Raw genomic sequence first — 1108940 nt, forward strand, 5'->3', positions numbered from 1 at the left:
GTAAAACTGGCAAAGGTTGTGAAAAGGTTTATATCTCAAAGAGGAAGAGAAAGAAAGTACAGTTGCAAGCATTCTAAAGTAAATCCTCTAAGAAATATGAGGTCAGGTGCTGATAGTAAGAAACCTGGCTGAGGTTTAGTCATATTGAGGGGAATGTTAAAGGTGTCTTGGTCAAGTATTATACAAAACTAATGTTGGAAAGGAAACTAAAAAATCATATCCAGTCATATTCTTTTTTCTCCTTTAATTTGGGTGATTTTTTTCCTCTTTATTCCTTTTTTGTCTCTTGTAGTTGATTATATTCTTCACATAGGACAACTTTCTCTGGTCATTCAGCATTCCTTAAATATCTCAGTAACATCAGAATATCATTTGTATGTATCAAAGCATTAACATTGTTTCTGATTCTACAAGTACCATTGATTCTTGTCGTGGTTTGTAAAAGTCACTGTGAACACTGAATTAGAGAATAATGAACCATTGTTCCTTTGAGAAATATAAGGATAGGTTCCTATGAGCCTCTGCTCACAGTATTTCTGTCAGCCAATCAATATATAATCTTGTTTTATGGGCCTTTGTTTAAAGATGCCCTATTTGATAAATATTGTTGGCTCAAGAATACTAAAGTGATGACCAACAGCACTTGTTTCACTATTTTCATTGTAATAAATAATAAATACCTCACAAAACATAAACTATAACAAGAGAATTCTGATGTAGCTTGAATAAAACAAGTTAATAGTAAAAATGCTTTTGAACAACCTACAAATGTACGCAAAAGACAAATTATTTCTGATTTATCTAAATATTAAAATGAATACTGAAAATGTTCCTATAGTAAATAAGGCATTAGTTTTAGTATAGATTTTTAGTGAGATTCAATTAAAGTTACTGTACAATATGTCTGGCAAGAGGAATCAATATAGCATACGCACTAGACCAAATCTGTGTTAACCAAAAATTTTGTGTATTTATTGTGAACAGTTCTAAATTGGTCCTACTCTGGCTTTATACATTATAATCAAACTGAGCTATAAAAGGAATAGAATTTTTCAGAGCCAGAAGAGCTCTCATACCTCATTGCTTGATTATAGATAACTATTACCCTAACTTTAGTCATAGATGTTTGCTATTATCAAAATTATTTCTGACCTAAAAATATATGGCAAATCAGGGCATAAATTACATAAAGAAAATTTATTTCTGTTCGAAAATGTAAGAGTTACATGAAAATATTTCTCTACCTCCAGTTGCATTGTGTTCAGTGCTGAGAGAAGCAAAACCTCTATGAGTCAAGATTATCCACTGAGTCTTATTTCTGATAGCAAAGTGGTAATAAAGTTCATAAAACAGAAACATAAAGGCTTTTATTTCTTTAAAACTTAATGGATTTGTTTTAAATTAAAAGAAAAATTCAAAGCCAGAAACACACAATGGTAATTCAGACATTTATAACCTTAAATCAAAGAGGCATTCAATAATTGAGCTTATGAGAAAAGGGAAAACAAACCCTTTTGAAGGAATTTTCCTCTGAGCTATAAATTTGCTTTTAAAAACATAATTGAAGAAACATTTTCAAAGGGCTAAGTGTCTAACTATGATTTTTTAGTGGTGTCCAGATAGGTAGAATCAAAGGATAATCAGGCTAGACTTTCTAAGGTCTACAGAAGTGGTAGAAAAATGGACTGACTTGGGCATATATTGACAGAAGTGTCTTTAAATGAACACAACTCAAAAAATTTCATACTTTCAAGTGAAAAAGTCAGCAGTTAGAAGTAAAAAAGATATCAGGTATTCTTTTAAATTTAACCCAAGAGCATTTCCAAGTCATATATAGAATATGTACATTGATTGCAGATGTCTTCTAGGCAAAATTGAAAAATATTAGTATTAACTATATTTTAATTACAATGCATTATCACATATATACATATTTGTATGCAAACATGTATGAGAAACCAAAAGAATTTTTAAAGCAATATGAGATATATGGAAATAATATATCTGAATTTGAAAATTTTTATTTTATTTATAAAATAATGAAAAATTGAGATTTGGATATTCTTCTATATATGTCCACTGATCTTCAACATTATATATCACTAGAAGCTGTTTTAAATACAATTTTATTATATACTAGGATTATACACCAGGTAAACCAATATAGATCCATACCTATTTTGGTACATCCAGAGAACTAAGAATTTTTTTCATACTTTTAGATATTTATAAGAATTAAATAAAATATTTGACATATGAAAATTATATAAAATTCAAATAAGTGTTGTTAAGGTTTTGTTAAAATATGTTCATACCCATTTGTCTACATATAGGGAAGATTGTTTTTTTATTTAAATTACAGAAAACTTTGTTGAGACAAATATTTATAGCTCACAAAGCAGAAAATATTTACTAGCTGGTTCTTTACAGTAAAAAATTTATTGACTATTGTGCACTAAAATGTATGCAAATAATCTGATAAAAAGCGAGCTTTTGCTTACTCAAATGACTATAAGTGAACATTCATCCACCTTGAGCCCTTTATAATTTGAAAAATAAAAAGGAAAATGAGCAGTCAGAGAGCAGTGAGAGTATGAAGAGGTTAATATGAATTCCAATCCTTTTCCTCTTTCAAAAATTCTGAGAGTTTTCTGTAATGATTTATCTAAAAGAAAGGAAGACGGAGAAAGACAAAGGGAGAGAGGAAATGTTAACTGAGAATAAAATATTAGACTTTCAATATCTTAAAGCAATGCAAGTTAAGGTTCCTATGATTATATCACTTGTTAACAGATAACTTAATAAGTAAATTTTGAAAATAAGTAGTGCTGGACTCCAAGAAATGTGCAATGTATTTATGATATGGCTAATGGGTCAATTAACTTAGCAGAAGATGAAAGTTCTTACATGTAGCCTTAAAATTTTCATACATAGCTCTATTGTTACTTCAAAGATGGTTTCCCCCTCTGCAAAAATCTTCCTGGCAATACACCTATTTAGTAAGGACAAACCATAAGGTCTGGAAAAAGAAAATAAGGTGAACAATCAATGTGTCAAGAACAATAAATAAATGTGTTATTTTACTTATAGGCCCAGAGTTTATTCATTAATAATTCCTCTGATCTAAAAAATGAAAATGTTCAGCTAGAACTGAACATTTTTCTACTGTCAGTATAAAATTTCAACTTTCCCAGGTGTTAATGAAAGAGATATAAGTATATAGAAAAGAGAGTAGGCACTGAATTATTTATAAAGGTGAATAACAAGGCAGTATGAAGAAACTAGGTGCCTTGGATGATGGTGATGAAATAAGGAATATTTCCTTTATGACTTCTGATCAGTGGTTTGATTAATAGACCTCTGTACTCATCAAATTAAACCACTTCCCTTACCAGAATGCATATATAAATTCACAGTCAGGATGACTGATTTGTTTCAGTCTGTGTGACTAGCTTTTGTTATGTTAGACTCAAATTTACCTTGGAAACAAGCATACATAGCAAATTAAAACAGATATATGTGTGTATCATAAGGGAGGAAGAAAAGTATACATTGTTAAGATTTTCAACCTTATATTATCTACAGTCTTATGAATGCTTAACAAACATCCTCAACTCATCCTTATTTAACAAGGTGATGTAACAGAAAAAAAGCCACAGGTTAGGGATCCTCCGGCAACTGTAGATCAGTGCATATGGTGCCTCATTACCAGGCTGATTTTAATGGGGTTTTAGAGCCTTAAATTTCACAACACAGTTGGTGCTGATATTCATTTTACTGTTATTGCCTTCTCTTTGCCAAATAAAGATAATTGATGATTTCAGTGAATTTTGAGATTTCAGAGCAATGTCTATGTTTAACTTTGACTTCAATTTTTGCATTATCTTCAGTTATTCTTAAGTTCAATTTGCATGAGTAATGTTAAACACTTAATATAACATGTACGTGTTCGTTTGTAATTAATTTTAATGTTTTATTCATTTAGGATCACGTTGGTCTGTCCAAATCCATACTTTTTTTTGAAATTGGCATATGTGTTTCTTTATTTGTGTCATGTAACCAAATTATAAAAATTCTAAAATTATATTAAAATCTTTATTCCAGACTTTATGGTAGCTCATGCCAAATAATTTAAGGAACAAAAATACTAAAGCTGCACATATTGATTTCTAATTATTCCAATTTATGTATATCATGATAATTTCTACGTTTTTTGACACTTACTTTGGTCCATCCAGAGAATTGGCTTGGAGTTCAGTTAGATAATATTATAAGAGACAATAATCCCTCCTATGGTATCACATCATAATTCCTGACACCTGTGAATATACTATTTTACAAGGAAAGAGTATTTTGTAGCTGTGATTACAGATACTGTAGATATTATGAGGTATGCATTTAATATCATCAAATTTAATACTTAAGTATAAAATTTATATATGTTTTCTGGATTATACTATTATAATACTCCCACATTGCTGTAATATAATTAAGAATAGCAATACATGTCTCACCACTGTTATATTTCTCACAGCAAATGGCAGTTTCCTTCCATATAACATTTTCCCATGAAATTTCTTCTAGAAATAATACAGATAAGGAAAGATCAAAGGAAGACATAAAGCTCCACCATGACCATTCCATTCTGAAAGAGTGAGATCACTGGAAAACAAGTAATACAGATTCCATCTGAACTCAGGTAATTGCATCTCACCAAGAGAAATAAAGGTAGGTGAGAGGAGGGTGGACCATTTGGGGATAAGAATGTGAAAAAAGAAAAACATTTGTCCTTTTGAAGAATTTTGTTCACTCAGCATTGAAATTGGTATAAAATTGAGTTGACTGAAGTGTTATAGATTGTTTTGTTTCTTAATGGCAAGGGAATATTGACACTAAGGAGCCATAATGACTTGAGATGAAATGAGAGTCATTGGTGTAAACCAGAAAACACTAGGAGGCTCTCTCTCTTTCTCTGCAGTACTGCAGATTAAATTCAAGATTTCTCATATGCTAGGCAAGCACTCTACCATTTGAGATACTCCTCCAGATCTGTATCTCACTTTTAACAACATAATTAAGGCGTTAAAAAAAAATCAGCTTATAAGAAGAAAGCTGTCTAATTGTTTAGAACTATCTATAAGGAATTTAACACAATTAAGTTAAAATTCAATTTATCATTAGAAAAATATTAAAGATCCCACACACATTGAATAATTGAGTATTATGAAGGTAATCAAAATGTGTGTTTTATTTAAAATATTTCAATATTAGTAGCATAAATGTTACAAATACTTCTTATCTTATACAAGATGTAATTTTATTCTCTAAGATTTCGAAGCAATATAAAATTTTTATTTCCTCTAGAAGCTAACTCTTCGATCGTCTACACTGAACCCATTCTCCTTTCTTCTTTCTCAGTAAAAGCATGAAAGGTCTTCTGCACCTCTTCCTGCAATCCCAACTCTCTTTTCTCACAACCAACTTCACTCAGCCTCAGAGAAAGCTGACACCTTCAGGAAGTCAGTAAAGAAGATATGAGCCAAATCAGGACAAAAGAAAAATGTGAGAAGGATGCCAATGGGAACTTTGGGAAAAAATTCCACTTTCTAAAAATGAAGATACATAAAGCAGTGTTATGTCTTCTTCCTTTGGATTTTTCTGAGTTATGCTGTATGAAAGTAGCCTTTGCAACTACAGCAATACTCTTACTATAGTTTCAGGGATTAAGCCAAATGTGAAGGGTGGGTTTTACATTGAGTCACTACATCAACTAATCTTTAAACCACTTCTACCCACTCACCCTAAATACATTTCTCTGGATTTCCTACTAAGTACAACATACATTTTAAAAAATTAAGTAAGTCAATCTGAGTGAGAGGTTCAATTACTTGTAGCTGAAATACATCCTAACTGATGTCCCAAGACTTTACTAGCTCTTGAGATTTTTTTTTAGAGATATAGGCAAAATAACAATAATAACCATTAAAGGTTTATCATTTTGAAAGTACAGTTTAATCTTCAAGCGCATTAATTCAGTAATTTTCCAGCCAACACACATATGCTAAAAGATGGGTATGATTTTAGCTCCATTTTATAGAGAAACTAGCACTAAGAAAGCCACAGAATCAGGATTTGAGCTCAGGGAGTTTGACCTCAGAGCATAAAGTATGTTGGTTCTCTCAAAGGTTATGTACCTTAGTAAAAGACTAGAAGTTCAATGAGTTTTATGTATTAATTCAGATATGAAAGCTGCAAGTCTGAAAATGGGAAAGAGCTCAAGGAAATGGCAGCATTTGAATTTGAGGCAGAAAGAAGTCCTAACTTGTTCAGTGTGCTACAAAAAAAAATACCCGAGAGGAGGTGATTTATAAATAGCAGAAATCTACTTCTCACAGTTCTAGAGGCTGGGAAATTCAAGGTCAATCTGCCAGCAGGTTTGGTGTCTGGCGAGGACCCAGTCTGCTTCCAAGATGATGTGATGAGTACTGTATCTTCATGTGGTAAAGGAATGGAGGGCAAAATGAGGTCTGCTTAACTCTGCCAGACCATTTGTATGGGATTAATTGCACCCATGAGAGTTGATCACCCATGGTCTAGTCACCTCCAAAGGCCCCAACTCATAATACTGCCATATTAAGGGTTAAGTTTCAACATGAGTTTTGGAGCGAACACAGGCATTTAAACTGGAGCAGAAAAGGAAGTGAAAACAATCAGGATATAGTGAGAAAAACACTCAGGCCAAAAGGAGGATATGAACTAAAACAAAGCTAGAAATGGATTTGTCCTTTTTTTTTTTTTTGGCAGAGGGAGGGGTTATGGCCAAATTTATGACAAAACTGACATTTTGAAAAGACTTGGAGGACTGCTCACAGGGCAACTGAGAATAATGCCCTTCCAATGATGTTCACACCTCAAGCCCTGATACCTGTGAATATTGTGTTATCCTACATAAAAAATGGATTTTGCAAGCATGATTAATGTTAGAGACCTTAAAATAGGAAAATTATCCTAGATTATATTGGGGAACAATCTAATAACATAAGTTCTTGAAATCAAAGAAATTTGTCATACTAGAAGAATAGAGAGATGAATCAGAAAGGAAGGATCAGAAATTGGAAGTATGAGAAAAATTCGACATACCATTACCATTGCCTCCATTGAAAATAAAGAAGATTTTCATGGGGCAAAGAATGTAGATTTTATTAATACTCTATTAATCTATTAATATTAATAATTTATTAATAATTGTTAATTATATTTTATATAGTATACATCATATGTTATTTTATATTATATAATGTCTATATTATATATAATGTAATTATATTATATAATGTAATCATATTATTAATTAATAATAATAGTAATGATCTATTAATAATACTCTATTAATTTAGTCACATGATTGTTAAACTGTATTGCCTAGATTAGCTGACATTTTCTGAATTTTTCTCTTTTCATTTCTCTTTTTTTTACTTTATTCATTAATTAGTACAATATTTTAAGCTACTAGCATTTTAAAAGACAGTGAGATGTTACTTGCTATTTATAAACACATAAAATATTGAAGCTATTATACAGCAATATTTTTAAATATCTAAAGATCTACACAATATTTTAACTCTTACAAAATTGTATAGGAAAAATATAGCACCAGTTTTCAAGATTTAATATGATTGTTCTAGAGTTCCTGGTGAAAATAACTAGAGCTTTACTCACACTGACAGAGAGTGAGTATTGCCTTCTTCCTCTACATTTCAGACCATGTACACTAAAGGAAATGTTTAAATGAATTATTGGATAAGATGAAAGAAAAGACTCAACAGGGAAATGATGCCATGCATAGAAAGACATAGGAAGCAATAAAAGTATATTAGTATAGCATAGCAGAGATCAACAGCAGTATAATTTTTACCTGTCAATGTGATATAATATCAAATTATAAAAGACTTAATTTAACAGGTTAATAATAACAATCATATGCCTTTATGCATATAGGCTAAACAACTCTGAATCACTATTTTAAAATGTCTTATTCAATGCAAGTAAACAATGAGAATTTTACACAATTTCCTTGAAATACAGATGCTAAAATTATAATTTATTCAAAACCAACTATTTCTTTTCTTGTATGCCATGTGTTTTTCATATGATATTATCCTGTAACTCATTAAATGGAAATCAAGATCTTTCTTTTCTTATTGGGTTAATAGTTTCTCTTTCTGTAAATTCAGCCATATCTGCTTAATATAAATTTCTTGCTATTGACATAAATTAGAAATATTAGTCAATAAAATGAAGCATCAATGCTATGATCCAGATCAGGTAACACATATATGTAGTGAATCATAATATTGTTTTTACATTTTCAAAATGGCCACTTTTAAGTATTATTGTCAATATTTCTACAGTGCATGGACCTATAGGTAAAATCTTTACAAGTATGCCACCTCTCAAACACAAAATCAAGTTTAATTACAAGATATATCAAATTGTTTTAGTTTACATTCCTGAATAAAATAAAACTCAGATTAAAGTTAAGTTTTTGTTAATTCATGTCAAATATAAAATTTAATATCATTTTTACTCAATTTATGCTACAAATAATTTGAAGATAGAATGCATGAGTTCACTAATACAATAAAAATTGATGTGTTGATGCACTTTACTATGATCACAGAAGTTTATTTAAAATGGCATGTTTGTCATAAATACCAAAAATTAATTGGTAAAATTTAATTGATAGATATTTTCAAATAGACATGACTTTATAATTGTATTTTGTTAGTATTTATTTAAATTTTTTCAGTAAGTATAACTTTCTTGCTTATTCTTGGCCTTATTTTCTTTTTAAATAAAATGTAGCATCGTTTATAATTATACTTTTGTCTCTCCTCATTTCCTTCATTCTTACTACCTCAGTTCTCCTAAACATATACATGAATCCCCTCATCCAAAACCAAGAAGATGCATGGGACAGAGAGGGTATGAAATGCACCAAAACTCTGCACCTTGCTTACAGACAGAGTCCTAGGTACTATGGGACATTTTCAATATCTTACAAATTTGATAAAACTGAAACTTAATGAGGAAAGGCCCATTCGACCTCAAATTAAAGGAAAGATAATTTCATTCATTTATTACTTCTCTTCTACTTTTTCCAAGGTATGAATAAGAAAAAGAAGCGTTCATGTGATGGTCAATAAGCTGAATCCTGGAAAATAAATGGCCAGAACCAGATGTCAACATTCAAAGAGGTTAAGTGATTAGACTGTGTAAAGTAAATCTTTCTCTAGAATGATCCATTGAGACCAAAGCTGGCCTCAAAAATGGAAAATATTGCACAATACAACCAATTGTATAAAAGTACAAGTAGCAGAACAAGTAGAAAAGTAGTCTCAAAGTTTGGTGTTGACACCATCTCCAGCCATAAAAGAAATGCTAGTCAAAACACACTAAAATTCCGCATCACCCCTGTTAGAATCAAAAACACCACCAACAACATGTGTTGGTGAGGATGTGGAAAAAGGAACCCCCACATACTGCTGGTGGGAATGCAAGCTAGTGCAACCTCTCTGGAAAACAATATGGAGGCTTTTTAAAAATCTAAACATAGACCTGCCATATTATCCAACAATACCACTCTTGGGGATATACCCAAAGGAATGAGACTCAGGTTACTCCAGACACACCTGCACACCCATGTTTACTGCAGAACTATTCACAATAGCCAAATTATGGAAACAGCCAAGATGCCCCACTATTGATGAATGGATCAAGAAAATGTGGTATTTATACACAATGGAATTCTACTCAGCCATGAAGAAAAATGAAATCTTATCATTTGCAAGTAAATGGATGGAACTGGAGAACATCATTCTGAGTGAGGTTAGCCAGACTCAGAAGACCAAAAATTGTATGTTCTCCTTCATATGAGGTCTTTAGATCTAGGGTAAATGCAGCAGTGTTGTAGGACTTGGGTTACATGACAAGGGGAGAACATACACAGGAGATACAGGGTTAGGTACAAAACCCAAAGCATGAAAGCATGTGATGTCCCCTCTCCAGAGGAATTAAAACAGAAACCTTAAAGCGACAGAGGTCAACACAAGAAGGGGATCAGGAACCAGTGTAAAAATCAGTTAGAGATGAATCAACCTGGATTGTAACACATTTGTACATGAAAGCAATGCTAAGAATCTCTCTGTATAGCTGTCCTTATCTCAACTAACAAAACAGTTTGTCTTTCTTATTATTGCTTATTTCTACTCTTCAATGGAACTGGAGAAATCCACAGAACAGGTTCTGCCTGGAAGGGGGACGGTGTGCAGGGACAGGAGGGAGTAATGACCCAAACAATGTATGTACATGTGAATAAATGAATAAAAAAAAGTTTGGTGTAGAATTGCTAATTATCATACATATTGTATTATTTGTGTAGATCATATTTTAATATCATGCATTTTAAAAGTAAGACTTTTCAAGTCTAGATTTGCAGTCACAGAAAGACAAATACTGTGTAATCTCTGTTGTATAAGGAATTTGAAGAAGTCTCACTCATAGAAACAGAATATAGAATGTAGAACGGTGGTTATCAGGGGCTATGTGGTAGGGTGACAGAAAAACAGGCAGATGATGGTCAAAGTGTACAAAATTTCAATTAGGATGAATAAATTATGGAGATTTGTTGTACAGCATGATGATTATGATTAATAATATACTGTACACATTGAAACTGCTAAGAAAGTAGATTGCAAATGTTATAGGCAAATAAAGGTAAGTATGAGGTTATAGACATGTTAATTAGCTTGACTTAATCTTTTCTCTCTGTGTATATAGATACTAAAATATTACATTGGGTACCATGAATACATATAATTTTGTACATCAATTATACCTTAATAAAGCTGGAAAAACTAAAACTGAAAAACCAAGAAAACAGAGTTTTTCTATTGAGAACAGCAAAATGCCTTCTATTAAATTTGATGATTGATTTTTCCCTGCCTTCTCCAAAATGATGTATGATCATAATATTTCACAGTTTTAAAATTAAAATTTGTGAGCCATGGAGACATACTTTCACTGGAATCAGAGTCCTGGATGGAATAGGCTGTTGGGATGTTTACATCCATTTGCCCTCAGGACAAATTGCACATCAGTACCATATGTACTTATCTCCTTGGATTACAATATGTGAATTTCTATTGTCCTCTCTTTCTAATAAATTCCAGCCAATACGTGGCAAAGCCCAGAATCTATAACAGAAGAAGAAAGAGGAATATCTCTTCTCCACTTGTCTTCTAAAAGTTTCTGACAGTGACTAAAACTTTTAAGATGACAACTCCAGCTGAGATGGTATCCTGTGTGACTTTAACTATTTCTGGACTCTAATAACACTCCTTCCTCCCCTTGTTCTGTCAGACCAAGGAGTAATAATGTCTTAGTATTCATTGTATTAGTACCCTGGAACTGAAATATTTGTTATTAAATCCTCTAACTTTACTTTCAGCTCTCCTTGGAATTTCATCAAAAGGTACTTTTACTTTTTCTCTGGAAGTACGATTGATGCAAATGAGGATATTTGTTGATTGCTATGATGGCACTAAAGTCACCGACAAAGGTAATGACTGATGGGGATTACACCCAGATTTTTTTAAGGACAAAAGCAGTTAAGATGGTGAAGACAGTAAAATTGATTTGAAAGGGATTAGGAGAAAGAAAGAAAAGGAAAGAGAAGGTAGAAAAAGGAAGGGAAAGAAAAGGAAAAACAGTAAGAAAAACTAGGAAAACTAAAATAGCTGGAACAACTTTTTTTTTTTTTTGATTTTCTTTTTTTTTTTTCATTTTTCTTTTATTATTCATATGTGCATACAAGGCTTGGTTCATTTCTCCCCCCTGCCCCCACCCCCTCCCTTACCACCCACTCCACCCTCTCCCGCTCCCCCCCCCTCAATACCCAGCAGAAACTATTTTGCCCTTATCTCTAATTTTGTTGTAGAGAGAGTATAAGCAATAATAGGAAGGAACAAGGGGTTTTGCTGGTTGAGATAAGGATAGCTATACAGGGAGTTGACTCACATTGATTTCCTGTGAGTGTGTGTTACCTTCTAGGTTAATTCTTTTTGATCTAACCTTTTCTCTAGTACCTGTTCCCCTTCTCCTATTGGCCTCAGTTGCTTTAAGGTATCTGCTTTAGTTTCTCTGCGTTAAGGGCAACAAATGCTAGCTAGTTTTTTAGGTGTCTTACCTATCCTCACCCCTCCCTTGTGTGCTCTCGCTTTTATCATGTGCTCATAGTCCAATCCCCTTGTTGTGTTTGCCCTTGATCTAATGTCCACATATGAGGGAGAACATACGATTTTTGGTCTTTTGGGCCAGGCTAACCTCACTCAGAATGATGTTCTCCAATTCCATCCATTTACCAGCGAATGATAACATTTCGTTCTTCTTCATGGCTGCATAAAATTCCATTGTGTATAGATACCACATTTTCTTAATCCATTCGTCAGTGCTGGGGCATCTTGGCTGTTTCCATAACTTGGCTATTGTGAATAGTGCCGCAATAAACATGGATGTGCAGGTGCCTCTGGAGTAACAGTCTTTTGGGTATATCCCCAAGAGTGGTATTGCTGGATCAAATGGTAGATCGATGTCCAGCTTTTTAAGTAGCCTCCAAATTTTTTTCCAGAGTGGTTGTACTAGTCTACATTCCCACCAACAGTGTAAGAGGGTTCCTTTTTCCCCGCATCCTCGCCAACACCTGTTGTTGGTGGTGTTGCTGATGATGGCTATTCTAACAGGGGTGAGGTGGAATCTTAGTGTGGTTTTAATTTGCATTTCCTTTATTGCTAGAGATAGTGAGCATTGTTTCATGTGTTTTCTGACCATTTGAATTTCTTCTTTTGAGAAAGTTCTGTTTAGTTCACATGCCCATTTCTTTATTGGTTCATTAGTTTTGGGAGAATTTAGTTTTTTAAGTTCCCTGTATATTCTGGTTATCAGTCCTTTGTCTGATGTATAATTGGCAAATATTTTCTCCCACTCTGTGGGTGTTCTCTTCAGTTTAGAGACCATTTCTTTTGATGAACAGAAGCTTTTTAGTTTTATGAGGTCCCATTTATCTATGCTATCTCTTAGTTGCTGTGCTGCTGGGGTTTCATTGAGAAAGTTCTTACCTATACCTACTAACTCCAGAGTATTTCCTACTCTTTCTTGTATCAACTTAAGAGTTTGGGGTCTGATATGAAGATCCTTGATCCATTTTGAGTTAATCTTGGTATAGGGTGATATACATGGATCTAGTTTCAGTTTTTTGCAGACTGCTAACCAGTTTTCCCAGCAGTTTTTGTTGAAGAGGCTGCTATTTCTCCATTGTATATTTTTAGCTCCTTTGTCAAAGATAAGTTGCTCATAGTTGTGTGGCTTCATATCTGGATCCTCTATTCTGTTCCACTGGTCTTCATGTCTGTTTTTGTGCCAGTACCATGCTGTTTTTATTGTTATTGCTTTGTAATATAGTTTGAAGTCAGGTATTGTGATACCTCCTGCATTGTTCTTTTGACTGAGTATTGCCTTGGCTATTCGTGGCCTCTTGTGTTTCCATATAAATTTCACAGTAGATTTTTCAATCTCTTTAATGAATGTCATTGGAATTTTGATGGGAATTGCATTAAATATGTAGATTACTTTGGGGAGTATCGACATTTTTACTATGTTGATTCTACCAATCCATGAGCATGGGAGATCTCTCCACTTTCTATAGTCTTCCTCAATCTCTTTCTTCAGAAGTGTATAGTTTTCCTTGTAGAGGTTTTCACATCTTTTGTTCGGTTTACACCTAGGTATTTGATTTTTTTTGAGGCTATTGTAAATGGAATTGTTTTCATACATTCTTTTTCTGTTTGCTCATTGTTAGTGTATAGAAATGCTAATGATATTTCTATGTTGATTTTATATCCTGCTACCTTGCTATAGCTATTGATGATGTCTAGAAGCTTCTGAGTAGAGTTTTTTGGGTCTTTAAGGTATAGGATCATGTCATCTGCAAATAGGGATATTTTGACAGTTTCTTTACCTATTTGTATTCCTTTTATTCCTTCTTCTTGCCTAATTGCTCTGGCTAGGAATTCCAGTACTATGTTGAATAGGAGTGGAGATAGTGGGCATCCTTGTCTGGTTCCTGATTTTAGAGGGAATGGTTTCAGTTTTTCTCCATTAAGTATAATGCTGGCTGTAGGTTTGTCATATATAGCTTTTATAATGTTGAGGAACTTTCCTTCTATTCCTAGTTTTCTTAGAGCTTTTATCATGAAATGATGTTGGCTCCTATCAAAGGCTTTTTCTGCATCTATTGAGATGATCAAGTGGTTTTTGTCTTTGCTTCTGTTAATGTGGTTTATTAGGTTTATTGATTTTCGTATGTTGAACCACCCCTGCATCCCTGGGATGAAGCCTACCTGGTCGTGGTGAATAATCTTTTTGATGTGTTGCTGAATTCGATTTGCCATTATTTTGTTGAGGATTTTTGCATCAATGTTCATTAAGGAGATTGGCCTATAGTTCTCCTTTTTGGAGGTGTCTTTGCCTGGTTTTGGGATAAGTGTAATACTGGCTTCATAAAATGTGTTTGTCAGTTTTCCTTCCCTTTCTATTTCATGGAACAGTTTAAGGAGGGTTGGTATCAGTTCTTCTTTAAAGGTCTGATAGAATTCAGCAGAAAATCCATCAGGTCCTGGACTTTTCTTTTTTGGGAGACTCTTGATTGCTGCTTCAATTTCATTTTGTGTTATAGGTTTATTCAGGTGATTAATTTCCTCTTGGTTCAGTTTTGGATGATCATATGTATCTAGAAATCTGTCCATTTCTTTAAGATTTTCAAATTTATTTGAATATAGGTTCTCAAAGTAGTCTCTGATGATTTCCTGGACTTCCATGGTGTTTGTTGTTATCTCCCCTTTTGCATTCCTAATTCTACTAATTTGGGTTTTTTCTCTCCTCATTTTAGTCAGGTTTGCCAGGGGTCTGTCGATCTTGTTTATTTTTTCAAAGAACCAACTTTTTCTTTCATTAATTCTTTGTATGGTTTTTTTGGTTTCTATTTCGTTGATTTCAGCTCTTATTTTTATTATTTCTCTCCTTCTATTTGTTTTGGGATTTGCTTGTTCTTGTTTTTCTAGGAGTTTGAGATGTATCATTAGGTCATTGATTTGGGATCTTTCAATCTTTTTAATATATGCACTCATGGCTATAAACTTTCCTCTCAAAACTGCCTTAACTGTGTCCCATAGGTTCCGGTAGGTTGTGTTTTCATTTTCATTGACTTCTAGGAACTTTTTAATTTCCTCTTTTATTGCATCGATGATCCATTCTTCATTAAGTAATGAGTTATTTAGTTTCCAGCTGTTTGCATGTTTTTTGTCTTTACTTTTGTTGTTGAGTTCTACTTTTACTGCATTGTGGTCAGATAGTATGCACGGTATTATTTCTATTTTCTTATATTTGCTGAGGCTTGCTTTGTGCCCTAGGATATGATCTATTTTGGAGAAGGTTCCATGGGCTGCTGAGAAGAATGTATATTGTGTAGAGGTTGGAAGAAATGTTCTGTAGACATCTACTAGGTCCACTTGATCTATTGCATATTTTAGAACTTGGATTTCTTTATTGAGTTTTTGTTTGGATGACCTATCTATTGATAATAATGGAGTGTTAAAGTCTCCCACAAACACTGTGTTGGCGTTTATATATGCTTTTAGGTCTTTCAGGGTATGTTTGATGAAATTGGGTGCGTTGACATTGGTTGCGTACAGATTGATGATTATTATTTCCTTTTGGTCTATTTCCCCTTTTATTAGTATGGAATGTCCTTCTTTATCTCGTTTGATCAATGTAGGTTTGAAGTCTACTCTGTCAGAGATAAGTATTGCTACTCCTGCTTGTTTTTGGGGACCATTGGCTTGGTAAATCTTCTTCCAGCCTTTCATCCTAAGCATATGCTTATTTCTGTTGGTGAGATGAGTCTCCTGTAAGCAACAAATTGTTGGATCTTCTTTTTTAATCCATTTTGTCAAACGGTGTCTTTTGATGGGTGAATTAAGTCCATTAACATTAAGTGTTAGTACTGATAGGAATGTGGTGATTCCTGCCATTTAGTTATCTTAGTTGTTTGAAGGTTTGATTGTGTGTACCTAACTTGATGTTACTCTCTACTGTCTTGCTTTTTCTTTTCCTGTGGTTTGGTGCTGCCTGCCTTTTCATCTTTAAGTTGGGTGTCACTTTCTGTGTGCAGGATCCCTTGCAGAATCTTTTGTAATGGTGGCTTTGTGGTCACATATTGTTTTAGTTTCTGCTTATCATGGAAGACTTTTATTGCTCCATCTATTTTGAATGATAGCTTTGCTGGGTAGAGTATCCTGGGGTTGAAGTTATTTTCATTCACTGCCCGGAAGATCTCACCCCACACTGTTCTTGCTTTTAATGTTTCTGTTGAGAAGTCTGCTGTGATTTTGATGGGTTTACCTTTGTATGTTACTTGTTTTTTCTCTCTTACAGCCTTCAATATTCTTTCCTTAGTTTCTGAACTTCTTGTTTTAATGATGATATGTCGTGGAGTAGTTCTGTTTTGATCTGGTCTGTTTGGTGTCCTGGAGGCCTCTTGCATTTGTATGGGAATATCTTTCTCTAGATTTGGGAAATTTTCCGTTATTATTTTGTTGAATATATTACGCATTCCCTTCGCTTGCACCTCTTCTCCTTCTTCGATGCCCATGATTCTCAAGTTTGGTCTTTTGATGGAGTCAGTGAGTTCTTGCATTTTCTTTTCACAGGTCTTGAGTTGTTTAATTAATAGTTCTTCAGTTTTTCCTTTAATTACCATTTCATCTTCAAGTTCTGAGATTCTGTCTTCTGTTTGTTCTATTCTGCTGGATTGGCCTTCCGTTTTGTTTTGCAGTTCTGTTCCATTCTTTTTTCTGAGGTTTTCCATATCCTGGCTGTTTTCTTCTTTATTGTTGTCTATTTTTGTCCTGAGTTCATTTATCCATTTATTCATTGTCTTCTCTCTTTCACTTTGGTGTTTATACAGTGCTTCTATGGTTTCCTTTATTTCTTCTTTTGCTTTTTCAAATTCTCTATTTTTATTGTCTTGGAATGTCTTGAGTGTCTCCTGTACATTTTGGTTGACCCTATCCAGTATCATCTCTATAAAATTCTCATTGAGTACTTGTAGTATGTCTTCTTTTAAATTATTCTTGCGGGCTTCATTGGGTCCTTTGGCATAGTTTATCTTCATTTTGTTGGAGTCTGGATCTGAGTTTCTGTTCTCTTCATTCCCCTCTGGTTCCTGTACTAATTTTTTGCTGTGGGAAACTGGTTTCCTTGTTTTTTCTGTCTTCCTGTCATTGTCCTTGGTGTTGTTACTGTCCCTGTACTGTGTGTAATTAAGTATTTTCTAGCTTGTAATAATAACAATGGTAATATTGAAAATGGAAGAATGAGCTGAGATGGAAAGCAAGAAGTTAAAGAAAAGGGGAAAACAAATATACAGACAAGAGGGAGAAAGCAGAACAAGGTATCAGACAAGAGAGTTTCAAAGGTATAAACAGGGAGTGTTATTGTACTAATCGACAGTAAGCTGAACAGACAATAGAGAGACAGAGAGAGGATTGAAAATCAAAGATAAAAAAATAAAAAATAAGTATATGAAAGTAATATCTATTTATAAAAATGAATTAAAATAAAATGGAAAATAGAAAATTAAAAAAAAAAAAAACCAAAAAACTTCCAAGTTTATATGCAATGCAATTTCAGTCTTAATAATTTGGATGTCCGTCTCAATCTCCAGTCCTGGAGTTGGTGCCTCAGATGTTGTTCTGTAGTTGTCTCATCAAAGGGGATGCATAAAGTAGAACAAAACTACACTCACACACACACAGAAGAAAAAAAAAAAAAGACCCACCAAGTGTCCCCAGTTCAAATGCAATACAGTTTCAGTAAGTTTTTCGGCTTGCAGGTGTAATTCGGTTGTTCTCTCATCAAAGGTAGGGAGAAAAAGAAAAAAAAGCGTCTGGAGGCAGTTCTGAGAGTGGTATCTGCAACTGTGGCTTGCCTGCCTGCTGCTCTCAGCCTGTAGCTGTCGGTGTTATTTATGCAGATCTCTGGGGTGAGCTAGCACTCACCTGGTCCCACAGGCTTTGTTTGCTCAGAGTTCTCCTGTGCGGGGGGCCTCTGCTACAGGCTTTCCCCTTTCCAAGCACTGGGAAAGGTGCCACTGCCCTGCGTTGTCAGGCCTGCGTGTTTATTTACAGTTCACGTGGGAAGTGGGTCTTCCCTCCTCTCACAAGCTTCCCCACTCCTGGTTGCTGGGAGCGCGTCCTGCTCCCACCAGAGCCTCTCTGGCCCACTCGGCTCGTTTATTTACAGTCCCGGGAAGGATTCCCTTCCCCCAATCTTCAGCGCTCAGGGCGCCCCACCCTCTTTCCAGCGTGTCTTAACTGTTCTTATTGCTTAGTACTCAGTTTCTCTTTTTTTCCCGGGTGGAGGTCAGTCTGTCCAGGGGGCTATGCTGCTCTGGCCAGGCTTGTCTGTGGGGCTACCGCGGTACCACGAAGCTCACCTGGTCCACATCTTCCCAAGCCGTATGGGCTCCAGCCACTGGCGGCCCCGGGGGCCCTCCTCGGTTCTCTGTTTAACGTGAAGTGGAGATTCTCTGTGCCGGCTGGAGATGTGGAGGAGTCAAAGTTATGCCTTTTCTTGGTGATTATGCCTGCAAAGTGTGTCTCCAGCGTCTCTCCAAGATTTCACTATAGGAGGGTCGCTTTCTGCTTCCTACCTCTAGCCGCCATCTTGGAATTCCTGGAACAACTTTAAATAACAATTAAGATGACTGACTCAGATCACTCAATTCCAAGAATTATGAGTGAAACGATAGTAATCAAGATTGTGTGGTATTCATGGAAAGACACACATGATCAAAAACAGAGTCCATAAATAAACTCATATACATATGCTATAGAAAAATAATATTTTCAACAAATGGTAGTGAATGAGTTAGATATTTATATGTATAATAATGAATCTTAATCCATACTTTGTCCCACATAAAATACTTAGAACAAAATTTATCATAGACTTAAATATAAATCCTAAAACTAATAAATTTCTCAATAGAAAACAGGAAAAACAGCTGCTAACTTAGTTTAAGAAGATTACTTAAAAACAATAGCTGAAGCACATACCTGTAGGGAAAAAAGCAATGATGGTGTGAGCATCACACAAAATTAACTTTTAGTATGCTGAACACTTTATTTTGAAAGTAAAAAGTCAAAGTTGGGCTGAGAAAATAATCCCATTGCTGCATATTTGTCTTCTTGAAATTAAAAATTATTTTCACAAAAAAATCTTTACATGAATGTTTACCATGACTTTACTCAAAGTAGCCTCAAACTAGAAGCCATTCAAATGTCTTTTGATTGCAAATGATTAAACAACTGTGACATATCTGTACAGTGAAATACTACTCAGTAATTACATGAAATTAATGGTAGACACATGTCAAAAAAATCATTATGCTAAGTGAAAGAAGCTAGACTCAAAAGGATACACACTTTGCTATCTCATTTATACATCATTCTTTGAAATATAAACTATAGGAACATAAAATAGACAATTGACTTTCAAGGTTAAGATGGGGAGAGAAGTTTGTCTAAAAAAATTGAGGGAAATGTTTGTGCTGATGAAACATATTTGTCACATATGTTGATTTTGATGTGATGATGATTGCACAGTTAGGTGTATTTACCAAAATGCATAGAATTTCACATTTTAAAAAGTTTATTGCAATAATTTCTCCATCATTAAACCTTACTTTTAAAAAGTGAATTTTCACTTCTTAGCAGACAATGAGAAAATATATCTGCCAAGAATCAAATATTTTTATCAAATTAAAGATTGTTAATATGGTCTGACAAGAAAGAGACCAATGAAACAAATACTAAATGTGTCACTCAGAGAACATATATTTATTTTGCAGGGTTTGCTTCTGACTACCAAACCCAGATATGTGTGCTGATATTGATCCTCTGATCAACTCAAACTCATTCCCAGACTGATATATCTATTTTTCAGGTCCTTATCACACTTGCATGCAATAATTTTGGTCCCCATTGACAACCACTACTGTCTGGTGATTTTTCAATTCTATTATTTTACCTGCACTTATTCCCTACAACTCTTCTATAGGGAACTCTCTCACATCAAGTAATTTTCTGTTCTGAAATTCAGTTTTAATAGCAAAAACAAGAAAAATAGTTGATTCTTTATGTTTAAGAGTAGATGTAAGTTCAGATCCAATCACTCCAGTGGTGGGTAAGGAACTGTGTATTTATTCATAAGTATGCATGTTTAAATATCATTATGAAAACTCACAGAATGCTATATATGTACTGTAATCCAGTTGTTTGTAATTATTTTCTTTTTTCCCTCCCCCAAATCTCACCATATTATTCCAGTGTAAATTCAGTCAGGGTAGCTCCTGTTTTTTTTTCACACGAGTCCACCAGGCCTTGGTAAATTACTTGCTTTGTGGCACAAATGTATGTTCCAGCTGTATATTTTGTATTTTTTGGAATATATCTAGAAGAAAACTTTTTTTTCTAAATGTATCAAGACCATTTTACTGAGAAATGTTAATAAGACACAGCAGGTTTTGTTACTAGAAATGTTCATTGGTTGTCTTTGCCCATAGGCACTTTCAATGTCATGATGAGAAATTGTTTTTATAAGAAAAAAAAATACACTTGATCCTGATGTTTCCAAATTGAATTTAGGGTTATATAAGATTTGTGTTTGATTTTTAAAATAGTATCCCTTTTGATTCTGCACTGAAAACTTAGTACCTAAAGGCATTAGAATTTTGAATTATTTCTCTTAAGTATTTTATAATACTTTCAAAATAAAATATTAATGTCATTACTGATAATTTTTAAATGCAATTTAAAAACCCCTTTTGTCTTTTTTAAATCTTTTGAATATACCCTACAAAAATCAAATACTAGGTTATAAAATTACTTGAATTTAATTTTTTTTAGGTAGTAACATTATCATCTTACTATATGGCAATATGTAATTTGGGGATACAATTGTCCATGGTAATTCATCATGTTTGATCAGTTTTTATTACCAATTATCTTTTCAAAGTATTTTTATAGAAGACATACTTGGAAGATTGAAATAAAATCTCCCTCTGGGACAGGGACCAGTTTGTTTCTTTATCAGAATAATAAAGATATTATCTTCCTCAGAGTAAAGTTTAGGCAGGTTTGCTAGCAAGTCTTCTTATGAGATTCGGGGATTCCTAAACTAAAGGATCCTCACTGATGTCAGAAACCAACTCTGTTTTCTGCATTTCCCTAGCTTCTCTGTGTCATCCCATTGGTCTTGGAAAGCAAGAACAACTAATGAAAACATGATAGTCATGCGTCTTGCTGTTCCATGAGTGCTAAGGTCCTTTGTTTCTGTTAGGAATGTCATGTCTTCAGCCAGCATCTCTGAAACTCAGGCAATATCACTGGGGCTTCAGTTCTTCAGAGTTAGATTAATTAGTTTCAATTTATTTTAAAGGTTATGCATTCTGCTTCTTGCTTTTTGTTTGTTTGTGGTAGTGGGGTTTGAACTCAGGGCCTTGTGCTCACTCTACCATTTGAGCCACGCCTCCAGCTCCCCCACTTTTTATTTAAGTTAGTTTGTAACTGTAGAACATGTTCATATGGTTTCAAAACTAAATCTTTGTGACAGGCACATGAATAGAAACCTTTCCTTCATCCCTGCTCCATTCATCCAACTTCCATATTATCTGTCCCTATAGGTAAGCATTTTTATTACCTTTTGATCTTTCCATTGTTTTAAAACAGAAGTATAGGTTGAAAGCTATAGGTAATACACAGATAAGTATATACAGACATAGGTTAGGTAAACATAAAAGTTTACTGGGACAGCTGTGGATAGACCAATACTCATGAACAATTTTCCTTAGGACCTTAGACTTACTAACAGCAGGAAGAGAGTGGAGATTGGATAAATAACAATAGGCTAGTAAAAACTGAGCTCAGAGATACAAACTTTTTTAACTAGGGTACATTCGTGGTTCATTGAAAGTCAGCAAAGTCCCTGTGGTGCTATGCCAGTAGAATTTATTGCAAACATACCCTAGATTTTCAGGACTTTTGTTTTCAATATCCTATCTAACTGTCTTCAGGTTGTATTCTCCACTCTGTAACAAAATAAACAAATAAAGTATTCAGGGCCAGTACAGAGGCATAATAATAAACCAGATGTCTAGGAAAGGAAAAAAAATCATGTCTCATCCAAGAGTTGGCTAGTTTCCATGACATTAGTATTCCTCCTCCCCCCACCCTCACACACAAGGAAAATTTCAATTTACTAATATAATATCATTGAGATAGGATTATATGTACAAATGCATATGCTAAATATAGGCAAGATGTACAGAACTGGTTCTTCTGGTTCTGTGCAAACTAGTTCTGTCACACAACTGAATCAAGTAGATCATCCCTATTTAAAATCTGCACATCTCATTCCATGTGCTTGAGGTCAAAGGGGCCAACACCTTACACTGGACCCTCTAACAATATAAACTTGAGGCAGCAGACTGGGTCCCTTAAAGTACCCAAAGTGCTTTGGATGTGACTCACCCAATCCAGCCATGTCTTTGGTGATATGTTGGATCTAGAGTCTAAGCCAAAACAGCCGTTGGTCCTAATGCTTTCACACATTCTTTCTCATGATTTTTCATCTTTCTTTATGTTTTTTTCATTCATCTTATTTCTGAAATAATTATTATAGTGACCCGACTCTTTTTCACGGTCCCTTAGGTTTCTACTCTTCTAATCTCCAAATAGCGTCTTTCAAGAAGATCAGAATCTTCTTGGGGTTTTGGTACTTAAATTGTACTAAGATTCATGTTGTTTTGGCAGCACTTTACAACCACAATTTATGTTCCTATTTATCTACACATTTTACCTACTATTTCTTCTGGATGTTCATGCTGCCTGTAACAGTAACATTATATTACAAAATAATGTTTAGAATATGATCAAATTATGAAGACTGTCTTAGTTTTTTTTGCTTTCATGACAGAATATAAAACAATGGGTGATTTGAAAACAATAGAAGATTATATCTGATACACTGATCCCAAATCAGGGAAGTCAGAGAGCATGGCACCAGCATCTGGTGAGGGCCTCCTTATCATATTGTAGCAAGGCATGAGGACAAGTGAGCCATGCAAGACACAGTGAGCAAGCAAGTGAGCCTGAGCTTATACTCATTTTCACATATTACCCACATCTCTAACAAAGACATCAATCTATTCATCAGGGCAGAGTTCTCATGACCTAATTACCTCTTAATGATTTTACAATGGCAATTAAATTTTAGCATATGCTTTGGAGGGTATACTCAAGTCACAATAAAGGCTAGTTGATACTAATAGAAACACATATGTGTATATGTACATGCACAGTATTTACTGAGATAAAAAGTGGATATGTAGTTTCTGTACAACTCTATAAAACACTTTTCAACAGTAAAATACTATAGGGATTTTAATTATAACTGCTGAAATTGGTTCAAACCATAATAAAAGTACACCAAAAAGATGAATCTTCTCACCAATACTGGGAAAATATTTACATAACTAATACTTAGCATGCCTGCCTAGCAAGTATGAAGCCTGTGTTCTCAAACCCCCATACCTCCAAGCAAAATAATAATAATGTTTATAAGATGATTTTGGTAGAAATTGTCAATATACAAAAACTGTGGAAAATGAAAACAACTTTCAAAAGCTCAGAAGTTTTAAACACTAAGTTAAATCAATCAGGATTCAACATAGTTTAATAAAACTTTTTAGAAATATAATCTTAAATAAAAATATAGAATCTACATTGAAATAGTGATTTTCTCAAAATTAGAGAATAAGCATGAGTTTTTCATGTTTTTTCTCATTTCCAGTTTTCCTATATGAATTTATTATTCTTCCAATGAGAAAAATTAAAATAATGTCCAAATATAATATACGTGAGTGAATGTAATTAAGTCAATTTAGCTATCTCTTTTAAATACAATTAAAGTAGTTGAAGGTGTCATTGGCACATTACCTTTAAAATGAAGGAAAGGGAATTCTTCTTCCATTAAGTTAAAGGACCAATTTAGTCATCAAAATGTCTATGAAGGGCTGGGAGTTTGACTCAAGTGGTAGAGCACTCACATAGCAAGCTCAAGTCCCTGAGTTCAAATTCTAATACTGTCAAAAATAGTAAAATGAAATAAAGTGCATCTGAAAGATTATTAAAAAAACAGCAAAAGGTTTGTTATAAAGAACTTGAAATGAAAAGAAAGCATAAAAACTTATTTTACACAATGACAGAACAGAAGGAGAAAAAAAATATCAAAAGAAAGTACTTAAGCCCATAACCTTACTCTGGCCTAAAGGGCAAAGGTAGCAGCACTTAATGAAAAGACTAACAATGCTGTGTTGCAGGAAAGCAAGAAGAAACATATTTTCATAATCACTACCTTACAGTAAGAAATCCTCAGATTTGAATAAGCAATTGTATAGGATGACTGTGGAGTGCATAGCACACAAGAATGCCCTTAATGCAGAGAAACTAAAGCAGATACCTTAAAAGCAACTGAGGCCAATAGGAAAAGGGGAACAGGTACTAGAGAAAAGGTTAGATCAAAAAGAATTAACCTAAAAGGTAACACCCACGCACAGGAAATCAATGTGAGTCAATGCCCTGTATAGCTATCCTTATCTCAACCAGCAAAACCCCTTGTTCCTTCCTATTAATGCTTATACTGTCTCTACAACAAAATTAGAGATAAGGGGAAAATAGTTTCTGCTGGGTATTGAGGGGGGGGAGCGGGAGGGGGTGGAGTGGGTGGTAAGGGAGGGGGTGGGGGCAGGGGGGAGAAATGAACCAAGCCTTGTATGCACATATGAATAATAAAAGAAAAAAAAAAAAAAGAATGTCAAACTAGGGTTTATAAGTCTTTGAAGATCAGTTTATTCTTTGCAAATGATACAATGTACATAATGTACAATATAACCATATGTTCAATCAATTGTATCACTGGATCAAAATTATGCATAGTGGATTGAAGAAGAACAAAACTCACCCTGAATAATGTAAGCCTAAAGAAATGTGCCACACACCAATGCAATTAGTGTGTTCAATAGACAGGATCAAATTCACAAAATGTAATTGTTCTCTCTTTGCCTACTCTGTTCCACTTTGTGGGATAGGGTCTTTCTAGATGGGATTTAGCACAAGCCCAATAGCTTTTCCACTCATTCACAGAAAGACTTCTGGGTTCAATAATCAGAATCCTCGGTCCTATATGACAAAAATAAATAAACTCCAACTTTCATTTAAAGGTAATTTTCAAGGTTAGGGTAAAAATCCTTTATCATTAGACCTTTGTTTTAATAAAGGAAATACAATTAAATGAAAAGTAAAGGGAGGAAAGGAAGAGAAGGAAAAGAAAAGGAAGAGAAAGGAGGATCCAAGATTGTGACTAGGGTGCAAAAGCAGACAGCATGAGCTCCGTGAATCAAAAACATTGCTGAGACACTGGAGCCACACTTGGCAGAAATAAAGCACCAAGGAGAATCAAAACTTTAACACCCTGAACCCCTAGCCCGTAGAAAGCTTTTCCAAGCCTCATTACACTGAGAAAACAAGAAGGCTCCCGCTGCAGCCAAACACTGGCTCCAAACCTGCTTGGAAGACATTTGACAGACCAAACAGGTGAGCAGCAAGCTTCATGCGGTATTCCTCCAGCCACCCCTGGGATAAACCAGCATAGACCCCTGGGCAGATTGACCATCCAACTCCTGGAAAAAAAAAAAGCCGAATAAACACTGAACTGAAAACAAGCACACAGCAGAGGGGGCGGGAAGCTAAAAGCACACCAGAGAAGGAGGAAAGGGCAAGGAGCAGATCTCCACTCAAACTTTCAATAAGCAAACACTGGAACACCAGGAGTGCTGACAGTGGGTGGGTGATAAGACTGCCTGAAATAGGGCAGGTAGCAGTCCACAGAGCTCATCTCCTGAGCCAGTGAACAACATTGAAAGTCAAATGGCACAGCAAAATTGAAAAATAAACAGCAAACCATCACAACATGTTGACAGCAGGGGGCCGGTAGAAGAATCACTGACCTTGTTCCAGAAAAAGGAGCCAAGGCAAAGAAACAAGACCCCAGTAAACAAACACAGGGAAAACCCAACTATAAAGCAAGATAGCTGCCAGATTACAGAGCTGATTCCGGAACATGAGGACAGCACTCAAACTTACACTGTCACACCTCATTGAGGGAGGGGTTGACTAAGCAGATGTTGCTGAAAGACAGAAGAGAAAAAAACACTACCCATCTACCTGGTGAGACTACAACAGAGTTTTAGCTTATATACCAATACCAGGACTGGATGCTGGAGGAGTAACACCAGAATTTAAACTAAGACTGAAATTCTATTGTTCCTGAACTGGAATTATTTTGTTGTTTGTTTTGTTTCTTGTTTGTTTGTGTATGTTTGGTTATCACTCCCCTTTGAGTTTTTGGAGGGTTTTTTGGTTGTTAGTTTTACCAGTCAATTAGTTAATACTAAATTACACTGAGACCAATGAACAAAAATAGCACACACAAACTTTGTTAGTTTTACCATTGTCAATTAGTTAATACTAAATTACACTGAGACCAACGAACAAAAATAGCACACACAAACCTAGCTACAAACCCAATACATCCACAAAACAAAAGTAAACCAAGGGAAAGAAAACAGGTGACTGACATCACAAACTAGCCTATCAAGAACATAGTTGGACAGTACCAAGTAGAGTGATGGGAAGACAAAAAAGGGATGGAAACCATTCTCTTCCCAAAAATAATTTAAAACAGGATTCAGAGGGAAATGAAGAAAACGGATACTCAGTTCTGGACTCCAACAAAACAAAGATAAATGACACTAAGGAACCCAATGATGCCCACAAGAACACCCTCAAAGAAAAATTGCTGCAAGTATCACTGAGAATTTCGTGGAGATATTACTAGACATGGTTAACCAAAACATACAAGAGGCACTCAAGAAATTTCAAGACACCAAAAGGAAAGAATATGAGAAGCCACAAAAATAAATAAATAAACTCACAAGAGCCCTAAACAAACACCAAAGTGGAACAGACAACAGACAACACCATAAATAGAGAGATTAATGAATTAAAGACAAAAATAGACAATATTAAAGAGGAAGTCATCCATGATATGGAAAACCTCAGAAAAAAGAATGAAACAGAAATACAAAACACAATGGAAGGCCATTCCAGCAGACTAAAATAAGCAGAAGACAGAATCTCAGAACTTGAAGACAAAATGTAAGTTAAAAGAAAAACTAAAGAGCTATTAGTAAAACAAATCAAGACCTGTGAAAGGAATATGCAAGAACTCACCAACTCCATCAAAAGACCAAACCTGAGAATCATGGGCATTGAAGAAGGAGAAGAGGTGCAAGCAAGAGGGATTCACAATATATTCAACAAAATAATAACAGAAAATTTCCCAAATCTAGAGAAAACTATGCCCATTCAGGTACAGGAAGCCTCCAGGACACAAAACAGACTTGACCAAAATACAACTACCCCCACAACATATTATCATCAAAACAATAAGCACAGAGAACAGAGAAAGAATATTGAAGACTGTAACAGAGAAAAAACAAATAACATATAAAGGTTATTTATAAAATCACAGCAGATTTCTCAACAGAAACCTTAAAAGCAAGAAGGGCATGGAATGAAGTATTCCAGGCACTGAATGAAAATAACTTCAACCCTAGGAGACTCTACCCAGCAAAACTATCATGCAAAATAGATGGAGCAATAAAAGTCTTCCACGACAAGCAGAAACTAAAACAATATATGACTTATATGACCACCAAGCCACCACTACAAAAGATTCCTCAATGAATTCAGCACACAGATAATGAAAGCAAACAAAACCATGAGAGGACACACAGTACCAAACCACAGGAGAAGAAAAGACAAGGAATAAGAGAGTAACATTGATTCAGCTGCACACAATTAAACCCTTAAGCAACAAAAACAACTAAATGACAGGAATCACCATATACCTATCAATATTAACACTGAATGTTAATGGACTTAACTCCCCCATCAAAAGACACGATTTGGCAAACTAGATTAAAAAGGAAAATCCAACAATCTGTTGTTTACAGGAGACCCATCTCATTGACAGAAACAAGCACTGTCTTAGGATGAAAGGCTAGAAGAAGATTTATCAAGCTAATGCCCCCCCAAAACAGGCAGGAGTAGCAATACTTATTCAGAAAAAGTAGATTTCAAACTTACATTGATCAAACAAGATAAAGAAGGACACTCCATACTAATAAAAGGTGAAATACACCAAAAGGAAATAATAATTATCAACCTGTATGCACCCAATGTCAGTGTACCCAATTTCATCAAACTTACTCTGAAGGACCTAAAAGCATATATAGACTCCAACACAGTGGTAGTAGGAGACTTTAATACCCCCATCACCAATAGATAGGTCATCCAAACAAAAAATCATTAAAGAAATTCCAGAATTAAATCAAACCATAGATCAAATGAACCTAGCTGATGTCTACAGAATATTTCATCCAACTTTCTGCAGAATATATACTGTTCTTAGCACCCCATGGAATTTTCTCCAAAACTGATCATATCTTAAGGCACAAAGCAAGCCTCAGCAAATATAAGAAAATAGAAATAATCCCATGCATTCTATCTGACCACAATGCATTAAAACTAGAACTCTAAACAAAAACAATAGTAGAAAATATGCAAACAATTGGAAGCTGAATAACACATTGCTCATTGATGAAATAAAAGAGGAAATTAAAAGATTCCTGGAAGTTAATGAAAGTGAAAACATGACCTACCAGAACCTATGGAACACAGCAAAGGCAGTCCTAAGAGGAAAGTTTATAGCCATGAGTGGATATATTAAAAGGAGAAAAAGATCTCAAATCAATGACCTAATATTACATCTCAAACTCCTAGAAAAACAGGAACAAGCAAATCCAAGAACAAGCAAATCCCAAAACAAGCAGAAGAAGAGAAATAATAAAAATAAGGGCTAAAATAAATGAAATAGAAACAAACAAACAAAAATTACAAAGAAAAAACTGGTTCTTTAAAAAAATTAAAAAGATTGGCAGACCCTGGCAAACCTGACTAAAATGAGGAGGGAAAAATCCCAAATCAGTAAAATCTGAAATGGAAAATGGGAGATAACAACAAACACCACCACGGAAATCAAGGGAATCAGCAGAGACTACTTGAAGAACCTATATTCCAATATACTTGAAAATCTTGAAGAAATGGACAATTTCTAGATACATATGATCATCCAAAATTGAACCAAGTGGATATTAATCACCTGAATAGATCTATAACACAAAATGAAATTGAAGAAGCAGTAAAGAGTCTCCCCAAAAAGAAAAGTCCAGGACCTAATGGGTTCTTAGCTGAATTCTATCAGACCTTTAAAGAAGAACTAAGAGCAATTCTCCTTAATTTTTTCCACGAAATAGAAGGGGAAGGAACACTACCTAACTCATTTAATGAAGCCAGTATTACAGTCATTCCAAAACCAGACAAAGACACCTCCAAAAAGGAGAACTATAGGCCAATCTTCTTAATGAACATTGATGCAAAAATCCTCAATATCTCTATTTGCAGATGATATGATCCTATACCTTAAAGACCCAAAAAACTCTAATCAAAAACTCCTAGACATCATAAACAGCTACAGCAAAGTGACAGGATACAAAATCAACTTACAAAAATCATTAGTTTTTCTGTATATCAACAAAAAACAAATTGAGAAAATGTATGGAAACAATTCCATTTACAATAGTCTCAAAAAAAAATCAGATACCTAGGAGTAAACTTAACAAAGGATGTGAATGACCTCTACAAGAAGAACTACAAACCCTTGAAGAAAGAGACCAAGGAAGACTACAGAAGGTGGAAAGATCTCCCATGCTCATGGATTAGTAGAATCAACATAATAAAAATGGCTATACTACCAAAACCAATCTACACATTTAATGCAATTCCCATCAAAATCCCAATGAAATTCATCACAGAGATTGAAAAATCTACCCTAAAGTTCATTTGGAAACACAAGAGACTGCAAATAGCCAAGGTAGTACTCAGCAAAATGAGCAATGCTAGACTTATCACAATACCTGACTTCAAACTATATTACAAAGCAATAGCAATAAAACAGCATGATACTGGCACAAACACAGACATGAAGACCAGTGGAACAGAATAGACAACCCAGATATGAATCTACACAGCTATGTCCACCTTATTTTTGACGAAGGTGCTAAAAACATATGATAGAGAAAAGACAGTCTCTTCAACAAATGTTGCTGGGAACAGTGGTTATCTGTCTGCAAAAAAACTGAAAGTAGATCCAAGTTTATCACAGTGTACTAGCATCAACTCAAAATGGATCAAAGACCTTAATATCAGACCCAAAACTCTGAAGTTAGTATAGGAAAGAACAGGGAACACTCTGGAAGCAATAGGTATAGGTAAAAATTTCCTAAATAGAACCCAGCAGCTCAGCAACTAAGAGAAAGGATGGACAAATGGGACTACATAAAATTAAAAAGCTTCTGTACAACACAAGAAATGGTCTCTAAACTGAAGAGACCACCCACAGAGTGGGAGAAAATATTTGCCAGCTGCACATCAGACAAAGGACTGATAACCAGAATATACAGGGAGCTCAAAAAACTAAACTCTCCCCAAATCAATGAACCAATAAAGAAATGGGCAACTGAACTAAACAGAACTTTTTCAAAAGAAGAAATTCAAATGGCAAAAAAACACATGAAAAAATGCTCACCATATCTGGCCATAAAGGAAATGCAAATCAAAACCACACTAAGATTCCACCTCACTCTGTTAGAATAGCTACCATCAAAAACATCACCAACAGTTGTTGGTGAGGATGTGGAGATAAAGGAACCTCGTACACTGCTGGTGGGAATGCATGCTAGTGCAACCATTCTGGAAAGCAGTATGGAGGCTTCTTAAAAAATTAAACATAGATCTGCCATATGATCCAGAAATCCTACTCCTAGGGATATACCCAAAGGAATGTGACTCAGGTTACTCCAGAGGCACCTGCACACCCAGTAATGTTGTTGGACTTGGATACAGCTAAGGGGACAGCACACATAGGAGGTATGGGGATAGGTAGGAAACCCAAAACTTGAAAGTGTTTGATGTCCCCATTGCAGAGGAGATAGTACGGTAACCTTAAAACAACAGAGGACAATATAGGAAAGTGACCCAGAAGTAGTAAAGAAGTCAGGTAGAGATGATTTAATTCAGGTTGTAATACACTTATGCATGGAAGCAATGCTAGGAATCTCTCTGTATAGCTATCCTTATCTCAACTAGCAAAAACGCTATGTCTTTCTTATTATTGCTTATGTCTTGTCTTCAACAAAATTGGAGAAAAGGGGAGAATAGGTTCTGCCTGGAAATTTGGGGGACGTGGGGGGAGAGGGAGGAGTCCAGGGGCAGGGCAGAGAAATGACCCAAACAATGTATGCACATATGAATAAATGAATAAAAAAAAGAATAGGAAGGAAAAGAAATCTCTAAACTTCACCAAACTATAAAGCTGCCCACTCCCTGGGACCTGCTCTAGGGTAGTGAGCTGAGTGGACATCCTTAGCTACAGCTCTCTTTCTAACCAGACTACCTTTGGTGACCCACATGTTGAAGAAGAAGAGAAAGGAAAGGAGCAGAAGCAAATGAAGAAAATGTCATACTTTTAAGTGTCAATCTAATCTGACATCCATTTATGGTGTCTGGGCAAAATATTTAAAGCATCTTCTTTTTTCCCTCAATAACTTTCCTCTTTGGACCATAGTGATTGCAGCTGCCATAAGAAGGGACCACCTTGTCTTTGGTCTGATGTTTACAGTGTCTCTCAGGATCTCTGTTTGTCACTTTTCCTGACCAGCATACCACTGTGCAGCTGGCTCCCAGGACTCACAGACCGTGGACCTCCCACCGGGGCTAACAAGTTAATGTTCCCACAGAGCCTAGCCTTTGTTTCACCAGCTGCTACTGTCACTCTAATCTTCAGTTCAGTCTTTTTATAGGCATGAGTCAAACGTTAAGTCTAACATTTCTCCAAAGTCCAAGAGATGCAAGTCAATTCTTGCAACAGTGTCCTCATCGAGGCCCCACTCTTGACTAATAAGTGAAACTGACTTCTCCCCAAGTGTGCAGTGAGGATGTGGATCATATCACAAGACCCTAGCAACTTAAAAAAGTCCCCTCCCCAGTCCCCAGGTCACTTGAATGTCTTCTTTTGTATTATTATTTGCATATATTAATTGTACAGAGAAGGGGAATTCATTATATTTTCACATATTTATATAATGTCTTTTGGTCACAGTTACCTCCTCTATTCCTCTTTCTTATCCCCCTTTCTTATACGTTTACTGATGGGCACAAAGGCTGAATTTTAATTCTTTCTTAGCCTATGTGAGTGAATGTCTATAAAACAAATCTTTGTCCCCTTTCCATGTCCCACCACTTCATCTAGACTATGGCAATACTTATCACCTGAAGTTCTACATTTACCCTTTGAGCTTCAGCCAAAAGACAAATAATACCACTTTAACATACTGTAGTAACAATTAATGGGTCAAAGGTAACATTAGTTTTGTACATATAAAATATAACTTTCTCAGTGGTGGCAGAAAAGTATATCCAAAATGAAAATATGATTATAAAGGTAGAAAAAAATTATAAGCTGGATTAGTCCTTACATGGTATTCAGAAATAGCTACATTCATATATATATATATATATATATACATATATATCTTACATATACATTTCATTTCAATAAGCAAACACAATAAAGATTGCAGGACAAAGTTCAAATTAATCAAGCAATTATCTCCCTGGACTTGGATTTTAACAGTCTCTAATACTCACAACACATCACACACACATATGCACGGTGATTAAATTGATGAGTGTTCCTTGGGAATTGAAAACAGATGAAAGAGTATGAGAATTCCAAAAGTCTTGAAAGGTTTGCATAATGATGCTGGTACTTCAGATACCAAAGTAAAACAAAACCAAAACAATACATGTATAGAAACAAAAGTGAAGTGGATAATTGAAACAATTATCTTGAGTATTCATGGCTAATTTGCTGAAATAATCCCTAAAATATCTAGATAATAATTACAGGTTGTGAGTACAAAGTGTCTGGAGAGAGGAGTCATCTCAAACCAGCCCTTCACTGCTTGGCAATGAAATGAAGTACTCTTGTTTTGGGGGAGAACAGGGCTCTTTAAATTTTCTGTCTATGGTTAACAAAGGCAAGTCTCTTCCTGCAGGAAAATCACTGATGAGCACACGTTAAAGTGTCAATCTCATGGAAGGATTCGAATCTCAGAGCCAACTCCTTAATATTTGCCATTTGATAACAGGAAAATATTTAGAATCTTCTGAAGCTTTCCCTCCAGGTATTGATTTCTCTGTTGTTTATTCTTTCCTTCCTTCCATCCCTCTGTTCTTTGTTCCTTCCCTCCTTCATTTTCTAGTTGACTGATCTATGTGTGTAGGAATGATGGAACATATTTTTAATAAACTTAAAAATTCTGAGATTAGTTTTTAATTTTCAGAAAAGTTGGAAAACAGTTTCCCTATATCTCTTACCCAGTTTCCCCTACTGTAACATCTTATGTTACCAGAATACATTTGAAATACCTAAGAAATGAACACTGGCGCATTACGATTAACCCAGTTTAGTTTTGTTAGCTTTTCCACTAACATTATTTTTCTGTCCATCATCCCATCCAGGATAACACATTATAATTAGTCACCCTGCCTCTTTTCTCTGATCTATGATAGTTTCTTGGATTTCTTTGGGGACTTTGACAGTTTTGTGAGTACCAGTAAGGTAATTTGTACAATGTCTCCCAATTTGTGTTTGCATGATGTTTTTTCTGGGCTTAGCCAGGACTGTAAGTTTTTAGGAGAATATCAAAGGAGTGAAATACTCTTCTCATAGCAGTACAAGAATGTATGTTATAAACTTGACTTATCACTGACAGCATTAACCTTGGCCACCTGGCCCAGGTAGTGTCTGCAGCTTTTCTCCACTGGAAACTCATAGAGTTTTACCTCTTTCCATCCTGCACTCTGTGGAAGCAAGTCATTAAGCATAGCCAAAACTCAGGAGCAATGAAAGTGAGAAAAACACATTTTAAAGTGTCTGAAATGAAACCGTCTAGAGACCGATTCTTACACTGAGTACTGAATGTGTAAGTTTAGCTGCATCATAATTTGAGAGAAAAAAGAGCAATAACATGAAGCCTAACCTATTGCTCTAATTCAGACATTTTGTACTTTTAAGTGGTAGATGTTATGCAATATGACATGAGCTAAATACTTCAAATACTTTCTTTTTAATATTTAAAGAAAACAGGGTCCATAATAAATATACAAAATCTAATACCTGATAGTAATTCGCTACTGTACCAATGGTCTTAAGAGGTAAGTATAGCTATAAATTATTTCCCTATAGTTAAAATAAGCCTTTTTATTACATTAAGTATCATTTGTTCATATCTGTTCTTTGTAAAAGAACAATAAAAAAATAAAAGAAATGTGAAGGACATTTAAATTGCTATGATCTAAATGCAGAGAATTATAATTGTTTGGTCATCAACTACGCATATTTATAAATTTTTCTATTCAAAATACCTTTCATTTTCTATTTTAGTTTTTAATCAAAATGCCTCTCCTTCCATATAGTAAGTACCGTTTTCTTTTATAGGTGGTATAAAACTACTATGTATTCAAAGTATGTACTGATGACAAGTAGGTCAACTTGTCATCAGTAATTAGAGGGATATTTCAACCTTGAACTTGAAGAAGCCATGCTCATATATTTGGTGTAGAATTTCCCCTTGCTGAAACAACTTTTCCTCATGCCCATGTTGTGTCTGGCGTGATTGGTACCACATGGAAAACAATGGCAGTTCTGTCCAAAGGATTACAGAGGTACCATTAGCTAAAAAGTAAATTTAAAATGTAAAATGTTAGTGAATCAGAAAAACACATGTTAATTTGCACTACAGAATAAAGGTTTTCAACAATTTAGCTGAAGCTTATAACATTCACTTAAATAATCAACTAATATTGACCTGGTGTGGTGGTGCAAGCATATAATCCCAGCATCCAGGAGACAGAGATCATATAAATAGGGTATGGTGGTCCCAGCTACATGCTAGGCATAGGTAAAAGGATAATAGGCCAAGTGTGGCCTGGGAAGAAAGCATGAGACCCTACCTGAAAAAAATTTTTAAAAAGAACTAGATGCATGGCTCAAGTGGTAGAGTATCTGCCCAGCAACTACAAGGCTCTGAGTTCAAACCCCTCTACTGCCAAAAAATACTTATTTATTGAGTACTTATTATGATAATCACTTATCAAGGTTATTTTAGGTTTAATAAAAATTGCCTGCCTTTTTGTGTTAGTTAGTGATTCAAATTATTTTTTCTAATAAAAATGAAACTTCAAATTTATTATATTGCCCTATAGGACATTACCAGTTTTGTATTAAAGCTGTCAATATTAGTCCTTCTTCTATGCTAATGTACTGAGCTTCTCTAAAGTATTTTTACCAACTTATAATCCTCTCATTAAAGAGTGAACTAAATCATCAATATGTGTTTATTCAATATTATGTGAGAGTAATTTTACTTTTACATAGGGTTGCTTTTGTGACCAAAATAGTCAAAAAGATTTGTGTTCTTGTAAACCATACTCTGATGGAATAAAAGCAATACAAAAATAAATAAGGTAGACATCATGCTAGAACTTGATAATTACTGTATAGAGAACAAAGTAAAAAACTGGAAAAATGGTTGCAGGAGTAGAAATTGTCATTTAAAACAAGGTGGAATACAACAAAGTATTCACTATGAAAGTGACATTTGAGGAAATATTTGAAGTGAGGAAGCAGATCATGAGGATTTCTGAGGAAAAGTGTTCTAGGCATGAAACAGCCTGGTGGCCAAAAGTCATGCAGTGGAACTATGGCCAGCACAGTGGAGGGAGCTACGGGAACAGAAATATGGAGGAGGGACGGTAGGGTGTGGACTTAGATTTTACCATGATTCAGATGGGAACTATTGGAAGTTTCTGAATATGAACTGACTTTCCTTTCTCAGAAGATTGTTCTAGCTAAGAATATTTTGTGAGATCGAAGAACAGAGAGAGAAAACCTAGTATGGAGGTTACTGGAATAGTGTATGTAAGAGATAGGCAGGGGTCTGATGACTGAGGTAAGGATGGAGCTGGTCAAAAGCATTTCTGTGTTAGATATGTATTATCATTGGTCAGGGATCAATATTCCATCTGCAAGTCAGATTCATTGATCTGCCAACCCCAGAGATAGGGACATGTTGATATTACAGGGAATAAAAATACAACTGAACAAGCAAGAAGAGAAACAATGGTATTCCCCTTTACAAAACTTGTCTTAATGTAGGGAAAGAATTTTATGCTACCCAAATTGAGGGACATTTTTTTGGTTATAAATATAAAACATGCTCATTATGGAGCAATGAAGAAAGTACACACACTATTACCAAATATAAAAATAAAAATGATTAATCTCTAGAAGAGTCTCTAATCCGAGTAACTCATGCAATAAAATCCTCACCTACTGTGATGAAGGCTATCAGCCCCAACATTAGTGCTGAGTCTGTATATTTGGGGGTTTGTTTTCATTTTATTTTAAATTTTATGTCATTGAATCCACTGTGAAAATACTATTTTACTAGGAAGATAAATGTACAAAACAGTTAAAGGCAAAGTTTCTTTACTTGAAGCTGGAATTTGGGAAAGGAACAAAATCATTTATTGTACCCTACCTCTGCATCAATCTGTGAATTGTCACCAGAGACATTCAGGACTCTGGGAAGCCTGGCAGCTTCTCTAACCCATTCTTCTCTCTTCTATACCCAGATAAATAGGGACTTTCATTCAAAGAAACAAGTTCAGTTACCTGTTTTTTTTAAAAGAGATCATAGTTTAGGGAAATAAAGTCCTAAATCATCAGCAAAAGAATAAGTAGGGGAGACCCCTGAACCAGTCCTCTTTTTATTTATTTAGCATTCTGAATAAATAAACCTTTTCTAAGAGTTTCAGAAGCTGTTGAGTAAAAGGGGACATCAGGCCAGTGTATCAGTCCCATGTTGCATAAATGTAGTGCAAATTTGTATGTTTCCCAGTGATCTCATCTGTCAAAGTTAGTGGCAAGATTTGAGTAGATAACCAGAAAATATTATAGCCACTTCTTCAAAAAGGATTTGAACTTTGGGATCTGATCTGATTTTTTAAATAAAAATAAATGTCAGAAAGAAAACAAAGTCATGATTTACTTACTATGTACCTCTTATCAGACTGTGATCAGTCAACATAGTTTTTTCTGGATGTGTCTTAAAGATAAAAAGAATTAAGAGTTTTAAGATCTTTTTTCTGTGTTTATTTTAAGAGCACAAACACAGACCATACAATGCCATGCAGGAATCGACCATAATTCACAATATGTATAGGTAGCGGATTGTTTTAAACAAAACTGGGTCACCTCATGACCAGATTCAGCACTTTGCTGCAATTACAGAAAAAAACAATGTCAAATCAAATAATCTTGGCAAGGACTATAGACCTTCCCTATAGGCCATTTTATTTATCTTTTCTTATCAATAAAGCTTCATTCTGCTCAATTGTATTCCTCCTTTCTCCTCATAGTACAAAACAGCCATCAGCCCTATTGCTTTCTTTTAATCCTAATATACGGTATCTCCTACATTCTACACACACACACACACACACACACACACACACAGAGTCAGGTGAATAGATATTCTCATTCTCTCATCATCTCCCATGTGCATCCCTTTGTACCCATCTGCAATTTTTTAAAGTTATTTTTTAAAGCAATCTTCTGGCCCAGCATGTATCTCATAACTATAATCTCAGCTATTTGGGAGGTGGAGATCATGAGAGTTGCTATTCAAGGCCAGCCCAGGGGAGAAAAGTTAGCAAGATCCTATCTCGTACTGCAGCTGTGCATGGTGGGGTGCACCTGTCACTGCAGCTATGTGGGAAGCATAAGTAAGATTGTGGTCCAGGCCAGCCTGGGCAAAAATGCCAGACCCTATTTAAAAAGTAACTAAAGCAAAAAGAGCTAGACTTGTGGCTCAAGTGCTAAAGCACCTGCCTACTGAACACAAGGCCCTGAGTTCAACTCCCAGTACCACCGAAAAAAAAAAAAAACCCTATCATCTAAGATTTCATTTTTAATTAATACTGAGAGTTGCATTTCTTATTCATATTAATGTTTTGTCCCCACCACCTACACTCAAAATCATGCAACATATAACATGTTTACAGTTGTATTTGTGATATTTTCTCACACTATTAAGTATTTTTTTCAACAATATCATTTAAGGCCAGTCATACTAGTGCACTCCAACAATCCCAGTCTCTTGAAAGGTGGAGATAGGTAGACTGTGGTTTAAGGTGAGCAAAAGAAAAACTTTCAAGACTCTTTCTAAAAAATAAGCTGGACATGATGGCACATGCCTAGGGTCCTAGCTACTTCAGAGGTGGAGATAGGAGGATCACAGACCGATGCCTACCCAAGGAAAAACACGATACCCTATCTGAAAAACAAGTTAAAGGCAAAAGGACTAGGGCATGGCTCAACTAGTAGAATGTTTGCCTAGCAAGAAGGAGTCCCCGAGTTCAATTCTCAGTAACAACACCAAAATAAAAAGGTCATCTCAATGACTATTATTTAATATTTAAAAGTCTTCAATTTTCTTTGATATTCAAAAGCCAAAATTGGATCATCTTTTTGTGGAATATTTTATAGTAACCATGATGTCTTAGGAAAAAATTCCACAAATAAATTTGGAGGTCAAAATACATGAATATATTACCAACATTTTTTCTGGAAAGTCTAGTAATTTTAAACTTATTAGATACCAAAATGTTTTCTCCTATTTCTCAGAGCTTATTTATCCAAATCATTACTATGGTTGTTGACTAACAATCCATCTTCTAGTTTATGGCAAACTTTATTTAATCAGATCTCAACCTAAACTATAAATAATCGTTGCTCATTTATTTTATTTTATTAATTCTTAAAACAAAAATGCCTAAAATGTATTCAACAGCTTTAGTTGTTTCAACAGTTATGAAAAACATCCATACTCTTCAGTCCCACTACCTTCTTCTGTATTTTCTCTGTCTTTTTTTTTCTTTCTTGGAATAGCTCTCATTTTCTATTTCAAAATACAGAGTAGGCCCTATGATTCAGATATTTAGTATTTCTACTTTCATCAAATGGGCATAAACCATGGAGGTCTAGATCACATAATTGTTGACAGTTTTGCCAAAGCAGATATTTGGAAGGTGCCAATGTGAGTTTGGGTTGGAAGTGAGACATTTAGTTAATGCATCTGCATCTCTCTGCACATTTTATTCACTGGCAGACTCTTTGCTTTCTCTAGGGAGGCACTACGTCTCTTTTGCTGTGAGAAATACGGCCCAGGAAACAAAAATTCACCTAATAGAGTTGGAGCAGAAACAATAGATAAGACCATGAAATTTCAAAAGTTATTGATATTGTTCAAAATGGAAGTCTGAGTTAAATAAAATGGCAGATATTCTAATTTGATAGTGGTTTCTATATAAGCTATTTTTGCATTTATTCTATTCTGAGTAGAGAAAAACCCTGCAATTCTTGTCACTTTTCAGCAAGGGCCTAGACAACATAATGCAACAGAAGTAAATCCAGAGAGAGTTTAAAATTGACTAACCTGATTTTTTTTTATAGTTTTATTATTCATATGTGCATACAATGCTTGGGTCATTTCTCCCCCCTGCCCCCACCCCCTCCCTTACCACCCCCTCTGCCCCCTCCCTCTCCCCCCCACCCCCTCAATACCCAGCATAAACTATTTTGCCCTTATCTCTAATTTTGTTGTAGAGAGAGTATAAGCCATAATAGGAAGGAACAAGGGTTTTTGCTGGTTGAGATAAGGATAGCTATACAGGGCATTGACTCACATTAATTTCCTGTGCATGTGTGTTACCTTCTAGGTTAATTCTTTTTGCCCTAACCTTTTCTCTAGTTCCTGGTCCCCTTTTCCCATTGACTTCAGTTGCTTTTAAGGTATCTGCTTTAGTTTCTCTGCATTAAGGGCAACAAATGCTGGCTAATTTTTTAGGTGTCTTACCTATCCTCACACCTCCCTTGTGTGCTCTCGCTTTTATCATGTGCTCAAAGTCCAATCCCCTTGTTGTGTTTGCCCTTGATCTAATGTCTGCATATGAGGGAGAACATATGATTTTTGGTCTTTTGGGCCAGGCTAACCTCACTCAGATGATGTTCTCCAATTCCATCCATTTATCAGTGAATGATAACATTTTGTTCTTCTTCATGGCTGCATAAAATTCCCTTGTGTATAGATACCACAGTTTCTTGATCCATTCGTCAGTAGTGGGGCATCTTGGCTGTTTCCATAACTTGGCTGTTGTGAATAGTGCTGCAATAAACATGGGTATGCAGGTGCCTCTGGAGTAAGCTGTGTCACAGTCTTTTGGGTATATCTCCAAGATGGTATTGCTGGATCAAATAGTAGATCAATGTTTAGCTTTTTAAGTAGCCTCCAAATTTTTTTCCAGAGTGGTTGTACTATTTTACATTCCCACCAACAGTGTAAGAGGGTTCCTTTTTCCCGCATCCTCACCGACACCTGTTGTTGGTGGTGTTGCTAATGATGGCTATTCTAACAGGGGTGAGGTGGAATCTTAGTGTGGTTTTAATTTGTATTTCCTTTATTGCTAGAGATGGTGCATAAGCCTGATTTTTTTTACCACATTCACAGCAAAGATCTGTTTCTTGAAGAAACTGCAATTCAGACAAAGTTCAGGAACCTGTGCAAAACCTTCAAAAAAGCTTTTGAACAATGTATTACCATGAATAAAAGACAGTGTGAAAATTTTAAAAAGAGTTCAACCAAAGAGGCACCTTTGAACAAATACATGTCTGCCAAGGCTAGCCTTTCAAGCTAAAGACCATCCTACAAGACAAGGACCAGACTGTACACCAGGAGAAAAGATACAATGAAGACAAGCCTGTTTAAATGGGAAGAAAGGACCCACCTGAGCAGGCAAGCATTTAATCCATGTGCTGCTAGGTGGTAATCATTCATCACAGTTGATTCACTATGCTGATTCAGAAGTTCATAGTTAGGTTATTTCAGTAATAATGTAATAAACTGTGGAGTTTATATTAATGGCGGAATTAATTTAACAGCTTTATAAATTACATTAGTTCTGTATTTATAGAATCGTTAAGGTTATGAAGGGGGTCAGTCATATTTTCACTTATACTTTACTACATTTATAAAGGAAATTGTATGTTATGTTGATATGAGTGGATGAAAAGATTTCAGTAGTTCTAAAGATACAGCACTCAAAAATCTACTCTATTCTGAAACAAAAGTTATGGGTTTTCTCAACCCACAGCTGCAACTACTAGTTTATTTTTACTCTTAACTGGGTAATTCTCCCCAGCACCTGCTTTCTCATGGGAATCAACAAATTGTAGTCTGTCTGAGCACCTTAAAAAGCAAAATACTGATTAACTAAGGGTACAATCAGGATTATTTGTAAATGCCTCCATTCTTTTTCTTTTTCATCCATCATGTCCTCTTGCTTTAAACACAGTTGGGAACAATAAGAGAATATAAGACTTGAGGGGAAAAGTTAGTTTTTTTTAAAAAGTCCTAAATGAGTTTTCTTTTCAATATGTAAAAACCAAAGAAAATAAACTAGGTCCTCAAACATGGTAGAAAAGAGAAATGTTCTATGATAACTAGATATTAAAATACAAGTGATATTTTATATGTTGCCACCTCAAACTCATGTTTAAAATTAGGTGATAAATTGTCTTTAGAATAATTATCCCCATGACTATGGATTCTGGGAAAGGATGCTGTCAAACGTATTTCAGCAGGCAGCAAATGAACCTCACTTGTAACCATAAATCATTAATCTTTAATCACCAGCCAATTTCTCAATAAGCTCATTGGCATGGAAACTCTAAGATACTCAAAGGATAATTCTGGCAGATCTGGCATGCATGGTTGGCTTGTGTGTTTAATTACTGTTTATACATCAGCAGAATCTAGGTGTTTATATGTAATGAATAGAACTCTGTCATAGTGTCCAGATGGTTTTCAATGCAAGGTCCAGGGAGTATGGTTGGAGATTGTAGGACTGATTTGCTCTCTGTCTGCTCCAGTTCAGTTGTAAAAATCATACTCATAGCATGCACATCAAGAATTCTGAGTTGTGGAATAAGTGTGCTGCTGTGTTGGTTATTTTGAAAAACATTTATATTTAATTGTAGCTTATCATAAAGTGGTCTGGAAGTTAACTTTATGACTTTAATAGATTCTTCCCTCATTTTTGAAATATATAAGGCAAAAATACTTGCCAAGTGTCCAAACACTACTCCAAAAATGCAGTTTTTCAAATGAATGAATATAATACAATTGTTTTCTCATAACACTTTTAACATCCTTTTGAAGACTGAACAAAATCTAATTAGTCACCATAGAGTTCTTAGTGACAAGTTGTAGGATTAAGGGAAATAGTTCCACTGTATTGCCTTTTCTCATGTACATATTGATAATCACGTTTTCTCATAATAATCATTATTTTGAAAATTCAGATCCAAATTGTTAAAAATCACTCATGTTAAAATAGTAGAGATTTTTAAAAATTTTTTTCATTAAAATATATTCATTGTAGGGGGGGGATTCATTGTAACAATTCCAGTTAGGTTTATATTGTACATTGGTTAGATTGGCCCCACTATCTTCCTTCTTGACCCCCTTCCTGCCTTACCTCAAGAAATTGCAAGAGGTTTCATTGCTTAAAATAATAGTGATTTCTGAATATGAAATAACCTGAAATATGAATAACCTGAAATTTCTCACTATTATTCTAACTGATTTGAATTGAGAGTTTTGTGGGCACTCTTATGAAAAGAAAAGAAATTCTTAATATATTAAAATTATCTTTTATATGACTGGGTTGAAGGTTAATGTTAGGAGAAACTGAGTGAAGAAGATAGCCTGTCTTTAGCTTCAAGACCCGGGAGGATATTTCTTTCCAAAAATCTACAATTGAATATGTGTAAGCTGATGCTTAAAACACCTAGAAGAAAGGTATTAGAAAGCTGGACTTTGACAAAATTTTTGAGCTGATACAATCTATTATCCTTTCCAGAAAATATTTAGCCTTCCCGATAAACTGTTGGAGCAATTTTATAACAGACATCAAAGCCACCTACCTGTATCTCATTCTTAGAAGGCACCTAACCAGTCTTACAAAGAAATGGTGATCTATAACCAATAGCATTTCAGATGAAAGAGGAATACAATTTAATAATGATTACCTAACTACTCTATTTCCTCTTTAAAATGTTTCCACCAAGGGGAAGTTTAGTATTTAGCAGATTTAAATATAATTTTAATAAGCGTTCCTAAGTGTTCAACTGAAAAATTGCATTGATACCAACCAGTAACTCTTACATAAGAACCAATAAAAACCGTGGATCTACTAATAGAGAGGTCATGTGTGCATAAGAAAAAAAATCCAATGCAGTAAAACAGTTCAGTATGTATCTGACCATTTGGTTTTTGACAAACATAACCTGAAAATATATTAGGCAAAGAATGCTTTCATTAACAACAATGCCAAGTTAGTTGCATATGCATATGGAAACTAATGGGTTTAATCCCTGTCTCACACCATACATAAAAATTAATTCTAAATGACTGAACTATTCCATGCTAAAGTATGTGTTCAATATCAATGTAAGAATATATGCACCAAAAATATGAAAAAGTGTTCACAGACGCATTCTTTATAATGGCCCTAAATTGTCAGCAACCCAAAGTGTATTACACTGTAGAAAACACAAATAAATTTAGAATATGCATGTAGTGATCATGGTACACTAATAAAAATTAATCACTTGCAAGTAAAGTGCATGTGAATCAATTTCACAAATACAATATTAGGCATAACTGTCACTAAAGTGTATATATCATATGATTCAAAAACCTGCAAATCTAATCTATTGTTCTATAAGCTATGCTGTTAGTGGGCTGGTAGTTGGTTGGTAGTGACTGGGGGGAAACAAAGGGTTGGTCTTGTTGGTGCAAATAATATTCTAAAATTTGAGTTAGATCCTGGTTAATTGTGTGTTCCACATGTGTGTAAAGCGTGTGTGTGACAGATATATTTGTCTCAATGTAATGCTTACTCTAAAATAAATGAACATTCCTGATAATATGTACATTATTGTCAAAATACTGTGAAGCTTAAATTAATCCTTAGCATCCATGCTGTCATAATTTGATTTAATTTACATCTTAGGTGCCAACCCTCTTCCATTACTTGCCCCTAGAGGCTCCACATAATTTGGCCCTTTTCTGTATTGTACACTTTTTGTCTTAAAAATGCGACTTTCTTTTAATTAAGGGAATTTTATGTCATTTGTCTTTGAATATGCTTCTTTAACAGAGGATAGAGAATCTGCACTAAATTTATATCATATGTAGGACTTTTTATATTGCCAACACCCAACCAAAAGAATATTCATCTTTTTCTTTTTCTTTTTTAGTTTGTTTGTTTGGGCAGTGCATGAATTTGAACTCAGGCCTTCGTGTACTTGCTTGACAGGTTCTGTAACATTTGAGGCATGGCTCCAACCCTTTTTGTTCTTACTGTTTTGGAAATAGCATCTTGAATTTTATCCGGGCTGGCTTAGACAAGATCCTCCTATTTTACCCCTCCCTCAGTGCCACCATGTCCAGCTTTTTTCCATCAAAATGGGGTCTCACAAACTTTTTGCCTCAGCTGGCCTCACACCATGATCCTCCCAATCATAGATTCCCAAGTAGCTAGGATCACAAGCATAAGACACCTGCATACAGTAGAATATTCGCTATTTCTATTACAGCACAACTCTTACTTGGATGCAGCAAAAATACCCTTTAATCAGGGTGCAGTGGCTCATACCTGTTATCCCAGTTATGTAGGAGACATGATAGGAGGATCACAGTCCAATGCCAGCTGGAGGGAAAAAGCACTGAGACATGACTGAAGCAAAAAGAGCAGAACATGCAGCTCAAGTCACAGAGATAGCACTTGCCAAGCAAGTGCATGGTCCTAAGTTCAAGTCCCAGTACTGCAAAAAAATATATATTCTTTTAAAACCCAACCCTTCAACCATTCAATACCTTAGAAAACTGAGAGATTTGGAAGGGCAGAGATAGCCATATCTTTTATTATAGAATAAATTTCAGATTGAAACAAACTAAAGAAACTGGAATTCTCAATTTCTATTGAAAGGAAAGAATCCAGCTTTGATGGCTGGCATGAAGTGAAATTCCAAAATAGAATACACGCTATCTGCCAGTAAAAGAACAATATTCTAAACTCAAATATATATAATCCCTACACATGTATTAGCATTGGTATCATCTATTCTTCATTCTCCCTTACTAGTGTTCTTAAATACAATAGAATGTACTATAACTATCAAGAAATATTTGAGAATAAACATTTTTACTGGCATAGACTAACAATAATTTGTTCCTAGAGAAATTTGGAACAAAATTCATACATCCAAAATTTTAAGTAATTTTTTAAATTTTAAGCTATATTATTATTCTGTAGTTTTAGAATTAATACATTACATCCAGCTGGTACCTTCTAAAAAGAAACACAAATATGTTAAATACATTTATGAAATTTTATAAAATTAACATGTACAATCATTTGTAGGACACAACTACTAATTCTTAATAACCTAGTAAAGAAATAACATGCATAAGTAACTTCTTAGTTACTTTAGTATTAGTATACCATAATACTAAACTTAGTTCACCTATTTTTTTAAATAAAATTCAAGATTTATACTAAAAAGTTTGAAAGGCGTGTTTGATCATTAAAATAGAAATGTGTTTTTAATTATAGATTCACCTTTTTCCAGCCTTTCAAATACATTATTCAAACTCAAGAGCATACAACTGCTTTGCTCTATGGAGAAATGATTCAATGTGAGACTAGCATTGCCCAAAATATTTGATCCTGAGTAGCTATCACAGATTCTGCAGGAAGAATAGAGCCTCCAAGGAATTTGAGAAGAAAAACAATAAAACATTATTGGTAGCAGTAAATTTTTTTGGCCTTGATTATATTTCCTATACTTAACTAAAACTTGAGTTTAAAAATCTCTTCTGAATGAAACATTATAGTGACAACAATAAAATAAGTTTCAGGTTATTGAATTTGGAAAGCATATTCTGACCCTGTAATTTAATGTTTATATGAAATTATAATGTGAATAACTCTAAAATAAATCAAAATAATTAGTAGACACTACCAAAAGCTAAACACCAAAAAGATATTTGGCATTTTGTGTACCTGAAATATGAAAATCATCTATATATTTCCAAATCAGATTTCACAAAGAATTTTTATCTGGTGAGGCTTTAAATGTCTTGAAGTACTAAGATTATCAGAAGCTCTTTCAGTAGCAATAAAATCTCAGAGGAGAATGCACAGAAATTTTATAATTTTAAAAAATCAATCTTTCTTGAAATCAACTTAAAATACTGAAATCATGTTATAGACCTGGTTAGGCAACATTAGTGTTTCAAGAAAAACATTACTTTTCTTCTTTTCTTTCTAAAGTAATGTGTCCTTTCTCACTCTATAAAACCAGCAGCCCCATGTCCAAGCAAAAGTTTTTCTACTTATTTTGATCTTGTCATTTTGCTTTTACTTCTCCACCAAGTAATATGATGAGCACAAGCCAGATTTTCTGTTGTGCTCTAGAAATGTAAGGATACCTGTAACAACATCTAACAAAATGCTCTGAAATGTTAGCCCCAAGCAAAGAAGGCAGTATAATAAGAAACGCAAAGGAAGTGCAACGGGAAACTGTTCACAGGGCACCATTCTGATGGTTTATATTAAATTGCACCACATTTACTTACTGCACTGTTTCTCACTATTAACGTAATGAATGAGGCACTTTGCCTTTTTGCTACTTTGAGACTTTCTTTAAATGCTCCTCTTGGTTTTCTCTCGTCATTTACTTGTCACATTCAGTTTGAGCTTTATTTTTACTTTTTAGAATGTTTCTTCCTATATAGTTATGAAATACATGACTTCTGAACAGATACATATTAGTATATTTCTGGAATGTATAGGTCATGGCATAAAGAGAAAGATTTAGAGCAAAAAGAGATAAGTGGTAGCTTTGACATATACAATTAAAATATCGAGCTCAGTAAAACCTTATCATTCAAGTATTAGTTTCCCCAAATCACTCTTCTTTTTCCTCAAGATTTCAGCCCAGTGCAGGATATGTTAGGATTTTGAGATCAATACATAATACCCTTCTTTTCCTCACTTTCATATTAAATCAAATAAGAAAGAAAAGACATTGAGATTACTGCAAATATATCATACATGAGGGCAAGTGGACTTCCTAATCCCAATGCCCAAAATTAGAAAAGTTTACCCACCCAGTTGCCAAGAACTGACATAAACTGCAGATGACTAAATTGCAAAGTGTAGCAGTTGATCAACACAAACAAATGATATTATCAGCGTCTAGTCACTGACTGTGATAGTACAAGAAGGAGGCAAGATGAGAGGTAGTGCTGAATGCTACCATGTTCTACTGTTCTGTCTGGAGTGGTACACGGGAGGGTCAAGTAGAAAATCACATATCATCTCACTGCCTAGGGAGCCCACATTTTATGAATCCAGGAAGTAGGGGATGAACAAAAAAAAGGGATAGAAGTGGAAAAGTAGTGAGTATGGAGTCAGAGTACAGAAAATGTCTTCAAATCCCCATCTAAACACTGCTCCCACACTTTATAAGATGATCTCAGCAGAGTCACCTAAAAAAGGCCTTGGCCAAATGAGGACGCTTTCAAAGAGATGTGCTGGCTAGGAATGCTGATATGTCCAATAGGAGAGAGGGAGGGTTAGTGGGAGGTACTTTTCTTAGCAATTCCCTTGAAAAGCTAATGCACTGATTTGTGCACCAGGTCTGTTGTGGGAAGGGCAGCTTTCCCTGTGGGTTCTGCCAGATAGAGCCTTTGTATTTGCATGTGGTGACCCTGAAAGAGCAGACATAAGCTTTGGGTCACTAGCTGGACTTCTCAGCATTCACAATAGAACTTGACCACCAGAGAGTGATCCACCCCATACTTGAAAGTACATCTCTCTAAAACTCAAAGTAGGAAGCTCTGAGCAGAAAGAGTCCTTCTTCTGAGTAGGTAGAGGGACATAAGGCATTGCATATGCACTCTACTTTACTCAAGAACTTAGCAACAAATATGTGACTCCTCTGTCCCAGGGAAGGGGCAAGTAAAGGAGCAGAAAGAGGCCAGTGGCTGAATATTAGTGGAATTACTAGATATTTTTAAACTTTGTTTTCTATAAAGGAGCACAATTTATTTGTATATTTTGACTGGATATGTACTACTCTGGAGTAACATCATTCAATAAACAAGGGTGCTTCCAAATGTCCAAAATTTCATACCTTTTGAACAAGTCATTCTATTTTTTTCTAGATTTTTTTGGTGTTTTTAAAATTATTCTCCAATTTTTGGTATCACATAAAGCCAGTTCAACTTATTAAAGTGAGAAGATTCTGCCAATCGTAAATAAAACATATAGATAGAAAACAGAAAGATGTGAGCAAAGGAAAGAAAGTGACAATGTGTTCATATAATTATCAAAATGCAAGCAGGTAGAAACAGAACTCTGGGCATGGTGGCATACACTTGTATTCCCAGGTACAAGAGAGAAATAGTAGGAGGGTCTCCATCCTAGGCCAGCCCTGGGCAGAACGTACAAGCCTCTATCTAAAAAATAAGTAAAACAGAAAAGGCTGGGGTATGGCTCAAGTGGTAGAACACTTGTCAAAGAAGTATAGGGCCCTGAGTTCAAACTCTACTACCACCAACAAGAAAAATGAAAGGACTGGATAGCATCTTTGCATGAGAATAGAAGTAAGCAAAGGAGATTCTGATAAATCTGAGATCTCAAATAACCAACTGCTACTTATTGAAATCTCAGCAAATCATTTTGGCAGTAACAGCTGGCAATAACAGTGGGTGGACACACCAGTAGTGGTGTGAGAACAAGGGTCTAGGATAAAGTTCAGAGGTGTGAAACCTTCTTTATCCTATGAAATCTTAGAGTTAGTCTCATCTTTTCTGTGACTGTGGAGAAATTCCTGTGACTCTAGCTCAAATAGAAATAATAAATGCAAAAAGAAAAAAAGATTAAGATGGATTTGCTCAAAAGTAAGTTGTTGCTAGCCACTGGTGGCTCACACTTATAATTCTAGCTATTTCAGAGGCTGAGATGGTGTGGATTGTGGTTGGACTGGAGGCATGGCTCAAGAAGTAGAGCACTGTTTGCAAGTTCAAATCTCTGTGTTCAAACCCCAATCCTACCAAGAAAAAAAAATTAACAATTAAAGTTGTTATATTTTTAACTATTTATAAAAATAGCAGCAGAGATAAATTTAGATCCATGATGTTAGAAATTGTTTTAATAGTTAATGAAATTAATTTCACAAAAGGAAAAGCAACAAAAATAGCTTACCCAAAAGTTATTAGAATGAGAAAGAGAAAGAGACTAAGAAATAGAATGAATGGCCTGTATGGCAATTAAAGTAGGTCAGCAGAAATATCTACAAAATATCAACACATCAAGATACTTCAAAGGCAAATGAAAAGTCATTCAAAATAAGAAAGGATAATATAGTTCAGAAACAAGGAGACAGAAATCAGAAGAAATTTAGAAATTTAAAAAGTAACTGTTTTTGAAATAAAGAAGACAAAGAGAAAATATGTAGGCAGTGTTTTAGGAGAAAGTAAAGATCAAAAAAAGAAAAAAAATGAGGACAGTAATGTTATACCTACTCAGAAATTACTTTTTTTCTTTTATGTTTTTCCAGTGCTGGAAATTGTACTCAGGGCCTCATACTTACTGAGCCACACCCCCAGTTCATTTGCATTTTTCACTTTGTTTTTACAGATGAGGTCTTGTACTAACTTTGCCTGGGCTGGCCTCAAACCAGAATTACCCTACTACCACTTCCCAACTAGCACATATGTGTTAATAAATCAGGCCCCCAAATTACTTTCAAACATAAAATTTGCAGAGAATTTGTCATCAGTATGCAAGGTCTCAAGCAATGTTGCTATAATGAGTACTTCTTTAATATCTACTATTAAAAGAGCTTCAGAAAACCAAATGACTGGTGAGACTTTGATATAAATAGTGGTGGTAGGCATTACAGAAGAGGTGATTTATTTTAGAATTAAAGTTAATGTAAGATATAAAGAAGAGATTTGCACTGACATTGAGCAAAAGGAGAAATGGACAGAGCATTTGTAAAAAAAAAATAAGCACTTTTTAAACTAAATTGGTATTTTAATATAAAATAATTCTAATTTTATCATCCCCAGTATGGTTGTAATTCAAGATGTTCATTGCATGGTAAAGAACATAGACATGCCCAAAAGAAGATCTTAAGTTTTACTGCATATGATAGAAATGCTACGTGAAATCAAAAGACACTTCAGTTTTAAAACTTCTACACATGTATTTCTTCTTTATCACTGTCTATGTTTATGAATGTAGATTAGATAGATAAATAAATAGATGACAGACAGGTGATAGATGATAGATGGATTGATGGATAGATAGATAGATGATAGATAATATACACCCACATATAATTTCTAGCATTATTCACCATTAGGAGCGACATCCATGTGCCCAAACTGTGAGCTCTGAATACCATTTCACAAGAAAAGAACCAGGGATTTTGAATCATTGGCTGATTCCATATTGAGACGTGACATTTGCAAAATATGACTTTCCTACAGGATTAGCAAAGAATTTTTTTTTATATAGTAAGGCAATAAGAAGCACAAATCTACTACATTATGCTTCTATTCCATCTTGTGGAATTGCATTTGTTACACTGAGATGAAGTAAGGAGATTTTCTGGGCAGAAGTTCAGTGAGGCTGAGTGGTAGTCCATGGGTTAATGGAAGTACACTGGGTCATGATGGGCTATACAGTACATTTTAAGCCCTTCAGATTTTCTTTGAGAAATCATGGAGTATTTTGAGCAAATAATTGTCAGGCTCTGACTTTTGTTTTTAAAGGATCATTCCGGCTGCTATGTTGCATGAAAGTCCTGGGGAGGAGACTACTTGGCAGCATGCTGCAGTACTCTGGGAAAGATTAGGCAGAAAGAGGCTTAGACTAAGAGAGCAGTGGTGAGAAGTGGTAGAATTTCAATACACCTTGAAGGTATAATTAATGGTTTTTGGTGGTGTTTGGATGCAAGTTGTGAAAGAAAGTGAAAATCAAAGGCAACCTCAATATTCTGGACTTGAGAAATAAAAATCAAGCTGGTAATTCTGACATAATGAGGACTCTGAGAAATAAAAATTTTAAGGAGAAAAAAGCAAGTATTAACTTTTGCACATATTATTTACCATTGCTACAGTTATTAAACGTTCATGAAACATATTCATTTAAAAATGCTGTTTTTCTCACACTGCTACATTCATTAAAAATTCTTGTCAGCCTTTGAAAGTGCATTTTTAATGTCAGAGGCTTTGTGAAAATAAGGGCAATTTTTCAAGCCTTCTAACACCTTTTTAAGAGTGTATCATCATCACCTCCAACCAAGTTGTGAAAAATAGCACCTTTTCAATTTAGGTGTGATATTGTCCCTGGAGGTTTGATCTCATATATACTATATATATATATATATATATATATATATATATATATATATATATATATATAGTATTAAGACAGACTTCCAAAAAAGTTGTCTTGTAAGTGTGAATATGTGATCTCAAAATATAAACCACTTGTTACGCTATAATAAATTCTTATATACTTTTATCAAATGGTCTTTAATAGACTAAATTAAAATACCAAGCATCATTTGCAATAGAGCTACTGACAGTTTCAAAAAAAGATTATTTAAACCTGTAAAATCCTTTTGTCTTTTTCCTTAACTAAAACTAATATTCTCATTCAAATGGAACACTTGTTTTGATTGAGGTAGTTTTAGAAGAGTGTATCTTATTCAAACAACATACTCTTATTTAAAATAATGTAAAATACCTGTTAACTACAGAATCATTGCAAGGCAGAGCTTAAGCGACTCTATTATCACAATGATTATTTTTGGGGGGGTAGAAAGAGAAATAAAAAAATAAGTATATATGCTTGAGGATAAACAGTTTTTTTGCTGTCTTTTAAATCATTTGTAATATTGTTCAATCTGTGTAAATTCACTGTTCCTTTACTGATTTATCAATCCATTATGCAAACATTTTTATTTACTCCAGAATTTCAGGAAAATAGCTACATGTACATTGTATCTTTATAATCAGCAAAGGAAGATGCTTAAAATTATCAACCTAACATTTTCTTGACAAAACAGCATCATCAGAAAACATCAACACTGTAATATTTGATGCAACTTTAAATATATTAGTCATGTTGAACAAATTAATAAAGATCGTCTGGTTCCTTTAATTCCTGCTAATTTACATTTTAAAGAGTTGCTTCATGTCTCTCCCCAAATTTGACATATTGTCAGTATGTAAAGGATAAAAGAACTGACATCGTTTTTGTCTCGTTTATTAACATATATTAATTGCACAAAAAGATTTCACTGTGATATTTTCATATATGTGTATACATATACTTTGATCAAATTCACCCCTCTATATTCTTTCTTGTATCCCCCCTCTTTAAACAATTTTTGGTGGACTTCATTATTATACTTAACATGCATGTTTTTCATACATGCATATTAAGTACTTTGATCATATTCTCTCCCATTCACCCTCCTCCCTCCCACTGGTTCTCACTCCAAAACAGACCTCCCAGTTTTATACTCGTATCACCATTTATTTTCTAGGTCTAGATTCCATATATGAGAGAGAAGATATGATATGTATCTTTCTTAGTCTGGCTTATTTTACTTAGCATGATCTCCAATTCCATCCATTTTTCTGCAGATAACATAATTTTTTTTCTACTATAATATGGTTGCAAGAGAGTAAAATTCATACCTGGGAATATAGCTTAGTGATAGAAGGCTTATTTAGCTTCCTTGAAGCTTGGAGTTCAATCACCAGAAGTACACATAAAAGAAAGAAAAGAGAGAAAGAAAGAAAGGAAGGAAGGAAGGAAGAATGGAAGAAATGAGGAAGGAAGAAAGGAGGAAGGAGGAACAAACGAAGGATGGAAGAAAGAAAGGAAGGAAAGATTCTAATCATGGTTTCTTGTGCAGAATTACTTGTTTCCATTAAAATATAGAGAAATAAATTTAAAACCACAGAATTTGATCTCACACATCCTTCACCACAGTCACCATTTTTGCCTCCCTCTGTATATTCTTCCAAAGATTTCTCTGTTGTCTCTATTTTTTATTTATTAGCGTATATTAGCTATGCAGGGGAATCATTGTGCCATTTACCTGTGTGCTTATGATAAATTTTAGTTAGATTCTTTCTGTGATCTTTCTCTCTTTCATTTATTGTTGTGCTAGGTAGGTATACATTATAGCATTTATGAAAGTTCTTACTATGTGTCAAATATATCATACTAGAATTCACCACCTTCATCATTCTTCTTTATTCCCCCTTTCTGCATTCCTGGAATAGTTTTAACAGATATCATTTTTCCATTGACATACTTGTGTACACAGTATTTGTACCATATTTACCCTCTCATATCCTTTCCCTACCTCTTCCCCTTCCAACTAGTACAGACCACTCCCCCTATGCTAGACAGGACTTGTTTGTACCTCCTGTTCTCTGATTTTGTAACAGAAAAAAAAAAAAAGACTTTTTTTTTTATTTAAGATAGCTACACAGGGAGTTTTCCTTGTGGTACTGCCCTGTAATAAGTATTACAGCCTGAATTGGTTCATCTCCTCTATTTTTCTTCTTTCTACCTTAGTCCTTTTCTTATGGTAGTTTCAACAGGTTTAAAAATTCTATATTCATTCTTGTTTAGAGGGTATATCAACCATATTCACCTTCTTAACTTCCTTTCTTTACCCTTCCTTTCACATATGTCACCTCCCCTAGGTGTGACCTGTTTTTCATTATATTACTGTATTTGTATTAGGTCTATATTCCACAGATGAGAGAAAACATGCAGCTTTTGGCCTCCTGAACCTGGCTAACTTCACTTAAGATGATTTCTCTAGTTCCATCCATTTACCTGCAAACAACAAAATTTCATTCGTCTTTGTGACTGAGTGAAATTCCATTGTGAATAAATACCACATCTTCTTAATCCATTCATCTGTAGTGGGGCATCTTGGCTATTGTGAATAGTGCTACAAGAAACATGGGTGTACAGGTGCCTTTCTTGTAACCTGACTCACATTCCTGTGGGTATATCCCTAGGATTGGTATTGTATTGCTGCATCATACGGCAGTTCTATTTTTAAATTTTTAAGAAGATTCCATACTGTTTTCCATAATGATTATAATAATTTACATTCCACCAGTAGTATATGAGGGCTCCTCGTTCCCCACATCCTCCCCAATATTTGTTGTCGGTGGTGTTCTTAATGGTAGCCATTCTAACAGGAATGAAATGGACACTTAACCTGATTTTGATTTGCATTTCCTTTATGGCCGTGCATGTTGAGCATTTCTTCATGTGTTTTTTAGCCATTTGACTTCTTAGTAACTCCTCTTAATCTAAGTACTTTTGAATCTACTCTAACTAGAATTTTATTTCAGGCTAGTCACTGAGAAAGCTCCTATAAAGATACCACTACAATGTCAGTAGACTTGTATTTATAACCGGGTTTCAGTAGCTTTAAAATTTATTATTTTTCAAACATATACAACACTAGAAAGGATGGTAGAAAGAAAGTATATATAGCCTTACCTATGTGTTTATTATTATTACTGTTGTGATAAAAAAATTAACATAAGCTCTATACACTTAAGTTTTTAAGTGCACTGTATTATCAACTGTAGGAATAGTATTGTATAGCAGATCTCTGTAATTTATTCATCTTATGTAACTGAAACTTTATACCTGTTCCAGAGTAACTTCCCATTTCCTTCTCACTTTTAACTGCCATTCTACTCTATTTCTATGAACTTAAGTATTTTAGAAACTTCATATAATTCTTATATGTATAATCCTTGTCCTTTTATGAATTGTGCACTATTTATGAGAGTGTAAGATAGTATAGCCATTGTGAAAAATATTATGCATATTCTTCAAAAAAAATTAAAAATAGAACTATGATATGATTCAGTAGTCCCACTTTTGAGTATACATTTAAAACAATTAAGCCAGGCTCCTGAAGAGATATCTGCTCGTTGAATAATTGTTCATAATAGATACAACCTAGAAACAACCTAGATGTTTGCCTGAATGAATACACACAATTTCCTGAATGACATATGCACACATATATATTTCTTCAGATATAGAGAAATTTTCTGCACTTGTTCAGAATACCACTTATTATTAATTATTAAATAATTAAAAATAATTAATATTAGTTAATATTATTTATATGTTACTTTATGGAGGAATTAATTTCCAAACATTGAAAGTTATCCTTGTATCATCAATATTCTGAGTTTTAGTATCCCCACTAAATGTTAAATGAAGATAAAAATACCTAACTTAGATTCAAAGGGACATATATGAAGGATCTATCACATTTCCCTGCCAATAATGGATATTCAAAAATTGGCAGCTAAGTAAATAGTTATATGTATGTGATTCATGTACTTGATTAGATTTGGGTTATTTTTTATTTATTTTATTTATTTTTTTGAGATACAATCTCACTATATAGCCCAGGTTGGCCTCAAATTCACAATCCTCCTGCTTTGGCCTCCCAAGTGCTGGGATTATAACACATGCACCACATGTACCTCAAAGTTTCCAGAGAAAAGAAATGAATCAGATTCTTTCAGTATCCAACACAGTGATTCTTAATGTAATACATGGCATATATTAATATATTGTTTTGATTGGCTAATTGATCAACTGAATAATTAATTGCAAGTCAATATTTGAACATTTTTATCTTTTTTTCAGAGTCCAAAATGCTGGTGTTAAACATATGAGAAAATCACTTGGTCATCTCTGAGTAGCACTTAGAATTTTTTTCTGAGAAGTCTCTCTAATCTACAAAGTTAGTAGTACCTTTACATTTCTCCTAACCTCGTGCATTTTATGTAAAAATAATAAATCAAAATTTCAATTTTATGCAAATTGGTGTCAATTTTGTTTTGTGGTTCTAGGAAGGGTTTTTTTAAATTAATACCTGTATGCTCCATGAGAGCCAGGCTATTGTCATATTCTTGTCTCGTGGAATGTTTGTAAGGAGAGCAGTTCATCTCCTTTGTATGAACAGCCTAAGAACAATGTATAACGTGTAAAACCTATATGTTTAGCTAAATAAATAAATAAATAACCCTAATCACATCTACTTCATCTTCTCCCAATTTAAGATTTGTATGCTCCTTATCTTCTTCATCTTTACATATATTTTTATTATATTATTTAACAGCTTTCTAACTGATCTCTTCCCTCCTCAAACTTTACTCAATTAGTCTTTCAAATGATCTTTTGAAAATGCAAATCAACAATTTCCATTTTTAATATAGTAATTCCTCAGTGGATTTTCAATATAAATTCTATGTGCTATAACAAAAACACAAAGAATCTGACTCTTAAAAATTATGCCCTGCTTGCAGTATGATAGTTTATTCATTTACCTCCTCATACCTTTGCTCCTCTCAAATAAACAAACCAATATTTTATAACCTTTGCTAATTTCTATTTTATCTGTTAGCATTTCCATCTTTTCCTCTAGAAAGCATTATCTAATCCCACTCTATTCTAGCCATTAATTAAATTAGGTGCAACTTCTGTTAAGTAATTTATTGAATATAGATACCAAGTAATCGTGTGCATGCTGTGCCCTTTATATTAATAAAATTTTAAGCAAAGTGTATGTGGTGCCTACATTTGTGGAGTTTTACCCTTTAGTGGGTAAATCTAGTGGGGAGTAGCATTAATCAAATGATTAAGTAAATAAATGTGAATATATAACTTAGTATTGATCATTAAGAAAAGCCAGACAACATCTGTAGCCAAGCACATATTTAGATCATAGAACCTGTCTCTTTTCATAATTATGTGTTATTTTGAATTTCTTCAGGAAAGTGACTTGGCTTTATCTCTGCAAATAAAGGTATGGTAAAAATGGTTGTCATTGTAATGAGTTTTAATACTTACGAATTGAATACATATGTGAGTAGAAGGATGAATTAATATTCACTTTTCCTCTTTCCTTCTTTAGTAGGGTCCTTTATATATAATAGCTAACACTTCACCTTTATTCCAATCCCATCTTCTCTAGTTTCCTTTGGAATATCAATTCACAAATATTTCCCCTTTCTCTTTCATTTTTCAACCTGTAAATACACGGGCACCATTCATTAAGCATGTAAAGATTCTCAAATTAATCTTCCCAATTAAAAGTAGAAGAAGGTTGTAGTGAAAGAGGAAGAGTGCCAAGAATAGCAGCTCATGCCTTTATTCCTGGCTACTTGAGAGTGAAGATATGAGGACCATGTTTTGAGGGCCAGTCCATGCAAAATATTAATGAGACCTAAGAACAAACTGCGTGTGAAGATGCACACCTGTAGTTCCAAATATGCAGGAGGCATAGGTAGGAGGAGTGCAGTTGCAGGTAATTCTAGGCAAAAAGCAGGATATCCTATCTGAAAAATTACAACAGCAGAAGGTGCTGAGGTGTGGCTCATAACCCTGAGTTCAAACCCAAAATAGCCAAAAAAAAAAGAAAAAAGGGGGAAGAGGAAGGACCTTTTTATCTTTTATCCTACATTCTAACCTAGACAATCAATTTTCTTCTTTTCTCTAGAACTGCAGTATTTACAATATCATTTGGGTTTTTGTTTGTTGGAGTTTTGGGGTTTTGAGGGGTTTTTTTGTTTTGTTTTGAGACAAGGTCTGCTATATAGTCCAGATTGGCCTTGAATTCATCCTACCTTATCCTTCTGAGTACTGAGATTAAGGCATGTGCCACCATGCCTGGTTTAGCAGTAAGCATTCTTCTACTGTTTTTTCCACTTATCATTTTTCTTCAGCCCTTAGGAATCAGTATTCTTGCTCTGTACAAGAGCACTTAGCAAACTATCTGTCCTCACCCTGCTTTGCCACTATATTTCACCTTCTCATTTCACTTCTTCAAGGCCAGTGCTTAATATAACTGGAATCGAAAGTAAAACCCCACTTTGCATTCATTAGTTTAGACGACCAATACAGAAGAAGCACAACTGAATTGGCTTTATCATTGCACTTCATCTGTTATGATTACACATTTACTTTAATTAGCATTGTCAAATTGTTTCTAACTCAAGCACAATTTTCTATTGTTAGTAATTATTCAACATTAATTATTTCCTTTGGAAAATATACAAAATTAGCATTTTAAAATATTTTCAGAAAAAGCACATAAATGTATCTGATATCATCAGAAATTTACTGCTTAGTTTTAATGTTATATATTTCCTGACAATTTTTCTGTTTCCTAATGATTGGTTTTGTCCATTTAGTCTTCTGTTTAACCAAAGAAATAATAAGAATGCTCCTTAGATATATTCAAAGCAATCGTTTAAGCATGTTATAGTCATGATGAAAAACTCTGGAAAAAGAACAAACTGAAACACAGAAAATCAAAAGATTTTTACCTTGTCATAAATTAGAAAGAGATAGTTACATTTTCAAGGCTTAAAAAACTAATCAGTGGCAAAGCAGATTATTCACTCTCCAGATTCTCATTTCTTTCTCCCATGCATAAGAGAAGTTAATAGAAGAATGGCCCTCGGAACTAGAGAAAAGATTAGATCAAAAAGAATTAACCTAGAAGGTAACACCCACGCACAGGAAATCAATGTGAGTCAATGCCCTGTGTAGCTATCCTTATCTCAACCAGCAAAAACCCTTGTTCCTTCCTATTATTGCTTATACTCTCTCTACAACAAAATTAGAAATAAGGGCAAAATAGTTTCTGCTGGGTATTGAGGGGGTGGGGGGGAGTGGGTGGTAAGGGAGGGGATGGGGGCAGGGGGGAGAAATGACCCAACCCTTGTATGCACATAGGAATAATAAAATAATAAATAAATAAATAAATAAATAAATAAAAGAAGAATGGCCCTCAAAAAATGTTTGGAATGTCCTTTGTGTCAAGCTTCCTGTTTTCCACTTAACTTTTCTCCCTGCCAGTGGCTTCCCTTTTCTTTTGTTTATTTCTTTTGTTTTTGTTTGTTTGCTCTTTGTTTATGGATAGTTTGAACTCAAAGTCTTGCATTTCCTAGGCAGGTGCTCTACAATTTGAGCCACTTCCCTTTGTTTTGAGTCAGTTCACTTTGTTTTAATATGTCCACCAATGTGGCTCTATAGAGAAAAATTGTTACATGGAGTTGAATACAAATTAACTACATTCAGTTAACACAAATATTAGAATTGCCATAAGTTCCTTCAATACTTAAGAACTCTCAGACATGAGAAAATGATAATATAAAAACTTAACAACAGAAATCATTGTAAGACAGTGTCTTACAAAGTCAAATTTCTGGTCGAGTTCAAGAATTTATTAAGTGAAGGCAGCAATATCCTTACTGAGTAACAATACTCTTTAGCAACAAGGACAAAAGAGAAAGAAAGAGATTTGACAAAGAATAATAAATATACTTCCTTCTTTCAATACATTGACAATTTTGCTAGAAAATAAAAGGTAAATGATAACATCTTATTAGATGCTGGACACATTAAATGCTACATCCCACAGCATCTTCTAAACTCCTGAAAAGGTAGCATTGCTATCTTTATTTTACAAATAAGGATAATCAAGATGAAAACAACCAAACAACTTGCTCAACTCACAAAGCTAGTAATTGACTCACTTGGGAATCAAGCCCAGATCAATTTGAATTTAAAACTTATCCTCTATCCATTAAGGTACACATTAAAAAAATACATCAAATCCTAAATGATCCTTATGTCCTCATGAAAGTTGGACATTGAAAATGGAAATTATGTAGTCAGACTTCATAGCTTATAGTTTCCTTTCTGCCAAAACAAGATTTGTTGGGTTGAATAATCATATTTGTGATTCTGATTGTTTAGACAAAATAAAATTTGGGGCATCAAAAGGCCATGAACAAAGTCATTTATATTATGCATAATCAAAATTAGAACAGATAAAAAGATAAATTATTTTAAAGACATGATTATATTACTGAGAACTTGTACTCATGCCCAGACATTTATGTACTAAGAATATTTTGCAAATTAAGGAAAAGCAGAGTATCTTCTTTATCCAACTTTCACTAAAAGAAACATTGGTTTTCAATGCTTAGATATTTGGCACTTTCTCCACTTGGTAAAAGACAGAATATAAGTCACTGATACTTATTGTAGCACTGTGTTAGCCTTCATTTTGATGCCTGTAGCATTGCTGCTGATGGCACTTGACATGAAATATCTGGTACTTTGGACTTAAGGCTTCTGAACTGTCCATAAATACAAGAATTAGATCTCATACACTGCTATGTATGCAAGCTTATTGAATGAGTTTAGGAATGGCATTTGTATATGTTTATTAGAATTTCTCACAAGAAGGTCAGGTCAGTTTTCTAAATATACTTACACATTCTTAGGAATGGGAATTTTGAAAATTTTGGTGACAACTGATGATGGTGGCAGTAGGAAGTCACAGTTAAGGTAATCGTGAAACTTGTTGTCTCCATTTTGACCCATTTCAGAACAAAAATATCAAAATGTATGGACCTGACCATGATAATGCTGTAGGACTTTCCATAGGAAACCAGTATGTAATTCCAGGCTAACTCCCTGCAACTTGAATCACTAAAGAGACCCATACACCCAAGACTCACGTGTGCAGTCACTTCTTCTATGATCCACTCACATGCTAACTTGCCTGTCCTGAGATAAATTGTTTATCAAAACACATGGACGTAAAAAGAGAGAAGAACATTTGAAAATATCTCAGGGAAACGTCAAAAGTTTAAAAACATCAAACCTGCAAGCAGACTGCAAGTTTCTTCAAGATAAGTTTTTTTGATATTGCAATTCCTTTCAATGTTCAAGCAGTAAGAAATTTTGGTTGTGTGCTTATTAATTATTTAATTGAAAATATTTACTGAGCACTGATGATGAACTTCAGCCCTGTGATATTTCCTTATATGAGAATAAATTAGATATAATCCCTGCCCTAAGAGACAGAGCAAAGGAGTGTGATTAGTTATATAGAAAAAGAATTAATGCATTTTACATTAGGATTTTATGAGCAATCCATAAAGCTGGTTAACTCACAAAATAATAAACAAAATTTAAGGTTGCATATTAATATGAAAGATTGAAAAGAATTAGCACTGAAAATAATTTGTTAAACACCCTCAACTACTAACAGATATAAACTCTTCATAAACATTTCTTCTTGTCTTATCACTAATTTATTTAGATAAAGCCATGAATTTACAGTAATAATAAAAAAGGCACAAATGATATAGAATATGGTCCTAGTAACTGAAATATGCAATTACTTCTAGCTCAATAAGAATGCAATATTTAATACATTTTATTAAATGTAAGAATTATTTGGCAATGTCACTGGATAAGATGCAGGTGCAGATAATAGCAATGAAACTGTCTAAGACCAATAACAGTATTTTATTTGATGCATCCAATATCTAAGATGTAAGCAAGGAAATGAAATTAAGTCAAGTAAAAGCTCAGTTTTTTCTCCTGTTCTCTACCATATATTTTTTAAAAGAGATCATTTTTATGAGCCATAATTTTCCTTTAAACAAAAATACTTCTAAGAGTGAGATGGGGACAGCACAAATTGGTAACTACATTCTTTGGATAATTATAAAACAACACTAAGGCAATTTTTGTGTAAATTTTTCCATGACAAAATAAAGATACCATACCCTTACTTAAAATAAAGTCATATTTTATTTAACAAATGCAGAGAGTACTTCAGTTTTTTAAAATTTAATGTTAATAGGTATGGTACAGGAAATATGTAAGATTCTTGACTTATGTGGCTTTTGCTTAATTCAAAATTAGGACTCATGTGTTACCTATAAATGTATAGGAGCTTTCTTGAAGGGCTTTTCAGGCTTAGCCATTCTTCAGTTTTAAGGAACATTATTAGTTTAGCACATTTACTTATCATTGATATAAAGTATAAAGTACTGATTGGACAATAAATAAAACCACATATATTATCTAGGTTGCCAGTTTAATAATAGTTACCAATCTAAAATAAGTATTGAATAATTAAAATAACCAAGGATGACATAAGATGACTTCACATTCTTCTCCCATTGGTCCCACTTACACAAGTGTCTTTCATCAAAATGCCTTCCTACATATTCTGACCAATTCAACAACTTTTATCTACACTATAATAATCGTGATTTTTTTTGCTTGAGTAATTTATGTTGTCATATGCTTATTGCTTGTCTTTTGTATAACAGTCTCTTCTTGGAAGTGAGCTCACTGCTTTGAGCAAATTAGACACTAACTTCTGCCATCATGGTAGTGGGAGAAGCAAACATTAAATAGCATAAATAAGTAAATTTTAACATCTGTTAAATGGTGATAAATCTTATAGAAAAAAACAAAACCTACAAGAGAACTAGGATAAAACTCAGAGAGGTACTCAAGAGAAAAATAAAAGTAAAGGCCAACAGGAAGCAGGAATCAAGCTTGCTGTGAACAGAGCAAGAGGTGTTTCAAAAAAGGTGACATCAAGTACATGGGCTTTGGATCAGAAATATTCATTTCCCTATTCCTAGAACAGCAAGGACGTCCTGAGTTCCTGTGGCTTGAGCAGAGAAATGAAAGAACGTGTAAAGAAGAAGGTTGGAAAGCCAGTGGACAACAGATCAGGTGAAGATTTGTACATCAACCTGAAGAGGCATTTGACTTAATTCAATAGGATAATTCTGATTCTGTATTGAAATAAATGCAAAGACAGAAAAAATATGAGCTTGCAGAACTTCATTAAAATGTTATTAAACTTGTGATTTATGTGGCACTAGTAATCAACTACCTCAATATAGCTAGATTTAATGTTTTTATATTCATTACCTTCTTAATATAATTAATTCTTGAAGTACACAAAAAAAATTAACCATTTTCCAGATTTGGAAACAGATTTAGAGAGTTGAATAAACTGTCACTAATTATGCAGTGACTAAGAAGCAGAGCCAGAATGTGACACCAAACCACCTAAATCTTCTTTAGCTTCCCGTATCTCCACCCACTGATAAATATGGCAAAAATTGAACTTGAAGTGAAAGGCACTGAGAGGAACTTTTAAGTGTGTTATTTCCAGGGTGTAATTCCCATTATGATTCATTGTTCATTTTTTTATACTTTCACCATGTTAGTCTTCTTGATTCTACCATTCATATGTTCAACATTTTGCTTTTTCAGATTTTGGGTCTTTTAAAGGGAAAGCAAGTTTTAATCAAAAAGTCTTAAAATATTAACTATAAGAAGATTGCAGATGGAGGGGTATTCTAAAGCAATTAGCTGAGACAAAAAATAAATTAAGCCAATAATGAAAACTTTGGGTCATTCAAGTCTATTTTGCCTCCAGGAAATAGTAACAGACTTCTGGATAAATCACTTAGAGAAAGATGATAGGCCAGATAGAAAGGGTTTTGAGTCTTTGTGTAGTTCATGCCAATTTTGTTTTAAAATTAAGCTTAAATAATAGATTGAAGCCTGTTTGGGAGACCTGATAATAATACTCATTAATTCTCCTCAAATCTTTAATGTATGGACTTCTATAAGAGTGCACAAAATAATATCTTGCATTAAGCAGGTACTCATTAGACAGCTGACTGACTGAATTAATTAATTAATTAATGAGCAGATGAATGATAGCATCAGAATATCCTCAGCTGTGCTCAGTCCCTGTATGTAGAAGATGTGTAACATACAATTCTGGTAGCTTTTTTTTGAAAGACACTTAAATTGTAATATCAATAAACTCAGAATTCCCCAACCCTAAAACTCCACATTTACATGCTAATATTGCCTATAGAGCAGATTGTGTTTTTTCTTTTTTTTCTGGTTGGTCTCAGGGGATCCTAAGTAGCTGATGCTGCAGGCTCATGTTACCATGTCTAGCTAAGAGCAGATGGAATAAAGTTAGGTTATTTGTGTTTGGTGCTTCTAGGTGGGTGCTCTGGCACTAAGCTATATGCCCAACCTGCAGCTTTTTTAAATCAGTGGAGAAAAGGATGAAGAAGAGCCCAGAAACCTGAAGAAGACAGTTTTAGAATGACAACTACAATAGCAACCATCAGATAGCAATGGTGGGCAGTATTCACTGAGTGCTTACTGTACAGAATGTATTATCTCATTTACTACTTCATCATGTCACCTGCCAAGGTGGATGTAGCTTAGTAGCTGTTAAATATTGAGGCTCAGAGTCAAAATTCCATTTGTTGCTATTAGGTAGCTAGGGAGTTTGAAAAAATGGTTTAAGCCTTCTGTTACTGTTTCCTTTCTACAAAAGAGAATAATACTAACCCCTACTTTTTAGGATAATGTTTTACTGGATGTAATTCATGTAGTAGAATCATGGCTGCATAATTGCTCTATCCATGTTAGCCATTTACATTTCTAGTTTTTAAAATTTATATTGGTCTGCGCAATGATTGTTTTTAATATGACCCCAAAGCACAGGCAACAACAAGAAAATTAGACACATGAGATTACATCAAACTGAATCTGCACAACAGAAAATAACAGATTGAAGAAACAACCCATAGAGGGAGAGAAAATATTTGTAAACTATATAGCTACTAAGGGGTTAAAACCCAGAATATACAAGAAACTCAAACAATTCTATAGTAAAGAAACAAATAACCCATTTTTTTTTTTAATTGGCAAAAGAGACCTAAACAGAGATTTCTCAAAAGAAAATTCATGAATGTTCAACAAGTTCAATTTCACTTTTCATCATGAAAATGCAACCACAATGAACCATAACCTGACACTTGTTAGAATAGTGATTATCATAAAAGATAAAAGACAACCAATATTGACAAGGATGTGGAGAATAGGAAACCCTTATACACTGCTGGTAAAAGTGTAAATTAGTACACGTATCATTGCAAACAGTATGGAGGTCCCTTGGAAAATGGAAAATAGAACTATCACATTATCTAGGAACCCTGTACTGGGTATATTCCAAAGGAAATGAAATCACTATATTGAAGTGCTATTTACACTTCCATGTTCATTGTAATATTATTCACATTACCCAAGATAAAGAATCAATATAAGTATTGACTAAATGGATGGTTGGATACAGAAAATTTAAAATTCTGACAATAAGCATATTCACATAATGTAATGTTATTCAGTCCTAAAAATGAAGGAAATCCTGTGGCTTACAACAATGTGGATGAACACATGAACCTGGAAGACATTATATTAAGTAAAATATAAGCCAGGCATAAAAAGTCAAATGATGCATTATAACATTCATAGGTGGAATCTACAAAGTCGACATCATAGAAGTGGAGAGTAGACAGGTGGTTATCAAGTATGTGTGGTGGCTGGGTAGAAAGCACTGAGGAAATGCTGGACAAAGGACAAACAGGACTTAAAGGATACTTTTGATAAATGCACTGTCTCTTCATATGGGCCTGCAGATGTCCAACGGGTGATTAGAAACAGGTTAAGCTTAGCGTCTCTGCTTTAATTTTGTAGCTGTTTCCTTTGCTATATTAAAATTTTGGGTCACATTAAACAGTGTTCATCTAAAACTGGTAATCCTTCCTGTTCAAGGCTAACATCATAATCAAAATATTACCAACTACCAGCTTTTACAATGGCAGCCAGAAATTTCCATTCATTGCCCTAAGCCTGATGAAGGACCTGGTCATTGTCTTAATTAACTCCATCTTGCTTTTTTGATGCCTGACTTCTCTGGGTCATTTTCTCTTGTTGTCATCTTGGATCCCAGGAGTATCAGATCTAACTGATACACACCTTGTAACAAAAGTCAGAACTAAACCCTGGGCAGAAAGAACTTCCTTATATTGGACAAAAATCCACATGACCAATCATAAGATAATAATCAATGTGGAAACACAATTTGAGCAAGACTGCTTGACTATGCATATTTCTTACTCCTCCTTCCCTTTTTTTAAATTGCTCTATGTAATTCTGGAGCTATCTTTCCTGCCCTTACCACCATTTGTCTCCTGTTTGGGGAGGGATGCTCAGCCTGGTCTATTGAGACCCCTAGAATTGAATCTCTTTCTTAGAACTCTGTTATTAAAAGGCTACAAAATTTCAGTTAGGTAGAAAAAATAAGTTCAAGAAATTTATTCTACAAAATGGTGACTATACTTAATTCATTGTTATTTTTAAATGCTAAGAGATTTCATGTTAGCTAAAGTTAATCATTCTGTAAGAGGTACTTAAACTGCTTTTGCTATCTATTAATTAACTAAAACCTGGAGAAAAGCTTGACATCTTCATCTCCTTTTTGTACCTGTTGTCCTTTGCTCTGCACTATTCTTTCCTGCAGCCACCTTGGAATCAAGGAAGAACAGGAATGATTGATAACATCTTTATGATAAAGAAAAGTAGAACCTTGCAGAACAGACATCACAGGACAATTTCCTATAATGATTTGGCTGCATCCTGGAGTGGAAATAATCATCTGTTGGGAACCAAATTACTTTCTGCAAGTGATGACAGCAATAACAACCTTCCCTGGAACCCTGGAAGAGCAAGGACTGAGATAATGGTCAAGGAGTCCCACTTGACAACTGGAACATTCCTGTGAATGGGACTATTTAACTATGCATACCTTTCGTTCCCTGCTCCTAAATCTTTGTCTATGTAAAGCTAACACTTGTCTTTATCCTGAAGATGGGATGTTTATTTTGCCTCTTCCCACAGTGTGTCCCAAATTGTGAAATAAATTTCTCCTTTCTCTGTCCTTCATTGTGTCTCTTTATTTGGTGTATCAGGGTGAGTGGATGGACCCGGCATGTGGAATCCTAGGAGTTTGGGCCTTGAATCCAAAACTCTCATTTCAATTCCACTATGTACATACAGTCTAAAACATAATGTTTCAAACAATAATGCAAAAAATTTTGTCAATTAAAACAATACAGAAATAATAGATAAAATATAATTTAAATTATTTCTTTGAAATTGAGATAATTGTGGTCTAGGAAGGCAACCTCTTCTCTAAGCTTCTGATTGTATCACTAATCTCAATTATAAAATAATTGCATTTATCAAAAGTGAGAGTAGGTATAAAGGAAATACTGACCATGGTGATTTAAACAACACAAATCTGGAGCCCTCAGGTAGTGAGGGCCTCTCTCAGCAGCTTTCTTCACCATTTTCCAAAGAGATGATATACATTTATAAGCACATATGTTCTCACTTTAAACAAATACATTCTAATTTTTTAAAGTATGGTTCTGAGAGAGAAATAAAATTGCTCACAAATCAACAGCTTGTTAATAGCAGAGCTACCATGTGTTGCAATTCAATGCTAGTATGATATTAAGTAGGAATAAAACAGAGAAATGAGGAAATTCTAATGCAGAAATGAGGGCTTTCAGTGTTCTCTATACTTACTGCCATCAGCATGCTAATTCTGAAGGAAAGCTATATATCACCAGTGCAAAGACAAATAAAACTTGTAGGAACAAGTAAAATTAAATAAATTATGTAAGGAACTGCCAAATAAAGACCACACCACATGTGGAAAAGAAAGATTTATTGAAATTGCAGACTGCTGGGCTTACCCTCGGGTTCAGGGAGCAATGGTTTGGCTGGAATGGGTAGTGAGCTTTATAGGAGTAGCCAAACCATGGGGGAGGGAAAGAGTCTGTGGTCTCCAATTATCTGTGATAACCAGATGGAACGGGTGGACATGCCTAGATAGTTGAGAAACTGGAAATTCCTGAGATTTTGCAAGCAGGGAAACAAGCAGGGAAGTTTGGCAACTGATCATAAATCAGGGGGTCTGGTTTCAGTGCTAGCCTCAGGAACTTCCGCCTGAACCAAGAATGCCAGGGACCTAACATGCCAGCCTTTTGTTGGTATTATGAGCGCTGATCTATCTAGCTGATTCATGCTGAGTGGAGGCGTCATTAAGGGGGGTTTGGCTGGAATTTGGAAATTTGTGAGGCTGATGATTTTTCCCAGGCTTCATTTGCAGATGAGGCCAGTTTTTGGGAGAAGGTTGTAGCAATATCTGGTGGGAAGTCTGTCTGCTGAGTTTCCTGAATGATCCTGGAGGCATCTAGGTTAAAGAGCATTTTCCTGGTTTAAGGGTTTGTATTTCCATAGCATCATTACAAGTACAGCTGTTTTTTTTTTTTTTTCCCATAGCAGCCTCTATAATGGACCTAATAGATCATATAACCAAGGGAAGAAAGCAGAGAAGTATTATGTATGCTCCCAGAATTAGGCCCACTGCCTCTACCAGTGTTTTAATTCACCTATGGCAGAAAACCACCCTCCAAACAAGTTATTAGGATCCCAGATTTTCTTTGTTAATATAAGGGGACTCCCAGATTTTTACCTTGTCCAAGGGGGAGCAAAAAGAAGGATGGTCTGATGCAGGTAGCACAAAAGACCCAAACCAGTTTCTAGGCAACACTGTATTTACAGGGTTACAGGTGCCTTGACTGCAGTTAGGGGTAGTAGTGTCCTTTTGAAGGAGGGCTAAGTGTGTAGCCCCATGCCATGTGGCCCATGAAACACAACACCAATAGGGGCAAAAATGATAACCCTTATTATTACACAGCAAGGAGTTTTCTCCCCAGCACAGTACCTCCCCATAGTTTGTCTATGGCTGCACATGCATCAAACAATAATGACACTGGTTTTTCAGGATTGAACACCTGGGTGCAAGTAACAATGTTCCCAGTGAGGTGGCCACTCCTAAGTTCTAACCACTGTTCCACAGGGCGATAAGTGGGGTTAAAGCAGGTAAATTGCTTATCACACTTTATAGATGGTGTGATTGTGAGTGCATGACCTGATAACAGAGCCTGCACAGGAATAGTAAGTGTGGAACAGTAAAGTCTTAATAACAATACTTTCTGCCCACACAATGTGCATGCATGGGTCACAGGAGGAGGATTTCTGGGCTGCAAAGGGAAGGCAGATTGAGAGCCAGATGAGGACTAAGAATTTATGCAGGAGTGGAAGAGGGAGAGAGTTTGCAGGAGAGGCATAGCCACATGGAGCCCAGCGGTATGCTGAGAAGTTCCCTGAGAAGGCTAAGGTAAGATGGATAGTCAGCCAAAGGAGCAGGGTCTGTTGGAGGCAAGTTTCCTAAAAGAAGTGGGCAGCCATACATTATTTCAAAGTGCTCAAGAAGGAAGGGCTTCTGCGGGTGGTCCGGTGTAGTGGGTTTTTCTCATTGGCCAAGGATTTGCGGGCTTTCTCAGGTGAACTGTTTTTGTTTGCACCTTTATTGGGGAGGGGAAACAATCTTGAGAACATTTATTATGTAAGACCCAAATAGAAATAATAGAAAGAGCATAAAAAGGTGTCTGCTAAGGGCTGCATATCTAGGGATCCAGATCTGCAAAATCCTGTAACTCCCAAGATAGCTCTAAACTGCTTTATGGTATGGGGGAGTGGGAAATGGAGGATTGGGTTGATTTACTTGTGACTCAGGGAGTGAGTCTGTCCCTTTAAGACCACACACAGGTAGGTGACCTTTGGGAGACATAACTGAGCCTTCTCCTTAGAGACCTTGTATCCCCAGGAGACCAGAAAGTTTTTAAAAGGACTCAGTCACCCTGCAGATGAGGGGCTCTGTGGCTCTGCACAGAAATATGTCATCAATATATTGAAAAAGGGTGGCTTCTGGGTAGTGCCAACCTAATAAGTCTCTGGTTAGGGTCTGTCCAAAAAGATGAAGGCTGTCTTTAAACCCTTGTGGCAAAACTGTCCAGCAACTGTTAGTTGCTGTGAAGGGTTTGTGGAATCTTTAAAAGCAAACAGGGGCTGACTGTCAGGATACAGGTTAAATACAACACTTTTGGATAAAAGAGAGCTTGCTCATTATTTTATATAAATTTACATTTTTAACTTTGTAAATGTTTGTACATATTTAGATAAAGTATAGACACAACACTGTTACAAGGTGGTCATTTAAGACACATGAGCAAATATGTAAATGAACTCTGATTTAGTAGTACTTAAAGCTTGACAAGATCAGCAGAAAACACAAAAATTTTCTTTGATAAAATATTTCCCTATAACAGTTTTTTGTTTTTGTAGATGTCACTAAGAGCAGAACAATATTAAGATAATCTTGTTATTTTATAGACATAGAGAATTTGATTTTAGTTGGACATGACCTTAAAAATCTTTTAGGCAATTCTTAGATTATAGTCAAATTTAACTTTATCACACATTGGAATTTACCTATCTATATCCTTTCCAGTTGTTTACTTTGTAGCTTGTATTTTAAAATTAACCTCCATAAGAATTTTAAATTAAAGAAAACTGTCTTTCCTTTTTGGCTGGTGGAGGAGACCGTCCACCCCTACCATGGAGATCTGTGAAGGATAAAGCTTACCCAAGAAGTCTGGTAGCACCAAGTAGGTGTTTGAGGCATACCTGCTACTTGGACGGTTACCCTGGGCTCCTCCAAGGTGATCTTGAAGGGGGCCAAGATCCCAGGGCTGCATCAGTCTTCTGCTGCCAGGACCAAGAGGTCTGTGAGGACTTCACTCTGTTGATTATGGGAATGGGAGACTGACTTACCTTGCAGAGACAAAGAGGGGCAGTCATCCTTCCAGTGTCCATTCTGGCCATTGTGTACAGGGTCCTGGCAGTGGGCAAGGTGAAAGGCAGTTTTTTGCCCAATGTCTTGTCTGGTTGCACTTGAAGCAGGACCCTGGAGGCATGCATTGCTGTCCAGCCCATCTCGAAGTTGGAGGAGATAGCCTCAGGGCAGCTGCCAATAGCCTGGCCTTTCACTGGTCTTAAACCTCATCTCAATTATTAAATACCTTAAATGCCATTTTCACAAGATCTCCCTGGGGGTTTTGAGGGCCATCCTCTGCCTGTTTAAGTTTTCTTCATATATCAGTGAAGGATTAGGAAATAAAATGAGAGTTGAGAATAATTATTCCGTCCTTGGAAGATGGGTCTGATGCCAAGTCATATCATATGCTTGGGATAGGTATTTAAATTCTTTAATATAGGAGGCTGAGTCATAAGAGAAGGATCCAAGTCTCTTTTCAATTTGGGAGAGGTCAGTCATGAAAAATGACACATGAACTCTGATAATGCCGTTAGCTCCTGCTACCTCCCAGAGTGGGTACAGATTGGCTGGGCATGCTTGGGAGGAGGTATGGAAGCAGGTATGAGATGTGGGTGGGGAGGAGAAGGGTGAGGGTGTAGCAGGGGCTGAGGGCAAGGCTGGTGGTGTTGGTTCCTGAGGAGCTGATGTCTCAGGTTCAATTGTGACCACTGTAGAAGGGGAATAGGGTGGTAGATGTTTGGGAAAGCCAGCAGGGGTGGAAGAAGGGGGGGTCTGAGTCATGGAAGGATGGGATGGGAGAAGAGATTGAAGTAGAGGACTGGCAAGAGGAGTTGGGAGGTGGGCAGATGGAGTCCATGAGATCACAAGTAAGAGAAGAGTCTTCAGGAGAGGGGTCAGGAGGAGTTTTGAACTTTGAGGGGGGTTTGTCACTGGCAAGGAGGATTTGAACAGCATTACAAGATTGGAGCAGGAAGGATCAAGAGCAGAGAGAAAGAAAAGCTTGGACTTATGGAATTTCAGACCACTTGCCATTGTGATGGCAGAAGTTGTCAAGATCTAGAAGTGTGTGAAAATCAGTTGCTTAGGTTTTATATCATCTTGGAGACCAAGGGGAAGGTAGGGAGAAGGCATCCCAGGGGCATGGACATATCTAATTTACAGTGTGTGGTCCTCATAATGTAGAAGAAAAGGAGAGAGAGAGAGAGAGAGAGAGAAAGTAAGAGAGAGAGAGAGAGAAAGGCAGGTGCCTTCGTGACTTTACTCTTCAGGTCAATATAGATCTAGGTCAAGATCTAGCCTCTCCTACGTGACTCAGGCAAGAAGAGCAGAATTGTCCAGTTGCCGTTTGGTCAAAATAAGCTGGAGGGACTGTCAAGCTCTCACCCTAGGCGGAGGAAAGGAAAAGAGAGAGGGAGAGCAAGAGAGAGAGAGAGAGAGAGAGGGAGGGGGAAGTGTCACCCAAATGGGTTCCCAAGGGCAGGTGTCCCCGGCCTGGGTTGCCTTCCGAAGAGAATGGCCAACCGGTGAGCCAGGTGTCCCCATGCTAAGTGGAGAGGTGCCCCAGCAGGTATAGGAGGTGTACCTGGTGCAGTGCTGTGACTTCCGAGACCAAGAGAGAGAGGGCAGGCAGCTCCAAGAATGATGACACTTACCGAGTCTGAGGAGAGGAGTAGGTCAGGTGGATAGCAGTGGAAGAGAGACTAATGATGGATGGGAACAGCAAGGCAGTAAGGTCCAAAATCCACAGTCCATAGGCACGTGGGGTCAATTCAGCAGTCTGGGTTTGGGAGAAGGCAGGACATGAAAGCCACAGGACCAGCCCTGGGTCGGAGTGTCCTGTTAACCTCTCCCAGGTTTTGGCACCAGATGTAAGGAACTGCCAAATAAAGACCACGCCACGTGTGAAAAAGAAAGATTTATTAGAATTGCGACTGCTGTGCTGACCCTCGGGTTCAGGGAGCAGCGGCTTGGCTGGAATGGGTAGTGGGCTTTATAAGAGGGGCCAAGCCATGGGTTGGGGAGAGAGTCTGGTCTCTAATTATCTGCGATCACCAGATGGAACAGGTCGACATGCCTGGCTAGTTGAGTAACTGAAAGTTCCTGAGATTTTGCAAGCAGGGAAAAAGCAGGGGAACAAGCAGGGAAGTTTGGCATGCAGTCATAAATCAGAGGGTCTGGTTTCAGTGTTAGCCCCATGACCTTCTGCCTGCCCCAAGAATGCCAAGGACCTAACAAATTAAAAACACAAAGTCAGCTGTGTGAGGTTGTAATAGGATTTCATTTGAAACTGTCATTTGTGCTCCTTAACTTCCTTTGGCTTTCTGCCCTTCCCTAATCCTTTTGCCAGAAAGAAGCCATCCTGAGGTTCTAGTTAACTAGCTTCAGGAGGGCAGAGTCCATTGTGTGGTTATATCAGAGAAGAGGAAAGAAGACACACACAGGATGATGAATACTTCCACTGAGGCATGGACTCTCTGTCCGCTGTCTCCCTACAGTCCCCTGTTTTCCCCCCATAAAAACTCTTTGCACCCTAAAGCTGCATGAAACAGAGATTTGAGAGGGAAAGCCTCCTCTGTCTTCTTTAAGTCATGCTTTGAATAAACCTGTTTCCTTCTACCAACTTCTGTCTCCTAGGTTTTCCTTTGAGCTGCAACCACTATGAATCTCAGATTCAGATAGGAGGGTGATGAATATGTTAAAAAGCTTGATTATAGTGATTATTTAACTAAAAATGCATGTGTATCAAAGCATCAAGTTATACAACTTAAATATATTAATTTTTAGTTTGTCATTTATAGTTCACTAAAACTGATGGGAAAAAATGCCCTAAAATAGTCAAAACTGCCAATGTTGGAAGATGGGGAAGAAGTAGTGACTGCAGAGGAACTTCTTGAAGCAATAATCTATATGTATATACATTGTCAAAACTAATTTAAAATGAGCCAGGTGGGGTGTCTCAAGACTGTGATCCTAGTTACTCAGTGTGAGAAACATGCTGTCCTGCCCAAACTCAGAGATATGAAATCCAGCAAAAGTGAGACTTTAATGACAGTGTTGCAAGATTGGGTGTCTGGTAGATAGAAACACCCCAAATGGTTACCACAAGCATTTTTATCCTTTAGTGTGCAGGTCCCCCCTGCCCATTCCTCCTTGGGTAAGTACTATCAGGTGTACAATCTTTCTGGACATTGCCTACATTTTACTATTTCCTATTGGGTTATTTTAAATTATGCTTTCTTGGGATTGTTCAAATTGTGAAGCTGGCTTTAGTCGTCTTCACCTTCCTTTGTTGTTTTGTGCAGGGGAGGCCTCCCTGTGATATATGCTTTCTGGAAGACATTTCCTAATTTTATCATGGTGTACCCCTCCCATTTTAAGCTCCCTTGTCAGTTGGCCCCACCTCAACATCCGGCTTGTGACTTCTCAGGTGCATGAGCTTTGTCAGGTCCGCAAGTGGCTATGTGAGCAAGTTATCAGTAATTTCCCACTCAGGGTTAACTGTTTTACCTTGAAAATAGAACACCTCTGACTTTATCTCCAACACTCAGGAGGCAGGAATTGGGAGGAGCATGGTTCCTGAACAACTTAGGCAAAAAGTTCCCAAGACCCCCATCTCAATCAATGACTGGATGTGGTAACACGTGTGGTGGGTTGGCTGACCTGAACATAAATGTAAGATCCTATTCAAAATACACCCAAAGCAAAAAATTCTGGGAGCATGTCTGACATGGTAGAATGCCTAGCAAGCATAGTGCCAAGGTCCTGAGTTCAAACCCCCTGAACTATCTTAAAAAATAATTAAATTCGACAAATGAAATTTATTGGCTCCAAATTAAACCTCAACAAAGTCCATTACATTTTAAAACTTAAATGTGTCACTTTCCCTATTGAAAATAAGGGAAGAAATTTCCCTCTGCTCCATTTTTCTTAGAACATTTACTTTGGAAAGCTTGTAAATACTTTCTCCTCTCTTTGAAATGTATATAAATCCTTTTGAAACTAGCTAAGCCCTTTGTCAGCTTTATGACCCAGGAATGTCTTTCTCAAGGACCTGGGAGCCATCTCTTTGAAATGTATCCATTAAGGGAGATAACACCCCTACATCCCCAGTTTCTAAGGGAAGATAGGAGTGGGTACTTTGCCTAACTTTAGGGGGACCTTGCTCCATGCTGAAAAACTATTGTTGTCATAAAGATTTAAGAAAATTGTTTGTCCTCTGGATGAAACTGAAGATGACTCCAATTACCAGGTAAATTTAGGATGATCTTAAATAGATTACTGGAGGATTAGTTATTGTTTACCTTGAAAACATGTATGCAATGGATTTGTCTGTGTGGGTATATGAAGGCTGACATTCCTTTTTATCTTTGCCATCTCTTAGCAGACAGCCCATGATATTCATCACATTCTAGTTTAATGCTTATCTACTAATAAAATTGTCTCTGTCTACTACTTTTAAGGAAAAATTTTCTGAGCTGGGAAAATATTTTGTTTTAATTATATTTCCTCAATGCTAGCTAACTGAGGTAGCACTTACCTGTTATCAGGATGACATTAAATCAGATGATGTAAGTAATTCATTCACTACCAACACATGGCATAGCAGGTACATTCTTTCTAGTGATTAGCCAGAAACTATTGTGAAGTGCTTGATTATCAATTTAATCTTTCTAAATATGAAGACATCTACCAAGTGAGATAGGAAGTATGTAAAAATAATTTCAAGTAATTAAAGAACAAAATGATAAATTACATTCATCATTTTAATTAGGTATGTACTTAAGCATTCTAATATAATATTACTCTAAAGGTCTCATATACAAAGAAATCAATGCAGTAACTATTGTAAAGCCAGTTGTGAAATGATTTATCCATCATCTAATCAATTCATTCATTGAACATTTCTGTTTTAGTGACTAATGGATGGTAATAATAATTCTGCTCTCTGTTGAGGATGCATTGTAATAAAATAGAATAGTTCTACAGGACCTGAGGTATTAACTGCTGAGCATGGCAAGCTACCTCTCAATTTTACTAGCTATGAGCTAAAGAGATACAGAATGAAGAGAACATGTATTTTATTCGAGCAGCTTCTAGTTATCAACCTTTTGTATAGAGCTGATTCATTTTAGCTCCCTTTCTCATTCTAAGAGGAACATAACCTTTAATAAGAGCAAAGACATTCTTTCTAAATATATATATATACATATAGATATATATGGTCATCAGTGGAAACAATGTGCAATTTCTGGAAGCTCATTGTGTATTCTCTTTCATCAGCTTACACTCTGTTCCTCATAGGGTTTTTGCTTTGCACATAGGCTTACCCACAAACACTTTTGAAAAAGAAAATGATTCTGTAACTCAGGAGATTGAGACAGGAGAGTAAGTTTGAGGCTAGCCTAGACTACATAGACAAACCCTGTCTAGAAAAAAAAAAGAAAATGATTCACTAACAAATGAAAGCCATATTCCTGATCCTAAGAAACTCCCTTCTCTGGAAGAAGTTAATTCAATTTAAAAATTGATTCCTCTCCTAGCAGAATTAATATTAGGTTACATGAATTTTTGCTTTGTTTTTTCATTTATTGAGCATTTATTAATAATGAAATATTTAATACTTTTATAAATAATTTTTGTGATTTTTTTGTGATAGATTTTCTTCTCAGCATAATATTTTATATTATCCTTGAGTAGTGATATAGTTATATAAGATGATTTTAATTATTTCTACTGCATAAGATTTTCTCCCATATATCTGAGCTACATATTTTTTTTATTAGAAATTTTATAATGTTTTTTGGTGACACTAGGGATGGCACTTAAGGCCATGTGCATGCTAGGGAAGTTCTCTATCACTGAACAATATCCCTAGTTAACATTTTTTAAATTCCCGATGCCGTGTAATGTATTTTATTAATTTACTTTCCATGGAATCTTTATAGCTGTCTTGAAGTATTAACTTTAAAATGTATATTTAATTTTTTGATATGATACTACCTGGTACACAAGTTTAACATTTAAAAATTATTCAATACCATTTTTCAAGTCAGAGTATTGATCCCAATTCATTCATTCTTACATTAAACATGCACTTTTAAAATCACGTATGTACTATAGACTGTCGTCAGGTCCCGCATACGTTCAAATTAAAGTGATAAAAGAGAAGACTAGATGCCTATGTAGTCAGTTGTCTGATAGGAAGGTCAATAAGTACATACATAGTCAAAGTGGTCTGAGGAATCAGAAACCTACAGAAGAGAAATATGTTTTGGCTTTAGTTCTCAGTATTTGCACAGAGAAACGGTACGTCAAGGCTCTAATGCTAGAGAGCATGTGCTCCCAATGAAACCCATAGCAAATAAATGCTTATTGATTTATAATATACCTACTGAGACTATCTGATCTAATGATCCTAGTGATTTTATTCTCTACAGAGTGAAAAATATTTAAACAATCAAATTAATGCCAGATGGTCTCACAATCATGGTGAAGCAAAAGGTGTTTATAAATAAAATTGGACAGGTTGAAGTATTCTACCACCAGGAAGAACGAGAAGCACACAGGGCAGTGGGATGACTTTTGGCATTTAGAAATACCTTAGCCCAAACGTCAGCTCCATCTATACTACTGGGTAATCTCTGGAAAATCACTTTTTCCTCCAAATCTTCTCATTTGTGAAACAGGAAATATCAGACCTACATGCAGAAAAAAAAAAAAAAAAACTTAAACCATGCCTGAAGTTTCTTGAAGAAGTAGCACAAGAAAAGTCCTTCATAACATATGACAAAAGCTTCTTAAAATCCGTTATTTCTTTCACTGTTGCCGAAGGGGCACACAGGGCCTTGAAGAAATACATCTTGTAAGTTTATCCTAAGACAAGATATATGGATTATAGATCCATGAATACTATATGAGGTACAGTACTCTGTTGGTATCTGCAGGTGTGTGGTTCAAAGGAGATTAACGTTGAGAAAAAACCCTGAATGCTCAGACGCATAGAGTTTAGTGCGGTACTGTGGATGCTTTATTCATTTTTCCCACCATGCTGCCCAACTTCCACTAAAGACATGCCACCTTCCAACATATCTAAAGTTTTCACATTATTTAAATTAGGTACATTAGTCTACTTTCCTTTGAGGCACCATTTGATTTTTAAGAGGCAGATTTCATAAAATTAAGGGAAAGGAAACAGGAGCAGAGCATACAACAATTTACACAAAACTGACAATAATGCAGGACTGACCGAGAGCTTCTCTGTATCAACTAAGCTCTGTAATGTTCACAAGAGAATTTAGAAATTTGTTTTTAAAATATTTTTTGGTTGATAGATTGATTGATCATGCTTGGTTAAAACCATGTGTAGTAAATCTGCAAATAAGGTGGGCTTTACTGTTTTACTATGTCTCAATGACAGGTGACACTAGTGGATAGAGAAAGGAGAAGTGGATGCTCATTTAGTGTTCAGTTAGTGTGAATGAGGATACTCTGTCTTTTCCAAACTTCTGTTCATGCTCAAAATCCATCTTTTTCTGAATTTTGTTGCCAAATATCTTATTTGTATGAGGCATCAAGAGACAAAGGTAACAACACTATATCCACTTAAAATACTATGGCTCTTTGAAACCTGTTCATACTGACAGAATACAGGTTTGTCTCTAGAATTCCCTGATACTATGCACATAATGCTGGCTATATCTTTACTCATCATCCTGGATCATCCATCATTATATCTTAGTATATTGGTTTCCATGACTCTCAAAGATTATGATTGTACATCAAGTCCCCAAATGCAAGTCTTAAGCAGAGAATTCAGAAAAAATGTGAAAGGTAATTCATTTTCTGACCATATTAGACTTGCTATTATAATTTTATTGACTAAATCTAGAACACATCTTTCAGCCATAGTTTCTTTTAAAATCTTTAGGCAATAATAACTGAATTCCTAGAATGTGATCTCTTTTTTGTTGACCATGATCTTCCTAAGGATTTAGATAATAGAACAATAAGCAACTTCCATAGCACTCTACAATTGTTAGAAAGGATGGCTTTTCTACTTGTTGGCAGAATCATAATAGAAAAAACTTTTCTATTTTTTCAATAACATTGCATGGAGATGGGGCAACAATATGAAACATATAGCAGGTAAGGCTGAAATTCAAACTTAAAAAGAGAGTATTTCTTTTGAGCACTTAAGTAACATTAGAGGAAAATTTCAGGCTAGTGCCAGGTGACTGTGCATAATATTCCAGGTCTTTTTACCACATAGGGATCCAGAACTATTAGAGTCTAGAACTGTCCTTATTAATTCAAAGTAATTAGCTGAAATGGCATAGTTTTTCTCATATCATATGTAATAGATCTCATATGAACAAGCCAATGATTTCTTCATTTTGTAGATAGTTCATAATTATTCTGTTTTTTTCTGCATATTTGATTTAATCTGCATAACATTTTATGGCTCTGAGGAATGAAGTCCTTCAAAGCATAGGGCCTCCTAAGATTCAATCTAGGGACAGAGGTTCCACTTGAGTCTAGGAACCTTAAGGGAAAAGATCATAGGGTAGCCCTGCCCTTGATCCCTTATCTTACCTTTGGAACTATCTCTTAAAAATCTCAACTCCAAACTTCTCGATTTTCTATGGGATCTTTACCCCATAGTCCCATTCCTCCTCTTTGCTTTCTGAACTTATTTTTCTCATTGTAAAATTACCATGCCTTCTCCAATTAATCAGATTTACTTTAACCTTATTTTTGGCCTTCTACTTAAGCCAAGTTTTCTATTTAACCAAATCTACACACTGAAAGGAACTGGGAGTTAGGAGGGGCCCCTAAGGGAAGACTAAGAGTTCTAAGGCTGAGAATTCTCAAATATCAACATCAATGTTCCTAACACTGTAGTCAGCATTAACATTGTAAGTTAATTGTAAGCGACATTGTAAGTGTCACATAGAGGGACTTATCAGAATAGATTCTTCCTTAAAAGAAGCTACAATTTACACTAGAAATAAGCTAACCTAGCAGCTATCCACAAGTTTGGAGGCAGAATAACCCAGTTCAAATCCTGACTTTATAACCTTGGAAAAATGATTTGACTTCTTTGAGTTTTAGTTTTCTAATCCTTGATGAAGTAGGACTATTTAGCATTTACTTCTCGGTGTTTATTTCAGAGGAACAGATCCAGCATAGTGAATATTATGCTACTGCCAGTCATTATCATTGTGGAACTTGCTCTAAGTTACTCATTTGGAACAGTTGCGTTCAGGCTGTGCTTTGCCCTGAGTGACTCCATGTTATAAAAGGGCAGTTTGCTCCATTTGGAGGGCAAATGCTGAGGCAGAATGACCCTACATCTTGTTTGTGCAAGTAAACACCCAATATCTGTCCAGTAGAAACAATGGGACAGAATGTTAGATGACTTATTTAAGTAAATAAAAGATTACCACCTATAAAATTAGCAAATTAAATCAGGAGCACACGGACATGTGGACATATCAAAATCATATCAGAAAAACCAGGCCCGTGAACTTACCAAACACACCAGACCAAGGAATAGATCAATCCCTCACCTGTACCACATAAAGGATGGAAAGCTAACACTGGGGTACAGTGGCACAGACTGCCCCATCCTCAGACCATCTGGTACATGCAGCATGGACCCATAGGCAATGAACTTAACTCCTGACTTTGTCCCCAGGGCTTTACTCCTGCTTGACTTGACTCAACCAATTGAATCAATTGCTTCTGTCAGATCCAGTGAGCTTGGAAACAGCTCTGCCTTGAATCAGCATTTGCTTTGAACTAGCTTTGAGTTTTGACACCATAGGCCTCATAGCTCTGTGACTAGGTTCCTTATGTGTATTTTATCTAACCACCTGCAGAGACCCTCTTTTCCTCAGTGTCAGCTCTCTGCTCTTGCCTTTAGCAAGGCATCTTAGAACCCTACAGCTACTTTAAGTCTTTCTTAGCAAGCCTGTAACTTTTACATTATTGTGAAGTGTAATGTATGTCTGAGAGTTAATTTTAGTAATTAAGATTTGAACAAAAGAAACTGTCAACTGGCTCACAGTTATCAAGCAAAATTAGTAGTATCTGGCAAATTAATGCCAATAAAATTGATATAGTTTGTGAATTTATTGTTATTCAATAAATTGTGGAAAGACACAAATGTGCCCCTTTATGTTCTGACATAGCTCATTCATGACAATCATGCATGGGAAACCCTGGTTTTTAATTTTTTTCTGGTTTCTATAATTTGTCAAAATGTCATTAATATTCTAGATATCACTTATCTTGTTTTCTTTTAGTTTGTAGGTATTTTGAAGATGTTTATAGAATTTGAAGACAATTATCACACATTTTGGAAAAACTATAGATGGAAGACTTTTGCTGATAGGTGTTTTGACTCATTTTTTGTTTAGTCCTATTAACTTTTTGTTAATATTTTATATCCTTAGTGATTTATTTTCCTACACAGACACACACACACAGACACACACACACACATATAAATAGGATAAGTATTAAAACAAAGATTAAAGCAAGTTTATTTGAAAAGTTCTGTTGAGGTTTTATCAAGTATTAAGGCCTGGAAAGCCCCAAGGTACTGGGTAGAAAAAGAAGCAAATGCTACATCTCTGCTTGGACACTCTTTCATCACTTAGATACAGAGACAAGACATGTGTGTAAATATTACAGGACCAAGGTGTGTACAATAAACCATACATGAATGATATAGGGAATGTTCTGTGCCAAAATAGTTTGTTGAAGGATAAAAAAGAGAAAGTTTTGTTGGTGTGATAGAAAGTAATTTCTACTTAGAATTTGAACTGGTTTCGAATACACCTTGCTCACAGAAATGTATTTAGGACACTAACCTAAAATGTTTTAAGTATTGTAGATTTTTTTTAGGTCTACATTTTAAATAGTCCTTCTCTCATTCCCTAGAATAACAACTTAGGATAAGAGAGTTGAAATAAGGCCAGAAAATGAATGCCTTTCATTGATAGAACAAATATAAAAAGATCATCACATGTAGATAAATATATATCTATACATATATCTATACATATAAAATTGATGTTTACCAAAGTACAACATAGTTATGGTCTCATATATTCCATAGTAAGTCAGTCTAGCTATTAGATAGACTGCTACAAGGACTCATATGTTTTGTGTTTTTCCTAAATTTTGTGCAAAGATATTTTCTAAGTGCTAATATCTTGCTTCAAGACCATATCATTGACCAAAATCTGTCACATCCCTTAATCTTTGATTGCAAATTCCAATTCCTCTTCAGTTTACAGAGTAGAATTAGGTCTTATGCAGCAAGGAATGACTTTCTAAAAATCAGAAAATTATTACATTATTCAGTGAATCCCTTGTTTATATGTCCTGACTTACCAGTATTGTTCTCTTGGGCTTAAAGGGACTTTGAGTTTTTATATCTTCAAACAGATATCACCTATTGTTAATTTACAAAAAAAAAAAAATTCCTAGATCATAGTAGGTCGTAGGTCTGACTAAGTTATCTGTAGAAAGGAAAAAGTCTGATATAAAAAAAGTCTTAAATAAAGAGATGATTTTGTTTACTTCATTTCTCAAAAGCCACAATGGTACAGATACCATAATGCTCATGGTGTTCAATTCCTTAAGCCAAAGACTACAAATCCATTTTTTTTTGTCTTATAAAACAAGGTTTATAAGTTTGGCATTTACACAGTGTTCAAAAGAGCAGGTTGTTACTCATGAGGAGGAGACACAAAGGATGTGAGTAATTTCTATCTCATATGCTTAAAAGGAAATTACTTGCCTAGGATATCTTCCTTTATCTTTTTAAGCTTCTGTGCTGATATACAGAAGTATGAGGTATGGAGCATAGGCCCACAACACTAGGACAAAACTTATGTCAAGGGAATAAGAACCTAGGTGTCATGTGATCTGTGCAACAGTCATGTATGCCTGACTCTTACATGAAAAAGAAGTAAAGTTTCATCATATTTAAGTCACTGCATTGTTTTTCAACCATTTTGTTACAGCCACTTGCCCTTTACCCTTTTAATTATGCAAGTCTTTTTCACCCTAGATAACTTAGCTGTCTAGAACTGACTTTGAACTTGTGGTTTCTAATAGGATATACTATATACTTTATGCTTAGAGCTTGTGCTCCATTGACTAAATTACTTGCAATTCTAATATGTTCATAGCATGCTGCTGCAGCTCTTTTTGTGGATTTATAGCTTTATAAAATGTGAACAAATCTTGTAAATGAAGAGAATTATCATCACAAGTTGCTTAAATGATGGACATTGTTTATAGTAAATGTTACCCAAAAATTCAATATATCTATGCCCGACTGTAAAAATGTCAAGGTTTGCATCTCATTGCATTTGGTTTCTAACAATTGTCTTAAATTTGTTCAATAATTCTGCTTAACAAGTATGAGTTTTTCACTCAGAACACACTTGTGTATATATAAATAATTTTTCATGATGGCTATCCCAGGTACACAGTCCACTAGGTACCCCAATAATATACCCTTTGTTTGCTCTGATATAGAGCTAAAAAACTTCAATGCATTCATAAAATTATCACATTTATCCCTTAACTAATAACCCTAAATTCCTATATTTAAATTTATCCTATTTGGTTATTATATTACTTTTAGAATTATCTCACCAACAGTACCAGTAACAAAATAGTGACATAAAAAGCACAAAGGAGACTGGTACTGTATTGCAGACCAGTAGTCCCAGTTACTTGGATGGCTAAGGTAGGAGTGTTAGGAACAAGACACCTGAAGACCACCAGAGTCACAAGTGAAGACACAGAAACAGAGAATTGTCTTGGCAAGGGAAAAATTTACTCCTGCAGAAGGGTGCACAAGCACACGTGCACAGCACACACAGGGAGCAGAATATAGGTCTGCATGTTCCATTTGCTCTGATTGGTCGAGTTCAGGTACACAATCTGTTCACTATTGGCTAACACTACACTTAGAATTTGTAGACAGTGGGGTAGGTAGTAATTTCAGCATGAAAATGGAGATCAGTGAACAAGAACCAGGAACTACAAGCAGCTAAGATGGTGACACACTTTGATAGAACAGACTCTTTTCCTCACAGGAGGATCACTTGAGCCCATGAATTCAAAGCCAGCCCAAGCAGCAGAGAGAGATCCTATCTCTTAAAAAACAAAAGTAAAGCAGACAAAGGACTGTGACCTGTGACCAAGAGAGAGATACTTTTGATGTTGAGGTATGTACAGCTTATGGTGCCAGCCAAGGAAAAACAGACATGAGTGTTAAGATGCAATGAGAGGCTTTGATTACTTGGTATAGTAAGGCATAAAAACACCAGATCTGCACAAGGGCTAAGAGGGGAAATGAAAAAGGGAAAGGAATGCTTCACTCACATTTTGCCTGCTTCTCAAGGTTTTTACATCATAGGGCACTATGATCTTTGGTCAGGACAAATATCTTACAAAATATATACCTGACCTCAGCTCCCTCTATCTGTTGTCCTGGAATAATCACTTCTTAAAAAGGGAGAATGATCTTAAGGGAAAGATTATAGATAAGAAGACTCCTTCCAGGAAATCCTGGAGGAATCACTCTAGAGATGAGGTTAGGAGTTAATCTCTGTTACATCCTAAATCTCATGGGTGGGATGAATTTAAGGCTATAAGCCTTCTCAATCATTTTGATTTATCTCTCCTCCTTGGAAGTTATAAGAAATTATTCTATTAGAGACCATCTCAGGTTTTTTATTATAAGTGAAATCTCATTTTCTAGTTGTACTGAATTAATCTACAGTTGAAAAAAATACATAAGGATGTGCTGGGAGAAGTCAATACAAAGATGAAGTTAAGAGAAATGTCGTTGAAGACTTCATACTTAAATATTCAAATAGGCAAATGTGCACATACTAATTACACAAAAGGACTTCTATTGGTTAAGTTTTAGAACAACAAGATGGAGGAAGGGAATGGGGAGAGAGAAACAGAAGTTCACATTTATTGAGTACTTGCATGTTTTATGTACTTTTCAAGTAGCATTAGATGTGTTACCACTGATAATTCCTTCCTTGTTATTAACTTCTTGTTTTTGATAACTTTGACAATTTTGAGGAGTACTGAATATACATACACACATTTGTACTCCTCATGGTTAAGATTGTGGTTAAAGTTTTTGTGGGGAAGAAGACCAAGTATCATTTTCATCCTATCATAAGGATGCATACTCTTAACAAGACTTATCACTATTAATGTTACCCTTGATCACCTATTGGAGGTAGTGTTTGTAAGTTTTCTCCTCTGAAAAGTTACCTTTCACCCTCTTTCCAGACTACTCGATTTAGAAGGAAGACATTCCTTAAGAGGAAGACAGCTGCACTCAAGTAGTAGCATTCATACTTCCCCTCCTTAATGACAAGTTATCTACATAAATTATTTGCAATTAATCTCTTTGAGAAATTCTCTCATTCTCCTTCCTTTGTTATGCACTCAATCATAAAGTTATTCAATATCAATTCTTAAATGTTTATTTTATTCTTTGGGTGCTAATTCAATACTATTTTACTCTCTTGTTCAAACTTTTCTACTTAGTTTCGCCATGGGGAGTTCTTTCAGTTGACTCCTGTGTACCTCTGTCTTGCCCACAAAAATGGGTTTATTTTTTGAGCTGTTTCTGACCTTTCAGCACTACAAGATGCTGCAGGATCGTCTTGTGTATCCCTGCCCAATACTAGAACTGACCATTTTTTGTGAGGGCTCCAGGATTTTTGTGCTAGTGGACAGAACTCATATTAAAAACCAAGATTACAAAAAAGTTGATGACCCACTTTTTTTTATCACACCAAAAGCAACTATAATTCCTTGATATCAAGTATCCAGTCAGTTCAAAAATTTCCCTTTTGTCTCATTTCTTTAAAAAAAATTTTTGTTAGCATATGATTGTTGTACTAGGGATACATTGTGACATTTATAAAAGTGCTTACAACATATCTTAGTTAGATTCACTCCCTCCATCAGTTTCCTTTATCTCTCATCCCCCCCTTAGAATAGTCTTGACAGGTCTCATTTTTCCATTTTCATAGACGAGTATATAATATTTATACCATATTCACCCTATGATCCACTTTTGAAATTCTTCACTCCCCCCATTTTTCAGGCACAGAGAGCTTCTGGTCCTAACCATTATTTTTCATTATGCTATGCCTCCCCCTTAAGTGTTGATATTTTTAAGCTACAATTCCTGCATTTTTCATTGCACATGCTCTTTGAAAGACTTCTATAGACTGCTGGTTCCTAAATTTCTACCTCTATCCTGACCTGCCTCAACTGAATTTGGTAACTGCCTAAGAAGCATAAATAAATATTTGAAATAAAATAATTGAATGAAATAAATAATTGAATTCAACAGGTGACTCACCCCATATATTCCACAATCTAGTTTACCATCTTCCCCTCTCAAAGTAGCAACTGCTGTTCTCCCTTAACACTGCCAGTGTCCACCTAAACATCTCAGCCTGTCTCTCTGCCTCCTACTAAAGCCCTGTTTATTTTTATACCTTAAAGGATTATGTCACTCCCCTCTATTTTATTCTTACACCATCTTTACCACCACCTCCTTCCAGTGTCATCAGCTTTCACTTGAACTATTCAGTTTCAGCGTCTCTAATTTGTTCACCTCAAAACAATCCTCTACTCTGAAGTCATAAAGACTTGCTATAGAAGTTCCTTATACTATACCATTCCTCTTCAGAGCATATATGTTCTATGCCATTAGAGAGTAAACATAGTAAAAGATAAAAGAGCTTTTTTTTTTCATTTTTAAAATTTTGCCACTTTTACATTTACTCACATGTGTATACATTGTTTGGGTCACCCCTCGCACCCCTCACCTCCGCTGCCAGGCAGAACCTATTCCACGCTCTTGTATCTGATTTTGTTGAAAAGAAAACACAAAAAATAATAAGAAAGATATTGTGTTTTTTCTATGTTAAGATACATAAACCTGATGCAGAATAAGTGAATAGAAACACTTTGACCACACCAACACTCTATGTTTTTATGAGCACTGTGGTAGGTGCTGAGAAAACAAAAGGCTTTGAAAGAGGTCCCTCAACCTCTTCTGAAATTATATAAAATTGAATTCTAAAAGTGATCATTAATATAGAAGCATTACCATCACCATGACAGGAGAGTGATCACAGAATCAATCTAATAACACTTTAAGGAAAATCTAACGATCCAAATGTAATACTGTTTATTTATGCAGTTGTCCTTAATTGCTGTGTAGTCAGGCTTTGATAAAATGCACTCATTTTTTGAGGTTACAGACAATTTGCTACTACTAATAAAGAACTGAAATATGTAAATGATTTACATGTTTAATCAATTACTGTTTCTGACAGGTTCTAAAACTATTTTACTCATTTGTATAGCAACATGCTTTCTTGATAGGAAGGGTAAGGCTGGGCTTATACTAGATGTCTAGTGACCTTGGGAAGAGTTGCATGTATTTGAAGAGACATCTCTAAGGTAAAATAAAAATGGTGAGGATTATACCTGTATGTATCTGCAAAACACAGTGCCTGCTGATAATCTTTATAATTTTAAACCATTTTTCACCAACATCAGGCCAACTCAACATGCTAGATTCCTTATCTCTTTCCTCAAAGTATCAGTCACTTTTCCATGGTATTTATTCAACAAGAATTTAATGTTCAATTCTATTCAAGGCACATGACTAACACAATTCTAATGCTGGTAAACATCAAGTTTAAAGATGGATATTCACATGGGTAATGCAAGTGTGCTTTCCATTTGTAAAAAGGAATTATGCACTGGCAAGTGTTAAATAACTAAATTATGTATGTATGTGTGTGCCAGAGGTTTAAAGAGTACACAGATAATAATGCCATAGATTAATTCCAATATTCCTTATTTGGTTCTTGATCCCATCACTCAGTTTTCTGTTGATTATAAAATGTATTTATATTTTAATTAAAAACAGTGACAAGTAGAGTATACTGTACTGATTTGCTCACAATTACTTGAAAATCTGAATAGAAAGATGTCTCTCTTTTTTCACATACACACACACACATACTCAATTACATGAACAGACACATATTGTTAAATAAGGAGGCAAATCATGCAAAAAATATAGATTTCTTAAGTGAGTAATAAATAGAAAATAAAAGTTTATGACTGCCTTCTTTTATATTATGTGAAAATTCATGAATGGATTCTCTATTTCAAGAGTAAGTTTGGGACTTGGCATTCATGGAATTCACTTTGGAATACCCAGATGGCAAGCCTTTTGATAATACCAAGAGTAACTGAAACCTTAGTGCAAGAGGCTTCTGTAGAAATGAACTGCAACAGACCTATCATACTGACCAGACAATGTGGACAAACAGAGATAACACTGTTACAGGAGTGACAATTCATCAGTATTGAATTTGTAATGAAACTGCATCATACATAGGACACTCTGTGAGATATGCTCCAAAGAGCAACAAGGATCTATTTACCAATCTATGGTTTATGAATTTCCAAAGCAATATTATGAAAATGGGCTAAATTGTTAGTGTAATTTCAGTAAAGAAGAAAGTGCTGTTTATTACTGATCAGAGAGAAGTTTTAGAATGTGATCTTTGTTGAATTTGGATATTTAAAAATGAGTATATTTTGGATTAGTAACAAGGACTATATTTTGGATTGAGACAAGGAAAGACAAACAGGGAAATGAATTGTGTTGAGTGTGGAACCCCATCTAAGACTATTGTGTTGAGTTACAACGCAGCCACATTTGTGAGGTCTTAGCTTGGACTTTGATTCCTATCACCTCTCAAATTCCTAGATATGAATCAAGCAGTGCTTCAAGTTCACTTCACCAAGAATTCTGCCATTTAAAAGGGGATAACATTCCTCAATACAATATAACTTCTACATATAAAACTCATTAAACAGTTTCATTGAAAGCTCTTATTAACAGTTTTTTTTTTCCCCAAACTACACTGGATCCATCCCTACAAAACTTAATTTTTTAAACCAAGGACAACAAAATTTTTAAAAATACAGTAATTTCTTTTAATGCTTTTCTGTCTCTGATGGAGGAATGTCCTTTTTTACAATTGAGATTCTCTCATAACTCAACAGAAACAAATCAGTTTCTTCTCTACCTCCTTTTCGGGGAATTCCTCTATGAGTTGCCATTTTCAGCTCATATCAGTTAGAGGTCACCTTTACATATAAGGGAATATTTGGCATTCTTCTGCCAAATTGGTGCTCTTAAGTGTGTAGTATTTGCTCACTTTTTTTATTTGTAATTATGTGGATATTTAAAATAATTTTGGTTTTGTGTATTATTAATATCCCAAAGCCCAAATCTAGTTATAGCTTTACAATAGCTCTCATATAAGGGAGCAAAAAAATGTTTCTTTGAAGTTGTTATTTGAATATAGGCCTCATTTTAGCATAAGATACTTCAGAGAGCTGAGGGGTAGTGGCAAACACCTGTTATCCCAGTTATTTAGAAGCAGAAACAGGAGGATCTCCATCCAAGGCAGGCCTGAGCAAAAGCATGAGACTCTATCTAAAAACAAATTAAAGCAAAAACCAAAAAGGTCAAGGCATGACTCAAGTAGTAGAGCGTTGCATAGCAAGCGGGAGGCTCTGAGCTCAAACCCCAGTTCTGTACCCACACCAGTTCTGTACCCACACCAGTTCTGTACCCCCAAAAAATAGGTTTTAAAAATTATGTTAGTATACTTTACACCCTAGATTTTATCAATATTTTTATATAATAAATTTTCAACATCATAATGCAAGCACTATCTCAAATATTATAAATGATAAACCTTACTATTAAATGCAGAGATCAAGGTTACTTTCTCTTTTGATTAATGAGCATAAAATTTAAGAGGAGCAGATTTACTTGTTTGACAGAATTATGTGAGCAGTTATATTCTAATTATGTTATTTAGCATCAAGAATTTTATACCATAGCTACTATACATACTTAATATGTCAATATTATTACTGTTTGCAACTATTCAAGGTTCAAGCTTCCATAACATGTGCATTCTTTATAAATCTCCCTTTAAAGAAGTGATTCATGAAACCTATTCATTTTAACTTGATTTTGTATTGCTTCCCGAAGGTTGCACTTAAATCGACTATCAGTATCATTATAAACTCAAAAAATATGCTGCCTTTTTGAAGAGATGAGGAGATAGGCAGCAGGAAAGAAAGGAATACATGAATAGCAATGTGGTTCACCAGGACTTACATTCTTCTTTAGGAATTCAGCAAGAACAAAGATGGGAGCATTAAAGAAGAAAAGGAAAATAAAGCAAAACCTTGCTCATAGCTCACCATTATTTTAAATTTATAGAAAACAGTTCATTACAATTTTTTTCTAATAATTAATTACAATGGAAGTTTAACATTATCATTCATGTTTGGTAAATAATATAGCTTACTACATTATTTTCATTTATAATTGACTTCTGATTATCCCCTATAATGGAAAACTAATAAAGCACAGAGGAAATAAATTGAAAAAGTTCAGTACACACTTTGTTTACCATTTACTAATCATTCTTATTAGTTAAATTTAGTTAAAAGCTAAAATAAGCTTTTAACAATTTTACTGAATATTTTTATATTTCTTCTCTAAAAATTTCTGCAATATTCAGATTAACACTTCATTGAGTAATCAAGAATCAAACAGTACTACTACAGTCCCTATGCATTGCAACCTGGATCTAGTTAAAATTTCTAAAAGTTGTGTGACTCCTGATCTCTTCTCTTTGTACTGGATAACTTAATAACACCTATTTTCTCCTCAAAGCCCTGATTTTCTCAAAATGCTACGTAAACATAGTCACTTTCCTGGATTCCTTTATATACTGACCTTTCTCTCTTCTATTAACCAAAAGCCATAATTTTGGTACCAAAATAAGGAGAGCCACAGTCTAAGCATAGCAGAAAAAACCCATACAAAAGATTGATGACTTCTGACCTCAGCCCTGGGAACTCAGGATGGTGGGGCAGGATGGTGAGAGAGGCAACTGTCAGCAATCAAATTTGTAAACAGTGGTTAGTGTTAACTGAATTGAGGAACAGAAATAAGTTCTTTTTGACAGAGATTGAAGTTTTGTTTATTAGATCATTAGATTCTCTTACAAATAACTCACCTTGAAACAAATATTCATAGAACATTGAATCTTTTCATTGCTGTATATAATCAAAGATATACTAAAAATTAATATTTATGTGTTAGCATTCTGATTGCTGTGGCATTGTTTTGACCAAAATACCTGAGAGAACAACTTTTGGAGGGGGAGGATTTATTTTGGTTCATGGTTTCAGAGAGCTCAGTCCATGGTCAATTGGCCTCATGCACATAGGGCAGAACATTATGGTAGAAGGAGTGTGTGGCACAAACATATGGTAGTCTGAAGAAGTCATATCATCACTTCGTGGTGAACAGGAAGCAGAGAAACTGGAATATAGGAAGAGGCCAAGGCAAGACATATCCCCAAGGGCTTTATCCTAGTGACCTACTTCCTCCAACTAAGCTCTACCTCCTACTTTTCACCAGATTTTAATAATGCCATCATATAATAAAGTCATCAAGAGATTAATCCATTCATTAGGTTCTAGTCCTCATAATCTAATCATCTCTGTATATGCCATCATAGACACAAGTAAAGTATACTAAAGGTATACTAATCCGTAAGGCATCTCTCAATACAGTCAAGTTGACAAACAAGATTAACCATCACAGTTTGCTTTATGTTAAAACTGCAAAACAGAAATTTAGAGACACACTAGATTATATCATTTGCAAGTTTTGGCAAGCTAAGTTAATCTTTCTGCTAGAAAACCTTAGTCTGGGTGCACTTAGTTCTCTTTCTATTGTAATTGAATAGTGTTGATCAGTTGAAATAAAATTTACTTTTTCTAAGAGGCACTTGAAGTTAATCTCACTGTTTGCCCCCACTACCTTCTAAGAAAGACAGTGCGTGCTTTGTTATTTATGCCAACTTTGGTACTGTTTCAATTATCTCATGGTTCAGGGAGTTGTTAGGTTTTAAATGGATACTCCCGCTATGGGAAATGGCTGCTGTTTTTCACCATATTTTCTCTTATCATCCACAGATAATTAGTTCTGCCTGACAAAGCACATCACAAGGGACAACTCCATAGCTTTCATGAGCATCTCAGCAGTATCTTCCTTATGGCTAATTCTTCCTGAACCGGTTTTAAACTGCTTCATTATAATTATTATTCCTCATCCCTTGTCCACATAATAAATGTAAGCAGTATTAACAGTGCATGTAGCAGATATCTGCATGTCATCTTTATAATGCTCCTAGGTATTTGCAGAGCAGGAAGTTGAGGCATTAAAAAAAGAAGCTCACTCCTCTGACCCTCATTTCCTACTATTGGTGCCCTAAATAATTATTAATTCATTCTAAATTCCTAAGTATACTACTATCTCTCACTTGTTACATAAACTGAGTTAGCATAAAGGATAACATATAGTCTCTCTACTTTAGAGAAACAGAGTATGTAAAATCACAAATGAAAGTCTATAATTATCAATAAAATAGCATTAAAATTTTTTTTTGATGGACCTGGGATTGGAAGACAGGGCTTCCCACTTGCAGAGCAGGCACTCTACAACATGAGCCACATCTTCAGTCCATTTTGCTCTGGTTATTTTGGAGATAGGATCTTGGGAGTTCCCAAGGCTGGCCTTGAACTATGTTCCTCCTGATCTCAGCCTTCCAAGGAGCTAGTATTCCAAGAGTAAGCCAACTGCATACCACTACATTTTTAAATGTTAAGATACTATGAAATGAAAGATGCAACATTTAGTAAAGCCTCAGGAGTAGAAGAAATGCCATCTATGCTAAATCTTTATATCTGTTGTAAAATATAACTCAGTGAAAATACATGAAAATGCACTTCTTATAATAAAAAATAAAGGCTAATATCTTTCTACTGGGTCTGATCATTAATCATATGTTGAGGAAAAAATTTATTGACATATCCGTAGTCTCTATTTAAACTCTCTGACAGATCTTTCTCCAATTGCTACCTTCTCTCACTTTGTTCCTTAACTCTGGACTCTTGAAACTTTACCACTGTGATATCTCCAGGTATTTTCTTTGCAGAACTCATCCATTCAGAGAATTTCAGTTCTTAAAAATCTATGCCAATTACTCTCAAGACTCTAAAGAGACAACAGGGAAATTTTAGTTACAAGAAGTACTTTTTCTTATTACCTACTGGGTAATTCTGTTTGTATATCTTGCTGTCACTTCTAGCACAATGTATCCCCAAACCAACTTTAATGATTTTGTCCAAGAAAAATTCCAACACCAGCTTATCCCTAAACCCCTTTAATTTTTTTTAAACCATGCCTTCTCTCTTTTTTCTCGATCTTTTAGTTTTTCTTCTCTCTTTTGTCTCGCTCTTCCAAAATCTCTTCCCAGTCATTTCAGCTCTCCCCTTAATATCTCTCTAATGTCCTTACCACCACTTCAGGGAGGTATTTCCTTAAATATGAGTAGAGATAATAAATTCCTCTGCAACTATGGATGTTCCTTTGACATGGTTCTCACCAATGAGATATTTTAAAGATCTTTCTAGTGCTTTTCCTCTACCTACATCATCTGATTCAGCACAAAATCTCTTCCTGCCAACATTTGCCTTCTGTGACCAATCCTGCCTCCTTGAAACTTTCCTGCTGTCCTTTGCATTTTGACAGCTCCTTTGCAGTTTTTCTAATGTTGATCATGAAAGTTTGAACAAAACACTGCAGCATGGCGTTCAATGAGGAAAAATTGCATTGCATTTCTGTATATCACTTTCTTCATCTCTGTAAAATGAGGATAATAATAGGAACTAGAGAAAAGGTTAGATCAAGAAGAATTAACCCAGAAGGTAACACACATGCACAGGAAATCAATGAGAGTCAACTCCCTGTATAGTTATCCTTATCTCAACTAGCAAAAACCCTTGGTCCTTCCTATTGTTGCTTATACGCTCTCCTCAACAAAATTAGAGATAAGGGCAAAATAGTTTCTGCCAGGTAGTGAGGGGGTGGGGGGGAGAGGGAGGAGATAGGGGGTAAGGGAAGGGGTGGGGGAAGGGGGGAGAAATGAACCAAACATTGTATGCAAATATGAATAAAAAAATTAAAATCTAAAAAATAATAATAATAATAGTATCTATGCAATATGGCTATCTGTATTTGTGAATGCCAGTCTGGATCACTTTCTTGAACTCCAGGTAAATATTTCTAATTATGCAATGGAGATTTTCATTTAGCTCATTCACGAACACAAATACACACACACACACACACACACACTCCTTCTTCCGTCCATTCTCTACTCCCTCCTCTACACCTTCACCTCTTTTCTCTGTATTTCCTCCTGCCTTTTAAAGCCAGATTATTCTATAAATTCTAGCTTGGCTGTAAATCATAATGTGGTATGCTGAGAGAAAAGAGAGGAATGGAAGTATAAAGGAATAAAGAAAGCATTTTAAATATGTAGAAAAGGGGATGAGATGTGAAGCATGGTCAAGGACTGTAAATGGCCCCATAGCTGCAATTGAAGATGCTTTATCCAACGGCAGACACTGGCATAGTAACTTGCTTCCTCTGTCCTCTCAGTGTCACATAACTAGTGTAGTGAACATTGCATATCTGCAATAAAGCTTGTGTCTAGGAGTGCTCATAGTTGAGTGAAGATATAAGTGAACAGATGATGGCAGTCATGGACTCTGAAAATTTTCACTCCCCAGCAGTCAAAAGGGGAAACAATTAGTATTAAATATAAAGTCATCTAGTCTGAGGTAATCATTACCACAAATGAAAGGTCCACAATATTGTGGAATTGCAATTTGGGACAGAATTCTTACATTAATAAAAGAAGGGCTAGGGATTTATTTCAGTGGTCGAGTGCTTATCTAGCTTACCTACAAGGAACTGAGTTTGAGCCTCAGCCCCACAAAAAATCAAAATCCAAACTAAAAAGAATGGCTAATAATTAATTTTATTTGATAGGTGTATGGACATGGATACTTCTGGGAATGCTTCTAAGCTTGATGAGATGGCAAACCCTCAAGAAAGAGCTATTTTTAAATTTTATCTTTCAGAACGTGTACATGTATTGTGACATCACATCGTACCCATAGATACACATGATTATTTGTAGTCAAAGAGATATAATTAGTGCTGTTTTTGTGTGGGTTGCTTATTGAAATAAATGTCCTTAAAACTGCTGCTCAGTCTTGATTTTATCTCTTGGCAAGATTGTGGGTCTTATAGATAGCATAGCAAAATTACTGTTTTCAAAGTAAAAACGTTATACTTACTTAAACCTAACTTACATCACTCCAGGGTGAGGAAGTGGGCTGACTCTTCACCTGATTCACTCACACAAAATCAGCCCCCAAATTTTCACAGAGAATATCATTTTCTACTGCCTTATGCCTGCAATCTAAAGCAGATGGATGTCTATTCAGCAATACCCTCCATCAGTTCTTCAGGCACTTGTCAAATAATTCAACCATGATTTGACTGTGATCCAACACTTGGGAAAAGCTTGCTTGAACATTTGGTATTTACCAATGTGTAGGGGTCACATTAACTGTCCATTGCCCCAGGTTCTCTGGACAGAACTCTGGGGAGTTAGAACATAGGAAGAAAACATATTCTTTCAGAAAAGCTTTCACTGATTTGAGATTTAATGTTACTTCCTCAATTTTTATGGAAAGAGAAAATATTCCTGTGAAAATTATTCTAAAACACAAAGAAGAATTACTAGGATCTAAGAAATAAACTCCTTTGAGATCTGAATGTTAGAATAAAGTTAATCTTTTTTAGTGAACTACTGTGTTCCTTTAAAGAGTTCAAGAGAATAAAGGTTCTGGGGTAAATTTAACCATTTGTGAGGGCAGTAACTCTGGCCAGGTACCTGGTGCATCAATTTTTCTGCAACCTTTAAAGAATCTTTGTTTTACTAGAAAAGAAGAAGAAAACATGATCTCTGTCTCTCTCTCTCTCTGTCTCTCTCTTTCTCTCTCTCTCTCTCTCTCTCTCTCTCTCTCTCTCTCTATATATATATATATATATATATATATAAATCATATTGACCACATATATATATAAATATGTGGTCAATATGATTTATTTTATTCTGAATTTAAAATATTGAGAATCTTTGCATAGGACTTGTAGTTAAATTAGAGATTTGAACTAGGAAATTCAAGTCTGAGTTTTTGAGAAGTGATGCTGGCATTGTGTCCTGGAGAAGCAAATGGAAGCACAGGTTCTTTAGAGAAGTTTTTGAGTCAAATTAACAAAGTTTCAGGGATGAGAATATTTAATCCATTTCTACCTATTTTATTTTCTGCCACCTTGTTTGAATAGGTTAAAATTAATTATACTTATTTATAGAAATATGAAAATATTCAAATATTTTAGTATTTCTTTAACACAAAATATTTTTTTCAAAATTACATATAGATTTCATTTTAATAATTATTTACATTGTACAGAGTTTATGGGAAATGCATGAACAAATTGTGTGTTTTAGGTCTACCCATCTATCATCTATCTACTTGAGTGTTGTGTTTGTCAATTCATTTTCATACCCATAGGATTTTTGTTGCCCTTCTGGGTAAAAAATACATTTTATGTAATATTTAAATCAGCATAGCATTATGATGAACTATGTTTCAGAATTCCAATATAGGTGTTTTTCTAAGTAGAAGAGATTTTTAATTGATCAACACCTATAATTAATTCCAGAAATATTTTCATCAAGCAATAGAGCCTTTGTCTATTTCCACTATGTTGTAGTAGAAAATTAGCTTTTTTTCCAAATTTTATCTATAAAAATAGTCTGCCACACAATAACAACAACAATAACAAAATGGTATGTTTTTGAATCAGGCATTAAAATTTATGCCCTTGTTTTCTGTTAGCTCTAATTTGTTGTACTATAATGTTTTGATAAAAGCTTTTAAAATTAGTTTTGCCTGCAGTAAATGTTTAAAGAATGCTTGTTGATTCCTTCTTATAAGGCTTAACATATGCTGTGTCCTCTGTTATATTACAAGTGACAAAAGTTACAGATGTTATATATTTGTAAGAAAAAATAATCAAGTTTAAAAAATTAAAACTTTTTCTCTAATTTACACATCCTTGTTAGTTTCTGGGCCTTAAACCCTATTGATTTGGGAGGTACTAATAAAACATGATGTTTATATGCTTTTTAAGTCAGAAATTTTGAACTCAAATGAAAGATAATGGTGTATATCAAATTTTAGTAAAATCTTTTTATGTACAGTTATATGGAAATAGATAAAAGTTTTACATTTGATTTTATGTAATTTGTAAAAATAAGTATATCTGAAGCTAACATACCAGGACATGTGTGATAAACGGCAAACGGCGTCAGCGTGAAGTGAAGCTTGACTGCAGTTTGTGTATTTATAAATTTGCAGTTTGAAATATTCATATTGTGCCCAGTGGCCTACTAGTATTCATTACACTTTTATTTGGAATGCCTGTGTTTGATCTCTTCTCCTGTTTTCTCTGGAGTTTTAAATGAATAAAACAACAAATAATTTACTACCCTGAAGCTGAACAGTCCAGGACTGTGATGTTTCCAGATCTTAATAAATTAGACCTCTCCCTATATTTTTCTATGGGGAAAAAGGAATCTATGGAATGAATGTACATATTCATATGTATATACATGCATAATCACTACTCCCTATAATTACCTCTTATCAAGTATACATTCACACATTTACAAGTATAAAAAATTTCTATTCTTGTTTAAATAGAAGTAGAAACCATAGACTGAATGTCTGACTATGTCCCCCACCACACACAAATATCCTGAACACACACAGGAAGATGTAAGAGGTCCAAGTTCTCAGAGCAAGTAAAAAGGAGTAGAAAATATCAGAGGCAGTTGAGAATATAAACAAGAAAAGTTATATAAAAATATAAATACAACCTGTCTGTGGTTTCAATGAGACCAAACAGGGAACTTGGAGAATGCAGATCTGTACCACTAGCTAAACTTAATTACTCTTTCCTAGAGTCATTTTTTTCCTCATATTTTTATTTACTCACTTGTTAGTGCAAAAGATGCAAATGAGCAAATATTGATTATTTAATTATTCAATTGTATTGTAGGAGACCAGCAAAGTAGATTGTCATATGACTTATCATAAAATTATTCTATTTACTTTGAAACAGTCTTAATTTCATTCTTGAAAAAGGAAATTATGTTTTTAAATGTAAGCTTTATATTAACAAAAACAAATCATATGCTAAAATTTCATGAAAATAGAAATGTCTCTTATTTACAAAAGCCCAAAACTTGATAAACTGCTATTGATTCCAGGCATTCATCTCTTGAACACTATTATTTTCAAATGAATAATCTTTAACTCAAAGAAAAACTAATTCAACTTTATTAAGTTAATATTAATAATTAAAGTCAGAACATCTTTAATCCCAAAGTTTTGAAAATAAAAACAAGTAAATAAATGAGAAAACAAGACAGAAGAATGTAACTATCACATGGTGTATAAAAAAAGTTACTTCATACTTCTGAGTAGAAGATCTTGTGAATGGACAATAAGATATCAGCTTTTTTTTTTCCTTGTACATCTTCAAGATTCTTTCCCTGAAATAGCATAAATTTTTCAATGAAATTTGTCTGGGTCATTAAGATAAACAAATCTCATGATTTTCACACTTAACAAAGATGGCTTTTTTTGGTTTTCCTCTGAAAAATATTACTTTTGCTGACATAGAGTTTTGTTAACCTCAGCAAGACTGTTTTCTGCAGTTTTCAGGCAACAGCAAGACTTACTAAAGAAACATATTGTAAAGTCTGAAATATTTTTCTGAGGTACATTTGTCACATATCTTTTAGGACTCATCTGTGTAACCCAAATTTGTCCAGTGTTTGCACTTAAATTACTCAAATATTTGGGGGGAAGATTTTTCTAGACCCCAAAGCTCTTGGTGTTACAATTTTCCCTTTTTGTCCTTCTCTCTGTGGTGTCCTTACTTCCTCTGTTCTCATTTAGTTCAACCCGAGATCACTCTCCTTCCTTTTCATTCTTTTCACCTCCACCTCTCTACCCATTATTCTCTTAGCTTCTTAGCTGTAAAAACCGCACTGTATCTTGAAAATGACTTTTTACATTGCACTTAGCCATCTTACTAGACAGAAAGCCCTTTCCTGTCCCATGTATTACTCTGAGGACCTTGGGCAGAGTCTTTTAGAACCTCAGTTTCTGACTATGAGAATTGTATGACATTACATATGTCAAGCATCAAAAATCAAAGTAAAGAGCTACTGACTGGCAGATTTTTTCCCTTTATTTTTCCCAAATACATTTTGTTTTGTTTTGCATAAGTTCTATTTCTGTTGATTCCTTCTTATCTCCCTATCTTAACCAAAGCATTTTAACATTAATTTAATATTATTAACTTGTAGAATTTTATAAGTCCATGTCTGGCTCCAGGTTTGCTACATTTTCATCTTTACTCTGAAAATGTAAAGAAAGAAAAATCCCAGCTTCTAAATTTATCAACTGGAATATTTTCTATTTCTGTTGGGTGAATGGTTGTCATATTAGTAGCAAATGGTATAGAACACTGAACATGTCACGCTCCTTCTCCTTTATGTGCTTCAGGTATACGTATCAGGGAACTCATCAGTGCTTTCTTGTGTACACACTCAGTCCCTTTTTGCAGGACACTTTATCATAGAAGTACACTCATCTGTTTAATTCAAAGTAAACACTTTCAAGTAACAATATTAGTAGACATTAATTTGTTCTAAATTTTTTTTCTTAGCAAGAGATATTAATTTGATTTGGAAGTAAGTATAAGTATACATAAAGCATAAATTTTAATGAATATTTTCTTCTACATATCTTAATATTTTTTGGATTCCACAAAACGTATTACATGAAGAGGAAAAGAAGAAATATTAAAACTACATTACTCCAATTTTTTGACAGTTCTTCTTGCCTTATTTCACTCATGCCATATTATATTGTTAGTATTTATTTTCAGACCTTCTAATTTTTTTTTTAGATAATTTGTATATATTTTTGGTGTGTTTTGGTATTGGTATTTGAAGTTCCTCCAAATACTGTAGAAAGCACAAGAAACCATCAAAACATGAAACAGAAATATAAGTTAAGTATACTTGTAGTAAAAATAGGACACATAATGTAGAAAAATTCAATTAATAGAATGTAAAAAAGACACTAAGTTGTGAAAAAAGTTATCAAGCAAAACAAAATGATTTTAGGGTACTGAATGTAAACATGTATACCTAAGCTTATATTTATACTTATGTGTACATGAATATCTCATATAACTTCAGTATTTTCTAATAAAAATGAAATTATGTAGCATAACATTTTGTTCAGGCGTCATCATTTAGTTGTCTCATCTTAAACTGAGTGCGATTTTTTTCATTTGCAAATCCTACATTGCTTAGGTATCAAAAAGACAGTTTACAATTGATACTTGGAGAAAGATTCTATGGTGAGTTCTTGGGGGCATGAACAGATGATAAGTCCACATCTTTGGAAGATTTTTTTGCTAAGAACTCAAGTGTTTATTTCTGTATTTTAAATCTTTATTTCCTTCTTCATGTATTTTATGTAATCAAAATATGAATAAAAATATGTGTACTATGACTGTTGCCTGTGGTGAATAATATGGCTAAATTAATTCCCACAAATATATTTTAGATAACTTGAGAAAATCATGCCTGTGTTAATTGGTATCAATAACACTACTTGAGAGCATTTAGTATCTTTTATGTATTTCTTGGAATACTTTATTCTAGCTGTAAAATCAGACTTAAATGTGGCCCATTCTCAGCATTTCTGTGTATTTACAAATGACTTAAACTCTGACTTTACTTCCTTAACTCTTTAAAATAAGTATAATAATATCAATTCCAATATAGATGTTATAAGGATTGAATGAGAGGCTATGCTTTGTAAATACTAGTTCCCTCCACCTGATTTTGTTTACTCATGCTTTTAATGTGATGATACAGCCTAAAAAGATGAAAATGCACTTTGGAAATGAACGGTAATGGAATATTTTAAGCATTGAACTGCAATTATGTAAGTAAATGGGAAAAGTGCAAGGAGGATATTGATGTCTTGCTTTCCTTCAGCAGAACTCCATTTAACATAAAGGGGAGTCATTTTATTGAATAATAAAAGCCTGACAATCACTGTGATTGGCTGACAGCCATGACTGCAGTGTAATTCTAAACAGCTTGTTTTTCAAAGTTCTTCTTGAATAACTAACTCTTTAAACCCCAGACATTCCCCAGACTGATTGAAAGCTTCAAAACTAAAGTTTTAAAGTGAAGTAACTCACATTTCAATACCCCTGAAGATAAGTGGTGGAAAAAGGTATGCATTGAAATACTATTTTTTTTAATGATTAGGATCCTATTTATTTTGACATGGAATAGAAAAATTTGAAAATTTAGCAAACTCATGTTTAAATGACAGCTAAGATTCATGACTCATGGGAAAAAGAAGATCACATTGAAGATATCTTAGTTTTTTCTTTTTTGAAAAAAAGTTCAACATGTTTTACAGTGCAAAGCACAACATTTAATCTGTACTATTAATTTCTAAATAGAATTTAAGGTTCTAAAGTTGCCAGATCCACTTTGATGCATTCATCTATCCAGTCAGCATTTATAATCAGCAATCCTCACTGGAAAATATGTATAAGTGGGCGTACAGTTGGCAACTCACCAAAATAAATATTTAATGATATTTTAATAGCTACTTTAAATCTCTGTTATTTAAGCTATGGATTAATACTTTATTTGGCCAGTGAATTCTGACCAGAATGTTTGAGAAACATATTTGCTATTGAAGCTCTCTATAATGGATGTGGACTTAATTTTTCACAATCGTGCAGTTTAGACCCTCTAGGATGGAGGCATTTATTTTATCTTCAACGTCAACACTGGAGACATTGAGATAAGGATCAGGAGCAGGAATCTGAGAACTGCGGGAACTGTGTTAATTGTTCATTTTCAAACATAGACATGGTAATTAATTCTCTCCAATCCAGATTCAAAGCAACACAGGGAATCAGTCCTGCTAGGAATGTTGCACAAAAAAATTGAAGACAAATAAATACGTTCCAGTGTCCAGAAACCTGATCCTTCAACAGGCAGCAATAGAAGAATCCCAACGCATGCAGCTATTGGCTGATGGCATCTTTGTTCAGGCGATAGGCATCCTAAACCAGATGCAGGGCGGAGAAATCCCTCTCTCGCCCTCACCTTCAGAATCCGCTGCTCTGCCACCTGGGCTCCCGCGGGCTGAGCCTGGCATCGCCGCTGGCGCACGTCTCCCCCTCTCGACAGCCAAGTGCCGGCTCCTTCCCGATGAGCACTCACACAATGGACTCACTTGTTTCCCTTGCACCTCTCCTTTGACTTCCAGCCTGAGCAAACAACTTGTGCAAGAGTCAGGCCGGAGTCTCCGCCATAGAGCACGGACCCGCAGAGCCCTCCAGCCTTCCAGACGAGGTCGGAAGCACGCGCGCACACGCAGACAAAACAAACAATGCCGGACGGAGTCCACGAATGAATAAATTAGCGACATCCACGCCCCCTCCACCCTCCACTGTAACACCCGCAAAAAAAAAAAAAAAAAAACCACCTTGGGGAGGGATTTTCTGAATCAGGTATTTTCTGTGATCTTTTAAACTGCGAACACCCCTCCTGGAAGAAAAGATACTGTGTGTTCAGATGGCAGGGAAGATTGACTCTTATCTTGGCCGGTGACAACGCCCCCAGTATCGCGAGGAGCCAGGTTCTCCTAGAACCACGAAGGGGAAATCACAGATCTAGAGGGTGGAGGCGGAAAAGGGATGGGAAATCGGGATGGGGGGAAGGAGGAGAAATGAATGAGTTAAGGCACGTTTGCATAGTGAAACTTCGTGAGAGAAGGGGAATGGAGCTCTCCCCCAGGTAACTACCTGGAGATAAAAAATAGATGAATGTATAAAGAAGTGGCAAGCAACAACTTTAAGGTGAGCAGCAAGTTGTGCACCTGCTCTGAGGCATCTTCTCAGCACCCCTGAGCTACACAACTCCCCTCACCCGCCCCCCCCCCCCCGCCCGAACCCACACTTCCCCCTCCGGGCGGCGCAGCAGCACCAGCAGCAGTAACAGGAGCGGAGGCACCAGCAGCGGCAGGCAGAGGCGCAGCAGCTGCGCGCCTCCGGCCCAGCCCCGCGCGGCTCCTCCGCTCGCCCGCGCCCTGCCCGCCTTGCGTGTGCGTGTGCGTGTGCCCAGCCTCGGCGTGAGGGGCACCTGCTCGTCCGCGCTCTCTCGCTCACTTGCTCGCTAGCACAGGAAGCAGCCTAGCCGCCGCCGCGCCTCGCCAGCCGGAGTTGTCTCCGCGGGGCTTCCCAGCTCCAGCCTCCGGTCCTTCTCCGCTGCCTGCAAGTCAGCCTGGCTCCGAGTCACGTGTCAGTGCCTGAGGCAGAGACTGAGAAAAAAACGCGCTTCATTCCTTCTTCCACCGCCATACTGTATTTTATCCTAAATCTCATTTTTAATCCAACATTTTACTCCCGCTCGGTGAGTACCTTCTCAGTGGCATTCTTGTCCTATTCTTTTTTTTGTCCTTTTTTTTGTTTTTGGGTTTTTTTTCTTCTTTTTTTTCCACTTCTTTGATTATTGTTTATATTTGGGAAAGCTGAAAGAGCATGGTTTTGAGCCTTTTCCTGAATCCAAGTTTTTCTAGCATGCGATCGTTCTGTAGACAAGGCGCTGTGTCTTGGAGTCCGCGGCGACCGTGCCCGCTGGGAGCGACTCCCAAGTCCAGCAAAATATGCAACTGGTTTTATGGAAAAAGCGATGTGAAGTCTGGTACCTATTTTTTTTTCCTTTGTAAAAATTTATAAAGCATGTTTCTAACTCTTTTTTGCATACTCTTTTTTTCTGATAACATTTTTGTATAGGTGGGATTTTACAGCAGTGTTTACAAGTTTGTGGTCTTGCAATATTGGTGCAAAACCACTGAGCAAAAAGCATTAATTTTATATTTTTATCCCCTTTTTGGAAGCCGGTGAGAAAAATTTCGTTTTTTCCCTCCTGTTTTTGATATTCATTGATAACATGAAACTTTTCTTGCAGCTGGTTAATGGGATTATTTTTAAGCAAAATACTTTTTTCCTCCTTTAAATTAACTATGACTTTTGCACAATTGACTTTTTTTTATTTAAAAAACCGAGATAATTTTATGATAGATATCCTGATATCTATATCTATATTATCCCTTCTTCCTCCCTTTCCCCTCCCCATAAATCAATTTTCAAATGATGGCAGTGGAAGGTTTTTCTGGAAAAAAAATGAAGTGCGGTTTGGTTTCCTTGTCAACGGAGGATGAAGTGAACAGCTGAGCAGCTCGCAGAGAGCAGGTACTTGGTCCCCTTGGAGGCGTTTCCCGGGTGTGCGATGGCAACACTGGTCCTGGCCAGGAAATTGTGTGTGTGTGTGTGTGTGTGTGTATGTGTGCCCCGAGATCACGGTGGGGAAACCTGCACCGGGAACTGGGGGAAACCAAAGTCCCCTGTCTCGGGATCGTTTTTTAGTTGTGCGCAAAATCCAGTTCCCTGGCTGCGCCCAGGTTTTCTCTGCGGCGGGCAGGCGGTAACTGCGCTGCGGGGGCGCGGTGGCCGATGGCCCAGCTAAGTTCTCTGAGGGCCACTCGGAGAGCCCTTGGGGCGAGGCCGTGAGTGTGGCCCAGGCCATCGGGCCGGTCTGGTGGACCTTCGGAGCGCCACCCGGGAGATGGGGAGAGAGGCGCAGGGAATGCATCTTCTTCAGGGTTTGGCTGCTGGCTGGCAGGCAGGAGCTTGAGACATTTTTAGAGCCAGGAGCACAGCAGCACTCCCGCCCCTCAACTCCTGCTTTTCCTGGCAATGGTTAACAGCGCAGTAGGTCTTCCTTTGCTGGCCTCTTTGCCTGCTCTGAAGGGCTTTGCCTTCTTGGTGGTGCTGGCTTTGGGTCTTTTCTTTCCCTGCTTTGTTGCGTTTGGTTTTAAGTGCTGCCTGGCATCTTCCAGGCAGTGGGGACATACTTACGTGATGGTTTAACTTGGGTTTCACATTGAGGAAGAAACTGTTAGTTTACATTAGTGAGACTACACCAATAAGGTACAAAATAGCCCTTTATTTAACTTTTAAAGGGGCAGTGTTTCCTTTTAACCACCAGATACTGGTTTTAAAGGATTTTTCCCCTGAGACCCAGGGACAGGACAGTGGTGACAGGTTGTTGATAGGGGTACTTGATTTTGGTACATTGTTAGCATTGAAGTTCTGTGTTGAATATATTCTGTGATATTTTATGATTGTCGTGTTACATGTTTTCAGTATAATCTAGCACTACCCTTCAAAGACGTACTGATGAACAATAAAACCTTTTATGTTTTTTAACATCGCGACAGAATCTGCTGGGAAATTTACTCCAAGTAATGTAGCAAAGTCACACTTGAAATCTTAACATCTGAAGAGTAACTATTATTTAAATGATTCAATTTTTTAAGCTTTGGTTTTATTCTTTTTTCCTCTAATATGATTTCAGTCTTAAATTTCTCATGCACATATATTTTGGATTATGGTAAAATGAGTATAAAGCAAATAACTTTTTACCTCTCAGATTAAGTTTTCTTCTAGGTTATCTACAGAAACAAAAAGTAACTACAGAATACAAAAGGACTTATGATCACTGGGTCAATAACATACTCCATAGTTCTTTTCATGCATACATTTCATTGAGTCTGTACTCTCAATTGGTGGAATGAAAAGTTTGTGTTTTATTTTTTAATATTTGTTACTAAAAATAGAGAGTGAAAAAGGTCATTTATCAGTAGAAGTTTAAATTATAGTAATAACAAGAAAGATATCTATGTGTTTATTCACAGTAACTCATGTATCTCAAAGGTGCATCAGGTTTGAATTATTTTTGTATTCAGAGCAGCTTTTCTCTGTGAAATAATTCCTGTTGCATTTTTGTATGAGAGTCATGTTACTGTTTGTGAACACCAGTCTTGATATGATTTCCAGCCAATAGTCCACTAAGCCTTAAATATGGACTTTCTTATTTTGTAGTGAGCTCTTTGCTCAAAGGTAGCTTTTCATGTGGTTCAAACAGCTAACCCCAAAGCATTACCTGTATTGTATGACATTTCCAAGTGACAATGAAACCATAATAGGACCAAAGGTGATTCTCATAAAATTTTAATATGGGGGCAGAGAGCTGTTTGCACTTCGAATTCTGTAAATAAAGATCATGCTAAGAACCTTTTGACATCATATGTTTTCATCAATTAGTATTCATTTTTCATTATGTTATTTATATTTCTATCCGTGACATTCAAATTCTCCTAACTACCTCCTCCATGAAACATTCTGGAATTCTGCAACTCTTTAAACTGACCATCTATTCTATGAGTTTTTTTGGTTTAAAATTGTTGAAGATAGTATACAAGAATTAGCACCGCCTACTGGTTTCTCATGGAAAATATACTGTTCTTTCAGAGACCAAGCAAGGCATGTGTGTAGTCTGATCAATTTAATTATACACTTTTTTTTTCCCACTGCTTACTAAGAAAAAGGTTTTATTTTGCAGGGAGACAGTGGTTCCCAGGTGAAAGGGGTTAAAGGAGTGCTGAGGGAAAGAAGAGACATGAATTGGCTAACTAATCAAAAGAATCTTAACATGTGTAGTAACAAAGAATCCATCACAAACCTGAAACAACGTATTAAATTTCCTAGAACTTTTGTATGGGATGCCAAATGTGTGCCTTGTTAAAAATCCTGGATTACGGAAAAATTATTGTAGTTTTTGTCTCAATCTTGAACATTGTAGAGAAAGAAAATCCTAGTTGGAGTTCCATTTTGTCTGTGTGGTTTGCCCAAAAATATTTAAATAAATAAAATTTCAGCATTAAAGAAAAGTAATTATTTATTTAAATTTACCCTTACATATAACCAATCAAGGTGTACACTGTTCATTTTTTCTCAGTATGTATTCATTACTCACATTGTGGATGTTTATACATATGAGGGAAGAGTTCCAAACACTTTATACAAACCTTTCATACTCTTAACTACAAAAGTTGTATTGCTTGGCTTAAAAGTGATAGCCAGTTTATTTTCTTTTTTGAAAGACCAGTAGTTAAGAGTGAGTATTAAGCAAGAAAATAACCAAATAAAAATAATGAAATGGAAAAATAATTTGTCATTTCAAAAAGTTCATGTTTTCCTAGTTAAAAGAAACGTGTTATTTGGTAGCTATTTCTTAAATAAAATAGTTATGCTTTTAGTAAGCCAGTAAGAAGTCTATGGAAACACCAGTAAGAAGTACATCACTGTTACATTTTTGAAAGCTTTCCACCTGACTAAGAGTGTGCTCATGCTTTGTTTACTGTTTACAGATATTGTAAGCAACTAAGTATACACTGCATCAAATCAAATGACACTCTACATTGCAAGTCCTCAAAGAACTCAATTATCGAAGTCAAAGAGAAGTGAAGTGTATATTTAGAATTAATTGCATAATATGAAGGGATTCTAGAAAATATTTTAACTACAAATATTTTTGTAGTGAAAATGATAGTAAAATATATTAGGAAAGGAATTTAGTATAACAAGAGTAGGGAGACATGAGGAAAAAAGGGAAAAACATTTCTTGCTTTCTGTGAATGAGAATAAAGACTCTGTAATTACAGTTTATTTTCCTCTCTGACTTTTGAAAACTTTTGTTTTAAAACAGTGGTTAGCCATGACTTTAAAAAATACAATTTTTCACTTCTCTTATGACACTAAAATTAAGGAAAGTATGTTGTGCTTTGAAAAAACTGGTGGAATCATATATTTTGTTCTTCTGTTTATGGAGTCTTTAGAGTAAAGAAAAATTATTTTTAAAAAGTCCTTAATGATCTGAAGTTACTATTATTCTATTATTGTTATTGTTATCTGTGCTTTCAGTGACTTGCACAAGTGACTTTAAAGTTTTCATTATTTAGTATGCTTCTATGATTTATTAAATTTCTCTTTAATAATTGCCAGTGGCAACATAGAGTTTCGCATAGTGGCAATGAGATCAATACTTTCTATATATAACAACTTTGAGAAAAATAATTATTAAATAAAATGTAAGTAATATATGCTTTCTGAGTATACAAATAGAAAGTTACACATTTACCAAGTGTTATATAAATACATTTCTCATACTCATTTCATTTATTAAGAAATTTTGATTGCAGCATATATAAATTTAACCCAGCTGATGACAACTTTTAGTATTTTTTCTCATTCTCATACTTTTAAATTTACAAAAATATATTGGAAAGTATTTTTTTATCTTTGTTTTGTTAGATTTCTGTTAAACATCAAACCTATATTTGGGAAAATTGACTTTGTGTTTTCCAATTCTTCCATACACTTAAAAAGTTTTTGTTTGTTTGTTCTACAATTTTTTGCTATTTTTCTAAGATTTGAAAATAGAGAAGTTGGCTTATTTTTTCTCTATCCAATCCTGTCCACAGAGGAAGCAGCGAGACAACTTTGTGTTTAGGATAAATGCCCTCTGGACTGTCCTTGGAGACTCCCCACCTGGGGTCAAGGCAGCAGAATTATTTCTTCGGCCATGTATAAATCTAAGTGGAGAGGAGAATTATAGAGAACACAGGAACCCTGTCCTGGTTTTCTGAAATATGCAGTAGAATGCCTCATAACCACACTTCTGATAATGAAAGACTAAGGATTTTATGTGCAGAAATATTTTTAGTAAAATTCCATTTAACTCATCAGTTAATATTCTTTTGTTTAGAAAAAGATCTGAATTTTTTTCACAAAACTTAACAGTTGAAATTAAATACATTAATATATATACATGGGTTTAGAGAAAATTTTTATACACATTTTGATAGTCATATTCTAAATAATAGCACGTATACTATGCTATTAAATAGTAACATATTTCTTTTGAGTTTGGAAATTGTCAACAGGCAGGTAGTGAAAAGCTATTTTTTTTCATTAAATCAAGATGAAAAGAAAAGGAATGGAGGAGGAGTAGCATTTATTGGTTTGCCAAGTGAATGCATGTCCATTTGTTCTTCCCCTTGGAAAGAAAACTGACTGGGAAAGAGAAGTTAATGCACCCTAAGATCTCCACAGGTGAAGGGACAAGTGACATGCAAGAAACCAGAATAAATACAGCCTACCTATCCCACCTTTGCATGGGAATGCTTCAGTTTTGGAGAAGGATTTTTTTTTCCCTAATATAAAACAACTGCTATATATATTTATTCTTGATACTTTAATTAAGATGACTATAGTTGCATTAGTTTTCACTAATGAATGCCTTTCTCTGGTGATACTTGGGCCAGAAATAACAGAAAGTAGGATCACTTACACAGAAACTCTTGCTGATCTTGAAAGAACCTTCAAGTTTGTTCACACTTATATTCACACATCTCTCCAAAACAATTAGGTTTCCTGAGGACAGCTCAGTGCATGGAAATTTGTGAGTTACCAGTGGTTGCTCTATCTACAGTAGCTTTGCAGAGGCCCTAGGGAAAGCATTCTACATTTATTTCTAAGTACAAAATGTGATCTCTGTTCTTGAAGATTTTATATTGTGATGTGGGAAATTAGTCTTTTGCACAAGGAAAACTGAACAGCTAATTCTTTCATAATACAGAAAGCCTATAAATATAGATGTTTCTTCTGTCTGCCAACATCTCACCATCAGCATCATTTCCATCTCAGAATTTCACTCTTACACATATTTGGATGTGACATTTTTCGAGCTCATTTTATCTGTTTGTTGATAACACAAAACACATATAACTGTAAGATGTTATTTTAGGATGTCTGTGCTTAATTGCTTTTTCAGATGTGTGAAAAAAATCTTCCATTATTAAGTAGTTTTCTTGGGACTTGCAAAAGTGAGTGTTTTCAAGAACGGGAAACATAAAGGGGAGTGAAGGCAGTATAAATGAAAGAAAAGAAATGGGTTTCAGAGACCTTTGATGATAAATCCACAAGTCCATAAAACACTAGATTTGGAGGCCAAGGTGAAGGAATGATGAAAAACTGCATCAAGTTTTGGAATTAGGATATATTTGGACAATAGTGGTATAAATAAATTAGAGGTACTATGTAGAGGAAAGCCTGATATTCTTGTGATATTGGTTCAGGTTTAGAAATAAGGCTAATTTGAAGTTCTAACACTAAGTTCTGGATGAAATGACCAATGTGCAATTGAAATTCAGGTCTAGAGCTGGGAAACACACTCAAGGGTACAAGAAGATGTTATGAAGTCATCTCCATAAAAATTTTAGGAGATAAGTCACCCAGTGGTATTAATTTTGTAAACACTCGCATTTCTCTACATGTGTAAAAACGACTTGCAAAAGGTGGAAAAATAGAAAAAAAGAATAGCCACTTAATCTCAGAAAAGTGAGTGTATGAAATAAAAACATGTTTCCCAGAAGTAATGCATATGCTCAAAGGAAGGAGAGGACTGATGAAAGGTTATTTGAATCAGTGGCTAAAATAAATTAATTTTAAGAAGAAATTAAATGAATGGTTATATTAGACTTGAGCAAGTGATCAAGGGTTGTGTGATTCTGCATATAGTGTGGCAGCACCTTAAATAGGTCTGTTGGTTCTGAAAATTATGTGTCCTTTGTGTGTCAGTGTATGTAACATGATCTCAATAGGAAGATGAGTAAAAGATTTTCTGGAACTATATAGATTTTAAAGTACATGAAAAAAAATTGGTAACAAGAATAGCTAAGAATGTCCCAAGAAAGAAAATTGTAGAGAGAACTAATGTATCAGATATTGAAATACACTATAAAGCTTTTAAAGATGAATATATTTTCTAGCTCTTGTCTACTGAAAAGGCTTCAAACAACGTATCTTCAGCTGCCATGAGCACATCCAGTGGATAAATCATGGCTTCTTTGTAGCATTCCCCATCCAAGGAGACCAGAGAACTGGATGCTTCTAGGTCTAGGCAGAAAAAAAAAATACAAGATGAGCCTGGGCTAGCTCATTGTGCTAAAAAGTAAGGAAATGTTCAAAGACAAGGTTATATCAATGTAAGCAGGAGCTAGCTTGAAGCACCTTCCAAGTTTCAACCAACTCAAACATCAAAGTGACTGTAACAGATTGCAAAACATTGAATAAAGTGAAATCCATGAGTCTATAGTGATACTCTAAATAAAAAAGTATATGTAAAAAAAAGAAAAAATCTGACAATTACCAAATGCTTTCTTTTGGGAGGAACTCAAGTCAGTTGATGAGGGATAATTCTTCATAAAATAATGTGCAGTTGTCTGGCATCTTTTATAGACATCATGCCAATTTCCTTCAAATTCCCTAAACTGTCCCTATACCAGTTAATATGCCTTTTCAGATAGGTGTTAGTGCAGTGCTAGGTTGAGATTAACTAGAGCCATAGTGAGGAACTAAGCATAATTATCATCTATGTTACTTTAGTCGACACAAGTGCATCACTTTCTCTAGAAACACAGCTGTAATTCCAATGGTTCAAGTGTTTTACATACATTGTAAAATAAAGTGGTGAGCTTTCCTTGGGTAGTGAATGCTTTGTAGAAAGACGTAAATAAATATGGGCTAGAAAGGAGGCAAGAGCAACTCCATGAGATGAATAGAGTAAGAACTGGTAGGATTAGAGAGACTGATGGCCATGAAGAAAATGAGCAGCAGGTTCATTATTTTTAATGGATGAGAGCAATGCAGGGGTGGATGATTTTTGTCAGAGGAGAATATTGTATTTCCAGGTTTTGAAAGTAGAGCATAGACAAATGCTGAGCACATTTTAGAGTATGGTAAGACATGCAGCTAACTAAGGAAGACTCTGCAGACATTGAGAAGTTAAAATATTGTGAAATGAGACTGAGTTTGAAAGGTGTTCTTAAAAAATCCTTTGGTTGACAGAGAAAAAAGTGCAAAGAAAAGCTACAAATGTGCTAAAAGAAAGTATTAATGACATTTCTGGAAGCTTATAATCAACCAATACCAAAATTTTGTTGCTACTGTTGTGTTTTTAATATTTGTTACTCCTAGGACTTTAATCCTTTATCAAGAACATTATGAAGGGAACTGTATATATGTGTATTTATTTTGGTTATATTTGAATAGAAGTTTTAGGAAGTACACAAATAAATTCTGCAGTTGATGTGGTAATACAGATGTTTATAAAATATTCATTGATCAGAACCAAGAAAGTTAACATAGGATAATATAATTAAATTCTTTCTAAACATCAAGCAAATGTTTTATATTGAAATAAAGCTGTAGAGTATTTATTAATACATTTTGTACCCTAGTCTAAACTTTTTAAAAATTCAATCAGAAGTCCACATAGCAGGTAAGCGTGGTTGCTACTAATTTATTGATGCCATTGGCTACTGTCTCTTTCCATTCATGGACTAACTCTTCTGGATAAGATTGACTGCTGGTGTACATATTGACGCCTCATCTTTGTAACACTTCATAATATGTTATTTCCCTAGACAGTAATATCTAGGAGAAAACTGAGGATCAGACAGGTGACTTGTCAAATGTCTCATTGTTAGTAAGTGGCTGAGTAAAAATCTGGACCCAGACCCTGTTGGCTTAAAAACTTGAATGTGTATTATTGTGCCTTATACAGAAGGCAGAGGAAAACAGATATTTTGATTTGTATGTCAATAGGTCAATGACACTTGTCTAATAAAATGGACAAATTCATATAATTAATGCCTTCATATTAACTCCATATGTATATAGGACTCTTCAAAACCAGCAATGTTTTCATTGAGAACAGTTCCTCAGTACAGTCTGTTTCTGGCTGGTCTCACTTTTCAAAATATTCCATAATGGTTCTTCTCTGGAAATAATATTTTCAGCTAGTATTTGTTAGGATACATTATATCTAATTCAGTATGCTTTCGGAGATTTTTTTTTTTAAGTTTGAAACAAAGTCAAACAAAAGACTCTGAAGTTATCTTCCTGAAACTGACAACCTACTTGGAAAGGAAGTAGTGCACATAAAAAGAGAAAATGCCTAAAGACATGGAATTAATGAAACTATAGGAGATTATTTTTAGTTCCTTAGATTAAGACACTTCAAATGCAATGCCTTTCTTTCTGCTCCAATGGCTTGCCATTCAGGGTGGGAGATGACTGTCTTATTATTTTTATGTTTTATTGTAAAGTATATGAATGTAGACAGAGGAGACGTGCAGAAGAAGCAACAAAAGGGTCCAAGGAAGAGGAAAACAGCAGCAAAAAGATTTAGAGCAAATAATCTGGGAAGAAAATTGGGGGATGAAAACAAGCAATAGAATGTTGAGGAAAATAAGAGACTAAAGATATAATTAATAAGATTTGGTATTCATACATATTGTATGCTTTAATATATAGTCTATTGTTTGGAATGAAAGAATTTTGTTTTGGAATTTATTTAGATTACTCAAAAATTTAATATGTCTTACTAAAACACATGAGTAGTATCATGAATTAAAAATGTCTATGATTTTAGATTTTCTCTTATCTTTTAATTCACAAAATAATGCACTTCATGATGACATGTTCATGCATGTATTTAATATACTCAATCATATTCACTGCCATTACCCTCTCTTATGCCCCTCCACTGCCTGCTGGAATGGATAGCAATAGAGTTGTATTAATAACTTAAATGAGAGTAGTGACCCAATAATATGACAATATTTTGTTTTATTTCATTTCTGAACCCATTCCATCATGTTTACAATCTTTGTTTCACTTCCATATTCAGATTTTCCCTCTATATTCAGTCATTTCCTCCAGCATTGGTACAATTCCAGGAAACAAAGAAAAGATGAAGAAGGAAAAAAGAAATGTAGAAGAAGGATGAGGGAAACAGGAGAAGGCAGCAGCAGCTAGAGCCAATAGTCTCCAGATCAGCATTATCATATAATGCAAGTCACAAAAGCATGCCACATGTGTCATTTTAAATTTTCTGGGAGATACATTTAAATAAAAAACAAGTGAAACAGATGAAACAAATTTTTATGTTTTATGTAACCCAATGTATCAAAAATTATTTCAACATGTAATCAATATGAAATTACTTAAAAAATTTTTGTGTTAAGTCTTTAAAATGTAGCTTATATTTTATACTTTATACATTTCAGTGTTCATATCCTAGGGGCTATCACATAAGTCTAATGCAGATCTGAAGGTTTAGAAAAGTCTCAGGTCTATGTCATGTTTTAAAACTCTTTTTGACAACTTATTCCTTATCAGAGCTTAGCCAAAATAGAGTTTTAAAATACTCTCTGATTGTTTCAATTTTAGCTTTCACTTTTTATTAAGAATATAAATTGAAATCCATTCAAGTTCATTTCTTGCTAAGAAGTAATCCCAAGATATGGTCAGTTGACTAAGAAATATTAAATTTATCTTGAGAGTTATTGTTCCTTAGAAGCAAGATAGTCTCTTTTACTAAATTTGCTTTTGCAACCCATTCCTTCAAAATTTGGTCCTATAAATAAAAAAATAATGCAATCACAAGAAATGAGTAACATCTTCCTAAAAAAAGAAGATTTGTGGGGCACCTGCCTTGTTGAGAATTGTCCAGGGTCCTAAAGAATTATTCACTATTTTAATTACAGAGTGATATACTTAATAAGTGAATTTATATAACAGAGCTAATATTTATTGACTATCACCTTTGTTTCAGAAGCTACTTGAAAATTAAATAGCAACTTCTTATCTAACAATTTTCATTTTTTACTTTCATAATTGTAGAAATTAAGGTACTTGATATGAAACTCCCTAGTCTACTCAGCCTTGTTCCCCCTGCCATCCTTTGTTGTTATCAGACCATTTGCTTTAGAGTCTCACTCAATTATGACACCTTGATCCGTGATGAGGTCCGAGCAACCCTACAGCATGTCTAATTTTCCACTTTCATATGCTATTTATATTTCAGGGATGAATAGTGATAATAATAAAATTATTTACAACCACAAATCAATTAACATTTTTTAGCATTTAATATGTACTGGTGTTCTTCCCAGTACATATTCCCAGCAAGTCAAGCCTTGCTTTGACTCTCCAATTCTCTTTGATCACTATCCTTTGAGCTACTGTAGATTAGGCTTAAAATAGGAGTTTCAAAATGTATTTTGAATTTTTATCAGTACCTAAAATTGTATCTCTATTTTTTGTTTTGCATGTTGAATATCTGCTCCTCCCCATGTTGCAGCTTCATAACAACAATTTATTTTAATGCAGAATTGCAGTACCTAGACAGTGCCCAGCACATAGAAAGCACTCAACAAACATTTTGGAATTAGTTAGTTAAACTGATGGCTTAGTGCAATTGCTCTCTTTTTCAGATACTTTCAGTATCTTTTTAAACTCTGTTTTCCATAGAATTTTTGTGGCAACTGAAAGCAAAAAGGTTTTTAAGTCTCTTGCTATGACAGTAATCTCAAAAGATGTACAAAGGAAAACATAATCTCTTCACCACGGAGAGACATACTACAGAGAGAGACAGTATGTGTGCTTAACTTAGGTAGAAATTTACTTTTAATAAGTTATATTACACTGGTAGAGGACTTTAAAATTCAAAAAGGTCCTTCTATATGCATACTAATTTTATTCTCATAGCTTCATCTCAGAATTGAGGTCTACTCACTTAGTAAATGCATAGAAAGATCCTGACTTACTTTATCTTTGCAAATTGTATTGGAAGGTAATAGTCTACTCTAAATTTGTGAGATCTTTTACATTTAATTTTAGTCATTTATTTGGAATGGTTTGAGAACCTAGTGCTTATAACTTTTGGGTGTTTCTTATTAGAAACAATTTAAAGAAATTAGATATTCTTAGAATTCAACTTCAAACAAACCAAACTTTTCTACTTTAACTTGTTTAAGCTTTTATAACTAATATTGAAGGATATCATAAGATTTTAACCATTATTGTGAATGGCTAAATTGCTACCATTTACAAATACTTAATTATTTGATAAGAATAGCCATTATGCTGTGAATTAAAAGGAATAAATACACTGGATGCTAAGACTGACATAAGAGCAGCAATGAGAAGTAAGGGTTCTCCCGCTTGAGCCATGCTCTCAACACCAATGATGATCTATGGATTCCATATACAAGGCTTTGTGTTCATCAAGGACTTTATAAGAAAGTTTTATAAGTACAAATTAAAACAATTTTACACACAAGTTACTACTTTTATCTTGATCTAGGGTATTTTGTATAAACTTCCATTATGAAAAAAGTATTTAAATAAATTTGAAAATCACTTCCTTTTTGCATATTTTTGTCGAGTTTTAATATTCCCAAATATATCTTAAAATTCTTTTAACACACAGCTTTGAGCCACAACTGTTTCAACATTTGCCACTTAAAAACATAAAATCGTTTTTAATTTGAGTAAATAAAAGTTAAAACAGGATTTTTTTCCAGTAAACTATACCACAGTTTCAGCATTTGTCATTTAAAAGCATGTAATTATTTCTTACTAATTAAAGTTCAAACAAAATATAGTTGATACTTCTTATTTTTAAAACCTCTTATGGGTTATGTGTTTGGCAATTTTTTAAACAAATCTATGACTATAAAACTAAAAGTCTTGAAAATGTACTCTTAGTGGGATAGGTTAACAATTTTATTTGTATGATTAAATAATTATTGGCTTATGGCATTTACTTACCATTCCCAAATGTTGAATACAATATTTAAATAATTATGAAGTATATTGCAGTCATATTATATTTCATGAATCTATTAATATATTTATCAATAAATATTTCTTAAAATTTTGCTTTTCACCATTCTGTATCATGAAATATTACATAAATATGAGAATAGAACTGAAAGTACAGAAAGGGCAAAAAGTGATAAATACCATAAAAAATAAAAGTAATGTTGAGAGTTGAGGTGGTACCATTTTCTATTAATTTAGAGGATTAAATTTTCTATGTAATTCCAGCTGCAAACTATGAATCATAATAAGGTGAATAAAGTCAGACTAGCTTTTATAGTCATGCCTATATGTGTGGAAAGAGATGCCTCAAATTTATAGAATATTGAACAGTTTTTGTGGTCTTTGAGTTTAAAATAGCTTAGTATCTTTGAATAAAACTCAGAAATCACCAAGAACTTGATGAGGAAATACGAGTTTGGATTTTCAATTCATTATCTCTCATTGTTAGATGTTGAAAATACTATCGTCCTTTGTCTCTAAAATATTATGACATATATTAAATTTTCTTATGAGATGTATTTCTTATTTTGGGGTTTTAATTTGTGTTTCAGTTTGGGTTTTATTTCACTCCACTGGAATAATTTTCTTTGCATTGACCCATTGTGACTATTTTAATTGGTTGTTTTTCTCTAGGTTTGTAGTGCTATTTTAAATAAGATGTAATAATGTACTTTTCCTGGTTTTGGTGCTTACTTTCCCCAGTGTTGTAGCATCATAGCATCATATATACTTTTAATGTACATGAAAACATACATTTTTGACTATAGTTTTGGTGAAAATACAAATCTGTACTTCAGCCAGTGTTCAACTAAGGAATTTGTCTTCTTACCCAATACTGATAACAAAACAGGTTAGATTTAACTTATTAAGAGATTATATAAAACATAAAATCAAATATACATATTGTGTGATTTATTGAAAATATTTTCAGAAGCAATTTTCCCATACCTTTCAGGATGGTGCAAGAAACCACTCTCCAGGAATTATGCCACACAGGTGTATTTTGTAGAATATTTTCCTTGCATATGCATGTCATTTGAACATTTAGTTTAAATAACTGGCAAGCATATTTCTTCTTAAGTTTAAAATAATGTTACTCAAGGGTATTTAAGGTGAAACCCCTTGTTCTTGGGGCTCAGCCTTTGGACACGAGTCTGCTGGATCTGTGCTGGCACAATAAAATGTTAGGTCCTGCTAAAAAACATATATATAAAATAAAATAATGTTACAATGATTTAATATTTTAGTCACATATCTGGGTATTAGTTTTTGAGTACCAATAACACTTTTTCTGTAATATATCAGTCACAGGTGAAAATCACTTGAATATAACCTAAAATTGTTACCTAAGAAGAGAAAGTGATATCAGTATTTCAAGGACTAATGAATAATTATGTCCAGCAACACAACAAATCAGTGTTGGTTATTTACAAAAAGGAGCATATGTTCATGAGATGTACACTTAGGACATTTGCCATTCATTTCTCTGGTGATACGGGTTTGTTCCTTGTCCTAGGGAGGTGGCTGAGTATGTGAATCATTTCTGGAAAAGAGAAGCTGGACTGCAAGTCTTCCATTTAAGTGCTGCAGAGTTGCCAGGATAACTAAATTGCACTGAAAGTGCAGAACCATGTGATATCCTATGTTTTGTTTTGTTTTGTTTTTTCTTTTTTGGTCTGTTGAGTGAATCACTATAGAATCTAGAAAGTACTAGAAGTTTATGATAATTTTCCCAGCTGATTATTATATAATAATTTTTTTTGGCAATGCTGAAGATTGAGTTCAAGACTGCATTTGCTACACAGGCACTCAAACAATTAAGCCATGCCTCCAGCCCATTTTTGCTTCAGTTATGTTTCAGATGAGGTCTCATGCTTCTTTGCCCAGGGTTGTTCTCAGACTGTGATTCTCCCACCTACACCTCCCAATTAGCGGGGATTACAAATGGGAATCACAACACCAGACCCCAAACTAAATCTTAATAGAGCTTTTTAATCACTTTACCTTCATTTACTCATGGGTTAAGCAAGGTTTTCTTCCATCACATTGTTAATGGTCAGAATAAAAAGTGTGCTATGGGAAATACAGTGTATGACCTGATGGGTTGTTATTTTGAGATAAGAAATTGGGAATTCCATAGCAATTTTTACAGAATGATTTTATGTCTTATTCTATGTCTTTGTGTCTTTCTCATTATTGTGATAACTTATTTTTATTAGATTCTATGAAATATTTGTTTGGTGAGTGATTGTAAATGAAAAGAGGGGTTACTCAATACCTATGCTTGGAAGCACAGGTACAAAACATAACACACAGTAATCATGCAGCTTTAGTTCTTTCTAGATAATAAGTTTTTTAATTCAGTAATTCAATTATCCATTCATTTCAATGCTATTAATACATATTAGTGACTGGTACATAGAATGAATAAGACCTTGCCCCATTCTCGAAGGGCTCACAATGACAAGAAAGCTCTCTTGACATTGTATGAGAGCAATTGCCCCAGTATATATAGAGTCAGTAACTATTCCTAGAACTGAATCGGGTTAATGTAAATAGTCTGTTATGTGTGTGTATTAACCATTAACATTCTATGTTATTTTCCTAAGATTTGAAAAATAATCACAAATGAATCGTATTAAATTATTTTTATAACTTAATAATTATGAGAAGACAAAAATGTCATGTAGAAACTGACATTCTCAATAGTTAATTCAAAAGATCGGAGAAAATATCAGAATCATCTTTTGATTAGTAGAGATCAAAAAAAGAAATAAGAAGAGAAGAAGCACAAAAAGCATACCTGTTTTTCCTTTTGTATTAAAATACTTGGAAGATTTTGATGAATTAAAATCTATAACATTCTGTGATTTAACTTCAGGCAAAAATGGGGGAATAATATATTTTTTCTTCTTTACAAAAATCACATATTTTGACTCATCTGTTTTATGCTGAATGCATAAAAATGTATTATATAAATGTATTATAACAGTATGTTATTACTGCCTACAGGTTCTGCCAGGATACACTTGCATATTTCTGATCCACATAAGTTTTACCTAAATTAAGTCATTTTACTTTATGTTTGTCAAATTGTTTGTTTTAATTTTAGTTTGTATTTTGAAAAATGTTGTCTCACAATACCATGTACCCCAAAGCACCACTGTGATATTTTTCTTCTTTATAATAGTTGATGAATTCCTAAATGCATCTTTTTTTCCTCATGCCATATGGTCTACTGCTGCTTCCAGTTTCTTTATGAAGCTTATGTGGGTATTTATATAATCATTTCCAAAAATAATTCACTCTGAAGACATAATTTCAGTAATCAAAGACAGTGTTCAGTATTATTAAGCTTAAAAAATAATATATAACAGTTATTTGAATTCTAATTATGGGCAAGGCACACCAACTGTGTTTTCTGCTCATAATAGTCCTTGGATACTCATTAATTTGTTGGTGTTTTATGGATGAAGGACTGGAAGCTCAGAGAGATTAAGTTATTTGACAGTGGTGAGAAGGCTGATAAGTAGCAGTGCTGAGACTTAAGGCCAGTTTGACTCTGAAAGCTTCTAATACCAACCCACTAGATTACGCTCATATCATTTCAGCTACCAGTTAAACTAGGATTTGATTATATACAAAAGTGGCCCTTTCATTTTATACTGATTGTTATTTTTATGCCTAATAAAACACATGTTGTTATTTCCAAATGTCTTCAAATCCATTGGCCAGAGGTGATATTTTCAAATTGTGATTACCGAACACTTGTTACCTTGGCTCAAGCTAGCTGAAATGACAAAATAATGATTTCTAGGACTCACTCCTCTTATAAATGTTGTCTTTAGCATTTCACATTAAAAATAAGTGAATCAGGATTCGAATCAACTGCATGAGGCCCTTTTCTGTTAAGGAGTTAAGCAGTGATTTGTTCAGGTTTGAATTAGAGAAGAATCCAAAAACATTATATAATCTGAAAACACTGCACAGTCCACTCCAACTGAGGCAAGGAAAAGTTCCTGCTTCAATTTTACCTGTAAGTTTTATCTTTTGATATTACTTAACTTCCAACTGAAGCACATTACTTTAAGGAATAAGTCATATGAGACCTGTTAAAAGTATTTCAGAATTGGAGGGAGTAGGGATAAAGGAGAATGACAGAGGGGGTGAATTCAAGTACGGCATATTTTAAGAACTTTTAGAAATGTCACAGTGTACCCCCAGCGCAACAATAATAAAAAAAACTAATGTAATGTGTCTTTGTGGTCAGAAGTTAGATAACAGCAGTGATTTTTAAGTACTAAGTAAAAAATAAAAAGAACAAAGGAAAATCCCTAATTTATGAATCTGCCTTTAAATACTTGCTCTGAGAAATAGAAATAGAAATTATTAGTTTTAAACAATTCAACAAATAAATGCTGCTTATTGTGCTAGTAAATAGAGCTGCCATAGCAAAGTGCCACCGGCCAAATAAGAACTCACTTGTTCACTATATCGGAGGCCCTGTCCAAGACCGCGTTGGCAGGTTTTGTTCTTCTGTAGCCTCTCCTCAGTTTACAGTTTACTTCAGTTTCACTACATCCCGTCTTTGTTTTCTCTTCCTTTGTGTTCAGGCATTCCTGGACATAATCTCTCCTTCTTAATATAGGATGAAAAACACCAGTCATGTTGGATTAGAGCCAACTCATGTGACCTCATTTTACATTCATTAACTCTTTAAAGGCATTGTCTCCAAATACTCTTGTTTTGAGGTACTAGGGTTTAGGATATTTACATACAACTTTTGGTAGGGACACAATTCAGTCCATAATCAGTATCAGATATTCTAAGTGCTCTGGGACATACAAGAAACTAGATCACAGTTTAGTCCATAGAATTTTCAGCTCTGCCTGGGACTGGGCCACACAGCCCTGGCATGAGTGTGCATATAATTTGGAGGTAACTCCAGCACTCCTCACGGTGCAAAAATCAGGCATGTAGACCTAAGAGAGTACTCTCAGTCACTGAGATGCTATTCTCTTTAAAGGGCACTTTTCTTATTAGAAAATGTAATTATTTCATCAAGGCTATGTACATGAGACACTGTAGAAACAGTTCAGTGAGAGCGTATGATTAAGGCTGAATTAATGGTAAAAGTAAATTCAATGAGAGAATAATAAGAATTCAGTTGTTTAAGTGAGGAATTTAGGGTGTCAGTGGATAGAGGAAGGAAGGTGCTTTGAGGTACAGAAGATTTTAGAATTATCATAGTGGAAGTAATATGTGATAGTTGAAATGAAAATGAATGCAGTTAGAAATAAGAAACTGTAGGAAGTAAAGCCCTTGTGGCATGGTGTTTAATCACAAAGAATCTCACTAGCTGAAAGCTAGTGAGTCAAAGGAAGGCAGGCGAGTGAAGAAGTTAGAAGTTGCATAGTTCTCTGGAAGGCTAAAGGAAAGATCATGAAGAAAGTCTCTATCTTTGAAAAGACATTTCTCAAAAGAAGGCATACGAATGGTCAAAGAGCATATGAAGAAATGGTTAACTTCACTAATCATCAGGGAAATGCAGATGAGGACCACAGTGAGAGATCACCCCATACCTGTTAGGATGGCTGTTATCGCAAAGACAAAAGTTAGCAAGTACGACTAAGAATCTGGGGCAGAGAGAACCCTTGCACACTGTTGGTAAGATGGAAATTGATAAAGCCCTTAAGGAAAGCAGGGTCTTCAAAAAATTTTTAAAAAATAGAGCTATCATGATTCTGCAATTCCACTTTCGGATTTACAAAGGAATGAAATCAGTATGTTAAAGTGAAATCTGCACTTCCATGTTTATTGCAGGATTATTCACAGTAGCCAAGATAAGGAAACGACCTGAGTGACTGTGGATGTGGGTATGGTTAAAGAGAATGTCATGTGCATATGTTACACACACACACACACACACACACACACACACACACACACACACACACACACTGGACTATTACTCAGACTTGAAACAAAGAAAGAAATCTTGTCATTTGCAACAACATGGATGAATCTAGAAGACATAAGCCAGGAACAGAAGACAAATGTTGCATGATCTCATTTACTGTGATCTAAAAATAAACCCAGAAGCAGACAATAGGAGGTGCTTCTCAGGGGCTGAGCAGTGAAGGACATGGAGGTGGTCAAATAGTGTCAAATAGTGCAAAGTTTCAGTTAGCCAGGATGAGTAAGTTCTGGATAACTACTGTATAGCTTGGTGACTATAGTTAATAATACTACTTGTATATTCAAAATCTACCCAGACAGCAGATCCTGAATATTCTAGTCCTCCAAGAAAGGCAATTATGTGAAGTGATGGATATGTTAATTAGCTTGATTGATAACCATTTCACAATGTATATGTATACCAAAACACCACATTGCATACTGTAAATATGTGATTTTTGTTTATCAGTTATACCTCTGTACATCTGGAGAGAAGGAAAGTCTGTCAAAGTAGAATTTGGTGTTTGAAGAGTTTATAAATACAGTTAATTTGTTACAGTGTTAGTAAGAGGGAACATTCTAGCTGCAAAATCCTGTTCACAACTGTCAAATACAGATCAAAGCTCCAGTTTTTCTGGCAACAGTTTAATTCTTTATGTGATGTTGTACACAAATCCTATGTGACACCCTTTAAGAAATACTGAAGACTGGCTACATGAAGTTCTTTTCTACAGAGTATTAAATTATGAAATCAGAAAAGTCTTTGGGTTAGAAATCTCCACCACCAGAAAACAAACTTAAGGATTTGAAATTATTTGCTCTTTATGTTTACTAATTATTTTCTTTAAATCAGGATTTTCTTTGTATTTAAGTAAGTCAAATGTACTAGTAAATTTCAAACACTATCATGAATTATCTTTTTTCCCTGAAAATATGATTGTGATGTTACCTTTTTTTAGACTTACTCTCAGAATAGCTTAGCTTTTACTTTCCAGTTTTTTCCCAAGCCAGTGATCGGCTCCTTTGTTACAGCTGCCATGGTTCTCTGCCCTCTTGGAAGGAGCCTAAGTTTCTCAGAGGAGGACTCAGCTCCTCAAGGACAGAGACTCTGACTGGGGCTGGACCTGGAAGACAGAAGACTGCTCGTGATTTCCATCTTTCTTTCCTGAGCTTCAGTTTCCTCAAATCTAGAAATGGTACTAAATTCCTTTTCCCTATCTAAGTAATGGAACAATTGACAGAAAGAAATACTTTAGCTAGTGTTATTCTAAGTTATTTTTTTTCTCAGATATTTATTCAAATAAACTATTTAAATTTTTAAACATTTAAATTTATGTTAAAAATCAAGTTTTAGATTGCAAATAATTTACATGCTTACGTTCAAAAGTTAAGTTAAAAATAAGAAAAATTTTTATTCATTTATTTCATTTTTTAAAAATTTTTGTGCTGGGTAGGAGTACATTGTGCCATTTACAAAACTTCTCCTTTATCCTCCTCTTCCCCTATTCTTGGAACAGTTTTAACAGGTATCATTTTTATATTTACATACATGTGTACATAGTTTTGCACCATATTCACCCTCTTACTCCCTTTCCCCACCACTAGTGAAAGGGGAGACCCTTTCAGTAGTACCACACCCTACAACACCCCCCCCCAACTGCCCTCCTGTTTTCTGATTTTGTAGAATAAAACAGAAAAAAAAATGATATTTTTGCTTGTTTAAGATAGCTACACATGGAGTTTCCTTGTGACATTTCCATGTATATATGTATTATAACCTGAATTGGTTCATCTCCTCTGAAAAATGTGGAAAAATTAAAGCAAGGATCAGAAACAGGCTTAAAATTATCCTTTTATAAAATGAAGGTTCTCTAACTTGGTGACCTAAGAGTAGCAGCCTTGTCTAAATGTAGGTTGCACTGTGTCTGGCAACCCAGGGCAAAACAAAAACAAAAGAAGGACGGAGACCACGTTTCTGTAAGGCTCTATTGGCTATGGAATATTCCATTGCAGTAAGAGTGAGGCAAATAACTGAGTTGGAGAGGCTTGTGCGTGCTGCACACATTTTCACACACAAACAGTAATATTGATGTTAAAATATTTAAAAAGATTTAACTAATGAATATTGAAAATATCCCTTCCCCTTGATCCAAAAATAAAAAGTGGAACTAAACAAAATAAAAACCAAAACACTACCCATGTAAGATAATAGTAATTTTCCAGAAGAGATTGTGTTTAGCAGATTCCTTGTCACCAGTAGATTCTTGTGCAGTTTCAGAACGACACCACTGCTAGCTGAACAAAATATAACTTGGTTTTTGTGACCTGCCTTTCTGTGGCCGGTTATAAGCTCCATGAAAGCTTTTTGGATTTAGAGTAGCAAGTAGCACAAATTTGAATCAGTCAGATCAAAACTTGGAGAGTGGCTCTGCATTTCTACCTCCAAAAGCTCCCTTTTGTCATCTGTCAAATGGGGGTGGTAACATGTAGCTGTTGGGGCTGCTGTGAGGATCACAGCATATATAAACTGAGTGACCACAGGACAATGTTCAGTAACTGGTGGCTTCTCTCTTATAATTCAGTGGTTCTTACATCAAATTGAGAGTCACCCAGAAGTTTAAAATTGTCAGTACTCTAATTGCAGCCTCCTTACTCTGATTCAGCAGAGCCTATAGTAGAATTTGGAAATCTACCTATCGGAAGTTTGTGTTCATTTTAAGGTCTACTAGGATGGGAAACAGTCTTAGGATACTAAAAATGTAGATGAAATATTTGACCAAGAAGTGTTCCTTAAGCTCTCTCCACATATGTGGATGTGTACATGTGTATTCCAATACAATGACAGTTTCTGAACAGTCAGCTATCATTATTTGTACAATATGTGCTGCTTTGTTTTCTCATCTTGCGTTACTCCTCTTAAGTAACAAACGTAGTGCTGTTACAAATCAGCACAACTCCTTTTCTGTTTGGAAAATTTACAGAAAGACAAAGCCAGCTATGCACAAGGATATGTGACTACAACATTAGAATTTCTGAATATATCTGTGAAGCCAACAACACTGTACCAACAGAGTTGGTACCAACAGCACAAACTTCAGGGTACATGTTAAAATATTTTTCACGTGAATCTCATTTCTTTATGTACTGCCTAATTGGATAGTTTTAGAATTGTAAAAGCTTAAGAAATCTCTCTCTATATATGTATATACAAACAAACATATATTTATGTATTTTAACTACTTTTCATTTTAGTCTTTGCATCGATATTTATATATTTAAATACTATACTTAACAACTTTAATGAATAATGTTTAATACATTATAGATTTCTCAAACATGAACTTTTGTTGGTGAGGATTGAACCAAGGCCCTTGTGAATACTAAACATGTACTGTACTACTAAGCAAGCAACACCCCTAGCCCTTTAAAATGGATATTTGTTAAAAGCAGTGTCCTTATATCATCAACATACTTATTCAACAGTCCAACTAGAAATGAAGCATAGATTACCTGCTGTTCTGGATCATTCCCTCTACTAGTGCAGAAAATTGAGGAATGTTCATAATACACTATGTTTTGCTTTATTCATTAGAAGAATCCATATTGTAAGGTCATGAGCCACTGGAAGTTTATAGTTTGCTGAATGTTTTATATTGCATTTTATTTTCACAAACTTAATGACTCAGGCTCCATAGCCATTCACACTTGTGTAAGAGGCAGAAGTACACAGATTATTCATTTTATTCAATTTACATAAGTTGTGCAATCAGTATCAGCATCATAATTACAATGGGCTGGGCGTGTGGCTTAGGTGATAGAGTGTCTGCCTACCAAGCCTGAGCCTTCATTTCAAACCACCAAAATAAAAGGAAAAAGCTTTGTGTACCTAATGTATGCTAGATGCTGATATGTGAGAGACTAACACAATCTCCATGTTGAATAAAATGTAGATCTGTAGAATAAAAATATAGTTTTGAAATTTTGGTTTCTTTCATAATGCTTTTTAAAAATCACTTCATGATTACCAACAAAAAATACCAGTAGTTTCCAAGTACCAGGTGTGCATAGGTTCTCTGTAGTTATTGCCTCTCATATTTATATGACCCCTGACTTGTGGATGTATTATGGTCCCCATTTTACAGTCTCTGGAGCTAAAAATTTAGATCTCTTGTTGGTATCATTCACCAAGTGATAGAGCAGAATTTTGAAAATGTGTCTGACCTCTTTCTTGCATACCATACTACATCATCATAACCCCCACTTCAGAATTGTTATTACCTAAAGATCATAGGAATTAGAGTTCCAATTAGAGCTCCCAGATCCCCTTAGTTAATTCTCTAACAACTGATCTTGATTTGAAATGCACAGCTACTAGCTTTCCAGTCACAACTTGGACAGGGGCCTAGAATGGTCTATTGAGCATTTGGTTGTATGAATGACTGCATCAACTTGCCCATCTTCTCCATCAAGCTTTTGAATAGTGATGTAATTAGATCCAGCCCTAGATTTTGCTTCCTCCCATGATGTTTTTTATCATTTGGTGATTAGATTACAATGTCAATGATTAGCATACATAGTTTCCCCACTCTAAGCAATAAGGAACTCCCTATTCCATGTTTGAAAATAGCTGCTGGGTTAATCCACTAACTGCCTGTACCTTGATCCAAAATTATATACTGATGAATGATGATGAATTCCACAAAATTCAGGAAACTGCTTTGCTGGCTGACACCAAGATATGTTATAATTTGATATGGCTATGTGTAAATGTTTGTATTCAATTACAACCACAGGAAAATATATTAAGAATTGCAGAAGAGGAAATTCACGAAGCTGGAAAAACTATCCCCAAGGAGAAAAGTCTATAGAGATAGCATAATAATGATGATAATAGCAAGGAACATTATCAAAATCTTATTTAGTACTTGTCTACGGCCAAATAATACTGTAAACACATTGCATGCACTATATTACTTTTACTTTTCACAATAGCTGGTGAAGAAATTGAACAACAGGGAAGTTAAGTCCAAGGTATACTGTAGAAAATCAAAGGATTACAATGCAGGCAGTTTTCTTCTAGATTCTGTGTTCTTAACCTTCATTAATTCTACCTTTTAAAAAGCCTTATATGGAAGAAAATACAGTTCTGAGTATAAAGAGTAGATTTTCTTTTCTTTCTTTTCTCCTTTTATTTTATTTTTACACTTACTTACCTGTATATACATTGTTTATGCCACCTCCTCCTCAAACTTCCCACTTCCAAGAGCAGATATATTTACATGAGGATTTATAGCACAAGGTTAATAATTGTGAATATACATTTTTGTTTTCTGAGAGATAAATAGAAATCTGTCTTACAATGTATGTGTTTTTTTAACATGAGACATTCTATTGTAGTCTTCTGTTCTGCTATAAGTGAAACTATTATCTTTTATTTATTTATGTTTTGTATTTCAAAAAATATTTCCAATAATTTATGCAGTCATCATAGCTCTTCCATGTTTTCTGAGAAGGTGTGATTTTTCTAAATTTTTAATAGAAAAATAATCATAGCCATGTAATGAGTAGTGTAAAATCACAAGCAAATGAATTTGAGGCTTAAAATGAGAACACACATTAACTTGGGAATATACAAAGGTGATTGCATCATCCATGTTGTAAGAAAATAGTTTGCAGCTTCAGGAAACAAGGTTTGGTAGCAATATCTATTGTTGTTAATGGAGAACAAAAGCATAAGTGAGGTAAGTGAATGTGAACAGTGAAGAAGTAGGACTCATCCCATTAAAATGCAATATTTCACTGAAATATAATATGCAAATTTATGAATATGATTTTTAAAAATTGATGTCTTCAATCATATTTTTTCTACTACCCTTGCATATTTTGAAACAAGCTATTTTATTACCAATTTTATTGTAAAACACTTCATAAGATGATGTAGGTATAGAACAGAAAGAAAATTTCAGTAATAAATAAATAATAAGATAAAGTTTCTGGTTTACATAAATGTTACAAACAAATTAGATTTTTTTGACCATTAGAAACTGTTCTTTATACAAGTAATCTCTTTTCCTCACTTTCTATTTTTATTCTCAGGGTATAGGACATAATTGTCTTAATGTGTGAAATGAGAAAACTTTTACAAATAATAGAATGTTGTTTTATGTTCACATTAGGTTTTGTTGAAAATATTCATCAGATGTCATACAAAAGATTCTTATTTAAAATTATTCTTTTATTTGGAATAAATAGATCAGCTTTTTCCTTAAAAGGAAATTGTATGTGTCTGTTTTTGTTCCAAGACACAAGTAATTACTTATAACAACTGACACAAAATATGTGTTAAAAGTTGACTTTAATAAATTACACATTTGTCATTTTCAAAACAAATTTCTAACATGAATTTCATATGTCTTCATTAATTACACTTTGAGACATATAATAATTGCATATTTGTATGTGGGTTTTAGCCTTAGAATACATATTTAAATATTCAAAATTGACATCCACCTGGGAAGTTACATATATCATAGTTTTCATTCTCTTCAGAGTGAATGCTGTCAGTGTGCCATTATTGTAGGAATAATTTCATCATAAATGAAGAATGAGCTTCTCAACTTGTATTATTGGAAGTTGAATGAAGAGTCTGTTCAAAAGGGTTTAATAGAAATTTATTACTAAAGTTCCTCTACTTTTATTTCTAAATTATTAATACTTCAAGTTGTTCTGTCCTTAATTTTCCTTGCTGTAACTGTGGTTCATGATTATTATCAATTGCTACAACCTGTACTAATACTTCAGGCCAATTATTTACTTAATTTGCTAAATTAGGTCACATTGCAGTCATCACCCTGGGATGGAAAAGATGAGGCCAGGTAATTAGGCAGCATGAAAATCTACTTTGAGGAATGAAAGTGAGTAAGTTGTGTAAGGAATTTATTTTTATATACATATGCAGTGGAATCATAGGTGTGTTTTTATTAACTTTATTTATGATAATTTGTTGGATTTATTCAGACTGGGATGGAATATATCTTTGCTCTCTGTAAAATTTATATAAACTAAAGGAAATGTTATATGTCTTTATATTTGTTATGAATAAAAATACATTTACCCCAAAAGCGTTATTTATTTGTGAAGTTTCGTGTGTGTGTATGTGTGTGTGTGTGTGTGTGTGTTTGTGATACTGAGGTTTGAAATCAGGGCCTCACCACTTGAGCCACACCCCAGCCTTTTTGCTCTACATATTTTTGGGATACGTTCTCATGTTTTTGCCAAGGACTGGCCTCAGATTGCAATCCTCCTACTTACAACCTCTTAGGTAGCTAGGATTACAAGTGTGTGTGCATCCAATGCAGATGCAATCTTTTTAAAATATCTAATAAGAACTTCTTTTGTCTTTTTAGTTATGCATTAAAATTTTCAAATATTGTGAGGGGTAATTTAATATTATTCATGGTAATAGCCATGATAATATTTACATAGTGGAGATGTAGCTCAGTGGTAGAGCACTTGCATATTATATGTAAATGACAAGAATTATTTGAGAATTTTATATTGAATTGTATATTACCCCTCTTTGGTACTAAACTGGTGAAGTCTGGGACTTCTCTATAGGAGATAGAAAATGAGAATTACCATTTAAGAATATTTATATCAACCAGTGAGAGTGATTTTTACCTACTGAGTTTGATAGATATTTTGGCTTGTCTCTTTTGTGTGTCATGTTTCGCTTTGCTTTATCAGTCCATGACAGATTGTGGAAGAAGAGTGGACACCTCATCGTACATAGAGTTTAAAAAGCACTGATTTATCTGATTCATGATTCAAAAAGCCCAAAACAACAGACAAAATATGATGCACATTTTAATATTATCACTGTTGCTGGAAAAACTGTAATATTTGAGCAAACGTCAGGTCCATAATGATTGTTTGACATATAAAATGCAAAAAATGACATTACCATTTGAAAATAAAAGTTATTGAAATGGTACTTAGCACTAAAATAGATTGTCTCTGTTTATAAAGAAAATGTTTTACCCCTTACTGTTTATTGATTCTGATCTTTTACACCTTACTGTTTATTGATTCTAAATCATGTAAATGATCTTGTATTTAAAATATTATTTAAAGGGAATATATAGTAAACATGGCCAAATTTAATTTTGATTATTTATAGAAAATGTCCTAGGCCACATTTCTTAACTTATCTCTTCTGCAATTTACATCTTCATTTTTCTGTCTGTAACTCATTCCTCTTTTCCTGCTGATTTATTTCATTGTCTTCTACATAGAAGCTTGTTAATAGAGCCAGACAATACTTTATTCTTTAAATTATAAGAAAGTTTACTTGAGTTTTGTGATTTCTGGGGCATACTCTCCATACTAATTATCCCCAAACTGCACAAAGAAAAATCACAGATAAAGTGAATCTTTAAAACATTAAAAAAGGATCCTTTTGAATAGATAATGCATACATATTGCAGTCAGCAACAAAATATTTTAAAAGGCATAAACTGAAACTTGAGTGTTGAGAAGAGGCACCTATTTCTTGGAAGAAACTATGGCCAGCTACTTGTATGAGAAAATATAAATATTCTCAGAATTTATAAATTTAAAAGGAAATAATTGCTTCAGTGGACAATATCACATCTTTGAGCTTACTAGTTGCAAAGTACATGACTTTTCCTTGTCCTCAGTCCATGTGGCTCAGGGTTGTATAAGTGAACCCTCAGAGGGATTGGTTTTAGGACACTCTTACCCCAAGGATATAAAAACCTGAAGTAGCTCAAGTCTCTTATCTAAAATGGTACAGTAAGTTCATCTAACCTACACACACTCTCCTATATACTTTAAATAATTTCTAGACTGTTTATAATATCTAATACAATTCTAATGCAACACAAAGAATTGTTATTCTGTATTGTCTGGGGAATTACAGGAAGATAAAAATTTTCCCATGTTCAGTACAGATGCAGCCACTGTTGACTTAACTATGTTGTACATGTCACCAACAATATAACCTTTCCTGGAATATTTTTGACCTACATTTGACTGAATCTGTGAAAGGATACAGAGAACCTATTGTAATTATAACTGTTATAACAATGAGGACCCTGAGCCTTACATGGTGAAGAGTTTGCAGGGAGGCCAGACCTAAAATTTAAGCCTTAACTTGTTCGTTCCTAGAACTTGTAAAGACATTTTCACAATGATTTAATATGTGCCTTCCAGGAAAAATACCTAATATTTTGATAAATTAGGAACAATTATTTATGAGGGTTATACTACCTATGTATGCAAGTAGTCTAAGTAACCAGATTACAAAGAAATATGACATTATTTTAATAAAAATCTTAGCAAAATTAAAAAGAATTATAAAATTCCTAATAAAAAAGTAATAGAGCAAGGTAAGGAAGGGATATGACTGTGAAGTTATATGGAGGAGTAGCATGAGCACAGTTAAAGAAAAGTGTGCAGAAAACCACTTCCAAGTCTTTTTAGCTAGACAACTGAGGAAGAAGAAGGAAGAAGCATGAAGATATTTCTGAATTCATTTGAGGTATGCTGATTCAAGCTGTGTTAATAGACTTTGTGTTCACTTGCTATGATTAGGTGACACAGACTTATGTTTAAGTTTTTTAAATAAATTTTATCATGTGTACTTAAGGTATAAAATAATATTAGGCTGGCACACACAGTAGCTATTGTAGTGAAGCCATCATTTCATAATAGTATTTAAATTTTTTTCCTTTTGTAAGGATGGCAAAAGCAGCTAAAATCTACTTATTTAGCCAAAATTCCAATACAGACTTCAATCTTTGTAAATATTAAGTATAAACTAATACTATAAAATAGTATAGTATAATAGTAAATATAGTAAAGTAGTATACTATGCTATAAGGTAGAACTTTCTTCAATGTGGGACATATGCACTATCTCTGCTGCTCAACAGCAAGGTGACTATTGAACACTTGAAATGTAACTACTATGACTCAGAAACTGAATTTTTAATTTCATTCAATTTTAGTTTATCTACATTTAAATAGGGATGTATGACCAGTGGCTATCAAATTGTACATTGCAAATATAAACAAACCAGCTTCTACATGCATTCTTCTAATGTAGAATTGGTGAATTCTCTTATTCACTAATCTATATGAGCTAATTCATCTTCTAGACACACCAGATTGCTCTCATAACCAGGATTCTCTACTCCTGTGCTGAGACAAAATTGGAACTAACCTACAAATGTATGCTGCTAGTATTTATCAACTTCAGTAACAGGTTATAATGCATTAAAAGCCTTTATATAGATGTCTGCTCATCACTGAGCACAAGTTTAGCCCTTGAGCTTGTGAAAACTTTCTATTTCATTATTATGTAAATCTTACCTTCAGTAGGCAAACTCTTTCAGAACTGTGATCCACTTAATGTGTCTTTGCTTCTCCATAAATAATCCTACTAGACAAGCACACATTGCATTTTAATTTGCTGTGTAAAGTTTTTAGTCTTTGGAAACTAAACCATTTAATGACATTTTGTTGGAAAAAGAAATATTAAGTCTTCCAAAACAAAAATTACCTGCCAAATATATATTAAAATAAATCTTGTGAGCAAATCTGTTTTGTAAGCAAATCTGAAAGTATTTAAAATATACCAAATATTAAACATACTTGAAATAAGTTATTCTTCCTTCAATTTGTATGTGCACATAATACTATCTTAAATAAAATAGTCAACAGAAGAGAATGACAAATTGTTCGATATTCAAGAACTGGAGTATATTCAGCACTTCAAGACTAGCCCCTATTGTGTTAAACCCAGAGGAAAGTCGTTATCAGTGAAACTTAAAAACATAAGATATTTTAAAACCATTTAAAAACATAAGATACTTTAAAACTATTCATATATGTTTATCAGGCTATGGGACTTGGTTCCCACGTGGTGAGATTTCTCCAATTTACTTGAAAAGCAGAATGCTTGGAAAAATTTTACAGCTGATATTCTTGGAAAGAGTTTGTCCCAATACCTGATTTTTCATCAGGATGCCTGTGTTAAATATCATGTGTATAAACAGGCTGTAAAGTGATGATTATTGATAAAACTAGAGGGGCCTCACAAAATATTCTTTCCATATGCTAGATTTGTCACTGAGCCAGGTTTAAGCATTGTTTTTACATTTTTCTCATATGTGTGTGTGCTTGTGTGTGTATCAAGCTAACTAACATATCCATTACCTAAGACCTTTTTTTGTGATGACAACATTTAAAATCTTTTCCCTTATCAATTTTCAAGTATGCAATGTTTTCACAAGTTTTCTGGAAGTTAACCTCTAAAAAAAAGATTCTAGAACATTTATTTCACCATATGTGCAGAGTATGAGTATCAGTCATACCTTATAAGTTGATAAGCTAGTCGTAAATAAGTTATTTAAGCCACTTTCCAAGTAGGTAGCTAAATTATGTATGATAGGATTTAAGTCTTTATGGAGAGTAAGAGGGAGATTTATCCTTTATAATTAGAGAGGGGTTAATAAGAGCTTGTTTCTCTTTTCCAGTAGAATTATTGTCCAAGTGATAATCTTGGAGAACAAAATTCTCTATAAGGGCTTGTGGAATGTCTCAAGTGGTCAAGCACCTGCCTAGCAAGCATGAGGCCCTAACTTCAAACCCATCACCACACACACACATGCACACACACAGACACACACATACACACACACACACGAGTTCCCTGTGCATGTTCAAATCTTAGATACTTTTGAATTGAACATTTTCTATTATTTTCTTAAGGAGCAATATGCTGTTGATCCAATTGTGAAATGTCATCTATTATATATTATGGTCTGCTTTCAGACCTGTTAAATTTGAAAAACATGCTTAAAATTTTTTGAAGTGTAATGTTTTTCATAAATTTCTCTGGTGCAACATTTTTCTGTAAATACTTCAAGACTGATATCAGGCAAGACCTTCATGCCCCACAGGTGTGAACACCAATGACATTTCTGTCCCTCTAGGGAAGTTTCTAACTTCAAGTCTGATTGAAATGCCCCTCCTCTGAGTTTGTGCAATGCCTGTGCACAGCCACTGAAGCTTATGTGGACAATCGATTTGTTGATCTTCTGTACCAAAATTTTCAAAGCTCTGAGGATATTGATAGCCTTTTGCAAATTTGTAGCACACTATCTAGAGTGTTGCTTGGTACTTAATGACTCTTTGATGAATGAAAAAATAGATAAACAATAAAATTTTTCCCATTAGTGACTACCAGGATGATTTTCCCACTTCTGAACCAGGTTTCTGAGACATCTTCAAGTTATCCTGAAATCTGGAAAATTGTGCAGTCTCTTGGATAATGTGAAGCCTTACTAAAAAGCCTAAGGTTGATTACAGTGTACTCCAACTCAAAAAACAATAGTCAAGAAGAGTTGAGATTGTTTTATTTTGTAAATTCCTCAGCTTTTCACTTATGTAGTGTTACCCTTGCTTAGTTTCACTTACACTTAAAGATGAATAAGACATGCTTTTCTCTCTCACTCTTTCTTTCTATAGATATGTGTGTTTAACAAAGTGCAAAAGAAAGCATATTTCTTGCAAAGGAAATAGATGGTGTTACCCAATGTACTATAGAATAGCTGAATAAAAAGAAATAAAAACTTGATACTGGAAATTACTAAGGAATAGCAATTATAACTGAGTTCTAAAATAGTAGAATCTACAAGGTAAAGAAGCAAGGATATCGGAATCAGAAGATTACTGCTTTCCTCCAAAAGTAATAACAGGGGCCATAGAAAGACAAAAATGAACCATTACATAGGATTGGCTAAATAGTCTTCCTATTCCTGAATGAAGTAAAACAAATCAAAAACTAAATGGGTCCATTTATTCTTACTTGACAACACTAACAGTACTCTTTTTAGGTGCCTGTTATTCCTTATCAAACCAATGAATACTAGAGTATCTGGAAAGTTTGAAACCCTTACTCTTAAAACTTGGATATGGCCAAATTTTGGTATTTTCCTAACAAAGTAGCTAATTGTTTGATAATTCATTTACTACTTACCAAGGAAAAAAATGTTACATTACTAAATCTTGAAATGAATGTTGCTACCATTGAGATTACAAAGTAAAAAGTCCTTTAAGAGTACAGAAATGTGTTTATACCATATTTATATATTCAGCATCTTGCTCTGCTATTTAAACATGATATATTTGTGAATGACTTGGTTTGACATGTGTACATGATCGAGGTTTTGTGGTGAAACAAAAGCTAGTTTTTATATGCATGGTAAGATATCATATACTTCTGCCCTGGACAAACCCATGATGAGAAAGTAGATTATATTCTTGTATTGTAACACTAACTTTTGGGAAACATCATTTAGCCAAGAAATGATTGACATAGAGTTCATTGTTTTATACTTATTTTATTTAAAAAGATTATGGTAAATGGTAATAAAAAAGAAGAAACATAGCTCATTTCCAAATGTCTTCCTGATTTTTACAAATGACATAATAGTCATTTGAAGCAATTTCCATATTACCCAATGTTTTACCCCCTCCTTAGGTGATAAAACTAGCTACTCATCTGACTTCCTTTTGTACCAAGTTTTATGCAATTAAATCAAACAAGAAAAACAATTTCTGTAAACCACAGTCTGGAAAAATCAAATAGAATTTATTCATAAGTGATTAGGAGTACATTATTATTATAACTAAAAGTTTTCATTTCCTTCATGAAAATTTTTCTCAAATGTATTCACTTTATTAAACTAGACTGTACTATATTTGTCAGCCTCACTAAACTGTAAATCATTTAAAATTTTCTTACCAATATATTTAGATTGTATGGTATTGAAATGCATCTTGGCAAATACTTTACAGAAACACTATATCCAACACTTTGAGGAGGGGAAAATTGTATTTTTCTTATATTTCCTCTTAATGATATGGTTGACTGTAAAAGAACAATAATCTATTGCTTCAAAGTAAGTAGGCCTTGAAACTTATTAACCACTTTAGTTTTGCTTCAGCTATTAATCTGAGAAGGCATTTATTACTTTACATATCGCAATGCAGTAGAGAGTATCTGTTAATTAATTCCACTGGGAAAATTTTTAAACAACATAAACATCTAAAAAAATAAGTTAATCTTATAATGAAGTAAAAAGTAGAATATATACATAATATGTACAAGAAGAAAGAGAACTGCAATTAATTACTGTTTTCATGATCACAGAAAAAATGAGTAGTTATAACTGAGAACCCTTCACAGAAACGGAGGTGACGTGATAAACTTTGAAAGTCAGTATACTATGGCAGTTGAGTGTGTAAACTCTGGGGCAATCTTGAGTTCAGGTACTTGGCTTATTGATTACTACCTGTGAGATTTTATGCAAGTTATTTCTCCAAATCTGGACTTTGTCAAAAGAAATTGGAATTTAAAAATTACCCAAATTGTTTAAAGAATTAAAATTCTGTGTGTAAAGTGTTCATAGTAACTCCTAAGTTACAACCTTACCTGTTGTTATCAGGTAACAGAAGTCCCAAAGATATCACAGAACCAAAGGAAATCTAAAAGTAGAAAAGGTAACACTTTTTATGGTGTCAGAATCCATATGCTTGGTGCACACCTGGAATAGACATGATGTACTCACCACATGGTAATACCTCTCATCTTTCAAATGACTTGGAATGATGCTTCTTAACACAAAGCAAAAATTGCTGTGTTTAACACATAACCTTAAATACTTATTTTTGTATAAATACAATTTATTTTAAATATCTATTTTTTTATTTAGGCTTAATGTCACTATTTTTTCATATTTTGAAGCAAATGAATACAGTGCTCATGATAATGAGCAAGTGAAATGAGCATTGCATAATCATTTAGGTAATAGGTCCATCCATATCAGACCCCTCATTAGTTTTGAGGGATATTCAAAAATCATTTATATTCTAAAATACTGCATTTTGAAATGTAAGGGATATGCAGAGGTAAATTACTATTAGACTTTAAATAAAAACCTATTACAAATATAAGTAAATTGAAATGTATCCATATAAATCAATGTAAATCCCAATTAGTTATTGAATACCTGCCATATTCAATATTCTGTGTTATATCAGTGCTCTATTGAATAACTGATAAACTGTGTTTATTCAACAACATACATTTAGCAACTCTTGTGTGTTAACTGGGAATACAGACACAAACTATAGATGCCTTTATCCTGGATTATAGTAGAGTGGCGAATGACACACTATTAGTAAAACAGTGAGTCATAGAAACACAGAAATGAATCTACCTTATTGATCAGAACACTCTAAAGAGTTTCTTTAAAACTGATGCTAAGTTAGAGTACAGAATATGAAGAGCAATTTCCTTTAACTCACCTTGTCAGATAAAGAAAGGATATTACATGATTACCTGTACAATGGAAATTTATGAACAATATTATTTTAGTAAGTCACTTTGGACACTGGTAATCTGGTATCTGTTGCATGAGAAGAATGATTTATGTATTAATGAGAACTAGTCCCAGCTGATGTAAAAAGCAAGGGATGAGGTAAAGAATGCTACTAGAAGACCATGTCTTTTATTGTGAAAAAATGGTGGCATGATTGCCCTTGACACATCTACCTTGTTCAGATTAATCCCTGAAAAGGGAGCTTTGCAGGAACCCAAGTACCAGAAGAGCCATTAATATGGTGTCACTGCCTGCAATAATCAACTTGGAGAATTTCTCCATTAAGAGACTATTGAATCTTCAAACTGCAAGTAGGACTATTGAAGACAGAAAAGTGGAGCAGCTTTCATGCCCTCCCCTCTTTCCCTCTAACCCTCCATCCATCCCTCCATACTTTCCTTTATCCTTCTTTTCATGTCTCCCTTTTTAAATGCCTAGAACATAGTATGGAATGCTGTTTAGCCAATGGGTTATGTTGGGAGGGTGGTAAGAAGCTCTCTGTTCTTCAGCTCTTCTGACTTTTCTCATAATGGTCACTCAGACTGAGATCAAAGCCAGACAAGGCATTTGCTTCTGTGGAAGCACTCAAAGAGTTCAGGGGAGGATGACCAAGGAGAGGATGGAGAGTTAGGAATATTCACTAGAAGAAAAGGGAGAGGAAACTGAAATGATGTGCAAGAAGAATCCCAGATAGCAAGGTGTTGCACATGAGCTATGACTGAAACAAGAATTTTCTTAGAAGTGGGTAGGTATTTGGTTTGAACAGACTTTAAGGTTCCAAGGTAATGCTAAAATATAATGATTTTAAACTGCACAGGGACCTGGAACACCCTGTCCTTTACAACTTCCTGAGTTTGGTGTGTAAATGGCATCAAACAAGTGATCAATAAATACTTCTGACCAGAATAAATAGATGTTTAAAGATCATTAAAGTCAGCATGGTTAAGAAAATGAGACCAGATTGTTGCATATTGCATTTTTCTGCAGATGAAGGAGGAACCAGGTACCTAACACTCCATTATTTAGAGATCACATATTCCTGTGTAAATTGGATGTCATCATTTGAATGTGTCTAGGCATTTTGAGCTTACATTATTATAGTTAGAATTTCTGATTTTTCATTGTTCATGCTCTATCCCTTTGTCTAGTTAGTACTAACCATACATTCATATAAAACGGACAGTGCTCTTGTCCTTGTGTTTGCTCTGGTCTCTTCCAGCTACAGCTCACTCTATGAGGCCAAATGGACATTCTTACTGCAAGTCAGTATTGTGTGAACTTCTAGTAGGTATCTAGGTTTCTAGGACCCAAGTATTGTCTCCTCAATTGGCCTATATAATTTGTTTACTGTGTTCAACCCTCTTCCCTAAGTCCATCTGTTCAGAGTAGATGATGTTGCCAGTGTGCATATCTCAAAGCTTAGTGAATGACTAATTGTACACGTTGGGGAGTGGACAGAACTGGATATTTAGACTGGGGTATCCAATTGTCTGTAAGTAGAATGCTTGCAGTACATGATATAGCAAGCTATGGAAAACAGGGTAGTTAAGCTGGGGTCCTGGAGCCAACTTTCTTTCTTCTAACAAATTTATGCACAGAAACCAAGGAATTAAAAAATTCTGCATTTAAATCAAGTGTGGCAGCTTAATTACAATGGTATATTTATCAAGGTAGAATGATACAATGTATTATTTAATTATTTGTTTATTTAATTTGTAACTTCAAAATATTGAACCACATAGTTTTTACACCTTCATTTGGAATCTAGCCCGTGAATTTATGAATATTATACAGGAGCCTATATTCCTCCAAATTTTCATATGCCGGTTGACAACATCACCATTTACCCTGTTGCTCAGGTTAAAGGGTTAGAAGTTACTCACAATTCTTCTCTTTGCCTTTACCCTAATTTTTGATACTGAAGAAGTATGATAGATTCTCTTACAAAATGTATCTTGAATTTTGCACTCTTTTTTTCCCATCTCCATTGCTACTATCCTAGGCCAAGTCATGCCATTTCTACCCCAGATTTGCTGCAAGTCTCTTAACTGGACTTTCACATTCACATTCTCTAATCCATTCTATACGTAGCAGTTAAGAGATGATCTTTCAAAATGCAAATTAGATCATGTCACAAATTGACTTAACTCTCCGGTAGCTTTTTATTATACTTAGAACAAAACCCAAATCTTAGCAGTGACTTGAAAAGCCCTGTCTGATTTGGCTCCTGCTTCTCCCTAGACTTGACTTGTCACCTCTTGCTGATTATATTTCACCAATAGAGTCTTCAATCCTGAAAGAAGCTTTATTTATGCCCAGCATCTCAGCCATGCATGGAAAAATTTCCCTTGGGTCTTTATACTACTGGTTTCATTTCATTCTGATATCTTAGAATTTATTGCATCTATTAAAAAAAATTTTGTATCTTAAACTTGTAAGGTGTCCTCCTTTTCCATTTCTCTCTCTCTCCATGCCTTATTTATTTCTTTGTATTAATTAACCACAGTCCAGAATGTGGGAGCAAATTTGACTGCTCTAAATTTTCTTCTGTGGAAAGACTACTCCATGAAGACAGAAAGCATGTCTCCCATTTTCTCCAGTGTATATTTTTCACTCAGCCCAATGTCTGACTGCGTTATTTCACTTGCCATTACAAATAACTGAGATAATCAAGTTTCAAAGTGAAAGTTTTATTTTGGGTCTCCATTTTGGAGATTTGAGTCCATGATCTACCTTTCTCGTTGCTTTGGGCCTATGGTGAGGAAGCCCAGCATGGTTTGAGCTCATGGCAGACCAAAACCACTCACCTCATAGTCAGGAAGTAAATGAGAGGGAAAGAGGATGATAAAGAGACCCCATAATTTCCTGCAAAGGCACAACTCCAATGACCTGAAGACCTTCCACCAGACCACATCTCCTGAAGGTTTTACCACCTTCTAACGGTGCCACTCTGGGGAATCAAACTTTTAGCACATGAGCCCTTGGGGATATTGAAGACCCAAACTAAAAATGACTGAGAAGAAATGAGAAGTAGGTTTCTTCTCTTTTTCTTTATTTTTATTGTTGTGCTGGGTGGGGGTACTTTGTGGCATTTACAATGTTCTTACAATGTATCAAATATATCATACTTGAGTTCACCCCTTCCACTGCTCTCCTTTACCACCACATCCCCCCATTCCTGGAGTAGTTTCAAAAGGTATCATTTTTGCATTTACAAGTAAGTTTCTTTTAGGAATTTTAATATCAGAAATAGAGGAATTAATTACTAGGATTAGTAGCAGTTCAAAATATAATTTTGTTACTAAATAAAGAGATATAAGCATGGATACATAATTATTTAGATCAAATAATCATTGTATTTCTTCAGGTAAGAACTGAATAATGTATGCCTTCACAAATTTCATGTGTTTATTCAGATTATAGTTTAATCTTTCATTTAGACATTTATTGAGTACCTATGCTTATCATTTATAATAATCTAATGTTTTTACTTTGATCCATTTTATTGCTAATTTAAAAAGAAACAATCTCAATTCACCAGTCATGATTCAAAAATCATTGCTAAAAGCAAACAAAATTATTCAACTTAAATTTTTACATTTGAGAGAAATTATTGTTCAGAAGTCTGCTAAGAAAATATGATAACTGGCATTTTGGAGGTGAGGAAGGAGGATTGCAAATTTGAGGCAATCAGAGATTGCATAGTGAGTTTAAGGCTAGACTGAAGTACATAGCTGGACCCAGTCTCAGAAAACTAAGTGTTGAGTATGTAGCTCAGTGGTTGAATGTTTGCCTACCATATACAGGTCTGGGGTTCGAGCCCATCACTGCAAAAAAAAAAAAAAGTATGATGATTCACACTAGTTCACAGGGATTATTTTGGAAAGAAAATAATATATAGCAGGAAAGCTATACATTATAAGGAAATATCAAAAGCTTACTTTGAGAGCTTGTTTGGAGTTTCTGAGCAAAGCTACTCGTATACCCTTGGCCAAAAAACAGCCCTCCTCTATTGGGGATGGTCGTCCTCTTTGACTGGTTGTGCGGGTTCAGGAGGGATGCACACGGAGTGTTGAAGGAAGAAGGAGTTACCTGCCTAGCCAGTCAGATCAGCCAAATCAACCCTGGTGATCAATGGGATGACAGATGTTGCAGCCAGATTGCCGTCACATCAAGTAAATGTAAAAATGATAAAATTAAAATAAATAAATAAAAGGGGCAATGTATGTCTAATCTGCCTACTCAATTATTTTTTTTCATTTATTTACATTCTGTTTACAATGGTATAATTTTATTTTATCATTTTTACATTCTGATTGATGTCTGTCTTCTGCTTGTTAGGAGAAGAAAAAAGAAAAACAAAAAAAAGAGAAGCAGCTGCAATCTTTTTTCCCAGGGCCAGAGGCCAGATATGCCTTGCTGGTTATGCCAGGATTTTCATGGCTATTAGGTGAAATTAAAGGCCGATTTCAGGGTCAGTCTTTCAATTTTATCTGCACCAATGTGATGCTGGTTATTATTTTGGCTAGGCATAATAGGAATTACCCAAGGGTAGCTCCAAGATCTCAAGGAGGTTTCTGGTGTCATGATGCTTAGGAGTTCTGATTCCCTACCTTAGCTGCCATTTTGGATCCTCTTCCATTGAATTTTATTTAGCTGAACATTTCAAAATTTTATGAAAAACAGTAATTTTTTAAGTTTTAAAACTAAACTTTATAATCCAAGTTAAATTCTAATTTCTACATATATTGTTTAAGAACAATTTTCAATTTTGAAAATTTGTTGGACTGTGACCAAGATTAAGTGACTTCTTTCCATGACAGAGGACTTAGAATGTGGGCAATATCATGTAGTGAATTGGTATTGATATCTATTGGTAGATCTGAGCTGATATATTATTAGTGAAAGAATGGAATGGAGTCAAAAAGAAGAGAAATGAAAATAGAGAATCTTGTATGGTAGGCTAGGTATTAGTTCATGAAACTTGTTAAGTTACATGCTTGTGCATGTTTATAGTATGTCTGGGGTGGGTCTCAAGAAAATATGCATTTCTTTAAAGAGTCATGATAAAAGCATTCTAGCTTACAATCATAAAAACATTGTTTATAATTTTTATTAGTGCAGTCTTATGAGTATTGAAGGGCAATTCCACAGATATTTGCTATAGATATTACCAATAAATATACTGTACACATATGTGGAATTATCATAATAAAATTCCCTTATCTATTAAGGAATGCTAGTATAAAAAGAAAAAATGATATATTCAATCAATACTTCCAAAGAAAGTGATTTTCTTCCTCTACAATCAAATTATTTTTCAGGAAATCTTTTTGTCATATCAGAGTTATACTCTGTGGTGCAATTTTCCCCAGACAACTATTCCTTGTGATTCTTCTTTTACCTATAAGGACTGACATTAAGAATTAATTATGAATACAATTGTTACGGTCATTATGAGCCAGGACTCAAAGTTGTAAAAATAAGCTTCATTATTGTAATGTTGACTTAAAAAGCATTTTTTCTCTTTGACATTTAAAATTTTTAGTACTATCATATAAACCATTTGATTATTTAAAAGACATTAATCAAGAATGGCTTTATAGCTGCCACTACTACTTAGCAGACACCTTCACTAGCTCATAGGGAACAGGTATTTAAGTGGAACATACAGATTAGTGAACCACTTTATACAGTGATGAGTGCTTTAAGAAGCACAATAGGGAGCTATCAGGGAGTGAGTTAAACATATACTTCTCAATTTTTGAGTTTTAAGTTCAATTTCTTTGTCTTGAAATGTCGTTTAAACTGTGATGTAAAGGAAAATACAACTTAGCAAAAAGTGTGTGATTGTGGTAGTTAACAGCATGGTACTGGGAGATAAGAATAGAGGGCTATGAAATGAAATGGCAAGAATAAGTCAAGTTAAAAAATTTAAACGTCACCCAGGGTGTATGGATTTTTGTGTATGAATAAACATACAAAATTACCATCCTAGAAGAATTTTGATAGCACTGCTAATCCAGGTAGACTTGATCATAGATAGCTGAGTTAGTACTAGACTCCGGAGAATAAGACTAACCCTGAAAAAAAGGCTATTCATTGACAAAGTCCTGCAAATTTTATGTACAGCTGGAAGAGATTTGAATATTAGACTGCCCTAAACCACCAAATAGAGAAAAACACCTCTGTTTCATGATAGTGTGAAGGAATGCATCATTTCCTATATTAAATTGCAGAAAAATATATGAAGATGATATAGATCCATTTAATGTGGGTGAGGACAATAGCGAAAAACAACAGAACAAGAATGAACAGAACTTCTGCATCTGAAAATTTAATTTATTAGTAAATCTCATGAATTCTTCTATAAATACTGTGGAAAAACAAATGTTAGTGTATAAAAACTTATTTACGTAAGTCTTAAGTTAGTTGTTCTAGTTGTATTACAACTAATTGTCTTGTTATTCTTAGGAAGAATTCTTAAAATTCCATAATAAATGTTTATTTATAAACATTTATAAACATAGTATAATATGAGGAGTCTGGCTAACTTTTTGCCCTCGCTGACCTTAAACCATGATCCCCCCAATCTCTACCTCCTGAGTAGCTGGGGTTACATCTGTGAGCCGCCACCTTGGCCTTGATAGCTAAGCAATCTACCACTTGAGCCATTCCTCAAGTGCTCAGTTGGTAAGTTTATAATATTGAAAAAGTAGTCAGATGTCCTATAGAGTTACATGGGCACAATGAGCACTGTCAAAAAAGGGACACACTTTTAAGGGAAGAGTAATAGTAAAGAGAGTATGATAATAACTGAAGGTGAGGATTAGCAGAGACTTATAAAGATTTTATTTTTTCTATTTTTAAAACAGTTTATGTATGCTTAAGTAAATTTATATAGTTCTATTCTTAAAACATTTCTCTGGTTACATATGCTTAAGAAAATTTATATAGTTCTTTTTATTTCTCACATATTTAAATTATATAAGTATATTTAGAAATATCTCCATAATTGTGGACTAGTTTTAGGTTTTTAAACTGTCTAAGTCATCATTACATCCTTTTCAAGTACACTTCTATTGAATAACTGCCAGGTGACAGGCTCTGTTCATGAGAAGACACCTAAACATATTAGGATTCTGAGTAGGGCTCCTCTTCCTGTCATAGAATTGGAGTGCTCATCAGGACACTGAAACAGAAATATCTCAGTATAAGATCTGTTGACTATATCTGTAGTATAGAAGTTCATTATATGATAAAGTTGACATTGCAGCTATCATTGAAGAAGCTGGATTCTCAAAGGTAGGACTGATAAAAGCAACTAATCACATGGGGAAAAATAAAGGCAGACCGGTACTTCACACCTTATCCCAATATAAACTTCACATTCAGACGCATAAGAAATTTAATTGTAAAGACTGAAAAAAAGAAAATATCCATTTAAAACTTGAGTAGCTTAGAATGAAAAAGGAAGAAAAAAGGGCAAGGAGGGTTGGGAGGATACTAATCTAAATTTTTAAAGACAGCAATTTAAGAAAATTGTCATATCTGCTTTTAGAAAAGAAAGGGAAACAGAAGGGTTTTCAGTAAATGATACCAAAGGCAGAGATTTAAAAAGTAAAGACAAAGTTGAATACATAAACTTTGGAATCTGACTTCTGTGCCACCTGGCCAGAGCTCTCTGCTCTTTCTTTTACAGTGTCTAGTCTTTCCTTTTTCTTTCAATAAAACTTTTCTACTGCTTTGCCTAAAAAGAAAAAGAAACTTGAAAACTTTTCTACTGTGAAATGTATGCATTTTGAAAGAAAAATAAATATGAAAATTGTTTTCAACATAGTGAGAGATGAATGAGTAATTTGGCCAATAAAATATTCAAATGTATTCAGACTTGGTAGTAAAATACAAATTAAAATGAAAATGAGATGTCACTTTAGCTTATCTATCAAAGTCTATCTTTTAAAAGTTAATATTCAGTTTTGTCCTTAAGGAGTGAAAATGGGCATTTTAAAATGCTGTAGTGGGCTTATAAATTTAAATTCTAAATTGTAGCTTAGTAATATGTATCAAATCTAGCTAAGGTATATTTTAAAGATGTATGTGAATATCACAATGTATCCCCCTGTATAATCATATGTTTATAAAAAGGCTTTATAATATATAAGTAATTAAGCATATTGTATACACATATCATAATATATCCTTAAGGAATAATCCTACAAGTTAATAAAAATAAGGTTTAATAATAGCATTTCATAAAAAATCATTAGTATGAAAACACTAGAAGGAAGTTTAATTTCTACCAGAAAGGGATTAGCTAAAAACTGTAATATAAATATGATATTATGTAGTTATATTATAATGTAATAATATTATAACTGTTCTTATGATTAGAAAATATTATAATATTGCATAATACAGCCATTAAGACAGAAAAAATACTTTTATGAACGTGGGAGACATGAGTTCATGTATTGTAGATATCTCTTCGGAATTAGATTCTAAGTAATTTATTTTCTTCATTTGGATTTTTATTTTTGATGTGTTTTTATATTCAGAGAGAGATAAAAGGTTTAATTTTCAAGGGAAAAATAAGCAGGTGCACTTTGTGGAGATATTTTATTACTGTGGCAGGTCTGCATTGTGGTTAGACCTGTGACACTATATCAGTTGTAAGGGAGCTAGACCCATTCTAAACTGAAAGCACATAACTCAGTCTAGTTTTTGCCTGCTTTAGTTTGAGAACAGAATAGAGTTCGAACTAATCTTTGCAATTTGAGATTTCCAGCAGAAGGAAGAATGGCATTGCTTTCTTCTTACCACCATGCCACGTCCATTCTTGAGTCCCTCAAACTCTGACCTTTTATGTGAACTTTCCCTTACTGCTCACCAAGTCCCACTAATTTTTCCATTTTTTCACTCCACTTGAACCAAAATCATCATGTTTTGTGTACAGATAGTGTAATAATTTAAAAAAACTTATTAGCATTTAATAGTCATACAGGAGGATACATTGTGATAGTTACATATGTGCTTAACATATATCTTAATTAGATTCACTTCCTCCATCATTCTCCTGCAGCCCTCCTCCCCCTGCAATAACTTGACATTGGTCTTATATTCCTTCTGCCTTTCTTTTCATTTTAACATCACTGCTAAAATGCTTGAAAATACCACATTTTAACTCAAACTCTTTTAGTTACAATGTCTTACCTGTTATAAGGTGGCTTTATTTATTTATCTTATTTATTTTTGGTGCTTCAGGTATTGACTATGAAAGCTGTAGTGAGATGACCAGCTTTGCATTTTCAGTTGTCTATAATATCCTGCTACATCTTTGATTGCTTTGCCTTTATTTCCTATTTTTTCATGGCTCTTTTTTGTAGCACTCTATGGAACAAAGTATGAACAGAAGTTTCATAAAAGAAAGTTACATAACTCCCCTAATTTTCAGTCAATTAGGAATTTTTGGAAAAAGTCCACAGTTAAATTGCTCATATACTCTCAAGAATCTAGTCATTGCTAATTACTCCTCTCAGCTCAGCCATTTCCTAGCTTTGGCAGGTTGTCCCATTTGTCCATTTGTCTGTTGATTCATCTAAAAAATGGAATTTTTTTTTTTCTGAAAGCTCTGTAAACATTTTCTATATGTTTGTCCTAATCTATGTAGTAAAATGACATGTGGATAGGAATACCATTTTTGAGTGATTTTTACTTCATTGTAATGTTCTTTCCTTTCTGTCCAGCTTTTCAAAATTTCAAACATCTCTTTTGGTTTTGCTTTTTTATTCTATATATGTCTGTTTTAAAATGTTTTTATTATTATTGTACTGGGGGTACATTTGTGACATTTACAAAAGTTCTTACAATACTTCATAGTTCAATTCACCTCCATCATTCCTGGAACAGTTTCAACATGTCTTATTTTTATGTTTACATACATGTGTGAAATCAAGAGTACATACAACCTGATTTTGTTTAAGAGTTTATCAACTTGCAAAATTTTAGAAATAATAGTAATCTTGGTTTATTCTAAGCGGCTTTTCTCCTTTTTGTCTATTTTGAATATTTTATGGCATTTTCATTTAATGTTTATATTTTAATTTTTAAAATTTAATTTTAATTTAAATTTTATTTAACTATGATATAAATTTACTTACAGTTAATTAGAATGCAATTTCATTTCATTTTAAGAATTTGTACAAGTTTTAAAATATTCAGATGATGTTAAAATATAGATGAAAAATTCAGCTAGGCAAATTGGTTAAGGGCAACTGAACTGCTTCAATAACAAGTGTCTGTTATCACTGTCCTTTTCCTACAGTAGAAGACTTTGAAATCTGTCCTTTTTTTTTCACATTGCCATGTATGAATCTTTGAAAGGTACAAAGTCACCTTCTATTCTGATTTTGAGCCTGTTCTCCTATTTGTATTAAACAATTTTTCACTATAATAGTTTGAAGACAACTAGAAGCTATGATGACTAGAAGATAGCATCAGAATGTCCAGCAAAATATGATATAAAAATTACATTAATCAAAGAAATTCAGAAATGCAAACTCCAGTATTAACAGCTTACTTCATCAGTGATGCTGGTACCTGAACACAGTATCTGATCATTAATAAAACTTTAAATATTTTATTACCAACTCAAATGGGATGAAGCTAGAATGATGTGAAGTAGCAAGTGCTTTCTGATGAATTTCTTAGGTATTAGCACATGATTTCAATTATTTAAAGCTGTGCTTGTGTCTGTGCTGCATAGTTTATTAGATGGTTCTGGTAGCTGGTGTTTTCATTTTCATTAACTTTCAAGAAACTTTGGATTTCCTCTTATTTCTTCTATGCCTCACTGATCACTGAGCAATGTGTTGTTCAGCCTCCAATTATTTGCAAATTTTCTGCTGTTGAGTTCTAGTTTTATTACATTGTGATGAAATAGAATGCAGGGGGTTATATCTATTTTCTTATATTTGCTGAGGCTTGCTTTGGGCCTTAAAATAGGATCTATTTTGGAAAAAGTTCCATGGGCTGCCATGAAGAATGTTGTCCAGTGAAATATTCTGTAGACATCAATTAGGTCCATTTGATCTATGGTGTCTTTTAGTTCTAGGATTTCTTGTTTGGATGACCTATCTATTAGTGACAGAGGGATATTAAAATCTCCCACTACCACTGTACTGGAGTCTAAATGTGCTTTTAATTCCTTTAGTGTATGTTTGATGAAATTGGGTGCACTGACATTGGGTGCATATAGGTTGATAATTGCTATTTCCTTTTGATGTGTTGCCCCTTTTATTAGTATAAATTGTCCTCCTTTGTCTCATTTGAAGTCTATTTTTTCTGATATAATTATTGGTACTCCTTCCTCTTGGTAAATCTTTGACCATTGACTTGGTAAATCTTCTTCTAGCCTTTTACCCTAAGCCAGTGTTTATTTCTGTCAATAAGATGGGTCTCTTGTAAACAACAGATTGTCAGAGCTTCCTTTTTAGTCCAGTTTGCCAAACAGTGTGTTTTGATAAGGGAGTTGAGTCCATTGCCATTCAGTGTTAATATTGATAGGTATGTGGTGATTTCCTGCCATTTAGTTGTTTTTGTTGTTTAAGGATTTGATTTTGTGCAGCCAAATGAATGCTACTATCTGATTCCTTGTCTTTTCTTCTCCTGTGGTTTTATACTTCTTGTCCTCTCCAGGTTTTGCTTGCTTTCATCTTCTGTGTGAAGAAGTCCTTGTAGAATATTCTGTAGTGATGGCTTCATGGTCATATTGTTTTAGTCTCTGTTTATTGTAGAAGCCATTTATTCCTCTATCAATTTTGAATGATTTTTTGCTGGGTAGAGTGTCCTAGGGCTGAAATTATTTTCCTTCAGTGCCCAAAATATCTCACTCCATGCCCTTCTTGTTTTTCAGGTTTCCGTTGAGAAATCTGCTGTTATTTTGATGTGTTTGCCTTTATACATTATTTGTTTATTCTTTCTTACAGCCTTCAATATTCTTTCTCTGTTCTCTGTGCTTATTGTTTAATGATCATATGCCATGGGGAGGTTCTATTTTGATAAAGTCTGTTTGGTGTTCTGGAGGCTTCCTGTACCTGAATGGGCAAAATTTTCTCAAGATTTGGGAAGTTTTCTGTTATTATTTTATTGAACATATTATGAATCCCTTTGACTTGCACCTCTTCTCCTTCAATGCCCATAATTCCTAGGTCAGTGAGTTCTTGCATATTTCTTTCACAGCTCTTGAGTTATTTGACCAAGATTTCTTCTGTTTTTTCTTTAATTTCTATTGTATCTTCGAGCTCTTAGATTATGTCTTCCACTTGTTCTAGTCTGCTGGAGGGCCATCCATTTTTGGTTTTAGTATGTCTTGAAATTCTGGTAAACTGAATAAGGGATGTTGACTTACCACCAGTAAGAGGAGTATTGACTGAGCTTGGCAGGGAGGCAATGGGGAAGATTGGAAAGAGATGAAGTCACATGCCTAGAAGGTTGTAGTGGCATGGCATGAGTAAAAAGAGGAAGATCTGAGAACTCCTCCCATGAGGTTTAACACATCTAAATGGGAAGAATGACAGTAGGCAGAAAGCATACAGCATGGAGGCAGCTGCTGACTCTCAGTCTGTTAATTCCACTTGTATAATCAATGCACTGAATTGCATATTGTCTTGTTTTATGACAATCTATAGCATGTCTTGATTCCTGTTACAAGATGTAGCTGAGAATTAGAGGTTCTCTTATGAGCAATGATATTTTCCTGAGGCTGGCAAAGTGGACACCACATCACAGACACCACATTGCCCTGTAGTAGGCAGCACCTTTCTCTCTTACAGGTGCTGATGAACAGTACATCAAAATGGAGCAGAGGCTACACTATCACATTGCTGGTGTTTCTTCTCCTGACTATAGTTTGACAATTCCATAGTTAGTAGATGTATAGAAAGTATCTTTAAAAATGAAAATGTTTCCATGAGAGATAAGGGCACATTTTCCCCAATTGAACATTTATATAGTTTATAATTCACTCATAAACAATTCAAATAAAACATACTCTGATATTTTGATAAATATAATTGAGTCCCTTCATGCATTAAATACATTTGTTCTAATTCCAACAAAACAAGTTGAATTATAACATGTGCATATGAAAAAATATACTTCATATAATAATAGAAGTAATAGCATATTATAATAATAGTAACAAGTAGCACTTTGTGTTTACAGTGGACTTGGCAGTGCTCTTAGTCTTTACATGTGTGAGCTTATTAAATCCTCATGGCATGTATCACATAGTAAATTATTGTTCTCACTGTACAGATGAGAAAACTGAGGTACAGTGAAATTAATACATTCCTGAAATCACTCAGCTAGAAGCTGCCAAAATTCACACTGAGGCTTTGGTATGTGTGTCAAAGTACCAAATTGTATTTTGTCTTTCTATTCCAGATGCTTTTTATGTTGTAAAGGTGACAAGCCACAAAAGAAAAACCTATATTTTAAATGATTGCTGAGGAATCAGTAGATTATATTCCAGGAGTAGTATGAGTATTCAGTCTTTTTTTTTTATTGCTCAGGATTGAACTCAGAGCCTTGCCTGTTGTCTATCAATTGAGCCATGTCTCCAGTCCTTTCATTTTAGTTTCTGTTTTCAGATATGGTCTCCCACTAACTTTGCCTGGGCTGGCCTTGAATTATGATCCTCCTTTTTCTGCCTCCTTGAGTAGCTGGGATTACAGACATGTGCCACCATGTCGGGCCAAAAATGTATAGTTTTAAGATAAAAACTATACATGTAAATAGCTTAAAAATAAAACCATGATGACAAGATTATGAAGATAAGTAATAGACACTGACTCTATTTCTCCATGTATTAAAAGGGGACAATTTCTATTAATATTTCTTTCAATATGTACCTGCATCTATGAAAACATATAGGTATACTGCTCATTTCTGTTTGACAAAGTATACCTATATGTTTTCATAGATGCAGGTACATATTGAACAAAGCAAACACTTTGTTCTCTTAAACACACACATAAACACATAAACATGAATGTGTGGATGAATTCTTGTGTTCACACATACAAGTACTTTTCCCAACACATCACATCACAGTTTCTGGTGGACGCATTGTCATTATGATTGCAAATATTTCTTTTTTTCTCTCTCTTTAAGGTTTCAGTTTCCCCTCAATTTGATTTTTCTTCCAGTTTATGTTTTTCTTTTCTTTTTTTTTTTTTTGTATTTTTCATGTTAGAGGTTCTTTCTAATGTCTGATAATCTTTCATTATGTACATATCTAAGAGTCAGATACTAAAAAGCTCTATGGTCATGGTATGGGGATTGGGAGATGGAGAGAGAAAGCAATGGGCTGACAAGCTGCTAGATTTCCTTCATTGTACCAGAAGCTTGGACAGAAATCTTTATGGATTTGGTTTTCCAAATATCATTATTCAGAGAGTGCTTCTTCAAGGTCTACTAGATTTTCCTAAGTGGAACACTAGAGTTTTTGATCTAGGAAAACTCCACCCATATTGTGCAAGCTAGGTGGGAGAAAATTGCTAAGGATTCCAGGGTTGATATATAGATTTTTCTTAATTTCTCACCCTTTGCCACCATGCCTATATGCACAGTTTGCTTAATGATTTAATTTCTCTCATCATTGTCCTTTGCTGTACTGAGTGGCCTCCAGTCTTTGGTCTATCAGAGAATAACCCTGTTGCAGGTAAGATATTCCCTCACAGTGGCATGAGAAGTCCCCATTCGACCATAAGGAATTTGGAGAGTATGTACTTCTCTTTGCTGTTTCACTTTGACATCATCCTTACTCAGCTCTGTAACCCAGTTGTTCTTCTAAGATCTTTCTATCAATGTAAGTGGATGTGTGTCTCTTGGTCACCCTTCTTGTTCTTCATTTTCATATTATCTATGTGGTTTAAATTTTTTTTCTTTACTATTATCTTAGTTACTTTGGAGGAGAGATAGGAGAAGAACATGTATATTCACTGTACCAAAATGAAATAGAAGCACATATATATGTATATATATACACACTATGTTTCTTATTTCCTGCATACTTCCTTATAAGTCTATGAAATATCAAGTTAACTGATAGTAATATCGATTCAACTAAGATAAAGTATCTTACCAACAAGGTTGACTCATAAGGCTTGTATTTTTCTTTGATTCCCAGGAAGAATAAATGAATATGAAAATAAAGGGTTTCTAACTTTTAATTAAGAACCACTTTTAAATATTCTTTCTCTTTTGTTTCTATGTTTCATGTAACTTATTTCCCAAGCAAAGTGCATATATGAAGCTGTGTACCACTTGTTTTGTTTTCTCTTTTTATATTCATGCAAATATATAGCCAGCTTCTGAGCAGTATGAATAGCCAGAATTGTCTCACAGGACAAGGGTCTCTCTCTTTTTTTTTTTTATTATCAGTTTCAATGTCATTTTTATCACTTTCCGTTAAGTCATTCTGAAGTTTACCAAACTTCTCTTGACAGCTTTTTCAAAATCTTTCCTCCCTGCAGCCTCATAACTACTAAAATAGTTTTTTCTTGGTTAGGGCAGCCCCTCACTTTTCTTTGTTACTAACGCAATTGCCTCAAAACCTATCTGCTTCAGACAAAAATGATGCTTACTATTTCTCACTTTTGTAGATTACAAATTCAGACACAGCATAGGAGCTATGGCCTGTCTGATGTGACTAGGGATCATCTAAAGAATCAAAGGATGGGAGCTGGAGTCATATGAAGTCTCCTTCACTTAAGTCTGAAGGTAGACTCTCACTGTTCCTTGGGACCATGAAGAACTGTGAAAGAGCTAAGATTTTACCTGACATGTAAGCTCACATGGCTGCTGGCAGAAGACATAAGAGTTCTGAGTCAGAGATGAAAGAGTTTATTAATTAAGGCACAGCAGGCAACATGCTTTTCAGGTTTACATTTTGACTATTGCCCTAAGTCCTATGTAGGGAACATGGAGTAACTTGGGTGGATATCACACGTGTAGTCAAGGTTCCCCACAGCTGAAAACCATGGGCTTAGGAAATTTCAATCTTTCCAAGGGGCTGAAAACCTCCCCAGCCTTTTCATCAAAGAGTCACATTCCCTTCATTCTTTAGCTAACAGACTAACCCTTGCTCCAAAGGGACATACTGTCTGTCTTCCAAAATGCTTTACTGAAAACCATCCCTTGAAAGGTAATCTGAAACAGCCATTGTCTCTACTTGCAAGACATGTAGAAACAAAAGAGACTCATTTAGAAGTCTCTTCCAATGAAAAGAAGAAGATAATGGGCTTTGAAAAATTAGCAGCTCTAGAACCTTATCTATTAGGACATACTGATAAATAAACAAATAATTTTTACCAGGGTGTAGTTAAGTATAGAGGAACTCACACTTCTTGTATTAATAGCCTATAGACAGACTTACAAATTCTCCTTAAAGGTCCTTTTTAAATTTTTTTTATTTTATCATTTCTACGTTTACTCACACATTGTTTGAGCCACCTCACCCACCCCTCCCTGCCCACCACCACTCCCAGGCAGAACCTGTTCAGCCCTCTTGATCTCCAACTTTGTTGAAGAGAAAACATAAAAGATAATAAGAAAGACATAGTGTTTTTGATAGATTGAGATAAAGATAGCTATACAGAGAGAATTGTAACACTGCTTCCATGCACATGTGTATTGTAACCCAAATGGATTCACTTCTATCTACTTTTTGGTTCCCTTCCCATAGTGGCCTCTGTCAGTTTAAGATTACTATATTTGCTCCACTACAGTGAACACATCAACCACATTCAAGTTTAGGTTTCTTTCCCTTTTCCTCCCATGCGTGTTCTCCCTTAGTGTGTGACCAATGTCCAATAATATTACTGTATTTGTTTTAGATCTATAGTCTACATATGAGGGAGAACAAGTGATTTTTTGGCCTTCTGAACCTGGGTAACTCCACTTAAGATGCTGTTCTCCAGTTCTATCCATTTATGTGCTAATAACAAAATTTCATTCTTTTTTGTAGCTGAATAAAATTCCATTGTGTATATATATCACATTTTCTTAATCCATTCATCGGTACTGGGGCATCTTGGCTGTTTCTGTAGCTTTGTTATTGTGAATAGTGCTGCAATAAACATGGGTGTGCAAGTGCCTTTGAAATAACCTGAGTTGCATTCCTTTGAGTATATCCCTAGGAGTGGTATTGCTGGATCATATGGCAGATCTATGTTTAGATTTTTAAGAAATCTCCATATTGTTTTCCAGAGTGGTTTTAATAGCTTACTTTCCTACCAGAAGTGTATGAGGTTTCCTTTTTCCCTACATCCTTGCCACCATTTGTTGTTGGTGATGTTTTTGATGATAGCTTTCTAACAAGAGTGGGGTAGAATCTTAGTGTGGTTTTGATTTGCATTTCCTTTATGGTCAGGGATGGTGAGCATTTGTCCATGTGTTTTTTGGCCAGTTAGACTTCTTCCTTTGAAAAAGTTCTTTTTAGTTCATTTGCCCACTTCTTTATTGGTTCATTGATTTTTGGGGAGTTTAGTGTTTTGAGCTCCCTATATATTATGGTTGCCAATCCTTCATAGCCTATATACTATACATTGATGTATAGTCAGCAAATATTTTCTCCCACTCTGTTGATTGTCTGTCCTTTCTCTTAGTTGCTGGACTGCTGGAGTTCTACCAAGGAAGTCCTTGCTTATAACTGTTGCTTCCAGAGTATTTCCTGCTCTTTCCTACACACAACTGAAAGGTTTCAGGTCTGATATTAATGTGCTTAATCCACTTTGAGTTGACACTAGTACAGGGTGACAGGCATGGATCTAGTTTCAGTTTTTTGCAGGCAGATAACCACTTTCCCCAGCAGCACTTGTTGAAGAAGCTGTCTTTTCTCCGTCATATGTTTTTGGTGCCTTTGTCAAAAGTAAGGTGGGCAGAGCTGTGTGGATTCATATCCAGGTCCTTTATTCTGTTCCACTGGTTTTCATATCTGTTTTTGTGCCAGTACCAAGCTATTTTTATTGCTATGGTTCTGTGGTGTATTTTGAACTCAGGTATTTTGACACCTCCTGCATTGCTCTTTTTGCTCAGTGTTGCTTTCATGATTTTTTACGTTTCCAAATGAACTTCAGGGTAGATTTTTCAATCTCTGTGATGAATGTTATTGGTATTTTGATGGGGATTATGTTGAAACTGTAGATTGCTTTGGGTAGTATAGTCATTTTTACTGTGTTGATTCTGACAATCCATGAACGTGGGAGATCTTTCCATCTTCTGTAGTCTTCTTTGATATCTTTCTTCAGTTGTTTGTAGTTCTCCTTGTAGAGGCCATTTACATCACTTGTCAACTTTATTCCTAGGTATTTGATTTTTTTTGAGGCTACTGTAAATGGAATTGTTTTCCTATATTCTTTCTCAATTTGCTCATTGTTGGTGTATAGAAAGGCTACTGATTTTTGTAAGTTTATTTTGTATCCTACTACATTGTTGAAGCTGTTTATGGTGTCTAAGAGTTTTTGGGTGGACTTTTTGGGTCTTTGAGGTATAGGATCACCTTGTCTGCAAATAGGGATACTTTGACTATTTCTTTACCTATTTGTATTCCTTTTATTTCTTCTTCTTCCCTCATTGCTTTGGCTAGGAATTCCATGAGTATGAAGACAGGGAATAGAGTGGATGGGAAGTGGCAGAAAGAGTAGTTGGGAGGGAGAACAGTGGATTGTAGCCCAGGAGAAGGACAAAGTGAGGGGGTAAGAATCGGGATAAGAAAGTAGCGATGGTGAAGTTAATACTGAAAAAAAAATCACAAAAAACACCACGTTCAGGAACAACAAATAGTTCAGTCTTTTGGTGAAAGTTCATGTGTTATTCCTTAGGTGTCCAATCCTGTTATTGGCATACAAGCGGAAGCTCTAATGTGGTCTCACCAGATGAGTGCTTCGTGAGTAGTATTTTATTCCTCTGTCACAGGGTTAGTTGCAATTGTGAAGTGAAGTCTTCCAATTTGTGTAGCATAATCAGAGCTGTTGTTTTCACCACTTGGTGGGTGCATTGCCCTTCAGCTGTAGCTCTGTTTGGTCAGCTCCTTCTCCAGCAAGGTACAGCAATTAGTTTTAAATGCTGCCCTCTGTCCCATGAGGTCATCTTCAGGTTCCACCACCTGCCCCACTTTGGGAGGTTGGCCTGTCACCCCACCCCTGCTCTTACCCTTTGTGCTTCTCCCAACCTCTGTTGGGTGCTAAAGGCTCCTCTGGGAGGTTGGCTTATCACCCCATTCCCACTCTCAGCCTTTGCTGCTTTACCTGCATTTCTTCACTGACGGCAACCAGGGGCTGCACTGGATTATGTTCCTGGTGAATGGGTAGGGGAGTTGCATGTGGTTTGTGATGCTCATCTATTTGTTCTGCAGATTCATGCAAGCAGCTTTGATGCTGGCACAGCTTTTCTCGGTGCAGGGTGGCATAGGGAGGCTTTTCCTGGGCCAGGATGTCACAGAGTTTGATTCTGATTGATGCTCTGTTTTCTACTTGTTAGGAGAAGAAAAAAAAAAAGAGAGAGAGAAATGGCTGGGGGCTTTTTTTCTCAGGGCTGGACATGCCTTGCTGGTTGTGCCGTGGGTTTTTTGTGGTTGTTAAGTGCAGTTAAAGGCTGATTTAGGGGTTGGTCTTTGAATTTTATCTGTACCTAATGTGATGGTGGTTATTATTTCAGCTAGAAACTATCTGAATTACCAATGTGCAGCTCCAGCATTTCAAGGTGGTTTCTGGAGTCACAGAGCTTAGGATTTCTGATTCCCTACCCTAGCCACCATCTTGGATCTCCTCCTTAAAGGTCCTTGATTCTGAAAAGACTTCAAATAGAAAATGCTTAAAGGGAGCAAATTAGACACTGAGGAAATTTTCACATACTCCAGTGTTCTTATCATTGTTATGAGCTATTTGAGCATATGCATGTGATTTATCATATCTAAAATGCTTCGATTGTTTTGGATGGCAAAGTTTGATAGGAACATTTACTAACATTAAAGTAAATGTTTATCCCTGTACACTCAGGGGTACAAATGATACCATGTTTAAATAATCTGAAGGAATGCTATAGGGTTGGTGGGGGTAGATTTAGACTATACCAGATTACAGAACCACAATCAATGAATAAATGTTATGAGGAGACTGATTCACCCTCACTACAAAGAAGAACTTTTTAATAATTAAACCATAGCCTGAGAGGAATCTCAATTGACAAAAAGAAAGTATAGATCTGAAAACAAATCAGAGAGCTTTACAGAAAAGAAAATCTGGAAAAACCCAGTCCTTGATTCTGTGATTTCATATGTTGGTGTTGAGAAGTCAAAGTATGAGAATGAAAAAATAGTAGCTGTCACAGTGACCCCTGGAAGAGAAAAATTCATTTCAAGAGTGGCAAACATTTGTTGGTTTTAGTCTGATAGTGCAAGAATGAAGTCTGAGTGACCTGAAGTAAACTGGCAGGGACACATATGTACCCCCAAGAGGCAGCCAGCAGCACCCAGGCAGACAGATGGAGCTGACCCAGAAATGAGCTTTTCCCCTTTCCTCTCCCCTCACTTCTTTACTTTTTTGTCCTTTCATCATGTAGATATGTACATTGTGTCAAGCACTATCCTCATGTCTCAGCATAGCATGTAGTTACAGAAGTGAACAGAAATTATGTTCTTTTCCTTTAAGAAACTTACGCTAGTAAGGAAAACAAAACAATTATGTTGCCTCAAACCATAACTATTTGCAAGGGAGATTTACAAGGAAGAGATTTAAAATCTCTAAATTACATTGGAGGAGTAAAAGAGCTTTTCTAAGGAAGTGATGTTTAAGATGACATCTAATCCCCAAACCAAGTAAGAGTTTTCCAGATAAAGAAAGAGGGCCCTGCCATGGGAGACAGATAGAAGAAAATCTTAGCACAACAAAAAACTAACTAGACGCCAAGGTGGCTGGAGCCACATTCCTTATCTGAGTTAAGATTGGAGACAAAACTAACCTGGGCTTCTGCTAGGATACCTCATGGGTGGGCAGGGGGTGGAATGGGAGTATGTGTGCAGGTAACTGAACCTCTGAGAAGCTATTGCCATAGTCCAGGTAGACGGTATCTAGACCTGGAGGAGGGGAGACATGGACAGATGCTCTTCAACATCACTTAGTAGAACCGACCAATCCTTTTTTTTTTTAATGGTGTTTTAAAAATTATAGTATTATTGTGCTGGGGGGTACATTGTGACATTTACAAAAATTCTTACAACATATCATAGTTGAATTCACCAAGACAGGTCATTCAGCAGTATTATTTCCTAATTGTCATCACCTGTCTGTGGACCTCAGCGAGCACCACGAATAACAACACACTCGAGTGACACTGGCTTTGTCCACATCATAGCTCTCATACTTAATAACTGCATGAACTAGGGCAATCTCATCTTCGGGACTATAAAGTAAACTGTGTAGGAATATCTATTTTATAAGATCATAAAAATAGTTATGTAAATTATGGAATAATACCAGAAAATATAATTTTCTTTTTAAATTTAATTTTACTTTTGTTTGATATATAATAATTGTGCATGTTTTTGGGGAGCAATGCATTTCATAATGACCAAATCAGAGTAATTAGTGTACCTATCACCATAAACATTTATTGTTTCTTTGTGGTGAAGCATTCAAAATTCTCTCTTCTTACTATTTTGAAATATACAGTGTATGGTTGTTAACTACAGTCATCCAACTGTGCAATGAAACATTAGGATGTTCTCCTCTGTAACACTGTATAAGTTGTCCAAACTTTCTCTCTACCTCCTCTTCCCAACAAGCCCCAACCTCTGGCAAAATCATTCTACTATCTCCTACAGTGAATGAACTTTTAAAAATTATACATATGAGTGAAATCATGCAGTATTTGTTTGTCTGTGCTTGACTTTTTTCACTTAATCTAGGTTAAAATCCTCCAGGTTCATCCATGTGGTCACAAGTTTCTGTAAGGAAGTTTATAGGTGTTTGACTGGGAAATGCTGGCAAAAAGCAGGAGCCTTTCCCTATAATCCCCACAGGGGAACAAGAGTCCCTTAACTTCAGGTGCTTCACACTTGTACTAACAATCATTTAACTATTAGATGTTTCTTCACATTTCTCTGAATTCTTGTATGATGTCGTAATCCCCTTTGGTCTGTTTCAATGTTTATGTGTTGTTCACTAGGTGTCTGTGACTGGTAGTAGCATGCCAAGCACTTTACTGAACTTTTATCTTGCTTAGCATGTCAGGTCTAGTGTCCTTTGGTTATTCAGAGATGAGATCTATATGAAATTTATCTCTGCAACTTTGTGTATTTAGTTATGAGGTAATTTGTATTAGAAAACAAAGGATTTATCCAAATCTGGGAAATCATAATATATAATAGAATTCAAACTTCAATTATTAATGAATTGCTAAATAAATCTGTGATTTAGTTTTGGTAATTCTAGATTCTATTTTAAAAGAATTTCTTTTATTATTTTCAGAGGGCCTATAATAAAGTACCTCTTCAAGTGTAATAATCCAGACATGTCTAATCGAAGTGAACCAGCTCACCATCTGCTCACAGTCCTGCTGTTTAGGCAGGGATAATGCTAAAAACAGTCTGCCAGAGTTTCATTTATGCAAATAAAATAAATGGTGGGACCCAGATGATGCCTACTTTACATTAATTTGTAACTTAAAAATAGTGCCCAGATAGAAACAGTCTTTCTGTGAATTAAGGCACATGATTATGTCTAATAAATGCTTTTGGTCAGGTGAGAAGTTATTTCAAAATATAAACAGTTTTATGCTTGAGCTTACTGAATTAATAAATTTAAATGATGGTAACAATAATAATTGTAGATAAAGCACATGTAGTTTTATTTCTCTTTTACTTTCTATAGTTGATGGATGCCTTTATGAACCCAAGAGGAAAAAATTAAGATTATTACCAATTTATATGCTAGTACTAAAACATCAGACTAAGTTCTATTGTGTACCTCAGGCTGTCATGAGATTCCTCTTCAGGATGCTCACAAAGAAATTGGCCAGATCTAGACTTACAGCTTGAGTTATGGCTCAGGGAGCTCATGGCAATAATTAGAAGTAAAGATTAGTCAGTAATTGGCTTATTCAGCAACTATAGTGACTATAAGCCTGGACCAAATAATCTATTGATAGATAAAAAATTTCATAAGTTTCCCAGTGAAGAACACGTGATATGTCCATTTTGATACACAGTTGCCAGAATTCATATGTCTTTAATGATTGTTTTAATGTTTTTTTCCACAAAATAGTAACAGCAAGAATTTGATTCTTTTTTCTTTTGTTGGTAATATAGCCTGTTTTTGCATAATCCTTTGTCATCTTAAATTATCTACCCAAACTCCCTTGGTTGTAGATTTGCATTGCTATACTACAGATGGGGAAAGCATTCTTCTTCTGTCTCCTCTCTTCTGTTATCTGTTCTGATGTTTTTGGACATTTTGAACTGAGAATAAATCATCTTGAAAGTCGGTTTGAAATCTATGTATAAGTGAAGATCATATTTATATGCTTCCGAAATGAGAGTATATAAGCCACAGCACTTTCATTTTGTGGAAAGATTTAGATTTTCCTTCTGAATTATAGGATGTAATGAAGAGGTAGTCAGCTTCAGGGACATAGTCTCTTAAAATTTGCTTGATCTACCCCAAACATAAATTATCAAGAAAGAAAGAAAGGTAACTTTGTATTCATGCTTCTAAATTTATATATTTGTTTTATTTCACATACATGGAGAGACTATTTTTTGAGCAAAGCTAGTTACTAATTGTGACAAAAGGAATGACATTCTAAAAAAAATTACTGCAGCTCAGTATAAAATAAGATAAAAGATATATTCCAGAAAAACTGATGTCAGCAAATTGAAAAAGAAAAATTACCTAGAAATTGACAAACTAAATGAAAGAGTTACTCATTTTCTTCCTTCACCCTACTAGAATTCACTACAATTATCATAGAATGGTCATCTCACATATACTAGAATTTCTCTAAACTTTGCTGTTAGAATTGACACAAAAGTTTACACAAATGTTTACTCTGGCTGGGAGCATGGCTTAAGTAGTAGGGCACCTACCTGTCTTGCAAGTATGAGGCACTGAATTCAAACCCCAATACCACAAAAAAATATATAAGAAGATACTACAGTTGCTTAATTTTATCAATTGGCTATTTACAATTATTATAAATTTTCTGAGATACCAAATGAAGCTTGCAATATTTCTTAACATTCTACCATTTTTAAAAGCAAAAAACAAAAATGAATGATCTGAGAAAGAGTGACAAAAGACTTAAAATGGAAACAGAGTAAATATTTGCTCTGCATTTTCTAGAAAACTAACCTTTGTTCTAGAAAATCAAAGCCAGGGTCAAACAAGCTTTTTGTGCCTTATAGTTTCTTCTATACTAAATGTAGAAGGTTCTGTATGTTTGGGGAAAAAAATTTCCAGGGAGACAGAAACATAAAAGATAAAATAACTGAAGTTAATTTATTACTATTCTTGAGCTGGTCAACTTTTCTCTACTTACACTGATAATAAAGCTATTTATATAATAATAAAAAATTTTTAAAAATAAGAAAATTTGGTAAGGAAATGCTTTGCATAATAGTCCAAAAATTTATGAATGCAGAATTTTATTCTTTTAGGATACTTACCACTTTTTTTTTTTTTTGAGGTACTAAAGTTTGAACTCAGAATCTTGCATTTGGTAGGCAACTGTTCTACCATTTGAGCCACACCCACACCACCAGCACTTTTTCTTTAGGTTCCTCCCTACCCCCCCCCCACCCCGCCATAGGTTCTTCTTAGACTGACCTTGGACCTCAGTTCTCCTGCTTCGGCTTCCTAAGTGGCTAGGATCGCAGGTGTGAGCCACTGTGCCTGACCTAGATTATTTTTTTAGAATGTCACATTATCTGCTTCATTAAACACATGAGGCAATACAGAAAAGAAAGTAGAAATCAATTTATCTACTTACACTTTTTAATTTTAGGCAAACAGAAACCTTTTTTGCACTGAAAACATTTAATTATCATGGAAGTCAAATAGTCATTTATATATTGGTTTAGAATTAAAAACTTCTTTTCAAATCCAAACCCTGATGAGAAAGTGAACAGATGGCAGGTGTGTCTTACCTTCTTATTTCGCACTTATTTAATTTATATTCAAATTCAGTGTGGTGATGTGATGCTCCAGCTTTGAATGACTCTTTTCTATTGGTGCAGATAAATAATGAACATTCTTGATAGTATTATGAGCAAAGCTTTGATTAGTATGTTTATTACAGGAAATTATAAGGTAGAAATATAGAAATATATGGATTTTTGATTTAAAGAAAAGTGGAAACAAGTAGTATAAATATGCTACTGAGTTGCTTTAAGAATTATGTGCAAAATTCCACACTATCGTTGATCTGATTTTCTTTAGTACAACAATATGTTTTTTTCAATCTGCCATGTACTTTCATTTTCTTTTTTTTCTTCTTTTCTTTTTCTTTTTTGTGGTGCTGGGGATGAAACCTAGGGTCTTAGGCATACTAGACAAGCACTCTATCACTGAGCAATATTCACAGCCCCTTTTTAAATGTTTTTGTTTTGAAGCAGGGTCTTACTAAGTTACCCAAGCTAGATTTACACTTATTGTGTAGCTTAGGCTGACCTTGAATTTACAATCCTTCTACCTCAGTTTCCTCAGTAGCCAGGACTATAGCCCTGATCCACCATGCCTGCAAGTGAAAGGAAAAAGGTATAACAGAGTAGCAACAGTCCAGTCTCCTCTCCCACAGTCTTTGGGTTCTGGAGAGTAACTATGAAAGGTTTACTTTGGAGCAGTATTCACATGCTTGCAAAGCAAGCGCTCCACTGCTTGCTCTCCAGTCCATTTTGCTCTGGTTATTTTTGGATATGAGGTCTCTCGAACTATTAAACCTGAGCTAGCCCCAACCTTTTGTCCTCCTAATCTCAAACTCCCAAGTATCAAGGATTACAGATGTGAGCCATTGGTGCTAGCACCAGATGTTGAATATATTCTTAAAGTTCTAAATGGAGTAGCATTGAAAGAGTGTTTTCTTTTACACAATAGGTAAGGAAGATCTAGGATATGTAAACAAGTTATTTTTTTTTAACCAGGGTACCTTTATTATTTCAGTATAATCTTGTAAAAGTGTAGATGGAGAAGATCCAATTATTTTCATTACAAAACAGAGAAAACTGAAGCATATGACATTTAAATGCTAGCTTTTGTATGATGAAGGTTGGGGGATGTAGACTTGGGACTAAGACTCATGTCTGCTGACCAAGAATTGTTTTGATGAATGTATCAGGAGGCAGAAACATATTTAAAATATTAGTATGTTTGTTTATTATTTTGGTAGCAATTTACTTTCATTGTCCCATAGTAAAAGTTTACTAGTATAAAATATGCTAGATCTTATAGTAGTAAAATTATTTACGTGATGCCCCTTTAGAGTTGCAGTCATTTCATAGCAGTGTAGCATGATTACTAAGCGCTTAGACTCTATAGGAAGGCTCTCTGGGTTGACTATCCAGGTTCTGGCCCTTGTCAGTGTTGTGACTTGGACATGCTATCTTACCCCTTGGTGTCTTCAATGCCTCCTCTATAAAATGACAATAAATAGTGCCTTCAGCCTGGGACTTTGGGACAATCAAATGTTAACATTTCGAAGTAGTCAAGAGCCTGTGGCATATTGCCAATTCTATGTTCTGTAGCCATCCATTTCTGATAACTTGCATTGTAATTTTGTTATATTTATTTGCATTTTGAATGCTATTAAATCTCTGTGGTGGACTAGAAGTTGTACCTGTATGTCATCAATCCATCCAATACACATTCTCCTTCAGTGCCTAAAAAGTAGAGGTAGAGAGTAAGGGCTGGAAATACTAACCTAAGTGTTTCATGGAGTTCACTCTCCAGTTGGAAAGACAGAAGACTCCAGCCAATACCTGCAGTTGGTGAAAATGTTATGGGAATGGGATAAACAAGTTCCTAGCAAAATAAAGTGTGAGATGTTAAACAATTGAAGGAAAAATTCCTCAAGGGTGGAGCCTGGAGCTGGCCACCAGTGGTTTAGGCCTATAATCCTAGCTACTCAGGAGGTAGAAATCAGGAAGAGCTCGGTTTGAGGTCAGCCCAGACAAATAATTCTTGAGAGACCCTATCTCAGAAAAATCCCATCATAAAAAAGGGCTGGTGGAGTGGCTCAACGTGTAGGCCCTGAATTCAAGTCCCAATACCACAAAAAAAAAAAAAGAAAGAAAGACTGGAGGCTGGCAAGGAAACCTGTAAAGCCTCCTGTTCACCCATCTGCTGCCTCACCCCTTTGCTCACCATTCCCCCATCTGCATTTACTAATGTCCCACTGTGTTTAAGACCAGTGGATTGAATTATGGTTTTTTAAAAAAGAGCAAATCCTCTCTGATTTTGGAATCTGGATTCTATTTAAACCAATATTAAACTGTTTCGTGCCGGAGTTGAAGTGCTGCAGGCCGGTGTCGAGGGTCCTTGTCTTCACAGGCCAGAGAACTGGCTCGTGAGGCATCTGAATGATGAGCCAAAGCCGGTGTATAAAGTAGGATTTATTAGAGAGACAGGAAAGGCTACAGGTAGAGCATTCAGTGGAGCCCAGAAGCCAGTAGCTTGCTGCTCAGGTGAAGGCTGGGGTTTTTATGGACGTTCTAAATCTGGGTTAGGTGGGTTTTTCTCATTCGCGGGCTTTCTCAGGTTTGGTTTGCACCTTTACTGGGGGGAGGGGAAACAATCTTAGGAGCATTTTGATTATCAGAAGATCAGACCCTGTATCTTTTCTTTAGGATGCAGAAATGCAGTTTATTTGCTCTCAGGGTGCAGGAATGCAGGCTTTTAACTCCTCAGGATGCAGGAATGATATTGCTCTCCGGGGGCATGGACTACTCATCTGCCTTAGACCTCCAGACCCAACAAAACAAGCACACACTTTAAAAATTTCCATTTTGTCTGAAATTCATATGTCTGTCCCTGTGTATGTGTATTTAATAACTTTATCCAAAGGGACACTTTCTTTAAGTACTTTTTCTTAGCCACCAAGTTTATTTTTGTTTACAGCATGCAAAAACTTTTATTTCAATATAGGCATTAATCCATTGTTTGCTATCACAACTGAAAAACTGCTCTTTTCTTTCCTGCTTTCTGATATTTTTGGTTTGCGTGATTGGTTGGTTGGTTGGTTTTTTGGTAATACTAGGGTTTCAACTCAAGGCAGCTCTATCACCTGAGACACACTCCCAGGCCTTTTTACTTTTGTTTATTTTCAGGTAGGATTTTGCTTTTGCCCAGAAGAGCCTTGGATTATAATCCTTTTACCTCAGTCTCTTGAGTAGCTGGAATTACAGGCTAGAACCACCATGCTAGGCTTGTTCTTTGAGCCAGGATCTTGCTAATTTTTTGTTTTTTTATAATTTATAATTTATTTATTTATTATTTTCTTTTTTACTCTTGTGCTGGGGGTACATTGTGGCATTTACAAAAGTTCTTATAATATATAAAACATATCATACTTGAATTCACACCCTCCACCATTCTTTTCCACCACCCCTCCCCCATTCCTGGAACAGTTTCAACAGTATCATTTTTCCATTTACATACATGTGTACACAGCATTTGCACTATATTCACCCTCCTAAGCCATTTTCTCACCTTCTTCCCCTTCCACCAGTAACAACACCCCCAAGCAGGATGTGTTCCACCCTCCTGTTCTCTGTTTTGTAAAGAAAAAAAAAGAAAAAAACTGACATTTTAGTTTCTTTAAGATAGCTACACAGGGAGTTTCCTTGTGGCACTTACATGTATGTGTGCATTATAGCCCAATTTGGTTCATCTACTCTATTTTCTTTCTTTCTGCCTTAGTCCTTTTCTTATGGTGGTTTCAACTGGTTTAAAAATTCTATATTCATTCTTGTATAGAGAGTACACCAACTATATTACCTTCTTAACTTCCTTCTTTTACCATCCCCTTTCTTGTATGTGACCTACCCTCAGTGTGAATGGCTTTTTCATAGCATTGCTGTATTTGTATTAGGTCAATATTCCACATATGAGAGAAAATGTGGCTTTTTGGCCTTCTGAACTGACTTACTTCACTTAAGATGATGTTCTTCAGTTCCATCCATTTATCTGCAAATGACAAAATTTCATTCTTTGTGGCTGAGTAAAATTCCATTGTGTATAAATACATTTTCTTAATCCATTCATCAGTAGTGGGACATCTTGGCTATTAACATAGTTTACATGTTGTGAATAGTGCTGCAAAAAACATGGGTGTGTAGGTGCCTTTGTTCTAACCTGAGTTATATTCCTTCTGGTATATCCCTAGGAGTGGTATTGCTGGATAATATGGCAGATCTATTTTTAGTTTTTTGAGGAGTCTCCATACTATTTTCTATAGTGATTGTACTAATTTACATTCTCACCAACAGTGTATGAGGGTTCCTTTTGTTGGGTCTGGGAACCTAAAGGACAGATAAGTGAGTATCCCATTCCTCATGGAGAGAACTATGAGCCCTGTACCCTAAGAAGGAGTCATAAATCTGCATTCCTGCAACCTGAGGTGGAGATACATGGTCTCATAGATCTGCCACAGGGCTAATAAACAGAATGCTCTCAAGGTTGTTTCCCCCCATAAGGGGCAAACAGACCATCTCATTGAAGAAAGTCACAAGTGCAAATCCATGGCCAGTGGAAAAAAAACCCACCTAACCCATGGTTAAAGCATCCATAAAAAGCCCCAGCCTTCACCTGAGCTGGGAGCCACTGGTTTCTGGGCTCCATGGCACTGCTCTAGCTGTAGCCTTTCCTTTCTAATAATCCTACTTTGTATACCGGCCTTGTCTCATTAGTCAATCAGCTGCATCATGAGCCAGTTCTCTGGCCTGTGAAGGAAAGAACCCTCCGCACTGGCCCACAACATTTCACATCATCATGTAACACTTTTTCCCCCACATCCTGGCCAATATTTGTTGTCATTTGTGTTCTTGATGGTACTATTCTAACAGGATTGAAATAGGATCTTAACCTAGTTTGATTGCATTTCCTTTATTGCCAGGGAGGGTAAGCATTTCTTCATGTGTTTTTTAGCCATGTGGACTTCTTTTGAAAAGGCTTTATTCAGTTCATTTGCCCATTTCTTCATTGAGTCATTGACTTTGGGAGAGTTTACTTATTCTTTGAGCTCCCTATATATTTTGGTTATCAATCCTTTGTCAGATGTATAGCTGCCAAAGATTTTCTTCCATTCTGTGGGCTGCCTCTTCAATTTAGAAACTATTTTTTGTTGTGCAGAAGCTTTTTAATTTCATGTAGTCCTATTTGTCAATCCTTCCTCTCAGTTGCTGACCCCCTTGAGTTCTACTGAGGAAGTTCTTGCCTATACCTTTTACATTTAGTATATTCCTTGCTGTTTCCTGTGGTAGCTTCAGTTTCAGATCTTATATTAAGGTCCTTAATCCAATTTGAGTTTATATTTGTACGGGGTGACAGACATGTTTTCTACATGTAGACATCCAGTGTTCTCAGCAACATTTATTGAAGAGACCATCTTTTTGCCATTGCATGTTTTTAGCACCTTTGTCAAAAATCAGGTGGGCATAGCTGTATTGGGTTATATTCAGGTCTTCTGTTCTGTTCCACTGGTCTGCATATCTGTTTTTGTGCCAGTACCATACTGTTTTAGTTGCTATGGCTCTGTAGTATAGTTTGAAGTCGGGTATTGTTATACCTCCAGCTTTGCTCTTTTTTGCTGAGTATTGTCTTGAATATTTTCAGTTCCAAATGAATTTTAAAGTTGATTTTTCAACCTCTGTGATGAATGTCTTTGAAATTTTGGTGGGAATTCCTTGAACATGTAGATTGCTTTTGGTAGTATAGCCATTTTCTCTATGTTGATTCTACCAATCCTTGAGCATGAGAGATCTTTCCATCTTCTGTAACCTTCTTTGATTTCTTTCTTCGATGGTTTATAGATTTCCTTGTAGAGGTCTTTCACATCCTTTGTTAACTTTATTCCCAGGTATGTTGTTGTTGTTAAGGCTATTGTAAGTAGAATTGTTTTCCTATATTCTATCTCAGTCTGTTCACTGTTGATGTATAGAAATGCAACTAAGATTTGGAAATTGATTTTGCATCCTACTATGTAGCTGAAGTTTTTTATGGTGTATAGGAGTTTTTTGGGTCTTTTAAGTGTAAGATCTGTCATCTGCAAATATGGATAGTTTGATACTTCCTTTCCAATTTATATTCCTTTCATTTCTTCTTCCAGTTTTATTGCTCTGGCTAGGAATTTCAAGACTAAGGTGAATAGGAGTGGAGAGAGTGGACATCCTTGTCTCATTCCTGACTTTAGAGCACATGGTTTCAGTTTTTTCCCATTTAGTATGATGTTGGCTGTCTATTTGTCTTATATAGTCTTTATTATGTGAGGTACATTCTTTCTATTCCTAGTTTCATCAGAACTTATGAAGGAATGTTAAATTTTATCAAAGGTTTTTTCTGCATCTATTGAGATGATCATGTAGTTTTTGTCTTTCCTTCTGTTAGTATGCTGTATTTTATTAATGATTTGTGTATGATAACCATCCCTGCATCCCTGGGATGAAATCAACTTGATCATGGTGTATGATTGTTTTGATATGCTATTAAACACAGTTTGCCAATATTTTATTAAGAATTTTTGCCTCTATAGAAATATTCGCCTATAATTCTCTTTTTTTGTGTGTGTCCTTATCTGGTTTTGGCTTGAGTGTAATGCTGACTTCACAGGATGAGTTCAGTATCCTTTCTATTTCCTGACTTCACAGGATGAGTTCAGTTTCCTTTCTATTTCCTTGGTGTTTTATACTATTTTCTAATTTTATTAATTTGTGTCTTATCCTGCCTTGATTTAGTCAGATTTGCCAAGGATTTATTTACCTTGCTCATCTTCTCAAAGAACCAGCTTTTTTGTTTCATTGATTCTTTGTATGTTTTTTTTTTTTTGGTCTCTATTTCATTGATTTTGGCCCTTATTTTTATTTTTTCTCTCCTTCTGCTAGTTTTGTTTTAATCTTGTTCTTGTTTTTCTAGGAGTTTGAGATGCAGCATTTGGTCATTTATTTGCAATCTTTCTGTGTTTTTAATGTATGCCTTCAGGGTTACAAACTTTCCCCTTAGGACTACCTTTGCTGTGTTCCATAGGTTCTGATAGGTTGTGCTTTCATTCTCATTAAATTTCAGGAACTTTTTTATTTCTTCCCTTATTTCTTTGATGATTACTGATCATGGAACAAAGTGTTGTTTAGCCTCTAGTTATTTGAGTATTTTCTGTTTTTTTTTTTTTTGGTGTTATTGAATTCTAGTTTTATTACCTTGTGGTCAGACAGTATTCAGGGGGTTATTTCAATTTTCTTGTATTTGTTAAGACTTGCTTTATGACATAAAATATTGTCTATTTTGGAGAAAGTTCTATGGGCTGCTGAGAAGAATGATTATTGTGCTGGTGCAGGATGGAATACTCTGTAGATGTCTGTCAGGTCCATTAAATCTATGGTGTCATTCAATTCTAGAATTTTTGTTGATTTTTTTGTTTGTTTGTCTGGTTGACCTATCTATTGGTAACAGAAGAGTATTGAAATCTCCAACCACCACTGTGCTGGGGTCTGTCTGTGTTTTTAAGTCTAGTAGTGTATGTTTAATGAAATTGGGTGCCCTGACATTGGGTGCATGTAAGTTGACAATTGTTATTTCCTATTGATGTATTTTTCCTTTTATTAGTATGAAGTGAGCTTCTTTGTCTCTTCTGACTAATTTAGATTTCAAGTCTACTTTATCCATTATAAGAATTGCTACTCCTGTCTGTTTTGCAGGCAATTACCTTAGTTGATCTTCCACTCTTTTACCCTAAAGCAATGTTTGTTTCTGTCTGTAAGGTGTGTTTCTTGTAAACAATAATTTGTTGGGTTGTCCTTTTTAACCCAGTTTGCCAAATGTGCTTTGATGGTGGAATCCAGTGACATTCAGCATTAATATTGAGAGATATGTGATGACTCATTCCATTTAGTTGTTTTTGTTGGTAAGGGTTTGTGCATGTATGTAACTAATTCTGTGCTACTTTCTGATTATTCTATGCTACTTTCAGATTTATTAATTTATTTATTGTCCATACTAGGATCCCCCTCCATCTCCCAAGTAGTTGGGATTATAGACTTTTTCCACTATACCTGTCTTGCTGCTTTCTGTTTTTTTGATTCATTTATGAATTTGTTTCCTTTTCTTGATATGTGGAACTTTTTATTCTTACTTTTCTTTCTTTAATGATTTGGAAAGAAGATTCACAGAAATTTATCTTCTGTTTCAAATTTAATGAATTCCATTTTGGGTTTAAAAATACTTGAAGCTATATTACTCTATTAATGATAATAAGCAAATTCTTTCAACTGATATATGCAAATGGAAGAAATCAGTACTATTTATTTCTCTTAGGCTCTCATCCATTTCACAGGTGTTATTCATGCATTATAGAAAAAAGAACTGTTAGATTTTTATCTGTATGTCATAAGCTTTCAGTTACATTTTGTTGTTTATAGTATTAACGACAAACATTGGGAGAATCTTTTACATTTCACATTATATTATGTTTTCAATATAATCAACCAAGGCAATTAATAAGCCACATCTTCCTCATTATCATTACTTCTTCTTTTGTGGTCCATTTGCAAAAATATTGTTAAGAGTGACATGGAGGTATTGTAACATAAGGTAAATATTAAGTAGCTATAAAGTTACCTATAGAGCAGAGACTGAAGAAAATTCACCTCCACAAAAGGTGGCCTACTCAGGTAAAGACAGAGATATAAATTGTGAAGTGTATAGCATGTAATGTCATAGATAATGTCTATGACATAGTGGAGAAATAAACTCTTTCTGAAAGCATTTGTACTCAACCATTTTTAAGCTGGCAAGGAAATAAGAACTGACTTTTGGCCATATTTTGGTCATGGATAGCTAGTGTTTGTTTAGACATTTCTTGAATTATTTTATAAGTTAGTGGTAAAGAGAAGTCTGTAGCAAGTATGATTCCTAATGTGCATGTGATTTTCTTCTTTATCCTTGTGTAAAGATGTAAAAAGTATCCTAGAACATGCTTAAAGGTTAACTTTAAATTAAGTTGCAATAAAACTGATTCTCTCTTTCAAATTTTAGTCTTAGATTTCAAACTAACCTGTTTGAAGTCTACTTTTCCATGTGCCAGAGCCTTTTAAAGAATATTAGCATCTGGTTTTCATTTTCTTCCACATATCTTTATTTCCCTACATTATGGGGAAATCTTTGTTATTCCGATTACAGATTTAGTTTTCTTCATAAGGACCCTGTGGGTATATATATATATATATATATATATATATATTTGCTTCAGAGCTGGATTTTAATTTTGCCATTATGTTTCCATAAATGCCTTTCCTTATAGTCTATGATTTTAATTTGATACATATTTACAACTCAACCAGTATCACTGCTAGTCTTTACAACATATCTCTGTGTATATTTGTATATACCTCATGTTACTTTATTTACTGTTAAATGAAAAGAGGTCTGTCAGGACCTGGTATCTGAAAAGTATTTGACTGGGAAAGACATGATGTGATTATCTTGCTCTTGGTCTTCCTGGGTGCTATTACAGTACTTGTCTTGGATCTTAAAATAGAAAAGCTGTTAATGTATGAACATCCAAGCCATCATTTCTGAGTGTTGCATTTACATTCATGTTATGGATCTCTTAATTAGGAGGTACAACCGGTGAGTAGGTAGGTGAAGTATTACTTACTCCTGGAAAATTTAAAGCAGTACTTCTTCCTTGGACATCTTGATAAAGGAAAGTCCTCACAGTTTTGCAGGGACCTATCTTTTCTTACAACCAGTTTGCCATTCCAAATGGCAGCAAACTATTGCCTCTTGACTTCAGCTCAATCCATGTTGCATTTCTGGTATGCAGTGTTTTTGGAATAAACACATCACATCTTACCCTTTTACATCTAGTACAACCAACCCATTATGATTTGCACAGGTCTTTACTGATTTTAGCCCTGTAAAATATCACATCTTTCCAAACTTCCAGGGTGTGGGGAAAATTGTAATGAATGATGGATTTATTTGCTACTATGAGACTTAAAATCTTTCCAGAGATCCTGTCTCCCCAGTGGACCACGTTCTTTATACCTCTGTTGAAAATTACTTACCGTTTTAGTATTCTCTTAGCCAAGTTATTTCTTATCTTCTGTTGCATATATTTTGAAACCAGTACAATATTTTGTTTTTGTTTTAAAGATATATGACTAAACTGTCATATTAATGTACTTTTTCTAATTATGGGGCACTACAACATATTAACTGATGAATAGACAAAGAAAATGTGTACATTTACATAATAGAATACTGTTCAGTCATAAGCTCATCTGTAGACAGATGAGCATGAATGGAATGACTATAAAGGGGAAATTTGGTCTACTTGACTAGCTGTTTGTAAAAGTCTGCAGAGTCTGAAATGAATCTCTTGTGCTTTGTATTGGGACATGCTATAAGGGGAGGGCTGGAACAATTCTCTTTTATCTATGACTATCATTCCTGAGACTCCAACTCCCTTGACCTTTGAAAATTTTTCTTAGTTCCAGCAAATTGATAGTATGGAAAGTCTGAATTGTGTGTGGGAGAGGGTCTTTAAGGCAATAAAAAAGTGAAGGATAAGTCAATTTTGTATCACACCGTGATGTTGCTCAAACTGAATGGCTTAGTTATTTTATTTTATTTTCTAATTTTTTTTATTAAGTTAGATTCATTATGCAGGGGGTATTCATAATGACAATTCCAAGTAGGCTTATATTGTACATTAGTTACATTGTCCCCACCATCTTTCCGCCTCAGCCATCTCCCAGCCCCACTTAAAGCAATTGCAAAAGTTTTCTTTGTCATATTTCATATAGGTTTATGAAGTCCATTAACCATATACCCTTCACCTTAATCTCCTTCATTCATCCTCCCTACTCCCATTAGTACACCCACACACCCTGTACCTATTTTGCAGTCCTGTATTTCGTTATTGTTATTTTAGTTGATGTATGAAGGGGTTTCTCAGTGTATCCCTGCTATGGGTATACTTTGGTCTCTTCAACCCTTTCCATTATTCCTTTACCCCTTTACCTCGCATCCCCCGTTTTTCAACAACTTTCAATACACGTCCTTATATCCTCTACCTTCACAGATGTTGTTTTATTGTAATACTGATGTGCTATCATTCTCTTTTTCTTTTCATAGAAAGTTCCATAGAGTAGGTCCACTATTACAAACATGTTCTACATGTGAGTTTCTCTATAATAATGCTTATTTTTGTATATATGTGTATTTTTTGGATCTATCATCCTCGTATTATTTTAAAAACATAATCTAGCAAATATTTACTGACATTTTCTGTGTATAAGATAGTATACCAGAATGTGTAGTGTATAAAAATTCAGATATAGAGTCTGCCTTCTTTGATTGCTTTATAGTATTTTACAACCTTGATTACAAATTCTCAGACATGAGATCCCCCACAGAAGTGATTTGAAAGTGACAGAAAAAAAGATATTATTGTGGTTGGTGGAGATCATGGAAATATTATTTGAAATGATTTAAAAAGTTGTATTTAACTTACATTGATAGAATTGGGGGAAACATGGAAACCTTTAGAATAAATACATGGGTGGGCAAGTTTAAGATGCATTTAGAAATGCAAAAGAAAGTGAGTTTAACTCATACTTTTGATCATTGATGGAGGTTAGTTCAAGTTATTCTGGAAAGGTCTGATAGGACCAGTGAATGGAAGGCTTTTAAATTCAGCCTTGGGACCTTGAATTTCTGTAATCACTTGAATTCTTAAAGAGAAACTGCCTTACTAATCTTCATATGTGTTGAATCTTGCCTAAAAGAAAACACTCAAATATTTATAAAAAATGAATTATAGTATAATTATAGCTCTACAACTGAAATGACTCTGTATGTGCTTATATGTATTTCTAAAGAGATTCCCCCAAAATTTTCATTTGAAATTTTCTAAACCAATTATATGGAAATGGATGAGTGAATGAGATATTTTGTATAATTTCACCATAGACTAAATTAGAAGATTTTTCCCCTTTCATAACCAGGAGCATAAATAAGGGTAACACTTAGTAAAATTATTATCATTATGCTTAAGGTTTCATTTAAAAATATTTTGAAAGACATGGATTGAGTATCATGAAATAGGCAGTGTCATGGAAAACAAGCAATTTGCCACAATTATAGGTCCACATAGGTCAGAGCTGCAAAGGGTAGGTCTCATTCATGGTGAAGGGTATAATTATCTCTGAGGTTGGGAAGGGTTATATGTGTTGGCTTGTTTGCCAACATCTGTCAGCTGTTTTTGGGTACCACATTTTCTGTTCTACATTTCAGTCTTAACACAAAGTCTGCAAATATTCCAGGCAAAAATGGAGCCATGTGCAAAACTATATTCAGCTTTCTCTCTTAACATATGTTCTTACACAAAGAATAACATTTCTAGGTTCTGGACAGGATCATTTTATTTTCCAGCAGAAACCTGTGTTTTGCTACCTAACAGTTTTCATTAACTCAAAATGTGTTCTCCAATCAAGGAGTAGGAAAAGGGCTTTCTTTGCAATAACTGAGAATGACTTACATTAAAAGGCATTCTCTGACATAAGACCATTTCTGCAGGTCGTGCTTCTTGTTCTGAGGACCTTTAAAGTAATTTCAACTCTACTTATGGTCCTTATCTTGACTACATTCGTAAAATAATAGGATCTTCATGCAACTGTGGTGGAGAAAGTGAACTGCACTCAAATAACAGAATTTTTTCTGACTCAAGGAAATGCTATTCATTGACCACATAACTTTCAACAAGTGACTTTACCTCTGTATATCTCAATTCACATTTCTTACTCTAACGGTCTTAAGTGAATTAAGTTAGTTTTCAGATAACTCCAGATAATACCACAACACTTATCCCTGCTTTCTAAATTAGTAAACAAAAGTACAAAGAAGTTAAATAACTTTCCCAGCCAGAAAGCATGTGAGCCTAGGAATTGAACGGGACTTCTATTCCCCGAGCTTTCACTTTTCTCACTCTCACTGTGCCTATCTAATATTATCTATTTTAGAGTATTAAGAATTAAAGATTAAGTGAGATAATGTGTGAACTTGTATTTATTAATGATTTTTTAGTCTAAATATAAATTTTGGGATGTATAGCTTTTAATAAAGTTAGTTTTTTATACCCATTTTACTTATTCTTGATAAAATAAAGAAAACTTGCTGGGCAGACATTGTGTGAATAATCTGGCCAGTAGGAATAATTAGAAAATGTTCAGGTAGTTGTTGGAGACCCACTTTCAGCCTGAACTACTTTATGGAGCATTAGGTCACACGTTATTGAATCTTGGAATTATAGAAGAAAATTTATGCAGGATTTCATTGTTTTTGCCTACTTAAATTCCAATTACTACAGACTATGTTGGAGTTGAAGGGTCCTACTTAGGGCAATGACACTTTGAAGAAATGAAGGCCCTGTTAATTATTTAATGGGACTGCAAAATGCCAAGCACAGCCATAACGTGTTCAAAGTTCATAGAAGGGAAACCTTTTGGCACTATAAATTTTCATCAATATCATCATGGTGATACTACCATATGCCTTCTATACTAGGTTAAAAAATTACATCATGCTTGGTTTGCAGTTATTTGTTGGCTGGCCAGGAGTGACTGTAAGGCACTAGGCACTAGACACTGAGACATAAAGCATCTTTTCTCTGTATGACTCCACAGCTCCCCTAACTCGATAGCTACATTTCCTGAATTTGCACTAACTTGAACTTTCCAGTAAATATTTTAAAAACATGTTTGTGAGGGCTATGATCTTGTTAGTATTTTAAACTCATGTATTATTTCAGGACCAAATTATTTTGTGGAAAAAGTTAATGAATTATGATTTCTAGATAAGAACATTGAGGTAAACTCTATTTAGGTAAGGTAGACAGTGACACTTTGAAAGCAGATTTGGAAGACGAACGGAAACAAGATGCCATTGCATATTCTGTAATTGTAAGCTTCAACAACAGATAACCTAATGCTCCCTAAAGTAATTCAGGCTAAAACTGGGACTCTCCCATCCAACTGAACGTTAACCAATGCATTTAGTATTCTTTTTAAATATCAGAGTGAAAACCGTGGCATGTAACCAGATGCACAATTGTGAAACTTAGGGGAGGAACAGTGACTACAGACATCAACATATTTGATGCCTAAAGCATGGGTGTTGATGTAGCCATACAAACAGAATTGTTTACCAAATGTTCCATAAGGTGGAGGATCATGTGATGAGGTTTATGATCTCTCGTCACTATTTCCTACATCAGCGATTTCAATAGGCACATAGAAATTGAGTGGCTCTTTTCTGCAAGATTTAAATATAAAAATGTGTGGGATAAGTAATATACATAGTATCAGAAGCATAATTCAGTAAGTTCATTTGAAATCAGCGTCTGAAAACAACAAAGTGAAAATTTAAATGAATAAATATCAAATTCTACATTTAAGTTGAATTATTAAGTACAGCCATACAGGAAGGATAGAAGGGTCATGGTATAAAAGGTTTGAACATGTGTTTGTTTGAAGTATGTTTTTATTTTTCTATTTTTCATTTCTTACACAAACATTTTGCTCCTTCTACAGCTTGTCCCTCCCTCCCCAAGTAAGCAAAATGTTTAAGGTGTAGTATTAGATTGTTTTAGCAAAACAAATCTGTATAATTCGTGTGTAGGACTTAGTTTATTGTTTCTACTTCTTATTCTTCTCAAGATCTGTCATATCTTCAGAGTAATGATACCAGTTTTAATGTTGGGAAAGTAGGTCAATATATTATTCACTACAGAGATGATACAATGACTGGATAAGAAATTTTTGTCAAAGTGATATTGACTAACTCTCATTGAAGGATTGTTACTGTTTATCTTTTCATAAATGTGATTCTTAATATTTCCCTGCAAAGTTTTCCCCATAAACAACTTTCAAAGCTCAGTTTTATAGACATTTCCCTTATGAGGATGTTCTTGATATTCCCAGGAGCAAACAAACTTCACCTTCTTTTCTGTTATCTTTGTGTTTCTGCCTTATTCTTGTTGTTTCAGCACTTACCACATTCAAGAACATTAATTTATTGATACACATGTCTGTCTCCTCTAGACTGTAAGGGATACAAGAACATAGATTCATCTTACTAATGTTTTATTTGTGTCTTCAGCTAGTTTTTAGTTCAATTCCTTACAATATGCTTTAGAAACGTTCTGTTTTACTCTGAAGTTAAAAAAATAGGGCCAAAGGGCAGCAGTGAGAAGGACATATATTATTTAAGTTCATTAGTAATAATTAGAGCTGACTGAAATTGAATGACCAGGCTTTACAATGTAGGTCAAGCACAAGGTGAATGATAATGCAGAAGAAATGTTGCATAGCCTGACCTCTATATTCCCCTCTAACTCTGGTATTATATGCCTTACATTTTTCTCTTGTGTCATTTACTACCCTCTTATGTAGTCTTCAAAAGTACTTCCATATATATTATCTCATTTATTCAAACAAATTTCCTTTGATGTATGTAGGGAAATGTATTAACATTCTAATTGCTCAGTAAAATGAGGCATAACGAAGTTAAGTGACTTGAACAGGGATACTCAGTCAGCATTAAATTAACATGAGAATATAATTTTCCCCACAGCAGTTTAGTAACTTATTTTTAGATAGAATACCTGAATAAAGTTTTGCCATTTGAGGAGACATTGTTATTTGTCTACTCATTAATAAATACGTTGTTGAGGCTGGAGGCCTAGTGTAAGAGATCCTTCTTAGCAAGTGCAAGGCCCTAAATTCAAACTCTAGTTCTGTCAAAAATATTAGGAAAAAAATATTTTCTGATTACATTTTTAGATATGTTCAATTTTTCAACAACTCAATCATTACCTGTCTTTGCAATGCCACTTTCAATTTTCACAGTTATTTATAACCAACCAGGAAAACAGAAAAATACATGCTACCTAAGAGGGAGCAGATACACCATGCTGAATGTGTCAGCAGCCTGGGTGTGGGGCAGAATGAGGAAATGCTGACTGTGCAAGTATTAAACTTGCATTTTTCTGACCAGATTCCTAAGAGTGGAGTCCAGCCTGTGGTAGGTGAATAATCAGATTTTGGCAAGGATATCTTGCTTCAATATATTCCCTAGAAAGATTAGATATAATTTTAGGAATCATTTTAGGTTACATTAAATACCAATTGTGCATTGTATTTTATTGTCTGTCTAGGTTCTGGTCTTGCAGCTGTGTAAGATGGATTGCACTTAAAGTTAGATATTTTCTGAAGAAAGGCTAAAACTATATAAGGAAAGCTAACTGGTCATTGCTGCCACCTTTTCCTGTGTAACAAACCATCCTATAATTTACTGGTGATTCATGTTTCTCTTTATTCTGTGTATGGTCTGGTCCTCTATTGATCTTAGGTGGGATCACTGAGCAGCTGTTACCTAGTGGTTGGGTTGGAGTCTCACCTGGAGTTTCTTAGTTCTCTTTTATGTGACCTGCACAAATAGTTATGGTTATTCCAAAGCATGGTGGCCTGTGAGCTCTATGTGAAAGTGGAAGCTTGCTAGTCCTTTTAAGCCCAACTTCAGTGTCCACGAGTGTCACTTTAGCCACATTCTGCTGATTACTGCATGTCAAGTCACAAGGTCAGCTCAGGGTAAAGAGAGGGAGAAAGTGATTGACTCATTTGAGGGGTGGAGCAGTATTTAAAAAGGGATGAGGGAATTGGTGGTGGTCACCATGGTGGGCCATGGCTGTATGCATGACGTCTTTATAGCGATTGACCAGAACAGTATAGAATGCAGAGAGGAAGATGTGACTTCTGGAATTGTACTGCTGATTTTTCAGGATCACTGAAACAATTGTCCAAAAAATATGTGAATGATGTTCCTGTACATGCTGATTAAAAGTCTTGGTAATCCTTAGAGTAAGTCAGTTTTATTCTAGTTCTGTTGCTGCAGTTGTGCTTTTACTGTTTATATGGTTATTTCTGTAATTCTGGAATGTGATAAACATGTTCTGAAAAGTAGCAGATGACAATTAGGGGAATTTAAAATTCAATTAACCATATATTTTTCATTTAAGTGTGCTGTGTTAAATCTTTCATTATATCTCAGTATAATTATTTTGTATAATTAAAATAATTTCCAATGATTCATGTTTTATTATAAGCATTAATTAGATTTTGACCAGTTATTGAATTTTATTCAGTTTAAATTGGATTATTTTAAATTGATTTTCATAATAAAATTATTTAACAAATTTTGGATTTAGTCATGTTATCTCTTGCTTTCTTTTACCACGTATTAATCAATATATAAAAGAGTCCACATTTTTCTTTATGTAATACCATTTTGAAATCTGACATTAAATATGACTTTAAGATATTAATCCAAAACATCCAGGTTTGTTTTAATTAATTATACCTTGATGTATTAATTTTCTAGGTAACTAATATTTGAAATTTCAGTTTTTGATATATTTAATGTTTTATGGCCAACTTGGTGGTTTAAAGATATATATATCAATTTAGGTGTTTGTCATTTCTGTTTTTGAAATGTTTATTTTATTCATATGTGCATACAATGATTGGGTCATTTCTCCCCTCTTCCCCCCCACACTCTCCCTTACCTCCCCTTACCCCTCGCTAAGCAGCAGAAACTATTTTCCCTTATCTCTAATTTTGTTGAAGAGAGAGTATCAACAATAATAGGAAGGACCAAAGGTCCCCAAGAGTGGTATTGATGGATCATATGGTAGATCTATGTTTAGATATTTAAGTAGCCTCCAAATTTTTTTCCAGAGTGGTTGTACTAGCTTACATTCCCACCAGCAGTGTAAGAGGGTTCCTTTTTCCCCACATCCTTGCCAACACCTGTTGTTTGTGGTGTTGCTAATGATTGCTGTTCTAACAGGGGTGAGGTGGAATCTTAGTGTGGTTTTAATTTGCATTTCCTTTATTGCTAGAGATAGTGAGCATTTTTTCATGTGTTTTTTGGCCATTTGAATTTCTTCTTTTGAGAAACTTCTGTTTAGTTCACTTGCCCATTTCTTTATTGGTTCATTAATTTTGGGAGAATTTAGTTTTTTATGTTCCCTATATATTCTGGTTATCAGTCCTTTGTCTGATGTGTAGCTAGCAAATATTTTCTCCCACTCTGTGGGTGTTCTCTTCAGTTTAGAGACCACTTCTTTTGTTGAGCAGAAGTTTTCAGTTTTATGAAGTCCCATTTATCTATGTTATCTCTTAGTTGCTGTGCTGCTGGGGTTCCATTGAGAAAGTTCTTGTCTATACCTATTAATTCCGGAGTATTTCCTATTCTTTCCTGTACCAACTTTAGAGTTTGTGGTCTGATATTAAGATCCTTGATCCATTTTGAGTTAATATAGGAATAGGGTGATAAACATGGATCTAATTTCAGATTTTTGCAGATTGCTAACCAGTTTTCCCAGCAGTTTTTATTGAAGAAGCTGCTTTTTCTCCATTGTATATTTTTAGCGCCTTTGTCAAAGACAAGTTGGTTATAGTTGTGTGGCTTCATCTCTGGGTCCTCTATTTCCACTGGTCTTCATATCTGTTTTTGTGCCAGTACCATGCTGTTTTGTTTTTTTTTTTTTCCATGCTGTTTTATTGTTATTGCTTTGTAATATAGTTTGAAGTCAGGTATCGTGATACCTCCAGCATTGTTCTTTTGACTGAGTGTTGCCTTAGCTATTCATGGCCTCTTGTGTTTCCATATAAATTTCACAGTAGATTTTTCAATCTCTTTAATGAGTGTCATTGGAATTTTGATGGAATTGCATTAAACATGTAGATTACTTTTGGGAGTATAGGCATTTTTACTATGTTGATTCTAACAATCGATGAGCATAGGAGATCTCTCCACTTTCTATAGTCTTCCTCATTCTCTTTCTTCAGAAGTTTATAGTTTTCCTTGTAGAGGCCATTCACATCTTTTGTTAGGTTTACACCTAGCTATTTGATTTTTTTGAGGCTATTGTAAATGGAATTGTTTTCATATATTTTTTCTCAGTTTGTTCATTATTAGTGTATAGAAATGCTAATGATTTTTCTAAGTTGATTTTTTTATCCTGCTACCTTGTTATAGCTATTGATGGTGTCTAGGAGCTTTTGAGTAGAGTTTTCTGGGTCTTTAAAGTATAGGATCATATAGTCTGCAGATAGGGATATTTTGACAGTTTCTTTACCTATTTGTATTCCTTTTATTCCTTCTTCTTGCCTAATTGCTCTGGCTAGGAATTCCAGTATTATGTTGAATAAGAGTGGAGGTAGTGGGCATCCTTGTCTGGTTCCTGATTTAAGAGGGAATGGTTTCAGTTTTTCTCCGTTAACTATAATGCTGGCTGTAGGTTTGTCATATATAGCTTTTGTAATGTTGAGGTACTTTCCTTCTATTCCTAGTTTTTTTAGAGCTTTTATCATGAAATGGGGTTGGATCTTATCAAAGGGTTTTTCTGCATCAATTGAGATGATCAAATGGTTTTTGTCTTTGCTTCTGTTAATGTGGTTTACTATGTTTATTGATTTTCGTATGTTGAACTAGCGCTGCATTCCTGGGATGAAGCCTACTTGGTCATGTTGAATGATCCTTTTGATGTGTTGTTGAATTCGGTTTGCCATTATTTTATTGAGGATTTTTGCATCAATGTTCATTAAGGAGATTGGCCTATAGTTCTCCTTTTTGGAGGTGTCTTTGCCTGGTTTTGGGATAAGTGTAATACTGGCTTCATAAAATGTGTTAGGCAGTTTTCCTTCCCTTTCTATTTCGTGGAACAGTATAAGGAGGGTTGGTATCAGTTCTTCCTTAAAGGTCTGATAGAATTCGGCAGAGAATCCATCAGGTCCTGGACTTTTCTTTTTGGGGAGACTTTTGATTACTGCTTCAATTTCATTTTGTGTTATAGATCTATTCAGGTGATTAATATCCTCTTGTTTCAGTTTTGTATGATCATATGTATCTAGAAATCAGTCCATTTCTTTAAGATTTTTGAATTTATTTGAATATAGGTTCTCAATGTAGTCTAAGATGATTTCCTGAACTTCCATGGTGTTTGTTGTTATCTCCCCTTTTGCATTCCTATTTTCTGCTAATTTGGGTTTTTTTCTCTCCTCATTTTAGTCAGGTTTGCCAGGGGTCTGTCGATCTTGTTTATTTTTTCAAAGAACCAACTCTTTGTTTCATTAATTCTTTGTATGGTTTCTTTGGTTTCTATTTCATTGATTTCAGTTCTTATTTTTATTATTTCTCTCCTATTTGTTTTGGGATTTTCTTGTTCTTATTTTTCTGGGAGTTTGAGGTGTATCATTAGGTCATTGATTTGGGATCTTTCAATCTTTTTAATATATGCACTCATGGCTATAAATTTTCCTCTCAGGACTGCCTTTGTTGTGTCCCATAGGTTCTGGTAGGTTGTGTTTTCATTTTCATTGACTTTCAGGAATTTTTTAATTTCCTCTTTTATTTCATCAATGACCCATTATTCATTAAGCAATGAGGTATTCAGCTTCCAGCTGTTTGCATATTTTTTGTCTTTACTTTTGTTGTTGAATTCTAGTTGTATTGCACTGTGATCAGATAGAATGCATGGTATAATTTCTATTTTCTTATATTTGCTGAGGCTTGCTTTGTGCCCTAGGATATGATCTATTTTGGAGAAGGTTCCATGGGCTGCTGAGAAGAATGTATATTGTGTAGAAGTTGAATGAAATGTTCTGTAGACATTAACTAGGTCCATTTGATCTATTGTGTATTTTAGATCTAGGATTTCTTTATTGATTTTTTTTTTTGGATGACCTATCTATTGATGATAAGGGGGTGTTAAAGTTTCCCATGATCACTGTTTTGTAGTTAATATGTGCTTTTAGGTCCTTCAGGGTATATTTGATGAAATTGGCTGCGTTGACATTGGGTGCATATAGGTTGATAATTGTTATTTCCTTTTGATCTATTTTCCCTTTTATAAGTATGGAATGCCCTTCTTTATCTCATTTGATCAATGTAGGTTTGAAGTCTACTTTGTCAGAGATAAGTATTGCTACTCTTGCCTGTTTTCGGGGGCCATTAGCTTGGTAAATCTTCTTCCAACCTTTTATCCTAAGCCTATGCTTATTTCTGTTGGTGAGATGGGTCTCCTGTAAGCAACAAATTGTTGGATCTTCCTTTTTAATCCAATTCATCAACTGGTGCTTTTTTTGGGGGAATTAAGTCCAGTAACATTAAGTGTTAGTACTGATAGTATGTGGTGATTCCTGTCATTTAGTTGTCTTAGTTGTTTGAAGGTTTGGTTATGTGTACCTACATTGAGGTTACTCTCTACTTTCTTGCCTTTTCTTTTCCTGTGGTTTGGTGCTGCCTGCCCTTTCATGGTTATATTGGGTTTCACTTTCTGTGTGCACAATCCCTTGAAGAATCTTTTGTAGTGGTGGCTTTGTAGTCTCATATTGTTTTAGTTTCACTTAACGTGGAAGACTTTTATTGCTCCATCTATTTTGAATGATAGTTTTGCTGAGTAGAGTATCCTAGGGTTGAAGTTATTTTCGTTCAGGGCCTGGAAGATCTCACCTCAAGCTCTTCTTGCTCTTAATGTTTGTGTTGAGAAGTCTGCTCTGATTTTGATGGGTTTACCTTTGTATGTTATTTGTTTTTTCTCTCTTACAGCCTTCAATATTCTTTCTCGGGTCTCTGTATTTGTTGTTTTAAAGATAATATGCCGTGGGGTAGTTCTATTTTGGTCTGGTATGTTTGGTGTTCTGGAGGCCATTTGCATCTGTATGGGAATAGATTTCTCTAGTTTTGGGAAATTTTCTGTTATTATTTTGTTGAATATATTATGCATTCCCTTTGCTTGCATCTCTTCTCCTTCTTCAATGCCCATGATTCTCAGGTTTGGTCTTTTGATGGAGTCAGTGAGTTCTTGCATTTTCTTTTCACAGATCTTGAGTTGTTTAACTACTAGTTCTTCAGTTTTTCCTTTAATTACCATTTCATCTTTGAGTTCTGAGATTCTGTCTTCTGTTTGTTCTATTATGCTGGATTGGCCTTCCTTTTTGTTTTGTGATTCTGTTTCGTTCTTTTTTCTGAGGTTTTCCATATCCTTGGTTGTTTCCTCTTTAATGTTGTCTATTTTTGTACTGAGTTCATTTATCTCTTTATTAATTGTGTTCTTTGTTTCACTTTGGTGTTTATACAGTGCTTCTATGGTTTCTTTTATTTCTTCTTGTGCTTTCTCAAATTCTCTATTTTTGTTGTCTTGGAATTTCTTGAGTGTCTCCTGTGCATTTTGGTTTACCATATCCAGTATCATCTCTATAAATTTCTCATTGATTACCTGTAGGATTTCTTCTTTTAAATTATTCTTGTGGGCATCATTGGGTTCTTTGGCATAGTTTATCTTCCTTTTGTTGGAGTCTGGATCTGAGTATCTGTTTTCTTCATTTCCCTCTGGTTCCTGTGCTAATTTTTTGCTGTGGGGAAACTGGTTTCATTGTTTTTTCTGTCTTCTCATCATTGCCCTTGGTGTTGTTATTGTCCCTGTACTGTGTGCAATTAAGTGTTTTCTAGCTTGTAATGTTAACAGTCGTGATATTTAGGATTGAAGGGTGAGAGGAGAGGGAAAGTAAAGAAGTTAAAGATAAAGGGAAAACAAATAAACAAACAAGTAAAAAAACAAAACAAGCACGCCAAAGAAAAAGTTTCAAATATATAAACAGGGAGAGATAGTATACTAATCAATAGTAAGCTAAATAGGCATTAGAGAGACAGAGAGAGAATTGAAAAAAAAAATCTCCAAGTTCAAGTGCAATAAAGTTTCAGTCTTTTAATTTTGGTGTTAGTCTCTCAGCCTCCAATCCTGTAGATGGTGTCTCAGAAGTAGTTCTGTCATCTCATCAAAGGGGAAAAAACCAAAAAACAAAACAAACAAACAAAAAACAAAAAACAAAAACCACAAAGTGTTCCAACTTCAGATGCAATACAGTTTCAGTAAGTTTTTCAGCATGCAGGTGTAGTTCAGTTGTTGTCTCATCAAAGGAAGAGAGGAAAAAAAGAGTCTGGAGACAGGTCTGTAATGTCTATCTGAGGCTGCGACTCACCTGCCTGCTGCTGTCAGCCTGCTGTTGCTGGAGGCTTTATTTATGCAGATCTCAGGAGTGAGCTTAACACTCACCTAGCCCTGCAGGCTTTGTTTACTTAGAGTTCTCCTGGGTTCGACCGCCACTGCTACAAGCTTTCCCCTTTCCAAGGTCACTGGGGGAGGTGACACTGCACCCGCTTTTTCAGGCCGGCATGTTTATTTACAGTTCACATGGGAAGTGGCCTTTCTCCCTCCTGTGGAGTTTTCCTCCCAACACCACTTTTACAAGCTTTCCTGCTCCTGGTTGCTGGGCGTCTGCTGCTGTTCCTGCCTTCTTCAGCTGACTTGTTTATTTATAGTTCCGTGAGGGATTTCCCCTCCCCCCCTCTTTGGCACTCAGGGTGCCCCACCCTCTTTGCTACATGTCTTTTTTGTTATTGCATATTACTCAGTTTCTCTTTTTTCCCTGGGTGGGGGTTGGTCTGTCCAGGGGGCTATGCTGATCTGGCCCAGGGTTGTCTGTGGGAGTACCATGTGCTGCTTAGCTCACCTGGTGGTCTGCGTCTCCCCAAGTGGTCTGGGCACTGGCATCTGGCAGTGGCCCGGGAGCCCTCTTGGTTTCTCCATTTAATGTGAAGTGGAGATGCTATGCGTGGGTTGGGGTGTGGAGGAGTCAAAGTTTTGCCTCTTCTCGGTGTTTTTTCCTGTAAGGTGTATCTCCAGCATCTCTCCAAGATTTTACTTTAGGAAGCACGCTTTCTGCTTCCTTCCTCTAGCTGCCATCTTGGAATCTCCTTGGTGTTTGTTATTTTAAACTAATGTGAACTATACGTATATTTGTAAGTTAATTACCTGGTAGTAGATTGCATATAGTAATGTTACTTCAAACAGGAAATTTTGTCTCATCAATTAATAAACTCAAAGCTCCATGGGGGGAAACTGTTCTAATAATTACTCATATTTTTAGAATATTTTCAGGCAATAAGGTCAGCTCTTCTCTGTTGAAAGAAATTTGTGTGACAACTATGAATGTAGGACCTTAGGGTTCCAGAAGAGAAGTTTTGGATAAGGTTTTATGTTGGCAGATGTTATTTATTGCCCTTTTAAAGCCTAGTCCTCTGATTTAACATTTCATTCTGGCAATCATGGTCTGTTCACTAGAGGAAAAACATACTGGACTTTTTTACTGTAGTTTTTATATGCATAAGGATGTTTGTACCGATTCGCACTGAAGAATCAAAATAACAGTTCAAATTTACTTAGGAGCAAAGAGTATTTGCAGGTTTAAACTGAAAACCGAAATATTTCAATGTAATTATCTAAATGTTTATGGTTTCCTTTTCTGGAGACACCAAATAAATATTTAATGCAATCCTATTCTGTTTCTTGAATATTTCTGTAAGAAGTGAACAAAACTATACTGTTTTTATAACTATTTATAATGAAAGCCAAGATATTTTAGTTTAACAAACTGTTACCCTGCTTTGTAAGATAACTACTGTGAGTTATTAAATTATTGAAAAAAATGTTTCTAAATTCTTAGGTGAGTCATATAGACTGTTCTGGAATGAAAGCTGTCCAAACTATTCTTTTTTTTTTTTTTATTTTAGTGATACCCAAGGCTGAACTTAAGGCCTTGAGGCTGGTGCTCTACAACTTGAATCACTCCACCAGCCCTTTTTTGCTTCAATTATTTTTGTCACATTATGCCAGGCTGGCCTGGATTCTCCTATTTGTGCTTCCCAGTGTAGATGGAATGACAGGCAGCCACAAGCATGTTCAGCCATAGATTAGATGGGGCCTTCTGAAATTTTTGCCAGATTGATTTTGCACAATGATTTGATCTCAGCCTGCCAAGCAGGTAGGATTTAAACTTAATTTTTTTTAAAAGTAAAATATAATTGAGTAAAGTGATAGAAAATGAAAGAGAACCTAGGCATATAGTGAAAGATAGATGTTTCATGAAGGTTTTCAGTATTTCATATTCATGTATAGCTAATAGCTGTGAAATATGCCTGAGCTGAGGGTTATTGTTAAATAAGTTTGAAAACTACTTGTTGAGAAGCAGCTTTAGATTTATTATTTTGGCACTGGTGTTTGAACTCAGGGCCTCATTCATGCTGGGCTGGTGCTCTATCACTTGAGCCATGCTCCCAGCTTTTAGATTTTTAACTAAATTACTTCATAGCCAATTTTGGTGGCATGCACTTATAATCCCTGAAATCAAAAGGCTGTGGCAGGAAGATCCTGAGTTTGAGACTAGCCTGGCCTACATGAGAAGACTCTGTCTTAAAAAAAGATTAAACCTCATTATTAAACTAACTTTAGTGACTCCAACTGTGTTAACAAACCACAGACTAAAGTAAGGATGGGCAATTTTTAGGATGGAAATAGATATACTGAGTGAAATAAACCAAACAATTTTTAATCAAAAACAGTGTGAGATTTTGGTCTTACAATTATTAAGTAAATATTGGGATTCTCTACTAGATGCTCACTTTTAATATTAAAATGTTTGGGACTCATCTACTGATTTATCTCTAAATTAACAGTTTATTGTTTGTAACCATAGGACAATTATTAATCATTCTTGAAATATTTTGGCAGGAAACTTTTTCTATTCATTAAGAGTCAATGCATTGATTTATAGAACAGAAAGTGTTGTAATATTCACAAATACTAAGGTTATGTATATATATACCAGTTTCCACATTGTGAATATAATTTACACATTACATTGATATTGAAAACTGATGGCTTTTATTCATTGGTTGGTCATGTATTTAATGATGTACCTTGGTTTTGTACCTGCTAAAGCACTAAGAATGTGATTCTCCTTTCATGAAGCTATTTTTTTCCATTTTTCAGTTATATCATTGTTGTACTGGGGTACACTGTGACATTTGCAGAAGTTCTTAAAATATATCATACTTGAATTCCCCCCTCCCCTCATAATCTTTGCAGTACATTCAGCTTTCCTCACCCTTTCTTTTTATCCTCCCCACTCCCAGTGGTGCCAGTCCCAGAAAGGACCTGTTTTATCTTCCTGTTCTGTTTTTGAAAAACAAAAAGGCATTTTTGTTTGTTTAAGATAGCCCTACAGGGAGTTTTCTAATGACATTCCAATGTATATATGTATTATAACTCAAATTGGTTCATGCCCTCTATTTTTCTTCTTTCTATATTAGTGAAGGAGGCACTGTTTCTCATTCTACCTCTCTTGCTGGAGTGAGGTTTTCTCTGTCACTCCTTGGTTATTACTGGACCTAACTGGGCTTCACTGGGGAATGACTGGAGATTTTAGAAAAGATATAGGATAGACAGAAAGAAATGTGGGGTCAGGTGTGTTGTACACTTGGCTTGAGACACACAATCCTCATTGCTTCTCTTCTCTAACTTGATTCTTTAAGGCCTTTCTCCTTGTAGTTCTATAAAACCTTGCTTAAAACCTCTTTCCTTAGGCTCCCACTGTCCCATGTTTGCTCTCAGCTTATCTTTAGCTTAAATGCTCTTAAAGTCTTTTACCCCCAGGCTTGCGCTGTCTCACCTTTCTTTAGTGCTCTCAAAGCCTTGGTGCTACAAATGTGCAAACAGCCGCGCCTACAACCTTCATATGCATAACTCTTAAACTCACGGTCCTTAGACTTTCACTGTGCACTGTCCCATGTTCTCGTTGGCTTTTCTTTAGCTTTAGCTTTCCTAAGGCCTATGTATGAAGTTCTTTCTCAGCTTTGCTTTCTGAAGCCAATGTTAAAGTTCTCAGTGCAGACTATCAATCCCTCTTTAGCATTTTCCCTTCAATAATTCTTTTCCCTTCAGAAATTTTTCCTTTCAGTAATTCTTTTCCCTTCCAAAAGCTTCCCACATCAAAAGGCCCAAAGTAAAAGCTTCTTTCTAATATTCCAAGGCAAAAAGTCCCCCAAAGCAAAAAGTCCAAAGCCCAAGGTAAAGCCCCAAAAGGCAAAAGGCCAAAATGCCCCTTTTCTGCCTTCAGGGATCTTTTATAGCAGCAAACAGGGTGGAGCCATGGGGAGGGGCATGACATTATAACAAAAGAAACCTGCATTCCTGGTTCTCTGAAAGCAATTTAGGAGAAGGCAGCTGTTCTGCCTTTCCCTGTTTCATGGCCAAGGGCTGTGCCTATCTTGGCCTACAGGTAAAAGCAATTAACTGCATCTCACCTTGCTTGTGTCCAGTTCTCAAAGGCTTTAATCTGCTCCTCACACATCAGTTCCTTTCTTATGGTGATTTTGACATGTTTAAAAATTCTCTATTTATTCTTGTATAGAAAGCACATCAACCACATTCACCTTCTTAACTTTCTTCTTTTACCCTCCTTCTCCTCTTAGTGACCTCTCCTTAGCATAATCTGTTTTTCACAATGTTGCTTGTATTTATATGGTGTCTATCTCCCACACATGAGAGAAAACATGCAATCTTTGTTGTTATAAGTTTGACTAACATTGCTAACCATCATGTCCTCCAATTGCATCCATTTTCCTTCAAACCACAAGATTTCATTCTTCCTTATGATTGAATGAAACTCCATTGTATCTGTATATGTATATATATCACATGTATATATGTATATATATCACATTTTTTAGTTGAGAAAAAATAAATGCTCATGAACAATGTTTACTTTTGAAGGCAGCAATGATGTATATTTGTAACTCTAATACCTTCAGTAGTTTCTTTAGCAAAACCTCAGTATGTTGAAAGGTTTATTGAATGAATTAATTTAGACAATGTGGGAAACACTGTGACATTGCCTATGAGTTTAATAAGGAGTTTGAGAATGGAGAGACTATGATCTAAGAAGATTGGGCTAAAGCTGCAATGACTAGTATGATATGTTGTAGACTGAGGAATGTTGCATAAGAAAGACTCTTCTTATGATCTGTATTTGAAATGTCCTGCACAGGCTCATGTTTTGAATCCTTGGTCCTCAGATGGTGGTGTTATACTGGGAGGAGATAGAAACGTTAGGAGGTTAGGACTAGTTAGAGGAAGTAGGTCATTAGGGGTGTTTCTTTAAGGACACATACTGTCCTCTGCCCCTTTCTCTCCATCTCTTTCTCTCTCTCTCTGTTTTCTGTCTGCCATGAGGCAAGTTGTTTTTCTTTGCCACATACTTCTCACCATAATGTTCAGTGTTGCTTCAGGTACTCAGCAAAGGAACCAGAGACTGAAATCTCTGAAGCCATGAGTCGAGGTAAGTCTTTCCTCCTTTAAATTGTCTCTCTCAGGTGTTTGTCACAGTGATAGAAAATCCAACTAACCCAACTCTTGTCATGAACTAAATGTGTTTGTAAAACCTGTCTTTCCCCACCTTCTTCTCTCTTTCCAAAGAAAGACAACCTTTTCCATACACTTTTTGGAATAGATAGAATAATGGCAGATAGACGAATAAAAGCAGGAAAGAGAAGACACAATAATGAACTTACCTGTTCTTTTTGTTTCTTACATTTGAGATCCTCTGTAGCTTTCTTAGGTCATGATTCGGTCAGCTGTCTGTCTTTGACTGGTTTCATAGGTACAAGCCTTTCCTAGATAATGTCTTGATACCTATCACTAACAGCTTTCTACACAATAACATATAATTTTTTTTAATCAAGGCCAAATATTGCAATCTTTGGGTAGATCTATGCTTATCTCTAGCTCCTTCTTCCCTTTCTGTTCCCATAACACTAATCCTGTCCTTAACACATCTCTATTTGTCATGTATACAAGCCTCCTTTCTTGCCTCTTTCTCATTCAGATTCATTTAGACATAGCCCCTTCCTCTAGAACTTGTTGCTTCCTAAGTCAAAAACTTTAAATTGTTCCTTGACATTTATAGGCTTCTCTGTAGTATAGCTTTCCAGGTACTTTGCAGCCTACTTTCAACTTCCATTTATTATGCCTCATATCACACTATATTTTTACAGAAATCTTCCTAACCAGCCAACTTGGCTCATTTAGAATCCCTTAAATACTTGGCTTGGGTTTTTGCCAGTGTGATTTTGCCAGTCTTTTTCCTCCCACCTTCAATGTACTTACACCTTGACACCTTCTGCCTATTCAAACTCTTCTCCCCTTTTGTTTTAGTGTCTTCCAAATTAGGAAATGCTTTGCCTGTGGAAGAGATTGTGCTCCTATTCTTCAAATAACAATGAAAATGAAACTTCAGAATTCCAAGAGAATAAGACCAATGATACTACTTTTTCTTTCTTCCCTATAAAATATAATGTCAAGTAATCTTTGGATTTTTTTCAATATTGCTTTCCTCTTTAGTTTTGAAGGTGGGAATGTGAAAATATCAAAGTATCCTAGACTTCAAAGCTGGATTAGACAGCTTAGACCAAACCTCCTGCAAGGGGTGTGTGACCCTTTGTTTTTCATTAGTCTCTCTGGACAGAGATGGAGAGTTCCTGGTGAAATCAAATTACAACCTCAGTAGGTAAATGCCAATCCCTTCAATTGATGTGGAAAACAAAGCGATAGCTATTTCCCTGATCAGTATGCAGGGACTTATACTGAGAGAGAGGATGAACACAGGGCCTTAAGCAGCAGATGTGCTCATTACTCACTCTGAGAGCAGATCTGTAGGAATCTCACAGGAAAGGGCAGAGTGATCTTGTTCTGCAGTGGTGATAAGGGAGCATAATCACAGTAATCTATTCTTTTCATCTTTCACATAAGAAAAATAGTTTCATGAATTTTAGGACTCATTTGGATACTTTCCAGAGAAACCCTCAAAATATCCAGTTCATATTTTAAACAGCTTGATCTCTATTGTCTGACTTCTTAATTTTTGAACCCCTGAAGCCCATGATAGCTGAAGTATACATCGGTGATTAATCACAAAGTGACTGATGAGGCTTACTTTCTATCACTCTTATTTAAGTTGTATATTGTGTTTTAATTACACTTTTATGGTATTTATTACCCTTTGCTGTATCTCCTTAACCAAATCATAAGTTCTGGAAGCTAGTCTCTGCTTTTCAGTTTTGGTTGTGTCTACAAGAGTAACACTTACCATGAGTCAAGTCTGTACACTAAGATCTTGCTTATGTGAGTTCTTTCCCCCTTTCTGGGAAGCCATTTAAAATACTAGCAAGCAGTTTGCACTGTTCAGCAGATCCAGAGAACTATAGCCAGAAAACAGACAAACACCCCTCCAAAAAAACAAACTCCAAAATAATTTCCTGCATGTTCCTTGAATATTCCTAGACATATTTATAATTGATGAAGAATATCTTATAAAATCTCTGATTGGACCAAAGAGTTTAAAAGTTTTGGCTTAAAAATTAACAGACATTTTCCACCAGGTTACATAAAAACTCCATGACTGGAATTGAAATAAGATATAAAGAATTCTAAAAACTTTTACCAGACTAGATTCTGTATGAGGAGCCTATACCAGGCTATTTCATTTCTCTTTTATTTTACCAATGATTGTTATCTTTACTCTCAGTGTTTAGCAATGTTAAGCTTGCTGTATTTGTTTTTCAAGTCATTAAAAAAGTGGTTAATATCAAAATAATTTCAAGTGAAACCCTCCCCCTAAAAAAAAAAAGACAAAACAAAAACCTTCTTTGAGGATCCCTGAGAATAATTTAAACAATTTGTGGCAGCTTTGAACTGTAGGGCTAATCCTGAATGACAGGAAGTTATCAAAAAAAGTTACATCTGTTCTTTAGCAAATGCTTCAGGATGTTAGAACCTAAGAGATAGTTAGACAGTGAGGGGTTCTTTATAGAGTTGCAGTCAAAAACCAGTGACCAGAATTCACATATGTGGAGGGGTCATTTTGAGGGCAGTTAGCTGTCTTCTGCCCTTTTCCACCACAACTACATACTTAGAAATGTAATTCCTCCATGATAATCACACTCTCAACAGCAGTCCACAATCCAATGCATAATGTTTAGGTTTAAATATTCATTTTTGTCAGGGACATAATCAGAGTAAGCCTGGTCTAAAGTAAAATAAAATTAAATCCTATGAAATAAAATAATAAATAGTAACATTAATGGGAGAAATCAATAATAAATGCATTATTCTGTATTTTGTTTTATTGCCTTTAGTTTATTTCATTTCTGTGTTTGGTTCACTAAAAACACAGGAAGATCCCCTTTTCAAATTAAGCTAGAATAAGTGAAATATGTTGCACTGAAGCCACAAAGTTCAATGTTAATTAGATTTAGAAATGCAAAACCACCAACCATTGGTTGATTGTTTGTTCAATCTATCCAAGTAACTTCTAGAACTAAGTATTGGTAGCTTTATTAAGTAAAAGGGAAAATGGGCTGGGTCCTTTGTTGTCTCACTTCATAATATTTATTCCCTATTTTCTTCAGCATGGAACTTCTTTAAATGCAAAGAAAGCACATAGTTTAGCAGGAAGGGAAAACAGCTTGCATGTTATATGGTAGATGATTAACATATGTAGTCAAATTAAGGACATTTAAAAAAATAATTATAAAACTCTCACTACTAAATATAATAATTCTAGAATATGAAAAGATACTATGTGCTCAATACTGTCTGTGAATAGTGGAGTCTCACTGCACTTTACATGCATAATAAACTGCTGCCGTTGCTGCTTTTCAGGTGCTGATTTAAGTTTATAACTCATTCTGTCTCTAAATGCTTTACCACTTTCAAGAGCAAGATCTTTTACTTTACACTGTAGGAATCATAGAATTAATATGAGAAAGAATGAGTCTACTGCATAATGAGAGTAGAATTATATTGGTGAATTCAGATAAAATAAAAACTAATTAATTTAAAATTTATGGGCTGGTGGCCACTTATGCCACAACACATTGAATGCTTTAATAAGCATTTGCATTATTCAACAGAAGTCTTAGTGGGAATGATTGACAAGTACGAGAATGCAGATCTCCTGTCCTGAATACCAATGGAGCCAGAGGTAGCTTTATTACCTTGTTCATTGTTTATGATTGTATCTTGTAAACTGTATTATTTGTTGTCTGATTTAAACCTGTATTGTTTTTGGCTTTCTGTTATATTCAGTTTCACCTCTGTTATCTAATTTAAGTTCTTTAGGAATTAAAAGCCACATACTTTCAGAGACTGGAAAATACTTCTCATGAAGTTTAATTAGTAGTTAGTACTGATCAATGGCAAAGTAATATCAAAATGACTTCAGTAATGTATTTAATGTGTAGCAATTGCAATTATTACTTTTAAGAAAAACCATCAACCCTGAGTGTTTGTGATTCATGCTATATTTATGATCAGTATTTTCCTGTTTTTACAAATATTTGTTGAAAAACATAAGTATTAATACTATGGATTTTGGATTATAGGAAAAAATCCAAATATCTAGTAAAACAAACATTTAAAATCTAAGCTGGTGGCTCATGCCTGTAATCCCAGTAACTCAGGAGACTGAGGTCAGGAGAGTCGTAGCATATAGTCAGCGTGGGCAAAAAGTTAGTGAGATGCCATTTCAATCAATAAGCTGGGCATGGTGGTGCAGGCCTCTGCTCACAGCTATGTGGGAGATGAAGATAGGAAGACTGGTGTCTAAGGCCACCCTGGGCAAACACATGAGACCTCCTCTGAAAAATAATTAAACAAAAAAAAGGGCTGGGGATGGGGCATGCACCAAGTGGTACAGAGCCTATCTAACAATGCAAAGCTATGAATTCAAACCCCAGCACCACAAAAAATTCATTTAAAGAAGACAATAATATCAAAGTTTAATTGAAGCATCTCCTCTTGATTACTGACATTGGAAAATCATAATAAAAGTGTTTCCCTTTATCATTGCCAAAACTTTTTAAGAGAAATAAAAGCAAATAAACTAATTTTTGATTGCATAATTTTACCAAATGTCTCAATTGTAGCAAATGTGACTTTATTATTCACAACAACACTATTTTGGAAAAAAAGAATGTAGACTTAAAACATTTATGAGAGCATCCTTGTGTGAAAATAGATAGTGTTTTCCCATCAGGCTCTTCTGATTCAGTACCTCACTGATGAGCACTCAACCCTGTCCTCGGGGAGCACAGTGATCTGAGGCCAGCCTGAGCTACATACTGAGACTCTGTCTCAAAAAAAAGCAGCTTGTGTTTTTTTATTATCTATATATACCAGGACCTCTCTAATATTTACATTGTGATCAATGACAGGAAAGGAAGGACATGGTCATTCTCTGGGAAGGAAAAAATGGCACAAATTCTGATCAAAAGAGGTGGTGATGCAGGAACTCAGACAATAGCAAACTTCTGAGGTGCTACTTGAAAAGTTTCTGACACCTCCCACAAGGCAAAGGCAGATACGGATTTAAATAGACAATAAGATAATTTGAAAGCAGAGGTCTTCAAAAAATAATCTTGGGAGAAGAGGGAAGAGGGTGTTCATAATGTAAAGAAGTTCTGATGTTTATTCAAAGGATACATTAGGAACCTTGAACTTTACATTTCAGCCTTACTTGACATAAAGTTCCTGTTTGTGTATTTTTACATATCTTTCTATGTAATATTATTATGCTATCTAATACCATAAGGATGGCACTGTAACAGTATAATATTCACATCACATATCTCTTTCCACTTTTTGTACTTGACTACTAATATGAAAAATTGGAAAGTAATGTGTCTTGGCCTTACCCAACTGCTCTTCCCATGTCTTATGTTTTGCTAATCATTCTGGACTAAAAAAAAAAGTAGGAAATAAAACCTTCCCATATTATTATTCCATATTATTATTTCCATACTATTCCATAAGTATATTCTTAATATACTTCATGTACAACAATAAGCATATTTAAAAGTTTAAGTTTTTACTGCTTGAATCAAACAAATTAGTGAACTAATTAGTTTAGAGGTAGATCAAGGTTCTACGGGATGACAGTGTAGGACAAATCACTCCACTCTTATGATGCAGAACATGCAAACTTCGTTAAGTTCACAATGGCATGAAGTCTACTATCCCTTCTTCCTTTACTACAGCTTTCCTTACTCAAATGTTTCCTAAGTTACCTAGATGTTTTTTCTTATGTCATTACAAAATCATTTTTTTCTGGTTAAGTAATTACAGATAATCCAGAAATAAAATGAATAATAAAAAGATTCCCATTTGCAGTAGTATCAAAAAGATGTGAATGAGCTGGGCATGGTGGGATATGCCTTTAACTCTAGCAATAGAGAGGCTGAGGTAGGAGGATTGGGAGTTTGAGAACAGCCTGCAAAAGCAAACAAATAAAAGATGAATAGAACTTCAAGAAATTTAGTGTGAATGTTCCAAAAAACAACATCAAGAAAAACACAAGACATGCTTTTGATAAAGTGCTTGAATTTCAAAATATATTAAGGAATCTTATCACTTCAAAAAAAAAGAGAGAATTAAAATAAGAAAAATATTTGAATAGATGCAACAAAGAAGCACAAGTACCACAAAAGCACAAAATGGACTCTGTAATATCATTAGCCATTAGAGAATCCCAAACCCACAATAAAATGCAGCTACAGATGCACATGAATACCTAAAATCAACAGTAACTACTGGTAGATGTGTGAAGAAATTAAGACACTCTTGGTAATAATGTAAATCTTATACCATTTTAGAAAACACTTTTGTAATTTCTTACTATTTGACCCAGCAATTACATTCTTATCTTTCTAACTAAGAGAAATGGAAACAAATGTCCACATAAGCTTATACATAAGTGGAACAGACCGAACGGCCATCAGCTGGGGAATGGATAAACAAATGTGTCATATCTATACAATAGAATATTAATTGTCCTGCAATAAATAAAATGAACTTCTGATCCATGGGAAAATATGAATAGATGTCAAAGATATGCTAAGTAAAATTTGTTAGACACAAAAGACTACCCATTGTGTTATTACACTTAAATTGAAATTCTAGAAAATACAAAGCTATAGAGAAAGAAAGCAGATCTGTTGTTGTCTGGGCGATGGATTGAAAGTGGGGAATGACTGCTAATGAGCATTAGACATTATTAAAGAATTTTAAAACTATATTGTGGCTGTACAACCATATCAATGTACTAAAATTGAATTGTGTATTTAAAAATCTATGAATTTTATGCTAATAAATTAATTCAGTGGAATGACTAAAAATTACCAGGATACTCCAAAAATGAAATTTTTAGGGTATTTTCAGTTTTTAGTGAAAAAAGTAGAGGTGTGTTTAATTGAAAAGACATTGAAGGCAAAACATCCATTTGGGAGAGAAGACTGGCAAGCTTCTCCTGTCTGTGATATTTCGGATAGTGGCATTCATGAACTTGGTAAAGTTTCTGTGATGGACCATCTTGCTGAAAAACTAAAATTTGTCAGCAAAATGAGAAACTCTGACATCACATGGGTCTGGATACAGTTCTAGGTACTTGTGTGATATGTAACTGACATATTTACTACTGTGGACAGAGCTACATAGGAAGTGAAGTGGTAATGTCATTTATAAATCATTACAAAAATGCAGTGCTATACTTTGAGAAATAGAAGATGCAATGCCAAGAATGTTAGACTGTATTAATGGCTCCTAATTTACATTATCATCTGAAAATTACTATGCAATTGCATAGATGAAGTTGATGTTCACTGTTATCAAAATATGGCAACTTGCTTCCTCTGTTTCTCAGCAAGGGTGGCTTTTCCTTTGCAACCATTTTCTTCCAGAGAGGATATAGATGCATGTATATATATATATATATACACACACACACATATACATATATTCAGATAGGTAAATACCTTTGCTAGATTGATTCCTTTATTTTATTTTATTCAACCTACTTATAGATTCCCATTTTTCAGTATTAAAAATGAATATATTGTTCATGATGTCTTATAGTACAAGGAAAAAGTTGTTACTTTAACATTATCAATTATATAAATAAAGTTCAGCACATTAATACACCAGACAATATTATCTCATAGTCTTTGCTGATCAAGACTCAGGTCAGGGATCCTCTGACTCAGTGCCTCTCACAGGCTGCAGTTAAATCACCTCAATGTTCTACTGGGGCTAGGAGCCCACAAGTTCATCCACTTGTGGCTATGGGTAGGTCCCAGGTCCTCTTTAGCTATTTGTCGGGTCCTCCACATAGGCTTCTCCACAGGGAAGCTAAACAGTATGGCAGCTGGCTTCTCTCACTCAGAGCAAGTAAGGCAAAAGCAGGCACCTAATTGAAAGCCATACTTTTTTTGTTGGCTTGTTTTCATGGCATTGGTTATCAAACCCAGGGCCTTGTACATGCTAAATGTATACTCTACCATTGAATGATTCACCCAACCAAGGCACAGGCTTTTTTGTAAATTAATCCAATAAGTCAATCCTGTCACTCGTACCACATTGTATTCAATAGAAACAACTCATTAAATCCCCACTCTAGAAGGTAGGTTAACAATGAGGTTTGAATGCCCAAAACTAGGGACCATTAGATCATTGGGAGCAAATGAAATGCTATTAGTGGTGAAGAAAGTCAAAATTAGATGTAGGTGTATGACCCTTTTATTAACAATCAAAGGGAAAAAGACTTTTTCTTTTTCTTTTTTTTTTTTTGGCAGTACTGGGGTTGAACTCAGATCCTACACCCCAAGCCACTCCACTAGCCCTTTTTATTGTGATGGTTTTTTTCAAGATAGGGTCTGAAGAACTATTTTTCTGGGCTGGGTTTGAACTGTGATGCTCCTAATCTCTGCCTCCTGAGTAGCTAGGATTTCAGGCATGAGCCACCGGTGCCTGGCTCAGAAAAAGACATTTCACTAAAATCATACTATATAATTATAAGAAAAAAGCTAGGGCATAAATTTGGGAGGGAAGGAAGAATAAGACACATAGGATTACTCAGCATAACCATAATGTTTCCATGTAAACTGTTACTGCTTTTATTCTGCATCAATTCAGATGGAGACATAAGAAACCAAGGAGCAGCTAACCTTAGAAGAGATACCTCTGTCTTCCTTGCACAGTGTCTCTTTATTTCTTTCTCCTTCTCATTCTAAAACTAAAGCAAACACTTTTTTTTTATTGTTGTTGTTGTGCTATGTGTGGGTTCATTGTAGCATTCACAAAGGTTCTTACAGTGTATCAAATATATCATACTTGAATTTACCACTTCCTCTGCTCTCCTTCATCCTCCCTCCCCTAATTGCTGGAGCAGTTTCAACAGGAATAATTTTTGCATTTACATACATGTGAATACATTATTTGCACCATATTCCTCCTCCATCCCCTTCCTCCTCCAGGCCAGCCTGTTTTGCCCTCCTATACTCCGATTTTGTAAAAGAAAAATCATAAAAGATAAAAAAAGAAATATGACAGTTTTGCTTGTTTAAAATAAAGATGGCTATACAAGGAGTTTCCTTGTGTTGTTTATATGCATATATGTATTACAACCCCAATTGGTTCATCTCTTCCAGTTTACTCTTCCCTAATCCAATTCCAGTGGTGGCCCAGCCCGTTTAAGATTTTATATTTATTCCGGTAAAGTGAGCACATTAAACACATTCAAGTTTTTGGTTTCCTTCCCTTGCCATATCCCTCCTTTGTGCTGCTGCCTCCCCTTAGTGTGACCCATGTCTTATAATACTGCTTCAAGCAAACATTTTGGATAGCTGTTTGGCCATAAATATTTTTTAATCAAGTCTGAAAACTTCAGGGTTATGATCATATGACAAGAGTGATATTTTTCACACAGATGGAAACGTGTATTTTAAAAATCATAATACTTAATGTGGTGTTGTCTTTGTTGACAATGATGCGTGTGTAAATCCTAGTTTAGGAAGCCATTGGTAAATGGTACAAGTCTAACAAAGTGCCTTTACTTTTTTTCCTTTTGTAATTTTTTTCTTTTATATTTTACTTTATATCATAAACTTTTGGGGGACCAGCTGTGTGTCCTATGAGTGTCCAGTCCCTGCATAATCAGTGTGCAATACATTGAAATCAAATTGCACACTAGTAGTTAATGGACATAAGAAGAAAGAACAGCACTTTTGTTCTCTAAACTAAAACTCAATGCACAAATTTCTGTACCTAGTGTTTCTCTTTGAACTATAAAGCAAATTAAATTTTTTTTTTACTCAGTCCTTACAGCTGGCATATTAATAAGGCTATTGCTTGCAACATGAGACACTATTCCTTTGGTGTTGACATTTTTGTATAATCCAGGAATTTTATGTCTACAAGGCATAGAAATCCAATTCTAATGAGCACAGGCAAACTTATGATTTTTAATGAAAGACATTTATATTGCCAAAAAAAAGATTTAAAATCAGAGCTGTTTAGGAATCTACTGAGATCCTTTCATCTTTTTTCATTGAGAAAGGCACAGTCTGCAAAGATCTGCAGTGTAGAGCTCTAACACCAGAGTGAAAAAGTTCCTAGAGATACACTTATTGCTCAAATTAGAGTTAAGTGGCCATAGGATCCAGACCCTCTGACTGGCTGTACATGGATCTTGCGTTCCCTTTGTATCAGTCTTTTACAACCAGCAAGTGGTGTAAATACACAAACATCATGAAAGTTATCTGTTTTTTTAGTTTGTATGCCTAATAAGTTTTATTTTGAGACTTTGTTTAAATAGAAAGTTCTATGGAAACAGGATAAATATTATCTGAGTTTTCCATGCATGCACTGAAACACTTAGCATAAAAGGGAGAACAATCCCCAAGGAAGTAGTGAAAGCTAGGAAGGTAAAAAACAATGCCATTGCAACCTCCAAACCTCTCATGTACTTGAAAACTTCGCTTGCTATTCATTGAATTATTTTGTGCAAGTATATTAAACCCAATCCAGCTTGCTAAGATGCCATCTTAAAAGTATATTTGGAAGTGGGAAATGGCTGTGAGTTGGATACAAGTATTAAATTCTAAAATTAAATTTTCAAGGCACTTAAATTTCCAAAATCATTACCAATTTTTCAAAACTGAACATTTGTTTTTTTCTCAAGGATAGTCTTGGAAAAGCTGAAATATCCAATCCAGTCAGTTTTCCAAACTTGCTAGCTCTTAGTAAGATGTCGTTCTCGAAATGAGTTAACCAGGAGTCAGTGGCCTTAAGACAAACTATTTATTTGGTTTTAATTCACATCATTGATAAAGTAATTTAAAAAATAGTTCAGTAGCCTGTACTTAATGGTATATATTTATATTGCTATTATTATATTTTTGTTCTTAAAGCATAACAAGATAACTATGTTTTTGCCATCTGTACATATTGTTTTGTATGTAGCATAATCTTAGAATTTGAAAGAACCCATTGGTAATAAACTGTTTTGGTTTTTTTTTTGTTAATAATGTATGATGTTTTGGAATGAAGATGAGCTTTTGAGATGCCATTGAGTCCCAGCTCTACCACTTATTAGCTAGTCTGAATATGGACATGACTTAGTGGCCTTTGAGCCTCAAACCATCATACACTGAATCGCACTGTTAGGGAGGGGAGGTGCTACAGCAGGTGCAAGGTACCTTTGTGGTACAAAATGAAGCTCAGCAAACGTGATTTCCTTTCTCTGTCTTCAGTGAACCACATTGTACTCTTTACATTTTGTATTTCACAAAGTGCTTTCTTTTAACTTATGTCTTTTGAACCTCATACTATCTTTCCCTGATAAGAAAGAAACCTGTTATCTCCGTTTGCATTTTAGCAAACCCAAAAGCAAAGTTGGAAATGGTAGATGTTTGGCATGCTTTTGAAAAATTCATTAAAAGGCTTCAGAACTAGCATGCTACAGTCATCCTAGTGACTTGGTCTTTGTGTTGTAATACAAGGGTGGGATGAAAAGAAATTCAAGAAAAATCCCCTAGGACAAAGAGGAGACAAGTGCTAAGTGAGGTATTATATTTAAAAGTTTAAATTGGCCTAAATTTGGATTTGTTCTAGACATCCTTCAGGGACATGAAGGATGTCTATTAGAGAATAAAATGAAATAATTTAATATTTGTTTTCTGTTGTAAGTCTATAGTTTTTAATAAAGCAGTTACAGTATAAGATTTCAATTTTTGTGAAGGCACATGTTTTCCATCATTATTCTGTCTTCATGTTAGGGCCAGTTGGAAAATAAAAAACAACTTTCCCCCAAGAAATAAAGAAAATGCAAACATAATAGTAAAGAAAGGACATGATTGTCAGAAGCCCAGGGTTTTATGTCTACCTGTGTACCTTTTTATACCTCTATCATCTCTTCTCCTGCCTCGTTCAGTATTTGTGTAGCATTTAGTATACTTTGGATGCTCTCCCTGCTGCTGAGGCTGCTGCAGTCAGCAATACAGATAAGTTCTATGTCCATATTAGGGAATTTGTATTCAAAATTAGAAGTAATATATTTATGAAAGTTAAAAAAGTAATTTCAGATAGAGGTTTGTGTTATAAAGAAAATGAAAATAAAATCTATTTTTAAATTGCTATTAGTGGCTTCAAACAACAGATTCCTAACATTTCAAGAATGTCATATTGTACAATGAGGTGGTGGCAAGGCTGTTATTTCTGGAGACTTGTGTGTATGTGTGTGTGTAGGAGTGTGCATACAGGTGTGTGTATATGTGTGTGTGGAGGGGTGTGTATGGAGGAGTGTGTATGTGTATGTATGCTTGTGTGTGTTTTATTTCTAGAGTTTCCCTGCATTCCTTGGCTTATGACCCATTATGATTTTGACCCTCTTGCCTCCCTATTACAAGTGCCTTTGAGTATATATTTGGGGCCTACTTGGATAATCCAGAATAATTTCCTACCCCCACATCCTTAATCACTTTTGCCAAGTCTCTATTGCTGTGTAAGGTAGAATATCCACAAGTTTTAGGATTTGGATAAGAATGTCTTGGGGACATTTTTCAGTTGACTGAGTGTAAGAAATTGAAATGATGACTTAGAATGAGCAGGTCACCTTGTGACTGGGTGTTCATGGATGGTTTATCTGAAATGGTAACAGTTGAGCTGAGGTATAAGTACTGAAAGAATTCATGTTATTGTGGCTTTCTCTGAAAAGAATTATCAGTTCATATAAGATGGTAGAATAATTGATAACTACAACATTAAATTCATGTCACAATCATTAATATACAATAGTAAATATTCTTCCAATTGCCTTTGAAAGGTTTTGACAGCAAAATATCTGCATTAAATTTCAGCACAGAGTGATATTGCTAAGGTCTCTAGATAGGAACTGCTCAGAGTTTGGAAAAAATGTACCAAACTTTCTACATACAAAATATTAATTCTGTAGTATTTAATTAAATTTACCAAAAGGCAAGATATAGTATACCTTCCTACTTGTCCGGAAATAGCAAAATATAAAATGCTATGCTATTTTTTTCTTCTCAAAGTTTACATATCAAAGTTTATATTCCTAATGTAAGGAGGTGAAATTTTTTAGAGAGGTATTATTAGAAGTGTGGTGCTATAGTTTCATTTCTGGACATAATGCCACAGGCATAATAAACACCATGTACACTAAAGGTCCATGAGGTTTAAAAGACCCTGCTTTTATCTTTGCACCGGTCATGCTGCCTTTAACACATCATATCTCACCTTACCTGTAATATTATTTTCCCAAGAAAGAAAAACATGGAGAGTAGTCAAACTGACTTTTTTTCACTTGAGTTTACTTTCCAATTTTAAAAATGTGTGATGTTTATGAGCTGAGTCTTCACAATTCAGTGTGGTAGGGAGGAATTGTGTTAACACTACCACGGAGGCTTTTGTGAGTGACAAGTCTAAGTTGGTACACATGCAGCACTTTCATTAGCACCGAAAGGGGATGTTAATGTGCTCATATGGGGATTTTTTTTGGCCTGACTCCTGACCTGCTTTCTAAGGGTTATTCTAGTTTGAATATCTCATTTGTGGTAAGAAATCTAAGTGGAACAATTTTCTAAAATCACTTGGGACAATGGAATATCCTAAATTTTCTTAGAAAACTTCCAGATAAATGAACAAATGTGAGGTTATTTTTATATTAATCTGATTATGTCAGCTGTGCTCTCTTTCTTAAGGTCTATCTCTTTTTGAGGAAGTGAGATGGATATTTTGTGTCTCCTTACTTATCAGACAGTATGTTGAAGTATAGTTTTTATCTTAAAAATGGATAAAAACATGTGGAATTTTACAACATATGACTGAAGAATTTAACACTGTAAACCAAATATAACTCTATCTACATTGTTCTCTTTTGGACAAATACAGAGATTTAACTTTACTCCTTGACATTTGCTCTAGTCTTTTTTTTTCAGAATGTTTTTGCTTCAAATGCCAGTTCATGAATCTTCAGATAGTGTTGGAATATTCAGCAGAACCTGATTTTCCCAAAAGATCCACCCCCAATATTTCCTTCAGTAATCTACCCACCTGGAAGAAGTTAAGAGAAGCTCTCTCTCTCTCCCTCCCTCTCTCTCTCTCTCTCTGTGTGTGTGTGTGTGTGTGTGTGTGTGTATGTATACATATATAGGTGTGTGTGTGTATGTACATATATATGCATATTGAAGCCTCCACTAACTTCCCATTTCACTTGAACCTATTCCTAAATTGTATGGTAATCTAGCCCCTGACTACATTTCACACTTCTTCTTCATGTTGTTTTTCTTGTTGTTCCCAGGGTTTCAGTAGTACTGTATTCTTTCAATTCTCTGAGTATGCCAAGTTTTCTGCAGCCAAATGAATTTACACATCATTTCCTCTCCTTGGAAATATCTTCCCCCCTGCTCTGATTTGTCAGTTTTCTTGTACTTCAGTGCTTGTTTTGCCAAGTATATGCTTAGAGAGAACTTCATGTCCTAGGAATCTTATCTAATGGACTCCTTTTGTTATACCCTATCATTGGATGACTTCTTTTTCTTAACCTTTATTGTTATTCTGGGTGGGGATACATTGTGGCATTTACAAAGGTTCTTACAGTATATCAAATATATTATACGTGAATTCATCCCCTCCACCACTATCCTTTATCTTCCCAACCCCAATTCCTGGAACAACAGTTATCATTTTTGCATTTATATACACATGTACACATTGTTTGTGCTGTATTCACCCTTCTACTCCCTTTCCCTGCCACCTATGGCATATATGCTGAAAATATTTATTCTCGTGTGTGTGTATTTGTTTAGCTGACTATAGGCTCCACAAGATTAAGTTCCCTATCACTTTTATTCTCTCATATATATCTCGTCCTTACTAGTATAGATGGAAAATGATTGCTAAAGTACATTTGGATGAATTAGTTAGTAAATGAAAAAGTGTTATTGTATTTCTTTGTTTCACCCTGTGTCTTTGTTAATTTCAAGCTGTGAATGCTTTGATTTACTGGAAATAAGAAGGCAGGAGGAAGTAGGGGTGGAAGGTGGCTTATTATTTAAAGGCCCTTTCAATGCACAAAGATTCAGTTAAAGTTTTGCAAGGTTTTATTTACTTATTTGGGTTTCCATTTTTGTTTTGTTAAGGTTTTAATATTGATCAAAGGAGTTTAGTATTTTAGTTAATTAAAGAAAGTTGTTTTTACCATCCAAGCTAGAGGTAGAAATAAAATATGTGTGTTTAATAAAAGTAATTGAATGTGTATAGGCTCCCCATTCTTTTTTTCTTTCAAAATCAAAATTTTATTTTTTTTGTCTCCTACATGAGCTTTTTTTGTTTTCCTTTTTAAAGATTATTGTGTGCTGGGGGTACATCATGACATTTGCAAAATTTCTTAGACTATATCATAGTAGAATTCACCCCCTCCATCATTCTCCTTTATCCCCCATTCCTGGAATAGTTTCAACAGGTCTTATTTTTCCATTTACATACATGTGTACACGATATTTGCAGTAGATTCACCCCCTACACCTTCTCCCCTCATTCTCCTTCCTCCCACGTACCAGCCCCCCAGACCAGGCCTGTTCTACCCTCCTGTTTTCAGCTTTTGGGGAAAAAAATGATATTTCTGTTTATTTAAGACAACTATTCCGGGAATTTCCTTGTCACATTTTCATGTATATATGTATTATAACCTAAATTGGTTTGTCTCCTACATTTTTCTCCTTTCTACTTTAGTCCCCTTGTTATGCTGGCAACATGTTTAAAAAATACTATATTCATTTTTGTATAGAGAGTACATCAACCATATTCACCATTAACCATTAACCATTCTTAACTTTCTTAATGGAGATCACTAATCAGAGAGGCACGGCCACCCATTCTTTATGTGCTAGACCAAATGCACTAATGCTTTTATTTTTTTTAGTTTGCCAAAGTGAGGTGAAGTAAGAAAACAATTGGAACTTGACAAAATGGATCAGAGCATTCTTCTAAATGTGATATATAGTTCCTTCTTGGTTGTCATAGAAGGTGGACTGCTTTTCCTTTCTGTTTTTCATAGTATTATAATGAGATCATCTACAAATAAATGTAATCAACAATAATTAAAAGCATAGCCATTGATATTCAAGCTCTTTTTTTGATAAGAAAATTGTTTAGAGAGGGATTTGAAAAGGATTTATACTATAAAGAATCACATAATGATGTATAAAACTTGAGTTATATATGAAAGAGTTAACCTGGACTTGCTTTGGATACTCTCCTTGAGTATTGATAATTTGCTACTTTTTTCCTTGATTCCAATCAAGCCTTTGTAGTTAAAATCATGTACTTGCATTTTCATATTGTCTTCCTGCTCTGCTTATCAGCATCACTAACCAGAAGGACTCAAAGAAAGGAAAAGCAAAAGCTCTCTCTCATATTAAATGACACTATTAGGGGAGAAAAACTGTTTTCCTCACTCCCTCTTTGTTCATGGGATGCTGGTTTGCAGATACATTCTTTAGAGGTAGTATTCATCTTGTCATCATCATGTAAATGACATGAAAGAGAAATTTCCAACATGATGTTGCAATTAATTTAAAAGATTGGGTCCTATTTAATCATTGAATTAACTCTAGAATCAGACATCATTTTAGTGATGAAAAATATTCTATAAATTAGGCCACAGTTAATTGGGTTATTTATAGCTCAAATCATCACTTTCAGATTTGTTTCCTCTAGTATCACCCAATCAGTTGGACTTACACAAGAGAAGGGTATGAGGGATACAGTAATATGTATATAGGATACAAATTTCCTTAGAAGCAGAGACTGAAGCATATATGATGTTACATAATTCTCATCAAAGCGACAACCAAAAGTGATATGCATTCTAGTGGAATAATAAAAAGGTGTTGGTTATATTTATTAAAGAGAGCATTGCTCTAGGTTAGTTAAAAAGATAAAAAGAGATTTCAAGACAGAAAATTTAAAAATTCAATTAGAATATTACATTGACTATTAATTATCCTAGTTGTGTGTATTCAGCTTGACATGACTGTAACCATCTTGAATTACAACCACTATGATTACCCCAGAATGGCTCCAGTTGTTGTTTTTTTTCTTTTTTCTTTTCCCACCCAGAAAACTAGAATTGGTAAAAATAGTGCATCATTTTTAAGCTTTACAACTGAACCTTGGTTCCCAGAATGAATTTAACTTTTCCATATTATCTTGAAATACTCCAGGATGAAATACTTTTAATTCATAAATACATCTCTCTTTTGACCCAAATTGTGGGGATCCAACTAGTCTTGCTGCCAATCAGGACCACTCTTCTATCAATTAGCTCCCTACTATATTGTACCCCATGATATCTTTTATCTGTCTACCTGTCTTTCTTGGATCTTGGGGTCACCTTGAAGCCAGTCCTTATACAGTAGGACTGGGTTGTCCAAGAGTAGTGATTTTTGTTATGAAGGCTAAAGAAAAGATAGAACAACAAATCAAGTAGGTGGTAATAGTCAGCAAGGCAAACTTCAAAAATTTATTCCTGCATAAAAATAAATTGTGACTATAGAAATATTGCAATGAAAACTATTCTCATTCAATGATAGACCATCTTTCCTTATAACAGATTACCATGTGTGAAAATATCTTATTTGGTAGTACTATTTTCTAACAATTTTCCATTATGTAAAAGGTTAGTTATTCTCAGAAAGTCAAGCAGTAACACAGAAAATTGCTCTGCTTGAATGATTGTTTTTTAGCTGCTAAAGTCATCTGTAGTTCAACATGAGAGAAATGCATAATGTTAGGTTACACAGAATTCATTTTTATTCTCTCATAATAGTGTTAAGTAAATAAATGTATTTCTAGCTAAATAATGTAATGTTTTGAATCTGAAATAAGTCTCTTAGAAATACTTAAGAACCAGTTATGCAGCTTTTATTGTTTCAGATTTTTTGCTTTGTTTTGCTTAAAAGTGTTTTTGTCATTCCATAAAAGGATTGTTCAAGGAGAGCTCTGTAGGAATACAGAGCAATTTTCAATGCAAAAGATTCATAAACCATTAGCAGAACTTTAACCTTATCACAATCAGACTGGCATCCCCTGGAAATTTTTGTATTAAAGGATCTCATGAAGTCATTAGATAGAAAGAGACCCAGGTCAAAATTCATTTAGCAGAAACCCTACACATACTTAGTAATGATAAGAGACAGTTAGGGCCAACCTCTTTCTTCCTAACTGGTACTTTTTCCATTATCTTAAAATATATACTTTGAATTACATTAATTACAGTGAAGTATATAATAATTTAGAAACCTAAAATTAGTGTCATTTCTAATGTGAAGAGCATATTCAACACAAGGTCTGCTTGGGTGTCTGTATTTAAACTGTAACATTCAAATGAATACCATTTCTTTGTGGAAAAAAACCACATGAAATTCAAAGGAGGGAGATCAAAGAGAGGATAGGAAAGGAGAAATAAGGGAGAGAAATATAGTTACATATAATGTTGGAAAGCCAAGGACTAATAAGTTTTTTTTTTTTTACCATTTACACACATTCATTTAACCTTCATGATACTATGGAAACCTAGTGCTAATTCCAAACATGACTCTCTATCTTGTACCTCTTATAGGCAAGGAGTCTTCATTAAACCTGTAATACCTATAATAATTACAGTGGTGCATTTCATACCTACAATCCAACTACATTCTTATTAGAGTGTGAAGATTTAAAAAATTATTTAAGCATATATTCTCAAGACAAGAAAAAAGATCTTGTGATTTGAGAGTCATCCTTAAGTAATAATGTATAACAGATAAATTGTTAGATGATAATTGTTATTAAAATCTATACATTCCACTACTTTTTAATGTTCTGTGCCTAAGTAAAAGCATGGGAGTATAATGAAAGCAACAAAAATAAACCATACAGTATGATGAGTGAATATAAATTTGCTATGGAGCATGGAATTAAAAAGAGGAGTTCTGGGAAAGGGGACTATAATTGCAAATAAGGTTGTTAGTGAGAAGATGGTGTGTGATAATAGCCATCTTTTAAGGTGAGAGAATGAGTTACACGAATATCTTCCTTCAGAAGGCAATTCTAACTTCCAGGAATAGCAAGTGTGAAGTTCTGGAGAGAAAGTATATCTAGCATGATTCATAAAGAGCCAAGAGGTTGGTGTAACAAATGAGGAATCAGCAAACAAGTGAAGTCAGACAAGAACAGTAACAATTGCAGGACTTTCTTTTACTGAGGAGGAATGCAAATTATTAAGAAGTTATTGTTTTTATTTATTTATTTGTAGTACTGGGGTTTGAACCCAGGGCCTTGAACTTGCTAGGCAGGTATTCTACCTTTTGAGCCATGCTTCCAGCCTATTTTGCTTGTTGGTTATTTTAGAGATAGGGTCTCACTTTATGCCTGGGCACGTCTAGACTGTGAACCTCTTATTTGTGCTTTCTTGTGTGCCTGGTATGACATGATACGTGCCACCTTGCCCAGTTATTGGCTGAGATGAGGGTCTTATGAAATTTTTGCTTAGACTGATCTTGAATCTTGATCTCTATTTCTTAAGTGACTAGGATTATAGGCATGAGCTACTGTACCTGGCCATTGGGTGATTTAAGATAGATTCAACTTGCATTTTAAAAGGATATTGGAAAAATGACCCAAACAATGTATGCACATGTGAATAAATGAATAAAAAAAAGGATATTGTGTTGATGGAAGAAGCAGCAAGACCACAGGGAAGGATATAATAGTAAAACCTATGCATAATTATGGTGGTGTGGACCTGAATAACAGTGGGTGGTGACAAGTGATCAGATTGTATATGGACATGGTGGGATTTGCTGACCATTAAATTTGTGATATGAAAGAAAATATGTAATAAAAAAATGACATATATCAGAAAGAATGGAGGTACCACTAGTTGGTACACCTATGTGTCCTCTGGCTGTGTTTGGTTAGGTACAAGTAGAAACAAAGTGTGGAAAGAGTTAGATGCAGTCAAGATTGACTTTTGTCATAGAGTATAATGAGACGAGACATTAAGGAACTGAGTATAGAAGCCAAAAGAAATATTATGATGAACTAACATGTAAAAAGGGGAAGCTGTGATGGGGTGAGAGTGAATGAGGTAAAGTGGAGAGAACATAGTGGGAAAGAAAAGATCAAAAACCGTGAGGCTAAGTTATTGGAATATCATTGGAATCATAAATAATTATGAGTTAATGATGGAGAAAGGGACAAGTAAGGTGCTGAAATCCTAAAGAAAGGAATGGAATTGACTGGTGGTTTGTAGATGTATAACATGAAGAGAGGTCACGGAAAGTATATGATTACTTAAGATTCCAAAAATGAAGTTTTAGGAAGATTGAAGGCAAATGGTAAGGCAAAACAAGCCACTGTTTCAAGGGCTATAGGAGAGAAAAAAAATTCCATCTTAATAGGCATACAAAAGTAGTATGATCCTCAAGGAATAGAAAGGATTAAGAATTATGGAAATACTCAAATGGGTTCATGGGTAAAGAATTTTTATGATAATTGACCACAATTTTTTGAAGATCCAGTCCTTTCAGGAGTTGGAGAATGGTAGAAAATGGAATCAGTTATGGGGATGTGGAGAATTTAAAAGATTTTTGTTGGGATTGAAGAATAACCTTAGATCCTGGGCTTTTCATAATGATCTTTACTTCGCCTGGTTCAGTGGGTACTGAAATAAAATCTTATTGTGATCAAATCTCAGTTGTCACAAAATTATGCAAAGCAAGGACTGCTAGCATTTTTGAAATAAAAGGACTAAGGAGATTAATCTGTCTCCAATGGGCAAAGGACAACAAGCTGAATTTTAGGATAGAAGTCAGGCCAGTATATTCATGAAGATAGAGGGCTGATCATTTAGGGACATATGTAAGTGACCAAGAGTACTGGTTACAACAGCAATTGTCTAATTTTTCTGCACATCTTGGAGTTTCAAAGAGTTGATACTCAAACCCTACTCCAGACTTCACTATATTGAGGGCCATTATGTTGTAGTATCTTTCAGTCCTGTGATATTCAAATCATTAAAAGCATCTGTCATGTCTTCAGTGCTGATCTTCTTTTCTTCAGTTGTTATCTGTTCAAACTGTGACAGTACCTCATCTTTCAACGGCTTAGTTTGTTATATAAATAGTTGCAGAATGTCACATTCATCAATTACATGGAATTCTGTATCTGTGGAAGACTTGTAATGTCATGTTGAGCTACTATGTGCATTTTTAGTTGCACAATATTCTACTGAATTTTAGTGCTATATTTGAAACCTAATTGGCTAATAAAGATGTTGACCTCAAGAATGTGAAAAGATGCAAGATATTTTACTTTATAATTTGTTTGCTTCTCTGCCTAAAAACTTCAGCACAGAAATTGGTAAAAGGAAATAAATATTTTTCTTTGATGGATTTTATTGCTTCATAACATTTAAAGTTTATTTAAGTAATTATTATCATTAGCATGTAAAGTTCTCTTTTTTACTACCATTGATAACTGTTAATCAAGACAATAATGCCTTTGTATGCTGTCAAGGCAGAGACTGCACTGGGCAAATTTAAACAGATGAAGATTTTATGTGATACTTTTCCAAAAGAAGAGAGGCAGAATGCAGTCTCAACTCTCTTGAAACAAAGGAAAGGAATACACATTTCTCATCATCATCATCAATTCGTGAATCTCAAAGTGAATGGAGAATGCTTTAAAAACAGTTGATGGGAAAATTTCTGCCTGAATTTAAAAAAAATTTATATTCTTTTTTTGAATTTTTATTTTATTCATATGCGCATACAATGTTTGGGTCATTTCTCCCCCTTTCCTCCCACCCCCTCCCTTACCCCCTCCTTACCCCCCCTTACCCCTCGCTAGATTTATATTCTTGCAAGTAGGCAATGTAATTTCCCATTTCACTATGTGTGTGCCAACCTGGTATTGTTAAAAAAAAACTATTTCCAACTTTTATTTTTATTTAGAGCACTTTGTAAGTGAAGAATGGATTATCACAATTTTAATTGCCAATGTGATTAAACGGTAAAAATATGTTTATTGTCCACTTGTAATTCCTCTGTTGGGAATTCTCATTTAATGAAGTTTTAAATTATTTTCTTTTATATTGTTCGTATTTTTTTAAAAGAAAATGGTAGTATTAGTCTGATTAATGGCTCAGAAATGAGAAAAGCTTAATATAATGTATTAATGGTTAATAAAACCTAGGTATTTATTTTTTCCCAGGAAATTTCATACAATTTTCCATTAAATTCCTTAATTTTGTGTAAGAAAACTAGAATAAGGGACTGTGACTCTAGTCTTAGAATATTTGCCTTATTTTTTTACAGGTAAAAGGAATCGCTATAATAGCTTTAATAAAATATTTGACGCTGATACTTCTCTTGTATAGTGACAGTCACTGCCTGTTAGAGGAAGGAAAAAGAATAAATGTTTCACAGGATACATCATACAACAGTCAAAACCATAAAGAGGAAAGAGAAAGATTTCTCCACGAAGCTGCTCAGCTACCTTCCAACAACATTCGTTCACCCATACCACACCACAGTACTCCTGTATGCTTAACTGCTATTAGTTCCTCTTAGTTGTAACACGTCTATAGTCACCCCTTGTTTACAAGGTTTGGTCTTTTTAAGAACTTCCATCTTTACATGTTCAATAAATTCTGAACGCTTAAATTTTTCTCAGAAAAAGTCACATCCCTGGAGAAAAGTGGTGTACTAAAATGTACCACTGCTGGTAGCGTAGCATACACAACACCAATAAGTTAATACTAGAATATTATTATATAATTATTAGAATATTAATCTTGCCTTTGATATCTTCCAGATCTCTCTGTTTTATATATCTTTTGCTTTTATATCCTATATCTTTTCAAATAACTAGTGAATTGATTTTCTATTCTTAGATTGACACTATTTTTGAGTTGAAATGCTGATTGAAGACTTGCAAGCATATCATAAAAGAGTCAGGCATATAATTTCAATGTAGTGTTATGAAACAGCCTTCAAAAAAGATGAAATGAGGAAGGCAGAATGTTGAACTACAGTTTTCTGTGTGTCTTCTAACAGCTAAGCCTGAGAGCGGTCCCATGCCATTTAAATAAGGAGCACTGGGGCTGCAAGACTTGAGAGAAGCACTTTTTGATATTTAATTTTGTCCCCGTAGAGTTGGCCATAGGATTTGGCTCACAGTAGGCCTTGAATGAATTTTGGTTGAGTGGAAATGTACAGAAATTAGAAAATAAAGGGACACTTTAGCTGGTTTTAAAGGATGTGTTGAATAGATGGGCATTTTGTAAACTCTAAAATTCTTGCATATAATATGTAGGCTTTCATTATTTTATGGAAAATGTGAAATTATATTTCTTCTTCCAGTTAAATATTAATTATCAAAACACTGGTTTTAAATCATTGTCAAAGAACCAGAGCTGGCATTTACATGACTACATAATAACATGGCTATATTGAAGATTGAGAATAGTTAGAATTAAGATATTGTGTATATTAATTATGAAAATTTGCTTACTGTACATATAATGGGCATCCTGCTTCAAGAGAGCTTATTGTTTGAAAAGTGAGGGCTGACAATTTGTTTAAAAAATGTGATTTTGGTCTCAACTCATAATCAGTGAAATGGCACTAAGCCTTGTAGAGCCTCTGTGGAACTAATGAAAAATAAGTTATTCTTTCTCTGATGAGCTGTTAGTTCATTGGGAGACCATATCTCATCTATGGCCACACTACCCTCAATGTGCCTGATCTCATCTGATCTCAGAAGCTAAGCAATATTGGGCCTGGTTAGTACTTGGATGGGTGAGTGACTGTATCTCACACTTCCAATGGTTCATTTCCAAGTAAGTAAGTAAAAGAAAATTATAAATATATATTTATGTACATATATATAATCTACATATGTGAGGAATTATATAGTAGAAATATGTATTCTCTAGATACATTATATATATATACACACAGGATACACATATATGAAGTATATATGTATGTGTAATATATATACACACACGCATATATATATATACATATTCTTTAAAGTTCGTGATGTGAGTTTCCTTAGAACTTCTAGTTAAAAAGTTACAAATGGATACTATTTCACTCTTTTCCTCATTTTGCTATATTAAAATTTGTGTTTCACATGTTTCTTATGACTATGGAATTAATAGAGAACACATAGGTAAAACAACTAGGTTCAAACTCCAGTGAAATACCCATCGTACATTCCCCCTATCCACATCATGCTTCTATCTTTTGAATATTTGGGAGGATGGAGAAAGGGAAGGAGACAGGAAGGAAGGGAGGAAAGAAAGAAGGAAAGCATGGAGAAAAGAAACAGAGGGATGAAGGGACGAAGTGAGGAAGGATTAACCCTGAGTGTTAATCTCTATTAATTAACATTTATATGATTATAATCACATAATTATGTATCACCTAAATGTCAATTTCCTGTGGGTTCCCAAATTATCTGGACTTGTGAGGTTATTCTTCCATTAATATGTAATTAAAATTTATGATTTTTCCATTCCAATTATTATAAAAACCTAGCTTTTCTTCCACACCATCTATAGAAACACTAGAAATCTGTATTTCATCTAGCACCCCTTGACCTGACTTCACATTTATATTGAGTGCTCAGTTTTCTAGTATTTTTTCCTGTATTTCATGTTGATTTAAACACCTCATTTTTTTATCTTTGTTTCTCTAAACTAGTCATTATCACAAAGCTCTTGAGTTCAGCATAATTTTTCTAAAATATTTTTGGTAGACCAGTATAGAAAGCAAAAGTAAGGTGACTACAAGCATAATATTATATTATGCATAGAATATTATTCTTTTTTAAAATTCATTTATTCACATGAGCATACACAGTTTGGGTCATTTCTAACCCCTGCCCCTCACCCCCCTCTCTCCCCTTGACCCCCCCTCGCTTCCAGGCAGAATCTGTTCTGCCCTTTCTCTAATTTTATTGAAGAGTAGACATAAGAATAATAAGAAAGACAAAGCGCTTTTGCTAGTTGAGATAAGAATAGCTATACAGAGAGATCACTACTTCCCGGTCACCTTCCCAAATAGATCTCTGTCATTTTAAGGTTACTGTATTAGCTTCTCTGCAGTGGGAACATCACTTTCAGGTTTTGGGTTTCCTATCTATCCCCATTCCTCTCGTATGTGCGTGTGACCCAAGTCCAACCACATTGCTGCATTTTCCCTAGATCTAAAGTCCACATATGAGGGAGAACACACAATTATTGGTCTTCTGAGCCTGGCAAACCTCGCTCAGGATGATGTTCTCCAGTTCCACCCATTTATTTACAAATGATAAGATTTCATTCTTCTTAATGGCTGAGTAAAATTCCATTGTGTATAAATAGCACATTTTCTTAACCCATTTGTCACTAGCTGGGGCATCTTGGCTGTTTTTCCGTAACTTGGCTTTTGTGAATAGCACTGCAATAAACATGGGTGTGCAGGTTTGGAGCCAGCATCTGGTGGTGTGGGAACCCTCCTCTTTTCTCAGTGTAGCATGGTGTGAGAAGCTTTCCATGGGCTAGGGGCTGGGGATGTCAAAGTTTTGATTCTTTTTGGTGCTTTATTTCTGCCAATTGTGGCTCCATTGTCTCAGCAAGATTTTTGATTTATGGAGCTCACGCTTTCTGCTTCTGCACCCTAGTTGCCATCTAGGATCCTCTCTGAATACTTCACAATGAAACACAGAGAGGCACATACTGGTTCTTTGGGAAGTAAGCAATGATTTCCTGGGGCTGGAAGGAAAACTGAAGGAAACAGTCCTGCAGCAGCAGAAGAGCAACCTGGTAGAGTTTAGCAAGGAGCCTCTGCATTGTTGCCAGACAAGATAACAGAAGGAGCTAGAATATTATTTTTAAGGAGTCTCTCAATACACTTTTGGGATTTCTTACAGGTTGTCCTTTTCTTTTTTTTCTTTTTGGTCAGATATCAATGTCCTCAACTCCTTAATTGCTAAGCTTCACAATATATTCTCTAGACTTTGTAACCTCCCTCCCCACTTCCTTTACTTCTTACTCTCATTTGTTTCTCTAGATTTTATTGTGTATGAAATTTTTCTTGTTACAGCAAGCCCTGGATTCTTACACCAAATCTGTAACATTATTTTTTGAGTACTCATTTGCCCTGGAGAAAAATTGTGTGCCTCTCTTGGAAGGTACATTGTTTGTTTTCTTTCCATTCTGCATAAAGAATTGCAGACCCCCTTTCTGCCTATGTAAAAAACATGAGAATTTTTATAATCCTTTATATTTTTCTTTGTGATTTATTTTAGTGCCTAGTTCAAAAATAGGTATTTAGAAAACTTCATTAGCATGTAAGGGCTTGAAAGATAATGAAATTGACAAATTACCATCATTGTAAATGGTGCTAAAGTAGAAAAAAGTAAATTATGGTTATGTAAATACATGATAAGAAGATATAGAACTAATCAATGAAAAATGAGAGATGACAAATAGTTTTTAAAGTGGCAGGATTTGAGGTTGAATTCTGTGTGTGAATCACGTTATACTGTGTAAGGATGCTTGCCAAAAGTATCCTCCTTTTCCCATGAGGATATATCTATATCGGTGGCATCTAAAACTCATCTGTCATTGAAACTGAGTGGGCAGGGTGTTCACCAATTCCTATTAAAATTAGTAGTTCTGAAGACTATATGGGCAATGCAATTCCCTAAAATCCTTCCCTATATTTTTCAAAGCCTGTTGTCAAAAGCTTGTTCCCAAACAAAATAAGGAAGAGACCAAAATGGGAACAAATAGATGCTATTTAATCAAAGCCTATTTTAGGGAAAGTTACTCATCAACCCTTAGGCTTGGCAGATTCAAAAGTAAACAGGGAGTGAAAAAGGTATATTATATATTTAAAAGACCCCCAAAACTCTGGCAAGGCTTTGTTTTTGCACCTATTGGAGGTTGTTGGAGGTTGTTGGCATGGAGGAGCTGGAGGTAGGCTACCTAGAAAGGAGGACATCATTTGTGATTGGCTGAAGAGCATAATTGACTTTCTCTGATTGGGCCTCCATTAGAAGCAGGAACAGAACTCAGGAGAGCTGGCCATAACTTACCAAGTCCTGCCCCATATGGATTATTTGCCACATAAATTGTGCACTAGAGTTCTGTTGTCATGTATGTTCTCTCATCTAAACATTATCAACCTGCTAATAAGACAAACTGAAATTATTCCTTACCTAGAATGCCACCTCACAAATCTTTGATAGTGTCATTGGGTGGAGGAGTTAAAGTCAGAATTTATTGAGAACTGGAAGTTGAATTTAAGGCAAATCTTTCAAATTTGAGAGGTCTGATTAGAATTGGGTAAGGATTGGCTGAAACAGCAAGGAAAAGATGTTGAGGTGAGTGATTCAGTTACTTGTTTGTTTTTGCCGTTGAGGTCTTTAGAGAAGTTGCTTTAATGAGCAGTCAATCCATTTGCTTATGTAGAAGACTCCTGGAAAAAGAGTAATACTACTGAGAACAAATCTATAGGTTTGGTTTGGATTGTCAGTGTGCAGGCTGAATGTGAGAATAGACAGTTTTTGTTTTCTTAAAGCACATACCATAGCCTACTTGTTCCTTGTCAGTGCCGTTTATTCAGTACTAAGTCTTGAATAACATATGTAATAGCTATGTCAATTTCGTAATCATGTTTACACAAGTAAGTTTGTTGTCAGAATTATGCATTACCTGCTATTTACTAGCCTCTGAAAATACTGTCTGTTCCACTTGAGTTTTCCTGTAGCTGTAAGAATCTTTGTATCATTTGGAACTTGACCTTGTTAGTCTTGAGGACTGTGCAAGGAACACTTTCTCTGGGATGAAATCAAGTGTATGAAGTTTGTGTCTGAAATGTGCCAGGATGCATTGTACTTCTCCTCCAGCTGATAAGGAGATTTGAAGTTGAGAGGAGACTCTACTGAGGTGCTGAAGCAGTGCTGGTGCTAGTGAATTGTGGCAACATAGATATTATCTTTGTGGAGGGAAAGGATAGTTGACTCCAAATGTCTATGAAGGAGGAAATTTTTCACGAAGTGGTGCATATTTAAGTAGCATGTACTCTTTATTACTCTATGTATCTTTCAAGTAACTTGTGGGGTGTGTAAACAGCAGTGATAACTTGGCATCTAGTCTGACTGAGTGGAAGTTTCCTACTGAGGGAGTATTTATTCAAGGCATGAGAATTGTCTTAATGGTAAACTCAGAAGTGAAAATTCAAAACTAAAAGTTTCCCAATCAACCAGAAACCTAGGGCAGTGACATCTTGCCCTGCTCAAGGTATTCCTCTTTTCTTTTTCTTAAAAACACCCCAGGATACTTATGGTAATTATTCTATCCAGGTTTCGGAGCTCTGCATTGCAAAGATATGGTATACTGAGTAATAAAAAGAGACACATGTTACCTATTCCCTAGGACAGGAGACATCTTTTTCTTGGAATTATTTGACTAGAGGCACACCACTAAAGTAGCATGTAGGAAAAATTAAAGTTTACTTGGTTCGGTGCAAATATGGAGAAACTGGTTGTTTTTCTTACTCAGAAAAGATAAATTAATCAATTCAGAAATGAAGATTTGGTAGGGATACTCATACTTTAATGCATAACTAAGTGAATATGCAGTGTTGATCAGCTGAGTATTATACTTTGATTTGTTACCTAAAGAGTTTTACAAATATTGGTGTTGTTTTTTATACCTTGTAGATGTACATAAGAAGGAGGGCTAAATAAGAACCTTAAATTCTACAGATAGCTGAACTAGCATGGAAAACATTTGCAGTCATGGAAGACTACTGCATTATAATATTAGAATTAAGAATGTGGAGATATTTCTTCTTCAACATCCTTGGCCATAAGGAAATCAAAACTACATTGAAATTGTATCTCACTCCAATTAGAATAGCAATCATGAAGAAAACAACCAGAAATTTTGGCAAGGATTAGTGAAAAAGGATACACTGTTGGTGGAAATGTAAATTAGTGTGTAGCCTCTATGGAAATCAGTATGGATGTTCCTCAAAAAAGTAAAAATGGAACTGCCATATGATCCTGCTATACTATTCCTGGGCATATATCCATAAGAATGTAAGGCTGCATGCAACAGAGATACTTGCAAACCCATGTTTGCACCATTTTTCACTTTAGGTGTCCATCAACACCTAAATGAGTAGAGAAAATATGAAATACACACACACAAGGGAATGTTCTTCAGCTGTAAAGAAAAATGACAGTATGTCTTTTGTAGGAAAATGGATAGAACTGGAATAAGCCAGAGAAAGACAAGTATTTTGTATTCTCTCTCATGTGCAGAATTTAGACTTAAATCAAAGAGTGACACCAATGTCATTCATTGTTTGAAGTGGGAACCAGTGGGAAGAAAGAAGGTGAAGGGAGAGGGTGAGGTGGCGTGAATATGATCAAAATACTTCACATGCATGTACAAAAATAGAACAATGAAACCTGTTGACATTATTTAAAAAGGGGAAAAGGGAATAAAAATGAGTAATTAAGGAGGTGAATTTGATCAAAGTGTATTTTATGCATGTATGGAAATATCACAATGAAACCTCCTTGTGCAATTAATATGTGCTAATAAAAAAGAGTAAAAAGAATATATAGGTATTTCTTACTTTGTACTGTAGTGTGAGGAACTAAACCACAAACTGAGAGGGTGAAGGAGAATGAATGTGATTAATGTACTTTGTATACATGTATGAAACAAGAACAACAAAACCTTCTGAAATTCTAAGAATGATGGGGGATGAGGGAGAACGAAGGTGGAGGTAAATCTAATTAGAGTACATTGTAAGCACATATGTAATGTCACAATGAAATCCCTCTGTACAATTGATATATGCTAGTAAAAAAGAAGAGGAAGATAGATTTCTCCTTCCCTCCCTCTCTCTCTCTCTCTCTCTCTCTCTCTCTCTCTCTCTCTCTTTCTCCATGTACATTTAAGTGTACCAAGGCAAGACCAGGTGGAACACAGTAAGAAGGTGACTATCTGTAAGCTAAGAAGAGAGGCTATAAACTAATATTGTGAGATCTTGACCTGTGATTTACCAGTCTCTAAAACTGTGAGAAATAATTTTTTTATGTTAAGCAGTCACCCTCCAAAATAAATAAATAAGCTGCAGACTGAAGGCATGCAAATAATTATAATCAATGAGGAGCTATTATGGTTGCTTTGTGACCTTTAATTTTCATCAAAGCAGTAAAAACTTCCTTACTCTGTCATAAATCTATATGGAAATGAAAAGTAGCAAAACTTAGATTTATTTGGTACATCATAATTTAAAATACCGGAAATACTAAATGTTTAATTTGTTAATTATTTACCAAATGTTGGTCGACACTACTTGCTCTCCTCTGCTCCTATAACTTAGGACCACTGGAGCATTTATTCTATATGATGAATTTTCATATTCCTTTTCAATTCTGAATAAAGCTCTATTATTTTATCCATTACAGCTTTTATATCATGAAATATATGTGAAAGTTTCTATAATATATTTTTTATGTGCCATTGTCACTTGTCTGGGATAGCATCATCTGTTTGGTCACATAGATTTTTCTTACTTCTGTTGATAAGTTCCCTTCAATAAATTTCTTTTCTTCCCTCTATTTTTCTGCTGGATGGGGAAACATTCTGGCATTTACAAAGATTCTTACAATGTATCAGACACATCAGACTTGAAATCACCCCCTCCACCACGTTCCTTTCCTTGGCTACATATATGGAGTGCCATGAATGGTGGCAGGGTCAGTCACCATCCTTAGATTTAACCTTTTTCTTCTCTGGCTCCAACTTGTATACTCGGATTCTTACATATGTTCATTTTTTTAGCAGACATCATATTTTTTCATAAATGTAATTATGTGTCAAATGGAAACCTAGTTAAGTAATTTGGAAAATATGTCCTTTCTTGTTTTGTTATTTAAAAATTAAAAAAAAAATCGATATCCTAACTACAAATCCCAAGTATTCAAATAAATCCATGATGTACAAGTTTTTCAAAGTTATCACTTTGACTTTGGACATATTACCAAGTGCAACATTTGAAATTTGGAGCAATTTCTGCATCACATCACAGGTTACCATACAACTACGACACTGAAGAAACATAGACTGAGTGGTTCTTTCATGCAGTGTGGGGATTTTCTCGTTAACATTTTACAATATGAACATTTTGATATTTTTCCTCAAAAGAGCTTCACATTGTCCCTAAGATAGAGTTTATTGAAAAATTCTTCCTTCTGTTGAGCCAATGGCTTCCCATTACATCTCTGTGATCCTTCTTTTTCTTTTCATCTAGAGCAAAAGGACTCTGCACTTGTTGAAGAGGATAGCTCACTTCAGGGAACTGCCTTACCTCCCTCCCTCTTTTGCCCAGGCCCTAGATCATTTACCTCTGACTTCTCTAAACTACATGAGGCTCTTCATTCTTTTTACTGTGCATATACCAAACAGAGTTTGTTAATATTTTTGTAATCCTGATTGCCAAGAGTACATCTTGCAAGAAGGAATCTAGAATTTATCCTTGGTTAATGGAAAGTTGCTTAGGGTTATATGTAAGCAAAGGACTCAGTTAAACAGCTTTGCATTTTTGTAAAGATGTCTGTGCAGAATTTTAGAAAAAGGAATGATGTTGGAAGGGGCAATAGGATCTTGAGTGGGAATTAATTACGAATTGAGTGGGGTAAGTCCTTCAAGTACATTTGTACCAATGGGCATTTATGAGGATCTGGAACAAAGCAATATGGCACAGTTAGCCAAGTACTTATATTAGAACCCTGAAGTACTCTCAAAAATAATTGGAAAGGTCTTCAGCTGGAGAATCTTAAGTCCTATAGTTATATAGGTGGGAATATATGAACCAGAGAATTTAATTTTTTAAAATTCATTTCTTCATATGTGCATACATTGTTTGGGTCATTTCTCCCCCCCTACCCCTGCCCCCTCCTTCTCCCCCACAATCCCTTCACTTCCAGGCAAAGACACATCCAAAAAGGAGAACTATAGGCCAATCTCCTTAATGAACATCTTTTCAAAAATCCTCAATAAAATAATGGCAAACCGAATCCAACAACATATCAGAAAGATCATTCACCATGACCAAGTTGGCTTCACCCCAGGGATGCAGGGGTGGTTCAACATTTGCAAATCTGTAAATGTAATACAGCACATTAATAGAAGCAAAGACAAAAACCACTTGTTTATCTCAACAGATGCAGAAAAAGCCTTTGACAAGTTTCAACACCACTTCATGATAAAAGCTCTAAGAAAACTAGGAATAGAAGGAATGTAACTCAACATTGTAAAGGTTATATATGATGAACCTATAGCCAATATCATACTTAATGGAGAAAAACTGAAACAATTTCCCCTAAAATCAGGAATGAAACAAGGGTGCCCACTTTCTGCACTCCTATTCAACATAGCCCTGGAATTCTTAGCCAGAGCAATAAAGCGAGAAGAAGAAATAAAAGAGAATTTAAATATTAAAAACTAATATGATTTTCCTTTCACTAAGATGCTGTTGAAGTCAGGGCATATTCAAGAGCAATTTTCACTTATCATAATAAATTAAATTATTCTATATATGTGTCTGTCTTTTCTACCACTCTACAATCTGACTGATGGCCAAGAGATGGATACATTAATGTTCATGTGTTTATATATAGTATAGCATCTGGAACATATTACAAACAATGTAAATGTATGTCATTGAATAAATGAATGATAGCACAATATATGGTTGTTATTCAAGTCACAAATTTGAGTGATTTGTGTAAAATTTGTAGTCTGTAACTTTGCTTAAAAATAAACTGTGTGAGTTAAAATTTACTAACAAAGAGCTGTGCAATAAATGGTACAGAAAACATTTCTAGATAACATTTAATAGCTTTACAAGTGTGTCTTTAATGAACTTTAAGATATAGCTTCCCCTGTAATTGCTGACAACTGTGCTGTTGTAGGTTGGAGATCACACATGCTTATCAGAGGTACTATTGACTTATACTCATTCTGTTTATTGATTACTTAATTAGTTTTCTAAGATAGCTAATCAGAGAGAGAGATGTTGGTATTTAGGAGTCTTTCATTAAGCCATGGTAAGAAATTTAAAACAGAAATATGTGACCTGAAACTAAAGCTCAGTAAAGGTAGAGCTCCTGAGGACCATAGATGTAATGCAAACTCTCATGAGTAAAACAGTTAAAATTTAAATTTGTTTTCGTCTTCAGAATAACATTTTATTTTGGGTTCATCAGTTATGGAATGATATCACATGTGCACAGCAATGATTAGATGGGCACTTCCATTTCCATCTAAACATAGATTAGTGGACATAAATTCACATTTCACTGACCTATATTAAGCATATTGTAGTTATGATACCTTTTGTTCTTTATTAGGAATCCATGGAAAAATATAAAATTCATCATGTTTTCCTAAGTTTTAAAGCCCTTTTTAATTCAAGCCAATTTTATTTTTCTGTTCAGGTATTAGCTAATATGTTATATTAGTAAAATCCCTTAATAATTCTTTAGCTTTAACTATCTTATTTTAAAAATGATTTTTTTGCTCTATTTCTAAAACTACTTTGAAACCATCATCTTTTTCTTTGCTATTGTATGTGAAATAAATTCTCACAGATAACTTGCACATTTTGTTGTTGAATTCTGAAGATTTAACCCAGGGCTTTTTGCAGAGTAAGCACATGCTCTACTACTCAGTTACAACCCCAGCCCTACACTATACTTTTATGAAGAGTGACTGCTAATTTCTATTTCCCTCTCAATCATATAAGTTTTTAAAGCAAAATCATAGGCTTTTGCTCCTTTCACACAGCTATACACTTTATTAGAGAGTTTAAAGTCAAATTTTCCTAATATCAAATTTGATTAATGCTAAATTTAAGTAGATGTGATTGTGCAGTAATGAATGTTAATGATGTGTGATTAAACTGAGGTTTGATCTATCTATATTGAGATAAGAACATTTATTCCAGAAAATTCTAGATTTTGTGTTTGACTTACAGTATGCTCATTAGCTAGTTTCTGATCTTGGATTTTTTATGTACTAGCGAGGAAGGATTTTATTGCCAAGCTACATTCTTTTTTTATTAAAACTATTTTTTCATATGACTTGGAAAACAAAAGTCACACAGCTGGCTTGTCAAAAGTACTTGCATCTAAGAGAGTGAGAAATTGAGATGATAAAACGAGAAGACAGCATTAATTTTTCTGCTTTGAGCTTAACACCTAAGAGATGCATGAACTATTGAGTGAAAACAGCCAGCTATTCTTTTATTCATTCTTTCAACCAAGCATATAACCAATATTTATTAAGCAGATAATATTTGCTTATGTGAAAATTGAATCAGAGAGCTTTTTGTTTCAGGGCAAATAGTTTTCATTTAAAAATTCTTAACATGGAATAATAAAAGACTCATATATACCTCTAGCTCTCACTGATTCTTTCCTTTAATCATTCATCTAGTCATTTAGCTAGTCATTCAGCAGCAGAAGCTCATTAGCATAAAATAGACAATATGTTCAGGAATTGAGGGAGATAAAAAGTGTTCTTTAGTAAATATGAAAAAGCTTAAGTTTAATGAAAATAATATTTGGACGGGTATTTAGAGAAAAATTTTGTATAAATTTTGTTGTGTGAAATATGAAAAAAGGACTAGAAATTGCCAGTGAAATAAGAAAATGAGAAAAATGCAAGTGTTTTTCAGTTTTCTAGAGTCACATAAATTTAACTTCTCTCATTTTTATATAATGTAAGAACACAAATTCAACTAAGAATATATCATTTTTCATAAGCTTTATTTTAAAAATTTTATTCCACTCTCTGGTCTCATATCCTGTATACCCCCAGGAATGGAAGCAAACCAAGCTGGTTGGTAATTTGATACAAAAGTGATTGTGCATCCTATGATTATAGTTTCCTTTACTGCACCAGCTTAACACCAGTAGGGTTATTTGGATCAGGACACTGAAGTTAAATTGGTATCTTAATGTGAAATAAAGGAAGGTATTCGACAGTCTGCTGGGGAAGGAAAATAGGAGACAGAACCTCCACAAGCAAAATACAATATATATAATATATGAAATAGACAATTCTATATATAATGTTATATATGTTAGATTATATGTAATATATATTTTCCTACCTAAAGAGCTCCCTTTATTTATTTATAACATTTATAAGTTGGTAAGAAGAAGATGAAAAAGTAAGCTAAAGATATTAGGTTCACAGGGAACAACTGATATGGAAACTGCATATCTAAGAATTTCTTACAGATATATTCTTATATGAACAGAAGATATAGATAAAAATGCTGAATATTGTTTATGATAACAAAACTTTGGAAACAAATCTATATGTTCTTCAATAAGTCTGAGGTTGCATAAAGTATATTCTGTCCACACAATAAATCTGAGAATTTTTTTAAATACATTTCCGTATATAGAAGAGAACAATGGTTAAGTAATTTATATTTCTCCACCCTATAGAATAATAGGCAACATTAATAGAACTGAGAAGTCTTCATATTCTGATGTAGAATTGTCACCCAATTATATTAACTGATATCTCAAGAATGTTTAATTTTATATTATCTAGAAAAGCTATTTATATAAAAGGGATGTCAAAATATCTATGCATATTTATTGAACATGAAAAAACATACACCTAAATTTATATAAGGAAGACTGATAGAATGCAAGTCTGGGGAAGAATTGTCTGTTAAGAGACTTTTCAATGAATATTTAATATATTTAACATATTAAAATACAGTGGGTAACCTTTCAGCCTTATGTAAGAATGTACCCCAAGAACATGAAAAGTCCTCTAGTTACATAATTTATACTTAATTTTGTGTATTTAATCTAACTGAGAAATTAATATTCTATGAAACTGATATCCTACTATATACCACTTCCTTGCAAAGGTCTTGATTCAAAGACACAAGTATTAACATTGTATTGAGCATCTCTTTGGATTTTAACTTTAATGACAGTATAGGTTACCTCGACAATATGTTTAATTAAAATTCAGGGCAAGGCTTTAAACACTATTGATCTTACTTAGTCCAATTATGGGACTGAAATACAAAGAATCTAATACTTTGCAAAATTTTATTTTTGCTTTGGGGCATTGCTTGTTCATGATTGCTGATATGTATAAAATCTTTGTCTTCCATTTTTATGAATTTACAGTTGGATAATCATTCATTTGTAGTGTCCCTAAAGCTCCTCCTTCTATTAGGATTTTACCAAACGGTATTTACTCCAACTTATCAGAAATGACACCTATTGTTTCTTTTGCTGATAAGTTTGCTCTTTACCATCCTTATCCAAAACAATTCAATTGTCATTTTTGTAAGTTAGATTCGTTTTCAGTTATTATGACTAAGAAAGTCATGGAAAAGTATTTCTGGTCTTCTTCAACAACCTTTCATGTACTCTAAATCATTCATTATACTTTTCTCAAAAAGTAATTGTATAATATCATGCATAAAAATGAGAAGGATAAATTGTTATATTTCTATAAGGTAATACAAGTTATTATTAACTAATTTAATATGATTAAAGGTTTTATTAGCTGATATAAAAATAAGAAAAAATTATAAAAGGCATTTTCCTGTTACATATGCATATAGTTGATTTATTATTTTGTCTTATACCTTTTCTCCTGTTTAACAGCTTAACCATTGTTAAAGTAAACTGTAGTTGTTTTCTTGGTGGGAACATTTATTTTTTATTTCAGCATGCTCAACTGTTTATTCTCATTCTATACCCATAGATTCAATGTTTCAACTCAGCAGCTCCCAAAGATATGAAATTTGGGAGACTACTTTTCTTGATATCTAGAGACTTTATCAATCACTATTTGGGCCAAGTAAGAAATAGGTACAAAGAGGTGGGGGTCCTTATTTTAGTAGAAAAGTAACACATAGAACATTTTAGAAATAAAACATAATTTGAGTCACTACAGAGCTGCTGTTTTTGTGATCATTTGCTTGTCATGATTTTAGTTATGGATCTGATTAATTTTGAATAGCACACATTAATTAAAATTTAATAACACTTCATTTAATTAGGTTAGGTATTCTCAAAGCACTCCAAAGCTAGATTTTATTATTCATAGAAGCAAAAATACCCACTTCTTCTTCAACATAATGATCCCATGTTAAAAGGAATAGAGTGAGAGCTAAAGGAATAGAACACATATAAATCACTATCAAATACTATTTTATGATATTGTAGTTCTGCACATAATCCTAAGAATAAACTCACCTTTCATAACATAAGAGACAGCTAAGAGATTGAAAATAATGTTATATCCTAGAGGCAAAACAAAGATGAACAAAGCAGACTCTGACCTCAAGGATATAAAGTTTAATAGAATTAAACAAAAGAAATTTTATGATGGCATGTTAGAATTTCCCAAGCAGATGATTAGAGGCTGTGTAATTCAGTGGTTCAATGTGTGTTTTTCCCATTTCCTGCCCTTTTATACTGAGCTGATTGTTTCTTCCTTTGTGATGCCAAGATGGCTCCCTTAGTCATGGAGTCATGTTAAAAGCTCAAGAGCAAAATATGAGGAAAGGCTGGTTGTGTATTTAGCAGTGGGATAATCTTTCAAAAGATTTCAGACCTTCTAACACATCACATCATTCATGATGATTCTACATGCTGCCCTTGATAAATAAATAACAAAGGCTGGGGTTTGCTCTGATTGACTTAGTAGATCCTGTGGGCTTAGTTTCCACTAACCAAGGCTTGGCTAAAAAGGAGGAAAGAGATACAGGATAGACAATTGTTTAAACAAACATTAGTGTCTGTTATGTTATTGAGACTATTTGAAGAAGGAAGTATCATGATAAAAAAAGAAACTGTGCTTTTTGTCTTAGCAATTGTAATGTAAATTCTATACTTGGAAAAACAGACTAGGTTTCATGAAAACTGGCTATTTTCCACTATTCTGTTTTTCTGTCCTTCCCTGTGGGGAGTGGATTATAAGAAGCCTAGGCAGAATGCAGTACAGCTGCTTTACCTAAACTGTGTTCAGAGAAGTAGGGATGCAGGTTTCTGCTCTTACAATGTCATGCCCTTCCCCAAGAACTCTTGCTCCACCTCCTTGTTTACCACTGGATATAAGACTGGCTGAAGGAAGACTGGAGGCTTTTTGATGGGAGATTTTGATTGGCTGATGCTGACGCTGGCTGGTGTGAATCCACCAGAGCAGCTTTCTGCACTGAGAACTTCATACATAGGCATTAGAAAAGCCAAGCTAAAGAAAATGTGGGACAGTGCAAGTCTGAGCACCTAGGCTTTAAGAAAGCTAAAGAGATAACATGGGACAGTGCAAATCTAAGGATTGAGACTTTAAGAGTTATGCTAATGCAGTTTTTAGACTGGCTGCTGTTGTTTGCTTTAGACTTTAAGAAAGCTAAAGAGAGAACATGCAAAAGTGCAAGTCTGATAGGACAGTGCAAATCTGAGGGCAAAGACTCTAAGAGAGATTATGCTAAAGAAAAGCTAAAGAAAACATGGGACAATGCGAGTCTAAGGAAAGAGACTTTAAAGAATAGAAAAGAATCAAGGTGTTAAAGAAAGACTTTAGAAGCAAGGTTTTAAAGAATTGTAAAGGATCAAGGCCTTAAAGAAAAGATAGAGAAAAGAAGCAAAGCAAATAGAAGAGAAGTATAAGAAGCAATGAGGTTATTGTGTCTCCATCTGCATGCCCAGCACACCTGGCCACACTTTTATGAATGTTTGTCTAGCGTTCATCTTTTCTTCATCTCCTGTTGCCCCCAGTTAGGCCAGTTAAGTTCAGTAGTAACAGGAGCAAGAGACAGCTCACTCAGCTTCCCTCCTTGCCTTTTTTCATTTATTATTTCCATTACTAAATAACTATCTATCTATCTAAATACTAGTTCTTGCCATTTTTCATCTTAAATGTCACTTCCCTCCACTTTGTCATAGTCTATTTCCCTTAATACTCTTGTAGACAATTATACTACCCATAAAACATGCTTTCTTAATTCACTATTTGTCCACTGCCACGGGACTGGGTACAAATAAGATGCAGAGCCTTTGCTCAAAATACTATTAAGAACTTTAATAGGGCTGGACAGGTAGCTCATGTCTATAATTCCAGCTACTTGGGAAGCAGAGGTAGGAAGATCACAGTTCAAGGCCAGCCCAGCCAAAAGTTAGAGAGATCCTATCTGAAAAGCAAATCAAAAGAAAAAAAGAGATGAAGGCATAGCTCATGTACCAGAGCACTTGCGTAACAAGCATGAGGCCATTAGTTCCATCTCCAGTATTGAAAAAGAAAAAAGAAGAAAAAAAAAAAACTTCAGTTGGGCAACAAGAACAGCAAACCAAGACCAAGGCCCTGTGGAAGTACACAGTCTGCATGCCCATGGATTTGGGCCTTGCTTTACAATTTATCTGCCATGCTATGTCCCAAAAGACCTTTGCTATTGTTTTTGAGATGAGAATCTACATCTTAGTTACCAGCTCAGTTTTTTATCTGCATTTTCACCATACTACATACTAGGCTTTGCTTTTAGCTTTCTTAACTCTAGCCACAGTAGTATTTTTTTTTCACTGAATTCTTTTATTACCATGCCACTGGAATTTGTTTTTTTATTTTGTCTGCTCCTCCTTCCCTATTCATCTTTTCCCTCAAAACATTCACTACATTCCCTTAAATCTAAGGGTCCTTCACTGACTTCATAACTCAAGCAAGCTATCACACATTACTTCTTTTTTTATAATGATTGTAATATTATGATTTTTGATCACTTTAATTTTCACTTCCTTCATATCAATGAAATTTATATTTTTAAATTTTTTAAAATTTAATTTTTTTTTCATGTGGAATTTTTTTATTGTTCTGGGTGGGTGGGGGTAAATTGGCATTTACAAATGTTCTTACAATATATCAAGCATATCATACTTGAATTCACCCCTCCTACATTCACCTTTATCTCCACCTCCCCCCATTCTTGGAATAGTTTCCACAGGTATCATTTTTCCACATACATACATATGTACACAGTATTGGCACTATATTCACCCACCCATGCTCTTTCTCCACCTTCTTCCCCATCCCACTGGTATCAACCCCTCCACCCTCTTTTTCTTCAATTTTGTATTGAAAACAATAACATTTTATTTGTTTAAGATAGCTACACAGGGATTTTCTTTGTGACATTTATATATATATATATATATGTTATATATATATATATGTTATATATATATATATTATAGCTCAAATTGGTTCATCTCCTCTGTTTTTCATCTTTCTACCTTAGTCTCCTTTCTATGGTGGCTTCAACAGGTTTAAAAATTCTATACTCATTCTTGTAATAGAGAGTACATCAACCATATTTACTTTCTTAACTTTCTTATTTTACCCTCCCCCCTTACTGATACTGAATTCATGTCTTTCACCCATACAAGTATCAACTCAAGTAGATTAATGACCTTAATATAAGACCTGAAACTGAATCTAGTGCAGAAAAAAGAGGAGAATACATTAAAATTAATAGGCATAGGCCATGATATCCTAAATAGAATTCAAATGGTTCAGCAATGAAGAGAAAGGATTGACAAATGGGACTACATGAAATTAAAAAGCTTCTGCAAAATAAAAACAAATATTCTCTAAATTAAAGAGGAGGCCTACAGAATGTGAGAAAATCTTTGGCAGGTATACATCTGCCATATAACAACCAGAATATACAGGGAACTCACAAAACTAAAATCCCTCAAAATCAATGACTCAATGAAGAAATGGGCAAAAGAATTGAACAGAGCTTTTTCAAAGGAAGAATCCAAATGGCTTTTTTCCTCTTCTATACTGGCAATTTGATGACAAAAATCAAATATGTTTATTTCTCAATTAAAAACTTACTACCTATCATGTAGACAGACATATAGGAAATTTACCAGGCATATAGAAGTGTCTCAAAAATACTCATCAGGTGAATGACAGTATTGAGCTAATGAAAATAAAATCAAGAATAGGATACATATAGTCTTTGTCACCATAATTTTGTGATATAGTAGAACTAATAGGAAGATTCTATGAAAATAGCATATTAGTCCTATTATCTATTAAACATTTGGAATTAGATCAATGAAAGATAATTTGTTAGTATTTTTCTCCTTGTAAATTTTTCATAGGTAGAATAGGCCTGCCAACATGTCTTGAGCTTGGTAAAGACAACATTGCTTAGCCCAAGAATTGCCATTAGCAGAGTTAAGCAAATTGAAAGGCTTAACACACTTTTTGTAGTGATAGTCAATTAAAAGGTATTCTTGTAAATAAATTTAAATATATGTATGGCTTTCCCATTGGAATGAGTCCCAGTCAATTGTACAGTGGCAACAGAAGCTGGAACATAAAGAAGTTCCTTAAAGAAGTTTCATTTCACTTCTACATTTATAGAATAAACAGTTTGGTTCTATTTATATTTAGAAAGCAGGAATTATATGTATTCACAATGCTAAGGCTGTGAGAAAGTAAGCCCAGAAGCATTTCTTAGTGTCTTATAGTGATACTGTGTCTTAATAGTGAACATAGATGGTGCAGTTTAGCTAAGAACTTCTTAACTTTTCTACAGGGTCAGATTTTGTCCTTGGTTTGAAGGTAGTTTTAGTACTTCTGTTAGAAAGAATCTAAACTGCATTTATGCTGTGAATAACTAAAGAGTTGAATAACCTCATCAGTAATGGGAATGGTTGTTATTTTCCATTGTGATAGCAAGACAAGAAAGGGATTCCTTAGTTTCTTATTAAGGTTGTTGCAGACACTAACTGACATGCTCAGCAGAGCTTTCCTCCTCATCCTTTTAACTTCTCGTTCCTTTAATCAGAGCTAGGAGGTGAGTCTTTTATGAAGTTCTGATATTGGCCAAATGTAAGTACAGCCTTTATTAACAGGTTTTGAATTACTGGTGCATAGAGAGACTGAGGAAAAATGAAATGATTTAAGGTGAAGAAGCATGCCTTTTCATCATTTCATTATTTAAATACATTAAAATATGTGACTGTTAAACTTCTGAGGAAAATGTATCTTTTGAGCTAAGTTAGTCATAAAAGAAGTATTTTTCAAAAGATACAAATTCTCTAAGGTCATTTGTGAAAGTGAAATTCAAATCTGCACCACTTCTGTTCTCACCTTGTCCTACAATTTATTTTTGCATACATATACATGTGAAAGTTTTGTGTTTCACTTAAAATACGTAAGTGGTGTCAGTGTACATAAGTCCTTAAATAAAATATTTGTCATTTTAAAACATAAGCTGGGTAAATGCTTTCTACACATATGAATTGCAATATATATATATATTTGGAAGTGTAATTTTCTGTAGTAGTATTAACAGTAAGCTCCCACATCTATCAAAGTCAGTTGATATCAAATTCAGATTTACTGTGTTTTTCTTAGGTTTTTCATGAAGCACATAATGCTTATAATGTAGACATATATGTGTGATATATAAGTAGGGATACAATGGGAGTTATCAGTCAGCTTTCCATCTTCTTCCTTCCCTCTCTCTCTGTTGCTTATGTATGTTTATATAGCCTATATATGTGCATGTATGTGTGTGTTTGTATATCTTCATACATATACATACAAACAGCCACATATAAATGAACACATATACAAACTTACACCCTGTTTTCAACTTATTTCACTCAATTTAATGAAGTTGCATTGAAATATGATTTTATCTATTTATCCATCATTTATCTGTCATATATATATCAATTATCATCTTTTATTAGTTATATAACAAAATTAAAACAAATACCAAGGATAGAGAACCTAATTGATATTTGCAGTTGATTTGAAGTGAAAATAAATGGAATACTTGTTTTCCATTCAGAAAATGGCTACTTCATACCTGTTGTATATCAGAACACATTAAGTCTATATGCTATGTAAGTATTGAGAGGTTTCTATTCTCTCAGTGTCTTTGTGGGTATTCCATTAACTTTGTGGAAGTAAATTAGAGTTGAAAAACTGAAATACAATTTTAGATTCTTCATGATTCCAGCTAAAATTATGAGGAACTTTCTATTTCTTTCCTCTGTGAACCTGATTGTTGGCTAATTTAGGTCCTTTTAGAAATAAAAGGAAAACAGTTTTCCTGTCTTGAAAGCAATTCTTCAGTTTCCCAGGACTTATCATTGCACTATTTTCCAACATTTTTTTGATTTTTTTGTCATACATCAATATATCTAAGTTTGTTAAGGCAAGGTCATTGGTCTGAGAAGACTCTCATTTGTTTGGTGGAGAAATGCATTTTCTTGGTATAGCAATAAAAAGAAGAAGAAAGGAAGAGAAAAAAAGGTAATGCAAGTGAAGACAAGATAAAGAAGAGTTTGAAAGGCAAGAATGGGATTTTAAATTCAACATGTAAAGAACTTGGAACTCACAATCATTGCAAAACAACAAGGAAAAAGAAACTGAACAAAGTGAAGATCAGTGGGTGTTTTTGAAAATCAATGGCCATGCTAAAATCTGGAAAGACTAGCTCATTTAGACAAGCACATCCAGGATATACTTATTCTCAGTAGAAACAACTGTAGCTATAAATTGGCAGAAAAACTTAGAGGATACTTATCAAAAATTACTGTTGTTTATAATAGTGGAAACAGTAATAAATGAAAGAACTTCAAGACACAGACTTATAAGTGAAGGAATGGAGAAAAATATACCATGCACAAAAGAAAGTTGAAATATCTGTTATAATTTCAGACAAAATAAACATTAGAAAAAGGAAAGTCAGAGATAAAGAGAGTCACTGCTTACTGATAAAGGGATCAATTCTCCAAGAAAACATAATAATCCTAAACATGCATGTGCCTAAAAACAGAAAATAAATCTTCAAGGGATTCTGAACACAGAAAGTGAAACCCAACATAACCATGAAAGGGCAGGGAGCACCAAACTACAGGAAAAGAAAAAGCAAGAAAGTATAGAGTAACCTCAACTTAGGTACACACAATCAAACCTTCAAACAACTAAGACAACTAAAAGACAGGAATCACCACATACCTATCAGTACTAGCACTTAATGTTAATGGACAGCAAAGGCAGTCCTGAGAGGAAAGTTTATAGCCATGAGTGCATATACTAAAAAGACTAAAAGATCCTAAATCAATGACCTAATGATACATCTCAAACTCCTAGAAAAACAAGAACAAGCAAATCCCAAAACAAATAGGAGAGAAATAATAAAAATAAGAGCTGAAATCAATGAAATAGCAACCAAAAAAACCATAAAAAGAACAAACAAAAAGTTGGTTCTTTGAAAAAATAAACAAGATCAACAGACCCCTGGCAAACCTGACTAAAATGAGGAGAGAAAAAACCCAAATTAGTAGAATCAGGAATGCAAAAGGGGAGATAACAACAAATACCATGGAAGTCCAGGAAATCATCAGAGACTACTTCGAGAACCTATATTCAAATAAATTCTAAAATTTTAAAGAAATGGACAGATTTCTAGTTACATATGATCATCCAAAACTGAACCAAGAGGATATTAATACCTGAATAGATCTATAACACAAAATGAAATTGAAGCAGCAATCAAAAGTCTCCCCAAAAAGAAAAGTCCAGGACCTAATGGATTCTCTGCTGAATTCTATCAGACCTTTAAAGAAGAACTGATACCAACCCTCCTTATATTGTTCCATGAAATAGAAAGGGAAGGAAAACTGTCTAACATATTTTATGAAGCCAGTATTACACTTACCCAAAACCAGGCAAAGACACCTCCAAAAAGGAGAACTATAGGCCAATCTCCTTAATGAACAATGACGCAAAAATCCTCAATAAAATAATGGCAAACCAAATTCAACAATACATCAAAAAGATCATTCACCAAGACCAAGTAGGCTTCATCCCAGGAATGCAGGGGTGGTTCAACATATGAAAATCAATAAACGTAATAAACCACATTAACAGGAACAAAGACAAAAACCACTTGATCATCTCAATAGATGCAGAAAAAGCCTTTGAAAAGATCCAACACCATTTCATGATAAAAGCTCTAAAAAAACTAGGAATAGAAGGAAAGTACCTCAACATCATAAAAGCTATATATGACAAACTTACAGCCAGCATTATAATTAATGGAGAAAAACTGAAACCATTCCTTCTAAAATCAGGAACTAGACAAGGATGCCCACTATCTTCACTCCTAATCAACATAGTACTGGAATTCCTAGCCAGAGCAATTAGGCAAGAAGAAGGAATAAAAGGAATACAAATAGGTAAAGAAACTGTCAAAATATCCCTATTTGCAGACAATATGATCCTATACTTTAAAGACCCAAAAAACTCTACTCAAAAGCTCCTAGACACCATCAATAGCTATAACAAGGTAGCAGGATATAAAATCAACATAGAGATATCATTAGCATTTCTATACACTAATAATGAACAAACTGAGAAAGAATATATGAAAACAATTCCATTTACAGTAGCCTCAAAAAAATCAAATAGCTAGGTGTAAACCTAACAAAAGATGTGAATGACCTCTACAAGGAAAACTATAAACTTCTGAAGAAAGAGATTGAGGAAGACTATAGAAAGTGAAGAGATCTCCCATGCTCCTGGATTGTTAGAATCAACATAGTAAAAATGTCAATACTCCCCAAAATAATCTACATGTTTAATGCAATTCCCATCAAAATTCCAATGACATTCATCAAAGAGATTGAAAAATATACTGTGAAATTTATATGGAAACACAAGAGGCCACGAATAGCCAAGGCAACACTTAGTCAAAAGAACAATGCTGGAGGTATGACAATACCTGACTTCAAACTATATTACAAAGCAATAACAATAAAAACAGCATGGCACTGGCACAAAATCAGACATGAAGACCAGTGGAACAGAATAGAGGACCCAGATATGAAGCCACACAACTATAACCAACTTGTCTTTGACAAAGGAGCTAAAAATATACGATGGAGAAGTAGCAGCCTCTTCAACAAAAACTGCTGTTAAAACTGGTTAGCAGTCTGCAAAAAACTGAAACTAGATCCATGTATATCACCCTATACCAAGATTAACTCAAAATGGATCAAGGATCTTAATATCAGACCCCAAACTCTAAAGCTGATACAGGAAAGAGTATGATCATACCTCTGTGAGTGTAAAGTATCTTGCACCTGCTTTATGATATGTAGTAGTGACTGTGCTTTATCAGAGCTGTTTTTAATGATGTTACTGTAGAATGTTTTCTTTCTAAATGATGATTGAGAAGCTAATAAAAAAAATGGTGCCAGGTACCACAACAGTAACAGAAAATTGCTGTTTTCTGGGGTTTTGGTTTTTTTACTTTTTCACTTTGTTTTGTTGTAGTTTGGTTTTGTTTTGGGTTTTTTTGTTGTTGTTGTTTTTGTTTTAATGGAGTGTGCTAGATGTCTCTTTAATTTTGTTCATATGACTGCAGAACCTGGAAAAACTGTTGCTGCTGTTGATGCATAACATCTGCTATAATTGATCTTTTTATAGAAATATAAATATATATACATATATATAATTTGAATTTTTGGAAACTTTAGCTGTGCTGTGAACTTTGGAAAAAAGTATTTCAGTTTACTGTGTAGAGTTGGCATTGTACAGAAATTAATAGCCATATTGGTCTAGAAAAGTTAAACTTAATTTTTTTCCTCTTATACAGGGGTAACACACTGTATTAAATATGTAAGGTCTTAACTACGTGGGTTTGAGTGCAGAAACTAGTGAAGTATTCTCTAAATAATGGAAAATCAAAATATGTGACATGAAAACTGATAGAACCAAGATGAGACATAACAAGTTCACTATTTTAGTTAGACTCTAAGGCATCTTTTTCAGTAACTGATGGTTCAATCACAGAAACAAAATCATGAAGAATATATTTGATCTGAATAGTAATATCAATCACCTTGATATGATTGATATTTGTAGAATATTCCATAAAACAATGGCAGAAAGCTCATCCTTCTCAAATTCACATAGGACATGTTTTCAAGATCAACCAATATTCTCTACCCAAAAAAGTTTGGATCAAAATGTAGAATGGAAAAAATTAAGAGATTTGTCTAGAAATAACTTAGGCAAGAATAAAATTATAGATAAGAAAGGAGAAGAAGTAAATATTAAAATGATAAAGAAAGATTGTTTTAATCTTATTGAGCTCTTACTGTGTATTATAGGTTCTGTCCCAAGATCATTACATGCATTATGTCACTTAATTCTCAATACTGTGATCTGGTCTTTTATCAGAAAGCCTAGACAAAAGACTAGCAAATTCCTATTTCAACAGACAAGCCAGGCAAGGTGAATTACATGTGTAATCCGAACTGTACAGAAGGCAAAGGTAAGAGGATTGAACACTGAAGACTTTCAAAAAAAAAAATAAAGCAAAAAAGAGCTTGGGGTATGGCTCAAGTGATAGAGCACCTGCTTAACAAGTACGAGACTCTGAGTTCAAACTTCAGTACCATTCTTCCCCCAAATAATAATGCTTTCCTTTGATATCAGTACTAGAGTGCCTTAACAAAAGTCACTGGATTTTTTGGTTCAAAACTGAGCTCTTAAGAAAATAGCTGTTTTCCTCTGTGTAATTCAATGATCAATGTTACATTTTCAGACAAACACATTACTAGGTAAAATTCACTTGAAATGTACTTCTAAAATTAAGTATCATCAAATAAGTCAGATGAAGAAAATTATATGTTGCCCATAGGACCACATATACTAAATTCCATGGATTTATGGTGAAAGGAAGTTTCATTTGGGTTCTGATTTCCATCATTCATTGTTAAATGAGTGTTTTGTCAGCTAAAATTTTAAGCATGCCATCTTACAACAGATGAGTGCTACAGTATGACTGACTCAGTGACACAATTATTCTGTTAATCACAGGGTTGGAATACTAGAATGTGTTGTAAGATATTGGAATGTCACTAAAGCAGTTATGTAATAATCCTTTTAAATCTTTTCTTTTTGAATCTCTTATGTTATAGTTGGGTTGCATAATGTAGTTAATCACACATGTGAAACAATCGAACAGTACTGCAGTGAATTTTGAAGTATGTATGTCATGTACGTGTGTGATAGTGTGTGGCTTGTGAAAAAACAAGTACTCTAATAAATGACAAATTCTCCTTATTTCACTACTTGTTGAGTTTTAAATTAATGGTTTGAGATATTCAGCCAAATAGACTGTTTACTGACTACCAAATATCTTGATTACTTTTTTGTTGAGTTAAATAAGTGTTCCAGTGCTATACCTCCTGGTATCTTCTCACTCCTCCTTCCCCTTTCTTTTCTTCTTTTTGGATTTATTTATTAGCATAATTGTACCTGGGGTACACTGTGATATTTACAAAGTACTTATAACATGTCTTAGCTAGATTCATATCCTCTTTCTTTATTCACCCTCTCCCTTCACAAAACAGTTTCAACGGTCTCATTTTTTTATTTTGATACATGAATACATAGTTCTTCTACCATATTGCTTTAACCTTTCCTTGTGCCCTTCTTCTTCCCACTGATACCAATTACTGGAAAGGACTTGTTTTTACCTTACTGTCCTTCATTTTTAAAAATGAACATTTTTGTTTGTTTATAATGCTTATATAAGGAGTTTCATTGTGACATTGAAACACACACACACACACACATATATATATATATATATATATTATACCCAAATTGGTTCATAACCTCCATTATTCTCCTTTCTATCTTAGTCCTCTTCTTATTATGGTGATTTCAACAGGTTTGACTGTTCCATATTCACACTTGTATAGAAAATACATTTGCCTTTGGTCTAGGACAGAGAATGATATTATGTATAGTTTTATATTTGAAATAAACTTAACTTTGAGCAAAAGTGAAGCTTAGAGTCATTTACTAATGACCCTTGTAAAGCATTCTGAGCCTCAGTTTCCTTATTTAGAATCAACCTCATCAAGTTCCTTTGGAGACTTCTAGATATATAATAAAGCTCTGAATGTATTAAAAATTAATCCAGTGAAGTTACCATACAAGAATTATAGTCCTTTTGGAATCTTTCAAGTCTCTGTTCATAAATCTTTTTCAATAAATCCTTATTTTTCACAAACATTTTCAGATTATATCTTTAAGGACAATAGTCTTTGGTTTAGTTGCTGGAGTGTTGCTTTGTTTTTATATTATCTAGTGTGACTGTTTTGGAATTCATACTCCTTTAGATCCTGCTCCCAGTCAACTCCCCAGATAAATGCAGATAAACTTTGGTATGATTTCTCACCTAAGATATTGGTCACTAGCTACTAAATTTCCTACTTTAATTATGAAGGCATTAAATCCATAACTCCGTTACTCACATGCACATCCAGCACAACCCATAATAACATACTTTCATCAGTAAATGTCCTGAAATATATCGTACGAATGTTCTTGTCACTCTGTATTTTCCCCACAGTCGCTTCCTCTGGGATTCTTAATTATATGAAGCTAGGATCACACTGTTCATAAATACTTCATCCAGGCCTAACCTTTAAATAATCTTTCTCATTGTTGCACAAGAATTGCTGTGCTAGTAGGAAAGGAATGTCATTTCTCTTTATGTTTCCTATGTCCATATTTCTGTGGAACTTCCCAGTGAAAATCTCCAAGTCCACTTTGATGGATGAACCACCATGGGGAGAGGGCCCTTATAACTTGCTTTCATATATCACATTCAAAATTTCATTTCCATCAGACAATTTATCTTCATTTAATCACCAAACCATGCTCCTATACTGTGTTCTTGATGTCCTATTCAACTTCTTTCACTAAATGTTAGATTTCTCCTCTTTTTTGCTAAATTTAGTAAATACACTGCTCTCCTTACATCCTAAAATCACGAGGTAGTATAACTGCTAAAAATCCTCAGACTCATACTTCCCTGATATCCTCATCTCTGGCTTTTGACACTTCATTTTAGCCACCCAGTGGCAATTCTATGCTTGGAAAGCATCATCTCTCAGAAGTTCTCCATCTCCAAGCTGACCAAGATATACATGGATGATTTCCTTCCTTGACAATTGAGAAAACACTGAACTGCCAATGGAAAATTGGGAACAAAATTTGACTGCCCTGTACATTTTTCTTCATTTTCTGATTTTATCGTTTTCTGGGCAGATCCTGCTCTGCTCCTTTGTTATCTGATTTTGTTAAAGAGAAAACATGAGATAATAAGAAAAGCAACATTTTTGCTAGTTTGAGATAAAGGTAGCTATACAGAGAGATTCCTAGTGTTGCATCCATGCACAAGCGTATTATTACAACACACATTGGTTCATCTCTGCCAGACCTCCTCACTACTTTCTGGTCACCTTCCTATAGTGGCTTCTTCCAGTTTAAGATTACTATATTAGCTCCTCTACAGACAGCACATCAACCACATTCATGTTTTAGGTTTCCTTTCTTTTCCCTATTCCTCCTGTGCATGTTGTCCCCTTTAGTGTGTGACCCATGTCCAAAAATATTACTGTATTTGTTTCAGGTACATAATCTTCACATGAGGGAGAAATGTGATTTTGGGCCTTCTGAGCCTAACTTCACTTTAGATGATATTCTCCAGATCCATCCATTTACTTCAGAATGACAAAATTTCACTTTTCTTTGTGTCTGAATAAAATTCCGTTGTGTATAATCACCACGTTTTCTTAATCCATTCATCTGTAGTAGGGCATCTTGGCTATTTCCATAGCTTGACTATTGTGAGTAGTGCTGCAATAAACGTGGGTGTGCAGGTACCTCTGGAGTAACCTGAGTTGCATTCCTTCAGGTATATCCTGATATACAGGATAGGAGTGGTATTGCTGGATCATATGGCAGATCTATATTTAGGTTTTTAAGAAGTCTCCATATTGTTTTCCAAAGTAGTTTTACTAGCTTACATTCCACCAGCAGTGTATGAGGGTTCCTTTTTCCTCACATCCTCACCAACATTTGTTGTTGGTGGTATTCTTGTTGGTAGCAATTCTTACAGGTGTGATGTAGAATCTTAGTGTGGTTTTAATATGTATTTCCTTTATGGCCAGGGATGGTGAACATTTCTTCATGTGCTTTTTGGCCATTTGGACTTATTCCTTTGAAAAAGTTCTGTTTAGGTCAGTTGACCATTTCTTTATTGGTTCATTGATTTTTAGGAATTTAGTTTTTTGAGCTGCCTGTATATTCTGGCTATCAGTTCCTTGTCTGATGTATAGCTAGCGAAGATTTTCTCCCATTCCATGGGTAGTCTTTTCAATTTAGAGACCATTTCTTTCATTGTGCAGAAGCTTTTTAATTTCATGTAATCTCATTTGTAGATACTTTTTCTTAGTTGCTGGGCTACTCGAGTTCTACTGAGGAAGTCTTTCCCTATACCTATTGCTTCCAGAGTATTCTCTGATCTTTCCTGTACTAACTTCAAGGATTCAGGTCTGATATTAATGTCCATAATCTACTTTGCTGATACTAGTACAAGATGATAGGCATGGATTCAGTTTCAGTTTTCTGCAGGCAGATAACCAGTTTTCCCAGCAACTTTTGTTGAAGACATTGTCTTTTCTCTATCATATCATATGTTTTTGGCAACTTTGTCAAAAATAAGGTAAGCATAGTTGTGTGGATTCATATCCGGGTCCTCTACTCTGTTCCACTGGTCTTTATATCTGTTTTTGTGCCAGTACCAGGCTGTTTTGATTGATATTGCTCTGTAGTAGAGTTTGAAGTTGAGTTTTGTTATACCTCCAGTGTTGCTCTTTTTCCTCAGCATTGCCTTGGCTATTCATGGTCTTTTGTGTTTCCAAATGAACATCAGGGTAGATTTTTCAATCTCTTTGATGAATGTCATTGGGATTTTGATGGGAATTACATAGAACATGTAGATTGCTTTTGGTAGTATAGCAATTTTTATTGTTGATTCTGCCAATCCATGAGCATCGGAGATCTTTCCACCTTCTGTAGTCTTCTTCAATCTCTTTCTTCATGGTTTGTAGTTCTCCTTATAGAGCTCATTTACTTCCTTTACTCCTAGATATTTGATTTTTTTGAGGGTATTATAAATGGAATTATTTTTCCATATTCTTTCTCAATTTGTTCATTGTTGGTGTATAGAGAGGCTACTGATTTTTGTATGTAGATTTTATATCCTGCTACATTTCTGAAACTGTTTATGATGTCCAGGAGTTTTGGGTGGAGTTTTTTTTAGGTCTTTGGGGTAAAGGATCATGTTGTTTGCAAATAAGGATACATTGACTATTTCTTAACCTATTTGTATTCCTTTCATTTCTTCTTCTTGCCTTATTGCTCTAGCTAGGAATTCCAGTAGTATGCTGAATAGGAGTTGGAAGAGTGGGTACCCTTGTCTCATTCCTGACTTTAGGGCAAATGGTTTCAGTTTTCCCCCATTAAGTATGATATTGGCTATAGGTTTTTCATATATGGTTTTTATATTCCTAGTTTTCTTACAACTTTTATCATGAAATGATGTTCAATCTTATCAAAGGCCTTTTCTGAATCTCTTGAGATGTTCAATTAGTTTTTGACTTTGCTTCTATTAATGTGCTGTATTACATTTATTGATTTGTGTGTGTTGAACCATCCCTGCATCCCTGGGATGAAGCTGACTTGGTCATGTTGAATGATCTTTATGATATGTTGTGGAATTAGGTTTGCCATTATTTTATTGAATATTTTTGCATTCATTTTCATTAAAGAGATTGGACTATAGCTCTCCTTTTTAAAAATGTCCTTGTCCAGTTTGGGAATGAGTGTAATACTAGATTCATACAATGAGTTAGACAATGTTCCTTCCTTTCCTATTTCATGGAAAAGTTTAAAGAGGGTTGATATTAGTTCTTCTTTAAAGGTCTTGTAGAATTCAGCAGAGAATCTGTCAGGTCCTGGACTTTTCTTTTTTGGGAGACTCATTATTACTTTTCAATTTAATTACATGTCATAGATCTCTTTAGGTGATTCATATCTTCTTGGTTCAGTTTGGATGGTCACAAGTATCTAGAAATTTGTCCTTTTCTTCAAGATTCTCCAATTTATTGGAATATAGTTTCTCAAAGTAGTCTCTTATGATTCCATGGATTTCCTTGGTGTTTGTTGTTATCTCCCATTTTTCATTTCTGATTTTACTAGTTTTGGTCTTTTTCCTCCTCAATTTAGTCAGCTTTGCCAGAGGTTTGTCAATCTTGTTTATTTTTTCAAAGTACCAGCTTTTTGTTTTGTTGATTCTTTTATGGTTATTTTGGTTTCTATTTCATTGATTTTTAGCCCATATTTTTATTATTTCTCTCCTTCTGCTTGTTTTGGGTTTAGTTTATTCTTGTTTTTCTAGGATTTTGAAGTATAGCACTAGGTTGTTTATTTGAGATCTTTCTGTCCATTTAATGTATGCACTCATGGCTATAAACTTTCCTGTTAGGACTGCATTTGCTGTGTCCCATAAGTTCTTATAGGTGGTGTTTTCATTTTCATTAGCTTCCAGGAACCTTTTGATTTCCTCCCTTATTACTTCTTTGACCCACTGATCATTGAGCAACGTGTTATTCACCCTCCAACTGTTTGCATATTTACTGTTGCTGCTTTTGTCATTGAGTTCTAGTGATCAGATAGAAGGAATAAGGTTATTTCTCTTTTCTTATTTTTGGTGAGGTTTGCTTTGTGTCCTTAGTTATAATCTATTTTGGAGAAAGTTTCATGGGCTGCTGAGAAATGTATATTGTGTTATTGTTGGATGAAATATTCTGTAAACATCAATTAGGTCCATTTGATCTATGGTGTCACTTAGTTCTAGTATTTCTTGTTTGGAATGACCTTTCTATTGGTGATAGAGGGGTATTAAAATCTCCCATTACCACTGTGTTGGAGTGTATATGTGCTTTTAAGTCCTTTAGTGTATGTTTGATATAATTGGGTGCACAGACATTGGGTGCATATAGGTTGATAACTCTTACTTCTTTTTGATGTATTGCCCCTTTTATTTGTATGAAGTGTTCTTCTGCATGTTGTTTGACCAATGTAAGTTTGAAGCTTACTTTTTCTGATATAATTTTGCTACCACTGTCTATTTTGGGGGGCCAATAGCTTGATAAATCTTCTTCTAGCCTCTTACCCTAAGTCAGTGTTTATTTCTGTCAATAAGGTTGATCTCTTGTAAACATCAGCTTGTAGAATCTTCCTTGTTAATCCAGTTTGCCAAAAGGTTTCTTTTGATGGGGGAGTTGAGTCCACTGACATTCAGTGTTAATATTGATAGGTATTTGGTGATTCCTGCCATTTAGGGTTTTTCTTGTTTTTTAAGGATTTGATTGTGTGCATACAAATCACTGCACTCTCTGATTACTTGTCTTTTCTTCTCCTGTGGCTTAATACTTCCTATTCTTTGTGGTTTTGTTTTCCTCCATCTTCTGTTGTGCATAATTCCTTGTAGAATCTTCTGTAGTGTTGGCTTGGTGATCATATATTGTTTTAATTTCTGTTTATGGTGGAAGATTTTTATTGCTCTGTCAATTTTGAATGATAGTTGTGTTTGGTAGATTTTCCTAGGGCTGAAATTATTTTCATTCAGTGCCCAAAATGCTTCATTTCATGCCCCTCTTGCATTTTAGGTTTCTGTTGAGAACTCTGTTGCTATTCTAATGGGTTTACCTTTATAAGTTATTTTTTTTTCTCTCATACAGCCTTTGATATTCTTTCTTTGTTCTTTGTGCTTGTTATTTTTATGATAATATGCTGTGGGGAGGTTCTATTTTGTTCAAGTCTGTTTGGTGTCCTGGAGGCTTCCTGTCCCTGAATGGGCAAAACTTTCTCTACATGTGGGAAAGTTTCTATTATTTTTATTGAATTAATTACATATCCCTTTGGCCTTGTACCTCTTCTACTTCCTCAATGCCCATGATTCTCAGGTTTGGTCTTTTGATGGAGTTGCTAAATTCTTGCATATTCCTTTCACAGCTCTTGAGTTGTTTGAGTATGATTTCTTCTGTTTTGTTTTTAATTTCTATTTTATTTTGAGCTCTGAGATTCTGTCTTCCACTTGTTCTAGTCTGCTAGACTGGCCTTCCACTGTGGATTTTTTTTTTTTTTTTGACTAAAGGGACTTCTTTTTCCAGGATTTCTGTTTGATTCTTTTTTTCTGAGGTTTTCCATATCTTTGTTCAACTCCTCTTTCATATTTTGTTCTGTCTTCTTTAATCATATATATATATATCTTTTTATATAGTGTCCTTTGTTTCACTTTGGTGTTTGTCCTCTCTAAGTTCATCTGTTTCTGTTTCTTCTCATGTTCTTTATTTTTGGTGACTTGAAATTTCTTGAGTGCATTTTGTACATGTCTAGTATCTTCTCCATGAGTTTTTCTGTGGTTTTTTTCCACAATTTCCTGTTTCAGGGATTTTTTTGTAGGCATCACTGGGCTCCTTAGTGATATTTATTGTTGTTTTGTTGGGTCAGAAACTCGGTATCCATTTTCTTCATTTCCCACTGAATCCTTATTGAATTATTTTTTGAGGAGTGTGGTTTCTATCCCTTCTGCTTCATCATGTCACTCCATTTGGTGCTGTGCAATAGTTGTTGTTTTAATTGTCTTTGTCCCTTGATTTAATTGTTATGTTGTGACTGAATTGGTTTTTAGCTAGGTTGATATTCTCTGTCTGACCCTGGCCTAGAGTTGTCATTTAGCTCTAGCAAATTCACAAGTTCAATGCCAGATCAGTTGTTTGCATATTGTATAGAAAAACCCTTGGTAATACTATTTATAAATAATGGGAGTTGGTAAGGTAATGGTTATTAAGCTAGGTATAAAAACTTGAGTAATTGGCAAAGGTGGCATTAAATGGAGAGGGGTGGAAAAAGGATAGGTGGGTGGGGGAAGACATATGGGGGTTTCTGGGTTGTGTGGCCCTTATGAGTGTTTGGGTGTATTTCCGTTGATGTAGTTGAGGTTGCTAGTGTCAGGGATTGCAGGGGGTTGGGGATGTCTCCCAGTGCAGCACAGCGTAGGGAGACTTTCCTCAGATTAGGGATCCAGGATGTTGCAGAGTGAGATTCTATTGATGCCCTATCATCTGCTTGTTGAGAGGGAAAAAAAAAGAAAAGAAAAGAAGTGGCTAGGGGCTTTTTTCCCAGAGTGTGACACACCTTGCTTTCTGTGCCAGGTGGGATTTTCCCAGCTGTTAGGTGGAATTAATAACTGTTTTAAGGGTCAGTCCTTGAATTTTATGTGCACTTAATGTGTTGGTGGGCTGTTGTTTTGGATAGAATCAATCAGTATTACCCAAATATAGCTCTGATGTCTCAAGGTGGTTTCTGGAGTCATGGAGCTTAAGCTTTCTGATTCCATACCCTAAACACCATCTTGAAACTACCCCCATTCTTCTTCATTTATCTATCTCTGTTTCTGTGATAGAGATGAAGATAATTTGTTTCCACACTGTCCAATTAGTATCCAAGATGGCCTTTTTATTGGTTTTCAAGAGTTCCACTTTGCTAACAGCATTATAATAAGCATTTTTGTCTGTGCTTCTGTGAGAAAAATCCACAGAAGGAAAACAGTTGTGTCACTTATTTGTTTAAAAAATTACTAAGAGGACTGGTGATGAAGCTCAGTGTTTCAGTGTTTGTCTAGCATGCATGAGACTCTGTGTTCAATCCCCAGTATCACAAAAAAAAATAAAAATTACTAGACACTTATTAAGTCTTGCTCAATTTATTCAACATTAGCAACATGTGTGATCAACTACATTGTAGTACATATATGACATATGTGAGTTATGATGTCAAGAATTCAGTGAAAATTGTAACAATTGTCCTCAGTGTAGTTTTTTTTTTTTTTTTTTGGTGGTGGTACTGGGTTTTGAACTCAGAGCCTCCTGCTTGCTAGGCAGGTGATCTACCACTTGAGTCACTCCTCCAGCCCTTTTCGTATAATTTTACATAATATTCCTTTTATGGTCCATTTTAAACTATTTGAGACTCTAGCCTTTTTTTGATTGCTTCTCTATTGGTGACATTTACTAACCTAATTGGACTGGTCACTCCTTTTCTTTTTTTTCCTTTATTGTTGTGCTGGATGGGGGTACATTGTGGAGTTACAAAGGTTCTTACAATGTATCAAATATATGATACTTGAATTCATACCTTCTGCTGCTCTAAAAGATAAAATTTGGGTTGTTTTTTCTTCACACTTAGCTAACAGCTTAACTTGTCTGAATTGAAAAATCTTTACAAAGGTATAGAATTGAAAATTTTACTCACTTTATGTTTCAAACATGTTAACTATTTTTATTTTAAAAATTATATAATAACAGCAAGTAACCTTTTAAAATAACTTTATACCAGCAAAAAACAAATACTATCATCCTTCTTTTTTAAAAAATACTGTCATATTTCTGTTGCAACATATTTTAAGACCAAAACATTGCCATTAAACATATTAGCTACAGCTCTATTAAGTGTATTTCATATAGTTCAAATAAAAATATAGTCATACATGATGGACATAAAAATGAAAGTGGCTTATAAAGATAATTTTTTTTACATAGAAACCTCCCTTTAAGGACAAAGTTCAGAATATGCATATATTACTTCTATTCTAGTCTTATCTGACCAAGTTTATCTGCTAGGCAGACTTTGAATATAGTCCTCATTCTAAATACCTTTAAGCTTGATTTAAAGTAGGTGGTTCTACCATTAACATCTAATGTAAAATGGACATTTGGAAGCAATCAACAATCTCTGACTCCTGTCCATAAGATTTCTACAATCATATTTTAAAAATTTTGATCTCATCCTATGGTAGTTGGATTTAGAGGATGTAAAAATCAATGAAATAGAATATTGAGAAGATCATGAACAATTAGTTGTGATGGGGAATGGCAAAGCAAAAAGGCTTGGGAATGAGAATCATTACCTCCATTTGAGGTGGGGAAATGATTGAAAGCTTTTCAGGGAGGATCAGGCATATTTAAATTAATTCAAGTTTAATTTGAATTTTTCCAGATGATTAACAGGGTAAGATTTTAGATAGTCAAATTACTAAAAAATTAAACTATGTAGTGATATAGCACAACTAAGAACACAGGAATACGTTCAGTGTGTCAGTTATATAAAGAGCTCACAGAGGGAATATGGTAATAGATGGGCCTAGTGAGATAGCTTGTAATGTGACATAAAGGGCCATGTGTGTTTGAATTTCATTATGTAGACCAGGGCTCTGCAAACTAAGACCCATGAACGAAATCTGGTTGGTTTCTATTTTTATAAAGTTTTAAAAACATAATCAAATCACTTGCTTACCTTATATATCTATGGCTGCTTTCCTCCTGAGTGACAGAGTTGAGTAGTTGTCATTGAGACTCTGTGGCCCCCAATGCCCCAAATACTGTCTGGCCCTGCTAAGTAAAAGAATGCCATGACCCTTTCCCACATGATGGAGATTTATAGCAAGAGAAACCCATCAATGGGAGAACTTTTAAGGATGTATGAAGTAATAATGTACTTACTTTTGGTATCTTGACTGGATGTCTTTTTGTTGTTATTATTTTTTTGGTTTTTAATATAGTCCATGTTTGGAGACTGGAATAACAGAGAATCAGAAGAGGAGTCACTGTAAATAACTTGTTTACCACCACTTGGAGAAACAAACCCAAAGAGGATTAAAGAGGTTTGTCAAAAAGGTATTCAAGAGATTTCTTAAGGAGGGAGGAGTACCAAAACTTTTACATTTTAAGAGTGGAGGGACCTTAGTTGCTATTGTATTTACTTCTGGAGTTTGCCTTACATTTAGAACTTATCACAGTCACATTAATTATGAGAAATTATCTTGCCTGTGTTCATTGTCACACAGACACAATGAGAAATATTACAGTAAAGCAGTCTGGACCCTGACAACTATTGAACAACTGCAGAGGTCATCATAGTTAGCTAACTACCTTGTGACCTAGAAATTTATCACCTTTCAGAATGAATTCTTTTCAAAAGTGAGTCACCCCAGGTTTTCTTGAAACTTCTTAAGAACTCTTCATGAAGTTCTCATATGGTATTAATACACAATGAACATCATTCATTAAATCTACATTAATCTGACAGACATTATACTTCAAATAATTACTGCCTACTGCATACCTTTGTCCTCTGTAAGCTACTGTTTCTCATGTCATCTGCAATCACTTTGGAGCATGATATTTGTAGATGCAAAAAAAAGTCTTGCTATGGCAAATGTGTACTTTTAATCCACAGATGCTCAACATTTTGTTTGCTTCTCAGGTTACCATTGTTAATCCTAGGGGCTTTTAAGCTTGAATTTTACTTATATGACTGTTCTATTCCATAGATATAAGTAAAATCATTTGCTTTCTCATTAGTAATATAAAGTACTGTGTCCTGTTATTAAATAAGCAGATCCTATTAGACCTCCTGTATTCCCATCAATTCTTCAGGTTTTAAATGACAACCATGCTAAAGAACTACTTTGTCTTTTACATATGGAAGAAATAATGAGTTGTCTTAAGATGCTGCCCCCAGTCTGTCTGTTTACAGTGGAAATCTGCTCTATTGGAAAACATATTGGCTAAATCTCTTCCAGACTTCTTTTAAAAGCACTACTTCATATTTAAAACATGAAAGACAAACTGGCAAATCAGAAAAAAGCTGTTATGAATATGTAAAAAGTCATGAAAACCATAAATAGAAAGTATGTACCAAGTGCAATTAAACAAATATGTGGACATTCAACTCATAATGTAGGTATAAAGGGCTAATAAATATGTGAAAAGATGTGTGATCTCACTGGACTAAAAGAAATGCAAATTCAAAGCATAATGATATCCCAATATTTTTACTTATCCCACAGTAAAGGTGAAAAAAACATTATCTCCAGTAGTAGCTAGGGCACATAAAAATATAAATATTCTCATATCCTGTTTGCAAGAGTACAATTTTTGGTCTTTCTGGAAGACAGTTGAGCTACAGTTACCATATTTTAAGTGTTGCACTATTTATATATCCATTTTAGTAATTTCACAGGAATTTATGCTAAAGAAATTAAACAAGGGCATAAGGATGCATGCATAAATGTCCTCATCATAGCACTGCTGGTACTGTGAATAAACCACAGACAACCAAAGTTGTCATCTGCTGGGAGCTGGCAAAATAGGTTAAGATGCATTCTTAAGAGGGATTACTCAGATACTATAAACGACATACAAAATTAAGTTTCTTTTCCAATTACTCTTCTCTTTGCTTTCACCACATTGCATGATGCATTTTCCCCTACAGTCTCTAAATGTTGCCTCTCTTTGAAGGCTCATCTACTGCTAACTGGCCATTAAATTTTGTTTTTCAAGTTTTAACCAAGATTCACTTTCCTTCTTATACTTACTCCCTCAGACTGGATGATGATCTAGTCATAAGTCATGATATCAATACAAAATAGTAGAAATAAATACTTTAAATATTTATATCCAAGGAAATAATGTAGATAAGAAATTGGAAATAGTGTGTTTGAGGAATATCATGAAGTGCTGGAAAAATATACTGTTACGCTTGGTTACGCAGGTTCTAGAACTTGAGCCTGGTGAGAAGAGTCAATGACACCTTTATATACTATGAAGAGCAGATACTATATTACCTTGAAAATGATAATGAAACAATGAAGATTTAAGCTGATTTTATTAAGGAATTTAATGTACTTATTTTCTTTATAAGCAGTAAAATTGCACATTTAATCCACTTACTAGAAATATAATAAGACTTTCTAGCATAGCTTTCCTTTTAAATGGGTTTCTTTATGTCCTTTTAATATATTTGTACATCTTTATTTGTTAGTTGATATCCAGACTCACCAAACATCTCCATTAGGATCTGTTTGAGCCATTAGTCACTGTAATTTTGATCATTGTACTTTAAAAGTTGTTGCATTTATAACAATGATCCATGTCTTTAATACTATGACAACAGTCCTAAGTATGGTATATCTGAATCACAGAGAAAAATAGTACTCATCCTGGGCAATTATCACATGTGTAACTCAGGAGTCACAGCATCCGATTTATACAATAATCCTTATATCATTTGCAACCAATAAAACTGAATGTTACCTTTTAAAGTAACTGCTATTTAGGACTGGTTGTATACTTTGAACTTGGACTGCATGTCTTTCTTGAAGCTATTTTTAGAAATTACATAAATGTTTATTGTTTGTTATGCATTCAGAAGTTTCAATCAGTACTATTCATTCAACAGCAAGCTCCTGGGATTTAGGAAGACAATCTGAATAAGAAAAAACTTATCTAAAAGCCTATATAAATTAATTTTCTTCAATTTGTCATAGAAATCAGTTTAAGTATGACTAAGCAGTGAAGAAATAAAGTGGGTCAGTATGTAATTGTTTTATTTTCTCATAATGGTGACAATATTTAAATAAATTCTAAAATGAATTAAACATGTCCTGACAATTAAAACATAATATGCTGAAACAAAACACATGCCTTCCACCTTTTCTTAGTAGTTCATAGTCAATTCTGTAGTTACATAAATCATCATAATGCCTTAAATTTATATAGTACAGTAAATATGTTATATTATTTGAGCCATGTGAAGTTGTTTAGGTTGTGGAGTTTTTAAAATAGTTGAAGCCACTTGACCAAATAATTAATCTCCATGTCCTGCCAATGATTTGGGGTTCTCAAATCTAGCTTCAATAGCTTTTCTGCCTTCCACATCTTATGGGATTTTAACTTTCTCTTATTTGTGCAAGCAATATGGCTTTCTAAAATAGTGCTTTTTTTTTAACCTTATAAACTTTTGTGTATAAAATAGAATCACATTTTGGTAAAGTGTCATTCTGAAGTTCACCTAACTCTTCTTTGAATCCTGAGGATCCAGTTGTTAATTACCATACCTTTATTTTTTGTATCTTCAGGGTCTGATTTTCAACAAAACACAGAAGCACAGGGAAAGGGGAAGAATCTGCAGTGTAAGAGATGGAAATGAAAGGATTACACACATTTCTATCCAGTTACCTATTATTTTTTGGTATACTATTATACAAATTCTGACTGAAAAGAAAAGACAGAGAGAAAAGGGAAGAGGAAGACTCAGGAGCTTGAGAAATGGGTTGAATGCTAAAAAAAGCAATTTTAATTCTATTTATATGTAATGGATGAATATTCAGCATGAACATTTAATAATATTTTTACTTTTTGAAGACTATCCCAATTTTAGTTGAATTTAATATTTTAAAAATTATATTTCTGTGCCATTACTTGAGGCTGGTACCTTCCTTCCTGGTGACCTTTAGAGGAGAATCTAAGACTGGAGAAAGACTAAGGGAAACATGCCCAGATAATGGCAACAAGATGAATCTCTGGGGACATTCTTTGGACTCAGAGAAGAGCTAGAGGAGGGGTGACCTGAAAACTAAGCTAAGTTCTAGAAGTGAACCCAGAAAATTAAATCATACAGAAGGTCCCTGGGTGATTTCCTTAAAAATATTTCAGCAGTCCTGTTATTTCAAGTTAGTTAGGTATGAAAGTAGATCTTACTCTAGTTCTTCCTGAGCTAAAGTACAGAGTTTACAGATGTGCATAAGAAAGTAGAAATCCTTAAAAATATTATACTAGAAAGTAATCATAGCTACTTTAGGCTTTATGCATATTTCATTGATTATGTCCTATGTCTCCTATCCTTGAATCTGTGGATGTTGTGGGCAATCTTTGACTTATTATAGCCACACTTTGACAGAATTACGTTTTTTCCCTATGCAAGTTTATGTGAATTAACCCTTGCAATAACCAATGCAAGTTCTTGACTTTCTCTGTTAATATTGGACACCTAAGGAAATTGTTTCAGTTATTCAATTGCACTATGAATATCAGTGAGATAATGATGAAAGTGATCTGTGAAAAGAATTTGACATGCAATATTAATGCCCAGCAATATTAGTGAGTCTTAATATAAATATGCTGTGTACCAGGACAAATATTAAGTACCAGGACAAATATTAAGATGGATTTTAAAGTCTCTTTAGGAACTTCTCATGTATTAGTGAAAACAATACATGCATATTAATAATAGTTAAAATGGAAAAATATTAGAAGGGACTCAGATAATATCTCTTGACTTTTGATCTTGACTTTGACTTTGAAATAACTAAAATTGCCCATTCCTAGTTTCCTAATAATAGTCTAAAGGAAATTTTTTTTTTCTCTTTACCTGGCAGTGTCAGCAGCGATAGCCTCTTCCACTATAGGTGGTCCAGAAAGCCTGCTGACTTCTCCATTCCCAGAAGTACTGACTTATTACAGATTGGATCAGATGAGCTTGACTTTCCACAGTTGTTCCAGACAAATTATATGGGAATTGGAGACTCTAATTCCCTATCTCTGGAAAAGTCATAATATATAAATGCCTAAAATACATATTTCAATAGTAAGTTTGTTTTTAAATTTGATCAAAAGGGCTACCTCTAAGGAGTTCATGTTTTTTCTTTAGAAAAAACACATTTTAGCACTTTTAATTCTTTGTATCCAATGTTTTAAATCATTTGTACTTGCAATCATCAGGAAAAACAGTACTGTCAGGCAGAATGTTAACTACATTGTCCTTATATTTGACAGCCTCAGTGAAACTGCTGGCAGCTCTCTGGTATTTGGATGTGGGAAACTCATTTCCTGGTTGTGCTGGCTCCTGTGAAGCTGATTACACTTTACACTTTCATTTTGAAACTTACATTCTGCCTTTTAATTTCCATGCTGTATGCATAGGCAGCTGGGGGTGACTGGTCAATCTTGAGTTATTCTGTCCATGCTTTTGCAAAATTAATTATCTCTGCATTGACTCTGGATACATTCAGATTTTGAGGAAAGGCAAATTCTTTTTTAGGACATACATACAAAGTCGTTAATCTTAAAAAATTTTTGTTCTTGGATTTACATGTTGGATGCCAACATCATAGCACATGTTCTAATAATGTCTTTTCTATTTTCTATTCCTGTTTACTACTTGATACCATGGCTCAGGTAAAGTATTTTCTTTTGAACATCATTTGAACATTGGTATAACTCTTCTCCAATCTAGTATGATGTGTGAAATTAAAATCAAGTATTTTGAGAAACAAATCTTCCTCTTTTGCCTTGTTTTAACTGCTGAAAACAAAACATAAACCCAAAAAGGGCTACATATGTCTAGGAAATGTAGATTTAAGGTCTCTATTGATTTGTTAAAATATTTTAAAGCTCAGAAATAAATGGGATAAAATAAGTCTTGGTACAGTTTGTGAAGTCACATGCAAAGCAAAAAGCAGAAGTAGCTGACTGGGCTCACATGAAAAAAAAAGTCTAGTATAAACATGGCATCATTTGGATATAGACAGGCCTAAAATATCATTTGGGGAAGAGGTAGACCATTTACTTGGTAAGATCTTCTAGCATAATCACGTGAGGTATGAATTTGGTGAGTAGGGCTATGAATTCCTGCATTGTGATTAACTAAGAAAAATATTTACTCCCTTGCTTTGTTTTCTAAAGTCAACTATCTTGAACTTCACCAACTGTAGCCCAGTATCCAACTAGTCCTCCATATATCACCCATGACTGATTGAATTTCAAGTTAAATAAAGCATTCTAGGAAAATATTCTACTTTAGATCGCTATATTGCAGTGCATCTAGTAAATTCTTGTTCTTGCTGATGCATACCTTCATTAACCCTACTGGTAAGTTTCTTTTTGGTTAGATTCAAACAGTTAACAGTTCTCTTAAAAAAATATAGATGCAGCTTAATATAGGAAATATGTTATTTCTACATGAAAAGGAGTTTAGCTCCAAATATACCTATAATGAACTTTCTTGTACTGGTTTGGAAAGCCTATAGTTATATTATTTATGACACATTCCAGGTTTTCTTGGAGAAAATGTATGGGCTAAGAATTTTGAAATCACTACAGAACTCAGATTATTCATGTTATCTAAGAAATAATCTTATAGCTCTACAGAAAAATCTAGTTTTACAACATATAAAATTGACTTGTCCTCTTCAGTATCATATCCTCCAAACTTTCTTTGGCTGTTGTTAAGTTTTAACCCATAGGCCTTGTTTCTATTTCTCACTATCATTATGCCTCCTAACGCATGCATTCTGACCGATAGCCTGTACATTTTTCTCTTCTCTCTTTCTGAATTGTCATGCCCCAGATATTTATATATCTGCTGCTTCTTGTTGTTCAGAATTAGATTCAAATACAATCTTACCCATGTATTCTTTTCCCACAATCTGATTACTTCTTGTTTCCTCTTGCCGTCATTGAGAAATGTGCTGCTGCATATGGTAGCCATTCCCCACCTGTAGCAATTTAAATGTGAATTAAGATGAAGTGAAATGAAGAAATTCAGTTTCTCAGTCACAGTAGCCATATTTCAATGACTCAAGAGCCACATATTACATAGCACATATCTAACAATGATCAAGTTCAGTTTATCCTTCACTCTTTTATTGACTGTTCCCTCTCAGTGTGCCCTTTCCCTACCTTCCTGCTTGATCCCCTCAACTATTATATAAACCCAGGAAAACTGAGATCTTATCTGTCTTCTTTACTTCTGTGTTTTCAATTCAGAAACAATTAACAAGTGGCAAATTCTGAGTGAGAAATTTCTAAACAGATGAGTATTGGAAATCAGAAATTGCCCTCAAATGTGCTGTTATGTAATAGTAGTCAACATTTAGAAGTGTATTTCTTAGTATTCAATTGATTTAAATGTGGGGAAAAAAACCTACATTGTAAATCACCCAGTTCAATTGGATTGTGACCTCTTTATCTTAGAAAATTCGCTGAAAATTAACATTTTTAAAAAACTTAATGCCCTATGGATTTAATGAATTTGTTTACTTTTAATGTTGTACTCATGGATAGAAGATTTCAACACCATTCTTCTGTAAGTTAAAGCCTTTCTAAGGTTTCTTGGAATTATTGTTTGTATTGGTTTGGTTTTTAATCTGTTTCTTGGCTACAGTGAGACTGAGCATCTTATGTGTTTTTAGGTAAGAGTGATTTTCTCAGAGTCAATATGATTGCTTAATCCCTTCTAGAGTTTCATGTTAGACTGAGGAAGAATATATTTTGTGGTATTGTTCATAAGGAAAATAATCATAGAATATTGTTAAATGTTTTGGACTGGACATTAATGTTTCCCCCAAATTTGTATTTATTAAATTATTTTAATTTTAAATTAGCACAAATTAAATTATATATAATTTTTAATGACATGATTGCAAAAGTGAAGAAGTTTAATCCACAATCTTTGTTTAAATTTCATCAAATTTCTCTTCAATATGTCTTAGAACTTTTTTTCCTCCAAATTTAGAATCTAATTTATGATCACATATTGCATTTGGTTATCACGTCTCTTTATCCTACCTTAATCTGAACATTTCCTTACCTTTTATTTGTCTTTCTTGACCTTCACATTTACAGGATAATGAAGAATATTTGACATTTTGTTCCATTAGCACAGTCATTTTTATCATCCCATATAAAGTCAAAATTCTAAACCTCTTCTAAATTAAATTCTTTCTTTTTATTTATCTCAGAACTTCTGTGCTAGTCATCTTTCCATTACTATAACAAATACTTGAGATAATCAAATTATAAAAAGAAAAGTTTTATTTTTGGCTTAGTTTTGAGGTTCTAGTCCTTGACTGCTTGACTGTTTTGTTTGCATGTCTTAGGCAAGGTTTTATTGTCAAACAGGGAACACGTGGAGGAGGAAGACTGCTCATCTCACGGTCATGAAGCAAAAGAGAGGAAGAGGAGGGAAGTGGGAACCCATAATCCCCTCAGGGGCACACCTTCAATGACCTAAAGATCTCTCAGTAGGCTCCACCTCTTAAGGTGCCACCACTTTGAACAGTGTCACCTTAGGGAGTAAGCCTTTAATACATGGGGATACTTAAGATCCAAATGATAGCATATATTTGGACTAGATGCCTATAATAGGAAATTAATAGGAGTTTAGAAAATTTTCTGCTCCCTTTCTTTCCTGTACTTGTTTTTCACTCATCACTTCATTCAATCTTGGAGGAAGGAAAGAGGGAAATCCCTACTTCACTACTATTGCTGTGGTTGATATTGTACATCTTTTTACTATGGAAAGTTCAAAAAATGTGCTAACTGAGCATATCTGTGGCCTTCAGAGATTCTCACTAGTGCTCCTGACTATAACAATATCTCTTCTTTATTTTCACTTAAACGTGCTTTCTGCTTCAGAATGGAATGGGAACATTTCTGTTCTCTCTCTACTGATGTTTCCTTGTCATTGGTTGAAGTTGCCTTGGTCCATCACTCTCTTGCATGGCCACCATTTATTTGGTCATGGGATAGAAGCATCTTCTGTTCTGTTTTCTTTGAAAAAACAGCTCATACCTGATAAGGCTGGTATTTTTTTTTTCAATAGATGAGGACGTAGTTGCATCGAATTTGTCTTAAAATCTTTTGGAGGCAGTGGGTCAGAAATCTAATATGCTAACTCCACAGAACAAAATTTAACTTCTCTGAATTTCTCATTGAATTCTTTCTCTCACCTAACTGGAAGTGAGGGTAAGTAATCTACAGTCTTTTCTTTCCTCAATGGGATCAGAAAAATAACACTGTGGCATTTGAGCTACACCCTGGAAATGAGTGGCTTAATATTTCTATCTTTTCTACCTTTATGACCTCAACCCTTTTAGACCTGATCTTGACACATATTTTGCCCCTCCTATCTAGGTGGGCAAACATTTTCTTCTGGAATGTTGAACTATGTTTCCCAGTGTATTAGTTTCTGTTTTGAAGCCTTCAATAAAAATTGAGTCAAGCTCTGGTGGCTCATGCTTTTAATCCTAGCAACTCAGGAGGCACAGATGAGGAGGACTGAGATTCAGAGTTAGCCCAGGCACAGTTGATGAGACCCTATCTTGAAAACACCCACACAAAAAAGGGATGATGGTGTGGCTCAAGGTGTGGGCCCTGAGTTCAAATCCCAGTACCACAAAAAAATTGAGATATGAAAAGGCCCATGTGACACCAAGATAGTATTTAAGTTTCTCAAGAGCTGTTACAGAAATGTTTGTAGTTCTTGTCCTTCCAGAGAGAAAAATGAATGAATGTAATGTTTATTTTCTAGACAAATATTCTTGTGCATGGGAATAAAACTAAAGCTATTAATCCTAAGGGTCTTGGTATATAAGAAGTTGACATTAAATGAGAAGATAAAAGCATCCTGCAAAACTTTCTAAATGTATTTTTAGGGATTATTTGAATCCACTGTCTATTGCAATGAATTCTCGTGTGGACAACAGGAGAATTTTCTCTCAGGCCTCAGTTCTAGGAATAGATTTCTTCTGAGGAGCTGATTGTTTTCTCTCTGAGGACACGGCATTGATTGATTTTCACTTGTGATGACCATTATATACACTGTAACCGAGATGATTTTTCACCTCAACAAAATGCACAAAACAGCAACATGTTTCGCTTGTAGATTCAGCCTAGCCTAGCTTCTGATATACTCACAGTTCTCTTTACTGTGGCCTGACATTTTTAATAAAGATCCTTTTTAGGAAAAGGAGTAAAGTACAAACAAATAAATAGCTTATTGGAAGGAAAACTATTAATATTTTATTTCTTCAGGGAAGGACCTCATTCCTACTTTCTACATGATTTAGGACAAGATGGAGTATGTTAAATAAATACAAAATGTCGTAAGTGTTCTCATATATCATTTTAGCTTGATTGGAAATCATTTAGAAATAAGATAAGACCAATCTGTATTCATCAGGAATGATTTTTTTTTTTTTTAGCATGAGAAGCTCCAAAGATTCAAAGAAACAGGTTTATTCATTTATTTATTTATGTATTGTGGCACCGAGATGTAAACCCAAGGCCTCTTGCATGCTAGGCAAATGGTCTATCACTGAGTTATATCCCTTTATTTCTTTAGTTATTTTTCATAACTTTAAATAGCTTCCACTGAGAGTTTACAATGAAGTCACACCACAAGCTGACACTGGAAGTAGATTGTGAGAAGCACCTTAAGAAGGCCAGGCCTGAACTGGGCCACCAATGTGATTCAGTCCACACTTAGCTGAGCCTAGGAGAACAGTGCCCTCCAGAGACACTAGTTTGCACATTGTTAAATTCGCAATGGATAAATACAAAACTGAAACATGCACACTAATGATTATTTGTTTGCTTATTCTTTAAAAAATTTTGATCTATCTGCCTATCTAGTTGTTTACTTTGGATTTTGTCATTGAGTTAGTCGGTTGCAGCAATTCATTACATAGCCAATATTTGGAAAGGATTAATCCAATTGCCTTTGCACTAAGACCACATCACAGATTACAGTAGCTAGACTGTTGTTATTTTATTTTCACATGTGTTTGAACGAATATTTGATTCATTTCAGTATTATTACAGAATTAATACGGCATTTTTCTGATAATGTTTCCTATTGAAATCACTATAGAAATGAGGCTAATAATACCAACTCATTCAAAGACTCTAGCTTCAGAAATGAATGATTTTTTTCCTTTAAATTGAAATGGTAGGTTTTTGGTTTTTTTTTTTTTTTTTAAATAGAGACGCTGAATGCTGTGTATTCAGATTTCTTTAAAAGAATATTTAATTCAGAATTGAATGCAAAGAAGCTACAGAAGATTATTCATCCATGTAGATACAATTATATTGTGGTGGATAATGGATTTGTGTTATTCTTAATGTCTGTACATGGCTACAGCGAGACTGAAGTTGTTTTTATAACTTTTCAGTACATTGAACGAAAGAAAAGTATGACAGCAGAAAGCATCTGATAAATTAAATGTGACATGTTTTTTATCCATATAAAATGGTTTCTGAGCAGCTGGTAATTGTGAATATTTCAGCAGTCATTTTTGATATGGAATACTTCTTCTGTGTTCAACATTAATGAGTTGTGAGTTGTACTTCATCAAATTGACAGTTTCCTTACTTTTGTAAATGGGCATGAAGTATACCCTGCAAACACTGGTAAAAGATATTCAACCCACATTTTAAACACATGGATTTCGTCTTTCTCTATTTGTAAGTTTCAGCATCACCTTTTGCTTTAAGGGAAGATAACAAAAAGAAAGGGTAGAATTCACGGGTACTTATTAAATGCCAAGTATCTTTCTGGGAACTGTAATGGACACTAACCATTGAATTATGAACACAATTCAAGTGCAAAGGAAAAAGTGGACTATGCATTGGTTAGAAGAGTAAAGGAGTGTTCCAAGAAATTGCAGGTTTTGTAAAGTGTTTTAATATGAAATTTTATATCAATTATTGTTATTTAAAAAGTTAGATATTTTAGGAAATAAAAGATACTTTTAATTCCTCCATCTTTTATAGCACTGTAATGAATATTTTCTAGCATAAATCTTGATTATAATCTGGTAAAATAGAATGTGTATGCATGATTTCCATTTTATACAAGAGGAAAGTTACAAAGATGACTACTTGCCACTGAGCAGCATCATATTATTAATAGTATTTATTAAGTATCCCTTTAAAATATCAGAACATGTAGCATTCAGTATTTCTGCTTTAAAAAACCCTATCATTTTAATATAAAGGGAAGATTGCCACCCTGATTTTTGAAAGTACTTTTCCCGAGTGAGCTGGTATGATTTTGATAGTGACTACAATGTGAAATACCATTAGAAAATTGATTTTCAAACACTCATGAAATGAGCAAGTATCTAAATATGCACTCAAACACTTGCAAAAATACTAATTGCATCACTGTTACCAGTAGATGAGTTTTAATATACAGTATTGCCTTCACTAAGATTAGAAATAAACTGCTCTAAACATGGAAGAATATAGAATAAGAACTTTACAAAGAGAACGAAAGGTGGTTGGTTAAATTAATCAGCAAATAAAACTTAACAAATCTAAAAGGATGAAAATGACTGGTACTAGAATAAAAAATACCTTGAAACTGAGCATTATTAGCAATGATAGCCCAAACCATGCTTTTGGGAACATTATAAATTTTGTTAAAACAGCCAGAATATATAAATGTTGAGTAAACATGAAACTTAGTATTCAACTATACAGTCAACAGCTGCCACCAATCATCATATTAAACAGTCCTCTCTGACCTGTTTTATGCTTGGGGATTCTATACATTTCCAGAATAGAGATATAGATACAGATATGGAAATGGGCAGGTGAGAGAGTAGCCATTCTAACAAACATGGGTGATTTCTTATTATGGTTTCAATTTGCATTTCCCTAGTAATTAGTGATGTTAAGCATCTTTTTATATGCTTTTTGGCCATTTGAATGATTTCCTTGGAGAAATGTCTTTCGTGTTCTTTGCCCATTTTTTAAATTGAATGATTTGTTATTTTTCTCTTGAGTTATAAGAGTTTCTTATGTATTTAGTATACTAATCCCTTATCAGATACATGGTCTGTCAGTGAAATGAAACATTGTCATTTTCTTTAAGTGTTCTTATGTACATGTTGGTAGTGTTGTTGTTTATCAGCAGGACCTGGGTGATCAGAGCCAAAAAAGATGAGGGGACTATCAAGTTGTGCTCAATAGCCACTTTATTGAAGATCACTTGTGCTTTTTATGAGCTGTTTTTTAACACACAGAGCATATGATCAAGAAAAGCATGCCAAGTATTATGTGTAAAGGTTACATTAGTACAAAGAAGCACAGTTAATATTAACTTTATCTTTGTTATGTCTCTACTAAAATGGGAACAAGGAGGCAGGAGAAGCACACAGTCAGCATAACCTTCTTATTGACATCTGAAGGACATGAGCCATCTGGGGAACCTTGAGCACTGTTGTTTTTCTGGACATCTGGTCCTGAGACCTTTGCCTCAGTTCCTTGGAGCTCTCTCACAAGGCCAGATGCCAAATCACACAGGCATGGTTCCACTGCTGACTCTGACAGGTAGAATTGCAAAATCATGTTTATTTTCCTCTTAACCTGGTTAAATATACAGGTAACCATAGGAAGGTGCTCAAATTGTAGTTCTTCAAGATCAGTTTTCTTGACTTTAGAATTGAGACAACTGTTTCTTGAGACAAATTAAGTTGGTAGGCATGCAACCCCTAAACATTTGGCATTTAGAAAGTACTTAGTAATTTCTTCTTTTATTGTTTTTCTGTAATATAATATCACTATCACATTTGTATTATTTATAACCCTGTTCTAGTATTCAATTTATTAAACATCTAACTAATTTAAATTGTCCTTGAATCAACTGCATAATAAATATGAAAATTCAAAATGACAAAATGATGATGGCTACCTCTTTTCCTTAAAATTGAAAAACATTTAAAAATGTTCATAATAAGACACATATCATTTTAAAGAGTATGCACATAAAAACTTATTTCTTATTTTCAAATTTTGTTTGAAAATACCACTCTGTTCTTGATTTAAAGAAAACCATTATATAGATATGTTTCATTTATCTTGAAGTCACTATTCAAGTCACCATTCTAAAATCATAAATAGCCATCATTTCATATGTGTTAAAAGCAGTCTTTGAAGTCAGGTGACCTTGGGTTATTAAGTTCTGGCTCTTAATACTTTTATTGGACTCTGGAAAAGAACTTTATGTCTTTTCCTTCAATTTTTCCATAATGAGAAGAGTTTAATTATGTTGTATATATAAAGTGATATAATTTTCATTATGATCATAAAGGCAACAAATTAACAAATGTTAATAAGGCTGAACTGTCAATCTAAATGAAATATAAACACACAGAGATGTGAACACACACACAAGTTGATGCACCTTCCCTAAAGGTGGACCAAAGCTCTCCTCATGGAACCATTACCAGGAGAATTCACAGTAGCAAAGGTGAATCATACCATGTCAGTGAGGGTGGATATAGAACAACATTTAAAAATACATGCCAACTCAAAATAAGCCCAGTCCTCCTACGTTATTTAGCATAAGAACAGCCATGGCTGCGCACATTGTTTGTGAATGTATGAGACTGTGCAGCATAGGGTCAAATCACTGTCCATACTTTTTATTTCCAAGATTGTGGAGGAATACTTAACATGTTTCACAGAAAAAGAAAAAAATAAACCCAAATTCTTTGGTGTTGAAACGAATGGTTTTTAAACATCAGGCAAAATTACTAAACTACATGTTTATTTTCAAATGATGATGGATAAGCCAAGAATTTTCTGTAATTGCTCACTGAATAGATAGGTGTTCAACTTATACCTCACATACCAGTTACTCCTAGACGTGGTACAGTGGGATCCAGATAGGCAAAGTAATGCAGATTCATATCATGTTACTTCTGAGTGCTAGGTAATATTTTGTTTAGTCAGACTGTGCTATCATTTGGCTTCCTTTGGTATATCAATATGTTGCAAAAAAAAGAAATGTTCTGGATGGGAAAATGTGCTGAGACAGATGTTTTGACCTCTCTGGAATCCCCGTGTATAATGAGCAGACCCCAGGTAGGTCTCTCACTTTGTCTGCTGTTGGAATTTGAATCAGAAGCTACATGGAATTATGCAGATCTCTTATTCTGAAATTCACAGAAACTGTGCAAAGTAATAGAATGCTAGCCATTATTCATTTGGTGGGCATCATAGAAATAAATAATTAAATTATTCTACATGAAAAGTAGACCATAATATTGACAACTGTGAATCTTGGTATTTAGAAATAATTGGTATCAAAGAGGTATATTTTAAAGATTTAATTCTACTGGTTGCTTCTTTATAGAATTTCAAGAAAAATTCCCTCACAGAAAGGCACCGAAGATACCTACTGTCAATAGGTTTCTACTATTAATGAGTTATATTCATAGTGATATGGAATATTAGTTCTGTCACTTTACAGTTTATGGGACTTTTTCATTCCCTTAGCAATGCAAGTAACCATTGTTTTTTCCTCCAAAATAATTCATACATCCTTCTTGGACTTTGAAAATCAAATGGAGTGCATATATTTATCAATCCTGACATTGATACCTTTCTACCTAGCTTGGCAAAAAATTATCCAAATAATACAAAATTGAGGGTTAATCAAAGTAAGCAATCTTACACATTTTCTAATCATACAATTTAAAGGTATAAGTGAATTAAGTTATTCTGCTTCTATTTGACATGACTTTTTCCCTTTTCTTAATTCTCTATGAAAGTAGCACATATATACAGAAGCTAATCACAATCTGATTTTTTAAAATTGAAAACAGAACAGGAGCAACCTATGTAAAAAATTTAAAGGTCATCATATGTGACCTACACGGAGGTTTGACAATTACTGGTTGTATTTTTAAAAAATCCTAGCTTGTCCAATTTCACATTAAAATTTCTATTACTTCTTAAGGCTTATATTTATCATTAAGAATGCAATCCTGTGTAACTGAAATTTTATTTTTTATAAGATATCGTCAAGTGGAATAGGAATTTAAAATAGAATTTGTTTACACTTTAGTTTATATTTTATAGTGATTGCAAATGAGAATATCACAGAGAAGTATATGATTAAGTAAAATACAGATTAACCTAGTAAGAAATGCTTCGAAATTTTACAATGGATTAAGGTTGCTTTTTCTTACACAATAAGTAGAAAACTGTATTATTCTTTAAAAATTATTCTATTTTAGAATTTAAAATTCTATAATTTTTTAATGTACTTTTTTCAAGAAAGATCAATTTATTTACAGTGTTCAATAATCCTTAATACTTTCAAAAGTCAGTCAGTGACATAAATGAATAAGTGAGTTGGACTAGGCAAGTTTAACATAATGGTCCTAACTTCTAGTTTGGCCAGAGTATTGCTTGTCTCATGATAGTTACATTTTGAGGACATCGTTTTCCTTTTATTAATTTTTTTTTGTCAAATGATAATCATGTAATAATGAGGTGCACAAAATGTTATGATATAGGTAGATATACAGTGTTGAAGACTGAATCAAGCTTCTAAACATGTCTATCACCTTAAATAATTACCATTTATTCCTCCTGTCTCACTGCAAATTTTCACCCTTTGGCCGGCATTTCTCCATTTCCCCTACATCTACTCCAGGTCCCAATAACCACTATTCTATTTCATGTTTTCATGAGTTCAACATTTTTAGATTGTACATGTAAGTTAGAACACATTGTTTTGTTTTGTTTTGTTTTTCTGTGCCTGGTTCATTTCATTTTATACTCTCTAGATCCATCCATGTTGTCACCAATAACAGCATTTCCATTGTATTTAAGGATGAATAGTATTCCATCATGTATATACATCCCACTTTCTTTATCTATTTATCCACCAGTGGACACTTCAGTTGATTTCACATCTTGGGTATTGTGAATAATGCTACAGTGAACACAGGAATGCAACAATCTCTTTGACATATGGAATTTAAGTTTTCATGGTATGTTCCCAGAAGTAGAATTTCTGGGTCATGTAGTAAGTCTAGTTATGGTTGTTTGAGGAAGCTCTATACAGAGTTCATTTTGGATGTAAAATTTATATTCCTGCCAACAGTATGCCAGAAGACATACAGAACATGTACATGGAGTGTTCTGGTTCAGGTCAGGCACAACCTCCTGTCTAATGTCAGTCAGGAAGACACTCTGAGAGAACAGTTAGCTTCATGGTACTGCCCTGCTTTTCCTTAGGAAATCTTGTGCTCTTCTCATAAGGACATTTCTATTGTTTTTCCTATCAACAATTACTCAGAATACAATGGTTTGTGTGGCTAAATGTTTCTGCCCTGGAATGTGAGTTTGTTAAAGGAAGTTGCTCAATTTTATCTTCCTTTATAACCACAGCCTTTGGTGAGGTACCTGGCTCTGCAATGTTTAATGAATATTTGGAGAATAAAATGCTGCACTGATGATTTTTAAAAGTACAAGCAAATTAGTGACCAGTATCTGACCAGATTAGCCAAATTCAGAAAATTGTGCAATCTGTTAGTGGTGACAAAGATTGTCTGACCAAGTGGTCATTCTTTAAAGTATAATCTTATTTTCCATGTTATATTCTGTGGTGGAAATTGCTACTATTTATTCTGAGTATATTTATATCAATAGTAGTGATTTGATATTTGCTCATAAATGAATGAATGAATAAATGACAGGTTATTTTTAAATAAGTGTGTTTACTATTGTAATCTTTTTAGCTCCTTCCATGTATTGATATATTTGATGTACTTAAGAACTTTTGTAAATACCACAATGTATCCTTACCCAGCATAATAATTTTAAAAAAAGGAATTCTAAGTGCTTGACTTCTTTGCTTTGCAGTTTTATTTTGCATTTCTTCACCATTCCTTTTTTTAATTTTCCCTTTGCAGATTCTGTACCCTGCTATTCTCAGCCACCCCATCAATACTGTCTTTATGGAATCTCTAATCTTACCCCTCTAGCTATTGGGGCCTTCCTTTCCTATCTTACTTTCTGTGTGATTCTGGGTTACAGATGATTCTCCTACCTATCCTCTTTAAAGGAATACCCTGTCCTTCTAGATTAGTTATGATCTTTTTTCATTTACTTTTGATCTAATACATCCTTTTTCTTTTCTCTAAAATGCCTCTTACTTATTGTTTCACTTTGGTTCTAATCTAGGCAAGGACAAAGCTCTCTCTTGTCTATTCTCTAAACAGAGAGAATAAAGTTTATATACACTCCATCTGAAAAAATTTGATACTTTGAATTATTTGCATTGTTTGGCTCCAACTGAGACTAGCTACCATTTGCAGAGGGTTCTTATCTACAGTTTTGCCTCTTAGGTCCTGTTGCCAAAACCACGTCTGAGAAAGGAACTTAGCATTTGGTGTTTTCGTGCCAGGATATATTGTCAAAATGCATGGCCTTTCCAGAGATGGGTTTGCTGTTTGATGTGATGACTGAGGCTTGAAGTTCTTAAATGTACTTTCCCCTTTATCCTTTACTTACTGTTGCTCCATTTCACTTCATCTTGCAAGACCACACTGAGCATCCCACTGACATCCATTTCTCCCAGGTTGATTTGCAGCTCAGTTGCCAAAAGCACCAATTTTCAAAGCAGGTTATTTACCCAGCCAGTTGTCCATTTAATGTACAGAGATTTCTGGGTAGAATGGATCAAATCATTGCACAATGCCCAGGCAATTAAGCCACCAGGAACTATTACTGATTTATCGACCTTCAACATTTTTCTGTGTTCAAAATAATAAGAAAACCATGTTCTAGCAGCTTCTCAAAAGGTGTTCAATTTAACCATTTAATCCAATCCTACAAATATTTATTTGGAACCACCTTGCTTATAGATTTCAGGTCTATGATAGGAATTGTGAGGGAATAGGATTGTGGTATGTGTGTAATATGGATTTATAACTCAATATAAGATGCATAGAAATTTCTGTCCTTCATAGTCTACTCTCTGTGGTTAAAATCATCCTCACCATCAGTCTAAGTTCTTCAGGTAACCCTGACAGAGGCGGGACAGGAACGATCAGTGTGACACCAACAGTTTAGACTTATTGCCTAAGCTTTAAGATCTGCATGCCTGAAATTAACCTCTAGATATGCAATGTCCAAGAAGTAACCATTCAAAAGCTGAGTTTTTGTTGTTGCTGCTGTTTACTTTCTTAGAGTTTTAGCGTATTTCCAAATCACACCTAGAACTAGAAGCAGGGTCTAAATATATTTTATTTGGTGAGAATTACAGGTATTCTAGATAGCATTTACACCATGTCTTCTGCAGGACTAGGTCCACAAATCAGATGATTTACCCAGAAGTGTGGTATTACTTCTTTCCTCCTTTCTCATCTACATAACCACAGTTTGTATTGAGAACTGTCCTAAGTAATGTACACAGATCATAGTCAAATCTATTATGTATTACAGTTTAAGAAAGTGAGCAACTGGATAAGGGAACTCCAGATCCACATTGGTCTTTGATTTAATTTGGGATACTGTAAGTCCTTTAGAATCTTTGTTCATGAGGTACCAAACTTACCAGACTAGGCATCTTTGTTGGCAAGTTAATCTTGTAGTTATTTGAGTTTCAAATTCTGGAGTTTTCTTTGATATTTTCTCTCCCTTGTTCACCCTTGTATCCAGTCAATATCAGTCAATGTTCCTAAACATAATCAATAAATGCAGAGTTTAAATACTACAGTTGTTATTTTTAAGGTACTTGGTACATCACAGAATTGGTGAGATTTCTGGAAAAATAAGCTTGAGGATAAGTCTAAAGTTAAGGAGATATGGTTAGAGCATGTCACAAAACTCTCCTTATGAGAACATAACCCATTGGACATCATGTAGTGAAGTGCAAGAATCACTCACTATCTCAGTGGGGTAATGTCTGAGCCAAGAACTTTGATATTGGATCATTTCTATTGTCACTATTTGTGCTCTATCATCAGGAGCATCTAGACAGCACTGCACAACACACTCAACTCCCCAACAGAGTAGTAATTTCCTCATGTTACTTCCATCAAATATTTCTTGATGGAAGGCCATATGCCTAAATTCTCCAGCATGGGAATTTCAGTTGAGCATCTGAACTGGAATAGTAGAACTCATGATTACAATTTATTCAAACATCAAAGGACTTTCCACAAGATAGTGGCAAACCATATGTATGACCAACATTTATTTCAGTTAACTTAACCTATAACCTATTTCACCCACATACCCCACCCCTCCTAATATCCTCTCCAGCAAACCAGCCTTACAGATCTAAAAAGTAGATCAGGCTCCAAATTCAACGTTAATACCAATTTGCTATAATGTGACCAGCTGAGGAAGCAGTTGTTATTGAGTGTTATTTTGCAAGGTTTTTTTGTAAAATGAAGAAATAATTTCTTAACATTTGCCTATAAATTCAGATTTTATGTTTACTTTTCCTGTTTTTAAAATGTTCTTTTGCAATCTATACTATGCCTAGCTGAGCTAGTACTAAACTGATCTATTTGTGGTCCCTAGAGATAAAATAAATAATACAGTAAACAAATAAGAAAGTAAGTAAAGACAAGCCATGGGCATATTGCTTCAGAACTTGAACCCTAGTAAACTTTACAAAGGCATATTAATCACAATGCTACACTATTCACAATGATAAGTAGCCCCTTGTCATTATTATTTTGACAATATCCAAATAAATAAAACTTTCCAGTAGAAAACAGCTGTGAATAATTAGTGGCAAATATTTTTGCAAACACTAAAATGCTATAATTTAGGAGGGAAGATTTGGAGCACTATTTGAAGGAGAGTGGTCAATATGGAAGTTGTTTTCATTGCTCCCAAGAGCCTGTTAAGCTTTCTTTGTCCAGTGGCAAGATGCAGTTATTTTGGTGTAGGAAATGAATCTGGGCAGTAAGGCCCTCTAGTAGATACATACCAGGGATCATTTTTGATAAGGAGTAGGTAGGGGAGTGTGGCTTAGTATTGTTTCTTGAAAGGAAGTTGTTAATAGCAAAACAAGCTACTAACAGTAATGATCATAAATAATTCACTCCCTTTTGTTTGATCTAGGCTATTCTTCCTTTGAACTTTAAAAATCATATGATATTGCATTAAAGTACAATGTTTATGTATGAAAAACAATCAAAACAGGTTTAATACTGAATGATAATTAAATATCACTCTAGTTTGCCTGAGAAGTTATTTTGTTAAGAAGATTGTACGACTTTGGGTGGTGATTCATAACTGTAATCCTAGTTACTCTGTGAGGAAGTCAGAAGGATTGTGGTTCAAGGTCAGCCCATGCGAAAAGTGAACAAATAAATAACAAATAAGCCAGGCATGGTGGTGAACATCTGTAATCCCAGCTACAAGAGAGATGTGTAGGAAGGACAATTGCAGTTCAAGACTGGCAAAAATGTGAGACCCTATCCAAAAATCACTAAAACAGAAAAGGGCTTGAGAGATGGATCAAGTACTACCAAAAAAAAAAAAAAAAGGAAACAAAAACAGTATTCTAAATTGATTCATAACTAAGAGGAGAATCAAAATTAGAATTCATTTCCCATAGTCATTCTCTGAAATAGGCAATGATATGTTCTTGTACTGAAGTTGTTTGCACCTCAGGATATTTCTTAATGAGATTTATTTTGAATGTGAACTTTGTATTTGGGTCTCCATTTCAAAAAGTGATCAATTCTTCTTATTATAACTTAGAACTTATAGAATCCTAAAGCACAAAGGGAATTTGACAGCCCTCAGGGTTCTGTTGAATTTCCTTCTAACACATTGGTAGACAGTTTATAATTGACTGTCTCTATAATATCCCTAGAATGTGACCAGCTATGTACTTTTGAATATAGCCCATTACATTTTTGAATAGTTGTCCTTCATGGCCTCTCAAGTTGTTAAACCTGAATATTTTTCTTTGGCATCTTCCCATTTGATTTATTCTACATAATTCTCTTAAGTTTCCAGCTTTTTTTGAGCACATTTTTAAACAGGACTGGAAGTTTTTCTCTGAGCAGGGTTAACAGGGATGAGTAGTAGTTTTTCCTATATATAAGACTTTACACTGGTCATGGTGACACACACCTGGGATCCTACTTACTCAAGAGATGGAGATGGGAGGATAACAGGTCAAGAACAGTCTGATAAAGATATCCAAAGACTGTGTCTGGAAAACAAACTAAAAGCAAAAAGACTGGGGTCATGGCTCAAGTGGTAGAGTGTTTGCCTAAAAATAGGCTATCCATAAGCCTTCTAAAATGAAATGTAAATATTATACATATTTAATAAAGTGCCATAAAATGTCTTTATTATTCTTTGAAAGCTATTATATAACAAAAATCATTCTGTATAAGAGATGTTACATTTTAAGATGCAGATATATTTTTCATTAGATATCCTAGGCTAGTTTTGAAAATCTGGAACTATTGTCAATGATCAGCCATGGTAAAGTGCTTTCCTGTAGGTCTTTATTTTCATGCCTGAGGGAATTGCTCTTTTTCTAAAAAACGAAATTTTTCACCTGGCCTTTTAAAACAGAGTTCATGGTGGCAACCTGAAGAAATTTCCAGAGGCAATGTTAAGAATTATAATTTACATATTAATGATTTGTCCTTTGACTCAATTCAATGATTAAAAACTAGAAGTTTCTAGTAGCTAGCAGGCATTTGAACTAAAGTTATGGTCACAACTGTAACCCAACTCTAGGTGCAAGCACTTCTTCCCTAAGCTCCATTCCATCATGATTCTCTCTTAAAATAAAATACAAATCCAAGTCGGGAAAGTAGTAAGTTTTACTGAATGTGTTTGGGATGTGGTGGAAGTGGGATTATGTACATACACCACGGAGGAAACTGCTTCAGAAATCCTCTTTGAGCTTCTCTTTCTCTCCAGAGGAAGACCTGTTAAGTCAACCATCCACATCGATGTCTGCCTAGTTTCTCCTCAGTTTGGGTCCTGAACTCATGGCTTCCCAATTGTAAGACAGGTACTGTATCACTGAGCCATGCTTCTAGTCATTTCTGCTGTGGTTGCTTTTGATACAGAGTCGTGCTTTACGCTTACGTCAGCCTGGACTACAAATCTTGAATTTGTGCTTCCTCATCGTGTATCAGGAAATTACAGGTGCCACCACCATTCCCTGCTATGGGTTGAGATGGGATCTCATGAACTTTTTACATTGGCTGGCCAGGAACCATGATCCTCCTAATATAGGCCTCTTGAGTAGCTAAGATTATAGACTTGAGTCACTGTGTCCAACTGGCATGTGATTCATGTTTATCAATTTCACCTATCACAATTTCTACTTTTTCTGTACATGAAATTCCGAAATTAATGCAAAAGAGTCTTCCAAATTTAGCTGAACAAAGGAAGAGCCCTCTTCAGATGCAGGGCTCATAGAAAGTTTGCATCTATTTATACTTTATAAAACTAAACAATCTAACAGGTCCTCACAAAATGCTCTATTTAGGTAAATTTTCAGGGAAAATTTACTGCAAAATCCTCAGTGTTATAGTGAATGCTGATTTTTGTCAGTATACTAAGAGTGCTTAACATAAATATCTGACTGATATATAAAATCAGATTAATAATTTACATTAGAAAATTCATTTTTTGAAATGATCAGACTTAGGTATTGCAAGTTTATTTCCACAGAAGAAGACCATCTAAAACCAGAGCAAGGGAGATGTAAATGCCCATTCTTCCACTCTACCAATATCAAGAGTATTTGATCTGGAACAAAGACTGCAGGGAGGTGGAACAATAAGGACAAATACACCTGCCCTTATGTTGCTTTATTTAGTGGAGGAGACATCACTCAACTAAGAGTTAAAAAAAAAAAACCTAATTATGAAGGGTAAACAGTGTTCAATGACTGTGAATAATTATTGAGTGACCAAGTGTATGGGTTAGGAAAGGTTTTTCCTAGGAATTGAAAGAGAGTTTGTGGGTGGGGTGATTGAAGTGAGCAGTAGACAGAGAAGAGTTTTTCAGGCAAGGGAACAGACTAACTAATGCATGCATAATGGGAATGATGTTAAGTACTAGGACAGGGATTTGGAATTTTATTCTGGAGCAAGGAGAATCTATCTTTTCTTGAGAGGATTAATGTGATGTAACTTGTACTTTAAAATAATAAGTCTGCTCTGGGTAGAAAATACTGCAGAGAGTAAAGTACTTAGGAGGCTGTAGCCCAAAATGCAGATAACACATGATGGTCACTTGGCTTACTATGGTAGAAGTGGAAAATGCAAAAGGTAGGTGATTTATGAAATTAAATCAACAGTACTTAGGTTCTGATTTTCTAATCAGTGGGGAAAAAAGTGATAAAAGTTGCTTTAAGTTTATTGACATCAGTGGCTATGCAAATGGTGGTATGAACAGAAGATGGTAACTGCATTTGAAGACAAGATATTATATTTGGTTTTATAGCAGTTGAGATTGATTTAGATTGCATAAGATTCGAGCAAAAGTAGTTTAAACTAAACAGACTCAATTTAATCCCTGAGTGAAGAAATTCAAGCATTTCTCAATGTTACATTTGTTCAGTGGCATTTTGTCTTATTATTCCAGGTTCATTACTTCATTGCCACAAAATGACTGCAACAGATTCAAATTCAAGTGATTAGAAACTTACAACTATAGGCAGGATAATAGGATAAATGGTTTTATAACAATGTTTGGAATCACCTCACACAGCAGCATTGATGCAGACAGAAAAATGGATTTTTTTTTTTTTTGGTACTCCTGGGGGTTGAATTTAGGGCCTCATGCTTGCTATCTTGAGTGACACTCCCAGCACTTTTTGTGTTAGTTATTTTTGAAATAGGATCTTGTTTTATGCTTAGACCAGACTGGACCATGATCTTCCTATTTGTGCTTCCCTGTGTACTGAGATGACAAATGCATGCCAGCCATTGATTGAAATGGGGTCTCGTGAACTTTTTGGTCTGGGATGACCTCTAACTACATTCCTCCAGATCTCTTCCTCCCAAGTGGCTAAGATTATAAGCATGAGCCCTATGCTTGGCTAGAAACATGTTTGCTATGCCAGCATCTCTAAACAGTGAGTGGTGTTGTTATCACTTTTCTTAAAATATTGAGCAACATGTTTTTCTTGTGGTACTGGGATTTGAACTTGTACTTCCTGGGCAAGAACTTTACCATTCGAAATATGCTCCCCAGTCCTTTTTACTTTACTTTGTTTTTCAGATAGTGTCTTCCTAACTTTTATCCCAGGCTATCCACAAATCTTGATCCTCTCTGCCTCCCAAATACTAGCAATATAGCCATGAGTCATCATGCCCTATTCTTGATCCCATTTTGAATACAATAAACTCAAATATTTCTTGACTGGTATACTATTTGCAATCGTGGTATCCATTAAAGAGTAGGGTAAAATGTAGAACATTCTTTGATAGTCTTTTATACTCACTTTTGTCACTCACATTGCAGGAAGAGTCCCTAGACCTCACCAATGCCAACAATGCCCCAAATCATAATGAAAAACAAATTTCTAAGAGAACTTTAATTGACACACTATAGACCAGAGTACAACTGTGCGATCAACTGGAGGTGAAGAGAGATTGATTTCTCTGATTTTGAGTGGCATCTCATATATTTCCACTTACTGCCTAAAGCTATTATAGACATTCACTATATAGTTAAATTACAGACAGTAATTTTTCCTTAGGTAGCTAGCCCCAGGAAATGACAAATTCTGTCCAAAATAACACTGATTGTAAAGATAAAGTTTCCTTAGACAATCGTGCCCAGTACCATAGGCATTAGGGAAAAGTATGTTAGTGATCTCAAAGTGAATAATAAAACAACTTTTTAACCCATCTTTTCAGGACATTCAGTGAAATAGCTAATATATGTTTTTGGAACTTCAGAAAAATATTTTAAGATGTATTCATTTAAATCATTGATTGCTGTAGGTTTATCTTATACTGAACTATTTAGACTATAACTTTTATTTTTGTATTTTTCATGCTAGTTCAACTTGCCTTTACTTTTTTGTTGATAACTTATTGTCCATTAATAATCAAAAGTTAAAAATAGTTAATTTTAAAAATAACTAGCTGGTTCATCTTAGACAAAAAGAAATTTAATTGGGAAAATAAAGATTGATTTCATTAAAAATTAGATATTTGGCTTTTTCTCTCTGCTACAGGAAGAAAATAAGTTATTTTTATGTCTGGCCTGATTTCTTTACCTATATGGATAGCTTAATAAAAGAGGAAAAATAAATTTGAAGAACTCACTAGTATTTTTAGCAGCCATTCAAACTACTTTCTGAATTTAAGATAAATTAGAATTATTTCACAAAGTTAAGCTTTGTCAAGTAGAAACAGAAATAGACATTGAAGAATGAATTAAATATGAGCTATATTTTGCTTATTATTTCTAATTTTGAGTTTTTTACTGAAGATATTATATTACCAAGTTATTGTCTTAACATTTATTAATTTCCCTTAAAAATTCAATTTAGGCAAAAAGGGGCCTCTTTATTAATTTGTAAGTCAAAATGAAGCATTTTGGGAATAGTACTTCATAATGGGCTTTAAAGTATTCCCTAGAATCTTAGCATTTTTGGCAAAATTGTGTGTGTCTGTGTGTGTGTGCCATAAATAACACAAAGGCAGATTACAAGTATGTGAAACCATGTTGCTTACTGTATTGAGGTTTCAGATAAGGGAAGTATCATACAGCACTGATTAGCAAAAGATGGGATGAGTGGATGATTGATTAGTAAATGAAGAGCATGGTTTTGAGCAGGGACTTGAAGGAAATGGTAGATATGTGAATTCTAGAAGCTTAATGTGATGTTGCAGGCTGAGAAATATAGGGATAAAATAAAGCAGGCTTGACATGGCTATGTTGAAAGAATAGTTTTGCTACACCTGATGGAACTGTGTTCATAAGAAATTAAAAATTGCATAGAAATATGAATGATGAGAGAGTGGAGAGACTGTGGATTTAGTGTTCTAAATTTGGATGAAAAAGACACAAAAAGTTTGCAGTTTTTCTTCAGGTAAGAGGGTGAGGTCATAAGAGCTAAATGTGAAGTAAGCTTTTTGAATTTTAGTGGAAAGGGGTAGTGGTTAGAGAAATTCAGACCATATGTAACATTGCTGAGTGGTTTAGTCATCACATTACAACACACTAGAGGATTAGATTGATGATAATCTAATAATAGAAATATAATGCTACTGCATTATTACCTATATTATATTTTAATAGTACAACATGACTAGATCTGATAATGAAAAAATATGTGCACATACATATACACACTATTTAATCATATTAATCAATTTGAACTAAAAAGAATATTGTTTCTCCCCACTATGTCACAATATGAAACTCCAATTCTATTTCCTAGGATAAGCAGTGGGGACAGGAGTGCTAGGGGAACTATAAGATATTCAAATAATTTTGAGAGATAGTTTTTAAAGAGCAAACAAACTCACACAATATTTTTCCATAATCTAATCCTATTGTCTTATAGATTCCCACTGGATCAGCATAAACACTCTTTTGTTAAATTAACACACAGTGCTATGAAGTACATAGAATAAAAGACTGCTTTATTAGCTACTGCATTTACTTGTTGATTTAATGATAAATTTATTGTAGAAAATTTATAAAGTCATCTGTTTTTAATAAAGTTGCCTTATATATTAATTTCATAATTAAATACTTGCTATCCTTAACAATCTCCAGGAATACTTTCTTTTATTTTAGTTTAAAATGGAAGCATTTATTCACAATAGCCAAGTTATGGAAACAACCAAGATGCCCCACTACAGATGAATAAATTAAGAAAATGTGTATTTTAAAAAATTTTTTATTCATTTATTCATATGCGCATACATTGTTTGGGCCATTTCTCCCCCTTCCCCCCATCCCCCCTCCCTCTCCCCCCACCTTCCCCTCCACAATGGAATTTTACTCAGCCATGAAGAAGAATGAAATCTTATCATTTGCAAGTAAATGGATGGAATTGGAGAACATCATCTTGAGCGAGTTTAGCCAGGCTCAGAAGACCAAAAATCATATGTTCTCCCTATATGCGGACTTTAGATCTAGGGCAAGTGCAGCAGTGTTGTTGGACTTGGGTCACACGCTAAGGGGAGAGCACATACGGGAGGAATGGGTATAGGTAGGAAACCCAAAACTTGAAAGTGTTTGGTGTCCCCACTGCAGAGGAACTAATACAGTAACCTTAAAATGACAGAGGTCAATTTGGGAGGGTGACCAAGAAGTAGTGAAGAGGTCAGGTAGAGATGAATCAATTCGGGTTGTAATACACATGTGCATGGAAGCAATGCTAGGAATCTCTCTGTACAGCTATCCTTATCTCAACTAGCATAAATGTTTTGTTTTTCTTATTATTGCTTATGTCTACTCTTCAATAAAATTAGAGAAAAGGGCAGAACAGGTTTCTGCCTGGAAGCAAGGCAGGTGGGGAGGAGATGGAGGGGGAAGGGAGCAGAGGGTAGAAATGGCCCAAACAATGTATGCACATATGAGTAGATGAATAAAAAAACCAAAAAATAGAAGCATTTTATTAATGTCTAATAATCATATCTATCTTTTCATATTTTTCCCATCACTTTGAAAATATTTCTTCCTAAAGTAACCACAGAATAAAATAAAAATCCTACTTTCTTAGTTTACGTATATTAAAATTGCACTTTTATAATCTGAGATAATTCCTGTACCAAGATATTCTCTATGTGGAAATATGTCCCCATTTTTAAAAAATTTGATAATTCTCATATAAAACCTATAGAGTACAATTTTACAAATACATCTGTGCTACTCAGTAGCCACTAGGCATACATAATCATTTACATTTAAATTAACAAGAATGAAATGTAATCAAAAATAGCAACTATCCATTTCTTATTATGCAAGATGGGTATTTCTTGAGAACTTTTTGAACATTCTAGAAATTAGAAATTATCTGTTGCAGCTAATCCTAGAATTTTGAAGCCCCAAAACATTATCAGCCAACAGGAAATATCTGAAAGTCTCCCATGTATGAACTTGTAACATTTCATGTTAACCTAATAAATCTCTCACCTGAAAGCAGACTTCTAGTAAAATAATTTTCTATGGAGTAGCAGAGTGGCTCAAGTGGTAGAGTGCCTGCCTAGCAAGCATGAGGCTCTGAGTTCAAACTCCTGTACTGCCACAAAACCCAAAAACTAAATAAAAAAACCCCAGAGTGTTCCTTCTGGTGAGAGAGATAGTGAAATGTTCAGGAAAGCTCTAATGAGTTATTCATCCCAACGAAGGTTGAAGGTCACAAATAAGGCAGTACAGTGAGCAAGCATTCATTCTTGATCTTGTCTATAAGCAGGACATGAGGAAGAAGAGGGAACAAAAATACTGAGAACAAGAAATTTCCCTTAGATTTAAAGAAATGTTTCCTAGAACAAAAAGTAATTGTACATTGGAAGGATTTATTGAGCGAAGTTGTGGGATTTTTGGAAATCTTTAAAAATAGAACACATTTAGATCTCTCTCTAGGGAAGCATGTGATATGCCTGCAGGCATTGAGTATGGGATGAATTAGATTCATTGCCATGGTTTTTTTCACACCAACAATTCTATGAATCTGTAGAGGACAATAAAATTGGATAATTCCCACTGTGTTCTTCAGGGAGTCAGGGTTCCAGGCTGCTTTTTTTGACAGCGAATCAGGGACAAAATATTACTTTACATTCAAAACTTTTCAAATATGGGGGAAAAAAACCCCTGAAAAATACAAAATGTTAGTACTTTACCATTTCAAGAAACAGTATGTCTTGATGTGGATTAGCAGTTTGTCTTTTCTGGTAGCAATGAAATGATCTGCATCCTAGTGCAAGTCCTACCACTAGAAAATCTTGAATTCTTCTTGTACTTTGAATCTAAGGAATATTATATTTATTATGATTTGAAAACATATATCAGATTATGATTTGCGCCCTTCATCTGAATGATAAAGCTAGTTTCATATATAAGCAGTTCCCAGTGCCATATTCTATGAGAATGTTCTGTCAAAATTACACAAGTTTGGTGTTCTAGCCACCTGGAATTTGTTTCAGTATTCCAATATTCAAGCCTGTGGCTGTGCAGGAAATGAGGCAGCCAGCACCCAGGACAGAGCCATGGAGAACCAGGAAGTTGAGAAGTAGCCCAATACACTCACCAGGGAGACATTGGAAGAAATTGGACAGAGAAGAAAGTGGGACAACAGAGCTGAGCTGGCAGCCAAGGAGGATGTGTGGATGTGTCAGAGTTGCACAGAGTCCAGTCACATATCCTTTACATCAAAGAAGAAATCCAAAAGCTAGCTCATCTAAAAAGCTTATGGCTATTTTTTTTAATCCAATGATGTAATTCTTAGCAAGGTTTAAAATGGAAAGCAGAAGCAGGTCAGGCTGAGTCATACTCACAAGAAGAAATTTGGGGGAAGCAGAAATAAAAGGCCAGAGGCAAAGGGCATTCTAAATTTGTAGAACTCTGTGTTTGAGAGTAGCCAACCAAGTAAACAAAGAAATGGAAAAAAAGTGATACAGGAAGGAGAACACTGAAAAAGGGACTGGGTGGTTAGTAAGGAAGTCAAGATAATTGTGTGCATAAGGCTTCACCGTGTAAGGATAATGTCCTTTTGATAGGCAGCAAATGTAGCACAGACCCCAAAGTCTGTGCTTTGGGTGAGACCAACACAGTTTATTCTCAAGTTTATTGTCACACACTGGCTGTGTGACTTTGGGTAAGATACTAAATCTCTGTCTTTTTGTCTGTAAAATTCCAGTGATGATTCTTACTTTGTAGGTTGTCATACTGCAACATTGAACAATTATTTTGACTTTTCGGTGGATGAAAGAGATTCTTCAGTGTCCAGTCTGTGGGTCATTCCTTTGTTCATTATACATTTATTGAATCTACAATGAATGCCAGAGAGTGCTAAGAACAGAGGACACAATCAGTAGTTTATTAGTTTTTAAATTATCTTATCAGGATTAAATATCCCTAGATATCCACATGACATCCTATAGAGAGAAAGGCCCCCAGACAAAAGTCAGGTAGGGAGAAGAGTTGCATTCGAGAAGGGAAGGTTTTTTTGTTTTTTTTTTCTGTTGGGATCATAATGGTTCCATATACCTCAGCATGTGTCTGTTTCCTCTAATGGGAACACCACTCTTGCCAGTCCCACAGTATTTAAGGAAATAGTGAAGGCTTTCTACTTTAGAGAGAAAAAGACAGACAGACAAAGACAGAGTCAGACAGACACCAGTTTTAAGTAGAAAAACAGAACCACCATGGGTAATGTAGACTGAAGGACTCATTTAGATAAGGACTCATTTAGACTAATTACTTATTATTGGGATTAAACCTAACTTGATTATAGGAAACTAAAGAGGGTAATTGAAGAATTGAGGGAAAAAAAAACCATTACTTAGAGAGCATAAAGAGGAACTGGTGAAGAAATTCTCTGGAAAGCTTCTGGTGGTAGGCATGAAGACATTATAAAACCTCCAGAGAGCCGGATATAGAGTAGAGACAAACCAAGAATAAGGTTGGGCCTGTAAGAACATTAGAATTACCTGGAATCCACGAGGACACAATCTGGCACCCATGAGAAGAGATTCAAACCCACTGGGACAAAATGGAAGCCATCTCTGTCTCTGCATCTGACTTCAGGGATGTTGGTTATTTGCTAAAAATGTGGTGCCCTTAAACCAGAAGTACCTGCAGAAGTACCTGACTGAGGACTCAGAAAAAGTAAAAGAGAATGAGAAGAGTGAATTTGGACTACCTGAATGACCTGTCTGGCTGTGTTCCCATGCCAATAAAGTAAACTATCAAATCAGTGACAGTGTGAGTGAAATGCAATGCTTCTGGGGCCCTGCCCAAACTCTCTGAGGGTGAAGTTTATATTTTATTCTTTGCCTTCAAATACCATGTGTATTCCTGTATGTATGATTCCATAACCTATACCACACAGAAAAGGAAATTCTGGGGAATTTAGTTTTCAACTCAGGTAAGCTGATGTTGTGCAAAACCTCCCTTGAGAAGAGAGAAGAGAGTTGTATCATTATTCTAATAGGACAGCTCTGTACTTTGTGATTTCCTCTTATCCTTTCTGTCTTAGCAATTCTCTAGAGGAAGTGTGAGGTGGGGTGGGAAGTGCAGAAATGGGCCTCTTAGCATCACTTGGGGTATTGTATTCTAGCTATCCACCTCTTCTTTTGTTTCTTCACCTCTCCAAACCCTGAGATGTTCATTGAAGTCCATTTATAGGACAAAAACTCACCCTGCTGTTGCTAAAGGATCATGACACAGCAAGTCACCAATATTGGTAGAAATATGTTCTTTCCCCTAGTTGTATCTACCAAGAATGAAGCTGAGAACTACTGTTTGTATTCTGTGTAATAGTTTTTATTTGTTTTTAACTAATGGATTTTTAAATCCTTAAAAACAGAAGGGAGCTCTGTATAACTTTTGTTTGTCTCTGACATATTGGTCTACAAGTTATCTATAGTCTTATGATACAATACCTCTCCACTATCAAACTGAAGTGCACTCAAGGGCCATATCCACAACAGAAATGTGAGACTAAAGATGATGGTAAAGTTGAGGCCTTGAACTAGAAACTCACTGCCTAACTTAAAAACGATTGTATTCCATGATTATATAAATTACTTTGTGTCAATCCAAAAAACTTTAAAATGCTACTCAGTTGAGAAAAGTAGTGAAGAAGAGGAAGATCCTGGATGCCTGTACACCATCAATCATCACTCCTGGTAAGAGTAGATTATACTGTTATCAGAAAGTGGTGTTCATAGCAATATATATAGATATGTAACCATTTTGATAGTAACCTTTTGGTAGAAGTTCAAGTATAAACATTTTAATATTTCAGTGGTTATTTATTGAAATATATCTGCATGAGTTGAAGGAAAATATATTAATACATGCCTTCATTTATTCTATCACATAAACAATAAAATATTAGAACTTCAGTAGCATTAAAAGTATGGATGTGATTTGGTATTGAATAAAATGTCTCCAAGTATGATTAAATTAGGGTAAAAGACCAAATAACAGTTATTTATGTAAGTAAAATTTCTGAATAATATGTTTTGTGTTCCATAAATGCTAGTTTGCATTACATTTTGATAATTTTACAAATAATATTTGCTAGGGAAGTATATTTTCTTTTATTCTTTGCTTAAAAATCTTTTCCTAATTGTTCAGATTAAGCTTTTCAATTGTTGCCAAAATGTTATCTTAAAAAATTAAGCACATTTTAAGAGAATGAAATGTATGATTTAAAAAGTCTACTTTAAATGCAATAGTGATATTGAAGGAGAAAATATTATTTTCAGTTCTAAGTAAATAGTTTTGGAAGATTTTTCTTTGCTAAGTGTCCTTCCCATGAATTTCTTTGCACAGTTGTCTATGGGAGGGAGAGGCAGTATTAAACTGTTACAGGTGATAATGCAGGAAAGACAACTGGAACATGTATGATACTTTAGAACTCTTTATTGAGGAATAACTAAATGGATGAATAAGTAAATAAATGAATGATCCTGTGATTATTTACTATTTATTGTTGCCTGTGATTATTTACTGTGTCTTGCTCTCAATTTACTAGTCAGTAATGTAAAATAAATAGCTGTTTGGGAATTAGAAGCCATAGTTATGCAAAATGTCACCAGTCTTCTTACATACTGAAGACACAAATATCTTACTTATGTATTCATCTAATATCTTTCACATTTCCACCTAGACACTGTTTGATTTTCCTTTTCAAATTGTATTAGTGACCTATAATTTGGTCCTCATCTGTAGATGAGATTTATAGTGTTACAAAACTAATGTTGACCATGAAAGTCAATATATTGTCTACAATCTATAAGTTATTTTTAAAAATTGATGTTAGTAATTATAACCTAATTTGTATCATGAATAAAAGGATAAAAATTGAGCAATTAAAAAGAAATTACTGTCAGTGACTCCTGCCATTGATAGTGTGTTGAAAATTAAGCTAAATGTCTTTTATCAAAGCAGTGAGGTACATATGATGGAAAAAGAATGAAATCTTACAGGTCAGTAACTCTGCTTACTCAGTACTGGCATATATTAATTAAGCTTCTTGGTTGCAAACAATTATGGATTTTAAGCTGAAAAGGACTTTTTGCAGGAACTAGCTCATAGAGTTGGAAAAAAAGAGGGGGGTGAGAAGTCAGTAGAATCCATGGACTTAGAAATGCTATGGTATCTGGAAAAATCATTCCATTAGGGTCAAGGCTAGGAGGTACTTGCTGTTGACACTGGGTCCCTCACTGAACTCACGGATTCTCAGGTGGTCAGTGGGCATCACACATGGATGCTTCACTGTTGCTGCTTTTTTAACTCAGTTCTAAACTTCCCTCAATTCTTTGTATCACTTGCTCTAGATTCATGATCCCAATCATGTCATCCAGTTGTTGAGTTGAAGCAACATGTTTATTTTATGATATCTGTAGCCAGAGAGAGCAACCAACTGAAATTTTCAACCTCTGCTGAAGGAAAGAAGACACTAACCAAAACATGTAAGACTGTAGAGTCTCCAAACTTCAAAAGGGGATATGTATATATCAAAATGGTATTGAGTATTTGAGCCATTGAAAAGCCATATGATGTAAGAGTGTAAGTAAGTTATCTTCTCAAGGTATCATTTTTTATCCAGCAAAATAATAACTGAGAAATGGATAATATCTACCTAAAATAGGAGAGATTTTAAGTTCAGCCAAAAAGATAATGCAAACACTCTGTACAAATAATAGCAACAAATACTATTGGGCCTCCGAAACATTGGGGGTGAAAATGATAGACTATAAGGAAAATTTTCACACTATTTGGTAACTAAGATATTGGAAGACAATTCTTAATAGATATCTGGCAAATTAACTTGGCTTTTAGTCTGTGTGATATGTGCTGTTCACCACATCCACAAACATATTATAACAGCTGGATATTACTCCTGCTAGAACAAATTTTCAGAGTGCCAAGTGATGAGAGATTTGTGGAATAGTAAGAATTAGACTATACATGATATAATATTAATATTTTAGACTATTACTAAATATAGGGAAAAGGATACCATGGAGTTTAGGGGAAAACATGTTATAGAAATTCTTTTGGGAAAAAATGTCACACACAATTTGAGAGAAAATTATTTCATTTTCTCACTAATATCAATAAATATTGTCTTATAATTTTCATAGATTTTAACATAGTTTATATATGTCATTAACAAATCATTGTATTTCAGATGCTTCACAAAATCCAAATGTTTATGGTATTTTTGGAATGTTTTGGGGTTTTTCCTCCTTTTATTTTATCTTTTTTACATTTATTTTCATGTGTATGCATTGTTTGGGCCTCCTCCTAACCCCCTACTTCCAGGCAGAATCTGTTCTTTCCTCTTCTCCAATTTTTTTGAAGAGAAAACATAAGAGATAATAAGAAAGACATACAGTTTTTGCTAGTTTGGGATAAAGATAGCTACACAGAGAGATTCCTATTGTTGCTTTCATGCACTTGTGAATTACAACCCACATTGGTTCATTTCTTTCAGACCTCTTTGCTACTTCCTGGTTTCCTTCCCATAGTGGTCTCTGACAATTTAAAATTCCTTTATTTGCTCTTCAACAGGGAGCAACCACATTCAAGTTTTAGGTTTCCTTTCCTTTCCCTATTTCTCACATGTGCATTCTCCTTTTAGTGTGTGACCCATGTCCAATAATACTACTGCATTTGTTTTGGGACTACAATCTACATATGAAGAAGAGCATGTGATTTTTGGCTTTCTGACCCTGGCTAACTGCTTAAGGTGACCTTCTCCAGTTCCATCCATTCACTTGCAAATGACAAAGTTTCATTCTTCTTGTGGCTGAATAAAATTCCATTGTGTATAAACACCACATTTTCTTGATCTAGTCATCAGTTGTTGGGCATCTTGGCTGTTTTCATAGCTTGGCTATTGTGAATAGTGATGCAGTAAACATAGGTATGCAGGTGCCTTTGTAATAACTTGAGTCACATTCCTTCAGGTATATCCCTGGGAGTGGTATTGCTGGATCATACGGCAGATCTATGTTTAGTTTTTCAAGAAGCCTCCATATTTTTTTCCAAAGTGAGTGTACAAGCTTACTGTCCCACCAGCAATGTATGACGATTCCTTTTCCCCCCCACATCCTAGCCAACATTTGTTGTTGGTTGTGTTCTTGATAGTAGCTATTCTAATGGGGTGAGGTGGAATCTTAGTGTGGTTTTGATTTGCATTTCCTTTATGGCCAGGGATGGATGGTGAGCATTTTTTTCAGGTGTTTTTTGGCTGTTTGGATTTCTTCCTTAGAAAAAGTGCTGTTTAGTTCAGTTTCCCACTTCCTTATTGGTTCATTGATTTTTGGGGAGTTTAGTTTTTTGAGCTCCCTGTATATTCTGGTTATCATTCCTTTGTCTGATATATGGCTAGCAAAGATTTTCTCCCATTCTGTGGGTCATCTCTTCAATTTAGAGACCATTTCTTTTGTTGTGCAGAAGATTTTTAATTTCATATAGTCCCATTTGTCTATCCTTTCTCTTAGTTGCTGGGCTGCTTGAGTTCTACTGAGGAAGTTCTTGCCTATTCCTGTTGTTTCCAGGCTATTCCTGGCTCTTTTCGTGTTCTAACTGCAAGGTTTTGGGTCTGATATTAAAATCCTTAATCCATTCTGAGTTGATACTAGTACAGGGTGACAGACATCAATCTAGTTTCAGTTTTCTACAGTTAGATGGCCACTTTTCCCAGCAACATTTGTTGAAGAGGCTCTCTTTTCTCCATCATATGCTTTTAGCGCCTTTGTCAAAAGTAAGGTGATATAGCTGTGTGGATTCATATCTGGGTCTTCTATTGTATTCCACTGGTCTTCATATCTGTTTTTGTGCCAGTACCATGCTGCTTTTATTGCTATGTCTCTGTAATATAGTGTGAAGTTGGATATTATAATACCTCAAGCATTGCTCTTTTTGTTCAGCATTGCCTTGACTATTTACAGTCTTTTGTGTTTCCAAATGGACTTTAGGGTAGATTTTTTAATCTCTGTGATGAATGTCATTGGGATTTGATGGGAATTGCATTGAACATGTAGATTGCTTTTGATAATATAATCATTTTTACTATGTTGATTCTGCCAATCCATGAGCATGGGAAATCTTTCCACTTTCTGTGGTCTTCCTCGATTTCTTTCTTCAGTGGTTTGTAGTTCTCCTTATAGAGGTCATTTGTATCCTTTGTTAAATTTATTCCTAGGTATTTGATTTTTTTTGAGGATATTGTAAGGAGAATTATTTTCCTATATTCTTTCTCAATTTGTTCATTGATGGTGTACAGAAAGGCTACTGATTTTTGTAAGTTGATTTTGTATCCTGCTACATTAGTGAAGCTCTTTATGGTGTCTAGAAATTTTTGGGTGGAGATTTTGGGTCTTTGAGTTACAGGATCATGTCATCTACCAATAAGGATATTTTGACTGCTTCTTTACCTATTTATATTCCTTTTATTTCTTCTTCTTGCCTTATTGCTTTGGCTAGGAATTCCAGGACTATATTGGATAGGAGTGGGGAGAGAGGGCACCCTTGTCTCATTCCTGAGTTTAGGGGGAATGGTTTCAGTTTTTCCCTATTAAGTATGATGTTGGATATAGGTTCATCATATATAGCCTTTATGTTGAGGTACATTTCTCCTATTCCTACTTTTCTTAGAGCATTTATCAGGAAGTGCTGTTGAATCTTATCAAAGGCTTTTTCTGCATATATTGAGATGATTATGTGGTTTTTGTCTTTTCTTCTATTAAAGTGCTATATTATATTTATTGGTTTGTATACGTTGAACCATCCCTATATGCTGGAATGAAGTCAACTTGGTCATGGTGAATGATCTTACTGATATGTTGTGGGATTTGAATTTCCATTATTTTATTGAGGATTTTTGCATTGGTGTTCATTAGTGAGATTGTATGTGGTGATTCCTGCCATTTAGTTGTTTTCGTTTTTTAAGGATTTGATTGTGTACAGTCAAATCATTTCTACTCTCTGATTGCTTGTCTTTTCTTCTGTGGTTTGAAGCTTCCCATCCTCTTGTGGTATTATTTACTTTCATCTTCTGTGTGCAGAATTCCTTCTAGAATCTTCTGTAATGGTGGCTTGGTGGTCATATACTGTTTTATTTTCTGTTTATTAAGAAAGATTTTTATTGCTTCATTCTCCTTGTTGGATGTGTCCTTATCTGGTTATGAGAAGAGTATAATACTGGATTCATAGAATGAGTTGGGCTGTGTTCCTTCCCCTCTGTTTCATGGAAAAGTTTAAGGAGTGCTGGTATTCATTCTTCTCTGAAGGTCTAGTACAGTTCAACAGAGAATTTTTCAAGTCTTGGACTTTTCTTTTTTAGGAGACTATTGCTGCTTTAATTTCATTACATGTTATAGATATGTCTAGGTGGTTAATATATTCTTGGTTCAGTTTTGGATGGTCATAAGTATCTAGAAATAGGTCTATTTTTTCAAGATTTTCCAATTTATTTGAATATGGGTTCTCAAAGTAGTCTCTGATGATTCCCTGGATTTCCTTGGTGTTTGTTGTTGTCTCCCCTTTTTTGTTTCTGATTTTGCTATTTTGGGTCTTTTCCCTCCTTATTTTAGTGAGATTTGCAAGGGGCTTGTCAATCTTTCTTATTTTTTCAAAGAATCAGCTTTTTGTTTCCTTGATTCTTTGTATGGTTTTTTGGGTCTCTATCTCATTAATTTCAGCCCTTATTTTTATTATATCTCTCCTTCTGCTACTTTTGAGGTTTGCTTGCTTATGCTTTTCTAGGAGTTTGAGATGTAGCATTAGGTCTTTATTTGAGATCTTTCTGTCCTTTTAATATATGCACTCATTGCTATAAACTTTCGTCTTAGGACTGCCTTTGCTGTGTCACACAGGTTTGGGAAAGTTGTGTTTTGATTTTCATCAGCTTCCAGGAATCTTTTTATTTCCTCTTTATTTCTACTATGACCCACTGATCATTGAGTAATTTATTATTCAGCCTCTAATTATTTGCATATTTTCTGCCATTGTTTTTGATTTTGAGTTCTAGTTTTATGCATTGTGATCAGATAGAATGCAGGGAGTCATTTCTGTTTTCTTATATTTGCTGAGGTTTGCTTAGTGTCCTAAATATGAGGTATTTTAGAGAAAGTTCCATGGGCTTCTGAGAAGAATTTATATTGTGTTGTTGTTGTATGACATATTCTGTAGACATCAGTTAGGTCCATTTGATCTATGGTGTTATTTAGTTCTAGGACTTCTTGTTTGAATGACCTATCTATTGGTGATAGACTGGTATTAAAGTCTCCCACTACTTTGTTAGAGTCTATATGTGCTTTTAAGTCCTTTAGTGTACGTTTAATGAAATTGAGTGCACTGACATTGGGTGCAAATAGGTTGATAATTGTTATTTTCTTTTAATATACTGCACTTTCTGTTAGTATGAAGTGTCCTGCTTTATCTCATTTGACCAGTGTAAGTTTGAGGTGTACTTTGTCTAAGATAAGTGTTGCTACTCCTGCTTGTTTTCAGGTAAATCTTCTTCCAGCCTTTCACCCTAAGCCAGTGTTTATTTCTGTCAGTAGGATGGGTCTCTTATAAACAACAGATTGTCAGAGCTTCCTTTTTAATCTAGCTTGCCAGATGGTGTCTTTTGATGGGGGAGTTGAGTCTGTTAACACTCAGTGTTAGTACTGATAAGTATGTCGTAACTCCTGCCATTTAGTTGTTTTTGTTGTTTAAGGGTTTGATTGTGTGCAGTAGAATCAGTGTTACTTCCTGTTGCTTGTCTTTTCTTCTCCTGTGGTTTGATGATTCCCATCCTCTTATGTTTTATTTGCTTTCATCTTCTTTTTTGCAGAATTGCTGGTGGCTTACTGGTCATATACTGTTTTAGTTTCTGTTTATCATGAAAGATTTTTATTGCTCCATCAATTTTGAATGATAGTTTTGCTGGGTAGAGTATCCCAGGGTTGAAGTTATTTTCATTCATTTCCTAAAATACCTCACTTCATGCACTTATTGCTTTTACGGATCTTCCTTTGTAATCCAGTTTGCCATCAAAAGACTGGGGAGTTGAGTCCATTAACATTCAGAGTTAATATTGATAGGTATGTGGTGATTCCTGCCATTTAGTTGTTTTCGTTTTTTAAGGATTTGATTATGTACAGTCAAATCATTTCTACTCTCTGATTGCTTGTCTTTTCTTCTGTGGTTTGAAGCTTCCCGTCCTCTTGTGGTATTATTTACTTTCATCTTCTGTGTGCAGAATTCCTTCTAGAATCTTCTGTAATGGTGGCTTGGTGGTCATATACTGTTTTATTTTCTGCTTATTAAGAAAGATTTTTATTGCTTCATCAGTTTTGAATAATGCTTTTTCTGGATATAGTATCCTGGTGTTGAAGTTATATTCATTCAGTGCCTGAAATACTTCACTCCATGCCCTTCATGCTCTTACAATTTCCATTGAGAAATCTGCTCTTACTTTGATGGGTTTAACTTTATAAGTTACTTGTTTTTTCTCTCTTATAACCTTCAATATTCTTTCTCTGTTCTCTATGCTTGTGGTTTTAATGATAATATGCTGTGGGGAGGTTTGATTTTCATCAAGTCTGTTTTGTGTCCTAGAGGCATTCTGCACCTGAATGGGCAAAACTTTCTCAAGAGTTAGGAAATTTTCTGTTATTATTTTATTGAACATGTTATGAATCCCTTTGACTTGCACCTCTTCTTCTTCAATGTCCATGATTCTCAGGTTTGGTCTTTTGATGGAATCCCTGAGTTCTTGCATATTCCTTTCATAGCTCTTGAGTTCTTTGACTAAGTTTTCTCCTGTTTTTTTCTTTACCTTCTATTTTATTCTTGAGCCCTGAGATTATGTCTTCTACATGTTCAAGTTTGCTAGAGTGGTCTTCCACTGTGTTTTTTGTTTACTATAGGGACTTTTCAATTCCTGGACTTCCTGGAATTTTTTCTTCTGAAGTTTTCCAAATCTTTGTTCAACTCTTCTTTTATAATTTTTTTGTCCTCTTTAATTCATGTATTTCTCTTTTTATAGTGTCCTTTGTTTCACTTTGGTGTTTGTTGAGGTCCTCTCTGAATTCCTTTATTTGTTTCTGTGTCATCTCATGTTCTTATTTTTATTGTCTTGAAATTTCTTGAGTGCATCTCATACATTATGGTTGACCATGTCTAATATCTTTTCCATGAATTTCTCAGAGAGTTCTTCTCATATTTCTTCCTTGAGGGTTTTTTTGTGGGCATTGCTGAGTTCCTTAGTTACATTTATCATTGTTTTGTTGAGGTCAGGAACTGAACTGGGTATCCATTTTCTTTATTTCTCAATGAATCCTGTATTGAATTATTCTTTTGAAGAGAGTGATTTCCACCCCTTCTTCTTCTTCCCATTGCTCCACTTGGTGCTGTGCCACTATTTTTTGGTAGGCTATTTGGTGGATTTGATTGCCAGATTTCTTTCCCTGACTTAATTTGTGTGTTCTGGCTGACTTGGTTGTCAGCTAGGTTGACATGCTCTATCTGACCCTGATCTAGGGGTGTAATTTAACATAAACAAGTTCACAAGTTCAATGTTAGACCTGTTGTTTACATAGTCTATAGAAACCCCTTGATGATAATATTATAAACAGTTGCAATTAGGAGGGGTAATTTTTATTAGGCTAGTTACAGATTGTAGAAAATTGGTAAAGGTGGCACTAAAAAAAAGGGGGGAGTGAGAAAAGAAGTGGGTGGGTGGGTTAAAAGTTGTGGGGATTGCTGGGTTTTGTGGCCCTTGTGTGTGTTTGGGTGTATTTCTGTTGTAGTGGAGAGGGTTTGTGACAGGGATTGCAGGGGGCTGGGATTGTGTGCAGTTGATAGAGTAGGCTAGTCAGCAGGTGGTAAGTGTGTAGGAGGGAGTGGTAGTGTGGTGACAGGTTAGGGGAGGATGGAAGGGGGGTGAAGACAGGGGAAAAAGTGGAAGAGAATGGGCAGAAATAGTAGTTGGGAGGGAAAACAATGAGTTGTACAGGAGAAGAAGGGAGAATGAAGGGATGAGAATAGTGATAAGAGAATAGTGATGATGGAGTTAATAATACAGGAATTACAAAAAGAAAAAGAAAGAAACACAATAAAAATATCAGGTTCAGGAACCTAGTTCAGTAGTTCAGTCTTAATAAAAATTCTGAAGCTATTCCTTAGGTGTTCAATCCTGTTATTGGTGTTCAAGCAGAAGCTCTGATGTGATATCACCAGGTAACTGGCATGTGAGTGGTATTTGGACCTCTGTCCACAAGGTTAGTTGGAGTTGTGAGGTAAAGTAAGATTGCCAGCTCATGCAGGGTGGCCAGAGCTGTTTTCAGCAGGCAGCAGCTGTGTTGTTCTTCAGGTGCAGCTCTGTTTGTTCAGCTCCTCCCCTAGCAAGGTGGTGCAATTCAGTTTCAAACGCTGCCCTCTGTCCCATAGATCAGCTCTGGGTTCCACTTCCTCCCCTGCTTTAGGAGGTTAGTTTGTCCTTCCACTCTCTCACTCTGCCTTTATGTTTCTCCCAATACCTGCTGGGTGCCAACAACTCCTATAGGTGGTTGGTTTGTCAGCAAGCCTCCACTCTCAGACTTCGCTGGTTTATGGCGCATCACTGAGAGTTAGATTATTTTCCTGGGGTGGGCGGTGAGTAGGGGAGCTGTGTGTAGTTTGTGATGCTCACCTGTATCTTCTGCAGTTTTACACAGGCAGTTTTGGAGCCAGGTGTCAGAGAGAAATGGCATTGTTCCGCTAAGAGCAATGGGCTAGGAGTCCAGGATGCCACAGGGTTTGGTTCTGATTGATGCTCTGTCTTCTGCTTGTTGGAAAAACAATGAAAAGAAGAAAAGAAAAAGAAAAGAGAAGTGACTGGGGGCTTTTTTCACAGGGCAGAGCCGGACACACTTTGCTGGCTGTGATGGGCAGGATTTTTGTGGCTATTAGGTGCAATTAAAGGCTGATTTAAGGTTAATCTTTGAATTTTAGTGCACCTAATGCAATGGTGGTTGTTATCTTGGCTAGGAACAATCAGAATTACAAGGAGGTTTCTGGAGTCATTTTCTTAGGAGATCTGATTCCCTACTTTAGCCACCATTTTTTTTCTCCTAGAATCTTTTGATTTTTAGGAAATTATATTAAAATATATCAGACTCTCCCACACTTTTCTTCTGATAAGAAACAGTACTTTTAGGCATCTTTCATCCTACACCACTGGAATATTGCTGTAGTTTCACCCCATCCATTTGCTTTATATCATGATTGCAGGCAAGGCATCTCAGTAAATAACTAATATTGAAGGCCTCAAATCACAGTAGACTCAGCTTCTAAAAGTAATATCTCATTAATTTAGAAACGTGATTCTAGATCCATGCCATCATCAATCCTTGAGTTTAGAAAGGTAACCTTTTCACTTTCTTTTTCAATTTTCTCATTTGGTAATAAGGGAAGATCTTAAATTATTTCTAAAATCACTCTCATCTCTAAAGCCCTGTGATTCAATCATGCTAATCCATACTTTAACAAGTCTCCAACTTGCTCTATGTGCAAAATTTGCATTGAGTTGATGTTTCTTAACTTATTCCACTTTTCTGTCAAGAGTTTGTAGCTGAAAAAGGGAAGTCAAATGTATAAGAAACATAAATGTCATGTATCTGTTTGAATAATTTGAATACTCTGTCTCTCTGTTTCCCTCTCTCTCATTTTCTTTCTCTCCCACACCCTCTCCAGGTGAGGAGAGAAATATAGATATGCATAGACAGATCTGTGTGTATTAGAAATATATCTTTTCAATTGTGGTCTATATAATTTATTTTTATGCATACTTGTTATATTACTCTTTTATAATTCTGGTATACAATTCATTATCTAATTCATAAGGACATATTTAGGGATCTATTTTAGAAAAATAATGAAATGCATGTACCATGTTTTAAATAATACCTCCAACAAAATTTGAGCAGTAACCCAGAATCAAACAAATTACTATTCTATTCAGTAGAATCCATTGAAATGTATTTATAAATACATTCCACAAATAAAAGTCATGTAGCCTCACATCAAAGTCATGCCATCTTCGTCTTCAGAATTAGTTTAGATCAGATCAACAGAGGGGATGAACTTCTTCAAAGTACACTGTATTCAAATATCATAATGAAAACCCCCTTGTACCTTAATGTTTGCTAATAGAAACAGTAAAAATCTGAAATCAAATCAATTAGAAAACAAAGCTTTTAGATTTGAAATTTCAGCTGTGTGGATAAAGATTTTGAACTTATATGTTCTTGTTTTATCTAACCAGAAACTACATTTATGGGGAGCAGGTTTTGAACTTGTCATGTATTTTGCACTGAAGTTTAATGGCATCTGCAGGACACACCCTCACCTGAATACAGTTGGGAGGGTCACCTGGGGTTGTTCAACTCTAGCTAGGACATTCATATTCTTCCTTGGGATTTCTGAATTTATGTGCAAAGACACAAATGCACCAATCACTTTCTTTCTGGTGGCAGAGGATTGAGAGCCATCAGGAGCCCTATTTTCTGGCTTATGAAATTACTTTGGCTGCACAGAAAAGAATGAATGGAACCTATGAGGTGATACAGAGGTGGGAAATGAAGTGTCTTGTTGGTATTCTAGCTACTGTTCCTTATTCTTGAAGCATCCCATGCCCACACTCAACAGTTTTGTAGTTCCTGTGGATTCAGCAAACCAGTATAGTTTCATTTGTAATAGTTTGAGCTAGGTTTTAGTTATTTCATTCAAAAGAGTCCTGAAAAATTACCCATGTGCCCAGTAATGTTCTTTGTCTCTGAAAAGTCAGTACTTTTAAATGATAGTACTTTTTGCTGCAGCAAAAAGTTAACTATGAAATCTCCTTAATTTACCACAATAAAGCTTTATTTCTTATCTACAGTCCTTCTGAGTCAGTTCTCAGAGAGTTCTGCTTCACATGGTCATTGATCTGCAATGCTGACAGGATCCCCTATCATTTACCTTCATCTTCTGGGAAACATGGTCTCCTGGCCACAGTGCAGAGGAAGAAAAAACTGAGGAATGCAGTGTACTTGAACCATAAGTGACACATGTTGCTTCTGTGTACAGCATATTGTCCACAATGAATCAGTGACTCATTTACCACTGGCGAGGCTGATGGTGCTGAGCGAGGGCCAGCAGCACTAGTTATTTAGTTGGTGGCATCCACACGGTCCTTTTGGAATCCACTAGAATCTTCATCAGAGAACTGGCTTCAAACTTAACAAGTGTAGTGAACAAAACATCTTTCTCTGAAAAAAGTTAATGGTGGTGGTCCAAGGAAAGTGACAGTCTGAGAGCAGCTTCTAGGAGGAAGTGGTTTCTGTCAATAAACTTTGCAGAATAGCAGGGCTGAGTTGTACAGACTGATTCTCTTCTCTTACTATAAATGCTCCTTTCAGTCAGTTCAGTTGTTTCCTACCCATTTTCTGGTTAGAATTTAAAGGAGAGATGAAGGTAATATGAAGGGGGTGGACAGATAGGTTTTGAAAACATTACTGTAAGATTTCTTTCCTTTTTAATCATTGGCTTTACTTTTATCCCAAGCATGTTGTTTACACTTTATCAAATTGAGAATATATTTATTTTGAAGCTTTTAATACTGCAGATATACTAGCTGAATTACATATTCCAAAAGAAAAAGGAAAGCAAATGATACTGGTGAATAGAAAACAATTTCTCACATAATGTTTTAGTTTAAGTAGCTATAGGAAAGTGCTCTTCTATCACAATATATCAGCCTATAGCAAACTATTAAAAATTCTAATGAATTCTTTTCTTCCAGAGAAAACTATTTAACAATTCAATCAATTAATATAATGGATTAAAAAAGAAGATCATTTTGTGGCACAGTTTCAAAACAGAAGGATTAGAGACATTAAGATAGTGAATACTCAACACAATCTCTGATTTCAGCAGGGAGTCTTATTTAGTTTTTCTTAATTTTAATTCCATCAGTCTCAAATGTTATTAACAGGAATGGAACACAAAAATTCCAACAATGAGGCTTTTGTACAACCTTGTAAGCTTCAAATAATTTTGGTCTTTGCATCATTTTTTTTCTAAGCGTATGTATATAAATTCTTTTTTCAGGATGAATGAGTCAATGTTTCATCCAATAGGCACTGTAGAGTTAAATCATAAATGACAATGAATATTTAATTTCATTTGTTAGGGAAATACCAATTAACTTGGTATTGAGTAAAAATTTGGGTGAAAAGACTAAGATGAGTTACTTAATCTTTTGAACCCATTGCTAAAGTAACAAGTTTGCCAAAACTAAGAAGTTGTTACTTTTATATAAATGAAAGTACAGAGTAGTTAGACTTAACATGAGGAATTACACATACAAGCATATTCACACAAGAATCCAGAGAACCATATGTACAAAAAATATACACATAAAGTACTGTATTGTATTTTAGTGTGAACTGACATTGAGTCTTGCAAATGGGGAGTCATATGACTTATTCAGTAAAATTAGTATACCATGTATTAGAATGGTAACCAAAGAAGTTTCCAGAACCACAAAAATGAGCATCAAATAAATATCAATATGAAATCTTCAGTATACCTAGGGGTCATTGTTTAGACCTGAATAATAATACAAAATGTAGGTAGATGGATAGGTGGTCAGAAGTACTTTCAAATATTATGAATATTTGTTTAAGTTTGTAGAAGCCTGGAAACGGGATAAAGATATTATAATTTATTCATTTTATGGAAATGGGAAGTAAGAGTTATGCTGAGATCAATAAGTACATCATGACATTTACAAAAGTTCATACAACCTATCAAATATATCATAGTTGAATTTTCCCCTTCCACTATTCTCCTTTCTCTTCCCTGCCATTCCTGGAATAGTCTCAACATGTCTCATTTTTCCATTTATATGCATATGTACACAGTATTTCCACCATATTCACCCTCCTTTCTCCATACCCTCCCACCTCCCACTGATACCAACAACCCAGACAGGACCTGTTCTGCCCTCCTGTTCTCCAATTTTGTAAAAGAAAAGAAATGACATTTTCATTTGTTTGAGATAGCTATATAGGGAGTTTTCTTGTGGCCCTTCTATATATGTAAGTATTAGTGCCCAAATTGGTTCATCTCCTCTACTTTTCTTCTTTCTACCTTAGCCCCTTTCTTTTGGTGGTTTCAGCAGGTTTAAAAATTCTTTGTTTTCATATGTGAGCTCCCCTTAGCATGACCTGTTTTTCATAATATTTCTGTATTTGTATGAGGTCTATATTCCACATATGAGAGAAAACGTGGCTTTTGGCCTTCTGAATCTGGCAAAGTTCACTTAAGATGATGTTCTCCAGTTCCATTCATCTACCTGCGAATGACAAAATTTCATTCTTCTTTGTGGTTGAATAAAATTCCATTGCATATACATACCACATTTTCTTAATCTATTCATCAGTAGGGGGGCACCTTGACTACTTCCATATCTTAGCTCTTGTGAATAGTGCTGCAACAAACATGGAGGCGTGGTTGACTTCATTGTAACCTAGGACCGGAATTGCTGGATCATATGGCAGCTCTACTTTTAGTTTCTTAAGAAGCCTTAATTCTGTTTTCCATAGTAGTTGTAGCTTTTTAAATATACAGAGACAGCCTGGATGAATTCAGGAAAAACACAGTAAGAACCCAGAATAACAGAAGTTGGTGATGATACTATATGTAGCCTGCTACTAAGACACTTAACAGCTGTGATAAGTAGCAGAAAATCCTGAGCAGAATATAACTCATCTACATGAATTAAAAAAAACCACTAAAACTGTTTTAGAGTACTTGGTAGCAACTTAAGTCATTTATTTTAAAACCATATCAGCATTTCAGGATTTAAAGGAGTAAGAACAAGCAGTGTAGGTATGGTACTTCTTAGTTGCTAATGGAAATGCAGTATTTCTTTACAGGTAAACAACATCAAATAAAAATTACCAAGCCAGTTTTTATTGATCATCCCTGACTGAATCCATTATCATGGCCAGAGACAGACAGGTCTTTGCCTTCTGAAAAATATAGGCAGAGGAAGAGAATACATCCACGTATACTCAGGCAATCAGAAGTATTATGGTATCAGATTAGTCTAGATGTATCATGGGAAACAAGAATATCTTAAAATCTATTCTTTACGTGGTACACCAGCAGCAATCTGCATACACTAGTAAAAATGCAAACAATGGGAGATGAACATGTTCAAAACACTCATTCTGGTATCATCTTGCCTATAGTTCCACCCAGCTTCCTTTGATTTCTGCGTATTTTCAAGCCTGAATCACCTGCATTCCCATGGATTCTACAAACTACCCATTACCTATCCATTAAGGTCATTTTCTTTCTGAGATATCCAGAGTCATTTTCTGTTCTTTGCCATCCAGAATCCTCACTGTAATCCACATGCAGTATCCAATTCTGTGGCAAATACAAGTTGTCCACTGTGAGCCAAATCCCTGATGAATCCTATGGTTCTTTATTGACATGAGCGTCTTAAAGTTTATAGTTATAATTTCCATATGTTTTTGTTGTTTTCAGCCAGGAAGAATATACATTATGTATGATGTGATGTTTAATTAATACTTCTTAGATTAAAAATGAAGTAGGTATTTTAAGCATAATTAAATGGAAGTTTGATTTTCAGAAGAACTATTTTGTGGAACAAACTAAAACTACTAACAGGACACTGTAGAAAGATATTTTTATCATATTTTTATAAAAATTTTGCAAAGGGAGTTAATAATCCAATAGAGGCATGCAAATGTGTGCAACATGCCTTTCTGAAAACCGTAATTTCTAATAATTTGAATTATTTTGCTAATAAAAATTAAAACAAATAGAGAGCATTCAATTAAATTTTCCCAAATGTATATATAAAACTTGTAAAGATAATCTCATGCAACACAGAATTTTGGAAATATATATTGATGAGATGAAAAGTCCTTTATCAAAATTTATCAACTCCTATTTAAGAGTGATTGTCATAGAGAGCCTTAGCTAATTAAGCAATGTGACTGACATTGACCAGGGTTCCAAAAACAGCTAGTTATTTCCATTTTTTTATCTTGCAAACTGGTGGACTAAAACAAGCAGAATAGTCTGAGAGAAGGTAATGATTTCAGACAGGGGAAAGCTTCTAGAAGTCTTCTAAATGTATTTTCAAAGAAAATGTACCACACACAGTGTTTGAAGCTTTAAGCTTTAATCAGTCCTTTATTACATTGACACACCAGACTGTTTAAAATTTAAGTCATCATGGCTTATGTTGTCATTGTTAGAGACTGTATTTATAGACATAAAGTAAAGGATAAAACAGACATCTCTTTGCATGAAAAAATTTGAACTAAGACTCAGTTTGGGGAATAGTTTCATTATATATTTTTATAAAAGATCTGACAGTGTGTGTCCGATAAAACTTGTAATTTGGCAGATAAGAGTAAGGATTTCCAGGTATGCCAGAAATATTTCAAGTGTATCTGAGTGAAGAAAATAAAATTGTATCTGAGTTTTTTTGTCAACAAATGTAATGTTTTGGAAGCTAGCAATATGTGCCAATCCAGAAAGGTTATTACATATCTTACATATCTTCCTCTATCAAAGGCAATAACTGGCACATAGAAGAACTGATGATAAACCTAGGTCACAGGGAGCTGACATGGCCTCTTCCATTGTGGAAGCAGAGTTCTTAACAAGTTGTCAAGATTGAGCTTCAAATTACTGGAATAAGAGAAGTCTTATTACTATGACTTGTACAAATCAGAGGAGAAATGGGCACAGGCTAGAGCAGGACTTAACTGCAGATTCTCTTGACGCTGGTGTTCTTGAGCTTCCTCTTCATTTCTTATGTATTTAGAGTGTCTTCTGCACCTCTGATTAAGTTAGTTTCTGATGTTGGGTGCCATCTTCATTCCACAGTTCAAGATCATTGATCCAGTGAAGAACGGGCTTACGGATTTGAGAGAACCTTCCAGTTAAGTCAGTTTACTCACCTAGGATGTTATATTCAACCTTTGGCCTTAGATATATTAAAAAAAAGAGACAACAAAGTTGAAGAAGAGTCACTCCAATGATAAACAATGTTGATTTGCAAAGGAGAAAAGAACACAAAAATAAAAGTCTCTTAAGAATAAGAGATAGATAAAATGAATGAAATTGTTACTGATTGATTAAACACAGAAATATTTACCAAATCCTGGACTTATTTATACAAAAATCATACTTGCAACTTTGAGTTACAGACTTATTAAGAATTATAAGTGGTATTAGGCAAAAGTAGAGTTTATTAAGGACCTGAGAGTCTGAGTCAGTCCCTTAGTGAATCGGTCAGCAGGAAAGTTCACAATATGCTAAATTTCAAAGTTCAGGTTTAATATATGAATTTTGCAACCATCAAAATGTGGTGCAGTCCAAATAAATTGACTGTTTCTTGTATTATTAGCATAAATTAACTGTCAAGGGGGTTTCATTGTGATATTTTCATGTATGTATATATTGCACTGATTTATGCTACCAATTTATTTCTCTTAAAGCAATGTTGAATATAGTTGCCTCTTTCTGAAAAATGTACTCTTTTACATGTTTTCTTGTATAGATGAACTGTATCTTGTTCTTTAATTATCCTTAAACAACTGTAACCAAAAACAGATTTCTATTTAATAGTTTTGCCTTCAAGGTAACATTTACGCTTATTTCAAAAATAATTTATATTATAGGGTCAGCCATTTGGCTCTATGTCTTGTGTTATTTCAGCAATATATGAAGAAATAATATATGTATATCTAAAGTTAAATTTTATAGATTTCAGCGTCCTTCCGAGAACATAGGTGAATGTAAGAGACTGAAGAACTGGCCTTTGTAACATTCCACTACAGTTGTAGCACAGTAATTTTATTGATAAAATGAACTAAATCTTCCAATCATGAACTATAGCTTTTGTAATAGTCGCAGAGTATGGAATTCTGATAACCATCTGGTTTCCACAGATCTAACTTATGTATCATTTTGAAATGGCAACTTCTGTTCTTGGATCCTTCATTTATCTTTTTTCTCTTACCTCTAAAGAGGGAAGTCCCTTACCCTGCTTTGAGTTTTCTGTCATGTGGCATCTGATTAGTTTGGTACCAGGATTTGGTGCTTCATGTGAATTCATACAATTTTCTTACTTATTGATGCTCACCACATGTCAGACCAGATGTTCTCATTCTGTATCCCCATTTTTTTCTTCTTTATGTTGAACTGCTGTACTTGGCTTCTAAGTTCAGTTTTGTTCTTGGAAGCTGCCTGTTCTTACTCTCATGCTTTTGGTTGCTGCTGTTTTTTCTCACATAGCTTCATAGTCTACATTCTGTGACTGCCTCAAGCCACTTTCTCATTTATATCCTTTATAAAGGAAAATTGCAATTGAGCAGAAGAAACAAAATTCCATTCATCTCCATGGGTTTTAATTATGAAGAAATGCCACTGTAGGAGGCATCTGGAAGACACAGTTTTAGAAATCCTTTCATGGATTGTTTAATCATGATTATTTAATTATAATATTACCAATAATAAGAATGGCAAGAGAGGTGATCAAATTAGTACTAGATTAAAGTGATTTTCACAGGTTAAAACACAATGGTTTATGTCACCTTGACTGATTGTGTAACTTTCACTAGCATGCAGTGAGGTCAATAATTATTAAAGCTAAGAGTGGAAGCACTTATAAATTAAAAAAAATACTTCTTAGCATTCATATTACTAACAGTATATTTATGTAGATTTTTGATATTAGTGTTCATAATATATACAACTTGAAATCAATCTAGCAACATTTTTAAGTTCCCCTATAGATGTAATCTCATAAAACAAAAAGAGTTTAACTGCACTGTCTTTCAAGATGTTAGAAAATATGGCTTTAATTTGTTTTAACACAGTTTGATAAAGGTTATAAGATTACACTGAGAGTTTTCATGAATAACCTGATTTCTTAGATGTTTGGCCAATTGTATTTTATCTGTTACTCTACCATGTGATGCAGTTCAATGGTGGTAATCTGTATAACATATTCTCAAAATACTAAACAATTTATTACTATGGAAAGAACATGAACTTGGGTGTTAAATATTTGCTGGAATTCTAACTATGTTCCATTTACATTATAAAGGTTGTTTACTTGCTTAAAGCTTTGGTTTGTTCATCTGGAAAATGGGAAAACTGATGCCAATTTTCTATACTCTCTTATCCTTAGTGCTTCACACCCAAACCATTACTAGTCACACACACACACACATATATATATATAACCAATATTTATACATTTATAAATATAAAACATTTATGGGATATAACATTTATGAGAGATAAACCAATGTTTGTATCTCCTTTCTTTTGTGGTAATATCTGGTCTCTGGTCTCTGGTTACCCCACAGTTATGCATCAAGAGCCACACCTGGTGAACATTCGCTGGCAAGTTACTTTCATATTATGGATAGGATACTCTTACCACCTAAGTTCACTATGCAATGAGGCTTCCTACTTATAAGATTGATGGCTGAATGACATAAAATAAATTCAGATTAGACAGGAGTGGAAATGGGAGAGTTTGTTCTTTCTGTTCCTATAGAGGGTAGAAATAAAGAAGCAAGCAGCTAGGCATGTATTTCTTCTTATTTTAAATTAAAAAGAGGATTTATAAAAAAGAAAACAGGGCTTTGTGGAGAGCAGAGGAAGAGAAGCTTATGAGGACATAAGGCGAGATGCAGATCAGCTGCTTTTCCTAAGTTGGTTATTCAGAGAAGCAGGAATACAGGTTCCTCTTGTTACAATGTCATGCCCGTCCTTGAGAACTGCTGCTCCACCTCCTTGTTTACCACTGGGTATAAAAGACTTGCTGAAGGAGGATGGGAGACTTTTGGATGAGGGAGGCTTTTGGGTGAAAGGAGGCTTTTGGATGAAGGGAGGCTTTTTGATGAAGGAAGGCTTTTTGATGGGGAAGGCCAATTGATGGAGGTTTTTGGCTGAAGGGAAATTGCTGAAGGGAGGCTTGCTGAAGGGAAAAGAATTGCTGAAGGACAATTGTGAAAGAGGAATTGCTAAAGAGGGGTTGATAGAATTGGTTGGCAGTTTACGAGGACAGTGCAAGTCTGATGGGACAGTGCAAGTCTGAGGGCAAAGACTTTAAGAGAGATTATGCTAAAGAAAAGCTAGGAGAAAACATGGGAGAGAGCAAGTCTAAGGAAAGAGGTTTTAAAGAATAGTGAAACAAGGTTTTAAAAAAAGGCTTTAGAAGCAAGGTTTTAAATAATTGTAAAAGAGTAAGGCCTTATAGAATAAAGACATAGAAAAGAAACAGAGTAAAGAGAAGAGATTAATAGAGATAAGAAGCAATGAGGCTGTTGTGCATCTCCACCCAAGCACCCAAGACATCTGGTTCCAACTTTCTGTCTGTCTGTCTATCCTGTGTCCTTTCTGCATCTCTCATCACCCCCAGTTTGGCCCAGTTAGGTTCAGTAATAATAGGAACAAGAAAAAGCTCACTCCAGGGCTTGTGTCTCTTATAAATTTGAGAAAAGACTGAAGCTGAAGTAAGGAAGGTATTAATGATGGAGCCTAAGAAGAAAAGTAGCTCACTAATGGTTCAAGCACAGAAAGGTTATAAATTAGCCATCCTAGGGTGTTATAATCAGCTGAGTATAGAATTTTCATTGACAATTGCAAATACATCTGTCCACTACACTTTTTCAATGTCTCTGAATTATTATATAATTAAATAATATCATCAACAACTTATTTATTTCCATATTGGATATGTTTCCACTTTTTTTGTCTTTCTAATGGTTTAGGAAATTGTATATAACAAAGCAAAAAATGAACACATGATGGTTAAATGAAATATATTTGAGTTGTAAATTACAGATATATTCATTAACATCAAATCAGAACCATGATAAAATCACTGTAATGAACTTTTTTATTAAACTATGTCTGGTATAGCTCGTTTGTAATAGTTATCCTTAAGGTTGTTGTTATTATATTTTATGGTTTAACACTCCCAAATTAGTGTTCATCTTGGGAAAATCTGTATGGTGATGCATGAAGAAAGGGCAGATGGTTCAATGATGACTTAGATTATCAAACATTTGCAAGTTAAATTCAATATTACTGAATAAGTTTGAAGAATTAACTAAAATTAACATTATTTGCTCTGTTAGTGAATAACCAAAGTTTTAACGTCTTGGTAACTATTTTATATGCTTATTAAAAAATTATAATTATTCATTAATCACTTGAAGAATTCAATGATGTTAAGCAGTGTTTGATGAACACAAAAATGTATATATATATATATATATACAACTAAATTATAAGTCATCTGCCTCCAGCTACCAACATGAAATGCCACATTTCATTTATCGTCATATTTCATGTAATGTTGAAGCTTTCACAGTCCCCGTGCTGCCATATGTAAAACAGCAATTCTCATCAAGCCTTTCTGCTTCATGAAGCAAAAAGACTTATTTCATTTGTGAGCTTCTTTCATGCTAAAACTAAACAAATCTCCTATCTCACTGATCCTTATAACTTTAAATGAAGATAGCTACTGACAATTCCCCAGTAGAAGTGCTCATTAATTTGTTTTCTCCATAGTGATAGACCATACGCTCAGTGAGGGTAGGCAGCAGGATAATCTTTTGCCATTATATTCTCATGGTTTGCATGAATGAATGCATTTATTTTCCATAATTTTGTTTTCCTCTTTTTGATGTAGTTTTAAATGAAAATAACCCATTCCAATAATGGCTTGATGCTCAGGGATGTCACGGGAACATTAAAACTTATGACATCCCATCAGAAGTCTCATGAAAACTGAAGATGGGGGTTCATTGTAGGGAGCTGTACAGAAATTGTATAATTAAGTTCCTACTTACACAACATTGAGCATAAATCATTTAAGTATTCAGAAATAAATCATTCTATGGAGAGTAGGAATCATAGAAGTGATCATTAAGTAAAGCGTAGACAAGAAATATTTTCAACAGTAGGGGGAAACTGCCTTCCAACATGAAGTGAACAAGACATTGAAGGCTTGAGGAAGAAAAAAGATCATAAAGTATCTGAGGGGCTAGGAAGATCTAAGTCTCATTCAAAGAAGGAAAGAGTGTGTTTAGAGATTGGATGATATTTCCTCTGGGTACAAAGGATTCTGAAACACAGCCAAAGTATCTTTCAGTTTAGAGAGTAAAAATTGGGTATGTAATGAATATTTGTGAATAAAAGAATCACCTGATGGTATACTGTATCTAAGAGAGATTAAGAAAAGGATAAACTGAAATTCAGTGTGATATTAAATGAGTTAAGAACTGGGTTAAGGTAGAGGTCTTCCTACTGGAAGGAAAGGAAGAAAAAAGATGAGGTGATTGATTTTAACTTTTTTTTGTGGTTTGAACTCAGAGCTTCACACTTGTTAGACAGGTGCTCTGTTGCTTAAGTCATGCCTCCAGCCTGGGATATTAATTTTAGATAGTTAAAGAGAGGGGACCCAACTGAAATCAAGTTGTCAAATCTGAGTAAAGAAATGCACAGAGGTAGTAGAGTTAGAGTCTGAAACATTGAAAGATGAGGGTGAGTTTCTGATACATAAAATTTGAGATGTTAGCTAGATAGTTATATGAAAATGTCCCTAAGAACGAGAAAACTACTTAAGAAATATTATGTAAAATAATCGCCTTGATCTGCTTACCATATCAAGTATATCTACATGTTCACACAGTTCTTGTCTCTTTAATTGTGCTATTTCTTCAGGAAATGTCCATCTTGTAAATGATACTTAATCTTCACTAACTCTCATTTTTACCAAAATACCTTATAATTTCATTTATATCAAGAAGAATGAGATACTATACAACCACTTTAAATATAAAACTACCTATTTGAGAAAGATATAAAGTTTCCTTTCCTTTTCAAAATTGGGATGATAATTCTTTCCCTACTTAGTGCACAAGGGTTGTTGTAAGGATCAGAAGGGATGATGAATATGAAAGTACTTTGAAAACTAAAATCCTTTACAAATGCAAGCTATCATCATTATGATTGCACTGTGCCCTCTACATGAACCTGAAACAATTTTCAATTTTCATTCATCATGTCACTCTTCTAATTCCTATAGAGCATGTCCCACAAGATTTTTATCATAGGACTATTTTAATCAACGACAAATGCATTTTCATGAAAGTATAATACTGTTTCTATTATAGATTTTCTTTGAAATCTGGATGAAGCCTAATACACATTTCAAGGACCATTATACTTCTGAGATTTTTTCTGTATCTCTTCCATTTCATAGCTGCCTTTTCCCCACATTATATGAGTGCAACAAAATTATTTCATCAAGTAAAGCACCTTATAAAAAGAAGAAGTCCCAACCTTCCTTCCCCTCACTTTTATCTTTTCTCAGCCTGTGAGTTCAAATTCTCTGATAAGCACCACTCATAGGCTCTATGACATGACACGTGTCTGTCCTAGTAGTGAAATTAGTCTTTGAAGGTGTTATAATACAGAGACAGCAATGGTGGCCTCATTGTTTAGTGGAGCTTGAAATTAGAACTTGGTATCAACCAGACTCAAAAGCTGTTGTGTCAAGCAAAAAAAGTTCGAACTGTTCTCCAGGCTTTCTGTGCCTGGACTTCATTACCTCGTCAAATTAGTACTGTCCTGATGCTTTCAGTGCTTGTTTTGACCTTCGATGAAGTAAGGACAATAAGGGTGACACAGTCTCATTGGTGAATAACTATTTCATGATCACCTTTCCCTTCCATGATCACTTTTCCTATCTTCAGGAAACCAAAACAGAAGAGTATATTAGTAAGCCTCTCTTAAGTGTGTAGTATACATTAGAGCATTTACATATGTATAATCACAGCTCCACTAAAATATTGTGGTTGGTTTTTATGGAATAAGAGCAAATTTGATTGTTATAACATTAGATTACTTTCACTTTTCCTATGTACTTATTTTAGTTTTTAAATAATTTTATCATATTTTGAATTAGTATACATTAATGATTCAAGGGGGTTTCACTGTGGCAATTCCATACATGTATATAGTGTATTTTTAACAAGTTCCAAAGAATAAAAACAATATTGCTTGAATGTTAAATGCAACAAGTTAATTCTGGGCCAGACATGGTGGCTCACACCTGTAATCTCAGCTACTCAGTCATGGATGGAGAAGATTGAGGTTGGAAGCTTGCCTAAACAAACATTAGCAAGATCTCACCTCAACCAATAAGCCAGATATAGTGTTACAGTCCTGTGGTCCCTGTTAAGTGGGAGGTATAGATGGGGGATCACAGTCTGAGATCACCCTGGGCAAAAACCTGAGACATTATCCAAAAGATAACCAAAACAAAAAATGACTGAAAGTGAAGTCCAAGCGTTAGAGTGCCTGTTTAACATGTGTGAGGTCCTGAGTTCAAATGCCAGTATTTAAAAATTCAGTGAACTTCTGAGAGCTATACTGCGTAAATGGATTTGAGGACAAACCAAATGTCAGTGGTATGACATTGTATTTTAAAGATTTTTAAAACTGTCTAATGATTTAAGGGATAAAATCAGAATAGAAATAAATTTTAGTTGTTATTCTTACTTCATGTAACTGTGAAGGAGTGTTTTAGAACAAAAAGGACAAAGACTGATTTCCTGTCCATCTCTTCTCAGTCCTCAGGAAGCGCTTCATCCTAACTTCCTAAGTGCTGTGAAGAAGAGCCACCTTGCTCTACACCATTGGCCAACTTCTGTCTTCATTCCTTGTTACTCCTTTTCTCAAATTTCCACATGCCTTCTCCTCAGGACTGGTTCTTTTTGTCTCAGAACTTGAATGAACAGTTCTGAAGTTATGAAGCATGTTCACCTCTGAATTGTGCTTTCCTAGCCTTACCCATTAGTGGTGGACTTTGGTGTTAGATAAGCCTCAGGCATCTCACACACTGCACTCGGTAAACTGGTCTGTGGTGGGTCCTGAATTTCCCTGTTCTCTATATCTGTTGGCCATTTCTATCACACTTCATTTCTAGAGGGGCATGATGAAAAAGTGCTGCCTAGACCAAAGGGCCAGGATCTTCCCTGTGGGTCACTGTGCCACCTCTCAAGATGCCCTCATTATATGTCACCTCGATCACATACTCTTTCTTTCTCTTTTTCTTGGCACTTACATACAAAACTTCAAGCATCCACTTACAAAAAAAGGGGCATTATGTCAGAGCTGGGCCTTTTCTGATGTGTGGGTTAGGTCACCAAGTCATTACAGATTTATAGATGAAAGAGAAAACCTGCACTTGAAAATTTGCCATAATTGCCAGAAGCTCCAAAACTGTAATTACTGTTGCCACTCTGGGAACTTCAAGGGAAGCCTCCATAGTTAGCCTCTGCCCATATCCAGCCTGATCTTCTTCCTCCCATATTTTCCCACTTTGTCTTCTGTTAGAATTTATATTAGAAATAGAATGTCTGAAACTCAATTCAAGATTTTTAGAGTACTATAGTGTTTTAAATAAAATTCACTTGTTTGCTTAACATGCATCAAAACAAAGAGGAAATTTTAATTGGTGATAATATAATTAGCAATTTTAAGAAAAATCAGGAAGAATTGATTTTGACATTTTCAGTTTTGGAGCTCGTAACAGAAGACATATGGCATTTTGTATTTAGCATTTCAATGTAGTTCTACCAGGTAGGCACTACTTTTATTCCATTTTAAAGATAAGGGCACTAAAGGGAATTGCTGGTGAGGATACCAGAGGTCAGAGAGTTTACAGATTTGCCTGCTTCAGCAACTGAGAATGTGAAACTTTAATATTATACTTTTGGTCCTTTGTAATGAACCTAAAGTGTCACTGGCCACTTTCTTGCTGAAACTCATCCCTTAGCTCCACATTGTCTTCAAGGTATAGTAAACCTAGGTAGAGCTCTTCATCTGAAAGAGCTGTCTGTCCTTTTCAACTGAATAACTGGTTTCTATTTGAGGGACAGACCCTTTGGGAAAGCCCAAGTATGGTGCGAGCTGGTCTCAGATAGCATCATATGCAATCTCTACCTGATGTCATCAGTGTTGATAATTTACTAGCTTCCTTAGACTAAGCTTCTGAGGGTATAGACTCCTTTTCCTTTTTCTTTCCTCTTGTTCTTCACCTATAAAATAAACATAATTTCATCAACCTTGTAGATTTATGGGAAGGATTAAAGATAATATATACAAATAGAGTAACTAAAAGTTCCAGGGACAGGGTAATAAAACTAACAATAACTCATATTTATTAAAATCATTTTCTGCATCCAGGTAAGTACTTAATGTGTATTATCTGTAATCTTCATGTAATGATTTGATTGAATGGCCTGTACTCAAAGTCAAACAGTACTTTTACTTTTTCCCTTCAACCACACTATCAGATCTGTAATTTGATACATGATTGGCAGCGATCATAATTTTTGAGATCTTCAGTTATGCACACAATCTAGTGTCAATAATTTAAATTTATTTTGTTATTAAAAATTTCAACCTGTGTTTAATTGAAATAAAATTCAAAAATCCTCCTTTCCTGCACTTGGGGCCTGACTCCTTGTTCTAGCTCTGTATTGCAGAGTAGTTTCTTGGATTGACTGTATTTTTCTAGTCTCTCTCATTAAACAGTACCTCTGTGCTTGGAGCAAGCTGGCTGCCTTGTGGTGAATGTTTTCAGACTGCCAGAACACTGCACCTCCCTCTCACCATCCCTCATCCCTATGACAGGGATATATTTTTGTTTCTACTCAGTTCTAGTGCACATCCAGTCCCAGAGCCTCAATTCTACCTGGGTTTCCCTTATTTGGGCAGGTAGTTCTTTTTGGTGGTATCATAAAGGTAGCAAAGTCCTTTCTGCAGCACGCATGGAGCCCATGGGAAATGCAGGCATTCATGCCATGCTAACAAATGGAATATAAGTCTACCCTGTCTACACTCTTCTCTCCTTGTTCTCTGTTGGTAGACTCTACTTAGCTGACAGTCTTCAGGAAGGAAGGGAGCATTCATCTCAGTGTTTATATGTTTTCCCAAACTCTAAGAGGCAACATGTCAGCTTGTTCCAGAACTTTCTCATCACACTGGTCATGTGGAGATTGGTCTGCACATATCTTCATTTTGTGGACACAGGCTATGTAAGTGGAACACTGTGAGTGGAGGATATAAGTGAAAGCCCTTCTTTTCCCTTGGATAATGTCTCATGGCCTGGGTGACTTTCTTCTCAATGTACTTCATAACTCTCAGTTAGATAGGCCAGATGAAGAGCTAGGTTGCTGGCCCGTTTGACTGCTTTTTAGTAAACCCAGAGAGCAGTACCCTATGGCTTCTTTTTGGATCCTTTCTCTTACTGTTCTTATTGTTTTTAATCTTAGGGCCTTACCTGAAATGTATGAAACAACACATCTGATTTCATTTAAAGTATTTTTTTCCATCTGAGAAGCAGTGATTCTACAAGTTAAGTTCTATTATCTATGCTCACAAAACTTACCTTAGTGAAAATCAAAACCTATTTTGCATCCATGTTATTTCTTATCCCAAACTCACTCTCTGTTAACTGTGATATTTATGTCCAAATATGATTGATCAATTCCAGTGGATATCTGAAGTCATCTGTAAGTTCAGTAATGGAATATTTTGGGATTTCTCTAGATATTATAGCAGAAAGTAGAGCTTTGATATTGCATATACATTAAGGCTTATCCAGTTTGACTCCTGCATTTGTTTTGGTAACTAGTTATCTTTTTTCTTCTCAGTAAGTGAAAGGAAAAAAAATTAATATTGTTAATGCAGTGTCTAGCATATTGTGAGAATTTAATAAATATTTGTTAAATGAGAAACTGCAGGAATTCAAAGTTAGCTAATGTTGCAACTCCTGGCAAACAGTGATGACTGCTGAGTTTTGTCTTACACTCTCATTGTGTCGTTCTCAAAGTTATTTGCCCATCCATCATCAGCCCTTGCATTCAAGGAAATGTCTCTAGCATTTTTATTAGATGACTGCATTTCTCTTACATGGAAGTAGGAGATTGCCAGACTTTGAAAGCAGGCTGATTGTTTGGGAGTTGAAAATTTAATCAGCAAGAACCAATTTTAAAGTACCAAGTTGTAGCAAAATCTTGAGAATTCCAACTGTATATATAAAATCCTCTTCTGCTCCACAATAGCCTCAACTTTCTTTTAAAATATGCTGATAAATGGTCACTGCAGAATAGCTAATATAGCACAATAATAATTATTATCTTTCTTTCGATGCTCAGAATGAAAAAAAATCTGGGTAAATCCTAAGGATCTTTGAGGAAATTTAAAAATAGTCATCCCTGTCAGATTAATCTACTAAAGGTCAACTAGTAAAACTATATCATTGGAAATATTTAGTTCTTTTATTATTCAATATGTATATTGAATCTATTGACGAGATTCCTATATAAAATTATGAGTGAAAAACAAGCATTTTAAGTTCAATCACAACTGCTTTGTATGGAATAAATAGCTTTAGGCCTTCGTGCATTTTCAGCACAAATCACACATTTACAAATACTTCTTTGTATATGGAATTCTAGAAAATGTACAGCTATAGCAAGAGCCTGAAGGAATTGAGAGACTTGACTACAAAGAGGCCTGAGCAAACCTTTTCAGGAGATGGAAATGCTCTGTAGTTCCATCGTGGGGGTGGTTCTATGAATATTTCCCACTTGCTAAAATTTAACCAATGGTGCATTCACACCATGAGTTAATATTTTGGATGTGCATTGTCCCCCAAAGAAGCAGGAGAATTTGTTGTGGAATCCAGGCTATTTTACTTATATTAGGACAATGGTAGTCAAATTAATGATGTTCTCTACAGAATAATACTAAAATCTTAAGTTTCAGTGTCATTCATCTTCCTTTAGTCATTCACTCTCTCCTTAGTTAACTGGTATTAGTGAGTTGTTTTTTGTGTTTCAGAAACTGCAGTGGTTGCTGAGAACAAGAGACAAAGTATCGTCTTTGCCTTGGAGATGTAGTTACCCATTGCTGTGTAACAATTTACCTCCAGATTTAGTGGCTTAAAACAACACATGTTTATGATCTTATAGATCCTGTGATTCAGTAATACAGGGACTGTGTAGTTGGGACCTCTACTTTAGGGTGTCCCTCAACATGTAGGCTAGGCCTAGGATCTTAACTGAGAACTCCACTAGTAAAGGATGTTTCCGGGCTCATGTACTCAGTTATTGGCAGAATTCAATACCCCAACCACCATTGGATCAAGGGCCTCATTTCTTTGCTGGCTGTTGATTAGGAGCTGCCCTCCACTGCACTGGAAGCAAACCTCTCCTATATGACCTCTTCATTAAAGAGTACAGGATGAGAAGGCAAGATACAGGAATATAAAGTTACATCCTTTAATAAACCAATCTCAGAAAGGACTTACCCTCAATAATAATGGCAATAGTACAAAAATACTATTGGTTAGACAGAAGTTATTTAAAAGAAGGAAGTTAAAGACATTAGAATCAGGAACATGGGGCTTTAAAGGTTGTTTGCCTCAGAAAGTCTCCTCAATTCAATTAACTACTCAGGTTTAATCCAAAAGAAGCAATCCAGATGTTGCTTGAACACTTTTTACTGTGTGTGAGAGCAGGGTCTTCATAATCACCCTCTTTTTAAATTCCCATCTTTTCTACTTACTAGCCATATATTTGAGAATTTATTAAAGTCTCTAAATATCCATCAGCTCCTCACTGTAAAATGATGTGTACTTGATAAAGTTACTATGAAAATTAGTCACAATAATGAATGGATAGCTCTGAGCATGGTGCCTGTCAAATAAATAACAAGTACCAAAATATCAATTATTTTTTGTTATATTTGTTCAAATAAGATTTGGATATATATATTGAACATACATATTTTGAATATGTGTATATATACATATACTTTCAAATCTTATTTGTTTTTTTTGAAATCCACTTAGTTCTATGAAACTTCTTCCTTTTAAACTTAGTTAAAAAACATGGAACTTCCTAATCAAGCCACATCTGCTTTCAAATGATTGCCCTGCTTTTGATTCACATTTAAATACATCACAGGTTGCCCTAATTTTCCTAACTCCCCTGCATACTCAACCTTACCCCATTTCCATGATATTCCTTATGTAACACATTTTTACTCTCTTTTCAACATGTTTGAGATTATAATATAAGGCATTTGAAGTCATCACAAAACATTGACTAATAAATGTCAGGAGCACTTTAATCCTTATAAAAGCAATCAGCAGTATTATTAATGGTGTGAGTCTCCTATGTTTGTTAAACAATTTTAAGTAATTTTTAACAAGTACAAGGGTATTCATGGATCATCTTGAAAACAATAATAGTTTATCAAAGACCTAAAGAGAGAAGGTAAATATTATTTAACTCTTTATTTCCATTACATTGGTCAAAAGAGTTGTGAAAGTATAAACGAAATACAGGAATAAGTTAGTGCCTTGTAGCTCTTTCTCTACATATTTCATTTAATGTAAGTTAGATGATTTAACAATAGTATCATTAGGGTACTTATAGACTCCATTTCAGGCTAGAGGTGTGGCTCAAGTGATAGTGCATGTGCCTAGCAAGCATGAAGCCCTGCGTTGAAACCCCAGTACCACCAACACAAGGCCTCTTTTCTATCATTGTTCACTGTGAATACAAACCTGGATGCAACTCCTAAAGTTAAATGTAATCTATTAGCCACTAAAAGAAATATTTTTCCATCCTTTGAATAAAATATGTCATCAATAAAAGCATTTAACAACTTAGGTATTTTGTCTGATCTAAATATTCAATGTTTATTAATATGTTAAAATGAAATCTTTACTGGTTATATATAATGTTTATTCACAGAAGATAAAGCTATAAATATTTTTATTGCAGATTTTCATGATTTGGCTAATAATAAGATAGTGCTTTCTTTGATGACTCATCATTACATGCAAAAGATTTCCACAAAAAGATAAAAGTAGGTCCAAATACGCTTTTTCCTATGTGGAGAACTGTCTCAAGTTTACATACATACATACATGTATATACATACACACATGTATGTATGTATAAAGTGCCCCAGACGCGGTGGTGCACTGCTGTAATCCAGGCTAAACAGGAGGTTTAGGATAGCAGGATCACAGTTTGCAGTTTGAGGCCAATCCAGACAATAGTTATTAAAACCTTTCCTGGGCCTCATGGAGCGAACTTGTGGCCCCAGCTATGTGGGAGGGTGTAGGTAGGAGGATCATGGTCCAAGCCAACCTCCTGCAAAATCTCAACACCTGTTGAAAAAACTATCCTAAGGCAAAATAAGACTGGAAGTACAGTTCAAGTGTAAGATCACTTGCATAACAAGTGCAAGGACCTTAGTTTAAACCTCAGGACACACACACACACACACACACACACACACACACACACGTGCACACGCCTTTCAGGCATAACATATTTTTAGTTATTCCACTTAGAAAATATAATGAAACCAAGACCAATTATTTGTTTTAGATAATAGATGAAACACAGAATATAACTTTAGTGGAAAGATTAACACTGCTTATTTCTATTTGCTAAAGTATATACATTCCTGGTAAAACATTTCAAAGCAACAAAGATATGAAGAAGAAAGTAAAATTTGCCACAGGCCATAGGTAAGTACTATCTGCATTTAATACATTTTTAAGATGCTTTCAGGAGACCATTTTTTCCTAGTAGGATATCAATATTCCTAATTATTTTTGAAGTCCTTTGATACATACATACATACCTACATATAGTGAATATTTAGGCTCCAGGCATTCTTTGCTTTTGTCTTTAGTGTCACTTTTATGATGCTCTATTGCCAATATAGCCACACTGTGTCTTCTAATTATTTCATTTCCAAGAGAGTACTGAAAATATTCTTTGTGCATATTTCTTACAGGTTTTAGAGTGGAGTTATTTTAATAAATCAGAATTTTGAGTAGAAAATATTTGAGGATTTATTTCTTCTTTCTTTCTTTCTTTTTTTTTTTTTTTGGCAGTACTGAAGTTTGAACTCAGGCCCTCAAACTTGCTAGGGAGGCACTCTTACCACCTGAGCTATGTCCCCAGACCTTCTATGCTTTTGTTATTTTTCTGGTAGATTCTTGAGTTTTTGCCTGGGACTGGTCTCAGACTGAGATTTTCCCACCTATGCCTGCAAAGTAGCTGGGATCATAAGCATGTACCACCACACCAGATTATTGATTGAGATGGAATCTTGCTAAGGCTTTCATTGAACCATGATCCTCCCAGTCTCTGCCTCCCAGCTAGTTAGGATTACAGGCATAAGCCTCCATGCCCAGCTGAGGATTTCTTTTAGCAAATATTTGTTAATCTTGGAAAAAGCATTGTCTCTGTGTGAATATACACACACAGATGTACACACAATAAAACACTATTTGGCCATAAAAAGGAATGAAATCTTATCATTTTCAGCCATATATAGAGAACTGAAGGACATTAAGTGAATGATCCAATCTCAGAAAGACACACTGGATGATAGCTGTCATGTGTGGAAGTTAAAAGCCTATCTTGATGTAGAATAGTGATGCTAGAAGTTGGAAGGGCAAGGTCAGGGCAGGGTGGATAAAAGAGGTTGGATTTGATCCATCTACATGTATGCATGTGCTGAAATAACACACTGAGCCCTACTAATATGTGCAACTAATACACTGTAAACAAAAATAAAACATTAAAAATGTATCTTTTGTGAGAAGAAATTCTAATTTAATTAGTTATACAAATGTATAACTGGTTTCATTTACCATTAGCTCTTTGTAGTTTCCTTCAGATTATAATACAAATGCAAATCACTGACACTTGCTTAATGTTCTCATACATAATATTTAATACTTTACATGTATTATAGGATCACCAGTATTCTTTAAAAACATCAGCAAAATTTAACAAGTACATTGTATCATCACATAGACTCTAATAACAGAACATTTATATGAGAATGATTGTTTTATTTAAATTTGGTCTCTTTTTTTGGGTTTTGCAAGTACTAGGTTTTGTGCTTCCTAGGCAGTTGCTTTACACTTGAACCAAGCCCCAGCCCTTTTTACTTTAGTTATTTTTCAGATAGGGTCTTATATTTTTGCCTGGGGACAGCCTCAAACCATGATCACCCTACCTAATCCTTTTGCTAGGATGGCAGAGTGCACCATCATGTCTGAGCTGTTTGTTGAAGTAGAGTCTTGCAAACTTTTTGCCAGGTTGGCTTCAAACAATTATCCTCCTGCTTTTTGCCTCCTGATTAATTGCAATTAAAAGTATAAGCCACTAAACCTTGCCTTTACATTATCAAGTTTTAATGAAAGTTAATTAATATAAGTAAATGTAAAACGATAAAATAAAATTTAAAAAAGAGAATTAATGAAAATGCTTTGGTAGAGATTTTTGTATCTTAAGTATATCTGAAATACCTACTTATTCTTATTTGACAGAGACTAGCTACTCTGGAATTTACATATTTCAAAATTTTTTCAGCACGTTTTTAAAAAATGTGAAATGTAGTTTTAGAAAAATATTACTTTGAAAAGGCTACATTGCAATTATTGAGTTTGTCTTCTGTTTTGTTTTATACTTAAGTCATAGAAGCTAATGCAAATATATTTCTATCAATAATTAATTTGCTGATTACAACATTGTTGTAAATGGAATAAAATGCTCCCCCATGATATCCATATAACCTATAAATTGGCTATCTTTCATGGCAATTGGAAAGACTTTGCTTGAGATGAGAAGATAATCTTAGATCAATAAGTTTAGCCCATATTTTTGTTGTTGTTCTTTTCTAATGGTTTGGGGGTTTGAACTCAGGGCTTCATACTTGCAAGGCAGGCATTCTATCACTTGAACCATTCCTCCAACCCATGGTTCATTGTAATCATTGGGTCCTTGTATGAGGTGAGTAAGGTCAAAGGCAGGAAAGGAAGATGGGACAACAAAGATAGAGGTCGGGGTATTGGGTCAAGACTGGGACATTTCCTAGAATCAAGAAAAGATAGTGAAGTGGAGTTTCCTCCTTAGTCTCTAGGAGAAAAACAACATAAATCTACCCTATATCTTAATTTTATCCCTGTAAGTCATTTTAGGTTTCTGACTAGAGGAAATATGTCTGTGTTGCTTAGACACTTGCATTTATGGTAATGTGTTGAAGCAGCAATAAGAATGTAATGCAAACTTACACAGTAATGCCACTATAAAATGGCCTCTATTGAGGTAATTTAATAAAAAGTCCTAGGTAAAAATCCCAGATAAATCACATCAGAGGTGGTTATCCATTAAAGCAGAGTGTGAAATCTTTAACATAGTGTTATGGTTTGGATATGAAATAGTCCCAAAGCTCATGTTTGGAAAGCTTGATCTCTAGCTGACAGATCCAATTATTGAGGGGTGATTAGATCATGTAGACTCTGATCTAATCAATGGATTAGTGCATTGATTTTTTTCAAAATTTGAATGGACTATTGGGAGTTGGTGAAAGTTGTGGAAGGTGGGTCCACTTGGAGGAAGCAAGTCACTGGGGTTACGACTAGCCTCCTCCTCTGTCTCTCTTCTTCCCCACCTCCATGAAGTGAGCAGCTCTGCTCCACTCTGCCCACCACATGCCCAGAAAGAGTGGAGCCAGCCACCATGGAATGAAACCTCTAAAACTGTGAGACAAAATAAATCTTTCCTCTTTTTTAGTTGTTTTCTTAGTCATTTGTCACACTGTCTAGAGGTATGACTAACGCATAAAGGTCAGCTAACTGGTGACACTGTCCGTTATGCCAAGAAGTCTTTGAGCACAGCAAAGCACTACAAAAACTGTTGCTGGTATGAATGAGGCCAGAGCACTGCATTATTGGTTTTCACACTGTCTTTTAAGGGAATCTCCAGATAACACTGAATTTGTTAGACACAATATAAGAATAAGACATTGAAATGTGACAACTTTAGTTTTTTCTTAAACTGTCACACTCAAAAAGGTAATCTGTGTGGTGCTGTTCATGTATCAATCACAGACAAGCAGAGAGCTGAACCCTGTGCTACTCCTGCTTTCTGAGAGAATTTAATGTTAAGAGAAACCAATGCTCCCTTTTATAGGGTGAAGGGAAGGCTGTAATGGCTTCTGTGCCATTATTTTTGAAATTCTAGAGTTCATTAAAACTCTCTCTGGCTGTCTTCGCTGCCATCTCTTTTCCTTCTTATGAATTATTCAAGGCAGATTTCAGTCGAGGTAAATAGTTTGATTTGAAGGTTTTTGTATCTGGATTTAGATGCAACAAGAAGTGTTAAATGCTCAGAATTTTAAGTGTTCAGAATGGCAAAAACTTAGCTATTAAGATGGAAGACGTTTGCTGTTGAGCTCTGGGGCTGCTGTTGCAACTTCAGCTTGGCACTATTTGTCATTCTGAAGTAGGTAGGCATTATGATGTCTGCAGTATAAATCAGGCTTTATGGAGAGATTGGTCTCCAAGCACTTACAACATTCTAATCTCCTCAGTTATCATGACAGTTTTGGTTTTACAAGGCAAACTTTACCATTTTTATTTAACTTAGTCACTGTTTTATTAATCTGTACTATTCTTTACATTTTATATACCCAACAGTAAAACAGTTTGCGCTTGTACATCTTTTGAATGAAGTGGAATCATATTATACTTCTTTCAACAAATTTTGTGAAAACTAAGAGAGCCTAGGAAATATTTCATTTTTATACATCTTGAAATAAGAACACATTCTTCTTCAACAGTAGTAAACTCTTCCTTAGACACTGTGTTTTAATTTTAATTTTTAAATACTTACTGCATGGAATTACATACCTGAAAAACTGATTTATAGAACACATGGCTGAAAACTGCATTACTTCAGAGCTAATAGGCAGAACTGGTCCAATGCAATACACACATTCAAAAAGCAATCCAAGTAACTCTTATTATAATTCTGTCATCTGCTAAAATTCACTTCCTTAAAACCAATTTCTGTTAAAGGAGTCTACATAAAATTGTGCCCAGATGGAAATTCTTTTAGGCAAAGCATTTATTCATATTCCTGGCTCTAACACAGTATCATTAGTAGCAGAACTTTCATTTTCTAAAGAATAATAACAGCTAACATTAATTAATTAGTATATGATAGAACAGTGCTAAGTACTTCACGTACATTACTTAAGTTGGTGCTTAAAATTACTCTGTCGGTTCCCACATTTTATAGATACAAAGTTGCTGAAATCCTACAAACATGAACATCCATGCTTTTAAATATTTTGCCAGAGAGTACAAAATCAGACCAGCCACCTGAATATAGATTTATAAAATTGACCAATGCAATGCAACTTGGAATGGTAGAGACTGTAGCAGATTTTCTGCAATTTAAATTGATTTACTTAAACCACATATTTGATAACCAAGACATATATGTGGGCTCTGTTCAGCCCCCTGGGTTTTAACCCTGTATAAAGATACACTGTTTTCAAAAGCACTCATTTGTATGTATAATTATTCCCTTATTTCAATCTGCAAATTTTATCAGGAAATGAAACTATGCAAAGAATAGAATGATACTGTAATTACAGTATCTAAAGATTATATTGTACCCTTCAAGGGAGTGATAGCTTGGATCTGAAATGTCCTCCAAGTCTCTAGCCTATGGCACTATTAGGAAGTAGTGAAACCTTTAGGTGGTGGGGCCTAGTGGAAGGAGTTGGGTCATTTGGAGTTTGTTCCTGAAAGAAATATTAGTACCCTGCCCCTTCACCACCTCCTTTCTTTCTTTCACGGCCACCATGAGATAAGCAATTTCCTTCACCAAGTACTCCCACTGCCAAGATGTACTGCCTTATCACAGAATCCAAAACAATATCACCAACCATCCATGACAGAAAACCTCTGAAACCATGAAGCAAGCGAATCAACCTTTCCTCTTTTTAAGTTGTTTATCTCAGGTATTTTTCCCAGGGACAGAAAGTTGACTAATTAAGTACCTAAGGTTTACCCAGTAGCTCTGACATGGGAGAAAGAAATGTTCATCTGAGCCCAGAGGAGATATAGGAATCAGTAAAGACTCAAAAACCAAGAGAAAACTTGAGTTCTGAAAGGCACATTAATTGAAGGTCTAAAAGGATATACTAAAATTAAAAGTAGCGCTAGGTTGCTGATGACCATGAGTACAAGCATGGTGGTAGCTATGGAAAGGTGTGGAATCACCATCAGAATTTATGGTTTGTAGGTGATTGGGCCAGCCTTATACACTGTATGCATGAGCCATTTTTAAGGAATTTGGAATGATGTTTATCTAAATTTTACTCATAAAACCTTAAAGCTGGCTTGGTACTGGTGGCCCACACCTATAATCCTAGTTATTTGGGAGCCTGAGATTGAGAGGATCACAGTTTCAGGCCAGCCAGGGTCAAACAAATAAATTAGTGAGATCCCATCTCAACCAATAACTAGACACAGTGGTGTGCACTTATCACCCTTAGCTATATGGTAATCTGAGATCTGGAGGATCACAAATTCATGCCAGCCAAGACAGAAAAGAAAAGTTTGTAAGACCTCCATCTCAGGGAAAAAAAGCTGACCATAGTGGTGAGCGCCTGTCATCCTTGCAATGTTGGGAAGCTTAAAATAGGAGGATCACAATCCAGGCCGGCTTGTGCAAAAAAGTGAGACCCTGCAAACTAACAACAGCAAAATGAGTTGGAGGTGTGGCTTAAGTAGTAGAGTGTAGAGTGCCTGCCTTGTGAACATGAAACCCCACTATCACACAAAAAAAAAAGAAAATTAAAGCTAAAAGGGATGTTTAAGTACTCTAAGTGAAGACAGTGGGAACGTTGTGTAGGTATCATTAGTGCCTTTAGATCACTAGAGTGTGCATAAGGGACTTTCACTATCCAGGTGCCAACTATAAGAGAGAGGTAAGACAGCAATTGCCATTTGTTTATTTAAGAAAGAAATATATTATCTCATGAATTAACACAAAATTTTCTGTATTGCTATCCCCTTCTCTGAATTTCCATTCCATCACAAATTAAGCTATAGCAAACATACTTAATCAGTTAAGTTTCTTAAGATTTATCTTTAGTGTCCATGAATCTAAGTGTGTGTGAACTAATAAACTTTTTTCCAATGGTGTGCTGATAAAATATGAAATTTGAAAATCCTGAGACCATCCTTGATCTCTATAACCTCTAAAATTCAGTCAGTCTTGAAGAAATCATGCATTTACTAGGTATCCCTTTTTACTGTAATGTGCTATCTTTACTTCTTTCTTTCCCCCCTCTTTTCTTCTTCTTCTGTTACCTTTTATTGAATAAGTAAACTCTGTCGAGTTTGGTGGTCAAGTGTGGGTAAGGTGTGCTTACCATGAGGGAGGGGATATTTGAAAATCTATTAGGAGATTTGGATTTTCTCCATAACTAAGGCAATAAGAAGACTTCACTGTTGTCATTTAGCGGCCAGAGGTCAGGAATGTGGCACATCCTGCTGTGCATGAGAAAATCTTGCATAAAAGATTAATACCATTTTTATTGAGAAATAATGTAATGAGTCATGACCCTGCAGTCTAAAAATCACTACAGTAAAGCTAATTCTTTATCTGATTAGAACCTAAGTTTCTCTCATTGCCTCCAGCACCCCTCCGGTTATCCTGTCAAAATTCTGTTTGTTTTTCAAAGCTCAGTTCTAATCTCATGTTCTTATGAATTCACTTGTAAACCTCTCACTGTCCTCTAAGTTAGGAGCTCTTTCTGCTTTTCAATGGCACTTGTGTAATCTCTTTCTTTTTTTTTTTTAAGCTTTTCTTCATTTATTTTTTATTTTTTCTTATTTTTTTTTCTTTTATTTATATGTGCATACAATGTTTGGGTCATTTCTCCCCGCTTACCTCTGCTCCCTTACTCTTCCCCCCACCCCCTCTCTACCATGCAGAAACTATTTTGCCCTTATCTCTAATTTTGTTGAAGAGAGAGTATAAGCAATAATAGGAAGGGCCAAGGGTTTTTGCTAGTTGAGATAAGGATAGCTATACAGGGAGTTGACTTGCATTGCTTTGCTGTACATATGTGTTACCTTCTAAATTAATTCTTCTCAAACTAGCCTTTTCTCTAGTTCCTGGTTCCCTTCTCCTATTGGCCCCTGTCACTTGAAGTATCTACATTAGTTTCTCTGCATTGAGGGCAACAAATGCTATCTAGTTTTTTGGGTGTCTTACCTATCCTCATACCTCCCAAGTGTGCTCTCGCTTTATCATGTGATCTCTTTCTTGAAAATGGCTGGAACAGTCTCCAAAGGCAATGGCAACTTGAGAAGAATGCTTCTGTATTTTCCATTTTTACTTTCCGTATCAGGTTTGTCATAGAGTCTTGTAAATGGCCAAGATATATGGCTTTGTTATGCTTTTCTTAAATTAAATATGTACCTATATAGAAATCAACAATAAATAGTGAAACAATGACTTACCTTCTTTCACTAAAATATCACCATCATAAAGATACCTTGTAGCTCAATCTAATTTCATTCATTTGTTACTAACTCACTATATTAGCTCCATTAAGGATACACTGTGACACTTGTACTTAATAATTCTTTGTGATTGTATCTTGATTCCATGACTTAAACTTCAATGTGTACACTACCTAATGGTGTCAGAGGTTTCAGTCCATGGTTGCTTGGTACCACTGCTTTGGGTTTCTTGCAAGACAACATCATGGCAGGAAGCTCTTGGTGGGAAAAAGCAGTGTAATTCAAGGCATCAGGGATGCATAAAAAGGAGGTGTGACAGGGATAAGATATAGTCCGAAGAATCATTCTTATTAAATAGGTCCCACCTCCTGAGTATCCATTGCTACCCAATAGCCTATCAAATTATAAACTAATTAATGGAATAATCCATTAATGAGATCTAAATCCTCAAATCCAATCACTTTCCGAAAGGTCACCTCTGAACCTTTCTGCATTGGGAACCAAGCCTTCAACAGATGAACCTTTGCTAATATTTCATTTCCAAACCAGGATGGTAGCTTTGAGAGTTTAAAAACATGTGATCAACTACCTACCAGTTGACTGAAACAACACTCTCTACCATTGGCTCACTGCCCTCCTTCAAACTCAAGAAAGAAATCAAAACTATAGTGTAAATCTTGACTTTAAGAAACAATATATTTAATTTTTGCCACCCAGTGGTGAAAATAGACACTGCTGACATCATTTTCAAGGCTTACCTCCAAAAACTATGTGCTCTTTTAGATTTTTAATTCATCTCAAAAGATCTATAAGTCAAAGGAAATAGATTTGAATTAAATCTGAATTTAATTTTAAAGTTTTAATAAAATCATATAATTATCTCTTATAATACAGTAGTCTATGTGTGTAGGATAATATTTTAAGCCAAAGACATTGCACTGCAACCATTTATTTAAACTTTATTTATTTATTTTACTGGAAGTTAAACTTAGAGCTTCAAGCTTGCTAAGCAGACACTCTACTACTTGAGCCACACCTCTATCCCCTCTCGCCCTTATTTTTCTTTGATTTTTTTGAGATAGGCTCTTGCTTTATGCTGAAACATGATCTTCTATTTATTTTTCCTCTGTAGCTTAGATGACAGGCACACCCCACCACGCCCAGCCTAGTGAGATGTGGGCTCATGAACTTTTTGCCTGAGTTGACCTCAAACTGTAATCCTCTTGATCTACCTCCCAAGTAGCTAAGATTATAGGTCTGAGCTACATGCCCAGCCTAAATAGATCTATTCTAAATTTTAAATGAGTTGAGTGATCCACATATTATTATTAATAACAAGTATTGGTCATAAGCTAGGAAAAGAATGCAAGAAAATGGTGGATGTAGCTAAATATGAAAGAAGCAACTAATTCCATCCTATTTAGCACCTTAAAGAAGAAAAAAAAACCTGTTTAACTGTTCTACTCTTTTATTCAGAGTTTGTGACAAAGTATTTTGTTCATGTCAGGAAATGTGAGATGTATGTTTATATTTCTTCTGGCATTTTCAGGGCACTATTTTTTCCATGTTGGTAAAATAGGTAGACAATTTATAAAAATTTTCAACAACTAAATTAATATTTCTGGGAATCTACGTATATTTTGGTGTTACATGTATATGTGTGTGTGTGTGTGTGTGTGTGTATGTATGTGCTTATAATTCCTTTTGTCTTGAGAGATCATGAATTCACGGGATTAGGAAGTTTGTCTATATTTCCTCTTGAGCCCGTGAGTTGTACAACTATTTTGAAGCTAAATTTGTCAATGTAAAGCATGTGGGGTAGTGAAGAAGAAGAGATGAAGATGAAAATAAATGAAAACCAATTCCCTTATCTTTCATTTGGCCTCTATGTAACATTTGGGAATACAGTACTAGGAAATGTATTCAAATATATTCAGAATCAGAAAGTGCTGGCTAAGTGGAAAGTAAGAGGTGCACTTCTGAGCATTTTCTTTTGATATAATATCACCATTTTGAATAAACCATTTACACAAACATATGCATACAAACTCTTACCAAGAAATATGATAATTGAATACTTACATTTATGTAATCAGGAAACATTTCTACTACTATGTCTAAGCCACTTTGAAAGAACTAAAATACCAATGCTTTCTAGAGTCATTAAGGAAATTTAATGACTTCAGTACTTGCTAAAATTTGTTGTTTGAGGCATGGAAAGGAGAAGTTGTGTGCTTGCAATGTCATAGCTTCTATTTCTCAAATATAGTCATCAAAGGAGTACCTGTGCAGACAAAGGCAGAGTAAATTTAATAAACCTTGAGACATCCAGAAACAGAGAAGAAAACCTGAATAGTAACCCAGAACATTTTTGGTACTTTTTCCTTGATTTGTATATAAATATAGACAGATAGATACTGGAAAATTATGATTTTACAAGTCAAAATTGCTTTTTCCTTAATATTACTGCACATTTTAAACTTCATTCTCTGTTTTGAATCTTAGAAGCATCCTCCAACACATTCTTCTTTTTAAAGAGCTTTATTGTGATATAATTCACTTATAAAATTTACTCATCTAAAATGTACAGTTCTATGTTTTTTCAATATTTCACAGTTACACATTTATTACCATTTTAATAATTACCTCCCTATTTTATCTTTTTTCTGTCATAGGCAACCACTAAACTATGGTTTAGAGTTGCCTACCTGGACATTTCAAATAAATGAGTCACGCAACATATTGTGTTTTGTGCCTGGCTTCTTTTCACTTACCATAATTTTTTTTTGGTTCACTCATATTTTCCCATGTCAATATTTCCTTTTTCTTTATTGCCAAATAATTTCCCATTATATATATTAATATATGTATGATATATATGTTTATACATATAATTTTACTTATCCAAAGATCAGTTTATGACTTTGGATCATATCAACCTTTGGTATTATATATTATGCTGCCATAAATATTTGTTTGCTAGTTCTCATGTGAACATTTTTTTCATTTATTTATTATATACTTAGAATAGAATTATCTGGGCTATGTGGTACCTCTATGTTCAGCTTTGTGAGGAGTTGCTATATTGTTTTCCTAAGTGTCTGCATGCACATTCTCACCATTAGTGAGTGAGGTTTCTAATTTCTCCATATTTTCACTGACAATTGCTATTATCTGTCTTTATTAGTATTGTTATCGGAGTAGGTACAGCATAATATCTCACTGTGGCTTTGGTTTGAATCTCTCTAAGCTCAGTTTTGTGTGCTCACTTATATATCTTTTATGAGAAGTATCTATTTGCATCATTGGACCATTTTTAAAATATTTAATTATATTGAAATACAGATAACATGAAATTTGCCATCTCAACCATTCTTTTAGCATTTAGTGATGTTCTATTAGTTATGTTTAGATTATTGTGCAATCAATCTTTAGAACTTTTTCATCATAAAAAATTCAAATTCTCTATTCATTAAACAATTCACCATCTATCCCTTTCTCTTGCTTTTGGTAGCCTCCATCCTACTTTCTGTTTCTTTAAGTATGATTATTTTAGTTTCCCACACAAGTGGAATCATATGGTATTTGTGGTTTTGAGAATGGCTTGCTTCTTTCACTTGATAAAATGTCCTCCTGGTTCATCATGTTGTAGCATGTCACAGATTTTTTAAAGTTAGATCAAAAAGAATTAACCTAGAAGGTAACACACATGCACAGGAAATTAATGTGAGTCAACTCCCTGTATAGCTATCCTTATCTCAACCAGCAAAAACACTTGTTCCTTCCTATTATTGCTTATACTCTCTCTTCAACAAAACTAGAGATAAGGGCAAAATAGTTTCTGCTGGGTATTGAGGGGGTGGGGGAGAGAGGGAGGGGGCGGAGTGGGTGGTAAGGGAGGTGGTAAGGGCAGAGGGGAGAAATGACCCAAGCCTTGTATGCACATATGAATAGTAAAACAATTAAAAAAAAAGACTGAATAACATTTCATTGTACACACATGTCATATTTAGCTTATTCATTCATCCAATCATGAAAATTTGGGTTGCTTTAACTTCTTGACTATTGTGAATAATGCTATGAACATGGGTGAATAAATGTCTACTTGAGATCTTTCAATTCTTTTGAATATATATGCAGAATTCAGCTGGCTGGATTACATGGCAGTTCTAGTTTTAACTTTTGAGGACTGTTACTGCCTTTCACAGTGATTGTACCATTTTACTATCTCACCAACAATGCACAGGATTATCTCTGACTGCTTTTAAATTGGGTATGTATCTGATTTACTAAGCTCTGATAGCTATTTATGTATTTTCAACATATTCCTACATGAAACCATTGCAGATATTGATGTAGTATTTAACAGTTGTGCTGGTTAAGAGTGTAAGCTCTTGTTCTAGAGATATGCTGAATACTGTACTGTTTATAGTTAATGATGATAAGCATCATACTTAAAAGTTGCCAAGGAACAAATGTATGCTCTATTTTTACAACAAGAATACCAGCTATGAGTCCTCAAATGAGCTATGTTACATCTCCATCCTTCCATTTCCTTGACTATGGAATGGGAAGAATAATGATTATACAGCATTTGTTTAATTTGAGTGTGAAATCAGATACTGATGAATGCCAAATGTGAATGAAAAGTAGTAAATGTTTGTTATTTATTATAGTTACTTAATACTGGCTTTTCAAATTGTTTTACAAGAAGATTTCTATGGAAAATATGTACATTATATTCCACAGTTTCAGTGGTGTATCACTTCAGTGGCTTTTGCCTTCTTGTTGAGCCCAGCTGGTTGTGGGAAGACAGCACTACTGCACAGCTTGCTTCCTTTCCTTATCATGGAGAATAGATCCAGAGTTCAAAAAGTATAAAAGGGCAGTGAATAGCCTTACTTAAAAACAAACTTTTTATTATCCTAAATTTCAAGTGTGCAAAAGAAGGGATAATGGTTAAAGGAACCCTCACGTATCTATCAGCCAGATTCAATAATTATCAATATTGAAGGTTAAGATTAAACATTCAGATATAATGAAATTATCTCAGGTTAATGCTGAATAGGTTCAATACTCCATGACCTTTTACAAACCTCTTGATATAATAAGCCTCCCTGTGTGAGATGAATGTGATAACCACTACACTATGGAAACTGCCTTAATAGTAAATCTCCCTGTGTCTCTATGTGATAGTTACTAAATATTCTGTTGATAGACAAAAAGCCTGGAAGAAAACAAATTTTCTAAATATAGAAACAACTTTTGCTGAATAATGAAATTAGGAATGATAAGCTTTAAAATTGTTTCAGTTTGTAAATCTAGTGCTATTAACGGAACATGTTGACCCATTGTTCATTAGAATAACAACAATGATATTAACACTAATTATTAATTGCTTACTGTGAGCCAGTCTCAACATCATCTCAACTTAATTCTCACTGCAGCCTTATTAATTAATGACAACTACAATTATCATTATATAGATGAAGAAATTGAAGTTCAGTAATGGTAAATAAGGTATCCAAGGCAAGCGGAAGGACTAGCAATAAACCTGGGACTGTCTCCATGTAAATCCTAATCTGTATTGCGTATTTCAAAGCATTGAACAGTCATTTATCTAATAATTCAAGAAAAAGAAAGCTATGAAACATGACTTTATTTTTAAAAATGTTTTAAATATTGTACTTGTTATCTTAATTATATCTGTATTGATATTGTTTAAAATTGCTTATTGCTTAGGCTAGGTCACCTGCTGTATTAATAGGCTTCAAACTATGTAATGACACAGTACATAGAGGGCTCTTGGAATTTGAACTCAGGGCTTCACACTTGTTAACCAGGCACTCTAACTCTTGAACCAGAGTTCCAGCCCTTTGTGTTCTGGTTATTTTGGAGAAAAGGTCTTGCTTTTTGCCCAGGCTGGCCTTGATTGGTGATCTTCCTATTTTATACTTCCTGCTATTTCTGGGATGATAGGAGCTTTCCACCACTCCCAGCTTTTTTCTCTTGAAATGGAGTGTTGCAGATGTTTTGCCTGAGCTGGTCTGAAACGACAATCCTCCTGATCTCAGCTTCCCAAATAACTTAGATTACAGGTTTAAGCATCCAGCGTATGGCTTGAATTTTCTTTCTTGATTACATGGCATCATAGAATGAATGAATCTGTGTCTATGTCAACTCTCCTCCATGCAGTCATTCATAATCCAGTGTGAGTTGAGGGTCTTCCTTACTCAACACTATCTCTTGAATGGAAGAGGTTAATAGCAGATCTGTAGTGCACTTTTTGCCTCACTGGGAGAATTATTCCCAGACAGAAAGAAAGGTGAACAAGTCAAATCTCCTTATACAGGTGGATCAGTGGCAGAATATACTGGAAAATATTACAGTAAGAATAGTTACCATCAGGAGAGATTTTTTTTATGGAACATTGCTGGTCTTATTTCATGTAATTCTATGAATTTATGTAGATTGTCTTCCTGGAAGATATTATATGAACTACATAATATTGTTGCTTAAAATGGCAAGCTTTCCTAACCAAAAATCTCTCTTTTGTGTATTTGAGTACTGCACACATCTCTTAGAAACCTCAGTTTAATCTAGGCAAAGAGTCCCACTGGTGGTCCTAGATGAGCCTGCTTCAACTTGCCTAGCAATTCTTGGTATCCAGAAATTATCAATAAGGCTTGATATTGGCTAAGAGCTATGATTTTTGTGAGTTTGATTTGACAATCCAGGGATCCGTACTGGTGGGAGTAGATATTCCATTCCGATTAGGGAAAGGGGAAAAAGCTTTTGAAGGATTCTTGAAAGTATTCTATGGGACTGGAAATGATGCATAATATTTCTTCTGTCATTTCATGTCTGGAATTCAGTTATGTTACAAGAGAAGCTGGAAAACACAGTCCAGTTATGTGCCCAGAGAGAAGACGGAGGATGGATTTTGGTGGTTTGCCATCAATATGTCATCTTATAACAGCAAAACAATTGAAATGCTATGCAGCAAATTTCCTTAGAATAGTAATATTGATCAGGTGCCTTACTGTGTACTTGATATAACATTTCATTGAATCCTCACAACAGCTATATGAGTTAGGTACCAATATCATTACCTTGGAGTTGTGAATTCTGAGGCTTAGTGGTTATACACATTGCATAATAGTAAAAAGACAGTATGTGGCAGGACCAAACTATGTACACACTTCTATTTACTATGGTGCATTTCAAAGCTCTAGTGGTCACTAGTCAAGAAATCTAGGAAAAAGAGTCTTGCATATAGGATTGATAGATAAAAACAGAGGACTCTGATGCTGTATTTAAGACAAATTTGCACTAAAACATTTATTCAGTATTTACTTAAATTTAATAGACTCTATATTTGTAAATCTGACAATCTTACATAAAATTACTATGTAAGAGAAGAAAAAAAATATAGATCATGCATTAATCTTTTTAGTTCATGTTTAGAGTACTATTACACTTGAGTGCTCAGCTCAGTGGCATAATTAACTGCAGTAATCTTGAAATGGAAAAAGTGTGAGATAATCATGTCTTGATTATATGATTTCCCTCAGGGATACACAAGTAGGATTAGCAGTCATGTCCACCCATAACTAGATTGTGCATAATTTTGTACAACATTAGATCAAATATTTTAACTTTTAAAATTATATTACACTTATATCAGAACAGATTGTTGTGTTATCACAGGAGTTCCAATGTCCTATGTGTAATACACAATGTTTTCCCTAGTCCATATACAAAATTATTTGAATAATGCACTGACTATAGGAGAGATAAATGAAAATGAGCACTAATGCATTTCTGATACGTTATAATGTGTATAATTTACTTTCCAAACTCAACACTATGAGAAGAAAAGGGATGCTGTTAACAAATGGTACTGGGACAAAAAATGGGACAACCCAGGCAGGCTGGGAGAAGTTACTCCAGCATAACTCCACCTTATCTTAACCTTTTGGACAATGGAATTACAGAAGAGAAAGGGGCATTTTTCTTTTGGCAGCACTGGGGTTTGAACTCAGGGCCTCAAGCATACTATTCAGGCACTCTACCACTTGAGCCATTACACCAGCCCAAGAGGGAGGGATCACACAGTTCATAAACTACAATCTTACTTCATATACTAAGAAATTGGTAGCCCGTAAAAATAAGTGATGAGACATGTTTTGCATATTAAAGATTCACATTCAAGTTGATGACATTTTTAAATGAGGAATGATTGATCCAATACTTCCCCATCAGTCATAGTGCTTGTATTATACCTAAGATTATTAACTTTTAAAATAATATAAACTTCACAGGTCAGAATGAATTTTTTACTTTTGGTGATAAGGAAGCTTAAACTCAGAGCTTTGTGCTCTGCCACTTAAGACATGGCTCCCTTTTTACTTTAGGTGATTTTTCAGATATGGTCTTGAGTTTTTACCAAGCCAGTCTCAATCTTTAATTCTACTGTGTATGTCTGCCTCTTAGCTGGAAGTACAGTTGTGTAATACCACATCAAAGTTTTTGTTTTGTTTTTGAGATAGGGTTTCACTAACTTTTTTGCCTGGGCTGGCCTCAAATTGAGTTTTTCCTCATCTCTGCTTCCAGAGTAGCTGGGATTTTTGGTGCTAGTCACATGACTGACCCCAAAATTAAATCAGTAGAAAAGAGAGAAAGGGAGAGGATGAACCACTTTGGGATATAATATATATATACATGAAAATGTCACAATGAAACTCCCTGTATAGCTACCTTAAACAAATAAAAATGTCATGTATTTCAGAAATGAAAGGTAGGAAGTTAATATATGTTCTGCGTGGGAGTTGGTGCCAGTGGGAAAGTGGGGAGGATATAAGGAAAAGGTGTAGGAGGGTGAGTGTGGTAGAAATGTTATGTACTCATGTATGAAAATGGAAAAATGAGACCTGTTGAAACTATTCCAGCAATGGGGGAGGAGGGAATAAAGGAGAATGATAGAGGGGTAATATAACAAGTAGCAGTTTCTCAACCATCGAGTTCTGGGTGCTACCATTGCCAAATGGGGCTCATTACAGAAAAGACTGTGTAATTTTTTTATAAAGAAGTCTATGATTTAACTAAAATTAAATACTAGAAAGTGTCTCTGTCATCTATTAGGAGTACAGTAAGTCTAAGCTTTCATCGTTTTATTATTTCTTTTCAAAAACTAAATCTTTCTTTTCTTTGCCATGTAAGTTTTGGATTATTTCTTATTTTAGAGTATAAATTTATGAACAATAAACTAGTTCAAATAAGGCATTATTTTGTAATATATATTATACTTTTTAAATTAATTGCTAATATCTAATTCCAAAGCATAACCCTGCTTACACTATGATAGTGATATTCTATTTGGGAGGGCATATATATCTATATCTATATCTGTATCTATATCTGTCCATCTATCTATCTATCTAGGGAAATAGACTTAATAGCAGCCACTTTTTTATGTTAGATAAAGATGAATCTATTTTATCATTGTCATTCTCTCAACTATTATGGAAAATATTGCCAGATATTTAAATTGACATTTTAAACTGTTTCTTCAAGAATGAAGTAGAAGTTTGCTTTCCACTTGAATTTTCAGTTTATGATCTACATACAAAGTGAAAAAGGAACACACTCTAGCATGAATCTTGTTTTAGCAAATTATGACTTTTTTAAACTGAAACTGGGAGTTAAATATTTCATGATTAATAAATAGTCTTATTCTAGACTTTGAAAATAAGACAGTGCATGTTTTGAATATCTGATTTTAAAGAAATGAACACCACATGAATGGAAATTTTGAAATAATCAGAAACAATTTTTAAATATACCCATGTATTGTTTTCAGACTGAGAAAATTAAAAATGTTAGACTTGATTTTTCTCATGATATTATCTTGATAATACTTACTGCAACATCTGTGTTCCTCACTCTCATGCTCAATATTACTAAGGAAAACATCAGTCACCCTAACAGGGTCTACTATCTGCAATGTTCCAGATTCTCTCTCAGCCCATGCTTCATAATCTTTATTTTCTTGATTTCATTTTTAGGGACGCTTGTAATGCTTGCATTGGCTTTTTCAACATTTCAACGTTCTCAGTTTCAACACCTTGCTTCTAACCAGGTAATCTTGAACGCCTCAATGTGGGGAACATTAAACACTTTTCACATTCTCCTGGTTTTGTTTTTTGGAACAAGTGATTCTGTGCAATGAATTTGTTCCAACTACCTGCAAGTTACTTTTGCAAACACGGTGTCACCATCCTGCCATTCTAAGGATTAAATGACATAATCTTTATAAGCACTTAACATGATATCAGGCCCTGAATTCAAACCCCAGTACAATGTCTACTGAGTACCTGGAATTATAGGCCTGAGCCACAAGCACCTGGCTCTAATTATATTTCTTTTTTATTATTCTTATTGTTGTTCTGGGTGGGAGTACATTGGTAATTTACAAAAGTTCTTACAGTGTATCAAATACATCATAGTTGAATTCACCCCCTCTGCTGCTCTTTTCATTCCCTCTCTCCAGATTTATGGAACAGTTTCAACAGGTATCATTTTTTAATTCATTTACATACGTATATATTGTTTGTACCACACACACCCCCTGCCTTACCACCTCTTGAACCTATTCTGCCCTCCTGTTCTCCAATTTTGTAGAAGACAAACCATAAAAGATAGTAAGAAAAACATGGCATTTTTGCTAGTTTGAGATAAAGATTGTTATACAGGGAGATTCCTTGTGTTGTTTCCATGCACTTACGTATTACAAACCAAATTGGTTCATCTATGCCAGAACTCTTCACTACTCCCTAATCCCCTTCCCATAGTGACTTCAGCCAATTTAAGATTACTATATTCGTTCCTATACAGTAAGCACATCAGCCACATTCAAATTTTTAGTTTCCTTCCCTTTCCTTATTCTTCCTTTGCACGGTTTCCCTTAGTGTGTGACCCCTGCCCAATAATATTACTGCTTTTGTTTTAGGTCTGTAATCCGCATATGAGAGAGAACATGCAAATTTTGGCCTTCTGAGCCTAACTACTCTTAAAATGAACTTCTTCAGTTCCATCCATTATCTGCGAATGTCAAAATTACATTCTTCTTTGTGGCTGAATAAAATTCGATGTGTACAAATACCACATTTTCTTAATCCACTCATTGGTAGTGGAGCATCTTGGCTGTTTCCATAACTTGGCTATTGTGGATTGCTGCAATAAACATAGATGTGCAGGTGCCTTTGTAATAATCTGTATATCCCTAGGAGTGGAATGGTTGGATCTTACAGCAGATCAAATTGTAGTTTTTTAAGAAATCTCCATATGTTTTCCATAGTGGCTGTACTAGCTTACATTCCCACCAGCAGTGTACGTAGGTTCCATTTTCCCTGCATCCTCGCCAGAATTTGTTGTTCTTTGTGTTCTTGATGATAGCTATTCTAATAGCAGTGAGGTGGGATATTAGTGTGGTTTTGATTTGCATTTCCTTTATGGCCAGGAATGGTGAGCGTTTTTTCATATGTTTTTTAGCCATTTGGACTTCTTCCTTTAAAAAAATTTTGCTTCATTAAGTTGCCTATTTCTTTATTGGGTCATTGATGTTTTGGGTGTGTAGTTTTTTGAGCTCCCTGTATAACTGATAACCAAAGGGTTATCAGTCCTTTGTCTTATGCATAGCTAGTGAAGATTTTCTCCTATTCTGTGGGTGGCCTCTTCAAATTAGAGACAATTATTTTTGGGGTTCAGAAGCTTTTTAATTGCATGTAGTCCCATTTGTCAATCCTTTCTCTTAGTTGCTGAATTGCCTGAGTTCTTCTGAGGAAGAGCTATGCCTATTGCTTTCAGAGTATTCCCCACTTTTCCTGTACTAGCTTCAAGTTTTCAGGTCTGAAAGTGAGGTCCTTAATCCAGTTTGAGTTGATACTTGTACAGGGTGACAGGCATGGATCAAGTTTCAGTTTTCTTCAAGCAGATAACCACTTTTCCCAGCAACATTTGTTGAAGAGGTTGTCTTTTCTCCATCGTATGTTTTTGGCACCTTTGTAGAAAATTAGGTGAGTATAGCTGCATGTATTCATATCTGGGTCCTCTATTCTGTTCCACTAATCTTCACATCTTTTGTGTGTGTATGTGTGCCAGTACCATGCTGTTTTTATTTCTATGGCTCTGTTTGAAGTTTGAAGTTAGGTATTGTGATACCTCTAGTTCTGCTCCTTTTGCTCAGTATTGCCTTGGCTCTTCATTGTCTTTTGTGTTTCCAAGTGAACTTTAGTGTAGATTTTTCAATATCTTTCTTGAATGTCATTGGGATTTTGATGGTAATTGCATTGAACATGTAGCTTGCTTTTTATAGTAGCAATTTTTACTATGTTGATTCTACCAATCCATGAGCAAGGGAGACTTTTCCATCTTCTTAGTCTTCCACAATCTCTTTCTTCAGGGGTTTGTAGTTCTCCTTGTAGAGGTCATTCACATCTTTTAAGTTTACTCCTAGGTATTTGATTTTTTGAGGCTATTGTAAATGGAATTGTTTCCATATATTCTTTCTCAATTTGTTAGTTGTTGGTGTATAGAAAAGCTAATGATTTTTGTAAGTTGATTTTGTATCCTGCCACCTTGCTGTAACTGTTTGTGGTGTGTAGGAGTTTTGGGGTCTTTAAGATATAAGATCACATTGTCTGCAAATAGGGATATTTTGACAGTTTCTTTACCTATTTGTATTCCTTTTATTTCTTCTTCTTGCCTAATTTCTCTGGCTAGGAATTCCAGGACTATGTTGAATAAGAGTGAGGATAGTGGGCATCCTTGTCTCATTCCTGATTTTAGAGGATATGGTTTCAATTTTCTCCATTAAGTATGATGTTAGCTATAATTTGTCATATATAGCCTTTACAATGTTGAGGTGCATTCCTTCTATTCCTAGTTTTCTTAGCGGTTTTATCATGAAGTAGTGTTGGATCTTATCAAAGACTTTTTCTGCTTCTATTGAGATGATCAAGTGGTTTTTGATTTTGCTTCTGTTAATGTGCTATATTATATTTATAGATTTGTGTATGTTGAACCATATTTGTATCCCTGGGATGAAGCTGACTTGGTCGTAGTGAATGATCTTTCTGATATGTTGTTGGATTCGGTTTGCCATTATTTTGTTGAAGATTTTTGCAAAGATGTTCATTAAGGAGACTGGCCTACAGTTCTCCTTTTTGAAGGTGTCTTTGTCTAGTTTTGCAGTGAGTGTAATACTGTCTTCATAAAATGAGCTAGGCATTCCCTTTCTGTTTCATGGAAAAGTTTACGGAGAGTTAGTATTAGTTCTTCTTTAAAGATCTGATAGAATTTAGGACAGAATCCATCAGGGCCTGGACTGTTCTTTTTTGGGGCACTGTTTATTGCTGCTTCAATTTCGTTTTCTGTTATAGATCTATTCAGGTGATTAATATCCTCTTGGTTGAACTTTGGGTGGTCATAAGTATCTAGAAACTTATCCATTTCTTCAAGATTTTCAAATTTATTGGAATATAGGTTCTCACAGTAGTCTCTGGATTTCTGTGGTGTTGGTTGTTACCTCCTTATGGTATATCTTTGATCTTTGATTAGAATTTGCATTAAAATGCTTCACTCAAAGTGAAGGAGAAATACATGAGACTTAATATGCATTGAGTAATCTTCACTTTATAATGATTTGCCTATAGAATGAGTGTTATTTTAGTGTAATCAAGATCTGTTCCTTGTTTCCTATTTTAAGTCATGAACCAAATTTTTTTCTTCAGCATTAAGTCTGTAGCATAGATTTTGCTGACTAGTATATTTTATTATTTAGTCTTTTGTATAACAAAGGAATATTCTATTTGTTGAAAACTTTCATCGCAGTGTGCTAGTTTTAAGGGACTTGAAGCCATTTTTTGTTGAAATGAAGGAATCTAAATGCAGAGTAATAAAAGTACATACTTAAACCTCTAGGGTGTTCAAAAATAAAAATAGTCTCAAAATTTCCCTCTCATTTGGTCTTCTGTGAGATTTATCACTTCTTATAATCTGTGTTTATAACATTTTAAACATTTGTACATTTTTTGAAAACCATTTGATATGTTGATAAGATTTCCATATCAATAGCCATTTCTTTCCTTCTTTTTTTTTCTTTTTGCAGTACTGGGACTTGAACTCAGTGCCTTTACCTGGAGCCACTCCAGCATCCCTGTTTTTGTGAAGAACTTTTTAAGATAGGGTCTTGAAAACTATTTGCCTGAGCTGGCTTCTAACTGTGATCCTCCTGATCTCTGTCTCCTTAAAAAGTAGGATTACAGGCATGATCCACCTGCAATAGCTATTTCTTGAAGCAAAGAAAGTTAACATTTTTTGCTATTTTTAATCATTTTTGACATCTTCCTGAAGGTCATTCTTGTATTTTATTCTTGGCCCTAGTGAGAATTCCTAGGAGAAAGGATGCTAAAATTAACTCTATCTTATGTGACTTTGGCTCTGAAAGTTCATTTGCATCTGTTCTTCCAATCACTAAATGTTTCTATTTTCTACAATGGCAGGTGAAGAGAAGTAAAAGAACAGGTAGATTGATTGTTTTAACTGAGTCATATGCACCATAGTTAAACCACCTATTATTCTTATGTTTTTGTGACTTCTACTGTTATTTCATTGCTTCCAAGACAAAAAATTTTTAAGATACTGGACATGCAAATGGATTTAAGTTTCAGTAGTTAACATTTAATTTATTATTAAGAAGTCAACAGTTCAAAAATATTGCTGAGTGTCATTTCATAGCTGCATGTGGAGTTTCTTAATATCTGAAAACATTTTTTTCATTTATTTGTTACATTTACATGGTTTGCTGGTGTTTATAGCTTATTTCTCTTAAAATCATAAAAATGTTGTTTTGGAATATACTTGTAGGTCTGTACTGCAATGCACTTATACCACCCAAGGAATATGCACCAAGAAGAGGATGTTTTTTCATTCTCACCCCCATATTTGTCTTTGTTCATCTTCTGCAATTCCTTAAGCACAAAATCAAATCTCTGCCCTTGTCAGTGCTGAAATCCAGGTGGGTTTTGAGCATGTGTAATTTTTTAAGCTATAGGTGATAAGTAGTAGACTATCAGGACTGAGGACATCTCACTCATGCATTTGGTCTTCAGGAAAGATTAAAAGGATTCACATGGTTTTTTCCAGGAAAATTGGAATTCAAATTCAGTCACCTGATATTGCCTTCACTATAATATCTTATGTCTGTTTTCCAAAATTGCAAGTATTCCATTTGTAGGCACATTTTAATTCAACCCAGATACCTGGTAACTGGTTTCCTTGCCTGGCCCCAACAGTTCATTTCTTCATTTCTGACAATTATTATTAAACTGTTCTGTGCCAGGAGACACTGGGGCCTTAAGTGTGGACCATATCCAGAAATGAAAAACTAATTTTTTCTATAGGAAATTATAATAAATTACTCAGTTGTCATGGCAATATTATTTAGTTATCTAATATTAATATGTCTGAATAAGTATGTATATGTATGCATATAAGTGCTCACAGTATTTTTGTGTATTGATCATTTCATAAGAAATACATTGGTTCTCTATTAATGTATTTCCTTTTCATTCATTCATTCATTCATTCATTCAAAAAGGTTTAAACCTCTAACATACCTGTCTGTTCTCTCAGATACCAATATTCTTTAAAGAAGAATTCACAAATTCAGATTCTTGTTTAGATTGCAGGTAAAGAAAATAATGCCAGGTAAAGTAGTGACTAAATTTCCGTTAAAAGATGAGTTAACATTTGTCAATTATTGATATATTTTTATCGTATGAATTTATTGCTTATTTGTCATTTTGGGATTTACATAACTTTTCCCCTTTCACATTGAAGAAGATAACTTCATTTATTTTCTAATTTGATTTGTCTACTAATTTTTATTCACTCAATATTTATTAAGCATTTGTTCTATTCCAGATGGAACACTGGAAGCTAAGAATATAAAGATAAGCAAAATTATCCCTCATACTAGTAGTCTTCATTATACCTAAAACCTACTGGTGAAGACATACATTAATCCCATGCAAATAAATATAGAATTCTACCTGTGATAAATGCAATAACTCAAGGAACTAACCTAGTCTGTGTCAGGAGGGGCAGGTGAAGCTTCCTTGATAAAATGGCTCCTAGGAAGAATTAAATAAGTAAACATGATAGATAATGGCTCCCTATAAACAGAGGAGTAAATAAAGAAGTTTCTGTACTTTCATGGATTGGAGAAAAAAACAAAGGAAAAGTAGAAAGTGAAACACATGTAATTAAAATATCTTTCGCATGATGTAATGAGATTATTACCTCTTCAGAGGTAATGCACTGAACTCATAGGAGTTGTAAATGTTGATGTAGATGTTTTCTTAATTTCCTCTATTCTGACACTCCCGGCATGTACTCTTCCAGACTTGATTGTTACCCTCTTTAATCTCAAATGCACTCTAGCATGGATAATAAATTTTGTGGAAACAAAAAAAAGCAGTACTGCTCTCTTAATTCTTAAATCAAGTCTCAAAGGACCCTCAGAAAGTATAGCCTTCTTACATATTGTTTTGCATGATCCCTTGCTATAGTGCAATGAGCTGACAAATAACCAAGATTTTAACTTCTTCCCTCACTTTTCTCCCTTCCTTTTCTTTTTAAGTTTCAAAGTGTAGCCAATCATATTTACATTATATCTACTCTATGCTTGGCCCAGTGCTAAGCAACAGGTATATATTAGTGGAAAAACCAGGAATTAGAACAAAAAGATCAATTTGTGAGGGTATTTGAGAGGGCATGGGAACAGTGGTAATATATGCTCTCGTTAAGAGAAAAAATATTCTTAGAATTATTGTGGGAGATTAGTGTTCTTTTCTTAGTATTCAGTAGCTATAAAGAAAATCTGTTCTTCAGGTTGTTCATGCCCAAAGACCCAAGAACCACCTCAGCAAGGAAGGACCCTCCTTCAAGGATAGAGATTATACTGTCAAAGTGAGACTCCTCAGTATTTTATAGATGGAATAAAACTGCTTGTAAAATCCTCTTATAAAGAATGACACTACTTTTCTCTTGGGTTGTAACTAAATTTGGAGCATTGACAGTGTCATATATGCAAAGAGAGACACCCAATTCTATTGTCTTGTGTGTTTTATAGTATATTTTCTCAAGTGGATTGAGTTTGCTACATTACTCATTGCTGGGGCTACAGTTATGTATCTTTATTCTTATTATAAAAAATTTCATCTTTGGGTATCCAGGTGGGAAGAGATTATTTTTTGTGCTAGATTCTCCACACTTAACATTCTAAATTTGTTTCAGGGAAGAAGAGACAGAGAAGGTAAAGGGTATACATTTGGGACACATTCATAAATAAAATCCTTAAGGGACATTTTCTCCAAAGAAGGTTTTATTAATCCAAACACACACACACACACACACACACACACACAGAGAGAGAGAGAGAGAGAGAGAGAGAGAGGGCAATAGATTTGAATTTATATTGAAAATGAAGAGCTCTGTAGAATATATAAACTCATTATCAATTACAGTTTACTTTTGTTTTTAAACATCTTTTTCTTTCTCAAAGTTAATATTAGACTAAAAAGATAATCAAGATGGTCAGAATGTCATTGAGTGTGAGGACTTTTGATTTTGTAATCATAAAATTTCTATCGGCTCAAAGGAATTCCACATATATCTTGACTTCATTCCAATATGGGTTATGATTCATTGGTTGAATTAAGATCTAGGGCTTCTTATGTAATTTACATTCTTTTGTGTATTGTAAAGTAGGGTAGGTTGGCAGTGACTCACTGTTCCAATCTTAAATACAGGGTTCTTGTAAATGGATTTACTAAGCTGCAATCCAATTAAAGGTTTTTCTCTCTTTGGCCCTTCATCAGTATTGTTACTCATTGATTCCAGAAATTAAATTAGAAATTTTATTGCAATATAACTCTAATTTCTATCTTTTTTATTTGCTCATACACATGCTCAGATGCACACAGGCACATGCATACAATATATGTATCTCATTCAGAAAACATGTAAGTAAGGAAGATACCATTCATAAAGTAACTACTATGGCACCCTCTACTCTTTCCTTACTAATATTTCTGGCAAACTTGGACATTAAATATCAAATAAGTTAAATAAGTTTTTTCCCATTTGTTTTAAGGTAATTTGTTACCACTTTCCTTATTCAAGGAAAGCCTAGTAAAGTAAAACAAAAACAAAACCCCTTTTGGTAAGGAAACACATAGTGTCTGAGTGAAAGGTGGATGGAAGGGGCAAGAAGAGGCCTATTCTATGGCTTAATGCTCAGGGCTTACAAAAGCATGGTGTTGAAATGGTAATTGGATTTCTGAGCACTGCTTTTCAGAATAGACTGCTTAAATCATTGAAAAGGAAATCATTGCAGAAAAGAATTGTACAGGCTGTTTGAGTACTTACAAAATAAGAATAACATAAGGAACAATGAAGAACTGGTTTAGTGCTGTTGAGATTTGACATCTTTAAAAACCTGATATTGTAGGTGTAGTTTTGATCTTTATTTCTTTGTTAAATAAAGTTCCAATGCATTTCAGACCAGTATTTTCAAGGAGGGCTGAAATAAATGAGACCTTTGAAATGCTTTTAGACAAAAGAAAAAAAAGACTTTCACCCCAGTCTACATTATGCTTTTGTAAGAAAAATAAATAGGGACCAGTGTAAATCTTTATTTTTAGGTGGTTTGTTTTTTTTTTTTTTTTTTTTTTTTGCATGTTTACTGGAGACAGTTGAATTACCATTCTTAAAATGTGAGAAGATTCTTCTGTCCTCAAACTTTCATGTACATAGAGTGGCTGGAACACAGTAAACATCCAAAAACGGGAGAGGATGCTTGGAGATTGAGGTGCTAGAAGGTATCTCTGGGGGTTAGCCTCTTAAAATCTTCCCTTAAATTTCCCATAGGTAATTTTAAACAATGTTTTATTTTCTAAGTAAACAGAGTTCAAGGCATCATCCCCTAGCTGCCTTTTCTTCAATAGCTGTCTACTATCCTAGTTTATCATGAACAAGTGAGAAACTTGTATTCTCTTACATGTTCTTCCATGTTAACATTTTATCCGAAAAGAAACCAAAGGAAACAACAAAGAATAGGAAATAGATTTATAGGAGACTATGCTAATCAAATTGTTCTGTTTTCCATGGAGATATACAACTCAGGTCTTCACCTGTCCTTGCTTAATTTGCCGAATAAGGAACATTTGTGCATACTCTGTGCCATACAATTTGATAGTATTCTTAATGGTATATTTAACACATTCTTCATAGCCACCTTTCCTCTGTTTTACAGTGAGAAAATGTAAAGCGCAGATAGTGGTAAAAATTCCTCAGGGTCACCACCACTAGAATTTCAATCAAGTCCTATATGACTCAAAAACATTTCTTTCCTTCGTTATTTATTTTAAACATTAGTTGAAGGCAATTCAAAAACGAGGTAATGGTCTTTGGGGAATATTCATTACATTCCAGAGTCTCTATTTCCGTAAATGTAAATGCAGTCTCTTCTTTGTTCAAAGAGAGGAAAGTCACTTAACAAAGTCATAAGGTACAAGGACTAGAAAAACAATCTCAGTCCACATGTGAGACCTAGTTTCATAGAAACAGGGAGAATCACTGCGAGAAAACCAGCAAGTGTCAGTGGTTTGCTTTAGTGTAAAATTTGAAATTATTTCATGAAAGGATTTTCAGGAAGGAACGTTTAGAAATTAGAGGCTTCATGTTTTATCTGTGAACTGTCACCCCAAGTCAGGGTTTAAACTTTTAAGTAACCCTTTAGAGAGTTATCTATATCACATATAATTTGCTCTTATGCTCAAAGACTATATTTGTACTGCCTTCTATGTAAAAAATATTTTGAAATAGAAAATAAAAATCATTTGAGTATGAAAAATGATGTGCCATTTATAAAATGGCACATCATAAACCATATAATTTTTTTAAAATTATGAATGCTTTTGAATATTTAATATTAAAAGCATCACTTATTTATTTAAAAATATTCCTTAATTGATATGCACAGGAAATGCAAGTAAAATATGTTAATTTTCCACCAGCTTTCAAAGCAGATTATAGTGGTAAGGAGCATGTTCCTGCAGCATAACCCTTAATAATTAGGGGTTAATGTAATTTTTGTTCACTGTCCAAGGAGTTGGAACTGTGCCTGCTCCACCTTTGAAGCTTCATATTGAGCAGAAAGAATATGAGCTCCAGGGTCATTCATTGAGATTTCAGGATGCTGCAATTTACTTCCTGTGTCATATGTCATTCGTCACTTGACCTCCTTGAATATGGTTTCCTCTTCTGTAAAGTAGGACACTAACACGCACCTCAAAATCTTGGGGAGAATTTGCTGATCAATGTAGTAATGTAGTAATGATAGCCAGCTTGTACCAGGACTTACAATGTGTCCTAGATCTTTCCAGCATTACAGGCACTAACATCTTTAGACCTCAGAACATCCATATGAGGTAAGTCTGTTATGGCTCCTCCCTTTACAGATGAGAAGACTGACAGAGGTGAACCTCACATTGGAAAAAAAGTGGAGAAACCAGTGCTGGAAGCTACTCCATAGACTGTGTACATGACCAATGTACTATACTATGCTAACTCCATTATTCACCACAAAGTTAATATTTTTTTTCTTAATGGTCACAGGTCTATGAAAAGATGCTCAGTCACTGATCATGAGGGGAATTGCAAATCAGAACAATGAAATATCACACTCCTGTTGGTATGATTATCATCAAAAAAGGCTATTCCATGTATTTTGTATCCTTTGGCCAACATCCTCCCACAGTTCCATTACCTCACTTGCACGCATTCCAGACCCTTGTAACTATGTTTTACTTTGTGCTTCAAAGAGATCAACAATTTTAGATTCAGCACATAAGTGAGAACATCAGTATTTCTCTTTCTGTGTCTGATTTATTTCCCTTAATATGGTATTCTCTGGGTTCATCCAAGTTGCTGCAAATAGCACAATTTCTTTTTTTTTAAATGACTGACTAGTATTTCATAGTGTACATTTATAAATTTTCTTTGTTTTGCATCTGTAGAGGAACACTTTGATTGATTCCAAATCTTTTTTTATTCTGTGTTTTAAGTATTGTGAATACTTCTGAAAGAAATATGGGAAGGCAGATATCAGTCCTATGATTTTTTTAATTTTCTTTGTGTGTATACCCAGCAGTGGGATTCCTGGATCATAAGATAAGATTGGAAGTAAAGATGTTGAGAAATTAGAATTCTTGTACAATGTTGGTGCAAGCGTAAGATGATGCAGTTGCTATGAAAAATTGTATAGAGGATCCCCAAAAATTAAAATTAAGAAAAGAATGTCCATATGACCTAACTATTCCACTTTTGCATATGCATATTTATCCAAAAGAATTGAAATCAATACCTCAAAGACACATTTGCCTTTTCTTGCTTATTGCAACAGTATTCATAATAGCAAAACATGGAAGCAACCAAAATGTCCATCTGTAGTTGAATGGGTAAAGAAAATGTGGTATAGGCATATAATAGAATATTTTTTGGCCTTAATATAGAAGAAAATCCTATCATATTAGACAACATAAACAATCATGGAGGTCATTATGCTAAGTGTGGTATAGTATAAATGACAAATACTACATAATTGCACTTACATGAGGAATTTAAAGTAGTCAAACTCACAGAGGTAGAAGGAGAGTAGTGAGAGGATATATGGAGCTGCTATTCAGTGAGCATAGGTTTTGGTTATAAAATATCAGTAAGTTCTAGAGATCTGCTGTCTATAGTTGACAATAAGTTTTTTTACATTTACGTATCTATTAAGAAGGTAAATCTCATAGTAAATGTTCTCATCACCTTAATATCATATATTTGATAAATAATATAATATAGTCAATATATATATGTATGTATGGTGACTATATATATATATATTGAATAATGAATAATGTTCTTCTGAATGATCTGTTGAATACTAAACTTACTACTTCAGAAGGTGACCTTACTTGGAAATAAAGTCATCGCAGATGTAAAATTAAGATGAGGAAATACTGGAGTTGGCTGTGCCCACAAGTACTTACATCTGGTATCATTGTAAGAAAATCACATGAATATACAAAGGGATATTCCATGTGATAATGGAGGCATAGATTGAAGTTGCATAGTTGCCAGCCAAAGAATACTAAAGATTGTCAGCTATCACCAGAGGCTAAAAAGAGATGAGAAAGGACACTATCCAAGTTCTCACAGGGAGCATGTCCTTACTGAAATCATAAGTTCAGACTTACACTCCCCAGAGCTGTAAGACACTAAATCTGCTTTGTTTTAATGCACTATGTTGAGAACTTTTATTATGGAAGCTACATAATTGCATTTAGATATTTACATCTCATGCATATTATATGATATTTCTCATCAATGTCAAGTATGTTAATTGCTAAAAACTTTTGTTCCTATATTTATACAGACTAGTAGTATAAGAATATGTACTTATGGAAATCCTTAAAAAACAAACTCTTTATACATATCTTTTTGTTCTAAAGTTAAAAATCGGTAAGCCATGGAATTCTTGTATACTCCTTCCATAGAAAATTTGTGCCTTATAGATATGAGTGTTTATTTTCCTGCAGCAAAATTGCAAATGTAACCAGAACTAGTTGGTCAGAATTCCTTGAAGTGCTTATGATTTATGGCACTCAAATGAGTGCGTAGGTCTACACTGCCTTGGAGTATTTATTTTTTCATTTATGTTTTTTCTTTCTATATTTAGATTATAAGTTCTTAGAGGATACAGATTATACCTCTGCAAAGCACACAGCCCCTCAATCAGGGTGATGTTCGTAAACGGTGATGTGTACATATATAGGACAAGAGCCGGCTTTCAGTCTCTGGTGTTCACATTAGAAATTTGTACATGGGAAACTCCAGTGGTCAGCCTAACAGTGATTTCTTCTCAAGGAGAGAACTACGGGAAAGAAAATACACTTGCTAGGGCTGCCATCACAAAATGTCACAGAGTGGGTAGCTGAAAACAGCAGAAAGTTACTACTCACAATTCTGGAAGATACCAGTGCAAGGCCAAGGTGCTGACAGGATTCACTCACTAAGAACTGCCTCCCTGGCTCATAGACAACTGTGTTCTCAATGTGTCTTCACAAGGTTCTAAACTATTCTTACAAGAACTCCCATTCTATTATTTATTAGGGCCCATCCTAAACACTTTAACATAATTACTTCTTTAAAGATCCATTTCCCTGTATGTCACATGGTGAGGCACTAGGGTTTGAAAGTTTATCACATGAATTTGAGGGGACACAATTAAGTTCAAAACAGAATGCTTAAACTGATTTACTTCTACACAGATTCTTAACTGAGGATTTACTTAGTTAGAAAGCCTTGGGAAATATTTGAAATTGTGTGAAGTGATTGATTTGCTAATTAGTATAATTTAAAAATTAAAAAATGTACACAGACACAAAAACATCATATTTGCAAACAGTATACATAGGCAATTTATTTTTACCAATTATGCCATAATAACAAAAGTGAATAGATGGCTAAAAGTTTTCTTTAAAAGAAAATTTAAGCTGCACATGGTGGCTCATGCCTGTAATCCCAGTTCCTGAGAAGAGAGAGATGAGGAGGATTGTGATTAAAGGCAAGCATGGGCAAATAGAATCCACTTCAACCAATAAAGATCCGGGCACTGTGGTGCATGCCTGTCATCCCAGCTACACAGGAGATATAAATAGGAGGATCCCAATACCAGCTGGCCTGAACATAAATGTGAGACCTTATTCAAAAAAATTCCTAAAAAAAAGGCTGGGGCACATCTTAAGTGATAGAGCACTTTCCCAGCAAGCACAAGGTACTAAATTCAAGATCCAGGACCTAATATGTGTAAAGCCCCGGGTTTGATACTCAGCAAACACGAAATTATCCAAAAAATATTAGTGTCTGACTTGTGAGGCAGAAATAGGAGGACTGGGGTTTGAGACCAGCCTGGGCAAAAGTTAAAGGGGCCCTATCTCAAAGAAGAAGCCAGGTATGGTGGCTCATGACTATAATCTCATTTTTGAAGGAGATGTAGTTAAGAGGATTATGGTCCAAGACTGGCACAGGCAAAAATGTGAGACTCTATCTGAAATGTCAATAGTTTAAAACAGAAAGGACTGTAGCATGGCTCAAGTGGTAAAGTGCTTGCCTAAAAAGAGTGAGGCCCTGAGCTCAAAATCCCAAAAAATGTAAAAAGAGAAAATTAGTGCCAAAGACTATTACCATTAGTATTGTTTTCAACCAGGCAAATTTCTTTTTTTATTTTATTTTATTTATTTATTTATTTTTCATTTTTCTTTTATTATTCATATGTGCATACAAGGCTTGGTTCATTTCTCCCCCCTGCCCCCACCCCCTCCCTTACCACCCACTCTGCCCCCACCCTCTCCCCCCCCCCCAATACCCAGCAGAAACTACAGGCAAATTTCTTGAGTTAAGAAGAATATGAACATTCTATTAATTTTGAGAATGTTGAGATTTTGGTTTTGTTGAGGTTTACTCTGCTAAAATATCATAGCAAACTGGCAATATAGGTTCTCATTGCAACATAGAAATCGCTATTATTTAAATAATATTATCTAACAAATATTCAAAATTTGTGAACTGATATTTGAGCACACTAATGTCGTGGCCTCTTCAGTTGCCCAGTCATCCCTCAAGTGGAATGAGAATGTATCAGCCTTCTACAGGATGCACTGTCGCCTTGAGGATCTTTGAAGAGGAAGAAAAACAGCTGGTGTGGACAAAAGAAAGCTTTTACCATCTTTAAAGTGTAGGATTCTGTGATTATTTCTCACAGCTTACTAGCCTACACAGATACTAGAATTCCTAGCTATATGTAATCCAAATTTATTTCTGTATGAGAGAAGAGATATGATTTCCTTCTTCTTTAAAAAAAACACTCATTCTGTAATTGCTAGAAATGTTACAAACCTTGGATGAAAAATTTTCTCAATGTGCAGATAAGAAATTCTATGAAAAGAACCCTAAAGAATAATTTGTAGTTCCTAAACTTTTCAGAGGAAAACTTATCTCTAGTTACATCTATGTTGTCACAAATGACAATTATTTTCTCCTTTTTTATGACTGTGTAGTCATATATATATATATGTCACATTTGACTGATTAATTGATAGACACAGTTTGATTATGTATGTTGACTGTTATGAATAGTGCTGGAACTGCCAGAACATACAGTAGTTGTATTTTTAACTTTTTGAGGAGTTCTATATTATTTTCCTTAATACCTATACTAATTTGCATTCCCACCAATAAGACTTAGAGTGTTCCTGGAGAATACCTATTATCTTTTGTCTTCTGCATAATAGCCATGCCAGCAGACATCAGAAGTGATACTTCACTATAGTTTGAGTTGCATTTCTTTGACGATATTTTTTCTGATGTCTAGTGTTCATTTGTGTGTATTCTTTTGAGGAGTGCCTCTTTGGGTCTTTTGCTTACTTTTGAGTGTGATTATTTTTCTTGTTATTGTCTTGCTTGGTTTCCCTATGAATTTTAGATATTTCCCTTCATCACATGTATAGTTCAGAACTCTTTTCTTCTATTGTGTAGATTATTTCCTTTGCTGAAGAAGCTTTTATTTTTAATGAAACCCTATTTGTCTATTTTTCTTTTTGTTGTTTTAATTCTGAAGTCATACCCCTCAAAAAAGAATCATTGCCCAGACTAATGTTACGGAGTTTTCCAGTATGTTTCCTTCCAGTACTTTCATAGTCACAGCCCTTATATTTAAATATTTATTTTGAGTTAATTTTTTAGTGGTGAGTTATTGTCCTTTTCTTCCCTTTTGTTGTTGTGCTGGGTGGGTGTACATTGTGGCGTTTGCAGTATATCATACCTGAATGGTGACAGATAAAGGTCTAGTTTTATTCTTTTGTATGTGAGTATACAGTTTTCCCAATATCATTTATTGAAGAGATGGTCCTTTTCACGTATGTGTTTTTGGCACCATTGTTGAAGGTCAGTTTGCTGTAAACATGTGGACTTATTTCATAGTTCTATATTCTGTTCCTTTGTTCTGTGCACCTATTTTTTTTTTATTTTGGAGTATACTTCACGTCCAATAATGTGATGACTCAAGCTTATGTTTTTTGATCAAGATGGCTCTTGCTACTAGACCTCTTTTATAATTCTAAATCTATTATAGAGTTGTTTCTTCTAAGTCTGTGAAGAATGTCATTACTATTTTGTAATGATTAGATTGAATCTGTAGTTGACTTAAGAAGTATGGACATTTTAACAATATTAATTCTTTCCATCCATGAATTAGACTATCTTTCCATTTATCTGTATCTTCTTCAATGTCTTTCATCAACTCGTGATGGTTTTCCATGCAGAGATCTTTTCACCTTCTTGGTTAAATTTACATCTAAATATTTTACAGCTAATATAAATGTGATTATTTTCTTGATTTCTTATTCAGAAAGCTCACTTTTTATATATAGAACCCTACTTATTTTCATGTGTTGATTTTTATCTTGAAATGCTCCTGAATTCGTGTATTAGATCTAACAAATTTTGGTGGAACCTTTAGGATTCTCTAAATATAAGATCATGTTCTTTATCAATAGGAAACATTTAGCTCCTTTTCTAGTTTGAATGCCTTTTATTCCTTTATCTTGACTCATTTATTTGCCTAGGGCTTTCAGTATATTTTGAATAGAAGTAGTGAAAGAGGAAGTTTCATCTTGTTCCAAGACTTAGAGGAAATTCTTTAAACAGCAAAAATACATTTTTCCTTAATCATAATGAAGAATTAAACAGTCTTCAAGGCAAATTGGAATTGTAAATTGTACACTTTCTTTGAAAAGGATTTCACATTTCCTCCTGCGCTTTTAAGAGAACAAACTCTGTGTGTTTAATTTCATTTTCTATAAGCTTAATAAGTTACTATAAAGTCTCTGCAGATTTAAAATTAAACAAGAAATGGTCTGACTTAAAGTTACATATAAGTTATGTGGAGCACTGAGATGAATCCTTGAATTCGGGCCTGACGTGCAGGAGGGAGAGTCTGGAGCTCAGTTCAGCAACTGGATGGATGAATTCTGTCTGTAGGCCAATAGGATTAGAAAAGTAGTCATGGTGGTCATGACAATAGAGCAGAAGTAAGCTGTGGAAATGGATTTAGGATGTTTATCACTCTCCTATGTTATTTTCCCCTTCAAAGTCTTCTAAAATGTAAATTGTCATTTGAAGATTCAAAGTCACCTTTATTTTTTTGTTAGGTAGCATAATATTTTTTCTTTTGCAGTTTGTTTTAGAAACCTTGCACAGTGAGCTTTGTAGCACAGGTAGCATAGAGAACTGCAATTGCAGAGGAATGGAGGAGAGGAAAGAGTAATTAGTGCACTAAACAAAACCTTAGATCTGTGCCTCCTTAAATTGGCAAATTCTTTTATATTGTAGTTGATTTAAGTATCAGCCATATCAGTAAAATTTTAGTAGTTCATCTGAAATGAAAAATTAAGAGTTTTCTTTAAATATCTTCTAATTCACTTGTCCATCTCACTGCCTAGTAATTCATATACTATCATGAACACAGGGGTGTTTTTTTAGGGGAGTACGGGGGGTAGACTTTCTATTTGATTACAGTCCTTAAACTTTTGGCCATTTTCCTCAGAGTTGTCCTGTGTTTATGTGGGTTCCTGGGATGCTAAGATAGAAATGCCAACTTTCACTTGATTTTGAAAATTTTGTTCCTGGGTCCTACTTTACCCAGAATTTTGCTGGAATCTATTCACCTCATAAAAATGAACTAAACATAAGCACTCTGTGGAGAATGTCAGGACAAAGAGATATTGTTGAAACAAAAGATATTTTAAAAAGGAATATTATTGAATATTTGGATTTTAGAGAGCTGCAAAAAAAAAAAATACTAATAAAGGGAAAAAAGCTGTGGAAATGGATCTAGGATGTTTTTCACTCTTCTATGTTATTTACTTTTTCAAAGTCTTCCAAAATGTAAATTGTCATGCTGTACTCATTTCTATATAAATATGAAAAGATATAAATATACATCATTGTGATGACCTGGCTAAATTTAAATGATAACAAAATATTTTATGGAGGTTCTGTTTTTAAATTAGCATCAGTTCATTTTAGCACATACAATTTGATTCTAATTAAAGGCTTCAGATTTTAAATGTTGCATGTAGAATATATTTTCCCAGTATTAAAACCTTTATAGGATGTTTATTGATAGTTCATTTCCTTATTCCTCATACAAAAACCATGTTTGCTTACATTCCACATGGTAGGAACTGTGAAAGGCTGTCAGAGCACAAAAACAAGACACATTTTCTAAACCCAAGGCTCTCCCTCTCAAATGTGGAATGGCATTTCCACAGGGTACACTCTGGAAGAGGGGAAAAACATTTTTCAGTTGCATTGAAGGATGAGTAGGGGGCTTTCCCATTAGAGTATGAGGAAATGTTGTAGCATCTTTTTGGTTGTAGACTTGGAGGAGAAGGATATTCCATATGTTGCCTCTTTTTGTAGTACAAAGATCAAAGCAAGGAGTAATAGAAAACAGTCAGAATTTGTTACTGGAAGAACTAACATGTAATGATACAGTCATAGCTGTCTACTGACTGCTTACTGTCTGACAGTCAGCATGGTATGTTGGTCAAATGGAAGTTTATTGGTTTATGGAGTCAGTGTCTGGCTTACAGGGCTGGTTCTGACACTTCTCTTCTGCTAGCTCTCCTTTTGCCTGTCAGTTTCCTCATCTGAATAGGAAATGGCATAGAAGCTTTTCTTATATTCCATATAAGGTAATACTGAGAACTTATGATGTCTATGCTGGTACAGCCTAGAAGCTCTTGTACCTCCTAACAAGTTGGCTGCCATTCTTACATCATTGCAATGGTCAGGTAATTTTGTGTGTATTAATGCCTTACTTTAAAGAGAAAGAATTCATACTCCATGAGGATGAGTAACAATCCTCACATCACACAGAAAGTAGATTGTACCATTAACAAAGAAGTTTTTTTCTGCACTAAGGAGGTAACTTCTGGAAGTATTGCCCCAGGACTCTTTGAAGTAGGAAATCAATGACTCTCATTAGGTCAAAAGACCCAAACGAAAACAAGGAGAAAAACTGGCAGGTCATAGAGATTTTTTATTTTCAGTTAATGTTTAAGAACTCACCTCTCAGAGCTTGAAGCTTTGTCACATCCATCAGTGAGCAGTAAAGAAGATTGCTTACCTTGTGAATCAAATTTGGGCAGGCAATCTCATCACACATGGCAGGTTTTGTGTATGTCTACTCTCTCTGTACGTGTAAAACTACAAGCTTTGTGTATGTCTGCTCATTCTGCACATGTAAACCCTTAGTACTGTTGATTCTTAGATATAGAACTTCTTTATTTGAGTTTTTCTTGATACACGCAGCCCTTGTTTTGGCTTTAAATGTCCCAATTTTGATACAGGTATGGATATAAAAAGTACTTCAGGTTCTTCTTAATTCTATGCTTATAAATAAAATAACACACACTTGATGATGAATAGTGACTTTCAATGACAGTAAAGTGGTAAAGAAGTGCTGAGATGAGGATGAAATAGAAACTACATAGCTCTGCCTCGTTGATGGATTATAACTCAATATTGTCAGTTTTCTAATATGTCAACAAAAACCAGAGAAATGGAACTTCCTGTTTACTGTCAACCTAGCAGAAGCATTAGAGAGGATTTATTAGGCTAGAAAAGATCTAATACATATTTTTTTATAGTACAGTACCAGAACAATATACTTAATTTTTAAATTTTTGTATTAAATTATGTTACATGTATTATTTACTATCTGCATATCATAATGTTAGTTTGGTTTGGGAAAAAAACCATTAATTTTTTTTCTCATAGCCAGATAAAACTACTGATATTTAATATTAATTTATGTTTTGTTTTCAATAATAAATTATGCTGTAAAACTTATAGCTCCCTATTTAGTCAGGATCCCTTTATTTACTTGCAATGTGTTTGTGTTAACTGAAAAACATGGGCTCCCTCTTGTGACAAGATCAATGGTTCTAAAATTTTGTGGCAAACTAAATATGTATGGCCTTTAAATTTTATAGAAAAATATTATGAATAAAATTATTTAATCTTTTTAATGTTAGCATTTTTCAGCTCTTTCTCAAAGGCCAATGTTTAATTATTTAAGATTTACATAATATTAAGAATATCAATTTCAAAGTTGTATTGAAAATATCAAGGAAAAGAGGAAAGGGTAAGTTTGTTTTCCTTTCTTTTGTGTTTTGTATGTGTTGTTAGAAGTTTCTGAAAATTCTTTGGAGAAAGAATTACACCTTGTAATATTTTGAGTTAGGCACTTTAGGCTATGTATGTAATTTGCTATATATTTATATATTGTTCTTGTTTTTTCTTCTCTTTTCTTATTGTTTTGCTTGGTGAGGGTACATTGTGGCATTTATAAAAGTTTTTACAATGTATCAAATATATCATACTTGGATTTACCCCCTCCACCACTCTCCTTACTCCCTCCCCATTTCTGGAATAGTTTCACAAAGTATCATTTTTGCTTTTATTTATATGTATACACTGGACCTGTTCCACCCTCTTGTTCTCCAATTTTGTAGAGGAAAAAAGAAAAAAGAAATTTAAAAAATGGCATTTTTCCTTGTTTGAGATAAAGGTAGCTACACAGGCAGTTTCCTTGTGATATTTCCATGTATATTTGTATTATAACCCTAATTGGAACTTAGGTTTGATACGTGTGTTCATATCTCTCAAAATGCATGGAGCCACTGGTCTACTCTGCAAACTATTTGTGTGCATTGGTTTTGTTTTTCAAGGAAACAGCATGCTCATTGAACTACTGGGAGTGCCCATAATAAGAAGATCTAAGAAAGAATAAAAATGATAGCTGTTTTTGAAAAGGAAAGCATTGTATACTCTGTGTGTGTGTGTTTGTGTGTGTGTGCGCGCGCACACGCCTGCATGAGTTTGTCTGTGCAGAAGACAGTACAGTGGGGAAAACAAAAAACACAGAAAATAATGGAATAGTTATATTTATGGACCTCACTGGGGAAGATTCCTTTAAGTTCATCTCAATACCAGGCTGTGAAGTAACAGAGATCGATTTAATCTTGACTCTTATGTAGTGACTATATGGCCTTGGGCAAGTCACTTTCCTTCGTACCATGTCAGTGTTCTCACTTGCATCATAAGATAATTGGACTGTATCAGTTTTTTCTCTGCATGAGCACATTGTGGGAAATAACACTTTTATGGCTTGAGTTGTGATTATTCAGGCTATCTGTAGGGTGGTAGAGGAGGAACTTTAGTGGTGATAAGGTATACTGCTTCCTCCAAGAGTGAGGACTACAGAAGCACAGTCTAAGATAAATACAAAGTTCTAAAACTGAGATGAACTATGCAACTCCACTGATAAAAGAATGAATGAGTTAGAATCCCATTTCTATTTCCCAAGATTCTATTGGAGCCAAAACATGTTAGCAATGCCATACTGGAAGGGAACATCAGAATCAGAATTGAGATTATATTTCCTTGTTCATGTTTTTAATTTTTATTTATGTAATTCATAAATAGCTTACCCTTTTTTTCTTTTTTGGAGGAACTAAAGTTTGAACTCAGGACCTCACGCTTGCTAGACAGGACCTCTACCACTAGAGACATGCCTCCAACCCTTTTTTGCTTTAGTTATATTTCAGGTAGGGTCTTGCATTTTTGACCTGGCCAGCATCAGACCACAGTCCTCCCAATCTCTACCTCCTCACTTGCTGGAATCATTGGTATGATCCACCGCCCTAGACATACCCAATATTTTGCTGAAGTCATCAATTATAGGTTTAAAAACTTAAAATTCATAGCATTAGCTCTTCTTTCCACCCCAGACCCCATTAGTCCATGTATTCTTCAACAAACTTGCATCAGTTTTTTAACTGTCTGAATCCAGAAAGCATCTGATGAATATTTTCCGTTGTGAATTTCACTGGAGTTTCATTAAGCTTTCAGAACAAATCCCCAGTAGAAACTGTCTTTTTCTGCAATAAGGAATTAACTTCAGGGAGTATTGGCTCAATAACTGAATCATGTGATTATTTACCCTAGGGTGGTAAAAAAGCCCAAAGTGAAGATAATCAGAACAACTACCATGTCTTTCCTGACTCACAGAGTGCTTGTCTTTTGCAGCCTGATGATCTTGGTCTCTATGAGCTCCATGTATTTCTACACACCTCCCAAATACGATGTGTGGTATAGTGTTGGTATTCAGGCCATGCTGGTTTCTTGATTTACATTTTTCCAAAAGGCATTCAGAAACTGCTGCCAGGATAGGTGACTTTTATCCTCAAATGTACTAAAATATATAGGCGTCCAGCAAACATGCTGCCCAATACCATTCAGATAATGCAATGAGAACATTAAGTTCCTAGCACAGGACTTTGTCAGTCATTAGAGTTTTCTTGCTGGTCTCACTGTTTATATGATAATCACAAAATGATCTTTTCTCAAGAGATTAAAAGTTAAGTCCTTAGAGAATATAACTTTGCTTCTTCTAAAATATGTCTGTTTTTATATTTATTTCTCCTTATTTTAGTTAACTTCTATTTTAATGCAGGGCAGAGCAGGAACACAGGAGGTAAGATCCTCTTCTCAAATAATTCAAAGTCTTTAACAACCTTTGCAGCAGGAAAAGAAGGGATATTACGTTCCTTCATGATTTCTGAAAAGAAAAACTACTCTGAGTATTTCTTGTAAATCTGTCTCCCATTACTCAATAGCCTTTTTCTTTCATGGTCATTTTCTTCCACCTTAAATGTCTTTATGTATTTTTTGACTAAATTTAGGAGCTGAATAAGTGATTTGCTGTTTTCGTCTGCTCAGTTCTTACAGACAACAGTTCCCAACATTGATTCCTCTCTCAGCTATTTGGAAATTCTGCCCCAACTAAGTTTTTAATCTGAATCTCTGAACTTTAACTTCTGGAAGTTAAGGTTCAAAATCAAGACATTTTCATAAATTAAGTGTTTAGTGAGTCTCAACTGAATAAAAACAACAGACTTAATTTAACTTTTATTTGTCCTCTGAAATAGACTCTGTCCTTTAACTGATTTGCATTATTAATTTTATTCTTCTTATATAATCTTGAGTTTGTTCACAATATGGAGAGTCACTAAGATGAGGTGACATATATGTTATATATGCATACATGTCACTTCTTATTGCCTCATTATGCCATTTATCACATTGTATTGCAAATATGTAAGCACCTACCTCCCATCTGCGAGAGCCATCATTGGAGAAATACATCTTACTCATCGCCTCATAGAAGACAATCAGAAGAAAAAACAAATTAATGAATGAAATTGTAGTATTATTCATTGTTTTACTTAAAAGACATATGAAAAATTCTAGAGGTATTTAAATTTATACATATAATTAAAACAGAGATTCGTCCAGAAAATACCATTTGAGATGACACAGAGTACACTACTGGATCTGAGTTCTGTACAACTAATGAAGGAAACATATAATTTGGTTCTGATGCAGTTTACATATATATTAAGTGATGATTACTAAGAGGATGACTGCTTTATAGGGCCTGGGAGAACTGCGAAACTTTTGACAGGGGAAATCAGAAATGTGCAGTCCAGTGAAGAATTAAACTACGGGGAGTAATAATATGGGCTGATGCACTCAATATAGCAGTAATGCCCTCTGAGAAGGATAGGAAATAATTCAGTTCCTCCAGGCGGCATGGAAGCTAAATACAGTATGACAAGAAATAGTAGCAGTACTCATTACGTCTGATTGCTAATTACCCCTTTGAATGATTCAGTTATGCCTGCTACTAGATAATTAGTTTAGTAATTTATGGCTGTAGCACAAACTAGTATTTTAATTTTCACAGCACAATTTTCACAATACCTACAGTTCAGATAATATCTTTCTCTTTTATTCAATTTTAAATTGCTTTTTTGAGGGCCTATAAAAGAGCAAATATCCTACGCTTTTTCCACATGTATTTCATGCAAAAGTTAGGCACTTTATGGAATTTTATTTAACTTTAAACTGCAGGAAAATAACATCCTGTTAAGTCTTATTTCATTTTGGTTAATTTCGCCCATTTTGTGGGTAAAAAGAGGTGAAAATTTTTAAAAGATTCCAGCAAATGACTCAATTTAACAGCTGCCAAGTTTTATCTTCTAAAAATATGTTGAACATTTGATAATACTTCTTTCTGCTTTCCATATTTCTGCTTTATACATGGGGTTTGGTTTATGTCTGGATATCTTTCTTCAATGCCTAGGCATTGTAAATTGAGTATGGCTGCCTTATATTCCCACCCAATGTTGGGAGAATGCATGAACAAGTCAAGAACTATCAGACTGTCAGGAAGACTTCCATTACTCATTTCCAATTGCTATTTGAGTTGGTGAGATTATTCCTAGCTGCAGAGGGCAAAACTGAACTACTATGGGCAAAGTGTTGACCTTGGATCAATATCCTCTGGAATCAGCTCCCAGCCCTCCAATACTCCAGCTACCTTGCTGAGTTTCATAGTGAGGTAAAGAAACATGGTTACGACATGAAAGTGTTTTTCATGTCTTATAAGCATTTTATTTCAACATTCCCATCAATCTTTATATTATTTTTTTCATATTCAGATAGTGGTACAAACTTGGAGAGAAAGAGAGATCATGGTATTTAAAAAAATTCTGGGGACTCCATTAAAACTTCAAACCTGCAACCCAAAGACAACACTGATCAAGTGAATTCACTTCATAATTGCAATTTAATCATATGATTATTTTTATTTGTGCACACTATATGCATATCTGCCTAATTATTGAGGATAATAGAATTTGACCAAAAATTATGCTTTTTGTAGGTTTTGCATTATCAGACTTAAATTCCAGGTAACTAAAAAAAAATTGTCACTTTCAGATCAATATAATTAAGAAAAGGGATATTGTTTTTTGCAATGACAAGAGCACCAGAGTGCTTAAAATAAAAAAATTAAAAGTTTACAGCAAGTATTTGGTCTTGTCATTGCTAATATCTAAAATGAATGATTTTAAATTAACTGACACTACAAAACACTTTTGCCTTGTGGCTATGAGGTTACAGCTAGTATCTTAAAATTAAGAATATTTGCCATTACTTGTCCCTCCACTTTTCATTCTATGTGATACTTTATTTTTTACTGTTGTCTAATTACAAAATGTCCACGTTTTGTATTTGCGATATTGTTCTCATGCCTGGTATTTACCAGTCCTGGATCAATGTTCTAAAGGGCATCGCTGACAGTGTTATTTCAGTGAACATGAGACTGATGTTTATTACAGACTGAATCCATGCCCTCTATTGCCAACAGCCTTGCTTGAAATATGTGTTCCTTGACCCGTTTAATAAATGGTTCCCATAGATAGGGCAGTATGAGTCTTCTCTTTCTCTATACATGTAATTCTTTCTTTTAAAAAAAAAAAATTGTCCATAGGGCATTTTGTCTAGCCATCAAACCATCCTGTTGACCTTCCCAACTTTGTTCAGGGTGACATTGAGTTCATTGTTGATGTTTCTTTTTTTTTTCTTAAGTTGCTAAGTAGGGTGCTAACTGATTTTTGTGCTGCCAGTACCTGAGAAACTCTTTTCAGATTTGTAGTGCATTCTCCTTTAATTTTTCCCATTCTGTTATATTTTAAAATAAAATGTGGCTGCTATAAAATGCATCCATGTATCAGAAATCACTTAAAGCTAAAATTTACATATGATTACATTTTGGCATTTTTGGGAAGCCCAAAAATATATTATCTTTTTAACCATATTGTTAAATTATTTGATTTCCTTCCCACTAATAAAAGGAATATAACATTGATTATCAATGTATATGATAAATGAATTACCTGTATGACTCTTTAGAAGAAAGATGCTGTAAACCTTTTATTTTCATTGCAAGTCTCAGCCAGCTGAAAAACTTTCAGGAGCTGTGGAACATGCTGGTACAGCTCTTAGAATTACAATGGTCACAGAACACTGTTGTATTTGGTGCTGAACTTGTCATGTATTTTTCTGCATTTCCTTCTTGATCTTTTGTTTCTCAAATATAATTTTCTCATTAGATAAAAATATCTAAAAAATAGGCAAAGCTTTTTCTTCTTTGTATTTATGTATATGTATATATCTATAATTAAGATTTTTTGGACATTTTCAAGAAAGTTTAGGCCATTTTCTAATTTTATAATCTTGATCTTCAGGGGCTGTCTTTTTCTTGCTTGAGTACACTGCTTAAAATAGATGTACTACTGTATTTCCTACTACGTCTCCTCAGAGTTTTTTAAGAATTAATTAGACTGTCATAAAACTTGATACTTTTGAGTGTTAAGAATGCTTCTTTTAGCCAGGCACCAGTTGCTCATGCCTATAATCCTAGCTACTCAGGAGGCAGAGATCAGGGGATCATGGTTCAAAGCCAGCCCAGGAAAATAGTTCATGACACCCAATCTCAAAAAAATACCTTCATAAAAAAGGGCTGGTGGAGTGGCTCCAGGTGTAGGCCCTGAGTTCAAGCCCCAGTACTGCAAACAAAAAAAGATTTTTAAATTTCTTGATATGTGACATTATGTTACTTTACATGACTAGTACTTATACACAAACACATAAAAATGCATATTAGTATGTACAAATATGCACATAATTAAAGTTATTATATATATCTTAAATGATACATGTAATTCTGTATCCATAGGTGCTTAATAATATCCAAGCTTGAGAATTTTCAGGACAGCTATTTCAGACATCTATCTATGAAATAAATGTGATAGAAGAGGAGTAAATATGGATATAATGATAGGTGTGCAGACAACACCTTATCATATAATTTACTTTTTTGGCCAGTTAAATTTATTGAGCAATACATCAAGAATACCCTTTAGTGGCAAGGAACAAAAAAAAAGATCAAAACAGAGTCCATGGTCACAGAGTTTAAAATCTATAGGAATGAGAAATGAACACATATAATTTACAAACAAGTCAAAACAAGATACTGCAATCAGAGCCATGTATTTAGAATGCAAAAGCAACATAGAGCAAGGAAAGCACAAATAATTTAGTCTTGAACTATTATCTTGGACAGATAGATGCTGATATTGCTTGCTTTCATGAGTGTAGTGTCAATGACATGAGCATGTCTTATTCAGAAACAAATTAAATAAGCCTGCTGGTTTCACTAATATTTTCTCAAGCAACATGCTTATGTAGTTATGTGTTAGTCAGCTTTCTGTCATCATAGCAAAACATCAGAGATAATTGACTAATAAAAAGGAAAGATTTCTTTTTGGCTCACAATTATCAATTGTCCCTGTTGCTTTGAGGTTCATAGTGAGACAGAACCTCATGGGACAGGGGGCCATGTGTCAGAGCACAACTGTTCACCTAATGGCAGGGAATCAAGAGAGGAGAATGGGACTGGTGGTCCACTATCTCCTTTGAGGACACGTACTCAGCTGGCCTAAAGGCTAGGCCTAACCTCCTAAAACTTCCATAGCCTACTAGTAGGACCACCCTGGGAGCCAAGCTTTAAACACAAGGGCCTTTGTGGGACATGCAAATTCCAAACAATAACAGCTTAAAAAATGAAATCATAACTGAACACTGGTGGCTCATGCCTATAATCCTAGCAACTTGGGAGGCTGAGATCCAAAGGATCACAGTTCTAGGCCAACCTGGGCAAAATAAATTTTCAAGACCCCATCTAAACAGGAAAAGAGCTGAGGATGATGGCTCACAGTTGTCATCCCAGTTACTGCAAACTTAAAATAGGAGGATCATGATTCTAGGCAAAGAGTGTGTCTTTGTCTCCAAAATAACAGGAGCAAAAAGGATTGGAGGTGTGGCTCAAGTAGTAGAGTGTCTGCCTACCAAGCGGGAATCCCTAAATTTAAACTGTAGTCCCACCAAAAATAATTTTAAAAGAAATTAAATAGTGAAAATTAATAAAAAATGAAATCATATATAATTTGGGAGCATATAGTTGCAAGCAGACAAGCAAAACATTTTAGAGCCTTCAGTGGAAATGACATTTTGCTTATCTTTTTACAAAGTCTTTGCCATTATTTTATTTGCTTGCTTTCTTATTTATTTTTGCCAAATTCAGGTGTAAGATTATATAAAGTAAATAAACACGATTTGTTCAAAGAATTCCAATGTCAGAAGAAGCTCATCTCTGCTAAGAATAAAGTGAATATAGTGTGATGTAGGCAACTGCCCAGTAAACTCCAGCAAGGAGGAGACAGAGCATCATTCAGGAAAGGCAGGCAGCATGGAGGGATGTCTCTAAACCAGGGGAGGATGCTGGAGATGCCAGGTGGGGATAGTGGTGGCCATCAAACCTAGAATTGAGAAGTTCTATGTCACTTTAAGAAGGAGGGGGAAAACATTTTTTTTTTTAAATCTAGTATGAGCAAGTGAGTTTTTTAAATTTACATATTGGCTCTACTTGAGTTTGAACTCAAGGCCTTGAGCTTGCTAAAGAAGTGCTTTACCACTTCAGCTGTGCCTCTAGTCACTTTTGGTTTAAGTTATTCTTTTCTGGTAGGGTCTTCTTCTTTTTGCCTAGGCCAACTTTGGATCATGGTCTTCCTACCTATGCCTCCTTTATAGCTGGGATTTAAAGAATTCACCACCATGCCTGGTGTGTTTATTAAGATAGGATCTCACTAAATCCTGAGCTAACCTAAAACTGCAATCTTCCCAATCTCTGCCTTCTGAATAGTTGGGATTGCAGGTGTGTACCACTATACCTGTCAAAAGTAAACTCTTCCCAGAAATTGTACCTAACTGCTGTGTACAACTTCTTGGACTGGATAGTTTTCCTAGAACCTTTGCTAGGCTAAGAATCAAAGATGTAAGTGGAAAAAATAATAATGGAAGGAGCGTATTTTCCTTCTCCTTATAAAGAACTTCATATCTCAAATCAGCTTGATTTGTATTCAAGGTGAAGCCTTTGTTCCAAAGGAAAACTACAGTAAAAGCCAGAGGTCACTGGCCAGACATGGCCACATGGACTGACTGAATGTTCGTTCACATCTCTCTGGTGCTGTCCTTTAGTTGGCATACTCTTTCTAATCTAGTTCAACAAAGAATAAGTGTCTAGTACTCCAGGAAGCTCTCCTTTAACATTCTGTATCAGATACTTTTTTCATTCCAAGTTCCTACAGAGAATGGAGTGAGTCTTATTCATTTCTAAATCACTGTTCCCAGCCCAGTGCCAGCAGGCCAAATGTGCTCACGAATTCTCACCTTTAAGTATGAGTAAACCCATCTCTACATGAATATAATATAGCACAATGTACTGTAAGTGTTGATAATTAGGGAAGTATGGTGATAGAGAATGAATAAGTAATGGGATGGTTAGTTTGAGTAAAGTACAATATATACAGGTCTAAAGTACCAACTCTGAACCTCCTTGGACTATCAGTATACACTTAAAACAATGAAGGATAAGAGGGTAAAATAGTTCTTTTCCAGTGATGGATACCAATGGGAGCTGAGTAGGCACAAAGAAAGTGAATATGGTGGATGTGCTTTGTATCCATATATGAAAATAGAAGAATGAAACCTGTTGAAATTGTTCTAAGAAGTGGGGGGAGGAAGGAAGAAGTAGACTGATGGAGGGGGTAAATTTAACTAAGATACATTGTAAGCACATATGTAACTATCACAATGTATCCCTCTGCACAATTATTATATGCTAATAAAATTTTAAAAGTGAATGAGTAAAAACCAACATAAAGGAATAGCAGGATTTTCTGTGTACTAGAAACTCAACATAGAAACTACAGTTCCCACTTTCAGAAAGATCAAATCAGTGCATAAAAGTCTCACATAATCTGAAGCGAATTGTTGTACAGTGAATGGATTGGGGGAACTATACATAGTGTAGTATAAAATACGTTCCATGCATGGGAGAACAAAAATGAGTCAAGCATTGCACAGAATTTAGGAACATGATTATGGGGCAGTTCTGTGGTAAAGGCCTACTGGGTGAGGAAATCCCTGTCTGAATTCATTGGTCTACTTGATTGTTTAGTTAATGTCACTTGAAGGCAGAAGTCACTTTTCATGTTAACCCTTTTATTCTTATTGAAATTGTTCAAGGATTCAGTCAAGACTGGATAAAGAACACTTTGAGTCTGGTGTAAAAGATAAGACAGCCACAATGAATAGAAAGCTAGAAACATGGATTATTTTCCTCTAACAGGAAAAACAAGTTCATTATGAGTGAAGAAAAAACTTTTAGTCAGAGTGAGGAGAAACAAGTTCAAATAGAAAAACATCTCTGATTTAGCCATTTCCCTAAAGTAGTAAGTTTTCTCAAAGAAGTACCCAAAATTGCTTATATACTGTTATTTGTGGAGAAAATGCAGTAATTTGTAGGCTGTTGAACAGTTTTATTCATATTAAAGAAGCTTAAGATCAAACAGTGAATTTAACCTATATCGGATAGAACTCTATTAATGACAAAAACTTGTGACGGGGTAGGAGGGTGAATAAGATGCAAAAAATGAGAACACATGTATGTAAATGGGAAAATGATGCCTGTTAAAACTACTCCAGGAGTGGGAGGAGAGGAGATAAAGGAGAGCAGTGAAGGAAGGGAATTCAAGTATGATATATTGGATACATTGTAAGAACCTTTGTAAATGCCACAATGTACTCCTACCCAGCAAAACAATAAAGAGGAAAGAAAAAACTTGTGACAATTAAAGGACAAAAGCTTCCTAATATTTGCTAACCTTAAAAATTAACAACCTACATCTGTTATTCAGTATTTTGCTTTTGGGAGTGCTAGGGTAACTGGGCTGAAGTTATCATTAAGTGAATTTCCATGTAATGTTTTCTATCTGTTCTATCATAATACTATCTTCAACATTTATTTTTCCCCAAAGCATCTTACATGAGAGCATATATATGTTCAGTTCATCTAGTCTCATCACTTAAAACTTTGCTAGTGTTGTCACCTCAGTTCTAATCTGTCTTCATCCATTCTCTTTCCTCTGCCTGTAGCCACAACCTCAACCTCAACATTCTTCTATAACTATCTAGCCTATACTCCTTTGGGAAGAGTACATACATATGTTCCTTCCTCTTCTAGTTTATTTTATATGTCTTTTCTCTCTGTTTCCAGAAGAAAATGTACACAGTTCTGAAATACAGTGAGCCATTGCAGGCTCTCAAAAGTTTTTGAAGACATTAATGAATACCCTTTCAAGCCCTACCATATCCATCTCTTCTGCCTTGTAATAATTAACTCATGTAATATAATACCCAGCCTGGTGTGGTCGTTCATGCCTGTAATTCCAGTACTCTGGAAGCTGAGGTAGGAAGATTGTGAGTTTAGGCCAGCCTGTGCTATATAGCAAGACTGTCTCAAGATAGAAAGAAAGAAGAGAGAGAAAGAGAGAAGAACAAGGAAGGAAGGAAGGAAGGAAGGAAAGGAGGGAGGAAGGGAGGGAGGGAGGAAGGGAGGGAGGAAGGAAGGAAGGAAGGAAAAAGGAAGGAAGGAAGGAAAAATACAACACTGATCAGAATTTGTTGTCACCATTTTACCAAAGTGGAAGGCAAGGGGATACTGAGAGTTACCAATGTTGTAGGAAGTTCATACAACTAGTAAATAGCACAAACACAATATTAACCCTAGTTGTCTTTCTGGAGCACCCCCCCTTCCTTGTTATGCTTAATTCTTTGACATGGCTGTATTGCGAAGATAACTGTTTATTGGTTTTGTTCCAAGGAGATCCATGAATGAATGAATTAGATTTGTCATGCTTTTCTTAAGTCTTTATTAATATCTTTATTGTAATTAATTCAACAAGTAATTAATGAATTCCTACTATTTTACCAGGGAATGGGAATATGTAAATGGAAACAAATAAAAAATATTCTGATCACAAGTGATTGAGATTCATGACAGCAGAATATATTAATATTTTCTCATTTGTTATCATTGCATCACAGGAAATTTCAGTTTGCATTACATCATCTTAGAATAAGTGCAATTACATTAGTTAAAAATTTATATTGTCATTCTTTATCATTTAGGCATTTGAACTCTGACAAAGTTTACAGTACATTTTGTAGTGAATTATTGCAATTGCCCTCCATGGATACGCAATTTTATGAGTTGCTGTGAGCACCCATATATTTCTTTGTGATACACAGAATTTATAAAACTTCCAGAAAATAAAAGAACTAATCTAAAATTAAGAATCTCTATTTTATTTTTATACTGACAATGCAAATGCTTATCTTTAAAAATCTAATTCTGTTCCATTTTCACAGCCAGGCACAACAGTAATACTTCTTGAATTGTAGTTTCCTTGCCAATTGTCATTCTGAAGAATAGATGGAATGTACACTTTGGAAATTGTGTTTTCTCTGCATTAATAAAAGGAAAAAAGCTGGTTTCCTTAATCCCTAAATGATATAGAAATGACTCATAGAATAGATAAGTGTAGAATATGTAAGTAAAATTACAAAATGTCATTTTCCAGCCACTTTTCTGGCCCTAGCTATAACATAAATAGTTGAGTTCCCTTAAAAAACTTTAAATGCTTTGTAGTGACTGGAATAACTATAATTTTTGTTTTTATTGATAGTATTTTCCCTCTTTAAATGTGCTTTAATCTAATAGGGTATCTCACACTCTGCCAAATGTCCTGAGGAATTCTAACAACTCAGAAATGGAGACAATATGAACATTTCCAATTTCAGATATATGTTGATATAAGACCAGAATCACATTTTCAATGTGCTGCATGGCATCGCTGTTGATTTGTAATACATAGTGCTTATATATGTGTATTTTATTCATTTTCTAATATCTTATGCCTGTTCTTATTTTGTTACCCTAGCTTTGGGAGTCACTCATTTATTGCTTATTCCTAGTGTCTTTTTATTTCAATGTTAACCCAACTCATTTTTGAAACCAAACAATTTTATGCAAACATTTTACTATGATTCTTTAATAATTTACTAATTATAAACCATTTGAAGAAAAATTGACAGAGTCTTGACTGTCTCAATATATTCTTTTAAATCATTAGTGAAAGCTTACTAATGATGACCAGATATCTACATTTCAAAATTACTGCTAGTAACTAACAAGGAAAAAATCCAATACTCAATGATTTGTTCAAATTTTTATTGTTGAAAATGAGGTCAGTGGGTAGGTTTGAGCTTGAATTTTGAAATTACTTATTTATTTGAAGCATCAGATTATATACATATATACTTATATTAAATTTATTTATAAATGTTGTTGCAACATATTTATTGATCTACTTTGTACCTACCTTAAAATCAAGTAGAGTAGATATGAACATACCAGGTCATTAAATACATTGTGAGAAATGGTACGATTAAAGTTTACCAAAGGGAACATGAAATCTTCTAAAAGGAATACTTTTCTGTGGGTACAAAACATGCACAGACACACATGCAGTCACTTTCCTCAGGAAATTCAGATGTAATATATATTTATTTATTTTAGAACAAATATTTATTTTTGTTTTATATATATATATATAAAACATGATTATCTCTCTCTATATATTTCTCATATACACCATGATTACATACATATGCATTATTATTACTTGTATCACCTTCCTGCAATACTATTAAAGAATTTGGCTTACCTTTAGGAAGCACTAAATGGCACCTAAAGTAATTCTAGGTTGAATTGTCATTTTAAAATACATCTGAGTTACAAGGTTGTGATTACCTAAATTTGTATACTTTTGAGCTTATTTTTTCATGTTTGTATCATCGTTAACACCCCCCCAAGTCCAGTGGGCTCCCTTTATTTGTGACAAAATGCTTCTCACTTCATTGGGCTCTCCACGTGCACTGCACATTCATCGTATTATGGGTTAGCACCTGTAGAACTACAGACAGATTCTTAAACAGTGGCAAATACAGAAACCTCAAATCCCATCATAGCAGCATGAAGACTTTACAGTGTTTCAAAAGCACAATTGCATCTCTAGATACATCAGCTGATTTGCTGAAGAAATATACATGCAAGGTCAAAGATGACAGAATTCGGCATTTAAGACATTTGACATCATTAAGCTTATCTTAATGTTTGCATGTCTTTCTCCTTTCTGCTCATTTTGAGCTGTGAACTTGAATTTGAACTCTTTTGAACTGACTCTTAAGTCAAATCAAGTAAAAAATACCTTTTCTTGCTATCCTATGACTATTTTGCTTTCTTATTATCACCTGCCACACTACATTGAAATGTTTAAGTCATCATCAGTCTTCTGAATTACACTATGACATCTATAAGATATAAAAGTCTACCATATTTACAAAGGAAAATTTATGCTTTCAATGCCAGTGCCAAACACAGTCTTTGACATAGAGTACCTCAATAAATATTTTCTTAAAGTAAATAGTTTATAAGGCCTTTGGCATCTACCAAATTTATTTTTACAGAAAAATTAATGTCCTATTGATCTTCATTCTCTCACTTTTCAGGAAATAAAATTTGAATTGCTTAAAATAATAAACTGCCACAGTTGTTCTTTTCTCTAATAGTTATTTGCATGTAAGAATTGATATTTCCTTACTTAAATATTACAAATATCTAAGAGAATAAAAAAGTAGTTCTATATTTTCATACCCTGGTTAAATGTAGACAGTTGTAAAAATTTTTATGTAATAAAACAAGGAAGCTATAAAGTGACACAAGTAGAATCCTGTACTTCCAGGCTGGAGGTATGGATCAAGTGGTAGAGCACCTGCAGAATACATGTGAGACCCTGAGTTCAATCCCCAGTACAACCAAATAAAGAAAGAAAGAAACAAACAAACAAACAAATAAGTAATTCTGTATTCCCAATTATTACTTCAAATGAGATCTTTTCACCCACATTTTAAAGGACACTGTTATGGCTCTGTAGTATACCTAAAATCGTTCTTACATTAATTATTGATGATTCAAATCTTAAGTCTTTTAACAGAAATTCTTTTACTTTCCAAATTCAGCTCTACATTATACTTACATGTTTTCTGCTATACACAGAGCTGCTCTATCTTCTTTCTTCTTTGGAAAAATGCATTGAAACAGTTGTTTTGAGAAATAAAGCTTTCAAAGTTATAAAATATATTTCACAGACATAAAAATGGGGAGGCAACAGGGTTCAAATCATTAGTGCATTGTAACTTATGTTGATAAGCTTATCCTAAAAGCCATGGAAAGTCATTAAAAGAGATTAAGCAGAAATACCAACATCATCTTGTCATCTTGTGTCCTTCGCAAAGGAATTCAGGTATGGATGGTAAACATGTTTTTAACTGTGGAGTTGGGAACCTAAAGAGAGGGCGATAGGTAGAGAGTTCTTGAGCTTTGATGGCTTCTATTTTTCTCTATAAATTAGTTGCTGAAATTATATCCTGTGAGCAAGTGAGACAGGCATGGAGCCAGTGTTCATGGAATGTGGTGAGGACTGCAGGGGAAATAGGACAGAGAACTGCCCAGCAGAGGTGTAAGGAAAGATTCACAGAGGTGTTGAACTTCCTCTTCTGTTGTCAGAACACTTCTTCACATGCTTTTTCTCTTTGTTTGGAAACGTGTAGGAAAGCTAAAAAAATACTACATTAATAGAGCACAGAAGTGTGTTGCGTTGATTTGAGATTTAGGTTTCACTCAGATAGAGAAAACAGGAACAAGAGTTAAGTAAGGATTTTGAGAGTACTTGAAGTGTTGAACTCTGACATGGTTGTGGCTAGATACAGAATGTTGTAAAGATAGGACAAAATGAGTAGATTAGACATCCAAACCCTAATAGTGCAGAATGTGGAAAGATGAAACAAGAGTATAAAAATTATGAAAGGATTGAGGAGTATAATGAAAGGCTAAATATAAGATTTTAACATTTCAAACATGGGCTAATAAATGGAAAGACCAAGAAAACCACCAGAAAACTATTAGAAACAATAAAATAATTTGGTGAAAGAATATAGTGAAGATTAATTTAAATAATCAATAATTTTAAGTAACCTTATTATTTTTACTCCTAGGACTTAATGACCAGGTTGGCACAAAATATTATTAACAAGCTAGGATGTTCACCAGAACCTTGAAAACAGTAGTAAAGATACAGTTAAGTACTACAATAACAGAGAAAGGCTTTAACAAATTATGGTAAATCTATATTTGCAAAAGTTTAAATAGGTAGAACCTTTATGGAAGCAATTTGATTTTGCCATCAATTTTAAATGGAAATCATCCCACCAGTAATTCCACTTTTGTGAGTTTACCCTATAGATATATACATGCAGCTACAGAATGAGCAGAGATATTTTGTTTCTGCATTGTTTGCAATAGTGAAATACTCAAGGGGAGGTCTTGGTGTATCTACTAAACAGGATTATTAAGCTTATAAAAGGGTGTGTGAAAACTCTCTATTACTGTGAAATGATCTTCAAGATACATTATTAATTCAAAAAGAAAAACTTTAAGGTTAAGAGCTGAGTGGTATAATGCCATGAATATAAAAAAGGGGAAGTCTATATGAGTTTGCATATAGTATGTATAAATTATTTTCAGGTAAATATATAAGGAAATAATATCATTGGTTGTTGGTGAAAATTTGAAAGGTGGGAGAGAAATCAGTAAAGACAATGATTATTTCATTGTGTATTTTCTTACTTTATGAATTTTGAACCATAAGAATGTATTACTATTTGGCAATTTTTTTAAAAAATCAAACTCTTGATATAGCAAACCTAAACATAAAAGTTATGATCTATTTTAGTAATGTAGTAATATGTTGAAAATAATGTGCATGTTGGCAGAAAATTGCAAAAAGAGTATATATATATATATATATATATATATATATATATAATACATATATAATAGTGGCACAGTGAAACTACCCATTCTGATTATTATAGATATTAGGATTGTATTATAAGACACTTTTACTTTCTTCTTTTTCTCACAGTGCATTTTGTATATATAAATATATCATATGTATCATATACATTTGGGCAGCTTGGACCACTGTAGCATGACTTTCCTTAACAAAGAGAAAATATTTTTTTAAAAAAAAATCTCTTAGATAATCCAAGAAACTCCATTCCTTTAAGTGTGGAAATTGCATTTATGGTAGTTTGCAATAAAACAGAATAAAGATAAATGTAAGATCTTCTATGGTACTTTTCATTTTAATCAAAGACCAGGCTTGTGGTAAACATACCAACTAAGAACTTTAATCTAGTATCATAAATAAAATGTATACACTGATTTAAATTAAGAGAATATTGTAAGAATGAGGCTACACAAGGAATCTTGTGAAGAATAAGGTAAAATTTTCACTTAATTCACAACTAAAATGAATAACCATTCAATTTGACACCTTCAGTATAACTGAAAAAAGAAATAACTTACATTAAGTATTCAGATAAATTAGCATAGGATAGTGTCTGCAAAGCCTTGGTTTCAAGCATAAGCTAGGAATTCTAGTAAAATTGCAAAAAAATCTGAAATACTAACTTTTTTCACCTACTAATTAATAATTTTAATTAAATGCAAACAAAAGTCAATATTAACATTTTAATCCATCTTAAATTCATATTACTAAATTTGATCTCTGTACATTATGGTTTGAAAATACCTTTATTTAAAAAATATGTGCAATAATTGAGACAAGTGACCTTTTCACTTTTAGTTTGAAGATGGTGTTTTCTTTTTTGCTTTTTGCATCGTTGTCTTTTTTATAAAAATGCTTATGAACAACCTTCCACTCAGTAAATAAGGATTCTTTAATACCTTCATAATTCATGTGCTACTCTATCACTTTCTTAAATCTCAACTCATAGACATTGTTGTTTCCTTCAGATATTTTCAGTGTTATATGCCAAAATGTATGTCCTGGATGGACAGTGTCTCTAGGCATATTTTTGTACTTTGTCTATTATTTTAATTTCAGAAGTAAGGCATGAATTTATTTTCCTTATGAAATATTTAAGCATTACATATAAGGCAAACACACCCTTTGACTGCCATCCTTGTAACCATTTTCCTTCTCAAAGAATAGTCATCATCAGTTTCGAACTTAACCTTCATAGAATTTATCTGTTTGAAGGAGATTCCTTGGCTCAAGATATCCTCCTGCTTCAGCCTCCTAAGTAGCTGGAAATGCAGGTATGATCCACCATACTTGGCTCCCAGGAGGCATGATCGACCATATTTATTTATTATTTTTTGTTTGCTTTTTCTTTTCTTTTTTTCGCTTTGTTTGTTTTTGAAACAAGGACTTACTTTGTAGCTCAGCTGGACTTGAACTCATGATCCCTCCTGGTTCAGCTTCCAAGTGTTGGGATCACAGATGTGCACCTCCATGCTCCATGCCTAGTTTTTTTCTTTTGACAGTAGTGAGGTTTGAACTCAAGACCTCACACGCTAGACAGGCACTCTACCAGGTGAATCACTCCACCAGTCGAATCACTCCACCAGTCCTTTTTTTGGTGTTGGGTATCTTTGAGATAGGGCTCACATTTTTTTCCCCCTAAGGCTGGCTTCAAACCACAATTCTACTGATCTCTGCCTCTCAAGTAGCTAGGATTACATGGATGAGCCACAGATGCCCAGGCTGCCCCTGGTTTATGAGAGCCTTTTAAGTCTTCATCTCCCTCCCTCCATTTCCCCAATTATTAATCACTTACATTAAAGTGATACATTTGTTACAATTGAGCAAATACTGATATGCTGTTAATGAAAGCCCAGTTTTGAGATCAGAATTGACTCTTTTTTTTTTTGTACATTCTAGGTGTTTTGATAAATATATAATGACATTTATTCACCTTTATAGTGTTATCAACAATGACTAACATAAAATGGGTTTATTACTTTCTATGATATGGATGACATCCTCTATTAATTAAGCCTTAAATCATTTGTATTTTTGCTGCCAAAATAGCACAATGCACATTAAGTCCATTATGAAATTAATATTTGCCTGGTGGTCAATTTCAATATTCTTTTAAGTAGGGAAAATCTTAATATGAGATGCCTTGAGGGAATGTAGGAGTGGGGAACTAATCTTAATTGACTAATTTTAATTTATTGAATATTATACCATGTTATCCAAGGAAGCAGTGTACTATAATAGGGAAATGCTGGATCTGGCGTTGGCTTATTTACATTTAGTGTATACTTAACATATATTAACTGGTTGTTCTTAAGTAAGTTATTTAATATCTTTGAGAATCAAATTATTCCTCTGTAAAATAATGATGAGAATAATTATCATCCCTTCTATGTTCTAGTGAGTTTTATAAGTATATATAAAATAATTTTAAATAAGACATACTGAGGAATAATTTATGTACAGTGAAAATCATCTTTTTATTATACAGCTGTATTAGTTTTGACAGGTACTCACGTACTCATCTCCATTATATGGTGTAGAACAATTCCATAACCCCCAATGTTCCCACTTGCCTCCTTATAGCCTACCCTGTTGACTACTAATCTGCTTTGTGTCCCTATAATTTTGCTTTTCCATGTTATGCAAATAGAATCATGTTGGGTGTGGCTTCCTACACTTTCATAATTCTTAGGGATTTGTCTATACTGTCATGTTTATAGTAGATATACTTATTGACTTATGATGGGATTACATCCCAATAAACTCATTGTAGGCTGAAAATATTGTAAGTCAAAATGCATTTAATATGACTAACCTACTGAACCTCATAGCTTGGCAATGGTATGCTGTGGGCTACTTGCTGTGTACGCTGCAGCTTCCCGTCTCTGCCCAATCACAAGAGAATATCAAAACTGCATTTCTCTAGTCAGGGAAGAGATCAGGACTGAAAGATCAAACCGTGATTTCTACTGAATATGTATCACTTTTATACCATTATAAAATTGAAAAATAAGTGTGCTCCTTTTTATTGATATATAAAAAATTTAATTTTGTTCTAACAAATTAAACTATTTTGAGAAAAATTTAAAATAAACATTCATAAAATAAGTTATTAAATGCCTTTATTAGTTAAAGATGTATGTATGATTGAAGAAAATATAAATAATTACATTTTACAGTTCTCTAAAACCCTACATCATTATTTTTGAAAATATTTATCTATTTCTCTCAGATGGAGACTGAATTCTCTAGAGCAGAGTTTAAAAAAATAACTCAATAGTGCTTGTAGCCACATAGTTTTAGATGAAATTAAAAACAGGAGGTGGTTTTCTTGAAACATGTGGATTGAAAGGCCATGATGTGACTGATTGTGTAGGGTTTTTTTGTTGTTGTTGCCAAAAAAAAAACTCTTTGAGCTGAACAAGAAAGGTATAAAATTAAAGTAATTGCACACTTCAGATTTTAGTAACAACATGAAATCTTGCTGGCAACTTGATGTTTTACTGACATTGGGGCCTGCTGGCCTGTTGGGAAGTACATTAGATGTGAATGCAGTCTATTTTTCCTGGTGACTTCTAAATGGTCTGAGAGAGGAGCTCTTATACTGTACCAGCAGTGTGCTGGCATAATGTCAGCTTGTGTTCCAGAGCCTACCTCCTTAAATCTAAATACTATTCTATGTCCTTTTCTTGTTTGCTCCTATTTCAGTAGACATTGTGTATAATTAGATGCTAGAATCATGTTATACAGCAACTTGACTTGTTAGTATATGAAGCTTTAGTTGTTCACCACAATTATTTAGTAGGAGCTCACCCTCCCTGAAATGCAGATGCCATGATACTATAGGTTAGAATTCACCAAATCAGAACCTGTTTTGTATCAGAAAAAACACTTCCAAGACATTGTAAGTGTGCATTGCCTCATTTCTGTAACACTGAGACTTTCTCTTGGCTCTGAGATAATTTTGTGAAACTGGGATCCACGTAAGACCATGTATGAAAAGTATTTCTACAAAGTAAATATTGATTTTTCTAATTTTTGTCAATAGAAAGTTGAATATAACACACATAGTAGAAAGTATATTGAATAACTATCTTGCAAAGTTATTGATAGAAATAGATGTTGAGTTAAAAAATTAGGTTTTGATTTAGACTTTTTCAAACAAAATAGAAAATAACAATATCAGAAATATCACATTACTGTATATATATTTTCATTGTTGTGTCTTGCCACCTGCACGACCTCATCCTAGGAACCTAACTGGAAGCAATGGGAGATTAAGAAAGGACAAAAGACAAACAGGCAAAAAGCTGGGATCAGATGGGCGGCACTCTGGTGGAGACAAACAGCCTCCACCACCTCCAGTGAGTTTATTATATATAGTGGCAAACCAGGAAGTACAGCAACAGTTCTCTGGGTGGCATGACATTGTAGTTATGGGGAACAGAGGAAACCTGTGATAGCTGCTTTCTGCATGTACTGGTACTGTTCCTGTCTGAAGGGCATGATGTAAACATCCTTGTTCTTATGCAAAGCAGCTGTGCTACATTTTGCTCTTGCTCCCTTCTGCATCTGGGTGCTGTGCCCATCCCAGCCTGCAGGTTATTTGACATGGCTGTGCTCATTTCAAGTTCTCATAGGTTTCTCATACTCCACACTCTATAGTTGAGCTTCAGGTACATTGTGACACACATTACTATAAATTAAAGGATATACAATGGTAAAACATTCAGCATTCTACAAAGATAAATAATCATTATCCAAAGCAAGCTTCATTTGAACGATGCAGCATACATCTCATTTACTACAAATGTGATTTGGGGCAAATTTCTTCACTTTTATTAATGTTGACTGAAGAACAAAACTATTTTTGACTTACTTATTTTTAATTTTCCAAAGTCTCCCTTTCATTCAAACAGTTCGTGAAGGACTATTTTCCTGCTAACTCACTCTCTTCCAAGCATTTATGTTGATGGAATTAACTTCAAAACTGTGCTGTGGAACTCTTTTTATAGAAGCTGGGAGACCAAATTCTTAACCTTGCTGAGCATCAGGTTTGATAGTCCTATCAGCCAAAAATAGAGAAATAATTAGGAAGCTTTCAATCAATTCCTTGTAGTCCTTTTCTTTCTTGTGTATATCTATAGGAGAAAAAAGCAGACCACTGGAGTTCCTTCAGAATAATCCATATATTAGTAGTTTGATTTATGTTGCTACTCTTTGCTTGGTTTGACTTACATATTTAAAGAACTGAGCATTCAATACATGGTGTGTGCTAGCAGTTCTAAAGAAGACTAAAAACAAAAGAATATCAGACAAAAAGTATTAAATTCAGCAAATAATCTAGTCAGGTTAACAGTACTAGAGCTCATTTGAATCTACTAGAATAGATGTTAAAAAATAATTTTAAAATGTTTTTATCAAGAGCTAAGCAAAAATATGTTCATTAAAAATATTTAATGTGATATAATTAAATGTATTTATTGTTTTTAATAATTTAAAGCACTTAGGTTTTTTTTTAAACTGAGCATTATGAAAAATGAAACGTTCTAATTTTTTAATTTTTTGTTTTTAAAGGTCCTTATATGACAAGATATTTTTAATATAGTATGTAAAATCTCACGTCTTTAACATTTTTGTGTGTGCTCGCTTTGCGTAATTATTTTTCTTTTAATAATGTCTCTTCAGTTAGAAATAAGAAATAATTTTGAGTTGAGAAAATTGGTTACACTTCTTACTTTATCTGAGATGTTATTTCAGGAATCGAAATAGTCAATGATTATAGGAGGTTTTCTTTCTTTTTTTTTTTTTTGCATTATTTTGTTTGCGTTTTTTGAGACGCGGTCATTCTGTGTTCCACAGGCTAGCCTCAACCTGCAATCCTCTTGCCTCAGCCTCCTGAGAGATTTTAAGCTATATTTGTCTTATAAATCTGTGAAAATAGATAAATTTAATTATAAGGTGTTTGAGTTATTAATATTAATATTGTTACAAACACTATCGTCACTATTAAGCAACATAAGATTGATTTTTAAAATTTCTTCCTCAAAAAATAAAATGGAATTTAACTTCTCAATATAAAATTCTTAATCTTGTAACTTAAAATGACTTCTTATTCAGAGTAATTGATTCTGACGCATTAAATAGCATACCAACACATTCTTTTTTATTATAAGGCCTGATGTCAAAGGTAAGAAAGGTTTATTTTCTGTTTCAAAAATTGATTCATGATCAATTTCACCACTATAGACACTGTCATTACTACAAATTTTCAAACACATTTAGTTTAGAAGCCAAATGAAGAGCTAAATCAGCCGTTGTACAGTTGTGCCACTGCCTGCTTTCTTCTTCATGTACTCCATGCTTCTGTAAGCAGAGCCATGTTGTCATTTGACAAAAATATACAAACCTTTGTGGTTGCTTGATTAAAATGACAAAAAATATTTTGAATAAAAGTGGTAAGTGCCCTGTTGGAAAAAAAGTCAGTCTCAAATTACATTTCTAACTAAAAGTGCAATTTAATAAGTTTTTAACTTCTGGTATATTCATTAAATAGGGAAAGAACATGTTTATTCTTTTTTGTGGGGTACCATATGAAATTCCTTTTTTTCTTTATTCATATTATTATATGTTCGTACATTGTTCGGGTCATTTCTCCCCCTTGCCCACCACAACCCTCCCTCTCACCCCCACCTCCCTCACTTCCACGCAGAACCTGTTCTGCCCTTTTCTCCAGTTTTGTTGAAAAGAAGACATAAGCAATAATAAGAAAGACAAAGCGTTTTTACTAGTTGAGATAAGGATAGCTATACACAGAAATTCCTAGCATTGCTTCCATGCACATGTGTATTACAACCCAAATTGGTTCATCTCTACCTGACCTCTTCACTATTTCCTGGTCACCTTCCCATTGTGACCTCTGTCACTTTAAGGTTAATGTATTAGCTCCTCTGCAGTGGGGAAATCAGACATGTTCAAGTTTTGGGTTTCCTACCTATCCCCATTCTTCCCATATGTGCTCTCCTCTTAGCATGTGACCCAAGTCCAACAACATTGCTGTATTTGCCCTAGATCTAAAGTCCTCATATGAGGGAGAACATATGATTTTTGGTCTTCTGAGCCTGGCTAACCTCACTCAGGATGATGTTCTCCAGTTCCATCCATTTACTTGTGAATCATAAGATTTCATTCTTCTTCATGGCTGAGTAAAACTCCAATGTGTATAAACACCATATTTTCTTAGTCCATTCATCAGTAATGGGGGATTTTGGCTGTTTCCATAACTTGGCTGTTGTGAGTAATGCTGCAACCCATGCAATAAACGGGTGTGCAGGTGCCTCTGGAGTAACCTAAGTCACATTCCCTTGGGTATATCCCCAGGAGTGGGATTGCTGGATCATATAGTAGATCTATGTTTAGTTCCTTAAGAAGCCTCCATATTATTTTCCAGAGTGGTTGCACTAGCTTGCAGTCCCACCAGCAGTATATGAGGGTTCCTTTTTCCCCACATCGTCACCAACACCTGTTGGTGGTGGTGTTTTGGATGATAGCTATTCTAACAGGGGTGAGGTGGAATCTAAGTGTGGTTTTGATTTGCATTTCCTTTATGACCAGAAATGGTGAGCATTTTTTCAGGTGTTTTTTGGCCATTTGAATTTCTTCTTTTGATAAAGTTCTGTTTAGGTCAGTTGCCCATTTCTTTATTGGTTCATTGATTTGGGGAGAGTTTTGTTTTTTGAGCTCCCTGTATAATCTGGTTATCAGTACCTTGTCTGATGTATAGCTGGCAAACATTTTCACTCACTCTGTGGGTGGTCTCTTCAGTTTAGAGACCATATTTCTTTTGTTGTACAGAGGCTTTTTAATTTTATGAAGTCCCATTTGTCCATCCTTTCTCTTAGTTGCTGAGCTTCTGGGGTTCTATTGAGGAAGTCCTTGCTTATACCTATTACTTCCAGAGTATTCCATGCTATTTCCTGTACTAACTTCAGAGTTTCGAGTCTGATATAAAGTCTTTGATCCATTTTGAGTTGATACTAGTACAGGGTGATAAACATGGATCTAGTTTCGGTTTTTTGCAGGAAGATAACCACTTTTCCCAGCAAAATTTGTTGAAGAGGCTATCTTTTCTCCATTGTATGTTTTTGGCACCTTTGGTAAAAATAAGGTGGGCATAGCTATGTGGATTCATATCCAGCTCCTCTATTCTGTTCCACTGGTCTTCATATCTGTTTTTCTGCCAGTACCATGCTGGTTATTTTGCTATTTGCTTTGTAATGTACTTTGAAATTGGGTATTGTGATACCTCCAGCATTGCTCTTTTTGCTGAATATTGCCTTATGGTCTATTTGTAGTCTCTTGTGTTCCCAAATGAACTTTAAGGTAGATTTTTCAATCTCTGTGATGAATGTTATTGGGATTATGATGGGAATTGCATTAAACATGTAGATTGCTTTTGGTAGTATAGCCATTTTTATTATGTTGATTCTACCAATCCATGAGCAAAGGAGAACTTTCCATATTCTGTAGTCTTCCTCGATCTCTTTCTTCAGGGGTTTGTAGTTATCCTTGTATTGGAAATTCATATCCTTTTTTAAGTTTATTCCTAGGTATTTGATTTTTTTTTGAGGCTATTATAAATGGAACTGTTTCCAAATATTCTTTTTCAATTTGTTTATTGTTGGTGTATAGAAAAACTAATGATTTTTGTAAGTTGATTTTATATCCTGCCACCTTGCTACAGCTGTTTATGGTATCTAGGAGTTTTGGGGTAGAGTTTTTTGGGTCTTTATGGTATAGGATCATATCGTCTGCAAACAGGGATATTTTGACAGTTCTTTACCTATTTGTATTCCATTCATTTCTTCTTGCCTAATTGCTCTGGCTAGGAATTCCAGGACTATGTTGAATAGGAGTGGGGATAGTGGGCACCCTTGTCTTGTTCTTGATTTAGGGGAAATGTTTTCAGTTTTTCTCCATTAAGTATGATGTTAACTATAGGTTTGTCATATAGCCTTTACAATCTTGAGGTACATTCCTTCTATTCCTAGTTTTCTTAGAGCTGTTACCAAGAAGTAGTGTTGGATCTTATCAAAGGATTTTTCTGCTTCTATTGAGATGATCAAGGGGTTTTTGACTTTGCTTCTGTTAATGTGGTGTATTACATTTATAGATTTGTGTATGTTGAGCCACCCCTGCATCCCTGAGACGAAGCTGACTTGGTTGTGGTGAATGATCTTTCTGATATGTTGTTGGATTTGATTTGCCATTATTTTGTTGAAGATTTTTGCAAAGATGTTCATTAAGGCCTACAGTTCTCCTTTTTGGAGGTGTCTTTACCTGGTTTTGAGATGAGTGTAATATTGGCTTCATAAAATGAGTTAGGCAGTCTTCCTTCCCTTTCTATTTTGTGGAAAAATGCAAGGAGAGTTGGTATTAGTTCGTCTTCAAAGGTCTGATAGAATTCAACTGAGAATCCATCAGGTCCTGGACTTTTCTTTTTTGGGACACTCTTTATTGCTGCTTCAATTTCATTTTCTGTTATAGATATTCAGGTGATTAATATACTCTTGGTTCAATTTTCAGTGGTCATAAGTATCTAGAAATTTGTCCATTTCATCAAGATTTTCAAATTTATTGGTTCTCAAAGTAGTCTCTGATGATTTCCCTGTTTTCCATGCTGTTTGTTGTTATCTCCCCTTTTGCATTTCTGATTTTACTGATTTGGGTTTTTCCCCTCTCATTTTAGTCAGGTTTGCCAGAGTCTGTCAATCTTGTTCATTTTTTCAAAGAACCAGTTTTTGTTTTGTTGATTCTTTGTATGTTTTTTTTTTCTATTTCATTGATTTCAGCCCTTATTTTTATTATTTCTCTCCTTCTGCTTGTTTTGGGTTTTGCTTGTTCTTGTTTTCCTAGGAGGTTGAGATGTAGCATTAGGTCATTTATTTGTGATCTTTCTGTCCTTTTAATATATGTACCATGGCTATAAACTTTCCTCTTAGGACTGCCTTTACTGTGTCCCATAGGTTCTGGTAGGTCATGTTTTCATTTTCATTAACTTTCAAGAAACTTTTAATTTCCTTTTTTATTTCATCAGTGACCCATTGATCATTGAACAATGTGTTGTTCAGCTTCCAATTGTTTGCATGTTTTTACTGTTGCTTTTGTTGTTGAGTTCTAGTTCTAATACATTGTGATCAGATAGAATAGATGGGATTATTTCTGTTTTCTCATATTTGTTGAGGCTTGCTTTGTGCCCTAAGATATGATCAATTTTGCAAAGGTTCCATGGGCTGCTGAGAAGAATGTATATTGTGCAGACGTTGGATGAAATATTCTGTAGACATCAGCTAGGTCCATTTGATCTATGGTGTGATTTACTTCTAGAAATTCTTTATTGATTTTTTGTTTGAATGACCTATCTATTGGTGATAGGAGAGTATTAAAGTTTTCCACTACCACTGTGTTAGAGTCTGTATATGCTTTTAGGTGCTTCAGAATAAGTTTGATGAAATTGGGTGCACTGACATTGGGTACATATAGGTTGATAATTGTTATTTCCTTTTGGTGTATTTCACCTTTTATTAGTATGGAGTGTCCGTCTTTATCTCATTTGATCAATGTAAATTTGAAGTCCACTTTGTGAGATAATTATTGCTACTCTTGCCTGTTTTGGGGGGGCCATTGACTTGATAAATCTCCTTCCTGCTTTTCACCTTAAGCCAGTGTTTGTTTCTGTTAATGAGATGGGTCTCCTGTAAACAACAGATTGTTGGATCTTACTTTTTAATCCAGTTTGCCAAAGGGTGTCTTTTGATGGGGGAGCTAAGTCAGTTAACATTCAAAGTTAATATTGATAGGTATATGGTGATTCCTCTCATTTAGTTGTTTTTGTTGTTTAAGGGTTTGATTTTGTGCAGCTGAATCAGTGTTACTCTCTGATTCCTTATCTTTTTTCTCCTGGGGTTTGGTACTGTTGTCCTCTTATGGTTTTGTTTCCTTTCATTTTCTGTGTGCAGAATTCCTTGAAGAATCTTTTCTAGTGGTGGATTGGTGGTCATACATTGTTTTAGTTTCTACTTATCATGGAAGACTTTTATTGCCCCATCTATTTTGAGTGATAGTTTTGCTGGGTAGAGTATCCTAGAATTGAAGTTATTTTCATTCAATGCCCAGAATACCTCACTCCATGCCCTTTTTGCTTTTAAATTTTCCATTGAGAACTCTGCTGAGATTTTGATGGGTTTACCTTTGTGTGTTATTTGTTTTTTCTCTCTTACAGCCTTCAATATTCTTCCTCTGTGCTTGATGTTTTAATGATAATATGTCATGGGGTAGTTCTATTTTGGTCAAGTCTGTTTGATGTCCTGGAGGCTTCCTGTACCTGAATGGGCATAGCTTTCTCTAGATTTGGGAAATTTGCTGCTATTATTTTGTTGACTATATTATGAATTCCTTTGCTTGCACCTTTTCTCCTTCTTCAATGCCCATGATTCTCAGGTTTGGTCTTTTGAAGGAGTTGGTGAATTCTTGCATATTCCTTTCACAGGACTTGAGTTGTTTTGACTAATAGGTCTTCAGTTTTTCTTTTAATTTCCATTTTATCTTCAAGTTCTGAGATTCTATGTTCTGTTTGTTCTAGTCTGCTGGAGTGGCCTTCCATTGTGTTTTGTATTTGTGTTTCATTCTTTTCACTGATGTTTTCCATATCATGAGTCACTTTCTCTTTAATATTGTCAATTTTCATCTTTAATTCATTTATCTCTGTATTTATAGTGTTCTCTGTTTTACTTTGTTGTTTATTTATTGCTCCTATGGGTTCATTTATTTGTTTCTGTGTCTTCTTGTGTTCTTTATTTGTGGTGTCTTGAAATTTCTTGAGTGCCTCTTGTACATTTTGGTTGACCATGTCTAGTAACATCTCCATGAATTTCTCAGTGATTACTTGCAGGATTTCTTCGTTGAGGTTGTTTTTGTGGGCAACATTGGGTTCCTTGGTGTCATTTGTCTTTGTTTTGTTTGAGTCCAGAACTGGGTATCCATTTACTTCATTTCCTCTGAATCCTGTATTAAATTATCTTTTGTGGAAGAATGGTTTCCCTCCCTTTTTTGTTTTCCCATCACTCCACTTGGTACTGTGCAACTGTGTTCTTGATAGGCTAGTTGGTGGTTTTAGTCACCTGTTTTCTTTCCCTTGGTTAATTTTGTTTTGTGGCTGTATTGGGTTTGTAGCTAAGTGTGTGTGTGTTATTTCTGTCCCTGGTCTGGGTGTAATTTTGAATTTGTTAATTCAAAATAGTAAAACTAACAAAAAATTAAAAAACAAAGAAATTAATGTGGAGAGATGAACAAACACAGACAAACAAGGAATAGAACAAACAAACAAACAAACAAAAATTCCACATTGAGGAACAATAGAGTTTCAGTCTTATTTTAAGTTCTACTCCTCCAGCTTCCAATCCTGTTGTTGGTATTTAAGCAGAAGCTCTGTCATAGTCTCACCAGGTGGTTGGGTAGTGTTTGGGTTTTTTTTTTTTCTTCTGTCTTTCAGAGGCAGCTGCTTGGTCAGCTCCTCCCTCAATGGGGTGTAGCAGTTTAAGTTTGTATGTTGCCCTCAGGTTCCGGAATCAGCTCTGCAGCCCACCAGCTGTCCTGCCTTGGAGTTGGGTTTTTACTGTGCTTGAGTACTGGGGGCTTGTTTCTTTGCCTCACCCCCTTTCTCTGGGGCAAGGTCAGTGATATGTCAGCCAGCCCTTTGCTGTCAGCATGTTGTGATAGTTTGCTGATTATTTTTCAATTTTGCAGTGTCATTTGACTTTGAATGTTGCTCACTGGCTCAGGAGATGAGCTTTGTGGAAAGTTACCTGCCCTATTTCAGGCAGCGGCTTATCACCCACCTGCTGTCACCCTTCTGCCTTTCAAAACTTTATTTACTAAAGTTCATGCAGAGATCAGCTCCTTGCTCCTCCCCACTTCCATGGTGCAATTTCAGCACCTCCATCCCTCTGCTGTGTGTTAGTTTTCAGTTCCTTGTTTATTGTTCAAGTTTTTTTTTGTTTTTGTTTTTGTTTTTTGTGGGGTGGGGGGTCAGTCTGCCCAGGGGTCTATGCTGGTTTATCCCAGGGGTGACTGGGGGAATACCACGTTATGCTTGGTGCTCACTTGTTGGTCTGCTGAATGTCTCCCAAGCAGGTTTGGAGCCAGAGTCTGAGGCAGCCCTCCTGTTTTCTCAGTGTAATGCCGTGTGGAGAAGCTTTCCACGGGCTAGGTGTTCAAGGTGTTGAAGTTTTGATTCTCCTTGCTGCTTTATTTCTGCCAAGTGTGGCTCCAGTGTCTCAATGAAGTTTTGGAGTCACGGAGCTCACACTGTCTGCTTCTGTGCCTTAGTCACTATCTTGGATCTCAGTACATATTTATGAACAGATCACAGAGAACTACAGAAAATTTTCTAGCTCTTCAAAGCATTGACATGTGGAATAAGTTCCTCTAGTGAAATTTCAACTACTATAGATTCTTATCTAGGAAATAGCTTTCCAATGGTAGCATATAATAACCTCTGAGACCTTATGTCTCAGTGGTGTCCTGAAGGTGCAAACAAAGTCTAGACTCAGATAGCATAGTGAAATATCCCTTCACATACACCTCCCACAGTGTTTTTCTTTTTCTTTTTCTTTTTTTTTGTGGTTCTTAGGCTTGAACTCAGGGCCTACACCTTGAGCCACTCCAGCAACCCTTTTTTGTGTTAGGTATTTTTGAGATAGAGTCTAGTGAAATATTTGCCCAGGCTGGCTTTGAACTGGGATCCATCTGATCTCTGACTTCTGAGTAGCTAGAATTATAGGCATGAGGCACCAGCATCCAGCTCACAAGTGTTTTTGCTAAAAAATGTGGATATTTCAAACTATCTGTACACATTCAGAATAGTCTTGTGTGGTGGTTGTGATGCATTCTGTACTTAAACATATATTTTTTGTAATAAAGATAAAAAAATCACATATATTATGCAACTCTTTTTTCTAGAATTGAAAATATGTAGAAGAAAATAAATTTGAAAAGTCTCTAATATAAAATGTCTTTGGACAAATAGCTCTAGCTAAGTGAAGGTCCAGAAAGATATAAATAGGTGTTTAACCATATACTGAAGAAAAATAATGTTAGTTTATTTTCTTAAGTAATACTTGTGAATTGTGAGAATCTGTTGACTAGTGTTTTAGACAATTAGTTTTGAAAAACTTTCTGGTAAAACAAAAGAAAAGAAAAGAAAACAAGGCACATGGCAGAATAGAAACCTATGGTGGAGTTTTTAACCTGATAGGGAAGCCAGAGGCCATTCTAAATAGAACAGAGATTAATGTAATCCTGTTTCATATATCTGGCTAATTATGTATATCTAGAGAAAGTTAAAATTAAATCATTTCTAGATAGTACTCATATTCCACAACCTCTCTAGGGAGCCATAACTCTACTGCTCCTATACACAATGTACACAATACTTACTCTTTTGTGGGTAACATGTTCCCATGTCTGAACAGATCAAAGTCAAGAAAGTTGAAGTGCTTTATTTGTTATGTTTTATTCAATCTCATCATGTGATTATTTCTTCAGCTCTTTTGTTGTTCCCCCTTTGAGTTTACTAGAAAGAATGACTTGCTAATAATCTCATCAGATTTTGAATCAATCCCTTCTGGTACTTGCAGGTTCTTTACTATCATTTATTATTTCTTCAGTCAGGTGTTAATAACATCATTCCCTCTTTGCCATTGACTACATTTAAAAAATTATCCCTGGAATTAGAGTAACGTTCTCTTTTATTTCTTTCTTTCTTTCTCATTTATTCAGATGTTCATACATTATTTGGGCCATTTCTCCCCCCCACCCCCCACCCCCTACCTGCCTGCCACCCCTTGCTTTCAAGCAGAATCTGTTCTGCCCTTATCTCTAATTTTGGTGAAGAGAGAGTGTAAACAATAATAAGAATGACAAAGCATTTTTGCTACTTGAGATAAGGATAGCTATACCGGGAAATTCCTAGCATTGCCTCCATGTATAAATGTGTTACATTCTAAGTTGATTCATCTCTAACTGACCTTTTCTCTAGTTCCTGATCCCCTTCTCATATTGACCTTTATCTGTAAAGTTTCTGTATTAGTTCCTCTGCAGTGAGGGCCTCAAATACTATCATGTTTTTTGGGTTTCTTACCTATCCCCATACCTCCCATGTGTGCTCTCACCTTATCATGTGACCCAAGTCCAATCACATTGCTGTATTTGCCCTAAAGTCTGCATATGAGGGAGAACATACAATTTTTGGTCTTCTGAGCCTGGCTAACCTTGCTCAGAATGATGTTTTCCAGTTCCATCCATTTACTTGCAAATGATAGCATTTCATTCTTCTTCATGGCTGAGTAGAATTCCATTGTGTATAAACACCACATTTTCTTAATCCACTCATCAGTAGTGGAGCATCTTGGCTGTTTCCATAACTTGGCTATTGTGAATAACACTTCAGTAAACATGGGTGTGCAGGTGCCAGAGCAACATTCTTGTTATGTTCTCTCAGACTTCTAATGTATAAATGATTTAGGGACATTATCCATGCTACAAAATGATACAGCAATTGCAGAAAGGGGTGCAAATTTCAACAGAGGTTTATTCAATTGTGAACATTTTCAGTTTGAAGATGTTCTGGAGGTGATAGCAATAACTACCAGTGAGTATTAGGTGTAAATGCATCTATAATAAGACAGATTCTATAGCAGCTAATCTTTTGTGAAAATTAAGGCATGGTTTTAGAAGGTGATTCAGACAGAAATTGAAAAAAGATGCCTGTTGAAACTATTTTTTAAAATGGGAGGGAGGATAAAGGAGAATGGTTGAGAGGGTGAATTCAAGTATGATATATTTGATATAGTGTTAAGAACCTTTGTAAATGCTACAATGTACCTCTACCCAGAACAACAATAAAATAAATAAACAAGATACATTAAAAAAAAGGAAAATCCTTGTTCTTACATGAGACAAAACATTTTGACAAAAAACTTGGCATCATTCTGTCTCTTTCTTTCTCTCTTGCATTCCCTTTCTCTCTTTTCTGGTACTGGAAATTGAACCCAGAGCCTACTCTCCCACTTGAGCCAGACTCCAGCCCTTTTGTTTTTATTTTGCTTTTCAAATAGGGACTGCCTAAGTTTTCCCCACCTGACTTTCAATTCACGATCCTCCTGAACAGCTGAATTACAGGCATGAGTTGCCACACCATGTTCATTCTATGCTACTTTCTTTGCTTCTAATTCATTTGGCCCTTTGTAAAGGACCAATCTGACTCATACTTTATTTTCTAGATTAAATTTCAATTATTTTCATACTCATCGTCACATGTTGGCCACATTTGTCATTTTGATGTAGCGCACAGATCATTCCACTTCTTTACATCGTTTACACACATTTACATTATTTTTGTTAACCAAATTTTAAGCGTAAGGAGACAGGATATCCCCTTTAGGATTAACCCTGTGTTGTTCCCAGTATAAGCACCCTTCTATAGTCTACATTCCATCCTGGTGATCTCCAGTTCCATGTCATGATCAGTTTCTGCAATGACAAAACCTAAGCAGCAGTTTTTGAGAGTTGAATTTTGGTGAAATGAATTGGCATCACAGAAAGTGCTTTTTGGCATTTTATCTTGATTTTCAGAACAAAACAGCAATATTTCTAGCATTATTTCTCATAAAATGACTACCAGTGGTATATTTAACTTCCTTCAGAACTCAGAGGAAGATATGAGACCTGTCAAATAGGTACAAATGATAATTGCATCAGACCAAACAAGTAAAGTGTTAGAATACAAGAAAAACAAGCCCCCTTGTTTCATAGGTAGAGAATAATTTTCATTAAATTTTAATATCCCCAAAATGTCCCCAACTGAAATATTTGCTGATCAAATAAACTGTTTTAAAATTTCTAAAAATAAAACAGCACTTCTGTTTATTTGTTATATTTTAAATTCCCTTATTATTTCTTCCTTGCATGAAATCTCAGTGAAAGATTATCAGTAAAAATCTTTGCAATATAAAATATATATTGGCATTGTACTTTGCTAGAATTCAAGTATGATATATTTGATACATTGTAAGAACTTTTGTATATGCCACAATGTACCCCCACCCAGCACAACAATAAAAAAAAGAAGCCCAATAGGTTAAGACTAAGGAGTTCAGCCAAGATTAGGCTTAACCTATTGGCCTCAAAAATACTGGGCAGTCATATTGCCTGTGTGCCTCCTTATAACTATAGTAATCAGTTATATGGTCTTACTTGGAGTTAACATGATGAGTACCTCTCCACTCAACTCTATTCACACAATCACAGATAAAATCAACAGCAGAAGAAATACCAGGAAGAGGCCATCCTGGCACTAAGAGACATCCCTAAACCAGATGTTCTTTCTTGCAGGCAAATAACTTTACACCAAAACCTGAGTGGTGTGTAAACACACTAATATCAGGCGCTAATTTATGATAAGAGTTTGGCCAAATATTGTGGGCCACAATTATATTGACTGTGTCTCTTATTAATAGCCAGTATTAAGATGTAAAAAAATGAAAGTCTGTCTTCTTTCAGATTAAGATCAATTAATATTATAAATGTTTTCAAATGAATTATTAATGGACAGAATAAATAAAATACTGCTGCATTACCCTAAAAAAAGCCCGAGTTTAGTATAAGTTGATATATGTATGCCTTATTTGCAATTTTTTATTTCTTAATAAAAGACACCTCCACATTCATTCAGAATATACTGATTGAGAACTAATAAGAACTCTTTTAAAAAGGTAGAAAGATTGTCCCAGATGGTGAGATTTTGTTGCAAAATGGAGGAGAGGCAAAGATGAATAAATTGAATAATGCAAAGCTGTATAACATGTGCTCTGACAGAAGGAAGGGACTGAATGGTATAGGTGATTAGAACAGGAAATATAATCAAAAGTCTACATGAAAATACTGAAGCATTCAGTGTCCTCTGATAATCACCTGCTATATAAGCAAAATATCAAGCAGTTCATGAATGTTGCCTACATATCACAGGCATATATTTTAGCTTTGAAAAACTATAAGTGAATGGGCCTAAAAGAACTCAGAAATCCTGGACAGAGAACTGTTCTTCACTCTATAATTTTTAAAAAGATCTAGATTTTTTTTTTAACGAGATTTCTAAATAGAGTGGCCATGCACTATTTGATCTGGACAGTCTTGGTCTTTTTATTCTCTCTCTCTGGCACAATTTCTGCCCTCAATTTCTTAATATATACTCTCTTTACACACAGGGCTCCACAAATCCTATGTGGATTCCCCCCTTAATCTAATGCATCTTTGAAAATAATCCCTTTAATACATTCTCCTAAATTACCCTAAATTATATATGCCTTGCTTTTCTGAAAATCCAGACTATTCATCATCATTACATACAAATGTTACCTGAGAATCAGAAGCTTAAAATAAGTTTCCTATTTTGAACACAAAAATGAGTCTTTCCCTTTTCCTCCTGTAGACATTATAATTAAAGATGAGCAACACAGCATAAACATCTTATATATTAAAATTAATGCTTGGGCTGACCATTTTATTAACCACAAAAGTGGCATATTTATTTTCCTAAAACAATTAAAATCTGTATTTTGGATTCAATTTGTGCCTAATATTCTGAAAGTAAGGATTATTTTTGCCTTTGGCATAATTATTTTCAAATCACTTTATTTGATATCTAAGATGATCTACTGACTGACAGTTTTGGTGTCTGTTCTGCAAGCTTGTATATTGTTGGTACAGTTGATAATTACTCTGTAACAGCAGGAAGAATGTAGTGTAGCAAAAAAGTTACATATTCTTCTTCAGATTAATGAACTGCCAACTATACTATAGCTTCCTTCCCTTGCAACTAACTATTAGACATTACAAATGTGTACCTTATATTCTTTTAATGGAAATCTAAGAATTTTCAATTTGATCTTCCTAGGGAAGATTGCTCTGCTGAGAATTCAGAGATTCAAACCATCAGGGCATTATTTCTGTGTATATCAATAATGCACACTGAATATGATTGAAATTGAAAGTTATGTCCTGATATTTTTAATTCAAAGCTGAATTGAGCAAATGAATATTGATCCATATTAGAATCATAGACAAAATAAATCCTAATAAGAGAAAGAGAGAGTGTTTTCTAAGAATTAAAATACTTCTAAAGAAATTGCCATCAATTTACTCATAGCTGAGTAATTGAAAAACCTAGGATTTGTCCTACATGAAATAATTACCAATGTTTTAAAATTTAGTCATCAAATACACATGAACCAGTAGACATTTGGGGCCCAATTCAATCTTTGTTCTTATTGTTCTCAAGAAAATTGGATTCAATTTTTAACTAACTATATTTAAAGCTGAATTTGAACAACAATATTATAATAAATTGTTCAAGAAATATCTAAATCTGAAACATTATTAATAATATAAACTTTGTTTTTTATAAATCATAACTATGACTCTTGCTATCATCAAAAGAAAACTGCAGAAGGTTAATGAATGGTTTTGAATCTGATTAATATATTTCTGCTTCTAATGATCTCACCTCAATGAGAGAAAAAATGCTTACTTTAAGATCTGCCTATAAGATTCCCTTAGGAGCTTTGCTTAGGAATACTACAAAATGAGTGACCCTGGTTTTGTGATTAGAGATTTCTGTATACATCCTAGATTGGATGGATTAAGTAAAACAGCTGAAATGTTAGTGGGAGAAAATACTTCAGAAAAATGAATAGGAACTTTTGAGTGTTGTGGACAAAAGCTGTCAAAAGAAGTTTTGATAAAGAAAGCCATGCAAAATAGCAACAGGCCAGGGTTCACAAGAGACAGATAGTGCCAGAGTTTCAATGGTGCACAATACTTGGTTTTATAATTTAAATTGCTATAAGGAGCTATACGTCTATCTTGTCTCTTGTTCTTGTCGATATGTTACTTCTTTTGATATACTCATCATTAAAAGAACTGCAATATAGCAAATAATTTAGAGTGCTATGGTATAAGTGTAATAGTTTGTGCAGTTATAGGAAATAGTGACATAGTAAGTCAATGGTTAGATATTGCAGGTCAATGACAAACAGTTGATAGTATTCTGGATTTTATGCCTAGATTGGTAGGAAATTTAATATAAGAACTATATATTGGTATTCTGCATTGTGTATAAATTAACTTTTTGTGTCAAAGGTAATGAATCTGTGATTATTGTAAGGTACATTTGGAAAAGTTTTTGAAGGCATATATGCTGAAGAATTAGACTATTATCAACATCAAATTAAGTATTCATAGGGATTTAGCATTTAAAATAAAATTATTTGATTAATTTTCTTATTGTGAATTATAGTGTTACCTATAAATGTGGTTTTACTTTTCTTTAATTTACATGACTATATAAAATGTGATGCCGTGCTAATACTCTAAAAAGGTAGACCTTAGATTTTTTTTTCCTGTGGTGAATAGATGTAAATCTTCAAGCATTGGGCTTGACACATAGCTTTTCTCTTTCTTCTTCTGGAGTGTCAGCTGTTATTGCAGTGTAGACCTTGTGACATTATTGAGTACTTTTAGTTAATCAGACCATGATGTTGAGGATTAACAACTTCCACAGGGTGATGGTACCCTGGAAATTTTACCTTTAACTTAATGGTCTTCTCCTCTCTGTTTAATATGACACAAATAATTGCAAATCACTTACATAATGTTCCTTTGACCTTAAACTTAATGTTACCTATTTGTAACCAAGCAGAGGAAATGTCAACTCAATGTTATGAAGTTTGATAATTGATGAACAGAGAATATAATTAATTGGAAGACCAGTTATCATCAAGAAAGACAGAAATAGAAACTGTTGTAATTTTGCAAAGCTGTTAAGTGACAGCTTGGGAATTAAAAGCCTTTTATGAACAAAAGCCTATTATTTTTATATGCAATGCCATTTGAGAAAACAGAATACATAGATTAACTTTGGAATACGTTACATCTTTTTTTCATTCACTTAATTTACTCACACTTTTTGTTTTAATAAGTTTTACTCTCTTTTTTGGGTAGACATGCTGAATTACATCAATTGAGATATGTAGATAATATTTAATGTAGTTTGCCTTTCCTGAAAATATTTTATGGAATTGACAGATTTTCTTGCAACTAATAGAACCTTAGAAATAAAGAAAAAAAGATGATAATCTCATTTATTTAACAAATTTTTTATTTGTCTATTTTGCCAGGCATAAAATCAAGTGCAAAGATAGACAAGGTCTTATCCTTTGTAGAATTTTGAAAGTGAAATAAATATGTAAAAAATTAAGTAAACTATAATCAAGTAAGTTATCATTCAAGCATAATGCAGATATATTTAAAATGCTGTAGGATAATCAAAAGGGGTGAATAACTGTGGAAGTGTTTTTCAGAGGAGAAAGAACAGAAGTGGAAGGATAGCAGGTGGGGGAAGAAAACATAAGGGCAAAGCAGAAAGGGTGAAATGTCAGGTGTGTATGGGAAATGACAAGTAGACTGGAAGAACTGTGGTGGAGAGCAGTTTCTCTCAAACATCAATAGTGAATGGATCACATTAAAGGGGGAAAAAATCTTACCAATCTACAGGATTAATTGAAATTATTTTTGTTATTTTTATAGGTAGCATCTCTTTTTCTTTACAATAAAAAACTAAAATAATACGTTTTTACCCTTATCCTCTTATAATCCATTAAAATGAATTCTCAAGAAAGCTGTTAGAGTTATTTTATCATGTAAGTTTTATCATGACATTACTGTCTTAATTATGAAAAAAAATTTCTCATGAGTAAGAGTCAAAGTCAGATGAGATCACACAGGCTATCATGTGATCTGCTCTGCTCCCTAGTTCCCCACCCTGGACAATATTAGTCATTTGCCTAGTTTATTTTTCACACACATCAGATTGTTGTTTTTGACTCCCTTTCTCCAGATCAAAAAAAAAATTTAATAAAATTTTTGAAGTGAAACAAGTAATCATAATAGCTAGAAAAGAAGCTTACATGGTGAGTTTGAATTTCATGCAGAATCATGCTGGTAAATATAATTAAAAAGTAAAACAAACATTCAACAATGAAGTAAAATATGATGTTTAATATTTGTAAATTATATTAAAGTTTTGTTGAAAACAGAAAATCTTCTATATTTATCCTTGAGTTCTGCAAATTGTCAGTGGCCATGTCCAACTTCGTATGTGGTGCATATTCATGTTAAATAGAATAAACAGATACATTAGAGTTCTGTGATCATATTGGGTCAAAGAATACTTTCATTAGTTTTGATCTCAAAATGTTTCTTTAACATGAAGCAAGAGATACACACAAATTCAGAAAAAAATTCTGAATATAAAACTAAATTTGAGAGATGCATAATAACCTATTTCACAATAAATTCCAGAAAACATATAAAAACACTGTCACATTGAATGAGAGAAGTTATACAACTCAAATTCCATTTATTTCTCCTTATAATCACAATATCATTCATGCTTATATCTAATCCACTGTGGTGTTTTATTTTTATTTTATTCTTTTTAGTTTTACTACTGAATTTACTTTCAACTACTTAATTCATTCTACTACCATGTAAATTCTTCATTTCAGTATAACAAAATTAAGAACAAGTATTTTTAGTGTATAATATTTGAAAATTTATTTTTAAACATGTGAATATCAATATAATATATATTAATAGAGAGTTGACATTTAAATGAAAAGATAAAGCTAAATAAAAATTAAAAGGACTGAAACAGGAATAAAAAATTGGGTTTATGGTCCCAATGTTGACATTAATCAGCTTAGACTTTAGATTGTATTCTACAGACTTAATATTCATCTATGAGACCATGATATCAGGAGGTTGGTCTAGCTCAGTAAACTTTCAAGTAGAACTTTATGAAATCTGGAGGGGTTTGTATTTGTTTTTCTTTACTAAATTTTTATCATATTATTTTATTGTAGTAGGGATATGTTGTAACATTTACAAAAGTGCTTACTATATATCTTAGTCAAATTCACCCATCCATCATTCTCCTTTACCTACCCCCACCTTCTTAGAATAGTTTCAACAGGTCTCATTTTTCCATTTTCATACATTATTACACACCATATTCACCCTCTGTCACCTCTTTCTATAATCTTCCCCTTTATTTTAGTAAGAACACTTAAAGATGTACCCTGCTAACAAAGTTTTAATTGTACAGTGCAATGTTGTTAATTATAAAAATAAGGTCATACAGCAGATCTCCAGAATTTATTTGTCTTGCATAATGGACACTTTATGCCCAATGGAGAGATGCTAATCAAATCTATAGTTTAAAGCAGGGATAGATATTACCACAGGGACTGAAGACATGAATGTACCTGAGGTGAGTTTAAAGGAGACCAAAATATTATGAATGTACTCTTGACTGACTGTGTAATGAAGTTGCCTGAATTACTGAATTAACACCCACACTGAATATAAAAGAATGTTTTTCTTCATTTTAAAGATAAAAACATAACAATTTAAAACGTAGAAGCAAAGTAGCAACACTCAAAAATAACCAAAGCTATTGTTTAGAGCTTAGACCAACAAATACTTTTCCACAAAAAGTATTTTTATTAAAATTATCAACACACATTAATTGTACAGATTATTAGGATTCACTATGCCATTTCCATACATGAATATATCATGCATTGATTATGTCCACCCACACTTTTTCTACCTTTTCCTGCCCCCATATCATTGTTCCCCCTTTCCAAGGTCTTGTCTAGTGTTCCTTTACTTTCAGTTCTTTTTAAGTTTCCACAAGTGAGGGAAAACGGGTCATACTTGACTTTCTGAATTTTGCTTATTTTGCTTAACATGAGGTCCTCTACTTCCATCCATTTCCTTGCAAATGGCATTTCATTCTTCTTTATGGATGAATAATGCCCATTATATATAAATATATAAAATGGATATATTTATATACAATATATGAAATTTAAATATACATATAATATATACATTTATATATAATGTATATGAAATATATGTAAAACATATATATGTGTGTGTCATATATTTTCTTTGCCCATTTACCCATTGTTAAACATCTAGAGTGATTCCATAATTTGGATATTGTGAACAGTGTCCCAATAAACATAGATATGCAGATATCTTTTTGGTATTCTAAATTCATTTCCTTCAGGTATATACCCAGATGTGTGGTAACTGGAGAATAAGGTGGGTTCTACTTTTAGATTTATGAGAAATTTCCATGGTAATTAATTTCCATAGTGGCTTTACTAATGTGCATTTCAAGGAAAATATTTTTCGCTGACCTTAGTCAGAGTTGCCTGTGTTTTGTTGGACTTCTCCGTTTGTTCCAGCATTGGCAGGCTACTGGATTATAAGAGAATAATAATAAAGCTGAGATAAATATACTTTATGCTATAAAAATCCTTTGACTATACTTGCATTCATTAAGGTTTGTCCTTTAACATTTGAAGTTGTTTTCCAAGATGAGTATGGTTGCATACACCTGTCACCCCAACTACATAGGAGGTCTACACCAAAGGATTGTGGTATGAGGTCAGCCCCAGTCAAAAAGCATGTGACCCTATCTGAAAAATAACCAAAGCAAAAAAAAATGCTTGGGCATGATAAAGCAAGTACAAGGCCTTAAGTTAAAATCCCAGTACCAACAAAGAAATAAAAAAATTAAACAATAGGGCTGGGGATGTGTGCTTGCCTAGCATGTATGAAGTCATGAGTTTAATCCCCAGTACTACTAAATAAATAGACACATAAATAAATAAAAACATACATAAATACATAAATAAATAAAATTGTTTTTTATTCTTTTAATAGGTGACAAGGGCCAACAATTATAGCCCACAGATCAAATCTGGCTTGCCACAAGTATTTATAAATAAATTTTTATTGGAAATTTGCAATGTTTGTTTATTTATATATTGTATGTGGCTGCTTTTAAACTACAAGGGAAGAACTGAGCAGTGAAGACAAGTGTCAAGTGATTCTGAAAAGCCTAAAATTTAAACTACCTGTCACTCACAAAAAATGTTTGGCAGAACATAGTCTGTTACAATTTCTATGAAGAATGGAATGTGTTAAAGTTTGCTTTGTAATGAATTGATTTATTGAACATATTAAATCGAAACAGAAAAGCAAGTAAAAGTGATCTGGTTTGTTTAGTATGTGTGCAACAAGTTATTTCCTAGGAAAAGTATTACTGAGACATCAGTGTTTTAAACATGACTGTGAAGTCAGAAGGGGAAAGAGGATTACATTCATGGAGTTGTATTATGAATCAGTAGCTTGGTGTTTATATTAACCAAAATAGCATTTATAGAGGGAAAATGATTGAAGCATTAGCATCCATACAAGGTAGAGTAACAAAGTGATTTATCATGAGATGACTTATAACTTCAGTTTATAGAGACAGACATTTCTGTCATACAAATATTTCATATTTAGAAATGATTGTAACAAATGTGACTTTTTCATCTGTAGCATAGGTTATATGACTATTTACTCAGGTTTGGTGGTACAAATATGGTTGAATATTGTACTTGTCTAATAATTATGAGTTAGCCCCTATCCATTTTAGCCAGAAGAGTAATATTAACTTTTTGTGGCCTTCTCAACATCTAGAATGACTATGTATTTCGAGGCTTTCTTAGTCTAATGAACACACAGGTAGAAATTGGGGAACTCAGTAAATGCTGCACAAAAGTTCCAATGTTCAGCTGTTGCTGATTCCTGTTGCTGTCCTCATCCCACTACTGTGAGTTATTCCAGAGTTTACTTTCTTTCCTTGGGTCTGGGATAAACTTCTACTATTTGCTCCCTTACTTCCCAGGAGACTGTTTGGAATCCTTAAATTTAATTCTTTCTCTTCAATCATTTCCATGAAACAATGGAAATTTGGGTACGGCAGCTTTGGTCAAACCCTGAAGGTAAAGTTATCCCCTGCCCTCTGTTCTCAGAAGTATATTACTTACCAAACATTTGCATAACTGACAGGTCGGCTAAGTTGACTCTTAAAAGGAAGATGGTTTCCACAGTACAACTGGACCTATCGAGAGAAAGAAATAGCTCTTATTTCTAAAATAAAATTATGTAACTACCTTATGAGTTATACTGATATAGTTAAATAGTATTAGTGAGAATTATAAATAATATGTTGCTTTTTTAGCATTAAAATCCACCAAAATATTTTCAAAAATTGCTTGCAGGCTGGGCATGGTGGTTCAGTCCTGTAATTCCAGCTACTGGCAAGGTAAGGTTTGTAAGGATTGCAATTGTAGGCCAGCCAGAGCAAAAGGATAGTGAGACTCCTATCCAGAAATGCTGGGCAGGTGTGGTGGTACATGCCTGTCTCCCCAGCTATACAGACTCACAGCTAAGTAGGGGGATCATAGGTTGCACAAGTTCAAGCACTAAATGCAAGAACTTACCTAAAAAATAACTAAACCAAAAAGAGCTTGCCTAGGAAGAGAAAGGCCCTAGATTCAAATCCCAGAACTGACAAAACAAAAACATTTACTTTCAGAAATTGGAAGGAATACTGACACTAGTTAAATTACCAAAGCAAAGGAAGTCATACAGCAGTTGAGTAAGATGTGTTTAATGATTTAGTCACAGATACCCATTTGCACTATTTTCCTTTGCTGCCTATATTTATATGCTATGCCTTGCTGTGACTTGTACTCAATCCCTTTATCCTCAAACAATACAAACTACAGATTCTTATTAATATGAGAAGATAGAACTATTTCATCTCCATCTCTACAGTGCAGTCTTAAACACTGCTATCTCCTAGCTGTTCTCTTCCCCATGGCTTTTAAGACATTGCTGAAGTGATGTATCTAATTCCTTTTGGAATTCCTTCCTGAGCTCATCTCAGCATTCTGAATTGCTGTGTTTGGAGGCTTTCTAAATCTGAAGAGCACACAGATGGAGAGGTTGGGAGCTTAGTACTGGCGCAAAATTTCCTGGTTTCAAATGTCCGCGGCTCTTGCTGTTGTCAGATGTTCAAAGAGCTCTGAAACCTGGTTCAGAAATTGAAATATGATTATAGACATTACCAAAATTATATTTAATTGGTCAAACATGAGATCTTTTAAAGAGGAACTGAATCCTAATGACAATGGTTTTATTTACTTTTGAAATTTCCTATGTAAAATTCTGAATATTTTAGTGCCTGAAATTTATGTCATATAGCTGGCAAACATTTATTGAGCACTTACTGTGATTAAGTGTTTGGAAGTCAAACATACAACACAGAAGGCCCTCAGGCAGTTTCATTCCAATTGCAGAAAGTGACAAAAAGAAAATTAATTACTGCATATTCTGTACTTTATTATTGGATGGCGTTAACAGACCTATGGAATCACCTAGGAAGAGCAACTGAGGGAATCATATATAACAGTATGACGCTCCAGTTCTCAGAACATCCAGTTGTCAGGCTAACTGCAGAAAGGTAAGTAAGAGTCAGCCAGGCAATGACATGGGCATGAGACAGGAATTACAAGTAGCTGGAAATTTCATGTTAAAGACATAGAGACCCACAGTGTGTGAACATAAACAAGCATTGAGCACCTACAGAGCTGCAAGTGGTTTGCAACAACTGAAATAAATGTTTTGTTGTAAAGTGGCAAGAAGTAGACCAAATTAATGTAAAGGAACCAAGTCATAAAAGGCCACCCATTAAAAAAAATGTAGTTTTCCCTTAAAAGTAAGGATAATGAAATTAATGACAGTAACACAATCAGGTTTACTTGTTGTGAAACTGTCACTGATGTCATGAAAGTCAGATTACGTGTGCATGCGAGTGTTTTCAGAAGGGAGTGAATAACTATCATACTATTATAATGAATGTTGAAGATCTGAGCTCTGGAAAAACAAATATGAATATAAAGGAAGAACTACATTTAAGAGCTGTGATTAGCAGAATCTATTAATTTATGAGGGTTCTGAGCCTTTCATCTTTCCCTGACCATTGCAAAATTTTTAAATTTGCTTTTACACAATCCCCTCTGCTTACTGGGGCAATTTAGAAGCTGCCACTTGGTAAAAGATGACCCAAAGAAGTAATCAAACTCTTCAAGGTGCCAAAGGTAAGAAAGATAATCTACCTTTCTGTCAATGGAGATGAAATGAAAAAGAATATATCAAAGAAAAGATATATGATGTTGCCTGGGATAGTTTCTGGAGCTACACTGCTTTGAATTGTGTTAATGCTTCCTCTGCTCAAGGCTGGAGCTGTGAAGTAAGAATACAGACAGTGAGAATAGAAAAATCTTGTTAATACATTTAATGGGAAGGAAGGAAAACAGGAAGGCAGACGCTAGAGGGATATGTAGAAAGGGAATAAATTCTGTTATCTGAAGGAAATTGTCATCTCCAAGAGTATTTTTCAATATTATAAAATGTTTTAGTATAATTTAGATTAAGAGTAAATTAGAGGAGGATAATTTCATATCTGAGATAACAACAAATAGTGGTTGATTTCTTTGAAGGAAGCGAAGATTTCCAGACCATCAGTAGAAAAATGATCAGAGGGGTTATTCGAATGTTTTAAATTTACCTTCAAGTAAAATTTAATATCCAGTTACAGTTTGAGACACTCTGCATACAGGAAGGATTCTATTTATATTTTGGCATTCCACAGGAAAACTGAAGACCCTTATGTTAAAGTTATGGGAATTCACATTTATTATCAAGCCTGGAAAGAGTGTGTTTGTGCAAAATGTCAATATCTTTATTGTTTTGCCTGATTATATGACTAATGTATAGTAATTATTTAAAAAATGAAGAAAACCATAGAAAATAAAAATTTTTTTATATCTCAATAAAAAGTCTTCTTGCTGACTTTCAAATTGTTTTCTTTCCATATAACTTCCACCTATACACTTTAAAATGGGGTCATATCATATGTGCTGTTTTCATCAGAAATAATTATTTTTTAAAAAAAAGCTATAAAAGAATGGTTCACTTTCTTCTTTTTCCTTATTCCCTGTCCCAGGTAACCAAAATTAGTGACATTGTAGGTCTATTTTTAATTTAGTGTTTTCTCTTTGCATTTCTCTGTCCTATTCTTATTTATAGGGATACAGATAAAAAATATGTGTCATCCGATGTATTTCCCTACAAGTTACTTGTTTTCAGGTATATACGTTATCCAATGTATTTCTCTAAAGTTACTTATTTTTTGGGTAGCAGCTGATAAAATTTTCTCTAAAACTTTATTAGGATATGCTTATGTGTTATTTGTTTCTTTGATTTGTTTAATAATCATGTCTGGAGAGCCTTTTCATAATAAGAGATTAAATCTTTCTTTAAACTAGGGAAATTTTCTATTATATTTTACGTTTCTTCATATTTTTCCTTCTGTTGTGATGTGCATTTATCTTTTCTTTTTTTCCTGCTTCATATGCTCTTTATTACTATCCTCCATTTGATGTATTTTTATCTTTACATGTTTGTTGTATGTTTTAAAATATATTAGTGTTCTCAGGCGTGAATGACTTCTTATCTTTGAGATCCTGAAGTCCTTAAATCTGTTTGTTCTATACTGGTGATGAAAAAAGGCCTCATGCATACTAGGCAAGTGCTGTACCACTTAAGCAATGCCCCCAGCCGTTATTTTGTTTTTGAGATAGGGTCTCACTAACTTTGTGTAGGTCCATCTTGAACTCGTTATCCTCTGCCTCCTCCTCCTCCTGAATAACTGGGATTATAGCTGTATAGTACCACAGGCAGCTCCAAAGTCATTAAATCATTACAATAGATTTTTCATGGAATAACCCCTGGTTTTCTTGTGTTGTTTTCCATCCTTCCTTCTTTCTTTGTTGTTTACTAAAGTGGCTTTTTCCTCTGACGCTGTTACTTTACTAGGAGCCACCTGTTCTAGTGCTCTGTTTTCTTGATGGGTTTCCCAATCCTGAGATCTCACTGCTTTGCCATTGTCTCTGTCTTCTCATGTCACTCATGATACTTGGAGCAGGTGGTTACAACATAGAGGAAACCTCAATAGGAGACAGATGCAGGAGGATAAACAGCATTCTGCTGGCTGGTCACATATCAGTAGCTCACAAACTGAAGGTCCTTCACTGAGCAGCCTCTGGCTTCCAGATTATTTAGGCCTTTAAGTTTAGGCAAATCTTAGGCTCAAGGACAGGTCAGAACTCAACCAATGTGAGCAGCCTTTGGATCTGTCCCTAACAAGGCAGAGAAGGCTAGGTGCCCCTTTCTAGGGCTGGACTGCCACATATGGCAGATGAGAAGGCTCGGCTCCAAGGAACATGATGCCCATGGGTTCTGATGGCTATGGCATATGTAAGCAGAGCCCTGTCCCTGTGTCAGGAAGAGTTGAATCTTCACCGTAAACCACTATGCCACAATTCAGCATAGATGATATGGAATGAACTCTCAAATTGAGAAGCAAGTAGTTCTGAATCATTTGTAGATTTTTTCCCCCAATTTTAGGTTTTTATTAGACCATTAGATTTAACCCTATATTCTTAATCCACAAATTCTCATTGTTTATAAAATTATGAAATAATAGTTAAGTGAATGGCAATTTGTTTTATCTAGATTTTAAAAGAAAACAATTTCAAATACATAAAGCACTAACATTTCCACTTGTCAAATATTTAAGGATGTGAAATGAAATTCAAATATATATTATGTACTGAGGTTGTTTTCCCTTCTTTTCTAAATTACCTTTGGATTTCAAAATGATACAGGCCATGATTAAATAAAGCAAGAAGTAACTTCTCCTCCCAATTCTAGAACAATAATCTTTCCCTTTAGAAACCTAACTTATGAATTAATTCAGTTGTATAGCTGTAACAAATCTTTTAAAACAATTTGATTACAAAGTGCTTCGCAAAATTTAGATGCTGTAGTATACTCATGCTCCAAGAAACCAAAAATTCTCAGTAAATCCTCCTTGCCCTCAGAATTACATTCTAACTCCTTTGGTAAGCATTCAGAGTTTGCATAATCTGACCTTAATTTATCTTTTTACTTGATCTCCTACTGCTTCTTTATGTGTATGTAATGCACTCATCAAACTGAATTTTGTATGAAGCAGCTCATGCTTTTTTAATCTGTTGAAATCCCTTCTCTTTCACTAAGCATTCAAATGCCATCACCTCCATAAAATGTACTGCATCCCATGAAGAGAATGTGCTTTTCCTTCCTACCACTGCCCATAATGCAGATGGGTGCATATTATTTACATAAATAAATGAGTTAATCTTCAACAAGGCATTATATAAAACTGTTATGCTTGTAATTATGGTGGTAGTTGTCCTTTGCAAAGTTTACACTCTCAGAAGGGGCCCATTGTTTTATAATTTTTCATGGTAAAAAAACTGCTCAGAGTAGACACATATACATTCATCGATGAAGAACACAATAAAGACTAAGGTAATCTCCATTTCAATATCTCCCTTAGGAAATAAATCCATTAAAAAAAATCAACTCACTTGCAAATTAGCTTATAACTTTGCTGGATGATGTTAAAGTAGTACCCAGATTCTGCCTCTTTCTGGAGCTTGAGCAGTGTCAGAGAGTGTAAAATATTTTAAGATAACCTTAAATATATTATTCTGATTTTATAATCATTTATGAAAAACTTTATGTAACATCTTTATTTTCTATTTTTAGTATTCATTTTTGCTTCTTTTATGGTTTTAAAAGATATAACTAGTGTATCTTTAGAAATGTATTTTAAGGAAATGTACCTTGAAGTAAAACTGTACATGTCATAATTTTCTGTACTTATCTGACATATGGAAGCTTTCAGTAAAAGATAATTAATTTATTCATAAAAGGTTAAGAGTTTGAAAATCATTTTATCTGATTGACCTTTCATTCCTATCTTCATCCCGAAAACTTTTGGTACTCACCTTTTGTGGCTTACCTTTTACAACCTTAAAATTAAGCAGACTTTATATTTTCTCTTCTATTTGTGACCTTTGGCTCTTTTTCACCAGTCTGATTAGAAGCAAATACATAGGATATCTCTTCAGAAGTAACAAGAATGGGAGAATCATTGAGTTAGTACTTATTAGTTGATATTCAGCATTTTGTAGTGGAAGTATAATAGAATTTGACGATAGAAAATACAGCACTTCATCACTCACCAGGTATGTGCCTTTGAAAAAGTCATTTTCTGCTGTTCACAAAATATTTAGTGTACTTGACACATGAAGATATTTATTGAGTACTATTTGCTTTTTTTATACCAGAAAAGTGAATCTTTTTTCTAGAATATCAATAGATTTTAGATTTTAGTTAATGAAGACCCCAAAACAGGTAAAAAAGGTACTATTTTAAATTCATTATTCCTTTGATTTTTTTAAGACTTAGTCATATTGCTAGTTCATATTGTTCTATTCAGACACACTCTTATCTCCATGTGAAATAAGCAAGATAGTAAAATGATTGGTTAGATATGAAATAGCAAAATTAGTGATGGTCCAAAGTTTGCACAGCAGTTAGTGCCATTGCTGGATGTCTAATTTCTGGTTGTATGACTATTTGGAATACTGTAGATTTCTTCAAGGTGAAGAATAACAAGACTGACAGAGTACGGTTCCTCATAATGCTGGTTAGCTACTCCTATGATTCACTTAACCCACAACCATGATTTCATTGAAAAAATTCTCTAACCAAGCAAGTAAAACTACTGCAAATATCCTTAATGATTTCAAAATACCAACGTTATTTTCAGAATGAACACTTTTAATGATAAAAGCATACGGTTATCTGTATCCATGAAAATACACTGCTATATTCCTATAAATACTCTGAATATCTATTGATTTCCTCTACTTATACATATCATATATTTTTGTGACTTAGCTAAGACTTCTATTTTCCAAGAACATTTCAAACCACAGTCAATGAGATCCAAGATAATGCCACTGAAGTTTTATCTTCAACTTTCTCCCACATTTTAACATTTATTTTAATTAATCAATGTAGCATTAGAAGAGTTTGGATTTTTTGCATAGTATCATGGTTCAGAAATCCAAGAAATCAACTCTCTTTTGAAATTTCCAAAAAAGCTGATCCCATGAAGAATAACTGATAAAAGCACAAGCATACTTTATTCATGAATGAGTGTTTAATACTAATTCAAACCTCTGGAAAAACTGGATCCTGGCACCACTAAGTTGCATGGCTGGTGATGCAGCCTTGTCATCCATGAAAGTCTCCATCCATGACTTACAACCTTACTGCCTTGTAGTAATAGGTTCGGAAATGAGAAGTACACTGCAACATGGAAGAAAACCTTGCCTCTGATCACTTCTGTCAAGCAGGTATGTTCATGCAGAGTAAAAGAAAAACTGCAGTGTGTTCTTGAAACATTTGGATCAATTTATTCACTTAGATTTACAAAAATAGGAACAAACCATGGGTTTCTATCTTTCATTACTTGGTGATTGTACCTACTCGAAACTTAGGCTTACTTGATAAACCAAAATTAGTTAATTGGGTCATTATTTTAATTATTCCTTTCTGATATATATGTGTGCATAGAGGCAAAAAAGGAGAGATTGGGTCAGAAATTTAACTCTTGACCCTTTATTATATGCTAAACTTTTAAGATTTGCAAGAGAGGATAGCATTGTACAGCTTATTAAAATGTTTTATTTCATCTATACCATACACACAACTTCAGAAAGGAAATGATGAATGATTTTTAAGTTTATTGACTATTAAAATATCACCCCATTTCTATTTTCTGGAAGCCAAAGTAACTTTATTAGAAATATTAGACACCAACAGCCACATGATATTGTATATCCTGTAGAAGTTATTATAATAAAATACACAGATATATAAATTAGAACTTCATAAAAGAGTTTCATGATCAGATGAATATGCTCTCTTTAGTTTTCAAGTAGTGGACTATCATCATCCTGAGATATTCCCATTACATGATTAGCTCTCCAAAATTCTAGCTACTTTATTAAGCAATATCAATTCCTTTTCATATTCAGTGTCACTTTCTGTAATTGAATTGGGTAATAACCATTACTCATAATTCCATTAATTATGTACATTGACTAAAAAATGTCATTACAGCTATTAATGGATTTCCTTTTAGGGCATGTTAACATACTACCTCAAATAAATCAGTCACGTCTGATCAGAAGTTGTACTGCTAACTTTCCTCATATCTGATGTGACCATCAACAGTTTTTTACTAGTAAAACTAGAATATGTTTGAATTGCTGTATATTTAATTTAATCATCAAAGCTTTCCCTATAGCTGTATAAATCTGGTTCTTTTTCTCATCCAGATGAAACTGTTGTTTCTCCTTGTGATCAATAGAATACTGGTTTGGAGGAAATGGAAGTAAAAAAAATACATTACTGCACTGTGAAGTTTATTAGCAAATTTTGAAGAAACAAATGGGAAGCATAGAAAATCACTAGCAAGATATAAGACATCTTTTATTTTGCATTGTACTTACCAATATTACTATCTTTCAAGCAATGAAACAGTTACATTTTCTAAAATATTTAACAGAGACAAGAGACTATCATGTAACATGTTTCTGCATCATGATTCAAGAACTCTAGGAAGGTTAAGCCAGCCCAGAAGAACTGATGATGCTTCCTGGCATTTACAGGATCTAATCTTAGTCTCCTGTTAATTGAGAGATTATCAAACATATTGGTATTTCTTAAAAGCAAAACTATTCTCTTGATTTGAGAGTTGATAAATAATGCGATTATCAAATAATTTCTTTTGTACTACATCCAGAACTATATGAGACAGAATAAATTTGTCACTATGTATATAATAATTAAAACTACCTTATATGAAACTGAAATATGATAATTTAAAAACATATTTTTTTTAGTATCTTTTTGAGTAGCAGATTTTTGGGCTTTTTTTGGGTCCTTTTTTTTTTTTCTGGCCCTTTACTTCATGACATCTGATAAACTTTGCTGATAATCAAGGCTGAATAACTTATAACATCTACAATCAGTATGTAATCAGATCTGATGAAAAACCATTTACACATGCTTATTGCATTCCTATATAGATATATTTTTAAACGAACTATTTTTAAGGGCTGTTGTTTAAGACCTTATCCTGTAGCTCTTGAAGTAGGAATGTTCTTTTGGTTAGCAATGTTCTGGAATAAATAGCAGTAGTCAAAAACAATCTTTTGTTAATGGTGGCATTTAAAATCCAGCTTTTATATTCAATTTTCTTTGTTCTCTCAAATCTGATCTGGATTTGGGAGGTTAATATGAATATTTTCAAGAAAAAACTGCATTCTGCAAGTCACTTCTAAATACTTGGCATCTAAAATGTTACTAAATGAAAATTAATTGCTTTTCATAAAAAAGGACATTTTACAAGACTGTGTAATCATATTAGAATAATGACTGGCCTCACTAATGGAAATTAAATGTGATTCAGGGTGTTCTGGCTGTGGCCTGGGAGCTAGGTTTGCATGTGAAAGTGTAATTTCTATCCCCACTGAGTGGATTTTTAATCTCAAAATAATAAGTTCTGTCAAATAATTAATTTTGTTGACAGGATGAGGTTCAGAATATACAACGTCATGCACATATATTATAATTATTTGGAATGACAAGATGATATAAAACAATAATCTTCAATTCTGGCTGTCAAACTTGATCACATCATTTCTTTTAGCACTTTTGAGATTCATGTTAATAACCTTGACTGTAGCATGTAAGTCATCACCCGTATTGCCACTTATATCTAGAGTATTTATTGTTGTCATTGAATGCACTGTGTGTGCGTGTGTGTGTGTGTGTGTGTGTGTGTGTGTGTGTGTGTGTGTAGGAAATGTTACAGCTTTATAAAATGCTGCAGTTAAGATACTATTTTCCACGACTCCTTAAGAAAATGCAGCTATGTAAAGTATGTGTATTTTATTTAAATTGATATTTTTATTCATGTGTAACCATATTATGTGTTGTTACAATTCTTTATATTTCCTTTATTTTGTTAACAAGTGTGACACAGAATTTCATAATTACTTTTATAATGGTAGCAGTTACACAGTCAACACTAATCAAATTGATCATGACATTAGAATAACAACATGGCTTTAGTATAAGCATCATCATTAGTTTTCCTTTAGGACTAACTTGGTGCCAAAAACACCTCCATGTTCTCACAGGTATTTTAAATATTTACACATGCCATCTCCACTGCAGCTTTAAGAGGCAATGGAAGTCATCTCCAATTTCACAAGTTGTGTAAATTAAAATAGGGGAGGTAAATAACACTCTCAAAGACAAATGACTGATAGAAATGATGCTGTAATTTGAACCAAACCACTTGATTCTGTATTCTCTGCTGTCAATATTATGTTGTTACTTCTATATTTATAACTTAACTCATGGAAAATTTGACTTTTCCCAAAGCTTGATCTGCCATTAATTATTACAAACTTTATAATTTGAATTGTTACTTTTTGAAATACTAATAATCAAAACATATTATGAAATATTAGATTATATATTTTTTAAGATTTGGGAATGTATTTAGCTTTACTAAATGAAATAATGTTTACCTTAGGAAAAGGTAACTATATTTTTTCTGAGTATCATCAGAATTTGAAACAAACTTGAAAGTTAGGAAAATAATAGATCACAGTGGGTCATGGTGGACTGATTTGCATTTGCTTTTTATTTTATCTAAGATGTATTTTACATTATTTAGCAGATTAAAAAATCCACATTGATAAGATTCCTATATTGTTACTTTTAAATAGTCCACATGAATTTTACCTAGTTGAAATATTAATTCTGATTGATTTCTTTTAGTCTAACCAATCTACCTTTTAGAATTTCAGGATAACACATATTTTACTCTCTTCTGAAGGTAATAAAAATAATACAAGTTTCTAAATCTTAAATGTGTCACAAGGCAGAGCTCAGTATAACAAATTGCACATACATATATAATGTATAAGGACTGTAATGTGGCTGGAATTTATCTAGAAAGTACTGTCTATACTTCTACAAAGTCTGTAAAACATATCATATAATTAGTTTGTTTTTATTATTGATCTGACAAATTAGTTATGATAGAGTTTTCATTGCTCACTGATGCTCTACACATTCACTGCGCACTTGTATCTTTTTCTTAAACAATAAACAAATTCTACTGTAGCTAGAATAAAATTCCTAAAGCCAGTTCATCTATCAAATGTAAAAATATAATTATTTGAGCAGTAGAGTTTTTTTGGTTTTAACACAGGGCTTCACGCTTTCTGGGCAGGCACTCTACTACCTAAACCATACCTCCAGTCCTTATTGCTCTGTTTATTTTGGAGATAGGGTCTTGCTTTTTTTGTCTAGGCTGGCTGGACCAGGATCTTTATATTCTAGGCTTCCTACTGTAGCTGGAATGGCAGGTACATGCCATCACACCCAGCTTTTTTCTGTTGAGGTAGAATCCTAAACCTGCTTTCTTCCAGGCTGCCCTCAAAATGTGATCCTCCTCATCTCATCCTATTGTAGCTTGGTATGACAGGTTCATGCCACCGTACCCAGCTGTTGGTTGAGATGAGGTCTCACTAACTTTCTGCCCAGACTGGCAATCTCAGCCTCCCAAGTAGCAAGGATTACAGACATGAGCCACTGGCACTGGGCTAGCAATAGGTTTTGTTTTGAGTTTTCCTTATTGACTGAAGGTTAATAGAATTAAATTAATAATAATTTTTGGATTGTGAAACAGGTGTCATTGCTTCATGCAGGACCCATTTTATTTTAATTAGTTACTTAATTATCAGATACCAGAGTCTAATTATGGATTTTATAAATGTGCAATTGTATATTGTGGCAACACACAAAAATTGTGGCTGAGTGGGATACACTATTAGATGTTCAGTCTAAAATTCAATCTGTGGCATATGGTGAGCATCTTGCAATTAAGAGGAAATGAAAGGTCTACCTAAGAACAAATATATTAATATGCAATCAAGGATGGATTGTCAAGTCTCATTAACTATGTAGGGTTTTGTTTGCCTTCTGCTGCTTTGTGACACAGGAGATAAGCCTGACTGACTTCACAGTCTAGAGAAGTTAATTCTTCCCTCTGATGGCAGGGCAGACATTTGGCACAGACAAGGTTTCACCCTGAATCCATTGAGGTGATGGCTCTGGACACTCTTGTAGACAATTACAAGAAGCTTATTTGCTTCTTGTAGCAATGATTAAGTCCTAAGGACAGTGTATCTCATAGATTAATGACTGGCATTTCTAGGCATCTGAATCCAAGAATTTAGATCAGCATTTGTTGATTTGACTCATTAGAGTCAATGTACTCTTGTTGCTGTCATTGTAAAGTGAAACAATTCAGAGGAAAACTTCTGGGAAGGCATGTCAGACACATGAAAAAGTTCTATAGTACTTCAGCGCCTCTATTTTTAAAGATGATTAACCATGGAGTACAAGTCTAGTACCACGTGATGTTCAAGTTAACACACCTTGAAAAGAAAATTGGAGCTTCTAATTCATGACTAGATAACCACTTATGCCAATGATTGAGGCTAACACTAAGTAAACAATGGCTGAGTACTGCTGGGTGCACCACAAATAGAAGGATAATTGTGTAAATGCTGAAGTAGATGTTAGCTGGTCTTGGACTTAACCCTGTAGCAATGATCAATATCACTGTACATTTGAGCCTTAGTTGCTTTCTGTATAAAATAGCACAAGTCCCATCTACTTCACAAGGTTATTGTAAGGATCAAAGATAATAATACTGAAGCATTTTGTATACATTTACTATATAAACATAAAACATAATTTAAATAAGAAATTGTAAAAGGAACGGTAATATGACATATATACTAATTATCAACATTTATTACACTAGTATTATATGCCAAACACTGCAAATTTCCTATATTACATTTTTTAAAGCTGAATTTTTTCAAAGTTTGCCCTATGACTGAGTTTTATCTAATATAAAGGATAATTCATTCTATTTGGAAGAAATCAAAAGTGCAAAGTTGTGGAGCATTTTGCTTTAGGTCATAATTCTCAGGCTACTGCTATTCTCATTATATCAGGTCCACTTATACCTGTTGCTTTACAAAGTAAGGAAATGCAGTGCTGTTTTTAAAAATAATAAAATATGTAACACTCTGTTGTCACTGAGTGTTGCAAGAACTGTTAATGTGTTAAGATCTTTGAGTGTTATATTTTGTTTGGTGTCTGGTCTGTTTAATATTTTAAATAGGTTTCTGCCTTAATCTGCTTGTACCATTTTAACAAAATATTTGAGACTGGGGAAACTATAAAGAACAGATATTTATTTCTTGACTCTGGAAAGTTCAAGACCTAGGCTCTGGCAGATATGATGAAGTCCTGGGTTCTGTTTCTAAGATGGTATCTTGAAAGTTGTGTGCTCACATGGGGGAAAAGATGGAAATGCAAAAGGACTTGCTAGATTCCTCCAGTTTTTTTAAAATAAGATCGTTATTCCATTTACTAGAGTTCTATCTTTATGACTTTATCATCACTTAAAGACTTCACCTCTCAATGCTATCACATCAGGGTGTAAGTTCCAACATAAATTTTGGAGGAATACAGACATTCAAAACACAGCAGTTTCAGTTTTGTCTCAATCTACGAGCACACATTATTTGCCCTGGGTCCAAATTCTGAGTAGTCTGTGTTATGTGTGGATTGTGGTCTGCAGGTGTGGGCTACCCAGTAAGAGACATGATTTTGCAGGTGCTGGTATTATTACAGATGAGAGTCCTCTAGAGAGCTCTTGTAGATCTAGCAGATGGTTACCTAGAAGTGGCAATTATATGTAAGTGTTTTATAGAACCTTAGGGATAATCAGATAACACTACAAATAATGTCTGCCAAATATGCAGTAGGTAAGAGAGTATCAACATTCTATTGAAAATCATTTGGGCTTCTGGACTTTGAAGGCTATAAGACCTACTTATGTACTTGCAATATGTATGTTTTTCTGTATGTCTTTGAAAAGTTGCAGTAACTACTGTTTGTGCTTATGACCATAAGTGATACTCAATTTTATCTTACTGCACAAGCTTCATAACTATACTAAACAATAGCTGCATAGTGTTAGTGATTACTTCTAAATATACTTCATAAAAAGCTTTGTTCTCACACATTAGAGGGAACTACTCCTTGTTAATTTTTAAAATATCTTTACTTTCCTATTTTAATCTATTGTAGATAGTGGGTACTAATTGTATTGTATGAAGCAATGTTTTTATAAGCCACTTAAAATAAGAATTGTTCAATATTCAATACTAAATTAAGGGACATACAGTTATTTTAACACTAGTCTCAAAAATTATGAAGATGTTCTAAATTGGACCATTACTAACCTAGTCAAAAATATTTTTACAAGCTGGGTATTGTGTCACACACCTCTAAATCCAGCACTTGGGAGACTGAGGCAGGAAAATCAGGAGTTTGAGGTTAGTTTGGTCTACATAATAAGATCCTGTTTCAAAAAGGTGAAGTATTCCTTACATATCTAGAGTTTTGATAATTATAGATATGTAATTTTGTGCTTCTGTTCTCCCCAGAAACAAAGATAATCTCTGTCAGACAGTTTATTTAACCTACTCAATATACAAAGCCCTTCGATTTGATTTAGATTGTTGTTCAAGCCAGAAGATACAGTGATCCCTATCTTTGCATGTAAAGGACAAAAAAATCTTCAGATAGAGCAGATAAGGATATGAGGAATTTTCTGTTGACACAAAAGGGATAAAACCTATTTACTGACCATGAGGTATGACACAGCCTCTTACAAATGTTAACTTACCAGAAAGATTTTCTCCTCCAGCAGACTCTGTTTCTGTCAGGAGCTTTGACTATGAACAAAATCCATCATATCATCATTAAAAGGAATGGATTTTGCAATTTATACTATTGTTATAAAATTACCTCAAAATTATAGGAAGAAATTAATTCAATTGCCATTTGCTTGGTTGGTGGTAGTTAGGTTCATAGCGTTGATATAGATGTGTATATTTAATTCAGTTGGTAATATCAATACGAACTGAAAAGAAGAGTAGATTGCTGTCTACCTAGTCATTTTAATCAATTATATACACATTAATGAGAACACAAGAATTAAACCTCAAATATGTTCAAAACCTTGAGTTAAATTATGTTAAGATAGAGTTAAATGTGTATTACATATAAACATACAATGTATAATACATCCATTCATTTTGCTTACTAAGAAATATCAGGCAAGGAATTAGTGTAGAGATAGAGGCTAAAGTAGCTCACTTTGTTCCTATATCATTTTCTCTATACTTATCTAAAAATCAAATGTACAATTAGTTTATCCTGATTTGCAAAATTGTATATGACTCATTGACCAGACAGTTAAATTTCTTAAATGAAACCCTAGTTTGGAGAAGTTATTGTGTTGCTTCTATTTTGGAGCTATGTGATCCAGATCGGCATTATAATTAGCATGCTTTTAAACAATAACAGAAGCTGAGAATAATTTATATGTGAAATTCACTTTGAAACTCTCCAGTGACAAGTGTATTAAACCAAAATTGGTAAAATAAATTGAGCAACACATGTCTCTTTAATATGGAGAAAGGAGAGAAGGCTTAATTGCAAGTATGATACTCCACTTCTCTGGGTTAAGCTTCCCTGGTTATCAAATCCCCAGAACATATCCTGTTGCAGATAGCTGGTGGGGCGTTTTCTTCAGTTGGGGATCCAGGTTTACATTGTTCTGAGAGACACAGGTCTGTTCTGGAATTCCTATCTTGTTTTAGTACATGCACTAGTTAACTATAAATCACCTTTATCAGTGTGTGAGAACAATTTGTCATGTGACTATTAATTCCTCTTTAGCTTGTCTGCTTGTTTGCTAACAAAAGCTCATAGGAGTTTATTTAGCATATTACTGATTAAATACAGTCTGAAATGAAGCCAATCTCTGGAATCTGTTACTCTCTTAATATTACCCATACAAACATATTGCTTATTGCACTATCACACAGTTATAGGAAAAAAATGTATAACAAGTTGTCAAAAAAAGCTTTGGCCAATGGTGTTATGTGAATACATAGAATGGAGACTCCAGATGAAATTTAAAGCTATATAATCATCCTATCTCCCATCTAGGCTATCAGAGGCTCTGCTTATAAATACAAAGACTTAAAAAGAAGATGCATAAAACTTGAAAGTTGCTACTATAGATCCAAACATCAGAATCTCTGTTGAGACCAACATGCTAACTTCAAGCATTCAATGACCTCAGATAAAATGTTATTGGAGGTTGTGTTATATTTCCAAAGAACCCTTCAAATTTTTTGTGTAAATGAACTGATAGAAAACACTAAAATCAAGATGTAGCTTCAGAGAAGTAATAAAATTACAAAAAAATTTCCCCCCAATATGGAAGTTTATGACATGAAAATAATCCTTGGGTTAACTCAATGTATGTGAAATTAACACTTTCATTGAAGAAAAACAATCTAAGGAACAAATTTCTAACTTGTCTATGTATTCAGAGTAATAACTATGCTAATATTTTAAAATCACTTCCTAGGTGCCAAATACTGTGATTATTGCTTTTACTGTATCTCATTTAAAACTCTCAAAATCATAGCAGTAGTTCTACTGTCCTTTCTAAATTGCATATAAAAAACTGAGAATCATAGGGACTAAATAATTGTTCAGAGTTGCTCAGCTAGAAGAGCAGAGCTGAGACTGGAATCCATGTTTACATAAACTTAGTGACTAAGAATTCTTAAAAATTAAAGTTGAATTTCCTCTAAAGTTTGAAAATGGTCTATGTTATATTAGTGCAAGCATTTGTGGAAACAATAAATTTCTAGTGAACTGAAATAGTGGCATAATTATGTCTTATACTCACTCTCCTTACTACTCTTTCTGGAGTTAAAATTTTTTCAAATCTTAGACTTTATTAAACTGATCAATGAATGGTCATTGATAATAATGCCATAGCTCTTTTCCAGAAAACAGCATACATCATTTTTAATTTCTACATTTCTGAGAAGTTTCCAGTGCTTCAGGGAGATTCTGCTTTATACAGTTCAGGTGAGGAAAGAGACCTTATGTATCATCATGGACTATATATCGAAAGGACAAGAACTTATACCACCAAGAAATTATGCTCTGCGTCAGCTATTTGCAGCAAATGCATTGCTAGATGTTATCATTTATGACACTGCATCTACATTCATAGCCTTTAAGCTTAAGAAATATATAAATAGAAAGCTTATCTGATGGACACATACAAAAAGAATTTCACCGTACCCTTTTTTTTACTACTTACTAAAACCCCAAGCATTCAGGTTTACAGAAGGAAATTTGCCACCCCATGTATTGCACATATGTTTTAAGAGAGTACAAGAAATTTCAGGGGATTGGTTATAGGATTTAAGACCTTTCACTCCAGGGCAAGTCTGTCAAAGTCACATCAATGATCATTGAAAGTTGCTCATCTCTTCAGGCAGTTTAGTAGCCTACATGAAATCACTTAGTGGTCTAAATTTAACTCCTGAGGGAACTGTCATGAATGACAGTTTGAACAATGAGGACAAGAATGGAATGGACCTGTTAACTAAAAATGAGTGAATTTCTCCAGTGGGCATAACAATGTTTACCTCCTAAAATGTAAAATGACCAGAGAATTTTAAAATAAAGATGTTTAATTCAAACAGTGGATATGAGGAATACAGCAGATTTTTATTCCTGTGTTTACATAAGAATAGTTCTCTTTCTATTTCTTCTTTATAATACATCAATTAGAAGGGAGTATATGGAGTGACCCTAGGGTAAGGAAAAGAAGCCACAAAAAATGAAGTAAATATATTGTTTTTCCTTGATTGTCCTTTCTTGCCATAGTGAACTTCAATAATGTGGACTATGCCATATCATTTTTTATTAGATAACTTAAATGAAAGTGGATATAGTGTTGTTTTCTACTCTGTTTTATATCAGGGAAACTGTTTAGAGTCTGTGGATTGGTGGATAATATCATTTATTAGGAAAAATGATAAGACCAATTCTAGGTGTTCTCAAGATACTTTACTGGCCATTCTCTCTCAATATAAATCATAAAGTAAGTTTTAGCAGTTGGTGGCTACTTTCCTCTCAATATGACATGATTAGTTACAGTGTCAAGGGCTCTCACTGTAGAATTCTTGGGCACTGTACTGATTGGTATCTTCCTTAAGTGGACTGAAACATTTTTCTGGAAATAGTCCAGATCTTAGAGAAAATAAAGGGAATAAAAGGGAAAACTACTGTATGAATGAATATTTAATAAACACCAAGACCATTGAAAGGTTTACAATAAATGCTCTATGCTTATTACATATAAACTAATTGTTACAGAACTAATTTTGACATAGCTTTAGCAATTTATAGACAGTTTTCTTTTAATGCAATATCTCCATCATGGAACATTTTAAAGTAATGTTTACAAAAGGCAGTTTTTAAAAAGTAATATAAACAAAGAATGAAGGTATTACAGTTGACTTTCTTCCACTTTACTTTGACTGCCTTAGTTCCAACCGAGCAAGAGTTCTTTTCAAACAGGTTTTGGCTTCCACTGGATGTTATTGACTATTCAAAAGGTTTGTAGCTCTCTGATGGTTCAAGTAGCAGTCAGTGCCACAGGATTGTGTCTATGGATGGTGCATAATTTCTGGTATGTAGATACAGCATCAATTACATCTTCCTTGACTTAATTGTTCCATTGCCCAAAACCCATACATACCAAATTGATTCTGAGCCTCATTGAGCTATTTCTCCCCAGTCAAGTAAAGAGAGTCTTGTGATTATTGGTGACCAGGAGAAATTTATCATAGAAGCATAATTACAATAATCATTTTTGACATATTTATCTAAAAGATCATTTTATAGAGTAGAAAACTTCTAAGTATACAACATGCATTGCATTTAACTAGAATTATATCAATTTGGTCATTTTACAGAGAACATGAGTGTACTTTAGGATAATCTTTGGAAATGGATACTTACAACATCACATAGTTTTATCTGAGTCTTTTCATTTATTTATTTTTTATGGTACTAGGAATTGAATACAGGGCCTCTTGAATGCTGTACCATTTGAACCATGCCCATGGTCCTTTTACTTTTAGTTTGTTTTTCCAACAGAGTCTCATACTAATTTTTCCAAGCATGATCAACTGAGATTCTCCTACCTCTACACCCTGAGTTGCAGGAATTACAAGCATGAACCTCCACAACTGTCCCTATCTGAGTCTTTTGGTTTTTAATTTAAAGTTGGTATCTATTTTTCCTTCTTTGTAAAACGTTTCATTGGAATATTTAATTTAATGTAATACTAGATGAATAAAAATTCTTTTATGATTGTTTCTAGTAGACTACATATAGCAGCAATGGCAACATATCATGGAGCTCAGAGAAAATTTGTTCATTTCCACCAAACTATAAATCTACAAGTGAGTTCTTTTACTCTTGGTTGATGTAAACTGCTGTGAATGAAATTGTGTCTTCTCAAAATTCATATGTTGACATCCAAACCCCCAATGTGATAGAATTTGGATGTGGGGCCTTTTGGAGATATTTTGGTTTAGATGAGGTCATATTAGTGAGTACCCTAATAATGGTATTAGTGTCCATAGAAAAAGAGGGAGAGGCCAGAGAACTCTTTCTCTCTCTCTGTCCCTTCCTCCTTCCAGTCCCCTTCCCCCTCATCTCCTCTCCTCTCCTCTTATCCCTTATCCTTGAAATAAGGCATCCATATGCATGTCAGAAAGAGAGTTCTCACCAGGAAACTAATCAGACCAGAAGTCAGCTTGATCTTGAAATTCTAAGTTATAAGGACTATGAGAAATAAATTTCTGTTATTTAAGCTACTTTATTGTGGTACTTTGTTATGACCGTTCAAGTAGATTAGTACATGACACAGTAACAAATAAAGGAGTTGCAATGATTTTTTGTTTACTACTTGACTCATGATTATTGGCCTGATCCAGACAACATTCTTTCAAATTGACAACATGGATGCATTTAACTCCCTTATGGACCAAAATAATGGTCCTTCATAGATCACAATCACTTGCCATATGACATTTGAATCTGTGGCACTTCATTAAATTTTCCCAAGAGATAATTTAATACCTCTCACCACTCTTGAATCACAAAATGTTAACTATTTAGTAATTTAAATTTATCAAATATCATTCCTGGGCATATACCTAAAGGAGTGCAGTCAGGATACAGTAGAGATACTTGTACATGAATTTCAGCACTGTTGACAATAGCCAAGCTATGGAAAAGACCCAGATGTCCTACAACTGATACATGGAATAAGGTTAGATAGATAAATAGATAGATAGATAGATAGATGATAGATAGATAGATAGATGATAGGATAGATGATAGATAGACATAGATATAGATATATAAAATAGTGTTTTATTCAGTCATGAGGAAGAACAAAGCTATGTTGTTTGAAGGATGGATAGAATTGGAAGAAATCATGTTAAGTAAAAGCCAGATTCAGAAAGACAATGTCTGCATTTTTTCTCTCATATGTAGAAGTTAGATAGAAAAGATAAACATACACAAAACAAGCATGATCACACACATTTATATGTAGAATATGTTTGTAATAGTGAAACTACTCTATGGTACTCAGAAGAGAAGGGAAAGGAAAAGAGAATGATAGTCAACAACAACAAAAAGCATTACATTTCTGCAAATAGAGGATATAATAATATGTACCGAAAGCTGTTGAATAATGGAGGTTAAGAGGGAAGGGGTAAGGAAGAGTGATAGAGGGGATTGAACTGGCCAAAGTTAAGGAGGTTTATAGCTAGGATTCATCGAGAAACTCCTTTAAACATTATTTTGGAATTAAAAATGAAAGACAGGACTGTAAAACAGGTAGTAGGGTGATACTTCCGGGAGGGGGAAGAATGAATAAAGGAGAAGGTCATGAGGCAACATAGTTGATGGACTTCGTATACTTACATGAAACAAAAAATGAAACCTCTTACAATTGCTTTACTTGAGGCAGGGAGGAGGTTGGTGGGGGAAAGGGGGGATGATCTAACCAATGTACAATGTAAGGCTATTGGGAACTGGCATAATGAATCCCACTCTGTGCAATGGTTATATGCTAATAAAAATGGAAAAAAAAACCCAGAAAATTCACCAAAATAATTTTAATAATGGTTAACACAAAATTTGGTAATATTTCAAGTTCTTAATTGTTAAAAGTTGCCTTAATAGTATCTATTGATTTCAAATTTAATAGCTGCAGTAACCAAAAGAAAAATATTGTTGTTTTTTGTAACTAGATGTTACATTATCTATACTTATGTAGATATTTTTGCTTTTCATTTAACTAAATTTCCATCTCTAGATGAAAAATGCTTCTTAATAGCTAATGTTTTATTCAAATCTAGTTTCTATTAAAATAATTTAGCTAGCATTATTTATTTTAATAAGTTCAATATTCTCATTTTCAAGAATAAATTTGTTTTTATCTTGCTCTTAATTCATTAAATTTTGGTGAGCTGTTGAATGAAATAATACTATTTGCCTAATTTTTAAAAGCTGTCTAGATTTTATTCACTGAAATTTTAAGCCATTTTTCTACCTAAAATCGCTCATATGAATCAATTTTCTGTGGCTGATTACTAAAATTAAATATTTCATGTCTTTTTTTTTTTACACACAAAATAGTAAATGAAAGGAAAATGAGAAGTGGGTTGTTAGTTTTGCATATGGTGATATTGCTTTAATACTATACTGAGACACTGAGAAGCATAATTGTGAAAAATAGAAAGAAGAATTTGATGTGAACATAATCAATTTTTGAAGAGTTTATGGATAGCAAATTTCACTTTTACTGTAGTTATAATTCATAGTTTTAGTAACTGAATTGAAATGCTAAGAAACCCATTGAAAGATCAAGTTTTTAGATGTAGTATTTTAGTTTTCTTCAGAATCAGTTATTGAACTTTTTAGTAATCATTGAAGACATACTGTTAAAACCAGAATATTTAAAATATAATGTGTATATTTAACAAAGTATGTATTTACCAAAGGAAATTGTAATAATTTTTCTTACATTTTAAAAATAGTAATGACTTTGACGATATGCCTAGGAAGCTCCAAACAATTCATTTTTCTATAATTACAAGGGAGTTATGCTGTTTATGCCTAGCTTGACTTTTTGTTGTTGTTGTTGTTTGACTGTCCTGGGAATTGAACTCAGGATCTGGCACTTGCTAGGTAACCAATTTAGCCACACCCCCAGTCCTTTTGCTTTATCATTTTTTTCCAGTTAGGGTCTTGAGTTTTTGTCAGGGTAGACATCTAGTCAAAATCCTCCTACCTCTAGTTCCTGAGTAGCTGTGATTATAGTTGTACACCATAATGTGGGACCCTGCCTAGATTAACTGTTAAATTTCATATACCAAGAGAGATCAGAGCATCTGTTCTATCTGTTCTTCCTATTCAACACAATGAGTCAAACATTATTTTTGAATATTGGACATAGAGGTGCACTGGCTGATACCAAAACTGCTTTGAACACGCTAGAAACAAGCACTTTTTCTTACCCTGCTGGTGGGAGTGGGATCACGTTCAACTATTCTTGAACCATTCTGAGGATTGATAATTAATACTGCACATCTTATTTGACCCAGCGATTTCAATTCTGGAGATTTATCCTTACTAAATTTGCTTGAGTTCATCTCAGATATTTTGTGTAACTTGAGAAAATTGGAAATAAAACAAATGCCCATCAAGTATACAAAGAAATGATGGTATAGTTTTATTAATATACAGCCATTCAACTTTATCTAATTAGGTTACTTCACAACACAACTAAATGCATGTTCAAATAGTAAGTAATAATTGTTGGTATACATATTATGGTAAATTTTCTTCCTATTTCAGAGCTTTTACCTAAATATTTAAAAGGATAAAGAAATAAAAATTATAACTGCAAAATGTCTTCAGGTTGGGATTACATTTTTTAATAAGCTACATTTAATTTATTTTAGGAAACAATTTGAGGCATAAGATTTGCATCTTCATCGTAATTATGAATTTATCTTTATGAGTAAAGACAGCATCACCAAATACGCTGTTGTGGTGCCTTCATTGCAAAATAGACGTTAGAATTTTAGAAAATAATTTTACAATTTTTTAGTTTTTACCAAATAGTTTTTCTCAAGATCTACTGAAAAATTATCAGCTTTGCAGTGGATACAAATTATATTTTTTTAATTGTCAGTGGTTTTCTGAAGAATACATTTTGTCTTTTTGGTCTGTTTTGTCCAGAAAGATATCCTCTAAATGCATTATTTATTTCAGTTCTCTTTACCCATTTTGTATTCCTAAATACAAAAATTTTATTCTGACATGTTTAATGGAAAAGACTGTAATTACATGTAGATGGTTTTTTAAATATTTGGAAAACTATCCTCTAATGTATATTGAGAAAATATATCCCTGCCGAATTCTTGAGTATTTCAATGATTAATTCACATATTACCTGATTCATTAAGTTTTCTTAGTAGGACATGATCTCTCTGTCTCTCAGAAATTACATCTTTAACTTCTCTATTTTGCAGCACTTGCTATAGTTTACCTTACAGAACTTGTTTCAATATAGCTCTAGAATCTGGCAGGTGATAACTTTTGGGATATACTTATTCTTTCTAATATTTTTGCGTACCCCTTTAACCTTTTTCTGGGTTCTCAAATACTGACTAATATTGTTGTCTGAATCTATGGAAACTCTGGAATATCTGGATACTTATTGTTGTTGTTTCTGAGTGTCTCTAAAACTTATATTGGAAATTCAGGACCACTAAATTTGGGAGAATATTTTGCTCTAAAAATATTTTCTCTAAAACATGCTTTAGAGCTGCCTTTCATTCATAATTACTGTACCTGATTAGGATTCAAGGGTAGAAATCGCCCTCAAATACAAATGAAAAATCTTTATCTATTATAAATACCTTCTTTGTCTGTCTCAATCTGATATTTCCAGAATATATATTAGTCAATATAAAATATTGAACTAATATTATTGACTGAATCTATGGAATCTCCGGAATATCTGGATACTTATTGTTGTTGTTTCTGAGTGTCTTTAAAACTTATATTGGAAATTCAGGACCACTAAATCTAGAAGGGTGGGATTTACTCTGTTAATTTTGTTTGCTCCAAAAATATTTTCTCTAAAACATGCTTTAGAACTGCCTTTACTTCATAATTACTGTACTTGATTAGGACTCAAAGGTAAGAATCGCCCTTAAATACAAATGAAAAGTCTTTATCTATTATAAATACCTTCTTTGTCTGTTTCAATCTGATATTTCCAGAATATAAAACTGTAATCTTTTAAATTAATTCTCATATGGCAACACCTTAAGTATTTTATTTGTTGTTTTCCTGAAATATAACTAACACTATCATACTCCTAAGTTTTTAGGAGAAAAAGCATATTCATTTTCTAGGTATGAATTTAAACCAAATAATCAGATTATTTCTGATTTACTATATGTTAAGAGAGTCAGAATTCAATCGTTTTGGGTAGAGCAACCTATTAGAACATGGTTGGTTTTGAATATGTAGAACAAAAATTCAGTTCTTCAACTATCCTAGTCATATTTCAAATACTCAGAAGTAATGTATGACTACTAAATACCTCTTCAGGATAGTGTAGATATAGAATATTTTTGTCATCACAGAAAGTTCTATGGGATACCATTAGTTTACATTTTGTCTTTCATTTTCCAGCAACTTTCTTAGACACCCCCAACCAAATTTCTACAATACAAACAAACTGTTTTCACTGATAAATGCATTTTTCTCTTATCATTTGCTTTGTAGTAGCAGCATTTCTTTATTTGTCACTGTTCCATTTTTTGTTAAAATGTAGGCATTTTCTCAATACTGTACAGCTTTCTCAATTTTTCTCTTTATCACCATTTTTCAGTAATTTGATTATAATGCTTCTGGTGTGGTTTTCTATATATTTATTCTCCCCTGGATTCATTGAGATTCTTGGATCTGTGAGATTAACATTTTTATCAAATTTAGAAGATTTTTAGCCATTACACTTATGAATTTTTTTTGTTAGTTCCTCAGGGACTCCAGATACATATATGTATGTTAAACAGCTTGATACTATTCACTGAACTGTCTGAGGCTCTGCTAAGTTTGTTTTCCAGTGTTTTCTCTCTGTACTGTGTTTTGGATGTTCTCTATTTATGCAGCTTCAAATTTACATATCTATTCTTCTAAAGAGACTTATCACCTGTAATATCCATCTAATGACTCTTGTTTAAATTTTAGATATGACAGCGTTCATCCTTAAAATTTCCATTTGATTCATTTTTATATCTTTGTCTCTTGAACATGGGTCATATTTTTCAAATCTTAAGATCTATAAGAGTTTGTAATTGGCTGCTGAAGATGGTGTATGAACTCTATATTTTAAAGAAATAGTGTATTTTTCTCTGATAGGTATTTGGGTTGTTTTAGTTTGACTGCTTGTTTTTACATTTTGCTGGAGTGATCCAAGAGTACCTTCAATTCTAGGAAACATGTATCCTCATCCCCAATGTCCTGTTCTTTTAATGGTTAATCTCAATACTCTCAGTTTGGGCCCAGCTCGGGTATTGGTTGTAACTTGCTTTTGAGGGTCTTTGAACTCCTCAGTTCACAGCTTTCCAGTTGTAATTTTACCATTTGCATAAATGTCTTAGGAGTTAGCATAGATTCAACAGCCTCACCTAAGCATACTTCAGGGGTTTCTTCTCTGCATAGCTGTCTTGTCTCCAGAAAATCTGCCTCACATAATCCAGCCTAACAGGGAAGTCACTGTCTCTGCTTGCAATAACTTCCCCCAGCTGTGCTCTACTGCTCTGTAACCTGAAATATGATTTCCAAACAGAAAGTTGCTGCTATCCTAGGCCTTACTTTCTTTTCTTTCAGGTTTCATGGCTCTAAATTGTTTTCTCTTTAATGGCTGAAAAACAGTTGTTTTACCTACACTTACCTGGCATTGTAGTTGTGCGAGTCAGGAGGGGTTGTGTAAGTCATGTTGCTCCATCATGGCTGGAAGTTCTTCCATAGTGATTGAAAATTCATGGGAGAGAGATATAAAAACTAAACATTATACTAGCAATCAAATAACAGTGCATTAGTAATCAAGTCCAGGCTTGATTTTAGAGAATGTTGAAATGAAAATATACATTACAACAGAATTGTTTCATTATCATGAACACTGATAGAAACTTGCAAGTCAGTCTTTCTGGGAGAGGTTAGATACATAAAAATTTTAGGTGCTTCATAGTCGTTAGTTATAATTATACGTTGGCAGTTTAAATTAGTGATGAGATTCATCCACATATGGGAAATGTATGGTGTCAAAGTTAACATGTTGACATTTATAGTGGGAACTCAGAGTATGAATGTACCTTCATATTAAATTTGACTGAGGACTACTCTCAACTGCAGACCACTGGGCTATATAAGCCATGGATCTGACCTATTCTAATAATTCTTGTGTTTGTGTTTTAAGTGGTATATTCCTTCCCAGGAAATAAAATGTCAACCATAAGACTTGGTTACCTTTGAAAATATCAGAAATATGGTATTTCTGAAAATATCTCATGACAGCAAAATAAAATGATATGATTTCTGTGGATTGTATCACCAATGCTGGCCTGTACTATTAAGAAAGGGAATAAACACAAATAATATAAATAAACTAATATTTTTAAATGTACATACCTTGATTTTTCTGCATTTTTAAGCATTTGTTTTGAGGCATGCAGAAAAGGCATTTGATTTTTTAAAAATCACCTTTCCTTCTACAATAGCTTCTATTATAGCTTGAATAATTTATAAAGGAACCATTTAAGTGTAGCTAAGCTGAAACAATACAGGGAAGCATTATATCTTTGTTTCTAATGTCTTATTCTTAATTTTTGTGTAAATGATTTAATGCTTTATTTATTAAATTGATCTGCATTGTAAGGACATGTATAATGCTGAGAGTCCATTTGAAGTAAAGAGCTAATAACTTTAGATGTAATAATGAGCAGTTTTATTCAAAACATTTTTGTTTTACTTGTCTGCTCTTGATTTTAGGAGTACCTTGTTTAAATGCATAGCAAGTCAATTTTCAAATATATCCAATTTGCATGCCTTTAAGACTTCTACCACCTTAATGATTAACTTAGAAATGTCATTTAGAGTGATCCCTAAAAATCAAATGCAGTTATCATTTTTATAGCCATAATATTTAAAAAGAAACTCCTTATATAAATATGTAATTGTCACTGACAAAGTATATCAATTAGCTAATACTCAACAATGAGCATCAACATCAGAGAATATAACCTTGTTGAAATTTTTGTTTCACCATAATGGTTTCCTTCATATTTAAATAGGTGATACAGAAGATTATGCTTGGAAAATTAAGGTACTTAATAAATATTGCAAAATGGCCTTCAAACTAAATCTATAAGTGCTAGAGTACTTAGAAATAAGCTTTGGAGTTCAACTTAACTCAAGCATTCTGTCAAGCTTAGAAAAAAGATCTAAAAATACTAACAGTCTTTGTACAACATAAGAACCTTTTTTAAGGGGATAAAAATGTGGTTGAGAATAAAATATCAACAGTTACTCAGCTTACTTATTTGTTGTTCATTGAACACTGTTCATGCTTAAAAAAATCTGACATATATGATTGGTTCGGTTAAATAGCATGCATAGGGTTCGTATTAAAACTCTTATTTTCAAAATTATGGTTTTCTTATGCTAAATTTTCTAAAGAAACTTCTGATTTTAATATCATTTTTCTCTTTCACAGCCATTATGGAATCAGTTGTTGGTGTTTGACAGTAGGCTTCTGATACAGAAAGAGATAATATGTACACCTATTATAGAAAGTGTAGAAATAAAAATGCATGTGCTCAAGCATTAAGTGGAGGTAACATTGCTAAATTCCATCTATCATCAGACCATAACCATGTTGCATTTTCTTTCTTGTTCACAGAATAAGGTGTCTTATTCCTATGTTTTCTTTTGCAAGCATGGGTATACTTAAAAATAAAAACTACTACAAAATGTTCAGTCATTATTCAAGACTCAATATTGGATAAGTAAATGACCAATTTATTTAAAACTATACGTTGATTAATTATGAGGATTTTTCTACTATCCTTAAAGATGCAATGTGTACCCTTTATATTTCTAAATTTTCTTCTCAAGAAAATCAGCAATACTTAGGGATTTGACGTTTCCTGCATCTAATTTTGAAAACTGTTAAAAGCCATTGATATGTATTAAATCCTATTATTTACTTTCTGATTAGTTGTATTTCTTTTCTATGTTTGTTTAAGGATTAAAACAAGGTGAGCCAACCATGACTGGCAAAACACAGACCAGCAACGTCACCAACAAGAATGACCCTAAGTCCATCAACTCCCGTGTCTTCATTGGCAATTTAAATACAGCCATTGTCAAGAAAGTTGACATTGAAGCCATTTTTTCAAAGTATGGAAAAATAGTCGGATGCTCAGTTCACAAAGGTTATGCATTCGTACAGTACATGAGTGAGCGACATGCCAGAGCCGCAGTGGCTGGGGAAAATGCCCGGATCATCGCAGGCCAACCACTTGGTAAGCCGTGCTGTCATGGGGCCCACGTGACCCTTTTCCTCTCTGCACATACCTGAATATGAGGTTTCATTTTCTTCAAAAGCCTGAACATCTATAGTATTTATCCACTATAATCTAACCAATTACAGTGCTTGAAGGTTTATAATTTATGTTGTTTTCTTGTTCACATATTGTTTTACATGTAGCTAGCATATCTTCTTCTATACAAATTTATAAACTTGAGATTAAGAGTGGTTTGTAATACTTATTACTTCCATCCATCCTAATAAAGCCAGGTAAATAACAAATATATATGATACTAACTTTATTTTACTTGAAATAGTAGGTGTCTTCCAGGAAATAGTAAGTTAAGCACAATGACTTTACTTTTTATACTCTTGGCATTTGTTCTAGAAGACTAAGTCAGTTTTCATTTTGGAAAAAGAAGGGGTAGATAGTAAAAGGAAATAAATTTTCTAGATCTGGAAAGGAGTTTCATCTCCCCAACTGTTTTTTTCAGTACTGGGGTTGAACTCAGGGTCTTGAGCTTGCTAAGCAGGTGCTTTACCACTTAGTCATGCCTTTAGCACTTGTTGCTTTCTTCCTTTTTTTTGGATAGTATCTTGCATTGTGCCCAGGCCGGTCTAAATTGTAATCCTCCTATTTGTGCTACCCAGGTAGTGGGAATGACATGTGGACACCACCACACATGCTTTTATTGGTTGACATGGGAGTCTCATGTACTTTTTTGTCCAGGCTGTCTTGAACATTGATTGAACCATAATTCTGATTTCCACCCCCCTTGGAGCAGCTGGAATTACAGGTGTGAGTTCCCACTCCTGTATGCAGTTAGTAACCTTATACATCATTCCAATTTAAGCCTGTGAATAATCAGTTTTGTGCCCAATGTTCAAGGAATGATATTGAATTTAAAAAAAAAATAAGAACACATAGGAAACAATTTTAAAATAGAGGATAAAATGCTTGTAATTAATATAGACAAAGATAATAAATTATGAGGAGTTGTTTTCTCACATAAGGTAAAATACAATTAATTTATCAATGATTTCCTAATTTATATCTCTTTTCCTGTCCAGATTCATATTTCAAGCTGATTATTTGACATCTTCTCTTAATATCCAACAGGTGTCTTAGAACAAACCTCTTGATTTTCCATACCCTCAATCTGTTTCACCCTAAAGACTCTCACAGTAGTGGAATGCACATTTATCTAGTCTGTCAAATAAAAGCCTAAGTGTCAGTCCTTGATACATCACTTCCCCTTGCATTTCAAACATAATCCATAATCAGGTTTTCTTACCAATATGTCTCAAACTCAATCACCTTTTTAAACTGTACTGCAAGCCATCTCCACTTTATCCAAGTGCACTACTGAAAGAACTCCCTAGCTGATCTTTCCACTCTTTCCAGATGTCTTTTAAAAATGTCAGTTAGACATCAACCTGCTTTTAAACCTGAGGCCCTTACTATGCAGAAGACTGATGTTCTGTACTGTAGCTAAAAATGCCCTGTATTGTGACCTCTTCAATTAGGTCTCCATGTTCTCTCTGTCTTCCTTTTCTGTTCTAGTGCTAGCTGCCTTAACAAACCTCAAGTATTACAAGAGATTTTTCTTATTTCAATGGCTTTGGACTTGATTCTCTTTGAAGTGCTCAAAATTTACCTCCACAGAGATGAACCCACCTAAAACAGAGTTGTTTTCTGCTCTGTTACCTTCACTGTATATTCTATAACTCTGCTTTAAATTTTTTCATACTCCCTATCAGTATCTGGATGATACACTTTAATGTATAATGCTAACTTTGTTATATCTATAAACATAAAGCCAAAGGAGCATGTCAAAGAAACAAGCATGAGGCTCTGAGTTCAAACTCCAGTAGCACCAAAATTTCTTTTAAAAATTGAGAAATAAAGTTAGATGAGCAGTATGAATATTATTTTATCATAACATATAAGAAAAATGTTTGTTGGTGGGCATGACAGTGCATGTTTGTATTCCCAGAACTCATAAGGCTGAGGCAAGAGAGTCCAGAGTTCAAGACTAGCTTAGCATATATAAAGAGATCCTGTCTCAAAAAAACAGTTTTGGAAGGTGTGGAATTCATTAAAGTATAGTTAAAGTATGAGGAAATAGTTTCATATTGTTCACATGAATTACCTGTTATTACTGACCCCAAGCAGTCATAACATGAAGGAATACAGCTTTTATTTGTATTTCTACTGTTCATTTATCCTTTTTTAAAAATTTAGGATTCATTAATAGCACAAGAGGGCTTCATGTGAAAATTTTATGTATGTATACAGAGTATTTTGAACAAGTTTATCCCTGGTTATATTCCTTTAATGTCCTTCCCTCCTTCTGCTTTTTAAAAAAGAACATTTGTGTGTTTCTTTATGCTATTTCCATACATATATAAGCAACATACTTTGATTCTCTTCATCCCTCTGTACCCTCTCCATTTCCCGTACTCCTCCTGTTGACCTCCTCACTGTGAACCTTTTGCACGCAAGTCCATTATTATTATCATCATCATGATTTTGGACTTAGAATCTGCAAATGAGTGAAAACATGTGATGTCTGGTTTTTTGAGCTTGGCTTATTTCACTCAATATAATATCTCTAATTCTATTCATTTTCCTGCAAATTACATAATTTCATTCTTCTTTATGGATAAGTAATACTCCATTGTGTATAAAACCACATTTTGTTTATCTGTTCAACAGTTGTTGGGTACCTACACTGATTCCACTGCTTGGCTATTGTGAATAATGCTATAATAAACATGTGTGCAGACATTCCTCCTATATGTTGAATTACACTCCTTCAAATATACTCTCAAGAGTGGTATTTTTGGGTCATGATGTAGATCTACTTGTAGCTTTTTGATGAAACTCCATACTGATTTCTATAGTGGCTGGACTAATTTGCATTCCTACCAACAGTGTATGAGGGTCCCTTTTTCCCTGCATCCTCTCCAGCATTTGTTGTTGCTTGTTTTCCTGATAATTGCAGTTCTGACTAGGGCAAGAGGGACTCTCATTATAGTTTTGATTTGCATTTCTATTCATTTGATAAAGATTAATATTCAGATTTTTTTTTCTTTTTTAATTGAAATTCTTATTTTAGAATCACATCTCATTCAATTTCAGGGAAAATTGCACTTTTACCTGAATGCTGATTATTATGAAAATAGCATATAATTATAGAAATGCATTTTAATTATTACTGATTTTTAAAAAGTATATTGCAAGTATAAAGTCAATTAAAACTCTGATTCCTTTTAAGTGAATCATAATTTTCTAGAGTCCTATTCCACATCACCACTCAGCTGATTACTTTTATTTTTAGAAGAAAGCAATGGAGAAAGAAATATTCACACTAAAAATTTAGTGCCTTACTTGAACAAATCCAAAAGGAAAATAATGACATCAGATTGCTTTGCTTTCAGAGGCACAGAGTTAAATTATGAGCTAATAAAACACCATTTCTTATTCTCTGTCATTTGTCTTGAATCTTCTTAGTTTTGACCTCAGAGTAATCACCAGTGCATAGATCTTAATCTTTGTGCCCACATCCAAGTCAAAAACTTTATATTTTAGTTGAATTCTTGTCTATCACTTCTTCTGCCTAAGCTGAATGACATTTTCATACAAAGCAAGTAATTTACAGTTTAACTAATAACTTTGCTTTCCAGGTCTGTCTCTGAATATACCCACTTTCTCTTAAACTACGTCATTAGCAATGTCAAAAGCATGTCTTCCCATTCTTCCCTAAAGGAGGTTATGTCCTCTGTCTAGTTGTGAAGTGAGACTATATATGAACCTTTGGTTTTGAGGTCTTGGGAAAAGTATAGGTTCAAGTAAATCAATCGTTTACTTCTTGATTTTTTTTTGACTTTGAGATAATTTTTTTCAGATTTGCAGCTCCCACAAAACTATGCATGTCCTTAATGTCAGGTGAGTTGATCATGGGTAAAACAATAGATTTTTTTCACATGAAATAATACCACCTTCATGTATCACAACCCATCCAGGCATTCTGCTTTCTCTTTAGAGTAGGAACGGATTAATATTAATGAAGCCATGCACTGAGTTAGTACTTTACCTCTTTATTTTATTTGATCTTAAAAAGTGCACATCCATGTATCATACTCTAAATAGGAATAATCTTTTTATTATCTCCATGTATTAAAAGTCTTTTTTATATAATTTAGAAATTAGCTAAACATCAGGAGTATTAGAATGAGTTCAACATCCTAATGTAAGTATTAACATTTTATGGAATAATAGATGTATCCTTAAAATAAGAAAAAGTTATGTAGTGATGAAACCTAACATTTGTTAAATGACAAATATTATTAATAGCTATTTAGCCGCTTCAAGTCAAAGTGCTTCTGAAATTATTCAGACAGGGAGTAATAGTTGAAATGTCCTTTAGTGAAAAAATTACTCAGCATTTTGATGGATGGGTTAGTATAACATAAAATTAGAAACAAAGACACATGCTAGGAGTTTACTGAAAGATTCAAATTGCAAATTATGGAGATAAAAAAGGGAAAAACAAGGAAAAGGAGGTAAGATTTAAAAACTAGTTGGCACAGTGGTGAAAAAGAAAGAAAAATTTAGAAGAAGTTCTATATTTCTGGGTTTCTTTCTCTGTTGGGTAGTCTTGCAAGTCTCTAGAGAATTATTTTTAAGGAAAAAAAGGTTTTGGTATGAAACAATGAATTCAGTACTGAATATATGCTATTAAGGGTAACATATATGCCCAAGGTTATCCAGATTTATGTATTAGTAAAATCTTGCATACAAAGACCCAGAACACAGTGAGGCGATTTGGACCAAGGCTTATAAAATTATAAGTCATCAACACAAACAGTGTTCAAGCTATAGAAATGAATAAACTCACCAATTCAGAGTAAACAGAGAAGAGAATATTGGATAAAGATGGATCTGTGAAGAAATCTTTGAGTTTCTAAAAAGAAAAATCAAATCCAGCTTTTTACTTGTTGAGACTGAGTCTTATGAAATTTTTACCCAGGCTGGCAAACCTTGTGGAAAAAAACAAACCAAGAACTATTTCCTGAGTTCTCTTGTGCTGACTCATTGAAACTCCTCCCTGCATGTTATCCAACCCCCAAGCCACACCTTTCACCAGAGTTACTGTGCCACCTGTCTTTCCCCACCTGTCGTTCCCTTGCTGCCCAATGCGGCCCTAGTGTCCAACACTGTCAAGCTGCCCTGCTTCCTGGTGTGGGCTAATTTATGAGAAAAGCACATGTCTACATCAAATCTGCTGTCACCCTAGCTCAAACTTTTGGTTCGGCCAGATGTTCTTCACCTTCACCTCCCTTATGCAGGTGCTCTCCAATAGTGTCAGTGTCTAGCAGGTCGATATGCTCATGCTGACTGGAACCTTCAACAGCTTGGTGACCTACATGTCCACTCTACAGGTTGGTAATGGTCCATGCCAGAAACAATATTATGTCTAAATACTTTGTGAGCAGTAACTCCACCATACAGAACAGGGACACCTTGGTACAGTTACTGGCCAAAGAGGTGTGAAGCAGGGCATGCTGCACCTGAGGTCAGTAAATGTGAACTTGGAGAAGACACATTCAGAGCTGTTGGGGGTGAGGAGAAGCTGAAGAAAAATTAACATCATCAAAAATCCACATCAAGGTCATGGAGGTCCTGGAGTAGGCTAGCCTGCTACTAAGACCTCTGTGCACTTCAGTTACAACTAGGAACAACTGTCCTAGCATTTCCCCAGTGGAAGACCAGTAAACAAAACAAAAAGAAAAACATTTATTTCACAGCTATTTGATCCCCCAGCTCTAAGCTGCAGTTACCATGGTGCTAACATTCAAATATGTTTTGTTTCTCATGGATTTATGGCTCCTTGGTTTGGTGGTGTGGAAGTGGTGGGACCTTTAAGAGTTGGGGCCTAGCGGGAGGAGACAAAACTGGCTCTTCCTCTGGTTCTGTTTTCCTTTCTCTTCTGTGATTGCTCCTTCCTGCTCATGCTCTTACCAATGTGGTTCCATCCACTGTGAGACCTTCCTTCACCAGAGCTGAGCTGATACTGGTACCAATCCTCATGTTGCCAATCTGCTCTGGGTACTTTTTTTGCTTATTTGGGATTTAAAAAAACTATGAGAAGGCAAACTATAGGTTCTTTGGATTCTACTGTCTCCTTTTTGTGTTACTAGCTCATCTGAAAATACTTTTGTTCAATGAGAAATGGAAATCACACCTTGTGCTTGAACATAAGGGAGGCAGAGCAGAGTTGGTCTGTCTGTGCTTGGCTCACAAAAGATAGAAGTGCTCACTACTGTCATAGGAAGACCGTGTATCAGTCAAGTTCAGATATACTGGGTTTGTGGTGGTTGCAGGAAAGCTTCAGGGAGGAGTCAGCAGCTCTTGAAATGTTGCTATTGGCGAAACAATTTTTGAAAGTAAGAGAGAAATTTGGTAAGGAAATCAGGTCCCTCCCTGCTCCACCTTACTTGAACTTCCAATATTATGAGATAAGTAAATCTTTTCTTTATAAGCTAGCCTTGGATATTTTATTATAGTAACTGAAACTAGACTGATGCTCATGGTCTCCCTACACTTTCTATGTTATATGATGACCGCTTTCTTACTTACAGAGTCCTTAATTTACCATCACTAAACTACTAATGACTTACAAACTTTCAAGGCCACAAACCCAAAAGTTTTATATTGGTTCTAATGTATAAAAACTGTGTTCATAAGAACTTAAGTACATTGTCTTTAAGATCTAAGTTTTTCCAGATCAGTGTCATCTGTCTACTGAATCACTTTGTAGTTGAGTAGCAGAGAAGATTTATCTTGCCATGTTTCATTGTCTGTGGTTAATGGAACCATCAGCATAGATGGAAATGTTCCACTGACCAGTTGCGAGTCAATCTTTGCAGACCTGGTCAGTTTGACTTTATTCACTTGAGTATAGTATGCCTAGAATTAGAAAATCAAGAATTCCATGTGTCTGCTTATATTATAAAATGTTCTGTATTTCCAAAGAAACATCTTTCACCATGAAATTGTTATCCAATTCTGACTCTGAGATTTTAAGTAGGGATATATTTTACATTCCTTTCAAGTTATATAAAAATTAAAACACAGGGAGTAAATACAGTTGCTCAGAAATTGGAGCTTAGTATACTAGAACATTAATTTGGACGTTGAAAATAGGTCATAGTTAAGGCTTTGATTAGCTTCTGCCTCTTGAATTTGAAACTTATTATGTTGACACAGATTTCTAAATTCTACACTAGAACACATAAAGGAGGACCTTGAACTAGTTTAGTGGTCCATATGCTTTTTCAACATGAAGGATATTTTATTAGAAGTGAAGTTTTGTTTTGGGAAGTTACTTCCTTTAAAGGCATGTAACATGTAAGCTAATAATTTAACTAGGGTAATAATTTTTCCTTTAGTTTAAGCTTTTATATTTATCACTCCAGAATAATTAAATGAAACCAAAAATATTAATTTCTTTAAATTGCAAAGAATGTCTCCAATTCTATTTTTTCTTTTCACTGTCTCTAATTTACAGTAGTTCTCCTCATTCACAGGAGAAACGTTCCAAAAGACCCAGAGGATTCCTGAAACCATAGATAATGCAAAATTGTACATATATGTACAATATCTTTTTTCTACATGCACATATGAAAAAGTATAATTTATGAATTAAGCACAGGAAAAGATTTTAAAAAATAATAGTAAAATAAAGCAATTGATAGTATGTGATTATCAAGTTAATTTTAAAATTATGAATTTATAGTTACAGACCTTTCCATTAACATTTGAAACTGCAGTTGAATGCAGGTAACTGAAACTGCACAAAGTCAAGTCACTGGGTAGAAGAATCTACTGTACCTATGATACTGGATTATATATATGTTCCCCAGGTTCCTGTCCTGGCATAGTAGATTATTAAAGATGACCAGGACGTAAGATTGCAAAGTGTCCTGAGACTTAGTGAAAAGGCTAAGTCAAAGAAAAGCTAAAGTCCAGGAGATGATATAGAGCACTAACTGGCTTAGGTCCAACTATTCTGTATTTGTGATTGGTTAGCCCCTAGTCAACTTCTCATTAAATCTGACCATCCATCCTTCCCTCTCCTTATCAAAATGGACATTCCAGGTGGATCTAGTCAGCTCATACTGATCTTGGAAGCTTGCCCAACTCATCCTGACCTTGCACCTACTATCTACAGTGTCCAGCTACATCTTGTTACTTTGGTGAAAGGTGTGTTATTTCTCTGAAAAGCTGTTGTTTCCCCCACTTCTTTAGATGTTGGCTTTTAAAGTGACTCTCTTGTCCAAAATGGAGTCACCTCTGTCATTGCTCTCCTTACTCTTATAGCTAAGGTGTACCCTTCACTTGATTGTGAATTAGACATTATTTTGGCTATCTTCCCACCCGTGTTTGTTGTTTTTTTAATTTTGTTTAAAGTTTATAATTTTGTTTCTCTGTGCAGAGAGCACTCAAGCAAACTTTGTGTAGCATGTAACCTCATGTCTGCCTGTGTCCCAAAAAGGTGACACACTGATGTGCCTCTTCACATTCCAAGACTACATTGGCTAGCTAAATGAAGAAATTAATTAATAAATATCACATCATATATTTAGAGATATGATCATTTAACACTTAAAAGGATTTCAAGAAAGTCAACTGAATGGAAAAGTCAAATTTTGGTATTGATGCTGGTTAAGCACCCATCATGGCATATCTAGGGCCTCATACAGAAAAGAAAAATTGGCCATAATTTAATTTAGTTGCTTATACATTTTCAATTCTTAAATCATCTTCAGTACCACAGTGGAAAAAGAGTATCCTGTTTTATCCCTGGCTTCTTGACACTGAAGTGGAATAGATGATGGTTAATCCTTAGAAGAAGTGACTGAATCGTGACCCATTTTACTTAAAGTTTCCTAAAAAAGCAGAATCTAGCTATAAAACTGCTAACTTTTGTAAAAAAAAATTTGTAAATTCCTTACAAAAGTCAATCTCTCTTTGGTTATTTAATTGATTTTAGCAAAATGTAAGAATGGAAAATACTGACCTATCTTGACCTTAATATTTCATTGAATTTGAATTCTAAGTTTTGTTAATATTAGCAGTATTTACTGTTTTTAACTTAATTGGAGTCTGTATAACTTTTTTCCCTTAAAAATATTATGTGAAAGGTGACAGAAACTTTTAAAAATGAGTATTCTTATGGGAAAGGTTGCAGAATGTAACTTTTATTCCAAAGTAACATACAGAGGTAAGAGACTGATTTTAGATTGTGCCAATTTTATCTGTCTACTGATTATACTGGGTTGATTACACTCCTGGTTAAAAAAAATAAGCATTTGTAATGTCCTTATTTTTAGATTATTTCACTGTTACAGTGCTTGAAAAAGACACAATTCATGAGCCTCAGAAGTCAGATATTAATAGTAGGAGGAACTAAACACTAAGAAATAACTTATCTGTAGAGATCATTCTTGTTCTAAAACCTGTATATGGTTCTTTCTGTGTCAGTCAACTTTCCATAGCTGTCACAAATTCAGCTAAGAAAGATCAAAGGTTTATTTTGGCTCACAGTTACAGAGATTTCATCCATAGGTCAGCTGGCCCTATTGTTTTGGGCTCCTGAGAGGCAGAACATTATGGTAAGTTGGATGAAGAGGAGGAAAGTTGAGAGAAAGAGGGAGAGAGAGAGACAGAGAGAGCAGAGGGAGACAGACAGAGAGAGAGAGAGAGAAAGGACAGGCATGGCTGGGACAACATATACCCTCCACTGACTAATTCCATCAGTTATGTCCCATACCTTGAAGTTTTCATCATCTCCAATATTCTAGTAAGTTTTGACCCATTGATGGGTTAATTCATTGATGAGGTCAGAACCCTCATGATCCTTCCCAAAAGTTCCAACTCTGACCATCACTGCATTGGTAAACAAGCCAGTAACACACAAGTTTTGGGGGGCCACTGGAGATCCAAACCCTACCACTATCTTCCTTCCTTCCTTCCTTCTTCCCTTCCTTCCTCCCTCCCTCCCTCCCTCCTTCCCTCCTTCCCTTCTTCTTTCGCTCCTCTCTCCCCCCTCCCTTCCTCCCCTCCCTCCCTCTCTCCCTCCCCTCCCTTCCTCTTTCCTTCCTTCCTTCCTTCCTTCCTTCCTTTCTTTCTATGTTACATAGCATGAGCTAGCCTCCAAACTGAGATTCTCCTGCCTCAGCCACCTAAGTGCTGGGATTATAAATGTGCACTACCCATGACTTTAAGTAACAAAATCAAAGTAAGAAAAAAGAGTAAAATAAAATAGATAATTAGGTTAATATTTTTCACATTATAAAAATCTTGCAACCAGGAGCCAGTGGCTCACACCTGTAATCCTAGCTACTCAGGAGGTAGAAATCAGGAGCTTCAAGGTTCGAAGCCAGCCTAGGCAAATAAGTCAGGAGACCATATCTTGAAAATACCTAACACAAAAAGTGTTGGTTGAGTGGCTCAAGGTGTAGGTCCTGAGTTCAAACCTCAATACTACAAAAAAAACTTGCAAATATAAAAGGAATTCAAAGTACAGTGTGATGAATAGAAATTATTAATTTTTAAACAAACACAGTAAATATATTATTTAATCCTAATCCTGAAGTAAGGATTATAAAATCAGTAGTAGGAAGGAGAATGTTGGAGAGAGATACTAAGCACAAAGAAGATTTAAACAATCAAATGTTTTTAACAATCTGCCAAGCATGCCCCAAGAGTAATGAATTTCAAATACTTTTTCCCTAAACTATCATCTTGCATCTGGTGATCTCAAAACACAAGTATAATCATATCACCCTCCGATCCAAACGTTCAGAAACTTCTTTTTGTTCTCAGAAAAAAAGAATGAAATCTTTGCTGTGTCCTAAAGGCTTCTACATAATTTGTCGTCTTCAGGCCCACACCGTATATCTCTCAGCCTGCTCAGTGTCCCATGTAAATTGATAGCCTTGAGTTCTTTGAACAGTGCATGTGTTCTTCTAAAATGGGGCCTCTGAACATGCTGTTAGGACTGTCTAGAATGTCCTTCCCTATCAAGCACCTTGTTATTTCACTTTACTGCCTCATTTCTTTCACCGGGCTATTCATTCTTCAGACCCCAGATCAAATATCATTAGTCTTTCAATTCTAACTGGAATGTTTTTCTTCTCTCTCTAGGAAGTATCTCCTTTTCAGTTGTATTTTTATACTTGTTATTTTCTAATTAATGTCTTTCCCTTCTAACTCAGATTCATGCCAGCATTGGCTCTATGTGTTTTAACTCATCTTCTCATCACCTTGGGGAGTGCTAGATCTCCTGTGATGAATGCTCAATGAGAAGATGCTGGAGGAGGAACTGAGTAGATGGTTAGCTATTGGAATAGAAGGACTTGGCTAAAGGGTTTTTCCCTTCATTGGAAAGAGCACCACAAGACAAAGTAAGAAGAGGAATAAGAGGATAAGAAGAAGCTAAGAAGAAGAAAGGGCAGTAGCAAGTTCCCTGAAAAGTGAGGCACTATGGCTCAGGGTTGCTATTAAAAGCTCTTTCATGCATGGTTACATTCTCTTAGTTTTATAGCAATGTAAATTCTGCCTCTGGAGTAGCTGGCATTACAGATATGCAACACATCCAACTTGTTTGTTGACATAGTCCCTCATTAACTTTTTCTCTCCATTGGCCTCAAAACAGATCGTTTTAATGTTCACCTCTGGAGAAGCTGAGATTACAGGCATGCACCACTATGAACAACTACTCACAATTTTTACCCTAATTACTTAATTTTTATTTGTTCTTGATAGCAATTCATTCCATATCAAAAGTGACCATACACTTTATCATCCAAACACAGACGCTTTTGAAGGAAAAGTTTTGCTAGTACTGATTATGCTGTCATCAGGCTTAAATTAGGATTATCCTGGACAAACTGGACTGTATGGTCACCCTTATTATTTATTTCATTGTATTAAAGATGACTTGTCAATTTACTTGTTTTTTCTCATAAGACAACTACTGTACAATATAAAAAGTATGCCAGTTTCAGTGTCAGAGGAACTTGAACATTTCAGTAGTTAAAACATCAAACTGCATTTTTTTCTTCACATGAAATACAGTCCATACCCTGTGGAGGAGAAAGACTGGAAATGAAGTCTCTGTTATTACTCTTCCAAGGACCAGGCTGTAGGAAACTCCATCTTCAATGGATGGATGCAGTAGTCTCCTGGGGAAAATCACCAGATGAGCAAATGGGTGAAGACAGAAGAACAGTATGCCAGCAGCTTTGCAGTTCCACTCACATTCCACTGACCTCACCCAGATGCAAGCAGGGCTGGATAGTCCTCCCTGTTAGTAATTTATTAGACAGTTACCTTTGTACCACATGGAGGTATGTAAGCCCAGAATTTTTCACTATGACAATCAGTTTCTTCACCTATAAAACAGAACTCATGCTGTGCAGGTCACAGTGTAATTGGTGTGTTTGTACAGCACTAGCACCTTGCCTGAATATGGTATATGCCAAATGGCAAAAGTGTTTCCATGGAGATTTTAGAGTCTGAAATCATGCTAGTGCCATGGGAAGTTTCCTGTATTTTTGTGGCTGCACCATTCTATGTAAACTGAATAAATGGTACAGACAATCAATAATAGTGAAGTCAGTCAGAACTGGAAATAAGAGGTGAGTATATGATTATAGGCATGATGAGAACTGAGTCCTTAGAGTAGAAAATATTTTAAACGGCTGTTAAGAGAATGAGTAGGAATGGAAAGGTAATTCTAGGTGGTTGAAGCTTTATACTTGAGTATTAATCCAGGCAGGCAATAGGGGAAAAGCCCTGAAGAAAAAGAAGTCAGTTTATGGAAAACAGTAGAGGGAAGTAAGATGGGGACTCCAAGATGAGAAGAGTCTTGAATATCACACTGCTGAGTTCAAGTGGAAAGGAAATACTTAGGACATTCTCTTCAATGTAATGAAGATTATCTTCAAAATAACATTTTACATTTGTTACTTATTATTTGACTTACTGTTACATTCTTCATTATGTAATGTATCTTTTAATTTGCACAAATTTTCATATTACTATTAATATATTCATTCACTTATTAATTCATGTATCAGTTATTGATGTTCAATTCAGCAAGAACATTAGCATAGGTAGTCTTCTAGGAATACAGGTTGCACTCAGATTTAGCCTACTCATTGTAAGATACTTGCTTACTCTTTACATTCATTTGTTTTTGTTGTAATATAATTTTCTGTCCTTATATTACCTGGACATTGTCCTATCTAATGAATTGCATATGGCAAGACATGCATGTTTTTAGAGCAGTACTTCCTAACCTTGGAAGTGCTGTAATATTTGGTTTTTATTTTGGAGGTCTGTCCTGTGTAAATTTAGAAGCATACCCACCTTCCACTGCAAGGAACCGGAACCAGTAGAACCCTTTTAACTAATCACATGCAAAAGTGTGTCCAGATATTATCAAATATCTCCTGAGTAAAAGTCATCCACAGATAAAAATCATCATTTTAGACTAATCATATAAAAAACTACATTTATTTTCATAAATGTCCCCATAGTTTTAGTCAAGATAACTGTATAAAAAACATTCCATTATTTTGACATAAAATCATAATTTAAATTAAGAGTAGGCCTTTTCTGGTTGTCTAGAAATTGAAACCCAGATATAAACACTTCAGAAAGTCATAATGTGTTCAACATGTATCATCAGTTTAATCCTTAAAAACACAAAATCAGAAACAAATTGATCTGTATGCCTATTGTGTTTACTGATTTTAAAGAAAAACTAATATTTAAAAAGCCCTTTTCCCTGAATATATTTAATAGACTGCCTTTAGAGGTGTGATTTCTTAACCATTAAATCCTTCCACTCAAACATGTCTGAACACCACTAGAAATTATGAAAAGAAAGCCTCATAAAAGTGTTAACTGAAAAATACTGAGTTCTGAGATTATACAGATGCTCAGTTGATCCTCAAATATATACTGTTCAACAATACCACTAAAAACTTCTTTAAAAGCTAAGTAAGAATTGTGGCACACCACCTTGATGTCCTACAAAATGTACAGATTCTACCATGCATCGGTCCTTTTCCATTTGGTAAGCATTAGTCTTCTGCATATGCCTCCAGCTACAAATTAGATGAAGTAGGAAGGACAGAATGACAGAGGGCCGACAGTGAAATGATGAGCTCAGATAATCACGAGCAATAACATATTCTATTGCTGAACCCCTTAAGAAGTGCACAAACCTTGTGAGAATGTCTCAGTCATGAAAATATTGTACAAAACATCTAAAGAGTGCTGAGGGTAGTAAGGAGCACTTTTGTCATGGTACCATTATAGAACAATATTACCATATGGACTGATGAAAAGCAAGAAAAATGTTAGTTTTAGTCTCAGTGTCTAAAGAATATACTATAATCACACTTTCTCACACTGATAATTTAACAAAGCTTTTACTTCCAAGATACTAATCAAAAGTTAACCCTTCAGCTAATTTGAAAATTAGTGGCCATAAGCATATGACAATGTATGAACTAATAAATTCTTGCATTGCTTTAACTCTTTCAAACTATTAACAATTTTAACCTTTTCTCTCTACTAAGGAAATGTCCATGAAGCCTTGTTTTTTTCTCTTTTATTCAGTTATCCAACATATTTTATTTGTTTTTTTAAATTTTTATTTTATTGTTTTTACAAATACTTACATTATTTGGACAACCTCCCCCCCCACATACTTCTGGGCAGAACCTGTTGCACCCTCATGTTCTCAGATTTTGTTGAAGAAAAAACAAAAGATAATAAGAAAAACATGACATTTTTGCTAGTTAGAGAAAAGGATAACAATACAGGAAGATTTTTTTGTGTTGTTTCCATGCACAAGTGAATTACCACAACCCAAATTGGTTCATCTCTATGAGACATCATCACTACTCCCTAGTACCCTTCCCACAGTTTAAGATTACCATATTCATTCCTATGCAGTGAACACATCAGCCACATGCAAGTTTTTGGTTTTCTTCCTTTTCTCTGTCCCTCCCATGCTCAGTCTCTCCTTAGTGTGTGATCCATGTCCAATATTACTGCATTTGTTTTAGGTCTATAATCCGTATATGAGGGAGAACATGCAATTTTTGGCCTCCTGAGCCTGACTAACTTTGCTTAAGATGATGTTCTCTAGTTCCATCCATTTACTTGCAAATGACAAAATTTCATTCTTTTTTGTGGCTGAATAAAATTCCATTGTGTATAAATACTATATAATCTTAATCCATTTGTTGTTAGTAGGCGATCTTGGCTGTTTCGATAGCTTGGCTATTATGAATAGCACTACAATAAACATGGGTGTGCAGGTGCCTCTGTAGTAACCTGAGTCACATTACTTCCAGTATATCCCCACAAGTGGTATTGCTGGATCATATGGCAGATCTATTTTTAGCTTTTTAAGAAGCCTCTATATTGTTTTCCATAGTGGTTGTACTAGCTTACATTCCCACCAGCAGTGCATGAGGTTTCTTTTTCTCCCCACCAACATTTGTTGTAGGTGGTGTTCTTGATGGTAGCAAACCTAACAGAAGTGAGATAGAATCTTAATTGATTTGCATTTCCTATATGGCGAGGGTTGGTGAATATTTTTTCATGATTTTTTTGACCATTTGTACTTCTTTCTTTGAAAATGTTCTATTCAGTTCAGTTTCCCATTTCTTTATTGGTTCATTGATTTTTGGTGAGTTTAATTTTTTGAACTCCCTGTATATTGTGGTTGCCAGTCCCTTGTCTGATGTACAGCTGGTAAATATTTTCTCCTATTCTGTGGGTGACCTCTTCAATTTAGAGACAATTTCTTTTGTTGCACAGGTGCTTTCTTTATTATTTATTTATTTATTTTTTTATTTATTAGGATTTTTAAAATAAATTTTATTTTGGAATAGTTTAGGTTTACAGAAAGAATATGAAAAGAGTACAGAAAATTCCATACCTGAGTTCCCCTGAAATTAACATCTTACCTTAGAATGGCACATTTTTCAAAGTAGCCATTACTGATACATTATTATTTATTCACATTTCCTTAGTGCTTACATAATGGCCCTATTTTGTTCTAGGATCCCATCCAGGGCACACATTACACTTAGACATTATGTCCCCTTAGGCTCTTCTTGGCTCTTACAATTCCTTAGACTTCCATTGTATTCTATGGCCTGTATTCAGTCTTTTTTAAAGTTATTTTATTCTTTTTATTATTATTATTCATTTATTCACATATGCATACATTCTTTGGGTCATTTCTCCCCCCTGCCCCCCTCCCCCACCCTCTCCTCCCTTCCTCCCTCAGTTCCAGGCAGGTCCTGCTCTGCCTTTATCACTAATTTTGTTTAAGAAAAGACACAAGCATAATAAAGAAGACAAAGTGTTTATGCTAGTTGAGTTAAGGCTAGCTATTCAGAAATATTCCTAGCATTGCTTTCGTGTACACATGTTATGACCCATGTTGATTCATCTCTAACTGTTCTTTACACTGGTTACTGATCCCCTTCTCATGATAACCTCTGTCACTTTAAGATTTCTGTATTTGCTCCTCTGGAATGGGGACATCAAATGCTTCCATGTTTTGGGTTTTCTACCTATTTCTATATCACCCGTATGTGCTCTCCTTTTGTCATATTATCCCAGTCCAACCACATTGCTGCACTTGCCCTAGATCTAAAGTCTGCATATGAGGGAGAACATACGATTTTTGGTCTTCTGAGCATGGCTGACCTCACTCAGAATGATGTTCTCCAGTTCCATCCATTTACCTACAAATGATAAGATTTCATTCTTCTTTATGGCTGAGTAAAATTCTATTGTGTACAAGTACCACATTTTCTTGATCCATTCATCAATAGTGGGGCATCTTGGTTGTTTCCATAACTTGGCTATTGTGAATAGTGCTGCAATATACATGGGTGTGCAGGTGGCTCTGGAATAACCTGTACTGCATTCCTTTGGGTATATCCCCGGGAGTAGGATTGATGGATCTTATGGCAGGTCTATGTTTAGATTTTTAAGAAGCCTCCAAATTTTTTTCCAGAGTGGCTACACCAGCTTGCATTCCCACCAACAGTGGATTAGGGTTCCTTTTTCCCACATCCTCACCAACACATGTTGTTGATGGTGTTTTTGATGATGGCTATTCTAACAAGAGTGAGGTGGAATCTTAGTGTGGTTTTGATTTGCATTTCCTTTATGGCCAGAGATGGTGAACATTTTTTTATGTGCTTTTTTGCCATTTGAATTTCTTCTTTTGAGAAAGTTATGTTTAGTTCAATTGCCCATTTCTTTATTAGTTCGTTGATTTTAGGAGAGTTTAGTTTCTTAAGTTCCCTATATATTCTGGTTATCAATCAATCCCTTGTCTGATGTATAGCTGGCGAATATTTTCTCCCACTCTGTGGGTGGTCTCTTCAGTTCAGAGACCATTTCTTTTCTTGTGCAGAAGCTTTTTAATTTTATGAAGTCCCATTTGTCCATCCTTTCTCTTAGTTGCTGGGCTGCTGGGGTTCTACTGAGGAAGTCATTGCTTATACCTATTAGTTCCAGAGTGTTTCCTGCTCCTTCCTGTAGTAACTTCTATCAGGTCTGATATTTAGGTACTTGATCCATTTTGAGTTGATACTAGTACAGGGTGATAGATATGGATCTAGTTTCAGTTTCTTGCAGACAGGTAACTACTTTTCCAAGCAACATTTGTTGAAGAGGCTGTCTTTTCTCCATCATATGTTTTTGGCACCTTTGTCAAAAATGAGATGAGTATAGTTGTGTGGATTCATATTCGGATCTTTTATTCTGTTCCACTGGTCTTCATGTCTGTTTTTGTGCCAGTACCATGCTGTTTTTATTGCTATTGCTTTGTAATATAGTTTGAAGTCAGGTATTGTGATACCTCCTGCATTGCTCTTTTGGCTCAGTATCGTCTTGGCTATTTTTAGACTTTTGTGTTTCCAAATGAACTTTAGGGTAGATTTTTCAATCTCTGTGATGAATGTCATTGAGATTTTGATAGGAATTGCATCAAACATGTACATTGCTTTTGATAGTATAGTCATTTTTACTATGTTGATTCTGCTAATCCAGGAGCATGAGCGACCTTTCCTTCTTCTGTTGTGTTCTTCAATCTCTTTCTTTGATGGTTTTTAGTTCTCCTTGTAGAGGTCATTTACATCCTTTGTTAAGTTTATTCCTGGGTATTTGATTTTTTTTTTGAGATTATTGTAAATGGAATTGTTTTCCTATATTCTTTCTCAATCCATTCATTGTTGGTGTATAGAAATGTTACTGATTTTTATAAGTTGATTTAGTATCCTGCTATTTTGCTGAAGCTGTTTATGGTATCTATAGGTTTTTGGGTGGAGTTTTTGGGACTTTAGGGTATAAGATCATGTCATCTGCAAATAGGGATAGTTTGACTACTTCTTTACTTATTTTTATTCATTTTATTTCTTTTTTCCTGCCGTATTGCTCTGGCTAGGAATTCCAGGACATTGTTGAATAGGAGTGGGGAGAGTAGGCAACTTTGTCTCATTCTTGACTTTAGGGGAAATGATTTCAGATTTTCCCCATTAAGTATGATGTTGGCTATAGGTTTGTCATATATAGCCTTTACAATGTTGAGGTAATTCCTTGTATTCTTAATTTTCCTCAGAGCTTTTAACATGAAAGATTGTTGAATCTTATCGAAGGCTTTTTCTGCAACTGTTGAGATAATCAAGTGGTTTTTGTCTTTGTTTCTATTAATGTGCTGTATTATATTTAATGATTTGCATATGTTGAGCCATCCCTGCATTGCTTGGATAAAGCCATTTTGGTCATGGTGAATGAAATTTCTTATATGTTGTTGGATATGGTTTGCCATTATTTTGTTGAGGATTTTTGCATTGATGTTCTTTAAGGAAACTGGCCTATAGTTCTCTTTTTTGGATGTGTCCTTGTCTGGTTTTGGGAAGAATGTAATACTGACTTCATAGAATCAGTGAGGCAGTGTTCCTTCCCTTTGTATTTCATGGAAGAGTTTAAGGAGTATTGGAATTATTTCTTCTTTAAAGATCTGGTAGAATTCAGCTGAGAATCTATCATATCCTGGCCCTTTTTTTTGGGGGGGAGACTCTATTGCAGCTTCAATTTCATTTCATGTTATAGATCTGTTTAGGTGTTTAATATCTTCTTGGTTCAGGTTGAATGGTCATAAGTATTGAGAAATTTGTCCATTTCTTTAAGATTTTCTAATTTATTTAATATAGGTTCTCAAAGTAGTCCCTGATGATTTCCTGGATTTCCTTGGTGTTTGTTGTTATCACCCCTTTTTCATTTCTGCTTTTACTAATTAGGGTCTTTTCCCTCCTCATTTTACTAAGATTTGCTAGGGTCTTGTCAGTCTTTTTATTTTTTCACAGAACCAGCTTTTTGTTTGAGTCTTTGTATGTATTTTTTGGTCTTTATTTCATTAATTTCAGCCTTCATTATTATTATTTCTCTCCTTCTGCTTGTTTTGGGTTCTGCTTGTTCTTATATTTCTAGGAGTTTAAGGTGTGGTTCTAGGTTATTTGTTTAAGATCTTTCTGTGTTTTTAATATATGCACTCATGGCTATCAACTTTCCTCTTAGGAGTACCTTTGTTGTGTCCTATAGATTCTGATAGGTTTTGGTTTATTTTTCATTAAATTCCAGGAACCATTTGATTTACTGTCTTACTTCTTCTATGACCTACTGACCACTGAGCAATGTGATATTCAGCCTCCAGTTATTTACGTATTTTCTACAGTTGCTTTTGTTGTGGAGTTCTAATTTTATTGTATTGTGTTCAGATAGAGTGCATGGAGTTATTTCTATTTTCTTACATTTGCTGAGGTTTACTTTGTACCCTAAGATAGGCTCTATTTTGGAGACAGTTCCATGGGCTGCTGAGAAGAATGTATATTATGCTATTGCTGTGTTAAGTATTCTGTAGACATCAGTTAGGTCCATTTGATCTATGGTGTCATTTAGGTCTAGGATTTCTTTGTTGATTTTTTGTTTGGATAACCAATCTATTGGTGATAGAGGTGGATTAAGATCTCCCACTACCACTGTATTGGAGTCTATATATGCTTTTAAGTCCTTTAGTGTATGTTTGATGAAACACGTGTGGCGTGTGTTGCTCACCTGTTAGGTCTGCAGTTTTATGTAGGCAGCTTTGAAACCAGCCAGTGGGGAGAGATGGTGTGCTACTTTTCTTAAGGCAGACACTGGATTCAAGTAGGCTTTCCATGGGTTAGGGGTCCACAATGTTGCAAGGTTTGATTCTGATTGATGCTCTATCTTCTGCTTATTGGAAAAGAAAGAAAAAGAGAAAAGGAAAGAAAAGGGAGGAATTACCAGGGGGCATTTTTTTTTCCCAGGGAGACACACCCTATTGGCTGTGCTGTGCCAGGATTTTCCCAGCTATTAGGTGCAATTAAAAGTTGTTTTAAGGGTTAGTCCTTAAATTTTATGTGCACCTGATATGTTGGCAGTTATTATTTTGGCTAGAAGCAATCAGAATTACCCAAGTGTAGCTCCCATGTCACAAGGTGGTTTCTGGAGGCATGGAGCTCAAGAATTCTGACTCCCTATCCTATCCACCATCTTGGATCCTCCCAGATTTTATATTATATAGCTATCCTAAATGGTTATCAATTTCAAAATGCTATGTATATAGATGATCATTATATCTGTTTTGAAAAATCTAGTCACAAGTCTGAAGAAGATCGTGACTAGTATACAAATGAATAAAAGTCAAAGAATTAGTATTGAGGTGGTATTCAATGTAAGTCACTTTGTTTCCTTTTTTCTATGGTTCATAGAAAAATTCCAAATTACTTGTTTGTAATAGTAGTATTTTTATTTATGTGCCATTTTTTTCTTCTTAATCTCTCAAAAAAGTTTAAGGTGCAGTCTACTGCAGTTTTAAAGAATTGTCTTTCTGACTGCAGGTATGCCTCAAGTGGTAGAGCAACTGCCTTGCAAGCATGAAGCCTTGAGTTCAAACTCTAATCCAACTAAAAAAATAAAATTGTCTTTCTAACGTCCTTTATGGAAAATAGATAGCAGACTTAATCCCATTTACATATAAGAAAAATCCAAAGTGTACTGAATGTTAAATAGAACATGTTTTCATGAAGACAAAAATCTTAGAACTGCCTGCTAACATTTTTCAAAATTACTGTAAGTTACCCTTAATTTTAATATCCATAGAAGACATAAATTGTCTGCCAATTATTTAAGAAGTCTTCATCTTCATCCTTCACTGTCATCAGTTAATAAGTGTTAAAAAAAAAACAATATTCTGTGGACTATAAAGCACAGCACACATCTCAAGTCTTCCATAATTAAACAGAGCTGCTTAAAATGCTGTAAACAACTGCTAATTAGGAAACTTCTATGATAGAGTGAATTATGGAACTAACGGTCTGTCAGCCAGGGAAATATATGGTCAAACATATGATAGAAAGCCTGGAGATTTGCCTTATGCTTCTAAAATTGTCTATTTGACTCAGTCACTGAACCTAAATTAGGGAAAGCAGTGGTAGAGACTGTGAATAATTTCTTCACAAAGACTATCACTGGAAACTACTGAGCAACATTTTGAAGGTCTTTTTAGTTCTGATTTACTTGTTGTGAATTAATCTCTAGAAAAAGTTGGACCTAATAATAGGTAAAAATACAAAAGTTCAAGTTGTCCTTTAGTCCTGACAATAAAAATATCTGAAACTCACTTGCGAACTGATTTAAAATGCTATACTACTATGCACATTTATTCTTTCCACACTATATGTGGAGTTGTGTTAGATGTCTACCAACACCTATGAAGTGCTAAAGGGGTATACTAACAATGTCCCCCCATTCAAGTATGATATATTGTAAGAACTTTAATAAGTGTCACATGGTATCCACAATACAACAATAATTTTTTAAAAAATGAAATGAATTTTAAAGCAAAATAATGATGACTACTCTTGGAGAATATTCAGATTCCAGAACAAAACATCTAATCCAGAAAATAACATGCAAATGAAGAGGTATAATACAAGATATATATGCAAAATACATTTAATAAGAAGGTAATACAAATAAAGCAGCACTGAGGGATAAAATATTGTAACTTTATGTAAGAAAGTCTTATCAGGGCAATTGTGGAATAAAATGTGCACCTCTGAAATAACATAAGTGGAAAATTTAACATAAAATACTGTTTAATGCACCATGTCAAGTGTTGTAGGAATTTTAAAAAGAGATATCTTATTCTAAAGTTGTTTGAAGTAGCTCATTTAGAAAAAGTAAATTTTAATCTATCTGTTTGTTCAGCCACAATAACTGGCAAAGTTTTGAATATTCTCAATAAAATTCTTAGGTGCTATAATCTTAAATTTCAGTTTCACTGAAAATAAGAAATTAAATTTACGGCTTCCAATGTTTGTGAAAGATAGAAGTTAGAATCCAGGCTCTGGACTCAGGCTTCTAATAGTATCCAAGTTCTCCATGTACCAGCCATGTCACTGGTACTGAATGTCCAGTGAATGTGATGTGCCCCTATCTGGAAAATGAAGATAATTATGATAGGTCCCTTCTCATAGAGTTGTCATGAGGATTTAATGCATTTATTTGTGCAAAATAAATATTTCAAGGAAATATAAAGTGCCACAAAAAACAAAAGAGCAAGAAGTAGACAACATATTAAGTCTTATTGTTTAATGCATCTCAAACTTTCTAGCAGTGAATTCAGAAATCTTGGGTGCTAAGAGTCCTAGATATTTAGCTTCTGGAGGTGCTGATCCTGTAGAAGGATTTATACTATCTGGACTCTTATTTCCTCAAATTAAGGAAGTCCTGTTCCATTTCCAGTTGGCTAACAACTTTTAATGAAAGCATTTTGGATTTTATTAAATATTTTGCCCATGTATATTTGAATGATTTTTATCTTTTGCCCTTTTAGTCTATTGTGGTAACCATATATAATAACTGATTTTTTTGAATGTTAAATTGATTTCATGCCCCTGGAGTCAATCCAACATGATATAAAATGTTATTTTAACATATCTATTTGCTTATGAAAACAGAATGTCTTTTAATTCTTTTCTTATAATATCCTTGAATTGACTTTCTTACTTTATTTATCTTCTTATTTGAGTCATCTTTGAGGCCACTGGTCACTTTTAAGACTAAACTTTTGAATTCTTATTTATGCTGGTTCAATATTTTTAAATTTAGCTATTAAGCAGTTTGAGCTTTTTGAAGAGTCATATTGCCTTGCTTTTCATAATTCTTGTGTTTCTACATTGCAACTTGTGTATCTGTTGGTATGGATAACTCTTTTAATTATTTTTATGGGTGTGTTCTCAGTAGGCAGTCATCTCTAGGGTCTCAATCCACCCTACCACTCAGAGGAGAGAAAGCATACAGCAGTAATGGAAACAGTCCAAAAACAAAACAAGATGCCTAAATATAGTAAAAAATATTGGAAACATCAACTACATTCTCAATAAGGTGAGAAAAGAAAGAAGCTAAAATACTTATAGGATAAACTAGGAATTTAAAATTATTAAAGGTAAAATTATTAATAACTAATAAAAAGGATGGCATAGGGAAAGGACAATTAGAGGTAAGATAGGAAACAGATGAAGTAAGTATATCAGATGAAAGAAATAATGAAGGGTTAGCACAACAAAACAAATATAAATAAGACAAAATAAATAACAACAAAAAGAGCACTCTATATTTCTGCCTGAGAACAGAGAAGATAGAGATGCTTTATTTTTTTCATGGTTTCATCACTTTGCAGTTTACTTGGTGTGGGGTCTGGGATATTTATTTATTTTTCTCTCTAACTAGAAAAGACTGCTTGTAATCTGAGCCTAAGGCCTTTTCTACCAAGGTGTGTCCTACTATGACCACTGCTAAATTGAATTCCGTTCAGTGTTTCCCATATTCAAGTTTGGCATCATGTGATGTGCAGGAGCCACCCTCAAACTTCTATCAGCTGAGCTCATACATAACCCAGATGGATGGCCTTTTGTACCAAAGGCACTTTTCAAATGTAGTCATGGGCAATGCACAAGCCAAGGCTGTCTTTCCACCAAATGTCTCTACTATTCTGAGAATGTATAAATCTGTCAGGCCAAAGCAATCAATGCTAGTAGGGCAAACCACAGGATACTGAGAGATTCTGCATGTCCTGATTATGGTGGTCTCCATCCTAGCAGCCCCACCCCCTGACACACACACACACATAAACACATATTTATAGTCACAAAACTTGTCTCTTTCCTCATTTCAGAAGTGGGACTACCTTTCTCAAATTTAATCACCCTTGCCTTCCTTCCACAGTACTGCCCACACTTCCCATCCCATCAGACCTGTGTCTGTGAATGTGTATCCAAGTCAGGACCAGATTCCTGGGCACACATTGATTATTTGGGTGGTCACTGATTCTGTCAGTGGAAAGGGTCTGGCTTTTGGGGTTAGAAATATAAAAATGCTAGAACTATTGCCTTTCTGAGCCAAAAAGGCCCAACAATAATACTTCTCTGAAGATATTTTCTCTCCATGGTACCAGTGAGCAAGTTAGGATGTACAGAGGGCACCTTCTTTGGTATCAGCTTATAGCATGGAGTGCAGATTACCATCTTTAACTATATTTTTGCAGTATAACAAATTGTGCACTTGAAACTTGCTGAAGCATTCCTTTTTTCATTTGACAAAAGCCCAGTTGGAGGGATCTCCCACCCTACTTCCTACTTTGCTACTGTTTTGCCTTGTACCCTATCTTATGATCTACTATTTCTTTTGCAAGTCTAAAGTTCTATATTTCTAGATTTCCTCTGGTCTTTGTCTACTCTTTACTGTTGCATTTCTGTGTCTTTACATATCACCCATATCTTCCTGAATCCACACACTTGATGTCTTATTTCAGATTAGGAGATGCAGGAATGTGCTGGGTGCCACAAATCTTCCATCTTCCCCCCAGGTTTTTTTTTTTGTTGTTGTTGTTGCCAACATGTTTTTTATTATTATTTTTTTTTCATTTTTCTTTTATTATTCATATGTGCATACAAGGCTTGGTTCATTTCTCCCCCCTGCCCCCACTCCCTCCCTTACCACCCGCTCCGCCCCCTCCCACTCCCCCCCACTCAATACCCAGCAGAAACTATTTTGCCCTTATCTCTAATTTTGTTGTAGAGAGAGTATAAGCAATAATAAGAAGGAACAAGGGGTTTTGCTGGTTGAGATAAGGATAGCTATACAGGGCATTGACTCACATTGATTTCCTGTGCGTGGGTGTTACCTTCTAGGTGAATTCTTTTTGATCTAACCTTTTCTCTAGTTCCTGTTCCCCTTTTCCTATTGGCCTCAGTTTAGTATTTTATTAGAGTTATATTTTCTATCTCTTACCTTAAAAATAATGTTAAGTTCCTATCATTTCAAAGTTGTTTGTTATAATAAAATATTGTTTGTGTAATCTTCATGGTATAAACTAAACAAACACCTATAGTTAGCAAACCAAAAATAACAAGCAAAAAGTCAAACTGTACCTTTATGTGAAGTCACTTAATTACAAAGGGAGACTATAAAGAGTGACATAAAAATGTAAAAATCTAGAATAGAACTAGAAAACAAATCACAAAGAGGTTGAAATAAGACTTTGGCTATTGATAATTACTTTAAGTGCCAGTGGATTAAATTCTCCTATTAAAAGACACAGAGTGACCAAATGGATAAAAAGCCAAGCCCTAATTGCTATTACACTGCATAGATGTAAGTATATATCAAGACATTACATAGTACCCCATTATTATATACAATTTTTATCTTTTTATGTATCAGATAAAATATTTAAAGAAAATAAAACTATAGGTCAATATCCGTACTAAACAAAAATGCTAAAATCCTTATCAAAACACTAGCAAATTGAATTCAGCACATTAAAAACATTGTTTCCTTAACTAAGTAGGATTCAGCCCAAGATGCACAAGATGTGTCAATGTATACACACAAATAAATATAATACAAAACATCAACAAAATGAAAGGAAAAATATATGACCATTTAAGTAGACAGAGAAAAGACATTTGATACAATTCAATTTTCATTTATATAAAAATGCTGAACAATTTAGGTACAGAAGGAAAGTATAAGCCTTCTTAATAAACCTACAGTTAACATACTATTGAATAGGAAAGACATGGAAATTTTCTCTTTATGATTTGGAACAAGTCAAGGATGTTGAATTTCACCATTTTTATTTAACATAGTTCTGTAATTCCAATCCAGAGTAATCAGGCAAAGAATAAAGGACACCCACACAGATTGTACAACAAAAAGCCAAATTGTCTTTGTTTGCAGATGTCATCATTTTATATATTGAAAACTTCAAAGATCCAAGAACAAAAAATATTAGAACTGACATGCAAATTCAACAAAGTGGGGAGATATTAAATCTATATACAGAAACCAATATCTATATCAAGAGTCAACCATATAAAAGTCCATAAAGTAAGTCTATTTTAAACAACAAATACAAAACCCATAGAAATAAATTTAACCAGAGGGGAAGATATCTATAATGAAAACTATAAAATATTGGTGAGTGAAATTGAAGAGGACACAAGAAAATTTAAAGACATCCCATGTGCACTGATTGAATGAATCAATATTGTTAAACTGCTCATACCACCCAAAGTGATCTAAAGATTCAATACAGTCTCTATCAAAATATCAATGACATTCTTCACAGACTAAAAAAAAACATACTAAAAATTTTGGGTTTTTATATTGAACAATGAAAGTCCTTGAATAAGACAAGCCATCTTAAGCAAAAAGAACAAAGCAGGAAGGAATCCACTGCTTGGCTTCTAAGTATACTAAAAGTAAACAAAATACCATGACATTGGCCAATAAGCAGACACTTAGACCAGTGGAACAAAATAAAGAGCTTGGAAGTAAAGCCTGGGATCTATAGCCAACTAATTATTGATAAATGTGTTAAAAACACACATTAAAGAAAAGGTCACACTTTTAAATAATTTCTGTTGGGAAAAATTGGGTGTCCACATACATAAACTACACCCCTATCTAACTAATTACAAAAAAAAAACTTCACGTGAATTAAAATCTTAAATGTAAGAGCACATAATGAAAATACTAGAAAAAAAATAGGGGAAATGCTTCAGGACATCAAAATAGACAAGGATTATTGGACAAAATTGCAAATGTATAGGAAACAAAATAAATGTAGATAAAATGATTACATCAAAGTAAAAACCTTCTTTATAACAAAGGAACAATAGTCAAAGAGAAGAGACACCTAAAGAATTAGAAAACATTTTTTAGATTATACCTCTGATAAAGGATTAATATTCAGAATATAATCCTTTTAAAAAAAGAAAAGATAAGTGCCATAAGGATGTGGAAACAAGGGAGCCCTTATACATTGTTGGTGGGAATGTAAATTAATATAGCTATTGTTGAAAATAGTATAGAGACAAACTTAATGATAGAATTACCATGTAATCTAGTAATTCCATTATGGAGAACATATCCAGTAGGCCAAACAGACATCTGTATTCCTGTGTTTAGTACAGCATTATTCTTACAGCCAAGGAATGGAAGCAACTTAGATATTCATCAACTGATGGATAAACAAAATGTGGTGCATATACAAAAAGGCTATTCTTTCATAAAAAAGAGTGAAATTATATCATTTGTTACAACATAGATGGAACTGGAGCTACTTGTGTGACATGAAATAAGCCAGGCACAGAAAGATAAGGCTAGCATGAATTCACTTGCATGTAGAATATAAAAACATTAAACCCATAGAAATTGGGATTTTGCAGTGGTGGGTACAAAAGGCTGGAGAGAGTAGGGAAGGGGTAGGAATGGGGAAAGGTTTATCAATGTGTGCCAAGTTGAAGATTGAAAGGAGTAAGTCCAGGTGTGATATTGAACAGCAGGGTGACTATAGATAACTTCTGGGTACTCTATATCTCAAAAATCTAGAAAAATGAATTTTGAATGTTTTCTCCATAATGACAACTGACAACCTTAAATGACAACTGAGGATATAGATATATTTACCCTCATTGTACATTTTTTATGTTTTTACATATATTTTATATATAAAATAAATTTAAAATAAGATCTATTCAAAGCAGTTTTCCTATTTATCTCATTTACTGCCTTCTGCACTCTTCCCCATTTGTAATCTTTTAAAAAATAGTCATCAACTATCTGTCGATGTAATCTACCCTCCATTAACATGCCTTCTATTTTAGTACACATGATGTAGTAAATATACTTTGATTAATGTTTCATTTTTGTTGAACTGTCTTCCTATGTAACAATTTCATACCTTTAAGAATTCTCTTTCTTATTTATAGTGGTATGGTAGTCTATTGAGTAGATGGTCCATGTACCAGTGTTAATCAAGCAAACGTCTGCAATTAGCATTGAAGTGTTTCCAACCTTTGTCTATTAGGAACTGTACTTCAATAAATGGCCTTGTGAATATTCTACTTTATATTTATGTCTGTATGTGTTATCAGTGTGAGAGACAGATTGGCAGCAAGGCAGAGTGAAAAGAATTTTAAGGTAAAGTCAGTACACAATGAATTTTGTCAAACATCTTTTATCAGTGAGGCAGATGATCCTATGGTATTTTTATATTGAGCAACCCTTGTGTTACTAAAATAAGCCTTGCTTGGCCATAATGTGATTATTATTGTGCTGCTAGGATCCATTAGATAATTTTTAGAGTTTAAAATATTTTCATTGATACTTAATGAGTTAAATTGATTGTTTTCTTCTTTAGAGAAAGATAGATTATACTCTGTGTCTTGAGAGTTTGGAAATATTTCATCTTTTTGTAATTTGGAATATCTTAAGTAGATTTGTTATTATCTAATCTTGTAAAAATTCAATGTGATTCTCCTGGGAAGCCCATTGTATCTATGGACTTTAGGAGTTTGGGGAGGGGGAGAAGGAGGACAAGGAGGGGAGGATAGAAAAGCAGAGAAAGAGAAGCAAAAGAGATGAGGAGAGAAGGGAGGAGTGACGAGATTAAAAATAAAACAAAATAAAATTTAAAAGCATTTTTACTAAGCATAGTTGTTTCCAGTTTGAAGATGAAAATAGTGTGCATAATTTTTAATTAAGACTCATTTAAATCCTGCCTTAAATATAGTCCTCAGATAAACAATGTATTTCACATTTAGGTACTAAATGATATAAATAAGAGAAGTTGAGATGGATGGAGTTAATTAGGTAAGACTTTTCCTTCTAAAAGATGACTTTTGTGTTGAAATATTAAGTAGTTGAAGACTTGGTAGAGTTGATAGGTGATCACATTCTAGTTAAAAGTACTAACAAGAAACAACTGGGAAGAAAGAAAAGTCAAAAGTGGGTAATATATGGAAAGATAATAACAGTCACTGATTACTTTGGAAAACAAAGAAAGGTAATTCTTGGAATATAGTGGGGATATATTGGAGGTAGAGAGCTACATATAATTTATTCCTAGCTACATATAATTTATCACCTAAGCTAATGTACGATGCTAAACATATATTTGTTGGATTAAAGTCATGTCATTTTTTCCATGGTTTACACCAAAATGGCAAATGTGCAAATGAGAGAATCATTTAATCATTCATTTACTCTCAGTGCTGCTTTGAAGTCCTACTGCAAAGGGAATAATACATTTCCCTGTCTGTACAGAACCTCACATTTTTCTGGAGGCTACAGAATGACAGAATATGTATTTATACAGGATTTCTGTACGTTTTGGTAAATTCAAAGTAGAGTGATGAATAAAGTGGAAGGAGTAACTCTGTCAGAAACTTTTAGGAAAAGAAGTTCTATGACATGCTTATCAGTATAGAAAATGGAAAAAAAAGAGAGAAAAGTTTGAAAATTATTCCAAAGTTGGTCAGAACTAGGAACACAGGTTTTAGAAAATGCATATAAGATTATTATATTTGTAATTATATGTAAAATGCTTTTTGTTGTTTTATATACCAGGCAAACTACAGTGATATGTATCTATTTTTTGGCAAAAGACTGGGAAAGACAGCTGTGTCAAAGTGAGACCATTGTAGGTGATTAGCCAGATTCATTTTCCTCTTAGTGTGGCCCATACGCACATCCTGGTGCTGAAAGAGAAAGCAAGCAACCAGCAAATTTTAGAGATGAAACAGTTTTAATTATAAGCTAAAGTAAATAATTCTGATTCTTATTGGCCTATGTTGTGTTGATATTTAGCATTCCTTTCTTGACTTGGCCGCATTAGGTCTTATAATTCTTATTACTTGGTCTAGCCTGACATTCTGATTTTAATTTTTTAAGTTGACTTTCGCTTTCTAATTAAGCCAATACTGTGGTACAGTTTGGAGAGGTAATGGAACCTTTCAGAGAGGTAAGGTCCAGTGGGAAGAAGTCAGGTTGCTGAAGCCATGCCTTTGAAGGGGAAAGTGGGACTTGGCCCCTTCTCTACGTCTTTATTTCACTTCCTGGTCAAGTAGCTTTACTCTACCGTGTGTTCACTGCCATATGCTACCTGGCCACAGGCCCAAAAGCAATGTGGCCAACTAATTGTGCACTGAAACGTATGAAACTATGAACTAAAACAAACCTTTCATCTTTTTAGTTTATCTCAGATATTATATTGCAGTGGTAGAAAGCTGACTAGCACACCCATTTTGATCTTCATATTTCAACATGTTTCTTACATATCACTACCACTTTATGTAGCAGAATGCTCATGTTGATATTAATTTAATTCACAAGCCTTATATTTAAGATATTATTAAACCACTAGGACAAGTAGCATTTGAAATAAGCAAGTTATTACTTTTTTAAAGTCCTGGAGTCTTTACTCCCATTTCCTGCACGGAAACAGGAAATGTTTCTTCCTTCTCCCCCATTTCTTCCTGTTTTATCCTGTTACACTAAAATAAATATTTGCTAAAGCTTCAAAAATAAAATAAAAATTACTCAACATAAGATGAAATCATAAACAGAGAAGAAGTAGCTAGTGAATAAAGCAGTCAATGTTATGGGGAAAAATGACATGAGGGACAAAAAGTTCACACATACATACATACACACACACATGTATAAATGAAGTAAATGAGTGAATAAAGGAAATGTTATGCTATTACTGGAAAATACTCAAATGTTAAACAATCTTGAATTCATAAAAATAAAAGAAATTGAACCTTAAGTAATTTTCTAAGGAAGACTGTGCTCCTTATTGCCAAGAATCAAAAAAAGCATGTTATGGTTCCTAAATTAATTGTTTCTAACAGATCTTGCCTACATGTTCACAATACCCCTTAAGTGAAACCTGTTTGGGGGATTCAGAGATATACCCCAAATTACTTCAAGGTAAACATAGCACAGCTAAAAAAGAGAAGTATTCCAGAAAATATAGGTAAGAAGTTATCTAATAATCTCTAAAGAGTAACCTTTTCTTGAAGTGTTTTAGAATACCATGAAAATTAGTAGTTTCCTGACCTGTGTGCCTGGGAAAAAAATGAAAGAGAATTTAATAAAAATTAGGTAATAAACTAAAATGAAATTATGCTCGAGGTGACAGTGGACCTTTAAAAAATTTAATGTACTTGGCTTAAGCTGTCAATGGCCTTTTCTTACATGTGTATCTATTAGTAGACTTTTATATATTGTTAGCATAGTGACATGAAGTGATAGAGTCAGAAAAAGCAATTCTTGTACAAACATTATCTGAAAGATGAATAATTTTTCCTCACATATATTTTGAAATATTATAGAATATGAAATTAAACTCTACAAAGCCTTTAAAACAAAGGATTGATATGACATAATCACATCCTTAATAGAGTTTTATTTTCTCATATCCCTCTAATTCTCTTGCTAAATTGAATCTTAATAGGTTTCTTTTAGAAACTTGATTATCATGATGCAGCAGTAGTTTCATAATAACAAAATTTCTTGCAAAATTAAGTAATCATGGTTGAAAGACATTTATTCATGTTTGCATGCAACAATGTTTTATCATCAGTTGAAATCATCCTAGTACCTTTTACTTGTTAATTAGATTATCACACATTTAAGAAACCGGAAACATAACAGTTTATGACAATTCGTTGTGTTTTCTTTTGTAGCCAGAATCCATTGTTTCAAATGTGAATATGCATCTTTTGAAGAAAAAAATATCAAAGTATGCTAGTTTTTGTCCCGGGTTTCTATTTTATGAACATAAATATAATATGAGTCCATGACCAATTATCAATAATATCAAAAAATTCCAAATTATGTTCCAAACATTATTGGTGTTAATGAAAAAATATCAAAAAGTTCTAGATCACATAGTACCTACTAGTAATGCCTACAACCCCTCTGAGCTATTTTCTTCAGCACTTGGCAGTACTTAAGAAATTTATTTCCTTGCTTCAGAAAAAAGAAATGCTTTTCTTTTCTTTTAGCCACAAAAAATCACTTACTTATCAAAAACCAAATTATTATTATTCCCAACCCATTTGAACAGGTCTTCATTTACAAAGATGCCTTCTACCTAGCAAGCTGGCCTGGAACTTGCAGTTCTCCTGCCTCAGCTTCCTGAAAGCTGTAATTACAGCTATATGCCACCATACACTACACTGACTTAGAATTTTTCATAAATTATTTCGTCCATAAAGCTGAGCCCCACAAAAGTACAACTGTCATAATGTGAGTTCTGCATTTTAGTCTGTTTGAGGAATTTTCAAGGATAATTTTAAGTCTATGCCACTTACTTGCTTTATGCTCTTTACATCCTCTGCATTCATTTGTCTAAATCTCTCTCTCCTCATCTAGTAATTTCCATGCCAGTATATACAGGAAATCTTTGGCTTACCAGTGGAATACCGAGGGCTGTCAGATAGCTCGTTCTGCACATATGTTTACTTGTCTGGCTGTGGCTGGATTCTATGGAACCTCATCAGGCTGTTCCATGCTGCAGACTCACTGGCAAAGGAAATGTGTCCCTTCTCTTTAATAATGGTCAAAATTCCTTTCTAGGAACCATTTTCCTAAACAATGTATATTTGAGTACATGAAAGGGACATGAAGTTCCTAATTAGATTTTTCAATTTAATATTTTCTAAAGTTCTATTCCTTTTAGTTTTTCACAAATATATGTAGCTCTTAAAATTTTGCCTCTTAAGTTCTCCTGGAAATATTCCCAAGCTCAGTGTGTAGATTGTCTCTCAAGTTTATGATCATAATTGTAGCCATATAACATTTTCTTAACTTAGATATTCCAGTAATAGACACCTAACAATCAAGCTGTTGGCTAACAATGTAGAGGGAAATGAAAAAATTACCAAGTGGAATCTTGTACACAAATTTCAAGTCAGTATAGTATATGCGATCTTCAATGTTTTGGATAATTCTCTTTTGCAATAGGTCATATATGTTACAATGAACATCAGAACTTATCGCTACAGTATGTTTCTATGGTATTTCTGGACTCTTGTCCTAGATTAATTGTTTTCATTATATATATATTTGCAGGAACAATGTGACAAATATTAAAAAGTAAGTAAGGTCAATTCAATTTGATTATGTAAAAGAGAAATTCATGCAAAACATGATGAAAAATACCATTGAAATTGCATTCACCAGAACTTTTCAAAATAAAAAACAGGAGTCTAATGTGGGAAGATGATAAATGAGAGAGATGGAAATGATATAATGCTTAAAACTTCTAGCAGATATCCAAGAGTTTTATATTTAATATCCCACTTAAGGCTTAGCATAAAGCTGTAAGACATGTATTATTAATTTACATTTTTAATGTGAAAGCTAAGGCACAGGGAATTGCTCAAAACCAAACAGTGATTGATATTAGAGTTGGAGTTTCTTTAAGGCTGTGTAACTCCAAAGACTGATTTACTAGCCACCATGAAGATAATTATCTCTATTGTTTAATTCATTCCTAATACATCACTTACTGTCATAATTTCTTAACATTGGTTGCAATTTTAAATCGGTCTCAAAATTTTGCACCTTTGTCACAGTCCTGATAGGTGGAATTATCACCTATTATCACACCCCATTATCAGAATTGGTCACAAAATTTGTTTTGGCTATGAAATGCATGCATGAACATATGTACCATTTCTGGGTAGAAGTCTTAAAAGTACTTGCATGGCTTGTCTCTTCCCCCTTTGCTATAATAACAATTTGTTTGGGTCAGGCAGCTCCTTCCGCTTGAGTCTCTGAGAATACGCTAAGAATCTGAACAATGACCAGAACCTGAATTGCCACCACTAGCATATGATCCAGGTGTAAAATAAATACCAAACCCACTGGCATTGTGGGGTTAGTTCATACACAGCATAATTTAGAGAAATTTAACTACCAAGCATTTAAGAGATAGTCACAGCCCTAAATTGACCTTTGGTTGCATTTTTATAGTGGAAAACCTAATGTCTCTGTTCTCTGATGCATAAGGGAAACAGAAATTGTAGAGGTATGTTTTCATCCTGCAAAGACAGAATAAGGTTTTTCACCATAGTTTTGTTCCCCTGATGTCAGGAAAAGGCTTCTATGTAAATCTATATCCCCATCTATGGTACTGGCTGACAGAGATACATTCATTTTGTTTAAGCATAGCTCTTTATATGCACACAATCTTCATAAATTATCTTGGAGGTGCTTGGTCATTATATAAGCAATGGAATACTGCGCATGTATTCATCAAAGTAATTTTCTTCATGATTGGGCAGGCCTGAGGTGTACCCAAAGCAATCAGTAATTACTATGTGGAAAGGAAGGATAGGAGTCTAACAGCAGAAGGGAAAATTGGCACAGGATGAAGAATTAGACTATTATGACTCCCTTTATCACTGAAATAACATTATAGTCCAAATTGACGAGAGCAAAAATATCCTTAGAGTTCATGCATTCTGTATGAACATATAAACATGGAATGTTATGTTCATAAAAATAAAACATGCATATTTGCATCAAATGAATAACCACCTTAAATTGCATTTATCACATGATTTGTGGTTATAATAGAGCTAGCACTGTTTACTATATTCACTATTTACCATAGATTATTTAAAGTATCTATTTAAATAGAGTATTACTACTATAATGTTCTGACTTATTGACAAAAAGAACTAATGTGTAGTAAAAAGTCACAAGACTTGAAGTCACACTGCTAGAGGAAGATTGTACAATAATCAGAAAAGTCTTAGAATGTAGTCATTAGGAACATAGATTTGGGCATAAGATAATGTAAAAGTCTGAAGAACCTTTATCATATAGGTGAGTATACATTTACTTTGTAAACTAAATGATTTAGTTTAATGACATCATTATCCATCACATTAAATTAATATTGATAATTTGCATTTGTTTATATTAGTCATTTTATTTAACTTAAAATGTGTTTCATTTTATAGTGTTAAAATTATAAGCATAAAGTGTCTATTCTTATTTTAGATTTATGCATTTTAAGTATTATAATAAATAATAATAAATAAATAATTTTGCATATCATTGTAGTTAGCAAGAATTGTGCCTTTTCTTTATAGAATCCATACCCATTACAGAAAATACTATGTTCAGAGCATAAACCTTCAAAACATATTAGCAGCACAAATTTTTAAATAAACAAGGTCTCACAACAGTATCAAAATTAGGTGTACATTTGCTATATTTTGCATGTTTCTATTTTTAGTGCATAGATACTCTGAAAATCTGATATTTAAAAGGTAATGGGACTATTTATGAGATCATCTAGTTGTTTCATTTATAGACCATTTTTAGTTATAGAAGCTTAGAACATTTTTGTATCATGCTGAGTGATTTTTTTAAAAAATTGTTATGAAATGATAGTTGCTATTTCTGTTAGCTGAACTCACTTCTGTAGTATTTCTCTTAGCTAAAATCATGTATGTAGGTTTAATTTACTTCCCAGTTTTGCAATTATTGGGGTTTTTTTCCCTGCGTTTATGTTGGCCTATATATACTAAATTTGAATATAAAATTTCTGGTCGCTAGAGATGAAAGTTCTCCTACAGAGATAATTAGGCAGTATGGATATAGTTTTTCAACGTGGGCTGTAAATTTCAGTGAGGGTTGTCCTCTGTAATTGCTTTTAGCACTTTCTGATTTTGTCCTTGCCACCATTCTTTGAGTTCAGCAGCACCTGGAACACATCATTCACCTCCTTCTGAAGAAGGTCGCTGTCCTTTGCCTTCCACACTTTACTGAGACTATGAAGAAACACAATAACAATGAACAATAAAATCAACCTTCAGATAACATGATAAATTCCCAGTAAGCATTAATCATGATAGTTCCATGCCATTATCATTATGTTTCTCTATAAAATAATTAAATGTTCATTGACATAGACCCAAAATGTCACTTCTAGTTATGTGTTTGTTTCTTCATCTAACATTTTTTGAAGTTACTGAGTAATATTTTCTATTCATTTTGGGAAAAAAATGAAGTAATATTTTTCTTCATATTATTATTTTGATTAATGGATTTGTGTTTGTAGCATATTTTAAAGTATTTAGTGTAAGATTTATTTCAAAATTATAAAATGAACTATGTGAGGACATACTCATAATTGCAGGTAGAGAAATAAGAGAAGAATCTTCTGGAATGCAAAGAGAAATTTCACTTAACTTTCTATACAACCACAAAATACAGCTAAGGATAATACTAAAAAGCAGAAATGTTACCTTTATTTTGTCCCTCATTTACTTTTGTAATTTTGAAGTCTAAAGAAATACAAACCACTGTATTGTTTTTAAAATATTTCTAGTAGGCTTAAATTTGCATTTTATACTTATTTCATTTTGCATATAAATGAAAAATGTGACTTTAGCTTGTTATATTTAACTATTTTAGCTAATAATGGGAGCACAAGAAATGATATGGTAGAATGAGGAAAATAGTTTATAATTACTGAAATTTAAGATAACAAGAAAAAGAGCTGGCTGGTAAAAATAAAATATACAGCTAAAACAATGATAACTTACTTCAGGATTTAGAAGGCACTGGTGATGAAAAGTTAGAAATTTCAGGATGTGATCATCCTGTTGTCAATTATTTAAGATAGATAAAATCAAGTCAGGGTAATAGTCTAAACCTGATCAACTATGAAAGCAAACAACAGTGAGGAAAGGAAGCTGTTAGTAGATGCTAAGGCAAGGCATTAAGTTGTGAAAGAGTTGTAGAAGCAGAAGAAGAGAGAGCGCTAGACTCTAACAATCAAGTATAAGAATGCAAAATATGACTGGACTCAAAGGGCATATTTTCAGTTTTTATTATGAAGTCATGACTCAGATTATAAGGAGAGACTATCCAAAATCTAGCTTGAGTTGCAAATCTCCCTCTTAGCAAAAGAAGAGTAATATATCTCATCTAGAATAAAATTTTTGCTAGAGTATAAAAAATATGAGAAAAGGCAATTTCTTGAAGAGGAACTCACCAAATGAAGGCGATACTGTACTAAACTAACAACAACAACAATAATAATAACAGCAACAAAAGAAAGAAGCTGGTGTCATGTGTAATTCTATAGCTTTGGAGCAGCTTCTAATGGAAAAAATACAACAGCATTAGAAACAGCAGGGCTTGGCGGACATTAGATCAAGGGCAAACACAACAAGGGGATTGGACTTTGAGCACATGATAAAAGCGAGAGCACACAAGGGAGGGGTGAGGATAGGTAAGACACCTAAAAAATTAGCTAGCATTTGTTGCCCTTAACGCAGAGAAACTAAAGCAAATAACTTAAAAGCAACTGAGGCCAATAGGAGAAGGGGACCAGGAGCTAGAGAAAAGGTTAGATCAAAAAGAATTAACCTAGAAGGTAACACACATGCACAGGAAATTAATGTTTGTCAACTTCCTGTATAGCTATCCTTATCTCAACCAGCAAAAACCCTTGTTCCTTCCTATTATTGCTTATACTCTCTCTTCAACAAAATTAGAGATAAGGGCAAAATAGTTTCTGCCGGGTATTGAGGGGGCGGGGGGGGGGGGAAGAGAGGGATGGGGGGAAAGGGAAGAAATGACCCAAACATTATATGCACATATGAATAAAGTTAAATAAATAAATAAAAAGAAACAGCATAGCTTGGGATGTAATCATATTTTCATTAAGAAATGTTTCATGGCCATTCCCTATTATTTCAATTGTGATTATTTCCAGCCTGCTTCCTCCTCCCACACTAAAACTAGTGTTTCTCTTTGATGTAAGCTAAAAGACTTGCATCTTATTCTGCAATCAAAAAGATTTTGGTTTCAAGTAATAGTTTAGGATAAACCAGCATATTGGTTGAGATTGAGACTGAAGGCCAAATTTCAAGTTAAGAAGAAAGGGTAAGGTAAGCACAGTGTGAGTTTGTGTATGAGTTTGAGTTTACTACCAGAAAGGCACCTCCTCACACTGCTAATCTGTTTGGGGAAGAGAGGGATTCAAGTCAGTCTGAGAACTCAGATTCAGTGCTGTTAGCTTGGCTATTTATCTGTTCTTGGTAATTACTGAATAGATACTTTCTTTTTTTTTTTGCCAGAATTTGTGTCTCTGCAGCAAAGTAAACATCTTTTGAGTTGAGTGTAATGGAAAACCTCTGAAATCCTAGATATGTTATTGTTTTTTTTAGAAGATCTTTCAAAAAGTCTTTATTAAATATTTAGAATAGGTCAGGCTTTGAGCCAATTAGTGCCAAACTCTGGAAAACTAATATTTCCTTTTTTTCTCTTTATTGCTGTGCTGGATGAGTGTACATTGTGGCATTTACAAAGGTTCTTACAATGTATCAAATATATCATACTTGGGTTCATCCTCTCTACTGCTGTCCTTTATCCTCCCCCCTCTCACCAACCCCCAGGATTCCTGAAATAGTTTCAACAGGTATCATTTTTTGTATTTATATGCATGTAAACACATTTTTTGCATGGTATTCACCCTCCTACCTCCTTTTCCTGTCACCTCCCCTCTCCCACTGGTACCAACAGCCCTCAGGCAGGACCTGTTCTTCCCTATTCTCTGATTTTTGTAGAAGAAAAAACAAAGAGAGAAAAATGATATTTTTGCTTGTTCGAGATAAAGGTAGCTACATAGGGGTTTCCTTGTGGCATTTCCATATGCATACATATAATAACCCCAATTGGTTTATCTTGTCTAATTTTCTTCATTCTACTTTAGTCCCTTTTTTATGTTGATTTCAGCCAGTTTAAGATTTCTATATTCATTCTTGTATAGAGAGTATATCAACCATATTCAACTTCTTAGTCTTCTTCTTTCACCCTATTCCTCCCATGTGTAACCTCCCTTTAGTGTGACAAGTATTTCATAACATTGCTGTATTTGTGTTAGGTTTATATTGCACATATGAGGGAGAACATGTGGCTTTTGGCCTTCTGAGTCTGGCTAACTTCACCTAAGATAGTGTTCCTCAGTTCCATCCATTTACATGTGAATGACAAAATTTCATTCTTCTTTGTGGCTGAGTAAAATTCCATTGTGTATAAATACAACATTTATTTAAATTCATTAGTCAATAGTGGGGCATCTTGGCTGTTTTCATAGCTTAGCCACTGTGATTAGTGCTGCAATAAACATGGGTGTGCAGGTGCCTTTGTTGTAACCTGACTCACATTCCTTCAAGTATATCCCTAGGAGTGGTATTGCTGGATCATGTGGCAGATCTATTTTTAGTTTTTTAAGGAACCACCATACTGTTTTTCATAGTGGTTGTACTAGCATACATTCCCACCAGTAGTGTACAAGGATTTCTTTTCCCCTGCATCATGGTGTTCTTAATGATAGCTGTTCTAACGGGAGTGAGGTGTAATTGTAATGTGGTTTTGATGGGCATTTCCTGTATTGCCAAAGATGGTGAGCATTTTTTCGTTTGTATTTTAGCCTTTGGGGCTTTTTCTTTTGAAAAGACTCTGTTCAGTTCATTTGCCCATTTCTTCATTGGGTCATTGATTTTGGGGGAGCTTAGTTTTTTGAGCTCCCTGTACAGTCTGGTTATCAGTCCCCTGTCTGATATATAGCTGTCAAAGATTTTCTCTCCTTCTTTGGGTGGATGCTTCAATTTTGAAACTATTTCTTTTGTTGTGCAGAGGTTTTGAATTTCATGTTGTCCCATTTGCTGATCCTTTCTCTTAGTTGCTGAGCCAATTGAATTCTACTGAGGAAGTCATTGCCTATGCCTATTGCTTCTAGTGTATTCCCTGCTCTTTCCTGCACTATCTTCAAAGTTTCAGGTTTATATTAATGTCCTTAATCCACTTTGAGCTTCAGTTTTTATAACCCAGAAATCTAACTATAGTGCCATTTAGGATTGTCTATGTTGCCTTTTACATTTTTCTTCTATAAATGGCAGTGGTAGAAGTGAATAAGACAGTCATATCTGACTTCTATGTGGAATCTGAAAAACAGAGAACAGAATGGTTAATCTGAGCAGGCCAGAATTGAGGGTGTTTGAAAAGGAATGGAAGTATGTAGTTCAAAGGGTATGAAATTGTGGGTATGTAGAGTGAATAAATTTAAAGAATTAATGTCCAACATTGATACTATAATCAATAATGTTATATTGTGTAGTGAAAATTTGCTAAAAAAGTAGGTTTCAGATATTCTTGACACAAAAATGTTAATTATGTGAGTTGACAGACAAGTTAATTCATTAACTTGTCATCAGACAAGTCATTTCATTGTGTGTACATATATATATATATGTATATATATATATGTATATATATATGTACATATATATACGTATATATGTGTGTATATATATATATATTTATATATATAAATGTGTTGTAAATCTTAAATATATGCAATAAAAATTATTCTAAAATGGTAATTAAAAGGGCTATGGAAGTCTTTTGTCAAGAATACCAAAGTTGATGGTCAGATAATCTAATTCCTAATCACACCAACCTAATCAGAATTGCTTACTATGTACATGTTATTCCTAAAGAACAATAGCTTTGGTAGAGGAAAAATTAGCAGGCATGCACATTTTTGTTTCATTCATGTTTTACTTCACAAAGCTAATGACTAAAGGAGCTACTTTGGTTAGTCATTAAAAAATAACCCTCATGAAGTATTACTGAAGACTGTATCTAGGGAATATTTTCAACTAGAACTTTGAGATTTTCCTACCAATAGTCATTCTCTAATTTCAGTAGCTATTTTTTCTCCTGTCATTTCACAGCTAGCCTGGCCATGTTAACCTTTAGAAGCTATGATTCAACTTAATTTCTAAGTATTTGCCAATTTATTCAGCTTATATTAGTGATTAAAAATACAAACTCAATTGCCAAATGCTATTTTATTTATTCAAACCCTGACCTCACTACTTGCTAGTAATGTGCCAGCTATCATGCAACCTCATTCTAAGTGATCTTTACTTCATTTGTATATGACCTAACTGACTTAATGTCATTTGCATAAGGAGAATTAACTGTAGCTGGCCAGTGAAACTGAAACTTAGAGTCTTTTCTCTGCCTCCCTGTGGTAAACTGCAGCCATGCTGCTGATAAGCTCCACTTTGCACTGTATCAAAAACTTAACATCTAATTTTATTAACAACCTTCATATATGATTCTGATCAGAACATGTTCACCAGTTTAATATTTCCACTAATACATTTTGTTACTTTAATCTGCAAATCAATTCAAATCAAGCATAATTATGAGTTTGTTTCTTTATTAATACTACTACCAAATTTAATTTATGCATGTTATCTAATCTAACAAGGTCCCTTAGTCTGATAAAATATGAATCTCTCTTAATACCTATGAGCTTCTAGCAGTACCTTCCTTGTTCACTATTAAATCACAATCATTTTGCAGAATGCTTGGTGTAAGATATATTTTCAGGGAATATTTGTTGATTTAGTGGATTAAACACCCATTTGCTCTAGAATATAGAATGCAGATTCCTTCATACTTGTTAAACAACAATATTTACAAGATGATATTGATCATTTTGTAAGTTCCTTGTTTATTTAGTTTGTACCATTGCTTATTATATAAATAAATAAATAGTTGAAGCATCCATCTTAACTGTCTTACTTCACATGTCACCATAGTAGAAGCACTTAAGGTTTTATATTAGTTTGTTACTCAATTAATGAGGGAAGATTCCACAGGTTGGTCAAGGTCAGGATCTAGAACTGAAGTAGAGAATGGGAAGAAAAATATGAAAAAGTTATGGAAAATAAGTGAAATCCAATAGGTTGTAATTAGTGATTCAAGCAAGTGGGCAAAAGATGGGAAGAGAAAGTTCATGGAAATTTTTCTCAAAAATGGATGTTGAGGTTTAGCAGTAACTACTATTCATCAAAGAGCAGGACTGGTGATGTAGGGTTCTGTCTATCCTGTATGATAGGAAATTACAGAAGTTGACAAAGGAACTTTAGGAAGATGGAGGCAAGAATGCAATTTCTTCCCATTTTTCCCTTTATAAATCACTACTAGCTACACTAACTACTTCCGTACTACACCAAGTCTGCAAACTACAGACACCTATGGCACCTGAAAGATACTCAGGCCTAACTGGCAAGCTACTGTCAGAATCTGCGTTTTAACAAGATCTCCAAGCTGTTCTTGTGCACATTAACGTAAGTGAAGCATTATGTTAATCTATCAAGATGATCAAAGACTGGGAATACCAAGCAGAGAAGCCTTAAGCACAGACCTAATCAGGACATGTGCAATATACAAGCCTATGGTTTAATTGCATAGAATCATTAGTGAGGGTCTCAATGTCTGCAGAGAGTTTGGCCTGCCAGAAATTTGCTTATAATGGCAGTCATTGTTACCAGGGCCATCCCAAGAGAATCTGACTATTCCTTTCTAACAGATAAACTACACAGGCTATCTGGATCCCTCTGGTCCCAAGGATGTGATAGTACTGAACTTGGCAGGAAGGAAACCTGGAAGCAGAGTAGAGGGACTTCATGATATCTTGGGTGGAAGACTTGAGGTTTGCCAACTGCTATATCTCAGTCCCATGGGACAGATACAGTGAGTTATTTCAACATAAGATTTGTGGCATTTTGCCCAATTCTTCTAATAAGGTAGTCTCATGAGAAAAAGTAAAGATAATTTTAAGTGTCCTTAAAGATAAGCAAGATATTACACAGAGAAAAACAAGAACACTAATCACTACAGACTTCCACTAGAGAAAAGAACCAGTTGGGGGGAGGCATACTATTACTTTCACCTAACAAATGAAATTATACCAAAGCCAGTGAGAGATTGTCACTTACAAAATGTTTATTGAAGTGACAAAACAGATTTGAATCTTATATTTCATTGAATTAATTAAAGAATAGAGTTATTACTGGTAAGTCTTATTAGCCTAAAAGATCTAGAATAAGAAATATTTTAATGCAAATTAAAACCACGCTAAGATTCCACCTCACCCCTGTTAGAATAGCCATCATCAGCAACACCACCACCAACAGGTGTTGGCGAGGATGCGGGGAAAAAGGAACCCTCTTACACTGTTGGTGGGATTGTAAAATAGTACAACCACTCTGGAAAACAATATGGAGGCTTCTTAAAAATCTAAACATAGATCTACCATATTATCCAGCAATACCACTCTTGGGGATATATCCAAAAGAATGTGATACAGGTTACTCCAGAGGCACTTGCACACCCATGTTCATTGCAGCACTATTCACAATAGACAAGTTATGGAAACAGCCAAGATGCCCCACTACTGATGAATGGATTAAGAAAATGTGGTACTTATACACAATAGAATTTTTCTCAGCCATAAAGAAGCATCCACCCATTGATTTCCTGTGCTTGTGAACACATTTCTAAACAAACACTTTGCACACCTCTGAATGATTCTAGACTTTTAATGGGTTATAAGTTTTCTTTTCAAAGGATAACCTCTGATTCCATGTAATTGTCAACTTTCTAGATGCAAATCTTTAACTTGACTACTCAGGAGACTATATTTAGATTTTGATTGTTTGACCATAAAGAAATAATAAATGCTTGAGCAGATACATATGTATAATATTATTTAAGCATTTTGCAATATATACCTTTATCAAAGCATTATATGGTATTTAAAAAAAACATATTTATTCCTTCTCAGGAGAAGAGTGTGAATACCCATGTCATATAACTGTATATGATCACAATCTTTTCATCTGAGCCCCGCTTTCCTCATCTATAAAATAAGAGCAATGGTTTAACTGTGAATAGTTCAGGGCAAGCTGAGTCAATGTGTATCCTTGGCTTCTGAGTCTCTTTGGTTGCTGCAGTTGCTCAGTCACTGCTTCCAAGGTCACAAGTGACAGCAAGATAAGAAATTTCTTCACTAGGATTGTACTAAGGTCAGATCATGATGTAAATCCCAGCTCTAGTCTACTAGAGGAGATGTACATCTTCGAAGAGTGGAAAAAGCAGAAATGTACTTATTGGAGCAGAACTGTATTTATTCACAGCATAATGAATGTATCCATTTATTCACAGAATTTATCCACAATTAGTATATTGCATGGAAAGACCTGGGGACAGGATGGAGTTTGGTTGACAAAAAGTGGAAATGATTTCCTTAATCCACTGTTACCATAATTGTCACAGCAATTTTATCTAGGAACCCAACACAATTTTTAATAAACTTTAAATCCTTTAAAATGTAAGGTTTGGGTGTACCTAATGGGAAGTTGATACTAGAAATGGAAAATGAAATCACTGATACAAATATGTATCCTTTTCATATCTTTTAAATTGTCGTTTAGCATATGGATAGATGTACTTTCTGTATTTGATCTGACTTTCTTGAAACAATTTTTTGCAGGTTCCAAGGGAAGCTAAGGAAAAACTTTCTGCTTTATCTTAGAGACACCAGTAGTCTGGGACAGATTTAGAGTCTTTAGTGTAAGCAAAGCTGACTGATTAAATTGGGTAACATTTTTTCCCCCTAATTCCCAGCAGTCGATATGGTGTAGTGAACTTAGATCTTTTCTTGTTGTTTTTATGTGCAAGAAATTGCTTCACTAGAAATAAAACTTCTTTCCCTTAAACTGTAGTTAAAGATAATGCTTTAAAAGGAGGCCTCTCTGTTGTTTCACATTTAAGGCTTATGAAATTTTGGCTCAGTATTTTTTTTTCTTTTATTATTCATATGTGCATACAAGGCTTGGTTCATTTCTCCCCCCTGCCCCCACCCCCTCCCTTACCACCCACTCCGCCCCCTCCGTCTCCCCCCCACCCCCTCAATACCCAGCAGAAACTATTTTGCCCTTATTTCTAATTTTGTTGTAGAGAAAGTATAAGCCATACTAGGAAGGAACAAGGGTTTTTGCTGGTTGAGATAAGGATAGCTATACAGGGCATTGACTCACATTGATTTCCTGTGTGTGGGTGTTACCTTCTAGGTTAATTCTTTTTGGTCTAACTTTTTCTCTAGTTCCTGTTCCCCTTTTCCTATTGGCCTCAGTTTAGTATTTTATTAGAGTTCCATGATTTTGTATATGTTTGAGACATATATTGTATTACAGATGTGAAAACTGTTATGTTTTATTGCTTTGTTTTAATTTCTACATTTGAGGGAATTATTTTAACAACATAAAAATATTTGAATATGAATTCGAAAGTTTCTAGATGTTTCCATTTATGTAAAATTTCTCATTTACATACAAATGGACTGAGAATTCCCCTGAAAGAAATGTGGAAAATGTCTTCACATAAACTAATTTAAAGTGACTGGTTATTATCTTACAATTCTTTTCTTTCTCTTAAATTTCGTACTTCATGCTTGTTTATCAGTTCCAGCTCTAAAATCATTGTAACTGAAGAAAAAAATGATTCAACAATATAAGTTAACTAGCTCTGTCTTTCTGTTGTCTCAGTGTAACTACTGTCCTCTTATAGTAAATTGTCTTATGTACTAAAAATATAAATCTCAGAGAATGAGAGAATATTAGACACTTCTAGTCCAACTTCAGACCCATTATTATAGAAAGACTCTGTATAATATCCATCAAAAGCAATAATTCCTCTTCTCTTAAACACTTTCAAGAATGACTGTTACTATTTGGAAACATAGCCTGCATTAAATTTAAATATGCATTTTTATGATATTAACCCATTTTTCAAGCTCACCCTCTGAATCTTTAAGAAGCTTCACAACTCAACCCATGTCAGAGAGACTGCCATCATGACTGTCCCATGAAAGTCATTTTTTTACTTTTTCTCACTGCCACAATTTCATCAATATTCTTTCCATTCATGATTTATAGACCTTTTTATCATCCTCCTGCTTGTCCTTGCCTGGTTTCTCCCCAAAATTCTGGTAACTTTTGTAAATAGGAGAGATTGCACATGTGTAAACACTTTTCCAACTATTGTCCAAAAGACAGAAAGATTTTCTTAGGACCTGAATCTCTCAATCTACACTTTATATTAGTGTGACCCAAAATTAATTGGCATGTTAGCAATGCTTCTATTTTGCAATGGAATGTATGCTCAAAAGCAAAATTTTTAAAATTGTATTCATATAAAATACTATTTAAGCATGTGCTCTATCCTGCTGTGTTCACATACTTTATCTGAATGTAAAATCAACGCTGTGTGTTTATCAAAATGGGTATTCATTTTTCTAGACTTATTTCAAACTTCTTCTTTACAAATGCATTTGAATTTTCTTTCTTGTATTTTCTATTGTATTTGCAGCCTTTCATAGACTTGAACCTTTTGCTTTCTGATGACTAATGAATGGAACAATGTTCAGTTACATCCCAAAGAAAAAGGCTATATAAATTATATATTTAGATGATGATAAAATAGGTCATTAACTATTTTTAGTGCAGAAGTTCAAACACTTAAAAATCCACCAAACTGTGTTTTTATAGCCATATTTTTCTTATGTAGCTTATTTGCCAGGCATAGAAAAATTTATAAAATTTATTGCAAAATTCAAGATTTTCAGTTTCTGTAACATTTAACTATATGCCATTTCTAGCATCAAAACAGGAAATATTTATATTTCCTCAATAAAAAGTTTCAATAAATATTTGCAAAATTAATGTGTGTGTGAGTAACTGTAGTAGAGTGTAATGATGTGCTGATTAAATCACATGCATTAGGAGCCCATGTGGTTGCTGCATTTGGTCAATACAGTGGTAAGGGTGACAATGAAGGCTGTATGGTGGGATGGTTTCCTTGTAGGGCACTTGAGGCACAAAAAGGAGAAAATGGGAAATACAAGCCTCTTAACTCTCAGTACAAATCACTGTTGGAGAATCAGTGAACATCCATAATAGCTGTAAATGAAGCTCTTATTTCTTATAGCTTCTGGGTTGACATCATTAAAAATCAAGCACAAAGTGTAATTATTTGGTTTGCTGTATTGCAATGCTAGTTGAACTCACGGTCTTGAAAAAGAATGGACTCCTTAATGTCAGAACGCCAACATCTATTGTTGGACATTGATGAAACTGACAACCTTGTGCCCCTAAATCACTTTGAGTTTTTCATTCCATCAGAAGTGTCTTACCTTCCAGTATCTGAAGAGACTAGCTTGCTTTTTTTCTGCTTAAAAGCCCTATAGTTTCATCATCTGGGCTGAATACCTTGAAAGTGGATGTAAAATCTCAAGAATGTTTACTTCCTCTTGTTACTAGGCCCATAATTAAGATCAAATTTCAGCATTTTCCAAGAGTGATACTTACCCGACATTAATCAGGAAGAAATAGTTTACACACCAAATCAATTGTAAGTCTTCGCAAATGACATGCTGACAGAAATCTAAAGAATGAGTAGGAATGAATTCTAAGAATATGAGACCAAGAAAATATAATAAAAACCCAAATCTGGGTGAATTTGCTGTGTAAATGTACCCGTTGGAGGCACCATTTTTAAATGTATTAACCTGTGCAACAGGATCTGGGTCTGACAGATTACTTGATTTGTTGACTAAAAATTGTCTGGTAAAACAGTATACCTTTACCATTTTCATTCTGGGTTACATTAATTTTTCCAGCCTCTTCAATGAAGTTAATGTGTTGTCTTGAAATTCTACAAAATATTACCATAGCCAATACTCTTATGCCATTATGATGTTTGAATCTGGTGAATAAGAAACAATAAGTACCTCAAGTGCTTTAGTAAACCATACAAATAAGGGGTTGGGAGATAAACCTCGCAAAAATTCAGGTTCATAATACATCAATGAAGTTTCTGGTATACATTGGTCTCAGGCACGCTGAAATAGCCCTAAAGATAAAAGACAAGTTGGGTCCTTCTGATTTTATGAAGTTTACGTATTGTACATTTGAGAGCAAAATTTTGACTTGATACAAAATGAACTGCTAGCCTGTTAGTGTTGAGTGAAAACCAGAAAATGACAAAGTGCTATACCAATTTCAAACTACAGAACAAGAAAAGACCTCATGACCTGTCAAATACAATGATAACACTGACATGTCAGTGGCAAAAATGATTGCTATAAGGAGCCTCTGGCAAGCAGCCCTACAGACTTTAGAGCATGTATATGCCTTTCTCTGTGGGTAATTACTCTCTTTTTGTGTTTCTGGACCATGGGACATTCAGTGGTGTGACCTGAGGTGGGTATTGTCTGATCTAACTAGAAAGAAATTTAGATGTGAGCAATAGTAACCTGATATTAAATATAAGTAGTATATAAAAATTAAACTTAGATTGATCTAGGAACTTCCTAAAGATAAATAAATTTGCGTAATCATGTGTCACAGACTGCTTTGACATATGGTAATTATAACTAACAAAATGCTTTAAAGAATATATGAAGCACTGCTCTTGCTAAGAACAAATTTCCTGAAATAGCTATTGGGTATACCTATATGTCTTGGTTAGGTCAGCATTTTATACAAAGTACCATAGACTAGGTGGCTTGTGAAAAACAAAAATTTATGTTTCAAAGTTTTAGAGGATTGAAGTCTGAGGTGGGAGAACCAGTCAGCCTGATCAGGTTTCAGTGAGAACATTCTTCCAGGTTGCAAACTGCCCTATTGTTGTTGCCTTCTAGCATTTCAGAAAGAGACAAAATTCTCTGGTACATGTTTTATAAGGACACTAATCCCATCATGATGTAATTATCCCCCAAATGGCCCACTTCCTGATACCATCATACTAGGGGTTAGAATTTCAAACAGAAGGATTTTGAGGGATATAATCATTCCAACTATAACATTTTGCTCCTGGCAGTCTTGTTAGGATAAAATAAGGTATTGCATATGAAATAATTGAAACAACACAAAAGTGTTAGTTCTATTCTTTTTCTTATCTCATGTCTCCCCTGAGTAACTGAAGATGAAAAGGATTAATTGCCTTGTGCTGTAGTACATTGGACACAAAAGCAATTCATCTGAATTAGGTCAGGAAAAATTTAGTCATTTGGCTACTAGTGCCCATTGGTAATGGAAGTATTATGGTGTATGTTTTTTCATAGGGCCCATTAGACTGTAGGCTATTTGGATGTCCTTAGAAGAAAGAATGATGATCTTACATTCCATAGAACATTTCGTGCTTTCTCATGCTATACTCTTTACACTCTGCCTTTTTAAGAGAGAGTCCTTCTGCAACAAGAGAATCTTTAAAGTATATTCTAATGATGTTCTATTATACTGCAGGCCAAAATGACAAATGCCCAAATCAATTCAAACTATGAAGAATTTGGTGGGGCAGGTGAAAAAACAAGCCATTGAAATAGTGGGATATGCTCCTGAATTAGAAATAGAATTAAATATTGAATCTCAATTATTTTACGAAATTAAGAAAAAGGTAAGGATTTATTTTTCCCTCTCTATACATGACAGAACTGCTTAATTTTCTTTCTGTTTGGTTCATATTCTACTTGTTATATAACAGTTGGAGCTTTTTCTGTCTTTGGCATTTACTACAAATGCGTATTGGTGCTCTGGATGTCTGTTAAGACATAATGTGACCAAATGAGACACCCATGATTTTTTCAGATGGTTGCAGACGTTTATGGTTCATTTACCTATTCTAATGAAGGCATAGAATCAGCTAGCTAATATTGACAGATTATAATCCAAAATTTACTGTGTAACATTGTATTAAGAAAGTTGAAATAAGAACCAAGGAATGTATCTAGTGTTTCTAAAATTAGTAATTACTTGTGGCTAACTTATTTAAATTATTGAAACTTACTTGGCTCTAATTTCCCCACCTCTTGAAAATTATTAAATTTATACTATTGTATGCAACATAAACTCTTGTGTCTATTGATTGTACTAAATTTTTCAAAGGCATTGTGTTCATGCATCTGAATATGATTTTTTCTGCTTCATTTTAAATTTCTCCACTTCTCTGTCTCATGTCCAGAATAACTTCTTTTCATTTCTTATTTATATTGAACATGGAGAGATCTCTACATGTTCAATATATTATATTATATATTACATTATATTATATATATCTCTCTCTCTGTGTTCAATATAATATTACTTCCTAATATAATATATTACTTCCTAAAGTAATTCAAATTACCAGCCTAAAAATGCTGCATTATAACTTGCTCCCATTTTTCCCCATGATTTCAATAGAACAGGAAGACGTATTTACCAATTACTTTCAACGGTCTTATAAGGTCATTCTAAGATATACAGTATATTGTAAAAAGGAACAATTTGGGCTGCAAGAATCCCTCAAATAGTGGTGCATGTCTATAATCCTAGCTACTTGAAAAGCAGAAGCAGAAGGCTAGCCTAGGTAAAGGTAGTGAGATCCTGTCTTAAAATTAAAATACAAAACTAAAGAGCTGGGGTCATAGCTCAAGGGGCGAAGTGCTTATGAAATATATTTGAAGTCCTGAGCTCAATCCACAGTACCACAAAAAATAAATCCCTCAAAGAGCCTGAACTAGTAAGATATGTTATTATTTTCACAAAAAATTTTAGATGCTGTTTGAAATAAGTGTAATAAATGAAAGCTTATTACAGTCTAAATATTAATGGCTCTTAAAATTTGGTATGTTTCAAACCATTTGTCAAATTTATACCCCCATGTTCTGTACCATATTTCCTAGGGGAGAGGAGAAGATGTATACTTTTGTCATAGTAAAATATACCAAATAAAGACCTTACTATCTTAACCTCTTATAAGGTTGTAACTTTGCACAATAGTACATTCACAATGCTGTGAAGTCACTACCACCATCTGTCACCATCTCTTTCATTTTAGGAAACTGAAACTCTGTAACCATTCAACAATAATTCTGAATTCCTTGCCTCCTCAAACCCTAGTAATTACCATTCTAGTTTCATTCTACTTTGCTTTAAGTACTTCACATACATGGAATCACATAGTAATTATCTTTTGTGACTTGCTTAATTCGCTGAGAATACTGTCCTCAGGTTGATTCATGCTGTAGCACAAGTCAGAATTTTCTTCCTTTTCAAGGCTAAATAATTTTCCATTGAATGTATTTCCCACATTTGTTCATCCATTCATCCATTGACGGACACTTTTTTGTTTCTATATCTCAGCAATTTTGATTAATCTGAAATGGACACAGAGGTGAATTGTAGATATGTCTTCAACACACTGATTACATATATGGCTATGTGATTCTGCTTCTGCACAAATATTCACTGCTGAATGTTTTTAATTTTTGGAGGAATCTCCACCATGTTTTCAATAATGGCTATACCAACTTGCATTCCCACCAGTAGTATACAAGGGCTTTCTTTTGCCTCATCCTGGCCAGCATTTTCAATCATCTGTTCATTCCAACAGGTATAATACCCATTTGCAGTTTAATTTGCATAATTTTATAATACCCAATTGAGTAACTAATACCCAATTGTGGTTTTGTTTGTATTTTCCTGATGGATAATGATGCTCAACATCTTTTCATGTGCTTAATGGCACCTTATATATCTTCTTTGGAAGAATACTTTGCCCCTTTATAATAAGGTCTTTGTAGTTATTGTTTGGTTTTAGGAATGTGCTATATGTTCTGACCATTAATCCCTTATCAAGTATATTTGTAAATATTTTCTCCCATTCTGTGAGTTGCTGCTTTATTATTCTGTACACATTATCTTTGTTGCACATTTAAAAAATTTTCATGATCTCGAATTTGTCTAGCTTTTATTATCATTTATTACTTGCACAAAGCAGTGGATTTCATTTTGACATTTCCATATATGCATATAATGTATTTGGATCATATTCACCTCTCATGTACCTTTACTTATCCTCCTGTCCCTCCTGCCTTTTACCCTTTCACATGCTTAATTGTCTCCATTTTATTTCCATGACTCCCAACCTCTACATTTTACATATGAAAGAAAACAAGTAATACTTTGCCTTTTGAGATTGGTTTATTTCACTTAACATGCTGCTCTCCAGTTCCATCCATTTTCCTGCACTATAATTTCACTCTTCTTTATGGCTGAGTAAAACTGCTTTATGTGTATATATGCTGCATTTTTTATCCATTCATCCACTGATTGATTCCATAACTTGGCTATTGCAAATTGTGCAATAAAAATGATAAACATGGATATGGACTTTGATTCTTTTGTATATATACCCAGAGGTGGTATCTTTGGATCATACAATAGTTCATCTAGATGTAAGACTCCTTTCTTCTGCATTGCTTGCTTGGTGGTCATAAATTTCTTTATTTTGTGCTGATATTGGAAAGGTCTTTATTTCTCCATCAATTGTATAGGATAACTTTCTGAATATGGTAACCTGGATTGAGAGATATTTACTATGTTGACTTAAATTATATCATTCCATGGATTTTAGAGTTTCTGCTGAAAGGGTTGATATAATTCTGATGAATTTGCCTTTGTAAATAACTTGGCATTTCTCTCACAGTTTCCAATATTCTTTGGTGTCTTGATCATTTTCCAGAATTTTGAAAGTTGCAGTCATGGTTATTGTTTTTTATTGCAATATGAATGTAATAATACCTCAACCTTATCTTCATTCCTTGATATTGATTCTTCTGCTAGTCTGTTGATGTGCTTTCCACTGAGGTTATTGTTTGATTTGTTGAGCTTTTCATTTCTAAAATTTCCATTTGCCTTTTTTTTCATTATCTCAACAATCTTTCTGAATTTCTCGCCGAAGTTACTGAATTTTTCCAAGTTTTGAATTGACATTCTTATGTCATTTATCATTTATTTAAATCATATTTGAAGTCATTGATAATTTGTAAGACTAGACTTTTGTATTCTTTTTCTGGATTTTCAGCCATTTCAATATCTGAATTTGGTTTTGAGTAGTCACAAGTTTTTGAAGGAATCAGATTGGCTTGCTTTTCATATTTCTTATGTTTCCACATTGTGATTTGTAGTTTTTTTATATGGGTATCTTATTTGGCAAATTTCTCTTTGGGTCTCAATCCCTACTACCACTCAGAAGAGAGAAAGAAGACAGCAGTTACAGCAACAACAATTCAAAAAGCAAGATAAATGTTCAAATTCAAAAAGATAGTTAAATGTAATTTTAAAAAGCAATGAGGAACATTAGCTATACCATAATATGGATAAGAAAGAAAGGGAGTAGGGTACTTATAAGAGAAACTAGAAATTTATGACAGGTAAAAGTTTCATATTAATAAAGAGAAAAAAAGATGGAGAAAAGAAAACAAGAAAGTAAGATAGGAAAGAGAGGGAAATATATGGGATGAAGGAATATGAAGTAATAGCAAGGAATAAAGAATAAGACAAACACAGAGCAAGAATAAACTTAAAAAATGAAAGAAGGAAAAGAAAGAAGAAACAATAAGACCAGTCATGTCTTTCCTGAGGGGACAGAGGTTGGAGATGCTTTGGTTTGCCCCTCATGCTTGTCATTTTTCAGTTTACTTGGTGTGGGGATTAGGATATTGAGTTGCTTTGTCTCTAAAGTCCAAGCAAATTAGATCAGGTTGTTCTCAGATCAAGTTCTGCACTGTCTTTCCTGCCATGGTGTCTACTACTGTGACCACTGTTCTGCTGAATTCTGGCCAGTGTTTTCGATATGTGGGTCTAGCTTCATGGAAATTGAAGAAATTGCCCTAAAAAGTGTTTCTACCACCTGAGCCTAAGGACTGGCCACTTGGATGCCCATCCACCCCAGATATGCTTTACCAGTATGCTTTTGATATGGAAAATGTTCAAGAAGGCTGCATTCCCATCAAATATTTATGGGGATCTGAAAGTGCAGACAACAGTCAGGTGAAAGCAGTCTATACTGGCAAGGAAGGAATGAGGCACTAAGTGGTCCTACATGCCCTGGTCATGCCAGTTTTCTCCTAGCACACCACTCTTACTCACATACAGTTGGTCTCTCTTTTCTTCTTAGAGGCAGAGGATGCAGTTCCCAAATTTAATTGCCCTCAGCTTCTCTCTGTAGCATAGCTTGCACTTTCCACAAAGTAGGCCTGCATCTCTGAGTCTGTATCCACGCCCAATTAGTCTGGGCCCACATTGATCCTCATGATGGTCACTAAGCCAAAGGGCTGGGGTGGGGGTGAGAGAGAGAGAAAGAGAGAGAGAGAAGCATTGAGGGCTTGGAGATATAAAATGCAGGGCATTCTGCCTCCCTAGTCAATCAATTTGATTATAAGCCCTCTCTCAAGCTGTGTTCCCATCATGAAACTAGTGAGCAAACAAAGTAAGGGGCCCTTTACTTTCACATCTGCTTTCTGTAATGTATCTGAGATTTTAATTATAAATTATACTTTTGCAGAATTTCAGATTATGTGGCTATGGACTTCACCGAGATTTTTCTTTTGTCTGACTTAAACCCCATTGGAGAAATTCTCCCCTTCCCACCATTTTGCTTGTTATTCTATGTTAGAATTCATTGTTTCTGTCATGAATCTGAAGTTCCATATTTCTGGATTTTCACTAGTCCCTAACAACCTACTCTTTACTATTGTACCTCCATGCCTTTGCATTCCACCTAGCTCTTCCCGCAGCCACACACCTGATGTATTCTTTCAAATTTATAAAAATGCAGGCTGTCTATAACCCACCATCTTCCAATTCCTTTTTTTAAATTTTTGTTCCCTATACTTTTTCAGTTATATGTCCAAGAAGTCTTAGCCAAATCCAACATTGTGAAATTTTATGCTGTTTTCTTCTCATAATTCTATAGGTTTTGCTCTTACACTTAAGTCTTTGATTCATTCCAATTTTTTTTACATCATGTTAGGGAAGGATCTGGCTTTTATTTCAGTTGTTTACCCAGAACTATTTCTTTAAAAAACTGACATTTTTTCATTGATTGTTTTTATCATTCTTGTCAAAAATCATTTGACTATATATGCAAAGATGGGTTTCTAGGCCATCTATTTTGCTTCATTGATGTACATTTAAGTCTTTATACCAAAACTTTAATTACTATAACTTTGTGTTGAAATGGAGATGAGTAACTCTTTCAAATTAATTCATTTTTAAGGTAGCTTTGGCTTGAGATTCCACATGAACTTTAGGATAAGTTTTTCTATTTTTGAAAAAAAAAGATGTTTTGAGGATTTTGATAGAAATTAGATTGAAACTGTAGCATGGGTTGGGAAGTATTGACATCTTAAAAATATTATATTTTCAATCTTTGAACTTGGGCTACATTTCCAATTTTATTTATGTCTTTCTTTTGGTAATGTTCTGTAGTTTTCTTTGTACACATCTTTCACATCCTTGGTTAATTAGTAATTATTGCATTCCTTTTGAGGCTATCTTAAATTGGTTTTGCAATTTCTTTTTCAAGTATTTTATTGTTTTCTCATAGAAGTGAAATTGATTTTTACGAGTTACTTGTATTCAGCTAACTTGTTCAATTCATGGGGTTTTTAATTGCCAGTACTGGGGTTTGAACTCAGGGCTTCATGTTTGCTAGCAGGCGCTCTACCATTTGAACCACTCTTCAGCCCTGTTGAATCTATTTCTGAGCTCTCACAGTTTTGTTGTTGTTGTAGTTTGTGTGTGTGTGTGTGTGTGTGTGTGTGTCTGTGTGGTCTTCAGTTTTCTATACTTAAACTCATATCATCTGTGAAAGAAGATAATTTCACTTATTCCTTCAGAATTTTAAAGTCCTTAGTGCTTTTTTCCTACCCAATTTTTTGGGCTAAAACTTGCACCATTTTTTTGAATAAAAGTGGTGAAAATAAGCATAGTGGCCTTTTCCTGATCTCATGAGAAAAGATTTCAGATTTTCCACATCAAGTATGATGTCCCCTGTTAGGTTCATTGTGTTGAGTTTCTTTCTATTCCTAGTTTGTTGAGTGGTATTATCATGATAGAATGTTTAATTTTCTCAAGTGCCTTTTTCTGAACCACTGGAGATTGTTGAGGTTTTTTTCCCTTTATTCTGTTTTTGTGCTGCATTTTATTGATAAAATTTTTAATGTTGAGCCATACATCTGTTTTAGGAATAAACCACACCCATTCCTAGTGTATAATCCTTGTAACATGCTGATGAATTCAATTTGCTAATATTTTATTGAGGATATTTGATCAATTTTCAAAAGGAATACTAGCCTCTTTCTTTTCTTGTAGCATTTCTCTGACTTTAATATCAGACAGTTGTATTTTAAGAATCCCTAGAAGATTCTGTTGTATTGTCATAATCTCACACTTGTAAGCAAAACATCAGTACATCCTCCCATTTAGAGTGATCCTATACTATACTCTGCTCTCTAACCAAGAGATCTTCTGAGAGTGAAGAGGGCTTTCTTTAATGTCAGCCCAAATGGCATAAGACAAAACTTCTGGACCAAATACGAACAAAACTTAATACAAAATCTTTTTTTTGGTAGGGTCATTCCAAACTAAAAATAGTAAGAAATATTTAAGAGAGAATGGGACTTCATTTCCCAGTTCCTTATGGCACATCCAGTATTAGTCTTGATCTAGTCTTGTCCTTTTCTAGTCTTCATTGGCCAAGCCTACTACAGCCTTTAGAGGATCGCAATATTCATGATGCTCATGATCCAGGACAATCCCTTTGGCTGTGGTTTCTGTGAAGTTTCTAAGAAGTTTTTGGATATTCTCTATCAGTCATTTCAGCAAAGAAGATCATGTAGGAAAGGTTGAAGACTGAATGGGTGCCACAAATAAAGAAAAAAAGGTAAACAAAATAAGTACTCCTGTAAGTTTGGCAACGGAAGTTAGTATAATTATTTTCATGAGGAGGATGAAAGTAGCTTGCAACTGGTGGAAATGACATACACATAGAAGACCACCTACCAGAAGAATAAGATAAGAATTGCATGGTAGATCTTTTGCAAAGACAAAGATTAATGGTGCATGTTACAATTCATTCTGAAAACCCTACTTAAGAGTGCTAACCAGAGAGAGAGAAAACATACACAACTACAGAAAAATTCTAACACTTTATAGTGAAGTAGAAATGGGAACAAAATTTCAGAAGTTATTAGAACTTTGAGAATCTTCACTTGTAGTTCATAGTGATTGGCAGGTTAATGTTAATAAAGAATTGGAAGTATCAGAGGAAGGCATAAGACATCAAGTGGTGTCAGGCCCTAGAAGACCATGGTAAAGGATTTTTTTTTTAATTTTATCCATATGTGCATACAATGTTTGGGTCATTTCTTTCCCCTTCCCCCTGCCCCCTCCCTTACCCTCTCTGCCCCCACCTTCTCCCCCCACCGCCTCGCTACCAGGCAGAAACTATTCTGCCCTTATCTCTAATTTTGTTGAAGAGAGAGTATAAGCAGTAATAGGAAGGACCAAGGGTTTTTGCTAGTTGAGATAAGGATAGCTATACAGATTTCCCATATTGCTTTCCTGTACATGTGTGTTACACGGTAAAGGATTTGACAGTATTGCTATAAGGAGTGAGAAGCCACTACAGAACATTAAGCAAAGATTGAAAAATTCCCATCGCTGGCGAAATGGAGAAAAATGTGTTTGCCACTGATGCCATGCTGGCCATGTTGATGGTCTGTATCCACTTTTTGTAGTTCTGGGACATGGACATTTAGAAAGTTGTGTCTGACTCTTTTTTAACAAAGGGGCAATGCTTTTCTTGACTTTGACCTGATAGTTAGGGTGACAACTAATAAACACACTCAAGATGAAGTTCATTCTTTCAAATTATCATTCAGCCTGTTCAAAGAAGCAACCTACATCAACCGCAATTTCTTTTTTGTTGTTGCTGTTCATTTTTTATTTTTTTATTTTATTTTATCCTTTTTACATTTACTTACATGTGTATACATTATTTATGCCACCTTCCCCCTCTCCTCACTGCCCCCCACCGCTGCTTCCAGGCAGACCCTGTTCCACCCTCTTATTCTACAATTTTGTTGAAAACATAGGAGATAATAAGAAAGACATAGTTTTTACTAGTTTGAGATAAAGATAGCTACACAGAGAGATTCCTAGTGTTGCTTCCATGCACTGTGTATTGCAACCCATGTTTGTTCATCTCTACCAGATCTCTTCGCTACTTCCTGGTCCCCTGTCCATAACAGCCTCTGCCAGTTTAAGATTACTTTATTTACTCCTTTATAGTGAGCACATTAACCACATTCAAGTTTTATGTTTCCTTTCCTTCTCCTATTTCTCCCATGTGCATTCTCCCCTTAGTGTGTGACCTATGTCCAATATTATTTCTACATTTGTTTTGGCTCTATGATCCTCATATACAGAGGATTCTACAAGGAATTCTGCTCAGAGAAGATGAAAGCAAACAAAACTACAAGAGGACAGGAAGCATCAAACCACAGGAGAAGAAAAGGCAAGTAATAAGAGACTAGCATTGATTTGCCTGCACATAATCAAATCCTTAAACAACAAAAAAACTAAATGGCAGGAATCACCAAATGCTAATCAATATTAACACTCAATATCAATGGATTCAACCATAATTTCTGTCAACAGTGCTTGAGAATCTGAAAGGAAAGATACAACCTCCTTAACTCAAACCCATTTTTTGAGGAAGACATGGATAAGCATAAAATCACCTCTGTTTCTTACCATTATCACAGAGGAAACTTAGAAGTACTTACATATTGTCCATAGTGACCATGACTAGAACCAATGAAGAAGTGTCTTTGATCAACACAAAGACATTCAACAAGTGGATTACAGTCACGGCAACGATGTAGATGAGCATAGAAGCTGTAGTCACAGCACAGGGCCATGAGAAGAATAACAGCTACAAGTTGGCCAGTAGAAATTCTTTACTTTCCTGGTTTGATCCAAGTACCACTTAGTTACATGTCTGAGTTCTATATGAAAGACTTCTTGTTTCATATCAACCTGGGCACCCAGAAGTTTAATCCCGATGAGTTTGGGTCATTCTACTCTGTGTCACTGACGTCTATGTGAAGTTGGAGCCGGGAAAATATCTCATCTTCAAGGACCCAAACAAGTAGGTGATCTGCCTTAACCTTTTAGATGGCACCTTCAGTACCAAAGAAGATGGTGAGAATGAGGAAATAAAAGGAAAAAAGCATAAACCAGACAGTGCTGTGGAGCTTGAGCTGTAATTCTGTCAAGCTTAGCAGAACCTTTGATGCTTAATGAAAAGTCTATCTGACTTTTTCTTTCTGAAATTTTAGAGACAGAATAAAGTATATGTCCTTGAAGACCAGTGGAACAGAATAGAGGACCTGGATATGAATCCATACAACTATGCCAACCTTATTTTTGACAAAGGTGCTAAAAATATACTATGGAGAAAAGACAGCCTCTTCAACAAATGTTGTTGGGAAAAGTGTTTATCTGTCTGCAAAAAACTGAAACTCAATCCATGTTTATCACCCTGTACTGGTATCAACTCAAAATGGATCAAGGACCTTAATATCAGACCTGAAACTCTAAAGTTGGTACAGGAAAGAGCAGGAAACACTCTGAAAGTAGTAGGAATAGGCATGGACTTCCACAATAGAACCCCAGCAGCTCAGCATCTAAGAGAATGGATTGATAAATGGGACTTCATAAAATTAAAAAGCTTCTGTACAACAAAAGAAATGGTCTCTAAACTGAAGAGACCACCCACAGAATGGGAGACAATATTTGCCAGCTACTTATCAGAGAAAGGACTGATAACCAGAATATGCAGGGAGCTCAAAAAACTAAACTCTCCCAAAATCAATGAACCAATAAAGAAATGGGCAAGTGAACTAAACAGAACTTTTTCAAAAGAAGAAATTCAAATGGCCAAAAAGCACATGAAAAAATACTCACCATCTGTGGCCATAAAGGAAATACAAATCAAAACCACAGTAAGATTCCACCTCACCCCTTTTAAAATAGCCATCATTAAAAACACCACTAACAACAGGTGTTGGTGAAGATGTGAGGGAAAAGGAACGCTCACACACTGCTGGTGGGAATGCAAACTAGTGCAACCACTTTGGAAAAAAATTTGGATACTTCTTAAAAATCTAAACATAGATCTGCCATATCATCCAGCAATCCCACTCCTTGGGATATACAAAAAGGAATGCCACACAGGTTACTCCAGAAGCACTTGCACACCCATGCTTATTGCAGCACTATTCACAATAGCCAAGTTATGAAAACAGCCAAGATGCCCCACTACTGACGAATGGATTAAGGAAACATGGTGTTTATATACAGTGGAATTTTACCCAGCCATGAAAAAGAATGAAATCTTATCATTCACAAGTAAATGGATGGAACTGGAGAACATCATTCTGAGCGAGGTTAGCCAGGCTTAGGAGATCAAAAATCATATGTTCTCCCTCATATGTGGACTTTAGATCTAGGGCAAATACAGGAATGTGGTTGATCTAGGGTAAATACAGGAATGTGATTGAACTTGGGTCACATGATAAGGTGAGAGCACACATGGGAGGTATGGGGATAGGTAAGAAACCCAAAACATGATAGTATTTGATGTCCCCACTGCAGAGGAACTAATACAGAAACCTTAAGCAACAGAGGTCTTATGAGAAGGGGATCAGGAACTAGTGAAAAGATCAGTTAGAGATGAATCAACTTGGGACGTAACACCTTTGTACATGGAAGCAATGCTAGGAATCTCTCTATATAGCTATTCTTACCTCAATTAGCAAAAATGCTTTGTCTTTCTTATTATTGCTTATACTTTGTCTTTAACAAAATTAGAGACAAGGGCAGAACAGATTCTGCCCGGAAGAGAGAGGGGTGGGGGATAAGGGGGAGAGGGGGGTATGAGGGAGAAATGGCCCAAAGTATGCACATATGAATAAATGAATAAAAATATAAAAATACTGTATATGTCTTATCAATTTCTTTCCTTAAAATATGGGAAAATTATTTTCTTCTTTGGAAAATTGAATGAGACTCATTTTTAATCAGTTTACATGGGTGTTTCAAATTGTTTAATACTTCGGTTAACACCCCTATGTCATTTTATTTGTATACATGATACAAAGCTAATTATTTAGTTCTTTTGAGGAAAATAGGTTTCCAAGAACAATATAAATAGCAAGTCTCGATCTGGCATACCTTTTAATCATTCCATTAAGTTAATACACACATGTACACACACTATTTTTTTTGTTTCTCTAGAGAACCATGTTTAACATACTGGTAATGATAAGATTTAGACTGAGTTATGTGTTCTATCATTTCAATGCATTTAACTTGCACTACTTTTCTCCTCAATTTTGAGTATCATATAGAATCTTTTGTTTCAATTGATTAACATATAAAATTTGAAGAGAATTTTATTTTCATGCTCTTTTAAATAAATGAAAGAGCAGATGCAACATAAGTAGAAATTTTTCTATGACATGTGAACATTAGTCAATCTTATTATCTTCTTGTTTTACCAATAATTTAATGTAGTTATCAATGTGGTTGCATTTATATGCAGTTTTTTATCAGCTTCCATTTGTCCACTTTTTCTATTCTTTTTCCTTTTGTTTTATCTTCTGCTTACTTAATTATTTCTTAGAATACCACTTTGTCACAACCATGGAAATATCTCTTATGCTTCTTTATGTCATTTTTTGTGGTTGATTTACTTTGTAAAATTTGCAAATTTAAGTTAATCACAGTGTTTCTTTAAATCCTGTTATTTCAAGACTTGTATAATATAGGAACCTTACAATAGCATATATCTGTAGCTTTCTTTTTATAATTTTATTTTTTTTATCATTGTGCTGGGCAGGAATACATTGTGCCATTTGCAAAAGTTCTTACAATATATCAAATATCACACCCTCCATAATTCTTCTTTATTCTCTCTACCCTATTCCTAGAATGTTTTCAACAGGTGTCATTTGTCCACTTACATACATATATACACAATGTTTGCACTATACTAATCATCCCACACCCTTTCCTCACCTCCTACTCCCTCTCACTGGTACCCACCTCTCAAGACAGGACCTGGTCCACTCTCCTGTTCTCCGATTTTGCAAAAGAGAAAAAAATGACATTTTTTGTGCTGGTGGAGTGGCTTAAGTGGTAAGAGTGCCTGCATAGCAACCCTGAGGCCCTGAGTTCAAACTCCAGTGCTACCAAAAAATGAAACCATAACTTTCTATTGTCCTTTTATACCTGTTTTCCTCCTTTCTAATTTGTTTATTATTAACATACAATCCAACAGTTTTTTTTTTCCATTTTTATTGCTTTGGTGGTTAGGGTACATTGTGGCATTTACAAAAGTTCTTACAATATATCAGTTATATCATACTTGAATTCATCCCCCCATTCCTGGAACAGTTCCAACAGATCTCATTTTTCTGTTTACATACAAGTGTGCACAGTATTTGCACCATATTCACCCTCCTTCATCCTTTCCCCACCTTCTCCCAGCTCCCATTGGTACCAAATCCCCCAGGAAGGACCTGATCTGCCCTTCTGTTCTCCGATTTTGTAAAAAAAAAAAGACATTTTTGGTTATTTAAGATAGCTACACAGGGAGTTTCTTTATGGCACTTCCAAGTATATATGTATTATAACCCAACTTCATTCATCTCTATTTTACAATCCAATGCTTTTATTCTTGCTTTAATCTATTGCTTTTATTTTGGGGAAATTAAAAATACATCTTTATCTACACATTTATCATTTCTGCTTTTCTTTGTTCTTTTATGTACAATCAAGTTTTCTTCTGGGATCCTTTTCCTTCCATCTGAAAAACATCATGCATATAAGCTAGCAAGAAATTAACGATCTCAGAGAGACCTCTATGCATCTATACATATCTCCATGATATTCTTTTCTTCTTAGTGTTTTCCCCTATATATCCAAGCTGCCTCAAATTTCCCCAATACGTATCTCTGCCTGTTCAACTCAGAAGGCCTATTGTCTATTCTTATCCCTCTCCTGCCCCTTCCTACCTTTCCTGTACAATGATTGGGAAGGAGCCTCTTGGCAGAAAACTGGAATGGTGATGGTAGTAGCGCTCACTTCATATGTTCTTTCCCTCTGATTTCCTAGTCCCTTGCTACCTTCTTTTCAGTGTCTGAACACATTTAATTCATATATATATATCAAGTTTATGGTTGTTTATGGCAACAAGGTAAGGTGATTTTAGTAGTCTCTCATGATTAAAAGTGGAAATACATGATATTTTGTTTTGCACATTTCTGAACACCAACAAAGCTAAGTATTTGGATATGCCTTTATTCTTATGTTACCAGAATAAAACTCAAGACTGTTGCTGCATCCTTTCATTTTGTCATATTCAGCCATAGTTTTTTTATGTGACATAAAGGTAAAGGTCTCTGGAATTCAGAAAGTTCTGCTTATTTAACTCCATGTCACAATAACCTCAGGTTCTGTTTTCATTTCACTCCTGGATGATGCAGAGCTCCACCACCTCAGACTTGTAGATGACAAAAAAGGCAACAGCTCATAATAATATCATTACATTTTACTTTACAGTAGAAATTAACAGTAAATTTATTTCAGTGCTACTGAATGTCGCATTAAAACCCCATATATGTCTGCTGCATGTTTAAAAGTCAGAGTTAAACCTGTAGGTCTATTGCTTATTTAGACAAACACAAATATAAGATGTGATATTTGAAGTACATATGTTCTTACATGAAATCGTGAATGCTTATTTTAAAAATTCTTTAAAACATAAAGGACAGTTTGGAAAAATTCACCTCCTCCCATAGAATCCCAGAAGTAGTACAATTGTTTTGCTTTAGTTTAGATTGAGAGTACATTCTTCCATGAAAACTATTTACTTTACATTTTTAGGCATCACTGCTGGTCAATAATCATCTAGTGCAGCATAGAAAGTGTTCTCCCTCATGAGATAGAAGTGGACAGTTCAGTCAATAAAGGATTATTCTCTGGGGTCTTATCTTGCTGACACAGCAGAAGCTCATTCTTAATGCACAGGTGCATCAATGAGAAATGTGTGCCATGATGGATTCAGACATGGCCATTACCTTCTTTTTATTAATCAGGTCAAGGTAATGGGAGAAAATTTTCTCTCATTGGTCTGCTTCTGAAAATTAAGATAAGTGATTTCAGCAGCGTAAATCCGAGGACTGCTTCTGAGAACAAGTAATTGGAGGCAGTTCCAGTTGTGATGACCTTACAGTTTTAGAAAAAGAAATGCTATGTATGAAACAAGTGATTACTATGTCACATCCTTCCTTAATTTATAAACAAAGAATATTTTATAATGACATATCAAGTATGATCTATCATAAGGAATATTTTAATTTTTTTCCATCATCTATACTTGCTGATTTAAAACAAGGCACTCATTAAACTGTAAATTAGATTATGAAAGCAGCCAACTTTTACTTATTTATACTGTGAAATTTTCATGCTAGTTTCTTCTGTACTTTAGAAATATAAGCAAAATAAGCAGTGAATTTAGGATTAAGGGATACTGTAAATAAATTACATGCATAGAAAATACTTTTAAAGCAAGTGTTTTGATTTCTGTAAATAAAATTGTGTTTCACAGTTAGATATTTATATTTAATTTCAGACTACATGAGAACACATGACTGGACTTTAGAAAAATGCTGCCAGATTTTGTTTTACTTGAGACTGTAGATTACTCAGTGATTGAATTGGTATGGCAGATGTGTTTGGTGACCAGAACTGAATACTTTCAACCAACATACTTGATCTTCAGGTTGACAGAGGTACCACCTCTCCCTGAAGCAAAAGGGCCTGAGGTAACTTGCGACCACAGTCTCCAGATGTAGATAGGTTGAATTCAAACACTACCTTTGCTTTTTGCATAGCTGTAGGCATACTACTCTATAAAATGAAGGCAATCACAGTATCTACCTTTCAGCATGTATGTAAAAGTTAAATGAATGCTTATATATGTAGATATGTATATATATGCATGTGTATATATGGACAGATGATTGATAGATAGAAACTATTGCTTGAACCAATACTTGGCATATATTAAGTTATCTACAGTCACAACAGTACTAGAAGTAACAGTAATAGTAATATTTGGTCTCATACATTTTACTCACTTAGCTTCTGAAGACATTTGAATTTGTTACTGGAAATCTAAACTTTAATCAGACCTTTATACTGTTGCAGAAGGTAATGGCTAGTGACTTTCTGGCAGAACTCCTGACCAGTCTGCTTTCTAGTCTATAGTACCTACTTTATCTTATTTCAATTCTACCACCTTTCTATCTTCTTATTCAGTAAACTTGTGCCTGTACATAGAAGTTGACAGGTGTTTTCCCAGAGGTGACACCAACTGCTTCACACAGCTGTTATCTGACAGTTTTCAGGTCTTTCTGAGGAAATCATATGATGGAAAGGCCATCAGACAAGTGAGCCAACAGTTGCATTTGGCATAATTACATACTTCTTCTGAGGAAACAGCCAATCTCACAGTTTTTAGTCAGACTGACACTATCCACCTCTTTTGCAAGGTACATTCACTACGTTCAAATAGTTGATTGACTGAAGCTGAGGAGGAAAGGCTAAATGTCAGGCTTTTAAGATGAAGCCGGTGGCAGCTGTGCTGCAGCCTGGCAGGTGGAGTGAAGTTTAGAATTAAGAGTGACAGAGGAATGGTGGGTGGTAAAAGGAAGAAAGCATTAGATGGCAAAAAAGGAAAACAGCTTGTGGTTAGAGCAACCTGGGGTTTGATTAAGAATAGAAATGCTAGAATGTATACTGATGTGATTTTGCAAAACGTATCTCAACATTTATGGAAAATGGCCACAAATTTATTAAAATTATAACTCTTAATCCTCTTACTTTGCAAATGTTAATATAAAATCCTTTTTATAACATTTCTCAAGAAGTTGACATTCCCTTTAAAGATCATTGTGCCTGTTTCATTTTTATCACTCCAGTCATTCTTTTGAATGTGATGGAAATCTAGAAAAATATGAATAATTTATACTGATATGGGAGCAGAGAATAAATAAATGTAGTTACTGAGAAAATTTTTGACTCCTAATATTTTAGTATGAAAATAAATAAACATTTTTATAAAACATAGTTTTAAACAGCACAATGAAATATGGTAAATAGAACATCCTTACTTTAGTGAAATGCAACACTTTGTTTGACCACATCAACTTTAATGAATACATGTGTGTTTTTAACACCAAATCTTTTCCCCCTTATTTTGAAATAATAAGGAATTAAGTCAGATTTCAGTTACTTCAGTTAGTAGCAGAAATATGGAAAAAACTAGCTACAACTAGTCTTCTCTTTTCCATAACTTAAAAAATATAGTAGCATGAGAATTTTTTATTATTATTGTTGTATTGGGGGTACATTGTGACCTTTATCAAAGTTCTTAACAATATGTCATAGTTGAATTCATCCCCTCCATCAATTGAATATTTTTTATATTATTTCATCAGTAACTAATAAATTTCCAAAAAATGTAATGGCTAAATCCAATGTTGTTCTATAAATAACAGTAAAATTTTAAATACAGAACCACATTAACAAAAATAAAAGAAGTGAAATTCATCTTTATAATTCATTTTATTTAATACACTATCCAAAATATTAATGTATTTTAAATTGAGAAATATTACATATTCTTTTGTTACAAGACTTCAAATTTTTGTGTGTATTTTACTTACAAAGAACTATTCAATGCTACAGAGCATTTCAGTTTGATCAATAGCCACATATAACCAGTGGCTCTCATATTGGAAAACATAAAAGGTTTTGAGAGTATTGCCTTTATTCATTTATTCATTATATACATGAAGTCTATAAATTAAATATTAATCAGCAATAAATATATTTTATATCCCTAATAGATATAAAACAGCTTGAGTTGGAACCCTACATTTTTGTAGGTTATATATTATATACTAAGCTATGTTTCCAGTTAATTTTTGGTAACATTCTTTCAAGCTAAAGAATATTCACTATCAGTAGTCCTGCATTTTATCTGTATGAATCATATGAATATCATTCTGAATATAATTATAATTTTTGAAAACATTGTCCCACTTACTACTGCTGCGTAACAAATCACCTTGAATTTTATCAAGATAAAACAATCAATTTTAATACACTCACAGATTCAGGGTCTGTATATGAGAGGGCAGAAAGGGATAGCACGTCTCTGCTCCTACGATTCTAAAGCCTCAAATGTGAGACTAACTGGATTGTGAATGGCTCAGGGTCTGGGAGTTGCAGTCATCTGGAATCGTGTTCACTGCTACATAGCCTGGGAAAATTCAAAGACAGGACTACCAATCATTGTTGCATCTGACCTCTCAGTGTAACTTGGTGTCCACATAGTGTAGCTTCTCAGGTTGAAGTTTCTTGATTTTTTTTTTTTGGCACTGTATTAAATGATATTTCTTTTATTGATTTTACATTTACTCACATGTGTATACATAGCTTGGATCACCTTCCCCTCCAGCCCCCCTCCCCCATTCCACCCTCTTGTTGGCCAATTTTGTTGTAGAGAAAGCATAAGAGATAGTGAGAAAGATATAGTATTTTTACTCGTTTGATATAGATAGCTACGCAGAGAGATTCCTTGTGTTATTTCCATACTCATGTATATTACAACCCACATTGGTTCATCTCTACCAGACCTCTTCATTACTTCCTGGTCCCCTTCACATAGTGGCCTCTGCCAGTTTAAGATTATTATATTTCTATATGGAGCTCAGTGCTGTAAGTGCACAAATGTTCCAGAAAATAAGACCAGAGTTGTATTGCCTATGGAACTTATTCTTAGAAGCCACAAAGCATCTTTTCCATTCCTTTATATTGACTACAGACAAATCAAAAAGTTCAGTTCTTATTCAAAGGGAAGTGACATAGACCTCGCCTATTCATTAAGATGTCAAAGAATTTGAGAACATATTTTATTTTTTTTTGAACAAAATAGTAGTTTTATTATTTTTTTAAACACAAAACAAATTATTCAAGAAGTTGATATTCTGTGAATGAATTCAGATTTATACAATGTGTAACTGCTCATGGACTGTTCTCTAATAGGTGTTGCTACAAAGGAATTCTTTATTTTGGAATCCATGAGAGAATGTACTTTTTTTTTCTTTCATTATTCATATGTGCATACAAGGCTTGGGTCATTTCTCCCCTGTGCCCCCACCTCCTCCCTTACCACCCACTCCGCCCCCTCCTTCTACCCCCCACCCCCTCAATACCCAGCAGAAACTATTTTGCCCTTATTTCTAATTTTATTGTAGAAAGAGTATAAGCAATAATAGGAAGGAACAAGGGTTTTTGCTGGTTGAGATAAGGATGGCTATATAGGGCATTGACTCACATTGATTTCCTGTGCATGTGTGTTACCTTCTAGGTTAATTCTTTTTGATCTAACCTTTTCTCTAGTTCCTGGTCCCCTTTTCCTTTTGGCCTCAGTTGCTTTTAAGGTATCTGCTTTAGTTTCTCTGTATTAAGGGCAACAAATGCTAGCTAATTTTTTAGGTGTCTTACCTATCCTCACCCCTCCCTTGTGTGCTCTCGATTTTATCATGTGCTCATAGTCCAATCCCCTTGTTGTGTTTGCCCTTGATCTAATGTCCGCATATGAGGGAGAACATACGATTTTTGGTCTTTTGGGCCAGGCTAACCTCACTCAGAATGATGTTCTCCAATTCCATCCATTTACCAGCGAATGATAACATTTTGTTCTTCTTCATGGCTGCATAAAATTCCATTGTGTATAGATACCACATTTTCTTAATCCATTCGTCAGTGGTGGGGCATCTTGGCTATTTCCATAACTTGGCTATTGTGAATAGTGCCGCAATAAACATGGGTGTGCAGGTGCCTCTGGAGTAACCTGTGTCACAGTCTTTTGGGTATACCCCCAAGAGTGATATTGCTGGATCAAACGGTAGATCAATGTCTAGCTTTTTAAGTAGCCTCCAAATTTTTTTCCAGAGTGGTTGTACTAGTTTACATTCCCACCAACAGTGTAAGAGGGTTCCTTTTTCCCCGCATTCTCACCAACACCTGTTGGTGGTGGTGTTGCTAATTATGGCTATTTTAACAGGGGTGAGATGGAATCTTAGCATGGTTTTAATTTGCATTTCCTTTATTGCTAAAGATGGTGAACATTTTTTCATGTGTTTTTTGGCCATTAGAATTTCTTCTTTTGAGAAAGTTCTGTTTAGTTCACTTGCCCATTTCTTTATTGGTTCATTAGTTTTGGGAGAATTTAGTTTTTTAAGTTCCCTCTATATTCTGGTTATCAGTCCTTTGTCTGATGTGTAGCTGGCAAATATTTTCTCCCACTCTGTGGGTGTTCTCTTCAGTTTAGACACCATTTCTTTTGATGAAAAGAAGCTTTTTAGCTTTATGAGGTCCCATTTATCTATGGTATCTCTTAGTTGCTGTGCTGCTGGGGTTTCGTTGAGAAAGTTCTTACCTATACCTACTAACTCCAGAGTATTTCCTACTCTTTCTTGTATCAACTTTAGAGTTTGTGGTCTGTTATTAAGATCCTTGATCCATTTTGAGTTAATATTGGTATAGGGTGATATACATGGATCTAGTTTCAGTTTTTTGCAGACTGCTAACCAGTTTTCCCAGCAGTTTTTGTCGAAGAGGCTGCTATTTCTCCATCGTATATTTTTAGCTCCTTGGTCAAAGACAAGTTGGTTATAGTTGTGTGGCTTCGTATCTGGGTCCTCTATTCTGTTCCACTGGTCTTCATGTCTGTTTTTGTGCCAGTACCATGCTGTTTTTATTGTTATTGCTTTGTAATATAGTTTGAAGTCAGGTATTGTGATACCTCCTGCATTGTTCTTTTGACTGAGTATTGCCTTGGCTATTCGTGGCCTCTTGTGTTTCCATATAAATTTCACAGTAGATTTTTCAATCTCTTTAATGAATGTCATTGGAATTTTGATGGGAATTGCATTAAACATGTAGATTACTTTTGGGAGTATCGACATTTTTATTATGTTGATTCTACCAATCCATGAGCATGGGAGATCTCTCCACTTTCTATAGTCTTCCTCAATCTCTTTCTTCAGAAGTGTATAGTTTTCCTTGTAAGAGGTCTTTCACATCTTTTGTTAGGTTTACACCTAGGTATTTGATTTTTTTTGAGGCTATTGTAAATGGAATTGTTTTCATGCATTCTTTTTCAGTTTGCTCATTGTTAGTGTATAGAAATGCTAATGATTTTTCTATGTTGATTTCATATCCTGCTACCTTGCTATAGCTATTGATGATGTCTAGAAGCTTCTGAGTAGAGTTTTTTGGGTCTTTAAGGTATAGGATCATGTTGTGAGAACATATTTTAAAACTATGACACAAACATGCTTTCTATCTCCCTATTTCTATCATCAATTCTTCTATCTTTGTCACTTGTAACTTCAGAAGCTGATTGTACTCAGATTTTCATTAGAGATTTCATTGTATATGCCCAGTTGACAGTGTCACCTTATTGCATACATAATTTATAGAGTTTTGAGGAGTACATTAAATGATACAAATTAAGTATCCTGTTGAGGCCTAGCATGCTAGACATGCTTAGTAATTGTTAGTCTTAGAGAATTGTTATTATCATGACAAATCATTATTTAAATTCCATCTTCACGACTTGCTACATATTTTGCCTTGATTACATTACTTGACTTCTCTAAGCCTCTTTTTCTCTTTTGAAAAAGAAAGGTAATAATAGTCCTCTTTTTAAACAAGATATTAGTAGCACTGAATAGGATAATACATATAAAAGTGCTTATTGCATCTAATAGAAAGCAAAGACTTTTATAAAAATATTTCCAGAAATTTTAACTCAGACAAATTTCTCCATGGTTTATCCTAATCAATAGACAGTTATCTATCCCAATCATTAGAGGAAGGATATTTCTGGAATAGTTTAATTTTGCTGCATTCTATTGCATGAGATCATTGGTGTCCTTGAAATACTCAAAGAATGAAAGAACCAAGTATGTTTCCATATTGACATCAAAAATCACTGGGCATCTATTTCAAAACATTTGTGATTAAGTGAATAGAATTAGGAGTATTTACTGTCTTCTTAAATGATTGATTCATAACTTATTTTAGAGCAAATCTTCATTGTCATTTTGCTATCTACATATTTTAGTATAGCAGACTAAACCGTTAAGAAATTGCTGATGAATTTGCTGTTTATGCATATTTAACCATAATCCATATTCCAATAAAGATCATCAGAGCTTAAAATTTGTTAATTTTACCTATAAATGTGTACAGTGGATGAATTTCCAGGTAACTACTGTTATTTCAAATATAACAGAGTTTTGCTGAAATTCTACCTCTATTTTCTAAACACAGTAAAGGCATAAATCAATAAAGAATCATACATATCAGAAATGATATTTCAGGCTGGTATTCACTACAGCTTTTTCCCACTCTATAGTGTAGTTTAAGAAAAAAGTCCCAGGCCTCCCACTTCACTGAATCTAACTTTGTTAAGGAATCTCTCACCCACCACTTATTCTATGACCCATTTGATTTGCATTGCTGCAAATAGGTAATGTTTTCTGGAGCATCATATTTACAGATCACAGATGATACTAAGAAAATTATTTTAAAGTCTAGAAGAAGCAAGGCTGTTAGTAGAAAGCATTGCTGAACTAAATGTTAGAGGAGCTAAGTTCTAGTCCTCTCTCACCTGCTGACATGTGACTGATTTAAAGCTGGTCACCAATCCCTCCAGGCAAGATTGATGTGTAATTGGCATAGTCTTGACTCTACAAAGGCATTTATCTAAAAATGTCTTTGACCTCATCAAACATACTATAGATATATGTTCCATTACAATGACCAATGTTTAATATACAAGTTTTTATAAAAACAAAGTTACTATTTATAGTTTAGGCTGCTGGGAGACACTAATTTAAATTTTCTTTATTCATAAGTAATTAATGTCATTCATGATGTAGCTCCTGACTCTTTCAATCTACACACAGAAGACATTGAGCTGCCTTATTAAGAGAGATCAATGATAGTGATTTGGGTATTTGATTTCCTTGTGTCTGTGTTCCATTTTCCTCACTAAAACTGACCCAACATTTTCTTGGTCTTCTAAAAAGTCATAGTGCCAGTGTGTAATCCAGGCTAGTTGGAAGGCACAGATAACAGGATCATGGTTCAAGGTCATCTTGGTCAAAAAAATTTATCTCACAGAACAAACCAGGCATGGTGTCATGTGCCTCTAATCCCAGCTGAACAGGCAAAAAAAGCAAGCATCTTTCTAAAAAATACTAAAGTAAAAAATAGCTGGAGGTTTAGGCATCTTGTTCTTCAGTTCACATTTGAACTTATTGAAATCAGGATAATGGATACCTGGGTAAAGTATGGTTTGAAACTGATGAGTTGGAAGGTTTCTAAAATTAATCATCAAATTCCTGAATAGGAATAGCAAAATTAACTGATGAAAGCTGCACTATACATAGTGCTATTTACTTTTATTAAAAATAGATCAGCTATTAGGGAACATGACATGTTCAGACATACTATACTACCATACCTTCAGTCCTTTTGTAAACTTTTCAGCTCAGCCAGTATACTAAACAGTTTTCATAGACCAGGCTCCTTAGTACACTCAAATAAATTTAATAATAATAGTGCAAATATTAGAATACATTTCTTACTAAGATTTGCAGAAGTCATCCAATACAGTTTAAGGTTTTTTGAGGCAATATGAAAGGTAAATTGTTATAGTAATTGTTCAATATGCTGTTCCTATCTACTCTTAGACCTTATAATGATTTCTATTATTTTATATTTTTGGAATAGTGATAGAAACTATAAAGTGTATTCTGAAAATTAGGATTTCAACATATAGTTATACCAGGCATTGCTAGGAGGCTAAAGTATCTTGCATTGTTAAATTCTTGCAACAACCTTGTTATGTGTGTTATTATTGAATAGTCAAGGAAACAGGCTTAGAAATGATGAAGTTATAGGCAACAGTTCTTCACCTGGAAAGGTTTAAAAACTGAATATAATGTATGATTACAAAGATCAGGATACTCAAATATTTGATGATGATGGATATATTTTAATTAGAAAAATATGAATATATCAGAAAAAATTATATGTCAAAGGATAGAGAGAGGAACTTATAGAAACAAATGTATTACAAGCTACCAAAATTTTTGCCTCTCAAGTATTTCTAGAGGTTTAATAGTTATACCACATTTATTTGTTCTTATAGTTTTAAAATTTATTAGTACTTAAGTGTGACTTCTTTTAAGTTTCTTTTTCAATAAAGCAATAGCACTTTATAATCACCAGAGATGGGTAAAAGTAGCAAAACAATTGGCTAAAACTTGAGTTAAATAGCTGAGATGCATGAATTGGGAGAAATAATAGGAAAATAATGATCACATAGAGAAAATAAATCTATAGCTACATTTTATCTCCTTATATTTTCTTAAGATTTTAAAGAAACTGTTAGACAGATAGGTTTCACTTCCACTAAAGGCTTTCTATGGGATGACCTCCCCTTTGGAAGGGAGGACAAAAGAGAGTAATGGGGGGGTGAATGTGATCAAAGTACATTGTATACATGTAGAAACTTTCATAATGAAACCCATTATTTTTTACAATTAAAATATACTAATAAATTTTTAATAAATAATTTTAAAAAGGCTTTGTATGTATAGCTTGCTCTAGAGCACCTATCTTGCACCATGTTGCTCAGTGCATAGCGTAACACAGCTCTTGCTTCTGCCACACCAGTTGCTTAGTGGTTAATATTCAGTGTCTTTACTTGACTTGACACTTTCAAGTCAAACTTCTCTAAGAACATGTTCTTGAGTCCTTGTGGTTGTTATGGTCATTTTTTACAATGGTGATCAACTGCATTAAGCAATTTAGAATCCCTCGATTTCATTCCTAAGTATCAAGTATCAATCTATGTGCCTTGATGTCGCTCATTCTCTCCCTGAATGCATTAACCTTCATTCTCCATGTCTGTGTCATTCTGACTGCCTAATTTGCAGTAAAAGACATCTGGGAAAATTCTGATTCACTGTTGTGTACTTTCTAAAGACATCACATGAGTTCAGTAAATGTTTATTAATGGATATTATTACCAGAAATATTAGTGGGTATCATTGGCTCATGTTAGTGATACTAACATGCATTGCTTATTACTAGAAAGAGATAAATAGACCTAAGTTTTATTTCTTTAATGGAGAGAGTTATGTTGATGTGTGTGTGTATTCATGTAAGTACAAATATATGTGTGTATATGTATATACATATACAGCCATATGTGAAAATTCCAAGATTATTATTTTTCATACTCTTATTGTAATAGGTTTTGCTTTTTGATGACAATTTGAAATTTCTCCTAAATATATTTCAATACTATTATATGAAAATTAGCAACATAGCATCTATACAATACATTTGCATTGACATGATAGTTAATTTTAAAATGCCTTTTATTTATGCATTGAAATATACCAATACCAAATGTGCTGAGTACCCTGTTCATATTGAAGACAAAATGAGAAATAAGAAATGGACTCTGTCCTCAAGTTTCCACATGCACAGTATGCACAGAGAAGCTGGCACTTGCATTTCAGAGTGCTGAATGCTGAGACAGGGATCAGGTGTGGGCAGGTCATCTGGGAATTTGTTAGTAAATTTATTTTTAGAATACTTTCCTGATTCTAAAGACACTATCCATGTTGAGAACTACCATGTACTTGCTAAATTTAAACTTCAAAAGAACCATAGGAAGTACCTGGCTCCTATTGTCATGTGAGGAAACAAGTTAAGTGAACTGGTAATTAATTTTTCCAACATTATGGGACTGAAGTTCGAATCCAAGTCCACAATGCCCAAAGCCAACTCTTTCTGTCTACTGGTGACTTCCTAAAGCTTTATCTATACAAGCAATTAGAAAATAGACTTATATTTATATAATAGGAAGTCTTCCCTAATCTGATTTATTAATGGCTGCATATTACACCTGTAATTTGAGTTATTGATAGTGTACATAAAAGAATAACAAGTAATATTTAAATGGTTATTCTTGCAGGTAATATCATACAATTGAGTATGAAATCAAACTAGGAAATATTTTCTTTTTATTAAAAAATACTACATTGTAGATTTCTTTATACTCCTTGAATTAAAGTTAAATCCCATGTTCATCTAATTTTTGAAAATATGTCTCATGTCCTGATCATACTCTAAACTTATTAGAGAAGCATGTTCTTTTTTTCTGCTTCAACTCGGTATTATTAGGGCACCATGTAATTTATGATTACAATGCCTACATCAGTGTAAGAAAATTATATGACTCAATTTGGTTCACTTTTTCTGGGCTGAAGAGCAATATTGGTGTCTCAGCTGTCCAATTCTAAAATATTGATTGCTACTGAATGTATCATTAAATACAACATTCAATAACTTCACCATAGTCTTCAAGTAGCAATATTCAAACTTACAAACAACAAAAAAGTGACAGATATAACCCAGTTCAATGTAAATGTGTTCTTCCTTGATATTTTATTTTATGTACTTATGGAACATAAGGTCATAGTACAAATATACATTAAAAGTGGGACTTTCCTTCATTCATTCTGAGAACACAAAACTGAAAATTAGACCTCTGTTTTTCTGTAGCTAAATGTTACAGTATTAGATTAGCATTAGTATTAATTCCTAGATTTTCTCATCACTACAAGCTCTTTTGAAATGTTAGAGTAAGAAAATAAATCCTAAAGAATCAATTATTCAGGAACTCATAATTCACTTTAACCTGCAATCTATTTCTCCTTCAGAGCGATCACATTTTTATAGTGCTTCCTCAGTAATGTGTGTGTGTGTGTGTGTGTGTGTGTGTGTGTGTGTGTATGGGGTGTGTGTGTGTATGTGTGTGCATGTGTGTGTGTGTGTTGCTGGAGATTAATCCCAGTGTCTCATGCATTCATGCATGCTGGTCAAGTGCCCTATCATTGAGCTATACCACTATCCTCTTTTTAAAATCTTATTTTTGAAACAGGGTCTCACTAAATTACCAGACTGGCCTCAAACTTTGCCTTCTTCCTGTTTCAGCCTTCTGAGTGGTTGGGATTGCACACAAGCACCACCATGCCCAGGAACTTCTTAAATGTTATTTTTAAGTATGGTTCCAAATTACATTTCTGAGATACTTACCCCATAAAATATAAAGTAGTTTAAATGGAAAACAAATTTTTGTAATGTGAAATAATTCTGGAGAAATATGAGTTAAAATTAAATGTTTTAAAGATATTGCTTGGAACTTTTTATTTTTTAGGGGAGAGTTATATCGCATTTCTGAATTGATGAAGAAAAATTTTGATCAAATTCAAAAGTTGAGGATTTCCCAGACAAAACACCATAATCTACGTGATACACTTTTGCTATTAACTAAAATTTTAAACTAAATACTTACAGGTATTTAATTTTCCATGTGTCTCACATTTTTACTAAAACTGTAAAACTGAGAACCATAGGTTGTAAGTAGCCCATAAGCTACTAGGAATAGCTAAACACATTCACAGTAACTGAATACAAGACAACGGTATGCTCAGAAATTTGGTTTTTGTTTTGCGTTTTGTTTTCTTTTGACAATAACAGAGATTGAAATCTATCATTTGAGCCACTCTCACAGTCCTTTCTGCCTTAGGTTTTTGATCGTGTCTTGAACTGTGATCCTCCTACTTGTAACCACCCAAATAGTGAGGATAATGGATGTGTCCCACAGAGCCTGGCCCTGCTTGGCAGTTCTTATCCTTCCTTTAACCCCTATAATAAAAAGAAGGCTAAAGGTTCGGGGTAGCATCAGTTGGTGATATGCTGAGCTTTAGGAAGATGCAAGACCAACATGTGCATTTGAGAGGAGCTCAGCAAGACAGTTCTCAGGATAGTTCAACCTCTATTGTCAAGAAGAATGTATGTGTACATGAACAAAGGGTCAAGTGTCTGACACAATGCCTCTGTTTCTCCAAGTTTTGGGCTGTTAGGGTAAAACATGTTGAGATAAGGAACGAAATCTGTTTCTGCACTTCTAGAATATGTTGAAATATGAGTTGGTAGTGGAAGAAGTGTTTCAGGAGATCAAGAGGGCTCACCCACAAGGGCTACTTGACAAGGCAGAATGAAGATAGGAAGAGCTGCCACTTAGGATAGCTAATGGCAGTGGGAGGTGTGTTAGGATATGTAACTCGTTAAGAAAACTGTGCAGTATTACTATGTGTTTGGGGGTGTGTAATGGAGCAATATCTCTGAAGAAATCACAAATCTACTCCCATTAAAATCCAGTATTTGAGATGTGCCATAGTGGAGGGAAGATGGCCAGCCAATACTGGCCAAGAAAGAACTCCAGCAGAACTACTGCATAAGACTTTAGATTGTTCACCCTGAAATCCATATTTCACTGTTTTCACCCTGGAAAAAATAGAAATTAGAAGGAAAGAGAAGCCAGAGAGCTAAAGACTAGGCCACAAAGACCAGGGCATACTTCTTTTCTCTCTGGGATTACAGAATCACAATAAAGACCTAAATGAAAGAAAAGAAGAGATTTTACCTGTATGTTAAGGTAAAGTTTAGATCTTTTTCATGACTGGAGTTATCGGTGACTAAGAGTTATTTTTGGTTTGTTTTGTTTTGTTTTGTTCTCCTCTGCCTTGCACTGAGACTTGCTCTAATCATTAATAGTGATTACAAAACTGTAGGATCACATGCAGACATCTTCCCAGAATCTGAAAGGGATTCCCTAAAGAACATCCTGAACATAGAATTAGAGAAAAAATAAAGCTTTCTTCTAGCTGTATTCTATTTGATTCAACCTGTACAACAAGCCAGTTATAGATACCATGCTTTACCTGTGGATAATTTATGTTGAATTACAAAATTACTACATTAACAGATAACATAATATACGTTTATTAACTTCAGATGATGTAAATCATACTGAAAACATAGAAGTAATATATATTTCATATTCAGTTATGTAATTTATATGCAATAGATTATGAAATATTAATGAAAATAATTCATTGTGAAATACATATTTTAAAACATCAAATTATGTATCAAATGTATTTTATTTTATCATTTTATTTTAATTAGCATATATTGATACTGTGAGAGGGTTTCATTTTGATATTCTACGGATGTCTACAGTGTATTTTGAACAAGTTCACCCCTCTATTATATTTCTTTACTCTCCTCTTTCCTTTCCCCTTTTACAGACAGTGTTTGGTAGGTTTCAGCATGCTATCTCTTCACAGGAAAATATTTTTAAGTTGATAGTCTTTATCTTAATTCATTGTTAAAAGCCCAATTATTATATTAATATTATTCATCTGATCCTATCTAGCAATGTCAGAGTCAGAGGATTGATGCTCTGAGTCAGATGTTAGGAGAACAATAAGAAAGACAAAAGGAAAGAAGAACATACGAATGTGATATGAACTCAGACAGTTTGCTTTGTACAACTATTAAAAAGTCACATATAATATTTCTATATCATGTAGCCAGTGGCAAAGACATCAATCACCATATTATCTGCCCATTGAAAATGATGAATTGATTGTGTTCTAATGAGAGGATCTAATTACTTGCAGAAATGAAGAGAGCATATAAAAGCTCTTTGGCTCCAGTGGCTATACATTATCACTAATAACTCTGATCCCTGTGTGGCTTAATTCCTCTGTTCTGTACATTTTGAGAGACATAATCTTTCTAATTCAGTGTTTCAGAGAAAGAGATCAGATAATTAATTTATCATCTTCCTAAAAATGCAAAGAGAAGTATCACAAGAAGAGAAAATCTATGCTGTAGTCATCAAATGCTTTGTAATTGACATTATTTCCCTAGCTTCACTAAACCAACATGGGTAGCAAACTTAAATCTTATAAATAGCCTTTGGTTCGAAGTATAATTATAAAACACATTCAGTTATTTTCATAGGATATCTTGTGATCGTAAAATTATGTTGGAAACTTACTATAGCCATGAAACAGATTCAAAGTTATTTCAACAGACTCAAGATCAAGGTCAAAATCAGGAAGATGAAATATAATAAGGGAACTAAAACTAGTATATATGGGTTTAAATGATCATTTCTTCAAATATAGCATAAGGATACATATGCTGTGAAATGTATAGCTAAGTGAGAGTACACTTGAGAGTGAGAATATTGCACATTGTTTGAAGGATACTCACGAGGAAGGGAAATCAGAGCTGAATCTATGGAATTTATCCTAAGGCAGTTTTGAGCTCAAGACACCATTTCAACAGTCAGAACTATCAAATAATGGAATGACAGTTTTGCAAGGGGGTGAGTACTTGCCCTGATATCCTTGGATATTTTCAAGCAATAGCCATGTAACTTTTTTAGGAAAGTTTAATATATAAATAGCATTCTGCAATCAAATTTGAAAGTAATGATTATGTGACATTTTAGGTCCTCTCTGATGTTATGTCTCCTAAATTGTATTTTAGTTATATAATCTATCAGCTATTTATTGGCATTTACATTGTGTCCTATTTATTATAGGCATTTTTGTATGTCAGTTATGATCTATATTTTTTCTATGCAGTTAATTAGATAAGATTAGTAACTACATTTTTCTTGTATTCTTCTCTTCTGTACAAAATCTAAAAGACTTGACTTCACAATAGTTCAATTTTCTTTATTGTTCTCTGTTAATTTTTCCTATAATTTTAGATTTTTTAGCATTTGTATTAGCATATATTAATTGTACATGGGGTTTCATTTTGGCATTTCCATATATGCTTACAATGTGTCTTGGTTAGGTTCACCCTTACCATCATTCTTCTTCATCCTGCTCCCCAACTACTTAAAACAATTTAAACAGGTTTCTTTGTTTTATTTTCATACAAGCATATAAAGTACATAGACCATATTCGCCCTCCTTTTACCCTTTCCATTCTTACCTCCCAGTGGTATTCACCCCTAACAGGACCTGTTTTACATTTTTGTTCTTCAGTTTTAAAGTGTTTATTAATTGTTCAGAGGGTTTTGGTATTTGACCCGCAATGTATGTCTTTAATTAGGCCAACATTCTCTATTATTGTCCCTCAGGCTTCACACACACACACCTCCTATTATTTAACAGCTTTCAGTGTTTCATTATGCCATCTTCCCACATAACTAGAATGTATTTTAATATTATTCACTCTATATCATTCTCTTTTCCTCTGCTCCTCCCCTTAGTCCTCTCTAACAGTCCCACTATTGCAAAGATTTTATATATACATATATATGTATATACACGCACACACACACATATATATACATATATGTGATCATATTGTATTTGTGTAATGTTTTAGCTTTTGGATCTATCTTGCATATATGGGACAAAATATGTGACCTTTGTCTCTCTGAATCTGGCTAATTTCACTTAACATGATGATCTCTAGTTCCATTCATTTACCTACAAACATAATTTCATTCTTCTTTATGATTTAATAATACTCCATTGTGTATATATACTACATTTTCTTTTTTATTTTTTTATTGTCCTGGATGGGGGTACATTGTAGTATTTACAAAGGTTCTTACAATGTATCAAATATATCATACTTTAATTCACCTCCTCCATCATTCTCCTTTATCCCCATCCCCACATTCCTGGAATACTTTCAACAGGTATCATTTTCCATTTATATACATGTGTACACAGTATTTGCACTATATTCACCTTTGTACACCCTTTCCCCACGTATTTGCACTATATTCACCTTTGTACACCCTTTCCCCACGTCTTCCTCCCTCCCACTGTTCCTAACCCCCAGACTGGACCTGTTCTGCCCTCTTGATCTTCAATTTTGAAGAAGAAAAGCAATGACATTTTTATTTGTTTAAGTAGCTATACAAGGAGTTTCTTTGTGACATTTCCATGTATGTGTGTATTATAACTCTCATTGGTTCATCTCCTCTATCGTTCTTCTTTCTACCTTAGTTCCCTTCTTATAGTGATTTCAACAGGTTTAAAACTTATATATTCATTCCTGTATAAAGAGTACATTAACCATATTGACCTTCCTAACTTCCATTTTTTTACCCTCCTCTTACATGTGACCTCCCTTTAGCTTGACCTGTTTTTCATAGTAATGCTGTATTTGTATTAGGTCTATATTCCACATATTAGAGAAAACATGCAGGTTTTGGCCTTCTGAACATGGCTAACTTCATTTAAGATGATATTCTCCAGTTCTATTTATTTACCTGTAAGTGACAACATTTCATTCTTCTTTGTGGCTGAATAAAATTCTATTGTATATAAATACATTTTTTAATGCATTCATCAGTAGTGGGGCATCTTGGCTGTTTCCATTGCTTAGCTATTGTGAATAATGCTGCAATAAACATGGGTGTGAGAGTGCCTCTATTGTGTCCTGGCTAACATTCCTTCAGATATATACCAAGTACTGGTATTTCTGGAGTGTACTATAGTTCTATTTTTAGTTTTCTGAGGAATCTCCATACTTCCATACTGCTTTCCAAAATAGTTGTACTAATTTACTTTCCCACCAACAGTATATAAGGATTTCTATTTCCTTGCATCTCTCTCTCCCCCTCCTTTCCTTCCTCTATCCCTTCCTCCCTTCCTTTCTCTCTTCTTTCTTTCTCTCTTCCTCCCTCCCTCCCTTTCTTTTCCTTCCTTCTCTCTCTCTCTCTCTCTCTCTCTCTCTCTTTCTCTTTCTCAATGATCTTGTTGGGTAAATAGAGGAGAAGGAATCCCTGGATTTACAAGCCCTTTTTCTTTCATTGATTTTTCTCTGATTTACTCTTGCCCTTGCCCTGAATTTACTCCTCCTTTTCTCTGGGACTTGATTTGTGTACAAAACATGGGAGATTTCTTACTGCTAGTACAGAAAGGGAAAGAAAAGGAATGGTTGCTAGATTTTTCCTTTACTTAAAGAAATGAGATAAGAGCTTAAGTTGATATAAAATAAATAGCAGGAAGATTGAAAATAAGAGGCTACAGATTCAAAAGATTCAATAGGAAAATGAACTATTTTAAAAATTAGCTTTTCTCAAAGTAGAAAATACAAATAATACTAGTTATCTGAACAAGTGGAGTATATTCAAAAATGTAAAAGTAGAGGGAATAAGCCAATGTTTTGCTAAAGAAATGAAACATGATTTTCATTAGTCCGGTATGGTAAGTCTTTGATTTTCATGGCTCTTAGGTTGCTGAGAATTCTCTAAATTTATCTTTGTATTCACTGAACTGGACCTTCTTCCCCTAATTCACCATGATATTTTTCAGGACCACCATCTACCCATTTACTCTAGAAACATATTTTTTCATACTCACCTCTTAATTACAAAATCATGCTAATTTATTGCCCAAATCTTATTAACCCTCCACCCTGTTCAATCTTTACTACTAAAATACTGGTAGAATTGATATAAATCTTAAAATGAGTAATAGAAGTCAACTTTTAACAGGCCTCCTCTATGACTGCTGTCTTATTAAATTCATGCTCCATAGATTTGGCGTAGTCCTATATTGAAAGTTAGGGTCAACAAACTATAGATCAAGGGCCAAATCTGACAGCTATTTTCTTTTGTATGGCCCATGAATAAAAACTGATTGTTACATTTTAAATGTAAATGTAAACTTCAACTTCTATGATGAATAATATTTTGTGATGTATGAAAATTGAACTTCAGTTCAATGTCAGTGTCCATCAATGAAGTTTTATTTGCACATAGCCACATTCATTTGTTTGTATATGGTTTATGGTATTTTTGTGTTCCAACAGCATAGACTGTAGTAACAACAAAGAACAAATATTCACTATCTGGCCCTTAGCAGAAAAAGCTTGCTGCTCCTGCTGCAAAGCTTAAAGATTATAATATGTCTTTTCTACACAAAATCCATTACTAATACTCTACCACTTGCAAAATAAGCCCACACTCCTGAGCATGGCACACAGCTTCTAGTACCTGAGCCTCAATCACTTCAGACTTAGACTTCTGCCTGTGCTCTTCCTGGGTTCATATGCCTGCAAACCTGGAAGGCCAGTCTTCTCTCTTTCAGGGCTGCCTCTCTTTCCCTTTGGAGTATTGTGTCATCTTCTCTGGGAAGTCTACCTTGACTACTTTCCAAAATGATGTGTCCTCTAAATTTGGTTGTCTCATGTAGCACATTATTTCATGAAAATTGATTTCTGTGTGTGTCTAAATTATAAGCTCTGGATATTGAATCCACCTCAAAAAAATTTTTGCTTATTTTTTTCATCCCCAGTAAATAATAATGGATTAAAAAGTGTTTTTTAAATAAATTAAAATAACTGATGTATATGTCTATTATAATAGATCAGGTTTAAAAGAGCACATTATATAAGATTATAAACAATATTGCTTGATAATAAAAACACAGCTTTGGAGTTATTTTTAAACAGTTTATTTTGACATATCATTTCAAAATTATGTGATTTGTTTTTTTTTTCTCTATTACTTGATTTTAATCATCTGTAAACATTTTTAAATTGTGATTATAAAGTTAAATTCATCAAATTAATTTCTACAGCAACTCTATACATTTAGCAATTCACTCAATTTTTTTTTACAAGGCTCCATTGTAGGTATAACTATGCAAAGCAAAGGATCCAGGAAAGAATTGCCAGAGAAGGAATTAAAAATAAGATTTTATATGAAAGCACCCACCTTGATCCTGAAAGGAAACAAGCCAACAACAACAGCAGCAGCTGAGCATAGGAAACCTTTAAACACAACTCCCAAAATCAGAAACCGCCAGGATCCCCTCATGTAAAAAAGTTCTCAATCATGTAAATAAAGTATGTGTAAGATAGAGTCTTTCTTTCTTATACTTGGAAAGTTTCCGTGCAATAACTAGTGAGTTAATGAGACTGCAAGAAATAAAATCGCACCTGTAACGCTAGTTACTTAGGAGGCTGAAATTGGGAGGATCAAGGTTCAAGGCCAGCTAAAATAAACAGTTAGCAAAACCCCATCTCCAAAATAACCAGAGCCAAAGGGACTGGAGGTGTGGCTCAAGTGGTAGAGTACCTGCTTTGTAAGTGTGAAGCCCTGAGTTCAGACCCTAGTCCCACCAAAAAATAAATAAATCTCCCCGAGTAGATTTTTAAACTTGCCGTAAAAACAAAGATTACAACCTTACATTTCCAAGTCCCCTCATTGTTTTTTGGTAATATGCAGGGTTTTATTTTTATATGAAATTAGTTTTGAATTTAAATATGCAGTGTGCACTAGTATTTCAGTCTGGAAATTTCAGTATGGCAAGTGTGGTGCAATAATTTGCAGTTATTTTTAAACATTTTATTTTGACATATCATTTCAAAATTATGTGATTTTTACTTTGAAGTCATTCCAGAAGCATATATGATAACAAAATAATTTCTTTAGATACAAAAATAAATTCCAAAATAGGGTTGAAAAATACATTTGATAAAAATTTAAACCAGGCACCTTATCATTTTTCCTTATTATTATATATCACTGACCCTTAAAAGTTCCACAATTGTACTGTGATAATGAACTAAGAAAACTAGAACCTCATAGAGCTGAAATATTTTATGTGTTCAATCCTGCCGAGAAGGAAATATTTAGTAGGGTTTAATTTAGCAGTAATATATAATAGCATCAATTCTTGATCAATATATAGGCTATAATTTGTCAATATTCAATGAAATATTTTTTAAAGATTACAGAACTTTGTATTTATTTTATGTCAAGATACTATATAAAAAATAACCTGATTCTTCCCGTGCAAGTTAGTAAAATAACTAATAGTGAATATATTACTTCCCAAATATTAGTAAAATGTCATTAAAAGCTAAGAATCTGCATCAGTGGAAATTCCTGCTTTGATCAAAATTTATTTGTTAATTTTTGAGTTAAAAAAGTAATTCCTTCTTTCGATATTTCGAGCAAGGAAAATACAACTAATGTCTTAAGCATTTCACCATTCATTTCCTTCTTCCCAAAAAGATCAAAAAGCATATTAATTAAATTCAATATGAATATTTGCATATATGATGCTTAAACAAAGGAGTCTTTTTCTCACATATGAAAAATTTAAAAATCTTTTTCTTCAAACTGTTCCAAAATGGAACATTTTTCTTTTGTTATTATAGAGTGATAAATAGATTTTTCTGAAGGATGTATATTTTCATCTTTAATCATCGCTGATATGGTCATTAATCCTGATGGATTTGCTTTATTTGATCCTGGGCTTACTCTGAACTGTGTATCTGGTTTTACAACCCATTACTTAATTCCAAAACTTTTCATTTTAACTTAGAAACATATAGCTGTTACTTTTACCTTTACATTGGTTTTATTATTTTGCTATTTTCCCCTCTAAAACAAAACAAAAAAACTGTAATTTTAATTTTACTCTGTTTCCTAAGAGGGTCTCATCCTCCATTCACAAAATGCAAACCTTTATTTCTTTAATCATGTGAAATTATAACACCTCTCAAGTTGCTAAAGTAAAGCTTTTTTTATTTTGGTATAACAAATCATGAACTGATTATGAGTTATTTTCCTATATTTTGGGCTTATGCTAGATTCTTTCTCTAAGCTTGACTTATGTAGTCTACCTTGTGAGCATCCACTTTCTGTTATTTTCCTGCTGAGTACACACTCTGGCTCTTGTAGATGATATAGAAAAGTCCACACTTTGACAACTCAATAGGAAAAGAGAGGCTGATGTTTTAGGTACAATGTTTTCCAGGGAGGATTCTTATCACTGTGAGATCTTACAGCATGACTCTGCAGGCCTTTGGGGCTTCATGTTCAACCATCTGTTGGACTAGTCCTATGCCAAGATGATATGGATATGGCTGAGAGAAATGAGGAACTTTTCAAAAAATTACCTTCACAATCATATTTCTCCCAAGTAAAGCCACAGTGTGGGGATTAATGTGATTCTACCATCCAGAACAAGCAGGTGCTGGAAATAAACATCAAACAGAGAACATTGTTGAAATGTTCAGTTTTATGAAGAAAGTGTTAGATTTAATGTTTTTCATGTTTCTATTCAATTAGATTCATCATGATGCAGTTGACTATCATCAGAAACAATTAACTCCATCAACACATTCAGGAAATACTTTGTGAGTACTTGTAATGTACAAAGAAAGAGTTATAAAAAGTCTTAGCTATCTAAGATGTGTCCCTCATTCAAGAAGGCTCCAAACCAGCATGGCAGAGCTACAATGTATTCAGGGAATAAAATAAGTCATGTATATATATATACACACACACACACACACATACATACATATATATGTATACATTTATACACATATATATGTGTGTTTGTGTTTATATATACATCATATATGTATGAATATGTATATGTAAGTTTACTATGTATACAAATTAATACCATTACATCTTGGTACTAAAGGCTGTTATATATTATCTAAACTTAGTCTTGGAAAATGTTATCCCCATTTTACAGGGAAATAAACTATAGATGCAGAAAAGGTATGGTCCCAGTTCTGATAGATAATCAGAAGTGCAGACTATTTGTCTTACCCTCAAACCCATGGTATTTACCAATAGGCTACAAATGCTGGGGAAAGCAGAGATAGAGAAGAAAACTGGAACCATGACGTAACAGATGATTGTCTCTGCTAAAGATGATTACATACTAACCACCCACTTATCTAGCCTTCCTAAAACAGGATCAACCTGGAAGTTTATTAACAGGATTTAATTAGATAAGATGAGATATGCTTTGGTCTGCCTCATCCAACCCCACCTTCCTTCCTTAACCACAGATACAGTGGTCAAAGCTCTGGTCTCCATATTGAGGGGGAGAGAGAGAGAGAAAGAGAGAGAGAGAGAGAGAGACCTTGCTTCTAAAGAGTTGATAAACATAGCAAAAACTGTCTTCCTCCACATTTACTGTTAAGGAAGAAAAATAAGTCCCCTGTTGGCTTAAGTCACTGTAATACAGTATTTTCTGAACAGAATAATGTGTATCATAAACTACTGTCATCTTCCTCCTTTTCAACTTTTTTGACTCTACTAGTTCTTGACTTTGGAATAACTGACTCATCTCACTTTGTTTCCTTCATTGGCTCTTTCTTTACTTTCTGACTTAATGCTATTTTACAAAGTTTTGTTTTGTCTTTTATAATTTTCTTACTGCAGTCTGTTTTTCACTAAGTACTCTAAATGAGCCATTTAGTGTTGCCATAGTGGCCTTAACCATGACATTATATGCATTTAACTCTCCACTCTGTGTTTCTAGATCTTTCTGTTGAGCTCCAGACTGAAATATATCCAATGATCACTCTAAGTTCAAATCATTCAGTACTTCTCTCTCCACATACATCTTGTCACTTTACTCACTCAATTGCTAAAGTCAGGCATCTGGAAAGTATATTAGACTGTTCTACATTCTCCTTTTATGTCTAGTCAGACAACAGATTCTTTTAATTTGTAATAACCCTGAATCTATTTGTTCCATCCTTTCAGCCACTAAGCTTAAACTTTCACCACATTGCTCACCTGCATTACTGCAGCAAGCCCTTAATGGAGCTCCCTGCCTCAATTTTCTCATTGCAATCAATTGCCCTTACTCCATTAAATTCCCCAACATTCTTACTGGAGTGCTTTCTCTAATACAAATGCATTGGTGCCATCTGTCCACTGAGATATTTAAGGATTTTCCAGAGTCTTTTAAGGATTTAGTGCAATCTTTTAACATGGCATTTCCTGACCTCAACTTGGTTACCTAATCTCTTTTTTTCTCCTAACTGTCCAAGGCCTGGCATTCATTTCCATTTACTTATCATTTCTATTTACCTAGTAAAGAAATAGCTATTGAACACATGATATATGTGAAAACCAGGCTACTACTGGGATTATGGAATTTCTTCTGGTCCTCATTGAGATTACAATCAAGTAGGGGAGAAAGATAATAAATATATCAAAAACAAATAAGATCAACCAGTGATGAGTAAAATAAGGGAAATATATTTCTATATTAAGAGTAATAGTGGGGGATGCTTTGGATTGAGTGGTCTGGAAAGGTCTCTTAAAAAATAACATTTAGGCTGAATGAAGTATGAAGGATGAGCAGTACTCAACCATGTGACATATTGAGGGTAAGAGTGTCCTAGGCATAGAGAATGAAATTATAAATGTCCTGAAGGGGAAAATAGTGATGGTAGTTTCTAGAAATTGATAGAAGGCCAATGAGGTTGGAGAATGAGTAGTGAAAGGAGAGGTTTTAAAATGAACTATTTGTAATTCCCTCAAAATGTGACACACATTCTACAGACTCTTCTTTATATGTACTTTTTATTCTGTTGTTATTATGATTATTGCTGTTGTTATAATTTTTACCTAAAGTACCTCCATTTATTTGTGTCAGGATAAATTCTACTCATTTCTCAAACTCCTTTGGAAAATAGGGTTAGGTATCTTTTCTTTATCCTTCTACCTCACACTGTGTGTAACTCTGATAGTAATGATCACATTCTAGTGCAAGTACTTCTTTACTCTCTCGTTAGACTAAATTCATTTTGGACTCATACTGTGTCTTATTCATCTTTAACTCAACAGTATCTATCAGACACTCACTCATAATTAGAACCTAATAAATGATTCTTGGATAAACAGATGAATGAGTGAAGAACTATGTCATTGTTCCTGATATTACTGCTATTCATGGTTGAAAACACATTAAAAGAATTAGGAGGAAAATGTGAGGGGGAAAAGGAGACTGTCGTATAGGTATGCCATTTCACTTGATTCTGCAGACCCTTAGAGTGGATGAACAGGAGGGCTACCATTCTACACACTCTAGCATAGAGGCAAGACAGGTGAAAAAACTCAGCCAAAATTGATACATGTCTAAGTGAAAGAACTAGAATGTGACCAGCCGATATGCTGCAGGCAAGTGCAGACTTTAATTTGAAAATCAAACTTAATACTAAATCACCTTTTCTCTGACTTACATGGACATTCACACCATGGGCTAGAGATAGACTGTCATTCTTGTTGTTATAGTTTGATTAATTATCTGTGTGACTCACTGTCACTTCATTCAGGTCTCTACTAAAATGCCACCTCTTGAGAAATATATTCCCTAATCCTGTCTTAAACAAACTTTACTACCTCTGCTTTGACCACTTTTCAGGTTTCTAAAAATAATCTTCCCTATCTATAGTTTTCTCTTTATCTGGATACTATTTATGAAAGCAGAACCTGGAGATGAATAATTTTGTAGAACTGATAACTTGGATGAGAAAGTTAATCATAGCTCCTTCCTCCTTCACAGTTTTTTGTTACCAATTAGACATGATATAGATGCTTTTTTCCTTTTATAATAGTGTCCTTCTCCTGACAGCACAGATGCCCACTAATTATTCAAACCCTTAATGATAAGCAATGTTTCCACACCCTTTCTATTGAAATATTTTATTTTGCCGTTAAGTTAGGAAATGTCATAAATCGCATCTAACTTGTCAATCAATAAAGGACCTCCATTTTGTCTGGCCTTTTATTGGTCTCAGCAATTATTAAACCTTTGCTATTCACACACAGGGCATAAATCAACACATGTAGTGAGGTAAATCTAGGAATACTCTTGGTGCAACTGCTGGGTTGGGATCACATATGCAGAAGGCTGTCTGTACCCTTACTGCCAAAAATACATCCCATCTCACTGCTGCTGGCAGAGTATACTGTACCTCCCTACACACTTCTAGATTGCATTTCTTCAAAGCATTTAAAATATTTCTCCAAATATATTTTACATACAAGAAGACTTACCACACCCTCTTTAAGAAGTTATTGTCTCTGAAATCGCAGCACATTTAATTGTGCTATTTTCCATCTATTCTTATTCCTTCCTTTAACCTCATATCAATTTGAAATCCATCCATGTGTCACATCTGGGATTTGTTGCCAAGGGAAACTTAACTGTCAAGTTTCCTGTTCCCTTTTAGAGGATGAAGAATGCTCTGTAGCTTTTACTTATTATATGTGATAGATGAAAGAAAACAGTGTGCAACAAATGTACAAATGCAGTAAGGTAAATCTTTGGAAAGCACTTTGGTGCCACCACGTGGTAACAACTTGGTATTTTGGAAATTATTTTGGGACATTCTGTTCATTCTATTCTACTTGCATACACAATTTTTTTTCCATTACCTTTCTAAAAGTCTAACTCTCCCATTACCCTTGAAAAGGTGAATTTTTATTGTAAAGTAAATCAAAAGAAGTCTCAGAAATTAATTTGAAGAATATTTAACTTTTCAGACAAAGCTCATTTGCTCTCTCATTTTTTTCCCTTTGAATGTGAAATAAGGAGATAAGATCTGACTTACAAGCTTCATTTGAGGATTTTCAATGTGAGGACATTATCTGTGAACTAAATCAATAACTTTTACTTGGGTTGTTATCTACATACATACTTTGAGGCATGAATATTTCTGTGTTCTAATCATAAGAGTATGTATGCACATGTGAATAAACGAACAACAACAAAAAGGAGTGCATTTGACAGGCCACAAGGATACAGCAAATGTCACTGGACCGTAGAGCACTGGACAATTAAAAGAAAGAGCATTTTGGACACTTTTGGAGTTCCTGTGAGGTATTCTGAAGACCTCACAGCTGGGTTGTCAACACAAATCTGGCACATGTAACCTCCTCTCTTCACAATGGAATCTTACACAGCTCTGTACATTATCTCAAATCAATATCTGGTACACGGCAACCTCTTCTTCTCTAATATAACATTCTATTTTACATCATTAAAAAATTATGACTTTCCATCTTGACCAATTAAAGGATAGCACCATGTTTAATTTCCTATATTCTTCATTTTAAACTATTTCAATAAACTTTAATGTCTTCCACCATAGAACCTTCACTTGTAATATCAACAAATGTCGTGAAAATGATTCAATGTTGCAAATAACCTGTAAAGATCTGCCCTGACAGAGAATCAGGTGAATTCAAGTATGATAAGTTTGATACATTATCAGAACTTTTGTAAAAAAAAATGTATATATATATATATATATATCATTCCTCTATCTTTACTTACCAATATTATGTAGCTTTCTAGGAGCTATTCCTCTCAACCCACCAAAATCTAACATTTAATCTTTGACAATCATTTTGACATGTTTACCATCATAATTGTCACCACCACCTCCACAGCCACCTTCATCATCACCATCACGCAATTTGATGCTGTATCCACAGCGATCTCCTCACCTTTCTGGGGTGTAGAAACCTCTCTTGGCTGCAATTGTCTACAGTTCTCCTGCTGCTCATTCCCATCAGCCTGTGACACCTGCAGAGCCTCTCACTTAACACTACTGTTCTCAATCTACATACACAGCTCAGTTCAGTTTTTAGGTAATCCTAACCTGGTAGATATGTTCTATGTCTAGAGCCATGCTATTATTCTATATATTGGGTTCACTATTTGTCCTATTATCCAAACCTAGATTATCTTGTGTCAGGGATACACTGTGCAACACTCAGGTCCACAGGCAGCCTTATTCTTCTTTTTATGGTATTGGCTTAACCAGTATGAGAGAACACAACCCTGGATTCTGAATTCCTTTGAAAGATTGAACTATGATGCCTGCAAAGGTTTATTAATCTACACGTGCTACCTGTATAAGACAGCCTCACAATGTGTCCGTTTTGCTATGCTCTGTCTTATTTAATCCCTCCTCACAATCCTTAATGTGATTGCTGTAGAGTTTGTTCACAAATCAGTTCAGCTCTTCTCCATTACTCTATAATAGCCCCACTTCCTTGTGCCTTCTTAGTTCCAGGATGCTCCTGAACTTACATACATCAAATAACTCCCCTTCCTTTCTTTAAAAAGAGGCTAGTCTCCATATTTCACAAAGTTTTGCCCTAACATGGAGTCTAATTTCCTCAACCATAGGGCAGAGAGTACAATATTACCAGAAAATATCTCCCACTTTTTGAACAAAAACATGCCATACTAGGAATGTGGCCCTTGTGAATAACCCCTAAATTTAATGTTGGGTTTCCTGTGTCTACAGTCTTGGAAATGGTAATCGTGAGGATGTTTCTATGTATTGTTTTAATATTTAAGTACAAGGACATAGCCTTAAGAGCCTGGTACCATTCTGTGTATACAGAAGAAAACATGGAGTTCTTATCTGTAGTCAGATGCATTATCTATTGCACCAGTGGTCCTTCATAACATGGAGTTCTTGATAATTTAATTGAATATTATTTATTTCATTTCTCCCTTGAAGATGCCAATATATTTTACTTTTTTCTGTGAGTATAGGATATTTTTTCTACCTACACATAAGTCTGGTGTAGCTGGTGAATGTTTTTGTTTATACAACCTGATCTTGGATGGTCAGAGACTCCTATACATGTCTTGTTGTTTTGTACAGTTAATAGGTATTGTTTTGGTAGCAACCCTTTTTTGCCTGGAAAATAGAAATAAGGCCTAATCATTAAAGAACAATATGTTATGCATATTATAAATGCTATGCCATTATATAAAGAAAAAACAAACTGATATACTGAAAAGATTTGGAGTCACAGAATTGAATTCTAATGTGGTTCCAATAACTGTATTAACTATTCCATTATATAGTATTTTTTCAGTGAAAACTTTTTATATAAGTGAGGAAATTAATGATTTCTTTTTGCAAGGAGTGTACTTCTGTGTGTGTGTGTGTGTATGATGGAGAGAGGAGAGAAAAATTAAAGATAATTCTGAAGTGTCATACATGGATGATTGGTTTATTTTAGTTGTTCTGTAACTATTATTTTATCACCTTTAACTCACCTTAATAAAACTAAAAGAGTACTTTATCTATTCTTTTCTCTTCCTAGCTCTCCAAATTTTCTTCTTTCTTCTCATTTGTTTCTCTTTTCTTCCTTCTTCTTCCTAAAAAGGCAGTAAAATACATAAAAGAAGCAGCATGTATAACATCTTTATAGACTATCTGTTTCATTTCCTTTGACGGTCAGTTGACAGTTATAATTTACAGTAATTTGAAACTAAATTTAGGAAAGTTTATGAGAGCAATTCGAGATGGAGAATGATTAAATACCAATTCATAGTAGCTAAATTTGAATTCCAACTTAGTTTTACAATTACATAACTGTGTCTTTTATATTCCTAGTTGTGGAGGAATCAGTGAAATATTTGGCAGAATGATATTGAGGAAGAATCTTTGTGGCAGAGGAGTAAGCTCACTGGCATGGTTAGTGGACCTAGAACAGTCCCTGACTGCGTGGATCTCTGGTTGACCATTTTTGTTCATTCTGGAGAAACTATATGCTCAATATCATTATTTATAAAAGTTGAAAAGTGTGCAATTTAGAACGTTTTATATAAATATATAATCTTCTAATTTTTTCTTGTTACTGTCTTGTAGTTGATAGTACTCTATCATGTTGTTATAAAATTTCAAATCTCTTACTTCCTTAGGCCCAGTAGTAGTTAGACAATAGTTGTTCATAGATATACTTTGAGTAGTACTCAGTAGTACTCTTACAAATCACACTCCCAATCCTCCTATGCATGAATTCCAAGCCAACTCCAAGGGCCTGAAATCTCTTCTCCGAGTTGGTTCTCTCAAAGATGGACAAGGAAACTCCTAAATCTAGATGACTCTAGAGTAAGCTGTTGATGAGGTTGTGCAATTGCACATAGGTAAAGTGTCTGTTCATGAGGATATAAGCACCTCATATAACACTGGGTCTGGAATAAGAAGAGAGGGAGCTCAGGCCCCCACCAATGCTTCCTTTTATCTTCTTTTTTAAATTTTATTATTCATTTATTCACATGTGTATACATTGTTTAAGTCATTTCTCCACCCTGCCCCCTCTCCCATCCTCTCCCTCCTTCCCCCCTCAGTTCTAGGCAGGTCCTGCTCTGCCTTTATCACTAGTTTTGTTGAAGAAAAGAGACAAGCCTAATAAGGAAGACAAAGTGTTTTTTGCTAGTTGAGTTGAGGATAGCTATACAGAACTATCCCTAGCATTGCTTTCATGTACATGTATTATGACCCATGTTGATTCATCTCTAACTGATCTTTACACTGGTTACTGATCCCCTGCTCATGATAACCTCTGTCACTTTAAGGTTTCTGTATTAGCTTCTCTGGAGTTGGGACATCAAATGCTGTCATGTTTTGGGTTTTTTACCTATTTCTATATTTCCCTTATGTGCTTTCCCCTTGTCATGTGATCCCAGTCCAACCACATTGCTGTATTTGCCCTAGATCTAAAGTCTGCATATGAGGGAGAACATACGATTTTTGGTCTTCTGAGCATGGCTGACCTCACTCAGAATGATGTTCTCTAGTTCCATCCATTTACCTGCCAATGATAAGATTTCATTCTTCTTCATGGCTGAGTAAAATTCCATTGTGTACAAGTACCACATTTTCTTGATCCATTCATCAATAGTGGGGCATCTTGGTTGTTTCTATAACTTGTCTATTGTGAATAGTGCTGCAATAAACATGGGTGTGCAGGTGCCTCTGGAGTAACATGTGTTGCATTCCTGAAAAAATTTGAAGACTTCTTAAAAATCCTTTTATTTTCTTTCTCCACTCTGTGCAGATGTTGCAGTCAGACTAGGACAAAATTGCTATTTTGCTAGTTTCCCTGTATTTCTGAGCACTCTGCTGCCAGCCAGCCTTGCTGTTTCTTGAGCCACTAGAACTACTGGACTAATTCTGTCTTTCTATTCTGCCTCACGTTGAACTTCCCTGGGGCTCTGGCATTTCATGTTCTGTGCATTTGCTTCATGTTCCCATCTGGTGCTACTGTGATTTCCTTTTCTAACAATAAACCTATCAAACTATTACAGCATTTTAAGGGGGGAAATAAAGTGTGCATATCTTAAATTCATAGATTCCCAAGCTTTTGGCAGGAATAAACTAGACTGTCTGAATTCTGGCTGCTATAGCAAGTCTTTTCCAAGTCACCTCGTAAATTCTGTTAATGACCCTGGTTCTTGGCCATGAATCCTGTATTCAATTTAATTCATTGGAGATGTGTTGCCTAACTGCAGTGAGGCAGTCACTGGGCAGGTGTTGGGGGTACAACTTTCATGAGATAAGCTATCCAGTCAAGGAGTCTACAATCTAATGGACCTGTTTTACAGATGTGAAATGTAGTGCCCACAGAGTTGAGGCAGGTTACCTCAAATTGTACAGCTATTGAATGGAAGAAGCCACTAGGAGCTCCAAATGAGATATTTCCTCAGAGTGTGGTGACCTTTCCAGTTTATTGCTCTTCTTCACATGTAACCAAGCTAGGAGAAATTTCTCAATTATGTTAAACTTTACAGCATATGGTATGCATCCAAAAAATCTGTGTAATAAGGAGATTTTTAAAAGATTAGTTAACCCCTCTAATTTGCAGGAGGCAAGGAAAATTTGAAAGAATTAAAAGGCTGGAAGTCACACATTTGGGGTTTATCTCTGACTATCAAAAGTGATAGTTTCTTATAGAGTAACTTTATCTCTGGATGTAGTTTCCTCATCTGTGGAATGTGAATCGTGTCTAATTCATAGAACTATGACAGTTAAACATAATAACATTCATGAAAGTAACTTGTTCTGCCTCATTGTAGAGGCTCAGTGAGTAAGAGTTCTGTTTCCTTTCTTATCTATTTATTTAAATCCAAATCCATGAGCCATTAGACGTAAATGCATATATTAAAATATTCACTAACAGGGTGTGTTGGTACACACCTGTAATCCTAGTACTTGGTAGTCTGGGGCAAGAGAATCATGAGCTTTGAGATCAGCCTGGGCTACATAATGAGTTTCAGGCTAGCCTGGGCTGCAGAGTGAAACCTTGTCTAAAAGAAAACAAAATTACTAGGTCAAACAGAAGATTTCTCATGTCTGGTTTAAGGTGTTACAACTGATTCTTGGCTTTTTTTTTTTTTTTTTGGCTTTTGCCTAATTTTAATTTTCCAATCTTGTATTACTTGTGTAATATGTGACTTTTATAAATAACAAATATTAAGTTCAAACTATGAAAATATTTACCAGGAGGTTCAGACTCACTGCAGCTAATGCTTCATTCAATATTGGAGTTTTTATTAGCATATTTACTAATATATTTTTTAACAATACTACACCTACAGCAAAACTTGAGCTGATCCTGCAGCTTACTTATATAATCTCCCATGCCTCCCCTACTATTAAACACTTTACAGTTGCTGTAAATACTAAGCCAATTTTGATGCATTGTTATTAAAATTCTGTGAGTTAACATTTATTTGCTTTTTACCTAAAGTCCTTTTTCTGTTTCAGAACTTCACCCAGGATACCATGATTCACTTAGTTGTCATGTGATGGAAACATTTTCTCAACTCCCCCTTGTTTTGGATGACCTTGGTAGTTTTGAGGAATAATGGTCAGGTATATCATAAGATGTCCTACTCTGGGATCTTGTTGGATGTTTTCCTCATGATTCTACTGGAATGATATTTGGAATATCACAGAGATAAAATACAATTTTCAGCAAACAACATCAAGGGTAATATGTCAGCTCTTGGGGCTGATATACCTGTTGGGGCTGGTCATGGCCAACTGACTGAACTGCTGTTTTCATGTTCATCTACTGTAGCCACCATCCCTCCTTCCCTTGGGCTGGGCTGGACTCCTTGCATTCTCACATTCAAAGAGTGAGGAGTTATGCTCCCCCTCATGTGGGGTAGTGTAACTACATAATTTTTTTTTGAATTCTGTATTTGTGAATTCAGTCCATCATTTATTTATATCACCATGGAGTCATGGACATTTACTTTATTTGAGGGTAATAACTCAATGCTACTTTGGTTTTTTGCTCAAATACTGTCATAGGTGTAAACATGGTGAGCTCTGTTGGTACGTCTGCTCTCTGACATCTCCATATGAACGTGTATGAGAGTGTGTGTGTTGTGTAAATGTGTATGTGATCTACTTTTCTTAGCATTTCCTTACATTCCAGCAGTAGAAGATGCTTCAGGCTTGTATTATGTATTCCCTGCCCTGGGCCTGCAATCAGAGATTCCTCCAAGAATCCCTGGATCTTCCAAATGCAGAAATGCTTTACAAACCAAGATCTGAAGTACACGTGTGTGTATTACTGCTAAGGTGTTGTTTTTTTCAAGTATTTGGATTGTAATGCCCACATTATTGGTGTTACTTTTATTAGGTTATTCAAATGTGCATATTGCTTAATGAGGTATTTTGAGATAATGACATGAGTGCTTTTTATTCACATAGGGCTTAATGCAAATGTCAATAACTCCTTACAAATTTTATCCCTAGTTCAATGGCTGGTTCAAATTAGGTGATCCATAAATATTTGCAAATTAAATGTGTAATTATTAATATTAGTTAACTCATAATATGTTTTCTTTTTTGGCAGTGCTGGAGTTTGAATTCAGGATCTTGAACTTGCTAGGCAAGCAGTCTATCATTTAAACCACACCTCTGGCCCTTTTTAGCTTTAGTTCTTTTTCACATAGGATCTCATTTTTGCCTGAGGACAGCCTCAGAGCACAATCCTCCTGTCACAGCCTCCTGCATGGCTGGAATTTCAGATATGCTCTGCCATGTCAAACTTGTTTGCTGCGATGGGGGCCTCACTACCTTTTTGTTTAGGCTGACCTTGAATGATGATCCTCCTTATCTCCATCTCCTGCATAGCTGGGATTATGGACATGTACCACCAGGCCAGCCTACAATATGTTTGATTAATGCAACACATGCATGGCCAGGCATCCTCTAAATATTTAGATATCACCTCTCTGTTCTCAGAATACTTATTATTTTTCACTTGTAGTAGTTCATTGTATCCATGTTTTTTCTGTAACTTGTCATGTTGGGGTAGCTTAGAAGCTTTACTCCTTCAGCCACATCTGGAAAACTCACACCCCTTATAACACCAAGGACATCATTCAGATAAGCAAAATATAGATTTGCAAATTATAAACCAGAATGTTTTCTCTCATGTTTCTGGTTGTCTTTATTTTTTAAATACATTTATTATTCTTTTTCTGCAAATTTTTATATTTGTCTTGCTGCAAATGGCTTCTGGAAACAATGATATTAGTTTGTTTTCTAATATATGTTAAACATTTTTCTTGCACTATGACTTATTTGCCATGTAGATTACTAATCAGGAATTTTTTGTTTGAGTATTTTGGGTAGTCAAATATATTTATCATTTCTTTATCATTTCTATTGTATCACTTGTGAGTCTTCTAAAATGTTACTGGTTACCAAAAACAGCATCAAAATGGTTCATGTGGTTGACTGGGTACTACCCAAGTCACAAATATCTGGCTATATAAGTTACCAGAATGGCAAGTGTCAGAAAATATAGCAGAAAACCCTGAGTAAGTTGTAAAACATTCCCTGATGAAGTCTCCCATTTGTAGGCTTTGTTGTATGTGTGGTATTATCTGTGAGCCAAAACAAGACCACTTCTGCATTTCATATGCCAGTGAACAGCTATTGCCTGCTTTGAGAAGTGACCCTGCAAAAGAAAGTGGATCCATCCAGTCTGTTACTCACTCCAGAGGAAAGACATGCAGGGAGTGTAAAAACTAACAAACTTCAGTATTCGGTTTTTGAGAGAATATGATCCTTTTATTTAGGGATTTAATTTTCTTTTATCTTTATTGCCACAGAAAACTTAGAAAATATACAATTTTATGCTACTTGGGAGTACTTCTTTGTGTAGGGTGTTAGAAAATATACAATTTTATGCTACTTGGGAGTACTTCTTTGTGTAGGGTGGTACAAAGGGGAAAATTAAAAACAACGTTGAATGTCTTCTGAAAAAACTAGGGATAAAACGAGTAAGAAAACATCAGTGCAGTTCACTCAGAACAGCGCTGTTAGTGTCACTTTTAAATGCATGTGTACGAATCCATAGTGACACTAAACAAAGAAAAACTGTCACTGCATGTAAATTGCTTATATTTTCCAGTAAATACTAATTCAGTTATGGTATAAAATTTACTGTGCAAAATAGATTATGTTTGCTTTTTCCTTTTAAGGTGGTTGAAAAGTATGTTTACTTGTGATCCAAGTTCATGGAATCCAGAAGTTCTTTAAAAAGTTAATCGTTTATGACTTGCTTTAGGTAACAAAGTTAATCAAATACTGAAAAAAAAATCTAAGTAAACACAGAATCTCAATATTAAAGTTTTTAAATGAGCACGGTCATGCTTGCCTTACAGAATTACTGTCTGCAACCTTAAAGCCTCAATTTTCATACAAACTAAAAACAAATCCTTTCAAATCGTTAAGTTAAGCCCAGTAAACTCTTATTTGAAAAGAGAAACATATTAGATATGATTCTTTAAACATAAGCATCCCTGAACTCATTTAATCAGAAAACTCATATGATATTATGCTGAAAATGAGAGTAATAACAATAGTTAGAATCTACTGAAAAGTTACCATGTGTAAGACACTGACTCTTTGGTACTTTAGATGCAATAACTAATGGAATCTGTAAAAACCTTAGGAAGGAGTAGTTAGTATCTCCCCCATTTTATATGTGGAAATTTAGACATGTAGAAGTGAAATAAATTGGCTGATGTCATAAAGTAACTGGGGAAGATAACAGTTCAATGTAGATAATTGGTAATATCCATTCTTACCACTTACAAAATTCTTTGATCCTCACAATAATGTACAGAAAGGAAAGACTTTTGAAAAATGACAATGTCTAACACCAGCAAACCATTTCCATCATTACAGGTTTTGTGGTCCCTCAGATCCTTTCCTAATTTACTCAGAATCATTTCTTGCAGTCAGAAAACTTCCTGCATTTTTTACTTACAATTTGCTTAAGAATGCTTGAGGAACACACTACATAAAGTTTTCCATTCCCACTTCAACAACTACTGAACTTGGTCCTACCATCCACCTTCTGTTTGGGCTATATAGTAGAGTATCTTGGTTCAAGGAGTCTTCCTTTTTCAATCTCAGCTCCACAATTCATAAGCTGTGAAAAACAATTAAGTTGTTAAGTCTCAGTGTCCTCATCTGTAAAACAGGATCCTTTAATAGTACTTAACACACAGAACTGGTATAAACTAATATTAATGTTACAATTACTCTCAAGGTAGTTATTAACATTGTTGTTAGTAATCCTATAAAAACAGAAAAAAAGTGTTCTACATTAGAATCCTATGCTACCATTATAAGAAAGACATCACAAAGGCCAGCTGAAATATGGATCTTTCCTGGCTTGAGGTTGCTTTACAGAATCTGCAAGCAAATATTGAGATGGATCTTCTGCATGTGAGGAATAGTCCCTACATTTTAACTTACATCTTTCCTGTCTCTCAGTCCTTATTTGTTTGATTTTTCAAGAATCGGATATTTAATATAGCTATACAATGGTTTCAATGGACTCAATGCAAATTCAGTAAACAACCTCAAAAGTCATTTAGCTCAATCCTTTGACTCTACAGTGGCCTTTGAAGTCAGGGTCTGCTGTCAAGTGTAGTACTATAGTCATAGTATTCCTCCCTCCCTCTTTCCCTTCCTTTCTTCCTTCCTCCCTCCCTCCCTTCTCCCTTCTTTCCTTCCTTCCTTTCTTCCTTCCTTCTTTCCTTCCTTCCTTCCTTCTTTCTATCTTTCTTCTTTTAGAAATATTCACCTTTTAGAAGATAAGTTTTTATAAAATATGCTAGTAATTTTGAGCCCACAGAAGTTTCCCAAGGTACCCAGGAGAATGTGGTATACGAATTACACATGGTATCTCCCTGATACCTGAATGGCATAAATGACTGTAAAATGAGGATTTACAGAAAAAAATCACTATCTCTTCATTTGCTAACTTATTTGTAGTCCTTTTCATGGTGTCTGGTAGAAAATCATTATTTTAAAAATTATTTAATAAATAGACACTAGTACATTTACCTTATACAGTTACATTTACCTCATACAGTTCCAGTTTAAGACACCGCTAATTCTTACTGAAATATTTCTAAACAGCCTTGTTATTCTTTTGCTATGTTCCTTTATTAAAGCAAGTTTACTTAAACTAATTTAACTAGTCCCAAGGGACTGTCAGGGATTTTTTTTTTCTCTCCTATTAGCTCTTATTTCTCAATTGCATCAGCTTTAAATAATCTCTTTACCTGCTAAAATGTTAAAAAACACTTTTAAAAGGAAGAGAGAAATGGGAAGAGAGGTAGGGTGGAAAACCAGAATGTGTCTTAGGGTAGATCATAGCCCCCAGAAGCCAATGTTGGTATGTATTCATATAATACCTTATGTCAGAAAAGAAAACTGCTTAAACTTTCAAAAATTATTTGTAGTGTCAAATTAATTGATTTAAACAATCTACTACAAATCTAACTCAATAGGTTTTATGAGAACCTGACTATAGAACTGTGAACATTGTATAAACAATTTCTCTGCTAAAAATTCTTCTTCAAATAGCTTCAAGTTTTGCTATGTTAATTTAGACAGTGATTGGCAGGAACCTTGTAGGGTGTTGTGTTAGTAAGATTTTCATCACTGTAACAAAAAAAAAATCAAGACAATCATCATAAACAAAGGAAAAGTATATTTTAGCTCAAAAGTTTGGAGGTGTCAGTCTATAGCCAGTTGGCCCCTTTCTTTGGACCTGTGAAGTAATAATATATTATGGTAATTGTGTCTGTTAGAGGGAGCTAACTTTGTGGAGGCTGGGAAACAGAGAAAGAAAGAAATCAGTGTCCCGTAATCCCCTATGAGGTCATATCCCCATTGACCTAAGACATCCCACTAAAACCCACCTCTTAGGAGTTTTACCACCTTCCAGTAGCACCACGTTGAAGGTCAAGCATTAATTCATGGACCTCTGTGGAACATTGCAGATCCATACTATAGCAGACACAAAGAGAGCACAGTCAGGAAAAGATGAATTCTAAATTGATAACCACTCACTATGGCATGCTTCTGATGGACACATGTATTGTCAACCCTATGCAGATTCCTAGTTCATTGCAATTCTAATTTAACCATTATTTTCAAATTCTTCTGTGAAAACTATTTCCTATGATCCCTTGATAAAAGGTTTTCTAATGACAGCATTTGCTAATTCTCAAGTTACATCTTTATAATTGTTAGTAGAAAATATCAATAATTTAATTCAAGTGCTTGAGTTAGAACCAAAAATGTATTCAACTAATCAGCAGAAGCCACAAGTTGTCGTTGCATCAATAAAACAAGTGTGAAGGAACCAATTCAAGACAAAATTAACAGTGAGAGAGAATCAGAGCAAGAATGAAAGGAAAATTGTGCTTGATGCCACAAAGAAGAAACAGTAGTAGGTGGCAGTAACTTGACAGAGACTCAGGAAAATGTTCTTTCCAAAATATATTTCTACCTAAAGGGCTTGTTCCAAATGTATTTGAGGAAGAATATGGAAGTATTTTCTTTATTGTCATGTCAAAGAAATCCCAAATGTGATGTTCTTTGAGCTCAAAATTCAATATAGACATGAAAATTCATTTTTGGCAGGGGGGGCAATGTTCCAGGCATTTAAAAAATTTAAAACCTAATCTGGACCGTTGAATTTTGTGCAGGTTTTACAGACTGTGGTATCATTTCCTAGAAAAATAGCAGCAATAAACATGGGCAAAAGAGAAATTTCCTGAGGGTTAATATGTCCAGGAGTTAGGATATGTGCTTAACACAGTTGAATGGTCATTAGTATAATTATTTTGGAGAAGTCCCTCTCACCAGCATAAGATTAATCTCGGTCTACATTCCTTACTGTCCTATGGGAGAAATTGAAGTCTGCTAGCATCAGTGCTGTATGGATTCCTACCAACACAAAATCCTGTAAATCATGGGAAATCCCATGTAGGAAACAATGAGCAATAAATGAAGCAGAAATACGTTTTCATTTTAAAAAGTGACATACCCATGTCTCCAGACATAAGAATTGAGTTACATATAACAAATTGTTACATACAAGAAAAAGAGTTTATGTAGATAAATTTATGAATGTAGAATTTAAAATTTTGTTTGCAAAATTCTGAGATAGTCATATAAATTTTAAATGCATATATTTCCTTAAGGTATTATGCACATCATATAAGTTGAAATATTCAAAATACAACTAAGTCATTTATTTTTATGCTATGAATAATTCTCAAAATTATAATAATAATGATAGTTTCAGCACAAAATTAAATGTGGTCCAAAATTAAAATCTTGCTTCAGTTTTATCTCATTGTCAAATATTAGCTCAGTTCTATCCCTCAACTATCACATGCAATTGGAGTTGTTCTTTTACTGTAGTGCTCAATGACATAGGTTTTTCATTAGGCAAAAGAATTAATGAGTCAAATTATTGTGTTAGCCTAAAAGAAAACACTATTTTGATTCATTTGATCACATGAAATAATTCCTGCCTGTTTTCATTTCAAAAGGCATTCCCCTGGTATACACACAAAGGTTAGTGGGAAGAATAATTATGTTCATGAGATGTATAAATCTCTAAATCAGTGTTCTGAGAAATATGTTACCTTGTATGTCTCCCCAATATCCAGTGGTAAGTCACCAATAGCAAGTAGAATTAAATTCATAGTTTCATAATATTGAGATCACTGACCTTGAAAAGAGTTCTTTGGAAGAATTTGGGAGAGAACATTCTCAACCAAAGTGCACTAGAGAAAAAGTGTGAGGTTAGAACATGGAAGTAAGGATTACAAAGAATTCTTTAAAGGATTTTTGGTCTCAGCAGGAGCAGAAAAATCATGTTGAACATTTACAGTGAGGAAGATGGTTGGTACAAATACTTTTTTCCTTTTATACCATGGGGATTATCACAAACATACTATCGAAAAAAATGTTAAGGTAGAAAACAAACAATACCTAAGTGAAAGAGCATGGAATCTCATCCTCAGCAGAAAAAAACTGTGTTCATTGCTGGAAGGCCATATTCAAAACATTTGAGGATGACACAGCTGACTCCTGCACTGAGAGAGGTACTGAACATGATAATCTCCAAAGACTACAGCTCCATTTTGGAGAAAGGAAGGTAGAGCAGACCAGAAAAAGGAGTTTGGGAGATCTAACTGTGAGAGATAAGATATTTCTTTCTCTACTGGTCCTATTTTCTGTGCAAATTTGTCATGTGAAAAATAAGTCTTGCAGAATATATTAAAAGTTTTCACTTTTTATTGTTCTTGCTGTTAGTCTTTAGAGATCACCATGTCCTTCATCCTTCCTGGTACAAATATCAGTTGTATAGCAGCTCAAATGTTTTGAATATGACCATCCAGCAATGAGCAGCTCACTTTTTGAGGAACAGCCCTTCTCATGTTCAGACATCACCAACATTTTAGGAAATTTTTCTTACTTTACTAGTTTTCTACTGCTGCTGTACAAATTACCACAAATAGTGGCTGAAAACAAATGCGTTGGATCACAGTTCTGTACGTCAAGAGTTTTACCAGGCTGTAAAGTCAAGGTTTCAGTAGTGCTACATGCCTTTCTTGAACCTTTAAGAAAGAAAGACTTTCCTTGTCTTCAAGTTTCTAAAGGCCACTCACAGTCCTTGGATTACGGTCTCCTTCTGTCAACGTCAATGCCACCAATATTGTATCTATCTCTGCATTTCTTCTCTAATCACATACCCATTTGACCTAACTACACCTTGGGAAAATTACTCTGCTTTGAATAATTCATTTAATTGGGGACATAAGGGTCATATCCTGAATCATACATACAAAGCTTTCCTTTCTCATGTAAGGTGATACAGCCATATGTTTCAGGAATTAGTATGTAGACATTTTTGAGGGATTATTGTTCTGCCTGTCATGTTTATATTAGGTTTAAATCTTTTTGCACATTGACTTTTGATTTATCTTATGCAATTATAACACAAAAAAATTCACCTTTTCCTTTTCCAGAGGGTGATTCTGTACACATTTCAATACAGCCTTCAAGGTCTCTTCTCATCTTGTGTTTTGAAGCACTTTATGTTTCCTCACCAAACATAGTTCCAAGTTCACACTTACCACCATCCTTGGGAAAACTGCCAGTTTTTCCAAATTTTCTCTTATGTTACCATGAGTAACATACATATATCCTTGATATTGATCTTTTCATACATATAGAGAAATGTATTGACATAATGTGGCAATGAATGTGTACAGAGAAATTGGAATTTATTTCAATGACTAAATTATTTTCTAAGAAGTTGATGATATATTGTCCTTTTCAGAATAAGAGAAACACATTCAGACAGAACAGCAAATCGTATTTGCTGAAAAGGGAATGAAACTGTCTTTTAAGTAAGTTGAATTGAACTTTGTTCAATTTCACACTTTTTGAGCATTAATGGTCCCTTATGAAATAATCTCCACCCTTAAATGTTTGGGGCTAATAGGAAAGATTGGAACACATCGTTTTATTGTACTATAGTAAATGAAATGATAGAGCAATCACAGGATGCTATGGGAAAATAGATTTGAGTGGAAGACCTGATTGGGAATTCCTCACAAAATTCTCATCTGAGCTAAAATTTAATGGATGAGAAGTTAGGAAAGTGAAATGATGGAATAGACATTCCAGATAGCAGAAGTAGAAATCGCCATGTCACTAAACAGTATGTAGTGGGCGTATTTAATAAATATTAAGAAAACTTCTATGAATAGCGATGGTACTTTTGAATTTGTATTCATGCTTACTGTTTATCAGCTAACTTATTTAGGTACCTTTTTTGTTAACTATCACAACAATTCTGTGGGGGTAGGTACTAAAAAATTGTCGGTTTAGTGATTTGAAGGACAAAACAGCTAAGCAATTTGCTAACAGTGTTCAGAAATCCAAGATTTGAAGCCATGGAAGTCTGGGTTCAGAGATTCTATTTATGAACATGACACTGTACTGGTGCTCAATATTATTGGATTGCAACATGCAAAGCCAGGAGCGGTAAATGGTAAGTTAAGAAATTCAACAGTAAGTTTTTTGTTTGTTTTATTTGTTGAGATAAGGAATCCCTGTGTAGCCTAGATTGGCCTTGAATTCACTGTCCTCCTGCTTCAGTCTCTTGAGAGTTGGGATCATAGTCATGTGCCACCACACCCAGCTAACAGGGTCTTTTGTACAAGAGCGTCAACTTTAGTCAGTAGGTAAAGGATTCCCCGGATGGGGATAAATAGGAGAGCATCATGGGAGTAGGGATAATTCCCAATGATACAGTTTGAGTGACTTTTGTACATTTGTAGTTCCCTAAGTTAGAGACCATGTAATGAAGGCAGAAAGTGAGTTTGTGTTGAGCACATACACATAGAGTTGCAAGTGGAAATCCAGGTTGTGCCACTAGGCAGCAGAGTTTAGGTGCTTGCATTGTTACTTCTGCCACATTTGCCCTTTGCATGAATAACTTTTCAGAAAAATTCTGAATGATCAAACATTGAAGATCCACATCCTGTACTTTAATTCTGTTGTATTATTAGTTTCTGACCACACGATGGAGTCCTTTCTTCACATTTCCTTACACATATTTTTTTTGTAAAGAAAATCTATTCAAGTAAATATTAGATGGAATAAAGAAGGTTGATACTATTAAAATATTCCTCTGAAGAATTTAGGTTCTGTATGACAAACAACATGAAAATTAATTTGATGGGTATTCACAAACAGTCACAGATTATTTTAGATGCGATTTGAGATTGCTGAAAAATATTAATTAATCCAGGAACATTGATTTAACAATTTTAAGTGATACTGAAAAGCATAAATATGTAACAAATCAAGAACAATATGCTATTTCATAGTGATTGATTTAATACAGACTGTAGATCTGAATCAAGCTTTTAATTTATTTAAAATAGATGATTGTACACAGCATGTCATAAAACTATATTTTATTATGTGTGTATATGCTTATGTTTCTGCCAAGTCTTAATAAATATTACTAAACTTAGTCTTTTTTTTCTTGTTGTGCTAGGTAGGGGTACATTGTGGCATTTACAAATGTTCTTACAATTTATCAAATATATCATACTTGAATTCATTCCCTCCACTGTACTCCTTTATCCCCCACCATCCCCAATTCCTGGAATAGTTTCAACAGGTATCAATATTTGCATCCTTTCTCCTACATCCTCTCCCCATCTCTTCCCTCCTCTCACTTGTGTCAATGCCCCCTCTCCCCAAGCAAGACCTGTACAGCCCTCATGGTCTCTGATTTTGCAAAAGAAAGAAAAAAATGACATTTTTTACTTTTTTAAGAAAGTTACACAGGGAATTTCCTTGTTTAAAAATTCTATGTTCATTCTTCTATAAAGAGTACATCAACCATGTTCACCTTAACTTCCTTCTTTTACCTTCCCCCTCTTGTATGTAACCTCCTCTTAGAGTGAACTGTTTTTCATAATATTCCTGTATCTATTTTAGGTGTATATGCCACATGTGAGAGAAAACATGTGGCTTTTGGCCTTCTGAACCTGGCTAACTTCACTTAAGATGATGTTGTCCAACTCTATTCATTTACCTGCAAACGACAACATTTCATTCTTCTTTGTGGCTGGATAAAATTCCATTGTATATAAATACCATTTTCTTAATCCATTCATCAGTAGTGGGACATTGTGGTTATTTCCATAGCTTAACTATTGTGAATAATGCAGCAATAAGCATGGATGTGCAGGTGCCTGTGTTGTAACCTGACTTATGTTCCTTTGGGTATATCCCTAAGAGTGGAATTGTTGGATCTTGTACAATTCTATTTTAGTGTTTTGAGGAGCCTTCATATTTTTTCCATAGTGACTGTAATAATTTACATTCCCACCAGCAGCGTATGAGGGTTCCTTTTTCCTTCATTCTTGCTAATATTTGTTGTTGGTGTTGTTCTTGATGGTAGCCATTGTGACAGGAGTGAGGTGGAATCTTAGTATAGTTTTGATTTGCATTTCCTTTATGGTCATGGATGGTGAACTTTTCTTCATGTGTTTTTTTGCCACCATACTTAGTCTTTGACCTGTGATCAAAAATGTTTTAGAATTGAATAACGATGGCAACTGGCATTGATAGAGCACATCACAATTTTCTGTGTTTTCACAAACTTTATGTAATGTGATGCTGAACCTATTCAGGGAAAATGTACAGACCTGACAGATTCCAAACAAAGAAAAAATTACTATCATTATCTTCCTTCACTTACACATTTATACTACCCTTTGTTTTTTATTTCAATTTTATTTTTAGTTTATTGTACATTAAAATGTGAGGGGATTTTATTGTGATAATTTCATACATGTGTGCAAGTTCCATGAACAAGTCCACCCCCTCCATTGTTTTCCCAGATCCCCATTACTTTCCCCTGTTTTTTCAAACAGTGTCTGGTAGGTTTCATTATGCTGTCTTCATATCCCAAATATGTTAGGAGCCTTTACAATTATTGTAAAATTAGAAGTGTATGGTTTCTTACATTTCTGGGATGTGCAGAAGGACCTAAAACGGATATTTAAAATCCTAAAACGTTGCATTCTGTTCCACAGGGCAGAGAATTCTTCCCACTCTTCTCACTAGGTGGTGCCATCCTTTTGCAATGATCTCTTCCAATCCTTCATACTTCTCCAGTTCTCTCTTCAGCATCTAGCTGTCTGAAATCCTGGTCACAGATGATGACATCATGTTAATGTATTGTTTAGAGGAAACCTTGGCCGAAATGCATTTATTCTTTTTTTCTTCATTTTTTGACAGTGTCCAGGTAGCCCAGACTGACCTGGAATTCAGTCTACCAAGTGCTGGGATTCATTTTTAATCTTTCTTGTCATCTAGTTTCCCTCTCCTAAGTCTCTAGTTAATGAAACACTGGTTCATTGAGTTTACTGAAGGGTTAGCTTGACAATTAGCAAGCAGTTTTCTGTCCTTATTTCATTGAGTTTCTCAATGATGTATATGCCATTCTTTTCTTTTTATAACAACTAGGTTTCTTCCTATATTTTTAACCACTTCTTAGTTCCCTTTTCCTTGCATCCTTTACTTCTGTCTCTATATGGTATACTTAAGTTTTATTTCTCTAACTGAGACTACTTCTGTGACCTCAAATCTTATACCTAAAATTGAATTCTTGGTATTTCCACTTTTCTGCCACAATGAGCAGAATGATCATGTATTCTCTCATTTGTTCAAGTCAGAAAACTGATTCCTATCCCTGATTTCCTTCTTTAACACCCATATCCAAATTCAGTCTTTCAATGTACCTTATGACATATATTTCAAACTATCCCCATTGAGTTTATTTCTTTGTATTTCCAATTATATATATTAATCCACTCTTAATTTCCCATTTGGATTGTTGTATTACCTCTTAATTGCTGTTGCATCTTTCTCTCTTTCCCCCTTTCAATTGATTCTCTGGAATCCCAGGCAAAATAATTTTATGACAATATGGATAAAAAACATCACTCATTGTGTAGTAGCCTACAGTGACTTACATTGGATATAAACTGAACCCTGATAGGTAACATTGATATGGATATCCTGGTGTTCCCCTGTTCTCCTTTATCCCTTACTCTCATGCTTCCCACCTCCTTATTCCACAACACCTGCCTTTCTGCATATCCTCAGATTACTGAATATTTCCTTCCATCATTCACACATTTTAACTCTAATTAATTCTAAATTCCCATGGCTCTTTCTTATATTTCAAGTTTCAGATTAAGCAACAATTCCTTAGAAAAGTCTTCCTCACCACCCTATCTTATTCTGATATCTAATAGTCATTTTGCCCATTCTTTTTATAGTACTTCCTAATTTGTAAACATTTATTTGTCTATATCTTGTGCTGCAATGAAAGTGACTTTGAAGGTAGACCAACTTGCTTTTGCTTACTAAAATATTTAAACCTTATATATAAGTGGTCATCAGCATTCATGAAAGAAGTCAATGGATATATTTTTACACCAGTCAACAAGCAGTTAAATTCTGAAAAAAAATCACCATGAAAGTAGCAGGAAAGATTATGAAATCTTTATTGACAAAGGTAAAGAATTCTGGAAGAGAGATTGCTCCCAAATGCCAGGAACCGGCGGCTTTCACCTGTAATCCTGGCTACTCAGGAGGCAGAGATCAGGAGGATCACAGTTCAAGGACAACCCAGGCAAATAGTTTGTGAGAACATATCTAGAAAATACTCAACACAGAAAAAGGGTTGGTGGAATATCTGAAGTGCCTGCCTTACAAGCATGAGGCCCTGAGTTCAAATCCCAGTACCACCAAAAAAAAAAAGAAGAAGAAGAATATCCCAAAGTGAAAAGAGAGATGAAGAGTCGGAATAGGCAGCAAAGACGACACATTCTGCATGAGAATTCACAATCATAAATTGACATATTAACGAACGGTGTTTTGGTATACACACAGAAAAAAATCCTTAATGGTGAAAATTCCATTTCAAATAGTCTGGCAAGTAATAGAAGTAAAGAGGAAAATCATCTGGAACAGATAGTGTAATAGACAAGATAGACAGTATGGTTGCAAGTATGCATATCTCCACTGCCTGTACATCTCACTGATTCAGGGGAAAAAGCAGAGCATTAGATAATACCTAGAACATTGGCTCAGATTTGTAATTCTGTGGAAGGGACTACAACTTATCAACTTATCAACTTATCAACTTCTACTGTCTGCATACTTGTCTAACCACTGTTTTCAATGCCTTAATAAATGTATGTTCTAGAATGGCGAGAAATGTTTTTCTATTTATTCATTCCTTTATCTCCTGTGTTTAGACAGTAAGTGATGAATAAACTTATTGAATGGACAGAAATAAAAATCAACAATATTTAAGAATATTTTAATGTTGAAAAATATTAGAGAGAGAATAATTGTGAAAGTGTGGGAAAAGTACTTGAAAATGTTTATGTCCTTAGACTTGGGTATGACTTTGAGCATCTGCTTTGGAAAACTAAATAAGCATACAAATGTACAATGATTTTAATTGCAATATTTTATAATAATGTTGAATAATAACTAAGAATCCTCAAAAGCAAATTCATTAAACAAATTCTCGACCATACACTCAATGAAATCAGTGAAATCCAGGCTCAGATTGAGACAGAAGTACATATAACACATAAAATAATATACATATGAGTCTACATTTGCATGTGTGTATAAATGTTTATACATAGAATTTCATAGACTAAAGTTTGAAATGTTGCAGCACAATGTTGAAAGTGACTGTCAAGCATAATTATGTGTAATAATTTCACCTTTTGTGTATTTTCTAATTGCCCTAGACTGAGTATGAGTTTATGGGTAAAAAAAATAAAAGAATAGATACACTTTTAAAAGAAGCTTTAATCCAGAAATTTTATGAATGATTATGCTAAAGTTCAGAAGAAGTTGATTGATGTTTTTAAGATTTCAAAGCCTTTTAATTTTCCATTATAGTATGATTATTTATCTCTCAGAACCCAGGAGAAGAAACAGTGTCTTGATACTCTAGGCTTACTTCTGATTACCCAGTGAAGGAAAGCTTTGGAGAATTCAACAATACCGTGTAGAATTTTTTCCAGCTAAGAGTAGCACAGCAAATTCAAAAACAAATGAAACTTTAAAATTATAAACAAAAGGCCTTAACTGAAGATAGAATTCAGAATGGGTAAAAGGTTCTGAAAACAGAAAATCTAATGCTACAAATGTTCTACGACTTAGTAATACTTAAGTCATCTGAAACACAGCAGGGCCAATTGTGCTCTCTAAAAACTCTTATTATAACTGGCACACGATGACTATGAAAGGTAGAATGGACCCTTTATCTAGAACAGGTCATGAAGATTTCCAGAGGTGCCAGTGAGCTTTCAAAATTTTATATAATAAAAAGCCCTCCGAAAAAGCATAAAAATAGAACTATGATGAGTAAGTTTGATTACTTTCAATACACATTTATACCTACAAGAGCAGTTTTACCCCAAGTTTCATATGCTTCTGATAGTGATAAGTAAACAAGAACCTGGAAACTGATTTGTTGTCACCCAAAAGAGAATAAAAAATGCCAATTTTTATATGACTTTATATTCATATGAAGATGTGTGTATTTATATTTACACATTTTCACATACACAAAAGCATACAAGTACATCTGCCATTCTTTATTTTTCTACATAAACTTTACATATACTGTATTCCATTACAGTGGTGACCTTGACTTATTCTACCAGAGAGCAGTGCTAAACTCTATTATTTTGTAAAGTACGCCACAGGGAATATTTGGAAGATAGTTTTGTGGAAAACATTACGAATATCTCCAAATAGCATTATTTTGAGTAAGAAATTAAAGAGAACTTTTCTCAGAGGAATATGCAGTGTTTTCATTTTGGTGACATTGATTTCTAGTACACACACTCCTATGGCCTTGGATAAGTAGATGACTGAATATGATACTACTTTCAAAGCACAGCTTATAACATTTTCATGCTGTTTGTATCATATTTCTATTTAGAATGGAAAAGATTTCAATTGAAATATCCATCTTATCAATGTTTATGATAGCAAGTGCAATTGACTGTACTTTTTCTGGCCATAAAATTGGAGAGTTTAGCATACATTTAGAATTATTTTTAACTAACTTCTTTACTATAGCTGATAGAACTGGGCTCTTCCCACCTAAATATTACCTGTAGTATATTAAAGTGTTAGACACAGTCATTAGTGAATCTCCATTGGTTGCAATTTTCTCTAAGCATATTAAAACTATGTGTGCATTCCTTCCAAATATTCTGTTTTACCAACAACGTTTATGGGGAGGTGAGATTCTTGGCTGATAATGCCCAGATAGAGTTTGAAAATAGATAATTACACATCACATCAGATGAACAAAGTATAAGCTGGATCTCTCCTGCTCTCTTTTTTCCCTTGGTATTTATTCTTAGCTGCATACTTTCAAATAGCAAAAGATAGTTGTTCCAATAAAAATCACATTTTTGTTACTTGATATTCAATTGGAATACAGCAACCTTTATTAAACAAGGTCCTGAATAACTTTGTAAACAAAAGTTCTTTGTGATGAAACATTACTTTTAATTTATGAGAGAATATTAACAACACGTATGTTTAAGAAAATAGCAATGATAAGGAAACATTTAAAAAAGAGTCTGTGACTCAATATTAAAAATTAAGCTTCATATGGCATTTGGAAAATAAAGGCCCAACAGCTTACTTTTGCATATATGCAAATTTACTAGTGTGTCACCTCCAAATTAGGAAAGACAACTAACTATGGCTCTATCTCTAATATTTTCTCCATGAAGACAGAGGTATTCTGCCATCTGAGAAATATCTGTAAAAGTCTCTGAGGTCAGCCAAACTTAGATTTGAATCTTACTCCCACTGATTTGGGGAGCGATGCTTAAATTCTTAATACTTTGTATTCAGAATTGAATTACAGATACAGATCTTTAAAAAGTTTGACGGCTATTAAAATAATGTGATGAATATAAATATAGTAAAACTGTTCCTGCCAAACAAAACATTTCATGACTTAGTCCATGTCATCAAAGCTGTAATTGTAAGGGCTGCTGATGAAACCAAGCATTGGCTTGACACAGGTAACTTCAATGTTAGATTATATTAAGTTGAATTAGAATATTTTTACTAAATCTTTCTGTGTGTGGTTTCCACATCGAAATAAGAGTGAATGTACTATAACTTGCTCTAAACCCACAGATTTATGTGTCTCTCTATGCATGTCCTCTTCAGTTACGCTTCTCCTTTCTCTTCTACTTTGGACCAACATCCTCTGTCAGACAACAATATTCTTCCCCTGTCTTGTACTTGCCTTTCAAAGATCTATGCATCCTGAAAGCACAGATAAACCACATATCTTCCCTGAAGGTTTTTCAGACAATACAACTGGAATAGATCTATTCCTATTTGCCATTTTCTTCTACTTAAAAATCTATTTAAGAAATTCTTTGCTGACTCATTAGACTCTGAGCTGCCAATGCCAAAATACATATAATAACCTTACATTCTCCACAGTGCATAATACAGTGTCATGTACTCAATACACATTCATTCAGCACAAAACTTTCTATCCCTTTCTCTGTGCAAGGCACTGAGGTTGTAAGAGTTAAGGAGACACCTATAAGAATAGATGATAATGATCGATAAGTGTTTATTTCAACTGAAGAGTTTACCTGTCTGCTTTTCACATTTCTAGCAGCCATTAACATTAAGAACCCTAATATGAACCTGAAAAAATAGAAAAGCCTGTAAATACTAATGAAAACAATTTTGATAAAGACCATGCCTGACTGTGTAGGAGGCCCAGTACTCAGATCCGAGTGTACTGACTTAGTAATATAAGTAAAATTAAATTAGGGAATTAATAAATTACTCATCTGGTTTCCACTGGCAACCATTAGTCCTTTTTAGGTGCAGAGACCTGGACTATAATCATGAGTGAGTGGAAATCACTGGAAGCCAGCTGAATGGCAGCATTATAAATTGTTAACAGTAAGGGATGATGTGGAATAAATAATGGTGAGAATGGCAAGGTGAGCCTTTTTGTGGGAAAGTAACTAACTTTACCCATGTCAATAGACTCAGAAGGGCTTCTGTTCAATAGAAATAAAGCAAACATCACCATGGGAAGAGGAAGTCTTCAAAAACAATCCTTTGTACCTATAAAATTACTCAGCATCAGCTAAGCTGACTGCCATCATCCTAACAAACAACTGTAGAAACCCAATGGGCCCAGACAATAGCACACCAGTGATGAACATAGTAATGCACTCAAGTTGAGAACTAGAAAATATGTTTTTAAGCTAGTTTTACCAAAATACAGATTCTATAACTACATTGAAAGTATTTTTATAAATAGAAGAAACTTTACTATTTTTATAGATAATTAAATGGTATGTTCCATATATTGGAAAAATTCAATAAGTCAAGATTCAAACTCATTGAAACATCACTTGGGTTAATAGTGTATGGAACTCAGTCACACATTCAAAACAGTGGGTAAATCATTGCTTGAGTATACTCATTAACTTAAGGTTATATTCTTTTTTAAAAAAAATTGTGAGATGGAGTCACACTGTGTTGCCCAGACTGGTCTCAAACTCTTGGACTCAAGAAGTCCTCCTGCCTCAGGCTCCTGGTGCTGGCAGTACAAGTCATGCCACCAGGCCCATCTTGAGATTATACTTTTTACAGAAGCTGGTACTAGGATTTGGTAGTACTTAGGGTTTCACAGAAGTGCTTAGGATTACTAGAGGATATTAGATTTACATTAACAATAGTCAAAAATAATATTCCAGTAAGTATATTTAGTAGATAGCTGACTAAACTGTTGTGCTCACAATTGGGACTCACAATTGAGTTGTAAGATTTGGAGTCTTAGCATGAAGCCATGAAATAAGATACAGAAATTACCAGATACAGTATAGAATAAGAAGACAGGGAATCTTTCTGGGATTGAAGTCTACACAATAGAAACATTCAATAAAAGAGAAATCACAGTGTAGTGTGTCACAGAGAGAACAGAGAACTCCAAAGAGTTGGAAAAGTCAACTTGTTGCATTGACAATCACTCCAATTTTCTAGAACTTCTTTATTGATACCTTAATAGTAGGAAATGATAACCCACTCTATTAACTTGGGTTGGCCCCACTGCACTAATTAAGCAGAAGTCTTTAACCCTATAAATTATACCCATGATTCTGGGTCTGACTTCGAAATGTCTACACCTACATATTCACCATGCAGTTAAGGAGAACCTGCTATTTGGGAAATAACGGTAGTACACGGGGATGTGAGGTGGCTCTGATTTCTGATTCTTGTCATTATGGGGTACACATCCTATTTTCTGAAGGTAAGGCTTATTGAACAACTGCAATGAGTCAAGAAACATACCTTTATAAAAACTTTTTCCATTTAATTCTCACAATTCTATAAGTAGATATGTTCTATTGTTACACCTCATAGATACAAGATAAAATATATTATATTATTAATGACTTCTATCTTTAAAGTTCCAAACTTCTGTGAGTCTAAGATTGTAGCATGTAAAAGACAAAATCTTGTGTCATTTGATGTTGTATGTATCTTATCTAAATAAAAACATTTGGATAAATCTCCATCAATTTAATTTTTATGAGAGTTTTGCTTTCAGATAAATATCCTCAAGTACTTAAGGAAATCAGGAGTTAGATTTGAAGCCACCATTGTTTTTATTAAGCCTGGTATTTGAATGCATCCAAGGCTCAAATGAAACTTTGCTAAAGATGTTTATGAATCTTCTTCTGATGACCTTGCATCAGGCTGCAAGGTCAGGCTTATTATTCTCATTTTAACAAATATCGAGACTTTAGTCTAAAAATTTGATATAGATTGATTTCCAAAAACAGCTAAAATACGTGTCTCCATAGGCTGACATTCCAGTAATAAACAGAATAAATGACTTAAGTTATATATTAAAGCTGACACATTCGTTAGAGAACAAGGTAAAAACAGTCTGGACTGTTGGAGTGGTAACAGAATTTTAGCATTAAAAGTGTCACCTTTACACATGAGTGGATTTTTTATGTTTTATCTTGTCCATTAAACCTTTGCCCATTCTTTTGGTTTTTTTGTTGCTGTGTTTTGCCCATTTTTTTGTTTTGAATAACTATGTTTCAGAAAGAATTTTGTTTTGCTTAAAAGCCAGTTTAAATTTTTATTTTTAATTAAATTAGTACTAATCAATATATTAAAATGCTGGATCTCAATTTGCTCATAGCATCTTATGTCATAATCACAATGTATATTATGTTGTCTTATTTTTATTGTTTTTTTCTATATGTGCATCTTTTTTGTTCCTTACAATGATGTTTTAATTTGCTTATATTATATTTACAACTTTTGCTCTAGCAGTTACTTATTGTTTTAATACTTGACTTAGTTATTCATTGACTCATTTAGGTGTCACTGGGGTTTGAATTCAGGGCCTTGTACTTGCTAAACAAGTGCTATACCACTTGAACAATGCCTCCAACCCTTTTTTGCTTTATTTTTTCATAAAGGGTCTATGTTTTGGTATAGGGCTAGATATGGGCCTTGATCCTCCTACCTATGCTTCCATCCTAGTTATACTATAGGCATATTTCACAACCCCAGGCTTATTTGTTGAGATGGGATCCTACTAAATTTTGCCCAGACTGATGTCAAGCCACAATTCCTTTACCTCTATTCTCCCAAGTGCCTTGAGATTATATGCATCCATCATCAGACCTGACTATTGTTTTTAATACTTGATATAGTAAACTTAATCTTTCTTTTATTTTTTTCTTTCCACTTCCAAATTCTACTATCTTTTCCTTTAGTTTTAATTGGGTAGTTTTGATTCCTACCCAATATACTACAATACAATGAACTCTATTTTCCTCTCTTCTTTTCCATATTTTAAGTTTTGTTATTTTATTTGTCAGGCTAGGTAGTGTTTGCATATAAGTCTTCCACTGATAACTTAGATTTTTAACCATAGTACTTAGTATTAGTTCTACTAATAAAAAAGTATCAAATACCCTTACTTTTTTGCCACACCTACTTGGATGAAAGTTACCATTAAGGAGACTCCTGAAGAAGGTCACATGTGTGCAGAGATCACATGTGCTCAACCCAACTGGATTTCTATGGCTTTGATACTTGAAAGGCTCAGTGGTGTCTGGATTTATTTCTTAAGTTTCTTCAGTATTGCTTCCTGCTGCCCTCCTTTATATTTCATATTTAAGGAGTCTGGTTACCTATCTGCTTTTAATACCTTTGTACTTTGTTATCTCTTTGCCCAGAAACCCTGTGGGATCTTAATTTTTCTTTAAAGTCTCATAGTCTACTTGAGTGTATTTTGGAATTGCTTATACCACTTCAAGTTTCCCTAACACTCAGTTTACCCTTTCCAGTTGCAGACTTAGTTCTTTTTCTTTCTGGAAAGTTTCTTGAATTACAGTTTTTAAATCAGTTCTCTTCCATGGTTTTAGCATTCTTAGTCAAATTCTGCAGATACATAAATGTTGATCATCCTTTACTCATCTTCCATTGCAATCAGTTTTTTTCTTATCCTTTTTATCTTTCCTTTTAAATCTCTTTTATTCCTCTGATAGTTTTTTCTATGTCATTGATGTCCTTATTAAAATTCTCAGTTGAATCTTTTCTCTTTCAACATCTTATAATTCATTCTTCCTTTCTAATATTTAATTTTTTCCTTCTATTACTTTTCCTGGGTTTCTTTAATTCTTATTTTATTTTTCCTGGTTTTCTTTATTTCTGCTGTAAGTTTTTATATTTCTAATGTTGTGTATTTTAAAATATTTCAAAATGCTTGTCAGAAGATACTTAATTCAGGTTGTTATACTATGTTATAGCTCTTTTTGGTTCTTTGGTTGGTTTTATGAGTAGAATTTTCCTCAGGTAAAATTATTTGATTTGCTTTTACTGATTTTTATGGAAGTTTTGTGTGGATGTGGTCTGGGTTTTACTATTTCTGTGCCCTTCATGGATTTAGAGTGCCCGCTCTTGGTTCTGTCCTACTCTGTATGAATGCAGCTTTAATGGCAGTGTGGTGGGTGTGATGTTTGGACTACTTTTTCACTTTTGTTTCTTAATTCTTTCTTTGTTTTCTTTCATAACCATAAATTCTAGATGCACCTCCCCATCTTTATACCTCTGAGTTCTTCTTTTGGCCAAACAATAATTCCCTGCAGTTGCTACTTCTGATGCCATGCACTCTCCCTGTATCGAGGGCTATGGACTAAGTACTGACTTGGGCTCAGTGCTTTGGTATTCAGTGTTGAACTCTCTTTTTAGGTCATCTCTACTCTTCTACTCCTTTTTTAAAAAATTCTTAAGCCTCTAGCTCCTACTCTACACACAAACACCTATAGGGCAGGCAGTGGAAAACATTACTGAAATGTTTTTCCTCAAGGTACAAGTCATTTGAAGAGTACTGCATTTTCTACTTCTTGGTGCTGCTGAAGAAGTGATCTTCAATGATTTCACTTGCTCTTTTTCTTGTTTTTATAGTTTTGGTGGGATATCAATGAGGAGTCTCTCAGATTGAGAGTTTCAAACCTCAATTTCTGAATTTGAATGTGAGGCAGCCAACATTGCCCTCCAAACCTATAGGTCATCATGTCAACAGAAGAGATAATAATGAGAAGGTTATGTCAGACAAAGAGTTGACGGAAAGATTAAGATGTTATGGAAGGGGAATCTTAGAATGGGAATGAATTTCAGACAGATGAAACTCCCAAGATCTGAACATTTCTGGTATGTTCGAGGAACAGAAAACAGGGAGGATTGAGTGGACTATGATGTGGACATGAATATGGGAGAAACAAGTAGGACATGAGATCAGAGGAGGAAGGGGCAGGGGGTGGATTTGTAAGGAAAGGCTAACATGCCTGAGAATAGCTGCTGAGGGAGTGATATGCAACTAAATATTTTCAGGTCTTGTGTTCTTTGCACAGTTTGATGTTCATATTCATAAAGAAATTTTAGTAGCTTCAACCATAATAAAATTGCAACCCAAAATCTTCAAATTCTATCAGAAAAATAATCTTCTCATGTAGAAGCATGACAAAGAGATCTTTGTGGACACAATTTAGCTCTAGTACTTACCATTTCCTTGAATTTCCACTGCCAAAACCCATCCACATTACTACTGGAGAACTGGAGTCTTTAAACATGTACTTCCAAACAAATGATTATCCTTAACCTAATCTCCTTTGTAGTTTTTAAAAAGATAGCAAATACAATTAGAGCAATAACACAAAGCTTTATTTCAAGCAAAAAGGAAATAAGTTTAAATAAATACCAGAACTACTACTAAAAATCATAATACTAACATTATGTAGTGCTTATTATTGACTAACAAGTTAAATATATTATATATATATATTAAACTTACATCATTTTATAAATATATTAAATTAGCATATGTTAAATTAGCATCATTAACAACTAGAAGTATTATATTAATTCCAGTTTATATGTGAAGAAAATGAGGCATAATTGAGCTACTTACCACAGCTATCCAGGAATTTAAATGATCATGTTTATAGGAATCCTCTCCTCAGGATTCCCCTTACTTAGTCCAAATCTCCACCTGATACAAATGTAGTTACCACTAGAAAATTGGACCATTGGAGGGAGGCTAAATTCTATTTTTCTAGCTGCCTGTTTCCTGTCTATTTCCCTGTTGGTTTCCCTCTTTATAACTCCTCTTTACCAAAAAATAAACTGGCATTAGGATGTGGTTTTCTTCAGAATATCTTAGTGGATATTGTAAAGCTTCTCTTCTGTATTTTCACACTTTCTTTTTTCTAATATATATGCTTCTCGGTGGGTACCGAGTTCATTAAAAAAGAAAACTTAATCTATTTTTTGTTCTGTCACATAGTTCTTGAGCATTTGTGAGCATCTAATGGAGAAAGAAGAATGAAAGAAATTTTTTAAAGTATATCTCATGTAAATTCTCATCATTAAATAGTGCTTTTTCCAAAAGTAGTCACTTCTGAGAGCAGAGAACAAACTCAAATAAATAAATATGTTGACTTAAAAAGATGAAAAACTACAAACTGGTAAATCAAGCACAGAGCAATGTAACCAGAGTGTAGGGAAGGCCCACATCCTCTAAGTCTAGCAGAGCAAGCCCTGTTCTTCATCTTCTTATGTTTGATCAGTGGAATATTAAGCTGTGGATCTCCTTCCTTGTATTCTGCAAGAAGGCATTGTAAAGATGATCAAAGATCTGGATATTAATGCAGTGATACACATACACATACATGAGCAAGAGCACACACTTCCTACTATGTTTCTGGTACAAAGAAGCCTTTCAGCTATTGTGAATCAGTGTGCATGTGAATATTGGAAGAATGAAGGGCCACAGAAGGACACTCCAGACTCCTTCTTATAGCTAGTTAACTCAGAAGAGTTTAAAAAAAAAAAGACAATAGCCTTTTTCCCCTGTAGATTTTAGGTTAAGATGAAAAATTGGGGACTTGTTTATGTGCACAGGATTAAGTGTGTCATATTTTGTGGAAGTAAGAAGAACACTAAATGAGTGCTGGAGTAAAATCCTAACTTCACTACTTACAGCATATTTGATCATGTATTCATTCACTCTTTCACAAATACTTATTAGATATCTACTCTGAGACAGGCACTATTCTGGTGCTCAGTTGGCAGTGCTGAACAGAGCTGATAAAACCCATGTTGTCAGGGAATTCACATTCCCAAGAGGAAGATAGACAAAAGATACAGAAATAGAATACACAGAATATTGCAGTAATAATTAGCAAATAGAGGGGCTAAGAGTACTTGGGAGTGTTCAAAGTTTCAGGCAAGATAGCTAGGAAGGAATTTACTTAAGTAACATTTGGATTAAAGACCTGAAAGATGTGAAGACTTAATGCAAGGTGTTTAATCATTGTATACTTAAATTCTGCCTCTGTAATTTGAGGAAGGACTAAATAAATAGTGTCAAAGTATACCACTAAGTAATGGCACTTAACAGTGTTCTTTCTGTAGCTGTCTTTTTGATGCCTAGGTTCAAAGTCCATACCACAGAAGACTGTGTCAATGACTCTCCAACAGAGTTTAAAATGCTTTTTTTCAAAAAAAAATTAATAAGGCACATGACAAAGCCAGTTAATCCTGACAAAGATCATTTTGGCCTCTGATTAGATATTTTGGCATGAATATTACTTGTGGAGGTGGACTCTTGTGGATACATTAAGTCAAGTTTTCATTAGTCTTTAGAAAGCAACACCAGATTCCAGGGGTGCAGCATAAATCTGCAGATTTATCTCAATACATCAACTACTGACAGTGATGATGGCTCAAGCACCTCATTACTAATGAAAAATAAGGAAGAAAAGTTTATGTTTTATTCATTCAGTATAATTTGCATTTGACTTCATTAGAGAGCAAAGCAATGTAGTCAATAGATGGTGCCAGAGAGTTGCTTCTCATTGCAAGGAAAAAATTGGTTTGCAATGATACTCACCTGTGCAAGTATTGTGATTACTTCTCCATGACATGTTAAACATTTCTCACACTTGGTGAATTAGTAACTTAAGAAAGATCTAATACCTTATTTTAGTTACACATTACTATACATGGTATGAATGCTTACATCTTTTCAAAAAGTGTTTAAATTCCAAATGAGAGAGGAAATATTAAACATTTCATTCTAAAGTTTTATACCCATAAGAATAACATCTTCCACAATTTAATAAAAATAATACATTATTTGAAGTAATTTTATATTCAGTGAATTCATTCAGTACATTGAATGAATTGTAGGTGTGTGCATTTGTATCTATATGCATGCACACATATATGTATTTTAGTAATATTGGAATATCTTAGCAAAAATCATACAAGGAACACAATGTAGTTTTAGCTACTAACTGAGGTTTCCTTCTCAAATCCTCTCTCACTGGAGTATGATTTTCTAGTGCTCATAGCAAATATTGGTTGAACTAAAGTCTCTTGTATGTTGTTTTCACAACCTTTTTCACATACTCTTTGTCTTATTTTCATGAAAAGCTTACATAATATTGAGCCTTTTGTTAAATACACATAGTGACTCCTTATATTGGAAACAAAACTGTTACAAATTCTTCCAGTCATGGACTCAATTAGTTTTCAGAACCATGAAATTCAGCTAGAAAAAAATGCCTGCTAATACAGACAGCACACATCAATATTATTAATATAGGTAATAGTTGTAATATGACTAGTAACATGTATCTGAGCACAATATTATATTGCTCATTTCTAGGCACAAGAAGTGAAGATAAAAATGCTTACTGCTTCAAAATGAATTCTGATAGTTATGCAAATAGTAAAACTTGTTCAAACAGATAAATTTATTTTAAACTTTAGGCAGCAGTCAAATTTAGAGATTAGAGCAAATGCTTTACATAGAATGAATGTAATGTTTGAGGCATTTCATCTGAAAAAGCTGAAGTTGTCAAATTTAGTAACAGAATATGTAAACTTGTAATCTGATATTTATAAACTATGTAAGTTAACAAAAGTTAAGATAACTATAAAAATTTTAAGTTACATAAAACATTTTGTTGTATGAAAAATAACTAAAAAATACAAATATTGTTTTGAGAAAAAGATGAAAAATTTGGAGGGGAGAATGAGGGGACCGGGGCAGGGGGGAGAAATGGCCCAAACAATGTATGCACATATGAATAAAGAAAAAAAAGTAGATTTTGGAAGTAAAGTAGGTAATGTCTTCAGCCACTGAGCTGGATGTCAACCTCTGTTGACAAAATCTGGGAAGAACCTGGGTTTGGTGGCATATACCTGTCATCCCAGCATTTGGGAGGCTGAGGCAGATGAATCTCAAGTTTAGATTAGCCTGGGCTACATAGTAAGACCCTATCTCAAAAATAAATAAATAATAAATAAAATAAAAGTAAAAATCTGGGAAAGGTTGATTTTTTTAAAAGTAGAGAAAGATGGAATTAATGAATTGCAAAAAATAAGACTATTTCAACCAGTCTCTGCACAGAAAAGAGCTCAGAATCTTTTGCCAATACCCTCAAATTTGGATCTGACATGAAAAATTGAGCATGTTATTAAATCCAAGAGTGTAGTGTGTCTCATAAGGATTCTAATCTCCTCTAATTATCCATAGGAATCTGAAATATAAGGTGACTTCTTGTCTAATGTGTTTCTATCAGTAGATATATTATAGGATTATAGTTATGAAAGACATGGAAAAATTAAATTTCTTCTTCTAAAGAAACTTTTGTTATCAAATTTACCATTTAAGTAAGTCAGTCTGATACCTAAAACAGGTTTTTTTCTCTAAAATTCATTGTTCTGCTATTGAATAATGGATACTAAATTTGATGATTCCATCACTTTGATTTATACAGTTTTAGTTAAAGAAGTAAGAGTTGTATCATGATTTAAGCCAAGAACATGCTCCAAAACCCTCACTTTACTTTGTTACTCACTGAGTAACTACAGTTCTATGCTGATTTGGCCCTAGAGTAACTTGGCCCAGAGAAGCTTTATAGCAATGCCCTTTCAATAACTTCTGTGATAATTAAGCATAATTCCCCTCATTTCCTCCTTATTGTTGCTTAAGATCTCACTCCTAAAATGTGATGTTTCATCTGAATAAATTCACCCAAGTAACTGTGAGCCAGGTTTTACAACCCCACATATGGATCTAAAACAGCAAGTGTAATCTGTTTAAGTCTATAAAGGGAGCTAGAGATAAGGTTATGATTCACCTCTAGGTATGCTTAACTCTAAAACTCTTGTTTGATCTGACTCTAGGGCCCATATATTCTTTTTGTCTGACAGTTTCAATTTATACCTATCCAGTTAAGCATTTGTCCTCCACCAATGTGTCCTTTTTTTGGATGATAAATTATGTGGTCACTCTAGAACACACTTAGAAATCAGAATTATTTAATCAAGATTCAGATGTTGTAGCAATTCATTGAAATGTAGTAATATGGTGTCTACTTCAAATTTATAAAGAAACATAGAAAGAAAACCTGAACATCTATTCATGCTAATGTCTGCAGGACATTTGGTTAAAACTCATTGTGTATACCAATTTACCCTATGCTAAACACAAACAGGATATGAAATTTACAGGTGAGAATCAGAATTTATAACATAAAATTTCCATGCTACAAACATGTATCTTAGCTATTTCGTCTCTGATTGTAAATACAGATTTATTTCATTTTAGCTAAACTGTGTGTACTTGTAGAGATAGTTGTGAGAGGGTCAGAGCAGCTGAGATTCTCACTTAATAGACAAGTATTAACCAGTTACCTGATTGGCAGCCTGGAAAAATCTATGTTTCCTTGAGAGAGGTTTTCCCATTCACAGGACTGACCAGACTCATCTAAATTAATCAATCCATAAAGATAGGAGTATAAAGATAATTAATATTACAGACCTGTTGTGGTTGTGGACTAGATACACCCTGGCCTTATTTGAAAATTATGAGATGAGATATTAGTATTCTGATTTTATAATAAGAAAACTAGGGTTCTCCCAGATCCACAAGATGGCCTTCTTGCTCCTGGTCTTCAGATCAATTTCACTTTCCCTTTATTTTGGCTTTTCATCCCAGATCTAGTCTGCTTCTGACTAGCTTGCCTCTGGTAGATTCAGGCTAATACAAAGACAGAGAAAATTAGGAAGAAGCTTGAAGCCCAAATGAAGCTGTGGCCCAACTGCCTGGGTGCCCTCACCTGTTTGTATCCCTGTACTTCTTATAAGCTTAGCTAAATGGGAAGATGGAGCACAGATACTGAGAGCTTTATAAAAATCTCTTGTCACTTCCCAGCTTCAAACTCATTAGTGAATCTCTTTTGACTGCTACATGAAATACAAGTTCTTTATCCTGATGTTCTACAGGTTCCAGTATCAGACTATGTTCAAATATTCAACTTACCATTTACTAGTCATGTGACCTTAGAAAAGTCCTTGGATCACTATGCCTTGTTTTGTTATCTGTAACATGAGAAAAACTGTATTGGACTATATTGGACACTTAATATATACTATATCAGATTCTCTCTGGTACTCACCCTTCCCATGTCCAAAGTTTCTGTCACTTTCCATCACTTCCGCATTTGGATGAAATGCCCCATCAGAACATATTGAATCTAAGATATCATGTGGCTTCTAGCAACCTAAAAGTTTGGGGAGTTAATACTCACAGGGTAAAACTTGACTAATGGGAAATGGGAGATAGTAGTGAGTCACGCAGACAAATTCTACCTTCTTCCCTCCTTTACATGAATTGCTGCAAGGCACCATTTTTCTAAAACATCATAGCTTATGGGGAGACTTCCCAATAGCTGGCACTGTGTGGTTAGTGAATCCATCTGTGGTCTTTCTTAAAGAATTGTCATGAAGTATTGCTATCTATCTTATATGCAAAAGTACTTCTTACATATGTAATTTAAACAGTAAGAATAAAAATACTTATTTACCTTTTAGGTCATTTGAGAAAAGTAATTTACTAATATATTTTAAGACTTTGCGGCTCTTATTCTTCTCCCCAGAGGTAACTACTCTCCTAAATTTTGGTTCATCTTGCTTTTGTTATTTGCTTTCACTATATATGTATCTCTTTCTCAGCAAGAAAGTGATTGGTTTATATGGTTCTAAACTTGATGCTTATTCAGTGCAAAGCTTGTTTAACTTTTTTAATCTGAAGGGGGTAGCCTTCAAATTAAAAAGAAATGTGAAAGAAACCCATGGATCTAGAAACTAGTTTCACAATTCTTGGTAAATAGTAAGTATTCAAAAATGTAAGTGCCTTTATATCCTTCACACCCTTTCCAGCTCTCACATTCAATTATTAATGCAAACATACAATTACCCAAAATTGAATGTGGATTTCTTATAATTAGTGCAATTGTGAAAAGTAAAGAAAGTACTATCTATATATCTTAAATTTGCTTCAAATGTATGTGAAATGAGCAAAACTCACATCTCAAAATTCATTAGGCTTTAAAATCCATACAAAATAAATCATTTGGCTTGTTTCTGATTACATATCCCAAGAAACCTGGGAGTTTTTCTCTCCCACTTGTTCAAATCTGATTATAATCTTATAGTTGAAGTCATTTTAAAACACATAGGACAGTGGAGAAATGTTTTACATGGCAAAAATGAGTTCACTTCCACTGCTGAGTCAGTTTTTACAGAAGGCTAAAAATTATTTCAGAGCCTACATTACGAGAATAAAAGAAATTTCAGCTGAAATTTCAGTGTAGTGATGGTTTTCACTGCATTTTTAAAAGCAGAGTGGATATCTATAGGCTTGCATAGACTTACAGTAACAAATACAGAAATTGCTGTGCTTTCTCTAAGGCAATTTCTTTCTTGAATTGGGTAATTAGTGTTGGATTTTCCTCAATCTCTTACACTCTCAAAAACTGTCTAGAACAGTGTCCATTTTTAGTAGTTGCTTATGAAATACTTTTCCACTTATAAAATTAGTTTTCTTCTATTGAAAAACAAAAGAATATGCTTCCACAGCAAAAATTTCCAGGAATTCCACAGAATTGCAAAAAGAGTGGCTCTCCCCTCTAGATTTCCAGTGCTACTCCAAGGTAAAACTGATATGATGCCTAGAAGACTTTTGTTCACGCAGACAGAGTCCTCATGAACATTTCTTTCTCATAACACCACATTAGTGACGAGATTAAAGGTGTATACAGGTGAGAAGAGAGTAGGAAGGTGTCTATTTGCAGATGAATACCATCAACTAATTTCTAGAAGATGAAATTTGGGTGGAAAAAAGTTGAGAGGAAATAGATCAGAGAAAATGCCATGCTTAAAGAAAGACAAGAGGTCGCTTGCAGATGCGCTTCCTAAAAAGGTAGACATAAACCAAGAAGGAAGCTAAGTGACCCAGGAGACTGTGGATCTAATCTTAGATGGAGAGCAGCTAATACTGGTTGGAATAGATCTCCCTCAGTAAGTTGTAGTCTGAAGGAGGGAAGATTCCAAGATCAGAATATTTTGAACATTTCTTGTCCCATTAGTATAAATGGTATTTGTTGATTTCTGACTTTATCTTGTAATATTAATAAACCACCTTCTCTTTTAGTCATCTCCTCCTTCAGTTTGCAAACACCAGTTTTCTATAATCTTAAAACTGATTATTAATATGGAATACATATGTATTGGGCCTTATAACCATAATCTTCTGAATTTCAACAGGTGGAAAATAAAGTGTGAAGGCATTATATAATGTTTATAATATTAGTATTATGTAAAGAAAAATGAGGTTACATTTTCTTTCTCACAAAGTTTGTCCTGACTGTCCACCTTTGCTAGCCAGTCAACTTTCACAGATTTTAGTTATCTTTTTTTTTGCTCCTGTATCTGTTGCCTCTATCACCAAGTTCAGATGCCTCAAGCTTATTATTGCACCACTTAGATTCACTTTACACAAAAGTCTGCCTTAGCTGCTGAAAGTGCTGCCAAAAAGATAGCTTTCTTTAGCTGACAAGGGCATACCCTTCAAGAGATGGACTTTATCTCATAACTGGTCCAGGCAAGCGTATAAAGGGCTTCCCAATTTCAGCAGGGATAACTCTGCCCAATGGAAAATAATTCAGACAGAAAATACCAACTCCAAAACTTCTGCTGGGGACAACTAAAGCTGTTGATGCTTCCTCACAGACTCACTTCTCTCTCTCCAAAACTTATTCCCCACCCCTGTTCTTATAGGTGTTGATGTCTACTGCAGTTCCTAATAAATATCCTTAACACTAATTTTCATCTCAAAGTCTGCATCCTGGAGATGTAATGGGCAACTAGGCTGTATTAATCTGACTAGCACCTTCGCCTATGCATAAATCACTCGCACAAGGGAAATTTTCCAGGAGGTGCCTTTGCCTGGTATCCCATTGTGATAAGTGAGCTGTCTCCTCTGAACACAAGTCAGAGTCAATCAAGCAACATCCCGGGAGCCAATCCAGAGTTCCAATTTTCATTTAGTTACATAACTTACTCTTTTAGTCATTATTTTTTCTTACTTTTTTTACACCACTGGCATTTTATTTTTATCTATTTTTATTGTTGGGTGGGGGTACATTGTGACATTTACAAAATTTCTTACAATAGATCAGCTAATCATATTTAAATTCACATCCTTCATCATTCTCTTTCATCTTCCCTTCACCCCATTCCTGAGATAGTTTCAACAGGTATCATTATTCCATTTGCATACATCTGTGCACAATACTTGTTTGAGATAGGTCTTTAGAACTATTTGCCCAGGGATGGCTTTGAACTGTGTTCCTCCTGATCTCTACCTCCTGATAGCTAGGATTACAGGCATGAGCTACCAATCCCTGAGTAACTAAGATATATTGTAAGCACTTTTGTAAATGACATAATGTACCCCCAGTACAACAATTATATGATAATAAAAATTTTAAAAGAAATAAACACACACACACATAGACATAAATATTTAGCACTATGAACACTGCAGGCTCTGGACTAGGATCTGAGGCCAAAATAAGAACCCTGTAGTAATGAGATGTTGGCATTTTGGGAGCCGGGGAGGATGGTAAGTTATTAAAAATAATACAGAACAATCCATTCTGTCCCCACATTTGTACAAACTGAGGAGCTAAAAAAAAACCCTCATCTTTGCATCCCTCCCATAATCAAATGAATCAAAATCTGTGGGGGTGGGATCAGCTATTAATATTTTTAAACAATAACATGCAGCAAATGTTGAGAACAATGAGAAAGCATATGCTTTAAAAGCATTTATCTGAAATCAGATGAAAATCTTTTCTTTCTATTTTCTACTTTCCTTTGTTCTCCTCTAGTTCCCTACTCCCTGATCTGGTAAGATGCAAAACAAGGAAGTTATAAAACTTCCTTGTGGCAAGTTGGTGATGCTTGAATTTTATTCATTCATTTATTCTGCAAACATTTATTGATCACTTATTATGAGCTGTGTGCTGGATGGTACTAATAATATAAAATTAACAAGACATTGTACCTGCTATATCTTAGATAAGACAGGCAAGTAATATGTTATTACAAACCTTAATGCAAGTACAAGGTTGTGAGAATAAACTTAAGTTAGCTGGGTAGCATGAAGAGAGCTACAAGTGGTTTTATTCAAACAGAAGAAAGAGTACCTCCTTTATATTTTCTATATTTCTGTTTAATTCATTTGTGGGAGAAAATGGGTAATTTGTCCTGAGGATTTTGCGGATTTCAACTACCTATGTTATGAGTTTTCTTTCCTGTTTTACCCTGTATTCCCTATAAACTGTTAGTTAAATCAGGTTCAAGTTTTGGCTGGAATAGTTCATAAATTGTATTGAGCACTTCCAAGTACCTTCATCCAGAGACTAGTTCTGTTTGTCTTTTTTCATTTTAAAGACCACTTTTGATCCAGCATTTCATGAAACTTCAAAATGGAGACTTTTCCATTACTCCTTCTGAATTTATTTAATATAATATTTCCATTAAGAGAAACTTTCTTTGATTAATTCTGCTTATGCTTCAGTGCAGAAGCTATAGAAAAATCAAGATAAATGCTTGACTCTAAAAGTTATGGGTTGGTAATTTTTGACAAAGGTGCCAAAAGCATATGATGGAGAAAAGACAGCCTCTTCAATAAATGTTCCTGGGAAAACTGTATATCTGCCTGAAGAAAACTGAAACTAGATCCATGTTTGTCACCCTGTATCAATTCAAAGTGGATTAAGGACCTTAATATCAGACCTGAAACCTTGACAGTAGTACAAAAAAGAGCAGGGAACTTGGTCCTTCCTATTATTGCTTATACTCTCTCTTCAACAAAATTAGAGATAAGGGCAAAATAGTTTCTGCCTGGTAGCAGAAACATTTTTCTTTTATTTACATGTGCATGTATGCACATGTAAATAAAAGAAAAAAATATTTAAAAAGCAAGGAATACACCTGAAGCAGTAAGCATAGGCAAGGACTTCCTCAGTACAACACAAGTGGCTCAGAAACTAAGAGAAAGGATAAACAAATGGGACTAAATGAAATTAAATAGCTTCTGCACAACCAAAGAAATGGTCTCCCACCCACAGGATGGGAGAAAATCATTGCCAGTTATATATCAGACGAGAGACTGATAACCGGAATATACAGGGTACTCAAAAAACTAAACTCCTCCCAAATCAATGACCCAATGTAGAAATGGGCAACTGAACTTAACAGAACTTTTTCAAAGGAAGAAATGCAAATGGCTAAAAAACACGTGAAAAAATGCTCACCATCCCTGGCCATAAAGGAAATGCAAATCAAAACCACACTAAGATTCCACCTCACCCCTGTTAGAATAGCAAGCATCAAGAACACCACCAACAACAAATGTTGGCAAGGATGTGGGGGGAAAAAGGAATCTTCATACACTGCTAGTGGAAATGTAACCTAATACAACCACTATGGAAAACAGTATGGAGGCTCCTTAAAAAGCTAGAAATAGATCTGCTATACAATCCAGCAATACCACTCCTAGGGATGTACCCAAAGAAATGTGAATCAGGTTATAACAAAGGTACCTGCACACCCCTGTTTACTGTAGCACTACTCACAATAACTAAGCTGTGGAAACAACCAAGATGCCTCACTGCTGACAAATGGATTAAGAAATGTGCTATTTTTTTTTATACACAATGGAATTTTAATCAAGCACAAAGAATGAAATTTTGTTATTCACAGGTAAATGGATAGAATTGGAGAACATCATCTCTTTTTTTCTTGTATTTAGATAATTTTCTTTTTATTAATAATATATTAGGACTTAAAACTGCCAGCTGAGTTTTAGTTTTTGGTCTGTTCCTTCTGTTTCTTTTTTTTTTTTTAATTCATTTATTCACACGTGCATACATTGTTTGGGTCATTTCTCCCCCCTGCACCCACCCCCCACCCTCTCCTTCCCATCTCCTCCCTTCCAGGCAGAACCTGTTCTGCACCTTTCTCGAGTTCTGTGGAGGAGTAGAAATAAGCAATAATAAGAAAGACATAGAATTTTTGCTAGTTGAGATAAGGATAGCTATACAGAGAGATTCCTAGCATTGCTTTCATGTACAAATGTGTTACAGCCCAGGTTGATTCATCTCTAGCTGATCTTTACACTTGTTCCTGATCCCCTTCTCATGTTGACCACTGTCGCTTTGAGGTTTCTGTATTAATTCCTCTGGAGTGGGGACATAAAATGCTTTCATGTTTTGAGTTTTCTGTCTAACCCCGAACCTCCCATATATGTTCTCCCCTTGTCATGTAACCCAAGTCCTACAACACTGCTGTATTTGCCCTAGATCTAAAGTCCGCATATGAGGGAGAACATACGATTTTTGGTCTTCTGAGTCTGGCTAACCTTGCTCAAAATGATGTTGGAGAATATCATCTTAAATGTAGTTAGCAGGCTCAGAAGGCCAAAAGACGCATGTTCTCCCTCACTTGCAAATTGCAGACCAAAAACAAATGCAGCAATATTATGGGACATGGATCACACTAAGGGAAGGCTGTGCAGGGGAGGGATAGGGTAAGGGAAGGAAACCAAACACTTGAATGAGGTTGATGTGTTCACTGTTCAGGAATGAATATAGAAATTTTAAACTGGGCGGAGCCACCATAGGAAGCAGACTAGGGAGGAGTTAAGAAGACTGGAAAAGGTGAATCAACTGCAGCTGTAACACACATATGCATGGGAACAACACAAGGAAACTGCCTGGGTAGCTATCTTTATCTCAAAGTTCTTGTTTTACCTTTTATGCTTTTTTCTTCCACAAATCAAAAAGCAGGAGATAGAAACAGGTTCCTCCCAGAGGGAGGTTGTGGGGGATGGTTGGCACCAGTGGGAAGGGGGAGGTGGCAAGGAAAGGGGTAGGAGGATAAATACGGTGCAAACAATGTATACACATGTATGTAACTGCAGCAATGATACCTGTTGAAACTGTTCCAGGAATCAAGGAAGGGGGTATGGGGGAGAGAAGTGGAGGGAGGGGAAATTCAACTTTTATATATTTGATACATTGTAAGAACCTTTGTAAATGCTATGATGTACCCACACCTAGCACAATAGAAAAAATATGGGTTGTTTCTGAAATATCACTTAACAGTGTCTAATGAAACATTTTCCTAGTATCATTATGAATTCATGCTTTAAAATATTTAAGCCTTTCAGTCCATTATAACTTTTTGTTTTTCCCCCTCAAATCATCCCAACTTTGGTCCCTAAGAATCACATCAACTTTGATCCAAAGAACCCTACACATGACTAGAGTTATCTCTGACAGTTCCCTTGTTTCTGCCATGATACACCATAACCAACTTATGTGATGCATTTCCTGATCCACAACTAAAACCAATCAGTTCTCTCAGTGCCTTAGCGGGTGGTGATGGTATTTAGGGATTCAATTGGAAACCTTCCAGTCTTTTATTTATTTTTTTGTTTTTTTTTTCATTTTTTATTATATTCATACATGTATACAATGTTTGGGTCATATCTCCCTCCTTCCTCCCCGCCCCCTCCCTTATCCCGGCTCCCTCCCTTATCCCCCCTAACCCCTCGCTACCAGGCAGAAACTATTTTGCCCTTATCTCTAGTTTTGTTGAAGAGGGAGTATAAGCAGTAATAGGAAGGACCAAGGGTTTTTGCTAGTTGAGATAAGGACAACTATACAGTGAGTTGACTCGCATTGATTTCCTCTACAAGTGTGTTATCTTCTAGGTTAATTATTCTTGAACTAACCCTTTCTCTAGTTCCTGGTCCCCTTCTCCTATTGGCCTCAGTTGCTTTAAAGTATCTGCTTTAGTTTCTCTGCATTGAGGGCAACAAATGCTATCTAGTTTTTTGGGTGTTTTACCTATCCTCATACCTTCCTTGTGTGGTCTCGCTTTATCATGTGATCAAAGTCCAATCCCCTTGTTGTGTTTGCCCTTTATCTAATGTCCTCATATGAGTGAAAACATATGACAGTCTTTTAAATCAGAGAAGCTCTCTGCAATAGAATCATGTTATCAAAACCACAATCTTTTCCCTTGTTTCTCATTACTATTTTTAAACTTTTAAGGCAGGTATTATAGACTCCTTGTCCTCTTTCCCCAGTGGTTTACTTCTTAGGATGACACAACAGCATGTGATACCAGCAGGCAATTATGTTTTAAATTACTACCACTGCATTTCATAGAGCTCTGTATCAGACAAGATACAGATATTCCTCAGCAAATGGTGGTGTTGCATTCTAATAAACCCATCCTATTTGGAAATGCATTCAATATGCCTAACCTACTGAACACCATAACTTAGCCCATCCTACCTTAATTTTTCCTATAGTTGGGAAAAATTATCTAATATAAAGCCAATCTTATAATAAAGTATGGAGTATCTCATGAATGCACACAGGTGGCCTTTTTGTAGACAAGAAGGGATGCAAAAACACAAAACATAATACCAAAATAAAGCTGCCAATACAGAACACTGTAGAGTCTCAGTTGTTTCCCCTCATGAAAACTATGGTTTGCTGCTGCTGGTCAGTATCACAAGGGTGTGCTATGTTATATTTTGCTAACTCAGATCAAAATTCATAATTCAAAATACAGTTCTACTGAATGCATATCACTTTTGTACCATCATGAAGTCAAAAAAATTGTGAGGCAAACCATCATAAACTAGGAATGTCCATACACAATAATCAGAAAATGTTTACTGATTCAAGCATGATTAAGATTTATTCCACATTGTTCTTCACCTCATTTCAATAGAGTGATGAATGCTAAGGTAGAAGCCCAGAGAAAAAAAAGTATAAATTCTTCCTGAGTGAAAGAGAGAAACATTTATGGAGTGAGAAGTTTTTTTGTTTGTTTTTTTTTGTTTCTTTTTTTGGTTTTCCTATGAATGAGTTTTTGAATAAAGGACTGGAAGAATTAAAACTCTTCCAGTGGGGTGTAAATATTGTACACAATGGATAGAATAGCAGGAGTAAAACCACAATGATTGGGAAGTTGACAGGATAGTTGATCCTTAGGTTAGAGAATAACATGACTCCTTGGAATTTCCAACATTTTACTGAGCAAATATATTGAGTCAGTTCTCATCTATTTCTGGGTGATTATAGCAGGGAGTAAATAAAGAAGCACACAGATGAGATGCTGTATAGATACTATAGTTAACTTGGTGACTAGATTGACAGAATTTAAAGGTGCCATGGTAATTTCACTTATAATGACTGATATTAGATTTTGACTGATAGTGGAAAGAGAGTAAATTGACAGAGTTAGAGCTCAGAAATGAACTTGTAACACAAAGAAGCACATTAAAGAACTTTCAAAACCAAAAATATACCAAAATTAAAAGAAGGATCATCAAGAATCAGAGAAAATCAAACCAAGCATGGTAGTAAATGCCTATGAGGCCAGCACTTGAGAGTCCAGCCTGGGTTACACAGTGATACCATATTTCAAAAAAATAAATCCACAGAAAAACAAAAACACAAATCAGAGAAAGTCACCAAAAAGTGACAGTTATTGGACGGGAACTCTGTTTCACTTTAGTGACTTACTCAACATTACATTAATTTGCTCATTTTTAGTTGTACATTCAATGGTTATTCAGGCCTATTGTGTTCCTGACATTAAGCTACTTGCAGGAAACACTCACGCTCAAAAACAAAACTTGGTCCCATCCTTGGAAATATTACAAGATGATGGTTGATAAAACACTGAGGTGAAAGGCAAAACTTTTAGTCTAATGTTGGTTTGATCACACAATCCTTATCCTTTCCTGTCTCACAAGTTTCACCTTAACTCTGCATTTTAAACCAAAGGTAAACCAGCATTTACTTCTTCCATAAATACTGACATTATAATTGATTGTGCATATGCAGTGTTTGTGCATGGGCAGGGAACTTGAGCATTCCCATTTTGTATGCCCATGTGCTTCTGAGAATGCTTCTGATCAAGTCTGTCCACAGCAAGTGTCACAGATTCATATTACATTTTAATGTAATATGACACTTCACTTTTTACAGTCTAGCATTTACTGAACAGGGCAACTTCCATCACCAATGAAACCTTGATTTCATGCCACAGGTTAGAAAATGACAAACTACCAAAAACTCAGCTGCTTGTTAAAGAAACACAACTTCATTTTTTTTTCATTAAACACTAATGAAATGTTGCACTCTTTAATACATCTCTGCAAATAAAGCAGTTCATAAGTAAAAGTGAGCATTTAAACAAATTCTCTTATTTACTCTTCATGTTTATATTCTTTAATTTAGTCTCAAAACATCTCTAGGTGATTATCTCTGGCCCTTGTTTATCTGAAGTAGAAATTTTTGATGGTTTGTTCTTCCTCCACAGTGTGGTTTGATTTTCTTCAATTCAAGGCATCTTCTCTGACTTTTCCTAACAAAGAAAAAAGGAAGGAAAAAAATCCCACCTTTTTTTATCTCTCACACTGATTTCCCACTGATTATGGTGAAATCCTGGTCATGTCTTTTCTCAGGATCAGTTCTAATATTTTCTCTTAGAATACATCTGGAGGACTTGAAAGCACTTTCATAATTTTTTAAATACTTTCATAATTTTACTAGTTATGTGTAATTCTTTCTGCCTGACATTCATCTTATTTTGAATACTGTGCTTGCATAAAAATTAACAATTTCTGGTGACTGCCTCTATGAGGGACTTCAAGAGAAAAATGTCAGACAGCCCATCTTTCTTTGGCAAAGTGATGAGTATGAAAAGTTCTGGTTTCAAGAAAAGTGTTCATATAATTCTGCTGGATGGATTTGTACAGACTTTGCTTTATGAAGTTAACTAAGGTATGAAATAGAATTGTAGAATTTGTACAACTGGAAAAGAGCCTTTGAAGCTTTGAAACTTCAAATCTCATATTGTCTAGACACATGGAAAGGTGGGATTTTGCTGGATTTTTACAATTTTAGTGCGTTTGGAATCTGGATTTCCTGTTCCCTTGCCAACTATGCATGTTTCAACTCCTATCCCATTCTTGAACATTGCACCAAATGTTGCATTCTCTTATAGCTATTGCGGTTTTCCTTCTTCTACTACAGGTCAAATCATAGAGTGTGGATGATTACCGAGTACTTTGTAAGTGCTTCTAAGATAATTCTTACCATAATTATTTTCTCAAGGTCATATTATCCTGCAGGACAAGACAATTTATTTTTTATCCCTATGTTTTGTTATTATATAATCAATAAATTTTTATTAAACAAAATGACCTCTGTTTGCCTGTTCCTGTTCAGTCAGTGCTTGCTTACAAGGTTATACATGAAATTTAGGATTATGGAATATTTTAGAAGATTTTCTGCAAAGTAGACACAGTTTGAGCTAAATTTGCATATTTTTATTTAAAATTTGGTTGTAAAAAATCATGTGCCAATGTTTTAGAGGTAAAAAAATAAAGAAGACATAAAATTTAGTAGTATCAACTTTTAAGTAGCTTCTAGTTCTTAAAATGTAAATATGTTTAAATTATTGAAATGAAGGGATTTTTAAACATAAAAATCTATAACAAGATTTATTTTACTGCCAACTTTATACTGAGAAATGTGTTTTAATCTGAATATTTATTTTAGAAAATGAGAATAAGAGACATTTATAAGCATAGCAAAGCAAAGGATTTGGGTTGATTCTTCCTTATTCTACTTAATATAAACCAATATCTGATAAATTACCTATTTTTAAATTACATAAACTTGGGTAATTTAGGTGTTTTTGAGATTACTTTGAAGAATTTCTTCTTTCAATAATATGTATCAAAGTGTAACCAACAATGTTTTTAAGTAATTTGTCTTAACAGGGACTTTACTCAGAAATAGGGAAATTAAATGTACCATATCTCATTCCTCTGATAATATTTTAAATTTTACTTCAAAACTACAAAAAAATGCCATCCAAGCCTGTGGAATATTTTTAAAGCTAAATTTCAAACTAAAATTATAAGTCGATATTTACTTTAGAAAACCAGTATTTGATTATATGCATGTCTCAAACATTAATATTATCAAATTGAAGCATCCCTTTCCTCTCCAAGGCCAATTTTATCTTCTCTGCAGAATTCCTATTTCACGCTTTAATCACTTTAAAGAATTTGTCTTCTGGGGCCCACATTGTCTTAAAATGTCACCTTTGCCTTTTCAGTATAGTTTGTAGACATTAGATGGTTATGTTTTCATAACTGATGATAATAACACAGGCATTTTTAATTTACTTGAAAGATTCTATCCTCCTTTGAAATGTTAATAATCCAAGAATTCCCAGAGTCTAGAAATCACTGACAGAGAGATATAGATAATAAATTTGGGTTGCCACACTATGGCACTATGACTGTATTAGAAGTATAACTTATTCCTGCCTCCAAATACTCCCTGCAATTTTGTTGATATACATGAGGTAGGAATAACTACTAGTTTGTGACTTTTGTGAGAATATGCAAAGCTTGATTACAGGCATAAAATCTTCATGTGTAGACCAGTGGAACAGAATAGAGGACCCAGATATGAAGCCACAAAACTATAAGCAACTTATCTTTGACAAAGGAGCTAAAAATATACGATGGAGAAATAACAGCCTCTTCAACAAAAACTGCTGGGAAAACTGGTTAGCAGTCTGCAAAAAACTGAAACTAGATCCATGTATATCACCCTATACCAAGATTAACTCAAAATGGATCAAGGATCTTAATATCAGACCACAAACTCTAAAGCTGATACAGGAAAGAGTAGGAAATACTCTGGAGTTAGTAGGTATAGGTAAGAACTTTCTCAATGAAACCCCAGCAGCACAGCAACTAAGAGATAGCATAGATAAATGGGACCTCATAAAACTAAAAAGTTTCTGTTCATCAAAAGAAATGGTCTCTAAACTGAAAAGAACACCCACAGAGTGGGAGAAAATATTTGCCAACTATACATCAGACAAAGGACTGATAACCAGAATATACAGGGAACTTAAAAAACTAAATTCTCCCAAAACTAATGAACCAATAAAGAAATGGGCACGTGAACTAAACAGAACTTTCTCAAAAGAAGAAATTCAAATAGCCAGAAAACACATGAAAAAATGCTCACCATCTCTAGCAATAAAGGAAATGCAAATTAAAACCACGCTAAGATTCCACCTCACCCCTGTTAGAATAGCCATCATCAGCAACACCACCAACAACAGGTGTTGGTGAGGATGCGGGGAAAAAGGAACCCTCTTACACTGTTGGTGGGAATGTAGACTAGTACAAACACTCTGGAAAAAAATTTGGAGGCTACTTAAAAAGCTGGACATCGATCTACCATTTGATCCAGCAATACCACTCTTGGGGATATACCCAAAAGACTGTTACTCCAGAGGCACCTGCACATCCATGTTTATTGCGGCACTATTCACAATAGCCAAGTTATGGAAACAGCCAAGATGTCCCACCACTGACGAATGGATTAAGAAAATGTGGTATCTATACACAATGGAATTTTATGCAGCCATGAAGAAGAACAAAATGTTATCATTCTCTGGTAAATGGATGGAATTGGAGAACATCATTCTGAGTGAGGTTAGCCTGGCTCAAAAAACCAAAAATCGTATGTTCCCCCTCATATGTGGACATTAGATCAAGGGCAAACACAACAAGGGGATTGGACTATGAGCACATGATAAAAGCGAGAGCACACAAGGGAGGGGTGAGGATAGGTAAGACACCTAAAAAACTAGCTAGCATTTGTTGCCCTTAACGCAGAGAATCTAAAGCAGATACCTTAAAGCAACTGAGGCCAATAGGAAAAGGGGACCAGGTACTAGAGAAAAGTTTAGATCAAAAAGAATTAACCTAGAAGGTAACACACATGCACAGGAAATCAATGTGTGTCAATGCCCTGTATAGCTATCCTTATCTCAACCAGCAAAAACCCTTGTTCCTTCCCGTTATTGCTTATACTCTCTCTACAACAAAATTAGAAATAAGGGCAAAATAGTTTCTGCTGGGTATTGAGGGGGGGGTGGTAAGGGAGGGGGTGGGGGCAGGGGGGAGAAATGAACCAATCCTTGTATGCACATATGAATAATAAAAGAAAAATGAAAGAAAAAAAAAAAAGAAAAATCAGCCCTAAAAGTTCATTTGGAGGCACAAAAAACCAAGAATAGCTAAGACAATACTGAGCAAAAAGAGCAACACTGGGGGTATCACAATACTGGACTTCAGACTACACCACAGAGCCATAGCAATAAAAACAACATGGTGCTGACACAAAAAGACTTGAAGATCAGATATGAATCCACACAGCTACACCCAACTGATTTTTTACAAAAAAACATACAATGGAGAAAAAGACAGCCTCTTCAACAAATGTTGCTTGGAAAACTGGATATTTACATCCAGAAAACTGAAGCTAGATCCATGTCTTTCACCCTGTACTAGTATCAACTCAAAGTGGATTAAGGACCTTAATATAAGACCTTAAACTTTGAAGCTAGTACAGGAAAGAACAGGATATACGCTGCAATTAACAGGCATAGGCATAGAATTCCTAAATAGAACTCAAATGGCTCAGCAACTAAGAGAAAGGATTGACAAATGGAACTACATGAAATTAAAAAGGTCCTGCACAACAAAAGAAACAGTTTCTAAATTGAAGAGGTTGGCCACAGAATGGGAGAAAATCTTTGCCAGTTACACATCTGACAAGGGATAAATAACCAGAATATTCAGGGAGCTCAAGACACTAAAAAACTCCCAAAAAATGATCCAATAAAGAAATGGAGAAAAGAATTAAACAGCGCTTGTTCAAAGGAAGAAGTCCAAATAACCAAAAAACACATGAAGAAATGCTCAGCATCCCTGGCCATAAAGGAAATGAAAATCAAAACCACATTAAGAGTACACCTCACTCCTATCACTCCTATTAGAATGGCTGTTATCAATAACACAAAACAACAAATGTTGGTGAGGATGTAGGGGAAAAGGAATATTCAATACACTGTTGGTGGGAATGTACATTAGTATAACCACTATGGAAAACAGTATGGAGGCTCCTCAAAAACTAAATATACAACTGTCATATGAAGAAATGTAAGTCAGGTTACAATAAAGGCACCTGCACACCCATGTTTATTGCAGCATTGTTCATAATAGCCAAACTATGGAAACAGCAAGATGCATCAAAAAAAAAAAAAAATCTTCATGTGTTTCTGTGTGTGTATGTGTGTGCGTATGTGTGCATGTGTGTGTTTATGTGTGCTGTTGGGAATTAAACCTAGGAACTCATGCATGCCAACCAAGCACTTTATCACTGACCCACCTTTCTAGCAACATCTTTTTTTTTTTCCTTTTTCTTTTATTATTCATATGTGCATACAAAGCTTGGTTCATTTCTCCCCCCTGCCCCCACCCCCTCCCTTACCACCCACTCCGCCCCCTCCCTCTCCCCCCCACCCCCTCAATACCCAGCAGAAACTATTTTGCCCTTATTTCTAATTTTGTTGTAGAGAGAGTATAAGCAATAATAGGAAGGAACAAGGGGTTTTGCTGGTTGAGATAAGGATAGCTATACAGGGCATTGACACACATTGATTTCCTGTGCATGGGTGTTACCTTCTAGGTTAATTCTTTTTGATCTAACCTTTTCTCTAGTACCTGTTCCCCTTTTCCTATTGGCCTCAGTTGCTTTTAAGGTATCTGCTTTAGTTTCTCTGCGTTAAGCGCAACAAATGCTAGCTAATTTTTTAGGTGTCTTACCTATCCTCATCCCTCCCTTGTGTGCTCTTGCTTTTGTCATGTGCTCATAGTCTAATCCCATTGTTGTGTTTGCCCTTGATCTAATGTCCACATATGAGGGAGAACATACGATTTTTGGTCTTTTAGGCCAGGCTAACCTCACTCAGAATGATGTTCTCCAATTCCATCCATTTACCAGCACATGATAACATTTCGTTCTTCTTCATGGCTGCATAAAATTCCATTGTATATAGATACCACATTTTCTTAATCCATTCATCAGTGGTGAGGCATCTTGGCTGTTTCCATAACTAGGTGTTAGTGAAGATGCAGAGAAAAAGGAACCCTCTTACACTGTTGGTGGGAATGTAGACTAGTACAAACACTCTGGAAAAAAATTTGGAGGCTACTTAAAAAGCTAGACATCGATCTACCATTTGATCCAGCAATGCCACTCTTGGGGATATACCCAAAAGACTGTGACACAGGTTACTCCAGAGGCACCTGCACACCCATGTTTATTGTGGCACTATTCACAATAGCAACATCTTTTTTTAATGGAATTGTTTTGTGTGAGGATGTCGTGACCAAACCATGTCTTAAAACTCCTGGTAAGCATCCAAATCCCATGTCACAAATAGGATTTATAAAATAATCTAAATCAGTCTTCATGGATTTTGGTGTAATTATGCTTAATAGGAGATGACTATTTAGGCTACTCACCCAATCATGAAACAGCATTATGAATGCTAAGAAGGTAAATAATAGCTAGTTCTGCTATCACTGTCCCCCAAGCAATTGATTATTGAAGCTTTCTATGCTCATTGTGATGGAGAAAACACAGAAATTAATTCAGAAGTTGTAATCCTCACAAAATGTTTCAATCACCCAGGCTTGACTACACATTCTTGGACAAGTATAATGTGTGCTCAAACTGTAGAGAAGAAATGAGAAATTAAAGAAATAATGGACAGAAAGATTTCAAGTTAGAGCCATTTGTTTGAAGCCTTCAAGGCTATACTTGTTTTTCTCCACTTGTCAATATTCTAGATAAAATGAAATTTGATCTTGTTTGTCCTTTATTAAACAGACTAATAAAGAGTTAAATTGTTATATTTACAAAATGCATTATTAATAACAAGATTGTTTTCAGAAGATACTAAGTATAGATTAGAGTTGATGTAAACAGTCATGGTCACTATAATGCTTATATCCTTAAAAAAGGAATAAAAACAAGTATGATAAATGGACATAAGAATGAATTGCCTACTAAGAAATTGTATGTTGTTAAACCAAGGAGAAAATAATACACCTATTTCTTAATGATCATAGCAAAATATGTTTTTCAGAGACTTTTTGAATAGTAAAAGTATACCTACAACAAAATCTATCTAACAATTTAAACTGGTGATAAACCTGGAAATAGAAAAGAATAAAGATTGCTTCTGAATAGAAAATGCTTAAGACCAGCGGTATTTATTGATATTTTGTGCAATAAAAGAAAATAAAAATGCAATTACTCCAGCTACCTTCCCAGTTAAAGCTGTTTTTAAGGAAAACTTAGAGTAATGTCAAACCTGGCTCCCACACAAGATGAGTTTGTGTGACATTTTTCAATGTTCTTTCAATGCATGCATGTCTAATCTAAATTTTTAGCCTGGACTACTTTTCCTTTACCCAATACAGATAACATGTTTCAAGAAATAAACAGGTAGCACAAGGGGAAAATAAAACCACTTTCTATTTCTTTATTTATAGGAGGTTGAATTTCTCTGGATTGCTGGAGGAGCAATAAATTTTTCAGGTTGTGTGATTCAGAGTGAAGTCAAGCATTAGTACTTTTAAAAAAAATTATCAGAGATCAAAAAGATTATTAGCTCTAAATTTCAAATTCCACCTATATTGTAAATGAAGTAAAAGCACCTTTATTTTCTCACTTTTAAAAAAATATTGTCTACACAAGAATGAACAACTCTTGGTTGCTATAGCTAACTTGTCAGCTTTTGAACTAGTTCCTATATAAATGACCTCTTGTGACCTGCACAGTACAGCATTTTAAAACATGAGCAACAGGTATATAATTTAGAATTTAAAAGGAAGTCAGAAAAATTATATGAATTTATTTTAAAAAGGAGTTCTTTCTTAAATCTGTTTCTTACTTTCACATTTTCAGGAGGAAACTAATGCTGAACTTTCAATAGTGCATAAAGCTTTCAAAAGTGCATAAAATAGTGACAGCAAAACTGTCATTTATTTAATACATGATACTCTGCCAAGTCACTGTGATGGGAAGATTTGTTTATTCATTCAATAAGTATTTATGTAGTATTCATTATATATCTGGTAGTATGGAATAAAGTAAGAAGAGGAAAAAGGTTTCTGCCCTCAAGGAGCTTACATTTTATGCCTTAAATTTTCCAGTGTTTGCTCCAGGGCTGAATATCATATATATGCACTGAGAACACTCTTGATGGAAAAACATTGAATGGGAAAAAATACTTCAGTGAAATAATACCATTCAATTTACTCTAATTATTTTGTTAATATTGATTTCCTGAAATAAATGGGCCTTCTTCCACATGGAGGATCAAGTATATTTTAAAGTCTCATTCTTTGAAAGCACTGCAATCTTTTTTTTTAATTAACTCACTGCTTCATATAATAGTTATATTCATTATAGGTGAAAATCAAGAGACACAAATTATTGCAATAATAGAAAACATGTTGCATAATAAGTAAAATTACTGAAACTGTTCAAACTACCAGTGGAACATTGTGTCCTTTAGGATTCTCTGAAATGTTCTAGAGATATGCTCTAAACACTTCTTTTATTTTCTGCAAAACTTCTTTAATATTTTATTATTCTGGGTGTTCATTAAGCTTCCAGCTACTTCTTGAAGGTACTTATGTCACTGCAATTGCCTAGATAGTTATTGTAGTGGCTCCAAGGAATCTTTTGATTCAAAGCAACTGCTTTGTTGCTCAGTTTACTTATTTGGCACTTTACAGGTGAGAACAATAAGGGAACGATAAATTCATATTATTCATTCATTATAATTTTTTGAAATAAACATAAAAGGACTAAAATAAATGAGTACTTAGAGTATTTAATTTTTAACTCCTTTCCTAAAATTGCTATTGATTAACTGAACTACTATCCTGCTCTTTTTTTTTTAATTTTAGAATTCATGTTTGTAATATAAAAGAAAATCTTGTTTTTCTCTTTAAAATAGGTAGCAACTATCAGTGCAGAATTTACTTTGATGTGACCTTTGAATCTTATCTTCTAAGGATGTTAAGTGACAAAAGAGAAGATGCAAATAAGTGTCTAAATAAAAATATTTAAAATATACTACAAAGCTTTGGCACTCAAAATAATATGGGACTGGCATATAAACGTATGCTGGCATACAGACATGTAGACCAAAAAACTGAATAGAGAACCCAGAATTAAGTCCACATACTTATGGTAAATTAAAGTGTGCAAGGATCATACAATAGGGAAAGGAGAGTCTTCAATAAATGGTGCTGGGAAAATACAATATTTATATGTAGGAAAAAGGAATTGAACCTATAGCTAACTCCATTACAAAAATCAACTTGAAATGCATGAAATATTTGAGCATAAGGCCTGAATCTGTAAAGCTAAAAGAAAATATAGAAAGAAGTTGATTTGACATTGACCTGGGCAATGATATTTTTCTGGGGGCAGGAGGAGAGTATGACTATAAAACCACAGGTAACAAAACGAAAATTGAAAAATAGAATTGTATCAAACTAAAAAGCTTCAGTATTACAAAAGAAACACAATTAACAGATTAAAAAGATAGAGAATATTTGCAAACCATCTATCTGATAATAGGTTAATGTCCAAAATACCTAAGGAATTCAATAGCAAGAACACAACCTAGTTAAAAAACCTAATAGGCAAATGATCTGAAAAGACATTTCCTAAAAGGAAACATATAAATCAACAACAATTATATGAGAATAAAGTTCAATATCACTAATAATCATAGAAATGCAAATTTAAATCACAATGAGATATCCCAATACATGTTAGAATGGATATTATCAAAAAGACAAAAAAGAACAGTGATCGTGAGTATTAAAAAAAAATGTAAAACTTTTATACTGTTGATGATAATGAATGGAAAACAGTATTGAGGTTCCTCAAAAAATATTAATGGGACTACCATGTGAGTTAGCAATCCTACAACTGATAATGTCCAAAGGAAATGAAATAAATTTGTCAGACAATTTCTACACTTCCATATACATGTAGCATTTTTCATAGTAGCTAAGATACAGAGGCAACTTGTATCCATCATCATCTGAGTGAATAAAGAAAGCACACATACAAATATGATTATATATTATATGCATATTTAGTACATATATTTCCATTTTATGTATAATAGAAAATAATTTAACATTAGAAAAGGAAATTTTGTCACAGACAACAACGTGAATGAACCTAGAGGTTGTGATGCTAAATAAATAAGCCAGGCAGAAAATGTTAACTATTGCATGACCTACTTATACATGGAATCAAAAAGAGTCAAACTCATAGAAGCAGTGAATAGTCTGGCAGTCTCCAGGGTCCAAGAGGTGTGGGAAATGGGAAAATGTTCACCAAAGTTGTATAGAGTTTCAATTATGCAGATGAATAAGTTCCAGGTATCCAATGTACTATGTGGTAACTACATGTAATAATACTGTGTTATACAACTGAAACATGCTAAGTGAGTACGCCTGAAATGTTCTCCCCACACAGAGGATTATGTATGAGGTGTTAGACATGTTAATTAGTTTGTGCTATCATTTCCCATCATGGTCATATAGCAAAATATCACACTGAACACCTTAGATATATAGAGCTTTGTTTGCAAATTACCTAAACTAGAAAAACAAATGGTGAAAGAAGTTTCCTACAATAACAGAACAATTATTATATTTTTTAAAATGTATCTGCCTTTCTCACATACAAATAACATAATGGTTGGAATCAATCTTTATTTCCTATGGTCAAAAATTGAATAATTAGAACACGTTCTGGAAAACAAGGAGGAGAAAGTAGATGGTAGATTGCAAAGCTCACTTGTGAGAACTGAGATTGGGGAGATAGTAACTGTTCTTTCTTTTTTTTTTTTTTTTTTTGAAATTTATCACTGAAGCAAAGTCATAGAAATGTGAATGTACAGTGAGAAAATTGACATAACTGCTTTGGAATGGTGTGATTGATAAAAATCCTTATCTTTGTAAAAGTGATTTTTGTAGTTAAAAGGAAAAGAAATCTAACCTCTGTAAGAATTTTACAGTTAGAACATTTTGCAGGCAAGTCAAAGCACTGTTTGGAGAATTTCCACATAGCTGGTATTTATTAAAGCTAAAAGCAAAAATTACTTTCTTCTGCTTTATTAGAGTAAAAACATTTTATATTATTTGACAGGATAACTTTATAAGGGATCTAAAATGATAAATGGGCTTGTGATGAACTATTACGGAAAGAAAGCCAAAGGGACTTTGGATTCTGTCACAAATTCTAAATTACATGGAGGGTTATCTCCACACATCTCTCTTGAGATTGAATCTGAGACACTCTAGTCATTTCTGGCTAGCCAAAAATACAGATTATGTTTTAGCTCTCCAAGTCACCTTGCTAGAAGATAATTAAACTGCACATTTTAATAAGAATAGGATATAGTAATATTGGGAAATGATGAGTAAGAACTCCAAATCATTATCTGATTATATTCCTAAGGAATACACAGACACATTTGATTTTGGAATCATCAGTTGAGCAGTTCCTAAGCTGTAATGGTCAGCATTTCTTCCTCCCTGCATGAGTCTTGTGTGGAGGTGGTAAAGTCTGTAACAGAGGGATGCTCTAGATGCCATGAAAACCACAGAAGAGAGCAAGTCTAGCTACCTTGGAGGAAGGAAAAGAAAAGGAAAGAAGTATATGCAAAAGAAGTGATACCAAAATCACTGGGGTGAGAAAATATACTCCAAACTTTCTCGTGTTCATAGGTGAAAAAATCTTAAACAAGGGAGCAAAATATTAGCAAATCAAATGCAATTATACATAAAAGGATAAAACATCATAATCACATGGGGAGTCTATTCTAGAAATGCAGATCTGATGAAATATTTAAAATAAACCAAAATATTTCACAATAAATGAGAAAAATATCATGCATCAGTAGATGCAGGGAATAAATCTGACCAAATTCAATACCCAATCATAGTTAAATACTCTTGGAAAACCATAATAGAAGAGAATATCTTTAATGCAAGAAGTTTCTGAAAATACAAACATATGTCCATGAGCAAAATCATACTTAAAGATGAGAAATTGAAACTTTTTCCCTGAAATCAAGAGTGAAAAAAAGGATCCCCACTACCACCACTTATTTTCAGTGTTGCACTGGAGGTCATAGTTACCTCAGAAAGTAGTGAAAACTAAACTTATGTAAAGGTAGCTTGGTTGAATATATAGGAAATCTAAAGCAATATAATCTGAATCATTTAGAATTAGTTTACCATTTCCAAATACTCATTTTTTTCTTTCTATAGACCTGCAGTAGAATAAAAATATAGAATTTAAACATTAAAAAAATCCCCTGTGAAACAGCCTTTTAAAATTCCAATATATCAGAATATCTCTAATGATCACCATCCTGAAACCTTAAAAATCTGCTTATGGATTTGAGGATATCAAATATCATATTTCACCAAATTATTCTATAGATTCAATAAAATCCTAATAGAATCTCAATGATCTTCTAAGTTATGCTCTTATTCTACTATTTAATTTGTAAATACAAAGGAATAAAATATTAAAATTTCCATGAAGAAAAAAAATGATAGATTCAACAGGACTAGATATCAACTTAATATAAAGCCAAAATAATTAAGGCAATATAATTATAGTGCAAGGACAAACTAATGGACTAAAGATAGAGAATGTGGAATCCAGAAATAGATCCATACATATGTGGTTGGTTGACTAAGTTAAAAGTGACAATGCAGTGCAGTGTCTTTTTAAACTGTGTGGGTCAATTGAATCTCTCTATGGAAAGCAGTAATATTGATTCCTCACCAAGCACTATACGTCAAAATGAATTCTAATTAGATCAAAGATAAAAATTCCTAGAGGTATTCATAAGAACATATTTTCATTATTTTGGTGAGCATGAAGCTTTCTTAAAGGTTAGAAGATAATAATAGGAGGAAAAATAAAAGAACTGGATGTTGTCAAAATATGATCTTCTGTTTATCAAATGCATCATGTACAGAATGAAGAGTAAGCCACAACACTGACAGTATATAAAATAAGCATGTCTGATAAAGGATCAAAACTTGTAAAGAATTTCTACAAACCAACAAGCAAGTAACACACACATGCACACACAGAAGATTCAATAGAGAAATGAAGAACATCTTGAATAGCACTGTAGAAAAGAGAAAATACAAATGACCCAAACACAATGGTGTTCAACCTCACTAAGGATATGTAAATTAAAACTATAGTACTTTCTCACTACACACACCCTAAAATATTTTAAATGAATATACTTACAAGTGTTGACAAAAATGTGAAATTATTAAAACTCTCACACATTATGGAAATGTAAATTTTTTATAAGCCCTTTGGAAAACCTCATAAAGCTATGATAATTAAGGCAATAGCTTTATAGTTTCTACTATAGCCTATTACACAATAGCATATAAATTAGTAATTCTCCTCAATATAAATACATATAACTCAATATAAATATAAATCTGCCAAAGTGAATATATCTATACATATATATGTATAGATATATATATATATATGCATATACATATATATGTATAGATATATATTCTATCAACAGTGAAATGGACAAAGTTTTGGTGCATTGATACAATCAAATACTATATAAAGGTAAAAAGGAATATAGACTATGTGGCACCTACCAATCAATATGTTTGAATATCACAAAATAATTTTCAGCAAAAGTAGGCAAATACCATAGAATTGTAACATACTTCTAGTTCTATAAATTTCAATAAGAGATAATTAATTTATACTATTGTTAGTTTGAATGGTCTAACTTTGGGAAGGAAAAGGACAGGGATGATTTCTCAATTTTGATACTAATTACATAGTGTGCTCACTCTTAAATGTGTTAAGATCTGCATTTATCATCTGTACATTTCTCTGCGTGTATGCTACATTTCAGTAGAAATTTTACTAACATGAATACATGTCACAGAAATCTTTGAACTTTAGGAGTCATATTTTCAGTCATTGTCTTCCCAGGTGAAGATATAAATGGTTGTTTTGTGTGTATGTGTGCTGGAAAATGAACAAGGTCTCATGCATGCTAAGCATGTGCTCTCAAATGAGCTACACAACACCATCCCTGAAGTTGTAAACTGTCTTCATAGCAGAAACTGAGTTGCCTCTCTTATTATCTTATGCAATCAATTGGTTTTATTCCTATGGATTTAATTAATTCCACAGGAGCTATTAAATACTATCATGCATCATTTAAAGATGGAGACATGTTCTGAGGAACCAAGAGTCAAAGAGGATTATTCCCAGCCTTGTAAACCTCATGGAATTTTCCCAATTGGAAGTTTCTTCTATGTTGACTCTTTAATCCTATTATTGTTATTATTAATGATTATAGTTAAAGTTCTACCTTTATGTTTCCTATCATTGTATTTTGAGAACAGGTAACTTACTTTCTACTTTCACAGATTCAAAGATGAAGAGGAATTTACCCCAGAATGGATCACACTTGGAGTCCCACCTATACCTGATTTAGACTATGTAGGTGAAGAGATAATAAGATAAGATGTGATATTTGATTTTGAGTTGGTGCTTTAACAGGTTAAGAATTTGGGGGATATATTTTGTATATGACAAGTGTGACTGAATATATGGAAGATAAAGTGGATACTGTGGTAGGCAGAATCAAATAATGACCTCTGTAAGATGTCTATATCTTAACTCCTACAACCAATGTTTTCCTTATATGTGAATAGGGTTTTTGCAGATGTGATTATATCAAATATCTTAAAATTTGGAGATTATTCTAGATTATCCAAATAGATTGTTGTAATCACAAGAATCTTCATAATAGGCAGAAAGGACACGGTAAAGACTAGGAGAAGTGGTGATGGATTTGGTAGTTGAAGTGATGAACTTTGAAGGTGGAGAAAGGCACATGAGACAAGGAAGGCAGGTTGTCTCTAGAATTTGGAAAACCCTAGCAAAGACTGTCCACTAAATTCTTCATAATGGATATAGACTAACTAATTCCTCACTTTAAGCTTTTAACTTCTAGAATTATGCTAATGACTTTGTACTGTCTTAAGCCATTACTTTTGTGGTAATTTGTTAAAACAACAATAGAAAAATAATATATTAATTCATTTTATAAATATTTGAAGAACATCTAGTATATATCAGACATGACTGATACAAAAAGTATTTCCAGACTCATCTTATAAGGCTAGCATTATCCTGATATCAAAGCCAGACAAGAATACACCAAGAAAAAAATAATAAAAACCCATATCCCTGATGAACATAGTTACAAAAATGATCAACAAATACCAGCAAGTTGAATTCAAAAGCACATTAAAGGATTACTCACATGACCAAATGGGATCTGTTCCTGGGATAAAAGAATGAATCAACATACATAAATAAATAATGTGATTCACAATATTAACAAAATAAAAGGAAAAAAATCATATGATTATCTCGGTGGATGCAGAAAGTTTTCACAAGGGCTGGCAGAGTGGCCCTGAGTTCAAACCCCAGTACTGCCAAAAAAATAAATAAAACTTTTGACAAATTTCAATATCCTTTCATGGTAAAACAAAAACTTCTCAGCAAATTAGGGCCAGAGTGGTGTACCTCAACACAATAAAAGCCCTATATGACAAACTGATATCTAACCTTTTACTTAATTTTACTCACTGAAACCAAGAACAAGATACAGGAACCCACCACTATGACTTTTGTGCAACATATCACTAGAAATCAGCTAGGGAAATTAGGCAAAAAAAAGAAATAAGAGATACTCAAATACAAAAGGAAGAAATTTAATTTTCTCTACTGATGGCGCAATTATCTGTGTGTGTGTATGTGTATTTCTAAATGATCCAAAAAATCTGTTAGAACTGATAAATAAGTTCAAAGAAATGGCAAGATACAAATCAATACACAAAATCAGTAGTGTTTCTATGTAAACCACCACACTTGTAGCAATTATAGAATTTGTTTTCTTTTTTAATGTTTTTATTGGTATACAATAGTTATATAGAAGGTTTTATTGTGACATTTTCACATATACATATACTGTACCCTGGTTTGGTTCATCCCCTCCAATATTCTCCATTTTCCCCCCATCCCTCTTCTTAAAAAAACTTCAACAGGTTTCTATGTTCCTTATTTATATATGTATAGAAAGTACATCAACCATATTCACCCTTCTTGACTGTTTTCATGTTCCCTCCCCTCCTCACTGCTCCCCCTCCCCTTAACATGACCTGTTTTATATTCCAGACAGGTTCTCATTATGTAGCCCAGGCTGGCCTTAAACTTGTGATCCTCTCTCCCTCCAGAGCTGGGATTGCAGGTGTACTGCTATATCTGGTAAACAATGTTTTTTGTTTGGTTGGTTGGTTTTTTGTTTTGTTTTGTATTTTGGCAGTACTGGGATTTTAACTCAGAGTGCTTGCTGCACTCTGCCACTTGAGTCACTCTGCCAACCCTTTTTAATAATAGGTATTTTTTTATTGTGACATTTACGAAAGCTCTTACAATATGTTGTAGTCAAATTCATCCCTTCATCATTCTCCTTTATCCCCTCTCCTCCCATTCCTGGAATAGTTTCAACAAGTCTCATTTGAAAGAGTAGAATTTGACTAAGGAGCTTCATGCAGATATTTGAAATATATGTGGAATCCTAATATATGTAGGATTCTATGGATTCTACTAATTAATTATAAATTTGGGAAGAGTAAAAACCAATAAAGGCATAGAAGCCAAGGACTGGAACTTTCAGAAAAAGATGATACGGTCATATATTAATTAATATCATGTAGAATGCCTTGATTTGATATTCTTACCATAAATGTTTTCCTATTGTTATTATTAGTCACTATTTCTCTGATACTGTCAAGACGTTGTACATAATTTGTCAGGACTTTGCACATAATTTTTTCAGCAGGATTTTTGTTGGTTTGTTTGTATTTTGTTTTTTTGGCAATTTCAATATATTTGGGCACCTCTCTCTAACCCCTCATCCATGTCATGGTCACCAACTCACATACAACATCTTGGCATTTTTGTAATACTCTTTAAGACAGAAATAATTCATTCAGCTTTCTCTAAAGTTTCCCAAAATGTTGTGCCAATGATTACTGGTCTTTCTGTCACCACCGATTGTCATTTTTGTAAAACTAAACCCATCTCTTAGTTTGTCAGGACACTGACTATATCAACCCTATTCTGTGTAGATAACACTAGCAGTATTATTAAAATATTCTTTATGAAAACCTTATGGATTCACATAATATATAAGATAAATCAAATTTCAAGGTTGAGATAATCACTGTTTTATCTTTATCTATCCCTTTCTACCATGTGCAGATACATACTCAATAATTATTTATTGCATGAAGCAATAAGGCAGAGAATTCTAATTAATTATTTTAATTTGAGTAATGAACAAGTGTCAGAATTAAGATTATGATTCATTAGCAGCATAGCATAAGAGCAACATGTCAACATTATTTATTGAATATGAATTGTGTCTCGTCATTCATCCTTACAGCAATATATTCCTCTGAACTTCTTGCCAAAAGTAAAGTTCTCTTTTAAGTACTGTCACCTGTGACTCCATTCTTTCCACAATCCTCCTACTCAGCCTCAGAGAGGAGAGGATCATTCAGACTCATGGGCTAATATTTTGTGAGCTGCAAGAGGACCACAAAACTACTTTCAGAGAATCTTTTTGTGAACTTACAGAATATACTCATTTATTAGCTTGCACAAGTATTAATTAATAATTTTTTACTAAAATAAAAGCTGCAGGAATAGACATGTTTTTGATTATCATCACATCAACTAGATGGCACAATTTAAGTGCACAAAGTTAAGTGTATGAAAAAATTAAAAGTTGATTTAATTCCAAGGAGAGATCATATGTAGAATCTGAAATTTTATAATAAAAAATCAGGTTAATCTAACCCAGGTTGGAACATGGGAATTTATGATACACATGTATCACCAACCCCCCAAAAATGTCAAAAGTAAAACACAATTTTTTTATTTCTTATTGAATCAAGAGCAGATAGTTAGAAGCTGAAATCTTGGTTCCTTCTTTGATGTACTCTTTTCTGACAAACATTTCTTCGACTGGTCTTAGATGTTGGGAGCCAAAAGGTTTTAAATTGAATAATCACCTTTCACCTGCTATCTTTTGTTCATATCGTGTGAGTCTCTTAATGACTTATTGAATATTTACTAAGCACTTCAAGTGAGCTTTCTAAAGCTTTCTGAGGTGTGACTTAAAGGTAGCATGAGATTTAGCATTCACTAAACTAAAAGAGACAGTTTTGAAAATAAAAATTGAGTTTCTTTTATCCTTTCCTTAGTTGCTCTTTCTCTATCTAAGGATGCTTAAGTAAACATCTAAAACTGGTTTATATAATGGTAAGAGAATACTGAATTTCATTTACATATTTACTGCTCATATGCTGCTGTGCTGGTAACAGCAAATGCAGAGTTTATTCAAATAGTTGTCTTTGAAACGCATATTCGAGGTCAAAGAATATCCAGGTGGTTCTGAGCCCTTTAGCAGACACAAAAACACACAAAATGAAAATTGAAGATGAATTCCTGAAATACCCTTGGGCTGTGTAATGCTAAATTATACCTGAAAATTCATTCTACTCAACTCAGCAGGCTGAAGTAGCTCATCAATGTGATAATTATAACTAAATGTGAATAGAAAAGGAATTAGAAAGCAGGACTGCTGTATATACTAGTTTTGCAAATGGGCTGAAGCAAAATGTATTTATATACTTTAAGATATTTTATGCACATTTTACATTTAAAATTTTTAGAAATTTTGAAGTTAAAATTTTGATATTACCATTAGAAATAAAAGTATACTGAATATGATTCATAAATAGAAAGTTATATTTAGTTAATACTTTTTAAAAGATTATAAAGAATCACAAATCTTAGCATTTATCTGTGTCCATTTTAAGCAAATTATTTTTAAACCATGAACCTATCATTTTAATATCCAGCCCAATAATTTCAAGATTATGTGTTTGTGTCTTTGTGTGAGTGTTTAAATTTTTTATCTAGTTCTATCTATTTTTAATTGGAAACTTTTTGCCAGATTATTCTTTCGCCCACTTGATTCTTTTCTCTGAAGAACATTCTTCAAGTCCATACTTGACTTAAAGGTTAGCACAAATACATAATTTCAATAGGTTTTATACATTGGTTGGGCACCAATTCTGCCATTTCTTGAATATCTCTGGAATCATTATATGGGCACCTCTAAAATTCTTTATACGGTATTCTAGCATAGGTGATGATTAGAATATGTTGTATATTGACATCCCACATATCAAAGTTATTCTTCCATTGACTTACACTTCAAAATTAGATATATTTACTAAAATAATGAAAGTAAGCTTAGCAATTCAAACTGAAGCAAAATCCTAGATAGTGTTTTCTATTCTCTAATGTTTTCTGAATTTGGTTTCATTGACACTTCTTTGTTCAATACGTGACCCAGTAGTTTCATGGATTGGGTATGGATTTTGTACTTGAAAAGCTTACACACTCAATCTCTGCTTCTTACCAACTTTGAGAACATGATACTTGAGCCTCAGTTCTCTTATTTGAAAGATGGGATGACTCTTACTTTCTTCTCTGTTTTAGGGTTAAAGTAGCATAAATAAAATTTATAAATGATTAATAAAAAAATAAAATAAAATTCATGCCACAAAATATAGACACTCCATGTCTATAATTCCATTCAGCTTCTATAATTAATAAATGGACTATTTATATTTAAAATGCCTAATAGGTATTTAATCCAGTACTTTCATTTTAAAGTTAATATGGTGGAGTGTAAGGATGATGATGGAAAACCATATTGAGCAGGCTAGAAGTAGGGAAAGTTCTGGATTCATACACAGGTTAACTAGGGACAGGCCGGTCCAGCCCAGACTCACCTTGCCAGGAACTGCCCATGCCACTCCCCACTCATTGATTACTGGATGGGAATCACCTGGTTCCTTCCTTCCCATAGACTAAGTTTTAAAAGTACCTAAAAAGGAAAAGCATGCTCTCTCTGCCACCAGATTCCACCTGTCCCCGCATGCTGCCTTTTATAGTTCCCTAACTATTAATAAACTCCATTACACCCACGTGTCCTGTGATGGATTCTTCTCTTAGGACACAATGAATTTGAAAGTATTCTGATCACAGATTGAACTGGCGCCATTAATGATATAACTGGAACCATAATAACATACACACTTTAAAACAGAAAATGCAAGGCATTATACAGTAAAATGTTAAATCCTATAATTCACTCATATTTTAGCATAATGTATTTAGTACCTGACTCATAATAATAAGAACTTGAGGTAACTTATCCTCATCCATGCCCTACTGTCACATGTATACAAAAAAGTAAAATTTCATATAAACTGTCTCTTGGTGTCTAATCCATAGGAGATTGATTCTAGGTCCCCGCCATCGATACCAAAATCTGTGGATGCTCAAGTCACTTACATAGTATGGTGTTATCATATAACATCAATTCTTCTATATATCTTAAACCATCTCTCTCTAAATTCTTTTTAAAATATATTTGATCCAGAGATCAAATATATTGATTTAGAATTAATCCTGAAGACTGATTGGTTCTATCTGCAGATGTAGAACCCACACATGTATAAGGCTGATTGCAGATGACACACAGCAGAGGGGAAAGAGAACAGAAAGATAAAACCAGATGGTCTAGTTCAGATTCTAGAAATAAGAAAGTCAGGATAAGTTTGAGAGAAGAAGTTGACTAAGAATGAATCAGAAAAAGAACTCAGGAAAAGCAGCAATTTGTGTAAAAGCATACGCGGCACTTCATGTCTCCACAGACGCTACATTTTACCTTCCTCTGCCTCTGGTGCCACTTGCTGGTCACCACCACTGTCCTAAGAATCTTCTCCTCCATCCAGTCTGGTCACTGAAATATGACTCATCTTCCCAGCTACTAGGATAGCTTTACTGTACACAATTCAACTCTCTGTCTTTTAAAATAGGGTGATTAGATAGATAGATAATGAATGAGATTAGATAGTAGATAGATGATAGGTGGATAAATAGCATGATGGAAAGAGTATATACATTTTGTTTTGGAAACTCTTATAAATTCTTTGTAACAAGTAAAATTCTACACATAATTTTCATAATCACAAAAACTAATATGACAATAAGGATATTTTAATTTCTAACAATTTTCTCTGCAAACTCAGTTCTGTCCCTTCATCTCAGGACATGAACACAAGAGTTATGAGCTTCTGGGGAAATATTCTTCAAAATGTCTCCAGGGAGTGAGATACAGTAATTCTTACACATCATGCCTATCTATTCCATTTAGATTACTATAACAAAATACCATACCTTTATCAGCAGAAGAAGATTATGTCTCAGAGTTCTAGAAGTTAGAAAGTACAAGATCAAGTTCCTGGCAGATAGTACCTAGTAAAGGTACTATCTACTTTTCTACTTTTCTACTTCATAGAAGGCAGCTGCTTGTTGAGCCCTCACATAGTAGAAAGATAAAAGAATTTCTCTGGGTCTTTTTAAAAAGGGACTTGACCTAATCACCTCTTACCAAAGCCCCACCTCCAAATACCTTTACACTGGGATTAGGATTAACATATGAAGTGGAGGAGGTCACAAATTTTGGGGAGACGGAAATGCATACCTTCAACAAACTGTATTGTTGTGTTCATATGCCTTTGAAGTAATTTGTTACAAATAGTACCTTTTATGTGGTGATCACTCTGAAGAGACTTAGTTCTTCTTTGAGTATAGCAGTACTTTGCATCTTTAGTTAATGTAGCCAACATTTGTTTAAATTACATTGAAGAGAAATATTTTAAAAGTTTTAAAATTACATATGCCTGTATAAATAGGCACTATATTCTTTAAGAAATTCAAGATTCATTTATTTGTATATGTTTCCATTTTTTTAAGAAAATCTTTTGTAACCATGAAATATTTGCACCCATCCAAAGATTGCAATAAAGAAGACAGAATTCCATCACTCTTAAAACACTGCAAATTAATCCAAACATAAATGGGGAAATAAGACAACTAAAAGATATAACTAAGTCTGGATAATCAAATGTAAGCAAAGAAAAGAGATGAAACTCAGGTAAGATTAAATAAAAAACATACAGAAAAGGAAACAATGAAATTGCAAGAGCTCAAAAACCTCTGTCACTAAGGAGAGTCAGTGAAAATAAGATCAACTGTAACATGACTTATAAAGGAGAAAAATTTTAGCTTTGCTTAATATTTGTAATAAATATTTCAAAAACTTGATGCTTTCAAAGACTTCTTTGATATTAGAGCACAAGGAACTGGAGAAAGTCCAAAGAAATGAATAAAGATTTCATAATAGAATCAATCTAATTGTGTTTTTTTAAGAAGCAATAAAAGTCTTCCTAGATACATTCAAAAAATGTAATGAATAAACCAAGGAGTACAGAATTGATTTGTTTTCTCATTTCATTTTCAACAATAGTCAAGGATAAAAAAAAAGTGTTATTCTAGAGATTATTATTTTCTTCTAACTTGAGCTAATATTATAAATTAAAACTTGAATAAAATTTAGGAAACTTTGTATTTCCTCCAAATCAAAGGAGAACAATGATAAAAATAGCAAATAAATAAAGTACAATTGGATGCTAGATGAAATGACAAGCAGCAGTTATTAATAGATAGCCCTTGAATATTTTCATGTATTTTTAGGGTTTTACTAATAGAAGAGCACTTGATTGGAGGGGGTGAATAGATGTGAGTATAATAATAGGGAATTTGGCAAGATAGCAAGCAACTCAATAAAAATACATTCAGAAGATGTACATGTGTTTATGTGTTGTTATTGTTGAAAAGATGGCTGATGATTGTGCTATGGTTGAAAATTATTTGGTTGTTATCCCTGAAAAGACCTGAGATTGACATGAAGAGTTTACAGGAATTGTAATAGTAAGGAAATGTTTCAATAAAGAAGGAAGTCCTTATGTCTGAGAGGAGAAAAGGCAGTGGTACCACAGGGGGGATCTGCCTCTATTTTGAGGGAAAGGTAAGAGAAAAGTCTCAACAGTGCATCCAGCTGTTAAGTGATAGGGATGACATAGGGTTGGGGATGTAGTTCAGTGGTACAGCATTTGCCTACCATGTATAAGGACTTAGGTTCCATTCCCTGCACCACAAAAAAAAAAAAGTTTGACATAGGTTACTATTGGGTAACTATTCAAACCTGAGGAAAAATGACCAAAGGAAAGTTGAGATATCACTTATAGAAATAAAGTTCAAGACAGTGCGTTTCAAAAGGAAAGCTCTGAGCTAGCTTGAGGGAGTCTCCAATTTAAGTCTGCAATGGAAGTAGACAAGTTGTTTGAGGTCTACACCTCAGTTCCCTTCACCTATGCAGTCAGCAAACTGGTAAAAGTCAGGTGTTGTGTACCAGGTGCCTATCCATAAAATAGGAATTTGGGCAACATACCATGACAGCATTTCAGCTTTGATATTTAATTTTACTAGTAATTCTATGAAATACAGGCATCACACATTTCAAATATAGTGTTTCTATACATTCTATACTGTGCCTAGATAAAATTCTTAGAACTTCTTATTTCTTGATTAAATTCTAAGTAGTTATGGGAAAGTCACACATTTTAGTTTTAAAACCAGATAAAGATAAGGGTGTCAGAATTCTAGATTGACTAATAATTTGATACTCTTGATATTCTGGAAATATGTATTTGGTGTTTCATTTCATGGAAAGGATGAGGGCTGAGGCATGAAGAGGAGTGACAGATGAGGAAAGTCACCATTACCATTCCCCCAGAGCTGAGCAGACCTGTGATTCCAACCAAATCAGCTCTGGTTCCAAACTTTAATGTCTCTGACTACAATTAATTGTATCCATTCCTCCTGAAAGATAGTTTAGCATCATTGGTTGCTGTGGAAGCAAATTCTTTGAGAGATCTCATCTCCTTTTTCCTAAATAGCTTCTTAAAGTACCACTTCATCCTCACATGGCATGTGATATTGCACTGGCTCTAAAGAAATATAAGGCAGATCTGAAGCAGGACACACTACACATCTTGCTGTCTGTGAAAATTTAGTCTGAACTCTTAACCTCTCAGTTTCACTTTACTGCAACATAAAATAATCATAATGATAATAATCATAATGCTAATAATAAAAACACATACCCCATAGAGTTGTTGTCAGTGTTTGATGAGATAACGCACATCAAACTTAGAGGAGTCCCAGGTTGGAGCTTATTGCTTTGGACTTTAACCACCAGTAGCATTGAACAGCAGCAGGCAGTGTCAGCTAGTGTGACAGCTGCTGGGCTGGCATCAGGTGTTGGGATCCCCAGATCCTACAACAGCAAGTATTATATCTCAGGCCCACAGTGTTGGAACCTTTGACCCTTAAGGCTTGGCAGCTCCCTGGAAATCTTCCAGTTACCTGTGGTTTCTCATCAGTGACCCTTCATTGTCTCTTTTGCCTCTGCCCACATTCTTTCTGCCCCTGGCCACACTCTAAAATTCTTTAACTGCTCACTCAGTGCTACTGAACTACCATTATCACTGCTGCCACTTCTAGGTCAGTAGCTGCTGCCACTTTCACCACTGCTACCACTCTGCTGCTACCTCTGTCATCTGTTCTCTCTTTATTTGGCCAGCTTAGCCCATTCTACTAATAATGATCAAAAATAGGCAAGAAAAGTCAAAAAATAAAATGAATAAATAAAACCAGGAGAGTCCTGCACCTTATGAGCGTTCAGTGTTAGCTCTTACTAAAACACACAGCATGCACTCTCTGTATTGAGTGCCAGCAACAGGATTTACTTGATTTCTGTGTATGAATAGTGATGTGATAGCACCTCTTTTACATAAATCTCCACCAGAAGCTGCCACTCAATTCAGCCCTAATATCATATTGTTTCAGTTCCTCAGTTACAAATAAAATGCTCTCAACACATCTATGTATGACGTGGACTATCCCTGACCGTTACCTGTACTTGTTCTCATTTGACTAAATTTCCTCATTTCCAAAATTGAAATAGTGATACTTAAACAACAATTGTTTTGATGATATATTTTTAACACAGAGCTGGATAATAGTAAATATACAAATACTCTCTCTCTCTCCCTCTCTCTCTCTCTTCCCCCTCTCTACCTTTCTCTTCCCCCTCTCTTTCTCTTCTGCTTGTTATTCTGTTACTGTGAAAAGACTATTCAACTATCAACTATGCTATTGTTGATATAATTACTGGACTTAGATAATTTATTAAGTTAAATGAGCAACTTATCAGTGCTCATTTGTTTTGAGTTTTAAGTGTGGAGTATAAAGATTGAATATTTTGTTAAGTGATGACAGCTTCTTTTGGCCTCTGAATTTAGAGGCATGAAGTTTATTTTGAAGACAAAACTGATGTAAGACATTCAGGATTCCTGAGGAGAATAGGAAGAAATAAGAAGGGAGTGCTTGGACATGTCCCCTTTCTTCAAGTGTTCTTTTGTCCCTTCAGTCTAGGTTCCTCTTTTATACTCTTATGATGGAAGTTTTCCCAGATTTCATATTTACAAAGACCTATCCTCTCCCTCTACCACTGTCCCCACCTTCCTCCCACCCTGGGCTGCAGTGTGTGCACACAATGGGCCTTTACTTACCAAGTATGCTTGAGGTCCCCAGTTTTGGGAACTCAATGCCCTCTAGAACCAAGCTACTAGAATCAGGAATCAGTTCTTGGTAGGCCCTGAAGTGAGAAAAGTAACACAAGAAAGAATTGGTAAGATGGAAATCCCTGTATGGAGCCTGAGAAAGTCAACTGTGATACAAGGTTCACAGGGAAAAGTTGCCAAATGAGTATGTCAGGTTATTTGTTTTAACATGTAATTTGTGAAGTATGGTAGGTGTGGATGGGGAGGGTATTATTGCATATGTGAATTGAGTTAATTAAATTGTTACATGGTCTTTGCAAAAATCATTCAGATTGACGTTAATTATAGATAATGGAGAGCTAACACTGTTTAAACAGAAAATTGATTTATGTATAATCACATAGCAATGCTAAAACTACTGGCCTTTCTGTCATTACCACCTAATAATCGTATGGTACAAGTCACCTTATTCATATCATAAATATACACTGCACGCAACAGGCAAACTCTCTTCTCATTTTTTTTTTTTTTTGGATTGCATCCATTTTTATGGTCTGTTGGTTTTATAATACTGTGTCTAAGAAAGTAGTAAATGACTTTTATAATTGAGACTTTACTTATTGGACATGAGTTTGTTGCAGTGAATTTAAAATACATCTTCATGCCTATAAGTTTGGATAATTTCATTCAAATCACAGAACTCACTCAAATTGTCTTTGGAAACACAAGATGGTATAAATTGGTCAGTATTTTCATCAAATAAGAAACTAAATTTCATCAATAAATATACATTTGGCTATTGTCCAAATTTACTGAAAAAGAGTTTATAACTATAGTGATTTTATAATTTCAACTTATTAAAACTCATATATTCTACAGGTACTTATTGATGTCCTATTTTGTACCAGACACTGATCTGACTTCTAGATGCATGTCTCTAAAGAAAACAAGGCTCTTTACTGAGGAAGCTAATGTTCTGACAGGCAAAAACAGTTAAAAACAAGTAAATATAGATTATTTCAGGTGATTATTAAATATCATGGGAAAATTCATGATTTTGTAAATGGGTGGTGGGCTGTGCGCTACATTTTCTGTAGAAAACGCATTATTATTTTACTTATTGAAATATCATAAGCTCATTTCAAGAGACAACACAAGGAAAATCCATCTAGGGTAGGGAGAGTAACATACTGGCTATGTTTTTAAGCTATAATCAATAGTGATCTTAGACACAGTCTTATGAAAGAGTGTAGTTAGTCAAAAGTTAAGGAAGCTGGATATAATACGTATTGCCAGAAACTTATTGAGTATCATTCTTGATATCTATAATTATTGAATGTGGTAATTATTTAAGCATCAAAGTATTCTTTACACTGAAATAATCCTATTACAAAGAGTCTTAAAGATAAGATTCCTAGCTACCAATAGTAACCTGGGTTTGCTAACACCGAAATAATATAGACAATTGAAAACACCTACTTCTGCTTCTTGGGTAGAAGATGAAACAATACATAATCAGGAAGTCTTAGTACATAGAATTTTTTCAGTGATGTGTGGGTCCTTCTGTATTTTAAATAAAAACTGAATTTCAGACACATTGATTGGCACATAAAAGGGATTTTAAAACCATACACTTGGCTGGTGCAGTGGCTCAAGTGGTAGAGTGCCTGCCTAGAAGAAGCCTTGAGTTCAAACCCTGTACCACCAAAAAGGCAAAAAATCATCATACACTCTTTGGAATGTCTGGGAGCAGTATTCCTGAGCGTCTGCTGGGTTCCAGGCATTGTTCTCTGAGGAAAGAGTACAATGCATATGAAGTCACAGCTTCCACCCGAGGTGACAATGTGAAATATGCTCAGGTGGGTATATGCCCCAGATATAGTGAAAGTAAAGTATTGAGGATTAAAATGATGCTGCAAAGGGTGTGTGGAGCAAAGTTTCTGGAAATGCTTTCTGCAAGAAGGAGCAGAGTTCATAGCACACAGTAAGGCATTCTCTGACCCTGACACCCTATCATGTGCATTTTCTGTGTTAGGTCCTGAGAATACAAATTTGAGAACATGCCATTCTTGCTTTTTCTGAAAAGTGCAGACTGTTTGAAGTATAGAAAAGACCAAAAGTGATAATTACTTCAATAATTAGATATATGAAGTACTTAAGGGTTTCATAGAAAACTAAGCAGAGTTTCAGGATAAAATACAAATTATAATATTCTATAGGGGCTAAAAGATATATGAACCCATAGGATAGTTTCAAATATTCTTAAATACCAAGCAAGGGTTTTTATATTTCATATTTAAATTTTCAGTATTCTTGCTAGCCACATGAATCTATTCTTAATTCAACATTGCCTCAAGCACAACGCTTTAATAGTGCAGATATTATTAGAGAACTTAACTGATATTGGTTGTGGGAATGTAAAATAATACAATTTTCTCTAGGAGATTTGCATTAGATACAGAAGTTACAAGCTGTAGCATCTCCCCTGTAATTTTATGAGAATGGTATTACCCTGGCTTTCACTGTGTGATTGCTGGTTACCTTCTGTCAGTGAGCAACAGTCTTACTGCAAAGCAGGAGCACAACCCGTCTCTTTGTCTCCGTGGTCAAACCAATTACTTCTTAGAAAGTCGGATTTTCTCAGAATGACCATGTACAGAAGCAAACGTAGACATCAGAGATGTAAGTAGATTCCGACCCAACTTTTTCATATGACTGTGGTGGGAAAAAACATACTTGATTTCTTAAAAGACTAATCATGACTTCTTCAAATACATCCTGATAGTAGAAAATATCCTGTAGCTCTTTTTAACTTAACCTTTATCTCTATCCCTGTAACGTGCTTGAAAGATGTTAGTGGAGAGAGGGGCTAATTCGCTTGTTGCCATGGAAACCCTCGGAAAGGTTTATAAAATCAACAGAGAAACAGATCAAATGCAATTTCAGTCTAGCTCAGCATCCTTCATTCAGGCATGAGCACTGGACAGTTCTCCTTTTCGCTTTTCTAGGAGTGATAGATTTTTCTTTCCTGGAAGTCTATTGAAAAGATTTAGGAAGCTAGGCTAAAACTTCTATTTATTCATCCAATTTCAATTCCAACTCTCAGAGGAAATGAAACAGTTCAGAATGGAGGAGAGAGAGTTAATTGTGAATGACTAGCTGAATTTAGCGGGATATTCATTGCCAAACTTCTTAGTCCAGAGTATATTTGTAATGTAATTCACTACGGGCATCATTTCAAAGGGTTAAAAGAAGGCATCTGCAATCCACCTTAAAGGAACTAATTCTGACTGAAAAGGAGCAGCACAATTACTCTGGCCTAAAGTCTACAACAGAGATGATTATGGAACTGAAAACCATCAAGAGGTTGCTGAGAATCAGTTTTATAATAAAACTGTCGTGTGGCAAAGCAATATGCCTCTCATGAAAAGCTTTCCAGTCACATCTTTCTCTAGTGAGTCAAACTCTTTATCACTTTATCTTTTCTGTTGTGTAAAGTAAGTATAACAATTTTGAACCCAAAATGGCCTGTCACTGACTCTGTGTACCATTGTAAACAAGTAATAGCACTTCTAGTCAAAGTCTGCACTTTTTTTATTTCTTACAATGTCTTTAGATGTTATCAAATATATTTAAAATATAGAAAGATTATCAGAAACAATCCATCAAAAAGCTATGGCTTTTGATAATTTTCAGTGTTTTAATTTATTTTATCTACTTTCATGTAAGACCCCCTCTGCAAACTAACAATTTTTCTTGTTCAAAGAAGTTTTATGCACCACAGAGAGCTCTGAGAACTGAGATTGCCAGTTTCATTCTATATACCTGATTGCTTTTTGATACCAGTGTTTTCTTGTGATCAAGAAACAACATACAGTAAATGCTACTTTTTTCTTATAAAAATTATTAGTGTGAAGTCTACAAATACATTGCTGATTAATTTCCTTATGATTTCCTTTTGCAAGAATGAATCTAAATTATGCATGTGCTTGAAAAAATATCTTGCACCTTTACTCTTGCATCTTTTATACACCCCCTCATTTTTTTCCCTTGTGGGTAATCATCACTATAATGCACATTGCAAATAAAGGATTCACAGAAAATTGTACTGAGTCTCTCCCCCTAAACTGTGCTTGCTGAAGTCTGCGATTAAGCAGCAGGAAGAAATTGTGAATTACATGAGACAAGTCAGAAGATGTATAATTATACAGGCATGGACACAGTAGGGTGTACTGGAATGGTTTAGTTTTTTAAAATCTAATGTGTTACTTTTGTTTAATTGTGTCAGTTAGCTGTATTATGTCATATTAACTGTTTCTATATTCTAATAACATAAAATATCAGACAGCAGGAATATAATAAAATTGAAGTATATAGAAAGCCTAGCAATAAAAGCAAATAGAATCCTTAAGTGAATTTTTATCTTACATAATAATATTTGTAAAAGTGGAATATAATACAATTGTGTGCCATCCAACTGGGATATAAAAATACCTAAATTATCCCATAACCAAAATTCAAATTATTTCTATTTTCAGTCATATCCTGTGTGTGTGTGTGTGTGTGTGTGTGTATTATGTTGTGTTTGATCATGTAAAAGGCATAAACTCTCCTAGAGGCAATTGTACTTGAATTAAGGCAATAATTGGCATGCTTAACAAAATATCACTGTGGGAAAAGGAAAGTATTATGATTCTCTTTAAAATTGAAATAATAAATAAATCAAATTTGTAATTTTTTTCATTTCTTAATGATTTCACATAATATCTTTTAGCAAAAATAATGAAACTTCCTTTCATATATCCAGCAAAAGGAATAGGAAAGGTGTGTGTGACTGTGTTAAGGATTTGAGAAAAAGGAGAGCAAAGATACTTTTAACAGGTAACTTGAAGAATAATTTGCATTAATCCTCTGAGAATTCACGTGGGGATTTGGAATCCATTCTCCACTCATGTATAGATTGGTTACTTATAATTTCCTATATAAGAAAAGAGAGGGAAAGGAAAGTACCCCTTTGCTTGCTTCTGAGAGAGCAATTATAATGGAAAATGTACAGCCTCAGCATCCATTCAGATAAGCGAGCTTATCTATGTATAACTGCATAATGATTTCCAATTTAATAGGGAAATTGTTGAGAGTGATATTTCAAATGTTTGCATATGTCAAATGTTAATTTTCTTGGCACCAAACGTACTGAACAGTTTAAGAAATCTTAATATTTGCATACCTATTTTATCAGATTGATCTGGGAATATGATTAACATAAATAGTCTTTTACTTTTGTGTTTATCATAATAAAACATTTTCATAAGGATGTTTATTAAAATATGAGGCTTTTGTTTAAATTTCAAAACCTCATATTAGGTATACAAGGAATATCGTCTAGTTGAAACTCTAAATGACCTTGAAAAAACAGGGTTTTGGGCTCTTAAAAACACATTTAGACACTTTTAAAAAAGGACTTTCAAAATGTAGATTAGAGAAAACTAGAGTATACTGTCTTTGGTATTAAATGTAGAATTTTATAAATGCTATAATCTTCATACCATAGGAGAAGAGAACAGTGTAAATTTAAATTCTGGTTGTATCAGTTCATCTTATTTTATCAAATTAGAAGAGGTATTCATTTTTATTGTTAATGGTATGTTTGGGTGAGCTCTATCCACCTTGTCCATTTTATATGGAAATACTTGATAGGATCATTTCAGGACTCTGAATACTAGCCATGACAGTACTCTACTCATCATCTTGGCTAATGATAACTACTTCTGTGGGTTACACTTTCGCTTCTTCTTTAACCCTCTTCTGTAACTTTAGCAGATTGTTATGGGATCTGAGGTACCTTCCAGCTCTACTCCTCACTGCTGCCACAACAGAGGCATCCTTGTGTCCCTCTCTTACTCAAACACGGTTGATGGTTTCTTGTTGAATGGATGGTGGCTCTGAGTTTGTGTTTCAGATTCCTGTGAAGTTACTGCAATGGGCCTTAGAATCCTTATGAATATATAAAGAATTACCTGTACAATGAAGGGCAATATGTATATATATGTTCATACACATAGGTGTTCATATAGACACATACATTTTGGTTACTTTTTAAGTTCTAAAATAGGCTTAATTAAAATACATATCTTTAAAAGATTGAGCTACAACCCAATATACAGATATGAACCAAAACATCAAATTGGACTTTATAAGTGTGCACAAATATTATGTGTCAATCAAAAAAAATGAAAATTTAAAGAGCTAGTACTAAATTTGCAATAGCTTTGGATACCATACATCTCACACCGAAAGACAACTATATCACATGCAGATCTTATTACATTTCAATGTTTATAAACTCCTAATGTTCACAAATGTTGAAAAGTCACTGAGTTAGAAAATGAATATAAACATGACCTTGTAACATTGACATTTACATGATTGTCATCCACTCCCTTTTCCTGGTACCATCTATATTTTAGCCTTTATTGTGCTAGTGGATTGTCCTCAAAACTGACTCTGTAGACTCCTACCACTATGTGTTGGCCTTCACCTGCATCTTCACACATAGATACCTTCTCTTTTCCATTTATAATTCAAATGCTGCATCCTCAAAGAGGTCTCTTGGGTTTCCAAGTCAGTTTACCCTTTCTCTTCTCTTTTCAAATGATGTAATTTTGTTTATGATTCCTACTTTCTGTCTTACATAGAGAAAAACTGTTTATCCCATAAACAGTTTGCTTCATTCAAGTTTTAAATCTTGTCAAGGGTGCATTATATTGGTTTATTCAAAGCAATTCATGAGTGTGCAATAAAGTTTATTCATGCAAATACATGTTCTTGATCACCTATTACATTCCAGACACTGCTCTAGTGCTAATGGACTAAATAACATTTCAGTTTTTATGGGAAGATGACACACAAATAGATATTGATATGCCATATGATGTTAAGAGTTATGGAGAAAAATAAAACAAGCAAGGGAAAAGTGGAAGGTGGGGTGGGTTGTTTCCATTTTCCCCAGAGTAGTCAGGAAAAGTCACTCTTATTAAGATCAGAAACATAAAGGAAATGGGAGAGATGTATTTATTAACCTTTAAGAACCACTATCTATATCTCTAAGTGACTTGCGGAATACTTTTATTAAAATGATAATTATAAGAATGATATTTTTTAGCATTACATCTATGATAAACTGTAGTCTGTCAGAGATCAGTAATATATTCTTTGGCCAAGTGTATTTTCCAATTTATCTTCTTGTGAATATCTTTGTATTATTGATCTATATTAATACTTTGTCTCTTTAAAAACCTTTCTTTCAGAGACAATTATTTAATAGTTTGTTAGCATTGTTGTAAGGCTTTGTAAGACAGTAGCAGTAACAAATAAGGTTGTTCCCAGTCTCAACTGATGCAGAATCAGGGATTTATTGATCAACACGTGTAACAGGTTCAGTATTGTGTGATTATTTCAAAAAATGAATTGTCTTAGCTCTTACATATTTATTGATATAGTTTTTTTTAGATAAGTCTTTATTGTAGATAGCCATTGAAATTTTTATGAATTAGTTAGCAAGATAAAAATGGATTATTAGGGTTAGGCATGGTTACTCACACTGTAATCTCAGAAACTCAGGAGAAGGAGGTCAGAGTTATTGCAGTTAAAAGCCAGCCCAGGCAAAATGTTGAGACCTCCATCTAAACAAACAAGTGAGGTATGGTCGTTCACACCTGTAATGCTAGCTATGCAGAAAGCTTAAGTAGGAGCAGTGACAAACAAGGCCAAAACATGAGAATTGTGAGATATATGCTCTCTTTGTAACAGTGAAGGCAAAACAAATCATTAACTTAATTCCAAAATTATTCCGTATCTCATATATTGATGTTATCTACCACATATGCAGTTAAAGATATCACCTGGTTTAAAATTTTTTAACTTTACACTAAGATGATGATTTAAGCTTGGTTGGTAAAATCTTTCCAGAGAACACTATTAAATTTATTCCTTGGTTTCTCCATTATTGATGCTTGTTGGGACTTCTGAAATTTCTCTTGCCATTTTTCTCTCATTTTCTAATATGATATGGATTGAGAAGTTGTGGTTTTAGACATTCCTCCATGGAATTATACCTGCATGGCTAGAATCAAGATGGTCTGATTGAACAACACAATGGGACCATATATGCCGGTTTGGAGCAGAAATGTACAAAGGCTGATGGGTAACACCCCAATGCAGATTGACCTTAAATGGAAGTACATATTGGTCTGTCTCACATCCTTAATCCAGGTGGTGTTTACAGGTTCTAAGCAGTGACTGGTTCTGCCTGCAGGAATATTAATTCCCATTCATTCTCTCATACTCTCTCTCTCTCTCTCTCTCATCTCTATCTCTACTTCTCCATGTATTTTTTGTATTTAACAATACTCCATGTGGTCAAAGGTCATTTTTATAAAACAAATGTCTGTGCATTTTTATTTAACTTCTTTATTAAACAAAAGCAGCATGGCTGTCATGTATCACCTGCTTTTTTAGTACCTTTCTTATAAAAATCCTGCTACATTATTCTCTAGAATTGCACAAAAACTACTTCATTCTGTGTCCAAGTGTTCAGGTCCATGGTATATGCAGAATGTCATTTGTCCCTTTAAAGAATGCCACAGTTAAAAATAATGTATATTTGTATTTAATGAATAAATTACATTCAGATTATACATTTGAAACCAACTAGGCACATAGGAAAATAAGATTGTTGTAAAAGGCAGACATTAATCTATTTTTAACACATTTCATGTGTCATTCAGAAATAATTGCCCCCATCCTATGGTTATATTTCTCTCTCTCTTGATTTTTTTCTCCTTTGCTGTATGTAGGCCTTGTAGTTTAGGGCAATCCCATGTACTTATTTTTCCTTACATTGCCTGTACTTTTGGGTTATATCCAAAAAATATTACTCCAGACCAATGTCAAGAAACCTTTCTCCTATTCGTCTACTAGTTTTACAAGTTCAGGTTTTACAATTAAGTCTCTAATCCATTTCAGTTGATTTTTTGTATGAGGAGAGATGGCATTGAGTGATAAAGGTGTCATTTCATTCTTCAGCATGTAGCAATCAAATTTTCTCAACATTATTCATTGTGTCTTCTTGGCACATTTTTCAAAAATCAGTTGTTTATACATGTGTGGACTTACTTAAGAAGGGCTACAAATAGACATATAGCCAACAGGTATATGAAAACATGTCAGTTATCACTAATCATAATGGAAGCACAAATTAAAACCACACATGATAGAATGGTAATCACTAAAAACATAAGAGTTTGTAACAAGCGTCAAAGATATAGAGTAAAGGATATCCTTTTATACTGTTGAGGAATATAAATCAGTACAGGGTAGAACGGAGTCACTTTTAAAAAGTAAAGAAATGCAACAACCCAAAAATCAAGCAGTAGCAATAGAAATAAAATCAGCTATCACAAAAAGTTCTCCATACCCTCATGCTCTTTTCAGAATTATTCATAATAGTCAAGATACAGAATTAGCCAAAGAGTCCATATATTAAGGATAAAGAAAATGTGGTTTATGTACACAATAGAATGGTATGTCACCTTATAAAGAAGGAAATTCTGTCTTCTGTGCCAACATAGATAAATCTGGAGGGCTGCTAAGTGAAATGAGCCATACACTTATACGTGGGATCTGAAAAAGTGGAACTCAGAAGCAAAGAGTAGAATAGCGTATGCCAGAGGCTCTCTTGTATTAGGATAATAATATGGAGTCGTTCCACAATATAGATATATATGTTTGTGTTGCATATATATACAAATATGACTTTGATATTTGATTGTATGATTTATTTCCAAACAAGAATTTAAGCCAATTTCTATTTTATAAATATTGTTTGTAAAATGGAAATGTGCTATTTTTCTATCTTTTTTTAATTTTTATTGTTTTATTATTCATATGTACATACAAGGCTTGGGTCATTTCTCCCTCCTGCCCCCAGCCCCTCCCTTGCCACCCACTCTGTCCCCACCCTCTCCCCCTCACCCCCTTGATACCCAGCAGAAACTATTTTGCCCTTATTTCTAATTTTGTTGAAGAGAGAGTATAAGCAATAATAGGAAGGACCAAGGGCTTTTGCTAGTTGAGATAAGGATAGCTATACAGGGAGTTGACTCACATTAATTTCCTGTGCGTGTATGTTAACTTTTAGGTTAATTCTTTTTGATCTAACCTTTTCTCTAGTTCCTAGTCCCCTTCTCCTATTGGCCTCAGTTGTTTTTAAGGTATCTGCTTTAGTTTCTCTGAGTTGAGGGCAACAAATTCTAGCTAATTTTTTAGGTGTCTTACCTATCCTCACCCCTCCCTTGTGTGCTCTCAGATTTATCATGTGCTCAAAGTCCAAACCCCTTGTTGTGTTTGCCCTTGATCTAATGTCTGCATATGAGGGAGAACATATGATTTTTGGTCTTTTGGGCCAGGCTAACCTCACTCAGAATGATGTCCTCCAATTCCATCCATTTACCAGCGAATGATAACATTTCGTTCTTCTTCATGGTTGCATAAAATTCCATTGTGTATAGATACCACATTTTCTTAATCCATTCGTCAGTGGTGGGGCATCTTGGCTGTTTCCATAACTTGGCTATTTTGAATAGTGCTGCCATAAACATGGGTGTGCAGGTGTCTCTGTAGTAACCTGTGTCACAGTCTTTTGGGTATATCCCCAAGAGTGGTAATGCTGGATCAAATGGTAGATCAATGTTTAGCTTTTTAAGTAGCCTCCAAATTTTTTTCCAGAGTGGTTGTACTAGTTTACATTCCCACCAACAGTGTAAGAGGGTTCCTTTTTCCCCTGCATCCTCGCCAACACCTGTTTTTCGTGGTGTTGCTAATGATGTCTATTCTAACAGGGGTGAGGTGGAATCTTAGTGGGGTTTTAATTTTCATTTCCTTTATTGCTAGAGGTGGTGAGCATTTTTTCATGTGTTTTTTGGCCATTTGAATTTCTTCTTTAGAGAAAGTTCTATTTAGTTCACTTGCCCATTTCTTTATTGGTTCATTAGTTTTAGGAGAATTTACTTTTTTAAGTTCCCTAAATATTCTGGTTATCAGTCCTTTGTCTGATGTGTAGGTGGCAAATATTTTCTCCCACTCTGTGGGTGTTCTCTTCAGTTTAGAGACCATTTCTTTTGATGAACAGAAGCTTTTTATTTTTATGACATCCCATTTATCTATGCTATCTCTTAGTTGCTATGCTGCTGGGGTTCCACTGAGAAAGTTCTTACCTATACCTACTAACTCCAGAGTATTTATACTCTTTCCTATATCAACGTTAGAGTTTGTGGTCTGATATTAAGATCCTTGATCCATTTTGAGTTAATATTTGTATAGGGCAATATACATGGATCTAGTTTCAGTTTTTTGCAGACTGCTAACCAGTTTTCCCAGGAGTTTTTGTTGAAGAGGCTGCTTTTTCTCCATCATATATTTTTAGCGCCTTTGTCAAAGACAAGTTGGTTATAGTTGTGTGGCTTCATATCTGCGTCCTCTATTCTGTTCCACTGGTCTTCATGTCTGTTTTTTTGGCCAGTACCATGCTGTTTTTATTGTTATTGCTTTGTAATATAGTTTGAAGTCAGGTATCGTGATACCTCCTGCATTGTTCTTTTGACTGAGTATTGCCTTGGCTATTTGTGGCCTCTTGTGTTTCCATATAAATTTAACAGTAGATTTTTCAATCTCTTTAATGAATGTCATTGGAATTTTGATGGGAATTGCATTAAACATGTAGATTACTTTTGATAGTATAGACACTTTTACTATGTTGATTCTACCAATCCATGAGCATGGGAGATCTCTCCACTTTCTATAGTCTTCCTCAATCTCTTTCTTCAGAAGTGTATAGTTTTCCTTGTAGAGGTCTTTCACATCTTTTGTTAGGTTTACACCTAGGTATTTGATTTTTTTTTAGGCTATTGTAATTGGAATTGTTTTCATATAGTCTTTTTCAGTTTGCTCATTATTAGTGTATAGAAATGCTAATGATTTTTCTATGTTGATTTTATATCCTGCTACCTTGCTGTAGCTATTGATGGTTTCTAAGAGCTTCTGAGTAGAGTTTCTTGTTCTTCAAGGTATAGGATCATGTCATCTGCAAATAGGGATATTTTGACAGTTTCTTTACCTATTTGTATTCCTTTTGTCCCTTCTTCTTGCCTAATTGCTGTGGCTAGGAATTCCAGTACTGTGTTGAATAGGAGTGGAGATAACAGGCATCCTTGTCTAGTTCCTGATTTTACAGGGAATGGTTTCAGTTTTTCTCCATTAAATACAATGCTGACTATAGGTTTGTCATATATAGCTTTTATAACGTTGAGGTACTTTCCTTCTATTCCTAGTTTTCTTAGAGCTTTTATCATGAAATGATGTTGGATCTTATCAAAGGCTTTTTCTGCATCTATTGAGATTATCAAATGGTTTTTGTCTTTGCTTCTGTTAATGTGGTTTATTACGTTTATTGATTTTCGTTTGTTGAACCACCCCTGCATTCCTGGGATGAAGCCTATTTGGTCGTGGTGAATAATCTTTTTGATATATTGTTGAATTCAGTTTGCCATTATTTTGTTGAGGATTTTTGCATCAATGTTCATTAAGGAGATTGGCCTACAGTTCTCCTTTTTGGAGGTGTCTTTGCCTGGTTTTGGGATAAGTGTAATAATGGCTTCATAAAATGTGTTAGGCAGTTTTCCTTCCCTTTTTATTTCATGGAACAGTTTAAGGAGGTTTGGTATCAGTTCTTCTTTAAAGGTCTGATAGAATTCAGCAGAGAATCCATCAGGTCCTGGACTTTTCTTTTTGGGGAGACTCTTGATTGCTGCTTCAATTTCATTTTGTGTTATAGATCTGTTCAGGTGATTAATTTCCTCTTGGTTCAGTTTTGGATGGTCATAAGTGTCTAGATATCTGTTCATTTCTTTAAGATTTTTTAATTTATTTGAATATAGGTTCTCAAAGTAGTTTCTGATGATTTCCTGGACTTCCATGGTGTTTGTTGTTATCTCCCCTTTTGTATTCCTGATTCTACTAATTTGGGTTTTTTCTCTCCTCATTTTAGTTAGGTTTGCCATGGGTCTGTTGATCATTTTTATTTTTTCAAAGAACCAACTTTTTGTTTCATTAATTCTTTGTGTGGTTTTTTTGGTTTCTATTTTGTTGATTTCAGCTCTTATTTTTATTATTTCTCTCCTTCTATTTGTTTTGGGATTTGCTTGTTCTTGTTTTTCTAGGAGTTTGAGATGTATCATTAAGTCATTGATTTGGGATCTTTCAGTCTTTTTAATATATGCACTCATGGCTATAAACTTACCTCTCAGGACTGCCTTTGCTGTGTCCCATAGGTTCTGGTAGGTTGTGTTTTCATTTCCATTGACTTCCAGGAACTTTTTAATTTCCTCTTTTATTTCATCAATGACCCATTGTTCATTAAGTAATGAGTTATTAGTTTCCAGCTGTTTGCAAGTTTTTTGTCTTTACTTTTGTTGTTGAGTTCTAGTTTTATTGCATCGTAATCAGATACTATGCACAGTATAATTTCTATTTTCTTATATTTGCTGAGGCTTGCTTTGTTCCATAAGATATGATCTATTTTGGAGAAGGTTCCCTGGGCTGCTGAGAAGAATGTGTATTGTGTAGAAGTTGGATGAAATTTTCTGTAGACATCAAGTAGGTCCATTTGATCTATTGTATATTTTAGATCTTGTATTTCATTATTGATTTTTTTGTTTGGATGACCTGTCTATTAGTGATAATGGGGTGTTAAAGTCTCCCACACCACTGTGTTGGAATTAATATATGCTTTTAGGTCTTTCGGGGTATATTTGATGAAATTGTGTTTGTTGACATTGGGTGCATATAGGTTGATAATTATTATTTCCTTTTGGTCTATTTCCCTTTTTATTAGTATGGAATGTCCTTCTTTATCTCATTTGATCAATGTGGGTTTGAAGTCTACTTTGTCAGAGATAAGTATTGCTACTCCTGCCTGTTTTCATGGGCCATTGTCTGGGCAAATCTTCTTCCAGCCTTTCATCCTAAGCCTATGCTTATTTCTGTTGGTTAGATGGGTCTCCTGTAAGCAACAAATTGTTGGATCTTCCTTTTTAATCCATTTCGTCAAGTTGGGCCTTTTGATGGGGGAATTAAGTCCATTAACATTAAGTGTTAATACTGATAGGTATGTGGTAATTCCTGTCATTTAGTTTTCTTAGTTGTTTGAAGGTTTGATTGTGTGTACCTAAGTTGAGGTTACTCTCTACTTTCTTGTTTTTTCATTAGTTTGGTGCTGCCTGTCCTTTCATGGTTATGTTGGGTTTCACTTTCTGTGTGCAGAATCCCTTGAAGAATCTTTTGTAGTGGTGGCTTTGTGGGCACATACTGTTTGAATTTCTGCTTATTTAGTTTCTGCTTATTAGACTTTTATTGCTCCCTCTACTTTGAATGATAGTTTTGCTGGGTAGAGTATCCTGGGGATGAATTTATTTTCATTCAGTGCCCGGAAGATCTCACCCCACGCTCTTCTTGCTTTTATGTTTCTGTTGAGAAGTCTGCTGTGATTTTGATGGGTTTACCTTTGTATTTTACTTGTTTTTTCTCTCTTACAGCCTTCAATATTCTTTCCCTAGTTTCTTTCTTTTTTTTTCTTTTTTGTTTGGGGGGGCTTCATTTTTTTTTAATTTCTATTTCCCTAGTTTCTGAAATTGTTGTTTTAATGATGATATGTCTTGGGGTAGTTCTATTTTGATCTGGTCTGTTTGGTGTCCTGGAGGCCTCTTGCATCTGTATGGGAATATCTTTCTCTAGATTTGGGAAATTTCCCATTATTATTTTGTTGAATATATCACACATTCCCTTCCCTTGCACCTCTTCTCCTTCTTCAATGCCCATGATCCTCAAGTTTGGTCTTTTGATGGAGTCGGTGAGTTCTTGCATTTTCTTTTCACAGGTCTTGAGTTGTTTAATTAATAGCTCTTTGGTTTTTCCTTTAATTACCATTTCATCTTCAAGTTCTGAGATTCTGTCTTCTGTTTGTTCTATTCTGCTGGATTGGCCTTCTGTTTTGTTTTGCAATTCTGTTTCGTTCTTTTTTCTGAGGTTTTCCATATCCTGGGCTGTTTCCTCTTCAATGTTGTCTATTTTTGTCCTGAGTTCATATCTCTGTTTATTAATCATGTCCTCTGTTTCACTTTGATGTTTATACAGTGCTTCTATGGTTTCCTTTGTTTCTTCTTTTCCTTTTTCAAATTCTCTATTTTTGTTGTCTTGGAATTTCTTGAGTGTCTCCTGTACATTTTGGTTGACCATATCCAGTATCATCTCTATAAAATTCTCATTGAGTTCCTGTAGTATGTTTTCTTTTAAATTGTTCTTGTGGGCTTCATTGGGTTCTTTGGCATAGTTTATCTTCGTTTTGTTTAAGTCTGGATCTGAGTATCTGTTTTCTTCATTTCCCTCTGGTTCCTGTACTAATTTTTTGCTGTGGGGAAACTGTTTTCCCTGTTTTTCCTGTCTTCCCATCATTGCCCTTGATATTGTTATTGTTCCTGTACTGTGTCCAGTTAATTGTTTTTTGACTTGTAATAATAGCACTAGTGACATTTAGAATGGAAGGGTGAGAGGGGATGGAAAGCAAGGATTAAAGGGAAAGGGAAAAACAAATAATCAAGTAGAAAAAAAAAAAACAAAGAACCAAACAAAAAAAGTTTCAAAGATATAAACAGGGAGAGACAGTGACTAATCAACCATAAGCTGAACAGGCATTAGAGAGACAGAGAGAGGATTGAAAATAAAAAACAAAAAGAGTAAAGATAAGAATAAAAATAAAAAATAAGTAGCTGAAAGAAAAAATATATATTTATAAAATAAAACAAAGTAAAAAATAAAAAATAAAAACCTCCAAGTTCAAATGCAACAAAATTTCAGTCTTAATAATTTTGGTATTCATCCCTCAGCCTGCAATCCTGAAGATGGTGCCTCAGATGTTGTTCTGTAGTTGTCTCATCAAAGGGGAGACATAAAGTAGAACAAAACTGCACCAAAAAAAAAAAAAAAAGCCCACCAAGTGTCCCAAGTTCAAATGCAATACAGTTTCAGTAAGTTTTTTAGCATGCAGGTGTAGTTCAGTTGTTTTCTCATCAAAGGTAGGGAGAGAGAAAAAAAAGTCTGGAGACAGTTCTGTGAATGGCTATATGCAGCTGTGGCTTGCTTGCCCACTGCTCTCAGCCTGCTGTTGCTGGAGGTGTTATTTATGCAGCTCTCAGGAATGAGCTTAACACTCCCCTGGTCCCGCAGGCTTTGTTTACTCAGAGTCCTGTGCACGAGCTGCTGCTACAAGTTTTCCCCTTTCCAACCACACTGGGGGAGGTGACACTGCACCCACTTTCTCAGGCCTGCGTGTTTATTTACAGTTCACATGGGAAGTGGGTCTTCCCCCCTCTCCTGTGGAGTTTTCCTCCCTCCACCACTCTCACAAGCTTTCCCGCTCCTGGTTGTTGGGCGTGCATCCTTGCTCCCACTGGAGCCTTTCCGGCCAGGCCCGGCTTGTTTATTTACAGTTCTGGGAAGATTTCTCCATCCCCCATCTTCAGAGCTCAGGGTGTCCCACCCTCTTTGCCACATGTCTTTATTGTTCTTATTGCTTATTACTCAGTTTCTCTTTTTTCCCCAGGTGGGGGTCAGTCTGTCCAGGGAGCTATGCTGATCTGGTCCAGGGATGTCTGTGGAAGTACCAAGTACCGATTAGCTCACCTTGTCCATGTCTTCCCAAGCCGTTGGGCATGGGCATCTGTCGGCCCGGGGGCCCTCCTGGTTTCTCTGTTTAATGGGTAGTGGAGATTCTCTGCGCAGGCTGGAGGTGTGGAGGGGTCAAAGTTTTGCCTCTTCTCTGTGGTTTTGCCTTCAAGGTGTGTCTCTAGCATTTCTCCAAGATTTCACTGTAGGAGGCACACTTTCTGCTTCGTCCCTCTAGCCGCCATCTTGGAATCCCTATTTTTCTATCTTTTGAAAGTACAAATATAATTTAAATCACATTAGGTTGCAAATTATTCTTCAGTTATAATCTTCCAACATCATGTGAAGTACTAGGTAGTAACTAAAGTATATCTTTCTATTTTCTCTAATTTTCAACCATTGTCTATAAGAAAGACATTGAGTAGACCTCTACCTATAAAAAGAAGACTATATAAGTGTTAGCAAAGTCCATTCTATTACCACAGAGAGGGTCTGTCTCTGTATACCATGATTTAAAATGATCATTCTTTAAAGATTTCTTGATTTTTATATGCAGTTTTCTGTTGACCTAGGGAATCAGTTTCCAGGTCCTCCCAGGATATGAAAATCCATGGATGTCCAAGTCCTTTATGTGAAATGGCATAGTATTTGCAGAAAATGCCTGCATATCCTCTTGTATACTTTAAATTATCTCTAGGTTACTTACAATTCCCAATTCAATGTAAATGACACATAAAGAATTTTTAGACTGTATTGCTTAGGAAATAATGACAAAATAAGCTACAAATGTTCAGCACCTATGGAACCATCACAGGTTTAACTGTAGAGTAAATGGACTTGGTGGAATCCACAGATGCAGGACTCACAGACATAGAAGGCTCTGAATTCAAGTTCCTTTAAGATCATCATGTATATCTGGATTTACTTTAATATAGACAAGTGCTTTAGTTGTTTAAATTTTTGTGATCTCGTAACATTTCATTGCTTCATGTCCAATGAAATGTAAACCAAGTTGCTTGTAAAGCATAATTATCTTTATAATCCTCATTTTAAATATAAGTGAAACTGATGATTTTAAATTATGATTACTTAATGTTACTGTATTTGTAATTCCTGGATGCATCCACAGAAACAATCTCATAAAATATATTTATGTACATTATTTATCAGTGAGATTAATATTTCCATTATTTGTAATGTTTATGAGAAGAGTATATAAGAATCTATATCATTTATTATGAGTTTTGTGTATTTGGATTCTAGCAGATTTATAATCTCATAGTAACTCATATTTCATATTTCAATATTGGAGACCTTATAGACATACACTATGCAAAGTTCACACTCAACTAAAACATGATAAATATAAAATTATTGCTATTAAAGGAACTGAAAATTAAGTTTGTTAACAAAATATCATTATTCTATGTGTGAACAGTTGCATTATCTATAAAGGGCACACCACTGCTTTGATTAAAGTAGGCATCAAACCAATTAATCTATTTCAGTAGTTCATTCCAATCTTATCAAAATTCTTATTTAATATAATCCTTTTTCCTTAGTAAACTCACTAGATTGATTGGAAATATTGCTCACAATAATTAGCTATCATTATCACAAATCAAATTTCTACAGTAATAAGAAAAAAATAAGCATGGCCTGTACCCAATCCTGGTTGGTCTTTTGTCATGACTGTACATCTTAATATATTATGTAATGACCTCAGAAATCATGATATGTGTAGAATAAGAAGAAAAAAAACTATGTTTAAGCCATTTCATGAGATATGAAGTGATTTGAATAAGATTGGTACCAAGACAATTAAAAATAGTATTGATTTAGGTAGACTTACACAGTAGGAAAAATATTGAATATTCATTAAATACGTCCAATTGAAGTATATATAGCCATCTTAACTGCCATAAAATTCAAATCATGATAAACATCAGGGTGATTTTACATCAAGGAAAAATGCAAATGTTTCTATGCTTTATAACTAATAACTGCAACATAAAATATTATTTGATCTCATAATACTATTTCCATTATGAAAATAGAATTTAAATATTCTGCAAGAGAGAATAACTAGGCATTGTGGAAAATATGGTGTCCCTATACTTAGAGTTTAATTAAGGATATTGATTTTATGTTTACCTGGTGAACTTCCAAATACAAATTCCAGGGAAAGGAGGGACTTGCCTATAAAATCTCAGCAACCTGATGTACACAGTCAGTGTGAGGGAAATAATGAAATACAACTTAGTGGACTAAATGAAGATTTTGTGTATTACATTGATGAAATATGTTGGATTTTTTTAGTTTTAAAATGATTTGACAAGTAATAGAACAGAAGTCAAAGCAAGTTGCTTCAGATGTCATCAGTCAAAACCTGTGGTGCTGGGCCAAGAGAGATGAAGGACATGGAGTCTAAATAAATGTCAAAGATGGTACTTAAGTTTACTAGAAAATAGAATAACAGGTCAAGGGCCTTGGATATTTTTCCTCTAAAATAGTTGCTAACTGGATATCTTTAACAAATGCCCCTCTGTGAATACTTTATATGGTACAATATTCTTAGTACATTAAAGGAGTACTAATAAATGAATGTGCATTCTTGACAATTCAGATACAAAATGAATCATTCATAGTTTCTAAAATATATACAAGTGAAGATTTTAAATTATAATTTAGAATTGTGATTGTTGCCAACCATTAAAAGGAAGTTATTTTTAAACTTTTGTAGGCATGCCTATTTTTAGGAACTGATAATAATATTATGTGTTCTTCAGGTACAATCTCTCTGAAGCAGACCTGTCTTTGGAATTCTAGATTTTTTTTTTTTTATCCTGTGAAATTCCAAGTATGTTGAACTTAACACTTGATCAAAAACAAAGTTAGTTAGCTTGAATTTAACTGCATTCAAAAATTGAAATGAGAGCTGGATACGGTGGTTCCTGTGTCTGTAATCTCAGCTACATGAGAGGCAGAGTAGGAGGAAACAGCCCAAGGCTGGCCAGAGTAAAAATATGAGACATTACCTGAAAAACTAACACTTAAAAGATTGAGGGTGTGGCTCAGTGCAGAACATTTACATAGGCATTGTAAGGCCCTGAGTTCAACCTCTAGAACTGAAAACAATGAATTAAAATGCAAGCAGATAATTATTATTCAAGTGCAGGTCTGTTCTTTTTTGTGCCAAAAGGTGTTAATATATACAAAGGTACCACAGGACACCACACATACATAACACTAGCTGTATGTTCACCTTGAGACACTGGCTTTGGTAGCTCTGTATCGGCTCTGGTTTAACCTGCCTTTTTCACCCACTGTTGTGTTGGAGCCATATCCTATTTTAAAGGATGTCTAGGCAAAATTATTCCATGGTTGGTGACCCAGGAAGAGGGTAAACTACCTGCACCATAAAAAACTCAAATTTAAGACCGTAGCACTTTAGATTGTTCTTGAACCAACTCAGGTCATTTTAGCTTCAATTCTTTATTGAATTACTTACTGCTCTTCTAACAATTTCATTTTTTTTCAAATTACCAAGTCCAGACAGTAAATTACTCCTCAGTAAAAATTCTTGGAAATATTGATTACTTTTAGGAAAGAAAGAAAGTGTAGTAACCTGCAAATCCTTTTAGAGTCTGTGCATTATTCTAATAGTGTTTTTCATCTCTTACAGTTTAAGCCTTTATGTCAGAAATTTGCCAGCAAAGTTTGGACTTTAACCATTCAGATCTATTTAATGCTCAATATTCATTATTGGCATTGGTGGTATCTATGTATTTGAAACATTGAAAGCCTTTCACCTGCAGCAATTTTAAATGCTTTAGAAATAGGGTCACTTTAGTTAGAATTCAATAATTTCCAGTTGATACGACTACTGAGTTGTAAGAATATAGAAAGGACAATGAAAGAAGAGAATAAGAAAGTGGGCAATGAAATTGCTTTATATGACCATTCTAATTATATCCTCAAATTTAAAAGTGGCATAACAAATTAGTCACAAAGATTTATGGTGCATGGCATGAAGTCTTAGCTTTCATAGTTCAGCTAATATATCCTGGACTTGGTTCAAATTATTCCTTCCCATCTATGTCTTTCTGAGTTGAGGTTTGAAAAAAATCAATCATTGAGTTACTGCTGAGATTAATAGCTATGAATCTCTGGAGAAATAAACAATTTGTTCCTCTAACAGATTCAAAATTGATTTAGGGAATAATGAAACAGCCACAACCAATCCTGGGTAAGAGAAAAAACAGAATGCAGAGAAGCAAGTTTTAATTCCAAATGTGTTATCAGCTATGTCTTCAGTTTTGAACCACAAGGACAAAATCATCTAGAAGCTTTAATTTAACCAGAAACAAATATAATTGTTAATGATTAGGACAACAATCATTAAAAGTCACTATATATCTACATATATATATGTATATGTATATTTATATATATACATATATATAAATAGATAAATACACACACACACATATATATATTTCATATTACTTTGATAGAGTGCCTTAAATTTGGTGTAAACATTGTTACATTGTTTTGAAACAAGAAATTTAAGGTTGTCAGTAGACAAAAAAAATCAAAACTGACACAAAGACTTTTACATACTAACATCATGCAAGGATATTTGTGAGTACAAAAAAGCAGAGAATATTTTATCAACAGACTGTATCATAGTGATTTATGAGGCAAATGACTGCAATTTCTAGTTCTGAAACAGGTACATAAGTAAGGCAATTGTTTCCTTTCACTCTTCAACAACTATTGATTTTGGGCTTCCTAATGCCATACTGTGCTGAGAATACAGTAAGGAACAAAGGGACTGTTTCTGCCTTCTAGAGTCATTGTCAAATTCTGGGAAAATTGTAATTTGCATACAGAATATATACATGTTACAGAGGAACATATTAAAAAGACCATTTTTTACGAGACATGAGGAGTTTAAATAAATGCATCAGTAGGAACTGACTGCCTAAGCTCCTGAAGGATGCATAAGAATTAGCTACTGGAAGAGAATCTCTGCAGCAAACATCAATGATCATCATCTTTTTGTTCCCTTAAATTTCCAAATATCAAAGAATACTTTCAAAATAGAATTTTAAATGCTTTGTTTTTCTTTTAATCTCAAACAAGTTTTCATATCCACTCAAATACAATCTTCTGAAAATCCAACATGGGTTCTGAAACAATGAGATATTAAATAATCTGAAAAATATTTCTCTCAAGACAGAAAACAAACAAATTCTAGAAATCTCTATGGGGTATCATTGCTATAGCTTCTTTGAGAGACTCTATCCATTTATCAAATTTGAGTGTATTATCTGTGCTAGAAATATTATTAGAAAAAGGCTAGTTTCACATAAATATTCCTGGAGAACGAATTTAATGCTGACAAAATTCTGATCATTCAAGTTACTGTTTACTCCTTGCTGCCTTAGCAAATCCAGGGACATGACAAAGTAAATGAATTTTTTCCTCAGACACCAATTAAAAATAAATGTTTTCTAATTTTGTGTGTTTATATTAATTTAACTGTGAGTCTACCTGTCATTAATTATTAAGATCTTAAATTGGCATAATTAAATATTTCATGTAATCTGTAGTCATTTACAGGTATATTACAGTTTTGATATTTTATTATCACACGTGATAGTAAAATGTAACAAAAAATAAAATATCAAAAATAGTGTAATATGATGGTACTGATAAAGGATAAATTATGACCCTGTCCTATAAATCTTAAAACAAACATTAGTTGAAAGGCACCGTTCAAGTATGAGAAGAAAAATGGTAGTCAGAGTAATCTACATGAATCCAGCAGAGGTCATTTCAAAGTCAAATTCCCATTGCCTGTGGAGCCTATTAAGAAGACAGATACTGGCAATTTGAAGAACAATGTGTGTTTATTTAAGGAACTATGTCCAACTGTTCCTCTAAGGCAGTTTCAAGTGAACCAGGGGTCAAAAGAGTCATAGAATCTAACATATAACACTTTCCAATGATAAGTGGCCTAAGGCATAAAGCATTGCAAAAATATGCGCCATACACTCCATACAAAGTTTAATGGAAAAGACGCAGAGTTAAGTAAAAATGAATTCTAGATAGAATGCCAATGGTGAGAAACTGTCAAGATCTAGAGTCAATAATAACATATATATAATGTAACCCTATATAACTAAAGGTGTCAGAAATCTCTTAGTCAGAATAAGAGTAGGATTCAGTAAGTAATGCCAAATCAATAACAAGAAAAAGGAAATTAATCAAAAGCTTAGGCCAAACAATTTAGCTGTTCTAAAATCTAAAATCACTGCAGAGCACTTCACTTTTCTTAGTACTAAAAACCTTTCATTTTTCTGCATAAAAAAACAGCACATGTGACAAATGCATTCATTTGTGAATATTTTGTTTGCATATAAAATATTTTGCATCCTGAAACTTTGATCAGGATATTTATTTTAGCCCTTGTATGATTAAAAATATAGATATTGGTCAAACATTACATGGTACCTTGTAAACTTGACTTTGTAGTTACTTTAGGGAACAGATGTATCTGTATCCTGGCTCATATTCATATTTTTATTTAATTTTGTATATCCAATTTCCTAGAGATGAAATATCAAAATCATTATTAACATTTTTAAATTACACTGAAAATAAAAGTGTAACAGATTGTTGGATTATTTTCTTGTTACTATTTGATTGTTGCTCTGTTATACAAATTACATTAGTCACATGTAACAAAATTCTTAAAATAAAACCTGACAGAGTAAGAATTTGATGTATGTTAAATGTTATTTTTGTCATTTTTATTATTATTACCAATTAATTCCCAGCTACCCTATTTTCAATGTGGATGAAAATGATGTTAGAATGATAAAGTCAAATCTCACTAAAATTCAAACCATTACAATAAAGATATTAACTTTAGTGACCCTTATAATAAACATTTTAAGTTTCAATGTCAGGTAGACAGCTGCTTCTGAAAATTCTGATGATTCTCGAATTAATCCATGTTGACAATACTGAATATACTTTCCATTTTTTGTAGAAGATTTAACCTTACATACTACAAAAGAACAACATAAGTATATCCTCTTACTTAATTATAAATTCACCAAGTAGTCATCTTCAGGTGAATTACAAATTCCCTTGACTTTTAATGCAGTTTCTGCTGGTGTGATGGCCTCTCATATACCTGTCTCCCAGCTGTTGCCTACTTCTGTGAAGCTGACATTTAGATATAATCATATGAGACTGGCATTTTGAGTTATAAAAATCATTTGTTTCCCATGCTCTTCTCAGTTTCATCAAGTATTTTCATGCCTCCAATCCAAGTTATTTTCAGCTTTTAAGTTCACTCATTTCTCTTGCAAACATTTATTCAATAGGAAATAAACTATACTATTCCCTGTGTGTATGTTGTAAACATAAATGAAGATGATCTCCATCCTCAAGTTCACTAAACACAGCACTGTGGAGAACAGATTATGAAAAGCCTATGAGAACTGGACACCAAGCAAGGCAAGATGCAGCTTAATCACTTTTACCTGTAGGCAGAGATAGGCATGCCCCTGGCCGCTTAACAGAAAAAACCAGAACAGCTGAATCTCCTAAATTGTTTACATTCAGAGAAGCAGGAATGCAGGTTTTTCCTGCTACAATGTCACGCCCCTCCCCACAGCCTTTGTTCCACCCTGTTTGCCATGTTTTATAAAAGAAACTCTGAAGGAGGACGGGGTTTTGGGGGCTTTGGCTTTTGGCTTTGGCTTTGGGCCATGAGGATGTTTGCCTTTGGCTTTTACTTTGGTCTTTTGCCTTTGGCTTTGGCTTGGGTTTTTTTGCTTTGGGCTTTGACTTTCGGCTTTTTGGTGTGGGAAGCTTTGGAAGGGAAAGGAATTACTGATGGGAAAAAAACTGGTAAAGGGAAATTGCTGAGGGTAAAAGAATGGCTAAAAATGAGTTGATAGAAAGTCTGCACTGAGAACTTTAATATAGGCCTTAGAAAAGCTAAGCTAAAGAAAGAACTTAATACATAGGCCTTAGAAAATCTAAACTAAAGAAAAGCCCAAAGAGAACATGGGACAGTCCACAGTGCAAGTCTGAGCACTGAGGCCTTAAGAAAGCTAAAGGAAGATGGGACAGTGCAAGCCTGGGGGCAAAAGACTTTAAGAGAGATTAAGCTAAAGATAAGCTAAGAGAAAACATGGAACAGAGAGGGTCTAAGGAAAGAGGTTTTAAGCAAGGTTTTAAAGAAGATTTTAGAAGCAAGGTTTTAAAAAACTGCAAGGAGTAAGGCCTTAAAAAATAAAGATAAAGAAAGGAAGCAATGAGGGTTATACGTCTCCACCCAAGCACCCAACACACTTGACCCCACTTTCTGTCTATCTGTCTATCCTGCGTCTTTTCCAAATCTCCAGTCTCCCCCAGCTAGCCTCAATTAGGCTCAGTAATAACCAAGAGTGAGAAAGAGAAAGCTCACTCTAACAAAAGAGGGAGCAAGAAAACAACGCCCCCTCCACAACACAAAGTAATGATCAGAATGCCCTGGTAGTCCTCAAAATTATTATTTCTGCTGCTGTGCTTAAAATTTGAAGGACAGGTAGATTGTTAATAACTAGAAAGCAGAATGTTTGGGAAAAGAAAGGGAAGCAGCAGGAGGGGAAAGAAGGGACAAGAAAGGTTAATGGAGGGGTAAGTATGATCAAACTATGATATATACAATGCATGAAAATATCACAGTAAAACCCATTATTTTGTACAATTAATATACACTAATATAAAAAATAAGTGAAAATAGATTATAGAAGGAAATAGTCTTGAGGCTTGGAAGACACTAAGTGTGTTTAGAGAATGAAGTGGGGTTTAATCTAGAACCAATTTAGAATTACACTCCAATGGCTCTACTGGAAAGGGAGCTGTGGGATGTAATACAAATAGGCAAGCATGAAACCCTAAGGTCAAACCCCAGTACTGTCAAAAAAAAGTAGACATATGAATTGGAATATTGTCAATAATATATTTTTTGAAAGCTTCATTCATTATATGATAATAATGATATCAAGTACTGAGTGTCTCCTATGATATTTGAAGCACAATTTTGAGTAACAGAATGCATCTCTCAGTTGATTGTCACAAAAAACTTATAAGGAATTATTATCTCCATTATATAGGAGAAGGCATCAAGGTTTACAGATGCATAAATTCCCTCTAAATTAGTGAGTGCCTGTGGTGGTTAATCTTGTCAATTTGATGGGATTTAGAGATACCTAGATGATTAGTAAAGCACACCTCTGGATGTGTCATTCAGGGCATTTCCAGGTGTGACTAGATTATGACGGCTCTGACCTAATTAATGGCTTACTCCATTTACAGATTCCAATTTTGAGTGGACTTTTGGGAGATTGTGGAAGTGTGGAAAGTTAGGCCTACTTGGAAGAAGTGGGTTTGCTTCCATGATATTCTGCTGCACCTCCAGCCAACCATGGAGTAAAACTTTAAAACCATGAGGAAAAATAAATCTTTTCTCCCTAAGTTGATGTTTCTCATTTATTTGTCACAGTGATAGAAAGTCTAATATAGTGACTAAGTTAAAAAACAAATTTTTTATTCCAGAGGCCTAATCCCTCTCCATATTTCTACTTTACTTGCCACCAACAAGAAGCTATAAAAGTTTCTGAGCTGGACAGTAGGACATGATTAAACTAGTATTTTATGTATATTAATCTAGCAACAATATGTCATATGATATGGAAACCAGAAGACCATAAACAATGACATAGTTTATCTTGGTAGAGGAATAAAATAATAAAGCTTACACTTCATGGTAATATTTAAAAGGGAAAGAAATGGACTAATATAAACAAGGGGTGGTGCCTCACATGTGTTATCCCAGCTACTTGAGGAGTGAAGATTGGGAGGTTCTCAGTTCCAGGCCACCCTAGAGAAAAAGTGAGCAAAATCCCATTTTAATCAAAAGGCCAGGTATGATGGCATGCACCTGTCATCCCAACTACACAGAGGCGGTCGGTAGGGGGATAGCTGCAGTCTAAGGCCAGCTTCTGGCAAAAACACAAACACAAAACACTACCTGAAAAATAACTAAAGCCCAAAAGGTCTGAATACATTGCTTAAGTGGTACAACACCTTCCTACCACTTGAAACCCTAAGTTCAAACCCCTGTCCACCATCCCCCCCAAAAAATGGAATGAAAAATCATGTTGAGATGGAGAGTTATGTTAATGAATTAATAAGGCAATGGGTGAGGAGGAGAAAGAGGAACAGAATGCTAATGATGGCAAGTAAGTAAAGGAGGAAAAAGGTAAATGGTGCAGAAGGGAAGGAAGGTACAGAAGAAATGCGGGTAAAAGAGAAGAGAACATAAGAAGGAGGAGCAGAGGCATTCGATAAAATCTCTACGACAAAAAGGGAACTAAACTAAGCCACATAGATTGATGCACTTACTTTTTTATGTCAGCTCTATGTTACATACTATTACTAGTTTCTAAAAGGGAAAATGAAGGCTTGGAAATCTCCCCTTGCCTGTTGCTATTGGCCTATAGGACAGGAAGCTGAGATCTGCTCCCATAGATCTGCATTGCAGCAGAGCTCATTTGGCCTTCACAGTAACTCTGTGGAATGAGCAGAGATTGTTTATCCCTATTCTGAGAATAAGGCTCAAAAAAGTATTTTATCTAAAAGTATAGAGTAAGAAATTTCACTTGCAATACAAAGAAATAAAGTATGCAATTATTATGCAAGCAATAAATCTGGTAATCATTCTCTGAAACCTCTTTCTCTTTTATCATCCATCTTTAATTCATCACCAAACATCACTGATTTTATCTCTTAAATTGTTCTATAATCCATCCTCTCCTCTCTTCACTGCTTCTCATGTAAGCATTGATGTCTCGTGAAAGGTCTGCAGCAGTGGCCTCCTGAATGGTGCCCCCACATCACTTATTTCCCCACTTGCAGGTTTTTTTTTTTTTTTCCTATGCTCTAACTTGGATAAGGTTTTTAAAACCCAAGACTAGTCATCACGTTATGCTCCTAAAAATAAAAATACAACAGGAATGTAAAAAATGTATGGCTTTCTATTGCCCTTTAAAAAGATCAAAGGTCTTCAACTGCCTAGATTCTACTCTCCATGCTAACCATGCTAACCTCTATACCATCTATCATCTTTCCAGGTGGTTCTCACACTGGTTTCACTTCCAGGGCTTGAACAAGCTGGGGCTTTGCTAATGCTTTTCCTTTCTCAAAATATTCTTTAACCCCCTCCCCGACTCTACTCTCCACCATTTAGTTGTTTAAACTGTGTTTCTTGTCCTTCAGATATTTGACCTTCTTACAAGTTTTCCTTGATCCCTAGAAGTGAGAATGTTCCTTTTCATAGATTTCTTATCAGACTCTGTGCTTTTGCTGTGTAATCCTGCCCTCTGTTAGAAAATATATATCCATATACTTTTTTTGTTAGCATGTTTCTCCCGTTAGTCCAGAAACTCCATGAGGAAGGAAATCACTTATTTTTCACTGCTTATGCCAAGAACTTGCACCTAACTTAGAATGAGTGTTTCATACATAGTTGTTGAAGGAACCACGAACAACTAGTAGCTCAGGTTGTGATTAGATTCTTGCCCTTTCATTTATTAAAAGCACAGCCTTGAATAATTTTCTTAAGTTCCACAGACATCTCTCTCCCATGGAATAAGGATGGTCATAATCTAATTAGAGCCTTCATGTAATCTTTTTGACGTACAGAAGGTGCTAAAAATTAGCTACTGTAATACTGCGTAAACATCAGAAATCCCAATGAGTAAAACTACCATTTATTCAAGCAGGAATACTTTGGGTAAAAATTAATAAGTATAAAATGTATTTGAATGAAAAAGATATAACACATATAAATTTATTTGGCAAATAAATTTTGTAATGATGATTATTACTTTCCAAACCACAAAAGCACTTCACCCTGATCCTTTTGGACTCAGATACCAGTTTTGGGGAAAGTGTAAGTAACCAATAAAAATTGAGATTTTTAGCCCACTATAATCTTAAATTACCTTTTTTGGTGTGCTTACTACTATCAAGTAAGTGGCAATTCTGAAAAGGATCTGAAGAACCATCATTTATGGTTCAAAAGGCACATAGTAGTAGGGCATTGGGCCTGGTACTACACTGAGCATTAGCCCCTACCATTTGTTATCAGTTCCTGTCCTTTGTTTCAGATACTGGATACTCTTTCTCATCCACTTATGCCATACCCCAAATTTCCTTCTACTATTAAGAAATTACACTAGCAGAACTATAGGGTTCTTTTCCATTTCTTCACTTCATGATTTTATCCCAACTCATCAAGAAAAGATGTTCAGCATTATCCTTTATGTGAGGACATGAAAATATGAACTAAGTCCTAAATATGGAAGATATGGGAAAGAAATATTTTGGCATTTATAAAATAGTGAGTTAAAATTTAGACTGAGCTTTAAAGTCTGGTCTTAAAATCAAGTGGACTGAAGTTTGAATCCTTGCAATCTGTTCTCTCATCTGTTTATTAGTAATATTGATAGGTTAATTTAAATGGGAAAGTTTATGAAATCCATAGCACTGTGCACAGAACACAATGAGCTCTTGGAGAAGAGTCATCAGCATTGTTACTCCATGAAACACCTGGCCCATCACCACATGTCAAACTCAGAGATGGTGATGGCTTGCCTGTGCATAAGGTGTCAACACTTCTGTATCTGCATTTTCAAAGGAGACTAACAAAAAATATTTTAAAAGACAGAAAGCATTTGCTATTACTGAAAACTGAATGAGAGTTTGTCCTATGTGCAAAGTACTTTTTGCTCAAAAATATATACAACCCTTTTATTTGGGGATATTGTTGCTAATAAATCTTTTGTTCTTTGTATAATAAACTGCATGATTTATGCATACAGATTGTAACATAAAAATTCTGAAGTCTATTTGAATCAGCAAGTGGGCAGCCAGATTTATCTCTGCTTGCACTTAAATAGCTTTCATTGTTAATTTTACATTCTATTCCTGTTGTGCATATCGCCCCTTAATTTAAATCTTTGACAAAGTAATTTACTAAATGGAATAGTTTTTGCAGTAAGAAAAATAAATACTTTTACTCAACTTTTTAAAACTTATAATTGGCTAAAACAAGGACTTCAGCTATATTTTCTGTATTTGTTATGTTTACCTTAAGTGATTATTTATGCTAACAGGTTAACTTTTCTTTCATTTTAAGGTCATGTCTTCTAAATCTTGCTTTTACTATTTCTTTGTTGTTAAAATTGCATAATATTCAAGAGTCCTGTGGATGGAAATATCCAACCTTTGGAGCAAAGGTTTATGTCCATCAACATAGGTAGAAATACAATTTTGCTAACAATATATTTGCTTGTAAAATGCCAAAACACATTCTATTATTTGGTGTGTTCTATTATTCTATTATTGACAGTCACTAAAGACATTTTGATTATAGTTATAAGAATGGCATGGTTCTAGTTTACATCTTGGCATTTCTAACTAAAATGACATTATCTACAAAATAGGGGAAAATAATGCATGAGGTGTTCAATAATGTGAGTGCTGAAATATACAGATAGATGTAAAAATATGGGTAGGATAGGAAGTTCTATAGTAAAGTAATTATGATAAGTTGAACCAGGGTACTCAGAAATAAAAATTGAAAGGCCAACAATAATTAGTTTCAAATTTAAAGCATGGATTTGAAGAAGGCTGATGTAAATATACTATTATAAATTATGATTGACAATCTGATTGTACACACATAATCACATTTACCTGGAAATTCATTGACATTTTATTGGCCACAAGGAGTCCAAAGCAGTTTCTTTTGTTCTTTGATGATCCTTAGACAATCTGGGTATGTCTCAGGACTAAGAGAAATAACCCTAAGAAGTAGCCTGGACATCAGCATCCAGGATAATAAATTCCTAACATTTGTCCTTGCAGTTCTGGTTAAAGTTCCTGCTGTATCTCCAAGACTTGGAATAGTATTTGCCACAAAGAACACCTACAATAATTTACAGAAATAGTTTTTAATTTTTTCTTTTCACTAAATTCTATCACACATGGCTCCTGAATTCAAAGATAATCAACTTTAGCTATGTATCAGCCATGCTTTGCCTTGACAATAAGACTTTTCCATGTGCCAACTGCTAACTAAGCCTCAACCTAAGTTCATATACTCAATTTCAGTGGCTTAGCCTTTAATCTGGTTATAGGTAGATTTTTATTTCTTATCTTTGGCTGGCCTGGTAGCCTGAAACCCAGTTAACTTGACTGGAACACTCACACAATCTTTCTTTTATTCTATGACTCTTATATAATGAAGTTATCTTCAGTTATTAATTGAGATTCTTATTGAACTTGAATCAGATATCCCAGGATGAGGAGTCTATTATGCAACTATGACACATAGAAGCCCACGTGCGCGTGCACACACATACAAACAGAGAGTAAAAGATGACATTCAGGGAGTCTCTACTCCCATTTACTGGATGGGGGCAGGAAATATTTCTTTCTTTTTAAATTTATCCCCACTTTTATCTTGTTATACTAAATTTTTTTCCTAATAAACTTTACTATCATTTTTATTACAAAAAATGATGGCATTCAGGAAGTTTCCTCAACAATGCGATTATAATTTCTGACCATGCTCATTGGAAACCAGCCTCACAATCAGTGCAATGTCAAGCACATCATTATGATACATTATTTCCTAAAATATTCTTCTAGACCTGCAATATTCCAACATAGACTATATTCATACTTTCCTAGCAATGTGAGACACATAGAAGACAGGTGTGAAACCAGTTAAATTTAATTTCATACAGAGTAAATGATTATAATAAGTAAAATATCCTAATTAAGTAAATTTCCTCCCAATGCAGTAAATATATTCATATACTGGAAGAGCTAATGCTGTTTTGGAAAATATCTGAATTCCATATTAACACAAAAAAGAACATGTTAACATTACTATAAGCAGTTCTGAATAAGGCATTTGAGGCAGTACTCAAATGATTGCATCTATTTTGATAGGATAATAAAAAATGTCATCATCTCTTTCTAGTATAATTTGAGGGACCACTAAAAACAAGTAAAAACAATGTAAGACAGACTATAACCTTGTGAAAATTTTAGTAGTGTCTCTGTGTTAATAGTAACCACGAGATGGAAAATGTTTCCATTCAAGGTATGTCTGATGTCTTAGGCACCTGAAACACAAAATTGAGAAACATATTTTGTATTGTGTACTGTGTGTTAGTGTTATTGGGTAATTATTTTAATTTCCATTAACCCATAATTCCTCCATTTGAAATATTATTGATCAATTGTTGAGTAATTAATAATTAAATTTTATTGTTGACTCTGAATTTTATGTTCTCTAAGAAAATATTTAGCCATTTTTTTATTGTATTCTAGTGTCCACAGCTCCTTGATGTGTCTAGATAAGCTCTTTTTGTTGTTGTTGTTTTTATTATTATTCATACGTGCATACAAGGCTTGGGTCATTTCTCCCCCCTTCCCCCACCTCCTCCCTTACCACTCACTCCACCCCCTCCCTCTCCCCCCTACCCCCTCAATAACCAGCAGAAACTATTTTGCCCTTATTTCTAATTTTGTTGTAGAGAGAGTATAAGCCATAATAGGAAGGAACAAGGGTTTTTGCTGGTTGAGATAAGGATAGCTATACAGGGCATTGACTCACCTTAATTTCCTGTGAGTGGGTGTTACCTTCTAGGTTAATTCTTTTTGATCTAACCTTTTCTCTAGTACCTGTTCCCCTTTTCCTATTGGCCTCAGTTGCTTTTAAGGTATCTGCTTTAGTTACCCTGTGTTAAGGGCAACAAATGCTAACTAATTTTTTAGGTGTCTTACCTATCCTCACCCCTCCCTTGTGTGCTCTCGCTTTTATCATGTGCTCATAGTCCAAACCCCTTGTTGTGTTTGCCCTTGATCTAATGTCTGCATATGAGGGAGAACATAGGATTTTTGGTCTTTTGGGCCAGGCTAACCTCACTTAGAATGATGTTCTCCAATTCCATCCATTTACCAGCGAATGATAATATTTCATTCTTCTTCATGGCTGCATAAAATTCCATTGTGTTTAGATACCACATTTTCTTAATCCATTCGTCAGTGGTGGGGCATCTTGGCTGTTTCCATAACTTGGCTATTGTGAACAGTGCTGCAATAAACATGGGTGTGCAGGTGCCTCTGGAGTAACCTGTATCACAGTCTTTTGGGTATATCCCCAAGAGTGGTATTGCTGGATCAAATGGTAGATCAATGTCTAGCTTTTTAAGTAGCCTCCAAATTTTTTTCCAGAGTGGTTGTACTAGTTTACATTCCCACCAACAGTGTAAGAGGGTTCCTTTTTCCCCGCATCCTTGCCAACACCTGTTTTTCGTGGTGTTGCTAATGATGGCTATTCTAACAGGGGTGAGGTGGAATCTTAGTGTGGTTTTAATTTGCATTTCTTTTATTTCTAGAGATGGTGAGATTTTCTCATGTGTTTTTTGGCCATTTGAATTTCTTCTTTAGAGAAAGTTCTGTTTAGTTCACTTGCCCATTTCTTTATTGGTTTGTTAGTTTTGGGAGAATTTAGTTTTTTAAGTTCCCTATATATTCTGGTTATCAGTCCTTTGATGTATAGCTGGCAAATATTTTCTCCCACTCTGTGGGTGTTCTCTTCAGTTTAGAGACCATTTGTTTTGATGAACAGAAGCTTTTTAGTTTCATGACATCCCATTTATCTATGCTATCTCTTAGTTGCTGTGCTGCTGGGATTCCACTGAGAAGTTCTTACCTATACCTACGAATTCCAGAGTATTTCCTACTCTTTCCTGTATCAACTTTAGAGTTTGTGGTCTGATATTAAGATCCTTGATACATTTTGAGTTAATCTTGGTATAGGGTGATATACATGGATCTAGTTTCAGTTTTTTGCAGACTTCTAACCAGTTTTCCCAGCAGTTTTTGTTGAAGAGGCTGCTATTTCTCCATCGTTTACTTTTAGCTCCTTTGTCAAAGACAAGTTGGATATAGTTGTGTGGCTTCATATCTGGGTCCTCTATTCTGTTCCACTGGTCTTCATGTCTGTTTTTTGGCCAGTACCATGCTGTTTTTATTGTTATTGCTTTATAAAATAGTTTGAAGTCAGGTATTGTGATACCTCCTGCACTGTTCTTTTGACTGAGTATTGCCTTGGCTATTCGTGGCTTCCTGTGTTTCCATATAAATTTCACAGTAGATTTTTCGATCTCTTTAATGAATGTCATTGGAGTTTTGATGGGAATTGCATTGAACATGTAGAGTACTTTTGGGAGTACTGATATTTTTACTATGTTGATTCTACCAACCCATGAGCATGGGCGATCTCTCCACTTTCTATAGTCTTCCTCAATCTCTTTCTTCAGAAGTGTATAGTTTTCCTTGTAGAGGTCTTTCACATCTTTTGTTAGGTTTACACCTAGGTATTTGATTTTTTTTTTGAGGCTATTGTAAATGGAATTGTTTTCATATATTCTTTTTCAGTTTGCTCATTGTTAGTGTATAGAAATGCTAATGATTTTTCTATGTTGATTTTATATCCTGCTACCTTGCTATAGCTATTGATGATGTCTAGAAGCTTCTGAGTAGAGTTTTTTGGGTCTTTAAGGTATAAGATCATGTCCTCTGCAAATAGGGATATTTTGACAGTGTCTTTACCTATTTGTATTTCCTTTTATTCCTTCTTCTTTCCTAATTGCTCTGGCTAGGAATTCCAGTGCTATGTTGAATAGGAGTGGAGATAGTGGACATCCTTGTCTGGTTCCTGATTTTAGAGGGAATGGTTTCAGTTTTTCTCTGTTAAGTATAATGCTGGCTGAGGTTTGTCATATATAGCTTTTATAATGTTGAGGTACTTTCCTTCTATTCCTAGTTTTCTTAGAGCTTTTATCATGAAATGATGTTGGATCTTATCAAAGGCTTTTTCTGCATCTATTGAAATGATCAAGTGGTTTTTGTCTTTTTTTCTGTTAATGTGGTTTATTACGTTTATTGATTTTCATATGTTGAACCACCCCTGCATCCCTGGGATGAAGCCTACTTGGTTGTGGTGAATAATCTTTTTGAGTTGTGTTGAATTCAGTTTGCCATTATTTTGTTGAGGATTTTTGCATCAATGTTCATTAAGGAGATTAGCCTATAGTTCTCCTTTTTGGAGGTGTCTTTGCTTGGTTTTGGGATAAGTGTAATACTGGCTTCATAAAATGTGTTTGGCAGTTTTCCTTCCCTTTCTATTTCATGGAACAGTTTAAGGAGGGTTGGTATCAGTTCTTCTTTAAAGGTCTGATAGAATTCAGCAGAGAATCCATCAGGTCCTGGACTTTTCTTTTTGGGGAGACTCTTGATTGCTGCTTCAATTTCGTTTTGTGTTATAGATCTATTCAGGTGATTAATATCCTCTTGGTTCAGTTTTGGATGGTCATATGTATCTAGAAATCTGTCCATTTCTTTAAGATTTTCAAATTTATTTGAATATAGGTTCTCAAAGTAGTCTCTGATGATTTCCTGGACTTCCATGGTGTTTGTTGTTATCTCCCCTTTAGCATTCCTGATTCTACTAGTTTGAGTTTTTTCTCTCTTCATTTTAGTCAGGTTTGCCAAGGGTCTATCGATCTTGTTTATTTTTTCAAAGAACAAACTTTTTGATTCATTAATTCTTTGTATGGTTTTTTTGGTTTCTATTTCATTGATTTCAGCTCTTATTTTTATTATTTCTCTCCTTCTATTTGTTTTGGGATTTGCTTGTTCTTGTTTTAATAGGAGCTTGAGACGTATCATTAGGTCATTGATTTGGGATCTTTCAGTCTTTTTAATATATGCACTCATGGCTATAAACTTTCCTCTCAGGACTGCCTTAGCTGTGTCCCATAGGTTCTGGTAGGTTGTGTTTTCATTTTCATTGACTTCCAGGAACTTTTTAATTTCCTCTTTTATTTCATTTATAATCCATTCTTCATTAAGTAATGAGTTATTTAGTTTCCAGCTGTTTGCATATTTTTTGTCTTTACTTTTGTTGTTGAGTTCTACTTTTACTGCATTGTGATCAGATAGTATGCATGGTATAATTTCTATTTTCTTATATTTGCTGAGACTTGCTTTATGCCCTAGGATATGATCTATTTTGTAGAAGGTTCCATGGGCTGCTGAGAAGAATGTATATTGTTTAGAAGTTGGATGGAATGTTCTGTAGACATCAACTAGGTCCATTTGATCTATTGCATATTTTAGATCTTGGATTTCTTTATTGATTTTTGGTTGGATGACCTATCTATTGATGATAATGGAGTGTTAAAGTCTCCCACAACTACTGTGTTGGTGTTTATATATGCTTTTAGGTCTTTCAGGGTATGTTTGATGAAATTGGGTGCGTTGACATTGGGTGCATACAGGTTGATAATTATTATTTTCTTTTGGTCTATTTCCCCTTTTATTAGTATGGAATGTCCTTGTTTATCTCGTTTGATCAATGTAGGTTTGAAGTCTACTTTGTCAGATATAAGTATTGCTACTCCTGCCTGTTTTCGGGGACCATTGGCTTGGTAAATCTTCCAGCCTTTCATCCTTAGCCTATGCTTATTTCTGTCAGTGAGATGGGTCTCCTGTAAGCAACAAATTGTTGGATGTTCCTTTTTAATCCATTTCATCAAGTGGTGTCTTTTGATGGGTGAATTAAGTCCATTAACATTAAGCGTTAGTACTGATAGGTATGTGGTGATTCCTGTCATTTAGTTGTCTTAGTTGTTTGAAGGTTTGATTGTGTGTACCTAAGTTGAGGTCACTCTCTACTGTCTTGCTTTTTCTTTTCCTGTGGTTTAGTGCTGCCTGTCTTTTCATGGTTAAGTTGGGTTTCACTTTCTGTATGCAGAATCCCTTGAAGAATCCTTTGTAGTGGTGGCTTTGTGGTCACATATGGTTTTAGTTTCTGCTTATCATGGAAGACTTTTATTGCTTCATCTATTTTGAATGGTAGTTTTGCTGGGTAGAGTATCCTGGGGTTGAAGTTATTTTCATTCTGTGCCCGGAAGATCTCACCCCACGCTCTTCATGCTTTTAATGTTTCTGTTGAGAAGTCTGCTGTGATTTTGATGGGTTTACCTTTGTATGTTACTTGTTTTTTCTCTCTTACAGCCTTCAATATTCTTTCCTTATTTTCTGAACTTGTTGTTTTAATGATGATATGTCTTGGTGTAGTTTTATTTTGATCTGGTCTGTTTGGTGTCCTGGAGGCTTCTTGCTTCTGTATGGGAATATCTTTCTCTAGATTTGGGAAATTTTCTGTTTTATTTTGTTAAATATATTACTCATTCCCTTTGCTTGCACCTCTTCTCCTTCTTCAATGCCCATGATTCTCAAGTTTGGTCTTTTGATGGAGTCGGTGAGTTCTTGCATTTTTTTTTCACAGGTCTTGAGTTGTTTAATTAATAGTTCTTTGGTTTTTCCTTTAATTACCATTTCATCTTCAAGCTCTGAGATTCTGTCTTCTGTTTGTTCTATTCTGCTGGATTGGCCTTCCATTTTGTTTTGCAGTTCTGTTTCTTTCTTTTTTCTGAGGTTTTCCATATCCTGGGTGGTTTCTTCTTTAATGTTGTCTATTTTTGTCCTGAGTTCATTTATTTGTTTATTCATCGTGTTCTTCTTTCACTTTGATGTTTATACAGTGCTTCTATGGTTTCCTTTATTTCTTCTTTTGAATTTTCAAATTCTCTATTTTTTTATCTTTGAATTTCTTGAGTGTCTCCTGTCCATTTTGGTTGACCCTATCCAGTATCATCTCTATAAAATTCTCATTGAGTACCTGTAGTATGTCTTGTTTTAAATTATTCTTGTGGGCTTCATTGTGTCCTTTGGCATAGTTTATCTTCATTTTGTTGGAGTCTGGATCTGAGTACCTGTTTTCGTCACTCCCCTCTGGTTCCTGTACTAATTTTTTGCTGTGGGGAAACTGGTTTTCCTGTTTTTTCTGTCTTCTTGTCATTGTCTTTGGTGTTGTTACTGTCCCTGTACTGTGTGCAATTAAGTATTTTCTAGCTTGTAATAATAACAATGGTAATATTTAGAATGGAAGGGTGAGCTGAGATGGAAAGCAAGAAGTTAAAGAAATGGGAAAAACAAATACACATACTGGAGGGAGAAAACAGAACAAGGTATCAGACAAGAAGGTTTCAAAGGTGTAAACAGGGAGCTTTAGTTACTAATCGACAGTAAGCTGAACAGCCATTAGAGAGACAGAGAGAGGATTGAAAATCAAAAATAAAAAAATAAAGGTAAGAATAAAAATAAAAAATAAGTAAATGAAAGAAAAATCTATTTATAAAAATGTATTAAAATAAAATGAAAAAATAGAAAATTTAAAAAAAAACAAAAAACCAAAAAACCTCCAAGTTTAAATGCAACGAAGTTTCATTCTTAATAATTTGGGTGTCCGTCTCAGTCTCCAATCCAGGAGATGGTGCCTCAGATGTTGTTCTGTAGTTGTCTCATCAAAGGGGACGCATAAAGTAGAACAAAACTACACACACACACATGCAAAAAAACCCCACCAAGTGTCCCAAGTTCAAATGCAATACAGTTTCAGTAAGTTTTTCAGTTTGCAGGTGTAATTCGGTTGTTCTCTCATCAAAGGTAGGGAGACAAATTAAAAAAAAAAAGAGTCTGGAGACAGTTCTGAGAATGGTATCTGCAACTGTGGCTTGCCTGCCTGCTGCTGTCAGCCTGCTGTTGCTGGAGGCGTTATTTATGCAGATCTCAGGGGTGAGCTTAGCACTCACCTGGCCCTGCAGGCTTTGTTTGCTCAGATTTCTCCTGTGCGTGAGCCTCTGCTACAAGCTTTCCCCTTTCCAAGCACTGGGAAAGGTGACACTGCATCTGCGTTGTCAGGCCTGTGTGTTTATTTACAGTTCATGTGGGAGGTGTGTCTTCCCCCCTCTCCTGTGCAGTTCTCCTCCCACCTCCACTTTCACAGGCTTTCCTACTCCCAGTTACTGGGCGGTGCTGCTGCTCCTGCCAGCCACCATGTTTGTTTACAGCTCACGTGGGAAGTGGGTCTTCCCTCCTCTCCTGTGGAGTTTTCCTCCCTCCGCCACTCTCACAAGCTTTCCTGCTCCTGGTTGCTGGGCGTGCACCCCCGCTCCCACCAGAGGCTCTCCTGCCTCTTGTTTATTTACAGTCCTGGGAAGGATTCCCTTCCCCCAATCTTTGGTGCTCAGTGCGCCCCACCCTCTTCCCTGCCTGTCTTTATTGTTCTTGTTGCTTATTACTCAGTTTCTCTTTTTCCCCCGGGTGGGGGTCAGTCTGTCCAGGGGACTATGCTGCTCTGGCCCAGGCTTGTCTGTGGGAGTACTGCAGTACCACAAAGCTCACCTGGTCCACGTCTTCCCAAGCCGTCTGGGCACCGGCAACAACTGGCAGCCCAGGGACCCTCCTGGTTTCTCCGTTTAATGTGAAGTGGAGATTCTCTGCACTGGTTGGAGGTATGAAGAGGTCAAAGTTATGCCTCTTCTCAGTGATTATGCCTGCAAAATGTGTCTCCAGCGTCTCTCCAAGATTTCACTATAGGAGGTTCACTTTCTGCTTCCTCCCTCTAGCCGCCATCTTGGAATCTCCACTAGATAAGGTCTTTTTAAAAAACTTTTTTTCTTTTTTTATTGTTGTGCTGGGTGGGGGTACATTGTGGCATTTACAGATGTTCTTACAATATATCAAATATATCATACTTGAATTCATCTCATCCTTCATTCCCCCTTAGTTTCAACAACTCCCTATGTAGCTATATTAAACAAACAAAAATGTCATTTTTCTCCTATTTACAAAATTGGAGAATAGGAAGGTGGAACAGATCCTGCTTGGGGAATTGGTACCAACTGGAGGGAGAAGGAGGTAGGGAAAGGGCATGGGAGGGTGAATATAATACAAATACTGTATACACATGTATATAAATGAAAAAATAGACAAACTCTTCCTACCAGAAGCTTAGAATAATCATTGTCATGGCTATCTACTTCAGGATAGATAACACACTTTCCCTTTACTAACTCCTATTACAAAGACATCTTTGTGTTTTCTTTTCTTAAATCCTAATAAACTCTTCTAAAAGTTTTGTAAGTCAGCACGACCTTAATAATACTACAAGGATAATGATACATTTACCACATATTCTATACTAGGCAGTTCAAATTCTCAGATGAAGAAACTGCCTTAAAGAGATTAAGAAGCTCAAAGAAATGTGTACACACAAATGTAAATGCAATGATACCTGTTGAAACTACTCCAGGAATCAGGGTAGGGGGGATAAAGGAGAATATAGAGGAGGTGAATTCCTATCTGATATGTTTAATGCATTGTAAGAACCTTTGTAAATGCCACAATGTACCTCTACTCAGCACAAAAACAAAGGAGGAAAAAAGGCCAAATAGCTAATAACAAGGAAGGCAAGACATGAGCTTTCTTTCTGGTTCCAGATACAGTGGTAGAAATCATTGCATTTTTAGGCAGAAGTACTTTTAAAATGCTGACTCACTGAAAAACTATTTTAGTTTTATTTCTAACAGTTATACTTAACTTTCTGTTTCATTAAACTTAAAAGTAAATAAATGCTTAATTTAATCTTAACTGAAAAAGCACATTAACAAATCTAAATATAAATTGTCCATTATGCAAATTCCTCAATATTATCCTATGTACTATTAATAGTCAAACTTTTAAGGGAGATATTTTAGATGAGTTTTTCTTTTTCTTTCAACCTGTATGTATCTGGCAAGTTATTTCAATCTTTATTATCTATAGAATAATGCATTGAAGGGAATGTATATCAAGTAAAGAACATGACCACATGCAATGTGCATGTATAGTCTATGGTAATTAAACTAACTCCCAGATCTACTTTATTAAAATCAATCACATATTTTCATTAACTGTATTGGTTGCTTACTCTATGTTTACCATAGATTCTTTTGTCACCCTTCCCACTCAAATTTATCTGTTGAATCCTAATTCCCAAGTGATGCTGTTTTTTGATGAGGCCTTAGGGAGGTGATTAGCTTATAAGGATAGAGCCCTCATGAATGGCATTGATGAGCTTAAAAAACATGAGCTACAGAAAGATTGCTTCTCTCAACCACCATGTGAGGACACAACAAAAAGATGACAGTCTATGAACCAAAACTCTGCTGGCACTTTGGTCTTGGAATTCAGAGCCTCCAAAATTTCAAAAATCAAATTTGTGTTGTTAATAAGCCACCCATGCTGTGGTATTTTGTTATGCTAATCCAGACTAAAACATTATCTGACAATTTAGTAAGTGCTATTATATGGTCAAATTAGATGTGATTTCTTCACTTCATGAACTTGCAGCCAAATAAATGATTAAGATAAGTAAATCCTATTCTAATTTCTATGGCAGAAGGATGCCCAAGGGCTATGGGAGTCAGGTGTGAGCATCATCTGAATCATATTGTAGATTCAGGGCAGGCAGGATAACTGTTGCTTGAGTTGAGTTTTGAAGAGTAGGAATTCAGAAGAAGGAGGAGAGACATGTCTCTTGGCAAAAATGGAGGAAAACAAAAAGAAGTACAAAGAGTTTTCAAGAGATGTTGTAATGAAGAGTAGGCTAGAGAAAGGCTATGATTCTTTCATCTGCCAAACTAAAGATTTAAAATGTTGGCCTGAAATCTATGGGGAGTCATTCTAGAAGTATTAGGAAGGAATGAGGATAGATCTTACACATACACTTCAATCTTACATTTGCACTCTTATTAGCAATATTTATGAGATGTTTTCATACTCTTCCTTGTTTCTTCATTTTTTATTCTTCCTCAATGGGAAAAATTTGGGAAAGAATAAATAAGATTTCACTCAAATGTACATCTTGAGGCAACATTCATATATTGCTACTTTTGTAAGTATCAAAGGTAACAATAAAATATTACACTATAGGAGCTGGACATAGTTTAGAACACTGCAAAGCATAACTGAATACCTTGATTTTTGTGGGTATAACATCCTGGAAATAACTGTAACATTATGATAAATGCACTAAATATCACAGAAGGAGTTCAAAAATAATTTCCCAAATATATCAAAGATTTAATTAAAAACCATTTATAATTTTTGAATGATTCAAGGTTATCTCTTTAATGGATGGAAATTAATTCCAAAATTAAATATTTATTTCTAAATGAAACATTCAGTAAGAAGAGATGAAATTTCCATGAAATAAGAAGTACTCTGATAATATATGAATATATACCATGAAGATGATGTCAAAATTGCAAAAATCTAAAGTAAAATAATGGAAAATTAAAATTTAATGAACACATTATTCAAGATACTTTTTACTCTAAAACTTTACATTTCTACATTGCTTCCTTATTTCCCATTGAAAATTCATCTCATTTCAATGATTTTAGTTGGCTGAAAATGTCCAAAACTAGTGTTATTATTTTTTATTGTAGGTTCATAAATGGCTATCAAGTGCTTTTGTTCATTCCTAAACAATTAACAAATACTTCAACACTATATTGTCATTGGAAAGAAAAGAAAACTCTTGGAATTTAGTTGTTAATTAATTGAATTAAAGAGTGTATAGTTGAGTACAAAAAATAGGAACCATCAAGATTAAATAGAAATGTGAAATAAGACAAAATAAAAATTGCTAGATAAAATGTCAAGGAAATGAAAAGTAGAGATAGGGAGAGAGATGAAGTAGAGAGAAGAGAATTTTCCAAAAAGAATGTTTTATGTGAAGTTTTGAAAGAATAGTGGAAATTGGTGAGCAGTAAAGAATAAAAGGATATACAGATTAAAATACATATATTTGAAAAGTCATGAAGACATCAGTTCACATGCATCTAGAAGATGGATTTAAGCAATTAGCTTGAATGAAGCAGATGAATTATTTTTACCCATAATGAAAGATGAATTCTGAGAAATGAAGCTGAGAACTGTTAGTTGAGAATGGTTTACTGGAAATCTTTATAGTTAAATTGATGCAAGATGGTTAAAACTAGCCAAGATGCCTTGATTAAAAAAAAAAAAACTATAGCGATATGAGTAAGGATTGGACTATCATATTTAAGCTGAACAGAAAACAGACTCCTCTAATATTAGCTCATGTATATAATATATGCTTTGATAGATTTGTTTGATTGTGGTAGTTCCAGCAATAGGGAAGAACTTACCACCAAGGATTAGTTCCAAGATAAAGGGGGAGAATAAATAGAGCAGAAGAACAGAGGCTAAAAATCAAATTCTAATGAGGTAAAGGCAGTTTGGAAAGACAATACAGAGTATATATGAGGGGCAGTTGGAAAAGGTGTCTTTGGGGATGAAAGACAACCAGAGCCATTGTTTGCCTTATACTTCAAGTGCATAATGTCCCTTTGCAAATAGAAGATGTCTGAAACTGTGTGAAAGACAAGGATTAAATGGTGAGAAATGAGGACAAAAGATTACGCACTGACAGTTTTTGTTTAAAGTTAGAAGAAAAGAGGAATAGAAAAGGAAGAATAATAGCAACTCGTGAAAAAGAAGAATTATACCACAGAGCACAATTTATTCTAAAAACAAAAGCCATTAATTTTAAAGAAACTTCTATTTTTATTATTAAGGCAAGAATACATAACCTGGAGATACACTCTCTTAAACTTTGAAGTGCACAATAGAGTAATGCTAACTATGAGCACAAAGTTGTGGCACACATCTCTAGAATTTACTCAGCTTGTACAACTGAAACTTTATACCCTGGTATAATTAGCACATAAAAGTTTCTCTTAAAAGGGTATAAAATTATAGCACTGAACTCACAATAAGCACAGTGACCAAGTATGGTGGTACATTCCTGTAATCCCAGCTTGGACTATAGAGTGAGTTCTAGACTAGCCTTGGCTACATAGCAAGACCCTGTCTCAAAAAGCAAGTAACATCAGCAACAACAACAAAACCCACAGAAACTGAATTATGAAGTATTAGTGGAGTCCATTGGCTCTGCCCATTCTGTATTATTCTGGCATAAGATTTTAGTGACTGAAAGCTAGTATAGTCTTAGCTAGACAGATCAGTGTTGAAAAGTACCTGAGAATGCATGTTCTTTATGTAATTGAAAGGCAGATTTGGGGTACTATTGCAATTATAAACTTTTATATTTTGTGTGTGGTAAGGACTGAAGAGACTTGACAAAAACAATTGAAGAGGGAAGAAGAGAGAGAAAGGAGGAAAGAAGGAGGAAAAGAGGGATTTTTTAAATTAAAAGTCCATCAGGAAAAGTTAGTTTAGCAAGCCCTGCTCACCAAAATGGACTTATGGAATTGTTACTTTGAAAGATCCAATTCCACTCCGATGTACAGCCTTAGTATAATACTGTGGGTGTGACTTGGAAAAGAAATGGTATCATGTTTCAAATAGAAGATGGAAAAGAAGCTGATAGCCACCCTGTCAGCCTTTATGGGGCACTGCTTATAGCTCCCTCCGGGATTACTTCCATCAACCCATCTCACTGTCTGTTATCCTTGGAGAGAGATGTTACTCAACATACAATCATAATTGACAGGAAAACATGTCATTTTAAAAAGAAACAGAATTTGCTCCAGAGCATACAATCCCTCCCACAGTCCTTCACTGTCAAAGAATTATTTAGTTTAACCGAATTTAATGTCCATAATCTTTGCTACTATAGATTGAAAAGTTGGGTCAATATCATCAAAGATTTGAAAATTAGGTCTGTTATTTCTAGGCATTTTTTTAAATTTCATGTTGGTTCACTTTTCTTTTATTCCTGGGGATGGAAAGGGGACAGAAGGAGTAACTGAAGATGGGAAATATGAAGAAAAGCTGAAAAGGTGCAAGAAGGTAGTTATATAAGGATTTTTAAAAGGAGCTCAAATGTCCTTGTCTATTACAAGTTTAGGTTGAGAAACACTACCAAGACTCTAGATGGGCATTAGACTATAGCCTTATCAATTTAATAAACAATTGTGCAGTATCACATCAAATGCCTTCATGAATAAATGGTTGTGTTCTTATATAAAATAGCAAAAGCTTTGTGAACAAAAGAAGTCAGTATCCAGGTAAAATAGTGTCTGAAAATACTTGAGACTTTTCAAACTATGATTTTTTTTTTTTCTGGAGAAATGTTCTAAGCAAATAGTAAACAAATTACTATGCATGTGATGAATGAGCAATAAATTAAAAATATTTTAACTGTTACCATAATCAGTATAGTTAATGCTTATTCAGAAAATACTTATCTAAACATACCTATTTTAAAAATACTTATTTAAAACAGTAGTCAACCTGGAGAAGTTAACTATGTGTGAGAAAAAAAATGGGAGAGGAATATATCCACATAATTGATTACCTCTTTTTCAAGTTCTTTCTGTGCCCTGCTTTCGGTCACATGTGTCAGAACTGGCTCCAGGGAACAGGAAAGAACTAGAGAAAATTGGAGGAGCGGACACTAACCCCTACAGGTCAATGATTTTGATGTGTACCAAGAATTGAAAGCCAGGAAATTCAAGTGTAATGGAACATCCCTTAAGGGGAAATAAGATCTTTCCTAGGATAATACATTACACATTGGTCTTGGTGAAGTGTTATAGAGAATCAGGCTGTCTGTCCTTCAGCAGCCCCATTAAGCTATCCATCAAACTGACTTGTGCACATATAGTTTAAATCAGGAAAGAATGGATAGTTGTCCTAAATTCTTTGTGCTTTTAAGAGGAACAATAATTGAAAGCAGAAGTTAATGCTACCTATTGACCATATGTGATCATTGACTAACATTAAGCTTGGCATTATTCAATCTTTGCATTTTTTTTCTGGTGCCTGATAGAAACTGTTTTTCTTCTGCTACTTCTTGAAATCTCAAAAAATAAATTATCACCACTGGATCTACTAGTTTCAAAAATGTATTCAATCATTTTTCCAACACTTTTGATGGCTAGTAATGCTTGCTAACTTCAGACAAATTGACTACAACATTAATATAATCATTTTAATAAAAATTATTTCAAAGCTTTCAAATGACAGCATTCTAAAATAAGAGAGTGATTCCCTGATATTGGATAAAACTGAGTGGAGGAGGTTTTTCACTGTATGCTCTTTTCTCTGTTTGAAGGTCATTTTGCTTTTCGAGTTCTACTTCTTCATTTGAAGCAGTGTATGAGTGCAATGAAGAATCTAAAAATAAAAGCTATAAGCAGTAATTGAACATCATTTACCATTCTTGCTGATGTTCTTCCCTACACCAACATAAAGTGTCTCTTATGGAGACACTGCCAATTTATGATCAGTATTTGAAGATACACTGAACAAAGAAAAGGTCTTCAACACTGTAGTTACCAATGCTATTCATAGCTAGAGAATTGCTGAGTGGGCCAACTTATTCCAAAGAAAAACAAAAGTATGGAGTAACTGAGCAGTTTCAAGCTTATTGAGACAACCAAGGCATCCAAGAATATTTGGTCCCATTTCATCCTATATGCTACATTGAAAATGATCATGACAGACTCTCACTGTGTAAATCAGCTTTCCATGGAAATATACCTGAGACAAACAACTTACAAGGAACAAATGCTTAGTTTGGCTCACAGTTTCAGAGGTTTCAATTCATGTTGCTTGTCTCAGTTACCGTGAGCTAAGCCTATGGTGAGGCAGCAAGCATATCATGGTGGATGTTTGTGACAGAGGAAACTGGCTTGTCTCATGGTGGGCAGGAAGCAGAGAGAGAGAGAGAGAGGGGAATATGCTGGGGTCCCAATGTGTGCCCCAATGGCCCACTTCCTCCAACTAGGCCTCACTTCCTAAAGGTTCCACGACCTCCCCATATGCCATTAGCTGACAAACAAACCTTTAGCACAAGCCCATTGAAGGATATTTCAGATTCAAACCATAACATCAAAAGAAAATTAGGTAGGGGAATATTTTTCAGTTTTAAAAAGGAAGACACTCTTGTACATGCTACTAATGGAAGGACTTCAGAGATATCAGTCAGAAAGGACAAATAGTAGATAACTCCACTAAGTTATCTAGAGTAAAACTTCAGAAAGACAGAAAGTACCATGGTGGTTGTTAGCAGAGGGGCAAGGGCAGAATGGAGGCTCATTGCTTAATGGGTATGGAGTTTCACTCTGGAAAGATGAAAAGATTCTGGAGAGCAATAGTGGTGATAATTTCATGATGAGGTAACTACATTTAATCCTCCTGAACACTTTCAGATGCTTATTTTTATATACATGTGTGTATACCTCAGTATAAAATTTTCAAAAAGAAAATGGGGGAGTGATAAATAGTTGAGAACTCTGAGGAGGGAATAAGAGACAGGAAGGATATGTTTCCTTAGCAGCTGTTCAATCTGTAACATCCATACTTCTAGTCACAAGCTCTCCCAGTCATTCTTACCTCATAGACTTTGGCCCCACTTTGTCTGAGAGAGTACAGGCAAGAATCTGAGCCTCACTGTGTAATGTTTGTTTTGCCTAAAAATGCTTCTGGATTGAGCCAGACATTGTGCTGTCATTGCCTTCCTCTCTATAGGTCCCACTCAAACAAAACAGGAATACACAGTTTAAAAAGACAAAGAAATTTTAAATTACCCCATCAGACTTAGAGCACTTGATCTTTGTTAGAAAGAATTAAGATTCTATTTAGCGTACAGTAGGATGGCTAAAAACACTTCATCACATATATCGGTCAAATATTTTTTGTGGAACATACCTTGAAAATCACCAATCTAAACTACTTGCACAAAAGAACAAGATCACTCAAGGCCCATTTTTTTTTTTTTTTAAAGTAAGGTCACTAACGAACTATCCAGAATTCTTTTCCATTTGGGAGATACTGAAATCTGGAAGTAGAACTCTGGACTGATGTCAAGATTATGGTGCTGATTTCATCTTCTTTGTTTCCTCAAAAGATGATGGAGACCAGATGAAGTTAAATCTTTGAGATGCAAGCATTTCTGCTATAATGCTTGTTGTGAAATTCTGAATCTGTTTCAAATCAATGAACATATTATGGAATAATTTAACCATATTATGAATGTTTTTTTCTTAAACATATATTCATTTAGGAGCACAGAAAACTCACATCCCCCACTCCCAGCTGAATAGACACCCCTACACACATAATATTTTAAAGCTGATGGCATTAAACATCTGACAGCTACCTTGGTTCACCAGTCTTCTTGGTCCATTTGGATCTAATGTTACAACCTTCTGTACTGTTTCAGATGACTACCCCTCTACACTTCTGCAGTTTAATTCATAAATTGTAACTCTTCTGAAATCCATTTCCATAAGCGGGTGTTTTTTCAAGATGAAGTGCCAATTAATTGTAGTGCTAATCTGTTTTGTAATGTTTTAACACATGTAAAACCATGCTAGCATTTTTATTAAGATCTTATTTTTAAATATCATTGATGAAAATTTTAAGTGCTATGTATCAACTTGACTTTTCCTGTGAGCCCTGTGGCTTTCACTGTACAATTAATGTACCACAGTGGTTTGTATGTTAGAAAAGAGGTGTCAATATCATGTACATTGAGGATACAGGTTTACTCTCCACTGATCAGTAGTGTAAAGAAATGTGGCTTTACTTTTCTACAAATACTCAGTTTGTATGAGTATGAGGCCTCCATTGTTAGGTAGCATATAGAATTTTACTTCTGCGGATATGCAAAGAATGTTTTTCTAGGACCTCTCCTTCCAGGATCCCAAACAGAAACTGGACTAATTTTGTCTTCATTCCATTCCTTACTTCAATTCCTTTCTCCTTCTTGTATCCTTTGAAAATTTAAAGCACAAGATATTCAATACTGAATATTTTGGCCTGAACTTTTCTTACATATTCTTCTTCCAGAGGCAAGTAGATTCACAGTTCAGTCAGATTAGTGGAAGCTGTTGTCCTCTAGACTATGGAAGAACCTACAATTGAGTTTGCAAGTTATTACTTGATATCCACCCAGGGTAAAGGGACAGAGGAAATCCTCTTATCTCTCAGTGAAGCATGACTTTTGTGATTATTTTTTTAGCTTCCATCTCAACAATCCTATTCTGGATAACAAAATGGAAAACTTGACTCTTACTCCTTACATTCCTGCAGTAACTATTTGAATCCTTTCCAAAACCAATGGATGCCTTTCACAGCATGGGGAAGTTACTCAAAAGGAAATGTTAATAGTAATAACAATAATAAGTAAAATTTTCAACAAATATTAATTTTATCACATGTATAGAACCTTATTCTTTTGGACTTCACATAGGTACCATATTTTATATCAGACAGAAAAAATGAGCATTGAAAAATATAAAACTATGAAATTTTTGTTATGCTTAGGCATATTGAGAAAAATCTTAGTTTATTTAAAGTCTCACAAAAATCAGATAATTTTGCTAAGAATAATTTTTTGCCCTGGAAAGGTCACAACAGTTTCTTCATTAAATAAAAAGCCAAGCACAATATTTGGTAAAAAGGAAATAAGAAGGTTAGTCATGACCCATAAAGAGGAGTCCTGTGGCCTTTTTAATTTATTGAACTATATCACTAAACTCAAATCTTTACAGGCATATTTTCTTATAGCTTGAAGTTTGTGTTATTTATTTTTCTTGTCACTGTGACCAAACATCTGACAGAAATGACTTAGGGGAGAAAGGATTTATTTTAGCTCATGGTTTCAGAAGTTTTGTCCATAATTTCTTGGCCCTGTCTACTTGGGCAGAACATCATGGTGGTGGGAGTGTGTGACAAAGAAGCTTCTTTATCTCATGGTGGACAGAAAGCAGAGAGAAGACCAAGAAGGAACCAGGGACAAGATACTGCCTGGGAGTCACCCTCCACTAACCTACATCCTCTAGCTAGATCCCATCTCCTGTTTCCCGAACTTCTGAAAATACCACCACCAGCTGGGAACCAATCTTCCAATTCATGTGCTTTTGGGGAGAATATTTAAACTATACACATGTAGAAAAAAATAAATTGTATTTATTCCATGGTAAGAAAATTGTTTATTGTTCTCCTGAGATATCTCAACTAGAAATTATCTCCATACAAGCTGAAGGACCAGAGAAAAAAAATCTGTTGAAATACACCTGAGTTATGTGATCAACAAAAATACAGTCATTGGAAATGAAAATCAAAATTTACTTAATGGCCAAATAGAAGGCTAACATTTAAAATATTTAATGTTTAACACAAGTTTGGTATATAGGTAACATAAATTATGTTTTTTAATAACATTAAGATTATACATTCAAATCCTAATTTTCGTAAGAATTTAGATTCATCTCATGGTTTTAAAATCAATTTATGCATTTGGTAATTATATTGAAATAAGAATAAATTACATGTCCTTTGATTAATCTTCAAATAAATTCTATTTTAAGAAATTAAACTTCCCTATATAGTTAATTCCATTTTGAAAGAGTTAGTTATATTATGTTAAACATTTATAGCACTTAATATATAACTTTAATACTTCTGGATCTTTCAGTACTCTAAATATTTGAAAGGTCATATTAATAAATCTAGCATGCAGAGTCTTCCTAAGGACTTAAAAAAATTAAACAGGTTCAACAAATATTTAAAAATTAGAAAACACTAATAATTGCTTCATTTAATTTATCTCTACTTATTTTTTAATCTTTTCAAGATTTAAAAAAGATTTTTTGTGATACTGGGATTTGAACTCAGGGCCTCAAACTTGCTGCAGGCACTCTACCATTTGAACCATTCTGCCAGACTCTCTTTTCAGGGTTTCTAATGTAGTCAGCAAGAGGGAAGTGTTGCTATTGTAGATAGAATCCAAGACCATGATGTAGCTGTTTCTCTCGTAATCATATATTGGAGCCCAAAGAAAACATTGAACTCTGCATTTTTTCAGATCTTAACTCACAGGGAAAAAGCACCTGAGCTTTCTTTAGAGCTGATTTCTATCTGCTTGGTCAAAAATAGAAGCCAAGTCCACACATTTCACCTGATAATTGGTTTTACAACTTAGTGAATCACTTGTCCTCTTTGTCACATTTTATCTTAATCCCTTTAAGCTGTTTTTTACCTGATTGGCAAGGAAGGTAGAATTCTGTAGTTCCATTTAGGTTGCGGGAAAATTCCAGCCCCACTTAAATCAATTAATCTAACCTGAAAAGATTCTATATTCTTTTCATACTCTTTTTCTCTCTGACTCTTGATTCAACAAACATGTTTGTAGATAAAATGGAAGATCTGGAGTGGAATGCTAAGAACAACTTACCTAATTTTAAAATATGTATAGTTTCAGACATCATCATATTTGAATAATGTGACAATCTTAGATAGGCAAGGAGCAGCTCAGCTACAAAAGCAGACCTCATTCTAGTTTGGCTCTTGCATTTAATCTTTGGAAAATTTCCCAAATTCAAGATTGTCTATTATAATTCTGGTCATTTTCATAAGTCTGAAATGCATTGAGTTACCTAAAAAAAGTAAAGAAATCTATATATTATCTGGAGAATTTTTGAACCAGATACTATAGCAAAAGATGTAGCTTAGAGCAAAATAACTCTTTTTCATGGTATCATTCTACTCAAATATATTATTTTGAATAGATTGACTTTGCATCTTGATTTCAAACTAGGTAATATTTAAAGGCTTGTTGAGAATCTTGAAATCTTTTTCTGGCAGAAAGTAAATGTAACCATAATCAAGATTTCCAAAATATTCTTAGTAACATAAGACATTATTATTTAATGTATTAATTGCATTTGATTTTTTTTTTTTTTTTGGTGATACTGTGGTTTGAACTCAGGACTACCCACATTGTAGGCAGGTGCTCTGCCCCCAGTCCTTTTTTGTTTTAGTTATTTTTTTTAGATAAAGTATTCCATTTTTGCCTGGGGCAGGCCTAGAATTGCAATCCTCCTAAGCCTCATGTAGAGCTGGAATTACAGTCACATACCACCATGCTTGGTTTATTTGTTCACTGAGGTCTTACTAACTTATGTCTGAGTTGGCTTTCAACCAGTATCTTCCCTTCCATACCTCTTGAGTAGCTGGAATTATAGGCATGTACCACTATGACTGGTCTTTGATGGAGGCTCAGAGCCAATGAAGAAAATAATACAGCAACTAATTCTTCCAGTCTTTTCTTATGCCCTTTGTCTCCTTTCTACTTTCCTCAATAACCTTTGTCTCCTTTCTACTTTCCTCAATTGTAAATCTACAATTAACTTGATCATTTTTCTTTCTGCTACTTTTAGAAAAGAGAAATCTCTACCATGCAATTAGCACTATTCTGAGAATTCAATTGCATAATAAGCTAACCTGCCTGCTATCAAATAGCTAGCTAAGTAGGATATGCAAAGTAATACATACATATGTATATGTAACATAAACATACATACCAATATGTATGTGTATGTATATTCCAAATGTTCAAAGGATTGAAGATTGAGATTTACAAATAGGAGAATTCTTTGACAACAGACATGGGAATTATAAATGAAGTAAATATTATAACACTTTTTCAGTGATTCTTGCCCCAGACATTATCATTTTTTAAGATCTTTCACTTTTTATCCACATTATTTTAGTAGTATCCTAACTAATCTCTCTGCTTATTATATTGTCTTATACCAGTTTTCTTACAGTCTTCTGGCCATATTACTCACTTCTCCTTAAACATAATTCTGAACCTATTATTTTTATTTTGACGCTCTTTTATTCATTTATCTTATAAATCACTGGTGACAATATACTATGAACTAAGAAGAAGTTCTACACTTAGGGTATTTTATATACAGTAAAAAAGGTAAAAACAGAAAGCAAAGAAAAAGGGCTCTAGCCAAGGAGTCAGAAAAGAGATGATGTGAATTAAAGGAAGGGATTCTTGCTCTTCTCCCCTAAAGCCCTTTTTGATGACCTTTCTCCTCTTTAGTGTCATCAGATGAGATGCACTTTTGAGTAGATATCCAATAGTGGAACTGAATGTCAGCCTTCCTTCACATTAAAGTTCTCATGCTTTGAGTGGTTTTCTGGGGTTTATCTATATAGAGATATCTGCCAGTTGAGTACCATTCTCTCCTTTCTCAATGTGGAGATAAAAGGAGAGGATAGTTTATAGCTATTGTACTCTCTTAAAATTCAACCTCTACATCCTGCTACCTCCCTCCTCTGCTATTGGATGGGGAATGGAGATGGAAAGAAAAGAGAAGTAGGTCCTCTAGGTATGTGGATGGCTGTAATAATAATGGAAATGGCTAATTATTGAGTACTGACTGTATGCCAGGTTTCAAGTTTTTGCACCTATTAATTTACACAATCCCTCCTTACAGCATTATGTGATGATACTTTTTTTATTTATGTGGTTAGGAAAGTTGCCCAAGTTTACATCCTAGTAAGTAGTGGAGCTGGAATTTTTAATTTGACATGATCTCCTCTCGCCCAGAATTTAAAAATCCCTCTAAATTTCTTTCTGTTCTCCCTACAACATACATTTCCCCATCAGTAGTGTTCACTATTCTATTCCATTCCTCTGCAAAGTTGGTGTTCATTTCCATTCTTGAAGAAGAACATAAGCTATTTGTTTCTGTGTTTTTCATTCAACATAACATTCTCCAGTTCTATCCATATTGTCACAAAAGACAAGATTTCAAATTTTTATGATTAAGTAGTATTCCACTGTATAAAAATAATACATTTCCTTTATCCATTCATCTGCTGAAGGGCATCTTCTTTTATGATAAAAAACATTCTCAACAAATTAGGTATAGAAGAAACATACCTTAAAATAATAGAGGCCATATGAATAATCCAAAGCTAACATCATACCAATTAGAGAAAAAAAACTGAAAAAGTGTTTCCTCTAAGAAAAGAATGTTCATTTTCTTACTTTATGTAGTGCTGGAAGTGTTGGTAAGAGCAATTAGACAAGAAAAATAAATAAAGAATATCCAAATTGAAAAGGATGAAGTTAAATTATCCATGTTAGTGGATGACATGATTCTATACATAGAAAATCCTGAATACTCCAACAAAACATTGTTAGAACTTGCTAACATAACAGGATACAAACTCAACTTGCAAAAACCAGAATAATTTCTATACACCAATAATGAACTTGATAAAAAAGAAAGTTTTTAAAAATCCCATTCACAATAGCTATAAAAATTTGTGACTAACCAGTCAAAATGTGAAAGATTTCTACTACAAAAACTACAGAACCCTGGAGTAGAATTTCGTGCTAGGCAGTCTGGCCTTTGAACTCAGTGCTGAAACCATTTATGGATATACTGATGCTTAGGTGCTGTGAAACATTGAGGTTCAACTATCAAGATGACATCAGGAGAGTGAAGATGGGTAATTTGAAGGAGCTGTTGAGACAATGCAAAACAACATAGCTAGCTGATGTAAAGCTAAAGAAGAAGGAATAATGCTGGTATGGCCCATCTCCCCTGCAAACATGCTATGTCTCAAAAACCAAGTAGCAGTTTTTTTGTATGGACATGGTATGAAAACCTTTGTTAGTCTTTTCTGCTACAAATATGCAAATGAATACCAAGCTTTCCACGGAAGTACCTTCTCAAGCTATCAAAGATGCTGATGTATAGCTTCTACTTTAAATCTCAAGTTCCTTCCACTTATATTTACATATCACTGTGTCTATATATCTGACAAAGGCTGTATATATAATAAACTAGACTTCAACTTAGTTTTGTGATGTCATTTGAAATGTTTAAATAGTTGCTACATAAATTGGCAAGTTACTGCTTTCATTCCACATAAGTCAGATTAGTGAAGATGTATGTGAATGTTGTATCTGTGTAAAAATGCACCTTTAAGAGATTGGAAAACATCTCCCTGTCTCGTGTTATTTCCTAATATGAAGCTACATAATAAGTATTAATGTAAAAGTAATAATAGAATTGTGTAGCCACAGTAAAAATCTAAGAAGGTTATAGTTCTGTAATATTGTGACTGAATTTGTAATCCACTTACTTTAATCATTCTTCATTGCAAATGTTTTGTGAGCTGACAGCTATTATAAAAAAAGGTAAATATGGCCTACTGTAAAAAAAATAATAAAATAGCCTCTTTCTTACAGAGTGTTCCTGACATTTGACAATGGCATTAAGCCAAAAATATTGAAGACAGGTCTTAAATCATGTGAAGCTCTAGTTAAGCTGAACTTTTTTCAAAAACCTTTGCAGAAAGTTTGTTTTAATTTCTTACCATGGACAAATACAGGTGACCTACACTTTTTTTCTGAATTTTTAAGATTAGTAAAATATGCATGAAATATAAGGGATATGCACTATTTATACAAATATAATGACTTTTATTATATCTATACCTTCTCCAAAACATCCCAGTAATATTTGAAACATGGAGTGACAATATGATTTAGACAAGTTTTCAGATGCCTAATTTCTAAGTAAACAAACAAGGAAACAGTAAAGCAAGCAAGAAAGAAATTCCTTGATAGATACTCCTCAAAATGAAGGGAAAGAGATTATTGAATCAGCACACAAAACTGCCAAAAAACCTCAATAATCTTGAAAGGGATACAGCAGCTTTCCAGTGGGGGTTCTGTTTACCTTCCCAAGAAAAAGAGTAAAAGCAAAGGGCAAGAAATCCTACTCACAAACCTTGCACCTATAATTGGAAAATGTTTGCTTTGCTAGCTTTGAATGATCACCATTCTAAGAATAAATATTGATGGCTTCATGCCATTTTATATACATACTTTCAGGACCTACCAGTAGCACTGCTTATCTTCCAACAAGTGAGATGTGAATATAATTTACACAGCAGCTCCTGCTGATCCTCAGCCCCAGTCTGAAAGAAGTTATACATAATTAGTTATATTCATGTTTTAATATTCACATTGATGACAATAGTTCTTTGTCCAGATTTATTATCTAAACTTCACATGTGATGCAGACATTATTAGACATTATAAAAGATACATTTTAAAAGGTTGTTCTATTTTCTCATTAGCAGAACTAATTGGTTTGTAGATGAGCACATTTTCCTTACATAATGGGAGCATATTTTGGTTACTGTCTGAATAAAGCAATTAGTTCTCCTTTTTAAAAGGTACAACAAATATTTTTCTCCTATACTAATTTCTTTCTTGAGTTAGGAGCGGTGAATCTGAACACAGCCATTCCTTTTTTAAATTTCCTGGGGTGCTATATATTGTCCCTTTTGTAATTAAGCAGTAATAACATATGTATTGACATAGCAATAAGAAGAATTGGAATTAAAAAGGAAAATTATTTCTGAGAAGAAGAATTTCATATCCTGCCATGCAGAAATATGGACCTGACCTATTTCTTCATATGAATAAAATTTGGAAATATTTTGATTTTTTCTTTTTTATTCTTAGTGATACTGATATTTGAACCCATGGTTTCACACTTGCTAGTCAGGAGCACTACTACTTGAGTTATTTCTCTATCCCTTTGTGCTCTGGCTACTTTGGAGATAGGGTCTCCTTTTGACTCAGGTCATCCTGGACCACAATTTTCCTATTTTAAGCTTCCCACCATAACTGTAATGACAGGTACTCACCACCACACCTAGCTTTTTTCTGTTGAGGTGGGGTTTCCTCTTGCAAATTTTTTTTGTGGGACTGGGCTAGAACTATAATACTCCCAATCTCAGCCTTCCACATAGCTTGGGATGACAGGTGCATGCCATGGTGTCCAGTTATTTGTTGAGATAAAGTCTCACTAACATTTTGCCTAGGTTGGCCTCAACAAGAACCTCCTTATCTCAACCTCCCAAGTAGCAAGGATTACAGGCTTGAGTTACCAATAGAGGCTTATTTTGGTAACTCTTGAATATTGAACTATCTGCTGTTAACTTAAACCAGGTCAGATGTAATTCCAAATATGACTATAAAAATAGATGTCATTCCGTTCTCAAAATCTGACAAGGCCAATGTTTGGGAAGCTATGGATCCGTTGTCTTGAATAATAGGTGACCATGCTACTGGAATTCTCTGGCAAGAAAATTAATGTGATATGGTCCTCCAATGAATTCCCATAACACTCCATAAGTTACTAATGGTGTTCTCCCAATTCCATTTTTTATTATAGCTGTTACTGAATTTGTTTCTCTCCCTCTCTTGGACTGTGAGCCTCAGACCCCATGCTAATGACTAATATCTTGGTGTATGAACAAATGCACAGTGGATATATATTTTGTGCAGGTAAAGGGGAGAGTCAGCATTGAATGAATGGCCCATTGCATCTACATTTCTCTCTCCCATATGCCCATCAAAGTTTATGAGACCTCCAAACATTTAAGGCTTAAACATACATGAAAACCCGTGACATCAATACCTAGGTTCTCCTACCACCACCTGAAATCTTAAGATTTATTTTCCTTAGCTCTCATGTTTGGTTGGCATGAATAAATCTGCTAATAGATGGAAAAATCACTTCAGAGTTATTTATGTAAGAGATTAAACTTACAAGTATTTCTTGTGTCTTTGTTTAAAAAAAATAGATGTCATTTCAAAATAGAAGTGCATAACCTCTCTGCACTGGTCTTTCTAGGAGTTAATTTCAAGAGGTGTATCTACTTCGGATTTCACAGAGAAAATAATGGAGTCAGATCTATAAAAAAGTACAATTTTCTCTACTGAAACATTTAGGAGAAGAAATTCATTCAGTTTCTTGGAGGAGAAATTTCTGGTGTACAGTTTTTGTACATGGAGATGATTTATATACTAGTCAATATTTAAATTGGATTTGGGGAATTATATTTTAGCTATGCCAGAGCAGTAGATTTGGTGAACTAACACTTGCATTTAAAAGAAGTTGTCAGTACTGAATTTGTGATCTGAATGTTAGTAGAATGAAAAAGAAAGGTGGGAAGGGAACTGGGCTGTGTGCCATGTAGACTATCGTGGCCAGCTCATGTGTTTAGTTAGCAAGACCAATTATATTCAGAAAGGAGAAAAAAAGAAGCTATTCACTAATCATATTCAGCCTGAAATAAAATGTAAAAATAATAGAGTAAAATGCTATTTTTTATTCAATGCATATGTATATTAGTCTAGAAATCATTAAACTACATATCAAAGTCTGGAGAATATTTCTGTATGCCCAAATAGAAAACCCATTAATTAACCTCAGTTCTGCTGTACTCTTTTCCCACTAAGTATAGACTTCAAGGGAAAAGCAAAATATAAATGAAGAAAGAAGGGAGGGGAAAATTAGAGGTTAATTGCCTTTGTTGATCTTACAATAAATTTGACAGCTCAGATCCATTGAAATATGCATAAAAATGAATGAATGTATTCTTAGTAAGATTGTATGTTTTGAGAAATTGTATTCTTAGCATTGAGGTTTTAATTCCATTTGTACTCTGAATAAAAGATGACTAAATTACATTTATAGAAATGTGAGCTATTATATGCATGCACCTTTATACTAAAAATACTGAATGATTTTCTAAAACTTTTCAATGGAATATGCATGTTCACAGCAGAGTTTACTTGAAGGAAAAGAGTAGTGCTTATATAATTAACACTTTTTCCTTTTCTTGCAATTTTATCTTTTAGTAAATAAAACCTTAGAGAAATTGTATTAGTTCTCTATCACTGGATAACAAGCTACTCCCAACATCACAGCTTAAGATAACACACACTTATTGTGTCACCAGTTCTGTGGGTCAAAGATCTGATAATAGTTTACTTGAGTAGTTCTGGTTTACAGGCTCACACAAGGCTGATACCAGGTCATGGATTGGAGCTACAGTCAGGTACAGTTTTACCTGGGAGATGGATGTTCTAAGCAAGTTCATGCATGTGATCACTGGCAAGCCCTACTTCTTCACCGTGTGGCTCTTCTCCACAGGGTGCCAGATGTCAGCATAGCCAGCTCAGATGGGGAGACACATGTTTTTATGATACAGTCTAGGAAGTGACATTCTATCTTCTGCCATTCTGTATTTATTACAATAGTGCAGCTAAACCCAGCCCACACTTAAGCAGAAATGTATTAACTTCTACTTCTTGAAGCCAGGCAGTAGTGGATCACGCTTATAATCCTAGCTACTCAGGAGGCAGAGATCAGGAGGATCACAGTTCAAAGTCAGCCTGGGCAAATAGTTTGAGAGACCTATCTCAAAAAAACCCATCAGAAAAATAGGGCTAGTGGAGTGGCTCAAGGAGTAGACCCTAAGTTCAAGACCCAGTACCACAAAAAAAAAAAAAAAAAAAAAAACTTCTACTTCTTGGAGAAGTGCTATTCTACTAATTTTCTAATGTTTCTGAAAAAACAAAAAATTACCAAACTTTTACTGGCATAAAGGTACAAATCTAGTATATCACAATTCTTCAAGTCAGAATCCAACATGGGTTTCACTGAGAAGAAATAAAGCTATTAGCAGGACCTCTCAGAGGCTATAGGGTAGGATTTATTTTCTTATCTTTTCAATTTTTAGAGGCTTCAGGCATTCATTTCCTACTGGCTCATTTCTTCCATACTCAAAGCCAACAGTGGTGGGATGACTCTGAACTTCTCTTCTTCTTTTCTCTTCCAAATGTAAGAGCTCCTTGCATTTGAAGCCCAACCAGATTACCCAGGATAACCCCTCTGTTTAAAAGTTAGTTTAATTTCCCTTTTCTGTATAATGTAACTTATTCACATGAGCAAAGAATCAGTGTTCAGGTCTCCAGGTCACTATGTTCCTTCTGCAGGTATCAAACAATTTATGGATATATATTTTAAACTGCCCAAATAATCATACATTATCAAATGCAGTCAGCCTGACATAGGCACTGATTCCATATTCACAGATTCAACCAACTATGGGTTAAAAATAGAAAAACAAATCCAGAAAGTTCGAAATGTGTAGTTAGACATACTATAATTGCATCTATATTAAGCATGTACAGGCTTTTTTTTCTTGTTACTATTCCCTGAAAAATGCAGTACAATCATTTACATAGTGTGTGTGTTTTACTAAGTACTATAATTAATCTGGAAAAAGCACATGAGAGAATGTGCACAGGTTATATTCCTATACTATAATACTTTATATAAGACCTGAAGAATCCATAGGCTTTCATTATCTACAAAATGAAACTGAAACCAGTCCCTTGTGGACTGAGGAATGGATATATAAAATCAAGAAATCCTTAAAAAATCATCATTTTGAATAACTATGCATAGATAAATCTACTCATTGGTAATATAATTGATTTCAACTACACTTGCATAGCTATCTTTTTTTAGGTGTAGTTCTGTGCAATGATTTTTTTTAAGATAATGATTGAAAATTTAGAGAAAGTGTAAAGGGATTTTCAGTTACTATGTAATTGTTCTCCTGCCCAATCTTCACCAGACACTGAGGGATGACTTGTATATCTCAAGCTCCTGAATCCTACCCAGACACACACTCAGTGTGCTGCCCTTTCAGAATCCTCATCAAAGTATAATAAGCACTACCTGCAAACTGCCTGTACTAGCCACCCATTCATTATCCAAGGGAAATAAACACCCCTGCTTTTCTGCTGCTTAGGCATTTGTGGTTGCCAAGAGCAATAAGATAAAATTTCTATCCTAAAGTAGGAAAAGTAATTGGGTGTAGTTTATGGACTGTACCTCTGAAGTCAGAAAGAATCCAATTTGAATCTGGGTTCTTCTCAAATGATAGCTGGGTGGTCTTATGCAAGTTTTTCTTTTCTCTGGCATAAGGTTTTTCTACCTAGAAAAGCTGGCAAGCAATATTGATTTGCATAGATGTTTTACAGATTAACATTCAAAAATCAATTGCCTATTCAATCTTTTCTCTTATGCAAAATCTAGTATATATTTATCAAATGATTACCATTAACCCCGATACATATCTGTGACCCTACTTTTTTCCTCTTATTTTCATTAATCATTAATAAGCTTTCTTTCTTTTTCTTTTTTCCTTCCTTCCTTCCTTCCTTTCTTTCCTTCTTTCCTTCTTTCCTTCCTTTCTTCCTTCTTTCTTTCTTTTTTTCTGATGGTACTGAGGTTTGAACTCAGGGATTTGTGCTTGCCAGGCAGAAGCTGTATGGCTTCAGCCATAGCCCCAGTCATTTTTGCTCTGGTTATTTTGGAGACAGCTCTCACTTTTTGTCCAGGCCAGACTGGACCTTGATCCTTCTATTTTACACTTCCTGCCATTGCTAGGATGACAGGTGCACATCACAATGCCCAGCTTTTTTCCATTGAGATGGAGTTTCCCAAATGTTTGTGCCTGGGCTGCCCTGGAACCAGGATCCTCCGGATTTCAGTCTCCCAGGTAGCTTGTGATAACAGGTACATGGCACTGCAGATACTGGTTAAGATGGGGTCTCATTAACTGTTTGCCTGGGCTAGCCTAGAACTGAAGTCTTCCCTATCTTAGTCTCCCAAATTGCTAAGATTACACACATGAGCCACCAGCACCTGGCTAGATACTCCACCAGTGATTTCTACTCCCAAGGCCCCTGAGAAAAGTACCTAACCTAGAGAACAAGGCTCACTGTTAAGGAATTACATATTGTCCTGCCTTCCCAGCTTATGGGCAGATCTTATCAATAATTTTATTCTAAAAGCCTTTCATAACAACAGTGGATTATTTAGTTCTTAAATCTTTAAGACGCCCATGACCTTTATCTCAAACAAGCAAAAATGTCATTTTTTTCCTTTTTTCTTCTACAAAATCAGAGAACAGGAAGGAGGAACAGGTCCTGTCCAGGGAGGATACCAGTAGGAGGTGGCAGGGGAAAAGGGTAAGAGGGTTAATATGGTGCAAAAAAATGGTACACATGTTTGTAAATGGAAAAATGATACCTGTTGAAACTATTTCAGGAATGGGGGATGGTGAGGGAGAGCAGTAGAGGGAGTGAATTCAAGTATAATATATTTGATATATTGTAAGAACTTTTGTAAAAGACACAGTATACCCTTCCAGAACAAAAAAATTTTTTAAAAATTTAAGAAGAGGCCATGACCTAACTTAGCCAAATACCTATAGATGTTTCTTACAAAATGAAAACCTTTTTATTGTTTTCTGATGATAAAAATAAATCTATGCAATTATGTCATTATAAGTTTAGTTTAAAAATCCAATATTGAAGATAAAATCATAAGATTTTTCAATGATGATATGAACATAAATTCAGGTGGAATACATCATGGAAGTAAAAATAATGCTCTTAACAAATTACAATATTTATGAAGCAAAAAAGTACTGGAAATTGGTTACAATGTACAAATAATTCACAATCACATCCAACAAACTGTAATATTCCACAAGTTTATGTAAGTTATACATATCACACTGTTTAAATATTTGATATATATTCAGTCAGAAAGCAGGAATATAAAAATTTTGTGATTAATGTGATACTTAATTAAAAAAAAAGCAGTATGTTTTTATAGAATCTCTCCCTTTACTGCCTATTACAATTGGCCACTGCAAATATTTGAGCTTTCAAAGAACTGAAAAAACAAAAATGTCATTATTTTTACAAAAATGGAGAATAAGAAGGCCAAACATGGCCTGTCTGGAAGATTGATACCAGAAGGAGGAGGGAGACATAAGGAAAGGGTGCAGGAGGTTGAATATGTGGAAATTTTATGTACACTTGTATGTAAAGAGAAAAATGAGATCATTGAAACTATTCTAGGAAGGGGCATAGGGGATAAAGACAAATGATAGAGGGGTGAATTCAACTGCGATATATTGTAAGCACTTTTGTGAATGTCACAGTGCATTCCAAGTACAACAATAATAAAAATTTTAAAATAAACAAATAAAAAGATGAATAACAAATAAAAATAAATTAAAAAATTAAGAACTACCTGGTAAATCCTTTATATTTTGGCTATATCCTATTAAAATTAGTTGGAAATCTCAAATCAAAATATTGAATAAAATTTTTGAATTTTGCAGGTTTTTAAAAAAACGTCCATGATTGAAAGCAAACCTCATGAATGAAAAGACAAATTTATTCTTACAAAAGCAGAGAGGAAATAAACAATGAGAACTCTAGAGATATTCAAGTTTAATTTTGTAAGGCTTATTAATAAGTATGCTTTAAAATGTCTTAACTTGAAGGGAAAGCCTTTTGCTGGAGCGCCTGTTTATAATTAAATAATTATCTTCTGTTGCAAAATGGAATGAAATTGAAAGCCCATGATTATGTGGCTTCTATACTTACTGAGATATTCTGAAAAATCATCAGACGTTTTTGACAAGTCTTAGCTTACAAAAATATGTCAAAGAAAGATATTCTGTGAAAGCAGGTGAAAAGACAGTATGAATCAAAGTAATTGGACTGAAATATTTATGCATTACAATATAAAACTATACTTAGGACACTCATTTACAGTAACTGGCTCTGAGCTTATTATTCTCCTTAGCATCTGTAAGAAAAAGTATTTTCCCACTTCAAAATATACTTATAAACTAGAGTCATTTGAAAGACTCTAGTTTTGTCAGTGTCAAAACTATTAATGACAATATGCAACTTAAAAAACATTTGAGAAATATTATAAAGAGCTAAAAATAAGAAGATAGAAAACTTTCACACAGGCTGTTGGTAACTCAAGCCTAGCTAACTAGGAAGTGGAGATTTGGAGGATCATGGTTTGAGACCAGCAAGGGCAAAAAAGTTTGTGAGACCCCATCTAAACCAATAACTGGTCTGTGCACCTATTATCCCAGCTACACAGGGAAGTACAAATAAGATTATCTCAGACAGACTGACTCACTCATAAAGCTAGACCTTATCTCAAAAATAGCCAATATAAAAAGGACTGGTGGAGTAGCTCAATTGGCAGAGCTCTTTCCTCACAAGCATGAGGCCCTGAGTTCAATTTCCCAGTATTACTGAAAAAAGAAAATAATTTATAGAAAAATACAAGTGACACAGTACATGAAATAGGTAAGTCAAGAAATTTGAGTAAAGCACCATAGAGAATTACTCAATTTATGAAATTTTAGTGTTCAGATAATCAACCAATATTCATTTTAACTTTTCTTTGTTTTTTTTATTATTGTGCTGGGTGGAGGTACATTGTGACATTTTCAAAGTTCCTGCAATATATCAAATACATACTTGAATTCCCCCCTCTACCATTCTCCTTAAGTTTTCTTTAAACATAATTTTAAAAATAATTTTTAAAAATATTTTCCTACAAATTCTTACAGAACCAGTAACAAACCAATTTGTTGATTAATTAATTAAATTTTCAAAATACTATAATATTAACAATTTTAATGTCCCCCTTTCATTCTAAAATGATCCATTTACATACTAAATTGAAGGTTACCCTAACTTTAAGCTTGTTCATGGTTCAGCTACATCTACTCACAGATGGTCAGATAATACATTCATTAATGCATTGATTCAGGAACTCTCATTGTAAAAGGAACTCTTAATCACATATTCAACACTAATTGAATCCCATCTAAGAGCCAATTTCCATTCTAGATTCTTTGAATATATTTGTGAACTAAAATAAAGCTCATCCCAGGCTTCCTTTTGGCAGAAAGCATTTATCTAAAACAAACAAAGAACACAAGAAATAAAGAAAATGTATTAGGAACAGATAAGTGCTGTGGAAAACAAAAATTAAAGTAGGGGATTGTGAGTGTGAGAAGCAGTAGAAGATGACATGCTGAAATATTAAATAGAGACAAAACGACATTTGAGCAAAGATTTGAAGGGATTGAGGAAACTGGCCATAGATTATCTATGGGAAGAACATGCCAGGAGAGATTCAGCAGTTGGAAGTAGAGCAACGGGCACTTTTATGAAGCAGCCAGGAAGCCAGTGCAAAACAAGGATGGTGGTAAGACAGAAGTTATGAGAGACAGTGTGGCTAGATAGATGAGTATGGATACAGACAGTAGGATTTTTCAATTTCCTAAACATTTTTGCTTAAGCCCTAACTATAAGAATTTCTATCTTACTGAATCTTATATTTTCTTTTCTTTTCCTTTATTTGGATCTTTGTTATTAGATATCAGAAACCTTATTTTCCTCTTGCTTTGGGGAAAGAATCTTAGTACTTTGGTATTTCCTTGAGTCTTCGCTCTGTCTTTTGGGTTTGCATTCTCAGTCAAAATAGTTCTTTGAAGTTTTCTTTTCTCATGGAATTCTTAAAAATAATGTTTAATTTGATGACTTTCTACTTGAAATATGCTTATGGAGACTTTATGAACAAATGATCCTTTAAAAAATGAAACTGCTAAATATTTAGTAATTTGCCAATAAATTAAAGGCTATGGACATTTTAATTAAAATTAATCTTTATGTATAGAATATAGTGTTTGAAGTGAGAACTACTGAACTCAGTGTGTTGGTACCATTACCTTTAGCAATAGCTTGTACAAATAACTTATACATTCTGAATTTCAACTTTTATCAACAATAAGGCCCTTAGCACAAGATTATTGTGAGAGATTTTTGTGTGTGCATGTGAAAATTTGATCAACTGTTTAAGGTTATACAAATGCCTATTACTATTACCACAAAAGATGACATTGAGGTAGCATTATTACATTGTAATCCTTTAGAAAAGCATTTTTCAAATGTCTTCCCTAAAAGCTTTATTTTTCTGCTCAGAATTCTTAATACTGTCTTTTCAAAATACCTTCAAAATAAAGCCCTTAAAAGACAATTGAAGAAAGGGATATAAACTAACTATGGTATATGCCAGAGCTTCATAAACTTGAATGTGCGGGGCAATCACTTGGATGTCATGTTAAAATGCAGACTCTGATTCACCGAGACTAGGAAGGAAACTGAACTTGGGTTTGAACTCAGGGTATACACATTCAGCTACTCCACCAGCCCGTTTTTTTTTTTTTTTTTTTTTTTGTGATGTGTTTTTATTTGCCTGGGGCTGACTTCGAACCCTGATCCTCTTAATCTCTGCTCCTGAGTAGCTAGGATTACAGGATTACAGGTGTGAGCCACCGGCTCTCAGCAATGTGTGTGTTTGTTTGTTTTTTTCTTTTCTTCCTTCCTTCCTTCCTTCCTGTTCTTCCTTCCTTTCTTTCCTTTCTTGGGATTAAAGTCAGGGCCTCTTGTTCTCTTTCACTTGAGCCATGCCCCCAGTCTGGATCCTGCTTTTATATGGTGTAGATTTTGCTTGTCTTTTAAAACACACTGATTATCAGGGTTGTATACTAGTTTCACACAAAATACACTTAGCTTCTTGACATTTGTGCAGACATTTCATTGTATTTATGAATTATAAAATACATAATACAGTAACTGTGGTTTTGTAAAAACTGAATAAAATCTTCACAAAAAGGACCTCAGAAAATAAAATCCATATATACACATATGAAAAGAAAGAAATCAAAAAAGGAAGGGAACAAAAATAAGCAATATCCAAATCTTGGGATCTCTGCTTCACTGACATGAAAATCTAAGAGTTCTCAAGGAAACTGGTAATTGATACTCTGTTGACTTTATTTTACCTTTTAAAAGGAATGGCTTGTACTCAAGTATGAAAATAAACAAACTACTGTGATGCACAGAAATTAGTAATGGTAAGCATCAATGAATATACGACTAAATTATTTTTCACCATGTACCTTTAGTCTCATCATAAGCTGTTTCTGCTATTGATGTCAACAAATCACTAAGTATTTTTATAAAATTTTTAATCAAAGTCCTAAACATATTCAGGATGCTACTAGTGAACATTTATCTGAATTTTATAGCTGATTTATTCAGTTTCTGGAGGATTGATCTCTTAATAAAACATTTCACCTTCATTTTAACTTTTGTAGATAAGGATATTCATGAAATATAGAAATCATTTCTTCAGAAAACTTATCTAAGATAGTAAAAGAAACAAAATAATTATCCAAATTGAAAGTTTGAATTATCCAAATTCAAACTTGATCATTACTATCAATTGGTGTTTGTTTTGTAACCTGTATGAAAATGTGCTTGCGTTCTCTGCTAAATAACTTTAGACTAGACATTGATGAAACACGCACAAAAGTTACAAAGTTCCATCAAGTTTCATGCCATTAGTGCTTGAAGGCAAATCAAAGGAATTTTGACAATTAGCTAATAGGAGTTTTGATTGGAAAAGCAAAGTAAAGCAAACAAATAAATGAAGAGAAGCAGGTCTCTACAGCTCAGTGGATAGCTGAGGCTTTCACAATTTGGTAGTTAAAGTTTTAAGAAACATCTAATATTAGAATTGGTAACTTGGGAGGAAATCACCAAGAATGGACCCTGACAGACATTCTTAGCTACAGAGAATGGAACACAATGTTCTTAAAACCTGAGACCTACTTCTCCATTATGACATCATATTTTCCATAGGGAATGGCAGGCTTGTGTTTCTCTATGATATCCTTGAGCATACAATGTTCCTTTTTCCTCACCCAATATCTAGCCCAGTACCTGGTTTGTTTTATATATATATATATATATATATATATATATATATATATATATATATATATATATATATATATATATATATATATATATATATATATATATATATATATATATATAAAATTATCTGATCAATGAAATTGAATGATCTGTGCCATTTTTTTATTTTCTTCTTAATGGAATCATTGGAAGGATTAGATATTGGATAAAAAAGGGCATCCAACTAAATGCGTTCACTTTTTTTTCACTTCTGTTTCTATTGGGAAAAATGTTTGAATCTAAATAAATGATATGCAAGGATCAGACTTACAAGGCATTAGTAAGAATTTCAAGCTTCCACTTTTATTTGCCCTTGCAAACAGAACCTGGGATCATGGAGTATACTCTGGTAACAAATGGGAACCTGGCCAACCAGTGATCTTTGCATTAGCATTCTAATAACCAGAGGCCAAAGTGCCATAGTGATGTGTCAGAACTAATTTATGAAACTACGAACAAAGGCTCATTAAAGTGGTCACAATTCAGTGGCTGCCTAGTAAAATTAGACTATAGTTTCATTCTCATAACAGTGAATATTTTAACATACTATTAAGGACATATTTCAAATGTTAGAGCTAGCTTTGATTCTAGAAAGAAAAAAAAAACAATAAGATTAGAAAGCCATTTACTTTTGCAATACAAAATTGTTTTTTCTCTCATCTTTTGGCACAAAATGCTTCAAATGTTCATATTTAAGAGCACAGGATGGGCTGTACTTGGCATTTTCAAGTTTAGTGCATTTTTCCTTAGAGTGAAAGCACTTCTGTGCCACTCCAGCAAACCCCAGGGTGATGAACCTATCTCACCAGAACATCTCAGGCAGCTCAGCTGGGAGTCAAAGGTGCCTTTCCAGTTACTGAAACACAAATCTCCCTACAGCATTTCTTTAACCACACATCATACGCCATGATTACAAAACTCTCGGGAACTCAGAGTGCATTGTTTTGCCGGCTGCTTTCCATAGCCAAACTGGATCTGAGTAGCATAGAAGGTGTGACATCCAGAATCTGGCCACAAGCAAAAAATGCACTAAGGAAAGTTCAAGACTGAGAGTCTGGTGCAGCCCCAGTTCAAGGCTGCAGCCCCTCACTCTTCTCTCTCTAAAGCGCCACCGGAGTCCTCTCTCCTCTTAGTTGAATGCTTAGCATTCAACTATTCAACTATTATGCATTCTTAGTTGAATGCATAATAAAGACAGTTGAAGCGAGTGGAGGAAATGATATTCATATGAAAGCCATTTAACTTCTCAGTATCTCAAACATCTCTATACATGAAGTGGGGATAATGGTTCCTGTTCTGCTTATTTCATGGGATTGTTCTGAAGATCTCAACTAATGATAACTGAAAAAACACTTTTAATGGCACACTGCTTATTCTTGGGTAATGTATAGTTATAGCCAATCACTTGTCAAACATAACAGACTGTTTTATCTCCTGAATTTTTATTCAAAGAAACAGTAATGAATCCCTAAATCTTCTAAATGTGAACAATAAAAGAATTTGAATGACTTTTCCTGGCAGTCTATATGCCATGGCTGAATTATTTAGACTTCTATTTAAACCTAAGAAAGAGTGGGTAAGTTCCTAAGAATAAAGATTTTCCTTTTAACTAATTCCTTTGGAAAAGTATTACTTTTAATTTTTCCACATCTAGAAGAGAAGAAAGCATTGGTAATTTAGATGACCTACTCTCTGATAAGATAGACATCACTTCCACATCAAGGTTAGCATATCCAGAAAATGAAGTAAGACAGCAGGGATCACCAGCAGGAGAATTAAGTAAAAAATGCCAGGTTATTGTAGCAGTCTAAATAACATGCAATTTGAAAGACCACATTAACCTTTAAAATCAGGATGTTACAAATGGAATCATTGGCAAAGAAATTAATGTAAAACATCCTTCTGAATATTTCAGGGTATCTGATAAACCAGCGTTATGAAGGAGCTCTGATATGCTAGATGTTAACAAGGGTGCTGTCCAAAAAATTATCCATACAGGTATATAAGAACATTGAATTAAACATGACTTAATATGTGTCTTCTTTTTTTGCAGGATTTTACCTGTTGATATGCAGTATACATATCCAAAAAAGGGATGTAATACAGCACTTTTAGCAAGCTATTTTACCTTGATAAATTTGTTTGACAATTTGCTCAATACCATCTTCCAAAACATTAATATTACTTTAGAAAATGTGTTGGCAAAATGTTTGCTTAGACCCCTGAGACTCATACAAGGATCTGCCTTATGGCCTGTATAAACTTAATTGATAATAGAATCACTGGATAAACAACACTTCAGGGAGCTGAAGAGCATAGGAAGTTGGGTGAAATTCTGACTACTTTCTAGTAGTTCAAAGTCAAAGAGCACACTGCAGCAGTAGGTGCAATACGAATGATATAATGCAGAAAAATAGGTGCGAAGATGCAGCATCACATCTATTAGGGTATAGAAGAGGAAATATTTTCCATGAGTCAAAAAAAATGAAATGATAGAATGTTGTTCCTATTATCTTTAGTAGGTCAATACCAAAGGTTGTTCAAATAAATGTATTTATGTACACAGGTTTTCATTTCTAAGAATGACACTTTGGAATAATATCTTCCTCTATTTGCCTCATCTCATTTGTCTCAAATCAGGATGGGTTCAGCTCATCAACTTTTTTCAGTTTTGTAACATTTCTATCATGATATTACTTATGTAGTTTTAAAATAATGAAGAAAAGAGAATTGGTTAAAAAGTTTTAGAACAGTTAATATATTTTAATTGATTTATTGTGGCAAGATATACTAGGACCCCAAAAGAAAAATTTTTAATTGTTTGAGTCTGAGGTTTAACATAAAAAAGATCATTTTTCATTTTTTTTCTTATAGACCCTAATTTCTTTCTCTTTTTAAATTTCTTTTCTTCATATGTGCATACAATATTTGGGTCATTTCTCCCCCCTTCCCCTCACCCTTTCCCCACCCCCTCCCTCTCCCCCCCACCCCCTTCCTCTCCCCCATCCCCTCTCTCTTCCCCCCACCACCCCCCCCACTACCCAGCAGAAACTATTTTGCCCTTATCTCTAATTTTGTTGAAGAGAGAGTATAAGCAATAATAGGAAGGACCAAAGGTTTTTGCCCATTGAGATAAGGATAGCTATACAGGGAGTTGACTCGCATTGCTTTCCTGTACATATATGTTACATTCTAAATTAATTCTTCTCGAACTAACCTTTTCTCTAGTTCCTGGTCCCCATCTCCTATTGGCCTCTGTTGCTTTAAAGTTTCTGAAATTGTTCCTTTGCATTGAGGACATCAAATGCTATCTTGGTTTTTTGGGGGGGTTTCTTGCCTATCCTCATACCTCCCTGTGTGCTCTCGCCTCATCATGTGCTCAAAGTCCAATCCCCTTGTTGTGTTTGCCTTTCATCTAATGTCCACATATGAGGGAGAACATATGATTTTTGGTCTTCTGGACCTGGCAGACCTCACTCAGGATGATGTTCTCCAGTTCCATCTGTTTACCTGCAAATGATAAGATTTCATTCTTCTTCATGGCTGAGTAGTATTCCATTATGTATAAATATCACATTTTCTTAATCCATTCATCAACAGTGGGGCATCTTGGCTGTTTCCATAACTTGGGTATTGTGAATAGTGCTGCAATAAACATGGGTGAACAAGTGCCTTTGGAGTAACCTGTGTCACATTCCTTTGGGTATATCCCCAAAAGTGGTATTGCTGGATCATATGGCAGATCTATGTTCAGATTTTTAAGAAACCTCCAAATTTTTTTCCACAGTGGTTGTACTAGTATGCATTCCTACCAGCAGTGTACAAGGGCTACGTTTTCCCCACATCCTCACCAACACCTGTTGTTTGTGGTGTTTCCAATGACAGCTATTCTAACAGGGGTGAGGTAGAATTCCTAGTTTTCTTAGAGCTTTTATCATGAAATGGTGTTGGATCTTATCAAAGGCTTTTTCTGCCTCTATTGAGATGATCAAGTGGTTTTGGTCTTTGCTTCTGTTAATGTGGTTTATTACATTTATTGACTTTCATATGTTGAATCACCCTGCATTCCTGGGATGAAGCCTACTTGGTTGTGGTAAATGATCTTTGTGATGAGTTGTTGAATTGGGTTTGCCATTATTTTGTTGAGGATTTTTGCATCAATGTTCATTAAGGAGATTGGCCTACAGTTCTCCTTTTTGGAGGTGTCTTTGCTAGGTTTTGGGATAAGTGTAATACTGGCTTCATAAAATGTGTTAGGCAGTTTTCCTTCCCTTTCTATTTTGTGGAACAGTTTAAGGTGGGTTGGTATGAATGCTTCTTTAAAGGTCTGATGGAATTCAGCAGAGAATCCATCAGGTCCTGAACTTTTCTTTTTTGGGAGACTCTTGCTTGCTGCTTCAATTTCATTTTGCATTATAGAGCTATTTGAGTGATTAATGTCTTCTTGGTTCAGTTTTGAATGATCATAAGTATCTAAAAATCTGTCCATATCGTCAAGATTTTCAAATTTATTTTAATATATGTTCTCAAAGTAGTCTCTGATGATTTCTTTGACTTCCATGGTGTTTGTTGTTATCTCCCCTTTTGTATTCCTGATTTTACTGATTTGGGTTTTTTCTGTCCTCATTTTAGTCAGGTTTACCAGGGGTCTATCGATCTTGTTTATTTTTTCAAAGAACCAACTTTTTGTTCCATTAATTCTTTGTATGTTTTTTTTTTTATTTCTATTTCATTGATTTCAGCTCTTATTTTTATTATTTCTCTCCTTCTATTTGTTTTGGGATTTGCTTGTTCTTGTTTTTCTAGGACTTTGAGAAGTATCATTAGGTCATTGATTTGAGATCTTTCAGTCTTTTTAATATATGCACTCATGGCTATAAACTTTCCTCTTGGGACTGCCTTTGCTGTGTCCCATAGATTCCAGTAGGTTGTGTTTTTATTTTCATTGACTTCCATGAACCTTTTAATTTCCTCTTTTATTTAGCAATGAGTTGTTCAGTTTCCAGCTGTTTGCATTTTTTGTCTTTATTTTTGTTGTTGATTCTAGTTTTAATGCATTATGATCAGATAGAATGCATGGTATAATTTCTATTTTCTTACATTTGCTGAGGCCTGCTTTGTGCCTTAGGATATGATCTATTTTGGAGAAGGTTCCATGGGCTGCTGAGAAGAATGTATATTGTGTAGAAGTTGGATGAAATGTTCCATAGACATCAACTAGGTCCATTTGATCTATGGTATGTTTTAGATCTATGATTTCTTTATTGATTTTTTTGTTTGGATGACCTATATATTGATGATAGTGGGGTGTTAAAGTCTCCCATGACCACTGTGTTGGAGTTAATATATGCTTTTAGGTCCTTCATGGTATGTTTGATGAAATTGGGTGCATTGACATTGGGTGCATATAGGTTTTAAATTGTTATTTCCTTTTGGTTTATTTCCCCTTTTATTATGGAATGTCCTTCTTTATCTCATTTGATCAATGTAGGTTTGAAGTTTACTTTGTCCAAAAAAAGTATTGCTACTCCTGCCTGTTTTCGAGGGCCATTGGCTTCGTAAATCTTCTTCCAACATTTTATCCTAAGCCTATGTTTATTTCTATTGATGAGATGGGTTCCTGTAAGCAACAAATTGTTGGATCTTCCTTTTAATGTAGTTTGTCAAATGGTGCCTTTTGATAGGGGAGTTAAATCTGTTAACATTCAGTGTTAGTACTGATAGGTATGTGGTGATTCCTGTCATTTGGTTGTCTTAGTTGTTTGAGGGTTTGATTGTGTGTAGTTAAATTGATGCTACTCTCTACTTTCTTGCTTTTTCTTTTCCTGTAGTTTTGTGCTGCCTGCCCTTTCATGGTTATGTTGGTTTCACTTTCTGTGTGAAGAATCCCTTGAAGAATCTTTTGCAGTGGTGGCTTTGTGGTCATATATTGTTTTAGTTTCTGCTTATCATGGAAGACTTTTATTGCTCCATCTATTTTGAATGATAGTTTTGCTGGGTAGAATATCCTGGGGTTGGAGTTATTTTCATTCAGTGCCCAGAAGACCTCACCCCATGCTCTTCCTGCTTTTAATGTTTCTGTTGAGAAGTCTGCTGTGATTTTGATGGGTTTACCTTTGTATGTTATTTGGTTTTTCTCTCTTATAGCCTTCAATATTCTTTCTCTGGTCCCTGTACTTGTTGTTTTAATGATAATATGCCATGGGGTAGTTCTATTTTGGTCTGGTCTGTTTGGTGTTCTGGAGGTCTCTTGCATCTGTATGGGATAGATTTCCCTAGATTTGGGAAATTTTCTGTTATTATTTTGTTGAATATATTATGCATTCCCTTTGCTTGCACCTCTTCTACTTCTTCAATGCCCATGATTCTCAGATTTGGTCTTTTGATGGAGTCAGTGAGTTCTTGGATTTTCTTTTCACAGATCTTGAGTTGTTTAATTAATAGTTCTTCAGTTTTTCCTTTAATTACCATTTCATGTTCGAGTTCTGAGATTCTGTCTTCTGTTTGTTCTATTCTGCTGGATTGGCCTTCCGTTTTGTTTTGCAATTCTGTTTCATTCTTTTTTCTGAGGTTTTCCATATCTCAAGTCCCTTCCTCTTTAATGTTGTCTATTTTCATCCTGAGTTCATTTATCTCTTTATTAATCATGTTCTTTGTTTCACTTTGGTGTTTATACAGTGCTTCTATAGTTTCTTTTGTTTGTTCTTGTGCTTTCTCAAAAATCTCTATTTTTGGTGTTTTGGAATTTCTTGAGTGTCTCCTGTACATTTTGGTTGACCATATCCAGTATCATCTCTATAAAATTCTTGTTGATTTTACTTGCAGGATTTCTTCTTTAGGTTGTTCTCGTGGGCTTCATTGGGTTCTTTGACTAGCTTATCTTCATTTTGTTGGAGCCTGGATCTGGGCATCTGTTTTCTTCATTTCCCTCTAGTTTCTGTACTAATTTATTATTGGGGGAAAATGGTTTCCCTCTTTTTTCTGTCTTCCCATCATTGTCCTTGCTTCTTTTACTGTCCTTGTACTGTGTGTAATTCAGTATCATCTAGCTTGTAATAGTAAGGATGATGATATCTAGAATGGAAGGGTGACAGGAGAGGGAAAGCAAAGAATGTAAAGAAAAAGGGAAAAAAAACAAAACAAAAAACATTGCTGAAGAAATAGGGAGTAATAGTGTACGAATCAACAGTGAGCTAAGCAGGCATTAGAGAGACAGAGAGAGGAAAAAAATAAATAAATAAGTTATAAATAAATAAAAATTAAAAAAATAAAATTTCTCAAGTTCAAATGCAATAATATTTCAGTCTTAATAGATTTGGTGTTAGTCCTTCAGCATCCAGTCCTGGTGTTGGTGCCTGAGTAGTAGTTATGTCTTTGCCTCATCAAAGGCGAAAAAAAAAATCCCAAGTTCAAATGCATTGCAATTTCAGTCTCATCAAAGGAAAAAATAAGAGTCTGGAGACACCTTTGTGAATGTCTATCTGAGGCTGCAGCTCACCTGCCACCTACTGTCAGCCATCTACTGCTGCAGGCTTTATTTGTTGCAGATCTCAGGAATGAGCTTTACACTCACCTAGCCCCACAGGCTTTGTTTATTTAGAGTTCTCCTGGATGCTTGCCTCTTTTGTTTTCTCCAGTATACAACCCTACCCAAGTCTTGCAGTTGCCGTCCTTTTTTTATTTATAGTTCACATGGGGAGGTGCTCCTCCTCCCCCTCCAGTGGAGTTTTCCACATAACAGTCACTGTTACAAGCTTTCCCCACTCCAAGCTTGTGGGCAGGGGCACCACACCCACCTTCTCCAGCCGGCTTGTTTATTTACATTTCAGGTGGGGGGGGGGTAGTGCCCTTCCCCCCTCTCCAGAGCTCAGGGCACCCTGCCCTCTTTGTTACTTGTCTTTTTTTTCAGCTGCTTGTTTATTATTCAGTTTTTTCTTTTTTCTCTGGGTGAGGCAGTCTGTCCAGATTTGTCTGCTGATTTGTCCCAGGGAGTACCACGTGCCACTTATTTGCTCCTGGTGATCTCCCAAGCAGGTTAGGAGCTGGCTCTAGCAACACTGGAGCCCTCCTGGTTTCTCCATTTAACGTGTCAGGGGGATGCTGTGGGTGGGCTGGGGCTGTGGAGGTGTCAGAGTTTTGCCTCTTCTTGGTGGTTTTTTCTGCCAGGTGTATCTCCAGAGTCTTTAGGAAGCATGTTTTCTGCTTTCTCTCTCTAGTCTCCATCTTGGAATCCTCCTTTTGGAGCACATTTTAATTTCCTTCACATTTTTCATGCTAATTCAAAATATTAAAACCAATGTTAAAATTAAAGTCAAAGTCAAAGTAGAGTTGGTTTGTTTCATGTGGCTTTTGGTGTTTACAGAAGTTTATGATGTTATAGGGCAAAATGCAAATGCCCTTCCTCCTTGCCTCCAGGAGAGGGCATGCTGTCTCCTCTCAATGCAGAAATAAAGCTTCAGTTCTTTTCTGCTTCCTCACTATGGTAGGAAGGGGAGTGGGGGAGTCCACCACACAGGTGTGATGTGTAGTGCATCTGAACAAAAGTAAGCCTCATCAACAGACCAGAATTCTGTTTGCATGATTTAACTAACACTTGCCACAACAATTTGATTCTAATAGCCAGATAATAGGGTCCACCACCTGATATAGAGATACTTGTATGGGCATTCTTTTTTGGATATATATTTTTTCATTTTTATTAGCAAACATTCATTGTACAGGGGGATTTGTTGTGACATTTCTGAATAGCCTTACATTGCATATTGGTTTGATCACTATCTCCATCTCCCTACTTCTATCCCTCCCTCCCTGTTCCACTTTAAGCAATTACAAGATGTTTTATCTTTCTATTTCCTATATGTGTATGAAGTCCATCAACCCTATTCCTACATCTTCATTTCCTCCATTTACTCTCTCCCTTCTCACAAGTACCCTCACATACAGTGTAGCTATTTTATAGTCCTATCTTTCATTATTAATTTCAAAGTCAATGTCCAAAGAGCTTTCTAATGTATCTCAGCTGTGGATATGCTTTTCTTTGGTCAGTTCAACCCTCTCAGATACTCTCCCTTACCCCTTCCTTCTCACCACTATTATTCAGCTGCTTTCAGTACATATCATTGTGTCCTCTACCTGAGCAGCTGTGACATATTTCAATATTGTTGATACTCTATTATTATCTTGTCCTTTCCCTCCTCCCCTGAGTTCCATAGTATAGTTCCTCTATTTCCAACATCTTCTACCTAAAGATGTGTATGTAGATGATCATAAGCATTGTTTCTTGTATCCATTTATCTTTTGAATCTATCTTCAACATATGAAAGAAAACATGCAGCCTTTGTCTTCCTGAACCTGACTTAATTCACTTAACATGGTGTCCTCCAATTTTACCTATTTACTTCAAGCCACATAGTTTCATTCTTTCTTATTGTTGAATAAAACTCCATTGTACATATGTATATGCCACAGTTTCTTAATCCATTCATCACTTGTATGGCATCTGGGTTGATTTTTTATGGGCATTCTTACTCAGTGACTAAAAACTTAACTAGGACTTTAGGAATGCACCAAAATTATTTGTTGAAGATGATTCAACCTACATCCTTTCTGGAAGGTACTATAAAGAGTTCTAAATATTATTAGTAATGGGTATGAATCTGTAAATTCAGGGACTCAAGAGGCAGCTGTTTCTTTGTCTGTATTCCAGTGTTTTATTTCAAAGCCACCTTCATATGAGACTGGGAAAAAAATAGAGCATTGTCCATCCTTCCCCTCACCTGGCCTTGTGAGTAAGGTAAATAGTGCCAGGACAATCAGAGCATGAAGGCTTAGGGGGGTCTCTCAGTCAGTGTCCACAAAGTTCCTGTTAGCATGCTACTGACCCTACTTGCATGGTCCTTTCAAGGCCAACAGCTCTTGAAGCACAAGAATCTGAGCCTTGGCTTCCAACTAACCAGAGTTCTGAAGACAAATAAGAGTTGCATTGATAAAGTATAGAAAAAACAAAAGGAAATGCCAGTCCATTCAAACACTGAAAGGCTTTATGTTCACTTTGATTAACTGATTTCACTGCCCTCTTCTATACTGCCCACTAAACACAGATTCGGATGGCAGTCAATAAAGCAGTGCAAAACATACAAATAATGTATATTTAAGACTAGATTTCCATACATTAAAGGGAGAATTCTGAATTGGAGCACTACTTGATGTTCAGAAGGGACAAAGAACTTTCTTATGCATTTTTATATACCTTTGAAGGGAGGCTAAAGTCTGGAAATACTGGGTTTCCCAGACTATCATAAAAGGCATTACATCATTTGAATATGCTATCAACTCCTAAATGCAGATGCTGCAGTATTTTTATTGACAGACTTTACTCAAGCATTTTTTCACCTATAAGATTAATTTTACATTTTCACTTATGAATCATGGGATCTTAGCTAAAATTATGCAAGTGATATCATTATGTTATCATAGACAAATCTATTCTGTCATAGAGCTTAAAAAAATAGAAATCTATATTTGTTTTATTTACTGTTTTGTTCGAATTGTATTACATCTGAATGATTCAGGAAGCCTCCATCTTGAATTGTCCTTATTCTATATCATATAACACTTGCTGTTTTTATGATTTATTCTAGTTTCTGCCTTCTGCTCTGAACCCTAAATTATCACCCACTCAAATAAAATTTGCAGTTCTAATTGGGGTTTCTAATGAATTCTCTCACTCAGTAATCTATCCCTACCTGTTCTCTTTTTCTGCCATATACCTTTCAAAACCTCTTTTAAATCCAGTTGTTCACCAAACTCTTGCCCTATGTATTAATCAGCCATAATTTATTATATTATTCTGACTTTGTAGGCTATTCTTACTACTAATAATTTATGAAATAAAAGTTATAAAACATTTGACCTTCAGAGAGCAATACTGTAAGGTAAATCCATGTTCTCACCATCCAATTTAAGAAATAGTACTTTATTTTTTATACTTTCTTCTTATTGTTTTACTGAGGGTACAATGCAACATTTACAAAATTTCTTACAATATATCATAGTCGAATTCACCCCTCCATCATTCTCCTTTATCCTCCCTCCCCCCATTCCTCATTTTTCCATTTACATAACATATATACAGAATATTTCCACCATATTCATCCTCCAGCCCTCTTCTCTTATATCTTCCCCTTCCCACTGGAATCCATTCCCCAGACAGGATCTGTTATCCTTTCTTGTTTTCTGTTTTTGTAAAAAAAAAAAAAATGTCATTTTTATTTGTTTAAGATAGCTATACAGGGTGTTTCATTGTGACATTTCCATGCATATATGTATTATAACCCAAATAAGTTCATTCTCTCTATTTTTCTCCTTTCTACCTTAATCCCCTTCTTATGGTGATTTCAACACCATTTAAAATTTCTGTATTAATTCTTGTATCCAAAGTATATCAATCATATTCACCTTCTTAACTTCCTTCTTTTACCCTCCCTTTCTTTTATGTGACCTCCCCTTAGCCTGACCTGTTTTTCATAATATTGCTTGTACTGTATTGGGCCTATATTCTACATATGAGAGAAAATATGTGGCTTTTGGTTTTCTGATCTTGGCTAACTTCACTTAAGATGATTGTCTCCAGTTTCATCCATTTACCTACAAGCCACGAAATTTCATTATTTTTTATGGCTGAATAAAATTCCATTGTATATAAATACCAAATACCATATTTTCTTAATCTATTCATCAATAGTGAGGCATCTTGGCTATTTCTATAGCTTAGCTATTATCAATAATGCTGCAATAAACATGGGTGTTCAGGTGCCTTTATTGTAACCTGACTTACATTCTTTCAGGTATATCCCTAAGAACGGAATTGCTGGATCATATGGCAGTTTTATTTTTAGTGTTTTGAGGAATTTCCATACCATTTTTCATAATGGTTGCATTAATTTACATTCCCACCAAGAGTATATGAGAGCTCCTTTGTCCTTACATCCTTGCTGACATTTGTTGCTATTTGTTTTCTTTATGATATAATCTAACAAGAGTAGGGTGAAATCTTAGCATGGTTTTGATTTGCATTTCCTTCATGACCAGGGAGGTTGAGCATGTCTTCATGTGTTATTTGACTGTTTGAACTTCTTCCTTTGAAAGAAGAAGTTCCTCTGTTTAATTAATTTGCTAATTTCTTCATTGGGTCATTGATTTTTTTAGGAGTTTAGTTTTTTTGAGTTCACTGTATATTCTCATTATTAATCTTTTGTCAGATGAATAACTAGCAAAAATTTTCTACCATTCTGTGGATTTTCTCTTTAACCTGGTGACCATTTCTTTTGTTGTGCAGAAGCTTTTTAATTTCATGTCATCCCATTTGTTGATCCCTTCTCGTAGTTGCTGAGCCCTTTGAGTTCCATTTAGGAAGTCATTGCCTGTGCTTATTAATTCCAACATATGCCTTGTTCTTTCCTGAACTAGCTTCAAATTTTCAAGTCTTATATTAAAGTCCTTTGTACAGGGTGAGAGACATGGATCCACTTTTAATTTTCCTTATGCAGATATCCAGTTTTTCCCAGCAACATCTGTTGAAGAGGCTGTCTTTTCTCCATCATATGTTTTTGGCACCTTTGTCAAAAATCCCATATGCATAGCTGCATGGATTCATATCCTGGTCTTCTATTCTTTTTTACTGGTCTTCATGACTATTTTTATGCCAGTACCATGCTGTTTTCATGTCTATGGCTCTGTAGTATACTTTGAAGTTGGGTGTTATGATATCACCATCATTGCAGAAATAGTTCTTTATTACTTAATTTTAAAGTCCTATGTATGTCATACAAGTCCCACACTTTTTTTCTATCCATTTAGAGGTAAACCTCTTATAAATTTATTGTATATGTCTTTCTTTTCTTTAGTTTTCTCACATATTTTTATTCCTACATATTGTTTATTATTTCATTTTAATTGCATGAAAAGTTCCATACTTTCAGTGTTTTTCTGTGATGTTATGTTTACTCAATTTTTATGTTCCTGAGGCTCAATAATGCATTGAGGGGATTGCCTCTGACTCTACTTGTTTCTATATAGTTTTTTCTACTGTTGTGTAGTATTTTTTGTGAAAGTGTCACAACTTATTTATTGTACTACCTGTCAATATGCATTTGGGTTTTTTCAGAGATATTTGTGCTCCAGAGAACACTCATTTATATGTCTAGTGGTACATGTATGCAAGAATTTCGTTATGTGCACACACCTCCTAGGTTATAAAATTTGAACACCTAAGTGTATTAAAACCTCTAAATTATTTTTCACTTACAGTTTTGCTTGTTAACATTTGTACTTGTAATATACACACATTCCACTTGCTCACCAACACTCCATTAGCCATTTGTAAACTATTTTAAATTCAATGGGCTTCAGTTGCATGTTGTGGCATTTTAACTTGGATATCTCATTATTCATGAGTTTAAACATTTCTCATCTGTTTATTTACCATTATATTTCCTCTTCTGTAAAGCACACTTAATAACTTTTTTGCTTATTTTTCTATTTGGTATTTTCACTTTATCATGTGAAAAGAATGAGGTTTTTGTATATTTGAGAAACAATTCCTTTCTCAAGGAATTTTTGGTACATTTTGTGGGATTTTTTTCACTGCCTTTATGTGACTTTTGATGAGTAGAAATTAGTAATTTTAATGTAGTGGTATTTATCAATTTCATATTTTAAAGTTATTGCTTTCTTTTAGTTGGACTTAACATTATCTTTTCATGTTTTGAGCTCCTAAATATATTATATTACCACCTCCTAAAAGTTTTTTATACTGTTTTTTGTATTTAGGCATTATTAACCAGTTTTTGGTAGTATAAGGTGAGAGGTTCAATTTCATGTCTGTCTTTGTGAATAACCAATTCTTATACAGTACATTAATTTATTTTTATAAAGTCTAGCTTGCTGGGCATGGTGGTACATGCCTGTAATCTTAGCACTCAGGAAACTGAGGCAAGACAATTGTGAATTCAAGCCCAACCTGGCCTACATAGCAAATTCCAGGCCAACATGGGCTACATTAAAAGAGTACCCTGTCTTTTCCTGACTGATCTGCTATGCCAGCTTCATGATATCTCAGATGACTTTTTATGTCAATTGTGTGCACATAGATTTTTCAAATATTAGAGAGAGAGATTGGGATTCTGTATTTTGCTACATTGGTCCCTTTTCTCTTGTACTAATATTATATTCTTAATCATCAAGTTTATCAAATGAATCTTGACAAAGCAATTTCACTAACTTTGTTCCTTTTTCTATGTATATCATAGCTATGCTTGGCTTTTGCCACATAAATTCTAGAATCAACCTTTCAATCCACACACATACATAAACACAATATTTGGGGACATTATTGGAATTGCATGGAATCCATAAGTAAACTGTATTAAATTTAGCTGTTTATTTTACTTTCCAAACCACCACCCAACTTCCCAATTTCTTAATGTTTATACACATTTGTTTCAGATCTAATTTAGCTAATTGTATATATATATATATGGTCAGGCACTTGATCATATTTTCAGTTCATGAAGAGAAAGAATATGACCACTCCAGAAAGCTACAATTCACATTGAATTTGAATGATGAATAAGTAAATGTCATACAACATTTTCATAAGCAAAGGGAAAAAAGGAAATATAAAATTCCAAGATTTATTTTTCTCAAATGTTCTAATACCTTCTATTCTGTACTATTTTTTTTATGTTTTCAGATATTAACATGGCAGGAGAACCCAAACCATACAGACCAAAACCTGGAAGCAAGAGGCCCCTTTCTGCACTTTACAGGTAAGTAGACAAGCTATATATAATAATTTCTTACAACTTTATGAGGCAGTATAACATGTAAGTCATCAACTATTTTAAATAACAATATCTGCTCTACTTTAAGCATAAGAAAATTTTGTTGTCAACATGAAGATGTACCACACAGCATTGGCAATGATCTTAGGATACCTCACATTCTATAATTGTTAGTCACTTTCCATTGCTGTGACAAAATACCCAAAAAAAGCAATTCAAGGGAAAGATTTATTTTGGTTCATGATTTCAAATATTCAATCCATGCCAGCTGGCTCTATTGTTTCTGTGCCTGTGGGGAGAAAGTATATCATAGTGAAAGAAAATGCCAGAGCAAAGATTCTCACCTCACGGTGGACAGAAAGGAGAGAAAGAGGGGAGGGAAGGGCAAAAGGAGGGGAAAGGAGGAGAAAGGGGAGAGAGAAGGAGAGAGAGAAGAGATTAAGGAGCCAGGGACATGATATACCCCTCAAAGGAATAATTCTTGTGACCTTCTTTCTCCAATCAGGCCTCATCTCTTAACAGCACATCTAGTATGAATTTACTACTCTCATGGTCCAATAATTTCTCATTAGTGTCACAAGCTAGGGACCAATTCTTCAAAACATGAACCTTTTGGGGAAACCCTTCACATCTAAACCATAACAAAAATCATTCTGCAAGGTACTTCTCTAATAAAATCTAATAAAAATCCTTCTAACAAGCAGAAGGATAAATTTTATGGGCTGTCTACTACATACCATAGACTGTAGGTGTTTTGCATATGCTGTTTAACTTAACTTCCATATCAATCTCATGATGTAGATTAAGGACCTGAGATTTAGTTTCCTGGTAATTTTTCTCAAGATCATACCACTGGTAAATGAGGATACCAGTACTCAAGCTCATGCCTTCACATGCAACATCCCAGATTCTTTCCAATCATTCAGCCTCTTTGGTTATAAAATACATGTCTCTTTTCTGTGCCTTTTTCCAAAATGACAGATACAGCTGTTTTCTTCAGAGAGACAGATCCCATTCCTTTAACCTCTCCAACAGTCCCTGGATTTGAGTAGACATTCTGCTTTTTTGTTTCTACATGCCTCAGTTTCCCAGTGTTCATAACTATATTCAAAATTCCAGTTGGCTATCACAGATTAGATTTGGTGCCTTTCTTGCTCTGCATAGCATCTGTTAACTGAAGTAAAATTCAATTGATTTCAGGAAGAAAACAAGAGTAACCTCATACAACTTTCCATCCCTTAAAAATAGCCACATCTGAAAAAAAATATGCTGTGTTGTTGAAACATATGTCCCACTTCATGTACCTTTGCCACTGGTTTTTTTACTGTAAGTGCTGACTTTGCATCTGTCTCTGCAAAATTCCCTTTTGTTAGATTTAGCCACTGTTCCAGTCTATTGATATAGACTATCATCCAATTTCTTGGGTCTTCTCCCAGATATGGAAGTGTTGAGCAAGGTTTTTCTATGTCACTGATATCATTTGGATAAAGGAGAATTAAGTTAAATGTGTTAAATTGGATTATATTGTGATATAGTATAGTGTGAAGAATGCTCTAAGAGAGCCTTGAGCTACTTGTCTTTGTTTTTTGAGATCTAGCATATTTCTTTTTCAGCCATGTACAGCCTCATTTCCCAGACTATAAATTAAGGGTCAGAACGAGATCACCTGTAAGGTTTGATTCATACGAGAGCTATCTTATGTGTGACTGTCAGAGATTTTCAAATCTACATTGAAACATTGAAAACTGTAGCTTAATTTCTCTTGGTATTGCACATGTTTAAATTTATTTGATCTTACTGAAATATTTTTATATAAAATGGAAAGCAACAGAAAAAAAGAAATGCTGATAACTGGCCATAAACTAACATTGACAGGAAAGAGCAGTGATGAAATCATCAATAAAGTCAGATGACACTTTTTGTACTTTGAGGTGAAGGACAATGTTTATAAAGCTGAACAATGCAATTTTTCCAAGCCAAACTGTATCCATCTTTATTAAAGATATTTTCACAAACAATCGTGGGCGGGACATGGACAATTTTTTCATAGAACAACTTTCAAACTCCGTTCTTGAAAGGACTACCAAAATCAGTAATCCATTACAAATCCCAGTGATGTCTTCATATGAAGCTCTGAACAGGGGAAGTTTAGAGTGAGGGTTGACATTTCACATTAAACATACTGTTTAACAATTTTTCATGAGCTGACCCTGACTTTTAGGAAATATGATGAAAATGGCAAAATTATCAAACTGAAGAAGCAGTCTAGAAAAAGCACCACCGTTCTTTGGGAAACACCATCTCAGTGACGTCACTGGAAAGTCCAGATTGCCTGACATAGTGGCAAAACCTATTTTGAGTGTCAGGTCCCAGCAGGCCTCTGTTTCTAAGGCAGTTAAATCTACACTGATGATGGAGGAGAAGGTCATAGAAATGAATTTGAGTTTTCCTATATCACAAGGCATTTGTGCCACGGTGTCTGACTATATGTGGTAATGTCAGTGAATCTCTCCTGTTGGGACTTAAGAGGAAGTCTCAAAACTAGCAGGGAAAGATGTTTTCCCAACTTTGATCCAGCTTGGAAGACATTTGTTTAGTGACACATATTCCTTCTCCCCAAAACAATGAAGCTAAGCAACATAGCTTAAAAAAAAAAGTAAAAGTCTACATTTGTATAAAACTTGATAAAAATAGTATGTCAAACTATGCAGTCATCAGAAATATAGTTATCAAAATGCACACATTCACTTGGCATCTCCAGCACCTTTAGCTGTCTGTGCTGTTTGAAATCTCTGTTTTCTGCAGGGTTATTTCCATCCTCTCCAGCATCAACTTTTCCCTTTTATCTTTGGATACCTTCTCTCTCTTCTTTACAGAGGACTCTTTAGACTTGGGCTCTGTCTTTGCAGGGGCACATTTAGCAGACAACCTGTGGATCTTTCTCTGACTTGTCCTTCACCTTGGCTTTATCTCCTTTAGCGTTATCTTCAGCCTTTCTTTTGGACATAGTGGAGGGGAGTGGCAGTGGAGGCTCTGAACTCGGATGCAATTGCACACAGCTTTGATTGGTCCAAAAAGAATCATTTTTAAGTGTGTACATAGAGCTGCAACTAATGTAGAACATTTGAAAAGTCATATATTCAATTACTAACAAATCAAGCTAGCAATGCTGAATTCAAAGAGTTAATAGTGTCTTCATAATGATGCTAATTTTCATATTTTTCCTGATCTAGGATTGTTTTAATTTTCTTATGAGAATGGAAATTTATGACAAGAAACAAATATCTTTTTAACTGCTAGTTCATTATTGCTAAGTTATGTTGAATTATGAATTAAAAAAAATTAGAAGTGGAATTTAATTTAAATGTGCTATATTGTATACAAATCACATTTGTAGGGGAAATGCTTATTTATTCTATTTTCATTTGTTTATATAAATTCAAGTTGAGGTACTCTGATAGTACTTTAGTGAAAGACACTAAAAATAAAAAGGAATGAACCTGCAGCTGAAAAATCTCTTTTATACCCATTTTCTCATTCTTACATAAGTCTAATAATACTTTACTTTTATATGGAAAACTGTTTTCATAGTCATTATTCTTCTGTTCATTGTAAGACTCCACAAGGCTAGAATGAGAAGCCTTGCTATATAAATGAGAAGTCTGTTTCCAAGACAATAAAGAATTTGCTCAAAGGAAGATAACAAGATTAGGAGCTGAACTCTAGTCTTCAGCCTTCAAGTCTAGTGATCTTGCCACTGGATCATAGCTCCTTATATTATCTTACCTGCAACCACCTAACAAATACAGATTATTTTAAAAACAGAGCTTTTCCAGTTAACAAAACTAATAGTCACATTTCTGTCTATACACAGCACAGCTGCAGGTGGCAGAGGAAAAACTATATAAAAGACACTTCATAAGAACAAGATGATTCATACCTGTTTGCGTAACTGTGAGGCATGAATTTTGAACTTCAAGTTGTTTATGTAGCATAGTACTTGAAAAATTTTCTTGAGAATATATAATTACATAATTGTGAAGAAAGCATCTAGTTCAGTGTAAGGAATATGGCAGTAGCTTTAAAAGGCAATGGTCTCTACTTTTTTATTGTTTATGTCTTTGAGTCCTATTTTTCCTTATCTTAGATGAAATAGCTGGATTCATTCTATTTGTCATTTTTTCATTTATTTATTTACTCATTCATTGAAGACTTATGTCACATGGTCTGAAGATGGTGATGACTGCTTTTCTAGGCATCTGGCAACAAATATGCTGAACTACAGGGCAAGGACAGAGCATAGTGAAATAAAAGTTATTTGTATAGTTAAAGGTAATCTCTAATTTATCTTCCTTCTCTAAGCTTCTGTGTCTCTATTACTGTCCTCTTGGGGCCTGTAACTGATCCACTGTCACATCTTCCTAATCTATATCCACCACCATAATTCACCATGATGGGATATTGACAAAGAATAACCACTGCTGTATTTCTTATTTAAGAGGTTTTTCACTTTAGCCAAACAATCTTCATTAAGTGATGATGGCATACATAGACGATGCAAAATAAAATGCGGTGAGGCTTAAAAATCTGTCTTATGAATGAATCAGATGTACAAATAAATAAGAACAACCCAGGGAATGTATGCATACATGTCCATAAGAAAATAAATTAGAGAACTATTGATTTTTAGCTAAGGGGAAGGAAGTGAAAAGTATGAAAAAGTTATAGGAAGAAGATGATACTTGATCTGGCTCCTGAACAGGCAGGCACTGGTTCTGCAGAGAAAGGGAAAGAAGAATATGTAGAGCAAAGAAAACATGTCCAAGGGCAGAGGCACAGAGACAAAAAAAGAACATCTCCTGATAAGAGCTAAGATGGTTTATTTGGTGTAGAATGGATAAAGAGAATACTATGGTGGTCCAGGCTGTGAATATCCCTATATATTTTATTAAGGAAATTTGGCTTCTATTTGACACACAAGGAATTATTTGAATATAGTGACTAATTGAAACTAAGGTGTGAGGGGGAAGGAGAGTCACAGATGTCCAAAATTTCTAACTTAAGCAACTAGGGGAATAATTACAAGGTTTGAATGGAAAAAAAGAAGAAACACTTGATAAGCAGTGGTGGACTCGGGTGTAAAGTTGAGGGAAGGAAGCAAAAATAAATTACTTGAGTCTTGGACATGGATTCATAATGGCAAACAATTCACTAAAATAGCATTTGCAATAAAATGTCCCCCTCTAGAATCTATTTGTAAATGAAACATAATTAATCATTTTTGAGCATTTCATAAATATTGGATCTAGTCCTAATTGTGAAAAGCTAATCCATTCTCTAGGGAAAATATTGTAACTTTTAATAAATTGATGCCTCAAATACTCTATGTACATTGCAAAGTATTTGCAGTGCTCTAAAATAATAATTGTCCCCTAGGAAGTAAGTTTTCCAGCATGCCAAGTTCCAATTAATGCTAAATAATCACTAACCATCATAATTGTATGATGGTTTTGCTTCTGCTTGTAAAGTAGACAGACCTTTTCTCTAATTTTCATAAAGCTAACAAAGATACCAGAGAACAAAGAAAATACATTTATCAGCGCTAAACAAATAGCAGGTTTTTAATCACCTGAAGGTAGCCCTTTCAGTTACAAGGAACACAGCTCAGTAAGACATGTAACACAAAAAGTTTCATCCCGATGATTTGATAGAGAGTAGTAGGTACCATTTTCAAATATGGTTTTGTGGTTGTCATACATGTGCCTTTTATAGCAACTTTCCCACTCTAGAGAGATGACCATGGAAATCAAACCTGTCTACTCAAGAAAAATTAAGACTTCTTAATTTTGTCAAAGGAAAACCTATAGTAACCAGCATGGCCATTTTAAGGTCACCACAATTGGTGGTGTTGGCCACGAATGGGGTAAAGATACGAGAACTCTTATGGACCCAAAATAAAGCCTTGGCTAAGTAAGGTGCATTATTTTCCACTCAGTCTACATGAGTTCGATTAGCCTTCATAATGGCTCTGGCAGATCTTGGGAAAAGGGAACATTCAGTTGACCTAAAACACCCCTTAGATCATTGACAACAAAAAATTACAGAAATTGAAGCTAATTCCTTTAGCTAATCCTAAACAGCAAAAATCAATAAGGAGAAAAAGCATCCTGGACATCTCCAGTTCATTGACTTCCTCAGTTTGCTGAAAAATGTTTACCAATTAGCTGTTGACAATTTTATTTATTTTCTGTCTACTTTTATAATGTCAAAGAATATACACATTCCCTTTCAAAAGTTTAATATTTCCAGTGTTAATGCTTTTCTTTGAACTGACAGAGGCTTCTTTTCCTTTTAGTTACCTTGTCAGGTAGGCCTCTCAGAAAGCCAGCTGGGAATAGGATCTTTGGTTTAAGAAATGTAGTGTGAGCAAGACAGGGAAATGTTCTCTCTTTCTCCCATACTGATGTATCCTGTCCTTCTAAAAAAGACACAAGTGAAGCATTGACATGTCTACAAGGTTTACTTGAAAGAGTGTTTCCACCAGGACTCTATAGAAATTTCAGTCTTTTATTGTTCTGGATTCAATCTTCATATACAACCAAATTACTGACTTACAGTTGCCAAAATCCGTAAGAGAAAAAAGAAAAAAAAAGGGGGTGTGTGAAAAATTGAATATATCCATACATTTGAGTGATTGAGGATGAATTCTCTTTAATTCAGTTTCCAAATGAATCTTGGCATGCTTTTATACCATAAATGGTTCCAAACATATTCAAAACTAAGCAAATGTTTCCCATGAATATCGTCAGTGGAAAGAGTGTTAGATAGGTATAACTCCTAAAACAGCCATAGCATTTCAAATTGTTTGATCTTGATCTCATTTCCTCAACTTCTTTAACTATATAAAAAACAAAAGTTTCTGAAAGATGACATACTTATGGAGCTTGAAACTGTTACAGATACTCTACTAATATTAGTTAAGCTCATTATTATTATGATTAGTCAAATAAACTTCTACTTCTACACTGTTGGTGGGAATACAAATTAGTGCAACCACTATGGAAAACAATATGGAGTTTCCTCAAAAAATTAAAAGTAGAATTACCATATGATCCAGTGATACCACTTAGATCTGAAAGAATGCACTCCAGGATATGATGGAGCCCCTTACACACTTGTGTTTACTATTTAAAATAACCAAGCTTTGGAAGCAGCCCAGATGCCCCACAACTGATGAATGTGTATGTGATACATACACAATAGAGTTTTGTTCAGTGATAAAGAAGAATGAAATTATATTGTTTGCAGGTAAATGGATGGAACTGGAGAACATCATGTTAAGCAAAATAAGCAAAGCTCAAAAAATTAAAGGTTGCATATTTTCTCTCATATGTGGAAGCTAGACTTATAAGTTAAATGTATATATAGAAACATAGAAATATATATGTCTCTCTATATAAGTGTATTTATGATGCATGTATATAAATATATATAGTGACAGGGAGAAAAAATTGTATTAGTGAATCTGTCAGACAGGGCTACAAGAAATGGGAGAGAAAAAGAAAATGTTAGAGAATGAAAAATATTGAAATAACCCATCTACATATGAATATAATCCAATGCACTGTACAGCAAGCTGCTGCATATTATGGGAGCATGGTGATAGAGAATGAGTAAGTAATGAAGGGGAGGGAGGTTAATTTAATAAAAGCACAATATATACTTACCGGAAGTACCAAGGTAGAACCCCCCCTGGGACTATCAATTCACACTTAATTTTAAAAAATGATGGGCAGGAGGGAAAAAGAAATCATTTTTAGGGGTGGGTGCTAGTGTGGGGGGGTATGCACATGGAAACGAGGAATGAGGGTGTATATGGTGAATGCGTTTTGTATCCATATACTAAAATAAAAGAATGAAACCTGTTGAAATTTTTCTAAGAAGGGGGAGAGGGAGAATGATGGAAGAGATAAACCTAATTAGATATATTGTAAGCACATATGTAAATATCACAATATATCCCCTGTAAAAGTATTAAATGTTAATAAAATCATAAAAAAGAAAAAGTTCTATATTAAGGTATTTCAGGAGATTATTTTAAATGAGATTTTGTCTATGATAATGTTACTAAAATTCACACCTTTAAATACATGGGCTAATTTTTCTTATAACTTCCTAAGGGAAATGGATTTTTAAAAGATTAATTTTACTTATGTCCCTCACAGTTTAACACTAAGTAAATGTAACTTATAGATCTTTTCATTTAAAATGTTTAAAGAAATGCTGACACAATACCCATTAAAGTAGCTCTGCTGCAGGCAATTCTCTGCTAGGTTAAAAATGACCTATTTGCAGGTTTCTGATAAGTTTTAATGCATAAATATCCACGATTATAAGTTCTTGCATTTGGAAAGACCACAATAGGTGTGGAGAAAGACTAGATGGTTCAATTCCTTAATGCAGATGATCCATCTCTGAGACCTTTGTGATTTGTGTTTCTAATCTTCAGATAGTTTGAAAAACTGCACTTCTTTTGTTTGTTTGAGGTAGTTTTTGATAGTCAAAGGAAAAAAACATGCAACCAAAGGGGAAAAAAAAACATGCAACCAATTTTAAAAATGGAAAAGTAATAAGAAGCACACATTGGGTGGGAATTAAAGGAGGGATGGATGTGTAGGATAAGGCAAAGTTTTAATCATACTCAGAAAATTTATGCAATAACAAAGCCTTACATGTGAGCAACAAACTTAGCATGAGATTTCTGGCAGTCAAGGCAGAAAAAGAGAGCATAATAAACTATGTATCCATGTAGAAAAAGAAAGTACTGGGCTGGAGTTGTGGCTTAAACAATAGAGCTTCTGCATAGAAAGTGCAGAAGCCCTGAATTCAAACCCTGCACAACAAAAAAGAAAATTCTTCAATCTGGGAGAAGCAAAGGAAGGCATAGAACTCATTTCTTCTAGCTGTTAATTTTATTGCATTATAGAAACTCCATTTTGTCTTGAACTAATTTCTTTCTTTCATGCATGAAAACAGGGCTTTCAATTGAACCAAAGATCTTATAAACAAAACTGATGCTATAGTACTTTTATGCTGTATGCTTCTTGAATCTCATTCTATCTGTGTTCCTCATGGTTTACATTGAGAAGCACTAAGGAACAGTACAGAAAGTAACACTGCTAGTCTATACCAGAACTTAGTAGGAAGATGTATATCTCACTTTGCTCCCTGCCTGAGAGGAAGATGGTATGCGAGTTTCATCTTCCAGGGAGCAAAGCCATTCCTCGTCATAAGTTGGAAATTCTTTTTGTTAGTGTTGATTCCACCTTTTTTTTAAATAATTTTTGGTGCTTTTCATCATCTTTACTTCCAGTGACTTCTTTCTTTTTTTAAGATGCCCTTGCTAGAGAAATTAGGGTTTTGTGCTTCCAATCTAAAATATGTTCATGAGTCAATTGCTTTTTTATCTTGAAATGTTATCTCATCCCTCTTTTGTTCACCTAGAACTCATTATTTATGTTCTCAGTCTACCCACTTATTAATATATTACCTATACATTTTCAGTTCTACAAGACTACATAGAAGGGAACATGAAAAAATTTAAAATGTGCTTAAAGATTTTTCTCCAAATAAATCAAATCTAGGGTGAAAAGCTTAAGAAGTTTCTAAAGCTTCTAACTAAAGTAGCTAGAGAGTTACCTCCTCATTGTACATTGGAGACATATAATTAAATCAAAATATTTTCCAAGCCCAAAAATCTTCACCACAAAGGCAATAGAGAAGGAAACTCTTTATGTTAATGAATAAACATTAAGCCAAAATGTGGTGCACATACAGGCTGCCCCCTAAGAGATTGAAAAATAAAAATAAATCTTACACTTTTGTATAGTTGAATAAAACCAATTATATACATATTTTCAAGATAAATAATTAGTGCTCAAGTAAGAAGTGCTATAAAGACAAAGTACCATTTGTCACGCATACTTTCTCCTAACTTTACCAGGTAAGTGGAGTCACCATTTATATTATGAAGCAGAGAGAGACACGGAAAGAGGCCATAGACAAGATGTACCCTTCACAGGTACAATTCCCTCTTCCCCGCAATGATCTAATCCCCCCAATGAGGCCTCACAGGTTTCTACCACGTCCCTATAATGCCATCAAATTATGAATCCACCAATAAATTAACTCACTGATAAAACCAGAACCCTATGATCTAATCACCTCCCAAAAGCTCCACTTCTGAACATTGGTACATCAGAATCATGTCTCCAACAGAGTTCTTTTTGGAAAACTTCATATCGAAATCATAACACACGCACACTCACATGGGGTGGTAATAGTGTACTATCTTCTTGATGTTTACATTTCAAAGGGATTGCTCCCAAGTCCATGAGAAAAATATTCCTGAGTCATAAAGCAATAAAACAACAATCTACTCCTCTAAAGAATATTTGCATATTTCAAAAAGAGAAGAAAATACTTACAATTAATTTACCGGTGTAAATTCCAAAAAAAAAAAAAGGTGGAGTAGATATTTCCTATCATCACAGAGAAAATTAAGCCTGTATTTTTAATTTGGTTTGAAAAAAATCATGATTCAGAATGACCAACCAGTCAGGAAGTCTCAGAGCTAGGGCTAGGATCCAGGTTCCCTGCCTCCAATTTTAAAATTATTTTATGTTCTTCTTTTTTCCAATTTTAAGTTTGGGGTTTTTTTCTTATTTTTATAATAGAAGTACAATAGACAGTGCTATTCAACCACTAGCTTGTATAAGATTGATAGCAGTTCTTCTTGTGTACCTTCACTAGCAGATAAAACACTTCGCTCTCCTCCCCAACTGATTCTTGAAACCAAGACCCAGGAGAAGGTGGGGCTTATCTGTCTGTTACAGCATGTGATATTTTGGGAACAGACTATTTTCTGACAACTGAAAAAAATAAGAAGAAAAATGTCAATATATGGAAGAATTTTTGATCCCATAAGAAATAAGAAGAGGAGAAAAGATGAATAGTGACAGTATGGATGGACACATTTGATGTAATGAGAAACCAAATAACCTCTTTTCCCTCTGTCATCTTGTCTCACTTTACAGTGTGGATGATTCTTTTTAAACAACACCATTTTAATAAAATTAGCTAAGTCTATTCTCTTTATGTTTTGCCCTGGTCAAGTAAAGTTTAAAAATGCTTATCACAAATTCTAATCTAATAGAAAATGTTTATAGATTAAGTTAGATTATAAAGATTTTTAAAAATATTACTTATCAGAAAGGTCTGTGCATCAGAAAAATGAAGTTTATATATGTCTTAGCTTTGATTGGTTTTTATAAATATTAATAAGAAGGTAGTCCTCAATTTCCCTATAAAAATTACATAAATTATTTTGTACCTTATTAAAATTAATTCTTCTGATTGTATTGTAAGTGGTAGAAATGAAGCTAGAAGTGCCTCATTATTCCATGTTTAGACAGAAAAGGGTAAAGAGGCAACATAGTCTCACTAGATTATCAGTTAACCATGAATGATGAATGTTGTACAGAAAAATTCATTCCTTGGGAAATTCAGTGACTATGAAATTTTCAAAAGTTATTTCTAGTGGAATGAAAACATGATTTCTGCTTCGTTCTTTTTGGTATTCCTTTTTTTTCTTTTTTTAATTATATTTTTATTTTACTGGATGTACATTGTGACATTTATACAATATATCATAGTTGAATTCACCCCTCCATCATTCTCCTTTATCCCCCCTTCTCCCATTCCTGGAATAGTTTTAGCATGTCTCAATTTTCCATATTCATACATGAGCACATAATAATGTTTTCACCACATTTACCCTCTTACAGCCTTTTCTTACATCCTCCCTCCCCCTATTGATTCCAACCCATAGACAGGTCCTGTTTTCCCTTCTTGTTGGTAAGCTTGTTACATGTCAGAATACTCCAGATCTTGTAGTTCTGAGAGCTGACGCCTACTGTACTTGTGTTTACTATATGGAAGACTCAAAGGACAAGAGGCTTGGTTGAATTGAGCATATTATACTACAAAAGAAACTGAGATGCCACAAAATTTATATTTAATAATTGTTTGAAATATTCCCTGTTCTGGAAAAACCTCTTTGTGTCAGGATTACTTAGTCCTGAAAATATTTCAGGGGTCATTTAGAACATGCAGTAGATTGAAAATCAGGAAACCGGAAATCAAGATGAATATCTAGGGATTCATGATTATCAGCAATTCAAACCTCTTATAAGCCCAGTTTTCTTATAAAATATATCTTAGATTATTCCTACTTTTAATATTCTGGGATTCTTTTACTGACTTTGTAATCTGTAGGCTAATGTTAGGCATATGTACTTCATTATTGAATTTATTCATTTATTTCCTTCAAACTCTGTGCAGTATTAAAATATTTTTATCTTTTAGCTAGTTCTAACTATTGAAGTGTTAGATACAGCTCAATGATCCCACATGTTTGAAATATTTAAAAATAAATTATTCCCAATATGTTCCATGAAACTGTATTAAAATAGTGAGGTAAATTGATCCAACCAAAATATGAAGCAATAATGGTTATGGCAATCAGATTAGATGGAATATTCACAAAACATTCATAATGACATAGAAAAGGATTCAACATTTGATTAGAGAAACAAGACAAAACCATATAAACGTCATGACTAAGGCTATGTAAAAAGTTATGGATATGCAGAGAAGAGAAGTCAAAATATTAACACTAATTATCTTTGGAGGGTAGGAATATGAATGGTGCTTCTCTCGTAACTATAATACCTACTGCAAACGTTTCTTTAAGAAAAACTTCATAATAAAAATGAGGTATATTTAAAAACAAGACTTTCTCAGTGATAAATAATGTACATCATACAAAAGCACTCATACAGACAACAATGAGGATTGTTCATTCTAGATGTTGGGCAAAGCCAGTCACACAGGTACACCCCTTAATCTTAAAAACTAGATTTCTCTAGTTACCATGGCTATTTGAAAAGTTAATTTTCTCAAAGGGCAACTTCATTAACATCAGTCTCACAGTTCAATGCAGTCCAGTAGTCCATGTGAAGACACAGTTACTGCCAGAGCTAACTACTGGACATGACCTGTCAGTCAGTTAATGCCAGGGCAAGACGAGGAGCTCAGTGTGAGAGGGAAATATGAGGAGCAGGGTACAAGGGGAGAGCAGCTGGAGTCATATAATCTTCAAAAACAAAAAAGTCAAAATTGATGAGCCCTTAAGTGGGCAATAAAATAAGTAATCAGGAATGCATGGTGATGGCAGCTCCTCTGACTGCAGATTATGAGCTAGTAACAAGACAATGGCTCCTTTCTGACAATAACTGTCCCTTATTGTACTTAAGGCTATAATTCAGCTGCTTTGCTACTGCTTTGAAAGGGCATAGTGTACGTGAACTACAGATAATAACAGAAGCAAGCTCAGGTTGTAGCTTTATTATGCAGAGCACGGGACATGACAAAAAAGAGGAGGCAGGTGATCTGCTCCTCTTAAAAGAGAGAATGTATCAATCCAGGATAGTCAATGTGATAAGTCTTTGTACAACAAATATATCAAAAAAGGCTTTTTAAGAATGGTACACCAACCACTTCCTGAATTTGAAAGAAAATAGAAGATGACTCATAAAATACAGTCACATGTGAAATAGTATTTTTAATGAGATTGCTTAGTAACTGTTATAGTTACTGTAAGTTCTGTTCTTACTCAAAATGTCTATAGCATCAAGAATGAAGATGATAGTGCAATAATTCTGGAAGAATTAAATAGATTTAACCTTCTATTTTTTCGCTTTGATGAAGTTGTCTTTTTTCTATTTTTTAAAAATATTTATGGTTCCAGGTCAATATTTTAAGTCTCATAGTTAGAGGGTTGAAAAAAGAAACAGTATAAGCCAGGTGTGGTGGTGTGTGCCTATAATCTCAGCACTAGGGAAGCTGAAACAGAAGAACCATGAGTTTGAGACCAGCCTGTACTATACAGCAATACTGTCTCAAAAAAAAAAAAAGGAAAGGAAAAAGTAAAGAAACATTATATAAATGGTATTTGAAAATATGAACTAAATTGAAATTTTAAAAGTTGAATATATTTGGCATAAAAAAGACATTATGGAAAAATAGATTATATCAGACATCTATTTTAGTTGATAAGGCAAATGTATTTCTCATTAAATGTAATGCCCAAGAGAGGAAAACAAGAAAGACCTTATGGGTGGTTAGGCATTGTGGCTGGAAAGAGTTGCCTTCTAGGTAACCAATCAACGGGTTACTATTCTCTTGAACATAGACTAAGATCTAAAACAAAGCACCGGTCCTGGGATGTTGACTGAAAAAGTAGGGTATGGCAGCTGGGCAATCCAGTCAGCTATCCTCACAAGGGACCTAATTACAGCAACCATTAGGATTCAGGAGTCAAGACACAGACAAATTTTAGAGATGGACCAAGTTAGTGGAGAGAAAGAAAAGAAGGGTAAAATAAGTACTTCACATGAGTCATACCTGAGGTTCTATTTAAGAATATTGAAGACTTTCAGGAGATTTTGAGTGGATCAGACAGTCTCAAGACTGGAGGTATGAGTTACATTTTTGCCTCTGTTAACAGGACTCTAATCCAACTCAGGCTGATCAAATTCAGCCCATTTTAGAGACTCATAGTGGATCTAATAGAGAAGAAACCCAAGTTTGCTAATTAGGCTTTCTTCTTCAATTAATTATTGAGTACCTACTGAACATTTTTTCTGGTCACTGAAGATGCCTCAGCTAACAAAATGGACAAAAATCCCTGATTTTGTCTTCAAGTATGAGGTAACTGAAAATAAACAAAAATGAGCAAAATGATTGTATGTTAGAACAAATATGTTGGTAGGTTTTATTTAGGAAAGAGGGACTTGGATAGGGAAATAGGAAGTATTATGATTTTCAGTAGGTCCAAGGAAACCTAGTAGAGAAGGGGAAGGGAACACTTGAGCAGACATGAGCTAAGTGATGAGTTGTAAGGTGATACTGGGAAAAGATTCTGAGCAGATGGACTAGCTTACTTAGAACAGGAGTTTATCTATGTGTTTAGAAAGCAAGAAGCCTAATGTTGCTGGAGCAGAGACAGAAAGATGGGAAGATGGGGAAATACAATGGAGGCAGAAAATTATCTTAAAAACCTCCAGGCCTTGAAGTAGTTTGCCTTTTTCTCTGAGTGAGACAGAGAGTCTTTGGAATGTTTTAACAGAGAAGTACCATGAGAGAACTTAAATTTTGAAGGTCATATTAGCTATACATTGAAAATCCTCAGGGAGGAGCATAGATGGAACACAGGAAACCAGGCAGATTATGTGATACAAATAAAGTTAGAGCAGCTGAGATTAAAAAATATATAAACGTATTTTGAAGGTAGAGTCAACAAGACTGCTAACAGATTGGATGTGAACTATGAGGGAAAGAATGGAATCAATGGATAAAATTTTCTGTGTTAAAAACACCTTTTTCATAGTCAGCAATCTGAACTGGGTTCAGTTGAATAGCTCTGCTCTGCATGGGGTTCAAAGTAGCTTGTGCACATCTGTATCTGGTTCCTCAGCCAGGACTGGCTAGGATGGCAGTGGGAACTATGCCTCTTTCACTATATGGCCTTCTCCTGTGGCGAGGCAAGGCTTTGTCACATTATGATGGTATTAGTCGTCAGAGTTTCTATGAGAATATAACATGACATAATGTTCTGTAAATTGTTGGAAATAGGGGAGCTGGGTTATAACAAGAGTAAGTAATGGGAAGGCTAATCCAATTAAAGCATGATATATACGTATCTGAATCTGGTGGATGTATTTTATATTCACTATGAAAATAGAAGGATGAAACCTATTAAAATTGTTCTAAGAAAGGGCGGAGGGAGTAAAATGGAGTGGGTAAATTTAAGATATATTATAACCACATATGTAAACATCACAATGTATCCCACTGTGCAACTACTATATGCTAATAAAAATTTTAAAACTAAACACCAGAAGTACAAACAATCCAATCAAAAAGAAAAAAATTGAGGAAGGAGCCACTTGTCCTCTTTGAACCTGAATTTGAAGTTCCAGAATGTCACATCTGCACATTCTTTTAATGAAAGCAATTCACATGAATTCACATGAAAAATTGGATTTCATCTAACTTTTGATGGGTGGAGGGAATAAATTCATGGTGGTCACCCTATCAACCACAGAGTTACCCTCAAGTATCCTGGACTATGAAACTGCACATACAAAGTTGGAAGTAAGGGAGATGAAGAGAAATGTCAGAAGAGTTTGAAGTATGCAGCAGGGGTTGATGGACATGATTAACATGTTAAAGTTAAGATGTACATTAGACATCCATGTAAAGATGTCAAGTAGGCAGTTGAATATCCATTCTGGAGTTCAGGGGAGAGGTCTAGATGAGATAGACCTATTTATGAGTCATCAGTATACAGATGAAATTCAGAACCATGATCAGGGTGAGAATAGCAAGGGATTAAGTAAAGACAGAAAAGATAATTCCAGAAGTAGAACTCTAGAACATACTAATATTTGAAGTCAAGAATCAGCAAAGGTAGGACTGGGGCATGACTCAGGTGGTAGTGTGCCTGCCTAGCAAGTGTAAGGCCCCGAGTTCAAACCTCAGTACTGCCAAAAAAAAATAAGGGGGGAGAAATCAGCAAAGGTAACTAGGAAGAAACTACTAGTGATGTAATTTTAGGGGTACAAAACCCAGTGAATAAAATAATGTGTTAGTAAGAGTCAATTGGGTCAAGTGTTCTTTAAAGTTCATCTTATCTTACATTTTGCGTTAGATTCAGTACTGTGGAAACTATTACAGATTTTGGAAAAACCAAACAAATCTTTGTATCCACCAAGTCGAAATCAGGGTTCAATCTTTCACAATTAACAAAGGGAGCACCCCAAGAGCAGATGAGACCTAGAGTTATAACCCACATTATTTCCAAAATAGGTACAGCTGCATTATGAAAGGGACTCAAATATAAGGCTACAGTGCAGTACTGGCAGTTAAGTGGAGTTTCCAGCACAGCCCAGGATTAGGTAATGCTGAGTAATCCAGGCAGGTGATTGACATCATACAATTTCTGCATCCTGTGGCAATTAAGATCACTGAATTCTGAAATTAAGTTCCAGCATTTTATTTCTTCAGAGAATTGAGAGTAGGGGAGTAGGGAGTTAGAAGTTATGTCAAGGAGGGATTGAAGTTACCAAGACAGAAGCTCAGACAAATTAACCAATGAGATCAGTTTGTCACTGGGAAGAGGGCAGACATATAGTTAAGCAAAATATATGCAAAAGTGAATTATTGCTGTTGTTGCCCAATCCTGTATCAAACATGAGTCACAATTTAATCTGAATGAGTTTCAAGTGCTCTACTGAGAAGGAAGAGGAGACTGAGGCTAAACCTGGGATCTGATGGGTGTGAGAGTGTGGAGCATAGAGGAAAGGTAAAGAAGCATAAGAGGGAGAAAGGAGGAAGGAGGCATAGAAAGACAAAAGGCAACTGCTCATCCCAACCTACTGTACCCTGGGAACAAAAACATTAGTCATTTACTACCATTCACACTCTGCACAACTTGATATGACTGCTAATTAAATGACTGCACAGAGAATTGTATTGACTCTGGTATCTTCAAATGGAGAAAGAAAGTAAATGGCACCAGAATTCTGCAAAAGCAGGAATGAGGACTGAGATCTGAATCTGGATAACTCTGTGACTGATTACCTGCTTCTCGCAATTGCACTCTTGACAAATGCACAGTTTCTCTGTAGGATTTGATAGCTATTAGTAAGCTACTAAATAAGACAGTTGAAAAAGAGACCAGAGCATCCCGCTTGTTAGTTTTTCTTAAATGTACTTCACAAACTGAGATGAGCAAATCTTCTTACATGAAAATAATTGTTTGAAGGTATTTCTTTTTATAAATTCATTTTTCTTAATTTAATAGAAACACCCAGAAAATTGTGTATATTCCCTTCTAATGTGAAGTGAAGTTAATCCTAGAGTCACATTGGAGAAAGGATAAGACCTCTCACTCTGCCTTGGCCACATATCTACTACCATCATCCCCAGTGGTGCCCCCAGAGCTATTGGGGAAAGTGTTGAAGTCTCCCAGAAGAATGAGCCAATGGTTACTGGTATTTCTTGCCAGTAGATTCTTCTTACTGTAGTTCATTCTTCCTGGGAGAATTATGAGAGAACATTACAGCTTGTCCAAGGGAGATCAGCCCTGCAGCCTTAATTTCCAGTATCGCAAAAGTCATGACTAAGTGTCAAAACTTCACTGAGATTCTTGGTTGATAATATAGCCATCCATTAATCTATCCCTGGAGATAGCAGCACAGATGGTGGTAACTGCAATTGAAACTTACCAAGGGGCCTGATTATAGCCCAAAGCAGAGACTTCAATTGGGCATGAAAGCCCTTGAAAACAGCATCACAGGAAACAGAGGATAAAGTTGCTTTTTATTCCAAAGGAATTGAATCCACTGTAGAGAAATTCTACCATGGAAGTGAAAGAGCTTGGTTCTCCTCAGTATTGTAGTTGAATATGGTGCTTTTCTTAAAGCCAATAAGTAAATGCAGGAAGTACTGAAAATATATTCCAATAGTATGATTCAAGCTCTAAACCAGACCACTTGAATTATCTTCATGTTCTAGTCCCTTCCAGCTTTAAAATATAGAAAAGTTAATCCTTTCTGCCTTTGTTTCATCATTTTATAAAGTGGAAGTGATAATGATACCAAATTCACAGGCAGGTTCTAAGGATTAAATATGTTTAAATTCTTGAAGTAATGTGCCAAATTCAAAATACTCATGATAAATTTAATACACATTATTTTTCACATTGGCATCTGGTCTAGACATCTAAGTTCTACTATAGACTTTGTACCTCTTCATTCCTTTTGTAGCTTGGAGCAAATTTCTGTACCTTCTATTAGCACAAAGTAGTAAATACATATTTAGACATCATTCTTTTCCTTTCACCTCTTATTGCTGTGGCAGACATAGGTTAATTACAACCTTCTTGCACACTGAGGCCTGAGGAGCTTTTAGAATTGTTGTCAACACTTTGTTCCCAGCAGCCACCATCAATTAGTCAGAGTTGACATGAAAATTAGAGCTTATTTGACCTCTCAGCTTTGGAGCATACAGTTTTAAAAGAAATGATTGTTCTCATTCTCAGTCATCTCAAACTATCCCTTCAGTTTCACCCAGAGCATTGCTTTGTCATAAATTTCTTAATGTTGTTGACAAGACACCACAAAAGGCTACCCATGAATCCCTTTCTCTGTTACATGAAGTCACTTTTTTATTAAATGCTATGTCAACAAATGAATGCTTAAGTATACTGATAGAATTGCATTATATTTATTATGAACATATAATTCTATTTTTATTATCATATTATTGTTGTACTGGAGATACATTATGACATTTATAAAAGTTCTAACACTATATCTAGTTGAATTTCCAAAATAGCAAAAGTCATGAGTGTGAGTGTCACAACTTCACTGAGATTCTTGGTTGATACTATAGCCATCCATTAATCTATCCCTGGAGATAGCAGCACCCTTCCTTCATCCCCCATCTTCCCCTCATTTCTGGAATAGCTTCAACACATCTCATTTTTCCATTTTTATACATGAGTAAATAATATTTCAACTACATTCATCTTCCTATATCCTTACCTTATATCCCATCACAAATGCAGTTCTTTTCTACATAAAATACTTCTGTTTTTCTTTAATGTATTTTAGAAATGCATATGAAAATCAATTCTATTCTGAGAAAAAAAAATCATTAAAAATATGACTTCCATTCCTTATAAAGGATTAACTAGATCATACAGGATTGGGGAATGAGATTTAAAACATTAGATTCCTACACTAGTTTTGGTTTATAATCTACTCTGCTCTGTATATGAGAATGTTAGCCTTCCCTGATTCTTGCTCATTTCTGTGTAACATTAAGCATACATAAGTTACTTCCAGAAAGAAATCTTTTCTTCTTTATTTGCCTCCATTTTACACAACAGATAGAAGACTGGCTTCATTACTTAAGGTACAGGGTTGCTAAGTCAACATTTGGGAAGCTTCTGCTATTTGCAGGGTGCCATACCAGTTACAGGTTAATACAAATGGTTAAGCAGTTCTCCTGCCACTTTCTGAATTTTGGTGCTACCTACCCAAGAGCCTATTGGTGATCCTCAGCCTTATCCTTTTTATTCTATACTTCCTCTGAGTGCCCTCATTCTCTCCTATGATTTTGTATTTCTATTATGAATTGATGACATGACTCCTGATTCTGTATTTCCAACCCAAATGCCTCACCGGATATTCTGTCCCAACTCTGTCAACTACTGAATATCTGCTCCAATATGTTCTGATATGGCTCTTATGGTTTGAATATGAAACATCCCCCACAGGCTCATGCGTTGAATGCATGGTCCTCAGCAAGTGGTACTGTTTTAGGAGGTGGTTGAAACTTTATAAGGTAGGATCTAATTGGAGAAAGTAGATCATTGGAGCATACTTTTGAAGATTCTACCGAGTACCTAGCCCCTTCTGCTATCTGTGCTTCTTGTCTACCATGAGAACAGCCACCCCCTTTTCAGCCTCCCCCTTTACACACCATGCCATGGTGTTCTGCCTCACAGTGGGCCCAGAAACATGGAGCCAAGTGATTACGGACTCAATTCTGTGAAACCATGAGCCAAAATAAACAATGTCCTCCTCTGTTTTTCATAAGCATTTGTTACAGGGCTGCAGAAGTAACTAACACAGTATTTAATTAATGCATACACCAACCTACTCCCCAACCTAGACTCTTCTTATTTCTGCTTACTGGCCATTAATCAAGGAACAAGTATTTGAAGACTCAGGGGATTTAAAAAATAGTGATAACAATGATGCTCAATTTATTAATCATTTATTTATGTTTATTTATTTATCTTATTTATTTCTAACAACAGACCAAGGAGTTAAATCTAGTATTAACTCTAAAATAATTGGGCAACAAAGAAGTGGATTAAAATCTGGCAATCTGACTCTAGAACCTATATCCTTAAGCCATTTGGCACATCCATCTTTAATGTGGGCCCAGACCTGGGTTATTATCGAAAAGAATAGATTAGATTTATTAGTAAACAGTATTGCTGCCTGGTTAGTTTAACAGCAAGATGATACAGATATTAAAAGAGAACATCCTTGTATTTTACTTTGGATTCCTGAAAAGGCACTAGTCTTTCAAAAATGTTTGAAATCATTTCTGTAAAATCACAATACATATCAAAACATAGAAGTATGAGAAAGTTGTCACCTGACAGTAAGCAGTCTGCTCAGACTGGCTAGGAGAGCATGGAATATGTAGGCTGAAGTGGGTCAATTCCAGTATGATATATTTGATGCATTGTAAGAACTTTTGTAAATGCTACACTGTAACCCCACCCAGCACAACAACAACAAAAAAAGACAGACAAACTTCTTAAATTAAACTGGAACCAGATTGTGAATGAACTTTTTATTATTTCAAGGGAGTTGAACCTTACCCTGTTGGTAAGGATAGGGATGGGGTACAAAGCAATAAAAATTCATCCAACAAATCATTACTGAGAGTCTAACAAAAAAAAGGCATGTGCCAGGTGTGGTGATGTATGCCTGTAACTCCAGCACTCAAGGGGCTGAGGCAAGAGGATCATGAGTTTGAAGCCAGTCTGGGCTATGAAGACAGACTCTATCTAATAAAACAAAGGGCATGACTCTAGGTTCTTGAAATACAGTGAGTTCATAACTTTGAGGCATGCACAGTGTTACCAAGGAACCTGGCAATTAATTGCTAATTTTTAATACACAATGGTTAAGAGTTACAGGGTGCTATGATAGTAGTTATGAAGCATACCCAAACAACTCATTGTGCTTTATAAGAAAAGACTTCCTAGAAGCACTCAGAGATTTGTAAAGAAAAAAATTACATGATTATATTGGTAACTGAGGAAGATAGTTCTACTAGTAGATATGACTATTTCAAAGAAATACTGAAGAAGATATTTTTCTAACAACTAAGGTATTTTTCTAACAACTCATATATAAAAGTCAATTGAACTGTGATAGTAAGAATTGAGAGGTAAAAACAGAATGAAGAGTCTTTTTGGTCACAGAAACAACAAAATCATGAGGTTCTCCTGGAAGCAAGTGTTATTGGAAAGGTGCTTATTAGACAGACCCTGATCTTTCTAATTGGTTACTTGAGTGGCTGAATATTCTGAGTTTGAGAAAAACAAGGAAGAACAGAATTAGGAGAGAAGACAGTCAACTCTGTTTGAGGCATATTAAGTTAGAGGCAACTTTACAATTAGAGATGTTTGGTGGGCACTGATACCATGTGTCAAACATAAAACAAGGCTAGAAACAGAAGTTTTGGCATCTGCAGAACATGTAGATGACATTTGAAACCAGATGAGATTTCTCAGTACAGCACAGAAGTATAAATATAGAAAATGTGACTGCACCATACGCCACATGTAAATAAGACAAACGAAACAGAGAGCTGAGATATAGCACACCATGTAGACATGCAGCATGAATTTTCAAGCCAAAAGGCCTACCTTCAAATTTTAACTCTTTATTGGCTATATGACCTTGGAAAAGGTATTAAATGTGTTTTGTTCTCAGTTTCTTCATCTATAAATTGTAAACTACTTCAGAAGGTATTAGGTCTTTAAATAACTCAGTGTTTATAAAGCATTTTGAATAATTATATTTTAGTAAATGTAGTTTTGTTTTTTTATTAATTATAAAGTATTATAATTCTTTTAGCCCCAAATATTGATCTTCATTATATGTCCCATTTTATTTCTCTACTATTTCTTATTTTTCTGGAAGCCATGGTTTGTTTATCTTATTCTTCTCCTAAATTCTAATGGGCCCTGAATAAAGTATTATTAAATTCACTACCTATTTCATGCACAAAGTAAATCTTAGGAAAGATAAAATCAATCCCTTTCTTCACAAAAAAATTATTTTATAAAAAATCATGGGAAAGTTCTCTCTGGGCATATTACAATGTAACCACCTGTTTCTAGAGACTAAATTGATCAACAATTTTCTCCAAAGAAAATTGATCAATAATTTTCTCTTATATTGTTTTTCAGTTTCATGACTAAAATTACTGAAATGAGATTTCCATCCATTCAAACAGTTTCAGCAGTTAGAGTTAGTAATTTTGATCCACTGTGCAATAGGGACTGCACTAGATGATATAAATATGTACTCATATATTCTTCACAATAATCCCTTTTGAGTTGTCTAGGATGTTTGCTACATAACTGGAGAAAATGAGCATGGTCAGAATCTCTGCATTATCTCAAGATTAGGGAATTTGATTCAAAATGATGACCCATAATTAAGCAGATGGTTACAAAACAAAGCGTCATTCAACATGGGCTGATTGTCACTTTCCTCTGCAGTGTCTTTGTTTTGGACACAAGGCATGTGGTAGGATGCCTGATGATGGCCCCCTCCAAGATTTCCTGCCCTACCCTACACAGAGGATTCTTGGGCATCTTTGTACCTAGGAATTACTTCCTATTATTTAGAATGACTAATGGGCACTAAACTTTTCTTTATATTCAGTTCATGGAACATCCTCTACCTGAACCCACATGAGGCCTAGTCAAGAATTGTTGAGTTTCTCTTACCTAAGCAAAGTTCCATGTTTAATATTTGACCAGTCTTAATGAGATTCCAAGTTCACTTTTTAAGATAAGTCTAGTGTCCTAAGATTATCTCATTAACAACAGACATAAGTATTGCAAGCTCAGAAATGGGTTTGTCCTCATAAGATAAAGGTGTTAGAGAGTTCGATTGAGATGAACTTAAAAAATAAATAGATCATGGAGAGGGAGAAGAAAAGGAAAAAACAGTATCTTGATATAGAAATAGAATGCTAAAGGCACCAAATTTAAATTAGATGTGTCTGGGCAATAAATAGACAATTTCCCTGGAATCGCATGCTTAGCCAAAAAAAAAAAAAAAAAAAAAAGAGAGAGAAAACAAAAAGAAAAGAAAGGGGTTTGTAAAGTACTAAAAAGTTTGCGCACCATCTTGTGGTTATGGAAAGTGTCAAGAAAGGTGGTGCCATAAAAGAATCAATTTAGGGGAGTCTGTCACTAAGGTAAGATGCTGAAATGCTAACATAGAGAAGGAATTCATAATATTCTGAATTTTAAATCTGGGAGAAGTCTTCATACATATTTTAAAAGTGCCTGCTTTGAGTGGTTGTTTACATTTCTTTCCCACAAGATAATTATATGGCATGAGTTAGAGTGGATTTTCTGTAAAAGACATATAACAAATATTTTAGTATTGTAAACACAGTCTCTGCCACACCTACCAATTTGCTGTTGTAGCATAAAAGCCTCCTTAAACAATATGTAAATGAAATGGTATGTTTGTGTTCCCATGGGCTTTGTTTATAAACACTGAAACTTGAATTTCATATAATTTAACATCACAAAATTGCATTCTTCTTTTGATACTATCCAACCTCCTAAAAATGAAAAAAACAGTTCTTAGCTTGTAGATCATCTAAACTCAAATGGCAAACAGGATTTCTCTTGTAGGTCAGTTTGAAAACCCCCTGGTTTATAGAATAGCAGTCAGAGTTCTAAATCCAACATCATTTTGAAAACTTTGAATTCTCTAAAATCTTCTACAGAATATTCTATAGATTGTCAAAGTGGGAAGTGAAATGTTAAGAAAAGAAGGGATAACTGACTAGCTCATCAGACTAACTACACTGACCACTGGGGCCAGGGGGACAGCATTTGTTCCTGTGCATTCCAAACCAATAGTAGCATACATCTGAAAGCTTTAGGGGAAAAAAGTCAATCAATATGATTTCAAACACATTCTATACTCAGCATTTGCCTAATTTCAGAGCAAAGGCGGAGTGATGGGCTGGGCCTTGCTATTATTCAAGTTGTTTATGATATCCTTAAGGAATGTAGTTCAATGCAGTCCTTAAATAAATGATGTGGGTAGCTCAATGGCATCACCTCACATAAAGAAATCGCATACCTGTACTAAAGTCTGACAATTGTTAGGCAAGAATAGAAAGAAGGAATTCCATTAATGCTCATATGTTCTCTACTTTTCAAGTGTTGTTAGAGTATCATCATGATAGTCCAAAAAAGTAAACAGTCCCCCATGACATAATGTATAGAATCCCTCTCATTTCTGCCAAGTAATTTCCTTTTGATAACTTGGCACTAGTCAGTCTTATAAAGCAAGCATTACCAAATATTTTTCGTTGTTTGGATTCAACTTTTTTCCCTTGTCCTTTGATATATCTATATCACAAATATATGAGAAAATAAATAAAATATGTCAATATAAGAATTCAGGAAAGGAAAAGTTTACATGAATACACATCTAAGGGCTGGAGGAGTGGCTCAATTGGTAGAGCATCTGCCTAGCAAGCATGAGGCCCTAAGTTCAAATCCCAGTACCACAAAAAAAAAAAAAAGGATTAATTATCCAAAGTGGCATACCATGTGACAGAGTAATTGGCTTTGTCCTTAATGTACCAGTAAAGTATATGTCACATATGCAAAATGAAATGGAGACAAAAATAGTAATTTGGCCTAATTTGAAGGCAGTCACTTATTTCAGTTATCCACTTTAACATGAAAAAAAAAATAACTGGTACTCTTTAAATATTGCAGAACTAAATTTCCTGCCATTCCCTTATAACCATTTCTATATTTAAAAATTTTAAAACATGAAATGTCAGTATTTAGTTAAAATGTCTTTAATATTTGCCTACATTTAAACCATAATTGTGGTTAAAGAAACCTGTAATGAAAATTACATGACAAAGACATACTACCAACTGGTCTCCTTAATTAGTTCATAAATATCTAGGAATGAATCCTTTCATGATTTATTTACTTTTTGTGAAGAATATAGAGTTATTTTATAAAAGCAAAAAATTAGCCAGAAGCAATCTTATCCCATTTATTTTTTTAAAAAGTAAGTGGCAAAGACTTTTCTAAGTGGCTTTCTCAAAACTATCCAGAACCTTTGAGATTAAACTTCACCCTTGATAAATTAGGAGGTACAGAAAATACAGTTCTTAAGGGGAAAGACCCTAGTCTGTGACCTGGCATGATTCCTTCCCCACAGGGGTATAACTCCCATAAATGACCACATGTGGTATGCTGATATCTTTTCATTACACAGTATTTAGCCTGTATTCAGCCAATATATAACTAAATTCATGATGTATTTCTTCACTATTACAACTACAAATATATATATGGAAACATCTAGAAACAAGTTATCATGAATAAGTAAGTAGATAAAGTACTTATAAGAGTTAGACTAACGCTGTTTTCATGGAAATGTATTGTTTAAATGCTACACTCCCATTCCAAGGCTCTCATTTTATCTAACCTCTGCATTAACTCAGTTTGGATTATTCTTTTACGTATTATATAGCTTTTTACTATTGTTAAGCAATGTATTTCCATCCAACTCCATATAATAATTCTGTCAGACTCATATAAAAGCAATTTTTGAATGTACAGCAAATTGTTATATTAAAACAATTTTTTTCTTATTTTTTCATAGACTTGAATCAAAGGAGCCATTCCTGTCTGTTGGGTGAGTATATGCCAAAATATGTTAAATATTATTTAATTCATATTAACAAGGTCTTCTGAGATATTTCCAGCTATTTAATTCTGTATTTAAAACTGTAACACCATCCTTGCATGCAACATTGCTGTGTTTGTTTTATAAACACTAAACTTAAATGTTCCCTAGGTTGTTTTGTAACCTCAGAAACTCAGCTAATAGTTGCAAATGAAATCTTGTATCTTCTGTAAAAGCTTCTAGAACTTCCTATAAAAAGTACTGTGAATATCCATATTATCAACATGAACAGATGGGCTTAGATGGGTTTAAAAATTCCTCTGTGTCAACAACTTCATTATTCCTAGTCTGTGTACTTATATGTGTACATTTCTTTTTAATCTACATCACTCAATGTTTCTTCTTACTCCTCTAAAATCATCTTGAATACCTCTCTTTCCTCTTTTCCCTCATTTCACATTATTTCTTCAGTTAACTCCCACTGACTGCTTTTCTGAACATGAAGCTGAAAAGCCCTGAGGCAGAATTTGGCATGACTGATGCTTGCCTCCTCTGATGGTCATTGTTCTGAATTACAGAGCATGTCTGAATAATAAGATATCATTGACAAAGATACATGTATACTATTATCCAGCATTTAGAACTAATTACGAATCAGCAATGTTGTTTTTGTCTGATCTATCAAATAATACTTTGACGACTATATGAAAATGTGTTATAAAGGGGATTTACAGGCTTAACATTACAGTTGATGTATCAAAAACTTGGAAGAGGTGATCATACTAAATTTCATGAGGACATAAAAGTTAGATGTAGGTAGATGCTATACTTATGGTTAGTAACTAAAAGCATGTAATGAGGTTACATTGTTAAATGGCCAGACCAATTCTTCTATTACTTTGTTCACACTCCTGGAATATTTCTGTCACTCACTGAACAACATCATTTGCAATTCCCTTCTATTCCTTATGAAAGCATTTCAGAAAGCCATTCAAATCCTGGAAATCAAAATAATTGTTAGGGAAGGTGAAAAGAGAAAAAACGGAATATATGCATTTTATTGGAGGATTTCATGAAAAATGAAAGGTCAAGTTGGTCTGGCCATAAAAAATCATTACAGCATACTTCTCTCCTACACTGATCATCAGCTCCTATTGTTAAAAACCTTCAAACCCAAAGAAGTCTTTTATTTGAATGCATACGTGTCTGCCTGCAAGTCAAGAGGGCTGAAATAGCTTCTCTTCATGCCTCACTTAGTACAGTTTCTCTGCAGCCTTTTCTGTTCTCTTGACTATTTTGAGATGAGATCCATCTTTTATTACATACCTCCATTCAGCAAGGACAATAAGGATTACTTACTTCTTAAGTAATCTTTGTTTCAAACTTATCAGGAGTTTAGCCCTCAGTATTAGAGACTTGAGAAAAGCTCCAAAACAAAATGATGTTAACTCAGCAAATGCTCAAAGAAGAAATATTGACAAATCACTGATTAGATATTGCTGTTTTCTCTCTATGTATGGGTGCCTAGGCTAATTCCACAACTTGGCTATTTAGAACAATGCAATAACAAACATGGGTTTTCAGAGATCTCTATTGTATGCTAACTTGATTCCTTCAGTTATATACCAAAGAGTGGTATAGAAGGGTCATGGTAGTTCTACTTTTGGCTTTGTGAGGAACCTCCATATTGATTTCTATAGTGGGGGCACTAATTTACATTCTCAACAGTATGTAAGGTTTCCTTCCTTATGCACCCCACACTCCACATCCTCCCTAGCATTTGTTTTTGTTTTCTTGATGACAGCTATTACCACTTGGGTGAGATAGAATCTCTTATAGCTTTAATTTGCGTTCCCCTGGCAGCTAAGGATGTTAAGCATTTTTTTCACATTTTTATTGACCACTTGTACTTCTTTTGAGAACTGTCAGTTCCATTCATTTTTCCATTTATTGATTGGATTGTTTGTTTTTTAATGTTTAATTTTTGGAATCTTCATAATTTGGGTATTAATTCCCCATCAAATGAATATCTGGCAAAGATTTTTCTTCCATTCTGCTGGCTTTCTCTTCTCTCTTGTAATTGTTTCCTTTGCTGCGAGCACTGTACCTGGCACATAGAAATTGCTCATAATAATAGTTAGCCATTATTTCAGTTCTGAAGGCATATGTACATTCTCCAAAAACATTATCAGAGATCTCTGCAATACTTCAGAAGAATAAAAATCCATTTTTATGGACAGTGCTTTGAGTTACATTTGTAAACCAAAAGAAGTTTTAATAATGGAAAAAAGAAAAATAGAAATTATAATAGAATGAGCTACCAAATAAAATGAGTATAGACAATCATTCAGATTTTAATAATAAACACCAGTAATTAGCATTTAAAATTTTTAAAAAGAAAGAAATAGGGATCAGAATGTAGCTCTTCCAAGAGCACTTGCCTAGTGCAGGGAAGGTCCTGAGTTCAATCTCCAGCACCACAAAAATCAAAGAATAAGTGAATAGAAATATTGATAAATTTTGCATTTCTTCTTAAAGGAGGAAAATTCTTTTCTTAATAAGTGTACAACATTAGTTTTGAAATAAAGATTTAATTGTCACAGTATAAAATTAATGTGAGTGTACCAGTGGAGAAACTGTCAATGATAAGTACAATGCAAGAAAATATTTGCTTTCTGAGATACATCAGAGACTTATAAAAGGAAGCTGAGTGAAATCTCAGATCTTTAACTATACATTGATGTAAGAAAAACTCTTCTTCATACACACCAACAATTATTAATAAAATAATGTCATTACGAAAAAATAAACTACAGCCTCTTCTTTTCTCACTTAATGGCATGGCCCTGCAATGCACCTAGGTAAAGTGAGGGATGAAGACTCATTCCAGTGTCGAATTCTGTTTCCTCAGGCAGCAACGCAGTATCTTCCAAAGCTACCTATGTGTCGTGATACCAGCTAGGCTTGGGAGCCAGTGTCTGTATGGAGTTGTCAGCCTTCTTCATCCTTTCCATGTGCATATACACAAGTCTTTCTTACTGATAGTTGTGGTCTCTGGAAATTTGTTTAGAAAATCCTTGAATTATAACTTTCCAAAGTCCCTACCTGTTTTGAATGCATACAATGGAGGTGATCACAATGATCTAGGCTTGTCTTGGGATTCATCTATCAAAGAACAGGGTAGATGCAAAGAGTTCAGAAGGCATGCCATGTAAGTCTGCACACTGCCTGTGCAAAGGTACACAAAATTGCATTCTGATGTTTCCTAGACCAAAGACTAGGATCATATTAAACTTTAAAGTTTAAAGTATCAAAAATATAATTTTAATGCCAGTCATACTGGTACATGTCTGTAATTCTAGCACTTAGGAGGTAGAAGCAGGAGAATCACAAGTTCAAGGCCAACCTGGGCAATTACATAGAGAGACCCTATTTCAAAAGTAAATAAATAAATATATAATACACACATAAACATAATTAAATATTAAATATGTAAGAATGTCTTTTAAATATCAATAACTTTTTCTTTTAAATTATAAAGATATTTCTATATAAACTTATTCTTTATATATTTATAAAATATGAGTAAATTTATTACAATATATGATATTTAACACATGCTGATGTTATGTGTTAACATGTGATGTTATGAAGTAGATGTAAATTTATTTTAAGTTTAAACATTAACATTATTGCTCATCTTTACTTAAGACTACAGATAAATTGAGCAACTTCATTTCTTAGTATGAGGCTTAAGCTTGGGAACTAAACAAGTATTGAATGACCAATATTCAAATTATTCTTGAAACATTCCATTCAAAGGAATACTAAAACTTTGCTTGCAAATATTACCTTTTATAAGACATCACTTTCTGGTTTTGGAAGTGAGCTGGGAGAATATAGTCATCAAGGTTGGCTTTAGAAAAGTGAGTAAAAACAGAGTGATCACCTCAATTAAGATTGTAAGATACAAATCTAGTTTAAAACCAGTCATGCCTTGAAAACACTTTCTACAACTTTCTAATGAAAATACAGAATGAGAAAGAAGGGACGATCCTATTCATCTGAAGTTTGAGACTCTCACTGCAAGGACATGTCAAGACAATGCAGGAGTCCTTTTCAAGTGCAAGCATTTGTGTCTGTGGACACTTTGCACTAGGCCGCTTTTAAAATACAACCAAGTTACCAAAAGAAAATTTCCATGTCAATCAGTTTTTCTACCTCTTCAGCAGGAAATTCACCTTCTGGAAAAAAAAGACTTACTATGACTCCATTATAGTTTGGAATTGAAACTTTGATTATGCCAATCTTTCAGGTGATGAGATTTGCATGAATAGCTTTACTATCAAGGTGATTATTACATGGGTAAAATTTTTTTTCAGATTTATCTGACTATATCAGAATAACTTTACTAGTTCAGAGCAATCTAAAAGTTTTATTAATATATCTCAAAATTTATTATTTCTCAGCATTGTTTCAGAGATTTTTCAAGAACACAGCAAGGATAAAAGTAGCAAAAACAATATATCTCTTTTGTGGATTGGCTCTATGAGTTAGCTTATGATGGGCCAGTCACACCTCTATCTGAAATGTGTGAGCTCTATTCTACTAAGAACAAGTAAGAGGGAGTAAGCATCATCAGGATAACAAAGCTCGCCTTGCATCCAAAACTGATCACATAATTGCTAACAGCTATACTTTACTAATTTGCCTTCCCCATTTCTTTCCAATCTTTTTTGTTTTTGTTGGTACTAGGAATTGAACTTAAGGACCTAGACTGGCCTCAAACTTGCCATCCTCTTGTCTCTGCTTCCGAAATACCTGGGATTCCAGGTATGGGCTACCGTGCCTGGCCCCTGTCCAGTCTTGAAACAATCTGAACTTTCAATAAGCTTTTGCTGTTATGAAAACTTCATTAAACCTTGTCATTCTTATTGAGTTAAAGATTTATACTATTTATTTTTATATCCAAGTTTTATAGGAGACCTTTTATTTAGTAGCACATATTATACATTGTTATATTATTAACCACTTAATTATTTGGGCCCAGTTAAGAACTCAAATTCTGTGAGTTGATTTCCTTGAGTTAGTGCCATTCTGACATTTCCTAGCTAGGTAGCTTGAAGAATTGTTTAACTCCTCTGAGAGTCTGTTTTCTCACATAAAGTAGCACTTAACTTATGGTTAGTATGAATGAGTTAGTACTCAAAGTACTTAGAACTGTGTCAGAAAATAAATAATATTCACTATTAATATTCAGTGCATAATTAAGTTGTTCTTTCCTAAAGAAGTAAGTTCTACTGAGTAACAGATTCCAACTAGTTAAATCCTAGAGTCTAAATATTCACCCCACCCACAAGGGAGGGGTGAGGATAGGTAAGACACCTAAAAAATTAGCTAGCATTTGTTGCCCTTAACACAGAGAAACTAAAGCAGATACCTTAAAAGCAACTAAGGTCAATAGGAAAAGGGGACCAGGAACTAGAGAAAAGGTTAGGTCAAAAAGAATTAACCTAGAAGGTAACACACACGCACAGGAAATTAATGTGAAAAAAAAATAAAAATAAATATTCTGGAAGGGTGTTAACGTATTTAAATTCTGGGGAAGAAAGTTCAGAAGAGAGTGAAATGAGCACAGGCATAAAGGAATGTCCTCCTGGGAAAATCCTTGAAAAAAGGTAATAAGGAGAACATAAAACATCAGCATGAAGACAGGAAGATAATCCCAGAATGAATACTTAGATGTATTTAAAGTATGGCATATGTCATCAGAAACTTTAATAATATGAATATGAAAAAGGCAAAGCAATATTGATTTAGGGAACATTGGTAATTGAACATTAAAAATAGAAGCACAGTTATATGAGTGTCTACCAACGAATTAGGAATTAAAAGATTATCTTAGTTTAGGAACTAAGAAATTTAAAAAATTGGCCAGAATGTCAAGAAAAATTTTAAGATAAATGTAGAACCTGTATTTATCCTCAAGGCATGGTAAGATTTCAGTAAAGAAGCATTAAGATATGGCATTCCTGGGCAGAAAGCATGGGTGGGTGGCAACAGAAGGAAGATACTTGCTACTCATGTCGAACAGCCTGGTCTAGCAAGCTTGAAAGATTCATGAAAAGAAGGGAGAGAGTTAAGATTGTTAAGTTAGTTGATCACAGTGTATTATAATGGAATTAATTACTTTGTACAATTAATATACCTTGATAAAGAAAAGATTAACAAGCTAATGTGGAATACATGTTTTAAATTAATATTCATGCAAGTGTTAGTATGGATGAAAGAGGGCCATTAGGTTAAGTATGATCATCACCCGTCTACTTCATTTTTACCTGAATAGTAGTGTTTTTCAAAGTGTGGTTATAGTAGAGTCATTTAGAAAACTATTGCACTAGATCAGGCATGACTTGAACAAACACAGGATGATTGGAAGGAAATAAAAGAAAGATGATGAAATCATTTTCTTTAACAATAACAGAATTCAGCCAGGCTTGTGGTATGTGCCTGTAATCCTAGTATTCAGGAGGATGGATCAGGAGGCTCCCAAGTTTGAGGCCTGCCTGAGGTATGTAGTGGGAACCTATCTCAGGAGAAAAAAAATCAGAATTAGAATTAGTAAGTGATCAAGTGATGCCTTAGAGGTTTCTCAGTTGGATTAGGTAAGATCATGGTGACAAGAGGACAAACTCAAATCCAGGTGTAGTTTAGAATCTAAGGGATGATTAATAAGAAACTATCCCAAGCTTTGACTATGACCATCTGACACCACAGAGTCACTAATGGGCAATTCAATTTTTGTTTCTTGATGGTGTGGTTTCAATTTTCTCTGTGTCTCCCAGGGAAGAAAAGATAAAAAGATAAAGTCAATATTCCTCTTCTAAAAATCTATTTTTGTTGTTTTCTTAGACTTAAATGGTGCTGCCACAAAATTAATGATTTCTTTAGCAACTGCACTTGCTTCATTTTTTCCCCAAGGCCCTTCAGGCTACTTCTCTGTAGAGTACACAAAGTTTTCACAGTGCTATTTTTGTAATCTAAAGCAGTTGTGCTTTCAGGCCTGATGCTATGACTGTAATTTTAATTTATCAACCTGCCACTCAGAAAAATGCTGTAAAAACATCTGAAAGCTTAAACCCATCATTTATTTCTGCACCTGTCAATGACACTCTTCTGTACTTGTCAAAATCATTTAAACTGCACCATGATAACATATACACTATCACCAATAAATTGGACAATCAATCATGTATGTGCATATTTTGACAGTTGTGTCTTAAATACATGGGCTCCAGGATACATTTTTAAGAAGGAGGAACTCATTACTCTTAAATAATAAAAATACAGTAAAGTCATCATAAAGAGTCTTCCTTGATCCCTACAAATAAAAAGAAATGTCTTAGGAAATGGAGGGGCTGATTGTGACTAAAATGACTTTTATTTCTTCAATGAAATGTTCTCCTCAGGGAAAAGGATATAATTGCAGGTTATAGCAGGCAGGAATATAGTTACATGGGGACAGAAAATGCATAGGATCATTAAATAGATTTATTTAAGTTCTTCTTATAAAGAAAGCAGTGGTGCAGTACTTTATAGCAGATGATATTTCAAAAGAGTGTTATCAGCACTTCCACCACTATCTAATTTGTTCATATAATAAAGTGTCACATTAACCCAAATGTCACAATCCAGTTTCACTTTGAGATTGTATTGTCATATATCATAGGCAACCTTTTCCTCACAAAAATTTAAATGATATCTTTGTTCATAATGTCTTAATAGATGATAGATAGATAGGTAGATAGATAAGCTATTCAATCATAAAATCCATTCAACACAATAGCAAATATGATATCCTATACAGCATGTGTCCATTTAAGGTAAAATACTGTCAAAATCGTAAACAAAAAACATTGACGAAAGAGTCTAAGTGTACCCTCTAAACTTGTTGGTGGCAATCCTCAGTCCTTACCACTTAATGATTTTAAAGGGTCAAGAATTATGACTAGTCCTCCAAAGTCTAGAGAGAATTTATGGTCATTTCATAAATCAGTCAATTCTAAATCAGTTTGTAATTTATTTGCATCAAATGAAGTCAGACCACATTGGAAAAAGTAATCATATATTCTGATGAAAGATACATTTATTGAATGTATATGTGAATAAAGTTATTTATATGTCATATTTAGGAATACTACATGAAGAGAATGATATTGATTCAATTTAAAACAAGGTCTTAGTCTTATACACTTTTAAAAGCAATCCTTAAAATAATCACTCATTAGAAACAAAAGTGCAAAATGAATAAAGTGCAATGGTTTCCTACACTTGACCACATTAAACCCACCTCAAAGGAAAGAAAACTAATTAAGCTCACTTGAAGAGAATAAATTCTTTCCTTCTTAATTTCATAAAATATACTTAAAGCTGAATATCCAGTTGATAATCTAAGTCTTTTCCTCACAGTATGAAGAGCACTCATGTTACAGAACTCAAAGTATTGATTATTCTTTATTCTGTGCTGCTCAATGACTCTTTACTGATTTTCTCAGAGATAAAAGAGATATCATCACTCTTTTAATTCTGGAACACTGAGATGCAGAAACACGATAACATCACCACAAAGACACACAGACTATTGGATGACATTTTGGAATGAAGCAGAATCTGGGGCTTCCATAGAAGTAGCTGGTGGTTTTATGCATTCTAACAAGCCATGCTCTTGTTTGAGTTTCATGTTCATCTCAGTCATCACACAGATCTAAATAGCAGCTTCAATTACTCAGGGAAATGATCACATGCATTAAATTATTTATTGCTTTTAGCCCAGATTTGCATTATAAAAGCACAAAGAAAGATGGAATGCCTCACTTCCTAATCACATTCTTTTCATCCAGCTAAGAACACTGATCTTTATTGGATCAAACTCAAAATGTGACATTTTCAATACTTTTAATGACATTTTCACAGCAGAGAAATATTTTTTCATTCAAAAGGATTTTCCACTTTAACTCTGTAGAACAAATTAGTTATGACAGTAAAATCTGTAGCTGCCAAAAATTTCCAAAAACCAGACTTATGCTTTAAGACCTTATCAGGACAAAAGAAAATCCCATGAAACAAAACCAAATGAACAGATGAACTAAACCCAAACCAAGGCATTTCCCAGCTCTGTTTTAGCATGTACCACCTAAGGTAGATATTAAAATGAGAAGTCAACCTCCTAATGTTCCATGTTTTAGAAATGTCATTATTTCCTTGGTGAAATTTTTACTAGATCACATTCAAAATGTGCCATTATAAGCTAAAGGCCACATTGAACTTCAAAATGAATAAATAGCATGCCTGCAGCTTAATGCAATGGTGGGCTATTCTTGCCTACAGTTCCCTTTGCACCAACAAAACACTTGATGAGACACTTTTTCCAGACACTGGCTAAATTATCATACCATGCAGGCATAACGTGATAGCCCAACTGAATACTAAAAATTTTGAAAGCGTTTTTAAAACTGAGACTCCCTGAAGAAGCTATTTGTTCTGTAAATCATGGGCCTTTATTACCCACATTAACCTCAGTGTAGCAGGTTAAGTATTCCAGATTCTCATGTAAGGCCACCAAGTCATAGATTAAAGGGCTGCCCCATAAACCAAAGCATTCTTTTCTAACTTTCTTAAGACGCCAGCTTTGGGTGTGAAGCTCTAAAGAAAAGACTTGATAGTATTGCTGTCCTTGGGCAAAAAACAGCTAAGCAAATTTCAGTAAGTACATCAATTCATTACTTGAAGGGTGCCATGAGTGTGAAAAATATTACATGATAACAATGTCAGCTGCCATTGTATACTAGCTTATGAAACAGAGGTAATTTCCTATTAAATATTGAGCTTTTATTTTATATTGAAAAGATCAAAACACCAAATCATCATTACTGGGGAATTCAGTTAAGAATTTAGACATTTGTTTTTGACAGTATCAGATGAATGGTGATACTAAACATATTATATAAATGTCTACTATGTTCTTCCTATTCTGAAGTTCAGAATATTTTTGAGAGCAATGTAACTACTTAACATTTAAACCTCCAGAGTACAAACTACAAATTAAAAACAAGAAGTGGATGTTATGATGCCATTTCTTTTAACTGAGACTTCATTCCCAGTACCTTGATCTTTAATTCAGAATATCAACTCAGCTAAGAATATCAATTCACTGCAGAATTCTGTTCAAGTCATATTGGAAGAAGCAAAGCAAAACATTAAGGTAGACTAGACTGGTGCTTCTCATTTTGAATTCAGTAAAAAGCTGTGCCAGTCACTGAATTTTCTACCAGCTCATGATTAGATAAGTTTAGAAAGTAAGCTTAGACATTTAAAAAATGTCTATAGTATTTTGACAGTGCTGTGACATTGAGGTATACGATTTATACAAAAGTCACAAATAGTAATGGATTGGAAATTTTTTAAGTAAAAAAGCTAGTGCTTCATCACAGTAAGTAGGGAAATGTTGGACAAGTCTAAGTTTTGTCTTTGAGACAATTATAATGTAATGAAGAGGATAAAAATAAGCTGGTTAGGAAACCTAACTGGTTAGGAAACCTAATCTATTGAAAAAAATAAAAGTAAACCTGTATCACCAATCTAAAGCTTGGCCTGATAATTCTTGAAAGAACAAAATAAAAAGTTGGGGGACTATTAACATGTGAGGCAAAACAAAACCAGGAAGATTTAATTCCATTTTGGAGATAGTCAGTAGCACCATTCAACTAGAACAAAAGAGAATCTTAGAAGAAATACAGGCTGAAACCTGGCAGGAAATTAAACAATGGCCATAGAAGGGCACTGGAAAGCACCAACTATCTTCCAACCCTTCTTCAACTCCCTTCTTCCTTTCCTCTCTTCTGTTCTCTCTCTCTTTCTCTTCCTTCTGCTCCCTCTTTTCCTTCTCACTTTCTTATTTTTTTCCCTAACACTCCAACCTGTCCTGTGTTACAGTGGATTGAAAAATTCTTCCTTAACAGTCTATAAAAAAATTAGGACAATCCAAAAATGCCATCATTTTCAATGTCATACCAGGATGAGACACCTCTTTATTTTGGAATTAGCAGTTTGTCCTCTCTGATGAAACTGAACTATACCAAAGACCTAAAACATACTAACCTTTGACATTCTCAGTATATACCTAGGACCCTGACTTATCACATTCTACCAAGCACCCCCCATCAACAAACTCTGAAAACATGTACACACAAACACACACACACAAACACACACTTAAATATACAAACTTCCACCCCTGCTTTTAGTGCTTTGCTCTGTAGTATGACCAACCAGCAAAAAATCCACCAGACATTTGAGAAGATATTAAAACATGAAAGTAAAATCCTAGAGAAAATCGGACCTCTGCAGAAACAGAGGAAATATAAGGAGCATAAAACTAAATATGTAAACAAAAAAAAAACTGAAAATGAAACCTAAAATGAATAGTTCTAGAAACAGAATAGGATATTGCATCTATAGCTTATATAGATTATATAGCTTATATAGATATAATATATAGTATTAAAAAGTTATGTATGGCAAATAAAAAAAGTTCCTAGAAATTACAAACAGCAGAAATGAAAGTTTTAATAAAAGTTTGGAATATAAACTTAAAAGGCCAAAGAAGATAGAGACATAAAATAATAAAGATTTTAAAGCAAAGACAGTCTCACTCAAGGAGATAAAATCTGCCTAACAGTTATTTCACAAACCAAAAACAAAAAGGAAAATCTTGTAAAGTATGACAGAAAAATATCCTAAAACTGAAAGAAAACTTTTTGAAACTGAAGGTGCTCAGCATAGTAAAGGAACAATGACCCAAACATAGGCAGATTAAGGTGATGTAAGAATTTAGATGTCCAAGTAAAAGAATAAAAGCCATATAAAAGGGCCTAGAGGTAGAATGACAATAGGTTTTCACAAGATTAGAAACTTGTAGAAAATGCCCCACCCACCCAGGGAAGTGAAGGGCTGGATGCTGCCTGAAATGCCAGGCTTGATCACTGACACCTTGCTGTCCCTGGATGACTTCAGCAACTGGCTGCATGACCTGTGGCAATATGACATCTCCAAGCCACAGAAGCCCTGCTTACCGGAAAGATCTTCCTTGGGAATAGCATTGTTCATGGGGGTCCCGTGCAAGTGCTGGAGGACCAGATGCTAAAGTGTGAGTCAGAGCCTTTGGTGTTCAAGGGAAAACGTATATCTGGAGGCCATCAGATGATCCAACTTAGCTTGGATGGGAAGTATCACCACATCACTGTACAGTGCTTAGGACAAGCAGTTTTACCCTGATCTTATCAGTGAGGACTCCATAATGCTGCAGATTGATGTAGACATAGTAAAGGAAAGGCTAAAGTTAAACCCTAACTTCCTGGTAGACTTTGGGAAAAACATGTGGATCTAAAATCCACTGGCCAGAACCCCTCCTCCATGTTCTGAGCCCTCACTTTCAAGAGGCCTGGCTTCACTCTGTGCTCTCTTGGCCCCTAACACCTAGGGGTGTGTCCTGCCAAAGCCAAACAGAGACTGCTGAAACATATCAGGTGGCATCTCCTTCTCCTCACCACTGTTGCTCTTGTCCACTGTGCCGTTTTTACATGAGCTCTTGGAAGCACTGAGAAATAAACTGGTGAACCTTAAAAAAAAAAAAAAAAAGTAAAAGAAACTTGTAGAAAATGGAAAAAGACCTTCAAAATTCTGAGGGAAAATTAAATCGACCCTTAAGATTGCAGTTATCAATGAAGCTGAACACCACCAGTCACATCATAAAGGTAGAAAAAGAATGTAGTAGATGATTGTTACTTGCAGTAGTTATATTATAAAGTCACTGTGAACACTGAATTAGCAAACACTGAATCATTATTCCTAGGAGAAATATAGGGTTAGGTTTCTATAAGCCTCAGATCATAACATTTTTGTCAATCAGTCAAAATATAATTTTGCTTATGTGGGTTTCTGCTTAAAGATACTTTACTTAATAGATATTGATGACTCACTAATACTGAATTCCTGGCCAACAGTAGTATGATTCAAATCTCAAGGAAGCTTATCTGATACACGCCTTTGCTTCTTAGGACACCTCACAGTCCCCTTGCACTTAGAAACATGAGGCAGCCTTTCAGCCCTATGCTGAGGGCTGAAATAGCAAAATTACTATCCCAGAGCACAAACCCACCAAAAGCATGGCAAAAAATAGGTAACAGAAAGGATGCTATGCACAGTGTGAGAGCTAAAGTAAGGAGGCCCGTGCCACAGTATTCACCCACAACTGGAACCGTGCATACCAGCTGACTAAAAGTTTTGGAGACTTTTTGACATGTGTGTTAAGTGATTGAGAATTCAGCCAATATTCATTTGGGGGTTAAAAGAAATTATGCAAAATTACAAATTTAGAAATAATAACAATCTTAATGATTCACAAGACCTTTCTAAGAAAACTACACAAGATTAATTTGCTAAAATCATTGAATGAACATAAAAAGGGGAGGGACAACTAACACAAAAGAGAAACAAACGCTCAGTGAAAAGAAGTGGCAGGACAATGACTTCATTACTGACTTAGAGAGGACGAGCCAAGTTTCTGCAGAACCATGGAGAGCTTCAGGAAGACTGAAAAGCATGTGAGGCTTTTATAATTGCCAAATAAACCACAATTGTACAAGAAGGAAATTTAATTATTGCAATTATATTGTTCAACTGTAAATGATATTTACATGGTCATAACATATAAATACTAAATATTAACTTAACCAAAACAGAACAGAATTAACAAGAAAATAAAAAACTCACAGAAGCTAATGAAAACCTTATTTAGTACAAATGAACAAAGCAATATTCTGAGGATGCAAAAAGAACTCATTTCTCTGAATAAGATTTAATTCTAAAGATTGGAGTATTTTAATATTACTGAAAGTCTGTTTCTTTAGCCCAATAATGTTCAGGAATAAAGTACCTCTAAGAAACATTAATAGTTATAGGAAGATACTAATTTTTAAATAAAACCCAGAATCAATGCAATGATTTGCTTCTAGTAGTTAAGGAAGTTATTTGATACTATCGGGGAAAAACCATTTAATATGTGATTAAGGAAAAATTTAGGGAAATACTTGATAAATATTCCCTAAGCAAAATAGAGGAAAAATAAAGTGGCCAAAATTGCGAACAAAGAAAAAGAATTGTGTGAAAGATCATTAAGATTAATTTGTAAATAATAGACAGTTCCCAAAAGAATTTTACAGAATATGAGTTAATAATGAAAAGTAAAATATAATTCATTGATTTTTTTAAATTACATTTTATGTTGTGTCATGTATCCAGGCAAAATTCTACAAAGATAGCACTAGACTTGTTTTTTCCACCCTAGACACCAGCATCACAAGGAGCAAGATAATCTGTAATGCACATTTAACAATTATTTAGTTATATTTTTTAACTAAAAGCATCATGAAAAAGAAAAAATGTTTTCACGAAAATCACTATGTTAGAAAAAGGATGTTGGTGGTAGAAAAAACACATTTCTAAAGTTCAGGTAGACAAAGATGAGAACAGTAAAGAAAATTCTGAAGAACAGTAATCTGAAAGAACCTATCTCTTCTACAAATATATAACTTAGGGATAAGCATTGGTATGTTAATCAGTGAGGAATCATAGAAACCACAACAATAAGCCATGTTTAAACAAGAAGGTTATAACTGACAGAGTGCAAATCAAATCAATAGGTATTCAATTTGCTTCTGCAATGCTTGTAAGAAGTATTCATTTAGGGAATGTGTGTTCAGTGAAATATGAGTTCGTAACAAAAAGGATATAGAAGATATTTATGAGTAGCTAGGTATTTTAGGAAAATAGTTCAACAAATTAAGTACACATGCCTGGTGGAATGATAGATTTTAGTGTATAAAGATTTGCTAAAACCTTCAAGATAGTTTGAAGAACAATAATAACAATAAAAGCTATCATCCTGATTTTAATTTCAATATTTTACTATTATATGTCAAATATTTTCAACTTGTTTTGGCACAGTCTATCATATTTCAGTAGTTTTCTTTTTTTCCCAAAGCCTTTCTCTTTCTTTTGGCAGTACTGGGGTTTGAAGTCAGAGCTTCACACTTGCAAGGCAGGTGCTCTGTTCCTGGAGCCGTGCCTCCAGTTTAGCAGTTTTCTTAACACTATTTTACTTTGATTCTATTACAAAGAATGCATATTAGATCAACTGCCTCTAGCATCTACTGATAAAGTCATATTTTTCTCCTTTCACATGTTTCTGTACCAGATTTTGTTGATAGACTTCCAGACTTGAACTTGATATTAATTTCCTCTTTCTGGCTTACTTTGATTTATTGTGTTGCTCTTTTTCTAATGAGATTAGGACTTAGTTGTTTTCTCTATTGTCTTTCTTTTTAAGAAGCAAGTATCTAAGTTATAAATTTTTCCAAGTCAAGCTTTCAGTATTCCATAGGTTTTAGAAGAAGTACTCTTCTTATTTCTTTCTAGATAATAGGAAAGTTCATTTATCAGTTTGAGGAGAATTACAGAGACTGGAATTGGTACCAAGGGAAAAGGAGCCAGTTTCACATCACCAGCACCTTAAAACCTATATGTCAATCTCTAAATATCACATTTTAATACTGTAATGTGATTTTAGTAAAATAATGAAATATTTCACTTGCTAAACCAAGAACTATGCAAAGCATTAATTCTCTTCTCTATAAAATCCCTAACAAAGGGTTTTCAGGTTCATCTTGTGGTATATGTATCTGTGTATTGTATTAGGTCATACAATGTTCTGTCATTGTATTTTTTAATGATTCTATGGTTACCCTCAATTACTAGAAACTCAAATGAGTCTATTTGGAACACATGAGTCTATTTCTTTGTTATACTTAGCAGCAACACTCTTCCTTATAATTGCTTCCCTTTAATACTTTTTCTACTTTCTAGAACCACAATGAATAAAGTTCATTCCACTTCCACTTGGCAGCCTTTCAAACATTTAAGTAGTTAGCCAGCTGCCTTGCCTCCCAAGGACTTTCATCTCTAAACCAAACATCCTTTTTTAAAATTCAACCATTTTTATAGAGGGCCTTTTTGCCATCTTAATTTCCTTTATTTATATGCATTCGAGTTCAAAATCCTTCTAGAACTACACTGACACATATTAAACTAAATAAGTATAAAGACATTATACTTTATTTAATGCCAACTAAAACTTCATTAGCTTTGTGGTTTTGTATCATACTCATGACTTTTAGTGAGCTTGCAATTATCAAAAATACCTAAGTATTTCTTATACCAATATCTGGTAACCCATACACATTTTCATTATACTACGGACTTTAATTGGTCACATCAATACTTTGGTTCTCCCATTTAAAACACCAAGGTAATATTGCTTACAGAATTTTTAAATAGCCAAATGATTCAATAAATGTAAAGATTAAAATGGTTGCTGATAAATGTCAAGCATTTGGCAAATGTTAACTGTTAACGTTATTATCATTAATTATTATTGTTATCATTGTTGTCATCCCTTTTGACATTACTCCCAAATATTTTCACAAGCTAGTTCTGCCATGAGGAATTGTGTGGTTGATATATTTACCCTTGAAAGAAAACTTTAGAAAAGACTTTGTAATACAGTAAGCTAAATCATAAAAAGCATTTATTTTTAAACAGATAAACATACCCTTTGACTATATGTCACATATAGCCATTGTCAAACAGGTAAATTTAAAAACTAATGCAACTAGGTGGTAAAAATGCCCCGTCAGGAAAATGGGGACAAAAATCACACCAGTAATTTAATGGCACAATTTAATATGAAGAATTATGAACTAGTAAAAAAAAATAAATCCTTAAAATGTATATGAAACTCCAAAAGCATATTGGGGTAGAAGCATAAGGAACTACTACCTCTGTAGCTGAGGGAGGGTACCCACTCAGGAAAGGAACAAAGATACAGAGCCTTTCTCTCCTCAAGGCTGAGATTCAGATCTCATTGGAGAGGGCATGGCTAAAGTCAAATGAATTGAAGTCTGTTGAGATATTGGTGGTTGGAGGATATATAAAAAACTTCCTGCTGGGTGTTTTTCACTGAGCATCTGACATCCTGCAGGTAATGGAGCCATGAGAGAAAGAAGAAACACCCATGGGAACCTGAAAAAAGAGATGCCCTTTTTTTTCTGTGCCTTCCAGCTCTCCTCCAGTACCCTCTACTGGCAAACCCTAACCTGATACCCTGTGAAAGAGAAGTACAGGATTCTGGCTTGAAGGACTTTGTACAATCTAGCTGGAGATGTAGCTCAGTGGGAAAGTGTTGCCTAGCATGTGCAATACCCTTGGTTCAATCTCCAGCACTGCATAAAAACAAAAACAAAAACACAACAAAACAAAACAAAACAAAAGGATACCATCACAAAGCAAGTAGCTGAGAGGCAATAAACTGATAAATAGAAGATAGGTTAACCCGATCTGGTACTTGTAATGGTCTAAACATTCTCATATTATTATACTACTTTTTAAAAATTCTAATGTAGACATTTTGTTAGCCCATAAGAAGTCAATATTGGCCAGCATAGCCATGCATGCCTATGATCCCAGCTACTTGTGAGAAGGAAGTCTAGGCAAAAGCATAAAATCTTGTCTGAAAAACAAACTAAATACCAAAGAACTAGGGATGTGACTTAAGTGGTAATGTGCTTGCCTACTCAGTGTGAGGCCCAGAGTTCAATCCCTAGTACTGCCAAAAAAGAAAAAAAAGTAAATATTACAGCAGAAAGTTCTACAGAAGTGAAAACACTGAATTCATAAAATATCTCCTGGGTGGCCACAATCTGCCTTTTCATACCTCATCATGTAGTGAAATAGATTTACAAATGATAAAACAAGATATGCTTAAATAAAAGATGCTTAAGAAGCTACAACAATAAGGCTAAAACAAAAAGATCAATAATGCTCAAATGGATTTTGACATAAGTCCTCCTCAAGTATTTAACTGAAAACTTCAGTTTCAAGAAATTCAGATAAATTAGATTGAGCTCAAAGAGGGAAGACAGGAATGTTTAATGGAATGGAAGGATTGGATTGTGAAAGGGAAGGGCTGACAGAAACAAATCTATATGGATTAGCTAAGTGACAAAAAAAGCAGAGAGCTGACAAGAATGAATCAGATGTAAACACAAAAAACTATAATCAATGGATAGCAGAGTAAGTGGAATTTAATCTAACTTAATGAAATTAGTAATTGGGGAAGACATGGAGCTTGAGTTAGGCCTTTAAGAATGGAAGCATTTCTGGTGGAAAGAAGATACAGCATATGTTGACGGATGGAGGTATAACAAGCAACTTGCTGTTAAGCAATCAATTGAACTAATGCAAAAGATTGTGTAGACATAGCAGCCTTAGAGCAAGGAGCTTTTCTGAACAAGAGGAGTGCCAGACAGACAGCAGGTGTTGAGAAATGCTAAAAGACTGAGAGTAATTGAGCACTGACGGACAGTTGGCAGGGGAGGCTACATGTTGGACCAGCCTCAATGTTAGTATATAGGTTGTCTTATAGACTATGGGGAGTAACTGAAAAGGTTTTGTTTGATGCTCTTATAGCTGTTAGTTTTGATAATTTATAAAAAGAAGTATGTTCATATCATTAACAGCAAACATTATGGGTGGCAGATATGGAGATCCTTGGAACCAGGCATTTGCTCTGGTTCAGCTAAGACTGTGTTTCTCTAGATCAGGCCCTTTAAATAGAGAGATGCTTGGTTCTCTTTTTTTCGCATTTGTAGTTCTTTACCAGTCTTGCTGTTTGTGAAATAGAAATCTTCACTATCATTGCAGCCTTATAAAATAATCATGACTCTAGGTCAGATGAAAGTGAAAACTAAATACGATTTTGAATCACATGTTTAAATCCCCTCCCTAACACAGCATGGCACAGAGAGGGGTCACAGCACATTTCATGCAAGGTGATACTTCCAAACTCGAAGTCTGTGTTAATCCAACTAGAAAGAAAAAAAGTTCTTTTTTTCCTTCCCTTTCTCTCTTAGTTCCAAAATTCACTCTTCACATATCACAGTACTGGTCTTTCAATTAATTGTCTTTAAATGTGTGAGACAGTACAGTTAACTCATAGTTTGTGAAAAATCAGGACTCTTATATGGATTAGGCAGATTATTTTAATCTTTTGGGCTTCAAAGTCACTTTCTCTTCCTAATGTGAAAGGTCCTGATCCATAGTTAGGACACCAATTTTGACACTCTATGAATGTGTCATAAATCTTGACGTTCCCCCTTACCTTGCTCCCATTCTAAAGGTCCTTGACATAAATTGAGTACTTTGTCAATGAAACTTAAACTACAAAAATTTCCTTGTCTTTGAATTTCAAATATATGTGTGTGTGTATATTCACTATGGATTTATATGAATTTCATAAAGTATAAATTGAAAAATATTTGTTCACTTAGCTTCACAAAACTTATAAATATGTGCAGCTGTGGATATACTGAGAGTTGGAAAGGTACATCAAAATGTTATGATAAGTTACAGACAAGATTCTGTAGGAACTTCTCTTGATAGTCCTGATTTCAGCTAGGTATCTTGAAAATAGCTGTGATAAACAAGAAAATAATTTTCAAAAACACCCTCATCTCTACTTATCCCACTTTTTCTACCATTAATTTTCTTGAGCACCAGAAGGACCTAACTTTTAAACATCTATTTACCAAGTGCCTACCCTTTTGCAAAGTCCAATTAAAAGACCTCTTCTTTCATGAAGCCTTGTTTGGTGCCTGTTTCCCACCTAGATTATTCTGTCTTCTGCCTATAAGCTGTAAGAGCAATTTTATTTAATTCTTCTTCAAATTACGGTCTTATGTGTAAATACGTATAATCCCTTATACTTATATTGGCATTCCTTGAGGTTCTCCTGATATTATTTTGCACAGCTCCCAGTATTGCACCTGACTTACAATAAGTACTCCATAATTGATTATTCAATTTACTTTAGAGAGCTAGATATAGTAATTGAGAAGGTTCTAGTAGTACTTATTATTGGCAGGATGTGTGCTAAGAAACCATTAAAATCCTCCCTGCTTGTGCAAAGGAATTTATTAATATTCTTCAGATTATATTTTAATGAAGTTCTGTGAAGGAAAATAAAAAGAAATACTTTGTATATTAGTCTACTCATATTAAACAGGTTTTATGAATTTAAAGGGATTACATAAAGTTGATTGCATATATTGTAAAACCCAATGATTCGTGATTTCTTCTTCAAAGTGAAAAAGTTTAAATGAAATTCCAGGAAAGTTATTTAGTCCTCATTTACTCTTTAGCAGTAAAAGAAATAGTGTGGGTGTATGACTCTGAACAATTACTTTTGCAGTTCTTATTTTCCATTAAGTTTTGAGGCAACTTGAGCAATTAGAATAATGGTACAGTGAGAAGTAAAATAAAAGCCATAAAATCATACAAGATTTTACAATAAATAATGTGAAATATATATTCATGTTAAATATTCCAAACCATCATTCTGCTTTTCTGAAAAGTCAGCCACCTGTTGCTAATCACTATGACCAGACTGCCAAACAACAGAAGCTGTACCTTGGATTAGTTTCCTCCTGAACAGTGACCTAAACATCGAGTTCATTATAATCTTGTTTTGAGTGGTCCATGTGGTTGAATTGTCATATAAATAATTTTTTGGTGGTACTGGGGTTTGAACTCAGAGCCTCATGCTTGCTAGGTAGGCACGCTACCACCTGAGCCACTCTGCCAGCCCCCCTGAATTGTCATATAACTATTGACATAAAAATTGTAACATTTCTTTTCTTAAAAATCAAAATAGATTTTCCCATAAGTATAACAGTATCACACTCAGCTTATGAGAGAGAGAGAGAGAAAAAAAGAAGGCAGTCTGGGATGGTCTTTCCTAACTAAAAGACAAACTTTTCCAACAATACAATTTTAGGATACATAAAATAAGAAAAAGGAGGAGAGGGAAAGAAGGGAAAGAAGACCCCCCTCTTCTTCATCAGTAGGGGGACTGATGAGAGTGTCAGGAACACTGAGGAAGCATAATTAACTTGATTCTGGTCTGACCATTCATCTTGTTGAATCTCTTCCATTTTCTTGGAAATTCAGCTTAATTTTACAGCTTCTGACCTGAGCCAACTACTGTCATGGCATTTCTGCTAAAAGCCCACACCATTAAGACAAAAGCAGTCTTGGCGTGATTACCAAGACAAGTCTATTTCTGCATTGCATTTCATTTTTAACATTGACAGGTAAAATTGAGTTCATGATGACTGGCAGTGAGAGTAGAGTTCAAACAATTCAGGATTCTTAGCTCTAACTGGTTCTTATAAATACGTCTTTAGCATTCAGGATTGAATAAAAAATAAGCAGGTTGGACAAGATAATTTAAACAGCAAATGAGAAAAATAAAAATGAATTCTTTTCTCTTGTGTACTCTTTTACATTTCCAGAAAGCTATTAAGTTATTGACATATTTCCTAAAGGTGTAAGACATGAGTGGAATCATTGCTGTCATCCATATTAATAGCTCCTTTATTAAATGGTCAATGTGTCATCTTTTCTTCTTGCAACTAAACTCTTCTGAGAATATAATATAGGAGTCTTCAAAATTATAAAAATGATTTGGCCACATATTCTATCACTGAACTTATTTGGAAATAACTTTGAAATATCTAAAAATACTGATAACTTTTATTACAGTAAAATGATTATCCCATAGCTACATCTAGTGTCTCCAGCATCAGGTCTAGTTTATAATAAAAGCTTAAATATTTCTATTATAATTAATAACTGTTCATCGTTATTCTCTTAAAATTATTTTTATTTATATTATCAGAAATTTTATTACTAGACACTACCAGGAAATTGAAACTGGGAAACAAAGATCCAAGGGGTGATTGAGACACAAGGAGTTTACAAATTTTACATAAATATTAAAATGAATTTGTGCATCTATAATTAAATGTTCTCATCATGTTAATCATAAGTCTTACATTTAAACACCTCAGGAAAAGTAAATTTATAAGTACTAAAAGACTAATATTTTTAAGTTTATTTAAATTAACACATCTGGAAAACACATGACACAATATGAAAAAAATCAGACTCCAGATTCAGAGAAATCTGTTTAAAATTTAGCTCTATGAAAATAATTTTAACAAAACACATTTGTAGAAATAACTACAGTGTTAAAAACTGTGCTTAATAAAGTTGTTCTTCCTACGATCCTATTATTCAGATCAGGTTCAGAATGAGTAAAGAGATGATTCAATGTCTTATCAGGTAAGTGTCAAACTGGGGTCTGCTCTCAGAGCTCTGTTTTTCAGCTTTATCTCCTGTGCCCCACCTCTGACCAGGATATTCTGCTACTGCCTCCCCTTCCTTGACCTCTGTGTTCTAGAACTCACACATGCAGATGTCAGTCTCTCTCTACACCTACTCCTAAAGGACATCTCACCCTTTCATAGCTTCCATACTACAAACGTGCTTCTTCCAGACTTACTTCCCCAGCAAGCCCTGTCTTTGGGGATCCTCTCATTTAGATAGTATCCAACTTTCATTAAAAGTCTTTCTTCACTGTTATTTATTTAGTTGATGGTACTGGGGTTTGAACTCAGGGCTTCGTGCTTGCCAGACAATTACTCTACCATTTGAGCCACACCTCCAGCCCTTTTGGCTTTTGTTACTTTTTAGATCAGGTCATACTTTTGCCAGGGGCTGGCTTCAGAACAAGATCCTCCTACTTTGGCCTCCCATACAGCTTGGACTATGGAAATGTGTTACCATTCCCAGCTTATTTTTGAGATAGGGTCTCATTAACTTTTGCCCAAGTTGGCCTTGAACCATGAGCTTCTTATCTCCACCTCTTAAAGTTTTTCTTGACTCCTGTGAATTTCTTCTAGAACATCTTCCCCCCAATCTTTGACATCTCAATAAAGGATAATGCCATCTCCCCAATTTCTCAAGACACTTCTAAAGCATGTCTTGATTTTGTCTACACAATTCCATCCCTTCTGCACCAGGGTACCCTAGGATACTGTTATTTACTATCTGAGTGAGGGTCATAGCCCTAGACTTGCCTTCTCATGTTATTGCATCTCTATGGCTTTCCCAACGTGTGCCCTTATGCATACAGTTCCCTGTCTGTCCTTTTGCCTCCTAAGCTCTTGTCCTTCAAGGGTCCAGTTGGAAGTCACCTCTTCAGAAAGTCATAGATTTATGCTCCTCAACAATTTCTTTCAATAGTTCGTCAACCTCTCTTTTCATCTATCTCATTTATTTCTTTCTTTGAATTTTCTACTTTAACTTATTTGTGCATTTATTAGTTTATTTTTTCTCTATTCCTCTGTCAAGGAAAAAATCATACTAGGTAAGTTAAACAGGTAAGGAAGAGTCTTCAGGATTATTACCATAAGGGATAAAAATTGGACTCAATTCCACTGAAACCAAAAGCAGGAAAACTTTTTATGATTTTATTACCATATAATAGTTCACAGTGAAACACTGTGATATTTACAAGTATGCTTATAATATATCTTAGTTCTCCCTCCATCATTCTCTCTCTTTTCCCTCTTCTCAGAACAATTTCTATAGGTTTTATTGTTCTATTTTCATATATGGATACAAAACACATCTACCACAAACACCCTCATTCCCCCTGTCTTTGTGCCCACCCCTTCCCACTGATACTCATCCTTTGACAAAATCTATTTTTCTCTCCTGCCCTTCATTGATAGTCCAAGGGGGGCTTGCCTTTGTTGCTTCAGGACCCTATATGTTGTGCTTTTATTCTTTTTTTTTTTTTTTGCTTTTTTTTATTGTTTTATTATTCATATGTGCATATAAGGCTTGGGTCATTTCTTCCCCCTGCCCCCACCCCAACCCTTACCACCCACTCCGCCCCCTCCCTCTCCCCCCCATCTCCTCAATACCCAGCAGAAACTATTTTGTCCTTATCTCTAATTTTGTTGAAGAGAGAGTATAAGCAATAATAGGAAGGAACAAGGGTTTTTGCTGGTTGAGATAAGGATAGCTATACAGGACATTGACTCACATTGATTTCCTGTGCATGTGTGTTACCTTCTAGGTTAATTCTTTTTGATCTAACCTTTTCTCTAGTTGCTGGTCCCCTTTTCCTATTGGCCTCAGTTGCTTTTAAGGTATCTGCTTTAGTTTCTCTGTGTTAAGGACAACAAATGCTAGCTAATTTTTTAGGTGTCTTACCTATCCTCACCCCTCTCTAGTATGCTCTTGCTTTTATCATGTGCTTTTATTCTTAAGAGCTAGAGTGAGCCAGTGGCAGCAAGGGGAGGGTATCCAATGTGATTAGGGCATCTGAGCTTAATAATTGTTTATTTAAGTTTGGTTCCTACACAGTGACAATGAGATTTTTCTTTTATTTTTTAAATGGCATATAATAATTGAACATATTTATGGTATCCAGCATAATACTCCAATGCATGTAGGCAATGTAATGATCAAATCTGGAGTATTAATATATCCATAGCATCATACATTTATCATTTCTTTGTGGTGAGAACATTCAACATTTTCTCTTCAATTTATTTTGAAATGAACAATAAGTTATTGGTAATAAGTCACCCTATGGAACATGAGCAGAACTTATCCCTCTTATCATTTGTGGAAACTAGAAATGTTAGTCTCATCAGAATAGAGAAGAATAGTGGTTAACAGAGTGTGGGAAGGGTAAGAGGAGAGAAGTAAAGGTTGGTTAAAAGGAGTTATCTTCCTCAGTAAATACATTTCAAAGGGATAGCTCTGAAGTCCTTAAGAAAGATGTTCTAGGGTTGCAACACTAGGTGAGTTCTAGGAGACTCACATATCAAAGGCTCAGTGAAAGATTTTATAAGAAATGGATGTCAGGGTCCTGGGGTCAGGAAGAAAGCTGTTGAAGTTTATCAAGCTGACAGGAATGTGGATACCATATTGAATCACAACTATGCTGTGAAATTTATGCAAAGAAAGAAGCCATTTTACTTCTAGTATAGTCTTTGACACACATGTTCTTCATCAGATTTTGATGAATGATCATATGAAAGACTGTATTATACTATAATACTTACTTGTGTTATCTTAGGTATTTAATATCTGTAGACCTCAGGAGCTTGCAAAATTGCAAGAACATTACACATCTTATAAGCTGTTGTTAGGATTAAATAGCATGATGAATACAAAAATACCTAGAAAAGGGTTTCAAACTACAGTGTTTTCATCTCGAGAGATTGTTGTTTATAAATTCTATGCAAACTTCTTAAAATGATCTACTGTGCTTGATTTTTTTACTTGATTTGATTTTTGGGAACCTCATTCTCATTTATGTTATCCAAACATGAAAATTATCATACATGTATTCATCTTCTACCAGCATATTCTTAAAAATAATCAAACATAAGCCATGATGATGATTACCCATAACAAATGTGAGCCGGGCTGTCAACTTTAAACTTGAGACTTTCCAGAAAAAGTGTTTAGTGAGTATCTCCATCTTCCTTATTACCCACAAAATTAAGGTAATAATTTTTCAGTCTCAGTGAAATAAGCATATGCATTGCTATATCAGGAAGGTTTTGAGTAGACACTGTTACCATAGATATGGTGGTAACCAGTAAGTTGCTTATAGTCCCTCAGCTCAACATCCTAGTTGTATCTACACCAACAATCTACACTAAATCATATATCATTACTACTTTAATAATCCATGACTGTCAGACAAAAGTGGGTATTTTTTTTCTTACTCTTTAGGCAATGATCTTACTGACTTTCTTGCATCGCATAGTTGGACAGAGCATTGTTCTGACCAGAAAATGCTCAGTCGTCCATTCAGACACTTACATGGATTAGGCTCCCACTTTTCAGACCTTGAACTCAAACACCATGTGTTCCATTATACCAGAAATAGCAATGCCTTCTTAAAACAGTTCTTTTAGTTTTCTAGTGTAAGAATAGACATAAAGTACATGACTGTTAAATTGATTTGGAAATTAAAAAGTACCTCCCTGACAGAGAATGGTTTCTTAAAATGTTAAACATAAACTTGCCATATGACCCAGAAAATTTATTTGTATATATCTAAAGGAAATGAAACCAGAGGTACTTCCATACCAGTGTTCATAACATCATTACTCACAACAAAGTGTAGAAATAGTCCAAATGTCTATCAACAAATGAACAAATACACAAAAAATGCTGCGTGTTTGTGTGTGTATATTATTTAGTGTTGTTACGTGCCAGTGTCGAGGGTCCTTGCCTTCACAGGCCAGAGAACTGGCTTGTGAGGCAGCTGAATGATGAGCCAATGCCAGTATACAAAGCAGGATTTATTAGAGAGAAAGGAAAGGCTACAGCTGGAGAAGCCCAGTGGAGCCCAGAAGCTGGTAGTTCACTGCTCAGGTGAAGGCTGGGGTTTTTATGGACATTCCAACACTGGGTTAGGTGGATTTTTCTCATTGGCCATGGATTTGTGGACTTTCTCAGGTGAACTGGTTTGGTTTTCACCTTTATTGGGGGAGGGAAAACAATCTTGAGAGCATTTTGCTCATCAGCCCTGTGGCAGATCTATCAGACTCTGTATCTCTTCTTTAGGATGCAGGAATACAGGCCTCCATCTCCTCAGGATGCAGGGATGATATTGTTCTCCATAGGGGATGGGATACTCACTCATCTGCCTTAGGTTATCAGACCCAACAGTATCAAGAAGGAATAAAATTCTGCTATCTTGTACAACATGCAAGAAGTTTGAAAATATTATACAAAGGAAAATAAACCATACAAAAAAGGACAGATATATGATTACACATTGAATGATTTATATTTGTACTGTTGTTTGCATGATTGCTCATATAACTTTGTAAATGTACTTAATGCCACTGAATTATATATTTAAATGGTTAAATAGTAATTAAAGATATACTTAACATCCTATACAGTGTTCAAAGGTCAGTGCAAAAGAGATTCAGTATTTGGCATCATTGTTTTTCTTACCTTCATTCATGTTTAACCTGGTATTTCTATTAATACACTATAAAAAAAGGAAAAAAATCCTATACACAAATGATTAGGATGATAATGTTGATGTTCTGTGTATTGTATCACAATGAAAAAAAAATGAGCAAACAACCATATTTTTAAAAATTTTTTTTAGTATTACTAGTATTACAGTTGCTCTATTAATTAAGTATTTATATTTTTTCCTAGGTTGGAAAGGGTTGAAAAGTATTGTGAAAGCAGCCTCAGATTTGGATTTATAAGACTTTTTTCCCCATCTTAGCTCTGTTACTTAGCAGTTGTTAGGGTGAACAAAAAGAAGCCACCTTAGGATTGGAACATTCCCATCCTTGCAGGCAACTTACTGACACACCACCACCCACTGGAAGGACCACAAGGAAATGACAAGCCACCAACTGGCTAGGGGGGTCTAGAGCTGAGCAACTTATCTACTTAATTACCACTTATCTCCTCTAGCTTCCCCTAACATGGCTTACTCCACTCTGGAAGAATTTTCCCACTCAGAGGGGTTTACCCTCCATACTGCTCCACTATATCTACTCCAAGTCTGTAAGGGCCTGAAGTTCTAGCTCCCTTGCTGGGATCCCCCTCTCAGGGCTCCTTCCCGAGCAATAAACCCTGTGCTAGTGTTTGAGCAGTCTCTCTGACTCTTCCATGACTCTTTCATTTCTAACAGAAGTGATAAAAATTTCCCTTAGTCACTTAGGTAATTTCTATCTTAGTTCTTCTAATCACATAACAGTTGTTTGGATGACTAAAATTAAGATGCATATCAAGTACTTCATAAAATCAAATGATTATGCAAGTGGATATAGGCAATTTTTATTGTACATTCTTTGGGGAATTTAGTCATAATAAGTTATCACTATATGCATGTATCAATTTAAGTACCCTAAAATATTAAGTTATTATTGCTAAGATTCAAAGGGTTTTTTTTTTTTCATTATTTAAAGCATTTAATCCACAGTTTTTAGAATGAAAAAATACTGCTGAATTTCTACATTTCTATTTACCATTTCTTTAGTATATTGGTCATTAGACCTCTCCATTTATCCTCCATTAATTTTAATGACTTTTGTTTACTATTTAACCTCCTTTTACATACCTTAAGAAGGAAGAGTAAGTTTGTTACTGTTGGGTCTGGAGACCTAAGGCAGATGAGGGAGTATCCCATCCCTCATAGAGAGCAATATCATTCCTGCATCCTAAGGAGAGGGAGGCCTGCATTCCTGCATCCTAAAGGACAGATACAGATCTGCCACAGGGCTGATGAGCAAAATGCTCTCAAAATTGTTTCCCCTCCCCCAATAAAGGTGAAAACCAAACCAGTTCACCTGAGAAAGCCCGCGAATCCACGGCCAATGAGAAAAACCCACCTAACCCAGAGTTAGAACATTCATAAAAAACCCCAGCCTTCACCTGAGCAGTGAGCTACCGGCTTCCAGGCTCCACTGGGCTTCTCTAGCTGTAGCCTTTCCTTTCTCTCTAATAAATCCTACTTTATATACCAGCTTTGGCTCATCATTCAGCTGCCTCACGAGCCAGTTCTCTGGCCTGTGAAGGCAAGGACCCTTGACACCGGCACATAACATTTTGGCGACCACGAAGGGATCTTTCCTCTGAACCAAGGTTGGTATGTCTTGAGCGCCAAACCAACAGGGGCATGCCTAAGGTGTGACCGGTGAGTGTCCAGCATCCTGCTGAATGCTCCTGCTGGGGAAACCCCCTGCTAAGGACTAGCCAAAAGCAGACTTCCTTGTGCTGCTCACCCTGCCTATCTCTTCCTATCTTCCTGAGGGACTTTCCCGTCATGGTGTCAAGCCAGCCACACCTTGCCAACTCTGGCCTCATGGAGATTCTGGCTCTGGGAGAGCTCATGCTCCCTCCAAGTCTGGGGTTTATTCGGGTATGCCTCATGCTACATTGGGGGAGTCCTGATTGGTTATGGCACCTGACCACTGCATCTCATTTCCCCCTGTCTAATGCCCCTTCTGCCTGAGACAGTGACCTGAGAGTGGAGGTTTTGTGTTGCTGAAAGTGTTCCAGTACCACTCAGTGGGAGCAACATAGAAGTACACATGATTGCTAATCCCTCAGGCTCTGCCTTCCCCTCCCTTACTGAGGATGTCAGGACACATTTTCTGCTCCCTCCCTGGTCCCTGGTCCCACCATGTGGCCTTTCTGTCTGTCTGCCTTCCCCTCCCTGGGCTTACTGGGATCCTGGCCTCCCATGAAAAACTTGTAGCATGATACCTTATGACTTAAGTTATTCCAACTAGTTTGCCAGGCCTCTCAGTCCAAAGCAACTTTGAATCAGCTGCTAGGCACCAGTGAGGCAAAACTGCGTACAAAAAAACTGCGGCTGCCACACTCATGCCCTAACTCCACCCCCACAAGGGGAGGAGGGAAAACAAACAGGCACACTCACGCACAGGGATGCTGGCCCCTGGGCACAGTGGGAATGCCTGCCATAGCACACATACTAGCTTGTCACCACTCCCCCAAAACGGATGAGAGGAAAAATAAACACACACAGGCATGTATACACGGGAAGGGGGAAGGGCGACAGGCTGCAGGATGGGACTGCTTATCCTGGGCATGGGAGGGGGCAACAGCACTTTGCTCAAGCCTGGTTCCCAGCCCCACCTTACACCTTGGGCCTGACCAACCCAGCCCTCATAAGCTAATTTTTATCTCAAGGTTATAATCCCAGATACAGCAAAATGGACGTTACTGTGATCTCTAAACTTCTCATTTAAAATTTCCTATACTTTTGGCCTCAGCATAAATTTTCCCTCCAAATATTAGCACTAGCTGTCCCTTATGGTACTGTTATTGCCCTGGGACACCCTCTGAATGCCCTTCTCTAACTTTTCAGATGATGCATTCCTTTGTTAAAAAGGTAGCCTTTATTAAAGAGGCTGCCTGCTGTTAGCTAAAAGGCAGGATCCTAGTGGTTTGGTTTTTTTCTCTTCTCACTGTGTTGGTTAGGTGGTCTAATCCAACCAGGTCACTTTCTCCAGTCCTGATCATGGATGGGGGAAAAGTCACAAGGCAGGGATACCTGGACTCATTGGTAAGGTCATTCCCAGTCAGGACACTGAGCAGAAGGGAACTGACCCAGTTTATTCTTGTTGTTGTCTTTCTAGATGGGACCTGCCCCTTCCAGTCTTCTGGCTTGTCTATTAAAATGTTGAAAGGAAATGTTGGAAGCTTTGTACTGAGGCCTGGCCTCAGTATACCTTGGGTGACCAAGAGAAGTGGCTGTCACAGAGTTCCTTAATTTCAATCACATACTCTTATTAAGCCTTTTCTGTAAAAGGGAGAAAAGTGAACTGAGGTCCTTTATGCAAATTTTATTTCATCTCTGAGACCACCCAGATTGGCTCCATAATTGCTATCTAGATACTCAAACGCTGGCCATTCTTTGTAAGCCACAGGATAAACATGGGAAAGGATGACCAGAAAAGCCCCTTATCAGTGACAAGGCCCCCACCACTACTCTCCATCCTGTGCCCTACCTTCTAAGCCACCCTAATATTCAGAACCTGCTAATGGGTGCTTTCCCCTTCAACAGGCAATGGTAGGAAGAGGGCAAGTCTATGTCCCCTTCCAGCTATCAGGTCTAAGGGAAATTAAAAAAACATCTGGACAGCTATACTGATGCACCAGATCAATGCATTCAAGCCTTTATCTCTGTGATCCAAACCTTTCAATTGACATGAAAGGATATTATGCTTCTATTAGACCAGACTCTTTCTTCATTAGAAAAGCAATGGGTCTGGCCCAGGCCAGTCAGGTTGGAAATGATTACCATTTACAATGAGCCCCAATACCCATAGCACCTAAAAATGAGGGAATAAATGTGTCTATACCTACAGGGGCACAGGCAGTCCCCTTGACAGATCCACACTAAAAATCAGAATGGTAAAGGGCTGATGGTTTGGCTCAAGCAGTAGAATGCTGCTTTGCAGGTATAAATCCCTGAGTTCAAATCCCAGTACAGCCAAAAGAAAAACATATATATATTTGGGGCTAAGGACGTAGCTCAGTGGGAGACTGTCTTCCCAGCATGTACAAGGTCCTAGGTTCAATTCCCCAGCATTGTTAATAAAAAATAAGTAGTGAGGAGGATAAATGGCATCAACACCACTTAATCCATCTCATAGTGGAAGGGCTAAAAAGGACCAAAGTCAAACTTCTAAACTATTCCCAGGTGACTGTAGTACAGCAAGGGCCTGAAGAAAACCCTTATCTTTCTGTATCTTAAGGATGCTATCAGAAAGCATACCACAGTGGACCCAGAGTCACAGGTGGGAGAGGTTCTCCTCAAAGATAAATTTCTAACACAGTCAATCCCAGATATTCATAGAAAACTCACAGTTTGTGGCTGAAGGAGAAAAATCATTGGATCAACTAGTACAGCTAGCCATGTCTGTATACTATAACTGGGACCTTACAGGAGAGAAAAACATAAGAGACATCATGACCTCATTGCTGCTCTCAAAGAGGGCCCCACCACTGCAGGACTAAGTGCCCACATCTTCAGATGGAAGGTGAGGTGCCACCTCCTATGGATTGATGGGTCCTGGCCTCCTGTCCTTGCTCCACTTCTTGGCATCAATGTTGAGGCACCTCAGGGTAACCATAATGGCAGAAAACCAAAAGGTAATTTTCCTGCTAGACAGTGGAACCTGTTTCTCTGTTTTACTTTTCTTTCCTGGTCCCCAGTCCAATGACAAGGTTATCATTTGGGGCATATCTGGCCAGCTCCTTAAGTGCTAGTTTACCTGGCCTCTGGCCTGGTCTTGGGGAGACCTCCTCTTTTGTCACTCTTTCCTCATAGTACCTGAAACTCCAGTGTCCCTGCTGGGAAGAGATTTACTATCTCAATTAAAAGCTCAAATTCTCCTCCCCTCAGGCACCTGTCTCTGCTGTCCCCTCCTTCAGAAACAAATACATTCCACAGTGTGGATGACTGTAGGGTGAGCCAGGATGGCCCTCCCTATTCAAATAAAACTCAACGATCCCTCAGAGTTTACACATCCAAAAACACTATCCCCTCAAGCTGAGGGATGATGGGGCCTTATGCCTGTCAAAATTCCTTTAAAAAACCAAGGGCTACTAATTAGTTGCTCCAGCCCCTATAATAAATTTAAAATTCTTATAAAAGTTAATGTTAAAATACAAGTTACAAAGTAAACAAGTGGAAAGGATATAGGCAGATATTGAGTGTATTTTTTGAGAAGTTAAAGAAAAAAGGAATGTTTTTTGGATGAGAAAGGATTTTGTAAAGAAGGGTTTGTCCTAAAGATTGTTTCAAATATCAAGAGGAGGGATAAGGACAAACCATCAAGGGGTTTAAAATGTTATATAAAGGTCTGAGTAAATTTTAGAAGTGTATACTAAAAAGCTTCGGTGTGTGATAAAGTTAAAGTTGACTATAATCTAAGAGTTGCCTAAAAGATTTTTAGGGTCATGTCAAACTAAAATCTAATTCTCTATGTCTATAAAATAAAAAGGTTATCTTAATATTATTCTGCTCTAAGTAACATCTACAAAAAAACTGTTATAGGGAAAGATTTTATCAAATAAATTATTTGTGTTTTCTGTTGATCTTGTCAAGCTTTATGTACTACTAAATCAGAGTTCATTTATGTATTTGCTCATGTGTCTTAAATGACCACCTCATAACAGTGTTGTGTCTATACTTTATCTAAATATGGTACAAACATTTACAAAGTTAAAAGTGTCAACTTATATAAAATAATGAGCTAAAGCACTCTTTTATCCAAAAATATTACATTTAACCTAAATCCTGACAGTCAGCCTGTTTGCCTTTGAAGATTCCACAAACCCTTCACAGCAACTAACTTGGGCAGTTTTGCCACAAGGATTTAAAGACAGCCCTCATTGTTTTGGACAGAGACTTATTAGGTTGGCACTACCCAGAGGCCACATTTCTTCAATATGTTGATGATGTACATCTGTGCAGAGCCACAGAGCCCCTCACCTGCAGGGCAACTGAGTCCTTTTTTAAAACTTTCTGGCCTCCAGGAATACAAAGTCTCTAAGGAGAAGGCTCAATTATGCCTACCACAGGTCACCTGCCTAGGTGTGGTCTTAAAGAGACAGACTCACTCCCTGAGTCGGGAGGGAATCCCCAATCCTCTGTTTCCCTCTCCCCCATACCATAAAGCAGCTTAGTGCTTTCTTGGGAGTTACAGGATTTTGTAGAATCTGGATCCCTAGATATGCATCCCTTACCAGACACTTTTTTATGCTCCTACTAATATCCCTCTTTGGGTCTTGTATAATAAATGATCTCTGCAAATTTATATCTCAACAGGTTCAAAGGATCAAACTCCAGCTTTTAGTCAAGGAATACTTACCTCTGCCTAGGCATGTACCATCCATCCCATTCTTTCAGGGGCCCATAGAGACTACTTGGTCAACCCCTGAGACAAGTACACTCTCCCCTATCTCCCCATCTCCCCATTGTCAGCAAAAAGCAGCTAGATGAGCCATCACCTCTCTCCCCAACAGCAGTTGTGTGCTTGTCTCAGAGGGGGGATTTGTTGGGCCTGGAGACCTAAGGCAGATGAGGGAGTATCCCATCCCCCATAGAGAGCAATATCATTCCTGCATCCTGAGGAGTTAAGAGGCCTGCATTCCTGCATCCTAAAGGACAGATACAGATCTGCCACAGGGCTGATGAGCAAAATGCTCTCAAGACTGTTTTCCCTCCCCCAATAAAGGTGAAAACCAAACCAGTTCACCTGAGAAAGCCCACGAATCCACGGCCAATGATAAAAACCCACCTAACCCAGAGTTAGAATGTCCATAAAAAACCCCAGCCTTCACCTGAGCAGCAAGCTACTGGCTTCTGGGCTCTGCTGGGCTTCTCTAGCTGTAGCCTTTCCTTTCTCTCTAATAAATCCTACTTTATATACTGGCTTTGGCTTATCATTCAGCTGCCTCACGAACCAATTCTCTGGCCTGTGAAGGCAAGGACCCTCGACACCAGCACAAAACATTACCTTACAAAGAAGGGATAACTATATTATATCTTGTATTGGGGAAAATAACAGTCTTTGTTGATATTTAATTACAAGTGCTAGAAAATATTTATTTTGCTTCCTCCTGTCATCCTCCATTCCATACCACAGAAATAATTATGTTTCTACATTGTTAAACATATGATAACAATTTGACACATTATGCTAAATAGGATATTATCTTTTTTATTAGCATATATTAGTTGTATGGGTCAGGGGGGTAAATTGTAACATTTACATATGTGCTTACAATGCATCTTAGAGTCACCCTCTTCATCATTTTCCCCATCACTCCCTCTTCTTAAAATAATTCAAAAAGGTTTCATTGTTCGATTTATATACATGTGTATGGGTACACCCACCATATTTGCTCTCTTTCACCCTCTCCATGAAAAGCCCTAAGTAATTCCATGGAAAATTAGTATTTAAAAAGTAACATGAATGTCTTGCTATAATATCATAAATTAATGACAAAATTTACACAAATGCTAACTTTTTTTATTCCTTCCTTAGTGGTTATGTCTTTGACTACGATTACTACAGAGATGATTTCTACAATCGGTATGTGAGTTTTTCATCCTTGTTTCCCTATAATTTAAATTATCATTTAACCATTTTGTGCATTTCATTTATGGGTGATCTTGATTGGAGTACCTAAAGTAACATTATTTTTTCTTGGTGGGACTAGGGGTTGAACTCAGGGCTTCACACTTGCAAAGCAGGAAATCTACTCCTTGAATTACACCTTTAGTCCATTTTGCTTTGGTAATTTGAAGACGGGGTTTCGCAAACTATTTGCCTTGGCCCATCTCAGTCTCCCAAGTAGCTAGTATTACAGGCATGAGTCACAGCACCTGGCTAAAAGTTACATTTTTATGGTTAAAAATAAAATAAAATATGACATCCCAACAAAATATAATTTAGACAAAATTTTCTCTTTCATTATACTTACTGTTGAATAGTAGGTCTTGGGGTTTTAGGACTTCAGAGTTGCATAAAGCTAAAACATCACTTATAATTTTTGGATAACATTTTAAATATTTAGTTAACTAATTATTGTTGAGTTAGAATTCTCAAGATTGAGAGATTTGTTAAGTCATGAAATGATTTGAGTGCCAGGTGTGACAGATCACAACTGTAATCCCTGCACTTGGTAGGTTGAGGCAAGAGAATCAAAAATTCCAGAGCAGCCTTGAGCTATATAATGTATAATGATACCCTGCCTTGAAAAGAACCAAATTGAGGTGGGGGGAGGGATGAGGGAGAGAGAGAGAGAAGAGAGAAGGATAAGAATAAAGGGAAGAAAAGAAGAAAAAAGAAAATGGCTCTAACCTAAAATTTATCTGTTCTCAAATGCTATATTGGTTAAATTCAGTAAAATTTACACACCATTCCTGCCTTGAGCGGTAGTATAGGATCATAAAAGCAACCATGCAAACTGAAATCATGCAAAATGTTGTTAGTAATGAATGAATAGGAAAACAGGCTTTTCCCAGGACTTTTAAATTGTTTTTCAGGACTTTGAAAACTCTTTGACTCTCTGCCCTACAAGCGCAGAGGCATCTATAGCAAAGCTAATAGTTGTTTAGCATACTATAATTTAAAGCAAAATGTATTGAAAATTAATTTATTTTGCATAAAAATTTATCAAAAATAATTCACAAAGTGCATGTCTTATTTCCATCAGATAAGTTGAGATACAGAACTGTATCTGCTTTAGGCTTTGGTGAACTCTCATACTTCTGAGATTGGATCAACCTCAACATTTTATTCATGTTGTGAACTATCTCTGAGAGCTCCATCAATGGGTAATTCTTCTGCCAGCATTACTTCCTCTCCATATCTTCATCCCTTTTCATCATGTCATAGTCACTTATTTTCTGTTTTGGTGGCACCGGGAACTCAGGACCTCATGCTTTGTATGCAGGCACTGTACCACTTCAGCCGTGCTCCCACCACTTTCTGTTTTAATTATTCTTCAGGGAGGCCTTGCACTTTTGTATAAGTCATCTTAGGATGCTAATTTTAATTCTGTCTCCCACATAGGTGGGATTACAGACTCTTATCACCACATCCACCTTGTTGTGTTGATGGGATCTCTGGTAACATTTTGCCCAGGCTGTCCTTGAACCACTATCATCCAGATCTCTATCTCCCAAGTAGCTGGGATTACATTGGGAGCCACCACATCTAGCCCACATCATATCTGCTTTCCACATTTATGTCAATAAGTTTCCTTTTGTTAATTTGCTTTGGGGCTATATCTACAGCTTCTCAAATGAAGAAGCATCAGCCTCCCTATGATCAACTACCACTTTGATAATTTTATTTATATTTATTATGAAATTCACTTTCAGTTTTATGGCTCTTTGGTTCTTTGCTGCACTTTCTTTTGATTATCCACTTTTGTAAAATGCCACATCAATTTATCACTGGGAAATAAGGAGGCATTACAACTACCTGACTGTCTGTATGTGAACTGACTAATGGATTAACAGCAACTGATTCTTAACACACTTTGGAAGAAGTAATGTAATTGGTGCTTGCTCATAGTATATTTCTTATGTACAAAGTCATTTGTGGATGGCAAATATAGCAGCAAAGTGTGAAGTTTATGAAATTATTATTTTTTTTTCACATTTTATTTATTTATTTATTTATTTTTTCATTTTTCTTTTATTATTCATATGTGCATACAAGGCTTGGTTTATTTCTCCCCCCTGCCCCCACCCCCTCCCTTACCACCCACTCCACCCCCTCCCGCTCCCCCCCCAATACCCAGCAGAAACTATTTTGCCCTTATCTCTAATTTTGTTGAAGAGAGAGTATAAGCAATAATAGGAAGGAACAAGGGGTTTTGCTGGTTGAGATAAGGATAGCTATACAGGGCATTGACTCACATTGATTTCCTGTGCGTGGGTGTTACCTTCTAGGTTAATTCTTTTTAATCTAACCTTTTCTCTAGTTCCTGGTCTCCTTTTCCTATTGGCCTCAGTTGCTTTAAGGTATCTGCTTTAGTTTCTCTGCATTAAGGGCAACAAATACTAGCTAGTTTTTTAGGTGTCTTACCTATCCTCACCCCTCCCTTGTGTGCTCTCGCTTTTATCATGTGCTCATAGTCCAATCCCCTTGTTGTGTTTGCCCTTGATCTAATGTCCACATATGAGGGAGAACATACGATTTTTGGTCTTTTGAGCCAGGCTAACCTCACTCAGAATGATGTTCTCCAATTCCATCCATTTACCAGCGAATGATAACATTTCGTTCTTCTTCATGGCTGCATAAAATTCCATTGTGTATAGATACCACATTTTCTTAATCCATTCGTCAGTGCTGGGGCATCTTGGCTGTTTCCATAACTTGGCTATTGTGAATAGTGCCGCAATAAACATGGATGTGCAGGTGCCTCTGGAGTAACAGTCTTTTGGGTATATCCCCAAGAGTGGTATTGCTGGATCAAATGGTAGATCGATGTCCAGCTTTTTAAGTAGCCTCCAAATTTTTTTCCAGAGTGGTTGTACTAGTCTACATTCCCACCAACAGTGTAAGAGGGTTCCTTTTTCCCCGCATCCTCGCCAACACCTGTTGTTGGTGGTGTTGCTGATGATGGCTATTCTAACAGGGGTGAGGTGGAATCTTAGTGTGGTTTTAATTTGCATTTCCTTTATTGCTAGAGATGGTGAGCATTTTTTCATGTGTTTTCTGGCCATTTGAATTTCTTCTTTTGAGAAAGTTCTGTTTAGTTCACCTGCCCATTTCTTTATTGGTTCATTAGTTTTGGGAGAATTTAGTTTTTTAAGTTCCCTGTATATTCTGGTTATCAGTCCTTTGTCTGATGTATAGTTGGCAAATATTTTCTCCCACTCTGTGGGTGTTCTCTTCAGTTTAGAGACCATTTCTTTTGATGAACAGAAGCTTTTTAGTTTTATGAGGTCCCATTTATCTATGCTATCTCTTAGTTGCTGTGCTGCTGGGGTTTCATTGAGAAAGTTCTTCCCTATACCTACTAACTCCAGAGTATTTCCTACTCTTTCTTGTATCAACTTAAGAGTTTGGGGTCTGATATTAAGATCCTTGATCCATTTTGAGTTAATCTTGGTATAGGGTGATATACATGGATCTAGTTTCAGTTTTTTGCAGACTGCTAACCAGTTTTCCCAGCAGTTTTTGTTGAAGAGGCTGCTATTTCTCCATCGTATATTTTTAGCTCCTTTGTCAAAGATAAGTTGCTTATAGTTGTGTGGCTTCATATCAGGATCCTCTATTCTGTTCCACTGGTCTTCATGTCTGTTTTTGTGCCAGTACCATGCTGTTTTTATTATTATTGCTTTGAAATATAGTTTGAAGTCAGGTATTGTGATACCTCCTGCATTGTTCTTTTGACTGAGTATTGCCTTGGCTATTCGTGGCCTCTTGTGTTTCCATATAAATTTAACAGTAGATTTTTCAATCTCTTTGATGAATGTCATTGGAATTTTGATGGGAATTGCATTAAACATGTAGATTACTTTTGGGAGTATTGACATTTTTACTATGTTGATTCTACCAATCCATGAGCATGGGAGATCTCTCCACTTTCTATAGTCTTCCTCAATCTCTTTCTTCAGAAGTGTATAGTTTTCCTTGTAGAGGTCTTTCACATCTTTTGTTAGGTTTACACCTAGGTATTTGATTTTTTTTGAGGCTATTGTAAATGGAATTGTTTTCATACATTCATTTTCCGTTTGCTCATTGTTAGTGTATAGAAATGCTAATGATTTTTCTATGTTGATTTTATATCCTGCTACCTTGCTATAGCTATTGATGATGTCTAGAAGCTTCTGAGTAGAGTTTTTTGGGTCTTTAAGGTATAGGATCATGTCATCTGCAAATAGGGATATTTTGACAGTTTCTTTACCTATTTGTATTCCTTTTATTCCTTCTTCTTGCCTAATTGCTCTGGCTAGGAATTCCAGTACTATGTTGAATAGGAGTGGAGATAGTGGGCATCCTTGTCTGGTTCCTGATTTTAGAGGGAGTGGTTTTAATTTTTCTCCGTTAAGTATAATGCTGGCTGTAGGTTTGTCATATATAGCTTTTATAATGTTGAGGAACTTTCCTTCTACTCCTAGTTTTCTTAGAGCTTTTATCATGAAATGATGTTGGATCTTATCAAAGGCTTTTTCTGCATCTATTGAGATGATCAAGTGGTTTTTGTCTTTGCTTCTGTTAATGTGGTTTATTACGTTTATTGATTTTCGTATGTTGAACCACCCCTGCATCCCTGGGATGAAGCCTACCTGGTCGTGGTGAATAATCTTTTTGATGTGTTGCTGAATTCGATTTGCCATTATTTTGTTGAGGATTTTTGCATCAATGTTCATTAAGGAGATTGGCCTATAGTTCTCCTTTTTGGAGGTGTCTTTGCCTGGTTTTGGGATAAGTGTAATAGTGGCTTCATAAAATGTGTTTGGCAGTTTTCCTTCCCTTTCTATTTCATGGAACAGTTTAAGGAGGGTTGGTATCAGTTCTTCTTTAAAGGTCTGATAGAATTCAGCAGAGAATCCATCAGGTCCTGGACTTTTCTTTTTGGGGAGACTCTTGATTGCTGCTTCAATTTCATTTTGTGTTATAGGTCTATTCAGGTGATTAATTTCCTCTTGGTTCAGTTTTGGATGATCATATGTATCTAGAAATCTGTCCATTTCTTTTAGATTTTCAAATTTATTTGAATATAGGTTCTCAAAGTAGTCTCTGATGATTTCCTGGACTTCCATGGTGTTTGTTGTTATCTCCCCTTTTGCATTCCTGATTCTACTAATTTGGGTTTTTTCTCTCCTCATTTTAGTCAGGTTTGCCAGGGGTCTATCGATCTTGTTTATTTTTTCAAAGAACCAACTTTTTGTTTCATTAATTCTTTGTATGGTTTTTTTGGTTTCTATTTCGTTGATTTCAGCTCTTATTATTTCTCTCCTTCTATTTGTTTTGGGATTTGCTTGTTCTTGTTTTTCTAGGAGTTTGAGATGTATCATTAGGTCATTGATTTGGGATCTTTCAGTCTTTTTAATATATGCACTCATGGCTATAAACTTTCCTCTCAAGACTGCCTTAGCTGTGTCCCATAGGTTCTGGTAGGTTGTGTTTTCATTTTCATTGACTTCTAGGAACTTTTTAATTTCCTCTTTTATTGCATCGATGATCCATTCTTCATTAAGTAATGAGTTATTTAGTTTCCAGCTGTTTGCATGTTTTTTGTCTTTACTTTTGTTGTTGAGTTCTACTTTTACTGCATTGTGGTCAGATAGTATGCATGGTATTATTTCTATTTTCTTATATTTGCTGAGGCTTGCTTTGTGCCCTAGGATATGATCTATTTTGGAGAAGGTTCCATGGGCTGCTGAGAAGAATGTATATTGTGTAGAGGTTGGATGAGATGTTCTGTAGACATCTACTAGGTCCACTTGATCTATTGCATATTTTAGATCTTGGATTTCTTTATTGAGTTTTTGTTTGGATGACCTATCTATTGATGATAATGGAGTGTTAAAGTCTCCCACAACCACTGTGTTGGCGTTTATATATGCTTTTAGGTCTTTCAGGGTATGTTTGATGAAATTGGGTGCGTTGACATTGGGTGCGTACAGATTGATGATTATTATTTCCTTTTGGTCTATTTCCCCTTTTATTAGTATGGAATGTCCTTCTTTATCTCGTTTGATCAATGTAGGTTTGAAGTCTACTTTGTCAGAGATAAGTATTGCTACTCCTGCTTGTTTTCGGGGGCCATTGGCTTGGTATATCTTCTTCCAGCCTTTCATCCTAAGCATATGCTTATTTCTGTCGGTGAGATGAGTCTCCTGTAAGCAACAAATTGTTGGATCTTCTTTTTTAATCCATTTTGTCAAACGGTGTCTTTTGATGGGTGAATTAAGTCCATTAACATTAAGTGTTAGTACTGATAGGTATGTGGTGATTCCTGCCATTTAGTTATCTTAGTTGTTTGAAGGTTTGATTGTGTGTACCTAACTTGATGTTACTCTCTACTGTCTTGCTTTTTCTTATCCTGTGGTTTGGTGCTGCCTGCAGATAATCTTAAATACAGATTAAGTGCATTAGTATCAGAAATGTGATTTGTGTTGTTGTAAAACTGATATTATTGAACCAACACAAAACACTGAAATCCATGCATGTCCATGACAAGCAACCTGAGGATCAACTATAATCACTGGAAAAAATTTAAAAAACAAAATTAAAAGAGGCACATATGTTTTAAGCCCTTAATATAAGTACTATAAAACCAAAAAATCCAAGGTATAAAATGAAAACCTAGAAAAAAGTTTTCAGTAGACATATTAAAGAGTGAAGAAATGCTGTGATCCCTCACAAAGGTTTTATTCTCTCTGTTCCAGCAGCATAGGTCATTTTTCAGTTCCACAAGAACACCACAATTCTTCCGGCTTCAGTCCTTTCTCGATCCTCAGACCTCCCTACACTACTTCCTTCACATAACTTCATCCTTGGATCTCAGCAAGAGCAGCACTCCCAGATTAAGTTAGGTCCTGTGCTCACCTATCTCAGGACACTTTCTTCTCCTAATTTGGATTGCTATATTTCCTTCTGTAGTGGCAGTATTTAACTCAACAATGATGTTAATTTTTGCTTACCTTGTTTCCACAGGGACTTTCAGTAAACCTCACTCATAATGGATACTCAAGTTTTGTCATTAATTCATCTCCTTTAGGTTTAAAGACAGTCATTTTCTCCCAGGTCACTTAGCTAATTAGAGGCAGAACCACAATCATAATCTGACCATCCATTTTGATTTCAAAACTCACTGTGTGACTATCCAAAACAAAAAAAAAAGCATTAGTCTGCACTCTTCACTTCAGAGCAGTCAGACACACAACCACATAAAGCATGGCTCTAGTGGTAGAGCATATACCTAGCAAAGCATGAAGCCCTGAGTTCAAACTCTAGTGCCACAAAAAAATTTTGTTTTAGTTATTTAATGGCTTATAACAACTATTCTCAAAGTGCACAGAAATCTGGCAGCATTAAAATATTCCCATTTCCTATTAAGAAAAGATAACATGGAGAAAGTATTTATACCTTTTGAAAATTTTAGTTTTTGATACATTTAAAAACATTTTTACTATGACTTATTTTTAAGACTACAGAACATTGTCTTAATTGCAATGACTAAGTTTTCCATGAATAAACCTTGTCTTATGGATTGTCGATATGAAATTATTTTATTATCTTTCCTTAACTTACACACTTCATGTATTTCTACCTAAAATGGAATTTTTGCTCTACAAGTTAGAAGAAGCAGATTTTGATAAGAAGTCTTAAAACTTTGGATGAATCAAGTTTTTGGTGATCTTATCTTTAAATAGAAGCCAGAATATTTTACTGTTTATACATGATAGCTCAATAAAACAGATAGATGATAGACAGATAGACCTTACTCTTTTTTTGTATTATATATATATTTTTTATTCATATGTTCACATTTATAAACATTGTTTGGCTCATTTCTCCCCCTAGACCTTACTCTTAAAGAGGAAGGTCCTTATACAGTGAAACTATTACAAAGCCTGAAAAACTTTCCGATGACTTTCTACTACACAAAAAGCAAAGTATAAACAATTTTAAAAATCATTTATTTGTGTTACTTGCAATCTGTTTGGCTTCTTAGTGTGCAATAGATCAGTATGGTTGTATTTCAACAGAATATCTGAACAGTCTGTGGTCTCATTCATTTATTTTTCATCTTTTGCTAAGAAAGGCATAAGTATCTGCCACTTTGGATATACTCATAAGCTCCCTGTAAACAGAATCCCATGAAAGCAAAATAGACTAGAGTGGATGGACAGGATGAACAGCCTACAGAGTCACTACAACCATTTTATTCACCATAATTGCTCCTGAGTTACACTCAGTTTATATTTATGGTTAATAAAAAAAAAATTTTTGTAGCAGTGCAAACTTGGGCAAGTTATTTAGTACTACCATAACTGTTATCTCATCTTTTAGATGAGCATAAAACTATTTTCTAACTCATAAAATTGTGCTTATTAAATGAATTAGCATATATGCAATGAACAGCACTATCCCTGATATATTTTTAGTGCTTAATCAATGTTAGCTACAGGTAACAATTAGCAATAACCATTAACAATGATAGTGAACATGTTTCTTATCCCGATACTTATATAGGAATGTCCGTATGACAGAAACATGATAGTGGGTCAGTTGTCCTTCCATAACTGTGACACCTCTGAATTATTCTGTTTTCATTATTTTTGCCTAACCTGCTCCCCAGAGCTTTACAGCTGAAGCTGAACACACCTGCAGAAAGAGAACATTCAACCATTGTTTAACTCCATGGTGCTTTGCTTATGTCAGAAAAACAGAAATCACACTTGTTATGTTTAGCAGAAACAATTGTATATATCAAACCTTGCTTACCAGGTACTGAGAAACTGAAAAAAAAACCAGAAGAAAACACTATTCAAATGGAATAAGCAACTGCAGGAATCAGCTATCACATTAAAGACTGGGGAAACAAAGCAAAAGGTTGTGATTATCAAAATTTACTTTAGAAAAAGAGTCTGGCAGAGCTGAGATTATGAGTAGGAGCTTCTTCTCAGCTGGTGCTGTGGTATCTGTGTGGAGCTGGGACCTACTCCTTGGAGGACAGGACACAGGTTGCTAGTTTGGATGTCTTGCAGGAAGTACAAAGCAGCTTCCCTCCCAGGTGTTGCAATATTACTCCAACTAGATTCTGATACTGCTACTGAACTGCATTACTGCTGCCAGGAGGAAAAACAAGGTGAGGAATGCTGAGAAGAACAGGAAACCAAAACAAAAAGCAGCACAAACCACTGCCTCTTCACATCTCAGTCTCCTGGGGCCTTTTATTGACTGAACAGAGTAGGAAGCCTGGGCCCCATCCATGCCTCACAGACACAGGGTCTGAGGGATTTCAACCCCACTTTGGCTAAGAGAAGGCCTGAAGCTGAGAAGCAGCAGCTTCATAATTCTATATCCTAAGGAATGGGCAGGTTCGGGATGTTAGTGTAATCGAGGGGTTTTCATCCTTAGACAGTTTTAACTAAGGAGACTTCTCTGCATAAAGTTCCATCTTGTGAAGATTCCAAGATGGCAGGTAGAGGGAGGAAGCAGAAAGCGTGTCTCCTATAGTGAAATCTTGGAGAGACACTGGAGACACACCTTGCAGGCAAAACCACCAAGAAGAGGCAAAACGTTGACCCCTCCACACCAACAGCCTGCTCAGAGAATCTCCACTTCACTTAAATGGAGAAACCAGGAGGGCCCCCAGGCCACCAGTCACCTGTGCCCAGATGGCTTGGGAAGACGAGGTGAGCTAAGTGGTACACAGCACTCCCACAGACAACCCTGGGTCAGAACAGTATAGCCCCCTGGATAGACAGACCTCCACCTAGGGAAAAAAGAAAAACTGAGTAATAAGCAATAAGAACAATAAAGACACGTTGCAAAGAGAGTGGGGCACCCCGAGCACCAAAGAGTAGGGAGGGGACTCCTTCCTGGAACTGTAAATTAACAAGCCGGGCCTGGCGGGAGAGGTTCTGGTGGGACCAGGGGTATGTGCCCAGCAACCAGGAGTGGGAAAGCTTGTGAGATTGGCAGAGGGAGGAAAACTCCACAGGAGAGGGGGGGAAGACCCACCTACCACGTGAGCTGTAAACAAACACACCAGCTGGCAAGAGCAGCAGCACTGCCCAATAATCAGGAGCAGGAAAGCTTGAAAAAGAAGCGGTGGGAGGAAAACTCCACAGGAAGGTGGGAAGACCCACTTCCCATGTGAGCTGTAAACAAACACACAGGCCAGAGAAAGCAGATGCAGTGTCACCTCCCCAGTGTGCTTGGAAAGGGGAAAGCTTGTAGCAGTGGCTCATGCACAGGAAAACTCTGAGCAAACAAAGCCTGCAGGGCCAGATGAGTGTTAAGCTCACCCCAGAGATCTGCATAAATAACACCTCCAGCTACAGCAGGCTGACAGCAGTGGGCAGGCAAGCCACAGCCACAGATAGCCATTCACAGAACTGTCTCCAGACTCTTTTATTTTTTCTCTCTCCCTACCTTTGATGAGAAAACAACCGAACTACAACTGCATGCTGAAAAACTTACTGAAACTGTATTGCATTTGAACTTGGGACACTTTGTGGGGTTATTTTTGTGTGTGTGCAGTTTTGTTCTACTTTATGTGTCCCCTTTGATGAGACAAATACAGAACAACATCTGAGGCACCATCTCCAGAATTGGAGACTGAGACGGACACCAAAATTATTAAGACTGAAACTTCATTGCATTTGAACTTGGAGGTTTTTTTATTTTCTATTTTTCATATTGTTTTATTTTACTTTATTTATATATTTTTTCTTTCATTTACTTATTTTTAATTTTTATTCTTATCTTTATTCTTTTTTTTTATATTCAATCCTCTCACTGTCTCTCTAATGCCTGTTCAGTTTACTGTCAATTAGTATACTAATGCTCCTTGTTTATATCTTTGAAACTTTTTTGTTTGATGCTTTCCTATGTTTTTCCGTACTTGTCTGTTTATTTGTTTTTCCCTTTTTCTTTAACTTCTTTGCTTTCCATCTCCTCTCACCCTTCCATTCTAAATATCACCATTGTTATTATTACAAGCTAGAAAATACTTAATTGCACACAGTACAGGGACAGTAACAACACCAAGGACAATAAGAGGAAGACAGAAAAAATAGGTTAACCAGTTTCCCCACAGCAAAAAATTAGTACAGGAACCACAGGGAAATGAAGAAAACAGATACTCAGAATCAGACTCCAACAAAATGAAGATAAACTATGCCAAAGGACCCAATGAAGCCCACAAGAATAATTTAAAACAAGACATACTATAGGTACTCAATGAGAATTTTATAGAGATGATACTGGATATGTTCAACCAAAATGTACAGGAGACACTCAAGAAATTCCAAGACAACAAAAATAGAGAATTTGAAAAAGCAAAAGAAGAAATAAAGGAAACCATAGAAGCACTGTATAAACACCAAAGTGAAACAGAGAACATGATTAATAAACAGATAAATGAAATCAGGACAAAAATAAACAACATTAAAGAGGAAACCACCAATGATATGGAAAACCTCAGAAAAAAGAATGAAACAAAACTGCAAAACAAAACGGAAGGACAATCCAGCAGAATAGAACAAACCAAAGACAGAATCTCAGAACTTGAAGATGAAATGGTAATTAAAGGAAAAACTAAAAACTATTAATTAAACAACTCAAGACCTGTGAAAAGAAAATGCAAGAACTCACTGACACCATCAACAGACCAAACTTGAGAACCATGGACATCGAAGAAGAAGAGGTGCAAGCAAAGGGAATGCATAATATATTCAACAAAATAATAACAAAAAATTTCCCAAATCTAGAGAAAGAATTCCCATACAGATGCAGGAGTCCTCCAGGACACCAAACAGACCAGATCAAAATAGAACACCCCACAACATATCATCATTAAAACAACAAGTTCAGAAACTAGGGAAAGGATATTGAAGTCTGTAAGAGAGAAAAAACAAATAACATATAAAGGTAAACCCATCAAAATCACAGCAGACTTCTCAACAGAAACATTAAAAGCAAGAAAAGCATGGGGTGAGATCTTCCAGGCACTGAATGAAAATAACTTCAACCTCAGGATACTCTACCCAGCAAAACTATCATTTAAAATAGATGGAGCAATAAAAGTCTTCCATGATAAGCAGAAACTAAAACAATATGTGACCACAAAGCCACCACTACAAAAGATTCTTCAAGGGCTCTGCACACAGAAAGTGAAACCCAGCTTAACCATGAAAGGACAGGCAGCACCAAACCACAGGAAAAGAAAAAGCAAGACAGTAGAGAATAACCTCAACTTAGGTACACACAATCAAACCTTCAAACAACTAAGACAACTAAATGACAGGAATCACCACATACCTATCAGTACTAACACTTAATGTTAACGGAATTAATTCACCCATCAAAAGGCACCGCTTGACGAAATGGATTAAAAAGGAAGATCCAACAATTTGTTGCTTACAGGACACACATCTCACTGAAAGAAATGAGCCTATGCTTATTTAGGATGAAAGGCTGGAAGAAGATTGACCAAGCCAGTGGCCCCCGAAAACAGGCGAGAGTAGCAATACTTATCTCTGACAAAGTAGACTTCAAACATACATTGATGAAATGAGATAAAGAAGGGCATTCCATACTAATAGAAGGGGAAATAGACCAAAATAAATAATATTTATCAACCTGTATGCATCTAATGTCAACACACCCAATTTCATCAAACATACCCTGAAAGACTTAAAAGAATATATTAACTCCAACTAAGAGGTCATGGGAGACTTTAACACCCCATTATCATCAATAGATAGGTCATCCAAACAAAAAATCAATACAGAAATCCAAGATCTAAAATACACAATGGATCAAATGGACCTAGTTGATGCCTACAGAACATTTCATTCAACTTCTACACAATATACATTCTTCTCAGCAGCCCATGGAACCTTCTCCAAAATAGATCATATCCTAGGGCACAAAGCAAGCCTCAACAAATATAAGAAAATAGAAATTATACCGTGCATACTATCTGATCACAATGCAATAAAACTAGAACTCAACAACAAAAGTAAAGACAAAAAACATGCAAACAGCTGGAAACTAAATAACTCATTACTTAATGAAGAATGGATCATTGATGAAATAAAAGAGGAAGTTAAAAAGTTCCTGGAAGTCAATGAAAATGAAAACACAACCCACCGGAACCTATGGGACAAAGCAAAGGCAGTCCTGAGAAGAAAGTTTATAGCCATGAGTGCATATATTAAAAAGACTGAAAGATCCCAAATCAATGACCTAATGATACATCTCAAACTCCTAGATAAACAAGAACAAGCAAATCCCAAAACAAATAGAAGGAGAGAAATAATAAAAATAAGAGTTGAAATCAATAAAATAGAAACCAAAAAAACCATACAAAGAATTAATAAAACAAAAAGTTGGTTCTTTGAAAAAATAAACAAGATCAATAGACCCCTGGCAAACCTGACTAAAATGAGGAGAGAAAAAATCCAAATTAGTAGAATCAGGAATGCAAAAGGGGATATAACAACAAACACCATGGAAGTCCAGGAAATCATCAGAGACTACTTTGAGAACTTATATTCAATAAATTTGAAAATCTTAATAAAATGGACAGATATCTAGATACATATGATCATCCAAAACTGAAACAACAGGAAATTATCACTGAATAGATCTATAACACAAAATGAAATTGAAGCAGTAATCAAGAGTCTCCCCAAAAAGAAAAGTCCAGGACTTGATGGATTCTCTGCTGAATTCTATCAGACCTTTAAAGAAGAACTGACACCAACTCTCCTTAAACTGTTCCATGAAATAGAAAGGGAAGGAAAACTGCCTAACACATTTTATGAAGCCAGTGTTACACTCATCCCAAAACCAGGCAAAGAGACCTCCAAAAAGGAGAACTATAGGCCAATCTCCTTAATGAACATTGATGCAAAAATCCTCAACAAAATAATGGCAAACCGAATTCAACACCACATCAAAAAGATTATTCACCATGACCAAGTAGGCTTCATCCCAGGAATGCAGGGGTGGTTCAACATATGAAAATCAATAAATGTAATAAACCACATTAACAGAAGCAAAGACAAAAACCACTTGATCATCTCAATAGATGCAGAAAAAGCCTTTGATAAGATCCAACACCATTTCATGATAAAAGCTCTAAGAAACCTAGGAATAGAAGGAAAGTACCTCAACCTTATAAAAGCTATATATGAGAAACCTACAGCCACCATTGTACTTAACAGAGTAAAACTGAAACCATTCCCTCTAAAATCTGGAACCAGACAAGGATGACCACTATCTCCACTCCTATTCAACATAGTACTGGAATTCCTAGCCAGAGCAAGTAGGCAAGAAGAAGGAATAAAAGGAATACAAATAGGTAAAGAAACTGTCAAAATATCCCTATTTGCAGATGACATGATCCTATACCTTAAAGACCCAAAAAACTCTACTCAGAAGCTTCTAGACATCATCAATAGCTACAGCAAGGTAGCAGGATATAAAATCAACATTGAAAAATCATTAGCATTTCTAGACACTAGTAATGAGCAAACTGAAAAAGAATGTATAAAAACAATTCCATTTATCATAGCCTCAAAAAAAATCAAATACCTAGGTGTAAACCTAACAAAAGATGTGAAAGACCTCTACAAGGAAAACTATACACTTCTGAAGAAAGAGATTGAGGAAGACTAGAGTAAGTGGAGAGATCTCCCATGCTCATGGATTGGTAGAATCAACATAGCAAAAAGGTCTATACTCCCCAAAGGAATCTACATGTTTAATGCAATTCCCATCAAAATTCCAATGACATTCATTAAAGATATTGAAAAATCTACTGTGAAATTTATATGGAAACACAAGAGGCCATGAATAGCCAAGGCAATACTCAGTCAAAAGAACAATGCTGGAGGTATCACGATACCCGACTTCAAACTATATTACAAAGCAATAACAATAAAACCAGCATGGTACTGGCACAAAAACAGACATGAAGACCAGTGGAACAGAATAGAGGATCCAGATATGAAGCCACACAACTATAACCAACTTGTCTTTGACAAAGAGCTAAAAATATACGATGGAGAAATAGCAGTCTCTTCAACAAAAACCGCTGGGAAAACTGGTTAGCAGTCTGCAAAAAACTGAAACTAGATCCATGTATATCACCCTATACCAATATTAACTCAAAATGGATCAAGGATCTTAATATCAGACCACAAACTCTAAAGTTGATATAGGAAAGAGTAGGAAATACTCTGGAGTTAGTAGGTATAGGTAAGAACTTTCACAATGAAACCCCAGCAGCACAGCAACTAAGGGATAGCTTAGATAAATGGGACCTCATAAAACTAAAAAGCTCCTGTTCATCAAAAGAAATGGTCTCTAAACTGAAGAGAATACCCACAGAGTGGGAGAAAATATTGGCCAGCTACACATCAAAGGACTGATAACCAGAATATATAGGGAACTTCAAAAACTAAATTCTCCCAAAAGTAATGAACCAATAAAGAAATGGGCAAGTGAACTAAACAGAACTTTCTCAAAAGAAGAAATTCAAATGGCCAAAAAACATATGAAAAAATGCTCAACATCTCTAGCAATAAAGGAAATGAAAATTAAAACCACACTAAGATTCCACCTCACCCCTGTTAGAATAGCCATCATTAGCAATACCACCAACAACAGGTGCTGGTGAGGATGTAGGGAAAAAGGAACCCTCTTACACTGTTGGTGGGAATGTAAACTAGTACAACCACTCTGGAAAAAAATTTGGAGGCTACTTAAAAAGCTAGACATTGATCTACCATTTGATCCAGCAATACCACTCTTGGGGGTATACCCAAAAGACTGTGACACAGGTTACTCCAGAGGCACCTGCACACCCATGTTTATGGCGGCACTATTCACAATAGCCAAGTTATGGAGACAGCCAAGATGCCCCACCACTGACGAAGGATTAAGAAAATGTGGTATCTATATACAGTGGAATTTTATGCAGCCATGAAGAAGAATGAAATGTTATCATTCGCTGGTAAATGGATGGAATTGGAGAACATCATTCTGAGTGAGGTTAGCCTGGCCCAAAAGACCAAAAATCGTATGTTCTCCCTCATATGTGGACATTAGGTCAAGGGCAAACACAACAAGGAGATTGGACTTTGAGCACATGATAAAAGTGAGAGCCCACAAGGGAGGGGTGAGGGTAGGTAAGACACGTAAAAAATTAGCTAGCATTTGTTGCCCTTAACGCAGAGAAACTAAAGTAGATACCTTAAAAGCAACTGAGGCCAATAGGAAAAGGGGACCAGGAACTAAAGAAAAGGTTAAATCAAAAAGAATTAACCTAGAAGGTAACACCCACGCACAGGAAATTAATGTGAGTCAACTCCCTGTATAGCTATCCTTATCTTAACTAGCAAAAACCCTTGTTCCTTCCTATTATTGCTTATACTCTCTCTTCAACAAAATTAGAGATAAGGGCAAAATAGTTTCTGCCGAGTGTTGAGGGGTGAGGGGGAGAGGGAGGGGCAGAGGGGATGGTAAGGGAGGGGGTTGGGGCAGGTGGGAGAAATGACTCAAGCCTTGTATGCACATATGAATAATAACACAATAAAAAAAAAGTTCCATCTTGTGATTGTTTGTGTCTATCCATGGCTTTGAGGAAAATAAAAAATATTACTAAGTGGTATACCTAAGTGACTATCCTAAATTTTAATATTTTCTATAATTCCCAACGATATCTAGCTTTTGATATCATTTTCTTTTAAAGAATCAAGTATGACAAACTGTAGAATATGTTAATAAAACTCAACATACATATTTTCATGCTTCCAAATAGAGTAAAAGGAGGTATTTTCCTAACTATAGTGAGTACTCCCAGAGACTGTACCTAGTTTCTGAAATGTAAGCCATTTAAATCCATTCTTACTTTCAAGAGTAATGAGAAGAGCACTGAGCAGTTAATAATTTCTTGCAATGAGAAAACCTTTGTTGATAGGTAAAAGAAATGCCAGAGGTGTTTTGGCCATGTAAAAAATACCTTTATATATTTTAAATGATTTAAAGTAGGCATTGTTCAATTCTAAAACCCTTTTGGCCTTGGATTAATTAACTGAAGAAAAACTATTAGTGCTGCAGAAAATGAAAAAACTCTTAAATTCCAATGGTTTCTGATTATTAATTATAGTTAAACAGAATATATATGTATATATAATATATAAATATATTATATATATTCATGATACTGGAAAGCATCTTAGCAAGAAGCATTGTCTGATTCATTATGCAAATTTAAATTAGAATGATAGATTAATTTGTGAAACTAAATTAGATTGGTAGAATGGTATTCTACTTTTAAAAGTTTGATAGTAACAACATGGGACAGTTGATAAAGGGTATTATTTGAAGTCAGAAGACAGAAATCTCAAGCCTAGATCCACAGGTCTTCTCTGGTTTAACTTGGACAAGTTACCTCTTCCTTTTTTCTTTAATGGACAAAATGGCTTAAAATACTGTCCTTGTGGAATTACAATTAAATAAGAAAATCATTTTAGTGATTTCTAACATCACATTAGCCAGTTTAATGCATTACATAAGGTTGTACGCAAATAGCAATGTTGAGTAAAGTATAAAGATGATATTAAGGTCAAAAATGGCAAAAATCATCATGCAAACTTGCAGTCAACTTGCCTTGAAAAGTATGTTCAAGAAGTATTTGCACACAACTAGGCATGGTGGTGCATACCTTAATCTCAGGACTCAAGACGTTAAAGCAGGAGAATCATGAGTTTGAAGCCAACCTAAGGTACATAACAAGATTCTGTCTCAAGAAAAAGAGGGGAAGGGGAAAGTAGTAAAACATGATCCTGGTGGAAAAATTCATAGAAACCATGGAAGGTTTAATGACAAAAAAATCAATAGAAATTATTCATTTACTAGTCTCAGATGAAGTGCACCTTTTAAAATTCCTTTCTTTCAAGCATGCTTAAAAGGAGAGTTTGAGCTTGGATAAAGACAGAATCAGATCTTTGATCCTCTGGTTATTGATATACATATATGTGCTAAAACATCCTCATGAGAACCTGGCCCTTCTCAGGTTTTGCTCTGGACAGCCCAGTGATTTAGCTCTCTACTCCAGCTCATTGATTTTGTTAACATTTATCACACAGTGACAATAAGTTTGATTCATGAGAAGGGAAAATAAAGAACTATTTTCATGTTGAAAATTTAGGAGAAAACAGATAATTACCAGAAAATTCTTGAAATTATTACTGTTCTAAAATGAAAATTCAGTACTCATACTCAGTGACAAAATACACACAGAATAAATTTTCAGTTTTTCCTTGGCTTTGAAATTATATTGATTATTAGCAAAAAAAAAAAAAAATAAGTGTCAGAACAAAACTCTAACAATTAGGTAATGATTTACTGGAATATGGTGTATCTACTTGAAAAACTCGCACCACAGCAATTAAAATAAACATTAGGTAAAACATTAAGGAAACATGAGAAATATTTTTAATATAACACTAACTAGAATACATCACTATACACATACTATGTTTTCAATTAAGTGAAAAATGTGGATTACTACAGAACAAAGATTAGGGGATGATAATACTTGGGAGTATAAGATTGAAAATTGTAGCTTTTTGTTCCCCCAAACATTATTATTATTAAAGCTTAGTAATAACAAGCTCTGTATTTCAAAAAGCACTCAAAATTATATTTGTTTTATATGTTGTTATACATTAAGTTGCCTTTATCCAAAACACACCTGTTGTTTTGAGGATAGTAGATGAAATCTAATATCCTTATTCTTCCTAGAGACTAGTTATGTCTATTTCATCAAGTAAATTAGCATTAAAATTAATACTATTAGCTTTTAGAAATAGAATTGTGTATCTCAGGTATTATTTAAAGCAAGCAGAAGTTAAAACAATAAAAGTACATCTGTAAAATAAAATAAAATAAAACTTTCAAGTTTCTTCAAAGGGTTGTACTTATTAACGTCTTATTACATATATTTTATTTGCTATTGCATGATAGGTCTTTTAGAGTTTTCATTTAAAAATGTAACATCAAGAAAGGAAAATTAAAGGTTTAGCTTCATAACAAAGAATCATCTATTTGACTAGTAACTATTAGAAGGAAAATTGTTCTTACCAAGCAGTTATCAGGGAAATGAAGGACTTGTAAAGAAAGGAGAGGGAAATATAATTTAAGATGGGAAGAAATAAACTAATAATAACACTAAGGGGGAAGAAATAAAAGATTAATCTTTTAACTAACTTTTGGGATTTGGATTCCATTTAACTCTTTTGGCTTGCCATCTTGAAATGGAAATAGTCCCAATACTGTTTGCCAATGGATTGTATTTAAAGGCACCTTCCTTTGACTTACTGTAGACTTACTTCTGATGCTAACACAATTTCAGTGTCCTCTCAGACTGCCTTTCACCCACGTCCCTTTGTTTTTAGAACTCCATCTCACTACTCAGAAGACCTAACCCTCTTTCCCATCCTTGTCTTGTTATGTTTTTGCACATGAAGGCAAAACCAAGTCTTCCTTCCTTTTATTTCTGATAAACTCAGTTGCTAATGAAAATTAAGAAAATCTCTATTACCATCTACAGTTGTAAAATTAAAAATTATGCTTCCATGTGAAATGTCTATATCTTTCTTTAGTTTTGTTTGTGAATCACATATCACATTAAAATATTTAAGTGTTGCCTATCTTCCCATCAGAGGGGCAGAAGGAATTGGTAAAATCTTACCTGATTCCTTGGTGAGGAAAGCCATTATCTCCACTTGAAATAATTCACTAAAATATTCAGGGAGCAAGGGTCACTCGTCACAGGAACTTGTACCAACAACTACAATGCTTCCTAAGTATGTTACTAAACTACATGGCACATACTAAAAGTATGTCACGAATACAAGTGCAGTATGTCACACATACACCATAAATGAAGAGCTCTTATCTCAACATAAGTCCAGAGGAGGCTAACGATAGAGGTTTTGGAATGTTTATCTGTGAATGCAATAGAAATACTGACAGACATTTCAGTCACATATAAAATATTATCATCAGAGTGCACTTTAATTAAAGTACAAACTATATGGCTTTACTTGGTCTGCATTTCCACTATAACATTTTTACATCTTTTTATAATTCTCTTTGTGCATTAGAGATTTTCTTTCCTTTTTTAAAAAATTTTAATAGCATATTATTGTTGAGGTACATTGTGACATTTTAAAAAGTGCTTACAATATCTTAGTTAGATACACTCCCCTACATCTTTCTCTTTATTTCTCATCCCCCTTCTTAAAACAATTTCAACAGGGCTCACTGTTCCATTTTCATATGTGAACACATAGTACTTCCACTGTATTTACCTTCCTTCACCCTTTCCTTATGTCCTCCCCGCTTCCACTAGTACCAACCTCTGGAAATATATATACATGTATGTGGTAACCCAAATTGGTTCATCCCCTCCATTATTCACCTTTTACCTTAGTGCTCTTTTATGGTGATGTCAACAGGTTTGAATTTTCCATATTCATACTTGTATAGAAAGTACATCAAACATATTTACCTTCTTTACTTCATTTACCCCACCTCCTCTCATTTAGTGCCCTCTCCTTAGTGTGACCTGTTTTATATTCTTGTCCTTCATTACTTAGGTTACTGTTCATTGTTCAGTGGGATTTGCCTTGGTATTTTACCAGAAAATTTATTGTGTTTAGTTCTTAATCCAATTTGTAGATTAGTTTATTTAAAGAATCTGCTAATTTGCATATGCATGACCTAGGGAAACAATCTCTTCAAGACTTTACCTTTCACCTCAAGTAGCAACTTCTACCCTAGAAGAGATGAGTCAATTGTCATATTTTCATCTACCTCAATAGTTTGAAGTATTGTAGCTCATGCAAAATGGCTTGTTATTTTGGTTCAGTGACTTTGGAAGCTCAATGACTTCATCTTATAAATAACTAAAGTTGACCTTGTTTTGTGATTGAAATGAGGGGCAGGTTTCATTGACCCTTTGATTTTCAAGTCCCTGGTGGTATGGATGATATTCATAATCCTTTTCAGCCTCACTCTGCCTGTACTCTTTGAAGCAAACCATAATGTGTTGACATCTGTGACCTGTTACTTGCTAGCAGTTCTTCAGCTGTAATGAACTGTGCATATTCACGGAGGATGGAACCTCTCTTGTGCTCTGTTTTATTTCACTCCCTTTCCTTTCCAGACATCTCCAAATTTTCCCCCAGCATGTTTCTAAATCATTTTTGGACATTTACTTCTCTAATGTTAGAGATACTCCTAGTACTAAACTGTTCTGCTTTAAAATCAGTATAAATACTGCTTTTGCTCCCAACATGTAATGTTTTAAAATTACCTGAATAAGTACTTGAAACCAGTCTGTCTTAATCTTATTATATTTCCTAGATTTTTTTCCAAAAAAATATTAAAATAATTTCAGATGTATGTATAAAAGATATAATTTTATAAAATACCCTCTTATGAAATTATTTTTCATTATTTTCTTCCTGTTCTAGTTTTCTCATTTCTGACTTTCACAATGGATTATTTTTATTGACTGTTATAAATCAATTATAGGACTAGAATTCACATAATGGTGTCACAATAAAATATATAACAATCATAATTCTAAGACAATAATGCTATTTTCTTTAAAGAGGGTAACATAATTGGACATCTGGTTCAGTAGTAAATAGTTTTAAAAAAATAAATGAGTAAATGTATCCCAGTACTTTTTATCTGACCTTTTATGCTTTTCAACTATGCTGTCATATAAAAATGTGATGTATACAAGTACACATCATAAATGATATGAAGCTTTCAAATCAATGAATTATGCATCTATATAAATGAATTAAACTTCTTAGTGTTATTCCTTTCATTGTTTATTGGAAATGAATTGCTTATGCTAAATATCATGTTTTCCTTTTTAACAAAAGTAGGAGATTTAGTAGTATTCTTTTTAATAAGAAAATTTTTCACTAGCTAACTTTATAAATATTCTCAATTTGCACATCTGGCAAATGGCCATAATAATAAAACAGATCCTCACAAATATTTCTCACCAGTGTTTTTATAAATAAGATTGTCTTCTCCAGCCAGCTCCATTTCATCCAAACTCGGTGTCTTTTTTTTTTCCTACAATTGGAAGAGACTTTGATTACTTTAAAAGTCTGTAGAGAGAGGTAGGACACCCATAATAGTTTTCTACTCATAGCTGTTTTCTTTAAGCCAGTTTTATTTCTATTTTTTTCCTCCAATCACTAGTTTCTGATCAGAGGATCATTTTCCTTGCTTTATTCATTATTTTGCATAATTGCTTCCTCTCTCATGCTACTGTGCTAATAAGTGTCTGATGCATAAGAGGAAGATATCTGCTCACAGGAAGGGTAAATCTGTTTATTCAAGCAAAGAAATATATTTGGGAACAAAATTCAACATAATTTCATCAAGTTGCATGGTAATATTGGAGCAAAGCTCCTTGTCCTTTCACACCTTACAAATGAATTCATAATGGAGGTCATATCCTGATGTCCAGAAAGCATAGTCTATATTTGCACTCTGTTACTTTGTGAAAAATAAATCTGCCAATGAACAGCTTGTATGAATATTAAGCAACAACAAAACACACATTTACTGTAAATTTTTACCAGGTCGTTCATTTCACACATAAGATAACATGAAAGCTTCAAGCAAACTTGCTTCCCCATTTGTGTTTTGTGAAGGTTGTTTGATTACCACGGGCGTGTGCCTCCACCTCCCCGGGCAGTAATCCCACTGAAGCGTCCCAGAGTGGCTGTCACAACCACTCGCAGGGGAAAAGGAGTCTTTTCCATGAAAGGGGGATCAAGATCTACCGTCAGTGGGTCATCTTCATCAGGCTCTAAATGTAAGTAATGTTCTTTATTTTATTTCCCTTTAGAGAAAAGTAGGAATAACCATTATTGCATGAATGGCTACAGTCAATAAATTACCCAGGTAATTATTGCCGAGGCACTGAAAATGAGAAATAATTTCAGCTGTCCACTGCATTGTATTACAGGAAAAGACAGACAAAAACATGACAGATAAAAACCTAGAACCAATTTTAGAAGAATTTTATCACAGCAAATAACATTGTACTCAACCTGCTTAGCTTGTGATATTGTAAAGTCGTGAAATAGAGCATGCTGCTTTTAATAAGGAAACACTCACTTGAAAAGGGAGTCTTTTCATAGAAACATTATGTAAAATTAGTGTGGTTTTGAATATTTGAGCACTAGGATAATTAGGATAAAAGTAGGCAAATATACAGTAGAAATGTTAAATGCATAACTTACTATATTATTCTAAGTTGTATTGAAAACATTTCATATGAAAAATGAAACACTATTCATATAATTTCACATTAATCAATAAAAAGTAGAGATGCAAACTTACCAACTAAATATACTGCTAAATTTTTATATGGACAGACTCAGAAAATCTCTAATTTTTATTAGTATATTATTCCTAAAGAAAGGATAACAAAATTTCCTGTATTCCTTGAGATTCCATTTAGAATAGAAGTAGACAATAAGCTATAAAATTGGGAGTGGGTTGTGATTGGTGCTACCTGTCAGAAGTGACACTTATGCAGAAACCTGGAGAAAGTGAGGGTGTAAGAGAGAAAACTCTATCAGATGCAGTGTTTTGAACGGAGGGAATGGTGAGTGCAGAGACCTGGATGTTGGAATAGTCAAGGCAGCCAGGGCAGAGACAGCAAGGCCACAGAAGTGACCTACAAGTATTGATATGATCAGAGGACAAGTCCCATGGCAGCTTGGTAGCTATTGTAAGGATTTTGTATTTACTCTACATACAAACCTTTTTTTAAAAAATTGTTGTGCTGGGTGTGATACATTGTGGCATTTACAAAAGTTCTTACAATGTATCAAATATATCATACTTGAATTCACCCTCTTCATAACTTTCCTTTATTACTCCCCTCCCCCATTCCTAGAATAGTTTCAGCAAATATTATTTTTACATTTACATATGTGTGTATGAGGCAAATACTTTTATTCTACTTTTATTAATGAGAGAATGTAGGAGATCATGTAGCTAGTAAATGGTAAAGGCAGAATTACAACCCAGGTCTTTTCAGTTTCATGCCTGTGTTCTCTCTGCTATCAAACATTGTTAACATAGTTCAGGAAGGTACTAATGCTTCTAGAAACTCTAAGGTTTGGTGTGCTAAGAATCTCACTGAGAATTCTACTATGCTAACATAACCTCAATACCAAGCAAAGTAAGTGAATTTTTAGTTCTCTAATCCAGTCTACTCTGTGGATAGATAAATAGGAAATCCTTTTTGAGTCTTAGAAAGAAAACAAAATATTAGTTTCTGTTGCAGTTACTAAACACTCTACCAGAGATCAAACCCCAGTATTGTCAAAATTAAAAAAAATAAACTCTACCCACACTAATTTATACTCGATCATTGTCAAGAGCAAAGAAAGTTTATGATTTCATTTCATTGTAGAAAAGTGAACACTGAATTGCCTGCTGGTTTATACAGTATTTTTCTGCATTGGTAATATTAATGTCAAATCAAAAAATCTAGAGCATCATGTATTCTTTGTCTTGTGATCAGTTTCAAAGCACTATTGATCAACTGTGCATTATTGGCATTTGGCTGGAAGAATCATTGCATATGTCCTGAGCTTGGCAAAACATGTAACATTACTGACCCCCAAATCCTATACCAATGTTTGTAATTACAAAATGATTATGCATTTCTAAATGTTTCATAAAGAAAGGGTACCACCTTGTTTAGAGCTATTGACTTAGAAAAATACTTGGCTTATCTTGGGAGCATTCTCTGGAAATGCCACTGTACAAGGCTCAACCACTCAGTTGCCATGAGTCACTGAGGAGAGTCTGAGAAGAGTAGTGGCTTTTGGAAATTATTTGAGGTAAATATCTCAATGTTCAAATGGTTAAGATGGTTTTGGTCTCTTTTTTTTTTTTTATTTCTAACTTTAAAACTCCCCTTTCAGGATCTTATTAGGAATCTCTTGGTTCTGTAATAATTAGATTTTCTAAATGGACCCAGAGCAGAATACATTTTCTCCTCATATTGTAGAACTGTGTGTAGTGCTAGATTGCTGATTGTATTATCCATATCCTCTTTAGAGTTGCTTTTCTGGTAGCAGATTCATATGTCAAATTCTGAAACTGAAATCTTCTACCAGGACAGTGATTTTATGAAGTGGTTCTCTTTTCTTTCTTTTTTTTTTTTTTTTTTTTTTTGAGGTATTGTTTTATATCCCACATTCCTTGGGTATTTTCATATATAATTGTTTATAATCATGATATTAAAAGAAAAATAATAGCTCATGCTTTTTAGTGTTTATGGCAAGTACTGTTTCAAGTACTTTAAAGATTATTTTATTTATTCTCCCAAAATACCCAATAAGTGATGTATTATTATCATTCCTATTTTATAGGTTAAGAGAATAAAACATAGAAACATTAAGAACTATCCCAAAACTCATAGTATAATAAAGCCAAGAATCACAGCCTAGAAGTCTGGTTTAGGATGCAAGGCTGGTTCAGCCCATGCCTTTTCAGCAGCTTGTCTTCTGGGAGAATTGTAACTTTTGAATTATATCTTATCTCATTCAATATTTTTGACCTTGTGTTTTATTTTTCTAATTTTTTTTATCCTTCTCATATGACTCTCTTTTGTTATTCACTTCCTTCATATAGCCACTTGTTTTCAACCTTTCTGTATTAGTTTCCTAGAAATGCTGTAATAAACTCCCACAAGCTGAATTGCTTAAGGCAACAGAAATTTGGAGGCATTTTTTGGTCTGCAGAGACACTACTGCACCTTCTGCTGTCACAGTCATATAACCGTGCTCCAGTGTCTTTGTGTTGTTCCTGTCTCCTCTTATAAGGATACTAGTCTTGTTGGAGTAAGTGTTACCATAATGACCTCATATTGACTCTATGTGCAAAGATCACTTTCCAAATAAGGTCACATTCACAAGTATTGGGGGTTAGGATTTCAATATCTTTTGAAGCAATACATTTCAACCCATAACTCTTTGTCATTTTATTATTGTATATTTCCTTAAAACAATATATATCTGAATTTGCTTTGGTGTAGAAATTTGGAAATCTGTTTTAATATGGAATTTTAACTCTTTGACATGTATTTAATATATTCAGCTATGTTCCTTTCATCCTTATTTCAGATATGTTTGTGATTGCTTTTGTTTAAGGATTATTATGGCATTTTTATTAATATTTTCTAACTTCAGTTGTACCTCCACATTATCCACTCTTTTTAGTGGGTTGTCTTTCTCAAACAAACAAACAAAAAATCTGTGTTCTTTTAATTGCATGTGTTTTTGTAGAACTCTTTGACATCTGTGTCCATCAAACTTTTTTTGTCTTTCAGGCATTAAAGGACTAATACCCTGGGAATTTTATTTTATTTATAGTAGTTACCTTGGACCTCCCTTTTGACATATGAGAAGGCATCTTTATCTCAAGTGTAAACTGACATTGCCCACTTGACAGTGCATCTGCCATCCATAAACTTCTCTAGAATCAGTGGGAACCTCAGACTCTCTACCTACAGCAGGGTGCTAGCTACCATCCTGCACTTTATTCTGGGGGATTTGGTCACTCCGCGTCTCTCCAGCAGCCCAAGGACAAGTAATGTTTCTTCCTGACTTTCAGCAGAGGCAGGGTCCTGTCCAAATATGTGTAACTGCAGACTTTCTCTCTGTGTCCCCACACGTAAGTGTAATGCCACATTTACACCTTCCACCAACCGACACAGGCTCATAGCAGTAGGAGGATGGTTTTGCAGTTTCCATGTCAGCCAGAATTTATTTTATTCTATTCCATAATTTCATCTAGTCGAATGTTTTTCAATGTTGAGTCACCCCAACATGGAGTACATGAGAGTTTCTAGCCCTCAAAAGTCTCCAAGTATTAGGAAAAGTCTTTCATTGGCATAATGAAATTATGTTTTGAGACAGGCGATTTCCAAAGCCAGCTCCTTGGAGAAGCATTCTAGATGAGCTAGCTTTACAAGTTGTCACTTACTACATGTAAGATGAAATTTCTTTTAAGTCCATTGGTGGATAATGCACAAACACAAGATTTAATTTGGTCTTCTCTTTCTGGTTTTGTGTGACAAATGTGGCAGTCTTGGCAGAAGGCAAAGTCTGAAAATTAGATGACTAAATACAAACCAGAGATGCTCTGACTGGAAATGTAACAAAAATCATGACTGCGTGTTCTGCTTAGGAGAACATTGGCAAACTATACTATATATACATATATAGATCATATATGTAGAAGTATTCTTTATTTAACAGTACATTCATAATTAACCTGTTTTCCAGGAGTAACAATGATTTTCAAACTCAAATCACAAATGAACATTTAAGTAAAGTATAAAATATTCCATATTAACACTGACAGAAACGGAATTAATTTTTACTGATATATGTATTTATATTAATATATTCACTGCTCTTTTATTAATTGTCACTTCCCATTATTTAATGCCCTAACAAGTTCAGAAAAGGAACTCAATATTGTAGATTGGAAAATTTGCTTTTTCTTTTTTCAGAATTTTTAATATGGCTGTATTCTGCTGAAGTGAAAAACTGTACAAAGAAAAGTATACTGTGATAATTTGTCAAAGAATACCAATAACCCTTTTAAGTAGATTGTTCTTTTAAAAAAATCAGACTTCCACTATGTATTTCTGTCCCTTTCCCAATCAATTTAACCTACAACTATGAGGTTAATTATCATTATTACTATTATTATTATAGAATACCATAGTAGTTAAGACCATGAAATAAGAATTTGTTATATCTAGAATTCAATCATATCTCTGTCATTTATTAGCTGTGTGTTTTGGAGCAAAGGGACTTTACTGTCTGTACCTTAGTTCCCTCACTTATAAAATATTAATGACCATCTTACCACCTTCTTCATAGAGATGTTATAAAAATTAAAGAAGTTGACACATGAGCAGGTTTTGGACAGTGCCAAGTATTATGAAAGCTCTAATAGAAAATAAGACACTATAGATTAATATAATAATAATCAAATAGTATGTAAATACCGCTGTTATTACATGGGACAAAAATGTATTGTTAGTTATGTCAGTTAAGAAACTGAGAACATTATGATTAAGCAAAACAAAATGGAAACTTGGTAACAGCATAATGAATAACTAGAAAATATTGGAGGGTGTAGATTTCATTGAGGAACAAAGGAAAAGACTCTCAGCAAAGTGATACCTGGTCAAATTGATATTTTAGGAAAATTTAGATAGTGGATTCAGGCTGCCATAATAAACTAGCACAGTCTGGATGGATGAAACAACAGAAATATACTTTCCCACAGTTCTGGAGCTGGAAGTTGGAGATCCAGGTATCAGAAGTTTGAGTCTTCCTGATGCTGCAAAGGAAAGACCTGCATGTGACAGGCTTCTTCCCTTGGCTTGTGAATGCCCAGTCTCCCCCACATCTTTACACTCTTTCCCCTCTGTGTATGCCTTGTCCAAATTTCTTCTTTTTATAACGACATCAGTTGTATTAGATTAGGTTCACCCTAACAGCCTCATTTTAACTTAATTATCTCTTAAAGACCCTATATAAAAATAGACACATTCTATAAGAATTTTCAGAGAGGACACCATTAACCCAAAAGCTAGTGGCTATGTACATAAATAATATATAGAGATTTTTGCAGATCCTCCTGCACTTTTATTTTAAAAACCAAATTCTTGGACATGATTTAGTTATATACTTAATAGAGGAATATAGCATTCAGGTTATTTAGTTCATACCGGTAAATACATGTCACAGTTCAGGCGCTCATGTCTTCACAGTCTAGCACTATGTATTATTAATACACTAAAGTCCTGCTAAGATTGCAATCTCATGGAGAGCAGTCAAATAATTACATTTTTTTTTTATATATAAAGTAGGATTTATTAGAGAGAAAAGAAAGGCTACAGCTAGAGAAGCTCAGCAGAGCCCGGAAGCCGGTAGCTCAATTACAATGTTTTCATGATAAATAAACACATTGATAGGTGTTTCTGCTTGGTTTTCTTCACTAAACTTTAATGTGATTCATTAATATAACCAGATTTAGAAATGGTAGAAAGGAAAATAGCAAAATGTTCAGCAAAGTTCTTATTTCAGTTATGACTTATGAGAATTTGAGACAGTTTAATCAATTTTATTGTAGAACTTACAATTTTTCTATGAGCTCCACAAATCAAAAAGGATCTAATCTTTTCACTGTGGAATTATAAAAGCCTATGAGCATAAGTCCTATTTTTTTAAATTTTATCATTTGTACATTTATTCACATGTGTATACATCGTTTGGGCCATCTTCCCCATACCCCATTTCCAGGCAGAACCTGTTCCTTCCTCTTGTTCTCTGATTTTGCTGAAGAAAAACATAAGCGATAATAAGACAGACATAGCGTTTTTGCTAGTTTGAGATAAAGATAGCTATATACAGAGATTCCTAGCATTGCTTCCATGTACATGTGTATTACAACCCACATTGGTTCATCTCTACCAGACTCTTCACTACTTCTTGGTTCCCTTCTCATAGTGGCATCTGCCAGTTTAATGCTTGTCTCTTTTCTTCAACAAAACTAGTGATAAAAGCAGAACAGGACTTGCCTGGAACTGATGGGGGAAGGAAGAGGGACAGGGGGAGAAATGACCCAAACAATGTATGCACATGTTAATAAATGAATAAAAATAAAATAAAATAAATAAAAATAAAAATAAAGAGATATTAAACTGCTATATTTGCTCATCTACAGTGAGCACCTCAACCACATATGAACTTTAGGTTTCCTTCCCTTTCCCTATTCCTCCCATGCCCATTCTCCCCTTAGTGTGTAACCTGTGTTGAATAATATTACTGCATTTGTTTTGGGTCTATAATCCACATATGAGGGAGAACATGCTATCTTGGGCCTTCTGAGTCTGACTAATTTCGCTTAAGATGATGTTCTCCAGCAGGTAAATGTACCTGCAAATGACAAAATTTCATTTACATGGCTAAGTAAAATTCCATTGTGTGTAAATACCACATTTTCTTAATCCATTCGTCAGTAGTGGGGCATCTTGACTGTTTCCATAACTTGGCTATTGTGAATAGCACTGCAATAAACATGGGTGTGCAGGTGCCTCTGGAGTAACCTGAGTTGCATTCCTTTGGGTATATCCCCAGGAGTGGGATTGCTGGATCATATGGCAGATCTATGTTTAGATTTTTAAGAAACCTCATATTATTTTCCAAAGTGGTTGTACTAGCTTACATTCCCACCAGCAGTGTATGAGGGCTCCTTTTTCTCCTCATCTTCACCAACATTTGTTGTTGGTGCTAGCTATTCTAACAGGAGTGAGGTGGAATCTTAGTGTGGTTTTGATTTGCATGCCCTTTATGGCCAGGGATGATGAGCATTTTTTCATGTGTTTTTTGGCCATTTGGATTTCTTCTTTCAAAAAGTTCTGTTTAGTTCAGTTGCCCACTTCTTTATTGGTTTATTAATTTTGTTGGGAGAAAAAAAAAAAAAGAGAAGTGGTCAAGGGGCTATTTTCCCAAAGCAGGACATGCCTTGCTGGATGTGTCGCATGGGATTTTCACGGCTGTAATAAATCCTGTTGATACACCTTAACAGGATTTCTTACCTCTACTTCTTCTTTTTCTGATCTTTTTACTAGATCCTAATAAGGTGAACCTCAGCTGCCATCATAGCCTTTTCATGGGTTTTCTTGACTTTATACCCTTCCCTAATCTCATTATTTCCATGCCCAGCCGCAGGTCTATTCTAATCCAAATACTTTGCCAATTTCTCACTCAAAACTCAAAATTAGGAGCCTGGTGTGGTAGTACACATCTATAATCCCAGCTACCCAGGAGGCAGAGATTGGGAGGATTACAGCTTGAGACCAGTCCAGGAAAGATGTTAACAAGACTTCATCTCAACAAATAAACTTAGTGTGGGAGATCAAATCTGTAATCTCAGTTTTGTGGGAGGCATAGGAAGGAGGATCAAGATTCAAGACTGTCCCTGGCAAATAGTGCAAGCCCCTATCTGTAAAAATAACCTAAAGCAAAATGGGACTAGTCACATGGTTCAAGTGGTAGAGCACCTGCCTACCAAGCACTAGGCCTCCCAGAATTGTCAAAGAAAAGAGGAACAAACAAACAAAAAAACCACAAAATGAACACTATTTGCCAAATAAGAATCTAAACTTTTTAGTATACTTCTCAAAAAATATATGATCTAGCACCTCCATTCTCACTTCTTCTCCCCACTGTTCTCCTAGCTTAGTTGAATAATTACTTCAAAGTTTCCAAACTCCTTTTCATGTAACTCCACCTAAAATCCCTTTTTATTAATCTGAAGAAATGGTTTTGCAGCTTTACTACTAGGAGAAATAAGCAGTATTAATAATTTTCTTCATCTTTCAAGCTCCAGCTCTGTTAATACTACTTGATATTAACAAATTAGTCCCCCTTGTTCTACCAATGCATCATTGTGTCTCACCCCAAGTGAACTGGGCATCTTCCATTCATGGGACTTAAACTCTTCTGCTTCATGTTAGTTAGTTGTGGGCACATCATCTCTCTCCATTTTAATTTCAAATTTATTCCAGCTACTTATGTTTTGCACAGTGTACTCAAACATTTGTGGAATGTTTTTCCACTATTATTTATGCTTTTTGCATTTTGGTATTTATTTTTCATACATTCTAGAGATGACTAGGAACCTTATGTATAGAAGTGCTGTGGCATAGAGAAAACTAAGTATAGAATGTGTTGAGTTAATCAATGAAACGAGGGGACATAGTCTGGTCTATACTCCAAGGTTTAAAAGAAATCAGGTTAGATGTGATTTTCAGACTCTAAAATAAGATCTGTTACTTTCTTTAATTAGACATCTTTTGCTTGCTGAAATCCAAAATATCCTTGTAGTCATAGCTCAAGGACTTACTCTTTTATAACTATTTTCACAATCACTTATCAAACCCTATCAAGAATAAGTTCTCTTCTCTTTGCCCACACAAGTTCACTTCATCAGCACCTACCACATGGCAGGTATTAATTTTCCATAGAAAATACGATCCCTGAGGAACTGCTATTCCATTGATAAAGCAGACATGATCCTTCATTAAGAATTCTTATAATTTGGTGGGAAGACCAGAAAATAGGAGAAAATTTCAAAACTGGTAGGAGCTTTTCTCTTATTCCTCAATTACTTTATGTATTTTATATTCTTTTGTGTAATAGTAAGTTGCTTACATACTTTTTAATCCACTAATTGTACACTCCATGAGGCCAGGGAATCAGTTCACTATAGGAAGCTTATGAGTCAGAGGTGCAGGTAGGCAGAAACTCTAACAAAAGCCATGGCTTTGGAGTCATGTAGCCACTTTAAACTTGGTTTTTCTAACTTTTTGGTAAGCAATCTTAAACACATTACTTAACTTCTCCAATATTCAGTTCTAATAAATATATACAATTTATTAATACATGTTTTGCATATTTATCATAGAATTAAATGTAATTGTATATATGAAGCTCTGAGTAAAATATTTTTGAATGGTTGTATATAATAAGCAACTAATCAATAGTTACTGACTAAAATAAGTTCATTCTCCATTTCATTTTCTTATCCTAAAAATATACAGAAAGAATGAGTATAGATGTTTATAGGCACAGGTACTATGAATATATGCATATGTAAATATATGTAATTTTTTCAAGGAAATTCCATGAAGGGCAGCCAATTGCTTTAACTTATTACAGCAAAATTCTGTAAAGTCTGGCCTTTGAAAACTATTTTTACAAGGTTAGCAAATTGGCTTTTTCATATCAAACTACCTTAAAATATATACAAATTGGCTTCTACATATCAAAGTACCTTAAAATGTCTTTTTCCTTTTATTTATGTAGAAGCAAATGAGATGCAGAAGCAAATGAGTTGAAGTGACAGATAAAGATTTCCAGAAATACACATTACAGAAATCAGTAGTTCAGTTTCTTTCTGGATGTGACTGAATTAAGTACTATAATTCATTAATTCATAGCAAGGGAAATAACTAAAACTGAAGATCATATTTTCACACCAGCTAAATTTGCGTGACATAGTCAGAAGTCCTAAGTTTGAACCTCAACTCCACATGTGCAGATAATGTGACTTTGAGAAAGCCATGTCAAGCCATCATATTGATGAAGTAGTGTGTATAAAGACCAATAAATTAACTTCTATGCAAATTTATCATTTATATTTAAATAATGGACCAAAGACTTAGAAAAATAAAAAACAATCATAAATTAATGTGAATTATTAGTAAAGTTTATACAATTACCAACATTTGAAAATTTCTCAAGTAGTTGACATGAAGCATGGTGTTGGTGATGGAGGGTATATAGTTATGAAGACTTATGTCTTAGTCCATTTTCTGTTGTTATACCTGAATACTACACTGTGTAAACAATTAATGTTTAGTCAGCTGATGATTTGGAAGTCTGGAAAGTCCAAGAGTATACTTCAGTATCTACTCAGCATCTGGAGTGAGCTTCCTGCTGGGTCATGACGTAGAAGAAGGCATCACATGAAGAGACAAAGTTTGATAACTCAGGTCTTTCTTCCTCTTCTTATAAAACCACTAATCTAATCTCACCTTAATACTCCCACTCTCATGACCTAATCTAGTCATAATTACCTCTTATTACTGTACGTCCAACTACCATTAACTAAGACTTTGGAGAATAATGCTCCAATACATGAAATTTAGGGGACACATTCAAACTATGGCAGCCAGACATTTTAGGGCTTGGAACTATTTGCATTTTTCAGTGAGATAGTTCTTTGTGTGATGTTGGGGACAATTCCAATTTTGTTCAGCAGACCAAATGTCCATTACAATACCAGTAGTCACCCTTTCTAAATCGCAACACACAAAAATGCCTCAATATATTAAAAAATGTCCCCAGCAGGATACAATCACCCTCTGTTGGGAACTATTGGTCTAGAGAGTTAGCTGAAGGTTCTTTATTTGTCTTTGAATAGACTTGACCCAGAGATGACTAAAATAAATTGAAATACTTTTCACTACATAAATCAGAGATGCACACATTTTTTTGAGATAGGCAGATGGTATCACCCTGCATGTCTAATTTCCTTTTAAAATTATATCTCATGTTGCAGCAAAAGGCACACTCATCATTTTGTTGTCTGTATCAGAATGTAATAACATTTATCACTAAATCAGTGAGCTCTTTAGGTCTGAAATTATCTGAAATTATTTAATATGACTTCTCTTTCTAACAAAAATACTACAGAGATACTTTAAGAAAAAAATATTTAAGGTTATCTGTATGATGAACCTGACTCTGACTTTCTCTAGTATCATTCTTTCCTTAAAACAAGCAAAAGTAATTTATCCTAAGTATGCCTTTTTTTTCATCTATCACTTTGCTGACCTTATTTAATAATTCTAAATTCAAGCCCTATAATCACTCATACAAAAAAAGGGTTACTCAACACTACAAAAGGTTTTCTATTATGACAGTGTATTTGCCTTTGTGTATAATATTTTGAAAAGTTTTTATTGTATAATTTATAGAGAGAAAATAAGTAAATAACATTGTTTCTTAAAGATGTTATCACTGATGACTTCTACAACACCTGGTAATATATGTGTGTACTCCTATGAGAAAAGACTCATTCTATGTATTAAAATGCCATCTCTAACTGGCAACTCCCAAGTTTATTATTTTAGCTCTGACCTCTCCCATAAACTTGGTACTTACATACCCAGCTACAAACTTTTCACTTGTATTTGGATACACTTCAAAATTAACAAAACTTCTGGTCTTCCCCTTACAACTTGAGCTCCTGGCAGTTTTCCCTACTTTAGTAATTGGCAACTCCACTCTTCCAGTTATGTCCCATCAATCTTTAAAGTAAATGCCAAATCCAGCTGCTTCTCACCACTCAAATGTTAATACTTCAATCCAATCCAACACCATCATCTCTCACTTGAGTTATTCTCACAGCCTCCTTACTGATCTCACCGATCTCAACCTATAGGCTTTTCACAATCTGACATCAGAAGAGTGCTCTTCAACTGTAACAGTTGACCTTGATTATATCCCTCAGAATAAAATCCAAACTAGTTACTGTGGTACACAAGACTCTATACAGTCTTCTTTCCATATCCCCGTTCCTTCTTTTTGCTTCCACTTTACTGCTGACATTGTATTCTCCTCTTTCACTTGCTATCCCATTCCAGCTGCATTCAGTTATTTGCCTAGAGCACCCAAAGTATACTTTTTCTGAGCCCACCATATGTAATCTTCTTCTGTCTCACTGTCTCTTCCATCCCACCACTCATACATCTCCATGTACTTGCTTCCTTCCTTCATTGAGACTTATGGTCAGATATCTTCTTATGGCTAAAAGTTTCCCTAACAATTCTACGTGAAGTGGAAAATCTTACTCACAAGCCAGGCCTTCCTTAAATTCTTCTTTTCTGTATTAGTTCTAGACATAGTGTAAATATTTTTTTTTATTTTCCTCCACCCTAGATGGAAATTTCACAGTTGTAGAAAATTTTATTTCTCTTGTTCAGTAGTGTTATCTCTAGCATCTGGAAAGGAGCCTGGCAATAATGGATTCCCATCAATATTATTAAGAAAATGTACTAGACACGTGAGTTAAAAAGAAACAGCAGTTCCTGATCTTGTTGAGAGGACATTTAAAGAAATAGGAACTCAAAATTATCACAGGAAAGAAGTTTGGGTGGGAGGAGAGTGAGTTTGTTGAAGAAGAGGATGAGGGAGGAGGATAACATCACTGTATAGCCAACTTTGAACTGAATACTTAAGGATTAAATGGAATTTGACAGGGGGAGGATATGAGAGTGTGGGTCAGTTGATAAAGTATGGATGTCTGATATCACATGATGCATATAAGGAATTGTAAGGTACTGCTGAATAAAGACCATGCCATGTGTGGAAAGGAAAGGTTTATTGGTCCAGACTGCAGGGCCGTCACTCTCGGGTTCAGAGTGAGGTGGCTTGGTTGAATTGGGTAGTGGGCTTTATAGGAGGGGCCAAGCCATGTGGGAGGGAGAGAGTCTCTGATTATCTAAAATCAGCAGGTGGAACAGGTCGACATGCCTGGCTAGTTGAGTAACTGAAAGTTCTTGAGTTGTTTTGCAAGCCTAGAAACAATCAGGCAGGGAGAAACAAGTGGTCATAAATCAGGGGGTCTGGTTTTAAGGTGCTAACCTCAGGACCTTCTGCCCACCCCAGGAATGCCAGGGACCTAACATTCCAGCCTTTTGTTGGTATTATGGGCACCAATCAATATAGCTGCTTCATGCTGAATGGGGGCATCATTAAGGGGCAGGAGTTGGCTGGAATTTAGAAAATTTTGAGGTCCCTAGGAGCAGAGGCTGATGGTTTTTCCCAGGCTTCATGTGTAGACAAGGCCAGTTGTTGGTAAGTTCACCTATGGAAGAAAATTGAGAGCCATATAGGACTGAGAACTTATGTGGGAGAGGAAGAGGGAGAGAGTTTGCGGGAGAGGCGTAGCTGTATGGGGCCCAGCAGTATGCAAGAGTACTCATCCTTTGCTGTTATGGAAGAGTCTGAGGTAGGTGGGCAATGTTTTATCCTTCAAAGGTGCTGCCACTGGGGGGGTCCTGTTGAGCTTTGATAGTGGTGGGCATTGTGAGGATGACCAAATGAGGGTCAGTCCACTGAGGTCCCAATGGAGAGGGTCGAAGATCCTTGAGGAGAACAAGATCCCCTGGTTTTAATAGAAATTGTTATGGGGTGGGGCAGGCTCTGGTCTGCCTGCTGTCTGAGAAGTTCCCAGAGGAGGTTAAGGTAAGGCAGGCAGATAGCTAGAGAAGCAGAGTCTGTTGGAGGCAAGTTTCTTAAGAGAAATGGATGTCCATACATCATTTAAGACCCAAATAGGAATATTAGGAGGAGCATAAAAAGGTGTCTGCTAAAGGCTGTATATTTAGGGATCCAGATTCTGTGAAATTCTGTAACTCCCAAGAAAGCTTTAAGCTGCTTTTATGGTATGGGGGAGTGGGAAATGGAGGATTGGGTTGATTTACTCATGACTTAGGGAGTGAGTCTGTCCCTTTAAGAACACACCTAGGTAGGTGACCTGAGGGAGACATAATTGAACCTTCTCCTTACAGAATGTGTATCCCCAGAGGCCAGAAAGTTTTAAAAAGGACTTAGTTGCCCTGCAGATAAGGGGCTCTGTGGCTCTGCACAGAAGTATGCCATGAAGAAGGGTAGCCTCTGGGTAGTGCCAACCTAATGAGTCTCTGTTAGGGTCTGTCCACAAAGATAAGGGCTGTCTTGGGGATCACAAGTTTCTGGGTCCCCCTGCATTCTCCAATATGCAGTTTTTCTCTTCTCTTTTCTCCAACTAAATTTTCTACAAATAAAATCTTTCCGACCTCTGCAAAAAAAAAAAAAAAAAAAAAAAAAAAAAAGATAAGGACTGTCTTTAAATTCTTGTGGCAAAACTGACCAGGTTAGTTGTTATGAAGCATTTGTGGGACCTTTAAAGGCAAATGGAGGCTGGCTGTCAGAATGCAGGTTAAATGTAGCACTTTTGGATAAAAAAGAGCATTAGCTCATTATTTTATATAAACTGACACTTTTAACTCTGTAAATGTTTGTATCATATTTAGAAAAAGTACAGACACAGAACAGTTATAAGGTGGTTATTTAAGAGACCTTTGCATGAACAAATTTGTAAATGAATGCTGATTTAGCAGTAATTAAAGCTTGACAAGATCAACAGAAAACACAAGTAATTTCTTTGATAAAAGCTTTCCCTATAATAGTTTTTTTGTAGATTTTACTCAGAGCAGAATAATATTAAGATAATTTTAACTTTATCACACACTGAAGCTTTTATTATACACTTTTAAAACTTACTCAGACCTTCATACAACATACTAAACCCTTTGATGGTTTGTCCTTATCCTTCCTATTTGAAACAATCTTTAGGACAAACACTTCTTTACAAAATCCTTTCTCATCCAAAAAACCATTCCTTTTTCCTTCAATGTCTCAAAAATACATTCAACACCTATCTATATCTTTTCCAATTGTTTACTTGTAATTTGTATTTAAAGTTAACTTTTATAAGAATTTTAATTTGAATAAAACTGTCTTTTCTTTTTTGGCTGGTAGAGGAGACCATCCACCCCCACCACAGAGATCTGTGAAGGAAAAAGCTTACCTGAAAAGTCAGGTAGCACCAAGTAGGCCTACCTGCTACTTGGATGGCTACCCTGGGCTCCTCCGAGGTGATCTTGAAGGGGGCCAAGTTTCCAGGGCCACGTCCACATGGCCCAAGAGGTCTGTGAGGCCTTCACTCTGTTGAGAGTGGGAGAGGGAGACTGACCTACCTTGCAGGACAAAGAGTGGCAGTCGTCCTTCCAGTGTCCACTCTGACCACATCGTGGACAGGGTCCTGGCAGCAGGCAAGGTGAAGGGCAGTTTTTTGCCCAATGTCTTGTCTGGTTGCACTTGACACAGGCCCCTGGAAGCGTGCATTGTTGTCCAGCCCATCTCGAAGTTGGAGGAGGTAGCCTCAGGGCAGCCGTCAAGAGCTGGGCCTTTCACTGGTTTCAAACCTCATCTCGGCTATTAAATACCTTAAATGCCATTTTCACAAGATCTCCCGGGGTGGGGTGGGGGGGCGGGGGTTGAGAACCATCCACTGCCTGTTTAAGTTTTCTTAGAATATCAGGGAAGGATTGGGAAATAAAATGAGAGTTGAGAGTAATTGGATTAGGTATTTAAATTCTTTAATATAGGAGGCTGAGTCATTAGAGAAGGAGCCAAGTAACAGGTGGGGAGGAGAAGAGTGAAGGTGTAGCAGGGGCTGAGGGCAAGGTTGGCAGTGTTGGTTCCTGAGGAGACAATGGTTCATGGTCAATTATAACTATTTTAGAAGGGGACTAGGATGGTGGAAGTTTGGGAGAGCCAGCAGGGGTGGAAGAAAGAGGGTCTGATGATAAGGTGGGAGAAGAGATTGATGTAGAGGACTGGCAGGAGAAGTTGGGAAGTGGGCAGGCAGAGCCTGTGAGGTCACAAGTAAGAGAGTTCAGCGGGAGGGAGAGACACAGACTTTGAGGGGGAGTTTTGTCACTGGCAAGGAGGATTTAAACAGCATTACAAGATTGGAGCAGGGAGGGTTGAGAGCAGAGAGAAAGGAAAGCTTAGATGAATGGAACTTCAGATCACTTGCCGTTGTGATGGCAGAAATTGTCAAGACCTGGGAATGTGTGAAAATCAGTCACTTAGGCTTTATATCATCTTGGAGACCAAGGGGGACGGTGCGGAGAAGACATCCCAGTGGATGCATCTAATGTAGAGAGGGAGGTCCCCATAATGTAGAAGGAGAGAGAGAGAGAGAGACAGGTGCTTTGGTGAGTTTACTCTTCAGGCCAATATAGATCTAGATCAAGATCTAGCCTCCCTACATGACTCAGGCAAAAAGAGCAGAATCGTCCAGTTGCCATTTGGTCTAAGTAAGCTGGAGGGGCTGTTGAGCTGTCACCCTAGGTGGAGGAAAGGAAAACAGAGAGGGAAAGCAGGAGAGAAGGAGTGACAATGGGAGTGTCACCCAGATAGTTTCCCAAGGGCAGGCATCCCCGGCCTAGGTTGCCATCCAGCAGGAAATGTCCCACCTGGTAAGCCAGGCATCCCCGTGATAAGCGGTGGGTGCCCCTGTGGGCAGGAGAGGCATACCTGGCATAGCTATGACTTCAGGACCAGGTAGAGCAGGTAGCCTTGGCAGGAGGGTGACACTTACCGAGCCTGAGGAGTAGGTCAGATGGAGAGCCATGGAAGAGAGAGGGTAATGATGGATGGAAAAGCCAGCAAGGTAGTAAGGTCCGAAATCCACAGTCAGGAGGCATGTGGGGTCAATTCAGCAGTCTGGGTTTGGGAGAGGGCAGGACATGAAAGCCAAGGGACCAGCTGGGGGCTGGAGCATCCTGATAACCTCTCCCAGTTTTCAGCACCAGATGTAAGGTATTGCTGGAAAAAGACCACACCATGTGTGGAAAGTAAAGGTTTATTGGTCCAGACGCAGGGCCGTCACTCTTGGGTTCAGAGTGAAGCGGCTTGGCTGAATTGGGTAGTGGGCTTTATAGGAGGGGCAAAGTCTTGGGGGCGGGAGAGAGAGACTGGTCTCTGATTATCTGCGATCACCAGGTGGAACAGGTCAACATGCCTGGCTAGTTGAGTAACTGGAAGTTCCTGAGTTGTTTTGCAAGCCAAGAAACAACAGGCAGGGAGAAACAGCTGTCATAAATCAGGGGGTCTGGTTTTAAGGTGCTAGCCTTGGGACCTTCCGCCTGCCCCAAGAATGCCAGGGACCTAACAGGAATGATCAGTGGTTTGAGTAGATCATCAAATAGACTAGAAGAAGATGCGTGGGGGGACAAGAGAACTGACAGAACAGCAAAGAAATTTTCTCAAATTTATAATTTTTAAATTGTAAAATTCAGAATGTTCAGCAATTACATCTAATTTTCTTTTTTCATTTTATGGCAGTACCAGGGTTTGAACTCTTGGCCTTCTGCTTATTAGGCAGACACTCTACAACTTGAGCTATGCCCCCAGCACCTTAGGCTTTCTCTTTTAGATTGTGCCTCACATTTTTACCCAGGCTGGACTGAATGGTAAGCCTCCCACATAGCCGAGACAACAGGTGTGGTGTGTGCCACCACATTGAGCTTTTTTATTGAGACAGAATCTGGCTAACATTTGCCCAGGCTGGCCTTTAACCTTTATGCTCATGATTTCTGCCTCTTATGTAGCTGGGATTACAGACATGAGCTACCATGCTTGACCCCCTAATTTTCATAGCTGCTAGTTTGTTTACATCAGTGGGCTTTTGCCATAGCAATTTTCTTACCATGAGATGACTGAACGTATACAGCATTATTCTTAGAAAAATCTTCCTTACATTTGTTCTCTAATACTGCATAAAAACTAGGTATTCCAGTGGAATTGGGAAAATTCAAACCACATGTGTCTTTTTCTTTTTCTTTCATTATAGTGGTTTTTTTTTTTTTTTTTTTAGTGAAAGTGATAGTAAAGTTATTATGAATGGAAAACATTTTCAATAGACTGAAAACAGGTCATCTCTAGAGAAAGACAATGAGAATGACCCATCATAGTGTTTCTGATAAAACAAAGGCATAATTCCTCCATGATAATTTTATTTCTGATCCTCCTCTTATTTACCTGTCTCCCCATTAGTCAGACAAGTCATAGCACAGATGGCTTTTGAACTTAGTGCCTGCCACATACACAAAGCTTTCAATTAAATTTGTTTCTCTGGTTGAAATTGGCATGGTCTGAGCATGCTTATAAATATATATGCCTCCAAATTTTCTGGTATTTGTTAATTGCTTACTGTATTTGAGACACTGGGCTAAGTTCTATTAAAAAGGCAATAGCAGAAAAGAAAGAGTTGCACTTTCCATACAAGGAAATTTGGTTCCAGAGAGACAAATCCATTAATATGTGTTCTTGTATATCTTTCCAAATTTCCTTTATAAAACTGTGTTAAAGATCTGCAAATGTTATTAGTCAGAAATCTGAATAATTTCTCAGTGTTCTGCCTTATTATAAGAAGATAGACAGCTTTTTATTAGGGACTAATCTGATTTGACATCTGTCCTTGAACCTGTTAATATCAGTTTTAAATAAAGGAAGACAGACTTCAAATCAAAGTCTTCAAGGTAAATATCAGAAGGCTCATTGGTCAACAATAGAAGCACCTTATCAAAACACAGAAAATATTCAAAATCATGCCCACTGAAATTCTTGAATGCCTAATTAGGAGGTCTTCACTCAAGGAACTTACAATTTAAGATATATAAGTTTACAAAGAAACAGTCAACAGCAGTACATGTGTAACAGCAACTGTGAGCTGCAATTATGTAGACCAAAGGTGAGAAATGCAGCCTTTACCCTTCAGTTAGTCAAAGAAGCATTCATACAAAAGGCAAAACTTAAACTAAATACAAAATGATGAGTAAGAATTTGACAGACAAATTTGAGAGACAGAAAGAGTCTTTGCTGGGGTAGGCATATTTATGTAATATTACAAATAATACAAAATAATAATAATATAATATAATAGCTTCTGCTCTTATAAGTTATTGGACCTGATGATGTTCTGGCATAGTGCTAAGGGGTTTATGATCATTATATTATTAAATCCTTAAAGTAATACTCTTAGGTAGGATGGGAGTTACAAAGATGAAGAAACCTACCTGATGCTTGGTGACTACGAGTGACTTTCCCAGCAAACATAAATATGAACTCTGTCTATGCTGTTCTATATGTCATTTGATTAAGTGCAAAGCTGTTATGTTTAAATTGTTTGCTTTGAGAAGAGATGGAGTAAACAACCAAAAATATACTTTCAGGGCTGGAGTAGTGGCTCTAATCGTGCCTGCCTAGCAAGCATGAGACCCTGAGTTCAAACCCCAATACTGCTATGTAAAGAAAATATACTTTCAGCAGATTCTGAATACCCATTTAAAGAGTTTGGTTTGTGCATATGTGTGTTTCTCACCTTTTTCCCTATAGAAAATGGAGACATTCTGAAATATGACATGATTTATAAACATTATTTAAAAAAGACGAATTATAAACATTAGTTTGAGAACTCTATGCAAGAAGCCAAGCAAACAGAAGAAAACAATGAAAACAGGCATCATACATTACATATACAGCTGTCCTTAATTTTGAAGTAACTTTTATATAGCTGCAAAAGTTTCTCAAACTCTAAGACTTCTCAAATCCTAAGTTTAGAAATGGAGAGTTTTAAATATATATCTATTTTGATGAAGTACATAAAAACAGGGGTTTTAAGTCATCCACTGTATTGTAGAGAAAATGGTAGCAGGAAGGGAGCAAAGGTAGAAAATGAAAGCAGAGAAGAGTTAGGGAGAGCAGCACATCAGTCTTAGAGGTAGCCCATTCCAGGAATTCCACCTATAAACCAAGTATGATGGCACAAATTCAGGTCCATCTGTAGGAAGTGACTCCAACTGAAGAAAGGTAGAAAAAAAACTTCAGCTGAGTGGACTAGGTAAAGGGCAGACCTTCTCCCAAGAACAGCGTTGATATGGTGAGTGCTATGCTGAACCAACTTGCACAACTGCAGTAAAAGCATCCACGATTTTCTAAGGCCCACTTTGCAGAACGTTGATCAGCATTGATCAGCATTTGTTGTTCATTCCAAGAGAGGAGTCTGCAAAGGGCTAGTGACTCATTTCAATATTTTGTTTCAGGGGCCAAGAAAGAATTGACAGAGCCTCTGCAAATTTCCTTGTTTGAAAAGGAAATTGTTGGACTGGGGGTGGTGGGCTCTTGCCTCTAATCCCAGCAAGTTAGGAGGTTGAGATCAGGAAAATCATGGTTCAAGTCCAACCCAGACAGAAGTTAGTGAGATCTTATCTCAATCAATAAATGGGTCATGGTGGTGTGTACCTGTCATCCCAGCTGGGCTGGAAGCCAAAGATAGGAGGATTAGGAGGACCAGAATCTGGGGACTGCCCAAGGCAAAAATGTGAGACTCTTTCTGAATACTAACAGAAGCAAAAGAGTTAGAAGGGTAGCAGATGTGACTGTAATCGTAGAGTTCCTGCCTAAGCAAGCAGGAAATCTTGAGTTCAAACCCCAGTATTGCCAGAAAAAAAAAAAAAAAAAGGAAAGAAATTGTTTTCTTATAAGCTTGAAGTAACATGAACTAACTACACTGAAATTTTATGATAGTATGGTTCTTCTCTTGAAAAGCATTTCTACAATAGTAGACATGAATCTAAACTTAAACTTTGGCTCCCTGACATTTAAATGCTCCTAATAGGTGAATCTAGATTTCCAGTTGTTTTCTAAGGTAGGTTTTCTAATGGGGATATTAGTGATTTATTGGTTTATGTTTTGCAATAAGCTAAATAAATTAAAATTAACCAACTACATCACTGTGCTGAGGAGTGGCTCTACTCAATGAGAAATAGATTCTATGTCAAGTACAGTGGCTTAAACTGTAATCCCAGATATTTATGAGGTAGAGATCAGAAGGATCGTGGTTGGAGGCCAGCTCTGGCAAAAAGTTCCCAAGACCCCATCTCAAACAATAAAAACTGGGTGCCTGTAATCCTAGCTACACAAGAAGCAAAATAGGAGAATCTCAGAGCAGGTTGCCTGGGCATAAAGTGAGACTCTCTCAAAAAAAAATCTAAAGCAACAAAAGGCTAGAGGCATGGCTCCAGTGGTAGAGTGCCTACCTAGCAAGCTCAAAGTCCTGAGCTCCACCCCAAGTGCTGCCAAAAAAGAAGAAAGAAATATTCTGTTTTTTCTAGGAGCAGTTACATTTTCCTTCACTGAAATCTGTTATAAGATAAAATATTTTCTATTAAATTTAATAGCTTTAAGTAAAACTACATGATATGCCTCCATCAAAAGAAATGAGCAAGCATCATCCTCCAAAGCAGAATCAATTTGCAATCGTGACAAATGATGTTCTTCAAATTAGCTGCAATTCAACAGGGGTACTTTGATGTCTTTGAAATAATTAACATAAAGAGTGATTCTCTGTTTTAAACTCTATTCTCTTCTCAGTTTGCTATTTTATTATAGGAATACTCCAGAGGGCTCTTGTTTCTTGCAGTTTTTATTTTGTAAACTTTAGTATCATAAAGAAAAAATTACTTTTTAAAAAAAAAATCTGATTTTGTAGCAGAAGTGTTTTCTCATTTTTGTTTTGGAAAAACTGTTCTTCCTTGAGACTTAATTATATGATGCGTAATATGTCATGTGTATTATTGCATGTATCTTAACTGACAAATATCTTTACTTCAAACAAACACAGACTACATTTTGTTTTTATTATTGTTTTCATAATTTCCTGAAGACAAAAAAAATCAAACTAAATACTAATTTCATTAGAGTATCTAGGCTGAGATCATTGTAAAGTTGAACAGAAAGACTGGAATTGAGGTACAGGTCTGGAAGCCCTGCTCTACTGAGGAACGGACACCCTGCTGAAGTCTTAAAGGACACTATAGCTATTCATTAGTGACAGCCTTACAATCTTTCATCTCTGATGTTTGTGAACTCATGACAAAATTGCCAGAGGTTTTCAGAAAAACAAAATAAGGACAATGTAGGGAAATTTTCATAAATAATTAACATGTTATTAATAATAATTAGTTATTATTTAATTTGAATAATCATCCTATAAATATGGAACTGTTCTTTTCTTAAGCCCTTTTTAAATACAGTGATTATTACTGTTCGCACTGGGGTGTTTTTTATTGTTTTTAACAACCTTAATTAGCAAAATTTAAAAGTTATCAGTTTTATATTATCCCCACTTTCTTTCTTTGAAAGAAAATCTAGAAAAGGAACCACTATTGTAGAAAATATCACTGGGGCTAGGTGTGGTGGCAAATGCCAGCTTGATCTACAAAGCACGACCCTTTCTCACAAAAAATAAATAAACAAAATTTTTTTTTCATTTTTCTTTTATTATTCATATGTGCATACAAGGCTTGGTTCATTTCTCCCCCCTGCCCCCACCCCCTCCCTTACCACCGACTCCGCCCCCTCCCTCTCTCCCCCCTCAATACCCAGCAGAAACTATTTTGCCCTTATTTCTAATTTTGTTGTAGAGAGAGTATAAGCAATAATAGGAAGGAACAAGGGGTTTTGCTGGTTGAGATAAGGATAGCTATACAGGGCATTGACTCACATTGATTTCCTGTGCGTGGGTGTTACCTTCTAGGTTAATTCTTCTTGAACTAACCTTTTCTCTAGTACCTGTTCCCCTTTTCCTATTGGCCTCAGTTGCTTTAAGGTATCTGCTTTAGTTTCTCTGCGTTAAGGGCAACAAATGCTGGCTAATTTTTTAGGTGTCTTACGTATCCTCACACCTCCCTTGTGTGCTCTCGCTTTTATCATGTGCTCAAAGTCCAATCCCCTTGTTGTGTTTGCCCTTGATCTAATGTCCACATATGAGGGAGAACATACGATTTTTGGTCTTTTGAGCCAGGCTAACCTCACTCAGAATGATGTTCTCCAATTCCATCCATTTACCAGCAAATGATAACATTTCATTTTTCTTCATGGCTGCATAAAATTCCATTGTGTATAGATACCATATTTTCTTGATCCATTCATCAGTAGTGGGGCATCTTGGCTGTTTCCATAACTTGGCTATTGTGAATAGTGCCACAATAAACATGGATGTGCAGGTGCCTCTGGAGTAACAGTCTTTTGGGTATATCCCCAAGAGTGGTATTGCTGGATCAAATGGTAGATCGATGTCCAGCTTTTTAAGTAGCCTCCAAATTTTTTTCCAGAGTGGTTGTACTAGTCTACATTCCCACCAACAGTGTAAGAGGGTTCCTTTTTCCCCGCATCCTCGCCAACACCTGTTGTTGGTGGTGTTGCTGATGATGGCTATTCTAACAGGGGTGAGGTGGAATCTTAGCATGGTTTTAATTTGCATTTCCTTTATTGCTAGAGATGGTGAGCATTTTTTCATGTGTTTTCTGGCCATTTGAATTTCTTCTTTTGAGAAAGTTCTGTTTAGTTCACATGCCCATTTCTTTATTGGTTCATTAGTTTTGGGAGAATTTAGTTTTTTAAGTTCCCTGTATATTCTGGTTATCAGTCCTTTGTCTGATGTATAGTTGGCAAATATTTTCTCCCACTCTGTGGGTGTTCTCTTCAGAATAAACAAAATTTTTAAAAAGCAAGATAAAAAAGGAGAAGAGAAGGAAAAGATCAATGGTAACTCACATGGATTTGTGGATTTCCTTTCCATCAAGCCCAGGGCTTCTAGAGGGCTTTGTACAACCCACTGTTTATTTTTTAGAAAAACTAGAGGAGTGCCAAGTTAGAGAGAATTAAAACAGTCCTCTGGCATCTGAGGTATTTTCTTTAGAAGAAGGTGTTGTATCCTAGTTTCAGCCAGTCCCCAAAGAGCTGGATTAAGAATTTATTGACTACCAAAACATGTATTGCAAAGTCTCCAAGTAGTTTAACATACCTATCTTGACTTAATTGTTCCATAATCTAAATCTATTTGACATTGCAGATTTATTCCACTATTTGCCAAAACTGAATTTAGCATCATTTAGTTATTTTTAAAAATATTTCTAGGTTCTTTTATCCCTTTGGAAAACTGTCAGTTAAAAGATTTGTACTCCTCACTCAGCAGAACAATAAAAAAAATTAAAATTAAGTTTGTAGCTTAATAAAAAATAACTAAGATTTTTTAATCTTAGGAGATTAATATAGAGTTTTTGATACCAATGATGGAGTTTGTCAGTAGGAAACATTATTCTAAATAGCCCATTGTCCCAGTCCATTTGTGTTCCCCATGGAATACCGAAGATTGGAAAATTTATTAAAATTAATTAAAAATAAAACAAAACAAAAATGATTTAGTGTCAAAAATGCTCATGCTACTGAGAATCCCTATTTCCAATTGGCAAAATCCTCCACTGTTCCAGTATTACAAGTGATGAGTTGCTGATAATACCAAAAATATCCTGTAGGTTTTCACACAATCTTGAGAAAACATGGGGTGTCTTCTGTTGTGTCCTAAGTGACTTATGGTACATTTTATGTTCTGTTGTTTTCTTTTCCCTTTTCCACATCCAGTGAAATCAGATGAGTTACAGACCATCAAGAAAGAATTAACCCAGATCAAAACTAAAATTGACTCCTTGCTAGGGCGCCTGGAGAAGATTGAGAAGCAGCAGAAGGCGGAGGCAGGTAAGTGAAAAGAATCTGTGGGCATGACAGGTCAAAATGAAACCAGTTAAACACCATCAGTCACAGGACACAGATCCGGGAGACACTGGCTGAGTGATCAGAATTTAATACAGATACACAAATAAAGCCTGTAACCCATGATGAAATATGATTACTTTTAGAGAACATGAACCATTTATTAAAAAAAAAAAAGGAAATGTATTTTGATGGAAAAATCAGTAATAGCAGAGTCATAATTGAATGTTTATATCTTAATATCAAGTAACCTTTAAGATAATAAAGTCACTTAATGGGGTAATGCTATCAGGCTAAAACAATATTCATATTTCATTAAATCAGCTGGAACAAAATTTAACAGGTTTCAAAACTCACTATTACAAAACCCAAATGTTGTCTTTGCTGCCATCCTACAAAACTTCAGTACCCAATTTCAGGAACCTCCACACCAACAACAAGCCTCTGGTCATCCTTGTGCCAACTTATCTGATTATATCCTTTAAAGTTTAATGTCTCCTCCCCATCAAGTCATTAGCCCTCACCCTTGCTACATTCTAATGGAGTTTTAATGTTCTTTTTATGTGGATTCGTATATTTTTTAAATCATTAACGAAGACAATTGGAATGAGCTTTGAGCTAGCGCATAGTTGGAAAATTGTGTTCTACAAATCATAAGATGTTTCACAGGCTTTCTTGGAGATGAGATGGGGGTAAAAAGGAGACATAGTTGGTAAATAAAGTCATGCCTCCTCCAAACCCAGACCTTACCTAACCAGTGTACTTCTTTCTGTACATGTTTATACATTGGGACTCCAGAGAAGACTTAATTTGCTAAAAGAATTTGACTACTTAAAAAATAAATAAATGAATAATATAATTTTTAAAGTCCATTAATAAACCCATCTTCCTCATTCATGGAATAGAAAACAAACACTTAGAAAGGTAAATTAATTTTCCTATTGCCACATATCTAGTTAGTGTTAGGTCCCTGGCATTCTTGGGGTGGGCAGAAGGTCCCAAGGCTAGCACCTTAAAAACAGACCCCCCTGATTTATGACCACTTGTTTCTCCCTGCCTGATTGTTTCTTGGCTTGCAAAACAAGCCAAGAAACTTGAGGAACTTCTAGTTACTCAACTAGCCAGGCATGTTGACCTGTTCCACCTGGTGATTGCAGATATTCAGAGACCAGACTCTCTCTCCCTCCCCCATGGCTTGGCCCCTCCTATAAAGCCCACTACCCAATTCAATGAAGCTGCCTCACTCTGAACCTGAGAGTGACAGCCCTGTGGTCTGCACCAATAAACCTTTCCTTTCCACACGTGGCATGGTCTTTATTCGGCAGTAACTTACAGTTAGTATAGACCTTAGTCTCCAAACCAGGTCTTATGAACAAATCAGCCTCAATCTCACATTTTCTCCAGAACTGATTAAGTAGGACAAACAATAGCAGCCCTTTTGCTGATGCTTACCACCCAGGTAAGGACTAGAGCTTACCTTCTTATGGTGAGCCACCTAGGGCTCAAGAATGAAAAGAAGCCATGTGTGAGGAGGTGGGATAGCATAATGCATGACAGAAATAAAATCTAGTTCAAATTCTCATCCACCACTTAATCTCAGTTTCTTATTTATGTACTAGTAATGGCTACCTTACATCATAAGAAGTGATATAAGTAGCATATTTAAATTATGTAGCTCAGTAACAAGCATATAGTTAAAAGGCCTAACAAGTGGAGCTATCATAGGTTAGTGCAGCACATATACAGGCAAATTAATGTTTCAGCTACAAGTAGAGCTTCTCTAACTCCAAAATTTGAATAATTTCTAGTACCAAGAATTTCAGATAAGGGATTTTCTACCCATTTTTAAACCACATTTTGGAAAAAATGTAAACCAGGTACACAGGACATGGTAGATTCTTACTAACATTTGTTAAGTTAATATAGATGAGAAATGATTAATTAAATGGAATTATTTCATTAAATTTTTTATCACAAATGTAATTTATACTGAGAAAAAGATACACTGCCTGCACTTCTTAGTAAAGAAATTCTGATTTTCAGAAAGTTTCATATGCTATCTATGGCCCTAAACTAAACTATTGCTGTAACTGAAATGTCCTGTGATATTGCCTAAATCAATATTTCCCTTTGAGGAACTTCTGTGAAATTCATTATTATGTAAAACAACCCTTACAGCAAAAGACTTTGATAACCAATTTGCACTTCAGTTTAAAGGATTATGGAGAACTCATTTAAATATAAATCACCTCAAAGAGAAAAATGTGATCCTTATTCCAGTATATTATACTTTCCAGTTTCCTGCAATGAATCATACCTTCCACAGATCTTCTTGGAAGATCGTTCATGACACTAAAATTCAGGCCTTGAGATTCTTTTTATGAAAACTGTCCTCTTACTTTTGCACATATTTAAACTTCCCCAGTCATTTGACAGTTACTTTCAAGCGATAGACCTTGTCCTTTGATGTGTATAGCTATCTTTTTTTTTAACATGGTAAGAAAGTGAGTGTATTTAATGTGTAAAATCACTCTCTTAGTTATTGTCTCCTGGATAGTATGCCTGTTTATAGAGAGAAGAGGATTATCTTCTACATTTTTCGTATTTTCTTTATTGAATGAAGTCAAGGTTATATGAAAAAAGTCAATGCTACACTATGGAAAATGCAGTGAAATTCATTAGAATTCATTAAAAAACACTCAAAGCCTTCTTATTAAATTTAAGGGGGAACTCATTTTAACAGTTAATTAGTTGAAAGCTAATTATTTGGTAGCTAGCATTTACTCTTCATTATTGCTCTTTTATGCATCTCTCATTCCCAGTTTACCATTAGCCACTTGATAAAACAAGTTTCCAGCATAGAATTAGGGGCAGGAAAAAGATTAGGAACAAAGTGTCTCAGAACATGGAGCAAGTCCCTACCAGGTTTCATAATATATTTTTCTTTTTTTTTTCTTTGAAGTGAATTCCAAAGCTCTGAGAGAGAATCACAATGAAATATAATATGTTGGGTTGTCTATACCTTAAATTGCTTCTAATTGACATATCACCTCTTGTCTCTGTATTTGAAATTGTGAACTTCCTAACTTAGACATGGGCTTTTAAAAAATAAGTATATAAATATAGGACTCTTTACAAAAAAAATGGAATTTTTTCAATGCTGTTACTCTATACATGGCATGAACCCTACCCAACACCGTATGCTATGTGTACCTGGTATGCAGCAGGTCTTAAGACCCTCAAATGGAAACTACAGGTACGGATGATGGCCTCAAACATATATTCCAGCATTTAAAATTATGATTAGTGTGAATCCACCATGCATATTTTTTTTCCACTGGATAACTGTACACTTCTTTGGGCATGTAGACTATCATGACCAACAAATAGCACTTAATATTAACTTAGTCTACAATTGTGTCTCTCTCCTAGATGATCTTTTAGAACAATATAAATTGCCACACACACATATGGTGTTGAATGACCAAGAAAGGTAAAAGGTGCAGGAAGGAAAAGTAAAGATTGGTCATTACAAAATGGGTACAATTACTCCATGGGTAATTACATTTTTTAAAAAGCATGAAATTTCAAGTATAGGGTTTCTATAAAGAAAATGCAATTAGACATTATTTAGTTCAACTTTACTTTCAATGGCATGCCTGATAACATGAGCAGCCAATCTCTCTTGGACAAGTCCAGTGGTAACATTAGAGTGTTAAATACAAGCATTAGAGAGGTCACAAATTATGATCACATAAGTTAAATTTATCTGTTTGTATTAGACATGGACTTATGGCTTATACTCTCTCTACAACAAAATTAAAAATAAGGGCAAAATAGTTTCTGCTGGGTATTGAGGGGGTATGGGGGAGAGGGTGGGGGTGGGGTGGGTGGTAAGGGAGGGGGTAGGGGCAGGGAGGAGAAATGACCCAAGCCTTGTATGCACATATGAATAAAAAAAATAGATATATAACTATAGAACTCATTATAAAAATAGGAATTTTTCAATGCTGTTACTCTATACATGGCATGAACATTTAGATTTATATCTTTATCTACCTAATTCACATATTTATGTTACTTACTTGGTCCCTGTTCACATTTGTGTCCACTACTTTAGTAGGTTCTCTTTATACTGACCTAAAATATATTTTGCTTTCACTTGGTTTAACTGTTGTTTCTATGTCCTGTAAAACCAAGCTTAATCTCTAATTATTTGTGAATATAACTGTCAATTAAATATTTAAGAAGAGTTCTAATGTTCTCCCCTCTCCAAAACTTTTGAACAGTAAGTCAATATAATTAACCCATGGATACTCATCTTTGCTGCATTCATATTTTGATCAAAACGTCTTTAAAGCCTTTCTTTGTCTAGAGAAATAGCAAACCCTTCAGCTGCTTCTTCTCTTATAAAGTTGGTTTTATATCTGTTGCTTTTGTAACTATTGACATAGCTCCCTCAGTTATCCAGTTTATCACACACAGATTGTGATGCTCAAAATGGAAAACATTACAGGAGATACAGTCTGATTGCTGCAGCTGATAGCATCTTGACCTTCTCTGTTCTGAATACCCTCCTGCTGTCACTTACACTTTGCTTGTAGCTGGAGACAATAGATCGAACATTTGAATTGCTCTCTGCTTCCTCTTATGCTGCCTAATAGTAATGATGGGTTTAAAACATGAAAAATCACTGCTATAAAGAAAATGGGAATAAAATTTCAGAAGTTGGATGCAGATGGATACATGTACCTGATTTAGTACATTCTAGAAATCTAAGACCAGTTTTAAGTCAAACTCCCCAAATGCTCGGAATTGAATGTATCATATTCCTCCTGAATAGAGGCTATCAATGGTTTTAATTCTGTGTAGAAAGCAGGTTCTTACTTCCCCATTTCCAACTGTCCCAGCACCACTTGCTAGAAGATTGAAGAAGTTTCCCTCCAGAAAAGCTAAAACAGTAGGTGTCAGTGCAGATAGACAACAAGCAGGTACCAGAGTAGTTGAAGCCATGAAAGAGTAAAAGTTTAGACAATTGCTATAGAAATACAAAGCATTTTCCACAAAACCACTAAAAGGACACTATAATTATTTTTGGGTAGGAATATAACAGCCCAAGAAGAAAGATTCAAAAATGCTGATATGGAGCTCTCCAGGAAATGGCCAACCAGATCACAGAATGATGTCTTTCTGTGTGCACAAAGCTGCTAGTCAGTATTTTTAATACTTTTCTGTTAATATGGAAAAGAAAAGGATTATCAGATAACATTTAATATAAAAAAACAAATAGAAAAAAAAGAAAAGAACGAAGAATTCTGAGAAAACAAACATTGTACAAAAGAATGAAAAATCAAAAAGAAAGAAAGAAAACCAGTGGTTAATACCCTCAGAGATAAAAGAAAACACAAAACTATAAAACTGAGTATACAGAGGGCAAATAAAAGAATTTTGTAAATTAACATATGATAGCACAAATAAATTACTCAGTCCAATACTTGAAACTCACCCAAAAAACATAAAAGAAAATAGAGGTGGACAATGGGAGAGAAAGGATATTAAAATTGCACGATGAACGTAGGAATAACAGGATTCTGGAAAGAGGAAAAAACTGTTCAAAATACTACGTTTCAGTTTTTTTCATTAACAAAAATAAAAGACATAGTTAGCTAGATTGAAAAGATTAACCAAGTATTTGGGGAAATGCATGAAAATATCAAAGCATGTTATTGTGACATTGCAGAGTATGGGAACAAAGAGAAAATCCAATAAGCACTAGTAAAAAGTAGAAGAAAAAAAGGACAGTTTTCAGATAAAGAAAGTAGAAAGTCATAGCAAAGAGTCTCAACAGCCACACTGAAAGCTAGAAGGCAGTAAAAGCATGCCTCAAATTCTGATTTTTTTTGAAAAGTCAACTTTCATTTATTCAAACTTCTGATTATTTACAATCTAATAATTATGTACATTCTATACCTACTACCCAAACTATTAAATGTGAGCATAAAGATATTTTTGGATATTCAAGATATCAAAAGATTTATCTCTGAATCATGTATTAAATGATACACTATAGTTAGTTATAAATTGTAATGAGTTTATTTGAGCTTTCGGTGATTCATTAAAAGGTGGCCCTGGACAAGTGTTAAGGGCTCCACCAAAAGGGCAACTGCCTTGTAGGAGACCTTATATCCTCAGAAGTAAGACCAATTAAATACTTGATTGGTAAAAGTGAAAAGTTAAATGAAGGGACATTCATCCTTTCAGAGGTATTAGGCAGCTTCAGACTGGTTGAGCTAAACTTTTAGTTTTCCAAGTTTGTTTACTTTTGAATTGGGTTTTGGTTTTCTTACATAGGACAAGATATAGGAGCTATCTCAGCCTAATGCCCTCTTAACTCATTATTTGAATTAAGTATTGGGAAAAGCACTTCACCACAACAAGGAGGGAAACCAAAAAAGAGGAAAATGTAGCTTTCCTAAAGTAGGGAGCCCATAGGTGAGAGGCAAAGGGGATCCTAAGAATGGAGGAAAAGGAAATCCTAGGAGATGGGATATGCAAGAGTCCTGAAAAGAAATTAGTCCAGACCAGGATTGCACAGAAGCCATAAAATAGAATTCTTAAGAAAGGAAATTAAGGGCTGGGCATTGGTGACTCAGGAGACAGAGATCAGGAGGATTGTGGTTCAAAGCCTGCCCAGGTAAATAGTTTGGAAGACCCTATCTCCGCAAACACCCATCACAAAAAAAGGACTGCTGGAGTGGCTCAAGGTGTGGCCCCAGTACCACAAAAAAAAAAAAAAAAAAAAAAAGAAAGAAAATTAATGGGATAACTAGGGGGCTAGGCAATTATGATTGACAATTGGTTCTTGACAAGGTTAAGCTCCTACTTTCCACAGGTCTTGAGAAAAACATTCCTGGGTTGCAGAAAATGTGTATCTCAAATGGACAAAGAAAGAATTTACAATAGCAAGCTTACAAAGTAAATATTCTAAGAAAGAGGAGGTCTGGAGACTAAAATCAGCTAGAAGCCTATCTAAAGTTTAGACAAACAGAAGGGAACATTAAAGCCACCTTGCTAACAACTCAGTTACATTCATCCAAAATTGAACTCTTTCTCCTCAGTTTCTCATTTAAATATGTTCCTCTCTTTGTGTCACATGTCCTATCTCTGACAGATTACTATTGCATACATCTTATCAATCAATACGCCAACCTCGGCATTATCACCTATTCCTATGACAGCCAGTGTTTCCAAATTTTACCTCTGTTGTCTTTTTACTCCACCTCTTATATTTCCCAGGCTACTGCCAATACCCAGATGCTCATCATCTCTCACATGCTCTGTTGCACTCACATTATTTTTTCAATAGCTTTACTGAAATATATTTCAGCTAGAATAAAATTTACTCATTTCAAGAGGATAATTCAGTAATTTAGTAATTTTACTGAGCGATACAACCAGTACCACAAATCACTCAGGGCATTTTTGTTCCCCTAAGTGTCACTTTTTTAACTGGTCTCTCCACTTCTAGTTTGTTGCTTCTCCAGTTCTTCTTCTTTATAGTAAGGGGATTTACACTACTAAACACAGAAGACCCCAGATAGGAGTGAAATAGAGCAAGGTTCACTTTCACTGCAGATAACTTACTAGCTCAATGGAATTTGGAAAAGTCCTCATAAAATTTATAAAATGAAAGAAACAGTATCTCTCAAAATTATTGTGAGATCTGCATGAACACAATATCTCAGTAATTTTTAAATGATTTATACTGAATTTGTGTAAATTCAGTATGCAGCATATTGAGAATACTTCCCAAGGTTAACTTTAAGGTCATCTCCACCAAGATTATACTTATATGATTGATGTTTTAATCTGAAAGCGTTCTTCATGTGTAATTTCCCTGAAATTCATTTATGTGTTTGATAGTAATACTATCCATAAAAATTACACATTTTGAAAAAGCATTTATTGGAATTGTTGAATTAAATTCATATTATATACAGGTACTGTAACTAGAATATTTAAAAAATACAGTTCATAGTGGTATGCAAAAAACAGTGATTCCAGGATAGTAGCTTGGCTGTAATAAATAATGGTGCTGTTTTTGTATCAACATCATTTCCAACCATCTGCTAAGTACAATTCAGCTAGTAATTATCAAGCAATTAAACCAGCATGTCAAAAAACTTAATTGCCAACTCAACCAATTTTCACAGTCATATTAATGATAATAGCTATGCAGCAAACTCAATTTAATAAAAATGCTTTGAAAATAAATCCCAACAATTCTAACTTGTTTTCTGAATTATATATAGCTTTTGAAGTAGAAATGAGATATGCAGAAAATATTAGAATATGAGGATTGAAATTTAATGTCAAATTCTTTCCTTTCATGGCTTTTAAAAGCTTTAGGCATTTTCCCTTAAACAGAAACACCTACCAATTTGGCTTCTTTTCCTTTGATAGTCATTGTTTAGCTAAAATATGTGCCCCTAACTAAATAGATTTCTTCATTTTTGAAAGTAAGGATTATCTGGTTATTAAAGAAAGTCAAGACATTCTCCTGATGTGCCAAATAAGACCTTTTTTCCTAGAGATATATTAGAAATCAGCCTAACCAATGGAGTCAGAAATGCTTAAGGTGGAATTCAATCCTTGTGCGTATTTATGTGTGTCCATGGGCACCTTACTTAGTTTATTTAATCTCAGTTTCTCCATATGTAAAATGATAATAATACTATGCTGCAATATACCTCAAAGACTAACATTAATGAATGCTACATGGTTAGTACTTCATAAAAACTCAATAACATGCAACCACTATAAACCATTTTTTCTGTCATAATTAAAAATTTAGATAGTATTAAAGTTATATATTAGGTATAAACTGCTAGCTTTTGGGGTCCTAATAAACTCTTTTAATAAAATCTAATACTAATCCAATCCTTCTCACAAAAGAAATGTTATGATGATCCATCACTTTGAAATGGATGTTAAAAGCCAACAGATACTCCAGATCCCACTGATCATAGCCAGCTCTTCTCCTATATGCACATCAGCACTTTACATTTTATTTTTCTCTTGAAGAGTTGGCAATATAAGCATGAAAACTTGTCTTCTAAAAAAACCTCAAACCCCCACATTTCACTTTGAGTTCATCATGAGGGTCTATCACATAGAATGTGGCAAGAAGGTTTATTTTGACTTTTCTTTAGATTAGTAGTTTGCTACTATGTTGCCAAATCAACTGTCACTTTGACTTCATAGTGAGATTTTGATATACACACATATATTTTCATTGTTTTATTCCACACAATTTATGAATATATTTAGCAAATGTTTAATTTGTGGGTAAGGCTCTCTTTTAGCCAGAGATAAAAAGATGAATAAAAATATTTCTGCCCCAGAGAAGCTCTAATGATAGACATAAATATACACACACACATATTTATGCACACACACAAAAAAATCACAAACACACAGGTATAGTCATACACTCTCATAAGAAAAAGTAAAAGTAATAAGTAGAAAAAGAATTATGCAGACAAAAAAGATACAAAGTTTAGAATAAATTAATCATTACTTAATTCTACAAGAAATAAAATCAAGTAACTACTCATAAAAAAATAGAACAGGTTGCTTCATTTCTATTTCAACAAGATAATTATTAGATTGAAATTGCTTTTTAAACTGAAAACTAACAGTTTAATAAACAAAATGTGCTTTCATGTGTAATTTTATTCATGAAATCTATTATTGCTTAGTGATTGCAACATTTCACACTGAGTCAATGACAAAAGTCTATGCTGACTATATTTTACTAAAGTACAGGCTGATTGAATTGCTGTTAAACTTGTAGGAATCAATTACCATTCTAATTAAAGCTTTTTTTTCCTTCAACCCAGATAATGTCTTCCAAGCATCTTGCTTTCAGATTAATGAGTGAATGAATGAGGAAAACTTGCAGATTTTTTTAATTATACTGTATTAAGACATCACTACCTGTGCAATATGCTATCAGAGATTTCACATGCATGTTGTATGTTAATACAAAAAACAGAGGTAACTTAAAAAACTATCTGTTTAAAAGAAATAAAGAAGCCATGTTAAAGCACAAATACAAAATTATCTTTGTAATATATTCTTAATTATTAATAGTGATGATTTTGACATGGACAATTTATCTATAGCAATCAAGTAAATATAGATTCAATTCAAGAACTATTTTGAGCTTTTTATGATAATGTTTCTGCAGTCTTTGTAACTTGAAAGCACATTCTTATCTTTTCTTATTCAAGCACACAGCAACTCTCTAAAGACATTGTTATTTTTATGTTCACCTGTTAGAGGAAAAAAAATTGCTACAGTTAATAGGAGTAATAATTAGCAGAAGTATAGATCCCATATTTTATATACTTTCTTAAACCTTATTTAATGTCTTCTATGTATAAGGTATTCAGAGAGGTCAAAACGGTTCTCTTTTTTTTTTTTTTTTTTTAGACCTGAGAAAGTTCAACATTTATGAAGGACTTTGTATATTCTTTTGTTTGTTTTTTGGTTTCGTTGAGACAGGGTCTTGCTTTGTCTCCCAGGCTGGACTCAAACTCACAATGCTCTGGCATCAGCCTCCTGAGTGCTGGAATAACAAGTGTGTGCCAGCATGCCCAACTGGGTTTTGTTTTTTTAATTCGTTTATTCATATGTGCATACGTTGTTTGGGCCATTTCTCTCTCCTACCCATTGCCCCTTCCCTCTGCTCTCACTTCCAGGCAGAATCTTTTCTGCCCTTATCTCTAATTTTGTTGAAGAGAAAGTATATGCAATAAAAAGAAAGACAAAGCATTTTTGCTAGTTGAGATAAGGATAGCTATACCGAGAGATTACTAGCAATGCTTCCATATACAAATGTGTTACAACCCAAGTTGATTCATCTCTAACTGACCTTTTCACTAGTTCCTGATCCCCTTCTCATATTGACCTCTGTTGCTTTAAGGTTTCTGTATTAATTCCTCTTCAGTAGGAACATCAAATACTATCATGTTTTAGGTTTCTTACCTACCATACCTCCCCTGTGTGCTCTCCCCTTATCATGTGACTCAAGTTTGACCACACTGCTGTATTTTCCCTAGATCTAAACTCTGCATATGAGGGAGAAGATACAACTTTTGGTCTTCCGAGCTTGGCTAACCTCTCTCAGAATGATGTTCTCTAGTTCCATCCATTTACTTGCAAATGATAAGATTTCGTTCTTCTCCATGGCTGAGTAAAAGTCCATTGTGTATAAGTACCATTTTCTTAATCCATTCGTCAGTAGTGGGGCATCTTGGCAGTTTCCATAACTTGGCTATTGGGAATAGTGCTGCAATAAACATGGGTGTGCACTTTCAGTTTTTTGCAGACAAATAACCACTTTTCCCAACGACATTTGTTGAAGAGGCTGTCTTCTCCATCGTATATTTTTAGCACTTTTGTCAAAAATAAGGTGGACATAGTTGTGTGGATTCATATCCAGGTCCTCTGTTTTGTTCCACTGGTCTTCATGTCTGTTTTTGTGCCAGTACCATGCTGTTTCTATTGCTATTGCTTTGTAATGTAGTTTAAAGTTGAGTATTGTGATACCGTCAGCATTGCTCTTTTTGTTTAGTATTGCCTTGGCTATTCACAGGCTCTTGAGTTTCCAAATGAATTTTAGGGTAGACTTTTCAATTTCTGTGATGACAGTCATTGGGATTTTGATGGGAGTTGCATTAAACATGTAGAATGCTTTTGGTAGAATAGCCATTTTTTCTATGTTGATTCTACCAATCCATGAGCAAGGGAGGTCTTTCCATCTTCTGTAGTCTTCCTCGATCTCTTTCTTCAGGAGTTTGTAATATTCCTTGTAGAGGTCATTCACATCTTTTGTTAAATTTACTACTAGGCATTTGATTTTTTTTGAGGCTATTGTAAATGGAATTGTTTCTGTATATTCCTTCTCAGTTTGTTTGTTATTGGTGTATAGAAAATAAAAAGATTTTTGTAAGTTGACTTTGTACCCTGCCACCTTGTTGTAGCTATTTATGGTGTCTAGGAGTTTTGGGGTAGAGTTTTTTGGATCTTTAAGGTATAAGATAATGTTGTCTGCAAACAAGGTCCTCCCACCCCCTCCCTCTCCCCCACCCCCTCCCTCTCCCCCACATTCCTCACTTCCAGGCAGAAACTGTATTGCCCTTATCTCAATTTTGTTGAAGAGAGAGTATAAACATTAATAAGGAGGAACAGGGGTTTTTGCTAGTTGAGGTAAGGATAGCTATATAGGGAGATTCTTAGTATTGCTTCTAAGTACATATGTGTTACTTTCTAAATTGTTTCTTCTCGAACTAACCTTTTCTCTAGTTCCTAGTCCCCTTCTCCTCAAATAAGGATATTTTGACAGTTTCTTTACCTATTTGTGTTCCTTTTATTTCTTCTTCTTGCATAATTGTTCTGGCTAGGAATTCCAGTACTAAATCGAATAGGAGTGGGCATAGTGGGCACCCTTGTCTCATTCTTGACTTTAGGGGAATGGTTTCAGTTTTTCACCATTAGGTGTGACATTGGCTGTAGATTTGTCATATATAGCTTTTATAATGTTGAGGTACTTTACTTCCATTCCTAGTTTTTTAGACCTTTTATCATGAAGTGGTGTTGGATCTTGTCAAAGACTTTTTCTGCATCTATTGAGATGATCAAGTGGTTTTTGTCTTTGCTTCTATTAATGTGCTCTATTACACTTATAGATTTGTGAATGTTGAACCACCCATGCATCCCTGGGATTAAGCCGACTTGGTCATGATGAATGATCTTTCTGATGTGTTGTTGGATTCGGTTTGCCATTATTTTATTGAGGATTTTTGCATCAATGTTCATTAAGGAGATTGGCCTATAATTCTTCTTTTTGGAGGTGTCTTTGTCTGGTTTTGGAATGAGTATAATACTGGCTTCACAAAATGAGTTAGGCAGTTTTCCTTCCCTTTCTATTTAGTGGAGCACTTTAAGGAGGATTGGTAATAGTTCTTCTTTAAAGGTCTGATAGAATTCAGCAGAGAATCCATCAGGTCTTGGACTTTTCTTTTTTGGGAGACTCTTGATTGCTGCTTCAATTTCATTTTGTGTTATAGATCTATTCAGGTGATTAATGTCCTGGTTTAATTTTGGATGGTCACAAGTACCTAGAAATCTGACCATTTCTTCAAGATTTTCAAATTTATTAGAATATAGGTTCTCAAGGTAGTCTCTGACAATTTCCTGGATTCCCATGGTGTTTGTTGTTATCTCCCCTTTTGCATTTCTGATTTTACTGATTTGGGTTTCTTCTCTCCTCATTTTAGTCAGGTTTGCCAAGGGTCTATCAATATTATTTACTTTTTCAAAGAAACAACTTTTTGTTTCATTGATTCTCTGTATGTTTTTTTTGTTTCTATTTCATTGATTTAGCCTTTATTTTTCATATTTCTCTCCTTCTGTCTGTTTTGGGATTTGCTTGTTCTTGTTTTTCTAAGAGTTTGAGATGTAGCATTAGGACATTGATTTCAGATCTTTCTGTCCTTTTAATATATCCACTTACAGCTATAAACTTTCCTCTCAGGACTGCCTTTTCAGTAGGTTGTGTTTTCATTTTTATTAACTTCCAGGAACCTATTAATTTCCTCTTTTATTTCATCAATGACCCATTGATCATTGAGCAGTGCTTTGTTCAGTTTCCAACTGTTTGCATATTTTTTACTGCTGTTTTTGTTGTTGATTTCTAGTTTTAATGCATTGTGATCAGATAGAATGCATGGTATTATTTCTATTTCCTTATATTTGCTGAGGCTTGCTTTGTGCCCTAGGATATGATCAGTTTTGGAGAAGTTTTCATGAGCTGCTGAGACAAATGTATATTGTGTAGAAGTTGGATGAAATATTCTGTAGACATCAGCTAGGTCCATTTGATATATGGTGTGATTTAGTTCTAGGATTTCTTTATTGATTTTTTGTTTGGATGACCTATCTATTTGTGATGGGGGGTATTAATGTCTCCCACTACCACTGTGTTGGAGTTTATATATGCTTTTAGGTCCTTCAGAGTATGATTGATGAAATTGGGTGCATGTAGGTTGATAATTGTTATTTCCTTTTGGTGTATTTCCCCTTTTATTAGTATGGAGTGTCCTTCTTTACCTTGTTTGATCAATGTAAATTTGTCCAAGATAAGTATTGCTAACCCTGCGTGTTTCAGGAGCCAATGGCTTGGTATATCTTCTTCCAGCCTTTCATCCTAAGCCAGTGCTTGTTTCTGTCTATGACATGTATCTCCTGTAAATAACAGATTGTTGAATCTTCCTTTTTAATCCAGTTTGCCAAATGGTGTCTTTTGATGGGAGAATTTAGTCTGTTAATATTCAGTGTTAGTATTGATAGTTATGTGGTGATCCTTGTCATGTAGTTGTCTTTGTTGTTTAAGGGTTTGATTGTGTGCAGCTAAATCAATGCTACTCTCTAGTTTCTTGCCTTTTCTTCTGTGGTTTGGTATTGCCTGTCCTTTCATGGTTTTGTATGCTTTCATTTTCTGTATGCAGGATTCTTTGAAGAATCTTTTGTAGTGGTAGCTTGGTAGTCATACGTTGTTTTAGCTTCTGCTTATCATGGAAGACTTTTATTGCTCCATCTATTTTGAATGATAGTTTTGCTGGGTAAAGTATCCTAGGTTTGAAGTTATTTTCATTCAGTGTCCAGAATACCTCACACTATGCTCTTCTTGCTTTTAAGTTTTCTGTTGAGAAATCTGTGATTTTTATGGGTTTACTTTTGTGTGTTATTTGCTTTTTCTCTCTTACAGCCTTCAATATTCTTTCTCTATTCTCTGTGTTTGTTTTTTAATGATAATATGTCATGGGGTAGTTCTATTTTGGTCTGGTCTGTTTGGTGTTCTGGAGGCTTCCTGTACCTGAATGAGCATAGTGTTCTCTAGATTTAGGAAATTTTCTGTTATTATTTTATTGAGTATATTACAAATTCCTTTTGCTTGCACCTCTTCTCCTTCTTCAATACCCATGATTCTCAGGTTTGGTCTTTCGATGGAGTCAGTGGGTTCTTGCATATTCCTTTCACAGGTTTTGAGTTGTTTGAGTAATAGTTCTTCAGTTTTTCCTTTAATTTCCATTTCATCTTCAAGTTCTGAGATTCTGTGTTCTGCTTGTTCTAGTCTGCTGGAGTGGCCTTCCACTGTGTTTTGTATTTCTGTTTCATTTTTTTCCTGAGGTTTTCCATATCATGTATCACTTCCTCTTTAATATAGCCAATTTTTGTCCTTAATTCCTTTATCTCTCTATTTATGGTGTTCTCTGTTTCACTTTGGTATTTATTTAGGGCTCCTATGAGTTCACTTATTTATTTTTGTGTCTTCTCATATTCTTTATATTTATTGTCTTGGAATTTCTTTAGTACCTCCTGTACATTTTGGTTTACCTTGTCTAGTAACATCTCCATGAAATTCTCAGTGATTTCTTCTTTCAGGGTGTTCTTGTGGAGTTCATTGTGTTCCTTGGGATAGTCTATCTTTGTTTTGTTGGGGTCTGGAACTGAGTATTCATTTTCTTCATTTCCCTCTGAATTCTGTACTAATTTATTTTTGTAGGGAGAATGGTTTCCATCCCTGTTTCATCTTCCCATTATTCCACTTGCTGCTGTTTCTGTCCCTATCCTGTGTGTAATTTAGTATTAGCTAACTTACAATAGTAAAACTAACAAAACAAAGAAAGAAGGAAAAGAAAGAGAAGGAAAGAAAATAAAAGAAATATTAAAAATGGAGAACCAAAGAAATCAGCAGGGAGAGATCGTGTACTATCCAACAGTGAACAAGACAAGCACTTAGAGAGAAAGAGAAAAAAGAAAAAAGAATTTCAGGTTCAGGAACAATGAAGTTTCAATCTTAGTAGTTCTGGTGTTACTCCTTCAGCATCCAGTCCTGGTGTTGGTATTTAAGCAGTAGCTCTGTCGTAGTCTCGCCAAGTGGTTGGGTCAGGAGACAGCTTTGTGAACCACTATCTGCCCTATTTCAGGCAGCGGCTCATCTGCCGCCTACTGTCAGCTGTCTACATTTGCAGGCTTTGTTTACTGAAAGTTTGTGTGGAGTTCAGCTCCTTGCTTCCCCCTTCTCTGGTGGAGAGGCTTGCCAGTCATATACTTTTGCAGGCTTTGTTTACTGAAAGTTCACGTGGAGTTCAGCTCCTTGCTCCTCCCCACTTCTCCAGTGTGCACAGTGCACCCTGCCTGCTCTGCTGCATGTCCTTTTCAGTTCCTTGCTTATTATCCAGTTTTGTTTTTTGTTTTTGGGGTTTTTTTTTGTGGGGCAGGGTCAGTCTGTCCAGGGGACTATGCTCACCTTTTGGTCTGCATTTCTCAAGCAGGTTTGGAGCCGGCATCTGGTGGCATGGGAGCCCTCCTGGTTTCTCAGTGTAATGTGCGTGGAGAGATTTTGTGTGGGCTGGGGTTTGGGGTGTCAGAGTTTTGCTTATTCTTTGTGGTTTTTTTCTGCCAAGTGTGGCTCCAATGTCTCAGCAAGACTTTGATTTATGGAGCTCAAAATTGTTCTTGATAGCCAACCTATATTGCCCTTTTCAGTTTATAAACAATGGACATCTTATGTTGTCTCATTTGAGCATGGCAATGACCTTGGAAGAGAATAAAACAAATTTCCAGGAAGTTTAAACACTGATGAGAAAGGGTGAAAGAACAGCAAAACCAACTATAAAGCAGCATTTGATCAGAGCTTTGGTTTCTCAAAGAGTAGAGATCACATTAGTAGGAAGATCATGAATCCAGAGTTACTCTTTGGATTTCAAGGGGTAACTGAAACAATTTGTACATAAAACCAGATGAGAACTATGCATCTTTACAGTCTCATTCTACTTGGGTTTTTTGAGAATCACCTTAACCAGATACTTTTCTAGAGGAGATAAAAAGGAATGTTATCTTCAACACAAAAAATAAATGTCTGAAAGCTTCAGAATAAATGGCTATTCCAAACCTAATGAATTTCTTTATACTGTCAATCATATTTAGAATTCTACTTATGAGTTACAACAAAAGTATAAATGCAGTGACATAAAATTGAGAAAATTTGGCTTTAGGAAAAGCTATAAAATTCAGGTCATTTTTCACTACCTAGAATTATAATTGTCTAATCCTAAACCTCGTTCCTTCTTTTCTTGAGGTACCAACAGGTACCTCTTAAAAGGTCTTTAAAGGTAGGGCCTTTTTAGTAAGCAGATAGTGACCTAGAGTATAAAGAAGTGAAGAGGTCAGAAGACACAAGTACAAAAACAATTAAAAAACTGTTAGGAGAAAGAGTGGAAAAATCAGAACCAGAATAGTCAAGCCCATTTTGCAGTCCAAAAGATCAGCAAGCATGAGGCAACAGAATAGAACAGATGGTGTGATTAAGTAGAGGACTCAAAACATTTAGTGCTTAAAATTGTCTGCCCACCAAAACATTTTCTCAGTAGATGCTGGTCACAGGTGTGCAAGTGTCAAAACTCTAAAATTACATAGAGCAATGACATATGGGAAAAATTAGATTCATAAAACCTTGCAATTTTTGGTAAGAGTTAAATTGAAGGTGACTTTGTACCTCTTGTTTAATTTTACTTCTTTTTAATCAGCTACCTGGGGATCTTCCCTAAATTAATTATTAATTTTTTTTTCCTTTAATTCACTATTTCCAAGGCTGGAGGCATGGTTCAAGCAGTAGAGCACCTGCTTAGAAAAGGGTGAAGCTGTATATTCAAATGACAGTAGCACAAACAAAAAAGTGCATGAAGTCAGTATTTCCCTGCTTAATTTGTATACATAATTTATATTTAGAAAAAAGTCTAAAACTGTTAAGTTATATAATAACTGCTTTATAGTATTCATAGAACTCTGTAATAGACATCAGAGAAAGGCGAAGAATTCATGGTACTGTATTTGTTCCATGAGCTCACCTGCATGTGCATATAAAGATTAAAAGTGCATCCCCATAAAACAGGTCTTGCCTGGACAGTGGGAGGGGTGAGGATATAGGAAAGGTAAAGGAGGCTGAATGTAGTGGAAATATTATTTATACATGTATGAAAATGGAAATATGAAACATGTTAAAACTATTCCAGGAATGAGTGTGGAGGAGGGGAATAAAGGAGAATGATAGAAGGGGTGAATTCAACTATGATACATTATAAGAATTTTTGTAAATGTTGCAATGTACCCTCAGTACAACAACAATATAATAAAAAAGAAGAAAATGTAATGTATACTCACTTCATTAATTAGTTATAAGGAGAAATCTAGAGCTATGAAGTGATGGAAAAAATAGAGGAGTACATATCTTTGCATCTATGTATGGAAAGTAAATGTCTTTCTCTTAGAGCAAAAGATTCCAGTTTTGAGTCATTTTATAAAGCCCATAGTAATTATTTTTACCCTTCATTATATCTACCAACTCTTTGACTCGTCTGATACAAAATCTGATCTTTACAAGCTTTATGACTGTCATTCCATGATCTGACCAGGCCTTTTGTTCTGTGCTTACTGTTGCTATTGTTGTGACGTCTTTATATTTTACAATGAAGAATCTACTGTCTCCGTTTTGTATGTAATAGTAGGCATTTACATAATCCTCCATAGTTTGCAAAAATATTTCCCAAATATAAGCCATACAAAAAAAACCCAAACTATTTGGAGAAAGATAAGAACATCAAAAACAGAGTATCCAAGTCCACATTGTAGTCCAAAGGATCAGCAAGAGTAGAGTAACAAAATAGACCAGATGGTGTCATTAAAGTCAGAGGATTCAAAACTTTTTATGTTCAAAGTCATCTTTCCATCAAGGCATTTTCTCAGTAGATGCTGGTCACAGATATGCAAACCGACAGTGTAGGTACTATCATGAATTTGTTTACATAGCTGAGAAAGGAATGACAGTGTGTTTAAGTGACCTGACCAAGTGGCCAAAACTAAGACTCAAACCCAATGTTTGTAGTCCCACCAGTAAGTAACTGAGCTAACATTAGAATCCAGTCCTTTGACAGAAAGCCAGAACATGCCCCATCCTACTGTCTTATTTCCAACAAACTTTATTATTTGGAGAACTGAAATGCAAGAATTCATAGATACACATTTATTCATAGGAATAATTACTATGATTTTAAGCAACTTGAAGGAAAAAGCATCTATTTATTTATACATTATATTTCATCAAAATTTGTTGATTTACATGTTGGTTATATCTGTTTTGCGCTGAATTAACATGCATATATCAATGATTGTTTTCTTTTTATTTCAAGTTATGAAAAAGATGTGAAATGAATTGGTTTCTATACATTAAATATAAATAAATAAACAAGCTCAAATGAATACATAAATAAACTCAAAATGTAGTGTCTTATAAAGCACAAATCAAATGATGGAATGATATCCCCATAAAATAACAGTAATCAAAATCACTGAAAACAATGTAACTTTTATGATAGTCATAAACATGTGAAAATAAGTTAGAGAAGGAAAAACGTAAGATAATCTCATTTATTCAATCCTCAGTGCTTTTAGAACTTTTAGAAGAGAGGAAAACCAATCAGTAGGAACCAGTAGGGGAAATAATTATTGAAAATGCACAGATCCTTGCAACTAGAGGTAATTAATGTTGAGTATAGCTTCATTTTTGGGCACTTATTATTTGCAAGTCACTATACTAATGTTTTGATTTCCTACTCCAAACTCTGAAGATATAGAAATTATATATCCCAATTGTCTGAAAGAGCAAACAGGCCGAAGGAGGGTTTTTAATCATTTTCTCTTTGCATAACATCACAAACCAACTAAGTGATGAAGATTGACTTTGAACCCAGGCTGTCTGACATCAGGATTTGTATTCTTAACCATTTCAGTTAACGATATCTGCCAACATAATTTAGAATTCAATTTTTCAAAAGATTGTTCACACAAATATGACACCTGAATTGCATGTCTATTTTCTTACTTTTTTTCCTCAGAAAAGTTTTGTTGTTGCTGTTGTTGATGGTGGTGGTGGTGGTCTTTTTTACTTACAGGTTTGAAATTGTCCATTAGGTTTTCTTCATTCTCTCTCCTTGAGTGAACAATTTCTATGTTATATATGTTTTTGTTCTTTGTTTTGACTTCATTTTCCCCTCAGAAAGAATATCTCTGTTAGAAATAACTATACAAAAATTGAAGCCAGGCACTGGTGGCTCATGCCTGTAATCCTAGCTACTCAGGAGGTCAGTTGGGCAAATAATTTGAAAGACCCTATATCACAAAAACCCTTCACAAAAAAGGGCTGGTGGAGTGGCTGAAGGTGCAAACCCTGAGTTCAAACTTAAGTCCCACAAAACAAAATGATTCTATGAGAAAGATATGCTTATGTAAATATTTATTTATATATTATTTTCACCATGATTCCCTAATCTTTGCTAATTTCATTTAAAAATGAATATAGTTACATGTAAACTTATACAGATATTTATGCATAATTTGCACAGTTGAATAGATTCAACTGAAAATATCCTTATCTTCTTCATGCCTTTAAAAATACACAGAGTTCACCCTGTCATGGACTGTTTTTTTTATGATTTTTATCTAAATGACTCATGAGCCAACCCAAGGTAGTAGTTATTTGCTTTTTCCTTCCAGAAGCTCAGAAGAAGCAATTGGAAGAGACTATAGAACTGATCCAAGAAGAATGTGTGTCAGAGAATGCAGACCACTCTACAGAGGAGCCTGCAGAAGGAGGGCAAGATGCAGATGGAGAAGAGATGACTGATGGGATAGAGGAGGACTTCGATGAAGATGGGGGTCATGAGCTGGTAGGAACTAAATATTTGGTGTCCACATGCGATGGGTGATAGCACTAGCATGTTCACAACATATTCTTCCTAAAAGAAGAATTATATCATTTGGAGCTTATTTTTTTCTTATATATGTTTATTTAACAGAACACAAGCATAGTGCTTTGTAAAAAATAAGTGCTCAATACTTTTTTTTTGCTAACTTAAATTATGAGGATGTAAATAAATAAATGATAGAAATATTATATATAATGATATTAAATATATCTAAAGTCCCAAATGAAAAACTTTCTTTACCAAGTGCTCCACCATGAAAGAAATCTTACATTTGTACAATTAAAAGTGATCTGTGCATGGACATAAAATGCTGGTGACAAAAGACCATTTACTGCAAGATATATGACTTTCCCTATTAGTTTAGTAGTTTCAGTTAGTGATGATAATTATCTGTATCAGTTGTGTGGCAGTCCTTTCTACAGTTTGCTCACTAAGATGACCCTTTGGTGTATGGTCAGCTCACCATTTTCAGTACCTGAGCTGCTTGATAATCAGTTGTTATGACTTGGGAACTTAGCTAAGATCTGGTCCTTTATATGTTTTATATTCATAATATTGTAACCATTATACTGTTCATTTCTAGGTAACCTTTCCTGTATAACCTCACTAGGGACTTGGTAAATATATGCTGATTAGGCTACTATTTCTCATATTTTATCAACCATGAAATTAAATATACTATCTCAAAGAACTTGACTAATAAAAATGATGCAAGGATGTGTGTGTGTGTGTGTGTGTGTGTGTCCAAAAGAATAGGATTATTTTTGACCCTCTCTACTTGATAATTCTACCTCCAAATCATAGTCCAAAGCTAGTTACATCTTCACTACCTATATCCTGACCAAACCCAACATCCTTTCTCTTCAAACTCTTCAGTAACTTCTAAAGATTCTTGCTTCAACTTTTTTTCCCCCTATACAATACAAATTTCACAAAAGGATAAAATCCTCATTAATTATATGTCAGATAATAACCACTCGCTTGCTTAAAATTCTATAATGGCCAGGATCAGCAGCTCAAGCCTATAATCCTAGCTATCTAGGAGGCAGAGATCAGGAGGATTGTATTTCAAGACCAACCCTGGCAAAAAGTTGAGACCATATCTCAACCAATGTCTTGGTATTGTGACATGTACCTATCATATAAGCTTTTCAAGAAAGCACAAATAAAAGGACCAGGGTCCAGGCCAGCTCTGGTATAAAGCAAGACCATATTTTAAAAATAACCAACACAAAAAAGGGCTGGTGGAAAGGTTCATGTGATAGAGTACTAGCATAGCAAGCAGAAGGCCCTGATTTCAGCCCCTACTACCAAAACAAAACTGCAACAATACACCCTCTGCAATGTTTTTCATTATACATACAATAAAATCAAAATCCTAAAATGTGGAGGATGAGGTGGAGGCAAATAATGATGAGAAAGGGAACAATGCTAAACTACATTGTGCCTATATATGAAGATGTCACAAGGCAACCCACTAAAAGCTGTTGAAAAGTGGAGGAGGGAGAATGGGAAAGTGAAAAAGCCATAGAGGGAGTTGATCTGATCAATGTACAATATGATCAATGTACAGTGCACACATGAAACACTGTAATATACACTAATAAAAAGTAAATTAATGAAAAGTCTCTGAGTGTGTGAACTTAAATTGTGATGGTGTTAGGTGAAAGATCCCAGTAGGGAGAAAGAACTTGGTGAAGAGAAAGAGAGAAAATACCCAATACAAAAGGGAAAGAAACTAGCACACTTCTATGGACTTGCCTTAGACATGAAATTTTTCCACCACAAGTAACATAAGTCTCAGTACTTCGTGGCCAGAATTTGGAGGAGATCAAGTACAAAGTATGTCAGAGGGTGATATCCTCTGTAGTGTGAGAAGGAATGGGAAGGAACACAGGTTTGAAAAGAATGAAAAGAGTTGAAAAAAGCTAGTATGGAAAACATGCAAGGTTTCCTAATTTGGAAAAAGTCTAAAGGTTGATAGTATTCATAGCCAGTTGAGGTTAAAGACTAAAAATTAGTGGAGTAGTATTTTGTAAATTTTAAAATCTTTCAGACTCACCTGGAGAAACTTTAAAATAGATTATCATATCCCATTCTGAGAGTTTCTAATTTCAAAAGCTAAAGAGAGTCTATGACTTGCATTCTTTTCCAAATCACATTGATGCTGCTGGTCTGGTCTCAAAGTAGCACTTTGAGAACTACTGCTGTGAAGTCATCCATCTGTCTATCTGTGGGGTTTTCTCCACTGGCTTTTATCAGACCTGGTGGAAGCATGGAAAAAGTAAACAGCTATAGAGTTGGATTTTTGTCAGATAAGTGCAAAGCAAATAAATAGCATTGAGGGTGAAAAAAGTGGCTGATTAAACAAGTCATGAAACTAACCTGACAAGGAAGAAAGAAACACAGGAGGGAGAGAATGAGGAGAAAATAGAGTAAGAAAAAAGAATAAGCCCCTATATAATTAAGGAACAGAGAAAGGGGAACTGAATGGAGAAATCCAGTATTATACTTGGAGGCTGAGATATTTCAGAGGTGTGACAATTATGAGTGACAACATGATCCATGGGAGGAGCAGATGGAAGTGGAATCAGAGCAAAGGTCCCAGCAGATGAATGATTCAAGGAAAACTGAGTGGCTCAAATGCAAGATGGATCATCTGAATGGGCATGAAATCACTCCAAATATTGGATTAGAAGTACAAGAATGAGGTAGTTACATAGGAAAGCTATCAGGGCCAGATTTGTCTCAGATCTGTCACTATTCAATCCAATGGATTCACTTCAAACAAATAACTTTCTATCTACAAAATGAAAGGGTTAGATCAAAAACCCAAATCAGAAATTTCTAAAATCCATTTTGTTTGATTTTATCACTGGGTGACCATATTTCCTGGGAATAATATGTCTGAAGGGGCAAATTAGAACATGCAGCCTGAGAATAAATCCAAAATGCAGTGCTTGAGTTATGCTCCAAGCACAGAGAAGGCTTAAGGGGCTAAAGAATAAAATCTTATCTTTAGTATACAACTTTGTTGTAAAACTTGGAAAATCACAAATGAGGATGAGCTTCCCTGTCAGTCCTTAAAATACAAATGGAAGTTAGGGAGTCCCCCTTTATAATTGACCAAGAAAAAACCTCTGGTCTAGTGTCTACTGCTCTCCTTTCCAGGCCACCGAAACCAATTCATCCTTTGTTTCCAAAATAGAAAGAAAAGGCAGAGGATATTATATATGTGAACAGCAGTGATATATTGATATAGTCAGTATACAGTAGGAGCCCAAAAGAAGAGCTAGTATTCACATGCACAGATGGCAGATCAAGGCAAAAGCAGAATGGCATTCCAAGAGGGCGACCAAGAATTGGATCTGAAGCCAATTGAGTTCCAACAAAATGATTCAGAGGGGCATTGCGGGTGGAATGTGAGAAGCTCAGGAAGCACAGGTTGTCCACACAATGTCCACTTCAAAATACCCACTTAGTGAAACCGATTTCCATAAAACAATCTATTCAGCTAACACTTGAAAATCTATTTTGTGTGAACCAGGTATTACAAAAAATGAAAAGACAACTAAAACGATGGCTTTATGTGTGGATTTGAAATGTTTGAGTAAACACCTTCTCTCAAACAGTTTAATGTTATACAGAGAGATAGCTGATTTTGCTCATGTGGACTCAATAATTTATAAAAAACCAACAAAGGCTAAAAATCATGACTTTACAATAATATATATTTACATATTTTATTAGTGCATAGAAATCAAGATTTGAATTTATTTAAAATCAATCTCTCTTTATTGATGCACTATGCATGCACTATCAAACCACTGTTACATTCCTATTTCTAAACAAACCCATTAGCAATTATTTATCAACAGATAACTACATAAATGAATGGCAGTAAGGCTTGCACCCTGGGAATGAAGAGCAAACATCGTATCTTTCTTCCCTTAAGAATATGAACTCACTGAGGATAGAAGCCATAGATCAAAAATATAAAACAGCATATACAAAGAAAGGAACAACATGGGAGGTATAGTTTAGAGGTGAGGAACTACATAAAGCTGGCATGGTAATAAAGACTTCCTGGTAAAAGTGGAATTATAACTTTATCTGGAAAGAATTTTCAAATCATCCTTCTTTATCTTCAGATCACTTGATGGAAAATATATCTGAAATACAAAATGCCTTAGATTTCATTTATTTATTTACTTACTTTAACTTTTTGCAGTACTGGAGTTTGAACTCAAGGTTTGGTGTTGCCAGGCAAATGCTCTACTGCCTGACCCATGTCTCCACCCCTCTTTACTCTGGCTACTTTGGAGACAGGATCTTGCTTTTATGTTCAGGCCATCCTGAATTGCGATCATCCTATTTTAAGTTTTCTACAGTTGCAGGGATGACAGGCATGTATGATTGCATCCAGTTTTTTCCCATTGAGATGGGGTCTCACAAACTTTTGCATGGTCTGGTCCAGAACTGCAAACCTCCTGATCTCAATCTCCCAAGTAGTTAAGATTATAGGTGTGAGCCATCAACACTCAGCTTGAAAATGTCTTAGATATTTTATATGATAGGTAGAGAGGTAGGTAGATAATGATACATTTTTTTAAAAAGTAAACCTAACTACTAGTAACTTCACAAATAAAACATTTGCCATTTGAACACTTTCATTCTCTTTATACATACCCACCAAATCTATGTTCTTCATTATATAAAGTAAAATAATTCAGAGTGGTCTATGTGATAATGGAAAATGCTACAGAAAATAAGTGGTTAGTATCCTGCTAATTCAAAAGACAAATGAATTGTGGTCAAGTTTATGAGAAAAGGCTCCTATGTACTCTTTAGGACATCACAGAGCTGTCAAGTGTGTTGTAGAGTCTTGGAAAAGCTAATCCAGTATTTCAAGAGTAAATATTTTTTTTGCCCAATTTATATCCAATATCCAATATTTCTGCTAAAAATGCTGATACAAATCGTCTGGAGAAGTAGGAATCTACTTCTATGTGGAATTCTACCAGGAATCTGTACTTTTATGTGGCTGAAATAAGAAACTACAGAGCTAACCCACTAATTCCCAAAGGAAACCATAGACAAGCAGAACATTTAAATGGACTGAGGGAATTTTAGTTCTTTTGAATTTTACTTGTAATGACTTTTGCTTTTGATAAATAAACACAAGCAAATCAGGCAAATCTTGCAAGAATCCACACTAGATTTACCTAGGAAGATTGCTTAATACTTAGGCTTTCAATCTGAGTGCTATGCTGTAATACATCTTTCAGGATTTAACAAAGCAATAAGTCACCTGAGTTTACCAGCTATTGAATTTCTATGCACATTGGGGAAAATCTAATCCTACAATTGAACAGAACTCAAAGTAAGCATTCTGGCAAACCATTGAAAAGTTGGAATTCATTCTGCTCAATACTCTTGTAGTTATAAGCAAGATTGAAAATGTCTGCTTCTTTTTGAAACTTTTTGTTCCTTTCCTAATGAAATCCTTCACCTGAATGTTCCCCTCTTATCAACTGTGCTTCTATTTCTTTTTGACATCATTTAGACTGAATGATAGTCAGAGGAGAAATAAGAGGGTGTGAGACTGTTACCAACTGAATTAGTTAGAAGTACAAATCACAAAGAGAAAGAAAGTGTTACAGCACAACACTCAAAGACCTTTGTCTTGAGCTTCGTAAATCCTTCATATGCTGTATTTCCTGTCTTCCTCAGCAAATATTGAGGGCAACATTTCATAACATGGATGGAATTAGGGATAGGATGAACAACCATAGTGCACATACCCTGCTAGCACAAGTCTCCTGGCCGTGGAAACTGCTGCGGAGGCATTAATGGCCAGGTTTTCTTAACAGAAGTGAAGCATGGCTAAGCCTTCAATGAGAGGCATAGGTTGTGCTAGGTAGACATCTCTGCTTTTGGTTTTCCACTCTGGAATCTTGCTTCTTCCAGAGCTCAGTTATCTTTGTAATACGGGGTGAAATTCAGATTTGCTATCCATGGCATCTCAGTTCATTTTAGTAGCTTTAGTTTCAGGTAAAGAACTCTACTTCTCTCATTTGGAGGCTGGATGACTTAGCTTATAAACAAGACCTACAGTCTGGGAAAAGCAAATTCAAATGCCCATGTCTTTGTGGAAGCTACATTCCTGTGTCCTCACTGGACTCTTATCTGCAGAAGAGAGTTGATACATTGTGTCTAATCAAGGTTTTTGTGAAAATTAAGTTCAGTATTGTCTAAAAAGCTTGTCACAGAGTAGTAGTTTAGTTAAAAATTTTGCTAAGTCTTTAGGTTTTGGTTGTAGGGCATTTATATCCTTTTATATATTTTCATTTTTTTGTTTTCTTTTACTTCTTTCGATTTTCATAACCCTAATGTTAGCATGCCACCCCAGACATGGTATAAATTAGGTCATACCTACACTAACAAAAATCCTGGTCTCTTCATCACTCTGAGAGGGCCCAGGAAGTGTCTCAGTTAGGCTTATGAATATGTATGAATCAGTACTTCTCCTACCTGCCTACACCTTACTTTCCCCTAAAGCCATGTTAAAATCTTTGCTGCTGCATTTTGTGAGAGAACATTGCTCTCAGCTAAAAGAGCTACCCCTTCCATCCAAAGCTAAATATCCATAAGATGCCATTTTCAAAGGTCCTTTTCAGAGAAGCCACACCAGGTTCCACATTAACACTAGCAGAGTGATGCCCCCTTCCCAGCTCCATATTAGCAGTTGTTACCTAGACCCCAGAGTCACACAGCTGAAAGCCTGAAATGTGAGCTCTGCCATCAAGAAACACAGCCACTTGAGATATTGCCTGAATATTTTGCAATAACTCCCTATTCTGGCCCTTATTTCTCTACAGATTATTCTCTAAAGAGCTGCCAACTTTGGTCGAGTAAAGCTTAACCCAGGCCATGTCATTCCTTAAAGCTCTCCAATAAGTGGCTTCTTCATCCAAAGCAGAAACAAGTTCTCACAGTGGTTTACAAAGCCCACCTGAATCAGACTCTGTTACCTCTCTGATTTGGCTGTTAGTTCTCTCCCACTCTCCTACTCTCCCACATCAGCTCTGTGGTCTCCAGGCGCACACCATTCAGCTCCTTGCAGACAGTCTTGGCATTTGCTGCACCTCTGAATGTAGGGAATAAGAAGGCAAAAGGCCAGAGCACCAAAGGCCTTGACGCTGCATAAAACCTTCAAGTTCATCCCACACATTTCAAGTAAGTAAACTTGGAGCTGTTTGCACATAAGAGAATTAGAATGCAATATAACCTGGTGATCTGATGCACATGTTTTTGGACTGAGACAGAAATAAAGTTTCCAGATGTAGAAAATAAAAATACAGGACATTTGGTTAACTTTGCATTTCAAATAAATATTGAATAATTTTCCAGTATAATTATGCTTCATATATTATATGAGACATATTTATATTAAATATTTCATTTTTATTTTATCTGATAATCAAATTCAACTGGCTTCTTATGTTTTATCTGGTTACTCTATATAGACATAAGATTAAATATTGGCCTTGAGCAAATATTTAACTTCTTTCAGCTTTGGTATTATCGTCTGTGAAAGTGGAATATAATACCCACCTTATAGAGTTGTTTGTTCTTTTTGTTTTGTGATACTGGGGAGTGGATGCAAGGCATCCCACCTACTAAGTAAGGACTCTACCACGGACATGAATCCCAATACCTTGTAGGGTTCTTGTTAACGATTAAATGAGGTAATGCATGGACTATATTTAATAAAATCACTGCCACAAAGTAAGCAAGAAAATTTTATATTGCTACCATTTACTATCATTGCCTTCATTTATTTTCTATTTTTACCATAAAATATGGCAGACTGGGTAGCTATAAAGGAAAAAGGAATGCTTGGCCTCATGGTTCTGGAGACCGCAAAATATACAGGCATGATTGCCAGCATCTGCTCAGCGTCTGGGAAGGACTTTCATTCTGAAACACAGCATGGTGACAGCATCACATGCTGAGACAAAGCAAGCTTGATAGCTTTGGTCTCTCTTTCTCTTCTTATAAAGCCAGTAATACCACCATAGCGGGCTCACCCTTATAACCTCATCTAATCTTATTGCCTCTCAAAACCTCACCTCCAAGTATGATTAATATATTAATTCAGGGATTAAAGTTTCCAACACATAAACTTTGAGGAGGACACATTTAAACCATAGCATTCAAGATCATCTTCTTTTAAAGCAAAGCTTTCAATAAAACAGTATAACATTTCTTCCTATGAAGCTCTGTGTCCTTAAAGGGCCTAAAGTATTCAGAGTTGTTTAAAAGGTACTTCTTATTTGATTTTCTTTTTAAAAAAGCCTTCAGGAAATAAATGTAATATTCTGAGAAGACTCATACTTTGATTTCATCTTGTTAAATTTCCTTTTTGGCTTTTTAAAAAGATAATGCTAACCATAGAGTGTGATGATATATGGGTTTAATTTGCATTTTTGCTATAGATTTGCTCTCTGGCTCGTGTATTCTAGCCACAAATTTAGTAATAATTGGTCAATTGTGTTTTTAGACAATCTAAATATGTGAGAACCCCACATATCACATTTTCTTTAACCATCCAGTCACTTATTCATTAAAAGAACAACCAAAGCAACTTTTTAAAATAAAACAGTGGCAATTCATTAATATGCCAGATATTTTTAGCTGCTAAAGATTCAAAGAATAAGGTATAGTAAGCTTCCCGTTTTTATCACTGCATAGAAGATGAGAGGTATTTCAACCAGAACTAAACAGTATGATAGGAGCAGTCACCACATGAAATTATGCAGCAGAGCATAGGAAGTGAGATGTGAGTGACAGAGCAAATGAATCTGAAAATATTTAACAAAGGTTCTGGCATTTGAGCTGCTCATGAAGAATGGAAAAGCTGGGAGAGTGCAGCTCTTGTTAAATGCAATCCATGACTTACTTAATCCTTACAAGAGCCCTAAGAGATGGCTTTTGTATTCCAGTTACATAGATGATCGTGCCAAGGCTGAAAGAAGTCTAATTTGTTCAAAGCTAGTTTCATAAGGAAAGAATGAAATATACAGAAGAGAAAGTCTTGAAAGAATTGGGGATGTCTATTGATAACATTGCCTATTTAGTTTCCTTAAAGCAATGGAACACAGATGATGAGCTCAGGACCAGAAGCATCATATTATTGGGGTGGAGTTTTTTTTGGCAGTACTGGGACTTGAACTCAGGGCCTCATACTTGTCAACAAGGTGCTCTACCACTTGATCCACTGCACCAGCCCAACAGCATCATATTATGAAAACATGGTAGAAATTCAGATTCTCAGACTTTAACCCTCCCCACTGCATCAGAGTCTCTGAAAGGGGATTCCAGCAATCTGTTTCATCAGACACTCCAAATGATTCTGATATCTAATAAAGTTTGAAAACACTGGAGTATAGCAGTAGGATTTTCAAATTGAGTGTACATTGGTGCTTTTTTATAAGTACTAAAGACAAGTACCACAAACAATAATAATCAGCTCATAGTTTCTAGAAGTGGGGTTAAAATATTTTAGTATGTAGTCAGGTTTGAGAGCCACTTAAATGTATAAAAAGGAAGTATAAATAGATACTTCACCAAAAAAGAAGAAAGTATAAAAAATCTCACTCAAAATAATCCATCCTCATGAAAATATCAGTTCACACCACAATTATGTAGCACTGTACTCAGAATGTCAAAAAGTGACTGGTACCAAATATTGGCAAGACGTGTGCTTTGGAACTGTATCATTGCATTTAAGCAACTGAGGTTGCCTGAAGGATAAGGGTTAGAGGTAGGGATTGACTTTTCTGGAGTGTTGTTCTTTGTCTTATCCTGGCAAACACCCACTTTTATTTCAATACTCAGCTGTAATATCACACCCTCTGGAAACTTTCCTGATGTTACCAGTTGGAGTTAAAAGTATCCTCCATAACTCACAAAAACCTACATTAGGACTCTTGAAGCAATGCTGATTCAATTTCTTTAAATGTCTGCATCTTCAATTAGACTAAAATGCCATTGAAAAGTGTGTGCTCTCCTTTCAATTTGAATCTATCTGCATAGCACAGTATCAAGCATCCGTATGGAGATGGCTGACTGGGTAAATATAAGGATGCTGGGTTTTGGGAAGTTCTTTCCCACTCTGTATCATGCCTCTGTGCATTATATATGCTGTTCCCTCTAACCTTAGTAACCTGCCACTCTTCATTTTGTCTGATGTCTCTTTCACATCATAAATCACTTCTTCCATGAATCTGTCTCTGAACAAGGACACATTTACTTGGGTTTCTTTGTTTCTTTCCACCCTGCTGTGTATATAGCTCATCATACTTAACTTACTATATTGTTATTAAAGATTTCACTGCTCTCTGGTTCACTGATTTGCAGGTTTCTCAGGGCTTATTTTACTTTGCATTTTTCCTTAGTGTGGTGCTTAGCATATGTTAATATTAATAAGTATTTGCTAAAGAAAGAAAGAAAATTATGTTCAGATTACCTCAAAAACATTATGATCCTTTCAAAGCCTATTTTATTGTTTGTTGTGATCAGATTTTGTCCTAAATCTTACTTTTGTATTAATTCCCTCTGTGATTTGGGGAATTATTACATAAAGCAAAGAAACAAAGTTTTCATTATAACTTATTTCTGTGGTCATTCAGGCAACAGCTTCAGTCTTAAAGGCACAGAGGAGGAGCAACAGAAGGAGGTTTAAACCAACCATCAGAGTCAGCAGGGCCATCTTGACTGATTTCAGTGCTGCTGTGCTATTACTTCCCATGAGTGATCAAAATGCAAATGGGAAGTAACCCTACTTTAGTTAGCAAAGCTAGATCACTAAGTTCTAAAATAAGCCAGAAAATAAACCTCTTTCTCACTCTTGATCTACAATCTTTAAAGGTAAAAAATATAAAGAACACAGACAATCACAAAGTCATGAGAAAATTAATTTCAGAAGATTCAAAACTCAAGCATGCTTGGATAAATATGATATGATAGATGGTCTTATGTCAACTGCAGACCAATGTGGCCTTTAAAAAATAGACCACAGAACTAAGGTTTCCTGAGATGTTAAGAGTATTGTAGAAGTGTAATTTTCAAGCTGCCTCTAATGATGTTAAAAAAGCAAATAATCAATCTACAGTATAGGTCCAAGCAAAATGAAATATGTTCCCCATCACCAAGTTTCTAACGGCAGAGGAAGAAAACAGAAAGCTTCTGAAGTCCCATGGGAATGAGAAATCGTCCAAAAATAAACCTCAAATATACAAAAAAAAAAAAAAAAAGAGGATAGTAAAAGGAAAAGTATCTTTTATAGAAATGTTATAAGGTACTAAAAGCAAATAGAACAATCTGAAGTATTCATTCATTTGGATTTCAAAAGGCTAGTTATGAAAGCTCTTGGAGAAATACAGAAATCCTAATGACAAAAAGACTTCTTCTTACCAATATAAGGGACAGACTACTTTTTAATTGATAAGGATTAACATATTTATGAGGATATAAGGTGGCACCAAAGTGACCACAATGTTACTGTCAATGCAAAATTACACTGGATGAAGCTAGACAGGCAAGAACACTTGACTCAAGACTATTTCAACAGAAGTAAACACTATTGTTAAGAGGTGAGAGTCTGAACTCAACTCTGCTGATATAGAATGAAGGAGACTTAAAGTGCTCTAGCACGCTTGTAGAAAAGTACTAGAAGATGTTAGAGAGATGTTGGTCAATATGATCAGGAAGTATCTCAAAAGATGGGTGAAAAGGTTCTCTTTCATATAAGGTATAACAAGAACCTGGTATAGGGAGATGAATGAAAGGGTACCTATTGAACAGTACATCAGGGAGTATTTTGTCTTGAAATCATTTTATTTTCCAAGAGGGCTCCTAAAGAGAGATGGACCTTGGCTCAGGATAAGGACAGACTAAAGTTCAAGATCCTGAGGGAAGGAGAGAATCTAACCAAAGTTTGATTAATAAGCATTTTATTCTCACTGACCAATAAGGACAAAAATCAATCTCTCTTCCATTAATCATTTATGAAGGCAAGAATGGGAATTTGGAAGTTCTGTATCTGGCCTCGTAGGATAAACCAGGAGAGCTGAGTCATGTCGGAGAGGGTGATTCTGTGCTATTGCCATTTCCCAGAACAAAGATCTTTTAGCTATTTCCCAGGATTACAGGACTCTTGAGAGCATCAACATCTCACATATGTAGACGTTATTTTGTTGACAGTCTTGGAGATATATATGCATGGTAAACACTGGAGAATGGACTTAATCCCTAATACAATTTATTCCCATGTTGAAGGGAAGAAGGACACAGATTCATAGGTGTCCAAATAGACATTGTAAGAACACTTTCTGCCTTTGGAAAATGAGAAAAAGTATATTTGCCCTTAAAAGTGCAGATGCAAGTTTATCAATTCAATTCATAGAAGAGTCTCTGGAGCTTTAAGTTCAGGACATTGTCCATCTGAACAAGACTTTCTCTTCTTGTAAATTATTCCCAAATCTCAAAGGGCACCTTTTAATAGCTACTGGACTTAAAGCAAATGATGATGTCTCTGGACTGACTTCCACATCTGTAAGAGGAAGTTTTTCAGGTTATTAAGAGAATTAAGTGAAATCATGCCTACAAAAATCTCTGCTATGGGGTTTTATAAGCCCAACTTAATCTCCTTTAAGTAACAAAATTTAATGACAATACCAGTTGTAGGAAATTTTAATAACTTTGAAAGAAATGTAAATGATTATAGTGTTTATACGTATCTCTTACAACTTTTATTGTCTTAAAATCCCTGCATATTTTATAGCAGTCTTGTTTCATATGAAGACACTTTTTGGAAATATTCTCTGTTTAACTGGGTATAAACTAATACAGAACAATTTGGATCTCAGAAAAAAGTTACAGTAATTTCAAATTTTCAAAAAGTTTGTTTTCATTTCTATGGGAATAATAAGAAGAAATGAAGGGGCCAAGAAATAATAAAGAATAAATAATTATTAAGGGAGGACAATTCATCTATAATTTACTTATAGCCATACGCAATCCAGCTTAACACATTTTATCTAAAATTTTGTATTTTGGTCCCTTGGATCCTACTGTACCTCCTATCATAGCCCTCACCTTAATAATTTAGTCTCTTCACATTAATCTGAAAGGAGACAGACACATTAGGTATGGGAGGAATTCCTATTTAGGTTATTGAGCAAATACACACAAACACATGTAAGAGGGAGTTCTATGGAGTCCTCTTCTGGCTTCTTAGGAGGTAACTCCCCCTGTTCCATTAGGATGAGAAATATACTAGTGTAATGTGGGTTCTTAATTAGCCATGCACATGGTTTTCTCAGAATCTCTATTTTTATGCCAGATGAACAACACCCCTACCATAGTTCTATGCTATCTAACCAAGCAAGACTAAATTACTGAACTTTTGCAAGACTCTGAGAAGCAAACAAGAATTTCTCTTGTGTATTATTCCTAAATCTCAAAAAGAAAAGCTGTAAGAAAGATGGTCAGAATGACCTTATGTAATAATAATAATTAGGTATCCTATGTGTCCTTTAATGTCATTTTTATTCAGTCAGCAAGCAAATACTACAGGATTACTATGCTCAGGCACCATTCTAAGTGATGAGTAAAGGCAGTGAATAAGAAAGGAAAAAGCTGAAGAGCCCTTTTTGTGGGAAAGGAGATTCAGGCAGGCAAGCTGCATTATGGAATGGAAGTTTACATTCTAAAACATTCTCCAGACTGAACATACTCTGTAAAACTAATACAATGACTAAAATACTATATTCATTTTTACTTGATTGTTCGTTGTTAAGCCTCATTGTTATTTAAATTTAAACTTGCCAATTAAAAGATCTATTTGAAATTCACTACACAAAATGGACGATATGATAGATACTTTAAAGAAAAGGACTATGGACCATAGACAAAAGATGGGCACCAGTGGCTCACACCTGTAATCATAGCTACTTAGGAGTCTGAGATTGGGAGGATTGCCATTTAAGGCCAGCCCTGGCAAGAAGTTTACAAGACCCCATTTTAATGGAAAAAGCTGGACATGGTGGTACACACTTATCCCAACAATGACAGGAAGCTTAAAATACAAGTATTGCAGTCCAGGCTATCCTGGACAAAAAGTGAGACCCTATCTCCAAAATAACCAGAGCAAAAAGGCTGGAAGTGGCTCAAGAGGTTGAGCCTCTGTCTAGCAAACAATACTGCAAAAAAAAAAAAATAGAAATATGATTACAAGGTAAATTTCGTTAATCACACTGACTGACCAATATGTTGTAAATTTCTAGCTTTAAGCAAACCAGTATTAAACTAAGTGATTTAAAAAATGCTAATATTTGTACAATGTCCATAAGAAGTAACATATAATTTGAGCAAATAATATAAAGCATAAGAAAACTTTAATAAATAACTTTACTTCTACAAGAAAATAATTCCAAAATATATGAAGCTGTGCTTATGACTGTACTTAGCAAAACTTACATGTTTTATGTTTTTTTAAATGTTTCCATTTTTCTGTCAGTCACTCATAGGAAAGAACTAATCCACTGATAGCCTAATGCTTGTATATTTGCTTCGTTTGACTTTTAAAGGACCGTTTTAACTGGAATTACTTCCAGTTTATGGGAAAATGTAAAGACTCTACAAATTGCATTAGTTAAGGGCATTTTTTCAAATGGTACTATTACTGTGGAAATATCACTTGGAGTCATAAAAATTTAACCACACTTTTTCTATAGTCTCTTTGTAGTTTATAACGCTGCTTTTGTTCACTGTGGCATGTTATATGCATATTCCATCCAATTTTCTTGTGACTGTAACTGTTTAGTATTTTCAAACAGAGAATTGTGTGTCATTGAAGATGCCAGACACTGAAGGCAGGAACACTTAGCATGCAATGTGCTCCCTTAAAAATGTTTTAAGAACACATTACAGTGCTATTTACTGTACAATATTGCACAGCCAATCTCTAGAAATACCTTCTTAACTGAAACATTAAGCTCATTAATTAGCAACTTCTCCATGTCCCCGGGAACCACTTCTATATTTTAATTTCATGAATTCACTATTTTATGTACCTCATATAAATGAAGTCAAGCAGTATTTTTTTTTTTTTGACTGGTTTAGTGCCCTAACGCTTCATCTATGCTGTCACATAAGACAGAATTTCCTTTCTTAAGGCTGAATAGTAGCCAATGAATATACATATCACTTTCTGTTAATGAATTCATCCGTTGGTGGACATTTAAGTTGTATTCTCATTTTGGATGTAGTGAATTCTGCTGAAAAGAAAATTGGAATGCCAACATCTCTTTGAGATCCTAGCTTCAATTCTTCAGGATAAATACATCTTACTGAGATTGCTAGATCATCTGGTAGTTCTAATTTTTCACAATCCCACATACTATTTTCCATAGTAGCTGCACCATTTTTGTATACCTACCAATAGAGTACAAGGTTTCAAATTAATCTTTATGTTCAAGACTATCCATACATATCATGCCCTCCATTCTATTAATCAACGAATGTTTGATCCCTGACACAATTATATACTCTTTGAATTGTCTGGCATTGATATTATATGAATGCTAATATAAAAATTATAATTTTCTTCTTCCAGATCTCCATGATAATATTTCACTTTCTTATAACATTGCATCTTTGAAACTGGAAGCTTCAGTTTTGTGTTCTTCTAAAGTCATAATGTTATAAATAAGTAAAATATTCTGTATGGAAAAACAAGAGACTGTGTCTTAAATTTATCCAGCAATTCATCTATGCACAGCTTTAGATAAAATATCTTTAAAAATTGCATACACCAATTTTCCAACATAGTATGTGCATAATACATTAGTAAACTCTTCAGGATAGGGTTGGTTAATTTTAAATGCTGACTTTTTACTGCCTTTTCCTGAGGTTGTTAAACTTACTGGCCTAAGCCTTTTTCCTGCCAAATGACTAGCAACTTTTTACAAGTTTTATTTTTTAGTGCCCTAAATATGATTGGTCTATTTCATAGTGTGCTATATGCATAGAACTTTACTAATTTTGGGGAGGCTGGGTTTAAAAACACAGAGTACAACAAACAAAAACTCTACACAAAGAGTAAAGTAAACAAGTGAGCTAAAGATAGTGTTCATTTGATAAATATAAGAGCAAGAAATTTGTACTTGAACAAACTAAAAAGTCATTTAAAGAGCACTATTCCCAACAGAAGCTAATGTCCTTCTTTGCTCACACTACACTGAATCTAACCATCTGTGATAGAAGTGGGAGCAGGTATGAAAGCATTTCATTAAACCAGAAATTGAAAGAAAGGAAAGTGTGGTGTTGTCTTCCTGAGATTCATTCACAGTTCAACAGAAGATCACAATGAGAAAGCGTTTTATCACCTAAATGTTGCTGACCTTTTACAACTCTTTCCCCATATTAAGGAAGCTGATTCCCAAAATGCACATTTTCACAGAATGGCCCAAAGTTTTTCTTCAGGGACAGTTTGAGTTGCAAAGAGGCATCCCTCAGTTCACCCACCTGTACTCTACATCTCCTTCACCAAGGAAATCCTGAACCATATGCCCAGGTGGGTACCCCTCATTAAAAATCTCACAAGCAGGAATCAAACTACACTAACCTGACTCTATCTAAGAATCTCCCTGGTAAACCTTCCTTGTTTTTAGAATGTCTCTGAATGTGGAAAAATCTCATGATCTAGGGCAGTCTGACATGAAATGAAAACTTAGTCTATTTGAAACCTAATGAAAATTCTTATTAACTGGAACCTGACAAGTACTCTGGATACCTTCTGCATATTTGATATTTTCTGTCTTGCTATATTTTTAGGAATACATTTTAATAGTTAAGTAATATTTCTAAAAATAAGCCTTCCTAGCCTGTGGGCTACTGGAAATAATATCTACTCCTGCCATTTAAAGCTGTGTGAACCAAACTAGTTTTATAATCATTTTGAGCCATAGTTGTCTCAAAAATTTATAAAAGAGATTTATCTCTAAAATGGTAAAACTCTGAGAAAATACAGTATAATGCTCACATACACACAACACAACACAGAAGGACAAAGTGGATTTTGATTTCATTTCAAATTGAGAAAAAAAGAAATAATAATTCTTAATCTCACTACTGTCCAAGAAAAATGCTGGAAGACACACACACACACGTATATATGTGTAAATATATATATGCATATATACATATACATAATCTCAGATGTGTGTAAAATAACTTTGGGGAGTAGGTGTTTTGCAACTAATTGATTTCAGAAAGCTTAAGTAACTTCCTCAGAGTCCTGCTTCTGATAAAAAACAGAATCAAGATTCAACCGGGGTCTAAAAGATTCTGATGGCCTTACATATTATGACTATATTAGTGTTTCACTAATTTTATGCTTTGTAACCTACATGATGCTCTTTATGATTTTGCCCTATTGTTACAGTGTTATTACTGTATTTACCTAACGTTTTCAACTAAATTTGCTCACTAGCTTTTTTCTTGAAACACTAAACTTTAGTTGATTCCAATAAATGAAAAAGAAAGCATCCTTTTTCATAGGTAGCACATTTATTTAAAATCACTATGAGGGCTGGGGGTATAATTCAGTGGTAGACCACTTTGTGTAGCTTGTGCAAGACCCTGGGTTCAATTCCAGTATGACAAAAACAATAAGCAAAAAATAAAAATACAGTGAAGACAACACTTTTTAAATTAAGATTCATATTTTGCTATAAACAAAACAACCTGTGCACCTGCTCCTACCCTACCTTCAGTTTAAAAAAAAAAAAGACAATACAAAGAATATTAAGACTAGCACCAACACCAACTTTCTCATTAATGTAAAGGGAACAAATAAAAGAATACTATGAAGGGTAATTTTTTACACTATGAAAGTCTAAGGATTTTACTTTATTGCATTGTATATTGACAAACTATACATATATACATATAGATAGATATACATATATATGGAGTAAAAATTGATATAGGTATTTAATGATTAAATCAAGCAAATTAACACAGCCATCACCTAAAATACTTAACAATGTGGTGAGAACAATTGAAATTGACTTTCTTAGCTCTTTTGTTTTGAAATATGGAATGCCCTTTATTAGAGTCCACCATGCTATACAAAAGATCTCCAAAAACTTACTCTTCTTATCTAATTGGGCTTTCATATCCTTTGACAAATACCTTCTCATTCTCCTTACCTCCCAACATCTAACTGCCATTCTTTCTAGCTTCTGAATGAAATTGTTTTAGAGTCTTATATAAGAAAGAATATGCAGTACTCATCTTTCTATTTTGATATATTTCACTTGGCATGTTTTATAGGTTCATCCATGTCATCTCAAATAACAGAATTTCCTTCCTTTTTATAAATAAGAAGTATTCCTTTGTGTATACATAACACATTTCCTTTATCCATTCATTCACTGATGAACACTTAGGTTGATTCAATAACTGGGCTACTGTGAACATGTAACCAGACTGCATTGAACATGGGAGGACAGATATCACTTTGACATAAGTCCATATTTTCAATGCATTCTCCCATCCAACAGTATCTCAAGCAACCTTAGTAATTTGCCCATCACCCTGAGAAATACAGAGCTCAATGGTGTTGATTCACACTTCATGCTTGATGAGATGATGATTTTCTATGACATTCTAATTAGATGTCAAACTTCTGAAGTCATCTTTCTTGCATAATTTTCTACATAAAGTCAGAACTTAATCATGCTCTAACTTGCTTTAAACAAAATGGGATCAAATATACGTAACATAGTGTTAATGAGCAAAGGCTGTGTAGATAAAACACTGAGCTAATATCAACTTATGAAAACCTATCTAACTTAGACAAATGGCATACTTCTCAGTTTTTCTTGTCTGTAAAATGGGGATAATGACAGTACTTTTTTCATAGTGTAGGTATTAATACTAAATGAGTAAAATATTTAAAGTACTTAAAAGGGTGCCAAGCCTGCTGATACATGACTATAATCCAAGGTACTCAGGAGGCAGAGATAGGAGGATCCTGCTTGAATGAAGGCCATCCTGGTCAAAACCTTAGAAAGAGATTATCTCAAAAACAAGCTGGGCATTATAGTGCAAGTCTGTAGTCCCAGCAACTTGGGAAGCAGAGGTAGGAGGATCAAAGTCCAAGGCTAGTTCAAGCGAAAGTGTGAAACCCTGTCTGAAAAGCAAACTAGAGCAAAAAGGGCTGGTATCATGGCTCAAGAAGTAGAATGCTTATATAAAAAGCACAATGTCCTGAGTTCAATCACCAGTATTGCCCCCCCAAAAATAAATAAAGTACTTAAATGTGTGCTCAGTATATAGCCTATACATGTTAGTTTTTATCCAAACAAGTAAAGCCTAAATGTTTTACTATTGAGGAAAAATCTGACAAAACTAGTTAAAGAACTTAGGTGTACTAAGGAGAAAATTCCAGTTGGGTGTGCCTTAACAATTAACTAGTAGGTACTAATCTTCCATTTTCACCAAGAAAATAATACACTCATTCCTTTCTTTTAGGCAATTGTGATCTAGACTTTAATCACAGAATGAAGTGCAGGAAAGGACAAGCAGAGAACAGACGGTGTCACTGTAGACAGGCTACCAAACCACTAAGTCACAGTGTGTTTCATAGCATGCTGACTTATTGCTTTGGACCAAGAAAAAACCAGTTTTGGTAGCACCTAAAGTAGTATGATATATTTGATACATTGTAAGAACCTTTGTAAATGCCCCACCCAGTACAACAATTAAAAAAGAAGAAAAATAAATAAATAATTTTTTTAAATCTTAAAAAAAAACACAGAGCAGGAACAGTATGTGAGATTACATTTATAAATTCAGAACATGGCATAGTTCTATGTATACAGCAACAGTAGAAAAATGAGTATTTAAAAAAATTAAATAGAAATAGAAAATAAAGAAAAAAATAGGAAGATTCCAAGATGGTGGCTAGAGGGAGGAAGCAGAAAGCATGCTTCCTAAAGTAAAATCTTGGAGAGATGCTGGAGATACACATTACAGGAAAAACCAATGAGAAGAGGCAAAACTTTGACTCCTCCACATCTCCAGCCTGCGCATAGCATCTCCACTTCATGTTAAATGAAGAAATCAGGAGGGCTCCCATGCTGCCACCAGACACCAGCACCCAGATGGCTTGGGAAGACACAGGCCACAAGGTGAGCTAAGCAGTACACAGTACTCCTACAGACAACCTTGAGCCAGATCAGCATAGCCCCCTGGACGGACTGACCCCCACCCAGGGAAAAAAGAAAAACTGAATAATAAGCAATAACAACAAAAAAGACATGTAGCAAAGAAGGCAGGGTGCCCTGATCACCAAAGAGGGGTGCAGGGGAAATCCCTCACAAGCCGGCTGGAGAAGGCAGGAACAGCAGCACATGCCCAGCAACCAAAAGTGGGAAAGCTTGTAAAAGCAGCAGTGTGAGGAAAACTCCACACAAGAGGGGGGAAGACCCACTTCCTATGTGAACTGTAAATAAACATGCAGGCCTGAGAAAATGGGTGCAGTGTCACCTCCCCCAGTGTGCTTGGAAAGGGGAAAGCTTGTAGCAGGGGCTGGCGCACAGAAGAACTCTGAGTAAACGAAGGCTGAGGGGCTACATGAGTGCTAAGCTCACTCCTGAGATCTGCATAAATAAAGCCTCCAGCAAGAGCAGGCTGACAATAGTGAGCAGGTGAGCCACAGCCTCAGATAGCCATTCACAGAACTGTCTCCAGACTCTTTTTTTTCTCTCTTCCTTTGATGAGACAACAACCAAACTACACCTGCAAGCTGAAAAACCTACTGAAACTGTATTGCATTTGAACTTGGAACACTTTGTGGTGTTTTTTTTGTTTTGTGTTGTTTTGTTTGTTTTGTTTTAGTTTTTTCCCCGTTGATGAGACAATGACAGAACTAATTCTGAGACACCATCTCCAGGATTGGAGGATGTGGGACTAACACCAAAATTATTAAGACAGAAACTTCATTGCATTTGAACTTGGAGATTTTTTTTTCATTTATTTATTTTTTTAATTAATTTATTTTTTCAATCCTCTCTCTATCTCTCTAATGTCTATTCAGCTTGCTCTTGATTAGTACACTATCTCTCCCTGTTTATATCTTTGAAATTTTGTTTGTTTGTTTGTTTGTTTTCTACTTGTTTGTTTGTTTTTCCCTTATTCTTCAACTTCTTTGCTTTCCATCTCCTCTCACACTTCCATTCTAAATTTCACCATTGTTATTATTACAAATTAGAAAATACTTAATTGCACACAGTACAGGGACAATAACAACACCAAAGGCAATGACGGGAAGACAGAAAAAACAGGGAAAACAGTTTTCCCACAGCAAAAAATTAGTACAGGAACCAGAGGGAAATGAAGAAAACAGATACTCAGATCCAGACTCCAACAAAATGAAGATAAACTATGCCAAAGAACCAATTAAGCCAACAAGAACAATCTAAAAGAAGAAATCCTATAGGTAATCAATGAGAATTTTATAGAGATGATACTGGATATGGTCAACCAAAATACAGGAGACACTCAAGAAATTCCAAGACAACAAAAATAGAGAATTTGAAAAAGCAAAAGAAGAAATAAAAGAAACCATAGAAGAACTGTATAAACACCAAAGTGAAATAAAGAACATGATTGATAAGGAGATAAATGAACTCAGGACAAAAATAGACAACATTAAAGAGGGAACCACCCAGGCTATAGAAAACCTCAGAAAAAAGAACAAAACAGAATTGCAAAACAAAATGGAATGCCATTCCAGCAGAATAGAACAAAAAGAAGACAGAAAATCAGAACTCTAAGATGAAATGGTAATTAAAGGAAAAACCAAAGAACTATTAGTTAAACAACTCAAGACCTGTGAAAAGAAAATGCAAGAACTCACCGACTCCATCAAAAGACCAAACCTGAGACTCATGGGCATTGAACAAGGAGAAGAGGTGCAAGCAAAGGGAATGCGTGATATATTCAACAAAAAAATAACAGAAAATTTCCAAAATCTTGAGAAATCTATTCCCATACAATGCAAGATGCCTCCAGAACACCAACCGACCAGACCAAAATAGGACTCCCCCATGGCATATTATCCTTAAAACAACAAGTTCAGAAACTAGAGAAAGAATATTGAAGGCTGTAAGAGAGAAAAAACAAATAACATGCAAAGGTAAACCCATCAAAATCACAGCAGACTTCTCAACAGAAACATTAAAAGCAAGAAGAGCATGGAGTGAGATCTTCTGGGCACTGAATGAAAAATAACTTCAACCCCAGGATACTCTACCCAGCAAAACTATCATTCAAAATAGATGGAGCAATAAAAGTCTCCCATGATAAGCAGAAACTAAAACAATATGTGACCACAAAGTCACCACTACAAAAGATTCTTCAAGGGATTCTGCACACAGAAAGTGAAACCCAATATAACCATGAAAGGGCAGGCAGCACCAAACTACAGGAAATGAAAAAGCAAGAAAGTAGAGAGTAACCTCAACTTAGGTACACACAATCAAACCTTCAAACAACTAAGACAACTAAATGACAGAAATAACCACATACTTATCAGTACTAACAATGTTAATGGACTTAATTCCCCCATGAAAATGCACCATTTGATGAAATGGATTAAAAAGGAAGATCCAATAACTTGTTGCTTACAGGAGACTCATCTCACCAACAGAAATAAGAGTAGGCTTAGGATGAAAGGCTGCAAGAAGATTTACCAAGCCAAAGGCCCCCAAAACAAGCAGGAGTAGCAATACTTCTCTCTGACAAAGTAGACTTCAAACCTACATTGATCAAACGAGATAAAGAAGGACATTCCATACTAATAAAAGGGGAAATAGACCAAAAGGAAATAATAATTATCAACCTATATGCACCAAATATCAACACACCCAATTTCAACAAACATACCCTGATCACCATGACCAATTAAGCTTCATCCCAGGAATGCAGGGGTGGTTCAACATATGAAAATCTATATAAACATAATAAACCACATTAACAGAAGCAAAGAAAAAAAACACTTCATCATCTCAATAGATGCAGAAAAAGCCTTTGATGAGATCCAACATCAGTTCATGATAAAAGTTCTAAGAAAACTAGGGATAGAAGGACTGTACCTCAACATTGTAAAGGCTATTTATAAAAACCTACAGCCAACATCATACTTAATGGTGAAAAACTAAAACCATTCCCTCTAAAATCAGCAACCAGACAAGGATGCCCATTATCTCCACTCCTACTCAATATAGTACTGGAATTCCTAGCCAGAGAAATTAGGCCAGAAGAAGGAATAAAAGGAATACAAATAGGTAAAGAAACTATCAAAATATCCCTATTTGCAGACGACATGATCCTATACCTTAAAGACCCAAAAAACTCTACTCAGAAGCTTCTAGACATCATCAATAGCAACAGCAAGGTAGCAGGATATAAAATCAACATACAAAAATCATTAGCATTTCTATACACTAATAATAAGCAAACTGAAAAAGAATGTATGAAAACAATTCCATTTACAATAGCCTCAAAAAAAATCAAATACCTAGGTGTAAACCTAATGAAAGATGTGAATGACCTATACAAGAAAAACTATAAACTTCTGAAGAGAGAGATTGAGGAAGATTATAGAAAGTGGAGAGATCTCCCACACTCATGGATTGGTAGAATTAACATAGTAAAAATGTCTATATTCCCAAAAGTAATCTACATGTTTAATGCAATTCCCATCAAAATTCCAATGGCATTCATTAAAGAGATTGAAAAATCTACTGTGAAGTTTATATGGAAACACAAGAGACCACGAATAGCCAAGGCAATACTCAGTCAAAAGAACAATGCTGGAGGTATCACAATACCTGACATCAAACTATATTATAAAGCAATAACAATAAAAACAGCATGGTACTGGCACAAAAGCAGACATGAAGACCAGTGGAACAGAATAGAGGACTCAGATATGAAGCCACACAACTATAACCAACTTGTCTTTGACAAAGGAGCTAAAAATATACAATGGAGAAATAGCAGCCTCTTCAACAAAAACTGCTGGGAAAACTGGTTAGCAGTCTGCAAAAAAACTGAAACTAGATCCATGTATATCACCCTATACCAAGATTAACTCAAAATGGATCAAGGATCTTAATATCAGACCCCAAACTCTAAAGTTGGTATAGGAAAGAGTAGGAAAAACTCTGGAATTAATAGGTATAGACAAGAACTTTCTCCGTGGAACCCCAGCAGCTCAGCAAGTAAGAGATAGCATAGATAAATGGGACTTCATAAAACTAAAAAGCTTCTGCTCAACAAAAGAAATGGTCTCTAAACTGAAGAGAACACCCACAGAGTGGGAGAAAATATTTGCCTGCTACACATCAGACAAAGGACTGATAACCAGAATATATAGGGAACTCAAAAAACTAAATTCTCCCAAAACTAATGAACAAATAAAGAAATGGGCAAGTGAACTAAACAGAACTTTCTCAAAAGAAGAAATTCAAATGGCCAAAAAACACATGAAAAAATGCTCACCATCTCTAGCAATAAAGGAAATGCAAATTAAAACCACGCTAAGATTCCACCTCACCCCTGTTAGAATAGCCATCATCAGCAACACCACCAACAACAGGTGTTGGCAAGGATGTGGGGAAAAAGGAACCCTCTTACATTGTTGGTGGGTATGTAAACTAGTACAACCACTCTGGAAAAAAACTTGGAGGCTACTTAAAAAGCTAGACATCAATCTACCATTTGATCCAGCAATACCACTCTTGGGGATATACCCAAAAGACTGTGACACAGGTTACTCCAGAGGCACCTGCACACCCATGTTTATTGCAGCACTATTCACAATAGCCAAGTTGTGGAAACACCCAAGATGCCCCACCACTGACGAATGGATTAAGAAAATGTGGTATTTATACACAATGGAAATTTATTCAGCCATGAAGAAGAATGAAATGTTATCATTTGCTGGTAAATGGATGGAATTGGAGAACATCATTCTGAGTGAGGTTAGCCTGGCTCAAAAGACCAAAAATCGCATGTTCTTTCTCATATGTGGACATTAGATCTAGGGCAAACATAACAAGGGGATTGGACTTTGATCACATGATAAAGCGAGAGCATACAAGGGAGGTATGAGGATAGGTAAGACATCTAAAAAACTAGACAGTATTTTTTGCCGTCAATGCAGAGAAACTAAAGCAGATACTTTAAAGCAACTGAGGCCAATAGGAGAAGGGGACCAAAAACTAGAGAAACCAAACTAGAGAAAGGTTAGATCAAGAAGAATTAACCTAGAAGGTAACACACATGCACAGGAAATCAATGCAAGTCAACTCCCTGTATAACTATCCTTATCTCAACTATCAAAAACCTTTGGTCCTTCCTATTATTGCTTGTACTCTCTCTTCAACAAAATTAAAGATAAGGGCAAAATAATTTCTGCCGGGTAGCGAGGGGATGGGGAAAGGGAGGGGTAGGGGGCTTTTGATAGGGGTGGGGGAATGGGAGAGAAATAACCCAAACATTGTATGCACATATGAATAAAAAAAGAATAAAATAAGGCTGTCAGAAAAGCATCAATTCTTCCACTTTGCTAAGGATGGTGTAAAACTTGACCTATAAGAAGTTAGCATCTTAACAGAAATGGTTTAATACCAATGGAAGTGCCCAACCACAGGCAGTCACAAACATTCCAGAATTAACTACAGAGATAGTTACCAGGCAATATTACATGTAGACAGTTTTCCCATCTCAAGAAAAACGTCAGTTTCCTTCAATTTTTTCAAATGTTAAGGGTTCGGAAAGTTATGCATAGAATATTACAAGAAATTAGCAAGGATTTTCACAAAATGTATTATCTAAAAATATTTTGAAAGTGGTCTTTTCTAAATCACATTTATAGCTTCTCACTTCAGTTCTTTGAATTTCATTCCTCTAAATTTATCTGTATGCCAGAGTTCAAATTTTTGTTCACATAATATATGTTAATATTATGTCTTTAAACATTATCCTTAACCTTTCCATGGAAATTATATGTATGAATTTAAATAGCCTGAAGGTTAATGATATTTATATATGAAAAGTATTAATAAAACCAGATTCAGTTATTCTTCACTTTTAATCAGAATCATAAATGGTATCAAAATTTAATATAAATTTCATTTTTTTGATCTTTCTGAACACGTTTGCTCTCCATGTATGGTAAGGCTAAGCTGCAAATAGGACACTTTGTTTTGAGCCATTTCTATAAATATAAAGGAAATAGCTATAACTGGGATTAAATAAGATTTTTAAAGTTCAGCTATACAATTAATGTTTTTCTTATATAAGGTATGATATTTTCTTTCATTTAAAATTACATATTTTTAATAAAATTGCATATGCCTTTTCATATTCCAAATTGGTTCAATCAATGAGACAATTATGCTACAGTATTAGCTATTATTATTTCTTTATAGATGTGTAGTTATTGATAGATCTATCAGAGGGTCTATGAAAAATCGAGTGTTCTCCCCACAACACAGAACACTTCTATAACTAAATGTGTATAGGAAGGAGGGTGGGAGTTCCCAGGCACCACGCTGTTCTCCAGTGAACACCAACTACTGCTCTATAATTTGGCACAATTCAAACTATGTGGCGATAATGTCAGAACGCATAGTTTGTGAACTCAGTTCCACAAGACAGTTCAACTTCAAATGCTCATGCAGTGCCTATTCTGTGACCTATACTTTTAGCCTACTTCCTGGGCTATAAATTTAAATTCCAGTAACCACTTCCTATTTAATAATTTGCTCACAGAACTCAGGGCAACATTTTATTTGCACCCTAAATTACCTCATTAGCTTAAATTGTGAGATTAAAGGCTTATTTTGTATAACAAAAGGCAATCCATCACTTAAAAAATTCCAGAGATTTTAGAGACATCTGTACAAAACCCAAATATAGCAAAAGATTCCCATCACCCACATCACTCAGGAAATTACAAGAGAGCTAAGAGTTTTGTGCTAGGAACCAGGGACTAAGACCAAAAATATATATCTCTTGGTACATGAAGAAAAAATAAATGATATAAAAATTATCTTCCAAAATAAATTTTCTATCATCTCCTAAAAAGGTTAATAACATTTATGTAAAGCTTATTATGACTGTGTACACATATACAAGTAATATTTGCAATTATTCCTTTTGCTCCAGAAGCTAATTTCCTGTGCTCTCTCACTTGCCTATACTGTTAGCAGAATAGACAAGATCTCCCAAAACAATATTATAGGTGCCTGCCCAAATTGCTTCGCAGTGCTCATCTATCAAACCCTGTTAGTCCAAAAGCAGCTCCTATAGCCCAAACAAGGTCAGTGGCAACATCCTGTCTAAAACATTACCTGGAAAATTATTTTCCCAGTAACTCCTGCCGATGACTCAAGTTGTTAGAGGAAGGTTTGCTGGGAGAGCATGGATCATCTATTCTGTGATGTTCCTTTAAATATCAAGCATTTATTTATTGTGGCCTACAAATGAAGTCAAAATAACCCAATTTGAGGCTGCATTTATTTTATGGCTTCCATTAGGAACTTGGGCAAGTGACTTTCCTTATGGCTCAGTCTTCTTTCATTATGAAGTTTTGTGAAATACAATAAAAATAATTTATAATTTTAGATACATAATACAGATATGAGATATTGTGTGTATATGTGTGTGTGTACCAAGTAGTACCATACATTGTTTACTCCACAAAAAATACCAAATACAGATGGCACAGCAGAAAGCCAACCAAATACAGCACACAGCACAGACAAGGCTTGTCACCAAAGTGAAATACCAATGAACTGATGAAGCGAGAGCAGTCTGTTTAAGCGCATGAACTGTGATTTACTGGAGGAATCTGATTATAAAGAAAAAATGCCTTCAAATAAAAAGTTTGTTTTCTGATTTAGACCCTGATTTAGTCACAGAAATCCTCTAGGAGAAAACTCAGCTTATTCTGAATTATTCATCAGATATTGAACTAAAATGCTCAATGGATTTATTTTCCTTGATCCGCACAAGGATGATCATATGACTGATATCATTTCTAAATTCTGCATTGCCTTATAATGAAAAAAAAGGAAACCAAGATAAGTGAGTTGACATCCAAAATATAAATAAAATTTATTTAAAAAAATAACCTGCAAAGGATATGACACAGTCATGATAAAGACAAATCCAATTTTTAATTCCTTTTTGTTGTAATATTGGAATTTTTTTATAACCATGATAATCCAAGTTACTATAAGACTTTGAAATCATTTCTGATTCATCCAGAATTCTGTATATTCAGCAGATTTAAAGTGCTAAGTGTATTCTAAAAGTTTAAAGACTTAAGATATTGCTTAAGTTATCTATAAGGATTTATTAGTAGAATAACATAAATATTTCTTCACTTTCTTAGTTCACGTGGCTTCTTAGATTAATTTTACTCAATTTTAAGACAGAAGGTTTTTTATTGTACTCTAATTTTGAATGATGTAACATTCTCATCTAATTAAATGAGAATTATTCATACCTGCGTTTCCCCCAGCTATTCAAAATAATCATGAAGTAAGTACACAGTTTCAAAGGCCTTTTAAAATTATACCTGGAAATCACTCAGCTCTAAATCACATTTTTCTGTAAGATATAAAATGATTTTTTAAGAAATGTTTCTACCTGTGGTGCTAAAACTAATTCCCCAAGGAACTGTAGAAAGCAATCAAATGTATGAAATTTCAAAGTTCACAATACTCTTGGTATTAATCAGCACTTGGCATTTAGCACTGAAGCTCACTTAATCAGTTTAGAGTATCATCCTAAAATTGTCATTATCATTTCCAGTATTGGAAGTACCTAATGGTTGTTAGACATTATGTACTTAGCCAAAGAACTAAGGAGTCAAAGTACAGTCAAACACAAACTATGTGCCAAATAAAGTTGCTAAAATTTATCAAATCAGTTATATATTATTGTCAGTGTCACAAAACACTCAAACCATAATGATTAACTTCAGGGAATATCAGGGTATAGTTTGGAAAAAAGAGGAATGTTAGTGTGTTAATGTATGTGTAATAGAACATCTGAGTTCTAGTAAATCATAAAATTTATCAATACAGTTGAATTTTTTCAGAATTAAGTTAATTTAATCTTTATAGGGACATTTTAAGTAAAATTATACAACCCTAATAAGATAATTTTTCTATAAAGTTAATTATCCTTTTTGCTCAAATGAAACTCATTTTTACATGAAATATCTTTAGATATAATGTTTAAAGCAATTTTTAAAATAATGGTTTTGAATTAATTTAAGACAGAACTTAAAAATATATAGATCCAGAGAGAACTGTTACAAATAATAGGCAAGTGGAAGGTTTTTGCAGAAATCCTAACACATCCAGTAACTCCTTCTCTTTTTCTCCCACTCATTATCAGGGCACAAATGTATTTTCACATCACAGTCCAGTGCACAGTCAGCCTCCCTTTTGAGCCTTCCCATAATCGCACAAAACAGAATATTAGGGACTGCCCAGTCTGAGTTGGAGTGATCCTCAGATAACTCTCTGATCTAAGAATTAATGAGTAATATTGATGATTTTTGCCCCATAACTTAACCACACTGTTTCATAATGCAAATCAAATGAGAAAATACATATAAAAACATTAGTTCGTTTTCTATTACTGTAAGGAAATACTTCAACCTGGATAATTTCATAAAGAACTTTATTTAGTGCACAGTTCTCAAGGTTCAAGGGCATGGCTCTAGATTCTATTTGAGTCTGCTAAAGGCCTCATTACAGATGACATCAAGATAGTGGTACCTTTTGGCAAGAGGAAGAGATTACATGGTAAGATAGGAAGCCAAAGCAGTTGGGGAGGGACTAGGCTTATTGTTTTTAATAATGACCCTTTTGAAAGAACTAACTCATAGTCCCCATAAGAGCTACCTTAACTCCTTTCAGGTTGGTATCCCCAATGAGCTCCTCTTAAATGTCTACCATCTCACAATACCACCACACTTCAGATCAAGCCACCAACAGATGAACCTTTGGGGGCCAGTCTCAAATTATAGCATAAAATATGTTGTAAACTTCACACATTATACAAACAAAAGTAAATATTATTATGCCTGTGACCCATTCCCACACACTATGGTCAACTTTAGATAATCCAGATTACAATAACCCAAATCCAGTCTATTTGAAGAGAATTAAAGGAGCCTTAGCTAAGTAATTCAGATGCCTCATACTCTTTTTAAAAATTATCTTATTAGCATATAACAGTTGTACAGGGGGATACATTGTGATATTTGCATATGTGTTTAAAATATATCTTAGTTGGATTTATCCCCTCCATCATTCTCCCTTTCCCCTGCTCTTAGAACAATTTCCATAGGTTTTAATGTTTCTCTTACTTTAAAAATATTACAGACATCCTAGACTTACTGTAATTACTGAATCCTGTTTTATGTCTTAGAACAGATGGGGTACTAAAAATTAAATGAAGACTCATTTTTCACATTTTTCCTTTAATGTTCTAACTATACCAATTTTCCCCTTCCTGGAGGAGGTGAATTACTCTGTCTTACCATCTTGAAAAATCTAACTCAACTCCATAGTTATACATGGGAAACCCTAATTCTTCTCTACCTCTGAAAATCTGCCCACCTCTCTGGTTTGCCACCACATTCTGTAGGTTTTGGCTTAATACATAGTTTAGCCGTTTAACAGACTTAGAGGCAAGATAACAAAATCTTTCTAGCCATAATTGTGTACAAAATAAATAGGCTGCTTTGCGAAGTAACAAGTTCTGTGCTCCTTGATATATTCAAGCCAAAGCTACACAGTTCTCAGTCATGGCTACTATAGAAAGCACCACTGCTTTGGTTGGGAGGTTAGACAAGGTCACTCTACAATCTATGTCACATGTTTCTCCATTCTGCCACACTGGTTCTTTGATGCATCTGGAGTTTTATTGGAAAAGATATTATCATCACATCTTTCCGAACTAAAATTTATTCCTGTAATTAGTCAAAAAAAGACACTGTCTTTTATTTGAAAATATTTGTGGTTTCAACTAAATGAAATGTATTCCAAGTGATCTGTGTGTCTCTATGAAAACTGTCACCACACTAATGTCTTCATTAGAGAGAATAGTAATTAGACAGAGGAAATAATGTCATTAACTCTGGAAAAGAGATCTTATTTAAGTCACTTATGGTGAGCTATGTCCCAAACCAAATATCTGTAAGACATTGTATTTCTAACTATAAATTTACCTTAGTTAATACTGTATTCTCAAATCAATATCAAAAACTCTTTTTATGTCTATAAGTCAATCTCATAAGCTGAATTAAATAGGATGTTGCAAAAATTTAGTAGTCACTTTATAATTCTTTTAAACAGTTTATCTGGATTTCATAAGTATAAATCATTTTAAATTTATTTTTTCCCTCTATTATTGATAATTATATAATTATATATTATATTTTCTCTCAGTTTTAAGAGAGAAAATAAAACATTTTTGCATACCATATGCAGTAAATTCAATTCCATGATGCTACATAAGATGACTAATTATTCTAGTCTTTTTATCTTTCCATTTGTTTACAAAATAATAAAGCTGACTGACTTGAATATTTGTGTATCTTTATAGTATAAATCTCTGTTATCTCTTGTTATTTAATGGAAAATAGGATAGAGATGGGAAATAGATAAAGACAGGGAAATTTTGGGCATATGAATTTTGGTTGTAAGACTGGACAGTTAGAAATAAGAAGGGGAAAAGGTAAATAAGGAAAAAGAAAGTGGAATGGAGCCCCCAACAAAAATTACGAGAATGGCTAGGTAGCATATCCAGAAGACAGTTTTCTAGGTGGAATCATGGCTTTCTAAAAATCACTATAGTTAATGTCAAGTGTTAACCTAATTTAAGTAAGTGTGATAATACTTAGAAAACTAAATCAGAGCACCTTTGCTTTTCTACAAGCAAACAAGAGTCCCCCACAATAACTATGTAAGCTAATAAACTAACCAGCTATAATCTAGGCTTTCATAAGAAGACAGGAGACTCCTGAGACAAAAATGTGGCTAAACATGGCAGCAGCAGTAAGAAGGACTATTGGGATAGTTGCAATTGTTCTCAAGTCTGAAATGGAGGGCCAGGAGGAGCCTACAGTCACAGCATAGTGCATCTTAGGAGAGGGAATCTAAGTTTAGAGAAATCAACATTTTAGCAAGTAGTAAGCAAGCTGTTCTTTGTCCAGAAGGAGACAAAGTATATTTCAGAAGTAGATGGTATCTTCCTGACATGAGTTACCTCATTTTTCAAGATTGCCAGTTAAACAAATGATACTAAGAAATGGTCTTGAGGAAAGAACAGTCACACTCAGCAAGAGGTGTAGGAGTATGTGAGACCCACAAAGACAGCCTTTTAATAGTATAGTGGTATGATTCTCAAAAATGAGATCTACAGATTAGCATTACCAAGAACTTAGCAGAAATGCAACCTTGGACCTCACACACCTACTGAATCAGAAATGTGACAATCTAAATTTCATAAGCCTACTTGGTAATTCTGAGGCTGGCTACAGTTTGACAACCTAGAGCATAATGATAAGGGTTCTTCATGACAACCAAGATTCTGGGTCTGGTGATGACTTCCTCCAACTTCCTGGGCTTGTCTCTCAAACTGTGTAAGTGTTAGCATCTTTTCCTATAACAAGAGAGAGCTACATCGTTTCTGATTCTTTATACTCAAATTCAGTGAAGTCATCTATGCCTTGACATGTAGCTTTGTAAATGTTTCCTGTATTAAAGATCTTGAAATGCATATGGCAAATACTGGGAAAACCAAGAAAGTCAGCTAGCAAATGGGTAGAATGCATGGTTTCATTACCTTTCCTACAATCCAGACTCTGAAACTAGTCTTACAGATTCACAGAATTTATATATCAGTACTCAGACAAATCCCAAGTAGTTAGTCTAGAATAGGTTGCATTATGTTTGACTATAAATTGTCCCCAAAATGACTCATGTGTTGAAGGCCTGGTCTCCAGCTGGTGACAATATTGAGAAGTGATTGTATCATGAGAGCACTGACTTCATCAATGGCTAACATTTATCACTGAATGGCTTATTAGGAGGTGGGTCCTATTTAGAGGAACTAAGACACTAGAGGTGTGCCTTTGAAGGGTGTGTCTTGTCCCTAGTCCCACTCTTCCCCTCTGGTTATTTGCTGCCATTAGGTAAGCAGCTTCCTTCATCATGCCCTTCTACCATGATTTATTTAGCCTTGCCATAGGCCTAATAGCAATGCATGCAGCCAACTATGGACTGAAACAATGAGCCACCAAAATAAATCTTTTCTTCTTTGAGTTGATTTTGCTGAGAGATTTTTGTCATACTCACGCTAGCTGGCATACAAATTCAGAAGATATCTTGTCAATTTGTAATAGAATCAATAACTAAACTACCCTTGTGTCTTCTGGCTTGAGATTTTTTCCAGTAAGCAAGTTGCCAAGAATTACAATCAGAAATTTTTGTTGGGGAACATGGATTTAAAACAGAGATGTGTCTGTTCTCACACTGCTGATGTATACATGTCCACAGTAGGAATATAACCCTTGTCACAAGCCAGGTTCAAATCCAGGTCTTAGACACTTCCTATGGAGATTTCTTAGACAGGCACCATCAAGTTACCCTCCAGGATCCTCTTGTTTTCCTGTGCTTTCACACTGAGCACATAACTTAATAAGCATTGATTATATTCTAATCAAGTCTCAGAAACTTAGAAATCTGCCCTTCATAAGTGGTATTGCATAGTCTCTGATTTCATCATTTAATATTTTTTATTTTTAAACTTAAAATATCAGATAGCAATCTGAGAGTCTTATTTCCAAATTTCAAATGAGTTTCCATGCTTGCCTGTGTTCCCTGTCCCACCCTCCTGCACCCTACATGGTTATCAGTTAAGGAATGGAAACTATTCAGCTATAAGAACTACACAATGGGGCAGTTGCCTTCATTTGCAGTCAACTTCAATAAATTACTGTCCATCTTAGTTTTCATTTCATTACAGTTTTTGTGTTGTGATGTGATTCTTTTAGTCTAAAAGTATAACATATATGTAATATTTCCACCATATTCACCCTGTAAATGCAAAAATGAGACTTGTTGAATCTATTCCAAGAGTGGGGGGAGGAGGGAAAATGACGGAGGGATGAATCCAACTATGATATATTGTAAGAACTTTTATAAATGTCACAATGTACCCCCAGTAAATAATAATCAAAAAATTAAAGTACAGGGTAATAATACAAAGCAAGTTTTAACTTAAAATGAATAGTAAATGCTGAAAATGTGTGTTATTTAGAAATTCGGATCAAATTTTATCTCATTTTTAATGAAAGATTTGTTAAAACCAAAAAATATTAATATTATTCATAAAAAGTTAGTGGCTGAGCTGGGCACCCATGGCTCACACCTGTAATCCAAGCTACCTGAGAGGCTGAAATTCGGAAGGTAATGATTTGAAGCCATCCCAGGAAAATAGCTCATGAGACCCCCGTCTCCAAAATAACCAGAACACAATGGGCTGAAGGTGTGGCTCAAGCAGTAGAGCACCTGCTTTGCAAGTATAAAGCCCTTAATTCAAACTCCATTCCCACCAAGAAAAAAAAAGTTAATGGCTGAGCAATTCAGGAAATTCACTTCAAGAAGTATGAAAAGTGGTGACAAAGAGACAAATAATTCCTGTTCATAAGATTTGGGTTTTTTTTAATAAAATGTTATGTTGCCTATATTCCCTACATATTTTCTTTTATCTTGTTTGCTTTTAAAGATGCTATCTAAACTATAGAATATCTATATTTCTCTTATTTCTTATTATATATCTCAATTAGAAAAAAAGATACACATTTCTGGTATTTAAATAATCACGAGACTTCCTTAAATGTCTGATTTTTTGATACAGCTGTAAATAAGGTATGTTTATTCAATACAGTGCTGTACCTATTTTATTTCAACTGTATTAATGCATGAAGTTTAAAACTAAATGTGCTTGTGCCATGATTAATACTCTCTTTTTCATCTTTGTCAAATAGAAGTAAATGGCTTGGTTCAATTGAATCCAGTCCCATCTGAGTGGCTTTCTTTGTTGTTTTTCAGAAATAAGAGAGACTGAGAGTTGAAAAAGCATTCATCATCAGGAGAATTTGTTTTAAAAGCATCCAAGCTCCCATACAGACAGAAGATAAATTACCCACTATTCAAGAGAGAACAATTAGTTTTATATTACACTAAACAAGTCAGCTCTTTAAGTTACTGTTTTGAAGGAAAGACAGCAAGCATGTCAAAGTTTGTCCTGTTTCTTCTGGGCCTTTAGAAGTCAACAGCAAGACTTTTCTCAAAAATTCTTTGGAAGCTTCATGCATATATTTTGCCATTGTTTGTTGATAAGGAAAAATATTTACAACTTGTGTCCATATGGTTAATAACACCTACTTTACAATCCAAAATTAATGAAGATTTTGTTTTATACTTCACAAATTATTTTCAAACCACCTTTCTTCTTCCTACAATAATTATTTTTATATAATCATTTCCAATTAAGGAGCAAAAGAATAATTAAGAAAATATTGAGTTAGGCATGGTGGTTCACATCTGTAATTCCAGCTACTAGGGAGGCATTGGCAGAAGGACTGTGAGTTCAAGGTCAGGGTAGGCAAAGTTAGCAAGACCCTATCTCAAAAATGAAAAGGCTAGATGTGTGACTTAAGAGGTAGAGCTCTTGCTAAGAGCTCTGGGTTGAATACCCGTACTACAATTGTACTAGGGGTGATAGACAATGAACAAAAAAATCTGCAAGCTGTTTTCTTCTTAATAAAAATTGATAACTACCCTCACCTCTTTTGAGATGTATAGAATGGCATAAGAATATACTAAATTAATATCAGCTGCCAAGACTTAACCTGGAGAAACACAATGATTAGTAAACCTCACATACATAGCTATGGGAAACTTTTAGCATTTCCCTTTCATACTAAGAAAGTGATCAATGGAGACTTTGAAGGGAAGAATGCAATTGCAATCATAGCCCAAATGCCTTCCTATACACACAATCAAACTTCACAAATTCCAGTGCCTTGTTCTCATCTATCCATCTTAGTCCATAGATTAATTTAATTTCCCTAGTTATTTATTTTCACATTAATAATTGACTGTTTTTGATATGTGCATGCTTTTACATTGATAATTGACTATTTTTCATATGTGTATACAGATTATATACAAAACTTCTTTTGTACCACACAAAAAAGAGTATACCTATTTTGTACATAAGACAAAAATGTTGGGCTTTAAGGACTAATTGCTTCTTCCTATACACATAAACTAAGCCTAGAATTAAATGAAGGCACATTTGAATAATATTATAATTATTAAAAATTTACATATGTGTAATAGGCATAATATAGATTGGATAAAGAGAAAGGGAAAATAAAGAGGGAAAAGGAAGTTAAGGGAAACAGAAATCAAAATATAAAAATAAATTTGTGCCTTAATCTTGGAACTTTCTATCCTATGGATAGAAGATTTTTTAATGAATTTGATTATGAAAGAAAAAAGATCATTAAAGAGATCTATCTTGTCAATTTTTAGTTAAGTGTGTTTATTAAATTTTTTAAATCAAAATCATTAAGAATTTGTTATTAGGACTGTATAAGTATAGCAAGTTACAAAGTCCCAGATTAGTTAGTTGAATGCATCCAAACATTGTATATGAAATTTTAAATTAATATATTTGATATTCTGTTTATAAGTACTTCATTTGCCTGATTTGATAATTAGTCTTTCTGAGAATGAAAAAATTTTTTTAATTAAATGTATCAATATAACATTTCCTTAGACTTTCCAATATCATACACAAACATAAAATCATAAAACTGAAACCCTATATCTCAATAAATTTTAATTGTATATTCTAAACTGAAATCACAAAACTGTTATTCTAGTAATAACTCTAGTAAATTTCCTTAAGTGGTACAAGTACTTAAAATACCCAAAGTTCATGAATATTTTTCATAACACCAAATAGTAGTACTATGATTTCTGTTCTCATAAACATTTTATATTTAATTTGAAACCTTTTAGAATAAAATAGTAGGTACTATCATCCACATTGATTAAAATTATTTAGATAAGTATGAAAGATGAGTGCTATGAGGAAGAGAAATTATATCTGGGTTCACTGAGTTCCTTTCAGTCAGTAATCTTAGCCAGGCATGAGATTTGGAATTGCAGCCAAATGCGGCAATTCTCATCGCCTAACTGTCATACTCAGTCCTTTTCATAATCTTTTTATCATAGGTTTCCAAAACTTGCCAGCACATAGTTGATCAACAATTCTCATCCAAATTAATACCTTGATTTACATATGTCTGATTCATAAGACATATAGGTTTTTCTACCTGGCTCCAAAGACCTTGAAGTTTATGAAAAACTAAGATTCTAAAAGAATTTTAGTAAGAGTCTCACAACTGCTCTTTTCTACTAATTGAGTTTGCATTATTTTATATTCATATTCATATTCATATTCATTTTCCCAATTCAGCCCTCCAACCGATGGGACTTTAGCACTGGTATGAGGTTTCTCTCTCATGATGGCACCATGAAGTCTGTCATTGTTTTTCTTGCTTCTGACTTTCTTCTATTGCAACCCAGATTGTGTAACTCAGATCAGAGACCTGTATTGGCTTTTTCTCCCATCTCAGATGCATAAAGAGACAGAAATACACTATTCAAAGCCTCTTAGAGGGGAAAAGTATTCTACATTCACTGTTAGAGGCAGCAAAGATTCAGGAACAAATCAAATTGCATTTCCCAGTCTGGAACTTCAAAAGATCTCCCTCTAACATGGGTAAGATCTCAGGTTAAAAAAAATTGCTAATCTCAGACAAAAATGTAAAAAAGCCCACTATAAAAGCAAATAATTTAAGGATGGCCTAAAATAATTCATCTAGGAATCTGTAATGAAAAACATTTGTCCTAAAGATCTGACGATTTCCTTACCCTTCTCTTGACTTAGCCTTAAAAGCTAACCCAGGTCTTTGCATGTTAATAACAATGAAACACAAATCTCTACATTTTAAAATAGTTTTTCTTTTCTTCAGTTTCTGCAGATAAAGTGATCTGAAGTAATGCCACAAAAGCAGAAAAGAGAAACTGTGACAACCCCAGCAATGTGAAAGGTGGTTTCTTACTGGATTACAGTATCTTTGGTTCAATTTATATAAAAACCCAAATAAATAAAATGGACAGTATTGTTCAAATTTTAGAAATTCCATTTCTTCTATGTTTTAAGCTGTATAATTGTCAAGTTTTTATCATTTAAATTGTATATGTGATTTCCCTCTTGCTAATTATGTTTTTTTAAGTCTTAAACTGTGAAGGACATTTATGAATGGTAAGAATGAATGGTAAGAGAGATACTGTATACAAATGTATATTTGTAAAAGCTATTTTTATGATTAGCATGTTTCATCATTGATCATATAAAGTCATGTGATACTGCAATTCTATGTTTAAAGCCTATTTGCAATAATGTCATGTGAGAAAAGATATACAGTATGCTAGTTTTTATCATTTACTTTTAATTTGTAGCTTAAAGTACTTCAGATCATTAGGATAAAATACTTTAAAAAGTTCTATTTCTGCCCTCTGTCAGCACCATTTTTATTAAAACAGAATGCAATTATTTCAGATGTGATGCAACAATTAAAGGATGGGCAGTTTGAACTATGATTAAATTATTACCTAACATTTTGGTCTGAATATGAGATGTCATGGACAGATTTTGCTGCTCAGACAGGTGAGAAGTAGATTGACAAGAAAAAGATTGTCTTGTCCTTGAATCCAAAAAATCTAATTAGTGCATAGATCACTTCATTTCATCTCTTATTCCTCAGAAGTCTCCCTTCCCAAGCATTGCAAGTGCTTTCCCAATGCTCTTAGATATTGTCTTGTGCTGTGGAAATGGAAGAAACCATCTTCACAGACTGTAGGAGAATTGACCATATAATTTCTTAATAAATACTGTTTCTTTTAAAACAAAGTTGGTGTGTGTCTTTCCTTTGGGGTACAGTTTTAATATTCATTGCAAAAGTTTCATTGTAATGATACAAAAATAATACAATAACTTAACATAACTTTGTTAAAGTGTGTCTCACATATTCTATATGCCCACATTCTTCAGAGTGAGTATTCTTGAAAAAATTAATGTGCCATGTAAGGGAGAGCCAAGGGCCCCCAGACCTTGAAAGAAGTCACTCCATAATTCACATTTCAAGAAGGTATATTTTTCTTCAAAATACAAAATTTTAAGAAACTATTTCAGAATAGAAAGGAAATCTACTTCATCAGGAGTTATTTATTCTCTTCTAGAATAAGTCTGTAGCTAAATGATTACAGGTCCTCATTACAGAGCAGAACAGACAACACATATGTTACATATGTTGTCTGTTCTTAGTCAGGTTAAGGCCTCCTTTTTTCAAAGAAACTGACAAGATTATAAAATAAACAACATATTTTCAATTTCATTTCTTTAAGATATTTTTATTCTTTATCCTATTTCTCTGTCTCTTAAAACTATGGTGATGAAAATGATACAACTTCACCCAAAAAAGAATATCACAAACCAAAATTCTGAACAAAAGAATTACAAGTTTATTATTAAAGAAAATGTATAGTACATATTATTAAAGAAAATGTACCATACATTTTCTTTCTTAAAGTCTTAGAAATTTGCACAGTAGAACCTAAGTTCACAACAGGAATGTACGTCCATTTTAAGAGATGTGAAAATCATAAGGTGGTACATTGTAAAATAGTTTTTTTGTCCATAAAGTATATAAGGATATCTGTGAATGCTTGTGATTGAATTATGAAACTATACATGGTTGGATACAGGAATAAAATTAACACATTGATTACTTGGTTTGCTACTAAATATATAAATTTGCTGAGAATAATGCTCCCAATAGAACTGTTGCTGCCATTGTGTGTCAGGAAATTATATTTGTGATCATATTTCCCAATTCACCATTTTCCTTGCAGTGTTCAGTAAATAGTGCAATATTTACAATCTAAGATGATCATAAATTATTGAGAATATCATAATTTCACTGATGGTTATTAACTTCTTAAAATAGAATGAAAACTAAAATATACAAGAATCTTTGTAACTGTACTTAATTTTTTTCCATATAGGCCTTGAAATATGACACCATGAGTTGTTTTTACTTATTATCCATGCCTGGTTTCTTTCGATGACAAAGAATAAAATATACCAAATCAACAAAGTATAGATGATTTAGGATTATAATTCCTGGAGATTCAGTTTAAATATTTCAAAGTAAACTTGTAAGGGCTAAGGAGGGGCATATGAGCTTTCTACAAATAATGTCATTCTCAATAAAAAATGTTAAGGGAAAGAAAAGGGGGCTATTATTCTCTGCACTCAATTCAAGAAAAATAAGAATTAGGCCCATTTCTTGAAGTTAGATGAACTGGTCCCTTGTGGCAATGAATGGGGGAAAGCTTCTAACTTCCTCAGACAAAGAAAGAATAGTGGTGAAGCAGACGTACACAACAAAATAAGTTATGCAAAGGATGACGCAAAAGCTAAGCACAAAGGAAGTGACTTTAAAGGAGTTAAACTTCAGAGAACAAGAGTCACAAGCACAGATGCCCATGAAAGCCTGATGAGAAATGTAAATCATACCTGCCCAGCAAGTGTGAGGCCCTGAGTTCAACCCCCACTACGGCCAAAAGAAAAGAAAGCAATATAAATCAAAGAAACAAGCCTGGAATTAGTTAGTAGTCACTAAATGCAGAAGAGGAGAGCCATCTGTCAGTTCTAGTGGCCACAAAGCTCAGAAATGCAAACTTGATTGGCCAGGCTTCCTGATTTGTCAAGAAAAGTTAGACATCCAGAGCTGTAAATGAGATATTCTGTTGTGATTCTTTTGTTTAATTGAAATGTGACTCAAAAGTGAATCAAGGATATATGTGATTTATATCCAGAGTATAATAAGTAATATAAAAGTATATTTAAAAGTATATAAAAGTAAGGAGAGACAGAATTCCAAGATGGCGGCTAGAGGTAGGAAGCAGAAAGCGAGCCTCCTATAGTGAAATCTTGGAGAGACGCTGGAGACACACTTTGCAGGCATAATCACCGAGAAAAGGCATAACTTTGACCCCTCCACATCTCCAGCAGGCGCAGAGAATCTCCACTTCACGTTAAACGGAGAACCGAGGCGGGCCCCCGGGGCCGCCAGTGGCCGGCGCCCATACGGCTTGGGAAGACGCGGACCAGGTGAGCTTCGTGGTACCGCGGTTCCCCCACAGACAAGCCTGGGCCAGAGCAGCATAGCCCCCTGGACAGACTGACCTCCACCCGGGAAAAAAAGAGAAACTGAGTACTAAGCAATAAGAACAGTTAAGACACGCTGGAAAGAGGGTGGGGCGCCCTGAGCTCTGAAGATTGGGGGAAGGGAATCCTTCCCGGGACTGTAAATAAACAAGCCGGGCAGCCGGAGAGGCTCTGGCGGGAGCGGGGCGCGCCCAGCAACCAGGAGCGGGGACGCTTGTGAGAGGAGGGAAGACCCACTTCCCACGTGAACTGTAAATAAACACGCAGGCCTGACAACGCGGGGCAGTGGCACCTTTCCCAGTGCTTGGAAAGGGGAAAGGCTGTAGCAGAGGCCGACACACAGGAGAACTCTGAGCAAACAAAGCCTGTGGGACCAGGTGAGTGCTAAGCTCACCCTAGAGATCTGCATAAATAACGCCTCCAGCTACAGGCTGAGAGCAGCAGGCAGGCAAGCCACAGTTGCAGATACCGCTCTCAGAACTGCCTCCAGACGCTTTTTTTTCTTTTTCTCCCTACCTTTGATGAGAGAACAACCGAATTACACCTGCAAGCCGAAAAACTTACTGAAACTGTATTGCATTTGAACTGGGGACACTTGGTGGGGCTTTTTTTTTTTTTCTTCTGTGTGTGTGTGAGTGTAGTTTTGTTCTACTTTATGCATCCCCTTTGATGAGACAACTACAGAACAACATCTGAGGTACCAACTCCAGGACTGGAGATTGAGACGGACATCCAAATTATTAAGACTGAAATTGCATTGCATATAAACTTGGAAGTTTTTTTTTTTTTGGTTTTTTTTTTTTTAATTTCCTATTTTCCATTTTATTTTAATTCATTTTTATAAATAGATATTACTTTCATATACTTATTTTTTATTTTTTTTATCTTTGATTTTCAATCCTCTCTCTGTCTCTCTATTGTCTGTTCAGCTTACTGTCGATTAGTACACTAACACTCCCTGTTTATACCTTTGAAACTCTCTTGTCTGATACCTTGTTCTGCTTTCTCCCTCTTGTCTGTATATTTGTTTTCCCCTTTTCTTTAACTTCTTGCTTTCCATCTCAGCTCACTCTTCCATTCTCAATATTACCATTGTTATTATTACAAGCTAGAAAATACTTAATTACACACAGTACAGGGACAGTAACAACACCAAGGACAATGACAGGAAGACAGAAAAAACAAGGAAACCAGTTTCCCCACAGCAAAAAATTAGTACAGGAACCAGAGGGGAATGAAGAGAACAGAAACTCAGAGCCAGACTCCAACAAAATGAAGATAAACTATGCCAAAGGACCCAATGAAGCCTACAAGAATAATTTAAAAGAAGACATACTACAAGTACTCAATGAGAATTTTATAGAGATGATACTGGATAGGGTCAACCAAAATGTACAGGAGACACTCAAGAAATTCCAAGACAATAAAAATAGAGAATTTGAAAAAGCAAAAGAAGAAATAAAGGAAACCATAGAAGCACTGTATAAACACCAAAGTGAAAGAGAGAACACAATGAATAAATGGATAAATGAACTCAGGACAAAAATAGACAACAATAAAGAAGAAAACAGCCAGGATATGGAAAACCTCAGAAAAAAGAACGAAACAGAACTGCAAAACAAAACGGAAGGCCAATCCAGCAGAATAGAACAAACAGAAGACAGAATCTCAGAACTTGAAGATGAAATGGTAATTAAAGGAAAAACCGAAGAACTATTAATTAAACAACTCAAGACCTGTGAAAAGAAAATGCAAGAACTCACCGACTCCATCAAAAGACCAAACTTGAGAATCATGGGCATCGAAGAAGGAGAAGAGGTGCAAGCGAAGGGAATGCGTAATATATTCAACAAAATAATAACGGAAAATTTCCCAAATCTAGAGAAAGATATTCCCATACAAATGCAAGAGGCCTCCAGGACACCAAACAGACCAGATCAAAATAGAACTACTCCACAACATATCATCATTAAAACAACAAGTTCAGAAACTAAGGAAAGAATATTGAAGGCTGCAAGAGAGAAAAAACAAGTAACATACAAAGGTAAACCCATCAAAATCACAGCAGACTTCTCAACAGAAACATTAAAAGCAAGAAGAGCGTGGGGTGAGATCTTCCGGGCACTGAATGAAAATAACTTCAACCCCAGGATACTCTACCCAGCAAAGCTATCATTCAAAATAGATGGAGCAATAAAAGTCTTCCATGATAAGCAGAAACTAAAACAATATGTGACCACAAAGCCACCATTACAAAAGATTCTGCAAGGGATCCTGCACACAGAAAGTGACACCCAACTTAACCATGAAAAGGCAGGCAGCACCAAACCACAGGATAAGAAAAAGCAAGACAGTAGAGAGTAACATCAAGTTAGGTACACACAATCAAACCTTCAAACAACTAAGATAACTAAATGGCAGGAATCACCACATACCTATCAGTACTAACACTTAATGTTAATGGACTTAATTCACCCATCAAAAGACACCGTTTGACAAAATGGATTAAAAAAGAAGATCCAACAATTTGTTGCTTACAGGAGACTCATCTCACCGACAGAAATAAGCATATGCTTAGGATGAAAGGCTGGAAGAAGATTTACCAAGCCAATGGCCCCCGAAAACAAGCAGGAGTAGCAATACTTATCTCTGACAAAGTAGACTTCAAACCTACATTGATCAAACGAGACAAAGAAGGACATTCCATACTAATAAAAGGGGAAATAGACCAAAAGGAAATAATACTCATCAATCTGTACGCACCCAATGTCAATGCACCCAATTTCATCAAACATACCCTGAAAGACCTAAAAGCATATATAAACGCCAACACAGTGGTTGTGGGAGACTTTAACACTCCATTATCATCAATAGATAGGTCATCCAAACAAAAACTCAATAAAGAAATCCAAGATCTAAAATATGCAATAGATCAAGTGGACCTAGTAGATGTCTACAGAACATTTCATCCAACCTCTACACAATATACATTCTTCTCAGCAGCCCATGGAACCTTCTCCAAAATAGATCATATCCTAGGGCACAAAGCAAGCCTCAGCAAATATAAGAAAATAGAAATAATACCATGCATACTATCTGACCACAATGCAGTAAAAGTAGAACTCAACAACAAAAGTAAAGACAAAAAACATGCAAACAGCTGGAAACTAAATAACTCATTACTTAATGAAGAATGGATCATCGATGCAATAAAAGAGGAAATTAAAAAGTTCCTAGAAGTCAATGAAAATGAAAACACAACCTACCGGAACCTATGGGACACAGCTAAGGCAGTCTTGAGAGGAAAGTTTATAGCCATGAGTGCATATATTAAAAAGATTGAAAGATCCCAAATCAATGACCTAATGATACAGCTCAAACTCCTAGGAAAACAAGAACAAGCAAATCCCAAAACAAATAGAAGGAGAGAAATAATAAAAATAAGAGCTGAAATCAACGAAATAGAAACCAAAAAAACCATACAAAGAATTAATGAAACAAAAAGTTGGTTCTTTGAAAAAATAAACAAGATCGATAGACCCCTGGCAAACCTGACTAAAATGAGGAGAGAAAAAACTCAAATTAGTAGAATCAGGAATGCAAAAGGGGAGATAACAACAAACACCATGGAAGTCCAGGAAATCATCAGAGACTACTTTGAGAACCTATATTCAAATAAATTTGAAAATCTAAAAGAAATGGACAGATTTCTAGATACATATGATCATCCAAAACTGAACCAAGAGGAAATTAATCACCTGAATAGACCTATAACACAAAATGAAATTGAAGCAGCAATCAAGAGTCTCCCCAAAAAGAAAAGTCCAGGACCTGATAGATTCTCTGCTGAATTCTATCAGACCTTTAAAGAAGAACTGATACCAACCCTCCTTAAACTGTTCCATGAAATAGAAAGGGAAGGAAAACTGCCAAACACATTTTATGAAGCCAGTATTACACTTATCCCAAAACCAGGCAAAGACACCTCCAAAAAGGAGAACTATAGGCCAATCTCCTTAATGAACATTGATGCAAAAATCCTCAACAAAATAATGGCAAATCGAATTCAGCAACACATCAAAAAGATTATCCACCACGACCAGGTAGCCTTCATCCCAGGGATGCAGGGGTGGTTCAACATACAAAAATCAATAAACGTAATAAACCACATTAACAGAAGCAAAGACAAAAACCACTTGATCATCTCAATAGATGCAGAAAAAGCCTTTGATAAGATCCAACATCATTTCATGATAAAAGCTCTAAGAAAACTAGGAATAGAAGGAAAGTTCCTCAACATTATAAAAGCTATATATGACAAACCTACAGCCAGCATTATACTTAACGGAGAAAAATTAAAACCGTTCCCTCTAAAATCAGGAACCAGACAAGGATGCCCACTATCTCCACTCCTATTCAACATAGTACTGGAATTCCTAGCCAGAGCAATTAGGCAAGAAGAAGGAATAAAAGGAATACAAATAGGTAAAGAAACTGTCAAAATATCCCTATTTGCAGACGACATGATCCTATACCTTAAAGACCCAAAAAACTCTACTCAGAAGCTTCTAGACATCATCAATAGCTATAGCAAAGTAGCAGGATATAAAATCAACATAGAAAAATCATTAGCATTTCTATACACTAACAATGAGCAAACGGAAAAAGAATGTATGAAAACAATTCCATTTACAATAGCCTCAAAAAAAATCAAATACCTAGGTGTAAACCTAACAAAAGATGTGAAAGACCTCTACAAGGAAAACTATACACTTCTGAAGAAAGAGATTGAGGAAGACTATAGAAAGTGGAGAGATCTCCCATGCTCATGGATTGGTAGAATCAACATAGTAAAAATGTCGATACTCCCCAAAGTAATCTACATGTTTAATGCAATTCCCATCAAAATTCCAATGACATTCATTAAAGAGATTGAAAAATCTACTGTTAAATTTATATGGAAACACAAGAGGCCACGAATAGCCAAGGCAATACTCAGTCAAAAGAACAATGCAGGAGGTATCATAATACCTGACTTCAAACTATATTACAAAGCAATAACAATAAAAACAGCATGGTACTGGCACAAAAACAGACATGAAGACCAGTGGAACAGAATAGAGGATCCAGATATGAAGCCACACAACTATGAGCAACTTATCTTTGACAAAGGAGCTAAAAATATACGATGGAGAAATAGCAGCCTCTTCAACAAAAACTGCTGGGAAAACTGGTTAGCAGTCTGCAAAAAACTGAAACTAGATCCTTGTATATCACCCTATACAAAGATTAACTCAAAATGGATCAAGGATCTTAATATCAGACCCCAAACTCTTAAGTTGATACAAGAAAGAGTAGGAAATACTCTGGAGTTAGTAGGTATAGGGAAGAACTTTCTCAATGAAACCCCAGCAGCACAGCAACTAAGAGATAGCATAGATAAATGGGACCTCATAAAACTAAAAAGCTTCTGTTCATCAAAAGAAATGGTCTCTAAACTGAAGAGAACACCCACAGAGTGGGAGAAAATATTTGCCAATTATACATCAGACAAAGGACTGATAACCAGAATATACAGGGAACTTAAAAAACTAAATTCTCCCAAAACTAATGAACCAATAAAGAAATGGGCATGTGAACTAAACAGAACTTTCTCAAAAGAAGAAATTCAAATGGCCAGAAAACACATGAAAAAATGCTCACCATCTCTAGCAATAAAGGAAATGCAAATTAAAACCACACTAAGATTCCACCTCACCCCTGTTAGAATAGCCATCATCAGCAACACCACCAACAACAGGTGTTGGCGAGGATGCGGGGAAAAAGGAACCCTTTTACACTGTTGGTGGGAATGTAGACTAGTACAACCACTCTGGAAAAAAATTTGGAGGCTACTTAAAAAGCTGGACATCGATCTACCATTTGATCCAGCAATACCACTCTTGGGGATATACCCAAAAGACTGTTACTCCAGAGGCACCTGCACATCCATGTTTATTGCGGCACTATTCACAATAGCCAAGTTATGGAAACAGCCAAGATGTCCCAGCACTGACGAATGGATTAAGAAAATGTGGTATCTATACACAATGGAATTTTATGCAGCCATGAAGAAGAACGAAATGTTATCATTCGCTGGTAAATGGATGGAATTGGAGAACATCATTCTGAGTGAGGTTAGCCTGGCTCAAAAGACCAAAAATCGTATGTTCTCCCTCATATGTGGACATTAGATCAAGGGCAAACAGAACAAGGGGATTGGACTTTGAGCACATGATAAAAGCGAGAGCACACAAGGGAGGGGTGAGGATAGGTAAGACACCTAAAAAACTAGCTAGCATTTGTTGCCCTTAATGCAGAGAAACTAAAGCAGATACCTTAAAGCAACTGAGGCCAATAGGAAAAGGGGACCAGGAACTAGAGAAAAGGTTAGATCAAAAAGAATTAACCTAGAAGGTAACACCCACGCACAGGAAATCAATGTGAGTCAATGCCCTGTATAGCTATCCTTATCTCAACCAGCAAAACCCCTCGTTCCTTCCTATTATTGCTTATACTCTCTCTACAACAAAATTAGAGATAAGGGCAAAATAGTTTCTGCTGGGTATTGAGGGGGGGAGCGGGAGGGGGTGGAGTGGGTGGTAAGGGAGGGGGTGGGGGCAGGGGGGAGAAATGAACCAAGCCTTGTATGCACATATGAATAATAAAATAAAAATAAAAAAAAAAATATATATATATACTGGAAAAAAAAAAGTAAGGAGAATCAAGAAAGTCAGGATTATCTCTGGTAAATAAGAGATAAAAAATAGACTCTAGGAAAGAAAACAGAGATATTCAACTTCTGTAGTATTTAATTTATTTGGAAATATTTGAATTAAATAAGTAAAAATGTTAGGATTTGAGAAAGTTATCTATAGGTTCCACTGATGTTCATGATGCTTTCTCTGTGCTGTTTTGGTAGAATTAAAATGCTTAATGGTAAAAGCATGAGATTTATATCTCATGTTCATACATATTAATGACACAGAGATATCATGGTATAAGTAGATAAAGGCAGTGTTTTGGATCTTTAATGCCTCAACTGTCTGTGAAATTGTGATCCACATTTTCTAGAGATGTTCAGATTCCTGGGAAAGAATGTGACTTAGAGAAAGAGAGATGCGCTATCTAATGGTCAGTCATTTTTTATCAAGGAGGAATTTGCAAGTGATTTTTTTTCTTGCTGAAATGACTTCCAATCAGCACATAAGATATTTGTAAACTCTCTAGAAACTGATGTGTGCAAGAACTGTGGCACCTCAACATTAAAAAGAGTCCCCCAAGTTTATCTGCTACACCTACAAAGAAAAGGGATTTTTGCTTTTTCTTATATTTATACTCTGTACAAATGATGCTTTATACAAAGCATGTAATTTCTCTATAGGTGTTTAGGGAATTCCATGAAATACGGGCTACTTGGGTGTTTTACTTATTAAAAAATAACAAAAACTATAATTTATTGAACAAATGCTATGTGCTAGGCACTGTGCTAGCTATTTTATATGTATTATCACTAAAGCACTGCCAGGTAGATATTGCTACATACGTATAGAGATAAAGAAAGCAGATCATTTGTTGGTTCACCAGTTTTTATTGAGTACCAAGTCTGTGCTGAGTATAGTTACCTGCAACAGGGGTCCAGGTATAATTTAGAAAGAATGAAATCCTATTCCTGAAAAGCTTATGGTCTTCTGAGAGAAAACATCCAGATGGGCTAGAATCAAGCAAATGTTTAGTACTGAAAATGACAATGACATTAAATACAAAGGAGAAAGCAAGGCAGGGGAAGAAAGAATGACCAAGGAGGTTTAAAATGGGTGATTCAAGTAGGATGGTCAGGAAGAGTTTTGCTGTTAAGGTCATGCTTGGGCAAAAAATGTGAACAGTAGGTGAGGAACTGAGCTGTGTGCCATTTATGGGGAAAGCTGTCTGAATGGAGAGAAAAAGAAGTAAATGCTCTAGGATAGGATTATACTTGATAAGTTCAGGAACAGCAAAAAGGTCAGCATGTATTTTGCTTGGAATAAATGAGAAAAGAAAAGTAAGAATGTGAGATCAAAGAAAACTAGAATTCCAGATTACAGAACCTTAGAGGTGACTCGTGGTCCACCACCTTTTCTTTTGCATCCATCAGGAAAACAGTGGAAAGTGTTAGGCAGATGTACGATACAGTCTCAAGAGTTAAAAGAACTGTTTGGGGCGGCTTAGTCAAAAGTAGATAATAAAATGAAAAGAATCCAAAAATCCCTAGATAGTGGGCAGCAAAATCCTGACATAAGCATGCCTGTGCTTAGACAGGCTGATTAGAGAGAGCAGAGTGTTCACTTTTTCACTAAACATTTGTTGAGACCCTCCTCTATTCCTCATGGATATTGACAATGGGTTTGCAATGGTAAATACAAACACATTGTCTCAGGGCACTCATTCTAATGAATAATATTGGGAAATAACTGAATTAAGACATTAATTATACTTAAGACATTAAGTGTAAAAATGTCTATAATGCTATTATAAACTTAAAAGGACATATGCCAGAGTCCTGTGCCTTACAGAACTGATGGAAATAGATCAAGAAGCATATTTTTAATTACCTTTGCTTATCCAACTAAAATAGAGCAGAATGGGTGCCTTAAAATATAAAGGGCAAAACCACAATGATGGATGTGTGCATTCTCATCAGCTCCTTCCTTCATGTAGCCATGGAGACACTTCAGTTGCCAATACACAAAATGGCAGCCACCTGCACAGAACAAGAAATGGCTTCCCTTAATCTAGTCCTTCTCCTGACCATGAGATCCTGGTTTTGTTTAGGCATCAAGGAGCCAGGAACTCCTGAGAATGATAGGTCTCTCGTTAGCCCCAAAGCCTGGAATTACAACTTTGATAAATTTAAACCAATGAATGTCCATATCTTTCTATTCAATAACTAGGAACTTAATTAAATTCTCATTTAATTGGTTTATTGGTGTGCAGTTTTTGTTTTGTTTGTTATTTTAAGTTGCCCACATGATTTACTTTTGGACAGGATTGAGAACCACTGATCTAAGCCAATTGTGAAAATTTTGTTCATTTTAGTAGTAATTTTACAATAAGAGCATGTAACAGTTCTTTAGTTCCAAAAAAATTTAAAGGCATATCCTCTAGGAAGTTCCTCAGGAAAATGTGCTTGCTCATGATAGACACAATTAAAAGTTAGTTTCCTTTCTGCTTGCAAATGAAGCTGAGTGAAGATGTGAAGGTTGGAGTTCCTACACCAATGAAGAAAGTAGCCATCATATAGAGCTGGCAGAAATAAAAGAAGGAAGATTTCTGGGTCTCTATATCCACTGAAAGAACAGGTCTTAAAGCCACTTTACTTTTTAGAATTCTTAGTATACAAGTAAATACACTATTATTCAAATAACTTTTGCATTTGAGTTGTATTTTCTGTTAGTGCATCTGAAAAAATTCCTAAATAATCTGTGTAGTTACTTGAGAAAAATACAAATTAATTGGAAATAATGTGTGCTAGAGGAGCTCAACTTCATATTTTTTTAAATTACTATTGCCTAATAAAGAGTTGCAGACTCCTTTTCAGCCATGTATACTAGGTAGTGAACAAAACAGTCAAAGCAAAAGAAATAGCTCAGTTAATTCCATCAAAACCAAAGTAATTTTTTCCACATACTATAAATGGTAGCAAAAGTCACAGCAATCAACCTGCCATTGCAGCCTGAATCTTTTAGAGGCAACCAGTACCCAAGCAATGAAAACCAGTTATGACATTTCATCTGCTTTTCTGTTTGAAAACAGAAACAAACTGTTCACATTTATAGATAAGTATGCACACAAAGGAAAAGCCAACATATTTAAAAACAAATCGCATTTAAAAATGAGGGAATATTTCACTTGTCACACATACCTAAACCAAACCTATCCGCATCAGAGCATACCAAGAGAGTAGCAATTTTGGTTGATGACCAATGTTAGCAGATAAACATCAAGAATAAGTTGGAAGGACTTGCAATAATGAAAAACATCACAATATTCAGAAATAAAAATGAATATATGGAAAAATAAAGATGAAAGACATGATTGAAGAAAAAATTTCACTTGAGACTTTTGTCTACAGATCAAAGGCAGCCTCATCATAGTCTAGGAAAAATTAGTTGAAAAAGAAAATCCAATGTTACTTATATGAATAAAAGAAAAATCTAAAAATAATCCAATAACATAGGCCAGTAAGTTTCAAGTAGCTGCTCTGAAGACTTAGAAAGATCTGAGAGCAAAATTTTATGATCCCAAGTGGTACACTCAGCACACCGCCCTTAATGTGTGAGGGCACCAGGGAACAGCTTGGGTTCTATACACTCAGGATGTAGGTCACTTGTGCTGAATTCCTGAAAACATCCCAGAGCAATTTACTTGAAGATAAACAGAATATGATTCCAAAACTTAAAAAAGCAAGAGTCATTTTTTAGAAAAATTCTAAAGATGACCACTGAATTCAACAAACCACAGAATTGCATAAAAATATTACCACAAAGATATGTATAAAATGGAGTATAAAATTGGAAACAATTTGCTTGGTGATATATGCAACATGATTCCAAATAATAAAAGTGCAAGAGTCATTTTTAGAAAAATATCTAATAGTGACTACTGAATTCAATAAACCATAGAACTGCATAAGTATTATCAAAAAGATATATATATAATGGAATATAAAATTACAAACAAAATATTATAAAATATGGTATATATGTAAATATAACTGCTGCCAAGTATAGCAGCTTTTAGAATTCCAGATTGTGTTAATAAAATTGGCTAGGAGAAGACAGGAAAAGAAACTGTGTTAAATACCTGATTGTACACAGGTCCATGCATTTAACAAATATTCATTAAGCGCTCTTATTGGTTCTTAAGATACATTAGTCAGTGAGCAAAAGAGATGAAACCCTTCACCTTGGTGACACAGCTTAATGTATCAGGTGTATATTCTATATAAAGACAATCACTAATAGAGTTACAAACAAAATATGTACCTTAAAATACCCAAAGATGATAAAAATCAAGTGAGACATTATCTGTACCCTAAAACAAGAAAGAATGAATGTCAGAGGTGAAGCAAAGTATTTTTAAAAGGCCATTCAAGATGACAAATGAAAGTAATTTAAAATAACCTATTGGGGAGCAAAGATAATCAATAATCAATCAGTACTAGGTGTTGTACTACTTAGAAAAGTCAAAAGAAAAATAGTATTATAAAACTAAAAATGATGACCCAAAATCTTTATGCTCAGAATTTTTTCATATTATGCTACTAAATATTCAAGAATGGTTGTTTCCTTGTCATGTAATTCATTTAAAAACACATATAAAGGCCTGAATCCCTAAACACACTCAATTCACTTAATGAAACTGTGATTTAATATAAAAAGTTGACAAAAAGTAGCATGCAAAACTGAGATATAGATGACTTACTAACATAGATGTAAAAAACATTAAATCAAAATACTAGAATGTAATCCAATAAAATGTAAAATATTCCCATGACCTAGTAAGGTTTTATTAGAAAAGTTCACACACATTCACCTGCCTACACACATATAGGCATTTTAAAAACAGCCTTCTACTTTATATGGGAAAAGATATTACAATTGAAGTTGCATGTAAAACTTAAATTATTATTATATCTTATTCTATAGAAGAGGAAGCTAATACAATAAAGCTAAAGCAGAAATAAATACTATGACTATTAGAAAGAATGAGACTGGAGTTTTTGCTTAAATATGATATGGACTGTCAACAACCAAGTTCCAAGAGAGCAGAAAAAATATGATTAAGCTTAATTACGTGGTTTTTATTTGCAATATCATCAGAAGAAAAAATGCCTTATAGTACACAAATAATAACTGGAAATGTCCACTTTACATAAAAAGTAGTTAAAATATTCAATAAAAAATGCACAATCCTGTGTAATGCACACTACAAAACCGTATTCATATACGAAAGAGATATAAATATAAGAACATATAAGATATTCCTAATTAATAAGTATAAGCAAGAACTTCCTCAATGGAACCCCAGAAGCTCAGCAACAAAGAGATAGCATACATAAATGGGACTTCATAAAACTAAAAAGCTTCTGTTCATCAAAAGAAATGGTCTCTAAACTGAAGAGAACACCCACAGAGTGAGAGAAAATATTTGTCACTATACATCAGACAAAGGACTGATAACCAGAATATATAGGGAACTCAAAAAACTAAATTCTCCCAAAACTAATGAACCAATAAAGAAATGGGCAACTGAACTAAGCAGAACTTTCTCAAAAGAAGAAATTCAAATGGCCAAAAAACACATGAAAAAATGCTCACCATCTCTATCAATAAAGGAAATGCAAATTAAAACCACACTAAGATTCCACCTCACCCCTGTTAGAATAGCCATCATCAGCAACACCACTAACAACAGGTGTTGGTGAGGATGTGGGGAAAAAAGAACCTTCTTACACTGCTGGTGGGAATGTAAACTAGTACAACCACTCTGGAAAAAAATTTGGAGGCTACTTAAAAAGCTAAACATTGATCTACCATATGATCCAGCAATACCACTCTTGGGGATATACCCAAAAGAATGGGACACAGGTACCATGGGTACCTGCACACCCATGTTTATTGCAGCACTATGCACAATAGCCAAGTTATGGGAACAGACAAGATGCCCCACCACTGACAAATGGATTAAGAAAATGTGGTATTTATACACAGTGGAGTTTTATGCAGCCTTGAAGAAGAACGAAATGTTATCATTCTCAGGTAAATGGATGGAATTGGAGAGCATCATTCTGAGTGAGGTTAGCCTGACCCAAAGGACCAAAAATCATATGTTCTCCCTCATATGTGGACATTAGATCAAGGGCAAGCACAACAAGGAGATTGGACTTTGATGACATGATAAAGTGAGAGCACACAAGGAAGGTATGAGGATAGGTAAGACACCTAAAAAACTAGATAGCATTGTTGCCCTTAACGCAGAGAAACTAAAGCAGATACTTTAAAGCAACTGAGGCCAAAAAGAGAAGGGGACCAGGAACTAGAGAAAAGGTTAGTTCAAGAAGAATTAACTTAGAAGGTAACACACATGTACAAGAAATCAATGCATGTCAACTCCCTGTATAGCTATCCTTATCTCACCTAGCAAAAACCCTTGGTCCTTCCTATTATTGTTTATACTCTCTCTACAACAAAATTAGAGATAAGGGCAGAATAGTTTCTGCTGGGTAGCGAGGGGTAAGGGGGTGTAAAAGAGGGACGCGGGAAGGGAGAGGGTGGGGGGAAGAGAGGAGAAATGACCCAAACATTGTATGCACATATGAATAAAATAAAAATTAAAAAAAAAGATATTCCTAGACGGTAAGTTTGAAGTTGTAAATATGTCAATTTTTTGCATGTGAATTTATTATAAATTTCCTCTAAGCCTCAGAGATTTTTTTTACTCCTTTGATTTTTAATGTCATTTCATGTGCTGGTGATTCCCAAAAGTACACTTATGTCCCTGATGCCTCAGTCTGTAATCAGCTTCACATTGGACAGTTTTCCTTGGACGTCTTAAACTTAACTCTTGCTTTTTCACATAAAATGGACTCTATCTTTTGTGTGGCCCAAACAATGTATACACTTGTGAGTAAATGTAAAAATAATAAAATAATAAATTAATAAATAAATAGCAAAAATACTTTAAAACTCAAAAAATAAAGGAAATAAAGAAAAATAGCAAGATGATCCCAATAAATTAAAATATTTTGGAAAACCACCACTTAATATTGAATAAAATTACTTATTAATTTTATTACAATGAAAATGGTACAATATTTAACAAATAAGTTGATGACAATTACATAGGCACTTTTGGAGTATACCAATTGTAACACCACCCCTTACACTGATGACTCATTATAATAAATAAAATTTTTTCTTCAGAGTTAATACTTTTAAACAAAGTTTAAAAATACTTTGCTTAGTATCTTACTAACTATTACTTCTCTGAGTAAGGAAGATCTTTTTGTGCATAAAAGCAATATGAACACAGAAGGAAAAATATTTATTTAAAAAATTAATATCTATCAGTCAATAATACCAAATAAGCAAGTAAACTACAATAAGCTTTGAACATTTAAGATTAATGTCCTTAATTTAGATAATGATTAAAATAAGAAACTTCAAGCTCATCTGGACGGATGACATAAGCAGATGATTTGTTAAACTTGGCTTGTTGAAGGCCAACCAGCCAGAGTTGATGTTAAAGGTGACCTTTACACTGACCCCTTCTAGGACAGGATATGCCCAGAAGCCAGGAAAGATGCACGTTTGTCTCTATAACCTTATAGAAAACTTTTTAGTGTAGATTCCTTAGGAATAGGAGCATACCAATGAGTACAACGGACTAGTATCATGATTATTTTGCTTCTTTTTCACTTGTAGCAAAACCCCAAATAATCTGTGAGCCACACAAGGAACAAGCACTAATGAGAAAGCCTCCTGGTGGCACACTGGCATCCTGCTAACTCAAACCTATATGTCCGTGGAGGCTTTAAACAAGGCTTTAACCTGAAGATAGCCTTCTCCATTCTGATTCACACTAAAACATGCAAACACAATTGGTGACAATGAAGTATTTAATGATCATCTATGGTAAAATGTCTAAAATGATTAGCCTGTCCTATGCCTTCTGGGAGATCTAATCTATAGGTAAAACTATCCACTTGAAGATTGGCCTGCCTATTTTGATCACTAATGAAATGTTGTTTAAACTGAAATTTGCTCAAAATATAATTATGCTGACAACTCTGCCCCATGCTCCAGTATCAAACAAGTGGCTCCTTTTCAAGTCGAAGCTGAAAATATTTGGAGGAAAAAAATTCATGTATTTCACAGTGTTTTGACTCTTTGTGTTATGACATTACTACTATTTGAGCCAAACTAGTTTTAAAAGTTTAGCACAGCTCCATTCAAAGCCATCCATCCATCCCCACTTCTCTCTGATCAATTCTGAACAGAATATCTCTCTAAAATTAGCTGTGCTGTCAATTTTCTGTTTCACTGAAAAAAATACTGATAGAAAAAATTCTATCTGGAGTCTTAATTTCTCTATGTGTGTGTTCTACTTATGTTATTTTTAGATAGCTTAAAAAGGCTAGTTTTAGTCTTATGCTTGAGTGTTATTAATAACTTTTTAATGATTTTTGTTTGTTAGTCTTTAATGTCAAAAACTTCTATTTTTATTAAAAAACAAAAAATAAAATGTCATAATTATCTTTTGACAGTTACTCAAAGACTGTGTAAAAGTTTGGTTTTCTCTTTAGATTTCCTCATTTCTTTTGCACTGAATTCCTTTTTGACAACTGTGGGATTCAAAGTAATTCAAATGAAATTAGTTCATTGTGGTTACTACAAAAAGCTTTACCTCCAAAATCTGCCAAAACAACTATCAAAAGCTCTAAGAAATCAAGTGCATCTTTGCTGACCTTTGTTCCTATTGATACTTCTTCTTATATCTTGCACTACTCACTTGCAATGCCTTGAAAGAATCTGTTTTTAAATATTTTTTTAATTTTACTATTTTTTTGGTGGGTACATTATGACTTTACAAAAGTTCTTACAATATAACACAGATGAAATCACCCCCTACATCATTCTCCTCTATCCCCCTCCCTCCATTCCTAGAATAGTTTCAAAAGGTCTCATTTTCCCATTTTCATACCTGAGTACATAATATTTCCATCACATCCACCTTCCTACAACCATTACATCTGCATTTATAAAGGCCTTTTATAATTTCAGTATAGCAACTTTAATCTATTTACCTGCAATCTTTTCTGATAAATACAATATAGATTCTTTCCAAGTAAATATCTCTAATGTACAGATCTTTCCTTGTTTAAAAATGATTTTATATGTTAAAATCTGCATGGCTATCCATTACTTAAAGGCTTAACCTAGCATTTTAAGGTCTAGAAAAAATTTGCAATCCACAAACAAATCTGAACTTCTGTTTTTCTACTTCTCTCCATGTAGGCAAAATATTGTTAGCAAAACCAAACATACCTTAGTATCTCTTTCCTTTCAGTCCAATTAAATAATTATTTGAGATATTAATAAAATATTTATTTTTATACACATTATTCTACCTAGAAAACTTCTCCCTGCTCTGGAGCTGCAAATGTTCTTTTTCCCTCCTCTCTCATTGTATTTAACAAAAGTATTCATGGATATATGCATTTGCATGCAAGCCATTTCATTTGCATTAAGGCGGATACTTTATAATTGTTTATTCACTCACTCATTCAATACGTGTTTATCTAGCACATCCTGTGAGCATAAAAGCAAGAAAAAAAATCTAAATTATTTACAACAATCTAAGAAAGAAAAATAAATACTGTGAGATAGTTTCAAATTTATCCCAGCTGGTTGTACTAATGGAAAACTCCCTTTCTCTAATGTAGACTTGACCTAAGCGAGACATGAATCACCAAGGAGAAAACTGCACATGTCCTGGCTCCAAGGATCAGTAGCCATCTCCCAGATTGGTTTGGTGTGTAGTCACTCATCTGCAACAGGGCCAGAAATGAGGCTTTAACTCTCTCATTAGGACTAAAGTCTCATCCTCTTCCTTAAGTGCAACCTAAATACTTAACTTCATTTTCAATGTCCATGAAAATCACCTTTTATGCCTGACCCAAATCACTCATAGACCCAATGAATCAAACATGACTTACCAAAAATCTACCAATAATCCCAATATGTGATTATGCAAAAATTTTCTGATACTACATTGTATCAAATTAGAATTTTTCAGCTTATTAATTCCATTACTAAAGCTCATTGACCATATGCAGTGAGCTAGAATAGATACTTGTTTCTTTACATAGTAATCAGCAAAAGTAGACTTCTTGGAAAGTTTGGAAAATTGTGAAAAATTAATTTTCCTCACATATGTGTTAGTTGAATTTTCATTTTTATATGTAATCTAAGTAAAGCAACTAGACGTAGGCCAATGAGCATTTATTAAAACACCTATTGGTGTTTTCCTAATGGAAAATAATTCAAAAAAGTATTCTAGCTATGGCTTCAAAAAAAGGATAAAATAAATAAGTTTTTCTTAACTTCTGCAAAAAGGATTCCTCTTTTTGATTATCTCAAAAGTAGAGGAGCCAAAATCATATATGCTTGGTAAGTTGAAATGAATCCATCAGGAAAGAAATCCAAGTGCTACCTTAAAGTAGAAGAAATGCTAAAAAAGATACAAACATCTCTGAATCCTAACTCTGAAAAACATCAAATTTACTACAAAGGTCTCATTGGAAGTCTTTGAGAGGACTCCAGTAAATAATATTCAAATTATTTTGGTTACATCTAAGGATTCTTTAATCTTACAATTATAGCAATAATAAGATGATACTATTGTAGCAATAGTAACATGGTACCAACAAGGATCTTTCCTCAGTATTAGTACAAAATGCTTTATAACTTTTTGGAAGGTTTCACATTGAAGCAGGTGATTCAAATTCAGGTAGTCTGTAAGGACCACTATGGAGTAAGTCCGCCAGCAAAGTAAACTGATATGTGAAGTGCTTGTTTGGGGCAGATTGGTAACAAGAATCGTCACACAAAATGATGCGTCCCTTCTTCGTAGCTATCTCAGTACAAGGTACAAGCCTTGGATCAGTATATGCTTAGGAGTAATGACTTGGGCTCCAACTTACTTTCTTCTGCATATTACTTTAAAGAAATAGCTTCCCTAGCCTATACATACCTATACACGATTGAAAGACAGAAGAATGAAAATACTAGAAAAGGTCTGTGTCCTCCTAGGACCTCAACTGGTAGATATGCGAAGGCTAGAGAGGAAGGCAAATGTGAATGAAAACCAAGTTTATGGAGACTCTGAGGAAGTGTGAGAACAAAGTGGGTTGTTCTTTTTCCTTTCCTACCCAATTCCTACCCTTTCCTAGAGTAGTCTGCCAAGAAAGTCTTCTCATTGAAAGTAAAGAGTGCCTGTGATCAGAGGTCATGAGACTGGTCCCAATATAACATTCCTAAGATTCAAAGAAAGCTATGGGTATTAATTGGGGAATAAGAACAAGTTCACTAAACCACCAGAAGGTCTCCTTCAGTATCTGTGTTAACTAGGACTTGAAGCTTTGTGCAATCTTCTATTTCAGAAAGCTTCAATATGTGTGTGGGGTGGGGGATATTTGTGGGTGGAGGTGGATGAACAAAGGAGATTAAGGTGAGGGACTATGATTGATGGACTTCATATATTTATACGAAATAGAGCAAAGAAACATCTTGTAATTGTTTTAAGTGGGGCATGAAGGGAGCTGAAGGGGAGAAACAATGGGGTGATCAAACCAGTGCACAATATAAGCCTACTTGGAATTGTCACAATGAATCCCTCCTGTACAACTAACGTATCCTAATAAAAAAATCCAGATTATCCAGATGCCACTAAATATAGCTATTATTACATATCACCTATATCAGGAATATATTTTGTATGGACCTTGGAAGCCTGACTTATAAGCTACTTAGAGAAAGAAGACAATGGAAGTCCCAACTCACATGTATAAAACTAACTGATTTAGACAACAATACATACATATGGCAGAAAAAAACTTTGAATTATACTAAGGTCCTGAAAGTTGAAATTTAATTTTTTGCTGCTGCAAAGAAGTAGAGACTCTGACAACAAACATATGTTCATTTATAAAATGTAATCCTACTTTTCACCTCTGACATTTATGAACGATCAAAACCACAGATCAGGCTGGTGGATTTGCTCGAGCAGTAGAGCACCTGCCTAGTAAGCATGAGACCCCGAGTAAAAACTCCCGTACCACAAAAAATAAAGGCTGTGTTGGTAATATCTGATTTCTATACTTTGTATACAAGAATCTTAAGTGAAATAATCAAAGAAGATTCAGCCAGTCCATTTCCTAATGTAAGAAATGTTTACAATGTTATTTTTGGCCAGATTTCCTGAAAGTATAAAATTATTTGATAAGAAAGTAGAAAATTAAATGCAATGCAAATTATATATATACAATTAATATGATTAATTTATCATATGCAATAAAGAAAAATGCTATGCAGCAGTTATAATATCAGTTCTAAATTTCTGTATGCTTAGTTATGGATTAAAATAATTTATATTCAAATATTCATTTTAGTCATTAATTCACTGTCAGGCACTGAGGTTATGTAATATTCTTTATTGCATGGTCTGATGGGGTGATAGATGCATACTCACAATATAATGACAGTGTGATAAATGTAGTAGTGGGTTGATAAGCCAGGACAGTGGAGCACAGGTTCAGTTTAGCTTGGTACAGTTAAAGAAGAGCAGTCAGGCAGAAAAGGAGAAAATGTTAAGCAACAGAAATTGTCCAGAAGGCTGCAATGGTGCTTGCAACAATGGAACCAAAAAATTATATGGATGATATCATTAATAAAGAAGGATATTAAAATAATTATTATAACTGGATTCCTTATGTTCAGAAACTAGAAGAAATGTGAATGTGAATAAAGACATGGATTATATTTTTTAAAACCCAAACCAACTTCCAGAAATGAAAGTCTAGTGTCTGAGATGAAAAATACAATGTATGGGATAAACAGCACTCTGGGCATGACAGAAGAAAAGATTAGAAAGTTTGAATATGTAGCAATAAAAATTATTCAAAATTTTCATAGAAGAATAAAAAAGGAATAGGCCAGTAGTTGACATCTGATTTGACTAGTTATATGCTCTGATTGTAGCTACATGACCACTGGCTTGTAGAAAACCACTTGGTAATTTTGGATCCACTGGACTGAGATGTTTTGGTGTTTCAAAGTCTGAAAATGAAGCATATCTAATACAAAAAGAACACTGTTATGGTTCTAAAAAATTAATGGCAGAACTGCGACATGATTCAGCACTTTCACTTCTTGTATATATCCATCCACAAGAATTAAAATCAGGGTCTCAAGAAGCTGAAAACCTATATTCATAACGGCATTATTCACTTTGGTTGAAATGTAAAAGCAAATCAGGTGTCTACTGGATAAACAAATATGGTATAGAGATATGATGAAAAATTATGCTTAATTAAAAATGAAGGAAATTCTGATACATGAATGAACCTCGAGAACATTATACTAAATAAAGCAATCCAGTCATGAAAGATAAATACTAATATAATTTCATTTAAGTGAGGTACTTTCTGTCAGAGACAGGTCAGAATGAGTATGGAATGGGAAATTATTGTTTAAGGAATATAGAATTTCAGTTTAGCAAGATGAAAAGAATTATGGAAATGAATGGCTGTGATGGTTGCATACCATTATGAATATATTTAATACCACTAAACAATATACTTAAATGGTTAAGATGGTAAAATTGTACATGTAGTTGCCACAGTTAAAAATGGAAAAAACAAAAACCATACAGTCAATACCTCATGCACATTTCATAGTTTAGCAGCACAAAGAAGAAATAAGGAAACTGCAAGGTGGTAGTTATTTTTTTTAAATGTTTAAAGATAATTTTTGTTAGTTAACCCTTTTAGCTAACCTGGAAATTTTGCACCTAACATTTTTTCTGTATTATCCTTCTTTGTTTTGCTATTCCATATCCCTTTTCTGTATTAAAGCCTGGCATAAAAGTACTCTGTGTAGGTCTATGTCCATTCTATCACACTGTGTAATTGTAGGAAAATGAATAGTTTTTTAAAGAAAGAAGTAAATTGTGGCCAATATACTAATAAGATAAAAATTTAAAGTAAGATGAAGGAATAATAGGTGGTGGATTTATGTGTTTATTGTGTGGGAATAAAAGTAATTCAAGAGGCAAATACTGAAGTGGGTAAGACTACAAACCCTAATGTCCATTTCTAAGCTGTGTGATCTTGAGAATTTACTTGACCTTTATATATCTTAACTTCTTTATTAGTATCTGGCAAATAGCAAAATCCAGGTAAATATGTGATGTTAATTTGATTTCCTTTCTATTCACAAACTTTATAAGCTTCAAGAAAATACCTCCATTTTATTAATTTTGCTAATTAAGAATATCATTATTAAAATTTGGATAAGAGATTTGCAATATAAAAAAATAATAAAAAGGAAAACTTTATGCCACAGTATATAAAGTATATTTTAGTCTTTAAACTCTTCACTGTTTGTGGTTATTTTCCTAAGAATAAACATCAGTTTTAAAGAAGCTATTTTTGTCAACAGGCTTACTTATTTTTATCTTAAATAATATAAAAGCAACTGTATTTAAAACAGAGTTGTAGAAGAGATCTGGGAACAAATAAAGAAAGAAAATTGAACAATTCACTGGGGAGGATGATGCCACACAGGATGAAATAAATCTCTCCTTTTAAATAACTGAACAGACTTAGAATCGTCTCCTATATTCTGGATGACTACAAAAGAGAGAGAAGAGACAGATTAATTTATAACACTATATTACCCCAGAGTTTTTGAATACTAATAAGTTATTACTACCTGCTTCACTAGCTCAAGTGCTTATCTATGCACATCAAGTTTTTAATAAACTCACAGTAAATTTAATACTGTCTTTTAATTTCAACTGTAAAGAGGACAAAAGACTTTGCATAGGAAGTCCGATTAGAATTCACTGAAAAAACATCCCCACACTTTTATTTTAGACACTCATAGTCTTTTTTCTGCAGGACCCATTACTAGAAATGAGGCTACTGAGTACACACACATATTTCATATGTAGATAGCTACTAATAAATTGTGTGTGAACATTCACACAAAAACACATGCTAGATTGAGTTACACAACAGCCAATGCATGACATGTTACATGTTACAATTGAAACTCAGGAAGGCTATTCAGATCACTGTATAGATTCTCAACAGAGTCCACAACAGATCAGTTTACTTTACTTTGGATAGGTGTTTAAAGGAGATTGGAGGACTTCTAGTTTCAGTTATGACAAGTAGAGATCTTAATAGTCATCACTCCCATCTTTACCATAATAAAATAGCTAACTCATGAAAGTCAAATTTTCTCAGACTGAAGTAAAGTCTCAGGGTAAATCACCCCAAAATCTGGAGAGACAGATTCTGAGAATCATAGCCAAGACCAACTTAAGAGAATCAGAAGCCTCTGGAGCTGTAAACTGGCAAAAACACTTTTAGTAGATAACTTTGAATACTTGCATGTGTGATAAACTCCTGGTGGCCACTCTTAACAGAACCCCACACTTTCAAGGATATTACCTCCAGGAAATCCACCAGGTTCTTAAGGTAATCAGTAACTTAAACAAAAAAAAAACTCTTAGAAATGACATTGTTATCTCTCTAATTTGTGCCCTTCCAGGTGGACTATTCTCAGGTGGACTGGTCATGCCCTACAGCTTTACACAGACTTTGCTGCTTGAGAGAGAAGGGTGATGCCAAGCAGGTCACAGTCATTATTCAAAAATGATTGGGCAGTTCCCTTCATTTCTTAATTTTAATAACCTGGATAAAGTCTTTCTAAAACAGTGGTGCATATTTGTTGCATGCTCATCATTCTACAGCCATCACTGCACTGTCACATAGAGGAATATGGTCACTGCACAGCCTTTCTAGGCCATGTGACTAAATATCATAGCTTCACTGCTCATAACTCTTTTATCAGCATAATCTAGCTCCTTCTTTGAGACTCCCTTATCAAGGAAGAGGCCATCAGTGGTATTCCAGGCAAAGAGAAAAATGCAATTGCGTATCTCAGTCTGATGTCACAGACACACTTTGTGACTTATCACCATCATATGTCCATGTTATCCCTGCACCATTAGCCAGGAATAACATTAGCCAGTTCCTCAGAATATGCTCACTGCAACCTCCAGGACACCAGACAGCTGGGAATTCTTTCAGGTAGGAGCATAGATAAACCAACCTTCATCAGTTCCTTGCCCCTTAAGTCTAATGAGTATCTAAATTCTGTTGTTGCCTCTGAGCAAGCCTTTTCCAGGTCTAATTGTTAATTTATTTGGGAATCATCTTTATAATTTACACAATATACCACATAAGAAGAATCTCAAAATGTTACTGTATCACTTTCTGCCCTGGATATTTCATACACTGTGCAAAAACTTTCACTAGAGGTCAGAACCAGTGTTCAGACTTCTTAACTTTGTACTCATGCTTTGGTTTTTGTGTAACTTTATTAGTTTATTATCCACAGGTATTTATGTGAATTTTCCAGTCTGGCCAAATAGTAAATTATCAAAAACACCATGAACCTAGAAATCACACAGCCTTCCTTGATCTTGAAGTCCCAAGTAGTCTTCTTACTACTATATTGGACTGCTATATGTGTAAATGGCAAAGCTGATACATTTATAAGACTTGTGATTTATCTAATAAAAAGATAGAACTTTAACCATCAATAGAATCTACACACAGGTTTCCCTAGAAGGAAATGAACTATGAACAAAAATTAAAATTCCAATTCTTTTTTTTATCAATTTTCTAGTGCATTGCCTTAAATGGGCAAACTTTTTCAAAGCAATGAGTGTAAAAACCCCCTCTGATCATATTTTAGGGTCCTTATAAGTAAACTGTTATCATTAAGCTAAGATCAAACATCACTTGGTCTGTGACTTTCCCCATTGCCTCCTCACACAGTGAAATCCTATGTTCTCTCATCCATGTCCTAGAACACTTTCTCTACATTTCCACTTCAGTTTCTATGTATCAGTTTCCTATTTATGTATTTTTGATAATTTGTGTACAACTTTGTGACAGTAACATCTATTTTGCTCTTTGGAAAGATGATTATCTTAGAAATAAAACATTGCTTCTTCCACTATTTTCCACCTCCCAATAAAGGAAAAGAGTCTAGATCCACCATACATTGCTTACATTGTACAGCTATAATACTGAGTGGTATATGGAAAGGAAATGAAGGAATGCATGGATGGAATAAACCTAGCTGGAGAATAAGACATCTGAACACATTTTAATGGAAAGAGAAACTAATGGTGAAATATAATCATTACCTATAAAAATGGTTAGGAAAGGAAGCATTGCACCAAAGATGTGAATGTTTCTGTAGTAGACATTCAAGACGTCCATCCTCATAGACACTACTGCAGAAGGGCCCAGAAGTGGGGCAGAGAAATAGGAGTGATACAAATGCATAGAGGCTCCTGAGAGACAGAGAACTATCAGATACATTTATCACCTGAAATTGTGTGCTCTTTTCTGTATTTTTTTCTGAATGTGTTAATTAAATTTCTGTTACTGTACCAAATACCTGGGACAATGAACTTATAAAGAGAAAAAGTTTATTTTGACTCACAGTTTTAGAGTCCAGCCCATGAATGGTTACCCCCGTTGCTTTGGACCTATGACAAGGAAGCACATCATGGTGGGAACACACAATGGAGCAAAACTTCTCACCTCATTGCCAAGGAGAGGAAGACAGAGTAAGGAAGAGAGAGCATGTGGTCTCATTATCACCTTCAAGGGCACACCCCAATGCCCTAAAGTCCTCACATTTCTTAAAAGTTCTACCACCTCTTAATTGTGAGGTACATAGCCTTTAAAAGACGCACCTTTGGAAGACATTCCAGATCCAAACAATAGCACTGATAATTCAGGAAAGTGAATCTTTATACAATCCTTCTTAGCACTAAGAGTTAAATTTTAGAATTAATTTCATATGACCAGAAATGTATCTAGTATTTTATTTCAAATGAGTATTTATTATTGTCCAACCAAGAAATCTTCCTTAAATCTCCATCTCCCTCTCTATTTCATGTAACACTGAAGTTTTTGTTCCTTCTTTTATTTATTCACTCCCTCACTCACTCATTTATATTTGCCAGATGTTATCAGCATCAAAGGATTTTACATTAAGTGCCTAGTACTCATCATTTTTAAGATATACAAATCCTTTTCTGTGTTTCTACCTAATAAAGATAAAGTGTTCTAACTAAGTGGTGAGATTTACATTCCTTACAGGTAAAACACATGGTTCATTTCTCTTTTGAATTTGCTTCATTGAAATTTAGCAAATGATTTGCTTAAGAAGCAGTTATTTTTAGTTCCCAGATATTTCAACTAGGCAATTGTAGAAAACATTTAACAAATTATTAATCAATTTATAATCTTTTATAGAACAGCATGTTACAAAAAGTGATAAACTAGAATTATGCATGATATTATCATGTTCTTTTAAGAGTGTTATTTTTTGATAATAGGAAAACACCCACTCCATTATTAAGTTTATGCCTCATTTAAAGGGAGAAAATATATTCCTACAAATAGCATTTGTCTCTAAGCTGTAATAGTCAATTTCCCATATTCAGATCCCATAACAGACTTAATATGCATGTACTATGTCTATAAAGAAATGAATATTTAAACTAGCATATCAGAATTTATTCATACAAGTGTGTCACCACTCAAAATAGTCATCTTACGATGTTTTTAATTTATTGCAAGAATGTTGGTATTCCTTTAGACATTTAATATGCCAGTAGTATAGTTAAGTTTAAGTTAGGATAATAACTAAAGGAAGGTGTGATCAATTTTACCTGGGTTTTTAAAAAAGACTTCAAAGAAGGAGTAGCATTCATGTTTGCTCTTGAAAGATAAAAAAATATTGTCCCATGAGGCTCAAGCAAAAGACATATATGAGGGGAAGGAGGAGTGGAATTGGTTAATTGCCAGGGATTTGTCATGATTTTGTAGGAGTGGGACTGGAAGACTGAAGAAGATAGTGTGCAATAAATAAGCAAAGGCAAAGTTATTAAAGCTTTTGTATATCATGCAAACAGTTTGGAATTAACCCTACTTTGTTAATTAACAAAGTAGCAAAATGGGATTTGCATTTTAAGGAAATCATTCTAGTTATATTATGGAGAACAGTTTACAGAGGTCTGAGGCTCGAGGAAAGACCAGTTAAGAGACAAGGGAGAGCTGAATTACTACCAAGGAGGAAAGATTGATCTGAGAATTATTTTAGAAATAATGAGAGTTGCTGACATTACATAAAGACTAGAATGGAGATGGAGGAGTAGAGGGTGATTCTCAGATTTTTTATTTATGTGATTGGATGAATAAGGGAATAAATAATGGTAAAATTAGCTAAATAAAGGAAAGTAAACGTGTCATTTGTAAGGAAAGAATGTTTACATTTGAAGATGCTGAACTCTCTGAGTTTGTGGAATTTTTCAGCTGAATCTCATTTCAAAAGACTGATTAAACTTAGTGATAAAATACATGGTGGTAAAGGAAACCATGAAACAGAAAAATTCACCGAGAAATGAGAGTCGAAAAGGGTAGTTTTGGAAAGAAGATAAAGACTCAGTGGGTAGGAGAGTCTTAGCAATATTGTATCTTTACAGTAAAGAGATAAGAGCCCAAGAAACAGAAGTGGTAGGGAAAGTAAAAATGAAGACCCCCTTACACTGGCAAATTCAGTTGTCTTAGGTCAGCCATCATCTGAAAATATTAAATAGAAAATTCCAAAAATAAACAATTCATATATTTTGAATTTCTTGACATTCTGAATAATGGGACAAAATCTCACACCTTCTTGCTCTGTCCTGCTCAGGACGTGAATCATGCCTTTGTCCACCCACTCTGTTTAAACTACCTTCCTGCGTGTCATTTAGTAGGCTGCTTGGTTATCAGATCAACTGTGATGGTATTACAGAGCTTATATTCAAGTAAACCTTATTTTACCTAAAAAGGGGCTCCAAAGTACAAGAGTAGAGGTGATAGCAATTTGGATATGCCAAGAGGAAGCCATAAATTGCTTCCTCTTGATGAAAAAATAACATGACTCAATTTTATAAGACAGGAGGAAAACAGTACGGTATGTTTGCTAAGTTCTACGATAAGAACAAATTTATCTGTGAAACAGTGAAGAAGAAAAAAGTTGTGTCAATTTTGCTGTCACACTTCAAAGTGCAGCCACAATATGTAATAAGTGCTTAATTAAGAAGGGAAAGCATTAAATTAGTGGCTGTCAGAGATATGGAAATAGGGTTGGGTTCAGCAGCAATATCAATAAATACCTACCAGTAACAGGCAAATCTACAAACGGCAAAAACACAAGAGGCAGACAATAAACTGCCAGGGTCCCTCTGACCTACTCACCCTGGTTTTAACACCTTTGTGACACAGTCTACTACTCTGTTCCATGAATCTCCTGTCCTGTAGGTTTTTGGTTCATTTCTGCAGAAAACCTACAAAAGTCTGTAGAAACTGCTGCCATATGTTTGACAGAATTGAAGAAGTTGATTTATGGAGTGGGCACAGTGTAAGAGAAGGCAGAAGTGGTGGAGAAGCAAGAGATGGAGGTGGCCAAGTTGGGTGGAGTGGAAGGGGGCAGCTCTTGAGTGAGTGAGTGGCTGAGTGAGTTCATTCCTACAAGATAGTGAGAAGCCTCCAGTCTATCTTGGAAGAATAGGGTCACTGCGTGGCTTTCAATGGGTCCCTCTCTGTCCCTAGGCTGGCAGTGATGGTTCAGTTTTGCAGAGTGGAGAAGGTAACTGTTTAGGCCCCAACATTGAGAGCATAATCCTGGATGTGGACCTGGACCCAAAGCTGATGCAGAAGTTCAGCTGCCTGGACACCACTGACAAGGATATACTCATCTCTGAGTTCCAGCATGCTAGGCTCCCATTAAACCTGGCTGGTTATGAACTTTCTTCCTGGGCATGACCAACTGGAATTTACAAGTAGCAATTGATATTTATTATGACTTTGAGAGCCCAAACATCAGTGTGCCCTCTGTACCCATTGTTAAAGATGCCATCATAGGAGACTAGAAGTCAATACCTCCTAAAACTCGATTTATAAAAATGTGGTAGATTCAGAATTTTGGAGTAGAGGCCTGGCCTCCAGGAATTTGTATTAACTATGTGGAGGGAGACCAGTTTGGATACATGAATATTGTTGAGATGGCTAGAGCCCGGGAGACTGAAGATATCAGCATCCATATGTGCAGCCCCAGAAGGACAGGACATGGGCACATGTCCTTATACCTTTGACAAAATCATAGAATGTGCAACACTAAGAGTGAACCCTATGTGAACTATAGACTTTGAGTGATTGACGTGGCAATATTTCAACAAATGTACCACTGTGGAAGGTTATATTGATAGTAGGGGAGGTGGTATGTATGTAAAGAAAGGGAGCATACAGGAAATCTCTGTACTTTCTTCTTTATTTTACTATGAACCCAAAACTGTTCTAAAAAATAAATTGTATTATAAGAAGAAGTTGGCTAAGGAAAAGGATACCACCCCAAGCAAGTGTTCAGTTGCAACAAAACCAGGCTTTTCTGGAAGAAGATGCCCAATAAAACCAACATTCACAGAACTCCAAAAGGAATACCAGAGCATAAAATATGGAAAGTCAGATTAATTTTGAGAATAAAGAGATGGAGCTATAACTCTTTATATAAAAGAGACATAACTTGTATTGTTATGATTGTTCTATGGTTAGTTGTTATTAACTTCTTATATGCCTAATTTTAAAAATTAAACTTTATCATATGTATGTATATGTAGGAAAAATATACTATATGTAGAGTTCAATATTATCCCTTCACTGGGGATGCTGGAATGTATTCTCCATGAACAGAGTGAGATTACTGCACTAAGCAATAGAGTACATGCTTTCTTCTATACTATTTTATATCATTTTCAAAACTCATCTCTACAGCAAGTTTTTCCCATGCTACAGGTGGGCAAAATACACCAATTTGCCTCAATTAACAGTTAAAAAGTTGTGGATTCTACTTGAACTGAGGTCTACCTACTGTAAGAACACATAAATGTTGCCAATAGCATCATAAAAGAAAAGAGGCAGATGTACATTTTATGGACCATGTAGAATATCATTAGGGTGAACAGATAACTGGAAAGAAGAAAGTGAATCTAGTGAACATTGACTTCACCTTTAAAAAGATAGGTTCATGGATTTTGTGAAAGGAGGTCCTAGGGGTATGGGACTTTCCTTTTCCAAGATAAGGATTTAACCATGTTAATGAGAACCAATAGAAAGGGAGACATTAAAGTTGTAAAATAAAAATAATTAAATAAGCAAGGTCTTTAAAGAGATGGGATGAATTGGGGTTTAGGACAGGAGATCAAATACTAACTTTGAAGCTATTCATTCAAGGGAAATCCCTAGAACTATAATTCCAAACTGTAATTGTGCCCTGGGTTTGATGCCTAGTGGTGCAAGAAAAATTTGCTTTCTTCTCTATGTGATTAGACTATAATGAGGGAAGGGCTACTAGTCACATGTTTCAGCAAATCACTAGGTAAAATAAAGAACACCTTCTAAAGAACTTTACAGAGACATTATCACACTAACAGGCATCATAAATTTCACAATAACAAAAAATTATATTTCCCAAGTATATTTAACTTCGGGAACTTTTTTATTTCCCTATGGTATCTATTGATCTATAGTAAACAGTTTGAGAAATGTTACACTAGAGTATATGCTTTCTAATTCTGCAGTAGAAATCTCATTATCTGTATAACAAAACTTCAAAGAAAAACTTCATACACCAATTTCCAAATACAGACTTTCCTTTGAGGATGGAATAATCTCAACATAATATAGTTAATTAGAATTTGGATTAGTTAGGTTCCTCTGAGAAGTAGACATCAACATAAGGCTAGACTTACAAGAGATGTATCAAAGAAAATACCTATGAGGGCAAAGGGAGGCAGAAAGAACAGCAGGACAGAGATAGTAAACTGTGTTCCCTGTGGGAGACAGTGGGAGGGAGAGAGAGAGAGAGAGAGAGAGAGAGAGAGAGAGAGAGAAAGAGAGAGAAAGATTGGTAAGAAGAGTTTCAAACTGCAGAAAGATTCGGCCAAACTTCGAGCCAAAGTCACCCAGCTGAGAAATCCTATAGGGAGATTCACCTTAGTATCCCTAACAGCTCAGTTGCTAAGAGAGTAAAATGGGGAGTGTGTCCTGCATACAAATAATGGGGTCACAGAAGACTTGAGTGGTACATTTTTCATGAATGCCATAGTTTAACTCCACAGCTTTTCCATCATTCTCGAGTCTGTCTTCCAGAAGGTAAACGTTTGAAAGAAAATTTACTGGGTTAAACTAAAGCCATTATTTACTTGTAGTTGCTTTGAGGGCCACAACTTGTAGTCATCCCTTAAGAACTCTTCTACCATTCATTGTAAACATTCCTATTCTACAATTGTCATTTCACCAGGCTATTATGGCTTTTCCTCCAAACCTACATCCTGAAGGGGTTTGAATTCTTGCTAATCATGCCCTGCTTACTTCAGGATTACTACATGTGTTTGTTTGTTACAAATTAGCAAAGACATGCCAGGAGGAATCTATGTGATGGGTTCCACATGTATTTCTCTCTATGTAATTTAGACTACTTCCTCCTGTTGATCAGGGTCAATTAACTTTTCCACAATGATGGCTTCTTTTCTTGCCTTCTTCTTCCTGGACACTAAGTGCCCTGGCAGCAATAGCCTAACGTTTTATCAAGCCTTTATTTTATCCCACGGCAACAATGTGTTCCATTAGGGAAACAAGATTTCCAACTTTGCTGCATGAAAGCAGTAAGTACAAATTCCCATTATCATTGGAAACGGTTTTAAGTGGGGCACTTCTGCTATTACTCCTTGTCTATTGGACTCCAAGCATCCTTTTTTTGGGACAGTATGCCATATAGAAGTCTCTGATGTTTTGTATATTCTATTCCCTAAAGAATGTCACCCCAACCTTTCAGAAAATTTTCTCTGAGTTTGCTGTACAGCTTTGCCTTTTGAAGGCCATGTCAGTGTTACGTAAAGTCAACTGTTTCTAAATACTGTGTGCACTTCCTTACCTTCTCCATTGTGAAGTGGGTCCCCTGGTTAGATTCATGATATGTGAAACTCCATACCTGTGGATGAAGAATTCCATATGTCCTCAGACAGTGGTGTTGTCTGAGGCAGTAAAAGAAAGGCCAACTACCCTCAAAGTAGGATAGAGAAACAAGTTAGTCAGCTTCCCACCAAATGATTGGTTAATCTCTTCAAAGAATATTGCCATATGGGAGATTCTATTTTGTTCTCAGTTTCAGACAAGTTGGACATTTAGAAGCAGCCTTAGTAAGTGGGAATCCATGTTACTGGTTCCAGGCAGAACCTTCATCAATATCACCTTAGCAATGTAATTTTGGGTAGGCTCGAATATGAAGTTTCCCTTCAAGAAAAAGTCACCAAATCATTTTAACCATACTTTTGTCCCACATGCTACCCTTATATTTTATTCTTCTTTGATCCTAACCTTGTAAATGCAAATTATAAATATCAGTGAATTTTTCACTGTAGTTTTAATTTGTAAATTTTATTCCTATTTAATAGAACCCATAATGTATAGCTTTGCAAATTTATGTGTAGAAATTCATTCAAAGATGGTTGAGTCAGTCCAGATTTCATGTAATTCAGTTCTTTTCATAGAAGCAATTCATTCAATGTAAAATAAAATTTGCACCACTACTTTCTCCATGTTGAAAGACATTTTATTCAGATTGAAAGGTATTTGGTAGGATGTCATAGCCTTGTCTCATAGGTTCTCACACCACCCAAGGTCCAACATTGGCCTTGAAGTTAGGAGCACCAAATGAATTAAGGGGAACACAATGAATTCTTACATTTTGGAAAATAATCTGCCAATGAAAATGAAAACAACACACCAGACACGCAAAGTTTTGACTGATCAATCCCTCTTTGCAAAAGAATAAAACCACCAACACATAAGGAAATATGCCATGTAACACACTGTAGTACTATATGTGGTGATAAATAGCAACAATGATAACTGGAAAAAATTGAATGCAATCTGAGAACAATGACTGAGTAAATTATAGTACTTCCATAGCCCAGAATGGAAGGCACTAAAATATTTAAATATTTAAAGGTTTAAAGAGAGAAATAAGCAATAATAACAACAAAAATCTAACATGTATACATGTGTGCATAAATATTTGGTTTTAAGACTGTGGACAAAAATACAAGATATATATTATGTTACTAATACCAGGGAGTGGATTGTGAATTAACAGGACATGAAGACAAGGGTGAGGGGTAACATCAAAAAGTTTGGTGGGAAACACTGCCCTAAAAAATAATATGTATAATATAAACTACTTTAAATATTAAAGCATAGTAATAGAAGGGTGAATTCAATCAGAGCATATTATGTTCATGTATGAACATAGCATAATGAAACCTCATTGTACAATTAATATATAGTAATGAAAAAAGAAATAACTTAAAGCACAATACATTCAAATAAAATGGTAACATAAAGTGGTGAATAACTATATTGCTGAAGAAGTAATTTCTTTCCATTTGAATATTTGCTTTTAAACACTGATCAAAGATAGCAATAGCAGAGAGGAGGAAGTAAAGGGGGGATAAATTCTGAGATGCACAGCAACTGGGAGTCTCAATTGGCAAAGTCTCCTCAAGTAAAGGCTGTCCGTAGGCAAAATTAACCATAGGCCAGCATCATCCTCAATAGTGACAAGGAGACCATATAATATGTAGTTCTAATGAGGATATTTTTTTTCTTTTTTAAAGTGAAAGGGGTCACTATTTATAATTATTCTGGGCCAATTGGGAAATGTGATTCCCATATTACTGGATCGTAGGAATAGGGAGGGTGAAAATTTTGGGAACTCCAAAGAAACAGCCACTACAAATAGTCCTTGGGAAATAGCAATTTGAAGAAGGAATATCAGTAATTCTAAAATGAGTCTACATACAATTAAAGTCAAGTTTAAGTGAGAGCACCAAGTGCTACTTGTAGGGTTACTCAGGAGGACCTCATGGGGAAAGTGTGAGAGAAACTTAGATTACATGATCCTAGGAATAAGCAAACCACTTTGAAAAATGTTCCTTTCTAAGAAAGGATATGACAAAACTTTCATCTTAGTTTTTGCTTTGCTGCTATAGACACTTTCTTTATTAAAAATTTCACCTGTCACTAAGAGTATAAAGTACAACTCAGACCACCAATTTCTCAACTATAAAATTTAATAAGCAACATAACATAATGAGAGATAGTGGATGAACCCATTCTACTTTCAGACCAAACAGTGAACTAAATTTTCATATTTTCAATTACAATAAAAACTTTATTCTGTTTATGGAGCAACTACTGAATTCTCTGGAGTTTATTGCATACCAGCAATATTTTTTCCTTTGGTCTTTCATTTTCCTTTTTTTGATACATGAAATTTTTGGAGTAAGAAGTTCAAACCTAGTCTCAAAAAAGTTTATGTCAGTGCTTTTCCTACTTTGAGATGCATAAAAATCACTGAGGAATCCTGTTAAAATTCACATTTTATGTAGTATGTCTGATGAAAGGCCTAAATTCCGTTTAAGCTCCCCCCTGAGGCAGATGCCTCTGACCCACGCAACCTAACTTTGAAAATCTAGGTTTGTTCTTCAAACACTCCTACCTTATGACCTACTTTATGGCATCATCATCTAAATCCCAGCTGATGTAGACTGAGCTGAAGTATCTCTATGATTTTACCAGTCACACAGGTGGATGATGTGTTACCAGGTGCAAAGATATGTTTGTCTGAAAGGTTCATCAGGTGGTTCTAATGACTCACTAGGTTCTGCCCTGAATTACAGATGAAACAAGTATGTAGAACAAAAATACTCACATAAAATCTGCTTAGCCACTCAACTTACCTCTGTTCACTGCAAAAAAAATTTAAAAAGTTTCGATTTCTAAATAATCAGTGCTCTTTATGAGTGTTGAAATCCCATAAAAGAATTAAATAGTTCCTTAGACACTAGATGTGGAGGAAATATTATTTTCCAGGCAGAACATAAACAACGTACCTGGGTATATATATCCTTTAAATGCACTTGAGTCCACAGCAGGACCTGTTGTAATATTTCCTGAAGTGAATTATGAAGTCTCTAATTCAATTATTTTCATTTTAATCCAAGGCTTTTTACAAGTCAAGACTGCCAAGTATAAAACGTATCACCATGTGCCATTCTAAGCTAAATGAGAAAATGAACTTGCAAGTATTTTCTCCCACCAATGCTTTAACCATCTCAGTTTTCTTTGACAGATGGATGTACTCCAGGATTTCAGAAGAGCTTTGTGGGATTAAATAAACTTCATATATTAAGATTACTGATAAACCAAGTTACCTTATATTTAATTGGTTCACTGAGTGTATTAATATTAATTTAATGTTATTTTTAATAATATCTACCAATTTTTGACTACTTTGACATACTAGTCTCTGTGCTAAAAGTATTATGCTCACATTAAGGATTCAGATGTAGATCTAAGAGCAACAATGCAAGGTGCCCAATATTAGAACCTTTTTATAAATAAGAGAGACCTAGAGAACTTGAGGATCTTGGCCTCCATCAAATATGAACCCTTATTTTAACCCATTTGTATCTTGTGCAGGTACAAAACCTCCATTAGGACATTCAAAACCTTTGAATTGATAAAACATAAACAGAGGCCATATTCCCTCCATAAAGAACTGTCACATTGTCAATGATCCCTATTTTCAAGAAACCAAGACAGTCATTTTGTATGTGCCAAACAAGCAAGGGTACATGCCCTCTAGCTTAGAGCATTCTGCATAATGTATACCCCACACTAGAGTCAACTATATAAATATACTTCCAAATAAAAACATTCATAGCTATAACTTACAGTGTTATTAAAAGGAAAACGTGCCACAAGCTCCCGTTTATACGTAAAAGAGGGGCAAAATCCTGGCACAAGACCAGAGCAGTTCAGGGAGCCCAGCTGGAGCTACAGAAAAGAGGGTAGGGGAGTCTTAGTGGTAGAATTCAGGACCAATAATGGGAAATCCCCAAAAGAGAAACTTCTGAAACTTCAGAAACTTCTGAAAGAATGTCTGATCTCTGATAAATCAGAACACCGGAAAGGGGGAATTATAATAAAGGGTTCCAAAAAAGTAAATCTTGGGGAGAAAAGTAGGCACCTTAGAAGGCCAAGGTGGTACTGTTAAGAGGTAACAATTACTGGTTCAGAAAGGAGAGGGAAGGAAGTCCATTTTAGTACCATCCTACTAAAACAAGATAGATTCTGAAAACCAAAAAGAGCTTAACCAAAAGAAAATAGTGTATTTAAAGAAACAAACTGGTATTCACTTATAACCAAAGTACTCTTAGAAAGAAAAAATAAAACAGAAATAAAAACAAAATGGATCAGAGAGAAAATGATGTAAATAAAAGTTAAGCAAAGAAGATGCTATAATTTTGTACTACAAACTGAGTGACGTTAAGGAACAGTAATTTTTATCTCATGGTTCTAAGGTAAGAGTCTAAAATTGAAGAGCCAACAGGGTAAAAGCCACCTAGAACCTGTATAGGAAGTCTTCCTTGCCTTTTCCTACCATTGGCTATTTGCTGGCAATTTTTGGTGTTTCTTAGCTGGTAGCTGCATAATTTCCATCTCTACCTTTCTTGTCACATGGTGCTCTCCCTGTGTGCCCTCTCTTCCCATAGTCAATTTCAATATTTCATCTTAATTAACTATATCTGAAATGGATCTATTTCCAAATACTACTTCATTTTGTAAGGTACATGGGGATTAGAACTTTAACATATATTTTGGAGAGAGCACATATCAAATCACAACAATTACATATACATCTATATGCATATACATACATATATGTGTGTATCATGCATATATTTACACTCATATGCTTTTCCCTATAGAAGAAAACTAAAACTATTAAACACAACAAATATTTCAAATCACATTTCAAAATTCAAGAAATAACAGTTTGGGAAATAAAAAAGGTATATATACATTGCAAACAAATACTGCCTATTTTGTAAGATTATAAGAATGTTAACTTTGAAAAAATGTTGATAAAAAATTCTTTAGGTCACTAGGCAAAGCAAAAACTAAATTACTTAAAAGGAAAAAAGTTATTTTGTCATAATCTTCTGTCCATAAATAAACTTCAAGAGATAGTTGATATTTACAAAGTTCTCAAGGCCATTGTGTGGACACAAACTTTCATCTAGTCCAGCTAACCCTCAGCACCAAAACAATTTTAAAAATGTAGAACTCAGGAAATATTGTGCCCATGAGTCCTGCTTAAAGAATTCACTAGAAGAAAAGGTTAGATCAAAAAGAATTAACCTAGAAGGTAACACCCATGCACAGGAAATCAACGTGAGTCAATGCCCTGTATAGCTATCCTTATCTCAACCAGCAAAAACCCTTGTTCCTTCCTATTATTGCTTATACTCTCTCTACAACAAAATTAGAAATAAGGGCAAAATAGTTTCTGCTGGGTATTGAGGGGGGGGAGGGGGGGAGTGGATGGTAAGGGAGGGGGTGGGGGCAGGGGGGAGAAATGAACCAAGCCTTGTATGCACATATGAATAATAAAAGAAAAAAAAAAAAAGAAAAATAAAAAAAAATGTGTTTACACTCAAAAAAAATAAAATAAAATTATATTTATTTAACAACAAAAAAAAGAATTCACTAGACAAAATGTTCACTACACCAATAAATGATTGCAGAAAGTTCCAAAAAAGACTGGATAGTGAAAAATGAATTTACTTAACTGCAGGCCTAAGACTAAAACAAAGCTGAGGATGTGACTCAAAAATATGTCCATTAATTCTGCAATATACCTTTTTTCAAGAGGCCTTCCATTTGGCCTGGGCTGTCTTAGTGACTACTTCCAAATAGAAAAAAAAAAAAAAAAACCAGTAGAAGTGATAGTGTGAAACTAAACCGTTTTTCTAAAAGCATGGCTTCCTCTCTCTCTCTCTCTCTGTCTCTCCATCTTTCTCTCTTTTTCTCTCTCCTTGCTCACCACTGTCATAGTCAGTTTGGACTGATATAACAAAGTACTACACACTGGGTTGTTTATAACAACAGAAATTTATTTTTCCCAGTTCTAAAATGATCAAGATCTGGTTCTGGTGAAGGCTCTCTTTCATACTTCAGACTATCAGCTTATTTTATCTTCATGTGGCAAAACAACATATTTAGGGATGCTTTTATAATGACACTAATCCCATTTTTTATGACTCCAACCTTATGAGCTAAGTACCTCCCAAAGTCCCACTTCTCACATTGGGTCTTGAATTTCAACATATGAATTTTGAAGGAACACATTCAGTTGACAACACTTGCTCTGGTGAATACAATTGCCCTGTCATGAAGACACTCAGGTAACTCTGTGAAGAGGTCCGTGTGACAAGCAACTGAGCCTTTTGTCAACAGCCAGTGAGGAACTGAATTACCTACCCTGCCAACAGCTTTGTGAGTGAGCCCCTTTTGAAAAGAACCTCCTACTCTATGCAAGCTTTCAGATGACTACACCCCAAGGTAAAATGCTGACTGCAAACTTGCAAGAAACCTCAAGCCAAAATCATCAAGTTAAGCCACTCCTGGGCTTCAACACCTGCATGAGATAACAGTACATGTTTGTTTTTGACAGTCACTATTTTGGAAGTAATTTGTTACTTAGAAATAGGTAAAGAATATAGATTTTGGTACCTGTAAGTGCGATGCTTTCAAAGTAAATGAATAAAAACTTGAGTTGGCAGTGGAAAAAATCTAACAGGGCTTTGATAATGTTAATGAAGGCCTGAAGGCCTGAAGTAGTCTAGTCTGATATGGCCTTCAAGGAAAATGAGTAAGGTGCTACTGAAAACCAGAGGAAGGAAAACCTTGTGTTATATTAGTGGCAGAAAACTTAGCATCACTGTGACCTAGTTAGAAGTGGAAAAGTTTACTTAATACCTGCATAAATGTACCTACTGAATTGAGTAAACTAGCAACTAGCAAAGGGGGTTTCCAAATACAATGTTCATATGTCATCTGGTTTCTTATAATAAAGTGGAAAAAGCTTAAAAATAAATAAATAATCTAATTATTTAATTAAATTATTTTAAAGATTCTAAGCCTTACCAGATCACAAATGATGTTAAAAGGTTTCCAAGCAAAGATGAAACACAGGACACAGCATGGAAAACTTGGTCTATAAATAAAGTAGAGGCTATGGCTTCAATATTTAGTGCAATTATTTTTAAAAACCTTAAGAGGTGCTTAGGAATACCAGGCAGTCAGACAAAAGGCCCTGTGAAGACCTTAAGGACATACGATGCTGAGATATATCTCTCAATAGTAGTATTTTAAAAAAGTTTAAAGGACAGTATTCTAGCATTGACAGAAGCTAGCAGAAGAGGAAGGCAGTCTATTGTGAGATTTGTGTGTGTGTCATTTCTCAAATGGAATAAGCCCTTACTAAAATTCACAAGAAACCTGCAGTTTTTAATAAAATTCCAATTGCAGAAGCACTTCTAATTTGAACCATGAGGGACAAAGATAATTCATAATAAAAGAAATCTTTTAGTCACCAATATTCTGGCATGACATTGGATGAGAAATTATGCAACTTCAAAAATGGACTACCATTTTTGACACAGGAAGGCAATTCAGGGAGTACAATGATGAGTTCAGAGAGTGTAGCTAACAGTCAGGGAGAGCAGAGTTTGTAGGCAGAAGTAGATCTGAATTTTGATCAAGGAATAGTAATGCTTGCCCAGCTGAATTTTCACCATTGCTACAAGACAAGTAACTCATTGCATTGCCAATCCCCTTTCTCCTTTTAATAGGAATTGCTTACAGGTAATCTTATGTCTGTCCTGATATTGTATGGTTGGTAAGTTAGGTGGAAGATGACTTGTCTATTTAGCTTATAAACTTTCACATCCAGAGAATCTGCATTTGAGAAGCTGTAACAGAACTACACCCAAAGAGCCTGAAATGCACCTGCATCTGGTTTAGATAACAAGATCCTGAACTTGATGTCTACGTTATAATGGCATAAAATCATTTAAGAGCCCAGGGAGAAGAAAGTATGCTTTCCATATGGGAGGAATACTTTGTGACCAGAAAATTAAGTCAGTTTTTTTCCAACTGTGTCTAAAAATTCTCTCACACTGCCCCTTTTAAGAGTTGTAGACTAACAACTGTGTCCTCAGGGTAGAATGGACACAGTGACTTGCTTCTACCAAACATAAAAAAGCAGAAGTGATGGTGTTTGGTTTTAGAGAGTATTTTCTGAAAGGTATTCAGTTTCATCCTTCTCTAACTTGGATTGCTCATTTTAGGGAACCCAACTGCCATGTCACATGGTCACTCAAACAGCCCTAAAGAAAATAGCCATATGATGAACTGAGGTCTACTCCCAACCATGAGCAAGGAAGAGAGGCCTTCATAGTAGACCTTAAAAATGGATCTTGCAGCTCCAGTTTAGCCTGCAGTTGACTGCTCCTCCATCTAGCAGTTCACTTATAACCTCACCTGAAACCCTAAGCTCAAAGCACCTACCTAGGCCCCTTGTGGTCTCCTGGTCCTTAGACCCTGAATGAGATAATAAATATTTGTTGTTTCAAGCTATTAAGTTTTCATAGTAATTTGTTGCATAGTAAAAGATAAGTAACATATGGGAAAAATAAGTGCTATGTAATCTGATAATGTAGAAAAAACAAAATTAACCAAAAGATGGGAAAATAGAGAAGAGAGAAACAAGAAACAGTTAATTGATTATGTCAAAGGTAGACTTCAAAGAATAAAGTAAAATGACAAATCAAAAAATAAAATTTGAATCATAGCTATAAGTAAAAGATGAACACTTAGAAAGCTAACACCATTGGTTTAAACTGAATGAATGGCACATGAAGAAAGTTGGGAAAAGGTTCTAATCAAATGAAATAATTAATCAGTAAAATTAAAAAATATCTTATTGGAATCACATAGGAGAAAATAGAAATTTTCCCCCAAGGTGGTCAGAAAGATTTTATGGAGTTCAATTTCTTTTGTCTAGATATAAACCATGGATTTATGACCAAAATATAGGTTATTATTTTTAACTCCTATAAATATGACCAATTCACTATAGGTAATAATCTGATTATAATACAATGTCCACTTTAAATGTATATATTTTAATTATTTATGCACTTTTCTGCATGGCTAACACAATAATATAAAGAGTAGATGACATTTTTCTGGGTATTATGCAGTCTCTGTCATAGATGAAAGAAAGCCTATGGTCCCCTAGACAATAGAAATAAAACAGCCTAGAATGAAATAATATACATGTATATTAAAATAGAATTTTTAGAAAAGAAGCCTGCCAGATATTAGAGGAAATGATCTCATTATAAAATCCTCAGTTCTTATTTCTTGGAAAAGCTGTAATTACAGCTTTATCTTTTCAGTGACCAATTACTGTATTCATGGTATTTTCTGCAATAAATGCTTTGCTATTTTTATGACTTGCCTATCTGTATTTCCAATGCCAAGAATAGAAATTGACAACACAGACATTTCCATAAATAAGTCTGAAATAAATGACAATATTCTATCAAAACACAAGTACAAGACCTTTAAATTTTAGATGAAATGTAAAATAGAAACCCTCTTGCTAACATAAATAAGCTACTTAGATGATGACCTTCATATCTTTCCAATTTATCAAACTGGATTATTAGAGCCTACAAACTGACAAGAAAACAATGATGTCTGTACCATACAAAGTAAACTGGCAGCTTTTTAACAAGCTAGTTCTGTGCATTAGAAGGAAAGAGTAGCTGATTTGCATTCCTAAAGTATGAAGGCTTAAAAATATTCTAAATCAAATCTTCCTATACAAACTAGTGTTCTTTCCATTTGTGTTGCTAAACTAGACATGAACAAAAATGCATTACTCTCATTGTACATACATGTGTGTGGTGGTGGAAGGCGTGATGAAATGAAGGAATCTCAATGGGAGATTTGGCAGGATTCCACAGCACACAGCCTCTTCTCTAATGCTTGCCCTGGGAAACACCATCAGAAACAAAGTGACCATTGTTCTGATACCATCCTATACCCCTAAGGTCATTTGGAGAAGATACACCATAAAGGTTATATATCCTCTAATAGACCATCATTCTTGAAAATCTGCACAAATCTACCTGATAATTGATATGAATGAACTGCCTTTCTCTAATGAGAAAAACACCTCTTATTCAAGGCTGATATAATCTTTCAGCCTTCATATTGAGCAAGTTAATGAAGATCTATCTGGTGAACCAGTTTGGGGAGAGAGTCAGTCAAGCACTGAAAAAGAAATGACCTCTAAAAATCAACAGTGCCTCAGGTCATCAGAATTCTTCACTAAAATGTCCAGTCCATTCTAACTTACTTTTAATTTTTTGGATCTTGAAATTATTTATCCCCTCAACTTTTGTCTTCATTTAATAAGTAAAGAGAGTATCTTTAAGTCTGAAACTTCCCTGTGGGTTATAGTCTAGGGTTGTTCAACAATGGTTATATCAGTATTTGGGGGTTGGGTTATTTTGCCTTGAATGGTTGCTGCCCTGGGACTTTACGCTATTTAAGAGGAACCCATTAGGTATCAATCCCCACCATCCTGCCATTGTAACAGCCAAAAGCAATTCCCAGGACCTTGCCAAATGTCCTTTTGGGACAAACTTGGTCCCTCCCACTGAAGACCCTTGGATCACGTGGGGTTTCTTCTTTCTTATTTATTTGCATTTATAATGAAGATGCAAGAAAAATATTATTATATAAATACTCAAACAGAAAAATGTAATTAAATCTTTTAACTTGAAATCACTAAGAGGCTCTTTTCAAGTCATAAATAAGTCACATTCTTGTAATGCTGTGATTTTTTGTGTGTTTTCTTTTTTTTTTTTTTTTCTTTTTGCAGCATTAGGGATCCAACCTAAGACCTTGTGCATACTAGGCAAGCATCCTACTACTGAACTACATCGCCAGTCCTGTCAAGTTTTTAAAAATGCAGTGTGATGGCTAATCTTATTTTAACACTTTCTTTCTAATTTCTAATGTGTAAATGGTACAAGGAGGTTTCATTGTGATAATGCCACCTATGCGTCAGTGCACTTTAAATATGTTCACTCCCTCTATTACATTCCATGACTCCTTCCTTCCCCTCTTCTTTCCCTTCTTCTCCTTCCCTATATTCCTTAACCCACACATATATGTGTGTGTCTACATATATGCACATATATAATCCAAATTTTATATGGACCTTTAGTAGGTCAAGGGATGCCCAAATATTTAGTCAAACATTATTCTGGGTGTTGATGTGACAGTGTTTTTTGATGAGACTAACATATTCCTTTGTAGACCAAGTAGATCAAGATTTTTGGTAGACCAAGATTTTTCTCTCTGATATGGTGTAAGGGTGGGGTTCATCTACTTAGTTGAAGCCTGAAGAGAAAAAAGGGCTGACCCTCTTTCAAGAAAGACAGAACATTTCCTTCCTGCCTGCCTGCTTGCCTGTGGATTGGGATACTAGATTTTTTTCTGCCTTCAAACTAGAATTGAAACACACACAAACATTTCTTGGGTCTTGAGCCATCAGATTGGAACTATATCATCTCTTTTCCTGGGTCCCAACCTGCAGACTCTACTACAAGTCTTGGGATTTATCAACCTTTATAATTAAATGAGTCAATTCCTTAATAATGTGTGTGTGTGTGTGTGTGTGTGTGTGTGTGTTTGTGTTTGTGTTTGTGTATGCTATTTGTTCTATTTCTACAGAAAGTTTTAATTCAAGTGACCTGGTCTTCTGAGGGAGAAAGCAGGGAAGAGGAGGAGGAGAAGGAAGACCCTGTTAAACATCTTTGCTCAAACACAAAATCTGGTAGCCAAGTTTTTTTTAGCTATATTGTGGCAATCACTGTCTCAATATATAGATACCATATCCTATGTTTCACATTCATTCACCAATAGGAAGGTTAGTGCACCCACACCACAAGCAATACTTTCTTTCTTTTACATGAGCCTTGTGTAAATATAGATCCCTTACTAATTTTCATTGTCTATGAAATAAAATAATGCAACGCGTTTGTACAACTTTCCCATATTTCTTTTTTATAATTCCATTATCTTTGAAGCAAAAGTTCACCTTTTTTTCATGCTCAGCTTGTGCATACCAAAAGAACTTGGACCTTTCTCTTATGGTGCATGGTTATACATGAATTATATTTCTGGGATCCCCTTCATCTACATTTAAAGTTGGAATTGGTCAAAAGAGGCACTTGAGCAGAGTTTAGAAGATTGAAGAGAAAGCCTAAATAGTCAGGTAAGATGGTGCATATTTGTGGACAGACTCAGCATGTCCCAGTTCATCCTTCACTTCACATCCATTTCTTCCTAATCACCTTGTTCCCTAACAGTAGCCCCTGGTCCAACATAGCCATCTGGTTGCAGACCTGTGTGGATGGCATAGCTAGAGGAAGCAACAGCTTCCCATTCACATCCTTATGAGTATCTTCCTTCCTGTCTGGCCTTGATGACTGACTTTAGCTGCTTTCTCAAATGGTCATCTTAGTGACTCTTTCTGAACCTTTAACTCTTCTGAACCTTTTTTTCTCAGAATCACTAAACAATTGGGTATGTCTAAGTCCATTTAAAAATTTCTCATTCAAGATACGTAAGAAACCTAAAAAACTAGCTAGCATTTGTTGCCCTTAATGCAGAGAAACTAAAGCAGATACCTTAAAGCAACTGAGGCCAATAGGAAAAGGGGAACAGGTACTAGAGAAAAGGTTAGATCAAAAAGAATTAACCTAGAAGGTAACACCCACGCACAGGAAATCAATGTGAGTCACTGCCCTGTATAGCTATCCTTATCTCAACCAGCAAAAACCCTTGTTCCTTCCTATTATTGCTTATACTCTCTCTACAACAAAATTAGAAATAAGGGCAAAATAGTTTCTGCTGGGTATTGGGGGGAGTAGAGGAAGGGGAAGGAGTGGGTGGTAAGGGAGGGGATGGGGGCAGGAGGGAGAAATGAACCAAGCCTTGTATGCACATATGAATAATAAAAGAAAAATAAAAAAAAATAAAAATAAAATGTAAATTAGAATGGAAAAAAAAAAATTTCTCATTCAAGACACATCCAAGATGGTGATGGAGACCAAGCTGCAGACCTCATGAGCTGATACAGAGATCCTGTGAAGAAGCTGGAGACACGTCTGACTGAGGTAAAGCTCTAGGGACAGCCCAAAACATGGCACTCTAAAGACTTAGATCTTGGAAGGCTTCACCACACCATGATCTAATAAAAGAAGAGCTGGACTGCCAAATCCCCACCCCATAGTTCTGCAGAGCCGCTGCTCCATTCTGCCTGGCTCTCTGCCCCTCTGGCTATGCCAGGCCACTGCTCTAATCCAGACACACACACAGCAGGATACCCATCCCTCAGCCTTGCCGGCCACACCACACCGAAATAACCATCCCCTTGGATGTGCCCCTGGGAACCCACAACCACCGGAATCCCCACCACCAATCTGTGCCAGACCCCAGCCTGGAGCCGGTCCTAACCCACCCCACCCATCAGGTCCTGCCTGGCTCCAGCTCCATGTGGAACAACTGGAGCCCCACCCTGCTGGGACAGGCACCATCCTGGTGTGAGACAGCCACACCCACCAGCCTGCCAGGAACCCCTCTCCCTGTGCTGAGCCAGCCCAGCTCTACAGGCTTCCCAGATAACCACTCCACCAGGCTCCTGCTCGGCTGCCACTAGAGGGCTCCAAGCATGCCTAAGAGACACTCACAGACTGGAATGGACAATAAAGAACAAAAACAACTAAGTCTGCAATCCTACTGTTCCAGAACTGGTGGGTAATAGTGTGGGATCTTATCAAGTCTTTTTCTGCATCTATTGAGATGATCAAGTGGTTTTTCTCTTTGCTTCTGTTAATGTGGTTTATTACATTTATTGATTTTCACATGTTGAACCACCTCTGCATTCCTGGGATGAAGCCTACCTGGTCATGGTGAATGATCTTTTTGATGTGTTGTTGAATTTGGTTTACCATTATTTTATTGAGGATTTTTGCATCAATGTTCATTAAGGAGATTGGCCTATAGTTCTCCTTTTTGGAGGTGTCTTTTCCTGCTTTTGGGATAAGTGTAATACTGGCTTCATAAACTGTGTTAGGCAGTTTTCCTTCCCTTTCTATTTCATGGAACAGTTTAAGGAAGGTTGGTATGAGTTCTTCTTTAAAGGTCTGATAGAATTCAGCAGAGAATCCATCAGGTCCTGGACTTTTCTTTTTGGGGAGAGTCTTGTTTGCTGCTTCAATTTCATTTTGTGTTATAGATCTATTCAGGTGATTAATGTCCTCTTGGTTCAGTTTTGGATGGTCATAAGTATCTAGAAATCTGTCTATTTCTTCAAAGTTTTCAAATTTATTTGAACGTATGTTCTCAAAGTAGTCTCTGATGATTTCCTGGACTTCCGTGGTGTTTGTTGTTATCTCCACTTTTGCATTCCTGATTTTACTAATTTGGGTTTTTTCTCTCCTCATTTTAGTCAGGTTTACCAGGGGTCTGTCAATCTTATTTATTTTTTCAAAAAAGAAACTTTTTGTTTCATTAATTCTTTTTATGGTTTTTTTGGTTTCTATTTCATTGATTTCAGCTCTTGTTTTTATTATTTATCTCCTTCTATTTGTTTTGGGATTTGCTTGTTCTTGTTTTTCTAGGAGTTTGAGATGCATCATTAGGTCATTGATTTGAGATCTTTCAGTCTTTTTAACAAATGCACTCATGGCTGTAAACTTTGCTCTCAGGACTGCTTTTGGTGTGTCCCGTAGGTTCTGATAGGTTGTGTTTTCATTTTCATTTGCTTCCAGGAACTTTTAATTTCTTTTATTTCATCAATGACTCATTGTTCATTAAGCAATGAGTTATTCAGTTTCTGGCTGTTTGCATGTTTTTTGTCTTTATTTTTATTGTTGAGTACAGTTTTATTGCATTGTGATCACATAGAATGCATGGTATGATTTCTATTTTCTTATATTTGCTGAGGCTTTCTTTGTGCCCTAGGATATGATCTATTTTGGAGAAGGTTCCATGTGCTGCTGAGAAGAATGTACATTGTGTAGAAGTTGAATGAAATGTTCTGTAGACATCAACTAGGTCCATTTGATTTATGGTATGTTTTAGATCTAGGATTTCTTTATTGATTTTTTGTTTGGATGACCTATCCAAACAAAATGGGGTGTTAAAGTCTCACATGACCACAGTGTTGGAGTTAATATATGCTTTTAGGTCCTTCAGGGTATGTTTGATGAGATTGGGTGCATTGACATTGGTTGCATATAGGTTGATAATTGTTATTTCCTTTTCATCTGTTTGCCCTTTTATTAGTATGGAATGTCCTTTATCTCATTTGATCAATGTAAGTTTGAAGTCTACTTTGTCAGTGATAAGTATTGCTACTCCTGCCTGTTTTTGGGGTCCATTGGCTTAGTAAATCTTCTTCCAGCCTTTCATCCTAAGCCTATGCTTATTTCTGTCGGTGAGATGGGTCTCCTGTAAGCAATAAATTGTTGGATCTTCCTTTTTAATCTAGTTTGTCAAGTGGTGCCCTTTGATGGGCGAATTAAGTCCGTTAACATTAAGTGTTAATATTGATAGGTATGTGGTGATTCCTGTCATTTAGTTGTCTTAGTTGTTTGAGGGTTTGATTGTGTGTCACTAAATCAATGTTACTCTCTACTTTCTTGTTTTTTCTTTTCCTGTAGTTTGGTACTGCCTGCCCTTTCATGGTCATGTTGGGTTTCCTTTTCTGTGTGCAGAATCCCTTGAAGAATCTTTTGTAGTGGTGGCTTTGTGGTCATATATTGTTTTAGTTTCTACTTATCATGAAAGACTTCTATTGCTCCACCTATTTTGAATGATAGTTTTGCTGGGTAGAGTATCCTAGGGTTGAAGTTATTTTCATTCATTGCTGGGAAAACCTCACCCAAAGCTCTTCTTGTTTTTAGTGTTTCTGTTGAGAAGTCTGCTGTGATTTTGATGGGTTTACCTTTATATGTTATTTGTTTTTTCTCTCTTACAGACTTCAATATTCTTTCCCTAGTTTCTGAACTTGTTGTTTTAATGATGATATGTTGTGGGGTAGTTCTATTTTGATCTGGTCGGTTTGGTGTCCTGGAGGACTCCTGCATCTGTATGGGAATTCTTTCTCTAGATTTGGGAAATTTTTTGTTACTATTTTGTTGAATATATTATGCATTCCTTTTTCTTGCACCTCTTCTCCTTCTTCAATACCCATGATTCTCATGTTTGGTCTTTTCATGGAGACAGTAAGTTCTTGCATTTTCTTTTCACAGGTCTTGAGTTTTTTAACTAATAGTTCTTCAGTTTTTCCTTTAATTACCATTTCATCTTCGAGTTCTGAGATTCTGTCTTTTGCTTGTTCTAGTGTACTGGATTGGCCTTCCATTTTGTTTTGAATTTTTGTTTCATTCTTTTTTCTGAGGTTTTCCATATCCTGAGTCACTTCCTCTTTAATATTGTCTATTTTCATCCTGAGTTAATATCTCTTTATCTGTCATGTTCTTTGTTTCACTTTGGTGTTTATACAGTGCTTGTATAGTTTCTTTTATTTGTTCTTGTGCTTTCTCAAATCTCTAATTTTTTTGTCTTGGAATTTCTTGTGTGTCTCCTGTACATGTTGGTTGTCCATATTCAGTATCATCTCTATAAAATTATCATTGATTACTTGCAGGATTTCTTCTTTCAGAATATTCTTGTGGGCTTCATTGGGTTTTTTGGCATGCTTTATCTTCATTTTGTTGGCGTCTGGATCTGTGTAACTGTTTTCTTCATTTCCCTCTTGTTCCTGTACTAATTTATTGTTGGGGAGAAAATGATTTCCCTCTTTTTTCTATCTTCCCATCTTTGCCCTTGTTATTGTTACTGTCCCTGTGTAATTTAGTATTGTCTACCTTGTAATAATAACAGTTTTGATATCTGTAATGGAAGGGTGAGAGGAGAGGGAAAGCAAAGAAGGTAAAGAAAAAGGGAAAAAAGCAAAACAAACAAACAAAAAAAACAGAGCCAAAGAAATAAACAGGGAGAGGTAGTGTACTAATCAACGGTAAGCTAAACAGACATTAGAGAGACAGAGAGAGGATAATAATAATTTTTTAAAATCCCCAAGTTCAAATGCAATAAAGTTTCAGTCTTAATAATTTTGGTGTTAGTCCTTTAGCCTCCAGTCCTGAAGACTTCTCAATGTCTGAGAAGTAGTTCTCTCGTTTTCTCATCAAATGGGAAAAAACAAAAAATAAAAGAAACAAAACAAAAAAAAATCCCAAGTTCAATGCAGTTTCACTTAGTCCTTTAGCATCCAATCCTAGTTCTGTTGTTGTCTCATCAAAGGAAGAGAAAAAAAAAAACAAAGGGAGTCTGGAGACAGCTTTGTGAATGTCTATCTGAGGCTGCAGCTCACCTGCCTCCTACTATCAGCCATCTGCTGCTGCATGCTTTGTTTATTTAGAGTTCTCCTGGATGCATGCCCCTTTTGTTTTCTCCAGTATACAGCCCTACCCACCTTTTGCAATTGCAGTCTTTTTTTTTTATTTAGAGTTTCACATGGGAAGGTGCTCCTCCCCCACTCTCTGTTGTAGCATGCTACACTTCAGCCACTGTTACAAGCCTTCCCCTCTCCAAGCACACTAGGGGAGGTGGCACCACACCCACCTTCTCCAGCTGGCTTGTTCATTTACAGTTCCATGAGGGAGTGCCCCTTCCCCACTTTCTGGAGCTCGAGCACCCCACCCTCTTTGCTTCGTGTCTTTTTTTTTCAGCTGCTTGTTTATTATTTAGTTTGGTTTTTTTCTCTTTTTTCCCTGGGTGTGGGTCAGTCTGTCCAGGGGGCTATACTGATTTGTCCCAGGGTTGTCTGTGGGAGTACTGCATGCTGTCTAGCTCACCTGGTGGTCTGCTTCTCCCAAGCAGGTTAGGTGCTGGTGTCTGGTGGCACAAGATCCCTGCTGTTTCTCCATTTAACATGGAGTGGGGATGCTATGTGTGGGCTGGGGGTGTGGAGTTGTCAGAGTTTTGCCTCTTCTTGGTGATTTTTCCTGCAAGATGTATTTCCAGCGTGTCTCCAAGATTTTACTTTAGGAAGCACACTTTCTGCTTCCTCCTTCTAGTTGCCATCTTGGAATCCTCTCCTGAACAATATTCTTGGTTGCTTCAAAATTAGAAAGTTGGATGCTAGGGCCCTCCATGCTTTTGTCTGGGACTCAAAAAAAAATGCTCCACTTGCAAAAAGATGCCATAGAGGCCATAGCCCTGACAAAGACAGCTTCCCAGCCTTAAGTCATTTCAAAAGAATTCAATTCTTGACATTGGTTTTAGAAAATCTCAGCTACAATCTTCTTTATTCAGGGATTTTATATTTACAAATCTGCCAACACACTAACATTTAATTGTAAGTCTAAAATCAATACTCTTAACATTTTCATAGGCATTCAAAGACATGCATGCACCCAACATGATTTTTCTCAGCCAAAGCTTGTTCAGATTGTTCAGGTGAGACTCTCTCTTTCTCTCTGTCTTCTCATTTCAGTTCTCATATAGTAACCATGTGTTCCCTTTGCAATCTGTTTAGTACCAGATTTTCCCACTCTTTTAGTGTATTAATGGTGACTTTATTGCTTAAATAGCCCCCACGTATAGTATTGAAATGTTCCTAAGTACCCAACAGCTGTAATGTACTTTACAGAGAAAAGACCTGTGCTTGATGACCTTCATTCCGGCATGACTTTAGGTGCTACAGGCTGTGAGTGTTAATGAACCAACAATGCAATAATTTTGGAAAAGGAAGAGAAAATTTGCTGATCTTTGAATGAAGTTATTCAGGAAAGTGCTAAAATAACATCTATATTGTATGACAAAGCCATAGAAAAAATGGAAAGTGGCTACACTTTCCAGTAGGAAAAGAACAAAGCCTACTGATAGCATTGTAGTGAGACAGAAAGCTAAAGAAATTTATGGTTATATTTATTGTGCTGGTTGGCTTGTGATTTTCAAAAGACAGTCTACCTAAAAAATATTAAAGTTGTAGACAAGGCAGGTTCTTCACATCAGGAAACTACAGAAAAAATATTTTTAAACAGCTTACTGAGGTATAATTCACATATACAATTTACCCACCTACAATGTACAATCCAAAGATTTTTAGTTTATTAAGAGATGTACAACTATCACCATAATATCTTTTACAAAATTTCACCACCAAAATATCAAACTCCATAGCCATTAGTAGTCACTTATTTCATATTTTTCTTCCCCTTCCTATCCTCCCTAGGCATCCCACAAAAATTACCTGCTAAGTGTTGTGAGAAGAGTATTATGAGTTAGAGCTGATTTTTCAATACTGATGAGATTGGTTTATTTTGCAAGGATATTGGTAAGCAAAGTTATATAAAACAAATATTTTCCAAGGCTTCCAGCTTTTTTTACAAATATAATGTCTGGAACATAAATATAATATATAGAGGAGTTAAGAGTTCATGTAAAAGAACTTGTAAAAAGGGGATACTGTAAAGATAGAAAAGAGATCTAAATATTAGGATTAACAAGCAGACTTTTAAATAATTATGTTTATGTTTGAGGAAATGAAATAATATGTTTGAAGATATTTTAAGTAATTATAAATATATCAAATTACTTGGAGATATAAACAATTGATATGGCATATTTGAAAAAGTACAATAAAGAAAATGTAGAACAAATACAATATATGAAATTAAGATCTCAGTGGTTGCATTTAAAATCTGTTTATCCATCTAGTCCAATATAGTAAAATAGGTAAAAACATTAAAAGTAAGAATAAAAAGACAGATGACCTTCAAAGGAAGAAAAATAAAACTAACTGACTTGTAATTACTCAACCAAAATAGTGAAACTTCAGATGGGATTATAGTTCAGTGGTATGCCACTTAACCTAACATGTGCAAGGCCCAAGGATCAATCCCTAGCACTGAAAAAAAATTTTTTTTACAAAATAGTGAAAGTCAAAAACCATGGAATGAAGTTTCAAATGTGCTGACAGATTACTATTAACCTTGTAGTCTATAATAAATACATTTCTAGAAATCTAATCTATAGTCTGCAGACCATAGTAAATAATACCTACTGTCTACTAGAAATTTTCTAGGAGAATTGATTTTAGTCATCTTTAGCTTCCACCCCTTCACCAGGGTAAATATAGAAGATGGTAGATATGTTAATTAACTCAACTCTACTAATCATTTCCTTATGTATATTTATATCAAAACATTATGTTCTATATGTGGCTGTAGTTAAAATCAACATATTGCAAGTGAAAGTTGTTGACCTGAAAAGTCTACTGCTTGATTTCAACTATCTGAAATTCTGGGGAAGGCAAAACTATGCAGACTGTAAAAAGACATGTATTTCTCAGAGTTGGAAGAAAGGAAAGATGAATAAATAAGCAGAGCACAGAAATTTTTTAAGGCAGTGAAACTTCTGTAATGGTGGATTTGTGTCATGACAGATTTATCAAAAACCATAGAAAATATATCACCAAAAGTGAGACCAAAAGTAAGGTAAACTATGGACTTTGGGTGATAATGATGTGACAGGCCTAACATCTGTATGACTCTGTTGCAAAACAGTGATAATGCAGGAGGCTGTACCTATGTGAGGGCAGGAGGGATATGGGATGCCAATATTGGTATGAACTTAAAATTTCTCTAAAAATAAAGTTTATTTTTTAAAGCTATCATTTAAATGTATACAATAAAATAAATATATACAATAAAATTAAATGTATACAATAAAATTTTTATTTTATTTTATTTTTATAGTATTGTTCTAATGAGGGTACATTATGACATTTATAAAAGTCATATACACATATAGTATGTATATATACATATATATCCACAATTGCTCTGAAAAATTGACCTTGAGATATCTTACAGTATACTGCTACTTGTCCTTCACCTCCTGGATTTTAGATCTCTGCCTTGTTTCCCAAGTCTAACACTGTTTTCTAGATGCATCACAAATTCTGCTACCCCTGGCTGAACTCTGACTTACATGATGGTTCTCACCAGGGACCAGGTGTACAATTTCTGTGGCATTTGAAACAAACATGCCGGAGAACTGTCCTGGACCTACACAATCATACAGTGTATATTTACCTAACTCTGTAGGTGATTCTTATGGGTGCTCCTAGGTATGACGTGGCCATACTCCCGACCCTTTAGCCTCTAGTCTCTTCTGTTCTTAGTACCTTACAAGCACAGACACCTGGGGCTTTTATTTCTGCAAAGTAAATTCCCTGCCTACACCTGGGAACTGAATATATAGAAAAATCAGCAGCAGCCACCCCCCTTTATTTTTGGGTGGGGTGGGGTTTGAACTAAAGGCTTCACCACATGAGCCACATCTCCAGTAAATTTTTCTCTGGTTGTTTTGGAGATGGAATCTCACAAATTATTTACTTGGACTGGACTCAAATTGCAATCCTCCTGGTCTCAGACTCCCATGTAACTAGGATTACAGACATGTACAATGGGTTTCTGACTAGGCACATATTTTGCATTCTCTAATTTTTACATAAGACTTAAGTTTTTCTGGAATCTGATGTGTGCCCCCTTTCCTCTTCATGCTCACAAACCCTTTTTCCACTACTGCTCATGTCCTACCTGGATGTGGAGGTTTTAACACTTCCCAACTGTTCCAAAACACTACAGATAATTCAATCATGTTAAGCTTTAATAATTCTTGAGGTTGTTAGCAGTATCTTATCACAATGGGTATGAGAAAAATACATATGGTGTATGGTTAAGGTATGATAACTTGTCAAGTTGATTGAAATCAAAGTAAATTGACAATTGCATATGTTTGAAAATAATATCTATAGTTCTCACTGTAATTCATTAAAGAATCTGATATATATCCCTTTTGCATTATTAATGAAAGGAGATATTAAATCAAAAGGAATTATATCAAACTCTCAATAAAATCTGATTGATGTCAGGTGAGAGCCTTTCTGTTGGATTTTATTTAAGCAAAGAATCTATGTTCTTCTGACTTTGTTCAAAATCAATCAAGAATATAAAATATTCCAAGTACAAATTAACACTTCACAAGAGAGGCAGTTGAAAAGGTAATCAGCATATGCAATCAATACAGAATACCCCAAGGCAACATTTTTATAGTTTCAGGAGTATTCAAAGTAAATTACACCTTCATCATGTATTTTTGAGGACCAGACGTGAAGCTTTTGCAACAAAATATGTTTTTAAAATGAGAATTAAGTCATTTTCTCAAATAATATGAATATAATTTTCTTTTCTTGGCAGTGCTGGATTTTGAACTCAAGTTTTCACACTTGATTGACAAGAACTCTACCTGTCTAGCAACCAAACCTCCAGCCCCTTCTGCTTTGGTTAGTTTGAAAATAGAGTCTCCAAGCTGTTCGGGTCATGATCCTCCTATTTTACACTCCCTGCTGATGCTGGCATGAGAGGCACATGCCACTATGACAGCTTTTTTCCATTGAGATGGGGGTTTTACAAACTAAACTAAAATACCATTATAAGAGGACTAGTACACTATATGTGCACGTGTGTGTGTGTGTGAGAGAGACAGAGAGAAAGAGAGGGAGAGACAGAGAGACAGAGAGATAGAGAGAGAAAGAGAGAGACAGAGACAGAGGAGAGAATACCTTATGTGAATTATTTAATCATTTATGTCAGGCCATACATGAAACTCTGACCTTTCTATTTTCACATCTAAAATAATTTTTTTAAATACAAAGTTTTTTTTAAATGCAACAAATAAAGTTCAAATTTCTTAGTACATGTTATATTAAGTACACTTCATGTACTTTCTAGTGGTAGTAAAGTAAATTTGAAACTACTGTCCCTACTAGAAAATCATTATGATCTATCTCTGTGTTTTTAATCATTGTTCTTCCTTTTATTTCAAACTGTTAAGTAAATTGGACTTTGTGGCTATCATCCTTTTGTCCTGGAAGGTAATCAAAAAAATCTAAGTGAGTCCATCTGGTAAAAACATTCATTACTAAAATTCTCTGTGTAATTTATATCAGCAGCCAAAATTAGCATTTAACTTGATATTATTTTCCATTTCAAAAGGAGGAAGAAATCAATCTCATATCTTTTGCCTGATAAACAATTATGATTTCAAAACACCCACCCAAATAACCAACCAGAGCCAAGTATGGTGGCTCCTGCCTGCAATTCCATCTTCACAAGAAGCAGAGAGTGGGGAATTGTGGTTTGAAACCAACCCAAGCAAAAGAGTTGGCAAGATCCTACCTCAAAAGACAAACTGGGGCCAGGCACTGGTCACTCACACCTAGCTACTAAGGAGGCAGAGGTCAGGAGGATCACGGTGTGAAGCAGCCTGGGCAAATAGTTCCTTGAGACCCTATCTCGAAAATTCCATCACAAAAAAATAGGGCTGTTGGACTGGCTCAAGGTGAAGGCCCTGAGTTCAAGCCCCAGTACTGTACAAAAAAAAAAGAAAAAGCACAAGCTGGATGTGGTGGCACGTGCCTGCAAAACTAGCTACTTGGGAGACAAAAAAAAGTAAGAGGATCTTGATCAAGGTCAGTCCAGGACAAAACCATGAGACCCTATCTGAAAAATAAACAAAAACAAAAGAACTGGGTGTGTGCTTCAAGTGGTAGAATGCAAGTCCCTAAATTCAACTCCCAATACTGCCAAAAAAATAGAAAACTGTCAACCAGTTGCCAGGATTATAGGCATCAGCCACCAGAACCTGGCAAGTTTTTAATAGACTTTTAAATATTATTTACCTCCATAGATAAAGGAAAATATAGTACAAAGTTGCTCTTTAAAAACTTAAAGCTTAACTGTTCACTATTACCTGGGTCTCATGTTTTAAAACTGTTTGATAATTTAGTTCTAAGTTTAAATTCTGGAGTTTGAAGTTATGCTTTTACATAGCAGTGTGAAAATATTTTGTCCCAGCTAGGCATTCTGTCAGTGTATAATTCCAGCTACTGGGACTAGAGGATCACAGATTCAAGGTCAGCCAAGGTAAAGGTAGTAGCAGGTGAGACCCTATCTCAAACACAAAATAAAAGCAAAGGGACTGCCAGGTGCCAGAGGCTCATGCCTGTAATCCTAGCTACTCAGGAGGCAGATATCAGGAGGATTATGGTTTGAGGCCAGTCTGGGAAAACAGTTCATGAGACCTTATCTCGAAAAGAATCAGCATAGAAAAGGGCTTGCAGAGTGGCTTGAGTGGTAGAGTGCTTGCCTAGCAAGCATGAGGTCCTGAGTTCAAACCTCAGTACTTCTTCCCACCCCCCAAAGAAATAGGAATGGAACTGCACAAGGTCCTGGGTTCAATCCCTAACATATCAAAAGAGAAAGAAAATATTTTGTCCCACACTTAAAATATTACCAACTTGAATACATAGGATGTAAATTACCAGATTATTTGTAAAAGCAAAGACTATTCCTAAAACAGGAATCACATTAATTTTATTAAAGGTATTCATGTGTCCACCTGGAAAGTAAAATTTTGTATCTTCTTTTGAATTAAAACCACTGCAGCCATCTGATCTTTGACAAATGAGCCAAAGACATAGACTGGAGAAAAGAGTCTCTCCAACGAATGGAAAACCAGCTATCTGAAGATTGAAACTAGGCCCCTGTCTCTCACCCTGTACAAAAATCAATTCAAATGGATCAAATATCTTAGTGTAAGACATTAAGAAACAACTGCAAGAACAAATAAGGACTATATAGTACGACATAGGCATAGGACTCCAAATACTCAGGAAATAAGAGCAAGAATTAACAAATGGGACTGCATCTAATTAAAAAATTGCTACACACCAAAAGAAACAGTGACCAAAATCAAGAGACAACCCATAGAATGTGAGAAAATATTCAGCAGTTATTCAACAGATAAGGGATTAATATCCAGATTACACAAAACTCAAAAAATTAAACAGCAACAAAATAATCTAATTAATAAATGGGACAAGGAATTGAATAGACAGTTCTCAGAAGAAATACAACTGACTAATACATACATAAAGCAATGTTCAACTCCCTTAGCCATAAAGAAAATACAAATCAAAACTACACTAAGATTCCATCTCATACCAGTCAGAGTGGCTATCATCAAGGGAACAAGCAACAACAGATCCTGGTGAGGATGTGTGGAAAAGGGAACCCTCACACACTGTTGGTGAGAATGTAAACTAGAGAAACCACTTTGGAAATCAGCATGGAAGCTCCTCAAAAAATAACACAGACCTATATTATGGCCCTACCATTCCACTCTTGGGCATATATCCAAAGTAATATAAATCAATATGTTAGAGAGATACCTGCACACCCATATTTATTGCAGTTCTCTTCCCAATAGCCAAATTGTGGAATCAGTAGAGGTGCCCAAGAGCAGATGAATGGATAAAGAAAATATGATATATATACTTACATATATAGAGATTAATATACCATATATGCGTGTATACCATATATGTGTGTATATATACACATGCATCATGGAATATTACTCAGCCATAAAGAAAAACAAAATTATGTCATTTATATGAAAATAGATGGAACTGGAAATCTTCATGCTGAAAGAGATAAAACAAGCTCAAAAGACAAAACATTGCATGTTCTTGCTCATTTGTGCATCCTAGACCTAAAAAAGAAGAATGAAAAAGAAAAAAGAAGGAGGAGGAGGAAGAGCAAGAAGAAGAAGAAGAGGGAGAGGGGGAAAGGGAAAAGGAAGAAGAAGAAAGAAGGAAAAGGAGACATGAATGTATATGGAGGACTGTCTGAGGAAGGATAACAGGAAGAGGGAAGGAGAAAGAAAAGTATACCAAGGCGTAAAGAGGATGCTGCATATATACTATGAGCACAGCGTAATGAACCCCACCAAACATTGTTTGAAAGTGAGGGAAAAAGAAGATGGATAATGGAAATATGTTGTAGGAGATGAACTTGCTCAAGGTTCACTGTGTACATGTTTCAATTGTCACAATGAAATGTACTCATATTATTAATGTATGACAAGTCAAAAATTATTAAAATCTCAAGAATAAATTTGAGTCAATCAGCAATTGGCAAAAGTGCCAAGTGAGTTTCCCTAAAAGAAGATAATTTCGCATTTATTCTTACTGCTTGCCTAGAATTGGATATGCTGTCTGGAGCCCTAGGAGCCTTCATGTATGAAGAGGTGAACTGAAGATGAAACCGTATACAAAGGCGTAGAGGAGAAACCAGATATAGAGAAACCAGGATGCCTGACAGCATAGAAAACACCTGTATAATTTGTGAATTTCCAAATTCCAGGCTGTTTTATGTGAGAAAGAAATGAGCCTCTATCTTACTGAAACCAGTACCACTCTGGGAGAATTTTTGTTGGTTTCTGCAAATAAACCTAATCCTAGAGACCAAGTTTCTAATTTTTAACAAGAAATTTCTCTTGCTAATAATTCATATACCAATACCTACATGTAGAATTAAGCAACAATATATTCTTCAAATCTTTATTTCACATTGTCTTTCCCAATTTTCTTTTAGCCAATATAAAGAAAAGATAGTGAATTGCAACTGTAGCAGAAACTTCACTAAACTATAAAAGTCACATAAATGTAAGACAAACACATAGACTAGATTATGTTAAACATAAACTACATATTTGGTTTTTCAGTTTCTAGCTTCTTAAGAAAGACCCTCACAAGTTTATATGGCAATGTATGCAAACTGTGACAACCCTTCTTTCCCAGTGTATGACGTGACCTGAATTTATTCAGGATGGGTAGATATGGGTCTCCTAACTTTTAATCACATATGAGTTAAAAGAGAATGAAATTATCCAAAAGTTTTCTATCTTGTATGTCTTTCTTCTTTGTAGGCCACTTTTTCCTACTTTTTCCACCTTCAATATAATATTTCCTGGAAAGTCTATTGACATTCTAACCCATAGTTTTGGGGAGATTATAAGGGTGTAGTTATTTTGAAACACCATAAACAACTGTCTTTCTGACCATAAACCAACAGACATTTACCCAAAACACTGATAGTAAATAATAAAACTCAGCATTGTAAAAAATACTTTGCATAGTTCATTAATGATGTCATATCATTAATGCGTTCCTGACTTCCGATTTTGTTGAAGCATAACATAAGAGATAATGCAAAAAACATACCATTTTTACTAATTTGAGATAAAGATAGCTATACAGAGAGATTCCTAGCATCCATGCACTTGTGTACTTCAACCCACATTGGTTCATTTCTACCTGATCTCTTCACTACTAGTCCCCTTCATTTACTGGCTTCTGCTGGTTTAAGATTATTATATTCACTCCTCTGCAGTGAGCACATCAACCATATTCAACTTTTAGGTTTCCCTCCCTTTCCCTATTTCTCCCTTATGTGTTCTCTCTTTAGTGTGTGACCCATGTCCAAAAATATTACTGCATTTGTTTTAGGTCTACAACAGCATATGAGGGAGAACATGCAATTTTTGGCCTTCTGAGCCTGGCTAACATCACTTAAGACGATGTTCTCTAATTCCATTAGTTTATGTGAAAATGACAAAATTTCATTCTTCTTTACGACTGAATAAAATTCCATTGTGTATAAATACCACATTTTCTTATCCATTCATCAGTAGTGAGGCATCTTAGCTGTTCCAATAGCTTGGCTATTGTAAATAGTGCTGCAATAAACATGGGTGTGCAGGTGCCTTTGTAGTAACCTGAGTCTCATTCATTTGGGTATATCCCTAGGAGTGGGATTGCTGGATCATATATATGGCAGATCTATATTTAGTTCATTAGAAACCTTAATATTGTTTTCCAAAGTAGTTTTCCAGCAGTGTGTGAGGGTTGCTTTTTCCACACATCCTCACTAACATTTGTTGTTGGTGGTGTTCTTCATGATAGCTATTCTAAGAGGAGTTAGATGGAAACATAGTGTAGTTTTATTTTGCATTTCCTTTATAGCCAGAAATGGAGAGCATTTTTTCATGTGTTTTTTGGCCATTTGGAATTCTTCCTTTGAAAAAATTCTGTTTAATACAGTTACCCAATTCTTTATTGGTTAATTAATTTTGGAGGAGTTTACTTTTTGAGTTCCCTGTATATTTTGTTTATAAGTCTTTGTCTGATATATGGCTAGCAAATATTTTCTCCCATTCTATGGGTGGTCTCTTCAGTTTAGAGACCTTTTTTTTTTTTTCTGTGCAGAAACTTTTTAATTTCATGTAGTCCCATTTGTCCATTCTTTCTCTTAGTTGCTGGGCTGCTGGAGTACTGCTGAGGAAGTCCTTTCTTATATCTCCTGCTTCTAGAGTATTCCCTGCCCTTTCCTGTACTAACTGCAGGGTTTCAGGTCGATATTAAGGTCCTTAACCCACTTTGAGTTGATACTAGTACTAGGTGACAGGCATGGTTCTAGTTTCAGTTTTCTACAGGCAGATAGCCACTTTTCTCAGCAACCTTTGTTGAAGAGGGTGTCTTTTCTCCATTTTATGTTTTTGGCACCTTTTTCAAAAATAAGGTGGGCATAGCTGTGTGGATTCAAATCCGAGTCCTCTATTCTGTTCCACTGGCCTTCATATCAGTTTTTATGCCAGTACCATGCTGTTTTTATTGCTGTGGCTCTGTAATATAGTTTGAAGTCATGTATTGTGATACCTCCAGATTTGCTCATTTTGCTCAGTATTTCTTTGGCTATTCATGGTCTTTTGTGTTTCCAAATGAACTTTAGGATAGACTCTTCAATCTCTGTGATGAATGTCATTGGGATTTTAATGGGAATTGCATTGAACATGTAGACTGCTTTTAGTAGTGTAGCCATTTTTACTATGTTGATTTTGCCAATCCATGAGCATGGAAGATCTTTCCACCTTCCGTAGTCTTCTTTGATCTCTTCCTATGGTGGTTTGTAGTTTCCCATTATAGAGGTCATTTATGTCCTCTGTTAAGTTTACTCCTAGGTATTGATTTTTTTTTGAGGCTATTGTAAATAGATTTGTTTTCTTATATTCTTTCTCAGTGTGTTCATTGTTCATGTATAGAAAGACTACTAAATTCGATTTGCCATTATTTTGTTGAGGATTTTTGCATCAATGTTCATTAAGGAGATTGGCCTATAGTTCTCCTTTTTGGAGGTGTCTTTGCCTGGTTTTGGGATAAGTGTAATACTGGCTTCATAAAATGTGTTTGGCAGTTTTCCTTCCCTTTCTATTTCATGGAACAGTTTAAGGAGGGTTGGTATCAGTTCTTCTTTAAAGGTCTGATAGAATTCAGCAGAGAATCCATCAGGTCCTGGACTTTTCTTTTCGGGGAGACTCTTGATTGCTGCTTCAATTTCATTTTGTGTTATAGGTCTATTCAGGTGATTAATTTCCTCTTGGTTCAGTTTTGGATGATCATATGTATCTAGAAATCTGTCCATTTCTTTTAGATTTTCAAATTTATTTGAATATAGGTTCTCAAAGTAGTCTCTGATGATTTCCTGGACTTCCATGGTGTTTGTTGTTATCTCCCCTTTTGCATTCCTAATTCTACTAATTTGGGTTTTTTCTCTCCTCATTTTAGTCAGGTTTGCCAGGGGTCTATCGATCTTGTTTATTTTTTCAAAGCAATAACAATAAAAACAGCATGGTACTGGCACAAAAACAGACATGAAGACCAGTGGAACAGAATAGAGGATCCAGATATGAAGCCACACAACTATGAGCAACTTATCTTTGACAAAGGAGCTAAAAATATACGATGGAGAAATAGCCTCTTCAACAAAAACTGCTGGGAAAACTGGTTAGCAGTCTGCAAAAAACTGAAACTAGATCCATGTATATCACCCTATACCAAGATTAACTCAAAATGGATCAAGGATCTTAATATCAGACCCTAAACTCTTAAGTTGATACAAGAAAGAATAGGAAATACTCTGGAATTAGTAGGTATAGGTAAGAACTTTCTCAATGAAACCCCAGCAGCACAGCAACTAAGAGATAGCATAGATAAATGGGACCTCATAAAACTAACAAGCTTCTGTTCATCAAAAGAAATGGTCTCTAAACTGAAGAGAACACCCACAGAGTGAGAGAAAATATTTGCCAGCTATACATCAGACAAAGGACTGATAACCAGAATATACAGGGAACTTAAAAAACTAAATTCTCCCAAAACTAATGAACCAATAAAGAAATGGGCATGTGAACTAAACAGAACTTTCTCAAAAGAAGAAATTCAAATGGCCAGAAAACACATGAAAAAATGCTCACCATCTCTAGCAATAAAGGAAATGCAAATTAAAACCACGCTAAGATTCCACCTCACCCCTGTTAGAATAGCCATCATCAGCAACACCACCAACAACAGGTGTTAGAGAGGATGTGGGGGAAAAAGGAACCCTCTTACACTGTTGGTGGGAATGTAGACTAGTACAACCACTCTGGAAAAAAATTTGGAGGCTACTTAAAAAGCTGGACATCGATCTACCATTTGATCCAGCAATACCACTCTTGGGGATATACCCAAAAGACTGTTACTCCAGAGGCACCTGCACATCCATGTTTATTGCGGCACTATTCACAATAGCCAAGTTATGGAAACAGCCAAGATGCCCCACCACTGACGAATGGATTAAGAAAATGTGGTATCTATACACAATGGAATTCTATGCAGCCATGAAGAAGAACGAAATGTTATCATTCGCTGGTAAATGGATGGAACTGGAGAACATCATTCTGAGTGAGGTTAGCCTGGCCCAAAAGACCAAAAATCGTATGTTCTCCCTCATATGTGGACATTAGATCAAGGGCAAACACAACAATGGGATTAGACTATGAGCACATGATAAAAGCGAGAGCACACAAGGGAGGGGTGAGGATAGGTAAGACACGTAAAAAACTAGCTAGCATTTGTTGCCCTTAATGCAGAGAAACTAAAGCAGATACCTTAAAGCAACTGAGGCCAATAGGAAAAGGGGACCAGGAACTAGAGAAAAGGTGAGATCAAAAAGAATTAACCTAGAAGGTAACACCCACGCACAGGAAATCAATGTGAGTCAATGCCCTGTATAGCTATCCTTATCTCAACCAGCAAAACCCCTTGTTCCTTCCTATTATTGCTTATACTCTCTCTACAACAAAATTAGAGATAAGGGCAAAATAGTTTCTGCTGAGTATTGGGGGGGGAACGGGAGGGGGTGGAGTGGGTGGTAAGGGAGGGGGTGGGGGCAAGGGGGAGAAATGAACCAAGCCTTGTATGCACATATGAATAATAAAAGAAAAATGAAAAAAAAATATTTTTTAATTTTTAAAAATTCCTGATGTTGCAGAAGTAAACTTAAATATGTATGTGTATCCACTCTTACATTTAACAAAAAATAAAATTGTTCAAAAATCCAAAAAAAAAAAAAAAAAGAAAGACTACTAATTTTTGTAAGTTGAATTTGTATCATGCTACATTGCAGAAGCTGTTGATGGTGTCTAGGAGTTTTAGGGTGGAGTTTTTTGGGTCTTTGAGGTATAGGATATTGCTGCCATGCAAATAGGGATATTTTGACTGTTTATTTACCTATTTGTATTACTTTTATTACTTTTTCTTGCCTCATTTCTCTGGCTAGGAATTCCAGGACTATGTTGAATAGGAGTGGGGAGAGTGGGCACCCTTGTCTTGTTCCTGACTTTATGAGAACTGGTTTCAGTTTTACCAATTGAGTATGATGTTAGCTATAGCCTTTTTAATGTTGAGGTACATTCCTTCTATTCCTAGTTTTCTTAGAGCTTTTACCATGAAGTAGTGTTGAATCATATTGAAGGCTTTTCTGCATCTATTGAGATGATCAAGTGGTTTTTTATCTTTACTTCTATTAATGTGCTGTATTACATTTATTGACTTGTGTATTTTGAACCATTGCTGCATCTCTGGGATGAAGCAGTTTGGTTATGGTGAATGATCTATCTGATATGTTGTTGAATCTGGTTTGCCATTACTTTATTGAGGATTTTTTCATCAATGTTCATTAAGGATATTGGACATGTACTTTTTGGATGCTTCATTGTCTGGTTTGGGGATGAGTATAATACTGGCTTCATAGAATGAGTTAAGTAGTGTTCCTTTCCTTTCTATTTCATGGAAAAGTTTAAGGAGTGTTGATATAAGTTTTGCTCAGAAGGTCTGGTAGAATTCAGCTGAGAATTTGTCAGGTCCTGGACTTTTCTTTTTTGGGAGGCTCTACTGCTGCTTCAATTTCATACATGTTATAAATCTGTTTAAATGGTAAATAGCCTCTTGATTCAGTCTTGCATAGTCATTAAGAATCTAAGTATTGCTACTCTTGCCTTTGGGGGGCCATTGGCTTGGTAAATCTTCTTCCAGCCTTTCACCTTAAGGCACTGTTTATTTCTGTCAATAAGATGGGTCTCTTGTAAACAACAGATCTGCCTTTTAATCCAGTTTGCCAAATGGTTTGTTTTGATGGGAGAGTTCAGTCTGTTATTCAGTGCTAATATTGATAATTGTGTGGTGATTCCTGCCATTTGGCTGTTTTTGTTGTTTAAGGATTTGGTTGTGTGCAGCCAAATCAACGCTACTCTCTGATTACTTGTCTTTTCTTTGCTTGTGATGTGATACATCCTGTCCTCTGTGGTTGTGTTTGCTTTCATCTTCTGTGTACAGAATTTCTTGTAGAATCTTCTGTAGTGGTGGCTTGGTGGTCATATATTGTTTTAGTTTCTATTTATCTTAGAAAATTTTTATAGCTCCATCAATTTTGAATGATAGTTTTGCTGTTTAGAGTATCCTAGGGCTGAAATTATTTTCATTCAGTACCTGAAATACTTCACCCCATGTCCTCCTTGCTTTTAAGGTTTCCATTGAGAAATCTGCTGTCATTTTGATGGGTTTACCTTTATATGTTATTTGTTTTTTGTCTCTTACAACCTTCAGTGTCTTTCTCTGTTCTCTATGCTTATTGTTTTAATGATATGCCATAGGGAGGTTCTATTTTGTTCAAGTCTGTTTGGTGTCCTGAAGGCTTCCTGTACTTGAATGGTCAAAACTTTCCTGAGATTTGGGAATTTTACTGTTATTATTTTATTTAATATTGACTTTCACCACTTCTGCTTCTTCAATAACCATGATTCTCAAGTTTGGTCTTTTGATGGAGTTGGTGAGTTCTTGCATATTCCTTTCATAGCTCTTGAGTTATTTGACTAAGATTTCTTCTGTTATTTCTTTAATTGCTGTTTTACCTTTGAACTCTGAGCTTCTGTCTTCTACTTTTTCTAGTCTGTTGGAGTGGTCTTCCATTCTGTTTTTTGTTTGACTAAAAGAACTTTTTTTATTTCCAGGATTTCTGTTTGCTTCTTTTTTCTGAGGTTTTCCATATATTTGTTCAAATCCTCTTTTATATTAAAAGGAGGGGTACAGGAGATCCAAGATGGTGACCAGGGTGTGGAACAAAACAGCATGAGCTCTGTGATTCTAAAACCATGCTGAGATGCTGGAGCCACACTTGGAGGAAATAAAGCACCAATGAGAATCAAAAGTTCAGCACCCTGAACCCCTACCCATGGAAAGCTTCTCCATGCAACATTACACTGAGAAAATAAGTGGGCTGCTGCCATGCTACCACCAGCTCCAAACCTGCCTGTGAGACATTTGGCAGACCAAACAGGGGAACACAAAGCATCATGTGGAATTACCCCAGCTACCCCCTGGATAAACCAGCATAGACCCTGGTCAGACTGCACTCCCCTCCAAAAAAATAACTGAATAAACTGCAAACTGTAATCTAGCACACAACAGAAAGGGTGGGATTGCTGAAAGTGCACCAGAGAAGGGGGAAGGGGCAAGAAGCTAATCTCCATGTGAACTATCAGTAAACAAATGCTGGAAAGGCACAAAGGCCAACAGTGGGCTAGTGATAGCCTGAGACAGGGCACGTAGCAGATCACAAAACTCATCTTTTGAGCCAGTGAGCAGCACCCAAAGTCAAACTGCTCTGCAAAATTGAAAAACAAACAGTGAAGCATCATAACACACTAACAGCAAGGGGGGAGGGGGCAGGTCTTCTAGTCAGCTATTAAACCTGTGAATTAGTTAATATTAAATTACACTCAGACCAGGGGCATAAATCACACACCATCTTAGCTAAAAACAAAGACAGCCACAAAAAAAAATTAAAGCAAGGGAAAGAAAACAAGTGACTGAAACCACCAAAAAGCCTACCAAGAACATATTTGTACAGTACCAAGTGGAGCAATGGAAGGAAGAAAAAGGGACAGAAACCATTCTCTCCCAAAAATAATTTAATACAGGATTCAGAGGGAAATGAAGAAAATGGATACCCAGTGCCAGACTCCAACAAAACAAAGATAAATAACACCAAGGAACCCAACAATGCCCACAAGAACAGTCTCAAAGAAGAAATCCTGGAAGCAATCACTGAGAATTCCATGGAGATGATACTAGACACAGTTAACCAAAACATACAAGAGGCACTCAAAAAATTTTAAGACACCAAAAAAAAGAATACAGGAAGACACAGAAACAAATAATTGAACTCATAAGAGCCCTAAATAAATACCAAAGTGAAACAGAGAACACTATAGAGAGATAATGATTTAAAGATGAAAATAAACAATATGAAAGAGGAAGTGACACATGATATGGAAAACCTCACAAAAAGAATGAAACAGAAACAAGAAACACAATGGAAGGGCACTCCAGCAGACTAGAATGAGCAGAAGACTGAATCTCAGAACTTGAAGATAAAATGAAATTAAAGGAAAAACTGAAGAGCTATTAATCAAACAACTCAAGTCCTGTGAAAGGAATATGAAAGAACACACCAACTCCATCAAAAGACCAAACCTGAGAATCATGGGCATTGAAGAAGAGGTCCAAGCAAAAGGGATTCATAATATATTCAATAAAATAATAACAGAAAATTCCCCAAATCTAGAGAAAGTTATGCCCATTCAGATTCAGGAAGCCTCCAGGACACCAGACAAACTTGACCAAAATAGAACTTCCCCACAACAAATTATCATTAAAACAACAGGCAAAGAGAACAGAAAAAGAATAGTGAAGGCTGTAAGAGAGGAAAAAAACAAATAACATACAAAGGTAAAGCCATCAAAATCACAGCAAATTTCTCAATGGAAAAATTAAAAGCAAGAAGGGTATAAAATAAGGTATTCCTGGCACTGAATGAAAATAACTTCAACCTTAGAATACTGTACCCTGCAAAACTATCATTCAAAATAGAAGGAGCCATAAAAGTCCTCCACAATAAGCAGAAACTAAAACAATATATGACCACCAAACCACCACTATAAAAGATTCTCCAAGGAATTCTGCACACAGAAAATGAATGCAAACAAAACCATGAGAGGACAGGCAGTACCAAATCACAGGAGAAGAAAAGACAAGGCATCAGAGAGTAACATTGCTTCAACTGTTCACAATCAAACCCTTAAACAACAAAAATAACTAAATGACAAGAATCACCACATATCTATCAATATTGACACTAAATGTTAATTGACTCAACCCACCCATCAAAAGACACTGTTTGGCAAAGTGGATTAAAAAGGAAGATCCAACAATCTGTTCTTACAAAAGACCCATCTCATTGACAGAAACAAGCCCTAGCTAAAGGTGAAAGTCTAGAAGAAGATTTACCAAGCCAATGGCCCCTGAAAACAGGCTGGAGTAGCAATACTTAGGTCAGACAAACTAGACTTCAAATTTACAATGGTCAAATAAGATAAAGAAGGAGACTCCATACTAATAAAAGGAGAAATACACCAATAAGAAATAATAATTATCAACTTATATGAACCCAACATCAATGCATCAAACATACTCTGAAGAACCTAAAAGTACATATAGACACCAACACAGTGGTAGTGGAAGACCTTAATACCCCTCCCCCCATCACCAATACATAGGTCATCCAAACAAAAAATCAATAAAGAAATCCTAGAACTAAATCACTCCATAGATCAAATGGACCTAGCTGACATCTACAGAATATTTCATCTAACTTCTGCACAATATACATTCTTCTCAGCAGCCCATGGAACTTTCTCCAAAATTGATCATAATTTAGGGCAAAAACCAAGCCTCAGCAAATATAGGAAAATGGAAATAATCCCATGCATTCTATCTGATCACAAGTCATTAAAACTAGAACTCAACAACAAAAACAATTGCAGAAAATACACAAACAATTGGAAGCTGATATTGTTCAATGATCAGTGGGTAATCAATTAATTAAAGTTTCATGGAAGTGAATGAAAATGAAAACATGATGTACCAAAACCTATGAGACACAGCAAAGACAGTCCTAAGAGGAAAGTTTATAGCCATGAGTGCATATAGTAAAAGAACAGAAAGAACTCAAATCAATGACCTAATGTTACATCTCAAATTCTTAGAAAAACAAGAACAAGCAAAATCCAAAACAATCAGAAGGCAAGAAACAATAAAAATAGGGGCTGGAATTAATGAAATACAGCCAAAAACACCATACAAAGAATCATTGAAACAAAAAAGTTGGTTTTTGAAAAAAAAAACAAGATTGACAGACCCCTAGTAAATCTGACTAAAATGAGGAGAGAAAAATACCCAAATCAGTAAAATCACAAATGCAAAAGGGGAATAAAAACAAACACCATGGAAATCCAGGAAATCATCAGAGAATACTTTGAGAACCTATTTTCCAATGAATTTGAAAATCTTGAAGAAATGGACAAATTTCTAGATAATTAGGACCATCCAAAATTGAATCAAGAGGATATTAACCACTTAAGTAGATCTATAATGCAAAATGAAATTGAAGCAGCAATAAAGAGTGTTCCAAAAAAGAGAAGTCCAGGACCTGATGGATTCTCTGCTGAATTCTATCAGACCTTTAAAGAAGAACTAATGCCAACTCTCCTTAAACTTTTCCACAAAATAGAAAGGGAAGGAATACTGCCTAACTCATTCTATAAATCTGGTATTACACTCATCCCAAAACCAAAGACACATCCAAAAAGGAGAACTATAGGCCAATCTCCTTAATGAACATCAATGCAAAAATCCTCAATAAAATAATGCAAACTGTATCCAACAACACATCAGAAATATCATTCACCACAACCAAGTACGCTTCATCCCAGGGATGCAGGGGTGGTTCAACATACACGAATCTATGAATATAATACAGCACATTAGTAGAAGCAAAGACAAAAGCCACTTGATCATCTCAATACATGCAGAAAAAGGCTTTGATAAAAGCCAACTTCACTTCATGATAAAAGCTCTAAGAAAACTAGGAATAGAAGGAATATACCTCAACATTATAAAGACTATATATGACAAACCTACAGCAAAACCATACTTAATGGAGAAAAACTGAAAGTGTATCCCCTAAAATCAGAGTGAGACAAGGGTGCCCACTATCCCCACTCCTATTCAACATAGTTCTGGAATTCCTAGCCAGAGCAATTAGGCAAGAAGAAGAAATAAAAGGAATACAAATAGGTAAAGAAACAGTCAAAATATCCCTATTTGCAGATGGCATGACTCTATATCTTAAAGACCCAAAAAATTCTACCCAAAAACTCCTAGACACCATAAACAGCTTCAGCAAGGTGGCAGGATCAAAATCAACTTACAAAATCATTAGATTTTTATACACCAACAATGAACTAATTAAGAAAGAAAATATGGAAACAATTCTATTTACAATAGCCTCAAAAAAAATCAAATACCTAGGAGTAAACTTAACAAAGGATGTGAATGACATCTACAAGAAGAACTACAAACCTCTGAAGAAAGAGATTGAGGAAGACTATAGAATGTGGAAAAATATCCCGTGCTCATGGATTGGTAGAATCAACATAGTAAAAATGGCAATAGTATCAAAAGCAATCTACATGATCAATGCAATTCCCATCAAAATGCCAATGACATTCATCACAGAGATTGAAAAATCTACCCTAAAATTCATTTGGAAACACAAGAAACAGCAAATAGTCAAGGCAATACTCAGCAAAAAGAGCAGTGCTAGAGGTATCACAATACCCAACTTCAAACTTTATTACAAAGCAATAGCAATAAAAACAGCATGGTACTGGCACAAAAACAGATATGAAGACCAGTAGAACAGAATAGAGGACCCAGATGTAAATCCACACAGCTATGCCTACCTTATTTTTTACAAAGGCGAGGGGATAGGGTGAGGGGGGGATGGGGGCAGGGAGGAGAAATGGCCCAGTGAATGAAAAAATGACTAAAGAAAAAAAATAAAGGGAGGGGGTGGGAAAAGGGTGTGTGTGGGGGGAGAAACAGTTTGGGATCTGCTGTGTTTTGTGTCCCTTGTGAATGTTTGAGTGTATTTGTGCTGTTGTAATAGAGAGTGCTTGTGTCAGGGATTGCAGTGTACTGGAGATGTGTACTGTTGATACAGTAGGCTAGTCAGCAGGTGGTGAGTGTGTAGGAGGGAGGGTTGTGTGGTGACAGCTTAAGGAAAGATAGGAAAGGGAGGCAAATACAGGAGGAGAGAGTGGATGTGAAGGGCCAAAAAGAGTAGTTAGAAGGGAGAACAATGGACTGCAGCACAGGAAAAGGAGGGAAAGTGAAGGGGGTAAGAATAGGGGTAAGAAAATAGTGATGGTGAAGTTAATAATACATGAAAAAAAAAACACATCAGGTACAGGAACAACAAAAAGTTCAGTCTTTTGTAAAAGTTCTAGAGTTATTCCTTAGGCATCCAACCCTGGTATTGGCATACAAGTGGGAGCTCTGATGTGTTCTCACCAGGTAACTGACTTGTGAGTGGTATTTGGTTCCTTCTATGCCAGGGTTAGTTGCAATTGGGAGATGAATTAAGTCTGCCAGTTTGTGGAGGTGTCTGAACTATTGTTGTTTGCACCAGGAGGCAGTTTCATTGCCCTTCAGCTGCAACTCTATTTGGTCAGCTTCTCCCCCCAGCAAGGTGGGACCATTCAGTTTTGAATATTGTCTACTGTTCCATGGGATTAGCTCTGGGATTCACCACCTGCCCTTCTTTGGGAGGTTAGCTTGTTGCCCCACCCCTGCTCTCAGCTTCTGTGCCTGTTCCAACCTCTGCTGGGCTCTTCTGGGAGGTTGGTCATTGCCCTGCCCACACTCTGAGGCTTTGTGCCTCTCCCAACCTCTGCAGAGTGTTAGCAGCTCTTATGGGAGGTTGACTTGTTGCCCTACTCTGGTTCTCAGCCTTTGTGCCTCTCCTAACCTCTGCTTGGTGAGAGCATGTCCTCTGGGAAGTTGGCTTTTCAACCCACCCTGACCCTCAGCCTTTATTGCTTTATTGCTTTGTTCACTGAGAGTTCAGCACTGAGAGTTTGGCTTCTTATCCATCCCCATTCTACAGGGCACATTCCAGCCCCACCTTTATTGTCAGTGTTAGATTATAGTTTGCTGTTTCTGCTTTTCAGTTTTGTTGGAGTAGGGGGTCAGTCTGCCCAAGGATGGCACTGGATTATGTTCCTGAGGGTGAGGGGATGGGTAGGGAAGTCATGGGTGGTGCATGATGCTCATTTGTTCATTCTGCAGATTCATGCAAGCAGCTTTGAAACAAGCTGGCAGGGAGAAATGGTGTGGCATAGGAAGGTTTTTCATGGGTTAGGGGTCCAGGATGTCACAGAGTTTGATTCTAATTGATGCTCTATCTTCTGCTTGTTAGGAGAAAAAGAAAGAAAGAAAGAGAAACAACCAAGGGGCTTTTTTCCTAGGGCTGGAAACACCTTGCTGGCTGTGCCACATGGGATTTTTGTGACTGTTTGGTGCAATTAAGACTGATTTAAGGGTCAGTCTTTGAATTTTATGTGCACCTAATATGATTTTTGTTATTATTTTGGCTAGAAGCAATCAGAATTGCCCAAGTGTACCTCCAATGTCTCAATGTGGTTTCTGGAATCACAGAGCTTAGGATTTCTGCTATATAATTTTTTAAATTCTATAATTATTTGTCTTCAATTGGTAGAAAAGATACTTTATTATTCCCATTTGCACTTTCTATGACAGTTTATTGAAAACAAATTTGCTGCTATATTAACCTAGATATTTTTAACCTAAAGTTTTTTTTTCTGTGAATATTTAAGGCTATTTGAGAGAAACTGATTTCTGAGATTGTTTCTATATGATGGAAGGTAAAAGACAAGTGTAGTTTTCAACCCTTTAATGAAGAAAAACAAATCCCAAATTATGGTATAAAAGTTCTCAGATGTTTTCAGGGGATCTGCAAGGTCAAAAATACTTTTTGGAGAAGTACTAAAATGTTATTGATCTTTTTCACTATGTTCATGTTTACACTTCCATGGTGCAAAAATAATGATGGATAAAAGTGCTGCCACCTTACCCAGAGTCAAGTCCACAGCACCAAACTGTACTAGAAGACTTCAACCATCACATTCAGTTTTAAAAACACTAATTTCACTTAAAATAAAATTGCTATGCTTTTCTTTTGTTAATCTGTCTTTACCTATGGTAGTGTCAGCCAGATACCTTGCAGTGGGTAAGGAAAGTACATTGCTTTTCTTTCCTGCTAAATACAAACATCACACTCAGACACCCTTCTCACAAGGACATTGAACTATACCATCCACACCTGGGGTTTCTGCACTCCAGTGAGTTTCACATTACCCTCCCAGAACCACTTCACAAACTCACACATCTTCCAACTACCTAGGATACATGGCTCCAATAGCTTCTCTATAAAATTTATTTAAATGTTTTCCTGTTTCTTCTTGGCCTATTTTGAATTTTCCTTCTGAGTTCTATGTTTCTTTTACTCTCTTCATCTCTCTTCTTCATCTCCTCTCCCTCTGGCCTGAAAGCCAAATAAGCAAACCTCATAGAATGGAGACATTCAGTTCCACAAACAAACCTCAGGTCTTCGGTAAGCTAATGTGCTATTTAAATCATCGTATTTATTCATTGAATGGCAAATGTGTGAAACTGCGGCACCATTTTATAGATTTCTGCTTTTTAATTTGATTACTATCTGAGGTTTTTGTGTGTCACTGAGAAATTTTTAAATACCGTATACCTAATCCTATTTTCTTACAGACCCTGTAAGTTTTTATAGCAAAATTTTGCATAGCTCAGTGCTCTTTAGGAATTCATGTGTACCACCACAGCAGAACTAACTGTATTCTTCCCCAAGTGTTTTCTTCATATATTTCTTTAAATAGTTCCTATAGATCAGAAATTTCAACTAGATTTCAAGTGTAGTTAGCCTTATGGTGTAGAGCAATGTCTCTCCAACTATGATGTGAAATTCCCCAGACATTTTGGTGGGAACTGTAGAGTTGAAAGTATTTTCATGAAACCAAGACAATATATTACAACATTTTGACTGATGTAAACAAGATTATCCACTGTCTTCTATTAAAAGACATAAAAATATGTGTGAAAATATATAATGCCACCATTCTCTCTAATTTACTTCTATAAATTGTAGCTGTTTTCTATGAAAATATTTATTCATGTTAAAATGCATTTTTATTGTGATAAGAACACTTAGTATGAAACCTATCCTCTTAAGAGATTTTTTTTTTTACATACTCAAGGTTTGAACTCAAGGTTTCACACTTGGTGGGCAAACACTCTACCACTTGAGCCACACCAACTGGTCTTCTTGCTCTGGTTATTTTTGAGATAGCCTTACTTTTTGCTCTGGTTGCCCTGGACCACAATCTTCCTATTTTATTCTTCCAGTCATCCCTGGGATGAAAGTTGTTGAAAGTTGTGCACCACAATGCCCAGCTCTTTTCTGTTGAGATGGAGGTCTTGCCAAATCCTCTTCCTACAACCCATACTAGCTGCAGACCACAAATGTCCCAGGCTGACTTCCCAAGTATCTAGGATTATAGGCATGAGCCACTGGGGCCCACCTTTCTTAATAGATTTTTAAGTGCACAATACAGTATTATTAACTATAGGTGCAATACTGGATAACAGAGCTCTAAAATTTATTCATCTTGCAGAACTGAAACTATGTTGTTATTTTTAATCAGCTAGTATACTGTATAAACATTTTTCTGGGCCTACTATGATGGCTAGAACAATTATACCATGAACTGTGTGGCTTATAAACAATAGAAATGTACTTGTCAGTTATGTAGAATCTGGTAAATCCACAATCAGGGCTCCAACAGATTAAACATCTGCTGAGAGCTCACTCTGGTTCATAGATTACATATTTTCTCTGTGCCCTTATGTGGTAGAATGACTGAATCAGATCCCTTGAGCCTCTTTTATAAGGGAGCTAATCCCACTCATGAGGTCTACACATTCATGATGTAATCACCTCCAAAAACCTCATTTCATTTTGTAGCACTGGGGATTTGTTTTTATGCACGCACTTGGGAGGTGGCACAAACATTCAGATCATAGAAATATTTTTAGTTTCTCTTTTATTTCCTAGAAGGATAAATATCAATAGATAAAGCCACAAAAAATAAATGCTCTTAATGCCCTCAGTATTTTGAGCATATAAGAAGGTCCCAAAACCAAGCAATTTTAAGAATGGTGGGTTTAGATTACAAAAGACAGTGTTCAAGTTGAAATAAGAAATTAAACTGCTCTGCATAGAAAAACAATATAACAATTTTGTTTTCCAGTGATAAAAGGAGATAAATGTAAGTTCCTATATTTGGTACATCATGGAAAGGATTTCTTGGCATGCAGGTTGAAGTACATAAGAAAAAAGAGAGTACCATACAAAGATGAAATATTCAGAAGAGGTCTAGGAGAAGCTGTCTAGAATGGTAAGAGTTTAAGCACACAAGTGAGAACAAGCTCCTGCAATGATCCCAGGTCCAAACCACCAAACCTCATATTGGAAGACTCTATAGTGCCTGCCCTGAGATGCAAAACAGGGACACAAATTATTTTATTGATATTACAATAATGTTGAGCCCAAAGCTAGAGAGTTTTGGACCTCCCAGGTAACATGAAAGAAGCAATCATGTGCATCAGACATTTATCTATGTCATGGACAACTTCATTACTTCAACCTCCTAGCTCAGCTGTGAAACTGACTCATCTCCAAAATGACATCAAGGGTTAAATCTGCAATGATAAACAACAGTCTTTTTGTTTGCTTGCATGTCTGTGTACTAGTTCTACTTTAATAATACGTCTTACCTCCCTGGACATAATAAAATGAAATAACACATAAAAGCAGACAGTCTTCCTGAAAATGTATTTATTCTACACTTACTTCTTTGCCCTTTATATTTTATAAAACTCATATTGATATAACTCCATCAAGAAGGACACTCTGATGTAGATAGTAAGGAAATAGAAATCAGAGAAATGATTTATAAGGAGCCGTTGGTCAAGTTGGATAAGTTTCATTTCACTTTTTAAGAATTCATTTTAAGGGCTGGAGGCATGGCTCAAGTGGTAGAGCACCTGCTTAGCAAGCATAATAACACCCTAAGTTCAAACCCCAGAACAACCAAAAAAACCAAAAAGTACCATTATAGGAAACAAAATTATCATTGACAATTCTATGAATTAACATTAAATCATATTATTTTTAAAGATGCTTTTTCTGATTCAATCTTTTAAAGTTCAATGTTGAATAGTTTAAAATGTATTTAATTATGTTTTTAATAATGGGCAACTTTTTTATAATGAAATGAATCTTGATGAAAGTTGACAACCCCTAGAGGCACTGTGAGGATAAAGTAGCCATGTTTTGTCTTGCTGTTTGTAGAAGGTCTTGGGGTAAAACAGGCAACATGTGGGAGCATCTGGGAACACTGCTTATATTTCCAGAATAATCTACCACCTTGGCTTTACTCATCTAAAAGGACATCATCAAAGCTATGTAGCACCATAGTCTCAGTAATAGAATCCAGCTTCCATTTGAAACAACTATGTGTCTGATGGTACTTTCACCTTTCCACAATCTTCTACCTGTAATCTCCCTTCATAGGCAAAGCATGGGCAGGTAGCTCACATATCACAAACATTTAATTTTGTAAATTTAAAAGAAATCTTCAATCATCTTTGTCTCTCACTGTGGCAACTTATTTATAATATGTTACTCAAGATTTTTAAAAATATTTGACAAGAGTAGTCATTCCTTATTCCATTTTGCAAAGAAGAATTTATAATAATCAAGGGAAGATCCAAAATGGTGGCTAAAGTAGCGAATCAGACCTCCTAGGCTTGGTGACTCCAGAAACCTCCTTGAGACGCTGGAGCCACACTTGGGTAATTCCGATTGCTCCTAGACAAAATAAAAACCACCATCACATTAAGTATAGATAAAATTCAAAAACTGGCCCTTAAATCAGCCTTTAATTGCACCTACCAGCCACAAAAATCCTGCTCAGCACAGCCAGCAAGGCATGTCTTGCCTCTGTCCCTGGGACAAAAGCCCTCAACCACTTCTCTCTCTTTTTTTTTTCTCTTTTTCTATCTTCTCCTAACAAGCAGAAGACAGAGTATCAGTCAGAATCAAAGCCTGTGACATCCTGGACCCATAACCATGGAAAGCCTCCCTATGCTGTGTCACACTGAAAACAATAGTGCCATTTCTCCCTACCAACTGGCTACAAATCTTCCTGTGTGAAATTGCAGAAGAAACAGATGAGCATCACGCACCACCCCCAGCTCCCCTACCCAACCCCCCCTATACCCCACCAATCCCAGAATAATAATCTAGCACAGTCCCTGGGCAGACTGAACCCCCCAGGAAAACTGAAAGCCATAAACAGTGAACTGTAATCTAACACCAACATCAGAGGTTGGGGTGGAATGCTTAACCTTCCCTGGAGAACAGGGGCAGAGCAAACAGCCAATCTCTCACTGCCAAATTGTCAGGGGTGGGGCAAGGAACCCAAGCTCTCAGCCCCTAACTCTCAGTGAGGAGCCATAAAGCAGTAAAGGCTGAGGTAGGGGAACAAAAAGTCAACCACCTACAGGAGCCACAAGCACCAAGCAGAGATCAGGAAAGGCATAAAGGTTGAGAGAGGGAGTGAAGCGACAAACTAACTTCTCAAAGCAGGGCAGGAGGTGGATCCTGGAGCTGATCTCTGGAACAGAGGGCAGCATTCAAAACTGAATTGCACCAACTTGCTGGGGAAGAAGTTGGAAAAACAGAGCTGCAGCTGAAGAACACAACTGTCACCTGCTAAAAACAACAGCTCTGACCACCCTGCATGAGCTTGCAGTCTTACCTCACCTCACAACTCCAACTAATCTTGTGGACAAATACCACTCACAAGTCAGTCACCTGGTGAGACAACATCAGAACTTCTGCTTGAACACCAGTACCAGAACTGGATACCTAAGAAATAACTCCAGAAATTTTATTAATAGTTTGAACTGTCTGTGGTTCTTGAACCTCATGTTTCTTTATTCCTGCATTATTAACTCCATCAACACTATTCTCTTATCCCTATTCTCACCCCCTTCACTCTCCCTCCCTCTCCTGTACAACAATCTATTGTTCTCCCTCCCAACAATCATCCAATCCCTGACAGGGCAACCCCAAGGAAGTAACTGCTTCTTCCTCCATTAGCCTTGTGAATTCACAGAGGGCAGCACTGAGAGAAAGAGAAGTGGCAAGGGCTGCTGTAGCCCCCAGAGAGAAGCTCCTCACACCAGCTAGGTACAGGGAAAAGGAAACCAAGACCAGAAGTATACAGCACTTCCCCCAAAACAGGTGAGGCCCCCACATGCACAGAATCTATCTGTCCTGCCCTATTCAGCCAGAAGTCACTCAGAGAATCCACTCTTCTCCTTGTCTTCACCTCCCCCTCCCATCCTTCCCCAAGCTGTAAACACATCACCCCTCCCTCCTACATACTCAACACTTGCTGACTACCCTACTCTACAAACTGCACACAAACCCAGCCCCCTGCAATCCCTGACACAAACACCCTCCACTATAATAACAGAAATATACCCAAACACACATAAGGGCCGCAAAACCCAGCAGCCTCCATACCACTTAACCTGCCACTTTTCCTTCCACCCCTTTTTTTAGTACCAACTTGACCAATTCCTCAAAATCTATAATTAGCCTAATAACCATTTACCACCCCCTGACTCCAACTGTTTTTAGATATTATCATCAAGGGGTTTTCTATAGAATACATTAACAACTGGTTTAGCATTGAAACTGTGAATTTGTTAATGATAAATTACACCCCCTGACCAGGTCAGATACAGCAAGTCAACCTAGCTAACAACCAATTCAGCCATAACACAAAATTAAATCAGGGAAAGAAATCAGTCAATCAAACACACCAAATAGCCTACTAAAATATAGTGGCACAGCACCAAGTGCAGTGATGGGAATAAAAAGGAATGGAAACTACTATCGTCAAAAAAAAAAAAAAAATTCAAAACAAGATTCAATGGGCAATGAAGAAAATGGATGCCTAATTCCTGACCTCAACAAAACAATGATAATTGTAACTAAGGAACTCAGTGGTGTCCACAAAAAAAACCCTCAAAAAAGAAATCTGGGAAGAAATCTCTGAGAAATTCATGGAGAAGATATTAGACATAGTTAACCAGAATACACAATATGTACTCAATAAATTTCATGACACCAAAATAAAAAACATGAGATGATAAAGAAAAAATAAAGGAACACAGAAAGGACTTCAACAAACATCAAAGTGAAAGCAAAGGACACTATAAAAAGAGAGACATATGGATTAAAGAGGACAGCACAAATTATAAAAGAGTAGTTGAAAAAAGATAGGAAAACCTCAGAAGAAAGAATCAAACAGAAATTCTGGAAATAAAATGTCTTTGTAGTCAAACAAAAAACACAGTGGAAGGCCACTCCAGCAGACTAGAACAAGCAGAAGACAGAATCTCAGAGCTTGAAAATATATAAAAATTAAAGAAAAAGACAAAAGAAATCTTAGTCAAACTGCTCAAGAGCTGTGAATGGAATATGCAAGAACTCAGCAATTCAACTAAAAGACCAAACCTGAGAATCGTGGGTATTGAAGAGGGAGAAGAGTGCAAACCAAAGGGATATGTAACATATTCAATAAAAAAAAAAAAGAAAATTTCCCAAATTTTGAAAAAGTTTGCCTATTAAGATACAGTAAGCCTCCAGGAAACCAAACAGACTTGACTAAAATAGAATATCTCCATGGCATATTATCATTAAAACAACAAGCATGGAGAATAGAGAAAGAATATTGAAGGCTGTAAGAGAGAAAAAAATAAATAACATATAAAGGGGAAAAAGGAACCCTCTTACACTGTTGGTGGGAATGTAAACTAGTACAACCACTCTGGAAAAAAATTTGGAGGCTACTTAAAAAGCTAGACATTGATCTACCATTTGATCCAACAATACCACTTTTGGGGTTATACCCAAAAGACTGTGACACAGGTTACTCCAGAGACACCTGCACACCCATGTTTATTGCAGCACTATTCACAATAGCCAAGTTATGGAAACAGCCAAGATGCCCCACTACTGATGAATGGATCAAGAAAATGTGGTATCTATACACAATGGAATTTTATGCAGCCATGAAGAAAAATGAAATGTTATCATTTGCTGGTAAATGGATGGAATTGGAGAACATCATTCTGAGTAAGGTTAGCCTGGCCCAAAAGACCAAAAATCGTATGTTCTCCCTCATATGTGGACATTAGATCAAGGGCAAACACAACAAGGGGATGGGACTTTAAGCACATGATAAACTGAGAGCACACAAGAGAGGTGTGAGGATAGGTAAGACACCTAAAAAATTAGCTAGCATTTGTTGCCCTTAACCCAGAGAAACTAAAGCAGATACCTTAAAAGCAACTGAGGCCAATAGGAGAAGGGGACCAGGAACTAGGAAAAGGTTAGATCAAAAAGAATTAACCTAGAAGGTAACACCCACGCACAGGAAATCAATGTGAGTCAATGTCCTGTATAGCTATCCTTATCTCAACCAGCAAAAACCCTTGTTCCTTCCTATTATTGCTTATACTCTCTCTACAACAAAATTAGAGATAAGGACAAAATAGTTTCTGCTGGGTATTGAGGGGGTGGGGGGAAGAGGGAGGGGGCAGAGTGGGTGGTAAGGGAGGGGGTGGGGGCAGGGGGGAGAAATGACACAAGCATTGTATGCACATATGAATAATAAAACAATTAAAAAAACATATAAAGGTAAACCCATCAACATAATAGCAGATTTCTCAATGGAAACCTTAAAAACAGGAAGGGCACTGAGTGAGGTATTTCAGGCACTGAATGAAAATAACTTCAACCCTAGGATACTCTACCATGCAAAACTACCACTCAAAATTAACAGAGTATAAAAATCTTCCATGATAAACAGAAACTAAAACAGTATATGACCACCAAGCCACCACCACAGAAGACTCTACAAGGAATTCTGAACACAAATGATGAAAGCAAACAAAACCACAAGAGGATGAGAAGCATCAGACCACAGGAAGAAAAGACAAACAATCAGAGATAGCAATGATTCTCCTGGACACCATCAATGGTTTAAACAACGAAAACAACTAAATGGCAGGAATCACCACATACCTATCAATATTAACTCTGAATGTTAATGGACTTAACTTCCTGATCAAAACACACCACTTGGCAATCTGGATTAAAAAGGAAGATCTGACAACCTGCTGTTTACAAGAAACCCATCTTATAATAAACACTGGCTTAGGGTGAGAGGCTGGAAGAATATTTACCAAGCCAATGGCCCCCAAAACAGGAGTAGCAATACTTACATCAGACAAAGTAGACTTCAAACTTACATTGGTCAAAGGAGATAAAGAAGTTCACTTCATAGTAATAAAAGAGGCAATAACAATTACAACTTAATATGCACTCAATGTCAGTGCACCCAATTTCAACAAACATACACTAAAGGACTTAAAAGTACATATAGACACCAACACTGGTAGTGGGAGACTTTAATATCCCTCTATCATCAATAGATAGGTCATCTAAACAAAAAATCAACAAGGAAATCTTAGAACTAAATGACCCATAAACAAATGGACCTAACTGATGTCTACAGACTATTTCATCCAACAACAACACAATATACAAACTTCTCAGCAGCCCATGGAACTTTCTTCAAAACTGATCATATCATAGAGCACAAAGCAAGCCTGAGCAAATACATGAAAATAGAAATAATCCTCTGCATTGTATTTTATCACAATACATTAAAACTAGAACTCAACAACAAAAACAGCAGCAGAAAATAAGCAAGCAATTGGAAGCTGAACAACACATTGCTCAATGATCAGTAGGTCATTGATGAAATAAAAGAGGAAATTAAAAGGTTCCTGGAAGTTAATGACAATGAAAACACAACCCACTAGAACCTATGTTACAGCAAAGGCTGTACTAAGAAGAAAGTTTATAGCCATGAGTGCATGTATTAAAAGGACAGAAAGATCTCAAATAAATGACCAAATGCTACTTCTCAAACTCCTAGAAAATTACAGGCAAACAAAACCAAAAACAAACAGAAGGAGAGAAATAATAAAAATAAGGGCCAAAATTAATGAAATGGAGATTAAAAAAAAAACAAAGAACCAATGAAAAAAAAAGTTTTCTTTGAAAAAAATAAACAAGATTGTTAAGCCCCTTGCAAATATGACTAAAATGAGTAGGGAAAGATCCAAATTAGTAAAATCAGAAATAAAACAAGGAGATAACAACAAACACAACAGAAATCCTGGGAATCATCAGAGAGTACTTTGAGAAACTGTATTCTAATAAATTGGAAAATCTTGAAGAAATGGACAAATTTCTAGATACTTATGAACATCCAAAATTGAACCAAAAGGATATTAAACACCTAAATAGATCTATAAACACAAAATGAAATTGATGCAGCAATAAATAATCTCCCAAAAAATAAAAGTCAAGGACCCACCAGATTCTCAGCTGAATTCTACCAGACCTTCAAAGAAAACTAATACCAACACTCCTTAAACTTTTCCATGAAATAGGAAGGGAAGGAACACTGCCTTACTCATTCTTGAAGCCATTATTACAGTCCTCCCAAACCAGACAAGGACACATCCAAAATAGAGAACTACAGTACAATCTACGTAATGAACATCAATGCAAAAATCCTCAATAAAATAATAGCAAACCAAATCCAACAACATATCAGTAAGATCATTCACCATGACCAAGGGATGCAAGAATGGTTCAACATATCCAAATCAACAAATATAATACCACATTAATAGAAGCAAAGACAGAAACAACATGATCATCTCAATAGGTGCAGAAAAAACCTTCGATAAGATCCAACACCCCTTCATGATAAAAGCTCTAAGAAAACTAGGAACAGCAGAATGCACCTCAACATCATAAAGTCTATATATATGATAAACCTATAGCCAATACCATACTTAATTGGAAAAAACTTTTCCCTAAAGACAGGAACAAGACAAGGGTGCCCATTCTCCCCACTCCTATTCACCAAAAGTCTTACAATTCCTAGCCTGAGAAATAAGGAGAGAAGAAAAAATAAAAGGAATATAAATAGGTAAAGAAACTGTCAAAATATCCCTATTTGCAGACAGCATTAGCCTATACCTCAAAAACCCAAAAAACTCCACACCAAAACTCCAGACACCATAAATAGCTTCAGCAATGTAGCAGGATACAAAATCAACTTACAAATATCAGTAGCCTTTTCTATACACCAACAGTGGACAAATTGAAAAGAATATAGGAAAACAATTCCATTTATAAAATCCTCAAAAAAAATCAATACCTAGGAGTAAACCTAACAAAGGAAGTAAATGACCTCTACAAGGAGAACTACAAACCACTGAAGAAAGAGATCAAAGAAGACTACAGAAGATGGAAAATTCTCCTATACTCATGGATTGGCAGAATCAGCACAGTAAAAATCCCTATAGTACCAAAAACAATGTACATGTTCAATGCAATTCCCATAAAAATCCCAATGACATTCATCACAGAGACTGAAAAATCTACCCTAAAATTCATTTGGAAACACAAAAGACCATGAATAGCCAAGGCAATAATGAGCAAAGCTGGAAGCATCACAATATCTGGCTTCAAACTATACTACAGAGCCATAACAATAAAAACATATGATACTGGCACAAAAACAGTTATGAAACCAGTGGAACAGAATAGAGGACCTGGATTTGAATCCACACAGCTACACTCACCTTATTTTTGACAAAGGCACCAAAAACATACAATGGAGAAAAGACAGCCTCTTCAACAAAGGTTGCTGGGAAAAGTGGTTATCTGCTTGTAGAAAACTGAAACTAGATCCATGCCTGATACCCTGTACTAGTATTAACTCAAAGTGGATTAAGGACCTTAATATCAGACCCAAAACCTTACAGTTAGTACATGAAAGAGCAAGGAATACCCTGGAAACAATAGGTGTAAGGATGGACTTCCTCAGTAGAACTCCAGCACTGCAGGAACTAAGAGAAAAGATGGACAAATGGGACTACATGAAATTAAAAAGTTTCTGCACAACAAAAGACATGATCTCTAAATTGAAGAGACCACCCATAGAGTGGGAGAAAATATTTGCCAGCTATACATCAGACAACCAGAATATACAGAGAGCTCAGAAAACTAAACTCCAACAAAATCAATGAACCAATAAAAAAATGGGCAACTGAACTAAACAGAACTTTTTCTAAGGAAGAATCCAAATGGCCAAAAAACACTTAAAAAAATGTTCACCATCCCTGGCCATAAAGGAAATGCAAATCAAAACCACACTAAGATCCCACCTCACTGCTATTAGAATAGCTATCATGAAGAACACCACCAACAACAAATGCTGGCAAGGATGCAGGTAAAAAGGAACCTTCATACACTGTTGGTGGGAATGTAAGCTAGTACAACCACTCTGGAAAACAATATGGAGGCTCCTTAAAAAACTAAACATAGACCTGCCATATTCTCCAGCAATACCACTCCTAGAGATATACCCAAAGGAATGTGACACAGGTTACTCCAGAGGCACCTGCACACCCATGTTTACTGTAGCACTATTCACAATAACCAAGTTATGGAAACAGCAAAGTTGCCCCACATCTGACAAATGGATCAAGAAAATGTATTTATACACAATGGAATTTTACTCGGCCACAAAGAAGAATGAAATTTTGTCATTTGCACATAAATGAATGGAATTAGAGAACATCATCTTGAGCAAAGTTAGCCAGGCTCAGAAGGCCAAAAATTGCTTGTTCTCCCTTATATGCGGATTAGAGACCCAAAACAAATGCAGTAATACTATTGGACATGGGTCACATACAAGGAGAGAGTATGCATGAGAGAAATAGGGAAAGGAAAGGAAACCTAAAACTTGAACGTGGTTAATGTACTCATTATAGAGTAGTGAATATAATAATCTTAAACTGCCAGAGGCCACTATGGGAAGGGGACCAGGAAGCAGTGAGGAGGTCTGATAGAGATGAACCAATGTGAGTTGTAATACACAAGTGCATGAAAGTAACACTAAGAATCTCTCTGTATAGCTATCTTTATCTCAAACTAGCAAAAACAATATGTCATTCTTATTATTTCTTATTTTTTCTCTTCAACATAATTTTAGAAGAAGAGGGAAGAACAGGTTCTGCCTGGAAGTGAGGGTGTGGGGATGGGGAGAGGTGGGGGAGGGGGAGGTGGCACATACAATGTATACACATGTAAATAAATGTAAAAACAATAAAATAAAAGGAGAAAAATAAAAATGAAGTGAAAGTAGCATACACAAAAAAAGAATTGACAGTAATCATTATTAACTTCTTTGCCTAATGTTTCTTGTTGTTATACCAATAGGTAACATTCACCTCCATATTCTATTTTTTGTTGTTTCCTTCCTTATATCCTTCCTGCCTTCCTTCTTCCTTCCTTTCTTCCTTCCTTGCTTCTTTCTTTTTCTTTTGTTGAAACAGGGTCTCACTATGTAACCCAAACTGGCCTCAAACTCTCAATCCTCTTGTCTTAACCTCTCTGTTGCTGGGATTACAGGCACATGCCACAATTCCCAGCCCCTCTTTTTCAATTCTATTTCAAGAATCGAGCTGATTATTTTGTATATAGATAAGGAAAGTTTGTAATAGTATACTATAACAGCAGTTGGTCACTTCAATTTCTTCTTGTACAACAAGTTTTAGGTATCATATATTTCTAAAAACTGAATCACTAACATCAAGATGTTTATTTTAAAAGAATAAAGATAGATAGATAAATGGATAGATAGATAGATAGTTAGATAGATAGATCTATATATATATATACAAAATGACCTACCATTAGGTACTATGAGGTAAACATAGACAAATACAATGAGGCTAATTTTTTAATCCTTTATCAAAGACTATTGTTCTATTATCTCCAAGTTTTTAGCAGTCCACTATTCTCACTCATCTCCCATATCTACTTTTTGGTAGAAGGAATTGTCTCATCTCTTACCCTCAAGATTACAATATAACCATTCTATCAGTGTGTCACTTTCACCTAGAAAAAAAATAGGTAATTTATTGAAATACCTATCTACTTATTATCTGCAGGAAAAATACAACAATAGATCCCTTCCTCCTAGGTTCAGAGACCAACAATTGTAAAAGCAAGGAATACTAGACACAATAAGAAAAAACAAAATAGCCAGATTATTAATACCACTGGTAGCTTCTCTGTAACTTACTAAAACTAAGGAATTTCCAACCATATAAATAAATATCATCTTAGTTGCTCCTAGATTTTCTTTATAACCAGAAAATCCTGGATGGGAAAAATAGAAGAGAATTCTGGTATGAATGCAACTCCATTAGTAAAGGGCAGAGGTCTCTTTTCAGCTTTCATTATCATGGAAATGAAGATTAGAACATTTAAATAGGAAAGAAGACATATCCATTAAGTGAAACATGAAATTCTGAACTACACTGTCATTTTAGCATTCAGACAAGAAGCAGCTATTTATCATTTGAGAATCTCAAATGATAAGGAGTGTATAAAAAGGTGTTGCTATTACCATACCCAGGAAATCATGAGCATTGATGTGCAAGACTCCAGGATAATGAGTTTTTGAAAAAGTTGTTCCCACTCTGGATAGCAATCCTATTATTAACTAGCAAATCTTTCAAATATGTTTTATAAAAAATGGATCATTCTTTCCAGTATCATTCTGAAATTAACTGATAACATTTCTTTGAATTTTAATCGATTTTTCTTATTTTCTCCTGCCATTGTGTTGAGTCCCCAAAGTTTAAAATCCTCTGACTTGGATCTGTGAACATAATCTCCAAGTAGTTTCACTAGCTCCCTGGTATTAATACTGAAGTTGAGGGCAAGTGATCCTGTCAATTTCCCCCAATGCCTAGGAATTGAGAGCAACCAGCAATTGTAGCTCTTCTAGCACAGTAGACAACCTGTGTCACTAATACATTTGCTTTCCACATTTTTTTCTTTCAATGGTGGTAGTACTGGAGTTTGAACTCAGGGCTTCATGCTTGCCAGGCAGACACTCTACCTCCAGCCCATGCACTTGCTTTCTAGAATCATAAGATGAACCCTTTTGCTTCAGGGGCAATGATCATAGCAGATGGTAAATAAAATTTATAATAGCAACTTTGGGTTTTCATATTTCTATTCAAATTAGAAATTCAAGTAGTGTATGAGAAGGCCAAGAAAGTTGTTTCATGTGTCCTTTTCACATGATTGATTGTATCTTTTACCAATTGAATGGTCAATAGGCATATTCAAGGCAAGGAACTTTGGATTATAAAGTCAAACATATTAAGCCCAATGAAAAATCATTGGTAACATTCATAAAATAAGACTCAGACACCATTCTTTTATGATGGTGTCATTTGTTAGGTAAGAACAAGGAGCTTCCATCACCTGTAGCTGCCTCAAGAAGTTAGGTGGTGCCTGTTCAGGAGACTGTGCTCTGCTTCTTTAAAAGCTGTTTTACTTTGGGCGCAATCTTTATATTGGAAAAACTCATCATTCTCATTGGTTCCTAACCATTACTCAGCACTAGAAATCCAGGCTGATTCAGAGGAATGGCATTTGTTGTTCTGAAGCTTCAAATGTTAGAACAACTTATATAGGAAAGCCTGAGGTGAACTAGGTAGGCTCTGACCTTTTACCCTGCAAGAAGCCAAAAGGCAGTTTTTCAGGATTTGGCAGAATTTGACTTATAACTATGTTGATAATATCTATGAGTCTTCTGCCTGGAAGTTGAACTGACCTCATTGTAAAGTAAAAAAGGTGTCCAATGCTCTGGGATTTTCTTAACTTTCCTGCTAGCTTCCTTCATTGCTGGCTCTCAGATGCCTGGGCCCCCATTATAACTTCATCTGTCCACTTCCATAGCAGACTCAAAGCAGATAACTAGCAACTCAAGGAACCATTGTTGCTTGAGAACACTGCTCATTTCTGTAATCACCAGATGGAAGAAGTGCAAAGGGCCTCACTCAAACCCTTCATTTACAGTTGAACTAGATGAGACATAAAATTTAAATGACAAGTGCTTGATCCTATTGTGACTAAAATCCAATAAAGATAAAAGCAAAAAAAAAAAAAAAACACAAGTTAGTTAACTACTAGTATTTGATGAGTACAGTGATGATTAATTTTTTATCAACTTGATTGAATTAACAGACATGCAGATAACTGGTGAAACATTATTTCTGAGTATTACCTATTAGGATGTTCATAGACCAGAATGGCATTTGAATAGGTGGACTGAGCAAAGATCCACCTTCAATATATACAAGCGCCATCCAATTGGCTGAGAGCCCATTTAAAACAAATAGGCAAAGAAAAGCTGAATCTACTCTCTCTCCTGGAGTTGCACACCCTTCCTTTCCTGCTCTGGGACATCAGAACTCTAGTTTCACCAGCTTTGAACTCCAGGGCTTGCACCAGTGTTTCAAAATTCTCAGGAATTTAGCTTCACACTGAGACTTGCACCATCAGCTTCCCTGGTTCAGAGGCTTTTGGACTTGGATTTCTCAATGACCTCCAGCCTCTATAAGCATGTAAATCAATTTCTCTAGTAAATATCCTTTGTATCTATCTATCTATACATCTATCTATCCATCTATCTATCTAAAAGTTAGTATATATATTGCTCTTTCTTTCTGGAAAACCCTGACTGATACAGGGTTTTTTAATTTTTAATTTGTAATCTTCACATCAATCTTGTAAGGTATTTATTAAGCCCTTTTACAGATGAGTGAACAGAGGTTTAGATTATGTGACTTTCCTGAGATTAGAGAGTAAGTAAGTGCCAAAGCTAGGATTCAAACTCTTTCAATTCTTTTTATCATGGCACACTTCTTATATTTTGTATACCTTTATATGACATACAATATATGTGGTGCATAATTCTCATCTAGCTATATCATTTTGCTTAAGAAAAAAGCCACACATAAAAAGATTAATTACTTCACATAATTATTCCTACTAAAAATTCACCTAAAATACAATCATTTGAAGTACCCATATATGCTTCTTATTTAAATTCAGATAAAAACAAAAAAGAATATTTGAAGAGATTTATTGTATTTATTCTTTAATATTAAAGAGCAAATATACATATAGGTGTGACAGTACTGAAATAAAGCTATGTGACTATTTTTTAATTCACAAACTTTTATTTCCAAATGAGTATGAACATTTATCAAAGTTTTTAGAAATAGGGTAGAACATAAATTAAAAAATGAAAAGTAAGCAATGTCAGACCACCATACATATTCCTATAATGCTTCCATTGCTCAATCTTTTCTTTTTATTCTCCTTTTATAGCTTCTTTCAAAGTATGTGCACATTCTTTTAAATGAATATAATGATGTCAAGTGCTCATCCTTTAGCAGTCTTTTTTGGAGCAATAAAAAAGTCATTTGTTTCCAAGTTTAGTGAGTACTAGGAGTCTACTGAGTTATATTTAGAATTCTTTTCTTCACAATCAAGGAAAAATTGAGAGCTAAGAAAACGCTAAGGCTTGAACAAAATGTCAGTTCAGACCTGACAAAGATGGATTTTCACTATTCAAGGATTTTTTTTTTTCATTTTGTTCCCTTTTTCTTGGTGAGGTGACCAGGGTGAAGTGCATAGAGTGCATATTAGCAGCACACTCCTTTCATGGTCTTCTACCCCAACAGCAAACACTATTCAAACCGCACAGATATTTCATATCATTCCCACTCATAAGAATAAGCTCAAAAAAAGATGCACCAAATGGATTTTCTGGGAGCAATAAAGGTTTTTTAATTTACATTTTCTGACTCCATGTACCTGAAAGAAAAATTTTTTGGTAAATCTTCTCTAAGACAAGACTTACAATATTTTTAAGTAATTATGAAGAATGCGATAGCCAAAGCTGAGGAAAAAAATAGCACTGCTAGTTATAATTTAATTTCACTTGGAGTTAAATTCCCCATTCATTATAATTCATAGCAGTAAGATTATACTTTGTATTAGATCTCTCAGACATAAATAGAAGCTGTTGGTGTGAATGCGCCTAATGAATGCAGACTTTACTCTTTATCTATCTAGTGCCTCATCTTTGGATTCTGTATGAAAAGTTCTGAACTCCAATACATGACTTTTTTTGGTAAGGATTTTCATTCCTTTAAGAATAAATCACTAAGTTTCTAACTATCAGTTCAGGTGGAACTGTTTATCCTTTCTGTGAATGGCTCATAATAATAGCTGTAGAATGTATTCTTTGCAATGAACAGCATCAACCAAAGGAATAGGATGTGGAATAAGTGAGATATATTCCATGGATATTTGGTGAAAGTAAAACTTTTAGTGATAAATAATAAAAATTAAAATAAATATACAAATAACATATTATAATAATTTATCTGTGTTTAATATATTTCCACCTGATGAACAATATTTTCCTACTTGATATTTCTTTGATTCAAATGTTTTTGTCTACTTCAGTTGAATTTATGGAAGTCCTTCTCATAGAACAAAAAGCATAGTTATGCTATGCCAGCACTATTAGTATGGATTCTGTAGGGAAAATATCAGGCACAATGATTATTTAGCATTACTTCAGCCAGTGCTGTGTTTTGGTAACACTTGAACTAGCTCCCACTACTAATGATAATAATAGCTACATTTATTCATGTGTTAGAGACTCTTTATATGCATTAGCATCTATAATATTCACAACCCAATATGAGGACAGAAACAGTGTTTTTCTATTTTACATATGAAATTGAGGAACATACTAACAGACAAATGCTATATTTATTCAAAGACCAAAATTTTCATAATGACATAACCTGTCAAAAACAAAAATGAATCATTTATTATAATGAACATGACAGAGATATTGAAAATAAATATCCTTTCAGGTAAATTGGGCATCAAGTCCAATGCCCTTCTGAAATTCTGCAATTGATGAAAGCAATAGACTATTTCTAAGCAAACAGATTTCAACTCAACACTAACAGACTATAAAACCACACATTACTCTTAATAATAATTTGACTATACAAATGCATATTAAGGTAGTATATTGTTTAGAGGTTAAAAGAATTAAGGGCTAAATTAGAATTTTAACTAGAATTCTGTGGAAACAATCATTTTTACAGACAGGACTTGAATAGCTATATTTGTAGAAAACAATAAAGGTAATACTGCTTGCTTTTAATTAACTTACAACTCAAAAACAAACTCTGTGAGCCTTGATTATGCTCATTTATTGGAAGAATTATGGAATGTTTTTAATTGATTGCATGTGATTCATTACACTATAATATTCAATAATTACTGAATTCCTAATTCAAGAATTGTCCACTTATTGTAGTTAAAATTGGGTTATGAGATTAAAATTCCATTAATCAAGTCTTAAAATTAATATAAGGTTTTCAAAATTGTCAGGTTGTATTATAAAAACTGTATAGTTCTTCTATAATTAATATTTAGATGTCTTCTCACACAGTTAATGTAGAAGTTATATGAATAGCTTCTATTTATATATAAGTATAAATAATATATGTAATAAACATACAACAATTAATTAATAATTGTAAGTGGTAGATAACTAGCTACTGACACTTTTATCAAAATTTTAACTTTCAATAAGAATTCAAGGAGATTCCAGGATGGTGACTAGAGAGAAGAAGCAGAAAGCATGCTTCCTAAAGTAAAATCTTGGTGAGATGCTGGAGATACACCTTACAGGAAAAACCACCAAGAAGAGGCAAAACTTTGACTCCTCCACATCCCCAGCCCACACATAGCAGTCCCAACTCCATGTTAAATGGAGAAACCAGGAGAGCTCCCATGCCACCAGATGCCAGTGCCCACACCACTGGGGAAGACACAGACCACAAGGTGAGCTAAGCAGCATGTAGTACTCCCACAGACAATCCAGGGCCAGACCAGCATAGCACCCCAGACAGACTGATCCCCAACCAGGGAAAAAAGAAAAAACTGAATAATAAGCAATGTAGCAAAGAGGGCAGGGAGCCCTGAGCACCAAAAAGGGGGGAGGGGAAACCTCTCACAGAACTGTAAATAAACAAGCTGCTGGAGAAGGCAGTAGAGGCGGCACCACCCAGCAACCAGGAGCGGGAAAGCATGTAAAAGTGGTGGTGGGAGGAAAACTCCACAGGAGGCGGGAAAGGCCCACTTACCACATGAACTGTAAATAAACACACTGGCCTGAGAAAGCAGGTGTAGCATCACCTCCCTTAGTGTGCTTGAAAAGGGGAAAGCTTGTAGCAGTGGAGGTTGCACCCAGGAGAACTCTAAGTAAACAAAGCCTGCAGGGCTAGGTGAGTGTTAAGCTCACTCCTGAGATCTGCATAAATAAAGCCTCCAGCAACAGCAGGCTGACAGCAGTGGGCAGGTGAGCCACAGCCTCAGATAGACATTCACAAAGCTGTCTCCAGACTCTTTTTTTTTTCTGTCTTCCTGTGATGAGACAACAACTGAACTACACCTCCATGCTGAAAAACTTACTGAAACTGTATTGCATTTGAACTTCAGACACTTTGTGGTGCTTTGTTTTTCTCGGCTTTTTTTGGTTGTCGTTATTGTTGTTTTTCCCCTTTGATGAGACAATAACAGAAGTACTTCTGAGACACCATCTCCAGGATTGGAGGCTGAGGGACTAACACCAAAATTATTAAGACTGAAACTTTATTGCATTTGAACTTTGAGATTTTTTTTCAATCATCTTTCTGTCTCTCTAATGCCTGTTTAGCTTACTGTTGATTAGTACACTATCTCTCCCTGTTTATATCTTTGAAACTTTTTGTTTATTTGTTTATTTTGTTTTCTTTCATTTTTTTTACTTGTCTGTTTGTTTTTCCCTTTTTCTTTATCTTCCTTGCTTTCCCTCTGCTCTCACCCTTCCATTCTAAATACCACCATTGTTATTACAAGCTAGAAAATACTTAATTGCACACAGTACAGGAACAATAACAATACCAAGGAAAATGACGGGAAGACAGAAAAAATAGGGAAACCAGTTTGCATTTTTCAAAATCTTCTTGGTATTCCAGTACTAGTTCTCACAAATTGCAAAATAATACCACCTTTTGCTTCATCTTTATTTTCAATTTTATAAATCTGTTTTTAATTTTTAATTTTATTTTTGGATTATCATACATTAGTGATATGAGAGGATTTCATTATGATCATTCCATACATATATATATACAATCTACTTTGAACAAGTTCACATCCCTCCTCAGTATCCTTTGTATCCTTTCCCCTCCCCACCTGATGACTCACCCAGATAGTCCCGTTATTATTATTATCACCATCATCATTATCACTCTGAGCAAGTCATCTTAAAACACCAAGTATCACATGTTCTCACTCATCTATAAAACTTAGACCTAAAATGATGATGATGATTTTATAACAAATCCTTGTTCATGTAATTGGCTTAGTCCATTTTGTATTGCTATGCTACAACCTAAGGCTGGATAATTCATAAATAAAACAGGTGTATTTTGTTCACACTTGTGGAGGACCAAACATGGCACTGGAATCTTCCTGGCTTCTGCTGAGGCAAGAGAGGGAAGAGATGGCCCACTTGTAATCACCTGCCTCCAAGAACACAAATCTATTCTCCATTTATGAGGGTGGAGCTGCTATTACCTAATTACCTCTTCAATGTTCCACAACCTCCCAATACTGTTACATTAGAGATGAAGCCTCAAGATGAACTTCAGTGGAGACAAACCACATGGAAACCATACCAGTAATGATGATTCAAATTTTCAACATCACTTCCAAATTTGTTAACTTAGATAGATTTAGATCTGATATTATAATAAAATTTAATTCACATTATTCTCTGTTCCCATGTGTGACTTAAAATTTATACTTACCCCCAACACATGTTTCACATTGTTTTGTAGTATTTGTCAAAATATAATTGCCATATACCATTAAAATAAATTAATAAAAATAAGTAAGGTTATGTTGTAATGAATTATTTTATTAAGTTCAAAAACATTTGCCCAAATTTTCTATAAAAAAAGATGAGACAACTTAGTTTCTAAAAAAAATATGATATAGCCACATGCCTATGTTAATGAATTCATGTTCAGAAATAGAATAGAAAAAGTTCAACACATACACATTTTCTCTGATTTTAGCAGAAATATTTTCTAAACAACTGTGAAAAATTTCAGGAATTAGTTATAAATATTAAAATTTTATATTGATATATGACCAGTCACATATCTGTATACTATATAAATGTTATATATAATACATAAATATAAAATATCACTTGTACTATATATATTGTATCAATAATATCCATCAGCATCACCTATTCCCATAACCTAGAAGCAGGCTCTATTAACAATTTGGTATTTACAGTTTTTCTTTTCCTGATCATGGCATAGTACATAAAGAACTTTCTTCACCTTCATTAACTTACCCTCTAGAAGGGCTGGTTTTAAGAACTTACAGTTTTTTCACTAAAATGTGTTTTATGAGCAAAAGTTTCCCTCTATAAAGATGGAGGCAGAGGAAGAGGAGATACTCCATCAAATGACAGCACCTGTTTCTAATAAATTATTATCCAATCCTCATAATATTATTAAAAATGGATATAACAGTTAATGTCATGGTTAATTTTCAGACACTGAAATGTAAGCAATAAGGAGAGGAGGTAAGTGAAAAGGAGAAGAATGAAAAAGATATACAGGTAGGTAAACTTATTCCATTGCACATGATAAATAAAAAGGAAAATTCGAAGGATTCCTCAAGATTAATAATTCCAGACTTCATATTTCATTTAATAGTTCATTCACTCTTATTGTAATATTAACATTTTGCACAGAAATCACTAAAATTTTCTAAGCCTTTGATTGAAGCCAAAAGGAAAATCTGAAGTGGCTCATTACACTTTATGCCATTAGTGCTATTTTTCAACTCAGTAAATATATTCTCCCATTCAGTGAGTCATGGACCATTATATAAGAAATATTTATGGAAGCCAAAGTACTCAGGCCAAAAAAGTGAGTAATAGCTCAAAGAAAATGTTTGTAAAAGATAGAGAGACTAAGAGACTGGCATCATTACTTTCAAGCAAAGATGTAACAAGTATTACACAGAAAATGAAAAACTTATTCTTAGAAATCTCAGGTGGTAGACTTGAGTTCTATAGATCTGTGAACACATGCAGGAAACAGCAAGATCCTGTAAGTGACAGCAGAGCACAGAAGTTAAGAGCAAGAATCTTGGAAATGCCAAGGCCTGTGTCAAGTTTCAGGTCTACCACTTTTTAACTGCATGAAATCCTACAAGTCCTCAATGTCTCTGATCCTTAGTTTCCTATTCTGCAAAATGAGAATGAAAGTCCTGCCTCACAGGATTATGGTAATGAATAAAAGATGCTCAGCCAAGTACCTAACTATACCAATTACTACCTAATGTAAAAATTAAAATTAAGTTCTCCCAAGCAAGACAGATGTCATTTTACTTGCTTAATCAAAGAAAAGCAAGAAATAATCCCTGCCCTGCTGCAAAAGAATTTTAGGATAACAGTAGGCAAAACAGGTCCTGTCTGGGGAGGTTGGTACCAGTGGAAGGGAGGAGGAAGTAGGGAAAAGGCATGGGAGGATAAACAGTGCAAATACTGTGTACACGTGTGTGTAAATGGAAAAATGGTACCTTTTGAAACTGTTCCAGGAATGAGGAAAAGGGGAAATGAAGAAGAATTGTGGAGGGAGTAAATTCAAGTAGGATATATTTGATATATTGTACGAACTTTAATAAATGCCACAATGTTCCCCACTCAGCACAACAATAAAAAAAAAAATAGAGAGTACAAAAAAAAAAAAAACCAAAAAGGGGACCTCCATGATCTGATAGTGCATAAAGCCAGCAAAGGGAAAGGTCTCTAGGGAAATACTGCATCTAACACAAAAATGGCTAATTCCAGCTCTACATTTTATTAACACACTGGGAGAAATTTAAAGTAATTTGTCAACATAGGTTTTAAAATGGGATTTTCCTCACATCGTTTCAAAAGTACCTTTCAACACTGAAGTAAATATATCCATTTAGAACCTAATCTGCCACAAAGAGCAAATCAGGAAGGAAAATAGTTTTTCTGTGTTGCCAATCCAAGTCATTACATGAGACTGTGTTGGTAGTGAAAAGTGTCTTGGACATAAAAACTATCATTTTAGAGACACTTGTTTGAATAGTTTCATGCTATTTGTCACAATCAGAAATGAGGCAATTCTACCAGAAACTCCCTTCACAGTCATGATGTAGAATAAGGGAAGAGAGGTGTAGTTTGTTCATTAAGCACATTGAAATTTAAGAATGTTACAAAATATTTTATAAGTAAGTATCTCAAATGCACAAGGTGATTTTTGTTTAAAAGTAAAATCATTCTTTAGCCCAAATACTTGATCTTTTAGTTTTGTCTTTGGTTTATATCAAAATGGTAGCCTTATAAGTTCTAGCCCAAAGTAAATACAGTTCATCAAATAGATGACAATATTATAAGACAGGTATTACAAATTTTAATTTAGTCATACATAAATGATAAAAAAGAACTAAGTGATTCATTCAAAGCCATGCAAGTATAGAAGCATAAGGGAAAGAGGGTTGCTGGTTTTTAATTACTTCTTACTTCTGACACTTTAAACTCTCTGGACTTCAGTTTCTTCTTTGTCAAACGAACATAGCAATATCTAATTGAAATAGAGCAATGAGAGTATGCAAAATGCATGTGAAGAGTCTTGTATGTCATAGACTTTCATTCATCATCATATAAGCAAAGAGGTTTTTCTAGAAGTTTTGGGGTTTATGGATTTTATGCTGACAAAAGTGTCTTCCCAGTATCCAGGCTAAAAGAATTTCTGCTTTCAAATGGATGCAGATTGAAATAACTGAAGTTATAGTAGCATGTACAAGGCATGTCAATTAGATTGCCCATCAGACTCCAGATCATCTAGGATTTGTCAGATGCCCAGTAGGCAAGTAGTTCTCTGAATGATAGCAGGAAACCAAAGGACAAAGCTTCAGTACACAATGGGCCACGGACTCCAAAAGGACTAAGATCTGCCATCTTCATCATCATCAAAACAGTCCCAAGATCATTTATTCTAAAGATCTGAGGCAGGTTCACATGGATCCACTCTGACTAAAATTTCCTCATTTAGTCAATGAATTTCCTGCCACCAAATCTTTTTTTAAATTTCGTATTAGTACATTCACTATGCACTAATTCAATTTAAAAATAGATATAATCCCTTTTTTACTTTCTAAAAATTCATTCCCTGATCCTATCATTTACTAGTTGCACTTTTTGCTTCAGCTGATGATAATAAGCCATAAATCCTCAGTTATGCCTTAGCAATGACTCCATAGGGGCTTGGCAAAAAGATTACCTCAGAAATGATTCCATAAAAATATAATATTTGTCAAGTAGTATTATCAAAATCCTCAAACTGGTCATTTTTCAGGTAAAAATTGAAGCAGTAAGACTTCTGCCAATTCAGTGATAGAGACAAGATTCAGTACCTTAAACAAGGTATTCTGATTCTTGGTTAATTTTTACATTATTACATGCGCTTATCTTTTAAAATTGCAGCATAATTTTTAAAACTGCTTTTAATATGGCTATGTAGAAATTGGAAAAAAAAAGTTGATTTCATCAGTTAGGTTCAGCTGAAACAAATGATAATCAGCTAGACACAGGAATTGTAAAGGTCAATGAGGGATAGGGAAAGGATATATGATTTGAATCATTGCATTAAATCACAAAGCTGCATCCTTGATATATTCCCCCAAGGGAACACTTACAAGAGACTCACCTAACACTCTAGCCATCAGATCACAAATCTGTATGTAAACAGAGGAAATTATTACTCCACTCCTACTTGTGAATATTAATTGCATAATAATGACACTTACATAATGAATCAATGAGACAATGAAACAAAAAAAAATCAGTTAAGATATGATTAAATAGCCCAATAGTCTTCACAATGAGAGTTTATATGCTTCCTGGAAAATTTGTTCACATGTTGCCAAAGACTAGTCACTTAGAGGTTTATTAACCAGAGTTTTATACAATGGGAGTTATAGGAGAAATAAGGTTCTAAAAAATGAGACATGAGGTTGTCATTCTTATTAGGATTGCAAAGGTAAACAAATGTAGAAAATTTAAGACTTGCATAAGCACTCTTTAATTCTAATGGATGTATTCAGATATCAAGTACCCAAATCATTTAATAGTTGAAATTAAATTATTCTTTATTAATAAGATTTTTGTGTCTTTGTTAGTATTTTTTTGCATTTTACTTTTTTATCACTGTGCTGGATGTAGGTACATTGTAGTATTTACAAAGGTTCTGACAATATATCAAATATATCATACGTGAGTTTCCCTCCTCCACTTCTCTTACCCCAGTCTCCCCTCCCCTGATTCCTGGAACAGTTTCAACAGGTCCCATTTTTACATTTACATACATGTGTATACATTAATAGCACCATATTCATCCTCCTACCCCTTTCCCCACCACCTCTCTCCTCCCACCGATGCCAACCCAACACCCACACACACACACAGAACCTGTTCCAGCTTCCTGTTCTCCAATTTTGTAGAAGAAAAAATATAAAAGATAAACCGAGCAACATAATGTTTTGCTAGTTTGAGATAAAGATAGCTAAATCTTTATTGTTTAGTTGTTGTATTAACCAGGTTTGTTAAAGAAAGAACCAATAGATTTTATGAGAAATAGGGAGGGGAGATGGAGGAGAGAGAGACAGAGATTTTTAGGGAACAAGAAATTGGCTCATGTAATAGTGGGGTCTGACAAATCTGGAATTAATAGAGTGGGATGGCAGACTGGCAGTACAGGTAAAAGCCGCTGTTACAGACTTGAGTAAAAATTCAGCTAAAGAAGGATCTCTATGTTGCAGTCTTTGAAATTATTTCTCTTCAGAAAACTTTTGTCTTTGATCTCTAAGCCTTCAATTAATTGGATGAAGACCACCTGCTGTATGAGACAAAATCTGCTTTATTCAACATTTATTGATTTAAATTCAATCACTGCTAAAATTATACCATCAGATTAACATCATTAATGGAGTTTCACTAAACAACTGGACACACCAGCCCAGTTGACACAAATTTAAATATCAGTTAATTATAGATATGTAATAAATACAGGAAATAAGTACTTGCAGGAAAATCACATTCATCATAGTACTTCCCACAACTACGACATGTGAAAACCATGGGCTAGAATTTCCTTGATATTCCTCACACCAAGAGGTTGCAAGGAGGTCTGTCTGATTTTGTGGCTTGAGTTTCTCACAGCATTGTAGCTGTGTTCAAAGAGTGTCCCACAAGGAAACAACTATTTTTTTTCTTTCTTTTATCAATTTTACATTTACTTACATGTGTATACTTTGTTTGGGCCATGTCCCCCCTCTTGCCCCCCCAAACCCCTGTGTGTCGAAACCCACATTGGTGGCCTCTGCCAATTTAAGACTACTTTATTCACTCCTCAACAGGGATCACATCAGCCACATTCAAGTTTTAAGTTTTCTTCACTTTCACTATTCCTCCCATGCACATTCTCCCCTTAGTGTGTGACCCGTGTCCAATAATATTACTGTGTTTGTTTTAGGTCTATAATCTGCATATGAGGGTTGACCTTCTGAGCCTGGCTAACTTCACTTAAGATGATGTTCTCCAGTTCCATCCATTTACTTGTGAATGACAAAATTTAATTCTTATTTGTGGCTGAGTAAAATTCCATTGTGTATAAATACCACATTTGCTTAATTCATTCATTGATAGTGGGGCATCTTGCCTATTTCCATAGTTTGCCTATTGTGAATAGTGCTGCAGTAAACATAGGTGTGCAGGTGCCTTTGTTATAACTTGAGTTGCATTTCTTTGAATATATCCCTAGGAGTGGTATTGCTGGATCATATGACAGATCTATGTTTAATTTTTTAAGAAGCCCCCATATTGTTTTCCAAAGTGGTTATACTAGCTTACATTCCCACCAGCAGTGTATAAGGGTTCAATTTCCCCCACATCCAACTGTTGGTAGTGTTCTTGGTGCCAGCTATTCTAATAGGAGTGAGGTAGAATCTTAGTGTGGATTTCATTTGCATTGCCTTTATGTCCAGGGATGGTGAGCATTTTTTCATATGTTTTTTGGCCATTTTCACTTCTTTGAAAAAGTTCTGTTTAGTTCAGTTGCTCACTTCTTTATTGGTACTTTAATTTTGGGGAAGTTTAGTTTTTTGGTTCCCTGTATGTTCTGGTTATAAGTCCTTTCTCTAATGTATAGCTAGCAAAATTTTTCTCCCACTCTATCTTGGTCTCTTCAGTTTGGAGACCATTTCTTTTGTTGTACAGAGCTTTTAACTTCATGTAGTCCCATTTGTCCATTTGTTTGAGTTCTACTGAGGATGTCCTTGCCTATACCTATTGAATCCAGGGTATTCCCTGTTCTTTTGTGTACTAACTGCAAGGTTTCAGGTCTGATATTAAGTTCCTTAATCCACTTTGAGCTGATACCAGTACAGGGTGATAAACATGGATCTAGTTTCAGCACAAGAGGCCATGAATAGCCAAGGCAATACTCAGTCAAAAGAACAATGCAGGAGGTATCACAATACCCGACTTCAAACTATATTACAAAGCAATAACAATAAAAACAGCATGGTACTGGCACAAAAACAGACATGAAGACCAGTGGAACAGAATAGAGGATCCAGATATGAAGCCACACAACTATAAGCAACTTATCTTTGACAAAGGAGCTAAAAATGTACAATGGAGAAATAGCAGCCTCTTCAACAAAAACTGCTGGGAAAACTGGTTAGCAGTCTGCAAAAAACTGAAATTAGATCCATGTATATCACCCTATACCAAGATTAACTCAAAATGGATCAAGGATCTTAATATCAGACCCCAAACTCTTAAGTTGATACAAGAAAGAGTAGGAAATACTCTGGAGTTAGTAGGTATAGGTAAGAACTTTCTCAATGAAACCCCAGCAGCACAGCAACTAAGAGATAGCATAGATAAATGGGACCTCATAAAACTAAAAAGCTTCTGTTCATCAAAAGAAATGGTCTCTAAACTGAAGAGAACACCCACAGAGTGGGAGAAAATATTTGCCAACTATACATCAGACAAAGGACTGATAACCAGAATATACAGGGAACTTAAAAAACTAAATTCTCCCAAAACTAATGAACCAATAAAGAAATGGGCAAGTGAACTAAACAGAACTTTCTCAAAAGAAGAAATTCAAATGGCCAGAAAACACATGAAAAAATGCTCACCATCTCTAGCAATAAAGGAAATGCAAATTAAAACCACACTAAGATTCCACCTCACCCCTGTTAGAATAGCCATCATCAGCAACACCACCAACAACAGGTGTTGGCGAGGATGTGGGGAAAAAGGAACCCTTTTACACTGTTGGTGGGAATGTAGACTAGTACAACCACTCTGGAAAAAAATTTGGAGGCTACTTAAAAAGCTGGACATCGATCTACCATTTGATCCAGCAATACCACTCTTGGGGATATACCCAAAAGACTGTTACTCCAGAGGCACCTGCACATCCATGTTTATTGCGGCATTATTCACAATAGCCAAGTTATGGAAACAGCCAAGATGCCCCACCACTGATGAATGGATTAAGAAAATGTGGTATCTATCTATACACAATGGAATTTTATGCAGCCATGAAGAAGAACGAAATGTTATCATTTGCTGGTAAATGGATGGAATTGGAGAACATCATTCTGAGTGAGGTTAGCCTGGCCCAAAAGACCAAAAATCTTAGGTTCTCCCTCATATGTGGACATTAGATCAAGGGCAAACACAACAAGGGGATTGGACTATGAGCACATGATAAAAGCGAGAGCACACAAGGGAGGGGTGAGGGTAGGTAAGACACCTAAAAAAACTAGCTAGCATTTGTTGCCCTTAACGCAGAGAAACTAAAGCAGATACCTTAAAGCAACTGAGGCCAATAGGAAAAGGGTAACAGGTACTAGAGAAAAGATTAGATCAAAAAGAATTAACCTAGAAGGTAACAGACATGCACAGGAAATCAATGTGAGTCAATGCCCTGTATAACTATCCTTATCTCAACCAGCAAAAACCCTTGTTCCTTCCTATTATTGCTTATACTCTCTCTACAACAAAATTAGAAATAAGGGCAAAATAGTTTCTGCTGGGTATTGAGGGGGGGGAGAGGGAGGGGGCAGAGTGGGTGGTAAGGGAGGGGATGGGGGCAGGGGGAAGAAATGAACCAAGCCTTGTATGCACATATGAATAATAAAAGAAAAATGAAAAAAAAAAGAAAAAAGATCTAGTTTCAGTTTTCTGCAGGTGAAAAACCACTTTTCCCAGCAATAAGGTGGGCATAGCTGTGTGGATTCCTACCCGGGTCCCCTGTTGTGTTCCACTGGTCTTCATATCTGTTTTTGTGCCAGTACCAAGCTGTTTTTATTGCTATGGCTCTGTAGTATAGTTTGAAGTCAAGTATTGTGATACGTACAGCATTGCTCTATTTCTCAGTATTGCCTTGGCTATTTGTGGTCTTTTGTATTTCTGAATGAACTTTAGGGTAGATTTTTCAATCTCTGTGATGAATGCCATTGCAATTTTGATGGGAATCATATTGAACATGCAGATTGCTTTTGGCAGCATAGTGGTTTTTACTGTGTTGATTCTGCTAATCCATGAGCAGGGGAGATCTTTCACATTCTGTAGTCTTCCTCAATCTCTTTTTCTTCAGTGGTTTATAGTTCTCCTTGCAGAGGTCCTTTACATCCTTTGTTAAGTTTATTCCTAGGCATTGGATATTTTGAAGCTAATGTAAATTGAATTGTGTGCCTATATTCTTCCTCAATTTGTTCATTGTTCATATATTGAAAGACTACTAATTTTTGAAGGTTGATTTTGTATCCTGCTACATTGCTATAGTTCTGTATGGTGTCTAGGAGTTTTTGGGTGGAGTTTTTTGGGTCTTTGAGGTATAGGATCATGTCATCTGCAAATAGTGATACTTTGACTATTTCTTTACCTATTTGTATTCCTTTTATTTCTTCTTCTTGCCTTATTGCTCTGGCTAGGAATTCCAGGACTATGTTGAATAGGAGTGGGGATATTGGGCACCCTTGTCTGTTTCCTGACTTTAGGAGAACTGGTTTCAGTTTTACTCATTGAGTATTATGTTGGCTATTGGTCTGTCATAAATACCCCTTATAATGTTGAGGTACATTCCTTCTATTCATAGTTTTCTTAGAGCTTTTGTCATGAAATGGTGTTGAATCTTATAAAACACTTTTTCTGCCTTTATTGAGATGATCAAGTGGTTTTTGTCTTTGCTTCTGTTAATGTGCTGTAATACATTTATTGATTCGCATATGAACCATCCCTGCATCCCTGGGATGAAACTGATTTGGTCATGGTGAATGATCTTTCTGATATGTCATTGGATTCAGTTTGACATTATTTTATTGAGGATTTTTGCATCAATGTTCATTAAGGAGTTTGGCCTGTAGTTCTCATTTTTGGATGTGTCCTTATCCAGTTTGGGATCTGTGTAATGCTGGCTTCATAGAATTAGTTAGCAGTATTCTTTCACATTCTATTTCATGGAAAAGTTTAAAGAGTGTTGGTATTATTTCTTCTTTAAAGGACTGACAAAATTGAGCAGAGAATCCCATCAGGTCCTTGACTTTTCTTTTTTGGAAGACAATTGTTACTTCAATTTCATTTTGTGTTATAGATGTATTTAGGTGGTTAATATCCTCTTGGTTCAGTTTTGGATGGTAATAAATATCTAGAAATTTTTCCATTTCTTCAACATTTTCCAATTTATTGGAATATAGGTTCTCAAAATAGTCTCTGATGATTCCCTGGATTTCCTTGGTGATTGTTGTTATCTCTTCTTTATCATTTCTGATTTTACTAATTTGGGTCTTTTTCTCCTCATTTTAATCTGATTTACCAGGAGCTTGTCAATCTTGTTTATTTTTTCAAAGAACCAGCTTTTTGTTTCATTTATTCTTTCTATGTTTTTTTTTTCTATCTCTATTTCATTAATTTCAGCCCTTGTGTTTATTATTTCTGTCCTTCTGCTTGTTTGGGGTTTGCTTGTCTTGTTTTTCTAGGAGTTTGATGTAATATTAGGTCATTTATTTGAGATCTTATTGTCCTTTTAATATATGTGCTTATGGTTGTAAACTTTCCTCTTAGAACTGTCTTTGCTGTGTCCCATAGGTTCTAGTAGGTTATGTTTTCGTTTTCATTAACATCCAAGAACCTTTTGATTTTCTCTCCTATTCTTGTGTGACCCACTGATCATTGAGCAATCTGTTATTCATCCTCCAAATATTTGTGTTTTTTCTGTTGTTTTTGCTGTTGAGTTCTAGTTTTATTGCATTGTGATCAGATAGAATGCAGGGGGTTATTTCAGTTTTCATATATTTGCTGAGGCTTGCTTTGTGCCCTAAGATATGATCTATTTTGGAGAAAGTTCCATGCACTACTGAGAAGAATGTATATTGTGCTCTTGTCAGATGAAATATTCTGTAGATATCATTTAGGTCCATTTGATCTATAGTGACTTTTTGTTCTAGGATTTCTTTGTTGATTTTTTGTTTGTATTACCTATCTATTGATGATAAAGGGATATTAAAGTCTCCCACTACCACTGTGTTGGAGTCTATATGTTCTTCTAAGTCATTTAGAGCATGTTTGATGAAATTGGGTGCACTGACATTGGGTGCCTGTAGGTTGATAATTGCTATTTCAATTGGTTGCATTGCCCTTTTATTAGTATGTTTCCCTCTTTGTCTCATTTGACCAATGTAGGTTTGAAGTCTACTTTGTCTGATTTAAGAATTGCTACTCCTGCCTTTTCTCAGGGCCACTGGCTTGGTAGATCTTCTTCCAGCCTTTCACCCTAAGCCAGTGTTTATTTCTGTCAATAAGACAGGTCTCTTATAAACAACAGAATTTCAGATCTTCCTTTTTAATCCAGTTTGCCAAGCAGTGTCTTTTGATGGGGGAGTTGAATCCATTGACATTCAGTTAATATTGATAAGTATGTGGTGATTTCTGCCATTTAGTTATTTTTGTTGTTTAAGGATTTAATTGTGTGCAGGCAAGTCACTGCTACTTTCTGATTATTGTCTTTTCTTCTCCTATGGTTTCATACTTTCCATCCTCTCGGGATTTTGTTTGCTTTCATCTTCTGTGTGCAGAATTTCTTATAGAATCTTCTGTAATGGTGGCTTGGTGGTCATGTATTATTACTTTGTGTTGATCATGAAAGATTTTTATTGCTCCATCAATTTTGAATGATAGTTTTTCTGGGTAGAGTATCCTAGGGCTGAAGTTATTTTCACTCAGTGTCCAAAATACTTCACTCCTTGCCCTTCTTGCTTTTAAGGTTTCTGTTGAGAAATCTGCTGTTGTTTTGATAGGTTTACCTTTACATATTATTTGTTTTTACTCTCTTACAGCCTTCAATATTCTTTCACTGTTCTCTGTGTATGTTTTAATGATAATATGCCATGGGGGATTCTATTTTGGTCAAGTTTGTTTGGTGTCCTTGAGGTGTCTTATACCTGACTGGCCAAAACTTTCTCAAGATTTGGGAAATTTTCTGTTATTATTTCATTGAATATATTATGTATCCCATTGGCTTGCACATCTTCTCTTCAATGCCCATGTTCTCAGGTTTGGTCTTTTGATGGAGTCACTGAATTCTTGCATATTACTTTCACAGTTCTTGAGTTGAGTAATATTTCTTCTGTTTTTTCTTTAATTTATATTTTTTCTTTGAGCCCTGAGACTCTGTATTCCACTTGTTCTATTCTGTTGGAATTTTTTTTTTTTGACTAATGGGACTTTTTATTTGCAGGATTCTGTTTGATTCTTTTTCTGAGGTTTCCCATATCTTTGTTCAATTCCTGCTTTATGTTTTGCATTGTCAACTTTAATTCATACAACTCCTTTTTTATAGTGTCCTTTGTTTCACACTGATGTTTGTTGAAGTCCTCTTTGGGGTCATTTATTCATTTCTGTGTTTTCTCATGTTCTTTATTTTTGGTATCTTGAAATTTCTTGAGTGCATCTTGTCCATTATGGTTAACCATGTCTAATATCTTCTCCATGAATTTCTTGGTGATATCTTCCAAAATTTCTCCTTTGAGGGTTTTTATGTGGTTATCACTGTGATCCTTAGTGGCATTTATCATTGTTTCACTGAGGTCTAAAACTGGGTATCTGGAGGAGGATGCAAGATGGTGAGTAGGGTAGAGAAGCAGACAGCATGAGCTCCATGACTCAAAAACCTTGCTGAGAAGCTGGTGCCATACTTGGTGAAAACAAAGCACCAAACAGAATCAAAACTTTGATACCCTGAACCCCTAGCCCATAGAAAGCTTCTCCACACCACGTTACACTGAGAAAACAGGTGGCCTGCCTCTGCTGCTATCCACGAGCTCCAAATCTGCTTGGGAGAGTGCCAAGTGTCACACGGTATTCCCTCAGCCACACCTGGGATAAGCCAGCATAGCCCACTGGGCAGACGGACACCCCCCCACACAAAAAAACTGAATAATAAACAATGAACTGAAAACTAGCACACAGCAAAGGGGACAGGAAGAGTGAAAGCACACAGAGAAGGGGGGAAGGGCAAGGAGCTAATCACCACATGAACTCTCAGTAAACAAACAGCTGGAAAGGCAGGAAAGCTGACAGCACACAGGTGATAAGCCACTACCTGAAGTAGGGTAGGCAGCAGACCACAAAGCTCATTTCAGAGCCAGTGAGCAACACCCAAAGTCAAACGGCTCTGTAAAATTGAAAAACAAACAGCAAACCATCACAACACGCTGACAGCAGGGGGGCAGCTGACAGATCACTGACCCTACCCCAGAGAAAAGGGGCAAGGCAAAGAAACAAACCCCCAGTAAACAAGTACAGCAAATAGCCATGGCCAAAGCAGGATAGCTGGTGGACTGCAGAGCTGATCTCCTGAACCTGAGGACAGTAGACAAACTTAAGTTGCCACACCTCATTGAGGGAGGAGCTGACCAAGCAGCTGCTGCTGAAAGACAGAAGAAAAAAAAAAACAACACTACCCACAAGCCAACCACCTGGTGAGACTATGACAGAGCTTCTGCTTAAATACCAACAGAGATGTTTGTTTGTTCATCTCTCCCTGTTGATTTGGGGTTTTTGTTGTTGTTGCTGTTGTTTGGCTACTTTTGTTATTGTGGGTTTTCTATTTTTACTTTTACTCTTATTATCCTTTTTTCTTTTTTCCTTTCTCTTTCTATACCATCAACTTAAAAATCATTGTCCCCTCATCCCTACTCTCACCCCTTCACTCTCCATCCTTCTCCTCTGCTAAACCCATTGCTCCTCTATCCCACAACTTATTCTGCTCCCTTTCACTCATTCTCTTCCCCCAGCCCTCACCTTCCCCTCCCATTCTCCCCTAACCTGTCACCAGATGACCCCTCTCTCCTTCACATTCATCACCCACTGAACAACCTACTATACCAACTTTAGAAAACCCCAAACCCCTGCAGTCCCTAACACAAACAATAGAAACATACCCAAACACACACAAGGACCACAAAAACAGCAGCCCCCACACTGCTTTCCCCATTCACACACCCCTCTTCTGATCTCCACCTTTACTGCCACCCCATACAACTCCCAAAATTTCTATAGCTACAATTACAAACATTAACCTTTCAACTCCCACCATTTATAGAAATTACCACCATCTTCTATATAACACATGAACTACTAGTCAGAAGTGACCCATGATATGGAAAACCTCATGAAAAAGAATGAAACAGAAACACAAAACACAGTGGAAGGCCACTCCAGCAGACTAGAACAAGTGGAAAACAGAATCTCTAAACTTAAAGATAAAATGGAAATTAAAGGAAAAACTGAAGAGCTATTAGTCAAACAACTCAAGTCCTATAAAAGGAATGTGCAAGAACTCACTGACTCCATCAAAAGACCAAAGCTGAGAATCATGGGCATTGAAGAAGGAGAAAAGGTGCAAGCAAAATGGATTTGTAATATATTCAATAAAATAATAACAGAAAATTTCCCAAATCTAGAGAAAGTTATGCACATTCATGTACAAGAAGTCTCCAGGAAACACAGACTTGAGCAAAATAGAACTTCCCCACAACATATTCTCATGAAAACAACAAGAACACAGAATAGAGAAAGAATATTGAAGGATGTAAGAGAGAAAAAAAATAATGTACAATGGTAAACCCATCAAAATCAGGCAGATTTCTCAACAGAAAACTTAAAAGCAAGAAGGACATGGAGTGAGGTATTTCAGGCACTGAATGAAAATAACTTCAACCTTAGGATACTCTACCCAGCAAAACTATCATTCAAAACAGATAGAGCAATAAAAGTCCTCCACAATAAGCAGAAACTAAAACAATATATGACCACCAAACCACCACTACAAAAGAATCTCCAAGGAATCCTGCACACAAAAAATGAAAGTAAACGAAACCATGAGAGGATAGGCAGTATCAAACCACAGGAGAAGAAAAGACAAGGAATCAGAAAGTAACATTAATCCAGCTGCACACAATCAAACCCTTAAACAACAAAAACAACTAAATGATAGGAATCACCACATACTGATCAATATTAAAACAGAAACTTAACAGAATTAACTCTGCCATTAAAAGATACCATTTCACAAACTGAATTAAAAAGAAAACTCCAACAATCCATTCTTTACAGTAGACCTATCTCATTGGCAGAAATAAGCATTAGCTTAGGGTGAAAAGCTGGAAGAAGATTTGCCAAGCCAATGGCCACTGAAAACAGGGAGGAGTAGCAATACTTATCTCAGACAAAGTAGACTTCAAACTTATATTGCTCAAATAAGATAAAGAAGGACACTCCATACTAATAAAAGGAGAAATGCAACAAAAAGAAATAATAATTATCAACCTATATGCATCCAACATCAGTGTACCCAATTTCATCAAAAATACCCTAAGGGACCTAGAAGACTATATAGACTCCAACATAGTGGTAGTGGGAAACTTTAATACCCCCCCCATCACCAATAGATAGGTCATCCAAACAAAAACTCAATAAAGAAATTCTAGAACTAAATCACACCATAGATCAAATGGACCAAGCTGATGTCTACAGAATATTTCATCCAACTTCTGCACAATTTACATTCTTCTCAGCAGCCCATGGAAACTTCTCCAAAATGGATCATATCTTAGGGCACAAAGCAAGCCTCAGCAAATATAAGAAAATAGAAATAATCCCATGCATTCTATCTGAGTACAATGCATTAAAACTAGAATTCAACATCAAAGACAGCAGTAAAAAAATATACAAACAATTGGAAGCTAAACAACACATTGCTCAATGAGCAATGGGTCATTGATGAAAAAAAGAGGATATTAAAAGGTTCCTGGAAGTTAATGAAAATGAAAACATGACCTACCAGAACCTGTGGGACACAGCAAAGGGAGTCCTAAGAGGAAAGTTTATAGCCATGAATGCATATATTAAAAGGACAGAAAGATCTCAAATCAATGACCTAATACTACAGCTTAAACTCCTAGAAAAATAAGAACAAGCAAATCCCAAAACAAGCAGAAGGAAAGAAATAATTTAAATAATGGCTGAAATTAATGAAATAGAAACCAAAAAATAAATAAATAAATAAAGAATCAATGAAACAAAATGATGGTTCTTTGAAAAAATAAATAAGATTGATAGACCCCTGGCAAACCTGACTAAAATGAAGAGAGAAAAAACCCAAATTAGTAAAATTAGAAATGCAAAAGGGGAGATAACAACAAACACCATAGAAATCCAGGAAATCTTCAGAGAATACTTTGAGAGCCCATACACTAATAAATTTGAAAATTTTGAAGAAATGGACAGATTTCTAGAAACATACAACCACCCAAAAATAAACCAAGAGGATATTAATCACCTGAATAGATCTATAACACAAAATGAAATTGAAGCAGCAATCAAGAGTCTGCCAAAAAAAGAAAAGTCCAGGACCTGATGGATTCACTGCTGAGTTCTATCATACATTTAAAGAAGAACTAATACCAAGTCTCCTTAAACTGTTCCATGAAATAGAAAGGGAATGAACACTGCCTAACTCATTTTATGAAGCCAATATTACTCTCATCCCAAAAAGGAGAACTGCAGTCCAATTTCCTTAATGAACATCTATGCAAAAATCCTTAATAAAATAATGGCAAACTGAATCCACAACACATCAGAAAGATCATACACTATGACCAAGTTGGCTTCATCCCAGGGATGCAGGGATGGTTCAACAACCCAAATCTATAAATGTAATACAACACATCAATAGAAGCAAAGACAAAAACCACTTGATCATTTCAATAGATGCAGAAAAAGACTTTGATAAGATCCAACACAACTTCATGATAAAAGCTCTAAGAAAACTAGGAATAGAAGGAATGTACCTCAACATTGTTAAGGCTATATATGACAAACCTACAGCCAACATCATACTTAACAGTGAAAAACTGAGACCCCTCTTATTCAACATAGTACTGAAATTTCTTGCCAGAGCAATTAGGCAAGAAGAAGAAATAAATGGAATACAAACAGGTAAAGAAACTGTCAAAATATCCTTATTTGCAGACAATACAATCCTATACTGTAAAGATCCAAAAACCTCTACCCAAAAACTCTTAGACATCATAAAAAGCTACATCAAGGTGGTAGGATACAAAATCAACTTACAAAAATCTTTAGCTTTTCTATACACCAATAACAAACAAACTGAGAACATTATATGGAAACAATTCCATTCACGATAGCCTCAAAAAAAAAAATCAAATACCTAGGAGTAAATTTAACAAAGGATGTGAATGGCCTCTGCAAGGAGAATTACAAACTCCTGAAGAAAGAGATCAAGGAAGACTACAGAAGGTGAAAAATTCTCTAGTGCTCATGGATAGGTAGAATCAACATAATAAAAATGGCTACACTACCAAAAGCAATATACATGTGTAATGCAATTCCCATCAAAATCCCAATGACTTTCATCACAGAGATTAAAAAATCTACCCTTAAAGTTCATTTGGAAACAGAAGAGACCATGAATATTCAATCATGCTGGAGGTATCACAATACCTGACTTCAAACTATATTACAAAGCCATAGCAATAAAAACAGCATGGTACTGGCACAAAAACAGACATGAAGACTAGTGGAACAGAAGAGAGGACCCATATATGAATCCACACAACTATACCCACCTCATTTTTGACAAAGATGCTAAAAATATATGGTGGAAAAAAGACAGCCTCTTCAACAAATGTTGCTGAGAAAAGTGATTACCCATGTGCAAGAAACTGAAACTAGATCCATGTTTATCACCCTGTACTAATATCAACTCAAAATGGATCAAGGACCTAAATATCAGACCTGAAACTCTGAAGTTACTACAGGAAGGAGGAGGAAACACTCTGGAACTAATAGGTATAGTCAAAGACTTCCTCCATAGAACCCCAGAGCACAGCAACTGAGAGAAGAGATGGACAAATGGGACTACATAAAATTAAAAAGCTTCTGCATAACAAAAGAAATGGTCTCTAAACTGAATAGACCACCCACAGAGTGGGAGAAAATATTTCCCAACTGTACATCAGACAAGGGATAGAATATCCAGGAAACTTAGGAAACTAAACTCTCCCCAAATCAATGAACCAATTAAGAAGTAGGCAACTGAAGTAAACAGAACTTTTCAAAAGAAGAAAAATGGCCAAAAACACATGAAAAAATGCCCACCTTCTCTAGCCATAAAGGAAATGCAAATCAAAACCACACTAAGATTCCACCTCACCCCTGTTAGAATAGCCATCATCAAAAACACCACCGACAACAGGTGTTGGCAAGGATGTGGGGAAAAAGGAACCCTCATACACTGCTGGTGGGAATGCAAGCTGGTGTAACCACTCTGGAAAAAAATTTGGAGGCTTTTTAAAAATCAAAACATAGACCTGCCATATAATCCAGCAATCCCACTCCTGGGGATATACCCAAAGGAATGCAACACAGGTTACTCCAAAGGCACCTGCACACCCATATTTATTGCAGCACTATTCACAATAGCCAAGTATGGAAACAACCAAGATGCCCCACTACTGACGAATGGATTAAAAAAATGTGGAACTTGTACACAATGGAATTTTTCTCAGCCATGAAGAAGAATGAAATCTTATCATTTGCAGGTAAATGAATGGAACTGAAGAACATCATTCTGAGTGAGGTTAGCCAGGCTCAGAAGACCAAAAATCCTATGTTCTCCCTCATGCGGACTTTAGATCTAGGGCAAATGCAGCAATGTGGTTGGACTTGGATCACATGACAAGGGGAGAGCACATGGGTGAGGGAGGGTGCATGGGAGAGAAATGACCCAAACAATGTATGCACATGTGAATAAATGAATAATTATAAAAATAAATAAATATTTATATAAATAAAAAAATAGGGATAAGAGAATAGGCAACTGAAGTAAACAGAACTTTTTTTTTATTATTACTATTAATACAGTAATAATAAACATAAACATTAAAAAAAAAAAGAAACAGAATAGAAAACACCAGGTTCAGGAACCACAGAAATTTCAATCTATTGGTAAAAGTCTGGAGTTTCTCCTTGGGTGTCCAATCCTGGTATTAGCATACAAGCAGAAGCTCTGATGTGGTCTCACCAGGTGATCTGTTTGTCAGTAGTATTTTGGTTCCTTCTGTCCACAAGATTAGTGGAATTGTGAGGTGAGGTAAGACTGCCAGCTTGCACATGGTGATCAGAGCTGTATTCACCAGGCAGCAACTGGGTTGCCCTTCAGCTGCAGCTCTGTTTGGTCATCTCCTCCCCCAGCAAAGTGGGGGCATTCAGTTTTGAATGCTGCCCTCTATCCCAGAGGTCAGCGCTCTAGGATCCACCACCTGCCCTGCTTTGGGAAGTTGGCCCATCACCCTACCCCCATTCTCAGCCTTTGTGATTTTCCCAATCTCTGCTGTGTACTATAGGCTCCCCTACAAGGGAACTTCTGAAATGCATTTCAATCTGCTTTGTGAGAAAGTGTTGTGATATTTTATGACTTAGGCTAAGAAGTTATATGGTGTCACTTATCCACATCCCATTGCAGTTACCTTCTCTGTATTGAGAGAAGGGAGAATAGATGCAACATCTGTCTAGGTAAAGTGTCAAACAATTTGTGGCCCATGTTTTTAGACTGCCGCAATTAATTAAAATTAATAGAAGTGCTCTGTGATGGACTTTAAGCATTGCATTTAGTCTTCTAACACCTCTGAAATGTGGTTATTGTTTTTAAGGAAACTCAGACTGAGAAATATTAAAACTGTCCTCAACTTCACACAGCTAGCAAAGTTGCTGAGCCAATATTTTAGCCTAAACATTCTAAATCACATACTTTTCATATGCATATATTACACATTCTGTTTCCTTGCACCTCTTGTCCTTCTTCGATGCCCATGATTCTCAAGTTTGGTCTTTTGATGGAGTGGGTGAGTTCTTGCATTTTCTTTTCACAGGTCTTCAGTTGTTTAGTTAATAGTTCTTCAGTTTTTCCTTTAATTACCATTTCATCTTCAAGTTCTGAGATTCTGTCTTCTGTTTGTTCTATTCTGCTGGATTGGCCTTCTGTTTTATTTTGCAATTCTGTTTAATTCTTTTTTTTTTTTGAGGGTTTCCATATCCTGGGTGGTTTCCTCTTTAATGTTGTCTATTTTTGTCCTGAGTTCATTTATCTGTTTATTAATCGTGTTCTCTGTTTCACTTTGGTGTTTATACACTGCTTCTATGGTTTCCTTTATTTCTTCTTTTGCTTTTTCAAATTCTCTATTTTTGTTGTCTTGGAATTTCTTGAGTGTCTCCTGTACATTTTGGTTGACCATATCCAGTATCATCTATATAAAATCCTCATTGAGTACCTGTAATATGTCTTCTATTAAATTATTCTTGTGGGCTTCATTGGGTTCTTTGGCATAGTTTATCTTCATTTTGTTGGAGTCTGGATCTGTGTACCTGTTTTCTTCATTCCCCTCTTTTCCTGTACTAATTTTTTGCTGTGGGGAAACTGGTTTTCCAGTTTTTTCTGTCTTCCCATCATTCCCCTGGTGGTGTTACTGTCCCTGTACTGTGTGCAATTAAGTATTTTCTAGCTTGTAATAATAACAATGGTAATATTTAGAATGGAAGTATGAGAGGAGATGGAAATCAAGAAGTTAAAGAAAAAGGGAAAAACAAATAAACAGACAAGTAGGAGAAAACAAAACAAGGAATCAAACAAGAAAGTTTCAAAGGTATAAACAGAGAGCGTTAGTGTACTAATTGACAATACGCTCAACAGGCATTAGGGAGACAGAGAGAGGATTGAAAATAAAAAATAAAAAGAATAAAGATTATAATAAAACTAAAAATAAGTAAATGAAAGAAATATATATATAAATAAAAATAAACAAAATGAAAAATAGAAAATAAAAAAATAAAAAAACCTCCAAGTTCAAATACAATGAAGTTTCAGTGTTAATAATTTTGGTGTCCTTTTCAGTCTCCAATCTTGGAGATGGTGCCTCAGATGTTGTTCTGTAGTTGTCTCATCAAAGGGGCACATAAAGTAGAACAAACCTCACAAAAAAAAAAACCCACAAAGTGTCCCAAGTTCAAATGCAATACAGTTTCAGTAAGTTTTTCAGCATGCAGGTGTAGTTCGGTTGTTTTCTCATCAAAGGTAGGGAGAGAGAAAAAAAAAAAGAGTCTAGAGACAGTTCTGGGAATGATATCTGCGGCTGTGGCTTGCCTGCACACTGCTGTCAGCCTGCTGTTGCTGGAGGCTTTATTTATGCAGATCTCAGGGGTGAGCTTAACACTCACCTGGCCTTGCAGGCTTTGTTTACTCAGAGTTCTCCTGCGTGCGAGCCTCTGCTACAAGCTTTCCCCTTTCCAAGCACACTGGGGGAGGTGACACTGCACCTGCTTTCTCAGGCCTGTGTGTTTGTTTACAGCTCACATGGGAAGTGGGTCTTCACCCCACTCCTGTGGAGGTTTCCTCCCTCTGCCACTCTCACAAGCTTTCCCACTCCTGGTTGCTGGGCATGCCCCCACTCCCGCCAGAGTCTCTCCAGCCTACCCAGCTTGTTTATTTACAGTTCTGGGAAGGATTCCCTTCCCCCAATCATTGGCACTCAGTGCACCCCACCCTCTTTCCCATGTGTCTTTATTGTTCTTATTGCTTATTACTCAGTTTCTTTTTTCCCCAGGTGGAGCTTGGTCTGTCCAGGGGGCTATGCTGCTCTGGCCCAGGGTTGCCTGTGGGAGTACTGCGGTACCGCTAAGCTCACCTGGTCCATGTCTTCCCAAGCCATCTGGGCAAGGGCAACTGGTGGCCTGGGGGCCCTCCTGGTTTCTCCATTTAATGTGAAGTGGAGATTGCGACAGCTGGAGGTGTGGAGGGGTCAAAGTTTTGCCTCTTCTCGGTGGTTTTGCCTGCAAGGTGTGTCTCCAGAGTCTCTCCAAGATTTCACTATAGGAGGCACACTTTCTGCTTCCTCCCTCTAGCCACCATCTTGGAATCCATCAAGAATAAAACTTAATAATGATATTTTTTAAAGTTGCAAGAAGGTCTGCCTAGCATTTTTTCATTCCTCTGATAATAAGGCAAGTCTGTGTTAGCTCATAAAGTGCTGTTAAGCATATTAGAAAAGTTCACCACCCAAGCAGAAGCAGCACCTGTGGATCATGTCAGTAGAGTTCAAGTGTGATTCCAACCACTTGGCACCATCTCAGCTATAAACCTTCCTTTGATGATCATCCTGAAAAACTACATGCTGATCTTGGCCTAAAGTACCCTCTTTCCTAATTCCTGATTCGTGCCCTGTCCTACCTGTGCTCCAGGTGGAACATGTGACTCAAGTCTGCCTATTGTGACTCAACTTCAGTGTTCTTGTTGAACTCACTGGAAAAGGAAATCATTTTCTCTGCAGATACTTAATACTGAGTAATATTAAGAATACTACAAGACAAGAGCAGCTGGGGACTACAATGATAAGCCTGAAATAAAGCTACCATAGAAGAAAGCAGAACAAAGAGAGACAGAAAGAAGGTCTAGATAGGTGAATTCAGCTTTGTCTGAAGCCAGGCCTATCCCTGGATCCTTCAGATACTGAAACTGATAATTACTCCAACTTCATTTTAATTTAAAAATTAGCTTATGTGGAATTTATGACTCTTGCGATTAATATTCCAATTAATAATTTTCTGTGATCATAACTTCACTTTGCTTATCTGTAAAAAATTACCACTAAAATCATCTATATCTATATCTATATCTTGATTTCTTAATTTTTACAAGTAGAGTGTAGGATTGAGGTTCTACAGTTCCCTTCCAAAGCTGAATATGATTCTATGATTTCTATTCATGTCTCCTAACAGCTTTGTAGCACTGCCACCTGGTGACCACCTGGTGACTGATGATTTGCATCAGCTATACTTTTGCCTTTCTAGCTAACAACTAAGCATGATCACAATTCCACAAGTTTCTGAAATAATGATTCAAGTCAAAATCATGAATTTAAACTGAACACATTTCAACAACATTTTACTGAGAATTATCTGAGCACATGTCACTATAAAGAGCATATGAAGGTGTCTGAGACAATCTCTGTCAACTCAGATTTTTAACCTCATAGGGACATCATATAGTTCACACTATACAATGATAGTAAGAGAAAATGATAAAGGTAAATGAACAGAAGCTTGCAGATTCATAAGAGATTTGGAAGGTATTAGAGGAAGTACTTAAAAGTGGATTTGTAAAATCAATGATTGTATGATGTCACTCTAGATAGAGAGAAAGGTCTGAGCAAAGGGCAGTATAATGATTCATCCTAGAAGATATGGGAAAAATAAGTAGAGACCTCTTGCTGTGGAGCACAGATGTGCTCAGGAGACTATTAGAAATTAGTACTTAAAAAGTAGCTATAAGTCATATTTTAGAGTTGCTTGCAAGGCAGTCTAAGCAAGTGGAATGCAGAATGGAACAGTGGTAGATCAAAAGTGAGAACATCTGTTAGGGAATGAAGGTAATATTATGTCAAGACGTCCTAATGAGGGAGGTGATAGAAAGAGGACTGGATAAAAGAAAGATGCAAAAGAAATGTCTGAATTAGACTCCAGAGAGTTTACTAGTTGATTAAATTTATATTAGAAGAAAAGAACTCCTTAAAATGAAGAAATATAATCTTAGGCTTTGAGCACAGATAACCATAAAAACTGATGTGCTATTAAAACAAACAGAGGACTCAGGAAGAGAAGATTGGTGTGGGGGAGAATATCCTAAACTTGAATTTAGACAAGTGAAAGTTAGAGTTCATTCAGAAGGATTTCTAGTTAAAGTTATGCAAGTGATACTAAAAAATAATCATTTAAATCTCAGGATAAGATGTGAAAATAAAGATGAAGCGTTAAGAGTCACCTCTGAAATAATTGTCAAATTCTCCCCCTACCCAGCCAAACAATAAAATAGCCAACTCAAAGAATAGAGAGAAGACTAAGTGCAAAACACCAAAGAATGTCAAATTTTAGAATAGAACAATAAGTCAATAGAGGAAACAAAAAGAATCAAAGACTAAAGGGAAAATCAGAATAGTACAGAGTGCCAACAAAAAGGCATTTCAAGAAAAAATTCACAAAGAAAAACTATATCAGAGAATCTGAAGGACTTAAAGGACAAACAAGAACCAAGACCATTGCCTGAATCACTTATTGATTTTAAAAGAACAATTTCAGTGCACAGGTAGGGACAAAAAAGAATGGCTAATGAGGGAGATCAGGCATGGTTCATTAGTTACTTTCAAGAAATTCAATGTAATAGATTCTGTGCTTCAGATGTTGTTTGAACATGATCCTTAGGAGGTTCATGTGCTAGAATCTTGGCCCTCATTGTGGTGATGTTGAGAAGTAGTAGAACCTTTCAGAGGTGGATTATAGTGGGAAGTGATTGGGTTATTGGAGGCACTGTCTTGGGAAGGGATTAATCATAGAACTCTAGGTAGATTCAGCAAGAGTGGGTTGTTATAAAAAGAGAAAGGCTGAAGGGCTGGGAAGTAGCTCAGTGGCAGAGCATGTGCCTAGCATGTGCAAGGGTTTGATCCTGAGCATTTCAAGAAAAAGAGAAAGACTTCTGGGGTAAAATGGTGGATTAGATGTTTCCTCCATGTGACTCTTAATGAGAAGGGTCAGGATAAAAAAGGGGATACTATATTCCAAGAGAGAAGGAATCAGAAAAAAAAAAAAAAGGGTGACAAGACAACTAAAAAGCCTGGAGAAAGAGAAAAAAATGTAGAAAATAGTCCTCAACTGCCATACTGGTTGTGTGGGGGCCAGTGGGGATGGGGAGAGGAGTGTGAAATCTGCATCACAAGGTAAGCCATACAGCCCTGGTGACAACAGACTGGCACTTCTAGATGCAAGAGAAAACTGTGGTTCCTACAAGCCTTAAATCCAATGAGAGGATTTAGTGTGACAGTAACATCCCCTGCATAGCAGGCCAGCATTGGAGAAGAAATCTATAGTGACGCTCCCCATATCTCAGAATGCTATGACTAAATACTATCTTGAAAAAGGATCAATTATTTGAGACTGAGATGTTCTGGGGACCTAAAAACAAGAAACAATCAAGATTCAGGGAACCAGAGGACACCATACCACAGTGTCTGGGTGGGAGATAGCCATAAGTGGCAGTTGTGGAGAGCTGTTGATTGTGACCCCACTGAGAAGTTTAAGAAAAAGTGTGGAGAGTGCAGTGGACTGAAGCCTCCACATACACTCTCTGTTTCAAAGAGTTAGTGTTGATTACTACAGAAACAAAGTTTTGAGCACATGGTTGGTGGATTGCTCGGCCTTTGGAGTTGGCTCCCTGATATAAGCAGTTTGCTGCCAGGTGGAAGTGAGAGCTCTGAGTCTAGATCCATATGATCAAATGATTTCTTCAGCCTCCACCCTCCTGCAGGGTGATTTGCCCCTGGGCAGGGTCTGAAGTGCTGAGATAGGAAGGCGATTGGTCTTCCCCTCCTGTGCAGAACTCACTACTCTGTTTGCTTTCCCCAGTCTCCTATGTACTAAGGGGCACCCAAAGTCTTAGGTGCTCACTATCCCAAGGTAAAAAGTCTTGGGGAGGTCTCTGGAGTGAGTGGTAGCCTGCCTTGTCTAGAGGCCACAAAGTTCACTGGAGCCAGCAATGGCAACTTGCATGCAAAGAAGGGGATCTTCGTGAATGCAACCCCTCATTACATATGGCATCAACCTGTACAGTGAGAATAGAGAGTAACTACAATAGAGTTCAGACACAATCCACTACCTGACCCTCAGACCCAACTGATTCCAGTATTAGAGAACCCAGAATGATGCTTCTCCAATCATTTCTCAACTTTTTTCCTTTTTAGTATATTTAATATTTTTAAATTGTACATTTTTAGTTTTTATTCCTCTTCTTCATCTAATTTTATTTATATTTCCTTTATTTATAATTGGACATTTTTATCTCTTGCTTTTTTCCTCTTCCTTGCATTCACTTCCTCTTTTCTTTTGTTTTCCTCTTATTTAAATTTTCTCCTTCTTGCATTTTTCCCATTTCCTTGCCTCCTGTTTTATTTTACTCTTTTATAATTTTTATTTTTACTGTTATTAATTTTTAACTTCATAATTTATCCTGCATTATTTCTGGCACCTTTTTCTTATGGTAATTTTGAGAATATAGTATTTATCCTTAATTTTTGTTATATTTCTGTATGTAGTTTGCGTTGGTATTTTTGCTTTATAAATGATTTGTTTTCTCCCCTCTGAATTGTTCATGGAATTGAGCCCCCAAAAAAGGTTGCTCATTAAGAAGACCCCCCATATGAAACCAGAAGAAATACCCATGCCAACAGATACACAAACAACATAGAAAAACAAGAAATATCAAAGCAAGGTAACATAACTCCTCCAAAAGTTCAAAACTCTTAGATAATTGATCCCAAAGATACTGAAATGGTCAAAATGCCATTGAATTCATAAATCTAGTCTTAAAAATGACTAGTGACAAAGAAGATTCAAATAAACAGAAAAATGAGGTAAGGAAGTCAATTCAAGACATGGACAAGAAATTCAACAACTTGGAGAAGAAATTTAGTAGAGATAGAGATTCTGAAAAAAACAAGGGATTAGCATATTATAAATAAAAGCTCAATAAATGAAATAAAACCCCAATGGAAAGCATCACCCAAGGGCTACACCAGAAAGAAGGAAAAATCACCCTGAAGACAATGTTGAGGAATTAATACATTCACATAGCAATAAATAAACAAATTTTTAAAAACATGGTATTCAAGACATTTGGAACACAATTAAGACCAAATCTACAAATACATGGTGTAGAAAAGGGAACTGAGGCACAGATTGAACATAAAGAAAACCCATTCAATGAATAACAGCCAAAAAATCTCCCAAATCTAGGGAGAGAAATAAACATCCAAGTACAGGAAACTCTTAGAAACCCAATTAGGAATAGGTAGAAAACCCAAAACATCAAAGTGTTTGATGTTCCCCCTCCAGAGGAATTAATACAGAAACCTTAAAGCAACAGATGTTATCATGAGAAGGGGATCAGGAACCAGTGTAAAAATCAATTAGAGATGAATCAACATGGGTCGTAACACATGGGTACAAGAAAGCAATGTTAGGAATATCTCTGTATAGCTATCCTTAACTCAACTAGCAAAAATGCTTTGTCTTCCTTATTATGCTTGTGTATTTTCTTCAATAAAATTAGTGATAAGGGCAGAATGGGGGGGGGAGTGCGGAAGGGGGTAGGGTGGAGAAATGACCCAAACAATGTGTGCACATGTGAATAAATGAATAATTAAAAAAAAACAGTTAGATATGATCAGAACAGGATCTCTCCACATCATGTTGTAGATAAAATGTCAAGAGTATGAAATAAAGAAGGAATATCGAAAGCTGAAAGATAAAAGTACCAAGTTATTTATAAAGTAAATAAATCAAACTAACAGCAAACCTCTTAGCAGAAACCTTAAAGGCCAGGAGAGCTTGAACTGATGCATTTAAAGCCCAGAAACAAGACGGGCTTTAAAGATTAATACATCTGGCAAAGTTATCTTTTAAAATCAAAGAAGAAATAAAGACTTTCATGACAAGCATAAACTAGAGCCAGCATTTCAGAAGACACTTAAAGGGATACTATAGACAGAAGAGGAAGGTAGATAAACACAAACATGAGACATAAGGAAAGAATAAATCTCACTAGAATGATAAATAAACAAATGAGAGTTAGGAGAAAAAACTCAAGCATAATTAACTCAGGGAACTAACAAACTCTTAAGATGAAGAAGAATATAGTGCATATCTTTTAATAATAACCTTAATTGTAACTTTCCAATGGGAAAAAAAAACAGAGTGGCTGAATAGATTTAATAAAACTGGATCCAGCTCTCTATAAGTAATTCACCTCACTGGCAAAGACATACAGAGACTCTGAAAAACTGGAAACTATATTCCAAGAAAATAGAATCTGAAATCAATCAGGAGTAGCTACATTCATATCTTAAAATGTAGACTTCAAGCCAAAATTAGTCAGAAGGATAGAGAAGGTTGCTTATATACTAATAAAGGGGATAACCCATCCAAAATTATCATTATATAATGACTGAAAATACATAAACTCTGAACACTGGTGCACTGAATTTCACAAAACAAATACTACTGGACATAAGCAGACATATAGACCCAGATAGGCTAATAGTGGGTAATTTCAGAGGGGTACTGAAATTTATACTAGAACAGTGGGTTACTGCTTTATTCTAGAAAAATAATCAACCAAGGAACTTCAGAGCCTAACTGTACCACGAATCAAATGAACTAAACAGACACCTAGAGAATATTCCATCCATCAGCTATGGAACAACCAATCTTGCCAGCAGTCCATAGAATGTTCTACAAAACAGATCACATTTTAGGACTTAAAGCAAATATTAACAAATATAAAATAATTGAAATAATTTCTCATATGTTGTCATATCATAATGAAATAAAATTAGAAATCAGTAGCAAGAGAAACTACAAAAACTATAATGGAGACTGATCAATAGACTTTTTAGCCATCAGTGGGTAATTGAAGAAATCATAGGGAAGTTAGAAAATTTCTATAATCAAATTAAAAATGAGAATACAACTTACTGGAATCTGTGGGAAACAGCAAAGGCAATTCTACTAGGGAAGTTGGACCTATGGATCACTACATTAAAAAATCAGAGAGATCTCAAATAACCTAATGATGTAACTCAGGGTCTTAGCAAAAAGAATAAGCCAAACCCCAAACTAGTAGATGAAAATAAATAATAAAGATTAGGGCATAAGTGAATGAAATGGAAGGTAAATGAATTAATACAAAGGATCTATTAAGCAGAGTTGGTTCCTCAAAAACATAGACAAAATTAACAAATTCTTAGACAGTCTAGCCAAAAGAAAGAGAGAAGACCCAAATTGATTTAAAAAGTAGATATAAAAATGAAAATATTACAACAGTTACTACCAAACTCCAGAAGATCATTAGGGAATATTTGGAAAATATATATTCCAACAAATTGGAAAATCTAGAAGAAATGAATACATTTCTAAACACATTTGACCTACCAAAATAGATTCAAGAGGATAGAAACAATCTAAGGAAATATATAATGAACAATGAGATATAGTCAGTAATAGTCACCCAACTACAAAAAAGAAAACAAGAGCAGATGGAATCACTGATAAATTCTACCAGATATTTAAAGAACTAATAACAAAGCTCTGTAAACTACTACATAAGATAGAAATGGAAGGAATGCTTCCAAACTCATTCTCAGTATTAATCTGATACCAAAACTTACTAATGATGCAATAAGGAAAACTGTGGACTAATATTCTTGATTTAATAATCCCCAATAAAATGCTTATAAACTGAACTCAACAACATATTAAAAACACCATGTTAACAATAATGGGATTCATTCTAGGGATTCAAGGATGGTTTGGCAGATGCAAGTTAATAAATATAATATAAAACATAAGTTGACCCAGGCACTGGTGGCTCACTCCTATAATCCTAGCTACTCAGGAGGCAGAGTTCAGGAGGATTGCAGTTTGAAGTCAGCCTGGGCAAATAGTTTGTGAGACCCTATCTTGAAAATACCCATCACAGAAAAGGACTGGCAAAGTGGCTCAAGGTGAAGGCCCTGCATTCAAGACCTAGTACCACAAATGAAAAAAACCATAAATTGAATTAAGCAAAAATTACATGACCATCTCAACAGATTCAGAAAAAACCTTTGACAAATTTCAACATCCTTCATGGTAAAAGCCCTGAAGAAATGTATCATATCACAACATAGTAAAGATTACAGACAACATTACACTAAGTACAAGAAAACTGAAATCATTTCCTCCAAAATCAGGAAAGAAAGAAGGATGTTCAGTACTTCTTATTTACTCAATATAGTGCTTGAATTATTAGCCAAAACAGTAAGACAAGAGAAAGAAATAAAAGAGATATGAATAGGAAAAAAAGAAATAAAACCATGCCTACTTGCAGATGTGATCTTATACTTAAAAGACCTCAAAGATTCCACTTAAAAACTCTAATATCTGATAAAAGCAAAGGAGCAGGATGCAAAATCAACATGGAAATATCAATACATTTTCTATATAACAAAAACAAATTGAGAAAGAAATCAGGAAAAACTCCCATTCACAATAGCCACCAAAAAAATATCTCTGATAAATTTAACTAAGGAGGTAAAAGATCTTTGCAATGAAAACTACAAAACACTGGAAAAAATGAAAAAGATACTAGAAGATGGGAAGATCTTCCATGTTTATGCATGTTTATGCAAAACTACATATATTATCAAAAATGATCTAGAGATTCAATGCAATCCCTATCTATATTTGATGGCATTTTTCACTCAACTTGAAAATCAATCTCAAAATTCATGTCGAAGTACAAAATACCCTTAATAGCCAAAGAAATTTTGAGGAAAAAAAGCAATCCTGGAAGTGCAAAAAATAACTAATTTTAAATTACTCCTCAAAGCAATGGTAGAAAAACAACATGGTATTAGCAAAAAAAAAATCCAGGCATTAATCAGCAGAATGTACTAGAGGATAAATACACCACTGCAGCTACAGACATTTGATTCTTGCCAAAGGTGCCAAAAATGCACACTGGAGAAAAAACAGTTTCCTTGACAAATAGTGCTGGAAAAACTGGACATTCATATATAGAAAACTGAACTAGATCCATGCCTCTCACCCTGTACAAAAATCAATTCAAAATGGATCAAAGGTCTTAATGTAAGAAACTACTAGAGGAAAGTGCATGGCAAACACTTTACAATATAGGCAGAGGCAATGACTTTCTGAATAGGACTCTAATAGCTCAGGAAATAATGAGAATTGATTTTTTAAAAAGTGTGCAGCAAAGGAAATAATTTAGAGAGTGAAGAGATAACCTACACGTTGGAAGAAAATTTTTGCCAGCTATTCATCCAACAGGGGATTAATATTTAGAATATATAAAGAACTCAAAAATTACATACCAGAAAAGCAAATAATCCAATAAATAAGTAGAAAAATATACCAAACAGACACTTCTAAAAAGAAGCAAAAAAAAAAAGGCCAATAAATACTTGAGAAAAATGTCCAACATCCTTAGCTATCAGAGAAATGCAAATCAAAACTACATTGACATTAATCTCATGCAGGTCAGAATAGCTATCATCAAGAAAATAAATAGCAAATGCTGGAGAGGATGTGGAAGAGGGCAGTGAAAGAACCCTTATACACAGTAGGTGGAATATAAACTAGTCCAGCTCTTATGGAAATCACTATGAAGATTTCTCAAAACACAAAAAATAGCAATATCATATAATCGAGCTATCCACTCCTGTGTATAATACCTAAAGGAATGCAAGTCTTCATACAATAGAGGCAACTGCATTCTCATGTATACTGTGGCACTAGTCACAATAGCCAATTTAGGAAATCAACTTTGGTGCCCATCAATGAATGAATGACTGAAGAAAGTGTAGTGTACATACATAGTGGAATTTTTTAGGTCATAAAGAATCAAGTGATCAATTTTCTGGAAAATGAATGGAACTGGAGAACATCATGTTAAGCCCAATAAGACACAATTAGATTAATGTTGCATGTTTTCTCTCATATGAGGAATCTAGATTTTGAAAAGGACAATAAAGTCCTTTAGCAAGAGGAAGAGAACCAGAGTAGAACTAGGGAAGACAAAAATGATAATGGAGGAGGCAAATATAATGCAAGTACATTATATACATCTAGGAAAATGACATAGTGAAACCTATTATTTTCTACAATTTAAATATACACTAATACAATTTTTTAAAAGCAAAAGTGAGCGCTTACTAGTCTTTGGCTTCCTGTCTTGCCATGTGATTGCTCTTAAATGTATTCCCACTATTTTGATGCAATTCACCATAAGGCCCTCAATACAGTTAAGAAAACCTAGCACCATGCTCACAAACCTCCAGAATTGTGAACTAAGTAAACCCCCTTTTATTATAAAGTTCTCAGTCTCAGGAATTTTGTTATAGCAATATAAAACAGACTAATATAATAGGGAAGGAGAAAGATAGAATGGTAATTTAAGAAGGAAAATCTCAAGGAAATTTGTTTTGGGGAGAGACAAGTGTGTTGAGGGAAACAACTCACTCAGTTGTTTCAGTTGCTCACTACAAAGAAACACTGAAATGTTTGGGGTGACATATTCCTTTTTTTTTTTAAGAAGCTTCAAATTTTATTATTTTTTATTTTTCATGAGTTTTTTTATTCATTTATTCATATGTGCATGCGTTGTTTGGGCCATTTCTCTCCCCCTCAACCCTCTCCCTTTCCCCCCACCCATCTTGCTTCTGCCCTCTTCTCCAGTTTTGTTGAAGAGTAGACATAAGCAATAATAAGAAAGACATAGTGTTTTTGCTATTTGAGATAAGGATTGCTATAGAGAGTTTCCTAGCATTGCTTCCATGTATTACAACCCAAAGTGATTCATCTCCACCTGACCTCTTCACTACTTCCCGGTCATCTTCCCATATTGACCTCTGTTGCTTTAAGGTTACTGTACTAGCTCCTCTAGAGTGGGCATATCAAACACTTTCAAGTTTTGGACTTCCTACCTATCCCCATTCTTCCCATATGTGCTCTCCCCTTAGCGTGTGACCCAAGTCCAACAACATTACTGCATTTGCCCTAGAGCTAAAGTCTGATTATGAGGGAGAACATATGATTTTTGGTCTTCCAAGCCCGGCTAACCTCACTCAAGATGATGTTCTCCAGTGCCATCCATTTACTTGAGAATGATAAGATTTCATTCTTCTTCAGGGCTGAGTAAAATTCTACTGTGTATAAATACCACATTTTCTTAATCCATTTAACAGTAGTGGGACATCTTGGCTGTTTCAACAACTTGGCTATTGTGAATAGCACTGCAATAAACATGGGTGTGCAGGTGCCTCTGAAGTAACCTGAATCACATTCCTTTGGGTATATCACTAAGAGTGGGATTCCTGGATCATATGGCAGATCTATGATTATATTTTTAAGAAGGTTCCATATTGTTTTCCAGAGTGGTTGCACTAGCTTGCATTCCCACCAGCAGTGTATGAGGGTTCCTTTTTCCCCACCAGATCCTTGCCAACACCTGTTGGTGGTGGTGTTTTGGATGATAGTTATTCTAACAGGGGTGAGGTGGGATCTTAGTGTGGTTTTGATTTGCATTTCCTTTATGACAAGGGATGGTGAACATTTTTTCATGTGTTTTTTGGCCATTTGAATTTCTTCTTTTGAGAAAGTTCTGTTTAGTTCAGTTGCCCATTTCTTTATTGGTTCATTGATTTGGGGAGAGTTTAGTTTCTTAAGTTCCCTGTATATTCTGGTTATCATTTCTTTGTCTGATGTATAGCTGGGAAATATTTTCTCCCACTCTGTGGGTGGTCTGTTCAGTCTAGAGACCATTTCTTTTGTTGTGCAGAAGCTTTTTAATTTTATGTAGTCCCATTTGTCCATCCTTTCTCTTAGTTGCTGAGCTACTGAAATTCTATTGAGGAAGTCCTTGGCGTATTCCTACTACCCTGATAATCATTACGGAATGTATATGCATATCAAAACAAAATTGTGTATTTGTTGTATGTCTATTTAAAACAAAATTCTAAAAATTATGAAGAAGCATTAGAAATGTCACATAATGAAGCAAAATTCCAAAAACAAGGGCTAATGTATCAGGATATAGCCATAGAATTTATATTCAGAAAATAAGAAAAATAATTCTTTTCCTATGGGAATAAATTATTAGAAGATAAAGTAACCAAAAAATAAGTTTATAGAAAAGAAAAGATAATATCTAGTAGCTGATACTTAGATTCTTATTGCCAGTAAATAATATTGGTCTATCTAAAATGACTAACTCACCTCAGCTTACTCAGGATTTTCCAGTTTTAGCACATAGTCTCACTTTCTAGGAAATCTGTTTGTCCAGAGAAAACAGGGATGATTATTAACCATAATTGTGTGTCAATTTTGTGTTGCTGATATCATGTGAATTAGTATCTTGTTAAGATTATGGATAAAAATATAGAATAGTTGTATAGTGAAACTTGAGAGGAGTTAATCAGAGATGGATACATAAACTGCTGCTAAGCAGTGATGGACATATTAGCAGACAACAGAAATTTGAATGTCTGTCCTCAGGATCTCCTCTGCACAGGTTCTTGACCAGCAGCACAGGGGTGTGACACAAGAAAGCAAAGTAGTGGATCTCTCCAAGCAAATGATCTTTCTCTCCTGGGTCCTATGTTGTCTGGCTTCTTTTCAGGCCACTTCATGGAATCTGCTTTTGCAAGATTACTTGTGACTTCTTAATGAATAAGTAGAATCAGTTGCTTCATAAGCTTCCCCTTCCATAAGCAACCTATATCATTTGTTGCAGTTGTCCATTTCTTCCTGGAAACATTTTACTTTCCTAAACCTTTGCATATTTGGCTTATAATCATACCTAAGTTTGCCTTCCCTAAGGATTTACCAGATTCACCTTGCACTTTACAATGTCTCCATGTAATGTTCTCTCCAACTATTACTTCTCTGTCATCCAGGGCACATAAAATTCAGCAATAACTTCAGAATTATTTATTCTAAAATCAAGACTCAATACCCACAGATCATCTTCAATTCATCCTACCCCTCTATCTTCCCAATGCTAAGTTGACCACAAATTCTACTGAACTTAAGTTTCTCATCTCCAACACCCACCTTTCTATTTATATCCATGGAAACTGCTATAGTTCATTCCCCATTATTTCTCATTTACACTGCCTAGGCAAGAGTCAGAGGCAAGAAATGAAATACTGACACATAAAAATGGAAAAATGAGACCTGTTGAAACTGTTCCAGGAATGGGGAAAGAGGGTAAGGAAAATGATGAAGGGGGAGATTTCAACTATAATATATTGTAAGAACTTTCACAATGTACCCCAGTACAATAATAATTTTTTTAATGTGGTATTTATATAAAATAGAATTTTTTTAAAAATAAAATAAAGAAGGAAGGAAATGAAAGCCAAGGCAGGTGAAGATGAAGAAAAAGAAGTAATGGAAGAGAAGTTTGTAAAAATGTACTTTTTCATCCTACTGTCTAGTATTTTACAACAAACTGCTAATAAACACATCACATCTCTCAATGGTATGCTTGCTCAGTAAGCAATACAGTTATAAGGAAAAGCCCACCTTATAGCAAAAGAAAATAGGAAGTTATTTCTTAGCTTAATTAATTTCATACTGCTAGGACTTGGATCCACATTCTAGGCTGTATCATAGGACTACATAATATGGCATTTAATTCATGTTTGAGAGTTTGGGGTGACTAAACATGGATAGAGTTAAACACAATAGGGAGGAGGGAGAAATGGGAGCCATAGAGGCCCAAGACTTAATTTCAGTTTCATCCACTTGTGAAGGACAGTAAAAGGCAGTCAGTGTCCTCAGAGATCATTCAAGGGAAGCTGTGGACACAAGCCAGAGAAGATCTCCATTTCAAAGGGCCTAAAGTTGATCCAATTTGAGAGACTCTTCAAGAAGAAAAGTACAAAGCTACAAATACAAAAAAATGCTGAAAAAATAAATATTTATTTTAAATGGGAACTAATGAGCTGAAAGTGTGGCTCAAGTGGAAGAGCACCTGCCTAGCAAGGGTGAAGCCCTGAATTCAATCCTCAGTACTGGAAAAAAAAAAAAAGAGGGGAGAGAGAGAAAGAGAAAGAGAGAGAGAGAATTCACAAGAAATTACAAATTCAAAAAGCTAAAACTAAAACTGACAATCCATCATTAACACAAGACTTTTAAAAATCAGAATATTTTAGCTTCCTAACGTTTTCTGTCTGAACATTTTTGATTAACTTCTTATATAATGGCATATTATTTCAAATCACTTGTGTCTAAGAGATTGTTTTGGCTTCTTGTGAATAATGGACACTGATTATTAAGATTGTTTTCATATGGGAGAAATTGTCAAGTTTTTATTGTGCATAAATGAGATTTTGAAGAATCTTTCTTGTAGACTCATTTCTGGCTCTGAACATTTCTCACTTATCCCTCCACACCACTCTCTTTTGTCTGGTGTTGAGCAGCACCAAGGACTCATTCATCCTACACAGTATGACCTCAGACCCCTCATCCTCATACTTCATGCTAATGAGTTGGTGCAGTGGGTTGTAGAATTCCTGGAAGTTATTCAAAGATGGCTAGCAAAAATTTAACTCTATGTAGAAGTAACTGAACCATGTGATATTATTCCATTAAAGTCAAAGTAAAAGAATCCCAGCTCATCTCAAATTTGTCTGTGATCATTCCAATACTACCCAACAGAAGAAGTGTGACAGAGATGAGTCCAAATGAAAAGGAAAATTGTCTTAACCAATTATAATTAAAATATCCTACCTTTACAACTTTCACAAAAATGTACACCCTTCTAAGCACATTGCAAGAGCCTTTCCTGAGTTCAGGCAACTGAAGGACTCTGAAACTTCTTTACCTCATCCACAAATCTTTGTCATTGCACCAGGTTTGCAGCCAATACTCAGAGCAAGGCTGCTCAGCATACATGGATATAACTTAGAAAATTGGCCACATGCAATGTCTTATCGTTCATACAAAGGCTTCATTTTTCATGCCTTTGCACATTCTGATGCCTCTCTCTGGAAGACCCTTTCTCTTTCCTATACTCATCCAGTTTATTTTTCCTTCTTTATGGAGCTCTCCCACCCCTAAACAAAGTTCACCATTTTATGCCATGAAAGTAGTGTGCACCATTGATACTACCCTCATTGGTTCTATCATTAGACTGAATGAGCATCTGCCATGTGCCATGTATTGTGCAGGGATATAGCATTAAACAGGCCAAAGTCTGTTACCTCATAGAGTTAACATTCTAGTTGGTATACACAGACAATAAATAAACACATAAATGTATAGCATTTGATTTTTAAAAGAAGAAATGAAAAGTACTGGCTGTTTTATAAATGGTCATCAGAAACAACCTCAAAGGAAACAAAGTTTTAAGCCATTTGATATCTAAGTGAAGAGCTTTCCAAAGGAAATAATAAGGAATAACAAGTTCAAACTCCCTGAGTTAGAAATATGTTTGGTGAATATGTAGCTGGTAGGTTTGGGGTTCAAGAAATAGCAAAAAGGCCAAGGCTGCTGGAAAAGAATGAGGAGAAGAGTCATACAATATGGAGTCAGAAAGATGACCAGGGAGGCCCTTGAAGCCCTGTGCACCATGCAAAAACCTTGACTATTACTCTTGTGAGATGGAAATCCACACAAGAATTGTAAGCAGAAGGATGAAGTGACAGATACAACTTATAGATAATTTTTAAGTATTCTGTTGAGAGTAAGCTCACAAGAGCAAAAATTATAGCTTATTTATCTTTGAATTAAGGATGGTAAAGAAATATTAATTTAAAGCTGGCAGCAATCACTTAGGGATGTTTATTCAGGAAATCAAAGCCCTTAGGACATGGATGAAGTGGACTTAGACAGACTGAATTGTTCTGCCTAATGGAATTAGGGAAAGGTTGAGCTCTGAGGGCTATGGGATAAGGAAACTAGTAAGAGAGCAGAACAGCCCAAAGGCAAAAAATAGAAAAAAAAAAATAGAGAGATTCAGGAGCAGAGTTAGCTAATGAGAAATTCCCTGGGAGGCAGAGGGCCCCTTGTGAAGAGCAACATAAAATATCCTATTTGATATCATCCAACACACTATCCTATCATATAAAAAATCCTTCTGGTTCTTTTAGAAAATAGAAAGTCTAATAAACATACATGCCTCATATTAGTGCTTGAGGAAATGAAGGACAAGGGACTATACCACTTGAGATTGGTTTGAATGAAAAGAAGAGATGAGGAATGAGAAGATGTGAATATAGCCAACAACTCAGGGGAAGTATAAACAAAAGCAAGAGAAAATCACAGAAATAATTCATGAGATGTTGAATATCTCATCATAATATGAAGAAGTCCAAGACATTATTATTTAAATAGTCAAGGAAGAGATACTGTCTAACACTGGAGTAGATAGAAGATGGCAATAATCCAATGTAACCACCAGGGTTACCTTTGCATTCATGGTACATGATAATAGAGGGTGCTTCTATATGCATATGTATATGTACATATACTTTACATTTTCATTAATGCTTTCGCTTTTCAGTGTAACTTTATTTGGGCTTACTGTATCCCAAACTTTTTACGAAATGATTTATAAGAAATCTATGAACTAGGTACCATTACTACTCCAATTTTAATGTCAGAACACAGAGTTTTGGGTAAAGCAATTTGATCAAGAATATATGACCAAGATGTAACAGAGCCAGGATTTAAATTCAAAATGCAAATTCTGAGCCCATGCTTTTGATAACAGCCTTGTGTACCTTTGACTTACATGTCACACATCCATCATTATACTTCAGTTCCCAAATATGTCATTAAAAAAACATAGAAGAACAGAATTTTTATAGGGAGAAGTCCCTGATAAACACTAAAATGTACAATTGGGGAACATTCAAATCCTGACACAAAAATTAGTGTTTACGTTACAGGATATCTTAATATTATAAGACAGAAGAAAATGGAGAAATAGGCTTCATACCATAAAATTAAACACAAGAGAAAACAAAGAATTTTATTCCAATTCTGAATATACATTTTTTAAGTATTTGTTTGGAACTTCAGCTCTTCAATATAGCAGTTGTACCCATCTAATGCCAGAGTTAGAATAGCACAAGCACAAGGAAACTTGTGATTGTATAATTTTTGGAACAAATAGGAGTTTTATCCAACTCCTGGCTGAGTGTCATGTGTACATGTATGTGTGTGTGTGTGTGTGTGTGTTTGTGTGTGCATGTGTGTGTGCATTCTTTTTTTTTTTCTTACAACTGCTTCCAAGATAAATTCAAAATGATGACTGAGCCATTTGAGGCTTGTGAGAGGCTCACAATCACAGCGTAGGTGATTAGATAATCATGGAAAGGACAAATTGTCAAGGAAAGCTTAAGAAAGGAGAGAATTGAAATACTGATAAGATTTAAGCCTACACTGACATTCTTTTTTTTAACTTTTACTGGAAAATGCTACAGCTTATAAATTTGAAGAAATTAGTTTTTGCCCTTGAAATATGGTTTTTGAAGAAAAAAGGATGAAACTTAAGTAATTCAAGTTGTATGGCTCTCTGAAGAAGGAAAAGGAAATCATTGGAAATTAATGAATATCCAGTATCTTAGGTATTTCCATGACTGCTTGCCCATGGAGGGCAGCTTATTCTGAAGGTAGAGCTATGTGAGCATCATGTTCTCTCACTACAAGGTCATGTGACACAGCTACTTGCATTGTGAGATACAGGGAGAAATAATTAATAACTTACTGATCAAAAATATTGAATGAGCACCTTTTAAGAACTAAGTACTACCTTAATACTTAGGATGAATAATTTGAAAAGTACAGTCCCTTCCCTTGAGTCACTTGCAGTGCCTGAAACATGCAAACCATCAGAACTGACACTTAGGTGGCAGGGTGGCATGTGCCAGGTAACCATTCAACTTATTTGCAGCTCAGTCCCTTATACCAGATCAGTGTCTGCTTGCTGAGTATTTTTCTTTTTTTTTTTCAGGTTTTTAAAATAACCTTTATTAAGTTAACATGAGCATTACAGGAAACAAACACATGAAGCAAAGAACAAAATCATCCATAGCCACAAGCAGTACACTTGGACTGTCCTAAATCCTGTGTGTACACACAATGATCCATTTTAGGTAACTGAGGTCGTATGGTCTGTGTCATGCTTTTCCACACATTGTGAATACTCACCAACTCAATCCCAAAACTACATGAATATTTTGATAGCCAAGAATACACTACACCAACTCAATCTGTTAGGAAAAAATTATAATCCTGCCTTCCTTGGGGACAAAAATTTCACTGAAGACAGAAATGGCAACAGGCCTCTCTCTAGACAGAATTATTGGCAGAGTTACAATTCCCTAATGCTCCATTTACATTGAGACATAAAGCAAGAGAGTACACTAAGCATAGTTTCTAAGAGTTCATTATCACATCTACACTATTAAAATATTAGCAAGCAGGCATGTTCCCACTGAATTAATGTACCTCTATAGTACAGCCAGAAGATACATACACATCAGTGGCTCTCATCAAACTGTAAATCTGAGCACATCTGCACATAACTCTCCCTATAGGCTTCCTTCAGCCCCTCTGCTACCAGCCTAATGAACAAGTACTACTCACAACTCACAATGTCAGAGGCGTGACAATTTCACGTCCAAGATGCATCTTTTCTGATTATAACCTATTTACAAGTTGGCTAATTCACTAGCTCTACTTTTTACCATACACTGTCACCTCAAGATTTCTATAAACCTTAGATGTTGCATAACAATGAACTTTGTGCACAATAAACACAAGTACTTTACCAAAAATGCACATACAAGGTTTTGGTTATAATTAAGATCCATCTTCTAGATGTGGAGATATTAGCAAAGAGCCCTCCCTCACTCATCCGGTGACTAACTTCAGGAAGACACTGGCTCTAAGAGGTGGGTTAATAAGTCACTCTTCCTAAAAACAAAAAGACATTTATGTAGGGATTATTCCCTACTTCTAACATACTTTGGGCATTAGGACTTATCCTTTAATACCCATCAGTATTACTGAAATGCATATAGAACAATGGCTAGACAACCTGAACCAACCTAACAGGCAAAGAGCATACTCTCTGCATACTCCCTTCCCCCACCCCCACCCCTGCCACCTCCCAGTGAACAGTCAGCATACTCTCCAAGATATCAAGTTTAACAATTCCATTTCCAAAATGCAGCCATTCCTACGAAGTCACAAAAATTACTTCAAGGGCACTAAGCCTTCTATTTTTACATTATGCACTTCTAAACGTCTAAAAAGACTAGGCGTTTCCCAAGGGATTCAGTTTCCCACTGGACACACAGTAGCATTGAATAAACTGCACACACCTAACAAAAGCTGTCATTGGAAAGGAACAATATACTTCCCATCTCTATCAACCCAGTGGTTGATAGAAATTTATGCATCTGTTTCCTGGGGACTTAATTTCACTTTCTAAGTGGCTTTAAGAATTGTTTTTCTTACTAATTTTAACACAAAGTGTACTAACTCTACTTTTGTCATCCCTGGCAACCTCTTTAACATCTAGAAGTCAGACTAGATGTTGTACATTAGGACTTGTCCGTCCTCTACATACACTATATACATAGAAAAATAAAACAGAACGCATAGACATAAGGGACAATCAATCTTGCTTCACCAAACACACATTAATATAAAGCCCTTTGTACTTTTCTCCCTCCCTTCCTCAGTCAGCATACACCTAACAAATGATCATTTCAAAGTGTCTTCAAAATACCAGCATTGTGGCCGAGAATCTTTCTCCAACAACTCAGTGGGCTGCAATGCTCAGATTTTCAAAAGACCTTCTTAGCACAAAATGTACAAAATCTGTTAGCTTACTAACTCTACTTTTGTCATACACTGGCATCTAGAAAGACTGATGGACATTAGGACTCCTTTGTCCTTTATACTATCTGCACAGCAAAGTGGAACAGATGGGGCCATGTGTACTCTTCCTCACTACACACACTAGCTTTGCTCTGGGCATTTCCTCCTCCTGGGAGCCAGGGCCCCAACAATGCAGAGGACCCCAAAATAACAGATGAATTTTAACAAAGAGATATTTACAAAATATGTGATTTTACTACTCTTACTTGAAAAAATACATCAGGCACTTCAGAACATCTAGAAAGGCTAGATATTTCAAAAAACCAGTTGACTGTACATGTCACAGTCGTGAGGACAAAGATCCACACACAGAACAATGGTTGTCATTCGAAAAACATCGTCTGCAGCTGACCAGTCGGGCACAGGACCTCTTCTCTTCTTTCTCACGGTGCATCCGCTGATGCACTGGACACACGGGGATGTGTCGCTCCTGCTGTCACTCCTGAAAGTGGTCTCACAACTCCAAAGACTCACTTCCAGAAGACTTTTTTTTTTTTAATGGCCTTTCCCGAGACGTGTGGTTTTCTATCTCTACTGTATCATACACCGGCAACCTCTTCCCATCCAGAACGTCCAGATGTTGCAAGTTTCTTTTACAAGGCTGGGGGTGGGTGGGAGTTGAGAGCAGCTTTTTCATATTATTTACAGGGGCCTTCTCTATAGGCCGCTAAATCTCGGGTGGGCGCTTCCAGCTGACAAACGTGGCCTGACACTCCTTTCTCTGCGGTGGAACCAACACCAACCGCCCATGGCGGCCAACCGTTGTACCCGCCATCGTGGTGGGGCGGAGGGGTTCGTCGATGCTTCGAAGCTGGGCCCGGACACTGGGCAGCGCAACGAGGGCTCCGGTGTCAGCAGAGCAGAAGCCGTGGCCTCTCCCCGGGACCCCCAGCTCACCCTGCGGCCTGAGGCCCGGGAGTGCGGAGGGTCCCGGGGGAGCAGGCCCCGCTCCTCTCCTCTCCTCACTGCCTGAGTATTTTTTGGTATCATCCTTCTAAGCAGTTGTAATGTAATGTGGTTTGTCCTACATTAAAGGCACATTTATAATGCCAAAGAAACAGAAAGAGAAGACATTTATTGCACGTAAATTTCCTGACCTGCACTGTAACACTTTTTTAAAGCACACCAGCCCAGGGTGATATTTATGAAGAAACATAGGTTTTTAAGGTTAAAAGAAATGACCTAGAAAAACAGGGAATCACAAAGTGATTAGTGACTTTATACAACCACTCTTTTAACTATGAATAGAGAAGGGACTGCAGCCCACGTCTTTTAACTTGCAGTCTCAAAACTCTTTGAAATTCTATCCCACAATTAGTAATGCACACTGCTGCTCCTACCTGAATCTTGATTGCTTAATGCTCACTGCACTGCCATCTATTCCTCCCATGTTTCTCACCCAGCAACACTACTTCACTGGAACGGAGCAAAGTCTTGAGTGCAAGACTGGAAATTGAGTCAGAAAATATTGGTCATATCCCTATTCTATTACTTCCTATTTTACAATCTTAGGAAAAGTTATGTGTTTTCTCTAGATATCAATTTAATTATGCAGAAAATGGAAATGACAATGCCTGTACTTCGGTGAAATTTAAAATAAACCCTGCAGGTGAAACTCTATGAGACTCTGCTTTCAGGCCCTCCCCATTTCAGTCCATTTCCTAAGTGATCTTTCTCAGATCCAGCCAAGATATTCTGTTTAAGTCTTTGATGTATACTCATGGCCGAAAAGGAAAATCTAAACATCTAAACATAGTGACAAAGGTCTTTACAGCCCTGCCCCACCCTCTTTACCATTTAATATCCAATCACTTCCAACAATATCTGTGTCCCACTTAAACTGATCTACTTATTCATGATTGGTAAACACTCCATGCTCTCCTACAACTCCGTTCTGCTTGTGTATTTCCACTCCCTGGTACATATTCCTCTCTCTAAACCCATCTCACTCTCATGGACTTATCTGCCTCCCTAATTCATCCTTAAAGACCTTGCTTTAATGTTTGACATTTTTAAAACCAGAATACATTCATTTACTACTTTTTTAATTAAATAAATATCTGTACCAGAGAAAAATTTATGACCATGTCTAAATGTCACTTTTCCTGTTAAAATTTCCTCATACCCCTTGCTCATTTAATTATGTTCCCATGGTAACTGTGTAGTTTGTGATTTCTCTATTATTAATGTCATAATAGGCTATGTGTTTGTCTCTGCGTCACTGAAGCAAACATGTTTTGTATGACACATTACAAAACTAAGAACCAGACCCATAAAAAATGTGCAGAAAGTACCTGTGAAAAACTAAACAAGGTTGCATCAGCTACTCTTGAGCATCGCATAGTGAAACATGCATTAGAGTTTTTCTCTTCCAGGGAAGGAAACAGAGACAAGCATGAGGGTACCTTGTTTAGACTTTTCTGCAGTAGGTTACTAGTAACCTTCCTATTTGGAAAAGTGTCCTAAGCCATATTAACCAATATAGTGCAGAAAACCTCTAGACTACCCTTGCTCTTAGCAACTAATTTCTCAATTCCTCTAAACTTGTAACAATGTGTTTTTTAAAAGGCAAAATTTGATTATTATCAAGTAGGCATTATACACATTCTTTGAGTGTGCAGGATAAGAATTGGTGGGTTGGTTCTTCTCAAGGTAGAGAAAAAAATCTGTGGATAGCATATGGTTCACTGATAATTTTTAAGGAGAATGTAATTAGAAATGTGATATCAATATTAAATGAATATTTCTCAAAGGAATTATTTGACTCATTAGTTCTTGAAAGAACCAGTTAGATGTTACAACCTATTTGAAGGATAATTTCAATAACATATGTGTGTATTGAAATAAAATTTGCTTAAAACATAAAAAATATGTCAATATTGATTGAACTACATCTCCATGAGACACAATTTTATGTTTCTATGTTACAGGTATAGTCAAAGACTTCCTCAATAACAGCAGCCCAGCAACTAAGAGAAAAGATGGACAAATAGGACTTCATAAAATTAAAATGCTCCTACACAACAAAAGAAATAGTCTCTAAACTGAAGAGAATACCCACAGACTGGGAGAAAATATTTGCCAGCTATACATCAGACAAGGAACTGATAACCAGAATATACAGGGAACTTAAGAATCTAAACTGTCCTAAAATTGATGAACCAATTAAGAAATGGGCAACTGAACTAAACAGAACTTTCTCAAAAGAAGAAATTCAAATGACCAAAAACACATGAAAAACTGCTCACCACCTCTAGCCATAAAGGAAATGTAAATCAAAACCACACTAAGATTTCACCTCTCCCCTGTTAGAATAGTAATCATCAAAAACACCACCAATAACATGGGTTAGAGAGGATGTGGGGAAAAATGAACCCTAGTCCACTGCTGGTGGGAATGCCATATGATCCAGCAATCCCACTCCTGGGGATGTACCCAAAAGAATGCAACACAGGTTACTCCAGAGGCACCTGCACACCCATGTTTGTTGCAGTGCTATTCACAATAGACAAGTTATGGAAACAATCAAGATGCCCCACTATTGATAAACGGATCAAGAAAATGTGGTTCTTGTACACAATAGATTTTTACTCAGCCATGAAGAAGAATGAAATCTTATCATTTGCACATAAATGGATGGAACTGGAGAATATCACTCTGAGCAAGGTCAGCCAGGCTCAGAAGACCAAAAATTGTAAATTCTCTCTCATATGTGGACTTTAGACCTAGGGTAAATGCAGCAATGTGGTTGGACTTGGATCACATGACAAGGGGAGAGCACATATGAGAGATATAGGAATAGGAAGAAAACCCAAAACATGAAAGCATCCCCACTCCAAAGGAACTAATACAGAAACCTTAAAGTAACAGATGTTATCATGAGAAGGGGATCAGGAAGCAGTGTAAAGATCAGTTAGAGATGAATCAACATGGGTTGTAACACATGTGTACACAAAAGCAATACTGGGAATATTTCTGCATAGCTATTCTTAACTAGCTAAAACGCTTTGTCTTCCTTATTATGCTTGTTTCTTTTTTTCAACAAAATTAGGAAAAGTGCAGAACAGGACCTGCCTGGAACTGAGGGGGGGAGGGGGAAGTAGGTGGCAGAAGGGGGCAGGGGAGAGAAATGACCCAAACAATGTATGCACATGTGAATAAATGAACAATTTAAATGAATAAATAAATAAGTAAGAACTAAATCTCTTTAGTTAATTTTTACCATCTAAAAATAATCACAAAATTACATAATTTATAAATATGGAGACTGAAAAGAACAGGAAGTGGTTTCCACTGAAAGAAAGAATCACGAGTAGATTCTGAAGATATTTTATAGTGACTTATCTTGATTTTTAAATTATGAATACATAACTTTTCAAATAAAAGCATGTATCACCTATTTTTCTTTGTTTCCCATTCTGTATTTCCACACTAAAACAGGCTGTGAGGCAATACATTTTTAGCTTCAATTAAAAGTTATCAGTGTTGATAGTCTCATTTAGTAGAATTTAAAACTTTGATCACATAATATTGAAAATAAGAAATTTTTAATGTTTTAATGGATGAGTATGTAAAAATGATACATCACCATTTTTGCAAAATCCTCTCCAGTGGTTTCCTGAGTATAATTTGTTCTCTTTGAGTAGGTTAATATGCTATAATGTTTGGCATCACAGCCCATTTATTCTGGAAACACCAAGTATCATCCTTGTCCAATTTCCTACCAGATTTTTCCCAGTCACTTGGGACCCAAGTCTGGTATTTTATAATGGGCTCTTTGGTCCTCTCTAAATAATTGGTTTTGTTTCATTAAATACACATTAATGCTGTATAATGGGTTTTTACTATGACTTCAAATGAAATATTACACAGTTTTGAATTTCTTTGTTTTAACTTATGGTAAATATTATTAGATGTAACTCACCTAGCAAAAGCTCTTCAAGGGCCTCCAAAACTTTTTAGAATATAAAGGGTTTTGAGACAAAAAGTTTGAGGATTGCTATACTTGAGAAATGCAAAATGATCCAAAAACTTACAAATACTATTTAACATTTTTCTTTGCTGAACAAAAATTATATTTATAATTTTTTTTTGGTGGTGGTGGTGGTGGTACAGGGGATACCACCAAGACTTTGAACTTGTGAGGCAGATGCTCTACCACTTGAGTCCTAGCCTTGGCCCTTTTTGCATTGGTTATTTTGATATATGGTCTCGCTTTAGGCCCTGGACAGCCTGGCCAACAACTCTCCTATTTGTGCTTCCTCTCATAACTAGGATTGTAGACATATGCTACCATACTCAGCCATAGATTGTGATGGGATCTCACAAACTTTTTGCCAGTACTGGCCTCAAACCACAATCTTCCCATTCTCTTCCTCCTGAATAGATAGGATTACATTTGAGCTAGCATGCCTGATTTGAATCATTTTCACCACTAATGTTAAGAGTATGTCTGATAATAACACTTGTATGTAATTACAGGAATTCAGTAATGGGAAGTTTAAGAATGTCAAGTTGCAACTAGACCATTTCCCACATGGGCCTAGAGGTTCTAGTTTTTGCTCAAGATTTTACTTTACTATAGACCTATTAAGTTATTTTTCTTATATTCAAGGTTTGGATATAAGAAACCAAGGAATCTTGACAATTGTAATTAATAGATTTTTGCTACTAAAATATAGACTTTCTATAGTTCTATCATGTGTAAGGCAATGCAATTGAATGGGGCAGCCATCATAGGTAGATTTTGGGCCCAGACTTTTTGCTCCATCCTGGTTAATGCTACCAAGTTCTTGCACAAGGTGACTGTAAGGTTCTCTGTGGGCCTCTCCAGCTCACTCTTTGAAAATGTAAAAGGAATCATATTTGTAGTTTCAAACGATAATAAATATTGTATAATGTCCCCTTATTTTCTTGAAAAACATTATACATTATAAGTTGGCCCACCTACACAACTAAATTAAAAGCAAACAATGTACTTGATAATGGTAATATAAAAGTAATTTATAATAAAAATAATAATTACTCAATATATGAATATTGGCTCTTCCATTTACTAACTGTATGGTATTGAACAAAGTTATTTTACAATTTCAGCAAGTGTATCACTTGAATGACTTTCTATACATATTGTAAAATATCTATAAAAATTAATGTATCTATTATGTTGATTGGTATAACTTAAAAATAAATGACTTATCTTATAATTCTTAAAATTTGTCAAAAGTGTATTTATGTTGTTCTTATTGATATGGACACATTTCTTGATTTATTTTCTGTTCGGTTACTGTTTACAAAGTATCAAATAATTTCTATTTCCATTAACATATGAAAATCTAATATTCTTCTTACCAGTTTTAGGTAAGAAGTCAATAGTCTGTGTATATTTAAAACATCCCTCATATGTCCCTCATATGTGGACATTAGATCAAGGGCAAACACAACAAGGGGATTGGACTATGAGCACATGATAAAAGCGAGAGCACACAAGGGAGGGGTGAGGACAGGTAAGACACCTAAAAAACTAGCTAGCATTTGTTGCCCTTAATGCAGAGAAACTAAAGCAGATACCTTAAAGCAACTGAGGCCAATAGGAAAAGGGGACCAGGAACTAGAGAAAAGGTTAGATCAAAAAGAATTAACCTAGAAGGTAACACCCACGCACAGGAAATCAATGTGAGTCAATGCCCTGTATAGCTATCCTTATCTCAACCAGCAAAACCCCTTGTTCCTTCCTATTATTGCTTATACTCTCTCTACAACAAAATTAGAGATAAGGGCAAAATAGTTTCTGCTGGGTATTGAGTGGGGGGAGCGGGAGGGGGTGGAGTGGGTGGTAAGGGAGGGGGTGGGGGCAGGGGGGAGAAATAAACCAAGTCTTGTATGCACATATGAATAATAAAAGAAAAATGAAAAAAAAAAAAAAAAAAAAAGGTTGTCTTTTATTTTGCATATCTTCCTTTTTAGGCTACTTCAACCACCCGGATATCCTTGGTTAAACAAGGCAGGAGTTAAATTAACATAAAAAGACTTTTTGTTACTATTATTTACATTTTTATATATTCAGATTTACTCATCTGAATCTTCATAATTTCATTTACTCATTTGATATGACAGACTCTCAGGAAAATCCTCTACATTAGACTTGGGACCCATCGATGCCACTGTGTGATGTTTTTCCTTCTCATAGAAAGCAAATAAAAATTTTCAGAACTGAATTATCTCCTGGGTTAATTGTTGAGTGATCTTTAATATTCTTATTTAAAGATGGAATTTAGATCTTAGTTCCATATTTAAATATTTTGCATTATTTATGGTCATGCCAAATAAGATCCAAATCTGTTTTGAAAATGAGATATTAATTAAGACACCTTCCAAATAACTTTATATGTTAGTAATCTGAGATCATACATGGAAAAAATTAGTTCTGAAGGAATTAGTTGTTCTACTGTGGTGATCAAAGACTTGACTGACTGAAATCCTTTCTATTTAATCATTATGATGAAAATATGTTGATATTTCTAAATCATGTTGATATTTGTTCTTGTCTTTATTGATTAGAATGGTGAACAAAATAAAACTCTTCTTTGATTATTCATTCTAAACATTAGTTTTCATTGTACAATTAGACTGATGGTAATGGCAAATGTAAAGAAATGAATGGATTATGTGCTGAGTCTCAGAGTTCACTATACAGTTGTTGGCTTGCTCAAATACATTCCTTATATGAGTTCCTTACTTGTTGCAGGAAGTAAGTTTTCTATAAGTAAAAATAAACAATTTTTTAAATGTTACTTGAATGTTCCTATCAGCTGAACTTTGATTTACAGTTAACCTTTTTTTGTTTTTAAAAATCTCTGCACGATAGATTTCATTATATGAAACAGAAGTAGATAGATCTTGCTATTTGATGTTTTATCACAACTCTTTGCAAGAAACCATTAAAAAAAAAACTTACCATGAAGAGAATAAAGAACATGACCTCCCAGCTGCTTTTTATATTCATGAAGCTGATTTAGAACACGGCTTATGTTGTCTAAGAATTTCATGAGGCAAATAGCCAAAATATTAATAGGTACAAAAGTACATAAAGTGTGGAGCAATAGAGTGTGTTTGGAAGAATAAAAGTCATTTGATATGGTGCAAGGAGGCAGAGAACCCATAATATAGTAAGGAAGAAGTAGGTATGACAATGCAGGGCCCAAAGAGCCTCACAGACCATGAAACACATCCATCACAGTTGTGTATCACAATGGCCTTACTGCACTGCAACCATCTGCTTTCCTGTGTGTCCCTGGTTGCTCCTCTTCCCCAGACTCTCCTTTTAGTCTGAAAACTTCTTTGTTTCTTGCCAAAGTCAGAGCTATATTTAGAGCAAGAGAGGAATGAAAGAAAGAGACAGGTGTATGTTCCAAACTTCCCTGTCACCATGTCCTTTTTCTGGCTCCTGAAATCACAATGTTCAAGTTGTTTAAAATCAGTTGCCCTATTTAGCAATCCAACTTTTAAGCTAGTTCTCTCTATATATGCTAACCATCTAAGACAATAGTTAAACTTTAAGCAGATCATATATTAGATAGTGGCAGAATAAAAATGAAAGAAAAGCTAAACTTCTTTGCTAAGATATGTCACATATTAAGAATTTTTCTTCCAAAATACTACTTGTTAAGCACTGAGAACAAAAGTATATTATGTATAAAAGTAATACAGCAGTGGCTTCAGTTTTGTTCTTGAGGGGACTTTAGTCTGAAGTCACTTGGGCATCTGTATCCTGAACTTTGCATGAACTGCCTTCAATGTCAGGTCCATCAGGAAGTAGACCTTACCTCTTCCCTGAACTCACATGCCTAACTCAAATATTCCTTGCCTCAATTTTGTTGTGATTACAATATTTCACTCAGGTCATTGAGTTTCAAGACTTCTTCTCCCAGCAGTTTCAGTACCCTCCTTCCTCTTTCCATACCACCTACCCCACTTTCTCTACACATAAAAGTTTCACCAATGCACTCCTTCCCTGAGACACTTCTGACTTAGGCTATGATCATTCATTTATTACAATATTTCCCACCCCCTATTGTAATAACCCCATAATAGAGTTTTTCCTTATCACTGTCCAGATTTCCTTTTTTTTCTTTTACATTGACCATATGAAGTTCTGCAATTAATCTAATGTTTTATACCTTTCATTCTTAACAGGATACTGTATAGCACTGAACAAACAGCTCAAATTCTTTAGACAATTTGTCAGTTTGATGAGTAATGATGGTGTTTGCGTGGGGATTAGTGGTCCTTGACACCCTTTCTTGCACCGTGGCTCCAGGAATCCAAAATAGCAGTTGTTCCTGGAAGAAGCAAAGTTCAATCATACATGAAGGAATCAGATGTTACTGCTTTGCTTATTTCTGGCTCTGCAAGCATTGGTGCTTTAGTCCTTCACCTTCTACTAAAGTTAAGTTGTCATCATCTATCCATTAGGGAGCCTGAATTTCCTAGATCATGGAGCATGACATCATGGTAACCCAAAAGAAAGTTTTCAGACCATACAGGATTAACAGATGAGGTTACTTGAAGATGGAGGTAAACAGCCTGAGACTGCCATAGCCCCACTTCAGGTCCTCACATAGAGATAAAACTCCTGCCCATTCTGTATTCTAGTCATAGCCCATATAAGTATGTTCTGGCCCAAATACCAGGAAGCACAACCTTAAGAGGTTTTGGAATATTGGGATCTCTTTTAGACATCTGAACATTCTAGGGAAGGTCTAGACAATGACAATGGCATTGATTGGTCTCTGGGACTGAGAAAGTTTGGTACCCAACTACATACTAAATGTTCCTCAGGTCTTTTATTAAAATTAAATCTCTTTGGAAATATAAATCCAGTGAGGCCTCTCTTTCATCTTTCCCCCAGCTTCATCACCAAACAAAAGCATGAGAGAATTTAAAATAAGACAAATTCCTATAAAATGACTGTCATTTTGAAAATAGAGATTACTGTATTTAGCAACAGATAAGTTATGTTTTGTTTTATAAGAAACTGACAAACCATCTTTCAAGGTTATTATATCATTTTTCATTCCTTGTAGCAATGAATGATGAGAGCTTCTATTGTTCTACGTCCTTGTCAGCACTTGGTGTTAGTGTTCTGGATTTCAACTATCCTAACAGTGTTTTGTGGTATCTCATTGTTCTTTAATTTGCAGTTCTCTAAAAACATTTGTGTTGGCATCTTCTTACAGACCAACTTGCCATGTGTATGTTCTTTGCTGACATATTGTTAGGACTTTTAGTCTTCTTAATTCAAACTTTTCATTTTCTTACTGTTGAATTTTAGAAGCTCTTTTTATATTTTGGATAAGAAGCCTTTATAAGAGTAGATATTTTTAATTTTAATGAAATTTAGCTTATGAATTATTTCTTTTATGGTTCATGCATTTTGTTTTGTATTGCAAAAGTCATCAACATATCAAAGATCTTCTAGGTTTTACCCTGTATTGTCTCCTACTAGAGTTATGGTTTTGCATTTTGCATTTAGTTCTATAGTTCATTTTGAGTTTCATTTTTTGAATACTGCAAACTCTATGTCTGCAGTCGCTTTTTATGCATGTGGGCATTGAGTTGATCGAGAACCACTTGCTAAAAGGACTGTCTTTCCTGTTGTACTGCCTTTGTTACCATGTCAAAGGTCAGTTGACGCGACTTATGTGGGTCTATTTCTGGGCTTTCTATTCTGTTCCATTGTTCTGTTTGTCTATTTTTTCACCAACATCTCACAGTCAGATTACTCAAGTTTTAGAGTAGGTCCTAAAGTCAGATATTATCAGTTTCCCAACTTTATCCTTTCCTTAAATATTGAATAGGATACTCTGAGCCTCTTGTTGTTCATAAACTTTAGAATCAATTTGTTGATATCTACAGAATAGCTTCCTAGAATTTTTATTGAGATTTCATTGAATCAACACATAAAGTTGGAAAGAACTAACATCTTGAGTTAGTTGAGAATTTTTAATCATTCTGTCCCTGAGTATAAACTATACACTCATTTATTTAGTCCTTTGATTTCTTTCATCAAAATTTTATAGTTTTCCTCACATAGAAATTGTACATATTTTGTTATACTTATATCTAGATTTTTATTTGGGGAGGATGCTAGTGTGATTTTTAATTTAAAATTTCAATTGTTCATTGCAGTCATATAGGAAAAAAATGACATGGCGATTTAACCTTGTATTCTGCACACTTGCTGTAATCACTTAATAAATTCCAGGAGTTATTTCATTGATTCTTTTGGATTTTATACATAATGATGTGATCTGCCAACAAACAGTGCTACTTATTCCTTAATCTGTACACATTTTATTTCATTTTTATTCCATTTTTGCAATAGCTCATACTTCTGATATTGTATTGGGTGTAGTGACTTGGAATATCCTTTTGACTTGTTTCTGATCTTAGTGTAAAAGGTTCTAGGTGCTCACAATTAAATGTGATGTCAGTTGTAGGAGTCTGTAGATTTTTTAATGAAGAAGTTTGACTCTATTCCTAGTTTGCTGAGAATTAAAATCATTAATGGGTATTGAATGTTTGAGTGCTTTCTCTGGATAACTTAATATGATCATGAAACTTTTCTTCTTTGGCTTGTTGATGTGATGAATTACATGAATTGAAGTTCAAATCTCAAACTTGCCTTGTATACCTGAGGTAAATTCCAGTTGATTATGCCAACTGAATCCACCTTGTTGGATTCAGCTGGATTCAAATGGTTTTTGCATCTCTGATAATGAGAGATATTGACTGTTGTTTTCATACAATGTATTTGTGTGATTTTATTATTAGCATAATGTTGGCTTCAGGAAATAAACTGTATTCTTTGTTTCTATTTTCTGAAAGAGATTGTAGAAAAATTGTATAATTTCTTCCAGAGCATTTTCTAGAATTCACCAGTAAAACCATGTGGGCCTTGTGCAGTCATCATTTGGAAGGTTATTAGTTATTGATTCAATTCCTTTAATACAAGTAGAACTATACCGATTTGTCTATTTTTTCGTATATGAATTTTGATAGATTGTATCCTTCATGAATTAATCTTTTCCATCTAGGTTACCAATTTTTGGCAGTAAAGATATTCATATTCCTGTTTTTATTATTTTCACATCCATGGATCCTATATAGTAATGCCTTTTCATTTCTGATATTTTTGTTTACTCTATTTTTCTTTCATGGTTATCCAGTCAAGAGGCTTATTGATTTTAATAATCTTTCCAAAAAAATGGTTTGTTTGTTTTGTTGATTTTATCTATGGATTTCCTTTATTTTATTTTGTTATATTCTGCTCTAGTTTTTATTATTTATTTTCTAAACTTGCTTACTTTCTAATATATATATTTAATGCTACAAATTTTCCTTTTGTTATTACTTTCATGACCCAAATTTGATTCTTATATATTCATCTTCAAATAATTCATAATATCTTTAACTTTCTCTTCAGATTTCTTTTTTTTGTCTTATATGCAGATTTTATTTTATTTTATTCATATGTGCATAGGTATGGGTCATTTCTCCCATCTTCCCCCCAACCATCCCTTAAACCCCTCCCCCACATACCCCCCTTACCACTCGCAACATGGCAGAAACTATTTTGCCCTTATCTCTAATTTTGTTGAAGAGAGAGTATAAGCAATAATAGGAAGGACCAAGGGTTTTTGCTAGTTGAGATAAGGATAGCTATACAGGGAGTTGACATGAATTGATTTCCTGTGCATGTGCATTACCTTCTAGGTTAATTCTTCTTGAACTCACCTTTTCTCTAGTTCCTGGTCCCCTTCTTCTATTGGCCTCAGTTGCTTTAAAGTATCTGCTTTACTTTCTCTGTGTTGAGGGCAACAAATGCTATCTAGCTTTTTAGGTCTTTTACCTATCCCCATACCTCCCTTGTGTCCTCTTGCTTTATCATGTGATCAAAGTCCAATCCCCTTGTTGTGTTTGCCCTTGATCTAATGTCCACATATGAGGGAGAACATACGATTTTTGGTCTTTTGGGCCACGCTAACCTCACTCAGAATGATGTTCTCCAATTCCATCCATTTACCACCAAATGATAACATTCCGTTCTTCAACATGGCTGCATAAAATTCCACTGTGTATATTTACCACATTTTCTTAATCCATTCGTCACTAATGAGGCATTTTGGCTGTCTCCATAACGTGGCTATTGTGAATAGTGCTGCAATATACATGGGTGTGTAGGCTCCTCTGGAGTAACCTGTGTCACAGTCTTTTGGTTATATCCCCAAGAGTGGTATTGCTGGATCATATGGTAGGTCAGTGTTTAGATTTTTAAGTAGCCTCCAAATTTTTTTCCAGAGTGGTTGTACTAGTTTACATTCCCAGCAATGTAAGAGGATTCCTTGTTCCCCACATCCTCGCCAATACCTGTTGTTACTGGTGTTGCTAATGATGGCTATTCTAACAGGGGTGTGGTGGAATCTTAGTGTGGTTTTAATTTACATTTCCTTTACTGCTAGAGATGGTGAGCATTTTTTCATGTGGCCATTTGAATTTCTTCTTTTGAGAAAGTTTTGTTTAGTTCACTTGCACATTTTTTTATTGGTTCATTAATTTTGGGAGAATTTAGATTTTTAAGTTCCCTATATATTCTGGTTATCAGTCCTTTGTCTGATGTGTAGCTGGCAAATATTTTCTCCCACTCTGTGGGTGTTCTCTTCAGTTTAGAGACCATTTCTTTTGTTGAGCAGAGGCTTTTTAGTTTTATGAAGTCCCATTTATCTATGCTATCTCTTAGTTGCTGTGCTGCTAGGGTTCCAGCAAGATATGTTCTTGCACATATCTATTAATTCCAGAAGTCTTTCCTACTCTTTCCTGTACCAACTTTAGAGTTAGTGGTCTGATATTATGATCCTTGATCCATTTTGAGTTAATATTGGTATAGGGTGATATACATGGATCTAGTTTCAGTTTTTTGCAGACTGCTAACCAGTTTTCCCAACAGTTTTTGTGAAGAGGCTATTTCTCCATTGTATATTTTTAGCTCCTTTGTCAAAGACAAGTTGGTTATAGTTGTGTGGCTCCATCTGTGGGTCCTCTATTCTGTTTCACTGGTCTTCATGTCTGTTTTTGTGCCACTACCATGCTGTTTTTATTGTTGTTGCTTTGTAATATAGTTTGAAGTCAGGTATCATGATACCTCCAGCATTGTTCTTTTGACTGAGTATTGCCTTGGCTATTTGTGGCTTCTTGTGTTTCCATATAAATTTCACAGTAGATTTTTCAATCTTTTTAATGAATGTCAATGGAATTTTGATGGGAATTGCATTAAATATGTAGATTACTTTTGGGAGTATAGACATTTTTACTATGTTGATTCTACCAATCCATGAGCATGGGAGATCTCTCCACTTTCTATAGTCTTCCTCAATCTCTTTCTTTAGAAGTTTATAGTTTTCCTTGTAGAGGTGGCTGACATCCTTTGTTAGGTTTACACCTAGGTATTTGATTTTTTTTGAGGCTATTGTAAATGGAATTGTTTTCATACATTCTTTTTCAATTTGCTCATTATTAGTGTATAGAAATGCTAATGATTTTTCAATGTTGATTTTATATCCTGCTACCTTGCTGTAGCTATTGATGATGTCTAGAAGCTTCTGAGTAGAGTTTTTTGGGTCTTTAAGGTATAGGATCATGTCATCTGCAATAGGGATATTTTGACAGTTTCTTTACCTATTTGTATTCCTTTTATTCCTTCTTCTTGCCTAATTGCTCTGGCTAGGAATTCCAGTACTATGTTGAATAGGAGTGGAGATAGTGGGCATCCTTGTCTGGTTCCTGATTTTAGAGGGAATGGTTTCAGTTTTTCTCCAGTAAGTATAATGCTGGCTGTAGGTTTGTCATATATAGCATTTATAATGTTGAGGTATTTTCCTTCTATTCCTAGTTTTCTTAGAGCTTTTATCATGAGATGGTGTTGGATCTTATCAAAGGCTTTTTCTGCATCTACTGAGATGATCATGTGGTTTTTGTCTTTGCTTCTGTTAATGTGGTTTATTATGTTCATTTATTTTGTATGTTGAACCATCCCTGCATTCCTGGAATGAAGCCTACTTGGTCATGGTGAATGTTCTTTTTGATGTGTTGTTAAATTTGGTTTGCCATTATTTTATTGAGGATTTTTGCATCAATGTTCATTAAGGAGATTGGCCTATAGTTCTCCAGGTGTCTTTGCCTGGTTTTGGAATAATTGTAACACTGGCTTCATAAAATGTGTTAGGCAGTGTTCCTTCCCTTTCTATTTTGTGGAACAGTTTAAGGAGGGTTGGTATCAGTTCTTCCTTAAAGCTCTGATAGAATTCAGCAGAGAATCCATCAGGTCCTGGACTTTTTGGGGAGACTCTTGATTGCTGCTTCAATTTCATTTTGTGTTATAGATCTATTCAGGTGATTAATTCCCTCTTGATTCAGTTTTGTATGATCATATGTATCTAGAAATCTGCCCATTTCTTTAAGATTTTCAAATTTATTTGAATATAGGTCCTCGAAGTAGTCACTGATGATTCCCTGGACTTCCATGGTGTTTGTTGTTATCTCCCCTTTTGGGATCTTGATTCTACTAATTTGGGTTTTTCTCTCCTCACTTTAGTCAGTTTGCCAGGGGTCTGTCAATCTTGTTTATTTTTTCAAAGAACCAACTTTTTGTTTCATGAATTCTCTGTATGGTGTTTTTGTTTTCTATTTCATTGATTTCAGCTCTTATTTTCATTATTTCTCTCCTATTTGTTTTGGGATTTGCTTGTTCTTGTTTTTCTAGGAGTTTGAGATGTATCATTAAGTCATTGACTTGGGATCTTTCAGTCTTTTTAACATAGGCACTCATGGCTCTAAACTTTCCTCTCAGGACTGCCTTTGCTCTATCCCAGAGGTTCTGGTAGGTTATGTTTTCATTTTCATTGACTTCCAGGAACTTTTTAATTTCCACTTTTATTTCATCCATGACCCATTGCTCATTAAGCAACGAGTTATTCAGTTTCCAGCTTTTTGCATGTTTTTTATCTTTACTTTCGTTGTTGAGTTCTAGTTTTATTGCATTGTGATCAGATAGAATGCATGGTATAATTTCTATTTTCTTATATTTGCTGAGGCTTGCTTTGTGCCCTAGGATATGATCTATGTTGGAGAAGGTTTCATGGGCTGCTGAGAAGAATGTATATTGTGTAGAAGTTGGATGAAATGTACTGTAGACATCAACTAGGTCCATTTGATCAATGGTATATTTTAGATCTAGGATTTCTTTATTGATTTTTTTTTTTGGATGACCTATCTATTGATGATAATGGGGTGTTAAAGTCTCTAACGACCACTGTGTTGGAGTTAATATATGCTTTTAGGTCCTTCAGGGTATGTTTGATGAAATTGGGTTCATTGACATTGGGTGCATATAGGTTGATAGTTGTTATTTCCTTTTGGTCTCTTTCCCCATTTATTAATATGGAATGTCCTTCTTTATCTCATTTGACCAATGTGGGTTGGAAGTCTACTTTATCAGAGATAAGTATTGCTACTCCTGCCTGTTTTCAGGGGTCATTGGCTTGGTAAATCTTCTTCCAGCCTTTCATCCTAAGCCTATGCTTATTTCTGTCGGTGGTATGGTTCTCCTGTAAGAAACAAATTGTTGGATCTTCCTTCTTAATCCATTTCATCAAACGGTGCCTTTTGATGAGTGAATTAAGTCCTTTTATTAAGTGTTAGTTCTGATAGGTATGTGGTGATTCTTGTCATTTAGTTGTCTTAGTTGTTTGAAGGTTTGGTTATGTGTACCTAAATTGAGGTTACTGTCTACTGTCTTGCTTTTTCTTTTCCTGTAGTTTGGTGCTGCCTGCCCTTTCATGGATTTGTTGGGTTTCACTTTTTGTGTGCAGAATCCCTTGAAGAATCTTTTGTAGTGGTGGCTTTGTGGTCATATATTGTTTTAGTTTCTGCTTATCATGGAAGACTTTTATTGCTTCATCTATTTTGAATGATAGTTTTGCTGGGTAGAGTATCCTGGGGTTGAAGTTATTTTCATTCAGTGCCTGGAAGATCTCACCCCAAGCTCTTCTTGCTTTTAATGTTTCTGTTGAGAAGTCTGCTGTGATTTTGATGGGTTTCCCTTTGTATGTTATTTGTTTTTTCTCTCTTAGAGCCTTCAATATTCTTTCTTGGGTCTCTGTACTTGTTGTTTTAATGATGATATGCCATGGTGTAGTTCTATTTTTGTCTGGTCTGTTTGGTGTTCTGGAGGCTTCTTGCATCTGTATGGGAATATCTTTCTCTAGATTTGGGAAATTTTCTGTTATTTTTTTGTTGAATATATTATGCATTCCCTTTGCTTGCACCTCTTTTCCTTCTTCAATGCCCATGATTCTCAGGTTTGGTCTTTTGATGGAGTTGGTGAGTTCTTGCATTTTCTTTTCACAGGTCTTGAGTTGTTTAATTAATAGTTCTTCGGTTTTTCCTTTAATTACCATTTCATCTTCGAGTTCTGAGATTCTGTCTTCTGTTTGTTCTATTGCGCTGGATTGGCCTTCCATTTTGTTTTGCAATTCTGTTTCGTTCTTTTTTCTGAGGTTTTCCATATCCTGAGTCCCTTCCTCTTTAATGTTGTCTATTTTTGACCTGAATTCATTTATCTCTTTATTAATCATGTTCTTTGTTCCACTTTGGTGTTTATACAGTGCTTTTATGGTTTCTTTTATTTATTCTTGTGCTTTCTCAAATTCTCTATTTTTGTTGTCTTGGAATTTCTTGAGTGTCTCTAGTACCTTTTGGTTGAATATACAGTATCATCTCTATAAAATTCTCATTGGTTACCTGTAGGATTTCTTCTTTTAGATTTTTCTTGTGGGGTTCACTGTGTTCTTTGGCATAGTTTATCTTCCTTTTGTTGGAGTCTGGATCTGAATATCTGTTTTCTTCATTTCCCTCTGGTTCCTGTACTAATTTTTTGCTGTGGGGAAACTGGTTTCCCTGTTTTTTCTGTCTTCCCATCATTTCCCTTGGTGTTGTTATTGTCCCTGTACTGTGTGCAATTAAGTATTTCCTAGCTTGTAATATTAACAATGGTGATATTTAGAATGGAAGGGTGAAAGGAGAGGGTAAGCAAAGAAGGTAAAGAAAAAGGGAAAGAGAAATAAACAGACAAGTAAAAAACCAAAACAAACAAAAGAAACAAACAAACAAAAAATTTCAAAGATATAAACAGGGAGAGATAGTGTACTAATCAATAGTAAGCTAAACAGGCATTAGAGAGATAGAAACATGTTTGAAAAAAATCTCCAAGTTCAAATGCAGTAAAGTTTCAGTCTTAACAAATTTGGTGTTAGTCCCTCAGCCTCCAATTCTGACAATGGTGTCTTAGAAGTAGTTCTGTTGTTGTCTCATCAAAGTGGTTAAAAAAAAAAACACCACAAAGTGTTTCAATTTCAAATGCAATACAGTTTCAGTAAGTTTTTCAGCATGCACGTGTAGTTTGGTTGTTGTCTCATCAAAGGAAGAGAGAGAAAAAAAGAGTCTGGAGATAGTTCTGTGAATGGCTATCTGAGGCTCTCGCTCACCTGCCCGCTGCTGTCAGCCTGCTGTTGCTGGAAGCTTTATTTATACAGATCTCAGGAATGAACTTAACACTCACCTAGCCACGCAGGCTATGTTTACTTAGGGTTCTCCTGGTTGCGACTGCCACTGCTGCAAGCTTTCCCCTTTCAAGCACACTGGGGGAGATAACCCTGAACCCGCTTTCTCAGGCCAGTGTGTTTATTTACAGTTCATGTGGGAAGTGGGCCTTCACCCCTCTCCTGTGGAGTTTTCCTCCCACAGCCAGTTTTACAAGCTTTCCCACTCCTGGTTGCTGGGCATGTGCCGCCGCTCCTGTCTTCTCCAGCCAGCTTGTTTATTTACAGTTCTGTGAGGGATTTCCCCTCCCCCACTCTTCAGTGCTCAGGGCACCCCATCCTCTTTGCTACATGTTTATTTCCCTTTTTCCCTGTGTGGGGGTTGGTCTGTCCAGGGGGCTATGCTGATCTGGCCCAGGGTTGTCTGTGGGAATACTGTGTGCTGCTTAGCACACTTTGTGATCCATGTCTTCCCAAGCAGTCTGGGCACTGGAATCTGGCCGCAGCATGGGAGCCCTCCTGGTTTCTCTGTTTATGTGAAGTGGGGATGCTATGCATGGGCTGGGGGTGTGGGGGAGTGAAAGTTTTGCCTCTTGGTGTTTTTTCCTGTAAGGAGTATCTCCAGCATCTCTCCAAGATTTTACTTTAGGAAGCATGCTTTCTGCTTTCTCCCTCTAGCTGCCATCTTGGAATTTTCCAGGCTCCAGATTTGTTTTTTCATCTCTGTGTTTCTTATTCAGTGTCACTTATTCCTTGTCTGATTCTCTTTCTTGGTTCATGCAGATCTGAGTTTCTAACCTATGCCATTCACTTTCTCTCTTTCTGAAAAACTTTTTTAAGCATTTCATGCAAGGCAGTTTTACTGGGAAAAAATTCCCTCATTTTTTAATTTTTCTAAGGAAATATTTCTCCTTCAGTTTTAAAGGATAATTTCATAGGATACAGAATTCTTGGTTGGTGAAGATTTTCTCTCAACATTTGGCTTCTAAAGAGAAGTCAAATGTAATTCTTGTCTTTGATCCTCTATGAATAACGTGCTGCTTCCCCCTTTTGCTTCTTTCAGGAGTTGTTCTTTATCTTTGATTTTCTGTAGTTTAAGAATGATATGTCCAGGTGTAGGTTTTTTTCTTTTACTATCTATCCTGCTTTATGTTCTCTTTCCTTTTCAATTATAGTTTGCTCTATTACATTAATTTGGAGAAATTCTTCAGTCATTATTGCTTCAAATATTTCTTCTGTTCTTTTCTCTTTCTTCTCCTTCTGTTAGTCCCATAATTCATACTTACAACTTTTTAAATTGTACCACAGTTCTTATGTTATTTTGTCTTAGGCATTTTTTATCCAGTCTTTGTTATCTTTACTCTTCAATTTTGGAAAATTCTATTGTCAAATCTTCAAGCTCACAGATTCCTTCTTCAGCTATGTCTAGTCTACTAGTGATCCCATCAAAGGCATTCATTTCTCTTATAGTGTTTTTCATATCTAGCATTGTAATCTTTCTGAGAATTACTATCCATTCTGCTTACATTACCCATCTTTTCTTGTATATTGCTTGCTTTTTCCATTAAATTCCTTCACAAATAAATCAGAGTTTTAAAAATTTATGGTCTAACAATTCCAACATCCTTGTGATAGCTGAATCTAGTTTTGATGCTTCATCTATCTCTTCAAACTATGGGGAGTGTTGTCTTTTATTATAAGAGCCTTATAATGTCTTTATTAATAGGAAGATATAACATAATGGATAAAAGGATCTGTGTGGAATAGGTCTATGATAATGTAAAAATAAAGTATAGAAAGAGAGAAAATAATCTATAGTCCTAGGATCATGTCTCAGTCTTTTTGTAAACCTATGCTTCTGTACTACAAAATTTATAAGTGCTTCTCCATCTGTCCCCCTCCCCTTGGTGAGATAGGATTGCTGGCATGAGCTGGAGTTATATATAAACTCTGTAGGTTAAACTTTGGGAAAACAGTTTATCCTGAAGGAAAGAACAACATGCTCTGTCATATTTTTAAATGATTCATTTCCTTTTACTGCCAGAAGCTTAGGAGAATACTTTGCTATTTATTGTGAAGACCTGTTAGAGTTCCTGGAAATAAAACACAAAATGTAAGGTCCTCTCTATTACTGGGTGCTCTGAGGTTTAATGTCCCAAGCTTATCTAAACAATTCATTAACTGCAGTTTAGAATTTCCTACCCTGGTATTTGTTTCTGTGGAAGTTTCTGCTTGTAGATTTCTGCAGGTAAACTATGTAGATTTCTGTGGATCTTTGTATTGGCCTGTTTATCTCTCCAATTTTAGGGGCAGTGGTTTATCCCTTTGACCTCACCTCTCTGATGAATCTAGGAAGAGCCGATTTTTTTCAATTTGTTCATGTTTTTTCCACTTATTGTTAGGGTGAACTGAAGACTCCGTACATGCCAGATCAGAAGTCTTCAAGGTAACATTTTAATTCCTTCTTGAGTTTCTTGGGCTGAGTGTCAATTTATAAGCCAAAGTCTCTTTTGGTTCCACTAAACTATTCAAATGGCTCAAGGATCAACATCCTTTCCCAGAAGTACTGTTTCCAGGAATTTCCTGCACAAATTATTCTTAAGTAAGATAAGGACAGACACTTTGTGCCTTCCAGACCAAGCCTCTCCAAAAGCTATTAGTCCTTCAGAATAGTACCCATACCATATGGTTCTAAGTAAAGCAAATTTTATGTTTCCTTTTTCTTCTAACTTCACACAAACTCCTGTCCTGATTTCTCTACACGTTCCCATTTTTCTCTAATCATATCTATATCTGTCTTTGGCTTAAATAATACAAACAAAATAGACAAAACGCTAGCAATTCATCCTCCTATCCATGTCGATCCTTATGTGGATCCACATGCAACTTTTATTGTGAAAACAAGATTACTTGAGGAGAAAATGGCCAAGGTCTACCTGACCCTAATACCTGCTCTATCTCCATTGCTACATGCTATAGGAGGGATCATTAATCACCAGACTAGACCAAGAAAAGTGCTTCAAAATGCATATTCCCCTAAAGTTAAGCATAAATTCCTTATTTGAACCAGGGAGTGACAGTAATAAAAGAAATTATTTTTTACTATTATCCTTGTGTAATTATTAACATGTCAGCATCTTTCTCTTAATGGGCTATAATAAAGTACAAGCATGCAGATCTCACATATGGCCCTTCCTTCTGCAAGAACTAATTCCAAGTGAGGCTAAAATTTTCCTGACCAACCTGCCTATCCTTAATTCATGAATTTAAAACAAGGACAAAGGAATATAAGTTCCACTATGGCAAGGAGTTGTCAAATTTATTTACTTATTTATCCAAACACTTTAAAGAGTGCATATATTGGTCCCTTCATAAATATTATTGGAATGATTGAGTGAGTGATAGACAGGATTTTTTAATATCCTAATACTTTCAGGCAGTGTGCTGGTAGCATCATGAAAATAAGCACTCTAATGATTTCAGTAGTCTGACTCCATTTAGTTGTTTGACTGCTGACATGTTTTAAGCCCATCATTGAAACCCCAGGTTGGTAATATTGGAACCAATACCTCACCAGGGAACTGGTAAACATTCAACAAAAATGATCAAGGCAACTCATTTGCACACTAACTTCTTTTTCTTGTTATGTTTTGGTGATGCCACTTCACAGGATATAGAACAAATCATTTTTGTGAATACCTTTTGTCTAAGACACTCTTTCTTATTCCTCTAAACTATGAGGAGGGGCTCTAATTCAGTGAGTCTTTTGTATAAATTAAAAGAATTTTGCTAAATTGATTCATGTATGTTTTTTGCAGTTGCATTTTTTTATCATTTTTACATTTACTCACATGTGCATACATTATTTGGGCCACAACACCCACCCACCCCCATTTCTGGGCAGAACCTGCCCCACCCTCTTGTTCTCTGATTTTGTTGAAGCGAAAAATAAGAGATAATAAGAAAGACATAGCATTTTAGCTAGTTTTAGAGAAAATATAGCTATACAGAGATTCCTAGCATTGCTTCCATGCACAAATATATTACCAGAACCCACACTGGTTCATCTTTACCACTTCCTAGTCCCCATCCCATAGTGGCCTCCGGCAGTTTAAGATTACTATATTTGCTCATCTACAGTGAGCATAACAACCACATTCAAGTTTTAGGTTTTCCCTTAGTGTGCAACCCATGTCCAATAATATTACTGCATTTCTTTGGGGTCTATAATCCACCTAAGAGAGAGAACATGAGATTTTTGACCTTCTGAGCCTGGCTAACTTTGCTTAAGATGATATTCTCCAGTTCCATCCATTTACTTGTGAATGACAACATTTTATTCTTCTTTGTGGCTGAACAAAACTCCATTTTGTATAAGTACCACATTTTCTTAATCCATTTGTCAGTAGTGGGGCATCTTGGCTATTTCAAAAGCTTAGCTATTGTGAATAGTGCTGCAATAAACATGGGTGTGCAGGTGCCTTTGTAATAACCTGAGTCTCATTCCTTCAAGTATAGCCCTAGAAGTGGTATGGCTGAATCATATGGCAGATCTATGTTTAGTTTTTAAAGAAGCCTCTATATTGATTTACAAAATGTTTGTACTAGCTTATATTCCCACCAGCAGTGTATCAGTGTTCATTTTTCCCCACACCCACACCAACAATTGATGTTGCTGGTGTTTTTGATGATAATGATTCTAACAGGAGTGAGGTGGAATTTAGTGTGGTTTTGATGATTGCATTTCCATAGCCAGGAATAGTGAGCATTTTCTCATTTTATTTTTTGGCCATTTGAACTTCTTCCTTTGAAAAAGTTCTCTTTACTTCCATTGCCTATTTCTTTATTGGTTCACTGATTTGGAGGGAGTTTAGTTTTTTGAGCTCCCGGCTTTTGAGCTCCCGGTATATTCTGGTTATCAGTCCTTTGTGTGATGTATAGCTAGCAAAAATTTTCTCCCACTCTGTGGATCGTCTCTTCAGTTTAGAATCCATTTCTTTTGTTGTGCGGAAGCTTTTTAATTTCATGTAGTCCCATTTGTCCATCCTTTCTCTGAGTTTCTGGGCTTCTGGAGTTCTATTGAGGAAGTCCTTGCCTATACCTATTGCTTTCAGAGTATTCCCTCTCTTTCCTATACTAACTGCAAAGTTTTGGGTCTGCTATTAAGTTCCTTAATCCAATTTGTGTTGCTACTAGTACAGGATGATAGGCATGGATCTAGTTTCAGTTTTTTTCAGGCAGGTAACCACTTTTCCCAGCAACATTTGTTAAAGTGGCTGTCTTTTCTCCTTCTTATGTTTTTGGTGCCTTTGTCAAAAATAAGATGGATGTAGCTGTGTTGATTAATATCTGGGTCATCTATTCTCTTCCATTGGTGTTCATATCTGTTTTTGTGCCAGTACCATTCTGTTTTTATTACTATGTCTCTGTAGTATAGTTTGAAGTGAGGTATAGTGATACCTCCACTGTTGCTCTTTTTCCTCATTATTGCCTTGGTTATTTGTGGTCTTTTGTGTTTCCAAATGAACTTTAGAGATTGATAAACCAATCTCTGTGATGAATGTCAATGGGATTTTGATGGGAATTGTGTTGAACATGTATATAACTTTTGGTAGTATAGCCATTTTTAAAATGTTCACTCTGCCAATCAATAAGCATGGGCGATCTTTCATCTTTCTTTAGTCTTCTTCGATCTCTTTCTTCAGTGGTTTGAAGTTCTCCTTGCAGAGATCATTTATATCCTCTGTTAAGTTTATTCCTAGGTATGACTTTTTTTGAGGATATGGTAAATGGAATTGTTTTCCTATATTCTTTCTCAATTTTTTCAATATGGGTGTATAGAAAGGCTACTGATTTTTATAAGTTGATTTTGTATCCTACTACATTGCTGAAGGTGTTCATGGAGTTTTGGGGTAGAGTTTTTTTGGGTCTTTGAGGTATAGGATCATGTTGTCTGCAAATAGGGATACTTTGAGTATTTATTTACCTATTTGTATTCCTTTTATTTCTTCTTCTTACCTTATTGCTAGGAATTCCAGGACTATGTTGAATAGAAGTGGGGAGAGTGGGCATCCTTCTCTTGTTCCTGACTTTAGGGAAAATGGTTTCAGTTTTTCTCCATTAAGTATGATGTTGGCTATAGTTTTGTCATATATAGCCTTTCTAATATTGAGGTACATTCCTTCTATTCCTAGTTTTCTTAGAGCGTTTATCACAAAATGGTGTTGAATCTTATCAAAGACTTTTCCTGCAAGTATTGAGATGATCAAGAGATTCTTTTTTAATTTTTGTTTTATTCATATGTGCATACAATGTTTGGTTCATTTCTCCCCCCTTCCCCTACCCTGTCCCTAACCTCCCCACCGCCTCCCTCTCCCCCTCACTTCCTTGATACCTGGCAGAAACTATTTTGCCTTTATCTCTAATTTTGTTGAAGAGAGAGTATAAGCAATAATAGGAAGGACCAAGGGTTTTTGCTAGGTGAGATAAAGATAGTTATACAGGGAGTTGACTCACATTAATTTCCTGTGCATGTGTGTTACCTTCTAGGTTAATTCTTCTTGATCTAACCTTTTCTCTAGTTCCTGGTCCCCTTCTCCTATTGGCCTCAGTTGCTTTAAAGTATCTGCTTTAGTTTCTCTGAGTTGAGGGCAACAAATGCTATCTAGTCTTTTAGGTGTCTTACCTATCCTCATACCTCCCTTGTGTGCACTTGCTTTTATCTTGTGATCAAAGTTCAATCCCCTTGTTGTGTTTGTTCTTGATCTAATGTCCACATATGACGGAGAATATATGATTTTTGATCTTTTGGGCCACGCTAACCTCACTCAGAATGATGTTCTCCAATTCCATCCATTTACCTGCAAATGATAACATTTCATTCTTCATGGCTGCATAAAATTCCATTGTGTATAAATACCACATTTTCTTAATCCATTCATCAGTGGTGGGGTAATGAAGTGATTTTTATGTTTGCTTCTATTAATATGCTGTATTACATTTATTGATTTGCTTATGTTGAACAAACCCTACATCCCTGGGATGAAGCCAGCTTGGTCATGGTGAATTATCTTTCTGATATGTTGTTGGATTTCGTTTGTCATTGTTTTATTGAGGATTTTTGCATCGATGTTCATTAAGGAGATTGGCCTGTAGTTCTCCTTTTTTGCATGTGTTTTTGTCCATTTTTGTATGAGTGTAATACTGGCTTCATAGAATGAGTTAGGCAGTATTCCTTCCCTTTCTATATTGTGGAAAAGTTTGAGGAATGTTAGTATTAGTTTTCTTTAAAGAACTGTTAGAATTCACCAGAGAATCTGTCAGGTCCTGGATTTTTGAGGGGGAATACCTTTTATTGCTGCTTCAATTTCTTTATGTGTTGTAGATTTGTTTAGGTGGTTAATATTCTCTTGGTTCTGTTTTGGATGTTTATAAGTATCTAGAAATTTGTCCGTTTCTTCAAGATTTTCAAATTTGTTGGAATATAGGTTCCCAAAGTAATCTCTGATGATTCCCTGGAATTCCTTGATGATTATTGTTATCTTCCCTTTCTGATTTTACTAATTTGGGTCTTTTCTACCTCAATTTAGTCAGATTTGCTAGGGGCTTATCAATCTTGTTTATATCCGTTTTTTTCTTTTTGTTTGTTTTTTTGAGACTCTATTTCATTAATTTCAGCCCTTTTTTTATTACTTCTGTCCTTTTGCTTCTTTAGGGTTTTGCTTGTTCTTGTTTTTCTAGGAGTCTGAGATGTAGCATTAGGTCTTTTATTGACATCTTTCTGTGCTTTTAATACATGCACTCATGACTATAAACTTTCCTATTAGGACTCCCTTTGCTGTATCCCATAGGTTCTGGTAGGTGGTGCTGTCATTTTCATTAACTTCTAGGAACATTTTTATTTCCTTTCTTATTTCTTCTATGACCAACTGATCATTGAGCAATGTATTATTCAACCTCAAATTATTTGTGTATCTTCTGCCATTATTTTGGTTGCTGAGTTCTAGTTTTATTTTATTGTGAGCAGATAGAATGCAGGGGGTTATTTCTATTTTCTTATATTTGTTAAGGCTTGCTTTGTGCCCTAAGATATGATCTATTTTGGAGAACGTTCCAAGGGCTGCTGAGAAGAATGTATATTGTGCTGTTGCTGGATGAAATATTGTATAGACATCAGTTGGGTCTATTTGATCTTGGTGTCATTCAGGTCTAGGATTCTTTGTTGATATTTTGTCTGAATGACCTATCTATTGGTGATAGGGGGGTATTAAAGTTTTCCACTACCACTGTGTTGGAGTCTATATGTGCTTTTAAGTCCTTTAGTGTATGTTTGATGAAATTAGGTATACTGACATAGAGTGCATGTAGGTTGATAATTGTTATTTCCTTTTGATGTATTCCCCTTTTATTTGTATGAAGTGTCTTTTTTGTCTCATTTGACCAGTGTAAGTTTGAAGTTTAGTTTATTTGCCTCATATAAGTATTGCTACTCCTGCCTGTTTTGGGGGGGCCATTAGCTTGGTAATTCTTCTTCCAGCCTTTTACCCTAAGCCAGTATTCATTTCTGTCAATAAGATGGGTCTCCTGTAAACAACAGATTATCAGATCTTCATTTTTAATCCAGTTTGCCAAACGGTGTCTTTTGATGGGAGATTTGAGTCCATTGACATTCAGTGTTACTATTGATAGGTATTATGTTATTCCTGCCATTTTGTTGGTTTTGTTGTTTAAGGGATGGTGTGCAGCTGAATCAATGCTACTCTCTGATTACTTGTGTTTTCTTGTGTAGTTTAATATTTCCTTTCCTCTCATGGCTTTGTTTGCTTTCATCTTCTGTGTGCAGAATTCCTTGTAGAATCTTCTGTAGTGGTGACTTGTTGGTCATATATTGTTTTAGTTTCTGTTTATTGTGGAAGATTTTTATTGCTCCATCAATTCTGAATGATAGTTTTGCTTGGTAGAGTATTCTAGGGCTGAAATTATTTCATTCAGTTCACTCCATGCCCTTCTTGCTTTTAAAGTTTCTGTTGAGAAATCTACTGTTATTTTGATGGGTTTACATTTATTCCTTATTTGTTTTTTCTCTCTTACAGCCTTCAGTATTCTTTCTCTGTTCTCTGTGCTTATTGCTTGAATGATAAAATGTTGTGCAAAAGTTCTATTTTGGCCAAGTCTGTTTGGTATCCTGGAGGCTTCTTGTACCTGAATAGGCAAAACTTTCTTGAATATATTATTTATCCCTTTGGCTTGCACTACTTTTCCTTCTTCATACCTATGATTCTCACATTTGATCTTTTAATGGAGTTCATGAGTTCTTGCATATTCCTTTTGCAGCTCTTTAGTTGTTTGACTAAGAGTTCTTCTGGTTTTTCTTTAATTTCTGCTTTAGCTTTGAGCTCTGAGATTCTGTCTTCCACTTGTTCTAGTCTACTGGAATGACCTTCCACTGTGTTTTTTGTTTGACTAAAAGGATTTTTATCTCCAGGACTTCTGTTTGATTTTTTTTTTCTGAGTTTTTCCATATCTTTGTTCAACTACTCTTTTATATTTTGTGTTATCTTCTTTAATTCATATATCTCTTTTTTTTTTTATTGTGTCCTTTGTTTCACCTTGGTGTTTGTTGAAGTCCTCCCTGAGTTCCTTTGCTGGTTTCTGTGTCTTCTCATGGTTTGTTTGGTTTTTTTTATTTTTGGTGTCTTGAAATTTCTTGAGGGCATCTTCTACTTTCTGGTTAACCATGCCTAGCACCTTCTCCATGAGTTTCTCAGTGATTTCTTCCAAGATTTCCTCTTTGAGGTATTTTTTCAGCATCACTGGGCTCATTAGTGACATTTCTCATTGTTTTGTTGGTGTCAGAAACTGAGTACCCATTTTTTCATTTCCTACTAGATCCTCTATTGAATTACTTTTTTCTTTTAAGGAGTGCAGTTTCCTTCTATTCTTCTTCCCATCTCTCTACTTGGTGCTGTGTAACTATGTTCTTGATAGGCTAGTTGGTGGTTTTATTTGCCTTATTTTTTCCCTTGATTTCATTTCTGTGTTGTGACTGACTTGTTTGTTAGCTAGGTTGATGTGCTCTTTCTGTCACTGGCCTGGAGGTGTAAATTAGCAGTAACAAATTCACAGGTTCAATGCCAGACAAGTTGTTTACATATTATATAGAAAACCCTTTTGTGATAATATCTATAAACAATAGGAGTTGGGAGGTAATGGTTATTATGCTGGAAATAGAAAATTGAGTAATCTGTTAAGGTGGCACTAAAAGGGAGGGCAAACAAAGGGTTGTGTGTGGAGGAAGAGGTACGGGCTCTTCTGAATTTTATGACTCTTATGTGTGTTAAAGTGTATTTCTGCTGTTTAGTGGAGGGTGATTATGTCAGGGATTTCAGGGGACCTGGGGTGTGATCATTTGGTACAGTAGGCTAGTCAGTGGGTGGTGAGTGTGTAGGAGGGAGAGGTAATGTGACAGGTTGGGGAATGATAGGAGGGGGAGGCAAAGACAAGGAGAGAGTGGATGAGAGGGGGAAGAAGTAATAGTTGGAATGGAGAACAAATTGTAGCACTAGAAAAAGAGGGAAAGTGAAGAGTGCAAGAATAAGGATAAGAAAATAGTGATGATACAGTCAATAATACAAAAAAAAAAAAAAAACAGATACAGCAACAACAAAAAGTTCAGTCTGCCTGCTAAAAGTTCTGGAGTTACTCCTTTAGCATCCAGTCCTGGTATTGGTGCTTGGTATTCTGGGTTCTGTGGGGAAGAGTGCTGCTCCTCTTGTTGGATAGCCTGGGGTGGAGATGGCTGGAGGGTATTTTTATGGGTTTTTTCCCCCTTTCCTTGGTCTTATGGGCATTCATTACAAATGGAAGCTCTGATGTGGTCTTACCAGGTGACTGGCTTGTGAGTAGTATTTGGTTCCTTCTGTCCGCAGGCAAGTTGCACTTGGGGCCTGAGGTAACTCATTACCAGTTGGTCCAAGGTGTTCGGAGCTGTTGTTGTTTTCACCAGGCAGCAGCTGTGTTTCTCTACTTCTTCAAATCTGTGTGGTTGGATCCTCCCACAGGAAGGTGGGGTAATTAAGTATTGAGTACTGTCCTCAATCCTACAAGACCAGCTCAGGGATCCACCACTGGTCGCACTTTGGTGGGGGAGAGGGTTGGCTTGTTGCCCCATGCCCATTCTCAGCCTTTGTTACCTTTCCCATGTTCATTCACTAAAAGTTCAGCTCCTTGCTCTATCACTATTCTCCAGGGCAGATTCAGCATTCCAACCAACCTCTGCTGTCAGTGTTAGATTACAATTTGCTGCTTATGCTTTTCTGTTTTGTTGGGGGGGGGTCATTCTGCCCAGGGGCTGCACTGGTTTATGTTTCCAGGGGGATGGGTAGGGGAGTCATGTGTGGTGTGAGTTGCTCACCCATTTGCTCTGCAGGTTTTCTCAAGCAGCTTTGGAACTGGCCAGTAGGGAAAAATGGGTGCCACTTTTCTCAGCATGGAGGGAGGTAGGGAGGCTTTCCATGGGCTAAGGATCCGGGATGTCATACAGTTCCATTCTGATTGATTCTCTGTCTTCTTATTGAGAGAGAGAAAAAAGAGAGAAACAGTCAGGGGTCTTTTATCCCCAGGGCAGATATGTCCTGCTGGCTGTGCTGTGCCAGGATTTTCCCAGCTATAAGGTGTGATTAAGAGCTGTTTTAAAGGTCAGTCCTTGAATTTTGTGTGCACCTAATGTGATGGTGATTATTATTTTAGCTAGAAGCAATCAGAATTACCCAAGTGTAGCTCCCATGTCTCACGATGGTTTCTGGAGTCACAGAGCTCAGAAATTCTGATTTCCTACCCTAATCTTGGATCTGTCCAAGTACATGGAGTTTTAATTCTTCACTGGAAAATCTCTAAAAGTTTCCACCTATAGTTTGGCTTTTCAGACATTATTAAGGAACACTTATTTTAGTGTCATAAATATGGTCTCCCGTATTTTCTTTTAAAGCTTTTGGTGTTTGGGGAACTTTTTTACATTTTTTAAAATTTTAATTATTTGAGGTTAATTTTCTGAGCAATTTCAGAGAAATCTATCTTTTCCAAATAAATGGTCAAGTGACATTCCCATCTAATAAATGCTTTATTTTTCCCACTGATTGAAATGACATCAGTATCATGTACTAAATTCCATGATTACAAAGGTTCATTCCTACATTCTTCAATCTTTCTTGGTGTGTCTACATTAAAGCCACACTTATAATAATTGCAGTTTTATAATATAGTTATATATCTGAGATAGTTAACCACCCTCTTCTCCTTCAAAATTTGTGTTTTTAGTTGATATTCATTTTGAAATAAGAATCAAGTTCCAGAAGGGATTCTAATACAACTTTTGTTGTATTTGACTGAAAGGTAATTAGTTTGGAAAATTAGTATAGACACATTATGATGTTATATGATCTTAAGATCATTTTTTAAATACTAGCAGGAATAATTTTAGTGCTTTATCCAGGTTGTTGTAGATTCTCTGAAGTTATCCTTTACTAGCTTATAATAGCTTCTTTTCTTTCTAGATTGTTTGCTTTTTTAATCATAAAAATACTGAACTATAAAATTTTATTCCCTATTGAAGTTATATTTCTCATCTTAATTGATTGATCAACTGTGGACAATCTTTATTCTTTCCTTTTTATTGAATTGAAAGTTTACAAATTTTCATTTTTTACATTAATGTTGTTCATAATAAATTCATGTAAAGTTCTAAATTTTTCCTTATGATTTTTTTGGCAAATTTCCACAGGTTTTTTTTTTTTTTTTTTTTTTTTTTTTTCAGAATTAACCAAAGGCAATCTATTCCTCCAGGGATTTAGGTCAAGTCTTTCAATCTTTAGCAGAATGATATCATAGTACCAAGTGCTAACAATAAGGTTATAAACGCTAAATAGTAACTGCTTATCTACATTTCTCATTAAGAAACAGCCCAAAGTCCAGTCCTTAAAGGCATGACATATAGAACATCTTGATCTTCAAATGACATAGTGACCCAAATTATATGCTGGCCAACCTAGTGGGAAACTAGATCATGGCTGGGCAAAGACTGGTTATCAGAGAAAGTGCTTACATTTTAAAAACTTAACTCTGTGGCTTAAAAAAATTCCTGGTTGCTGTCAATTAAGAAAGTAAAAAATATTACAGATGGACCCACACTTTCTTCTATCATAATATGAAGGTAGAGAAAAATGTAGTGGATTTTTTTTAAAATAAATTACTTGGGGGCAGGGGGGAGAAATGACCCAAGCTTTGTATGCACACATGAATAATAAAAGAAAAAAAATTACTTAGTAATAAGAAATTAGACATACGCCTTTTTTCCACTACAGAATAACCTCCTACTTTTCCAGACAATTAACCTTGCTATTCTTCCATGATACATATTCATGTGGAAAAATCTTGTTGAGCTTCGCCAGGGCCAAGAGATGAAAAACAGAACATGTCCTAATTAACTGACCCATAAAAACATGCCAATGTTTTGCTAAACATCTGCAAACTGCATAATGCTAAACATTATGGACCCATAAAAACATGCCAATGTTTTGCTAAACATCTGCAAACTGCAGAATTCCTCAGCCCTTAGCCATAGTTTCTGCTCAGTAACTTAAAGCTGGATGCTGCCCCACTGTGACTCTTCTCTTCAGGTCTGAAGTGAGTGCTAATTGTCAAAGTCTGGAATGTCATCGTAGGAGTAACCCCGGTAGCCTTTGGATGCATAGTAGGCGATGCGCAAATGGTAAAATCCGGGCAGGAATACCAGAATACCAATGATCAGGACAGGAATGGCCCGGTCTGCCTCCCCTTTGCTGAAGTAGCCGGACAGCAGGAGGGAGCCTATGATAATGAGAAAGGCGCCAATCAAAAACAGCACAGTGGCAAGTGCAATGGCCTTATAAGGGATCTTAGGAGGGCTTTTCTTAAACTGAAGGTCAATGTAGCCATCATCTGTACTGGAAAGCCTTGAGTATTTTACTTTACTACTGGGGATTCCAGTAGCCAGGTTGGTACGAGATGGCATCATAACACGCTAACACAACTGTACTGTTTTCCTGCCGGTCTCCAGACGTCACCACCCAGATAAGTAAGACCACACGAATTTAGACGTAAAACAAACAAAACTGGTTTCTGGAAAGAAGTTAACCGTGCCCGGGCGGGGCAAACGCTTCACACCGAGGCCTCAGAGCTGACTTCCGTGAGGAGGGCGAGTCCACTGCCGCCCCGCTGAACGCACGCCTTACAAGAGCGCCGTGCCAGACCGCTCGCGCGCAGGGAGCTCGCTCACGGCTCGCAACGGAGGCATCCGGAGTCGCATGGCACACTCCACCAGCACCACTAACCTAACTCCACAGGTTTTAATATGGAATGTTTTCATCATCATTCAATTATACAATATTGGTAATTTCTTTTTTTTAGTAGTGTCTTGTCATAAAGTGTCTTGTCATAAAGACCATTTGGGGTAGTTTTTTGTTGTTCCAATCTATCATATTATGGACAAGGATTGTTTTGAGCTTGTGATTCTACGTAAATGGCATGCTTGTGAGTCCTGTAATTTGTTTTTTCACTCAGTAACATATTACTTATCTGTATTGAAAAACATATAGTATTTTGTTTGTTTCCCTTGTCATACAGGATTCTACCAGAAGTGTATATCATGTTTACCAATTTCATAACTGAGGGTTAACTGGGTCCTTTCTCTGTCTGTCATGAAAAAAAATGCTACAATGGTTCTTGTATCTGATTTCTTTTGAAGCTAATGAAAATTTATCTTCATATGAAATGTGAAGCAACTTAATATTACTGGCTATTGAAAAATTTGTCTCCTTACTAGGTGATACCAATAAATTTAAGATTTCTCACTGTTCTTCACAATCTCCAAAATTTTGTCAGACTTTTAATTTTTTTTTCAATCTGAGAAACCTGAATAGTTTAATCATGGTAAAAATCCATCTTGACTATGATTTTTACTTACACTAGTGAGGATGAAGCTCTATTCTTTATATTCTTGGTCATTCATATTATTTTATCTATGAAATTGCTTACTATATAACTTTCTTACTGATGTGTAGTAACTGTATGAAGTCAGGATACTAATTTTTGTGTTTATATTTAATTCATAATCCTAATCTGTGCCATTTAATTTCCACTTTATTTTTTATCTTTTTGTGTGTTGTTATATAAAAGATGAACTTTTCATCTTAGAAGATGAAAATTTGTTCATGTTTTTTCCTGTTCTCCACATTACTCATATTTTTGTCTTCATTAAAGAATATTTTCTACCATAATATATTCAACATATTATACTTATTCATTTACAATTTTAAAATACTCTTTTTAAAATTTAGATCTTCACACCATCAAAAATATTTTAATGTAGGAAACTAATTTTTTCTCAAATGTATAATAAATTATTCCAGATCCATTTAATAAGGAATTTCCACAATATTATTTATTTCCAGTCATATACAATCATTCACATAATCATTCATTTATTTATTCAGTATTTATTTTGAGCCTAACAAATGCAAGGTATTGTTTTGGAAACTGGGATTGTAGCAATGAAAAAATTTATGTAAAAATATTTTGCTCTTATAGACTGTATATTCAAGTGAGAGAAGAGAAACAAAAATAAATAAGCAAAATGCATGGCATATCAGTTATTGTTTAGTAACTAAATCTATATTTACTAATGGTGATAAGTACATGACAAAAGATAAAAGCACAGAAGAAGGATGAGGGAATCCAGGATGCAGAGGTTGTAATTTCACCATGGTGGTCAGGGAAATCGTTTTGAGATGCATGGAAGACTTAGAGCAGTAAGGGAGGGATTGAGGTGTATATCCTGGTAAGAACATTAGAGGTTAGAGGAGCAGTAGAGTGCAAAACTCTTGGAGGTGGCAACAGGCCACAGAGGTCAACTGTTCAAGGAAGGAAGTACTAGTTAGTAGAGTTCTCAAAAGGGAAGAATGTGGGGACAGCTATAATATTTGTAGCACAAAGAAAAAACAATCCTATGCATCCATCACCCCATTTCTTTGCTTCATTTGGCTATAAATTTACAATGGCTTTATAATATACATTGACAGACATTAGAGAAAATCTTTGCTTGTTATCCTCTTTGTAAACATTTACTTGCCTGTTTGAGGCCTGTCAATTTTTATCCAAGTGTTGTATTCTATGGTCTATACTGTTACATTACTGGTATGTAAAGACACATATCTTTATAATGTTATTAATTCTTTACATATTTATTCATCATTCCATCTGTTGATCTTCTGATCAAGATGGAGATTAACTGATGACCATATCCATTAGGTAGATATTGCAATGTTTTATTTTCTTAAAATAAAATAATGACAGCATCTTTTCATACTTTGCTCTGTGTCACAGTTCTGTGTTACAATTTTGCAGTGCATAAACTCCAATGTAAGGACAGTGCTCAAGTCATCTTTTTGCAAATTCCACTCTGCCTTATGCCAACTTAGTAAATTCAAAAAATTTGATAAAATTGGAATAATCAGTTTCCAATATCATTTATTGCTTTCCGTTATGTGGAAGCATGTTCAGGTACATCAATCTATATTAATTATGTTTATTCCATATTTATCTTTTCCTTACGTTATTAATTATGCTCCCTTTGATTTGTTGTTAGCTCTTTGGAAGGGTCAAGCTATCCTCATTCATTAAATGCATATTTATTAGCACGTATAGTGTGCCAACCATACACTGTCCTAGAGAGTGGAGAAACAGCAATGAACAAATTCTTGTCATCATGGAGTTTATGTTCTAATGAGTATCTGTATTCTAGTAAATGAATTGATTTCTTTTCTCTCCATTGTGGTCGAAATTCATGTTAGGCTCTGCATTCTGCCTGAGTAACTCAGTTTTAATATATCCTATCCTAATCATTTCCAGAGTGAAGGATTTGATAGACCCTCCATGAATATCTTAGCAATCATTTGGGTATGGTTATTCATGGCACTCCTGGCTAGAGCTGGGCTTTGAAGCACAATTGATTTTCCAATCCAACCAACTCTCTGTAAGTTCTACCAAGAGAGAAACTCTCATAGAAATACTGCCTAGCCTTCCATGGAAAAGAGAGAAGTTGGGTGGATCCTGTTACCAATATCAACAAATCATGCTAACCATTGCCCCTGGACCCCATCTTCCACCCAGCATCCTGTACTTTCATGACCAGAATATTCTTTGTCACTTTTTCCCTTTTTTCAGGAACATTGGCCTGAAAATTATTTGAGCTACAGCTTTGTTTCAGTTCAAATATTTTCTATATTTCAACATAAGCAGATTTCACTAAGGATTTTTTTTGTTGTTTTTGCGGGCAGCCTCACATATTAAACAATATGACTTTGCAGGAACTTGTGTTGGAAATAGTGCATAATACACTATCCACTCTTGAAACTAGGTTTTCTAGCATTTTGCAAAAGTCCTTTTCCCCTTGGCTAGAAACTGCAGTTAATCCAGATTCTCCCCCTACTCCACACATACACAAAGCTCTTCTACAGACTTTTTCATTGCCAAATGTTAAATTTTTTTGAAAATTACCTTTTAAATATGAGTTACATTACATCTGTGTAGGAACAAGACACAAAGAAATACAATGAAAACTGTTAAACAACACAGGACAGGATAGGGGAAATGGGTGAGGAAATGCAGCAGAGGAGGTTGCATTGACTTAAGCACAATGCATGTATGGGTGTAATACCAAGGTAAGAAAAATATTGAACCATGAACAAACACCTAAACAACAAAGGACAAGAATGAAAAACAGATCACCCTAAAGGGAAAGCACTATTACCGCATTGAATGGAGTAACAACCAACATACTCAACACAACATTAGCTTCACTTATAGGCCTTAAACACTGAGCTTCCACATTTCGATTCTTCTCTATTAAAGTGTGCTGCTTTTAGCTATAATGAACTCTCTCCCTCAAGGTTGGTCCTGAGAAATTTTATCTGTCATATTACTAATGAATACAAACAAAACAGATGGATTATGCCTTCATTCTTATGTTGAAGGTGTAATATTGATTCAAACATACCACTATGCATTCTTTATACTTCCCTCTGAAATAAGGATTTATAGGTGGACGGAGTGGCTTAAGTGGTACAGCACTTGTCTAGTAAGTGTGAGGATCTGAGTTCAAGTACCAATACCACCAAAAAAAAAATAACCTCACCACCGCCATCTCCATCATCACTTCCCCCCACATCCCACCATGGCCACCCACCACCAAAACACCACAGGAAAAAAACCTTGATACAAAAACATTCATCATCTTGCAGAAACTCTTGGGGCTGACAGGATTTATATTGGGTCACAAACCATCAATGTCTTCATTCAGTAGCAGATATGACACTATTCAGAGCTATCTCTGTTACAGGAAAAACTTTTCATGGCTCAAGTTCTACCCACTCATGAGTAGAAAGACCAAATGCCTCTGCTTCCATAATAGGCTTTAATGGGACTTTTTGTAGTTTTGCATAATTTTTTAATATAGGGTCAAAGAAAATGCAAGCTTCAGGCAAAGTCCATGAAGGGCCAAAGAAGAATCACCCCAGAAAGGGCAATGCACCTGAAAAGCACTTTCTACTCCTTTTTATTATAAATAATTCTTTAAAAGATCCACAATGATATGTCCTTCCCTGGTTAATTTGTGTTTTGTAGAAGTAAAGAATCTTGCTGAGATGATTCCCAAATCTTTGATTTCGTCCCTTTCCTTCAGGGCTCTGATATACTTACTGACTAATGTAGCATACCTGAAAGTTTTAACCCCCCAGGAAATCATCTCTTCAGGTATGACTGTGCATAAACAGGGAAGAAATACTTGCCCCTCTGTACTCAGAATCAATGGGAAATCCTCTGTTCCATAGAAATGCTTGATATACCTGTGTTAATATAAACATAATGTATTAATGCTTCTATCCTTATAAAGAATGTAAGGAAAAATAATTATGTCAACCATCTGTTTTTTTTAAAATCACATATCAAAGGCTAAGTTGTAACAGTAGAAGGATGTGGAATAAAAAGAACAAAAAAGAGGAGAAGGAAGAAGATGATGAGGTAGAGGGAAAGGATGAGGAGAAACATGAACTAGGAAAGCAAGGAAAAAAGCTAGTAGTTCCATCTTTTAGGGTACACCTATGCTCAAAGTAATTTTAAATAGGCAACAATATCTTCATTTCTCAGATGAGGAAACTGTAGTTCAGGGGTATTAAGTTACATACTCATTATCATCCATCTACAAATGGACAGAGTGAAGATTTAAAATCAGATCTCTATCATAATCCTTTCATTAAAAAAAGATTGTTTCTAGTCTAGGGTATTGGTAATAATGGGGCATAAATGTGGCAGCAATTGGCAACATCTGATCTTCAAAAACATTTTGTTTCCAATTCCACTATGTATGATATTCAAAGTTATGTAATAATTAACCAAAACAGGACTCTAAACCCATGTTCTTATCTACCATGCCAATATGCCCATGCAAACAAAGCAGATCAAAGCATGACCACATCAAGCAAGGTTTAGTTAACCCAAGTAAGGTTATAAAGATATATTGGTAACAGAGTACCATAGAAATAAATTTTAATGTATGAAGTCATATCATATAATGCATACACATAGATATTACTATGGATATTTAAATGTTCAGTTTCCTTTTTTTTCTAACTAGCGTACTTTTATTTTGTTTTTCTTTATTTTGTTTTCTTGTGCTGGATGGGGGTATATTGTGACATTTACAAAGATTCTTACAATAAAAGACAGTTTCGTATTTGAAATGTATTAGGAAAATTTTTACCAAAGTTTATTTCTTAAAAGAAAGTATTTACTGCTGAAAGAAAAGTAATTCTATAATCAGGAATTCTGACAACTCAGTTGTACACTGAGAACAACTACCTTTTCAAACAAACTGGATAAAATCTAAATAATACATCAGAAAAATAAAAAACTACAAAGTATGAATGTACAGAAAGACACAGAGGTATAGGACTATATACAAATTCAGGTTTGTAAACATTTACATCATTTTACAAGGTTCAGAAAGTTAAAAGATGGCTTTATCTATCCTCTATAAGACTAGCATAAAAATGTATTCACGATAAAACTGAAACACAATTATAAGATGCAAAAAGTATATGAAAATGTGTTAGCATCTTCCCAAAATTTTGTCTCACAAGAATACTGAAATATGCTAAATAAGATGAAACTATTAAAATGAGGGGGAAAACTACCATTTACCTTATAACTAACATTTAAGTCAGTCAGCAAGTTCTGTAAAAGTCTTCCTTATTAATATTTGTTCAAGTATTCCCCCAATTATTCCCATTCTTACTACCTTTGTCCACACCCTCATTTTCCTCACCTTCATTTTTCACAATTACTTCCTAGTTTATACACACTCTGCAATCCAAGCTTCCTCTCAGTTTCTATAGATTACTTCACAGAACACAAACCTGGTGAGGCTACTTTCCTGCTTAAATACTCAACTGTCTTGATTTTCATCTCTTCCAGTCTCACATCCACTTCAATCACCATACCATCACCTCATTGCCACGGGCAATCAAATGGAGTAGAGTGAACAAATTCAGATAGCAATGGCATCTCTGCAGATTTTAAGATTGCGAACACTACTACTAAGCTATTTTAGTTTAGATCAGTAACCACCTATAAAAACCTGAAATTGTCAAATACACAGAGTCAAAATTGTAGGCGTCTCAGCACTTGAGATAAAAACAATTGAACTATTAGTGTTCAACAAATGTTCATTGACAAAATATTATCATTCCTAAGTTTTAAAACAACACATCTTTATCACATAATTTTAGCAATAATCAATATTTAATGAATAATTGGGAGCAATTTGGAGCATATTTGATAAAACTTTACAACATAATCTCTTATGTTTCTCATGTCAATCATTTGTGTTAGTTAAGAATATAGTATCTATCCCACTGAAATTTCCCACTTTTTAAATTTGGTAACAGTTTTAGGAATTATATCTATTGTTGGTAACAAACCTCCAGATGGATGCTGGCTAAAAACAATGACTTGTTTAGCTCACAATTCTGTGGGTTAGTAAAATTTTAGAGTACTTTTGATCCCCTACTGGGGTCATTCATTTTCTGCAGTCTACAGGAGTTTGGAAAAACAAATACCCAGAGGCTGACCATTCTCTTTGATGTCTCACCTGGACATTAGTTCAGCTCCATTAAGAAGCAAAAAAAAAACATGACTATATGTGTAATGAATGTATTGTGGCAAATGCTGTGTTAGAGAAAACAGGAAGACATACAGGGCTGTGAGAGCTATGGGACCATGATGCTAATCTGACTCTAAGTAAAAGAGGAATAGCGGGAAGGATGGGTAAAAGCATCCTAGACAGTCATGCAGTATAAAGAAGGTTTGGCAAATCTTCAGGAGCTTTTTAGCCAAAGATGGCAGCTTGATACAGGTGTTTTTTAATTGTCTCTGCCCTACAATGTCATTAGATGGGATAAACATGAGGGACATATGGCTTTGGCATAAATGCTGCAACAGATTTCACAGCACAGTTGTTAATACCCCCAGTACAATTATGCTCCCCTAGAGATCTGTGCCGTGCCTTGTCATGGCTCCAGAGCTACAATGGCTTCTCTTATTTCGTTCCTCTGACAAACTAGGCTGGAATTGTTAATGTGATAGGTAGGCAGTGCTAGAGAGTAGCCATAACTCTTCAATAAGGGTCAAAGAATAGGCTCATAGCTGGCATACAATCATTCCCAATGCATTTTACTGTTAAAACAGACCAAAAGCTAGACCAGATTCAAGGAGTGAGTGAAGAGAATCCCTCTCTTAGAAGCAAATGCCATGTCACGTTGTTCATGCTGGAAATAATAGTAAATTATTAACATAGTTGCAATCAAGCAAATGTGACTTTGACTTCTCAAATTTTTGTTCAATTTTTGTAGATTCTGTTGCTGCCACATGGATGGAGTATTCCCTTCTGTGCAATAGCTCATTTCTTTGGGGATTTCAATTTCACTATTGGGCAATACTTGTGCATTGTTTTCAGCATCAAGGCTGTTCTACTCCTCAAGTCAAGAAGGACAGCTGCCCATGATCTAATCTATGCTTGATGAACACCTTTGCCCAGTTGTAGCTGTCACTCAGATTATCATTTTGTCTTCTATTGCTATAATACCTTCAGATTTAATCTATTTAATAAAATATATGGGAATAGTAGTCTGGTTTATAAATAAGTCTACATAAACTAAGATACCAGGACCTAGATCTACCTAGACATTATTAGATAAATCAATATCTAAATGTTGATGTTAAATTTCTTCTGTCTTTATAGGATTAAAACTTATCAGGCTATGTGTGATGCTTCTAAACAATCACACACCCAATCCATGAAACAACTTCTCTGGGTCTCTATTTCCCAATTTTGTGCTTCATTTTTATCATGTATAAGGTGAAAACTGATTCTTCAGAATTAAAAGAAATGTCACGTTCATCACCTTTCAAGATCCAGGCAACAATTTTCTTGGAGAAAGAACATTGGCCTTGCTCAAAATCATGTGCTCAGTTTTGACCCACCACGCAACATGGGTTATGTAACTTTCTTTTCTTGCTTTTGTCCTTAATAGAGTGTCTAGCTTCCACCATATGTTAGTCAAATTTCATCTTGGGTCATAGTAAAATTTTTCACCTTGAATTTAATTAACTCAAATCATTACCATAGGCTTCTAGATCATGTCTGTACAATTATTTAAACTGTTATTGGTAGTGGGTATTAAACCCAGGGCCACAAAAAATGGAAGACAAGTGCTTTATCCTTGAACCGTATTCCAAGTCCCTCAAAAATAATTTTAAAAGGACCTGTTCCAATAGACATATGCAGCTTCTTGCCCAAGCGCAGAGCCTAGATTAGCATAAGCAAGAAGTCAAACTCCGTTTGTCCCTTCAGATGGCCACACATGTGTGAGCTGAACTACCCACACAATCAAATGTAGGAAAAATAAAATCAGGCTCATAATTTTAAAGATAATTCTATAAGAATTATCTTTAAAATTATAAGGATTTAAAAAAATGAGGAGGAGGCATACATAAGCCAAACTGATATCATATATTTTATAACTCTACTATGATCAAGACTGTTCCAGGGTTCAGACTAATTACCTTAGCTAAAAGGAACAGGGCTGTGTTTTAGAAACAAGTGAATCATTATACTCACTATAGTGATGAATATTTAATTTTGTTAGGAACCCACTTCAGAAATTTTCACTTATCATCAGCAATACTTGAGTCTCTCCTAAACAAACTATTTGCTCTTATTTTGTGTTTGCTTGTGTTCAAAATCTACATAGAGCTTTGAGGCATGCATTTTTGTGAACCAAATTTATTCCTTATACTTGTTTCTTCATTTTCATTTCTTTTTCTTATTTTCACTTATATTATCTTTCTGTAGTATGAACCTAAACCCTAGGACATTCCATATTCTATTTTATTCCTTAATAATTTACAAATATAATCAAGTACCTATTTAATATACTTTTCATTATAGAGATGGTGTGAACAGTAAAATGATAATTTCATATATCATGCCAGTAAATTTAATAAGCATTTGAGTGTGCTTATTAAAATTCAAATTCCCAGCCACCACTGGAACAGTTTCACTTGGTCTCCATTGGACCATACATACCTGTAAAAATATTAATTATTTGGGGAATTCTTATGCAGAGATGTCCATGTTCATATTTAAGAAACACTAGCCTATAATATTTTCCCCATGAAATGAGTCCCTCTTTAACCATGCCCCATGTTGAAAAGGTAAATGACGATAGATTGGTTTGAGTTACCATTTATTCAACAAATGTGCAGTGAGTTCTTACTGTATTTCAGGTACTCATCTAGACAGTTCTGGGAAAGAAGAATCAATCTATCCAACTATGATTTTATCAGCCTCATAGCAGAGTAAGAAATGAAGTATACACATACTGTTACAAAGTTAGTTAATAATGAACTTTGTGAAGCATGCTCTATAAGAGTGTAAAGAATGTGATTCTCACGAAGACTTTAAAGATGAGCATTATACCTGACATTATTTTGCTAAAGAAGATTCTGAGGACCAGGTCAATTAAGTAACTCAAGGTCATACTTTTGGATGTGACAATAAGCTACCTGGAAGGGAGTAGCATAGCAAGTAACACATGGAAATCTAGCATAGTAAGTAACACATGGAAATTATTCAGTGACTATTTCTGATTGGAATGCATGATTAGCATAGTAATTCTTTATTTCAAATCAGAGATTTCTGACTCTAATCTTTCTGCTGTTTCCATTGTTTGATGATGTTACCACAGGATATATTGTCAAATGCTAATTTAAAGAAATATTATGAATAAATACAACATTTATCAGCTGAGTTTCCTAATTCCCAAAATCTAGAATGTTTCAATGGCTAATACATAATTAAATTTTCATTTATAACAATACTGTCTAATAATGCATTTTTTCTCTTATTGCTGAAAATAAAGCATTGATTTTGATGAAATGAATGTCCCTATCTGATGAATAGAGGACATATTCATGAAAACAATAGACTGAACAATTAGATTCAGTTCCATTGTTTTACAATTGCTTAGTCTGCAATGAACTTATTTGCTATGAGGTAATACCAAGACTATCCCTCCATATGTATTGAAAAATACATTTGTACTTATGTGTCCTCTGATTTAGAACATTTGTAATGTTCTTTTAATGTCAAATAATTTTTTAGAACAAAGGTGTCACTAATCTTAATTTTCTTTTTAGTTTCAGGTGTGGCTGCCATTTGTATTTGGATCTTTAGATTCATCTTTACTTCTAATTTTCTGGCCAGTGATTCAGTCTCCTAATACAGAACAGGTTATCTTTCTCTTCAGTGCCCTTCCATGCTGCTTACCTTAATAAATATTCTGTTAGTTTTGACACAGTCACTTGTTATTTGCAATTGCTGTTTAATGTCTCACCATCTGAAGACCATGAATAATGTATTTTTGCAAAGAAAAACTGAACATAGAAAGAAAAAATTTAAAATAAAAACCCTAAAAATGTAAAAATTATTGTGAATGAATACATTTTACAGGTAATCTTTATTTTAAAATGCAAAATACTCATAAATGCAAAGTGTCCCATCTCCTACACACCTAAATTTATGTAGAACAAATCTACATTCTGAACTATATCTGTCTATGCATAACAAGAATTCAATGGCTCCAAACACAAAGTTCAAAGGAGATGGAAATGTTAATTTCCATGATTTGATCAGTACATATTGTGTACATGCATTGAAATATCACAGTATACCCCATAAATATGTATAATATTATACATTAATCTTTTGTTCAAAATGCTCAGTAAGATGGAAATATTAACTATCCTGATTTTTTATTACACACTGAATGGCAGAAGTATATAAATTCCTTTTTTGATTTTTAAAGGGTCTCACAAGTAAAAGTTTTGAGTCTCAATGGAGACTTTGAACTTGGGATTTTGACCAATACAGGTTTTTTTTATACTTTGGTAACATTAAAGATAAAGGCATTTTGCATAATGAGATGGACCTGAGCCTTGGAGGCCACAGATGAAATGCTATGGTTTATAGCTTAAATATTTCCCAAAGACCATACGTGGAGGACTTGATCATGGGCCTGTGTTGCTGTTAGGAGGTGTGAAACTTTTATGAGGTGAGGCCAAATGATAAGAAGTTGGGCCACTGGGGCATGACCTTGAGGACAATATTGGGTCTTAGCCCTTTTTCTCTCTTTTTTGCAGCATACCAACAATGTAATGAGTATTTTTCTTTTGTCAGCAGCCCCCACCATATGTTCTGCCTCAGCACAGGCCCAAATTCAATGGAACTAGCTGATCATGGACTGTAACCTATGAAACTGACCTCATATAAATCATTCCTACTTATACAAGTTGATTTTCACAGGTATTTTATCTGAGTAATACATTTAATAAATGATTCAAGTTTAATGGGAAGAGTGACTCTATCTCTTCTTTTGCCTGCTGCCTTGGCCATGTGAGGATCCAGCATTTCATCCATATAATGACACAGCAAGAAGGCCCTGCCAGAGGCCAACAACTTGTCTTAAACTATCTACTCTCCAGAACTATATAAAAACAAATTTCTATTCTTATCAAGTACCTAGGCTGTGTACCAAATTGATAAATAGCTAGAAAGATACAAAGACAGAAACACAGAGGTTTTGAAGGAGCTGGCTCATACAATTCTTGGTATGAAAAATCTAAAACCCATCAGGAAATTCAGTATATTGGAAATTCAAGTAAGAGTTTATGTTGCAGCCTGGATCTAAAATTCATGGGCAATCTAGCCAGGTGAGAAATGCTGGTAGGATTCCTATTTTTCAGTCTTGAGGCAGAATTCATTCTTCTGGAGGAAACCTTGGGCTTGACACTTAAGATCTTCAAATGATTGGAAGGAGGCTATGCACCTTATGGAGGGTAACTTATTTCACTCAAAGTCTGCATATTTAAAATCAATGTCAACAGGATATTAACTCCACTGCAATGTTGAGAACATTGTTTAACTAAACAAGTGTACATCATGTTCTAGACAAGTTAACATATAAAATTATCAATTATATAAGAAACAGAAGTATACAAAATTCTCCATACTAAGTTGGGGGACAACAGTTATGTTTTCTACAGAATATGTAGAAACTGTGGCAACCATGCTATACAAGTATCCTACTTGTGATTAACACAGAGAAAAGAGCAACAAATATTGCTGATGAGAGTACACTAGCAAATCAACACCCTTTCCCCCAATTTCCTGTAATGAATTATTTCAGTAGATCAGACCTAATGAGATGTTGAGTTTTCCATCAAATTTTAGTTCTGCATGCTTAAATATGAAAAAGCACAAAAATAACTAAATGCTGAGGAGAAAAATATCATGATAAATACAGAGATTTAATTAAAATTAGAAAACTTTAAGTATGTATACTATGCTGTATATAAACAGCAACTTAATGGCATTTAATTTAACATTATCTGAGATATTAATAATAATATATTAGTCTAAGACAATAAAATAGAAGACTTTTTTCTGTAAGACAGGATAGGATGAACTAAAACATGAATTATGAGAGAAGAGGAATGAAATTTTAAGAGTGAAAATACGATGGTGAAAATTTAAAATGTAACAGAAAGGTAAGATGATAATCTCAGGAAATCTTTCAGAAAATCTAAAAGAATAGGGTCAATGGAACAATAGTGAAAAAAGAAAAGATGAAGTTTAATGAGTTCAGGAAGTCAAAAATGAGAGCAAAGAAAATTAGACAATATAAAAAATGATCCTATAATTGAAAACTGTCAATGTCCAGACTGAGAAGGACCACTGAGTGCCTAGAACAATGAATAAAAGAAGATTCACATGAAGCAACAATGGAATGACATTGACAAAGGGCATAAAAATAAATGGTAAATTCAACAGGCTTCAAATTTGATGTCATCAAACTTACCCTTATCAAACCTAAAAACCAACTACAGACATATGTTTCACATAAAATGTAATGTTGTAAGTAGATATGTTTATAACTTCATAAATATGTGTACAATATGTACATAATGTGAAATACAGGAATAAAACTACAAGAATAAAACAAACATTCTATTGGGAAGAATGGTGTTAACCTTTACCATTCAAGAAAAACCTGAAGGAAACAATAATTAACATCATTGATCTTAAGAGCCTGACACTTGCCTCTCCATTTCCATTCTCCTATTCTTCACAGGGGTAAAATTGTTAGCTAGGTATGTAGTCATCCAAATCAATACATTTCTTACTATTAAGTAGGAATGGCCTTGTCATTAAATGCTGGACAATGTACTGGCTGTAAATAAAAATATCATGTGTCAATTTCAGAATATTCATTTTGAGACAGATAGCCCTGCTCCCCAAATCTCAGTGTGACTTTCCCTCCATATGTCATAGCTGGTACTCCAGACCCCATTGTTATAGCTCTGATGTGATTCCTGCACCACAGACATGAGAGCCACCATTTAGAAAAAAACATCTTTTTTTCCTTTGGTTCCCACAGCAGTAGTATCTCTGCACATGTTCATACTCCAAACCTCAGCTCCCTGGCTGCTCCACATACCTTGCACATGCTATGCAACACAACAGTGGGGGTGCCTGTACTCCAGGCAACATCACCACCATCACCCAAGCCCCTGAGCTGTGATCCTTCCATGTGTGCTTCAACAACAGATACTGGTTCCATTGGCATTCCATGAGTACCTCTTCTCAGACACTAGTGCCACCACCAAGGCAAACTAGACCAGGACCAAGAGGGATGCACTTAGCCATGACTCCCCTTATGGGAAAAATGAGATCAGGAGAACCACAGTAGATTTTACCAAGACCTCAACAGCCCTTGAAGCCAAGTAGAACACATGCACAGCAGTGTCCACTGAGAAATCCAGCCATTTTTCCAGTGCTTATCTCAGCTGACAGAGCTACGTGGAAACTACACTGCTGGACCCTCTCTTGAACCAGAAAGACTATAGGTCACCTAGCCAGTGCCCTTAAACCACTATGTAGGTGATGGTCTTTTCCACTGAAACAGTTAATGAAGTCTGGAAGAAATGACTCATCTATCCAATGTGTAGACATCAATGCAAGGTAACAGAAATGTGGGAAGAGGGTGGAATAAAACATGACATCACATTAAAAAAACCACATTTTTCTGATAACTGACTTCCAAAGAAGTGGAGATCTACAAACATACAAACAAAAAATTAGAAATATTCATTTGAGGAAGCTCAACAAGCATAGAGGTAAAAATTCTCAATGAAAAAATACTAAGTGAAATTCAACAGTATGATTAAAAGATCATATGCTATAAACAAGTAGTATTTACCCCCAGAATACAGAATCCAGAGCAACATGTAAATTGATAAATCTATGCGAATTATTAAATTAAATATAAAAATAAAGGACAAAAATTATATTATCACTTCAATAGAGGCAGAAAAAAATCATTTGACAAAATTCATTGTCCTTTCATGACAAGACTTAACAAATTACATATACTGCAACACAATAAAGTCTATATGTAATAAGCTTTGAGATAACATCCTACTCAAATGGAGACAGTCAAAAGCTTTTCTTTTTTTCTATTTTTAATTATTATCACATATAGGCTTTTGTTGTGCTGGGGGTACATTTTGATATTTATAAAATTTCTTATGTACAACAAATATATCACAGTTAAATTCACCCCTCCATCATTCTCTTTTATCTTCCTTCCCCCATTCCTGAAGTAGTTTCAACAGGTCTCATTTTTCCATTCATATACATGTATTTGCACCATATTCAACCTCCTATATCCTTTCCCCACATCCTTCCCTGACCCAGTGGTACTAACCCCACAGACAGGACCTGTTCTGTCCTCCTGCTCTCTGATTTTGTAAAATAAAATGACATTTTTGTTTGTTTAAGATAGTTATACAGGTAGTTTCCTTATAACATTTCTATGTTTATATGTATTATAACCCAAATTGTTTCATCTCCTCTATTTTTCTGCTTTCTACCTCAGTCCCCTTCTTATGGTGATTTCAACAGGTTTAAAAAATCTATATTCATTGTTGTATAAGAAGTACATCAACCATATTCACCTTCTTAATTTCCTTCTTTTACCCTCCCTCTCTTTTATGCGACCTCACCCTAGTGCGACTTGATTTTATAATACTGTTTGAATTTGTATTAGTTCTATATTCCACATATAAGAGAAAATATGTGACCTTTAGTTTTCTGAACCTGACAAACTTCACTTAAGATGATGTTTTCCACTTCCATTCACTTACCTGCAAACAACAAAATTTCATTCTTCTTTATGACTGAATAAAATTCCATTGTATACACATACCACATTTCCTTTTTCCCAGGGCTGGAGGCCAGACATGCCTTGCTGGCTGTGCTCAGTGGGATTTTTGCAGCTGTTAGGTGCAATTGAAGGCTGTTGTAAGGGTCAGTCTTTGAATTTTATATTCACCTAATGTGATAGCAGTTATTATTTTGGCTAGGAGCAATCAGAATTACCCAAGTGTGACTCCAGCATCTCAAGAAGGTTTCTAGGATCATAGAGCTTAGGAGATCTGATTACCTACCTTAGTCACTATGGTGGATCTCTCCCATATTTTTTTAATCCATTCATCAGTAGTGGGACATCTTGGCTGTTTCCAAGTTTAGCTATTGTGACTAATGCTGCAATAAACATGGGCATGCAGGTGCCTTTATTGTAACCCAACTTACATTCCTTCAAGCATATCCTTAGGAGTGGAATTGCTGGATCATTTGTCAGTTCTATTTTTAGAACAGTATGAGGAGCCTCCATACTGTTTTCCATAGTGGTTGTACTAATTTACATTCCCACCAACAGTGTATAAGTGTTCCTTTTCCCCCATATCCTCACCAATATTTGTTGTTATTTGTGTTCTTGATAACAGCCATTCTAACAGGAGTGAGGTGGAATTTTAATGTGGTTTTGATACTGGGATGTTGAGTATTTCTTCATGTGTTTTTTGGCCATTTGGACTTCTTCCTTTGAAAAAACTCCGTTCAGTTCATTTGCCCATTTCTTCATTGGGTCATTGATTTTTGGGGAATTTAGTACTTTGATCTTCCTGTATATTCTGATTATTAATCCCTTGTCAGATATCTAACTGGAAAAACTAAAAAACTAAAATTCAAGCTCAAAAAACTTTAAGTGCAGAAGAGGATACCCATTCTCACTGTTTCCATCAAACATAATTTTGGAAGTCCTAAGCAGAGCAATTTAGGCATGAAAAAGAAAAAAAAGGCATTAAATCAGAAAAGAAATAAAATTGTATCTGATGGATGATAACATTATTTTATCTATATTATACACATAAAGGTAAATGTCCTATAAAATATTATTAATGTACAAATTCAATAAAGATGCAGAGTTCAAACTTAGAATAAAATTTCAGGTGTGATTTTATACACTAATGACAGATTATCTGAAAAAGAAATAATGAAAACAATCTCATCTTCTAAATAATTTTAACCAAGGGAGGAAAGACCTATACACTAGAAACTATAAGCCATTGAGGGAAGAAAATGAATAAGATGTAAATAAATACAAAAAATACCTCATATTCACAAATCAGAAAAATCAATATTGTCTAAATGTCCTTATTGTCCAAAACAATCTATATGTATTTAATTTTCAGTGACATTTTCACAGAAAGAGAAGGCAATCCTAAAATTTGTTTGAAATCAGAAAAGCTATTAAATAGCAAAGGCAAACTTAAGTAATAAGAACAATTTCCCAATTTCAAACCATATTACAAACTTCAATCTCTACTTCCTAGCTATGGGTAGAGAATCTCACGCTACAAGCATAAGATAAGATAGAAAATGCAAACCTCATGATAGTAGAAGACAGTCTTAACTACAGATGAAATCATGACTTTTACACACTACAAATCATTTCAGGAGTATTGTCCTATATTAACTCCTCCTGCACAATGAGCTACCTTTAGAGAAGAAATTCATTACATGGCTCAAATTTTCAATGTTCCTTATTTAGGAGCTGTCTTCAGAAAGGTCTTGTTAGGGACTAAAGTATCTCAGGGATTAGAAAACAGGAAGGCCCATATGGACACCCCTGAACATTGACTGAGTAAAAGACATTCATGGGAGTCACTTGAGTCACTTGGGGGAGTCTCTGACAAAATTGCTGAGATTTTTATGCAGCAGGGAGCACAAGCAGTGTTCTAGAGGGGAGTGGAGGTCACAGAGGTCAGTGATCATACCCTCAGTGATGAGAAGAAAATCTAGTAGCATTTGGCTTTGTACAGGGACCAGATCTGAGAGTGTTAGCAAATGGTTATGCTCCCCTGAACCTCACTCCAGATTAGAACTCAATAGTTTGATTATTCCCACTGTTTTTGGACACCCTCCAGAGAGACACCATGGACATTCACCACATCCTCATGCCCATAGGGGATGTAAGTGACCTACCGAGTGCAGGCCACATAGATCCAAAATTCAGTCACTAAGAAAGACTTGCTACACATTGGCCACACCACTGGGAGTGGAGACTGAACTTTTCTGCATTAAGTATATGACTGTCCAGTGCTGTCCATTATGCACTAAAACTCATCAAGCTGGGCTCTCTATGGCTCTGAAATTTCCCATGTCCTCAGGTGCATTCTCCAGAAAGAATATAGCCCTGGTATGGCCAACATTCCTTTATCCTGTTCAATGAAAGGTGGAGAGCAGTCTACATACAGTCCCAACTTGGTGTGAGTTGACAGGAATTACAACAGGTTTCATCTGCAACCCAATACACCTTTCCTAACTGATGAAGTTCAACATTTGAAGGCCCAGAAAGAAGTGTCTTCAGGTAACTCAGTGGGGAGTACATTTTGATTCAATTTCCATTTGTTTCTTTTTCCTCTGTCTATCCTATTCTTTTTCATTTTTATTTTTCATTTTTCTTACTTTTCTTATTTTTCCTAAGAATAGGTTTTCTTCATCTTTTCTATTCTTTTTTCCCATTTTGCTCCCTCTTTTTCTTTTCTCCTTTGAGCTGTTTTAAGTTTTCCTTTTAATTTCTTTTTCCCATATCCCCTTTTTATTTTCCTCCAATTATCTTTTACTATTAATCTAATTTTTTACTAGATTTCAATTTATTCTACAATATTTTCCCCTTTACTTTTCTATTGCTACTCATGTTATAGGGATGGTAGTTTTTATTTGCTTTTTACTGTATTTGTGTACTTGATTAGTATTTATGTTGTTGCTATCACTATTATTTGTTTTATTCTTTCACTAATATACTACAAATTGAACCTGGCACCAAAAACACATTGGATGGGTGCCTTGACCCTAGTTACACACCAAACATAAGGAGATATTGTACCTTATGTCATAACATTGTCCCAATTGAATCTTACTAGTATCCAATAAGATTCCAATAAGCCTGAAGTTATGCTCCTGGGCATTCTCCCCAATAGGAACTTCATAACATACCTCTTAATATTAACACTAAATGTTAATGGTCTCAACTCTCCCATCCAAACACATAGATTAAAAAGCAAGACACAAAAATTTGTTTACTACAAGAAACACAACTCACTGGCAAAAACAAACATTGGCAAAAAGAAACCAGACTAAAGAGATAACCCACAGAATGGGAAAAATGAGGCATTAATAACAAGAATTTACAGGGAGTTCAAAATTTTAAACTCCCAAAAAATCAATGGCCCAATGAAAAAATATGCAAATAAACTGAACAGAAATTTTTTTTTCTTTTTTTTTCTTTTATTATTCATATGTTCATACAAGGCTTGGGTCATTTCTCCCCCCTGTCCCCACCCCCTCCCTTACCACCCACTCCGCCCCCTCCTTCTCCCCCCACTCAAAACTCAGCAGAAACTATTTTGCCCTTATTTCTAATTTTGTTGTAGAGAGAGTATAAGCAATAATAGGAAGGAACAAGGGTTTTTGCTGGTTGAGATAAGGATAGCTATACAGGGCATTGACTCACATTGATTTCCTGTGCGTGTATGTTACCTTCTAGGTTAATTCTTCTTGAACTAACCTTTTCTCTAGTACCTGTTCTCCTTTTCCTATTGGCCTCAGTTGCTTTTAAGGTATCTGCTTTAGTTTCTCTGCGTTGAGGGCAACAAATGCTAGCTAATTTTTTAGGTGTCTTACCTATCCTCACCCCTCCCTTGTGTGCTCTCGCTTTTATCATGTGCTCATAGTCCAATCCCCTTGTTGTGTTTACCCTTGATCTAATGTCCACATATGAGGGAGAACATACGATTTTTGGTCTTTTGGGCCAGGCTAACCTCACTCAGAATGATGTTCTCCAATTCCATCCATTTACCTGCAAATGATAACATTTCATTCTTCTTCGTGGCTGCATAGAATTCCATTGTGTATAGATACCACATTTTCTTAATCCATTCATCAGTGGTGGGGCATCTTGGCTGTTTCCATAACTTGGATATTGTGAATAGTGCTGCAATAAACATGGGTGTGCAGGTGCCTCTGAACAGAAATTTTTCAATGGAAGTACTAATGGCCAATAAATACATAAAGAATCGTTAAACATCTCTGATCACATAGAAAATTAAGATTCACCTCAATCCATTCAGAATGTCTGTCATCAAGAACAGAAACCCCTAGACTGCAGGTATGGCTCAAGCAATAGAGAGCCTGCTTTGCAAGCATGAAGTCCTGAGTTCAAACCCCAATCCCACCAAAGGGAAAAAAAAGAACACAAACACCATCAAATGTTGGTGAGGATACAGGGGAAAAAAAGGAACCACCATACCTTGTTGGTAGGAATCTTTAATAGTATAATCACTATGGAAAGCAATATGGAGGTTCCTTAAAAAGCTAAATGAACCAGAGATACCACTCCTGGATATATATCTGGAGGACTGTAACTCAGGATACAATAAAGACACTTGTGAATAATGTTTACTTCAGCACTAATCACAATAACCAAGCTATGGAAACAGCTCAAATGCCCTACAACTGATGAATGGATTAAGAAAATATGATATAAATATGTATATATTGCATATTATATATAATGCAATATTATTCAGAAATAAATAAGAATGAAATTATATCATTTGTACATAAATGGATGAACTTGAGATCATTGTGTTATACAAAGTAATCCAGGTTCACAAAGATACAAATCACATGTTTTCTCTCATATATGGAGGATGAACAATAATTACACACTTAATAATGAAGGACAGGAATGTAAAACACCTCCTGTTAGTGGGAAGGTGCTAGAAGGAAGAGAAAGGTGAATGGAGAGGGCAAAGGACGGTGATCATGGTCAATACACTTTATATGCTTATATGAAAATTGAACATTGAATCCTGTCAAAATCATTTTAAGTAAGGTGGAAGGTGATGAGGGAGTGTGATGTAAGGAATAAATCTAACCAAGGTACAATGTAAACATATATGGAAATGTCACAATGATCCCCCTTGCACAACTAATATATGCTAATAAAAATTCTCTTTTAAAAAGAAATAGCACAACTGTTTTGGACACTACACTTATGAGAGACTTCAGCATAGGTCTCTCCCTCACCCTGTCAGAGCACACATTGATGAAAAGACCATAGAAATAACACAGAGGTTGTACCCCATGTATTCTGCTGTCTATAGCACATCTACCTTAAGTACCAGGAGGACCTCACTTTAATAACACCTGCAGAGAAAGTGGAGACCACAAACTCTTACATAATAAATCCTATGTTGAAACCCACTAACCCCACCCAAAATAAATCCAATGTCTCTGACATTGGTTACACTATTGGAAATCCAGACTGAAAATCTCTGGATTAAGTATACAACTGCCCAGTGCTGTCCATTATCCACCAAAACTCAACAAGAAGGGTTTGCTGTGGCTCTGAAACTTGCCCTGTCTACAGATGTACATAACAGCTTTCAGAAAGAACATAGCCATTATGTGAATAACATTACCTTATCCTATTCCATGAGAAATGTGGAAACCAGCCTGCATCAAGCCCCAACTTATTTGTTGTCAGCTGACAGGATTCACAACAGGCTTCTCCCACAAACAAATACAGGGAAACTGTACTGCCTCCTCTGATGTGATAGTACCACAAAAATTTGATAAAAGCTCCATAGCACTCTGGAACATATAAAAGATTTAATGGAAAACAATTTATTATATTTTATTTACATTTTAAAATTATAAGAAAGTTGGAGAGATCCAAGATGGCAACTGGGACACAGCCTTAGATTGCATGAGCTCCATGAACCAGTGACTTTGCCGAGACACAGGAGACACACTTGGCTGAGGTAAAGCACAAGGGAGAGCTGAAATATCAGCACTCTGAATCCCTAGCTCATGGAAGGCTTCTCCATGCCATGATTTAGTAAAAAAACAGCAGGTGCTGCAAGCTAAGCTCTGCCCCATAGGCCTGCAGAGCCACTGCTTCACAGACTGTAAGATCTCTGACCCTTGAGCCCACTCCTCAGCCCCACCAGGGCCATGCTCCCCCAAACTCCCATCCTTTGGACCTACATGGTCTCCACCAGACCACACCCCTAAGGTCTGCCAAGCTGGCAACACACAGGCATGCACAATCTCCACCAGGCCACACCCCTCAAGCCTGCCCAGGCCTGCACAACTCCACTCTGCTGGACCATGACCCTCAGGCCTGCACAGAACCTCACAATCTCCACTTTGTGGGGCAGAGCCCCTAAGGCCTGCCAAGCCAGTAATCCACAGGCATTTACGATCTCCACAGGGACCATGCCCCTAAGGCCTGCTAAGCCAGTGATCCACAGGCACACACATTCTCCACTGGGACTGCACCCCAAAGGCCTACCAAGCCAGCAATCCACAAGCACACACATATCTACCGGGCTGCGCCCCTCAGGCCTGCCAGGCCAGCAATACATAGGCATACACAGTCTCCAGTGAGACCATGCCCCTAAGGCCTTCCAAGACCATGATACACAGGCATACACTTCTCCATTGGGCTGTGCTCCTCAGGCCTGCCAGGCCAGCGATGATCCACAGGCACACTCAGTCTCCACTCCACCAGGCCCGTGCACTTCAGGCACACCATGCCCATGCTCCAAAGGTCCACTAGATTGCCTCAATGAAAGGCCACAGCCTGCAGGCCTGTGGGACCCCACCCACCTGCCACCTGCCACAGGAGAGCTCCAAACCTGCCTAGGAGACACAGACAGGTCTAGATGCTAAAGGAGTAACAGCAGAACTACTAAGACTGAAATTCGACTGTTCCTGAACCAGTGATTTTTTAAATTTTTTAATTTTCTTTTCTTTTTTTTGCTTTTTTTTTTTTTTTTTTTTTGCCTTCCTTTAAAGGTTTGGCTGTCTGATTTGCAATTTGATCACCCACAACTTCTCCCTGCTGTTTTCCTTGGCACCCTCTTTTTTTTCTTTTTTGTTTCCTTCCACTTCTCTTTCTTTCTCTATATTCTCCTTCTTCCTTGATTTTGTTAGTTTTACTATTGTAACTCAGCTAACAGTAAATTGCACATAGTCCAGAGACAGGGTGCCAAGTGGAAATATAGGAAGACAAAAAAGGGATGGAAACCATTCTCCCCACAAAAATAAATTAGTACAGGGTTCAGAGGGAAATGAAGAAAACAGAAACTCAGATCCAGACTACAACAAAACAAACACAAATTATGCCAAAGAACCCAAGGAAGCCACAAGAACATGCTGAAAGAAGAAATCCTGCAAGTAATGACTAAGAATGTCATGGAGATGTTATTAGAGCTGGTCAACAAAAATGTACAAAAAGCACTCAAGAAATTCCAAAAGGACAAAAATAAAGAATATGAGAAAACACAAAAACAAATAAATGAAATCATAAGAGCCCTAAATAAAAAACAAAATGAAACAGAAAATACCATAAGTAAAGAGATAAATGAATTAAGGATGAAAATTGACAACATTAAAGAAGAAGTGACCCATGATATGAAAAACGTCAGAAAAAAAGAATGAAATGGAAATACAAAACATTCCAGCAGAATAGAACAAACAGAACACAGAATCTCAGAACTTAAAGATGAAATAATAATTAAAGGAAAAACCAACTCAAACAACTCAAGTCCTGTGAAAGGAATATGCAAGAACTCACTGACTCCACTAAAACACCAAACCTGAGGATCATGAGTATTGAAGAAGAAGAGGTGCAACCAAAAGGAATGGATAATATATTCAACAAAATAATAACAAAAAATTTCCCAAATCTAGAGAAAACTATGCCCATCCAGGTACAGGAAGCCACCAGAATACCAAACAGACTTGACCAAAATAGAACTACCCCATGACATATTATTATTAAAACAACAAGCACAGAGACTAGAGAAAGAATATTGAAGGCTGTAAGAGAGAAAAAAACAAATAACATACAAAAGTAAGCCCATCAATCACAGCAGATTTCTCAATGGACACCTTAAAAGCAAGAAGAGCATGGAGTGAAGTCTTCCGGGCACAAAATGAAAATAACTTCAACCCTACGATACTCTACCCAGCAAAATTATCATTTAAAATAGATGGAACAATAAAAGTCTTCCATGATAAGCAGAAACTAAAACAATATATGACCACCAAGCCACCACTACAAAAGATTCTCCAAGGAACTCTGCACACAAAAAATGAAAGCAAACAAAACCATGAAAGGGTAGGCAACACCAAACCACAGGAAAAGAAAAGGCAAGAAAGTAGAGTGTAATATTGATTCAACTACACACAATCAAAGCCTTAATCAACAAAAAAACTGCATGACAGGGATCACCACATACTTATCAATACTAACATTAAACATTAATGGACTTAACTCCCCATCAAAAGACACTGATTGGCAAACAGGATTAAAAAGGAAGATCCAACAATATGCTGCCTACAGGAGATCCACCACACCACAGAAATAAGCACTGGCTGAGAGTGAAAGGCTGTAAAAAGATTTACCAAGCCAATGGTCCCAGATAACAGGCAGGGGTAGCAATACTTATCTCAGACAAAGTAGGCTTCAAACTTACATTGATCAAATGAGATAAAGAAGGACACTCTATACTAATAAAAGGAGAAATACACCAAAAGGAAGTAACAATTATCAACCTATATGCACCCAACATCAATGCACCCAATTTCATCAAACATACTCTTAAGGACCTAAAAACATATATAAACTCCAGCACAGTGATAGTGGGAGACCTTAATACAACCCTATCACCAATAGAAAGGTCATCCAAACAAAAAATCAATTAAAAAATTATAGAACTAAATCACACCATAGACCAAATGGACCTAGCTGACGTCTACAGAATATTTCACCCAACTGCTGCACAATATACATTCTTCTCAGCAGCTCATGGAACCTTCTCCAAAATTTATCACATCTTAAGGCACAAAGAAAGCCTCAGCAAATATAAGAAAATAGAAAGAATCCCATGCATTCTATCTGACCACAATGCATTAAAACTAGAAATCAATAATGAAAACAGCAGTAAAAAACATGCAAACAATTGAAAGCTGAACAACACATTGGTCAATGATCAATGGGTCATTGATTAAATAAAAGAAGAAATTAAAGTTTTCCTGGAAGTTAATGAAAATGAAAACACAACCTACCAGAACCTATAGGAAAGAGCAAAGGCTGTCCTAAGAGGAAAGTTTATAGCCATGAGTGCATACATTAAAAGGTCAGAAAGATCTCAAATCAACAATCTAAAACTACAGCTCAAACTCCTAGATCAACAAGAACAAGCAAACTTCAAAACAAGCAGAAAGAAAGAAATAATTAAAATAAGGGCAGAAATGAACAAAATAGAAACCAAAAAAAAAAAAAAAAAAAACAAAGAATCAATGAAACAAAAAGATAGTTCTTTGAAATACTAAATGAGATTGACAGACCCCTGGCAAACCTGACTGAAATGAGGACAGAAAAAACCCAAATCAGTAAAATCAGAAATGCAAAAGGGGAGATCATGAGAGACTACTCTGAGAGCCTATACTCTAATAAATTTGAAAATTTTGAAGAAATGGACAGATACTAGGTACTTATGACCATCTAAAACTGAACCAAGAAGACATTAATCACCTGAATAGATCTATAGCACAAAACAAAATTGAAGCAGAAATTAAGAGTCTCCCAAAAAAGAAAAGTCTAGGACCTGATGGATTCACTTCTGAATTCTATCAGACATTTAAGGAAAAACTAATACGAAGTCTCCTTAAACTGTTCCATGAACTAGAAAGAGAAGGAACACTATCTAATTCGTTTTATGAAGTCAGCATTACTTTCTTCCCAAAACCAGACAAAGACACCTCCAAAAAGGAGAACTACAGGCCAATTTCCTTAATAACATAATGGCAAACCGAATCCAACAACACATCAGAAAGATCATACACCATGACCAAGTCAGCTTCATCCCAGGATGCAGGGGTGGTTCCACATATGCAAATCTATAAATGTAATACAGCACATTAATAGAAGCAAAGACAAAAACCACTTGATCATCTCAATAGATGCAGAAAAAGCCTTCAACAAGATCCAACATCATTTCAGGATAAAAGCTCTAAGAAAACTTGGAATAGAAGGAAAGTACCTCAACATTATAAAGGCTATATATAAAAATCTACAACCAACATCATAATTAATGGTGAAAAACTGAAACAATTTCTCCTAAAATCAGGAATGAGACAAGGGTGTCCACTATCCCCACTCCTTTTCAACATAGTACTGGAATTTCTAGCCAGAGCTAGAAGAAGAAATGAAAGGAATATAAATAGGTAAAGAAACTGTCAAAATATCCCTATTTCCAGATGATATGATCCTATACTTCCAGGATCAAAGAGGTCCTTGACCCAAAAAGGCTCAGGGCAAGAATGAACAAGACAGGACACACAAAGGGTCTCACTCACTCAGGAAGGGTATGACAAAACACATATCAAGAGGGTCAGCAGACTGATGACCACCTGGCAATATTTTATTTTTCTCAGCAACCTTAATACAAAAGAGTTAGAGACTTAAACATCAAAACACTCTGACCTAGTTACAACCTTTCTTTTTTTGCCATCCTGTACTTTTACTGCCAGTGTCCTTGACCAAGTATAAACTTCTTTTCAGTCAAGGGAAACCATTTAGTATTCCTTCCTACCATGATAGAGACATGGTGCACCTTCAGATTCTGACCTTGTCAGGATGCTGCTAAGCCACAGTGACCTTGTCAGACTGTGGCTTTTGGTTCCCAAAAACTACACCTTAAAGACCCAAAAAACTCTACCCAAAAACTCTTACACTATAAAAAGGTATAGCAAGGTGGCAGGATACAAAATCAACTTACAAAAATCATTAGCTTTTCTGTACAGCAACAATTAACAAACTGAAAAGGAATACATGGAAACAATTCCATTTACAATAGCCTCAAAAAAAAAATCAAAACCTAAGAGTAAACTTAACAAAAGATGTGAATGAACTCCACAAGAAGAATTACAAACCCCTGAAGAAAGAGATCAAGGAAGACTACAGAAGATGGAAAGAAATCCCATGCTCAGGGATTGCAAGAATCAACATAGTAAATATGGTTATACTACCAAAAGCAATCTACATGTTTAGTGCAATTCACATCAAAATCCCAATGACTTTCTTCACAGAGATTGAAAAAATCTACCCTAAAGTTCATTTGGAATCACAAGAGACCACAAATAGCCAAGACAATACTCAGCAAAAAGAGCAATGCTGGAGGTATCACAATATCCAACTTCAAACAATATTACAAAGCAATAGCAATAAAAACAGCACAGTACTGGTGCAAAAACAGACATAAATACCAGTGGAAAGAATAGAGTACCTGGATATGAATCCACAAAACTATATCCACCTGATTTTTGACAGTTGCCAAAAATATATGATGGAGAAAAGACAGTTTCTTCAATAAATGCTGCTGGGAAAAGTGATTATCCATCAGCAAGAAACTAAAACTAGATCCATGTCTATCACCCTATACTAGTATCAATTCAAAATGGATTAAGGACATTAATATCAGACATGAAACTCTGAAGTTACTACAGGAAGGATCAGGAAACACTCTGGAACTAATAGGTATAGTCAAAGACTTCCTCAATAGAACCCCAGCAGCCCAGCAACTAAGAGAAAAGATGGACAAATAGGACTTCATAAAACTAAAAAGCTTCTACACAACAAAAGAAACAGTCTCTAAACTGAAGAAACCACCCACAGAGTGGGAGAAAATATTTGCCAGCTATAAATCAGACAAGGGACTGATAACCAGAATATTATACAGGGAACTTAAGAAACTAAATTCTCCCAAAATCAATGAACCAATTAAGAAATGGGCAACTGAACTAAACAGAACTTTCTCAAAAAAAGAAATTCAAATGGCCAAAAAACACATGAAGAAATGCTCATCATCTCTAGCCATAAAGGAAATGCAAATCAAAACCACACTAAGATTCCACCTCACCCCTGTTAGAATAGCCATCATCAAAAACACCACCAACAACAGGTGTTGGTGAGGATGTGGGGAAAAAGGAACCCTTGTACACTGCTGGTGGGAATGCAAACTGGTGCAGCCACTCTGGAAAAAAATTTGAAGGCTTTTTAAAAATCTAAATATAGATCTGCCGTATGATCCAGCTATCCCACTCCTCTGGATATACCCAAAGGAATGTGACTCAGGTTACTCCAGAGGCACCTGCACACCCATGTTTATTGCAGGGCTATTCACAATAGCCAAGTTATGGAAGCAACCATGATGCCCCACTAATGACGAATGGATCTAGAAAATGCTGTACTTGTTCACAGTGGAATTTTACTCAACAATGAAGAAGAATGAAATCTTATCATTTGCAGGTAAATGGATGGAACTAGAGAACATCATTCCGAGCAAGGTTAGCCAGACTCAGAAGACCAAAAATCATATGTTCTCCCTCATATGTAATCTTTAGATCTAGGGCAAATACAGCAGTGCTGTAGGACTTGGGTTACATGACAAAGAGAGAACATATATGGGAGGTACTTGGTTAGATAAAAAACCCAAAACATGAAAGCATTTGATGTCCCCACTCCAGAGGAATTAAACAGAAACCTTAAAGCGACAGAGGTCAACACAAGGAGGGGATCAGGAACCAGTGTAAAGATCAGTTAGACATGAATCAACTTGGGATGTAACACATTTGTACATGAAAGCAATGCTAGGAATCTCTCTATATAGCTATCCTTATCTGAACTAGCAAAAATGCTATGTCTTTCTTATTATTGCTTATTTCTACTCTTCAACAGAACTTGAGAAAAGGGTAGAATAGGTTTTGCCTGGAAGGGAGGGGGGAGGGGGAGAGAGGGAGGGAGTGAGAAATGACCCAAACAATATATGCACATGTGAATAAATGAATAATTTAAAAATTTTAAAAATAAAATAAAATAAAATTATAAGAAAGTAAAATAGAATATTAAAGCAAGTATTAAACATTGAATTTGTATAAAATTTTCAAATAATCTCTTTGCAAAATTTTTTATGAAAATCTTGAGATTAGTCCATTTGATGCAATGCTTCTATAGATTTTATGCTTCATTGCTGTAATATTTTGTCAAAACTTTTTTCATTTTTTTATTCATTTATTCACATGTGCATACATTGTTTGGGCCATTTCTCCTCCCTACCCCCGGCCCCCTTCCTCCCCCCCCCCCCACCTGCCCCTGGCTTCCAGGTTGTCAAAATTTTAATGATTATTTCTTGACATTCTTGAGTCTCAAATTCCTGAAATTCTTGATGGTCCTAGGGAATGAGACACTTGGTTAAATTTATAGGTGATATTATTTTGTAAGAATTTTATCATTTTCCTTTTAAGCAGACAATTGTAATGTTGAAATTCTTGCAATGAAACTAGTGAATTTTAATCTAATATGAAGAGTTTTCAAATAATGGTAAGGTTTTGGTTTGCCTAGTGCAAGTGAATTGTTAGAGCAGCTATTTTGAAGCTAATTTCCTCAAGAAAAAGCACATGAATAACAAAATAGATATGTGTAAAAACAGATTGTTATAATTTAGATATTAAATGCCTTGCAAATGCCTGTTTTGAAGACTTATTCTCAAGGTATTGTGCTATTGGGATATCATGATACCTTTCTGAAGTAGAGTCCAGTGAAAGGATTTAGGTCACTAGGAATGTACCCTCAAAGGAGGTTGTAGGAATGTGGTTTCTTCCTATCTCACTTTGCTTCCTGGCCACCATGAAATGAACATGCCTTCACTGCCATGATGTTTACGGGGGCTACTCAAGCCACAAGTGATCCAGCTATTAGGTTGCAGTTAAATTTACAAAACTGGGAGCCAAAATACATTTGTTTTCCTTAAAAGACCATTTTTTCATGGATTCTTATTGTGAAATAAAGCTAAGTAGCAGAATTTCAAAGCTTACTGTCTGGAGTAAAACCAGTTGCAAATGTTTTCTCCTTTTCTTTTATCATTTCAGTTCATAATTTCCTTTGCTGTGCAGAAGCTTTGCATCTTAAACTACAAATAACATTTTTAGATTTATTCAAATAGTTTCCAAATCACTCAATTTTCTTTGACTATGCTTATAGTGTCTGTTTCATTACCCAGATTTTTAATTCTCTACTGAAAGGCTATAATAGTTTTTATTTATGGTTTTGTAGATAATAACTGAGGAACACCTGTTTCATTTTATAAATATAGTCTGTTGCATTTCCTTCTAATATTGTTTGTGTACTGTGGTTTTTTTTTTATATTTTCATGTTAGTTTTTTAGTAATTAAGTTTTCTGAGAGATGTAAGGGAGAAATCTAACTCTTTTTTCCAAATGAATTGCCATACAACCATTACTATCCATTAAATGTTTCATCCTTTCCCATTTATTGAAAAGATACCAATATCATATGCTAAATTTCAGTTTACAAAGATTCATACTTAGATTCTTGATTCTTCCATTGATGTGTCTATCGTAATATCACACTTCATGTAGTTGTAGTTTTATATTATTATACATCCTCTTCTTCAAAGATGATATATGTTTTGAAATAAGAGTAAAATTCCAGGAATCTTCTGTTGAGACTTTATTGTGCTTAAATGATACTGAAGGAAAGGTTTGAGACAACTGATATGCACACAGTTGTGCTGGTATACAATATGAAGGTAATCTTTAAATAACAGCAGAAATTTTTAATAATTTCTCAAGGAAGACTAGTGTAGGTTTCTTAAAGTTTCTACAACTTTACAACAGCTTTTTTTTTTCTTTTACATTGTTGTGTGTTTTCATCATGAAAAATTACTATCAAATAACTTGTTCTCCATTGAAATTATCATATTGTTTATCCTAGTTACTCAATTAACTTTGGGTAAGCTTTTTTATTTTCCTACTTATGGAACTGACATTTATTGATTGATTTTAAGTCTTGTTGTATTATGGTTGTTGTGTAAATTATTCATTTAAAGTTCTAACATCTATCATAAAATTATTAACCAACTTCTACAAGTCTTAATGTGGAGTGCTTTCACAATCAGCCAAATATAATATATTTAAAACTTCCCTTTATTTGGTAGTATGCTTTAAATGTGTAGTCATACTTTTTTGTGTAGTTTTGTATGGTTCCAATGTATTGCATTGTTGTCAGGGATTGCTTTGTGTCTATAAATTTATATAAATGGTATTGTCATGGATCATTCTTCAATTTGCTTTTTCAAATCACTAATGTATTACTTATCTGTATTATAATCACATAGTCTTTCATTCTTCACTTGTTGCACAGCATTCTACCACAAAAATAAATCTTTTACCCATTCCATAACTGAAGATTGATTAAGTCCTTCCTATGTTTGCTGTAGAAACAAAACGACAGTGAATTCTTGCATATGACTTGTGCACATATGAGGAGAGTTCATCTGGGTATGCATGTAAGAGTGAAATTTGAGGGAGCTGTAAAGTGACAGATTTCATATTTGCTAAATATTATCAAATTTCTCTCCCTATCATGGGGCATCAGTAAGTTAAGATTTACCACTACTCTAACATGCTTTCTAGTATTTCCACAGACAGTCTAATTTTTTGTCAATTCAAGTGATCCCAACAGTTTAATCACAGATTAAATTAATCCCACCTGTGATTTTTACTTTTATTTCCTTCAATAGTAGTAAGATTAGGCATCTGCTATTTAATTTCTTAGTCATTAATATGTCTTAATCTACATGGTGCCTGCTTTACCATTTTTTTACTGATCTGTGGTAATAGCAATGTATTGCTTTAGAATACTATTCTTTGATATTTATAAATATATCAAATATTCCCACCCAATTTTGCTTTGATTCATCATTTTATTATTGCCTTTTTGGTTTTAGTTTTATGAAAATAGAGAAAAAATATCTTCAAGATATTTTATACTCTTTTTTTTAAGTTTTACTAGATTTTTCTTTTGAAAATTCAGGTCTTTGTGATAAAGAAATTAATTCTTTGTTAAACATATGATAATTTTTCAGTTTCACTTAGCAAACAATTTCCAGGATGAATATTTATTCCCAATTGACTACAAACAATTCCATTTATTCATACCACCATTCATTCATATATCCATATTTGTTAAGTACCTACTAAATGCAAGGTACTATTTTGAGACCTAGAAAAACAGTAATGAAAAAAATTGCACACAAAACTCTACGAGTTTATGAACTATATAAGAGATAAGAGAAGTAATTATGAATAAGTAAATAAAAAATTGAAACAAATAAAGAAGTAAATACACTGCAAATCAATTACTGTTTAATAAGTAAATATGTATATATACATATACATATACATATACACACATGCACATACTAATGGTGATAAGTACATGACAAGAAACCAAGGATGAAAGGACAAGGGAATCCAGGAGGCAGGAGGACGTAATTTCACATATGGTAATCAGGGAAATCTTTTCTGAGATATGCAGAAAAGACTAAGAACCATAAGGGAGGGACTGAGGCACATAGCCTGTGAAGAATATTCAAAGAAGAGTAAGTTGCTAAACTCTGAGGTGGCAACAGGCCATTGTGGACAGGTTGAAGGAATTCCAAGGACAGTAGTGAGGCTGACATGAGCAGGCAGGAAGCACAAGTGAGTGGACATGTGGAAAGAAAAGAAGGTGAGAACAAGTGAAGGAGTACCTTATAGGCCTATATAAGAATTTAGTCTTTCACGCTGAGCAAGCAGGAAGTTGTGACAGGGATCTGGTTTGCATTTTAGAAGGTTAACTGCAGCTGCTATGTGGAGAACAGACTGAGGAAGGGACAAAAGTAGACAGAAGTTGGGTAGTGATGGCAAAAATATACGATGATAAAAAAGATTTCTTGAAGAAGTATGGTAATAGTGAATGAAGGTTTTTTTAAATTGTTTTATTATTCATATGTGCATACAAGGCTTGGGTCATTTCTCCCCCCTGCCCCCACCCCCTCCCTTACCACCCACTCTGTCCCCTCCCTCTCCCCCCACCCCTCAATACCCAGCAGAAACTATTTTGCCCTTATCTCTAATTTAGTTGAAGAGAGAGTATAAGCAATAATAGGAAGGAACAAGGGTTTTTGCTGGTTGAGAGAAGGATAGCTATACAGGGAGTTGACTCACATTAATTTCTCTAGTTCCTGGTCCCCTTTTCCTATTGGCCACAGTTGCTTTTTTTTTTTTTTTTTTTTTTTTTCTTTTAGTTAACATGTTTATTTTTTTTTTTCATTTTTCTTTTATTATTCATATGTGCATACAAGGCTTGGTTCATTTCTCCCCCCTGCCCCCACCCCCTCCCTTACCACCCACTCCACCCCCTCCCGCTCCCCCCCTCAATACCCACCAGAAACTATTTTGCCCTTATCTCTAATTTTGTTGTAGAGAGAGTATAAGCAATAATAGGAAGGAACAAGGGGTTTTGCTGGTTGAGATAAGGATAGCTATACAGGGCATTGACTCACATTGATTTCCTGTGTGTGGGTGTTACCTTCTAGGTTAATTCTTTTTGATCTAACCTTTTCTCTAGTTCCTGGTCCCCTTTTCCTATTGGCCTCAGTTGCTTTAAGGTATCTGCTTTAGTTTCTCTGCGTTAAGGGCAACAAATGCTAGCTAGTTTTTTAGGTGTCTTACCTATCCTCACCCCTCCCTTGTGTGCTCTCGCTTTTATCATGTGCTCATAGTCCAATCCCCTTGTTGTGTTTGCCCTTGATCTAATGTCCACATATGAGGGAGAACATATGATTTTTGGTCTTTTGAGCCAGGCTAACCTCACTCAGAATGATGTTCTCCAATTCCATCCATTTACCAGCGAATGATAACATTTCGTTCTTCTTCATGGCTGCATAAAATTCCATTGTGTATAGATACCACATTTTCTTAATCCATTCGTCAGTGCTGGGACATCTTGGCTGTTTCCATAACTTGGCTATTGTGAATAGTGCCGCAATAAACATGGATGTGCAGGTGCCTCTGGAGTAAGTCTTTTGGGTATATCCCCAAGAGTGGTATTGCTGGATCAAATGGTAGATCGATGTCCAGCTTTTTAAGTAGCCTCCAAATTTTTTTCCAGAGTGGTTGTACTAGTCTACATTCCCACCAACAGTGTAAAAGGGTTCCTTTTTCCCCGCATCCTCGCCAACACTTGTTGTTGGTGGTGTTGCTGATGATGGCTATTCTAACAGGGGTGAGGTGGAATCTTAGTGTGGTTTTAATTTGCATTTCCTTTATTGCTAGAGATGGTGAGCATTTTTTCATGTGTTTTCTGGCCATTTGAATTTCTTCTTTTGAGAAAGTTCTGTTTAGTTCACCTGCCCATTTCTTTATTGGTTCATTAGTTTTGGGAGAATTTAGTTTTTTAAGTTCCCTGTATATTCTGGTTATCAGTCCTTTGTCTGATGTATAATTGGCAAATATTTTCTCCCACTCTGTGGTTGTTCTCTTCAGTTTAGAGACCATTTCTTTTGATGAACAGAAGCTTTTTAGTTTTATGAGGTCCCATTTATCTATGCTATCTCTTAGTTGCTGTGCTGCTGGGGTTTCATTGAGAAAGTTCTTACCTATACCTACTAACTCCAGAGTATTTCCTACTCTTTCTTGTATCAACTTAAGAGTTTGGGGTCTGATATTAAGATCCTTGATCCATTTTGAGTTAATCTTGGTATAGGGTGATATACATGGATCTAGTTTCAGTTTTTTGCAGACTGCTAACCAGTTTTCCCAGCAGTTTTTGTTGAAGAGGCTGCTATTTCTCCATCGTATATTTTTAGCTCCTTTGTCAAAGATAAGTTGCTCATAGTTGTGTGGCTTCATATCTGGATCCTCTATTCTGTTCCACTGGTCTTCATGTCTGTTTTTGTGCCAGTACCATGCTGTTTTTATTGTTAATGCTTTGTAATATAGTTTGAAGTCAGGAATTGTGATACCTCCTGCATTGTTCTTTTGACTGAATATTGCCTTGGCTATTCGTGGCCTCTTGTGTTTCCATATAAATTTAACAGTAGATTTTTCAATCTCTTTAATGAATGTCATTGGAATTTTGATGGGAATTGCATTAAACATGTAGATTACTTTGGGGAGTATCGACATTTTTACTATGTTGATTCTACCAATCCATGAGCATGGGAGATCTCTCCACTTTCTATAGTCTTCCTCAATCTCTTTCTTCAGAAGTGTATAGTTTTCCTTGTAGAGGTCTTTCACATCTTTTGTTAGGTTTACACCTAGGTATTTGATTTTTTTTGAGGCTATTGTAAATGGAATTGTTTTCATACATTCTTTTTCCGTTTGCTCATTGTTAGTGTATAGAAATGCTAATGATTTTTCTATGTTGATTTTATATCCTGCTACTTTGCTATAGCTATTGATGATGTCTAGAAGCTTCTGAGTAGAGTTTTTTGGGTCTTTAAGGTATAGGATCATGTCGTCTGCAAATAGGGATATTTTGACAGTTTCTTTACCTATTTGTATTCCTTTTATTCCTTCTTCTTGCCTAATTGCTCTGGCTAGGAATTCCAGTACTATGTTGAATAGGAGTGGAGATAGTGGGCATCCTTGTCTGGTTCCTGATTTTAGAGGGAACGGTTTTAATTTTTCTCCGTTAAGTATAATGCTGGCTGTAGGTTTGTCATATATAGCTTTTATAATGTTGAGGAACTTTCCTTCTATTCCTAGTTTTCTTAGAGCTTTTATCATGAAATGATGTTGGATCTTATCAAAGGCTTTTTCTGCATCTATTGAGATGATCAAGTGGTTTTTGTCTTTGCTTCTGTTAATGTGGTTTATTACGTTTATTGATTTTCGTATGTTGAACCACCCCTGCATCCCTGGGATGAAGCCTACCTGGTCGTGGTGGATAATCTTTTTGATGTGTTGCTGAATTCGGTTTGCCATTATTTTGTTGAGGATTTTTGCATCAATGTTCATTAAGGAGATTGGCCTATAGTTCTCCTTTTTGGAGGTGTCTTTGCCTGGTTTTGAGATAAGTGTAATAGTGGCTTCATAAAATGTGTTTGGCAGTTTTCCTTCCCTTTCTATTTCATGGAACAGTTTAAGGAGGGTTGGTATCAGTTCTTCTTTAAAGGTCTGATAGAATTCAGCAGAGAATCCATCAGGTCCTGGACTTTTCTTTTTGGGGAGACTCTTGATTGCTGCTTCAATTTCATTTTGTGTTATAGGTCTATTCAGGTGATTAATTTCCTCTTGGTTCAGTTTTGGATGATCATATGTATCTAGAAATCTGTCCATTTCTTTTAGATTTTCAAATTTATTTGAATATAGGTTCTCAAAGTAGTCTCTGATGATTTCCTGGATTTCCATGGTGTTTGTTGTTATCTCCCCTTTTGCATTCCTGATTCTACTAATTTGGGTTTTTTCTCTCCTCATTTTAGTCAGGTTTGCCAGGGGTCTATCGATCTTGTTTATTTTTTCAAAGAACCAACTTTTTGTTTCATTAATTCTTTGTATGGTTTTTTTGGTTTCTATTTCGTTGATTTCAGCTCTTATTTTTATTATTTCTCTCCTTCTATTTGTTTTGGGATTTGCTTGTTCTTGTTTTTCTAGGAGTTTGAGATGTATCATTAGGTCATTGATTTGGGATCTTTCAATCTTTTTAATATATGCACTCATGGCTATAAACTTTCCTCTCAAGACTGCCTTAGCTGTGTCCCATAGGTTCCGGTAGGTTGTGTTTTCATTTTCATTGACTTCTAGGAACTTTTTAATTTCCTCTTTTATTGCATCGATGATCCATTCTTCATTAAGTAATGAGTTATTTAGTTTCCAGCTGTTTGCATGTTTTTTGTCTTTACTTTTGTTGTTGAGTTCTACTTTTACTGCATTGTGGTCAGATAGTATGCACGGTATTATTTCTATTTTCTTATATTTGCTGAGGCTTGCTTTGTGCCCTAGGATATGATCTATTTTGGAGAAGGTTCCATGGGCTGCTGAGAAGAATGTATATTGTGTAGAGGTTGGATGAAATGTTCTATAGACATCTACTAGGTCCACTTGATCTATTGCATATTTTAGATCTTGGATTTCTTTATTGAGTTTTTGTTTGGATGACCTATCTATTGATGATAATGGAGTGTTAAAGTCTCCCACAACCACTGTGTTGGCATTTATATATGCTTTTAGGTCTTTCAGGGTATGTTTGATGAAATTGGGTGCGTTGACATTGGGTGCGTACAGATTGATGATTATTATTTCCTTTTGGTCTATTTCCCCTTTTATTAGTATGGAATGTCCTTCTTTGTCTCGTTTGATCAATGTAGGTTTGAAGTCTACTTTGTCAGATATAAGTATTGCTACTCCTGCTTGTTTTCGGGGGCCATTAGCTTGGTAAATCTTCTTCCAGCCTTTCATCCTAAGCATATGCTTATTTCTGTCGGTGAGATGAGTCTCCTGTAAGCAACAAATTGTTGGATCTTCTTTTTTAATCCATTTTTCAAACGGTGTCTTTTGATGGGTGAATTAAGTCCATTGACATTAAGTGTTAGTACTGATAGGTATGTGGTGATTCCTGCCATTTAGTTATCTTAGTTGTTTGAAGGTTTGATTGTGTGTACCTAACTTGATGTTACTCTCTACTGTCTTGCTTTTTCTTATCCTGTGGTTTGGTGCTGCCTGCCTTTTCATGGTTAAGTTGGGTGTCACTTTCTGTGTGCAGGATCCCTTGCAGAATCTTTTGTAATGGTGGCTTTGTGGTCACATATTGTTTTAGTTTCTGCTTATCATGGAAGACTTTTATTGCTCCATCTATTTTGAATGATAGCTTTGCTGGGTAGAGTATCCTGGGGTTGAAGTTATTTTCATTCAGTGCCCGGAAGATCTCACCCCACGCTCTTCTTGCTTTTAATGTTTCTGTTGAGAAGTCTGCTGTGATTTTGATGGGTTTACCTTTGTATGTTACTTGTTTTTTCTCTCTTACAGCCTTCAATATTCTTTCCTTAGTTTCTGAACTTGTTGTTTTAATGATGATATGTCGTGGAGTAGTTCTATTTTGATCTGGTCTGTTTGGTGTCCTGGAGGCCTCTTGCATTTGTATGGGAATATCTTTCTCTAGATTTGGGAAATTTTCCATTATTATTTTGTTGAATAGATTACGCATTCCCTTCGCTTGCACCTCTTCTCCTTCTTCGATGCCCATGATTCTCAAGTTTGGTCTTTTGATGGAGTCGGTGAGTTCTTGCATTTTCTTTTCACAGGTCTTGAGTTGTTTAATTAATAGTTCTTCGGTTTTTCCTTTAATTACCATTTCATCTTCAAGTTCTGAGATTCTGTCTTCTGTTTGTTCTATTCTGCTGGATTGGCTTTCCGTTTTGTTTTGCAGTTCTGTTTCGTTCTTTTTTCTGAGGTTTTCCATATCCTGGCTGTTTTCTTCTTTATTGTTGTCTATTTTTGTCCTGAGTTCATTTATCCATTTATTCATTGTGTTCTCTCTTTCACTTTGGTGTTTATACAGTGCTTCTATGGTTTCCTTTATTTCTTCTTTTGCTTTTTCAAATTCTCTATTTTTATTGTCTTGGAATTTCTTGAGTGTCTCCTGTACATTTTGGTTGACCCTATCCAGTATCATCTCTATAAAATTCTCATTGAGTACTTGTAGTATGTCTTCTTTTAAATTATTCTTGTAGGCTTCATTGGGTCCTTTGGCATAGTTTATCTTCATTTTGTTGGAGTCTGGCTCTGAGTTTCTGTTCTCTTCATTCCCCTCTGGTTCCTGTACTAATTTTTTGCTGTGGGGAAACTGGTTTCCTTGTTTTTTCTGTCTTCCTGTCATTGTCCTTGGTGTTGTTACTGTCCCTGTACTGTGTGTAATTAAGTATTTTCTAGCTTGTAATAATAACAATGGTAATATTGAGAACGGAAGAGTGAGCTGAGATGGAAAGCAAGAAGTTAAAGAAAAGGGGAAAACAAATATACAGACAAGAGGGAGAAAGCAGAACAAGGTATCAGACAAGAGAGTTTCAAAGGTATAAACAGGGAGTGTTAGTGTACTAATCGACAGTAAGCTGAACAGACAATAGAGAGACAGAGAGAGGATTGAAAATCAAAGATAAAAAAATAAAAAATAAGTATATGAAAGTAATATCTATTTATAAAAATGAATTAAAATAAAATGGAAAATAGGAAATTAAAAAAAAAAAAAAAACCAAAAAACTTCCAAGTTTATATGCAATGCAATTTCAGTCTTAATAATTTGGATGTCCGTCTTAATCTCCAGTCCTGGAGTTGGTGCCTCAGATGTTGTTCTGTAGTTGTCTCATCAAAGGGGATGCATAAAGTAGAACAAAACTACACTCACACACACACAGAAGAAAAAATAAAAAAAAAAAAGCCCCACCAAGTGTCCCCAGTTCAAATGCAATAGTTTCAGTAAGTTTTTCGGCTTGCAGGTGTAATTCGGTTGTTCTCTCATCAAAGGTAGGGAGAAAAAGAAAAAAAAGCGTCTGGAGGCAGTTCTGAGAGTGGTATCTGCAACTGTGGCTTGCCTGCCTGCTGCTCTCAGCCTGTAGCTGGCGGCGTTATTTATGCAGATCTCTGGGGTGAGCTTAGCACTCACCTGGTCCCACAGGCTTTGTTTGCTCAGAGTTCTCCTGTGCGGGGGAGGGGGGCCTCTGCTACAGGCTTTTCCCTTTCCAAGCACTGGGAAAGGCGACACTGCCCCGCGTTGTCAGGCCTGCGTGTTTATTTACAGTTCACGTGGGAAGTGGGTCTTCCCTCCTCTCACAAGCGTCCCTGCTCCTGGTTGCTGGTGCGCCCCGCTCCCGCCAGAGCCTCTCCGGCCCGCCCGGCTCGTTTCTTTACAGTCCCAGGAAGGATTCCCTTCCCCCAATCTTCAGCGCTCAGGGCGCCCCACCCTCTTTCCAGCGTGTCTTAACTGTTCTTATTGCTTAGTACTCAGTTTCTCTTTTTTTCCCGGGTGGAGGTCAGTCTGTCCAGGGGGCTATGCTGCTCTGGCCCAGGCTTGTCTGTGGGGGAACCGCGGTACCGCGAAGCTCACCTGGTCCGCGTCTTCCCAAGCCGTGTGGGCGCCGGCCACTGCCGGCCCGGGGGCCTCCTCGGTTCTCCGTTTAACGTGAAGTGGAGATTCTCTGCACCGGCTGGAGATGTGGAGGAGTCAAAGTTATGCCTTTTCTCGGTGATTATGCCTGCAAAGTGTGTCTCCAGCGTCTCTCCAAGATTTCACTATAGGAGGCTCGCTTTCTGCTTCCTACCTCTAGCCGCCATCTTGGAATCTCCACAGTTGCTTTTAAGGTATCTGCTTTAGTTTCTCTGCATTAAGGGCAACAAATGCTAGCTAATTTTTTAGGTGTCTTACCTATCCTCACCCCTCCCTTGTGTGCTCTCGCTTTTATCATGTGCTCAAAGTCCAATCCCCTTGTTGTGTTTGCCCTTGATCTAATGTCCACATATGAGGGAGAACATATGAATTTTGGTCTTTTGGGACAGGCTAACCTCACTCAGAATGATGTTCTCCAATTCCATCCATTTACCAGGGAATGATAACATTTCGTTCTTCTTCATGGCTGCATAAAATTCCATTGTGTATAGATACCACATTTTCTTAATCCATTCTTCAGTTGAATGAAGGTTTTTAATAAGGATTAGATTTCATATGCATCACAAAGTTAGAGTGAACAGGATTCCAGAAGGGATTGTATATGTAATTTGAGAAAAGGCATGAAGGACAACAAGAAGATTTTGGTTTTGCAGGGAGAAAATATCATATGTATCCATCACCATCTCCCCTTGTTTTATTCTGTTCCACCATTACTATGTCTTTTTAGTAACTCTTGGAGAAAGTCCATTCTTTCTATGATTTTTTTTTGCAGTACTAGAGTTTGAACTCAGGACTCTGTGCTCAATAAGCAGATGCTCTATCTCTGGAACATGCCTCCAGACTTCTTGTTATTCTTCTTTGTAGAAATTTTCTTTAGTTTGTAGGGTTCTTATGATGAATATTGGTTAGTAGTGGAATATAAAGATACATAACATTATCAAAGTTTATTTCTTAAATATTATTTTAACTTCCCTCCTTTGGTCTCCAGAACCTGATACATGTTGTAATGTTTTACCTAACTCTGATCTATTGATGTTTTCTTCTCCCTCCTTTTGTGGTAGATGTTTCTGCTACACAAGAAAAATCCCATGTAAGGATATTGATCACTAATTCATTTTTTAGCTGACTCCCCCATCCTTTCTACAAATTGTTAAATTGCTAAATTTTACTAATATTAGAATGTTGAGTTTCTGTTTTGTTTTGGTGGGATTGTGGTTTGAACTCAGGGTTTCATGCTTACAAAACATGTAATCTACTGCTTGAGCCACATTTCCAGCCTTTTTGCTCTGGTTTTTTTTGGAGATGAGGAGTTCATGAACTATATGCCCAGGCTAGCCTCAACTTGTGATCTTAAAGAGCTCAACCTCCCAAGTAGCTAGGATTACAGACGTGAACCTTGGGTGTCCCCCTTAGTTTCCATTATCTTTAATTGATTTCTTTTATGTGGAAGTATGTCCTACAACTATCTAAGGCTATCAATTATGTTTGTTCTAGAGTTACAATTTTTTTGCTTTCTTAATTTTCATTCTTATGGTGTTAGTTTTTCCAGTTTTTGATCTTTGACAGTGGGGAAGAGTCTTGACATTCAATCATATATCCTACAAAAAAAATCTATTGAACACCTAATGTGTGACAACCAAACATTACTATAGACAGTGGAAATATAGTAATGAATAACATCCTGTCATTGTGGTGTTTCCATTCTAGTATATGATGTGACTTCTTGATTTCTTTTTTCACCAACATGATTGGAAATCCTTATTAAATCGTCTGCTTCAGTAATCTGGTTTAATATATGTCCTTTTCTTCCTATAATGGATTTGACAGATGCTCCATAAATACCTTAGCAACCATATAGGTTGGTTATTTCTGATACTGTTGTGTTGAGGTGAATCTCAAAGCACAAGCAATCTTTCCAAGCTAAGAATATCTTCTATAAGTCCTGCTTAGAGAAAAACTCCTGTAGAAATGCTGCCTGAGCTTCATTAGAAAAGAAACAAATGGGGCAGGTCAGTTGGGGCCCTGCTACAAATATGAAATCATCCTAACCATTGCATCTGAGCCCCATTTTGTACCCAAACATTCTGTACTTTTAGACATAGTATATTCTTACTTGCTTTTCCCCATTTTTCAAGAAAATTGGCCTGAGAATTGTCCTGGGGGAATTCCAAGATGGCAGCTAGAGGGAGGAAACAGAAAGCGTGCCTCCTAAAGTAAAATCTTGGAGAGAAACTGGAGATACACCTTACAAAAAAACCACCCAGAAGAGGCAAAACTTTGCCTCCTCCACACCTCCAGCCTGCACATAGCATCTCCACTTCACGTTAAACGGAGAAGCCAGGAGGGCTCCTGCACCACTGCCAGATGCCTGCATCCAGACAGCTTGGGAAGATGCAGACCATAAGGTGAGCTAAGCTGTATGTGGTACTCCCACACACAACCCTGGGTCACATCAGCATAGCCCCCTGGACAGGCCAACCCCCACATAGGGAAAAAAGAGAAACTGAGTAATAAGCAATAACAACATAAAAGACACGTAGCAAGGATGGCAGGGCACCCTGAGTGCTGAAGAAGGAGGGAGGGGAAATCCCTCACAAGCCCACTGCAGAAGGTAGGAGTGGCAGCACACGCCCAGCAACCAGGAGTGGGAAAGCTTGTTAAAGTGGTGGTGGGAGGAAAACTCCACAGGAGAGAGGGGAAGACCAATTCCCATGTGAGCTGTAAATAAAAAAGCCAGCCAGAGAAGTCAGGAGCAGCAGCACACACCCAGCAATAAGGAGTGGGAAAGCTTGTAAAAGCAGTGGTGGAAGGAAAACTCCACAGGAGAGGGGGGAAAACCCACTTCCCACATAAACTGTAAATAAACACACAGGCCTGAGAACGTGGATGCAGTGTCACCTCCCCCAGTGTGCTTGGAAAGGCGAAAGCTTGTAGCAGTGGCATCATGCCCAGGAGAACTCTGAGTAAATGAAGCCTGCAGGGCCAGGTGAGGGTTAAGCTCACTCCTGAGATCTGCAAAATTAAGCCTCCAGCAGCAGTAGGCTGACAGCAGCAAGCAGGTGAGCCACAGCTGCAGATAGCCATTCACAGAACTGTTTCCAGACTATTTTCTTTCTCTCTTCCTTTGATGAGGCAATATCGGAACTACAACTGCATGCTGAAAAACTTACTGAAACTGTATTGCATTTGAACTTGGGACACTTTGTGGGGTTTTGTTTGTTTTGTGCTGTTTTGGTTTGGTTTTTTTTTTAAATTTTTGTTCCCCATTAATGGAAAATGATAGAACTACTTCTGAGACACTATCTCCAGGATTGGAGGCTGAGGGATGAACACCAAAATTATTAAGACTGAAATTTTATTGCATTTGAACTTGGAGATTTTTATATTTTTTTTCCTTTATTTATTTTTTATTTTTATCTTTTTTTTATTTTTTATTTTCAATCATCTCTCTGTCTCTCTAATGCCTGTTCAGCTTACTGTTGATTAGTACACTATCTCTCCCTGTTTATATCTTAGAACCTTTTTTGACTGTTTGTTTGTTTTGTTTTTTTCTACTTTTTTATTTGTATTTCCCTTTTTCTTTTACTTCTTTGCTTTCCATGTCCTCTCACCCTTCCATTCTAAATATCATCATTGTTATTATTACAAGCTAGAAAATACTTAATTGCACACAGGACAGGGAAAATAACAACACCAAGGGCAATGATGGGAAGACAGAAGAAACAGGGAAACCAGTTTCCCCACACCAAAAAATTAGAGGGGAATGAAGAAAACAGATACTCAGATCCAGACTCCAACAAAAGGGAGATAAACTATGCCAAAAAACACAACGAAGCCCACAAGAACAATCTAAAAGAAGAAATACTACAGGTAATCAATGAGAATTTTACAGAGATAATACTGGACACAGTCAAACAAAATGTACACGAAACACTCAAGAAATTCCAAGACAACAAAAATAGAGAATTTGAAAAAGCACAAGAAGAAAGAAAAGAAACCATAGAAGTACTGTATAAACACCAAAGTGAAACAAAGAACATGAATAATAAAGAGATAAATGAACTCAGGACAAAAATAGACAACATTAAAGAGGAATACATTCAGGATATGAAAAACCTCAGAAAAAGAATGAAACAGAATTGCAAAACAAAGTGTAAGGCCAATCCAGCAGAATAGAACAAACAGAAGACAGAATCTCAGAACTTGAAGATGAAATGGTAATTAAAGGAAAAACCAAAGAACTATTAGTTAAACAATTCAAGACCTGTGAAAAGAAAATGCAAGAAATCACCAACTCCAACAAAAGACCAAACTTGAGAATCATGGGCATTGAAGAAGGAGAAGAAGAGAGAGCAAAGGGAATACATAACATATTCAAGAAAATAATAACAGAAAATTTCCCAAATCTAGAGAAAAATATTCCCATACAGAGGCAAGAGGCCTCCAGAACACCAAACAGACCAGATCAAAATAGAACTACCCCACAACATATCATCATTAAAACAACAAGTACAGAAACTAGGGAAAGAATATTGAAGGCTGTAAGAGAGAAAAAACAAATAACATGCAAAGGTAAACCCATCAAAATCACAGCAGACTTCTCAACAGAAATATTAAAAGCAAGAAGAGCTTAGGACAGGATCATCTGGGTACTGAATGAAAATAACTTCAACCCCAGGATACTCTACCCAGCAAAACTATCATTCAAAATAGAAGGAGCAATAAAAGTCTTCCATGATAAGCAGAAACTAAAACAATATGTGACCACAAAGCCACCACTACAAAAGATTCTTCAAGGGATTCTGTAGACAGAAAGTGAAACCCAACATAATCATGAAAGGACAAGCAGTACAAAACTACAGGAAAAGAAAAAGCAAGAAAGTAGACAGTAACCTCAACTTAGGTACACACAATCAAAAATTCCAACAACTAAGACAACCAAATGACAGGAATCACCACATACTTATCAGTACTAACACTTAATGTTAATGGACTTAATTCACCTATCAAAAGGCACCATTTGATAAAATGGATTAAAAAGGAAGATCAAACAATTTGTTGCTTACAGGAGACTCATCTCACTGACAGAAATAAACATAGGATTAGAATGAAAAGCTGGAAGAAGATTTACCAAGACAAAGGCCCCCGACAACAGGCAGAATTAGCAATACTTATCTCTGACAAAGTAGACTTCAAACCCACATTGATCAAATGAGATAAAGAAGGACATTCCATACTAATAAAAGGGGAAATAGACGAAAAGGAAATAACAATTATCAACCTATATGCACCCAATGTCAATACACCCATATTCAGTAAATATACCCAGATATACTTAAAAGCATATATTAACACCAACACAGTGGTTGTGGGAGACTTTAACACCCCATTATCATCAATAGATAGGTCATCCAAACAAAAACTCAATAAAGAAATTCAACATCTAAAATATACAATAGATCAAATGGACCTACTTGATGTCTACAGAACATTTCATTCAACTTCTACACAATATACATTCTTTTCTACAGCCCATGGAACCTTCTCCAAAATAGATCATATCCTAGGGCACAAAGCAAGCCACAGCAAATATAAGAAAATAGAAATTATACCATGCATACTATATGATCACAATGCAATAAAACTAGAACTCAACAACAAAAGTAAAGAAAAAAAAACATGCAAAGAACTGAAACTGAATAACTCATTACTTAATGAACAATGGGCCATTGATGAAATAAAAGAGGAAATTAAAAAGTTCCTGGAAGTCAATGAAAATGAAAACGCAACTTACCGGAACCTATGGGACACAGCAAAGGCAGTCCTGAGAGGAAAGTTGATAGCCATGACTGCATACATTAAAAAGACTGAAAGATCCCAAATCAATGACCTAATGATACATCTCAAACTCCTAGAAAAACAAGAACAAGCAAATCCCAAAACAAATAGAAAGAGAGAAATAATAAAAATAAGAGCTGAAATCAACGAAATAGAAACCAAAAAAACCATGCAAAGAATTAATGAAACAAAAAGTTGGTTCTTTGAAAAAATAAACAAGATCAACAGACCCCTGGCAAACCTGACTAAAATAAGGAGAGAAAAAACTCAAATTAGAACAATCAGGAATGCAAAAGGGGAGATAACAACAAACTCCGTGGAAGTCCAGGAAATCATCAGAGACTATTTTGAGAACCTATATTCAAATAAATTTGAAAATCTTAAAGAAATGGACAGATTACTAGATACATATGATCATCCAAAACTGCACCAAGAGGATATTAACCACCTGAATAGAACTATAACACAAAATAAAATTGAAGCAGCAATCAAGAGTCTCCCCAAAAAGAAAAGTCCAGGACCTGATGGATTCTCTGCTGAATTCTATCAGACCTTTAACAAAGAACTGATACCAACCCTCCTTAAATTGTTCCATGAAATAGAAAGGGAAGGAAAACTGCCAAACACATTTTATGAAGCCAGTATTACACTATCTGAAAACCAGGCAAAGACACCTCCAAAAAGGAGAACTATAGGCCAATCTCCTTAATGAGCATTGATGAAAAAATCATCAACAAAATAGTGGCAAAGTGAATTCAACAACACATCAACAAGATAATTCACCACAACCAAGTAGGCTTCATCCCAGGAATGCACGGGTGGTTAAACACATGAAAGTCAATAAACGTAATAAACCACATTAACAGAAGCAAAGACAAAAACCACTTGATCATCTCAATAGATGCACAAAAACCCTTTGATAAGATCCAACACCATCTCATGATAAAAGCTCTAAGAAAACTAGGAATAGTAGGAAAGTTCCTCAACATTATAAAAGCTATATATGACAAACCTACAGCCAGCATATACTTAATGGAGAAAAACTGAAACCATTCCCTCTAAAATCAGGAGCTAGGTAAGGATGCCCACTATCTCCACTCCTATTCAACATAGTACTGGAATTCCTAGCCAGAGCAATTAGGCAAGAAGAAGGAATAAAAGGAATACAAATAGGTAAAGAAACTGTCAAAATATCCCTATTTGCAGACAACATGATCCTATACCTTAAAGACCCAAAAAACTCTACTCAGAAGCTCCTAGACACCATCAATACCTATAGCAAAGTAACAGGGTATAAAATCAACATAGAAAAATCATTAGCATTCCTTTTACTTATAATGAACAAGCTGAAAAAGAATATATGAAAACAATTCCATTTACAATAGCCTCAAACAAAATCAAATACCTAGGTGTAAACCTAACAAAGGATGTGAACGATCTCTATAAGGAAAACTATAAACTTCTGAAGAAAGAGATTGAGGAAGACTATAGAAAGTGGAGAGATCTCCCATGCTCATGTATTGGTAGAAACAATATTGTAAAAATGTCTATATTCCCAAAAGTAATCTACAGGTTTAACGCAATTCCCATCAAAATCCAATGACATTCATTAAAGAGATTGAAAAATCTACTGTTACATTTATATGGAAACACAAGAGGCCACGAATAGCCAAGGCAATACTCAGTCAAAAGAACAATGTTGGAGATATCACGATACCCGACTTCAAACTATGTTACAAAGCAGTAACAATAAAAACAGCATGGTACTGGCACAAAAACAGACATGAAGAGCAGTGGACCAGAACAGAGGACCCAGATATAAAGCCACACAACTATAACCAACTTGTCTTTGACAAAGGTTTTAAAAATATGTGATGGAGAGAAGACAGCCTCTTCAACAAAAACTGCTGGGAAAACTGGTTAGCAGTTTTCAAAAAACTGAAACTAGATCCATGTATATCACCCTATACCAACATTAACTCAAAATGGATCAAGGATCTTAATATCAGCCCACAAACTCTTAAGTTGATACAGGAAAGAGTAGGAAATACTCTGGAGTTAGTAGGTATAGGTAAGAACTTCCTCAACGAAACCCCAGCAGCACAGCAACCAAGAGATAGCATAGACAAATGGGACTTCATAAAACTAAAAAGCTTCTGAACAACAAAAGAAATGGTCTCTAAACTGAAGAGAACACCCACAGAGTGGGAGAAAATATTTGCTAGCTACACATCAGACAAAGGACTGATAACCAGAATATACAGGGAACTTAAAAATCTAAATTCGCCCAAAACTAATGAACCAATAAAGAAGCGGGCAAGTGAACTAAATAGAACTTTCTCGAAAGAAGAAATTCAAATGGCCAAAAAACACATGAAAAAATGCTCACCATCTCTAGCAATAAAGGAAATGCAAACTAAAACCACACTAAGATTCTACCTCACCCCTGTTAGAATAGCCATCATCAGCAACACCACCTACAACAGGTGTTGGCAAGGATGCAGGGGAAAAAGGAACCCTCTTACACTGTTGGTGGGAATGTAACCTGTACAACCACTCTGGAAAAAATTTGGAGGCTATTTAAAAAGCTAAACATTGATCTACCATTTGATCCAGCAATACCACTCTTGGGATATACCCAAAAGACTGTGACACAGGTTACTCCAGAGGCACCTGCACACCCATGTTTATTGAGGCACTATTCACAATAGCCAAGTTATGGAAACAGCTAAGATGCCCCACCACTGACGAATGGATCAAGAAAATGTGGTATCTATACACAATGGAATTTTATGCAGCCATGAAGAAGAACGAAATGTTGTCATTTGCTGGTAAATGGATGGAATTGGAGAACATCATTCTGAGTGAGGTTAGCCTGGCCCAAAAGACCAAAAATCTTATGTTCTTCCTCATATGCGGACATTAGATCAAGGGCAAACACAACTAGGGGATTGGACTTGATCACATGATAAAGCGAGAGCACACAGTTGAGGTATGAATATAGGTAAGACACCTAAAAACTTAGATAGCATTTGTTGCTCTCAATGCAGAGAATCTAAAGCAGATACTTTAAAGCAACTGAGACCAATAGGAGAAGGGGACCAGGAACTAGAGAAAAGGTTAGTTCAAGAAGAATTAATTTAGAAGGTAACACACATGTACAGGAATGCAATGCAAGTAAACTCCGTGTATGGCTATCCTTATCTCAACCAGCAAAAACCCTTGGTCCTTCCTATTATTGCTTATACTCTCTCTTCAACAAAATTAGAGATAAGGGCAAAATAGTTTCTGCTGGTATCGAGGGGGTAGATTGGAGAGGGAGGGGGTGGGAGGGTTATGAGAGGGGGTTTGGGGAGGGGGAGAAACGACCCAAACATTGTATGCACACATGAATAAAATAAATAAATAAATAAATAAATAAATAAGAAAAAGAAAAAGAAAACTGGCCTGAAAGTTATCTTAACTTGTTTGCTTTCAGTTCAAATCTACCTACATTTCAATCTTTACAAATTTCACTGAGGATTTTTTTAAGTAAAGGTTTGTATATGTTACAATATATGACTTGCAGAGACTTGTGTGTAAAAAGTATAAATACACTACAACTTTTTTGAAATAATGTCTTCTAACATTTTGTAAAAGGCCTACCTTGCCAGGTGCCAGTGGCTCACACCTGTAATCCTAGCTACTCAAGAGGCAGAGATCAAGAGGATCACATTTCAAGTCTAGCCCAAGAAATAGCTCCATGAGATCCTGTATCAAAAAAAAAGTGCACAAAAAAGGGCTGGTGGAGTGGCTCAAGGTGTAGGCCCTGACTGAGTTCAAGCCCCAGCACTGCAAAAAAAAAAAAAAAAAAAAGCCCACCTTCTCTTTCCCCTTGGCTAGCATTCTACAATTAATACAGAGTCTCTCTCTCTCTCTCTCTCTCTCTTTCATACACACACACACACACACACACACACACACAAACTCACACATAAAACTCTGCAGATATTTTCAATGCTGAGTATTTAATTTTTGTACTTAGTTTTTGAATCCTATGTAGAATTTTTCTTAAGGTAAACAAATTATGTCAACAATCATCATTTTTTGTCATACACACAAAACATTTTCTTTATTGTTATTTACCTTCTAATTTTATGTGAGCTGTTTTAATTAAAAGATGAAACTATTTCTTATTTAAATATGTTAATCTTTTTGTTACTTTCTTTTCCCTTAATCCTAGAAAGTTATTTCAACTGAAAGAAATAATATTTGAATCAATTTTCTTCTAATACTTTTGATTCATGTGTTTAGTTAATCATAACCAGACTTTAACCTTGTGCATATTTCTGTGTGTTGCCACTTTTATTATTCCCTAAAAACATAATTCTACTGTGACCTGAGTTTAGCACTTGAAGAATCTCACCCCATTCATTAAAAAGACAATTTGTTATTTAAAACTCACCACCAATACAAAGATTTATTTTATAAAAACTATTCTTATAGCAAAGATAGTGAGCAAGATATTGATCCACCTCTGCTTAAAAAGTTTGATCTACACTCTACTAGAATGTCTGCCAATCCAGAAAATTTCATTTCCCCCTTCAAACACAACCATCTTCACCACCTTGAATAAAGGGAGGCACTCATGTTGTGATCAGTTTCAGTTGTGGTTTGATCACCTTTCAACCAAGGTTTAATTTGTTTGATGACAGATCATTCCAGGGAATAAGAGGAAATGCTGTTGGATTATTCATTGACTGTATCTGACTATCATAACTGATGCTACATTAACTTCACAAAGGAAGTCTGTAAAACCAAGCTTCCAGATTTGGGTTCTACTCTGTTAAAGTATGGTACTTCTAATTAGAGAGAACTCTCTTATTCAAGTATTATCCTGAGTATTACTGTTCTGTCTTGTGTAAATAAGACAGATGGATTATGTTTAGGTTCTTTTATTGAAAAGACACTTAATCTAAAGCAACACTATACATTCATTCTACTTCTCTGTGAAATTAGGATTGATGTTGGGTCTCAAGGTCATCAATGTATCCATCTCTGTAGCAGATTGACAAAACACATAAGTGTCTCATGTTACATAAAGAATTTTTAATGGCTCAAGTTCTACCCACTCACCAATGGAAGGAACAAATATGTATCCTGCCATAAAATGACCTGTAGGACTTTGGCAAGATTGCATGGCTTGACTTTTAGTATAAGACCATGGAAAATGCAAGTTTCAGGCAAAATTATATAAAACCAAAGTGGAATATGCAGAAGAAAGTGAAGAAAAAAAGGACTCCAAAACAGTACTTTCTTCTCCCTTTTGTTACAAGGAAAATGTTTAAGGTTCGTAATGATACATCCTTTTCCGATTAATTTATTTGTGTTTTGTAGAAGTAAAAATATCTGATGATAGGAAACCCAAAACTTGAAAGTGTTTGATGTCCCCACTGCAGAGGAGCTAATACAGTAACCTTAAAGCAATAGAGGTCAATATGGGAAGGTGACCAGGAAGTAGTGAAGAGGTGAGGTAGAGATGAATCAATTTGGGTTGTAATATACTTGTGCATGGAATCAGTGCCAGAAATCTCTCTGTATAGCTAGCCTTATCTCAACTATCAAAAACACTTTGTCTTTCTTATTATTGCTTATGTCTTCTCTTCAACAAATTGTAGAAAAGGGCAAAACAGGTTCTGCCTGGAAGCAAGGGGGTGGGTGAGAGAGGGAAGGGGCAGGGGACGGAGGGAGAAATGGCCCAAAAATGTATGCACATATAAATATATAAATAAAGAAAAAAGAATTTTTAATTCTGCTGAGACAATTCCCAAGTCTGTGATTTCTATTCTGTCCACCATATCTGTGATATACTTACTGTCATATAATTTCTGGCAATTTTGACTCCCCAGGAAATCATCTCCTCAGGTATGACTGTTCATAAACAAGAGTAAAACAGCTTTTGTACTCAGGGGCAATGGGTACTCACATGAACCACATTCAACTTCCTATACCCTTTCCCCACATCCTTCCCCTACCCACTGGTACCAAACCCCCAGACAGGACCTACTCTGTCTCCCTGCTCTTTGATTTTGTAAAACAAAATGACATTTTTATTTGTTTAAGATAGCTATACAGGATGTTTCCTTGTGACATTTCCATGCTTATACGAATTATAACTCAAATTGGTTGATCTCCTCTATTTTTCTTCTTTCTAACTTAGTCCCCTTCCTATGGTGATTTCAACAAGTTTAAAATTTATTCTTGTGTAGAGAGTGCATCAACCATATTCACCTTCTTAACTTCCTTCTCTTACCCACCCCTTTCTTGTATGTGACCTCCCTTTAGTATGACCTGTTTTTCATAATGTTGCTGTGTTTGTATTTGATCTATATTCCACATATGAGAGAAAATGTGGCTTTTGGCATTCTGAACCTGGTTAACTTCACTTAAGATGATGTTCTCCAGTTCCATTCATTTATCTGCAATGACAAAATTTCATTCTTCTTTGTGGCTGAATAAAATTCCAGTGTATATAAATTCTACATTTTTTAATCCATTCCTCAATAGTGGGACATGTTGGCTGCTCACATAGCTTAGCTATTATGAATAATGCTGCAATAAACATGGATGTGCAGATGACTTTATTGTAATCTGACTTACATTCCTTCAGGTATATTTCTAGAAGAGGAATTGCTGGATCATATGGCAGTTCTATTTTTAGTTTCTTGAGAAACTGCCATGTTTTCCATAGTGGTTGTACTAATTTACATTCCCACCAGCAGTGTATGATGGTAACCATTCTAACAGGAGTGAGGTGGAATCTTAAGGTGGTTTTGATTTGCATTTTGTTTATAGTCAGGGATGTTGAGCATTTCTTCATGTGTTTTGGGGTTTTTTTGGACTTCTTCCTTTGAAAAAGCTCTGCTCCTGTCATTCCTAATTTTATTAATTTGGGTCTTTTTCCCTCTTTATTTTAATCAGATTTGCCAGGGGTTTGTTGATCATATTTATCTTTTCAAAGAACCAGCTTTTTGTTTCATAGACCCCACAAGGTCAAGGTGGATTGCAATATTCCTGCCAGATTCAGGAGAAATATGGAAATACCCTTCCTAGCATATAATGTTATAGCACATTGCCCCATGAACCTCTTTTCACTCCATATATAAGCCCTTTAATGTAACTGAATTCCCTAAGATGGTCAGCTGTGGAGGGAATTATAAATTCCCCCACTTTTCATGGTGCTGGTGCTTGAATATACCTGATTTTTTCCCCATAAATCCTCCTCTCCCAAGAATTGGCTTTTGAGTGGCAAACATTCACTTTGTTCTGGTAATAGTGTTATGACTCCAAAGGAGCTGCTGTGTCCTTATACTTCCTTCCCTCATTAGCCTGACTTGTTCAGTGGCATATGTGACATTTGAAATATTTTAACTGTGATCTGAGGAAAAGGAGAAAAAAAAACCCTTAAAACAATTCATTCACAAGTTAATCATTTTTAAATCCAAGTTAGACTCTATACTCAATAATAGAAGATGCATCAAGATTGAGATGACTAATTCACAAGAATATCACATTTGGGGAAATCATTCAGGAGTTATAAAAAGAGACAGGAGGAGCTTCAAGATAGTTTTTTCAGGATTTGAAAGATAGGAGAAGGCAAAAATATGTGACTCTTGCAAGTAGTAGATTTCTTCCATGCAAACATTTTTTCACTTAGTGCCATAATAAGGGCAGGAATCTTTCTACCTACCTAATTCAGCCTTTCTATGCTGACTGTCCAGCTCCAGAGTTATCAAAAAAATGTCTAGCTTTGGTGTTTTGTGGTCATTGGGAATTGTACATTCCTGAGGGCTGATAACAATGTCTTGGTTTCAGACTATAGGTAACTTGGTGAAGATGGCCATTCTTTGTGTAACTGGGATTGTTCTGTTAGTGACTGGGAGAAAGGACCGTGTGTCTAGGTTTGAGAATGCTTTGGAGGCTAAACTTCCTGATGCCTCACAAACTGCAGATGCCCTTCTCCAAGGACTTTAAGCATATTTGGGATATTCATTCCTGATCAACATAGCAGGTAAATCCACTTCTTAAAATATTCATTAGCATTCATGAAGTGTTATCAAGAAATTATGGGGAAAGATAAATCTGAATGGTTTGTTTTTTAATGAAATAATGTACTATGAATTCCATGGCCATCATTAAACTTGCACATACAATCATTCCTACAATCAGATACAATCATAGAATGTATGTAGAATTAATATTCTTCTGGTCATGCCTCTTATATAAAACTTGAGGTTCAGAAACATTTCAAAAAGAATTGATTTTGCCTCTCCTCTAGAAGTTTTCTGCATTTGATTGTAGGATATCTTGAGGCATTTTTAGGTATGTATTAAATAATCAGAAATAAATTAATCTCCTCATTGAAAAAAACTATCACATATTTAAGACTCTTGCTCTATTTTACTGCTATGTCTAAAAATCTATTTCTCTACCCAAAGTTATCACAGTCAACATATTGCATATTGGTTTGGGTCCCCTCAATAGTAAAACATTATGTAAATATCCTAGTAAGATTAGTAAAATCTCATCTCCTAATTTTGATTCTACAATATGTCTTAGAGATCATTCTATGTTAGTACATAGTTATCTGTAACATTATTTTAACTGTTGCCCTTCTCTTTAGTGAGTGTTGAAGTCTTTCTCATTTTTTTTTTCAATTTCAGAGAACAGTGTAATGAGTGTGATCTTTTGTGCACTCCCTGTTATTTGTATGGATTACATAGTACCATGAAAATTTTATAAGGGTTCCACAGCACTCTGGAATATATAAAAGATTTAATTTAAAAAATCATTATGTTTCATTTATATTATAAAATTATAAGAAAATAAGATATACAGAGTTAAATATTAAACTTAAATTTTTATAAAATTTTTGAACCATGTATTTGCAAAACTTTTAATTAAAAGCTTGAGGTTTGTCCATTAAAAGCAACACTCCCTCTAATTTTATGCTTGCAATATCTCTAATGTTTTATCAAAAATTTTAATGGCAATTTCTTAAAATTCTTTATTCTCAAATTCTAAAATTCTCGTTGGTCCCAATGCATGAGATACTGATTATTCATAGAGACTAGTAAAATTTACAGGTGATATGATGTTTTAAGAATTTTTTAAAAAATCAGATCTGTGAATGTAAGAAATAAAATGATGTGTATTGAGAGCTGTTGAAAAATGGAGGGTGGGAGGTAAAGGGGTAAGGGAGAGTACTGGAAGGGTTGAATGGATCAAAGTAAAGCACATCCACAGTGGACATACATTGAGACACCCCTTTAACATCAACTTAAATATTAATGAAAGACAGGACTGTAAAAGAGGTATAGTGTGTATGGGGTACTAGTGGGAGGGGAGAGGGTGAATGAAGGAGCTTAAGGTGAGGGTATATGGTTGATAGACTTTATATACCTCTATGAAAGAGAATGAAGAAACCTCTTGAAATTGCTTTAAGTGGGACAGGGAAGGGTTTAAGGGGGAGAGAAGATGGGGGCAAGGTAACTAATATACAACATGACTAATTGGAATTGTTGGACTTGTCACTATGAATCCCCCCATATAACAAATACATCCTAATAAAAAACTTATAAAAAATGAGGAACAAAAAAAAGAATTTTACATTTTCTTCTTTACAATCTATGAAAATTTTCATGAGCATACTTTAATAGTACATGGGAGTTTCATCATGGTAGTCCCAGAGATACCTTTGGTGTGCTTCAAACAAGTTCTCCACTCTATTACATAATCTTAACTCCCATCCTCCCTCCTTTTATAAGTGTCTGCTGTGTTTCATTATGCTACCCTTATATATATTAACATACTTTGATCTTCTTCATCCCCCCAGTAGCCTCTCTTTTCCTTCTTCCCTCTCCCACTGTTTCCTCCTCAGTCCTCCTTTTACACCCTTGACTCATTATCATCATCATCATAATTTTATGTCCAGATTCCACATTTGAGCAAAAACATGTAATACTTGGATTTGGGGGCTTTTTTTTTTTTTTTGCTCAAAATTATGATCTCCAGTTCCATTCATTTTTCTGTTAATAACAAAATTTCAATCCCATATATGACTGAATAATACTCCATGGAAATATATTTTCTTTATAGATTCATCAGTTTTTGGGCACCTAGGCTGATTCCACAGCTTGATTATTGTGAACAGTGTTGCAATAAACATGGGTATGCAGTTATCTTTCTTGTATGTTGATTTATACTCCTTCACATTAATGCCTAAGAGTGGTATGGACATATTGTAAGTCTATTTTTAGATTTTTACTGAACTCCATACTGATCTCCATACTAGTTATACTAGTTTACACTTCCACCAATAATATGTAGGGGTTCCTTTTCCACGCATCCTAAATCATTTGTTGTTACTTGTTTTCTTGATGGTTGCCAATCTGACTGGGGTGAGATGGAATCTTAGTTTAGTTTCAATTTGCATTTCATTTATGGCTAAGGATATTGAACATTTCTTCTTGTATATTAGTCATTTGTGTTCCTGAGAACTCTGTTCAGTTCATTTGCCAATTTATTAATTGGATTATTTGTGCTTTTTCAGTTTAATTTTTGAACTCCTTGTATATTCTGGATATTAATCATTTATCTGATGAAAATCTGGTGAATATTTTCTCTTGATTTGGTAACTATTTCCTTTAATGTGCAGAAGTTTTTTAATTCAATTCAATCACATTTGTCAATTCTTGCTCATGTCTCCTGGGCAATTGGAGTGCTACTCAGAAAATAATTGACATATCCACATCTTCTAATGGTTTTCCTACAGTAATTTCAAAGTTTTACATTTTATATTAAGATCTTTGATCCATTTGGATTGATTTCTTTACAAAACAAGAGATCAATTCAGTCTTCTGCACGTAGAAAATTATTCTTAATGGACAATATCAAGTGAAATTTCTTTCAATAAAATTAATTAATATGAAGGTTTTCCAAATAGTGGTGAGGCTTTTGTTTATCTAGTACAGGTGAATTGTTAGAGCAATCACTTTGCAGCTAACTTGTAAAATAAAAGGTATAGGAATGAAAAATAGAAATATTGGCTACATGTAAACTATAGTGTGCTATAATTTTACATATAAATATCCCCTAAATGCTTCTGTTTCAAAGGCTTTGTCCCCTGACAGCTGTGCTAGTGGGAGGAGGTGATACCTTTATTATGGTTTTGCAGATATTATTAAGGAACATGTACTTCAATTTTATATAAGGTGGTCAGGGAAATCTTTTCTGAGATATGTGAAAAAGACTCAGCAGTAAGGGAGGGATCGAGGTGCATACCCTAGGAATGCCCTTAGAGGTAGAAGAACAGTAAAGTGAGAACTCTTTTGTGGTGGTAACAGGTCATTTGGGGACAATGTTCAAGGAAGAACAAGACAATAATGAGAATGCAATGAGCAGGAAGGAAGCACTAGTGAATGGAGGTCTGGATAGGGAAGGAGGTGAGGACAGGTCAAGTAGGACCTCCTAGGCCTTTATAAGGATTTGGTCTTTCACTCTGAGTGAGGAGAAAGCCTTTGAAAGCCTTGAATGCAGTAGTGACAGAAATGTGATTTGCATTTAGAAAGGTCCCTACAGCTTCTGTGCAGACAACAGACAAAAATAGAACCTGAGAAACAGGTTAGGGAGCAATTACAACAATAAAGGATGAAAGTAAGCCAAAGGTGTTTAGAGAAAGATGGCAATAGTGTGTGGAGGCCATTTTTATAAAGTAGTGAGAGGAGCTAATTTAGTAACCTTAAACTGACAAAGGTCACTATGGGAAAGTGACCGGGATGTAGTGAAGAGGTCAGGTACAGATGAATCAATTTGGGTTGTAATACACTTGTACATAGAAGCAATGCTAGGAATCTCTCTGTATAGCTATCCTTATCTCAACTAGCAAAAATGCTTTCTCTGTCTTATTATTGTTTATGTCTTCTCTTCAACAAAATTGGAGAGGAGGGCAGAACAGGTTCTGCCTAGAAGTGAGGTGGAGTGGGGGGCAGAGGGGAGAAATGCACATATGAAAAAATGAATAATAAAACAATTAGTGGTGAGGTTCCGTTTATATTAGAAAGGTAGAGCAAACAGGATTCCAGAAGGAATTGTATATGTAATTTGAGAAAAGGCACTAAGAACAACTACATGTTATGATATATATCCATCACCCTCATTCCTTGCTTTATTCCATTCCATTGCTAATGTGGCTTCTTAGTAAATCTTAGAGCAACTTCCTTCATGTTATTCATCTCTAGAGACATTTCCTTGCCTTCTAGGTCCTATATTTTCTATGCAAATTTCAGTCTTTTAAGGTCTATGTTGTTTCATACTGGAATATAAAGTCACATAATTTTATTAGACTACCTTCGTTTCTGTCAACATGTTAAATTCTTAAATTTTAATAATTTTGGAATGTTCCCATTATCTCTAATTGATTTCCTTTATGTGGAGGTGTATCCTACTACATCTCTAAGGATATTAATTACACTTACTCCAAAGTTACTTTTTTCATGCTTTGTTAATTTTCATTTCTTTGTTATAGGGTTAGTTTATACACTTGTCAAGTTTGCTTCTGTAGAGGAGTGTTTGCCTTCAATCATCAATCATATATTTAAAAAATATTTATTGTGCATTTATTTGTATAAACCAGGCGTTATTCTAGACAGTGGGGACACACCAGTGAAAATTTACCATCGTCGTGGCATTTCATTCTAGTACACAGCTGTGAACTCCTGAATTCTTTTCTTGTTATTGTGGTAGAAAATCCTTTTAGACTGTCTGCATTCTGCTTTAGTAACTAGTTTTCATATGTCCTACTCAGCCCCAGACTGAGGGATTTGCAGGCCACCCATGAATATCTCAGCAACCATATGGGTATAGTTATACCTGGCACTGCTGGGTAAAACTGAGATTTGGGACACAATCTCTTCAGTGACCTTCCACTATAATTCCTCTCTAGAAAGAAATTCACATAGAAATGCTAACCTGTCTTCCTTGGAAAAGGAGGAAATGGAGTTGGTCAACTGGGGCCCTGCTGCAAATATAAACAAATCAAGCTATCCATCACCTCTGAACCCCATCTTCTACCCAGCATCCTGTACTTTCATACCTGGCATATTCTTTGTTGTTTTTCCCTCTTTTGCAAGAAGACTTGTCTGAAAAATAATTTAAGCTAAATTTGCTTTCAGTTCAAATCTTACCTACATTAAATATTCACAGATTTTGCTGAGGATTTTTTTTTAATATAGCTTTGTATATTTTATAATATGTGACTTAAAGGAACTTGTGTTGGAAAAAGTGTAAACACATTACCAACTCTCTTGAAACAAGATCTTCTAGCATTTTGTATAAGCCCTACCTTCTTTTTCCCAGTTGTTTGGCATTCTGCACTCAATCTAGAATTTATAACAGAACAACAACAAAAAAAAATGCTATTCTACAGAATAGTTACCAAATATTTGATTTTGGAGTTAGCTTTTTAAATCCTATGTAAAATTTTCTTAAGATGAATAAATCATGTGAGTGATCATCCTTTGTTGCCATATATACCAAACATTTTCCTGTATTATTATTTGCCTTCTAAGTCTATGTGTGCTATCTTAATGAAAATAAGTTATATGTCTTTACTTATTTAAATGTATTAGTCTTTTGGATTATTTTCTTTACTCTAAATCCTAGGAAGTTATTCCCAACTCAATAAAATAATATTTCATATATTTTCTTCTAATACTTTTGATAAGTGTGTTTAAAATTAATCATTATCAAACATTATTCCTTATGTGTTCTATGTCTGTACCTGTCTTTATTGTACCCTAAAAACATAATTCTACCATGACCCAAATTTCACTTTCACTTAAAGAAGAATTTGACTCCATTCAAAAAAAGCCAATTCCAACTTGCTAAAAAGTACAAGAAAAAATGCTCACCATCCCTGGCCATAAAGGAAATACAAATCAAAACCACATTAAGATTCCACCTCACTCTTTAAAGCAACAGAGGCCAGTAGGAGAAGGGGACCAGGAACTAGAGAAAAGGTTAGTTCGAGAAGAATTAATTTAGAATGTAACACATATGTACAGGAAAGCAATGCAAGTAAACTCCGTGTATAGCTATCCTTATCTCAACTAGCAAAAACCCTTGGTCCTTCCTATTATTGCTTATACTCTCTCTTCAACAAAATTAGAGATAAGGGCAAAATAGTTTCTGCGTGGTAGCAAGGGAGTGGGGGGGGGAGAGGGAAGAGGTGGAGGAAAGTGAGGGAACGGGGAGAAAGAGGGCAGAAATGACCCAAACATTGTATGCACATATGAATAAAAAAAAATTTTAAAAAGTGGATGGGATCATACTGAGAAAAAATGTTTTTTATTTGTGATAATATTGAAACATAGTTTAGCTTTAAGGCTTCTATAGCCTGAGAATGCTGCCACATCAATAAAATGAAAAAGAATCTACAGATTTCCAGTAACACTGAGTTTTCTATTTCAGAGTTGTGTTAAAATACAGCAAGAGAATTTCAGACAAAAGCAAACACGTAATGATAATAGTCTCAGCACCAGGAATACATATGGTTATTATGTTGAGTTTACAAATCATGATTTCCTTTTTGGCATCTCTTTGTTCTGACTGCCTTCATTTGATTTCTAGGTAATTGGAGGCTGGGATTCAAAAAAGATAATGTTTTAAATACCTCCCTCCACTAAAGAATAAAGTTTTTATTGTTTCCTAAGTTAAAGTCAAATGTAGCCACAAGTGAGATAAACAGCAATAATTTAAAGTGAGATATTAACATTTGTAATTCATATGGCTGTCAATGGATATAAACATTTTAAATAGTCACAGGATCTGAGACCCTAAGAAGTGGAAAAAGCAATACCAGAAAAACATATGGAATTAGAACCCTAAGATTATTAAATACAGCTTTGCTAGTATGGCTTTTACTTTTGCTTTTGGAAATACAGTCAATGGAAAATGTGAAGAAAAAAAAAACACACTAAGATTCCACCTCACTGCTGTTAGAACAGGTATCATAAAGAATACCACCAACAACAAATGTTGGTGAGGATGTGGGGAAAACAGAACCCCCTCACACACTGCTGGTGGGAAAGTAAGATAGTACAGCCACTTTGGAAAACAATATGGAGGCTTCTTAAAATACTAAATATAGATCTGCCATATGATCCAGCAATAGCACTCCTAGCGATATACCTGAAGGAATGAGACTCAGATTACTCCAGAAGCACCTGCACATCCATGTTTATTGCAGAGCTATTCACAATAGCAAAGCTATGAAAACAGCCAAGATGTCCCACTACAAACAAATAGACTAAGAAAATGTATTTGTACACAGTGGAATTTTATTTAGCCACAAAGAAGAATGAAATTTTGTTACTCACATGTCAATGGATGGAACTGGAGAACGTCATCTTTAGCGACATTAGCCAGGCTCAGAAGGCCAAAAATTGCATGTTCTCCCTCATATGCAGATATAGACTTGAAACAAATACAATAATATTATTGGACACTGGTCACACACTAAGGGAAGACCTTGCATGGGAGGGATAGGGAAAGGGAAGAAAACCAAAAACTTGAATGTGGTTGATGTGCTATGGGAAGGGGACTCAGAAGTAGTGAAGAGGTATGGTAGAGATGAATCAATGTAGGTTGTAATACACATATACATGGAAACAACACAAGGAATCTCCCTGTATAGCTATTTTTATCTCAAACTAACAAAAATGCCATATTTTTCTTATTATCTTTTATGTTTTTCTTCTACAAAATCTGAGAACAAGAGAGTGGAACAGGTTCTGCCCGAAGGCAAGGGGGAAAGGGGAGATGGCCCAAATAATGTTTACACATATAAGTAAATGCAAAAATGATAAAATAAGAGCCAATTTGTTCTTTAAAACTCTCCAACAACGGGAAATTTTTCTTTATAAAGATGGACTATTATTATGGCAAGGAGAGTGAGCATGATACTAATCCACTTCTGTAATGTCTGTCAATCCAGAAAATTTCACTAACCCCTTCAAACACAATCATCTTCACCACACTGGATTGAAGGAACACATATTTTGTGATCAATGTCAGTTGTGAATTGATCACCTTTCAATGAAGGTTTAACTTGTTTGATGACAGATCATTCCAGTGATAAGATGGAAGGAGATGTGTGAAGAATGTTATTGGATTCCGTGTCGACTGAATCTGCCTATCATAACCAATGCTACATAACTTCACTAGCAAGTCTACAACACCAAGCTTCCTGATGTGGGTTCTACTCTGTCAAACTGTAGTGCATCTGACTAGAGTGTTCTCTCATTTGAGTTTTTCCCTAAGAATTATTGATCTGTCTTGTGTAAATAAAATTTATATCTAGACTCTGTGGTTGAAGAAACATCAATTCCATATAAGCACTGTACATTCTTTTGACTTCTCTCTAAAATAAGTATTTGTATTTTGCCTGAGGCCCTTAATGCTTCCATCTCAGTAGCAGATATGACAATATTCAAAGGTGTCTCTACTGACAAGAAGAACTGTAAAGTTTCCAAGTCTACCAACTTATCATTAGAGTACTAAATACCCCAATTTCTATACAGGACAGGAGACTTTTGCAGGTTTGAATAATTTTATTTTTTAAAAGTTCATGGAAAATGCAAGCCAGGTAAAATTGTAAAGATTCAAGGCACAATTTACTCAAGAAAATTAAGGAAAAAGGACTCCAAAATAACAATGTCCATTCCTTTTTATTACAAGGAACAATTTTTAAAGTTCACAATGATATATACTTCTCTTATGAATTTATTTTTTTTTTTGTAAGAAAAGAAAAAATCCTGCTAAGACATTTCCCAGGTCTCTGATTTCTACCCTGTCCATCGTATTGGCAATATACTTATTGACTAATGTCTCCTTCTTGGCAGTTTTGACCCCCCTAAGAAATCATCTCTTCAAGTATGACTGTTCATAAACAAGGAAGAAAGAGTTGTGCCCCTGTACTCAGAATCAACAGGGACTTCAATAAACTATAGAATTGCTTGATACACTTACAGTAATATAAACATAATGTGTTCATGCTTTTGTCCTTAGAAATAATCTAAGCAAAAATAATGATCTAAGCCAACTATACAGAATAGTACATGCTAAAGACTAAGTTCTAATAGCAGAAATGAAATCTATGAAGTGTATACTATTGTAGAATAAAAAGAATTGAGAAGAGAAGATTAAAGAAGAGAAAGATGCTGGAAAATTATGGAAGAATAAAAGAATACAAAGGAAAGGGGTCTTAGGAGGGAAGGAAAATGTTTGTGGTGAACAAAGCAGAGAGGAAGTCAGATGAGGCTGTGAGAACCATGGGACCATAATGCAAGTATGATAAAGGAAGAATGGAGGGAAGGATTAAGAAAAATATCCTAGACACCAAGGCAGTATAAAAAAGGTTTGGCAAATCTGCAAGGAACCCTTTAGCCAGTTGGCTGTTTGATGTAGGAGTTTTTCAAGTATCTTTGCCATAAAAAGTACTGCCAAGGAGCAAGCAATGGGACATAAAGATTTTGGCATAAGATTTCACTGTGCAGTATTTAGAGTTTTACGACAATTATGATCCCTGAATTTGGAGACCTGTGTCAAATATTACCATGGTCCCAGAGCCTTAATAGTTTGTCTTTTCTCTTTTCTATGGCAAATTATGTTGGAATTGTTAATAAAGGTAGTTAGTGGTAGAGAGCAAGCAAAACTGCAATATGGGTCACAGAGTAAGCTCACAACTGAAAAACAATAATTTCCAATGAATTATACTTCCAAAAAAGATCAAAGCCCAGGACAGATTCAAGGGCTGAGAAAGAAAATCCATGTCTTAGAAGGTACTTCCAAGTCACATTATCCATGCAGGAAAAAATAGATAATTGTTACTATAGTTAAAGAGAGAAAAAAGTCACTTTAACATTTAAATTTTCATTTAATTTTTGCAGATTCTGTTGCTGTCACCTGGATGGATAAAGTATTCTCTTCTGTGCAATGGGTTATTTCTTTTGTGATTTCAACTTCCATATTGAATACTACATGTTCTGTATTACTTGCAGCATCAAGGATGTTCTATTCTGCAAGCCAAGAAGGACAACTGCCTTTGACCCACTCTATGCTTAATGAACACATTTTTCTAGTTGTAGCTGTCATTCAGATTATCATTTTGTCTTCTATTGCTATAATGCCATCAAATGTCATCTATTTAGTAAAATATTTGAGATTAATAGCCTGGTTTCTAAATGGGCTACACATGGTAAGCTTTCTTAAACTAAGATACTAGCACCCAGATCTACATAGACCTTATAAGGTAAATCAAGATAAAAATGTTAATGTATTATTTCTATTCTTTTAATAAAATGAAATTTATTTAAGATGCTTATAAGAAATCAGAAGTCAAATCTATGAAATGTATAGTATTGGACTCCTTTTCCCAATTTTGGGTTATGGAGCACTTTGAATTTTACAAAGGTGATTGTGCACTAGGACAATAGATATTGGCATTTTTCTACCTAGGCAATCATACATTTGCAGGAAGAATATGAGCCATGGTCAAAAGCATTTCCCTTTTTTTTTTTTAGAGTGGCAATCTGCAGAAGAAGGTGCACTGTGGCAACAGCCCATTCACCCTACTGAATCTGCAGGAGACATTCCAAGATGGCAGCTACAGGGAGGGAACAGAAAGCGTGCCTCCTAAAGTGAAATCTTGGAGAGATTCTGGAGACACACCTTGCAGGCAAGGCCACCGAGAAGAGGCAAAACTTTGACCCCTCCACACCTCCAGCCTGCGCAGAGCATCTCCACTTCACGTTGAATGGAGAAATCAGGAAGGCCCCCCGGCCACCAGCAGATGCCCACACCCAGACAGCTTGGGAACACATGGACAAGAGAAAACAACCGAACTACACCTGCATGGTGAAAAACTTACTGAAACTGTATTGTATTTGAATTTGGGGCACTTTGTTGATTTTTTTTTTTTTTGCTTTGTGCAGTTTTGTTCTATCTTATTTTTCCCCTTTGATGAGATAGCTACAGAACAACAACTGAGACATCATCTCCAGGATTGGAGGCTGAGGGATGGACACCAAAAATATTAAGACTGAAACTTTACTGCAGTTGAACTTGAACATTTTTTTTATTTATATATTTTTTTTTCTTTTTCATTTACATAGTTTTTATTTTTATTCTTATTTTCATTCTTTTTATTTTTATTTTCAATCCTCTCTGTCACTCTAATGACTTTTCAGCTTATGATTGATTAGTACACTCTCCCTATTTTATCTTTGAAATTTTTTTGTTTGTTTCTTCTTTTTTTTTCTACTTCTTTATTTGTTTCTCCCTTTTCATTTAACTTATTTGCTTTCCATCTCCTCCCACCATTCCATTCTAAATATCACTAGTGCTATTATTACAAGCCAGAAAATACCTAACCACACACAGTACAGGACAATAACAACACCAAGGGCAATAACATGAAGACAGAAAAAACAGGGAAACTAGTTTCCCCACAGCAAAAAATTAGTACAGGAACCAGAGGGAAATGAAGAAAACAAATACTCAGATCCAGACTCCAACAAAATGAAGATAAACTATGCAAAAGAAACCAATGAAGCCCACAAGAATAATATAAAAGAAGAAATACTACAGGTACTAAATGAGAATTTTATAGAGATGATACTGGATATTGTCAACCAAAAGGTACAGGAGACACTCAAGAAATTCCAAGACAACAAAAATAGAGAATTTGAAAAAGCACAAGAAGAAATAAAGGAAACCATAGAAGCACTGTATAAACACCAAAGTGAAACAGAGAACATGGTTATTAAAGAGATAAAGGAATTCAGGTCAAAAATAGACAACATTAAAGAGGAAGGGACTCAGGATATGGAAAACCTCAGAAAAAAGAACGAAACAGAATTGAAAAACAAAATGGAAGGCAAATCCAGCAGAATAGAACAAACAGAAGACAGAATCTCAGAACTCAAGATGAAATGGTAATTAAAGGAAAAACTGAAGAACTATTAATTAAACAACTCAAGACCTGTGAAAAGAAAATGCAAGAACTCACCGACTCCATCAAAAGACCAAATCTGAGAATCATGGGCATTGAAGAAGGAGAAGAGATGCAAGGAAACAGAATGTGTAATATATGCAACAAAATAAAACAGAAAATTTCCCAAATTTAGAGAAAAATATTCCCATACAGATGCAAGAGGCATCCAGAACATCAAACAGACCAGATCAAAACAGAACTACCCCACAACATATCATCATTAAAACAACAAGTTCAGAAGCTAGGGAAAAAATATTGAAGGCTGTAAGAGAGAAAAAAGGCATACAAAGGTAAACCCATCAAAATCACAGCAAACTTCAAACAGAAACATTAAAAGCAAAAAGAGCTTAGGGCGAGATCTTCCAGGCAATGAATGAAAATAACTTCAATCCCAGGATACTATACCTAGAAAAACTATCATTCAAAATAGATGGAGCAATAAAAGTCTTCCATGATAAGCAGAAGCTAAAACAATATGTGACCACAAAGCCACCACTACAAAAGATTCTTCAAGGGATTCTGCAGACAGAAAGTGAAACCCAGCATAATCATGAAAGGACAGGCAGTACAAAACTACAGGAAAAGAAAAAGCAAGAAAGTAGACAGTAACCTCAACTTAGGTACACACAATCAAAAATTCCAACAACTAAGACAACCAAATGACAGGAATCATCACATACCTATCAGAACTAACACTTAATGTTAATGGACTTAATTACCCATCAAAAGGCACCATTTGATGAAATGGATTAAAAAGGAAGATCAAACAATTTGTTGTTTACAGGAGACCCATCTCACTGACAGAAATAAACAGAGGCTTAGGATGAAAGGCTGGAAGAAGATTTACCAAGCCAATGGCCCCGGAAAACAGGCAGGAGTAGCAATACTTATCTCTGACAAAGTAGACTTCAAACCCACATTGATCAAATGAGATAAAAAGGACATCCGATACTAATAAAAGGGGAAATAGACCAAAAGGAAATAATAATTATAAACCTTTATGCACCCAATGTCAACGAAACCAATTTCGTCAAACATACCCTGAAAGACCTAAAAGCATATATTAACATGAACACAGTGGTTGTGGGAGACTTTAACACCCCATTATCATCAATAGATAGGTCATCCAAACAAAAACTCAATAAAGAAATTCAACATCTAAAATATACAATAGATCAAATGGACCTACTTGATGTCTACAGAACATTTCATTCAACTTCTACACAATATACATTCTTCTCTACAGCCCATGGAACCTTCTCCAAAATAGATCATATCCTAGGGCACAAAGCAAGCCACAGCAAATATAAGAAAATAGAAATTATACCATGCATACTATATGATCACAATGCAATAAAACTAGAACTCAACAACAAAAGTAAAGAAAAAAAAAACATGCAAAGAACTGAAACTGAATAACTCATTACTTAATGAACAATGGGCCATTGATGAAATAAAAGAGGAAATTAAAAAGTTCCTGGAAGTCAATGAAAATGAAAACGCAACTTACCGGAACCTATGGGACACAGCAAAGGCAGTCCTGAGAGGAAAGTTGATAGCCATGGAAAGTTGATAGCCATGACTGCATACATTAAAAAGACTGAAAGATCCCAAATCAATGACCTAATGATACATCTCAAACTCCTAGAAAAACAAGAACAAGCAAATCCCAAAACAAATAGAAAGAGAGAAATAATAAAAATAAGAGCTGAAATCAACAAAATAGAAACCAAAAAAACCATACAAAGAATTAATGAAACACAAAGTTGGTTCTTTGAAAAAATAAACAAGATCGACAGACCCCTGGCAAACCTGACTAAAATAAGGAGAGAAAAAACTCAAATTAGAACAATCAGGAATGCAAAAGGGGAGATAACAACAAACTCCATGGAAGTCCAGGAAATCATCAGAGACTACTTCGAGAACCTATATTCAAATAAATTTGAAAATCTTAAAGAAATGGACACATTTCTAGATACATATGATCATGCAAAACAAAACCAAGAGGATATTAATCACCTGAATAGATCTATAACACAAAATGAAACTGAAGCAGCAATCAAGAGTCTCCCCAAAAAGAAAAGTCCAGGACCTGATGGATTCTCTGCTGAATTCTATCAGACCTTTCAAGAAGAACTGATACCAACCCTCCTTAAACTGTTCCATGAAATAGAAAGGGAAGGAAAACTGCCAAACACATTTTATGAAGCCAGTATTACACTTATCCCAAAACCAGGCAAAGACACCTCCAAAAAGGAGAACTATAGGCCAATCTCCTTAATGAACATGATGCAAAAATCCTTAACAAAATAATGGCAAACCGAATTCAACAACACATCAAAAAGATTATTCACCACAACCAAGTAGGCTTCATCCCAGGGATGCACAGGTGGTTCAACATATGAAAATAATTAAACGTAATAAACCACATTAACAGAAGCAAAGACAAAAACCACTTGATCATCTCAATAGATGCACAAAAACCCTTTGATAAGATCCAACACCATCTCATGATAAAAGCTCTAAGAAAACTAGGAATAGAAGAAAAGTACCTCAACATTATAAAAGCTATATATGACAAACCTACAGCCAGCATTACACTTAACGGAGAAAAACTGAAACCATTCCCTCTAAAATCAGGAGCTAGGTAAGGATGCCCACTATCTCCACTCCTATTCAACATAGTACTGGAATTCCTAGCCAGAGCAATTAGGCAAGAAGAAGGAATAAAAGGAATACAAATAGGTAAAGAAACTGTCAAAATATCCCTATTTGCAGATGACAAAATCCTATACCTTAAAGACCCAAAAAACTCTACTCAGAAGCTTCTAGACACCATCAATAGATATAGCAAGGTAGCAGGATATAAAATCAACATAGAAAAATCATTAGCCTTTCTATATACTAATAATGAACAAACTGAAAAAGAATATATGAAAACAATTCCATTTACAATAGCCTCAAAAAAAATTAAATACCTAGGTGTAAACCTAACCAAAGATGTGAATGACCTCTACAAGGATAACTATAAACTTCTCAAGAAAGAGATTGAGGAAGACTATAGAAAGATGAGAGATCGCCCATGCTCATGGATTGTAGAATCAACATAGTAAAAATGTCTATACTCACAAAAGTAATCTACATGTTTAATGCAATTACCATCAAAATTCCAATGACATTCATTAAAGAGATCGAAAAATTTACCATGAAATTTATATGGAAACACAGGAAGCCACGAATAGCCAAGGCAATACTCAGTCAAAAGAACAATGCAGGAGGTATCACAATACCTGACTTCAAACTATATTACAAAGCAATAACAATAAAAACAGCATGGTACTGGCACAAAAACAGACATGAAGACCAGTGGAACAGAATAGAGGACCCACATATGAAATCACACAACTATAACCAACCTGTATCTGACAAAGGAGCTAAAAATATATGATGGAGAAATAGCAGCCTCTTCAACAAAAACTGCTGGGAAAACTGGTTAGCAGTCTGCAAAAAACTGAAACTAGATCCATGTATATCACCCTATACCAAGATTAACTCAAAATGGATCAAGGATCTTAATATCAGCCCACAAACTCTAAAGTTAATACAGGAAAGAGTAGGAAATACTCTGGAGTTAGTACGTATAGGTAAGAACTTTCTCAACAAAACCCCAGCAGCACAGCAACTAAGAGACAGCGTGACACAGGTTACTCCAGAGGCACCTGCACACCCATGTTTATTGCAGCACTTTTCACAATAGCCAAGTTATGGAAACAGCCAAGGTGCCCCACCACTGACGAATGGATTAAGAAAATGTGGTATCTATACATAATGGAATTTTATGCAGCCATGAAGAACAATGAAATGTTATCATTCGCTGGTAAATGGATGGAATTGGAGAACATCATTCTGAGTGAGGTTAGCATGGCCCAAAAGACCAAAAATCGTATGTTCTCCCTCATATGTGGACATTAGATCAACAGCAAACACAACAAGAGGATTGGACTTTGAGTACATGATAAAACCTTTAGCACACAAAGGAGGGGTGAGCATAGGTAAGACACCTAAAAAATTAGTTAGCATTTGTTCCCCTTAACGCAAAGAAACTAAAGCAGATACCTTAAAAGCAACTGAGGCCTATAGGAAAAGGGGACCAGGAACTAGAGAAAAGGTGAGATCAAAAAGAATTAACCTAGAAGGTAACACCCACGCACAGGAAATCAATGTGAGTCAATGCCCTGTATAGCTATCCTTATCTCAACCAGCAAAAACCCTTGTTCCTTCCTATTATTGCTTATACTCTCTCTACAACAAAATTAGAGATAAGGGCAAAATAGTTTCTGCTGGGTATTGAGGGGGGGAGCAGGAGGGGGTGGAGTGGGTGGTAAGGGAGGGGGTGGGGGCAGGGGGGAGAAATGAACCAATCCTTGTATGCCCATATGAATAATTAAAGAAAAATGAAAAAAAAAAAAAAGGCCACGAATAGCCAAGGCAATGCTCAGTCAAAAGAACAATGCTGGAGGCATCACGATACCTGACTTCAAACTATATTACACCGCAATAAAAATAAAAACAGCATGGTACTGGCACAAAAACAGACATGAAGACCAGTGGAACAGAATAGAGGACCCACATATGAAGCCACACAACTATGACCAACTTTGTCTTTGACAAAGGTGCTAAAAATGTACGATGGAGAAATAGCAGCCTCTTCAACAAAAACTTCTGGGAAAACTGGTTAGCAGTCTGCAAAAAACTGAAACTAGATCCATGTATATCACCCTATACCAAGATTAACTCAAAATGGATCAAGGATCTTGATATCAGACCACAAACTCTAAAGTTGATACAGGAAAGAGTAGGAAATACTCTGGAATTAGTAGGTACAGGTAAGACTTTTCTCAATGGAAAGCCAGCAGCACATCAACTAAGAGATAGCATAGAGAAATGGGACCTCATAAAACTAAAAAGCTTCTGTTCATCAAAAGAAATGGTCTCTAAACTGAAGAGAATACCCACAGAGTGGGAGAAAATATTTGCCAGCTATACATCAGACAAAGGACTGATAACCAGAATATATAGGGAACTTAAAAAATAAATTCTCCCAAAATTAATGAGCCAGTAAAGAAATGGGCAAGTGAGCTAAACAGAACTTTCTCAAAAGAAGAAATTCAAATGGCAAAAAACACATGAAAAAATGCTCACCATCTCTAGCAATAAAGGAAATGCCAATTAAAACCACACTAAGATTCCACCTCACCCCTGTTAGAATAGTCATCATTAGCAACACCACAAACAACAGGTGTTGGCGAGGATGCAGGGAAAAAGGAACCCTCTTACATTGTTGGTGGGAATGTAAACTAGTACAACCACTCTGGAAAAAAATTTGGAGGCTACTTAAAAAGCTAATCATTGATCTACCATTTGATCCATCCATACCACTCTTGGAGATATACCCAAAAGACTGTGACACAGGTTACTCCAGCGACACCTGCACCCCCATGTTTATTGCTGCACTATTCACAATAGCCAAGTTATGGAAACAGCCAAGGTGCCCCACCACTGACGAATGGATTAAGAAAATGTGGTATCTATACACAATGGAATTTTATGCAGCCATGAAGAAGAACAAAATGTTATCATTTGCTGGTAAATGGATGGAATTGGAGAACATCATTCTGAGTGAGGTTAGCCTGGTCCAAAAGACCAAAAATCATGTTCTCCCTCATATGCAGACATTGATCAAGGGCAAACACAATAAGGGGTTTGAACTTTGATCACAAGATAAAAGCGAGAGCCCACAAGAGAGATATGAGGATGGGTAAGAAACCTAAAAAATTAGTTAGCATTTGTTGCCCTTAACGCAGAGAAACTAAAGCAGATACCTTAAAAGCAACTGAGGCCAATATTAGAAGGGGACCAGGAACTAGAGAAAAGGTGAGATCAAAAAGAATTAACCTAGAAGTTAACACACGTGCACAGGAAATTAATGTGAGTCAACTTCCTGTATAGCTATCTTTATCTCAACTAGCAAAAACACTTGTTCCTTCCTATTATTGCTTATACTCTCTCTTCAACAAAATTAGAGATAAGGGCAAAATAGTTTCTGCCGGTCATCGAGGGGCTGGGGGGAGATAAAGGGGACAGGGTGAGTGGTAAGGGAGCGGGGGGAGAAATGACCCAAGCATTGTATGCACATGTGAATAATAAATTAATTAATTAATTAATTAAGCATTTGCCCAGCTCACAAGTCAACACAGCTTATGTGATATCTTCCTGATGATATCCTTAATAGAGGCTCTAGTTTCTATAAAATGTTAATCAAAATCTCAGCTTGGGTGATTATAAAATATTGAAATTAAATTTAACAAACAAGACAAAATCATTCTCATGTTGTTGGGTGGTAAGGCTACTGTAGGGTTCTAAAGCATCTTTTAATGTTAGTCTGAGGATTAAACACAGAACTTCACTCATTCTAGGAAAGTGCTGTACCATTGAACTATATCCTAAGCCCCTGCAATGTATTGTTAAAAACACCCTTTCCACTACAAAGACACAGCCCCATGCTATGCACACTCTGAAGAGCAGATCACAAGCCAGATGTAGCTATCCATTTGTATCTTGAGTCGAGTACACAACTGAGGTGAACTACCCAGACAATCAAATGCAGCAAAAATAAAATTGGGCAAAATGACCGTTCTGACAACAGTATAGAAAGTGAATGAGAAAGAGACATAAGTAGATATAGAACAAACCACTGGAATAAATCTTTTATAAACCCACAATGTTCAAGGAGACTCCTAGATTCAAACTGATTACCTGACCTCAAAGAACAAGTTTGACATTGGAACCAGGTTTTCTGATACTAGAACCCAAATATTTGTTACATTTACTGTAGTGAAGAATATTTTATTTTGTAAGAAAACCACTGGGAAAATTTTGCCTGCTGTTGGCACTCTCCAAAACAAGTGATTTGCTTATACCTTGTAGTGGCCAGTTTTTGCACGTACTTTTGTGAACTATATTTATTTCTAATTCATGCTTCTTTATTCCACTCATTTCTTATTTTCATTTATATTATATTTGTAGTATGTAAGTCAAGTGTGCTACAAGGTAAATCCTAGGATGTTCCAGTTTATTTCTTAATCAACTTATAGATATAATGAAGGTGGCCCATACAAGGTACATCTTGATTATAGAGATAATGTGGAAAGTGAAATGATAATCACATATTTCATGCCAATGCCCAAACAAGAACTTATTGGTGCTTATTAAAATTCAACATTCCAGGCTCAACTTTATTAGTTGTCTCCATTGGAGCCTAGGACTGTGTATTAATATCAATTATCTTGGAAACTATTATGAATATTGGCCCACTGATCATATTTTAAGAAATCATATCCTATTTTATCTTCCACTTTTTTTTGAACCCCTGAAATGACTCCTCTTTAACCATGCCTCATGTTGAAAAGGTGAATAATGATAGTTTGAATTTGAGTTACCATTTATTCAACAAATATGCTGTCTGAACCTGTTTCAGGCATTCACCTAGACAGTTTAGGAAAATAATTATCAATCTCTCCACCTCAGACTTTATCAGTCTGACAGCAGAGTAAGAAATGAAAAAAATATATATATATATTTATATTTACAAAGTTAATTAAGAAATGCTATTTTGTGGAGCCTGGTACACTGAAGTGTGAAAATTGAGGTTCTGACAAAGACCCTAAAGATCAGCATAATGCCTGACACTATTTTACAAATGAAAAATCTAAGGATAAGATCAATTAAATAGCACAAAGCTATATACCTGAACAGTGACAGTAAACTATCTGGAAAAGAACCTCCTTTATCTGTTCTAAAGATCTAGCATAGTGTCACACAGGAGGAATTAGCTGAATATTTCTGGAAATAATGAGTGACTAGCATACTCATTCTTATATTTCAAACCAGATATTTCTAACTTTAATCTTTCTATTATTTGATGATACTCTTACCAGATAAATTGGAAAACACACTTTTTTTTTTCATTTTTCTTTTATTATTCATATGTGCACACAAGGCTTGGTTCATTTCTCCCCACTGCCCCCACCCCCTCCTTTACCACCCACTCCACCCCCTCCCTCTCCCCCCCCCAATACCCAGCAGAAACTATTTTGCCCTTATTTCTAATTTTGTTGTAGAGAGAGTATAAGCAATAATAGGAAGGAACAAGGGTTTTTGCTGGTTGAGATAAGGATAGCTATACAGGGCATTGACTCACATTGATTTCCTGTGCGTGGGTGTTACCTTCTAGGTTAATTCTTTTTGATCTCACCTTTTCTCTAGTACCTGTTTCCCTTTTCCTATTGGCCTCAGTTGCTTTAAGGTATCTGCTTTAGTTTCTCTGCGTTGAGGGCAACAAATGCTAGCTAGTTTTTTAGGTGTCTTACCTATCCTCACCCCTCCCTTGTGTGCTCTCACTTTTATCATGTGCTCATAGTCCAATCCCCTTGTTGTGTTTGCCCTTGATCTAATGTCCACATATGAGGGAGAACATACGATTTTTGGTTTTTTGAGCCAGGCTAACCTCACTCAGAATGATGTTCTCCAATTCCATCCATTTACCAGTGAATGATAACATTTCGTTCTTCTTCATGGCTGCATAAAATTCCATTGTGTATAGATACCACATTTTCTTAATCCATTCGTCAGTGGTGGGACATCTTGGCTGTTTCCATAACTTGGCTATTGTGAATAGTGCCGCAATAAACATGGATGTGCAGGTGCCTCTGGAGTAACAGTCTTTTGGGTATATCCCCAAGAGTGGTATTGCTGGATCAAATGGTAGATCGATGTCCAGCTTTTTAAGTAGCCTCCAAATTTTTTTCCAGAGTGGTTGTACTAGTCTACATTCCCACCAACAGTGTAAGAGGGTTCCTTTTTCCCCGCAGCCTCGCCAACACCTGTTGGTGGTGGTGTTGCTGATGATGACTATTCTAACAGGGGTGAGGTGGAATCTTAGTGTGGTTTTAATTTGCATTTCCTTTATTGCTAGAGATGGTGAGCATTTTTTCATGTGTTTTCTGGCCATTTGAATTTCTTCTTTTGAGAAAGTTCTATTTAGTTCACATGCCCATTTCTTTATTGGTTCATTAGTTTTAGGAGAATTTAGTTTTTTAAGTTCCCTGTATATTCTGGTTATCAGTCCTTTGTCTGATGTATAGTTGGCAAATATTTTCTCCCACTCTGTGGGTGTTCTCTTCAGTTTAGAGACCATTTCTTTTGATGAACAGAAGCTTTTTAGTTTTATGAGGTCCCATTTATCTATGCTATCTCTTAGTTGCTGTGCTGCTGGGGTTTCATTGAGAAAGTTCTTACCTATACCTATTAACTCCAGAGTATTTCCTACTCTTTCTTGTATCAACTTAAGAGTTTGGGGTCTGATATTAAGATCCTTGATCCATTTTGAGTTAATGTTGGTATAGGGTGACATACATGGATCTAGTTTCAGTTTTTTGCAGACTGCTAACCAGTTTTCCCAGCAGTTTTTGTTGAAGAGGCTGCTATTTCTCCATCGTACATTTTTAGCTCCTTTGTCAAAGATAAGTTGCTTATAGTTGTGTGGCTTCATATCTGGATCTTCTATTCTGTTCCACTGGTCTTCATGTCTGTTTTTGTGCCAGTACCATGCTGTTTTTATTGTTATTGCTTTGTAATATAGTTTGAAGTCAGGTATTGTGATACCTCCTGCATTGTTCTTTTGACTGAGTATTGCCTTGGCTATTCATGGCCTCTTGTGTTTCCATATAAATTTAACAGTAGATTTTTCAAACTCTTTAATGAATGTCATTGGAATTTTGATGGGAATTGCATTAAACACGTAGATTATTTTGGGGAGTATTGACATTTTTACTATCTTGATTCTACCAATCCATGAGCATTGGAGATCTCTCCACTTTCTATAGTCTTCCTCAATCTCTTTCTTCAGAAGTGTATAGTTTTCCTTGTAGAGGTCTTTCACATCTTTTGTTAGGTTTACACCTAGGTATTTGATTTTGTTTGAGGCTATTGTAAATGGAATTGTTTTCATATATTCCTTTTCAGTTTGTTCATTATTAGTGTATAGAAATGCTAATGATTTTTCTATGTTGATTTTATATCCTGCTACCTTGCTATAGCTATTGATGATGTCTAGAAGCTTCTGAGTAGAGTTTTTTGGGTCTTTAAGGTATAGGATCATGTCGTCTGCAAATAGGGATATTTTGACAGTTTCTTTACCTATTTGTATTCCTTTTATTCCTTCTTCTTGCCTAATTGCTCTGGCTAGGAATTCCAGTACTATGTTGAATAGGAGTGGAGATAGTGGGCATCCTTGTCTGGTTCCTGATTTTAGAGGGAATGGTTTTAATTTTTCTCCATTAAGTATAATGCTGGCTGTAGGTTTGTCATATATAGCTTTTATAATGTTGAGGAACTTTTCTTCTATTCCTAGTTTTCTTAGAGCTTTTATCATGAAATGATGTTGGATCTTATCAAAGGCTTTTTCTGCATCTATTGAGATGATCAAGTGGTTTTTGTCTTTGCTTCTGTTAATGTGGTTTATTATGTTTATTGATTTTCGTATGTTGAACCACCCCTGCATCCCTGGGATGAAGCCTACTTGGTCGTGGTGAATAATCTTTTTGATGTGTTGTTGAATTCGGTTTGCCATTATTTTGTTAAGGATTTTTGCATCATGTTCATTAAGGAGATTGGCCTATAGTTCTCCTTTTTGGAGGTGTCTTTGCCTGGTTTTGGGATAAGTGTAATACTGGCTTCATAAAATGTGTTTGGCAGTTTTCCTTCCCTTTCTATTTCATGGAACAGTTTAAGGAGGGTTGGTATCAGTTCTTCTTTAAAGGTCTGATAGAATTCAGCAGAGAATCCATCAGGTCCTGGACTTTTCTTTTTGGGGAGACTCTTGATTGCTGCTTCAATTTCATTTTGTGTTATAGGTCTATTCAGGTGATTAATTCCCTCTTGGTTCAGTTTTGGATGATCATATGTATCTAGAAATCTGTCCATTTCTTTAAGATTTTCAAATTTATTTGAATATAGGTTCTCAAAGTAGTCTCTGATGATTTCCTGGACTTCCTTGGTGTTTGTTGTTATCTCCCCTTTTGCATTCCTAATTCTACTAATTTGGGGTTTTTCTCTCCTCATTTTAGTGAGGTTTGCCAGGGGTCTATCGATCTTGTTTATTTTTTCAAAGAACCAACTTTTTGTTTCATTAATTCTTTGTATGGTTTTTTTGGTTTCTATTTTGTTGATTTCAGCTCTTATTTTTATTATTTCTCTCCTTCTATTTGTTTTGGGATTTGCTTGTTCTTGTTTTTCTAGGAGTTTGAGATGTATCATTAGGTCATTGATTTGGGATCTTTCAATCTTGGAAAACACACTTTAAAGAAGTATTATGAACAAACCCAACATTTACTATGTAGCTGGGTTTCCTAATACCCCAAAGTAATAATGATTTAATAGTTAATACTAAAATCACATAGTTAAATTTTAGTTTATGACAATAATGTCTAATCATGTTTAATAAAGCACTAATTTTAGTGAATGAATGGTACAATCTGATGAATACAAGAGAAATTCAAGAACACAGTAGACTGAGCAAATAGATTCAGTTCCACTGTTTTGCAATTGCTTAGTCTGCAATGAAGTTATTTTTTTGAGGTAATACTGAGACTATCCCTCTAAATGGATTTGAAAATACATTTGCAGTTATCACACTTTTGTTCTGAAACATTTGTAATATTCTTTTGATGTCACAGAATTTTTGAGACAAAGTCATCACTAATTTAATTTTCTTTTCATTTTCAGGTATGGCTGCCATTTGTTTTTGGAACTTTAGCTTTATCTCTGCTTCTAATTTTAATGCCAGTCATCCATTCTCCTAAAATGGAACATCTTTATCAGGTTATCATTCTTTTCAGTGTACTTCTATGCTACTGGATTCATGTTCACCTTAATCAACATTCTGTTTGTTTTGATACAGTCACTTGTTATTTGCAATTACTGTTTAATGTTTCACCATCTGAAGACCAAGATAAATCTGTCTTTGAAGAAAAAGTACATTGACCATGATCAAATAAATTTAGAATAAGAAACCTTAAATGTAAAAAATTTTACTAAATCAAAACATTTTAAAAGTAATTCTTATTTTAAAATGTGTATACTCATAAATACAAAGCTTTCTACTTCCTTCCCACCCCAGACCTATGTAGAATAAATTTATCCTATGAGTTATGTGTAGTTTTTTGATAGTTAGTAGAGAAGAACTTGAAGGCTCCAAATACAAACAGATAAGTAGATGGAAATGTTAATTTCCATGATTTTATCAGTAAATATTACATATATGTATTCAAATATTACAGTGTTCTTTGTGTATATATGTAATTATTATATGTTAGTTAAAAATCACTTAAATGTTTAAGAAGGTAGATCATTGATCATTATAAATTGTATACATGTATCAAAATACCACACATTACTTCATAAATTTATATAGTTAAAATAATGATTTCCAAAATTTTAAACGGGCTGGGGATATAGCTATGTGGTTGAGCATTTGCCTTCCACATGCAAGAAAGAAAGATAGGTTTATTAACCAATAGTTTCAACTTTTGCATAACTTTTTAAAAATCACAAATTAAATCCAATCATTCTGGTGATAATATTAAAATGTGGGTCCTTCAAGATGTAGTTATTTCATGAGAGCACAGACTTAACAGATAGGTTGACAGACCAGACTACTATGGATTGGATCTTAAATGTACCCCATAAGCATGTGTTGATGGCTTGGTCTGCAGACCGTGGCCCTACTAAGGGGGAATTGTTAGGACTTTGTACCAGTGGAAGGAAATTATGTCAATAGGAGGCAGAGGGAACTTAAATAGTATATTGAAACTTAAACACCTCCTCTCTATTTTTGCTCTCTTACTGCCATGATGTGAGCAGTTTTCCTTCTCCACATGTTTCTACTATGATGTTCTGCCATACCACAGCCCAAAGCAATGGAGTGAACACTACATAGTAAAACCAATGAAAATATGACCCAAATAAACCATGCCTACTCATAAGTTGATAGGCTCAGGTATTTTGTCACAACAAGGGAAAACTAACAGAGCAAACTGATTCTGCAATATGAGGGTTTTCTGTGGGTATACCTGACAATATATTTCAGAAACCTTTTGAATTGGCTTATGGAAGAGGTTTGGAGAAGTTTGTAGAAAGAGTTTAAAGGAAGCCTAAAATGCTGGAAACAGTGTTTGATGGGGATTCTGATGTGGGCTTGGAAAGCCAGAATGCTAATTACAAATGATTCAATACTGGCAAGATAATGGTTCTGGTGCAAACATGTGCTCTATTGGGAATTGGACTAGGCACTCATACTCTGCCAAAGAACTTGTTATACTTACTACATCCTTTAGTCTTTGTGTAATGCTAATTAATATGATGGAGGACTTTCAAAGTATCCCAGGATTCATCCCATAGCATGGATATTACTGGGTTAATTTTATACAGACAGTAAAAAAGAAGGAATAAAAAAGTAGAGGTAAAGATTGGAAAATTTTTTCAATATGTCAAGAAAAAAACATTTTTAAAGTTATGACCAAGGAAGGTATGACTACTAAATATACTAATGCCTATAAAAGGAAACCAAGGACAATAGGGAAAATGCCTTGAAAACATCTCAGGAATGAGTGAGACTCCACCCAAGAGAAACTCAAAGATTATTGTTTAGGAAGAGAAACCCATAAATAGACAGAGGATGGACACAGGTTACCATCTTTATAGCAGCTATCAATCTAACATACTATTTCCTTAATGTTTTTATGGTTCTTCTTAAAGACCCTACTGGTTTTATCCACATATAAAAAGCATTTTTTTTAACTTTAATGGATGGTTTTCACTGATTTCTGTTTGATTTCTCTTGTAGTAAAAAAGTAACTGGATAATTCCTTGACCTGGTCCTGGAACACATCAAATAAATTTCCTGACAACTAGATTTCCCTTGTCACCTCTTAAGTTTAAGATAAAAGTGGAAGCCTCAAATAAAGACCCGCATTTACCAGGGAACCTCTGTGAAAAGGCCCTGACTACTGTCTCCTACTGATGCCCCTTTCTAGCTCAAATCAGCCTAATGGCAGTTAGGGTTACTTCCTCGGAGAGGGAATGAGACAGAAGGACCCCTGGAAACCTCCATTATGACCTTCCTATGACCTTAAAAAGTGGAAAGAAGGAAAAGCAGGACAGACCAGAATAAAGACAGTTGAAGGACTAGGACTTGATCAATCAGAACATTGCAGGCACAGGAAACCAGAATGCTGCTTTCTACACACCTAATTAGCATACAGATTGAGCAACACACTTGAGAAAAATGGGTAAAAACTTCAGGCCATGTCACTTCTCTGGTGATCTGCTCAGGACCCCTCCCTTCCCATGGGAGCTTTCATTCATTCCCTTAATAATCTTTCCTACCTATGCTCAAAAACAAAAAGAAAAAAAAAAGGAAGAAGACAAGAAACCCAAGTTCCTGGACTCATATAGGCCACCTAGGAAATTATTTCTCCTACATTTGCTTCCCTGTGTTCAGATGTCCAGGAACTACCACATCCATGGATAAGTTAAACAAAAAGGGCAGCTCCTGACAGTGGCAGACCTTGGCAGGGTTCCCATTTTATTCAGTCTTGAGACTGAATTCATTCTTCTTTTTTTTTTTAATTTTATCATTTTGACATTTACTAACATGTGTATACATTGTTTGAGGCACATTCACCCCCCATCCCCTCACCCACCCCTCCCCAGTCCTCACCCCCTCGCCCACCCCTGACTTCTGGACAGACCCTGTTGTTGAAGAGAAACATAACAGATAGTAAGAAAAATATAGAATTTTTGCAAGTTTGAGATAAAGATAGCTATATAGAGATCCCTAGTGTTTCATCCATGCACAAGTATATTACCACAACCCACACTGGTTCATCTCTACTAGACCTCTTCACTACTTCCTGGTCCTCTTCCTATAGTGGCTTCTGCCAGTTTAAGATGACTATATTCGTTCCTATACAATGAACATATCAACCACATTCAAGTTTTAGGTTTCCTTTCTTTTCCCTGTTTCTCCAATGCCTGTTCTCCCCTTAGTGTGTGACCCATGTCCAATATTACTGCATTTCTTTTGGGTCTATAATCCACATATGAGGAAGAATATGCAATTTTGGGCCTTCTGAGCCTAGCTAACTTCACTTAAGATGATGTTCTCCAGTTACATCACTTAAATGTGAATGATAAAATTTCATTCTTCTTTGTGACTGAATAAGATTCCATTGTGTATAATTATCACATTTTCTTAATCCATTCATCAGAAGTGGGGCATCTTGGCTGTTTCCATAGCTTGGCTATTGTGAATAGTGCTGCAATAAACATGGGTGTACTGTGCCTTTGTAGCAATCTGAGTTGCATTCCTTTGGGTATATCCCTAGGAGTGGTATTACTGGATAGCATGACAAATTTATATTCAGTTTTTTAAGAAGCCTCCACATTGTTTTCCAAAGTGATTGTACTAGCTTACATTCCCACCAGTAATGTATGAGGGTTCCTTTTTCCCCCCACATCCTTGCCAACATTTGTTGGTGGTGGTGTTCTTGATGATAACTATTCTAATAGGAATGAGTAAAATCTTAGTGTGGTTTTGAATTGCATTTCCTGTATAGCCAGGAATGGTGAGCACTTTTTCATGTGCTTTTTGGTCACTTGGATTTCTTTCTTTGAAAAAGTTCTGTTTAGTTCAGTTGCCCACTTCTTCATTGGTTCATTGAATTTGAGGGGGGTGTAGTTTTTTGAGCGCCCTGCATATTCTGGTTATCAGTACCTTGTCTGATACATAGCTAGCAAAGATTTTCTCCCACTCTGTGGATGGTCACATCAATTTAGAGACCACTTCTTTTCTTGTGCAGAATCTTTTGAATTTCATGTAGTCCCATTTGTCCACTATTTCTCTAGGTTGCTGAGCTTCTTGAGTTCTAATGAGGAAGTCCTTCCTTATATCTATTACTTCCAGAGTATTACCTGCTCTTTCCTGAACTAATTACAAGGTTTCAGGTCTGATATTAAGGTCCTTAATCCACTTTGAGTTGATACTAGTACAGGGTAAGAGGCATGGATGAAGTTCCAGTTTTCTGCAGGCAGATAACCATTTTTCCCAGCAACATTTGTTAAAGAGTCTGTCTTTTCTCCATTGTATGTTTTTGGTGCCTTAATCAAAAATAAGGTGGACATAGCTGTGTGGATTCATGTCCGGTCCTTTTCTGTTCCATTGGTCTTCAAATCTGTTTTTGTACCATTACCATTCTGTTTTTATTGCTATAGCTCTGTAGCATAGTTTGAAGTTGGGTATTGTGATACCTCCAGCATTGCTTTCTTTCCTCAGTATTCCCTTGGCTATTCAGTCTTTTGTGTTTCCAAATGAACTTTAGGGTAAATATTTGAATCTCTGTGATGAATGTCATTGGTAATTTGATGGGAATTGCATTGAACATGAAGATTGCTTTTGGTAGTATAGCCATTTTTACTATGTTGATTCTGCCAATCCATGAGCATGGGAGATCTTTCCACCTTCTGTAGTCTTCTTTGATGTCTTTTTCAGTGGTTTGTAGTTCTCCTTGTAGAGGTCATTTACATCCTTTGTTAAGTTTACTCCTAGGTATCTGATTTTTCTTTGAGGCTACCATAAATGGAATTGTTTTCTATATTCTTTCTCAATTTGTTCAATGTGGGTGTATAGAAAAGCTACTGATTTTTGGTTTTTGTTTGCTTTTTTCATTTTAAAACTGAATATTTAATTCAACATTGCAATAAAAATTGAACAGTATTAAAAACAAACATTATCAGTGGCTAAAAAAATGTATATTAATCTTTATTTTCCTTTTGAGGGGATTTTAATGGCCAATTCTGTACAACAAAACAATGCTAGGAAAATATCTTACAAAGACAAAAATTCCTGAGCACAAGTTCAAAATTGCTTAAAAATGATTAGCAGTTTTAAAAACCTACACCTGAAATACAAAATATTAGATAAATTTATTTGAATCCTAAAAGTTTGATAATGAACATTGTATACTTTTTAAAAAGATAACCAACAAATTAGCAACTCAGCATTTTCTAGGGATTAGCATCTTACAGCACCATGACTACTGCATAAGCACATGGCTGTGGCTCACCCACTACCACATCCCTTGTTCTTCCAAATCCTTCTTGGCTTCCATCTGGACAACTCCAAAGGCACTGTGAGGAAAACAGATGCAAAGTGACAGATACCCATTTTTCTTTCAGTCCCTCTCAGCACAGCAACTAAGCAAATAATCAATGAGGAAAGGGCATATAATCCATAGTCTTACACAAAGCCTCACTCAATTTGAAAAATTGTCAGTTCTGTCAAATATGCCAACACACTGATAAGGTAGTTATGACACAGAGTCTTTACTTTTTCCATCAGTATGTGCTGAAGCTACAGATGTTGAAACACGAACTCATCTTGTAGCTGATAAATGAATTTTGAAATGCCTATGGAAATGTGAATAAAGGCAGTCCATAAATAAGTCAACTCCCTCCTGGGTAACCTCCCCAGGTGTTTTGTGGATGCTGTCCCACAAAGCTTTTGCATCCTCTGGATGTATTGCATAAGAAATGTCCAGACTTTGAGGGTACAGGGTACAGACCAAAGAAATTCAGTAGCCATATAATGGTCCATTTTGCATGCAGTCCACATGGCAGCCATCCAGGAAAGATTAAATGAGTTGATTGCTAAAGGACTGAAATGACAGTCAAAGGTTTTCTGAAACCAAGTTCCAATTATGGCAGTATGAGATTCTGCTCCATTTGCAAGGAATAATGGTAGGCAGGTGAAGTCTTCTGAGGTAGTCTCCAGAAGACTATCTCCAAATGCACAGCAGAACCAACCAGTCCACACCACTTTATCTTCTCTGCTCTCAGGTGGCAGCTGAGATTTTGACAGAATCTGGACAAGAACTGCTTCAGGGTCCCTCTGTGTCCCTTTCAGTCCTAGGAGAGTAGAAAAAATGACTTTGACGTTAAGATCTTCTCCCACTTGCACAGCAAGTCCTTTGTGCTTTTCAGCAGCAATAAGTGCACTCAGAAGTCTAGAATACTCTCTGAGATTAGCATATGAGAATTTATACAAGGGAATTAAACTATATAAAGTCCGTTGTTTATGTAGAAGGAATGCAACTTTATGAGGATCGACATCTTCCTGAAATTGTGAACACTGGAGAATTTTCCTTCGAGATGGGGTTGGGGCAAATGAAGTTTGCTTCCTGACTGATTCCAGTCACTTCTGCTGAGGGGTGGTACCTATAAAGTAATCTTTAAGACTTGAGGAGAACCTGTGTCTAGGAGTTGATTCTGGTGACTCATAAGAATCCATGGTCTATAATCCCAGCACTCAGGAGGCTGAGGCAGGAATTTGATGCCAGCATGGGCTTAAAATTCAGAACCATTTACAGCAAACTAACATGGTGGGAGCATGGCTCTCTTCTGGGATGTTGGGCCACCAGACTGGTCCAGGGTCATCAATAAAATGCCGTGATGACACTGTCGCCCGTTCTGGATTTAGAAATCATTCTTCAAACCCGGCTCCAAAATTGTCCAGACTGAAATTCCCGGTAAGGAGACCCCATTCCCTCAGAACAGGCGAGGCCCGCGATTCTGTGTTGGGAAGGACATTTCCGCATACCTAACGGCTCTGCCAAGCTACTGATTTTTGTAAGCTGATTTTGTGTTCTGCTACATTGCTGAAGCTCTTTATGGTGTCTAGGAGTTTTGGGGGTGGAGTTTTTGGTCTTTGAGGTATAAGATCATGTCATCTGCAAATAGGGATAGTTTGACTAGTTCTTTATCTATTTGCATTGCTTATGTTTGTCTTACTGCTCTGGCTAGGAATTCCAGGACTATGTTGAATAGGCTTGGGGAGAGTGGGCATCCTTGTCTCATTCCTGACTTTAGGGAAAATGGTTTCAGTTTTTCCCCATTAAGTATTATATTGGGGAAGAGGTATGGGATTTTGAGGCCCTTGTGCATGTTTGGGTATATTCCTGTTGCTGTAGTGGAGGATGCCTGTATTAGGGATTGCATGGGGCTGGGTTTGTGTATAGTTGGTACAGATGGCCAATAGTTCCTGAGTGTGTAGGAGGGAAGAATAGGAGGGGAGAGTGAAGACAGGGGGTGAGTGTGGATGTGAAGGGGGAAAAGAGTGGTTGGGAGGGAGAACAATGGATTAAAACACAGGAAAAGGAGGGAAAGTGAAGGGGGTAAGAATAGAGATAAGAAAATAGTGATGGTGAAATTAGCAATACAGAAAAAAAAATCAGGTAGAAACAACAAAAAGTTCAGTCTGTTTGGTAAAAGTTCTGGACTTACTCCTCAGGTGTCCAATCCTCATATAAGTGTACAAGTGGGAGCTCTGATATGGTCTCACCCAGTGACTGGCTTGTGAGTAGTATTTGGTTCCTTCTGTCCACAGGGCAAGTTGCAATTGGAAAGTGAGGTAAGTCTTCCAGTTTGTGCAGGGTGTTCAGAGCTGTTGTGGTTTTCACTAAGCAGCTACATTGCCCTTCAGCTGCAACTCTGGTTAGACCCTCCCCTAGCAAGGTGGGGCAATTCAGTTTTGAATACTGCCCTCTGTCCCATAAGACCAGCTCCAGGATCCACCATCTGCCTGGCTTTGAGAGGTTGGCTTGTCACCCCATCTCCACTTTCAGCCTTTGTGCCTCTTCCAACCTCTGCTTAGTGCTAGCAGTTCCTCTCAAGGTTGACTTGTCACCCCACCACCATTCTCAGGCTTGTTGCTGTTTATTCATTGAGGGCTCAGCACTGAGAGTTAGGCTCTTTGTTCCACCACTGCTATCTGGGACAGGTTCAGCATTACACCCCTATCCCCACTGTCAGTGTTACATTATAATTTGCATTTTATGCTTTTCAGGGTTTTTTTGTTGGGAGAGGGGGGTTTCAGTCTGCCAAGGGGCTGCACTGGATTGTTTCCAGAAGGTGGGTAGGGGAGTCACATGTGGTGTGTGATGCTCATTTGTTTGTTCTGCAGATTCATGTAAGCAGCTTTGGAACTGGCTGGCAGAAAGAAATGGCACAGAATTGGGAGGCTTTCCATGGGTTAGGGATCCAGGATGTCATAGAGTTTGATTCTGATTGATGCTCTGTCTTCTGCTTATTGGGAGGGAAAAAAAAGAAAGAAAGAACCAGGGGGCTTTTTTCCCAGGGTGGGACACGCCTTTCTGTCTATGTCACACAGGATTTTCATGGCTATTAAATTCAATTAAAGGCTGATTTAAGGGTCAGTCCTTGAATTTTATGTGCATCTAATGTGGTGGTCATTATTATTTTGGCTAGAAGCAATAATAATTACCCAAGTGTAACTCTGACTTCTCAAAATGGTTTCTGGAGTCATGGAATTTAGGATTTCTGATTCCCTACCCTAACCACCACCTTGGATCCTCTGAATTCATTCTTCTTCAGGCTTGACTTTTAAGGTCTTATAACGATTGGATGTGCTTAATGCACATGGTGGAAGATAATTTGTTTGACTAATTATATATTCAAGTGTCAAACACATCAAAGTTTACCTTCGCTACAATGTTTATACTAGTGTTTGATTAAACAAGTGGACATGATGCTTCAGCAAAGTTGATAAATAAAATCAGCAATCACACATAGGAAATTGAAAAAGTATAATAAAGTCTCTATTCAGTGTGGGAATCTCAGTTAAGGAGTGTGGCACACTCCTGTAAAACCAACACTAAGTGTGGGAAACACAGTTATGTTTTCAGGGGATCTTGAAACTGTGATAAAGAAACTATACACTATAAGAAGGATCCTCAAGTATCCTTCTCATATGAGAGACACCAGAGAAAAGACAAACACATATTTGCGATGGGTGCACACCAAAATATAAGATACCTTTTCCCCAAATATCCTACAATGAAGTCCATCAGTAGTAAGCACTAATGAGAGGACTAATGGTAAGCACTAATGTGATTCCAATCCCCTTTTCGGGCCTCCAGCATCAATGTGAAAAAGTACCAGAAATCACTAATGTTGGAGACAACATACCAAAATTATAGACAGACATTTATTCAATTAAAGAAGTGAAAACAACTCTAAGTATAGATCATGTAGAGTATAAACAACTTTAATATTACTGTAATTAAATGACTATTGAGATACTAACAACATTACAGCAATTTTACCTTTTATAAAGAGTAGAAGACATTTAATCCAAAAGAGACAGATAGGCATATGTGAAAATCAAAGAAGGAAACCTGTTGAAATTTTTCTCAGAGTGGGAGGAGGGGGGAAAAGGGAGAACAATATAACTGATATGGTAAGCACATATGTAACCATCACAATGTGTCCCTCTGTACAATTATTATATGTTAATAAAATTTTTTTAAAAGTAAAATAGATGGCTAGGATCCTCTGGAAAAAGTATTTATTTAGAAAAGAAGAATGATATATTACAAGTTGCAATTATGATAGTAAAAATTTAGATGATAATCTCAAGAACCTCTCTGAATGTGTAAACATAGAACAATTAAAAGACAAATATTATAAAAGGTAGATTCAAATCAATATAAAAGATAACTTTAAATCAATCCAGGTAGTTAAGAATTAGTGCAGAATGCTAGGAATCTCTCTGTCTAGCTATCCTTATCTCAACTAGCAAAAACACTTTGTCTTTCTTCAATGCTTTTTTCTTCAACAAAATTGGAGAAAGTGGCCGGGGCAGGTAGCAAGAGGAGGTGGGGGGTATGGGGGAGAAACAATTGAAGCAATGTACGCACATATGAATAAATGGATAAAAAAAAGAATTAGTACAGAAAAAATAGACCAACATAAAAAAAATTCCTATCACTGAATGCCTTCAGTATCCTCACTGATAAGAACACCTGATTACCTATAAAAATGGAAGAAGACCCATGCTAAAGAACAATGTGATAAAATTTCAGAACTAAATGCTTTCAAAGAGGATAAAAAAACAACAGCATATGTACAAGAGGCTTCAAACTTGATACCATCAAATTTCCACATACATAACTGAAAACTAAACAATAAATTTCATTCTACCATTTTGGTATTATATAACTTTACTAACTATGAACATATGTTTCAATAAAAATAAAAACATTTCAAGTATTTAAATGAAATGTTAAATTTTAAGATAAACTTTAAACCTTTTCACATACAACATAAGGTAAATAGGCATATTTATTACATCATATATATACATTAGGTATAGTCAGTACATACAACATAATGTGAACTACAAAAATAAAGTAAAATTCTTTTGCAGAGAATATTTTTGACTTTACCAATCAGGAAACTCAATCTTAAGAACCTGACATTTTGCTCTGTTTCTGTTCTCCCCATTTCTTCACAATGATTTAACTACTATGTCTATATTCAAAATCAAACTGTATGTAGCAATTAAAAATCAAAACATTTCTTACTATTGATTTAATGTAGGAGTCCCCTTGTAATTAAATTGTAGCTAATGGGCAATGAATGAGAATACTATGTAACAGCTTTCAGAATGTTTATTATGGGATAGCTAGCTCTGCTCCCCAAACCTCAGAGTTGCTTTCCCTCCACATATCTTGGCATTCCAAATAAGCCGCATAACTGCTTAATACTCCTACATCACAGAAAAGAATAACCATCTTAGAAAGTTCATGTGTATTTCTAGGCCTTAGGGTCGTAGTAGCTCTGCTCAAGCTTATACTCCAAACTCCAGTTTCCTGGCCACGCCACATGGCTTGCACACTCTGTCCAACACAACAGTGGGGGTGCCTATACCCAGGCACAAGTACCACCACCAACCACATCTCTTAGTTATGTTACTTCCTTGTGCACTTGAGCTATATATATACTGACTCCAGAAGTACATCAGGGTTCCCACACAACAAACACCAGTTCTACTAGTACTTCAAGAAAACCTAGGACCAAGGAGGATGCACTCAATCATGACTACCACTGTAGGGGAGAAAAAAAGATCAGAAGGATGCAGAAAATTTTTCCAGGAAAGCCCTCAATAGTCCTTTAAGTAATCAAGGAGACACACAGCATTGATCACTAGGGAACCCAGCAGTCATTCACAATGTTTATCTCAGTTTACTGAGTTACATGGACACTGCTATGCTGTTCCCATTGGAACATGAATAACCGTGCCTCATAAACCCAGTGCCCTCTCACTACCTGGAGGTGACAATCTTTTCCAGTTGAAACCAGTTCATGAAATCTAGAGAAAGTGACTTACCCATCAAATTTATAGACATCAATGCAAGATAATAAGAAAATTAGAAAAACAAGAAAATGTGATACCACTTAAAAATCACACACTTTCTAATAACTGACCAAAAAGAAACAAAGATCAATGAATAACAACTTAAAATGTTCATATGGGAAGTTCAACAATTTGTGATAAAATACTGAGAGAAATCTAAATTGAGGCAAGATAACAATTCACAAATAAAATTAGAAGTTCAACATAGAAAGCACTAAAAGAATGAAACAGAAATACTGAATTGCAGAATACAATGACTGCAATGAAAAATACAATAGAAAGAACAAATAAGAGCAAATACCATAATTAATCAAGCAGAATAAATAATCTGTGAACTTAAAAAAAAAGTTCACTTGAAAATATCCAGTCAAGTGTACAAGAAAAATTAATGAAAAACCAAAATAAAGCCAACATGATTTATCGGACAAAAATCAAGAAATCTAACTTTTATGTTACTGGATTTCAGGAAGGATAATAGAGAGATGATGTGGTCAAAAACATAATTAAATAAATCATGTCTGTAAACTTCCCAAGTTCAGGGAAAAATTTGAAAACACAGGTACGTGTAGTTCAAACAATGATCCCAACCAGGATCAAGCCAAAGAAGATGTTGCCAAAACATACTTCAAACAAATTCTCAAAATGGAAATCAAAGAACTAATCATGTAAGCATCAAAAGAAAAGTAGTTTCTCTTATATAATGGAAAACCTCTAAGACTCTCAGGGTATTTTTTTCAGAAGAAACTTCAGACCAGGACAATGGGATGATATTTTCAAAGTGTTGAAAGAAAAAAACTGCCAATCAAGAATACCTGACAAAGTTGTGCTTGAGGAAGAAAGGAGGGGAAAAGACTTTTCCAGATAAAATAAAGATGAAAGATTTTGCCATCACAACACATATCTCATGAAAAATTCCAAAGGAAGTTCTTCAATCTAAAACAATAGGATACTAGTTGGTCCTTCCTGATCCATGCTGTGAGGCAAGTAAGTACAGCTCTGATAGTTATAAAACAAAATGTGTGTGGTCTAACATGCTTTTGTAAAATAATAACTTCTGATATTATAATATTAATATACACTCACTGTTTTCTTTCTTGGATAATTAAAAGCTTTCATTTACCTAAAAAAATGTGCCTAGAGCCCTGTCCCCTGTTCCTTCTCATACACTCACCTTTATCCCATGGAGAAAGGTATATCCTAAGTGTTCTTAATAAGTAGTGACTCATAGAGGTTGCTTGGCCCTCTGCTACAAGGTTCACAGGTTCTGGGACTTGAAAGTGTAAACTTCTCAAGTAAAACAAGAATATTCTAATGGTGTAGCATTGGTGCATAAAACACTTATATATCTACAAAATGAGTGAAAGACAAAACTATCAAAAAGTATTCTAGTTACAGTATTTTTAGGGGATTCGCAACATTAAAAAATATGATTTCTGGGCTGGAAGTGGTGGCACATATCTGTAATCCCAGCTAATGGAGAGGGGGAGGTAGAGCCCAAGCATGAAATGCTATCTGAGAAAGAAACTAAAGCAAAAAGGGCTTGTGGCATGGCTGAAGTGGTAAAGCACTTGCAAAGCAAACATAAAACACTGAGTTCAAACCCCAGTACTACCAAAAAAATATGAATTGTGACAACAACAACAAAATAAGATATAGAGCTGTAGTAGAATGCTTTTCCATAAGAATAGCTTAAAGAAAATAAAATAGAAATAAAAAGAAAAGGGAAAATGTAGTTTTTGTATGTAAACTAAATTAAGTTCTTATCTGCCTTAAGTTGACTATCCTAACTGTAAGATATTTTATGGAAATCTCATGGTAATGGCAAAGAAAAAAACCTATAGTAAAGACACAAGGAAGACCCAGATGGCAGATAGAGTAAGGACCCTGGAATCTTCAATTCCACAATTCCCAGAAGAATACTTCAGATTCATGGTAGCAAGGATCAGGTAACCTGGCTTTTTTGTCAACTAAGATACTGCCAATACATAAGGTGAATATAAAGTACACAGCTGACCCGTAAATTAGCTTTTGATAGTACATAACAATCCTGGAAGCCCCAGCACTGCAGACCACACCCCCTGCAAAGCTATTTTTCTTTCTTCTCCCCACCCCCCTTTTTTGGCTTCTTTTCTCCTTTCTTGCAAAAAGGTAATGTAGAGAGCTGCAGAACGAGTTCTTAAAGCATCTGAAATATCCAGGATTCACCATAATTCATGTACATGGAACCTGCTGTACCACCTGCTTGTGCTGTCTGCTCTGTCCCAGAGCTGGATGAAACTACAATGCTGCCAGGTGAATATGACACATCATCTGCTCTGGAAGGAACCATATAGCCTAGCATATGCTGGTGGGCATATTGCACCCCCCTGGACAAGACTGGTGGACAAATAAATGGAGGGAAATTTTCACCTCCACCTGGTAGAGGTGGGACAGAACACCAAGCTGATTGAGCCTGTGTGTGGGCAGAATGGCCCAGCCACAGTACGGTGAAAATGAGACATTTCACCACCTTGGAGAAACTGGTAGTGAGCTGAGACTGACAGACTTCCAAGAGAAAAGCAGTTCAGCAAAAAGCTCAATTCTAGCTTCCAGGCTTGCCCTGGTAACTGCTCACATACCAGCTCCTCACAGGACCATTTCAGACGAACCTGTCCACACCAGATAGCTCATCCTGCCAAGGAAAGGCTGGGCTCAAACACCCTGAGTGGATCCTCACAGAGTTGTCTGATAAGGAGAAGCAACATCCATTGCCACACCACCCAGCATACAACCTTAAGAAGGGACAGAGACACAGAGAGAGCCCCTGTCAAAATCACCTGGAATAGAAATCAGAGGAAAGAACCCAGAACAATCATTGAACTGAGAGGAAATCCATTCTTCTCCATAACAAGGAAGAAATTTGGACAAGAAATATATTGTTTTTATTTAGCTTTTTTGTTTTATTTTTTAATCAATTTTTAATTTGTTTTTACCTATCTCCCTCTTATATTCTGTCCAACTATCAATTTGCTTAACCCTCTCCTGATCCATTTTCCTTTCTCACCCCCCATTCTTTTTCTTCTCTTTTCTTCTTTTCTCTCTTCCTTCCTTCTCCTTACATTCCTCTCTAACCTCTCCCTTTCAACCACTGTTCCTACCTCCTCCACATTCATACTCACTGAACAGTCTATTATAACAACATTACACATTACCTCCATCTTTATTATCTCTCTGCAATCCTTGACAATAGCACCCTTCCCCACAATGATTGAACTACACCTTCATACACATTAGGGCCTTATAATGCTGCAGCCTCCACACCTCATACCTCTTCTCCCCCTTGCCCTATCCCCCCTCCCTGCCCCCTCTTCTAGCACAATTTGTTTTAATTACTTAAGCATCTACTCCTATGCAAACAACTATTATCTCCTGAATGCCCACTGTTTATAGATAATATCGCCAAGGGTTTCTCTATATATTATGTAAATAACTGGTTTGGCGTTACATGTATGAATATGTAATTGCTAAGTTATACCTCCAGGTCAGGGAACAGAAATATTACAGCAACCTAACTAACAACAAAGCTAGTAAAAGCATAGAAATTAAGTCAAGGGAAAGACAACAGGTGATTAAAACCCACAACTAACTAATCAACAACACCTGAGAAAAGTACCAAATAGAAACATGGGCAGAAAAAGAAGGCAGGGGAATACATCTCCTCAAAAGACTAAGAATAATAATAGAGGTTTTTGGTGGAATGGGAAGGAAATGAATCCTCAGTAGCTGATGTCACAAGAATGATGATAAGAATGTTCAATGACCTTAAATAGGATTTAAGGAGGACAAACAAAAACAGCTCAATGAATTCCAAGAGAACATGGATTAAAAAAAAAACTCAAGAAGATACAGAAACAGCTAAATGAACTCAAAGAGGATTTCAACAAACTCTGAAACAAACCTAAGAAGATTATAAAAAAATAAATAAATAAATGAAATAAAGATGACAGCACAAAATATGAAAGAGGAATTCAACAAAGATATGGAAAGTCTAAAAAAACAGAATCAAACCGAAAACTGGGAAATAAAAGGAAGTTCCTTAAGCCGAATAAAAAATACAATTGAAAGCCATTCTAGCAGAATGGAACAAGTGGAAAACAAAATTTCAGGATTCGAAGACAAACTAGATATTAAAGGAAAAAAAACAGAAGAATTCTTAGACAAATGATTCAAGAGCTACAAAAGAAATATGCAAGAACACTGCAACCCCATCAAAAGGCCAAACCTGTGAATCATAGGCATTGAAGATGAAGAAAAAGGTACAAGCCAAAGGAATACATAATACATTCAACAAAACAGTGGCAGAAAATTTCTCAAATCTCAAAAAAAAAGATGCCCAACCTGGTAAAGGAAGCCTCCAGGACACCAAACAGACATGACCAAAATAGAACTTCTCCATGACATATTATACTTAAAACAATTAGCAGAAATGAGCAAGGAAAGAATAATAAAAGCTATAAGAGAGAAAAATCAAATAGCATATAAAGGTAAACCCATCATAATAACAGCAGATTTCTCAACAGAAAACTTAAAATCAAGAAGGGCATGGAGTGAGACATTTCAAGCACTGAAAGAAAACAGTTTCAATCCTAGGATACTCTACACAGCAAAGCTATCATTCAAACTGATGGAGGATTAAAAATCTTCCATGATAAACAAAAACTGAAACAATATATTACCACCAAGCCACCACTACAGAAGATTTTAAAAGTAATCCTACACACAGAAGATGAAAATAAACATAGCCATAAAATGATTGGAATTATTAAACTTCAAGAGAACACCAGATAAGTAATCAGAGAGTAGCACAGAATTATTTACACATGTACAACCCTTTATACAACAGAAAAAACTAAATGGTAGACTCACCACATACCTCTCAATAGTAACACTGAATGTCAATGGCCTCAACTCCCCCACCAAAAAACACCAATTGGCACACTGGATTAAAAAGGAAGATACAAAAATTGGTTGCTTACAAAAAAACCCACCTTATCGACAAAAACAAACATTGCCTTAGGGTGAAAGCATGGAAGATCTCCCAAGCTAATGGTCCTGAAAACAGACAGGAGAAGCAATACTTATATCAGATAAAGTAGACTTCAAATCTAAATTATTCATAAGGGACAAAAGTCACTTCATACTAATAAAAGGAGTAATACATCAAGAGGAAATAACAATTGTTAACTTATATGCACCCAATGTAAGTACACCCAGCTTCATTAAACATACACTACTGAACTTAAAAGCACAGATAGACCACAACACAGTGGTGGTGGAGAGTTCAATACTCCTCAAAGACCAATAGATAGGTTATCCAGACAAAAAAATTAACAAAGAAACCCTAGAAATGAATGACATTATACATCAAATGGACCTGACAGCTATCTGCAGAGTATTCCATCCTGCAAAAACATAATATGCAGGAACTTTCTCCATAATAGACCATATTTTTTGTCACAAAGCAAGTCTTAACAAATATAAGAAAATGGAAATAACACCCTGTGTACTGTCTGACCACAACACAATAAAACTACAACTCAATAACAAAAGAAACAGTACCAAATACTCAAACACCTGGAGACTGAACAACACATTACTACAGGTCATTGAAAAAATAAGGAAGGAAATCAAATGATAATAAAAGTACAGCCTACCAGAACCTATGGGACACAGCAAAGGTAGTCCTAAGGGAAAGTTTATATGCATGAATGCATATATTAAAAGCACAGAAAGCTCTCAAATAAATGACCTAATGCTGCATCTCAAACTCTTAGTAAAATGAGAACAAGCTAAGCCAAAACAAGCAGAAGGAAATAATAATGTTCTAGAGAACAAGATGGCAATGGAATGACACCACTCAGCATTCTTCCCCCCAAACACAGCTTACCAAAAAGTGATTCTCAGACTTAATTCCCTACAGAACTGCAAAGAGTCAACAACCTAGGAGCTGAAGGTAACCAGAAGATACTTGGACTGCAGACCCAGAAGTTCTGGCTCACGACCCGTAGTGCACTGTCCCACAATGGACCCAGAGGACCAGACCTCATGTTCTCTGCATATGAACCCTCTGCATGCTCAGAAACTCCAGCCCAACACATCCAATGCATGGTACCCTGTCACAGGCCCAGAAGCCCTACCTAACCCAGTACACAGAAGCCCTGGCCCAGCATATTCTGCTCATGGACTCCGCTGAGGGCCCAGAAGCTCTGACAGGGTGCATTGTCTCCACCATGAGTGCAGAAGCCCCACACCTGGTGCATATACCCCACTACAGACAGACTGCCCATGAGCCCTGAAGTCCACGCCTGGTGCCCATACCCCACTGCAGGCCCAAAAGTTCCCAGGAAGTGCATTTGGTGCATAGATTGCAACATGGCAGAGAAACCAATAAGAAACTCCAGCAGCCCTCCAAAATCAATGAACCAATAAAGAAATGGACAACTGAACTAAACAGAACTTTTTCAAAAGAAAAAATCCAAATGGACAAAAAAACACATGAGAAAATGCTTACCATCTCTGGCCATAAAGGAAATGCAAATCAAAACCACACTAAGATTCCACCTCACCCTTGTTAGAATAGCTATCATTAAAAACACCACCAACAACAAATGTTGGTGAGGATGTGGGGAAAAAAGGAATCCTCATACACTGCTGGTGGGAATGCAAGCAAGCTAGTATAAACACTCTGGAAAACAATATGGAAGCTTCTTAAAAAACTAAACATAGATCCAGCAATCCCACTCCTAGAGATACCCAAAGGAATGCAAGTCAGGTTACTCCATAGGCACCTGCACATCCATGTTTATTGCAGCACTATTCACAATATCCAAGTTATGGAAACAGCCAAGATGCCCCACTACAAAATGGATTAAGAAAATGTGGTATTTATATACAATGGAATTTTACTCAGCCATGAAGAAGAATGAAAGCTTATCATCCACAAGTAAATGGATGGAACAGGAGAACATCATTCTGAATGAGGTTAGCCAGGCTCAGAAGACCAAAAATCATATGTTCTCCCTCATATGCAGACTTTAGACCTAAAACAAATGCAGTAATATTATTGGACATGGGTCACACTAAGGGGAGAGCACACACATGAGGAATAGGGAAAGGTAGGAAACCCAAAACTTGAAAGTGTTTGATGTGTCTTCTGTAGAGGAGTTAATATAGTAACCTTAAAATGACAGAGGTCACTATGGGAAGATGACTGGGAAGTAGTGAAGAGGTCAGGTAGAGATGAATCTATTTAGGTTGTAATACACACTTGCATGGAAACAATAAGACTATGTATAGCTATCCTTATGTCAAACTAGCAAAAACGCTTTATCTTTCTTATTATTGCTTACCTCTTCTCTTCAACAAAATTGGAGAAGAGGTCAGAACAGGTTCTGCCTGGAAGTGAGGGGGATGGGGGGAAAGGGAGGCAATGGGGGAGGGGGTGGGGTGCAGGGGGGAGAAATGAACCAAACAATGTATGTACATACAAATATATGAATAAAGAGAAAAAAAAAGTAAAAAAAAGTTCTTACAGTATCTCCTTCTCTTTTTGGATCTACTTTTACCTCCCTTCTTTGTCTCATTACATGTGAGTCACAACAATTACCTCTCAGTACTCAATCTTAAACTACACATTTTCCTACTTTTTCCTATTACTCTTCCCCATTTGTACTTTCCTCGCATCTATGATTAGAACTGCACTCTTGCTGATATTTTCTTTTATTGCTATTTCCCCATTCATAAATCCTTCTTTGTTAACTATGTTCATAGCAGATAATTAGATTGCCTGATCATACTCTTTGGGGGGAGTTGAGTGTGTGTGTATGTGTGTGCATGTGTGTGTATGTTTAACTGTTTAATTTTCTTCATTTCTCTCCTTCCTCTCTTCCTCAACATAATATTAACTAGATATTGTCTACCTATCTCACTCTACTTTCTCATTAAACCGTTCTATTAAGCAAGCAGCCACCTAGTCCAGCCTTATAAAACCATAACAATTCGTTAGTGTTATCCTCTTCTCATTACTATGGAGACTAAAAGAAAATGTGCAAATAATCAAAAAAGTCAATACTTCAAAAAGATAAATAAGATTGATACCCTTAGCCAATCTGACTGATCTGATGAAAAAAGGAAGAAAGAAACCCAAATTAACATAATTATCACAAAAGGGAATATCCCAACAAATACTGATGAAATCCTGAGGATTGTGAGGGATTGCTTTGAAACCTATATTCAAATAAGCTGGAAAATTTCTAGAAGCATTTAACCCACCAAAACTGAACCAGGAGGGTATAAACCATTTAAACAGAATTATAGTAAGCAATGAGATTGAAGCTGAAATTGTCCCCCAAGAAAAGTCCAAGACCCAGTGGAATCACTGCTGAGTGTTATCAGACTTTTAAAGAAGAAATAACACCAATAAAACTTCAAGTGTTTCCATGAAATAGAAAGGGAAGGAACACTATCAATCTCATTCTGCAAAGCCAGAATGAGTTTGGAACATTCATTCCAAACCTGGACAAGGACACTACAACAACAACAATAACAAAAGAACAGAGAATAATAGACCAATCTCCTTAATGAACATAGATACAAATGGCCTCAATAAAATATTTGCAAATAAAATCCAACAGCACATTAAAAAGATCAAGTTGTTTCTGTTCCAGAGATGCAAGGATGACTCAACATATGCAAATCAATCAAGATAACACAGCAAATAAATACAATCCACAGTAAAAAAAAAAAATCTTCAAACTAAATAAAGACAAAGCCCTTAATAAAATTAAACAGCTCTTTATGAAAAAAAGCCTAAACAAGCTAGGTAGAGAAAGATCATATTTCAACAAAACAGAGGTTATCTATGACAAACCACAAACAACATCATACTGAATGAAAAATAACTAGAAGCCTTATCTCTAAAATCAGGAATAAGACAAGAATGTCCATTCTCACCCCTATATACAATATTGTTCTCAAATTTTAGACAGAGACATTAGACAAGAGAAAGAAATAAAAAGGAATATAAATTGGAAAAGAAGAATTCAAATTATCCCTGTTCGCAAATGATATAATTCTGTATGTTTAAAATCCCTAAAATTTCCACCAAAACACTTTTCAATAAATAAATTCAACAAAGTAGCAAAGTAACAAAATCAACATACAAAACTTAACGTCCTTTATATTCATCAGTAATAAACTTGAGGAGAAAGAAATCTGAAAAACAATTGTGAAATTCACAGAACCCTCAAAAATAAACTAGGTATGGGAATAAACCAAACAAAGGAAGAAGAAAACCTGTACAATAAAAATTACAAAGCTCTGAAGAAAAAACTGAATACTCTAGAAATCAGAAATACCTCCCAAGTTCAAGAATCAGTGGAATAAATATTGTTAAAGTGATCGTGCTATCAAAGCAATCTATACATTCAATGCAAGCCCCATGAAATAGCAATACCATTCTTCAAAGAACTAGAAAACAACCCATGGAAGCAAAAACAATCCAGAGCAATCCTGAGGAAAAAAAGAGCAAAGCTGAACTTTGAAATATACTACAGAGCAACAGTGACAAAACAGCAAAAATGTTACATAAAAAACAAACATGCAGACCTATAATCTATAATCTATAACGGAATATAGAATCCAAAAATGAACCCATGCATCCACAGCCAGTGATTCTTGATTAAAGTGTCAAAAACATGCATTGGAAAATAACCTCTTCAAAAAAATAAATCTAGCAAAAATGTATGGAAGACCTCTATCACCCTGTATAAACATCAACTCTGAGAGGATCAAATACTTTACTATAAGACCTGAAATTTTGAAGCTGCTAGAGGAAAACATAGGAAAAACACTTCAAGATATTGGCACAGACAAAAATTACTTGAATAGGATTCCAATATCTCCAGAAATAAAAACAAAAATTAACATTCTGCACAACAAAGAAATCAATAAGGTGAAAAGACAATGTTCAGAATGAGAGAAAAATTTTGCCTGCAATTCTTCAAATTGCTAAATTTGTATAAATAATGTGAATTAATAATTTTAATAAAAAAGAAAAATCATAGCACCTACAAACTGGAAAAATGATTAATCATTACAAACTGGAAAAATGAAAGTCAAAATTTTGCCTACTCCAATAATCTATATCTGAATTAGTATACAGAATATATAAAAGCTCGAAAAATGTAACAGCCAGAGCACAGTAATCCTGTCAAAAAAATTGGCAAGTGATTTGCAAAGACATTTCTCAAAAGAAGTACAAATGATTAATAAATACATGAAAAATTTTTATGTATCTTTAGCCTTCAGGGAAATGCAAATCAAAATTATACTGAGACTTCATCTCATAATGTAGTCATAATGGTCATAATGACTATTATAAAAAAATAAAATAAAGATTTGTGAGAATATTGAGAAACAGAAACCCTTATACACTGTAAGAGGGATTACAAATGAGCACAGCCACTATAAGAAATGGTATTCAAAAGTTCCTCAAAAAACTAAAGACAGAAAGATGAAATGATCCACTTATACAACTGTCAGGTATATACCCTAAGGAAATTATGTCAGCATAGAAAAGAAATCCTACATGCCCGACTGTATGAAATCAAGCTAGGTATCCATCAACAGAATAATGGGTGCAGAGAATATTGTATATATCCACAATGGAGTATTATATGGTCAAAAAGAATGGAACATTTCATTTGCAAGAAAACTGATAGATCTGAAGGGCAACATGTTAAGCAAAATAAGCCAGACACAGAAAGAAGGTATAACATGTTTTCTCTTGTAGGTGAATATTTTAAAAAGAAAAAGAAACATATCAACATGAAAGTAGAAGCTATTAGGGAAGGGGAATGGGTACAAGAGGAGGAGGAAGAGAGACAGGCAAGAGAAGATCAAAGAGAAGGTAGACAAAATTGAAGCATGATATGATCATGCATCAAAATGTTACAGCGAACCTCAATAATTTTACAAGTAATGTACATTAATAATAATAATAATAAGAGAAAGACGTCACAGCGCATTCCTCTGATCCCCACTGCTCAGGAGGGGTTACAGGAAGATCAGGGGGTCAAGGCCAGCCCAAACAAAGTTAATGAGGCCCTGTCTCAAAAACAATATGCAAACAAAAGGACTGGGGACATTGCTCAAGTGGTAGAGGGCTTGTCTACCATATGTGAGGCCCTCACTTCAATCCCCACTACCAAGAAAAAAAAACTGCAAGAACTAAGCCCAAGAGATCAAGGTGGATTTCAATGTTCCTGCCAAATAAGAAATAATAATAATTAAGAAAAACATGACCTGGATGATACCTACCCCACCAACCATGTAGTCTGTGTGCCCATTGACCCCTGCACCTCCTTTCATTCCTTGTAAAGCTCAGACACGTGTTAATTTCC

The 1108940-nt window shown here is 35.0% G+C and overlaps 1 protein-coding gene and 4 pseudogenes across 10 annotated transcripts; 3 read left to right on the plus strand and 2 right to left on the minus strand.

Annotated features, from left to right (window-relative positions):
• Positions 1-103638: 103638 nt before the first annotated feature.
• Positions 103639-839097, plus strand: Ralyl (RALY RNA binding protein like). Of its 10 annotated transcripts, XM_074068781.1 has the most exons (11): positions 103639-104018; positions 104769-104860; positions 333663-333736; positions 425213-425491; positions 669373-669448; positions 696139-696171; positions 730833-730880; positions 753764-753927; positions 778835-778948; positions 799646-799818; positions 838141-839097. In XM_074068781.1, exons 4-11 carry the CDS (start codon positions 425236-425238, stop codon positions 838177-838179), a joined length of 903 nt encoding a protein of 300 aa, XP_073924882.1. In that variant the 5' UTR covers positions 103639-104018; positions 104769-104860; positions 333663-333736; positions 425213-425235; the 3' UTR covers positions 838180-839097. The 10 variants fall into 10 exon arrangements, with proteins under 10 accessions (XP_073924882.1, XP_073924883.1, XP_073924885.1 ...); XM_074068782.1 differs by having other exon boundaries at positions 103639-104860; XM_074068784.1 differs by lacking the exon at positions 104769-104860.
• On the plus strand, positions 723162-723277 carry LOC141422244 (small nucleolar RNA SNORA8; annotated as a pseudogene).
• A 168432-nt stretch (positions 839098-1007529) lies between the features above and the next one.
• On the minus strand, positions 1007530-1008267 carry LOC109675628 (transmembrane protein 230 pseudogene; annotated as a pseudogene).
• Positions 1008268-1026024: 17757 nt separating this feature from the next.
• Positions 1026025-1086209, plus strand: LOC141421445 (solute carrier family 7 member 12-like; annotated as a pseudogene).
• A 5326-nt stretch (positions 1086210-1091535) lies between these two features.
• LOC141421348 (centromere protein L pseudogene) lies at positions 1091536-1092573 on the minus strand (annotated as a pseudogene).
• Between the last annotated feature and the right edge of the window lie 16367 nt (positions 1092574-1108940).

The sequence above is a fragment of the Castor canadensis genome, chromosome 3, assembly GCF_047511655.1.
Source record: "Castor canadensis chromosome 3, mCasCan1.hap1v2, whole genome shotgun sequence".
Lineage (NCBI taxonomy): Eukaryota > Metazoa > Chordata > Mammalia > Rodentia > Castoridae > Castor > Castor canadensis.

Bases quoted from the DNA above. Each gene is read 5' to 3' on its own strand.
- Ralyl (XM_074068777.1), top strand. From the start codon at position 424,740: ATGTACACCTATTATAGAAAGTGTAGAAATAAAAATGCATGTGCTCAA. The intron at 425,492-669,372 runs GTAAGCCGTGCT...TTATGTTTTCAG, and splicing joins CATCGCAGGCCAACCACTTG to ATATTAACATGGCAGGAGAA. The intron at 730,881-753,763 runs GTATGTGAGTTT...TGTTTTGTGAAG, and splicing joins AGAGATGATTTCTACAATCG to GTTGTTTGATTACCACGGGC.